At 47.4% G+C, this 1153433-nt stretch overlaps 1 protein-coding gene and 1 long non-coding RNA gene across 13 annotated transcripts; one reads left to right on the forward strand and one right to left on the reverse strand.

Moving 5' to 3' along the window:
- Nucleotides 1–59614: 59614 nt before the first annotated feature.
- On the reverse strand, nucleotides 59615–696849 carry LOC138480660 (zinc finger protein 182-like). Of its 12 annotated transcripts, none has more exons than XR_011274114.1 (5): nucleotides 696776–696849; nucleotides 496586–496712; nucleotides 384320–384371; nucleotides 167865–167953; nucleotides 59615–59665 (listed from the first exon to the last, which is right to left on the reverse strand). XR_011274114.1 is itself a non-coding variant. In XM_069612333.1 (4 exons), exon 4 carries the CDS (start codon nucleotides 377147–377149, stop codon nucleotides 375758–375760), a length of 1392 nt encoding a protein of 463 aa, XP_069468434.1. In that variant the 5' UTR covers nucleotides 377150–377715; nucleotides 384320–384371; nucleotides 496586–496712; nucleotides 696776–696849; the 3' UTR covers nucleotides 371413–375757. The 12 variants fall into 12 exon arrangements, 9 of the variants coding, with proteins under 9 accessions (XP_069468434.1, XP_069468431.1, XP_069468432.1 ...); XR_011274113.1 differs by lacking the exons at nucleotides 496586–496712; nucleotides 696776–696849 and adding exons at nucleotides 401264–401292; nucleotides 402470–402614; XR_011274115.1 differs by lacking the exons at nucleotides 496586–496712; nucleotides 696776–696849 and adding exons at nucleotides 401243–401292; nucleotides 402470–402614.
- LOC138480662 (uncharacterized) lies at nucleotides 403607–420697 on the forward strand. Its single transcript, XR_011274116.1, has 2 exons — nucleotides 403607–403741; nucleotides 420284–420697. It is a non-coding gene; the product is annotated as an uncharacterized lncRNA (long non-coding RNA).
- Nucleotides 696850–1153433: the final 456584 nt, after the last annotated feature.

Raw genomic sequence — 1153433 nt, forward strand, 5'->3', positions numbered from 1 at the left:
ATTTTACGTGTGGTTTTTGTATTAATAGAAGTGTCGTGTTTATAACAAACGGTTTAAAAATAAATGTACTTCTCTTTTTTACCTGAAACCTTGAGTCAGTGTTTGCTTGAGTTACAGTAATTGTGGTCACTTTGTGTGATCTCTGCTACTGCTCATATACTCCTAAGATAAGCCTGGCTGCTCCGCTACTACTACCCCTTTAACATAGTAGTACAGGCTTGTACCAAAGGTAAAACTTGTATTACCACCTGTAGTCTTAATTGTGTGTAGTGGTCCCTAAGGGCACTGCACGGGATTCTGCCTAACACTGGAGCGGATGCAACGGCCGGAACGGATGCAACCGACGGCGCAAATGGAACAGACTAATCAGATGGAACGAAGTGGGCATACTGGTTGGAATGAATGGAACAGATGGGATATATGGAACAAAAAGGAATAGATGGAACCAATGGAAGTTGGAACAGATGGGAACGGAAGAAATGGATGAGGTGGATAGAACGGATGAAGTGGATAGAACGGATGAAGTGGATAGAACGGATGCAGTAGATAAAACGGATGGAATGGATGGAACTGGTAGAGTGGATGAACAGATGGAGTGGATGGAACGGAGTGGATGGAACGGATGGAGTGAATGGAGCGGACGGAACGGCTACTGATAACCACCATATCACACTACCACGCTTGCTCTCTCCTATACACCACCACTCAACTAGAACACAGCGATACTCTGACACATTCGGTATAGCTGTTCTCATACTAACCCCCACCACATACTCATCATCCTAATTAAACACAGTTAGCTGAGCACAAACAGCTAGCTTAAGCGTCTTCTCAGCCTAACGCAGCCAGAAATCAGTCTGGATGTCAACCCTCCAGAATGAACACAGGCTTACCTGGCTGGTCGCCTCTCTACTGACTTGAACTACGGTTCCCGGGGGCATTCAACCTACCAGCAATGAGAGATCATACCAATGATACACAAGGCGCTATATAAATGCCAAGTAACATAACTATACAACTTCCTCTGATTATGCATTTGGGAGCTGGGAGAATCTATAACTGCATGCATTTCTGGGGTTATAACAGAATGTTTGTTACTTTTAACACCAGAGGGTTCATGGCTCAGTTTCTTCCCATTCAGATGGTCCATTCGGGGAAGAATGGAATTATGATGACAGAATCACATGCACTACCCTTTGGGAACACTACATGCAATTAAGACTACAAGTGTCAGTACAATATCACCTTTGGTACAAGCCTGTACTACACAGTTATGTGGTAGCAGTGGCTGAGCAGCCAGACTTATCTCAAGAGTTGAGTGAGCAGTAGAACAAGTTACACAAAGGACCAACAAATGCAGTGGTTCAAACAAACACTTACTCAGGTTTCTTGGTAAAAGAATATACATTTATTTACACAGTCAATTTGAAAACATTACACTAGCAAGAGCAGCTTAATATCATATACTAATATGCTACAAATACACAACCAATAAGTTATTGAACAAGTTCAACTCCTCTGGAGTGGGAGCAAAATGGCACTTCAGTTACTTTTAAAAAGGGGTAAAAAGACGAGGTTATAAGAATCAATAGCACAAACACTTTCATAGGCAGGGCAAAGGGTTTCAGTTAACTACAACCAGCAATTCAGTTCATAGGCCTGGGACAAAGGCAATGGTTCAGAGTTTTTGTATAGGATAGCACAGTTCTGGTAGTAAACGGTTAAGTCTTTGCCACAGAGTTTAGAAGAAATTGGCTAGGCGAAAAGTTAGACAAATGTTTAGGGAAGGACAAGCCTTCGAAGTTGGGAACGTTTCACAAACTTTCACAGTGGCCGAAAAGATTTCGGGACTGTGTTTGCACAGTACCTTTAAAGTGAAAAAGAGCTGTAGCTGAGGCAGTTGTTCCTGGAAGTTCCTGCAGATCTCGCTGTTCCTGAGCTTCAGTCGTGGGGACAAGAAGGAGGATGTTGAGAGGTTCCTGCACTGCCCAGGGATGAGGCCACAAGCTTAGCAAAACATCAGTTTAATGTGTGAGTGCCTTAAAGTCGACGAGCTGGTTTCCTTCCCCCTGGCTATCCAGTTTTCAACAGCACTCTGAAGAAAATCCGACCAGGATGGGGATGGTGTCCAGGTGGCTTGCGAGTTGGTTGTTCCCACCAAACTCAAGGGAAGAAGTTAACCTTGAAGCTCTTCTCTGTCGATGGAGTTTCAGGCAATTCGGACCTGCAGCAGGGCTTCACCAGTCCAGGAGTTGCAGCAGTCCTCTTCGGTTCTTTCGTTCCAGTGGTCGACTCTGCTTTCCAAGTCCCAGAGACCTGCTTTTAAAAACTTTTCCCCCATTCTTTCCAGCCTGGCTGTCACTCACACAGCAGGGTGGCTGTCCTTGCCGGACAGCCAGCCGGCCAATCACGCCAGAGTGCATATGGGGCTCCTAAAAGACTAAGCACAGGGAGTTTCGGGCACCTCCCTCACATCCTGTCCACCCCAGACACTCAGGCGCCAGAGGAGGGCTTCAGCACTGAAGCCCGCCAAAGGCCAACGAATGAAGAGACCAAACCTGGTTGGGCGCGCAGAGACAAACACAAGAAGGACCTTTCCTAAAAGAAATGGCGAAAAAAGATGACCAAGTATTTCTACAGCTAGGTCTGGGGTGCCATATTGGAAAACATGGCTGGCCCGATTTTTAGCTACCGTTCTCCGGGGTCGGGAAAAATCATGGTAGTTTGATCTAAACCACTGCCACCAGCCATTTAAAGTAGGAAAGGGTAACATTTGACTGTTACATGAGTGATTTGACTCAGAGGAAGCTAGGCAACCGCTTCAGCACTCTATAGGAAGATAGTGTGTGCTGGGTCTGGAAATTTAAAGAGACTAGTAAAGTCAATTTACCTTTACATGCTCTGGGAGACAGTAGTCAGTCCCAGAGAAGGTATTTAAACCTTGGGAAGTCTGAAAGACATCCCTGTGTCACTGCACTGAAGGTGCTGTGTGACACACAAGAAAAAGATGATGCCTATGGAGTTTTTTTTATTTTTATTATATTTATTTTAAACCAAGGCAGGGGGACAACAGTACAGCAAAAACGAGACATGTAAGACAGAACCATAAATCCCCTCCAATCCCCCCATCCACCTCCCCCATGACCATTAATCTGGGGGTGCTTCCCACCAGTGTGTTTCCCCCTTTCAGGAAGCGTCTTTGTCTCTCAAGGCCCGCTGGATATTGGTGGGCTTGTAAGTCAGTGCGGGAAATTTCTGGTCATACTCCACACGGGGGTGTCACGACCCTTGCCCAAAACCCCCTCTGGCAAACCCATTGGCCAGGTGGAGTCAGGACTCGGGCCTCTAGGGCCTGGCATCCTCTTCAAAAGCCCTCATGGGGCCAGTCCTGGCGCCTGGCTCATACAACATGAAAAACAATGTGCTTGGGAACTACTGTATTGTATTGTCAGCCAACATGGAGGTATCCACATAGCTTGGTTCCTAAGAACAAAGCTATGCGTTCTAGTGTTTTGGGTGTGGTATCCTAGGGACTACTTTACCTGGACTATTTTGTTGGGGCTATTTAAACCACATCCGAGCAAGACAACACGCTTCGCGTTACTTTGCAGCTTGCAACGTGACACTCACCGTGTCCAGCTATTCCCTCGAACCTCGGAGAAGCAGGACCTGCAAGGAGACAAAAGGAACATCATTAGCAGCAGCATCTTACCTGCAGTCTTCATCTTTAAACACTTGCAGCTACTGAGAACAGCTTCCTCGAATCTGCACGCCTCCCTGACAGAACGACCTCAAAGAGGAAGATAGAGGCAACATTAAAGAAAGCAGTAGAGAGATTTACAAATTACGAACTGCTCAAAAGGCTTACCTGGCTGGTCGCCTCTCGGCTGGCACCACTCTGGACATTCCACTCGCGCTGAAGAACACCGTGACCTACAAGGAAGGAAAACACAGGTTAGCAAAGGCAAGACTTTGCAGCACTGCGCATAGCGCTTACTTACCGCATCATAGCGCTCTTAATGCGCCATCATTTACCAGCGGGGCTCAACCAAGCCAGTTCACCGCACTAAAGCTCTGCATACCTAAGGGAGAAAAAAGCAACATTTTAAACAAAGAAAGGCATGCAGGATAGCAACAAAACTAAAGAACAGCAATAATACCTACCTGAACAATATCAAATGGGCCGGCGTCAGTGAAGTAACTGGACCGCACTCACACATGAAAGACAACACGCCCCTGCAAAGAAGGCAGGACGGAGAGCACGCCTAATTCTACCACAAGGTGAGGAGAGGGCGCCAGAGGGACTGAAATCATACGGGGCGGAGGGAGGATACTTACCCCAGTCGGTCAGTCTTGAACACAGTCCCTCCTGTATTTTCAGGCAGAACCTTCCCCGCAGACCACATCAGGGCAAAGCTGAGAAGCATACCAGCGAGTAACCCGGCTGGGTGGCGTCCCTGTGGATACCAGGTGAGCGTAACAGGGGGCCCAAATGTTCTGGAAACGATGGAGGTTTCCGGCCCTTACCGTTGTTACCTTCTCCGCAATCAGTATGTCCCATATCTTCCCCCACCGTTGGGATATAATGGGGCTGTCCAAGGCTTTCCAGAAGCAGCCGATCACTATTTTTACAGCCAGAAGGCATTGAGTCAGCAGTTTATCTCTGTTTATGGAGCGTGGGTAGATCCCGGGAACCGGGGCCCCTAAGAGGACGTGCTCAGGTTCCAGGGGGAGAGCCGTCTGGGTGATCTGTTCGATGGTGGCTAAACATAGTTTGCAAAACTGTTGAATCTTTGTGCATCTCCACCTCATCTGGAAGAAGGAGCCCGGTTGGCCGCACCCTCTCCAGCAGGCGTGGTCGAGGGAATGGTTCATGTGATGGTGCCTGAGACGAGAATCTCGAAAACAAAATGTCGAATTTTTTTTAATTTACATGTTTTTTTGGGGTTCCGGTGGTAAAAAAAAAGGGGTAAATCAAAAAAAAAAACAAAAAAAAAGGGGGGTTGAGGGGGGACCCCCCCATTTCAAATACAAATCAACAAAAAAAAGAAATTCGACATTTTTGTTTTCAACTTTATTTTTTCGACATTATGACTTTCGACATATTTGTATTCGAGTTTATGATTATAAACCGTAGCAAACCTTTGTACGCACATTTTCTATTGGTGACACAAGCCGATGACGTGTGTGTTCGAGACCAAATGTCCACCCAGTTCTGGTCCTCAACCGGGTGTCCCAAGTTAGCCTGCCACTGAGCCATACAGCAGGTTTGTGAAGGCAGAAAGTCCCCCAGGAATCGCCTGTATAGGGTGAAAATCTTTCCTCGAGCTGGGAGGACTTTGAGGGTTAGTTTGAGGGCAGTGAGAGGGCGCTTAGCTGCTTGAAGAGTTTGGGGATGGGAGCACCAGTGGCGTAGCTGAATGCATGTGAATCTGTGTCCTTCTTGGAGTCGAAACCTTTCCTTACATTGTTCAAAGATGCAGGGTCGGTCACCCTCGTATAGCTGATCCAGAGTTTCGAGGTCTCCCGCTATCCAGTTCTGAAGTTACGGGGGTTTGCCCCGGGCGAGAAGGTAGGGTTGTGAAAGATCGGAGATAGGGGGCTCAGTCCTCTCGGGATTCCCTTATGTTTCAGCGCCCAGTCCCAGGAGTTCATAGTGTGCTTAGTCGCCAAGAGGAGTCCCTGCCACCGTTCTCAGAGAGGGCGGGATGTGCAGAAGAAACCGCAGAGGGAGCGGGAGCCGTGATTGTTCTAGTTCCACCCATCTGGGGCAGTCAGTGGTTATTTGCCACGCGCGAATATGCGCTAGTTGTGCTGCCTCCCTGTATGATTGCAGGGAGCAGGTTCCTCTTGCAGGCTGTTATTCGTCCAATCAGTGAGATTTCTTGAGTTGCCCAGCGTTTCAAATCACCCTCTAATTCCTTGAAGAGTTGGGGGAAGTTGACCCGATATGTTTCCTTCGGGTTTGCGGGAACCTGGACTCCTAGATAGGGAATGGCCTTCTTCCTCCATGCGATTGGACACATTGGGATCAGTGCTTCTCGTTCCTCTGGGGAGAGACCTATGCCCAGGGCCACCGATTTGCTAAAGTTGATGGAGAAGCCAGTGACCTCCCCATAGCTGGTTATTTCAGACAGGGCATGCTGTAATGAAGAGCGGGCCTCCGAGATCGTGAGATCGTGAGCTACAGTTCATCTGCGTACAGGGCGATTTTGTGCTGGGATGAACCAACCTGGTGGCCCTTGATGCCGCTATTCAGTCTGATCTTTTGAGCGAAAGGTTCCATAATAAGTGCAAATAGCAGTGGGGATAGAGGGCAGCCCTGCCTGGTTCCGCAGGTCAGGAAGATCGGGGCAGAAAGTGAGCCATTGATCCTGAGGAGCGTCTTTTATAGTTAGCCAGGACTATTGCCTGAAACGCCGGGCCAAATCCAAAGGCCTCCAGGGTCAGGCTCATAAAGGACCAGTCCACTCTGTCAAACGCCTTGGTGGTGTCTAGGCCCATCAACACCAGCCCCTGGGAACCTCTAGAAGCAAGGTCAACCAGGGTCAGGGCTCTGCAGACGTTATCGCCTGCTACTCTGTTCAGACTAAAGCCTGCCTGGTCAGGGTGGATTATGTTAGGTAAGATAAGAGCTAAGTGGTTAGCGAGAATCTTGGAGTATAGATTGGCGTCGATGTTCAGCAGGGCTATTGGCCTGTACGAGACCGTGTCTCTCGGGTCCCTCCCTGGTTTGGATAAAAGAACGGTGGTGGATTCTTGAATTGAGGGGGTCACCGACCCTGTCTCCCTGAAGGAGTTAAAGAGCGCCACCTGGGGGGGGCCGCTGAGGTATGTAAATGTTATAGAACCTAGAGGAAAATCCCTCGGGGTCCGGGGCCCGGGATTTCAGGGACTTGATGGCTTCCTCGACCTCCTCACCTGTGATCGGAGCCTCCAGGCTCTCCCTAGTTGCGTTGTGTAGTCGGGGGAGGGCCCCTTCCCGCAGGTATTCTTTTTGTTTACTCTGGTCTTACGGGGGTGCCGTCATGACCTGGGCCAAGTGGTATGCCGCTAGCTGTTTTTTCTGTTACGCTTATTGGATTACCCCCTGCAGATCCCGAAGTCCGATGATGGTGCTACGACGTTTTGCTTCAGCCAGTTTAACTATGAGCAGCCTGTTCGCCTTGTTGTTCTTCACATAATAGAACTGTTTGGCTTTAACCATGAGCTACGTGGTGTGTTCGGCGTAGTGAGCCTCTAGCTTTTTCCTGGTGGTACGGATAGGTTGCCGAGTCCTGGGAGACCAGCCTTTTTTCTTGTGAGTTTCCTCTGCTGCTTTGAGTTCTTCCTCAAGGACCTGGTGAGCCTGTCGTCTGTTACAGTGGAATGCCACCCCCTGTGCGATTAACTCTCCCCTGATCACCGCTTTCAGGCCATCCCAAGTGTTTGCAGGGAGGTGTCTGACTGGATTTTCTCTGAGGAAGTTTTTAATCGCGATCGCAATTTTGTCGTTAAGAATAGGGTCGCATAGCGTCCATCTGGGCGGAGAGTTAGGCTTAGGCACATGTGCTCGGATCTCCATGATTACTGGGGAGTGGTCCGACAGGATCCGCGGGCCAATAGATACTTTGTTGGTGTAGGTAAGCAGCTGGGAGGATGTCAGGAGGAGGTCAATGCTTGAGAATATTCAGTGGATATAGGAGTAGAAGGAGTAGTTCTTCTCGGAAGGGTGGAGCACCCGCCACAAGTCTACCACTGTCAGAGATCTGAACAGGCATAGGAGGCTGAGCGCCTGAGTGAAGTCTCCCGGGGTGGGGGAGTGAGATTTATCTGATGTGGGGTCTGATACTCCATTGAAATCTCCCCCAATTATGACTTGGCCTTCCATGAAGAGGGAGAAGGAGGAGCCCAGTGCGTCGTAGAAAGCTGCTTGCCCCGAGTTGGGGGCATATACCGAGGCAAAGGTGTATAACTCTCCCAGCAATAGGCATTTGATTGCCACAAATCAAACCGGGCATGTTTTTGTTTCCAGAACCTGGGGGTTTAAGCCTTCCCTGAAGATAATTGCTGTGCCTCCTTTTTTAGAGACCCCTGAGGCAAAGAGCTGAAGAGGGTAAAATCTGGAGCGAAGACGCCAAAAGTCCGCCAGTATTAGGTGGGTCTCCTGAATTAGAGCCACTGCTGCTTCCTCGTCCTGAAGCTTTTGTAGAATCGATTTTCGCTTGGCTGGGGAGTTCAGTCCATTGACGATGAAGGTGAAGAATTTTAGGGTTTGATGCTCCTGAGCCGGGTCTATCTCTGCTACCACGTCTGGGGAGGAGAGGTCGGGAGGTAGGGAGTTAACCGCCATCTCGAGGAAAAGCTAGCAATGCGTCACCCTGCTCTTGGGGTTTTAACACGTGCCCCCAACGGGAGGCCGTAACTTTAACTGGTAGGGGGGCCAACATTGTAGGTTCGGCCATTCCCCTGGCCAACGGGGCCAAGCGTATAGGTAAAAGTTATGTAGGATTCCAAGGACTGGTAAATGGAATGTGCCTTGGAAATGGGCATGGGCCATCGGTGGGGCCCACAGCATCCGTCAACTTCATTCGAGAGCTGGGTCTAGGTCGGTGAAGTTCCTCTGAGATGGCGCTCGGAAGTTGGTGAGAATGTGAATCAAGGTGCCGCTGGTTATGGACCTGCACCAGCTACTGTCTCCTGCTGTTCCGTGGCACCGTCGACGGGGAGGCTCGCCTAGGTTTTGGGAGGGAAACTGTTCCCGGGTCTGTAGTGCCTTCTGATCTTGGCGATGTGGCCTCTACGGGCGAGGAAGGGTGCATGATTTTATTGGCATCCTCAAGGTGGCTAATTCTGCATAGAGTGCCATTGTATGAGAACTCTAGGGCGGTTGGAAATAGCCATTGGTAGCGAATTTGATGCTCCTGAAGAGAGTCAGAGGTCGGAGAGATTTCCTCTTCTGGAGGGTGAGAAGGGAGAGGTCCTGGTATATCTGGAGGGGTGATCCCTGGAAGGAGAGCTCGTCATGTGACCGGCTGATTGCTGAAATTGCCTCCTTTGTAGTGAAAAAATGCTCTCAGGTTATGACATCAGGAGGGAGGTCTGAGTCCACTCATCGACGTGGGCGCAACCTATGGGTGCGATCCAGAAGGAGTTGGGGTTTGTCCAGTTGCGGGAGCAGGGACTGAAAAAAGTCCCCCACATATTCCGCCAGGTTGTTGTCCTGAACGGAGGAAGGAATCCCTCGAATTCGGAGACTGTTACGCTGAGCCCTATTTTCAAGATCTTCTTGTTTAAACTCAAGGATTTCACATTTGTCTTGCAAGGTCCTGATCGAGTGTTGGATTTCCCCTAGAGTGATTGTATGGTCCTGGGAGCGGTCATCAATCTCCCCCAGCCTTTGTTTCATCTCAGTCACTCATTGATCGGTGCGCTCTAGCTTGGTGGTAAGCACCGTCATTCAGGGTCTAAATTCAGACTTGATGTCGGCCATAAAAGCCTGTATGTGCTCTTTGGTGGCAAGGGCTTCTCTATCTTCATGGGTTTTCTGTGGAGTAAGCTTGGGGGGTGGGGGGTCGAGTTTCTTTCCTTTGTCAGTTGACGTGAACATAGTGGTGATATCGGGATTCTTACCAGCTTTTGGTTGTTTCGCCATTGCACCAGATTGGGGGTGAGGTAAGCAGACCAGGGATCTCTCAGGGGTGTGGAGTGGGGGAGGCTATTGTCTGAGGCCAGAGAGTGCAGGTTGTTGGAGTGTAAGTTCTGGTTCCTTGATTAGTGCTTGTGGTGGTAGGTGCTTCCGTGGGTTGAGGGCACACAAAGCTGTGAGGGCAGGGCCCAACTGCTCAGAGGTATGGTGGTGTCGTGCCCTCGCGAGCCCCGGGCTGCTGCAGAGACGTGGGGGGATGTTGCTGAAAATATATATTGCACTCCCCCTCCGTCCGGATGGTTGGAACGCTGGGGGCGGCCGAGCACTCACCGGCTGCGCGGTTTGACCACCAGGCGTAGGTAGCTTCTAGAGTGTTCCAAGCACAGTGGTGGCGGACCGCACATTGGGGGCTGCCATGGGCCAGGGCGCCCCAGGATACAGACGTGGCCTCAGGGGTCTCCGAGCACTCACCAGCCCCACTCAGCGAATTTTGAGTCCCCTCCAACGAGGGCTAAGTGCACCCAGGTCCGCGCCCTCTCCCGAATCTGGAGCTCCGTGGGCTGGTGCGTAGGGCGTTTCTTGCTCGGTGGGGCCATGGGCTTCGCGGGCATCAAGCGGTCTTTACATGCTCCGTTCCAGGGTCCTGCCTCACGTTATGGCCTCATATTCACACCTGAGGTAGCTCCAGTGCTCGGCTTGCAGGAGCCATCGATTTTTGTTCTCAGGGCGGCGGGAACATCACTTTCTTAGTGCGAGCTGTGGGCTTCCCACGGAGGCCATCAAGGGAGTAGCCACATCGCTGGCGCTCCAGGCCACGCCACTATGGAGTTGTTTTAAAACTCCATAACCAAAGAACACAAAAGTAAAACACACATCAAAATACGAAAGAGTGGGGGAAAAAAAAGGCTCACACTCTTCCCAGGTAAAAAATCAAATCCTAGAAATCCAGCAAAGTTGCTGGGGGTCTCAAAAGGTAAGGTAAATTAGCACATTCTTGAGAATTCTCCCTAAGGGCTGTGGCATTGGTAGGATGTCCTCTTTAGAAGAGGTTGGATACCCACAGGTATCCCTCATCCCTCTGACTCTTTTCTCGTCTGGGATGATCCTCCCGCAGTACACCACCCTGAAGGTCTGGATCAGGAAGCACCGGCCTCCCGGCAGGATACTTCAGACAGGGTTGCAGTGAGGGATCCGTAGCATTCATCACATGTACTACAACTGTGGAGGTAAGATGGAGGATTTTCCTCCATCTTACTGCAATAAAGAGCAAAATCGGTACTCTGTAAATCGGTCAATGGGGACTTACATCACCTAATTTATGCGGCCTACCACCACCTGGACCAAATGGCTGTAAGGGTAAATTCGCTGGGCGGCATTTCCGTGGATATGCCACCGGAATAGCGCCAAACTTGCCATGAGGCTCCTGGTATTTTAGAATACCAGTTCAATACCTCTCAGCCTGTTGGGTTGCCATGGGTGAAATCGATATTATCCTTTTTGGGGAGTGAAAGTCCATTGGTGTTTACTCTGAGGGTGAACTGAATCCTGGTCAAGTGTGGGCAACTTGCGAGCTATACACACAAGCATCATGACTGCTTTCTGGAATCTGCAGCAGGCCAGGAACAGTGACAATACACTAGATTAGAAGCATTGGCACGGAATGAGGCAGGGAAGGGAATTTAAACATAAAACCCGTAGGATCTAGCTTTCAAGTTTTCTGCTAACCCTAAAGTGAACAGAACAGGATTTTACACACCTCCCTTCATGACAATTTAATCAGTAACAATGTACTTCCTGTTACACTCTCTGGGATCTGCTGGCACCAGAATCAATACAAGGACATCGGGCGCAACTACTCTCTGTCCACTCGTTACACATTTGCCTGATTCTATTTCTTCATCAGAGAAAGCACCCCAGGATTGGACATCATTGATCCCTCCGAAGCCTGGATCATGACGCCTATAGTTTTGCTATTACCTGCTCTGTCTTTGTGGATTATGGCGCCTATAGTTTTGCTATTACCTGCTCTTTCTTTGTGGATTATTGTTAGGCAGAATCCTGTGCAGTGCCCTTAGGGACCACTACACACAATTAAGACTACAGGTGGCAATACAAGTTTTACCTTTGGTACAAGCCTGTACTACTAGGTTATAGTGGTAGCAGTAGTGGAGCAGCCAGGCTTATCTCAAGAGTATATGAGAAGTAGCAGAAATTACACAAAGGGACCACAATTACTGTGACTCAAGCAAACACTGACTCAAGGTTTCAGGTAGAAAAATATAAGTACATTTATTTTTAAAACATTTGTTATAAACACAACACTTCTATTAATTTGAAACCACACGTAAAATATACTACAACCAACCAATTCACTTTGGTACACTCTAACTCAAGGTAAGTACCCTGTGTTTTAACGGACCGGTGTTATGAAACAACAGACGTTACCGGGAATACATTTGCAATCACTTTTTGACAGTTCGGTCTTACTAACGAAATGCGTATCCGCGGCAAGAATTGTTACCGGGGCAAAAACACACTTAGCACCCGAGTTAACCAGAGAGAGTTGGGGGCAAAAATCATAGGCAAAACTTTTGTCAAGGCAGACAGAATCAGAGAACACTCGTAGACAGAAATTCAAGAGACAATAGGCCGGAGCCAGTGTCAAGTGGAACCGGGTTCCTGTTGTTGAGGACCACACAGTCGGATATTTCGAGATTCAATGTTGCCAGGAGTACTTAGATATTGTCAACAGAGGAAGAAAAAGTTATAAGAAGGAGGGAAGACAAAGGCAAGCCTTGGAGATGAAGAAAAGGGATTCACCCTAATTCCTCAAGCAGATCACAGTACCTTATTCAATGGAGAAGCTGGTGCCCTGGCAGTTGTTCCTGTTGGTTTCCTGTAGACCCACGGTTCCTGGAGCTTCGAGGCGAAGGAGGACGTCTGGAGGGGTCTGCACCACACAGGGATGAAGCCGGCAGCAGCGACGATGAATAAAAGATGCGCTCCTTAAAAACAGGAGAGGCTCTTCAGATGGCTATCCGGACCACTACAGGAGGTTGAAGCGATTTCGACCAAGAAGAGGAATCTTCTGGCTGTGGAAGATGAGCTGGTTATCCACACCAAGCTCAAGGGAAGAAGACTCCAGACTGGATCTTCTCTGGTCGTCAAAGGGTAGATAGCTCAGGACTGCAGCAGGGATTCACCGGGACGGGGTAGTTGCAGCAGTTGACTTCTTCTCTGCTTTTCTTCGGTTCCTTGTAGTTCCAGTGGCGACTCTCTGACTTCTAGCCCAAGAGACCTGCCTTTTATGCGAAAATCCCCCATTCACACAGCCTGGCTGTCAATCACGCAGCAGGGGGGTTGTCTGGCCCGGACAACCACCTCAGCCAATCAAGGCAAAGTGCGACTTGTGTTTCCTAGGATACTCTGTGCAGGGGCGACTACACCCCTCCCTCACATTCAGCCCACCTAGACACCCAGGCGCCTGGAGGAGGGCTTCTGAGCAGAAGCCCGCCAAAAGACGGTGAACAAAGGAGGCAAACCTGGTTTGCCGCGCAAAGTAAGACACAAGAAGGAGGTCTTTAACAAAAAGAAATGGCGAATAAACCTGACCGGAGCCAAAAGTAAAAAGTATTTGGTCAAGCGGGTTTAAGTTCGAGGCTAATATAATAGCCTAAAACAATACCACGTTTATATAGTATAATCGCGGTAGAAAAGTTAGGGTAGATACCACTGCCACCAGCCAAGTCTAAATGTTAAAAGAGTGAAACAATGCTCTAGGAGGTGCAGATACAAAGGGATACGAAGTAACTCTTTCCAGTACTCCATGGAAGATGGGGTGTACTGGATATGTGGTATATTGACTAAGTAAAGTTAATGGCAACTTTACCCTTTTCTGGGGGACTGTAGTCAGCCCCAGAAATGGGGTTGGTGGGAAGTCTAAAAGACAACCCTGTGTTACTGCACTGAAGTTGCTGTGTAACACACAAAGAAGGGGGCTACTGAAGTGGTGTACGCCAGAGTCCACAATCACAAAAACAGGTAAAAGACACATGGCAAAACACGAGTAAGAGTGGGGGAAAAGCTCACACTCTTACCAAATTAAAAAAAATAAACTCCAGAAGTCCAGCAAAGCTGCTGGGGGACTCACTAGGTGAGGGAAATTAGCCATAGACTGAGAATTCTCCTTAACAATTATGGCGCCTATAGTTTTGCTATTACCTGCTCTGTTTTTGTGGATTATGGCGCCTACAGTTTTGCTATTACCTGCTCTGTCTTTGTGGATTATGGCGCCTGTAGTTTTTCTATTACCTGCTCTGTCTTTGTGGATTATGGCGCCTATAGTTTTGCTATTATCTGCTCTGTCTTTGTGGATTATGGCGCCTATAGTTTTGCTATTACCTGCTCTGTTTTTGTGGATTATGGCGCCTATAGTTTTGCTATTATCTGCTCTTTCTTTGTGGATTATGGCGCCTATAGTTTTGCTATTACCTGCTCTGTTTTTGTGGATTATGGCGCCTGTAGTTTTGCTATTATCTGCTCTGTCTTTGTGGATTATGGCGCCTATAGTTTTGCTATTACCTGCTCTGTCTTTGTGGATTGTGGCGCCTATAGTTTTGCTATTACCTGCTTTGTCTTTGGGGATTATGGTGCCTATAGTTTTGCCATTACCTGCTCTGTTTTTGTGGATTATGGCGCATATAGTTTTGCTTTTACCTGATCTGTCTTTGTGGATTATGGCGCATATAGTTTTGCTATTACCTGCTCTGTTTTTGTGGATTATGGCGCCTATAGTTTTGCTATTATCTGCTCTGTCTTTGTGGATTATGGCGCCTATAGTTTTGCTATTACCTGCTCTGTTTTTGTGGATTATGGCGCCTATAGATTTGCTATTATCTGCTCTGTCTTTGTGGATTAGGGCGCCTATAGTTTTGCTTTTACCTGCTCTGTCTTTGTGGATTGTGGCGCCTATAGTTTTGCCATTACCTGCTCTGTGTTTGTGGATTATGGCACCAATAGTTTTGCTATTACCTGCTCTGTCGTTGGACAGGTTTCTTTTTTCTATTGCCATGGTTTCGCCAGCAACCAGGAGATTAGTAATTGCACATGGAAGCACAGTCTTCCCTTTAGATTGTTAATGGTTCTTGGTCTCTACTTGGTGTGTTTTTCTCCGGTGTTTAAACTACATTGTGAAAGTAATGCTGTCTATGGTTTTGCCTTTTTAGCAAAGCGTTTATCTATCAAACTCTTCTACTAGTGTCTAAGCTCTTGTCGTTTTGTCCAACTGTCTACTATTGTCTCGTCTCTCTGTCTCGTCTGCTTGCTCCCCTCCCTAGTGTCCTTCCCTAGTATTCTCCCTACCACCACCACCCCTCCCACCCACTTTCCTCTTCTCTCCCCACCTACTTAATGGTGCTCTGTCTCTCTTATCTTTTCTAACTGCTTCTCTATCGACTATCCTGCTCTCCTCACTAAATCTGGTAGGAGGCAGTTTAAAAAGTACATCCTGGTCTCCAACCCAGGCCTCCCTATCGCTGACACCTATACCAGTGCCTCCTCCAGGCAAACCCACACTGACAACCTCTTTGTGGTTCCGTCACCAGACCTATGGACTCTCTATATGGTCTCTGTGCTTTCTCCTTTCTCTTCTTCTCCCATTAATGGTGGCACCCGATGGGAGGCACTCCTGGCCTCCTTCCACTCTTCTAAGGTCATCATTAATATCTACCTGAATGGTACCGTCGTGATCCAAGGCCCTCATTGCCAACCTTTTCCTCTTTGATCGATGCTTCCCGCGCCTCATCAATTTCCGGTCTTCTCCTGCTGTCCCCTCTCTTCCCGCTACAACTTCCTTGTCTCCCCCCGCTGTCTCCTTCTTGGCTACCTTGCCCTCTCCGCCTTCCTCTTCTGCCCCCACCCCTTGGGCTCCATCTACACCTCTGCAGGGCCTACCTCTGATTTGTACCCCTCCTTGGAAGTCTTTCAAGGATGGCAACCTTCTCCATATTGCCACTCAACTCTCACTCAGCTGTCAAACATTTCTCCGACATCTGCGGCTTTCTGGATGAACTTGACCTCGATGTCCTCTGTCTCACCGAGACATAATTCATGGCCAGTTCTGTCATGAGCTTTGACACTCTCCTCCCTGATGACTACAAGATCCTCTCCGTGCTCAGGTCCAACCGGATCAGAGGGGGTATAGCCCTCATCTTCCAGGAGTGGATTCCTGCCTCTGTCATTCCTTTGCAGGCCTACTCCTCTTTCGAATGCCTCATCTGCAGACTCTCTCTCTCCTAGCCATTCCCTTACTGTGGCTACCATCTAACAGCCACCTGGTCAGATCTCCTCTTTCCTCCCTAAGTGGGTGGATCTCTCCTCCTCCATCCTGGCCTCGACCACTCAACTCCTCCTTCTTGGAGACTTTAACATCCACCTGGATGCTTCCCGTCCTTCCTCTGGACTCTTTCGCGACCTCTGCAACTCTCTCACTCTCGATCCTCCTTTCTTGCTGACTCACTCTGCAGGGCACACTCTGGATGTTCTGATCTCTTCAGGCCTTTCCCTTTCTATCCCTCTCACCACTCCTCTCTCCTGGAGTGATTACTTTCTCCTTTCCTCCCATCTCACCCTCTCTATCCCTCAGGCCAAGCCAACTCCAGCACTGCCACCTACCTTCTCAGTTATCCAACCCATGAAGCGTGTGTCAGATGAGGCTTTCTCCGCCGCTTTCTCTCCCCCTGCTCCCCTTTTGTCTGGCTCCCACCCTGTCACAGCCCTTTCCATGCTCCACCCTGCTGTATCTGATACTCTTGATGTTCAGGCCCCTGTCATGAGGATCCGCTCGAAGAACAAAACCAAGTGCAACTCCTGGTACGACTCAGACCTCATCACCCATAAACGCAAGTGCAGGGTGGCTGAGAGGAAATGGCGTGCTCTCTGTCCGCTCTCTGTCCGCACCAAGAAGAAAGCCCACATCTAAGCCAGCGTCTCTGTGGCATCCAACAACTTAGTCGAACTCTTTAAAATCTGCAAAGAGCTGGCCAATCCTGCTGCAGTCTCGACCTCTCTTGTCCCCTCCCAGGCCCTCTGCACAGCCCTGGCGTCCCATTTCATCTCTAAAACACAGGAAATCCTGTCCTCCCTCTCTTCCTTTCCCCCTCCTCCCTCTGCTCTTCCTCTGGCCCCTCTTTGGCCACCCCTCCTCCCTCCTTCTCTATCTTTCCCCTGTTCTCCCCAGAAGAGTATTCTAGACAAGTCCGATCTATGAAGGTCTCCCATGTTCCTCCAAAACCATCAAGGACACCATTGACACCCTGGCTCCTGTTCTGGCTGACTTCTGTAACCACTGCTTCGCCACTGGAGTCTTCCATTCCCCCCTGAAGGACTGCCTTGTGCACCCTCTTCTTAAGAAACCCTCAGCCGACCCCACCTGCCTGGCTAACTATCGCCTGATCTCCATCACTCCTTTTATGGGCAAACTCTTGGAAAAGCTGCCCATCTCCCAGCTTAATCTTCACACTGAATCTGTTGGTTGCCTCCATGACCATCAGTCTGGCTTCAGAGTTGTAACGCTCACCTGATTCCCACGGAGGCGCGGGTCTTGGCAGGAAGGTGTCTGTAACACGAAACGTGATGTGCAGGATTCGGTTGGCTTCTGGGGTCGACCCTCTCCGCACTGTGTGTCGAACTCGAAGGGTGAGGTTTCTGCAGGTGAAATAATATGGGGATTAAAGGTCTGGGTTGTTGAATGTCCCTATCTCTCTCTCCTCCCAGCTTGTCTGTTGAACCCCCCTCCCAGGTCAACGTGCTCACCTTAGATAGGTGAATGCTGGGCTCTCCATCTGCGTCTAGTGCAGGGTGCCGTTGCCAGTTCCTTCACTGGTGAAACGTGGGCCTCTTGACTTCAGAGGATGGGTACCGTCGTTGACTGCACGACCGGTAAGTTTCTGGACACCTTTAGTCTTTATAGTCTTTTATGCGTGGCACTGAAGCGCCTGGAGTTGCGTAAGTATGGCCAGCTCTCTTACTGTCTCTTTCTTTGTCTTTGCAGGAGACGATGCAGAATGAAGAAATCCGGAATTCGCTGCGTGCCGGTAAGTGTGACACTGCTGTTGTCTTTGCAGGTGAAGATGCGGCGTGAAGAATCCGGAATGCACTGCGTGCCAGTAAGTAGAATAATGCTGTTTATCTTTGCAGGTGCAGATGCAGCGTGAAGAATCTGGAGTGCACAGCGTGCCGGTAAGTATAATAATGCTGTTTATCTTTGCCGGCGAAGGTGCAGCGTGAGACACGGCCGCTGCCGATGGATCAGGTAAGCAAGCACTGCGTGTGAAAGTTCGTTCTGCTAACCTGTTTCTGGTCTTTTGCAGGTGCTGATGTTGCTCGGGTACAGGAATGGTAAGTATAATTCTTGCAGGTTCAGGATCCAAAGAAGAAATGCTGGAACAGACTCGGTGAGCGTTCTGCTGCAGATGCAGAATAACGCGAAGCACGTTTCATCAATCGGGTGTGGTTTAAATAGCCTTGGAGTGATGAGGCATCTCCTTCCACGGCCCCGCCTAGGTAAGAAAAGAGTTCCTGCTTCCAGAAGAGTTCCAGTGCTGTATCCAGGGAGTGGAGCTGCCCCACCCAGGTAAGAAAGTAGTCCCAGTTCACCGAGGACTTCTAAGAGTCTGGCAAGTAAGCAGCATGGTCTGCCGCAGGTAAGTCCACCCAAGCACCTTCACACCAATGATGAGCCCGGCGCTTCCAGTGCCGGGACCGATGCTTCTGATGAGCCTGGTGCCACCGGCGCCAGGACAAGGTCCAAAAGGTCCCTGTGGGGACCGGCTGGTGCCTAGGATCAGGGTTAGGGGCCTGCTTCCAAGGACGTTGGGCTGATCCTGGCTCCTTGGAAGCAGTGATCATGACAGTATCCCCCCTCAAGGCCCCTCCTAAGTGTGTCTTCTCCGGGGGCTTTGGCTTGTCGGGGTGATTCAGATGGAATCTTTTGACCAGACGAGGTGAGTGGACGTGTTCTGAGGGTTCCCACGATTCAGTCAATCGGGTTTCTGGTTGTACTGGTTTTAATAAGGAGACATGGAATACTGGATGTATTTTCATATGCGTAGGTAATTCCAATTTGGCAGCCACCGGATTGATTATGGCAGATATGAGGTAGGGCCCAAGGTATCTCGGGATGAAAGTGCGGGGTCCTTTTAAAGGCAGGTGCTTAGTGGATAACCAGACTTGATCTCCTACAGCGTAGTGAGGGGCCTCTTTACGGTGCCGATCGGCTGCCTTTTTGAATTGAGCTTTAGCTCTTTGCAGATGGGCAGTGGCTTCCTTAAAAGCACAGGTAATCTCCGAATGCAAGTGATCCACAGCAGGTGCTTCAATTTCTTGGGGAGGATCCAGGTTGGAGGTTCTAGGATGGTGTCCATATAATAGGAAAAAAGGAGTCTTCCCGGTTCCAGAATGAGTCAAATTGTTGTACGCGTATTCAGCGATCCAAAGAATGTCCTTCCAGGGGTTTTCTGTTTGTTGGAGCATGCAGCGTAGATATTGTTCTAGTGTCTGGTTTGTCCTTTCGGTTTGTCCGTCCGTTTGGGGATGGTGACTGGTCGAAAGTCTTACATCAACTTGGGCTAGACGACAGCAACTGCGCCAGAAGTGGGAGATGAATTGACTTCCCCTATCGGAGACTAAAACCGAAGGAAAACCGTGTAAGCGAACGATGTTCGCCAAGAATTCCCGGGCCAATACTGAGGCTGAAGGCAGACCCTTCAAGGGTATGAAGTGAGCCATTTTCGAGAATAGATCCACGACTACTAAGATTGTAGTATATCCCAAGCATGGAGGTGTGTCCGTGATAAAATCCATGGACAGGGTATGCCATGGACAGGGAGGGATGTCAAGTGGCTGTAATAGGCCGGCTGGTTTTTGCTTTTGACTTTTATTCTGGGCACACACACCACAGGAGATTACAAAGTCTCTAATATCCCTTTTCCACGATGGCCACCAGAAATGTCTTTTAATCTTTTCCATGGTTTTGGTAATGCCAGGGTGCCCCTCCATTAGAGAATCATGATAACCGGAGATTACTTGTTTTTGTAGTCTCTCACAGGGCAAGTGCAATCGTCCTCGGAAATATGGTAGGTCTTGATCTACTGAGAAATCTTTTCCCTTTAATTGCCAGTCCTGCAAATCGGTCGGAGTTGGGAGCGATTTCACAGTGTTCTTGATGTCTTCAAAAGATTGAGTGCTGACCAAACCCAAAATCTTTTGTTCTGGGATTATGGGTATTGGATCTGGATTGATCAAATGTTCATCTACTCCCATCCGGGAGAGGGCATCCGCCTTTCCGTTCTTACTACCTGGTCGATAAGTAATTATAAAGTCAAATTCTGCTAGGAACAGAGCCCAGCTGTCGTGACTTGCCGCGTAGTGAAGAGTAATGGACCTCTGTCCACAAATCACCCACAGGGATGAGTGAATAAAACTCCCTGTGCGAGCTTTGAGGCCACAGGTGGTTTGTTGGTTCGCCGGATCTGATGACGCCCAGGACCCCGGAGGCTGTTAAATGGAAGGTAAGGTTAGCACAGGCAAACACAGTACTGTGATATGAAGAAGTGTGTAAGAATCTCTTACCTAAACCCAACAGGGATGATACTGGGGTGTCGGGGATCTGGTGCGAGGGAGCGCCGTAGATCCGGACAGCCGTGTCAGCCGTGTCCCAAATGGTAGTTGCCGGCTGTACCTGTAGCCTGACGGTAACTTAATGGGCACTTGAGTTAACCACGTAGCGCCAGTGGCCGAAAATCGTAGAGTCAAGAAAGGGCAATCCGAAAACAATCCGTTAAGCAAAGCCGAGTGTCCAATGTACCAATATCCGTGCGACAAGATCCGAGGAGTAAGCAAGCCAGTCCGTGATTCATAAGCCAAGGTCCAAATCCGAAGTATCAAGGTAACGTGAATGCTGCAATTGCCGAACAGAGTCGTGAAACAGCTGTGAAGCGGTGAGTAAACTCGAACATCCCGGTTTTATGTGCGCCGGCTCCCGATCACGTGAGCGGAACTCTGGGCACGTGATCGGGAGAGCACCGCGGAACCAGGAAGTAACCGCAATCGGGTGTTCCAACCCGAACGTAGTCTCCATGGGAGTTGCCAATGGAAACGAGGCAACAAACCGGGTCGGACTTTCCGCACTGCCCGCCCTCGTTGACGATGGCGACTCCCTCGCACCCTAGGTAAGGAGATGTCTCGGGAGGTGGGCTGCAACCCGGGGACAGTAACCGTGTGTGCTGGTGTATCTGAAAAGGTGCATGGTGGCGGGACTGGTTTGTTGTGTATGACAGAGCCCCCCTCAATGGCCCACGACCACGTGGGTAGGAAGGGTGATCCCGGTGGAAACGTGAAACAAGTCTCGGGGCATGGACGTCCCCAGCAGGAACCCAACAACGCTCCTCGGGGCCAAAACCCACCCAGTCAACAAGATACTGGAGCCCACCTCTGATAAAGCGAGAACCCAAGATAGCAGAAACCTCATATTCCACGGAGTCACCCACCGCCACAGGGCCAGGCGTAGACCGGAGACGAGTAGGGGCCGGACAAGGTTTCAACAAAGAGGTGTGGAAGACGGGGTGTATGCGCCAGGAAGCAGGGACTGAGAGGCGATAGGCTACAGGGTTGATCACAGCAGTAATTCTATACGGGCCCACAAAACGGGGTAAAAGCTTGCGACAACCAGGTAGCCTAAGGTGACGAGAAGAGAGCCAAACCCTGTCCCCCACAACATAGGAAGGTGCCACCGCCCTCCTTCGGTCTGCTGCGGCCTTCATGGATTCCCGGGCCTCCTGAAGATGAGTAAGGGTCCGAGCCTGAACAGCCGTCAAGTCGCGGGCACAGGCGACAGCAGCTGGGTTGTCAGAGGGTGCCAGGTCCGGGATAGGTAAGGTGCGGGGGTGCTGACCATACAAAACATAAAAGGGAGAAGAGCCAGTGGAGGAATGTGTGGAGTTATTGTACGAAAACTCAGCAAGATGCAGCAAGCCCAGCCAGGACTGCTGGTGTTGCAAAATCAAACAACGTAAATATTGTTCCATGGCCTGGTTCACCCTCTCAGTCTGGCCGTCCGTCTCCGGGTGGTAAGCGGAGGAAAAGCGGGAATCTATACCCAGGAGAGCCGTGAGAGCACGCCAGAACCGAGAAGTGAATTGGGGCCCCCTATCCGAAACAATAATCGTGGGCAACCCAAAGAAACAAAAGACCGATTTAAAGAAGAGATCGGCCAAAGCTGGGGCAGAAGGGATGCCAGAACAAGGTATGAAGCGAGCCATTTTGGAAAATGAATCGACCACCACCCATATGGTGTCGAATCCCTTTGTCCGGGGTAGGTCAGTTACAAAATCCATGGAAACCGTGTGCCAAGGTCTGGGGGGTACAGGTAACGGAAGCAGGAGCCCCACCGGACGCCCCCTACGGTGCTTACACTGGGCACATATAGCACAGGTGTTAACATACCCATCTACGTCGCGTTTCATGGAGGGCCACCAACACCAACGTCTGAGAATGTCCAACGTGCGTTTCTGTCCCGGATGGCCATTGATGGCGCTATCGTGGGACCATTCCAGAGCAAGATTGCGAGTGTCGGTCGAAGGTAACCACAACCTGTTTTGGATATAGGGCAACCCTTCATGAAACACCGGATCCCACTCGGTGACCTGATCGGGATGTAGCGAAACCCATGTGCGAATTGAGTCTAACAGAGACAAAGGAGGGGTGCAAAGGCAAATAACATGTTGGTTTAACAGGTTTTCTGGGAACACAGGTAAGGATACCCCACCCGGAGAGCGAGATAATGCGTCCGCCTTCCCGTGGGACAGACCGGAACGATGTCTGATCAGGAAGTCAAAAACCGCGAAAAATAAATGCCACCGCACCTGCCGACTGTTAATGCATTTGAGCGAGGCCAGATCCTGGAGGTTGCGGTGGTCGGTGAACACCGTGACCGTGTGCCTTTCCCCCAACAGGTGATGCCGCCAGACTAAGAAAGCATCTTTGATGGCGAGCAGTTCTTTCTCCGTGACGGTGTAATGTATTTCTGTAACAGAGAATTTCCGGGAATGAAATGCCACCGGATGCAACTGACCTGAATGAGGGCAACGTTGGGACAAGACCGCCCCGAGAGCGAAAGAGGACGCATCGGCCTCCACAATAAATGGGAGTTCTGGGTCGGGATGTTTCAGGACAGGAGCAGTAGTGAATGCAGACTTCAGGGCGTCAAAAGCCGCCTGGTGTTCTTCCAACCAGACAAAAGGCGATTTGGGGCTGGTTAGAGCAGTAAGGGGAGCTACCAGAGATGAGAAGTCCTGGATGAAGCGCCTATAGAAATTCGAGAACCCAAGGTATGATTGCAAGGATTTGAGATTGCTGGGTTTTGGCCAGTCCAAAACCGCACGGACCTTGGACTGGTTCATGGCCAAACATCCAGGTGTAATGTGGAATCCCAGGAATTCAACGCTTTCAGTGTGAAACTGGCACTTCTCGGGTTTGGCGTAGAGTGAGTGTTGGCGGAGGCGGGACAGTACTTTGCGGACGTGCACTATATGTTCTTTTATGTCCTGCGAGTATATGAGGATGTCGTCGAGGTATACTGCCACGCATACGTCCAACAAATCATGAAATACTTCGTTCATGAAACGTTGGAAGGTAGCAGGGGCATTACAAAGCCCGAAGGGAATGACCACGTATTCGAATAATCCGTAACGTGTACAGAAAGCCGTCTTCCACTCGTCTCCGGAGCGGATTCTGACCAGGTTATAGGCCCCGCGGAGATCGAGTTTTGTGAAAACGGTAGCATGGCTTAACCCGTCTAGTAAGGGGGTGATTAATGGTATTGGGTATCGATTCTTGATGGTGATGGAATTAAGTCGGCGGTAGTCCACACAAGGACGCAGATCGCCCTCCTTTTTCGGGACAAAGAATATGGGGCTAGCAGCCGGAGAGGTGGAGGGACGTATATGACCGACCTTCAATGCTACCTGGATATACTCCTTTAATGCCTGTTCTTCTGATGGAGATAAGGAGTAGATGCGGCCCGAGGGAATCACGGAATCAGGAATTAGGTCAATGGGGCAATCATAGGATCGGTGTGGTGGGAGCACCTCCGAGGAACCCTTGTCAAATACCTCATGGAAATCACTGTAATCAGTAGGAAAACCAACGGCAACAGCCCCCACTACATGAGGCTCGAGAGCCATAGGGATATCCTCGTGCAGTGTGAGCTGCGCTATGCCCCCTAGGGCCCGTGGGGGTGATTCTGCGTCGTCAGGTGCGGTGAGACAAAAATTCTGGCACGTCTCAGATTCAAAATGGACCTGCCCTGACTTCCAGTCAATCAAGGGGTTATGTAGATGTAACCAAGGAAGACCCAGGATGATTCCGAACTGTGGCATCGTAATCAGGTCGAATGTGATGATTTCCTGATGTGTGTTTTGTATAGTGAGGGTGATGGGGGCGGTTTGTTGCTTGATAGGGCCTGATATCAGTGCTGTACCATCCACTGCTTGTACTGGCTCAGGATGTTGCTTGGTGATCAGAGGTAGGTTTAAGGATCTGGCCAAAGTTATATCGATATAGTTGCCTGTGGCGCCTGAATCGATGTAAATCGAGACGACATGGGACATGTCGGGTGTAGGGTTAAGTGTGGCCTGTACCAACACTGGCCTGATCCTGCCAAAAGTGGGGTTCCTATCCGGGGAAATGGAAGTATTGCTCGATCCAGTCCCCGGATCTAGGGTCGAGCATTCGGAAAAACCAGATTCTTGAGCTTAGGGCGTCTGGGACATGATTTTACAAAATGACCATTTAGACCACAGTAAAAACAGGCATGGTCGGTTCTTCTGCGTTCCCTTTCTGATTGCGTGATGGGGCTGCGAATGCCACCTACTTGCATGGGTTCGATGCCTGTACCAGAGGAAGAGGAGGATGAAGTGGCAATGGGGATTCCTGTTTCAAACCGACGTTCGGAACGTCTTGCGTCGATTTGTAATGCGAGGTCCACTAACTCAGTGTGGGTCGTGGGCAAAGATGGAACCACAGCCATAGCATCCTTCATGGTGTTATTAAGCCCCCTATAGAAAACGACCGCCCTCTTTGGTTCAGGCCAGGATGTCTCAGCGGCTAGCTGATTAAAACGAGCAATGTATTCAAGGAGAGAACTCTTCCCTTGAGTCAGATCTAACAGCTCGAGGTCCCGAGATTGGGCTTTGTGACGCGTGTCGAACACACGGGACAATTCTGTGACTAGTAGTTCAAAGTCGTACAGGACGGGGTTGTCGTTCTCCAATAAAGGGTTGGCCCATTCTGCCGCGGTGCCGGCCAGGTGGGACAAGGTGAACGCCGCTTTAGTGGTGGCGTCAGGAAAAGCCTGAGGTCTACAGAGGAAATGCAGTTTACACTGGTTTACAAATGTGCGAAACTTTCTAGGGTCACCGTGGAACCTTTCTGGAGCAGCCAAGGGAAAAGGCGTGGACATGAGTATTGGAACCTGAGGTGCTGCAGGGGCAGGAGGAGGCTGGGGTATAATCGGCTGAGCAGTTGGGGGTTGCGCTGCGGCAGCAGCCTCCCCGAACTCAGCATCAGCGGGCAAGGGATGTTGTGTGCTCTGAATCAAGTCTAACCTCTGGTGTATTGTAGCAGTAGCGGCAACCATATCTGCTCTTAGCAATGTGAGTGCCTGTACCAAGGCAGCCACGGGGTCCTCAGGTTCCATACTCTCCACGACGCAACGGCTTCACAGTCTGTCGTGACTTGCCGCGTAGTGAAGAGTAATGGACCTCTGTCCACAAATCACCCACAGGGATGAGTGAATAAAACTCCCTGTGCGAGCTTTGAGGCCACAGGTGGTTTGTTGGTTCGCCGGATCTGATGACGCCCAGGACCCCGGAGGCTGTTAAATGGAAGGTAAGGTTAGCACAGGCAAACACAGTACTGTGATATGAAGAAGTGTGTAAGAATCTCTTACCTAAACCCAACAGGGATGATACTGGGGTGTCGGGGATCTGGTGCGAGGGAGCGCCGTAGATCCGGACAGCCGTGTCAGCCGTGTCCCAAATGGTAGTTGCTGGCTGTACCTGTAGCCTGACGGTAACTTAATGGGCACTTGAGTTAACCACGTAGCGCCAGTGGCCGAAAATCGTAGAGTCAAGAAAGGGCAATCCGAAAACAATCCGTTAAGCAAAGCCGAGTGTCCAATGACCAATATCCGTGCGACAAGATCGGAGGAGTAAGCAAGCCAGTCCGTGATTCATAAGCCAAGGTCCAAATCCGAAGTATCAAGGTAACGTGAATGCTGCAATTGCCGAACAGAGTCGTGAAACAGCTGTGAAGCGGTGAGTAAACTCGAACTTCCCGGTTTTATGTGCGCCGGCTCCCGATCACGTGAGCGGAACTCTGGGCACGTGATCGGGAGAGCACCGCGGAACCAGGAAGTAACCGCAATCGGGTGTTCCAACCCGAACGTAGTCTCCATGGGAGTTGCCAATGGAAACGAGGCAACAAACCGGGTCGGACTTTCCGCACTGCCCGCCCTCGTTGACGATGGCGACTCCCTCGCACCCTAGGTAAGGAGATGTCTCGGGAGGTGGGCTGCAACCCGGGGACAGTAACCGTGTGTGCTGGTGTATCTGAAAAGGTGCATGGTGGCGGGACTGGTTTGTTGTGTATGACACCAGCGAAGTTGTCTGGAAGACTGAGCTTTGGCTGTCTTTAGGTATTGTAGATTGCGGTGGTCAGTCATTACGGTGACTGTGTGTCTGGCTCCTAGAAGATAATGCCGCCAGGCTTTAAAGGCCGATCTGATGGCCAAAAGTTCCTTGTCCGTAATTGAATAGTTGATCTCAGGAGGCGAAAACTTGCGGGACCAAAAGGCAACCGGATGTAGTTGGTTTGTGACCGAATCTCTTTGTGATAACACTGCTCCCATAGCAAGACTAGAAGCATCCGTTTCCATGATGTAAGGAAGTTCTGGGCGAGGATGTTTTAAAACAGGTGCAGAAATGAATTTAGCTTTTAAGTCTTGAAAAGCTTGTTCCGCTTCAGAAGACCACTCAAAACGTTTGTTCTTTTTCAACAGAGCGGTGATGGGCTGGACTATCCGGGAAAATTCAGGAATGAATCTGCGGTAAAAGTTAGCGAATCCTAACATGCTTTGAACTCCTTTTACAGAGGTTGGTGATGGCCACTTGATAATTGCATCAACCTTCTTTGAATCCATATGGACTCCGTTAGGTGACAATATGAATCCCAGGAACTCGACTTCTGTTGCGTTGAAGACGCATTTCTCAAGCTTAGCAAAAAGACTATGTTGACGCAATCTCTCTAGAACCTTTTTAACATGCCTCTGATGTTCTTCTTCCGATGATGAATAGACGAGGATGTCGTCAATGTAGACAACTACACACACGTCAATGAGTTCTCTAAGGACATCGTTCATAAAATATTGGAAAGCAGCAGGAGCATTACACAGTCCAAAGGGCATCACTTGATATTCGAATAGCCCGTACTTGGTGCGGAAGGCCGTTTTCCATTCATCGCCCTCTTTGATCCTTACCAAGTGGTAGGCTCCTCTGAGATCCAGCTTTGTGTATATACGGGCATCTTTGACTTGGTCCAGGAGTTCAGGGATCAAAGGTAACGGGTATCTGTTTTTAACAGTGATCTGATTCAGGGCGCGGTAATCTATGCAAGTCCTAAGGTCTCCTTCCTTTTTCGGAACGAAGAACAAAGCCGATGAAGCTGGAGATTTGGAAGGACGGATAAACCCGTTAGCTAGGTATTGGTCCAGGTACTGTCTGAGGTGAAGGTTCTCTGGCTCGGTGAGGGCATAGATCCTGCTGCAAGGAGGAGTTGTTCCAGGTATCAGATCTATTTGACAGTCGTAAGACCTATGAGGGGGTAGGGTGTTAGCTTGATCCTTCTGGAAGACGTCTTGGAACTCCTGGTATTCGGGAGGTAATTTGAGAATCTCCTCAGAAGAGATCGCCGCCAGTGAAACATCAGGTCGAGGATAACAAGTGGTAGAACACTCTGGAAACTGAACCGTCTTTGCTCGCCAATCAATCTGAGGATTGTGCTTCTCCAACCAAGGGATTCCCAGAATGATCTGAAACTGAGGGGCCTTGATTACATCGAACACTATTCTCTCCCGGTGTCCATTATGACTCAACAGCGTCACTTCTTGGGTGGCATGCGTTACTGGTCCGGAGGCTATCTCCGTGCCATCCACAGTAGTGATGACGTCTTTTACTGCCTTAGGGACAAGGGGTAGATTCATCCTTGACACCATTTCACGGTCCACATAGTTACCGATTGCTCCGCTGTCAATGTAAGCTTCAATTGCGTGCAAACGATCCGGACGTTCAGGACTAATGAGGACCATGGGTATCACGAAATGCGAGGTCACGGGACAGATCTTAACACTAGGCAAGAGGACCTCTACTCTTGTCGGGCGAGGTCGTTTCCCTGCTCAGAATTTGTGCTACAGGTATCCGCGGCTCCTACAGTCTTCTTAGCTGGTTTCACGGGACAGTCCCGAAGAAAGTGGCCTGAATTACCGCAATAGAGGCATAATTGCAGCTGCCTTCTTCTTTCCCGCTCTTTCTGGGTTAAAGGTCCTCTCATGCCCCCTATTTTCATGGGTTCCACAGTGTCAGCTCCCTTATTCGAGGTCTGTGGTTTGGAAAACACTCGGGTATCAAATCTGGAGCGATCTGCCTTCCTGTTCTGTAGCCTATGGTCTAGTTGGACAACTAAGTCAATATAGTCTGAACATTCTTGTGGAGGATTCACAACCTGCGCTAGCACATCCCTGAGCTCTCCACGCAGACCTCTGTAGAAAAGCGTTATTCTCTTGTCCTCGGGCCATTGTGTTTCCACTATGAGTCTATTGAAAGAGGCTATATAAGTCAAGAGGTCTTGGTTACCCTGTCGTAATGAGAGAAGTTCATTGTCCAAGGCCTGCCCTTGTGCATGTCTTGCGAACAGTTTCTCTATGCTGGCCTGGAAGGCTTGAAAATCGTGTAAAACCGGATCATCCTGGGTGACTAAAGGGATCGACCAATCTGCAGCGCTGCCACTGAGATAAGAAAGCACGAAAGCCACCTTGGCCTGGTCTGTTGGGAATGCAGCTGGTCGACATAAGAAGTGCATGCGGCACTGGTTGATGAACACTGCGAATTTCTTTGGATCACCAGCAAAGCGTTCGGGCGGAGCCAAGGGCACATTACCGGGCAGATTGATTTGCACTGGATTTGAAGCTGAGGCAGAAGGATAACTTCCTCCTGGAACGGGCAAAGGTGTCTGTCCTGCCTGCGTTTGTAACAACTGCCTAGCAAGGTCCTCTGTTCGCTCCTTAGAAATTATCAGTTCTCTTCTTAGAGAGCTCGTTTCCTGGCGAGCTGCATGTACTTCTGCTCTTAATTCCCCAAGCAACTGGGCTAGTTGATCAGTATCTGAAGTTTCCATTGCGCCTGGGTAGGAGTTTAGTGGTTGGCTTCGCGTTCTGTAACGCTCACCTGATTCCCACGGAGGCGCGGGTCTTGGCAGGAAGGTGTCTGTAACACGAAACGTGATGTGCAGGATTCGGTTGGCTTCTGGGGTCGACCCTCTCCGCACTGTGTGTCGAACTCGAAGGGTGAGGTTTCTGCAGGTGAAATAATATGGGGATTAAAGGTCTGGGTTGTTGAATGTCCCTATCTCTCTCTCCTCCCAGCTTGTCTGTTGAACCCCCCTCCCAGGTCAACGTGCTCACCTTAGATAGGTGAATGCTGGGCTCTCCATCTGCGTCTAGTGCAGGGTGCCGTTGCCAGTTCCTTCACTGGTGAAACGTGGGCCTCTTGACTTCAGAGGATGGGTACCGTCGTTGACTGCACGACCGGTAAGTTTCTGGACACCTTTAGTCTTTATAGTCTTTTATGCGTGGCACTGAAGCGCCTGGAGTTGCGTAAGTATGGCCAGCTCTCTTACTGTCTCTTTCTTTGTCTTTGCAGGAGACGCTGCAGAATGAAGAAATCCGGAATTCGCTGCGTGCCGGTAAGTGTGACACTGCTGTTGTCTTTGCAGGTGAAGATGCGGCGTGAAGAATCCGGAATGCACTGCGTGCCAGTAAGTAGAATAATGCTGTTTATCTTTGCAGGTGCAGATGCAGCGTGAAGAATCTGGAGTGCACAGCGTGCCGGTAAGTATAATAATGCTGTTTATCTTTGCCGGCGAAGGTGCAGCGTGAGACACGGCCGCTGCCGATGGATCAGGTAAGCAAGCACTGCGTGTGAAAGTTCGTTCTGCTAACCTGTTTCTGGTCTTTTGCAGGTGCTGATGTTGCTCGGGTACAGGAATGGTAAGTATAATTCTTGCAGGTTCAGGATCCAAAGAAGAAATGCTGGAACAGACTCAGTGAGCGTTCTGCTGCAGATGCAGAATAACGCGAAGCACGTTTCATCAATCGGGTGTGGTTTAAATAGCCTTGGAGTGATGAGGCATCTCCTTCCACGGCCCCGCCTAGGTAAGAAAAGAGTTCCTGCTTCCAGAAGAGTTCCAGTGCTGTATCCAGGGAGTGGAGCTGCCCCACCCAGGTAAGAAAGTAGTCCCAGTTCACCGAGGACTTCTAAGAGTCTGGCAAGTAAGCAGCATGGTCTGCCGCAGGTAAGTCCACCCAAGCACCTTCACACCAATGATGAGCCCGGCGCTTCCAGTGCCGGGACCGATGCTTCTGATGAGCCTGGTGCCACCGGCGCCAGGACAAGGTCCAAAAGGTCCCTGTGGGGACCGGCTGGTGCCTAGGATCAGGGTTAGGGGCCTGCTTCCAAGGACGTTGGGCTGATCCTGGCTCCTTGGAAGCAGTGATCATGACAAGAGTCGCCAGAAGCACAGAAACCGCTCTCCTGAACATCCGTGAAGACCTGCTCTCCAACCTTGATTCTAATACCCCCCGTGTCCTCATCTTACTTGATCGCTCTTCTGCCTTTTACTCGGTCAATCAAGCCATCCTGTTTAACAGTCTCCGTGATAACCTGGGTACCACTGATCAGGCCCTGGCTTGGCTGACCTCTTTCCTCTCCGATCGACCCTCCCAGGCCCAACTTGGGTCCTTTCCCTCCTCTATCTCTCTCTCTCTCTGTCTCTCTCTGTCTCTCTCTCTCTCTCTCTCTCTCTCGACCCGTGGTGTTCCCCAGGGGTCTAACCTCTCTGCCTCACTGTTCCACCAATACCTGGCACTTCTTGCCCACTGCATTGCCGCTCTCTGCCCCAACTTTCAGTGCAATGCGGATGACACTCACCTCATTTTCAGGCTCCCCTCTGCCACCTTTTCTCCATCTCTCATTTCTGTCTGACTGTCTGCTATCCAGGAGCGGTGAGCCGCCAATGATCTCTGCCTTAATGCAGTATGACTGAGATTCTCCTCATTGGCACACCTGCTCCCTCCTTTTCTATCACCCTCTGGCCAGCCTCTCTTGGCCCTCTTCCTACTCCCACCTGTGAGGCTAAAAATCTCAGGGTCATCTTCGACTCCACACACTCCTTCTCTCCTCACATCTCCGACATCTCTAAGAAGTCACACTACAAACTGTACCTACTCAGAGGTATTCTTCCTTTCCTCTCCTTCCCCCAGAGGCTCACCGTCTCCAGAGTTCTGGCTCTCACTAGGCTGGACTACTGCAACAGCCTCTTTCTAAATCTGCCTGCTTCTACTCTCCGCCCTCTGTAACTCATCCAGAACAGGACTGCAAGACTTGTCCTTGGCCTCAAGCCCAGGAATCGTATTTCTCCAGGACTGAAATCTCTTCATTGGCTCCCAATGGCTGCAAGGATTAAGGTCAAACCCCTCTGCATTGTCCACAAGGCCTTCTGGGGGCTGAGGCCTCATTACCTTCAACTCTCTCTTCGGAAATATCTTCCTTCTTGAGCCCTTCGCTCCTCCACCTCCAACTGCCTCAGGGTCAGTCGCTTCGCCAAGCAACGAGTTGGTGGTAGATCTCTTTCCTCGGCTGGGGCCTCCCTCTGGAACAGCCTCCCTGCCTCTCTGAAACTTGAGGAGAACCATCTCCAGTTCCAGAAGCACCTCAAGACCTTCCTCTTTGCTTCTACTTTCTCTCTTGCTCTCCCCTTCTGAACTCCTGGTTGTATTTGAAACTGCACTGTTCACCTAGGTACCCTCTGATCTCGGACCCAGGACCCCTCCCTGCCAGTTGCACTTCTGCACTAGTTGCCCCCCTGGCAACCCTTGCACTCAGGGTCTGTGTCGGTTACCCTAAAGTCCCCTACCAGCACTGGACACTTGATATCTGCACTTACCCTTGCTCTTGCCACCAGCTGGCCTCCCTTTTTATTTATTTGTATGTACTGAATTATTTTAATTGTTCTACTGTGTGATCCCATGTACTGCACTATCACCTCCCCTTTCCCCTTGCACTTTCCCCCTAACCCCCTCCCCTGCACTTGCGCGATCTCAATGTCACCTTCCCTAGTAAGATTGTTGTCCGTCTTCCCTTTGTTCCCCCCTCCCTTGCCTCATCGCACCTTGAAACACTTGTGTATACGCGCATTATAAATGCCATATCATATTTGTTGACATTTAACATTTAATTAAACTATGACGGCAACTAAATCCCCTCACTCTAGTCTACAAAACCAGTGCTTCCTAAATTGGGGCTTGGAAAACATACTGCCAAGGGCCAGTGGCCATCACTTTCCAAGAGTGTGGCGGCAGAAAACAACAATGCACAATAGGTCAATACCGCGTGGCAATCAGTAGCCTGCCACACAGCTTGGTCCCCCCTCCCTCTACATGTATGGGTGTGGAGAATACAATCTCTGTACATGTCTGGTGCTGCTCCTCCATGCCTTCAGTTCTAGGGCCATGTAAGGGTGCACGCTGTTCCAAACCTTTGGCAACCTACATCGGAATGAAGCTCATGTCACATTATACAAACAAATCAGAACGTATGATCTGCTAACATATATTCAGCAAAACACTTTAACTTGACACCTCCAACTGTTCCCCTCCCCCCCAGCATTGGTAATATAAGAATGGACCTACAGATGTGTACATGACAGGGCACTTTCTGTATGCCATCATTTTCTACATAGTCCACATTCTGATAATCGGTTCCCACTGAGACCCTCGTGGACAAGAGGCAAACTATGGCATTACTTCTCTGGCTATTGCCCACTTGCCACCAGAACCACTGATGGTAGAGCGCCCCGGCTGACCTGCCTTGGCATGGTTGGCATATGCTGTCTTCCATTGCCCCGGCTGACCTGCCTTGGTAGGGTTGGCATATGCTACCTGTCAGAATGTCACTAGAGCCAGGACATGTGGTGGTGGCACCCCCGCTATGCCAGTGAGTGTCAATAGAGCCAGGACATGTGGTGGCAGAGCCCCCCGCTATGCCAGTGAGTATCAATAGAGCCGGGACATGTGGTGGCAGGGCCCCCCGCTATGGCACTGAGTGTCAATAGAGCCAGGACATGTGGTGGTGGCACCCCCGCTATGCCAATGAGTGTCACTAGAGCCAGGACAAGTGGTGGCGGAACCCCCGCTATGCCAGTGAGTGTCAATAGTACCAGGACATGTGGTAGCGGCATCCCCCGCTATGCCAGTGAGTGTCACAAGAGCCAGGACATGTGGTGGCGGAACCCCCGCTATGCCAGTGAGTGTCAATAGTACCAGGACATGTGGTAGCGGCATCCCCCGCTATGCCAGTGAGTGTCACAAGAGCCAGGACATGTGGTGGCGGAACCCCCGCTATGCCAGTGAGTGTCAATAGTACCAGGACATGTGGTAGCGGCACCCCCCGCTATGCCAGTGAGTGTTAATAAAGCCAGGACATGTGGTGGCAGAGCCCCCGCTATGCCAGTGAGTGTCAGTAGCGCCAGGCAAGGGATTACTGCACCCTGCAGCTGCAACGCTAGGACCATTCACACAGAATCAGACAAACGCACCCATAGTTCCTCCGCAGAAAGGCACCCCTGGCCTGCGGGTTCAGGCTCCTCGCCAGGAGCTTGTATCATTACCAGCTGCTCTCTAATACAAAGGGGCATTTTCGGTCAAGCATTGGCAAAGTGGCTGAAATGCTGCATCATGCAGAAGCAAAACAAGGAACAGGAAGGCAAAGCGTTGCGTCACTGAGTTTTATAGTGTCCACAGCAGGTCTCTAGGTGCTCTCATAGACCGGGAAGAAATGTGGGGCTCATGTTCAATGGAGCCGTAACGAGAATGCAATGTAAGAGCCTTTAGTAACACTTTAATGCCTTTCATTCACGCCAAGGCTCATTTTCAATTATTTGTATGGCGTAGAGGAGGAGTGGGGGAGGGGCTTGCATTTCACCCGTTCCCTTCCTCTCCGCCATACCATTTTGCTCCAAAATCTGCCTAGGCATCTGTTTTTAAACCGGTACAAATGTTGAAGAACCTTATGGGGACCGCCTACTTTATGCACCAGCAAAAAGCAGGACGGACACCCCATTGGGATTCATTGCCCATGCTCCCTGCTCTGCGAGCAAGGCAGGGAGCATGTACAATTACAATGAAACCCTCCCCAACATGCTCGCAATTTAAATCAAGCAGTGTTCACAACTGAAATTAAACCCTCCCGATATGTCGGGGAGAGTTTAATTGTAATTGTGAACGCTGCTTGTCATGCAAGCATGGAAAGCAGCACTCACAATGAAAAGTAAATGCTGCAGAGTGCAAATGTGAAGGGCAAATGGCGGCGTACACATTGGTATGCCGTCTTTTGTCCTTTTGTTTGCACCCCGGAGTGCATATGACAAACATCTGGCAGCGGGGACCTCCTTACATTACAGTGTAAACGCAAAGTGTCCCTGCCGCCAAATTACGCATTTCAGGAGCAAGAGCTTCAGGATATTTTGCTCTGGTGTGCTGTGGATGAGTGCACATTGGAAGTACCCTGGGGTCTGTGTGCAGGTCTGGTTTGTAGGTGTTGTGTGTTGGGTCAAAGAGGCATTTGAAGCCAGAGGGATGCCAAGATTGAACATGGTGCTAGAATACATTGGCTGGGAGCATGGTATGTGGGCTGATGGCGTGGAAAGTGGACTGGGGGTGTGGTATGTGGGCTTGGGGTGTGGTATATGGCCTGGGGTGTGGAATGTGAGCTGGGGGGGCGGAATGTGAGCTGGCGGTGTGGTAATTGGGCTTCGGGTGTGGTATGTGGGCTTCGGGTGTGGTATGTGACTTGGGCTGTGGTATGTGGCTTGGGCTGTGGTATGTGAGCTGGGGGTGTGGTATGTGGCGTGCGGGTGGTGGTATGGGAGCTGGGGGTGGTGGTATGGGAGCTGGGGGTGGAGGTATGGGAGCTGGGGGTGGAGGTATGGGAGCTGGGGGTGGAGGTATGGGAGCTGAGAGCCTTGTATATGGGCTGGGGGCCTGGAATGTGGCTGTGGGCCTGGCATGTGGATTGGATCATGGTATGTTGGCTAGGGGCGTGGTATGTTGGCTAGGGGCGTGGTATGTGGGATGAGGGTGTGGCATATGGGATGGGGTGTGGCATATGGGATGGGCCTAGAAAGTGAGCTGTGGGGGCGTGGAATGTGGGTTGGGGGGGTATGTGGCCTGGGGTGTGGGGTATGTGGCCTGGGGGTGGTATGTGAGCTGGGGGTGTGGTATGCAGGTTGGGGCCTGGTATGTGTGCTGGGGTCCTTGAATGTGAGCTGGGGGCCTGCTATGTGTGCTGGGCATCTGGCATGTGGGCGGGGCCTTGGTATATGGGCTGGGGCCTGGAATGTGGATTGGAACATGGTACTTTAGCTTGGAGCATGGTATGTGGGTTGGGGGTGTGGTATGTGGGCTGGGGTGTGTTATTTGGGATGGGGGTCATGCCACGTGGGCTGTTTATAGCGGTGTAGTGTTCTGTGTGATCTCTGCTGGCGGGGATCTCTGGGTTTCCATGTGGTACGTGGGCTGGTTACAGAGGTCTAGTGTTCTGTTTGATCTCTGTTTGCGGGGCTCTTTGGGTTGCCATGTGGTATGTGCGCTGGTTACAGAGGTCTAGTGTTCTGTTTGATCTCTGTTGGGAGGGATCTTTGGGTTGCCATGTGGTATGTGGGCTGGTTACAGAGGTCTAGTGTTCTGTTTGATCTCTGTTGGGAGGGATCTTTGGGTTGCCATGTGGTATGTGGGGTGGTTACAGAGGTCTAGTGTTCTGTTTGAGCTCTGTTGGGAGGGATCTTTGGGTTGCCATGTGGTATGTGGTTTGGTTACAGAGGTCTAGTGTTCTGTTTGATCTCTGGTGGCGGGGATCTCTGGGTTGCTGTGTGGTACGTGGGCTGGTTACAGAGGTCTAGTGTTCCGTTTGATCTCTGTTGGCAGGCATGTGTGGGTTGCCATGTGGTATGTGGGCTGGTTACAGAGGTCTAGTGTTCGGTTTGATCTCTGTCGGCAGGGATCATTGTGTTGCCATGTGGTATGTGGGCTGGGGGCCTGGTATGTGGGCTGGAGGCCTGGAATGTGAGCGGGGGGTCTGGTATGTGATGGGGACGAGGCTTTGGGGCTGGGGGCTCGGTATGTGGGCTGGGGGCCTGGAAATTAAGATGGGGCCTTAAATGTGAGCTGGGGGTATGGAATGTGGGGTGGGGTGTGGTATGTGGGCTGGAAAGTGAGATGGGGCATGGAATGTGGGCTGTGGTGTGGTATGTGGAATGGGATCATGCCAGGTGGGCTGTTTATAGTGGTGTAGTGTTCTGTGTGATATCTGTTGGCAGGGATCTTTGGGTTGCCATGTGCAAGTGACTTCATATAATGAGTGGAAGTTAGGAATGTTAATGCAAGAAGTTAGTGGATGACCTGGTAGGCAGGTTAGAGACTCTAGGATGATGGAAGCAATATCTTGTCTTATGAGAAATATGTAAACCCAAGCTCTTTATAATATTTATTCATTGGCTCCTGGATTTCTCAAGTTTTGTTGAACGTGTGCTCTACTTTCTGACCCTTTCCATGCATCTGAACCTGCACAATCGGATTGGACATAATTGGTCCCACCTGACAAACAAATTACTTACCGCTGTAATGTTCTTTCTGATGGATGCTCCTCCCACCCATTCCTCATCTGTGGGAATCCTATCCCATCGCAGCTGTTCTGAAACATTTCCACTGACAGAAGGTGCATTAGGGCCAGTATATATTGAGGTGCACTGCTCCGTATCCTCAGTTGCACCCCTTTTCCCTAGCACTCTGAGGCTGAGGAACCATAGAACCGATGGTGCACTAGCTTTCTGCTAAGAGGAGCCAGTGGGGAATGGTGGGGAACCTGTGGGAGGAACAGTCATCAGACTTACCAACTGGTAACGTTCTTTCGATTGGATGTTCCTCCAACGTATTCCTCATCTTAGATGTATTCCATCCAGCTTTGCTGCTCTTCGGAAATGTTTTCGGCAGAGGGCGCTGTGCGTCGATGTCGTCGAGTCGATGGTCCCTAGAAGGCCTCCGTCGAGGGTGACATCATCGGGTATACAGCTAACACGCGCGGCGCCCGTTGGCCGCAGTTCTGTTTTTTCCTTTTCACCTTTGATTTCGTACTGTGTAGATTGCGCCGGTAGACAGGTATCAGCCTTGCGAGAGTTGAGTTGGCAATAACCCGGAAAAATCTATAGAGGGGTAGGCTGGGAGGGCGATGAGGAATACGTTGGAGGAACATCCAATCGAAATAACGTTACCAGTTGGTAAGTAACTTGTTCTTCGAATGGATTGTGTCCTCCAACGTATTCCTCATGTTAGATAGACTCCCAAAGCAGTATGGACAATTTCTCTGGAGGAGGGGTTAGATTTTTCAATACTCTTAGATGGCTGAATATAGTACTGCGTTTACCAAAATTCAGCTCCTTAGACTGGGAAGCACCCAGACTAAAGAATTTTGAAAAGGTGTGCAGTGAAGACCAAGTTGCTGATTCACAAATGGACTTTATTGGAACACCTCTTTGAAGGGCTGTCGAAGAGGCGATGCCTCTGGTGGAATGATCCCTTAACCCTTCTGGTGGGTCTTTTTGTGCTAATCTGTAGCATTCTGAAATGCAAAGCAAAATCCAGCGTGATATTGTCTGTTTTGTCACTGATTGACCCAATTTCCTTCTGGTATAGCCGATAAACAGTTGGTTGTCCACTCTAACCTTGGAAAGCCTAGAGATGTAGAAGCTTAAAGCTCTTCTCGGATCCAACCTGTGTAATCTTTCCTCCTCCTTAGTAGGATGAGGTGGAGGATAGAATGCGAGTAAAACCATTTTCTGATTTAAATGAAAATCAGATAGTACTTTAGGTTAAAATTAGGGTTTAACCCTCAACACAACTCTGTCCTTATGGAACACAGTATAGGGTGGCCCAGAAGACAGTGCCTGCAATTCGTTCACTCTTCTAGCAGATGTTAAAGCAACTGGGAAAGCAGTTTTCCATGTCAGTAATCTTAATGGACAAGTTTTCAAAGGCTCAAAAGGAGCACACATTAAGAATTTTAGAACCATATTGAGATCCCAAATTGGCACTTGGAATGGGTAAGGGGGAAACACATTAGTGAGTCCCTTTAAGAATTGCACTACCAAAGGAATTTTGAACTAGGAGCATTCTTCCGACGAGCACTTGAAAATGGAAAGCGCTGCATGATAACCTTTAATGGTACCAACATTTAGACCTCTATGCGCTAGGGACAAGAGGAAGGACAATACTTCCGGAATAGAACATAGAAAAGGATCGGCATTCTTTTCTCTGCACCAGTTGCAAAACTTCCTCCAACGGCAACGGTATAGAGATTTGTTGCTGGCCTTCTTGCCGAAAGCAACACCTCCATGACGTCATCTGGAAGGTCCCAATCCTTGTATCTCAGCCTTTCAGATACCAAGCGTGAAGGTTGAGAGTTTTGACCTCTGGATGGAGAACCTGACCCTCCATTTGTGAGAGAAGGTCCTCTCTCTGAGGAAGACATACTGGGGAACAGATGGACATGTCTAGAAGGTCCGAGTACCATGTTCTCCTGGCCCAATCCGGAACAATTAGGATCATGCGGTTCCCGAACCGTCTCGGTCTCCTGATGACCTGAGGAATGACGGGAATCGGAGGGAACGCGTACAATAGTGGGAAATTTCACTCCACCACGAACGCGTTTCCCAGGGCTCCTCTCAGGGGAAATTCCCTTGACCAATAACTTTGCACTTCCGGTTGATTCCGGTCGCATATAGGTCTACTTGAGGGGTTCCCCAAAGGGCGAAGATCTCTTGAATGACTTCCTGAGCCAGTTCCCATTCGTGGAACACCGTGCTCTGCCTGCTCAGAGCATCTGCTGTCATATTCTCCTCCCCGGCTAGGTGAACTGCCGTTAAAGAGATTCCTGCCCAATACCAGAGCTGCATTGCCTCTCTTCACAGAGGTAGTGACCCTACACCTCCTCTTTTGTTTAGATAATGCATGGTCACTGTGTTGTCTGTCATTATCAGGAAATGTTTTCCCCTGACAGACGGCAGGAAAGCTTTCAGCGCTAGTCTGATGGCTCTCAGCTCCAGAAGGTTGATGTGTAGATTGGACTCCGATGGAGACCAACAACCGCTGATTCTCAGATCGTTGGCATGAGCTCCCCACCCCTTGAGTGAGGCATCCGTCAATCCTGTGATCTCTGGCCATGGTTGCCAAAAAGGTTCTCCTTTCAGGATATTCTCTGAACAGGTCCACCATAGAAGATCTTGACGAACCTTGTTCGGAATCTGGAGAAGATCCATCATTCGACCTGAGAACTGGGACCACTGAGTCTTTAGAGCCCATTGAAGGGATCTCTTCCTCAAACTTGCCTCCGGCACCAGAATGATGCAGGATGCCATGAGGCCGAGCAACCTTAAAAAGTCGTAGGCCTGAAGATTTTGGGCATTTTGGAATTTGGAAGCTATCTGAAGAATGTCTTGAGCCCTCGACTTGGGAGGTGAGCTCTTTCCCAAGGATGTGTCTAATACAGCTCCTATGTACTGAAGCAGTTGGGAAGGTGTCATCTGTGACTTGAAATTGAGAGAGAAGCCCAGTCTGTGGAGGAAGTGGCAGGTGACTTTCAGATGATCCAAGGCTTGCTCGGCAGAACGCTCTCTGATCAACCAATCGTCCAGGTAGGGGTAGACATGAATCCCCCTCTCCTGAGGTGCGCTGCCACCACTACCATTAACTTGGTGAAGACCCTCGGGGCAGAGGTCAATCTGAATGGCAGGACTCGAAACTGATAGCGTGAGTCACCAACCTCAGGTATTGTCTGTGCTTGAGATGAATCGGCACATGAAAATAAGCATCCTGGAGGTCCAATGACACCAACCAGTCCTTAAGTTGAAGGACCTGAGAAAGGGTAAGCATCTTGAACTTGTCCTTCCTGAAGAACTTGTTCAAGTTTCTTAAGTTCAAGATGGGTCTCATTCCTCCGCCTGCAGGTACTGGTTCTTTAGCACCTTTCTCCAGCAGGGTTAGAATTTCCTGCTGTAGGAGAGGGTCTGAAAACTTCAAAGGGTGTCTTCCTGGTGGATTGCTTTGAGGTTGCGTTAGAAAAGGAAGGCAGTAACCTTGGGCTATTATTTCTAGAGCCCAAACATCTGAAGTAATGGCTCGCCATGGTTGCAGATGCTGTGACAGCCTGCCTCTTACAGGTGTTTTGTGATGCAAGTCCTCAAAGTGGTTTTGTGGCGGTTGTTGCAGCCACTGATGGCAAAGAGGCTGCAGCTGGAGCTGGCTTTGCACATTTTGCTCGTCCACCGCGAGTGGCCTTTCCATATGAGGAGTAGTAACAAGGGGATTGTCCCCTCCACGATTGTCCTGGTGCACGAAAGGGCTGAGGTTGCCTAATAGCAGTCCCTAAAGATTTGGCAGCTGCTTTTGAGGTCTGCAACCTCTCAAGGCTCTCATCAGTCTTGTTGCCAAAAAGGTGAGACCCGTCAAAGGGCATGTTCAGAAGGCGGTTCTGTACGTCCGGTGCGAAACCCGACTTCCGCAACCACACAAATCTGCGCATTACCGTGCTAGTGCCCATGGACCTGCTTAGACTATCCGCAGTGTCCAATCCAGATTGAAGGGATTCCTGCATGGCTTCCTTCCCATCTATGATGATGGCTAGGAATCCTTCCCTTTCGTCCCCTACTGGTATGTGCTCCGCCACCATTGCGATGCACTCCCACAGAGTGTACGAAAACTTTGCCAAGGCACATGTGGAGTTGGCAGATTTTAAAGCCATACTCCCAGCTGAAAATACCTTCTGTGCCCAGCCATCCACAGGCTTATCGTCCCTGTCTGGAGGGATAGAAGGGTACGCAAGTTTGTTAGAAGCTGTGGCTGCCTGTATGACCAGACTCTCGGGAGTGGGATGTTTGGACAGATAGCCAGGGTCGCTACTGGAAGGGTGGTATTTTGAGGTGAGGGATTTATTCACCAGAGGAATAGAATCTGGAGTCTCCCAATTCTTGGTCACCCTATTTTTCAGGGCTACATGAAAGGGTAGTACTGGGTCTTTGGTGGGACCATGGTCCAATACATCTATCAAATGATCCTGGATGAATTGGGCTGATGGTCTAGCCCATCCTAAGTAATCTACTACCTTTGTCATTAGCTGACGATATGATGGACTGGCATGCTCTCCTGGTTCTGGTCCGCCAAAGTCATTTTCAGGAAATGTGTCAATGCCACTTGCATTGTGTAATGATTCCACCAGGTCCCTCATCCTGCTTTCTTCTGAAATCAGGCATTCTGGGACATTTGGGGTGCCATATTCTAGCCCAAAAGGTACATTCTCCTCCTCAGATCTTTCCTGTTCCTCAAAAATTGAGGTCAGGGACTTGAAAACTCCTTCCTAGGGAGAGGCTTGAAAACCTTCTCTGGAAGAGGAGCAGGAAGAGGTGCATCAAAGGGCTCTGAAGGCATTACAGGTCTTGTAACCCTGTTTTTCCCTTTTTCTGGCTGGCCTGGCTTAGCTGGAGCCTTTGGCGCCGAGGGCTTTGGGGTCGACGTTGACAAAGGCGTCAATGGCATCGACGAAATAGTGGTCATCGACGGAGCCGGCTTCAAGGGCGTCGAGGCACTCTTCGAAGATTTGCCCTTCGAGGTGCGTTGGGTCTCGGACGGCATCAGTGACCTCGAGCGGTCCACTCGAGCGGTCTTTTTTGCGCTCGGCGTCCTGGAAGGTTCTCTATCCTTCCTTTTTCAATCACCCGGGCTCGAGGGCGCGCGAGTGTCGGAGCGATGACGGTCCTGGCCGGCTTCCGAAGAAGGCGCGGGCTGAGGCTTCGCCGTCTCAAACACCTCCATCATTTTGACCCCGAATGCTTCCCACTCTTCGGAGGACGAATGTTTCATGGGGCATTTCATCCTTTTTGGGGACCCGTCTGAGGACGAGGCGGAAGGGGACCTGTGGCGTTGTTTGCTCGATTTATTTCGAAGATGACGAGCGATGGGAATCGCTTCGGGACCTGGACCGATGCCTTTCGCGTCAATGAGATTTCTCCTCACGGGACCTCGACTCGACGCTAGGGTGACAGCCATTTCCCTGGTAGAATGAGCTTTGAGACCTTCAGGCACATCCTTTCCAGCCAGATCGCAGGATGCCAAGATGCAGAGAATGATCCACCTTGACAGGGTCCTTTTGGTCACAGCCCTGCCAGGATGAGCACCAGCATAACCAACAAAAAGCTGCTTGTCTTTTCTAGCCCTAGTACTAGAGGCGTAGAACTTCAGGGCCTGCACAGGATCCAGCTGACGGACTCGTTTCTCTGCCTTTGAAGGGTAAGGCGGAGGAAAAAACACAGGGAGATGGATCTTTTGAGAGAGATGGAAATCCGGGGACACTTTTGGCAGAAAGGGCGATCTCACTCTCAGCGTCACCTTCTCTTTGGAGAAAACCAAAATAGGAAGGTAAAACAGACAACGTATGGTGCTGACTCACCCAACTTGTGAAAGTGAAGACAACCCGGAACATTTAATAGAACAGCAATGAAGGGGCTCAAACTGAGCACACATAAAACTACGTTCAAATCGCACTTTGGGACCAGCAGAAAACCCCAAGGAATCTGACGCATTGGCCATCATCCACTGGAAAGCGGCATGCAGATTGCCCAGAGTGGGAGCCAGAAAGATATTCATCTCTGGGGATGTGTCCAAGCCACTGACGACTCGCAGGTCCTCAGCTAATGAGAACATAGCCTCAATTCCACTGTAAAACTCTTCAGGGAAATCCCTCTCTTCCCTGGAAACCATAGGCTCCAACTCAAACGGCACCTTGATCACCTTCCTCGTCATAGATGGAATACGTCTTCGACATGAAGGAGTTTCTAGGAAGGAGAGCATACTCCCGGGGAGCTTCCTCCACACTGAAGTTGAACGGCACGAAGACGTCGAGACAAGTCCCGTCCCTTGCACCACGACACCCATAGGCCAAGTGGTCCGGTGGCTGCACCCTTCTGTCGGTAATGGAGCCAGGCCCGCGCCCAAAGGCATGCGGGAGAGGACTCAGTGCAACGGATGCAGAGGGACCAGTCGGCAATCCGACTGCAGGAGCGTTTGCCGGCACCGAGGCTGCCATGGCAAACATGTCCATCCTCTTTAGGTAAAATGCCTCCCATTTCTGGAGGAGTGGATAGGAAAAGGGACTTGTACCTGCCATTCTGGGGACTCCCTGGAGTTTGAAGAAGAGTGACGGTGAGAGGAACCACTCAAGGAGCAGCACCCCTTCCGGTGCTGCTGCTTCTTCTTCTTGTTCTTCTTTTCCTCCTCTTTGTGCGGGAAAGATTTTTCGTGATGGCACTCGTGTAGTGGGGCCTCGAGAGAGGGAGAACGCGGTTCCACAATCTTTGTCTTGTGGACTAAGGTGAATAGATTTGCCGCCCTTTGCCAGAGGACCTTCAAGTGCATGAACAGGCATGACCCGCAATGCTGCGTGTCGTGCCACTCGCCCCAAACAATAAAGACAGATCTGGTGCAGCCCCAATCCGCACACAGCTTGAATCCTAGCGTAGCCTGGTGCAGAGAAATGTTTGCAGGAAAACACATTGCGATCAGTAAACAGAGTGCACAGAAGAAAGAAACTGAGGTCATGGGCGCGTGCCACAATATATACTGCCCGGAAGTCAAGTCTGGCGTGGGGTGCATAGAGGAGTACGACAGAGCCGACACAGCTGCGCCCCCTGGTGGCAGAAAAGAACAGCTGCGCTGAGACCGGATTATCAAAGATGAGGAATCCTTGGGAGGATAGAATCTGTTAGAATGCAGTGTTATTTTGTTATTACTGGATTATGACGCTCATAGTTTTACTATTAAATGCTCTGTCTTTGTACAGGTTCTTTTTTTATTGCCACGGGTTTCCAAGCATCTTGGACCTGAGTAATTGCACATAGAAACACAGTCTTCCCTTTAGATTGGTATTGGTTGTGGGTCTCTTCCTTGTCTTATTTAATCTGCTGATATTTAACATATTAAATTATGAAGGAAAACAAATTTACTTCACTGTAGTCTACAAAACTATTGCGTCGTAAATTGGTGCTTGGAAAATACACTGCAAAGGGCCAGTGGCCATCACTTTCCAAGAGTGTGGCGGCAGGAAACGACAATGCACAATAGGTCAATACCGTGTGGCAATCAGTAGCCTGCCGCACAGCTTGCCCCCCCCTCCTCTAGATGTGTGGGTGTGGAGAACACAGTCACTGTACCTGATTCGTTGGGTCCCGCCTCGCTTCCAGATGGAGGGACGTGTGCTGCAATGAAACGCAGGGTGTAAGCTTTTTCAAGTCTTTTTAAAGAATCTCGTGTCACATTATACAAATAACACAATCAGAACGTATGATCTGCTAACACATATTCACCAACACACTTTAACATGACACCTCCAACTGTTCCCCTCCCCCCACCATTGGTAATATAGGAATTGACCTTCAGATGTGTACATGACAGGGCACTTTCTGTATGCCATCATTTTCTACATAGTCCACATTCTGATATTCGGTTCCCACTGAGATACTCGTGAACAAGAGGCAAACAATGGCATTACTTCTCTGGCTATTACCCACTTGCCACCAGAACCAATGACGTGTCCAGGCTCGCCCACGTGTGGAGTGCCCCAGCTGACCCACCTTGGCATGGTTGGCATTTGCTTTCTGTCTTCTGCCATTACTGAACAGATGCAGGCCTGTTACAGTGTCACCAGTGGCGTAGCACAACATTTGGGGGCCCCCTGCGAGCCATGCTGCGGAGGCCCCCCAGCTCGGCACCAGATCACGGGTCGCGCCACACTCTAGGCTGGCTTAGATTACCACGCCTGCGCAATACGCATGAACATGCTGGGAACGCTGCACACTGTTCTAGGAGAAAGATATTATAGGGTTTGCGGTAGCGGCCCTGTAGTTATGGTTAAGTTGCTGAACCCAAAGGAAGAGCACTTTTTATGCGGCTTATAACTTTGCCCCCCCTGGACGAACCCTCACAGAACTTTGCAAAAAAAAGATATGGCCCCTTCAGATTGAGCCTGCGAATTCTGGTGAGGTTTCGTGAAAGGGGGCAAAGTTATTGGGGGTGATGTAACCATAAAGTCCCTTTAACCAAGTTTTTTCAGTGAATTTCATAGGTTTTTATTAGTGCAACTTAACCATAACGTCCATTTAACAAAGTTTTTTCTGTGAGATATATATATATATATATACACACACATATATATATGTGTGTGTGTGTGTGTTTTAATATACAGCACACTTTCTGAGACAAATTGGCTAAAAAAAACAGAGCGTTTGATTGTAGGGTAACAAGTTCAAAAATCCAATACATGCAAGTCACCAACAGTGCACAGGAATATTAAGGCTTTAATTAATGTAATTCATTGCTATTAAAAATGACAAGCTACAGTGAAAACGTGTACAACTGGCTGCAAAACTTAGACCAGTCTAGACACGTAACAACATAGTACAGTAAAGCATGCCAGGCCACATTTAGACATACCTAGAATGGTTGCACCAAAATGCCAGTCGAAGCAATAACCCTTATCATGGTTGCTTTATCACAGATGCCCAGAAAGATATACAATGCTGCAGTGAGAAATGGCTAGACTGGCAGCGCCCAGATGCAAGTCTAGCCAGTTAATTAATCTTAGCAGGACTGCTTTATCAGAGATGCCAGTTAAAAAAAAGTCAAACCAAACTAAGACATTACTAGACTGACTGCAAAAAAAAGCCGTGCCAGCCGCTAATGGCACATTTCAAGCCCGCTTAGCCTGGACATGGATGACCATTACAATTTATTGCACAATCCCTGCCTCACTCCACCCCCACAAATCCTCCCTCCCGCACCGTCACCCACCCCCAAAATCAGCTCCTCGGCCCAGAATTACCTCCACGTCCCTCATCCTTGTCCCAGTGTTTATGTATGAGGCACCATGCCTCATAGGTAAGTACTGGGACGAGGACGAGTGGGACTAGGAGTAATGAAGTTTACATGTAACTAAGCCAGGCATGTCCTGCTACCTCATCCCAGTACTTGTGTATGAAGCAAACTGCTTCATACAAAAGTACTGGGACAAGGAAGATTAGGGCTAGGAGTAATGAAGATTACCAATGAGTAATCAAGGTAATAAGCACAAGGCACACCACCATTGAGCTGACTTGGCTTCAGCCGTCCCCCCACCCCCGAAATGTTTGCCTATGTTGACTCGACCTGGCTGACCTACAGAGCCAATGCCGCACAGCACAGGACACAGATGATATACAGCGCCTGGGTTTTGTGTAAACAAAGGCTCAGCAATTAGTTACGTAAAGCATTTCACTGTTAGTAACTGCATTCAAATGAACACATTGTTGGGCAATTCAAATCGTGATGTGGGTTTAGTACTTGCATGCCAGGGGAATGATTGGAAGGGTAGAGAGGGGACAGGAGACAGCTTATTCTCTCAGCAGTCCATAAGTGGGTGCTTTCAGACTTAAAGGAGAGAGTTGTTAGGGAGAATTCTCTGTTTAGGCTGAATTTCCTAACCTAGCGAGTCCCCCAGCAGCTTTGCTGGATTTCTGTAGTTTGTTTTTTGGTAATGAATATTAACTCTCACATGTATTTGAGGGAGGTCCTGAGCAGCAACCTCTCAGATCAGCGCTGCTTCAACTGACTGTCGTGGAACCTGGAGCTGCCTCACAATCTAGACCTTCACCAACGCTCCAGGTTCCATGAGTGAACATCTTAGCAGAACAACAGTGAATCTTTATTACATGTCAAAGACATAACATTAACCATATAGAATGCTTGGTATTTATTAGATGTCAAGGTGTAACCTTGACTATATACCTTGACTATATACTATGCTTGTTATACAATACTGGTTAGGGTGGTCAGTGGGAAAATGGGAAAGTCTACTTTTCCCACACCTCCCTTCCTTCCACGAAACACTATTCAGCACACCTCTTTTTTATTGCTGCCATCCTCTCCTTGCTCCACACACCTCCACCTCTGACCATAACAGATTCACTCAAATCCTTGACTACTTCCATTTCATCTGAAAACCTAGAATCTCCGTTCCTCACCTTGAGAGGTAGATTCAGCTTCACCACATCTCCCAGACTCACACTGAGCAGCCTGCAACAATTCTTCACATCAAACCTTTCTTTGGCCTTCTGACCAGACAGACGCATCCTCTGTCTTATTGGTTCCACTTTGATTTTTTCACACCTCGATCTGCCCATTCAACCTGGACACAAATGTGTATTAGGTTTTCTCCTGCTCAAGACCTCACACAGTGCCACTCCTGTGACAGTGCAGGGTGCCAACCTATACTAATATGTTGTCTCCATAACCGATCTTATCCAAGCCACACCTGTGGCCACTGCAATTCTAATGACATCCATCAAGGTGCAATTAAACCTCTCCACACATCCATTGCCCTGGGGATGGTACAAAGCAGTATTCCCCTGTTGAATACCATAACTCCACAAAAAAGCATTTGATTCCCTCAACTCCAATTGAGGCCAATTATCTGACAAACACAAAACAATGGCTCCAAAAACATGATAATACTACCGGAAGTCACATCCTTCAATACACAAACCTCCGGCCACTTAGAAAAAATGTCCATAACAACAAGTAGATGCGTGTCCTTGGTCACTCTAATATTAAAAGGGGCCTACCAGATCTAGTCTAATCTCATCCCATGGCACTTTGGGACTCGCACGTACCTTCATGGGTGGCTTGCACACCATAATGCCTTTATTGCCATCCCTACAATCAGAGCACTCCTTCACCATGACCTCCACTTATCTAAACCAGGCCACCAAAAATCAGCTCTGATAAGTGCTTTTGTTCTTGCCAAACCCAAATGTCCTTTGTGGCTCAATTACATAACAGGAGCCCTCATCTCTTTAGGAACAACCAGCCTGTGTCCCCTACATAAATAAGACTCTAACACACAATTCATCTCTCACTCTCCTGTATTCTTTAACCTTCTCATCACCACATGCAATGGAATTCTTATGTACTAGTTCCAACACTATCTCATACACCTCATCCTGGATGCGCACTTCATCCAAATCCTTTTGTTTGATGCACCCTTGCACTTGAAAAATACCTGAAACTCCCTCTTGAATTCCGTTCTCTTCATCGACAACTGTTGATCACTCAATGGCCGATCTAGAAAACGCATTTGCCACTAGGTTACTTCTCACTTGAACATGTTCTATCACAAACTGTAATCCTTGCTGACTGCTCACCCACTTCATGATCCTTCTCGACACACTTTCTACACCACCTTTGTTAAATATACTCACCAGTGGTTTATGATTAGTCCTCACTTTGAACTCTCGCCCCCAAAGATACATTTTGAACTTTCCAACTGCCCACAAACATGCCAGTGCCTCCTTTTCTACCACCGAGTATCTCTTTTCCACATCCTTGAGAGTTTGCGAGGCTAATGCAATAGTTAACAGCTATCCATCCTGTTCCTGTATCAACACTGCTCCAAGAACACTATCACGTGCACTGTTTTACCATGTTCCTTAAATCCAGACCAAACTGGTGCTTGAATTATACTTTAACATTCTCAAACTCCTTGGTGCCCGCTTCACTCCACTCAAATACCACATCCTTCTGTGTGGGTTTCCTCAAATGTTGTGTCTTGGTTGCAAGTTTCTCAATAAACTTGCTATAAAACTCTACTAGTCCTAAAAATGAAGCCACCTCACTCTTGTTCTTCAGTTCCGGCATCCTCTTAATAGTCTCAACCGTGCCATTTTTTGGTTTCCCACTATTCCCAGATATCTCATGACCTAAATATGTCACTTTATCAGCTCTGAATGTACACTTCCCCCTGGCAATTGTTAACCCAGACTTTTTAAGAATCTCAAGCAAACTTCTGAAATGACCATCATGTTCTTCTGCCGTACCATCACACCAGAACATCGTCTTAATACACCAGCACCCCCTTTTTATTCCTCAGCAATTTATGCATTACATTCTGAAACACACTGGCAGCCGACACCAGTCCAAACGGCATCCGCCTGCATCTAAACAGACCAATTAGCATTACGAATGCTGTCAAATCCATGGATTCCTAATGCAATTCTATCTGGTGATAAGCTATCCTTAGGTCCAAAATGGAAAACATCTTTGCTCCAGCCACTCCTGCTAGCAGATCAATAATCCTGGGCAACGGAAATTTTTCTGCGACAGCTACTTTGCTGCACCTCCTCAGAGGTATTCTTCCTTTCCTCTCCTTCTCCCAGAAGCTGTCTCCAGAGCTCTGGTTCTCTCTAGGCTGAACTACTGCAACAGCCTCTTTCTAAATCTGCCTGCTTCTACTCTCTGCCCTCTGCAACTCATCCAGAACAGGACTGCAAGACTTGCCCTTGGCCTCAAGCCCAGGGATAGTATCTCTCCAGGACTGAAATCTCTCCATTGGCTCCCAGGAACTGTGAGGATTAAGTTCAAAACCCTCTGCATTGTCCACAAGGCCTTCTGGGGCCTGAGGTCTCAATACCTTCAACTCTCTCTTCCTAAATATCTTCCTTCTCGAGCTCTTTGCTCATCAACCTCCAACTCACTCAGGGCCAGTCACTTCTCCAAGCAACGAGTTGGTGGTAGATATCTTTCTTCGGCTGGGGCCTCCCTCTGGAACAGCCTCCCTGCCTCACTGAAACTTGAGGAGAATCATCTCGTTCTGTAATCGCCTTAAAAATCTTCTCTTTGCTTCTGCTTTTTCTCCTCCTCTCCCTTGCTGACTGCCTGGCTGAAACTGAAACTACACTGGTTACTTGGCCCCCTTCTGATCTCGGGGCCCAGGTACCCTTCCCCGCCAGTCGCACACCTGCACTGCCTTCCTGGCAACCCCAGCGCTTGGGGACTGTTTCTGTATCCCTAAAGTCCCACTACCAGCACTTGACACCCGATGTCTGCACTTACCCTTGCACTTGACACCTGCTGGCCATACTGTTACTTATTGCTTACTTATTCTATGATCCCTTGTACCGCACTTTCCCACTTCTCCATTCCCATGCACTTGCACAATCTGAATGACACCTGGCCTAGTAGGATTGTTGTCTGTCTCCTCTCCGTTTCCCCTCCCTTGCCCCGTTGCGCCTTGAAACACTTGCGTAAAGGCACGTTATAAATGCCGCCTTATATCATCATATCATATAATACTTTGAGATTCCTGAGGTTGATACACCACCTTACATATCCATTGTACTTCCTCATCACTACAACTGGACTGACCCATTCTGCAGCATCTACTTTTTCAATGATTCCTTCACTTTCCATGCATTTAATTTCCAATTCCACTTCTTTTCGTAAGGACAAGGGCACCAGACACAATTTTGAAGATATTGAAATTGCTCCTCTCTTGAGCATTATTCGATGTACGAAACTTTTGAGACAACCTAGTCCCTTTTTTTAAACACTTCCGGATACCAGGATGCCACCACTACGCTTGGCGTCCCTCTTTGAACTCTCAGTACTTGCTCAGGATGACGGGCATCAAGGCTAATGGATAACTCTGCTTGGTCATCCCAGGACAACAGCACCCCACCTTTCCTTGCCACATAAACCACACTGGTTGTCTTCCTGCTTCAAATGGTCCTACTATGTCAATAGGGACATCTTCATAAGCGTTCACTTTGACTTTGGCCTCCTCCATGGTACAACACTTGAAGTCATTTTTCCACATTCCTTTGCTGATCAAAGTATAGTCTGTCTGCTGTCTATCAACATGGACACTTGTACCCCATTCACTGTAACAAATGCATATGGTTTCTTCCTTTTCACCTTACCAGAGACTGCCTTCACTGAATAGACAACTTCCTTCCCCATATACTCAGTCGTCACGGTCTTCTTCTTCTTTGACTTCTCTCACTTGGCCAAATGACTTAAAATGTTTGCATCAACGTGCTAAGTGGCCTTTCTGGCCAGAGTCACAGCAAATTATGTGCACAACTACACACCCCTTGTCATTCTCCAAATGTGTGCTACTTCTCAGTGTAACAACTCTTGCCCTGCATTAATCTGGATTCAACCCTAGGCGGACACCAGCTCTTGGTGCTTCTGGGTACTACTTCACTTTCCTTTCCTGCTTCTTTTGTCTTCTTCACTCTCTTTTTTCCATTTCCTGTTCATCTAATTGAGTGTTCCTTCTGCTAATCCCCTTTTTGGAATTGATCACTCTTTTCTGAATGAAGTTCTTTAATGCATGACTCAGGGTGCTCTATAGCTCTCTCTAACGTGGGGTTACATTCTCTACACATTTCCTCTCTGATCACATGTATGCTCTATTTGACAGTGTGTGTAGCGACATTTGACCGCTAGTCCCCTCTGAATTGTGACTAATTCTTCAATTGATTCTCCTGTTTTCTGTTCTCTGGAAGCAAAATGATAACATGGCAAAATTATATATTCTTGTACTTTGTAATGTTTGTCTAATGCTTTTCGCATATCCAATGCCTTTTGGCTCTGGCAGCTTTTTAGTACACCTTGTCCAGCTGACCCCAAACAATGAAATAATGCTTTCTTCCTTTCATTTGAATAATTAGGGCCTAACAATGCCAGCACATATTTCGTGAATCCATCTCGCCAGCCACACCACCAAACTTCTGGTTCACCTGGTGATGCTAAGAAAACCTAGAACATTAGACATGTCAGTGTCTATTCACAATTAGCCTTCATTGTGATACAGTGCATGCAGTGGTTACTTTGTTACTGGGTTTCAATCTGAGCTTTCAAATAACTACCACTGCTACAAGGTAGATACCGCCAGCATGACGACTGCTTTTTGTACGGGCACGTTCTTGGGTGCTTTACTCTAACTCCCTAGCAACGTTGCAGCTCATCCGTTACTCGACGCAGCTCTGAATTTACAGCGCTCGTGTTGATATCCGCTGTTGCCGCCTGCCTCAAACTTGTCTTTATTCTGCCCTGACCTTGCTTTTCAGAGCTGCCGCAGCCACCATACATATGCCTCACCGTCAATCCTTTGCTTTATCTCTATTGCACACCCAGCGAACTCTGGGTCGGAGTGCCCCCAGGATACCTTTGTTCTGGGGCTTCTGATACTTTGGCAGATCTGCACTGACCTCGCACAGTGTGCCGGTACTCTTCAGTGTGCTCCACACCGTATTCTGGCGCTCTCCGCTCCAGTGTGCTCCCTTCCTTATCATAGGTTGGAGTTACAGAATTGTTCATACAGCGGGAGATTGCTGCTCCCCAGCCAAATTGTCACTAGTTGTTGCGAGTTAACCAAAATGATTCAAATGACAAGGTAATGAATCTTAACTCTAACATTTATTTGAGTGAAGTCCTGAGCAGCAACCGCCCAGCTCAGTGCCGCTTCAACTAACTCTCCTGTAACCTGGAGCTGCCACACAATCTAGACCTTCACCAACACTTCAGGTTCCAGGAGTGAACATCTGAGCAGAACAGTGACATTTTATTATCAAAGACATAACATTAACCATATACAATGATTGGTATGTATTACATGTCAAGGCATAACCTTGACTATACACTATGCTTGGTATACAATACTGTTTAGGGCGGTCAGTGGCAACATGGGAAAGTCTACTTTCCTAACAGATATCAGTCCCAACCAAGACCAGGATACTGAAGTATGTGTCTAAGCAGATAACCTTCCCAGACAGAACAAGACCAGGATCCTGAAGAGTGTAACACTTCATTAGATATTCTTTCTCGCCCCATGCAGATATCCTTCCCACCCAAGACCAGGATCCTGAAGAGATTTCATTTAATTAGATATTCTTTCTCTCTCCATGCAGATATCCTTCCCAGCCAAGACCAGGATCCTGAAGCGTGTATCATTTAATTAGATATTCTTTCTCTCTCCATGCAGATATCCTTCCCAGCCAAGACCAGGATCCTGAAGCGTGTATCATTTAATTAGATATTCTTTCTCTCTCCATGCAGATATCCTTCCCAGCCAAGACCAGGATCCTGAAGCGTGTATCATTTAATTAGATATTCTTTCTCTCTCCATGCAGACATCCTTCCCAGCTAAGACCAGGATCCTGAAGCGTGTATGATTTCATTAGATATTCTTTCTCTCTCCATGCAGATATCCTTCCCAGCCAAGACCAGGATCCTGAAGCGTGTATCATTTAATTAGATATTCTTTCTCTCTCCATGCAGATATCCTTTCAACCATCTTTACATCCTAGCAATCACAGAAACTTGGCTACATTCTGCAGCCGGTCCCTCCCTATCCCTGGCCATCCCAGACAACTACACTATCTTCAGTAAAGATAGCCAGATAACGAAAGGAGGGGGCAGCCTTTATTGCAAAAAAGTATTACCTATTGGAGAAATTAGCAACTTAGCTTTCCAATATGGTGAACTTTTGTCCTTTAAACTAGCCATATCCTACACAGCCACCCTTAACCTTCACCTCATCTACAAGCCTCCTGGACCCATACTTTCCTTCGAGGAAGACACCTCATCACTCCTCTCATTGGAGGCCAAGTCGTCTTCCAGAATCTCTCTCCTGGGTGATTTCAATTTAGGATTGAAAAACCCTACAGATGCATATGCACTGTCCTTAGCCAAGTCTATAGAAGCCTTGGGCCACTCTCAGCGTATCTTGGAGCCCACCCACCACACAGGCCGCACCTTAGACTACCGTGTTGAATATAATAGTAACATTAAGATACTCTCCAGCCTGTCATGCTCTTGGTCAGACCACAATGTTATCTCATTCTCTATCCGTGTGAGTAACGCACCTCCGCAGGTAACCCCAATACTCCCGGCCCCCGCCACCATCCTCCCGCTACTGAAGCCACTCACAGCCGTCCAGCCCACCACCCATGGTGCTACAGCATTGGTTGACCTATACAACCACTCCCTCCTCCAAGCCATAGACAAAGTAGCCCCCCTGAACCAGCGCAAACCTAAACCCCCAGCTCACATGAACACGTGGTTCACCACAAGTCTCAAAGCTATTCCCTCTCCATAGTGAGCAGCGTAAACAACTTGGAATAAGGATCTTCAGACACTAACAAAGCTCACTTCACCTCCATATCCAAACCTTACAAACAGGCCATATGCCAAGCGAAAAAGGCCCTGTACAACGAGAGAATTGATCATGCACAGTCAAGCTATAGCGAGCTATTTGCTATTCTGGGTGAATTAGAGTCTCTGGTTGCCCCTCCTGCGGACTGCCTCAAAGGCAATACTTGGTGCACAAATATCCAAAATGCACTTCTGGACAAGATAACATTTTAGCAAAGAAAACATAAACTTATGACCAATGGAACACCATCTCTAACCCTAGCGCCATTGATATCCTAAGCAGACATTTGAATTCTCACAAGTCTCAGACCTGGAAGTTACTAAAATCATCAAAGGTTCAAAACCTTCCAGATGTCAAGGCGACAGCTACCCGGCTTCTGTCATCAAAGACTGCGCCACCGAGCTAGCGCCGTTCATTGCCTCACTCATCAACACTTCTTTCATGGCAAGCACGGTTCCTACCAACTTAAAAGACGCTTCGGTCCTCCTCCTCCTCAATAAGCCAACAATCGACCCTATCATGCCCGCCAACCATGGCAACATCACAACTGTCCACTTCCTTCTTAAAATCTTGGACAGAGCAGCGTACTAACAGTTCCAAAAATACCTCGAAATTAACAATCTTCTAGGATTGCGCCAATCTGGCTTCCGTCCTGGCCACGGAAGAGAATCTGCTCCTCTTGATCTAAAAATACAAATGGACGAGTACAAAAGACAACAGTAAATGAGCCCTCTTCCTCTTGCTCGACCTCTCAGCTGCTTTCGATCTGGTGGATCACAAAACCCTTTGCCATCACCTTGCCTCAGCAGCCCACTTCTCTCCCAAGGCGACTGCTTGGATTGAATCATTCTTGTCCAACAAAACTATGAGAGTCTTCTCACCATCAGCATCCCCCGCCCCAGTCACCTGTGGTGTCGCACCAACATTGTACAACATCTTCACGGAGCTCGTCTTCAATCTCCTCGACTCCTTGGGTATCTTCTACACTAACTATGCGGAGGATACCCAAATCCTTATTCTCATCACATGCAATTACGCCAATGACACTAATTAATTGAACACAATCTACCAAAGCATCCAGGACTGGGTGGCTATGCACTCGTTGTGCCTCAACGATGAGAAAACCAAGCTGCTGCTCAGCAGATCTCAAAAACATCTAAACAAACTTGACAAGGCCATCATTCACAATTGACATCATTCACCATAGACGTCAATTCCATCCCAGTCTCTAAAGAACTTAAAACCCTGGGGGGGTACCTGGATGCATCCCTCACTAACTAGACAGGTTAACGTGATATCTTCATCCTCAACTTATTAACGCAGGCCGACCCTTCCTGTACACAGACAGCTGCATTATCCTAGTAAGAGCCCTCATCATGGCCAGACTAGACTATTGCAATGCCTTATTTGCCAGAATTACCACTGGCAATGTATAAAAACTTCAAGTTATACAAAACAATGCATACTGAATATCCCTAAAAAGGAACACATCTGCGGCCAGAAGAAGTGTCCATTGGCTCCCAATTTTCGAGCAAATGCACTTCAAAACCCTCACCCTAACACATAAATGCTTGCCAAACACTGCCCCCAATAACTCGCCAACAAATTCAAGAAAACGCAATTGAACAGACCGACCAGGGCCGCTTACTCCCACCTACTCTAAACTCCCAAATTTAAACTACAAAAAACAGGGGGCTGCAGCTTCCCCTTAGTAACAGCAAAATATTGGAATGCCTTGCCTCTTCACTAAGAGCCGAAACCTCCCTCTGCTCCTTCCGCAAGGCCTTAAAACCTGGCTCTTCTCACAAGCTGTATAAGCCTTACCATGCTTTTCTCTCTGGAGCTATGCATTACCTTTAACCCTAAAGACTCTGAACTGACTGTACTATCTTTGTATGTACTATCTTTGTATCTGCACTGTTTTTAGCTAACTACGCTCCCAGTAACCAGCTACCTGATGAACCCGGGTCTGGCGTGCTCTACAAATGACAAATGAAATAAATAAATCTGGAACCACTTGAACTTTGGGCAGAAACTTAAGCTTACCATCTCTGCTAAGATATACTGCATGTTGTGATTTTTTGGGGCTGCCTGCAATACCCTCAGAAAGAAGGCGCCATGTCTCATTTCGGTGAGGGCACAGTTTGGGGTTTCCCGATGGGAGGCTCGTCAATCATTTCATGACCCTGTTTTGAATAGCTTCCAACTTATCGCAGTTAGTGCTCCCCATAATTCACTGCCATACAATAACAGGCACCCACCTTACACTTGAAGACCTCTACGACTTTACCCAACATGCGCCCCCCAAATCTATGATAAAATCTTAATAACCCATTTGACCCTCTTTCGAGCTGACTGACTCCAAATGCTTCTCCCACTTCCTACTACTCTCTAAAAAGTCAGCCCTAGGTAACAGACAGTCCACAAACTCAACATTCTCCCTTTTTAAAGGCCCAGGAATAATTAACACTTTTCCTGCCATTGCTGAATACTACAATTTTGCCAGTCCCTGGTTGGGTTTAGCTTTTTAGCTTTAAAATATTTGGTGGCATCGTCTAGACTTGCCTGCAGACCAGATGGGGAAATTTGGTGTAAATCCGTCCAGTAGTTTTTTTAAAACTACCAAAAAGTAGGTCCAAAGAATTAATGATATCTGGCTCTGCTTCCCTGTTCGGTCCGCAGACAGCATCCGATTGACCTAGAAGGCGACATTGCTGACATTGGGTGTGCCCTCTGATTGGATGGTGAAAAGTGTGAAGTGCATAAGATTTTTGGAAACGCCTGACATGTTGGATTTGCTGACACTCTGCGGTAGAAAAATATAAAAGAACACAACATGGCACTAGTCAAACTTATCAAACAATCTCTGGGGAGGTAAGGGGTGATGAGGAGGGGATGGGATATGGCCGTAAGAAGCCAAAAAAACTGGTTTTCACCCGCAAAAGTCTGCAAACAGTCCGGATGTTCGGGGGAAGCCCTGTGATGTCCGCGAACACTTTAGATGTTCGGAGACATCTGTGCCTATTTCTGCATTACTTGGATGGCTTATAACTTTGACGCCACTCAATGAAACTGCATGAAATCTTGCAATGTAATCCTAGACTTGATTCTGAATGTTTCTGGAAAGTGTGGAGCTGTTTTGTAAAGAGGGAACACATTTAGAGGGGGGGTCCCAAAATATTGTAAATGCTTATAAATGTGGTTCCATTTGACGAATCTGCACAAAAGTTTTTAAAACAATTTTAAATCTAGATATAAATGTTTTTGTAAAATTTGGTGGTATTTTCTCAACATTAGAGGACGGGTCTCAACATTTTTAGATGGCTTATAACTTCGTTGTCGTTTGACAAATGTGCACAAAAGTTTTCAGAAAGATTATAGACCGAACCTTCAATTATTGTGTAAAGACTGAACAGATTTTTTCAAGTGGGGGCTAAGTTATATGACTATTGTATGTACATACATTTTGACACTTTAGAAAAAATAAAACATGGGTGGATTTCCAGGTAGGAGCATTGGCAAGGAAATTCAAGCATGGTTTTGCAAATGTGCCCATGCTTTATTTTTTGACAAGTGTCATAATGTAGGTACAAAAAAATAGTAATATACCTTTGGTGACTGAGGCATAGCATGTGGCCATGGGCAGTGGGCAGATTGTCCGAGTGATGGTATGAGGTCATGACCCGGACAATCTGGCTACTGGCCATAACCGCGAGGGACGGAAAATGGGGTTAAAGTGGACATGTCCACCTGGGACCGGCAACGTGGTAGACTTATTCGAAAGTGGGATAGGTTTAAAAGGGAAAAAATGTGCTTGTGATAATATGGTCATAGGGCTCCGCAGGCAGCCATGGAAAGGGAAGAGGGGCTCTGTACAGAGCCCTGCCTTCGCTTTCCATGGTGGCCATCGTGGAAAAGGATTTTCTTTCCTACAGCTGGACGCCTAAGTCGTCCCCGCTGTAGGAAGAAAAATCAATTTTTTTAGCTCCCCGGGTTCCCACTTTGCGAACTGGGGGTGCTAATGGTCTTTATCCCGCATTGCAGGGGCTGCAATGGAGGATAATGGTCTTGGAGCCCTTGTTATTTATTTATTTATTTATAATGGACCGAAGCCCGCAGGCATCAGGGCCCACACAGAAACACTTTGCTTGGGCAGATAACTTGGGCTGCCGGCCCGTTATCCCCGTTCCAGTGCCTGGAACGGGGGATGAACGTCACATTATTCCCATTAGCATAACACAAAATGCTAATGGAAATGTTGGGATATCTTATTGAGTCTATGCACTTTACTGAGAAATATAAAGCAGATGGAGTCTAGAAGATTTTCTTTAGTTGTATTTTTTTAACTGGGAAAGGTGGTTCCTAAAGGAACCTTTCTTTTGTTTGCAGGAGAGGTAAGAACTCAAGGTAAGGAGGGGAATGAGGGAAGAGGCACCAAGCACTAGTATGGCGGGGCAGGTGGACAGGGGATGATGTTGCGCGTGTGTTATATCTAAGGTAGGGGGCAGTGCTTCTCATGCTCCTTAATTACAGCTTCAAACGCACATCGAAATTGCTTCCCCCTGCAGAGTGGTGTGTTGCAGTATAACCAGAGGACTGTTGTCTTCCAAAGATATGGATCAACAGCCTCTTGTATTACTTGCAAGGTCGCTGGAGGGATTTTGTGCAAAAACCTACGAAACAAAGTTTTCAAATGAAGTTAGAGGTACAACAATGATTGACGAAGATATGAAATGACACACATTTTATCGACCTTACATAGGAGAGTGGAAGTAATATTTAAAGAGACAGATTACTGCCCATTTATGCGTGCATAAGAAGCACACCACCTAATTTTACCAATCAAATGCGCAAGCTCCGGTTATCTTTGGTATGGGTTCACTATAATGATTAGTGACAATCAGTATATCGACAAACATGGGTTTTACATTGAAAGATGGCTGACATTTAGATGTAATAGAAAGAAATGAGTCCCTGTTTGATGTTTAGGTATGCTCAATCTGAGATGGCCGACAGCAAACCACACACAAGAATCCTTCTCCTTTCTATGCCTAACACCATGCCACATGGGGTATTTTAATTGTTTGGTAACATGGATCACCTGTTGTGATCAAGTGGTGAGGAAACCACGAAACGCGTAAACTCTTCTATGCGAGGCCCGTACTTGATGGGAGAGCCACGATGCTGGTGGATTCTGTGAGCCATATGTTACGCGCACTTATTTAATAAAGACATTTTTCTGATACTGGCTTCCTGAAGTAACACTAATTGAATGGGGGAGTGCTTTTCAACGGACTGCAGAAGAAACAGTCACATGGGGATATATATATATATATATATATATATATATATATATATATATATATATATATATATATATATATATACACCTCAGGAAACCCGAGCCCCTCATACAAAGTTTCCTTGGCCCCTTGGAAACCAATACTACAATACTACTAATTAAAATACATACCAGGTTTTTTGGCGTTCTCGTCTGGAAGGATTACATCACGTTTAGGGTTTCCTAAAAGAAAGAGAGCTTAGTGAGTCCAATTCAATGACAGTAAATTCTCATTTATCAGCATATAAGTCATTAGTTTCTCTGGCTAAAAAACAGAGGCAAATGCCTCATGTCTCTGCAAAGACTTTTCTCAAAGCAACGGGTCACTCACCTGCAACGACAGGTCACGGAACCTCATTACTATTCTTGGAATCCCCCCAACTATGAAGGCGTTTGTCAGTCAAAATGTAAAGTTACTCTCTGTAGTGACTGCTGCGTTCCCAGTCCATATTCCTATCCCTCCACACTGATGGGGTGCACCTGCATGGGACCAGGAACACAGACTTTAATAGCAGAGGCAGCTCACATGCACGGAGCAGAGCCCCGACTACGCCCGTCAGCCCTTTGCAATCACCTACACAGGGACAAACCCAGAAACAGAGGGGACGGAGGGTGGGGCGTATGAAGGAAAAGGGGCTATGGAAGGGGAGTACAGTATTCATTACAGTGAGTAACATTTATGTACTCCTATCTCCCGTCCCCTTTCCTCCACATTGATGGAGATTTTTGTAAAGCAGATTAGTTAAATTAACTGGTGGTTGCCAACTTATTGATAAAGCACATTGTTAAGTACTGCCTGACCCGAACTGGCATCTAAGAAATAACATATCCTCTTGTCTGCTGAAGCTTTTGGGCCGCAACATGTGGCAATTAGCCTCTCTGAAGAGCTGAAACTACTTGCACTCCACAAGTACACTTTGAAAGAAAGCCAGGTCCTTCGTGCATCAGACAGAGGGGCCGAGTCCGAAGTGTGTAAAAGTAGGAAAGCGTTCTTGCATGAAGGAGGAAATCTTTCCTTACGAACACCATGTTCTGATAATGAAAGAATGTGGTGTAGGGACATGAAAGTCTTGGCTTTTGCATGTGCCTCATTTATGGCTTGACAAACAGCCCTAGCAACCATCAGAAATGCAGGGCAGCCCTAGCAACCATCGGGAATGCGTGGCAGCCCCAGCAACCATCGGGAATGCGGGGCAGCCCCAGCAACCATCGGGAATGCGGGGCAGCCCCAGCAACCATCGGGAATGCGGGGCAGCCCCAGCAACCATCGGGAATGCGGGGGAGCCCCAGCAACCATCGGGAATGCGGGGGAGCCCCAGCAACCATCGGGAATGCAGGGGAGCCCCAGCAACCATCAGGAATGCAGGGGAGCCCCAGCAACCATCCGGAATGCGGGGGAGCCCCAGCAACCACCCGGAATGCGGGGGAGCCCCAGCAACCATCAGGCATGCGGGGCAGCCCTAGCAACCATCAGGAATGCAGGACAGCCCTAGCAACCATCGGGAATGCAGGGGAGCCCCAGCAACCATCGGGAATGCAGGGGAGCCCCAGCAACCATCAGGAATGCAGGGGAGCCCCAGCAACCATCCGGAATGCGGGGGAGCCCCAGCAACCACCCGGAATGCAGGGGTGCCCCAGCAACCACCCGGAATGCGGGGGAGCCCCAGCAACCATCAGGCATGCGGGGCAGCCCTAGCAACCATCAGGAATGCAGGACAGCCCTAGCAACCATCGGGAATGCAGGGGAGCCCCAGCAACCATCGGGAATGCAGGGGAGCCCCAGCAACCATCAGGAATGCAGGGGAGCCCCAGCAACCATCCGGAATGCGGGGGAGCCCCAGCAACCACCCGCAATGCAGGGGTGCCCCAGCAACCATCGGGAATGCAGGGGAGCCCCAGCAACCATCGGGAATGCAGGGGAGCCCCAGCAACCATCGGGAATGCAGGGGAGCCCCAGCAACCATCGGGAATGCAGGGGAGCCCAAGCAACCATCGGGAATGCGAGGCAGCTCTAGGAACCATCGGGAAATGCGGGGCAGCTCTAGGAACCATCGGGAAATGCGGGGCAGCCATAGCAACCATCAGGAATGCAGGGGAGCCCCAGCAACCATCGGGAATGCGGGGGAGCCCCAGCAACCATCGGGAATGCGGGGCAGCCCTAGCAACCATCGGGAATGCAGGGCAGCCCTAGCAACCATCGGGAATGCGGGGCAGCTATAGCAACCATCGGGAATGCGGGGCAGCCCTAGCAACCATCGGGAATGCGGGGCAGCCCTAGCAACCATCGGGAATGCGGGGCAGCCCTAGCAACCATCGGGAATGCGGGGCAGCCCTAGCAACCATCGGGAATGCGGGGCAGCCCTAGCAACCATCAGGAATGCAGCGCAGCCCTAGCAACCATCAGGAATGCGGGGCAGCCCTAGCAACCATCAGGAATGCGGGGCAGCCCTAGCAACCATCAGAAATGCGGGGCAGCCCTAACAACCATCAGAAATGCGGGGCAGCCCTAGCAACCATCAGAAATGCGGGGCAGCCCTAGCAACCATCAGGAATGCGTTGCAGCCCTAGCAACCATCAGAAATGCGGGGCAGCCCTAGCAACCATCGGGAATGTGGGGCAGCCCTAGCAACCAACGGGAATGTGGGGCAGCCCTAGCAACCAACGGGAATGTGGGGCAGCCCTCGGCCAAATGAGGGGCATTCTCCTCCCAGCAGCACTGGTTTACAATGTCAAATACACCTGTGAGGTGCGGGTAAACACAACTGCACACTTTTCCCCTTTGTTAATATAGCATTTCTTACACCTCAGCAGCACTTTTCTGGTTTAATGAAAGTTTAAGTAAACATTTGTAAAATCGAAAAGTGGCTGTCTTTTAAGAAATGCTTGTAATGCCACTGGAGCCCTTTTTTCTTTTACTGTTTTTATTTTATTAGCATACAACACATACAACTGTTGGCTTGTAAGTAATGCTGTACATACAATCATAGCAAAATAAATAATATCAAGAGAAAAAACAATACGAAACAGAAGAAAAGGTGTAACGGGTCATAAAATCAGGATCAAGGAGCAAAGCAAAACCCCAAACAAGCCAAACAAACAACAAAGGAAAAGTTACAGTAACACCTGCTGGTACAGTCCCAGTCTGGGTCCCAGCAAATCCATTCCAGTGCAAGCCGCTGCATCACGGGGGCCCACTGATGTGGGATAGTTTCTATGGGGACATATCATCCGAGGGTGCAAACATCGCCTGTGTCGGGCGTTCCAAGCGGCCACTTCATCACTAACTTCCTTCATACCTCTATATGCGGCCACCGTCCACCTATACAATGACTCCACCGTGCATCACCGCAGGCCATAGCAATCCTGCGCTTGGCCAGCACGCAGATCAGATCTGTCATTCTGGTGGTGTGCGCGGTGTGTGCGCGGTGTGTTTCTTCCCACGTGGGAACATTCCCAGAAGGCAGGCCACTCTATCCTGAGATTGCCCCCCATAACCCTCGAACCAGCAGGAAGCTCCAACACATGTGCAACATACCCGCCCTATAGTACGCCCTATAGGATCTAGGGCAAACCTGCTGCGCTGCCCCCGGGAACAGGGATATTTTGTGTGGGGTCATATATGCCCTGCGTGTAACAAACAGTTGCAGTAATTTAAATTGGGCATTTCCAGAGACCTTTCTGGTAAAAATCAAGGTCCAGACTCATTCCGAGTCTGTAAAGGTCCCACCCAGGTCCGCCTCCCACTTCAAACGGACCCTGAGAGCAGGCGTCGCCATCTTGCTGGAAACCAATTAGTACCTTCTGTAGACAACATGGCCTCCCGCGAAGCTGTTCTACATGGCTTCCATAGCGGGTCTGACTCTATACCCTCGCAAAGTTCAGGCCATCGATTCCTAATCTCCCTCACCAGGCCTCAGTGCAACAGGTATAGGCCTTCATGTAGGCTTGAGGTCTGGATTGAGGAACTAAAATCCATCATCTCCCAGTCTTGCAATAGATCTTCCAGTAGCCACCCCATTGACTTCTGACCCCTTCCACCAGGTTGAGTCTTGTGCTGGCCAACACAACCAGGGGGATGTTAGGGAAGCAAGTGTGTGCAACTTCCCAAAAGCCTCCACACCCTGCGCCACAAGGTCTTCCCCAGCCCCAAGAGGCGAGGCAAGCGCAGAAATGTGCTTTTATGCACCCACAGCACCTCCTTAAGGAAGCCCTGCTTAATAGCAGGTTGTAATAGACTGGTGCCTGAAGAAGCCTCACCCGCAAGCCAGCCCGTGACATACTGCAGCTGTCCTGCCATGTAGTACAGCTCAAAGTGGGGCAATCTGATCCCGCCATCCCTATGGTCCCTTTGTAAGATACACAGCGCAATCCTGTTCCTCCATCCCCCCAAATGAAATCCCTGATCTTAGAATTCAAATTATGAAATCATTTTTGGGGGATGTTGAAAAGTTTGTTGACAAAACAGTATAACGGATGAGGGAGCACTACCATTTTCAAGAGTGCTACTCTACCTATCATTGACAATGGGAGCTTTCTCCAGAACGCCGTAGAATTAACTATACCATCTAAAGCCCTATGCGTATTATGTTTCTGCGAGGCTGGGAAGTCATGCCACACGTGTACCCCGCGGTATATAAAAGTGTCAGTCTCCCAAGGCAAACCTAAGTTGGGCAGCAAGCTACTACGGGAACCATCAGGACTACGATCTGCTGATATGTATACGCGAGACATCAGCAACTCGGCCAATCGCATCAGGAAGATATTTTAAATGAACCTCTGGGTACGTAATGTAGAGGAGTGTCCAACACCGCCGACCATGATGCCTGCCTCAACATATTCCAAGGAAGATGCGAGAGGCTCTAGCACAAGGATAAACAGCAGCATCTGGGAAAACGTGCAGCGTTGCCGGGTGCCTTTCCCCAGCGCATCCCCCATTAGAAATGTGCTACCCTGCCGATGGACCAGTGTACACTAGGCAAAGCCATCGCAAGAAACCATCCCCAATACCAAATTGCTGCAAAGACTCATACGACGAGTCCCATCGGACCGAACAGCGTCTAAAGAGGCAACCACACAATCCAAGTCCAAGTTCCTAGAACTTTTATATGGTGAACCTTTCCCAGATTCCACGTGGTGTTCCTGCCGGGCACATACTCGATCTGATCCGCGTGTACCAGGGTGCCAATCACTCTTTAATCTGGCAGCCAACTGGGGCATGAGAATTTTATAGTCTTGGTTGACCATGGAGAGTGGTCTATAAGTACTGCAATTTAGCAATGTGTCACACTCTGCCCCTTGACTCACCTGTTTGTCCTGTGTTGTCTTCTTTCTTGGAGGTCTTTCTTTGCTCCTGGACTTATACAGGTATGGTTGGGTATCCTCTGCCTCCAGTGTGTAGACCGGACACCAGCCACGGAAAGAAGGTAATGTTCAGTATTCCAGAAAGGTAAGGTGACTAACGGTCAATGCCCGGGATGGATGTAGGAACCAGGGAGGAGTAGCTATGCTTGCAGAGTGCAACAAGCAGTGCGCAAGTGCAGAACGACTGGACCTTGGGCTCGGAAAGGGAGATGAGCGAGTGGACCCTCGGGCGGGAGTGCAAGGAGCAAGATAAGCACACCAGGAAGGAATTTGGGATGGATAACTATCAGAGGAATAACACGGAAGAGGAAAGGAAGTAGCACTTGCCGGGTACTCAGAAGGTTAGCGTTGAGACGTGCCTGTTTACTAGGAAGCAACAAGTCTTGCATAAAGACTAGATGACAGTGTTTCTCTGCTGTCAGCCATGTTGGTAGGATAGCAGGTACGACGTTGCGGTGCATGATGGACCATCAAGTCCAAAAGGGGGGGAAACAGCGAATCATGACAGCATGCTCCCTCTTAAACCTCGATCCACCGGGTTGACCTGGATGGGCTAGATGGAATCTCCGTACCAAACGAGGGGCATTCATGTTGGACACCGGTTCCCATGTTCGTTCGCTGGGGGGATAACTTTTCCATTCCAGCAAGTACTGTAGTGGACCTCTTCTATATCTGGAATCACAGATCCTGGAGACCTCAAATTCAATCTGATCATTGACGACCACAGGGGTAGGTCGATGAGCTTATCTGGTGGATTGGGAACAGGGTTTAAGCAAGGAAGTGTGTAAAACAGGATGCATCTTTTTCCAGGTTTCGGGTAGCTGAAGTCGATATGCCACTGGGTAAATGACATCCTTGATGGAAAAAGGCCCGTAGAATCGAGGGGCCAACTTGTTGGGACGCAGGTGTCGAGGCAAGAGTTTGGAGGAAAGCCAGTCAGCATGTCTTTTAACATCCATTCTGGCCTTTTCCAAATGATTCTTAGCATCCTTATGTACAGTGACCAGATGTTCAATCCAAGAATCAACCAAAGGAACCGGGGTGGAATGAGGTAGGAGTGTTGGTAGGATAGATGGATGGCATCCTTTATTGCAGAAGAAAGGGCGTGTCTTAATAGTAGAGTGGTCAGAGATGTTGTATGCAAACTCCGCAACTGGAATTAAGACTGACCAATCATCCTGGACCTTGGTAGCAAAGCATCTTAAATATTGTTCTAGGGTCTGATTTACTCGCTCGGTTATCCCATTGGATTGAGGATGGTAGCCTGAAGATAATGCACGTTGAATACCTAACATCTGACACAGGTACTTCCAAAATCGGGATATGTACTGAGGCCCGCGGTCTGAAATGATCTTGGAAGGGAGACCATGCAGTCTAAAGATGTGGCTCAAAAACATCCCTGCCATTTCTTGTGCTGAAGGTCGCTTGTACAAAGGAGTGAAGTGGGCCATGTGGGAGAATAGATCGATGGTGACCCTAATGGTAGTGAAACCTTTGGAGGGAGGTAAATCCACTATAAAATCGGTGGCATTTATTTCCCGACGACGGTCTGGTAATGTGGTTTGTTGTAGAAGACCAGCAGGTTTTCGATTGTCGCACTTGTTCTGACTGCAGACAGCGCAAGCTTGGATATATGATTTCACCCCTAAGAGCATTCTAGGCCATCTAATATGTCTCTGAATGAGATGGAGAGTGGCTGTAATGCCCCTATGCCCGATATGGAAGGTATCATGACAGAGGTTGGTTTTCTTGGTTCTCAGGGTCTGAGTGGGTATCACCAATCTATTGTCCTTAAAAAGGTAACCATCTTTAGCAACCAGGGACCATTGGTTGTTCTTGGTATAATCCTACCAGAGATCAGAAAAGGGTGTCTCAGCACGGACATTATCCAACAAGGAGTTGGCCTGGCCAACGAAAATAGTGTCGGGAAACATTTTAGGAAAGGCACGTGCTTCAACTGGTTCGTAATCAGGGCATATGAATAAGGCATCAGCGATTATGTTGGTAGTTCCGGGTACTTGATGAATGCAAAACTGATACTGGGCAAAAAATAATGCCTATCGAGCCTGGTGACTGTTCCTACACTCCAGGGATTGCAAGACCTGTAAGTTCCTGTGATCAGTTTGCACTTGAACCGGGAATTTGGCAACCTGAAGCAGATGACGCCACTCAGTAAAGGTCTGCCGGATGGCGAGCAATTCCTTCTCCAGGACTGAATAATGGGTCTCACTTGGATTCAAAGTTCGAGATAGGTAAGCAATGGGATGTTCCTCTTGGTCCTCGGATTCTTGTTTTAACACTGCCCCAATAGCGTAATCAGAAGCATCCGTTTCCACCAGGAAGGGTCTATTAATGTCAGGTTGAGCCAGGACGGGACCTTGAGTAAACCTTTGCTTTAGTTCCTAAAAGGCAGTCTCTTGAGTATCAGACCAGTTGAAAGGAATGTCTTTCTTTAACAATGCAACTATAGGTTGTACAATGGCAGAAAATGTCGGAATGGATTTCCTATAAAAGTTTGCCAGGCCCATGTAAGATTGAATCTGTTTTACTGTTGTAGGGGCCGGCCATGAAAGGAATGAGTCGACCTTGGCGGGATCCATTTCTATTCCTTTGGAACTCAAATTAAATCCCAGGTAATGGACTGTTGGGGCATGAAAGATACATTTTTCTGGTTTGGCCAGCAGTTTATTCTCTCGTAGGTGTTGTAGAACCAAGGTCATGTGTTCTTTGTGGTCGGTGGAATATATCAATTTGTCATCCAGGTAAACAATGACAAAGAGGAACAACATATCTGAAAAGACTCTGCCCATGAAGTGCTGAAAAACCGCAGGAGCGTTGGCAAGGCCAAATGGCATAACCAGGTATTCAAAGTGACCAAACCGTGTCCTCGAGGCGGTCTTCCACTCATCGCCTTCCTTTTTGCGGATGAGATGGTAAGTGCCCTGTAAGTCAAGTTTGGTAAAGATTACAGCGCCACATACTGCTTCCAATATATCTGAAATGAGTGGCAAAGGATAGCGGTCCTTGAGAGTGCATTGGTTAAGACCCTGATAGTCCAGACATGGTTGGAGTTCCTGGGTGTCCTTTTTGGGCACAAAGAACAAAGATGCACCAGCAGGAGACTTAGAAGGACGGATGGTCCATTGGCGAGATTAGTGTACAGGCATTCACTTAGTGCTCTTTTCTCCAGCTCAGAAAGAATAACATCCTTCCAAATGGTATAACTGCAGAGGGTTCAGTATCGATAGCACAATCTTCTGGTCGATGGGGCGGTAGTGATTGAACAATGGCTGTCGAACAAACATCTGAGTATTGTTGGTAGATCTCCAGAACTTGGGTAATGTTGGAAACACATATAGAAGGTTGTTCAGGGATCCGGGATTCCGCAGATATGGTCTGTAACACATTCTGGGATAAACAATGAGACAGACATAATTAAGAACCTAGAAATAAGGATCCGGCTGCCCAATTAATGTATGGGTTGTGTTTTTGAAGCCAGGGCATGCCCAGAACCATGGGGTAATGTGCCTTTATGATATCAAAACAAAGCATCTCCTGGTGGTTGTTTATTGAGAGTAATAGTTCTGTGGTTTGCTGGGTAATGGGTCCAGAAGACAGTGGTTTCCCATCTATCCCTTCGACTGCCTGGATTCTTTCTTTGGCTTCTCGAGCAATGTTGTGCTTTAAGGCCCATTCGTGGTCCAAGAATATTCCCATAGCACCACAGTCAACAAGGGCCAGGATGGAATGTGTCTCCTTATTGGTGGAGGACAAGAATGCTTGTAGATCCATCCTGGTGTTTTGATGAAGACAGTTCAAGGAAGGAGAAGAAGCGGAGCAAGTACCTTTCTCCCGAAGCTGGGCTCCGTTCAAGATCAGGAGCTGGCGTTTCCCGAACGCCTGGGTGGACCTATAGTCCAATTCCTTACAAGATGTTTAACAGAAGCACAATACATATAGAGTCCAGTGTTGATCCTACAAATCCTTTCTTGAGGAGAGATTGGACCCCTCAAGGAGCCTAGTTGCATGGGCTCAGGATCAGAAGGGTGCGGTGTGGTTGTTTCCTTAGGGCTAGGATAATCCATGGGAATCTTAGGTGGAACTGTTCGTGTCTTTTCTTTCTCTGCCTTTCTCTCTTGAATTCAGAAATCAATTTGTAGAGACTAATCTATCAAAGCCTGGAAAGAACCTGGATGGGCTATTCTAGCCAATTCATCCTTGATTTCCTCGTTTAATCCTAGACGAAACAAGGTAAAGCATGTCTCCTGGGTCCAATCTGGCTCCTGAGCCAATTGCTTGAAGCGTGTTACATAAGACAGCATGTCTTGATTTCCTTGTTGGAACTTCAACAGCTTTTCCTGAGCACTGTACACTTGTTCAGGGTGGTCAAACATGGTTTTGAAGGCCGCCACAAATCCGTCATATTTGTCCAGGAGCGGGTCGCCTACATTCACCAAGGGGGTTGCCCAGGCTAAAGCATTTCCAGAGAGGTGTGAGATTATAAATCCCACTTTGGCCCTGGGTGTGGAAAAATAGTAAGGTTTAAATGTATAATGCACCAGACAAGAATCGAGGAAGGAACGCTATGTCCCCTACCAAGGCACTTTCCTGGAATGCCGAGTCTCTGGATAGCACAAGCTGTTGTAGCGCTGCATTTTCGGCTTTGAGGTTCTGAACCTCTGTTGTCAATTCTAGCATTCCTCTCATGAGGTCCTGGACAGCAGCCTCCATACTGAATTCTTTATCAAGTCTTTGGCGTCCCAAACTGTCACACTCTGCCCCTTGTCTCACCTGTTTGTTCTGTGCTGTCTTCTTTCTTGGAGGTCTTTCTTTGTTCCTGGACATTCGGGACTTATACAGGTATGGTCGGGTATCCTCTGCCTCCAGTGTGTAGACCGAGACCCGACACCAACCACGGAAAGAAGGTAACGTTCAGTATTCCAGGAAGGTAAGGTGAGTAACGGTCAATGACCGGGATGGATCTAGGAACCAGGGAGGAGTAGCTATGCTCGCAGAGTGCAGCAAGCAGTGTGCGAGCACCGAAGGACTGGACCAAGGGCCCGGGAAGGGAGATGAGCGAGCAGATCCTCAGGCGTGAGCGCCAGGAGCAAGATAAGCACACCAGGAAGGTATTTGGGACCGATAACTATCGGAGGAATAACACGGAAGAGGAAAGGAAGTTAGGAACGCACTTGCCGGGTACTCGGAAGGTTAGCGTTGAGATGCGCAGAACCACGGGGGCGTGCCCGTTTCCTAGGAATCAAGTCTTGCGTAAACACTAGACAACAGCGTTTCTTAGTTGTCGGCCATGTTGGTAGGATAGCAGGTATGACGTTGTGGTGCATGATGGACCATGAAGTCCAAAAGGGGCGGAAACGGCAAATCATGACAATGGTTTATTTGGTTTGAGCACAGGGACTGTGATGGATTCCCACAGGCTGCTAGGTAATATCCGTATCTCGTACACCACCTCAAGTGTTTCCAAGAGTCGGGGTGCCAGCCTCTCAGAGTACTCCTTGTAAAATTCCCCTGGTAAATGTGAGAAACCTGAAGGGTTGGAAGGAGGAGGATTGGGAGGAGAATGCCTAAAGGGGAGACATGGCATTCCCACTTTCCCCACTGCACATCAAAACACTCTCCCTCAGCTTTTGTGTGTGTTAGGAAGGGGGCAGCCCGTCCTCCCTCCCCTACGTTCTTTAAAGTAAGGCGAGACACATTCAAGGTACTGTGATGAGCCAAGGCGGAAGGGGGACAGTGAGAGGGACGCCTTCCCGTCCAGCAGGACCCCATGCAAATATAACCAATTATATTGTAACCATATGGTGCCCCCCGAGGTGCGGGCAGCATCGCTATCTTGCGTAGATATTAATAATCCTAGGTAGAAGAGAAGGTTTGCGTGGTAAACACGACATAACATGCAATAGGTCTAAACCCACGAGGCCACAGAAATCTCCAGTCATGCCTGAGGACAATTCTCACCCCCAACCGCCACACTGTTTATTCATGGTTCTTGAAAGTGTTGCAAAGTTGTGTCTTTAACGTAAGAGGAATGTGCCCTACCAGGCCGGGATCAGAGACCGGTGCCTGGTGTGCATGTTCTCTCATTTTGGTCAAAGCATGAACCGGCCCATTCCCGAGTGACCACGAGTTATAGCCCATATAACTGACTAAACCTTTAAGATCCCCGAATTCCATGGCACCAGGTGCCCTTTGACTATTAATCCCAAAGTAACAAGTCTTGAAATTTTCAAAGAGGATGTACAGGGTGTATCATTGAAGTAACAATCGTGTGATTTGTATTGCAAGGTGCTGGGAGGAATACATTGTATTGTATTGTATTGTATTGTATTTGGTTTTTGTATAGCGCCGGTAGCCCGAGGGCATCAGGGCGCTTGTACATAAAACACCGGTACTACAAGACGAACAAAACATATGAGACAGATGATGAGAACAAGTACTCTCGCATTACAAGGACTCTAAGAAGTCCTACGACCAAGATCTCAAATAAAAAGGTGTGTCTTCAACATCTTCCTAAAAGCAAGGTGATTAACTTCGGACCTAAGGGGTTCGGGGACGCTGTTCCACAGTTTAGGAGCTAGCACAAGAAAGGATCTGCCCAGCCCTGTTTTTAGCTTGAACCTGGGCACATGCAGGAGGCATTTGCTGCCCGAGCGTAGGTTTCTGCTGGGGTTATAGGGCACTATGTGTGTTTTCAAGTAAGCAGGCGCTGTGCCATAAAGGCACTTATGTACCAGGCAGAGAGTTTTGAACTTGATACGTTCTTCTACTCTGAGCCAGTGCAGAGCACGCCTCTCTTCAGTGACATGGTCTTTCCTTTTCAAATTTTTTACTAATCTGACCGCGTTGTTCTGGATCACTTGACAATTGGATAGATCCCTAGATGCGGCCCCCAGCAGCAGGGCGTTACCATAGTCGAGTCGTGAGAGAATGATGGCTCTGGCTATCGTTGCCCTGTTTGCTTCATTAAGTAGTGGTGTAATGGCTTTCATAAGCCTGAGATAATACGCTGAGTTTTTTTGGAGGAAGTTAGTCTGGACATGAGAGTCAACAACTGAATCGACCATCATACCCAGAGTCTTCACCTTGGGAACCACCTGGATAATGGCGTTTTTTATTTGAAAAGATCTGTACTCTGCCCCTAAATTTTCCAGCTGACGACTGGAGCCAAACAACATTAATTCAGTTTTCGAGTCGTTCAGGCACATCCAATTTGCCTGCATCCAGTCGTCTATTAACTTGTAAACCTTGGAGAGCACTTCACTATCCGTGGCATGATCCCTGCCCCCCAACTCCAATATGAGTTGGGTGTCATCTGCATAATTAGTAAATGACACTCCGGCTTTAACCAGAAGGCTGCACAAAGTGCGCATATAAATATTGAAAAGCATTGGGGATAAGCTAGCCCCTTGGGGCACTCCGAAAATGATGTCGCATGGGACGGAGAAACTGCTACCCCAATGTACTCTTGCTTGACGGCTGGATAGAAAGGATAGGAGCCAGTCGATGGCTCTCTCCGAGCAGCCAACATTCTCCCCTAGCGCCTTGATGAGAAGGTGGTGATCCACCAAGTCAAACGCTGCGCTAAGGTCTAAGAGCATAAGCATCCCCAATTTGTTATCGTCCAGCATAGTCAGCATCTGATTCTGCAAGTCTAGCATAGCGGTTTCAGTGCTGTGGGATGCTCTAAAGCCGGATTGTTGCTGGTGCAGAAGCCCCAGGTTCTCAACAAAGTGTTGGAGTTGCTGTGTGGCTACCTTGTCCAACAATTTGAGAACAAAATTCGAGTTAGTTATGGGACGAAGGTTAGCGGGATCCTTGGGATCTAGTCCCGCTTTTTTAACAAGTGGGGTGATGGTGACTCTCTTCAGGTCTTTAGGCACCGTGCCCTCGTAAAAGGAGGCGTTCACTATTCTCCGGAGGATGGGGGCAAATAAATCCTTATGTTTAAGAATGATGCCAGGGGGCAGAATATTTTCTGCGCAAGTAGAGGGTTTCATATTGTTCATTACCTCTAGCATATCTGCTTCGGAAATAGGGTCAAATTTAAAAAGTTGTTCTCTGACAGGTGTGTTTCCTTCGGTGAGGCAGATCTCCTGGTTAGAGGAAGTTCTAGCCTTAATAATATTTTGTCTCGCCTTTTCCGTTTTGGCTTGGAATGCTTTGAGCACCATATTACAGTCCTCCTCAGTTGGCGTAAACGGGGGAGTTAGAGATGTAGGTTTTTCTACACTCTTCAAAATGTTGAAGAGTTTACTTGTATTGTTATCGGCATGCTCAATTTCCTTGTTGAAGAAATTAGCCTTGGCTGACTTAATTTTCTCTTTATATACCCTGTCCTTCCTTTTCCAACTCTCCTTATTTTCCGCCGAAAATATAGTTCAAAACGAGGGCCGAGACCTTGGTGCTGGGTGGCGCGGAGCGATTGAGTGAAATGTGAGTGTATGAAGGTTAGAGTACCCTGGACCCTCCTGTGTGTCCATCATAAGGCCTGCCAGGTGCACAGTATGAGTGATAAACAAGCTGTATAGTAGGAGTATAATTAATTTGTTTTCTGACCAGAAGAAGATGGGCCCCTCAGCACCCACGTGATGGAAGAGGGACGGACTGGGCTAGGGGCCCAATAAACTGCCATCCATTATGGATAAAGGCAGCACCTGTGTAGGGTCCATCCAATCAGCCGTGCAGGTTTTAACTGTATGTTGGTGCATCACTATGATGCTGTGTACCTTTAAAAGTTTCTGCTTGTACCTTTCTTTGGTAGAAAGTTCTTAGCAGCAGAGTTATTTTCTGTTGCTCTCATCTGCGTGTGAGATTAAACTTGTTATCCTTACGAGATCGACTTGGGCCTTTCTTCCCTAGCAGGTTGTATTCTCCCTGGTGTGAGCATTCAGGGGTGTGCCTTCATTTGGGGACCCCGACATGATCCCAGCGCCTCCGTATTTCCTGAGGCTTCCAGGCCACTTCTCCAGAAGGAGCCGTGTCCACCTACAGCGAGCGGCCCCAAAAACCGAGAATCAAAGATTATCCTAGGAATAACACTGGGATGCAGGGATAGGCCTACTACATTTCACCACTAAGCTGTTCCACTAAGAGTCAGGAAAGGTCAGGCAGGTCACCTTAACCATAGACATCTGACTCTACATGACTCTCTGGGTATGAAAAGTGTTGTTCTGCCAAAGGGGATGACCAAGCTGGGGTTGGTGGGTGGAACATGGAAGCCAGAGAGCAGAAGACTGCAGCAGGAGGAGCCCAGAAGATTTGGAGGAGAGTGGGACGCCAAGACGCTGACCCAGTGTGTCAGAGGTGTTGCAGCGTGGTGAGGGAGCAGTGTCTCCAAGGAGCCGGAGTGGGACGGACTGCAACATGCTGGCCGTATCCAGGCCAGTGTTCGTTCCCCTGAGGGGCAGGTGGTGACACCCGGACCTCGACCCACATATCTTGAGGAACTGCTTGGCAGTGCTGCACTACTTGGGTGAGCTTTGTGAGAGACAGAGAGAAACTCAGTAGTGTGCAGGTGGTTGGAGAGGGAGCAAAAATAATGAAAGATGCAAGCGGCACGATAATCAGAAAGCTGAAAGAAAGAGAAAACAAGAGAAAGGGCGCTAGCGGCACGAAAATAGTAAAAGACAGAAAGAGTGAATTTAAAGAGAATGGGGGGAAAGGGTGCAAGCGACCTAAAAGCAGAAACAGAGTGTGCAAGAGGCACGGTAAAGCGGAAATCCGCTCAGTATAAAGAAGTGATCATTAAAGCCAAGTCTAACTCTTTCAACTCACAGATTTCTAAGGCCAATTCTCAATCCAAAGACATTTTTCGCCATTTTCAGAGACCTAATCTCTCCTTCCACTAGCCCTGACGAGATCATTAAAGATGAATCGTGGTGCTCTGGCATACAACCAGCCTAGCTCAGCAAAATGGAACTACTCCCAGAAAAAATTCAGGTGCAATTCAAAGCCTTACCTAACCTCCCCTCCTATAATCCCAACGACTTGCTCTTTTCCTTCCGAGACGTAACAGAATCAGAAGTTCTCGACCTCCTCCAACATCTTAAACCATCTATGTGAAAAGGAGACATTTGTGCTCCTAACATTATTAAAGAATGCGCTGACTCCCTGGCACCTGTCCTAACAGCGTTCATTAATGCCTCATTTTGTCGCGCTTACTGCTGGTGCCCTGCAGGAGTGCCTGGTCCGGGATGTTCTGGAGCGTTGCCCCCCCTTTGCTGGATGCCTTCGCCCTGACGATTGCCCCAGTCACTTCTTCTCCCACTGGCCGGCTGGGGATTAACCTCCAGAGGACCGTGAGGTTGGGAGGGGCTTGGGTGGTTTTGGGACTTCTGGAAAGTGGTGTTCTGGGGGTCGGGATGACCTAAAGGTAACCCACCCCTTCTTCCAACCCCTCTAGCGCTTAGGTTGGCTGGCTGGCGTGTAGCGAGCGTTGCTCACCGTATTGATTGCGATGAAGGGCGTGGACCTCAGGTATGTATCCAACTCCAGTTACTTCACTGAAGATGCGTGGTCTAGACCGGCTGCGACACACAGGATACAACAGGTGACCAGGTAAGTCTCGGTTGCAACATAGGTCCCACTCTCCAACTTGTCGAGGTGAAACTTCTTCTGTACCGTAGCTGAGTATTCTTTTAATAATGTCTTTATGTCTTTTCCTTTCAGGAGCGGAACAACCGACTACTGGCACAGGAGTGGAGAGTCGTGGGAATGGAGCCAGTCACAGAGTGCAAGTTAGTAGACTATGCACCGGGTCGGGAAACGGTAGAAAACGGAATGTGATCTCTCACACTGTCTCTTTAATTTCAGGTCCTGGAAAGCAGCGGGCATGGCAGAATTCGGACGCAATAAGATGAAAGTGAAGCTGAGGCAGAGAAGAGCCAATGTCCGGGATGAGCAACAGCACTTGCTGGACTCCAGGTGAGATTCGGGGAGGACGTAAACAGCGGCTTTACATAGGCACGCGGATCCTTGCTTCAGGTGAGTGTCCAATGCATCCCACCCACAATGAAGCCCTTTGCACGTGCGACGAGAACAGGAGCGGCAAGCAAGACACTGCTCTTGCGTAAAGTAGAAGAAACACTAATCACAGGGTGCGGTCCTGGGCGTGGATTTATACCCTTGGGCCACGCACTGTCAGCGCTAGACTGCCAGAGGCGTTTCTTCTTCGTATGTGCCCGGCTTCCTCCTGGGCTCCACAATGGTCTCTCCCTTGGCAAGCACATTGGTGCGAGTTGAGGCTTTGCTCCCTCCTACACGCTTGCGCCAGCCAGCCAGCAAACCTGTCCACCACCTCCCTACTCTATTATGAGTGGAAACAACCCTTGCCCTGGCCTGACCGCTCTGTCCCCGTGGTAGAATCATGACACCTTTACAACAGGTGCTGTCCCTTCCAGCCTCAAAGAAGTGTGGGCGCGCCCACTACTAAAAACCCCTCCCTAGATCCTACCTCCCCCAATAACTACCGACCAATCACCACTGTCCCGTTTCTCCTAAAACTCCTGGATAAAGCGGCTCACAACAAGATTCAACACTTCCTCGAAACTAACTCCATCCTCAGTAAAAAACAATCAGGATTCCGCAAAGGCCATGCTACAGAAACCACCCTTCTTGACCTTAAAAAACAAATAGCAGAAATTATGGACAGAGATAAGCCAGCTCTCCTACTTCTGGATCTCTCGGCCGGCTTAGATCTTTTGGATCACAGGATTCTTGCCTCACATCTCACTCATGCAGCACAATTCTCCAAAGGAGCTTCCTCGTGGATCACTTCTTTCCTTGAAGGAAGAGCCATGAACCAGGCGAGTGCAGCTCCCATTACCATCCACTGCGGAGTCCCTCAGGGCTCATGCATAGCTCCTACTCTCTATAACCTGTTCACAAAGTCCCTCTTTGACAAACTGGACACCCTCGGCATAGCATACACAAACTATGCCGATGACACGCAGGTGCTCCTACCACTCTCGGGCTCTTATGATATGATATGGCATTTGTAACGCGCCTATACCAAGATGTTGCAGCCCTCCATCTGATATACGCAACCATCCAAGCCTGGATGGCGGCAACTGGGCTGTGTCTCAATGGAGATAAAACCGAGATTATACTTATTGGCCCCAAAGAACCGTTATCCAAACTTGTTAAACAATACTGTAACTTCACAATCGATAACTCCATCATCCCCGTCTCCTCTTCAGTAAAGAAACTAGGGGTTTACCTAGACTCCACTGTGTCTATGATGCGACAGGTTAGCGCCACTGCTTCCGCCTCTGCCCACACCACGAAGCTAAAAAATGTATTGAAACCCTTCCTATCCAAACAGAACCGCCTTTCAATAGCTAGAGCCACCATTGGGGCTAAACTAGATTATTGTAATGTCCTTTTAGCAGGCACTTTGGCAAAAAAAACTAAATAGACTCCAAGTCATACAAAATAATACTCTCAGAGCAGCACTAAACATCCCTAAAAGACCGCATTGCACAGGCCAGGCAAGCCGGTCCCTGGCTCCCCTACAAGACCCTCACCCTAACGCACAAGTGCTTAACACTCACAGCCCCGCCCTACCTATCAGAGATAATCGTCAGAGCCACCTCCTCACGTCCTAAAAGAAGCTGCCACGCCAACCAATGGTGCATCCCTCTCATCAAAAGGGCCAAAGCGGGTGGGATTGGCTTCCCCCATATAGCACCTAAACTATGGAATGCCCTACCCAACACTCTCAGAGCTGAGACCTCCCTCCCAGCCTTCCGGAAAGTGCTAAAAACCACACTTTTCAACTAACACAGCCTTCCTTCCCTTCTCTTGCCTCTTCCTGCCCCTCCCTTTGTATTCTTTATTTAACTAAGAATGTATCATGTAACTAAACTGTCTTGTAACAGTGCCACAATGCCTTTGGGCTGTTGCGCGCTTTATAAATGTTAATAAATCAATAAAGTGGAAAGTGTGCAAGAGGCACCAACAGACAAAAGGTGGAAAAGAAACAAGGACAGAGTGAAAGAGGCACAGGAGGGAAAAGGTGCAAGAAGAAAGGTACAGAGAATAAGGAGAGGGGTCAGAGTGGTCGTTGTTACGCTCACCTGGTATCCACAGGGACGCCACCCAGCTGGGTTACTCGCTGGTATGCTTCTCAGCTTTGCCCTGATGTGGTCTGTGGGGAAGGTTCTGCCTTGTGGTAGAATTAGGCGTGCTCTCCGTCCTGCCTTCTTTGCAGGGGCGCGTTGTCTTTTATGGGCGAGTGTGGTCCAGTTACTTCACTGACGCCGGCCCATTTGATATTGTTCAGGTAGGTCTTATTGCTGTTCTTTAGTTTTGTTGCTATCCTGCATGCCTTTCTTTGTTTAAAATGTCTCTTTTTTTCCCTTAGGTATGCAGAGCTTCAGCGTGGCAAACTGGCTTGGTTGAGCCCCGCTAGTAAATGATGGCACATTAAGAGCGCTATGATGCGGGAAGTAAGCGCTATGCGCAGCGCTGCAAAGTCTTGCCTTTGCTAACCTGTGTTTTCCTTCCTTGTAGGTCGTGGTGTTCTTCAGCGCGACTGGAATGTCCGGAGTGGTGGCAGCCGAGAGGCGACCAGCTAGGTAAGCCTTTTGAGCAGTTCGTAATGTGTAAATGTCTCTTGCCTCTATCTTCCTCTTTCAGGTCGTTCTGTCCGGGAGGCGTGCAGATTCGAGGAAGCTGTTCTCAGTAGCTGCGAGTGTTTAAAGATGAAGACTGCAGGTAAGATGCTGCTGCTAATGATGTTCCTTTTGTCTCCTTGCAGGTCCTGCTTCTCCGAGGGAATAGCTGGACACGGTGAGTGTCATGTTGCAAGCTGCAAAGTAACACGAAGGTGTTGTCTTGCTCGGATGTGGTTTATATAGCCCAGGTAAAGTAGCACCAGGGAAAGTAGTTCCAGGCCTGCCACACCCAAAACACTAGATCGCATAGCTTGGTTCTTAGGAACCAAGCTATGTGGATGCGTCCATGTTGGCTGACAATACAATAAAGTTGTTCCCAAGCACATTGTTGTTCATGGTGTATGAGCCTGGCGCCATAGGCGCCAGGACAGGCCCCATGAGGGCTTTTGAAGAGGATGGCAGGCTCTAGCGGCCCGAGTCTTGACTCCACCTGGCCAATGGGTTTGCCAGAGGGGTTTTGGGCGAGGGTCGTGACAGCCGTGCATGGGAGGAGGAAAAGCCCAGTGTTCTCGAAAGTCTCTGACACTGCCCCATGAAAGAACTGTGCGCTGAAAGGTGCATCCTGACAACGTGAACATTTGTTTAAGACTAGATGGGCCTAAGCTTGGGGAAGGGAACCCTGAGAGGCCCACAGAGACAGTGTGAACTTAACAGGAGAGGCCTAGACTTGGGGATGGGAACCCTGGGAGGCCCACAGAGACAGTGTGAACTTAACAGGAGAGGCCTAGACTTGGGGAAGGGAACCCTGAGAGGCCCACAGAGACAGGGTGAACTTAAGAGGAGAGGCCTAGACTTGGGGAAGGGAACCCTGGGAGGCCCACAGAGACAGTGTGAACTTAACAGGAGAGGCCTAGACTTGGGGATGGGAACCCTGAGAGGCCCACAGAGACAGTGTGAACTTAAGAGGAGAGGCCTAGACTTGGGGAAGGGAACCCTGAGAGGCCCACAGAGACAGTGTGAACTTAACAGGAGAGGCCTAGACTTGGGGAAGGGAACCCTGGGAGGCCCACAGAGACAGTGTGAACTTAACAGGAGAGGCCTAGACTTGGGGAAGGGAACCCTGGGAGGCCCACAGAGACAGGATGAACTTAAGAGGAGAGGCCTAGACTTGGGGAAGGGAACCCTGAGAGGCCCACAGAGACAGTGTGAACTTAAGAGAAGAGGCCTACACTTGGGGATGGGAACCCTGAGAGGCCCACAGAGACAGGATGAACTTAAGAGGAGAGGCCTAGACTTGGGGAAGGGAACCCTGGGAGGCCCACAGAGACAGTGTGAACTTAACAGGAGAGGCCTAGACTTGGGGAAGGGAACCCTGAGAAGGCCAAAGGCAACTGTGTCTTTTATTTTTTGGAGCGTAAGGATGAAAGCTTGGGGAAGGAAATCCCAAGAGACCCAGAGACATTGTAAACTTTACTGACTTGCTGCAAGACCCCTACGTGTAATGTTCAGAGGGCAACCCTTTTGAGTTTAACTGTTTTTGAGACTGGCAGAACTTGATGTTAAGGCTACCTGAAACCATTCCAACAGCCTCCCAAGTTTATCGCCCTCCGCATGTAACTTCTACGTGTATTCTACAAAATCAAATTTCACCAACCAGTCTCATGCTGCCATACACAGTTGACAATTCAGTGAGGTCCCCAGCTTCTTGTCCCGTTCCCCCAGCTCTCTGCTCCATCAATTCTATTCCTACCTCAATCTTCGTGGGTGAGTCGAGCCGCTCCTTCTAGAGCTCCCCCATCTTACCTATGGCCTCACTGCGCACCACCATCTTAAAGGTTTCCCACAGCTTGTCCGTCCTTCCTATCCACACTGCCATTATTAGTATCAAAAAAGGTGTCTATCACCACACCCAGATGTTCTCGAAAGATATCAAGTAAAGCCTCTGCCCTTAGTCTCCAAGTAGGAATCCGGGGTCTACACAATCTCCTCCACCATGTGGCCATCAATGGAGCATGGTCAGAAAGGACCCTGGCCCTATAAACTACTTATGTAAATTCTGCCAGTGTTTGCTGCCCCGTCAAAATATAGTCTATGCGAGTATGCACCCGGTGAAGGGCGGAGAAGTACAAATAGGACCATTCTCCTACATGTGTCGCCCTCCATACATCTGTCAACTCAAGATCCTTCAACATTTCCTTTCAAGCTGTCACTGGAGGAGCAGGCATTTTAAATTTGTTAAATGACCTGTCAATTGTCAGGTCCAATGTACAATTAAAATTACCCCCCATATTCACAGGGCATTTCTATAAGGAGACAGCCTTGAGTAAAGCGAAACAAAAAAAGCATAGCAGTACGGTTGGGGCATAAGAGTTTACAATGCATGCCTCCCTTCCCTCCAGGAACCAAAGGCCTAGTACCATTCGGCTCTCATCATCACCCTTGGTTTCCAGGAGCCTAAAGTGGACACTTCGCTCAATCCACACAAGGATAGCTCTAGTAAATGCATAGAAGGGGGAGCCGTACAACTGCCCACCCCACTTCTAAGAAAGCTTGTTCTGTTTGTTCCTAGTAAGGTACATCTGTGGTAATAAAGCTATCCCCAGTATCCAAACACCCCAATTCTTTTAATGTAGCCATTCAGGCAGCGGAAGTACCACGTGACAACACGCACACTACTAGTCATACTCAAATCTCCTCGGGTCTCACTCATCCCCATAGACCCATCGCAACCGCTCCCCAACACCACCTCCCGTCCACCCAAACAATGCCCTCCACAATACTCGCCCAATCATCCAATCAAACATCAGGCGCTGCCGCAAGCCAAACCTCAGACACGCCAGTGCTCCCCCCATCCGTATAATACTGGCTCAATAGCTACAAGCACGCACCGCCGCACCGCCACAGTGATGCACTGTAGTAGATACCTTAAAACTGGTATAAAAAAAAGGGTTCAACGTCAGTAGAAATGTGTCAGCCGCAAATGCAGCTAGCAGCCGGCACCCCAGAAGAAAGAAGGATGGGTGCCAATCACCAGACTCCAGCCAATTGCTGATCTAGGATGCCCAAAAGTGGTTGCCAGTTATACCACGACATTAAGCATCAGCAACAGTCAAGGTTATAATTTGTTATAATACCCAGAGGTTTCTAAGCGCGGACCCGGGGATCGAGCCTGTGTTGCTTCGCATTGTCTTGCATCCAAGGCGAGCGCATTGCCCCTGAGCTATCCTCCCAAGACATTCATTCAGACCGTCATTGTTCCTCCTTGCCGGTAGATGTGCGATGCCTTCCGAGTCCAACCAGGCATGTGCCGCTCTAGTGTCCTCACAGAAATGCGATCAACCATCATGAAGCACTTTTAGTTTTGCCGGGTAGATTAACATGTAGCAGAGGCTGGCCCGTCGCAACCGCTCTTTAGTGGTGCCAAACGCAGCCTTCATTCTCTGCACCAGCTTTGTGTAATCCGGTTAGATGGTTAGCTTCGAGGACGCTCTTTCTATCACTCCTCCATCCCTGGAAAAGCCAGTATTCGCTCCCTATCTTTGTAATTTGGGATCTTTGCAATCAGTGGCCTCAGAGGGGCACCAGGTGGAGGACTTTTAGCTAAGGATCTGTGGGCCGTTCTACCGTGAAGCCCTGCATCAATGTTCGGGGGCCCACCTTCTGCAGCAGCAAGTTCTCAATTCCCCCCCTCCCCCCCCTTCCTCCCCCCTCTGCCAAATGTAGGATCAGACATTATTCCTTCTGCTCTGCCTTCAGCATCCTTCTCACAACGCTCCAAGGCAAGGACCTTCTCAGTCAGCGTAGCAACCTCGGGTTGATTGTTAGCAATGTTATAATTATAATTGTTATTTTATAATGTGCGTAATACTGAAGGAGGTTTCTAAGCAAGGACCCAGGATTCGAAAACATGGTTGCTCTGCGTCATCTTGCTTCCAAGATGAGGGCGTTGCCACTGAGCTATGTTAGCCGTGCCATAGTTCAATTCTCCTTCACCAATGCAGGAATGCACGTCTTGCCGCAAGAGACCGTTTCAATGTTGTGTTCCAAGGATGTTTGGACTGCTGCCAAGCTGCCAATATCCTGTCCTCTCCCTGCTGGCTCAGTGGCAAAGACGAGGATCCCTCCCCTTGAGGCAAAGGCGACTGCACCGCACACTGCCACCTTTATGGGTAAAGGCCTCCATGACTGTCTGCTTGGCCTTAACCCTGTTGTGCTTGTCCAGCATTTGTGCTGGGCACTCAAAGGATTCCAAAGAGGCCAAAGCCCCTCACACTGAGTTCCCCCACTGACCACAGACCAGCAGTGTCCCCGTCCTCCCTGGTTATACAGCACAGAACCAGTGCTGCACGTGAGCGGGTGGGTAGTCACGATAAAAAGGCACAATTTGCATCTCACCGCCCTACATCATTGCCAAGTCTATGTTAAGGGAAGGGCAGCCACCACTGCCCGCTCCAGCGCATGGTCCTACCCAATTCGTCCAGCCGCCAGCACTGGTGGCCACAGCATGCCACCAGCCATTAAGCACCTCTTATCAGGGCCCAAGCCCAGGAACTAACGACAGTGTATGGGTGTGTCTCCCTTTTTAAGGCACCCCACAGTGGCCATGGGACCACACAAGGCCGCATGCCTCAAATAGTTCTGTGCCCCCCCCCACGCTCTCCACCTCAAACATCAGCACTGCAGTGTCCTCCTCTCTTTGTCGCTCCTCCACTAAACAAGCAAGGCGTTTCAGGTCGCTCCGTCTTCTACCGGTCAACAGGTTAAATCCCTGCAGCCCACGCTGTACAGGCCAGTGCCCCAGGGATGGAGTACAGACTCACAATGCCAGCAATACTGGCATGCCTCTGCTCAGTGCTGAAGTCTCTCATGCCGGATCAGCCTGCAGGCACCTGCTGTTATGTGTGGGTCTAGTTCTTTTGCCAGAGAGCATCATGACTTTGTCATGACGCCTCTGTAATAAAAGGGGCTCTGTTGGCATGCACACGGCAGTGCAGCAGAGCCCCAGGAAACGGCAACTCGTGTCTGTGTGATATCTTGACGAACTTGTTGCCGCGTGATCGCGGCCTATCTGGCGGCCTTGCCTGGGTGCCCCCAGTGCAAGAGCCACCGTTGCTTGGGTGACCCCGCCTGGGAAGTCATACCCCGGTGATCCGGGTGTCACTGGGTGCTCCCGGCAGCCCAGTGTGCAGTGACTCATGGCATAGGCCACGGTGAAGGAGGAGGTGCTCGCTGTGCCCGTAGCGTGGGCACTCAGCGCCTTGCCTTCCCCCCCCCTTTATCCGTCCCTTTCTTACCCCCCCCCTCTACTCCTAATCAGTCATACCATGCAAGCAGTAGAAAATTGACACGACACCAGTTTGGGTTGGAAGGTTAACATGCCTCAGGAGCTTTATTTGCATAAAGTCTTGGAGTTATCTTACAGGCGATCCGTAATTCACCGTCACCGATACACTATTCCGAGTGCGGTTACCTAGGGCTCCCCCCCTCCCCCCCAATCGTACTCGTCCGGTGGACGCCTCGGATTGAGCCCGGCCCTGGCTATCCCCCTCTCTCTACCCCGGCCGTAGTTGCAGTCAATTATTTGTGCCCCCCGTTTCACCCTGCCCCTTGCTAGGTCTTGTAGCGGGTGCCCGACCCCCCGCACACTTGCCCCGTGTCCTACGGGCTCTAGCTAAAACCGGCAGCCACGCGGTGCCTCGCTAATGTTCAGGTTCCTATACCGGCACCATACAAGTGCCCTTACAATTTCCTATACCGGCACCATACTAGTGCCCTTACAATTTCCTATACCGGCACCACCACAAGTGCCCTTACATTTTCCTATACCGGCACCACCACAGGTGCCCTTACAATTTATTTACGTATCCGTATTTGGGCCGGCACCGCCCTCCGATGCCGGCCCCCACTTTCTGCCTGCCTAGTTGGCCGTCGCTTGCGACGTCCATCTAACCTTTTCTTGCCAAACTCTGCTCAGCCCCCCCCTACGCCTTCGCGTTGTTCCGGTTATAGGCATCCTAGTCCTACCCCCGCTATGCCAAACCCCCCTCCAGGTCTCCCTGCTGTGTCCCCGAGCCCCCCAGAAACATCGCAATTCCCTCTCACTCAAGGCGCCCCCCCCCCTCCAACTGCAGCCTTAGCAGGTGTCCTCCCCCCCCCCTGGCTGGTGTCATATCTCTTCCTGATTCCCTGTCCCTCGTACTGTCTTCCTTTCCCAACTGTCTCCCCCATTCCCCCGGTCCCCTATGCTGCGCCCCGCCAGGCCCCCTCTTTCCTGTCCTTGCTGGCCCTCCTTGTCCGAGCTCCCCCCGCCCCCGATGCTCCTACCTTTCTTCCTCCAGCTCCCCCCTCTTGCCCCTCCCCCTTCGTGACGACTTACCCCTGCTGTAATTTTTGGTCCCGGTAGCATACCCCCCCGTATTCTCCTCTTGTTCCCCTCCAACCAGCTTCACTTGCTGCCCTCTTTTTAGTTTGTGGTTCGTTCCCCCCCCCCCGCAATTTGGGTCTTGGAATTGCCTCCCAAGTCCCCTACATCCCTCCCCTTTTTTCCCAGGGCCTCCCCCAAGCCTATTGCTCTTGGGGCGCCGTGCATCTAAACTCTTGGCTGCTCGTTCCCCTGTGGGTCTGCTAGCAGTGCTTCGTAAAGGGATCGCAATGTAACTCCGCTGGGCGACCTGTAAGACAAAAAAGAACATTATTCACATACTTTTTATCGGGAGGGTGGGTGGGAAAACGACGCAGCTCTGGCAAGACGGGAAACCGAGGGAGGATGTGTGAATGCTCACACCAGCACGGGCTTTTATGCCCGGCTTCTCCCCGGTTTCCCGCCCTGCCCCCTGAAGCTTTCGCGCCCTGCCGGGGGGGGGGCGGGTCCCCTTTTCGTCATCATCCGCCCCCCCGGCGCATTTTCCTTACAGGCCTGGGGGGAGGGGAAGGGCGGCCTGTACCGCCCCCACTAAGGGGCGGCGCCCGCCATGCCTGCTTTCGCTGGCGCGTTCGCCCGCCGTAGCGTGGGCACTCAGCGCCTTGCCTTCCCCCCCCCTTTATCCGTCCCTTTCTTACCCCCCCCTCTACTCCTAATCAGTCATACCATGCAAGCAGTAGAAAATTGACACGACACCAGTTTGGGTTGGAAGGTTAACATGCCTCAGCAGCTTTATTTGCATAAAGTCTTGGAGTTATCTTACAGGCGATCCGTAATTCACCGTCACCGATACACTATTCCGAGTGCGGTTACCTAGGGCTCCCCCCCTCCCCCCCAATCGTACTCGTCCGGTGGACGCCTCGGATTGAGCCCGGCCCTGGCTATCCCCCTCTCTCTACCCCGGCCGTAGTTGCAGTCAATTATTTGTGCCCCCCGTTTCACCCTGCCCCTTGCTAGGTCTTGTAGCGGGTGCCCGACCCCCCGCACACTTGCCCCGTGTCCTACGGGCTCTAGCTAAAACCGGCAGCCACGCGGTGCCTCGCTAATGTTCAGGTTCCTATACCGGCACCATACAAGTGCCCTTACAATTTCCTATACCGGCACCATACTAGTGCCCTTACAATTTCCTATACCGGCACCACCACAAGTGCCCTTACATTTTCCTATACTGGCACCACCACAGGTGCCCTTACAATTTATTTACGTATCCGTATTTGGGCCGGCACCGCCCTCCGATGCCGGCCCCCACTTTCTGCCTGCCTAGTTGGCCGTCGCTTGCGACGTCCATCTAACCTTTTCTTGCCAAACTCTGCTCAGCCCCCCCCTACGCCTTCGCGTTGTTCCGGTTATAGGCATCCTAGTCCTACCCCCGCTATGCCAAACCCCCCCCCAGGTCTCCCTGCTGTGTCCCCGAGCCCCCCAGAAACATCGCAATTCCCTCTCACTCAAGGCGCCCCCCCCCTCCAACTGCAGCCTTAGCAGGTGTCCTCCCCCCCCCTGGCTGGTGTCATATCTCTTCCTGATTCCCTGTCCCTCGTACTGTCTTCCTTTCCCAACTGTCTCCCCCATTCCCCCGGTCCCCTATGCTGCGCCCCGCCAGGCCCCCTCTTTCCTGTCCTTGCTGGCCCTCCTTGTCCGAGCTCCCCCCGCCCCCGATGCTCCTACCTTTCTTCCTCCAGCTCCCCCCTCTTGCCCCTCCCCCTTCGTGACGACTTACCCCTGCTGTAATTTTTGGTCCCGGTAGCATACCCCCCCGTATTCTCCTCTTGTTCCCCTCCAACCAGCTTCACTTGCTGCCCTCTTTTTAGTTTGTGGTTCGTTCCCTCCCCCCCCCCGCAATTTGGGTCTTGGAATTGCCTCCCAAGTCCCCTACATCCCTCCCCTTTTTTCCCAGGTCCTCCCCCAAGCCTATTGCTCTTGGGGCGCCGTGCATCTAAACTCTTGGCTGCTCGTTCCCCTGTGGGTCTGCTAGCAGTGCTTTGTTTCAGGGATTGGCCTGTGATTCCTCCAAGACTCTCTGCTGGCTGCCGGCGGCAGAGAGTTCCCCCCACCCCAGCTTGCTTCCACAGGGCACTCCCTGTATTTTAATGGCTGGCATCCTGGGAGGTGCCCCACCCCACTCGGGCCTCTCATACACATCCCGCATTTTTGAAGTGCCGTCATCCATTCTAATGACGTCAAAGCAGTGCCCACCTCGGACAGGTGGGTCCCGTCCCCTTCAAAATACCCTGGTACTTTTAAAGTGATGAGGGGATGGCGAATCCAGAATCATCCCCCTGCCTTTCAGAGAACCGCCCATGCGATTATTTGTTTAGCGAGGAATGAGAGGTGGGAGGGGGGCAACAACAGATCATGCTCGGTAGTGTTATTTGTGCCCTAGCCCTTGCCCCCCCACTTCGCTGTGTCAGGATCTGTACCCCTTAATATTATGGCTCCCTTACTCCCCGTTTCCCCAGACCGAGCACCCCCATTCCCCAGCCGCTTTCTGCTCGGGGTGAGTGGACTGGAAGCGAATGTGTGGTGCTCCGTGCCCCCGGCTTGCCCCCCCCCCGCCGCGCGTTCTTACCTTGCCCAGCGTACCATTTGTAACCATACCCCGAATTACCCCTCCCTTAGTTGACCGTTACCCGAATTACCACTCCCTTCATTGACCTCACATGGTTAGAAACTCACCAAAACTCTGCCTAATGTCATACCTCTCTCTTCCTGCCACGCAGGAACAATCTAGTGTAGTGTCGTCCACTGTTTAAAGCGTGTAATGCATTCAACCTATAGTATTGTAGTTCGCCACCGGCCACTCAGGCACACTCTACTGAACATATGCCTAGACGAACGTACTTCTGTCTGCAGGCTCAATCAATTATGCCATTGATGCATGAAGGCCTGATCAATTTGTGATCGTGCTACATGCAGACACCCCCCCCCCAGTACTCCTTTACCATGGGCCCGATCTGCCGCATTTCTGCATGAATTGAAGGCATGTTTTCTCACTGTTCCCGTGACCTGTCCTTCTCTGCCGCCCTTTTATTCCAGCAATAGGAAGTAGCCACCAGGAAACTACTGCTCCCATAATGCTGTTCAACCACTTTCCGCTCTAAAGAGTAGTATTATATCTTAATACACAACACACATTGACTATATACTGTGAACACTGGTGGACTTGGAACCAAAAGAGGCCCTGGAACTAATGTTCAAAGTGGCCCATATTACAATTTGCAGCAAGCCACAACCTTATCCAATGAGAATATGTGAAATTAAGATTAGTGACCTCACAAAACCCGGGGCGCAGGAGCCTCCCCAGAGGCCAGGTCACCCGACCGTGTAGGGATTGCCACTGCTTTGCAGTGACCAAAACCATTCCGCTCCCAATTTTGTCTGGCAAAGTAGTGTCAAATACAGTATGCAACTCCCTTTATGAGCCCCTAACACCATCCTTGTTTCATCCCACCAGCCGACCAGTAAGAAGACCCGCCTGCCTGAACTGTATTGTTCAGCCATAATACCTGGCAGCTTGGCAGCAAGCCCGCAAAGGTGAAATCGTAAACCCATTGAATTGCAATGACCAAGAGGTCTGAGGCGACAGGCTGCTGCCTGGTCACTTTTCTCCTAACAAAACAATCGCTTCATGGACATACATAAAACAAATCAACAGTGACTGCCGCACAAGGTTGTGGACCTCAGGAATATAAGCTAACTTGCCCCACCTGTGCCCAGCGGCAAACCTTTCCAGTATCCACCCTACGTTAATGGCAGTTAGAGCAGGTGGCGCGGCAGCCAAGAAAAGAAAATATCAGATAAACCATAACCCCCATTTCCTTACACGTGGCCCGGCGCACAACCGCTAGGCATCCTCGAAATCTCCATATTCCTGCTTATGAGTCCCTATCCTATCATGCACCTTCCTTACCGCACCTCCCCCTCATCCGTGACTTTGCCGCCCGCCCTGATCTGGTGCTTAAATTAGGGTTATGAATATTCTAGCCTACTGCAGCTGGGTCATGCCTTCCCCTCGCCGCGGTGTGCCCCCTTCCCCACCTGTAAGCCTTCCTCCTTGCAAAACCCCCCCCCCCCGCCGCTTCTTCCCGCCCTACCCCAGCTCCTCGTGGCCCCCTCGCCGCCGGTATTCGGACCTGGATTAGCGGGCTCCACACTGATGTCAAAGTGAGCGCTCTGCCCCATGTGCCACTCAACCAGCTCCTGTAACTCTGGCTCGCAGACCAGACCCACGGAGCTGCATCAACAACTGAAAAGGAAGGAAGCCATTTCCCCTTCGTAAAAGGGGGCAGGCTTAAGAGCCTCTGTTGAGAATGTCTAGTGCTCAGCAACCTGTCCATACTGATCGGAACCTTAACCATTTGTAGAATTCCTGAAAGGTTAGTTGAAACCACTTCCCTACCAGCAGTCCTATCAATGTCTTCACATGCCAAAATTACGAACATACACCCCAAACTGTCCATGCTGATCGGAACCTTAACCATTTGTAGAATTCCTGAAAGGTTAGTTGCAACCACTTCCCTACCAGCAGTCCTATCAATGTCTTCACATGCCAAAATTACGAACATACACCCCAAACTGTCCATGCACACACGCGGTACGGAGTGTTTTTTTTTTTTTTTTCTCTTTTTTCCTCCTCCTCTTTACTTCTTACTTTGCCCAAACTCACCCCCCTCTGACCCCCCCCTCCCACTCGCGTGCCCTCCTCCCCGCAAACCCCCCCCCTTCCCCCGCCGCCCTCCATGTGCACGCTGCCGCTGGGACTGGGCCCTCTAGGAGCCCATGCAAAACTGGCATTTGAACCGCCGCCCGAACTAACCGTCGTGCCAACGCTCGGATGGACGCGGCGCAGCAGCTCCACAAGCAACCCACCCATCTGATGCCCTCGGATGGAAGGGGGGCCCCTTTGCCCCCCCGGCGGCTCGGAGGCCCGCGAACAAACCACCACACGCCTGCAGACACAACAGCACAATGCAGGGCGTCATCCCCCACCATCAGAATGCCTCACACCCCCCCAGGACCGTGGCCGACACCGAGCCCGTGCCCGAGCGCGAGCGAGCAGCCCCCGGGCAGCAGGAAGCACACGGGAGGGATCCATCCGTCGTCTCAGCGACCGGAACCCACTGGGGCCCAGGTCGTGCACGAGGGGGGACGCAGGACGATCTCTCGATGCCCAACAGTCCCAATCACAGTATGGCAACCAAACACACATTGCGGCCTGGCAGATACTTTACATTATGCATTTCCAATTACATTACATTGTGCAAGTTGCAACAACATACGGATTAAAACAGAGATCATGAAAACACTGTGCTAAAGTTTCAAAACTAAACGCGAGCCACCCCTGTGGGGCACATGGAGGACGGCGGCCCTGTCGGCCTCCCAGCAGTTTGGGGGCCATCGTGCTATGTGCTCAAATGGACGCGGCGCGGCACTTTCTAAATACGGCATTCATGTGACGCAATCGGCGAATCGGGGCCCAGTTGACCGCCCACCCGTTCGGAGGCCCGCGCCTTGCGTCATACCCGGCTCCATAATACGGAGCGGCATCCCTTGCAATAAGGGTGCCCCTAACCCCCCCCGCAGCGCGGCCGGCATCGACCCTCGACCCCCCGTTCTCCCCCACCCCAACGAACATGTATCCCCCGTGCCTACCTCCAGCGTTTGTTTCTGGAACCGACCGCTGCAACACAGGAACTTCCTCGAACTCGTCCACTGCTTCCTGTACCGACGAGATGCGACGACGCTGTACACCACCTTCGACCCTGTCCCCGACTCCGATCACTTGGATGCTTCAGATGGCAAACGCTGCTCCAACTGGCTGCCCGCGGCAAAAAGAAAAACGACGCAGCTCTGGCAAGACGGGAAACCGAGGGAGGATGTGTGAATGCTCACACCAGCACGGGCTTTTATGCCCGGCTTCTCCCCGGTTTCCCGCCCTGCCCCCTGAAGCTTTCGCGCCCTGCCGGGGGGGGGGCGGGTCCCCTTTTCGTCATCATCCGCCCCCCCGGCGCATTTTCCTTACAGGCCTGGGGGGAGGGGAAGGGCGGCCTGTACCGCCCCCACTAAGGGGCGGCGCCCGCCATGCCTGCTTTCGCTGGCGCGTTCGCCCGCCGGAAGCTCGTGTTTCTGGGCCGGCATGGGTCGCCGGGTGCTGGGAGTGCGGCTGCGGTGCCAGGGGCTGCCAGTTACCTGGGGTGGCCCTCGTCTCCGAAGACATCGACCTTGTGGGAGGGAGCCCCAAACCAAAGAAAAGGGGCGGAGCCCAGAGGACCAGGCCCATGGCTGTGAGAATTCGAGGTGTCTGCCAGAAGCAGAGGACATGGGGGTGTGCCCCTCTGGGACCCTGGCGCACAGGGATAAAATGCACTAATGTACACTGTCCTCGCCGGTGGTGCGGCCCATAAGGGGGCATGACCACCACGGCCTTGTGGCAGCACAACCCGAGAGACAAAGGAAGGGGGCGTTGCTTCCAAGCAAGCCCGGCAGACAACAAAGAAAACAGCTGATCCCATACGGGCCACGTGTGCATGGCCCAGCAACATCAGGCTACAGCATTTCTGGGCACGAACCAAGGGCACAAAGGGGACAAGGACTCTGACACCCGGGTTGCGGCAGTGAACAGTCTGTGCAGGCCCGGGGCCATCAGGAAGGAAGGCCCAACAAGATCCAGGCTTAAAAGAAAAAAAATAAAGTTTTTCTTCTATTCAAAAGTGGACTTCTGGGCTGGCTAAGAGGCCCAGATAAGGGGTTGAGCCTATAGCAGCCGGACACAAGTCACACGAGAGAGCTGTCGGCTGGGTGGAGGGGCAAGGAAACGAAACCTTAACCCCTCCCGCAGGCCGCATTGCTGCTGAACCCAAGGGTAGCAGCTCCACCCGGAGTGCTTGTGCGCCGTCGGGGGAATCTACACTGGATGACACCGCTGAGCTCCATTACCAAGGAGTGCTAGGGGTGTGCTCTACAGGGGCAGGGACTCGTAGGACCAGTCCAGGGAGTATTGGTGCGCCCCCAAAAGACCGCACCACAAGGGGCCAAGCCACCTCATGCTCAGCAACTGCGAGCACTCATCAACACCAGTGGTTACATCTGGCGTCCTGCACAGCATTAATCATGTCGGAAGACGAAGGGACATGTCGAGGTCAGCTTTCACTGATACCCCAATTCGATGTCCTGGGTGCGCCTGCAAGTCTGGGGCCCGGTGGGGGCCTGGGTGGAGAACCTGGAGTTGTACTTCGACGCAATGGAGATCAAGAACGCAGTCAAATGCCCAACACTCCTGTACTCTGTCGGACTGGCCGTTCAGTGGCTGTTTAAGACACTAAGGCCAATGAATCAGTCCTACGGTGCAGCCATCGCAGCCCTGAACGTGTACTTCCGACCCATGGTCAACGGAGACTACGAACGGTTCAGGATGAGGTGCTCGAGGCAGGAAGAAGGGGAGAGCCTTGATGCATTCCACGGCAAGCTGCGTGGCATTGCACTGTCCAGCGATCTGGGAAACTTCCATCTATGGCTGCAGCTCCTCGAAGTTACGCAAACAAGTCCTGAGGGACCCAACGCTTAACCTTGATCGAATACTAGACCTCGGCCGAGCCCAGGAGCTGGTGGAGGTGCGGGCCTTAGTCATGGACTCATCCAGACACCACCTCAAGTTGGAGGCCCCCATGCAGTGAGTAAAGCTCGAGGAGGTGGCAGCTGTCAGCAAGTGGCAAGGAGGAAAACCATTGAGGAGGGGAGTCTGGCCAAGGAGAGATCCCAATGCCGCAATATGTCATCAGTGCGGGTGGGATGTTCCACACCCGCAGGACTGTCCGGCGAAAGGACACATCTGTGCAAGGTGCGGGAAAGTAGATAAATTTGCACGGGTGTGCCTCACCCCAACTCAAGCCAACATGGCGGGGACATCGGGGGGGAGCGAGTCGAAGGGGAGAAAGACCCCTAGAGTGGCGGCGGTCCAGGTGGCGGAGGGTACCAGAGGAATACATTATGATGTCGGAGAGGAGGAAGATCAAGAAAATGTATTCTTCCTGTCCTGCAGCAGCGCCAGTGGCCAATTTGATCCCAGGATCTTCTAAGCTCAGGCAGCCCGCCACCGGGCCCCATGGTGTGCAGACTGGAACACACCTGTTTGCAGTGCTAAACGTTTAAGTTTTCAGTACCCATTAGGTGGTGCTCGGACTGCAATGCACCCAATGTTTTGCTGTGATGGTGTAGGAACACAGTGGGTGCACGGACTAGAATGCACCAAGTATAACCCAGTAGAGGGTTCCCGTTTGCAGTGGGGTTGGATTTTTGTTTGTTTATAATAAAGGAGGGATGTTATGTGTAGGTCTAGTTCTTTTGCCAGAGAGCGTAATGACGCCTCTAATAAAAGGGGCTCTGTTGGCATGCACACGGCAGTGCAGCAGAGCCCCAGGAAACGGCAACTCGTGTCTGTGTGATATCTTGACGAACTTGTTGCCGCGTTTTCGCGGCCTATCTGGCAGCCTTGCCTGGGTGCCCCCAGTGCAAGAGCCACCGATGCTGGGTTGACCCCAGCCTGGGAAGCCATACCCCGGTGATCCGGGTGTCGCTGGGTGCTCCCGGCTCTCCACACACTGCGAGGATGCAGTGTTACTCTGCGGCGTCAGGTGCTCCCGATACGCTCTGCGGCCCGCCCCAGTGACCGGTGGCGGGCCACTAACACCAGCTGGCAGCTTAAGGGCGCTCCAGGCACCCCCTGCACTCTCCCTGAATGCTGCTAAGGTGGCAGCTTCCTGGTTTGCCAGAGAAGCCCATCCACCTCCCTCCAACAGCACTTACGGCCCTCACTCAGCTGCCCCCACTGCTCCTGCAGAGGCCTTTTCGCTTACGATATTGTAGCCTCTCAGGACCTGTCGGCCCCGAGTCCTCTAGCACCACGTCTCGGACAGATTCCTTAGTCTGCCCTGTGTTGTCTAATGCTCCCTTCCCATGAGAGAGCTCCAGGCATGTTACGGAGCTCAGAAGTCGTTCAGAAAGGTAAATTCAACCACATTATGGGCACATCAATAAAGGATCCTCAATGCATGACTGCTGGCTGTGCCCCCTCAATGCCACTGCTGCACATGTTTCCACCTCAATGAGAGATTTTACCAGCTATTGCTGCTGGAAAGCAGGACATCTCCCATCCAATACTTCCACCCACTTCAGGTGGTGCTGGAAACTAGAAGGTAATGTAGTATTTCACACCCTTTTTATCACTTCCTCTCCACTCCTCCCCTGAACTGCATCACCCGACAGCTCTCTCCCTCCACCATTGACTGGAACAAGGCTGCATTGCCTCAGCAGATACCACAAGCAGCGGCAGAAGCTCAGCATGGCTATTGCTCCTTCCAACAGAAATCACGCGCACCACTGTGATGAGTGCTCTTTGGGGGCACACTGACGAAAGACATTTTAGTGTGCATTTTACTGGAACATGCATTGGCGTACTCAAACCACTTTTGCCACAGAGAGCCCACGCTGCCCTGCTGGACTCTGCCATCGGTATCTGGTCTTTCCATTGAAACATTTAGCATTTACGGAGATGGAGTCACTAAAATGGGATCGTGGAACACTTGTGGCTTCAGTCATTTGCTATGGAAGCTAAATGAGTTGCTCCTTCCCCTGGATACCATCTGTTTACAGGAGACGTGGATGAGGCTTCCTCCAGTCGTAGATGGATATGACGTAGCTTTCAATCCAGCTATAATACAAGAAAAAGGCCGGCCAATGTCAGGACTGATGACCATGGTTAGAAGACAAAGTGGTTTTCAAATTTTGGAGACAACAAATCCATCCCCCTATATGCAGAAAACGATAATTGCGAAAATGGCAAGATAACAAAAAAATGATACTTAATAAATATTTCTTGGCAACATAAAGCAACGGGAAAGATGGAGCTCCTTGAGCAGATATGTGATCTCCTTGACAACATAAATACCACTGAAACAAATGCACACAATGACTACCCTCTGAGCACCTACATGATGACGCCAATACGGAACGGAACCCCACCACACCACCCCAGGTAAGATACAGCGCTGCCCATACTGCAACCAGGGCCATAGTGGAGCACACATTCGGAGTGCTCAAGTCACGTTTCCACTCCCTTGACTGCTATGGCGGACAGCTACTATATGCACCCCCAGTAGTGTGCAGGATCATTGTGGTAGCATGTGTCCTGCACAACGTTGCAACACGGCGGGGCGTACCGGTGGACATGGTGGTGCCCCCACATTCCCAACCACACGCATGGCCCCTAAGCATGGGAGGGGAAAGGGCATGTGGCGTGGCAGCCCGTACCCAGCTTGTGGCCAGATTTTTCACCTAAACTCCAACCCCTGCGGAGTGCACACAGGCCTGGCACATACCAGGTGACAATCGATGATGAGAAAGGGACAGTTAACTGTCACAACCTTACCACCCTGAGAATGTGTCCACGGAAGTGCCACATTGTGTGCATCCCTAGCTACTTAAACACAACCCTGGCACCTAGTGATAGCAGTGACTTGGATTTCCCCCAACAGGGACTCAATCTCAAGTAGATCCCCTTGGATGGCTCCGGTTTTAGCCAGCTGATCAGCTAGGTCATTTCCAGTTTTGTTTGGTCCCTCTACTTTAGGATGACCCTTAATCTTTTTCCATTAGATGGTCATCCCATTCGAGGTGACCAGATCAATATTTTGGATTCATTTTCCATGTTTTAATGGTTTGTTATCAGCACATAGCATGCCTCTGGTTTTCCAGTTAACCTGGTGCTCCACGAACCCGTTCTGTACATAATCCGAATCTGTGATTATGACCAGTTCGTGGAGTTGATGTTGGACAGCAGTGAGGATGGCTTGATGCACAGCCATCAACTCTGCCACTTGACTACTTCGGGGACCGATTTTGTACCCAGCGGAGGGTTCTGGGGCATCATTCACCCATGCATTCCCTACACCGGCCACAAGTTCTTTTTCCCCCATTGTAGTCAACATGGTAGGAGCATCCATCCACATAGACAGTGGGCATTCCCTCATACTGGTCATCTTCATAGACCTTGTGTGGGGAATTAAGGTATGCCTCCATGTTGTCCTTGATTTTAAGACTTTGGTCCTCGAGACAGTTTTCTCTGGCACAATCATGCATGTCAGCCATAACTTGCGCGAGGGGCGTTAGGCAGAAACCTGTGCAGTTCCCTTAGGGACCACTGCAAAAAGTTTAAGACTACAGGTGTTAGCAGTAAACCCAATTGGTAGCAGTCTGTACCACCCAGATTTACCTGGTAGCTGTGGCTGAGCAGTCAGACTTCTCTCAAGAAGAGTTGGGCAGTATATAGAGTATACACAATAGGTACAGAGATACAGTAGCACAAGCAAACACTGACCAGAGCTTTGGTGTAAAAGTATATAATTATTTATTTAAAGACACACTTGTAAATTACACTAGCACAAAAAGAGGTAAGTAAATTCAACACAGAACACAGTGAATCCCAGATGCGCGAGCTCCTAGAACAGATTCCCACCACTATCGTCTCCCCAGCGACAAGAGACCAATTGGACTCCCCCATTACATTAGATGAAATAGTAGAGGCCATATCTAGTCTCCCAAAGGGAAAGGCCCGGGCCCCGACGGGCTAACGGCGGAATTCTACCAGGAGCATGTGGCCATACTGGCTCCGGAACTGCTCGGTGTGTGGAATGAGTCTCTCCAGCTAGGATCCCTCCCCCGTCACTATGCGAGGCCGTTATTACGGTCCTGCTCAAGCCTGGTAAACCTGGCGATGACTGCGGTTCGTATCGGCCCCTATCACTCATGAACTTGGATACGAAAATCTTTGCCAAGGTGATCGCTAATCGCTTCCTACCTTTTATGCCATACATGGTGCACTATGACCAATCTGGCTTTGTGCCCGGGAGATCCACATCACACAATATTAGGAGGCTCCTTAACGTCATGGCTCGTATCAATCATGATGTGAGTGCAGTTGTAGTCACCCTAGATGCCCAGAAGGCCTTTGATGTGGTGTCCTGGAAGTACATGTGGCTGGTCGTGGAGACCATGGGCATCGGATCCAGGATGATTGCATACATCAGACTGCTGTAAACCTCCCCGGTTGCCAGGGTTCGTGTCAATTCCCTAACGTCCGCTTTGTTCACTCTCTTTAGAGGAACCCGCCAGGGCTGCCTGTTTTCCCCAATCCTGTTCGCTCTGGCCATTGAGCCTATGGCGGACTTTGTCAGGGAGCACCACTGATGCAAAGGGATACGACTTCAGGGCACCCCCGAAATTATCACTCTACGCTGATGACGTACTGCTGTTCATCAGAAACCCAGACCTTCACCTTGACCCTATTTTGCGTGACATCACTCGTATTGGAACATACTCAGGCTTCACCATTAACTACACCAAATCCGAACTTTTCCCCCTCACGCGCTCCACGCTCCATCCGACCACGGAATACCTGCTCTGCTGGTCCTGTGATGGGATTAAATATCTGGGAATTCAGGTTTCTCTGACCAAAGAAGCTCTCCTAACTAACAATTACTTGGCCGCAGCTGAATTGGCAGAGAGCAAGATAGCGCGCTGGCGCTCTCTCCCGTTGTCACTGGCTGGAAGGTTATCACTGGTTAAAATGATACTGCTCCCCAAATTGTTGTACACATTCACAAATGTTCCCATATGGCCTGACAAGAAGTACTTCGCAGACCTGCACAAGTTGTGCGCACAGTTCTTGTGGCACTCCGGTGCAGTGCGAAAAAAATGGATTGCTATGACTCTTCCCTACGAGAGAGGCTGGTTCACGGCTCCTGACCTGATGCGGTACTTGACCGCAGGGCAGGTATAGTTTGCCACCTATTGGTACCCTGGGCCGCCCCCCCTCGCCCGCATGTTAAGCTAGACACCCTTGCTGCCTCTGGCACCAATATAATGACCTTAATTTTACACCGACGGTATGAGCCAGACTCACCCATAGACCCAGTCCGAAACAACTTATTGGCCTGGAGGCGGATATTTGCTGCAGGCACCGAGGAACACCCATACTACAAGTGGCTCCCCGCCTGGCAGTTCCCCAGGTTGGAACCCACGAACGACACAGCCCTGGCACGACACTGGCGGACCCTGGGATACCTAGTGTGAAAGAAGACCAGTAGGGGGTGTCTGTACTTCTGCTCTCTATATGGTAGAAGAGAGGCACAGAAGACCCCAGCCAAGATTCTCTATTACGGTAGCAATGGACGAGCAATCAAGGCCTAGCTTCTCAGGAGGTGATGCAGGCTGGTTCTTAAGAACAGTGTAGTCCCCAAGCCCCCACAAAGGAATGTCCACACACTGTATTGGTTAGAACACAGTCTTTATATAATCAATATTCAAGGTTATGTACACTTATCATAATAACTCACTTTGTACTTAGGAAAATCAACAAGGGCAAATATATACAATTCTAAAGTGGTACCACCCTTTGTATTAGATCTCATTAAAATGCATCAACAATACTGTAACAATGTCACACAGATCAATAGAGTGAAACCAACAATAGAGAGAGGAGAGAAAATAAGATGGTTGAGCAATAGGCAGAATACTGGCACCTACCACTAGACACAGTTCTGTATGGAGATCCCCCCACCTGGGCAACCTGTAAAATAAAGATATAGCACAAGCCCAGTCCATATATTGTTCTGCAAGTCTTATTCCCTCCTATAATGTTTTTACCCCCCCAATGTACCTGGTGGAGTCGAGTTCTTCGAAGAGGCATCAACAGATCCTTCTTGAGCGACCCCCTTTCAAGCGGGAGTCACGGATCGTCGAGAAGCGTCGAGGAACTCGGTGTTCGGCGACGGGGAATCAACGGCCCTTCTTGAATGCCTTCCCTTTCAAGCGGGAGACGCGGGGCGTCGAACGTCCGTCGACAAACAGGGTAGAACGGCGTAGACGAGGCGGCAGCTTCGTCCGAGCGGTGCTCGTCGGCGTCGGAGCGTCGGCGTCCTGCAAGGCAGAGGCGTGCGGGGCACCTCGGTGACAATAGTTCTGGACCGCAAAGATTGTGGAGACGGAGGCCCAGCAAGGGCGTCGAGTCGTTCGAGTCTTTGTGGTCTTCGGGTGGCGGAAAACCCTCCGGCAGGTTTCTCCTCAGCGCGTTGGTCGTTCTCGACTTTCTCCGGCAGGATAAAGCGGTCGACGGTGCGGACGAGGGAGTCCTTCGATTCGAATGTTCTTAGGCAAAGGAGCGGACGGCTCCGGTCGTCGGCGGCACGGCGTCAAGTGGTTCCCACGGCTGGGCAACACAACTTCGACGGACCTCCAGCAGTTACACAAACCTGCGAACCCTGGTCAACGGCAATGGACTTCGACGGCGGCGATGTCCGGGTGCTTCACTTCGATCTCCTCGGCGGTTCCGTCTCGGGTCGGCAGCCTTTCTAGGGTCTGTCTTCCAGGGCTCTTCGGTGAAGATGGAGCGGTGCTCGATGGTCCCTCGGAGCACGGGAAGAGGGCGCCTTACCAGGTCCTCTCTCGGGTCAGTCTTCGACGATTTCGGCAGCCTTCGGATCGGTCGAAGCAAATGCCACAGCAAGTCGTCTTCTTCCAGCTGGACGTCGAGGATCAGCAGTTCCAGTTACTCTTAGAGTGGAGACTCAGCTCCAGAACGCTTCTGAATGCCTCTGAACGTTCCCTGAACCCTTCTGAACCAGTGGTGAGAGGTCCCCAGATATACTATTCTGTCTCTCATCCACACTGCTGGCACACACTCAGCAGCCAATCATACAGAAGGGCATTCATGCAGTCAGCCAGCCAATCAGGCACACATTGCATTCAGGCCACACTCCTCCCTTTCAGACACTCACAACAAGGAATGTGGATTGGGACAAGCACCAAGCCATTCAACACTACACACTGCATTCAGGCCAGTTTCGGGCAGGGCTGTCTCAGGCTTTGTCTCTCATGCCAGAAACCAGACAACCACAACAAGGAGTGTATATTGGTCTCACACTCCATTCACCCAGGTCCCACCCACAGGAGGTACCCACAACATAGTCACTGGGAAGGCTCCAGTCAGTCTAGCTGGGCCTTCACAACAACACCATATATGTAACTTCCACCCAACAGCCAGTCAGTCAGGGGGAAGGGACAGAGTCAGGGCTTCCCAGGACTTTGGGAAACAAGGTAACAGGCAATAGAAAGCAAGAGGCCACAGGGGCCATCTTGTTTCCTATCAGGAATCAACTGATCCCCAATGGCAGGGCCTGGGTATCCCAAAATGGAGGACATCCAGAGCACCTGTCAAATTCCGCATGGAGCTGCCACCAGCCCATACCCTGCTCTGTGGGCCACCCACAGGTGCCCAAAAACATACACTAGGGGCACAGGGTTGTACCCCTACCCATGGGTGCCATAAGGGTATCCCATGGGTCTGTTCACCAAACCAAAAGAGAGAGCTGCACTGCCAGGAGTCCCACATGGACTCCTCGGCAGAAAACATGACAGAACACACGATAAAAAGCAGTAAAGGACAAGGATTCAGAGGCCCTGTCCTTCTGATGCATTTCCAGCATCACAGTCGCCCCCCCCAGACTGAGGTGGAGGGTGTCTAATCTCCCACGGGATAGACACCCTCATCCAGACGGTCAACATACCTTCTGGAAAGGCCATCTGCATTATAGTGACTCTTCCCTGGTCTGTGCTCTATGGTGAAGTCTAGCCCTTGCAGGCTAATGGACCACCTGAGCAATTTCGGATTCTCACCCTTCATTTGCATAAGCCACTTCAGGGGCTTATGATCTGTTTGGACCTTGAAGGTAGACCCAGTAAGGTAGGGCCTAAAACGCCTAAGGCTCCAAGCTATGCTAAAACACTCCTTTTCAACAGTAGCCCACCTAAGTTCTCTACCCTTGAGTTGTCTACTGATGAATATGATAGGATGTTCTCTCCCTTTGTCATCTAACTAGGACAAGACAGCTCCAATTCCGGTGTCGCAGGCATCCGTCTGGACGATAAAGGGTCGGCTGTAGTCAGGCGCACACAACACAGGTGCCCTACACAGACTTTCTTTCAAGCCATCAAAGGCCCTCTGACAGTCTTCGGTCTAATTAACCTTCCTAGGCTGTTTGGGTGAAGTTAGAGCTGTCAGGGGTGCAGCTATGGTTCCATAGTCTGCCATGAAATTGCGATAGTACCCAGTGAGGCCCAAAAAGGCTCTCACCTGGGTTTGAGTAGTGGGAGTCTCCCAGTTCTGTACATCCTGTACATTACTGGAGAGAGGTTGGATTTGACCCCCTCCTACCTCATGACCAAGATAGGTAACTTTCCCCTGAGCTATCTGGCACTTGGTGGCCTTGATAGTGAGGTTAGCCCTTTTCAAGGCCTGCAACACCTTATCCAGATGTGTCAAATGCTCTTCCCAGGTGGAACTGTAGACGGCAATGCCGTCTAAGTAAGCCACACAAAAGGCTTCCAGCCCACTGAGCGCATGGTTGACCAATCTCTGGAAGGTGGCAGGGGCATTCTTCAACCCAAAAGGCATGACCCTAAACTGGTAGAGTCCCTCAGGTGTTGAGAAGGCCGTCTTTTCCATGGCATGGTCCGTCAGAGCTATTTGCCAATAGCCTGAGGTAAGGTCAAAGGTGCTCACAAATTTGGCAGCACCTATGGTGTCCACGAGCTCATCAGCCCTGGGCAATGGGTGCGCGTCAGTTTTGGTGACGGCATTGACTCCTCGGTAGTCCACACAGAACCTCCAATCCTTGGTACCCGCCTGGGAACTTGCCTTGGGGACAAGGACCACTGGACTGGACCAGGGACTGGTTGAGGGTTCAATAACACCCAGATCCAACATCTTGGCGACCTCAGCCTGGATGTGGTTCTTGACGGTATCTGACATACGGTAGCACCTGCTTTTGACAGGCACACTGTCACCAGTGTCAATTTCATGCCTACACCACGGTGTAAGGCCTGGCGTCAGTGAAAACGGAGAGGCATACTGTTGGAGTAAAGCCTTGCAGGCCCTCTGTTGCTCTGTTGTCAAATCCGGAGAGAGATGTACTCCCTCTACTGAGCCATCCTGAGGGTTGCTATGCAGCAAATCAGGAAGGGGCTCACTCTCATCCTCTTCTTGCCCTGAAGCTAGCAAGAGACATGAGACTTCTGCTCGCCGGTGGAAAGGCTTGAGCCTGTTGACATGGAATATCTGAGGGGCTACCCCAGAGGCTCCCATGTCAACCAGATAATTGACTTCGCCCATCTTGGAGATGATCCTGAAGGGTCCAGTCCACTTGTCTGCCAGAGCTCTAGGCTTGGTAGGCTCCATCACAAGGATTTCCTGTCCCGGAGTCCAATCCACTTGCGAGGCTTTAAGGTCATGCCAGTACTTATTCAATTCCTGGCTGGCCTTGAGATTCGCTGTTGCCTGACCCATCATCTGTGTCATCCTCCGTCTGAGGCCTAACACATAGTCCCCCACTTGCTTGGCGGGACCTGGAGGGGTGGCTTCCAAGCCTTCTCTGATCAAGGCGAGGGGCCCCCTCACGGGATGTCCAAAGAGTAACTCAAAGGGGCTGAAACCAACACGCTCTTGAGGTACCTCTCTGTAAGCAAACAGCAGGCATGGCAGGAGAAGATCCCATTTCCTCCTTAGGGGTTCTTCCAAAGCCACTAGCATGCCCTTGAGAGTTTTATTAAATCTCTCAACCAGACCATTGGTCTGGGGTGGTAAGAGGTGGAGAACTTGTAGGTTACCCCGCACTCTTGCCACATGGTTTTCATGTAACTAGACATGAAGTTGGATCCTCTGTCAGAGACAACCTCCTTGGGGAATCCAACACGGGTGAAAATGCCCAGGAGAGCACTGGCAACCACCTTGGCAGTAACAGTCCGAAGGGGTATTGCCTCAGGGTACCTGGTGGCATGATCTACCAAGACCAGGATGAACCGATGTCCACCTGAAGTGGGAGGGTGAAGGGGACCGACGATGTCGATGCCCACCCTCTCAAATGGTGTGCCAACCACTGGCAATGGCTGCAGTGGGGCAATGACACTACCTCCAGTCTTGCCAGACAACTGACAAGTTGGGCAGGTCCTGCAGTGGGACTCCACCTCTACTCCCATCCGTGGCCAGTAGAAATGGGCAGAGCCTCTGCTTAGTCTTCTTGGTCCCAAGATGACCAGCCACGGGCACCTCATGCGCCAACTGCAGTAGGAAGGGCCTGTAAACCTGGGGTACCACCAACCTCTTGAGGGCACCAGGTTCAGGCTTAGTGGGCTCACTAACAAGGAGCTCACCCTCCCAATAAATCCGGAATGTCCTAGGCACTTCCCCTTGTGCCTAGGACAGGGCCTGTTTCCTCAGTGCCTCGAGAGAGTGGCACTCTCTCTGTCCCTTACAGAAGTCTGCCCGGGAGGGTCCCCCTTCAGCTAACAAGCATTGAAGGTCGGGATGATCCTCCGGGTTGAGAACCTCTCCCACAGGAGAGTCTTCTGTCTCTTCTCCCACAGGAGCTGAGTTTGGGTTTTCCACCGGACCCAGCCCGTCCGGAGCATGGATCCCAATGGGTGCTGTCGGAACAGCAGGAAGAGAAGGTGTTCCCTCCACAGAGGTGGCCTTCTTGGTCTTCCTTCTTCTTGCCTTAGGCCTCGCCTTTGGCTCGGGTACCTGACCCACAGCCAGACCCGGTGTCACCTGTGACCTAGTGACTGCAGCAGCAGTCATGGGAAGACCATCCAAGATCAACCCCAACTCTACTAGATCATTTCCTAACAGAATGTTAGCAGGGACATTGTCCTGAACCAGGACAGGAAGCTTTGCTGTCTTGTCTCCAATCATGAGTGTGACTAAGGCTACAGGTGATAATTTGGGAGGCCCACCAGCTAACCTGGTGGTTTGCAGAGGAGCACCTACATAGTCCTCTGGCTTGAGCAGGGTCCTGTCCACCACTGTCATGCTTGCCCCAGTGTCTCTCAAACCAGTAGAAGGCTGGCCATTCAAGAGGACACTTCTCAAAAACCTACGGGTGTTCTGTGGGAGAGTCGCCAGTACTTCTGCATACTGGTCCCAGGCCCCAAGGGACACTAAGGAAATCTCTACCGGAGCACCAAATGTGATCCCGGTAGAGGAGGGGAGGACAGTGGCCTCCACCTCAGACACGGGGTAAGGGTAGGTCAGGATGACAGCCTGTACTCCAAGTGCCTTACCTTTACACTTGGAGTCACCCCTTTTGTGATCCAGAGCCCCACAGTCCCAACAAGCGCCAGGAGTGCGGGGTACGGTACTGGAACCACTGGGAGCCTGCTTTGCAGCAGGTGGACCACTACTCTTATTCCCACCCACAGATGACTTATCCCCACTAGATTTTTGGGTCTTGGGAGAGGAAGGTTTAGGTTTACCCGACTGTGACTGCTTGTGGGACTCCTCAGCTTTCTGAGAGGCCCCCTTTTCTTTGTCCTTGTCCTTCCCACTGGAGTGCTTAGGGGACACCCGGTGGGAGACCCACTTGTCAGCCAACCTAGCCAGCTTAAAGGGGTCCAAAATATTCTGGTCAGCCACATACTGACGCAGCTCTGGTGAACAGGCTTCAGAAAAATGCTCAAAAAACAAGAGGTGGGACAATTCAACAAAAGTCTTAACCTTGTACCCATCGATCCACCCCATCATGTTCATGTGCGCAGCACTCACCCAGTCAACCCAAGACACATTCTCTCTTTTCTTAAAATCCCTTAACCTTCTAAGGTATTGGGTAGGTGTCTTGCCAAACTTGGCAATCAAAGCAGACTTCATACACTCATACTGACCCCTTTCTTCCACACTCAGCTTCAGAATACAGTCATATCCAGTTTGAGGCACTCTGCTTAACAAACACTTAGCCCAATCTCTTATCAACATCATGAATCGCACAAGCCATTTCAAACGCTTCAATCCATTGGAGGATATCTGAACCCTCCACAAATACACCAACCAAATCTTTCATAAACTTGGTGGCTGGGGACCTGACACTCTCACTGGTTTTAGCTAAAGTCTCCACTCTAGCTTTCTCTAGCTGGATTCTCTGACATTCAGTGTCCTGGCTCTTGAGTTCAAGGTCCTTATTTCTGAGTTCAAGATCCCTATTCTTGAGCTCCACTTGTTGAGCCAACTCCTCTTTCTTAAGTTCAGCATCTATTTCCAACTTGCGGTATTCAAAGGCCAATTTCATCCTTAATAACTCAAGCTCCAAGGAATTGCTGGGGTTTGGAACAGAGGCAGCAGGAATGGCGGCATTCCCAGAAACAGATTCAGCAGAAACCCCAGGGGCAGAGTCCTCATTGGTTGCATTCCCCCACTCATCAAGAGTTTCACCATCAGTCTGGTAGTCCACCAGGGCAGCTATCAGCTCAGCCCTAGACTTATCCACAAAGTCTAACTCCCTGGCTTCACAAGCACTCTGGAGAGCCTCCAAGCTCATCCGAGTCAATTTGCCATTTGCAATAGACTCCATTGTTTGTAATGCAGTTATCTTGTACACAACTAAACCTTAATTTAATAAAGTGCGGATATCTTTTGTAAATGGCACGGTTATACACTGATTCTTAAAACCATAAGCATCCCACCGCTGCCACCAGTGTGAAGAAAGACCGTTAGGGGGTGTCTGTACTTCTGCTCTCTATATGGTAGAAGAGAGGCACAGAAGACCCCAGCCAAGATTCTCTATTACGGTAGCAATGGCCGAGCAATCAAGGCCTAGCTTCTCAGGAGGTGATGCAGGCTGGTTCTTAAGTACAGTGTAGTCCCCAAGCCCCCACAAAGGAATGTCCACACACTGTATTGGTTAGAACACAGTCTTTATATAATCAATATTCAAGGTTATGTACACTTATCATAATAACTCACTTTGTACTTAGGAAAATCAACAATGGCAAATATATACAATTCTAAAGTGGTACCACCCTTTGTATTAGATCTCATTAAAATGCATCAACAATACTGTAACAATGTCACACAGATCAATAGAGTGAAACCAACAATAGAGAGAGGAGAGAAAATAAGATGGTTGAGCAATAGGCAGAATACTGGCCCCTACCACTAGACACAGTTCTGTGTGGAGATCCCCCCACCTGGGCAACCTGTAAAATAAAGATATAGCACAAGCCCAGTCCATATATTGTTCTGCAAGTCTTATTCCCTCCTATAATGTTTTTACCCCCCCAATGTACCTGGTGGAGTCGAGTTCTTCGAAGAGGCGTCGACAGATCCTTCTTGAGCAACCCCCTTTCAAGCGGGAGTCACGGATCGTCGAGAAGCGTCGAAGAACTCGGTGTTCGGCGACGGGGAATCAACGGCCCTTCTTGAATGCCTTCCCTTTCAAGCGTGAGACGCGGGGCTTCGAACGTCCGTCGACAAACAGGGTAGAACGGCATCGATGAGGCGGCAGCTTCGTCCGAGCGGTGCTCGTCGGCGTCGGAGCGTCGGCGTCCTGCAAGGCAGAGGCGTGCGGGGCACCTTGGTGACAATAGTTCTGGACCGCAAAGATTGTGGGGACGGAGGCCCAGCAAGGGCGTCGAGTCGTTCGAGTCTTTGTGGTCTTCGGGTGGCGGGAAACCCACCGGCAGGTTTCTCCTCAGCGCGTTGGTCGTTCTCGACTTTCTCCGGCAGGATAAAGCGGTCGACGGTGCGGACGAGGGAGTCCTTCGATTCGAATGTTCTTAGGCAAAGGAGCGGACGGCTCCGGTCGTCGGCGGCACGGCGTCAAGTGGTTCCCACGGCTGGGCAACACAACTTCGACGGGCCTCCAGCGGTTACACAAACCTGCGAACCCTGGTCGACGGCAATGGACTTCGATGGCGGCGATGTCCGGGTGCTTCACTTCGATCTCCTCGGCGGTCCCGTCTCGGGTCGGCAGCCTTTCGAGGGTCTGTCTTCCAGGGCGCTTCGGCGAAGATGGAGCGGTGCTCGATGGTCCCTCGGAGCACGGGAAGAGGGTGCCTTACCAGGTCCTCTCTCGGGTCAGTCTTCGACGATTTCGGCAGCCTTCGGATCGGTCGAAGCAAATGCCACAGCAAGTCTTCTTCTTCCAGCTGGACGTCGAAGATCAGCAGTTCCAGTTACTCTTAGAGTGGAGACTCAGCTCCAGAACGCTTCTGAATGCTTCTGAACGTTCCCTGAACCCTTCTGAACCAGTGGTGAGAGGTCCCCAGATATACTATTCTGTCTCTCATCCACACTGCTGGCACACACTCAGCAGCCAATCATACAGAAGGGCATTCATGCAGTCAGTCAGCCAATCAGGCACACAGTGCATTCAGGCCACACTCCTCCCTTTCAGACACTCACAACAAGGAATGTGGATTGGGACAAGCACCAAGCCATTCAACACTACACACTGCATTCAGGCCAGTTTCGGGCAGGGCTGTCTCAGTCTTTGTCTCTCATGCCAGAAACCAGACAACCACAACAAGGAGTGTATATTGGTCTCACACTCCATTCACCCAGGTCCCACCCACAGGAGGTACCCACAACATACAGTCACTGGGAAGGCTCCAGTCAGTCTAGCTGGGCCTTCACAACAACACCATATATGGAACTTCCACCCAACAGCCAGTCAGGGGGAAGGGACAGAGTCAGGGCTTCCCAGGACTTTGGGAAACAAGGTAACAGGCAATAGAAAGCAAGAGGCCACAGGGGCCATCTTGTTTCCTATCAGGAATCAACTGATCCCAATGGCAGGGCCTGGGTATCCCAAAATGGAGGACACCCAGAGCACCTGTCAAATTCAGCATGGAGCTGCCACCAGCCCATACCCTGCTCTGTGGGCCACCCACAGGTGCCCAAAAACATACACTAGGGGCACAGGGTTGTACCCCTACCCATGGGTGCCATAAGGGTATCCCATGGGTCTGTTCACCAAACCAAAAGAGAGAGCTGCACTGCCAGGAGTCCCACATGGACTCCTGGCCAGAAAACATGACAGAACACATGATAAAAAGCAGTAAAGGACAAGGATTCAGAGGCCCTGTCCCTCTGATGCATTTCCAGCATCACACCTAGCCCTAACCGACTTCTACCCGGATGGGGTATTCATTACACCACAGACTTGGAAGCCGGGCCACTCGGGATCATCAATGGAATTGCTGCAATACTACAGACTCCGGGATGCATTCCGCGACGCTTGGCCCGAGTTCCCCAACGAACACCCCCGACTCTACCGCGATTTCCTACATCGCCAACTCTGGTGGGGCCCGCAGGGTGGTATCGTCATTATACAAACTCTTTCTCACAACTGCCACACCACTGCCCTCTAGGGCGCGGGACGACTGGGCTTCTGAACTAGAGGTTGACCTCACAGACCAATTATGGGGGAAATTGTGTTCATATACCAGCGGGGTCTCCCTGAATTTTCGATACCGCACAATACAGTATAAACTACTGAATAGGCTATACTACACCCCGCGCAGTCTCTCCAGGTTCGCCCACTCTGACATACGGCTCTGTCCTCGTTGCGGTGCGGAGGAAGCGGGCCATCTCCACATGTTCTGGGACTGCCCTCGGCTAGCCCCATTCTGGGATGAGATCCTAAAAACGCTGTCTGAAATCTGCGATACTGTAATTGAACCTGACCCGTTGGGCGTGTTGTTTGGGGTGTGGGGGGATGAGGGGGGCCAGAGGGGCGGCTAAACTCTTGAATGTGTGCTGTATAATTGCCAAAAAGTGTGTCCTTCAAAATTGGAAGTGCGCTGCTCCTCCTACCTTCCAGAAATGGCTGAATCTATTGACCTGGTCCCGAAACTGCGAGGAAGATTACATTAGTACCCACCCGGCCCGATCCCGGCCTAAAAACATCTGGGCTGCCTTTAACAGTTACCTTAACGGCCTTGATGCCCACTCCTCGGTGGTCAGTTCACCTTAAATGTTACTGCCATGTGCTTCGACACCTGAAACTCTGAAATGCTGCACTCACCATGTGACTATCTCTCGCGGTTCATATGTGTCACTGTATACTGTAGATTACTCAAATTGTCATTTCATACCTGATCTGCTGTGTGTGTATGTCATCTGCCTCTGCCAACAAAAATAAAAGTTTAAAAAAAAAAGTAAATTCAACACACAGTCACTATTATATATATATATACAACCCTAATTACTTATTAGACAAGTCTTAGTGAGAAACACCACTTATTTTCAGACAGAGGTGAGCGCTTAACCTAAGATGGCACTCTAATAAGTTATATAAAAAGGGAGGAAAAAGGCAGAGTTATGGAAGCACACAATTTCAATACTTTTCAAAGCACCACAGTGAGGCAGGTTAGGCAAAGTCTACTGGAGAGCAAGGAAGTTCAAAGGGCAGGCCCACTCTTAGAGAGCAAGCGAAATGTGTCCAGGATCACACAGTGGGGTTATGCCCAAAGAGTCTTTGTAGATAGTTCACAAAAGATTGAGATCAAGTCAGGAAACGTTAATTAACAGGCCCCAGGCTAACCCAGGTTAGAAAGTCGAGGATTTACTGTCACCACGAACGATCTGTCGCAAGGGAAGCCAGGCGGGACACAGTACCTGAAATGGGAAGAACTCTCCAGCGGGGGCAGTTGTTCCTGGCAGCGGGTGCAAGTCGGTGTTTCTTCCAGAGGAAGAGGAGGTCTCGACGTGGAGGAAAGATGAAGGTCGTTGCCCTGCCAGGGAAGAAACCAGCCGCAGAGTTTTCCGGTTACAAGGTAGTACCCTTTTCTTCGCGGTAGTGGTAAACCGTGGTATTACGGTTGCCGGGGTGCTTGGCACGGGCAAGGCGGCCACGAGATGGTCCAGGAAGGCAAAAAGACAGGCAAACTGGTTATCCCCACTATTCAAAGGAAGAAGACTCTCCGGACTGGAGATCTCTGTCGTCGGGAAAAGTGGTGTCCGGGTCCAAATGTATTGCTGCCCCCTGAAGGTGAAAGCCAGCTGGTATTGAGAGGTACAGTCCAGTACCCATTGGTCAGGTCAATGGCAGTGAATACCATTGACCCCTGGATCTGGGCCAGCCCTTGGTCAATGTAGGGAAGAGGCCATCGGGAAGTATGCACCCATTTGTTGAGCATCCTTAGGTCGGCACAGAGTCTCCACTGGCCGTTTGGTTTGAAAATCCCCAGCACCGGATTATTGAAGGTGCTGTGGACTGTACGAATTATCCCACAGGACTCAAGGTTCTTAATTATTTCAGTAAGGGACTCCATTGATGAGAGAGGCAAGCGATATTGCTTCACAAACACTGGAGTCATGCCAGGGTCCGTGGGAATTATTGTTGTGTGGATGTCGGTGCAACCACTGCCATATGAGTCCACCACAAAGATCTTGAAAATCTAAGAAAACTTGGTTCAATTTTTGCTTTTGCTCCACAGTCTCACAGGCATCAGCTAGGTTGACTCTCTCATCAACCATCTGCCTGAAGCCTGCAAAGACTTCCGGTTTTGCCATCTCAGCGGCCTCCTCCAGCTGGGTGGAGAAGTCCCTGGTCACAGTGCTGATTTGGAGTGGTGACTTCAGGTGGGGAAGGCAGTCCTCGCGGACTTGAAAGCTCAACTCATCCCTCCTGAAGTCACATCTTCCTTACCATAAGGGCAGGAAGTGTACACCAGGAAATTCCCCCCATGCCGGGCGAAGATCCTGTCTGGTGCCGCGTCATTGTCGCCATCACTGTCAAAACAGTCATTGGGGATTGGTCCTAACAGTTCATTACATGAATCTATGGAAAAATGTTGGTCATCAATCGCCATTCCAATAATGGTGCCTGTGGCCAGAGTGATATTCTTTAGGTCGCTGTTATCCACCTCTATTGGAATAGTGTCGTGTTCTATTTTGACTAGTGGTGTTGGGTTCACCCCCAACCCTTGCTGTTGGAAATGAGCGTTGAAATGAATATAGGCGTCAGGGTTTTTCAGTTTGTCCTCTTAATTTTTACTTCCAGTGAGAATTGTTGCGTCCGTTCTGCGATGGTGACTTCCTCTCCAATCTGAATTTCAACTGCATAAGGCAGCAGTTGAGCTGACTGAAAGGCTTTCTCTGGGTCATCAAAGTCCATGGGATTACCCGCTAATCGGGACCAGGCTTTGAAGTTTATTAGGTCCAAACTAATGGCAAAGCGATTGAGAATGTCACTGCCCAAGTAAAAGGCGGCAGTGACGTCTCGCACGACCCAACAATTATGGACTATGCTCTTGTTGCCAATGGAGATTTTGAGCATACACCTACTTGGCAGGAGATGTTTGGAATTGGGTGCTTCCAGGTCCATTTCCCATTTGTCTATCAGTTTAAATGTGGGAATGGCTGGATCTTTTGGGAGTTTGCGGAACATGGCTTTGCTGATGAAGCTCTTACCATTGTTCACACACACTCGGGCGAGAACAGAGTCCTTCCCTTCATTTAACTGAATAGGGATGAACATCCGCTCTCCAATTTTCTGAATATCAGCCAAGCTTTCAGTTGATTTCTCATCTTTTTGGACTATAGGAGTGGGATTTTCTGATTGTGAATTTGTAAAGAATTTCATAGCGTTTCCTTCCAGTGTGGAATGCCACCTTAGACTGGAAGGAAGGTTGATTTTCAGAAATAGAGAGGACTCCCCATCACCTGTTTGTTGTCCTACTGCAATTACTGTCACGTCTGGGATTTGATTATTCTGGAAGTGAAATTCTATTTGGTCAGGTTTTTGTTCAACCATGTGGCTTGTGCCGTTTAGACTAACATGGTTGACACACTCATTTTTATTGGTCGGTTAGTCTAGGTCCGGAGGACCTTGTTTACACAATCTATGAGGGGAGACAATCTACGCACAATGTCATTCCCTAGTAAACAAGGTGTGCCCTCTGGAGTCACAACTATGACCGGGTGCTTCACCTTGTGTCGCCCCATTTTAATGTCCAAATCCGCAGTCCCCTCGACAGGAATTTCCTTCCCGTTTAAGTTCTGAAGTTGTCCAGGAAGAGGGATGAGAAGAATTTTGTATTTCTCCCCCCTTCCTGAATTCAGTTGATCAAAGGCCCTTTTTGACAGAAAGGTAGCTTGAGATCCAGTGTCCACCAGTGCCAACATTGTACACTGCCCCTGTATTTGGAACGGGGCATAGAATCTTCCCTCCTTTTCCTCAAGGGGGCAAAGATAATGCAAATTTTTGGACAACTGGTGGGTGAATTTCTTGGTTTTGGATACTGGCAGAGGTGATTTGGGCAGGATTCTGTTTGGGCTCTTGGGAATCTGCAAGAAAAAGGTGACAGCTAGATATGGGGGACGTTTTGGGTTCCCCTGGTTCTGATTCTGGGCTGCCCCCCCTCTTTTGGGAGGCAGTCACCAGGATGAATTTGAACCAGGGGATTTTCATGCTGGTTATTCTGGGTACTGATGATGGGCGATTCTCACTCTGTCCCCACATATACCCAGTCTGGATTTGGATCCTTTGGCACCCATCTTTCTTTGGGAGGAGTTCCCCCATCCCAGAAGGAGAAGATCATTTTCTCAGGTTCCTCTGAGGATCCCTCTCCTTCAAACTGGAAGACTTGTACCTCCTCCTCAAAATGGGTCTTTTATTTCTCCTACCCGCTCTCTGCTCCTTGGATGGCAGACATTCGGGGGCAGGAGATTTTTGTTCCGGTTCCTGTGTTTCCAGGGGATTTCTACAAGTGGGGAAGGAAGCTACCTCCAAGGCTTTACACCCTCCTTCCCCTTTTGCCTCCTCCCTGGGAACCGGTGGGTTGTCGGGGTTCTCCCCCCGTCATTGCTCTGGAGCACCAGATCCTGGATTTGAGGGGTTCTGTTGAGGTCTGTGGGGTTCACAGACCAGTCACAGACCAGACTTGCATCAGTCTCCCCAACTCACTGGCTGCGTTAATCATACTGGCGCTGCTTTAAGCTTGGAACCAATGACGGTACCACAGCGGCTGCTGCTCCTCCCCGACTCGATCAGCCATGCAGGAGGGCCCCAGGTTCTCCGACACCTTGAGGACCCCCCCACATGAGGACCCCGTACCAGCCAGAGCGGGTGTCCCAACTAGAGCCCTCAGCATGCGGCCCAGATCCTGTGCCATGTTCTGGACCGGGCGCTCTAGTTGGTCCTCATGTCTCCCCTGGGCTGATCGCGGAAAGGGTAGCTATCCATTCTCACAAAATACCCTGGGTTAGTGAAGTTTGGGTACCCCTCCACCCCTGGCCTACCCTCTCCCAGATGGGGCTGTCTGGGCTCAGGAAAGTGGGGAAAGAAGGATAGATTGTTTTCGGGTTGAAATTTGGCGAATTCCACATTGTGTGTCGGCGGGTACCTAGGAAAGACCATAACACCAAATTCAAGTCACATGACGGTACAATACATGTAACTGGGGGAAAAGAGGTTCATTAGTCATTTTAGAATTGAATTACTATAGGGTGTAAGAAACTCATGGTAGCAACAGTAAAGACAAGACACAAGTGATCATAGTTCAAGGGGGTTTATTAAAGTGTATATGCGGGTTGGAAGAACACCTAATCTAAACTTAAATCTAAGATGGGAGCAAGCTACGACCATCACATAATAAGATTCTAGTGGAAGCCGCTTTAGATTGTCACAAACTCTAGCAATGATTGGACACTAATAAGCAATGTGAAAACTTAAACTGAGGTCGGGTGCAATCAAAATCTGTTTTACACGTTCTAGAAATTTCATAAAACAAAATTTGCGGCAAACTTTTCCGTGCGCAGTAATCGCGATTGCGGGAAAACTATATGGATTTGAGATGCGGTTTTTGTTTTGATTCTATGGAAAGCTGTGGACGTGAGCTACAAGCAGAAGTTGACATTTTATTGAGAGAGTTATGGATGTTTTAGTGGAGGTCATTTTTCTGAAATAGGCGCAAGAAAGGGAAAACAGTGAAACGCTTTTAAAAGACAAATGGGATGACTATGAAGAAAGCAAATACCACACGGGAGCACTGCCACTGGATCAGGGCGACTGCCTGCCGAGATGAAATATATCAGTGCAAAGATATTTTTAACAATAGTAGTACAGAAGGAAGACAGTAGGGATAAAATAGAGAGTTCAGGCAATTCAAAAAGATTTCTACCAAAGAAAGATATCTACCACCCACTCATTGCTTGGAGAAGCGACTGACCCTGAGGGAGTTGGAGGTGGATGAGCGAAGAGCTCGAGAAGGAAGATATTTAGGAAGAGAGGGTTGAAGGTATTGAGGCCCCAGGCCTCAGAAGGCCTTATGGACAATGCAGATGGGTTTGAACTTAATCCTTGCAGCCACTGGGAGGCAGTGCAGAGATTTCAGTCCTGGAGAGATACGATCCCTGGTCTTGAGGCCAAAGACAAGTCTCGCAGTCCTTTTCTGGATGAGTTGCAAAGGGCGGATAGTAGAAGCAGACAGATTTAGAAAGAGGTTGTTGCAGTAGTCCAGCCTAGAGAACCAGAGCTCTGGAGACCGTGAGCTTCTGGGGTAAGGAGAGGAAAGGAAGAATACATCTGAGGAGGTGCAGCTGGTAGTGCAACTTCTTAGAGACATCAGAGAAGTGAGGAAAGAAGGAGAGTGTGGAGTCAAAGATGACCCCGAGGTTTTTATCCTCACAAGTCGGAGCAGGAAGAGGGCCAAGAGAGGCTGGCCAGAGAGTGACAGGAAAGGTGGGAGCGGGTGTGCTGATTAGGAGAATCTCAGTCTTACTGGGGAGATTGGGTGTGAATGATCAGAGGCCCAGAGGATGCATGAGGGCCCAATACACCAATCACAGCAACCATGGGAATAGCAGAGAAAGGGAGAAGGGAAGGAACAAGAAGAGGAGAGTCTCTAGGTGTTTTCAGAACTTCAGAAAGTCCTACTCAAGACGCAGCGGGAGTAGGAGGCTGTTCCAGAGGAGGGATCCAGCTGAGCAAAAGTGGGTGGCCTCCTGCTCTGTTTAGCAAAATGATATACACACACAGAGTTGCTGCCAGAGGAGCCTAGAGGTCTAGAAGGAGAGTACATGGTGAGAAAGAGTTGCAGATAGTGTTGTTCCCCCGTCCCAGACAGCCCAGTGGATTATGCAGAGGGATTTGAATTTGATCTATGCAGCAACCGGGAGCCAATGGAGGCTTTTTAGGGCAGGAGAGATGCAGTCCCTGGCGTAAGGCCAAGGAGAAGTCTTGCTGCTCTATTCTGGATTAGCTGAAGAGGTCGCAGATTGGAAGAAGGTAGATTGAGGAGGAGGCTGTTGCAATAGTCAAGCCTAAAGAGAACCAGAGCTCGGGAACGTTGAGCTTCTGGGGCAAAGTGAGAAATGGGAGAATTCCTTTGAGAATGAAGAGTTTGAAATGGGACTTCTTGGCTATGTCCTGCGTGTGAGGGAGGATAAAGAGGAGTCAAAGATGACTCCAAGGTTTCTGGCTTCAGATGAAGGGGGAGGGGAAGAGCCCAGGGAGGGTGGCCAGAGAGAAGGGAAGAAGGAGGAAGGAATAGGAAGGATCTCAGTTTTGCTGGCATTGAGGCAGAGATCATTGGAAGAGCACCAAGCCTAATGGAAGACAGGCAGTCGGGTATGAAGGAAGATGTGAGTGAGTCAGCAGGAAGTCTGAAAAAGAGTTGTCATCTGCATAACGCTGGAAGTGGTGAAGAATGATGAGATGAGGCGTGCTAGCTGTGGGATGTATTAACCCACTTATGCTCTGCCCTGCAGCATCACTGTGTGCTGATGGTGCCAGAATTATCAAAATGGCCGCAAAACCCCCGAGTGCACCAAAACCTATGGAAATCGTGCCTTACAACACGAAAAGATGGCTGCCAAATCTACCATGCATGTTGTCAGTGGTGGAACGGGGACCTCACTGCTGAAACATGTCACTGGGCTTCACAACAAGTAAAAATGGAGACTGCATGAAAAGCAGTGTTTTGCTGAAAGGAATCCAGAATCGTGTTTAAAAATCTTTTCCTTGGTTGCTGAAAATACAGAATGCCGGTCCAAAACACCATCAAACATCCAATATTCTTGCTGGGTGTTACTAGTCACGTCATTCAAGAAACATACAATGTCATGAAAAGCAGAATTTGTCATCAAAACATTCACGCAAATGTGCCTGCCTGTGAAATCTGTCAAAATCTGGGCGCAGTACCAGCGGCCGCCTGTGTGACAGCTGTCAGTAGATCGCATCATAAGGATTTAAACTTGTACCATTGAAATCTAATGTCTGAAAACTAAGTAACCTGTTATTGAGAGTAACCACGTTGTAACTATTTAAATCCCATGGTTTAGAAGCTGGAATAAGTGTTCTAGCTGCTTGTTTGAAAATTGCAAGTTTGTTTTAAAACAAGAAAAAAAAATGTAACAAAATTACACTGAATTTAAGCTGCCTCACAGCTACCCAACCAGTATGATAGCTTCCCCCCATGAGGGCCAGGAAATCACACCTCCAAGAGGATTAGATCAGGGGAGGAGATCTTGGACTGAGGCCCATGAGGGCCAGGAAATCACACCTCCAAGAGGATTAGATCAGGGGAGGAGATCTTGGACTGCAGGGGAAGAGGACAATGGACTTCCTCTGGCTGAAAGGATATGCAGAGTGTGAAGAGTCATAAACAGCCTCTCCCAGAAGGAATGGGGCGGAGATTGCTTCTGAGCTGCCGGAAGGAGAAGGAGGTGGGGACAACCCACCATTTGCTGTTTAACAAAGGCAAAAGTACATTTTTAAAAAGACTGATAAATTACTGTGTAAAATTGTGAAAAATATGTTAACAGATTTGTTAATGTGATTTCTGGATGCACGGTTTAAGAGATGCCAGAACTCTGAGATATTCTGGGAAGTAGTAGCGGAAAATATAATTTTACACCAAATGTATTTATGCCAAAAGCACGAAACTTCATACTTTTATGCCCATATGCAATGCGCACAATTGTACACATTTTCGGATAAACTAGAATATTGTGTTTCGGCCAAAAAGGGCAGAATTCTGTCAAAAGCAGACAAGATCCGACAGCGACGAGGTTTGGAAGAGTATCTGCCACACAAAATATGTGATTTATATATGTTGTTGTTATAAAGATTGCACATATGTGAATATGTATTATACCAAAAGTAGATTTTATGTTCAAAGGGACAAGGGGAGGATTCTCTGGCTCATAAACCCATATCATCATGGTGAAACCCTGTTTTCTTCTCCAATCAAGGGAGGGAAGAGACTCTAGCCAATAGCCTGCCTAAAGGGGCACGCTTAGGATAAACCAGCACACACACCCTTTATCATATGTATAAAAAGAGACAGCAGAGGACTTAGAAAGACACACAGATTCACCCACTAAGCGATTGCTGACAGAGCACCCTGCGAGAGAACTATCTATTTTCCTTGCTCCTGACTCCAGAAACTTGGCAAGCAGAAAGGCCCATTCCATTAGTTGAACCATTTTCAACTAGGCCTTGAAATTCCAGAATCCCAGAAATCTAAGGCGTACAAAAGAAGAAAAAAAAAGGGCTGTGCTATAAATGCTTTCCTGCTAAAAAGAATTCTTACCTGAACCAAAAGATCCAATCCAGTTGTACTGTGACCAGGGAACCATTGCAGACCCGATCCAGTCCTGTGCCGAGCTGTGACCAGAACCATTGCAGATCCAGTCCAATCTGGTGTGCCCAGCAGTCTGTCCCAGAACCAGAATCCCTGGCCAGAATCCCTGAGGTTCTGTTTGAAACCCAGATAGTGAGTATCTATAGATAGGACTGTGTCAATAGCATATGTACTGTCCATAGTAATCCACTAACCAAATCCATCCTATCTTGTCTTCAGAACCTGCATTATTAGGCAGTCCTAGGGGCCTCTGGTCAAATAAAAGGGCCTATAATAAGAAAAACCTATTGCCAGCCCCTACAACGAAATACAAAAGTGTATGGGATAGGATTCACAGGAAAGAAAGAAGTGTTCACAAATCATAAGTCAGGATGCGGTAGTCGGGGTCTCCCTTCCCACGTTTGGAGCACAGAACAAGGCGGGACTCCGGAGCACAGCACCCGCTCAAGCTTTCGCTGCACGAGACTACAGTTCCGCTCTCAGGAATCGGAACCTTTGGCGGTTAAGTCTCTTTTCTACAAAATGTCTTGCCTCCGAGGTCCAGATGTGTTCCAAAAAGAATAAACAGAGGTTCCTTTCTGCTTGCACTTTGGGTGACGCTTCTTCATTCCTTCTCGAATGTTAGCCTCCCTCCATCAGGTTCACTATGGCTTTCCAAATAAATTTTGCTTATGGCATTCCTCAATCTTAATGTCTTTTTAAACAGCTCACTGTGGACATCCCTCTGCCGGGTTCACTCTTGTCAACACACTGTACATTGGGACTTCAGACTTCGCCCCGTTTTCATCGGCATCCCTCAGTTGGGTTCACTTTCCAACTTTTGCAAATTACACAGTGCAGGATTCACTTCCCTCAGTTTTACATTCATTTGCAGGTCAAAGACTTTACAGTGGATTTTGCTAGACCCGCGTATGACCACTTTGTTCCTCTTCTCGCGTCTTTCCCTAGGCCTTCTGGTAACAGTAGTTTCAACAATAGGGCAATCGCCAGAGGTTCCCGAGTGAGCACCCACGTGGTGCCTGACTCCACTGTCGCCGGTTTTCCCCTCTTACATGAATAGTTCTTTGTACTTTCTTCAATTAGCTGTTTTCTACTTTTGTTCAACACAGTTCGGTTTCTTATCGGCTCTTCCCTCGACTCACCAGCTGTGATGAACTGCTTGGCTTTTCTTGTCTCTGGAGTCAAGGCCAATACCACAGTGACAAGCGTCTCTCCTTGTCACACATTCAGATGTGGCCGCCTTTCTCCTCCTCTTGAACTGCCGTGCTGGGTTAGTTCTCTTATCGTGCGGTCTGCCTTGCTCGCATTGTGCTCTCGTAATCCACCTTTTATCCCTGTGGGGAAGGGAAAGGGCCGTCAGGTGTGTGTGATTCCAGTCAATTGCCTGACTTTGCCTGACCCTTGTGTTGAGACATGTCAGGTAAATGGCTCTGGTGTTTGTATGTCATCTTTTGTGGCATGCAAAATTGTTCATGTCGGAAAAGGGGGTTGGGGGGTAGAGTGTTTGAGTATCCTACATGGTAGGATGGGGAAAAGGTGTTATAAGAATGGGGATACCCCGTCTCACCCATCAGTGCCCTACTTCTACTCCGAGGATGTCCCATCCAGGAGATCCTCCCTCACTGGTCCACCCCCAGGAACAGGATCCAATAGCGATGTCCGTGTCCTGGCTACCTGGATGACAGATCCCCTGGGACTAGTCAGAGAGACACCTTCAGGTTTCTCACAAGGGACTTTGAAATAGGGGTACCAAATAACCTTTTTATCGTGGAAACCTGAAGCCCCTGATGGGCCAGATGAAGCAAGAATGATAATACAGAAGGAGTTTTGCATGTAATATCATCCATACTCTTATCACTGCACCAGCTGTAGAATTTACTCCAATGGCAGTGGTGCAGAGATTTTGTTGCTGGCCTTCTGGCCGAAAGCAACAGTTTCATCACATCTTCGACAAGGTATGAATCTTTGTATCTTATCCTCTCAGAAACCAGGTATGAAGTTTCAGAGTACTGATTCCTGGATGAAGGAGACTGTTCGGTTTCCAGTGCCTTTGCAGCCATTCAGCCCATTCTAATATGGCTGCTGCGGACATGTGTCACATGCACGATGACGCCACCGTCCTGTCTGGCAACACGGAAATATACACAAGCATGCATCACAGCTTCTTTGCATTGCAAAGCTCAGATTTCATGAGTAGATGCTCTACTTGTTTCAGCCTTTTCTGTTCCTTGCTCCAATCTCCAGTCTTCCTCTCCAGTTCCCCTCTCCTGATTTTCTCCACTCCTTCCCCCTTCTAATCCTTGCTATTTTGTCCTGGATTCCTGCTTCCTTGGATTGCTGCTTCCTTCCTGTGCTCCATCGCTGTACCTTGCTGGGATGTCATCCACCTGTCCTTCTCTTCCTGTGGATGTTTTTTCAAGCCAGTTTTTTCCTCCACGAATTCCTGCCAATTCGAGAGGCTATCAGGGCAGGAGTGTGTTTCTCTTCCAGCTCCTGTTGGGGTGGCTTGGGAGACAGAGGCCCCACCTCTATCATCCATCCAAAGCAAGAAGCCAGAGGTAAGTCCTGTTTGTGACAGATTGCGATGCCAACAGTCCACGTCCGATATGGCTCAGTTCCAGGACTTGGGCAATGCCATTCAGGGATCGTCAGCTAAAGCTTAGGCCTTGAAAGTTGGAAATGCTGTCCTGCAACAGGCTGTTGCTCACAGAATAACCCATGATCCTGCACCTCCGCCACTGGGCATCGGAGCCTATGATGGCAACCCTAAAAGGCTGCAGCAGTTCATGAACGCAAGTTCCATCCAACGTACCGTCCATCCCAGTGCCTTTCTGACGGATCGGAATAAGGTTGGTTATTTGGTTACCAACATGGCTAAGGCATCATTGGTATGGGTTACACTGCCAGTCAATACTAGGAGCCCCTTGTTGGAAAATTATGGTTATTTCATCACAGCCTTAAAGGGTATGTTTGGATGTCCCAACCGTGCCTACACAGCCCAAGAAGCCCTTCTGGAATGTTCGCAAGGGTCTCAGGATGTTTTGGCCTACGTCACCAGATTCAAGCTTCTTGCCACCGAAGCCACCGAAGCCGCCGGGCCTGAAGAAGTCCAGTACTCATCGTTTCATTAAGGTCTTTAAGAAGAGCTCACGGACGAGTTGGCCACGGTTCCTAGACCTGCTTTGTTGCAGGAACTGTTTATTGAATAAAGCATACATAATAACATGAAACTCTTACATTAGGTCACATGACAGTCTTGATAATATTGAGCCGAGTCAATGGCAACTTAAGGGGACACAAGGGAACCTCATTTGAGATTTAAGAGTAGTCATTACAGCCCCAAAACGTCCATAAATTGGCCAGATCAATGCTTGTAGGACATTTAACTAAACAAAACTTCCCAGGACAGCCTCTGGCCGCATAAATGCGTCTCTCCAAGGATGCAAATCTATCCACGTCGTTAAGCCATCTATTCATACTCAGCTTTTCAGCCGAACCCCAGGTTGCAGAAGTTTGCCTCTTTCCCATCCCCAGCGCAACTGCCAGAAACGCCTTTTCACACTTCGTAAAGCCAGACTCCCCCCCCCCCCATACGCCAACAGTACCAGTTTCGGGTTGTGTGGAACCGGGGACCGAGATATTTTATTAATGCATTTCCTCCAGAAGGTTTGGAGGACATTACACTCCCACATCATATGAAAGAAAGTACCCTCATCACTCTTGCATCGTAGACATTTAGCGTCCTCCAGCGCCCTCCATCGTATCATGGCAACACGGGAATAGTACACTCGGTGGAGTATTTTGAATTGGATCAGATCTCCTTTGGGAACATGAGCGCCTCTACCCATTCCTCGGGTTCCAGTGGGCATGAATCTTTTTCCCCATTTTTCTTTTAGCTTAACCAGTTTGTGCGTTCCAAAGGGTTGTAGGAACTGTTAACACTGGTTATGCAGCTTGAATACAGATTACTTGAATGAAAGATAGAAATACAGGCTTCCAGGTCTCTTGTCAGACAGTGACCGACTAAAACATGGCATCTGTGTGCAATGCATTTTGGATTCTCCCAGAGCAATAATGGAGATTTTCTTCAGGCCTCAGTGATATCTGCATTTGATATGAACTTGTACATTGGTTTGTATTATTGCACTGGCAAACATGTTTTCTTGCTTCGCATTGCTTGAAGGACTGTTTTGAAGAAGGTGCTAGCTGGTACTAGATGACGTTGAGAGTAAATTTTGCAAAGCTGAAGAAAAGTTATGTTGCTGTTTTCGCGCCTTCATGAGAAAGGCAAGTGTTTGGCCACTTGTGCTTGCCATGGGTCACTCTGGCCGGGGGCACATGGGAACTGTTAACAGGTAGAGACTTTGAAAGAAAAAAAGTTTAGGAAAATGCCATCACACATATGTGGGGGGCTTAAAATAACAAGTTACTTACCAACTGTAACATTCTTTCGACTGGATGTTCCTCCCACGTATTCCTAATCTTTGATAAATGCACTTCCAGCTTGCTGGCCTCGGAATAATCTTTCCACAGTAGAGCGTGCTGCGCGTTGGCGTCCATCGAGTCGGTGTCCCTCAAAGGCCTCCGTATCGACGCTGACGTCCCCATAGGTATAAATAGTCTCGCGCAACATCCGTTGCTCAGTTCCGTTTTGAGGTGCTGTGTTTGCCCAGCATGAGATGGTTAGTACCCTTGAAGGAGCGTAGGCTGCAACTACAAGGGAAGTTTTACTGCGGAGAAGGATGGGAGGGGTGATAAGGAATACGTGGGAGGAACATCCAGTCGAAAGAACGTTACAGTTGGTAAGTAACTTGTTCTTCAAATGGATTGTGTCCTCCCACGTATGCCTTATCTTTGATAGACTCCCAAAGCAGTAATGTGTAAGAGGAGGCAGGAGTAAAACACAGCTTTCCCAAATTTGGTCTTCTGCCTAGTGGAGGAATCTAGACTGTAGAATTTGGTGAAAGTATGTACAGACGACCATGTGGCAGCTGCACATATGTCTTTAATTGGAAATCCTCTTTGGAGAGCTGACGAGGCTGCAATACCCCTGGTTGAATGAGCTCTGAGGTGTTGAGGAGGATCTTTTCCTGCCAATTTATAACACTCTATGATGGTCAGTATTATCCATCTTGAGATGGTTGGTTTCGTGATAGGTAAACCTAGTTTATGTCCTGCAGACCCCACAAACAACTGATCTGCTTGTCTAATCCTAGCAAGTCTGTTAATGTAAAAACTCAAGGCACGCCTTGGATCCAGCCTGTGCAATCTCTCTTCCTCTTTCCCTGGGTGAGGAGGGTAAAATGAAGGCAAGGTTATTTTTTGTGTGATATGGAATTCTGAGACAATCTTTTGTAGGAAATTTGGCTTCACTTGAAGAACTACTTTATCTTTGTGAAAGACTGTATGTGGAGGTCTGCAAGATAAAGCTTGTAATTCACTCACTCTTCTGGCAGAAGTTAAAGCCAGTAGGAAGACTGTTTTCAGAGTGAGAAACCTTAATGGACAGGAATGAAGAGGTTAAAATGGAGTACCCATTAAAAATCTTAAGACTATATTTAAATCCCACAGGGGAACTGTTAGGCAGAATCCTGTGCAGTGCCCTTAGGGACCACTACACACAATAAAGACTACAGGTGGCAATACAAGTTTGACCTTTGGTACAAGCCTGTACTACTATGTCAGAGTGGTAGCAGTGGCGGAGCAGCCAGGCCTATCTCAAGAGTATATGGGCAGTAGCAGAGATTACACAAAGGGACCACAATTACTGTGACTCAAGCAAACACTGACTCAAGTTTTCAGGTAGAAAAATATAAGTACATTTATTTTTAAACCATTTGTTACAAACATGACACTTCTATTAGATTAAAACCACACGAAAAATATACTACAACTAACCAATTCACTTTGTACAGTAAGTATCAAGGTAAGTACCCTGTGTTTGAATGGACCGGTGTTACGAACAAAACATGTTACCGCAAATACGATTGCAATCATTTTTTGACAGTTCAGTCTAATCATTAAACGTGTATCCGTGACATGAATTGCTACCAGGGTAAAAGCACACTTAGCACCTGAGATACCCAGAGGGAGGTGGAGGCAAAAATCACAGGCAATACCTTTGTTAGGCAGACAGCATCGAGAAACACTCAGACAGGAGTTCAAGAGTCAAAGGGCCAGAGACAGGGTTAAGTGACACCGGGGGCCTGTTGCCGAAGATCACACAGTCAGTTCACGATTCAACGTAGCCAAGAGTACTTCAATATTGTCAATGTTCAGAAGCAAAAGTTATAAGAAGGAGAGAAGACAAGGGCAAGCCTTGAAGATGAAGAAAAGGGGTTCACCCCGTTTCCTCAAGCAGAACACAGTACCGTATTCGATTGGTGCAGCTGGTGCCCTGGCAGTTGTTACTGTTGGTGTTCCGCAGAGCCATAGTTCCTGAAGCTTTGAGGTGAGGGAGGACGTCTAAAGGGGGTCTGCATCACACAGGGATGAAGCCGGCAGCAGCGACAATGAATAAAAGGTGCGCTCCAGGAGAGGTTCTTCAGGTTGCTATCCGGACCACTACACCAGTGTGCAGCGATTTCGACCATGAAGGCGACCTCTGGCTGAAGAAGATGAGCTTGTTATCCCCACCAGGCTCAAGGGAAGACGACTCCGGACTGGATCTTCTCTAGTCGTCGAAGGGTAGATAGCTCAGGACTGCAGCAGGGCTTCACCGGGATGGGGTAGTTGCAGCAGTCGTCGTCCTCTCCGCTTCTCTTCGGTTCCTTGTAGTTCCAGTGGCGACTTTGACTTCTAGTCCAAGAGACCTGCCTTTTAGGCGCAAAACCTCCATTCACACAGCCTGACTGTCAATCATCCAGCAGGGGGGTTGTCCAGCCGGGACAACCACCTCAGCCAATCATGGCAAAGTGCGACTTGGGTTTCCTAGGATACCCTGTGCAGGGGGTGACTACACCCCTCCCTCACATTCAGCCCACCTAGACACCCAGGTGCCTGGTGGAGGGCTTATGGGCAGAAGCCCGCCAAAAGACGGTGAACAAAGAAGGCAAACATAGTTTGCCCCGCAAAGTAAAACACAAGAAGGACTTTAACAAAAAGAAATAGCGAATAAACCCAACCGGAGCCAAAAGAAAGAAAATTTGGTCAAGCGGGTTTATGTTGAGGCTAATACCATGTTTATCTAATATAATCGCGGTAGAAGAGTTAGGGTAGATACCACTGCCACCAGCCAAGTCTAAATGTTAAGAGTGCAAAACAATGCTCCAGGAGACACTGATTAACCCTTTCCAGTACTCCATGTAAGATGGGGTCTACTGGATCGGTCTAAGTAAAGTTAATGGCAACTTCACCCTTTTCTGGGGGACAGTAGTCAGCCTTAGAAATGGAGTCCGTGGGAAGTCTAAAAGACAACCCGGTGTCACTGCACTGAAGGTGGTGTGTAACACAAAAGAAGGGGGCTACTGAAGTGGTGTACTTCAGAGTCCACAATCACAAAAACAGAGAAATATACCTGGTGAAACACAGGTAAGAGTGGGGGGAAAGCTCACACTCTTACCAAGTGGAAAAAAATAAACTCCAGAAGTCCAGCAAAGCTGCTGGGGGACTCACTAGGTGAGGGAAATTAGCCATCAATAAGAATTCTCCCCAACACTCGCCCCCCCACCCCAGACTAAGGGACAGGAGGATTTAATCCACTCCTGGACGGACCTCATTCCTCTAGTCGGTTACAAACATCCTAGAGAGACCATCAGCATTTTTAGTGGTGACTTCCTGCTCTGTGCTCAATGAAAAAATCAAATTCTTGCAGGCAGTTTGAGCATCTGAGTAACTTTGGGGTTTTCCCTTTCATTTGCATCAGCCCCAGTCTGGATAATGACGGTAGATCCATACAAGTATGGTCTAACCCTCTTCAGTGACCACACAATAGCAAAGCATTCTCTTTCTATTGTTGCACACCTTGTCTCAGGAGCCTTTAACTTCCTGCTGATGAAACAAATGGGGTGCTGCCTACCTTTCTCATCCAGTTGACTAAGGACTGCACCTATACCTACATTAGAAGCATCAGTCTGTACAATGAAGTGTTAGTCAGGAGCCCTTAGGACTGGAGCTTGACAAAGGGCTTTCTTTAGACCTTCAAAGGCTTGATTGCACTCCTCATTCCACCTGAACTTTTTAGGGAATTTGGGAGAGGAGATGACATTCAAGGGAGAAGCTGTGGTCCCATAGTGCTCTATGAAGTTCCTATAATACCCAGTGAGACCTAGGAAGGCTCTCACTTGGGTTTGAGTAGTGGGGGTGGCCCAGTTTTGTACAGCCTGTACATTGCTAGACAATGGCCTTATTTCACCTCCTCCTACCTCATGTCCAAGGTAGACCACTGAACTCTGACCAATTTGACATTTGCTTGCCTTTATGGGCAGATGGGCCTGTTCAAGAGCATGCAATACATAACCTAGGTGTTGAACATGTGTGTTCCATGTAGGGCTGAACACCGCAATGTCATCCAAGTATGCCATGCAGAAGTCCTTCATCCCATTCAGAACTTGATTGACCATCCTCTGAAATGTAGCAGGTGCATTCCTTAATCCAAAAGGCATTACCTTGAATTGGTAGAGGCCAGCTGGGGTGGAGAATGTAGTTTTCTCCTTGGCATGGTCTGTCAGGGCTATTTGCTGTAGCCTGACGTTAGGTCAAATGTGCTGAGGTACATGGCTGCACCAAGTTTGTCCACCAGCTCATCTGTCCTGGGCAAAGGATGGGTATCAGTCTTCGTGACTGCATTTAGAGCTCTACAGTCCACGCAGAACCTCAACTCTTTGGATCCTGCCTTTGGTACAAGCACAACTGGGCTAGACCATGGGCTAGTGGAGGGCTCTATTACCCTGAGTTCAAGCATCTTGTTGACCTCATTCCTTATGTGGGATCTGACATTGTCTGACATTCTGTACCCCCTGCTTTTGACAGGCAAACAGTCACCAGTGTGTATGTCATGCTGGCCCAAAGGGGTGAAGCCTGGTGAAAGTGAGAACAGGGAGGCAAACTGATTTAACAGTAACTTGCACTCATCATGCTGGTCAGATGTGAGACGGGAAGAGAGATTAACTCCTTCCACTTGCTCATCTAAAGGTAAGCCTCAGAGGAGGTCAGACGGAGGTTCACTCTCCTCCTCCTCCTGAGCTGAAGCTAGAAGCAGAGCTCCTATGTCAGGTCTGGAGACATAAGCCTTTTAACGGTTGGTTTGAAAGGCTCTGGGAGCCTCCTTAGGATTGCCCAAGTCCACCAGATAGTTCACCTCTCCAAGTTTACCCAAAACTTTGAAGGGTCCTATCCGTTTGTCTGGCAAGGCCCTCTGCCTTGTTGGGACCATGACAAGAACGGTCTTGAGTAAACTCAACCATGCTAGCCTTCTGGTCATGCCAATGTTTGACCAGAGCTTGACCAGCCCTCAAGTTATCACTTGCCTCTGCCATCATGTGTGACTTTCTCCTCCGGAGACCTATCACATAGTCACTCTGACTAGCTTGGGGAAAGGAGCACTCTCCAACCCCTCCTTAATCAGGGCCAATGGACCTCTAACTGGATGGCCATAGAGAAGTTCGAAGGAACTGAATCCTACTCCTCCTGAGGGACTTCTCTATATGCAAATAGAAGGCATGCCAGTAGAAGGCCCCACTTTCTTCTAAGGGGTTCTTCTAAAGCACCTATCATGCTCTTCATAGTTCTGTTAAACCTCTGAACCAATCCATTGGTTTGGGGTGGTAGGCAGTTGAGAACTTGTAGGTGACTCCACAGGTTTTCCACATGATTTGCATGCAGTGGGACATATAATTTGATACCCTGTCAGATATCACCTTCTTAGGAAAACCTACCCTGGTAAAAAATACCAAGTAGGGCCTTAGCCACAGCCGAAGCCGTAACAGTCCTCATAGGTATGGCTTCAGGAAATCTAGTGGCATGGTCCACTACAACCAGGATGAACCTGTTGCCTGAAGATGTGGGAGGGTTAAGAGGACCAACAATGTCAATCCCAACCCTCTCAAAAGGAATTCCCACCACTGGGAGAGGCACTAAGGGTGCCACATTCTTGGATCCACACTTGCCAGAGGTTTGGCAAATCTGGCAGCTTCTGCAGAATTTGTCCACTTCTGTACCCATCTCAGGCCAGTAGAAGTGAAGAGAGAGCCTTTCTTTGGTCTTCTTAAAACTTAAGTGACCAGCCAAAGGTACCTCATGGGCTAACTGCAGAAACTGGAGCTGGGAAGCGGCCTGTAGGCGAAGACCTTCTAGGGTAGGACATTCTCTTTGTCCTTTGCTGAAGTCTTCCTGGTTGGGTCCACCTTCTGCCAGTAAAGACTGCAGCTCAGGATGGTCAACAGAGTCAAGATATCCCACCAGGGTAAAAAGATCTTCTAGATCTGATTCCTCAGTATCTAGTTGAACCATACAGGGTTGAATCTCACACTCAGCCTCAGCTGGCGGAGGAGTCACAGAGGTGACTTTGGACAGTCGTGGAGATTTCCTTCTGGGCACAGGAGTGCTTGCTGGTTTCTTGCTGGCAGACTTGGGTTTCCCCTTTGTCTCTTTCTGACCTGCAAAAGCAGTAAGTCCTGTGGACTTGGGGTGATAGTTTCCTCTATCATGTCCCCAGGAGAGCCTCTCAAGATTCTCTCCCTTGCAGACCTAGTGAGTTCCTGTTTCCTTCTGCTGGGGGGCCTATGGGGTACTAGAAACAACTCCAAGAGTTTTAAGGTCATTACCCAACAGGACCCTCCCAGGTACGTTATTTTTCACACTTACAGGTATTCTGACAGTCATGTCATTACACTGGATGAGAGCTGGTAACTGGAGAACCCTCCAGTTAACTTAGTTAGGTGTTTGGGTGCCTTAGCAACATCCTCTATCTTGAAAAAACATTCATCAACCACAGTTATGCTGGCTCCAGTGTCTCTGATGGCAGGGGTTTCCTGACCATTCACAAGAACACTATATTTGTAATACTCTTTGGTATTATCTGGGATTGAGTTATAGACATCCAAGTTCTGTTGTTCCCAAGGACACTAAAGAAACACTAGCTGAGACTCTCACGGGTCAGCTAGTAGTTGAAAGTTTCCACTGGCTATAGGTACTTCATCCACCTGGGAGAAGGCTAAGGAGACAGTGTTGATTCCTGAAGGTTTACCCCTACTGTCACGACTTGGATCGAGGGCTCACCTGTTCAGGCTTTGAAAGCTTCTTTCTTGATGGATCTGGCTGCCCGCGTTTCTTACAGGTGCGGGTCTTGTGGAGATAAGGACGGGCTTCTTCGGACGCCACACTGGGTGGAGGTAAGCGGTCCGAGTGCAACCGCAAGAGCAGTCCTGGAAGGAGAGCCGAGGAAGACAGACATGGCCACGGAGAGCAAGGAAGGCACAATCCTAGAAGCGAGCGCAAGGAACAATGCTCGAGTAAGGAATTGTGAGCGCATTGACACACGCTGATTCGCAGGGGTGGGGCGCTCATCTAGACTGGCTAGAAACTATACTGTTGATCAAGGAGCGGCGCCTGCCATGTTGGGAGGGTGTGGGGCGCGTTCTGGCACGCTGTTGAATGGACCAGGAGGTCCAAAGGGGGCGGTAGCGAGGATTCATGACAGTATGCCCCCTCCGAAGCCTCGTCCCCGTGGTTTGCCAGGGTGTAACCGATGGAACCGTTGAACCAATCTGGAGGCATTGAGGTTGGAGACTGGTTCCCAGGTTCGTTCACTGGGTGGATAATCTTTCCATTCTACTAAGTATTGCAAACGTCCTCTTCTATACCTGGAATCGCAGACTCAGGATACTTCATACTCAATGTGACCCTGGACGAGTAGATGACGATGACGGGGGGCGTTCTTGGTAGAGCTGTGGTAAGGTTTTAACAGGGAAGTATGGAAGACGGGATGGATTCTATTCCATGTTGGAGGCAAACGCAGTTGATAGGCCACTGGGTTGATTTTCTTGGATACAACGAAAGGGCCGTAGTAACTGGGTGCCAGCTTGTTGGGTCTCAAGTGTCTTGGAAAATATCGGGAGGATAACCAAACCTTGTCCCCAACATCATAGTTTGGAGCAGGTCGTCTCTTAGTATCTGCAAACCTTCTAACCTCTTCCCTAGCCTGGGATAAATGGTTCAGAGCCTCTTGATGAACTGATACCAGCTGAGCAGTCCAGGAATCAACAGAAGGAACAGGACTAGAAGAAGGAAGCACTGAAGGAAGCACAGATAGATGAAACCCTAGGTTGAAAAAGAAGGGACTGGTCTTTATCGAGGAGTGCTCAGAGTTGTTGTAGGCAAATTCTGCGACTGGTATGAGAACAGACCAGTTATCCTGAACCTTGGTGGAAGAGCAGCGTAGATCTTGTTCAAGGGTCTTGTTTACCCGCTCCGTAATTCCATTGGTTTGGGGATGGTATCCGGATGAAAGCGCCCGCTGAATTCCCAACACCTTACAGAGGTTTTTCCAAAACTTGGAGATGTACTGAGGTCCACGATCAGAGATGATTTTAGATGGCACCCCATGTAGTCATAATATGTGTTTTACAAAGAGTTCGGCCATTTCAGGGGCAGAAGGCAATTTTGTTAACGGTGTGTAGTGAGCCATGTGAGAAAAGAGATCAATGGTTACCATTATGGCTGTTTGTCCCCTGGAAGGGGGAAGATCAACAATGAAATCCGTTGCAATGGCTTCCCAAGGTCGGGAAGGAGGAGCGGGTTGGAGGAGCAGTCCTGCAGGTCTCTTGTTATCTGTCCTGTTCTGATTGCAGACGGCACATGCCCGGACATACAAATGAACATCTTTCAGCATCTTAGGCCACCAGAAGTGTCTTTGACTGGAAAGAAGAGTACCACTGACTCCACGATGTCCAGAGTAATAGGTGTCATGGCATAGGTGTAATATGCGTTCCTGTAATGACTGGGTTGGTATGACTAGTTGGGAAACCCGAAAAAAGGAACCCATCCCTGTACGTGAGACGCCAGGGATGGAGTCCTAGGAATTCCTTCCAAAGGTCTGAGGTTGTAGTCTTGTTCTTTATGGCTTCGAAGATGTCAGATGCCTGAGCGATGAAAACAATGCTGGGGAACATTTTAGGTAGGTCGGGCCTTTCGTGAGTAGGGTAGTCAGGACGTCTGGATAAGGAATCTGCAATGACATTCGAGTTCCCTGGAATGTGAGTAATCTGGAATTGGTATTGAGCAAAGATGAAGGCCCATCGTGCTTGTCGGCTGTTCCTGCACTCCATGGCTTGAAGGACTTGTAAATTCCTGTTATATGTTCGCACTTGCACTGGATGAGCCTCACCCAGGAGGAGATGACGCCAGTCTTTAAAGGCTTGACGAACGGCAAGCAGTTCCTTCTCTAGCACTGAATAGTGAGTTTCGCATATGAGCAAGGTGCGGGTACGTAAGCCACAGGATGTTCGAGCCCATCTTGAGCTTGTTGTTTCAAAACTGCGCCTATTGCATATTGTCATGATTCCTGCCCCTCATGTCCCCAGCCCTCCAAGATGTCAGGCTGGAGCCAGGCCACGATCACCTACATGGCCCTCAAGGGCCTCTCCATCCCTCCAAAGACCCACTTGTAGTCAGACTTGGCGCTTGTGGCACCAGACTCACTCACTCCCATAGGATAACATTGGGGATTGGACTTGTAGTGCATTTATGGGGACAAGATGGATGCCCCCACATATTTCGGTTCCCAGAACAGCATGTGCGGTCTAGTCTTTTGGGTGTGGTTCAGCCCAGAGGCACCTGGGATACCCAGAGACTATTTAAGCCACACCCAGGCTGAGAAACATGCTTTGCGTTTTCTGCACCTGCAGCGTGACACTCCCCGTGTTCGGATCAGTCTCCAGTAGGCCTGCATCTTTCTTCTGCGCTCAGCTCCTGCAAGAACAAGAACAGCGTTAGGAACAGCCTTACCTTGCGGCGCTTCTGCCCATCAGTCATTGCTCCTTCTGTTCTGCAGGCATCTTGGGCGGTGTCATTCCCATCCCGGAACGCCGCTTCCTAAGGAGAAGGGAAAAGAACAGACAAAAGGCATTATTAAGCATTCTGCAAATCTTCGCTTATTTTTAAATACTGTACGAGCTTCAAACGCTTACCTGAATCCCAACCATTCTGGTGGAACTTTGTCTCTGGAACTTCTCATCCATCTGCAAGAGGGAAAAGACACTCCAGGTTAGCGTGGAAACATCTAGAGGCTCTGCATACCACGCTTACCCACCGCATTTGTTCTTCATAACCGGCATCCACGCTGAAAACGTTGCGGCACCTAAAAGACACAGAAAAATAACTCCGTTCAATGCAAATACGAAAGGGGTGCATCGTGCATCGCGCTCTCACTCACCTTCAGCGCTACTCATCTCAGCAGCATGCCGCCATCCCCGGACGCCGGCCATCATCTAAGGAAGGAAAGGAACGAAGTTAGAGAACTGTTCAAAAGACTCATTATACTTACCTGTCAGACTCTTGCCAGTGAAATAACTAGGCAGCAACGAGCCCGCATCAATCAACGCGCCCCTGCGCTGAAGGCAGGACGGATAGCACACTATCCAAGAAAATAAGGTGAGCTGTGGATCAAAGGGGAGGGTTGGACCTCGGGGAAGAAGGGGGTTCAAGCACACAGAGACAATAGGGAGTTAAACTCTACCAAGCCTGTGTTTCAGGCCCAGTCTCTAGTCGAATAGCCTCCAGGGAAGGGTTCAAGGTCGAAGAGGTCAGGACAGGCTGATCGACGTCCCCGTGGATACCAATTGAGCGTTACAGATATTCAGAGGCATCAGTCTCTACCAGAAAGGGTCTTGTAACGTGAGGCTGTATCAAAATGGGTTCTTGAGTGAACATCTCCTTAAGTTTTACAAAGGTGTCTTCTTGAGAAGAAGTCCACAGAAAGGGCATATTCTTCTTGAGCAGTTTCACGATTGGTTGAACGATGGCTGAAAAGGAAGGTATGAACTTCCATTAAAAAGTTTGCAAGGCCCAGGAAGGATTGGACTTGCTTTACAGAGCAGGGAACTGGCCAGGATGTGATAGCTTCGATTTTGGCAGGGTCCATAGCCACCCCTTGGGCGTTCAGAACAAATCCTAAGTAGCGTACCGTAGAAACATCGAAAGTGCATTTCTCTTGTTTGGCCAATAGGTGATGTTCTCTGAGTCGTCGTAACATGGCAGTGACATGATCTTGATGCTGTGTTGGGTTCCTGGAGTACACCAAAATGTCATCCAGATACACAATAACAGAGAGGAACAACATATCCGAAAAAACCTGATCCATAAATCGCTGAAACACAGCCGGGGCTTTGGCTAGGCCAAAGGGCATGACCAAATACTCAAAATATCCGAATGGAGTTCGAAAGGCGGTCTTCCATTTGTCGCCTTCCTTTATTCGGACTAGATGGTAGGCTCCTCTCAAATCCAACTTGGTGAAAATCACAGCGCCTCCAAGTGCTTCCAGAATGCCTGATATTAGTGGTAAGGGGTATCTGTCCTTTCGGGTACATTCGTTTAGACCCCTGTAGTCTAGACCGGGCTGTAGCTCCTTAGCGTCTTTCTGGGTACAAAAAACAAGGATGCCCCCGCTGGAGACTTGGAAGGACAGATGGTGCCGTTAGCAAGGTTCGTATCCAAGTATTCTCTTAGGGCAGTCTTTTCGGGTTCTGACAGAATAAACATCCTGCCAAAGGGAATTATAACACCTTCTTCATTATAGATGGCGCAATCTTCTGGCCTATGTGCAGGCAGGGTTTGAACAATGGCAGAGAAAAAGACGTCAGAGAACTGCTGGTAAACCTCAGGTACATGATTGATATTGGAGATGGTAAGAGAAGAATTAGTCCTTTTGTCCACCTTGGATAGGTCTGGGTTGGTGGTAGACGTTAAACAGTGCAAGAGACAATATTCAGAGCCCAAAAACAGAGAGCCGACAGCCCAGTTGATGTATGGATTATGCTTCTTTAACCAGGGCATGCCCAGGACCACTGGATAGTGTGCGGCTCTAATTTTGTCGAACTGTAAACTTTCATGATGGCTGTGGATTGAAAGCATGATTTTCCTGGTTTGTTGGGTGATTGGTCCCGAAGACAGAGGGGAGCCATCAATCCCTTCGACTGTCTGAATGATATCCTTTCGTTCTCTGGGTATATCGTGTCTGAATGCCCACTGATAGTCCATAAATATGCCCATAGCACCACAATCAACCAAAGCCAGAACTGCCTGAGGTGCTCCAAATGAAGGAAGAAGAGTGACCGTAAGGACTACCAGGTTGCATCTTGATGAAAGATCCAGGATCAGAGGGATGGAGCGGTCCTTGTTCTCCCGAAACTGGGCTCCATTCAGGATCGGGAGCTGGCATTTCCCGAACGCCTTGGTGGTGCTATGGGACAGTTCCTAACCAGATGTTTGTCTAAAGCACAGTACATGCACAACCCCCTGTCAAATCTGCAGCTTCTCTCCTGATTTGAAATAGGGCCTCTCATCGCTCCCAGTTGCATGGGTTCCAGTTCAGTAATAGGGTTTTCCTTTGAGATTGGTGCAAACGGAGACATCTTGGGAGGGGAGCTTTTCGTCGTCCTTTCTGCCTTTCTTTCTTGGATTCTGAAATCAATTTGCAGGGACAAATCCAAAAGGGCCTGGAAGGAGCTTGGACGAGCTATTCTGGCTAGTTCATCCTTTACTTCATCATTAAGGCCACAACGAAACAGGGTAAAGCATGCCTCGTTCGACCAGTCAGCTTCCTTGGCAAGTTGTTTAAATCTGGTGACATAGGATAACATATCCTGAGATCCTTGGCGAAACTCCAAAAGCCTTTCCTGTGCAGTATACACCTGGTCAGGGCGATCAAACATCTCCTTAAAGGCCTGGATGAACCCGTCGTAATTGTCTAACAAGGTATCTCCTCCTGAGACCAATGGTGTAACCCAGGCCAGGGCATTGCCGGTGAGATGTGCGATGACAAACCCCACCTTAGCTCTGGGGTTGGAAAAGTAGTATGGCTTAAACGTGAAATGCACCAGACAGGAATCCAGGAATGAGCGGAGCATCTTAGGGGAACCATCGTACTTATCCACTACTCCACCTGTAGAAGCGCTGTCCTGATAGGCTGAGTCTCGGGACAGGACCAGTTGCTTCAAGGCAGCATTCTCTGCCTTAAGATTCTGTACCTCCGTGGAGAGTTCTTGCATTCCTTGTAAGAGATCCTGCATGGAAGGATCCATCTCTGCTGTCTTGTCAGACAAATGGCGTGTCAAACTGTCACGCCTTGATCGAGGGCTCACCTGTTTAGGCTTTGAAAGCTTCTTTCTTGATGGGTCTGGCTGCCCGCGTTTATTACAGGTGCAGGTCTCGTGGAGGTAAGGACGGGCTTATTCGGACACCACACTGTCAATGTCTGGAAGGTTCCGGAATTCCTGGGTGGAGGTAAGTGGTCAGAGGGCAACCGCAAGACAAGTCCTGGAATGAGGGCCACAGAAGTGGTGAGTCGTAGCCATAGTCAATGTCCGGTATGTTCCGGAAGTCCTGGGTGAAGGTCAGAAGTCCGAAGGCAACCGCAAGGGCAGCCCTGGAAGGAGGGCCAAGGAAGACAGACAGACACAGTGTAATGATGTCTACCCTCGGGCATCCGGACCAAGCCCATCAGCCCTGGGAGCAGGCATCCAGGTGCTTACTAAAAGCCCAGCAGCCCCGGCTAGGGGCTGTCTGGGTACAGTCCTGGCACCATTGGCGCCAGGCTCATAGAGGAAATCAGTCCTGGCACCATAGGGGCCAGGCTCATGTACATTGCTTACCTCATGCAGACCAACGCTGCAATGAAGTCAAGGCAACATGAGGCCTGAATGGGACTACTTTACTTCGGGGACTATTTTTTTTACTCGGGTGTGGTTCTGGGGGAACTTCTTACGTGGGACAACATTGAAGGCTATTTAAACCACGCCTGAACAGCAGCACATGCTTCGCGTTATTCTGCATCCAGCATCGTAACGCTCACCGTGCCTGCAGTCATCATCCAGTCTTCTGCCATGCCCGCCTCGAATCCAGAGCTCCTAGAAAAAGAGTAAAGAAGAAGGAAAGGTTAGAACACGGACATTATTTTAATTCCTTACCTGATTCCGGATCCTTCACGTCTTCGAACTTGGAAAGGACATTATTTCTGCACGCGTCGCATCACCAGCTGCAGCGCCGCGCCATAATCGTCAGTCCTCACAGCATTTTTCGATTCGGCGCTGCCTCCATCATTTTCCTTGCCGAACTCCAGCATCTAGGGGACAAAAGAAATATAAGGTGATCCGAGAGAGCCAACAAATACAATCTCTTTTTACCACCATAGACCTGCCTGATTTACCACAGGAGGCATTATTCTTTAACATCCCGCAACTTATTACACCGCACCTGCAAGGAGAGAGAAAACAACAAGTTAAATACACGCATCTTTTACCGGACAGTGTTGGGTAATACAGACTCTTACCTGAACGCCGTCAGCTGCCACAAGACGATCTTCTCTTGGACCCAGCTGCAACACAAGAAGGGAATGGGACAAGAGTGAACATAGGACATATTGAACTCTTTGGACTTTATACTTACGGGTTCTCGCCAGGAACCTCGGAGTCAATCATCCGGAACTCTTCCAATGCTTTCGAACCAGTGAAGTAACTGGTATCTACGCGCCCCTGCATTCCACGCAGGATGGAGAGCTCATCATTCAAAAACATAAGGTGAGATTACTGAAAGGGAATATCGAAGGTGATTAGTGGGGAGAACAGTGGGGTGCAATTACTAGAATCCACGGGTGGCTAAATCCCTTTCTCCACTTGCAGGAGAATACTTCTATGGGTCAAGCAGATGAGATTAGGCGGGCCAGTCCAGTCTGTCATCTCTACACTACGCTTCACGTTGAAGGAGACCGCAGCTGTCCGGGTCCGATCGACGCCCCTGTGGGAGCCAGGTGAGTAACACACGGCCACGCAGAGCAAGGAAGGCACAATCCTAGGAGCAAGCGCAAGGAACAATGCTAGAGTAAGGAATTGTGAGCGCTTTTACACGCACCGATCCGCAGGGGTGGGGCGCTCATCTAGGCAGGCTAGAAACTATACCGTTGATCAAGGAGCAGCGCCTGCCATGTTGAGAGGGTGTGGGGTGCGTTCTGGCAGGCTGTTGAATGGACCAGGAGGTCCAAAGGGGGCGGTAGTGAGGATTCATGACACTTACACTTGGGATCACCTTTCACATGGCCAGGTAACCCACAAACAAAGCATTTCCCAAATGCTCTTTGGAATGGGGGTTTGCTCTGACCTCCATCTGGTGTGGAACCAGGTGGTACACTAGCCTGATTCTGTTTACCTTGTGGCTTACCCTGGTTATGTTTGTGGCCCTCTTTTGGATTGGAATTATTGGAATTCTCTTTGTTGTCTTTCTTTGGCTGCTTCCCCTCATCCTTCTTCTGAGAAATTAGCCATCAATGAGAATTCTCCCTAACAGGAACTTGAAAAGGAGTTGGGGGAACTTGAAATATGAAGGTTCCTCAGCAATGCGTTTAAAGATTGATAGCGCGGCGAGGTAAACCTTGATTGTGCCAACTTGAAGGCCTGAATTTGCCAAATATAGTAGGAAAGATAACACCATCGGTGTACTACATGAAAAAGGGTCAATATCCTGATCTCTACACCATCTGCAGAATTTGTTCCAACGGCAGCAGTATAAGGATTTAGTTGCTGGCCTTCTGGCTGAAAGCAACACCTCCATAACGTCATCCGGAAGGTCCCAATCTTTGTATCTCAACCTTTCAGAAACCAAGCGTGAAGGTTGAGAGTCTTGATATCCGGATGGAGAACCTGACCCTCCTCTTGCGAGAGGAGATCCTCTCTTTGTGGAAGACTAATCAGAGGAAGATTGGACATGTCTAGAAGACCCGGGTGCCACGTTCTGCTGGCCCAATCCGGGGCAATTAGAATCATGGGTTTCTGGAAACTCCTCAACCTCCTGATCATTTCAGGAATGACGGGTACATGAGGAAATGCGTACAGAAGTGGAAACTCCCAGTCCACCATGAACGCGTCCCCTAGAGCTCCTCTCGGGGGAAATTCCCTTGAGCAATACTGATCACAGTTCCGGTGGACACTGGTGGCGCACAGATCCACCTGAGGGGTTCCCCAAAGGGCGAAAGTCTCTTGAAGGACTTCCTGAGCTAGTTCCCACTCGTGGGAGACTGGTCTGCCTGCTCAGAGCGTCCGCCGCCGTGTCCTTCTCTCCGGCTAGGTGAACTGCCGACAGAGAGATTCCTTTTTGTATTGCCCAGAACCAGAGCTGCATTGCCTCTCTGCACAGTGGCAGTGACCCTACGCCTCTGTTCTATTGAGGTAGTGCATGGCCACTGTGTTGTCCGTCATTATCAGAACATTTTTCCCCTGTACTGATGGCAGGAAAGCTTTCAGTGCTAGCCTGATCGCTCTCAGCTCTAATAGGTTGATGTGCAGTCTGGACTCTGATGGGGACCATCGACCGCTGATGGTTAAGTCGTTGGCATGGGCTACCCACCCTTTGAGTGAGGCATCCATGACTACTGTTATCGCCGGCCATGGTTTCCAAAACGGTTCTCCTATAAAGATGTTCTCCCGACAGGCCCATCACTGAAGGTCTCATGCCACTCTGTTCGGGATTTGTAGGAGATATGTCATTCTTCCTGAGAATTGCACCCACGCGAGCCTCTGGCACTAGAAAAATTCAGGATGTCATGAGGCCGAGCAACCTCAAAAGTCAAGGGCTGGTAGACGCTGGGCATTTTTAAATCTGGTCACCATCTGAAGAATATCTTGAGCCCTCACCTCTGGTGGCGAGGCTTTCCCTAGGGAAGTGTCCAGGACTGCTCCAATGAACTGGAGTCTCTGTGACGGTATCATCTGTGACTTCTTTAAGTTGAGGGAGAAGCCCAGCTTGTGGAGGAAGTGGCAAACATTATCTAGATGAATCTGAGCTTGTTCCGGGGATACTACTCTGATCAACCAGTCGTCCAGGTAGGGGTAGACATGAATCCCTTCCCTCCTTAGACTTGTTGCCACGACCGCCATTAACTTGCTGAAGACCCTCGGGCGGAGGTTAGCCCAAATGGCAGAACCCGAAATTGATAGTGAGAATTGCCAATGACGAACCTCAGGTACTTCCTGCGCTTGTAATGGATTGGCACATGAAAGTAAGCATCCTGAAGGTCCAGAGATACCAACCAATCCTGAAACTGGAGGGCCCGAAGTATTTGAGAAAGGGTTTCCATCTTGAACTTATCCTTCCTGAGGAATTTGTTCAATTCTCGCAAGTCCAAGATGGGTCTCAATCCTCCCTCCTTCTTTGGTATTAGGAGGCAAAGGGAGTACCAACCCTTGTTCCTCTCCACTACAGGTACCGGTTCTATGGCACCTTTCTCTAGCAGGTCTAAGATCTCCTGCATAAGGAGTGGGTCTGGAAACTTCAAAGAGTTGTTCCCTGGTGGAGGACCCTAAGGAGTATGTAGGAAAGGAAGGCAGTAACCTTCTGCAATTGTCTCCAATACCCAAACATCTGACGTAATAGCATGCCATTCGTTGAAATGTTAAGTTAACTTGCCTCCTACTGGTGTTTTGTGTGGAGAGACCTCAGAGGGGTTTAGGAGCAGCTGACGCAGATGCTGAGGGTAAAGCAGCACCTGTTGATGCGGGCTTGGTACCTTTGACCGGTCCACCACGGGTGAATCGTCTCTGGCCCCTTTGGGCTGGCTGCCCTCTGCCTTTTCCAAATGCGGAATAAAAATGAAAATGGCTTCCCCCTCCAGGAAGAACCTGTGGGGCGATTTGGATTTTGATGAATTGCAGCCCCAAGGGATTTGGCTGCCACTTTGAAGGTTTGCAATTTCTCCAAACTGTCATCAGCTTTCTTGCCAAATAGTGAGGTGCCGTCAAAGGGCATATTCAGAAGTCTGGCTTGTACATCAGGAGCAAAACCAGATTTCTGCAATCACGCAAATCTGCGGATTGTGGTACTCACCGTCATGTCTCTACTGATGCTGTCAGCAGAGTCGAGACCTGTTTGGAGGAACTCACACATCGCATCCTTCCCATCCTTGATGATTTTCAAGAATATTTCTCGTTCCTCCCCTTCTAGGAGACGGTCAGCCGCTGATGAAGCACACTCCCAAAGGGCGTGGTTGAATCTCGCTAGTGTGCAAGTGAAGTTAACAGACTGAAGTGCCATGCTGCATGCCGAAAAGATCTTCAGACATGGCATCAAATTCTTTGTTGTCTCGATCTTGTGGTATAGTGGGGTATGCCGATTTACTACTAGACGACGTCGCAGCCTGCACTACTAAACTCTCTGGGGTCGGATGCTTACTTAAGTATACAGGGTCTGAGGCCGACACTCTGTACTTCGCAGAGAGCTTTTTATTTACTGCAGAGATAACCTCCGGTGTTTCTCAATTTGTAGCTATTTTCCTCTGCAATGCTGCATGAAAACGGACTATAGGGTCTTCTTGAGGACCTTTATCTTAGATGTCTGTTATGGCGTGGTCAACACCTGCACCCTCTTTCCAACAAGATGACCTAATTCTTGCCATAAGTGATCTTTAAGACATTTCTGCATTCTCTCCAGGTTCTGGTCTGGCAAAGTCAGCCTCTGGAGAGATATCTATGCCACTGGCATCTCATAAAGATTCCTGAAGATCTCTTAATCTAACTTCCTCAGATATTAGTTCCTCTGGAATAGGAACCCTTGTAGTTTGTAAGCCAAAAGGCCTCTCTTTATCAGAGTCTTCTCCTTCCTCATAGAGAACAAAGCTCTGAAGTAGTCAGAGCGTGGGTAAAGGGTAAAACCCATTTCAAGAGATGAGGGAGCCAAATTGGTCAAAACTGCTTGAGAAAGGGTTGTACTTGTTGATGTAGACGTCAAAGGTCTCGACAAACTTACGAACGGTGTCAATGTACTAGAGTATAGTCTCAATGTCGTCGAGAGAATCGGAATTCTACTTGTTGTCGATATGATCGATGCCCCTTTCGATGCCTTTGAAGGATCCTTCAACGCCCCGAGTACCGATGGTGCGGTCGGGGCATGAGGCATCGAAGGCCTCTCTTTCATCGGAGTCGATGACGGTGGCTTTGATGACGCAGTTTTATGTGAAGGGTCTGAAGGCGAGCGTCCCCTGATAGCACGATCCTCCCCACGATGAGAGACAATAATGGACTCTCCCAAGATGGGAATAAGGCTAAGACAAAGTGCGGGTGAGCTTAACGGGAGTTTATATAAGTCGAAATAGGGCATGCAAAGGACTCTGCAAACTCTGAGAGTGCTCTGTCTGACAATAGCAAAGACAGGCATATAGATTTACAAAATACGTCATAAGAACCTAAACACTATAGGGGGCACATGTTTGTGGGGATTGGGTGGCGACGACTAACTATAGGTGCATCTGTGATGTGGTGCGCCGTGGTTGGCGGACGTCACTGGTTGCCAACGTGGGCCAGGCAGGTCAGCTGGGCTCATCCGGGCGGTGCTGTTGTGCCAGGCGTGGCCAGTGTCATTGAAGAACGTCTTTCTTGGCTTTCTGCCCTAAGGCCACGCACACCACATTCATTCAATATTGCAATATTATCTTCCCCGGTAAATCTTCCAATAGGTTATTCCACAGGTTAATGCAACACAGGAGGAATGCACCTAGGGTGGGGTCCTTTGGTAACACATCAATACATGGTTACCATCGTCCTGTTGACCGGGTATCATAGGTCACGAGGTTGGGTCTCAGGGCAAGGGGCGAGCTGTCCAAGTTATCATGTCTCGTTAGAAGTCATTATGAATGTGTTCCTACAGTGTTGCTATAATATTGGGTGTCCTAATTTTACAGGGGCCATTAACCTGGGGTGAGCTGGTGGGTTGTGGGGCCTACGAAAGGGCCCCTTTTGGCCTGCTTTTTATGGCCGGGGTTTACTGCTGGGTTGTAAATAATTCAGGTGGCTGGCCGCGGCCCTGGGAGCTGCGGGGGGAACGTGAATGCTTGAGGCGGCTCCAGCCGAATTGGGGGAGGTGAGGCAGAGCAGCACAGGCCTTTGCTTTACGTCTGGCAGGCTTCAATGGGGAGGGAGGGGGAATGGCCTTGGATATGCCCACAATGGTATTTTCCTCGGGTGTTGCAGATTATGTAAAAGAGGCATAAACATTCATATAATGTACAAAACTCATTGAGTCTTTTCAAGGCTTATGTTTCTACATTGTTAGTGCCTTTAAATGGCCACTTCAAATGCGTTACCTATACCCATTTTGCAATTGATAACTATATGTTAAGTATTTAACAACCACAACATTTTGTTACATCCTGTGCATGCACGGTAAGCGAGGTAGTATTAAGGTTGGTGGAGCACGCAGGAACAACTGGCCAATGAGACTGATGGCAGTGACACATGGCGAGCTTGGACATTCGAATACATTCTATGCGTTTTCGTACACAATTTACATGAGCTCCCAATGTGGTTGCACTTGTCTTCCTTTGCACTCTAGCAGCATTAGTTCAGTTATGGCATAGTGCCTTGGAGTACATTCTTCTCGGAGAAACATATAACATAAAAACCCCGGGACACTTTTACCATTTGCGCATAGCTACGGGGATGTGGGTACTTCAACCAGAATGCCACACGAACACACATTCTGCCATCTTCATGGAGGTTACATGTTTTATCAAAAGGTCATGGAGAGAAGAGTTTCATCACAGGCAGTTTGCTCATTAGTATTTGGGGGATCTACTTTTGTCGGGGGACTATTTTACAGTTCTTTTCCACCCCGGCCCTGCTGGCCGGGTCATACTGAGGACAGCGATACACTGCGGAAGGTGAATGTTACAGTGTTTGCGTCTAGCACTAGCTCATGTCCGTCTGTTCGTGGGAACGGGCTCTCAGCGGATCTGCCAGGGAGCTGCGGCCACAGAGACAAGTGATGACTCTCCAAGGGTGGGGGTCGCGCTGCGGCGCACAAGGGCTCATGTCATTCTGGTTTCACAAAATGGTTTCCAGGGCCTAGCTTAATACAGCACGTTTGGCAATGTTTCAGCCAGTGGCCCACCCGTCACCTGGGCCCTGGTGGCAGGGGGGGGACCCCCGACGAGCCATGGACTTCACAGGGGGGGGAGCTGCAGGGGAGGGGGGGTCTCTTGGACCTATCCTCCCATACATTTCCCCCCTTTTGTTACTTAAGTAACGAATACTGTAATTGCCTCATGTTAGGGAGAATTCTCTGTTTAGGCTGAAATTCCTAACCAAGTGAGTCCCCCAGCAGCTTTGCTGGATTTTTGGGGTTTATTTTTTTCTCCTGCCAAGAGTGAGACTCTTTTACTCTCACTCTTGGACATGATTTGAGAGTGTTTCTTTTAATCTAGATGTGTTTAATGGGCTATGGGGTCTTTTACCCCATAGGGCTTCATGTGTTTTTGTGATGTGTGTTACACAGCACCCTCAGTGCAGTAACACAGGGGTGTCATAGTGACCCCCCAGTATAGACTCCATACCCTGGGACTGACTACTGTCTCCCAGGGCATGCAAAGTCACCCTTGACTTTGCTAGTCTTAAATTCTGAACAGAACCAGTACACACCATCATATTGTGGACGTACTGGCTGGGGCAATTCAATTGCCCCAGGGTCTGTTAGTCGAGGGGGCACGTCTCCGTCCCCCCTGATCGAGTTTTGGCTGGTGGCAGTGGATACTACTTTTTATATTCAACCGCAAATATTTTCCTATGGGATTTCCCATTGTTTTAGGCTACTATCTTTATTAATTATTTACGGTAGCCTCGAACATACCGCCGGTTTATTTAATTAATATTAATTCTCCGGTTGGTATTTTTTGCCAAAACTTGATTCTAAAATGGCGTTTGTGTTCTCTTCTGCGACTCCAACCCAAGTCGACCCCTTTGTTCAACTTTTTGGTGGGCTTCTCCACAGAAGCCTTCCAAAGTGGTGCCACTCTGTCTGGGGTACTTAGGGAGGGTGGAGGGGGATTTAGGCACCTTGGACTGAGTTGTCTAGGCAACTCAAGTCGCACTCCGTCCTGATCGGCCCAAGTGGTGAGCCGGCTGGCTCACCACTTAGCATGTTTGAGTGACAGCTAGGCTGAGTGAATGGGGGTTTTCTGCATAAAAGCAGGGCTTTGGGGACTGGAACTTCAGAAGTCGCCACAGGACCTAAGAATCCGATGAGGGAGAAGCTGAGCCGACCTGCCACGACGCCACCACCGGTGGAGCCCTGCTGGACCGTCTCACCACTTTTCCCAACGACAGAGGAGATCTCCCGCCGGAGAGTCTTCTTCCTTTGACTGGTGGGGATAACCAGTTTCACCGTCTTTTCGCCTTCCCGACGTACCTCGTGGCCGCCTTGCCTGTGCCAAGTACCCCGGCAACCGGGATACCACGTTTTACCACGACTGCGAACAAAAGGTACCACCTTTAACCGGAAAACTCTGCGGCTGGTTTCTTCCCTGGCAGTGCAACGACCTTCATCTTTCCTCCAAGTCGGGATCTTCTCTTCCCCTGGACGACGACGCGACTTGCACCCACTGCCAGGAACAACTGCCACCGCTGGAGGATCCTTCCCACTTAAGGTACCGTGTCCCGCCTGGCTTCCCTTGCTACCGACTGTACGGGGTAGATTTATCCCCCGGCTTTCGAACCTGGGTTAGCCTGGGACACCCTGGCTAAACTTTCCTAAGCCTCTCTAAACTCTCTTTGAACTCTCTGCAAGACTTTCTAAGCCTAGTGTAACTGTGTGATCTTGGGCGCATTTGTGCTCTACTCTCTCTAAGAGTGGGCCCAGCCTTTGGACTTTGGCTCACCAGTGACTTTTGCTCTTCTGCCTTGCTAACAGTGTTCCTGAATCTTAGAGTGGTGTACCTTTCCATATTCTGTCTTTTTCCCTCCCTTTCTCACAAACTTATTGGAGTGCCATCTAGTTAAGCGCTCACCTCTGTATGAAAATAAGTGATGTTTTACTGTGACTTATCTGATAAGGAAAAAGGGGTGTATATATTACAATAGTAACTGGCCCTCATTACGACCCAGGCGGTAAGGGGTTTACGCCGGCGTAAACATTGCCGACCCTTACCGCCTGAGTACGAGTTCCCTTAGCACCATGGCAGATATAACACCTGCTTTTCGCAGGTGTTAAAATCCATGGCGCTAAGGGACCTTGTTGTTAATTACGCCACCGTAATTTACGGTGGCGTAATTAACGCCTTCCCCACTCCCATTATGCCCTATGGGGCAAAAATGGGAATGGGGAAGGGTAAAATGGGGATTGGGGACTTACCGCCCCGCCAAGGTCGGAATGGGGCGGTAAGTCCGCCAACCACCATGGCGGAATTGCACCCTTAGCGCCATGGACCATGGTGCTAATAGCACCATGGTCCTCCGCCAAGGTCGTAATGAGGGCTACTGTGTTTAGAATATTTTACAACAAGAGTGCTGGAGTGTTTCAAACAGTGTGTTTTTAAATAAATAATTATATACTTTGATAACAAAGCTCTGGTCAGTGTTTGCTTGTATTGGTGTGTCCGAGTGCCTATTGTGTATACTTTGCATACTGCCTAACTCTTCTTCAGAGAAGTCTGACTGCTCAGCCACAGCTACCAGGTAAATCTGGGTGGTACAGACTGCTACTAAGTGGGTTTACTGCTAAAACCTGTAGTCCTAAATCTTTTGCAGTGTTCCCTAAGGGAACTGCACAGGTTTCTGCCTAACGCCTCAACCCTCTGGCGTTCCTCTTCTTCAGCTACTGCCTCATCCCATGCAGGGGTGCCTTTTATGGACATCCATGCCCTACATACCCCTCGCAGGCTTTCTCCCCTTCTAGCATACTCGTCTGGTGGGCAGGTCATATATATACAAGCTCCGTCCCCTTCCAAATCCACCCACACCTCCTCATACCACTCGAGTTCATGGGGCTCTTTAATTGTAGTGTGCCATAGCCTGTCTACTACATCCCCGCTGTGGTATATGGGCACCATCTGGAATCTTGGTGTGTTTTCTTCTCCTGTTTGCACCTCTACCTCCTGCATATTTTGTATTGCACCGCGAGTGTTGCCCATTGTCACCATCATCATCGCACCATTTGGTACTGCGTTTGCACAACATCGAAGACCCACCTGGCACACGCAAAAAATAAAAAGGAGGAAACCACTGCCGGCATCAGTAGTTTGACAGTCATTCCCAGCCATGACGGGACCCAGGAGAAGAGGTTGTCGAACCAAGTGCTTGCTTCTGCTCCACCTTCCATTTTCATTCTTTCTCCTAGGTTATGTACGGCTTCGATCACGTGGGATAAGGAACCATTATCTGCATCTTCGGAAGGTACGAAAGTGCAGCAGGCACTTCCAATTTCTCGGCAAACACCTCCATCCATCGCTGTTAACAGGTCTAAGACGTACCTATTTTGCATGGTCATTAGCCGCAGTGCTCGCAGTTCTACTTTTATTATGTAAAATCCTTCTACAGTGTCATTTGCCAGCTGGATCAGCTCCCAGCGTGTTATTTGGAGCCATTTTGCATTTGCCCTGGCCTGGATGCTGGGGATGAGTGAAGCGAAGAAAGTCTCTGCTGAGCTGAACAATCAATATCTGTCTGGGATCTGTGCCAGTAGTTCTGAGGATGCTTTTGATATGTAGTTCGACGATCGTCTGTTCCGAGACAGCATCTCCCCCTTATTACCGGAAGACAGGACATATAATTGTGATTCTGCAATTGATTGGACCTCATTCTGCCAAGGGATCTCTCGCATTTTCTTGCTCCCATCCATGTGGCTCTCCGGTATCACCATTAGTGCAGAATGTAGGGTGGCCAATGAGCAGCTGCCGCTCTAGGATTGTGGGAGGTGCAGGTATGCCTGGTTGCCACATACCCAATAAGTGTCCATGAGGGCCGCTGTCCCTTTTCTCATATCCGGGATAGTGAGGGTCTTGTTGCAGTTTTTGTTTTCCCCCATGATGGTTTTCCCGTCTCCCTTGAAACACAGTTCATAGTTTATTTCTTTCTGTAGCTTGAAGGGCTTTTCAATGGCAGTCATCCAGGTCAATTTTGAGACATGCTCTTTCCATACTGGTGTACTTGTTTTTTCTATCCATTGCAGCTTCTCTGGTGCCACACCTCGCAGTGCTTCAGCTTTGCACATTAGCTCTTCATTTTTCCACTTATTTTCTGAAAATAATGTCCCTTGTGCTATAAAAAATGGTTCTTCCAAACATATTACTCCTTCCACTTTCAGGTAGCAGGTCTTCTCATTTTGCAGCATTTTAAAAGTTACCTCGTGTGCAACTCTTTTGGCAGCAATACTTTGGGTGTACCTGAAGCATGGGGAATAAGGGAGCAGACATAGCAACTCTCATTTGTTGTTTGTTTTGCAGTTGCACTCATGTCTGCATACCATTTATTTGTCTGGTGGGGGTGTCGTGGGTCTTCCATCTTGTCCAGCCCCAACCCGTAATATTTGTCGTATTTTCTCCTCCCCACCTCCCTTTTCCTCCTATTATTTCTAAGATATCTCCCAGCTTCATGGGCGAGGAACAGTCTAGGCCCCCCTTTCTCCCCTCCGCCCTCCTTTTCCCACTCCTCATGTAATGCTGTGTATCTCACTGCCATCTCTTCATTCTCTTTCTTTATTCTATCAGGTAGTGTGTTCTCTATTGTGAGGGTGGTTACATGTGTGGGCACGCTGGTGGGGGTGTTGTACAGCCATGATATAACAGAGGGGTTGCGATCATTTAAACTGCGGGCATTGTAATCGGAGACATTTGGCGGGGAAGTTGTGCTATTTTGCATTTTATCCTGCATTCTTTCATTTGGCGGGGTAAGAATATTGGGCGGTTTTGTGTAATATCCCCATACCAGTTTAGATCCGTCCCACCTCAAAAAATCACCTTCTTTAGTATCCGCAGCTATAGTTTGATTTGTTACATTAATTCCGTTATTCCCTCCCCCCTCGTTCATCTCGATAGAGATGAACGCTATGAACCAATAAGTAACCAAGCCAAACAGCATTGTAAAAAATAATGCAATGCATACAGACAATCCACACTCATACGAATATCTACACCTTTCAGCTAAAGCATCTCTACTTCTAGTCAATCTATTCGTTGCAGGCTGCCCGTTTGTTGCCATGGTAGTTCCTGTTTGAGATATAAAAGTGCATTAAGTACGTGCATATAAACATTTTTGATGGCACTGTATGTACCAGGAGGTCATAAAAAGGGAGATGGTTGGGGGGGGGGGAGGGCTGCACAGAGAAGGGAGCAGAAAACACATATTTTACACCGTTATTGTCAATTAAACACTTTTTATTTTCGTTTATCTCGATCAATAACCTGTAATAGAATTTTTTCGTTAACAGCTTTATTTATCAGTTACACTCCTCCATTCATCTGTTCATGTTCACTCATCATTTCCATTATTTTGGTTTGCTGTTGTCTGTACTTCCTCATCCACTTCTTCCTGAACACTAGTATATGCCTTCCGCACATCTGTCAAATGTATCCAATACCCGAGTCTTTTCACCTTTACTGCTGTGGGTGTGCAAAACACTACTTCGTACGGCCCATGGAACCTTGGGGCATTCCATCGGCGCACAAAGCTCCGGACATAAATGAACTCTCCTGGCATTAGTTGTCTTTGTGTGTCCAGTTCCACAAAGGACACTGTTGTGTTCCCTTCTTCCCTTGTGAATGGTGGTGAGAGCTGCCTTGAAATTGCGCGTGCTGCCCTAGTTAGCTTCTTCAGGTAATCTGTGAATTCATCTCCTAATATGGTTGCGCTTCTGTGTGCATCTGAGTGTTGGCGCAGTGAGGAATGTGCTCTGTGCATCCGTCTCCCTGTCACGATTTCATGTGGGGACAGGTGGTGATCCTTGTTCGGCTGATTCCTCAGCTCAAACAGTGCAAGGGGTAGGCAGTAGATCCAGTTTTTCTTTAATGAAAAACACAATTTAGACAATCTTCCTTTTAACAGGCCATTCATCTTTTCGACAACACTGTTACTTTGAGGATGATAAATTGAGCAGAGTTTATGCTTTATTCCCAATAATGCAGTCACTTCCTTGAAGAGCTCGTTCACAAAATGAGTGCTGTTGTCTGAGCGGATTACGTCACAAATTCCCCAGCGCGGGAACACTTCCCTCACTAGGAACTTTGCAGCGCTCTTAGCATCAGGTCGCGCACATGGACCCGCTTCCACCCACCTGGAAAAAGGACATACAACCACTATCATGTAGCGTGCCCCATTACACCTCTCCCCCATGTCTGCATAATCGATGTGCAGTTCTCTGAAGGGCCCTGTTGGTTTTGGAATTGTCCCCCTGAGTGTCCGTAGGGTCATCCCGGAGTTATATATTTGGCAAGTTGTGCACTCCATTGTCAATCTAGATATGTGTTCCTGGAGACATGGCACAAACCAAACTTCCTGTATCTCTGCCGCAATGTGTTGTTTAGTGTTGTGCGCTGGAAAGTGCAATTGCTGGAATGCTATTTCTAACAGTTTGATGGGCATGACTACTTTTCCTGAGTTATTTTGGCGCCACAATAAGTCTGTTGCCGATTGGCTGCATCCCCTTTTTTCCCACAACACTTTTTCTTCACTACTTGCACCTTCCTGCAGCTCTAGTATTTCTGATATGGGCATGGCATTGTATCCTTCTGGAAGCTCTTTGTTCGTTTGCTGCTGCAATAGGTACTCACCTGTTCCATGTCTTTCGAAATACGAAGCCTCCTTGGCAGCAGCGTCTGCTGCCGCGTTTCCTAAAGACACAACGTCGGTGTTGAACGTATGTGCTTGGCATTTCACTATTGCTACCATTGTTGGGCCTTTCAAGGCCTCAATCAATTCCTTCAACAGTTCGGCATGTTGCACTGGGGTCCCATCCGCCCTTCGAAACCCTCTCCACCCCCACCGGGCTAGACCTCCGTGTACGGTGGTCGTCATGTATGCTGAATCTGTGTATATCGTTACTGCACATCCTTTTGCTGCATGTAATGCTTCTATTAGGGCGATAAGGTCTGCTGCTTGGGCTGAGAAATGGGATGGAAGGCGGTATTGTACTAACACTTCATACTCACCTTCTTCTAGCCTCACTACTGCTAGTCCCACATGTTTCTCTCCTGTGTCCATATCGATAGATGCTGACCCATCTACAAAATACACCTCTCCTTCGCTTAGGGCATTTTCACACAGCACCGTGCCCGCCCCTGTTTCTCCTGTGTATGTTGCACAATTGTGTTCTTGCATGTCCTCTAGTGTGCATGGTTCTGTAATGAATGTTGCTGGGTTTACTGTCCTGCACCTCACTACATGAATATTGGCGCTGGACAATATTACCTCATAGGCGGTTGCTCGCTGTGTAGTCAGTGTACTCTTTGATCTTTCCAGTATTGCGAACAATGAGTGTTCCACAAATAATGTGACAGGGCACCCCATTACTATTGTGGCACTTTTCTCAATGGCGAACGCGGCGGCTGCGAGGGACTGCTCGCACGCAAAGTGACCTTGCATTACTGCATCCAATGTGCCGCTATAGTAGGCCAATGGTTTTTGTCCTAGGGAAGTCTTTTGTGTCAGTACAGCCGTCATAAGAGTCCCCTTGCAATGTGAGAACAGGTAAAATTTGCGCTCATAATCAGGATTGGCAAGTACTGGAGCACTCGGGATCAGCTCTTTTAACGACCTAAACGAGTCACTAATTTCTTTTGACCACTCTATTTTCCTGTTCTCTTGATGGGCCTCTGAGTGCTTGCAGTAATGGTCTGGTGTAGGCTGCATGATCTAGTATCCATGCTCTGCAATAGTTACACATTCCTAAGAATTTCCGCATTTCCTTCACTGTGGTTGGTTCTCTCACTGACCTTATTGCTTCCAATCTGTCAGGTATTATTCTTTTCCCGTCCTTTGATATTAGCTGGTATAACACTTCTGGCTGACAGTATTCTAGTTTCCCTTTGTCCACTTTGTACCCTTTTAGGCCCAGCAGTGTCAAGAGGGTAACCGAGTCTCTTCTGCACATCGCTTCACTCTGTGTGCAGATGAGCAAATTGTCTACGTACTGAATGATCGTGCTTTCAACTGTTAAGTTACCCAGGTCTTCGTGTAGTATACGGTTAAATATGCTTGGACTCTCACACTATCCTTGAGGTAACCTGCAGTGCTCGTATCTCTTCCCCCCTAGTGTGAATGCTGTTAAGTATCTGCTTTCTTCCGCCAAGGGGATGGAGAAGAATGCATTTTTCAAATCAACCACTGTGAAATGTGATGCAGTTTTTGGGATACTGCACAGTATGGATGCAGGGTTCGGGACCAAAGGAAATTCTTTTTGTATGACGTCATTTAGGGGGCGTGAATCTTGGATCATCCACCAAGCCCCTCCCTTTGCTTTTTTGATCGGATAGCTACAGGTGTTACATGGGGAGTTTGAGGGCACTATTATCCCCTGTGCTAGTAATGCATTTATTGTCTCTTTTATCCCTTCCTCTGCTTCGCGGGACAATGGGTATTGCTTTACTCGGGGCACAATTGCCCCTGGTTTCAGTTTGATCACCACAGGTGTCACTCCATGCAGTAAGCCTACATCATGGGGGCCTGTTGTCCACAAATTGTTTGGCACCAGTTGCATGTCATCATCAAAAAATGACAGTGGTGCTCCCACCACTGCCATCAACTGGACGGGCACTTGTCTTGTTTGAATTAAAATGTCACAGGGTATTGCCATTTCCATTATTATTTCGCCATTAGTCTCCGAATCAGAAAAGAGATCCTCATCTGACAATTCTCGTAGGGCAATATCAGCATTGATGCACAGTACAGTGCGCCATTCACATCCGTCTATGTCCATCCCAATTACTGCAATTCTTTTTGCTGATACTTGTACGGCATGCAGGTCTAAGGATACCACTGAACCTGGTGCTATGTCTGGGCGTACTATTGGGCGGAAGATAAATTCTGCTGGTATCCTCCACTCTAACTTTTTTAGCTCGGGAACTACTTGGGCCAGTGTTTTTAATCCTTCGACAAACATTCTTTCGCCCACTGGCATGCGGCGTATTTCTGGTGCTGTTGCCCGGGCATGTACCACCAGCATTACGCGTAATGGGCATATTCCTGGGGTTGAGCACACTATCCCTCTTTCTGTAAATGATATTGTCATGTTAAGCTTGCTAAGAAGGTCCCTTCCGAGCAGGTTTATTGGCGACTGTTCATAATACAGTAAGGGTGTTTTTACCGTTTTACCCCCCACTGTCACATCCAAATCTTCTGTGTAAGGAACTTCAATTACAGCCCCAGAGAACCCCTGCGTCTCTAACTTCCGGTTAGATAGCGGAAACCGGCCCTCACGGATACATGATTTCTCGGCTCCCGAATCTACCATAAATATGAACTGCTTGTCTCCTATCTGCGCCCCTACCAATGGTTCCTCTGCTGCATCGTAGGTGGTAGATAGTACAGGACATGCAAGTGTTCTCTGTGGGCTGTCCTATGCTGGTTGTCTCATTGTCCCCCCCTGGCTGAAGAAACTACTGACACACAACTATAGGGGGCCAGGGCTGGTGCTCCATTAGTATTCGTTGCAAAAGGGTTGCCTGGGGTGTAGTGCATATTGTCGTAGTTTTGTGGGTGATTCTGTGTTCTGTAATGGAGCACTGGCCTTTGCTCTGCGTACCCCTGTTCTTGTTGCCTCTGTTGTCGTCCCATTGGAAGACCGTATGGGCTTACCGGGTGGGGGTTACCGTAGTGTTCCATCTCTTGAAATCCGTTGTTCACTCTACTCCTGCACTCTCTAGAAAATTGTCCCCACCTCCCGCAGTTTCAACAGCTTCCCTGTGCACCTCTGGAACCTTGCCATCCATTTCCTCCGTTTCCCCCGTACCCTTGTCCACCTCCTCTGCGACCCCTGTACCCACCTCGTCCTCCTCGAGGGGCCCAATCTTGCCACTGCGGACCTCCGTTCTGTTCCTGCTCGTTCCACTGTGGTTGCCCTGCTCCTGCCCAATTCGTTGCCATCCTCCCCTGTATTGCTACTGGCCCCTCCTCCTCCTCTTCTCCCTCCCTGCTGTGTGGGAGCGCGGCTACTGCTGCAGCGACCTTCACCAGTTTTGTTTGTACTAACTTTGCCTCGTCTGCCAATCTTTTTTGCGCTATCTCCTTTTCCCTCTCCTTTAATCTCTTACAGTGGTGAACTATTATGCTCTGTATTTCGGGCCATCCTTTCGCTTCAATACCTGCAATTTTATCAAGTGCCTTTTGTACCTCTTTAGGGAGCCCTCTCTTTATTATAAAGTAAAATAATGAGGTTGACTGGTACCAAACGTGCCCGTTTCCGCTCTCCACATCTCCTGGTCCCGAAAAATGTAATCCATAGCATCTTCCCCATCATTCATCGTACATTGCATGACTGACTGCAAATCTGGGGTGTCTGGGAACGTCTCTCTTAAGGCGTCCCACACCCTTGCACGTACAGTGTTAAAAGAGGCACCATCATGGCGATCGCAGTCTAACGTTACCCCCGGGAAGCCAGCCTTTACCCATACTCTGTCAGCTTGATCCCCAACTGCCGATACTAGCAGACTTTTTACATCACCTATTGCTATTGGTACCCCGGCTGTGTGTTTCTCAAATGCATATATCCACTTGCTTGCCCCTCCTGATAGCGGTGGTAATAGCTTTAACAAATTGGCCTTGTCCATCTGAGCCCAAGGTATGTAATTCGGCCTCCCTCCTCCCCTGTGTATTAGTGGGAGTTGTAACTTCCCCTTTGTTGTCTTATCTGTACTCACCTTCATTCCGTTCTTTCCTAGTGGGGTCATTTTCCCCAACCTATTTCTTAGTCGTCCTGTCCATTCTTCTTCCATTGTTCCTCCTGAATATGCACCATCCATCCCCTCATTTCTTCCTCCCATCGCCATACTTCTTTCACTTTCCTCTAAGTCCTCTTCTATATCACACAATAGTTCCTCTCTACCTCCTGTGGTCCTTATCTCATCGTCAGTGCGCTCCTCCCTCTCCTCCAGTTCAATTATTCGAGCTGGTTCTTCTTGTATTCTGAACAATATCTCCCCCTTCTTCCACCCTTCCTCAATGGTTTTATCATGACTCTGTGCTCTTGATGTCAGCTCTGACCGAGCAGCATTAGCCCCACTCTGTTCACATATGCTTTTTATCCTCGAGAGCTCGTCTTTTGCTACAGAGAGCCTAGACTCTAGGTCTTCTGTTAGTTTCTCTATGTTCACCATTGGTGTACTTATCTGGTCGCGCTCTCTATGACTCTCATACGGTGGGGGTGCTGTTGGCCCTCGAGCCGTAGTGACTGTTGTCGGGGGTACATATGTTGGATCACTGTATCCTTCTGCGGGCACTGGCTTATTTAGTATTGGGTACAACCTAGTTACCTCTACTGGTGACTCCCCTTCTGGCAACACCTTGTCGTCTTTTGGTATCAGCAATGGATTGTCAGTGGTAGATGGCAGATCAGTACCTAGCTCTGTTTTTTTGGGAGGGGGTATTTCTTCGAACTATCTCCATAGATCCAATATTTCTCTCCTGTTATGTAATTGCTTCCCCTTGTATTTTAAACAAATGCATGTAGCTACCATATCTAGGACACTCTTGTCAAACGATCCCCCTTCTGGCCACATTTGGGGTAACCCTTCCCCCTTAAGTTCTGTAATCCACTGATCGTGATATTTCTTAATACGCTCAGCATACCCAGGTAGATTCTTACAAATATGGGCCAAAGGTGTCTCTGCCCCCATGGTTCGTGGTTGCTCTATATATAAATATACATCACTAGATATATCTATGTACTTGTGTATCTCTGCGTGTAGGAACCTGTGTGTGTTTCCGCCACTTGGGCAATATGAGAATGGGCGTGCACAGCCTCTATTCTGTATAATTTAGGGGGCACATACAACAGCAAACTACCCTTTGTACACCACCAATATCTTCAGCATATTTATTCCAAAAGAAAAATAGTCATTTTACCGCATCGGGCTCTTCCCCGCAAAATTTCTTCTGGTCAAACTTACTATGACCACACCATAATTATGCACTTTTTACCACTTTTACACATTCATCTTGACAAATATGTTCTGACACATGTGATGCGTACACACCAATAGGCAACACTCTATTCACAGCTCAATTTGTAATCCCTTTCCTCCCTTGCTAGCTGTCCCTCTCTTTCTTAATCTGATATGAATTCGTCTTTGTAGTTTGATATAAACTCGTCTTTTTACTTAGGTTATCTTTTATTTTATTATTATTTTTTTTTTTTTAGCTTAACCCTGTTTTTTCCCCATAAACCCAGAGAGAAGAATAGAAAGAATAGAAGTTACTAATGTATTCACCGTGTCTCCCTTTTACCAGACACCTTTATCTCATTTTTCACTTCTTCATATATTCCCAGTACTAGTCAAGATAGGACTATGCGGCGCCGCCTTCTACACCCTCGCGGAGCTAGGTTCCCGTCTCTTTATCTCTTTTCACCTCTTGATCCTAATGGCCATATGCAAAGAAAAAGTAAAGAAAGCCTAGAGTGGTTCTTAGTATTCCCAAAGTGTCCCTTTTCAAACAACCTCATTTCCTGTCCTGTTTTCCTCCCCTGCTCCCTTTATGGTCGCTCGCACTTAATACTCACGTGCCCGTCTTGAACCGAGAGTCTCCGAACTGGGTCCGTCCAGGCAGTGTTGCCGTACGCTCACCGGTTGGCCCCGGCTCCGGCGAGCGGTACTCAAAGGGGATTTTTCAACCGGGATCCCGTACCCTCTCTCTGTTGAGTGCGCACTTCTGAGCGTACCGGTTGCCGTTGGCGGGCAGCCTACCGGAGCCGGCGCACCGTGCGTATCCCTTTTCGACCGGAGATTTTCATGCCAAAGGGGACGGTAGGGATATATTTAATGAAAAATAATCACGTTGTCGGTGTCACCACTGAAGGCGGGCGTCCCCTGATAGCACAATCCTCCCCACGATGAGAGACAATGGACTCTCCCAAGATGGGAATAAGGCTAAGACAAAGTGCGGGTGAGCTTAACGGGAGTTTATATAAGTCAAAATAGGGCATGCAAAGGACTCCGCAAACTCCGAGAGCACTCTGTCTGACATTAAAGACAGGTGTATAGATTTACAAAATACGTCATAGGAACCTAAACACTATAGGGGGCACATGTTCGTGGGGATTGGGTGGCGACGACTAACTATAGGTGCATCTGTGATGTGGTGCGCCGTGGTTGGCGGACGTCACTGGTTGCCAACGTGGGCCGGGCAGGTCAGCCGGGCTCATCCGGGCGGTGCTGTTATGCCAGGCGTGGCCAGTGTCATTGAAGAACGTATTTCTTGGCTTTCTGCCCTAAGGCCACGCACACCGCATTCATTCAATATTGCAATATCATCCTCCCCGGTAAATCTTCCAATAGGTTATTCCACAGGTTAATGCAACACAGGAGGAATGCACCTAGGGTGGGGTCCTTTGGTAATACATCAATACATGGTTACTATCATCCTGTTGACCGGGTATCATAGGTCACGAGGTTGGGTCTCAGGGCAAGGGGCGAGCTGTCCAAGTTATGTCTCGTTAGAAGTCATTATGAATGGGTTCCTACAGTGTTGCTATAATATTGGGTGTCCTCATTTTACAGGGGCCATTAACCTGGGGTGAGCTGGTGGGTTGTGGGGCCTACGAAAGGGCCCCTTTTGGCCTGCTTTTTATGGCCGGGGTTTACTGCTGGGTTGTAAATAATTCAGGTGGCTGGCCGCGGCCCTGGAAGCTGCGGGGGGAACGTGAATGCTTGAGGCGGCTCCAGCGGAATTGGGGGAGGTGAGGCAGAGCAGCACAGGCCTTTGCTTTACGTCTGGCAGGCTTCAATGGGGAGGGAGGGGGAATGGCCTTGGATATGCCCACAATGGTATTTTCCACGTGTGTTGCAGATTATGTAAAAGAGGCATAAACATTCATATAATGTACAAAACTCATTGAGTCTTTTCAAGGCTTATGTTTCTACATTGTTAGTGCCTTTAAATGGCCACTTCAAATGCGTTACCTATACCCATTTTGCAATTGATAACTATATGTTAAGTATTTAACAACCACAACATTTTGTTACATCCTGTGCATGTACAGTAAGCGAGGTAGTATTAAGGTTGGCGGAGCACACAGGAACAACTGGCCAATGAGACTGATGGCAGTGACACATGGCGAGCTTGGACATTCGAATACATTCTATGCGTTTTCGTACACAATTTACATGAGCTCCCAATGTGGTTGCACTTGTCTTCCTTTGCACTCTAGCAGCATTAGTTCAGTTATGGCATAGTACCTTGGAGTACATTCTTCTCGGAGAAACATATAACATAAAAACCCCGGGACACTTACCATTTGCGCATAGCTACGGGCATGTGGGTACTTCAACCAGAATGCCACACGAACACACATTCTGCCATCTTCATGGAGGTTACATGTTTTATCAAAAGTGAGTTTCATCACCGGCAGTTTGTTCATTAGTATTTGGGGCTCTACTTTTGTCGTGGGACTATTTTACAGTTCTTTTCCACCCCAGCTCTGCTGGCCGGGTCATACTGAGGACAGTGATACACTGCGGAAGGTGAATGTTACAGTGTTTGCGTCTAGCACTAGCTCATGTCCGTCTGTTCGTGGGAACGGGCTCTCAGCGGATCTGCCAGGGAGCTGCGGCCGCAGGGACAAGTGATGACGCTCCAAGGGTGGGGGACGCGCTGCGGCGCACAAGGGCTCATGTCATTCTGGTTTCACAAAATGGTTTCCAGGGCCTAGCTTAATACACCACGTTTGGTCAATGTTTCAGCCAGTGGCCCACCCGCCACCTGGGCCCTGGTGGCAGGGGGGGGACCCCAGACGAGCCATGGACTTCACAGGGAGGGAAGAGCTGCAGGGGATGGGGGGTCCCTTGGACCTTTCCTCCCATACAGGTCCTTGTTCTTACTCGAGGGTTCATGACGCTCAAGGGTTTTTATTTACAGAGGTCCACAACTCACAGCGTTTTTCTTTTTCGGGTCTTTTACCCGGGGTATCATCTCTAGGCATCTCCAAGGGGGACAAGGCCGCGTTGTCGAAGACCCTTAACATTTTTTTGCAAAATTCCTCCCACTTAGCTGGAGAGCTGTTTTTAGTGGTGCAGAGTTAGAAGATGAAGAGGAAGGTGATCTATGACGCCTCTTCTTAGTATGTCTCGATCTAGATGAGTGGTGGGAACCACTTCGAGATCTCGAGTGGGAATGTTTTCTCTGATGATGAGGAGACTAATGTCTCAACTCGGCCGAGGACAATTTCGAAGGGGTAGAGGATTTTACGGGTTTACCTTTTTGCAGCTTCCCCCTACGCTCCCTCAAGGCTTTCGCCATCATGGACATACACTCCTCACATTTCGAACACTGGTGCTCTGAGCCCAGGCACCACAGGCAGATCCTGTGAGGATTGGTTAACAACATCTTTTTTCTACAATCCCGACATTTTTTGAAGCCGGATCGTGGCATCAATGAAGCGGACGAAGATGCCATCGTAGTAATTGAAGATTTTTCAAGGAAATCACATTTTTTTCTGAGATTTTACTGAGGAACCGAGTGTTGCATCTCCGAGGTTTACGAAGTGTGGAAAAACGGAACTGAGCAACGGATGCTGCGCAAGACTATTTATACCTATGGTGACGTTAGCGTTGATACGGAAGCCTTCAAGGGACACCAACTCGAGGGACGCTGATGCGCAGCGCCCTCTACTGTGGAAAAATGTTTCCGAGGCCAGCAAGCTGGAAGTGGATTTATCAAAGATAAGGAATATGTGGGAGGACACAATCCACTCGAATGAGGGGTACTGGGACGGTCAGGCAGAAAGGTTCACTGGAAGAGTGGACGCACAGATTATCTACCTGTTTTGGGGCTTTTCAGTGCATTCCTGATGAGATGAGGATTTCTTTTGCAGATGCTTCAACCGTGAGGTATTTTCAAAAGTTTTACATTCCTTATATGTGCAGTAATTAAACATGAATTATTTTTACTGCATTCATTCATTCATTCATGTATGCTTTTTGTGAATAAAGAGCCGTAAAGAGCCACTTTAGAGTTCAGTTCAGTATTTGTGTATAGAATAACCCTCCAGTGCTTAAGGTTTCTTCATGTTGTGTGCTGGGCTGTGAAATATTTTCTGTGCACTTTTGAAGCAACACAACAACAAAGATGAAGGCTAAATATGGCTTCATTTCTCATAGCTGTCATTGTGCCTGGACATGTGGGGTTGCCCGCTGTACATTGATAGATTGTGTTAGCCTTGTACTGATATGCTTTAAATTTCATTCAGTATTGTATTGATCCAAGAGATGTCTGGAGATAAAAGCTATACAAAAATTGAGAAACAGATTACCCCGCTCTATGTCAGTGCGGATCAAGGCTTGGTGATAAATTGTACTATGCTAAACATTAGTACACATATATCATTTGGGGAGTAGCTGCACTTATCTACCTGGTGCTCCTTACAATATTTGTGCCACATACCTATATCCTATAGAACCACATATCTATTAAACACTCAAAAATTCATAATTCAATCCATACATTTTTATTCAATATAAGACACATTTTTGAAAGATTAAAAAGGGAGAAGAAGACATTTTACCTGTATGCAAAAACAATACATAATCTTCTTGACCCATTCCTAAAAAACAGTATCATCTGTAGAGGGGTTAGTTGAATCAATGAAACACAAACTACATCTAATTTGTAGGTGTTGGATGCAAGACTTCAATAGTTCATAAGTCTTTCGTCCGTTATCGACATGTTTCGGCCTTACTGGAATTTTGAACGCTATCTCTAGTGTCCATTCAACCATTAATTTCCGCTGCCTTCTTCAGGACAGGCAATTTCTTCATTTGTAGTAATTAAACTTTCATATCCCCCATAACAGGTTTCACAATATCTAAAAACTCCCAGTAATGCTAATCTCAAGATGCAGGACTCAGAAGTACTTTATCTAGAGTTGCGAGAGGGTCAAATGGTATGCTACTTATGTAAATCACGGTTGTGACATTTTCTACAACTGAAGGGAAGCTTGCCACTGCCGCGTTCAGGAAACCCACGGACCGCAACTCACTGTTACACTTCCCTAGCTTCCAACCCCAAGAGCCTCCGAGAAAACCTGCCCTTTGGCCAATTCCTGCGCTACAGACGTAACTGCTCTAGCACTCAGGAATATGACGCACATATCACTTTGCAACAAAAGGTGCGTCCGACAGGTGTACAAACCATTACAGCCGTGTTTAGCTATTCTAATAAAATCAACCAGATTAAGAAGGAAACTGTGGTCTATACTTAATGTTGGCCCCGTAAACTTGCCTGTCCCGCGTTTTGCCAAGAAAAGGAGGAGGCATGTCCGAGACACACTAGTGCATTCATATGCACCTGCCCCAGAAGTCTGAGACCAATCAACCCTCTGGGATACTACCCAGCCACTGGGACATACCCCATGTAGACAATGCAATGTCTGTCCTTTGACTAAAAGAACAAAAACTCTTGACCTTGGTCTTCACACCCCGTGGAGACGAAATTATTTTACCAATTGCAACTCCTCTAATGTCATCTGATTACGTGCCCATGCGAAAAGAAGTATATAGGCATGACCACCCGCCCAATTAAGAAACGCATCCAGGAGCATATGTCATGCTTACGTACTAGGCGCGAAAATGCTCCTATGGTGGAACATTTCTCTCGACACATTCACCTCCCCAAGGATCTCCGCTGGACGGTGATTGAGAAAGTCAAATGCCCCAGAAGCGGGGGCGATATGGCTAGCCTCTTACTTAAAAGAGAACAGAAATGGGTTTTTCGGCTTAAAACACTCAATTGGTCTGAATGAGGATATTTTTGAGTGTTTAATAGATATGTGGTTCTATAGGATATAGGTATGTGGCACAAGTATTGTAAGGTAGCACCAGGTAAATAAGTGCGGCTCCTCCCCAAATGATATATGTGTACTAATGTTTAGCATAGTACAATTTATCACCAAGCCTTGATCCGTACTGACATAGAGCGGGGTAATCTATTCCTGTTCTCCCGTTTTGAGAAACTGATCCCCCATGACAAAAAAACTCTGGGAGATGACCTTTTTGGTGGTAACTGGAGATAGAAGCTGCAGGTTGCGACCTAGGTCTGTAATTGGTTCATGCTTAAATTGAGGGCTGGTTACATTTGAAACCCAATCTGTGAAAAGTGGAAATATGAGAATCTTACGTTTTTAGCGCGATGTTAATGAGGACTGTTGAATTCATTATTCACTTTGGTGACTTACTTTCCACACCTGAGGCGTAGAGAATTGGTGTACATGTCCAGTGTTTTGGTTTATACACAATTCACTAAATAACCTCTGCATTGTGTTGCTTCAAAGACAAACTCATTGCCCTGAGCTATCCTCCCGGCCCAATAGTAGACACTTGTTAAAGGCCTGCATTCTGTTTTCCTCTTTCCTCCTTGTGTGCATTAGGAAGCGTCTACGGGTAACATGCTTTCCTACGAAGTGTGTATATTAAAATCTGATAAGCAATGTATGGGACCTTCTTGGGAACTTACATTCAAATGATCTCAGAGTGCAGATATTGGTGCAGAGCACCCTGCTTTATGTCAAAATCTGCACCCAGCCGATTCACAGTTCGCAATTAGGATGTGAAAGTGTGCGACTTTGCCCCCGTTGGGCCTCATTATGAGTTTGGCATTGATTTGGCAGTAAATCAGCCAAATTACTGCATCTTTGATCGACCCCATTTCCAGACGAAGGCCACAAGATAATCCTCTGGGAACACCAATCAGCAAGAAATCTTCTCATCCAGCCACATCAGGGCCAATAAGAGCGAGCAACTACTGAGGGACTAAGCAATCCACTGACAAGAGCATGTGTCATCCCTTCTAGCTTTTGGCTTCACTTTCTTTCTGGACCTTCACTGGTAGCAGCATTGATTAGTGACCACTTCCAGTGGCCATCTTGGATTGGTGGCATCACTTTCTGTGTCCATCTTGGCTCAGTGACATCACTTCCTGTGGCCATTTTGGATCAACCCCATCTCCAGACAAAGGCCACAAAAGGCTCCTCTGGGAACACCAATCGGGAAGAAATCGCCTCATCCCAGCAATACGAGAGAGCAACCACTGAAGGACTAGGTGATATGGCGGCAGGACTGTATGTCATCTCTTCTGAATTACATAGGGGTGTCTGTCAGGGGTGTCCCAGTTAAGGGCTCTTTGCCTATGAGCCTCTGCTTTTGCCTTTCTCCCTCTTGCACCTGCGAGTACCCCAAGCATCCCAATTGCTGTACTGTCTCTCCACACTGTGCTACTCACCTATAATGTCTTCACTCCTGCTCCTCCGGCTGCTTCTCCTACTCACCTCTCCCTACGCGTTCTCCAATCATGCTACAACCTCCTCTTTTTCTATCCCTTTTATAAAACCCACAACTCGAAAATCCCACTACTCCATCTCTCTTCCACCTCCTTCCAACAAACAAAGCTGACGAGTGCACCATACCTCTAACACCTATCCACCTAGCCTCTCTTCCTCCGAGACTCAACTTCTCTTCTCTTCTCTTCCTTACCTCATCAACTGAACATTGCACTCTGGAATGCTCAGTCTGTATGCAACAAAACCTCCTTTATCACAGACTACTTTCACTCCAACTCTCCTCCTCCTAGACGTTCTTGCTATCACTGAAACCTGGGTTTCTCCATCTGACACTGCCACTCTGGCTGCCCTGAACAACTCCAAACTATCCTTTATTCATTCTCCTTGACGGACTACCAGAGGTTGAGGCATTGGACCCCTACTCCCTTCCCGCCTCGATGCCTCACAAATCTCCAATGCCGAACCCTCTCCTACCTCTTTTGAATTCACCAACTCTACTATTTCTCTACTAGCCCTTCGCTCCTCTACCTCTAACTCCCTCAGGGTCAGTCGTTTTTCAAAGAAACGAGCTGGGGGTAGATCTCCGTCTTCGGCTGGGGCCTCTCTCTGGAACAGCCTCCATGCCACTATAAAATTTGAGGAGAACCATCTCCGGTTCCGGAAGCACCTCAAGACCTTTCTCTTTGCTTCTGCCTTTGCTTCCCCGCTTCCCTGCTTCTCTCTTCTCTCTTGGCACCGTGCAGCTGGCCACCCTCTGTCCTCCGGGCCCAGGTATCTGCTCACCCTGCCACACTCCTGCACTGCCTCCGGGCCACCCCTTGCACTGGGGTCTGTATCAGTACCCATACAAGCCCCAACCCCATTTTTCTTCCAGCACTTATCAGTCCTACCATGTCTGCTGCTTCAAACCCAGCACTAGCCAATTGCTGGCTGCACTACCACTGTTTGTCGCCTTTATTATTTATTTATTATTTATCTGTTTCTCCCTTGCTCTGCACTTTCCACTTCTCCTCCCTTCCATGCACCTTGCCCCTCCTCCTCTCCCATGCACTTGCGCGTGCTCAATGTCACTGGGCCTAGTAAGATTGTTCTTTTTATTCTCCTCTGTTCCCCTCCCTTGCCTTGTCGCGCTCTGAAACACTTGTGTACGAGCGCGTAGAAATAAAATATCAATATTTATCTGCCTTACTTGGTTCACATCATCTCCTTCTATCACCCTCCTGGTCCCACTGGGCCTTTCTTTGACTATCTTGGGCAACTCCTTGATTCTCTTTCCACTAAACATCACCCAATTCTCTTAGGTGACTTTAACCTTCTCTCTCCAAACACTTCTCAGAAATCTGAACTCTTTTCCACCCTCTGACCTTTCCGCACCACTTGCTTCAACTATTACTAAAAGGAAATGGAAACCTTCTGCCACTTCCCCCTTTCTCTCTGACGTACAGTTCTCCCTCTTCCATCAGCACTCCCTTCTCCAGCTTCCAATCCCTACTATATGGCTCATTCTCCTCTCTTCCCACTGCTTACTTTCACCCCTAGGTCTCAGTATCCTCAGCCATGGGCCACCCCATTAATACACTCTCGCCACACAGATATGCGTCAGCTGCTGCACAAATGGAGGGGTACCCACTCGCATGAGGACCTGCAACTCTACCTCTCTGCCCTGAACTCACTCAAGTCCAATCTTGATGGAGTGAAAAGGGAGTTCTACCTAATCCTCATTGACTCTTACTCCAACCATCCTCGCAGCTACAGGGCACCCAAAACTCACTCCTCTCTCCTCCTTAGTCTGTGACTTTTAACTCCACTCTCACAGCTAATGACCGAGCTGAATACATTGTTGCAAACATTTCCAAAATTAGAAACTCTCTCCTGTACTTCCTTGCACTCCTTCTTCCCACATTTTACACTCCACCTACACTACCATCATTCTCTGACCCTTTCTCAAACTTTAGCCCCACTAATACTGACAAAGTCCTATCTCTACTGATGAAAACTAACCCCTGTGGTGCCCTATCGGACCCTCTTGCTTTCACCTTGTGTTTCTCCTTCCGCACTAAAGTGCTTGAAAGCGCTGTGTTCAACCGTCTTACCAATTTCTTAGACGTCCACAACCTTTGAGACCCCCTACAGCAGGTTTCTGTTCCTGTAACTTTACAGAAACTGCTCTCCTGAATGTGTCCAACTTCATCGCCTCCGTTAAGCACTACAACCTATACTCTATTCTAACTCTCTCTGACCTGTCTGCTGCCTTTGACACTATCAAGCACTCTGAACGCCTTCATACTCTCTTGGGATTCGCGATCAAGCTCTTGCTTGGATTGAATCCTACCTTGCACCTTGCCAATTCTCGGTCTACTGGAGCTACAATACCTCTCAACTAACTCCTCTAACTGTTGACGTTCCGCTCTGCCTTGGGTCCACTCCTCTTTACAATCTTCACCTCTGCTCTTGGGGCACTAATCTACTACTTCGGGTTCTCGCACCAACGCTTTGCGGATGATGCCCAAATCATCTTCTCTTTTCCTGAACTCTGCTCTGATTTCTCTATCAAAATGTCCAACTGTCACCCTGCCATCCTGCCATTAAATATTGGATGGCTTTGCACTCTCTGATGTTAATCTCTATCAAAATGTGAGGTGCTCTTCTTCCCTGCCAAAAGATCTCTCTCATCTCTTCCTCTGTCTATCCAGTTCCCACCTGATTCTCTCCCCCACTCTTCTTCAGCTAGAAACCTTGGCGTCATCTATGACCCCTTCTTACACCTTCTCTAGTTTCATCTCTAAAACTGGAACAACTCACCTCAACCTCGGAAATATTAGGAAAATCAGGCACCTTCCTTTAACACCGCCAAGCATCTCTTAACCACTCTTGTCTTCTCTAAACTGGACTACTGCTACAGCATCCTCTTTGGTCTCCCAGCTATGCTTTCTGTCCTCTCGACAAGATCATTAACTTCGGACTTTCTTTGAACTCGCTCACTTCACACCTACTTCCTCGTACCGTCACCAGGCTGGATGGCTAACGATGCAAAACAGGGCCAGATTAAATTTGTTCTCCTGGTTCACAAATCTATCCATGGTAAGGCACCACTCTATCCTCCTCTGTCCAACTCTACAAACCTTCTCGAAAATCTTTGCCTCCTCGACTACCGTTGTGGCTCCTCGCTCTCACTGTGCTTCCTCCACTCTTTCTCTCTTCTTGCTCCACTTACATGGAATTCTCTTCCCCCAGACATCTGAGAAACAGTCCAAATGGATTTGTTAAAAACAAACTAAAAGCCTACCTCCTCGCCTGCGAGTTACTCTTTACCTACCTCTCATCTGCCTGCTAGCTAACATTTTTCCAATCGCCTCTAATATGCCTCTGTGCCTTAATCTGCCTCTGTGCCTCACTTCCCCTGACTCCACACTAGCACCTCACCCATCATGGTCGCGTCCGAAGCAGAGCTGGCCGTACCGCCAACCTGCACTTAAAAATGGCCAATGTTAGTTGTCCTTAATCTATATTTGGCCACTTATGTATTGTCCCTGGTGAATGCTACATTTACTCCCCTCCACAACCTGACCAGAATGTCCACCAAACTCACCCCATTGAAAGAAGCTCATCGCTTCCCAAACTCACCCCATTGAAAGAAGCTCATCTCTTCCCCGTCAAATTTGATTTTTTATCTGTTGTACATTATTTTGGTGATCAAAAGAGCATTGTTCCTCCTGAGCATAAATAAAACAAATATTTTATCGTTATTGCCACTCGGTCTTGTGGGCTGGGAAGGCATCGGGAAGTAAACGCAGACAACTGAGGAAAATCTTTAGGTTACAAATGTTTATTTAATATCACAAAAAGGTTGGGATAAGGCCTATCCTGTACTATGCTTGGGTGAGATTTCCCTACCTAACAAATACTAATGATAGTCTGTGTCAGGAAGTCCAAAGTATATGTCAGTCTGTTTCCAAAACCAATACTTGCCCTCACGTCTATTTCTTCGAACTGTGTAGGTATGTCATACCGGTCAGATAGCACAGCGAGTAGAGTGCTTGCTTTGACTTTCATCCTTCCGAGGTCGATAAATGAGCACCACACACCGTGGGCAATAAGCAGCGCTCAGATGCCCGAGGGTTCGTAGCGTTATAGAAATTAAAAATATTATTATTATTATGTCAGAATCAAATGAAAACATGTTCAAACAAAGTTCAGAGCTTCTTCCAGCTCTTGGTTGGAAAGGGGTTCTCCCTTCCCCGGGATTCCAAAGAGTTCACTTTCAGTACTAAAGGGTTTCCCTTCCCTAAGCTTTCAAGTCTTTCACTGGTTTCACAACAACACGATTCCTCAAGATTCCTCCCAGCTTTCACGCTTTGTGGCTCTTTCATCAAAGTCATAAAGTTCCACTCTTTAGGTTCACAATGAACAAGCTTCTCTGGATATTCAAGCATAAACATATAAATGTGTCAGGTGGCTTCTCTTTAGTGGGGCGTATTCAGTCTAGGCGCAGTTGTCGGACCCCACGGTCCACCCAGTACAGGTCACGCAACTGACACCTGATTGGCTTCTTTTGCACAGTTACACAACCACTGCTTCAGCTCAACAGTGGTATTGGACTTATATCTTTTCAACACTTGTTTTGCCACCATTCATGTTGGATTATTACACGTTCTCATAGTCGTGCCACAATTTCAACTTTCAACTTATACAGTACCTCTTTTCCTTCTGACACTTGCCAATGCTTGGCTCATGTGGCATTCACTCATTATTATTTTCCTTTGGTTCGGTATTCAAAACTGCAGTTCATTCATATCCAAAACAAAGTAACTGCAAATTCCCAGTTCACTCTCCTGCTGGGAATTCGGACACTGCTCACGGGCTTCTCATTCAAGTTTCCAGCTTTTCTGGCCCTTCCGCAGCCTTCCCCAATATCACTATATTTCGGTATTCTCAAACCGCTCATTTTATCTTTAATCTTCACATTGGCGTAGTCATCAACAATCCGTATTTGAATTTTCTGTATAGGCAATCACATTTCCTCCGCTGTCGCTCGCTCACTTGTGAACGCTCTGACCTTTCACCACACGGCTTGCACAACAGCGTCCCGGAATCATTCGCTGTTTTCGGCTCGGCAAGCCCCTATTTCTGGGTCTCCGACACCTCGGGCTACCAGAGTGGGAGTCCTCTTGACTCCAGGAGGTCAACAGCCTGACCCCACCACTGGAGACCTTCCGACAACGCCAGCCACACTCTGCTTCTGCTGTAATAACTCTGCAGCACCTCGGTGCTTCGGACACAAGTCCCCTACCTTCACCTCCGGCTTCCCCATCTGCAAGCATTCCAGGGGCGATCTCGCTCTCCCCTGCAAGCTCATAAGCCTCACCCGAGCGGGCCATTTATATCGCCCCTATCGCTTCAGGTGCAGGCTATTCACCCACTCCCCAAGTCTCCTCCTCCCAGGTGATCCTCCTTTGCATATCCACCCCAGGGTCAAGATCCAAAAGCAACGGCCTTTCCATGGTCACTGGGGGGGGGGGGGAATTGTGGCTAAAGAAGTGAGAACGCCCTCAGATTCCTCACAGGGTTTACACCAGTGGTAGACGAGTGCTGTTAATCCACATTTGTGGAGTCTATAGGACTACATGGGGATTTTGGTGTAATTACCACAAGCGGTAGAAGTACAAGGCGGGGGACCTTTACAGGTTCCACATTCTCCCTCCCTTTTAGCTGGGTAGAAGGCACTTATTCCACTACTGTTCTAATTGTGATTCTTAAGTTAACATATCCTGGGCTGCTATGGAGGGGTTTTAAGAGAAAATCTGAAATGGGATCGGTTAACTGGTGGAAATACGTTTTACTGCGGGTACCTTTTTCGACAATGTTTGTGGGAGTTTTGAAACTTCATAAAACAACTTTAATACAAAATATTGCAGCTCTTTTTGGAGGTAAAACTGGCAAAAATATAAAACAATACACCAGAAGGGCAATACTCATCATTCTATTACATTTGATCCACAACACAGACAGAGCGATTCAATGTTAATAAACAAACTGAAAGTGTGTTTTACAGACTTACTGCAGAGATTCTTCTCACATGTGTCAGCTTTGTCGCATTTACTGCAAGGTTCTCCTTCAGTGTATGGTAGTTTGTTGGGGTAATTCCCGCTGCAAACCAGATAAAAAGTACCACAGTAAGAGATGACGTTGTCGTTCTGTTAAGGTAAAGTTACATCGCTGCATAGACCATATCACAAGCTCCTCCCTACTCATGGGACATTCTGTGCAATGGAGAGAGACGGGTAAAGTTACATCGCTGCATAGACCATATCACCCGCTCCTCCCTACTCATGGGACATTCTGTGCAATGGAGAGAGACGGGTAAAGTTACATCACTGCATAGACCATATCACCCACTCCTCCCTACTCATGGGACATTCTGTGCAATGGAGAGAGACGGGTAAAGTTACATCACTGGACAGACCATATCACCCACTCCTCCCTACTCATGGCACATTCTGTGCAATGGAGAGAGACGGGTAAAGTTACATCACTGCATAGACCATATCACCCGCTCCTCCCTACTCATGGGACATTCTGTGCAATGGAGAGAGACGGGTAAAGTTACATCACTGCATAGACCATATCACCCGCTTCTCCCTACTCATGGGACATTCTGTGCATTGGAGAGAGACGGGTAAAGTTACATCACTGCATAGACCATATCACCCACTCCCCCCCACTCATGGGACATTCTGTGCAATGGAGAGGGACGGGTAAAGTTACATCACTGCATAGACCATATCACCCGCTCCTCCCTACTCATGGGACATTCTGTGCAATGGAGAGAGACGGGTAAAGTTACATCACTGCATAGACCATATCACCCGCTTCTCCCTACTCATGGGACATTCTGTGCATTGGAGAGAGACGGGTAAAGTTACATCACTGCATAGACCATATCACCCACTCCCCCCCACTCATGGGACATTCTGTGCAATGGAGAGAGACGGGTAAAGTTATATCACTGCATAGACCATATTACCCAGCTACTCCCTACTCATGGGACATTCTGTGCAATGGAGAGAGACAGGTAATGTTACATCACTGCATAGACCATATCACCCGCTCCTCCCTACTCATGGGACATTCTGTGCAATGGAGAGAGACGGGTAAAGTTACATAACTGGACAGACCATATCACCCACTCCTCCCTACTCATGGGACATTCTGTGCAATGGAGAGAGACAGGTAATGTTACATAACTGCATAGACCATATCACCCACTCCTCCCTACTCATGGGACATTCTGTGCAATGGAGAGAGAGACAGGTAAAGTTACATCAGGTTCTGTAGCCAAGCAGCAGTGAATTATTTCTATAGAATTCTCTCATGTAGGAAGGTGCATGCATGCAGTGCCCTACTCAGCTTCCCCCATCATTGCACTCACCCTGCCTAACCGTCAGCCCGGTTATATAGTCCTGCCCAGGGAAGAAGAGAGTGCTTATGAGGAAAGTGGACTATTGGCAAGAGCACCGAATTCACTAGAGCGAGCAACTCTCAATCTTACGCCCGGTTACCATTTCTCCATTCCTAAGGGAGATTTCTAAGCCTCCCTACCCAGAGGAAAGGTGGCACTAAGGATCCCCCTCTCCGGATGACGCAGAGTCATCTTGCGATGTCCAAAGAGTGTAGAGCATAAAGTGTAGAAAAGTGCCTTCAAGGAGAAGGCCAGTGGAGAGATTCTCAATGTCAAGCAATGGAAGTGTTTCTTGCTGCTATGAAAGATCACACACATTGGAGGACAGTGGTTGCAATTCACACGGCCCCAAAAAGGGCCATTTTCCTCATCAAAAATCTGAAGTCTGTCAAGGAAACACAATTTCTTGTTGTACGAGCGCCTTACACATGCAAAATAAATAAAATAAAAGCCATTGGCTCAAATGATTTTTGGATCAAAACTGACAAAAGCATATCTAGTATCCACAGGGAAAGAGGTTTCATTTGAGGAAGAAACATTCTAAACATGTTGCCAAAATGTCTAAGAGAGAAGGGGGGGGGGCGTCAGTGAAGGCACCAGAGAAAAAAAAAAGCTTTGGAAAGGTGGCCCGGGGTTAGGGGACAAGCCCAAGGCAGGAGGAGGTGTGGCAGTGGGGAGGGCAGAGGAAAGTAGTGGGGAGGTTCATTGGTAATCCAAGCCTACGTTCACCATACACAGCCACATTCTGTCATTTTCCCTTCCTCACGGACATACCCGAGGACGAGAGAAACTGAGCAGATGTACAGCAGTTACAGAATAGTACCCTATACCAGGGTAGTAGTCAGACCCTGCTACAGAAGAATAGTTTGGAGAGACAGTGCGGAAGGGGTTTCAAGACCATCCCTTGTGAAACCCATACCAAGATACTTCTAAGAAGACAAGAGTGTAATGGACATCCACCTATCTTGGCATGTGTTGGACACTCACCTATCTGGGCATTTGATGGACACCCACCTATCTCGGCATGGGTAGGGGAATCCCAAGGACACCAAGAAACCCTAAGGATGCAAAAGAGGAGCTCTGGACTTGGAACAAGTCCCTGATGACCACAGTTTTTCCTTGTACCCCAAAAGTCCTTCGAGTGTCCTAGTTAATAAGTAATCCAAGTGCCTATCTCAACAAGTCCATTACTTCTCTAAAAACCCTCACGCCGAATTGAGGACAAATTCATTATCAGAAAACAGATACTTCTTGTGTGGCTCTGAGATTGGAATGTGCATATAAGCCTCTGGAGCTCCAAGAGCCAATCACCCTCTATGAGCTAAAGTGACCATCAAGAATATGTTGAAGTTGGAGAGATTGAGGACTGTCCTTCACACCATCTTGTACTTTGCTGGAAGAGCAAAGAAACAAGAGAAGACAGCCTGGTCCAAGTGATTCAGCATTATTTTCTCTGTTGCATCTATTTTCACAGGTTTCTACAGACACTCTATATAAGATTCGATGAAATGGTGCGAGTGAGCAGGGGTGGGTATGTATCCCTTGCGTACTATCGAAAAGGGTCCGTTGTGATCTGTCACCAAGAAGTTCCATGAAGGAATATTCTGCCTCCAAGTGGAGTGAACGGTGCTGGAACCGCATATCCTCAAAGCTTCGACTTCTCAACCTGAGACGCGGTCTAGCAAAAAAATCCCCTTTTCTTTGGGGGTGGCAGTCTAACTCGGCTTTTGGATCAAGCAAATAACTAATCGAATCAGCTGTTTGATTCGAGCCGCGATGCGCGGGGATTCTGCCCAGCTGTTCCGTTCCCCAAGATTGCGGACGCCACACGGAGTCAAAATGAATGAGGCGCAGAAGCTTTGATCTCCAACTGCATCCGCATGGCAGGCGGAAACGCCGCGCTGCACAAGGCCCTGCTTGCCCGGGGGCGCAAGGGGGCAATCACCTCATTCTGATTTCCAACCAACTCTCAAGTCTACAAAAACGAGCTACCCGGTCACGTGAGTAATATAGTGATGCGCTGATAGCGCTATAACTCTCGAGGCTCTCACGTCATATCGGATTCCACCACAAACATTGTTGCACGTTGATTGCTTCAGGCAAGACTTCCAATCACTGAATATAAGTAGTTAACCAAGACCTATATATTCAATGCCTAATGTATGACTAGCCCACTTCCCAGTTACCAGACCAGCCTGTATTATCCAATGTGGGACTAGCCCACTGCCCAGTTACCAGACCAGCCTGTATTATCCAATGTGGGACTAGCCCACTGCCCAGTTACCAGACCAGCCTGTATTATCCAATGTGGGACTAGCCCACTTCCCAGTTACCAGACCTGCCTGTATTATCCAATGTGGGACTAGCCCACTGCCCAGTTACCAGACCAGCCTGTATTATCCAATGTGGGACTAGCCCACTTCCCAGTTACCAGACCTGCCTGTATTATCCAATGTGGGACTAGCCCACTGCCCAGTTACCAGACCAGCCTGTATTATCCAATGTGAGACTAGCCCACTGCCCAGTTACCAGACCAGCCTGTATTATCCAATGTGGGACTAGCCCACTTCCCAGTTACCAGACCTGCCTGTATTATCCAATGTGGGACTAGCCCACTGCCCAGTTACCAGACCAGCCTGTATTATCCAATGTGGGACTAGCCCACTTCCCAGTTACCAGACCAGCCTGTATTATCCAATGTGGGACTAGCCCACTTCCCAGTTACCAGACCTGCCTGTATTATCCAATGTGGGACTAGCCCACTGCCCAGTTACCAGACCAGCCTGTATTATCCAATGTGGGACTAGCCCACTTCCCAGTTACCAGTCCAGCCTGTATTATCCAATGTGGGACTAGCCCACTTCCCAGTTACCAGACCGGCCTGTATTATCCAATGTGGGACTAGCCTACTGCCCAGTTACCAGACCAGCCTGTATTATCCAATGTGGGACTAGCCTACTGCCCACTGTTTCAATTAACGTGGGACCTGCCTATTGTCCTACCGGTAGGCCACCCTTTGTGCATCAACCTCTATTTGAATTTACTGGCATAACGGTTAGACCAATCTCTCCATCCAATTGATGGACCTGCCTATCTGACCAACAGACTAGTCAACGTACTTGACTAGTCTATCTACCATGACCCAATACAAGATTGGATGAACCCCCCGCATCCACTACAGCCACACTCAACCATGCTAGGCTGGTTACTTTTCACCATGTTCCTATACTGCCTCACCCACAACCATATACACTGCACAGGCAGCCATTTTATTGCCTACAAAATGGGTCTTTCCAAGCCAGACTGACCAAGACCCCACCCCATACCATGTTCCACGCCCTTCCTGCCACTACTCTCACCATTCCCACCAGCCACCAACAACTCAGTCAAATCGCAATCTAATGCCAATACTCATGTCACCCTTTAGGATTCTAATTACCAACTACCAGACTCTCATAGAGGCTTACTCTAAAGCCCAAGAGTATGCTTGAAATCCATTCATTGCCTGTCCTTTGGCGAGTTAAGAAGCTGCCGCCCGAGGTCACAAACCCAGCATCAGATCAACTGCCCCAAATCCAATGACTCACCATGTAATCAGCCTTTTCCCAGTTATCACCACTACACCTCTACAACCAACATCAAACTAAGCCCATAGACTGAACACCGGACCATTACAACAGTAGAAACTCTGAAACTCCCTACCATCCTTCACGGAGCCCTCATAAATGCCCGCTCGCTAGGTGCGCATACCACTGAAATTCACAACTTAATTACAGAGGCTGAACTCGACATACTAGCCATCACTGAATCCTGGCTTCACCAAGCATCCGGCCCTCTCCACTCCATCACCCTCCCCACAGATTACACCATCCTCAGAATGGATAGGACCCACTCACCGGGAGGCAGCGTTGCCATCATCGCAAAGACCAAACTCCAACTAAGATCATGCACTATTGAAAGTATGGCAGGATACAAAATATTGCTCGCTAAACTTCCTATTAATGGAAAGACCACCATTAATCTAATAGCGATCTAGAGAGCACCCAATCCTAACAGACATCCCACTACAATTAGCACCCATCATTAAGCCCAATACCAAGTGCATCATCCTGGGAGACTTGAACTTAGGGTTTAATGGCAGCCTTGACTATAAAGCAGAAGAACTACATTCCTCTTTGCAGGACATGAGTTTCACTCAATTAGTGAATGCCCCCACCCACATCAAAGGAAGAACCCTTGATTGGATTCTCTCGCTCAACACTGACCTCTACATAGACTCCATTTCACCCCTTGATTGGACAGACCCTCACAACATCCTGTTCACCATCAATGTCACTGAACCCTTGGCAACTAGCTCCAAAACCCTCAATTCCTATGAAACTAGAAACCCTCGCAAACTCACCCCTGAAAACTTAGAGCCACTCCTATCCAAAGTGTTAGATTCACTGACTATCGGCAATAACAATCCCAGTCTAATAGCAGATGCCTCCCACAACTGTCTCAAAACCACTATCAACACAGTAGCTCCCCTCACCATCAAAACTAAAACGCACCGACAAACAATCTTGCTTCTGGTTTAGTGTTGACCTGGTCACACTCCGAAGAACCAAACGCGCCCTTGAAACCATTTTTAGGAAACACCCCACTACAAAGACCGAAACAGCCTACCTGGAGGCAAATAGCACCTACAAAAAAGCCATAATCACCCATAAAGCAAATGCCTACAATTAACGGATTAACAATGCCACATCAGATTCAAAAGAATTTTTCTCAATACTAAAATAACTGGAAAACCCAATTCCAGCCTCCATCCCCACCAACACCAGCAAAGAATGGTGTACCGTCATACAAGACGCCCTAACTGCCAAAATCAACCTACTGTAAAATAAAATCACAACTAAAAAACAATCTCTAGCTAAAAAACCTGCCACCGACATGCTCCTACCCACACTCAACGAGAGCAACGACCCCATTTTCCACTTCACTCCTGTATCACAAGACTTCATGCTCAATACTATATCCAAACTCAAAGCTTCCAATTGCAAAGGTGACTTTGTCCCAGCCAAAATAGTCAAATCCTGTGCCCACGCACTGACTCCCATCATAACCAAATTTGTCAATGCATCCTTCAATGCAAATCTAGTTCCAGCCAGCATCAAGGAAGCTTGGGTCACACCCCTCCTAAAAAACCAGCCTCAACCCCACGGTGCCCACCAATTATAGACCAATAACTACAGTGCAGTTCTTACTTAAAATTATTGATAAAATAACTTATAATCAAGTCCAATCCCATTTGGAACAGAACCAACTCCTTGGCACCAGACAATCCAGTTTCCGCCCCAACCACAGTACAGAAGCAGCACTCTTGGATCTCAAAATCTAAATGGATACCACCAGGGACTCTGCATCCTCCTCTTATTAGACCTATCCGCAGCGTTTGACTTGGTGGACCATAACAAACTCTGCGCTACCCTACCCAAAGACTTTAATTTCTCTTCAAACGCCACCATGTGGATCAAATTCTTTCTTGCGGAGAGGACCTCTAGGGCCTCTAGGGTTTCCATATGTAAAGAAGCCGCCAATCCCATACCAGTCCCTATTGGCGTTCCTCAAGGCTCCTGCCTATCACCCACACTCTACAATGCATATACCAAACTCCTGTTCTCAGCACTGGACGATATGGGAGCCATCTACACCAATTTTGCATATGACACCCAGATCCTCATCCCACTCTCAGGGAACTACACCCAAGACACCCTAAACATTAACAACATCTACGCCTTGATCCAAAATTGGATGGCCTTAAACAGCCTTTGCCTCAACGATGAGAAACCAGAGATTCTCATTGTGGGCCCCCAATTCAAAATAAGCTCCTTGCACCCAGTTGACGGTACTTGGATACCCGTTCTAAAACATGTCAAAACCTTGGGAGTATAGCTTGTCTCATCAATGCTCTAGCATCATCCACCTCCCATACTTGCAAACTCATCCCTTTAGTCGCCAATTCTTGACTCCATCTACCTGCATCACACTAGCCAGGGCCCTGATCCTATCACGGCTCGGTTACTGTAATGTTCTATTACTAGGCACCTCCATATCAAAACTCAACAAATTACAACTTGTAAACTCATACAAATTACAACTCATACAAAACTAAGCATTGAGAGCAGCTCTCAGAATTAGAAAAAAGGATCACATCTCTAATATCAGAGGAGAACATTGGCTACCCGTTAAATGCAGAATTATTTTTAAAACTCTGTGCATCACTTCCAAATACCTCCACAAAAAGGCCCCATCTACCTTAACCATGTTATTACCAAAAAAGAAGCCACCAGCGTCCTCAGATTGAATATCCAAGCATGTCTAACTATTCCCCAATACAAAAACACTCGAGCATGGAGGCAGCAGCTTTAAACACCTCGCTCCCAAACATTGGAACACCCTACCAATAGCTATAAAAAATGACACACTCTGGATTAAAAAACTGCTAAAAACTAGACTATTCACTCTACCTTAAATACAATACTTCAGAACACCTGCAAACAATCAATTCTGTTCCTGTATATACCACTATATTATAATTGCACAGCCTGCACTGTATTTTATATTGTAAATAACTGCTATCATTATATCTTGTTTATCTCCAATATGTAACCTCGCTATAATGGCGACTATTGTATGCTTTCTCAAGATGTCTGTAACCTTGCAGTGATACCCATGGGTCTGGGCGTGCAACTCCTGCAATCAATAAATAAAAGCAAAACTGACACCTCTGATTCATTGGTTGCCTTGGAAATGGTGGTTGACAAGCATTTTCGAAGACAATGTGTTTTTCATTTATTGTATTAGTTTGTAAAAACCTTATACAAAAAAGCACATCATAAAACCATTAAAATAGAATTATAGCATCATACAAATTTACAAATTCATGAGGTAAACAACAATACAGTTAAATTACCAAAACAAATTGATGAGACTGTATCACAAAGTTAATATCAATTAAAATGCATCAGGTAACTTCAAGATGTTTAAAAAAGAAACGACTGCAGTTAACAAGGATCTTGTTTGCTCACTGACAATCCTGTACCAAAAGGAGATTTCATTAAATAAGCAGCATCATAAACAAATGTAATAATATTGTTCTAATATAAAGAATCTCACCCGTGTGTATACTGAGAATCCTAATATAAAGACTCTCACCTGTGTGTATACGATTCTGTGGAGTTATCAGAATGAGATGATACATGTAGGGAACTGTTTCTATGTAGGGACTGTTGCCCTTTGCTTGTTTTCGGAGGTGATAAACAATTTGTAAGAGCCCCTTTTCTTTTTTTTTCTTTCTTTTAATTGTGATATGGTTTAAATTAAACCTTACATAAATATGTAATACAAACATACATTAATAAAACATGCTAAAAATTAATTCATTTCATTTAACACATTAATTTCCTTTAAAAAACGACACATAGCAATAATCAGCGGAACATTCTTAACCACCTGTCCCCCTCACACCTTGACCAGAACAGATTTTCTTTTAACACCTTTGAGAGTATGATATGTCTCGTCATGCTTGAACATATTTTAGCATCTTGTTCCCCTGAGTTTAAGCAGCATTTGGCAGATTCAAAGGAGATAGATCCTAAGGAGATGGCCATTGCAGCAGATTTGTGGGTGTCACAGAGTGTCCCATAAGGACAAGACTCATCCTGATAAAACGTCCTCCCAGAAGGGCCACAAAAAGAAAAATAAGGGTAAGTCGCAAGAGAACACAGAGGGTAGTGAAGGTTATCCTCCAAAACAGAACGCTGGTTACAATAAGCCTCCCTATGTCAACAGACCCAGTGGATCTTCTGTGGCTTGTAGAGCAAGTGACCATGTGAAGGGGGACCCCAGATGTAAGGTCAAAACATTGGGGGTCCACTCTGCTAATCTAGCCTTCTCCTCCTATGAGGAAGAAGAGATTACAGAGGCATCCTTCTCCTCAGACTCCTTCCCCAGTGGGATAGATTCTGAGGATGTTTAGTTTCCCTGGGTTCCCAGGAGCATAACGTCTCAGCGGCTTATGATAGGATTCCGGACAATACCAAGCACTATTTTACAGACAGTGTGCTAGTTAATGGAGTAGATACTCCTGCCCTTAGGGATAGTGGGTGCAGAAGAACTGTACTAGATTCTACCTTGGAAGACCCAGAGAAAGTTGCCAGAGTTCCTCTATTAACCCCTAAATTGGCGGATGAAACCACTTCTCAAGTTCCCAGTTATGCCTGTAAATCTTATTATAAAAGGTATAGTGGTCAGGATTCCAGTGAGTATTCAGAGAGATGTCACAGGAAAGGTCCCGCTGGGAAATTATCTCAGAGCCTTAGGACGTGTGGGAGACACAGCAGAGAGACCATGCACAAGGTCACGAACAAGGGCTGCATTCGCCAAGTCCAATGCCAAGCCTAAGCCAAAGGGGAAACCCAAGGCTAAAGAAGTCAAGTAAAACAAAATGCGGAAAGAGAATGTTCCCCCTAACTCACCAACCACTGAGGTGGAGGTAGTAGGTCAAACACCTGAACCTGATGAGGAAGAGGTGTTGCCTGAAATCCTTGATCCCAATGACCATCCTGAACTACAGCATTTGTTAGTGGAAGGTGGTCCTGACAGGTTTGAGTTCAGTAAGGGCAACATGAGTGCCCATCTTTGGAAGGCCGAAGGCCTTTCTGGAGAATAGATGTAGTAGAGTCTGCTCTGAGGTTGCTGAGGCCTCCCCCATCCATGTTCATTTTGGTGTACCACAGGGGGCCTGCACATCACCATGTGTTAGGGAGAATTCTCCTTCTAGGGCTAATTTCCCTCACCTAGTGAGTCCCCCAGCAGCTTTGCTGGATTTCTGGAGTTTATGTTTTCCACCTGGTAAGAGTGTACATCTTTTTCCACTCTTACATGTGTTTTGGCCTATGTGTTTTTACTCATTGTGTGATCTTGGGCACTGGAGCGCACCGCTCCAGGTGCCCCTGTTCTTGTATGGGTTACACCGCACCATCAGTGTAGTAACCCAGGGTTGTCTGTTGAACTTCCCTCTGACTTCATTTTGCTGGGGCTGACTACTGTCCCCCAGAGAAAGGTAAAGGTGCCATTTACTTTACATAGTCATTTTTACCACAGACCCAGTACACCCCATCTTACATGGAGTACTGGAAAGGTCTAATCTGTACCGCTTTTCTGTCTGTACCTCCCTGAGCATTGTTTCGCTCTTTTAACATTTAGACTTGGCTGGTGGCAGTGGTATCGACCCTAACTTTCCTACAGTGATTATATTCGATAAACGTGGTACTTTCTTGGCTATTATATTAGCCTCGAACATAAACCCGCTTGACCAAATCGTCTTTCTTTTGGCTCCGGTTGGGTTTATTCGCCATTTCTTTTTGTTAAAGTCCTTCTTGTGTTTTACTTTGCGCGGCAAACCAGGTTTGCCTTCTTTGTTCACTGTCTTTTGGCGGGCTTCTGCAGAGAAGCCCTCCTCTTGGCGCCTGGGTGTCTAGGTAGGCTGAATGTGAGGGAGGGGTGTAGTCACCCCCTGCACAGGGTATCCTTGGAAACCCAAGTCGCACTCTGCTATGATTGGCTGAGGTGGTTGTCCCGGCTGGACAAACCCCCTGCTGCATGATTGACAGCCAGGCTGTGTGAATGGGGGTTTTTGCGCATAAAAGGCAGGTCTCTTGGGCTAGAAGTCAGAGTCGCCTCTGGAACTACAAGGAACCAAAGAGAAGCGGAGAGAACAACGGCTGCTGCAACTACCCCGTCCCGGTGAAGCCCTGCTGCAGTCCTGAGTTATCTACCCTTCGACGACTAAGAGAAGATCCAGTCTGGAGTCTTCTTCCCTTGAGCCTGGTGGGGATAACCAGCTCATCTTCTTCAGCCAGAGATCTCCGCCATGGTCGAAATCGCTGCACACTGCTGTAGTGGTCCGGATAGCCATCTGCTGAACCTCTCCTGTTATTAAGCAGCACACCTTTTCGTTGTCGCTGCCGCTGTCTTTATCCCTGTGTGGTGCAGACCCCCTTCAGACGTCCTCCTTCAAAACTAAGCTCCAGGAATCGTGGGTCTGCAGGAAACCGACAGGAAGAACTGCCAGGGCTCCAGTTGCATCGTGAAAATAAGGTACAGTGTTCTACTCGAGGAAACTGGGTGAACCCCTTTTCTTCATCTCCAAGGCTCGTCCTCGTCTTCCCTCCTTCTTATAACTTTTGCTTCCGAACATTGACAATATTCAAGTACTCTTGGGCTATACGGAATCGTGAACTGTCTAACGGTGTGATCTTCAGCTGTTATGCTTGAGCTAAAACATGGCGCTGGTACGCAGTGCATTCTGGGGGCACTCAAAGCCATAATGGATATTTATTCCATGATTCAGTGAAAAGCTGCACTTTGCTGAACGCTGAATTTGCTTTGCTGAAAAACACGCTTTCTAAACCTGGTATGCAGCCAGTCAAGGACATTCTGCTGGGAAATCTGATTATGTTATGTCTTGCTATGAGTTATGGAATTGTGTTCCATGGTGTTTTAGAAGAAAAGGGAAGCTTTGCTCCTTGGGCTTACTGTCGGTTGACCCAGCCGGCAATCAACAGTCACTCAGCAATGTGCAAATGCTAATGTCAGAAGGTTCGAGAAATTGCCACCCCTTTTGAGGAGGGCACATATATGCGGAGCTATCGGGAAGGTAAGGGGAAACCCAAAAGACCTCAGTCGGAGGGGGGACGCCTTGTTCCGACCGTCCTGTGGTCTGTTGTGCTTTCTGCCTGGCTCTTACCGGGGTCTTCCAGCCGCTTCTGGCGAGATGAGGGATTCAGTTACGCCCACGGTGATGTATTTTCTTTTGAATTCTCTGTCTTTGCTGTGATGTATTTTCTGTGTTATCACTTGTTGCTTCCAAGCTATTAATAAATAGCCGTATAAGTGCTCATTATTTCACTAACTGCGTATTTGGCTGTGAGTTATTGCTTCGCCTACCTGCGTTCAAATAATTTTTCTTTGCTCTACACATGTAGTGGTGATGAAGTGTCCATGCACATTTGGAGAGCAAAACGTTTTGGCGCTGTGAGCAGGGTATTTGTGATGAATTGTTTCCAAATATCAAAGAATCTGTTTAAATGCAGATAGGCTTTGCTTTCATTGCAGGCAAAAGATTGTTTTCAGTTGGAAGTGAGTAATGGGCTGTGTTAATCTGTTTTTTTTGTTTTGTGTGTGCGCGTGCCTGTGCGAGTAACTGCAGTGTTGAAAGAAGAAAGGAAAAAGAGGTCTTGCCAATTACTGTAATGATGAATAGTTTGTTCAGGAAAAAGGGCCTTCCCGCTGGCGGTGAATGTCCAGATGTTATCATTCCAGGTTGGGCTAAAGGCCCATATGATAAATTAGCCCAGGTATGGGCGTGCGGAGCGGGACTGTGTGAAATGTGGGATGATTGCTTGGGGGATGCTGCTCCGTCAGAAGTAATGTTTTGTTTATAACAGATTTCAGTAGAGAAAGGGAAGGAATGTGCCGCACTCGGCAGGCGGGGTTTGGTCCTCCTGCATGCCTGTAGGAAAATGCATCAGAAAAATGAGGTAATTAAATAATATTTCAAGATTAGAAAAAGAGTTGGCTGCAGAAAAGCAAATTGCGTTGATGCAGCAGTTTCAGATGAAACTTTGTAAAGATAAAGCTGATAAATATCAGGCTGTGGCAGATAGGGCAGCAGTCAGAGTAGCCCAGTGTAAGTATAGGAAAAGACAGGGAGGGGTCAATCAAAGAAATGTGGCAGCTGTAATCGCTACCGCAGGTGTGGATTGGGACCCTGATAAGTGGGATGGAGACATTTTTGACTCAACAAGCCCAGAGAGCAGCTCGGCAAATGAGTCAGATCCCAAAGCGGAATTTAATCAGAAGACAGTGGTGGCTGTTAGGCAGAAACCTGTGCAGTTCCCTCTGGGACCACTGCAAAAGATTTAAGACTACAGGTGTTTGGCAGTAAACCCACTTGGTAGCAGTCTGTACCACACAGATTCACTTGGTAGCTGTGGCTGAGCAGTCGGACTTCCCTCAAGAAGAGTTAGGCAGTATACAGATTATTCACAATAGGTCAAAAGAACACAGAACAAGCAAACACTGACCAGAGCTTGGTGTAAAAGAGATATTATTTAAAACCACATCTAGTAAAACACACAGGCACTAATATTTAAGCAGTTTGAAAACACGGTCACTAAAAGATATACACTCCCTTAATAGAATATTTAGACAAGTCTTCAGTAAAAGCCCCACTTATTTTCAGACAGCGGTGAGCGCTTAACGCAGATGCCACTATAATAATTCATTTTAAAAGGGAGAGAAGAGCAGAGTATAATTTGCAACAGATCCCAACACTTTTCACAAGAACACACAAGAGAGGAAGGCAAAGTAAAACCGTGAAGTTAGAGTTCAGAAGGCCGGATCCACTCTAAGAGGATCAGAACGAAATGTGTCCAAGGTCACACGGTTGAAGTGCACAAAAGTCTCGAAAAGGTTCAGAAGGAGTTGGACCAAAAGAAAAGGACTAGTTAGATGGTCAAGGTGGCCAGCCCAGTCCAGAAGGTTAAGGGATTATTATTACCTTGTAGCAATCTTTAGAAAGGGAGGCCTGGCGGACACGGTACCTTAAAGTGGTGAGAATACTCCAGCGGGGGCAGTTGTTCCTAGCAGTGGATGCAAGTCGGTGCTTCGTCCGGGGGAAGAGAGGATCTCGTCGGGGAGGAAGACAGGAGTCTGTTGCACTGCCAGGGAAGAAACCAGCCACGAAGTTCTCAGGTCACAAAGGAGCAGTCCTTTTATTCGCGGTCCAGTGGTAAGTGGCTATCCGGTTGCTGGGGTGCTTGGCACGGGCAATTCGACCACAAGACGTCCTGGGATGCGAGGAAAAGAAGGTAAACTGGTTGTGCCCACCAGTAAGGGGAAGAAGCCTCTCCAGCCGGGAGATCTTCTCTGTCGCCGGGAAGTGGCGAGTTGGTTCCACAGGGCTCCACCGGTGGTGTCGTCGTAGCAGGTCGGCTCAGCCTCTCCCTCGTCGGATTCTCAGGTCCTGTGGCGACTTCTGAAGTTCCAGTCCCAAAAGCCCTGCTTTTATGCAGCACACCCCCATTCACTCAGCCTAGCTGTCAATCAAACGGCCGGCTCACCACTTGGGCCAATCACACAAGAGTGCGACTTGAGTTACCAAGGTAACTCAGTCCAGGGTGCCTAAACCCCCTCCCACACCCCCTGTGGTACCCAGACAGAGTGGCACCACTTTTGGAGGCTTCTGTGGAGAAACCCGCCAAAAAGTGGAACAAAGGGCTCGACTTGGGTTGGAGTCACAGAAGAGAACACAAACGCCATTTTAGAATCGAGTTCTGGCATAAAATACCAACCGGTGAATTAATATTAAATAAATAAACCGGCGGTATGCTCAAGGCTATGAGAATTAAATAATTAAAGTTGGTAGCCCCGAACAATGGGAAACGCCCATAGGGATATATTCGCGGTCGAATATAAAAAGGAGTATCCACTGCCACCAGCCAAAACTCGATCAGGGGGGACGGAGACGTGCCCCCTCGACTAACAGACCGCGGGGCAATTGAATTGCCCCGACCAGTACGTGTACAATATGATGGTTTGTACCGGTTTCTGTTAATAATTTGGGACTAGTAAAGCCAATGGTGACTTTACATGCCCTGGGAGACAGTAGCCTGTCCCAGGGTATGGAGTCTATGGTGGGGTGTCACTATGACACCCCTGTGTCACTGCACGGAGGGTGCTGTTTAACACACATAGTAAAAACATATGAGACCCTATGGAGTAAAGGGCCCCATAGCCCATAAAACACATTAACAGTCAAAGGAACACCATAAATCATGTCCAAGAGTGGGAGAAAGAGTCTCACTCTTGGCAGGAGAAAAAAACAAACTCCAGAAATCCAGCAAAGCTGCTGGGGGACTCACTAGGTTAGGAAATTCAGCCTAAACAGAGAATTCTCCCTAACAGTGGCTAAGCCAGTTAGAAGACGGTGAGCCGGACCCCACCCGCAGAATCCTGCAGGCGGGGCTGTGGATTTAACCACACTGGAGGATTACACCCAGCAGGAGGTTGGGGAAATCATTACTCGTTTGAGGCAAACATCAGGGGAACCTTTATTGACATGGATGGTGAGATTGCTAGATGGGGCGCCGTGGGGTTGTTGGTAGATTCCACGGACTCGCCGCGTTTTCTACCTTTTTCAACTGACACCAATGTACAGGAGGTCTTAAGGGCAGGGCCGCCCCCTGATGATAATGGGCAAGATTCACAGGTGTCTTTGTTGCACCAAGCAGCCCAAGCATGTAACCGTAAGTACCCCATTACCACGGATTGGCCTAGCGAGGAAACAAAGTGGTATACTTTGAAAGAGGCGATTCAAAAGGTCAGAGCATGCTATGAAAGAGGCAATTCATTTAGATGCTCCAGGACACATGGGGGCCGTGTGATCAGAACTGCACCGCCCGCATACAAAAGTGTCATTATGACTTTGCTCGTAGGTATGACGGGCAAACCCACTGATGAAGTAGTGGATGCCATCCGGCAATTGGCAGACTTAGGGGAGTGGGATAAGAGTGATGACAAGCCCAGAGAGAGAGAGGGGCGTAGTGAGAGGAGAACTGAAGGCAGAAGGCAAGATAGTAGAGACTCCCGAGTGTCCAGAAAGGACATGTTTTTGGCTTTGTTAAAAGATGGCGTTCCAAGAGAAGAAATTGATGGCATTGAAACTAGGGTAATGTATGAACTATACAAAAGGAGAGGGCTTGCAGCCAAAGAGCGCTATAAACAGGTTAAGAAACAGGTAGCGACTAAGCCACAGGGGGACACCTCACCTTCCGCTCCTCCTGAGGAAGAACAAGAAGAAGGGTCTATGGGGACACCTTCCCCGTACCAGCCAACATACGCTGATTTTAGGAAGGTGGTGAGTGCAATGCTAGAGGCAGAGTCAGGTGACACTCATTCAAAATCCGACTAGGGTTATGGCCGAGCCCCGGTGGCGTCCGCTCACATAAAAGTTGATAGGCGGGCCCACGTTACTGTTAAGATTTTTTGGGGGCTTGGAAATACACAAGGGGTGCGAGCATTGATAGACACCGGGGCGGAGGCCTCTCTGATTCATGGAAATCCAACACGATTCAAAGGTAGACACCTTACCATTACTGGGCTAGGGTGGAAGGAGACCCCCGCCGTAATAACGGAAGTGGATATGAAAATAGGCAATTTGGATAGGCAGAAACACCAAGTGTTGATTGTCCCGATACCTGAATATATAATTGGCTTTGACATTCTGGAAGGGTTGACTTTGGGACTTGGAGGTAAAACGTACCAGTTTGGGGTGAGTGCATTGACCTGCACTCCCATTACTGTAGGCAAATTGAAGATGCCCCCAGTGCAAGTGCCAGTGGCAACCAAGCGGGTAGCAATGAAGCAATACCGCATTCCTGGGGGGCACAAGGAAATTTCAGACACCATCAAAGAGTACGTAGAGACGGGTGTATTATGCCCCATTACTACCACGTGGAAGAACCCCCTCTGGCCCGTCATAAAAGGGGATGGGTCTTGGAGGATGACGGTGGATTACCGAGAGTTTAATAAACACACTCCTCCCTTAGTGCCCGCGGTCCCAGATGCCATTACCCTGATTGAGAATATCCAAATGTTTGAGGGGACTTGGTATGCAGTGGTAGATTTAGCCAATGCATTTTTCTCTGTACCAATTGCTGAAGAGTGCCAAGAGCAGTTTGTATTTTCATGGAGCGGGCGTCAGTGGACCTTCACAAGGTTATCTATGGGGTACATACATAGCCCGACTATCTGTCACCGGCTGGTGGCAGAGCACTTAGACAAGATACCTTGTAAACCTGACATACAAATCTCTCACTACATTGATGATATTTTGATTCAGGGTAAGGATGAGGAAAGTGTGCAAAACCAGTTAGAAGTCATTATGGAAGGATTGAAGAAGGAAGGGTGGGAGATTAGACAGTGGTATTCCTAGGGATTCAGTGGCATAATGGGCATCGAGAAATGGTGCCGAAGGCCCGACAGAAGATTCTTGAGTTTACCACTCCAATGCACAAAAAGCAAGCTCAGCAGTTCATAGGGCTGTTTGGGTTTTGGAGGCAGCACATTTCCCATTTAGGGCAGATACTGGCCCCCCTCTCCAAAGTAACACGAAAGAAATATGAGTTTCAGTGGGGGCAAGAGCAGCAAAAAACATTTGATTTGGCAAAAGATACCGTGCAGCAGGTACTTGATCTACGGCCATTGAAGGAAGGCGAAGTGGAGTAGAATGTGTCTGTGCAAGACAATTATGCTAACTGGAGTGTGTGGCAAAACAGGACAGAAAACGTGTGCCATTGGGGTTCTGGAGTCGTAAATTGCCCGATGCTGGTAACTCATACACTCCGTTTGAGAAGCAGTTTCTGGCATGTTATTGGGCCCTGGTCGATACTGAGCAAATGACGGTGGGCCATGATGTGCTGATGAGGCCAGAAATACCGATTATGCAATGGGTGCGGAGCTCTCCTAAAACACACATAATAGGACACGCTCAAGAAGCCAGCATAATCAAATGGAAATGGTTCATTCCAGACAGAGCTAAATCAGGGAAGGGTGAGATTGCCAAATTACATGAGCAGTGGCCAACATACCACCCCCTCAGATTACATACCGCCGGAAGTGTCTGAAAAACGCGAATCTCCCGTGAAATGGGGAGTACCTTATGGCGATCTGACCGTAGAGCAGACAGAACATGCCTGGTTTACAGATGGCTTGGCCCGATATGTGGGAACCGAGCGATACTGGAAAGCGGCGTCTTACAATCCCAAGACAAAAAAGATTTTGACCACATCAGGGAAAGGGAACAGCAGTCAGTTTGCAGAACTTTACGCAGTTTACCAAGCATTGAAACAAGAGACCCCTGGTCGATGTCATTTGTACACAGATTCTTGGTCAGTGGCAAATGGATTGGCGATGTGTCTGCCAATCTGGCAAAAGAATGGGTGGATGATACATTCAAAAGAGTTGTGGGGAAAAGAACTGTGGCAAGATATTGCTGAGATGTTATCACAAAGTGAAGTAACTGTGTATCATGTGGACGCACATTGTGCCGCAGATTCATTAGAGCATTCGTTTAAGTCTGTTGCAGATGAACACACCAAGATTTCATCTGTGGATGCAGAGGCTCAGGAAGACGATTTGGAGGGTTTGGCCAAGTGGGCTCACCAGAAATGTGGGCACCTTGGAGAAAAGGCTACTATCAGGTGGGCACAAGCTCAGGAATCAGTATTCCTTTAGAGGTAGTGAAAACAATCATTTTGCAATGTCCAGTGTGCCAACACCAACTGCACAGGCCTATCCCTCAGATTGTCCAGGGTACATTGCGAAGAGGAAAATTACCAGGTCAAATTTGGCAGATTGATTATATCAGACCCCTGCCAATCAGTAGAGGTTGTCAGTATGCGTGCACTATTGTGGATACATACTTGGGATACATGATGGTTTTACCGTGCAAGCGTGCCACACAACTGAACACCATTATATTGTTGGATCAGATCACGTTGCATTATGGGGTGCCTTTGCAGATTCAAAGTGACAATGGGTCACACTTCAAAGGCTAATTAGTTCAAGCGTACTGTCAGGAAAAGAGTATTGAATGGCTCTATCACGTGCCCTATTACCCTGCAGCTTCAGGATTAATTGAACGGATGAATGGTTTGTTGAAAGAGCAGCTGCGCAAATCCGGAGATGGCAGTTTAACAGGCTGGCGTGATTGTGTGTTTGATGCGGTGCAAGTGTTAAACAATAGGCCTGTGAATGATCATGAAACTCCTTTGATGTGGCTAATGACTCTCCAACTTTACAGATTCAACCCAACTCAGTCAGAGAAACTATTGTATTGGGAAATTACCCCGGGTTCTTTAGCTCCCTCTCAGGTGACTCCAGAGTCAGCAGGGGTAGACTTGCATTCTCATCAAGAAATCAGATTAGACCCGAGAGGGATTGTTGTGATTGAAACAGGGATTGGAATACAAATTCCCCCAGAGCATATGGGATGGATTGCCCCTAGATCTGGATTAGCATTGAAGGGAGTCCAAGTGTTAGGAGGGGTCATTGACACCGATTACCAAGGCGAGATCAAAGTCATCTTGATGAATAGTGGGGACCAAGTGTTACCGATTCATAAGGGCGATAGAGTAGCCCAGTTAATTATCATCCCTGTTAAGTTGTCCATGATTAAAAAGGGGGAGCCTCCCACAGTGTTAACTACCCGTGGGGATTGTGGTTTTGGTTCTTCAGACAGTACAATACCGGGTGCAAAGGTGTGGGTCGAAAGACCAAGTGGCCCGCCAGTATCCGCAGATTTTATTGCATCAGGCAAAGACACTGATTTCTCTTTTCTGGGTTTGCCTTGTAGATTCTGTGTCTGGCTGGTGTAATTGTGGGACTAAATGGACTCCATTTGGAAGAGTCAAACGGCATGCTGCTACCAATGAAAAATGTCACATCTGTGCCAGCGATCCATGGGAAACCGATGATGATGAGCAAAGACATCCGAAAGCAGCCCGTTACCGATGCGGAAAAGTCAGCCAGACCAAAAACATGGATTTGTGGAATGCGGCGAACACGTCAGGTGCAAGCGAAAACAACATTGATGCCCGCTATACAACAGATATCTTTAGGACGACGAAAATATTCCCCGATAATTGAACAAACTGAGAATATGTGGATGTACTTGGCACAGCAAGTACTCAACATTACGCACTTTTGCCTCACTGACATGCAACACGCAGAAGCTTTGTTAACTACATGTTTAGTAGCGGTGCCGACGCCAGTTCCGGTTCTAAGCACATTTTTGGCATCATACACAATGATTCTTTGGTTCAAAATTCCGATATCAGACAATCCTTTTCTGTCTATGAGTACTGCAGGTTTTGCCAGGAAACAGATCGCAAATGGAGAAACTTGACACGTATTATAACCTACAATGTAACTCAAGGCGATGTGTGTTACTTTATGACCTGCAATGTTAAATAAATTGGCAAATGCCAACAGCTCAATTTAACTAAACAGAAATATCAAACTATGTTCGAGAGAAGATTGTGTTCACAAGTTCCAAGCACATGTACCAGTGTGAATAATACTATGTCTTGTAATCATACAGTGATAGCGGCCGGTCATCTGAATCATGTGAAACTTCCAACCGGATGGTTCTTTTCCTGTGACAACATCACATACACTTACATTCCAGCTAACATTTCCGGAGGTCCATGTGCCTTAACTCGATTAGGACTAATGATGTTCCTTTTACACCCAGCAATATCTCGAAGCAAAAGGTCAACTTTCGAGTCTGTGGGTCTAACCCCAGATTGTGATTCACATGTGCATTTGCTATCAGAGACTGAAGTTCTCGCGTTAGCCCTTTCATTAGTGGGAGTTTGGGGTTTAGCTGCTGGGGGTTACAAATCTTTTACCACTAAACATGCTAGTTTAATCAAAGGTCTGAATCATACTTCTCAAGCACTAGAAGAGTTGCTCCTTGATAGCAAAGTTATTAGAAAAGCAACATTGCAAAATAGGGCTGCCGTTGATTATCTCTTGCTGTTTTAATCTAAGTGACCAGTCACGATCCACTGAAAGTCATATTAGAGGTTTAAGGGACCTCATTTCCCAAGTGTCCCAAGTGTCTCAAGATCATACTGGGTATTGATGGGATTGGTTATTGTCATGGATTCTGACATTGGGGGTACACTGCGTTACGCCTTGGCCTGCATTTGCATTTATTTTAGCTATAATAATACTTGGTTGTTGTTTTCAATGTATTCCTAACTTGGTTCTAATCTTTCGTCGGTTCCAGAGACTGGCTTCCTCTGCCACTGGGCTATGGAAGATAAATATCCAAGGGTGGAATTGTTATGCTTGAGCTAAAACATGGCGCTGGTGCACAGTGCATTCTGGGGGCACTCAGAGCCATAATGGATATTTATTCCATGCCTCAGTGAAAAGCTGTACTTACTTTGCTGAAAGCTGAATTTGCTTTGCTGAAAAACATGCTTTCTAAACCTGGTATGCAGCCAGTCAAGGACATTCTGCTGGGAAAGCTGGTTTTGGTATGTCTTGCTATGAGTTATGGAATTGTGTTCCGTGGTGTTTTAGAAGAAAAGTGAAGCTTTGCTCCTTGGGGTTACTGTCGGTTGACCCGGCCGGCAATCAACAGTCACTAAGCAATGTGCAAATGCTAATGTCAGAAGGTTCGAGAAATTGCCACCCCTTTTGAGGAGGGCACATATATGCGGAGCTGTCGGGAAGGTCAGGGGAAACCACAAAAGACCTCAGTCGGGGGGGGGGACGCCTTGTTCCAACCTTCCTGTGGGCTGTTGTGCTCTCTGCCTGGCTGTTACCGGGGTCTTCCAGCCGCTTCTGGCGAGATGAGGGATTCAGTTACGCCCACGGTGATGTATTTACTTTTGAATTCTCTGTCTTTTCTGTGATGTATTTTCTGTGTTATCACTAGTTGCTTCCAAGCTATAAATAAATAGCCGTATAAGTGCTCATTATTTCACTAACTGCGTATTTGGCTGTGAGTTATTGCTTCGCCTACCTGCGTTCAAATTATTTTTCTTTTCTCTACACATGTAGTGGTGATGAAGTGTCCGTGCACATTTGGAGAGCAAAACATCGGCACAGGCCTCCGGTGTCATCTAAACCTGGCTCCAACCCTTTGACTTTTGAACTCCTGTTTCTGAGTGTTTCTCAATACTGTCTGCTTAACCTAAATATTGCCTGTGATTTTTGCCTCCAACTCCCTCTGGGTATCTCAGGTGCTAAGTGTGTTTTGCCCCGGTAGCATTTCAGGTCACAGATACGTGTTTATTTAGTAGACTGAACTGTCATAGTGATCGCAACCGTATCTGCGGTATTGTGTTTTGTTCATAACACTGGTTCAATCAAACACAGGGTATTTACCTTGAGACTTACTGTACAAAGTGAATTGGTTAGTTGTAGTATATTTAACGTGTGGTTTTGTTTAAAGTTTAATAGAGGTATTGTGTTTATAACTGATGGTTTAAAAATAAATGTACTTATATTTTTTACCTGAAACCTTGAGTCAGTGTTTGCTCGAGTCACAGTAATTGTGGTCCCTTTGTGTAATCTCTGCTACTGCTCATATACTCTTGAGATAAGCCTGGCTGCTCTGCTACTGCTACCACTATAACTTAGTAGTACAGGCTTGTACCAAAGGTAAAACTTGTATTGCCACCTGTAGTCTTAATTGTGTGTAGTGGTCCCTAAGGGCACTGTACAGGATTTTGCCTAACACCATGTTTGTACAATTTATTCATGGCTCCTTTCTTTTCCATGTTAGAACTAGAGGGAGTTACTTTTTCGAACTATGCTGACGACACGTAATATGTTGTCCCTCTCGTCGGTCGGTCATGCGCAGGACGAACTGGAAATAAACAGAGTATTTAATCTCAGAGAAGTGGATGCTTGAAAATAACCTTGCTTTAACTGATGTTAATAGGTAGCCCTGCTTCCCTACGTAAGCTGGACCAGGCTTGTAGTTCCTTCAGGCTTGGGGACAACACTATCACTGCCCTCCCTAAAACAAAGATCTTGGGCATGATCCTCGACCAGACAGTCTCCATGAGACCCCATGTTGCAAGTGTGGTCTCTGCCTTAGTCTATTACGTTAAATTGCTCTTGCATCTAAGGCCCCTTATTATTCCGGGAAGTGCGGAAATGATCGTCAGAGTGATAATAGGGGCTAAGAGCGATTATTGTTGTAACCTTTTGTCTGGTCTCTATAAGCGGAATGTTTACAGACTCCATATAGTTCAAAATTGGGCAGTCATAGTCGTGATTGTCTATCTCACCAAAATCATATTTCGGAGGCTAGGCGCGCCTTTCACTAGCTACCAATAGAGGCTCGGGTCAAGTTCAAGGTATTGGCCATAACTGGACTCTGTCAGATGCCATTCTACCTGCAGAGGCATATTATTGACAAAGTTAACAGTAGGGCTCTGAGGTCTTGTACTCAGAATTATTTTATACTTTGGAATCAGCTCCCAGCGATGACGAGAAGTTAAATGTCTTTGCAAACTTTCAAGAAAGATTTGAAAATGCTATTTTCTTAAACCTTGTCCTGGACTCTCGTCCCTCGTACTGCTGAAGACTCTTGGGCATCCAAGTCTACCCATACATGTTTCTCTGTGTTGTCCAACTGTCTGCGCCGCCATGCCTCAGGGTCCATAGTGCGCATTACAAATAATGTAATGTGATGTAATGTAAGGAGACAGGCCTTCTCCCAGCTTGAGGGTGAACCTCCTGGGAAGCATAGGATTTATTGGGAAGGTATGCTCCTCTACAGTGAGTCTACAGAAGGAGACCATAGGAGGTTGGTGGTTCCCCTTGCTTTAAGACCCTCCCTCTTGCAGTTGGCAAATGAAGTCCCCCTTGCTGGTCACCTTGGTATCAAGAGAATCAACCAAAGGTCATCCATGCACTTCTACTGGACAAAGATGGGGGTGCAAGTAGAAAGTCACTGCAGGAATTGTGCCTCATGACAGTTATCTGGAAAAAGTGGCACAACAATCCAAGCTCCATTGATACCACTCCCAGTTGTGGGGATGCCATTTGAAAGGTTAGGGATTGACATTGTTCGTCCACTTGACTCTCCAACATCCGCAGGCAATAGGTTTATCCTGGTGCTGGTCGACCATGCCACCAGTTATCGTGAGGCCATCCCATTGAAGACTGACTGCCAAGTCAGTTGCAAAAGCCTTACTTGGCATATTGATTAGGGTATTAGGGTTGGCTTCCCAAAAGAAGTTGTGTCTGATAAGGGCGAAGTACTTGCAAAGTACTGTTGGCTGCCGGCTGAGTCGTCGCTTTGCCCTGCAGCGTGGACCTTGCATGGATTTGGGACTTGGGACTTTGCCTTGCCTCACCACTTGGAGCACGGCCAGATTTCCACACAACGAGCCCTCGACCGGAGGACGTCTTTTTTGGTTGCACCAGCGTGCCTGACTCAAGGTGACTGTTTGCCCATAAACTTGAATCATCAACCTTGAGCAATTATCACGTGGTGTGCCTAACGGGCCGTGTGCCCACTTACTCTTGCTGGGTTGGGTGGCCTAACGGGCTGTGTGCCCTCCTACACTTCCTGGGTTGGGTGGTCTTACTGGTGGTGTGTCGCCATTGGCAGTTGTGTTCTAGTGGGTGGTCCGACGGATCTGAGCGCCCTGCCACAGACCCTTAATCAGCCTGCTTTCTTTTTTCTTTTTTTGAAGGAGTTCCTGTTGGAGGCGGGCCCACCCCCTGTGAAGTCCCCCTCCCCTCCGAGCCTCTTTATCAAGCAGCCTCTGGCGCACCCGCGCCGCGAAGTACTTGCAAAGTACTGTTGGCTGTTCGCGGGTCGCAGGGCGCTTTGAGGCGGAGGTGCGGTGCTTGTCACACCTTATGAAGGGCTGAGGGCGAACCTCGCTAAGGGGCTTTTTGAGGTACGCCAGTAAATCGTACTAGTAGTCTTGAAATGCTCATTTGTGTGCTACCAGGGAAGGTGTTTGTCTACAGTAGAAGCACTGAGGGGTTACTCTATACTTCCCCTACGTTCCTTAGATCCTCCCTGCCGACAGGAGACTGTGGGCTATAAGCCTTTGATCCTGTGGGTTAGGGGTGTATGCACTATCATTTTGAAGTATTGTATGTTTACTGCCGTAAGTGTACAGTTCCGTGCATAAGCATGGTTGCCGCTTGCTGTCATATGCGATTTTGTTGTCCCGATAGCACCAAATAGGGACGATTCTTTTGCTATACGGTACAGAGTAAAGTTTGACACTCGAGCTAGCGTCGGATACCACTTCTTTTTGCTCGTAGTTGTATTGGCTAGTGACTTTAACTTAAGTATTTTCTGTCACTACTGAGGAAGGTGTTGTTTTATTGTCCCCTCAGTCTATATTGTATATACACAAACGGGTGGGGTGCTACTATTGGTACCTGAGGTGCGTCTAGCTTTCTAGTATGAGCCCAATTTTTAGAAGTGGTTGCAAAACAGGTTCCACTGCGAAGACTAACAAGAATCACGCGGGGAATAGAACCCCTAGTAATTCCCTCCCTTCGCCAACTGGTACTAAAAAATCCTCCGCAAAAATGTCCAACTCTCAAGTGGAGAGTACTGCTAGGGTGGTTCCGGACGAAGTTTCTGTTTGCAATGCTGTAGTCCCTCTGTTAGATAATTCTACTTCTTCCCCTGGGCTTCCCAATTCCCTGGCTCAGCCAACATTCACTGTTCAAGATGCTAATGACATGGATGGGGTGGTGGGTGATGTAGATGTGTTTTCACAGGACCCAAACTGTGCCCTCACCCATGAACAAAGAGGTCTCCCTTACAACTTAGACACCTCTATGATAGCACCTACTGTCATTAGTGAATTAGCAAAAAGAGTGCGCCTCTCTCTTGGCCCCTCTTCTCCAGCCTTGAGCACTTTCCCTTTCCGGGAACAAGTACATTTCCACCTGCCAACAGAAAGAAGCATAAATAAAGGTGTCAAGCAAAGAGACGAGTCTGCAATGACGACGGCAAAAGGTTTGCAAGGGATGCCTGTGCCTCATTATGACAACTTTCAGGTTGATGAGGGTTTGCCAACAGGGATGTTTCATCCATCTAGAATAGACCCTTTTTCCCTTGGAAATGAGGATGCTGATTTGTCTGCTCCAAAAGTGGAAGCTAGATCGGCCTCTACTCCGGAAGATTCTTCTTCCATTACCCATCAACATGAGTCTTTCAATTTTCCCGTCATCTCCCGCATACTTAACTTGGGGCATGAGCTCACTCATTGTTCAATAAGGGAGATGCAGGGTTCGCTAGGATCCATGAAAGACAAGATGTCAAAATTGGAAGGCTATATGTTAGCAGACAACCAATCCAAAGCCTTCTATCTGGCCCAATTCGAAAAGATGCTGGCAAATGTTAATTCCACCTCTCGAGATCACATTTTGACTTGCTCACAAGGTTCCCAAACTGACTTTGGAATTCATCTTGCCTTCATGCCTCAAAGATCCTATTCACAAGTAGTGCAGGGCGACAAGAGAGTCACCTTGGACTATGGGGACTCCGAGGCCATTGAACTTTTTGAACTAGCTAAATTACAGCATGATCGGCTACTGCAGGTGGAACAACTCCTGTACAAGATGGCTGGGACCCCACCTCTCCAGGACGGTCTCGCTTCTTTCAGCGAGAGTCCTGAAGTTGTGGAGGAGAGTGTCGTTCCTCCGGACAGTCCTTCGGTGTTGACGGCGCTTATTGATCCCCTGGTCATGAACTCTATTGTGGCACCTATTGCGACGCTGGAAGTCGAAGAGGGGCCAGTGGAACATGAAGGAAGGCATTTCATCTCTCGCAAGCAAGGAAGTCTTTTTTACGAGCCCAAAAACGCCTAAATCAGACAAAGGCCATGCAGAGAAAAGTAGCCCTCAATGCACCCCCAGGTAGGCAAGTGCAGATGCCCCTTGAGCCCTGCTTACCAACCATTGTTAACAATCTGAGTAATAACGACGATTTGGGTTTAGACTTGGGTGACCTTGACGAGGAAAGCAGCAGATTACAGCCCTAAAAAGCGGGAATGTGCAGATCGCCACTGGTGCCGCTCCGAAGACACCAACGGCAAAAACGCAACCGCTACTGCACTGCTTCTTTCCAAATATCGAATCGAGAAAAGTCCTTACTAGACAGCCAGCTGGCACAATGGTGCCTCTGGTTGCAAGCCCTGTATCTGCCCTTGGGCCCACCGAACCTCCGCCTAGTGTTCAGGTGAGTGATTTGGTCGCCCTGCCAGCTACTGCTGCGGCAAGCTTAGCATGTCCCTATGTGCCCCCGAAACCTTCAGCCGGAGGTCATGAGGTTGACGTTGCAATTTTGGCAGAGGCTGCCACTGATAGGGAAGCACAAGAAGACTTGGCTCAGCATCCCAAGTCTGCCCAGTTGCCGTCGGATTTGATCCGGCATGGTGTAGTTGGGAATCTGCAGAAGTGCCCAGCCCCGGCCGCAGAGACCGTCAATGAGGCTTTGTCCTTCGCACAAACGCCCAAGGATATGAAATTTATCATTGGGTGGTCTAGTAACCCCGAGATTAATGGCCCTGCTCGGATTAATAGGTCATTCCTGATGAATTCTTTCTTTCAGATTCCAGCTTTAAGAAATCTATCAGCCAAGGACCTGGATTGGGTTAAGCTGGCGACCCATAACAACCATAGAGTGCTCTGCAGAGTGCAATCCCAGATTATATCCAAAATGCTCTTGGAGTTCGCAGATGATTTTTATTTAATTGGGCTTGTTCCGCGTCTGTTTTTTGGATATGGAGAGTGCCTGGGACTTTCTCGATTGGGTACCTGCGCCGCCAAAAGAATGCCCCGCGGAAACCGCTGCGGTCCTTTTTGAAGCTCACGCTAACCAACTAGCTGTCCAACTGGCCTCGCTTAACCAAACACTTAGTGGTCTAGCGTGGTTGGAGCCCTTGTTAAAAGTGGCGGCAGCCATAAAAGGGCCTACTTCTGAATCATAACTGCACAGTCTTTCTGTCACCTCGTGGAACTGCTGTGTAAACCAGCAATCTCGGGGCATGGCATAGACGGGTTGGGCCCGATCAAAAACCTGATATTTTATTTCTGCAGGAAACAATGGCCATGTGCGAACTCTGCCTGGATGGCTATACTTGCTTTTCGGTCCCTGCCTGTCGACAACAATTAGGCCGCCCTGCAGGGGGAATTGCCGTATTAATCAATAATGGCTTGAAGGCAGGGTTAGCCCTTATGCATACCTCTGACTCATGTCTATTGGTTAAGGCCTCGTTTGAGCACTGTTCTATTTCGACTCTTTCTCTTGTCTATTTATTGGAATCCAAAGGTGGTGTCATTGAATTTGCTTTTAGAATATTTGGATTGTATGTTGGGTCATGCTGCTGTCACGTGTCCCAATCACGAAATTGTCATTGGAGGTGATTTGAATTCTTATCTGCCCCTTAACAATCTTGCATTGCCCACTTCCACCTCTTCCGCTTATGCCCAACAAGCCCGCTGTAGAGGAGACACCTTGGCACTTTTTTTTTTTAAGGAAAGGGGGATCTATCCTATACAACTTGCGAATCATTCAAGTAGATCTTCCTGGAGGCGTAGCCAAGCTGCATCTCTCATTGACTATTTGCTGGCCTCAAGTGCGTGCACTGGGCTGCTCGACCCTATCCTTATTCGGGACGTGGTTCTGAGCGATCACCATATGTTGATTTTGCGCCTACATATTGAGAGTGTGGCCTATGAGGTTTCGGTCCCGGATTGTCTGGTTAAAGGCGATAGGCACACTATCTCTGTAAACTGGCACCAGTCAGTGTGCCGGAAACTGGTGTTCCTGGTCTACAGGGATCTGTTGGTGTCCCATGACGATTTTCTCTCTGTTGGTAACATGGAAAAAATCAATGAGATAAATTTATCGATGATTCATGGGCACCTAGCCAATCTTGTGAAAGACTCGCGTGAAAATGGCAACTTGCGGGACTTCCACGTTAATGTCGACGCAGTCGCATTACTAAAAAGGCAAAAAAACAGCGAGCTGCACAAGCTAAAACGGATGCCGTTGCACATTTCCGGCTATGACAGAGAGCAAAGAACTTTATTGTTGCTCGATTTAAAACGCAATTAAAATCTCTTCGACAGGCTGCTTTCACTCTAGCCAACCAAAATATGATTGAGATGCTATGCAAAAAAAAAAACTCGCGATGTATGCGCTATCTTAAGAAATCCAGCGGGAAAAGTGGACACGCGAATGGGTGCTTCCATCACAGGCATTGAATGGGAGCAATTCTTTCGTCAAAAATATGCAGTGCCTGAAACACACCTATTGTCGGAATCGCTGACAATGCAGCTGCCGTTCCCATGTGTTTGTCCGTGGGTTCTCAAAGATATCATATGGGCAATTGCCCAACTGAAATTTTCGAAAGCGACTGGGCCTGATGGGCTACCTCCTTGCGTGTTCAAGGACGATCTGAATTTTTGGGCCAGGTACTTGCTGCCACGCTTCCAGCTAGTTTATGAATCCGGCAGAATTCCTAAATCATGGTTAATGGCTACAGTGATTCCTATTCACAAAAAGCGTGCATTAAGCAACCCGACAAATTTTAGACCTATCACCTTAATCGACACATCAGCAAAAATGTTTGCAAAGCTGGTTCTCTGCGAGTTGGAAGCCTGTTTATGTGCCTCGCCCATTCTGGCAAAAGCTCAAGTCGGCTTTCGGAAAGAAATGGGCACCCAGTTAAATGCCTTGACTCTTGCCCATCTTCTTCACGCTGCTCATTCCAAGACTAATGCTACCATTTATATGGCAGAATTAGACCTTTCAGCTGCCTTTGACAACGTCTTACGAAATCGTCTCTGGCAGAAGATGCTAGCATATGGTATTCCTGCTGCATTAGTAGCAATAATTGCAGCACTACATCAAAACACGTCCTACAGGGTCCGCATTAATTCTGAGGGGCTTCTGTCAGATATCATCCCCACGCGTATAGGTGTGAAACAAGGGTGTAAATTGGCCGCGGTTTTATTCAATCTCTATCTGGCTGGCATCGAGCAGATATGGCTAGGTACCAATTCCTTTCCGGTAGTTTTGGGTAAACTTCGGCTACACTGGTTGGCTTTCGCCGATGACGTAATCCTATTCAACAGGGTCCCATTTGGTCTCCAAAATAAATTAAATATCTTCTATGAGTACTGCACTCTAAACAATATGACCATCAATTCAGCAAAATCTCATATATATATTTTTACAGCCAAAAATAAATTACCAAAATTTAATTTTGTGATCAATGATCTTCCTATTACGAAAAAAAAAGAAATAACTTACTTGGGTTATCACCTGTCGAATGGAACGTCTGTCGGTGCATGGCGCACAGTGTTGAATTCTAAGCTGGCTCCCTTGCTGGCCCAAATGAGAATTATTTTTCGAAGATACTGTAGATTCTCCCTCCGCCCCTTGTTCCAATACTATACCCTGAAGGTAGAACCTATTCTGCTCTATGCAATTGATGTCTGTCTTGTGAACTTGGGGCCTGTATTAAATTTGCTCCAAGGTAAGCTGTGGAAAACTATCCTGGGTTTGCCTGGTTACCTTCCCAATCCTATCATTCTACATGAATTGGGCCTTTACTCTTTAGCAGACAAATATCAGTGGTGTATGGTAAATACCTTTTGTAAAATGCTCACACCGCCTCCAAATTCCCTCTATGAGGATTTTCAGACAATGTTAGCTCAGAAATATCCAACTTCGATGTGCGAGTTTAACGTCCGAATACAGGCCATTTTAATCTAATTGAACATGTCGCAGCAAGACCCAATAGATTATCCGCATAAGGTCAAAAAGCATTTTTTTTAAAAATTCATGGGCCCACAATTCTGACTTGATTGGGGGATATCCCTCTTTTTCTATCCATGCCACATTTAGGCAGGCTGTTTCCCCTAGACTACCATATTTATTATGCTGCCCTGATAAAGCGGCAAGAAGAACCTACATGCGCTTCCGCTTAGACCTAATCCATACGGCCTATCGGATCAGGAATTGGTCCGTTTATAAGGCCCAGGTACAGTGGGAAGTGTGTAGATTCTGTCTTAAGCATTCCGAGAGCGAAACCCTGGAACATATTTTTATGTATTGTAACTTCTTTGATAATCATAGGCGTCGTTGTTTGGGTGCCTTTTTGAATTCGCACTCTACCTTTGAACGTCATTTAGTTTGGCTTCGTTGCATGCAGGGTAATACCACCTCAATTATTCTAGCAACAGTTAGACTTGTTCTGCTCATTGAAGAACGGCTGCTACAACGCAATCTGGCCTTACGGAGTGGGTAGGATTCTGAGGAGTTGCCTGGATCCTGGCCAAGTGTTTGTGTAGCATTTATGAGACAGCCAGGCAGGTGCTGGGGCCATCGTCATCATTTTCTTCTTCTTAGAAGTGCTGTCCTTTTAAGAAGTTGTCCTATAAAGTTTTAAGTGTAAAATGCTCTCTCTCCTCATGTGGGAACAAAGAAAGCTGCAAGATGCTTGGTGTCTGTTTTCCTTTTGGTTAAAAGGACCCTAAATGGTTCTCATGGGTTTGATTATGTGACGGTCTACATTTTTTTAATTTAGTATTATCTGTTACCCCGTAGAGTTGGAGGTGATTTTGACTGTTGTTGAGTCTTTTTCAGGCTCTCATGTGTTTTGTATGTGTGAATATTGTTGTTTTGTGTTAATCTAGATAGCACTGATTTCTTTTTAACATTTGTAATACTTGATTTTAAGATGTAATATTTGTAAAGGTGTAAATTAATTTTGCTACCAAAACAAATAAAGAAAAAAAAAAAAAGAAAGTATATGCAGGCCATGTGAAAGGAATGTGGTGTTACCTATAGGTTTTCATCCACATACCACCATAAACCAGTGGTCTTGTTGAGTGGTATAACAGGACCCTTAAGAGCATGAGAAGAAAATTGGATCTTCTATTATCATGCTTACTGGTTCCCTACAGAGAAGTACCTCAGGAGGGTGTTGGCTTCAGCCCCTTCTAGCTTCTGTTTGGTCACCCTGTGAGAGGACCCTTAGCAATAGTCAAGGAGGGGTGGGAGATGCCCGCCCTCCCTGTCACTACCAACATAGTAGACTATGTGCTAGGACTCAGAAAGAGGATGGTACTCCTGATGGGTCTGACTAGTGAGAAACTGAAGGCAGGGCAAGCACTGGTAAAACATTGGTATGACCAGAAAGCTGCCCTCATCAAGTTTACACCAGGTGAGCAAGTCCTGATCATGAATCCAATAAGGCCTAGAGCTTTACAGGATAAGTGGTCAGGCCCTTACACAGTGGTGGAGTCACTGGGTGAGGTCAACTATTTAGTGGACCTTGGAAGGGCTGGACAAGCTCCAAAAGTGTTTCATGTAAATAGACTGAAGGCTTTCATCCCAAGATATATGATATGGCATTTATAACGTGCCTATATACAAGTGTCTCAAGGCACGAAAAGTTGAAATCGCTGCACTGCTGCTGGCTTCAGATGTTGAGGAGGAGGAGTCAGAACCTCTCCCTGACCTGTTCCAAAACAGCCCTTTAGATACCTCAACTGAGGGTGTCAAAGTGGCCCCTCACCTGACTTCTGATCAACAAGCTGAGGTGAAAGGTTTGCTGAGGCAGTTCTCCGCTTTGTCGTCACAAGCTCCTGGTTTGACACCTTGGTGCGAACATAACAGACACTGGAGATAGTATACCTACCAAAAGTAGGGGATACAGAATGCCAGACAATGTAAAGTCTTATATTCAGACAGAGATCAACACAATGTTGGATCTTGGGGTGATTGAACCCTCTAGTAGTCCTTGGTCCAGCCCAGTGGTTTTGGTGCCAAAGGCAGGTACCTCTGGGTCGAGTTTCTGTGTGGATTACAGGGCTCTGAATGCTGTCACCAAGACAGATGCACACCCCTTGCCTAGAACAGATGAGCTGGTGGATACTTTGGATGCCTCCAAATACCTCAGCACATTTGACCTTACGGCAGGCTATTGGCAAATAGCCCTTGGAGAACATGCGAAGGAGAAGACCGCTTTCTCAACACGAGAGGATCTTTACCAGTTCAGGATAATGCCTTTTGGGTTGAAGAATGCACCTGCCACTTTCCAGAGGCTTGTGAATCATGTCCTTAATGGGTCAGATGAATTCTGTCTAGCATATCTGGATGCTATAGCAGTTTTCAGTGCCACCTGGGAGGATTATGTGAAACACCTTCGGATTGTGTTATAGGCTCTTCACAAGGCCCACGTGACCATAAAGGCCAGTAGATTGGACAAGGTACAGTGGTCTACCTTGAGCATGAATTAAGTGGAGGGAGGATACAAGACTGATCTACCCCCACTACACAAACCCAAGTGAGAGCCTTTTTAGGACTTTTTTAGGAGAAGTGCGGATAAGCCTTGGACAGGGATGGTGGCAGCTTATCTTTTCATGAATTTTTAACTCTTTCCTGCCAGGTAAACCGCGGTTACCGCGTTTGGCACAAATAGGTTGCCTGGTGCCAAAATGGCCATGCCACAAGGCTCTTTGTCCTGTGGCCATCTTGCCCCTTCTCCTTCCCCAGGTTGAGCCGACCCAGGTCAGTACATATTTGAGCATTCATTCTCCCGTGAAATTCATAGCTTTTTCAGGCTTCTGCATGCCTTGTGTGTGCTTCCAGGATGTGGGTTGGACTGTCAGGTTCCAATACATATCCTGGGTGCCAAAGAGTCTGGTGTGCTGTGAATGCCTGGGACCACTGTGGTCCGTGATTTGTCCACGTATGGTGTGCCTGTATGTGAGCAGATCTCCCATTGGGTCCTCTTCGTTTTGACGCGAGGAGATTCTGGATAAGAGAAGGCTCCAAACAACCATACCTTGTCGATCGCTTGAGTTCTCACTGAATGAAGAATAGGATGCAAGTATCCTGAAACTAAGAAGCCGAGTCAAGGAACCACTGGTGACCCGCTGGAAGGTTTGGCACCCTGAACCCGCTGTCGTCCCACTGGGCCCCTCTGCATCTAATCTAAGGTCTGCAAAGACACTTCGACACATTTGAATAGTGGGATCAACTATTCTTGGCACCTTCATCATAACCTGCAAGTAAGCCCTCTCGGAAGTGTCCCTGAGCCAACCAGTGGGCTGACCAGCTTGCACAGGACCTTTGCTCTGATACCGCACCGTTTCGAGGAGGCCCTTGAAACTTGGTACATCGCAAGCTCTGTAGTCACGGCACTCTCATGCTGAATTTCGTACACTTGGCATTCCGAGGTCTGGAGTAAAGAGAGAGTGTCGGAACTGGAGTACACGTGGTTACCATGTCACCCAGCCGTGGTGATGAACTTTGCAAGTGCATTGCAGCTGTGCCCCTCTGTGCTCTGAAGCCTGTTACAGTAAAACTGGCCTGATCCACCCACAAGGAGCAGAGAAATTGCCATTATCCTGTTTGGGAATCAACACTGTAACTTTGTTGCTGAAAGCCAGAGAATTCGTTCATTTTAATCTGCAACCTAACTGGAGACTGCCATAGTTTGGTCCAGCGTGCACCAGGGGTCGGTGAGTGCTTGCAACCCTTACTGGTGGCCCCTAGCGCATCCACTTGTTTTTACGCATGAGTGGTTGGTGAGGGCCCCTCTCCTTGCCACAGATAGCCTGAGCGATCGAATTATTCCCAACTCCTGGAACCTGTTCTGCCCTCTTGGGGAGACCCTCCACGAATAGTGGGACCTTATTCTGCATTATCTCACCCACCTTCCTGAGCTGCTACAGCCCCTACAAGAGACCCTGTTTTCACCCATCTGCTCTACCTCGTGTGACAGCATTGCAAAGTACATTTGAGCAATTGGCTCCCCTCTTCTTAGGGACTGGACTGCCTTTCAGTTAGGATTGTGATTTCTGCAGAATTGCCTAAAGACTCTTTGCACTACCTGCTTCCTTCCCTTTCTCGGTTGTGGACCCATTTCGTGCATTAAACCTTTACGCCACTTGGTCTTGTAGATATGTATTTTATTATATATATATATATATATATATATATATATATATATATATATATATATATATATATATATATATATATATATATATATATATATATTCAGTAAAAAAAACTTTGTTCAAGGGACGTTATGGTTAAGTTGCCCTAATAAAAACCTGTGAGATTCAGTAAAAAAAATGTTGTTAACGGGACGTTATGGTTCCAAGTAAAACCAAAAAACCCCTGAAATTAATGAGTGGAGTGGAGGGAGTGGAGTGGATGGAGTGGATGGATCGAGTGAATGGAGTGGATGGATCGAGTGAATGGAGTGGATGGATCGAGTGAATGGAGTGGATAGATGGAACATTTTTTTACTGAATTTCATTGGTTTCTAGTAGTGCTACGTAACCATTATGTAAACGAACATCTGACTGCATTGGACACCTTGTGGAGAATGCCACATGACCATATGCTGGTGCACAGCATGGTGACGTGTGTGAAAATCTGTACACACTTACCAATGAGAGGTATGCCTCATGGACAGTGTGAAAATAATTTTTTTACTGATGTAGGAACTTTCAACTTCAACATTTCCCTTGCACAGTTCCAACAATAATTTGTGTGCATGCATTATCAATGCAGTACACAGTACATATTTTTATCTGAAAATGACATGAGCTACGACCATCCCTCATCCCTACGAAACAGCATCACCGCTGTGATTAAGGAGCATGAGAAACAGTGCCCCTAGCTTATAAATAACACACGCACAACATTTTGGCCCGTTCACCCCCCATATTACTGTTTGAAAAGGTTAAAAGGTAAAAAAAAGAAAATAAAAAAACGCATAGACTATCTACTTTACATTTCTCAGTAAAGGATACTTCCACCTCTAAAATAGGGAATGAATGCCATTAACAATGTAGATTTCCTAAGCAGTAATGCGCTGTACTGAAAAAGGAGGATTTTTGGTTTTTATCCGGGACGCAGGCATCCCGGATTAAAAGCAAAATTCCTTTCCAAGATGGCCACCATAGAAAGGGAAAGGGGTTGTTCTATTCAGGGCCCCTCTTCGCATTCCATGGCAGCCTGCAAAAAGCAAAAAGGAAACCCTGTTAACATATTAGCATGAGCACTTTTCTCTTCCCTTTCAAGGTTATCGTAATGTGGAACAGCTTTATCACAAACGCAGTCCCAGGTGGTCAGGCCACTGTTCTGGTCATGCTCAGTAGCCACATGGTGTGGATCATGAGCTTATAACATAAACCAGACATTCTGCGCCCTCCTCATAGCTGCAACCAACCCTTCATTCAATAAATGTACACCGCTAGGTTTTTTGAACGACATCACAACACTTGTGCAATACGAAAACACTCCCACAACTTGTCACATAACCAACCCTAATGATGTTGTACACCTTTTTTGGATGACGTTCCTCTCCTCCGTAGCCCAATGTACCCATAAGCACCTACGTGCCGGGATGCAGAACCTGAAAATGAACATACAAAACGTACAACGTAGCACGATACATTTTGAAATAATAAACTGGTTTTTAACAGAAAACATTAACATTTTAGAATTTGTAAAGTAGTTTTATTTGACAATAAACTGTGAGACGATAGGACTATTCCCATTTTAAAAAAAACGTAACATTGTTTCTATGGGCGTCATCGAAAATGTTAATGGTGAGGCACAAGTTCTTCTTTTCCCACACACAAAGTATGCATTTTCGTTAAAGCAACCACTTTGCTCGCACATTGATTTCCAAGACGTCACCATGACCTTTGCCCTACACCACTGTAAAAGAAGTTATGTTACTCCGAATGGCCACTTCAGCGTATGGACAAAGGGGGCCAGCGCAATCATCCCAAAAAATTGTGACGGATAGGCAGCCGGTCACAAGCAGTTGCATCTGGCGTAGAAAAAAGCCATCACTCTGCATTTGGAATCCATGGCAAGCACAGTACGGCAGGATGTAGCTGGTTGGGAAACGTTAATGAAAACACGTATCAGTACCCAACCTTTACCAAACAATTTTAAAATGAAAAAAAAAAGAACGTGGAAACTAATACACACATTGAAATGGTCATACATGACATTTTAATGAAATATTAGCGTACAACATGGGTAAATGTAGTCATAGCCAAGCTGAGAATCTGCACTCTCCGTAAGTGAGAAAAATATATCAACCGCACAGAAATTAACTGCTTCATTTACATTGTCAAAATTATTGTTTTCGTATTAAAAAATTAAAACTTGGTCCGGTGTACTGTCCTCAAAATTAAACTTACAGGATATATACCGCCTCCATTGTTTTCGGTAAAGTCAGACAGCAGTGTATTTCCACCAAAGATTCTTCGTGAAGTGATATTTCATGTGCCTTACAAACGTTTTTGAAACATAACCTTATCAAATGGTATGTTTTGCAAACGTTCACTCCCTGAATTCTTACTAAATTTTCCCTTTAGCTCAAGGTCAAAAAACAATTGACCCTTATGGTTCAGTTGGAAACGTGGGCCTACTGAGCTCGCAATCAAAAAAGGAAAGCAAGTGACCTTCACTCAGAATGCAAATGCATTCTCACTTTGCAACAACATAAGAATCCATTCATGAGAACCGCTACTCCCATACACTTGTAGAACCGCTGTTTCCATCAAACAGTGCAGGTGGCTGGCTCAGATTTGAAACTCTAGGACGCCATTCTGTCTTCAATATTAATGTAAATGCAATGTAACACAGACGCAGTAATTCTTCGCCATACATGGAGCACCAACTTCCGAAAACTGTATGATTTTGGTTGGTGACAAGAAAACACCAATTTCCTGCCACATCCCAATCCAGCCTCATTAACGCTCCACTTCCAAAACAGTATTTCATAAGGGAAACAAGAGAAGTTGTGTCCTGTATTATATGTGTTACTGGCGATGTCCGCGTATACCAAAACACGAACGAAACATGGCGGGCGCAGCGAAAGAATCTGACGCACTTCACACTGTTCCACAACCAATCAGTGAAGGCGCTACATGTCCGCGGACATGACGCTACAGATTAGCAATTTCTTGTCCGCGGAGCGAACAGGGAAGTGTGACCGTGGAGCAGACCTAGATATAACTAATTTTTAGAGACATACTTTTTGGTCGTTTTAAAAAAAACTACTGGACGTATTGTCAGCAAATTTACAAAAGCACGCTTTCGGGACCATGCTCCTGCCCCTGCCATAAATTTGGTGAAAATCCGTCCAGTGGCTTGGCCTGCAGGCGTGCGCAAACTTTTCCCCCATTCAGTCTATGGGAAAAAAAGATGTTTTGGGACCCCCCTATAACTTTCCCCCCTGGATCAAACATCACCAAACTTTGCAAGAAAATTCAGAGTGGCCCATATACTTTTTTTGCAAAGCTTGCTGAGGATTCGTCCAGGGGGAGCGAAGTTATAAGCCGCCCAAAAAGTGTTCTTCCTATGGAAACAGCAGCTTAACCATAACTACACGGCCACTACCGTGGCCATGTAATACACCTGACTGGGAGTGATTTGTAAGTGTCCTTTACTCTGTGCTCATTGAGGTCTTTCAGTCACCCTCACCTCTCTTGAGACTTCGTCTTGACCGCCACCATCGTTACCCTGATTGGTCTGGCTTGTCCAGAAGGTTATCCTATTCCAACAAACTAGGCTGGCCTTCTGAACCTCTGCCCTCCAGGTAAGAGCTCAGAAATCCAGCCTAACAATAGGGAAATACCTTTCCACACAACGACAGAGTACATTCACATTAAAGCCATCCTAAACCTTATAAACACAATTGGTACACAATTTGACAGGTTCAAGGTTTTACGTCATATTGTCCCTTTCAATTTTTCAAAAGTGAACTCTTCCGAATATTAGCATGTTTCCAGTACGTAAAGGACTGCAGGCAGAGCTGAGTTTGTAGAGGGTTACAAGTAGAATCAATGAAAAACAAAAATATTTCCATGCAATAATGCGCACCTGTATCCCAAATTGGGAGCCCCTCTCCATCCGTTTGTGAAATATTGCAGCACGATGTGAAACTCTCACTAAAGTGAATCTCAAGTATTTAATCTTGTGTCAACCATCAGAATGCTGTTGCCCAAAGACCAAGTATATGTTTGCAGTCTTGCTCCAACGCCACTAAAACGCATCACACTTATCTTGGTTGGATTCAATTGAACTCATTCTGGCACGAGTAATTGTAAAAGCAAGATGAAAGGCGCATGACTGAGCCAGGAGCCATTTTCATTACCGATCTTGGATGGATCACACCCAACACAGACACATACACATTAAAAAGACAGGGGCCAATACACCGCGCTGCCTCAGACCTCTGGCCGTCGGAAAAGCATATCAGGCCTACATGTAAGCAAGGAGTCGCAGTGTCAATGAAAGGGCAATGACAAAAGTCCGATTGCTTAACTTAACTTCCCGCCTCCAGGCCATTCAATCAATGCATTGATCACAAGCCCGTTTACGACAAACGATTGGTCGTCAGCATCCAAGAGGGCAGTAGCCAACAGGAGGCATGCAACCCCCCTTCCATGAATCTGGGATGACTTGAGCAGCATCAAAGCCCAAATCCCTGGGGCAATGCCATCAGGGCCGGGAGGGCGAGATTCTCTCTTCAGGCACCTTTAGCAGCCATGGGCAAGTTTCATACCCCTACTGCGGAGGCCATCAGGGCCTGGAGGGCGAGATTCTCGCTTCAGACACCTCTAGCAGCCATGGGTAAGTTTCATACCCCTACTGCGGAGGCCATCAGAGCCGGGAGGGCGAGATTCTCGCATCAGACACCTCTAGCAGCCATGGGCAAGTTTCATACCCCTACTGCGGAGGCCATCAGGGCCTGGAGGGCGAGATTCTCGCTTCAGACACCTCTAGCAGCCATGGGCAAGTTTCATACCCCTACTGCGGAGGCCATCAGGGCCTGGAGGGCGAGATTCTCGCTTCAGACTCCTCTAGCAGCCATGGGCAAGTTTCATACCCCTACTGCGGAGGCCATCAGGGCCGGGAGGGCGGGATTCTCTCTTCAGACACCTCTAGCAGCCATGGGCAAGTTTCATACCCCTACTGCGGAGGCCATCAGGGCCGGGAGGGCGAGATTCTCGCTTCAGACACCTCTAGCAGCCATGGGCAAGTTTCATACCCCTACTGCGGAGGCCATCAGGGCCTGGAGGGCGAGATTCTCGCTTCAGACACCTCTAGCAGCCATGGGCAAGTTTCATACCCCTACTGCGGAGGCCATCAGGGCCTGGAGGGCGGGATTCTCGCTTCAGACAGCTCTAGCAGCCACGGGCAAGTTTCATGCCCCTACTGCGGAGGCCATCAGGGCCTGGAGGGCGATATTCTCGCTTCAGACAGCTCTAGCAGCCACGGGCAAGTTTCATACCCCTACTGCGGAGGCCATCAGGGCCTGGAGGGCGAGATTCTCGCTTCAGACACCTCTAGCAGCCACGGGCAAGTTTCATACCCCTACTGCGGAGGCCATCAGGGCCTGGAGGGCGAGATTCTCGCTTCAGACACCTCTTGCAGCCATGGGCAAGTTTCATACCCCTACTGCGGAGGCCATCAGGGCCTGGAGGGCGGGATTCTCGCTTTAGACACCTCTAGCAACCATGGGCAAGTTTCATACCCCTACTGCGGAGGCCATCAGGGCCGGGATTCTCTCTTCAGCCACCTCTAGCAGCCATGGGCAAGTTTCATACCCCTACTGCGGAGGCCATCAGGGCCGGGAGGGCGGGATTCTCTCTTCAGGCACCTCTAGCAGCCATGGGCAAGTTTCATACCCCTACTGCGGAGGCCATCAGGGCCTGGAGGGCGAGATTCTCGCTTCAGACACCTCTTGCAGCCATGGGCAAGTTTCATACCCCTACTGCGGAGGCCATCAGGGCCTGGAGGGCGAGATTCTCGCTTCAGACACCTCTAGCAGCCATGGGCAAGTTTCATACCCCTACTGCGGAGGCCATCAGGGCCTGGAGGGCGGGATTCTCGCTTCAGGCACCTCTAGCAGCCACGGGCAAGTTTCAAACCCCTACTGCGGAGGCCATCAGGGCCTGGAGGGCGGGATTCTCGCTTCAGGCACCTCTAGCAGCCATGGGCAAGTTTCATACCCCTACTGCGGAGGCCATCAGGGCCTGGAGGGCGAGATTCTCGCTTCAGGCACCTCTAGCAGCCATGGGCAAGTTTCATACCCCTACTGCGGAGGCCATCAGGGCTGGGAGGGCGGGATTCTCTCTTCAGGCACCTCTAGCTGCCATGGGCAAGTTTCATACCCCTACTGCGGAGGCCATCAGGGCCTGGAGGGCGAGATTCTCGCTTCAGACACCTCTAGCAGCCATGGGCAAGTTTCATACCCCTACTGCGGAGGCCATCAGGGCCTGGAGGGCGAGATTCTCGCTTCAGACACCTCTAGCAGCCATGGGCAAGTTTCATACCCCTACTGCGGAGGCCATCAGGGCCGGGAGGGCGGGATTCTCTCTTCAGGCACCTCTAGCTGCCATGGGCAAGTTTCATACCCCTACTGCGGAGGCCATCAGGGCCTGGAGGGCGGGATTGTCGCTTCAGACACCTCTAGCAGCCATGGGCAAGTTTCATACCCCTACTGCGGAGGCCATCAGGGCCGGGAGGGCGGGATTCTCTCTTCAGACACCTCTAGCAGCCATGGGCAAGTTTCATACCCCTACTGCGGAGGCCATCAGGGCCGGGAGGGCGAGATTCTCGCTTCAGACACCTCTAGCAGCCATGGGCAAGTTTCATACCCCTACTGCGAAGGCCATCAGGGCCTGGAGGGCGAGATTCTCGCTTCAGACACCTCTAGCAGCCATGGGCAAGTTTCATACCCCTACTGCGGAGGCCATCAGGGCCTGTAGGGCGGGATTGTCGCTTCAGACACCTCTAGCAGCCATGGGCAAGTTTCATACCCCTACTGCGGAGGCCATCAGGGCCGGGAGGGCGGGATTCTCTCTTCAGACACCTCTAGCAGCCATGGGCAAGTTTCATACCCCTACTGCGGAGGCCATCAGGGCCTGGAGGGCGAGATTCTCGCTTCAGACACCTCTAGCAGCCATGGGCAAGTTTCATACCCCTACTCCGGAGGCCATCAGGGCCTGGAGGGCGAGATTCTCGCTTCAGACACCTCTAGCAGCCATGGGCAAGTTTCATACCCCTACTGGGGAGGCCATCAGGGCCGGGAGGGCGGGATTCGCTCTTCAGGCACCTCTAGCAGCCATGGGCAAGTTTCATACCCCTACTGCGGAGGCCACCAGGGCCGGGAGGGCGAGATTCTCTCTTCAGGCACCTCTAGCAGCCATGGTCCTTTATAAAAGGACACGCCTTGCCCAGAAGGAGCTTCTTTATATAGAGTCAGGAAACTAGTTTTCTATTGGTTCTCCGCAATAGGAAAAACAAGCGTTTCTACACTGAAATCCCCCTTACTGTGAACCAAAGCCCAGAAGTTCTTTGCATTGCGCCTTAGTATCGCCTCTAACTTAGATTCACCATCGCGTTGCAGTAATAAAAATCTATGGGCCTTTTCAACTCCCTTATTAATTCCTTTCTAATAGCACATGCATTCTTGCCTCATTTCCCTGTTCTGGCGTTGCAGCAGACTATCAGACCTATGCTCCCGGAGTGAATTCAACATGGAGCTCTTTGCCTTTACAAAATACCAACACTTTGAGTAATAAAGGCTTGGAATACTTCAGGGGAGAAGTTGTCATTTTGTGGTTGAGGGCCATAGCAGGTCTCCAAGTGATGGGAGCTTTCTTTGGATTGACTGTAAAATTCCTACACATCATTGGGTTAGAAGTTTTGTATCCCAACTAATAGACACAAGCAGCATACAATGATGAGAGCAGCTTTCTCCACAATTTCAAAGCTCTCATTTTTGTGAAAAAGGTGCTCAGAAAAAAAGACAGTCAATCCAAGACCTTACTTCCTCTCGATGCCAAGTGGGTCTACTTGGTGTCTCCAGAGATGCGAGTATTTAGCATTAAGAGACCACAATCATTGCATAGCTCACACCAATGTTTGCCATACTCCTCGCTCAGAGCCCCATTCCAGTCCCCAGCTAATATAATCTCCCCCCTCAGGGGCACTGGCCTTATAATTGTCCAGGACGAACCTCAAGAGAAATACCTAAATCCTGAATCGCAGAGTGAGAGGGACGCCAATATACATCAAGCAAAAGAACCGCCATTAAATGGGCAAATGTCCGCAGTCACATTTCCCCACATGCCCTAATCTGCTGTCAATCACAATGAGAAGGCCACCTAAAGGCCTGCCACCCTGGATATTGGTGGCATGCTGTCCCACGGCAGCTAATTCAGAGCACAGGCGCCGGCACAAAAACAAGTGAATATTGGCTGAACATTTTAGTGAGTTCATGATCACGCATCAGCTTATCGTATCCTCTTGCATTCCACGATAAAAGAGACCATGTATTACGCCCACTATCAGAAACCTTGATATCGTTAAAGGCAATGTCTGCGACAAAACACACCTTCCTAATATTGTTTCCCATTGAACAAGGGACTTTCAAATCCTGGAAGGAAACATGGCAACTGGATCCCTCAGTAGCAGGCACTGCTAGGTCCTTATTTGCAGCAAAGCATCCAACATTCACCAATACCACCCGAGAGGGAATCTTAAACCTCCTCTAATAGCATTGCATATACCACCCGAGAGGGAATCTTAAACCTCCTCCAATAGCATTGCATATACCACCCGACAGGGAATCTTAAACCACCTCTAATAGCATTGCATATACCACCCGAGAGGGAATCTTAAACCTCATCTAATAGCATTACATATACCACCCGAGAGGGAATCTTAAACCTGCTCTAATAGCATTGCATATACCACCCGAGAGGGAATCCTAAACCTCCTCTAATAGCATTGCATATACCACCGAGAGGGAATCCTAAACCTCATCTAATAGCATTGCATATACCACCCGAGAGGGAATCTTAAACCTCCTCTAATACCATTGCAGATACCACCGAGAGGGAATCTTAAACCTGCTCTAATAGCATTGCAGATACCACGAGAGGGAATATTAAACCTCCTCTAATAGCATTGCATATACCACCCGAGAGGGAATCTTAAACCTGCTCTAATGGCATTGCATATACCACCCGAGATGGAATCTTAAACCTCCTCTAATAGCATTGCATATACCACCCGAGAGGGAATCTTAAACCTCCTCTAATAGCATTGCATATACCACCCGAGAGGGAATCTTAAACCTCCTCTAATAGCATTGCATATACCACCCGAGAGGGAATATTAAACCTGCTCTAATAGCATTGCGTATACCACCCGAGAGGGAACCTTAAATCTCCTCTAATAGTATTACATATACCACCCGAAAGGTAATCTTAAACCTCCTCTAATAGCATTGCATATACCACCCGAGAGGGAATATTAAACCTGCTCTAATAGCATTGCGTATACCACCCGAGAGGGAACCTTAAATCTCCTCTAATAGTATTACATATACCACCCGAAAGGTAATCTTAAACCTCCTCTAATAGCATTGCATATACCACCCGAGAGGGAATATTAAACCTGCTCTAATAGCATTGCGTATACCACCCGAGAGGGAACCTTAAATCTCCTCTAATAGTATTACATATACCACCCGAGAGGGAATCTTAAACCTGCTCTAATAGCATTGCATATACCACCCGAGAGGGAATCCTAAACCTCCTCTAATAGCATTGCATATACCACCGAGAGGGAATCCTAAACCTCCTCTAATACCATTGCAGATACCACCGAGAGGGAATCTTAAACCTGCTCTAATAGCATTGCAGATACCACGAGAGGGAATCTTAAACCTGCTCTAATGGCATTGCATATACCACCCGAGATGGAATCTTAAACCTCCTCTAATAGCATTGCATATACCACCCGAGAGGGAATCTTAAACCTCCTCTAATAGCATTGCATATACCACCCGAGAGGGAATCTTAAACCTCCTCTAATAGCATTGCATATACCACCCGAGAGGGAATATTAAACCTGCTCTAATAGCATTGCGTATACCACCCGAGAGGGAACCTTAAATCTCCTCTAATAGTATTACATATACCACCCGAAAGGTAATCTTAAACCTCCTCTAATAGCATTGCATATACCACCCGAGAGGGAATATTAAACCTGCTCTAATAGCATTGCGTATACCACCCGAGAGGGAACCTTAAATCTCCTCTAATAGTATTACATATACCACCCGAAAGGTAATCTTAAACCTCCTCTAATAGCATTGCATATACCACCCGAGAGGGAATCTTAATAGCCACAATATCTGTGAAATAAACGATGAGTTGTTGAAATTAATCTAAGGCAAAGTGTTTCATTGAACAGAGCCAGAATATTAGAATGATTCAAGACGAAATTATAATTCATAGAAGGCCAAAGAACAAATTCCAGAATCAGAAATTGAGTGATAGTCCTGAGCATTCAAGCTTATGTGCCCACCACCTTTACTGCCAGAAACCTTATATTGCACCTCTTGCGACATCTGGCATGTATTACAGGAAGGCCCCAGAGACTTAGCCACCCCAAACCCCTACTTCCTACTAAAGAGTAATGGCCATCGTCCAGAGGGTGCATAAAAGATACTGACGCATGGCAATATCTAATTGTCTTGGTCAGATCATTAAAAATTGCTTCTCTGGGGCCAAGCTTGCATTCTACTACAGTGGTTGAGGTCCTACTTAAGGGCCAAAACTCACCCCCTGATTTTATACACACACATCCCTCTTAGATGGACCCCTAGACCGAGCAAGAGGGAAATGCAGAATCCACACAAATTCTGAAGGTGGGTGACTTTTGAGATTAACAGAATTCATTTTCCCAAGATCAGAATCCAATTGCCCTTTCTTAGGGGTTTGTGAACATTTAACCCTACGAGGCACAGTCCCTAATTTTTGAATTCAAACAATCTCACTGTTGCACTTAACACTGGATCAATACATCACTAGTCCCAGATGATTCAAGCAGCCATAAACGTCTGACCACCTCCCTCCTTGACCAGCTCGGCAATAGTCTGCGTCCTGTCATTACATTTTATGATGTAAATTGGCAGCGAGTCTGAGACTACAGGGATTATTGTTTCTGAGTAAACAGGAAAGCAACCTGTTTGCCTGTCTCAAATATAGACCCAGACTTTTACTCCTGGGTGGTTCTGTGAGATCAGTTACTTTTTCGATAGCTAAACCAGCTGTTGTGGTGTTAACTTGATATTTTTCAATGTGTCTTTTGCTCTGGGGCATGTCGCCTGTCGAACACGATCACCTATTTCTGTCACGTTTTTCACAACTTTATTTGCTGACTCCTGACCACCTGCTGTCCCTAAGAGGGCCTGGGGATGTAGAGTTAGCCAGTAGTTCTAGTTTTAAATGGATATCACTGAATACAAGCGCATGTCCTATCACGTCATACCTCATATTGTCATATAACTTTACAAACGCACTTAATACCAAATTTAGTGCAGAAATTGTAGGAGACGTGAGCTTAATTCGATCATCTACGCTCATCCATGCTCCCAAAAAAGCCTCCTCCTGCCTGGATAACTAACGCCCCTAGCTCCACTATCCCCTTCTTGGGCAAACTCTTGGAGAAGTTGGTCATCTCCCAACTAATCCATCACACTGAATCTGTATGCTGCCTCCACAACCACCAATCTGGCTTAAGAGCAGCCAGAGGCACGGAAACTGCTCTCCTGAACACCTGCGCCGACTTGCTCTTAAACCTCTACTCCAATTCTCCATCCACCCTCATCCACCTCAATCACTCCTCTGCCTTTGACACGGTTAATCATTCCATCCTCAAATATCTGCTCTGTGATTCCACTGGGCACTGGATTGTTGACTTTTCCTCTTTAAATCAGCCCTCCCAAGTGCAACTGGGCCCTTTTCTCTCATCTACCTCACTCTCAACTTGCGGCGTCCCTCGGGGCTCTATTCTCTCGCTGCCCCTATTCCCCACTTGATTTCCACCTTATCGCCTCATTTCCAGTGGTATGCTGACAACACTCAGCTCTCCTTTAAGCTTCCCTTCTCTTCGTCCTCATTCTCGACTGTGAGACTGCTATTCAGGCATGGGGTGCTGTTAACGATCTCTGTCTTAATGCCAGTAAGACAGAGATCCTTCCCATTGGGACTCCTATCCCCTCCTTCCCTACTACACTCTGGCCACCCTTCTAAGGCACACTCCCCTCACACTCATGTGAGGCTAAAATGTGGGTGTCATCTTTGACTCCTCTCTCTCCTTCTCACCTCATATCACTGACCTTGTCAAGAAGGCCCACTTTCAGCTTCACCCCCTCAGAGGCATTGTCCCTTTCCTCACCTTCCCCCAGAAACTCAATGTCTCCAGAGCTCTGGTTCTCTCCAGGCTGGACTACTGCAAAAGCCTCTTACTTAATCTTCCTCGCTCCTCTCTCCGCCCTCTTTAACTAATCCAGAATCGGACTGCGAGATTTATCCTTAGCCTCAAACCAAGGGACTGCATCTCTCCAGCCCTAAAACCTCTCAACTGGCTAACAGTGGTTGCAAGGATCAAATTCAAGGCCTTCTGGGGCCTGAGACCTTGCTACATCCAACTCTCTCTCCTGAAATACCTCTCTGCTAGAGTCCTTCGGTCCTCTACTTCCAACTCTCTGCAGATCAGAAGTTTCTCCAAGAAGAGAGTGGGGAGTAGATCTTTCTTCGGCAAGAGACTCCCCCTGAATGGCCTCCCTGCCCTTCTCCAACTTGAGCCGGATCTCTAAGTTCTGGATGCTTCTCAAGACCTTCCTTTTTTCCTCCTTCTTCCCTCTCCCCCTCGCCTGCTAGTCTCCTACTGCTGCAACTGGTTGCCTGTGTCCTTTATGAGTCTTATTGGGGTAAGGCCCTCCTTCGACCAGTCCGCTCACGCACACCTACCTACACTTGCCCTCTGGTACCCTTCCCTGACTAGCCTACTGAGGATGCTCACCCTCGTCCTCGCATTAGTTGGTCCCTACCCCTGGGATGCCTGGCACTTGCCCTCCTGGGCTCCCCTTTAGTACTTGCCCAGCCCTTGGTTGTCCCTCCCTCCTGCACCTCTCCCTCTTCAACCCCTTCCAATCCCATCCCTTTGCCCTGATTTTCCCCCTACTGCACTTGCTCAATCTGAATGTCACAAGGCCTAGTAGGATCGTTACTGTTTTCTTCTTTGTCCCCCCTCGTTTTGTCTTGTGGCGCCTGGACACACTTTTTGCAGTATAGGCACCATACAAATGTTCAATAAATAAATGTGTGGTGTAAGGGTGCACTATCTCTCTTACTGCTCAGTTAGCATGGTGGGGGTTCCTGAATGGGACTCTCCTTGGATAGGGGAGGTATCATCCAAAGCCAGGGCTGGACACATTATTTCCGCGGTGTCAATCATAATCGTATCATTAATACTGGGGCACTCCATAATAGCTAGAGCACACCGCGGCACAGTCAGCCTAATGTCGGTGCTAGATCCAGAGTGTGGAAAGAAATCTGTAATGTGTTTGACCTGCTAGGGGTGTCATTTCCACTGACACCTGCTTAAAGAGACTGTAGATGTAGCATCTCCTGAATGTGCCAAGGCCTCCTCAGACATGCTAAGCCCATGGTCGTGACTGGGGGCAGCCTGCACATTGCATCTTCCACCAGCACCTCTCTAGGGCCCATCTTTATCTCCCGTCAGAGGCACCAAATGACTACGCTGCTTCTTCCAGCCACTGATTATCCCGCAAAAGAGCCAATGATAACCCTCAATCACTTATTTCAAATGTTACTCGTGACATCCTAGCGGATCAGATGACTCTCCAATTTTGGTAGACGGACTACCAAGACAGTCAATATGAAATAAGGTGGGGAAATAAACGGAAACGTGCAGGCAACGGTTACTCACAGCAATCCAGTAATCCTTCTGCATTTACCAATGCCGCCACCTCGCCAAACTGCCAAACTATGGAAATGCACTTCTCTGCACTTCCCTTTGTGCAGTGAAGTAGGTCTTATACATTTCAGGGAATGTTAACCGAGCCCCAAGCTCCCAGGCTAAACCAGTAGAATGAAGAGCAGAACTCCCAACTCCAGCCAAGGAACAAGATTCTTACCTGTAATTGTCGTTCTCCAGCATGGGTCTGGCATGGATTCACATGCTCATGAATATTCCCCATCATCAGGCTGGGAATCCTCGGTAAAGAAAAAATCAGTTTCAGTTTCGTTTCTGACTGTCTTTCTCTTAATAACCAATCACTGGTCTCTGGGTCATACTGCCCCAGCCATTGACTGCCCTCTACCTAAGCCCCTCCTCTGGCAGCCATCCTCCGATTTGGTAGCACGTAATGTGGCAGTAGGACCAAGTGAAGAGCCGCAGAGGGGTAGGAGGGAGGGTTCGCATGTGAATCCATGCCAGACCCATGCTGGAGAACAACAGTTACAGGTAAGTAACTTGTTCCTTCTCCAGCATGGGGTCTGGCATGGATTCACATGCTCATGAATACTCTTCGTCAGGCCGGGAATCCTCGGTATAGAAAAAATCAGTATCAGTTTCGTTTCTGATCGGTCTTTCTTAGTAGGAACCAATCACTGGTCTCTGGGTCATACTGCCCCCAGCCAATGACTGCCCTCTCCCTAAGCCCCGCCTCTGGCAGCCATCCTCCGATTTGGTAGCACGTAAAGTGGCAGTATGACCAAGTGAAGAGCCGCAGAGGGGTAGGCGGGAGGGTTCGCATGTGAATCCATACCAGACCCATGCTGGAGAACAACAGTTACAGGTAAGTAACTTGTTCCTTCTCCAGCATGGGGTCTGGCATGGATTCACATGCGCATAAATACAAGAATACATAGCAGTACACACATGCACAACATTAATCATTTCATCACTCAACATTAAGCATCTCTTACCTCCTCACCAGGCCCACCTTCAGGCGAACAGGTTGCGCAGCACTGCCTGGCCGACTCTGGAATCATCCCTGGAATCCTGGTCGACGCAGTAGAATCTCGTGAAGGTGTGCGTCGACCTCCATGTAGCAGCCCTGCAGATGTCCAGCAGGGGCACACCAGATAGGAACGCCATGGTAGCAGTGATCGCTCTGGTCGAATGGGCTCTCGGACGGCCGGGCAACAGTCGGTTTGCCAACCGGTGACCGTGCATGATGCAGCCGGAGAGCCATCTCGAAATGGAAGCCTTCGAGAGGGCCATCCCTTGGTTCACAGGTCCGAAGTTCACAAACAGCTGTGATGTCTTCCTGAAACTGTTCATGCGGTCCCCGTAGAACTTCAGCGCTCTAGCTACATCCAGCGAGTGCAAAGTCCTTTCGGCCGGTGACAAAGGCGACTGGAAGAAAACAGGTAACACCAAGGGCTCGTTGAGGTGGAAGTCCGATGGCACCTTGGGCATGAAGGAGGGGTGCGTCCTCAGCACCACCCTCGTCTCGTGGAAAGTCAGGTATGGGGGCTTACAAGAGAGGGCCTGGATCTCTCCTACTCGTCGTGCGGAGGTGATGGCCACAAGAAACGCTGTCTTCCATGACAGGAACTTCAACGGTGCCGAATGCAGAGGCATGAGCCTGGTCAGCACCACGTTGAAATCCCACGCAGGGGCCGGTGCCTTCACCGGCGGGAAGGATCGGAACAGTCCCTTCATGAACTCCTTCACCAGGGGATGGGACCACAGGGATGAGTGTAGTGGGAGACCCCAGAGAACTGGTGTAGTGGGAGATAGCCGCCAGATGGATCTTGATGGAGGCATGGGCCAGCCCCGCCTTGGCCAGCGATAGCAAGTACGGCAGCACTTGAGGAGCCGTAATCAGAGGGTTAATCTTCTGTGCACGGCAACAGACAGAGAACCTCTTCCATTTGTGTTCGTAGCACTTGAGAGTTGAGGACGTCCTGGCCTTTGCAAGCACCTCCTTGCAGTCTGCCGGGATATCATACCCTCCAAACTCTAGCGCTGCAGGAGCAAGGCCTGCAAGTTCAGCGACCCCGGGTCGTGGTGGAGGATGGCGCCTCCTTCTCTAGAGAGGAGATCCACGTCCATCGGCAGTTTGAATGGGGGGACGCTGACATGTCCAGAAGGTCCGGGAATCATATCTGTCTCGGCCACGCCGGTGCGACGAGGATCATCCTGCACTGGGACCGTCTGAGTTGGTTGATGAGTCGCAGCAGCAACTACAACGGCGGGAACACAGAGGAACAGGCCATCCCAGGGGAATGAGAAGGCATCGCCCATGCTCCCTGGCTGGGGAAACCTGCTGGCGAACCTCCGGCACTTGGCGTTCGTCGCCGTCGCAAATAAATCGATCTGGGGATTGACCCATCGTTGGAATAGCAGATCCACTTGATCCTGCCGCAGTTCCCACTCGTGGCACGAGCTTAGCTCCTTGCTGAGTGAGTCGGCAATGGAGTTCTTTATTCCTGCCACGTGGAAGGGTACCAGAAACATCCCTTGGGCAACGGCCCAATGCCACAGATCCTGGGCCTCCTTGGATAGGGCTGGGGATCTGGTGCCTTCCTGCTTCCAGATGTAGAAAATCGTGGTGGTGTTGTCGATGAAGATCCTCACCACCTTGCCCTTGAGGAACGGAAAGAACGACCTGAGGGCCCAGAACACTGCTCAGCGATTCAGGACGTTGATGTGTAGCGACTTCTCCTCCAGGAGCCAAAGACCTCTTGCGTGGAGATCTCTGGTGTGCGCTCCCCATCCCTCCAGGGAGGCATCCGTCATCACCGTCTCCTGTTGTGAGTGGGTCTGGAAGTCCATCTCCGCCATGAGATGCGCGCGGGTGCCCCACCACCGGATCGCTTGGCGGAAGGTCTCGTTGAGCGAGATCCTGTCTTTGAAGCTGCCTGCCGCTTACATACAAAGGGCCTCGAGGAACTCTTGTAGTGGACGCATCCACAGCCTGCACAGGCGCACAAGGTAGATGCATGAGGACATCATGCCGAGAAGGGACTTGATGAACCTCACCCTGGTCCACGTCCATGGCCGACAGTCGTTGCACCTTGCCCAGGATGACCTTCGTCCTTTCCTCTGACAGAGAGGCCAATCGCGCCACTGTTGAGCCTGGCTCCCAGAAACAGTGCGACTTGTGATGGGACCAAGTGGGATTTCGCATAATTGATAGAAAATCCCAGATCCGTGAGCAGTTGGACTGTCTTCATTGTGTGTCCGACAGCAAGTTCTCTTGTCCTTGCTCGGATGAGCCAATCGTCTAGGTAGGGGTAGACGTGGATCCCCTGCAGGTGCAGCTGCGCCGCTACTGGTGCTAGGCACTTGAATACCCTGGGCGCCGACTTCAATCTGAAGGGGAGGGTCTTGAACTGGTAGTACCGTCCTCAGACTACAAATCTGAGGAACTTTCAATGTCCTTTTAGAATGGGGATGTGGAAATAAGCATCCTCCAAGTCCAGCGACGATAGGAAGTCGCTCTCCTCCAGCTGCCCCAGCATGTGCTGGAGAGTGACCATCCAGAACTTTTGGGAATTGATGTACTTGTTTAAGCGACGAAGGTCCAGGATGGGTCGCCAACCGCCAGTCTTCCTTACGATGAAGTATCGCGAGTACCCTGCGGAGCCCCGGAGCCTCTTTGGGATGAGTTCGATGGCTCCTTTCTTCAGCATCGCCCTTACTTCCAGCAGCAGTTGAGGGATGTGGTTTTCCTTCCTGGCCACAGGAGGAATGCGGGGGCACTTTTTTTAGAAACTCTAGAGTGTGCCCACGGGCCAGGGTATCCAGCACCCATCGGTCATTGGAGATGGACTCCCACACGCTGACGAACTTCGCCAGCCGGCCTCCCACCGTGGTGCTCAGGTGGGGGCCTGACACTACGGCCAGTTCAGTCCTGCTTGGTAGTGGCCTTGGCCTCCTTGACGATGACGAGATCCTCCTGACTTGCCGCGTTCTCTGTAGGCCTCCTGCGACGAGGAGCGGGCCGCCTGGCAGTACGACGAGGAGCCGCCGCCGAATCCTTTGGAGGCACCTTGCTTGCCACCGGAGTTCCGAAAGGGCGGCCGTCGTCGTTGCAAAAGTCCCAAGGCCCGCGCCGTTTCCGTGTCGGCTTTGATGGCCTGAAGTGACTCGGCAACTGTCTTGCCAAATAGGTTGTTTCCGTCGAAAGGCATGTCCAAAACTCTGGTTTGCCATCAGGGCCGGGAGGGCGAGATTCTCTCTTCAGGCACCTTTAGCAGCCATGGGCAAGTTTCATACCCCTACTGCGGAGGCCATCAGGGCCTGGAGGGCGAGATTCTCGCTTCAGACACCTCTAGCAGCCATGGGTAAGTTTCATACCCCTACTGCGGAGGCCATCAGGGCCTGGAGGGCGAGATTCTCGCTTCAGACACCTCTAGCAGCCATGGGCAAGTTTCATACCCCTACTGCGGAGGCCATCAGAGCCGGGAGGGCGAGATTCTCGCTTTAGACACCTCTAGCAGCCATGGGCAAGTTTCATACCCCTACTGCGGAGGCCATCAGGGCCTGGAGGGCGGGATTCTCGCTTCAGACACCTCTAGCAGCCATGGGCAAGTTTCATACCCCTACTGCGGAGGCCATCAGGGCCTGGAGGGCGGGATTCTCGCTTCAGACTCCTCTAGCAGCCATGGGCAAGTTTCATACCCCTACTGCGGAGGCCATCAGGGCCGGGAGGGCGGGATTCTCTCTTCAGACACCTCTAGCAGCCATGGGCAAGTTTCATACCCCTACTGCGGAGGCCATCAGGGCCGGGAGGGCGAGATTCTCGCTTCAGACACCTCTAGCAGCCATGGGCAAGTTTCATACCCCTACTGCGGAGGCCATCAGGGCCTGTAGGGTGAGATTCTCGCTTCAGACACCTCTAGCAGCCATGGGCAAGTTTCATACCCCTACTGCGGAGGCCATCAGGGCCTGGAGGGCGGGATTCTCGCTTCAGACAGCTCTAGCAGCCACGGGCAAATTTCATGCCCCTACTGCGGAGGCCATCAGGGCCTGGAGGGCGATATTCTCGCTTCAGACACCTCTAGCAGCCACGGGCAAGTTTCATACCCCTACTGCGGATGCCATCAGGGCCTGGAGGGCGAGATTCTCGCTTCAGACACCTCTAGCAGCCATGGGCAAGTTTCATACCCCTACTGCGGAGGCCATCAGGGCCTGGAGGGTGAGATTCTCGCTTCAGACACCTCTTGCAGCCATGGGCAAGTTTCATACCCCTACTGCGGAGGCCATCAGGGCCTGGAGGGCGGGATTCTCGCTTTAGACACCTCTAGCAACCATGGGCAAGTTTCATACCCCTACTGCGGAGGCCATCAGGGCCGGGATTCTCTCTTCAGCCACCTCTAGCAGCCATGGGCAAGTTTCATACCCCTACTGCGGAGGCCATCAGGGCCGGGAGGGCGGGATTCTCTCTTCAGGCACCTCTAGCAGCCATGGGCAAGTTTCATACCCCTACTGCGGAGGCCATCAGGGCCTGGAGGGCGAGATTCTCGCTTCAGACACCTCTTGCAGCCATGGGCAAGTTTCATACCCCTACTGCGGAGGCCATCAGGGCCTGGAGGGCGAGATTCTCGCTTCAGACACCTCTAGCAGCCATGGGCAAGTTTCATACCCCTACTGCGGAGGCCATCAGGGCCTGGAGGGCGGATTCTCGCTTCAGACACCTCTAGCAGCCATGGGCAAGTTTCAAACCCCTACTGCGGAGGCCATCAGGGCCTGGAGGGCGGGATTCTCGCTTCAGGCACCTCTAGCAGCCATGGGCAAGTTTCATACCCCTACTGCGGAGGCCATCAGGGCCTGGAGGGCGAGATTCTCGCTTCAGGCACCTCTAGCAGCCATGGGCAAGTTTCATACCCCTACTGCGGAGGCCATCAGGGCCGGGAGGGCGGGATTCTCTCTTCAGGCACCTCTAGCTGCCATGGGCAAGTTTCATACCCCTACTGCGGAGGCCATCAGGGCCTGGAGGGCGAGATTCTCGCTTCAGACACCTCTAGCAGCCATGGGCAAGTTTCATACCCCTACTGCGGAGGCCATCAGGGCCTGGAGGGCGAGATTCTCGCTTCAGACACCTCTAGCAGCCATGGGCAAGTTTCATACCCCTACTGCGGAGGCCATCAGGGCCTGGAGGGCGGGATTGTCGCTTCAGACACCTCTAGCAGCCATGGGCAAGTTTCATACCCCTACTGCGGAGGCCATCAGGGCCGGGAGGGCGGGATTCTCTCTTCAGACACCTCTAGCAGCCATGGGCAAGTTTCATACCCCTACTGCGGAGGCCATCAGGGCCTGGAGGGCGAGATTCTCGCTTCAGACACCTCTAGCAGCCATGGGCAAGTTTCATACCCCTACTGCGGAGGCCATCAGGGCCTGGAGGGCGAGATTCTCGCTTCAGACACCTCTAGCAGCCATGGGCAAGTTTCATACCCCTACTGCGGAGGCCATCAGGGCCTGGAGGGCGAGATTCTCGCTTCAGACACCTCTAGCTGCCATGGGCAAGTTTCATACCCCTACTGCGGAGGCCATCAGGGCCTGGAGGGCGGGATTGTCGCTTCAGACACCTCTAGCAGCCATGGGCAAGTTTCATACCCCTACTGCGGAGGCCATCAGGGCCGGGAGGGCGGGATTCTCTCTTCAGACACCTCTAGCAGCCATGGGCGAGTTTCATACCCCTACTGCGGAGGCCATCAGGGCCTGGAGGGCGAGATTCTCGCTTCAGACACCTCTAGCAGCCATGGGCAAGTTTCATACCCCTACTCCGGAGGCCATCAGGGCCTGGAGGGCGAGATTCTCGCTTCAGACACCTCTAGCAGCCATGGGCAAGTTTCATACCCCTACTGGGGAGGCCATCAGGGCCGGGAGGGCGGGATTCGCTCTTCAGGCACCTCTAGCAGCCATGGGCAAGTTTCATACCCCTACTGCGGAGGCCACCAGGGCCGGGAGGGCGAGATTCTCTCTTCAGGCACCTCTAGCAGCCATGGTCCTTTATAAAAGGACACGCCTTGCCCAGAAGGAGCTTCTTTATATAGAGTCAGGAAACTAGTTTTCTATTGGTTCTCCGCAATAGGATAAACAAGCGTTTCTACACTGAAATCCCCCTTACTGTGAACCAAAGCCCAGAAGTTCTTTGCATTGCGCCTTAGTATCGCCTCTAACTTAGATTCACCATCGCGTTGCAGTAATAAAAATCTATGGGCCTTTTCAACTCCCTTATTAATTCCTTTCTAATAGCACATGCATTCTTGCCTCATTTCCCTGTTCTGGCGTTGCAGCAGACTATCAGACCTATGCTCCCGGAGTGAATTCAACATGGAGCTCTTTGCCTTTACAAAATACCAACACTTTGAGTAATAAAGGCTTGGAATACTTCAGGGGAGAAGTTGTCATTTTGTGGTTGAGGGCCATAGCAGGTCTCCAAGTGATGGGAGCTTTCTTTGGATTGACTGTAAAATTCCTACACATCATTGGGTTAGAAGTTTTGTATCCCAACTAATAGACACAAGCAGCATACAATGATGAGAGCAGCTTTCTCCACAATTTCAAAGCTCTCATTTTTGTGAAAAAGGTGCTCAGAAAAAAAGACAGTCAATCCAAGACCTTACTTCCTCTCGATGCCAAGTGGGTCTACTTGGTGTCTCCAGAGATGCGAGTATTTAGCATTAAGAGACTACAATCATTGCATAGCTCACACCAATGTTTGCCATACTCCTCGCTCAGAGCCCCATTCCAGTCCCCAGCTAATATAATCTCCCACTCAGGGGCACTGGCCTTATAATTGTCCAGGACGAACCTCAAGAGAAATACCTAAATCCTGAATCGCAGAGTGAGAGGGACGCCAATATACATCAAGCAAAAGAACCGCCATTAAATAGGCAAATGTCCGCAGTCACATTTCCCCACATGCCCTAATCTGCTGTCAATCACAATGAGAAGGCCACCTAAAGGCCTGCCACCCTGGATATTGGTGGCATGCTGTCCCACGGCAGCTAATTCAGAGCACAGGCGCCGGCACAAAAACAAGTGAATATTGGCTGAACATTTTAGTGAGTTCATGATCACGCATCAGCTTATCGTATCCTCTTGCATTCCACGATAAAAGAGACCATGTATTACGCCCACTATCAGAAACCTTGATATCGTTAAAGGCAATGTCTGCGACAAAACGCACCTTCCTAATATTGTTTCCCATTGAACAAGGGACTTTCAAATCCTGGAAGGAAACATGGCAACTGGATCCCTCAGTAGCAGGCACTGCTAGGTCCTTATTTGCAGCAAAGCATCCAACATTCACCAATACCACCCGAGAGGGAATCTTAAACCTCCTCTAATAGCATTGCATATACCACCCGAGAGGGAATCTTAAACCTCCTCCAATAGCATTGCATATACCACCCGACAGGGAATCTTAAACCTCCTCTAATAGCATTGCATATACCACCCGAGAGGGAATCTTAAACCTCATCTAATAGCATTACATATACCACCCGAGAGGGAATCTTAAACCTGCTCTAATAGCATTGCATATACCACCCGAGAGGGAATCCTAAACCTCCTCTAATAGCATTGCATATACCACCGAGAGGGAATCCTAAACCTCCTCTAATACCATTGCAGATACCACCGAGAGGGAATCTTAAACCTGCTCTAATAGCATTGCAGATACCACGAGAGGGAATCTTAAACCTGCTCTAATGGCATTGCATATACCACCCGAGATGGGATCTTAAACCTCCTCTAATAGCATTGCATATACCACCCGAGAGGGAATCTTAAACCTCCTCTAATAGCATTGCATATACCACCCGAGAGGGAATCTTAAACCTCCTCTAATAGCATTGCATATACCACCCGAGAGGGAATATTAAACCTGCTCTAATAGCATTGCGTATACCACCCGAGAGGGAACCTTAAATCTCCTCTAATAGTATTACATATACCACCCGAAAGGTAATCTTAAACCTCCTCTAATAGCATTGCATATACCACCCGAGAGGGAATCTTAATAGCCACAATATCTGTGAAATAAACGATGAGTTGTTGAAATTAATCTAAGGCAAAGTGTTTCATTGAACAGAGCCAGAATATTAGAATGATTCAAGACGAAATTATAATTCATAGAAGGCCAAAGAACAAATTCCAGAATCAGAAATTGAGTGATAGTCCTGAGCATTCAAGCTTATGTGCCCACCACCTTTACTGCCAGAAACCTTATATTGCACCTCTTGCGACATCTGGCATGTATTACAGGAAGGCCCCAGAGACTTAGCCACCCCAAACCCCTACTTCCTACTAAAGAGTAATGGCCATCGTCCAGAGGGTGCATAAAAGATACTGACGTATGGCAATATCGAATTGTCTTGGTCAGATCATTAAAAATTGCTTCTCTGGGGCAAAGCTTGCATTTTACTACAGTGGTTGAGGTCCTACTTAAGGGCCAAAACTCACCCCCTGATTGTATACACACACATCCCTCTTAAATGGACCCCTAGACCGAGCAGGAGGGAAATACAGAATCCACACAAATTCTGAAGGTGGGTGACTTTTGAGATTAACAGAATTCATTTTCCCAAGATCAGAATCCAATTGCCCTTTCTTAGGGGTTTGTGAACATTTAACCCTACGAGGCACAGTCCCTAATTTTTGAATTCAAACAATCTCACTGTTGCACTTAACACTGGATCAATACATCACTTGTCCCAGATGATTCAAGCAGCCATAAACGTCTGACCACCTCCCTCCTTGACCAGCTCGGCAATAGTCTGCGTCCTGTCATCACATTTTATGATGTAATTTGGCAGCGAGTCTGAGACTACAGGGATTATTGTGTCTGAGTAAACAGGAAGGCAACTTGTTTGCCCGTCTCAAATATAGACCCAGACTTGCAGTCTTATTCACAGCTTTTGCTGCTGCAGACACCGTAGTGTGCAACGAGTGAAGCTAAGTGAGATCCTTTTATTAGTTGTTTATTCTTTAGTTTTCTGGCTTTCTTTTTACTCTTGGGCGGTTCTGTGAGATCAATTACTTTTTCGATAGCTAAACCAGCTGTTGTGGTGTTAACTTGATATTTTTCAATGTGTCTTTTGCTCTGGGGCATGTCGCCTGTCGAACACGATCACCTATTTCTGTCACGTTTTTCACAACTTTATTTGCTGACTCCTGACCACCTGCTGTCCCTAAGAGGGCCTGGGGATGTAGAGTTAGCCAGTAGTTCTAGTTTTAAATGGATATCACTGAATACAAGCGCATGTCCTATCACGTCATACCTCATATTGTCATATAACTTTACAAACGCACTTAATACCAAATTTAGTGCAGAAATTGTAGGAGACGTGAGCTTAATTCGATCATCTACGCTCATCCATGCTCCCAAAAAAGCCTCCTCCTGCCTGGATAACTAACGCCCCTAGCTCCACTATCCCCTTCTTGGGCAAACTCTTGGAGAAGTTGGTCATCTCCCAACTAATCCATCACACTGAATCTGTATGCTGCCTCCACGACCACCAATCTGGCTTAAGAGCAGCCAGAGGCACGGAAACTGCTCTCCTGAACACCTGCGCCGACTTGCTCTTAAACCTCTACTCCAATTCTCCATCCACCCTCATCCACCTCAATCACTCCTCTGCCTTTGACACGGTTAATCATTCCATCCTCAAATATCTGCTCTGTGATTCCACTGGGCACTGGCTTGTTGACTTTTCCTCTTTAAATCAGCCCTCCCAAGTGCAACTGGGCCCTTTTCTCTCATCTACCTCACTCTCAACTTGCGGCGTCCCTCGGGGCTCTATTCTCTCGCTGCCCCTATTCCCCACTTGATTTCCACCTTATCGCCTCATTTCCAGTGGTATGCTGACAACACTCAGCTCTCCTTTAAGCTTCCCTTCTCTTCGTCCTCATTCTCGACTGTGAGACTGCTATTCAGGCATGGGGTGCTGTTAACGATCTCTGTCTTAATGCCAGTAAGACAGAGATCCTTCCCATTGGGACTCCTATCCCCTCCTTCCCTACTACACTCTGGCCACCCTTCTAAGGCACACTCCCCTCACACTCATGTGAGGCTAAAATGTGGGTGTCATCTTTGACTCCTCTCTCTCCTTCTCACCTCATATCACTGACCTTGTCAAGAATGCCCACTTTCTGCTTCACCCCCTCAGAGGCATTGTCCCTTTCCTCACCTTCCCCCAGAAACTCAATGTCTCCAGAGCTCTGGTTCTCTCCAGGCTGGACTACTGCAACAGCCTCTTACTTAATCTTCCTCGCTCCTCTCTCCGCCCTCTTTAACTATTGCAGAATCGGACTGCGAGATTTATCCTTGGCCTCAAACCAAGGGACTGCATCTCTCCAGCCCTAAAACCTCTCAACTGGCTCACAGTGGTTGCAAGGATCAAATTCAAGGCCTTCTGGGGCCTGAGACCTTGCTACATCCAACTCTCTCTCCTGAAATACCTCTCTGCTAGAGTCCTTCGGTCCTCTACTTCCACCTCTCTGCAGATCAGAAGTTTCTCCAAGAAGAGAGTGGGGAGTAGATCTTTCTTCGGCAGGAGACTCCCCCTGAATGGCCTCCCTGCCCCTCTCCAACTTGAGCCGGATCTCTAAGTTCTGGATGCTTCTCAAGACCTTCCTTTTTTCCTCCTTCTTCCCTCTCCCCCTCGCCTGCTAGTCTCCTACTGCTGCAACTGGTTGCCTGTGTCCTTTATGAGTCTTATTGGGGTAAGGCCCTCCTTCGACCAGTCCGCTCACGCACACCTACCTACACTTGCCCTCTGGTACCCTTCCCTGACTAGCCTACTGAGGATGCTCACCCTCGTCCTCGCATTAGTTGGTCCCTACCCCTGGGATGCCTGGCACTTGCCCTCCTGGGCTCCCCTTTAGTACTTGCCCAGCCCTTGGTTGTCCCTCCCTCCTGCACCTCTCCCTCTTCAACCCCTTCCAATCCCATCCCTTTGCCCTGATTTTCCCCCTACTGCACTTGCTCAATCTGAATGTCACAAGGCCTAGTAGGATCGTTACTGTTTTCTTCTTTGTCCCCCCTCGTTTTGTCTTGTGGCGCCTGGACACACTTTTTGCAGTAAAGGTACCATACAAATGTTCAATAAATAAATGTGTGGTGTAAGGGTGCACTATCTCTCTTACTGCTCAGTTAGCATGGTGGGGGTTCCTGAATGGGACTCTCCTTGGATAGGGGAGGTATCATCCAAAGCCAGGGCTGGACACATTATTTCCGCGGTGTCAATCATAATCGCATCATTAATACTGGGGCACTCCATAATAGCTAGAGCACACCGCGGCACAGTCAGCCTAATGTCGGTGCTAGATCCAGAGTGTGGAAAGAAATCTGTAATGTGTTTGACCTGCTAGGGGTGTCATTTCCACTGACACCTGCTTAAAGAGACTGTAGATGTAGCATCTCCTGAATGTGCCAAGGCCTCCTCAGACATGCTAAGCCCATGGTCGTGACTGGGGGCAGCCTGCACATTGCATCTTCCACCAGCACCTCTCTAGGGCCCATCTTTATCTCCCGTCAGAGGCACCAAATGACTACGCTGCTTCTTCCAGCCACTGATTATCCCGCAAAAGAGCCAATGATAACCCTCAATCACTTATTTCAAATGTTACTCGTGACATCCTAGCGGATCAGATGACTCTCCAATTTTGGTAGACGGACTACCAAGACAGTCAATATGAAATAAGGTGGGGAAATAAACGGAAACGTGCAGGCAACGGTTACTCACAGCAATCCAGTAATCCTTCTGCATTTACCAATGCCGCCACCTCGCCAAACTGCCAAACTATGGAAATGCACTTCTCTGCACTTCCCTTTGTGCAGTGAAGTAGGTCTTATACATTTCAGGGAATGTTAACCGAGCCCCAAGCTCCCAGGCTAAACCAGTAGAATGAAGAGCAGAACTCCCAACTCCAGCCAAGGAACAAGATTCTTACCTGTAATTGTCGTTCTCCAGCATGGGTCTGGCATGGATTCACATGCTCATGAATATTCCCCATCATCAGGCTGGGAATCCTCGGTAAAGAAAAAATCAGTTTCAGTTTCGTTTCTGACTGTCTTTCTCTTAATAACCAATCACTGGTCTCTGGGTCATACTGCCCCAGCCATTGACTGCCCTCTACCTAAGCCCCTCCTCTGGCAGCCATCCTCCGATTTGGTAGCACGTAAAGTGGCAGTAGGACCAAGTGAAGAGCCGCAGAGGGGTAGGAGGGAGGGTTCGCATGTGAATCCATGCCAGACCCATGCTGGAGAACAACAGTTACAGGTAAGTAACTTGTTCCTTCTCCAGCATGGGGTCTGGCATGGATTCACATGCTCATGAATACTCTTCGTCAGGCCGGGAATCCTCGGTATAGAAAAAATCAGTATCAGTTTCGTTTCTGATCGGTCTTTCTTAGTAGGAACCAATCACTGGTCTCTGGGTCATACTGCCCCCAGCCAATGACTGCCCTCTCCCTAAGCCCCGCCTCTGGCAGCCATCCTCCGATTTGGTAGCACGTAAAGTGGCAGTATGACCAAGTGAAGAGCCGCAGAGGGGTAGGCGGGAGGGTTCGCATGTGAATCCATACCAGACCCATGCTGGAGAACAACAGTTACAGGTAAGTAACTTGTTCCTTCTCCAGCATGGGGTCTGGCATGGATTCACATGCTCATAAATACAAGAATACATAGCAGTACACACATGCACAACATTAATCATTTCATCACTCAACATTAAGCATCTCTTACCTCCTCACCAGGCCCACCTTCAGGCGAACAGGTTGCGCAGCACTGCCTGGCCGACTCTGGAATCATCCCTGGAATCCTGGTCGACGCAGTAGAATCTCGTGAAGGTGTGCGTCGACCTCCATGTAGCAGCCCTGCAGATGTCCAGCAGGGGCACACCAGATAGGAACGCCATGGTAGCAGTGATCGCTCTGGTCGAATGGGCTCTCGGACGGCCGGGCAACAGTCGGTTTGCCAACCGGTGACCGTGCATGATGCAGCCGGAGAGCCATCTCGAAATGGAAGCCTTCGAGAGGGCCATCCCTTGGTTCACAGGTCCGAAGTTCACAAACAGCTGTGATGTCTTCCTGAAACTGTTCATGCGGTCCCCGTAGAACTTCAGCGCTCTAGCTACATCCAGCGAGTGCAAAGTCCTTTCGGCCGGTGACAAAGGCGACTGGAAGAAAACAGGTAACACCAAGGGCTCGTTGAGGTGGAAGTCCGATGGCACCTTGGGCATGAAGGAGGGGTGCGTCCTCAGCACCACCCTCGTCTCGTGGAAAGTCAGGTATGGGGGCTTACAAGAGAGGGCCTGGATCTCTCCTACTCGTCGTGCGGAGGTGATGGCCACAAGAAACGCTGTCTTCCATGACAGGAACTTCAACGGTGCCGAATGCAGAGGCATGAGCCTGGTCAGCACCACGTTGAAATCCCACGCAGGGGCCGGTGCCTTCACCGGCGGGAAGGATCGGAACAGTCCCTTCATGAACTCCTTCACCAGGGGATGGGACCACAGGGATGAGTGTAGTGGGAGACCCCAGAGAACTGGTGTAGTGGGAGATAGCCGCCAGATGGATCTTGATGGAGGCATGGGCCAGCCCCGCCTTGGCCAGCGATAGCAAGTACGGCAGCACTTGAGGAGCCGTAATCAGAGGGTTAATCTTCTGTGCACGGCAACAGACAGAGAACCTCTTCCATTTGTGTTCGTAGCACTTGAGAGTTGAGGACGTCCTGGCCTTTGCAAGCACCTCCTTGCAGTCTGCCGGGATATCATACCCTCCAAACTCTAGCGCTGCAGGAGCAAGGCCTGCAAGTTCAGCGACCCCGGGTCGTGGTGGAGGATGGCGCCTCCTTCTCTAGAGAGGAGATCCACGTCCATCGGCAGTTTGAATGGGGGGACGCTGACATGTCCAGAAGGTCCGGGAATCATATCTGTCTCGGCCACGCCGGTGCGACGAGGATCATCCTGCACTGGGACCGTCTGAGTTGGTTGATGAGTCGCAGCAGCAACTACAACGGCGGGAACACAGAGGAACAGGCCATCCCAGGGGAATGAGAAGGCATCGCCCATGCTCCCTGGCTGGGGAAACCTGCTGGCGAACCTCCGGCACTTGGCGTTCGTCGCCGTCGCAAATAAATCGATCTGGGGATTGACCCATCGTTGGAATAGCAGATCCACTTGATCCTGCCGCAGTTCCCACTCGTGGCACGAGCTTAGCTCCTTGCTGAGTGAGTCGGCAATGGAGTTCTTTATTCCTGCCACGTGGAAGGGTACCAGAAACATCCCTTGGGCAACGGCCCAATGCCACAGATCCTGGGCCTCCTTGGATAGGGCTGGGGATCTGGTGCCTTCCTGCTTCCAGATGTAGAAAATCGTGGTGGTGTTGTCGATGAAGATCCTCACCACCTTGCCCTTGAGGAACGGAAAGAACGACCTGAGGGCCCAGAACACTGCTCGGCGATTCAGGACGTTGATGTGTAGCGACTTCTCCTCCAGGAGCCAAAGACCTCTTGCGTGGAGATCTCTGGTGTGCGCTCCCCATCCCTCCAGGGAGGCATCCGTCATCACCGTCTCCTGTTGTGAGTGGGTCTGGAAGTCCATCTCCGCCATGAGATGCGCGCGGGTGCCCCACCACCGGATCGCTTGGCGGAAGGTCTCGTTGAGCGAGATCCTGTCTTTGAAGCTGCCTGCCGCTTACATACAAAGGGCCTCGAGGAACTCTTGTAGTGGACGCATCCACAGCCTGCACAGGCGCACGAGGTAGATGCATGAGGACATCATGCCGAGAAGGGACTTGATGAACCTCACCCTGGTCCACGTCCATGGCCGACAGTCGTTGCACCTTGCCCAGGATGACCTTCGTCCTTTCCTCTGACAGAGAGGCCAATCGCGCCACTGTTGAGCCTGGCTCCCAGAAACAGTGCGACTTGTGATGGGACCAAGTGGGATTTCGCATAATTGATAGAAAATCCCAGATCCGTGAGCAGTTGGACTGTCTTCATTGTGTGTCCGACAGCAAGTTCTCTTGTCCTTGCTCGGATGAGCCAATCGTCTAGGTAGGGGTAGACGTGGATCCCCTGCAGGTGCAGCCGCGCCGCTACTGGTGCTAGGCACTTGAATACCCTAGGCGCCGACTTCAATCTGAAGGGGAGGGTCTTGAACTGGTAGTACCGTCCTCAGACTACAAATCTGAGGAACTTTCAATGTCCTTTTAGAATGGGGATGTGGAAATAAGCATCCTCCAAGTCCAGCGACGATAGGAAGTCGCTCTCCTCCAGCTGCCCCAGCATGTGCTGGAGAGTGACCATCCAGAACTTTTGGGAATTGATGTACTTGTTTAAGCGACGAAGGTCCAGGATGGGTCGCCAACCGCCAGTCTTCCTTACGAGGAAGTATCGCGAGTACCCTGCGGAGCCCCGGAGCCTCTTTGGGATGAGTTCGATGGCTCCTTTCTTCAGCATCGCCCTTACTTCCAGCAGCAGTTGAGGGATGTGGTTTTCCTTCCTGGCCACAGGAGGAATGCGGGGGCACTTTTTTTAGAAACTCTAGAGTGTGCCCACGGGCCAGGGTATCCAGCACCCATCGGTCATTGGAGATGGACTCCCACACGCTGACGAACTTCGCCAGCCGGCCTCCCACCGTGGTGCTCAGGTGGGGGCCTGACACTACGGCCAGTTCAGTCCTGCTTGGTAGTGGCCTTGGCCTCCTTGACGATGACGAGATCCTCCTGACTTGCCGCGTTCTCTGTAGGCCTCCTGCGACGAGGAGCGGGCCGCCTGGCAGTACGACGAGGAGCCGCCGCCGAATCCTTTGGAGGCACCTTGCTTGCCACCGGAGTTCCGAAAGGGCGGCCGTCGTCATTGCAAAAGTCCCAAGGCCCGCGCCGTTTCCGTGTCGGCTTTGATGGCCTGAAGTGACTCGGCAACTGTCTTGCCAAATAGGTTGTTTCCGTCGAAAGGCATGTCCAAAACTCTGGTTTGCACGTCCTGGCGGAAATCGGTCGTCTTGAGCCAACCACGCCGGCGAAGGCAAACACTGTTGCCTATCTGGCGGAAGCCGGTGTCAGCAATGTCCGTGCCCACCGTTATGGCGTGGTCCGACGCCACCTCGCCTTCCTGCAGTATCTCCAGTGCCTCAGCCCTCTTGTCTTTCGGGAGGAAGTCCAGCAGAGGAGCAATCTTAAACCACAGCTCCTGATGTAGCGAGCCACAATCGCGAGGGCGTTGGCCGCTTTAATCGTTGTCGCTGCCGGCGAGATGACCCGTCGTCCCATGGCATCCAATTTCTTCCCTTCGCCGTCTGGCGGGGAGGTCGAAGCCGCCGCCCCCGCCGCTTTCTTCTTGGCCACCGCCGAGGTGACCGAATCCAGGTTCGGCTGCGCCCTAAGGCACACAGAACGGAATCCAGGACCCGGTACTACTCGTACCGGTCTCTCTTGGCAGGGGTCGTGGACGGGTTCTTCAGGAGCTCCAGCCCCATGTCCCAGATGTCATCAAGCAACGGGACCGAGAGGACCGTCTTCCTCTTGGCCTCACGCCGATGATAGAGGAAACTTTCCTTCTTCTGTTCCACCAGGCACAGCTGAAAGAGCTCGGATGCCCTGGTGATCATGGCGTGGAAGGAGCCAATTTTGTTGGGCGGGGAAGTCCGGTGGAGTGGTGATGGAAGGCCGTTGGGGGTAAGGGAAACCTTGTCCTTATCTCTGTGCACAAGGCCTGGAGAGCCATCAAGATTGGTCCTTAGCTGTGCTGTAGGGCCCAGGCACCGGCTGCGAAGGTCCCGATGGTTGGTGAGTGGAATCCTCCGCCTCCACTGGAACCTCGTTGGCGTCACCGTTGCTTTCTTCGTCCGCCTCGACTTCCTCGGACCTCTTGTCCAGGATCTTCACAACTTCAGCCAGCTCCTCTTCAGAGGCTGTATCCGTGTCCGTGATGGCCACCGCGCCCCTTCTTTTTCCACTGGGGTTTTCACAGGGGTCTTATCGATGGGCTGAAAAGAGGATTCCCTCCGCGGTGGCAGGGAAACTCTGGGCCCCATAGGTCGCCTCCACGGGGGTAGCCTACACAGGCTTCGCCAGGGCCGCCATGACTCCCTCGATAGAGGTCTTAGCCGGGTGAATCAAAGCCTTGATGACTTTGGATGAGGCCTTCACCTTGGGGGGAGGGTCGCCGCCTCGCTCCCCCTTGGATGTCTCCGTCGGTATCGACCGGGGCTTCTCCCGAAGCTTACCCGGGTTCTCCGACTTCTTTTTCTCCAAGCCAGAGCGCTGGGTTGTGGTTGATGGCGTAGGTGAAAGTGCGCCCTGCCTGGCTGCCGAGGAGCCCGACCGTTCAGCGCTCCCAGTGCCCACGGACTTGCAGTGCTTTGCCTTTTGTTGGGCCCCCGTCGCCGGGGCACCCTTAAAGGTCTTAGAAGACCGCTCAGAACTTTTCTTCTGACCTGCTGCTGGGCTCTTCCACTCCAGCCAGTTGGTGAGGCGGATCCGCTGATCCTTCATGGTCCGTTCCGACATGTTCTTGCAAAATACACAGTCCTTCTCCATGTGCGTTTTGTCTTCATGAAGGCAGTAGAGGCATCTAGAATGCTCGCCCTCCTTGAAGACATTCTGCAATCCGCATCCAGGGCAGCTCTTGAACAGCTTGGATAAAGGTGTCGTGTTCCCTTTTTCCTGGGCCATGTCCACGCGGGGTAGGCCTCAAAGAATCTTCTAGAATCCTCCAAGAAGCGGGACTCAACGAAAACTTCACCCTTGAGGGCGTAGAAAATTCCAAAAGGGGTCCCCGTTGATCGGAAGTAGAAAAAGTGGAGCTTGAGGTTCGATTGACTGAAAAAATGAGGTTTAACTCTTTCAAAAATCGCAAACGCAGTAAAAGCTCGAGAGCTATAGCACGGGGACTTCAAACACTTGAATGTGCAGTAAAAATCTGAAGATGGCTGCCAGAGGAGAGGCTTAGGTAGAGGGCAGTCATTGGCTGGGGGCAGTATGACCCAGAGACCAGTGATTGGTTATTAGGAGAAAGACAGTTCAGAAACAAAACTGAAACTGATTTTTTCTTTACCGAGCATTCCCAGCCTGACGAGGGGGAATATTCATGAGCACGTGAATGCATGCCAGACCCCATGCTGGAGAAGAACTGCTGCCAAACTGTGCAAATGCACTTCTCCACACTTCCCTTCACCTGCGCTTCACGAGGCGAAATAGGTTTTGTCAATTTCATTGAAGGTTAGTGTAAAGACTGGAGGGGGTATCTTTACTCCTGCTCTCCATATGGCAGAGTAAAAGCACAGATCACCCCAGCTGTTCAGTAGCTGTTGACGAGCAACCAAGGCTTAAGCTCTCAGGAGGTGGTGCAGGCTGGTTCTTAAGTACAGTGTAGTCCCCAAGCACCCACAAAGGAATGTCCACACACTATGTTAATGAAAACACAGTTCTTTATATAAATAGGCTCAAGTTATCTACACAATCACAACAACACACTTAGTGCTCAAGATAATCTAAACATGGTAAATGTATACAGTTTCTATGTGGTACCACAATTACTCTGATTCCATTAAAATGCATTAACTGTACTCTCAGTTCAAATGTCATACAAATCAGTAGATAATGTGAACCAACAATAGATTTAGGAGGAATATCAGTTGGTTAAACTATAGGCAGAATACTGGCCCCTACCAATAGTCACAGTTCTGTGTGAGGAATCCCCCACCTGGGCAACCTGTAAATAAAGCGTATTTGAAAAGCCCAGGCAAATTATTGTTTATATGAGTCTCATTTCCTTCTAAATGGTTCTACCAACCCAGTTTACCTGGAATAACAGAATTCAAGAAGGATCCGTCGATGACCCGACATCGAACGGCTCCCTTTAAAGGCAGGAGCCACGGATCATCGAGATCCCTCGAAGAAATGATGAACAAAGACGTCGAGGCAGCAGCTTCGGTCCTGGTGGTGCTTGTCGACAATCAGTTGTGGATGATCAGTCATGGACGTCCTGCGAAGATGAGGCGTGTGATAGTTCTTTGCCGCAAAGAGTATATGAAGCACTTTCGCCCAGCAAGGGTGTCGAGTCGTCAGTGTCACTGCAGTCTTCGGTTGGCGGGAAACCCACCGGCAGATGCTCCTCAGCACCCTTGACTTTCTCTGGCGGGACAAAGCGGTCGGCAGCGCTGGGGAAAGCGTCCTTGAATTTAAAGTGTCTTAATCAATGGAGCGTTGCGGCTTCGGTCGTCAGCGGTTCGTCGTCAAGCGGTTCCTGCTTCTGGGCATCACGGCTTTGATGGGCCTCCAGCGGTTACGGCGGTCTTCCGAGCCCTGGTGGACAATGGTGGACGGAATGTTCAGGTTCATTTACTTCGGAGTCCTCGGCAGTCCCAGTCTCCGGTCGACAGTCTTTCGAAGGCTGGCTTCGAGGGTGCTTCAGCAAAGGTTTAGCAGTGCACAATGTTCCCTCGAAGCTCGGGAAGAAGTCTCCTAGCCAAGTCCTCTCTCGGATCAGTCTTCTTGACATGGCAGCATTCAGATTGCGGTGAAGGTAACGGCAGTCAACCTTCTTCTTTGGGCTGGGCTTTTAAGATTAAGCATCAGTTTCGACTTCAGCTTCTGAACGATTTCCATCAGTGAGAGGCCCCCAGAAATACTGTTTTGTCTCTCATTCATTCTGCTGGGTCACATTCAGGCAGCCAATCACTCAGAAGGGCATTCATGCAGGCAGGTAGGTAGCCAATCAGGCTCACAGTGCATTCAGGCCATTTTCCTCCCTCCAGACACTCACAACAAGGAATGTGTATTGGGACAAACACCCAGCCATTCAGCACTCCACACTGCATTCATACCAGTTTCGGGCAGGGCTGTCTCAGTCTTTGTGTCACATACCAGAAACAAGACACCCATAACAAGAAGTGCATATTGGTCACACACTCCATTCACCCAGGTCCCACCCCAAGGGTCACTGGGAAGGCTCCAGCCAGTCTTGCCTGGACTTCCCCACAATACCATATATTTATTTATTAATATGTATTAGGCGCCATGAGGCATTGTGGCGCCGTTACAGAAAAAAATACTTAGTTACATGACAGTGAGCTAAGATCTACATACTTGGTTACATGGAAGTAAATAATACATACAGAGTAACGATAGGCGTGTGGGTGTGGGGGAAGGGTGGAGGGGAGTGTGTTAGTTGAGTGTTGTTTTGAGGCCTTTGCGGAACTCTGTGAGGGAGGTCTCAGCTCTGAGTGCGTTGGGCAAGGCGTTCCAAAGTTTGGGTGCTAACTGTGGAAAACCGATCCCCCTGCTTTAGCTCTTTTGATGGGCGGGATGCACAATTGGTTGGCCTAGCGACTTCTCTTGGGACGAGAGGAGGTATCTCTGGTGATCGATTCAGTTAGGTAGAGCGGGGCGGAGAGGCTTAAGCATGTATGCGTTAAAGTGAGGGTCTTAAAGGTGATTCTCTCCTTTACCAGGAGCCAGTGGGCGGCCTGTCTATCCTGCGTGATGTGGTCTCGTTTGGGGATACTGAGAGCTGCTCTAAGTGTGTTGTTTTGGACTATTTGAAGTCTATTTAGTTTTTTGGCCGAGGTGCCTGCTAGGAGAGCATTGCAATAATCTAGTTTAGCTCCAATGGTGCCTCGAGCAATGGAAAGGCATTTTTGGCTGGATAGGAATGGTTTTATAGCATTTATTAGTTTGGTGGTGTGGACAGAGGCAATGGTACTGACCTGTTGTGTCAGAGTGGAATCTAGGAAGACCCCAAGGATCTTCACTGAGAAGGAGACAGGATTGATGGTGTTGTCGATGATGAAGTTGCAGTATATCTGGTTGAGTTTGGACAGTATTTCTTTGGGGCCTATGAGGATGATCTCGGTTTTGTTTCCATTAAGGCATAGTCCGTTGGCTGCCATCCAAGCTTGGACGGTGGTGTATATTTGGAGGAGGGCTGCTGAGTCTTTGTCATATGATCCAGTGAGAGGGAGGCGTACTTGCGTATCATTGGCATAGTTGGTGTAACCTATGCTGAGGGAGTCCAGTTTGTCAAAAAAGTGGCTTTGTAAACAGGTTGTAGAGAGTAGGCGCTATGCAGGAGCCCTGGGGCACTCTGCAGTGGATTGTGACGGAAGCTGCGTTTGCCTGATCAGAGAAGACCTTCATGGCTCTGCCCTCTCAGAAGGAGGTTATCCAGGAGGAGGCCTCTTTAGAGAAGTGAGGTGCATTGTTGAGATGGGAGGTAAGAATCTTATGATCAACGAGATCAAATGCGGCCGAGAGGTCCAAGAGCAATAGGAGGGCTGGTTTGCCTTCGTCCATTATCTCAGTTATTTGGTTTTTAAGGTCCAGGAGGGCGGTCTCGGTGCTATGGCCTTTGCGGAAACCTGATTGCCTTTTACCTAGGATGGCGTTTGATTCTAGGTAATGTTGATCTGGTTGTGGGCTGCTTTATCTAGGATTTAAGGAAGAATGGGACAGTAGTAATAGGACAGTAGTTATTGGGGGATGTTGGAACAAGGGAGTTTTTTTTAGAAGGGGGCCGACCCAAGCTTTTTTTAGGCTGGATGGGACCATACCTGTGATAAATGAGGCATGGATGAATGATGTGATGAGGAGCCGGGGAGTCAGCGCGGTCTTTGGTAATGTTAGGTGGGCAAATGTCTACTTTACACATGGATGGTTTAAGATGTTGGAGGAGATTTAGGACTTCCGATTCTGAGACGTCTCTGAAGGAGAAGAGAGGGCTGAAAGGCTTATGGAGAGGGGTGCTGGGCATAGCATGACGGTCGGGCTTAAGGAGTGCTTTGCGTTACGCTTGTATTTTATCTTGGAGAAGTTTAATTTCGTTTAGCAGGGCTACCTGTATGCTGGAGCACCAAGCTTCGTCTTTAATGATCTCATCGGGGCTGGTGAAAGGGATGATGAGATCTTTAAAAATAGAGAATATTTCCTTAGATTTAGAGTTGGCATTGGTGGTCCGTTGGTTGAAGGAGTTAGACTTAGCTTTGAATATATCTTTTTTAATGAGTTGATAGCATTTTGAATTCCTCCTTAGTGGGATCATCAGGCTTAGACTGCCAGTTGGCTAGAGCAAGGCGTTTGCTGGTACGCAAGGCGAGTAAGTCTTCCGTGAACCAAGAATTAGTGTGCATGGATTTCTTCTCCTTTTTTAGCTTCAATCGGGGCTATGGCATCAATGACTCTAGTGAGATTGAGTAGATGTCAGAGAGTGAGCTGGGATCACTTGTGAAAGGGTGTTTGAGTTCCGGGACATCCAGGAAGGGAAGGTTATCCTTAGTTAATTTTTTGGAGCTTCTGACCTTGGCTGGAGGAGCATAGGAGAGTACTTTAGTGGTGGGTTCGGTGTGAACGGTGAATTGGATGCAATTGTGATCAGTCCATGGGTAAGCCGAGTTGGAGATGATGGTGGATGAGTAGTTGAGGTCTGCCACCCAGTTGAGGGTGCAGCCTTTATAATGAGTTGGGCATGTAACTTTTTGTGAGAACCCTAGGTCTTTGAGTTCCTTGGCTAGGGCTGATGCTGCTTTGTCTTTGGGGTTACTGTCGTAATTTGACTCGTTGTGAAGAATATATGGGCCTCTGTCCCCAAGTTCCACGCAGAGAGAAGAAATATCACTCCCCGTGTGAGCCTTGAGGCCACAGGTGGTTGTTGTTTCGCAGGAACAGACGCCGCCGAGGACCCCAGAGCTGTGGAATGAATTAGGTATTAGTACAAACAAACACAGTACTGTCAACAATGTAACTGTTACTGAAATAGGTCTTACCCAAGGGTTATATTCTAACTGCCAGTAACTCTGAGGCTGTGGTGCAGGGAAGCATCGGTAATCCTTCAAAGCCAAGACGCCAGAAACTCAGCGCTGGCTACCACCTGATGATTCTTGGAAGTATTCTGAAAACTGTGGTAGCGTAGCAGTTCGAGGAACTCTGGAGACCGTAGAATACTTGACAAAGCAGAGAAGGATAATCCAATCAATCCATGAAACATGAGCTAAAGTCAAAAGGTCTGTAAATCCAAGCAGAAACCAAACGCCAAATCCAAGGAACAAGAAAACCCAGTCCGTAATCCGTAAGATTGAGATCTGTAACCAAATGAATCCAACGTGACTTGAAAACGCCAAACAGTGTCGCGAAACAGCTGTGAAGCGACGAGTGATTCAAAGTGCGTCGCTTTTATACCTGTTGACTCCTGATCACGTGAGCGGAGCTCAGGGCACGTGACCGAGAGTTCGGCCCGGAACCAGGAAGTAGTAGTTGTCGATTACTCTTGCTCTAGCCCTCTCACAACCTCCATGGCAGTTGCCAGCGGAAACGAGGGAACAAATAGTATCACCCTCTGATAGAGCCTGGAAGTTGGTGACGCTTCCCTCACACCACAGGTAGCGTGATCATGTGAAGGGCCGACTGTGACTTGGAGATTCTCGCTGTGTTATGTGTGAGAGAATCACCGTGGGTATGAGTGTTCTGTAAGGCGGTGTGCCTGACCTTCCTACTGCGCATGACAGTTACCAAGACCTAGATTGAGGTCTCCGAGTCAGATGGTTTTTGTGGAGCTTTTTAAGTTGTTACATAGAAAATGGAGGAGGTGGCCCTTGGAAGTCAGGGGCTGTGCCAGGAAGCCTGTTTATGATATGTATATTTATAGTACAATTGGGGGAGAGGGACAGTTTGGCTGAGAGGAGGTCAGCATTACTTTCCAAGGGGTGGTTGCACAGCCTAATGGAGAGCGCATCCGTGGATATAAGAGCTACACCTCCACCTTTTAAGAGCTGTCGGAGGATGGAATGTCCCTCAGGGAGAGCGAAAGAGATAGCTGGGCCGGATGCCTCATGGAGCCAGGTTTCCGTGATGGCAAGTAGGTCTAGATCATGAGTGGTGATGAGGTTGTTAATCTCGAGAGCATGGGCGGGGAGAGAGCAAGCGTTAATGGGAGCACATTTGAGGCTATGGGTGGGACTGTTCTTTTTAGGGATGGAAGTGGGGTATGGAGAGCTAGCAGAGCAGAGGAGGGGTGTGGCTGAGGAGGGGCTGGAATGGATAAGTTTGGTGGTTGGACGTAGGAATGTGCAGGTAGGTTGAGTGAGGAGACTAAGGGGGTGGCCGGTGTGATGGAGCTTGCTGGTTGTGAAAAAACTTGGTCGTGGTGTTGCGTGAGGATGCATATGTGATAGGCGTGCAAGAGCCTAATTTGAGATTTCTCCTGGCTGTGGGGTTAGGGAGGCTGGGGTACAGTGAGGGCTCGGTGCGTACCCTAAGCCTCGAGATCCTAGATATGCTATGATATGGCATTTATAACGCGCCTATACACAAGTGTTTCAAGGCACGATAGATCCTAGGTGGGTTTGAGAGCCTGGAAGGGCAGTGAGGTTGCTCATGGGGGAAGTGTTGGCTAAACTCGCAAGCTGATGGGGAGTCTGGTGGGAGAAGTGTGTGTTGGAAGTCGGCATTATGGCTGGATCAGTGTGCCAGAATGTGGCTATTGTGAGTGCTAATGCAATGAGGAGGTGCCGTATGAGAGTGGTACAGGGAGTGTACTGATATGTAAGCGTATATGATGGCAGGGATAGCGTAGTAGGATACATTGGTAAGCAGATGGTGGGGCAAATGCTGTTTGGCGGTTGTTGTGTTAGTGAATGGTGGTAACATGGCAATTCCAAGGGGGAAGAGACAGAATCAGGGCTTCCCAGGACTTTGGGATAAACAAGGTAACAGGCAATAGAAAGGCCACAGGGGCCATCTTGTCTCCTATCAGGAATCCACTGATTCCAATGGCAGGGCCTGGGTATCCCAAAATGGAGGATACTCAGAGCACCTGTCAAATTCTGCATGGAGCTGCCACCAGCCCATACCCTGCTCTGTGGCCACACACAGGTCCCCAAAAACATACACTCGGGGTACAGGGTTGTACCCCCACACATGGGTGCCATAAGGGTATCCCAAGGGTCTGTACATCAAACCAAAAAGAGGAAGAGCTGCACTTCCAGGAGTCCCACATGGACTCCTGGGCAGAAAACAATACAGAACACACATGAAAAGGGACTACAGAACAAGGACAGGGAGGCCCTGCCCCTCCAATGCATTTCCAGCATCACAGTCGCCCCCACTACCCCCAGACTGAGGTTAGGGTGCCTAATCTCCCACGAGATTGACACCCTCATCCAGACGGTCAACATACCTTCTGGAAAGGCCATCTGCATTATCGTGACTCTTCCCTGGTCGATGCTCAATGGTGAAGTCTAGCCCTTGCAGGCTAATGGACCACCTGAGCCATTTGAGGGGGTTATGATATGTTTGGACCTTGAAGGTAGACTCCGTAAGGTAGGACCTTAAACGCCTAAGGCTCCAAACTATACTGAAACATTCCTTTTCAACAGTAGCCCATCTAAGTTCTCTACCCTTGAGTTGTCTACTGATGAATATGATCGGATATTCCCTCCCTTTGTCATCTAACTGGGACAAGAGCTCCAAGTTATTGGCACCGATGGCGTCGATGACGCACCCTTCGACACTGATGGTGTTCAATCTTTAGGCGTCGACGACATTGATGGCTCAGTCCTCAGTACTTTTTTTGCACGTTTCAGTCCTTGAGGGGACTTTCTCTCGACTCAAGGGAATTTTTGATTGCTCTCGAGGAATCTTACCCGCCGGGTCTGAAGACGCACAGATTTTGTGCTTACGAGGTCTTTCGACTGGAGCATGGGTTTTGGGTGTAGTCAAAGGGGCAAGGCCGCGTTCTGGAACACCTTTAACATTCGTAATCTCAACTCTTCTCACTGGGCCAGTGAATGTGATTTAGTGGGGCAAATGACACGTTCCGGTGAGGATCTTGCAGACGGTGGAAGATGGCGTTTCTTTCCATGTCTAGAGGTCGACAAGTGGTGTGAACCACTTCGTGACCGGGAACGTTTGTTCTTTTTGTGACTAGGAGAAACTGTTCATCTCGTCCGAAGTCTTAGCGTTTTTTGACGGAGTCGAAGGGGATTTTTGGGTCCTACCTGCCGCAAGCTTTCCTTTATGCTCTCTCAGGGCTTTGGTCGTCATGGATAGGCAGCCCTCACAATCCGATGAATGATGAGTCGACCCCAGGCACCAGAGGCAGATCCTGTGAGTGTCCATCATGGACATCTTCGCACTGCAGTCACACCATTTCTTGAAGCCGGACCTAGGAGTGGACGACGTCAAAGATGAAGCCATTTTACAGATTTCACTCAAAGAATGAAGAAATTATCGAATAAGAATTGAAGATATTCCTGTCAAGGAAGGTGTACCGCATCTGAAGCGTAAGCGCAGAAAAATGGAACTGAGGCAAACGGCGCTGCACGTGCTTCATATACCTTTGTTGACCGCGAGATCGAGTAGGAGACCTCCGAGGGACATCGAGTCAACAGGCATTGACGTACAGCCCCCCTGCTGAATTTTTCCCAAAGCAGCAAAGCTGGCTATTGGAAATATTAAAAATAAGGAATAAATGGGACGACACAAACCATTCGAAAGGTATCTATGGGTGGTTTTACCATAAGATGACACCTCACTCTAAAGTGAGGGCTCCAGCCAACCAGACAAACAACCTGAAGGCTATCAAGCCTATCCCCATGAGTAACACACTGCGCTGAAAGACCACCTCTGAAATAAACTAGATATTAAAAAAAGATGTTTTAACAACATTAAACGATTCATACACTTCCAAAACACATTCGCTCTTCAATCAGCTTAGTCCCTTTCAATCCCACAAACACATTTCTTGCCCTACCTAAAAACGCTGTTTCATTTTTCTCCTATTACACACACTTGGTTTACCTGACAAAGATGCACTTACGTGGACGTTGAAACCTCGAGGCGCTCCAAACTGGTGTTCCTCCAATCGGTTCTACTTCACAACTGGGCTGCGGAACTTCTGCATCAGGGACCAGAAAGGTCTCTTGATGCCTGAAAACCACTTCCTTTTTGTGCACAAGCTGGTCCCTGCAGTGAAGGACCACAGTCAAGCAGGTCAAACAGGAGACACCCAATATTTTCAGAGAGCAAAAGGTTCCTACCTGGCTCGTCAAATTGTAGGCGTGGACCTTTAGCTCTGACCCTTTATCCAAATTAGGCCCACCTCTAAGTGCGCCTTATGTCCATGAAGCAGGTTTATTGTATAACGGCCGGGAGGTGGTTTGGATGACATCTAACAGTAAACTAACCCTGGTCTCCCTGAACCACACAAAGAACACACATTATATGTAGTTTGATATGATCTGGACATTTATACCGTGCTTATACACAAGTGATTCAGCAGTTAATACGCTGCCCCAGATGCCGATACAAAGGCCTCCCCCAAACATGACTGGTTGCCCTGTACAGAGACATCTAAAACCCACACAGTTCATTGGACACAAACATTATAACACAATCCCCTAAAACCTATAATTACAAAGTTTACATTTTCAACACACCTCTTCCCAAAAACATCTACATATTTAGTGGCACCCTTACCTCTTAGTCACAGAATTCCTATTAATGATGCACACAGACCTGCCCTAAAAATACCTAAGCACATGAAGATGAGAGAAAAACATGCAGATTCCCTTTTGACCTATTCGTGTTTGCTAACCGCATTGCCCAAACCTGTCCGGTGTCCGATTTTTATGGCCATTGACACTTCCTATTCACATGAGTTCCGCCCACTCTCTGGCCACTCTCCGACAACACAATCACTCTCCTGAAATGTATTACTACTGATCTCTGTAGGTTTCCTGGGTGAAGCCATCTGTTCAAACAACCCAGCAGGTTTCATAAATGCCTAACCCTTACAACAATGAACTCTGTTTACCAGGGATCATATCTTCCCTTCGCCCTCCAGCACTTGAGCCATCTGCAAACTGACCGCAACCACCATGTTGACCATCTTACGAAACCGGTTCCCTGACTGCTGACAGGTCTTTGCACTGATTGAGAAAACACCCCTCGATACATAGAGCAACCACATCTCATATTTAATATCTTTTACTAAATTCGAAAAATACTTCCCATACATGTATACCATCATGTGTGCATTTTATACCTATTAGGACCTCCTCTCATGACCACCATTCATACAGCTAAACTCCACGTGCACATATTGATCGCCTGCTTCACCTGTGTGTGGCGGGGCCCTCATTGTAACAATGGTTCATTTTAAGTTTCTGCGCGCATGCAAATCGACAAATGCATTGCCTCTACACAGAGTAACTTAAATGTAACACTTATCCCATTTACCATAAATATTGTAATATTTATAGCAATCAGTGAAAGTGACAGAAACAACAACGACGTGTCCACCCCCAGTCAGTAGTATGGTGCGCAAAGTTCAAACGTTTCCAATTTCCCGACAGTCTCTTGGCTGGTGCCAATGCAGGTTCCAGATTTCCCCAAACGACATTTCATGTGAAGAGAATTGTACCCTTTCTACCCTTCATTTCTACTGGAAAGGGTATTCCAATATGGGTTGGCTCCACACCCAGTGACTGGGGTACCACCTTTTGAATTGCTGAGGGGCAGGAAGCCCAACACACTTCCGTGTCCAGGATGGATTGGTAAGTCCAGATTTAGAAATGCTGATGTGGATGGGGTGAGAGGCTGTTAGGCAGAAACCTGTGCAGTTCCCTTAGGGAACACTGCAAAAGATTTAAGACTACAGGTATAGCAGTAAACCCACTTGGTAGCAGTCCGCACCACCCAGATTTACCTGGTAGCTGTGGCTGAGCAGTCAGACTTCCCTCAAGAAGAGTTAGGCAGTATGCAAAGTATACACAATAGGTACTCAAACACAATAGTACAAGCAAACACTGACCAGAGCTTGGTTTCAAAAGTATATAGTTATTTATTTTAAGAACACATAAGTTGAAAACACTCTAGCAATATATAGTAAAACACTTCAAACAGTTATATGGAAAGCAGTCCCAACCCTTATTCCTAACTAGACAACTCTTGGTTAACACCACATAATTCAAACAGAGGTGAGTGCTTAACGTTAGATGACACTCTAGTGGTTCAAAGAAGGGAGGGAAAAAGAGCAGAATTAGGATAAACACACCACTCTAAGGTCAAGAACACTTTCAGTAGGCTCAAAGAAGCACAAAGTCACAGGTGAGCAAAAGTCACTAGGCAGGGCCCACTCTTAGAGCAGACAGAGCGAAAATGTGCCCAAGATCACACAGTTATTAGGGATTCAGAGTCTTGCAAAAGAGTTCAGAAAGAGTTTAGAGAGGCTTAGAAAGTTTAGCCAGGGTGTCCCAGGCACTCCCAGGTTCGAAAGCCGGGGGCTAAAACTACCCCGTACAGTCGGTGGCAAGGGAAGCCAGGCGGAACACGGTACCTTAAACGGGAAGGATCCTCCAGCGGTGGCAGTTGTTCCAGGCAGTGGCAGCAAGGCTCGACGTCGGTCAGGGAAGAAGAAGTTCTCGCTGAAGAGCAGAAGAAGAAGGTCGTTGCACTGCCCGGGAAGAAACCAGCCGCGGAGTCCTCCGGTTAAAGGGTTGTACCGACTTTCGCGGTTGTGGTAAAAGTGTGGTATTCCGGTTGCCGGGGTGCTTGGCACGGGCAAGGCGGCCACGAGATACCTCGAAGAAGCGGAAAGAAGGTGAAAACTGGTTGTCCCCACCAGTCAAGGGAAGGAGCCACTCCGTTAGAGTTCTCCCCGGTCGTTGGGAAAAGTGGTGAGACGGTTCAGCAGGGCTCCACCGGGTGGTGTCGTCGTAGCAGGTCGGCTCAGCTCTTCCCTCGTCGGATTCTTGGTCCTGTGGCGACTTCTGAAGTTCCAGTCCCCAAAGCCCTGCTTTTATGCAGCAAACCCCCATTCACCCAGCCTAGCTGTCACTCAAACATGCTAAGTGGTGAGCCGGCCTACTCACCACTTGGGCCAATCAGGACGGAGTGCGACTTGAGTTACCAAGGTAACTCAGTCCAGGGTGCCTAAACCCCCCTCCACCCCTCCTAAGTACCCCAGACAGAGTGGCACCACTTTGGAGGGCTTCTGTGGAGAAGCCCGCCAAAAGTGGAACAAAGGGCTCCACTTTGGGTCAGAGTTACAGAGGCGAACGCCAACGCCATTTTAGAATCAAGTTTTGGCAAAAAATCCCAACCGGAGTTATAATAATAAATATATAAACCGGCGGTATGTTTGAGGCTACCGTAAATAAATAATTAAATGTGTTGGCCTAAAACAATGGGAAATCCCATAGGAAAATATTCGCGGTTGAATATAAAAAGTAGTTTCCACTGCCACCAGCCAAAACTCGATCAGGGGGGACGGAGACGTGCCCCTTCGACTAACAGACCCTGGGGCAATCGAATTGCCCCAGCCAGTACGCCCACAATATGATGGTTTGTACTGGTTCTGTTCAGGATTTAAGACTAGTAAAGTCTTTGGTGACTTTACATGCCCTGGGAGACAGTAGTCAGTCTTAGGGTATGGAGTCTATGTTGGGGAGTCCCTAGGACACCCCTGGGTTACTGCACAGAGGGTGCTGTGTAACCCACATCACAAAAATACATGAGGCCCTATGGAGTAAAAGACCCCATAGCCCATTCAACACAAGGTTTAACCAAGAAAACACACTTCAAACATGCCCAAGAGTGAGGGTAAAAGAGTCTCACTCTTGGCAGGAGAAAAAAGAAACCCCAGAAATCCAGCAAAGCTGCTGGGGGACTCACTAGGTAGGGAAATTCAGCCTAAACAGAGAATTCTCCCTAACACTCGCCCCCCCCAGACTAAGGGACAGGAGGATTTAATCCACTCCTGGATGAACCTCATACCTCTAGTCGATGATATACATCCTAGAGAGTCCATCAGCATTTTGATGGTGACACCCTGACCTGTGCTCAATGGTGAAATCAAACCCTTGCAGGCAGATTGACCATCTCAATAGTTTTGGATTTTCCCCTTTCATTTGCATTAACCATCTCAAGGGTTGGTGGTCAGTCTGAATAACAAAAGTAGAACCATACAAGTATGGCCTAAACTTCTTCAGTGCCCACACAATAGCAAACCATTCTCTTTCGATTGTTGCCCACCTTGTCTCAGGATCCTTCCGTTTTCTACTGATGAAGCAAATGGGGTGCTCCCTACCCTTCTCATCCAGTTGGCTTAGAACTGCACCTATACCTACATTGGAAGCATCAGTTTGTACAATGAAAGTTTGGTGGTAGTCAGGAGCTCTTAATACTGGAGCTTGGCAAAGAGCCCTCTTCAGTTTTTCAAAGGCCTGATTGCACTCCTCATTCCATTTTACCTTTTTAGGGAATTTAGGAGAGGAGATTACATTCAGTGGAGAAGCTATGGTCCCATAGTTCTCAATGAAATTCCTGTAGTACCCAGTGAGGCCTAGGAAGGCTCTCACTTGGGTTTGAGTAGTTGGTGTTGTCCAATTTTGCACAGCTTCAATCTTGCTGAGCAAGGGCCTTATTTCTCCACCTCCTACCTCATGTCCAAGGTAGACCACTTTACTTTGACCAATCTGGCACTTACTGGCTTTGATTGTCAAATGGGCCTGTTCAAGAGCCTGCAACACATGTCCTAGGTGGTTCACATGTTCCTCCCAGGAGTGGCTGAAAACTGCAATGTCATCCAAGTATGCCATGCAGAAATCTTCCATCCCAGCCAGAACTTGGTTCACCATCCTTTGGAATGTGGCAGGTGCATTTTTTAATCCAAAAGGCATGACCTTAAACTGGTACAAGCCAACTGCGGTGGAAAATGCGGTTTTCTCCTTGGCATGGTCTGTCAGGGCTATTTGCCAATAGCCTGACGTAAGGTCAAATGTGCTGAGGTACTTGGCTGCACCAAGTTTATCCACCAACTCATCTGTCCTGGGCAAAGGGTGGGCATCAGTCTTGGTGACTGCATTTAGAGCTCTATAGTCCACACAGAATCTCAAGTCTTTGGATCCTGCCTTTGGTACTAACACAACTGGGCTAGACCATGGACTAGTAGAGGGCTCTATTACCCCGAGATCAAGCATCTTCTTGACCTCTCCTTTGATGTGGGTTCTGATGTGTTCTGACATTCTGTACCCTCTGCTTTTGACTGGCAGACAGTCACCAGTGAGTATATCATGCTGGCTCCAAGGGGTCAAGCCTGGTGACAGTGAGAACAGGGAGGCAAACTGATTTAACATAGATTTGCACTCCTCCTGTTGCTCAGGTGTCAGGTCTGAAGAGAGATTGACTCCTTCAACTTTTTCATCTAAAGGCACACCTCTGAGGAGATCAGGGAGAGATTCACTCTCTTCTTCCTCTGCAGCTGAAGCTAGAAGCAAGGCTCCTACGTCAGGTCTGGAGATGTATGCTTTTAGTCTGTTGGTGTGGAAGACTCTAGGAGCTTCCCTGGGTCTGCCCAGATCCACCAGATAGTTGACCTCTCCAAGTTTTCCCACAATCTTGAAGGGTCCCATCCATTTGTCTTGCAAGGCCCTCTGCCTTGTTGGGAGCATAACTAGAACTAGCTGGTCTTGAGTAAACTCAACCATGTTAGCCTTCTGGTCATGCCAATGTTTGACCAGAGCTTGACCAGCTTTCAAGTTGTCACTTGCTTCTGCCATCATGTGTGACATTCTCCTCCGGAGACCTATCACATAGTCAGTCACTCTGACTGGCTTGAGGGGAGGAGCACCTTCCAATCCCTCCTTAATCAGGGCCAATGGACCTCTGACTGGATGGCCATAGAGAAGCTCAAAGGGAGAATAACCTACTCCCTCCTGAGGGACTTCTCTATAAGCAAAGAGAAGGCATGGCAGTAGAAGGTCCCACTTCTTTTTAAGGGGTTCCTCTAAAGCACCTATCATGCTCTTCATGGTTCTGTTAAACCTTTCAACCAACCCGTTTGTTTGAGGGTGGTATGCTGTTGAGAACTTGTAAGTAACTCCACAGGTTTTCCACATGGCTTTCATGTAGTGGGACATAAAGTTTGACCCCCTGTCAGAGATTACTTCCTTAGGAAACCCAACCCTGGTAAAAATACCAAGGAGGGCCTTAGCCACAGCCGGAGCCGTAACAGTCCTCATAGGAATTGCCTCAGGGTACCTAGTAGCATGGTCTACTACAACAAGTATAAACCTGTTGCCTGAGGAGGTTGGGGGATCAAGGGGACCAACAATGTCAATCCCTACCCTCTCAAATGGGACTCCCACAACTGGGAGAGGCACTAAAGGTGCCACATTCTTGGAACCAACCTTACCAGAAGTCTGGCAGGTATGGCAGCTCTTACAATATCTATCTACTTCAGCCCCCATTTTTGGCCAATAAAAGTAGAGAGAGAGCCTTTCCTTGGTCTTCTTGAAACTCAAGTGACCAGCCAAAGGTATCTCATGGGCTAGTTGTAAGAACTGTTGTCTGTTCTCTTGGGGGACTACCAGGCGCTTGTAGTCTCCAGGTTCAGACTCAGTTGGTTCACTGTAGAAGAGGCCATCTTCCCAGTGTAACCTATACTTCCCAGGCTCTTGCCCATCAGCCTGAGAAGCTGCCTGGTGGCGGAGACCTTCCAGAGTTGGACATTCTCTTTGCCCCTTACGAAAAGCTGCCCTGCTAGGTCCACCTTCTGCCAGTAAAGACTGCAGCTCAGGATGGTCCTCAGGGTCCAAATCTCCAATAAGGTTTGGGCCTCCTTCTAGCTCTTCCTCAGAGTCTAGCTCAACCACACAGGGTTGTACCTCCCTCTCAGCCTCAGCTGGAGGTGGAGTTACAGGTGTAACTTTGGACAACCTAGGGGAAGTCCTTGTTGGAAGCACTGGGGTGCTTGCTGCTGGCTTTTTCCTAGGAGTCTTGGGTTGCCCCTTTGCTCCTGATCTGGTTGTTACTGCAGTAAGTTGCTCCAGTGGGAGAGGAGTGATTTCTGTCATCATCTCCTGAGATAACCCTCTCAGGGTTTTCTCTCTTGCAGGTTTTGTGAGCTCCTGTAACCTTTTGCTAGGTGGTCTGGGGGTATGGGACACAACTCCAAGAGCTTTGAGGTCATTACCCAACAGAACCCTACCTGGCACTTCACATTGTACACTGACAGGTATTTTCACAGCCATATCATTACATTGGATGAGAACTGGTAACTGGGGACACATCTGCACAGGCCCACCAGCTAACTTGGTGAGGCATTTGGGTGCCTTAGCAACATCCTCTGCCTTGAAAAATGATTCATCCACCACAGTTATGCTGGCTCCAGTGTCCCTAATGGCAGGAGTCTCCTGACCATTCACCTGGACACTGTCCTTATAATACTCTTTAGTATTATCTGGGATAGAGTTATAGACATCTAAGTTCTGTTGTTCCCACAACCCCAGAGAGACTAAAGAAACACTAGCTGAGACTCCAGTGGGTTCATCAGCCAGTAATAGAAAGTTTCCACTTGCCATATGTACTTCCTCTTCTGGAGCGAAGGCTAAGGAGGCAAGCTGGACCCCTGAAGGTTTACCCTTACATCTGGGATCTCCTTTCACATGGTCAGTAGCCTTACAAACAAAGCATGAGCCAAAGGCTCGCTGGAATGGAGGCTTGTTCTGACCTCCTTCTGGTCTGGGACCAGAAGGTACACTAGCCTGATTTGGTTTCCCTTGTGGCTTACCCTTATAGTTTTGTTTGGGGCCCTCTTTGGAATTTGTAGTATTAGAATTCTCTTTGGAGTCCTTTTTAGGCTGTTTCTCCCCATCCTTTTTCTGAGTTACCCCAGAGTCCTTGTGAGTGGCCCGGTTGGCAACCCACAAGTCAGCAGCCTTAGCTAGTTTCCGGGAATCTAATTCCTTGGAATCAGCCAAGTGTTGTCTGAGCTCAGGAGAGCAGGCATCATAAATAGTCTCCAACATAAACAAATTCTTCATACCTTCATAAGTGTTCACCTTGTAACCCTTAATCCATCCCTCTAAGTTTTTCAACCCTTCACTCACCCAGGTAGCCCAAGGGGTACCATCATGCTTTTTGAGGCTCCTAAACCTCTTAAGATACTAGGAAGGGGTCTTCCCAAACCTAGCTATCAAAGCTAGTTTCACACATTCATAGTCCTTCTTATCCTCCTCCCCCATCTCCATTACCACATCAGTTGCAACAGGGGGAAGCCTAGAGAACAACCAGGTGAGTAAGTCATTTCCTGTGATGTTCTGGAGCCCATGATTATATTCAAACAGAGACAACCAATCCAACACATCCAACTTAGGCTCATACATACCAACCAATTCTTTAGGCATCCGGGGTCTTTTAGGACTGGAACTTCTAGAGGAGCCAGAGAGAGAAGCATTCTCAACAGACAATTTCTTCATTTCTAGCTCATGCTTGAGCTCCATTTCCCTTAGCCTTAGTTCCTTTTCAGTTTGAGCATTAAGTTTTTTATACTCCAATTCTAGTTTCATTTTCTCTAGTTCATAGTATAGAGGACTAAATGTGGGACCTGGTAAAGGCCCAGTAGGCACAGCAGGTAGAGCAGGCAGAGGCCTAGGGGGGACAGTCACAACAGCCTCACCCTCCTCTTCTGACTCTTCCTCAAAATCATCAACATTTTGTTCTATGTCAATTTCAATACTGTCATCTACATTTGCTGGGGTGGTAGGTTCCTCTGAACCATCACCCAGACTTTGGTTAGCTAACAATCTTTCAATCAGCTCCATTTTCTTGCCCTTAGTCATGAGATCCTTATGTTTACAGAGCACTCTTAAACAATCAGCAGTTTTGGCTGCAAGGGACTCTTGACTATAGCTTTCTATAACTGACATGTTAGAGGATTACTTTTACAGTGCTAAGCTTTGTGGTTAGTTGCACTAAGGTATCTAAAGCACAATAAAATGTATACTTAATACAAATCCCACCGCTGTACACCAGTGTTAGGCAGAAACCTGTGCAGTTCCCTTAGGGAACACTGCAAAAGATTTAAGACTACAGGTATAGCAGTAAACCCACTTGGTAGCAGTCCGCACCACCCAGATTTACCTGGTAGCTGTGGCTGAGCAGTCAGACTTCCCTCAAGAAGAGTTAGGCAGTATGCAAAGTATACACAATAGGTACTCAAACACAATAGTACAAGCAAACACTGACCAGAGCTTGGTTTCAAAAGTATATAGTTATTTATTTTAAGAACACATAAGTTGAAAACACTCTAGCAATATATAGTAAAACACTTCAAACACAGTTATATGGAAAGCAGTCCCAACCCTTATTCCTAACTAGACAACTCTTGGTTAACACCACATAATTCAAACAGAGGTGAGTGCTTAACGTTAGATGACACTCTAGTGGTTCAAAGAAGGGAGGGAAAAAGAGCAGAATTAGGATAAACACACCACTCTAAGGTCAAGAACACTTTCAGTAGGCTCAAAGAAGCACAAAGTCACAGGTGAGCAAAAGTCACTAGGCAGGGCCCACTCTTAGAGCAGACAGAGCGAAAATGTGCCCAAGATCACACAGTTATTAGGGATTCAGAGTCTTGCAAAAGAGTTCAGAAAGAGTTTAGAGAGGCTTAGAAAGTTTAGCCAGGGTGTCCCAGGCACTCCCAGGTTCGAAAGCCGGGGGCTAAAACTACCCCGTACAGTCGGTGGCAAGGGAAGCCAGGCGGAACACGGTACCTTAAACGGGAAGGATCCTCCAGCGGTGGCAGTTGTTCCAGGCAGTGGCAGCAAGGCTCGACGTCGGTCAGGGAAGAAGAAGTTCTCGCTGAAGAGCAGAAGAAGAAGGTCGTTGCACTGCCCGGGAAGAAACCAGCCGCGGAGTCCTCCGGTAAAAGGGTTGTACCGACTTTCGCGGTTGTGGTAAAAGTTTGGTATTCCGGTTGCCGGGGTGCTTGGCACGGGCAAGGCGGCCACGAGATACCTCGAAGAAGCGGAAAGAAGGTGAAAACTGGTTGTCCCCACCAGTCAAGGGAAGGAGCCACTCCGTTAGAGTTCTCCCCGGTCGTTGGGAAAAGTGGTGAGACGGTTCAGCAGGGCTCCACCGGGTGGTGTCGTCGTAGCAGGTCGGCTCAGCTCTTCCCTCGTCGGATTCTTGGTCCTGTGGCGACTTCTGAAGTTCCAGTCCCCAAAGCCCTGCTTTTATGCAGCAAACCCCCATTCACCCAGCCTAGCTGTCACTCAAACATGCTCTGTGGTGAGCCGGCCGGCTCACCACTTGGGCCAATCAGGACGGAGTGCGACTTGAGTTACCAAGGTAACTCAGTCCAGGGTGCCTAAACCCCCCTCCACCCCTCCTAAGTACCCCAGACAGAGTGGCACCACTTTGGAGGGCCTCTGTGGAGAAGCCCGCCAAAAGTGGAACAAAGGGCTCCACTTTGGGTCAGAGTTACAGAGGCGAACGCCAACGCCATTTTAGAATCAAGTTTTGGCAAAAAATCCCAACCGGAGTTATAATAATAAATATATAAACCGGCGGTATGTTTGAGGCTACCGTAAATAAATAATTAAATGCGTTAGCCTAAAACAATGGGAAACCCCATAGGAAAATATTCGCGGTTGAATATAAAAAGTAGTTTCCACTGCCACCAGCCAAAACTCTATCAGGGGGGACGGAGACGTGCCCCTTCGACTAACAGACCCTGGGGCAATCGAATTGCCCCAGCCAGTACGCCCACAATATGATGGTTTGTACTGGTTCTGTTCAGGATTTAAGACTAGTAAAGTCTTTGGTGACTTTACATGCCCTCGGAGCCAGTAGTCAGTCTCAGGGTATGGAGTCTATGTTGGGGAGTCCCTAGGACACCCCTGGGTTACTGCACAGAGGGTGCTGTGTAACCCACATCACAAAAATACATGAGGCCCTATGGAGTAAAAGACCCCATAGCCCATTCAACACAAGGTTTAACCAAGAAAACACACTTCAAACATGCCCAAGAGTGAGGGTAAAAGAGTCTCACTCTTGGCAGGAGAAAAAAGAAACCCCAGAAATCCAGCAAAGCTGCTGGGGGACTCACTAGGTAGGGAAATTCAGCCTAAACAGAGAATTCTCCCTAACAGAGGCAAGATTCATGAAAATGAGTTGGGAGCAATGGTGATATGGTTCAGTTGAAGTTGCAGGGAGGGTGGGTGGGTGGGGAAAGGAGAATTAAAGTTTTCCAAGGAGGTAGAAGTAATTATACATATGGGGGTGTCCATTATGGTCAAAGGAGGAGTGTGGAGCAAGGACAGGATGGCTCTTGTGCATAAGGGTAACAGTGTGCAGTGGAAGGAAGGAGGTGTCAGGATTGATGCCTGTGAGAGCACTTGAAAGAATGGAACCTTGGAATCTTGAGTAATACATGGACAGAATATGGAATGCAAGAGGGTACGAGAGAGGCAGATGAGATAGATGATGATGGATGTGGGAGGTCATCGTCCAAGAGAACCTAATAAAAAGGATTGTTACTGACAGGACAATGGTGTCCTTGTTTCTAACATATACAGACACTTACTTATAATTGTATAATCATAATTGTTCTTCTAGAACACCCTTAATACCGGAGACCAGTTTCTGAGTGCGAGACCGTGATTCAAACTTGTGTTGCTATGCGTTGTCTTGCTTCCAAGACGAATGGTTGCCCCTGAGCTATCCCTGTAACAGCGACATACCCATGGAAGTGAATGCTGTGAAACCCCAGGCTGTGGAGAGAGGTATATAGTCATAATATCGAAAAGATAACGCTGAATTACAAAAATGTCAAAAAAAAAAATCAAAAACAAATAAATCGAAAACATACAACAAAAACTTGAACAACTGGTACACGATTTTGACGAACAAAATAAAGAAAACTACCTGGATTCTGTAGCATTTATTTTAAAATGTAAAAAATACTTAAGTTTTCTTAAAATCAACGATCCAATGTGACAAAACAGAAGCGTATCCAAATACACCAACCTGAGAACTCCATAAATCCCAAAGTCCAAGAAGCAATCCGTAGGAAATTCACAAAAAAAACCAAGAAAAATCCAAATCTGCAGTTAAAAGTTAAATCCAGCACAGATGAATAGGTGCAAATCCAAAAAAAAAACCACACAAAAATCCACAATCCACCATGAAAAGTGCATAGAACCAAAAAAAACATAACATCCACGTAATCCGAAGGAAAAAAAGCCATTGGGTACAAAAAAAGTCCATGAAAAATAACAATCCACAAAATCAATGAACGGAGAAACGGAGACCCAAACGCAACGGAAACGGTTTCGGAATGAACTTTAAAAATGGCGCCTACGCATATGTACACTCACGTAACACACGTACAAAACAATAACAAATAACAGCAATATGTACATTTCTAATACAATAGCGCCATCTAATGGAAAATACTTATAATGAATGTTGAACGTCAAGAAAGCATGCTACCTATTTATTATTTAATATTTATTAATACAGTTATAGTTAAAATAAAATGTTTTTTAAATTAAATAATTATTAACATTTTATATAGTACATTATATTGTAAAGTTAAGTTAAACATGCTTAATAAAATATAAATGAATGCTTACCTTGTACATTCTTTATACCTTGCATATAATATTTTTCGAAAAAAAGTAGAAAAAAATTCGATATTTTGTATTTGACTTTTTTTTCGAATAAATATTTTTGACATTATGACTTTCGAAAATATTACATTCGAAAAAATGACTGCACCCCTACTCTGGATGTTCTGATCTCCCCCTTTTTTATCCCCCTCACCACTCCTTTCTCCTGGAGTAATCACTTTCTCCTTTCCTCCCATCTCTCCCTCTCTAACCCCCAGGCCAAGCCAACTCCAACACTGCCACCTACCTTCTCGGTCATCCGACCCATGAAGCGTGGGTCAGCTGAGGCTTTCAACGCCACTTTCTCTCCCCCTCCTCCTCCTCCTCCTCTGGCTTACTCACATCCTGACACACCTCTTTCCATGCTCCACTATTCTATCTCTGATACTTGTTCTTCCCCTGTCATGAGGATCCGCTTGAAGCCCAAAGCCAAGTGCAACTCCTGGTATGACTCTGACCTCGTCGCCCTTAAATGCAAGTGCAGGGTGGCTGAGAGGAAATGGCTAGCTTCTTGTGCATCCTCTGACAAACTGGCCTGCCGCCTGCTCCAAAGGCAATACCGGCTATGTGTCCACTCTAAGAAGAGAGCCCATATCCAAGCCTGTGTCTCTACGGCATCTAACAACTCAGTGTGTACTCTTTAAAATCTGTAAGGAGCTGACCAATCCTGCTGCAGTCTCTACCTCTCCTGTCCCCTCCCAGGCCCTCTGCACGGCACTGGCTTCTCATGTCATCTCTAAAACCCAGGACATCCTGTGCAACCTCTCATCCTCTCCTTCCACTATTCTCGCCTCTACCTCCGGCCTCCCTGTGGCCACCTCTCCTCCCTCTTCTTTTCCTCTGTTCTCCCCTGACGAGGTTTCTAGACAAGTCGGATCTATGGAAGTCTTGTCAAAACAGGTTATTCCCTGTTCTTCCAAAACCATCAAGGACCACATTGACACCCTCACTCCTGCCCTGGCTGACTTACGCAACCACTCCTTAGACACTGGAGCCTTCCCCTGCCCCCTGAAGCACTTTCTTGTGCACCCTCTTCCCAGGAAAGCCTCAGCTGACCCCTCCTGCCAGGCTAACTATCGCCCATTTCCATCACTCCTTTCCTGGGCAAACATCTGAAAAAGCTGGCCATCTCCCAGCTTAATCTTCACACTGAATCTGTTGGTTGTCTCTATGACCATCAGTCTGGCTTCAGATCAGCCAGAAGCACGAAAACTGTTCTCCTGAACATCCGTGAAGATCTGCTCTCTAACCTTGATTCCAATCTACCCTCTGTTCTTATCTTTCATGATCTCTCTTCTGCCTTTGTCACGGTCAACCATTACATCCTGCTCAATCGTCTCCATGATAACCTGGGTATCACCGATCAGGCATTGGCCTGGCTGACTTTGTTCCTCTCTGATTGAACCTCTCATGTCCAACTTGGGTCCTTCCTTTCCTCTATCTCACTCTCTACCTGTGGTGTTCCCCAGGGGTCTAACCTCTCTCCCTGGCTGTTCAACCAATACCTGCCACCTCTCGCCCACCGCATTGCCGCTCTCTGCTCCAACTTACAGTGCTATGCAGATGACACTGAGCTTGTTTTCAGGCTCCCCTCTGCCACCTCTTCTCCTTCACTCATCTCCGAATGTGTCTGCTATACAGGAGTGGTGTGCCGCCAATCATCTCTGCCGTAATGCCAGTAAGACCGAGATTCTCCTCATTGGCACGCCTGCAGCCTCCTTTCCTGTCACTCTCTGGCCGGCCTCCCTTGGCCCTCTTCCTGCGCCCACGTGTGAGGCTAACAACCTCGGGGTCATCTTCAACTCCACAATCACCTTTTCTCCTCACATCTCTGATGTCTCTAAGAAGTCAAACTACCAACTACACCTCCTGAGAGGTATTGTTCCTTTCCTCTACTTCCCCCAGAAGCTCACTGTCTCTAGAGCTCTGTTCCTCTTTAGGCTGGACTACTGCAACAGCCTCTTTCTAAATCTGCCTGCTTCTACTCTCCGCCCTCTGTAACTCATCCAGAACAGGACTGTAATACTTGTCCTTGGCCTCAAGCCCAGGGATCGTATCTCTCGAGCACGGAAATCTCTGCATTTGCTCACCGTGGCTGCAAGGATTAAGTTCAAGACCCTCTGCAATGTCCACAAGGCCTTCTGTGGTTTTTGGTCCTCAATACCTTAAACTCTCTCTTCGTAAATACCTTCCTACTCAAGCTCTTTGCTCCTCCGCCTCCCTCAGGGTCAGTAACTTCTCCAAACAACGAGTTGGTGGTAGATCTCTTTCTTCAGCTGGGTCCTCACTCTTGAACAGCCTCCCTGCCTCTCTGAAACTTGAGGAGAACCATCTCTGGTTCTGGAAGCACCTCAAGAGCTTCCACTTTGCTTCTGCCTTCTCTCTTTCTCTCGCCTGCTGATTTCCTGTCTGATACTGCACTGGTCACCTGGCTACCCTCTGATTCGGGGCCCAGGTCCCTGCCCGCCCAGTTGCACACCTGCACTGCCTCCGGGCAGCCCTTGGACTTGGGTCTGTATCTGTAACCCTACAGTTCCCACTACCTGCACTTTTGGACACCTGCTGTCTGTACTTACCCTTGCACCTGCCACCTGCTGGCTGCACTTCTTGTTACTGTTTTGATCCCATGTACAGAACTGCACCCTCCCCTTTCCCCTGGTACTTTGCCCGTCCCACCTCCCCTGGACTTGCACAATCTCATTGTCACTTGGTCTAGTAAGATCCTTGCGTCGGTCCTCCTTCTGTTCCCCCTTTGCCTTGTCACGCCTTGAAATGCTTGCATTTGGCACGTTACAAATGCCATATCATAGACTTAAGCAGCCCAGACCCCATCCCCAAAGCCCAAGGGAGTAAAGCGCTGATAAAAACCTTACCCAATGCTTTGCCTTGCTGGAGGAGACCTGTGAACTCGCCGAAGCACAGAGGACTTCAGCAGTGAAAGGCCCAGAACCACGTACACAACAAACCAGGGTTCAGGAAGTCCTCGAAGCCCACAATGCAAAGAGAGAACAGTGTTGTCACATGGACTTACTAGCAGTGGTGAAAGATCTCAAGACCTGGAATTGTGTAAGACTGTCTTTTGGCTTCCTGAATAAATATATGACCCATCTATATGTTCTTTCTTGTCATGCAATGGGTCCATTGGAGTTACTGCACCTGCCATCTTATTGCAGCCTTTTGTGCATCCCAGATTTGAAATGTGCAGGCTCGGTTATTTCTGGGACATTATAACATTGGGGAGGGCAGTATGCAACAGGTGGTCCTCCTGCACTCATTCCCAGGCCATGCATCACCGCTCCCTTAACCTCCCCAAGCATCACTTCAAGGGAAAGGCAGGGACTTTGTCACAGACCCTAATACTTGGCCTTGAATGGTCTGTTGAGCTATCAGCTGTGACAACTGTTACAGCAAATGGAAATAAAAATGTCAAAGAGCACACATGTTTAAGATCTACATAGGTGAGTACATCTAAAGTCATGGCAGTGAAACATTCTTATAGGAATGTAGAACTGATTCACAGGTAACATCCTAATGTACTCTTAAAACATGACTATCAGTGGGTAGCACGGTCGCTGGCCTGATCCCTGCTGCCTGCAAAGGAGGCTGGGTACAATAAGGAGAGGCTCATGTCACGGGAGCAGTATATCGCCATTCGGCTGACATTTCTAATAGTCTTAACAGCTACTAAAGAGAGATTAGTAAAGCCAAGTACAGTGTATACATTACTTACGTTGGTGCATAGTTGCAGATAAACATAATGTTACCTCTACCCGACTTGTTCTTTACCCTACCGCATAGTGTAGCAGCACATCCAACTCTGTAGGTATTATGCCAAATAATCTAGAATAAAACATCACAGATATAAAACATAGTGCTATAATATAAACTTATTTGTGACCTAATAATTTGGTCCAAACACATGCATTTGTATAGGAACTGTTACTCACCGTAGTGACTTCTGTACTCCTAGTCCAGAGTCCACGTTCCTCCACACCTATGGGTAACGTGATCAATGGGTAACGTGACCTATGGGTTACGGATCGAAGCCTGATGAGGTGCAGTGCGATAAAACCAAAAGGTAAGGCTCGATCGCGTTTGCCCCTTCTTCCATGGGACCCCTCCCAGCAAATGTGTGCGCATCCAACAGCCTGTCCTTTTCATACCACTCAGTCATGTCACCACAAAGGTGACCAGGGGTGGGCCGTAGAGAGGAAAGGGGACTATGGACTAGAAGTACAGTAGTCACCATAGTTTGTAAGATTTCCTGTCCCCTTTCCTCTATATTTATCGTGATTAGAAAGCACTACAAACATTGGGAGGAAGGTATTGAAAAGAAAAAGCTTTCTAGGATGAAGGCACGCATCGCATACGCATTAGAATTACTAGTCACAAACCTGCATATGGGCGCGTCAGCTAAAGATGTTTGAGAACTGCCTGTCTGAAGCGAGCATCTGACCTCAAGCTAGTATCCCGGCAGCAGAGCTTGTGTTCTCAAGAGGAATGCTCTTCCGCAAAGCCACAGACTCTGTCTGCAAGTAGACTCTAAGGAGGTGAGAGTCCATCTATCTTGTAACCCTTTAGGGTGCAGTGGTGACTTTAGAAGCTGCAGATTTTGTCTAGGATCGACTGTCCAGGTAAAACTAGAGAGACCCGGGGAAGTCCAAGTTATGGAAGATCCTTTCAGGATCTCAAGTCAAGTGAGCGAAGACGGTTGGTAGACAAATCTCTTGGCTTATGCAATAATTCTCAATACCAAAAGAATTTGACCCTAGTATTCATAAAGCATATGTAATAATCCAACACTATTCTTGCCGAAAAGATCAGGTGAGTATGTCGGGGTGGTCAGGGAGGGTCCCCATCATTACGAGGGATTCATATTGCGCACATCATATTGATGATGGGGGATGGCAGCAAACTGGGCGTAATGTTGCAAATCCATATGTATGGAGAGCAATTAATTATGGATGGGATATGTTACTTTTAGTGTTATCATCGTTTAGAATGTATGCAAAGTAGATCTTCACGCACATGGAAGAACAAGTTACTTTCCCCTGGTAACGTTCTTTCGACTGGATGCTCCTCCCACATATTCCTTATCTTTTGATATTCTGTTTTACACCTTCAGCTGCTTCAGAAAAATGCTCGGCAAAGGCTGCTGTGCGCCGATTCCGTCGACTCAATGTCCCTCGAGGGCTTCCGAGTCGAGGTTGACGTCATCACCAGTATATATAGGATGCGCAGCACCCATTGGCTTCAGTTCTGTTTTTCCCTGTGTTTTCCTTTGCAGAATTACCTGCTTAGTATCACACCATATCAGACTTAGAAGAGCGTAAAGTGTAATACCCGGAAACTTTACAGCGGCGTAGGTTGGGAGGGGTGAAGAGGAATAGTGGGAGCAACATCCAGTCCAAAGAACCAGAGGTAAGCAACTTAATCTATGAATGGATTGTGTCATCCAATGTTTTCCTCATCTTTTGATAGACTTCCAAACAGTGTTGGTTTTGGAGGTGGGAGTATGAATTTTCTGAATATTAGTCATGGACCGAATGAAGGACTGACTTCTCAAATCCCCCTTCCTGAGGTGAACAGGAGTCTAGACAGTGATGTTTTACAAAGGTAAGAATGCTATACCAAGTGGCTGCCGCACAGATGTCCCTTATCGATACCCCTCTTTGTAGGGCAGAAGATGTTGCCATGCCCCTCGTAGATGGGCCCTCAGGCCTTCTCGAGGGTCTTTTCCAGGCAATCCATTGCATTCTCCAATGCAAAGAATAATCCATCTAGACAGGGTTTGTTTCTTTCCTGCTAGTCCTAATTTATGGCCCGTATATCATTGAAGAGCTAATCATCTTGTTGAATCTTTGCATTTCCCGAAACATAGAAACTCAGAGCCCGTCTTGGGTCAAGTCTATGCAGCCACTCCTCTTCCTTTCCAGAACGAGGGGGTGGGTAAAAAGTTGGTAAAACAATTTGAGATACAAGGAATTCAGAGACTATTTTAGAAAGAAACAAAGTTTTTACCTTAAGAACAACCTTGTCTCTATAAAAAGTAGTAAATAGGGGTTTACAAGATAACGCCTGCAACTCGCTCACCCTGCAGGCTGATGTTAGAGCTCCTAGTAAAATGGTCTTAAATGTCAGAAGTTTTAATGGACACGAATGAAGTGGCACAAAAGGAGGACATGAGAAATTTTAGAACAAGATTCAAATCCCAAACCAGGTCTTGAAAAGGATTTGAGGGAGACACGTTGCTGAGCCCCTTGAGAAATGGTATGATTAAAGGAATGGTATGGCACTTCCTCAGAAGAGGAGTTAAACATTGAAAGCACTGCCAAATAACATTTAATGGTTTCAATCTGGAGCCCCAGATTTGCCAAATCTACCAAGAAAGACAACACCACAGGTGTATTACATTGAAATGGGTCCACATTCTTATCTCTACACCAGTCAAGGAACCTGTTCCATCGGCAACGGTACAAAGATTTTGTTGCTGGCCTCCTGGCCGAAAGCAAAATCTCCATCATCATCATCCGGGAGGTCACCAATCCTTGAATCTCAACCTCTCAGTGTCTTAACCTCTGGATGGAGAATCTGACCCTCCTCTCGTGAGAGAAGGTCCTCTCTTTGTGGAAGATGGAAGATACATTGGAAGGCAGATGGCCATGTCCAGAAGGTCCGGGACCCATGTCCTCCTGGCCCAATCCGGAGCAATTAGGATCATGGATTTCCCGAACTTTCTCAACCTCTTGATCACATGAGGAATGACAGGGACTGGAGGAAACAAGTTCAAGAGTGGAAATTCCCAGTCCACTACAAACTGAATTGAATTGTTGATTTGTATAGCACACCTGACCCTCAGGTAACTCAGCGCATTGCTTGAGATACATAAAGTTACAGTACAAATTACAATAACTGGATACAATGTAGTACAGTGCCAAGGTGTGGTAATCAGAACAGTAATATACAGAGAAAGGGATGATACATAGAAACAAGACACATTGTTAAACTATACAGTTATGGGTGCAGTTGTCACAGGAGAATAAGAAATGTATTGCATCTCCTGAAGGGTGAGCCAATTTTTTACATGAGTCCTGAATCGGGAACATGAAGGTTCTACTCTTAGATCAGTGGGTAGGGAGTTCCATAGTTTGGATGCTAGGACAGGGAAGCTACTTCCCCCCCTATTTTTGTAAGTTAAATCTCGGGACTCTAAGGAAGTGTAGTTGAGTGGCTCTGGTGGGCCGGACAGATTGGTTTTTGGTGAATCTGTTAGATATTTAGGCGCTGAATTGGATAGGCACTTGTGAGTAAAGGGTGACGGTGTTGAAGGAGAGACTGTTCTTGATCGAGAGCGAGCAGGCATTACGTCTAGTTTCTGATATGTGATGTGACCTTGGTATATTGAGAGCAGATTTAAGCGCATTATTTTGCAATAGTTGAAGTTTGTTCAAGTTACGCTTATTAGTACTTATGTAAAGGTCGTTGCAGTAATCCAATATGGATAAGATAAGTGCCCTGGCTAGAGTGGAACAGCTTGTGAAAAGGAAAGGTCTACTGGCATCTTATCTTGCAGGTATAGGTTGTAGAGGAGGCTGTCACATTTACTTGCTTGGTCAAGGTTAAGGAAGGGTTGAGGTAAAATCCTAAAGTCTTGACTTCCTTAGAGACTAGGATATTAATACTGTCAATATTAAAGGATTTGTATCAAGTGTCAAGTTTGGCTTGGGAGCCCGTAAGTAGTAATTCTGTCGTCTCATCATTGAGACCAAGGCCATGGGTGGCCATCCATGCCTGAATGATGTAGTATATTTTGTTTAGTAGTTGTGTCCAGGTCGTAATTCCCAACGATGGGAATGACGACTTGGGTGTCATCTGTATAATTAGTGTAGGTGACACCCAAGTGGTCCAGGTCATCGAACAAAGGCTTGGTAAAAATATTATACAGCGTCGGAGAGACACATGACCCTTGTGGAACTTCACAAGTTACTGGTGCTGGATCCGCCAACGCTGTAGGAGTGAAGACCCTCATTGTTCTACTGTCAAGGAAGGTGTCTATCCATGCCGTAGCTTTGTCTGAGAAGTGGGCTGATGAGGTAAGGTGGTTACACAAGACTTCATGGTTGACCAGCTCAAATGTGGCTGCTCAATCTAACAGCAGAAGGAGAGATATATTACCTTTGTCTTTTTGTTCATCTATTTAGGTTTTTAGGTCTAATAGTGCAGTTTCAGTACCATGTCTAGGTCTAAACCCAGGTTGCTGCAGGCCTAGAAGATTCTTGGTCTCTAGATGTATGTTTGTTTGTTTGTTTATTTATTGTGCGCACCGGACCCAGAAGTATCAGGGCGCAGGTGAAAAGCGAACTTACAGCTTATTTACAGATGTTACAGAGCAAAGGTAAAAACAAATTTCCTCAGCGTTACAGGATAGGGGTAAAACAGCATAGTACATATGTAGCGGCGTGCATATGTAGACATGTCATAATTAACAGACATTTACATATTAGCAAATCTATATCAAAATACATTACATGCAGGCAAGGGCTAGGTTAGTGCAGTAGGGTAGTGTGGGTTACATATCTTTCTCTATGAGCCATTTAATTGTGTTCTTCCTGAATTTGATAAACGTTTGGTCAGATCCGAGTGTGTGTGGTAAGGAGTTCCACAATTGTGCTGCCCTAACTGGGAAACTGGATCCTCCAATGGTGGACAGTTTAAATCTTGGCCCTTGAAGACACTTGCGGTTGGCTATTCTTGGCGTTCTGATGGAGTTTTTTCAGATAAAACGTTCTGTTAGGTAGCGAGGGGCTTTGTTATTTAGGCATTTGTGGATGAGGGAAGCCGATTTGAGATTAATTTTTTCTTGGGTGGAGAGCCATTTGTGTTTCCTTCTTATAGCAGAGATGTGTGCTCTTCTAGGGATGCTTAGGGCAGCCCTGAGAGCATCATTTTGGAGCACTTCAATTCTGTTGGTTTGTTTGTTTGTTTGCCCCTATGTAGAGAGCATTACAATAATCAAGTCTTGATAGAATGAGGGCTCTAGATAGGATTAAGCAACTGTCAACTGACAGGAATTGATTTCCGGCTCGTATTAATTTACACGTGTAGGCCGTAGAGGAAGCCAGTGAATGTACCTGCTTGGTAAGGGATAAGGTTGAGTCGAGGTAAAAACCTAAGGTTTGTCTGGCGACCATGATAGTATTCCCATCAAAAATGAATGCCGAGTAATTAAGGTTGAGTTTTGAGATGCGAGCTGCGGTGCCCAGGATGATGAGCTCTGTTTTGTCATTCTTCAGACACAGGCCATGGTTGGCCATCCATGCCTGAACGATGCTATAGACTCTGTTCACCATAGCCAGATCTTCCCCATAATCCCCAATAAGTGGTAGGCGAATCAGGGTATCGTCTGCGTAGTTGGTATAAGTGACACCCAGATTGTCAAGATCGTCAAAGAGTGGCTTGGTGAAGATATTGTAGAGTGTTGGCGAGACGCATGATCCCTGAGGCACTCCACTAGTAATAGGTATTGGGTCTACTGCGGCCGATGGGGAGAAGACCCTCACAGTCCTGTCGCTAAGGAAAGACTGTATCCAGACTGTAGCTTCCTTTGAGAAGTGGGCCGCTGAGTCCAAGTGACTACACAGGATTTTGTGGTCCACCAAGTCAAGGCAGCTGATAGGTCTAGTAGGAGGAGAAGTGCTAATTTTCCCTCATCTCTTAGTGCATCTATTTGGGCCTTTAAATCGATAAGGGCTGTCTCTGTGCCATGTTGTAGCCGGAAACCAGATTGGCGAGCGCCCAAGAGTAGGTTCACCTCAAGGAAGTTTTGAATTTGGGTGTATGCTACCTTATCTAAGATTTTTAGTAGAAATGGCAGCGTGGTGATGGGCCTGTAGTTGGTGGGTATGTTAGGGTCCAGTGTTTGTTTTTTCAGAAGAGGGAGTATCCAGGATTCCTTTAGATTGCACGGGATGCTGCCAGTAGTGAAGGAAGCATTGATAAGTTTGGTGATGAAAGGGGCTAGATCTCTAGCACCGCCCTTGATCAGTTGTGCTGGGCATTGGTCACCTTTGCAATTGGATGGTTTAAGCGCAAGAATCGTTTTCTCTACCTTAAATTGAGTATGTTCTTTGGGTTTAGACGTCAGTGTTTTGTTCGGGGGAGTTTGAGCTGATAGTAAAGCTTTCTTTAGAGCTATTTTGTTTTGGAGATTGGCCACTTTGTTAGTTAGTGCTAATTGGATGTCAGTACACCAAGTTTTATCTTTAAAGGATAGTTCCGGGACTTTTTTTTTATTGTCCCTACGGTTCGGCCATGTGTTTTTAAGCATAACTCGGTAGATCGTAGAAAACTTTCCTATGGACCTTACCCGACTTTTCGTCCATTAACGCACTCGAAATCAGCCGCCATTTTCTGATAATCCTATCATTTCCCCCCATCGCCCTGGCTCACCTGCTTTTGCGGCACTAAATCAAATCCCCCGCCCCTGAAACAGACTTTATCAAAACATTCATATTCCCCGCCTCTATCCGTGACGTGACTGTGCTGCGTAGGCAAACGCGCCCAGGCGTCTTCTACGCGACTCCACACAGAACCCGGAACCCAACACAGATCAGCTCACAACACAGCGCGCCACAATTCGCAATATGAAACTGTACTTTTAAATCAAACCGCAAGATTGTAAATTTGGTAAAGTACATTTATTTGACATCAAATGTTTAGAGAATATTCAGCGATTTGCATTTTTATTTGCTCAGGTTCCAAAAAGTTCGTTTTGAGGCACGCGATGTTCCTTTGCTGTACACAGGGTCTTAGATCATCTCACAATACAGCGCCACAATTCGGAATATGAAACTGTGGTTTAAAAGCAAACTGCAAGATTGTACATTTGGCAAAGTACATTTATTGGACATCAAATGTTTAGAGAATATTCAGCGATTTTCATTTTTCTTTGCTCTCGATCCAAAATAGTTCGTCTTGAGGCAAGCGATGTTCGTGTGCAGTACACAGGGTGTTGGTTTACGATAACATAAGCTCTTCGGTCGCACTGATAATCGCATGGCTGTTCCAACAACGAGGCACTAGGCCACCACAGCGGTCTGTATGTTGCATCTAGCCGTTAGTACCGCGTAAGGGCATACTTGTACTTGGCGATCGTCCCATAAAATGGTCAGGGTGGTAACGTTGTTCACGCGGAGAAGCAACTGGCGGTTGAAAAAGCCATCCGCCGGTGTCTGGTACTCGTGACACAGACAATAATGGGTGAAGTACCTGTTTGAAAAACATAAAAAATGAAATTAGTCTCACCATCAGATCTTTATTAAAATTATTCATTTTATATATTCGGTCGGTAAATTATTTCATAGCTAGGACAGTGCAACTGGGTTTTAAACGTCAAGGGGGGGCTGTAGGATACTGAGACAGTCCACCAGTGCAGGGGTTGACAGGGAGTGCAGGTGGAGAGTGGAAGGGCCCAGGACCGAGATCGCAGACAGTGGACCAGTTGTAGCAGGGGAGAGGGAGAGAGAAAGCAGAAGCAAAGAGGAAGGTTTTGAGGTGCTTCCGTAAAAAGAGACGGTTCTCCCCAAGATAGTGCGCGGTACAAAACAATATGCCACATAGAACGAACAAGTCCAACTTAACCCGTCTTTAAAGCTACTGTATAGTAATTAAATTGCGGTATAAACTCATCTAAAGAGTTACTTACATTATATTTGCATTTTCCATTGTGTCTGTGCGTAGGGCAGTCCCGAAATACCACTCCTTCTATGCAGACGTTATTTCTTCTAATGAACGAACATGAAATGGCTTTCGTTTCTGAAATTATATTCATTATCGTTTCTTACGTGGTCCCGGCCTGTCAAGGTCAAATAACAATAGAACCTTATACCGAGTCGTGGGCCATTCTGGCACCCTAGAAAAAATCAAAGCAGCTGACCTTCACTTTGAACGAGCACACATTCCTAGTTAGCTACATTCAGTGTAAGGCCGTCTCACAGGACTTGAAATTTACACTCCATCTTTGCATTTTGTCTGCGTGCTTTGCAGCCCCACAGAACCATAAATACGGAGACATTCTATATTTTTTGAAAAATGATTTATATTACTGTTTGGTTTAATTTAATGCGCAAATGAACAAGGGTGGAGAGACACATTGCATGTACACTGAGCAATCACTTTTATTTACACAATACATAGCTACACATATTCAATGGGCCTGCGACATGAGGAGACTCGAGAGAACAGACAATCAAATTACAATCATTTAAACCGTGATGTGTATTTCTCAATGAGTTCTTCTTTAGGTGGACATGGAACAGAGGCAATGTTGGGTGGCAATGCAGTTGTCCCCTGCACAGGTTCGTTCACAACTCCATTTATGTGCCTATCTAGGACGTCAACAATAAGTTTCTCAATAAACTCATATTGCATATCCTCAAACACTGGTTTGATCACCCATTGTTTACTTCTTTTAGTGAAGGCCTTATTGTAGCGAAGCGTCCCTAAAGTTCCGGTCGTCCTACTTTGTTGACGGCCAACATTATGGTTATGTGCCAAGACCGCTAAAAGAGTCCGATTTATCATGCCCTCCATGCCAAAATGCAATCTTTTTGGCCTGTACTTTAGGCACATATTGTGGAACACCTCCAAATCTCCTGTGTGGCAGAATTCCGTGAGTCCCCTCAAAGCTTTTGTTATAGTTTTATCAAATACAATCTTTTCAATGGCTTTGTGAGTGGGTGATGAAGGAATCAACCACTTCTTCCGTGCCTCCTCTGTGGACAAATGGCCATGTTCACAATTGTGGAAATGTTGGTTCGTGTTCCATCGGTGAACGTTCGTACAGTGTGGCATTACTGACCGCCATTTTTCCAGTAGAATTTCCAACGACCCTCCACATGTTTTTGAGCTCCACCAAAGATGGTTGCTGATTGACTTGGACCACTGTGAAATACCTTGCAATTCTTTTTTTTTACCTGCAGCCGACAATTTTTTATTGATTGATTTTGCAAGATGCCAAACGTCAAATTGGTGATTTATATTTTTGTACTGTTCTCTCATTGTCTTGGCAATTGAAACGTGTCTGTCCGTGGCTATCAGGTCGATCACCATTCCCCGCGATTGTAGTTCTTGCAATGATGCTACAAAGCCAACTTTCTCCATGGCCACTGAGGATGTACTTTGTGACACCTGCACGACCACCGAACTCACAATTTTCTTACTTTCCATGTCCTGAAAGTGGTAGGTGCAGTACTTGGCTGAAAATCCTGGGCTGTCGCACTGTCCATCACCGGCTACCCTGAACCGTTTGCCCGCGAATGTACTATCAATAGACATTTTTTCCATTCTCCAAGCTTCGCTAATGGCTGGAAATAGATAATCGGTTTGGTATTTGTAGAACTGAGTTTTCGCAATGAAATGGATTCCCACAAACTGAAAGAAAGACTCTAATTTTTTAAAACTTGAACCACTAAAAAGTGCAGCCGCTGCACAAAGTAGATTGCCTGCTGGCAGTTGTCCCAGCATAGGTTGTGCAGACCATGAGAAAGGATGATATTTTGTACAGGTGGCATGTATTTTAAGGTTAGTGCCTCGAATTGCACGAGTCACATTAATGAATGGCTCCCCACATACTTCCCCACCAACCGAATGCCCACATTTCATCCGAATAATAATATCAATCAAACAACTATCGAATACAATGAATTTGGCCTCTTTCCTTATACTGTCACTCTGCATCCCAGCTGGTTCGGCCTGTAACGTTGAGGACATGTCACTCACATGAAAGGTAGAATCTCTGATATCGTCTTCCGCTATGTTCAGTGATATTGATGGTGTTTCATTGTCGTCCACTTCATTCTCTTCCATTGCAACATCTGTTCCTTCTCCGGAGATGGGTGAATAAAACAATTTCTTCAACTTTCGCGCGCTCTTATTTTTTGCGGGTGTGGATTCTGTGAATTGATCTCCGACTGCATCCAAACTACCAGGAGGACATTCACTATCAATGGCTGATGGTGGTATAGCTCCGTTGTCAATCACTTCAAATTCTTCCCATTGGCACGATGCATCTCCAGTCTCAAGTCCCTGCCAAAAGGTTTGACAAGCAACATCTCTCGTTCGCTTCACTGTCTGTGTAGATCTAGTTCGTACACCCACTCGCAACTAGAGGACAGATTGGAAAAGGGATGTTCAGTTTAAACACAACTTACAGTATTGAACTATTAACAGTGAAAAACAACATAATATAGTGACCAGGACACTAACCTTCTTTTGCTTTCTTTTCTTTGAAACTTTCTTGCCTCGAACTTCAACATCTGGACGCTGTTGCTCCGACTCGTGTGTGCATGTCTCCACTTCCTCTTGCGCTGCAACGACTATATTTTCATGATAAGCACATCCATCACGCACGGACGCTCCATCGACTCCCTGAAACATAGAACTTTCATTAGTATGTATAATAATATTGAAAACACAAAATGTACTTGGGGACCAATACCCACGTACATCTCAATAGCAAAACACGAATTAACGCATTGTGTAGAACATTCCAACGACAATTATTCACGCATTGTTGATCTAGTTAGATGGAACTGTCAAGATCCATACCTCGGGCTCCGCATAGACTTCCATTGATGATATTATTGAAGATGACGCTTCAGCAACTCCCTGAAACACAGTAATTGCATTAGTATGGTTTTCTATTTTGTTAAAAAGAACATAAACTTTGTGCAGGCGTCAACGGCTCATCTAAATAGACCTGCACAAATGATCAGTTGTCTAAAATAAATAATGGATATGTAAATATGATTCGATTTGCTCGATCGTTGGAAGTGTCACCACCCAGAGATCTGCATCAACTACTAGGGGTGATGTTCTTGTAGAAGAAGCTCCGTCATCTCCCTGAAACATAGTACTTGCGTTAATAAAGAAGGAAGTATAGCGGATGTAATCACGTCATATGATTTCGCTTGATTGAACTGTCAGTATCCATACCTCGAAATGCATAAGAACATCAAGGGACGATGTAACTGCGGTGCACACTTCTGCAAGCTGTTGCGCCGACCCGTAACTGCACACTCCCCCTTCTTCTTGGACTAATGCTCCATCGACTCCCTGAAACATAGGACTTTCATTAGTAATGAACACAATATTGAAAAAAGAAGACACATAGGAGGGCGACGACAGAAGGACATATCAATGGCTAAAAACGAAAGAAACATTGTGTGTAACAATCACGCTACAAGAATGCAAGATCTGATGATCTCCATCGATGGAACTGTCCTGAAACGTACCTCGAGCATCTGAGTGACATCAACGGTAGTCGTCAATACGTTGGACTCCTCAGCATCTCCCTGAAAGACAGTACTTGAATTATTTTGGATAACAATAATTATAACTGAAAACAAAGACTAGAGGACGAGTACAAGGGTGTACCATTAGGTAAAATAATTACACGATAAATTAAAACTATTGATTTACATGCCTAAAACAAGTCAGTGGCAGAATAGCCAAGTAAGATTACCCGATAGGCGCTTGAAGTGGCTGATGACTGTAATAACGACACGGATGGAGAATCTTCCGCCTTCATATTGAGTGGATACATAAATGGGGAAATTATTGTTAGCTAATGCTACACACTACCGCAAGGCCGAGAGATAAATACGTAAACTTGACTCACCAGTGGAGGGATGTGGACGAATAGAGTGGGAATAGCGGTTGAGAGCAATTTTCGCCTCGCTCGCGGTGTGTTCTTCTTTATTAGCAATGATGTGGAGTACATGTCAGAGGTAAAGTGCCTGCTGCAGATGCGGTATCGATCACCCCTCTTGTCCGCAAAGACTTCTAGGACTCTACTTTCAAGCTCAGAGGGTGGATATCCGCAATATCGGACCCATTCTCTTATCTGATCTATTGTCTTAGGGAAAACATGCATTATAGTACCTTCAGATTTATTATGGGTCTTCGAAGGGCAACCGCCAATGGAACAGGCAGGCATTGTGGAAAGTTCTGAAAAGTAAAGATCAACAATTCTCTATGAATACCAATGTGTTAAAAAATTAAATGACACATAAAAGGTTCAATGCAAGGTATGTTTTGGTTCTTGGAACTATACACGTTATTCACATGCGGATAAGTATTTGAATAACTTTAAAAAAATAGAAAAATAATTTGACTAAACTCAGAACATGTGACTAGTTCCTTGCATGTACTGTCTTGAACGAAAAGAAATTGGACGCAAAATGAGTATGGTACATGGCCTTACCTTGACGAGCAAACAGTTAGATGCAGGGATCAGAGTAGTTTCTTGTCGTATAACAGGGAGCAGTTCACAGCTTGCAAACTGACGAGTTTCCTCGAAGTGGTCACGGAAGTTCACAGAGACGAAGAGCAGATAACCAGCACCTTCACGGGTTGACTAGCAAAGCGCAAAGAAGTTCTCATTAGAAATATGAAGTGGGTTATAAAGAATTCGAAACAGGGGTGTGTTTGTGAATGAATGACGTGAATATGTCGTGGCATTATGCGGTTTGAAGGGGGGCGTCCAGCGTGAGGGGGGATGCTTGGCAGGAGACACGGGGTCTGGCGGTAGACATGGGAACAACAACCCATGCTCTATAGACCACTTTGAAGTGTACATGGTCTTTGGCACCTCTTGGCCTTTATCGCTCCCTGACAGCTCCACTTGGCAGCACAAGTACCCCGGTGCGAACTGCCTTTGATAGGGCGGGGGGTGGATTGGGGCGGTGGTCGTGCAGACAAGACTCGTTTGCCGCAGGGCCTCACCAAGGAGAGGCCATCTAACTGCATGTAAGAGGCAGGCTGCAGGATCTAGTACATGGAAGGCAGGGGGGTGAGTTTATAAATACCTCACCCTCCCAGGAGAATATATGGGTGCAGTTCACCCTGGAGACCCTGGATGCCTAGGCAGTTAGTCAGCAGCAGGCTGGCCTGTGGTGGCAAGGCGGCACGGGCCAGAGGGGGTCATCTCTGTACCCGGTGCCCAAAAGGATTATTTATTATGATCAACCATATTGATTATTTACCTATAACCATGTTTTGTATCAATAAAATCCAACGGCCTTCCTTTTATTGCCAACGCTTGAACAAAGTGGTGTGGTAAGTATTTTTGGGGTCGGAGGCAAGGCCGGGAGGCTTGATGCCAACCCGCAAAATAACATATGTATGTCTGCTGCATATGGGTTCAACGGTTATGTGGATTGAAGGTGGGCGGCCAGCGTGAGGGAGGATGCTGGCCGGAGACATGTGGTGTGACAAGACAAGGCACAGGAAGACTATTCAATGGAGACACACTAGATTCATTTAAAAAATCAAAACAACCATTGTTAAAATATATGTTGGGTTTTATTTTAGATCTTAATTTCAATTGAACATAAATAATAAACATTACACATTGTAAAGTTGCGGTTGCAGCACATCCAGGGAAAATCCGCGGTATTGTCCACTGTCGCTGGGGAAATGTTGTCTAATGGCAAGTACCGCACAGGCAGGTATTACTCTCCGAACGCGGTGTCCGAGCCTCCCGTGAAGCCACCAAGTGAAGCAACGATAGGCCACCAGCCTGTACCACCTGTGAAAATGAAAGATGCAAACTGTATTAAAATGACAACTTTCTTATCACTGTCGATTCAGGTAAAAAATGTCATTCTGCTTTGAAAAAAATTCTATCTAGAAAATGCACAACATGGAACCAATTTACATGCATTCGAATGATGAGACGACCATGAAATAGTAGTGGCATCACTGACATCACAACCAGAGTATACTTACTCGTTACTCGGATTACGCGGACGAACAGTGCCGCAAAGTTCGTGCATAAGCACCATCATCATCCTCAACACGGTCCGTGAGAGGCAGGCTTCCCTGAACTCTGGCAGCTCGGTGATGCATTGCGGACTTGGCTCGCCTTCCGAAATGTAGGCCAAGCACCCGGAATTTTCAAGGCAGCAGCAGTTCTCCTCCTCAGTTGGCATTAGCTCGCACCCATTGCACGTGCACCAGGTGGAGACGCCGTCCATGCGACATGGTCCAGGCTCTTCATCCGTTGACTGGTCCTCCCAACTGCCGTCCGAATCCCCATCGTTTTCGCGTGCTTGCCTTTCCAGTAGTTCTTCCTCGGTGTACTCGGGCTCGTACATATACGGCATTATTGTAGCCATTGTGTGGTAAAGAAAGTAAAATAATTTACAGAGATGGTACAGGTGTTCACAAGGCCTAGAAGCGGCGAAGGTAGCTGACCAGAGCACAGAAACGAGTCACAGAATACTCAAAGTAACACAGAGAGAGTAATGGAATCGAAAATCTGCTGCTGTGTGTTGTGAAACGGTGTGTTTATACTTATTGAGGAAAGAGGCGTCCTGCCATTTCCATGGCGACACGTCATTAGCTGAGGCGCAGCGATTGTTGACACGAAACGTGCTTTGGCGTTGGGAAATGGGCGGTACGCGTCTGCTGATGTCAGGCTCAGGGGCGGGGGATTTGATTTAGTGCCGCAAAAGCAGGTGAGCCAGGGCGATGGGGGGAAATGATAGGATTATCAGAAAATGGCGGCTGATTTCGAGTGCGTTAATGGACGAAAAGTCGGGTAAGGTCCATAGGAAAGTTTTCTACGATCTACCGAGTTATGCTTAAAAACACATGGCCGAACCGTAGGGACAATAAAAAAAAAGTCCCGGAACTATCCTTTAATAGAGTCATTCTGCACTGCAATTGGGGTTTCCAATTCTTTTAGAATAGAGAAGAGCTCCTTCATGCTAGTTAGCTTGTGTAATCCTGTTATACGTTTCTTGTTTGGCCATGATGATATCCTTTTTCTATTGCGTTGAGATACCTATTAGATTGGTTTTATTTTCTATAGTGGGATGTAGATTCCATGCCGTTTCACATTTTCTTTTCAGTAATCTTAGGTTTTTTTAGGTGGGGTGTAAACCATGAGTTGAGATGCTTTTTGGGTTTGCTGTTCCTGACCCTTAGTGGAGCAGTGCTGTCGAGAGCGGTAGTCACGGCATTATAATATTCTCCCACTAGTAGGCCTGGGTCTGAATGGTCTGGTAGGGAGTTGAGATTGGGGAGGATATAGGGTAAGATGTTGTCAGCTGTGATATTTTTCTTGTTTCTAGTTAAAGTGGGTATGGTGGGAGGAGGTATTGGTGCAGTAGGTCTTTAAGTATTGAGAGTAAAGGAGATTAGGTGATGGTCAGTCCATATTTGGGGGGAGATGGATGTGATGGAGAGGTTCCAATTGTGACTTGCAATCCAATCGAGAGTTCTCCCTTTGGTATGGGTGGAAGTGTTCACTTTCTGAGTGAAGCCTAATTCTGTCAGGATGTTGGCTGCGGAGGTAGCCTGGTGATCATTCATATCATCATGCCCTAGGTTGAAATCTCCTAGCACTAGGGTTTGTGAGGAGTTTTTTAGCTTCTCTGAGATAATAGTAGTAATGGCTTCATTAAAGGTGCTGATCGGGCCTGGAGGTCTGTAAAGGAGATGGATGTTTAGCGTTTGAGAATTGGCGGTAGGTAGTTTAATGTATAGTGACTCACAGGATTTTAGGTTAGGTGTGGAGGCAATTCTCAGAGAGAGATTTGTTTTGGCGATAATCGCTAATCCTCCACCTCGTGAATCTGGTCTGTCCACTCTGAGGATGGCATTGTTGTCTGGAATTGCTAGCGTTTGTGCTGGGCCTGCTGCCTCGTGGAGCCAGGATTCCCCGATGGCGATGAAGTCAATGTCATTTTCAAGATGTTCTCTGCTATGTCTGCAGCATGGGCAACTAAGGATTTAGCATTTATTAATGCGCCTTTGAGGTCAGGTTCTGACTCTGGCATTAGGCGTGAGTTAGGGGTGGCATGTGGGTTAGCGGTGGTCTTGTTTCTTTTAGAGCATGGCTTGGGACTGGGATGTGGGGTGGCTTCCATTGGGGGAAGTATTTTAAGTCGAAGGTGATCTAGGTTGATATATTTATTGAGCTTGTATATGATGTGCTTGTATTTGTAAATACGCAGCTCTGTCTAGAATTTTAGCAAGAATGGCACAGCAGTAATAGGTTTGTAATGCGTGGGGTTGTCAGGGTCAAGGTTCGGTTTTTCTAACAGCGGAAGGACCCAAGCGTCCTCCAGGTTAGATGGGACTGTGCTGGTTTGAATCAGGCGTTTATGAATGTGGTAATGGATGGTGCAAGTTCTTTGGCTGCATCTTTGATAATGTTAGAAGGGCAAATGTCGCCCTGACAGTGTGAGGGTTTGAGGCTTGATATTATATTTTCAACCTCTTTAGTGGACAGAGGAGTGAAATTAAATAGGCTACCAGGTTTAGGAGTAGTGAGTTCAGGTTTAGGTGAGTCAAGATCAAAGGCAATACTGAGTTTTTTCTTTTCAATTTTAGATTGTAACCGATATTTTATCTAGTAGTGCTGCTTGTATTTTGGTGCACCAGGCCTTATCTTTAGAACAAGTTTCAGCAGGGGGGGCATGGGGGAGATGAGTGACTCAAGCTCTCTAAGGATAGTGAACAGCTCTCTAGTGCGGGATTTGGCATTGGTAATTCTAGAGCTCCTCTTGGGTGGAAATTCCCTGGAGCAGAACAGTGTGCACTTCCGGCTGACACTGGTCATGAACAGGTCTGCTTAAAGGGTTCCACAGAGGGTGAAGATCTCTTGAAGGACTTCCTGAGCTAGTTCCCACTCGTAGGAGACTGTACTCTACCTGCTCAGAGCATCCGCTGCGGTGCTCTCCTCTCTGGCTAGGTGAACCGCAGATAGGGAGATACCTTCTTGAATTGCCCAAAGCCAGAGCTGCATTACCTCTCTGCACAGTGGTAGTGACCATACTCCTCTTTTTTTGAGGTAATACATGGCCACTGTGTTGTCCATCATTATCAGGACATTCTTTCCCTGTACAGAGGGCAAAAAGGCACTCAGCGCTAGTCTGCTTGCCCACTGCTCCAAAACATTGATCTGTAGTTTGGACTCCGATGGAGACACACGACCGCTGATTTTCAGATCGTTGGTATGGGCTCTTCACCCCGTGAGTGAGGCGTCCGTCACTACTATTATCTCTGGCCATGGTTACCAAAAAGGTTCGCCCTTCAGAATGTTGTCCTCGCCGGCCCACCACAGGAGATCCTGCATGACTCTGCTAGGAACCTGAAGGTGGTCTGACATCTTGCCTGAGAATTGAGACCACTGACTCCTTAGAGATCAGTGGAGGGATCTCATTCTCAGGTGAGCCTCTGGCACCAGGAAAATGCAGGATGCCATGAGGCCGAGCAACCTTAGAAAGTGGAAGACGCTGGGCACTCAGGAATTTGGTGACCATCTGCAGAATGTGTTGGGCCCCCACCTCGGGTGGCGAGGCTTTCCCTGAGGATGCGTCCAGGACTGTGTCGATGAACTGGAGTCTTTGTGATGGTATCATGTGGGACTTCTTGAATTTGAGGGAGAAGCCCAGCCTGTGGAGAGAGAGAGGCAGGTGATGCTGAGATGTTCCAGGTCTTTACATTCCAACAACTGGATACTTGGAATAATTGGAAGCATAAATGCAAAACAAGAGAAAACCATTAAAACAATATATAGAACAATTTACCTAGAGCAGTAAAAGAGAAAACAGAAGAGAGGAAGAGTAAGGGAGGTGAAGAGGTTAACAGGCTGTGGAAAGAGAAAGATGAGATTTCAAGGAGGAACGGAAGGAGGGATATTGAGGAAATAGAGCGGATAGAGAGCGGGAGAGAGATCCAGTGAAGGGGGGCAAGAAGCTGAAAGGATCATGTGGGACTCCTTGAATTTGAGGGAGAAGCCCAGTCTGTGGAGAGAGTAGCAGGTCATGCTGAGATATTCCTGAGCTTGCTCGGATGAACAAGCCCTGATCAGCGAATCGTCCAGATGGCGGATTCACCCTCTCCTGAGACTCGCTGCCGCAACCGCCATCAGCTTGGTGAAAACCCTCGGGCGGAGGTCAGCACAAATGGCAGAACTCGAAACTGATAATGAGAACCGCCAACGGCGAACTTCAGGTACTTTCTGTGCTTGAGATGTATTAGGCACATGAAAGTAAGCATCCTGAAGGTCCAATGACACCATCCAATCCTGGAGTTGGAGAGCCTGAATGATCTGAGAAAGGGTGACCATCTTGAATTTGTCCTTCCTGAGGAACTTCAAGTATCTCAAGTCCAAGATGGGTCTCAGTCCTCGGTCCTTCTTGGGTATAAGGAAATATGGAGTGTACCATGTTTTGATCCTCTCTGCTACAGGCAATGTTTCTATAGCGCTTTTCTCTAGCAGAGTCAACATTTCCTGCACAAGGAGCAGATCTGGAACCCTCAAAGAGTAGCTCCCCCGTAGATGGTTTTGAGGTCCTTGAATGAAAGGAAGGCAGTAACCTTGGGCTATGGTTTCCAATGGACAAGCATCTGCGACAGCCTACCTCCCTCTGGTGTTTCATAAATCAAGACCTCAGAGGTTTTGAGGCAGCTGGAGCAGTGGCTGTTAAGGATCCCCCTGCTTGAGCTGGCTTCACACCTCTCACACCACGAAGGAATCTTCTATGGTCTCTTTGACCAGCCATTACTCTCGCTTTTGAAAAAGGGGAGTAGTAGCAAAAAGATCTACCCCTCCAAGGCAGTCCACTAGGGCGAAAGGTCTGAGGCTGCCTAATAGCGGAACCTAAAGATTTGGCTGCTGCCTTTGAGGCCTACAACTTCTCAGGGCTTTAGTCAGCCTTGTTGCCAAAAAGGTGAGACCTGTCAGAAGGCACATTAAGGTGTCTGGACTGCACATCCGGAAATACAGTCCCATAGAGTGAATGAGAACTTTTCTAAGGCACATGTGGAGTTGGAAGACCTAAGGGCCATGCTCCCTACTGAAAATACTTTCCTTGTCCATGCACCTACTCTCTTGTCATCCCTATCTGGAGGGATGGTTGGGTAAGCTGCCTTTTTTAAAGTCGCAGTATCTGCCTGCACCACCAAAGCTTTCTGGAATGGGGTGTTTTGACAAGTAGTTGGCTTCACTATTAGATGGGTGCTATTTTCTAGTCAGGTTTTTGTTTACTGCCGGACATGACTGGCGGTTCCCAATTTGTTGCCACCTTTTTTTGGAGAGCAATGTGGAATGGTAAAATGGGATCCATTTGCGGACCCTTATTAAGGATGTCTGTTTGATCATCCTGCCCGAAGGGGAGGGTAGGTCTACTCCATACCAAGTAATGTACAACCTTAGACATGAACTGTCTATAAGATGCATCTGCATGCTCACCAGCTTCAGGTCTACCAAATTCTAGCTCCGGTCAAGTGTTCACTCCACTAGCTGTTTGCAAGTGGTCATAAAGATCGTTTAGTCTTGACTCCTTTAAAATAAAACTCTCAGGCACATTTGGTGTACCAAATTGTAGCCCAGATGGTGCATAGTTATCTGATGGCTCATGTTCCTCATAAATTGAGTTTAGTGATTTGAAATAATCCTTCCTTGGCAAAGGAATGCAAGTTTTATCTGGAATGGGCATCGACGGTTTCAGAAATTTTGAACTCGATATTTTTATTGAAGTCTTTTTCTGCTTTGATGGCATCGAGAGCTTGGACGGTGTCGAAGGTGCAATTGGTGTAGATGGCATGGCTGAGGTCGATGGCACAACTGGTGTCTATGGCGCAGCTGGCGTTGATGGTGCCGCCGGTGTCGAGGGTGCAGCTGGCATCGATGGTGTTGACGATCTCGACCTATGCTTTGACTTTCGGCTTCAAGGATCCTTCGATGATTTCTCATTGCGCCGGGGCCTTGACGGCTCTCAATGAGGATCTGGCCTTCACCCCGGGCTCGATTTGACTCAATCCCTTTTCTTATCAGCTTTTGTAGGTGCAGTAGGAGCATGGCTTGAGGGTTTTTGTTTGCCAAATATTTTTAGCATTTCTATCCTCAATTGCTTCCCATTCGGCAGGAGTGGAGGCCTTTGTGGGACAATATATAGCCCTCTCAAGGAAGGTGTCAGATGACGAAGTGGAAGAGAGCGACCTGTGGTGCCTCTTTTTCAACTTCCTCGACGACGATGGAGTGTTTGGAGCTACTCCTCGACCTTTTTACCTTTTTCCTTCGAGGCGAGTCACCACTTGGCTTGTCTAAAGAATGTTTCTTTGGGGTAGTTGATGGGGATTTTCTGGGGTTTACACCTACCGCCAATTTCCCCTGGTGAGCTGGGGTCTGAAAGTCCGTACCCGCCGACAGATGGGAGCGGGTACCCACCACCGGATCGCCTGACGGAACGTCTCGTTGAGAGGGATCCTGTCCTCGAAGCTGCCCGTCGACTGGACCCAGTGGGTGTCGAGGAACTCTTTTAAGGGGCGCATCCGAAGCCTGCAAAGGCGCACCAGATAAATGCAGGAGGACATCATCCCGAGGAGGGATTTGATAGATCTTACCCTGGCCATGTCCGTGGCCAGCAGATGCTGCACCTTGCCCAGAACGGTCCTGGTCCTTTCCTCCGACGGTGAGGCCAGCCGCGCCACTGTGTCGAGCTTGGCTCCCAGAAACAGGGCGACTTGCGACGGAACAGGTAGGATTTTGGAAAGTTGATGGAGAATCCCAGGTCCGTGAGCAGCTGGACGGTCTTCGCAGTGTGCTCCACGGCGAGCTCCCTTGTCCTTGCCCGGATGAGCCAGTCGTCCAGGTAGGGGTAGACGTGAATCCTCTGTTGGCGCAGCCGCGCCGCCACCGGTGCGAGGCACTTGGTGCACACCCTGGGTGCCGACTTCAATCCGAACGGGAGGGCTTTGAACTGGTAGTGCCGCCCTTGGACCACAAACCTGAGGAACTTTCGGTGTCTTTTTAGAATGGGGATGTGGAAGCACGCATCCTCCAAGTCCAACGACGACAGGAAATCGCCCTCCTCCAGCTGTCCCAGCACGTGCTGGAGAATGACCATACAGAACTTCTGTGCCTTGATGTACTTGTTCAGTCATCGTAGGTCCTGGATGGGGTGCCATCCTCCCGTCTTCTTTTTTACAAGGAAGTACCTTGAGTAAACTCCGGAGCCCCGAAGCCTCTTTGGGACGAGCTCGATGGCACCCTTTCTTGAGCATCGCCCTTACTTCCAACAGTAGTTGAGGGACGTGAAACGTGAGGGCACTTCTTCTGAAACTCGAGGGCGTGCCCTTGGGCCAGGGCGTCCAGCACCCAACGGTCGGTGGAGATGGACTCCCACACGCTGACGAACCTTGCCAGCCGTCCTCCCACCGGGGTGCTTCGGCAGGGGGCCCGACCCCACGGTCGATTCAATCTTGTTTGGAAGCCGCCTTGCCTCCTTGACCTCCCTGTCGACGACGACGGGCACCACCTGACTTGCCGCGTCCCCTGTAGGCTCCCTGGGACGAAGATCTTGCAGCTTGGCGGTACGTGGAGAAGCCACTGCCGGATCCCTTGGAGGCACCTTGTCTGCCTCCGGAGCTCCGAAAGGACGGCTGTCGTTGTTGGAGCACTCCCAGTGCCCGGGCAGTCTCTGTGTCTGTCTTGATGGCCCGAAGGGACTCATCAACCGCCTTCCCAAACAGGTTGTTCCCGTCGAAGGGTATGTCCAAAACCTTGGCTTGTACGTCCTGGCGGAAATCCATGGCCTTGAGCCATCCTCGTCGTCTCAAGCAAACGCCGTTGCCCAACTGACGGAAACCGGTGTCGGCGATGTCCGTTGCCACCGTGATGGCGTGGTCCGAAGCAATGTCACCCTCCCGTAGGATTTCAAGGGCCTCAGCCCTTTTAGTGTCCGGAAGGAAGCCCAACAGAGGGGCGATTTTGAAACAACTCCCTGTCGTAGCGGGCTAAGATAGCCAGGGCGTTGGCCGCCTTGATAGTCGTCGCTGCGGATGAGATAATCCGCCATCCCAATCATGTCCAACTTCCTGCCCTCGCCGTCTGGCGCGGAGGTTGATGTCGAGGCCGATGCCCCCCCAGCTTTCTTCTTTGCCGCCGCCGAGACGACCGAATCCGGGGTAGGTTGCGCCCGAAGGCACAAGGGGGCAGCGTCGGGGACCCGGTACTTCTTCTCGTACCGGTCCCTCTTTGCCGGCGCCGTGTCAGGGTTCTTGAGGAGGGCGAGCCCCTCATCCCAGATGTCATCAAGAAGCGGTATGGCGAGGACCGTCTTCCTTTTAGCCTCGCGCCGTTGGTAAAGGAACCCTTCCTTCTTCTTCTCTTCTGGGCAGAGCTGGAAGAGCTCGGATGCCCTGGAAATCATGGCATGAAAGGATCCAATCACGTCGGGCGGGTACGCCCGAGCAGGGGGGTGACGGGGGACACGTCTCGTCGTCGCCTCCGTCTTCATCTGTACCTGTCGTAGCCGTGTCCGTGCCTGTATCAGCCCCGTGGGTAGTAGACCAGGGGGAAGGCAGAGCAGGCCGCAGAGGTGGGAGAGGTGGCGTAGGATGCGTCGTCCTCCTCTTATGCGGTGGACTTTCCGAAGGTCCTGGCTCTGGTTCCCCCGTCGTGTCTGGCTCAGGTACCTCCGTCGGGGGGGAGGGCAACCTTGTCCTTATCTCTGAACATAAGGACTGAATCGCTGACAAAATGGCCGCCGAAGTGTCCTGCGGCGCCGGAAACGACGGGCGCGAGGGCTCTTGAGGAGCCTTGTCGGCGACCCCGTCGCTCTCGTCGTCGCCCTCGTCGGGTCCCTCCCGATGGGCTGGGCCTCTTCCACGACTTCGATGAGCTCTTCTTCAGAGGTCGTGTCCGTATCCACGATGGCTACCAGCCCCTCCCCCACCTTTTCCAACGAGGACTTCGTGGGGGTCTTCTCAATGGGCCTGAAAGACGACTCCCTCCGCGGTGGCAGGGAGACTCTGGGTCCTGAGGACGCCTCCACTGGTGTAGCCTCCACAGGCTGAGCCAGGGCCGCGGCGACATCCTCAATCGAGGTCTTAGCAGGGTGAATTAAGGCCATCGTCACCTTCTGGACGCCTGGGGCCTTCACCTTGGGGGGAGGGTCCGAGCCTCGCTCCCCCTCTGCCGGAATCTTCGAGATCGACCGGGGCCTCTCCAGAAGCTTCGCCGGGTTCTCGGACTTCCTCTTACCCGAGCCAGAGCGTTGGCTCGTGGTTGATGGCGCCGGGGAGGATGCGCCCTGCCTGGCAGCCAAGGAGCCCGACCGTTCGGCGCTCCCGGTGCCCGCGGACTCACGTGCTTAGCCTTTTGTTGGGCCCCCATCACCGGGGCGCCCTCACAGGACTTAGAAGACCGCTCAGACTTCTTTTTCTTCTTCTCACCTGACGGGCTCTTCCCTTCCAGCCAGTTGGCGAGACGGAGGTGGCGATCCTTCATGGTCCACTCCGACATGTTCCCACAAAACGCGCCGTCCTTCTCCGTGTGCGTCTTGTTCTCATGGAGACAGTAGAGGCATAACGAATGCTCGTCGTCATTGAAAACAGTCTGAAGCTGGCATCCAGGGCAGGTCCTGAACAGCTTACCGGGCGTCGAGCTTCCTTTCTCCTGGGCCATGTCCGGAGTAGGCCTCGGAACTTCTGGAATCCTCCAAAAGCGTAACTCGACGAAATGCTCACCCTTGAGGGGCGTAGAAAACTCCGAAACGGATCCCCGTTGATCGGATGTAGAAACGGTGGAGCTTGAGGCTCTATTTAACCGAAAAATGAGAAAAATCTCCTGAAAAAAGCGCGAAAAATGCAGCAAAAGCTCGAGAGCTACAGCACAAGGACTCCCAACACTTGAACATGCGGTAAAAATCTGAGGATGGCTGCCAGAGGCGGGGCTTAGGGAGAGGGCAGTCATTGGCTGGGGGCAGTATGACCCAGAGACCAGTGATTGGTTACTACTAAGAAAGACAGATCAGAAACGAAACTGATACTGATTTTTTTCTATACCGAGGATTCCTGGCCTGACGACGGGGAATATTCATGAGCATGTGAATCCATGCCACACCCCATGCTGGAGAACAGCACCAACTGCATAACCTGAGGCATCCGCTTCTACAAAGAACGGAAGATCTGGATGCATAAGAACAGGAGCAGTAGTGAAAGCAGATTTCAATTGATCAAATGCTTTCTGTGCCTCTGGTGACCCTACATAAGAGACTTTGGCACTAGTCAGGGAGGTCAAGGGAGCTGACGGATCAGAAAAGCCATTCACAAAACGCCTATAAAAATTAGCAAAACCTAAGAAAGACTGTAGGGCCTTAACTGATTTAGGTATAGGCCAGTCTAAGATAGCCTTCACTTTGGATTGTCTCATCTGAACCCCATGGTTAGTTAAATCGTAACCCAAGAACTCCACTTTGGAGGCATGAAAAATACACTTTTCTGCTTTTACTAACAACTTATGGTCTCGCAGGCGTTGAGGCACAGTTTTGACAAGTTGGACATATTCGGTGAGATTCTGTGAGTATATTAGAATGTCGTCTAAATATACCACGACAAATTGATCCAAAACATTGTGGAAAATGTCATTCATGAAAGCCTGAAAAGTGGCCGGGGCATTGCAAAGCCCGAAGGGCATCACCAGGTATTCGTATAGACCATACCATGTTTTAAATGCGGTCTTCCATTCGTCCCCTTCTCTCATGCGTACCAAGTTGTACGCTCCTCTAAGGTCAAGTTTCATAAAACCTGCAATGAACCCAACTGATTGAGGAGAACAGAGATCAACGGAAGGGGATATTGGTTCTTTATCATTACCGCATTCAAGGTGCGATAATCAATACAAGGACGCAGGTCTCCTTTTTTCAGAACAAAGAAGAGAGGAGAAGCGACTGGAGACTTTGATGGTCGTATAAAGCCCATAGCAAGTGCTTTTTCTATGTACTCCTTGAGTACGACATCTTCTTTGAGAGTGAGTGTCACAGGTTTCCGCCCTTCTCACCTGTCTATGTTGCCTGATGTCCTCTTTAGGTGGAGTCTTCTTTCGTATGGTTCGGGACTTAAATAAGCCTGCTCGGCCGTCCTCGGCTTCCAGATTACGTTCAGCTTCGATGTCCAGGATCACGGGAAACTCCAGGAGTATTCAAGAAGGAGTTGGGGGCACGCGGAAGCGGCGCAGGGATTCCGGGAAGTTAGGAAGGAGGGAAGAAGTCGGGAGAAGGGAATCCAGGGGCCAGGGGATAGCAAGTAGCACTAGAGAAGGTTCGGAGCACACGTCCGATCACAGCTAGTAGCAGCGTTGAGACGCGCAGGCGATTGGCTTCTTTATAGAGGACGCTGCGTAGAACGTGAAGACTGGCGAGCAGCGTTCTGAGCTTGCCTCCATGTTGGTAGTATTATGGAGTGTAAGGCCCGACGTATCAGGGACCAGGAGGCCCAGAAGGGGCGAGTTCGATGGTTCATGACAGCATGCCTCCTCCGGAAACTCGTTCCACCGGGTTTGCCCGGGTGTATGAGATGGAACCTTCTGAGTAGCCTGGGGTTATTTAGATTTGAGATAGGTTCCCAAGTGCGTTCACTGGGGGGGATATCCTTTCCATTCCACCAGGTACTGGAGTTTGCCACGTCTATATCTAGAATCGCAAATCCCGGAGACCTCATACTCCAGTTGGTCATTGATGAGTACTGGTTTGGGCCGAAGGTTAGTTCGAGAGGTCTGAACATATGGCTTTATTAAGGACGTGTGAAAGACTGGGTGGATTTTCTTCCAGGAGTCTGGAAGCTTGAGTCGGTAGGCCACTGGGTTGATGATTTCCTTAATAAGGTATGGCCCATAATATAGAGGAGCCAATTTATTTGGTCGCAAATGCCGTGGTAGCAGTTTCGAGGACAGCCAAACCTTATCCCCTATTGTGTAGGAGGGGCTTGTCTTCGTTTGGAGTGTGCATACAGTTTGGTCTGGGCCCTGGCCTTTTCTAATTGTTCTTTGGCTTCCCTTTGAACATTAATGAGCATTTCAATCCAGGAATCGACTGTTGGAACTGGTGTAGGATGAGGAAGGATGGAGGGTAGAACCGAAGGGTGGAATCCTTGGCTACAGAAAAAAGGACTGGTCTTAATAGCAGAGTGGTCCGAATTATTATAGGCGAATTCTGCCACTGGTATTAAGAGGGACCAATCATCCTGGACCTTGGTAGCGAAGCAACAGAGGTATTGTTCCAAGGTTTGGTTTACGCGCTCTGTGGCTCCGTTGGTTTGGGGATGATTGTGATGGTTTCTAATGTGCATTTCGCCTTCCGACCTATTTCCAACATGGCCGCCACTTCTGCACTAGGAAATCGTCTACTCCACAGTCTAGTTGAGACTGATTCCAAGATGGCCGCCACAGCTGTTACCATCGCTAGAGTACAATGCAGGCTAGTTGTTAATTCCCAGGAAGCCTTGCAACCTTCCACCATCACTTCCTGTTCACTCCCTTATAATCCAGCAACAACAGAAGGAAGATGCGTTGCTACTCTCTCAGGAGCCGGCACATGCTTCGTAAGTTCGCCTCACTAGGATCACGAAGACCTTTCCTCTCAACCATTTCTTGTCTACTTTACTCACCTTCTTGTTCTCCATTCCTCCCTTTTATTTCAGAAGGCTTTACGGAACCTTTCATTTTCAATTCCGGCATTTCCGGGATCGATTCTACTTCTAAGCACGCTCAGACCCGGAATCTCCTCCATACCTCCCTCCAGGGAGTCTCTAGGTACTAATCTACTTTTCATCTTACTTCTTCAATCACTCCCGGCTATCGGACTTCTGTTTCTAACTCCTCACCCTTCCTTTATAGCAATACCTTGTTGGGAACCTCCAGATTTTCCTCATCCACTCAGGCTGGCTCAAAAGGACTTGGAAGTAAAAGGGTAGGCTTTCTCCTAGTTCATCCTACTCTTATAGAACTAGATACATCCACCCTAAATCTTACGGGTCTTTTCTTTCCCTCATCATAGTGCCCTCTTACTTTTGCAACACGACAGAGATTCCTTACCTCTCCGCTCTCTTCATGTTTAGCACATGGTAAGCTCTCAGAACCCTCTATAGGAACTTCTCCTTTCCTTACTTTCAGGAATAACTGTGTTCATTTTTACCCACTATATTTAGCTCAGTTTCAAAGGCCTCTCGTCTAAAACAGCCAGAAAGAATACCCAGACCAGCTCTCACCAGGTCTCCACAGGAAGACAACGCCCACCAGCAGCTCTTCCAGGCTTTTATCCCCCACGAGGGTTTCCCTCAGAGTTTCACGAAGGACAAGCTTTTGCAGGTCCTTTGAGGAGTTCTCAGGGGGATTTCTCCTATTCTTTGAAGATCCACCAGGGTTTCCTCAGACATCTGTTCACCATATAAATCCCCAGGTATGTGGTTTTTTGTTTCTTCCCAGTGTATTTCGGAACAATTTTGTTGTCTTTACAAAACAGTTAACAGTTAGCAACGCCCGTGTTATCTTTTGTTCCTAGTACTCTGGGTAGAAACATAGGAATCACAAGTCATGGATCAGCAACAGCAGCAACAAATTCAACAGCTGATTGCTGCTGTTCAATCCCTAACTACTGAAGTACAGCAGTTAAAGCATGAGAATGCCTCCTTAAAACAGCTCCAACAGCAAACGGCCCAACAGGCTGCAGCCCCTCGTATCCCACACTGCTCAGACGTTCCTCCAGGACCCTTACCAGGAGGACAGTTTGATGGTAACCCGCATAAGGTTAAGGAGTTCTTGGACTCCTGCTCTGTGCAATTTGCCTTTAAAGCAGCTTATTGTCATACTGATAGAGATCGTGTGGGATATATGGTCTCACAAATGACTGGACCAGCATTGGCTTGGGCAACACCTTTAGTCACAAACAATAACCCTATTTTAGACTCTCATACAGAATTTTGCAATAGCATCCGTACCATGTTTGGCCGCCAAGAGATTCGTGTAGCGTCACAAGAACACCTCCTTGACCTAAAACAAGGAAGTTTAGATATTTTGGCTTACATAACCAAATTCAAACAGATGGCAAGCGAAACCACTTGGTCAGATGACGCTCAGGTCACACTCTTCAGAAGAGGTTTATCTGAAGACCTCAAAGACGAGGTGTCTCGGGTCCCTCGCCCCTCTACACTAACTGAATTCATCGCATTGGTAATGCAAATAGATTACCGTATGAAGGAAAGAGTAATGGAGAGAAAAAAGGGAAGGAATACACGAACTACGTTCTCTCCTTCTTCTCATCCTCAGTCCAATGATGAACCGATGCAATTGGGTTCAACAGCTCGAGGCCCCTTGACTCCCGAAGAGAGAAACCGGAGGACGACCTTGGATCTTTGTATGTACTGTGGTTCAAATAACCACACGGTACAAGATTGCCCAATTACACCACCTCGGCGTTCGGGAAACGCCAGCTCACGGCCGTAAGGGGAACCACGGTACGGCAACCAACACCTAAACAGGGCTCCTCACAAACCTCTTACTCCTCCTTCTGTACTAGTCAGACCGATTCTCATATGGTGGTACTCTTGGTCTCTTTCTCCTTCGGTGATCGTCTGCTACAGAACATACCGGCACTAGTGGACAGTGGAGCGGCCGGAAATTTCATTGATGATCAATGGGCCATCTCACACAGAATTCCCAGGTCCACTAAGGTAGAACCTATTCCAGTGGAAAGTGTGGATGGTAGCCCTTTGGTTTCCGGACCCATCAAGGATCAAACTAATCCAATCTTGATGAACATCTCTGGTCATCAAGAGATTCTCACGTTGGATATCATTCGGGCAGCCCATCATCCAGTAATTCTAGGATTACCGTGGTTAAGGAAACACAACCCGTTCATTAACTGGACAGCTGGATCTTTCTTTCTGGGGTCTGAATACTGCATAACCCATTGCGTCAAAAATCAGCAAAAGGTGATGGTTGACTCTGCTCCAGTTCCCTTGAATCACCAGTGGGTAACCTCCCTTAACCATGTATCTGGGCTTCCAGAACGCTATCATAAATTCCGGGAAGTTTTTTCTGTCTCAGAATACACTCAACTTCCCCCTCACCGTAGGGATGACTTCTCTATAGAGCTGGTTCCTGACCAGCCATTACCATTTGGGCGAATGTATATCTTATCTGAAAACGAAAAGGAGGTCCTACGCGAGTATCTTCGAACCCATCTTAAGAATGGACTCATCACCGAATCCACTTCACCTGCGGCTGCCTCTTTGTTTTTTGTTTCCAAAAGAAACTCTACGGAACTCCGCCCGTGCATAGATTTCCGTGGGCTGAATAAAATCACAGTTCCTGACAAATACCCTATGCCATTAATACCCGACATTCTTGAAGCAGTCAAAGGGGACAACATTTACACCAAATTGGATCTCAAGGGAGCGTATCATCTTATTCTAATAAAACCGGGTGACGAATGGAAGACAGCATTTAGAACTCCGTTTGGACATTTTCAATAGAGTGATGCCTTTTGGATTGTCCAAAGCCCTGGCTATTTTCCAAAGGTTTATGGATCACATCTTTGCAGATCTGCTACTTCATAATATGGTCGTCTATTTAGATGATATTTTGATATTCTCTTTCAGTATTCAAGAACATCAGAAACATGTTGAAGAGGTGTTACGGCGGCTCCAACAAAACCATTTGTATTGTAAGATAGAGAAATGATCCTTCCATCAAACTCAGGTTACCTACCTAGGATATGTTCTTTCGGCCGAAGGAATAGCAATGGACACTGAAAAAGTGTCTGCTGTCCAGAACTGGCCCACTCCCTCTTCCGGCAAGGACATTCAACGCTTTGTTGGATTCGCTAATTTCTATCGAAGGTTTATTCCCGAATTCTCAAGACTTACTCAACCTTTGACGAATCTACTAAAAAAGGGAAAAAAGTTTTTATGGTCTCCGATCACAGACCAAGCATTCAATAAACTTAAGGAATGGTTTACCTCAGCTCCTATCCTGTTAACACCTGATCAATCCCGCAGGTTTATTGTTGAAACCGATGCCTCACAGTACGCTCTAGGAGCAGTTCTACTTCAACTAGACGATTCTAATCAAGAACGCCCTGTAGCATATCTATCCAAGACACTTGCTCCTGCCGAACTAAACTATACTGTTCTAGAAAAAGAACTCTTAGCCATCAAGCGAGCCTTTGAGGAGTGGCGTCATTTACTCTTAGGAGCCAGACATCCTGTTGAAGTCAGGACAGATCATCACAACCTCCGGATTCTGCAGTGCGCACAAACCTGTAATAGCCGCCAGACTCGCTGGGCTCATTTCTTCTCTCCATACAGGATCACTTTCTCATTTATTCCTGGAAGGGATAATTCGAAAGCGGATGCTCTTTCACGGAAGGAACACCTTCCCAACAAACTTTTCAAAACAGAACCCATCTTTCCCCTGATGGCTTCAGGTTTACAAACCACATCAGATTTTTTGTCACGACTTAAGGTCCAATCTAGGCACATTACCAAGGACCAACTGTCACTTACCGATAAAGCGGCTTTGATCAAGGAAGACAATTGTTATTTTCATGCAATAAGGCATTCATTCCCACTCGACCACTCCAGAAAGAAGTCTTGGATATGTGTCACTCTTCACAGATAGCTGGACACCGTGGAGTCCTGTCAACACTGGAATTGATCTCACGTTTCTTCTGGTGGCCTACGTTCCGGAAGGATGTCAAGGAATACGTTAGGTCCTGCCCCGTCTGCCTACAAACCAAGGTTCCTCGAAAAGCACCTCTTGGGGAATTGGTAAAGATGCCATTACCCTCTCGCCCTTGGCAGATAATATCAACAGATTTTATTGTTGATCTTCCACCTTCAGGGGGTTGTTCCACTATAATGGTAACCATCGATACCCTTACCAAAATGGCTCACTTCACTCCTCTGATAGGAGTACCATCGGCAGCACGAATGGCCCGCATCTTTATCAGTAACATCATCACCTTACATGGTTTACCCGAGACTATCATCTCTGACAGGGGTTCACAGTATACCTCATGATATTGGAAGCGGTCTGTTCACACCTCGGTATTTCTCGGGCTCTCAGTTCAGGCTATCACCCTCAATCGAATGGCCAGACTGAGAGACTCAATCAAACATTGGAAGGATATCTCCGGAGCTATGTTTCTGCAGCCCAAGATAACTGGAAGGAACTCCTGCCCATGGCCGAATTCACATACAATAACTCATACCATTCTGCCATTAACACAACTCATTTTCATTGTACATATGGATTCAATCCCACTTCTTTCCCGATAATGAAAAGATCCGAAACCAGATTTCCAGATGTGGAGTCTCTAATGCTCCAGATACGTCACGAACATAGCTCCGCCTTGACCGCATTACAAAATTCACAAGTCAAAAGGAAACATTTTGCAGATCGCCACAGAACCCCAGCACCAGTGATCAAGAAAGGGGACTGGGTTTGGCTATCCTCTAGATTTCTCCCTCGCCATTTAGTACCATCTAAGCTTTCTCCTCGATTTTTTGGACCTTTTCAGGTTATTTCAACGATTGGTACCGCAGCTTTTAAACTCCGACTCCCGACTTCCTGGTCCCGGATTCATCCTGTTTTTCACATATCACAATTGAAACCAGACAATCAAAGTATTTTTCACCCTGTGGTCTCGGTTCGTCCTCCCCCAGAGATGTGTGAAACCGGACCAGAATACGAAGTCAAAGAAATTTGTGACTCTCGGTACCATCGGGGTCGGTTACAGTATCTTGTGGACTGGAAGGGGTATTCTCCTGCCGACCGCACATGGGAACCTGAGACTGAGATTCATGCTCCCCGCCTTATTAAGAAATTTCCCCTCAAACACCCGTCTAAACCGGGAGGAAGCAGGTCTAAAAAGGGGCATACTGTGATGGTTTCTAATGTGCATTTCGCCTTCCGACCTATTTCCAACATGGCCGCCACTTCTGCACTAGGAAATCGTCTACTCCACAGTCTAGTTGAGACTGATTCCAAGATGGCCACCACAGCGGTTTCCATCGTTAGCGTACAATGCAGGCTAGTTGTTAATTCCCAGGAAGCCTTGCAACCTTCCACCATCACTTCCTGTTCACTCCCTTATAATCCAGCAACAACAGAAGGAAGATGCGTTGCTACTCTCTCAGGAGCCGGCACATGCTTCGTAAGTTCGCCTCACTAGGATCACGAAGACCTTTCCTCTCAACCATTTCTTGTCTACTTTACTCACCTTCTTGTTCTCCATTCCTCCCTTTTATTTCAGAAGGCTTTACGGAACCTTTCATTTTCATTTCCGGCATTTCCGGGATCGATTCTACTTCTAAGCACGCTTAGACCCGGAATCTCCTCCATACCTCCCTCCAGGGAGTCTCTAGGTACTAATCTACTTTTCATCTTACTTCTTCAATCACTCCCGGCTATCGGACTTCTGTTTCTAACTCCTCACCCTTCCTTTATAGCAATACCTTGTTGGGAACCTCCAGATTTTCCTCATCCACTCAGGCTGGCTCAAAAGGACTTGGAAGTAAAAGGGTAGGCTTTCTCCTAGTTCATCCTACTCTTATAGAACTAGATACATCCACCCTAAATCTTACGGGTCTTTTCTTTCCCTCATCATAGTGCCCTCTTACTTTTGCAACACGACGGAGATTCCTTACCTCTCCGCTCTCTTCATGTTTAGCACATGGTAAGCTCTCAGAACCCTCTATAGGAACTTCTCCTTTCCTTACTTTCAGGAATAACTGTGTTCATTTTTACCCACTATATTTAGCTCAGTTTCAAAGGCCTCTCGTCTAAAACAGCCAGAAAGAATACCCAGACCAGCTCTCACCGGGTCTCCACAGGAAGACAACGCCCACCAGCAGCTCTTCCAGGCTTTTATCCCCCACGAGGGTTTCCCTCAGAGTTTCACGAAGGACAAGCTTTTGCAGGTCCTTTGAGGAGTTCTCAGGGGGATTTCTCCTATTCTTCGAAAATCCACCAGGGTTTCTTCAGACATCTGTTCACCATATAAATCCCCAGCTAGGTGGTTTTTTGTTTCTTCCCAGTGTATTTCGGAACAATTTTGTTGTCTTTACAAAACAGTTAACAATGATAGCCTGAGGAAAGAGCGCGTTGGATTCCTAGTATTTGGCAAAGATGTTTCCAGAACTGAGAAATGTATTGGGGCCCTCTGTCTGATATGATCTTGGAAGTAAGTCCATGCAGTCGGAATATGTGTTCCAGGAAAATTCCAGCAAGTTCTGATGAGGACGGCAGTTTAAACAGAGGTGTAAAATGGGCCACATGGGTGAACAAATCAGTGGTGATCATGATGGTTGTGTATCCCCTGGAAGGTGGTAATTCCACAAGTGATAATGAAGTCTGTTGCTATGAATTCCCAAGGCCTTGTTGGAAGTGGAGGTTGCTGCAATAGACCCGCTGGTCTCTTGTTGTCATGTTTGTTTTGATTACAGACAGAGCATGCCTGGATATACCTTTGTACATCAGCTTTCACTCCAGGCCACCAAAATTGCCTTTGTATTAATCGGAAGGTAATTTGGTAATACCACGATGCCCGGAGTAAAGGGTATCGTGACCGAGATTTATTATCCTTTGCTGTAGTTTTTGTGTTGGGATGACCAAAGCATTGTCTTTGAACAAGTATTCATCTTTGGTCTTCAGTTTCTACTGGTTCTTGTCCAAGATATCTTTCCAGAGTTCCGAGGATTGAGTCTGACTGCAGACTTCATCTAGGAGGCTGGTCGCCTGGGCTACAATTATTGTGTGGGGAAACATCTTGGGAAATGTTCGGTCATCAGGAGGTTCATAGTCAGGGCGCCAAGACAAGGCGTCAGCAATTACGTTTTGTGTTCCCGGAACATGGTGAATTTGGAACTGGTATTGAGCAAAGAAGAAAGCCCAAAGGGCCCGACGGCTGTTCCTGCATTCCAGGGCCTGTAACACTTGGAGATTTCAATGGTCCGTCCAAACCTGGACAGGATGTTTAGCTCCTAGAAGTAAATGACGCCACTCGGTGAAGGCTTGACGGATGGCTAGAAGTTCCTTTTCTAAGACTGAGTAATGAGTTTCACTGGAAGTCAATGTTCGTGAAAGATGGGCAATAGGTTGTTCCAGCCCGTCATCTAGTTCCTGTTTCAGAACTGCTCCGATGGCATAGTTAGAGGCATCTGTTTCCACTAGGAATGGTCGATTTATATCAGGTTGAACCAGGATGGGGGCTTGTGTAAATTCTGTTTTCAGGCGTTGGAAGGCCTTCTCCTGGGTTGAGGTACAATGATAGGGAGTATCTTTCTTCAACAAGGAGATGATCGGTTGAACAATCTCGGAGAAGGATGGTATAAATTTCCGATAGAAATTGGCCAAGCCCAGGAAAGATTGGATCTGTTTACAGAGGTCGGAATTGGCCAGGATAGTATGGCTTTAACCTTGGATTGATCCATGCCTATGCCATCTGGGCTAAGGACAAATCCTAGATAGTGAACAGTGTAAATATGAAAAAGGCATTTCTCTGGTTTTGCTAGAGGCTTGTGTTCACGTAGCCATTGTAACACTGATTTAACATGTTCTTCATGCTGGAGAGGATCCTTAGAGAATATCAAAATATTGTCCAAGTAGACGATGATGAAAAGAAATAGCATATCCGGAAACACCCGGTCCATGAAGCGTTGGAAGATAGACGGAGCATTAGAGTCCAAAGGGCATGACCAAGTATTCGTAATGACCAAAGGGTGTTCTAAAGGCTGTCTTCCATTCGTCACCTTCTCTAATACGAATCAAGTGATAAGCACCCCTGAGATCCAATTTGGTGAATATTATGGCTCCTCTTACGGCTTCCAGGATATCCGTGATCAAGGATAATGGATAACGATCCTTAAGGGTGCACTGATTAAGACCTCGATAATCAAGACAAGGTCCGAGTTCCTTGGAGTCTTTTTTAGGAACAAAAAATAATGAAGCTCCAGCCGGAGACTTGGATGGGCGTATGGTGCCGTTTTTTAGGTTAGTATCTAGGTATTCACGAAGGGCCTTTTTCTATGGTTCAGACAGGATGCACATCCTTCCAAAGGGAATCATGGCTGAAGGTTTGGTTTAAATAGCACAGTCCTCAGGCCTATGGGGTGGTAGGGCTTGGACAATAGCAGAAGAGAGCACATCGGCATATTCCTGGTAGGTTTTAGGAACCTGGATTATGTTGGAGACCATAAGAGGATCTTGCTGAGTTGTCGAACGTTCTTCTGATGTTGTCGGTGAAGGATCCTGGAGCAGACAATGGGACATGCAAAATTCGGAACCTAGGAACAGGGAACCAGCTGTCCAATTGATGTATGGGTTGCGTTTTTGTAGCCAGGGCATTCCCAATACCATTGGGTAATGGGCAGATTTTATGATGTCAAACTCTATCCTTTCCCGGTGATGATTTATAGCAAGCTCAATTTCCTTAGTCTGAAGGGTTATGGGTCCAGAAGAAAGAGGTCTTCCATCAATTGCTTCTACAGGTTGCAGGACGTTCCGGGATTCGTAAGGAATATTATGTTTAAGGACCCATTCCTGATCTATGAATATTCCCATGACCCCACAGTCCACTAGTGCCAGAATGGGGTAGGATTCCTTCTTAGATGATGATAGAAAAGCCTGTAAGACTACCAGAGAGTTTTGTCCAGGAGAGTTCAAGGATGGTATAGATGTGGAGCCTGCATCTCTCTCCCGAAACTGAGTTCCATCTAGGATCGGGAGCTGGCGTTTCCCAAATGCCGCTGAGGGGCTGAGGGACATTCTCTGACTAAATGCTTGTCCGAGGCACAGTACATGCATAAGCCAGTATGGATCCTTCTCAACCTTTCTTGGGGGGATATGGGTCCTTGGAAAGCCCCTAGTTGCATGGGTTCGGGTTCATTTGTAGGAACAGGAGAATCTTCGGATTTTGAAGGGCTCACAAGAGGATTTTTTTTTGGATGGTTGACTTGGTCTTCCTTTTCTCTGCCTTTCTTTCCTGGATGCGGAAATCAATTTGTAGAGCAAGATCCATAAGTGCCTGGTAAGAACTAGGACGTGCTACCCTGGCTAATTCATCCTTAACATCTTCATTTAGCCCTCTTCGAAAGAGGGTGAAGCAAGCTTCAGAAGGCCAACCCGCTTCTTTAGCCAATTGCTTGAATCGAGTTACGTAGGTGAGCATGTTTTGAGAGCCTTCCTGGAAATCGAGTAAACGTTCTTGAGCACTAAAGACCTGTTCTGGGCGGTCAAACATAGTCTTTAGTGCTTGAATGAATCCATCATAATCATCCAAAAGGGAATCTCCGGTGTTAACTAATGGTGTGGCCCAGGTTAAGGCATTCCCGGAGAGGTGAGAAATAATAAAGCCCACTTTAGCCCTGGGGGTGGAAAAATAATAAGGTTTAAAGGTAAAGTGGACCAACAATGCCGCCCAATAGCACGCTGTACTTTGAGGCAGAGTCGCTTGAAAGTACCAATTGTTTCAGCGCGGCGTTCTCCGCTTTCAAGTTCTGTACTTCGGTCGATAGTTCTTGCATGCCACGCATAAGATCCTGGATGGCAGCCTCCATGTCTGTATCGACTTCGGTCAGGTGGCGTCTCAATCTGTCACAGGTTTCCCCCCTTCTCACCTGTCTATGTTGCATGATGTCCTCTTTAGGTGGAGTCTTCTTTCGTATGGTTCGGGACTTAAATAAGCCGCTCGGCCGTCCTCGGCTTCCAGATTACGTTCAGCTTCGATGTCCAGGATCACGGGAAACTCCAGGAATATTCAAGAAGGAATTGGGGGCACACGGAAGCGGCGCAGGGATTCCGGGAAGTTAGGAAGGAGGGAAGAAGTCGGGAGAAGGGAATCCAGGGGCCAGGGGATAGCAAGTAGCACAAGAGAAGGTTCGGAGCACACGTCCGATCACAGCTAGTAGCAGCGTTGAGACGCACAGGGCCGCGGGGGTGTCGCTTCTTTATAGAGGGTGCTGCGTAGAATGTGAAGACTGGCGAGCAGCGTTCTGAGCTTGACGCCATGTTGGTAGTATTATGGAGTGTAAGGCCCGACGTGTCAGGGACCAGGAGGCCCAGAAGGGGCGAGTTCGATGGTTCATGACAGTGAGGAAATACACTCTTCCAGCTGGTATCCTTCCCCCTGGTACAAGATCTATTGGACAGTCATAGACCCAATGTGGGGGTAGTGTTTCTGCCATTCCTTTGTCGAATACGTCCATGAATTCTGCATATTGAGATGGGACCACGGGTGTGGAAGATTTAGTGATCGCCCCAATATGCATGGAAGGAGAGGCTAGTGCTCTGGCCGGACCGTCTCGAGTTATCCCAAGCAATGAAGTGCATTGGGTATTACAAATGGTTGACGGGAATTGGATCTGGTTCGTTGACCAGTCAATGGCAGGGTTGTGAAATTGCAACCACGAAATACCAAGAATGAGTTTATAAGCTGGAGCCTTGATAATGTCAAAGGAGATTTCTTCCGTATGTCCATCCTCAGTACTCATAATTAAAGGAACCGTCTGATGGGTGACCTGGCCAGAAGCAAGAATAGAGCCGTCTACGACATTGGCAGTTTCAGGGTGTTTTTTGCGGAGTAAGGGTATTTCTGACTCGGAGACGTAGCCTTGATCAATATAATTGCCTGTTGCACCGGAATCTTGACGATCCCTGGTTCAAGGAAAAATCAACAGGGAGACGAAAAAGCTGACCAGGATCCTACAAAGGTGAGTCCAGAGTAAAACATCCCAACGTAGGGACTATCTACTGTCGGGATTTGGCGTTTCCCGCCTTGCGTTTGGGTTTTTTAGGACACTCGGGTAACAAATTATCTGAGGCTCCGCAGTACATACACAAGTTGTGTGACCTGCGATATTCCCGTTGAGCAGGCGTCAGCAGACCCCTAGCCGCTCCTATCTGCATGGGTTCAGGGGCAGGTAGGTTTGTGGATGGCTGCTGCCGGGGCAAACACAGTTCTTTTTCCCCCGCGTCTTTCAGCCTTACGGGCATCAATTTGGAGGACTAAATCAAGTAATTCTCCAAATGCAGTGGGAATGACTGGAACAGAAGACAAAATGTCCTTCAGTTCGTCAGATACACCTTGATAGAAGAGTGCCGATTTCTTCTCTTCAGGCCAGTCGGTTTCGGCAGCCAACTGATTAAAGCGGGCTAAATAAACCAGTAGGGTATTATTCCCCTGTCGGTGTTTCAGCAACTCCAGGTCGGTGGCTTGAGTGGTGTATCTCGTATCAAATACTTTACTCATTATGGTAAGGAGGGCATCACAATTATAGAGCACATGACTGTTAGACTCCAACAATGGGTTTTCCCATGCAGCTGCAGTACCACCTAGGAGTGACAACACGAACGCGGCCTTAGCGGTGGAAGAGGGAAAAGAGGCCGGGCGACAGAGGAAGTGCAATTTGCATTGATTGACGAAAGTTCTGTATTGCTTGCGATCACCCATAAAACATTCTGCGGGGGGGGCCAGAGGAAATTGAGTGGTAAGCATTACCGGAGCTGATTCCTGACTGGGAGCTGGAAACCCTGACCCCGAAGCCATAGCTGCAGTGCCACTGGGTTGCGAGACTGGAGTAGTCACCAAAGACTGAATAGCATCCACCCGTTGACGCAATGCCTCCTGTGCGTTGGTCAAATCAGTATGTAGATCCGTGACCATTTGCACAATCTGATTCAGGGCATCGGTTGTCTCTGTAGACATTTTTTAAGGCTGCTAATTCTGTTACTCACTGCTCCGTATGCTGATTGGAGCCTGGGTAAGACGACCTCGCGGAGGGAGGTAGGATGTAACAGGTTCGGGTTCAGCCTCCAGGAGTCCAGCTCACCTGAATTCTGTGATCAGGCTTCCTCCAAGAGGGGCTCTTTTCTACGACGTACCTCTCTGCCGTTTGAGTAAAAACCAGCAGAGACGTATATCGCCTAAAAGAGCGGGAGAACACACACCGCCAATAAACAATGCTGCAAAGAAAACACAGTATGATTAGAAGCAATCAGGCAATATGGAGTTATTTAGACAATCAGATAATTCTCTAAGTACCTAGACAATGGTTGATGTGGTGTTGGACCTTATTAGATGAACCTACAAGAAAACCCAAGACTATGAGTATGCACAAGTGATAACCACAAACTCACTATGACTGATACAACCCCCAGCAGACCTGATAAGTGGGATTCCTAGGGAAAATGGGTACCAGTTGAAAAGGAAAACAACGGCAGGTACAAAGCAACAAATGGGAAGGTTAGTAAGGAAGAATATACCCGGGCGGCACGAGGGTTGCACTAGTGACGGGATGGCGCATACACTGGAAAGCGTCACTACTATGCACTTGGTTGATGTAGCAAAGGTAAGAATAAATGATATAGGTCCAGGAATCCACACGTATGAGAAAGACTGATGAATTTCAGGTAATGTCTAATACAGGAGAATTGGATGGGTTTTACCTTAATTGCACAAACACAGGCCAAATTGGTGAGGCAGTCTTGTAATGTGCAGCGTGGTACTCCGTGTAGGAAGATAGTTCAAATTGCGTAGAGTGGCAAGAAAAAGTAATCTCACCAGACAGGCAAATGTACAGTGGGAATCCAGGGACAGTCCGAGTTCGGCAACAGGGTTCACTGATCAGAATGGAGGAAAAAGCAAATGCAATCCAAGGACAATCCGAAGTCGGCAACAGAGTTCAAAATCAAGTTGAAGGAACAGACAAGGACAATCCAAGTAGACAAAGGTGGGTCGAAGAACCAGGAAGTCAAGTATCAAGAAAAAAAGGGAATAAGCACTGGAATGGGATGAAACGGAAGGAACGTAACGCCACAATTACCAAAAACAAGCCGCTGAGTCCCTTCGGCTTTTACGGTGCAGGGGGGCAGAGCCTCCTTACGCGTTCTCTGCGCACGGGACGTCTCCGCTGATGCGACATTCTCTGCTGTACGACCAGACGGCTTGGCAACCGATACCGAAGCTACAACGAAGTTCTGGAATGCGCTTGCCCCCGTATGTGGCCACAAGAAACGGGAGGTACTACAGGATGGGGCCGATATGTAACACCCTTCCCTTGATACCCCTTTTTAGGACAGATTTCATATTTGAATGTCATTTTCCCTCCATGTGGCAACCCCCAAACATTTTGCTGCTGTTTTACGCCCTGATCTAAACTTTGCCAGAGAAGCGCAGCCCTCCGCCGCACTCCTCTGGTCTTTTGCTCAATTCCTATGGGGAAACTGACATGCCCTTAAGACAGTCAGTACTGGGAGACTTGGTTTCCCCTAGTCCTTTCCTCATGTTACAGCTTTTGTGCAACATGTAACAAGAGTGTAATTTAACTTACTTTACCACACTCTTGGGTCTCTAGTCATTCCAAAGGCCCTAGAAACTCCCACTGGACTTTTCATGAACTGTGCAGGTGTGTCACGGACAGGACTGGTGGCAGCTATCATTTATCTTATGTTTTGAACCCTTTTTTGCCAGGTTATCTGCGCTTACCGTGTTTGGCACGAATAGGTGGCCTGGCTCCAAAATGGCCATGCCACGAGGTTCTTTGTCCTGTCCTTTGGCCATCTTGCCCCTTCACCTTCCCCAGGTCGAGCCGACCCGGGTCAGTCCTTATTTGTTCATGCACTTTCCCACGAAACCCAAGGCTTTCGTGGGCTTCTGCATGCCTTGTGTGTGTGCCTCCAGGATGCGGGCTGGGATGTCTGTTCCCAATACACATCCTGGGTGCCAGAGAGTCTGGAGTGTCCTGAATGCCTGGGACCACCGTGGTCCATGATTGGTCCACGTATGGAGTGAGTGTTTGTGAGCTATCTCCCAATGGGAACTTTGGATAAGAGGAGGCCGAAAACAATCTACCATGTCGATCTCCTGAGTTCACACCGAACAAGGGATAAGGAGCCAAGTATCCTGCAACAAGAAGCCGAGTCGAGGAACCGCTGGTGACTCGCTGGGAGGTTTGGCACCCTGAGCCCGCTGTCGTCCTGCGAGACCCCTCTGCATCTGATCGTCCTACAAGGTCTGCAAAGGCGCTTCGACCCATTGGAATAGTGGGACCAACTATTCTCGGCACCTTCATCAAACCCTGCAAGTAAGCCTCTTCGGAAGTGTCCCTGGGCCAACCAGTGGGCTGACCAGCTTACACAGGACATTTGCTCGGTCACCGCTGCCGTTTCGGGGAAGCCCTCGAAACTTGGTCTACTGCTAGCTCTGTGTCCACGGCACCCTCACACCTAACTTCATACACTTGGCATTCCCAGGTCTGAAGTGAGACGAGTGCGCCCGGACCAGAGTAAACGCGGTTGCCGTGTTGCCCCGCTGTGGTAACAACCTGTGCACGTTCGCTGCATTTGTGACCCCCTCGACCCTGAATCCTGCTACTGCGGAATCTACACCGTGTCGAGACGTCCTGCTTGTCGCATCCGAACCTGCCAGCAACGTGAACTGAACTGGCGAAGTCTGGGTCTGCCTGTGTCGGGGACCGGTGAGTAGTCCATACCCCAACCGGTGGCCCCTAGCGCAGGAACCCATTTCTTTTCTACCGCTGTTGCGAAGTAGCGGATCCATCCCGCACTCTCACCCTGCCTCTGCCCGCAAGTGGAGGTTTTGCTTGAGTAGTGGGGACTTGTTCTTCATCGCTTCATCCACCTTCCTGAACTGTCAGAGACCCTTGAAGAGACCCTATTTTGTCCATTGGCACAAGCGCGTGCATGTACTATTGAGCACAAGGCTCCTCTCTTCGTAGGGCTTGGACTGCCTCCTAGTTAGGTGTATTTCTGATGTCGAACTGGGTCTAACGATTACTTGCACTGCCCGTTTTCCTCCCCATCTAGGTGGTCTACATATTTCGTGCTTCATACTCCTTAGACCCCTCGGTCTTGTATATATATTGTATGGATTGTGATGTGTTGGTTTACTTTAGTATTATTGTGATTCTTTGCTATGGTCGATGTTACAAAGGCCATGTGATAAATGTGTCCACATTTTTAATATAACACCTGTCTGGAGTAATTTGTAAGTGTGCTTGCTTTGTGTGCTCATTGAGGTCTTTCCGTCACCCTCACCGCTCTTGAGACTTAGTCTTGACCGCCGCCATCGCTACCCTGATTGGTCTGGCTTGTCCAGAGGTTACCCTGTTCCAAGAAACTAGGCTGGCCTTCTGAATCTCTGCCCCTCCAGGTCAGAGTTCAGAAATCCACCTTAACACCCCTACATCCCTTACTCGTCTTGGGGATGTCCGTATCCTTTTTAGTTCTGTTTGTAATCCTGTCAACCTATCTTCGAACTCCCTTGACCTGTAACACACCAATGCCGGTACTTCAGGCGGGTGAGTATACAGAGGTGGGGGAGCGGTAGCCTGTGGTGTTACTGGTGCTGCAGGAGACACTACCACAGCAGAAGGGGTCCCTATTGCAACAGGTACATAGGTCGGATTGGTGTACTCATTCTGCGGGATATGTTGTCAAGGGTTATAATACCCCACACTCCACTGGTACACCACCCTCTCCTTTTCCCATTCTTCACTTCCCTTCTTTCTGTCTCTGCGCCTCTACTCCGTTCCCTTGATCTTCTGCATCTTCATACATAATCCAAAGATCTAGATCTTTTCTGTTCTGTAGCTGCTTCCTCTTATATATTGCTACTAAAAATGTGGACAAGATGCTCTTGTTGTGTGAGCCCTGCCCTGGCCGTGGGCAGGGCATCCCCCTCCTCGTGTCTCCACAATCCACTGCTTATGATATTTCTCCACCCTGTCATGATACAGTGGCAGGGCCTTATACATAAATTATATTGGTTTTCCACTGCCCATGCTGGTGGTGCCTATCTCTTACTAACCCCGCAAACTCCTGCTTACACCTTGCACACGCTGCCGCTTGCTTATGACAACAAAAACAAAGAAAATCAACCCCCACCTTTTCTATCCCTCCCTTCCTTGCACACATACACCACTCCACGAAACCATCCAATACCACACCGCGATGCACACACTTACCGCCCCTTCTCGGCCCTAGTCTTTATTCAATAATGCAATAGAATAACAAGCTAACATAACCACTACTTATTTCAGGCCTATTATGAGACCACTAATTTTATTTTTACATTCCTCCTTTAAATAATATACTCTGCCTCATCACGAGTTTGGTGGTAACCCTTAAAGGCGGCAGTAATGCTATTACCGCCACATTTAAGGGTCCGCCAAATCACAGGCTTGGCAGATTTTCGGCACTATTAGCGCCGGTGGCAATACCGCCGGCAGTAAAAGCGCTGAACTCTCCCCATTGGGCCCAATTCCCAAATGGGTCCAATGGGGAATGGGGATTTACTGTTCCACCAAAGCCGTGATCCGGCGCTATTAGTGCCAGGGGGTTTGGCGATAGGGCTAATAGTCCCGGCGGTAATACCACCGGGGTTAGTGCCCAACTCGTGATGAGGCCCACTGTCTTGTGGTACCACCTTCCCTCCCCTTACCTCATAATGCCTTACCGAAACACTCTCTTCATAGTACAAATGTTAACAAATAACACAACCCACACCCACATTACATCAATGACCTCAAACTCCACGTGCTCACACCTCACACTTCCCCATGCATCTGTCCCCTACTTGTTATTGCTTACAAGAGTCTACTCACATGTGCATGCTCACCCGAACTCCTCCGTCACGGGGTTCCAACACTGGCCTGCACTCTCCTCTGAGCCGCGCCCCACTTCACAGAGCAGAAAGGACTTCTCTTAAAAGGGCTCCTGCTAAACCACTCAAAACACATGTTTTTTCGAGACTGATCACTGTAGGTGGGCGTGGCTCCTTCTGGCGAAGTGGCCTGGAAGCCTACGCAGGTACAAGGGGGTCTCTGGGATCATGTTGGGGTCACCAATTGAAAGCACGTCCCCAAGCGCTTACACCAGAGAGAATATAACCCGCTAGGGAAGAAAGGCCCAAGTCGATCTTATAAGGATAACAAGTTTTAATCTCACGCGCAGATGAGAGCAACAGCAAAGAACTCTGCTGCTAAGAAGGTTCTGCCAAAAAGAGGTACAAGTAGAAACTTTTAAAGGTACACAGCATCATAAAGACGCAACAACATACAGTAAAAACCAGCGTGGCTGATTGGATGGACCCTATACATGTACCACCTTTACCCATAAGGGATGCCGGTCTATTGGTCGATGCGTCTGGCCGTCTTCCATCATGTGGGTGCTGCAGGGCTCATCTTCTCATGTCGAAGGTCAGAAAACAAATTAATTATACTCCTACCATACAAATATTTTATCACTCACCTTCACATACACTTTTCACTCACTCCCCTCTGCACCATCCGGCTCCAAGTTCTCCACCCTCGTTTTGAACTATAATGTCTCCCTCCCAGCACCTTGCAATTCAATTCACATGATTGCCGCTCAACGATGTGCCCTGTCCATCCTCTTTGAACATTTAAGGACTTGTTACCTTGGGGTTGGTGGTCAAAGGGCACCTCCTGCCATGTAATACAGGGATCTTTAAGGTTTAGTCAGTTATATGGCCTATAACTTGTGGTCGCCTGGGGATGGGCCGGGTTATGCTTTGGCCTGTCTGAGATAACATGCACACCAGGCGCCGGTCTGTGATCGCAGCCTTTTAGGGCACATTCCTCTCGAACATCTTTGCAACACCGTTCGAGCAACGAATAGGCATTTGTGGCAGTCAGGGGTGTGGGCTGTCCTCATTGGAGCTCAGGGATGGCTGGGGATTTCCCTTGACTCCCAGTTTTGGGCCTAGTGCATGCAATTCCGCATTTACTGCGCAGACCACCTCTTCTACCTACGGTAACTAATATCTATGCAAAATAGCAATGCTGCTCGCACCTCACTGCACTATGTGGATAGACTATATTTGGTTATACTAGAGTAGGGTCCTATTAAACTGGGAGGTGTCCCTTTTCACCGTCCCCCTGCCACTTGGGCAATAATAGTGCTTCGATTGTCTCTCACCTCACTCTAAAGCGCCTGGGGAGGGGGGGGACCGGACTGCCCCCTCCCCAACACCACCTTCAACTATTTACTATTTACTATTTCCATTTCCAAATGCTCTCCATCAACTTAACCTATATGTTAAAAGGTATTTATATAGCGCACCGTCACCAACGGAGATGGTCTCGAGGCGCTCAGACGGATCCGTAAACAAAGAGGTGAGGGGTGGTTTAGTGGGTGAAGAGGGCGTAGGAAAGTGAGAAGGTGTTGTACTGTTGGCAGCTTCAGTTTGGTTTTCAGCATGCGCTGAGCTTGGGTGTGCATTTAGGATCGAAGCGAGTCCATGCGTGCTGTTTGATCTATGTGTTGATTGTTGTTGCTGTGTGGTGAAGTCTGTGCGGCTTGCTATGAGAGAGGTGGTTGTGTGGGTTTTTGTGTGAAGTATGCAGAAATGTGAGGTTTTGGTTAGTGGATTATATGTCTCAATCATTTTACCTGTTGTTCATACTGGGTAGGTATGTTCTTTCTCTTGCTTTACTGACTGTCTAGTTTCTGGTGTGATACCATGGCTGGTTTCTAGCAAATCTATTTGGGCTTAGTAACCCCGGTTGGGCGAGCATTATCCCCTAGTTCGATGGCGTTATATTATCATTCACCTGCTCCTTGCTGTCGGTAGTCCATTGGGTAGGTATATTCTTTCTCTTTCCTTTCCTGACTGTCTAGTTTCAGGGCAGTGGTGAGGCTGGCCTCCAGCTAAGTTATTGAGCTTAGCACATGCAGGAGGGCAAGCATTATCCCTGTTTAGGTAGTGGTGTTATATTATCATTCCCCTCTCCTTCCTATCTATTTACTGTCGGTGGTACATTGCTGCCCAGGTTTACGAGGTGGGCCAGGTGCTATTGCTGGGTCATACCTTGCTCTCCTTCCCGATTGATCTGTGGGTGTTCTTTGGTATGGTTTGATCTGGTTTATCTTTTAAATTGATAAGTGGATATGCTGTAGATCCGTATACCCTTACTTTTAAAAGGGTTGATGGCTTAGGGAATAGGGATAGGTTCTTCTCTCAGCCTAGTTCTGCTGTGTATGTCCTTAATGGCATTATTTCTGGTTTTGGGGTAAAGAGCCATGATTTGAGGAGTTTCCTGAATTGTAGGTGATCTCTTGTGTTCTGTATGTTCATTGGTAGTTCGTTCCAGGTTTTTGGGGCGAGGTGAGAGAAAGAGGATCCTCTGAGTTTTCTCTTGTTGTATGATTTGTGTTCCAAATGGATGTCGCTGCTGGATCAGAGTGTCCTTGTAGTGTGATGTACGTTTAGTTTTCTTCTGAGGAACTCTGCACCTTGGTCGTGGATCGCTCTGTGCGCTATGCACATTGATTTGAACGCTGTTTGATGGCTAGCCAGTGTCGCGTTTTCAGCACTGGTGTGTTCTCTTCGAGGTAGTTTAAGGAGCTGTCAGGCCGCCGCATTTTGTATGTATTGGAGTTTATTTAGGAGTATTCAGGCATGCCTAGATATAGGCTGTTGGCGTAGTCGATTATGGACATGATGAGAATGATGACGGTAGTTGTTTTGTTGGTGAATGAGAGGAAAGGTAGGATCCTTTAGCCGCTCGCAGGAGAAAGAAGCATTTCTTGATTAGGGAGTTTACTTGTGGCTCTAAAGTGAGTTTGTTGTCCATCAGGACCCCCAGGTTTTTTTTACAATCCATGATGGGGATGGGGTTTCACCAAGTTCAGTTGGCCATGGGATGTAGAGGTTGTCTTCTCAGTTTTTGTGATGATCCTTATTTCTGTTTTGCCTGGGTTGAGTTTGAGGTAGTTTAAGCTCATCCAGTTGTATATTTCACAAAGGCAGTTCTCTAGTGTTGAGTTGTCTTCTTGCGAGTCTTGTATTTTGTAGATTATTTGTGTGTCGTCAGCGTAGTTGTAACAGGTGAGGCCATGTCTTTCAATGATTTTAATTAGCTGTGACAGGTAGATGTTGAATAGTAGTGGCGAGAAGGATGATCCTTTTGGGACTCCGCATGACGATTCTCGTGGACTTGATTTGTAAGATTTCATCCATATTGTTTCTGTTCTGTTTGTTAGGAAGGATCTGATCCAAAGTATGTCATTGTCTGTGATTCTGAATTCTTCCAGTCTCATGATAAGAATGTTGTGGTTGACTGTGTCAAATGGCGCAGAGAGGTCTAGAAGTACCAGAGTGGTGCTGTTGTTCGAGTCTACGTTTGCCTTTAGATTTCACCAGATTGAATAAGTGCTGTTTCTTTTACTCTCATCGGTCTGAAGCCTACTTGTACCTGGTTTAATAGGCAGTGTTCTTCTATGAATTCTTGGGTTGTTCTATATATGTGTGTTTCCAGGAGTTTAGCTGTGTAGGGGATGTTGGAGATGGGTCTGTAGTTGGAGAGGTCCACTACTTTTCCTGCTGTATCCTTGAGAAGTGGTTTGATGTATGCTGATTTGAAGGCTTGAGGCACTCTCGCTGTTGAGATTGATTGGTTGAGGATGTTTCTGTAGTATTCCATTGGTGTTTCTTGTGAGAGGATTGCTAAATGTCAGGGGGGGGCAGGGATCCGCGCAGGACCCCGATTTGTTGCTTTGATTTACCAGTTTGATGAAAGTCTCCACTGATGTGTAGGAAGTTTCAGAGTTTGTTCTGGTGTTCCTTGCATCGGTGGGCGTCTTCAGTGTTGTGGTTGCATAGTCTGTTTTGTATGGGCAGTTGGATGGTCATGATTTTGTTTTTAAAATTATCTGCAAGGTCACTGCATAATTTCTTCGATGGTATTGGAGCGTTGTTGCAGCCGGGTAGGTTTTTTATTTCGTTTATGATTTTAAATAGTTCTTTTTTGGTGTTTGGTGTTTTAAGGATTCAGTTGTAGTATTTCCTTTTTGCTTTTTGTATTTCCTTTTTGTAGGATTGGGTATGCTGTTGAAGTTTGAATTTTTTTCTGCAGTCTTTATTGATCCACCATTCTAGTTTTCTTTTTTTTTCTTTTCATGGCGCTTAGTAGTGGGGTGTACCATTGTGCCGTTGCTCTTTTGCAAGATGGATTGAAAGGTTTTTCTTTTGCGATCTCGTCGATTGTTGTGGTGATCCAGTTGTGAAGTATATCTATTTTAGTGTCTAGGTCAGCTTCGTACATGGTTGGTGTTTGTGGCTTGGTGATCTCCAGTCGCTCCGTTAAGTTGGAGTTTTTTTATGGTTCTCCAGTTTATTTTCATGATGACTGGTAGTTTTTCTTGGTTATTGGGGAGGGCAGTGTGATTATGAAGGGGATGATGAGGTGGTCGCTCCAGAGGATCTGAATTGGTGGCACTGTGGTAATTAGTTTTCTGTTGGCGAAGATTGCGTCCAGTGTATTTCCTGCCGTGTGGGTTGCTCCTTTGACCAGCGGATGTAGTTTCATTGTTAGTTGGCTGGTAAGAGATTTTTGTGAGGTTGTTGTTTCTGCATCGAACCAGATATTGAAGTCTCAGAGGATTAGGTTACGCTCGATAGCTAGCTTGGTGATTGCTTCTATGAAGGCTGCATCGTACGTCGGTGGTCTACATACCAGTATGAATTTCAGGTTTGTTCTGGGATTCGTTGATAGACGTATGATTAGGGATTTGCATTTGTTGAGTTTTATTGGGTCTTCTGCTTTAATTTCCAGGTGTCCCTTGTGAATGATTACCAGTCCACCACCTCTTTTGGTTTCCTGTTTACTTGGATGCACTTGAAAGTATCGGGCAGGCAGTTAGTTATGGAGGGTGATCTTGTAGTGGTCATCTAGCCATGTTTCGGTTACGAAAAGGATGTCAATGACTCCATCACTGTCATGATGCCTACCCCCAGGCATGCAGACCAAGCCCATCAGCCCCGGGAGCAGGCATCTAGACATTTAGTAAATCCTCAGCAACCCCAGCTAGGGGCTATCTGGTGTCAGTCCTGGCGCCTTAGGTGCCAGGCTCATAGTCATTACTTACCTCAGGCAGACCATGCTGCAAATGACTCCAATCCAACATGAAGCCTGAAAGGGACTATTTTTCTACAGTGATTATTTTTTACTCAGGCGTGGTTCTAGGGACTTCTTACCTGGGACTACTTTTGAGGCTATTTAAACCACGCCGGACCAGCAACACACGCTTCGCGTTATTCTGCATCCAGCAGCGTAACGCTCACCGTGCCTGCAGCCTGCATCCAGTCTTCTGCCACACCCGCCTCGAATCCGGAGCTCCTAAAACAAAGAGGAAAGAAAGGGACAAGGTTAGAAAACAAACTTATTTCTATTCCCCACCCGATTCTGGATCCATCTCGTCTCCGGACCTGTAAAGAACATCATTTCTGCACCAGCCGAACCTCCAGCTGCAGCGCCGCGCCATTCTCACCAGTCTTCACAGCATCCTTCGGGTCGGCGCAGCCTCCATCATTTCTTCGCCGAACTTCGGCACCTAGGAGACAAAAGAAAACCACAAGGTGAGCCGAGGGAACCAACAAATATAATTCTTACCACCATAGACTTACCTGATTTACCACCGGAGGCATCCTTTTGTGACTCTCCATATTTTCACGTGCCGCATCTGTAAAGAGACAAAACAACCAACACGTTTTCCACGTACAACATTTACCGGACAGCGCCGGGTAATACAGACTCTTACCTGAGCGCACCCAGCTGCCACAAGAGCATCTTTTCACGAGCCAGCTGCAAGACAAGAAAGGAAGGGGGGGGAGGGAACAAGAGTGAACATCGGACATATTGAACTCTATGAACTTAATACTTACTGGTCCTCACCAGGAACCTCAGAGTCAATACTCTCCGGAACTCTCCCGAGCCTTCAAACCAGTGAAGTAACTGGAATCGACGTGCCCCTGCAAATCCACGCAGGATGGAGAGCTCATCTTTCAAGAATATAAGGTGAGATTGCGGTGAGGGCATTTCGGAGGTGATTAGTTGGGGAGGACTGTGGGGGTGCCATCACTTGAATCCACAAGTGGCTACATCCATCTCTCCACTTGCAGGACAATATTTCTACGGGTTAAGCAGACCATATTAGGAGGGCAGATCCAGTCAGTCATCGCTGCACTACGCATCACGTGGGTGGAGACCGCAGCTGTCCGGGTCCGACCGACGCCCCTGTGGGAGCCAGGTGAGCGTAACAATCACTTAGGTCGTAGATTTTGGTGCCGTGTTTAGACATTGATCTTGAGTCAATTAGATTGCAGTGGATCTTTTTGTGGTCATTTAGTTTATTTGTTGTTCCCAGTTTTGGTTTGTGGGAGTTCAGTTGGAGTGCTTTTATATTGCCCCGAGTGGTAGAGGTTCTGTGAAGGCGGCTTCGTAGTTGAATCGGTCTGTGAGATTGATAATTGGGTTGATGACTTCTATTATATGAGAGTATAATAATAAAAACAGTACACCCATTCCAAGCAAAAATACGTCTGCAGCCCAAGACTGACAAAATGCCTCCATCAGATTTACTCATTTACAACCTTGGTGGCAAGGTAGTAAATGTCAACACACAAGGAGTATGATTACCAGTACATCAATATTTGATTGTACTAGTTAAAGGTTTTCCAACTAAAGACAAATGTGGCAACAACTACTTGACTTGAACAAAGTTAAAGAAGCTCGAGTGTATCATGAATAAGACAATGAATACTACAAAAAACAATCATAGAAGAAAACTTAGAAAAAACCCACAAATATATGAAGATCCACCAGAAACGGGTCAATTTCAACATGTTGATCCTATCACTATGTAATGTTGTGTAACTGATATTTATAAGGTACAAATGTTCGCCCGAGGGCATCTTGGCGCTCCTGCAGGATAGGAGGGAACTCATTTAGAACAGATAGGTCTTCAGAAGTCTACGGAAAACAGTGTGTGGCACCGTGGCCTTAAGTGCCGGCAGGAGAGTGTTCCAGAGAACGGCAGCCACCAGAGATAAAGAACAGCCCCAAATGTGGCAGTATTTCACCGCAGGGACTGAGATCAGGCAGGCATTATGTGAGCGCAACGCCCGAGTGGGAGCATAAGGCCTGAACTTAGCCTGGAGCTATTCCACACCCTGGTAGTAAAAGGCACAATGAAGTAAACAAAGGGCATTGAACTGAATCCGCTTGGCAACAGGGAGCCAATTGATATCCCTAAGAATGGGAGAGATGTGAGCATGACCGGGAGTGGACGTAGCCAGGTGTGATGCTGAGTTCTGGAGGACCTGGAGACGCTCGATAATGTAAGCAGGCTGAGCCAGAAAAAATGAGATACAATAGTCGATCGCCGAAGTCAGCAAGGCAGAAACCATATGTGCCCAGTGAGAATGGGCATAAAAGGTAACACCTGACGCAGAGATTTGAGTTCGAAGTGGCCCCATTGACAAACAGCGGTCAGTCAGAAAAGAAGGAAACCAAGACAGGACGGTGCCCGAAAGGCCAGGCAACCCAGCAGGACCCCATGGTCGATGGTGTCAAACGCAGCCAAGAGATCAAGTAAAAGCAATGCGCTGACACCACCTCCATCCAAGGAACGAGCCAGATTGTCCACGACAGTGACCAAGACACTCTCGGTCCCACTCCCTGGCCGGAACCCTGATTGTGAGGAGTGAAAAAAAGAGGATTGTCCAAAAAAAAGAGGCAAGTAAAGGACAGACCAAACGCTTCATAAGCTTCATTGGAAAAGGTGACAAAGAAATAGGCCATAAATTAGAAAGAACAGAAGATTCAAGAGAAGGCTTTTTCAACAGCGGAATCACTGTTGGGTATTTCAAAAAGGAGGGGGATAACTCCAGTGTGAAATGACAGGTTAACAGCATCAGCGGGACGGATGGACCACCTAGGGCAGAATGTCTTTAATTGGCATCAGCGGGACGGATGGACCACCTGGGACAGAATGTCTTTAATCGGCATCAGCGGGATAGGATCCTGCAGAGAGGCAGATTTTAAATTAGAAATCGCCATTGATACTTCACTGGAGGAGAAAATGGGAAAAGCTGACTGGCAGAGAAGCCGGAGAGGACAAAGCTGATTGAAGAGGGAGGCCCGAGGAAGAAGGTGGGGAGAGCGAAGGGAAAATATTAGCCCGAATTGTGTTGATTTTCTCGACAAAGAAAGTAGATAAAGAGTCGCAGAGGTGCTGCGACGGAAGAATGGGCACAGGAGACACGGACGACAGGCCACATACAATTTTGAACAGATACTTCGAACAATTGATGAATGCACCAATGATAGTGGCCGAGTGGGCTGGCTTAGCAGTGGTGACAGCTCTTTGATACTGAGCTGACACTAAGGACAGAACACTTTTAGCTGATAGGTCATAATGCCGCCTCGAGGTCTGCTCAGCCTGACAGCGATTCAGGCGAAGTAACCGAACCTCATCAGAAAACCATGATTGAGAAGGGAGAGGGGGGTTTCTAATTGTTTTCAAGGGGGCAAGTGTGTCAGCAACCATAGTTAGCGTATCCAAAAAAGCTTCAAAATCTGGGTGGTCAGCTTCCGGGTGCTGGGAACATAAGTGTGGAAACATCAGAGGGTAACACCGAACGCCAGCCACACTTGGCAAAGGCCCGGGCGTGGGACACACCCTGCTGCAAAGAAATCTCCCAAAAAAAAGGGATGATCAAATGATCAGTCCATGGCACTGGGAAGGGCGGAAAGGCTGTAACCTCTATAAAGCCGGTTACTCTACGCAGATGATCTGGTCCTTTTGGACCAGATGACAATTGTCTACAGCGACAATTGAGTAAACTAATGGAATATGTACATAACTGCCTCGAAATCAATGTCCCAAAATCAAAAGTGCTCATCTTAGAACCTGCTCTGGGGAGAACCAAGTGATGAAGTTTAGATATCTAGGTGTATGTGTTAACTCCAGCAGAAACCTAGCATCGTAAGGGAAAAACTACATAAAACGTTTGCCTATTCTTCTACGTTACCAGCCATACCGTTCTGTAAACTGAAGGTGGTGGCAGTGGTGACGTACGCATCATAGACTGCTCCGGTTTCTGCCTAGCACACTTTGGCCAAAATTAGAGGGATCCATCTGGAAGAGAGTCCTAGGTCTCCCCAAAGTCAGACATGTATTGGCGGGGTCAGGCGAAACAGTGGATGACCTTGTGAACAACCCGGACAAAGTGAAGATCAAACTCTCGAGAACAGATTGAATTTGTACGCAGGACAAGGGCAAAGGTTTTAAACTTTTTTATCATTTCAAACATAGAACAAAAGCATATAGTACTATAGTAATTTCCCAACAGCTACTTCAGAAACCAGTTCCTTAGGGGAACTGGTACCTGGCAAAGGAGATGCTAGCATCGCGTTCAGGATCCAGGGAGCAAGGGAAAAGAGAGAACGTGCGTGAAACATTAAAACACCTCTTATTGTTTTGTAGGGGAAGAACACAACAGAGATCCGTACTCATGGGGACATTTTATATGCATAATAGTAAATTATCAATCGAAGAATGTTGGGAGGTTTTAATAGAGGGTGCACATGTTCACCTGGTGCTAGCAACTATAAACATTTTGAAACTGATCTTTTAAGGAGGTACTGATCAGGATATAATGTAATGGGACCAGTATTGTTTTAGAGATGCTAACTGTGAGGATGAATAGTAATGGATCATTTTGATGTTATTTGTTTATAAATTTGATACGGCCAAAATGTTTATGATAAACCAAGGTTATTGAAATTAAAAATAAAAGTACCAGAGGGCGTTTATCCTTGTTCAACTTAACCATGGCTGTATTATGCCGCTGTGTGGTTGGAGCAACTGTGATGTGGAGGGCATCGTTTTTCTGGACTGCTTCCTAGTGGTTCTGTATCAGATTTCATGGTACAGACCATGTTGCCCATCCTTGATAGCAGATAGCCACATTGGCATCAGGCTTTTATTCATCTTTCTTCATGGTACAGACCATGTTGCCCATCCTCGATAGCAGATAGCCACATTGGCATCAGGCTTTTATTCATCTTTCTTCATTGCATTACTTCGAATGGAGACACACCGTTATGCTGTTAGCGGCTATGTTTGCCGCTACAACTTGCATGACAGTTTAATTTGTTCTCGCTTATGTCGCCAACTCGCTTTAATGTTTGTATATCTATTTGTTCATCACCAAAGCAGTTGCCAGCTATATGCACTCCTTAATGAATCAGTTTGTCCTCTCCATGTGGCCATTGGCCTGAGGGTCATAAAACACTGCCTTGCATTGTCCAACGTTGTTAAGCCTCAGGAACGTCTGCATGCCGTGAGAAATAAGTTATCAGTAACTAAGGGAGACAGCCTTCTTTCCTGTCCAATTCATCTAAGAATGTTATTGTGTACTAGCGATTGTGGTGGTGTGCGTCCGTACAGGTGCGCGTGCCAGCATAGGGCAGGTCATCAAAGTACATAAAAGGGCACTGACGTTCCGGGGCAGGGTCAGTTGTGGACATGATAACTGGAGTCTCCATATCTTATTGTGTGACGTCAGTGAGGCCTTCCCTCTCCATCATGCACGGTGGCGTCATCCAACAGTGATGATTGAGACAAAATGTGATCCATTTAGACCTGTAGCCCACTGATACAATGCTGTACTTACTGTTATCATCCATTCTTTCCAGGAGACCTATAAAAACCAACCCCACTTTACAGGCTTCACCTGGGATAACTGTGTTACACTGAGGTTCATGCCTAATGAGTAGACACTTGTCAGTATTAGCACACACATCAACTATGCACCACCAGATCGACATTGCTCTCCATCGTGGACTACTAGTAGCTTTCTTGGATTCTCTTTTTTTTCATGGTGGCTGCCTGATATTGTGAGCTTTCTCAGTTATGTGTTTCCTCAATCCCAGGAAACTGCCTTAACCAATGCCATGAGTGCTATGTGCATCACCCAAAGTGTCACCACCCCAACCCATGTCAAAGGTTCTATCTTGAATTGGATACTCTCCACCAATGTTTCCATCGAAACATCAGCCATCAAACCACTACCATGGACCGACCACCACCTCATGCACTTCACCATCTATCGACGAACCGCTCAAAATAACACCTAAGCCACTTAGCCCCAGACTAGTCCGCAATACTCATAAATTAACGCACAAGGATCTAAAACCCTCCTTCACCCCAGCACTTAACTCCTACATATTGCCTACAAGCTATTCAGTGCAGGATGTAGCTGCAAAATATCACGCATAGCTACTACAAACCGTGAACACTTATGCACCACTCCAATTGAAAAAGCCAAAAACCCCACAAAACTAATAGCATATGGTTCATCGAAATACAACCCCACAAAGGGAAAAAATATCCCTCGACCGACCTCTGTAAAAAACAAATCCCTCACACTCTAATCACAAGATACTCGCCACTGTGGCACTCAAATACAAGAAAGATGTTGTCAAGGCCAAAGACAACAGCATCAATGATCGAATTACCAATGCCAGCTCAAACAGCAAAGAACGCTTTGCTATCCTCTGAGTTAGAAACCCCATTGCTCCTACCACCAGCACTCAGATAAAGACTGGTGCACCGGGTTCCAGGATGCACTCTCCCAAAAAATAGACACTCATAACCAGAATTTATGACAAAAAGATGATTCTGGCTGACAAACCTCCATTGCCTAACTCACCCAGCCACCCAAAAGAAATCCATCCACCGATAAACCACCTTGTTCACTTTCTCCCCAGTTACACTAGAGTAAGTAGTAACTATGATCAAGGCCCTCAAGCCCTCCGACTGTAAAGGCGATCACTGCCCAGTCGAAATTGTGAAGCTGTGCTCACGATCACTCACACCATTGATTACAGAAAGAGTCCAGCAGCAAGTCCAGTCTGCCTGCTGTATCTGCTGATCTCTCTGCTCTTTTCCTTGGACTTTGTGGGTTGTGTTTGGTGTTCCTGTCTCTTTAACAACCAAGGACTGCCTACATAAGGTGAAAGTGGAGTGCAGAGTCCGGCAGCGAGTCCAGTCTGCCTCAGTCAGCCGCAGGCAGACCTGGCAGACGCCACTGCAGTTACTTGGCTGCAAAAGGTAAGCAACGCTTTAGAAGTGACTGGATTATGAGCGTCTTTGTGACCAAACTATTTTTGACTCTGAAGAAACCTCAACAAAAAAAAAATCATGAGGGATTTACCAGCTAACCGCCACCTAACGCGGCAGAAGCTGCATGGCCAAACTCAATCAGACATCACTTTGGACATATGTAGTTTGGACAAATGTGAGGTGAATTCACAAATGACTATTGAGCCGAGGAGTGGGATGCTGGTTTTTTGCGAAGGAGTGTGAGACCAAGTCAGTGCTCCAGAAGGTGGTTCCGTCAGGTGAACGAACCCCCTCCATTCTGTCATTGGTACCAACTCACCCCCAGTCCGCCGCTACTTGTGCCTCTATGTATCACCCTATATTAACGAGTACACCCGTAACAAAAGCATCTACAAATTCTGACATTGAAGCTGTTAATGCGAATGAAAAGATAGACGTTACGGATGCTGAAAGGTTCGAGGCTGACATTCTCAATTCCGATACCAACGGAAACTGCGATAGCCTACTGGATCTCAGAAATGGCGACAATGCAGCTGTCAATGGAGTTTCACTGGTTTCCAGTTGGTACTGATGATTCTATCACAACAAACGCCGGCTCATCTGACAATCCTTTCAGTAATGCAAACCCACCAAACTTAGAGAAACCACAAATGCGAAAAGTGGAGTAAGCTGCTTGTAAACCCTTGCTGCAACCCACGAATAAGTCCAGTTGTGTTTCATTGAATCGAAACAAGTCAGGCTTCGCTGGTAACATCAGTGATAGATCTACAGAGCTGATGCCACCCAGACCATTGTGTACCTGCAAAGGCCGACACAGCAAATGTCCAACTGCAGTTTGATTCTAGGAACCTAAGTAACTCTCGATAAAAGACCTGGCCGCAGGAGAAGCACGCCTGATGGAACGGCAGAAGGTTAAATGCCATAGCGCTATTGGGGAAGCTCTACCACCTGATATTAACACCCCGAGTCATCTTCAAGTTTAACCACAAAGAAATAACAATGCATCTCTCTTGCTACACGAACAGCGACCAGTTCAAAATGGTCTTTCAGAAGCCCGGACAAGCACTCCACAGATAACAAAAGAACTTTGGGCAGAGTGACAAATGATAAAGGTCCTAACCAGAATGGCCACAAAGAGCATTTGTTTACAACGGCCGACCAGCCTTCGGTTCACGTACGCTCTATTCGTTCACACTTACCAAATAGATTGATAACTCACTGTGCTCCAGATGAGCAAGCATCTAACAACAAAGAGCAGCTCTCAGTAGCAGCTGGCCTTCAAATCCACAATAACGTCCTTGCTGCAACTGCAATTGCAATGGTGCCGTTTGTAAAACTGTATGAATCAAAGGACTCATTAAGAGATCAAGGAACACTACTGGCGATGCTAGATTCAAAGCTTAATGCTGTAAAATCGTTCACTGAAGCTGAAACTTCCCTGAAGTGGAATAATAGGCTCAGTGACCTTGCAGGACACGAGATTGCAGGGAAAACTGAATTGATGGAGGCCGTGATCGACTGCACAAAATGGATGCGGCGCAACTTTTATAACATGTCTTCCAACGAAGCAGTCAATGCCGTTAAGAATGTAGATGCAAGAAACATGGAGAGGAACACCATTATAGCCGCACTTTCAAACTTGGCGGCTACCAGAAATGAAACACAAATGGAGAAAACATAGAACGTTGCCACTGAGCAAATCCCCAAAACTACAAGTGAGTTGCTGGCCAATCCCAGTAGTTTCTTGCAGATGTTGGTCACGTCACGAGCCTGTACGCTGAATAGAACGGACATCCCAAACAAGAATGCAGTATTACAAATGAGTGGTCTTTCTAATCCTCATGTCAGGAATTCTGATATAGAAGATGCTTCTAATAATGCGGTGATGGGTCAAAATCACCTACCACATGTATTACCATCAAAGTCAAATGGTTCCAATGCGACAGCTAGAAACAAGCGTTCGACATCTTTTCCAAATCGACCAATCCTGCTTCCATAAATGCGACGACGAAGAGCCGCAAGTTGAACAGTGCCAGTGGACCCTCGTTGATAGAAAAAAGGAGAGTCAATACAAAAAGCAAATCCAACTGCTCAAGGCGATTTATAAGGACCCTGGCAACCCTGCTGCCGGTGCCTTTGTTCGAGCAAAAGGTCTCAGAACAAAACCAACAATACTGACAATAATGAAACATCGAAGATGCCCCAAGTGCTCGATATTGACAAGACCAAGAACTGAGAAAAGCGAGAGTCAATATTCACTCGTTTATGACAGAGGACGAATTATTAAACCTCTCCCACTTACTCGATTGACGATGATGAATGAATGGATTACTGTGGGAGTTCATTGTCCGCAAGATGTCGAGTTAAGAAATACTCTTCAAGTAGTAGCATCCAGGCAAACTGAAAAGCCACAAGGGGCTTTTTTTAAACAGCCCCCAACAACAGAGGCTACAGTGACAAACATATTTAATGGCCAAAAGTCTCCATCTAAACAAAGAAATGTAGTGGATGAAGGTGTAGATATAACCACTGCCATGAAACCGGCCGTGACGAAGCCCATTGCAAGAGCACAAAACAACACGCCGACCTCCCAACACTGAAAAAGAAGGTTGAATGGAATCGTGTGGAATCCGACGAAAGAGATCATTCTCGGAAAGTGAATCAAAAATTCACTGCAGCACAATTTGAATGTCACAGAGACAGTCCCAGCAAATCTCGAGAAACACAAGTGAAACAAAGAAGTGTGCTGAGAAAACTTCGACTGGAAAACATTGCCTGGGAAAAAAATGAAATAAACTTAAACGGGCATAACACAATGAAACTGCTGCATTGCGTTCCAACGCTAAGAACCATAGCATCAGATGATATTGCAATAGTAGAATACGTCTCTGAACGTACATCTGACTGTCTATTTCTACATGTTAACTCAACATTAATCGAGAATACTGTGAAGTCTGCTTGCCATGATCTGCTGTCTTTTGGATAAGAGTTCACACTGTAGCTTGACACAATCTCCAGTCAATCCCAAGTCCCTCACTACCATAAGTCGTCAGAAGTAGGATTTCAAACAAGGAACGAAAACAGACGTACTGTACTCACAAACAAGATCGAAGAGAATGATCGCTGCAGCAACAAGCAAAATACCAGAGAGGTCTTCCCCTGAAGAAAATCGGCCCGACAAGGAGCTGTCGATTGAGTGACCATTAGCAAAAAAGCACCGAGTCCCACTATCATGGCTCCTTATTATCATGGAATACTCGTGCCTTTAAGCACTTGTTCTGTGAGAGTGGGATAAGAAAAGAGTGCTATTCATTTATTGCTCTACAAGAGACCTGGTTCCGCGACCTCCCACTAAGCGATGGACATACAATCTTTTTAAATGCTGCTGGCGAAAACAAGACTGGTCGCCCATTCTCGGGCTTGATTAAAAACAACAGAAGTTGGAACGTTGTACGATCGTCAAACCCAAATTTGTTTGTTCAAGGTACTGTGCTTCGCTCAAACCTCCAACAAAATCCAGGAATGGAACATCTTCTTATTTTAAACATCTATTGGCATTCCAGCCATGATCTCATCTACGAAGTTCATAAACTCGGTAATGCTGAAAATTGACGTATGCATTTTGGAGTTTAACAACATCCATCCATCGATCTTAGTGTGTGGTGAATTCAATTTATCATGGTTTAATCAGTTTGGTCAAAGGATAGACTTAAAGGGATTGCAAGGTAAACACACAAGCTTGCTAACTTTGGGAAGATGATATTCTCACAAGGAATTGTGAAATGCTAAACGGCCAGGTTGTTGGGGGTATTCCGGCCAGACCGATGTGGACGAGGTCTGGTTGTCTAAAAACACTCGATTACATTTGGGGCTCAGCAAATTTGTCATCGATGATTATAAAGTTAAAGGTCCTGAACACTAAACTGAGTGACCACGTTGCTGTGTTCGTGGCATGGCAAACCGAACCATCTACACCTGCAAACAGACAGTTGTAAGCTGTTGGTAAACCAAGTTCGAAATCAGCTAAGGCTGAACAAAAATGTGAGCATTGAAGTCTGCCAAAAATGTGTCTCATAATGTGAACGTAAAAAGAGCTGCCCTGACTATGCACCCCCTATTAGAGCAATATCAATCTTTACAAAGTGGATTTAAATTTGATCGGCACTTTAATAAATACTCATTTAGTCTAAAGTTGGCTGTTGAAAAAAAGAAAATGGAAAAGGACATTAGAGCTTTAAAAGCGAACATCACGCATGACAAAAAAAAAATACTGGAATTAGCTCATCTCGTGCAAACAAATACAGGAAAAAGAGAGAGCTGAGGAAATGTTGAAATCAATTTATGCTCATCATAGTAGAGATACCAGGACTATCATCAACAAAGGTTCTCGATCACAGAAATCAATAATGTGCACTAATGCAAGTGCTGCAGCATGTGTGAACCACTAGTCAACAGTCTTTAAATCGAGTCTAGCAAATTACATCGTAGACGATGGCAGAGGGCATGTCTCGTGGAATCTCCAAATTAGCGAAGAAAAGATAACAAACGCAATTGCAAAATTGAAGAATTCTGGTGCTGTGGGACCAGATGGCTTTTCTAATTTCATGCTGAAAAAAGCATAAAGAGCAGTGGCCAACCTTCATAAGACTACTCTTTGCAGAGATTTCGACGACAAAAATTCCATCATCATGGCAATTGGCGGTAGTTGTGCCCACCTTTAAAAAAAGGAGTTCGAACTGACCTAAACAACTACCGTCCGATTGCTCTCCTTGATGTCATCAGCAAGATGTTTGCCTAAGTTTTACAGCAAAGACTGTCAAAGTGGGCTGACAATGCTGGCATTCTAGACTGCAGACAAACTGTATTCACCAATGGTTTTGGCGTCAGAGTGAACTTAATGATGCTAAATCTGCTTGAGCTAAAAGCCATCAAAGAGAAGAAAAATGTATTCCTCGCTTTTATAGATCTTCGTCAGGCATTTGACATGGTGTAGAGAGAGACCCTATGGATGAAGCTTAAGAACTTGAATTGTCCTGCAGAGATTCTACAACCAATAAAAGTGCTACATTCTAAAACATCAATAAGAATCAGACTAAATGCAGAGGGAAACCTCACCAAAAAAATTCCAACAGAATGAGGCGTCAAGCAAGGGTGCCCGCTTGCAGCATTACTCTTTAAGCTCTACTTGGCAGAGTTACCAATGGCCTTTGTAAATTGCGATGCCTTCCCACCAAAAGTAAATGGCCAACAGCTGACTTGGGAAATTTACGCAGATGACTTAGTGTTGTTAGACACCACGCAGATAGGTCTCCAGCGTATTCTGAACCACCCGATTGTGTACCTGGGAAACAACGACTTACAGCTAAATGCACAAAAGTCGAAAATCATGTCATTCGGCACTAACCTCGGAAAAAGATGGAATCAATTGAAATGGTTCGGTGTAGACGAACATTTAGAAAAAATAACATCCATTCCATATCTTGGAATAATGTTCAACAATTCTATTAGAGAAACTAACTGGTTCCTTGATCTAAAAAATAGAATGAAAAAAATCGGACACTGAAAAGGAGGGTGCATAAGGCTAAAAGAAAATGTTAGACGATCGGGACGGCCAGCCCAGAAGGTAAGTAAAGGATTTAAAACACCTTTAGCAGTACCCAACGAAACGGGAGGCCTGGTGGAACAATCTACCTTAAAAGTGAAAGAGGCTCCAGCGGTGGTGGTAGTTCCTGGCAGTTTGGGAGATCCAGCAGAGGAAGAGAGGCTCTCGTCGTGGAGGAAGGTTCGAGTTACTGCCCTGCCGAGGGATGAAGCCGGCCGCAGGGAAGCCAAAACTGAATAAAAAGATATGCGCCATTAAATCGCGGTCGTGGTGGACGGGTGCCTGGCTATCCGGTCTCCTAGTGCTTGGCACTGTCGATTCGACCAAGGCAGATCCTGGAAGGAGATTGGCGAACTGGTTGGTCCCACCAGCTCAAGGGAAGAAGGATCTTGCAGGGAAGATCTTCTTTTGTTGTTGGAGAAAAGTGGTGAGGATCTGCAGCAGGGCTTTACCGGTGGTTCAGTCATTGCAGATGTCTTTGGCTTCTCTCCTCTTTGGATTTCTCATGTCCTGTGGCGATATCTATCTTCAAGTCTGCGGGTCCCTGTTTTTATGCAGAAAAACCCCCATTCATACAGCCTAGCTGTCACTCACACAGTGGGGTGGCTAGCCTGGCGGGATAACCCCCCTAGCCTATCAGGGCAGAGTGCAACTTGGGTTGCTTGTGCAACCCTGTCCAGGGTGCCTATTACCCCTCCCATACATCCCGTCTACCCCAGACTCACTTTCGCCTAAAGGAGGGCTTCTGTCTAGAAGCCCACCAAAAGGACGAACAAAGGGCCCCGACCTCGGTTAGGATTACAGAGAGCGACAAGAGAAAGAAATATGATTAAAGATCTGGCAAACATATCTATAGGTAAGGGAAATTAGCCTTATAAGAGAATTTTCCCTAACACTTTTCCCTCTTACATTCCAGCTTTCGTCCTACATCATGTAGGAGCTTGCCAAACCCATATTCCCGAGGGCATCCTGAGGAAAATGATCTTAGCCAAGGAAGTGTCACAGGTAGGAATATCATTCCCTACAGCAGTATTTTATTTTCAACCCTCACTATTTGCATAGATATGACAATTGGGCCATCCATTTCTGTTTTGCTGCCAACTAGTCTAATATACAATAATTCGAACCATCCTGTGATAAAAAGAATGGATTTGAATCCTATATGTGTCTGTATGTATTCTGTGGATGCCCAGGATCCTGGCCCTACCCATTGTGCTAGAGTAAAGAATATACAAGCTGGTGTTGTGATGCTAGCCGAAAATGTGTGAGGCCATTTACTGGTCACACGGTCAAACCAACTATTTTGTAAGATGGTCGCACCCTCTTAATCACAATGTAGCTCTCCATGCATTGCCAGGAGATTTGCAGATCAGTCTGATACCACTCAAAAGCATAGGCAAGCACCAGAATGCTAGGCAATTCTCCCCTGAAGAATACACCCCCCCCCAACCCACCCCTACTAATCCCACTCATAAGCATAGGCAAGCACCAGAATGCTAGGCAATTCTCCCCTGAAGAATACACCCCCCCCAACCCACCCCTACTAATCCCACTCATAAGCATAGGCAAGCACCAGAATGCTAGGCAATTCTCCCCTGAAGAATACACCCCCCCCCCAACCCACCCCTACTAATCCCACTCATAAGCATAGGCAAGCACCAGAATGCTAGGCAATTCTCCCCTGAAGAATACACCCCCCCCAACCCACCCCTACTAATCCCACTCATAAGCATAGGCAAGCACCAGAATGCTAGGCAATTCTCCCCTGAAGAATACACCCCCCCCCCAACCCACCCCTACTAATCCCACTCATAAGCATAGGCAAGCACCAGAATGCTAGGCAATTCTCCCCTGAACAATACACCCCCCAACCCACCCCTACTAATCCCACTCATAAGCATAGGCAAGCACCAGAATGCTAGGCAATTCTCCCCTGAAGAATACACCCCCCCCCAACCCACCCCTACTAATCCCAATCATAGGCAAGCACCAGAATGCTAGGCAATTCTCCCCTGAAGAATACACCCCCCCCCCAACCCACCCCTACTAATCCCACTCAGAAGCATAGGCAAGCACCAGAATGCTAGGCAATTCTCCCCTGAAGAATACACCCCCCCCAACCCACCCCTACTAATCCCACTCATAAGCATAGGCAAGCACCAGAATGCTAGGCAATTCTCCCCTGAAGAATACACCCCCCCCCCCAACCCACCCCTACTAATCCCACTCATAAGCATAGGCAAGCACCAGAATGCTAGGCAATTCTCCCCTGAAGAATACACCCCCCCCCAACCCACCCCTACTAATCCCACTCATAAGCATAGGCAAGCACCAGAATGCTAGGCAATTCTCCCCTGAAGAATACACCCCCCCCCCAACCCACCCCTACTAATCCCACTCATAAGCATAGGCAAGCACCAGAATGCTAGGCAATTCTCCCCTGAACAATACACCCCCCAACCCACCCCTACTAATCCCACTCATAAGCATAGGCAAGCACCAGAATGCTAGGCAATTCTCCTTTGGAGAAGACACCCCCCAACCCACCCCTACTAATCCCACTCATAAGCATAGGCAAGCACCAGAATGCTAGGCAATTCTCCTTTGGAGAAGACACCCCCCAACCCACCCCTACTAATCCCACTCATAAGCATAGGCAAGCACCAGAATGCTAGGCAATTCTCCCCTGAAGAATACACCCCACCCCCAACCCACCCCTACTAATCCCACTCATAAGCATAGGCAAGCACCAGAATGCTAGGCAATTCTCCCCTGGAGAATACACCCCCCAACCCACCCCTACTAATCCCACTCATAAGCATAGGCAAGCACCAGAATGCTCGGCAATTCTCCCCTGGAGAATACACCCCCCCCCCCAACGCACCCCTACTAATCCCACTCATAAGCATAGGCAAGCACCAGAATGCTAGGCAATTCTCCCCTGAAGAATACACCCCCCCCCAACCCACCCCTACTAATCCCACTCATAAGCATAGGCAAGCACCAGAATGCTAGGCAATTCTCCCCTGAAGAATACACCCCCCCAACCCACCCCTACTAATCCCACTCATAAGCATAGGCAAGCACCAGAATGCTAGGCAATTCTCCCCTGAAGAATACACCCCCCCAACCCACCCCTACTAATCCCACTCATAAGCATAGGCAAGCACCAGAATGCTCGGCAATTCTCCCCTGGAGAATACACCCCCCCCCCCAACGCACCCCTACTAATCCCACTCATAAGCATAGGCAAGCACCAGAATGCTAGGCAATTCTCCCCTGAAGAATACACCCCCCCCCCAACCCACCCCTACTAATCCCACTCATAAGCATAGGCAAGCACCAGAATTCTAGGCAATTCTCCCCTGAAGAATACACCCCCCCAACCCACCCCTACTAATCCCACTCATAAGCATAGGCAAGCACCAGAATGCTAGGCAATTCTCCCCTGAAGAATACACCCCCCCAACCCACCCCTACTAATCCCACTCATAAGCATAGGCAAGCACCAGAATGCTAGGCAATTCTCCCCTGAAGAATACACCCCCCCCAACCCACCCCTACTAATCCCACTCATAAGCATAGGCAAGCACCAGAATGCTAGGCAATTCTCCTTTGGAGTAGACACCCCCCCAACCCACCCCTACTAATCCCACATAGGCAAGCACCAGAATGCTCGGCAATTCTCCCCTGAAGAATACACCCCCCCCCAACCCACCCCTACTAATCCCACTCATAAGCATAGGCAAGCACCAGAATGCTAGGCAATTCTCCCCTGAAGAATACACCCCCCCAACCCACCCCTACTAATCCCACTCATAAGCATAGGCAAGCACCAGAATGCTAGGCAATTCTCCCCTGAAGAATACACCCCCCCCCAACCCACCCCTACTAATCCCACTCATAAGCATAGGCAAGCACCAGAATGCTAGGCAATTCTCCCATGAAGAATACACCCCCAACCCACCCCTACTAATCCCACTCATAAGCATAGGCAAGCACCAGAATGCTAGGCAATTCTCCCCTGAAGAATACACCCCCCCCCAACCCACCCCTACTAATCCCACTCATAAGCATAGGCAAGCACCAGAATGCTAGGCAATTCTCCCCTGAAGAATACACCCCCCCCAACCCACCCCTACTAATCCCACTCATAAGCATAGGCAAGCACCAGAATGCTAGGCAATTCTCCCCTGAAGAATACACCCCCCCAACCCACCCCTACTAATCCCACTCATAAGCATAGGCAAGCACCAGAATGCTAGGCAATTCTCCCCTGAAGAATACACCCCCCCCAACCCACCCCTACTAATCCCACTCATAAGCATAGGCAAGCACCAGAATGCTAGGCAATTCTCCCCTGAACAATACACCCCCCAACCCACCCCTACTAATCCCACTCATAAGCATAGGCAAGCACCAGAATGCTAGGCAATTCTCCCCTGAAGAATACACCCCCCCCAACCCACCCCTACTAATCCCACTCATAAGCATAGGCAAGCACCAGAATGCTCGGCAATTCTCCCCTGAAGAATACACCCCCCCCCAACCCACCCCTACTAATCCCACTCATAAGCATAGGCAAGCACCAGAATGCTAGGCAAATCTCCCCTGAAGAATACACCCCCCCCAACCCACCCCTACTAATCCCACTCATAAGCATAGGCAAGCACCAGAATGCTAGGCAATTCTCCCCTGAACAATACACCCCCCAACCCACCCCTACTAATCCCACTCATAAGCATAGGCAAGCACCAGAATGCTAGGCAATTCTCCTTTGGAGAAGACACCCCCCCAACCCACCCCTACTAATCCCACATAGGCAAGCACCAGAATGCTAGGCAATTCTCCTCTGAAGACGACAACTCCCCACCCCACGACGCACCCCTACTAATCCCACTCATAAGCATAGTCTGTCAGTCTAGAAAAGTAGACACCCCTCGAACAGAAGGCAATGCAGGATAATTGGTTGGCCGAAGACCAACTGCCTCATTTAAAGTATAAAGAATATATGCTCATTACTTATTACGTAGCTATTAGTTCAACTAGAGTGCGGCCATTTTAAGGTAACCAGAATCGCCATTTTCTTTTCTTTATGTTTCTCTTTTAACATCGCCACTTTTGCCTCATGTAAAACTGCTTTGCTGTAGATATTATTCCGCTTCAATGGTCCAAGGTTATTAGACATGTTGAACCATTGCGCGAGGAGCCAGACAGAAAAGCCCGTTTTCCTCCTTCACATATCCTTGGAAGCAGGGAGCAAGGCATTCTTATCAGTACACGGATGCCAGTGAGTCTCCTTAAAAGAATAGCAATGCACGAAACTAATATTAAAGGGTCTGAATTATGTTCTTCTTTACGGCCCCCCTTCTGAGCGCTGTGAGCCCCGGAGAGCAAGCTGACCTCTAGAGCGTGAATCGAAACCAGGAGATAGTAAAGCCTGGAATGTGCCAGTCCCCCTACGCGCAGCTTGTCCATGAAAACAGAAGCGCTGTGTTCTCACAAATAAAGAATAGTGTCTGTAAATTCGAGATTGCAAACTGTTACTAAATATGGTGATCTAAAGTGTCATATTCGTCACCATGGTCAATCATCGCTTCCACTTCAAAGGGAATGAATTAAGGGCGGCATCGAATGTGTCATTACTGATTGTAAGATACTCATTTTGTATATCTGTAACTGATGTATGATTTTCGCTCTCTTGCGTCCCCCGAGGTCTGTTAGACACACGTCGCGGGGCGTGGGACCATTTGGCCAACTGGGACTATTTGTTTTTGCAATAAACCCTAGATTTTGGGAATACAACCTTGTGCCTGGCGTATCAGTTCGTGTGTGGCGATTGTGCCTTGTTTCCACATCCGAGGGTCCCTCAGGAGCCCCTTCAAGATGGCGCCCGAATAGGGACCCTCCCCCACTTGTTCCATCGTGTACGTTGCAAATTGATGAAGGCGACAAGAACGGCGAGGAGGGGAGCGATCGAGCCAGGATCAAGAGGTGTCCGGAGGGCCCTGCGAAAGTGATGAGACTCCTTTGCAGATCTGCACACAGCTGATCCCTGATCGACGTGCCTGGCCAGCGAACAAGGGGGCGAGGGTCCCGAAACAAGGCAGTGCCGAGATACGCAGACACGACGTCATTGGTTGCGTCAGTATACAGATGAATTTTGTCTTGGAAAGACAAATTGACTAATCAGATGAGTCGTGCCCCGATTCCCAAGTAATCCACAAATTGGTTGAGAGTTGATTTTGCAAAATCAAACGCCCAGAGTAAGTTTGATTAGCCAAGGGTAAGGTTAAAACATGGCTGGGGTATTGTCCACCTTAGCGGGTTTTTTCCGCTGCGGCGAACAATCTTTGGAAACTGGCCAGGTTGCGCTTCCGGGGGAGGGGGGAACGCCGGTTTATGATATATGAAGTATAGTGTGGGAGCAATAATGTTTTGTGAAATTTGGCATAAGCAAACCAGAAAGCAGGAAGACCTTTCATGGCCGAGGAATGGGAGTTTTGAGATGGATCGGATAGATAACCTGGAAAAGGTTTTGATAAGCAAGAAAGCGCGTCCTGCGGCACTTGATATCTTTAGGGATTGGAGGAGGGAAGCGATGCTCCGATTTAGAAGTAGAGAGAAACATGCGCGCAGGCATAAGCCAAAAGCAGAGAGAGCGGAGGAAAAAGGAGGAGGAGGAGTGGAGCAATAGTTTGAGAAAGGCAAGTAGACACGACCAGTTGAATATTGAAAAAATATATCCACAGGGAGAGTTACATTCATCAGATGAATTAATAAACAAAATACTAACCGAGACAAAACAAGGCCCGAGAAGTGAAACTAAGAAGATCACATCAGTAGCCGTCATCCAACCCCCTCCTATTGCTCAGCCTGTCCCAACTCCAATACAGTCACAGGCAGCGTTAGTAATGGTACCGCCCTCTAGTCAGCCAGCCCCGAGTGTTTCGCAACCATCACAGCCCCAGCAGATCTCTCCCGTGTCCACTGCCCCTTCCACACCTTCCGCTCAAGGGGGTATTTCTGTTCTGACTGCTTCCCCCATAAGCGAATTTGAACAAAGCGAGTGTGTGAGAGTGAACCACAGTGCGATCGGCAAGGAGAGAAAGCGTGAGCTGCAAGAGCAGGTGGAAATGTATATACACGAGAACGATGGGATGGCCACGTTAGCGTCAATACATGACTTCAGGAAAAGCAACGAAAAACAGGTATTGTTGGAATGCATGGGGGAATATTTGTCGGCGCAATGGAAAAAGTTAGTTGGGAAGTTACCACCTCAGCGATTGTTGGTTTTGAATGCATTGGCCCGTTGTAGAGGGAGAGATGAGGAAATAGAAGAGCATGTGAAGCGACTGTTTGAATTAAAGAATGAACTTGATGAAGAATATTCTGAAATACTTGCCACACCGGGGTACAGGAGGAAAGACATTAAGAGGGGTAGACCGCAGCGATTCTTGTCACCAGCAGCGCAAATTAGTGCAGAGCTAAAAGTATGCATACGAGAGGCACTAAAATGGATTTCAGATCCTAGTACTCCCACAATGGAAATACATGGAATATTTGATGAATACACTCTAGCAATGAAAAGGAGAGCGTTACAGACAATGGTTGAATATTTGATAAACAAAGATATAAGCGAGAGAAAGGTCAGCCCTCCTGAGCTGTTGGCGGTATAGAAGAGGGCAATGGAACGGGAAACAGGAGAGACAGCTTTATCCCTCAATTTGGGAATATTGTTGCATATGAGAGAGGGGCGAGGAACAGGGAGTATGGCATTCCCCATGAGAGAAGTGCCCCCTACCTTTGTACCGAAGGTAGAGACTCCCGGGGTAGGCAATGCGCCACCTGTGGTAATCCCAGCACATTACACAGCCCAATATGTGCATGTTCCCATCTCTAGACAGGAAGTGAATAATATAAAACAAACGATCCCTGACATACGGAAAAAGACATCAGGTTTTTATAAAGAAGTAGAGTCTTTATTGCAATCCTCAGTGTTCACTATGAGTGATATAGATCTAATATTCCCCGTGATTCTGCCAGCGGATAGATGGAAACGAATAAGGAAGGTAGATGAGACGGCCTATGGCGCCACTTGGGCAAATTTAATACTGGAGGATAGAAATAAAAAGGTGGGCGCACAGCCAGGGCCGAATATGTTAGCATTACCGGCACAGATAGTACAAAAGTTAAAAGAATTTGTCCCAGAGAAAAGAATTCAGTGGGATAAAATGACTGCGTGCGTTCAAGGTAAAGACGAGCTGGCCACAGATAATTTTAACAGATTCGAAGTAGTATTTACAGATTTCAGTGGGCAGGATGTGAGCACGGAAGCAGGAAAAAGGTTATTTGTTGATAAATATGTGAGGGGATTAATACTCCAGATTCAAAATTTGATAATGACATCAGAAAGTGCATGGCAAGCAAAAACGTTAGGAGAAGTATTACACATGGCCCAATATTATGAGAACCGGGTAAATACTGAGAAAGAAAGAAGTGAAGGATAGAACGAACTTGAAAACAAGAGTGTTACTTCAGCAGGTAGCAGGACATAACAGGGGAAGCGGAAATGTGCAGAGCAGGGGCAATTTGAACATGCATGGAGGGCCTCTGCTGTTAAACCAATGTGCATATTGTAGAGAGGAAGGACACCGGCGAGCACAATGCCACACTTGCAAAATAGAGGCGGATATGGTCAGAGGAGACAGCACAGAGGGCATCCAGGAACAAATGGCCATAATAGAAACCATATGCAGCAGCACCAGAATAGTCAAGGGAATGGTGCACAAAATCAGGGCCAGGCGCCGAATCAAAATGCTTTTACTCAGAGTCAAAATCATCAGACCAGTCAAAGTGGAAACAGAGGAAAAGGCGGAAATATTTATGATACTCAGACAGGTGCATAGTATAGTAATAGTAGTGATTACACCTCGGATAATGTGTTGTTACCCCAATAGGACAGCCCAGGACAGGGGTCGGAACCAGTATCCATTCCTGTGAACCAGAAAGGACCCTACGTAGAAATGAAAGTTGGGAATGAAGAGCATAGATTCCTCGTAGACACGGGGGCACAGAGGTGCTCGATAGATCATCACTTGGTTCCAGATATACCTCTGTCAGGGCGACAAAATATCTCAATAGGGTTCGCAGCACCCCAGTAATAAATCCCGAGTCCAAATCAGTAGCAGTGACAATGGGGCCTTTTACTGAACATTGTCCATTTCTTTTGACAGAGAATTGTGGGGGAAACCTCCTAGGATTGAATCTATTGAAAAAGCTAAGCGCGGTTATCCATTGCACACCAGATGGGGTATTTTTGACTATTTCTCCTCAGAGTGGGCCGACTTCTGAATTTGTGACGAAATCTTTAACAGGAGAATTGAGTGAGGTGCCAACTTGTATTTGGGCCATGAATGACAATGATGTGGGATGCTTGAAAATAGAGCCAGTGAAAATTGTTTTGAAAGAAGGAGTGACGTTACCACTTATTCCACAGTATAAAATTTCAGCAGAAGGGGAGAAAAGATTGAAAAGTATTGTTTCTGATTTGGTGAAATTGGGAGTGATTGAAGAAATTATAGGCAGTGTATGCAACAGCCCCATTCTTCCAGTGTATAAGAAAGGGGGTAATGAGGTACTGTACCGTTTCATATTTGATCTCCGTGCACTAAACAAAGTAGTAGATCCACAATTTCCGTTAGTGCCAGATGTCACTACGATATTGACAATGATCCCAGCATCGGCAGAATACTTTAGTGTTATCGATTTGAAGAACGCTTTCTTTAGCATTCCAGTACACAGAGAAAGCAGGTATTTATTTGCTTTCACTTTAGGAGGACGATCATTCACATTCACACGCATTCCACAAGGCTATACTGAAAGTCCGAGCATATACAGTAGAGCATTGAAAGCATAGTTAGACATGTTACAATTACCGGCAGACTGTGTGTTGTTGCAATACATTGACGATTTGTTAATCGCTGCTGACACAGAAGAAATTTGTAAAAAAGGTACCGTCTTATTATTGACCCATCTAGCTATGCATGGCCATAAAGCGAGCTTAAAGAAATTCCAGTACTGTCAGAAAGAAGTGGCTTATTTGGGTTACTTACTTTCAAAGGAAGGGAGAAGATTAACGCCAGAGAGGATAGAGAGCATTTCTGGTATGCCTATTGCAAAGACGCAGAAGGAAGTCAGAGCTATAATTGGCATGGCTTCATATTGCCGTCAATGGATTGTGAACTTCGCCTTAATTGTAAAACCAATGGTGGAATTGACTAAAAAGGATGCTGTGATGCCTTTGCAGTGGAATGAAGAATGTCAGAAAGCATTTGATTCGCTAAAAACCATTTTGAGTTCTGCCCCAGTTTTGGGCACACCAAATTATGAAAAGGTTTTTAGGCTGTTTGTGCATGAGAGCGAAGGATGTGCGTTGTCTGTCCTAACACAGGAACAAGGTGGAAGAAATAGGCTGTGTGGTTAATTTTCTTCCGCGCTGGACCCTGTAGCGCGCGCACTACCACAATGTTTGCGAGCTGTTGCAGCGGCTGCTGCATCAGTGAAACAAACAGAAGGGATGGTATTGGGGCACACTTTAATTTTAATGGTGCCACATGCCGTAGATGTTCTACTCAATAGAACGCAGACGCAACACCTCACCTCTCCTAGATTGACTAGATATGAAATTGTATTGTTCGCCCCCCACATCCAAATCATGAGGTGTAGCGCTGTGAATCCAGCAGAATTAATGCCAATGCCGGGGAAAACATTGATGAGACTGAATCACCTCCCCATGATTGCTTAATGGTTACTGAGGAAGAAACAAAAGGGAGAATTGATCTACACGATACGCCACTAAAAGAACCAGATGGAGAACTGTTTTGTGATGTTTCTTGCTTTAAATTACCTGACAGCACTTCAACCGCCGCATACGCTATCACCACGTTAAAAAGCATTGTGGAGAGTAAAAGAATCCCATACAAATCTGCTCAAGCAGCAGAGATAATTGCCTTAACAAGGGCTTGTGAAATTTCAGAGAACTTGAGCGTAAATATCTACACTGATAGCCAGTACGCCTTTGGCGTGGTTCATAACTTCGGCCGACTGTGGGCCGAGAGAGGGTGCCTAACATCACATGGGGCTAGAATTCAACATAGCCCTTTCATTGTACGATTACTGTCTGCACTTACGTGTCCAAAGCACCTGGCGATAGTGAAATGCGAGGCGCATAAAAAGGTGGCATGCAAAGTGGGAGAAGGAAACGCATTTGCAGACAGAATTGCGAAACAAACTGCCACTGATTTGAATACAAAAATGTTAACAGAACAATCGAAGGAAGTACCGTGTATGATAGAAAATGGAATTGTAACTGTTAGAGAGATGCAGGCGGAAGCTGCCGCCGACGAAATACAGGGATGAGCCGAGGGCTCTGCAGAACTAGACTTGGAGGGTTGTTGGGTGGACAAGAAGAGCAGGAATTGGATGTTGCCGAATGCTTATGTAAATGCAATGGTAACAATGGCTCACAGTCCCACCCACATCTGTGCGAAGAAAATAGTCCAACATTTAGCCACAGTCTGAGAAAATCCTCTCATAAAAAGAATGCCGAAAGGCTAGAACAGAACTGCATAACGTGCCTACAGCACAATGTGGAGAAGGCAACGGTGACTCCAACAGGAAGTTTCGGACCTCCCTCTATGCCATTTGAAGTGATCCACTTTGACTTCATAGAAATGGAGAGATGCCAAAACCTGAAGTATGTTCTGGTGATCATATGTGCATTCAGCAAATGGGTGGAAACGTATCCATTGAAAGACTGCAGAGCCATGAGCACGGCGAAAGTAATGCTAAGAGTATTTCTCTTGCTTCCGTCTGCCCCGTGTCATATGGTCGGACAATGGTCCACATTTTGTAGGTGCAGTAATATTGCAGATTTGTGCAGGTCTCCAAATTGATAAGCGATTCCATTGCTCCAGGCATCCCATGAGTGCCGGACTTATTGAACATCATAACGGCATCCTGAAATCCAAAAGAAGTAAGATTTGTGCAGGCAGCAAGCTAAGTTGGGTAGATGCATTGCCAATAGACCGACGAATGTGTGGTGTGCACACCAGCCGAAAAGAATGAGGGGTAGAATACCCTGTACTCCACATTTATTGTAATTTGTTAGTAAAAAAACTGCGTTTGATTCGTCAGCAGGTGTAGGAGGCATTACCGGTGAGGTACACTGGTCCAGGACATGCATTGGAGCCAGGAACCTGATTAGAAATTATGAGCGGAAAACATCGCTGGCACATAGGTGGCGTGGGCCCTACCAAATCCTTTTGACCGCGCAGACAGCGATACGCGTGGATGGGCGGAAAGCGTGGATTCACACCACGCACGCCAAGAAACTCCCACCGCCATTTGACACTTTGACTGATCAGGACAAAGACACGAAAAAGACAGCAGCAGCTCCAGAAACGAAAAATGCAATTGCCAGTTCTTTGCCACAAAAACTGCCTGATCCTGAAACAAAACCTGATGAGATTGCCATAAGAGAGGAAGGGCAAAGGGCGCCCCAATGTTGTCCAGCAGATTCTGCTTCACTGCTGGCTGATATCAAGCATATACCTCTGTGGCGCCCACCATCTTCTGTTGCGCCGCAGCCTGCATCGTCGCCTGGGCACTCATCATCATCTGCCATTGGGCCCCAGGCTGACTCCAAGCTTGAGACCGGAAGTGCACCCGCACTATTTGTCGACCACACGATACCGGGAGCAAATCGGTATAACCTGCAGAGCAGAAAAAAGGAGCGATCACATCTTCAGCTTTTTGTGATTTTATTGCCTCTGTTTCCTATTCTCGGATGAAGTAGGAACCGGAGGCCTAGAGGAGAGTGGCGTGAGAGTTGTGCAAGCTAGACAGCTCAACAAACGCAACTCCTCGGTGCTGAATCCATGTGTCCGGAACCCGAGCGAACAAGCGGGGTGCACATGGTACAAAGGCAACTGCTCTGAAACTCTAGAGCAATGTGCAAATGCACGGGAATCTTACCAAACAGATAAGTAATCCAGGCTGAACGAGAACTGGCATGGAAGAACTGTAGACATTTATCGAACTCTCTGACATCCCAACAAGCGCATCGGCAGGAGATAATCACGACGAACACGGCGAGAGCAGAACGACGAGGGAAGATGCCGGAGCCAGCCAACGTCTCCTTCTGCTCCATATCAGTATTATGGTACCTAGAAGAAATGCACCCCCTTGAGGTACTGTTGCCTATTGTGAACATTTCCACGACGGAAAGCCCAGTCCATGTGATTTCCTATACCTTGTCCCCAATGGAAGAGAGACATAGGGAAGGATATGGGAACAACACATTACTATTGATAATGAACATGACACACTCAATACTAAGAAAGAACAACTGTTGGGTCTGTGCCCACCTGCCACATCATGGTGCTAAGGGAATAGGATGGTATGTACAGCCCCTGCCATTGACTTCTGCATGTTATGCTTCTCCGAGTGCCTTAAATTATGGGAAATCGAGCAAAAGTGAAACTGGTCAACTAGACAAAACAAACATGAATGAATTTGAGGAAGTGATTATGAAACCGGTGGGTTGCTCCATATTCCATAAAAGACGATTAATTACACCAGCAATAATGCCACAGGATAGATTGTCTGTACCTTATAAATCTTCTGTGATCATGTTCCATATGAACCCAGAAGGGAATAAGGATGCAGAACCCCCTTCATATACAGTGAATTATAACCCTCAGTATGTCCCATTCGGTTTAAAGAAAAAGGGTTCTTTCCAGGTAGGAACATTTACCAGATGCAGGAACATAGCATTCCTTGATAAAGAAGTGGAACCAATATATGTGGGAGATCCTGTTTACTTTATATTTGGAGAAAAAGCATATCCTTGGTTACCTAGGAACTGGGGAGGCACACGTTATTTAGGCTGTTTCCTGGGGTGTTTCTTTTAAAAATATAAGACATAACCAAATTGACCAGGTCACGACCTCGCTGTAATATTGAAGACGGGTGGATTGTAGTCTAGCAAAATCATTCATACCATTTTGGTGCCAGGCGATAAACTCCTATAACATAAGACGACTGTCTAGAATATTGGAAGGAACAATAAACGGAACCACCGACATATTATATAATATGACTCTTGAGGAAAAAGGAATTAGATTGATGTCACTGCAAAACAGAATGGCCCTTGATATAATCTTAGTTGATCGCGGCGGTGTTTGCAAAATCGTGGGATCAGCGTGTTGCGTATTTGTAAGTGACTCCTCCCCCACTATTTTCGAAGCGATAAGAAAATTGCATGTATTAAGCTCTGACCTTCACCCTCCTGAGAGTGGTTGGGAGTTAACTATAAGATCCTGGTTCTGGGAAGTGTTACGGTCCTGGGGATGGAAGCTATTTGCAATCTTAGTAGAAATTTTAGGAATATTCATGACGTGTTGTTGTTGCATACATTGTCTCCCCATAGTATGCACAGAAATTAGTGAGGAATGTGTTCAAACGGTAGAACAAAAACCCATTACTAGACCAAATACCCACAATGATAATGAACCCAAAACAATTAAAGAATTCATGGCAATTAATATCGATGATGAAAAGGAGGAATCTGAGAGCGTATATGAGTCAGAGTTTGAATCAGATTCCGAGTCTTATCTAAACACTTAGTCGGAGGATGATGCAGTGTATGGATGAGGCGTTTGGCATACGGCCAAGAAGAGGGTTTGTCAGTCTAGAAAAGTAGACACCCCTCGAACAGAAGGCAATGCAGGATAATTGGTTGGCCGAAGACCAACTGCCTCATTTAAAGTATAAAGAATATATGCTCATTACTTATTACGTAGCTATTAGTTCAACTAGAGTGCGGCCATTTTAAGGTAACCAGAATCGCCATTTTGTTTTCTTTATGTTTCTCTTTTAACATCGCCACTTTTGCCTCATGTAAAACTGCTTTGCTGTAGAAATTATTCCGCTTCAAATGGTCCAAGTTTATTCAAGACATGTTGAAACATTGCGCGAGGAGCCATACAGAAAAGCCCGTTTTCCTCCTTCACATATCCTTGAAAGCAGGGAGCAAGGCATTCTTATCAGTACACAGATGCCAGTGAGTCTCCTTAAAAGAATAGCAATGCACAAAACTAATATTAAAGGGCTTGAATTATGTTCTTCTTTACGGCCCCCCTTCTGAGCGCTGTGAGCCCCAGAGAGCAAGCTGACCTCTAGAGCGTGAATCGAAACCAGGAGATAGTAAGGCCTGGAATGTGCCAGTTCCCCTACGCGCAGCTTGTCCATGAAAACAGAAGCGCTGTGTTCTCACAAATAAAGAATAGTGTCTGTAAATTCGAGATTGCAAACTGTTACTAAATATGGTGATCTAAAGTGTCATATTCATCACCATGGTCAATCATCGCTTATACTTCAAAGGGAATTAATTAAGGGCGGCATCAAATGTGTCATTATGGATTGTAAGATACTCATTTTGTATATATGTAACTGATGTACGATTTTTGCGTCCCCCGAGGTCTGTTAGACACACGTCGCGGGGCGTGGGACCATTTGGCCAACTGGGACTATTTGTTGTTGCAATAAACCCTAGATTTTGGGAATACAACCTCGTGACTGGCGTATCAGTTCGTGTGTGGTGATTGTGCCTTGTTTCCATATCCAAGGGTCCCTCAGGGGCCCCTTCAAGTCCAGCACCAGAATGCTAGGCAATTCTCCTCTGAAGACGCCCCCACTCCCCCCAACCCACCCCTACTAATCCCACTCATACGCATAGTCCAGCACCAGAATGCTAGGCAATTCTCCCCTGAAGAAAAGTCCCCCCCCACCCCTACTAATCCCAATCATAAGCATAGTCCAGCACCAGAATGCTAGGCAATTCTCCTCTGGTGAAGACACACCTCCAACCCACCCCTACTAATCCCAATCATAAGCATAGTCCAGCACCAGAATGCTAGGCAATTCTCCTCTGGTGAAGACACCCCCCCAACCCACCCCTACTAATCCCACTCGTAAGAATAGTCCAGCACCAGAATGCTAGGCAATTCTCCCCTGAAGAAAAGTCCCCCCACACCCCCTCCACCCCTACTAATCCCACTCATAAACATAGTCCAGCACAAGAATGCTAGGCAATTCTCCTATGGAGAAGACACCCCCCCCCAACCCATCCCTACTAATCCCACTCATAAGCCTAGTCCAGCACCAGAATGCTAGGCAATTCTCCCCTGAAGAAGACCCCCCCCCAACCCACCCCTACTAATCCCACTCATAAGCATAGTCCAGCACCAGAATGCTAGGCAATTCTCCTCTGGAGAAGACACCCCCCCAGCCCACCCCTACTAATCCCACTCATAAGCATAATCCAGCACCAGAATGCTAGGCAATTCTCCTCTGAAGACACCCCCCCCCAACCCACCCCTACTAATCCCACTCGTAAGCATAGTTCAGCACCAGAATGCTAGGCAATTCTCCTCTGAAGAAGACACCCCCCCAGCCCACCCCTACTAATCCCACTCGTAAACATAGTCCAGCACCAGAATGCTAGGCAATTCTCCCCTGAAGAAGACACTCCCCCCCCCCCCCCAACCCACCCCTACTAATCCCACTCGTAAACATAGTCCAGCACCAGAATGCTAGGCAATTCTCCCCTGAAGACACTCCCCCCCCCCACCCACCCCTACTAATCCCACTCATAAACATAGTCCAGCACCAGAATGCTAGGCAATTCTCCTCTGAAGACACCCCCCCCAACCCACCCCTACTAATCCCACTCATAAGCATAGTCCAGCACCAGAATGCTAGGCGATTCTCCCCTGAAGAAGACACCCCCCAACCCATCCCTACTAATCCCACTCATAAGCATAGTTCAGCACCAGAATGCTAGGCAATTCTCCTCTGAAGACACCCCCCCCCCAACCCACCCCTACTAATCCCACTCATAAGCATAGTCCAACACCAGAATGCTAGGCAATTCTCCTCTGAAGACACCACCCCCCCACCCACCCCTAAAAAATCCCACTCATAAGCATAGTCCAGCACCAGAATGCTAGGCAATTGTCCTCTGAAGACACCCCCCCCAACCCACCCCTACTTATCCCACTCATAAGCATAGTCCAGCACCAGAATGCTCGGCAACTCTCCTCTGGAGAAGACACCCCCCCAGCCCACCCCTACTAATCCCACTCGTAAACATAGTCCAGCACCAGAATGCTAGGCAATTCTCCCCTGAAGAAGACACTCCCCCCCCCCCCCAACCCACCCCTACTAATCCCACTCGTAAACATAGTCCAGCACCAGAATGCTAGGCAATTCTCCCCTGAAGACACTCCCCCCCCCCCCCCAACCCACCCCTACTAATCCCACTCATAAACATAGGCCAGCACCAGAATGCTAGGCAATTCTCCTCTGGAGAAGACACCCCCCCAACCCACCCCTACTAATCCCACTCGTAAGCATAGTCCAGCACCAGAATGCTAGGCAATTCTCCTCTGAAGAAGACACCCCCCCCAGCCCACCCCTACTAATCCCACTCGTAAACATAGTCCAGCACCAGAATGCTAGGCAATTCTCCTCTGAAGAAGACACCCCCCCCAGCCAACCCCTACTAATCCCACTCGTAAACATAGTCCAGCACCAGAATGCTAGGCAATTCTCCTCTGAAGACACCCCCCTCCCCAACCCACCCCTACTAATCCCACTCGTAAGCATAGTCCAGCACCAGAATGCTAGGCAATTCTCCCCTGAAGAAGACACTCCCCCCCCAACCCACCCCTACTAATCCCACTCGTAAACATAGTCCAGCACCAGAATGCTAGGCGATTCTCCCCTGAAGAAGACACTCCCCCCCCAACCCACCCCTACTAATCCCACTCGTAAGCATAGTCCAGCACCAGAATGCTAGGCAATTCTCCTCTGGAGAAGACACCCCCCAACCCACCCCTACTAATCCCACTCATAAGCATAGTCCAGCACCAGAATGCTAGGCAATTCTCCTCTGAAGAAGACACCCCCCAGCCACCCCTACTAATCCCACTCATAAACATAGTCCAGCACCAGAATGCTAGGCAATTCTCCTCTGGAGAAGACACCCCCCCAGCCCACCCCTACTAATCCCACTCATAAGCATAGTTCAGCACCAGAATGCTAGGCAATTCTCCTCTGGAGAAGACACCCCCCCCCCAAACCCACCCCTACTAATCCCACTCGTAAGTATAGTCCAGCACCAGAATGCTAGGCAATTCTCCTCTGGAGAAGACACCCCCCCAGCCCACCCCTACTAATCCCACTCATAAGCATAGTCCAGCACCAGAATGCTAGGCAATTCTCCTCTGGAGAACACACCCCCCCCCCAACCCACCCCTACTAATCCCACTCGTAAGCATAGTCCAGCACCAGAATGCTAGGCAATTCTCCTCTGGAGAAGACACCCCCCCCCCTACTAATCCCACTCATAAGCATAGTCCAGCACCAGAATGCAAGGCAATTCTCCCCTGAAGCAGACACTCCCCCCCCAACCCACCCCTACTAATCCCACTCATAAGCATAGTCCAGCACCAGAATGCTAGGCAATTCTCCTCTGGAGAAGACACCCCCCCAGCCCACCCCTACTAATCCCACTCATAAGCAAAGTCCAGCACCAGAATGCTAGGCAATTCTCCTCTGAAGAAGACACCCCCCCCAGCCCACCCCTACTAATCCCACTCGTAAACATAGTCCAGCACCAGAATGCTAGGCAATTCTCCTCTGGAGAAGACACCCCCCCAGCCCACCCCTACTAATCCCACTCATAAGCATAGTCCAGCACCAGAATGCTAGGCAATTCTCCTCTGGAGAAGACACCCCCCCCTACTAATCCCACTCGTAAACATAGTCCAGCACCAGAATGCTAGGCAATTCTCCTCTGGAGAAGACACCCCCCCAGCCACCCCTACTAATCCCACTCATAAACATAGTCCAGCACCAGAATGCTAGGCAATTCTCCTCTGAAGACACCCCCCTCCCCAACCCACCCCTACTAATCCCACTCGTAATCATAGTTCAGCACCAGAATGCTATGCAATTCTCCTCTGAAGAAGACACCCCCCCAGCCCACCCCTACTAATCCCAGTTGTAAACATAGTCCAGCACCAGAATGCTAGGCAATTCTCCCGTGAAGAAGACACTCCCCCCAACCCACCCCTACTAATCCCACTCGTGAACATAGTCCAGCACCAGAATGCTAGGCAATTCTCCCCTGAAGCAGACACTCCCCCCCCAACCCACCCCTACTAATCCCACTCATAAGCATAGTCCAGCACCAGAATGCTCGGCAACTCTCCTCTGGAGAAGAGTCCCCCATGTAATCCCAGATACTGGCTTGGTCTAGCACTCCCCAGACACAGAGAGTAAGGGGTCCATGTTAGGATATTTACTAACGGAGGATGAAATTCTAAGCATTCCAACATTTGACAATAATGTAAGGGCCCTCTATAGAGAACGAATCACCATGCCATTCCAGAGAACCACCCATTTGCATGCAAGTCTCCTCTCTCCTATCTTCTCCTCCACTAGGCACAGGCCAGACACTTCCCCTCTGTACAGGTGATTTGTCCATGTTCGCTCTCAGTAGGGGGCCAGCTCTCACAATTGCATCAAACATTGAAGGGCTTAGTGTTTCCACCCCCGTTAATAATGGTAATCGTGATGTGGACCATGTACTTCCTCTTCAGAAGAGGATTGCCCAGAACATGGCTATTGCCCTCTTGTGTGGCATGGTGAAGGAACACGTGATTGTAGACCCTCCTGCCTGGTTATCAGTTCAGAGCCTCCCATATTTTGTGGTAATGTTTGAGGCAGGTTATGGAGGCACTGCACCACATGCCCATCCCAAAGAATCGAGGCACAAGTATAAAAAGCAGAAAGAACAGAGGCTACAGTCAATGCAACATGACCAGGAGCAAAGCTAAACCTCTAACAAGGATGGAGGGGCTAGTCCTGTCAGTGACTTGTTCCAGAGACAGGGTGTGCACGGACATGGATGGTGACCACAATCCTTCCATTACTCTCCAGAAGATCCACCTAGACCCAAACTAACTTCTGGGGCAGGCCCCCCAACGTCTACCCTCACTTTCACATCTTGTACCTAGGGAAGAGGTCATGACCTGCTGCACAGAGTGCAGTAATCCAGAAAGCCAATCACTGATCATAGATGGGCAGCTACAGTCTTCAATGTTGGTTTTAATGAAATGTAGGAAGGGTCCCAGCCAGCAGAAAACGTAGGGAGTTTGGTCTGCAAAAGTACGTGTTATAGGTAATCCAGCGATTGTGTTGGAATATCGGGAGATATCTAGTGCATGGCAAACCTCTCCTAGCAACCGGCAGAGTTTGTAGTTACTAACCTGCTTCCCTTATGGCTCCATTGACAAATCCCCTTAAGCATCCTCCCAATATACTACACCCAGGTAGTTTGAAGTGGGGGACAAGAATTGATTATACAAGATCACTCCCTCCCAATGTGGTGGTAGCTACCCGCCCACCAACAACATCTCCAGCAAAGGCCCCTTTTTGCCATTAGAATGGGTCCTGGTGCCATCTGTAGTACGGAACCAATGAGTTATTGCCTGTGTGCGCCTGCCCGGTATATTGAGCACAGTTAAAGGCATTAGCAGGGTACTTAATAGTCTTCCAGGTATTAACCTCTAGTTCTTTCTCCAGATTTCTATGACACGTTCTCACATATTTTGGAAATTCAAGCCTGTGTTGCCATGACCCATAGAACTTGTCCCTTCTGGACTTCCTGGTCCTTATCGCGCCGGGGCTTGTATTCTTTGTTGCTCCCAACATGGCCACGTCGCACACGGCATGTTCTATAAATTGGCCACGCCCCCGCGGCCCAGCGCGTCTCAATGCTATCATTGGGTAGTGAATTGACGTGTGTGTGCTGTTCGGCGAATCCTCTATTCCTTGTTCCTGGTTCCTTCTTCCTTCCTTTCACGCTTCCCTTTAATTTGCTCCCGGAATCCTGATTCCTAGCGACCACTACCTTTTTCCTGGACATCCTGGAACATCGGCCTTCCCGGAACTCTGAACACACTCTGCAGCCGGACGAGACTCGAGCGAGCCTATACAAGACCCGATCCGTCCACAAGAGGAATCCTCCCGCGGAACAGAGCAAGAAGCAATCTCAGGTGAGACGGGGGGAGATTTACGTGTGGCACCACAAGCATTTTATATGCGCAAGATCAGACTATAGGTTTATCGACATGAATGAGTTGTCCTATGGACCCATCTTTGCTGTTTCTTCTCTTCTCATGCCACAGTTAGCAATAATGAAGGTGCACCCTATAAATTATACAAAGGTAATCCCCTGGGGAAATAGAGGAGGTACAAATGTGCACACCCATCTTTCCAGGCCTCAAAGCTCGAAGTATAATGCATAGGATATTGTATGGAATGGCAGGCCTAGGAAAGCAGAAAAAATTGACGTGCGGGTTTACCTGTCCAAAGCTCTCACGATGGTAGACATTGTGGCCAACTCATACCAGGTTCCAGGCCTATCTTTCTTCTACAAGATATCTCAAGGTCGGGACGCAACCTGCTCCGGAAACGTGTGTCTCTAGCTGTGTGGAAAAGTACTTGCCAAAACCTTGAAGTCTAAGTATTTCTTGCACATGTGTAGAAAAGCAGCACTATGCTGTGCAAGTAGAGGGTCTATCCAGGAGTTTGCTCTCCCAGATGTTTCAGCCACAAGGCCTAGAACCGATTTGCTATGCATGTATGGTGTGCGCATTGTCTTCTACACAGAGAAACTACTCCGAAGGACCTGCAGACTTCCCACAGAAATTGAGCAAGGAGCAATGCGTGTGTCACCACCTGCTAAAGATCCACTGGGTCCTATGTCACATGTGACAAGCCCTTGCTCCTTAACCTGGCTGTTGTGGGGTTGGGGGAACCTTCCCACGCCACCAATGAGTCCAGATTCTGGGAGCAGGTGGCGGTACCCTTCCTTTATATGCCCCAATCAATGATCAGGCAGGAGACATTGCTGAATAATATACTCCTGTTAGATCCATATTTTAACAGGCAAACCCATTTTACAAAACAATGTTCATAATGAGCGACCATGATCACAATATGGAACATGCGTGTGTGTGTGGATAGTTTGGTAAAACATAATATGTGCATAAATCAACTTGCATTAGAAGAAACCAATGTGGTGTCATCTACTCACACAAAACCTCACATACAACCAATACTGCCTTTGTCCGAAATGTTTTTGTCTTGTGGTCGATAAGCAGGCAAGCAATACTAAACTTGTGCTCATCTGAGATCACAAACTAAAATTAGTATAGGGTCAGAGGGAGGTGAGAGTTGTAACTTATACAGGAGGTCTGACCATCAAAAGGCCAATTCCTAAACATCAACTTGATACAATCAAGCAGATCTTTCACTGCCTGCTCCGTTATGTAAAACGGGATAACGTTGCAAAGGTGCTCAATACACTGAAAAATAACAGGAGTGAGCAAAGTGTTGGGAAGGTAACAAACCTATCCCACCCCCCCCCCTCCAGGTGCTTTAGGGTGAGGCGAGCCCCCTTGAGAGATCTCCAATAGCCCACGGGCGAGGGGGGCTTCCCAAAGGTCCCCACACAATCATTGTGTGTTATTCAGACATAGTACACGCATATAAATAGACTGCATGGCCAAGCAGTGTTCAGTGTGCTAATCACAGGCCGCACGCTGGAAGGGGGAATCTGAATAGGCCCAAGCACTGATTAGAGAGGCCTACACTGCTGCTCATTCTCACAAGAAATCCCAGTTTGTTCTAAAAGTGTTGCCAATATATTGCTCTAACAAAGAATGTGTCCCACAATACAGTGCTGGCTTATTTGTGTACATGTTATCGCAAACAAACCGAAGCAGGCCTCTACCCCCCCACCCAGCCAACCATGAGCTATGGCCCCTGCCTCCGCCCCAGTCCTAAGACCCCTGAATTCCAAGATACTAGTCGACCCGAGCCCATCGACCATAAAACAATGAACCATAAAAGATCCAAGAGAAGGGTCGTCCCACCTCTATTCCCCAAAGCATGATTTGTAATGCCAGGTACAGTGAGGGATAAACTACAGTTCAAAAGCAGGGGCAGAAGCCTTGGAAGTCGAGAGACGCGATTGGGATGAGGGAAGTGTGTGGGGTTAGTGTGACCTAGAGATTCCCCGTGTGACAGTATTCGACCCTGCCAGGTGCACTGTGTAATTATAAAAGTAGCATATTTATCAAATGCAACCAATTGCCTTTTTGACCTTGGTTCCCTGGAGACGAAGAGCCCAGCAGACCCCACGCGATGGAAGATGGACGGACAGGTCTGGGACCAATAGCCTGGCATCCCCGTTGGAGTAGGCTAAACCTGTATAGAGTCGCACCAACCAACCATGCAGGTTTTCACTGTACATGAATGAGGCAGTGCTCCCTTTTAAGCTTCTGCTTGCACCTCTCCTCCCAATGAACGTTCTCGACAGCAGAGTCCTTTGCTGGTGCACCTACTTTTTGTAGAAATAAAACATGTTATCCTTGAAAGAGTTTCTTGGGCCTTTTCCCGCCTAGCATGTTGTATTGTTTTTGGTGTGAGCGTTTAGGGGCGTGCCTTCATTTGGTGACGGTAGAGAAGGCATGGTATCACAAGTATTGACACTGACACAATGGATACAAATTGTAAAACCTTTATTGAAAATGTTAAGGTTGGAGAAACTTCTATTTCGCCCTATAACTAAGAAGGGAGTAGTCTAGACCATCAAACGATAAAACAGTCCTAGTGAAGTCTGTCAAATCAAAATGGCCTATGCTAACAAAAAACCTTATGCCTGCCCCATCTCTTGTACAAAAGTGTAAAAAAGGAGAAATGTATGCAAAAGGAAAAAATCAGTGTTCAAATAATAATGTGGCTGAACCAGCTCTCCTCACGAGGTAAGGCGATCTTGTAGGCAGGATGACACACTGGCTTGGCTTTCAACACAGCACACAGCCTGGCCTTCCATGTTAAAGTCTATTTCTCCGACTTCAAAATGTAGGTTTCAACCAAACCGTTCACAAAAGGTCCCTCTCAGCACACAGTTCTCATAGGTCCCCCTCTGCCGGGCTCAGACCTCTCATGATAATGTTCCACACCAGGTTTCAAGGGGGGCTCCCTTCCCCAAGCTTAGTATACTTCAGGTCTCCCTCAATCAGGCTCAGATCCCTTTTCAGATGTTGAAGTCTTTCGAATGTGTGTGGTTTTCTTACATACCACTGCAGGAGCACTTAGACTTACCGTTTACCATTTTACTTTCACGCTTGCCGTTTATTCACCCATTAGCTTGAAAAAAATTTACCTTTCACAGAGACTTTCGAATGGGCTACTTTCTTTCACCAAACTACTCTGTTACTTAGCATCACTGATCTTGCACCTGCATTTTACGTTACAGTTCTTTCATGGGTCTGCCTTTCTTCACGGCTCATCCACACATGTGCAGCCTTCACTTGATATGATGTTGCTACTTCTTTCACTTTGACACACACCGGTCTGTCAGAACGCTTGCCAACTCACCAGTTGCGCTTTTTTCTGGTTTTGTAGTTTTCCATTTTTCGAGTCATGGTTAGTACCACAGCCTTGACCCCCGCCTCCCCAACTCTGCCGTTCACCCGGCAGGGTCGCTGGCATCCTTGAAACACAATGCAATCTTCACTTATGGGATCTGGACTTCTCCACGTGTCTTTCGCTGTCTGCCGGAGGCAACAACCTCCAGTAGGGAAGCTTTGGGTTTCGGCCCGCTGCTCTCGTCCCTTGGTCCGTTGCTCTGCTCCAGTAGGTGTGCCTTTGTCCCCTATGTTGTGGTCGTTCGCGTGTTCCGCCCTTCTCAGAGTGTGTCTTTAGGGGTTGCCTTTTATTCATGTGAGGAGCGCTAACTGGTACCACGTGTATGCACTTGGGGTAAAGTGCCTGACCCGATTATGATATGATAGGTTATTTATAATGTGCTTCATACCCAGAGGTTTCTAAGCGTGGACCCGGGGAATCGAACCTGTGTTGCTCCGTCTTGCTTCCAAGGTGAGCACGTTGCCCCTGAGCTATCCCCCAGAGACCAATTAACAGGACATGTCCAGTACAATGTGAGAGAGTTAGTCTGGTTACTCTCAGTTTCCCCTCTTCCTCGACCCAGTGTTTGTGCAAAAAAGGGGGAGGGGAGTTGGGACTTCAGTAAATTCTAAAAAATAGGATTGAGTAGATTAACAAAAGAGGGGGAAATACTGTGTCTCATCATCAGCTATCTCACCCCGACTCTCTGAAGACCCCTCACCCAGGCGCTCCTCCCGCCCTGGTCCATTCCCATGGTCTCGATCCAAAGTCGATGTACATGCCCTGGCCACTTGAGAGAGCGAGCCCCGGGGACTAGCGGATGAGACACCTTCAGGTTTCTCACACGACCCCTACGTGATCCCAGCACAGAGGGATATATTCATTGACAGAGCACCCTGCAGTGGGCTATACTAAACCAACATAAGTATCCACAGCAACAACAGACCCACCACCCCCACATGCGTTTCCTCTGAATGCCCCAGCATACACGGACGTCAATAAAAGGGACTTCGAGGTGGCATTGGCCTCAGCAAGAGTAGAATTGAATAGACTGCGAGCAGTACAAAACAAAGTAAAGGCTGCCAGACCAGTAGAGCAGGTACCAGACAGGTGGAAATCAGGAGACTTTCTATTCAGAATAGATAATGCATCTATAAAAAAAAAGGTGCATGTAGAGAAAGAGGGTGAAGGTGTTGGACAGCCTAGGATACAACAATGTTGGGTTCTGTTGAGGAGAGGAATACGGGTGGAGTACATTTGACATTTGGCAAGACGGCAGTAGCAAGGAAAAAGGGAAGTGGAAAAAGAGCTGAAGGGAACAGGCCAAGAATGCAAATGCCTCTTATACATAAAGGGGCCAGCAGGCCTCATTATGTGCCATGGGCACAGATGGACAAAAACAACCTAATAATAGCACTCCCGACCCTTATGGCGGGCACGGGTAAGTGGATCTACGCATTTGAAAAACAGACAGCAGGAGTGCCCCTAGCAGGCAGCGACATCAAAAGCCTATTGGTAGCTATTATCAGAGATCAGGCTGGTGATGTGTGGGTAAAAGCAGGGGTAACTCTGGGAAACTATGCACATGATGGAGCATCCTTTAATAAGATTTGAGCGAAGATACGGGACGCGCTACGGCGAGCAATCCCAGACACACCCGAACTACTGTTAATGATGCAATGCACTATGGATGATGACAAAGACACCTCAAATTATTCTTAGAATTCAGGAGATGTGGAAAGCGGAAACAGGCAACTCTTGGGATCACTCAATGCCCTTTTTCTACTTTATCGTCAAAAAGGTTCTGCTCAAAGAAGTACAAAAGGCACTAGATAAGTCGTAGGCATCAAAGCAAAAGGGTGGGCTGAAATATGGAGTAAAATAATATACCACTGTAAGAGAATTAAAGAGCGTGACAGGCAACAAGCAGAGGAAGCCAAACTAGTAAAAAACAAATTAGCCAAGGCTACTGTTCAGGCGGCAGTAACGACATCGGTACAGACAGAGTTGGCTGTGAACTACCAAGACTGTCAATGCCAGGATAGCTGCAGTTTGGTCCGAAGGAGAACATGGGCAGAGGTCCACAGTACCCCAGCCCACAGTGGCAACAAAGAGGGCAACCACGAGGAAGAGGTGGGTTTAGGGGAGCAAGGGGAGAACGTTTCAGGGAAATGTGCCCTGGGGGTGTGGGCCATTCGCAATGTTGGAAGTGGGGACACTTTTCAACGGAATGTAGAAACAGACAGTAGGTGGAGTGTAACTATGGCCCACTACCTCAGGCCCCTTACAAGGGCAAATAGAAGGACTTCCATACCTCACAAAATACACCAGGCCTACACACAATCACTCCCACATATACCTGCCCCACTCATGCAAGAGAAACAAGAGGCCCAGCAGTACATACCCCAGCACAATAAGGGAATGGAACAACCCTGTTTAACGGAACACCAAATAGCACAGTGGCCCCTTTCCGAGGTGTAGAACAAATACACATCCTGATTAGGAAAGCGCACAGAGAACTCTTGCGTGTCCGGTCCTCTCAATGACCCTCAACCCTGATGAGGAATCCTTGGTGGGGACAGAGAGGGGAAACAATTTTCATGGTTGACTCAGGTGCTGCAAAATCATGCCTAAGCGAGGGGGACTTTCAATTATCAGGCAAAACTCTTGACAATCAGGGATTCTCTGGGGCAATTTCTACGGTTCCATACACCACAGATCTAGATGGTAGCGATACATGCAATGGCAGGAGAAGTTGTGGTCTGTAGATTTCCTGTAGACCAAGACATGTTTATCTATGGAAAGACAGTGCTTGTCGAGGCAGTGCCGCAAATTGCTAAAGGGTGTTGGAGAGTGTCAACAGATTTAATCTACCACCCTGTGGTGTCCCCTGAATTGGTTGCAGGTACCATCCTGTCCTAGACTTGCAAGGATTGTTAGCGTCAGCCTAAAGAGTTGTGTTGGGCATAGCCAGGCATGGGTGCAAGTGGCACACAGTACTCTGAATTGACCCCACTGTGCCCTTAAATAAAGTGACAGATGCAAAATTATTTGAGAACAATGACAATGATGGAGAAATAATACTGGACATTACCATTCCCTGTGACATCATGGTACAGTACTGAAGAGGGTAATGCCCCTTGATGGCCTCACTCTGTTCATGTACAGGAGCAGTTATGGACCACCAATCCAAGATGTTGGGCTCTTACAAGAAGTGACCCAGGTCTATAACACTAATAGGAGGAGCAGTGCCATCCCAAGTAAAACAGTACCCACTATCCACAGAGGCAGGAGAGAGGAATTAAAGACAATACAGGTCCTACTTGATCAAGGCCTAATAGTGCCATCCACATCCCCATGCAACATGGCTATATACCCTGTGAAAAAGGTAACTAGGAAATTGGATGATGATCCAGTATTTACGCCGCCTAAACGATGTAGTACAGAAGGTTTTCTGTGGTTCCTAACCCTCCCACCATTTTGTGCAGTATCCCCCAAACAGGGGACTCACTGTACTGTAGTTGACCTGAAAAACGCCTTATTTTAACTACCCTTGCACGCCAATTCCCGATACCGCAAAGCCTTTACCCATGGCGGAAAGCGCTATGAACATACTCGTTAGCCCCAGGGCTACTGGGGGAGCCAAAGTATCTTTAACATGATTATATACTGTGACTTGGGAAACATCCAAGTGCCCAGCACAATCAACCATTACGTGGACGATTTGCTTGTATGCAGCGACAGGGAGCAGCACTGCAGAACAGAAGGGATTCCATCACACTGTTACAACTATTAGCCTGAAAGGGGTACAAGGTTGACAAAGCCATTTTGCAATATTGTCAGCAAGAAGTATTATATCTGGGTCAGTTAATTTCAGCAAAAGCATAATACCAGACAGAGTAGCATCGGTGCGTGCCACCACCCCACGAACCACCGTGAAGGACATGCAAACATTCTTATGGCTGTGTAACTACTGCAGAGCACGGATACTAGATTACGCAGCATATACCAGGCCACTCCTTCAAGGCCTCAAGGAGTTACAAAAGGACAATCGCAGCCTCGAATGACCAGCTGATGTGATAAAAAAAGATTCAACGATTTGAAGGAAGTAATATCCACAGCCCCAGTACTCGCGACCCCAGATTATACTCGAGTTCTATATATTCTCCCATTCTAATGGCCAACTTGGCTGCAGTACTGACTAAAAAAGTACCATGGGCCACAGGCCACTGGCCCATTACAGAAGCACACTCGACTTGGAATGCAAAGACAATTTGAATGCGATGTAGCACTTACTGCAGCAGTGTCCTCAACAGAGAAAGATTCCACTATTGTCATGGGCTGTTCCGGGACTTTGAACATTCAGTATACGCCATTCTTCGGAGATCGAAATCTACCCTGACCACACAAAGAGCATTGGTTTATGAGATTATCCTTTCAAGCCCAAACATTCACATCGTAAGATGCAAAACAGTGAACCCTGCTACCATCCTAACAGAAATGTGCACACACGAGGACTTGGCAAATCATGACTGCACCACTTATGAAGAGGAAGAAGATGACATCCTCAAGGCAAGGGACAGGCCGTTAGAGGGAAGTGAGATTCTCTTTGTTGACGGGTCAGCGACTATTGACAGGTCAAAGACATACATTCGCCGCAGTGGTGCACCTCGAGGCAGGCAAATATGAAACATTGATTATGAAACGATTGCCAAGGAACTTCTGTGCCCAAGCAGAGCTGCAAGCATCACAAGGTTGCCACGTGACTATTTATTGTGATTCGGCATACGTCACTACATAGTGCATGCTATTCTGTCACAATGGAAAAGGAGAGGGCGTCCGCAGAGCAGACGATTCACCAGTGCAATATGCGGCTCTGCTAGATTTATTGATTTCAGCACTATCCCAACCTTCTGTCAGGGCACCAAATGACGACAAAGAAATGTGGTTGAAAAGGGGGTGCAAACCTCCCCAACATATTTACTGTGGCGACAAGAGTGCAGTGGCAAAGCAGTAATGCCATACGAACTGCTAACAGCTTTTGGTCAACTCCACTATTCTGCCCACAGTTCAAAGCAACACATTGCTGCAGACATACAGGAAGATTGGTTTATGCCCAATCTTCAAGACTATCCCATGAGCATGATCATACAATGTACCACATGTCAGACCTTCAGCACAGGCATGGTGCTCTGGACACTAATGTGCACATTGCCCCCCAAGCAACATAGACTATTCGGTCATGGGAGAAAGATGCAATGGATCTCACTACTTACTTGTCGTCGTCTGCCCCTTTTCATTGTGGGTCGAGGAAGGACCTTGTGCACATCCGAATGCCAAATGTGCAGCAACACCTATGGTGCACGAGGATTTCCCTCGATGGGGCGTGTGCGATGTACTAAGATACAATAACGGCACACATTTTTTCAATGAGCTTTTCAAGGAGATCACAGCACGACTTGGCTTTAAACACCGGATGCGTTCAATTTATCACCCCAGCCCAACGGGGTTAACAGCCTTCACAAGAGCAAACTGTCCAAGCTTTGCACCCCATTGAAAAAGAAAGGAGTGCATTGCCTACCCTTGGCCCTTTTCAGTTTACGCACACAACCCAGCAAAAGACTACCATTTATCACCTCATGAGGTGGTAACTGGCCGACGCATAAACACACCCATATCCCCTGTCAGGAGTGCATCAGCGATCTTAGGAGAAGAATTCAAAGAATATTTCACATTAACATGCGCCATTAAATGGATCACCCGTCAGATTGCCCCGCCCCGTGCAGAAGACTCAGAAACCACGGACACAACTGTGACAAGCTCCCCACCCACCAAACAGCTGCTGCCTGGGCATTTCATTTATATCAGAGGTTTTGTCCGTAAGTGGACAAGCCCAGATTTCATGGTCCCTATGAAGTGGTGTTTTCCACGCCCCTCGCTGTAAAAGTGAAAGGGCTCCATTACTGGATACACCTCTCAGATGTTCGTAAGGCCCACCCAAATACTACACAACCACCTTAAAAATAATTCAATGTGATTAATTGAACACATTGTTTACTATTACGTCACCCCCTTTCAGTATCGCACTGCTTTATACTTATTTTATAAAATCTATCTCCCCTCCCCTCTGCCCCATTGCCCCTCCTTTCTTTTGTGTGTACTATTTTTTCCTTTTCAGGAGAGAAGACAATTGAAACAGCTACCTCGGGGAGATATATATTACACGGACGCAGTAGCGTCCATGTAGTTATGTGTTTCCATAGGAAGAACATTTTTTGGGTGGCTTATAACTTCGCTCCCTCTGGACGAATCCTCACCAAACTTTGCAAAAAAAGTATATGGCCCACTCTGAATTTTTTTGCAAAGTGTGGAGAGGTTTGGCATCAGAAATACGATTACGGTGAGTAATGTATCCCTTCTGAGGCTTGTGGAATCGTAGATCACATGCTGTGCATAGATTAGCGAGCAGTGTTAGAAGAAGGAGGTGGGATGTGAGAAGGGTCCTGAGCAAAAAGATATCTTAGAACCGCTTGTCCCACTTGAGTATCTGTCTTGGAATGAGTGTCAATGCAGTAGTGCTGAGTAAAAGGGTGAATAGATCTCCAAGTAGCTGATTTGCAAATGGTGTCAAGGGGTACATTTGCAATGAGAGCCAGAGTGGCCCCAATGCCTCTTGTAGAGTGGGCTCTTGGCGTAAAAGGCAGAGTCTTTTCAGAAAGGGAGTAACATAGTTGGATACAACTGACTATCCATTTGGAGATGGCACCTTTAGAGACGCGATCTCCTTCTCTGCCTGTAGCTACGGAGGCAAACAGTTGGCCTGTTTCCCATAGTGGTCTGGTCTTGTCTACATAGTAGAGGACCGCTCTTCGCACAGTGTGTAGTTTCACCTCAGCAGAGCTTTTGGGTTCTTGGAAGAAGGCCGGATGCTCGATTGACTGGTTAACGTGGAATTTAGAAATAAACTTAGGTGAGAACCTAGGGTGTGTTCGTAGAACCAGTTTATCCTGCACTGACAGAGCCTGAATTTCACTGACCCTTCTTATGGATGTAATGGCTACTAAGAAGGCAGTTCTATAGATCAGGTGTTTGAGACTGGCCTTATGCATGGGTTCAAATGTTGGGCCCATGAGCTTAGCAAGCACCACATTAAGGTCCCAACCAGGTGGTGGGTTTGAAATTGGAGGGTGGAGTCTCTTTACCCCTTCCATGAAGGCTTTAACCACTGGTACTTTCCACCACAAAACTTTGTTGTGGGAAGTGGTGTAGGCTGACAGCGCTGCCAGATGTACCTTTAGTGAGTTAAATACCAGGCCTGCATCCAGCAGGTGGAGCATGTAAGTGACAATATTGGAAGGAGTGCCATCAACTGGGTTGATTTGCTTATTCTGGCACCAGATAAATCTTTTCCATTTATGAAACTAACAGTGCCTCGTGTTAGGTTTCCTAGATTCCTTTAGGATGTCCATACATCTCTGTGGTAAATTGAAATGTCCAAACTCTATGACTTCAGGAGCCATGCTGCCAGGTTCATTGAGTTGGGTTGAGGGTGCACTATTTGTCCTTGGTGCTGGGACAGTAGGTTGTACCAGCAGGGGAGCCTGATGGGTTCGCACACCGCTAGTCTGCATAGGTGTGGGAACCACAGTTGCCTCGCCCACATGGGAGCAACTAGGATGAGCGTCATCAATTCCCTGTGCATCTTGTTGACCACTTTCCTCATGAGAGGGGTTGGTGGAAAAGCGTAGGCAAACATTCCTGACCAGTTCATCCACAGGGCGTTCCCATTGGAGTCTGGCTGGGGGAACCTGGATGCAAATTCTGGGCATTGCCTGTTTTCGCTTGTGGCGAATAGGTCTGTAGTGGGGAAATCCCACTGTGAGAAGATGCCTTGTATGACTTCTCCGAGTAGACACCATTCGTGTTCTCTTGGGAGGGGATCACTGCTTAAAGCGTCTGCTAGCGAATTGAGATCCCCTGGAACACGTTGAGATGGCAGGTAAATGTTCCGTCTGAGTGCCCATCTCCAAATTTTCTGGGCAAGCTTGGACAGATTTAGCAAACAAGTCCCTCCCTGTTTGTTTAGGCAAAACATCGCTGTTGTGCTGTCTGTCAGGATCTGCACTGACAGGTTCAACAGGTGGGGCTCAAACGCTTGCAGCGCTCTGAATACTGCCAGAAGCTCTAGCAGATTGATATGATTCTTGGCCATTGTGCGAGACCAGAGACCCTGAGCTGTGTGGTGAAGGAGGTGTGCTCCCCACCCTGATTCGTCCGTAGTGACTACAGCCTGTACCTCTGGATCGTAACAGGGTTTCCCCTTTGACAGGTTCTCTCTTGTCCACCAGTGAAGACTTTGTACAAGTGCTGGTGAAACCACCACTAGATCGTCCCCACTGACCACTTGTCTGAGACCACTGTTTCGCCAACCATTCTTGCATGGGACGCATGCGCAGGCACGCATGGGGGACCAGTTAAATACATGACGCCATCATGCCTAGCAAACACATCGCTTTGCGCACCCTTATCTGGCGACCGGGCTGATATAGAGGAATTTGCAGTAGTATATTCCGAATTCTTTCCTCTGATGGAAAGGCCAACCCCTCTTGAGTGTCTACGACAGCTCCTAGGAACTGTTTGGAGGTGCTTGGCACCAGGCATGATTTTTTCTCGTTTATGGAGAAACCCAATTCGAAGAGCAGGTCGGTTGCTCTTTGAATGTTTGATCTGCAAATTACTGGGGTCTCCCCTGTGATGAGCCAGTCATCCAACTAAGGGTACACTGGGATTGCCTCCCTGCATAGGTGTGCCGCGGCCACCGCCAGTACCTTAGTGAATACCCTTGGAGCCGAGGCTATACCGAAGGGCAGCACCTAGAACTGGTAGTGCTGACTGTCCACCTTGAAGCGCAAGAATCTTCTGTGCGCTGGGAACATGGAAATATGAAAATAGGCATCTTTCATGTCCAATGTTGCCATGTAATCCCCCTTTTTTAGGAGGGGGATTACCTCTTGGAGAGTAGTCATGTGAAACTTTTGGGGCTTGAAATACTTGTTTGCAGGGTGCAAGTCTAATACTGGGCGCATTGTCAGATCTTTTTTTGGCACAAGGAAGTAAGTTGAATAAATACCCTTGTTTACCTGGTTGCCCGGGACGAGTTCGAACACGTCCTTTGCTAGAGGATTGATGATCTCCTCGAGGAGGATCTTCTGGTGGTCTGAGGAATGTATTTTTTGATGTGGAGGGTGGTTTCGGGGACACTCGAGTAATTCTATGCAGTATCCTGCGGACACTCTGGACAGCACCCATCTGTCTGATGTGATCCCTTCCCAAGCTTGGGTGAAGTTGGTAATGCGTCCCCCTACTGGGGATACGTGAGAAGGGACCCTGAACGCATCATCACTGTTTTGCGGGAGGCGTGCCGCCTCTGCTGGGGCTGCCTCTACCCTTCCCACGGCCCCTCTTATTTCCTCTGCTGTAACTGAGTAGACTGCTGGTTGTTACCCCATGAAGTACCCTGCCCCTGTGAATAGTTGGAGCCTCTGTGTATTTTGGCCGCGTGGGCGACGGAAATTGCTATTGCCTCTTTGATTAGGGAGCTTGTTGGTCATTGTCTCAGGGATTTCAGAGTCTCATACTCATCTTTGGCATTCTTTAATGCGTCCCCTACCGCTTTGCCAAACAGTAGATTAGGCTCCACCGGCATGTCGATTAGGGATGCTTGTGTCTCGGGTTTAAACCCTGACTGTCTTAACCTGCCTCTTAATGACAGTGCTCTCTGCTATTAGCCTGCCGGCGTTATCTGCGGCATCAAAGGTTGCCTTAAGTATACAACCAGACACGGCTCTCCCCTCCGACGCAACCTGGCCCAACTGGCCCTTTAAGGGTTCCGGTGCAGAGTCGATGAGGGCAGCTACTTGCTCCCACAGGTGGCAGTTGTAACTAGCCAGCAGAGTGGTGGAGTTGGCAATCCTTGCCTGGTAAGCGGAAGTGGAGGCTACCTTCGTTCCCAACGCGCAGATTTTCTTGCTCTCCTAGTGGGGGGGGAGCCTCAGATGATGATAGAGGCATTCCCGCCCTCTTCCGGGTATTAGTAACTACCAGGGAGTCAGGCTTCAGTTGCCCCCTTATGTAAAGCGGGTCTGATTGGGCTGCCCTGGACAATTTCTCGATTCTGGGGTTTACTGCCCAGGTGAGGTTAGGATTGAGAAGGGAAGGATCAATTCTCTGTTTAATGGACTTGCGAATTGGAATGGCCTGAGCAATGGGTTTCTTTTCTCCTACTAGTTCCTCAGCAAAGCCCCTCTCCTCCTGTGCCCCTTGAGTGTCTATGTGGAAGTGTTCTGCCGCTCTAGTCAAGACCTCATTTTGGAAGGGCTGGTTGTCGACTGGAGAGTCGGTAACTTGAGGTTCTTTGCCTACCGGGGAGTCTATTCTGTAGACTTCTGGGTCATCTTCCTCCTCCTCTTGGTCCTCGTCATCCCCATAATCGTCCACCCCAGTTTGGTCGTCCAACGTTACCAAGTCTGGATCCTCATCCTGTAGTGGATCCTCACTATACTGGGCGTAAGGCTGGATGTAAAAAGGGTCTGAAGATAAGACCTTGCTTTGGGGTCTCAAACAGAAGTTTCTTACCAGGGGGCTGCTGATCGCTAGACCCTGAGGGAGTAGCACCGTCAGGGGGATAGGAGAGGAAATGTTCTGGGTTCTTGGAGTAGAAGTCTGCTAGGGAGGACATTCTAGACATAACCCTGTCTATATCCTCACTGGTCCATTTTTTGGAGCTGGGAATGACCCTTTCTTGAGAGGGTTCCCCCTTCTATGACTTGACTGGTCCTATGGCCTTGTGCAGGGGTCTTGGCTAGCTGTTTATCAGAAGACTTAGAACTGTCTTTATGTAACTGTGGTGCAGAAGAAGGGTGAGATGGCGTCTTCTGCTGTTTCCCCGCTTCCCCAAGCGTTTCCCTGGTGTTTTCACCCTCTCAGAGCTTTTCGACGCCTGGTGTCGAGATTCGGGGGTAGTGTCCTTTTCCTTAGAGTGAGGGCGTCGGGATTCAGAAGCAGCCGCTGAACGGTCTGCTGATGCCGACTCTTGGTGAGCAGCCTGGGGCTGGCGGTAGGCTTCATCTTCTGACGAGCGTACCTCCATGACTTTGGCAAGTGAGGCACTTTTGGCAACTGTAGATGGTTGCCTGGTGTCGTGAGGCGATCTTGACCGAGAACGCCCAGAGGACTCCGATTCGGTGGACCGCTCTTTGTGTGCCTCTTTCCGAGAACTCGACATGCGTGTCGAGTCTCGGTTGGACTTTGAGTGCTTAGGTGTGGAAGTGGTGTGGCAGTGGTGTGGGTAGCACTCGTGTCGCCGGGTGTGTTCCCCATAACTGTCCTGCCGGACAGCCTTCCGAGATCGCGGACTTGCACTTGGGCGTCTTTCGACGCTTCGTTCCCCTCGCCGTCCGAAAGTAAGGCGTCACTGCCATTGCTGAAGGTGCCTTCCGCTTCCATGGCCTCGCGTTGCCTGGCGTGGTGGGCCCAACGTTTGGTCGAGCGGTCCTCAAGTGTCTTAGCCTTGAACCGGCTACACGCTGTGCAGTTCGCCTCGGGGTGGTCCCTCGGCAAGCAGAGGTTACAGGTGGCGTGTTTGTCAATCCAAGGATACTTGCAGTTGCACTTGGGTCAGAATTTGAAAGGGGTACCCTCCATATGCACCCTGTGGCAGCAGGCTAGTGTGTGTAGGAAAATATATACGAGTGTAGTGTATGTCACCCCCCACTCTCCCTACTTGCAGGGCCGAGGCCAGAGGCCATCCAAGGCCCGGGCCGAGGCCAGCGGCCTTCTGAGGACCAAAGTCCGTCGTGCAGCTCTCGACGGTTGTTTCTTCTCCGGGCCGGCATCGAACTTCGATGATTCAACGTGGGAGTGGAAGAAACGGAGAAATATTATTGATTTTTAGCAAAATATGGCTGAAAGCCAGGGAAGTCCACGGAATGCTTCCGTCAAGTATGGCGAAAAAAAACAATCTGAGGGTCCTACACACATGAGGGATAATGGGTACAGTGGACGTCACACTAGGGATAGTATTACTGGCACGCCCTGTGTCGACGCCCATTTGAGTTTCGAAAAACAAACTGTAATACTCCGCAGCTTCCACTAGATGTCGGCCTATGCACAGCATGTGATCTAAGCAGATTCCACAAGCCTCAGAAATATATATATTTATTTTGTTTACCTATCAACCTGTCCCCATATGTTCCAATTCATACACTTAAGGTATGCATTTCAGTGCAGGACTTCACCATTTCAATGTTTAGTTTAGGCATTTATTGGGGAGCTTTTTATATTCGGAGTTCATATAAAAGAGGAGGAGGGGATGTATTTACAAACATGACCAACATTATTAGAAAAATGCACATTAGTAATGTACCCATTTGTAGTGATACACAAAATTGCAAATTAGCCAATCAGGTCTTTAGATGACAGCATTAGCCGCTGAAAGCCAATAGTTTATTCAAAGTGTGTGCCAAAAATGCTGACAGTAGTCTGTTGTAGCACTTCCATTATGCAGTAGTGAGCTACAAAGAATATGCAGGCCTAGTAGGGGTGGTAGGTCACATTATGCATTGTAGATAAACAGGCAGGGCGAAGGCCCCAGCTCTGTAGCTAATAGACATTATTGGAGTGTTTGGAACATTATGGCACCTATATAGCGCTTAGATAGCCAGTCTTAAGCGCTATGAACACTAAGCTATGAGTGCATGCCTTTTAGAGCTTGCTCACATGGGGTTAATTCATCTCGGCTTCTGTTAGAATATTCTGCCTTTCTAACGGTAGCCCTGCATGGCTTCGTAAACAAATCCTCTTTCTCTGAGAAGGCACTGATAAGACATTCCTGAGCTTTCGCGCAGATGGGCTCCAAGTAGGGAGGGGCACAGAAAAGGAGCACAGTGGAAATTCACAGAGTTGGGTTTTTCCATGAGCAAGCCTATATTTTGCACAGGGAAAGTTCTGGAACTGTGCGTCATGGACCGACAGCACGAGATTATAAAAATGCATGCCCACATGACTCAGGTGGGAGATCGATCTGTGGACTTGGTTCGAGCAAGATCAAGTGTCCGGAATTTGTGGCTCTGTCGGCACCCTACAGCGCTGTCCTCTGAGCGGGGCTTGTTACAGCTAGCTTATGAGGGCCAGGGTCTCCCAGTGCTGATTGAAGGGGCGTAAGACTCTGTTTCTCTATGTTTTTTCTAAGTTCTATGTTTCTCTATATTTTGCATTCCTCTAAATTTTGTGCTTTGTAATCTTCTCTAACTTTAATCCCAAGATGTTGCTGAAATTCACTGTTTAGAATAAAATACTAAAACTTATTGAAGGTGTCATTTGTCACTAGCATGAGTTCACTGCTCGGCACAATAGAACCTGTATTTTGGGCTGAATTGGGTAATTTTTGCTCCCAAGGGCTGGTCCCGAGGAAGATTTGCCCAATATCAAGACATTTGGTGGCAGCTTGGGGATTTGTGCAGAGCAGTGCCTTGCTGTGAAGTGACAAATTGTGTGAGAGAACACAGTGCAGAGTGATGAGCAGGCTGTCGCATTTCCTTGGTGGTCTCACTGCAGCTCTGAGACACAAAAGACAGCAACGTTGTGTCGGCTTGCCGTGGCCGATAGCTTGTGTGGTTAAGACTCCCTTCAGTAAATCAGTCGTGACTGACTTATTGCTTGGGAATGGAGCCAGGGAGCACATGGCGATAAACAAGCGGGAAATGGCTTTGTTTAAAGCGCTCCGATGAATGGTCAAGAAAGATTTATGTTCAATTAGGAAAGAATTTTATCATGCGGTTTCCCCAGTTTAAAGTTGTAATTTGAAATGCAAAGTGAGACGGAGATCTCAAATCTATTCTGTCATGAGGGCAGGAAAATAGTTGCAAGGATTTGACATGTAAATTGTGAATAGTAATTCAACCATCGATTCAGCCCCAGTGTGCTAGCGAGTGGGGGGCTGTAATGTAAGGAGGCGAAGGTTCGCTTTTTTTTTAATGTATGCTTTTGAAGTGCTCACATTCCTGAAGATAACGTGGGAATGAGCCGTGTTTAGGAGAAAGCGTAACATCTGTGTTGAGAGCCTAAAGGGTTTGTTTTTCTTTTGGCAACTGTAAATTCCATGTGCTGGTGGTGCATTCTGTTTAAAGGAAACACACTAAAATGGCTACATTGCATTTTAGCTGTGCCATGCTTACAATGGGTGAGAGACTCACTTAAAAAAGAAAGTGAGTGAAGTTTGGATTTCCGATTTTTGTGTATTGATTTGGAATTGCAGAATCAGTTTGCAATCGTTTGGGGGGAAAAGACAATTTATATTTTTCTAAATTGCCCCTAAATTGCCCCTAGAGTATTTTGTCTGTTCCCATGCTATGCCATGGATTAAAGTACTGTTGCGTTATAAGTGATGTATGTTTTGGAAATAGTGACCTGTTGACTGCGGTACATGGTGAAAAATGTTGTTGACACATTAACAGCCCACAAGCAATAGAGTGGGTTGCTTTTGCAGGAAAAAAAAAACGTGCAGGGAGCTGCACTACACATGACATGTTTTAAATGCACTGAAATAAGTGGTTATATTCTGGCAATGGTACAACAGAATGAAAAATCTGTGTGTGATAAGACAGCACAAAGATTTAGTGGGTTGCGGGTTCTTTTTAAAGATCGCACATTGCATCGGAGTGAGTTTGTGAGGCCAAACTACAAGGTTACGAGGAAAAAAAAAAAAAAAACATGCCTTTAAAATGGAACATTGATCAGTTCAAAACAGGCAAAAAGACGCTTTGACATTTTGGCAAAATTACATGGAGTAGAATCTGATGACAAGAAAAAGTGCCTCTTTTGAAAATAAGAGTCTTGCTGTGTAGAGCTTGTGCCTTGAAGATAACTTGCACTGTCTTGGGCGAGGTGCGCGAAAAAAAAAAAAAACTGTTGGAGGAAGGCAGAAAAGCAGAATACTGCGCTCCTGTTCAGTGAAATGGTGTTTACAGAAGCTGGCAGATATGTGAGCTTTTCTGAGTTGCTGAAAGCAGTGCAGGAAATAGTTAATCTGAATGAACTGTCTGAACCGAGTGCCTTTCATTGAAGCCGCCACAGTTTAAGAGTTATAGGCAGAGAGATAAGTTTGCTGCATGCTCATGGCGCTGCCATGTGCACAGGAAAGATAAACAATGACATTCCTGCATTCCATCCCCTGTGAGAGACACCGTCAGTGTGAGCAAAAACTGAGGAGGGGGGCGCAAAGACAGAATGCTGAAACAGAACTGAAGGCAATAATTGCTGTGAGTGAGAAAATGAAAAAGAGCGCAATCTACCTTACACATGCTGATGTACGCATGCTGACAGTGGCATGCAATAACGGAGCTGATCAGAAGTAAAGAATTTGCCCAGTATTAACACTGGAAGGAAAACAAATGCTGCATGCAGAATGACAGACGGGCACATCGCATCTGAACATTTGGGGAACCTGTGCATCTGTGAATGGGCTAAGAAAAGACAGCTGCCCATTTCAAGAGACATTGCCGTGCAAGCTGCATCCCCATGTGATGTGATGTGAAGTAAAGTAAAGCGACATTGCTGTGCAAGCTGCATCCCAGTGCTCCATGTGATATGAACTGAAGTAAAGCGCTGTGCACTGGAGAAGAAACCTCTAGGCGCTTTGAGAAGTGAAAATACACAGCTGGCAAAAATGCAAGCTACATTGCCAGGGCTGGAGTAACTGACAAAGACATTATGGTGTTCCAGATGGAAGCAAAACTGACAAAGGTAGCCGTTTTGCAAGAGACAACATGCAGAGCGGGGCTTTGGAGTATAACATGAACACTGCACATTAGCCATGATCCAGAAGCCTCACGGCTTAGTGCAAGAATGAAAGATTTGTTGAAGCAACAAAAGGAACTGATTCAGACTATCGCGCTCAAAGGGGTGGCCCAGGAAATCAGCAGACACCCTTTGGGAAAATGACAAGTGGAAAACCAGAGGCTTGAAAGACACTAGCTGTATGGAGAAAAATAAACAAAGCTGCTTGTGCAACTGCAGGCGGTATGGGACTGAAGGACTTTACCTTTGAAATATGGAGTGATGCCAGCAGGGCAACCTAAATCAAGATCATGAGACACTGGAAGCAAGTTGGCGCCTGGCATTCGTGATCGCTCTGGTGACAAAGAAAAGCATTGATCCATTGAGAAGTGCGACCTGGGTACTTATTATATGGCTTTTGTAAAATCACAGATCAGTCTGAGGTACCATTGACCAACTATGATCGCATTGCACTAATGAGTTTATGATTAGGCAGTTACACCCCGTATGGTTGAGTGCAAATAAGCCCCCAGAAACATGCAGAAGGGTGACAAATAATTGCAGTAGCAATGATAAACTATGTTGTTACCTGATGAGACTTCTGATGGTGGGGGTGGTGTTAAGGGAAGGGGTGGTTAACGCCGATATTGTAGTTCTGATGACATCCTAATGTGAAGAACAATGACATTGTACTTTTGATGAAATCCTAACATTTCTGTTTGTATTTTGCCTAGGCAAAAAACCAAGACAGTTGCGTGCCATGATTGGGGTAGATGTGTGCAATTTGCGGGTGACACTGATCAGTCAAGCAGACGCATTCTCAGAGAAAGCGAGTCACTGCGAGATGATATGTGAACTTTGAACCTGTCCTGTCCTGCACCGCACTCAATGCTGCTAACATGCATGACGTATGAGGACACTTGTTCTGCAACCTGTGAGAAGGTGTCCAACAGAGTAATAACTTTTGCTGAACTGGCACGGTGCAGACTTCGCTAGTTATCAAACATTTGATGCTGCACATTCAAATGATTCAGTTGCTGGAAATAACTTGGTTGATATGTTTTGCCTTTCTTGTTTAAAGGACTGTGGACAATGGGTTGTGGACTGTAACATCATGCACCACAAACAGCTGTGTGACACAGCACTTGAATGCTAACACATTGAAAAATGGTTTTTAAATGCATTTTTGAGATGAATCTGAAAAAACGAAATGTTTTGCTCTTCCAACTGAATTGCTTTAACCAGAGATGCTTTGCTTTTTTGAAAGAAAAAAAAAAAAAACTACTACGTTGCACGTAGGCAGGAAAATGATTTATGAATTGTGTGGGCAGCAGGATTATGCAAGCAGGAGCATAATTTATTTTGAGATAAAATGAGTGTGCACACCAAAGTCAGCTGTGCGTTGGTTAAGGTTCTTAATTTGTAGTAATGCTGCCAAGTGTGTGAGCTCTAATTTGAGATGGTAACCTTTGAAACACTGGATACTTTTACAGCCAGCCTTAAGGCGGGTAAATGAAACCATGACAGACTTGATATTTGATTTTATGACACAGTGTGTGACACGGTTTTTGTTAAACCAACCAGTTTCAAGTTTTTGTGGGGACAGCTGTCTCCAGCACACTAAAGCAAAGAGTCACCTTTTGATTGTAGACATTTAGAATAATTCTTTGGAAAAGCGCTACAAATTAGTATCCACATGGAATTGCTAGCGTACTGGCCTGGCACATTGTCGGGCATCTTTTGTCACTGACTCATATGACTGGTGCGCATGAAATCCTAGGCCCAAATGTTTCAGTGAATGGATCCAACGATTTGTTTTTCTGACCAAGAACTGCAGCGAGTGTTCTCGCCAAGATTTTATGGACTATAATTTGACTAAATGCATTTCACACAATGGTGTGATGAAACAGTCACTGCCAGATGGTAGTATGGTGTTTGTAGCTAAAACTAATATTGTATATGGTAGGCATCTTACTTGGAGAAGGGTATTCTCCAAGTCATACAAGGTAGAAACTGTGAACATGTTAGATTTTCCAGTAGTAAGGCAACATTTAAATTGTAGGCTGGTAATGCACACCTCTATTATTACAGTGATACACTTAGACATAGATTTATCATGAGGCAATGTTTCCTTAGTACTACCAAGCTGCTACAAATGGAGTCCATTTCTATGGCCCATCACCAGAGTGCGCGTAGCTAGGGAGCTAGATTCATTAATTGCGGGAGCAGCGGGGAGTAACAGGAGCTTTAAACGATTTTGACATAGAAACTGTGCACAATAAGCTAGCCACTATGGGTTCTGATGCCAGCTCTGCTATAAAACTTCTGGCCTAGTGGGGCCCATCGATACGCCCAACACTGCTACAAGTATTGGCCACCACCTCAGATGGCAGAATTTTAGGTATGAAGACGTTTTTTTCTGCCATAGGGCAGGTCAACAAGACTGCTAAATACACACGATGCATTTTATGGAAAACATTGTTTAAATCAGCAGGTGTTGGCTTTACACTCTGAGTGGGGGCGACCATCCTCAACACACTGGCACACAGAGCTACAGTTACAAGCAAACATATGGATCAAATCGCTTGCTTTTGATTGCATGAATAACACATGCCATGCTTTAATGCAAATTAGTAGAATTGTTTTTATTTAGATAACCTGGTGCCCATGGGTTCACCTTGCTCATGAAATTAGATGGTTTCTGGTTGGGTTCCACATACATGGGGGAAGTGTCTAATCACACAGCCCATAGTCATGTTTGAATGCCCTGGGATCAGGGGGAGGGTAGGCCCTTAGAGTGAAAGGCTGCCAGGTTTAGAATTGGTAACCATACATAAATGCAATAGTGCATTGTAGATTAGACTACACCGGATTGCCTTGACATTCTAACTGCATGCTGCGTTTTAACTGACAATCAGTTATACAATAATTATTTAGATATTTTTGTGTAGGCCAGGTTTTGGCTAGAGTAAATGTCCATGTTCACTTTGTGTAGGTATTTTTGTGTAGGTCAGGTTTTGGCAAGGGTATATGTCACTGTTCACTTTGTGTACATTTTTGTTTAGGTAGTGTTTTTACTAATCTTGCATGCCACGCTGACTAACCGCTAGAAGATAGTTTGCTTAAACCTCTTGCAAAGCCCCAAGGTCTTTATCACTGCACTACATACTATGTTAATGGGTATTAGTCAGCATTGTCGCACACACTTTGAATAGGGGTGGAGTGTACTGATACACAAAATTGCAAATTAGCCAATCAGGTCTTTAGATGACAGCATTAGCCGCTGAAAGCCAATAGTTTATTCAAAGTGTGTGCCAAAAATGCTGACAGTAGTCTGTTATAGCACTTCCATTATGCAGTAGTGAGCTACAAGGAATATGCAGGCCTAGTAGGGGTGGTAGGTCACATTATGCATTGTAGATAAACAGTCAGGGCGAAGGCCCCAGCTCTGTAGCTAATAGACATTGGAACATTATGGCACCTATATAGCGCTTAGATAGCCAGTCTTAAGCGCTATGAACACTAAGCTATGAGTGCATGCCTTTTAGAGCTTGCTCACATGGGGTTAATTCATCTCGGCTTCTCTTAGAATATTCTGCCTTTCTAACGGTAGCCCTGCATGGCTTCGTAAACAAATCCGCTTTCTCTGAGAAGGCACTGATAAGACATTCCTGAGCTTTCGCGCAGATGGGCTCCAAGTAGGGAGGGGCACAGAAAAGGAGCACAATGGAAATTCACAGAGTTGGGTTTTTCCATGAGCAAGCCTATATTTTGCACAGGGAAAGTTCTGGAACTGTGCGTCATGGACTGACAGCACGAGATTATACAAATGCATGCCCACATGACTCAGGTGGGAGATCGATCTGTGGACTTGGTTCGAGCAAGATCAAGTGTCCGGAATTTGTGGCTCTGTCGGCACCCTACAGCGCTGTCCTCTGAGCGGGGCTTGTTACAGCTAGCTTATGAGGGCCAGGGTCTCCCAGTGCTGATTGAAGGGGCGTAAGACTGTGTTTCTCTATGTTTTTTCTAAGTTCTATGTTTCTCTATATTTTGCATTTCTCTAAGTTTTGTGCTTTGTAATCTTCTCTAACTTTAATCCCAAGATGTTGCTGAAATTCACTGTTTAGAATAAAATACTAAAACTTATTGAAGGTGTCATTTGTCACTAGCATGAGTTCACTGCTCGGCACAATAGAACCTGTATTTTGGGCTGAATTGGGTAATTTTTGCTCCCAAGGGCTGGTCCCGAGGAAGATTTGCCCAATATCAAGACACCATTAACAATTATAACAAACTCTCTAGTATCCCTGTGCGTATGAGTACGATTGGGAGCATGAAGAACACATTTTCCTTCCATCTATTAAAGCATATGTCATAATTCTAGCACCCATGAGGATGTTAACAGTATAAGTGTTTCAAGCAAACCCACTAAAATAAAAACATTAAAAAAAGAATAAAACAGCAAGCACAAAGGGCAAAATAGGACACCTGTCACAGGCTTGGCCTCGACGCCATAGAGTATGTACGACATCCTGAAATGACGAATAGCTAGTATACTTATATGGGTGCGGTAGGGCGGCAAAGCTGTTATGTCGATTCACTGATCCCGCACGCACCAGGGGCACCCAAGGTATTAGTACCCCAAGAAGTACCAATCATAGAGGCACAGAGCCTGGTTCATCTTGCGCTATGTAGGGTTAAAGGCACCTTCCAGGCACACAGAGTACGACTCTAGCTCATCGATCAAGTTCCTCTACAATGTAATGACAACCCAAGAGACATTAAATGCTTGCAACAACCATAATTACTTATCCAGGGACTGGCAAGATACCACACTCAGCTGTCTGCCAGAAGGCATCCTGGGGTATGAAGAGGAACTCCTAGCTTGAGCGACCTGTGCACAAATATGGACGGGGACATCTCAAAGTTAACCTGGATTGAAACAATTTAAAAACCAGAAACGTATGAACTTTGCTTCCACAGTGAAGGAACAATCTTTATCGTTTCCAATGAAAAATTCAACAGAACGCTCCAGATTCCAGACCTGAAGGAGGACACAGGAATGTGATGGATTACTACTTGTCTGTGGCCAACAAGCATACTTGCACCTTTCACCATCATGGAGCAGCTACTGTTTGCTGGCCACGTTGCACCCAGCGCTATTAGTAATCCCAGAAGAACACCTCCCGAGCATTCAAAGAACAATATCTGTTACCCCCGACAGAATTTCTTCTTAATTATCGGAGGCGTGGGCAGACCCACGCAGGCGCTTCCCCATCCTGAAGGATGATGTGCACCAGACCCACCAATCAATACTTAGCTCACAAATTCACAACTCCTCACACCGCCCCGTCTGCCTCACAAATCCAACATCACACTGCTCCTCCTCCTGCCTCTCACCCCGTCTCCTCCCAGCAAAGCCCTCCCACTCAGCTCAGCCACACCCAGCGAACCCTCATCAATTCTCTCTCTTCAACATGTCTCTCACACCTAAGCAGAAAATGTCCCACAGTCTCAGGCACCCCACACACCGCAGTCCCTCTACTCACGTTTTTCCCACTCGAAACAGAGAGTCATTCAGCCCCAACCGATTCAGCATCGCCTCATCCGCCCTCCTCCATTCCAGACTCCCCGCATCCACCTTCACCAACACTTTCCCACAAACACCATACATCCACCTGCCCTTCACCCCACTCACCCACCTCTCCTGCCACTCATCCCCACTCACCCACCTCTCCTGCCACTCATCCCCACTCACCCACCTCTCCTGCCACTCATCCAAGACCCGTCTCACCATCACAGCCTTCACCGCATCCACACTCAAAGGCAACCTCACATCAACCGCTCCCCTCCTCATACCCTCACCCGCCGCCAGATCCACCAACTCATTACCCGAAATGCCACTGTGACTGGGGACCCACGCCAACTCCAAATCCATTCCCCAACGCACACACTGATCAATCTTCCTCCTGATGTCCAAAATCACATCCTTCCTATCACCATCCCCTGCCACAACCGCCAGAATTTCATGTTCTGCCCGGAAGAGGGCAGTATGAGAAATTGCGTAGGAAGAAAATATCATCCAACCATCAATCCTGACTCAGCCACATTGCTCAGAGAAATTCCTGATGAATACAGACTGTTCAGCTCGGCAGAAAACCTCTTCACCTCGCTCTCGTTACCAGGTGTACAGGGAGCAGCCAATGCCAAAGGGCTGCAAATCGTGCGCTGGGAGCTAGTACAATTGGCAAATAATATTGAATATGGGTCAACGTCAAAGGTCGAACTGCGCGCCCTGAGAATGACGTCAATGCAAAACAGGTACATCCTTTACATGCTAACGGCCATGGAAGGAGATGTGAGCCGAAAAATTTGAGATTCCTGTTGCACATTTGTATCTCCTGAAAACGCAGACAACGGGTCGTTGTCCCATATAATGGCAGCTGTACACGGTCTGGGAGTTCATATGAAAAAAGAACCAGGTATCAAAGGGGGTGATTGGTTTGACATTGCATTAGATTGGCCCCTGTCTTGGCTAGAGGCCATCGTGAAGATACTGGTACCAGTCATCATATTCATCTTCTGCACCTGCCAAAAGGGGTCTTCGGTGTTGTGCCAAAGCAGTACCTAGTAGCGCAATGATGATGGTGTCGATCGGGGGTTCCAAATGCATCTACCTCGCAGTACAAAAGATAGTGCTATCCAAACTGATCACCCCATCCATCACATGATGCCCAGCCCCTATGGAAACGAAGTAGATCGCTTGCCCCATACCACCATTGTCCTTCCCCTTGTTCCCCAAAACTATGAAGTATGGGTAGATATAGCAGGCAATGGAGGATGCATCTATCATGCACACCCGAAGAGTACGCACAATCAGGAGAAAGCTTGCGTTCTGTGTGTAGTGTCTGGATAACACGGAAGGGAACTCCACCATATGGGGAAACAGTGAGAAAGGAGAATGAGCGCATGCGTGCGGGGGAATTTGTTACTGTAGAAGTAACGAAAGTGGGGAATGTTGGGAAGGGGAAAGCCTATCCCACCCCCCTAGGTGCTTTAGGGTGAGGTAAGCCCCCCTTGAGAGACCTCTAATGGCCCAGGGCAAGGGTGTCATCCCAAAGCTCCTCACACAATCATAATATTATGTGTGATTTAGACATAGGACACGCATATAGACACCATTTTGTAGCCATGGTCAAACTATCGGGCCTGCCTGGCAAAGCAGTGTTCAGTGTGCTAAACACAGCCCGCAAGCTGGAAGGGGGAATCTGAATAGGCTCAAGCACTGATGAGAGGCCCACACTCCTGCTAATTTTCACAACACTTTCCCCTTTGTTCTAAAAGTGTTGCCAATATATTGCTCTAACAAAGAATGTGCCCCGCAAAGCCACGAGACAGTGCAGGGCACATTGGTGTACAGGTTATCACATACAGGCCAAAGCAGGCCTCTGACCTCCACCCAGCCAACCCACGAGTTATGGCCCCTGCCCCAGTCCTAAGACCCCTGAATTCCAAGATACTAGTCAACCAGAGCCCACCAACAATAAACCAATAACCATAAGAGATCTAAGAGTATCGTCGTCCCACCTCTATTCCCCAAAACAGGATTTGAAATGCAAGGTACAGGGAGGGATAAATTAGATCAAAAGCGAGGGTGGAAGTCGAGAGACGGGATGGGGATGAGTGAAATGTGTATGTGGTGGGCTAGGGTGTCCTAGAAATCCCCCCTGTGCCAGTATTCGACCCTGCCAGGTGCACTGTGTAATGATAAAGTAGCATATTTTTCAAACTTAACTAATTGTCTTTTTGACTTTCTTTCCTTGGAGACGATGAGCCCAGCAGACCACACATCCCCGATGGAGTAGGCCGACACTGTATCAGGTCCACCAACCAGCCACACAGGTTTTCACTGTATACGAATGACTGTGCTCCCTTTTAAGCTTCCGCTTGCACTTCTTCACCCCCCCCCCCCCCCCCCGCACCCCCAGAACGTTAGTTCTTTGCTGGGACACCTACTTTATATAGAAATAAAAACTTGTTAAGAGTTTCTTGGGCCTTTTTCCCCAGCGGGTTGTTTTTATTCTGGTGTGAGCGTTTAGGGGCGTGCCTTCAAAGGTTAACATTTGGTGAATCAGTCATGATAAATTGACATACCTTTTCCGGTAATTGAGGCCAGCTACTTTTTGCGTTTATATATTTTATACTTTAATGATTAGAGTCTAAGACATTTAGGATTAAGGCATTGTTTAATATGAAGTTCACTTATACTGTTTAAAACGGCCATACAATTGATATGTTTTGCTACCGGCATTGGAGCTTGTGTTGGGTCACCCTTTCCATCTGGACGGGGTAGTGGGCGTTGCCGCCGCAAGTAGGGCTGAGCCAAGTTTGGTTTGATACTTTAGCCGCTTTTAGTCTCCTGCCTGCCAATCACCAGTCATTCCTTCAAGGAGAGGTGTGCTTTTACAGGTGTGCAGGGGGGATGGCCAACACCTGGGTGTAGTTGCAAAATCATATTTATTCTCAGAGCGGCCACTGTTTATAAGTGCCTGAACCATCCCAATACATACCTTCTGGCAGTCCGGCTCTTATTTCTTTCCAGTTATCCTTCTCCCTCATAACCAGTTTGAGATAATGCTGCATGCCATGTTCTGTACTGGCCGTCGCGGCCAGTGGCGCCAGCATTAGCATCTAGGCATGGATTGCTCAGGTGTATCATGTATGGATATTGACCAAATTAATTCCATAACATTGGATCCTGTGCCTAGAGCATTAGTCCTGTTGCCATCAGAATTGTGTAACCTCAATGAACATTTTGAGAAATACAATAAAGGACAATAAGAACGTTTAAAAAGTTGGCAATCACATTTATAAACACTTGTGTATAGGCGCGTAACAAATGCCATATCATATCATACAACTTGAATCAAGAAGTCAACTCCACTCATTAAAATAAAGGAAATGCATCTGTTCCAGGAAGCAGTTTATACGAAAGTGAAGACAAAAATAAAATTACAATCAATTTAACCTATAAATGGAGGCACTAACAATTCATGTTTAATGTTAACACTAGAGCATCGCAGAATGTTCTGCAAAAGTGGAACCACTGCAGGGTTCAGCTGACATGGCATGCCAGGTGGGACGTGCCAGGTGGGGCGTGCCAGGTGGGGCGTGCAATTAGGACTTCCGTGTACTATTGGAGATTGCAGTTTCATGGATTCCAATCTGTGATTTTCCCTGGATAAACATTGTTTTTTCACATTGCCAAGGTTAGTATAATCTGCATTGTGAGGACTGTACACTGCGTATATGTAGGGCTGGTATTATAGCCACTTTCTTTCATTTTCTATGGCCCGTGTTCACCAAACGCTCTATGGGTTCCAACAGCAGGTGGTCATTAAAAAGGAGAGAATCAGACCAAAATAAGGAAAGACCAATGAGAGAAAAACGGGACGTCATTAAGCTTCTGAATGTCACAAGGTATACAATGGTCAGACATAGGGCATTACAGGTATATAGAGCTCAAACTAAAGGAGACACCACCCAGCTACATTTTGAAAATGGAGACATTTTACGATAACCGTAGCTACAAATGCCCCTTCATTGTAGCCGCTTGAATAAAACAGACAGACGTTGCGGCTATACATGTTAGAATTTAACCACATCGCAGCCTTACATGTCTGAATATAACCACGGCTACAATGACGGGAAAGGGGCAAACAAAACACATGTTTGTAGCTGCAGTTATCGTGAAATTTCATTTTCAAAATAATATTTACTGAATTTTAGACTACAATTTGACATACTGTATTTCTTCTCCCCCCGCCTCCCAAACCTCTAGCCTGGTGTCATTGTTACTTTTCCACCCCTTTCAACTAGTGTTCCCAAATTCGCATACCCGTGCCAACAACATGTATAGCCGCAACTACTATCAAATTTGATACCTGCAGCTACAATGACAGGGAATAGGCAGATTGTAAGAGCATTACAGAAACACAGACTGCGCGGGCAGCGGGCATCATGGGGTGGACAGCACTTTTGGGTGTGGGGTGGTGGAGGGGAAACAGTGTCTTGGATGTAAATGGAAGGAAAAAAGCCCCCCACCTTATTTGTTTGTTATTATACCTGCGGGTACAGGGCAGGGTACCTAACATACCCACAGTTATAATTTAAAAAAAAAAAAAAAAAACACACATAAAAAGGGCCTTGTTTTTAACACATACTGAATAAAATGGGCCATATAAGGTTGGCTGATCACTTCCTACAGTCTGTTTTTATGGTCTATGTATAGCTGGTCTCTATAGTCTTTTATAGCTGAAAGGTTGGCCTTGAAAAAGGCTATTTTGAGGGAGAGCGAAGGAGGGTGGAACTTGGAAGGGAAGAATATTAGGGTTGACACATAAGAAGCGGTAAAAAGAACAGAACATTTATTTGAGGGATTTTTTTTGTTTTTTGTGTTTTAATTTGAAGGGGGGAAATGCCCACTTTAAAATAAAAAATAAAAATGCCTTCTGTGGCAGTTGGCCTGGTGTTGAGAAACGGCCCATGCTCATCCATCTAGGGTGGCATCTCCCATCGCAATCCACTTGTGGCAATGGCAGCCCATGGACCACAATCCAAGTTTGCACTGGCGTACATCAGGTGTTGGCAGCAATGGATGAGGTTGGGTGCTGATCGATGAAGCAGAAGTTGTGGCTGCAGAGGTGGATGGTGGTGATGTGGCAGCAGCAGATAAGGTGGATGGGGCTGAGGTGGTTTCAGCCTGAATGTACTTTCTGGCTGATTGTGGTCCATGGGCTTTAACTTTGTGGTGATAATGCGCCTTTCTATACGGTTCAATGGACAAAGTGTTCTATTAATGTGTCAATGGCCAGGCTTTCAGAGGGTTTGTCAGATGGCCCTCTCCGCAGTACCATCCCACAAAATGTACACAATCCCCCTTCCTTCTTATTGTGGTGCTTGTTCACCCTAAATTATTGCCAGCTGCCTGCCAAAGTCTTCATCGCACACTGCTTCTTGCTCGAGGGTGAAGTAGTTTCCACCCAAACATCTACATCAATGCTGGTCCCAAACATACTAAAATGTTGTGCCGGGGAGGAAAAATGAAAAATAAAAATAAAACAAGCTAAAATAAAGAATACGTAAACTACAAATGGCAGGACAAGGGACAGAGTTATAGGAACAAGGGAGGGTAAGAAAGGATTTGAAAAATTCGGATTGTGCTCTTTTACACTTCTTGGCGGCTCAGAAACAAGTCCACAAACCAGGACACAGAAAAACCATGGGAAAAAGTAAAGAAGGTGTATTTGGGTATGATGAATAACTGTGGCTACACCCACAAGCCAATCAGCAGTAGAATCAGATTAATTGGCTACGTGCAGCCGTGAGAACAGATACTTGCGCATACTCTACTGACCGATCAGTTTGTGCACTGCAGCGACAAGCCTACACCTGACACATAGCCATGTGAACAGGAGCAACCAATTAGGATAGATATAGGATGGAGCGCAGAATGGTGGTGGGCCAAATGAGTTACACAATGCACCTGGAGGACAATCTGCATTGGCTTCCTGTGTTTAGTCAAATAACCAGACAACCATGAAAGAAATGGCATTGCCATAATTAAGTCTGCAGCAAATGAGGGTTATACCAATTTACATCAGAGTATGAAGGATAAGAAAAGAGGTACTATTCTGCAACAAGTTGAGGTGAGAGAAAAAAATGAGACACGAATGACAGCTCAGCCAATTTCACCATACAGGAAGCTGTGTGAACACCAAGCTCAGAGGGAGTCCAAGAATGCCATGTGTCCAGTGCCAACTACCAATATACCAGTTGTGTCAGAATTCAGCTATAGCCAGTGAGTTGCCATTCACTCCTTCACAGTTAAAAGACATCTTTGAACATCGGGAGAAGCTTTCATTGAGCTCCCTAATAAGTGGAAGATTAGCCAAGTGCTGCGACACTAGAATCCGAAGCAGCAGGAGTCGATTAGTCTGGTCAGGGGAGGACATCAAATGTTAAAGACAGAAGTTAAGGCAGAACCCTGGGGCATGCCACATCCTCCAAGCAGGGACACTGATATCAAAGGAGGCATCATAGCTGCTTATGTTCTGTAAGCCTGGAAGGATTGTAACAATGAGCAGATCTGTCCCTGATGCAAGCATCCCTTCAAATACGTAGGATCTAATGGTTAATGGCGACAAAAGCAACACAGATGGTCAAGAAGATACAAAAGGTTTCCCAATGTCACTGCATTGATGTGGTTTTTCATCTCTGTATGTTCCCCGCCACCAACTACACAAACAACTACCCACGTAGCGCTAAGCCGCCTCTGGCTACTGAATGGGTAGGATAGCTCCCCTAGAACATCTAATGAGGGGAATGTAGATTCCACCAACGTGTTTCATATTTTTCAAACTATTAATTTCTTAAGGTCCATCTGCAAACTGTTCCATAGGATGTGTACTTTAACACATGAGGTACAGTCTCCCTTTAGAATATTCCAGAAGAGGCATTTTCCAAACAACAGTGATTCAGACAATCATAATCAGCCACTATTTGGATGCCAAAGGAAACTGGGAACTTCTGTGGAAATCATGTCTTCAGAATTTTGTAGCCATGCCAGAATCAGTCACAATGAAGATGTGATCCGTCCCCTCTGTAGCGTCTTTGCTTGCAGAGGACATTTCCCCCCCGCATGTCCTCCCCATGGCAGTTAAGAACATCCTGCGCATGGAAGCACTTTCCCCCCCATTCACTGCGCTGAAATGGTTCCTCCCTTGTATGTTTTGTCTTGTGCCTAATAAGGTTACTGTTCCCACTGAAGCTTTTTCCACATTCCGTGCACTGATAAGGTTTTTCCCCTGTGTGTGTTCTCTGGTGTACAATAAGCTGACCCTTCTTGGCAAACCCTTTCCCACATTCAATGCACTTATGAGCTTTCAAACCTGTATGTGTTAACTGATGGTAAATAAGTCCTCCTTTTTGACTGAACCGTTTCCCACATTCCGGGCACTCATGAGGTTTCTCTCCTGTATGTGTTCTCTGGTGAACAATAAGCTGACGCTTCTTGATAAACCCTTTCCCACATTCAATGCACTCATGGGGTTTCACACCTGTATGTGTTAACTGATGGTAAATAAGACCTGCCTTATGAATGAACCCTTTCCCACATTCATTGCACTCATGAGGTTTTTCACCTGTATGTGTTCTCTGGTGCTGAATAAGACACACCTTCCGAACAAACCCCTTCCCACATTCGGGGCACTCATGAGGTTTCTCTCCTGTATGTGTTTTCTGGTGTATAATAAGCTGGCACTTCTGGACAAACCCTTTCCCACATTCAGTGCACTCATGAGGTTTCTCGCCAGTATGAGTTCTCTGGTGGCGATAAAGAGCACTCTTCAGAACAAAGCTTTTCCCACATTCAGTGCACTGATGTGGTTTCTCACCTGTATGAGTTCTCTGGTGGTAAATAAGCGATGATTGCTGACCAAAGCTTTTTCCACATTCAGTGCACTCGTGAGGTTTCTCTCCTGTATGTGTTCTTTGGTGGTGAATAAGATGTCCCCTCAAAGTAAACCCTTTCCCACATTCAGTGCACCCATATGGTTTCTCACCTGTGTGTGTTCTCTGGTGGTGAGTAAGTGGTACCTTTTTAACAAACCCTTTCCCACATACAGTGCACACGTAAGGTTTCTCACCTGTATGTAATCTCTGATGGCAAGTAAGAGTCCCCTTCAGTCTGAACCTTTTACCACATTCACTGCAGCAATATGGTTTCTCACCTGTATGTGTTCTTTGGTGACCAATTAGCTGTCCCTGTTGAAGAAATCCTTTCCCACATTCTGCGCACTTATGAGGTTTCTCACCAGTATGTGTTCTCTGGTGGCAGATCAGAGTATTGCGCAAATTGAAGCTATTCCCACATTCTGCGCAGTGATATGGTTTTTGACCCATGTTCGCAGATGTGCAATGAGTATAATCTTGAAATGGCATCTTTTCCCACATTCTGTTCATTAGGTAAGGTTTCAAACCAGTCTATTTTGTCAGGTGCTTAATAAGAGGATATTTTCCAGTGAACTTTTTGCATAATTCAGATTGCAGTTCAGCTTTCTCATGTCTAGGTTATTTCTGGTGACAAATATTTTTCTTCTGACTGAAGCTTTCAAAATAGCCAGTGCATGCATACGGTTTGTCCATTCATATCTACAGACGTTTCACAAAATCGTTTAAACAAGCCACCTTTACATTCATAATGTGTAACAATAGCACTCATGTGGCTCCATCAGGAATAATAGGAAACAGAGGTTTTTCTTACTTTACATCAAACAATGTTGCTTCCCTTAGTCTAGAATGCAATATTGTTTCTGTTGCTCTGTGTTGCTGAATGTTACCATGGAAACCATCATTTATTGAAAAGGCAAACAATCCCAGTTCATGAGTATGCCGAAAAGATAACTTTGCCACAGGCTTGAATCCTTCTACGACGTTGGGAAATGTCACATTCTACCAATGGTGCTTTCAATGCATCAGTCCAGAGAATGGATCAATCGATGCTGCTGCATTTGTTGGGCATCAATCACCTACTGAAATAAAAGATACGCATCACTAGTTCCCAATCACAGACATCGCATGTAACGGGCAGAGTGGTTCTCAGTAGTAATGTGCATCCGCTAATTACTAACCAAGTAACTAATAAGACTCAGAAAGCCCATTTATTGTGTATAGGCACCCCTCTACTAGAATAGGTGGCAGAGTAGTGGTGCTCCAATGATAACATACGTGACAGGGCTGATGCGCAGCACGAAATGTGTAGTTCATTTTCATTTAGAACCTTCTAGTATTCAAGAGCAGAATCAGACAAGCTGGATAACATTTTAAGAGCCTGTGTCAATCATCAGGAACATGCACACATGTTCTACCATCTTATTTCTTCAGAAAGAGCTAAAGTAGAACATGAAAGCTAGTAATTCCCTTGGATAGGTCACACTAGGTCAGCAGTTTTGTCACACCAATCATACACATTGTTGACCAGTCCATTATGCCATTAGTGGTGAATTCATTATCTTTTGGACACCAGTCTCTTCCCACATTGAGAATTGCAAAGGCCATGCAGGCCTAACATTCAAACATTGACTCTAAACCCAGCTACACCCCAAACTCAACCCTCTCTCCCAAGATTGACAGAAAGAAGGAACAAGTTACTTACCTGTAACTGTTGTTCTCCAGCATGGGTCTGGCATGGATTTACATGCTCATGAATGTAAGAATACATAGCAGTACACACATGCACAACCACGGGAGGTGGCAAGGCTCAACATTAAGCATTACATAAAACTCAACATTAAGCATCTCTTACCTCCTCACCAGGCCCACCTTAAGCGAACAGGTTGCGCAGCACTGCCTGGCCGACTCTGGACTCCTCCCTGAAATCCCGGTCGACGCAGTAGAATCTCGTGAAGGTGTGCGCCGACCTCCACGTAGCAGCCCTGCAGATGTCCAGCAGGGGCACACCAGACAAGAACGCCGTGGTAGCAGTGATCGCGCTGGTCGAATGGGCTCTCGGACGACCGGGCAACGGTCTGTTTGCCAACCGATGACAGTGCATGATGCAGCCGGAGAGCCATCGGGAAATGGAAGCCTTCGAGAGAGCCTTCCCTTGGTTCACAGGTCCAAAGTTCACAAACAGCTGTGATGTCTTCCGAAAACTCATTGTTCGGTCCACGTAGAACTTCAGCACTCTAGCTACATCCAGCGAGTGCAAAGTCCTCTCGGCCAGCGACGGGGAAAAAGACTGGTAACACCAAGGGCTCGTTGAGATGGAAGTCCGACGGTACCTTGGGCATGAAGGAGGGGTGCGTCCTCAGCACTACCCTCATCTCATGGAAAGTCAAGTGTGGAGGCTTGCAGGATAGGGCCTGAATCCCTGTCTTCCACGACAGGAACTTCAACGGAGCCGAATGCAAGGGCTCGAATGGCGGGCCCATGAGCCTGGTCAGCACCACGTTGAGCTCCCATGCCGGGGCTGGAGTCTTCACCGGCGGGAACAATCAAAACAGTCCTTTCATAAACTCCTTCACCAGGCGATGAGACCACAGGGGCGACCGTCCTGCAGTTCTGGTGTATCGGGAAATCGCTGCCAGATGTATCTTGATGGAAGCATGAGCTAGTCCAGCTCTGGCCAGCGACAGTAAGTATGGTAGCACTTGAGGGGCTGTAATCCGTAGAGGGTTAATCTTCTGTGCACGGCACCAGACAGAGAACCTCTTCCACTTGTGTACATAGCACTTGAGAGTTGAGGACGCCCTGGCCTTTGCAAGAAACTCTCTGCAGTCAGCCGGGATATCGTACCCTCCAAACTCTAGTGCTGCAGGAGCCAGGCCTGCAAGTTAGCGACTCCGGGTCATGATGAAGAATGGCGCCTCCTTCTCTGGAGAGAAGATCTGCATCCGTCAGCAGTTTGACTGGTGGGGACGCTGTCAAGTACAGAAGGCCCGGGAACCATACCTGTCTTGGCCACCTCGGTGCGACGAGGATCATCCTGCACCAGGACCTCGAGTTGGTTGATGAGCCTGAACAGCAACGGCAACGGAGCGAACGCATACAGGAACAGACCGTCCCAGGGGAACGAGAAAGTATCGCCCATGCTCCTCGGCTGGGGGAACCTGCTGGCGAACCTCTGGCACTTGGAGTTCGTCACTGTTGCGAACAGGTCGATTTGGGGCTTGCCCCATCGCCGGAAGAGTTGATCCACTTGATCCTGGCGAGCGAGTCCGCGATGGTGTTTTTTTATCCCTGCTAGATGAAAAAAGGTACCAGAAGCATCTCCTGGGCAACGGCCCAGTGCCACAGATCCTGGGCTTCCTTGAACAGGGCTGGGGATCTGGTTCCTCCCTGCTTCTGGATGTAGAACATTATGGTGGTGTTGTCAGTGAAAATCCTCACCAACTTGCCCTTGAGGGACGGGTGGAATGACTTCAGGACTTGAGGGCCCAGAAACCTGCTCAGAGCTCCAGTATGTTGATGTGGAGTGGCCTCTCCTCCGGGAACCACAGGCCTCTCGCATGAAGATCTCCTGTGTGCGCTTCCCACCCCTCCAGGGAGGCATCCGTCGTCACCGTTACCTGGTATGCTGGGGTCTGAAAGTCTGTGCCCGCTGCGAGATGCACGCGCGTGCCCCACCATCAAATTGCTTGGCGGAATACTTCGTTAAGCGAGATCTTGTCCTCGAAGCTGCCCGTCGCTTGCATCCAATGGGCGTCGAGGAACTACTGCAGAGGGTGCATCCGAAGCCTGCACAGGCGCACCAGATAGATGCAAGAGGACATCATTCAAGAAGGGACTTGATGGACCTCACTCTGGCCACGTCCGCGGCTAGATGCTTTACCTTGCCCAGGACGGCCCGTGTTCTTTCCTCCGACAGCGAGGCCAATCACGCCACTGTATCGAGCTTGGCTCCCAGAAACAGCGCGACCTGCGACGGAACCAGGTGGGATTTGGGGAAGTTGATGGAGAATCCCAGGTCCGTGAGCAGTCGGACGGTCTTTACCGTGTGTTCGACGGCGAGTTCCCTTGTCCCTGCTCGGATGAGCCAGTCATCCAGGTAGGGGTAGACGTGGATCCCCTGCAGGCGCAGCCGCGCCGCCACTGGTGCCAGACACTTGGTGAACACCCTCGGTGCCAACTTCAATCCCAACGGGAGGGCCTTGAACTGGTAGTACCGCCCTTGAACCACAAACCTGAGAAACTTTCGGTGTCCTTTTAGGATGGGGATGTGAAAGTACGCATCCTCCAAAACCAACGACGATAGGAAGTCGCCTTCCTCCACCTGGCCCAGCACATGCTGGAGGGTGACCATCCGGAACTTCTGTGCCTTGATGTATTTGTTTAGCCGACGCAAGTCCAGTATGGGACGCCAACCTCCCGTCTTCTTCGAGGAAGTATCTTGAGTATACTCTGGAGCCCCGGCGCCTCTTTGGGACAAGCTCGATGGCTCCTTTCTGGAGCATTGCCCTTACCTCTAACAGCAGTTGAGGGATGTGGTTTTCCTTCCTGGCCACTGGAGGAATTCGGGGGGCACTTTAGAAATTCCAGAGCGTGCCCGTGGGCCAGGGCATCCAGATGGAGATGAACTCCCACACGCTGACGAACTTCGCCAGCCGGCCTCCCACCGGGATGCTTCAGTGGGTGCCCGACACAACGGCTGGTTCAGTCTTGCTTGGAAGGAGCCTTGCCTCCTTGGCCTCCATGGCGACGACGGCGAGATCCGCCCGACTTGCCTCGTCCCCTGTAGGCTTCGTGCGATGAGGAGCGGGCCGCCTGACGGTAGGCCGAAGAGCCGCCGCCGAATCCTTTGGAGGCACCTTGCTTGCCTCCGGCGTTCGGAAAGGGCGGCCGACTTGCTGCAGAACTCCCAAGGCCCGAGCCGTCTCTGTGTCGGTCTTGATGGCCTGCAGCGACTCATCTACTGTCTTTCCAAACAAATTGTTCCCGTTGAAGGGCATGTCCAAAACCTTGGCTTGCACGTCCTGGCAGAAATCCGTTGCCTTGAGCTACCCCTGCCGTCGAAGGCAAACACTGTTGCCCAACTGGCGGAAACCGGTGTCGGCAATGTCCGTGGCCACAGTTATGTCATGGTCCGGCGCCACCTCACCCTCCTGTAAGATCGCCAGGGCCTCTGCCCTCTTGTCGTCCGGGAGGAAGTCCAACAGGGGGGCGATCTTGTACTTCAATTCCCTAGGGCGTTGGCTGCCTCAATCGTCGTCGCTGCTGATGAGATGACTCGTCGTCCCATGGCGTCCAGCTTCTTTCCCTCGCCGTCCGGTGGGGAAGTTGAAGATGAAGCCGATGCCGCCCCACTTTCTTCTTGACCGCTGCTGAGACGACCGAATACGGGGTCGGCTGTGCCGTAAGGCACAACGGGGCAGCGTCGGGGACCCGGTACTTCTCATACCGGTCTCTCTTGGCAGGTGTCGTGGACGGTTTCTTGAGGAGGACAAGTCCCTCGTCCCAGATGTCATCCAGCAACGGCACCACGAGGACCGTCTTCCCCTTGGCCTCGCGCCGTTGATAGAGGAAGCCTTCCTTCTTCTCTTCAGGGCAGAGCTGAAAAAGCTTGGATGCCCTGGCAATCATGGCGTGGAAGGAGCCAATCTCGTTGGGGGGGTGGGGGGGGGTTGGGTGGGAGGGGACGCCCGAGGAATCGGAGACGGGAGGCCAGTCCCATCGTCACTGTCGTAGTCATCCATCCCCGTGTCCATTCCCGTGTCATCCCTCGGGACCGGGGAAGGTGACAAAGGCTGAGAAGGCCGTGAGGGCTGAAGGGGCACTGGATGAATTCTCCTCCTCTTGTTCGGAAGGCTTCCCGAGGGACCCGGTACAGCTGGGTCGTCCATCGGGGGTAGGGGCAGTCTCGTCCTTATCTCTGTGCATAAGGCTTGGATTGCTGTCAAAATGGCCGCCGAGTTGTCCTGCAGCTCGGGTTGCGACGGGCGTGCTGGGAGCGACGGTTGTTCCTCCTCCACAGGAACCTCGTCGTCGTTGCCACCCTCGCTCTCGTCGCCCCCCTCGTCGGGATTCCTCCCGTGGGACCAGGCCTCTTCCAAATTCTCGGTCAGTTCCTCCTCAGAGGTTGTGTCCGTGTCGGCCACCGCCACCTCCCCCCCTCTTTTTCCACCGGGGTCTTCACGGGGGTCTTCTCGATGGGCTTAAAAGAGGAGTCCCTCCGCGGAGGCAGGGAAACTCTGGGCCCAGAAGTCGCCTCCACTGGGATAGCCTCCACAGGCTTCGCCAGGGCCGCAGCGGCTCCCTCGATAGAGGCCTTAGCCGGTTGAATCAAGGCCTTCACCACCTTGGGCGGGCTTGAGGCCTCCACCTTAGGGGGAGGGTCGCCGCCTCGCTCCCCTTCGGCCTGATCCTTCGAGATCGACCGGGGCCTCTCCAGAAGCTTAGCCGGGTTCTTGGATTTTCTCTTCCCCGAGCCAGAGCGTTGGCTCGCAGTTGATGGCGTCGGTGAAGGTGCGCCCTGCCTGTAGCTGTCCTTCCCGGACAGTCAGGACTGGTTTTGTCCAGGCACACCTAGAGACAAAGGACAGGAGTTTCCGGGACCCACCCTCACTTCCTGCCCTTCCAGACACACTGGAGCCAACCTGTCTCAAAGCAGAGTAAAAGCCAAGAAACACCTCATAAACAGAAAATGGTGAAAAAAAGAAGACAGGGGTGATTTTAACAAAATAGACACCCATGGGCGCTGTACTGCAGCTGAGGGTTCAGCCTACGGTAGAAAAGCACACTGGTAGTAAAAAGTAAACCACTGCCACCAGCCATTTGATGTAGTGAGGGTAACAAGAAATGTTACATGAGAAAGTAGGAGAAGGCACTACTAGGTAACACCCTAGAACTCGACTTAAAATGGTGTGTGCTGGAACGACAAAGTAAAAGGGTAAGATCCATTCACCTTATTATTTTTGGGAACAGCAGTTCACCCAAGAAAAGGTATTTAAACCTTAAGAGAAATCCAAAGAATTGGGTACCGAGGGTGCTGTGTGTCACCATACAAAAAGCAGATGCCTATGGAGTTTGCCAGACTCAAAACAGTGAAAACATGAGGTTCTAGTCAAGGAAAAACACATGAGTGAAAAAAAGCTCCTACTCACTCAAGGGTTAAAATGAAAAAGTCCTAAATCCGGCAAAAGTGCTGGCAGTCTCTAATGTGGGAGGAAATTAGCACAAAAATGAAAATTCTCCCCAACAGTCATCTCCATTGGAAAAGCATTAGAGACCCTGATTTAAAGCCCATATTTGAAGCTCTTCAGCTCAAACTAAAAATGGGTGACAGATTCCAATTGAATCTCCAATCTCCAGGTTGGATTCACCCCGGGAAAGGGCACTGTGAAACAGAGCCTCTGCCACTTTATTTGATATTTGTCGATTTGTGAAAGTTCCACTCAGTGGACCGAAACTTACTTGGGACACATTAATTAATCTCAAAATCCCCTGCATGCTACCCCCCCTCCAATAATGAGACTGCATGAAAATAATTTAAATGCTGAAAAATGATGACACATGTAATACATTACAGTACATGCTGAAAAGAGCCGCCTCATCTGAGAACTCCCAAAGAAAACAGACTCGCCCCTTCAGGACCACAACATAGCTCAGGCCTCAGGGAGGTGAGGAGATACGTACGTGTATTTCAGCTCTCAGAAGTGGCCGTATATGTTGGTCTTTTACTGCTCACCTACAAAAACAACAAAATTTCAGACGTTAGTTGTGCGTGTGACTAAGGAGGAAGAGAGCTAGAGAAAAAAAGGCTTGGGCGGCAATGAGGTAAGCGGCAGCCAAGGAGTAGGGTGGGTATGCTACAGGATATCAGTGGGAAAGAGCATGTGGCTACAGGCAGCAACGAGGAAAGAGGAAGCCAAGGAGTAGGGTGGATCTGCTACAGGATATTTCAGTGGGGAAGAGAATGTGGCTACTGGGAAGCAACAAGGACAGCGGCAGCTAAGGAGTAGCGTGGATATGCTACAGGATATCCATGGGAAAGAGCATGTGGCTACTGGGCAGCAATGAGGAAAGCAGCGAGTAAAGCGGAAGCCAACGAGTAGGGTGGATATGCTACAGGATAGATCAGTGGGGAAGAGAATGTGGCTACTGGGCAGCAACGTGGACAGCGGCAGCTAAGGAGTAGCGTGGATATGCTACAGGACATCCTTAGGGAAGTGCATGTGGCTACTCTGCGGCAACGAAGAAAGCAGCAGCTAAGGAGTAGCGTGGATATGCTACAGGATAGCCATGGTAAAGAGCATGTGGCTATTGGGTGGCAATGAAGAAAGCAGCAGCCAAGGAGTAGGGTGGGTGTGCTACAGGATATCCATGGGAAAGAGCATGTTGCTACTGGGCAGCAACGAAGAAAGCACCAGCCAAGGAGCAGGGTGGATATGCTACAGGATATCAGTGGGGAAGAGAATGTGGCTTCCTTCACCAGGAGAAGGACTCCCTTCTCCTGGCTGCATCAGTCGTATAATAGAATCAACTTCTTCAGTGTCCCATGACAAGGGTCGAGGGAACGTCTCCCATCTCCTGGTCCTTCAATACAGAGAAGGATTAGGGAGGAGAGGTTGTGTATAGGTATGGGGATGTTAAGAAAACCAGAAAAAGGATTAGGGTAACTTGATTGAATAGAGTGGGGTTTAGGGAAATACACAAGAACCAATCAATTCACTCTTACTTGTGACTTCACCGCCCATAAACTTCCTGGCCTACTTGATTCTACTCTACCTGGCCAATCATACATCCATACATAAGATTATGAAGTCTGAACAGACATACCTCCAACATAGGACTAGAAAGCCTGAGGACATGAAAATACATGGAAAGTGTAATGGGTTACAAACAACATCAAGTCAATGTCTTGCTGCCAAGACATACCCTTGGATGGTGATAGGCATTATGAGCAACAAACACAAAGTACAAAACATTATCTAGACAAACTCATGAGTGGTGATAAACATGAAATGGAACATAAAGAAAATAACACATGCAGATTTTCTTGTGAGTTGCTCCACATTAACACATCCAGTTTATGCAGACTCTTGGGAGTCGTACTTCAATAATGAGGCCAAGTCTTTAAGTTCAGCTGAACATAGCTCAGTATTCCACTAAAGCAACCCTTGTGTTGGAACTTCACATGTGGTCTGACCGTAATTAAACAGCTTTGATATAAGCGTTTTTACTTAACTGAAGCAACCGGGGGCGTTGCAAGGCATTCCAGCCATCTGACTCCAGCGTTGTCCTGATGATTGCTGCGGGCAGCACGAAAGAAAACAGCCCGAATAGAAAACATCCGCCGGCTGTCCCCGGCTCCACCCCACCTTTTCTTGTCACCACCACGCCCCTTCCCAATTATCAGCAACTGGCACCCCTTAAAATCACTGTACCAAAAATGCAAAATGCTATTGTAGGCCAGTCAAAATTGGCCACTTTTTTGGTCAATGTCAGCCAGTTTGAGAAGTTACTTTGCTATGCAGCTAGCAGTTTTGACCATTGTTGCTGAATAAATATGCTTTAAATATCACAATTTGCTTACATTTGAACAGAACCCCCCCCCCCTTGGGTACTATTCAAACAGTCTGTGACTAAACGAATGACTATCCATTTGCAACTGTGGGTCACTATTTCCATTGGTGCCGAGACAGTCCGACCATGTGAGGCGCCCCTGCCCATTTCTCCCAATCTAAAAAAATAAATAAATATATATATATATATATATATATATATATATATATATATATATATATATATATATATATATATATATATATATATATATATATATATATATATTTTGTTTTATTTTTTATTTTTATATTTTATGCTGGGCACTCTTTGGGAACGTTGTCCTGTTCTACAGTGATTGAAGCTTGGGCAAGGGAAAGCCTGAGCTCGTTTTGAGCATCGTTTCATAGCTTGACACTTCAAGTAGGATCATTTGAAAAAGCTGAAACCGATAAAGAACTGTATCCTGAACTTTCAAAGGAGGGCGGAGGGGGGGCGAGAGATAGCTCCAGACTATGTTGGACACTATTTTAGTTAGAACATCCCTACACAACATTTACATATTAGAAGTGAGGGCAAGCAGAGGTTTTGACAGAGACAGACTTGTTTTGGACTTGGACATTCATTTGTTTATTTAGGTAGTGCAATCCCCACCATAGCTTTAGGGCAAAATAGAAGTTACAGCACCCTGACAATTTAAATAACGATTTTGAAAACTATACTTCTGTTGTCTCCGTCAATCTCTTGATACTATATTTGCCTCACAGGTGGCTTGGTAATAAGGATATCAAGAGATAAAGGCATGAAGAAGGAGGTATTAAGGCAAGTCAAATCGCACCTTGAAACACTTGTGTATATGCATGTTATAAATGCAATATCTTATCATAAGGATTCTTGTGTCAAGGGTTAGCCATCAGAGAGAGGATTGAGAGGCGAGTTGAGCTCAAAGAACAAAACTGCTGATGAAATGTGTGTTCAAGGAGGATTTGTTGAGAGGGGAGATGTTGATTCCTCCAGTTCATTCAGGGCAAGAATAATCAGAGTTGTGCATGAGGGCCATTTGGGTTTATCAGCTACCAACAGAAGAATGAGAGCAGAATATGGATTCAGAGATAAAAATAAATTGTGAGATTATGCATACTGGCCCCTACAGTGATCCAGAAACCCAAAGCTGGCGATTTCCATCTATTGAGATGTTTGCCAAAATAAGCACCAACCAGCCACCCACCTCCACTAGATCTCATTCCACTTCCCCCGTCTCCCGCACAAACTGAAGCAGGTCCCTACACTGTTCATCCACCACCCCTCTTTTCCAACTGAACAGATCAGAGAACCCCTGTACAACCACCCTAATGCCACTCATCCGGAGTCTGAGCGATTCCCGCTACACATCAAATGTCACACAGTACAACATATGAGACACTGCCTCCGGGCACCCGCAAGCCTCACACGCCACAGATGCAACTCTACCCATCAAACAATTACATCCCGCCAACCCTGCATGACCCACCCTAAGGCGATTCAAAATAGTTTCCTCCCTGCGCGTCAACTCTACTCCCCCTCAAACGCCTGAACCCACACGTCCATGCACACAACTGCCATCCCTTTGAACTCATATCCCACCGATCCTGCCACATATCCTTAATTTTTCCTTGCACCAACACATGTACCTCAGCCACATTCAATGGGACTCACATCCACCTTCCCCCGCAACGTGTCCCCATACACAGCCTGATCCACCAACTCATTACCCAAGACCCCACAATGACTGGGAACACAAGCCAACTCCACCATGGTACCCCCTGCAACACACTCCTCTAATCGCTGTCTAATTAACACAATTATATACCTCCTATCACAATTCCTCTCCTTGATAGCTAACAACGCACTCATTGAATCCACAAACACCACCACTCTAACCAACTGTTTCCCCATAATCTGACGCACCGCCATATTAACAGCCATCAACTCCGCTGTGCAGACTGATACATCGTCCGACAACCTAGCCACCCAAAACTCCTCATCCGCCTGAAAATAGTAAGCCATACCAACCCTGTTCCTCTCTGGATCCCTGGAACCATCTGTATATACTTGAGCGCCAAATTTCCCCTCCACATACTGCACCGCCAATCTCTTAATCACCCCTCGATCACCACCCTTCTTGATCACCACCTTGGCTTGGATCATGCTGCTCCCAAACCGGCCCTACAATCCTATCTACATCTTCCACCATACACAAGCCCTCCACCCCCAATCGTTTCACCAGCCTGTCCGCATGGAATCCAAAAGTCCCCCCTTTCCTTGCCCAACTCCCACTCTTGTAAGCATGCATCCAATTAACCTCCAGATACTTTTTCACAGGAAGCCACACACTGAGGGACTTACAACACAACCAATACCTAGCACTCAGCTCCTCCCTGCTCAATTACAATGGCAACATCCCGGCCAACATTTGCACAGCCTCTGGGGGGGGGGGGATGACCGAACAATCCCAGTCACAATTCTCATTGCCCTTGCCTGGACACCATCCAACACATTAAGCTGAGTCCTACTATAACTGCACTGCAGCTGAACTCCCAACTCCAGCACATTCCCGACCAACCCCACATACAACATCCTCATTCTCCACAGCCCTGCCCTCCACCCTTCAACAAATTAAGATGCCGTTTACACTTGCAGCTTCCATGACAGGCGCTCATCCAATAGCACACCAAGATACCGGAATTCCGACACCCTGACCAACACATCCCTGCTGTACTTGAGATCCAAACTGACACCACTATGTCGCCTGTTAAACAACATACACAACGTTTCAGAGGACACCCTAAAACCCCGATCCTGACACCACCTTTCCCTCCAAAGCCTCCTGCAACCTTCCTTGAATCACTCCACCCACCTTACCCCTAACCCAAATCACTCCGTCATCTGCATAGAATCCCACCTGACAACCACACTCCCGAACTCTCTCTATAAGGCCATCCACCGCTATAAGAAAAAACAGAGCTGATAACACTACCTGGGGCGTCCCATTTTCCACCAAAAACTCTCAGGAAAAAACATCCCCAACACACCCTATTCATCAGAAAATCCTTAATCCAGGAAAACATCTTCCCCTCAACACCTTTCCCTTGCAACATAAATAGCAACCCATCCCTCCATACCATATCATACGCCTTCTCCATATCAACAAAGATCGCCCCCACCATTTCCCGACAGGACAATGCCTCCTCCACATCTGTTGCCAACGCCACAAATGCATCCATCACAGATCCAGATTTACAGAACCTGTGCTGAAACACACTCAGTCGCTGCTCCGACTCCAGAAAGTGCACCAGACAGCCACACACCATTTTTTCCATCACCTTGCACAAAACGGATGTCAAAGCAATGGGCCGATAGGACCCACTCAAGCCAGCCTGCTTCACCAACTTCAGAATCGGCAGGATGACCGCCCTCTTCTACCCTCTAGGCAGTGTACCGTGACACCACACAACATTAAACGGCCACAACACCTCCAGCAATCAAACACTTGGCAAATGCTGCAAATAAATATAGCGTACCCTATCCTCACCAGGACATGAATCCTGTTGCCCCCTTAGCACAGCCCGCAACTCACTCAAAGTGAAGGACATATCCATAATGGATGTCCAGTTGTCGACAACATTCTGCACACCCCGATTAACAGCCATGAACTCGGCCATTTTCCATCTGGACACCAGTGAATACTTTTCGTGCTGTGCACACCCGCAAAATACTTTCCAAGTGCCTCCGCTTTACCATCATCATCCACCATATCACGCCCCGCCTTTGTAATCACCGAAATCTGAGTTCCGCCTCTCGCCTGCCCGGACACACGCCAAACCCTCACCCACACCTTCAACAAACATGTATCACTAGAGAGTACTACAAAAATCAACATCAATCAACACACCCGCTTATGACATCAAGTCACCCTCTGCACCAGTGCCCTAGCTTTTTATATGCGACAATGTCCGCCACCGCTTTAGTATGTGCTTCCTTTTTCTATTCTGAACAGCCGCTGTACATTCCGACGACCACCACGGGACCTCAGTTTTCCGGAAGAGCTTACCTCGAGTCGGGGTCAGTTCCGCCACAACACTCCGAAAGATATCTTGCAGCGCCAAATCAATTGTATCCACAGTGGGTGGCACCCCACACACATTTAGAAACCAAAGACGCTGAGACCCAAGTTAAATCCAAACGAGACCTCATACCAGTATGAACATCAGTCCTCATATCCCCCGGCGAGTTCAATAAAACTAGCTCACACTCATCAGCCAGCACCTCCAGACTAGCCCCATTAACATCTGTCACAGCACTATTGCACAACGTGACAGTTAAAATCCCCACAAAAAATATATGTCACGCTGCCCCAAGGCCTACTGCAAAGCCCCCACATCAAGAGATCTACACGGACTGTAGAAATTTAAAACCACCAACATATCAGAACCTGCAAACAAGCTCACACCAATCAACTCCAACTCCTCTTCAAACTCGGCCTGTTCCTGCGCCCCAGGTCCCCCCACTTCATCCTCATAGAGGGGTGAGGGCAGGAGCCCCCCCAGCCCAGCAGAGGATCCAACCCAGTAGAAGATCCCGGCACAGAGCGTGCTGCACGGAGTAGGGCCTGCCTGACCCTGTCCCCATACGGTGCCTGACTTGCCCATGCCGGGCGCTGTGCGTCGCGAAATCGAGGCTGAACCTCGTTTTCATCACGAAGATCCGCCGGCAGGCGGAATCGCCGGCCAGTCCAAAGGCCATACAAAGGCCCGTTCCTGCGCCTGTTCGGAGCACTGTGGGCCTGGGCCACAGATGCTGCCCCTTAGTTCTGGCAAGTGAAGGCTCCGGAACACTCGCTACCCCATCTGCAGAACTATCTTGGGCCTCCCGACTAACGAGGCGTCACTGATGAGCTAATGCTATCAAGCATCCATATACCCACCTGACCATGTGAGTAAACCAGCACTCTGCTATACCCAACTCTTTATGCCCACTGTGCCAGTGTATTAGATGGATGGTCATCCAGTTCGTATAACAAGGTCTTGACAATCACACTGCCTTAAGTGCTATAGCGTCCCACGGGGACCCTGAATGTAGGCGTTCTAGCTATAGATTGCAGCCTACCTGGCCTTGGTTGCTAAGACGTACAATATATCACTCAATTTTCTACACCCTTTCCTTTTCGCTGCCTCGCTCTGCACTCGCCCGTTTCCTCCGGTGGCAAGTGCTGGTCTATCTATAGAGCCTAATACCTGTTTGGTTCATGAATGCTAACTGACCTCATTTGTCTGTGTTGTGCTTTATGGTCACTAGCAGACCACATTTAGACTGTGTTGTGCCTTATGGTCTTTAGCAGACCACATTTAGACTGCGTTGTGCCTTATGGTCACTAGCAGACCACATTTAGACTGTGCTGTGCCTCATGGTCACTAGCAGACCACATTAAGACTGTGTTGTGCCTTACAGTCACTGCTTTAGTCACGCAGCTGCCCAACCATTATATGACAATTGTACTCAGAACCAGTCCTCCTCACACACTGCTCACGGCTGCACACCTCTCTCAAACCATACTGTGATGCAATGCAGATACACACAGACCACTAGAATTGTGTCGTACCCTATGGTCGCTAACAGACCACCAGAACTGAGTTGTGCCCTATGGTCGCTAACAGACCCTCTGATGTATGCATTTTAGTCAATGTCAGGAATTGTCACACAGCCGGTCAAGTGGCACAGCGAGTAGAGCGCTCGCTTTGACATCCATGCAGAGCCTGCTAACGCAGGTTCGAATCCCGGCAGGGCCAAACTCAGCCTTTCATCCTTCCGAGGTCGATAAATGAGCACCACACACCGTGGGTAATAATAAGCAGCGCTCAGATACCTGAGGGTTCGTAGCGCTATATAAATGCCAAATTATTATTTTTATTTAGGTGCCCTCTGATGTATGCATTTTAGTCAATGTCAGGAATTGTCACACCTAGGAGCCCCCTGATGTATGCATTTTAGTCAATGTCAGGAATTGTCACATCTAGGTGCCCCTGTTGTATGCTCCAACCTCACAAATAGTTGTATCCAATCTAGATACTATAGTGCACAGGCTGTACCTGACCGATTCTACCCGACTCTAACCAGCCACCAACTATCTTAGTCTGGCCTGCTCCCCACCAGTGCCACGAGACTCCACCGCTATCCACAGACCATGATCTTCTGGCTCGCCCTAATCATGTTCCCCTTCTGCTTAATACAGGACAATGTACCCTGTAGCAACAATAGCTACATAGCCCACCAGGACGGCCTGGCTAAACTAGGGTGCCCCAGACACCACCCCATCCCATGCCCCACTCCGTTCCTACCCTCCGCACCCCCTTTCCCCTCCACTTACCACCACCCTCTCACCTCCACATCCATCGTCATCCATGGCCTACCTACCAACAGCCACCACAGTCCCATTGCTAAGTCTAACCAAACCAAAATGACCACCAAACCTCCCGCCCGCTTTAAGCCGCCCGGGCCAACCCCCCCCTCCCTTATTCCCAACATCACAGCCCGCAATGACAGATTAGGCTCCAGGCTCCCCACCACAATTTCTAAACCCAACTCCAAACCCTACACCAAATCTACTACAAAGAACATTGCACCAAACAAGCCCACTCCTCCCCCACTAAAAGGCGCCCTACTCAACGTCAGATCCCTGGCTGCCCACCCCACAGAAATTGCAGACATCATCCTTACCAATTTATTTATTTTATTTATTTGCATTTATAAAGCGCACAGAACTGCCCTGGGGCATCGTGGCGCTGTTACAGCAGACTTAGTCATGAACACAAGCATAGGAATGTGTTTACAGATGTAACCGAGTTACATAGTACATTTCACATTGGTAATAAACATTGAGCTTAAAGGTTATGCTATGCTGTGGATACAATGCAAGCATGAGAGTGAATGTGGCAGACTTTAGCGGAATAGGAGGGTTTTGAGGTTTTTACGGAAGGTATGGTATGATTTTTCGTTCCTTAGTGAGGTAGGTAGGGAGTTCCAGTTTTTTGGTGCGAGGTGTTGGAAGCTGGTTCCTCCCGCCCTGGATCTTTGAAACGTGGGGACATCAATCATGTTGGTGCGGTGAGCTCTGGTGGGTCTGATGGAGGCTTTCGGTGTGATTCTTTCTGCGAGATAGGGTGGGGCATCCAGGGATAGGCATCTGTGTGTGATGGTCATGGCTTTGAACAGTATGCGTTCCTTCACAGGTAGCCAGTGGGCATCTCTCCTTGCTTGCGAGATGTGTTCTCTTTTTGGAATGGACAGTGCTGCCCGGAGCGCATTGTTTTGCGTGATTTGGAGTTTTTTTAGGTTGTGGGCGGAGGTGCCTAGGAACAGTGCATTGCAGTAGTCTAGTTTTGTACCTATAGTGGCTCTGGCGATGGACAGGCAGTTTTTGGCGGAGAGAAACGGCTTGACAGCATTTATCATCTTGGTGGTAAGTGCTGAGGAAGAGGCAATGGCGTTGACTTGGCGAGACATAGATAGTGAGGCATCTAGGTGAACGCCTAAGGTTTTAACAGACTTGGAGACTGAGATGGTGGAGTTGTCAATGTTGAAGGATTTGTATTGGGGGGGAGTTTGTTGAGAATTTCATTGGTCCCTACTATGAGGATTTCGGTTTTGTCCCCGTTTAGGCAGAGGCCGTTGGCCGCCATCCAGGTTTGGATGGCTGTGTAGATTTTGGTTAATGCAGTAGCATCTTCTTCGTAGGTCCCAGTTAGAGGGAGTAGTACCTGCGTATCGTCTGCGTAGTTGGTGTACGCTATGTTACGACAGTCGAGGTCCTTGAAGAGAGGAAGGGTGAATATATTGTAGAGAGTGGGGGCGGTGCAGGAGCCTTGTGGGACGCCGCAGTGGATGGTGGTAGGGGTTGCCGAGGCAGTGTCTGAGAAGACTTTCATGAGTCTGCCATTTAGGAATGAGGCAACCCATGCAATGGCTTCCGGGGAGAAGTGTGCTTCATTTTTTAGGTGCATGCCTAGGATATCGTGGTTGACAAGGTCAAAGGCGGCAGATAGATCCAGTAGGAGAAGGAGTGCCGGTTTGCCTTTATCCATAGTGTCTGCAAGCTGTATTTTCAGATCAAGTAGGGCTGACTCTGTTCCGTGACCTGGTCGGAAGCCTGACTGTCTTTTTCCTAGGATATGGTTGGTTTCGAGATAATCCTGGATTTGTGTGTAGGCCATTTTATCCAGAATCTTGAGCAGGAAAGGCACAGTGGTGATGGGCCTGTAGTTGGTAGCTACTTCAGGGTCGAGGGTGGTTTTTTTTAGAAGCGGGCGCACCCAGGCTTCTTTTAGACTGTCAGGGACAGTGTTGGCTTTGAAAGAGGCATTGATGAATGATTTAAGGAAAGGGGCGAGTGTTTCAGTGCAGTCTTTGATCAGGCTGGCGGGGCAGGGGTCTCCTTTACAATTGGATGGTTTGATCTTGTTCATTATCTCAATAACTTCGTGTTCTGTGACTTCCCTGAATTTGAACGGGGTAGTGGGGGCTTTGGTGGATGTGGTTCCCGAGCTAGGGGTGGGCATGTGGCTCGTGGTGGTGTGAGATTTGAGGTGCAGTGATAGGTTTTTGTGGTGCTCCTTAATTTTTGTTTGTAGGAGTTCAATTTTATTTAACAAGGCAGATTGTATGGAATTGCACCAGATTTGGTCTTTAACAATGTCTTGTGATTTGGTGGCCGGTGTGGTGAGTTCGTTGAAAATGGCGAAGAGTTCTTTGGATTCGGAGCTTGCATTAGCAATTCTATCATTATAAGAGACTGATTTAGCTGTGATTATGGCTTTTTTGTATTGGGCAGTGATTTTTTTGTAGGAGGATAGGGTGGCTGGGGAAGGCGATTTCTGCCAGGAGTTTAGAGCTTTTCTTTTCTGTGAGCGGAGTTCTTTGAGTTCAGTGGAGAACCAGGTGTTTGAGTGTTTGATAGCTTTGGCTTTTTTGGTCTGCAAGGGGGCAATGGCGTCAATGGCGGTGCTTATGGTGCTCTTGTAGATATCTGCTAATTCTGACGGGTCAGATGACTTGAGGTCTGTGGAGAGGATGTGAAGGTGGGGAGTAATTTTATCTTTAGTGAGATTTTTTACACATCTTGCCAGTGCTGGGGGAATGGGGTTAGGTTTGTTTGTGTTAGATACAGCGGGAATAAAGAAGTGAATGAGGTGGTGATCTGACCAAGGAGTCGGGGTGATGGAGCTAATGTCGACGTGACAGTTGTGGTCAGCTATCCAGTCCAGGATACGGCCTTTGTTGTGTGTGGGTGAGGTTATTTTTTGGTCGAAGCCTAGTTCTTTTAGGGCTAGTGCAAGAGATTTAGCAGGCTTGTCCTTTTTGTCGTTATACCCCAGGTTAAGGTCACCTAGAAAGATGCTTTTGGAGGTGGGTTTTAGGTTTTCTGTTAGGCGGTGTACAAGGTTCTCATGGAACTCTGTTAGTGGGCCGGGCGGGCGGTAGACTAGGTTGAAAGTGATGGTGGAGTTAGGGGAGAGGGCAATTTTTATAGCTAGAGAGTCTATGTTGTCACCTAGATTGGAGGTGATTTGTCTGGCCTCGAGGTGATCTTTCAGGATGAATGCTACCCCACCACCTACTGAGGAGAGGCGGTCTTGCCGGATAATGGCGTACCCCTGTGGGATAGTAAGGTTGAGGGCTGGCCCTGCAGCGCTGTGCAGCCATGTCTCGGTGATGGCTAGGATGTCGAGGTCCAAGCTAGTTAGGAGTTCGTGAATTTCAATGGCATGGGCAGGGATGGATCTGGCGTTTATGAGGGCACACTGTAGGTTGTGTGTGCGTTGGGCCGAGGTAGGGGTGGTGTTGAGTGGTGTTGCCGGGATGGGGTGCGGCATGGTGGGTTTAGGTAAGGGTGTTTTGACTGTAGGGGGTGGCGTGTTAGTCGTGTTAAGAGTGGTGGGAGGTGCTTGGTGGGTGAGTCTAGGGTATCTAGAACGGAGACCTAGGAGTTGGCAATGACCTTGACTTTCTAGCCCTAACAGAAACCTGGCTTCATGAGGCATCCGGACCCCATTTATCGCTAGCCATCCCAGACAAATACTCTATCCTCAGAGCAGACAGACCAAACGCCAGAGGTGGAGGTGTAGCAATCATTTACAAATCCGCCCTAGGCCTTAGACCAACCGATACAGTCGCATTCACATCCTGCGAGTTACTCACAACCAAACTACAAACCTCCCCCACAACCACAATCACCATCCACCTCATATATAGACCCTCAGGCCCTCCTGGGACCTTCGAAGAAGACATCACATCCCTCATCACCGAAATTTCCAAACCAACAGCACAAATCGTGATCCTCGGAGACTTCAACCTCGGCTACCAAGACCCGATCGATGCACATGCTGCATCCCTAGCCAATGTCCTAACCGATCATGGTCTTACTCAACTCATTGTACTCCCCACCCACCAAAAAGGCAGAACCCTTGATTGGGTAGCAACCCACAATTGCAACACAACCTGCAAAGACCCCCATCCTCTGGCATGGACCGATCACCACATATTAACACCAATCAGGTACTGCCCAATAAGCACCCCATGGCACCAGCATGCCCCACCAGGAATAAACGCAACATCACTGCTGAAGCCCTACTACCACTGGTCTTACCTACCCTCACTGCTCTCCCAGCTAACGATGACTTAAACATGCTGATCGACACCTTCAATGATTCCATGGCCAGAGCAATGGACACCGTTGCCCCCTTGAAAATACGCAAAGTTAAACCCAAAGCTCATCTGAACTCGTGGTACACCCCTGAGCTCAAACTACTCAGGAAAGAGAAAGCCAAGACTCACCACACCTGGAAGACTAACCCCACCACGGAAAACAAATCCAACCTCACTAACTTATCCTCACTTTACAAAAGCGAGATAATCCGGACCAAAAAAGATACATACAACACCAGGATCACTCAGGCAGGATCCTCTACTAAAGAATTATTCAAAATTCTGAAGGAACTAGAAAGCCCTATTTCACCTCCGGAAACCTGCCTGAAAGACAAATCCTGGTGCACCAACATCCAGAACGCCCTCAACAATAACATTTTACGACTCCAAACTAAAATCGAAGACAAACGGCAACAACTCTTCAACAATAATGTCACCAACCTTAGCCTACCCACACCTAACACTAGCGCAGGCTTTTCGTTCAAAAAAGTCACCATCCCGGAAGTTCAAAAAATCATCACCTCCCTGAAACCCTCTAACTGTAAAGGAGACAGCTGCCCGGCTCAGATATGCAGCCAGAGAGCTCTCCCCCTTCATCACCAAACTCATCAACCTATCCTTCACCAATAGCTATATCCCCAGCAACTTAAAACAATCATGGGTTCTCCCTCTCCTGACAAAACAATCCCTCGACCCGGCCACACCCACAAACTACAGGCCCATCACCACAGTCCCCTTCCTACTGAAAATCCTGGACAGAGTCGCCTACATCCAAATTCAGGAATATCTAGAATCCAACCAACTGCTAGGAATATGTCAATCTGGCTTCAGACCTCAACACGGAACTGAAACCGCCCTTGTTGATCTCAAAAGCCAGATTGATGAAATTAAAGACAAAGGCAATGCCGCAATCCTACTCCTCCTAGACCTCTCAGCGGCCTTTGACCTGGTCAGCCATGAAGTCCTCTGTAATCACCTTGCCACCGCAGCCCATTCTCCTCCCCTGCCATCACATAGATACAATCCTTCCTGGCAAACAGAACCATACGAGTCTTTTCCACTACAGCTGCAGCAGACCCCATCCCCATCACATGCGGGGTCCCACAAGGTTCCTGTGTATCCCCCACTTTGTACAACATATTTACAAAGCCTCTATTTGACCAACTGGACCATCTGGGTGTCACCTACACAAACTACGCAGATGACACCCAGATACGCCTCACTATCTCTGGTAATTACCAAGAAGACTCCGCCCGGATCAACAAAATATTCTCCATCATTCAGGCATGGATGGCCTCCTATGGTCTCTGCCCGAATGATGAGAAGACAGAGCTCCTAATCGTTGGCTCCCCCAACACTCTAACTAAACTGGACCCCAGCTATAATAACATCACCATCGATGGGCATTCCATTGCCATAGCCAAAAGCGTAAAAACCCTTGGCTTCTATCTAGATGCCAACATCAATCTTAGCAAACACACCAATATGACCGCCTCAGCCGCTGCCTATACCGGCAAGCTCATTAGGGCCAGCAGACGCTTCCTATCACCCAACAGCTGCCTCACCCTTGCCAGGGCCCTAATACAATCCAAACTGGATTACTGTAACAGCCTGTACCTAGGTGCTAATCAATCCGTACTCAACAAATTGCAGGTAATACAAAATAACGCCTTGCGCGCAGCCCTCAACATTCCTAGACAAGAGCATATCTCTGCTACTAGGAAAGCCTGCAAATGGCTATCCATACGCCAAAAAATTGATCTAAAAACCATCTGCCTCACGTACAAAGCCCTCAATCACCTAGCACCACCTTATCTAGCTAATAAACTCACCCTGAAACCTGCCACCAGATTCACCAGATCCTCCAACACTCTTTGCCTATTAGTGCCCAGGTTCCACCTAAAAAGAGCTGGAGGGGTATACTTCACAGTGCTTGCCCCCCAACTCTGGAACTCCCTACCGCTTATCAAAACTGTCGAATCCTTCCAGATCTTTAGGAAGCAGGTCATCAGCTGGCTGCTAAACAAACAATAACACCACTAACTCTAGACCTGTGAGGTAACTGGCTTAGTCACTGTATTTATTCTGAAAATTGTATATTGTACGTACTGCATATGTTCTGTTTATTGACCACTGTATATATATATATGTATATATTATAAACTTGTACGAAGTATGCAACACAAAGATACTTCTCAACGCTGTAACCAAATTCTTAGCGCTCTTCTACCTCTGGGTTTGGAGCGCCATACAAATAAATAAACAAATAGAACATTGAATACCAATCTTCATCAAAATGCAAAGCCCTCCCCATGACCCGCCACACTCTTTCCTAAACACATACCCCGGAAAGCAAAAATGAATACCCTCTCTCAACCACGTCTCCTGAAAACACACATACAACGTCATCACCGCCCTCACCAATTCTTTCTTTAACTCCTGCCCATTCGCTAACTTTGCATTCCATTGCCACAACCTCAGACCCCTGACCCCTCACGGGGGACATCACTACCACTCATCTTATGGACATCCTCTCTGTGAGATTTCCAATCCTTAAATACATCTTTGCTGCCTTCACCACTGCCTGTAACCTGTCCGATTTTGACTGACAATCAGCTGTCATAATAAAACACAACAAATCCACCACTCTGATAGTAACACCTCCTTCACTGATGCAGCAGGACTACCCACCACAACCACCTGCTCCTCCCGCACTGCTGCAGCATAACTGATGTTATGACTCAGCTTAGTGCTCACAACCTTACAGGCCTCCACCTGTGCAACACACCCCCTAAAAGAAGCAACACGACCCCAGCCACAATTGCAACACTTCGGTGTATGAACCAAAACACGCTCCTTAATATCATGTGGACCACCACACTTACCACACCACCTCCGTCTCCTACAAGACTGTGCCACGTGACCATACTCCTGACACTTATAGTACCTCAGGGGGGCTGGGACATAAGGCTTCAACTGAAAATGCTGAAACCCCAAAAAGACGTGCTCCGGTACCTCACTCCCCCTAAACCGACTAAGCACGTCACAGAAATGACACCACCATCAGGATCTTTCCTACCCAACCCCCACCCCTCCAAAACCCCCACCTCCTACAAGGAACTCAAAATATCCCTGTCACGCACACAAAGAGGTACCCCATAAATTACTCGCTTATACACTGCACCACCCTGTTCTGACACGGAAACAGGATGTCTCCCAAGACATCCAAAATCCAACGCCTTGTTCCTTGTTACCTCACCCTTATCCAACGAACACCCCCACTAATTACCTGGACAGACTGCACAGCACCAATCTCTTTCTAGACCCACTAGGATACCACAAAAGGGCTAAAGTCGGGATTTGCCGACTTTATGACCACCTATCAACCTGACTGCGTCCATGGATTCAACCGCAGTCTCACACCCACCCACATACTGCTGTCCACCACCAGAACCCCCACTGCCCTCTGATCCGCAGAGGACCTACTACGAAGCAGTGCCCCACTGTCATCCTCAAGAAACCCTCCCCTTCCTCCTCCCAATATAAACACTCCTCCCAGCATCAACACCAGCACTCGCCAAACCCTCCACCAGAGACTGGTGACCACCACCTGCACCCAATTTCCCTTTCCCACCATCACTCTTGCCATTCTTCTTCCCACCTTTCCACTCTGCAGTCCTAGGGGATCCGTTGTTAGATGCACCACCACCAACCCCTGCAGGCACATGGGTCCTCTTACTGCCCAATGTATCACCCCTCACAGGTGCAGGACGTACGCCATCTTGCACCACCACACCACCGCCTGCCGATGTATCCAGAATATGGCCTGCCCACTCAGAACGGCAGGCGGGGACACCCACTCCACACATACCAGCCACCAACTAGTGTGTCACTTTCGACCTCCTCAACACCGACCACAGTGCTTAAGTGAGGCTGAACTGGGGCCCTCTGGTGCCAGTACTTGACGGCGAATTATTATCCCGCCACGGCCGCAGCTGCGATGGGAGATGAGCCCGCCGTCATCAAGTCAGGCAGCTGTGACTGAGAGAAGTGCAGGGGAGGCACAGCTTCGCTCAAACTAGTTTGCGCGAACCTGTGCCTGGCACTTGTGTTAGTCACAGCCCATGAAACGTACAGTGTTCCATCATTAACACCCTTTTGGCTCTACTCCCTGATGTGTCTTTTACAGCGTAGGGCTGGGGGTAACATGCACAACAGGAGTGGAGACAAAAGGGTGTTAATGTTTGACCCATTAACTCATTCTTCACAAGAGCTATCCAGAAACTCAACCTGTCCTCCAAGTGAAAGAATTACCACCTCCTGCTGCCGCATTCTCACCAATTCTCTGGCTTTGCCACCATCTTCAGCTGCATATTGCAAGCACGAACGAAGAAAAAAAGAGAAAGAATGAATACCAATGACAATGTCCAATTTGTATATACATTTAACATGCGTTTGCTCGTTTCAAAGCATTCCCAGTTTTCGGCAGCGAATTGAAAAGATGAGTGATGCCAGAACCACAGCATTTTGTCTATTCGAGAAGCCGAGGATAATAGGTCTGGCTCTAATTTTAGAGAAAACGCATTAAGGGAGCTCGGCGGCACGCCTCCTCGAGCAGCCTCAAGTCCCGGGAAGTGAGCACAGGAATCCGGACAGTCCTGGGTCTACACGTGGGCTCTCAGTGCAGCCAGAAGAACCCGCCCTTCCTTCTGCTCAGGGCCGGACCTCTGGCACATCCAGTAGCTGCGTATAAGCCTGGAACGCACCAGGTAATAAAGCAGGCAGTGGCACAGAGAGAGATAAGAGGATGTTCCCAAGATCACACAGTGCTGGCGCTGCAGGGAGGCAGGGTTGCTCGCCTGCTTTCAAATTGCACATCTTCTGTAACATTTAGCATATTTGGAGTCCGAAAAAGCAGTGGACCACCCCTGTTCATTTTGACATACTCTTCTTTAGGCCACGCCTTCGAGTGTTAGACCACGCCCATCAGTCAGGCCACGCCCACAAATGAGGACCCCCACCTCAATTTCTTACCCCACTTAAAGCACTGCTGAACACACACAGCAACAAAAAAACGTTGGTCACTCCCGTGCAACCCTCCGCATCCCACATGCGCCTCACCCTTCACTGAAACTGCACTGATCCTGCAACTGGACCTCTCTAAACGGCCTCGGCCCTGGGCCCAGCCACTCTCCACTTGCACTGATGCCCTGGAACCCCTCTGCACTGCGGGACTGTCTCTGTATCCCTACAGCCCCCCCCTTCCCCAGCACTTGCTCTGCACTTACCTTGCACTTGCCACTAGCTGGCCCTTTTTTATTTATTACTTACGCCACTTACTTGTACTGCACTTCCCCCCCTCCCCTTCCCCTTGCACTTTTCCCCCTCCCCCACCCCTGCACTTGCGTGATCTGAATGACACCTGGCCTAGTAGGATCGTTTGTTTTGTCTCCCCTTGTTCCTCCCCTCCCTGCCTCGTCGCGCCTTGAAACACCTGTGTATAGGCGCGTTACAAATACCATATCATATCATATCATATCATACCCTTCTTCCTCGAAGTGCTCCTTCCTCCTCCTCGGCTCCTCCTCCCGTGCCCACCTGCCCTCGCACCGGAAGTGCACCTGCGCATGCGCTAAGTTCAGACATGTATCAGCAAGGTATGCCTAATGCGCAGGCGCCGAGGCACCCGCACATGGTTCTCTTCCATGCCGGTCCCAGGCGAGAGCCAATAGGAAGGCTCGCTCAACCAATGGGAGGCGGTGCCCTGTCACTTCCACGGCGGCTCCCGGTGAGAGAGAGCCAATAGGAAGGCTCGCTTTACCTATGGTAGACGTTGTCCTGTCACTTCCATGGCGGCTCCCGGTGAGAGAGAGCCAATAGGAAGGCACGCTTTACCTATGGTAGGCGTTGTCCTGCACTTCCATGGCGGCTCCCGGCGAGAAAGAGCCAATAGGAAGGCTCGCTTTACCTATGGGAGGCGTTGTCCTGTCACTTCCATGGCGTCTCCCGGTGAGAGAGAGCCAATAGGAAGGCTCGCTTACTAATTTCTGTTTTTATTCCGGCTCCTTGTGCAAGAGCCAATAGGATGGCTCGCTTAACCAATGGGAGGCGGTGTCTTGCGACTTCCATGCCGCCTACCAGAGCAGAGCCAATAGGAAGGCTCGCTTTACCTATGGTAGGCGTTGTCCTGTCACTTCCACGGCGGCTCCCGGTGAGAGAGAGCCAATAGGAAGGCTCGCTTTACCTATGGTAGGCGTTGTCCTGTCACTTCCACGGCGGCTCCCGGTGAGAGAGAGCCAATAGGAAGGCTCGCTTTACCTATGGTAGGCGTTGTCCTGTCACTTCCACGGCGGCTCCCGGTGAGAGAGAGCCAATAGGAAGGCTCGCTTTACCTATGGTAGGCGTTGTCCTGTCACTTCCACGGCGGCTCCCGGTGAGAGAGAGCCAATAGGCAGGCTCGCTCGACCAATGGGAGGAGGTGTCCTTCCATGGCGGCTCCCGGTGAGCCAATAGGAAGGCTGGTTGAACCCGTGCCGCCCCGAGTGCGCAGTTGAGGGCTGATTAGTGTCGGCGGCCGTCGCGATGCTCTCGGCGCCGGTGACCGTTCTTCGCGCTCCGCTGCAGCTGCAGCGGCCCTTCTTCCTCGCGGGGATAGACCCGAGGGGGCATTTGCTGTGGGCGCTCCTTCTGAGCTTTCCCGCCTTTTCCACGAGTCAACCGTTGAACACCGACCCCGCGTTTATAAAGCAGATACTGGACGAGCATAACAAGTACCGCGCGGAGGTCAGCCCCACGGCGGCGGACATGCTGTACATGGTAAGGGCGCCTCTCCCGGCGGCTCCCCTTCCTTCCCGGCGCAGCACGGCCCCCGTAGACTTCAGTGGGCTCGCCCAGCATGACCTGGGCACCACTGACTTCAATGGGCTCGCCCAGCCCCTGGCCATGTGCACCACTGACTTCAATGGGCTCGCACAGCATGACCTGGGCACCAGTGACTTCAATGGGATCACCCACCCCCTGGACATGTGCACCACTGCCTCCATAGACCCCATTGGGCTCGCCCAACATAACATAGGCACCACTGACTTCAATGGGCTCACACAGCATGACCTGGGCACGTGACTTCAATGGGATCACCCACCCCCTGGACATGTGCACCACTGCCTCCATAGACCCCATTGGGCTCGCCCAACATAACATGGGCACCACTGACTTCAATGGGCTCGCCCAGCTCCTGGCCATGTGCACCATTGACTTCAATGGGATCACCCAGCATGACCTGGGCACCAGTGACTTCAATGGGCTCGCCCAGCATGACCGGGGCACCAGTGACTTCAATGGGCTCGCCCAGCCCCTGGCCATGTGCACCACTGACTTCAATGGGCTCGCACAGCATGACCCGGGCACCAGTGACTTCAATGGAATCACCCACCCTGGCCATGTGCGCCATTGACTTCAATGGGATCACACATCCACTGGACATATGCACCATTGACTTCAATGGGATCACCCACCCCCTGGTCATGTGCACCATTGACTTCAATGGGCTCGCACAGCATGACCCGGGCACCACTGACTTCAATGGGCTCGCACAGCATGACCAGGGCACCAATGACTTCAATGGGATCACCCACCCCCCTGGTCATGTGCGCCATTGACTTCAATGGGATCACCCACCCCTGGACATGTGCACCACTGCCTCCATAGACCCCATTGGACTCGCCCAACATAACCTAGGCAGCATTGACTTCAATGGGCTCGCCCAGCATGACCCGGGCACCAGTGACTTCAATGGGCTCGCCCAGCATGACCCGGGCACCACTGACTTCAATGGGCTCGCCCACCCCCTGTCCATGTGCGCCATTGACTTCAATGGGATCGCCCAGCATGACCTGTGCGCCATTGACTTCAATGGGATCGCCCAGCATGGCCTGGGCACCATTGACTTCAATGGGATCGCCCAGCATGACCTGGGCACCATTGACTTCAATGGGATAGCACAGCATGACCTGGGCACCATTGACTTCAATGGGACCACCCACCCTGGACACGTGTACCCCAGTGCAGCACTGCCTCCATAGACTTCAGTGTGATAGCCCACACACAACCTGGGCACCATTGACTTCAATGGGATCATCCACCCTGTACATGTGCACCACTTCCTCCATATACTTCAATGGGATCACCCACACTGGACCCCAGGGCACCACTGCCCCATAGTCTTCAATGGGCTTGCCCACCCTGGACACGTGTACCCCCAGTGCAGCACTGCCTCCATAGGCTTCAGTGGGATCGCCCACACAACATTGGTACAATATACTTCAATGGGATCACCCACCCAGGACATGTGTACCCCCAGTGCATCACTGCCTCCATAGACTTCAGTGGGATCGCCCACACAACATTGGTACAATATACTTCAATGGGATCACCCACCCGGGACATGGGTACCACATGACACCACTGCCTCCATGGATTTCAGTGGCACCACCCACAGTGGGCATGTGCACATCTGCCCACCTCTGCCTCCATAGAGTTCAGTGGGATCGGCCACCCTGGACATGTGTACCCCAGCACACCACTGCCACTATTGACTTCAATAGGATCTCCCACCTTGGATATGTTATTTTGCATTTATATAGCGCCTTATGTACCATTGGTATGATCTCAAGGCGCTGCTAGGTTGAACGCCCTCGGGAACCGAAGTTCAAGCCAGTAGAGAGAGTCCTAAGGTGCATGTGAGCACCGGATATGTGTCCAGTGATGTTGCATTCCTGTGATAGCTGCTTCTTAGCGGTAGGTGTGGTGGTTGGGAGATCAAGAGTATGTGTTCGTTCTGGCAGGTTGTTATCCAGACCGATTCTGGCTGCGTTAGGTCTGATGTAATGCATCGACCTTGGAAGGTTTCGAACCGATGGAAGTACACCTAACATGGATGCTGGAAACTTCGTGTTGCGGTCTATGCATCATCCAAGATGGCCACCAGCACGTATTTACGCACAACACACCAGTGCTCCGATGCGTTGTATCTAAGTACTTTCGTACCTCACCAGCGCTGTTACTGAATATCTCGCTACCTATTTTTGCTTCCTGTTGCTTTGCCTCGTAAACGTACTTTTTTTGGTAGCTTTTTTTCTTTATTCGGTTTGATCCCTGTTAATCGCACTCTGAGGTTTGTTCTTTAACTCCCCAGTCCCTGTATTTTTCCTATCTACTAAGTACCTTGTTTAACTTTCTTCCTGACTACCATTTCTTTTCTCCTTACTCCGTTTCTTCCGCCTGGAGTTTCTTCTCTATGTTAAGTCTAACCTTCTAGACTACTAATCTTTAGTTTGTTGTATTGCTGCTTTGGTGTTCTTCACCTCCCGGCCAGTTTCCTGTGCTTCTTTTGTGCCTCAGTGCCTTCGGCCCCACCGGTTACTCGATCATACTACACCGAAGAAGGAACTGGACTCGCTTCTACACTTCTATCCAACCTGAAGAAGACCATTCACACAGGGTTTTTTCAGCTTACGGCTTTTTCCCTGGTACAGCGGGTTGGCTCCTGGGATTTGGTTCCTATCCGGTCACGGTGGCCTCCGGGGAGTCGCACCCATACTTGCATCAAAGAAGGAGTAAAGAATCAGAAAGACACGAAAGAAAGAGAAGACGGAACCCCGAGAAGAATTCAACGAAGATTCAGGTGAGGAGGAGTTGGAAAGGGGAACCAGGGTTGCAAGTTTTGACACCTGAGGACAACGCCTAGGCTGGAGGGTGTGTAACCAGCAGTGTTTAGTTAGGTGATGGGGAGTTTGAGGCAAGTGATGGTATGAGAACAGCTATACCGAATGGTATCATAGTATCGCTGTGTTCTAGTTGAGTGGTGGTGTAAAGGGGAGAGTAAGCATGGAGATGTGATAAGGTGGTTTATATCTTAAGATCAAGCACACTCCATTAGTTCCATGCACTCCGACCATTCTATGCACTCCAACCATTCTATGTACTCCAACCATTCTCTGTACTTCGGTTGTTTTATGCACTACAGATCGTGCTATGCTCTTGCACTTTTTGCCTCTACTCTGTGCCTTCTGCAACTTATCCAGAACAGGAATGCGAGACTTGTCCTTGGCCTCAAGCCCAGGGATCGTATCTCTCCAGGACTGAAATCTCTGCACTGCGTTATCACCAATCCGAAGTAGGCCCAAGACGTGGATGAGTGACCTTGGAGGTGATGGTTGTACAAGAATCAATATTCAGCCTTCCATCCCAGCTCCCCCGAGTACAAGACTCGGGCTTCCTCAAAGAGGGGCTCTTTTCTACAATGTACCTCTCTGCTGTTTCGATAGGGACAGACAGAGGTGTTAATTGAATAAAACAGCGGGGAGAACACACACCGCCACTACCAATGCTGCAAAAAAATACAAAGATATTATACAGTGTTGAGGATAAACCAAGCAATCAGAACAGCAGTATAATACAGGAAATACCTAGGTAAGTATTGAAGCTTCCCCGGGGTGAATCTACAAGACTATGAATAAGCACAGTGAGTGGAAAGAATTCTAAAGGGACTTCCTAAAGTATTGAACTATTGACAATCAACCTGAATATGGTATTTTGAGGATGGATAATAGTCCAGGAAACAGGAGACAACGATAGGAAAAAAACCAAACAGGAATGTTAGTATAGGGAAATAGACCAGAGCGGCATGAGGGTCGCACTAGTACCGGGTTGGTGCAGAATCAGCAAAGCGTTTATATGCATTTGAAGACAAGTTCACAAGACGGATCACTCAATGTCCCAAAGTCCAGCAAAAGGAAAAATCCAATTAAGGGCGTAGAGAAATGATTTCAAATAGCAGAGATGGAGTTGCCAACTACAAATATGTACCTGAGCACCCACGCATCCAGATAAGGCGTGGAAGAGTTCCGGGTGGTTGATAGCAAGTCACCTGCGAGGAGGGCAAAGTCGTTCCGCGTCTGGTAACAGCTAGCTGGGATGAGGTACCGCAAGAGGCAGCAGGAAGAATAATCCAATAACATTCCGGGTCAAAGGCCAGGTGAGCACTAAAGGAATAAAGGAGGAGGCAAGCCAAAACAGGAGAAGTCCGGGTCAGAAACGTAGCGGTCAATAGAAAGCCAATCCAGAAGCCAGGCAAGGGTCAAAACCAGGTAAGCCGATTAGGAATTCATGCGGAGGAAACGCAAAGGAGTTAACGGACGTAACCGCTGTAGCTTGTAAAGCTAATTGTCATGATGGCTGCTCCCGGGGAGCCAGGCCAGGCCCAGCGTCCCCGGAAGCAGACCTATCACCCACATCACCATATCCAGCAGACCGCTACTGGGGCCCTTTGGACCACGTCCTGGCGCCTTTGGCGCCAGGCTCATTTGGTCAAAACATGTCATAATGCTTGGGTGGACTTACCTGAGGCAGACCATGCTGCTTACTCACCCAGAGCAATCCAGTCTGGCTGAGGTCTCCAGCCATTTAGGCTGGGAGGAACTATTTTTCCTCTTCAGGAACTCTTTTTCTTACCTGGGTGGGGCCGGAGGAAGGATACTCACCTGAAGCACTCCTCTGCTATTTAAACCACGCCCGAAGGTATTCACATGCTTCGCGTTATTCTGCATCAACAGCAGGACGCTCACCGAGCATTCCCAGTTTTCGGCAGCGAATTGAAAAGATGATCCTGCATCCTGGCTCCTGACACGCCCGCAGCTCCTGGAACACCTGAAAGACAAAAGGAGAGAAAAGACAAGCATCCAAGGCTTTACTCACCGGAATCCTGCACTCGGGGAAACCTTCTTCCGACAATCCTGCAAAAGAAAAGCACAAGGTTAGCAGCGCACCACAATGCTCGCCGCAGCGCCGCTTTCTCTTACCTTATCGCGGCCGCGCCACGTGCAGAAACGGCTACAAAGCTTGCAGCACCTTGGCACCGGCAAAAAGGGGAAAGACACGACTAGAAGCGCTCCGCTTCACCCGGTGCCACACCTATTCCACTTACATTTACGAGGCCTTACCACGAACAACAGTGGTTTCAACGCCGGCAGCGAGTCGGCTCCTGCAAAAGGTGAGAAGGTGAACATCGGACTTGATACAGGAGGGAATACTCACCTAAGGACTTACCAGATTTTGGTTGAACTCAATCCTCCATTCGGGTCAGAAGGGCCTTTCTGCCTTTCCTAGACCCCGGCCCCGAAGGGGAAAAGACATTTTATATAATCTAAAGACTACATACTTACAGCTATCCCGAAGTGGGATCGAACAGCCAGAGGAATCGCGCCCACTAAATACACCAGTGAAGTAACTGGAATCGACGCGCCCCTGCACCAGAAGCAGGATGGAGGGCTCATCCTTACAGAAAATAAGGTGAGAGCCCACAAAAACCGAACTAGCGACAAGGGGATTTAGAAGGGGGAGATAGGGGGGAGCAGATACTCTTTCCAGCAGATATTAACTCCCTCTCCCACCTACAGAAAAAATTATCCTACGAACCAGACAGACGAGATTCGGGGGAGGGCCAGTCCAGTCCATCTTCCGGGCCCTGCGCTTTACTGTAGAAGAATTGGTAGCAGTCCAGAACGGGTCAACGCCTCTGTGGGAATCAGGTGAGCGTTAAACTAATTGGCAGCAACGAGCCACTTGAAAGACGCTGGTTTTAAAGCTGTATCAGGGCGTGTATTGCCGTACGTCTTCCATGTACATGACGTGTCAGCTGACACGGACTCCGTCGTAGTTTGTACGGGCGCCATGGCATCCTGTATCTGCTCCACAGAAGAGCTTGTAAAGTAGTCGTATTCTGCAAGGAAGCCCACATGGCAGCCCGAAGTGTAACACACTGGCTCCCAGTGGCTGCGAGGATTAAGTTCCAAACCCCCTGCATTGTCCACAAGGCCTTCTGGGGCCTCAATACCTTCAACTCTCTCTTCCTAAATATCTTCCTTCTTGAGCCCTTCGCTCCTCCGCCTCCAACTCCCTCGGGGTTAGTCGCTTCTCCAAGCAACGAGTTGATGGTAGATCTCTTTCCTCCGCGGGGGCCTCCCTCTGGAACAGCCTCCCTGAAACTTGAGGAGAACCATCTCCGGTTCCACAGCACCTCAAAACCTTTCTCTTTGCTTCTGCTTGTTCTCCTTTCCCCTGCTGACCTAGCTGAAACTGTACTGGTTACCTGGCCACCCCCTGATCTCTGGCCCAGGTCACCCCCCGCACCCCAGTCGCACACCTGCACTGCCTTCCTTGCAAACGCCACACATGGTGACTGTTTCTGTATCCTTACAGTCCCACTACCAGCACTTGACACCTGCTGGCCTTACTTTTATTATTTATTCTTATCCCTTGTACTGCACTTCCCCCTTCCATGCACTTGCGCGATCTGAATGGCACCTGGCCTAGTCGGATCGTTGTCTGTTTTCCCTCTGTTCCCCCTCCCTTGCCTCGTCGCGCCTTGAAACACTTGTGTATAGGCGCGCTAAAAATGCTGTATCATATCATCATAACATCGGCTGACTGGTGACTGCTGCAACATCACCTATGTGGACGGATGAGGCAGAGACCAATGGCCTGGCATCCCCTGTGGAGGATATGTTTAGGATCTTTCCAACCAGCAGTGCAGGTTTCTACTGTATGCTATGACGTCACCAGTGACAATGCCCACTGTTATGTACTGCACATACCGATGTTACCAGAATGTTCCGCAGCCCCTTTCTCCCTTTTTGTATGGAAATAAAACTTGTTATCCTTGAAGATGATTGTGTTAAAAGATGTTCACATAAGTAAGCCTTTACAAACTGAACCCACACTAGACATGCATTCATTATATTGATGTAAATTCAGTTTTTTGCCATAAAAAGTTACTGTCACACAAAAACTGCCTCACAGTATTATTTTCCCATTGCTGTACAGGAGCCTATGTGCATCTGTGAAAGAATCTGTAAAGATTGTATCACCAGCCACGTTGTTCGAATGGGAGTAAAGCATACTTAAAATAATTGTTTAATTGTACAGCTGAATATTGTTCATTTTTGTGGGATGCGCACCTTCAGAAACTAAACTCGCTGTGGACACCGGATAAACGGTTGCATTTTTATTTGGCCTTCAATCCACCCCACTTAACAACTTGAAGGACACAATGTTGCGAATATCCACAAAGAATTGATAAGATTTACTATATTGAAAGCGGCAAAGTTAGGTTTCAATTACTGAAATCTGTCTTTTGAAGCGGTTGGTCTCCCGTGATGGAGAGAATGGACGTTCAATGCACAATGTAAGCAAAGTTTTAATTGATATTTATGCAAGTAAAGAAGGCAAGTGTTCTGTATGCTATATGATTACAATGTAACGGATGAGTGTTCAAGTAGATGCAAAGAATCTACATTGTACGTTTGAAATGGTAGCCTGAACATTGTACTCCGTCCCCTGCCCTGGAATTTAGGGGAGTTATAGCAGAGACCAGAGCCTGAGACCCATGGTCTAAGCCAGGTCTGGGGAGGTGGGGTGGAGGCAACAACGCAGTGCTGGCTTCGTCAAGAACCGCAAGAGTTGTCCGCAATGGTGAAGCCCTGCAGAGGAGCCAGCCACAGACACCAGCTTCAGGAGACAACGTGAGTTGCACCCAGGGGCTAAAGTTGGGAAAAAGAAGGTGGTACCAACAGCGGAGGGACAACAAAGCTGCATGTGCGAAGGGCCCTGTGAGACCCTATCAAGGAGTGGACCGCCCACGGCACCCCCAGCGGGCACCGGAATGGCAACCGGTGAGGTGAGGAGGGGGACTCGGGCAAGCCCCCCAGCAAGAAATAACTTATTGACTTTGGTACAGTAGGGCTCATCTGACGAGCACCCCATGCTGGCACTAGGTACCGTTCCCTGAGAGGGAAGGATAGAGGAGTCGGTGCAGTGAGGAGGGACCCAGCACAGAAACTACCCCCTAAAGAAGAGCGGGCGGGGGAGAGGAGCAAATCTGACCATGAGGCCCTCCAGAGGGATTGCAGGGTTCCACAGGCATTGTGCACATGGCCCTTTGTGGGCCACAAAGGGGAGGATGGGGCTTCCCCTCTCCCCCACCCCCCTGCTGAGAATCTGGGGGTGAGTAAGCACCACCAGGACGCCTTCGAAGAGACGTGGCTGGGCTGAGTGGAGTGCCGCCACACCGGGGACAAGCCTTAAAGGCCAGGGAGAGAAACTGATACTATAGAGGAAAAGAGTTGAGGAGAAGGACGCAAAACTCCTTCAAGCTGCCCATAGGTGGGCCACGGCAGAAGCAACGCAGAGGAGGAGAGGAGGGCCAAGGCGAGTGAAAGAAACTCGGACAGGAAAGGAGACCCTGTGTAGGGTGTGCATATACAAGGGCTGGTAATGTGGAAGAGGCAGACGAAGGTCAGGAGGCTAACGAGTGGCAGACCACGGAGTGCACTAATGGGGGGCCAAGCAGTAAGGGGTTATGCTGCAAATGGTAACTGCGTGAGAATGAACGGTGTGACACCAAGTGGGTGTTGGGACACAGGGGTGCGAGGTCAATGACCTGGAGAGATAAGTTCTCCCAATACCAGTACCGCAGCCATGTCACGAGAAATCAAGAGAGCAAAGGAGGCTACGGGACCCCAGGTCTGCGTAGATCAGGACCATTAAGAGTGACATCCAGATGATCCTGGAAGAGATCCGGTGGTTGAGAACGGACATTGGAGCCAAAGTGGCGTGCCTGTAAGCGAGTGGACATACTGGGAGAAAGGCTCGAGCGGGTGGAGGCAAATCAGGCTTCCACAGGCTTTCTCGAGGAGCAGTTTGAGGTCCGATTTTGGGACATTGAGAGATGAGTAATGGAGTTGGGCATCAAAATGGATGACATCGAAAATGGAGAGAGGCGAAACAATCTCCGGTTCTTTGGCCTCAAGGAAAGGGAGGGGGACTCTCCGGCTGGATTTGAGAAGAAAATCCAGGAAATCATTGGTATGGTCCTAGGATAAAAAGCAGGAAGGCATGTGATCCTGGACAGAGTGCACCGCGCGGAAGGAGGTAGTAGGGGGTCACGCTCTGTCCTGGCGAGTCTACACTACTACCAGGACAAGCAGACATCCTGGAGAAAGCCAAACGCATGGGAATCATTGACTGAGGGAGGTCTCAGAGTGGCAGTATTCCAGGACCTCTCTGCGCACACCCTTTTGAGGCGGAAAAAGTGTGCCCCTCTCACGAAGTGGTTACAGGAGAAAGGAGTCCGTTATCGGTGAGGGTACCCCTTTGTGTTAACATTTGAACGGGAACGTGAAAGATGTCACCTGGTGTTGGAAAAAGAGATTGAGAGAGCCACACACTCTGGTGGGACCCCAGGGAAAGAGGGCACTCAGGAAGGAGAAGAGGGGATGTCGGAGAGGCGAGAGATTTGCAGGAGGCCAGGAAGTTTCGGAAACTGAACACCCTTTCTCCCAGAAGGGAAGTGAAATGAGGCCTCTGAGTGAGGCAATGGTGCCCGGGATTGGGTACCTATGTATCCCATACATGACCCCCCCCCCACAGGAGGGGAGTTTACCTGGAGGTGGTGTATGTGGAGCAAATAGGTTTTGGTTAAGGAGGTTGGGGATACCCAGTTGTCGGGGGTAGGTAGGATAGTCTCATGGACATAAGGGTGAAGAGATACGAGAGGGGTAGGCAGGAAGAAGCGGAGGGGAACTACTCGCACTATTATGGTAGGAACAGGGGGGAGTTTTGTTGTGCAGCAAGTGGGGAGCACCAGGGGAGGGTAAGGCATAGGAAGTAGACCAGGGGCAGAGGTGACAAGAAGGTTGACAAACACTTTGATGGGGGCAGAGGACGGCCTTCCCAGTGACCAACATGTTTGGTGCACGGTCGGATGCCTCAATGTGGGGCTAAGGGGGTGTGGGGAATGTTTCATGCAGCAGGTCGAGGGAGGAGTGAGGTGGGGGTACCTCTCGAATGATAAAGGTGACGGGAGAAGGTTAAAGAAAGGCGATGACTGAGATTTGCATAGCCACGCTGAATGTTAAAGGGCTAAATTCCCAAAACAAGAGATCCCTCACGAGCAATATGTTTCGCAAGTAGCACCTAGCAAGCCTCTTCCTCCAAAAGACTAACTATAAAAAGGAGGTGGAAAAGATCGAAAGACGGAGGGGGTGGGTATCCTTTTGGGAACAAAAGATGACGGGGATACAGGTTAAGAGGGGATTCAGGGTCGATTTCTAGGGATAAAGTGGTTTTACAGGAAAGCGCAAATCACCTTGGCTACCTTTTTTATATCCTACCATGGTACCGATGGGTTTCCTGTGCCAGGTCTTTGGGTTCCTTGAGGGTTGGGCAGAGGGAGCCTCTGTACTGGGGTGGCATTTTAACCTAGTGGCAAGATCCAACACTAGACTGGTAGTCGGCAATGGACAAAGGCCGAAAAACGGCAAGCTCAGAGGACGCCTCCTTCAAGCACCTCCTGCGGGACTATAATTGGGCTGACGTATGGCGGGACACTTCCCGGGGGCTACACGTTTTTTTTTTCATCCCTGAACCAGACATATACAAGGATAAACTTGCTCCTGGTCCCACTTGACAGGAAGGTTGAGATGCGGGGCACCCAGGGTTGAGGCAATCACCTGGTCCGACCATGAGTTGGTGGTAGCGGAGTGGAAGATTAGGAGCCCTAAACAGCAATTCCACTGGAGGTGCAGCAACACTTTGCTGAGGTACAGGGTTTTTTGGGTCTTTCTTGGGAAGGAAGTACAGGCATACTTTGAGGCTAATAACGGAGAGACAAGTATGATGATGGTCTGGGAAGCTGACAAAGGTGCATTTTTCGGGGCCTCCTCATAGCTGAGGGTGGACGGAAGAAGAGGGAGAGGGGGTTGATTGAAGCAGGCTCAGGAGGGGGAACTGAAAGTTCTGCGGTCGCAACTCCTTAAGTGCATGGGCCAATAAAAAAGCGCTCAGAGACAGGAGCTCCACACAGCATTGATGGGAGTAGTGGTAAAGAAGATGAGGTTCACGAAACAAAGGTACTATGAAAGGGGAGACCAACTGGGAGCGCTTCTGCTGAAGAGTGAAGTAGTGCAGGGCAGAAAAGAGAATGGGTGCAATACAGGAGTTAGATGGGAGCAGAGGAACCACAGGGGATGAAATGTCTTCCTGGTTTGCGGAATATTACCAAAAGCTCTATTCCAGAACCGTGGAGCCCCCAGGGGAAAAACCGATGGGTTATCCAGCAGACCGCCAGCTCCCCAAGCTAATGGGGGCAGAGAGGGAGGTCCTGGACGGGAAGAAGTACTGCAAGCAATCCAGAGACTTAAGGCGGGGAGCCCACAGGGGAAGATGGGTTTACGGCGGACTTCTATAAGCAATACCAGTCATCACTCGCTACACCGCTGGTGAAGTTGTTTAATTCAATAGTGGGGGAAGCTACAATTCCGCCGACATTCTTCCGGCACTTATCATGGTCGTCCCAAAGCCAGGGAAGGGCCCGACCAGCTGTGCCTCGTATAGATCGATTTCATTGCTGAATGTCGATGCAAAAATCTTTGCCAGGATTCTTGTATCATTTTTGGAATCTTGCCTCCTGTGACTCATTCACCCGAATCAGGCAGGTTTTGTGGTGTATAGGCAGGGAGCCGAAAACACGTGCAAGACCCTCCATGTACTTAATGCCAGTGCAGTGGGTGGGGGGGGGGGCATCCTGTTGCTGGCCCTAGATGCCGAGAAGGCATTTGACCGGGTGAGCTGGTCGTTCGTGGTGCAGGTCCTAGCAACCATGGGAATGGGCCAGGGATGGATGGTGGCCCTATATTCTAGCACAACAGCGAGGGTATTGGTTAACAGAAGTATATCACAAAGTTTCCCACCGCAGCAGGGCATGCGGCAGGGATGCCCCCTATCCCTGCTGTTAGACAGCAGAATAAAGGGGGTTCAGATGGGGGTGGGGGGTTATGGAGTGCAAGATCGGTCTCTTTGCAGACGATGCCCTGCTCTGTATCACAGAGCCGGAGCGATTGGTCCCCGACTCCCAGCCCCCCCGTTGGAGAGTCTGGCGCAATATGGGGAGCTCTCCGGCTTCAAAGCTAATCTGGAGAAGTCTACAGCCTTTAAGGCAGAGGTGGACTACATTGTGAACTTACCGTTTTGGACCCAGTAGGACTCTTAGGTATTTGGGGATCCAGGTGAAATGTAATTACGATGATCTCTATCCTAGGAACGTCCTCCAGCTGTGGACTGCTGTAAGAGACAGCAATCTGACAGGCCACAAATTGGACTGTCTTTTAATAACCGATCATTGGCTCATTTCAGTAAACAAATTACCATTTATTTATCAAAATACAAAATATTTTTAAAATACCTTTTTAAAACAGACCAAATTCACAACAATTGCAAAACATTGGCCCACCTACAAATTCCATATTGTAACTTGTATAGAACTTATGTGGGTTGGTCCAAACAATCAGTATGGTGAGGTTAGTATGCAGTGACCTAGTGTGTTTCTATTTCAATACACTTTTAAAGTCGACACTGTGTGTTTTTCCAGCATGAGTGATATCTGCACAACGATTACAAAACTTTCATGTCAGTTGCTTCTCTCGTGCTTTCCTCAGGACTGGTAGACAAAGGGTTTTTTATTGTCTGGTTCCGGCGTAGCATAGATATCCAGACCACACTGGGTCTATTTCTAAAAATAACAATAAAAATATATTGACACATCATGTATCTGACTGGCTCTCTACACTTAGAACCTTGTGTCTTAGATGCTTCACATACATGCAACAGCACTGTTGGTGGGTTGGGCTATTTTCTTTCAAGGGGTGTCATTAGTACAACACTGGCTAGAGTGTTACAGGGTTCTGATCACTATAAACGAGAAAGGGAGGCAATTGCTTTCTCTTTCTCTACAAATGGAAGTACTACATGTCGTTGTATGCATATTTTGGTAGTGCCTACCTTCAACAGTGGTGGGCGTTATTCACTGTGAAAAGCTGCTGGTTTTCTGGTGTAATCGACGTTTCTCTGTGAAGAGAAACAGTAGTTGGCTGAATTTCTATGATCCAGTCCTCGGGTTTACTTTAAATAATGATTTCTTAATGTGTGTTCTATACGATGTTGACGCTATGCCCATTTGGCTATTGTTATACATCCTGTATTGCTAAAAGAGAATTTTTTCCGCTTGCTGTGCCTGATGCGCAAGATTCTGTACATCATGCATCATATTATGCATTTAGTCTATGGTGCTGAAACACAAAGGGGTTCCCGTCCTTACTTTTCTGCAAAGCAGTGTTTGTTTTGCAGTCTCTCTATTTGCGGTCTGCATACAACTCGAATCGTTAAGCAGAGAGCATATCGTTGCTAAGCAACGAGTACCAGCGTGGAGCCCGTTTGGCTTTTGTACTGAAAGCTGAATCTATGCCGGAACGTGTCCGCTTGTTGGACCGTTCCATCTACGCATATAAATGCCTCAAATCTCAAGAAACAAACGAGCCGGGCTTACTGTTAAATGTTGCTGCCGCTCGCAACTTTCTGCTCCTGCATCTCCGGAATGAACTCATGCGTGTTAGGGAAGTGGGCTCGTCCTGTTTGTGGTTAAAGTAATAGGCTCCTGTAACTACACGCCCCTGGTTGCCATGGTGATCCTGGCGGGGCATGTTTTAGTGTTGCCAAACTGGACGATTATGTGGAGTGTTTGTTCCTGTTCTCGAAAAGAATTGCCGTCCCACACATCTGTTTACAAAAAAGTAATTCTTTCATATTATAGGCTAGACTTCTGTTGCGCGAATATGCTGGTTTAATCGGAGTATGAATTGCTAATTACCTGAGGAGGGTGTATATTGGGGATACTGGAAATAGTTATTAGCCACCTAGTGTGAACATTTATTATTTCACAAAATGTGTTACATTGTGTTTGAGATTGTGTATACAAAAACCCAACGCCTGCGTGTTGTGTCCACTTGTATATAGGCAGCATAGCTACTTCTGCATTCAGTCAACAAAATGTGTCTAGTACAGTGCCAAGAGTATTTCTTACATCCTACAGGTTAAAAGACCGGTGTATAATCTTTAACATGTTGCATTGTAACACATGCGATCTCTTCATATACATTTCAAATTGTTTTCACAAGAATTTTCAAAACTCGAGCATCAACTGACATGAAAGTTCTGTAATCGTTGTGCAGATATCGCTCATGCTGGAAACTCCAACAGTGTCTACTTTAAAAGTGTATTGAATTAGAAAAACACGCTAAGTCACTGCATACTAACCGCACCATACTGATTGTTTGGACCAACCCACATAAGTTCTATATGAGTTGGAATATGGAATTTGTAGGTGCTCCAATTTTTTGTAATTGTTGTGAATTTGGCCTGTTTTAAAGGTATTTTAAAAATATTTTGTATTTGGATGATAAATTGTAATTTTTACTGACATGAGTCAATTATCTGCTATTAAAAGACAGACCAATTTGTTGCCTGTCACATTGTGGTGCACATACCCCAAAGTGTGAAAGGGAGGGGAAGCCTATTTCTCTCCTATATATGTGCTAAGTTTGGTTCCTCACGAGATATGCCCCCCGAAAACAACAAAGAAGGCTTCTAACCCTATCTCAAGCTGCTGTAAGAAACGACATGGAGTGGCAGGCTAGACTGGGGCTCTCGTGGATGGTGTGCCTGAACGCTATTAAAATGGTATTACAGTTCCTGTTTCTATTCCAGATGCTACTGGTCATAATCCCAAGGGCCTTCTTCGCTGAGGTGAAGAAGGGTATACTAAACTTCAGAGGGTGGCTCACAGGACCCTAACCCTACCAAGGGAACGGAGGCGGGGGATTACCGGATCTAGAAACCTACAAGAAAGCAGCCCAGCTCTGTTATGGTAGATCACTTGAACCCGCTTTCTGAAAAACTGGGTCCCGATGGACAATGCGATACTAGCTCCAGGTTCACTGGGAGAATGGTTTTGGGTGCCAAAACCCCTATCCCGCAAAGGGTGCTTCTCCATCTGGTGTTGGAAGTCCTGTGGGCCATGTGGAGGGAAGACCGAGGGAGAAATAGGTGGCACCCCTCCTGGCCATTGACTTGTATATGGCTCCTGCCAACAAGTCACGAGATAGGGGAACCATTGGCGTTCCAACACTGGTATGGGGGGCTCTCTAGAGCTGGACCAATTTGGGACGGAGGCACCTTTCTCCTGCTGAATAGGCTGGAAGAGGTTCTGAATGTGGGTAGACTGTCACCCTTTCAATACCTGCAGATGAAGGGAGTTAAAACGGACCCCCAGTGGGGAAATAACTTGAAAAGAGAGTTGACGATCTTTGAACACCTTCTACCAAAAGGGAGGGGTACCTAGGGACTCATTGCAGGACTATACAAGACAATCTTGCTGGCGGAACAAAGGGAGCCCCTCGCAGCCAGGGTCAGATGGGGTGGGGGGTAGACCTGGGGAGAGACATTGAGGATAAGTTATGGACATAGATTTGTAGAAGGGTCGCATGGTTAATGATCTCCATGCAGTAAAGGCGCCAAGCAATACAATTGATACACAGGTGGCACCACCCCCATGCTAGAATAGCGCAGATGTGTAAGGCATATGACCCATGTTGTTGGAAGTGTAAGCAGGTGAAGGGTGACTACATACAAATGTGGTGGGGTTGCCCCAGAGTACAGGCATACTGGAGGGAGGTCCTCTCGTGTATTAAGGGGGTGGACGGAATCCATAGGGAACTCTCCCTGTGGCTCCTCCGTTTTGGAGTGTGGTTAGAAGAGGAGGAGGAGCAGGAAGAGGTTAAGGGAGGGCACATGTTGCAGATTATGTTGGTCTCCGCTAGATTATGTTTGGCCCAACTATGGAAGAATCCCTGCATGCCAAAGGAAAAGGAATGGGTAGCAAAGACCAGAGTGATCTACGACATGCAAGACCTTACTCATGTGTTGGATAAGTCCCGGTCGAATATATTGAGGGTTTATGGCTTGTCTTCTTTGAGAAATGCGGGCACCAAGTAAGGGCACGACGGGGGTTATGCCATGTCCTGCCTGACCCTGGAGAGGTCTGGGGGAAGGAATCATTTGAAACCCTGGCTCTGGCCCTGAAATAGTCCAGCGAGGCACCTACGCGATTAGCCCATAGGTCGGGAAGACTGTGGAGTGCCGAATTAACACCGATCTGTGGGCTTGGGAACAGCTTTTTATGGAAAAGGGGGCTAACCCAAGTTTGGACTCGATAAGGACCGGCTGCATTGGGTGGGAGGGGATGGGGACAGGAACAGACTGTGGTGGGAGGGTTTCAATTCCCTTTTGTTGTTTTGATTTGAGGAGGAGGTGTAAGGACGGTTTGTTAAAATTATGTGAAAATGCCAATAAAGTTCAATTTGGCAAAAAAAAGTTTGTACTTAAATATTGTTTTTATTCTCGATTTTACAGTTCCATTGCATTACATCGTACCATGTGTGCATGCCATGGAGTGATGATTCCTGTTGATGGCTTTTTCAATGGAAATTGGACAATACCAATGAACAATGCATCAGTGATGACAATTATCTGGGATGACCGCCAGACACCATCTATCCTTTCGCTGTTGCAGTAACAAGGAGAAACATGGGCAGCCTATAGAGTATGAAAACGTGCAGATGTGAAAATGTTTCATTTCAAACTGAAACCACTCAGTCCTCACTAACGTAACGTAATGTAAGTCGATCCAAAAAAAGTTCTGCAAACAATACAAACACTGATTAATCGATTGCTAAAGGGATTCTGCATTATAAGATGTTTTTGTGGACATAATCTTCTCCTTTTCATCGTTTTGACAAAAATAAAAGTACTTGCTATCATTCCGATTATCGCTGTTTTCTTTGAAATGAATACTTTTTTTAAATTTTTTTTTACCATTTTTGTAAAAAGAACTACAAAAAAGTCTGGGGTAGTGTGGATGTGTGTTTATATTCTGGGATCTGCGATAGATGATGTTATGAAGTGGGTGATGACTGGGTTCATTTGGCTACGCTGCCCACCAACTTCATTAAAATAGGTTGGGCGTATATTTAGGACAAGTGATGTCAGCTTGAGGGGCGGGTGATATGATTTGGTGCCAAAAGGGCACTGAACTTAGAGCGATGGATCAACTGATAAGATTTCCACAAGATGGCGCCGCCCAGTCAGGTTTTCGCATGCATGAAAGTGGGGAAAACTAAGGTAACATGCATAGGAATTCTTTTTAAGATGGATAGATGTATGATCGAAAATACATGCACGATAGATTGGGACAAATCAATTTCTCACCGAACTACCCCTTTAATAGCCAAGATCATTTGTATTTTCCCAGTATAATTTGGCATTGACTGCGCTAAAAAAACAGCGCTCTTTCCTTTTACTAGTATTGTATATGCGCTTCTTAAAATAAATGCTGATTTGCTGCGTATACTATGCTTGTTATGCCGGAGATTCTCGAGTCCCAAGAGTGCTAAGGAAGATTTTGTGTTTACACCAGGCAAGTGACTGTCCTTGCAAATCAATTAGGGCTTCTCAATATTTACCCGAATGCAGGGATGCCCTCGGTGCCATTTCATCTGTTATTCGGTTGTTTCCTTTGTATGTGCAATATGATGTATTCAGAGTACTTTGGGGCAAAATTGTGATATTTTTGTTTTTAAAAACATTTTAAAAACATTTTTATTTTGTTTTATTTTTGTGTGTAATTGTCTACTACTCCTATTTTGCCATAATCTGTGTAGTCCCTCAGTTCTGCTTCATATAATGAAGAGGCTCTTGCCTGCTTGTATATACCGCAGGAATTTGCAATGGCATTGTGACCATCCACCCGATAGTTCCACTTACCGCCTTCGGACCCTGGTCCTAGGTAGTCAAAATGGTTTCCCAGTTCTATACAGTGATCATGTAGGACTATCTTCAGTGTGGGGGTCTGTTTGTATGGAGGATGGAAAACCATAGACTTTGTACGACCAGTATTTTTACACTGTTCATTAAAAGCGTTAGCCTGGGTTCTCAGGCCAGCTTGAGTTGGAGAGATCAGGACGTTATCTGTGAAAAGATGGGAATGTTGTCTGCACCCATCTTCGGTGAATTAGACTGAAGAACTAAAATTATGACTATGAGCCTATTAAGCTGCTAAAAAGGTGGGCGCGAGAACACAACCCTGACTTACCCCTTTTCTAGTGTTGATGCATTCGGTAGCATCCCCTGATAAGCTCTTTCGAATCATCGTTTTATTATTGCAATACAAGCTCAGTATTGCATTGAGCAGCTGTGATGGGATGTTCACATCTTTCATAGCTTCCCAGAGTTTGCCTCTCGGGCCTCATCAAGGACTGTTTTTAGGTCCTCAAATAGTATATATAAATTAACTCTCCTCAATTCTACATAATTCTTGTACTTGAAGATACAAATTTAAAACATTGGTCGATCGTACCGAGGCCAGCCTGTAAATGGTTAATTGTTTTTCAGTCAACCAGCTCAAATGTGTGACAGCGCTGTCCTTGCATAGATCTTTTCTACAGAGTCCAACAAGGAAATGTGCCTGTACTGAAAGGGTTCTTCCCTTCTCCCTTTTTTGTATAAGAGGATTATTTCTGCAGAAGTCAAGTGAAGGCACGCCCAATCCTGATTCCAATGCTGCTTCAAGTGCTTGGAACACCACAGGACTCCATGAATTTAATTCAAACTTAGAGTCGAAATGTTTTTTTGTCCAGGCCCGGCACCTTGGTTGACTTCTGATTGGCTGTTGATTTCCTCACTTCATCCAATGAAATATTGGAGCAAAGTTTGCCAAGGGCTCACAGTGCAAGTGCCATCTGCCCAGACAGTTGAGGACCTAGCCTCCTTAGTATCTGCATATAGATCTGAGAAGTGGTTTGTCAAAACTACTTCCCAAAGTTCCTTCCCCTGGAGTCTCCTCACCTTGGTCTTCACTGTGACTGGTGGCTTTCTGTCTTCTCCTCCGGTCTTTCGGGGTTTTCTCCTCTTCAGTGTCCTTCTTAAGGAGTCCTTTACCCTTCTTGCGTTCGAAGAGATAGGGACGGTCTCCTCCGGAGGCCACCTTGACCGTTATTAGAATATACCGTCAGGTGAACCCTGGGGAGTCCGCCCCTCCCAAAACAGGGAAAAAGCCAGTAAGGCAGAAAAAACCCTGTGAGGCTGCTGGCGAGGATAGATTGGAGTAACAGCGGATCCAGATGCCTTAAGAGTCTTGAGACTAATGTCCAGTTGATCAAACAGTAACAGGACTGTGATTCCTTGGCAGGGATGAGGGCGCCTTGGAAGAGGCGATGGGATGAGGATCCACGAAGGAAGACTTATCAGACTCCGAAGGATCGAACAGAGGCTCCGAAGACTGCTGACGGAGGTAAGTTGGTATGGAGAGAGAATGCACGAGAGCAAAGGAGAGTAGCACAGAGTCCGTGAGGGTGAGAGAGAGTGAACGCGAGAGAATATGAATGAGAGAGAGCAAGTGACTATGAGAGTGCGCGAATGCGAGATAGAGTGAATGCGAGAGAGTAAGAATGAGAGAGAGCAAGTGACTATGAGAGTGCGCGAATGCGAGGTAGAGTGAATGCGAGAGAGTAAGAATGAGAGAGAGCAAGTGACTATGAGAGTGCGCGAATGCGAGGTTGAGTGAATGCCAGAGTACACGAAAGAAATAGGAGTGAAAGAGAGGGATGGTAAGACCGAAGGAAAATGGGAAGGCAAGAGAGAACGGCCTTCGCCTGGCGAGAAGGCGAAGGGCCGCGGAGAGCAAACAAGAAAGCAAAAGAGGAGCTCGGTAGGTCAGGAGCTATCGTAGGCTCGAAATCGAAAGTCAGCATAGCGAGTTGCAACGCAACTCGCAGGGGGGGCGTGGCTCCCTTAAATGCTGCGACAACCAAAAAGACTGGACCGCTCACCGACAGACCATCAGGACCTAATAACGCCTCCATCTTGCCCATAACTTCCACGGTCTCAGCGGCGTGACAGTATGCCCTCTCCTTATCCCTTCTCCCCCAGGCTTCCCTGGGTGAAGGCGATGGAACAGTCTGAGAAGGCGTGGGGCATGGATGTTACGTCTGGGCTCCCAAGATCGTTCTGCTGTGGAGTATCCTTTCCAATGGACCAGGTATTGTACGGTGCCATGTCTGTAACGGGAATCCACCAGCCTTTCCACCTCATACTCATCAGGGTCCGGGTCCTCGATCCTTAAAGAAGAGGGTCTACGATGACTCGTAGGATCGGGAACGTAAGCCTTTAGGAGAGACGTATGAAAAACAGGATGAATCCTCTTCATCTTGGGTGGTAATTGTAATCGAAAGGCCACAGGATTTACTTGGGATGCAATGGGGAACGGACCTATGAAGCGGGCCGAGAATTTTCCTGGGTGAACCCAACGTGGGATATATTTGGTTGATAACCACACCTTGGTTTCTACAACCCAGTTAGGGTTGGGGGATCGCTTCTTAATCAGCATACTTCTTGTAACGTATCCGACTTGCCTCCAACTTCTGTCCCGCTTCCTTTTGGATGATACGGAGATCATGAAGATGTCGATCCACCGAGGGCACAGTAGTAGAAGGACTCTCGAAAAGAGGTATATGTCTCGGATGATACCCGTAGGTAAAAAAGAAGGGACTGATACCTGTAGCAGAATGTTGGGTGTTGTTATATGTAAACTCTGCCAGTGCTAGATAGGACTGCCACTTATCTTGCTCCTGACTGCAGAAACAACGTAGGTATTGTTCAACGGTGGCATTGAGGCGTTCGGTCTGGCCGTTACTCTGGGGATGGTAACCAGATGACAATGCCCTCTGAATCCCCAGAGAGTTGCATAATGCTGACCAAAAACGGGAGGTAAATTGGGTACCCCTATCAGACACAATGGTCCGAGGCAAGCCATGTAGTCTCACTACGTCTCTCAGGAACACCTCGGCAGTCACAGGGGCGGAAGGCAAGCCATGTAAGGGAGAGAAATGTGCCATCTTGCTCAGGGAGTCAATCGTCACCATAATTGCTGTGTAATCCCCTGAAGGGGGAAGATCTACAATGAAATCGGTAGATACATGTATCCAAGGCTGGGATGGTAGAGGCTCTTGTTGGAGCAGGCCCAAAGGTCTGTGAGTGGTATTCTTGTTGGCAGCACAGACTGGACAACTCATCACGTATGTCTTAGTGTCCTTTACCATTGTCGGCCACCAGAAATATCTAGAAGCCAGGCCTAGGGTTGCCCTCTGTCCCTTGTGACCCGCAGACGGAAGGTCGTGACACCAATATAGGGCTTGCGTTTGGAATTCCTTAGACGGTAGAAATAGAGCGCCTTGATGAAAGTACAATCCACCCTTCTTCTCCAGAAGCGGTTGATACTCTGAAGACACCTCGATATGGTTAGTGGCAAGCTCTACTTCTTGTAGGAAAGAGTTGACCATTCCCAGGATTCTCTTGCCAGCAAACATCCCATCCTGGCCCTGTTTCTCTTCCTCTCGGTACTCCAGGCTCCGAGAGAGAGCGTCTGCTAAGGCGTTCTCCTTTCCGGGAAGATATGTGATTTCAAAGTCATATTGGGAAAAGAAATAGGCCCATCGAGCGTGTCTGGAATTACGACACTCCATTTGCTGCAGTATCTTCAGATTCCTGTGGTCAGTACGAACCAGAAAGGGATGGGCAGCTCCCTGTAACAAATGTCTCCATTCGATGCAGGCCTGTCGGATAGCCAGTAACTCTCGTTCCAAAACCGAGTAATTCCTTTCGCTAGGTGTAAGGGTTCTAGAATAATAAGCCACCGGATGTTCCACTCCATCTTTGCCGGTTTGTAGAAGGGCAGCTCCAATAGCCCCTCCAGAGGCATCTGTTTCAACCACAAAGGGGAGAGACTGGTTAGGTTGCACCAGAATGGGGGCTGTAGTAAAGGCTTTCTTGAGTACCAGGAAGGCTTGGTCGGCATCCTCATCCCATTCAAACTTCTGGCCCTTCTTTAGAAGACGAGTGATGGGTAAGACTATGTCAGAGAAGTTTGGGATGAATCTTCTGTAGAAGTTGGAAAGACCCAAAAACCTCTGTATCTCCTTAGGACTCTTCGGAACAGACCACCTAAGGACTGCCCTTACCTTCTCAGGATCCATCTGTACCCCTTCCTTGGAGACGATAAAACCTAAGTATGACACTGAGGCAGCCTCGAAAATGCACTTTTCTGGCTTAACCAGAAGCTGATTTTCCCTTAATCTTTGAAGGACTAGGGAGACATGTCTTCGGTGTTCCGAGAGAGAGGAGGAAAAGACCAAAATATCGTCTAAATAGACTACCACTGAGGCATACAGTAAGTCAGAGAAAATCTTATCTACAAAGCGCTGGAAGACTGCCGGGGCATTCACCAGACCAAAGGGCATGACTCTATATTCAAAGTGTCCCAGAGGAGTTCGAAAGGCAGTCTTCCATTCATCCCCTTTCTTTATTCTCAGCAGATGGTAGGCTCCCCGAAGGTCTAATTTGGTGAATATAGAGGCTCCTTCTACTGCTTCGAGTACCTCCTTTATGAGAGGCATAGGGTATCTGTCCCGTATAGTCAAGCTGTTCAATCCGCGATAATCAATGCACGGCCTGAGTTCAGTAGAGCCCTTCTTTGGGATGAAGAACATTGAAGCCCCAGCGGGGGAATGAGATTCCTGGATCAGGCCGTTCTGTAGATTAGCATCTAGATACTCCTTCAATGCCCTTCTTTCTGGTAGGGACATCGGATACATGCGTCCAAAGGGTACAGATGCTTCGGGTTTCAAATTGATGGCACAATCCTCTGCACGATGAGGAGGTAAAGTACGGGGAAGTTTGTCCTCAAATATCTCGGCATACTGCTGATAATAAGGAGGGATTGTTTGAACCACAGCCGAGGAGGTTGGAATAGCAGCTCCCTTTCCCCTGAAAGGAGATGTCTGGGGAAGACACGAAGTGTAACAATATGAAGACTGAAAACTCACAGTATTAGTAGCCCAGTCTATCCTGGGATTGTGCTTACGCAACCAGGGTATGCCCAGGATGACGGGAAAATGGGCAGCTCTGATGACATCAAAGGTTATTTGTTCCTGGTGTTGGAACAAGGACATAGTGGCTGGACAAGTCTCTTGAATGATAGGTCCAGAAGAGAGAGGAGCTCCGTCTACACCCTCTACCGGTAAAGGACAGACTTTCTGGATTAGGGGAATAGCTTGTTCTCGAACCCACTGAATGTCTATAAAATTTCCAGCAGCACCGCAATCCAGCATAGCCAAAGTTTCTAATGAAGCAAGAGATCCGAACGTCAGATGTACTGTAAAAACCATGAGTCTATGGTCCTCCTTCGACTTATCCTGTTGCCTGGAATTGCAGGGATTAATCGATTCCACCCGGTGCCTTTCCCTGCTTAAGACCGGGGAGACGCGTTTCCCGACCGTCTCGGGGGAACTTCGGGACAACTCCGAAGCAGATGCTTAGAGGATCCGCAGTACATGCAGAGACCCTGCTCTCTGCGTCTTTTTCGTTCCTCGGGAGTCAATGGGCCCCTAGTTGATCCTATTTGCATAGGTTCCTCTGGCTGCGATCGATTAGAAGGGTTTGAGGCGGGTACTCCGAAGGTCTGATGTGGTCTGAACTTCCTCCTTTCTAATCTTCGCTCTTGCAATCTAAACTCCAATTGCAGGGACAGCGTGACCAACTCTGGGAAGGAAGCAGGACGTGCCATCCGGGCTAGTTCGTCTTTAAGTTCATCATGTAATCCTCGTCGGAAGAGGGTCTGCTGGGCTGAATCTGGCCACCCTGCCTCCGTCGCCAACTTCAGAAATGCGGAGGCGTATGTCTGTACTCCTTGATTCCCCTGACGGAGATCTAGAAGGGCTTCGTATGAAGAATATTGGACCTCTGGTCGTTCAAATCTGTTCCGCATCAATAGAAGGAACTGTGCGTAATCATTAATCGCAGGATTTGCTTGCGCTATCAAGGGAGTAGCCCACGCTAAAGCATTACCTACTAGGTTGGAGACCAAAAACCCAACCTTGGCCCTATCGAGTTCATAGGCCTTAGGTCTAAAGGTAAAGTAAATCATACAGGCATCCAAAAATTCTTTCAGGAGTTGTGGACTGCCATCATACTTCCCGAAGGAAAACGTCAGGAGAGGCAGGTCGCCTCGGAAATCCTCTCGAGTTGCCACCTGCTGCCGTAAGTTGATGTTCTCTGTTCGAAGGCTCTGAACCTCCGTCTGGAGACCCTGAATCGCTGTTACCATCTCCTGGTATTGTTCCAAGGAGGCCATCGTATTTGCCGGGCGTTGCAAACTGTCAAAACTACTTCCCAAAGTTCCTTCCCCTGGAGTCTCCTCACCTTGGTCTTCACTGTGACTGGTGGCTTTCTGTCTTCTCCTCCGGTCTTTCGGGGTTTTCTCCTCTTCAGTGTCCTTCTTAAGGAGTCCTTTACCCTTCTTGCGTTCGAAGAGATAGGGACGGTCTCCTCCGGAGGCCACCTTGACCGTTATTAGAATATACCGTCAGGTGAACCCTGGGGAGTCCGCCCCTCCCAAAACAGGGAAAAAGCCAGTAAGGCAGAAAAAACCCTGTGAGGCTGCTGGCGAGGATAGATTGGAGTAACAGCGGATCCAGATGCCTTAAGAGTCTTGAGACTAATGTCCAGTTGATCAAACAGTAACAGGACTGTGATTCCTTGGCAGGGATGAGGGCGCCTTGGAAGAGGCGATGGGATGAGGATCCACGAAGGAAGACTTATCAGACTCCGAAGGATCGAACAGAGGCTCCGAAGACTGCTGACGGAGGTAAGTTGGTATGGAGAGAGAATGCACGAGAGCAAAGGAGAGTAGCACAGAGTCCGTGAGGGTGAGAGAGAGTGAACGCGAGAGAATATGAATGAGAGAGAGCAAGTGACTATGAGAGTGCGCGAATGCGAGATAGAGTGAATGCGAGAGAGTAAGAATGAGAGAGAGCAAGTGACTATGAGAGTGCGCGAATGCGAGGTTGAGTGAATGCCAGAGTACACGAAAGAAATAGGAGTGAAAGAGAGGGATGGTAAAACCGAAGGAAAATGGGAAGGCAAGAGAGAACGGCCTTCGCCTGGCGAGAAGGCGAAGGGCCGCGGAGAGCAAACAAGAAAGCAAAAGAGGAGCTCGGTAGGTCAGGAGCTATCGTAGGCTCGAAATCGAAAGTCAGCATAGCGAGTTGCAACGCAACTCGCAGGGGGGGCGTGGCTCCCTTAAATGCCGCGACAACCAAAAAGACTGGACCGCTCACCGACAGACCATCAGGACCTAATAACGCCTCCATCTTGCCCATAACTTCCACGGTCTCAGCGGCGTGACATGGTTATAACATAATTCCTCAGGAATATTATCATCTTTAATGTTGGGACCCCCCGGGTAAGCCGAGGTCGCCAACTTCCAGGATGCTATATTATCTTTAGCATATGCTGCTTCATTTAGTTCCTGCCATTTTTCAGCAATACATGTATTTCTCTGATTTTATAAGCTCATATGAATAAGATTCTTAATTTAAGCCCATGCTATTTTTGATCTCCTCAGTCAGTACTCAACACTCATGATGGAACCATTTATTTTTCTTTATTGTGGTGGTTTTGATTAGCTTCCCTGAGCGTGTCAACAGGCGAGTCTCAGCAATGATGGTTTCATAAAATGACATTATCTCTGTGTTGCGTGGATTTTCACGACTGAGCAACATCTTGTGGTGTGATAAGAGGTTACAAAATATCGATGGCAGTATAATCCCTAATTCTATTGCGGTCCATTTCAGGGTCTGCCGAGCATTACGAGTGATGATAACATCAGTGTTGGAATCAGTTGTTTTCCTGGAATCCACCATTGACCACCTATCCTGGTATTCAAAGCAGCGTGATCGGTGGTCGATTTCGGAGCGATCCTACACCTCAAAGTATTTAACTAGGTGTCAGTCCTTTATGGTAGTTATGATATAATCTATGGGGGAACTTGTATCTCCCACTACAAAGGTTGATCTTGCTGGTCAGTCTCCCATTATATGCCCCTAATTCCACATTTAAAATACATTGGGCTGTCTCGGGTGCATGTTAGTGGTTGTATCCCAGGCCAGGTCTTCATCGCTCCAGATTCTTTCCAACACTTTCAGGGACTCGCACTGTAGGTTGAAGTCCCTTGCTACTGTAGTGTACGGTGTCTGCCTCTTTACCTTTGCAGCAGGATATGTTATTAATTACCCTGTTGATTTGATCATTCTCCCATTGCCAACAATGTAGTTTGGGCGATTCAAGATGTTAATATTTAATTCATTGTAATTTTTATAATGTGCCACATGCTCATAGGCTTCATAGTGCAACACGCAACAAGACAAACAATACAAAAATGGAAGATAAAAAGAAACGAGAGTCTATGTTCCACACAGCACTATAGTGCACCAATGTCAATCGACTACAAATCGGATGATTTAGCCGGTCCGATGACACAGCGATTAGAGCGCTCGCTTTGACATCTGTGCAGAGCCTGCTGACGCAGGCTCGAATCCCGTCAGGGCCAAACTCAGCCTTTCATCCTTCCAAGGTCGATAAATGAGCACCACACACCGTGGATAATAAGCGGTGATCAGATGCCTGAGGGTTCGTAGCGCTATATAAATGCTAAATTATTATTATGAGGCTCTATGTAAATCATTGCAGATGGACAAAAAGGATTGATTGCTTTTACCGTACCCCACCAATATAAAATCCCTGCCATTCTTGGTGCACCAATGATCGAGCTCTTTCTGGGCTCAGGCGCTATTCAGCAAGGCATCCGCCTGTGGATCCACAGAAGGCGGGGCATGCAATGTCTGAACTTATCCACATCACAGGCGCTCTTCTTCGAGCAGTGGCCTGTAGTTCTATGCTAGATTCTTGTGGTGGGAAAGTTCTGTGTTTTAATGCGACAAGGCTTTCCTCTATCTCTGTGTCACAAAATTCTAATTCTATATAATCCTACTCTTTGGACCCCAGTGAAAGTAGTCTTGTGCAACGTACTACATGCTCACGGTTCACTGATAAATATCCGAGTCTAGCGTAGCCAGTGGGTACATTTATTAGTCGACACAGCACTATCTTTAGTGTTATGACCTAGTTTAGGGACTTATGCATATACATGTAATTGCTTCCCTTTGGTAATTGATAGGTAGCACTGGTTGGGCTCCTAGGTGGCCTATAATATAATTGATCATTGAATCCTGCGTACTATCTGTTGGATATCTGCAGGTATGCGTTTCCTTTATCTACTAATGCAGGAGATCTCTGAGGGACTTGCGGTATAATTGGAACTTGATACAATTTGGCTCTGTCTATGCTCGGGGTGGTGTAACGGAGTGGTGGGTTGCAGAGACTTGCCTAGTGGGCATTAATGTACCTTTTATCTTAAAGTAAACAAACTTTTATTCTTACTAAACTTCAGGTGCTGAAATATTGGCCATTTTACTAGGATAACTTGCTAGGATGCATTTCTTCCTACCTTGAAAGGTAAAGGGACATGGAAAGTGTACTATATAGTAGTAGGGGACTTCAACCTACAGTATGACCATCTGAAAGTGTTGGAGGGAATTTCGAGTGCTGAAGATCTGGCATGAGGACCCCACTTGAAACAAGACTTGAAGCCCGCCCACCTGTCAATCATTGCTAATCGGTTCGTACCTTCTTGTTTTTTTTACACTTTTTTCCCTACTTAAGCATCCCCCCAGCTTCTCCTCCTTTGCAGATGGTGAGCAAGTGGGTCTAGGCCACGGGACGTCGGACCCACCCACCTTCTTAGCTCTGCCTCTTCCTTTCTGTTCTTTACTCTTAGATGAAGGGCGTTCAAAGCAAAGGGCTGACAAAGAAAAGTGCAATTCCTGTTTGGACCAGAATCACTCAAGACCAGGATACCTGCTCCTCTAACATCAGGTAAGTTAGCTTGAATATGTGTTTCGCCTTTATCTCATAAGCCCATCCCTACCATCACTACTCGTCGAGCAACAACACTGCTCACCAGCAACAGCAGGCACACTGCATCACAGCAACCTCACCCATGTCACCGTACACCCCCTCACCACTCCAGCATCCACCACTGCACAAAAACTGATGCTCACTAATGTCAACCGTGTCAACTGCTCAGCAATCAACTGTGCAGCTGGCATCGCCAGCATCATCAACCCACATGACTTGGATGCCTTCTTCATTACAGAGACCTGGATGACATCCAACTCCACACACATCCCAGACGTCCTCGCCTCCAACAGCTACAGAATTCTACAAGACCATGGAAACGTGTTTGGCAGAGGCCTTGCTCTCACTCACAAGGCATCATGGCTATGCACCCAACTGGACTTCACCACCATTGGCTCTTTCAAAACCATATCCTGCCACTTCCCGCTCTCCCCAATGGACAGTCACTTTTCACCTCATCTACAGACCACCCAAACCAAATACCTCCTTCATCGAAGACTTTGCAGACTTGGTCATCACCATGTCTCACGCATAACAACATCTTCCTTAGCGACTTCAACATCCCTGGCAACGCAGTCAAAGAAGGAAGAGCTCCACTGCCTACTCTACACACTGAACCTCACACAGCACACAAAAGACCCTACCAGGAAAGGCAATATCCTCAAACTCTTCCCCGCCCTGCTGATCTTCCACAATAGCTTTCCTATTCTGCTCGACTGGTCGGACCGTCTGAAAAATCCACTGCCATCAACTTTCTTCGTCAACAAGATAACCTGATCCACCAACAAATAGAGACCAACGCCAGAACTGACACCACACTACACATCCCATCTTGCATCTTCCTGCTCAAACACTTCTTTCCTCCACCTCCTTGAGGGTCGGCACCATCTCCGGCTCCGGTAGCAGCTCAAGACTTTACTCTTTGCTTCTGCCTTCTCTCTTATGCTACCCAGCTGATCTCCTAATGGGTATGCACTGGTTACCTGGCTACCCTCTGTACCACGGGCCCAGGCTACTGCCCTCCCAGTGGCACACCTGCACTGCCCTTTGGCACCCCTGCACTTGGGGCTGTAGCTGCAACCTTACAACCCCCCGGGCCCCATACTGGCACGTATTGATCACCTCTTTTTCTCCACTTAACCCTTGCACTGCCACCTGCTGGCTGACCTTCCTGTTTTTCAATGTTTCATCCTATGTCTTGCACTCCTCCTCCTTCCCCTGGCACTAATCACCTTCCCTCTCCCCTGCACCTGCGCGATCTCAATGGTCACTGGGCCTAGTAAGATCGTTTTCTTGTTCCCCTAACTTGCCTTTTCACGCCTTGAAACACTTGTGTATAGGCGCAATATATATCAAATATATTGTTAACCACAATCGCAATTACCTGTACAACTTTCATGACACTAACTATGGAAGACATAACTGCCATCTTGGCATATGCTGATGCAATCCTCCCTGCCACCTTACTCCAGACCCTTCCGACTGAAGCACTCCTCCCATACCTGACTATCAACAACAGCTACCAAACTCAAGGCACTGTTCCCTCTACTGGACACATTTTCCCACTTAAGAAACCAACACTGGGGCCTGACATTCTCAGCAATTACTGCACCATCACCCATCTTCCCTTCCTAGGTAAGATCCTAGAGAATGCAGTAGCCCTGCAACTCCTCCAACACATCAAAACTAATTACCTACTTTGAATGGATTGTGTCCTCCCACATATTCCTCATCTTTGATATTTGATATCCAGCTTCAGATGCTTCAGAAAAGAAATTCAGCAGAGGGCGCTGTGCGTCAGTGGCATCGACTCAATGTCCATCAAGGGCCTCTGTCTACAGGATGATGTCATTAAAGGTGTTTATATACCACGCACAGTGCCTGCTGGCTTCAGTTCCATTTTTCCATGAATGCTATTGCTTCGAGAAATATGGCGCGCTTCTTTATTAAACATACGTGGGTATAGCTTCTTCGACATAGACTACCCCGAAGACCGGGTTCAACAAGTGTCACAATTGTGAATCGAATATGCTATTGACCGATCCACACTGTATATATCTATGGTGTCTCAGGGTGGAGCATAAGATCTCAGCCTGCTCCAAGTGCCAGTTGATGACTGGGAAGGCCCTGAAGGAGCTAAAGGAGGAAATTGGCAGTAGGTTGAAACCCAAAATCATCTACCTGACCAAAAAAACCTTTGATCGACGAGTCGAGAGGCGACTCTCCTCGGAGGAAGAAAGTTAAGAGATTAAGGAATGGCTCCCATCACTCATGGTCGAGGCACCATAGGTCGCCTTCTTCGACTTCATCGGCGGACACCTCCCCATAGAGGGTATCTTGCCCGACAAAAAAAATCCACTCCTTTTAGGGCAGAAACACTCAAAATATTTGAAAAGCAGACACCCGCGGCAAGCCTTGCTCCTACCGCATCTTCCAATGAAGCTGGTAAGGAAAGGGCTTGTCCTAAATCCTGCACACCCTGGAGGCCGGGACGAAGGTCTGATCCTCACCGAGAGCTGTCTAGGCCTTGATACAATGATGTTGTCAAAGGATCTGTTGAGCCGAAAACATAAACACAGGTCGAGGTCGTTGACGCCAGCTGTGCCTTCGATGCCAGCCAAGCCCTCTACATCAGCGTCACCTTCGGCATCAAAACCCAAAACCTATGACGCCATTGAAAAAAGTTTAAACAAATCCTCTAGCGTGGAATCCACTAATCATCAAACCATAGATGCCTGAAAAACATATGTGCCTTTACCAAGGAAGGACTATTTTAAGTCCCTTACCTCAATTTATGGGGAGAATGAACCCTCGGACAACGATGCACCATTGGCCTCTAATTTTGTACGCCAAATGTGCCAGAAAGTTTCATCTGAGGAATCGAGGTTGAAAGACCTTCATGACAATCTGCAGATGGCCAGTGGGGTGGACACCACACCTGAGCTAGAGTGTAGAAGCTCAGTGGCTGGGGAGCATGCTGATGCATCATATAGACAGCTCCTGTCCAAGGTAGTGGAATATATGGGGTGGAATAGGCCTCCGTCAGATCATCCTGTTCAAATGGTAACGGACACCCTGGGTAAGGGTGCTCAGTCAGATCCTATATTAACTTTTCACATTGCTCTGCAAAAAAGGGAGGCAGTGAATTGGGAGACACCAGAAACCAATCTGACTGTGAATACTAATTTGACCAAGAAGTACCGCCCTTCCAGTAGTGACCTTGACTACCTGTCTAAACACCCCACTCCAGAGAGTCTGGTAGTACAGGCAGCTACAACAACCTATAAGCAAACAGCTTACCCTACCATCCCTCCAAAAAGGGACGACAAAAGTGTAGATGGATGGGCAAGGAAGGTATTTTCTGCAGGCAGCATGGCGCTTAAATCGGCAACTCCACATGTGCCCTTGTAATATTTACATTTACTCTATGGCACTGCATTTACATGGCGGCAGAACACATTCCCAAGGGGGATGAAAGAGAGAGGTTCTTAACCATAATTAGAGTTGGCCAAGATGCCATGTGTGATTCTCTTCAGTCAGGTCTGGATTCTGCTGACAGCATCAGCAGAGCCATGGCTACTAGCACCATTATACACAGATTTGCGTGGTTGAGGAAGTCTGGATTTGCACCGGATGAGCAATCCTGACTCCTCAACATGCCCTTTGACGGGACTCGCCTTTCTGGCAACAAGGCTGGCGAGAGCCTTGAGAAGTTGCAGACCTCGAAGGCGGCAGCTAAATCCTGAGGTGCCGCTATTAGGCAGCCTCAGCCTTTTCAGTCTAGTGGATAGCTTTGGAGGGGTAGATCTTTTCGCTACTACTCAGTTGGAAGAGCGAAAGGAATGACTGGCCAAAGGGGCCAAAGAAAGTTCCCTCGTGGTGGACGAGGGAGTGGTGCAAAGCCAGTTCAAGCAGGGGCATCTTTACCATCGGCCACTGCATCAGCCGCCTCAAAACCTCTCTGAGGTCTTGAGGCACAACTCGCCGGTGGGGGGGGGGCAGACTGACTCAGCATCTAGAAGAATGGCAAGACATTACTTCGGATGCTTGGGCATTGGAAACCAAAGCCCATGTGTACTGCCTTTCATAGAAAGACCTCAGAGCAATGCACCGGGGAGCTACTCGGGACATTGTAACCCTGCTAGAGAAAGGCGCTATAGAGCCGGTGCCTGTAGGGAGAGGAACAAGAGCTGGTACTCCCCTTATTTCCTAATACCCCAAAAGGACGGAGGACTGAGATCCATCTTGGACTTGAGATACTTGAACAAGTTTAAGATGGTGACACTTTCTCGGATCCTTCAGGCCCTCCAACTCCAGGATTGGTTGCTGTCAGTGGACCTTCAGGATGCTTATTTTCATGTGCCAATCCATCTCAAGCACAGAAAATACCGGAGGTTTGCAGTTGGCGGTTCTAATGATCAATTTCGAGTTCTGTCATTTGGGCTGTCCTCCGCCTGAGGGTTTTCACCAAACTGATGGTGGTAGTGGCAGTGAGTCTCAGGAGAAGGGGAGGGGTTCATGTCTACCCCTACCTGGATGATTGGCTGATCAGGGTGCGTTCTCCCGAAAAAGTCCAGGATCATCTCAGCATCACCTGACCCTCCCTTCACAGACTGAGGAGAGTCTCCATCAATTACATGACACCTTCTCAGAAACTCCAGTTCATAAGAGCTGTTCTGGAAACATCCTTGGGGAAAGAGCTCGCCACCTGAGGTGAGAGCTAAAGACATTCTACAGATGGTCACCAAATTTCAGAGTGCCCTGCGTCTCCCGGCCTTCGATTTCTTTTGAGGTTGCTCGGCCTCATGGTATCCTGCATCTTTCTGGTGCCAGAGTCCCGCCTGAGAATGAGATCCCTTCAATGGGCTCTCAGAATGGTCACAGTGCTCAGGAAAGATGTTGGACCTACTTCAGGTTCCAAGCAGTGTCGCACAGTATCTTCTGTGGTGGGCCTGCAAGGACAACATTCTGAAGGGAGACGCTTTTGGCAACCGTGGCCGGAGATAACAGTAGTGACGGACACCTTACTCACGGAGTGGGGAGCCCACACCAACGATCTGACAGTCAGCCGTCGTTGGTCTCCATCAGAGTCCAAACTACATATCAATCTTTTGGAGCGGAGGGCAAGAATCTTAGACTTGCTCTGATGGCCTTCCTGTCCTCTGCGGGGAAAGAATGTCCTGATGGACAACAAAGTGGCCATGTACTACCTCAACAAGAGAGGAGGTGTAGGGTCACTACCACTGTGCAGAGAGGCAATTTAGCTCTGGTACTGGGTAATTCAAGAAGGAATTTCTTTATCAGCTGTTCACCTAGCTGGAAGTGTGAACACCGCGGCTGGCCATCTGAGCAGGCAGAGCCCAGTCTCCCACGAGTGAGAACTAGCTCAGGAAGTCCTTCAAAAGATCTTCAACCTTTGGGGAACCCCTCAAGTGGATCTGTTGTGACCAGTGTCAACCGGAAGTGCAAACTGTACTGCTCCATGGAATTTACACCAAGAGGAGCTCTAGGGGACGTGTTCGTAATCCACTGGGAGTTTCCACTCCTGTACGCGTTCCCTCCAGTCCCCGTCCTTCCTCATGTGATCAGGAGGTTGTGAAAGTTCGGGAAACACATGACCCTAAATGCCCTTGGTTTGGGCCAGGAGGATGTGGTACCTGGACCTTCTGGACATGTCCATCCGTCCTCCAATATGTCTTCCACTAAGAGAAGGCCTTGTCTCGTGAGAGGAGGGTCAGGTTCTCCATCCAGAGGTCAAAACACTCAGCCTTCACGCATGGTTTCTGAGAGGCTGAGATGCAAGGATTGGGACTTCCCGGAAGATGTAATGGAGATTTTGCTTCCTGCCAGAAGGCCAGACACAAAGTCCTTGTACCATTGCCGTTGGTACAAATGCTGCAACTGGTGCAGGGACAAGATTGTAGATCCTTTTCTGTGCAAAACACCTGAGGTGTTATCCATTCCACTATCCTTAGCCAATCTGGGGCTCCAGATTCAAACTATTACAGGCTATTTGGTGGCGCTATCCATCTTTAAGCGCTCGTCTGAAGAATGTTCATATTTCATGATTCCACTGGTGACACACTTTCTAAACGGGCTCACCAATGTGTTCCAACCTCCTCCCCTCCACCCCCACTTCATCTCCTTTCCAAGTTCCAATTTGGGGCCTTAATCTGGTACTAACATTCCTAATGTGTGCACCCTTTGAACCTTTACACTTGTGTCCCTTAAGGTTGTCCTTGAAACCATTCTCTTGGTAGCTCTAACTTCAGCCTGTAGAGCGGGGGAGTTGCAGACACTTTCGTCCAAGCCACCCTTTAATATCTTCCATAAGATCGTGTTCTTTTAAGGGTTAATCCTTCATTTTTACCCAGAATCATTTCTGATTTTCACGTAGAACAGAACATTGCTTTACCTTCTTTCTCTCCCCCACCTCTTCCTAGCAAGGAGGAGGAGAGGTTACATAGGGTGGGCCCTCCACAGAGCTTTGAGCTTTTTTATATCTAGACAGTCAAAATGTTGCATTGATGATTAACTTTTCATTGGCTGTATGGGTCACGCACTGGGTCAGGCTATTACAAAACAGACCTCAGACAGATGGATCATTCTGGCAATCTCAGAATGTTAGACTGGCATTCCTTGAGACCGAGGCCTTCGAGGGACATCGAGTCGACACCGACGCACAGCGTCCGCTGCCAAATTTTTTCCGAAGCAGCTGAACCTGTATATCAAATATCAACGATGCGCAATAAGTGGGAGGAACATCCAGTCCAAAGAACGTTACCAGGGGTAAGTAACTTGTTCCTCTGTCCTACCAATCTTGCTTCAGACCCTGATGCGGCACAGACACGGGCAACATCAAGGTGATTGTTGCCCTTAAAGTACTCTATGATGGCCATCTTTACCTTCTAGTTCTACTTGACATCTCAGCAGCATTTTAAACAGTAGACCACTAGACACTAACCGACAATCTACATCGCTACATGGGGATCGGCGACATTGTCCTCCGCAGGTTCAACTCCTACTTTGCTATTCGCCAGTACTTTGTACAAATGGATTCTCCCAGATCACCAACTCTACCCATCACCTGTGGATTCCTGCAAGGATCCATCCTGTCCCACGTGATTGTTAATCTTTACATGGAACTTCTAGGAACCCTCCTTTCCACATCTGCCAATATGCAGAGGGCAGGCAGATCCACCTCAAGATATACTCTATCGAAGACGAACACAGGCTCAACGTCTGCCTCGCATTGGTCCAATCCTGTATGTCCAGTGCTTACCCAAAGCTCAACCCCTCCAAGGTTGAATTCCTACTGTTCCCCAACTACACCGAACATCCTGACCTGGCTTTCTGCTGTGAACTTAAATTGCTTCACATCCCAGCTGGCCACCTGTGCCAAGTCCCTTGGGTTCAAATTAACAAGGGTGGGGTCGTGGGAGTCCTACACCAGACATTAGTCCTGGTTACAAGATCCTTACCCAGATTCTTTAGCTCACTATCTTTCACAGAGGATACATATCCGAAACATATCAGTCTTTGTCCTGCCCTGGGCCAATCCAGCACAGAAATGGTAGGAAATTCTCCTCTGAACAACAGTACCAACAGCATCCCCAGACACATGTCTGAGGATGCTTGTGGTCTCGTGCAGAAGGGATGTGACCTAGCAGTTTGGGCTGGACTACCCCTTTGGTGGTGGGACCAAGCCTGATTTGCATATGGTCTTTCCCCTTTTGTAATGGCTTGGCAGGCAAAGAATGATGGTCTGGAGGGTTGCCCAGAGCAATGCCAGGGGTTAGGATGTATTCTAAACCTTCCAGCTATCACCTTTTGTTTTGCTAAAGGTCATTGGGTTCATCATCGTCCGACACCTCCTGTTCAAAATGGCACATGCCAAGGAAGACTCGAACAGCTTGGTATAAACTTTCTCTCATGCAGAAAATCAAGTCCTTCATCCCAGAATACAAGTTCAGATCTGCTGTCCAAGTCTTGGCCCTCTCCCACCTGCATCTTGGCAATGCCCTTTTTGGAAGGCCTTTTGGCGACTAACCTGGCTCCCCTGAAATGTATTGCATGCTGCAGCAAGACTGAAAGGACTTTGCAAATTCAACTACATCAGCCCGACTCCTGGAGCTGCACTGAGTCCCCAAGTTACCTCACTGAGAAACGCAACATCTCCGGAGGCTTGCGATCCACCAGAATTAAGGAACTCCACCAGTGCAGGAAAGAACCCGAAGACGGGCCTTCTCTGTCTACACTCTTAAGACCCTAGAACCTCCTCCCTGTTAACATTAGACTTGCCATATCGCTTCAACAGTTCAGGAAAGCGCTCAAAACCTTCTTATTCAAGTAATGGCTCCTCCTTATCTCCTAGGTCCACACACCCTGCTCTCCCCACCCGACTTGAGACTGTGATCTGCCTCCAACTGTCTCCTCCCATGGTTGCTTGTGGAGCCCATGCTGCCAATTGGCCACCCTCACCCTGCCCTGTTTGTTCTTTTTCTCTGCTTCCCTTATCTGTGGCTACAATCCTCTATTGCGGTAGGCCCCATGTCACGGGCCTGATCTGTGCAAGCTAGCTCCCCATTAGATTCTTTAGCCCATTTTCCGCTCTTCTTCAATTTCCATGTTCTTTTGATCTACGAATGATTGGGTACAATCGGTGTAGGGAGGGGTACACATTTCTGGCTCGACCACCAGAGTACTTGAAGCAGAGAACCGATCCGAGGTTGGAACCTTATGTATTCAAGAACCCATGCTATTTGGGTAATAATGCTCGCTCCTTCCACTGAATATCTTTTGTCCGCCTCTGTTTTGTTACACAGTGATATTTCTTTTTTTTTTTTATAACATATTTTATTGGTTAGGTTTTAAACATACATACAACATACCAACAGTTTCCCCCCACCCTCCATCCCCCGGTCACCGGGTTGGTCCATCAATCTGCTTGTGTCTTGCCACTCTATGCATCACTTTCCAGTAAAATGTTACTTGCCGTGTTCCCCTCCCCCCTTCTTTCTCCCCTTTGCTGGGCACCCCCGTGCTGTGTCTATTCTGTGTCCTTTCGCCACGCAGTTGTCCATTTCGTTTGACCATTGGGCCACTGTCTGGCATTCCGGGGCTCCCCATTTCTGCGCTATATCACGCTTTATCAGGCCCATTGCTATGGAAAGAAAAATACCCTCCCATTTGTTTGAGGTGTTCCCATATGGGGCCCCCAGTAACATTATTGCAGGTTGTAATGCTATCGTGCGACCCAGCGTCCTTCCTAATATTTGAGAGCATTGTGTCCAGAAGGTCTTGATTTTGGGGCATTCCCAGAGGAGATGGATGAATGTACCTTCCTCCCCCCGGCATCTGAAGCAGTTGGGATCCGTTGCCCTTCCTCGACCGAAAAGGGCTACACGGGGGTAGTATACCCTATGGAGTATCTTGAGCTGAATCAGTCTTATTCTGGAGTCTATTGCAATTTTGCGTGGTTGCATGAAAACCTGAATCCAGTCCTCAGGTTCAATGGCCCCAACATCCCGTTCCCATCTGGCTTTGAGGTTGACCAGTTCCGGGGTAGCGAATGCATTAATAGCTTTATATAGGATAGTTGTTGCCTTGGTGGGGATGTGTTCGAGTAGGTTGCGTTCCAGGGGTGTGTAATCTGGTGCATCGGTAAGTGCCTGCCTATGACCATTGAGGGCGTGCCTTAGTTGTGTATAATGGTAGTGTTCTGCTGCTGGGATTCCAAATTTCTGCTGGAGTATTTCAAACGGGAGGATGGAACCATCAGTAACGATATCTTCTATCGTGGTTATCCCCGCCCCCACCCACCGGGTCCATGCGGGCAGTTTTTGTACCTCCGACACCATGTGGTTGTTCCACAGCGGTTGTGCCGTGGTGATCCTGTTCCCCCAACCTATGTGCATGTGAGCCTGCCTCCAAATGGTTGCGATGTGGGTCGACATCGTTTGTGCTGGGGGTCTGAGTAGACTCTAGTATATTGTTTTGAGTGGTGGGATGTCCTGAATAATAGGTAGTTCTGCTCTAATCTGTGGAAGTTCGCGATCCCCGTGGAGGAGGTCATTGACTACATTAAATTGGCTTGCCCAGTAGTAGGACCGAAGGTGTGGGACTCCCAATACCCCTGTCCCAGATAGATCGTTGCAACGTGATCAGCGCAATCCGGGGCTGCCCTCCCTTCCATATCAGTTTCCTAAGGAGGTGCTCCACCCGGATAAATTCCGAATTTGGTATAGCTAGTGGGGTATTTTGCAGTATGTAAAGGAAACATGGAAGTACCATCATCTTAAAGAGGGCCGCTCTGCCCATAAGCGTAAGGGGTAGGAGCATCCAGTGTTGTACGTCCCCAGCGAAGCGATCAATTAGTGGATGCAGGTTGTGAAGCACATAGTCCGATAAAGCCCCCAGGACCCATATGCCCAGGTAGCGTAAGACCTCCCTCTCTACTCGGTATGGGCTGCCCCGAGGAATTGCTAAGTCTCCACCTCTTACTGGGAAGAGGATCGACTTTTCCCAGTTTACTCTAAGGCCACTGAAGTCCCCATAGGTCTTTAGCATTTGGGTTATGATTGGACATGCGTGGACTGGGTTGCTTAAATAGAGTAATAGGTCGTCCACGTAAAGGGAGAGCTTGTCCTCTCGCCCGTCTGGCCAGTGGAATCCAGACCATGTGGTGACCTGTCGGAGCCAATCGGGCCTGTGGCTCTATTGCTAGGGCGAAAAGGAGGGGGGACAGAGGACAGCCCAGTCGGGTGCCTCTACTCAGCGGGAAGGTCCCAGAGGTCCAGCCGTTCACCCCAACTGCGGTTAATGGGGCCTCGTATAAAAGTTGGACCCAGCTAAGAAAGGTTTCACTGATGCCCATGCGCCTCATTGTTGCCCAGAGACTTGCCTATACCACCGAATCAAACGCTTTCTCGAAATAAATTGCGAGTAGCGCAAGTGGTGTATTGAGAGTTGGGGCTCTTTCCAATAGCAGGTGTAATCGGCGTAAGTTCATTCTAGTCGATCTTTGTGGCATGAAGCCGCATTGATCTTGATGAACCAGTGAGGATATGACCGGTTGGAGCCTATTGGCCAGTACTTTAGTCAGGATTTTGGTTTTGCTATTAATAAGCGATATCGATCTATACGATGTACACTGGTCAGGGGTTTGCCTTGTTTGGGAATGACCACAATGTTGGCCGTTCGTAGGTCTAGTGGAAGGGTGCCCTGTTCCCTGGCTGCAAGGAACAGGTCACGGAGGGGGCGGCCATCTTGTTGCTGCCCAGCTTCTTCCAGGTCTCGGCCGGGAAACCCTTTGGGCCCAGTGTTTTCCCGGATTGTAGCTGGGTCATAGCCTCCGCTATTTCAGCTTCATCCAATTCCCTATCTAGGTGTGTTCTCTGCACTTCCGATAATTTCGGGAGCACGATCTCATCTAGGAGGGGTGAGTCTATAGGGGCCGTTGGGGCGGCATAGAGCGTGGCATAGAAGTTGGCGAATGCCTCCGATATCTCTGGGTCTGTTTGGGCAGGCTCATTTTGGCTGTCAGTAACCTGTCTGATGTGTCTGTGCCCTTCCTCACGTCGTTCCAGCCACGCCAATAGTTTGTCCGCTTTGTCGCCCTGCTCATAAATTGTGGTCTTTGACTCCCTGTGCGCCTGTCTTGTGTTATCTAATGCCGTATTATGGAGGGCTGCTCTTGCCTTCAAGAGGGAGCAATGGGTTTCAGGGGTAGCGTCGGAGATGTATCTGATTTCCCATTTCTCAACCACATCCTCGGCCTCCGTCACTTTCCTTTGGTGTTCTCTCCTTTTATTGCATGTCCAGGCCGTCATTTCCCCTCTAAGTACTGCCTTATGTGCGTGCCTCCCATAGTGTCACTGGGTCCTCTACCGAGCCTGTGTTTAATTCGAAGAATTCGTTAGATTTTTCCGTGATGTGTTCCACAAACTCGGGGAGGCCCAGGTAGTAATTATTTAGCCGCCATGTTTTAGGCGGTAGGGGACGTTCCGTATGGAGCGTCACCTCCAAGGGAGAGTGATCTGATATGCCACGGGGAAGAAATTCAGCCGTTCTTAGCCTATATGCTTTGGGGGTTGGGAGGAAGAAGTAATCTAGTCTGGATAAGGATGTGTGGGCACCCGAGTGAAAGGAGAATCCTTGGTCTGTAGGGTGGAGTTCCCTTCACACATCACTCAAACCAAGCGCTGACGCAAAGGTCGCCAGCCTCGTGGGCTGGTTTGGGTTTCGGTTGCGGATGTGGGACCAGTCTAGTGTTATGCACATAACATCGTTAAATTCCCCTCCCAAAATCCATACATCTGATTGTTGTTGCGCCATCAGGGCCGTCGCCTCCCTCAGGAGACCCTCCCCCAACCCGGTGTGGAATATATCGCTAGAATGGCCACTGTCTTCCCCCTCAGAGTATGCCCCGAAGCATCACGAAACGGCCACAGGGGTCCTGCCCCACAGCAGATAGTTCAAAAGGGAGTCGCTTATGTAAGAGGATCAGGACGCCCCGGGATCCCATTGTGTACCCCGCGTGGTAAGCTAGTCGATAGTTAGTTCTACGGAAGAATTGGCACGTGGAGCCCCGCTAAGTGGGTCTCGGTTAGGAGGGCTATGTCAGGAGAATGTCGATTAAGGAATTGCATGATCAGCCGTCGTTTTATACTTGAGCCCATGCCATTTACGTTCCAGGTAAGGATTTTAAGTGACCTGTGGCGTTCGTTGGGTATCATTGGGGCTTGTGTGTTTCCATTAATGGAATCTTCATGGTGCTGTGTGGCCATTACTGTCTAAGAATCTGGGATGTTGTGCTTGGTAGGTGCGTGGTGCATTTGGCCCTGGGGACACAGCGTTCGTGCTTGGTGGGGGCATGAGCAGCGGGCACGGTATGTTTGGTGGCGTCTTGGTAGACATTGGCATGGTGTGACCTCCCGGAAAATGACTAACATAAAACACTCCCCCTCCGAATACTCTTCCCCAACATGAAGTATCTGTCGCCCAAACTCTACTGGCGTTTAAAACTATATCGCCATATTAACTAATATGAACTGCTTCCCCCTTTCCCACTGACTTCCTACTCCTTTGTGGGTTTGGTGTCTCGAGTCGGGGGTGTGGCGTCCGCCGATGTCATGGTGTGTTAATGGCAACCGCATGTGATTCGTATGATCCTTTATACAGGAGTGAAGGCAACTCACTGCTACTGTCGCTTCAGGAGGAGTGTTGCATTACAGGTGGTTGCCAGGAGAAGGGTTGGTTCTTGAGTCCATTAGTGGTTCAGTCTGCTCCTGCATCCGGCCGGTGTTTCCTGTTTAGGCCGTGCTAGGGATTGGGGTCTCCGTCTGGCTCAATTGGAATCTCAGGTATAGGTTGCTGGGCTGGTCTTTCTCCCTGCGGTCAGGGTCTTGGTCTACCCCTGCGGTGTTGATCTTGTCTGGTCCAGTCGTCTCCGATGTGGGTCTCCGCCCATTTCAGGCTTCCTGTGGGTCGGTGAAGTGTACAGTTTTGCCTTCATGTTGGATTTTCAACTGGGCTGGGAACAGCACCCCGTATCTCACGTCATAGAGTGAAGCTTCCTTTTTAGGTGCTCAAAGGATTGTCTGGCTTTCTGGGCTTCGCGAGTATAGTCTGGAAAGAAAGCAATTTTGGCTCCATTAAATGTCATTGACCCTTTTGTTCGGGCCATTTGTAGGATGGCATCTCTGTCATGATAATTCAGAAGTCTCGCAATGATTGTTCTAGGGGGTGCACCCAGGGCCGGGCGACCCGTGGGCATGCGGTGTGCACGTTCCACTGAGAAAAAGTTCGAGAAGGTCTTTGGCGCAGAGAGGTCCGCCAGTTCTTCTTCCAGAAAGAGTTCCACACTGGGTCCCTCCGTGCGTTCCGGCAGTCCCAGGATGCAAATATTATTGCGGCGGGACCTGCCTTCTCCCTCGTATACTCAGGCTTCCAGGGTTATCAATCGGGTTAATGCTTGTGTAAACTGTTGGTGCACCCCACCGAGGTCGTCCTCCACGCCAGAAATTTGTTGTTCCACCTCCCCGGTCCGAGACGAGAGTTTCTGGAGGTCATGGCGGAGGAAGGAGACCTCCGTGGAGATAGTGTCCATTTTCTGTTCCACCAAGGAGCGCGAGCTGGCGATGGCGGCCATTACATCTTTTAGTGACAGGGCCTCGTCTGGCGGAGGGGGGGTTCCCCCCCCCGGGTCCTCGACGCTTATTGCTGTAGCTGTGCTCGTAGCATATTGGTCCATTGTACTTTGCGTCAAGGGTTTCTTGCTCTTTTCTTTGCCCATGCTGTTGCTTTGCGCGGGTCGTCCGGTGCAAAATTTGGAGGAGCACTCTTTCTCGTGGCGTTGTTCGAACCCTTACCAGTGCTTGCAATGCCTTTGCGGTCGGCGTGTGCGGGCGTATGCTGTGTTTTGTCGCAGAAGCCTTCCCCCTTGGGTGCCACGGGATTGCCTATATATCTTTAAGTTCAGGCTGAGAATCCCCACGTGGCTCACTTGTTGCTGTCTCTCACTGGTCGTCGGGAGTGGAAATATGGTGCCGGGGGCGTCACTGCCCGCGTCGGCCTCACCACCAGGAGGAGTTTGCTCTCTGTCCTAGTCCCAGGCTGCTCCCCGGGGGCAGGTCTGGGCCGTCCGCTCCTTATCTGCAGGCGATACCGCGCAGCTCCGGTGTCAGCCCCGATGTCATGAGCAGACACCGCAGGACTGGAGACTCCACTCGCCCCTGCACCCGCTACACACGGGGACCGCAGCAGGCCGCCTCAAGGGCGCTGGTACAGGTGCAGATCTGGTGTTCGGGGGTCGCTATCCACCTCTGCTCGTCCCCGCCGCAGTTCACCGCGTCTCGATTGGCGGCCATCTTGATTGGGTGCGGGCAAAGTTCCCGCCAGTCTTTCAACGCAGATAACTTGCGTTTCCATTCACGGATTCGGCTCCTTCCACCCCGAGGTTCCGCCGCCCAGAGATGTTTTTAAGCGTTTTTGTTTCCCATATTGCAAGATATTTCAGGCGGCCATGGGAGCGCCGAAGAATCACGTCTCCATTGCACACTCGCTGGCCACCCCCCCCCACCCCCACTGTGATATTTCTTGATGGCTTGCTACAGGGATGGAGTAATTCCTACCCTCCACTTGGTCTTCCATTTTTGGAATTACAAATGTGTTCAATTAATCCTCAGGCTTTTGTTAATGTGCTCTTTTTGGTTTTGCTGCTAGTGCTGTTGGTTCCCCTATAACTTGATTTGCTCCTTCAGCCTTATCTGATACAATCTCCAGACTGTTGGCTCCAATGCAGTTGCTTACTCCGTGGTTAACTGATTTTGTTACACCTTTAACCAAAGTGTTATTCTCTGTATTGGGGTCTTTGAAATAGTGTAACAGATGTTCTATATCCTTGATTGAAACGTTGGCCCCCTGCGTGGATTCTCTTGACTGTGGTGCGGGGCAATGGGCCAGTGGTTGGTTTCCTTTTTGCCAGAGCTATAAATTAGGCTATAAAGGCACGCAACCCCTTGGAGGAGGCAAACCTATTCTATTCTTGGTCCGGGTGCTCTGTGTATATGAATAAGCTCTCTACAAGCACTGCTGATTTGTCTTAAGTTGCTTTTGATTTTCCTATTATCCCAAAACAAAGTAGGAACGAATCGAAACAGTTGTAGATGAGCATATCCTAGCACCCCAAGGAGCTGCCGAAGTCCGACTCCTCCCCCTTCTTGCTGCCATATCATTCTTTTTATCCATTAACCTTCTTATACATTTCTTATCTCCCTTGCCATCTGTCTGTGCACCCCACTGCAAATTGACATGCACTTGTGCTGTGTTAGGCAGAATTGCATGCAGTACCCTCTGGGACCACTAAACACAATTAGGACTACAGGTGTTAGCCAAACCAACCTTTGGTATAAGTCTGTACCACACAGTTTTTGGTAGCGAGCTGAGCAGCTAGGCTCATCTCAAGAGTGAATGTGAGCCGTACAAGTAATTACACAGAGGACTTTCAATCACAGTGGTTCAAGTAGACCCTTACACTCAAGATTTCCTGGTAAAACACTTATTAATTTATTACACAATCATTTACAAAATATTTCACTAGAAGGAAGCAACTTAATATTATATATAAATACACTTCAACACAAAACTCAAGATTTTGAGACAGTTTGAGCTCCCCTGAAATAGGAGCAAAATGGCAGTTCAGTTACTTGGAAGTGAGCAAAAGGGACAAAGTAAGTACAATAGATCCCATGTACTTGTTAGACAGTGCAAAACATTTCAGTTCACCAGGAGAGTTCAATTCAAGTCAGTAGGCCAGGCCAAAGTCTATGGGCTAGTGTTCTGGATAGGAAAGAACAGTTCTGGTATCAAACGGTAAAGTCTGTGCAAATGTTCTCGTAACTAGTTTAAGCGAAAAAATCATATGTCGGGTCACAAGCTGATTAGGCCTACAAGTTGGGAAAGTTTCACAAACTTTCACCACGATAGTGGCGTTCTCTCAATCGGGTTGGCACAGTACCTTAGTATGAAGAACAAAATACAGCTGAAGACATTGGTTCCTGCAGATCTCACTGTTCCTGAGCCTCAGTCGTAGGGACAAGAGGGAGAACATCGGGGGACTCCTGCACTGCACAGGATTGTTGAAAAAGCAAACAAGATGGAGTCACTTCAGTTCCAGTAGCTGTAGCTTCAAGCACACAAGCTGGTATCCCTCTCCCTGGTTAATCCAAACCAGCCTTGAGGGTGGTATCCAAGTGGCTTACGAGTTGATTGGTCCCACCCACTCAAAGGGAGAAGTCGTCCTTGAAAGGGCTCCTCTGGCAAGATGAACTTGGCAATTCGGAACTGCAGCAGGGCTTCACCGGCAAACCAACGGTCCAGGAGTTGCAGCTGCCATCCTCTTCAAGCTCTTCTTCGGTCCTTTCGTTCCAGTGGTTGACTCTGCTTTCCAGTCCAAGAGGCTCGCCTTTTAAACCGTTCTCTCCCTTTCATTCCAGCTCAGCAGTCACTCACTCAGCAGGGTGGCTGTCCTTGTAGTCAGTCAGCCAGCCAATCACACCAGAGTGCATTTGGGTCTCCTAGGAGACTAAGCACAGGGAGTTTCGGGCACCTCTCTCACTTCCTGCCCACCGAAGACACTCAGATGCCAGAGGTGGTCTTCAGTCCTGAAGACCGCCAAAGGCACACGAACAAAGGAACCAAACCTAGTTTGGCGCGCAGAGACAAACAGTAGAAGTACCTTTCCAAAAAGACCGGCCCTGTTTAAACAAAGGGGCTTAAGGCGCCATCTTGAAAAACATGGCTCCCGTGATTTTTAGCTACCGGTGTTCGTGGTCGGGAAAAATCATTGTAGTTCATTGTAAAACCACTGCCACCAGCCTTTTCATTAGGGAAGGGTAGCATTTGACTGCTACATGAGTATATAGACACAGGGGATACTTTGTAACCCCTCCAGCACTTCATTGTAGGATGGTGTGTGCTGGGTCTAGGAATTAAGAAAGACTAGTAAAGTCAATTTCACTTTACAATCTCTGGGAAACAGTTGCTTATCCCAGAGAAGGTATTTAAACCTTTGGGACGTCTAAAAAGACATCCCTGTGTCACTGTCCTGAGGGTGCTGTGTAACACGCATGAAAAGATGCCTATGGAGTTATCTTAAACTCCATGATCAAAGAACACAAGAGTAAAGCACGCATCAAAATACATGAAAGAGTGGGGAAAAAAGGTTCACACTCTTTCCAGGTAAACAAATCAAGTCCTCAAAATCCAGAAAAGTTGCTGGGGGTCTCTAAGGTGAAGGGAATTAGCACATTTATGAGAATTCTCCCTAACACGCTGTCATTTTAAGTGGTTTCCTGAGGGTTGCCTGTGAACCTAGCATCATTAAATGCAAAGTAATCTATGATTTCTTGTGTTATGTTTTGAATGAATACTGTGGGGGTCATTATGACCCAGGCGGTAAGTACGCCAACTTTACCACCATGGTGTAAACTACGTTTACACCATGGTGGATGGCGGATTTACCGCCCCATTCCAAGGTGAGTGGGGCGGTAAATCCCCATTTCCCATTTTCCCTTCCCCATTCCAATTTTTGCCCCATAGGGCATAATGGGAGTGGGGAATTACGGTGGCATAATTAGCATCATGGCGGGTTAGCGCCATGGTTTTTAACGGCTGCTAAAAGCAGCCGTTAAAATTGGAATCAGGCGTTAAGGGTTAACGACGGCGTTAACCCTTAACGCCTGGGTCGTAATGAGGACCTGTGTCTTGTAACATATCATTGTATAACCTTCAGCCTCTGTTAGCGCTGACATTCCCCATTCCACTGAGTCCAACCCTGAGTGGTACATGGTCAAAAAGCAAACTATCCAAACATTCCGCTGTGCTAATCATGGCAACGGACCAATGCCGGTATGCGAGTTGTCTGTTGCAGGGTAGAAGGAATACCCTCTCCTATTCCTGGAAATGATTGTCATTTCTCTGGTAATGTGTGTTCCCCAAAAACATCCTTTAGTGCCTTAAATGGTGCTTCTAGGGAGTCTGGATCCGGACCTAGATCGGCCCGTTTCACTATCAAGTATGCAACTAAAATCACTTGCCCATATCTAGTCATGGTGTAGGGATTCCCCTTATGGTGTAGTCCAGGCCCTGTTGAACGATCCATTGCAGAGTGATACTGTTGGCTCACCATGTAATACACCTTCAACCCCAGCATACCAGCCCTCTTTGCCAGAGACAATATGGTCCATTGAGGGAGGGAATTTGGGGCTAATCGAAATCAGTAGTAGTTCAATGGCCCTTTCCATTTCCGTGTTCATTTGTCCTGCTCCGGGCAGTTGTGGGTCCCATGCAGCATATACATGTCTACCTGCTTTCTGGACAGGTAGGATTGGATATTTTGTCTTTTAATGTTTCCCGTTTCTTTTCCATAATAGGATCTTTAGTTCGCTGGTCGCCATATTCCGTAATTTAGCATTGACCTGGACTGCTCCCTGTGGGTAACCATGTTAACAATTTTGACACAGTGGATCACTTGTTACTACTTCAGTATTTCTTATTTTGTTTTTTTCTGGGTCTGTACTACCTTGGTTCCAGTCCGATCTATCCAAAGGCACTTATTCGGTCAATTGGGCTGAAACCTGCTCCGATGCTGCTCGACTCTCTCACAGTGTCCCTCAGGGTTCTGTTCTGGGTTCTTTTTTTTCTTCTCTATAATTCCCCTCTTGCTTTTGCTTCTGTTATCTCCTCTTTTGGGTTATCTCATCACTTTCATGCTGATGACACCCAACTCTTTTTGTCCTTTTCCTCTTTTACTCCTATTAGTCACTGGAATCATGTCTCTCAGCCATTCAAGCATGTATGTCAAATCATTTTCTGGTTCTTAATGCTTCTAAAACAGAAGTTATTTACTTTTCAGCCTCTACTATTCCCTTTCTTCCACCTTCTGTTCTTCCCCCTTCACCTCTCCCTATTTCCCTCACTGCTCGCAATCTTCGTTTCTATCTTGATTGAGTTATCTTGCTCTCATATCTTTCTTGTTCTTGACGATTTCATCTGTTTAATATTCCTAAATTCAGGTCCCTTCTTACTTTATCTGCCACTAAACTTCTCATATCCTCGCTTATTTTCTCAAGGTTGTTTTATTGTTCCACATTACTCTTTGGTCTTCTGTTGCTCACCTAGCCCCTTTAAAGTCTATTATTTATTCTTCAATTTCGTCTTCTCTATTCTCCTTCTTCTCTTGACCATTTCTGCCTCGCTGTCTTCTCTAGGATGGCTCTTTTCACTCACGACTCAAATTCCTTTGTATGGTTTATAAATCTCTTCATGACCTTGCACCAGTCTATCTTGCATCTCTTGTGTATTCTTATGCTCCTCGATCCCTTCGTTCATAATCTTAGTTTATTATCAGTTCCTTGCCCTCCTTGTGTGCAATCAAGTATTCGTTCTTTTTCACTGCTTGCCCCTTTTCATTGGAATGCTCTCCCTCTTTTCGTTCTGCCTTGAAAAACATTTTACTACAGTCTTAACTCTTACTACTTTCTGTTTCTTTCGAGGTGTTTTTGGGCAATTTGTACCATGTTCAAAATGTTGTACTGTAAATTGGATCTGTACAGCGCCTTGGCGTAAGGCGCTTTATAAATAATAAACAAATACAATGTCCTACGTGCCCCCAGTCTCACCATAAATTTGGCCCATTTGTACGCATAGGTCCCCCACCCTTTCGGAGCATCTTATCCATCCCTCACCCCAACTATCTATCTACTTTACTCCTCCCTCCCACTAATGAATGTTCTATCATACTCCTCCTTTGCCTCTCAGGCAAAAGTGCTTTGACCTGATAATCTATGGCGGGAGGCGCTATACAAATGGAAGGTAAGTTACAACCCATCCCCCCCACATCCCTGCTGCTGCATCCCCCCACCATGCAAGCTTTGGTTCATTAACTCCTCCAACTATCCCTATGGTAAACTCCAACCCTCCACACTTGTGCACTAGCGTTACCTCCACCTTTGACTGCAACATGTTGTGAGGCTCAGCATACGTTGTCGGGCTGTTTCCCTTCTCCCCTTATTACTACTAAGTACTACCCACTAACAGGAGACAAAGAATCACCCCCTCACTACTTCAGTTACACAGCCGCTGCCCCTGCATGGACCGAGCAGGAAGACGGAGCAAAAGGACAGTCCTCCATGGCCACAGCACAATTTGGCAACCACTGACCCACCTCTTTAACAATGGTGGAGTCTGGAGATGCAAGAACGGAAACATAACGAAACCTTTCCCATTTCAGCACAGTATAGTACCACTACCACGCTTTTCTGTATGTATGTCACTTGTTGCTTTGTCGTCAGCTACACTCTGTGTCGCTGCAATTGTGTTGTCAAAAGAGCTTCTGTAGAACAATACAGGGGTAAAAGCACAGATGCGATCGCCTTGGTTCTATGTAGGAGTTGTTTGAGCATCCATACAGGGAACCTAATTATTCAACTCCTGATCCCGCCAACACTTTCATACCCCTCTCGCCCACCTGCATTACATCACCCCACTGTTTCTGTAGCTACCATGGAGATCCGCTGTTGCTATCCACTCGCTCTACACATCTTACCCACGTGACCTACATTAGAGATTCTCCTGCTTTACTTTTTAACAGGGAATTGGCAATCGTTCTCCCTTTTTTCCCTTGCACAGAATCCCTAATAACTAATGTTATAATCCAGCTTTATTATGAACACTATGTGTTAAACAGACAGTAGACATCTATATTATGCTGTTTTTTCTGTAATGAGTAAATTATTGCATTTATGTGCCTCATTGTGCACCCCCAGAAGGGTGAACATCTCGCGGGGTGAGCCATGGGAAGCCCAGCTGGGTGCCGGGGGGTGCAGTAGTTAGAATCACTAAACCGTTCCTGTTGCAGCATCCTTGGCAACAGCAATGATCCCTGCAGGGAGGTGGTTATACATTCAGGGGTGGTAACGCAAGTCGATCAGACATTTCCTGGCTTACTACTCAAAATATGTCCCGTGGGGTAAAGAGTAGCTGTATGGTACAACTGGACACTACTCGATATCTGATATCTCCAACTTCTGATTCAACCTTCTCTACCCCTCAAACTAAACTCTATATGCAACTCCCCAGGCCTCTTTGACACTGCAACCAGAACACATTAAACTACCTAATTTCAGTGTAAACTATAAAATGAACAACCATTTCTGGTACTGAAAGAAGCTGCACACCTTTATCTGTCATTTGAAATGGGTCTACCCATCAAAGTAAACCCAGAAGCTTCTTCTTCTCAGCATATTCCATTTCCTACCAGTAATAATTGACAATGTTCTAGCTTATTCAAACATTGCAGGTGGGGAGGCTGCAGGGGCCATTATTTACAAGTAGAGGCAATTCCAAACCATTAATCTGGGTTCTTGCTGGGGCAGACGTGAGGCATCATGCAGCACTACCAATCGCGCTCCCTTCCCAAACTGCTCCCATTTGCATCCTGCCGACAGGGGTCCTGTGAGAAACCTGATGGTATTCTCACTCCTACGCCCCTTGGTTCCTCTATGCAGGTGGCCATGGAAAGGCCATCACTCTTGGATCTTGACCCTGGTGGTGGTCAAGTGATGGTGGAGGGCCCTTAGGGGATTTAGAGTGGGATACCTTCAGGCGAGACATGGTATCCCCCTTAGCCTAATGACAATCAACCTTAACGTGTCTGACCTTTATGGATTATTGTAGGTCAACTCGCCTTCTTTCCTCTCTTGGGACACCTGACCGAACTGAGACTGCGAAGAGATAGCTGAGAGGAATGAACACGACACACTCATCACACTAGTACTGAGATGAGGAAGAAGCAACTGAGAGTAATGAACACCACACAGATTCACCACTTAGGTACTGGGATGAAGAAGATGCATGAAAGCTATGAAGGTCAGGCATGTCCTCTTAGCCAGGTAGAATTGGATGAGTGGGGGAGAGAGAGAGAGAGACACTTTGGGAACTCCTGTGAATCTGGAGGCAGCCGTGGTGGAACCTGAGGACGAGATGGGATGCTGGCCGATATCCCCAAACCAATGGAAGCCTCCCATGTGATGTGGAAGCAAAAGGAGATGCAGCGAGACACAAACCTCAAGGACGCTGTGTCTGTCCTCTGTCCTCGCAGAGGCATTGAAGCTGCCTACGCCAGTTGAGCTCCTGTACCTACGCGAGCGGGGCACGCAGTATCCAAAGCAGCAGCCAGCGGGAAGAAGGAAAGCAGCAAGGAATGCAGGAGGAAGATGCCTACAACTGATAAGTACTGGAAAGTTACCCAGAGACCGGGTGCTCCAGGAGTGCTGCGACAGTAGTAAACAGTGCTCTGGGAATAAATACTGTAGTTACGAATGGAACTATGAAGTTAAATGAATGAATGAAAATAGCAAAAACCTGCTAATATTGAACATCGAACTGAATGCAATAGCCAACTGTCATGTACTGAAAGCAAATGGGGAAACTAAATCGAATGAGGGACTCTAACTGCAGAGTTGAAGTCCGAGAAACTGTTTGGTTTTAAAGCTGATTTTGAGAAACTGTTTGTTGAATATCGAACTGCTAAAAGGAGAACTAAAGGTACCTGGTTGGCTGACATGTAATGTGTAGACTGTGGTCTAACAACTGCGCCAAGACCAGAGAACCCCTATATTCTGATGTTGGGAAGGAGATTAAACTATCCCTCCCCCCTAGGTGCTTTAGAGTAAGGCAAATCCCATAAATACACGTGTGATGTGCCAGGGGTAGGGAGGTGTATCAAGAGACCCTACACGAACACATCACTATGCGAAATGTAGATGCTTAGACAAACAAGTGCCATTTTGTAGTTATGGTAGAAACATTAGGACCTGCATGACTGCGCTGTAGACACAGACCACAAACCTAACGAAGAAACCTGAGTAAGCCCAATCTCTGATGAGAGACCCACGCTGTTGGCCTCCATAGAAACTTTCCTCTGTTCCGCAACTGTTGTTAATATGTGTTATTCCAAGAAGGAATGTGCCCTGCAAGGCCGCAAGACAGTACCAGGTGGCTCACAGTGCACGTTCATCACAGCCAGGCCAAAGCATGCCTCTGACCCCCACCCAGTCAACCATGAGTAATGACCCCCACACCTGTCCCAGCCCCCTGAATTCCACGATAGGTCACCCCAGGCCACCAACCATAACCCCACTTGCCATGAAAGATGTAAAAGAACACATCCATTCCACCTTCTTTCATAATGAAAAAATTTGTAATGCGAGGTACAGGGTGGAATACATTTATAGTTCAAAGTGAGGGTGGAAGCCTTTGGTGCGGATAGTGCGATACTGAATGAGTGGGTCAGCATTATCTTAAGCCTCCCCTGCGCCAGTCCCCGATCCTCCCAGGTGCACGCCATAATGATAGAGTAGCTTTGTCTTACACAGTAACTAATTGCAAACTCGACCTTGGTTCCCTGGAGATGAGCCCAGCAGATCCCATGTGATGGAAGACGGATGGACGTGGCCAATGACTTGGAATCTCCTATGGAGCTGGCTGACCATGTGTTGGGTCTTACCAACCAGCCAACATATTTTTATTTTTTTTACTGTATATGTTTGTCACTGATGATGATGTATTTCCTTATAACTTTCTGCTTATGCCATTTTCTGGCAGAAAATTCTTGAGCAGCAGAGTTCTTTGCTGGCATACATATTTTCTGTGTGATTTAAAACTTTTTCCCTGGCGGGTTGTATTTTTTATGCCGTGAGCGTTTGTTGGCGTGTCTTCCTTCATTGACAAGGAACCCTACTATTGGTGCATATAATACTTGGGTGGGTGGGTGGATCACTGAGCTGTGAAGAACTGTTGGAAGTTGGGTTATAAACAACGCTTCAAGATACTTCCATTTTTGACATCTAAGACTTGCTGCCATGGAACTATATTGAACTTGGCGGAAGGGCATACTGACACTTAAAAAGGTGTGGAACTGTTATTTTAAAGCCAAGAGAAAGTAACAAACATTTGGGGGCGAGAAGCTGAAGAATGGGCATGCGCTGGAAATAGCTCAGAACTTTGCTTTTGGAACACTTTAATTTATGGTTGACATCCTTGCACATTGCTTTGGTGTTTGTTGTGAGGGCAAGCATAGGTGTTGGACACAGACATTTAAGTTGAATTACTGATACAGACTATCCTTAGTTTCCTTAGGTTGGGAAATCACTCCTTGGCATAGGGCAAGTTAGGCCTTGCACCAGCCTGACATTTCTGTTAGATTGAATCTGTTGTCTGCGTCTCCTTCCATGATGCCAACCTCACAGTCCTTATACTGTTGATGGGGCCTCTTTGCTGAGAAGGTGCTGTCTGTCTTTCTTCTTGTTATGTTATGTTACTTGGCATTTATATAGCGCCTTATGTATCGTTGGTATGACCTCAACGCGCTGGAATCAACCAATGTATCACCAGAAGCTGCTACAGGGTTTACGGTATTCCTGAGTCATTCCCCAGTATTCTTAGTCCTTCATCGTCTCAAATGGCAATTGGTTCATTATTCTGGTCATCTTTCACCTCTTCACATGCCTTGTCCCATTGCAGCTCCTTTCTCGCTGTCATGATTCTGTGTATCAGCTGCTGTAGTGATGTTGGGTGCCTCTCACCTTCATCTTCCCAATATTATTGTTGGCATTGGAGAGTTCTGCCCCAGATACAAGCCTGGTGGCCTCTTCTAAACATTCTAAGCAACAATCATTGTTTTACCCCTTGCAGGCTCCCTAAGCTGCAACTGCACTATTCTCCCAATTCTACACTTAATATAATACTTCCCTTTTCTGTCCTGTTTATCTACTCCCTTTGTTGCTGCAGCCAGATCTGTGCTCACCCACCCCCACCTCGCCCTTGTACCAGTTAGAGAAGTGTGTAGTGACCTGAAACAGATATGGGTACTGTAAATACAATGGAGGCCAACGTAGCATTCAAGACAAGATATCTGTACCTTGTGTTATCTAAATTTGGTACACTATGATACCACGCGAGACTGGCTATGCACTTCAATATACTTCATACATTCTCGAATCCTGACTTCTGGCAACATTAGGTACTGAATTTAGTGTCTGGGTCTCTAGTGAACTTACAGTAAGCATTAGTGGTATTCGTACAAACCTTTGTTTGAGTTGCGCTTCTAGAACCTAATGTCTATAAATAACAATCGAACTGCATTAAATGACCCGTTTCCTAATGACGTGCTAGTATCCTCATTTCTGCAATGCCAACGCACTATGACCTGGTGCATTCATGAGGTGCAATCTATACATCAGCAGTTTCTCTGCCATTACCACCTCGTAGGCACCACTGTGGTGCCCGACACCTGGGAGTACCATTACACAGGGGGGTCATTCCGAGTTTGGAGGTAGCCATGGTGATATTAGCACCATGGCTGCCTCCAAATTCGGGTCCGGGTAGTCGGAATGGGGACTTACCGGGACATTCCGACCTATGCGGACCCGGTAAGTCCCCATTTCGAATACCATTCCCCATTCCCATTTGAGCCCCCATATGACTCAATGGGGAAGGAGCTAATAACGGGGCCGCAAATAGCAGGCCTGTTATTAGCTCCAAGGTCCCTTAATGGGTCCCGGTGGGACCCGCCAAGGGACCTCGGAATGTGGCGGTGGGGGGTTAACGGCACCGGCATCCTTAAACATGGGATGGGTCAGGATACACTTTATTATATTCTGCTATTTGTGTCGCTTTAGTAAAAGATCTCGGTTAATTAATGTTATTGGTGGGGGTGTTAGGGCAGTAATCAAAGCCTGGTGTTATTCCTTGTCACGCATCCATTTAGGAAGTGTCTCGCATGGATAAGGAATAACCCCAGGCTTACACTCAACTGGCAATGGTATAAACCCGAAATGCAAGCCAACTCCACATTGCCAAGCTCCCTCCAGATCATAGCTGCCCCTGCCAACTAACTACATCACATTTTTGATATGAGGGACATCTTTCTACTTCAGATGTAGTCATGATGTTGGTAAGAATGCATATTGCAGCTTCAGGTGAAGAAGCAGAAGACAAACTAAAAATGCTAGTAAGCGTAAGACAATAGATCCACCAGAGAGAACAAAATGAAACCCGAATGCTTTATTCTGCAGGGGCTACCACCCTCTTGCACTTTGGCACATGTGTGCCCGAAGCCTTTCTGCAGTTTGATGTGAGGAGGATCAAATGGGGCCCGTTTGACCTGGGAACCAAGGAAGACATTTGCTCATACACCATTAAGGATTTGGTCTGTGTTGTAGTGAGTGACTGGGGCAAGTGGTTTCTTGGGCAAGGCAGATTTAACCCAGCAAAGGGCTGGAAACGTTTGATCTGGGGGCGCAAGTGGGTTTCACTGTCAGTGATGTCGCCCCAAATCAAACTACTCTGTCCTATGTCCAAAAATTAAACTGTGCTGACCCTACCACTAAAGAAAAGGTTCAGCAAACAAAAAGGCATCCAGGAGAATGACTCAGCCTTAGTCAATTATCTTCATTTAGCTCCTTGTGACATTCTTAATTAATCTCTGTAGCTTCTTAAGAGGGTTCTTCCAGCACAAATCCATAAGAATAGTGCATGGGGTTTTGTGCTGCCAATAGGCCTGGCAAAGATTTGGAGCACTACTGCCCTGACCCCAGGGGCGGGTCATCCCTTATGAATTACATATAGATGCCCAGCCCAAGCAACCAAATGCCTGACATTCAGACTCCAGAGTGGTTCCCTGGTCACGTCATTACCAGGCATCTGGGGTTTGGAGGAGATCAGGGGGGAGCTGTGTCTGGAATGTTCTGTGATTGGGGATCGGAGGAGCAGAGGTGATGCCAATAAATTTAGTAAAAGGTCAGAGGTGCAGCTTCTGTGCGCGGCAGCATCTGGTATAATGAGAAGGTCTATTGTCTTATCAAAGCAGTGTTGGTTTTGCCAGTTTACTATTGAACATGTGTAGGCCGGAAGGGTGCACATCGCATGATTAATGTGTCCATGGATTCACAGACTAATCCCGTACCTGGATTCAATAGTGACGATGTAGTGGGCCACGTGTTTAGCGGAATGGGTTTAGATAAGGTGTGGCCAATCGGTCCAGGGAATAAAGTGGGGACATTGGCATGTTCTATAGGTGGTCACTAATCATGGTGGGATGACTTTGTATTCTATTTATGGAAATGTGCAGTTTTGTGCTATATAACCTCCTAGCGTGTGACAAGCTCCATGTCACGGCTGTTCCACAAGACTGTCTGAGACCTTTCTGCATGTTATTGTTCGGTTACCCTTTAGCTTACAAGCCAGGAAAGGTCCTAGGCAGTTTAGAGCAGGGCTAATATGCAAGTAGAGAGCTGATTTATACAGATTCTCAATTGTTGTTTTTATTAAAGCTAAAACCAAAGTTTCCTTGACAGTAACATTGTAGGAGCCAGGAGTCATCCCAGCTCAAAATGGAGGAAGTAGTTCTTAGTACTGATTGGTTCCTTGTCGTCTGAGGTAGTTTGGAATTTTGTCTACATTTCTAAACTGCCTTTCCTTCAGACACTTGGTAAAGAAGGTCACAGTTTTCCAAAGCTCCAGAGAAATAGCCTAAGAAAATACTTAGAAAGAAAAAGACATTCAAGACAAGGTCAAGCAGAAGAAAACCCAATTAACTGAAGAGGTACAGTCTACAGCAGCAACTGGAAGCTAAGTGCAGCTTTATTTTGTTTTAAAAGGCAAGAGTAAGAACTGAAACGTTTTACTTTCATGTATATATGTTCGGTTCGAACCAATGCCCAAAGTAGTTGCCAGATAGCGATTTCATTTTTCTGACATTTATCTGGGAACGTGTAACACCAAGCACGCCTTGAATTACTAACTTCGGCGGTGATCCACTTAATCTAATTATTCATCTTCTGCGTTGCACCGATTATCTGTTTCAGTGCGTGGGTTCTAGTGGTCTTGCTCGTTGTCTGTCACAGCTAAGATCCTGAGTTCGCCCAACTTTTGAGTAAGGGACCAGCATAACATCGGTGCTTGTGCGCCTACGTCTCCCTTCAAGGTGAATTCTGTTGGAACTTTGCGCCCGGTGAGTTTTCTCCTCCGGTGTTACCACGGTCTCCCGGGCACTAGTTCTGAGAGCAGCGAGCGAGTTAGATGAGGAGAGCGCCGTGGCTATACTCTGAGATTTCTGAAGCGATAGACTAAGTAAGCAATTCCCAGAGTTGCAACACAGTTGGAGAACTTTAATAGTTTACAAAAGCCTAAGGTTTTCTTCTACATTAGTCAGGATTTATAGTTTGGAATCTGAGAATTCTAGAATTTGTTTCAGATGCAAGACTTTGGTTACTAAAGAATTTAGTTCAAGAATAAGTCTTCAAATCACATGTCATGATCAGAGAAAAGGACTGCAGAAATCCTGCGTTGAATTAAAGCAGTTTGTGGTGATGTTATGTGTCTAAAATTTGTCAATAGGTGACAGTCTTCCCAGACCAAGATAATTCTTGCTAAGTCAGGCCATGTAACCATATTACAAGAGGTGATTAAAGTGAAGCTGACACAAATGTGCAGGAGGAATGTGCATTATATGAATCCTGCGGGACAAGGGTGTGGGTGTTATTATTGTATACATTCAGCGCTGACCTAGCTCCGAGAAGCAATGGATGCTTTACAGAGGTTTACACAAATACAGATACATAACGGAGCACATTGCACAGGTGTACATTACGGAGCACCTTTCAGTGGTGCAACAGAGGGAGGGGTTGCGTGATGAGGAGGAGAGACTCCTTGGAGAGGTGGGTCTCGAGTTATTTTCTGAATTATAGGAGCGTGGGGATGAGTGATGCCATTTCCCATGGGGGCCTTTTGCTGTTCGTTTCCTCCTTTATTTGCATGCCATGCTCCCCACTGCAAGAGGACTCTGGACTTTCTGCATGGCGAAGCCCACCGGACAAAGGTGCAGATGTCGTGCTCCTGCAGGGTGTTGGGAGCCCACAGGGTGGAAGGGACCAGCCAGGATTTGCAGCGGAGCAGAACTTGTCTGGCAAAGTGAGGAGTTGTGATAGGGGGGCCACATTGAAATGCTAGTATTTGACCTTCATCACCTAACCTGGCATGGCAGCCTTGATCGTATTGGCTCACACAGGCAGGGGGTCGGCTTCCCTCCCCAAGAAGCCTCCCAGTGTTCGCTCAACCGAAGCTGAAAATACTTCTAGTTAAATGTAAAATGCTGGTGACGCCTCGCACCAGATGCCGTCTCTGGCAGGACCAAGGTGGAACCCCACAGTCCCACTAGGATCATGAGCAAAGCATACAAGCTCATTAAAGAGATCAATGACTTTATTTTATTTATTTATATAGCATCAAAGCCCGCAGGCATCAGGGTGCAGTCAACATAAACATGCAGACATAAGATCACTGGGGTCAGACAGGACAAAAGGGTGAAAAAGACTAGGGAAAGTTAGTTATTCTACCAGCCAGGTCTTCAGTTCCTTCCTAAATGGCAAGTGGCATTTCTCTACGCGCAACAGCAGAGGGAGTGTATTCCATGCTTGAGGCATAAGGATGTCGAGAGAGCGCCCGCCTCCTTTGTTCTTTTTAGCACTTGGTGCTTCCAGTTGTCGTTGGGTACCTGATCACAGGTGCCTGGAGGGAATGTATGGGATATGCATTCCTTAAGATAGATGGCAGCTTTTCCATGTAGGCATTGACGTGCCACGGAAAGGGCCCTGAAACTTGCTCATGCCGACACTGGTAGCCAATGTAATAATCTTCTGGCTCCAGATATATGCTCCCTCTTAGGAATATCAAATTGATCTGCACTGCTTCATTTTGAATCATCTGGAGCTTGGTGTTATATTGTTTATTCGCTCCTAAAAGAAGAGCGCTCCAGTAGTCCAGCCGGTGCATAATGATGGCTTGAACTAGTACCTCCCGATTTGTTTGTGATATGAAAGGTTTGGCAAGTCTTAGCACTCTAAGATGATAGTGAGAGTTGCTAACGACTCCATCCACATGGCCCTTAGAACTGAAGGAGGCTTCAATATAAATGCCCAGTGTTTGAACGTTCTCAAGGATGTCTATACAGTTTCCCTCCAGAGTTAAGGATTTGTATTTAGGGCTTAGTTTAGCCCTCATCTGCGCAGATCCAACGATCAGGAGTGCCCTCTTTGAGGGGTTCAGGCACATCCACTCTTTTATTGAGTCATAGAGTTGAGCCAATAAATTGCTCTTGTGATGACCACATAACTCGACCATGGTGTCATCGATATAATTTGCAAAATACACGCCGGTGCTGAATAACCAGTTGCAAAATGATTTCATAAAACGGTTGAAAAGAGCAGGTTATAGACACAGTCCTTGTGGGACGCAATATAGTATTTTCTCTTCTGTCGGAGCATGCTCACTCCCAACTTACTTGTGATTCCCTGTTGCTCAAGGAGTGCATCCAGTCTCTGGCTTCTTTAGAGCATTTCCCAGTTGTGATCAAGGCATCCAATAAGCTATCCTGATCAAGAAAATTGAATGCGGCTGATGAATCTAGAAGTATTAGAAGACCAACTTTTTTCCAAGTAGTTGAGCATAGGCGACTGCAGGCCTAAAAGGGCACTTTCAGTACCATGATGAGGACAAAAACCAGATTGCATGGGGTGTGTGTAGAATACCCAGCTGTTCCAAGTGTTGTTGGAAATGGGCAGAAGCCACTTTGTCAACCACCTTCAGGAGAAAAAGTGAGGTTGTAATAGGATGTAGGTCATTTGGGTCCATTGGGTTAAGGTTATGTTTTTTTAACAGAGGTGTGATGGCTACCTGTGAGTCTGGGAGAAAACTGTGGTCAAAGGAGAAGTTCACAAAGTGAACCAGAAAAGAAACACAAATGTTAGGGTTGCTTAAGATGAATTTAGAGGGCAGAATTTCTCCATGACAGTCGGTAAGCCGCATAGTTCCAAGAAAGGCAAACATATCTGTGCATGTTATTGGTTGGAAGCAAAAGGAGCCGGCAGGTTCCTCTTTTTGTTCTTTCTTGGGGTTACTGCCCGTTTAATTCTCTGGTATCGCAGAAATTGTATCCCTAGCAGAGGTGTGTGTGTGTGTTTTTTTTTTTTTTTTTTTTTTTTTTTTTGCAAACGCTTGTTGCACCTCGATGCAATCTTTCCTAGATGGTCTATAGGCCTTTGGTTGAACCATATGCCATACTTCGGGCCCCCTTTAGACTTCCATGATATCGCTAGGCACCTTTTGCCGAGTATGCACACAACGTCCATGAATTAAGTGACTCGTTTGTATTTGTGTGGTCTAGTGTATGTACCCAGTAAGCACTCAAGTAGGTTCCATTGATACCTAGAAACGCCAGCAGCCACACAAATGTATTTGATTCAGGACCAAAAACTGCGCACCTTCACACATGACTGCATCATATGCACACAATCTGCACCATCCTGAGTGCCCTAAATGTGGCTACTCTGCTGGGGGTCATATATGAGCAATGTAGTACATTGATTTGGACCAATCTGAATCTAGCATTGCGAGACAGATTTTTAACAAAACTTAACACCAGTTCCCATTCCTTGTCAGCAATCTCTGAGCCAGGATCCATCTCCCAGGACACCTTTAACTTGTTAAGCCTAATGTTAGTGCCATTTACCAGACACGTGGACAACCTGGACACAGGCCGCCAGCCATCCTCAAGAGCGTATGCCAAGGCTAAAAAGGTGTCTTCCTGTGGTTCGGCGGGCCATCAGTCCATTTTCGCCGGGCAACCCTCGTCACTTTCAGATACCGTAGGAATTGGCCTATAGGGAGCCCCTCTCGCTGGGTAAGGCTGTCCAGTTTTCTGAACAGCCCATTGTTGTACATGTCTCCCCAACTAGTTATGACCAGCCCTTCGCAGCATCTAGCCGCCTTCAATTCTTCAGGGCCACTACATGTGTCTGCCAATATAGGGACATTGGGTGAATAAGGGTGCTGCAGCTGGAGTACCTTCAGGGTTCTATTCCAAATACCTAATCGTAGGATCAGCGACAGGGGGAACGCTCCCCTATCCTGGAGCCATAGAGCCTCTTTAAGCCTTGCAGGTCTCACTAATGCCTGGAGTAGGTCATGTTCAGATGGGCGCGCGTCTGATAACCATTTCAGAACAAAGCTTAAATGGGCCGCCAGGCAGTATAGTTCAAATCTTGCTTGGAGCCTGCGCTAGACCCTCCCCATATGGTAGGGACAGAACTTTAAGTGCCAGTCTGTGCCTGTTCGCATCCCACAGGAAGTACCGGAGCACTACGTCAAATTCACGGAAAAAGTTGGCATTTATGTAGAAATGGACATTGGTAAAACTATAGAGTCATTGACTTCTTCACACCCTGCGCCCCTCTGCCTGTGTTAATTGTGTGCATTTCATTTGCCGAATGTGCTATATATATGCCCAGGTATTTGAAGGAATATGGCTCTCATTTTAGGCCCCACTCCGGTATGGATGTCGTGTTCGTATTACACAGTCCTGCCAGGGGGAAGAGGCCTGATTTCCATTTATTGAAGGACATTCCAGAGAGCCTAGCAAAGTTGTCTAGTACATCCATTATCATCTGGCGGTTATGTTGTGGTTCACATAAATAAAGCAGGACATTGTCCACATACAACGATATAAGATGCGTAGACACACCAATCTTAATGCCTGCCTCCAAGTATTACTGCTTCAGATACACTGCTAACAGTTCTAATGCCAAGATGTAGAGCATGGGCGAGAGTGGGCATCCTTGTCTTGTCCCCCTTTGTATGTCCCACTGCCCTGATATTTTCCTACTCGATTGTACTCTGGCCGTTGGAGGAGTTTCACCCACTTAATGAATCCCTCCCCGAACCCGAAGTTTTGGAGTGCCTCAACTATCCAATCCCAATATACTTACTCAAATGCTTTGACCGCATCTAACGATGCCACATCATAGTGTTCTGTGCATTGTTGGTTTGATCAATGATATGTTGTAGTCTGCGTAGGTTTAGCATGGTGTTACGGGCAGGTACAAACCCATTTTGGTCGGTGTGAATTAATGAAGAGATGCATGAGCGGAGACGCGTAGCCAGTACCGTGGTCAATATCTTAACGTCCTAGTTTAACATGGTTAGGAGACGGTATGAGTCGCACTGGTCTTCTGTTTTCCCAGGTTTAAGAACAGGCACCACCAAAGTTTCCCGCATAGTGGGGGAGGAATAATTACTTTTTCCAGGGCATCTTTGTAAACCTTTATGTAGCGTTGTGCGAAGGTGGGGTGGTATGTTTTGTACACTACTGCCGAGAGGCCATCTCTTCCCGCAGTTTTACCAGCTGAGAGGGAGGCAATCTCCTTCCTCAACTCCTCTATGGATAGGGGAGAATCTAATAGAAATTTTTGGTCACTGGTAAGTTTTGGAAGTTTAATCTGAGCAAAAGCCTCGGCCATATCCCCTGTGGGTATGCACAGGTCATGTTTGTATAGATCGGCATATTATGTTGCATAGAGGTCATTAATTGATACAATATGATATGATACAATAGGTTATTTATAACGCGCTTAATACCCAGAGGTTTCTAAGCGCGGACCTGGGGATCGAACCTGTGTTGCTCCGTGTCGTCTTGCTTCCAAGGCGAGCACATTGCCACTGAGCTATCCTCCCGAGAGGATTAATTGCCTCTTGGATACGCCAGCAGGCCCCACATTTGTCATGTAGGAGCATGGACAAGGGTTTGGGTTGCTCCCTTCTCCACATCCACGCCAATAGTTTCCCAGCCTTGTCCCCTTCAGTGTGTGATTGTGGCGTAGCCAAATGTCTGCAGTCTCTCCCATGCCAGTAGGCATTGGGATCTCATCTCCTTGTGCTCCCCTTCGGCACTGAGTGGGCCTTGGCCCTGGCTTTCAAGGGTGGCTATTTTCCCTTCCAGCAATTCCAAATCCCTCTTCAACATCCTGCGCATGCCCCCTGCACCAGCCAAGACCTCTCCCAATACTACCACCTTCATGGACTCCCATATTATCCCCCAACTATCTACACTTCCTATAGTAGGTGACCAATGTCATTTGGAGTTGATCTCTAAACAGGGAGTCCGACAGATATCCGCAGGCATTCGCCACGCAGGGATAGGAGGTCTAGGTGTATCCTTGTTCCATGTGACCATTAAAGGGGAGTGATCTGACACCGATTGGGCCAAGTATTGTGCGTTGATCATTCAATGAGCTGTCCTGCTCCCACTAATAAGTAATTGATTATGTGGCGATGAGTAGAATGAGTATCCCCTAGCACGTGGCTGCAATTCTCTCCAGACATCTACTAGGTCCATAGGTCCAAGTCTGAGAACGTGTTCAGGGCCCTGGTGGCAGGGTTTGGACCACCCCGTCCTATCCAGCATTATATCTTGCACACAGTTGAAGTCGTCTCCCCATATAAAGAAAGTATCTCTTTTCGAGGCAATGTGTATGTACAGCACTTGAATGTGGGCGGGTAACATATGGTTAGTCAAATGGGAGTTACAATGGATATCTTTGTTGCCAAGATATCCACGAAGGGTTATGTAACGGCCCTCCCTAACTCTATCAACGTCTAACGTGAAACGGAAAATGAGCAGCTATCCATACGAGGACCCCCCTGGCGAATTTGGAATATGTGGCCCTGTATCCTGTCCCACCCCAGCGACTCAAAGTAGCCTCTTGCTCATCAGCCATCAGATGAGTTTCCTGTAGGAGTGCGATGGAGATCTTTTTGCAGGTTAAGTAGGATTTCACTCTATTGTGACGCATGTAGGTTCCCAGTCCCCTGACATTCCAGGTCAGAATTTTAATGTGTGCCATGGTCCTTTGTCGGAGTCCTTGTACAGCCACCTCCCGAATGACTTGAATACAGTTGGCTAACTAATGGCCCCCACTTGAAGCTCAGTCTTTTGGGACCAGCCAATGCAAAGTGGTCCTGATAACCAGGTGTGACCTATTTTTCCCCCACCCGTCCCCTCGCAGCTTGCAGTTTGTGTTCCGAGCTCTGGATCACATGTCAGACAAAACTAACAAACCCACAATAACTGACCCCTGAATGTGGGGTGTAAACAGTGCCCAACAGAATAGCTCCATTCAGGCACCGGTACCTTCTGGGAATGCCGGCACATTCCGGTACCAGGTGATATAGTCTGTGCCCGAAGGAAGCCGGCTCTCCATCTGGACATTGGCAGTCCAAGTATCACCCAGTGGGCAACAATGCCAGCCCCCACTAATGCTAACCTATAATGGTGGTAAACAAGAACAGTGAATGTAGAGACATGCCAAGGAGGCTATCGACAAGCAACACGACCCAACTTTTCAAAGTCTGTAAGGAACTGGCCAATCCTGCAGCACCCTCTTCTGTCACACCCACCCAGGACCTTTGCTCGGCCCTGGCTCCACACTTCATCACAAAAACCCAAGACATTCTTTCTTCCCTCCCTCCCACACCACAGCATACACCAACACCGGAGCCTCCTTTGCACCCCCCCTCCACTTCCCCTCTCTTCTCTCTCACCCGATGAGGTCGCCAGACAAGTACGGTCTATGAAGGCTTCATCCAAACAGGTGGACCATTGCCCCGCCAAAACCATTAAGGACAACATCGACTCCCTCGCCCCAGCCTTGGCTGATCTCTGTAATCTATGTCCAATGAAGCTTTTCTAACTGCTCTTAAGCACTCCCTTGTGCACCCTGTGCTCAAGAAACCCTTTGCCGACCCTGCCATTCCGGCAAACTACCGCCCTATTTCTATCACTCCTTTCTTGGGCAAACTCCTTGAGAAGTTGGCAATCTCTCAGCTGACCCGCCACACTGAATCTATTGTTTGCTTCCATGACCATAAGCTTGGCTTTATTGCATGCAGAGGCACGGTAACTGCTCTTCTTAACATCCATGAAGACCTGCTCTCAAACCTTGACACCAACACTCACTCTGTCCTCATTCTCCTTGACCTCTCCTCTGCCTTTGACATGGTTAACCACAACATCCTGATTGCACGTCTCTGTGACACCCTGGGAATCACAGGCCAGGCTCTGGCGTGGTTAACCTCTTTTCCCTGTGACCACCCATACCAGGTGGAACTTGCAGCCTTTCTCTCGACTATCGCTCTCTCAAACTGTGGTGTCCCCCAGGGATCTAACCTATACCCTAGGTTCTTCAATGTCTATAACGGCACATGTGATTGCCACTTTCACCTCTAACTTCCAGTGTTACGTGGATGGCACGCAACTATCTTTCAGGCTACCCTCAGCCGCCTCTTCCTCCTCGCTAATATCTCACTGCCTGTCTGCTACACAGTCCCGATGTGCTGCAAGTGACCTCTGCCACAACGCCAGTTAGACTGAGAGCATTCGCATTGGGGCCCCTGCTCCTGCCTTCCCACTTTCACTCTGGCCAGCCTCCCTTGGCACTGCGCTCAAACCGACCTGCAAGGCTAAAAACCTTGGGGTCATCTTCGACTCCACTCTCGCCTTCTCCTCTCACATTTCAGACATCTCTAAAAAGTCTAACAATCAGCTGCACCTCTTCAGAGGTACTCTACCTTTTCTCACCTTCCCCCAGCGGGTCACTTGTCTCCAGAGCCCTAGTTCCCTCTACGCTGGACTACTGTTCGAGCCTCTTCCTCAACCTCCCTGCTTCTGCTCTGCGCTCTCTGCAACTCATCCAGAACAGAACCGCGAGACCTATCCTTGGCCTCAAGCCCAGGGACCGCATCTCTCTGGTGCTGAAATCCCTTCACTGGCTCCCCGTGGCTGCAAGGATCAAGTTCAAGACCCTCTGCATTGTCCATAAGGCTTTCTGGGGCCTGCAACCTACTAATATGCAACAATGCATACCTAAATATTGTCCCTTCCGAGCCCTCTGCTCATCTGCCTCCAACCTTCTGCGAATGAGCCGGTTCTCCAAGCAGAGATTTGGAGGGAGATCCTTATCCTCAGCAGATGCTTCCCTCTGGAATAGCCTCCCTGCTGTCTTCTGTCTTGAGCCTGATCTCCTTATGTTCTGGAAACTCCTCAAGACCTTCCAATTCATTCCCTCTCCCTCTACCCTGCTAACCCATCTTTGTTCTTTCCCTCTCTCCCTCCTTTTCCGTACAGCTTGCTGACTAGCTGCCTGGTGTACCTCAGAGTCTCACAGGTTCCTGGTTCCTCCGCCAGTCCTCTCTTGCACTCGCCTCTGGGCCCTGCACTCGCTTCACCATCACACCACTTGAGAAATGACCCAAGACAGTGTCTCCCTCTGCTTTTACCCCAGTCTCCACTGACTTGCAAGATTCAAATGCACTGCGCCCGAAGATCGTCTGTCTGTTCTCCCCTGTCTTCACTCCTTAATTGCACTTGGTAAAACTGCAGAATCGTCGTCAGACCTATTTGATATGATATGGTATTTGTAATGCGCCTATAGACAAGTGTTTCAAGGTGCGACAAGGCAAGGAAGGGGGAACAGAGGGAGGATGGAGACAACAATCTTACTAGGCCAAGTGACATTGATATCACGCAAGTGCAGGGGAGTGGGGAGGGGAAAAGTGTCAGGGGTAGTGCTGTACATGAGATCAAAACAATAACAAGAAGTGTGGCCGGCAGATGGAAGGGTAAGTGCAGACAGCAGGTGTCCAAAAGTGCAGGTAGGGGGGGACTGTAGGGTTACAGATACAGACCCAAGTGCAAGGGTTTCCGGGAGGCAGTGAGGGTATGGAACTGGGCTGGCAGGGACCTGGGCCCGAAATCGGAGGTTAGCCAGGTGACCAGTACAGTATCGGACAGGAAATCAGCAGGGGAGAGGAAGAGAGAAGGCCGAACCAAAGAGTAAGGTCTTGAGTTGCTTCTGGAACGGGTGATGGTTCTCATGTTTCAGAGAGGCAGGGAGGCTGTTCCAGAAGGAGGCCCCAGCCGAAGAAAAAGATCTACCACCAACTCGTTGCTTGGAGAAGCGACTGACCCTGAGGGAGTTGAAGGTGGAGGAGCGAAGAGTTTGAGTAGGAAGTTATTAACGAAGAGAGAGTTGAAGGTATTGAGGACCCAGGCTCCAGAAAGCCTTGTGGACAATGCAGAGAGTCTTGAAATAAATCTGTGCAGCCACAGGCAGCCAATGCAGAGATTTCAGTGCTGGAGAGATGCAATCCCTGGGCTTGGGGCCAAGGACAAGGCTCGCAGTCCGGTTCTGGATGATTCTCAGAGGGCGGAGAGTAGAAGCAGGCAGAATTAAAAAGAGGCTGTTGCAGTAGTCCAGCCTAGAGAGAACCAGCGCTCTAGAGACGGTGAGCTTCTATGGGAAGGAGAGGAAAGGTAGAATACCGCTGAGGAGGTGCAGTTGATGGTCTGACTTCTTAGAGACGTCAGAGATGTGAGGAGAAAAGAGTGTGTGGAGTCGAAGATGACCATGAGGTTCTTACCTCACAGGTGGGAGCAGGAAGAGGGCCAAGGGATGCCGGCCGGCCAGAGACTGACAGGAAAGAAGGGTCCAGGTGTGCCGATGAGGAGAATCTGTCTTATTGGCATTAAGGCCGCGATTGTTGGCAGCACATCACTCCTGGATAGCAGACAGTCGGAGATGAGAGAAGGAGAAGAGGTGGCAGAGGGGAGCTTGAAAACGAGCTGAGTGTCATCAGCATAGCACTGAAAGTTGGAGCAGAGAGTGACAATGTGGTGGGCGAGCAATGCGGGGTATTGGTTGAACAGCCAGGGAGAGAGGTTAGACCCCTGGGGAACACCACAGGTAGAGAGTGAGCTAGAGGAAAATAAGGACCCAAGTTGGACCTGGGAGGATCAGAGAGGAACGAGGTCAGCCAGACCAGGGCCTGATCAGTGATACCCAGGTTATCACAGAGACGATTGAGCAGGATGGCATGGTTGACCGTGTCAAAGGCAGAAGAGAGATTGAGTAAGATGAGGACAGAGGGGAGATTAGAATCGAGGTTAGAGAGCAGGCCTTCACGGATGTTCAGGAGAGTAGTATCCATGCTTCTGCCCGCTCTGAAGCCAGACTGATGGTCATGGAAACAACGAACAGATTCAGTGTGAAGATTAAGCTGGGAGATGACCATCTTTTCCGGGTGTTTTCACAGAAAAGGAGTGATTGAGATCGGACGATAGTTAGCCAGGCAGGAGGGGTCGGCTGAGGTTTTCTTGAGAAGAGGGTACACACGAGAGTGCTTCAGGGGGGAAAGGAAGGCTCCAGTGGCGAGAGAGTGGTTGCAGAAGTCGGCCAGGACAGGAGCGAGGGTGTCAATGTAGTCCTTGATGGTTTTGGAAGAACCTGTTTTGACAAGACTTTCATAGATTCGGATTTGTCTAGAAACCTTGTCAGAGGAGAACAGGAAAGGAAGACAAAGAGGGAGGAGAGGTGGCCACATGGGGGCCGTAGGTAGAGGACAGAGTAGAGGGAGAGGGGAGGAGAGGACAAGAGTGTGGACAGGATGTCCTGAGGTTTAGAGATTAAATGAGAAGCCAGGGTCGTGCAGAGGGCCTCGGAGGGGACAGGAGAGGTAGAAACTGCAGCAGGATTGGCCTGCTCCTTGCAGATTTTAAAGAGTTATGACGAGTTGTTAGATGCCGCAGAGACGCGGGCATGGATGTGGGCTCTCTTCTTAGTGCGGACAGAGAGCAGGTGTTGCCTTCGGAGCAGGCGGCAGGCCAGTTTGTCCAAGGATGCGCAAGAAGCTAGCCATTTCCTCTCGGCCATCCTGCAATTGCGTTTAAAGGTGACGAGGTCAGAGTCCTACCAGGACTTGCACTTGGCTTTGGACTTCAAGCGTATCCTCATGACAGGGGCAAGAACATCAAGAGTATCAGAGATAGAAGAGTACACAGCATGGAAAGGGCTTTGTCAGGATGTGAGTCAGCCGGAGGAGTAAGAGGGGGAGAGACAGTGGGGGAAAAAGCCTCAAAGGACACATGCTTCATGGGTTGGATGACCGAGAAGGTAGGTGGCAGTGCTGGAGTTGGCTTGGCCTGAGTGGTAGAGAGGTCAGAGATGGGAGGAAAGGAGAAAGTGATCACTCCATTTGCTGTTGCCTCATCTGTTAATTGTATTATATGCACTTACTCTGCCTGTGCAGACTATTATCGTCTCAGAATTTCAAGGGCTCTGAACGACTGTTTTTCTCCATGTTCCCACCCTCCTTGAGCACTTTGAAACACTTGCCTTGTCTATAGGCGCTTTATAAATAAACATTACCAATTGCCAATTTTTGGTTGCGTTTTTTTCTGCGTCATGTGTATGTTAAGTAACATCTCTTCTTTGTTTGGTTATTTCAGTCTTCAGTGTCCCCTTGGGCTCTAAATTGTTATGTTCCATCCACATAGCCACCGCCTCCAGGCTTTCAAAGAAGCCTTGCCTCCATACAGTACACTACTTTTAGTCGTGTTGTGTATAGGACCATATACTTAATTCCTAACTGGTGAAGCCTTGCTTTGACTGGTACAAATTTGTTTCTCTGCTGTTGTACAAGAGGTGTAGTCATGGTACATGCTGATGTTTGAGCTGTCCCTATGTATCTCCCCCCCCCTATCTTAAAAACTGAAGTATCAACTTCTGGTCTCTAAAGTACAATATCGGTGCAATAATGGGTCGGGATATGATCCAGGCGGGGTCTCTTTTCGAGGGCTCGGTGCGCTCGTTCGACTGCGAACCGCTGCTATAATTTAGACAGGCCTACTTCTTGTAGCAGCAGGTTCTCTATATAGGTAGATGGGTCTCGTCCCTCAGTTCCTTCTGGTATCCCCATTACTCGCACGTTGTTCCTGCGAGAGCGTCCGCTCGTCGTTCAAGCTTAGCGTTTCTAGACTCCAATGATTTCCTCTGGACAATCCGGTCATTGGTGGTAGTGGCCGTATGTTTCAGTATTGATTCCGTCGTCGTAACTCTCTCTGTTAGGGAACGCACATCCTGACGGAGTAGCATGTCCACTTTTACTTCTATTTTGTTTTCGAGTGAGGATCTCAGAGCGGCTATGGCTGCCAATACTTTGTCTTCCTGCGGGTCCGGTTGGGGCACTTAGGTGCCAGCCTGAGTTTTGTCTGTATTGGGGTCCGCAGCCCGTGGTTTCCCTTGACTGGCAAAGGACTCCATCATGGAGCCCTTTTTGCTTTTTCTTAGTTGGGGACATGGTGAGGGATGGCTGTTAATGAAGGCACACAAGCAGTTCAGTGCAGTGATATGCATGTGGGCGCTGTGCGGCAGCAATGCCAACAATGTGGCCACCAGGACTGTGGTTGGTGAGAAAATGATCCAAGACGCAGTCTTCAGTCCAGCGTGTGATAAGCGTTTCACTGGGGGGTTTGGGGGGAGGTGGTGATGCTTCGTTATGGTCCAAGTTTCTGCGCCTCGATACCTCGGGCACCGCGCTTTTGCAAACTGTCTATCATTTTCCACGGGCGGCAGCTACAAGGCCCCCGCAGCTCACACTAGAGACAGTGGCGGTGGTGCTCTGTGTTGCATTGTTAGGTGGCAGGTGTCCTAGTTTGTCTGACCAAGTTGGGCCAAGGGCCAAGTTTGGGTATAAACTCAATTCCCCAGAGCAGCCACTTTGTAAGGAGGGTTTTGCTTGCGTTGGAAGATCAGGGGAGCCGCCTCAAAGTCACCGCGCCCCCAGCCTTTGATCCTTTGGCTCCGCTGCAGCAGGCCTTGTCCTGAGCTCAAGTTCCCCATGCCCCCCAGTCTCTGGTCCCACTTAGAGAAGCAGTGTCAGGGGTACCTGTCTTCTGTCTGTGTCTCCTCCAGCACTCCGTTTCTGTCCTTGGGGCTCCGGCACCTCTGCTTGTCTTGTCCTGACACCGTAGGAAGACCAGGCAGGGGACAACGCATCTGCCTTCCGTTCTTCCTATCTGTTTCTCGACCTCACTTCCTGCAGATTTCAGCCCCAGAGTGTTCCAGCACACTATTCCACCAGGTCTCCTCAGTCAGGGGCAGCCTTCGGTCCTGGCACACAGTTGTAAGCCGATCATTCCACTGTGTCGGCAGGGGCGGCTGTTCTCTAATGTCGCTGGTGCGTCCCGCACTCCATCTTGGACCTTTAGTCCCGAAATACAGACAAAAAAGATTTCCTCATGGTGGACGAGGAAAAGGTGTTAGATCAGCTCCATCAGTTGCAACTGTACCCTCAGCCGCTGCTGCAGCCGCCTCTAAGCCACTCTGAGGTCTTGACCCACAAGACCCCGGTGGGAGGCAGGATCTCTCAACATCTGAACGAATGGCGGGGCATTCATTCAGATGTTTGGGTACTCTAACCGGTACCCCAAGGTTACTTCCTCCCTTTTCAGAAAAGACCTCAGGACCATCCACCGGCAGCCAACACCGTCAAATTTCCATATCTGCTCCTTGTACAGGAAATTTTAACCCTGCTAGAGAAAGGTGCAATAGAACATGTACCTGTAGCGGAGAGGAACAAGGGTTGGTACTCACCTTATTTCCTCATTCCGAAGGAGGACGGAGGATTGAGACCCATCTTGGACTTAAGTAACTTGAACAAGTTCCTCAGGAAAGACAAGTTCAAGATGGTAACCCTTTCTTAGATCCTTCAGGCTCCCACTCTCCAAGACTGGTTGGTATCATTGGACCTCAGGATGCTTACTTTCATGTGCCAATCTCAAGCACAGAAAGTACCTGAGGTTCGCGATTGGCAATTCTTGTTATAGTGTTAGCTTGTTTGCTTAGCTTTGTTTATCTGTGCATTCCAGCTTTTGCTGGAATGTCATGATGTCATCAAGTAACATCACTGTTCTGTATTCTGTGATGTCTGCTTGTTTACTTTCACTGGGGATTCTATGTTGGGGCAGTTGATGGTCAGCAAGACTTGTTGGTGCTGTGCCTGTTATGCTGGGGGTCTTTTGGTGTTATATAATCTTAATAAAGCCATTGAAGATACAAAATGGTCCAGGTGTCATTGGCCCAACATTGACGGCGAGGATGGGAAGTAAGACTTCCAGCGAAGAAGGAAGGACCTGCGCCACCAGTCCAAGACGTTGCTGCAGGCACCAAAGAACCGCTGCTCTGTTTTTATTAACTTGGTAGCATCCAACGTATTGTGCAACCTCCTCACAAAGCACAGCGCACCAAGTAAGTTCCCCCTCATGCGCCGCCTGCCGCCGCCGCCTCACCCGCCTATACAAGTCCCCTGCCATTCCCATCCATGCTCACCTGGTCTTGAACGGAACACTTTTCCGTTCACCGAAACGCCTCTGCCAGCATCAGAATTTCCTGCTCCTGCGCGACATGCAGTTTGCTCCGCCCACGATACTCCTGATGCTGAACTGAATTATCGTAGTTCACGGTATAGAGGAGCAGCCGAGTGGGAAAGCCGCAGCACCGTAGCTGACAAAGTGGTTAAAGCTGCTTCTTGAGAAAAGACAAAATAAGGAGAAAAGGAGTGGAGGGCGAGCGTGCAGACGGACAAAAAGGGAAGAAAGGGGTGAAGAAAAGAAAGAGAAGAGTGGAGGGTGAGTGGAAAAGGGGAGAAAGCCAACCCAGGAATAAAGTAGGGCAACCTGAGGAGTGGAAGGCGAGTGCACAGAAGAGGAGAAAGCAAACCCAGGAATAAAGGAGAGGGCGAGTGTGCAGAAAGGAAGAAAATCAACCCTGGAATAAAGGAGAGCAATCTGAGTCTTCTGCAAACAAGAGGAACAATTTGCAAATCAACGTGAGATGGCGATGTCCGATGTAAGTGGACCACCTATGTTCATGGCCACCCCGGGACCTGTTAGAATCAAGTGGGCACCGTGGAAGAGATTTTTACACTACCTCAAAGCTGCTGGTGGAAATACATTTTCAAATGACAGGAAAGTTGCCCTGTTGATGCACCACCTAGGGCACGAGGGGCAGAGAATTTTTGAGACCCTGCCGCAGTTCCCGACTGATGGGTGACAGCAATGCCATGATTAACCCCAAAACTAGCACAATATTGGAGGGCTTCAATTTTCGCATGATGGTGCAGGAGACTGGAGAATCGGCAGAGGAGTACCTCACAGCCCTTCACCTATTAGCATTGTCCTGCAATTTTCAAGCCGCTTATGATGAACACTTATGGGACCAATTCATGACACACTGTAATTCAGATTGAATACGTGAAGAATTATGGCTAAAAGATGAACCCACTTTGGAAAAAGTCCTGAACATTGCCTGAAGAATAGAACATTTGTTGGCGTGTATCGCCAAATTGTCAAGAAAAGAGTTATGCGAAGTAAAGTCAGGTTCTGACTGTGAATGAGCCCAAAAATAATAAGAAAACAAAAGAAAAAGAGAAACAAATGCTGCTTGGTGGAACTAATATGAAAATGAGCAAACAGAAGGGTGAAAGAGGCGAAAGAGAAGAACGCTTATGCTATAGATGTGCTAGTAACACTCATTTCGCCGCATCAGCAGTATGTCCCGGGAGTAAGACGACATGTGCAAAGTGCAGGAGAAAGGGTAATTTTGCCAACTGCTGCAACAACTACCAATTCAACTAGAGGAGGGTCTTGTATGTCAATGAGGAAGAGGGAAGAAAATCGTTAGATGAAGAAGCAGAGTATCCTGTGGAAAATATTACTGTTAATACCATAAATGTGGTGTGTGAGGATGATGACGTTTGTGAACATCCCTATGTTAATGTTAAGGTCAATGGAAAGGAGGTCTGGATGATGGCACACTCTGGGTCAAAGATTACCCTGATGTCTAGGAAGGTGTTTGAGAGGTATGTGAGTGGTGACGTCCAGAATTTGTTGAAGCCCGATATCAGACCTGGTGGGTATAATAAAATGCCATTGATCTGTTGGGATATACTATGGGAAAGTTTGAATTTAAAGGACGCCTATGTGAAGGGAAGGTCTATGTTACTTAGAAAGGCCTCACACTATTAGGGTGGAGGGAGCAGAGAAAGTAGAGGATGAGACTGGATCCTAATGAGGTTGAGCAAGTGTTACAGATTGGAGGTATAGTTGTGGAGAGGCACCAGGGGTGTTTAGGAGGGGCGTAGCTAAGATTGAAGGAGTGCAGCACGAAATTATCCTGAGAAAGGGAAGTGTGCCTGTTGAGGCAAAATTACGAGTGGTGCCCCTGGCCGTAAGAGAAGGGGGTCAAAAAGGAGTTAGACAAGGTGTTACAATTCGATATTATTGAAAGAGCGGAAGGAGTGGACTGGACCTCTCCGTTAGTTGTGGTTAAGAAGAGCTCTGCAGAGTTACGTTTGTGTGTGGATTTGCGCCAACTGAACAAATGTGTGTTGGTTGAACGACACCCGCTCCCGAACATGGGAGAGATGTCAAAATAGGGCAAGGAAAGGTGTTTTCCAAGTTAGATACGGCAAACGGCATACCACCAGGTGGAGTTGGAGGAGAGGTGTTGCAAGTTGACGGCGTTCATTACCCATGAAACACTTGGTAACGAGCGCGATAGAAATAAAATATCAATCAATCATGAAGAGGTATTCCAATTCAGGCGAATGCCTTTTGGGCTGGTATCGGCGTCAGCAATTTTTCAAAAGGTCATGATAGGTTAGTTGGTGGGATGAGAGGAGTTTTTTGTTTTCAGGACGATGTGCTGGAGTGCGGGAGATCTGAAGAAGAGCATGATGTCATCCTCGATAAGGTAGGGAGGAGAAATGCAAATTAGGTGTTACCAAGGTGGAATACTTGGGTCATGAGATATCTGAAAATGGAGTGAGACCTAAGGATAGATTAGTGGATGCTATCAAGGAGATCAAGAGTCCTGAGGACAATGTGCAGTTAAGGTTGTTTTTAGGAATGACAGAATTTTATAAAAAATGTGTATGCAACTATGCGAGTAAAGTGGTTGAATTAAGAAAATTGTTGAAGAAAGGATCTGAATTTGTATGGTCTCCAAAATGCGAAGCGGAATTTGTGAGATTGAAAAACGAGATAGATCTAGCGCACCCCCTGGGATATTTTGATACTAGGCGCTTCAGCAAGATTACGGTTGATGCATCGGGAAGAGGTATTGGTACAGTTTTGTCGCAGATGGAGGATGGGGGAGGAGAGATTATTATTGCTCATGCTTCTTGTGGTTTGAGGGGTGCTGAATCCCGTTATTCAGTGTTGGAAAAGGAGGCTCTGCGTGCTACTGGGCCATGGAAAAGTTTAGGATTTTTGTTTGTGGGACATATTTTGTTATTTGTATGGATCATAAGCGCCTGAAGGATATATTGGAGAATAAAGGCTTGGACAAAGTATCAAGAAGGGTTGCTGGATGGATCACTCTCATGCAATGCCATAATTTTGTTGAAGTTATTCCTGGTAAGGAGAATATTTTAGCTGATAGTCTGTTGAGATTGAAAGGGTGGAGTGATGCTGAGCTGGAGGATGAGAGTATGGAAGTGGTATTTGTTAACACAGAGAAAATTGTATCAAAGGAGAAGTGGTTGGAGGAAGCCAGTAAGGATGATACCTTGGTGCGAGTCATATTGTATGTAGAGTCTGGCACGTGGCCAAGAAAGGTGGATATTCTGCAGGAGGTGGTGCCCTTTTGAGGGGTGAGGAATGAGTTAAGTGTGACGGGTGGAGTGTTATTCAGATGGGAGCGGGCTGTTGTTCCCAAAGGGATGTTATGTTACTTGGCATTTATGTAGCGCCTTGTGTATCATTGGTATGACCTCAAAGCACTGGTAGGTTGAACACCCTCGGGAACCGTAGTTCAAGTCAGCGGAGATAAAGAATGTGGTATGATGTGTGGGCGCACCGGATATGTGTGCAGCTGGTGTGGTGTTGCATGATAGCTGCTTCATAGCGGTTGGTGTGGTGGTGGGGAAATCATTTGGATGTCTTCAGCCTGGAGGGTGGATACTTAGACTGAATTTTGGCTGCGTTAGGCCTGAGGAGACGCCTAAGCTAGCCGGAATGTGCTTGGCTAGCTGTGTTTTATTAGGATGATGAGGTGTTCGTGGGGTCATGTTAATATGAGAACAGTTAGGGTGAATGGGTCATAGCATATCTGTGTTCTAATTGAATGATGGTGTAAAGAAGAGAGAAAGTGTAGTGTGATATGGTGGTTTATCAGTGAAGCGCTAGCGGTCAGGCACGAGAGCAGGAGGGGGCGTACATAGCGGGATACGTAAATAAAGCAACAGGATGGGTAGGGTAACATGGGGACAGGTACATGGCGGTCGTTCCATCTGCTTCCTCTGTTCCATCCGCTTCATCGGTTCTATCCGCTTCATCGGTTCTATCCGCTTCATCTGTTTATCCGCTTCATCTGTTTATCCGCTTCATCTGTTTATCCGCTTCACCTGTTCCGTCCACTTACATCTGTTCCATCCACTTAATCCGTTCTATCCAGTTCATTCCTGTCATCCACTTCATCCGTTTCATCCACTTTACCCGTTTCATCCACTTCAATCGTTCTATCCACTTCATCCGTTCCATTTACTATATGCACTCTGTCGTCTGTTCTATTGACTCGTATGGTGGAACTCGATCATCTGTTCATCCACTCGATCATCTACTCCATCCGTTCCTTCCACTTCGTCTATTCCTTCCACCTCGTCTGTTCCATCCGTTCCATCCATTCTGTCGACTGTCCATTCAATCTGCTTCATCCACTCCATCCAACTACCCATTCCATCATCCATCTAACCAGTTCATCCATGCATCTTTCCATCCACTTCATTTGTTCTGTCCGTACCATCCACTCTACCCGGGCCATCCACTCTACCCGGGCCATCCACTTCATCCATTCCATCAACTTCATCCGTTCCAGCATCCGCCTTGTCCGGTCATCCATTCTATTACTCATCTGCCCTATCCACACCAATCACTCTATCCATTCCGCCCATCCGCTCCTTCCTTTCTATCCACTTCATCAGTTCCATCCATTTTACCCATTCTAACCACTCCATCTGTTCCATCCACTCCATCTGTTCCATCCACTCATCTGTTCCATCCACTCCATTGGTTTTATTCACCTCATCCGTTCCATCCACTTAATTTGTTCGATTCATTCCATTGGTTCCATTCACTCCATCCGTTCTATCCGCACCATCCATTCTATCTGCACCATCCGTTCCATCTACTCCATCTGTTTCATCCACTTCATTCACTCTATCCACTCCATCTGCTTCATCCACTCAGTTCGCTCATCAGTTCTGACTGTTCCATCCACTCCTTCTAGCCATTAATTGCATTTACTCCATCGGTTTCATCCACTCCGTCGGTTTCATCCACTCCGTCTGTTTCATCCACTCCGTCTGTTTCATCCACTCCATCCGTTTCATCCACTCCATCCGTTCCTTCCGCTTTATATGATAAGCAATAGGGTCATTGATTTAGCTCATGGCGGGCATATTGGGATTTCAAAAACGAAGGGTGTTTTGCGGAACGACTACTGGTGGCCTGACTTTGACAAGGATATAGAGAGGAGGTTGTTGGATTGTCAACTATGCATCAAAATAGGGAAGGGAGAGGAAGCGAGAAAACAACCCCTAAAGGAAGTTGAAGTGCCAACGGCGGTCTGCAAAGACCTAGACATGGATATTTTGGGCCCGGTAGATCTGGGAAATGGGAGAGGAAAATTTGTTGTTGTTATTATGGATTTGTTTTCCCGTTGGTGCGAATTCAGCATTGTGTGGGAGCTTTTGGAGGAAGCTATGGTTAAGGAGATCCAGGAAGTGTTCGCTAGGGAAGGTGTTCCCGAAAGCATTTTGACGGACAATGGACCTCAATTTACAGGTGGTTGTTTTGGCAGGTATTTAAAAAAGTGTCGGGTGAGGCATAAGAAAACTGCCTTGTATCACAACCACTGCAACATATCACACCCATAGAATCGAATATATGTATCAAGTGGTTGTGGGCAGGGCCTAGAGTGGTGGGTGGAAATTGAGTATATTGCGCAGTTAAAATCTTTGATTCTATGGGTGTGGTACGGAGTTATATGTAGCCATGGGTGTGATATGCTGCGGTGGTTGGGGCCAGGGCCTATAGTCTTGGGTACATGACCATAGGCCATACACCCAAGACTCTAGGCCCTGGCCACAACCACCACAGCATATCACAGCAATAGATACAACCATAGTATTGAATATCTATCAGGTGGTTGTAGGGAGGGCCTAGAGTCTTATAAACCAAATTTATAAGTAGTGAATTTATAAGCACAATGGGTGTGATATGCTGCGGTGGTTGTGGCCATGCACCCAAGAACAAAGTTATAAGCACTGAAGTTATAAGCCAGCATGGGGTTCATATACTGCGGTGGTTGTGGCCAGGACCTGGAGTCTAGGTTGCATGGCCGAAGGCCGTAGGCCGTAGACCATACACCCAAGACTCTAGGCCCTGGCCACAACCGCAGCACCATATTACAGCCATAGATCACAAGTATAGATCTGAATATGTATGAAATGTTTGAAATTATACTTATTGTTTTATTTGTTGAGATTCAATATATTTTTTACCTGACTTTAGTACCTGGAGGAAATATTCTTTTTCAATTTCTGTGAGCATGTTAGTGTATGTATTTTATAAAGACTTATTACATTGCATAAAAGACATTTTAGCTTTTTTTTCAACCCTCATATTTAGTTTACAAACCAGTGTACTGTGCATTCTGCTCAGTTTCTGTATTTGTTTTTCAAATCATTGGGTCTGTGGGAAATAAAATCCTTGTCGGATTAAAAAAAAACTTTTTTTGTTCTGCTACAAACTATTTGTTTCCTTTGAGTGTTCACTTGTTTCTGGTTAATGTTCTATTTGTTGGCTTGTTGCAGATTTTTGAAGCAGTTAGATACCTGTTGGCGTATTCTAACTGTATATTTTTTGTTACAATTTAGTGCTATTCATTTATCTGTGTGGTTGTTATACAATCTTGGGCCCGTTAGATACCTGTTGGCGTATTCTAACTGTTTATAGTCTTTTAATTGCATTTTTGTTAATGTTGAAGTACAAATTAGTTATAAAAATTTGGCTTTAAGAAGATTAAATAAGCGTTTGTGAGATTTGCTGGTAATCTCTGCTTTAGAGTAATGCAACTATCATTACATTTGAACCATCCACATTTCTTTTTAATATATGCAGTGTAGTGACCTGCATTGGTTGTGGCTCCTGCGTGGTAGATTATACCTATTGTTGTGAAGGTTTTCTTACCAAGTGATACTTGACCGTGTGTGAATCCAGTCAGCTTGCAGCTGTTTTTGGTACCATCTGCATTGTAACATAGAAGCATTAGTATTACGTAGTTACTATGTGTTTGTATTAGTAAGGTGGAGCGATTATCTGAATTGCAGATAGTACATAATCTGCCATGGTTTCCATTTTGTACAAGTTGCTGAAATGGAATGGATTCACAATTAGGTATGGATACATACACAAAGGGCTCATTAGGGATTTGTTCCTTTGCCACATTGTTGCAGTGAGTGCATGTATGTTTCCACATGTATGAAATCTGGAAGATTTCATTTATAGGTATGTTTTTGTTTTTCAGTACTTGTAGTAAGTACATTAGAAATTCTTGTGGATCTTCTTGTGAGTTTATAGTGCACCTCACCATTCCAGCACAGTAGTCCAATTCTTGTCTTACTCCGTGACCACTATACGTGTTGTCAGGATTGTTGCGTTTCTATGAATGACTAACATTTGCAAACACAATTGGTCTGTACTGTGTAAGTAAATGTTGTTAACAATTGGTGGCAATTGAAATAGAATATTCATTGCTACATTTGCGTAGCAATTTACACCAGTTACATTTAAAAATTTGAATGGACCAGATAGTTCTGGGTCAGTCATTTTTTTGGAGTTTGTGTTGCTTCTTTGAAGAAATACCTGAGTTACTTTCACTAATAGGTTCTTCTTTGGTTGTGGTAATTGATGAAGTTTTGGCTTCTTTTACTCTCTTTGAAGGATTTGCAGTCAGATCCTGTTGCATTTCTGTTTGAATTAGTTTTCTTTTACGGTTTCCTTTTTGTGGAACAGGAAATGATTTCAGATGGGGGGTGTACAGTGAACTTAGTCTATTATATTCTACAATGCAAGGAATATCAGCGTTTACTTGCATCAAAGTTGATTAGAAATAGACCGTCAAGTGTACGTAAGCGTGATAGTGCTACATAGCTCATTCCTTCTTTAAAGATTGTGTTCCCAATATCCATCAATGCTTTGTCTAGGGTAAGACCTTGGGATTTATGAATGGTGACTGCATATGCAAGAGTTAGAGAAAATTGTTCTCTACGTACATACATGTCTTTGAAGAGAAGGAATCGAGCTGTTGAGCGCCCTATCCTTTTTACTTCTGAAAGTTTGTCATAGAGAATATTGACAAACTGAATGTTGTCATCTGGGTATGTTTGAAAGCCAACAACTGTACCCAGTGCTCCATTAACTAGTCCTTGCTCCATGTCAAGGTTACGTTTAAGCATCACTCTACAATTTAAGGATAATTCAAATATTTTTTCCAACCCAGCTGTGTTAGAGATTGAATTTTCTAAGGTATTCAGTCTTGTTGTGGCTTGTTGACACATGGGTAGTGTCATACCATGTATGTCCAGTTTGTCTGTAGAGAAAATCTCAATTATTGGTTGCATTTCTTTTTTTAACATTGTTTCATTGAATTTGGAACAGCTTGCAAGAGTTGGCATTAAGGCCATACAATTGACATTTTTGTGCGCTAATTGTTCCATAACATCAGTAGCACATGCGTTATCGCCATAAAGTGCATGGATGTGCCGTGTTTTCAATATTGCTTGTGCTTCTTGAGATAGTACCCCAATACTTTTGAAATGTTGGCGTAAGTGAGGTCTGCAGATTGATGCATGTTTTCTGTTAATTCTCTGTATTGGAAATGTTGCCAAAGGTTGACATTTCCTATGCTGCCAACAGTTTTACGGTAGAGTTTGTGTCCTAAGGTTTTAAAAATAGGTTCACCTTTCACTGATGTCAATTGCATAAGATCTCCGAAAATAATAATGTGTTTTCCTCAAAAGAGTTCTTCGTAGTTTGTTTTAAGTACTTCTTGCAATCTGAGGTGAATCAAAGCCAACATTAGGTTGGAGACCATGCTCACTTCATCTATTAGTAGCATTTTCATTTGTTTTAATACTCTGCGTAGTTCCATTGCAGCTTCTGTAGAAAGTTTGTAATATTCTAATTTGTTTTGGTGTTCTACTGGAAGGAGTAGTAATCGGTGTAAAATGACACCGCCTATGTTGTAGGCAGCTAAACCTGTGGGGGCTGTTACAACAGCTGACAGTTTGTTGTTTGTCAATTGTTGAAGGAACTTGCTGATGATTTTGCTTAAGAATGTTTTTCCTGAACCAGCTTCACCACTGACGTACAGCAGTATAGGTTTGTAATTTTGGCAGGTACAATCTTTATTTTCGTGTTCTACACCATGTGCAATTTCTTTTGTTAGTTCTTCAAAAATGGTGCGCTGGTCTTTAAGTTTTGATTGTAGTACAGTTAAGTCTTCTGTATCTTCTTCATAGTGACACATGGTGTTTTCTACTTCTGTCATAGCAAATTCTGCCTCATTTGCTATTAGTGGCTGTCCCAGTGGTTCTTGGCTTCCTGTTACAGAAGGTTGACTACTGTCGGAAGTGTCCTTATCTAGTTGGGCCTGGAGTTGTTTTGTACTGCGTAAAGTTGACATCAGTGATAGTGCTTTCATTTGCTTTGAAAGCATCTTCATAGCAGTCATAGTTATCTAGTATCTCTTCTTCTTTTCTCCACGGTTTAAAAAGTTGTAGCAGGGACATGTAATATAGTTCTTTCTGTTGAGGAGTTTTTAATGACAATTTGACATGATGTAAATCTTCCCATGCATATTCTGCTCAACTTAATCTAACAAACCAAGTGGGTGGTCCAAGGGTTCCGATCATACAACGTACATCTCCGTGACATCGGAACCAGTATTCTTTCGTACCACGCATGTTTGCAAACAGATTTGTCATGCTTGATTGTAAAACCTCATCTTTTTATTGCCTTTTTTTGTATTAATTGCGTAGCTGAAATTTGAAAGTGGGTTCCCGATTTCAATATGTGTGCAACTCTGTAACATAGGGTTGCTAGTTCACTTTCAAAGAGTAGGTGGAATATGTATTCCCAGATTTAGACAAAATGTGGATCTTCAGAATACATTTGTAATGAGCAGTATTCTGATGCTGTTATCGGAGTGGGTCTATCATCGTATCTTCCTCCTTTGCCAGTAGGAAATAGTAGAGGAAAAGCACATGCTTCTATACTTTTTTCCCATATGCTCATTGGTGAACCTTTGGTTTGTCGCATTTGGTAAGTTTCTAGTGCATCATCTATGCTGTCATTACAGTGCAATGGATGAATTGTATAATGGTCCAAAAGATAGGATACTGCAGCAGGATCCAGAAGTTCAAATTGACCAGTTTCGATGACTCTTGAATGATTTCAGTTGTTTCCTTTAAGCTTTCTTCAATATTTATTTATTTGTAGTATTCATTATTGTCTTTCACATATTGCAAGGCTTGTCTAACTGTATGTAAGTCCACGAGTTGTTGTCAATTTGTTTTGCCTTTTGTTGGTACACCATTTACTAAGACGATTAAATATTGCTCTATTGGATGTTGCTCTCCTAGAGTGTGCACATTTTCTGTCAGATCTAATGGTAAATAAACTACTTTGCCACAAATGCCTTTCACCAATTCAGTGGGAGGGAATTTTGCTGTTTTTGTTTGAAGGCGTACTATTGCTTGAAATGGGTCTACTGTTTGAATTATGATGCTCTCATACAAATTGAGTTGTTGCAGGGGTTTTGGTAGTGGGAATAATTCCAAGTTATTTGTGATAGCATTGTGAAGGAGTTTGGTTGTTGTCAAGTTTTCTAGTGCAGTAACTGCAAAATATTAAGGGTTCACTTATTTCGTATTTGTTTTCTGCTAAAACGTAGAGATAATTCAATCCATTTGGAATCTTCATTGTCTTCTATTTTGTATGTTACGTCTATATTTTTTGTGTTACTTTTGTAAAAAGTTCTGCGGCAACACACTCGCACATGGTTTGGTACTTCAGCGGATGTACTTTAAAATTTTAGTATTTCTTTTTTGTATGTGTGTAATAGAAGGTTGCCATGTGCAGAATTGTTGCTAGTCTGTTCTAAGTGGCTTTCACTTCCAAAATATTTTCTCTGGATACAGTCGATTTCTTCTTGTAGGTATTTGGGTGTACCATGCAGAAGAGTATTATTTAAATTGGCTAGTTCTAAAGCATGATTTTTAGCATAGTACAGTTTATACACTAGAATTCTTACATTTGAATGATGTGTTGATATCATTTTGATATCATGGAAGGTGCTTTGGCAAATAGGTCCTGAAATGAAGGCTAATGAATGTCCATGTAGTCTGTGTATTTGCGCACTGGACAGATATCCATATTTTGCAGCACTTTCATTTTGATTTGATCTTTACCTTTCACATACTGATTGAGGAACTGGCGTAAAGATTTTAAAGATTTGTTGGGAATGTTAAACATTGACGTGCATGGCCATTTGTATAATGAACGTTCTGGTTCAGTCGAATGGAGAGGTAATTCTGAGTTTTCTGGGGATATTGTTGTAAGCAGTGTTTCTTGTTCCATGATGGTATTATTTTTTTTTTCATATCCTCGTCCACTGCTATGGATGGCAATTGTGTTTGTTTTGTTTGTATGCTTCTTCATTAAAATATGGTTCTGTGGTCGTGGTGTGACTCCATTCACCTCCACAGATATTTAAGAAGTTATTTTTGTTCACATTCAGTTTATTGAGAAGTTTTTATGTAGTTTAGTACTTAGTTTTGTTGGTGGTTTCATCCTGTTTAAAACTAAAATAAATAACTTAATTTTCTACGGTAGGTTTTAAGGGTTGTGGATGATTTCGCTCCTGGTCTTATTAGATTCTGAAGGACACTGTGGCGGAACATTTTTGATAAGACTTCTTTTAGTATGGTTACTTGCTAGTCTGAGGATTTATAGGAGCAGTGTTAGCAGTAGTGGTAGCCAAATTCTTGTAAAGCATTTTCAGTTTCGTTTCACATTTTGATAGAGGAGGCAAAGTTTCTGTAGTTGAAGCTTGTTTTGTTTCGCTAAATGACTGCATTAGCTGTTTTGTTTGAACATTTTGTAGAAATGCTTATTTTGGACACTTTTATTTTCATTTGCTCTATTTCTGCGTTGCTGTATATGGACTTGCTTTTTGGTAGGCATTCTTTGGGGTCTGTTGAAAAAAAAAAGAAGGTATGGGTTGGTCTGTTTAACAATGTATGTGTGCTTTGTGCATGCGTGTATGGGTTTGTTGGGGAAGATGATTGCGGTGGTGTGTGAATGTGTATTGGGCAGTTAAAATGAGTTGGGAATGCTATTTTTCGGTTTGTATGTTACTACACTGTGGTTCAGATGAGAGTAGAAAGTGAGCTAGTGGTGAGGAGAAAAATTAATAGTAAACATAATGGTATAAAATTAAAACAGTTCTTTGTTTTGTAGTACTAACATTCTAAGGCTTGAGTATGTTATTTGTTATCCAAAAAAACGGGGATTTGTGTGCCATTCTGCCTGTTAATATCTGTTTTCATAAATGGGGATTTGTGGGCAGAATGGTTAAAAAATCGATGGTTTATTTTGGTGTGCAAATTACATGAATGAACCACACAGTCTCTTGGAGGAACAGTAAGAATATAAAGGTAGTATTGTACTTACTTTCTTCTGTGGAATGAGCAGGTTTCTTCGGGTATGTTTGTAGTTTAGATGCTGTTGATTTTCAGGAGAGTGGTCTTCACTGCAATTGTAAAAGAAAGAAGTTAGTAATTTTGTGTGTTTATAGTATTGATGTTAATGTACACGTTGATTTTTATGTTTTCGTGGTAGTATTCTCGTTTCATATCTGAACATAGTGTATACATGCATTTCATTTGACTATGTGCAGCCTTTGTTATTTGCAGTATTTGAATGAATGAGACGCATTCTTTCCTCAATGATGGGAAGGATGCGATGTGTGAGTCCCTCCAAACAGGTCTCGACTCTGATGCCATTTTGGCCAGTACCACAATATGCAGATTTGCGTGGTTGCGGTAATCTGGTTTTGCTCCTGATGTACAAGCAAGACTTGTAAATATGCCCTTTGACGGCACCTCTCTATTTGGCATGAAAGCTGATGACAGTTTGGAGAAATTGCAAACCTCCAAAGTGGCAGCCAAATCCCTTGGGGCTGAAACTCGTCAAACTTCAAACTGCCCCACAGGTATGTCGTGGAGGGGAAAGCCCTTTCGTTTTTACTCTGCATTCGGAAAAGGCAGAAGGCAGCCAGCTCAAAGGGGCCAGAGACGATTTACCCGTGGTGGACGGGTCAAAGGCTTTACCCTCAGCATCTGCGTCACCCGGTCCAAAACCCCTCTGAGGTCTCTCCACAGAAAACACCAGTAGGAGGCAGGTTAACTCAACATCTGACAGAATGGCAGGCTATTACGTCAGATGCTTGGGGATTGGAGACAATTGCCCAGGGTTACTGCCTGCCTTTCCTACACACTCCTCAGAGTCATCCACCAGCGAGCAACTCTTTGAAGTTTCCAGAACTGCTCCTTATGCAGGAGATTTTAGACCTGCTAGAGAAAGGTGTCATAGAACCGGTACCTGTAGCGGAGAGGAACAAGGGTTGGTACTCCCCTTACTTCCTAATACCAAAAAAAGGACGGAGGATTGAGACCCATCTTGGATTTACGAGAATTGAACAAATTCTTCAGGAAGGACAAGTTCAAGATGATAACCCTTTCTTAGATCCTTCAGGCCCTGCAGTTTCAAGATTGGTTAATATCTCTGGACCTTCGGGGTACTTACTTTCATGTGCCTATCCATCGCAAGCAAAGAAAGTACCTGAGGTTCGCCATTGGCAGCTCTCAATATCAATTTCGGGTTCTGCCGCTTGGGCTGACCCCCGCCCTGAGGGTCTTCACCAAGCTAATGGTGGTTGTGGCAGCAAGTCTAAGGGGGGGAGAGATTCATGTCTACCCCTACCTGGACGACTGGTTGATCAGAGCAGTGTCCCCAGAACAAGCTCAGATCCATCTAGATTATGTTCGCCACTTCCTCCACAAGCTGGGCTTCTCCCTCAACTTAAAGAAGTCACATATGATACCATCACAGCGACTCCAGTTGATTGGAGCAGTCCTGGACACATCCTTGGGAAAAGCCTCACCACCAGAGGTGAGGGCTCAAGATATTCTACAGATGGTGACCAGATTTAAAAATGGGCAGCATTTACCAGTCTTCGATATTTTCTTTTTTTTTTTGGGGTTGCTCTGCCTCATGGCATCCTGCATTTTTCTAGTGCCAGAGGCTCGCCTGAGAATGAGATCTCTCCAGTGGGCGCAATTCTCAGTAAGGATGTCAGATCTCCTACAAATCCCGAACCGAGTAACACGAGACCTTCAGTGGTGGGCTGTCGGGAGAACATCTTGAAAGGAGAACCGTTTTGGCAACCATGGCCGGAGATGACAGTAGTCACGGATGCCTTACTCACGGGGTAGGGCGCCCATACCAATGACTTAACCAGCAGCAGTCGTTGGTCTCCATCAGAGTCCAGACTACATATCAACCTATTAGAGCTGAGAGCAATCAGGCTAGCACTGCAAGCTTTTCTGCCATCAGTACAGGGAAAAGAAATTACGATAATGACGGACACTGCCACTGTGCAGAGAGGCAATGCAGCTCTGGTTCTGGCCAATTCAAGAAGAAATCGCTCTATCGGCAGTTCACTTAGCCGGAGAGAAGAACCCAGCAGCAGGCGCCTTGAGCAGGCAGACCACAGTCTCCCATGAGTGGGAACTAGCTCAGGAATTCCTTCAAGAGATCTTCACCCTTTGGGGAACCCCTCAGGTAGATCTGTTCGTAACAAGTGTCAACAAGAAATGCAAACGCTACTGCTCAAGGGAATTCCCCCCAAAAGGTGCTCTAGGAGATACGTTTGTGGTGAACTGAGAGTTTCCACTTCTATACACGTTTCCTCCAGTCCCCGTCATTCCTCACGTAATAAGGAGGCTCAGAAGATTCCGGAAACCCATGATTCTAATTGCCTCGGATTGAGCCAGGAGAACGCGGTACCCAGATCTTCTAGACATGTCCATCTGTCCTCTGATTTGACTTCCACAAAGAGAGGATCTACTCTCGCAAGAGGAAGGTCAGGTTCTCCATCCGGATATCAGGACTCTCAACCTTCACACTTGGTTTCTGAAAGGTTGAGATACAAAGATTGGGACCTCCTGGATGACGTAATGGCGGTGTTGCTTTTGGCCAGAAGGCCAGCAACTAAATCTTTATACTGCTGCCGTTGGAACAGATTCTGCAGCTGGTATAGAGATAAGGATATTGACCCTTTCTCATGCAGTACTCAGATGGTGTTATCGTTCCTGCTATACTTGGCAAATTCAGGACTTCAAGTTGGCTCAATCAAGGGTTACCTCGCCGTGCTATCAATCTTTAAAAGCATGGCTGAGGAACCTTCATATTTCAAATTGCCCGTAGTCAATCAGTTTCCAAAAGGGTTTACTAATGTCTTCCCCCCAACTCCTTTTCAGGTTCCCCTGTGGGATTTAAATCTAGTCTTATTATTTCTAATGGGCACTACTTTTGAACCTCTTCATTCCTGCCCATTAAGATTTCTCACTCTAAAAACAGTTTTCCTAGTGGCTTTAACGTCTGCCAGAAGAGTGAGAGAACTACAAGCTTTATCTTGCAAACCTCCACATACTATTTTTCACAAAGATAAAGTAGTTCTTCAGGTGAAGCTGAATTCCCTCCCAAAGGTTGTCTTAGAATTCCATATCATACAAAAAATAACCTTGCCTTCATTTTACCCTCCTCCTCACCCAGGGAAAGAGGAAGAGATTGCACATACTGGATCCAAAGCGTGCCTTGAGTTTTTAAATCAACAGACTCGCAAGGTTTAGGTATGCAGGACATAAACTAGGTTTACCCATCATGAAACAGTCCATTTCAAGATGGATAATTCTAACAATCATAGAGTGCTATAAATTGGCAGGAATGTCCTCAACACCGCAGGGCTCATTCAACCAGGGATATTGGAGCCTCATCCGCTCTCCAAATAGGACTTCCAATTAAAGACATTTGTGCGGCTGCCACATGGTCATCTGCACACACTTTCACCAGATTCCACAGTCTAGATTCCTCCATTAAGCAGAAGACTAGATTTGGGAAAGCTGTATTGCACTCTGTGCACTCTTAAAACCTTTCTAAATGTTACTCCCACCTCCTGCACACATTACTGCTTTGGGAGTCTATCAAAGATGAGGAATGCATGGGAGGACACAATCCAATCGAAGAACAAGTTACTTACAGACTGTAACGTTCTTTCGACTGTTCCTCCCATGTATTCCTTATCGCCCCTCCCATCTTTGCCTGCAGTAAAACTTCCCTTGTAGTTGCAGCCTACGCTCCTTCAAGGGTACTAACCATCTCATACTGGACAAATGAAGCACCTCAAAACGGAACTGAGCAAAGGAAGCTGCCCAAGACTATTTGTACCTATGGTGATGTTGGCACCGATACAGAAGCCTTCGAGGGACACCGACTCGAGGGACGTTGACGTTCAGCGCCCTCTACTGTGAACATTTTTTCCCAAGGCCAGCAAGCTGGAAATGGATTTATCAAAGATAAGGAATACGTGGGAGGACCATCCAGTCGAAATAACGTTAAAGTTGGTAAGTAACTCGTTCTTCTATCAACTTGGTCTGAGCCGATTTGGGGAACCTTCCGTTCTCTGCCACGTACCCCACAACCAGTTTCCCATTTTCGTCCTTATAACCAGATCTGTCGACAAAATACACCAGATCTGGCTCAGACAAGGGTACGTTTGAGGTCACTGCATGGCTTTTTCCCAGGGTGTAGGGGCTTTTTCCCAGGGTGTAGGGAGCAGGGAGTCTGTATTTAAGGAGGAATGCAACAGAAGGATCTTATATTTATAGTCTCTCAACACTGTCATGTGTTGGATCTCATTTGGAGAGAGACAACCACACAAGGTACTGCTGCTTCCAAAGGAGATCCTAACTCAACATGTTCACTTTGCTCTCGTGCTAATGCCGCTGCAGCCACAGGTTTCAGGCAAGACGGCGTTCCAGCAGCCACAGAATCCAATTCTTTGCTGTAATAAGCAATCCGCCTATAATAAAAACTATGTGGCAAACCCATATCTTTCATGACGGTATAGGTTAAATCCTTCTTCTGCAGGAAGTCTGTCTGCGCTTCAGCAGTCCATTGCAAGGGCTCCACAGTAGTAATTCGGATGTACACTTGAAGGGGCTTAACTATTTTGGTATAACTTGAGATCCACTACCAGCAGTAACATACTATTACTAAAAATGCTCTTTGTGTAAGAGTCTGAGGTTTTGGAATCTTGTAAACAGTCTTTTTTCTAGGAAGATAGCAATTGATAACCTTCCATGCTATCACCTCCTAAATAATGAACTGTGTGCACAGTTGCAACTTCAGTTTGGAGGCCAGAGCAGTTCACCTGAGTATCTTGTGTACAGGCTTCATAAGCGAGTGCGGCTATCAATCCGTCATCCACATATTGAAATTGTACTGACTTCCAGGTTATTTTATATAGTCTAAATCCTTTTTCAGCTGCTGTGAGAAGAGGGTAGGGTGCTCTGGATTCCCCTAGGAAAACCTCGCCCGGGTGTAATGGACACCTTTTATGCGAAGAATGCAAACAGATACTAACTGTCCTTAGGTATGGGAGAAAACTGCAGAATACATGTTTACTGTACAATGGATGGCCTCAGGGAATGCATTATAGGATGGTGGCGGGGTGCAGTACCACCGGAAATGATGGGATCACTACTGCATTAACAGCCCTTAGAAAACAATATGTAGACTTCCAGGGCTTTTTTCACATACAAAATCGAAATGTTACATCAACTGCTAGTGGGGACAATAATTCCCCGACTCAAGATTTGATCACTGCAGTGATGCCAGGTTTGGGCTTCATAGGGTATTGGGCATATTACAGGGTAATGTGACGAATCCTTAGATGTCGTCGCTTCTCCCAGAGAGGAAGCCCCTTCCCATGATTCCAGGGAGGTGAGGCCGGTACCTGATGGTCTCCCCTGGGGCTGGCACACAGTGGGGGGATCTCATGGGGAGAGACTCCCCGCACCCCCCTCTAGGGACAAGGGCGGCCATCTAGGGAGAACACTGTATAACTACATACCTGCCTACTCTGTAGACCCCAAACCCCTTTTCCAACAACACTTCAATGTGTCTCTGTAAAACTGAAAACTTAACTACTGAGATGAGGAAGAGTAGGGACCATCTAAGGGAGAACGATTCTACAGGTACTGGGAAGAGGAGAAGGTGCAGAACAATAAATGGCACCAACTGGAACTTAAATGAGCAGTCTAGTCATCAGTGCTCAGTCACAATAAAAAGGAACAAAGGACTTAGAATATCATAACACCCTCCCACAAGGAACCAGAAGTTTAGCTGTCCTGAGAGGAGCTGAGAGCAGTGCAGCGAGTTGGCGTGGTAACGGAACACGGTTGGAGACCAGGACGCTGTCAATAGGACACATTTGTTGTTTTAAGGCTAAAGGCCCTAGCCTAAGGTGGGCGAAGCAGAAGACTGACCGACGCCAAAGCAGAGACTGCGCTGTTTGAAGCAAACACAAGAAGGGAACAGCGTCTGAAGCTGCAGAGCTGCCAAAGAGAGGGAGCCAGATGCAGAAGTGAGCACGGCGAACCAAAATCCCAGAGCAGCACACCAACGAGGTTGTAAAAGGTACAGAGATATGCGGGTTGGCTGGTGGGGATACAAGAGGGTCTTGGGATTTAGAAGGCTGTAACCCAATACCCTATATAAGTAAAAGGGACAAGACAGAAACCCCTGAGTAGAGACAAGAAAGAGGGGATACGCGAGGGAAGAGTTTTCTGAACTGGGAGAATAACATACCCCAATCTTGATGAGGGAATGCAAGCAAGAGTTGTCACTTAACCTGCTCATAATAGTACTTGGCAGGCGAGTAAACAAAGTTTGCCTGACTAACCAAATGGAGAAATATGGGTCTGGGACCCGCACCGACGAGAAAAGAATAATGCAATCTATCTTTGTCGAAGTACCTGGCAGGAGAGTGAACTAGGTCTGCCAGATCCCAACATTGGCGAAGTACAGGTCTGGGACCTGCACCCACATGAAAAGAGTAGTACAATTCGTCATCCTTGTGGCAGTACTTGATAGGAGAGTGAACCAAGTCTGCCCCAAGTCTGGAGACTGAGAAGCCTGGGTCAGGGACCCTCAAAGTGAAAGTCTGAAAAGTGTTAAGTTGTGAACTGTGAAAGAAAGCCTAAGAAACGCCTGGGGAAGAGTCATTCCTCCTGGTGGGTGAGTTTGAAGGAAGATCAAACCAGCAAACCAGGGGAAGGGAGTCATTCCCCGTGGCGAAGAACCTGCACCAGAACTGTGCTACCCAGTCTAGGAGAAGGGAGTCAGTCTCCTGCACGAAGAACATTGGTACAACCTCCTCTTTTATGAGTGTAAGGGTCAGAATTAGAGTTTAGCAACATGACTGTGGTCTTTTTAGTTTTCAAAGACATCCTGACAGACCCATTAGAACTTTAGTTGAGGCAGGGAAAGGAAAAGCTAGGTGTTCCCGTTATTTTCTTGACTATTAAAACTATACAGAAATTGCCATGCCACCTGTGTGTCAGTCTCCTCTTTCTGCATCCTTACGGTAATCTCTTGAAAGGATCTACTTTATTCCTGACCGTTTCAGCAATGTTTACGTACCCCACCTAATTTTCATGTGTGAACCATAGAAACATAGAGTGGTGTAGAATCAATGAATGCTTTAAAATCCTCTGACCAACATTCCTCCCCTTTATCTGGCTATGCCCTCCCTCTCCTCCTTGATGGTTACAAGAACTTCAGCAGTGACAGAGGGAATGCTCCAAAATTGTCCCGTTAAGGATACAATATATGGTGCACTTAAGCTTACATAGAACATCCCTACCTGGGCTGTGCGATCGAGTGTACAATGAGGACCTCAACCGTCAGTTTCTTTGGAAACAGAAATGCAGGCAAATGGATCTATCCTTAAGGCTGATCTGTTAGCCAACGTATCTACCAAACGAGATACAGGGTTCCCCTACACATGACACTGGACATGTGGGCCGTCTTGGTCTACTGGAGTTAAGGGAGTTTCCAGGATCCCCCGCCCATCTCTTCTGGCCGTTGGACTGGATCTTGGTCAATCAGTGTGGCATTCAATGGTCTGGGAACAAACAAGTTGGCATTAGTATTGGGGGACACAATGTGGTACCCCCTACGGAAGAAGTGTAGTAGGGGCAACCCCTCCCTCCTGGGAGCACAAATGCCACTTGCATACTAGTAAAGAACTAAATAATGTTGTCGGCCCGAGTAATCATCTTGATGCTCTCTCACCCTGTTAGTCTTTTTCCTTCTCCTTTTTACCCACTATTTTGGGGCATGTCAATCTCAAGTACTTTATCTGCCCTCGCAATCTATCATTACATTCCCTTGTCCATTTCCTTGTGCTGTTGCAAACTCTACCACTGTCCCAGAGTCACCTTCCATTTCTGTTCCATTAACGCCCCTCTAAGGGTTCCTGGTTCGTCTAAATGAAAAGCCCTTCTATGACAAATTCGGTGTGCTTGTTCTGTCGTGTTGGGTGATGCCAAAAGTCCCAAAAATAACCAGGAACTCTGTTAAAATGAGTAATCCCATAATGCGTGGACTACCCTCCACCTGTTTTGTTTTTTCCTTGTTCAGTTTATTTTCCTCTGTTTTCAGTTGTTCCGTTACCCTAGGTACCCCTGTTCCATTCACTCTGACTCCACTCTTTTGCGGTCCTACTGAGGGAGGAGACGGATAACCAGAGACACCACAGAGTGTTCCTGAAAGGATTATAGGGCACTCAAGCTGCAACTATCTGTCTTGCCCGATTTTAAGTGGATGTCAGTTTATCAATTCCCTGTTCCCCCTATTATTTGTTTCCTGTTGTTCTTACACACCAAACCAGATACCACAGAAAGATGTCTCAAGCACACTTTCCTTTTTTTGAGGGCCTTCATGCATTTAGGCTATAAACCAGAGACCTATATGAAGTAAACGTACATCAAATCACTCTGCTTAACTACTTTCACCGGTCCAAATACTTTGCCAGTTCCATACCTGGGCACAAATAAGAAACCATTGCTAGCACCCCTGCAATAGAACAGACAAAAGCAATAAGCAGTATAACATACCCTCTGCTCCAAATTACTATCTCAGATTTTCAAAGGGCTTCAAATAGATCTCCTGTTTTTTCCATCCCCAACAATAGAAATTAAAAAAAATGCTGGTGCCCTGTGTGGCCCCACATGCACACTCACCGGTCCTGGAGGAGTCCTTGCAATAGTCCCCACCTCCAGAGAGGAACCCAGCAGAATATTCTCAGTGTCCACTGCAGCTGGTCTTCCACAAGGCGGCTTGCCAGCAGCCACAGGATCCAGTTCTTAACTGTAATAAGCAGCAGATCTATAATGAATGCCATGCTTCTGGGTAAGGACTGCTCTAGGGTGAACACTTCTTTCATTACATTATAAAGTGAATCCCTTTTTATAATCCCAGAGCCCTAGTGCAGGTGCTTCAACTAGGCACGTTTTTATTTTGGTCAAAGCTTCTTCAGCCCCCGGAAATCCATTGTAAGGGCTCTATAGTTTTCAATTAGGTTTACTGCTGAAAAGTTTTTACAGTCTCGGCATAACCCAGAATCCGTTGCCGGCAATATCCAACTATTCCCAAAAACGCTGTTGTTTGTGTGACAGTCTGAGGTCTTGGTATTTTGTACACAGCCTCCTTTTGTGAGGAACATATCAATACAAGGCCTTTTGCGATACCATGTCCTAAATAGTAGATTCTGTTTAGGCAGCTGTAATTTCTGCTTGGATGCCTTATGCCTTTATCGGCTCTAAAGTCAGTAGAGCGTGTGTCCTGTTTACAAGCCACATAAGGTGAAGTCATAAACCAATGTACATACTGGGCCAATGCAGAATGGGTAATCTTATTTCATCTAGATCCCTCTTCAGCTTTTGGGAGAAGAGAGTTGAGATTGTTGTGTATCCATGGGGTAACCTTGTCCAAATGTATGGAATTCCTCCATGAGAAAATATAAATAGATACTGGTTGTCCTGGTGCCTAGGAGCAGAATAAAATGCCGGACCTAGATCTACTACAGTAAACACAGTGGGGTCTGAAGGAATGCATGAGAAAATAGCAGCCAGATTTGACACAACCAGGAAAGAAGGAAACACTACTGTGCTTATAGCTATCAAGTCTTGGAGTAAACAGTATGTAGACTTGACAGGTTTCTTCACAGGTAAAATATGAGTAGTACATGGACTAATGGTTGGGGCAATTATTCCTTGATTCTGGGTGATGTGATACCTAGTTTGGCTACAGGTTTCATAGGATACTGGGGAATATGTGGTAGTTTCTTGAAAGGGTCTACCTTAATCCTGATGGATTCAGCAGTATGGATTTACCCAACCTCATCATGTGTTGACCATCTAGAAACAAGTATAGAATCAATGAATGCTTTTAATTCATCAGACCCTCCTAACCCCTCGTCGATCAATGATTCTGCCACTGTGTGTACTTGGTAGGTGTCAAGACCTGCTTCTGTTGTAGCGTCTGGACATTCTGGGGTACGATATATAGTACATCTGAGTTTGCATAGTAAGTCTTTCTAATAGGTTTACTGCTGCAGAGGGGCACGGCTAGTATAGCTCAGTGGCAAGACGACACAGAGCAACACAGGTTAGAATCCTGTTGCTGCGCTTAGAAACCTCTTCGGTATTAAGCGCATTGTAAAAAAAACAATTATAATAAAAGGAAAGCATACTGTAAGGGTGCAGAAGAAGGACTCTGACACAAAGGTGGCATGTTTGGGGCTAAAGATGTTTATTAAACAATAAAGCAAGAGAAAACCTATCTTTCCCTATTCCGAAGAGGAGTTTCCCTTGCTCAACTAAAAGACCTAAGGTGATTGTCGGGTTGTCTGTTAAAGTAAGTGTCCACCGTCCTGTGTCAAGAAAACCTTACTTCTGTACCTTACACTATAAGAAAGAATGAAGCAGCACTGTTCTGGTCCCAGGAGAATGCCTCCCTTCTCCTGGATTATAATCAAAGTTCCACACAATGTTTCCTTGGTGGGCCAGGAAAATGCCTCTCTTCTCCTGACATTCAGTCTTGGATAGCCTGTGGGAATGACTCCCTTCCTTAGGTCAAAAAGTTCCAAACAATGTTTATTTAATTGGCCAGGAGAATGCCTCCTTTCTCCTGGCGTTCGGTCTCAGTCTCAAATTAGCCTGGGGGAATGACTCCCTTACCAGGGCCGGTTGGACTTTCCTCACAATCCGAGATACCAATAAATTGACTCCCTTCTCCTGGTAATCATAAAACAGTCTTTTATAACCAGGGGGAATGTCTCCCTTCCCCATGTCTTCTTTGCACAAGGTTTCACACCTATAACACCCAACTCTGAATATTCAGAGAGTCTGTGAACCTGGATTCTCTTCTTCTTTGATTGAGTCCACTTGGTTTACTTCCCTGCCAAGCACTGCCATGAGGAAGATGACTCGTATCACTCTCTTGATTAGCCCCTCACCCCTGTTGCTGGTTTATTTGTTAGTGGATTTATGCCCACCACCTATACGAGGGACTCTACCTCTCAAGTTCTCTTTAGGGTATCTGATGTCCTCAACCCTTCTCTGGTGATTAACACGCTTCGTTTTGCTCCTGAAATTAGGTGAAGGTTTGTAGGCTTTCTGCCCTGCCGTGCCACCCAAGCGTTATGGTTACAAAGGGGCATAGGGACATCTGCATGCTCCCTCTGAGAAAGCCGCCCTACATCCCCCCGGGCCTCCTGTGCTGTCCTTTACCTTGTTGAGGGCTTTGACACGTCACCGGGGCTTCCTGCTTTGTGCAAATGGACCTCTGATAACCTTAACCCAAAGTAGGCCCACCTCTTAAGAAGCTAGTGCACTTTTGTCCGTAAAGCAAGTTTATTGTACAACTACACCAGTTTACACATTGTATACATTTTGTAACAGTTAAAACACTCCCACATATTTTATTACAAATCATCCCCCTACACATGATTTAGATTTCTTTGTATAGGCTTAACCAATCTCTGTTATCTCTGCATCAGCTCATATTTACAGCACAACCCTTTTTGGGATCTTTCTGTGGTAGTTCATGACGTCGTCGTCGCCCCATGGTTACACATTCACACAACAAACTTAATTCATTACAAGTTCCAGCTGGGTGGGGACCTCTAACCCCAGACATGATACACATGGTCTTTGCAAGGACACTTCAACGATCTGAGGAGGAGGAAGAATAAAAAAGTTCCCTTTGAACTGGCGATAATTCTTATCCGCCCAGACTAACTGGCATCCTTGTTCCAAACTAATCTACACAACTACCAATTCATCACACATGGCCTCTGGGTGCATCCTGAGAAACTGATCAAAACCCATAAACCATTTGTCAACTCTGCCCTTAATCAGCCCTTGCACCAGGTTTATTACTCAGTCACAAGCAGATGGCTGGACCTCTCTGGCCAATGAAAAACCGGCTCCCATGTACTTAAAAAGATTGCATTGCCTTTCCGCAATAGTACACAAATGTAGAAACCTGAGCATTCCCATAGCTGACCATCTGATATTATCGTAGCTGCCCGCTGCCCTTCCTCAACCTTGTTAAACCAGTTTTCCAATGCACACATCTTCATCTCGCAAACCCAGGCTCCTGGCCCTGCACAATCCCCAACTAAGAGGACTTGTGGCATACAGATTTGTATATTCACTATGTACTGCAACTGTATCAAACACATGTCCTTCAAGACCCCTATGTTTGTATGTCTGTCTGTGCATGTATGTTCAAGACAATTGCGTCCTGTTAGTGATTTTCTCCATTGCAAATATCCTTTCTCGCATGCGCATATGAAGCTCCTCGCTGCCCAATTTTTGGTTGCTACGTGGCACACCTCACCTATATCGCTTATCATTTTGACACTATATTACTGCGCATGCGTGAATCTAAAATGTATTACCTTAAACAGAAACACTTATCCCATTAACTACACTAGATACATGCTAAATCGCAACATTGCGTCAATATCGCTGTTCCCCCAGTCACCAATATGGCGCGTGCAGCGTGAACCCCACTTTATCATTGGGACCTTTATCGACCACCCTAACAATAGGATGTCAGGTGTTTCGCTCAGTGGCTTCCCTTCCATCCAGCTGTGCAACGGTGTTCTCGGCTACCTTCAGCTTTCTTTCCTTCTCTTCTCGATGCTGCTGGACACTGGTCTTCTCTTGCAGACCTCCCGATCATCAGACACTCTCCCTCTCCAGATCAGTGAGCAGGTTTGTATCTCCCACATTCGGTGCGCAGCACACCTACCGTCCTCCTTGGCTGCCAGAGACACACACAGCGCTTAGTCCATTGACGGTTTTTATCCATTGTGGCCAGCAGTGTCTGGGCCCATTGTATAAGTCTTTTGTCTATTTCATATGTTTCAACTTCATTGCTCCGCAGGATCAACTAGTGCTAGTAGTTGGATTACCTATGTTTCTGATGTTCGCCTTCTTCCCAGTACTTTCCAGCACCTTGAAGTAGTCTACTTTATAACCATACATAGGTCTGTCTACAATGCGGATAGCTGAAGGAGAGTCTAAAGTATGTGGGGGTTTGATGTTCTCAGAAGGGCTGTTCCTCCCCATTAGATCCTCCTTCATTATATCACCCCCAGGGGGACTAAAGGTTAGCAGCCACACCTCCCTGGCCTCATGGAAAGGGGATCACCCTGGGAGAAGTGATGCCAACCAAAGGATTGTTGCAATACGTCTAGTTGATGGGTCATAGGGTAATGTTGGGAGGTTCAGTAACTGAGTATATAACTGAAGTATTAGTTATTCTGACTGCCTTCATGGTTTCTTTGGGTACAGGCAGATCAGGGAAACGATCTAACGCAAACCTGACCTTTTGGCCCCTGTGACCACCAAACAAGGTACACATATTCCCTCTACATGACATGATACTGCACATATGGAACGTTTTGATCTATTGGGGTTAAGGGGCTCTCCAGAACCCCACCATCCCCCTCTAGTCAAAATGGATCTTTGGTAATATTTGATGGCCCGGGAGTAAAAGCTGAGGCATTCACATTGGGGAAACCTTCTGGTTTCTGTCTGGGGAAAGAGCTATTATTTACTGCAGCGGGAACTTTAATACCATTCTATTCTGCCTCATGTTTCTCTGGAGATAAGGTCTCTGTGGATAGTACAGACACTCGTTCTCCAGTGCTCCATCTGTTTAGAATACATGCAAACCAGGGGATTTGTTGGACGTCTTCATGGTCTTTGCTGATTAGGCAAACCCTATTGCTTTTGCTGATCTGGCATACATGCCTCTTGTTGAACTGCTGCCCAGGGTACCCACCCATCTACCCCATGGTGTTCTCCTGTAGGTGAACCTCTGCTTCCCCTGTTCTGAGGCTTGTCCCCCTCTTGGGGCACGAATCTTACCCTGAACCTGTTACTGTAGATTCTGAATTTAAAGGGCAAACATTGATTTCAGATTGTCTTTTTCTGTTTTTCAAATGTTACACAATAATTTGCAACCACCTCTAATTCTGCCAGGGTTTAGCTTGCCACATGATGCACACATTTCTGAGTTGTTGCTGCACTTTGGGGATCAATCCGGTGACAAAAGAATTGGCTATGGTTTCCTGTGCTGTCCCATCAGGCTTAGTGATGCCTGATTGCTGTGCGAACGCCACGCCACTTGTACCCAATTCAAATCTGCAGATGATTCCCCTTTGTTCTACCTAGTGTTGCCTATCTTAGCCCAGTCCGTTTTCTGGTGTCAAATTTAGGGGATGGCAGTAGTTCTCTTGCTTACGCCTGAACGAGAGGATTATATGGCCCGGAGCGAAGTATTCACATACCCTCCCTAACCACGGAAGCCGAATGGAGTACGACCCTCCCACCTTGGTTGGCAAGGGTTCCTGAACCTTAGTTGACCGGTCACTAAGAGGCAGTCAATAGGGGGGAAGTGGATTAGGGAGAGGTTGTGGATCGATAAAGGGAAGGGAGAACACTGGAAAGAGGGTTAGGGATACACGTTTGGATGGGACTGGGAAGCAAAGGAAAAAAACACTGCACTGCACACCACTGTCCTATACCAAGCATGAAAAATTACTTAGGCCACAGGTAAATAGGTTATTACCCATCTAGACAATAGCATGACATATAGGCTGCTGAACCAGTCCGCTTGTATAGACAACGCATGACAAATAGAGCTGTATTCAGCTATCACTAACAAAAGCATGACACAAAGACATAAATGTTTCAGACATTCCTTTTAGTTGTGAATGCATCCTAGAAATCAACCATATTGTTCGACACCAATTCACACTGTTGCTTCAGATTTGTATGCCACATTGTAACCGTCATACATTAGACATATTAGCACTGTGTTGTCTTGGTTTACTTAGCTTTTGCCCCAGAACCCTCACAAGAGTTTCCTGGGCATAGTAGTGTATAGGTGGTGACTAGGAACTGTGCCTTCCACTCTTCCACGCACTGCGTGAGCTGCTGTCTGGGAGAGAAGGGAGAGCAGCCCAGGTTATTCACAAAGTGGTGAACGCTGTTTGCTGAACGGTGCCACCTTCTCTGCCCATGCCGCCTACAACAATAATCTGCATCAGGCTTGGGCACGGCAGGTTTAAATGGATTTCCTAGTGGCATGCATGTCGTTGCCAGGAATCCTGGTCAATGTGGTCCGGGGACGGAAACATCCATACGTCCAGGGCTTGTTAGCCCGTTCCTAGTGGCTCTGGCCACAGAGGAATTGATGTGCTCCACCACCCAAAATCCTTACTTGGATCTTCTGTTGCTGGGTCTTGAATTGGCCATTTAGCACACTCCATAGGTAAGTCTTACTTTGCGCAGCACCACTCCATGAGCTGATTCATATCTGCCCATCAGCGGCTATAACGTTGGCGGAAAGTTCACAATTCTTCTATACAGCATTGCGGTGCCTCCCTATTCTCCAGCATGGGGTCTGGCATGGAGTCACATGCTCATGAATATTCCCCATCGTCAGGCTGGGAATCCTCGGTAAAAAATAGAACTGTTTCACTTTAGCCTGAAAACTGCTTGTTTCCTCTATAACCAATCACTGTCCTTTGGGTTATACTGCCCCCAGCCAATGACAGTCTCCCTAACCGCCATCTTCAGGTTTTTACTGCACGTTTCAGTGTTGGGAGTCCTTTTGTATTGCTCTTCTAGAATTGTGATTTTTCTTTTTTTGTTATATTTTTGATAACTTCTAACAGTTTCTTTTCTTCAATCCTTTTTCAACGGTTGTGGTTGACTACCGGTAGCGGGGACTCGTTGTCGGCGAAGATAGAGTTCCATCGTCGGATCTTCTCTCCAAGTTTCGGCGGGCCCAGGCTTTGGCCTACATCTCATCTTGACTATGCCCGAGGCGTGCAAGAGAAGTCTCTTCAGGGCCTGCGAGAAATGTGGCCTGAAGAACATTTATGTCGAGGATCAGCACGTCCAGTGTCTGTGTTGTCTGCATCCGGACCACAATGAAGACAGATGTGAGATCTACTGTGGGTTCCCGGCAAAGACCAAGCAAGATCACTATCGCAGGTTGATGGCTTGACTCAAGGAGAAGGCCTCTGACGCGGATCCCGGGCTCAGTCATGCCTTGTCGAGGATCGGCTGGTCCCATGAGGGTTCTCACTCTGAGAAAAAGAGGTTGAGGTCCTTTGAGAATGTTGCTGGAAAGGGGACAGCCCCCCCACTAGGCCTTTTAAAGTGAGGCGAGATGCATTTGAGGCAATGTGATGGGACAGAGGGTATGGGGAACAGTGAAAAGGACCCCTTCCCATTTAACAGGACCCCATTTTAATATAATCAAATAAAGTCTAACTACATGGGGTGGCCCACATTGCGAGCGGTGTCGCTATTTTGCGTAGATATTAGTAATCATAGATCGAAGGGAAGGCCTACATGGTAAATGTGTCCTTGCATGTACTAGGCCCAAATTTGCGAGACCACAGAAATTCCCAGCCATGCTCGAGCTCAACAAATATGACAGCTCACACACCCAACAACCGCAACATTTATTCATGGTTCCAAAAGTGTTGCAAAGATGTGTTTTTCACCCAAGAGGAATGTGCCCTACAAGGTTGTGATCAGAGACCGGCGCCTGGTGTCCATGTTATCTCACACTGGCCAAAGGATGACCTGGCTGACTATCGGGTGACCACAAATTATAGCCCATATAACTGACTAAACCCTAAGACCCCTGAATTCCATGGCACCAGGTGCCCTTGGACCACCAACCCAAAAGTAACAAGTCCTGAAATGTTCAAAGTGGATGGACAGGGCATATCGGCAAATTGTTAATTGTGTGATTTGTATTGCGAGGTGCTGGGAGGGATTTATTTATTCATTTATTCAGATTTGTAGAGCGCGCAACAGCCCGTGGGCATCATGGCGCTTCTTGCAGACAAATCTTAGTTACAGGTAAATGTACATTTGCAGTTTGCAGCGTTACAGACAACTTAAAGTGACAGCATAAATAACAGTTGAAAGTTAGCATAAGAGACAGTTGCATTTTACAGAGCAAAGAGTGAGGTTTTGAGTTTTCTTTGGAATGCAAGGAGAGAGTATTCTGCTCTGATGTCTGTGGGTAGTTTGTTCCAGGATTTGGCAGCAATGTATGGGAAGCCTAGGCCACCAGCTTTAGCCCTGTTCATTGGTGGGACGTGTAGTTGGTTAGTGTATTGTGGCCTAGTGGGTCGGGTAGAAGAGGATTTGGTAATTGTCTCTGATAGGTAGGATTGTGCAGAGAGAGAGAGAGAGAGGTATTTGTGTGTAAGGGTGATTATCTTGAGTGATCCGCTTTTTGCCTGGGAGCCGTTGAGGAGATTGGCCTGAGAAAGGTGCTCCCTTTTAGGGATGCTTTATGGTGCACAAAGTGCATTGTTCTGTGTGACTTGTAGTCTTAAGTTCATTATGGATGTACCTGCTAGTAAGGCATTGCAGTAGTCTAGTTTTGCACCAATAGTTGCTCTACCTATTGATACAATTGGGTTTGGATAGGTAGGGTTTTATGGCGTTTATGAGCTTGGTGGTGTGTGCGGATGAGGATGTGATAGCACTAACATGTCTGGTCATGGACAGAGTGGAATCTAGATGGACACCCAAGGTCTTGACAGCAGTGGACACAGGGATAATAGTGTTATCAATGGTAAAGTTGGCATACAGTTTATCCAGTTTGGCTAGAGTATTTTTTTGGCCTAGTATGATTATTTCGGTCTTGTCCCCATTGAGGCAGAGGCCATTGACTGCCATCCAGGCCTGGATGGTGGAATAAATTGAGTGTAGAGCCTCGGCATCCTTTCGTAGGAGCCAGAGAGAGATAGGAGTACTTGCGTATCGTCTGCGTAATTTGTGTACGCGATACCAAGTGAGTCAAGCTTATCGAAGAGAGGCTTCGTAAACAAGTTGGATACAGTAGGAGCTGTGCAAGAACTATGTGGAAATCCGCAGTGGATGGTGGTGGGGGTGGCGTTAGCGATGTTAGAGAAAACCTTTATTGCTCTGCCTTCAAAGAATGAGGTGATCCAGAGGGCTGCTTCTTTAGAGACGTTAGCTGAGTGTGTAAGGTGAGATGTGAGGGTCCTGTGGTCCACCAAATCGAAGGCAGCCAAGAGGTCTAATAGTAACAGAAGGGCTGGCTTGCCTTTGTCCATGATTTTGGTGATCTGATTCTTTAGATCCACCAAAGCTTTGACGATTTCATCTGGTGTATTAGGTGGCGAGATGAGCTCGTTGAAGATAGTGAAGATTTCCTTTGAGTGTGAATTAGCATTGGAAATGCGTGCATTAAATGCATTGGCTTTGGCAATGGCTGCTTTGTATTGGTGAGCGATTAAGTTAAAGCTGTTTTTGGTACTGTCACTTAGATTTATTTGCCAGTTTTTTAGTGCCTCTCTTTTGCAGGAGCACAGGGACTGGAGTTCTTCAGTGAACCAAGAATTGGAGTGCAATGATTTCTTTTGTTTTTTGCATTCAAGTGGTGCTATTGCATTAATGGCTTTGGTGAGAGTGTCCTTGTATGTCTGCTAGGGTATTAGGATCATTGGAAAAAGTGGGGGCTAGCTCGGGGATATATAGGTATGGGCAGAGTTTGTCCTCATTGAGCTTCTTTGAGCTTCTCAGTTGAGCTGCGGGGGCATGTGTGAGAATTGTATGGCTTTTGGTGATAGGTAGCGTGAATTCAACACAGTTGTGATCGGTCCATGGCATGGCTGTATTGGAGGTGATAGTGGTGAGGCAGTTATGGTCTGCGACCCAGCTAGGGTGCAACCTTTGGAGTGTGTGGGGTTTGTTACTTTTTGGGTGAATCCTAGGTCAGTAAATTCCTTAGTAAGGGTATCAGCAGCTTTATATTTAGATTCATTGAATCCTAGATTTAGGTCTCCCAGTAGAAGGGTCTTGGTGGAGCTTTTGATGTTGTTGCTGAGTCGGTGGATGAGGTGTCCCTGAAAATCTAAGGGGAGACTTGTGGGGCGGTATATGACATGAATGTTGATTTTGCTGTTGGGGACAGTGAAAGTTTGGCAGACAGAATGTCTGAGTTGCCGGTCGAGGGGTGACTGGTAAGTCATAGCGGGAGGCTCTCTTTGAAGATGAGTGCTACTCCGCCTCCCACTCAGGCTAGTCTATCTTGTCTGAGGATGGTGACGCCTGGAGGGGAGTGCAAGAGCGATGGCGGGGCCGGAAGCTTTGTGTAGCCAAGTTTCTGTGATGGCAAGTATGTCAAGGTTATTGTTGGATATGAGGTTGTGGATTTCTAATGCGTGAGCAGGGTGGGAGCGCACGTTTTAAGAGGGCACATTTGATGTGTAGTGTGGGTGTGTTTTTGGTGTTTTTGATGCTAAGGGTGGAGGCTAAGTCTGGAGTGGCAGGTATAGTGGTAGGGAGGGGCCTGTTGTGATTGATTTGTGAATGTGTAGGTGTGATAGAAAGTTCAATGATGAGGGTGTGCATGTGGATGGAACGGGAGCCTAATCTGTCATTTCTCGATGCCGTAGGTGTGGGTCGAGTGTTATGTTCTATAGGTAGAGTGCGAGCTCTGAGTCTATCTAGTCTGCACATTGTGCTGAGGCACGGTGGTGGACAGAATAATGTTGTGTGAGAGTGGCTCGAATCATGCAATGTAATAGAAGTATGTGTGTCCGTATGTGGCGGAGGATAAGAGGAGATGTTCAACTGAGCTAATTGTATGGATGTTTGAGCAGTATACTGAGATAGGAATGAGAGTGTGAGAAGGAAAGTAAGCAGAGAAGTAGTGGTATGAGAGTTGGGGGTGAAGATCTTGCCAGTGGCTTTAAGCATCATAATGTGCGAGAGTGAAAGAGTGAAGGACCGTAGGTGGTAGTAATGATCATGCACAATGATACTGGAATATAGTAGGCCAGTGTCTGCAATAGGCAGATGTGATTTAGGACACAGTGGTAAATATCTACGATAGGTAATTAAAATACAGTGGGCAAATATCTACTATAGGCAATGCAGTCAAAATACAGTGGGCAAATATCTGCTTTAGGCAATGCAGACAAAATTCAGTGGGCCAATATCTACTATAGGCAATGCAGACGAGATACAGTGGGCAAATGACTGCAGTAGGCATATGCGACTTTGGGGCATGGTGTGTGAAATGACCAGAGATAAGCCAAGTCACGATTGAACATAAAGAGCCTTCTAATGCGGCAGTGATAGGTTTTGTCAATAGGGTACAGTGGTGCCTATGGAAGTTAAAAGGGGTTTCTAGTGTGTAACACTATACAGTTAGATTATGCATGGCAGATGGCATGGTTACCTTAAGAGGGAAGCTGCGAGGATATGCTGTTGTGGATTACGCACCAGCGTGTTATTATCCTGAGGTTTGCGTTACTATAGATGTTTACTCTTTGAAGAAGTTAGGGTCCACATAAGAATAGGTTCTTTTCAAGGCGCAACCATGCGCATAACAGGGGCACAACAGGGCCTTATTCGGCCTTCGTCGGTCGCCGGCTTTCCGCCTGCCGGCGGAAGTGAGTTCCAAATATTGGAACGCGTTGCTTAGCAACGAGCAGGCATCCAAGCCTCGTTTTGATGCCGAACAGCGCCTGGCATTTTGTTTTAGTACGGCGATGTGCGGCCAGCTGATTTCTATGTCAGGAAAGCTGCTGGTCGATCCCAGGGCAGCAAAAGGCACAAAATAAAAGGGAGACTATGCTGGATTTGTAGTGATGGCCCATGTGCTCCTGGATAGCAGTGATCAGCTTCTCAATCACTGGGTTCAGTGCAGGAGTCCCGAGGCGAGCTGCGGCCTAGCAGTACAGCAGGAGGTGGGTGGGGGCTCCTGCCATCTCCACCTGGGTGATGCTAATGAAGAGAAGGGAAGGGATACATTAAAGTTCAAAACGTACATGTATATGGTTCAATCAGCCGCGCGTGTTTTCATTTATGTTGTCACGTCATCCGTGTGACTTTTTAAAAGTTTCTGCTTGTACCTCTTTTTGACAGAACGTTCTTGGCAGCAGAGTCCTTTGCTGTTGCTCTCATCTGCGTGTGAGATTAAAATGTGTTATCCTTAAAAGATCAACTTTGCCCTTTCTTCCCTAGTGGGTTGTAGTGTCTCTGGTGTGAGCGTTCAGGGACTTGCATTCAATTGGGCACCCCAACGTGATCCCAGCGCCCCCCGTATTTGCAAAGACTTCCAGGCTGCTTCTCCAGAAAGAGCTGCGCCCATCTACAGCGACTGGCCGCGAAAAACACGTTTTCCGAGTGGTTTAGCAGGAGCCATTTTGAGAAAAGTCCCATCTGCTGTTTGAAGCGGGTCGCGGCTCAGAGGAGAGTGCAGGCCGGTGTTGGAACTCAGTGACAGACGAGTTCGGTATGCATCCACATGTGCGTAGATTCTTGTAAGCGGTAACAAGTAGGGGACAGATGCATGGCCAAGTTTGAAAGGTGTGAGTATGTGGAGAGCGAGGTAATCCATGCGACATGGATGAGGGCAGGGTTATTTGTTAAAATTCATATTATGAATGGAGTGTTTCAGTATGGCATTAGTTAAGGCAGAAAGCCCCTCCTCGGAAGGGGAGAGAACGTGGTGCCACAAGGCCATATAGTATTTAAAGGAGGTATATGGAAATAAAAAGTATTGGTCTTGCATAAGTAGTAGTCCTGGAACAAGTAGTGGTCGGTAGTTGAGTCTGTTGTTTTAATATATATTGTTTACTGAGTGAGGAACTTCTTGAGTGGGGATCTCATAAGGTGTACTCTCGCGACCCGTATGTTAGTGCTATTAAGGTTGGCAATGGTTTTCTTATTTTATTATTTTATTCTTGTGTCGCAAGAATGTAGGTCAACACGGAGACATAGAGTCCCTCAGCTCCGTTTGTAAAGTAAGCAGTAGTTTGTTTGTGCCTACACCTCTTTGCGCCAAATTTCTGTTGTAAATGAATAAAAGTACGTAGTCAAGTTTCTTCAAGTATATTTTCTTAATTTATTTGATATATGTTCTGCCCATATGGGCATCAGTGGAGGGTAGGGGATTATATCCCTTGACAACATATCCTGCAGAAGGGTATACTAGTCAAGCTATGTACCTGCTGGGATAGAGACCCCCTCTACTGCGGTAGAGTCTCCCGCAGTGCCAGTACCACCACAGGCCACCGCTCCACCACCTCTGTATACCCACCCGCCTGAAGTACTGGCATCAGTGGGTTACAGATCTAGGGAGTTAGAGGATAAGTTGGCAGTATTGCTAACAGAACTGAGAAGGATGCAGACAACCCAGGAACTGCAAGGGATATAGGTGTATCGAGAGAAGGGTTGGGAGAATGGAAATCGGGGGAAGTGCTGCTTAGGATGGGCCCTGAAGGAATAAGAAGTGTAGGTATTGAGAAAGAAAGAAGCCAGGATGTTTGAGTCATCCTGGGAGGGGAGAATACGGTGTTGGGAAAGAATGTGGAGGAAGAGGATGCGGATACGTTTACTGAGGTCCGAAGTGAATGAAAAGGGAGTGCCTGTGCCCCCACTCCGTTCCATCTGCCAAGGGAAGAGGGCAGGAGCCCTCTCCCCCTCCCTGAAGTTGCCTCCAAGCCTCCCTCGCCGCCGCAGAGATCCACAGAGGCCTGCCTGACCCTGTCTCAAGGCCTGCCTGACCTTCCAATGCCGGGCGCATTGCGGCGCCGAAACGAGGCTGAGGCCGCCTCTTTCCACATCCCAGCATCCGCCGGCAGGCGGATACGCCGGCGGCCAACACAAAGGCCATACTAAGGCCTGTTGTGTGCCTGTTCGGAGCCAGGGGCCAGGAACTCTGCCCGTTCTGCTCCAGGTAAGCCAACGCTGCCACCCCGCATGGCTGCACATGTGTGTGCTGTCCATGCCTATAACGTGCCACTCGGATACCTCGCATTTCACCTCCCGACTCACCTTCGCTGGACACCCTTGCCACTTACCCGCAGCTACAACTATTATGGGCCACTTCCTTTACACCTACGGCTGAACGCTGTGCATCCCTTACTGGCACCTCTCCTTTAGACCTTTCTTTACATCCCCCTTATTTACAAGTATATTCTGTAATGCCTGTCTAATGCCATCTTGTATCTAGATGCCTTTATACTGTGCCTAGTAAACTGTGGTGCACTGCTTCTAGCTGCCTAATTGCGCCATTTTGAATCTAGATGTCCCTGTACTGTGCCTACTTACCTGATTTGCACTGCTGTTAGCTGCCTAATTGTGCCATTTCGCATCTAGATGTCCCTGTACTGTGCCTACTTACCTGATTTGCACTGCTGTTAGCTGCCTAATTGTGCCATTTCGCATCTAGATGTCCCTGGTCTGTGCCTATTGACCTGATTTGCACTGCTGGTGGCTGCTTAATTGCGCCATTTCGAATCTAGATGTCCCTGTACTGTGCCTATTGACCTGATTTGCACTGCTGCTGGCTGCTTAATTGCGCCATTTTGAATCTAGATGTCCCTGTACTGTGCCTATTGACCTGATTTGCACTGCTGCTGGCTGCTTAATTGCGCCATTTTGAATCTAGATGTCCCTGTACTGTGCCTACTTACCTGATTTGCACTGCTGTTAGCTGCCTAATTGTGCCATTTCGCATCTAGATGTCCCTGTACTGTGCCTATTGACCTGATTTGCACTGCTGCTGTCTGCTTAATTGCGCCATTTTGAATCTAGATGTCCCTGTACTGTGCCTACTTACCTGATTTGCACTGCTGTTAGCTGCCTAATTGTGCCATTTCGCATCTAGCTATCCCTGTACTGTGCCTATTGACCTGAGTTACACTGCTGCTGGCTGCCTAGTCGCGCCACCTCTACTCCTTTATACCCTTTGTCCTGAACCCATATAATTATATCCTCTGTCCCCTGAGAAATACAAGCTGCGACATGCAGCTAAGAACCTGTGCCAGCATTGACCTTGTATTCATAGTCTTCCTAGGACTATCAGCCTGCACTGCTGCCAGCCACCGCGCAAGTAAAACTAAGACCTTACTTATTCGCCCATCAACCATGCTCTACCATCCCGAGCCTCTATCGAACCCTTACCTCAATGACCCAGCCCTCTGGCTCAAGCAATTTGCTACCAAACCCACTCCAAACATCCCTTGTACTCTACAACAAAGGAATAGCAGACTTGGAACTAGACTGCCTAGACCACCTTGTATTCTGCGCAATCGCTCTGCCCTTCCACTGCCCAACCCTACCGCAACGCCTAGTCCTCTACCATCCACCTTACCCATCGCAGCACTCAAGGGAGCCCTTATCAATGTTAGATCCCTCACGGCGCACGCCCTTGACATCGCTGACCTCATCACGGTCCAGAACCTTGACTTCCTAGCTGTTACCGAAACCTGGTTACATGACGCCTCTGGCCCACTCCTCGCTCTATCCCTACCCAAGGTTTATACCATTATCAGAAATGACCGCCATTCCAACTTGTCGAAAGGAGGTGGAGTCGCTTTTATTCACAGCAACAAAATCGTTATGAGAGTTGCTCCCCTCATACAACTTAGTTCTGCAGAATCTCTCTCAGTGAAACTATCGCTCTCTCCTACCAATACAGCAACACTCCACCTTATATACAGACCTCCAGGCCCATTGGGTTCATTCACAGATGAGGTTGCATCCACCTTGTCGACTAACACCAAGCCCAACTCTCAGATACTGCTACTAGGAGACCTCAACCTAGGTCTCTCAGATCCCAAGGACCACATGGCCACTGAAGTAGACACCACCCTCTCCAACCTAGGCTTCCAGCAGCGTATTCGTGATCCTACACACATCAAAGGAAGAACGCTCGACTGGCTAGCCGACCTTAACTGTAACACCAATGTCACCTCTAATGATGCATGCGCCTGGTCGGACCATCATGTTATTACCTTCCTCCTGCCAACCCCCAGCCCATACCTACCATAGCCCCCGCTATACCTACCAGAAATAAAAAAGATATCACCAGGGAGAAACTGCTTCCTCTTATCCTCCCTTGCTTGAACACTCTTGCTGCACAGCAGAAGGATAAGGACCCCACTGTCCTAGTAGACACTTATAACAGCCTAATGACCAACGCCATTGAGAGCCTAGCTCCACTAAAAATCCGTAAAGCCAAACAGTCCCACCTGAACACCTGGTTCACCCCGCAGCTCAATGCGCTGCGCAAAGAAAAGCGCAAGGCTGAAGCCCTTTGGAAAAGCCACCCCAGTGCTGCCAATAAAGCCTCCCTTCTAATCACCTCTCTTAATTACAAGGAGGCCATATTACAAGCCAAAAAGGAGACATACAACACACGAATATCCCAGGCAGAATCGAACACTAGAGAATTATTCAAAATCCTTAAAGAGCTAGAATCTCCCTCACTTGCCCCGGACACGTGCACCAAGGACAGCACCTGGTGCAACAATATACAAAATGCCCTTCTCAACAAAATATCCACCTTGCAATCCAAAATCCACGCCAAACAAAATACCCTCCACACCCCTACATTTAGCAATACCAGGCCACCTAAAATAACAACCCTTGACTCTCCGGTGCCGTTCAGCTTCACACCACTCACCGTTCTGGAGGTTGAAAAAATCATCTGCAATTTAAAACCCTCAAACTGCCAAGGGGACACCTGTCCAGCCCCGATCATTAAGGAGTCGGCTCATGATCTCGCTCCTTTTATCACCTCTTTCATCAACGCCTCCTTTCAATCGGGAGTGGTCCCCAATAACCTAAAGGATGCTTGGGTTATCCCTCTCCTAAAAAACCCACCTTAGACCCGGAGGTTCCAACCAATTATAGGCCTATCACAACGGTCCCATTTCTGCTAAAGATCTTAGATAGAGCAGCCTATCTTCAGATACAGAACTATCTGGAATCAAACAACGTACTAGGCATGAGACAATCCGGCTTCAGACCGAAGCACGGTACGGAGACAGCCCTCCTCGATCTCAAGACCCAAATTGAGGATCTCAAAGACAAAGGTAAACTAGCCCTGTTACTACTATTAGACTTATCTGCTGCCTTTGATCTGGTTAATCACCAAATCCTCTGTCACCACCTGAAAACTGCAGCTCACTTCTCCGACATGGCCACAAACTGGATTCAATCCTTCCTGGATAACAGACAGATGAGGGTATTCTCGCCCACCTCCGCGGCTGACCCTGCACCAGTCCCGTGCGGAGTCCCCCAAGGATCGTGTGTATCCCCTACCCTTTACAATGTATTTACTAAACCCTTATTTGATGTGCTTGACTATCTGGGTGTCACCTACACAAATTATGCTGATGACACCCAGATACTCATCCCCATCACGGGTGATTACACATTAGACTCAAAAGCCTTGAATGATGTTTACCATGTCATTCAAACATGGATGGCCCAACATGAGCTCTGTCTCAATGACGACAAGACAGAGCTCCTCATCCTAGGTACTCGGCAAAGACTAAACAAGCTGAACCCTATGTTCAGTTCCTTTAACATCGATGGAAATATAATAAAAGTCTCCAAAGACACAAAAACGCTTGGAATCTACCTCGACTCCACCCTCTCCCTTCACAGACAAACTAATGCAGTTGCGGCCGCCGACGCCTATACCTGCAAGCTGATCACAGCATGTCGGCCTTTCCTCTCCTCGCACAACTGTACTACCCTTGCTAGGACCCCGGTCATGTCTAAACTTGACTATTGCAATGCATTGTACCAGGGCACTAATCAGGGTAACCTAGACAAGCTCCAAATCATACAAAATAACGCCATCAGGGCAGCCCTCAATATCCCCAGATCTGCATACATTTCGGATACCAGGAAGAACCTTCATTGGTTGTCAGTCACCCAAAGGATCTCACTAAAATCGCTTGCCCTTACCTACAAATGCATGAACAATCTGGCCCCCACTTATCTCTCCTCACGATTCACGCTGTACACTCCAGTTCGCTCACTTAGATCTACCCTGAACCAGAGCCTACTGATACCTAGATACAAGCTCCAAACAGCTGGTGGTTCTAGCTTCCCAGTCCTGGCAGCCAAACTGTGGAATGCTGTCCCCTTGACTATCAGAAACCTCCCCTCCCTCAACCTTTTCAAACATAGAGCCAAATGTTGGCTCGCCTCCTCCAATGCCTAAGCTACATTCTGAAAACGTGTTGCAATAACCTATGTAAGGAAGTACTACTTGACAATCCATGTATCGTTGTACTACCTACCTATGTCTATTTCTATGCCATATTTATTGTTTGATATATTATCACTGTATGCAACTTATGTAACCATTGCCTTAAGGAATGCGCCCGGTAGCCTCCGGGCCTGGTCTGCGCTATACAAATAAATACAAATACAAAGTAAAGAGGCAGCTGAGAATACCCCCAGTAGGTTTATGGCCGGGGGCAGGTTGAGGACCAGCTGGATGGCGTTCGTAAAGAAAAGATGAATCTCATGAAGAAGGGTGTGCTAATTGAGGCAAAGATGCAGATGCCCCTCATACATAATGGGGCAGGAAGAACACAGTATGTGCCCTGGGCCCAAATGGATAAGAATAATTTAATTAAGGCACTCCCACAGCTCACTGCAGGGGTGAACAAGTAGATATACAAATTCGAAACACAAAAAGCAGGGGTGCCCCTGGCAATAGGGGACCTTAAAAGCCTGCTGGTTGCCATAATTGGGGACCAGTCTGGGGACGTGTGGGTTAAGTTTGGATTCCCGGGGCTAACCTTGGGGGACAATGCGCATGATGGAGCACCATTCAGTGGAGTCAGGCACTGGTATGGGATGCAATACGGAAGGCCTTCCCAGACACCCCCGATTTACAGTGTCCGACACATTACGCTATGGATGATGATGAGGACCCAGACAGATGTATTGTCAAAATGCAAGAGGAATGGAGCGCTGAGACGGGAGGGCCATGGGATCAATCAATACAATTTTTCTATTTTATTGTGAAGAGGGGCTTGTCGAAGGAAGTGCAGAAGGCGTTGGATAAGATTGTGGGTATTGAGGCGAAGGAGTGCCCGGAAATGCAGAGTATAATAGTGCATCATTGTAAAAGGATTAAGGAGTGGGAGAGGGAAACAGCCCAAAGACGTCAGGGGGATGACGCGAAAATAGTGGAGAAGAAGTTGGCAACTGGAGCAGTCCAGGTGCCTGTATCAACGCCAGTACAGGTGGAAGAGACCTAGCAAGTGACGAGTGACACTATTGCGGCACTCTGGGCAGGAGGACAAGGCCAGTGGGAAGGGGGGGCAACAGTAACCCAGCCCACAGTGGCAGAAAGGGGGGCTGAAGTCAGGAAGAGTGGTATTTCGAGGAGCAAGAGGAGGAGGTGTAAGATCGGGGGGGGTTGGTTCAGACAGTCTCAATGTTGGAATTGTTTAAGGTGGGGCATTTCGCAAGGGAATGCAGGAGCAGGTCTGCAGTGGGGTATTATGGACTGCAGAAACAAGGACCTCAAGGACCAGGGAACCCGCAACAGGGTCAAGGGTATCAGAATGAAGAGTATCCACAGGGGCAATATCAAGCCTGTGATCAGCATTACCAAGCACCATCATACAAGCATGGCACCTGCCATAACAACAACAGGGCGGTGCTGCCCCAGGGAACAGGGTACCAGGACGACGACTACCCACCCTGAAGAGGAACCTTTGGTGGGGCTGGAGGCAGGAAACAAGCAATTCATATTCATGGTGGACTCTGGTGCAACGAAATCATGTATCATGGAAGGAAACTTTCCACTATCAGGAAATGTCTTCACGTGCAGGCATTCTCTGGGGCTAGTTCCAATGTTCCATGCACTGGGGAGTTAGATGTAAAGGTGGAAGGGAAGGTAGTATGGGCACCGTTATTATATTCTGAGAGAAAGGGCGATGTTGATAATACACACAATTACAAGGGAGGGTGTGGTCCGTGGGATTCCTTTAGGCCCGGACATGTTTATTTATGGTATCACATTGCTTGAAAAGGCAGTGTGCCAGATTGCCAAACAGTATTGCTGAGTGCCCACTAATTTCATCTTTCGTCCAGCGGTATCACCTGAGGTGGTGGCAGGAACTATATTATTGCTGGATTTACAGGGGTTGTTTGTTTCGGACAAGAGGGTTGTCCTATTGGGATGGACGGGGACGGGTGTGAGTGGCGCACACTACTCTGAGTAGATCCAATACTGCAGCTAAAGGAAGTGACGGATGACAAATTTTTGAAAATAACCACAAAGAGGGAAATAATCCGAGAGATCTGCATCACATGTAACATAATTATATATAATATAACATAATTATATATAATTAACTCCAGCTCCATTTTTCGATGCAGATTTACAGCACGTGCCTTCACAGTTGTGGACTACAAATCCACATGATATAGGATTACTGAAAGATGTAACGCCTGTGCGTAGAACTCCGAAGCCAGGTGCAGTGCTGCCCAAGGTAAGACAATATCCTCTATCGAGAGAGGCGGAGGAGGGAATTAGAAAAACAATACATGCCCTACTGGGCCAGGGGATTATCGTGCCATCTACATGTAATACAGCAATATACCCTGTAAAAATCAATAGGGGGCAATTGGAGAATGATTCAGGACTTGCGCCCCCTAAATCGGGTGGTGCAGAAAGAATTTCCAGTTGTTCCAAATCCTGCAACAATTTTATGCAGCGTCCTTAGAGAAGCCACGTATTTTACTTTAGAGGATTTGAAGAATGCATTTTTCACGATTCCACTCCATACGGAGTCGAGGTACCTCACGGCATTTACACAGGGCCAGATGTGGTTAGAACACACTAGATTACTTAGAGGTATTGTGAGAGCCTGAGCATATTTAACAGAATACTTCAAGCCGATCTTGGGAATATTCAGGTGCCTAGTACGGTTATCCAGTATGTGGATGATCTGCTAGTATGGAGAGACAGTGAACAGCACTGCTGGAGGAACTCCATTGCACTCCTACAGTTGTTGGCCTGTAAGTGGTACAATGTTGAGAAGGCCAAATTGCAACATATTGACCAGCAGGAAGTAATCTATTTGGGGCAGTTCATACCAGCAAATGGTAAGAGAATATTAGCAGACAGGGAGCGTCCATACGTGCCACCACCAGACCCGCCTCAGATAAATAGATGCAGAGGTTTCTGGCCCTGTGTAATTACTGTAGGGCTTCGATCCTAGATAACGCGGCGTACACAAGACCACTTCTACGGGCCATTAGGGAAGCAGAAAAGACAAAGGACTATAAGTTACAGTGGATGGCTGAGATGAGCAAACAGTTTGACGACTTATTAGAAGTGATTACTTTGGTACCGTACTAACCACTCCAGATTATACACAGTAATTGTATTTGTTTTCACATTCTGATGGTCAATTTATGACAGCGGTGTTGACGCAAAATGGAACAATGGGCCATAAGCCATTTGTTATAGTGTCAGCTTGGTTAACTTTGTGAATATGTGCTTTCTAGTCTCTGCTGGAATGTGATTATGTCAGCAGAGAACATCACTTCTTGTTCTGTATTCTGAGATGCTTGTGTTTACTTTTACTGGGGATTCAATGTGTGGTAGTTGAAGGCCAGCAAGGCTTGTTGGAGCTGCGCTTGTAATGCTGGGGGTCTTTTCAGTTGCTTTATACTTATAATAAAACTGTTTAAGTCTAATCCTGCATCCTGGAGTTATTGACTCAACATTGGCGACGAGGATTTTAGCCGAGACCCCCGGTATAGAAGGAAGAGGATATGCCTTGCCGGCAAGCAGCATGGAAGGAAGGACATGCGCCGCCCGCCGATGTACGGCTGCACACAGTGAAAGATAGCCGCTCTGTTTCATGGTGAAACGTTGAAGCGGCCAAGGGTGTGTGTTGCACGGCCCTACAAGTAAGTGCTCTGCGCTCCACCTCCGCCCGCCGCCCCTTCCAAGCTCTGCATTATGCCCCGCCCATCTGAGCCCCTGCCAAGCTCTGCATCGTGTCCCGCCCGTCCAACCCTTGTTCCGCGTACCGTGTCACAGCACAGCTGATCGGTCTTTCCTAACAGCAAGACCTGTCTGCAAGCGTCTGGGTTTTCGTGTCATACGTGACACGCAGCTGGCTCCACCTCCTTTTTACCAAGACCGAATAAATCTACCGTAGTCCATGTTATAGGAGAGCTCTCAAAGGAAACGTCTGCTACTACTGGAAGGGGATATTTGTAAAGCTGCATTTTGTGAAAAGGACAATGGAAGGGGAAGACTAAGGAAGGTGTGAAGTTGAGGGAGCAGAAGAGCGCAGGGAGGGCAAAAGAGAATAAAGGCGAGCGTGCAGAAAGAAGAAAACCTGAAGGAGATAGAGGTACAGGAGATCAAAAGGCGCAGAGGGGCAAAAGAGAAAAGGCAGAGAGGGGCAAAAGAGAATAAAGGCAAGCGTGCAGAGGGTCAGAAAGAAGAAAACCTGAAGGAGAAAGTTCAAAATTTGAAGAGGAGATCAAAAGCGCAGAGGGGAGTCCTGCACTATAAAGAATAAAGGGGAGCATCATCTCCTGTTATATGAAAAGGGAACACTGCAAATCACAGGCAGATGGTGTTGCCCAGTGTAAGTGGACCACCAATGTTCATGGCCAACCCTGGTCCAGTTAGAATCAAGTGGGCATAGTGGAAGATGGGATTTTTACACTATCTCAAAGCTGCTGGTGGAAATTCATTTTCTAATGAGAGGAAAGTTGCCCTATTGATGCACAATCTCAGGTATATGGGGCAGAGGATTTTTGAGACTTTGCCACAGATTCCTAATGATGGTGACGGAGATGCCATGAATGAGCTTGAAAGCGCTTTTGGTAAATTAGATTTGCACTTTAATCCCAAAACGAGTACAATACTGGAGCGTTTTAATTTTCGCATTAGGGTGCAAGAACTGGTAGAGGAGTACGTCACAGCCCTTCGACAATTGGCAGCGTCATATAAGTTTCAAAATGCCTATGATGAACACTTGCAGGACCAATTTATGACTCATTGTAGTTCAGATCGAATATGCAAAGAATTATGGCTCAAAGATGAGCCCACCTTGGAAGAGGTCCTGAACATTGCTCACAGGGTGGAGCATTCCTTTGCGTGCATCGCCGAGTCTTGCGAAGTAAAGACCGAGGTCTTGAACGTGAATGAGTCCAAAAGCCAGAGAAGAACGAAAGAAAGAGACAAATTCCCTGTGGTGGAACTGAAGAAAAGAATAGTAAACAGAAGGGAGAAAGAGGCAAAAGGGAAGAACGCTTGTACTATTGTTGCGCTAGCAACACTCATTTTGCTGCTTCGTTTGTATGTCCTGGGAGGGAAGACGATGTGTGTAAAGTGCAGGAGAAAGGGACACTTTGCCAACTGTTGCAAAAACGACCAATTTAACCAGAAGAGGGTCTTGTATGTCTATGAGGAAGAGGGACGAAAATCGCCTGATGAAGATGGCGATTACCCTATGGAGAATGTTACTGTTAATACCATTAATGTGGTGTGTGAGGATGATGACTAATGTGAACAGTCCTATGAAAATGGGAAGGATGACTGGATGATGGCAGACTCTGTGTCGAAGATTATCCTGATGTCTAGGGAGGTGTTTGAGAGGGTTGTGAGAGGTGATGTCCAAGAATTGTCGAAGCCTGACACCAGACCTGGGGGGTATAATCAAGATGCTATTGAACTGTTGGGATATTTCATGGGAATATTTGCATTTAAAGGTTGTGAGTGTGAAGGGAAGGTCTATGTTACTAAAAAAGGTTCACATTATTAGGGTGGAGGGAGCAGCGAAAGTTGAAAATAAGGTTGGACCCCAATGAGATTGAGCAAGTGTTACAGGTTGGAGGTACACCTGTGGATAGGCATCCGAGGGTATTCAGGAAGGGTGTTAAGATTGAAGGAGTGCAGCACCAAATTATCCTGAGAAAGGGGAGCGTGCCTGTGGCATCAAAATTAAGACCAGTGCCCTTAGCCATAAGAGTTGGGGTCAAAATGGAATTCGAAAAGTTGTTACAGTTTGGAATTATTGAAAGAGCAGGAGGAGTGCATTGGACTTCTCCTCTAGTGGTGGTTAAGAAAGGCTCTGGAGAATTACGTTTGTGTGTGGATTTACGCCAATTTAACAAATGTGTGTTGATTGATCGGCACCCGCTCCCGAACATGGGAGAAATGATAGAGAATAGGGCAAGGAAAGGTGTTTTTCCAAGTTAGATATGGCATCAGCGTATCACCAAGTAGAGTTGGAGGAAGGGTGTTGCAAGTTGACAGCGTTTATTTCCCAGTAAGGGGTATTCCTATTCAGGCACATGCCATTTGGGCTTGAATCGGCATCAGCAGTTTTTCAAAAGGTCATGGATAGGTTAGTTGGTGGGATAAGAGGAGTTTTCTGTTGCCAGGATGATGTGCTGGTGTGCGGGACATGTGTAGAAGCGCATGATGTCATTCTGGATAAGGTATTGGAAATATTTGAGAAGAGTGGCATTGTACTGAGGGAAGAGAAATACAAATTTGGTGTTACCAAAGTGGAATATTTAGGTCATGAGATATCTGAAAATGGAGTGACACCTAAGGATAGTTTAGTGGATGCCATCAAGGCCAACTGTCCCGAGGACTTGTATGGTCTCCAAAATGCAAAACAGAATTTGAGAGGTTGAAGAACGAGATAGATCTAGCGCGGTCTCTGGGGTATTTTGATACCAGGCGCTTCAGCAAGATTACGGTTGATGCATCAGAGAGAGGTATTGCTGCTGTTCTGTCGCAGATGGAGGAAAGGGGAACACAGGTTATTATTGCTCATGCTTCCCGAGGACTGAGGGGTGCAGAATCCAGTTATTCAGTGTTGGAAATGGAAGCACTAGCGTGCTACTGGGCCATAGAAATGTTTAAGAATTTTGTTTGAGGAACCAATTTCGTTATATGTACAGATCATAAACCCTTGAAGGAGATGTTGGAGAAAAAAGGCTTAGACAAAGTATCAAGAAGGGTTGTTGGATGGATTAGACGCATGCAGTGCCATCACTTTGCTGTAGAAGTTATTCCTGGCAAGGAAAACATTTTAGCTGATAGTCTTTCAAGGTTGAGAGTGAGGAGTGATACTGAGTCAGAAGATGAGAGTATGGAAATGGTATTTGTCAACACAGAGGGAATCGTATCAAAGGGAGATGGTTGGATGAAGCTAGCAAGGATGATACTTTGCTGCAAGTTATATAGTATGTAGAGTCTGGACTGGAGCATAGCCATGAAAGGTGGACATTCAGCAGGAGGTGGTTCCCTTTTGGGGGTTGTGGAATGAGTTAAGTGTGATGGGAGGAGTGCTATTTATTTGGGAGTGGGCTGTTGTTCTCAAAGGGATACGCAATAGGTTTATTGACTTAGCCCATGGAGGACATATTGGGATTACAAAAACCAAGGGTGTCTTACAGAACCACTACTGGTGGCCTGGCTTTGACAAAGATACAGAGAGGAGGTTGTTGAATTGTCAGGTATTTATCAAGACGTGGAAGGGAGAAGAAGCGAGAAAACAGACCCTGGTGGAAGTAAATGTGCCAACGGGGGTTTGGAAATATCTTGCCATGAATATTCTGGGCCCGGTGGACCTTGGATATGGGAGAGGAAAATTTGTTGTGGTTATTATGGATTTGTTTTCCCAGTGGTGTGAATTCAGTATTGTGAGGGATATATCAGGGGAAGCTATGGTTAAGGTGATCCAGAAAGCATTTGCTAGGGAAGGGGTGCCCAAAAGCATTTTGACCGACAATGGGCCTCAATTTACAGGTGTTTGTTTTGGCAGTTACTTAAAGTGTGGGGTGATGTCACGCTACGGCAGCAGGGGGCTCTCTGCTCCGTTACGTGGTCATTCATTACGAGGCACCACAAGAACGTGGAATTCACTATGGCATTGTTACAGGTTGCCATAGAGAGTGGGGAAGCCACTCGCATGTTCTCGTCAGCTGACAAGGTCCAGACGTGCTCTTCGTAGATGGAAGCCACGCCCCCTTGCTGTTTAAATCCAGCGGCTGCAGGACTCTCATTGCTGCTAATTGACATTACAGTTTGTGGCTTGATACAACTTCTTTCTTCCTTGGATTACTCTCCGCAGCTCATTCTTGATTTTCCCGGTTTCCACACCTGTTTTGCTTATTGGACTGCCTGCTCGGAATCTCTTCCTGGACTCTGTTTGCTTCGGTTCCTGCCTTTGGTGCAGCTTTCCTCCGCACGGCTGATCGGGCCTCCAGCCCCGCGGCAGTTCACTCCTCAAGCGGGCAGAGCCTCCGGTCCTGTTCCGCACAAATTGTTCCATGCTCCCAACACCACAGCAATTCCTCAGCTCAGCCGACCAGCGCTTCCAGCCCCACGGCAATACTCCTCTCATAGACTGACAATTAAAACTCAAAGCGTAAGTCTTAAACACTGCTGTTTATTGTAGCACGGCCCAAGAGCATTTCTTCAGTTCTTTTTAGGTTATTAATAGACCTTCAGCTACTGCACACTTAGGATTCCTGACTCCTGTCCTGCAACCTGGAATTCTAAACTGACCTTATCTGGAACTTGTTTCTATTGTTCTACTAAAGTGCATTCTGAACGCTCTCCAGTACATGCACCAACACAGACCTAGCGCGACCCTCGGGCCGATCGGGTTTTGCCTTCCTGTACTAACTTCCCAGTTTATTTTGTCCTGCCGTTGTATTCTACTTATTCTAGATAATTCTCATATTACACTGCGACTTCAGGTTAGTTTATTCACATACTCACTTCATAGATAGTACTGAATCACCAACTAGAACTCACCTGGGTGTTTCCATTGTATAGGTACAGGATCAAGTTTCAGTCCCTATTCACCTCCCCCTAATTCAGGTATCTGGTGTTCCAATTAGATTTGTTGTTAAACTTGATTTAATTGGCCTAATCATCTTTGTATTTCCTTGCAGCATTGGTTTGGCGGTGCATGCATTCCCGCTCTTTTATGCGATAGACGGCTCTGGCTGTTTTTACCCAAATAGCAGAGCGGTACATCGTTAAGAAGAGCCCCTCAACAAGAGGAAGCCTGACTCTCAGTAATCAGGGGATCCAGGTTTTATTCTAAGACCGATTATTGCTTCTTCGCATCCACTACTCATCTTGGGTGGTCACAAACTATCTACCAACGTGGTGAGTAACAGGTGAGGCGTGAGAAGACTGACTTGTATCACCCCAAAACCAATTTATGTGTCAAAAGGATGAATAGATGCATCATGGAGAGCATACAAATAGCTACTGAAACTGATTGTGACAAAAGGGTGTTGATTCAGGAATTATTGTTTGCTATGCGGATGTCACCGCATACTACCACAGGAATAAGCCTGTTTGAATTGATGAGGGGTTGAAAACCTAACACTGTACTTAGTGAACCATGGTTGGGCAGAAGTAGGGAGAGTGATTATTTGGTGGACGGTGTGAGGAGCATATTGAAGAAAAAGAAGGAATGGGTGGCCTGAGAGAATGTGAAGAGAGGTAAGAAAGAACTAAGGGTCGAATGCGGTGACATGATGAGAATCAAGAAAGGGATGGTGAAGAGGAAGGGTCAGTCTCTATACTCTGATCCTGTGAGGGTTGTGGCTGTTTTGCCTGGTGCGGTACGAGTAGTCGGTGGTCAGGTTTGGAATAAGGATAGGATAGCAGTTGTGAAGAGAGCTTGAGCAATGTGTGTTATGTTAAGATAAATGGAGGGAGATGTGTTATAGTGTTAGCTTGTTTAACTTGGTGAATATGTGCTTTCTAGTCTCTACTGGAATGTGATTATGTCAGCAGTGAACATCACTTATTATTCTGTATTTTGAGATGCTTGTGTTTACTTATACTGGGGATTCTATGTGTGGCAGTTGAAGGCCAGCCAGGCTTGTTGGAGCTGCGCTTGTAATGCTGGGGATCTTTTCAGTTGCTTTATACTTATAATAAAACTGTTTAAGTCTAATCCTGCATCCTGGAGTCATTGTCTCAACACCATTGGCCTATTATGGTGGCACTTTGGATGCAGTGATACAAAGGCAGCATGTGTGCGAACAAGCTTTAGCAGCTGCTCCCTTTGCAATAGAGAAAAGTTCTACGATTGTAATGGGGTGTTCAGTAATGTTGTATGTGGAACATTTATTGTTTGCCATTGTACTAGAAAAGTCAAAATCTAATCGGATTACGCAAAGGTCATCGGCATATGAGATCATCATTTCTAAATCCCATATTCATGTGGTTAGGTGTAAAACAGTGAATCCTGCCACCTTTTTAAAAGACATGCCTACTACAGAAGACCTGACGTGCCACATACGGGGGGAGGAGGATGATGCTCCCAAAGCAAGGGACTGTGCATTGACAGAGGGTTTGTTACTTCTTGTTGACGGGTCGGCTGCAGCGGTGCTAAGAGAGGAGTGCAAAGAATATTTTACTACACCAACTCGGGCCATTAAATGTGTCTCCTGACAGATTGCACCTCCCAGGATTGTGACGACAGAGGTTGCGACTACTACAGTGACAGATCCTGATCATCACTGCTGCCTGGGGACCGTATTTATGTCTGCAATTTTGTACGCAGATGGAATAACCCTCGGTTACAAGGGTCTTATGAGGTGGTGTTTTGTACCGCCCTCGCAGTAAATGTTAAGGAATTACGCTACTGGGTCCACCTCTCTTACGTTCGTAGGGCCCCTCCAGAGAACACACTGGTGCAGCAATTATGAGGGGTAACAGTAGTTGTACCCCGACTACCTCACCGGCCTTTCCAGAGGCAATACAGGTGTGGTGGCACGATCAAGTGGCAGGTCAAAGCTCATCTGCTAGCTCTGTATTTTTTTTCTTTAGCTCTGTTCTCTCCTCTCTCTTTTCTCATTTCTTGCTTTTTTCTCTTCTCACTCTCATTTCTTCTTTTAATAACGAAATACGTCATACTTTTTTTCCCTTTTTGTTGTCTTGTGTGCCTGTGCTTTTCTTTCAGGAAAGAAGAAGATGGACACAACTAATGTAAATAGCTTGTTAAGTAGGGAGCCGAGGCGTAGAGAAACAAATGAGAGAATATGGACATATCTATTATTGTGGATCAGTTATTGCTGAAGGATGACTGAGAGATATTGCTAGTACTGTTGGGAGTGTATTGGGGAAGGGTATTATAGGGGCAGGTCCTATAAGGGAGCACTAGGGAAAATAGGATTGTATATTACCCAAATGGAATGATACATTTAAATGTTAATAATACAAGTGGATTTACATAAATTATCCTTAATGTGAAACACATTTGATGACTCTAATATGCTGGATACATCAGTGGAGGAAGCAGAGAATAGGTTATTTACAACAAGTAGGGGATTGTCTACCACTATGCAATGATATGTTATTTTCGATAATACTGCTAAAGCGCGCATCCTTTAGAATGTGTGTAGCAAAATAACAAGGGGAGTACGACAAAAGTAAGACACGTATCAAGGGCTCGTTTTTTGATGTGATTGAGGATATTCATCTCCACAAGTTCACTAATTCATGGTACTCTAATATGAGTCGTGGGCAGAGATACGCTGCGAATGGGAGCTGTAAATTGTGATCACTGATTCCACACACGTCTGGAGCTCCCAAGATGTTAGCACTGCAAACAGTCCCAATTATAGAGGCACAATGACAAGTTCATCTTGCGCTATGCAGAATAAAAGGAATGTTCCAGGCACATAGTGTGCAACTGCAAATGGTGGGGCCAGATTCTGTTGGGTGTCCTGACCCACGTTTGAGCTATCATGCTGCAACATTTGGTGCTGTGGGTTTAGAAAATCCAAGATGGCCAAAAAGCCCACATGTGCGCCAGAATCCAGGAGAACCATGCAGTTTGCGCGTACAACAAAATGGCTGCCTAACTTGCCACCCACCAGTGCGAGCATGATGGGCCAGGGTGCCATGAGTGGAATGGGTGCCAAAGGTAAAACATCAGCGCCTGTTAGCTCAAAAACGCTTTAAAATTACCTTTGGTTTCTCTGAATGCCAGCTCAAAATGCCTATTTTCAAACATTGCAACACATCCAAAAATCTCACTGAACACCAGCGGACATCTGGCAGAATGAAGTATGTGTGCATACAAAATCTGGGAAGATGAAGAGCCCAAAACAATGTTCATAACAAAACTGGCTGAGCTATGCATGTCAGCAGCCTAACTGAAACTGGATTAAAACCACCAAAATCGAAATGTTTAAATTAACTGAGTGACCTACTTTTGAGTGTCACATAGTTTGTAACTGTTAAAATGTCATAGTTTTGAACTTAGAATCAGCATTCTAGCTGCATATGTAAAAATTGTATTGACTTAAACTGGGGAACAAAAAGTGACATTTTAGCTGAAACCTGGCTTAATGAAACTGAATTCTGCCTGACATCTACCCCCACAGGAGTTAAAACCTGCTCAGCCACTCTTCCCCTTGCCAAAAGGAGTTGTCACCTCTCTGATTAGATTAGGGGTGGAGCAGCTGGGGACTACAGGGAGGTGAACAAAGGCCTGTCCTGGACTCAGGCAAATGTTATATTGGGGGCGTCGTAAAAGTGGCTTCCTCTTGGGAGAAGTGGGAGGAGAAGTGCCTCTGGGAGCCACCCGAGCTGGAGGCGGGGACAGGCAGAAGCTTCCCCCATGTGCTTTGGAACCTAAACCACACCCATCTGGGCCAGAGCATAATTTTAAAAAGATAGATAACTCATAGTGCGGACTTGTCAGAATTATATAAGTAATATCATTATTTTTGTGATTTTTCTGTGAACATTTTGAGATGCGTTAGGACCCTGTGGTGTAGTCTGGGGGGTTGCTAGCGGAAAATAGGGTCTCACTCCAAATGTCTGCATGTTAAAAATCTGACACTTCATCAATTCATGTCCATACTCCTTGCGCACATGTGTGTAAATTTGGGTAAATGTCCGATATTGCAAAACCAGTTAAAAAGCGCAAAATGTTGTCATTTTTGAATGCAAGCCCCCAGGAAGATCAGAGGCGGACAAGCACGGACCATAAGGAATCTATAATGTGCACATGTAATTTCAACAAATTGTATATCTGGGAAGGATGTATTTGAATCAAATATAGGTTTGTGGGCAAACTGACCAGGGGAGGATCCTCTGACCCATAAAGCCTACAGCATCACCCTGACTCACATTTCCTTCCCCAATCATGGGAGAGGGGAGAATTGGGCCAATGATCAGTTGAGAGAGGGGCTGGCTTAGTGATACTGCGCACACACCCACTTTCAAAAGACATAAAAAGAGCCACTGGAAGCTAGAGAGGACATTCAAATCCAGTTGCTGCGGAGCGTTTTGCCGGACCACACAATATCCAGAAGATACCAGTTCCAGACTGACTCCAGCTACATACTCCAGAACCTAGAACTTATACTTTAGAACCTAAATCAGAGGCCTAAAACCACAAGCTGAGTTCTCTGCAGCAGGCCTCAAATCACTGCAAGCTACTCACAGCCGGGTGAGCTGCTTGAATCCCTTGCCAAGAACTTTTGCCAGGACCAGTGCAGAGATCCAGGAGCCGTGCAGAGACCGCTGTATCCGGACAGACCAGTGCCAGACCAGACCAGACCGTGCAGAGCCGCAGACCCAGAGACCGGATCGCTGTGAAGTGCCGCTAGCCTGATTGATCAGATCTGTGACGAGACCCAGTCCTTCCAAATACATTGTGAGTACAGCTAGGACGGGGCAAAACCAAATCTCTTAGTTTAAAGTAATATAATTCAATCTATTTAACCTAAGTAGAACTGCCTCCTAACTGTCACCTGTCATTTGTAAAGCTGCACCACTGTCATTTGTCAATTCTGCAGCTGCAAAGCTGTCACCTGTCATTTTGAGTTTACTTTAAATCCGAAAAACGACCTTTACAAAATCGTTCATATCTCTGGAACCGTTTGGGCTACAAACCTGGTTTAACTTTCCTCTGAAAGATTAGAATCCAAGCTTTCCAACAAGCCTAGAACCGACTTGCTACTCCTTATACTTTTGCCGAAATCACGATTCACGCACTCGCGAATTTTACCGCGATTTGCGATTTGGTTAAAAATCCAGCCACGTGTAACCATCAGCAGTAATTTCTTTCCTTGCTAAAAATTCGTTTGCCTCTTAATCACCATCTCTGAATCATTGCTAAGTGAGCCTGAACTCATCCCAAGTATCTCTCACTCACCCTGAACCTCCTAAAGGGAATTAAAAGCATTTTCAGCATATTTCTCACTTCATTGCCACCACATTCAAAGCACTTGGGCCTGTGTTTTAAAACTCATACCGGTTTTCTCTAAGCTTGCTGGGGGGGGACTGAATTTCGTATTGTATTTGATTGCATTCCTGAGAACTGTGTGCTCCTCTTTCCATCTACTTCCATGTCTTACATTGCATAGGGGAGGGGGGTGAATTGCCAGAGAAAAAGTGATTATATTATCTTTTGCTAAAATCATCTCAAGTATTTCTGTACTGACTTTTATTCCTCATTGCTTTTCCCTTGAAATCATAAAAGTATTTTTGCTACTTGATCCATCCTATACTAACTCCTCATTGATTATAAAGAAGTGTGCTAGTGTCAGATTACCCATTGTTGATTAACATTATATTTATAAGGGTGATATCGATTATTAATTTATTGTAAAAGCGTGGTATCTATATTTTGTCTTATTTCTCAAATAAACCTTTTAAACTTGCAAAACAGAACTACTTCTTGGCTCAGTGGGGTCAGGGGGATTCTAAGAGAGGGGTGTTATATAGGGGTAGTCATCCAGAACTCATGAACTGGACATAAACATATATCAATAAGGGTTTCCATTCAGTATCCCAAACTAGGCATTGACTTGGCTGTAGTGTTGAATTGAATCTTCTTACAATTCTTTAAAGTGCAATAAAGACCCAGAAAACATCAAGTGTGTGGAGCTACCCTATCTGATGGTAAAAGGGCGGAAACGTATCAATAACAACTGGCAGGACATCACACTACCTCGCTTGGCAGAGGGAATGGTAACATATAGCAAGGTAAGGGCAGCACAAGTGGTCACCTTCTGTGTGCAAATCTGGACCGAACATATCACAAAGCTGACGTGGATTGCAAGAATGGAAAAGCTGGTGCGAGTACGCAAGGAAGAAGAATATAGACTGTTTCCACAGCAAGGGTACAGTCTTTGTCGGCGCTAATGAACACTGCAATAAAACCCTCTTGATCACAGACATGAAGAAGGGAACGGCGGCGCAGATGGATTACTACTGGGTCTGTGGCCGACAAGCTTGCATGCACCTCCCACCATCGTGGAGGAGTAGTTGTTCGCTGGCCACACTGCACTCAGCGCTATCAGTAATCCCAGAAGAACACCTGAGGGGAGGGGGGAGTATTGCGCGTAGAGGGACCAACGAGTTTCCCTGCAGTCAAAAATGAAGATAAGAGAGTAGTACCCACACAGGAGCACCACATCCAGCTAGGAAAAGGACAGTTGGAACAACCGATGAGGATGAAAAGATCGAATTACATAACCAAAAAATCATCCACATTGCTTGCTCAAGAACCAGAGGAATACAGGCTTTTCAGCTCAGCAGAATACTTTTTCGCATCTTTATTGTTGCCGTGAGTGCAGGCTGTAGCCAACGCCAAATGGTTGCAAATAGTAAAGTGGGAACTGGTCCAGCTAGCAAACGACACAGAGAATGGGTTCAACGTGATCAAGGTCGAGTTGCAGGCATTGAGTGTAGGAAAATGTAAAATTGCTACATGCTGGGCATGTTAACAGCAATGGAGGGTGGAATTTCCAAAGCATTTAGCTATTCCTGCAGCTATTCCTACAGCTCACACCCCCAATCGCCACAATGCAACGGGTCCTGAAATGTTCAAAGAGGACGGACAGGGCATATCAGCAAAGTGACAATTGTGTGATTTGTATTGCAAGGTACTGTGAGGGATACATTATAGTTCAAAACAAGGGTGGGGACCTTTGAGCCGGATGGCGCGGAGGGAGTGAGGGAAATGTGTGTGTGTGAGAAGGTTAGAGTGCCCCATAACCTCCTTTGTGTCGGTCCTAAGGCCTGCCAAGTGCACAGTATGAGTGATAAAACAAGCTGTATAGTATAAGTATAATTAATTTGTTTTCTGACCTTTGTCATGAGAAGAAGACCCTGCAGCCCCACGTGACGGACAGACTGGGCTGGGACCAATAAATAAACTACCATTCCTTATGGATAAAGGTGGTACGTGTATAGGGACCATTCAATCAGCCACGCAGGTTTTTACTGTATGTTGTTGCGTTATCATGATGATGTGTACCTTTAAAAGTTTCTGCTTGTACATCTTTTTAGCAGAAAGTTCTTGGCAGCAGAGTTCTTTGCTGTTGCTCTCATCTGCGTGTGAGATTAAAATTTGTTATCCTTATAAGATCGGCTTGGCCTTTCTTCCCTAGCGGGTTATATTCTCTCTGGTGTGAGCATCCAGGGACTTGCCTTCACTGTCCCTTCCCAGGGGATCCAAAAGAAGGTGAAGCACCTCACATCTGATCCCACAAACTTTGCTGCTACTGCAGGACCTGGTTCAGGTAGGACATACTCCCAGTCTCCGACGAGCCTTCTGGTTGGTGGGGTGCCTTCTGCAAGGAAGTCCCTGACCCCTTCCAAACTGAAGTCCTCTTCCAAAGACAAGTCTTCGAGGGAAAGGCCTGCTGGGTACCCGTTGACGAGTTCCTTCGCTTCGTCAGCTGCCACAAAGATCATGACGATAATGCCATTGTCTTCTAGGACCATTACCTCGTCTACCAAGACTCAGACTATGAAAGTGGCCAGGGGCCCATATCCCAGGAGGATCACCATGCCAAGAGCCAGATCAGCCATTTGCCCCTCCTAGGAGTTTAGGTTTAGCCCTGATCCCTTTTGGTCTGCTCCATTCACTCCACAGCCGTCACCCAGGTACATGCCGCTAGACATCCTGACCACCCTTCACACCGTTATGTTATGTTAGGATTTTTCGTACCAAGGTACAGCGCAACCGACAACGAAAGGCAACCTGGTGCTATGACTGAGTAGACACTATTAAAAGGAGCAGAAGAGCCAAAAAAGTAAAGTTTTTCAGAGCCCTTCTGAATTGTAAATGGGCGGCCACAGCGCAATGGGAATAGCATTCCACAACATGGCAGCTTTAACAGAAATTGAGCGGCTGGCGATTCTAGCCCGGCAAAACCTAGGGACAGCAAGAAGGAAACAATCCCTAGAGCGTAGCTCACGGACAGGAATATAGGGTTGAAACACTGGTGTTGGAAAACCAACGACTGACTGCTGCCTTGGTTCTGGGCCCAATCCACAGCCCTGATAGGGCCCCGGCCAAGAGCTCTCCCAGGCTGAGTCCTCCCAGGAAGCGTCAGCCTAGCCCTGCCGGGCATATCGGACAGCCGACGCCACCCCTTAGGGTTTTAACACCAGTGGAAGAGGAATCATCACGTACTGACACCGTTACAGACATGAATACCACGACTAATCATACAGACGTATATCCCTGCTGATGGAAACCTCTGGGCATCGAGGAGCCTGTCGGGGCTTCTCCGTCGGATGAGATTAGCACATTTCATGCCATATTCTCGAGAGCATCCAAGCATTTCAGTCTAGTGCCAGAGGAGGAGAAGAAAGAGGGGTTTTTCTTTCAGTAACGTGAGTCCTCAAGAAAGACTGTCATGTCAGTTCTGTTGTTGGCCAATGTCTGGGAGGAAGGTTTGGCCCTGATGAATACGCCACGTACCATGCCCTCCAAGAGAGAAGGGCTGGAAAAGAAGTCCAGTGTTCTGGACTTGACACCCAGGTGCCAGAGTGTGCAGCCTTCTTCGGATTCTGTGGTGTCAGCCGATGCCAGAAAAAGCTTGTCCAACCCATCGTCCTCTTCCATGATGCCCCCGGATATGGAGGGCAAGAATCTGGATGCGATGGGCAAACGCATCATTTACACTGTGGCTTCCGCTGTCAAGGCCACCAACACCCTTGCCATCCTGTCTCGCTACAACGGGGAACTTTGGGGCGAGGTTGCATCGGACCATGCCATGAAGGTGGTGCTGAATGCTGAATGTAGAGGACTCTGGTTTCCGTCAGATGGACAATGGGGTGGGCCAGGGCTGGATGAAGGCCACAAAGTTCAGGGCAGATGTGCAGTCAAAGTTGGTGGACATTCCTTTTGATGGGGACAGTTTGTTTGGAAAATCTGTGGACGAGACGCTTCAAATGATTACGACTGATACAGAGACAGCACACTCGCAGGGGACACTGCAGCAGAGGAGATTGATGTCCTTTCTGTCGTCAAGAGGAAAGTCCAAAAGGTCCTCCATGGGGTACACTACCCCCCATCGTCAGCCTTCCCGCTCCAAGACCCAGAGGTCTACAGGGGCTGCTCACAGGCCTGTGGCAGCGGAGGCCAGCATCAGGTCGCCCGCAGGCCAGGACACAGATGCCAAATTGTGCCTGAACATTCCTGCTGTGGCACATCAAGAACTACACATGGCTCAACTGTTGCAGGAGATTCAGGCCATGTAAAGGAAAGGGGCAATAGAGCCTGTGCCTCAGAGACTCGGGGGCTCTGAGCATACTCCTGATACTTTCTGGAATGTAATTAGTCAGTAGGGTGGTGGCCGATCCTGGACGTAAGATGCCTCAACAAGTACTTGAACTCCCAGAGGTTCAAGATTCGGCACATGCTCGACGAGCTGGAGGAAGGGGACTTCTTGGCAACTTTGGACCTGGAGGATGCCTACTTTCATGTCCCCATTCACCCGATACATCGGCAGTTCCTGCGGTTTGTGGTGCAGGGATGGTACTATCCATTCAAGGCCCTGCCATTTGGCCTGAAATCGGCACTGAGGGTGTTCACGAAGTGCTTAGCCCTGGTGGCAGCGCATCTATGCCCTCAAGGGCGTCCACGTCTACCCTTATCTGGATGATTGCCTCATCCGCTCCCACTCTCACGTGCTGGCTAACTAGCACATAACGTAGGCTATATGCCTTCTGTTGGAGCTCCGATTCTTCATCAATTATCGCAGAATGCTCTGTTCCTGGGCGCTCATCTCAAAATGGTTAAATGCTTGGCTACCCCCTGGGATGAAAGGGTGACTGCCATTGTCGGGAAGGTGCAGCACCTGTCGTCGGCGCAATCCGCAACAGTACGCTCCATCAAGTCGCTGTTGGGCATAATTTTCTCCTGAATCTAGCTCGTTTCCTTTTACAGGTTCGAGATCAGGCCTCTTCAAGAGTTTCTAGATGCATGGTGGCTGCAGGTCACGGGCACTTGGACGGACAAGATCACCCTCACCCAGAAGTTCCGACAGTGGTGACAATTGTCTGCATCTCACGCAATGTGCTCCCTTTCAGACCCCACCCTACCAGTCCATGGTTATCACAGATGCCTCCCTTGATGGGTGGGGTGCCCACACCGGAGACTCGCACGTCAGAGGCCTCTGGCTCCCAGAGGAGAAATACCTCCACATCAACGTCCTGGAGATCTGGGTAGTCTTCTGGGCCCTCAAATTATTCCAACCTCGGCTGTGGGGAAAGGTGGTGCAGAGTTTCACAGACAACATCACCATATTCTACATACGGGCACAGGGCAGGACGCACTCCCCTCTGTTCTCCAGGAAGCCCAGGCCCTGTGGCACTGGGACATTCTTCGACATGTCCCTTTTCACTTGGCGGGTGAACACCATTGCAGACTCGCTCAGCAGGGAGCTGCGGTCCTGCCACGAGTGGGAACTTCATCATGCGGAAGTATCCCTTCTCTTTTGCAAGTGGGGTCAACCCCAGAGTTACCTCTTTGCGACTGCGCCCAACTCCAAGTGCCAGAGCATTGCAACCAGATATCCTCAGCCACGGATCCTGGGGGATGCTTTCTCGTTCCCATGGGACGGGCCCTGTCTGTACGCCTTTCCACCAATTCTACTCCAGCTACGTGTGATCAACACACTCGGGCGTTGCCGTTGCAGAATGGTAATCGTTGTGTCGGCGTGGACACAGCAGATCTGGTCTCTCAACAGAAAACGGAACCATACGCATCACAACCCAGTGTCCCTGAGCCTCACGGCCTGGCTCCTGCAGCCCTAGAGTATGAGCATTATTTCCTATTGCTGGAATGCAATAAAATCCTGGCCAAAACCAGAGCTTCCTCTATGCTGTCTTGTTACGGCCATAAATGGAAACGCTTCCCAGTGTGGTGCAGCACTCGGAAAATTACGCCTCTGCGGATCACAGCTCTGCAGCTCCACCCGCACCTGCTTTCGCTGGCCAAGGCTAGCCTGGCTCATGATTCTATCGAGGTGCATCTAGCTGCCATTTCCCGATACACACGGGCACCTGGCAAGCCCTCCCCGTGGTGGCACAGGCTTGTCGAGGAGTTACTCAAAGTCCTCTTCATGATTTTTCCGCCAGTAAAATCTCCTGCTCCATCCTGGGAGCTCCACATGCTTTTAAATAAGCTGATGGGGCCTCCATTTGAACCGATGCATCAGGCCCCACTGAAGTTTCATATGGAAGACTGCTTTCCTGGTGGCCATCATCTCGACCAGGCGGGTTGGGGAGATCCAGGCCCTCTCCTGCCAGCAGCCGTACTTGTCATTCCAGCCTGCAAAGGTGGTGCTTCGATCCCACCCCACCATTATGCTGAAGCTTCGGTGAGGGGTCAGAAACAGGAGGCGGACAACTATGTAAGGGTTTTTCACAAGAAGCCATTTTATTAACTCCAAAAGGTTGGATAAACGCCTCACAAGCCCAACAAGGATTTTCCCTACCTATAAAATTAAACTAAAGTAAACCACACTAAAAAAGTTATCTGTCCCTCACACTTGTGCATAAATCAAACTCGTAAATGAAATGCATGGCAATTCAAATGTAACAGTAATAATAGTTAAGTTCAAAATAGACCCAATAACTGTTTATTCTTGTAACCTGGGTCGGTTCCCCTTACCCAGATTCAAACCCACTCAAAAGCTCAAATAGGCAAGTTCCTTTTTGTAACCAAGTTTGGATCATAAAGTTCTTCTACTTCAAAAGGCTTCCAGTCAGACTTTAACCAATAGTACAATTATACCACAAGTCTTTGCCTTTCTGCTTATAGCAAGAGTTCAACACAACCTCTTCTTCTTGAGCAACTTAAGCCTTCAACAATTCTTCTCTAGCAACGTTTGTCAGGGTGATTCCACAATCGTGTAACACTTTAGTGACTTTGCCACTTCTTCTTCTTCACAAATAGAAATAGGAAAGGTTTTATCAGGATGATTACACAACTCAACAGTTAATAAAACACATGGGTAATTTTTACAACTTCTTCTTCTTTGCCAATACTTCACCCACGATGAAGTACTTCAATGATTTCTTCCTGGTCTACTAACCTGCAAGGAATTCCACCAAAAGGTCCCTATCCTGGAATAATCGCCTACTAGGAGAAACGTTCCTTAAACTATTACAAGTACTCTGTTGTGAGGTCTACTTAAAATCTTTAGAAAAGTCGTTAACATTCAACCACATCAACATTCTCAACTTTCTCTATGAAAACATGTTACACATTTGGGGTTGTTGGTTCCACTCTAGGTTTTGCCACAGGCAATGCAGGTTAGGCTGCTTTCCTCCTGAACACTTTATACCAGGAGGGTCTCTCTCCTGCCACTTCTGTTTTCACACTTTCACATCAACAAACTGCTGATACTGGTTCTTTCTTACTCTTGCTTCTGTTTGGTTAGGCAATGCTTGGTGTTATCTTACTTAACTATTGCCTCTCATTTATTCTGGCAACAGTTACAATCTTCCTGCAACAATGTTGTCTTGTCATTCATCCAACATAATGTATAGGTCTGTAAAGGATTACCCCGTCTTCACTTTGGCATTGCTGGTTATGATCAGCTTGTTTCAGTTTTGCCCCTTCTTTACTTTCGCATTGGCGCTGACTTTTTTCTTAATAACACAAATTGTTCTTTTTCCCTTCTTGCCTCTTTACAAAGTTCAAATTTCACCAGCATGCTTTCTTTATATTAGTTTGGTATTCAAAATGATTGTCAGTGGTCAGCAGTCGCATAAGAAACAGACCGGGATTACCCTTTACTGGTAATCTCACAGGCTTCTGTACACTGCTGCTCGCTCTGCTTCTTCTACTGCCTCCTTCTGCACGGCAGGCTACTTCTCGGGTCCTGTGGCCCAAGCCAAACAGGAAAGGGGGATCCCTCGCTCCTAGTGAACACCGCTGCTTGCCAGACACTGGGACACTGCATGCCAGCCGTAGAGCCTCTTTGTCCAGGGGGAAAGCTTGCCACAATACCTCTGCAATTCAGGTTATGAACCTGAGTCAAACCCTCTCAATACCAACTTCAACAATATCTGGGGCTCCGGCATCTCCCTTCTTCCACTTCTGCTTCCCCTGCAACAGGTGGTCTCTGCAACTCCAAACTCTTGTTCTAATGGCCTGCACCTAAGGGGGCATTATATAGTCCCACTCAGGTGTGGGTCATTAGAACCACTATGATTCGTCTTGCAGTTTGGTGCATCTGAGTCCCTTATCCTCGTCGTAGTGCCTAGGGTATTGTGGGACATGAAGTCCCCAATAGTCTGATTATTTCTTTCTTACAAACTTCAACATTATGAGATATATTCTGTTTATTAAATGAATTGTTAGGGAAAGCTTTAAAGGAATTGATATTTGTTTCAGATTTAAGCGATAATTATATTTACCAGAAGTCAAGGTATTAGTGTTCTGATTCTCACATATAGTATTTCTTTGGTAGCCACAAGAGTTTTCCCTACCTTCAATGTGTAGATCTTTGGGAAACGAAATCTGACTGCATCTCTCCTAACGGAATACTCTTGTTCCCTTGGGGGCCTTCTCCCAGGTGATCCACCCGGCTAATACCACCCCCAGGGTTCAGACCAGGTAGCGGCTGCCTTCCCCTGGCCACATGGGAGGAGAGTTTAGGCTGGGATTCTGTGATGACTCTGCTGGATTCATGTGATCCTCCCTCATGATGCCACCCCCAGGGTTCGGACCAGGTAGCAGCTGCCTTCCCCTGGCAACTTGACAGTGGACTAGGCAGGGATTTTGTGAGGATTCTGCAGGATTCATCACAGTTCCTTCGGAGTTCTATAGGGGTTAGTTCTCCCAGGTATACCAGAGGTCCTCTGGGGGTCTGCCTGACTCTCAAGGGCCCAACTCCTTTCCACAGAATAAACGGAGGACTCATCCAACAGCAAGTTAGAACTGCAGTTTATTACAAAAGGCCAACAGGGATCATACAAGACAATCGAGATTCTCCAGTACTTCTTAGCTTTCCATGGTGTGCGTTTTGTTTTTGTGAGGAAATTGCGTCATCCTTGGGCCCTTCCCCAAAAAAAGCCATCACCACACATGATTGGGTATCGAGAGTGGTAATACATATGGAAGTACCTATAAAGGTTATTCTACTGCGTTAAGCATCTGCAAGCTTTCTCAGCATCTCTTGCTGGCTTGAATTTCTGTGTTACTGCATTTGGCTAATGAGAAAAATAATAAAAGCGTTGACAGTATGCATAAGTATCTGTCCTCTAGCTATAGCACTGTGTAAGCATGCTTGTAATGTATGCAAATGTGTGTTTGTATGCTGCGGTGCAGGAGTGCGAGTGTGTTTCATGACTAACACTCCTAGGTCGTGGTGTTACTAATGAAGTCAGCATTGTGGCTTCTTGGTGCTTTAATCAAGACTGTCCATTAGGGTATTCCCATCCATACCTGCAAGAACGTGCACTGGATTGGGTCTGTATGATTGATTGAGGGGATATCTTTCCATGTACGTGTCAGCAAACGGTGCACTTGGGTTTTGTCCAAAATAAGATGGGTCGCTGCAATTGTTCCTGACTCGTCGTCCTGTCATGTTTCTGGGGCTGAGGAGGGGAATTCTTGGGTTGGGACCCTCTCTCCAGTCCCCCCTCTTGTTGAACTGTTGACCACATCCTCATATGGCACAACCATTATCCTGGGTAGCCACATTTTTGTCAGCCCATCGAGGTGTCCATAGTAGTTTGCATGATCGTCGAAATTCCATGACATGTAACTGCATACTCCTTCTGGGTTGCAACATACTCATTTTCCTGTTTATTTTTTACCGTTGTATCACTTGTATGGATTATCTAGCTTCATCGCCTCATGTGGGAATAGTGGAGATTCTCTTTCTCAGCATGTGTCTTTCCTCCACTATCTTGTCCTTTTCACCTCCAACATTCACACCCATCCTCGCCTTCATCCCTATCGATTTCTCTGTAGTCTTGCGGTATTGAGTGATGCAGATCTTGATCACACACATTGCAATTAGTACCAATACTAGTGCCCCTAGTAATACTTTCAGTCCATCTGCCAGCCATGAAGGCATCCATGACCAGAGGTATGCTATCTAGCTTTGATCTTTTCCAGTTCCCTTGGCTGCTTCCTCCATTTTGGCATGCATCTTTGACATCTGGGTGACTGCTTCTGTCAGAGTGCCATTCTCTCCGTCATTGGCAGGTACGAACGTGAAACAGGAACTCCCAATTTTTGCGCATACTCCTCCGTCCATTGCTGTGAGATGATCCAGAATGTACCTATACTGGAGCGCCATCAACCGTACTGCTCAGAGTTCTTCTTTTATTGCGTTGAATCCATTCACTGTTGAGTTTGTCAGCATCAGCTCCCACCTGGTAATCTGCAGCCATTTTGCGTTAGCATGTGTCGGAACTGCTGGAACTATTAATGCAAAAAACATTTCTGTTCTGATGAATAACCAATGTTCTGGTGGTACATCATCTAGCGCTGTTTCGGATACATCTGAGAAATAGTTGCTTCTTTTCATTCTACTCACTTCCTCTGACCTTTTCTCACTTCCCTTTGCTTCTGTTTTCACGGACCTCTTCTTTCTTGAGTTAGGTCGACTTTTGGGACGTCATTGAGCTTTATGTCCTTGTGGGGCACTACCAGTGATGGCGTATTGATGTGTACCAATGAGCAAACTCCTCCCCAGTTGGGTGGCAGCTTCTCTTATGCCTTGGATCCACACACCCAGTAGTGGTCCATCAGTACTGCAGTGCCTATCTTCATTGCTGGGTGCTTTTCGGTGTACCTACATTCTGTGTTCTCCCCAACTCTAACTTCTCTCTCATTCTTGTAGCGCAATGCAGGTTTCTTCCGAGGTATTATAGGCATTGGTCAAGCTTCATGTTCAGTGATCAGCTTTGTACTTGCACCCCATTCCTTCAGGCACTTGTTGTTCTCTCCTTGTACTGTATTCACTGGTGATTGTACTAGGGTGTGTGCTTTGCTTCCTACTACTCTACCTTTCCTTCCTTCTTGTCTGTATACTTGGCCATACACGAGCATCTGTGGTCTTTCCCAACATCCTGGTTCTCCACCTAGTTCCTTCACCCCCCTCTTTGGGCAGCACTTTTCCTTCAATGTTATTGTTTACGTGTCACCTTTCTGAGGCCCGTCAGTTATGTACTGTATAGCTGTATCTAACTGCCAATAATTGCTCATAATGTCAAAAGTCTGTATGTAACTGTCTTCATATGGGAACGTCGCTTGAGACATCCATCTCAATGTTGCTGTTTTCCCTAGAAATCTGCCTGAGTTGTTACCATGGACAGGTACATCGGGCATTGGGCTCTTTAAGCTGGTATTTCAGTTGCTATGAAGGTGAGCAGACATAACCGCTCTCCCTGGTGGTTTCCTTACCTACTTTAATCATATGCTTGTACCACAGGTTACTAGACACTTGAGCAATGTTGGTGAGATGCAGATCTACTCCCTTCATGTCCTTGTCAGCACTGTGCTTACCTTTTCTTACTGCGCTTTCAGTGCTCTCCTGTCCACCTGACATGGTTGTTCCACCTGCTGGGGTTGTGGTAATGTTAGTAGAGGATACAGCGCTTTCACTAGATACAAGCGATATTCTCCAGAATATGAATACAAATACTCCACATGGAAATAAGAGACACGACAAAATAAGCACATTTTGTATTTTCACACCCATCTTCACCTGAGCTGCTGGATCCTTGTGCAGCAATTTTTTTGCGCATTCTGCAATGCGCAAAAGTGAGCGTTATTTGGTTAGTGTTCGATACATTTTAATCCCCGTGGACTCGATAATCGCTCATGACGAATATGAATAGTTGTTCCCATGCAGTTATAATTCCAGGGTCTCTTAGTATGGCAAGAACTGAAGGACTTCCATGAAGAATGTATGCAGAGAATAAAATAGCAGACGGTGTATCCTCATTATGGATGTGTAGGAAGTTCTTGCCCTACCTCTGCTGCCCTTGAGCAAGTAACTATTGGGTGTCCTCCACTGGGCAGTGTAAGTTCAAAATGATCTTGTTGTTCCTCTTGCTGGTGATCGTTGCCTCTGTCGATCTCGTTGCCAGGTGAGGCCACAGCTTTGTAGGGCTTGACGTCTGAGAGGTGGTTCCAGACCGTCTTCCCTTCCAATTTGAGGGCTCTGTCGTCCACTGCCTCAACAATATATGCAACAGTGAATCTGGGTGCATCCCACCGCGAGATGAAATTTATGGGAAAAACACTGTCCCTGGGTCGAACAAGTCATTCTGTCAGAGAGTCCTTTGGTTTGTTGACACAGTTGTTTTCTCCGCTGGCTTCTGGGCCTCCCTGGTGTAGCTGGCGAGAGATAAGAGGCACTTCCAATCAAGGAAGTAATGTAGTCCAACATTTTTTGTCCTAACACAGTTGCACTACTCTCCGCGTCCTTTAGTGCCCTAGTGGGAAGAGCCATGGGAAGTTGCATGTGCCGTCCTGTCACCACCTCATATGGGGTTAAATGGTTGTTGGACCCTAGCTTGTTGCGCAACGCAAAGAGTGCCAATGGTAAGCAATGGAGCTAATTCTTATTCATACTCTTTTTGGTTTTGGCAATACTTTCCTTTAAAAGGCTGTTGTGGCGTTCACACACCCTGATTGCTTGCGGGTGATAAGCACAGGAGAATTTTTGTTGAATGCCCAACAACGTTGTAATGTGCTTGAACATTACATTGGCGAAGTGAAGGCCATTGTCAGACCGCAGGACCTCACACATGCCCCATTGTGGAAATAATTCCCAGACCAGGAATTTCTCTGCCCTGTGGGCGTCAGTATGGGAACAGGGGCCTGCCCCAATCCACTGTGGGAATGGGCGCATAACCACTTATCATGTAGCGATATCCTTGGCAAACTTGGATCATGTCAACATAGTCCACATGGAGATGTTGAAATGGACCAGCCAGGCGAGGTATGGCTCCTCTCACAACTCTCAATGTATGTCCAGCAGTACACTGTTTGCATATTAGGCAATTGGTCATAAATTCAGCCAGGTGTTCTGCCAAATTAGGACAGAACCATGTTTCTCCAATGTAGTCGGCAAGCACTTCCCTGTGTGTGCTGGATAATGTAACTGAGTCAATGCTGTGTGCAATAATGCTAGCGGCATGACCACTTTCTGTTAGGCAGAATCATATGCAGTACCCTTTGGGAACACCATACACAATTAGGACTACAAGTGACAGTACAAATTCACCTTTGGTACAAGCCTGTACTACACAGTAACGTGGTAGCGATGGCTGAGCAGCCAGACTTATCTCAAGAGTAAAGTGAGCAGTACCAATAGTTGCACAAAGGACAGCAATTGCTATGGTTCAAACAAACACTGACTCAAGGTTTCTGAGTAAAGGAATATACATTCATTTGCACATCAGTTGTAAAACAATTCACTAAAGTAAAGCAGTAGAAAAATCACACTCTTAATATACTACACACCACCCAATAGATTCTGGACAAGTTAAGCTCAAAATTAAGTGTGAACAAAATGGCACTCCAGCAATTTAAAAGGGAGGGAAAGACAAGGTTAGACAAATGTTGAGCAGCACCAACAAGTAAGTAAGCAGAGTAATCTAGAAAAGGCAACTACGGTGAGGAATTCAAATCAAGTAACGGCTCTGCCTTCTCAGTCCCAGAGACCTGCTTTTTATGCAGTTTTCCCCCATTCACCCAGCCTCGCTGTCAATCGCACAGCAGGACAGTCACCACAGCCAATCATACAGAGGGCAACATGGGTCTCCAAGGAGACCCTGTGCAGGCAGTCTCAAACCCCTCCCTCATATCCTGTCTCCCTCAGACATTCAGGCGCCTAAGGACGGCGAACAAAGGAACCAAACCTGGTTTGGTGCGCAGAGTAAAACGCAAGAAAGACCTTTACAAAAAGAAATGGTGAATAAACCCAACCGGAACCGAATAAAATAGGGTAGATACCACTTCCGCCAGCCAAATCTTAAAGAAAGGGGAACGAATGAATGTTCCAAGAGAAACCGACAAAAAGGGATAACTATTAACCCTTTCCAGAACTCTATATAATATAGTTTGTACTAGGTCTGTGAATTTAAAAAGACTAATAAAGTCGATGGCAACTTTACATGTTCTGGGACACAGAAGTCAGTCCCAGAAAATGGAGTTTAAAGTGGAAAGTCTGAAAAAGACAACCCTGTGTCACTGCACTGAAGGTGCTGTGTAACGCACAGTAAAAAGATGATGCCTATGGAGTAGGTTAGGCTCCACAGTCTATGAACACAAGAATGTTAAACACACACAGCAAAACACATGTAAGAGTGAGAAAAAAAGGCTCACACTCTTACCAGGTAAAAAAAAAGAAATCCTAGAAATCCAGCAAAGCTGCTGAGGCACTCAGTGGGTAAGGGAAATTAGCCATTTTGGAGAATTCTCCCGAACACTTTCTCAGTGTTATTCTGCCGCCATAATACGTCTGTTGGAGATACTGTAGACCCTCTGCTAGTCCACACATCTTTCTCCTCCCTGGGTGCAGCTCCCTGCAACGACATTATTTGTGTTTATGGCAATACATGGTACCCCTCCTTTAGTTCCAATGTCCTCGCTGTCGGGAATGGGGGCTTGGGCAGAAGAAAGCATTCAATACACGTAAAATGAGTGAATTTGGGTAGGAACTTCATTTCCCAGCAGCCATGGGAAAGGCTTGTAGTTCTGAGACTTCACGCGTTGCACCAGCTGACAGTGATTAAGGGATTATTTAACGTGCTGGCTGCCCGTGCTCCGGTGCAGATTATTAATGTGTTTTCCAGCATCGGCGGTCACGGCGGTTTGGATGAGGAAGTTTGGAGACATTAGGGACGCCGGAGGAATACTGCAGTCTATCCAGCCCGGGCCGCAGCGGTCATCAGAAACAGCCAGGTGTGCTGCTTTTCTTCAGTTCCGGGTTACCCCGCAGGGCCCCGGACATGCAGATGAGTGTTGGACCATTGTTGTTGGAGTGGGTGTGAGATTACAGAAGGGGCGCTACTCGAATATTTATTTGAACTAGCGGGCTACGGCTCGCTCACGCTATGTTTTTGAATTAAGGAACTGTTTCTGTGAACTCACACGCTGCAAACTCTACTATGACTATTGAGAGCGAGAGATTAGAAGTAGTGGTGACATGCTGCAGGCACTTCAGGAGGCAGTGTGTCAGGATTAACAGTCATTACATGAAGAGAAATGTGTCCTTACTCCATAAATTGTAGAATGGGAAACCCCTGAATGTAATGTCACATCATGCTTGCTTTTGTTCGCCCAAGGGGCCATGTGTTTGTTTTTTCATGAAAGGGGAATACCCCTTGTACGTGCCATGCTGCTTGCTCCAAGGTCCATATCTGCTTTCCATGCTGCATTAAGGTCTATGTTCTATGTGCTCATGTTGCATTAAGTCCTATGTTATGTGCTTCCATGTTATGCCCTTTAATGCTGCAATGAGATCCATGTTGTATGTGCTTCATATGCATTGTAGCAGGATACAGGATTAGGTAGGAGTGTCCAGGTTTTGGTGCTAGGAATTGATGGTATGCAGTGATAGGGTGAGAATAGGACAGGTTTGTTGTTATATGTATGTTGCTTTTCCCTAACTTCCCCCAAGCCTAGCCAACTACGTTACCCTATTTCCTCTTTCCGGTTTTTCTTACCTATCCACAACCTCTCCCTAATCCCTTTCCCTCCCCCCCATTGGCTGCCACGTGGTTACCTGTTTATTTCAAAACCAGGCACCCGTGCCAACCACGGTCGGAGGATCAATCTATTCCGCTTCTGTGGTTTGGGGGAAGAGTGTTGATACTCTCTCCTCCATTCGTTCTTGACAGAAAAATCTGCCCCGATTTCGGGGTATATAAACGACCCAGGCCAAATGGAGTCGAATCCTCCCTCTTTAGCAGAGGTTCTAAAGGCTCTGCAAGATATTCAACTTGAATTAGTTGATGCTAGCTGGAATCTAGCATGTTAAAAGCTCAAGTGCAGGGGTTAGTGGTGCCAAGGTACCCCATTAGAATCAGCCACAGCTAGACCCTCAGTAGGAGTAGCGACAGGCAGGGCCGCTACAGTTATTGTGCAACCGCCAAGTAGGCAGCCCCGGAAAGGTTTGCGGGGGACCCCAGATATATATGATGATTTTGACTCAATGTAGATTGCATTTTTTGTGTAAATCAGCGGTTTTTGAAACAATTCAGGCTAGAACAGCGTTTGTAATTTCTTATTTGACGGGAGATGCTGCCCCGTGGGCAATGCCCTTGTTACAGAAGTCGATCCCTTACTCTACAATTGGGAGGGATTTTGACGGAGTTTGGTCGGTTGTTTGACAGACGTGAGGTTTCTTTGGCGCAGGATAAAGAATTATTGGCATTAAAGCAGAGGACGCGCGATTTGGTGCCCTATGTGACGCAGTTCAATAGGTTGGTAATAGAGACAGATTGGCCGGAAACCAAACAGTGCAGTTTTATCAAGTTTGAGGGAGGAATTGAAGGATGCGTTTGCACAAGTGGAGCCCAACCGAGTACCTGTACGACCATGATTGATTTGGCTTTAATGTGAACCCAAAAGGGATAAGAGGCCGGAAGGAGTACCTTTTTGTGAGATTGGATATGGGTAGAGGAGGAAGGAGTGGAGAAGGCGAACCTATGCAAATTGTGAGCGTAAGAGGGCCCTTGTCAGCATCCGAGAAAGAACAGCGCAAGACTAATAATCTGTGTTTGTATTGTGGGCAAATGGGACATTATATTGGGACTAGTCCCACTACTCCAAAGAAGGGATCAGGAGGGGATCGGAGCAAGGGGTAGTCGGGGAAAATAATTGGACCGGCCTTAGGGGGAACTCGGGTGACAGGCCTGTATGAAAATAGTTCTCTGGATGGGTAGCAAATACTCTTGGAAATAAGAACTCACATTTGTACATTTTGGTTACATTATATTTTGCATTAATCAAGCAGGTGGTGTCTGCGATGGTGGATTCTGGGGCCACAGGGAATTATATGGATATCAGTTTGGCAGGACAATTGGGATTGCCTTTGCAGGACAAACAACGGGTGGAGGGAGTGTAGTCTGTAGATGGATCACCCTTGACTTCAGGTCCCATTCGACAGCATGGTGTGTGCGTTAGGTCATGTTGAAGAGATTGTTTGACTTGATAGCGGCTCCTCAGTTTGGTCTCATCTTAGGGAGGCCATGGTTAGTACAGCATAACCCATGGATTGATTGGGTCATCTGGGAAGTATTTTTTGAGACTTAAGAGTGCGAGAGGCATATTGGTGGGAGAGATGGGGCCCGCAATGTTTTTGGCAGATAGGACACAGGCACCTCAGGTTGTGGGAGAAGTAGAAACTGGGATTCCGTCCCAGTATACCAAGTTGTCTGGGAGGTTGCCACCTCATCGACATTATGACTGTGTGATTGAGTTGGAGGTCGGGCCAAGTTACCCTGTAGTAGGATATACACTCTCACTGAAGCTGAGTATTAACATTTTAGGGAGTTCTTGGATGAGATGCTGGAAAAGGGGTTAATCAGGCACTCTACTCCACTGGTGTCCTCGCCCCTATTTTATGTGCCCAAGAAGGAAGGAACACTCAGGACGTGTATTGAATATCGGCATTGAATAAAGTGACAGTTAAGAACAGATACCTGTTGCCTTTGATTGCTGTGTTGTTAGATCAGGTCGAGGCCACAGTGGTGTACATGAAACTAGATTTGACGGGCACCTATCACTTAATACGGGTGAAAGAAGGGGATGAGTGGAAAACGGCTTTCAGAACTAAGTTTGGGTTATTTGAATACCTAGTTATGCCCTTCGGGCTGTGTAATGCACCTGCCATGTTCCAATACTTCATGCAGGAGGTGTTGAGTGAGTTCATTGATGTGTTTGTCATTGTGTACATCGATGACATTTTTATTTATTCATCCTCTAAGGAACAACATATAGAGCATGGGAGAGCGGTTTTGCAACGGTTGTAAGAATATCAATTGTTTGTAAAACCGGAAAAGTGTGAGTTTAATTTAATGCAGGTGGAGTTTTTAGGGTTAATTTTGACCCCAACGGGCTTTGTGATGGACAAAAAGAAGGTGCAGACGGTTATTGAGTAGCCCACTCTCCAATGTATCAAAGATTTTTAGTCCTTTTGGGGTTTAGCCAATTTTTACCAGAGGTTTATTTCAAATTTTCTCAGTGTGACCCCAATAACTAAGTTACTGCGGAAGGCCACATGTTTCGGTTGGAATGAGGAAGCAGAGGGGGCCTTTAAAGAGTTGAAGGAAGCTTTTACTGCGACACCAGTCTTGAAACATCCAGATTTGTGGAAGCCTTTTCAGGTTGAGACGGATGTATCTAATGTGGATGTGGGGGCAGTGTTCTCTCAGAAAGATGAGGAGTGCACTTGGCATCCGGTGGCTTTCTATTCTTGCAAACTCACTAATTTTGTGCAAAATTATTCTATTACAGACAAATAGTTTTTAGCTATTCGGGCTGCCTTTCTGGAAGGGAGGCATTATTTGTTGGGGGCCAGGCATCAGGTGGTGGTGGTGACAGATCATAAAAATTTGCAATACTTTAAGACAGCCCAATTTCTTAGTCCAAGGCAACTTAGTTGGTCACAATAGTTGAATTAATTTGACTTTCTCGTGACATTTCGGCACGGTAAGAGGCATGGGAAGACTGACACTTTGACGAGGCAGCTAAATCTTGAGAATGTGGTGACGGATGTTGAGGGGATCATTCCCTCTGAGAAGGTTGTTTGGGCTATTACTGAGAAATTGTTAAGTCAGGTGAGGAAAGGTATGAAGCAACAGGCGATGTTGAAATGGGGGTGGGGGACCCATAAAAGACCATTTGAGATTGACGCCCTTATTATGTGGGGAAGTTGTTTGTACCTACCCATGTATTGCAAGAGAAAGCTTTGTATTGGTGTCATAATTCCCCGTTAGTGGGCCACTCGGGGAGTAAAAAGGCGCAAAGTATGTTAGAAAAGTATTTTGGTGGACTTGAAAAGGGATAACATTGGGTACATTCAAAGATGTGAGATGTGTGTTCCCAACAAGGCAGAGCATTCCAGGAAGGTGGGGTTGCTTCAGCCTTTACCAACTCTGAAAGGGCTTGGACACCCATTTCTATGGACTTCATTACTTATCTTCCTCCCGATAATCAGTATGACACGATTTGGGTGGTGGTAGATTATCTATCCAAAGAAGCTCATTTTGTGCCGTGTGTCAGTATTCCAGGAGCCGGGCAACTGGCAGAATTATTTCTACAGCGTATTGTCAGTTTAAATGTACTTCCCAGGAGTATTGTGTCTGATAGGGGGCCCCAGTTTACTTCCAGATTTTGGCGTGCCTTCTGCCGTATGTTGAGAATCGACTGTGCTCTGTCTACAAGCTATCATCCCCAGAGGGATGGGCAGACCGAAAGGGTCAACCAAACACTGGAGCAGTATTTACGCTGTTACCTGGGAGATGGAATAGAGTCATGGGTACGAGCCTTGTGGTTGGCAGAATACACGTACAATATGGAACACGCATCGCTGGGTATGGCACCAAATCAATGTCTTTATGTACACAAACAAAATATGCTACCTGAGACTTTCCCGGAGGTAGAACTAATTCTGGGTTTGCAAGAGAGGAAACAGTTGCTTCTGGACATCAGGCGGAAGGCACCATCTAATTTGGAACAGGCCAAGACGGCTTACAGAAGACAGGCAGACAAGAAACGACAGGAGGCTCCCAAGCACAAGGTGGGGGACAGGGTATGGTTGTCAACACGTAATTTGCCACTGGTGGAACCTCGTAAATTTGCACCCCGATTTATTGGTGCCTATGGGATTATGCAGTGTATGTCTGCAGTAGCTGTTAAAAATTACCTACAAATTTCAAGATACACCCAGTATTCTGTGTCTTTGCTTAAACCCGCAGCTCCTGGTGTGCGTAAACAAAGACCACCTGCAGTTATGAAGGACAGCCAAGCGGAGTATGAGGTTAAACAAATCCTGGATTCAAGAGGAAGACAGCAAGTATTGTAGTATTTGATTCAATGGTCTGGTTGTGGGCCTGCAGACTGTTAGTGGGAGCCGGCAAGTGCCTTATGTGCGCCCATATTGGTGAGACAGTTTTGCTTGTGTCGTCCTGAAAAGTCAGGCCCTGGGAAGAGCCCTGGGGGAGGAGGTACTGTCAGGAATTGGTGCTGGAGCAGGCGAAAGCATTCAGTACATGTAAAATTAGTGAATTGGGGTAGGAACTACAGTTCCCAGCAGCCTTGGGAAAGGCTTGTAGTTCTAGGACTTTGCGCGTTGCACCAGCTGACTGTGATTGAGGGATTATTTAACGCGCCGGCTGCCTGTGCTCAGGTGCAGATTATTAATGTGTTTTCCAGCACGGGCTGTCACGGCGGTTTGGATGAGGAAGTTTGGAGATGTTAGGGATACCAGAGGAATGCTGTAGTATTTGCAGCCCGGGCGGCAGTGGTGATGAGAAACGGCCCGGCCAGTGCTTCGCTGTTGTTCTTCAGGTTCGGGTTACCCCGTGGGACCCCGGACATGCAGGTGTTGGGCCATTGTTTGTTGTTGGCGTGGGTGTGAGATTACAGAAGGGGCGCTGCTTGTTTTTTTGTTTGTTTGTTTATTCACTTATATTGCGCGCCGGACCCGAGGGTAAGAGGGCGCAGGAGCGGACAAGGATATTCTCAGCTTAGTTGCAATGCTGTACAGTATTTACAGTGAGTACATAGGTGTCCTCCGACGTATTCCTTATCTATGATATTTGTATCTCCAGCTTGCTGGCCTCAGAAAAATGTTTTCCCAGTAGAGGGCGCTATGCGTCGACGTCCGTCGAGTAGGGGTTCCTCGAGAACCACCGTATCAACGCCGATGTCATCATGCCTATAAATGGTCACGCGCAGCGTCCGTTGCTCAGTTCTGCTTTTCCGCGCTTCGTGTGCCTCGGAATACCGTTGCTCAGTTCATCAGTCGATATATATTCATATTTCCTCGAGAAAACCAACTCGTACTCGATGGCTTCCTCCTCCGACCCGACGACTCCTCGGTCCGGTTTCAAAAAATGCCAAGACTGTGGGAAGAAAATGTCGTTGACGGATCCTCACAGGATCTGTTTGTGGTGTCTGGGAATCGAACACCAGTGTTCGGAGTGTGAGGAATGCCTATCCATGACGACGAAAGCCTTGAAGGAGCGTAAGGGGAAGCTCGAGTGAGGTAAGTCAGTTTTAACTTCCTCCAAAGTTTCCGCGGTAGAGTCGAGACATTAGTCTCCTCACCGTCGAAAGCATTCTCAGTCTAGGTCTCGAAGTGGCTCCCACCACTCATCGAGGTCTAGGCACTCGAAAAAGAGACGAAGAAGATCTCCTTTGTCGTCGTCTTCTAGTTCCCCTGAAAGTGTAAATTGCCCCACAAAACACAGCTCTCAAGCTGAGTGGGAGGAATTCAGAAAAAAGATGCTAAGCGTCTACGAGAAAGCGGCCTCGACCCCCTCGAAGTCAGCTGAGGGTAATACCCTGGGTGAAAAGCCCAAAAAATCTAAACGCCGCGAGTCGAAGCACCCGGCGATAGAGTCGACCCGAAAGCGCCATGAGCCATCGGGAAGTAAAGCATCTTCGACGCCATCGTCGAAAGCCCCTTCAAAGCTTGGATCGGCGCCATCGACGCCGTTATCGAAGGGTTCTTCGACGCATCCGTTGATCGAGTCGACGCCGGCGTCGACGCCGATAAAAGAAAAACCCACGGCTACTCCACAGCCAACGGTTACACCGCGAGAGCCTCCGACACGACGTCGAGAACGTCGTCGACATCCTCGAGCAGGATTCCGATCCTCTCGAGTTCTTCGAGGCCTCTTCCAGTTTTCTCGATGCCTTTGTCAGCGTCTTCGAGAATTTTTACATCGGGGTCGACGACATCGACCTTTTCAAGGCCACTGATGATGGCTCCCTCTGCCTTAGAGATGGGTTTTATACCATTTCACAGGACAGAGCATCCCCCCTTAACTTCAATTTATGAAGAAAGTGAAGATTCTGATCAAGAAAGGCCTTTTGGGCTGCAGAGGACCACATCACCTGAACCAGAGACTTTTGCCTCTGAGGAAAGAAGGTTGAAAGACCTTCAGGATGCATTACAGGAAGCAAGTGGCCTAGACATTTCCCCAGAAGTGGAATTTGTCAAACCAGACCCAAGTGAACATGCTGAAACCCCTTATAGAACCCTAATGTCAAGAATTATGGAGTTCATGGGTTGGTCTGCGCCTTCACCTGTTTTTCAACAGGATGACCTCACAGATATTCTGGATAAAGGTCCACAGGAGAATCCTGTGGTTCCTTTTCATTCTGCTTTACAAAGAAAGATTTTAACTAACTGGGAAACTCCTGAAGTTGTCCTGCGGTTAACAAGAAGTTGTCAGCGAAATATAGGGTATCTGATGCTGACCCTGAATACCTATCTAAGCACCCTACTCCAGAGAGTCTGGTGGTCCAGGCTGCAACTTCATCAGGCAGTACATCTGCATACCCCACTACTCCACATGATAGGGATAATAAAAAATATGATGCCATGGCTAAGAAAGTCTTCTCGGCCTGTAGCATGGCTTTAAAATCTATTAATGCGACTTGTACGCTCGCTAGGTTCAGTCACACTCTTTGGGAGTTTGCTTCATCAGCGGCTGACTGCCTCCAGGAAGGTAGAAGAAAGAGACGCATTTTTAAATATCATCAGAGATGGTAAAGATGCAATGTGTGAGTCCCTTCAAACTGGCATTGATTCTGCTGACAATATCAGCAGGGCCATGGCGGCAAGTACCACAATCCGCAGGCATGCGTGGTTGAGAAAGTCCGGCTTTGCTTCTGACGTACAGGCCAGACTTTTAAATATGCCCTTTGACGGCTCTTCCCTGTTTGGTAAAAAGGCGGATGACAGTTTGGAAAAACTGCAAACATCTAAAGCAGCAGCCAAGTCACTAGGAGCTGCAATCCGCCAAACTAATTTTCGTCCCTCAGGATCCTCTTGGAGAGGAAGGTCCTTTCGCTATTATTCCTCATATGGAAGAGGCAGAGGACGGCCGGCTCAAAGAGGCCAAGGAAAATTTACCCGTGGTGGACGGGGTAAAGGAAAGAAAGCCGCATCAGCAGGAGCAGGAGCCGCTTTACCTTCGGCAACTGCATCAGCCGCTTCCAAACCACTCTGAGGTCTCCCATCACAAGAAACCTGTAGGGGGCAGGTTAACTCACCATCTGACGGAATGGCAGGCTATTATGTCAGATGCTTGGGCATTGGAGACAGTTGCCCAAGGTTACAGCCTGCCTTTTCTACGCATCCCTCAGAGCCATCCACCGGGGAACAGCTCTCTGAAAGTGCCGGATCCGCTCCTCTTGCAGGAAATTGTAGACCTGCTAGAGAAAGGTGCCATAGAACCGGTACATGTAGCGGACAGGAACAAGGGCTGGTACTCCCCCCTACTTTCTCATACCAAAGAAGGACGGAGGACTGAGACCCATCCTGGACTTACGAGAATTGAACAAGTTCCTCAGGAAGGACAAGTTCAAGATGGTAACTCTCTCTCAGATCCTTCAGGCCCTCCAGCTTCAGGACTGGTTGGTATCTCTGGACCTTCAGGATGCTTATTTCCATGTGCCAATCCATCCCAAGCATAGGAAGTACCTGAGGTTCGCAATTGGCAACTCTCATTATCAATTTCGAGTTCTGCCATTTGGGCTGACCTCCGCCCCGAGGGTCTTCACCAAGCTAATGTCGGTTGTGGCTGCAAGTCTAAGGAGGGAAGGGAATAACGTCTACCCCTACCTGGACGATTGGTTGATCAGAGCAGTTTCTTCGGAACAAGCTCGGATCCAACTAGATTATGTCTGCCACTCCCTTCACAAGCTGGGCTTCTCCCTAAATTTAAAGAAGTCACAGATGATACCATCACAGAGACTCCAGTTCATTGGAGCAGTCCTGGACACGTCCCTGGGAAAAGCCTCGCCACCAGAGGTGAGGGCTATTCTGCAGATGGTCACCAGGTTTCAAAATGCCCAACGTCTCCCAGCCTGCGACTTTTTGAGGTTGCTAGGCCTCATGGCATCCTGCATATCCCTTGTGCCAGAGGCTCGCCTGAGAATGAGATCCCTTCAGTGGGCACTGAGGACTCAGTGGTCACAATTCTCAGGGAGAATGACAGATCTGCTCCGGATTCCGGACAAGGTAGCCCACGACCTTGAATGGTGGGCCTCTCCAGAGAATATCTTGAAAGGAGAACTGTTTTGGCAACCATGGCCGGAGATAACAGTAGTCACAGACGCCTCACTCACAGGGTGGGGAGCCCATGCCAACGACTAGACCAGTGGTCTTCAAACTTTTTTGGCCAGGGCCCCCCTGAGCAAAATTTGGGCAGGTCGGGACCCCCCAGAAATGCCAAATGGACAGTATATATTGCGCGCCGTCACCTGCTCCCATCAAAGTCGCTGGGCTCCCTCATCCCACTCCTACCCAGTCGCTGGTCTCTTCCCACCCCATCACACACCCAGGGCTCTCCCCACTCTGCTCCCATCACTATCCCATGGTTCCCGCCCATTGTGCTCCCACCATAGTCCCTCGGTTCCCCCATCCCGTTCCCAACACAGTCTGAGGGCCAGTGGCGGCTGGTGAATCTTTTTTAAGTGGAGGGGCATTAAGGGGAGGTTCGGGGGGGGTTTCCCCCTGTGAATTTATTTTTAAATAATAGGTTAAAATGTTGCATTGTAGAGCATACTTTTAACAAAAAATGGGTAAATAGCCAAACAGTTTGCAATTGTTGCTGGGAGTCCAGGGGGCAGGCATTGATATTTTATTTCTATCGCGCTCGTACACAAGTGTTTCAGAGTGTGACAAGGCAAGGGAGGGGAACAGAGGAGAATAAAACAGCGATCTTACTAGGCCCAGTGACATTGAGAACGCGCAAGTGTGAGGGGAAAAGTGCATGGAAGGGGGGAGAAGTAGAAAGTGCGAAGCAGAGGAGAAACAGATAAATAACAATAAATAAATAATAAAGGCAACAAACAGTGGTAGTGCAGCCAGCAATTTGCAAGTGCTACGTTTAAGGCAGCAGACAGGGTAGGTCTGATAAGTGCAGGAAGAAAGATGGTTCTCCTCAAGTTTTAGAGTGGCAGGGCGCTGTTCCAGAGGGAGGCCCCAGCCGAAGACGGAGATCTACCCCCAGCTCGTTTCTTTGATAAACGACTGACCCTGAGGGAGTTGGAGGTAGAGGAGTGAAGAGCTCGAGAGGGGAGGTATTTGCGGAGGAATAGCTGAAGGTATTTTGGACCGAGGCCCCAGAAAGCCTTGTGGACAAGGCAGAGGGTTTTGAATGATAGATGTCCGGTAAAAAGATACCATCCCTGTCCCCTGGGCCCCACTGGTCCTAACACAATGAACATGATTATGTGTATATGCAAGGCGCTGCACATTCATACAGCAATCACTCTATCATTCACATGAGCATCCATCACCATACACTCACTCATAACGCATCCATACACATGTTTAAATAAAAACAATGAACATGAACATAAACGTACCTTCTGCATTGGCCTGTGTGTGGGTGCTGCTCCAGCTGCTCTGTCCGTATGTGCGAGGAGGCGCAGGAGCTCCCCCTCGGACATACAGACATGCAGTGCCCCAGCCAGCATTTCCAATGAGCTATGCAATGCTGGCGAAGCAAAACGCCCCAGCACTTGCATGGCTCAGTGAGCATGTGCGGCTGGGGAACTAAACTGAACTGTCAAAGGGAAACAGTGTTTCCCTTTGACAGTTCAGCCAGCCCAGGAGCACTCCATTAGCTGGATAAAGCAGCTGAGGGAGTGCTCACTGTTTCACTGGGCTGGCTCCTTAGCTCCTCCATAATGGGTGAGGGGCCACTATGCAGTTAGTAATGTTGACCATTGTTGCTGAATATATCACAATTTACTTACATTTTAACACAAAGCACCCCTTTGGGTACTATTGAAACAGTGGGCTTCATAACTACTCTGGCGGTAGCTGTGCCGGTAAAACCGGCACGGCTGCCACTGGAGTTGCATCCGGGTCTGGCACCCGCGAATGGGCAATTACTAGGTCATGCCGAGTTAGGCGGACATGATAATTGCCCTTTCGAAGGTGCCGGTAGATCCCCATTCGAGCCCCATATGGCTCAAATGGGAAGGGGGAGCTCGGATGCACCGGCACCGTTAATAACGGTGCCGGTGCATCCGACGAGCTGAGGTCAGACCTGGCGGGGGCTGTCAAGCACCCACGAGCACAACTCTTACTATGGCGGAACGGTAGCAACGGTGCCGGTAGCTTACCAGCACCGTTGTTACTGGTCCGCCATAGTAGTAATGAGGCCCAGTCTGTGACTAAAGGAATGAATATCCATTTACAACTGTGGGCCACTTTTTCATTGTTGCCTGAGACAGTTTCATGCTTCAGCCTGCCCATGTGGGCCACCCCTGCCCATTTCTTCCAATCTAAAAAAAAAAAAATATATCTTTTTTCATGCTGAGCTCTCAGGGCCCCCCTGGGATGCACCCGCGGACCCCTAGGGGGTCGCGAACCACAGTTTGAATACCACTGGACTAGACCATCAGCGGTCGTTGGTCTCCATCGGAGTCCAGACTACACATCAACCTGTTGGAGCTGAGAGCCATCAGACTGGCACTGAAGGCTTTTCTGCCGTCTGTACGGGGGAGAAACGTCCTGATAATGACGGAAAATACAGTGGCCATGCACTACCTCAACAAAAGAGGAGGCGTAGGGTCACTGCCACTGTGCAGAGTGGCGATGCAGCTCTGGTTTTGGGCAATTCAGGAAGGAATCTCTCTATCGGCAATTCACCTAGCCGGAGAGAAGAACTTGACAGCGGACGCTCTGAGCAGGCAGAACACAGTCTCCCACGAATGGGAGATAGCTCAGGAAGTCCTTCAAGAGATCTTCGCCCTTTGGGGGACCCCTCAAGTGGATCTGTTCGCCACCAGTATCAACAGGAAGTGCGACAGATTTTGCTCAAGGGAATTTCCCCCGAGAGGAGCTCTAGGAGACGCGTTCGTAGTGGACTGGGAGTTCCCACTTCTGTACGCGTTTCCTCCGGTCCCTGTCATTCCTGAAATGATCAGGAGGTTGAGAAGGTTTCGGAAGACCATGATCCTAATTGCCCCGGATTGGGCCAGGAGAACGTGGTACCCGGACCTTCTGGACATGTCCATACATCCTCCAATTCGTCTACCGTACAGAGAGGATCTTCTCTCGCAGAAGGGAGGTCAGGTTCTCCATCCAGCCATCAAGACCCTCAACCTTCACGCTTGGTATCTGAAAGGTTGAGGATGGAGGATTGGGACCTTCCAGATGACGTCATGGAGGTGTTGCTTTCGGCCAGAAGGCAGTAACTAAAACTTTATACCGCTGCCGTTGGAATAAATTTTGCAGCTGGTGCAGAGAAAAGAATATCAAACCCTTTTCATGTGGTACACATGCAGTGTTATCCTTCTTACTTTATTTGGCAAATTCAGGCCTTCAAGTTGGCACTATTAAAGGCTATCTCGCAGCGCTATCGATCTTTAAGCGCACTGCAGAGGAGCCATCGTATTTCAAAATTCCATTGGTAATACAATACCTGAAAGGTCTAACTAATGTTTGCCCTCCAAGACCATTCCAAGTTCCCTTATGGGACTTAAATCTAGTTTTAAACTTCCTAAAGGGTGCTCCTTTTGAACCACTCCGCTCTTGTTCATTGAAGTTTCTCACCCTCAAAACTGTTTTATTGGTAGCATTAACATCTGCTAGAAGGGTTAGCGAGATACAAGCCCTATCTTGTAAACCTCCTCATACAATTTTTCACAAGGACAAAGTCGTTCTACAGGTGAAGCCTAACTTCCTCCCAAAGGTAGTTTCTGAATTTCACATTACTCAGATTTCTTTACCTTCATTCTATCCACCTCCCCATCCGGGGAAAGAGGAAGAGAGACTACACAGGCTGGACCCTAAGCGAGCCTTGAATTTTTATATCAGTAGACTTGCTAAAATTAGACAAGCAGACCAACTCTTTGTAGGTTACGCAGGACATAAATTGGGATTACCAATAACCAAACACACCATCTCCAGATGTATTATTTTAGCTATTCTGGAATGCTACAAACTGGCAGGGAAAGAGCCCCCTCAAAATCTAAGGGCTCATTCGACCAGGGGTATCGCAGCATCCTCAGCTCTTCAAAGAGGGGTACCAATTCGAGACATATGTGCGGCTGCCACATGGTCGTCCGCACATACCTTTACCAAATTTTATAGCCTGGATTCCTCCTCTAGTCAAGAGACTAGATTTGGCAAAGCTGTGTTACACTCTGTTCATTCTTAAAGAGTAATATGGCATCTCTTACTCCCACCTCCAATCACATACCACTGCTATGGGAGTCTATCATAGATAAGGAATACGTCGGAGGACACAATCCCTTCGCAGAGCAAGTTACTTCTTACCTTGTAACGTTCTTTCGATGGGATGTTCCTCCGACGTATTCCTTATCGCCCCTCCCATCCATCCCCGCAGTAACATTTCCTTTGTGGTTGCAGCTTACGCTCCTTCAAGGGTAGTAACCATTCATGCAATAACTACTTTACTCTACAAAACGCGCTGCGCGTGACCATTTATAGGCGTGATGACGTCGGCGTCGATACGGTGGCTGTCGAGGAACACCTACTCGACGGACGTCGACGCACAGCGCCCTCTACTGGGAACATTTTTTTCCGAGGCCAGCAAGCTGGAGATACAAATATCATAGATATGGAATACGTCGGAGGAACATCCCATCGAAAGAACGTTACAAGGTAAGAAGTAACTTGTTCATTTACATGGTTTACAGCGGCATGGTAAAGTTGGGCAGTCAGTTAGCAGTCATTGAGTTTTAACCACTGAATGTATGTCTGAATTGGGTATAGGATTGAGGAATCCTTAAGGAAGGCGGTAGGGAGTTCCAATGTTGGGCTGCTTTCACCTGAAAGCTGTTGCCACCCATTTTAATTTGTTTGGATCTGGGAACTGTGAGCAGATTTGCATTTGAGGATCTAGTGTGTCTGTTAGGTGTGCATCTATGAATTCTGTCGATTAGGTAGCGGGGGGCAGCATTGTTGAGGCATTTATGGATTAAGTAGGCTACATTTAGCAGGATTTTGTCTGTGGTGGTGAGCCAGTTATGAGTTCTCCTGATATTGGAAATATGTTCTTAGAGATACTAAGTGCTGCTCTGAGAGCATTGTTTTGCAACGTCTGGATTTTGTTGATGACCTGTTTGTTGGCTCCTACGTATAGGGCGTTACAGTAGTTCAATTTTGATAGTACAAGGGCTCTGGCTAGAGTGATGCAGCTCTGTGAGGATAGGAATGGTTTAGCTGCTCTTATTAACTTACCGGTGTATGCCGTGGAAGATGCCATGGAGCAGAACTATTTGTGGAAGGAGAGGGAAGAGTCAATGTATATTCCTAAAGTTTTCACATCTTTGGCTACCGTGATTAGGTTCCCGTCAATGAGGAAGCTAGTGTATTTGTGGTCCAGTTTGGTGATGTTGGGAGTAGAGCCGAGGATGATCTTGTCATCATTCAGGCATAGACTATGAGAGGCCATCCATGCCTGAATGATGAGGTACACCCTGTTCACCAAGGCCAAATCATGGTTGTAATCTCCCGTCAACGGGATGAAGATCTGGGTATCATCGGCATAGTTAGTATAGGTGATACCCAGGCCATCAAGATCATCAAACAGGGGCTTTGTGAACAAGTACATTGTGGGGGAGACACAGGATCCCTGAGGGGACGCCACAGGTGATAGGGATGGAGTCTGCGGCGGCAGAGGTGGAGAAGACACGCATAGATCTATTACTTAGGAATGACTCGATATATTTGCACTAAAGGGCTACGGCTGGCACAAGCTATGATTTTGCATTAACAAACTGTTTCTGTGAACTCACGCTGCGAACTCTGCTAAGACTATTTGGAGAGAGTTTACAAGTAGTGGTGACACGCTGCAGGAACTTCAGGAGGGAGGGTGTTAGGATTAACAGTCATTACATGAAGAGAAAGGGATCACTCCATAGATTGCAGAACGGGAAACCCCTGAATGTAATGTAATGTCACGTCATGCTTGCTTTTGTTCAACCAGGGGGCCATGTTTGTTTTTTCATGAAAGGGAATACCCTTTGTACGTTCCATGCTGATTGCTACAAGGCCCATGTCTGCTTTCCATGCTGCACTAAGGTCTATGTTCTATGTGCTCGTGTTGCATTATGTCCCATTTTTGTATGTCCTTCCATGCTGCAATAAAGTCCTTGTTGCATGTGCTTCATATGCATTGTAGCAGGTTACAGGTTTAGGTAGGAGTGCCCATGTTTTGGTGCTAGGAATTGATACTATGCAGGGATAGTGCGAGAGTAGGACAGGATTTTTGTTATATGTATGTTGCTTTTGCCCAACTTCCCCCAAACCTATCCAACTATGCTACCCTGTTTCCTCTTTCCGGTTTTCCTTACCTATCCACAATCTCTCCTTAATCCCTCTTTCCCCCCCCCCCCTTGGCTGCCGTGTGGTTACCTGTTTATTTCAAAACCAGGCACCCGTGCCAACCACGGTGGGAGGGTCGATCTATTCGGCTTCTGTGTTTCGGGGGAGAGTGTCGATACTCTCTCCGCCCTTGGTTCTTGACACTTGCATAGTCATGAGTATGTTATGATGCTGCCATTTCTAGGAGCTTCCCAAAATATGCTGTGCACTTTGCTTTAGCGTCTGCTGCTTCATTTCCCCTTGAGATAGGGTCCTCCCCCTGCGTGTGTGCTTGGCATTTCACTATGGCTATTTGCTCAGGATACTGTTTATCTTCTACTAGCCTGCCCAACAAAAGTGCATGCTGTACTGGGGACCCATGGGCTCTTCTGAAGCCCCTCCTCATCCATCGTCACAGTCCTGAGTGTACTGTGGACATCACATATGCTGAGTCTCAATAAATAGTCACCTCCTTCCTTCTGCTGTGCTCCAATGCCAATATTAAGGCCGGTAGTTCTTCTACCTGTGCTGAATAATGTGATGGATGTCGCGCACTGACCACTACCTCACTTGTTCCATCCTCTCTCAGCCTAATCACTGCCGTTCCTGTATGTCTGACCCCATCTGTCTGGTCAATTGTCAAAAACCTGTCAATGTAAAGCACGTTCACCCCCCCCCCCCTCAAGTGCATCCTCCTGTACCTTGCTGGTATCACTGAATTCCTGTATGTTCTCTGTGCAGTCATGTGCATAGTCACCGTCCTGCAAGATGTCGCTGGGTTAACGAGTCTGCACCTCACCACCTTTAGTGATGGTTTTGATAGTAACACCTCATACCCTGATGCTCTGTTTTCAGTGTGCTCTTTGGTTTCTCCAGTATTGCAAAGAGGGTGTGCTCCACGTAAAGAGTGGTGGTGCACCCCATGGTAATACTTGCCTATTTTGTCGACTGCGAATGCGGCAGCACCCAAAGCTTGTTCACAAGGATAGTGTCCTATCATTACTGGATCAAGCTTCCCACTGTAGTATGCTAATGGCTTGTGCCCCAAGCGTGTCTTCTGTGTCAGGACTGCTGTCATCACTACACCATCAGAGTGTGAACAAAAATATTTTTTTTTGTAGTCTGGAAGCCCTAACACTGGAGCTGTGCATATTGCTTCTTTCAGCTCATCAAATGCCTCAGTCATTTCTGTTGTCCATCGTATTATCTTAGGTCCCTTCTGTGCTTCCTTCAAATTACTCAGTAGAGGTCTGGTGTAAGTTCTGTAGTCAAAGAGGAGGTGGTGCAGTATCAGCAGTGTAGTCTGTTTACCTGGTCTATTGGTGAGAGGTGGAGCTATTCCCTGCCTGTTTTCCTTCAAAAAACCCATTGCAATGTGGAGCAGGCACATAGTGGGTGCTGAGGTGGTGCAGTCTCAGCAGTGCAGTCTTTTTACCTGGTCTATTGGTGAGAGGAGGAGCTGTTCCCTGCCTGTTTTCCTTCAAAAACCCCATTCCAATCCGAAGCGGGCACATAGTGGGTGCTGAGGTGGTGCAATCTCAGCAGTGCAGTCTGTTTACCTGGTCTATTGATGAGAGGAGGAGCTATTCCCTGCCTGTTTTTCTTCCTAAAACCTATTCCAACGTGGAGTGGCTGCTGAGGTGGTGCAGTCTCAGCAGTCCCTGCAGGTCTCTGCTCCCGGCATGGTGGAAATGCCATCTAAATGCCCCATTACCAGGCAGAAATTGAGACAATTAAGTGTGGACTCGTGGCTGGCTAGGTCTGAAGAGGTAAGACTTGTCTATCTCCCACCCCCTCCGTTGGTCAAAAGATCTGCACCCTATCTCCACAGAAGCGACTTTACCTTCCATCACCACCAGTCCATCAAGTTGTATAAAAGCGACCAATTTTGACATTATGATGCCTGGGACACATTCTCCTTATACTAGTGCAAGCAAAAAATCCTGTCCATGCACTATATTTAAAGCAGTAAATGATATGAGTAACACAGGCTGCATGAACCAGCCCAGCCACACAATTCATATTGCCCAGTCATTAGCAATGGAAATCATTGAGGCAAATCGGAAACCTACAAACAACCCAAGTGAGAGTTCCATGCGAATGAACAATCAAACGTCCAGCCCAATACCCGTGAGTACACCGACAATGCAACCTAATATCGGCCAGGTGCTATCCCCCACATCCTGTCATCCTCCGTAACGGATGTTTCCGCGTTGGAGCTGGAGACACAGAGGTAGGGTGTTTTAGTCCCTTCTCTGTGTTCTTGCTTCCAGCCCCAGTTACGTGACGCAGCACCGCGGGGAGTATTTAACTCCCCGCCTCCTGGTAGAAGCTGCGTTGCATCCCACTTTGGATGCTTTCCTGTTTCCGGGTTTCCGCGCTCCGATCCTCTGCCGTCCACATTTCGGATCTGCCAGAGGGTTTCCCTGTCCGCCTGTGTTCCTGTTGTTCCTCGGAACGCTACTCCTTGCTTCATTTCCTGCCGCTGCTCCGAGCGGTACTCTGGTGTGCTTTATCCGTTCCTCTCTCTCTCTCTCTCTCTTTTGAATCTCGGGAATTCTTCCCGTACTCTTTCTGCTGGCTCCTCTGAGCTGTGCTTGCTGCATACCTTCTTCCTTTTCCTGGATCCAGTGCCATATCTTCGAACTGCCACAAGGAGCTTCCGACTTCCCTGACTCTGCTACTCCTTGGCTTGGACTGTTGGACATCTACTACTCTGCTATCCGCCTCGCACCATTGCTCTCATCAGCGATTGTCCTGTCATCTGGATTGGAAGAGTCAACACTACACCCCAGGGTTTTTTCCCTTTTGGGTTTTTCCCTGATTTCTGACTTGGTTCCGGAAAGGGAGTCACGGGACAGCTGTTTATTACAGCAGTCACTCTGGCTTCCCTCCGTGACAAGCACATTCATCATAAGAAGGGAAGAGACTACCTTGCACGATGACTCCTACAAGAGACCGACAACTCAGACAGCTCAGGTGAGGAGAGTGTGCTTGCAGGGGAGAAAGAGATTGAATTGCACCATTCATCACAGATTGCAACGCCAAAAGCTTTTAAGATGCCTGCTGAGGATCAGGTTCAAGAGCTGTGGAAAGCTTTTCATGCAATGTCTCAGGAGCTACAAGGAGTAAAGACCGAGAATGCTCTACTTAAACAGATGGTATCAGCTAGAGAACCTGCCCCCCCGGAATTACCACCCATGGCGCTGTCCTCTGGGAAATTTGATGGATCTCCCAAAAAGGTGAAGGAGTTTCTGGAAGCATGCATGGTTTATTTCACCTTTAGGCCTCGTACCTTCGCTACAGATCAAGCCCGGGTGGGTTTCCTAATTTCAAATATGACAGGAAACGCACTGTCCTGGGCTACACCATTGGTGACCAGTGGAAACACCATTTTGCAGGATTTTCCAGGGTTTCAGAATCTACTGAAGCAGACTTTTGAACAGCCAGAGCTGTCCTTTACCGCCTGCGAAGATTTACTGGATGTCAAACAAGGCTCTCTAGATGTATTGTCTTACATCTCCTCCTTCAAAACCTTGGCAGCCAGAGCGGGGTGGCCTGAAACAGCACAGTAGGCCATATTCAGGAGAGGATTGAAGGAAGAAATCAAAGATGAGTTGGCCAGGTCTCCTCGTTCACCCACTTTTTCAGACCTGCTAGCGCCTGCTCTTCACATAGAGTATCGTCTACAGCAGGCTTGTCCAACCTTTTTGAATGTGGGGCCGAAGCATTAGCTTTTTGTCACCCAGTGGGCCGGCGGCCAAAAGTCAACAACCTCACCCAAAGCAGTATATTAAAAAGCGATATTGTGTGACCTTCGACACAATAGAATCACAGGCAATAATGTGCCATGCAGTCCCAAAGATAGCTTTTGATGTCGGGGGCAGTGAGTATCTAAGGGAGCCCCTCCATCAAATGATCCAAGGTCAGTTGCTTGCGATTTCTTTGTGTATGTGTTAATATGTTCCTGAAAAAGTGGGGGCGACCAAGCGTAGCGAGGGAGCTATAAGGATCTAGGGAGGGTTTTCGGGGGGGGTTCCCCCTCCAAGAATATTTTTTCAAATATGGGGTTGAAATGGTGCATTTTACAGCAGAAAAGGTGACCAAAAAGCCATACATTTACAATCAAGGGGAACATGAAAATTCCATTTCACAACAGCAGACAAGAACATTTTACAACAAAACACATTTTAATGATCTATGTGTCCACAGTGTAAGACAGCACTGTCACTGATGTAATACATGGTCATGCTGGTTGTACCCAAAATATGCCCCTGTAGCAACATGTCTATCCTGGCTGTTCCCAATTTAGGCCAGCATTGTCCCGTACAAAGCATGATTTATGCTGCCTGAACATGTGCAGTGTGCCCAATACATATGCCAGCCTATCTCTGTAATACACATTCATTACTTCTGTGTTAATGATTGATGCTGCCTGTGCAGTGTGCCCAGTACATATGGCAGCTTATCTCTGTAATGCACGTTCATTGCTTCTGTGTTAATGATTGATGCTGCCTGTGCAGTGTGCCCAATACATATGGCAGTTTATCTCTCTAATGCACATTCATTACTTCTGTGTTAATGATTGATGCTGCCTGTGCAGTGTTCCCAATACATATGGCAGTGTATCCCTGTAATACACATCCATTACTTCTGTGTTAATGAAAGAAGCATAATCCAATTCAACAGATAAAATGTGGAAAAATGTGGAAAAGCGATCACCCAAAGATGAACCTAATTGAAGAAACGCAATGTGAGCACAATCTTAAAATATGAAAAACTAGACATGGCTGGGTGCCCTCCTCTCCCAGCGCCCACGGGCGGCCGGTGCGCCGGTACTCGGATCACTCCAGCCGAGCTGAGTCCATGTTGTAGGAATCGGGGAGGGAATTTACTTCATGGTGCCTGCTGTAAAGCCCAGTGTCTTGGATCTGGTGGGTATGGTGTTATGCGCTCTGAAAATTCACTCCCCAGCTGGCCTTCCTCCAACACGGGCACGGAAACCTCCCAAGGGCTGTTTTGCCTCATCCAGATTAGCACTTGTCAGGTGCAAAAACTAGATAGAGCCCCAGACATTTTACCTGCTGTGCTGCTTTTCAGAGTATGGATGGCGTGATTGTGTTGCCTAGCCATTTTGGCTAGGCAACACAATCCCACATGTGGTAAAATCATTTGAAAAATCATTCCTTTTGTGACGCAATTTGAACCGTAACCAAGGGGGAGGTTTTTGTCAAAACATGATGCAAATTTTACCCTCTCTCCCCATGCGGAATGTTCAAGCATTAAGGCGGCCCGCGCTGCTTTTGAGCCTCTAAGATACTGCTGGCCAGATACCTGTGTTTCGGTGTATCTGGCCAGCAGTATCTCGGAGGCTCAAAAGCACCGCATGCCGCAAACATACGTCGGAAAATATAGCAGGCAGTACTTCCCATTGCTGGAGGCAAGGAGAACTAGGCCTCGGTGTGCACCGCACGTGGCACTGTGAACCTGAGCTGGGCTGAACTGCTGGCTCAAGCAGGCTCTGTCCTGGGCTTGGCAACGCAGATGTGTGAAGATGGAGCGGTGTGCCTGTCACTCCACCCACACACATTACATGATTATGATTTCCATTGGCTGAGAAACAGCCAATGGAAATAGTGTTACCGTGCAAGGGTTCTATTTATTGTATTTATTTCCACTACTACGACATGCCTTGCACGGTAACAGTATTTCAATTGGCTGTTTCTCAGCCAATGGAAATCCAAATGTGTGAGGACTACTATTACTACCCTGAAACTGCAGCCACAGCACTCACTGTGTATATAAAGTAAATGCAAAATGTACAAAAGTAACCCTAATGCTTTGTCTGTGCTCTTGGGCTTGGAGGGCCACATAAAATGGCTTGGAGGGCCGCATGTTGGTCAACCCTGGTCTACAGGAAAGAAGGGCGGAGCGTCACGAACAAAGAAGCCCTGGTTATACTCCAGAACCCTCTGCACACTCACTCCCTAGTCGCTCTACTGCTACTTCTTCTGAAGAACCAATGCAGATCGGCGCCAGCAGAGCACCTTTATCCGCTGCTGAAAGACATTGCAGAAGAGAGAAAGGATTATGTGCCTACTGTGGTTCAGACCAACACCTTCTCAAAGACTGCACAGAACTGCCAAACAAGAGATCGGGAAACGAATACCCTTGGCGTCAGTAGGGACAAACGACCGGGGGTCTCCCAACATTTCTCATTGTCCCTATGTCTCTCTTTCAGTTTCCTCTTCCGAGTCTAAAGAGGACTCCAGAAACATGGTGATTCCTGTACATCTTGACATAGAGAGCAGACAAGTTAAGACCCTAGCCCTACTGGATTGTGGAGCGGCGGGTAACTTCGTTGACACCCTGTGGGCAGACAGGGTGGGTCTCCGCCGGATACCACGGAAGGAAGGTCAGAAGGTTGAAGGAGTGGATGGGACACCATTGTCTTCTGGTCCTATTACCCATACCACGGAGGAACTTTCCTTGACGATAGACCAACACAAGGAAATCTTATGTTTTGACATCATCAGGGCCGCCCATTTTCCCATTATATTGGGCATCACATGGCTCCGTAGACATAATCCATTGATAAACTGGTCCGAGAATCAGCTGAGTTTCAATTCCCCGTATTGCGCGACCAACTGTTTTCGGTTGGAGGGTCGGGGAGATCTACAGCCGGTTAAGATTTTTTCCAACAATCACGTTGGAGTCCATGCATTACCCAGTTTTTGCTCAGGGTTTTCCGAAGTGTTTCAGGAGTGCCTTCATGCCAAATTGCCGCCTCATAGGCCAGAGGACTGTACCATCGCCTTGGTACCCAATGCCCTGGTTCCGTTTGGTCGGATGTTCTCTCTCACGCAGACGGAGAAACAGATTCTTCGGAAATACTTAGATACCAATTTGGAGAATGGCCTTATACAACTATCAAAGTCCCCTGCAGGAGCCCCTTTATTTTTCATTAAGGAAAGAGACTCCACCGATCTTAGACCCTGTATAAACTACCGGGGTCTAAATAAGGTTACCATTCGTGATAGGTATCCGATGCCCCTTATCACTGACATCATTGAGGCTGTACAAGGGGCTAGAGTATTTACCAAGCTTGATCTTCGAAACGCATACCATCTGCTATGGATTGCCCAAGGAGACGAATGGAAAACAGCATTCCATACCCCTCTGGGTTTGCTTGAATATAAGGTAATGCCATTCGGATTGGTGAATGCACCAGCGGTATTCCAGAGATTTATGGACAGAATGTTTTCCGACATGCTTTCAATATCAGTCATCATTTATCTGGATGATATCTTGATTTTTTCCCCTAACATGGAGGATCACATCGAACAGGTCAAGCAAGTTCTGAATCGCCTGCAAAAGAACAATCTACTGGTCAAGGCAGAAAAATGCAAATTCGCCGTACCTTCGGTGCAATATTTGGGATATGTACTGTCTGAAGAAGGGATCGCCATGGACCCAGACAAGGTACACGCCATTCTCGACTGGTCGGCCCCTACTTCTGTTCGGGAGGTGAAGCGGTTTTTGGGACTTTCAAATTATTATAGGAGATTCATTCTGAACTTTTCAGAAGTGGTGTTTCCCATTACCCGATTGCTCAAGAAGGAGGCCTACCCGTTTTCCTGGTCCACTGAGGCGGAGGAGAACTTCTGTCATCTGAAAAGCCTTTTCTGCTCAGCCCCGATTCTGCAGCATCCGGATCAGACACTACCGTTTATTCTGGAGACGGACGCATCCGCCATTGCTGTTGGGGCCGTGTTACTTCAGACCATTCAGGAAGTAAAACACCCGGTCGCCTACCTATCTAAGACTCTCTCTCTCCCAGCCAACTCAATTATTCGGTTCTTGAAAAGGAGTTACTGGCAATGAAATTGGCTTGTGAAGAATGGCGGCACCTCCCCATGGGTGCCTGCCACCAGTTCCTCATCCGCACAGATCACAAGAATCTGAAAGCCTTACAGGAGATGGAATGTTCAAACTCCAGACAGGCAAGATGGGCCTACCTGTTTTCACAGTACGATTTCCGGATCACATATATCCCGGGGTCGCTTAATCGACTAGCAGACGCTTTGTCTCGTAAGGACTCCCATACTGAAACAGTGTCTGTCAAGACCGAGCCCATGTTCCACCGAAACCAGATCCTAGCAATGGTGGGTTCTTTTCTTCAAGAGGTGAAGGCCGCTGTCACGCAAGAATTTCCTCAAATCTCCTTCTTTTCCGATTCCCCCTTTCAAGTAAAGGGTGGATGTGTGTGTTATAAGAAGTGGTATATCCCAGAAGGACCGCTACGCAGGAAGATCCTGAGATTGTGTCATGACTCGCGTATGGTGGGACACAGAACCGGAGACGGCACCTTAGAACTAATTTCGAGGTTGTTTCTCTGGCCCAACATAAGAAAGGAGATGTTTGAGTACGTGTGATCTTGTCCAATTTGTGCCAGGGCTAAGTATGCCTCGGGCAAACCTCTAGGACTCCTCACTCAGGTGGAGAAGCCGACTCGCCCGTGGGGACTCATCTCCATAGACTTTATAATGGATCTTCCGGATTCCGAATCATGTACTTGCATCATGGTGACGGTGGATGCTTTTTCCAAGTTGGCACATTTCTCCCCCCTTCCGAGACTCCCTACCACAACCAAGATGGCAGACACCTTTGCCCGAGACATTTTCAAATTACATGGTCTCCCTGACAAGATAATTTCTGATCGGGAAAGTCAGTACATTTCAAAATTCTGGACAGCCTTGTGTACCCGATTGGGGGGAGAAAGAGCCCTTTCTTCCGGTTTCCATCCGCAATCCAACGGCCAAACCGAGCGACTCAACGCCACTCTAGAACAATATCTGAGATTTTTCATTTCCCAGCATCAAGACAATTGGGGGGTCTCTACTTCCCACGGCAGAGTTCTCTTACAATAATTCCAAACACTCTGCCACAGGCCTTTCTCCATTTTTTTGTACTTACGGAGTCCACCCAAGATTTCTAATACCAGAGGTACCCCGATTTTCCAACTCCGCTGAAGAGGTTTTGAGAAATATCCAAGAGGCACAGACCAGCGCATTGCAAGGATTGGAAGATAGCAGACAAAGGAATAAGGTTGGAGCCGACAGGCACCGTAGAGAATGCCCTTCCTGGAGGCCAGGAGACAAGGTGTGGTTGTCTACAAAGTACCTTCCCCGATGGACAAGACCTTCCAAACTGTCTCCACGATTCCTGTGTCCTTTTCCCATTCTCTCCAAAGTCAATCCTGTGACCTATCGTCTTCAACTCACCCCTTCTCTTAAACGCATTCACCCTGTTTTTCATTCCTCTCTCCTCAAAACTTTCTATCCAGATCCCCACCACCAGTCTCTCTCCCGGCAAATTCCTGTGTCTACATCCACCCAGGATGAGTATGAGGTTTCTGCTGTTAGAGATTCTAGGTTTTACCATGGTAGGTTGGAATACCTCCTGTCATGGAAGGGTTACCCGGAGTCGGAGGACTCCTGGGAACCGGCTTCTCAGGTACATGCCCCTCGGTTTCTTTCCTAGATTCCACCTCTTGCACCCGGGGAAGCCCGGGTGGTTGCAGTCTAGGGAGGGGCATACTGTCATCCGCCGTCACGGCCATAGCCGAAATTGGCGGATGTTTCCGCGTTGGAGCTGGAGACACAGAGGTAGGGTGTTTTAGTCCCTTCTCTGTGTTCTTTCTTCCAGCCCCAGTTACGTGACGCAGCGCCGCTGGGAGTATTCTAACTCCCCGTCTCCTGGTAGACGCTGCGTTGGAACCCACTTTGGATGCTTTCCTGTTTCCGGGTTTCCTCGCTCCGATCCTCTGCCGTCCGCATTTTGGATCTGCCAGAGGGTTTCCCTGTCCGCCTGTGTTCCTGTTTTTCCTCGGAACGCTACTCCTCGCTTCATTTCCTGCCGCTGCTCCGATCGGTACTCTGGTGTGCTTTATCTGTTCCTCTCTCTCTCTCTCGAATCTCAGGAATTCTTCCGTACTCTTTCTGCTGGGCTCCTCTGAGCTGTGCTTGCTGCATCCCTTCTTCCTCTTCCTGGATCCAGTGCCATATCTTCGAACTGCCACAAGGAGCTTCCGACTTCTCTGACTCTGCTACTCCTTGGCTTGGACTGTTGAACATCTACTACTCTGCTATCCGCCTCGCACCATTGCTCTCATCAGCGATTGTCCTGTCATCTGGATTGGAAGAGTCAACACTACACCCAAGGGTTTTTTCCCTTTTGGGTTTTTCCCTGATTTCAGGTTTGGTTCCGGAAAGGGAGTCACGAGACAGCTGTTTATTACAGCAGTCACTGTGGCTTCCCTCCGTGACAAGCACATTCATCATAAGAAGGGAAGAGACTACCTTGCACGACGACGCCTACAAGAGACCGACAACTCAGACAGCTCAGGGGCGGAGTGTGTGCTTGCAGGGGAGAAAGAGATTGAATTGCACCATTCAACACACATCCTCCCCAGCTGGTGTCTGATCTATGGAGCAATGCGCAGATGCTTTGGTGAAACTTAACTTTGTTGAAGAGGGCATGGGTCCTGGTAGCATCGGGGATGCTGTCATGGACACTCCTGGGGGCGATTTGGAGGGCAACTCTGGGGGTTTCGGTGTTCCTGGGCAGGCTCGATCTCTGAAGCGTGTTGATCAAGTAGCGTGGGACGAGTTGCAGGAATGCTGATGAAGTGAAAGTGAAACTGATAATTCCTCTTATGTGCATGCAAGTATCACGCCGCAGGGCTTGGGATTAGGAAATCTGTACTGTAGGATAAACGCTGAGAACCCAGCAGAAACTCATTCACTGGAGCGAGTTTTTGAACACCAGAAATTGCCTACTACTATGGACATGGCATCAATGAAAAAATCAACCTACTTACAAACTGTCCCCACGGCCGACACAAATACTTTACAACCGGCAGCAATACCACGTTCTGGCCTCGCAATGAGGCTGTTATGGGACATAGCTGAAATTAAGGAACGTCTATCAAATGGACTTCATGGATACTGCGTGGTCCAGAAAAGAAGAAGAAAGGAATGGTTTGCTTATTGATGAGGCAGTGACTAGAAACCATTGAAACAGGGAGGCTCCTGACCAGTCAGTCAAATGGCCTCCCAATGACTGATGAACGTCTTGAGTCATATAACAACAATGATACTAGAGACGACGATGGAGTCTTACGATCAGAGCTTGCATTACACCATCGTTGTCATCTGTCGAAAAGCAATTCAGTCACGCAACAGGATTGCCGTTATGTGACAATGAAACCTGAGACAGTAACTCGACTACAAAATAGCATATTGCCCATCCTATGTAACTATAACTCCATTCATAAAGCTTTATGAGGCAATTAATGATCCACTAAAAGTTCAGGCGACATTACTAGTTATGTTGCACACCAAACTAATATATTTGGAAGGCATAGTGAACAAGGTGGAGGCAAGGCTGAATCAAGAAGCAGATAAATCATTAATGTGGTAAAATAGGCTTTGCCACCTTGCAAGATGTGAGGAATCACACACAATAGTACAGTAGTCACCTGTCTGTTTCCATGTCCTTTGCACTCTCCCCCTCCCTTCCTTATCAATGTCTTAGCTCTTGAACTATCTGAAATGTCGTCAGCCGAGTATGATAGTTAATTTCACACCCTTACTGTTCATGGCCTGTAAGAATGTCATTGTATTTTCCCTTGTTACCACCCTTGCCTTGAAGTGCTTTGAAACACATTGTGTGTAGGCACTATATAAATGAACTATCATATCAAACTATCATATATCAATCGGATAAAGTTGCTCTAATGACACTTGAAAACTGTAAATGAATGCACCAAATGACCAAACCTCAAACTAAACCGAATTTACAATCGAATGTATCGACTGGAACTCCTTTAAACATGCTAAACCAACAGACGAATAATAATGATTTGCTAATTGAAACAACTGATTTTAACAATCAGCAGAGGCACACATCTAACTCCAGCAGCAGTCGGAAAAAATCTATGAAAAACCCATCCACTAAGCATAATATCATCTGACCATCTTCACGGAAATGACAAAGTCCTTCATCACAAATGGATATCGAGGAAATTGAGCAAGTCGAGGAAATTCTGTTGACAACCTCAAATGCAACAAAGTCTGGTAGTGGGAGACTTAGGAAGGGGAAACAAATTAGTTCGACAAAATCAGTCGATTTGAGGGATACACAAAAAAAAACCTTGTCTTAGAATATATTCCAAAATAAAGCTAGTCTGAAAGAACCGGCGCATGCTTCAACTGCACCCACTCGTTCTTGACGGAGGATAATCTCTAATAGGGCATAACGGAAGAAGTCAAAGAATGTACGTATCGTGCAAAATGCCAGGATTAACTGTTCGAGGGCATTTTTACGAAACATAAGACTTCCAATGCCTGAGTCAAACAACAACTCAAGTCCACTCAAATGGATCCACAGCAGCCCCGACTTGTAACAAAAATTCCAGCTACTCAGCATCCCAAATTAATTGAAGGAACTGAACAGGCAAATAAGTCACCAAGAATTGACTCTGCACAAGATCAGACCTACCTAAATGAAACATTAATTATATGAAGTGATACTAGCAAAACCTATGAACGAATATCTGACCTATTGGACGAAATTGCTACCCTAGAATGCAAAAATACCATTAAGATCGACGATTGAAATCCCCCTAGGTCTCGTACCTTTATAATCGAGAAAGCATCCAAAGAAGAGCAAGTAGCATCAAAAAATAGATCTGCTACCCCGGACCATGCAACAAGAACAATCGAACAACGGTTCTTAACTCTAGAACAAAATGGATAAGATGTCAGACGAATGATGGTACATCTTTTCCGCTTGTCAACAGTCCAACAAGCTATAGTTGGGGAATCCAGTCTAAAGCATATAACAGATGGTAGAAATGATACATTTAACATGGTGGCAATTGAAAGGATACTTCACTCGCGTGATGGTCTGATACTGAACCGCAAAAATGCAGTAAAACATCTGCATCATGGTCCTAAACTAAGATATATCACTTCTGAAGACATCAAGATAGTCCAATTTATGAACGAAAGGCGTACGGACTGGGTGATATTACATCTAAGATTCCCCCTAATCACACAGAGTATACTTGAATCAGCAAATGATTTTCTACCTCTGGGCTTTGAATTGAGACTCCACGAAAAAACTCATGAGGAAAAATATAGCTCAACAAGAACAAACGAGTTATCAATTTTGAGTTCTTGAAAGCAGACTATAAATGATACGAAACCACCTACGCTGTTGCTTGAAAGCAATTGGAAACGAGAGCCAAGAGAACAGTCTCCCATACGGAAACAAGTTAACTTTGCGACGAAAACGCTAACGCAAGTACCACATACTAGAGATATGAAATCCCAGAATCATGAAGAGGAAAGCGATTGTGACTGGGTCGCTGTGGCCCTAGCAAAACAAAAGGAGGGCTAGAGCCAAAACGTAACTAGGAGTGCAGGGTTGAATATTGGATCATGGAATTCTCGTGGATTTCATCATCCCTTCAACAACAAAACCCTGGGCTTAGAGAAGTATGATGACATGTGCATCCAGGAAACCTAGCTCAGACACACCCCTATATCTGATGGCTATTGTTATCTAAACCCTGCCCAAAAAAGTCTGACTGCAGACCCTTTTCTGGTCTCCTTACACTTGTTAAAATGGGAGCAAGGCTTGTTGCACAAGAAACTAGAAACCCAGACCTTTTTTGCCAAACCCTCATAATTAACTCAATGGGTGGCCTGCAGGAAATGCAAACATTGATTATTCTTAATGTTTATCGAAGCCCTGGCTCGAGCAACTTTAAAAACGTTGTCTTTATGATCATGAAACAACTTGATGAAATAGCCACTCATTACTTGAAATTTGCAGTAATTGTATGTAGAGACTTGAACATTTAATTGCTAGGATCAGAAGGAGACATCCTGGATAAGTGATTCCTGGATAAAAACACATGAATGGGTCCAAAATATCAAAGATAGAAACTTGCACTTACTTAATGGCCAGATGAAAGGTGACATACCTGGCCAATTTACATGGTCAAATTTCAAAACCAAAGGGCATCTAGCCTACATGTTCATTTCCAGAAACCTACTAGAACTTGTTACGGAATTCTACATAAAAAGGATGTCAACCAGTAACCATAATCTTTGTATGTGTCCAAGTAGGAAAAAACATCAAAACTTAAACTCCACTGAAGTAACACAAGGGTGAAATAGCCTCAGAATCAAGGCTGGACACATCAAATATAGCACAGATCTTTTGGGCAACACCGAAGGATTGGTAGCAAATAGTGTGGCGTATGCAGGCTTATCATCAAGCTTCAAAGACATAACTAAAAAATGTCAAAAACCCTCATCTGAGCCCGTCCACTAGTATAACAAACTAGTCATGTACGCTAAAAGGAAATTACGGTCAGACATAAGATCTTTCAGGAAAAGGTGTGAGCCATGCATGTCAGAGGCCCTGAGAGTGAGAAGACAACAATATAAAAAATTGGCTAAAGGCGTCCAAATCAATGAGAGCTCAGTAGGATGCCGAAACCATAATGAGGACGATCACGAGGCAAAACGCTAGATATTTACGGGAACTACTATATGCCGCCTTAGCACAAGAAGAACATCATCAAGTTAAACACTCACCTAACCAATGGAATTTTGATTGGGAAACTGAGGACATCATGATAATGATCAGTAAATTGAATATATCAAGAGCAGCAGGCCCGGATGGCTTAACTAACTGTGTGTTGAAAGAAAACCCAAACCTCTGGCCCAACTTCATAACAATACTATTCAAAAGAATCCTGCAATGGAAAAAGATCCCGTCCTCATGGACCAATGCGATAATTGTTCCCATATTCAAGAAAAGGCAACGCGAAAATCCCCAAACAATCAAGTAATATCATTGTCTGATATTCTGAGCAAATGATTTTGTTCAATTCTCCTGCGAGTACTGACTACTTGAGCAAAAATCAGCAGGCGACTAGATCCTCGACAAACAGGTTTCATTAAAGGTATTAGCACAGGTCTCAATTTATTCATCTTAAACATCCTCAAATTAAACGCGTTGAAAAAAAGAAAGTTTTTCTCGCATTCATCGACTTCGAACAGGCATTCGATAGTGTGGACAGAAATAAATGATGGCGCAAATTAAAAACATGGGATTGCCCAACTGACCTATTGGAGGCCATTATGGCGTTCTACTCTGACACACCCATCCAAGTTAGATTGAGCAATCGGGGCCACACTACTGCAAACATTTAGACGTACAGAGGATTAAAGAAAGGACGCCCCTTGCATCCATCTTATTCAACCTCTACCTATCAGACCTCCCTGAATCACAGAAATTGGTCGCCGGCTTCCCTCTGAAAATAGCTAATCACCATATATATTGTGGATTCTTTATGCAGACGATGTGGTCATCATTGACCAGACCCGGATTGGGCTGCAGCAAAGGCTAAATGCTTTGGTAGACTACACCACAACTAATAACCTAAGGATAAACATAAAAAATCATGGAATTCGGGTCAAAGCAAGGGAAATGCATAAGAACCAAAGGAGCCTTCAAATTGAAAATTGGAAGCCATCAGGCGTCAACTCCATTGTATACTTAGGCGTGTTATTCAACTGTAGTATACCTGAAAAAGAATGGATGGACATACTATGTCAAAAAATCCAAATGTTAACTGTACAAGCCAAAATGATTGTTAACAAATATGCTAAATACATTCATTCCAGCATTTGTTTTCTGCAAACAGAAGGTAGTTTCGATATTAACCTATGGAGCGGAAACTTTACAAAATCTATCCTGGAAGACTTGGCCATTACTTGAAGGTCTCTTTAGGAAAAAAATCTTCTGCCTACCCAGGTTAACATCAATGGGCTCAATTAGGTATGAATTGGGCCTCAAATCAATAGAATCCCAAGTCTTATGGAAATCCCTCTCACTCCTAAGGAAATATATAGTGGAAGACCACTTTCCTGTCACGCTCACCTGATTCCCATGGAGGCGCAGGTCTGGCTTCCAGTGCTGATGCTTCTTCAATGGTGAAGCGTAGGACTCTGATGATGGACAGGAAAGGGCCCCTCTACTCTGGCTTTTCTGGCTCGCAGGAATATTCCCCTTAGGGTCTGGAAGGATGAGTTCTCCATCCTGCTTCTGATGCAGGGGCGCGTTGAAACCCAGTTACTTCACTGGATTGAGGTTTGATGGGAGTTCAAAATAAGCTTGACTATTCAGGTGAGGCGCTGTAAGAGTTCTGTTGCAAGTTGAAAAGTTCAACCTTAATAATAATGTTCATTTGTCTTATTGCAGCAAGCGCTAATGCTTATGTCTTTTTCCCCTTAGTGGCCGGGGTTCGGAATGCCTGAGATATGGCGCCGACCCGAAGTGAAACGTGCAGTTCCAGTAAATAACAGGTAAGTTCTGGATGAGCGTTCAGGTAATGTCTTTGCATTCGCTCATTCAATGTCTTTGTCTTTTTTCCCCATAGGGGCCGGGGTCCGGAATGCCAGGAAGCGGCAGGACCCGAAATGAAATGGGAATGACCCAACAGGTAAGTCTTAGAAGGAAACTGAGCTTTTCCTATTTCCCTTCCTTCTCTCACCTTGTTTTCTTGTCTTTTCTCTCTAGGCTCTGGGAAGTGGGTGCGGATCCGGATGATCGCTGCTGAAGATGGAGGAGCCCAGGAAAGGTGGGTGAAATGCAGCGCTGCAGCGAAATGCTTTTAAAATGATGTCTTCCCTTTCAGGATCGTCGGTGTGATGTCTCCGTGATGCAGCTTTAGCAGGTAAGGTCTTCTTTCTCCTCCCAATTCTCTCTTATCTCCCTTGGCAGGCGACCCAGGATGCTGACAGGCGTGGCTGAAGTCCAGATGCAGGAGCTGACGCAGTGAGCGTCCAGCTGCGGAGGAGCAGAACAACGCGAAGCGTGAGTTGCTGATCGGGCGTGGTTTAAATAGCTTTGGAAGAAGTTCCAGGTATGTATCCTTCCACCGATCAGGTATGTATCCTTCCCCGACCACACGCTGGGTCGGACCTGGCTCCTTGGAGGTAGGCATCATGACAGTACCCCCCCTCAAGGCCCCTCCCAAGGTTGTTCCCTCCGGGGGTTTTGGCTTGTTCGGAAATCTCCGGTGGAACCTTTGTATTAATCGAGGTGCGTGAACATGGTTACTAGGCTCCCACGATCTCTCCTGAGGTCCATATCCCTTCCAGTCAACAAGATAGAAGAGTTTTGACTTTAACACCTTGGAGTCTAAAATGTCTTTAACTTCGAATTCTAATTCCCCTTCAATTTGAACTGGGTCTGAAGGCTTGGACAGTCGGGTCCCTGGTTGTACTGGCTTCAAAAGTGATGCATGAAAAACTGGATGAATACGCATGTTAGACGGTAAATCCAGTTTAAAGGCCACGGGATTGATTATAGCCTTGATGGGATAAGGTCCTATGAATCTGGGATTGAAGGTTTGTGGGCCCTTGAGGGGTAAATGTTTCGTTGCTAGCCATACCTGGTCTCCTACTTGGTAAGGAGGAGTTTTACTTTGGTGCAAATCAGCGTTTTCTTTATACTTTTTCTTGGCTTGCTGTAAATGAGTTGCAGCTTCTTTGAAGGCTCAGGTTATTGTGGAATGCAGATGATTTACTGCGGGCATTTCCAGGGTCAGAGGTGGATCTAGGTCAGAGGTCCGAGGATGGTGACCATACAAAGTATAAAAAGGAGTTTGTCCGGTTCCAGAATGCACTGAATTGTTGTATGCATATTCTGCGATCCAAAGGATGTCTTTCCAATTTAACTCGGATTGGTGTAACATGCACCGAAGATATTGCTCGAGAGTCTGATTGGTTCTCTCGGTTTTTCCGTCAGTCTGGGGGTGGTGGCTGGTGGATAACCGCACATCTATTTGTGCTAGTTGGCAACACTTCTTCCAAAAATGGGAGATAAATTGACTTCCACGATCCGAGACTAATATGGAAGGAAAACCATGTATGCAAACTATATTCTCCAGAAATTCCTTGGCCAAGGTGGAAGCTGAAGGCAAACCTTTTAAAGGGATAAAATGGGCCATTTTGGAGAATAGATCCACAATTACAAGGATAGTGTTGTAACCAGCACAAGGAAGCAGGTCAGTTATAAAGTCCATTGACAAGGTGTGCCATGGTGCCGGTGGAATATCCAAGGGTTGAAGTAGGCCGGCTGGCCTTTTCTTTTGACCCTTGTTTTGGGCGCAAATTCCGCAAGCCAATACAAAAGACTTTATGTCTTTTCTCCAAGAAGGCCACCAGAAGTGGCGTTTGATTTTTTCCTCCGTTTTAGCGATACCAGGGTGTCCTCCCATTAATGATTCATGATGATGGGCAATAACAAGTTCTTGCAATTCTTTACTTGGCAGAAACAACCGCTCCTGGAAGTAGGGTAAATCATCCTTAACGGTGTAATGAGGACCCTTTTGACTCCATTCCAGTAAGGCTGAAGAATCTAGAAGTTGTTTTACTTGCGTTTGGATGTCCTCAATAGTTTGCAATGAAGTTAGGCCTAAAATTCTTTGTTCAGGTATGATTGGCACAGGTTCTAAACTTGAATTGGGTTCTTCCATGCCAATCCGGGATAAGGCGTCCGCTTTACCATTCTTACAGCCAGGGCGATAGGTAATTACGAAATCAAATTCCGCAAAGAATAGAGCCCATCGGAGTTGTCGTGAAGATTGAGCTTTGGCCGTCTTTAAATACTGTAAATTTCTGTGGTCCGTAATTACGGTGATGGTGAGTCTTGCCCCGAGAAGGTAGTGACGCCAAGCCTTGAAAGCAGATTTAATAGCCAGTAACTCCTTGTCGGTAATTGCGTAGTTGATTTCAGGAGGAGAAAATTTCCTGGACCAAAAGGCCACAGGGTGTAGTTGGTTAGTTTCTGGGTCTCTTTGCGACAGGACAGCTCCCATGGCCGAACTGGATGCGTCGGTTTCCACAATGTAAGGGAGATCTGGGTGCGGGTGCTTCAATACAGGTGCAGAGGTGAATTTGGTTTTCAGGTCCTGAAAGGCTTGTTCGGCCTCAAGAGTCCATTCAAAGCGTTTGTTTTTCTTTAGGAGAGCTGTGATGGGTTGGACTGTTCGGGAAAATTCCGGAATGAATCTTCGATAGAAATTGGTGAAGCCGAGCATGCTCTGAACTCCCTTCACCGAGCTAGGAGATGGCCATTTGAGGATGGCGTCCACCTTTCACGAGTCCATTCGGACTCCTTGAGGTGTCAGGATGAATCCGAGAAACTCAACTTCTGTGGTATGAAAAATGCATTTTTCGAGCTTTGCAAATAGTCTGTGCTGGCGCAATTTCTCAAGAACTGCCCTAACATGTTTTCTGTGATCGGATTCTGAAGAAGAGTACACCAGGATGTCGTCAATATAAACAATGACACAGACATCGATAAGTTCCCGAAGAACATCATTCATAAAGTACTGAAAGGCGGCAGGTGCATTGCACAAACCGAAGGGCATCACCTGATATTCGAAGAGCCCAAATTTGGTGCGGAATGCAGTCTTCCATTCGTCGCCTTTTTTTATACGCACCAGGTGATAAGCTCCTCGGAGATCTAACTTGGTGTACACACAAGCGTCTTTCACCTGGTCGATAAGCTCAGGGATCAGGGGCAGAGGATAACGATTCTTAATCGTTATTTGATTTAGGGCGCGATAGTCTATACACGTTCTAAGGTGGCCCTCTTTTTTCGGCACGAAGAACAGAGCTGAGGAGACAGGAGACTTGGATGGGCGAATAAAACCATTGGCTAGGTACTGATCTAAATACTGATGCAAATGCAGGTTCTCAGGTTCCGTAAGAGCATAAATCCTACTACAAGGTAGTTGAGCATTGGGTACCAGATCGATTTGGCAATCATAAGACCGATGGGGAGGTAACGTGTTAGCCTGTTCCTTCTGAAAAACTTCTTGGTATTCTGACGGTAGCTGTACAGGGGTGGAAGTTGCTGAGGCTAGACCCATAACTGGATTTCTTGGATAACAAGTTGGTTCACAATCAGGAAAACTTATCTTCTTTGCACGCCAGTCGATTCTGGGATTATGTGTTTCTAACCAAGGAATTCCAAGAATTACTTGAAATTGTGGGGCCTTGATCACATCAAACACGATTGCTTCCCGATGTCCATCCTGACCCACTAGTGTCATTTCAACAGTGGAATGCGTTACAGGCCCTGAGGCTATTTCGGTTCTATCTACTGTAGTAATGACATCTTGGGTTACTTTCAGGCGGAGAGGGAGCTTAATCCTGGAAGCCAATTCACGGTCTATGTAATTTCCAATAGCTCCACTGTCGATGTATGCTTTTACAGCATGCAACTGCTGAGGCTGTTTTGGGTCCACGAGCACCATTGGCATGACAAAATGCGAGGTCAAAGAGTTTGTTTTCAAGCTCGGCAAGCGGACCCCTACGCTTGTCGGGCTAGGTCGTTTCCCGAATCAGGTGTCAATAAATCATTATCAGTGGCTCCAGCCACCTTCTTAGGTGGTTTAACCGGACAATTTCGAAGAAAGTGACCGGAAGTCCCGCAATACAGACAAAGTTGCATTTGCTGCCTTCTCTCTCGTTCCTTCTGCGTTAATGGTCCTTTAACACCGCCGATTTGCATAGGTTCGGATACGTCAGTACTCTTGGAGTTTGCGTGGGTTTTGATCGGTACTCGGGTTTCGTACTTGAACCGATCTGCTTTTCTATTTTGAAGTCTGTGATCAAGTTGAACCACCAAGTCTATGTAGTCTGCGCAGACCTGGGGTGGATCTACTATCTGAGCTAGAACATCCTTAAGCTCTCCGCGCAGGCCTCGATGAAACAATGTGATCCTTTTGTTTTCTGGCCATCCAGTTTCCACAACCAGTCTATTAAAGGTGGAAACGTAGGACAGGAGATCCTGATTACCTTGTCGTAAGGATAGCAGTTCGTTATCAAGGGCCTGTCCTTGCGAGTGTCGAGCAAACAATCTTTCCATGCTGGCCTGGAAGCCCTGAAAATCCTGGAGAATGGGAGTATCCTGATTTACCAATGGAATAGACCAATCGGCAGCACTGCCACTGAGGTAAGATAGTATAAAGGCTACCTTGGTCTGGTCATTAGGGAAGGCCCCGGGTCTGCATAGAAAGTGTAAACGACATTGGTTCATAAAGACGGCATATTTCTTGGGATCCCCCGCAAAACGTTCAGGCGGGGCCAAAGGCATGTGTCCAGGTAGATTGATTTGTACCGGGTTATTCAAACCCATTGATGTGGAAGTACCTCCGGAATTAGGTAACGGAGTGTGCCCTGCCTGGGCCTGCAATAACCTTTTGGCCAGGTCATCAGTTCTTTCCTTGGATAGGATCAGTTCTCTTTTGAGAGTGTTAGTCTCCTGGCGGGCTGAGTGCACTTCTGCCCGTAATTCCCCCAAAAGCTGGGCCAGCTGATCTGTCTCGGAAGTGCTTCGCGTTCTGTCACGCTCACCTGATTCCCACGGAGGCGCAGGTCTGGCTTCGAGTGCTGATGCTTCTTCAATGGTGAAGCGTAGGACTCTAATGATGGACAAGAAAGGGCCCCTCTACTCTGGCTTTTCTGGCTCGCAGGAATATTCACCTTAGGGTCTGGAAGGATGAGTTCTCCATCCTGCTTCTGATGCAGGGGCGCGTTGAAACCCAGTTACTTCACTTGATTGAGGTTTGATGGGAGTTCAAAATAAGCTTGACTATTCAGGTGAGGCGCTGTAAGAGTTCTGTTGCAAGTTCAAAAGTTCAAGCTTAATAATAATGTTCATTTGTCTTATTGCAGCAAGCGCTAATACTTATGTCTTTTTCCCCTTAGGGGCCGGGGTTCGGAATGCCGGAGATATGGCGCCGACCCGAAGTGAAACGTGCAGTTCCAGTAAATAACAGGTAAGTTCTGGATGAGCGTTCAGGTAATGTCTTTGCATTCGCTCATTCAATGTCTTTGTCTTTTTTCCCCATAGGGGCCGGGGTCCAGAATGCCAGGAAGCGGCAGGACCCGAAATGAAATGGGAATGACCCAACAGGTAAGTCTTAGAAGGAAACTGAGCTTTTCCTATTTCCCTTCCTTCTCTCACCTTGTTTTCTTGTCTTTTCTCTCTAGGCTCTGGGAAGTGGGTGCGGATCCGGATGATCGCTGCTGAAGATGGAGGCGCCCAGGAAAGGTGAGTGAAATGCAGCGCTGCAGCGATCGAAGCGAAATGCTTTTAAAATGATGTCTTCCCTTTCAGGATCGTCGGTGTGATGTCTCCGTGATGCAGCTTTAGCAGGTAAGGTCTTCTTTCTCCTTCCAATTCTCTCTTATCTCCCTTTGCAGGCGACCCAGGATGCTGACAGGCGTGGCTGAAGTCCAGATGCAGGAGCTGACACGGTGAGCGTCCAGCTGCGAGGAGCAGAACAACACGAAGCGTGAGTTGCTGATCGGGCGTGGTTTAAATAGCTTTGGAAGAAGTTCCAGGTATGTATCCTTCCACCGATCAGGTATGTATCCTTCCACGACCACACCCAGGTGGAAAGTAGTCCCACAGGTAAAGTAGTTCCATTCAGGCCTCAAGAGGGCCTGGATGTAGCAGCATGGTCTGCATCAGGTAAGTGCACATTAAAACACTTGAACACATGTCTAGCTTTATGAGCCTGGCGCCTAAGGCTCAAGGACAGGGGTCCCACATGAGCCTGGCGCCTAAGGCGCCAGGACTGTGTCCAAAGGGCCCCAGCTTGGGCCCGCTGGCACTTCCCTGGGGGGAATCATGCCTGCCTCTGGGGTTGCTGGGTCGGACCTGGCTCCTTGGAGGTAGGCATCATGACATTTCCACCATTTGAAATTCTCACAACGGAAGTGAATGGGAGAAAAGAAAAGCTCCTTGACCAATGGAAGTGCCTAATTCGTTTACATGAAATCGGGGCCACAAAGGATATGTTAAAAAAAACAATCCCGAGATGGTTAAAAGAAGATTGAAAGATGTTGACTGGATAATAATGCAAACTGTGAATTCTACCAAGCATTTCTGAAAGACGATCTCTAAACGAAGTGCCAAACTATCTAAAACAGTTCCCTTCAAGGCATCTTTGGGACCTTTTCATGAGATTTCATCTTAATACACTACCAACAGGAGGAATCTTATTTCTCTGGGAAAAACACCAACATAACACCATGGGGTGTAGACATTGTAAGAGACCTGAAGTCTGCGAAAGCTCAAAGCACCTGTTGATCAGTTGCCCAGCATTGAGAACTTTTAGAACTCTCTATCTGGAAAGATGTGTTGACATGACCTTGCTATTTGCGGATGACTGGTGGAATAGGATTGTGGTCGGTCTGGACGTGAGTTTAGTATTGGCAGCAATGAGATTCCTGTAAAGAATATTGGAAAGTGTTCCATTGGAATAGTACCATCGGGTGATGGACAAGCTAAGAAAAGCCTGACTGGAAGACGTCTGATTAATTGATTGTTTTATGATGTTTGAGGTTGATGACTGAATGTTATGTGATTTCTATTTAAAAGGTTTTGCACAAACCAAATGGAATGAATACAAAAAATAAATTTAAAAAAGTAGTCAAAGACCCATGCACTGCAGTAATTGCATAACCCCAAAAATTGCTGCATATCTCTCACTGTTGTGGGTTTTGCTGTCCTGCCCTTTCTTGTGTCACCTGTCCAATGTACAGCACTTCTTTCTGACAGTACTGTAGTTTGTCTTTGTCCACCTTGTAACCATTGTCAGCTAACACAGTCAGCATGTGTACTGAGTAATTTCTACACTGTTCATCTGTCGTACTGCAAATCAAAATGACGTCTACATACTGTATGACTGTGCTCTCCAACTGTACATTGCCTAGATCCATCTCGTGGACCCTATTGAATATGGAGGGTGACTCGCAGTACCCTTGAGGAAGTTTTGCATGTTTCCATTTCTTTTTTTCTATACATAAATGAAGGCAAGTCTTGTGAGACTGGGTATAATGGTATAGAGAAAAAGGCGTTTTTCAAGTCTGACTGTGAAGCAGGCAGCTTCCGCTGGAAAATGCATAAAATTGTCCCTGGATTTGGAACCAGAGGATACTCTGCTTCTATAATATGATTAAGAGGACACAAGTCCTGGATAAAACACCATGATCCCCCTTTTGCTTTCTTCACTGGATACACGAGTGTTGCATTGTGATTCTGATGGCATTAGAATGCCCCTCTGCACTAATGCTGCAATTGTCTCATTAATGCCCTCATCTGCTTCCTTTTGATAGTGGGTATCGTTTGACTCTGGGTAAAATTTCTCCTGGCTTCAGCTTTATCTTCACTCCCCCCCACTCCTTTAAAAAATCCCCACATCATAGGGACTAGTGGTCTACAAGATACTGGGCACCTTGGCCAAGTCCTCTTGACAGAAGGATGGTGGTGCTTTCAGGGCCATTCCTCTGTGGTACCTCTCTGCAGTGTATCTTTTAACCAATAGGTCACACTAATTTCGAACACCATCTTGTGATCTGATCTTGTCATGGCCACAGGCCCCAGAACACAAAAACCACACCATCTAGTGATGGGGGCAATGGGTCACTTGACTCACTTATGTCCCTTTGGGACCTATAAACAAAGGGGTCCTGGCTGACACATATAGAGATGTGAGCAGGAACACTTTATTTCAGTGTGGAGTGTTTTTACTTTATTTCAGTGCAGGAGTGCTTTTATTTTACAAGACCTTTCCAGGAGCTGAAAGCCTTTATTCCAGAGAACATCCTCATGTGCTGACTTGTCAGGTGTGGCTCCCTAGGCCTGGTCTTCATGTGCTGACTCATCGGTTGTGGCAGGGGGTGGCAGGCAGGCTGAACCTGGTGGGTGTGGCTTCAGAAGCTCAGCCATATAAGCTGCTCCATCCTTCAGGCCGGTGCTTCGCGTTACTGTGCACTCGTGTGCAACGTGACGCTCGCCGCCGCTTGGACCAGTTTATTTACCTATGAAACCAGGTGTTCTCCTGCATACTCACCTCCAGGAAACCGGTGCTTCATCGCTTCATCTGCAGACTCCTCTCCTGACATCCAGCGATCTGGATCCCGACGCCGCAGCACTGCACTCTGCATCCACGAACTCGGACCCTGTGAAGAAGAAGAAAGACAAGGTTAGAACATCCGTCCTAGGGCTGCGCTGCATTTGAACCCTGCGCTCTCCCTAGTTAACAATTTACCAGCTACTGTACCGCTGCAGCTTTGTTCCTCATTCCCTCTGGCTGTCGCCTTGAGCTTGGCAGCTTCTGCCGGGCCGGCAACATCACCTGCAACGGAAGAAAGCAAAAGAGTAAACATCAAAAGTGGACCGGACAGCAATAAAAGACAACAAACTTTACAATACAACAAAAACAGACAAGGAAAGACAAAGGCAAACAGGAACACTTAACTGAGGTATAGTGGCTTAGTCACAGCAGGACTAGACTACCACGTGCACGGGACCAGTGAAGGAACTCGGTCCAGATCATACAAGCGCCCCTGCCAGGAGCAGCAGGACGGAGTGCTCGCCAAAACTAATAAACAGGAGCAGTGCCAGCAGCATCACCTATTACCACCAGTCGCCACATAAGTGCAGATGGCGAAGTCAGACCCAAGCGACCTCACGCCCGGGAGGGCTGCAACCGTGCCCCAATGCCTCTGCAGAGACCAGGTGATCGTAACAGATTTACTGTCTCTGAATAGCTCTTCGTCTTGCACTGTGGTCTGTCTGTACCCTTCAGCTACGGCGATCACTGCTCGCCATGATCTTCCTGTGTTGTCCATCCTATGTACTGCTATCCACTCGTCTCTCCCAATCACTGCCTCGATCTCCAATGGTAATATTGTTAATTCAGCCTCCTCCATTGGTTTCTCTGGTCTGAACAAATACTCATTTGACACGCGCCACATCTTCCCTTGAATCCCTGGGAGCCATGCAATTGCAATCTCAGTCCTGTATTGGAACAGCTCCTCATCCACTGGCACCCCCCGTACCTTCTTCCATCCACAATAGCCTTGAATGATTTGTCGTACATTGAGAAAGTGTATCCCTGGTGTAGAACATGCTATCCCCTTGTCTGTGAATGAAATTATCATGTTAAGTCTGCTCATAATGTCTTTTCCCAGTATGTTTACAGGTGTCTGTCGAGAGTAAAGCAGAGGCAAGGATAAGTCCTGTTCTCCTATTGAAAGGGAGATATTGTCTGTAAAAAGGAACAACTTCCATTGCCCCAGAGAATCCTCGAGTATTCGTGGCATTGCCTGACGACCTGTATGTTCCCTCTCGAATTAAGGACCTAGTCGTCCCTGTGTCTACAAGAAAGGAAAACGTTTTGTCACATATCGGCCCCCCTATGCGAGGTTCTTCCGCGGGGTTGGGTGTGATCGACAGAATGGAACACATCAAGTCCGTCTGTCGGCTGTCGTATTGAGGGTAAAAGGATATCCCATTCCCAGAAAATGGATTGTTCCCCACCATGGTGACCCCTGAGGGTCATTGCCATGGGGTCTATGTGTGCCACTGTCCCGTTGCTTGGCTACATGCTGTTCTGTATCTGTGACACCTGCTGTGTGCTGCCTGGGCTGATTGCAAATACTGTGTTATGGGCGCTTGCATCTGTGGTATGTTATGTAATCCGTTTTGTACCAAAGTACAGCGCGACTGACACAAATAGGCAACCTGGCGCTAATGACTGAGACAAGCCCTAAGTAGATGATAAATTAAGAGTAGGGTCTTGAAGGCCCTTCTGAATTGCAGATGGACAACCATAGAGCGAAGTGCAATAGGCAGGGCATTCCACAGTTTGGCAGCTCTCACAGAAAAAGAGGGGCCGCCAATCCTAACGCAACAAAATCTGTGCACGGCAAGTAAGAAGCAATCCTTGGACCACAGCAAACGGTTAGGATCATAAGGCCGGAACTTCCATTGCAAATACTCCGGACCCGACGTGTGAAACGCCTTGTGCACAAGACATAGGGATTTAAAATGCACACGTTTGACCACTGGCAGCCAATCCAGAGCACTGAAAACTGGGGAAATATGATCCCTGAAGGAGGAGCCAGTAGCAAACCGTGCAGCTGAATTCTGTAAAATTTGAAGACAATGTAACAGATAGTCAGGTTGCGCAAGATAAAGGGAATTGCAATAATCAATCTGGCTAAGGACCAGGGCAGCAACCACCAGGGCACAAAGATGGAGCGGAATAAACTGCAATACCTTTCTAAGAATCATCAGCTAAAAATGACCAGCCTGACAAATGAGCTGATCTGGGACGACATAGACAAGGAAGCAGACAGTTTGACTCCCAGATTCTTAACCACCGGGACAGCAGCAGGAAAAGAACCAAACGAGGGAAGCCAGAAAGACTGGATCCAAGGGGACGTGACAGAAGCAGAACCAACAACCAAAACCTCAGATGTCTCCCCATTCAATTTAAGCCAATTGTTGCTCATCCCGCTCCCCATGGCCTGCAGGCAGTCTCTCGGCTGAGTGTTACCTCGGTCAGGTCTAAATCCGGACTGTAAGTTGTCTAGCAGGGGCCGGGCGCAGGCAGAGGCCTAAACGCCAGGGACTCAGCAGGTAACGGGGAAGGAACCACTGTGTTAGGCATGTGAACAGAAGAGATGTGATCACGAATATCAAGTATTTTATGAACAAAGAAATCAGCCAGTGAATCGCAAAGATCATGTGAAGGGGGAGTGGAATCAGCAGGAGACCTCTTGGCAGACAAAGAATGAACAACCTTAAACATTTCTTTGGGCTGATTAATGGAATTCTCATTTTGAGAAGTGAAAAACATTTGTTTTGCCTGTCTAATGGCAAGATGATAACTAGAGGTAGTAGCACAAAATACAGCCCTATCACCAGGGGAGTAAGAGCAACGCCATTTCCGTTCCGCTTGCCTGCGCTTAAGACGAAGAAGTTTAAGATCGTCACTAAGCCAGGACTCGGAAGGCCGACCACGTACCTTATTATCAACCAAAGGGGCCAGTGAGTCCGCCACAGTAGTAAATATCTCAGAAAGAGAACAGAGCTCCAGGCAAGGGACCACCCAACAGCACTCATTAATATGGGCTGCCAGAAGAGAATAATCAACCAGACGCCAAATGCGCTTCCTCACTTTCTGGGTACGGGATATAGGGGGGCAGTCCATAAAATCATAGACGAAATGAATAACAAAATGGTCAGACCAAATGATCCTATGGGCAAAGGAAACGCCATCCGTGCCACCCTTAGCAAAAAGAAGATCCAGGCGGTTGCCCAAGAATATGGGTGGGCTCAATAACATTGAAGCAATATTGAGGAACCTTTTAAGGGGGGTTTTCCTATAGTTGGACCTCAGCGCCCTTGTATGTGCTTGGTAATTGCCTTTTCAGGGTCGCATGGGAGGGTAACAATGGAGTATCTGGTTCCTCGACTCCGTTTAATTGTAAGACAAGTTCATGCGGTTACATTGACATGTTGCCCATGCGCCCATGTTTTACAGAGAAAGAAGACAAATGACCCCTTTCTCGGAGTTCCAATGTGATTTTTTGGTTCTAATTTCTTTTGATTTTTTCAAAAGTAATGCGCATTTGACGGTGCCCTTTGTGATTACACGTGTTTCAACTGTATCCCCGTCTTTCTCAAATCAGGGACAATGGTGCTTGTTTGAATGCACACGAGGACACTTCTGCACAAGACCGAGTAATGGAGGCTGGGATTTTAACCCGTGATTTGATACCAAAGACCTAAAGACTATATATTCAAACAATTTTGAAAAAATCTGAAAAAATTAAAACCAAAATATCACATTGGAACACCGAGAAAGGGGTCATTTGTCTTCTTTCTCAGTAAAACGTGGCCGCATGGGCAACATGTCAATGTAACCGCATGAACTGGGCTCAATAACATGTTGCACCAAAGATAGATTGTCCATAGCAACAATAAACTTAGCAGCAGCACTGTCAGAGGGGTCATTACACCTGTAATTAAAATCGCCAGCAACAATCAAATTAGTGTATTGAAGCTGGACCGAAGCTACAAGATCAGGGAAAGTTTTGGTAAAAGTAAGGTTGGAACCCGGGAGGCGCTAGCCAACCAGCAAATGGAGTGCCCTAGAGGCAGAAAGAACCATGCGCACCAAAAGTGCCTCGATTTTACATTTTACTGACGGAGGGATCGCAGTAGATACAAATCTGGTATTGAAAATAAAAGCAATGCCACCACCAGGGTGACTAGCTACTCGATCGGATCTCAATATGTTATAACTGTCAGGAAGCATAGTCACCACTGCTGGCCCCAATGAATCGTAGAGCTAGTTTTCAGCGACAAGCCAACAATCAGGCTTAAGATCTGATAGCAAGTCAAAGCAGCCCTCAGCGTGGGCAACCAAGGACCTAGCATTGCACAACAAGCAATTCAGTTGATATGAATTACATACTAGTCTCATTGTGGTATCAACCTGATTAAATTCAAAGCCTGGAGGCCAAAGAGTGTCAGAGGGGGCCAAGGTAATACGCTGTTCCCATCTGTCAAGTACAGTGGAGGAAGATCCACCCATCACAGAAGAAGAGGAAGGACCCATGCCAAGCCACCCAGACGGCCCAGACGGGCTTGCATTAAGCGCGCCTTCGGCGAAAAAACAGGCATGACTGGTGCCCCTGTCCGCTGCATGCCTATGTAGACGACACGTGTCGTCTCGGCTGACCACGTGAAGCGCAGAGATCGAAGAAAGACTCTATTGGGAGCCAGCCTAGAAGAAACACTACGCTTCAAAGGATTTCACGGTAAATAAAGTAAAAAGAAGCACCAGAAGGGAAATTTGCACACACAGAGTAAAAATAAAATGCAATACAAAATATTAAAAGCACAACTCAATAGCAGCAAGCTCAATCAAGGTATCTGTGTCATGGACTGGTGTGCCTGCGGGTGTGTGCTCGGTGTCGGTCTGTGCTGTTGCTGAGGTTGGCCCTGTGTGTAATAGTCATCCGGATTCCCTTGATTTATTTATTTATTTGACATTTGTAAAGCGCACAAAGCCCAGAGGCATCTAGGCACTAGATTTTATGAAATTGGTTACAAGGATGAACTTAACAGTTACAGTTTCACATTGGGGTACACATTTCAGACTTTGCAGAGTACAGGTATGCAGTTAATACAAGGTAGGCATGACCAATAAGGTTGAACTGGTTACCTCAAGAATAACTTGGTTGAAAGTGTAGGTGTTGCTAAGAGTAACTGTGTACTATGTATTATGCGGTAAGTAATTTGGCTAGGTTGTACGTAGCACGTGGTCTGTCTGATTTGGACCTGATGACTCAGTGTTGCGTGTCTAGCCAGAAAGTCTAGTTTTCAGGCTTTTTCTAAAAGGACCGGAGAGATGGTCATTTCTTAGTTGGGGCGGCAAGGTGTTCCACAGTTTGGCTGCTACTACCGGAAAGCTGGACCCGCCTGCTTTTTGTCTCTTGAATCTTGGTGTGGCAATGAGGTTAGCGTATGATGCCTGCGTAGGTCTGTTGGACTGTGTTTTGACAAAATTATTGCTGAGGTAAGCTGGTGCCTTGTTGGCAAGGCATTTGTGGTTGAGGGTGAGGATTTTGAAATTGATCCCGTATTGGACAGGACGGCAGTGAATGTCTCGCCTGATTGATGAGATATGTTCATTCTTGGGTATGTTCAACGCAGCTCTAATAGCGTTATTATGTACTATTTGGAGTTTTTAAGGTTTCTGATGCTGGTTCCTGCAAATAAGGAATTACAATAGTCTATCCTCGAGAGGATCAGTGCTCTGGCTAAGGTAATACTGTTATCTGTCGAGAGGAAAGGTCTACTCAATCTAATACGTTTAGACGTGTAGGCTGCTAAAACAATAGCATTGACCTGCCTGGTAAGGATGAGGGAGGAGTGGATGTAGACCCCCCAGGGTTTTTGGTAGGTTGCTCGGTCAAGGATTTTTAATAAAAATTGGACTGTAGTGATCGGACGGAAATTGGTAGGGATGTTAGGGTCCAATATGTTTTTATTAGCAGAAGTAATATCCAGGCTTATTTTAGGTCATCAGGTACTGAACTGGTTGTGAATGAACTGTTAATGATGGCGGTGATGAATGGTGCCAATTTGTTGGCACATTTTATGAGGGGGGCAGGACAGGTGTCCCCTTTACATCTTGAAGGTTTTAGACCTTGGATGATGTTACTAGTTTCTGCAATGGACACAGGTTTGAACATAAATGTATTTTTCATGTGGTTCTACGGTCGAGGGTGAAGTTGGGAGCAGGATCTAAACTGAGTTTAGTTTGTTTTATTTCAATTTTGTTTCGCAGGAGGGAGGTTTGTCTGCTAGAGCCTTTTGCACATTGGTGCACCATTGCTGATCTTTGATGGAATGGTTAGGGGTCGGGTCGGTGATTACAGCTCCTGGAGAATGTCTAATAATTCTGTAGAGCTTGATTGGGTATTTTGAATTCTCTGATTGTATGATTCACTTTTAGCTTTGATGATAGCTTCCTTGTAGTTCTCTATAGTTTGAAAGAGGTTTTTATTAGCAGGAGTTGTGGATTTTAGCCAATTACATTCGGCCGACCTTTTGGTCGCTCTCAGGGTTTTCAGATGAACCAGGTATTGGCATGTACTTGTGGTTTCACTTTTTTAGGTTTCAATGGGGCAATTTTATCAATGGCCATTAGCATTGTTTTATTATACTGATTACTAGTAGGGACGCATCAGTGTAAGTAGAGTTTGTGTTACTCACCGGTGAGATGAGTGCGTGGAACCGGGAAGTATCCAAAACCCAGGAAGTTGCTTGAAGAGCTTTGGGTAGGGCCTCTACCCAAGCCTCCTCTCTGTGAGGGAATAAGACCTTCAAAATGATATGACCACTTGCTGTATTTAACCAGACAAGGGGACTGATCACCCAGAAGGGCGGGGAGAAAGCGCACCGCCACGAACCAGGCTGTAAAGGAAGAATAACAAGTGAGTAACACGAAGATAACAGTTGTCCCCTGTAAGCCTTACTAACTGATATAATACCTGGGCTTTTTCCCCCCGTAGGATAGAAGAACAGCACAATTCGGGAATCACCTAGGAATATAACAAGACTTAGTATCTAACTGGATTAAACTAAGACACAATTCAAGAGGTGGACAGGATCTTACCAGTGGAGACTGAATGGAGGATTTGAGTAGCTTAGAACACAACGACAGGGATAAAATAAGAAAAAGGAAATGTTAGTAGGAGGATGCTAATACCCGGGCGGCACGAGAGTCGCACTGGATTCGGGATGGTGCACAGCTGCAGAGCGTCCTTGAGTGCACGGATTAACCAGGGGCTTTCCAAATGTTCCGTTTGTGAAGCAAAAAGTCTTACCACTGATGAACGAAGGATGATGACAGCAACCAGTCGGGATGGCAGATCCAGGGAAGGTAAGTGGAAGGCAGGTAAGGTTTGGCGCGATGCAGAACAGCCAGTCGGGATGGCTATTCCAGAGATAGGAAGTCGAAGGCAGGCAAGGTCTGGTACACTAGCGGACAATAACAAAGACAAACTTTTTCTAGCGGTGTCCGTGAAGCAAAAACAGGTTCGGTACACGGGAAGGCAGTTCAATAAGGGTATTCCAAAATAGAGGGTCCAGTAAACAGTCCGAGTCGAATCCGTAAGAACAAGGAGGTTTCAGCAATTGAAGATGGAGCTTCTAAATGCCGGGAGTAGCTGTAAACAGAAGCGGCGCCCTGGCTGTCTCCATGGACTAAATCAGTGAGAGAGGCGGGGCAAGCCAATGCGAGGCTCTACCGGCAAACTACCGTACGGAGCCAGGTTTGCTGGGGAATGTAGTTTTTCGATCCGCTAACTTCCACGGCAGCTGCCATCGTGCACAAAATGGGGCAGCATAATGCCGAATTCTTTTGGGGAGTGCCACAAATCTCCTCTTCATTCTGGTAGTTGCACTAGGAAGTTGAAGTGCTAGAGGAGCAGGTGGCTGGGTTTTGCGCACAGAGGGGGGTGAACGACGACCCATAACAGTTTGTTATTGGTGATAGGAGGCTAAGCATGTTGTCTCGGTTAATGTTTTTTAAAATTCTCGACAGTAACGTAGATATGAGTGATGAGAGTTTGGTGGGTTTGCTCGTTATAGTGGTGGAGAAGATTATAGTATTATGGTCGGACCAAGGTGCACGGGTATTAAATAGGTTGTCCGTGACACAATTAGTGTCCGCAATCCAGTCTAGGGTGCGTCCTTTCTCATGGGTTGGTGAGCAGATGCACTGAGAGAATCCTTGGGCTTTCATCTAGGATGATGGCTTTGGATTGTGGTTTCATAATGAGGGCTATAAGAGATGTGAGATAGTCTTCAAAGGTGGATAAGGGACCTGGAGGTCTATAGATAATGTGGATGGTACAGGTATACGTGTGTGTAAGTTCAATTTTTAAAGTAATTGCTTCGCATGAAGTGATAGGGAATTCACCTGATAATCTAATAGCAAAAGGTATTTTTTAGCAAGGAGCGCTACTCCACCTCCTTTAGCTGTGGTTCTGTCCTTCTTGTAGATAGTATATCCCTGTGGGATGGCTAGTGATAGGGATGGGCCTGAAGCTGTATGGAGCCAGGTTTCTGTGACTGCCAGAATATCTAGATCATTGACTTTGATAAGGTCCGCAATGTCCAATGCGTTGGCTGTAATGGATCTCGCCTTTATCAGGGTGCCTTCAGGTGTAACACAGAGTCGGTGTGGTTGAGTTTCTTAATATTGGTATTGTGGTTCTTTAGATTTTGTAACTTAATTCCAGTTGTGTGTCATTCAGTATGCTGAACTGGCAGGGGTCAGCCTTGTAGGAGGAGGTAAACTGTTGGATTGCTGGGGTGTAGCCGGCGTTGCAACTAGAGTGTCCAGAATCTGTTGTTTTTTAGGTGTTTGTAGGATGGGTGGGTTGATGGTCAACAAGGTAGTTATGGTATACCTTAGGGTATGTTGATGGCCAGTCCTTGATGATAGTCTGAGATTTCTTGAAGGTCCAGTAATGGGGATTGTGGAATATGGGTCTGCTGAGACGGAGAGGCCTGAAGTCTCACTATTGTGTACTATTGTAGTGCTCAGGGGTGGGTGTGTGGGTGCAGGGAAAGGTGAGGTTTTAGGGAGGAATGGGGTAGGGAAAGGGATGGGGTTGTGCCGCACACACCCTAAACGGGCTAGGCCGTTCTCTGCCAAGATAAATGAACCTGATAAGCAAGGCAGGTCCATGATCATGGTAGGTCTTGGCACTGGGCATGTGTATCACTTAATGTTTTTCAGTAATTAGGCAAGGTGCAACACACAACATATGGCTCAGAATGCAGTGGTTAGGTCTGGTACACAAAAAAGCAAGGTATTAAGTGCATTAGGCAAGGTACACCATAAAGATATTCAGTAAGTGAGGCAGGGTGTAGCATTCAGGATCAACAGTAAATCTGAGTAAGTGGTTGGGGTATTCAGTGCATTTGGCATGATGCAGCAAGCGGGATTGGAACATGTCGGCATGGGCATGTAGCGCAGGGACAATTAGGACGGAATGGAGGTGATGGGGGCTGGGGAGATCGTTGGATGAACTGTAGCTGCAGTAATGTAAGAGTTAACTGGCCAGGCACTAGAAGCATGACATATGCTTTAGGATAGCAGTAGAGTTTCTATTCGGATCTGTTAATTACTAGCCGAGGCTGCGCAGGACGTAGTGGGATATTGGAGGGTCATGGGCAGATGCAATAATAGCGTGATGGTAAGCCAGAGGCAAAACATGGTGGCACTTGGTACGGTGCAAAAGGGACACAAGCAAATGCAATAATAGCGTGATGGTAAGCCAGAGGCAAAACAAGGCAGCACGTGGTACGGTGCAAAGTGTCACAAGTCAATGGAAAAATAAAGTGGCTTGTAGTTTGGTGAACCTCAGGGATATCTGTGTAGGGCTGGCACTTAGGCAGTGTGCACTTATAAAGGTTACCTCAGAATTAGTATCTTCCCATGGCAGGCAGAGGCAAAGGTTGTTCCTGGCAAGATGGGCAGGGTTTTAGGGCGCTCCTGCGGTCCTCCTAGCTCTGACAGGCTCTGGAAAGGAGCCTTATCAGTGGGCCTTTGCTGGGAGCCGGCTGACGCCTGCCGGTCGTGGGGATTGGCAGAATGCTTCGCGGGGGGGCCATCAGGTGGTAGTTTAAGTTGTCAAGGCAACTTCAGGCAAAACAGAGGCTCGATTCATTCGGCAGCCATTTTGAAGCTTCTCAAACAATAATGGCTTTTGTGCAATTGCACGTGTAATCAAAAGAAAAGCCTCACAACCCTGCAAAATGCAGCGGTCTTAATGGAAGATAGGACACGTGGATAAATATCAACAGAGAAGTATATTTAGTTGCGCCACGCTACTTATCTATTAATGATCAGCTGTGAGTGCTTACCTCAAGGTGGCAAGTGCTGGATGGCGTTGGTGTGCTTGCTGGTACTGTGCTCCACCATTCTGTTGCATCCCCCTGCTTCTGCACACTCTCGAAATGTATCCCATCTGCCCGCACAGCCAGCACTGTGGTGGCTTCCTCCCTTGCCCCGAGAAACCCCCTGCATAATCCCCTGGCCTTGCTGTACATGTTGCCCATATCCTCAAAATCCTTCTGGGAAACCCCTTTGGTTGTGAAGTATTTGTGGCCTAGACCTGCGTCCTCTGGATGGCCCCCTCTTCCTCGAATCATGTGCTGCATGTTCCACTCTCCCCATGAATCCTCCCCCCGTGGGCGGCAGTGCATACTGCTGCTGCTTTGTCCCCTGTGCTCCTATGCTTGTCAGTACAGCCCCTTCCAAGGCACTAACTTCGCTTACTCTAGCCTTCTTTCCTCTTGCTTTTTTCCTTATTTTGTATTTTGTATTTGTATTGTTTTATATAGCACCTTAATCCAAGGCGCTTTACAATGAACAAAATATACATTAAACAAGGAACAGTAAAAGCAATAACGATAAACATAAGTCAAACCAGACAACCAGCATGTAGAACAATTTACATATGAGAAAGAAGAGGGGATGAGGGGAGTGGAGAAAGGAGGGGGAGAGAGTAGTGAGTGAAGTGAGTAGTAGGAAGAAGGGAGATTTAGAAGAGAAGGGGGAAGATAAATAACACGGAGAAGGGTAAGAGCGGGAAGGGGATCGGGGAGGGGAATGAAAAAGAAGAGATTTCAGTGAGGAGCGGAAGGAAGAATAGGAAGGGGAGGAACGGATAGAGAAAGGTAGGGAGTTCCAGTGTAAGGGGGCAAGGAGCTGAAAGGAACGGAAACGAGAAGAGGCACAAGGGGGTGGGGGAACTGAAAGTAGAAGAGATCGGCACAAGGAAGGGAGCGAGAGGGGGTTAAAATGAGAGAAGAGAGGAGAGGAGAGGTAAGGAGGAGCAAGGTCATGAAGAGAAAAGACCAGACAAAGGAAGTGAAATTTAAGTTCGGAACGGAAAGGAAGCCATTCTAGCTGAGAAAGTGAGTTGGAAATAGTCATGAGGAGAGAGAAGACAGAGGGTGCAGATGACAGTGATAAAGGGATTTGAGGGGGGCAAGCTGGGAAGAGGCAAGACCAAAGAAGAGAGAAGAACAATAGAAAAGATGAGAAAAGATGAGGGAAGAGATTAATAGTTTGGTAGCATGGAAGTTGAGAGAGGAACGAACTTTACGGATGTTGAAGAAATATGATAGCGACATGTCTGAGAGGTAAGGGAGATATGAGTAAAGGAGAGGGAAGATTCAAAATAAATGCCAAGATTATGAGCATGGTTGGAAATAGGGAGACTAGAAGGGGGAAATTGAGTAGAAGGAGGGGGAGAAGGAGGAGGAAGTGTTATATGGAAAGAACAGGACTTCAGTCTTGCAGTGTTGTCAGTGTTAAGAGAGAGATAGTGAGATGACATCCAATTGTTAATGGCAGTAAGACAGAAGAGACATTGAGATGTAAGTCAGAGGTGAAGGAAGAAAAGGAGAGGAACAGTTGGTTGTCATCGCCATAGAAATTATGAGAAATCCCAAAGGGGGAGATGATCGGAGCGAGGAGTGAAGTGTAAAGAGAAAATGAAAAGGGTCAGAGGACAGAACCTTGGGGAACACCATATTCGAGAGGAAAGGTATAAGAGGTTTGTCCGCTCCAAGAAACGGCGAAAGAGCGGTGGCAGAGGTAAGAGGAGTGCCAGTTAAGAACAGAGCCTTGGAAACCAAGAGAGAAAAGAGTATTGAGAAGTAAGGGTTGGTCGACAGTGTCAAAAGCAGCAGAAAGGTGAAGGAGGACAAGGATTGAGGATTGCTTGGAATAGCGAGCAGTAAAGAGAGAGTTAAGGACATGGCTGAGAGCGGACTCCGTAGAGTGTTTGGGATGGAAGCCAGATTGCGAAGGGGGATAGCAATAGCCTACAATTGTGTACTATTATGAGCTGTATTTCTGGCCAAGGTTTCACCTCCATACCTACTAGCTTCTTGAGATGCTTCTGCACCGGCTCTGGCAGCCCCTCTTCTCTTTCCCTCTCCCTTCGGTCCGTTTCCTCCATTATCCGGGTCCAGTCCTTTTTTTCGCTGCTCTCCTTAAGGCCTTTTATTGCTTGGGTTTCTCCCTCTACCGCTCCATTCGTCTTTCCTTCAAGCTTCAGGAGGATCTGTCCCCCTACCAACATATTCGTGGCTATCCCCCTTAGCCCCTCCTTTGTACCCCTTGGTGCCTCACTGCTCACTCCCTTTTTGCTACTCGGCTGCCCCGTCACCTTCTGTCTCTCTTCCTTGGTATATGGTGGTGGTTTATATATCGGGTTTGAATACCATCCGCTGCTTTTAGCTCTCGTAATGGGGACCTCCCCAGCTCATCGCCTGTGTCCTCTGAGTTCTCGCTTGCAGGAGAGGGTGGAGGAGCGGAGGGTGGGGGCACGGGCCCCTGCACGTTCTGGCTCAGCATCCACTGGCACCTCGCTGCGCCCCTCTCGGCCTCCTAAAACATCCGCCACAACTCAAATATTACCATGCGGCTCGCTAGCTCCTTCCCCTTATAGGTACCCTTTAAGTGTGTCAGTAGTGATTGCTGCACATCCTTGGAGAAATGCATGGTGGACATGGTTTGGTTAACTTTCGCTCAGTCCATTCTATGCTATATTTGCAAGTCTTGTCTTTATAAGGTGGGAGGGTCTTACATAGGTGCTGTAGGGGCCTGTCAACCCCGCACTTCCCTTGATACTTTGCTTTTGCTCTTACCTGCCCTCAAATTGAGGATTTTGATCGTCCATTGTTAAGGGGAAAACACAGTGTAATCAAAATGCTTTTTTAATTCACTACAAGCCTCCCTGGCTCCACAACCTGTCAGGCTTGCTCCTTGCACCACCCTCACCCAACTCTCTGCCTCCTCGGGCACAGCTCCAATTCTTGCTCATGCTCCTTCCCCACACTGCCACTGGTTCACCTCACCTGTCAATCTCAAGCTTTCCAACACTAGCTCCTCACTGTCTTGTGTTCTCCAAGTCCTATGTGAAAACCGGTGAGTGACGTCACCAATTTACTAAACAAGGTAGTGCTTAGAAGTCAATTACAGCATACACAATGCTATAGACCTGCTGCCCAAAAATGCACACAACCCCGACACAAACCCCACAGCTGTCTTCCTGCCTCCTAGCAGAGTATACCAATATTCTTTCCTGTTTGATCTATGCCTGCAGGGTCGCCATAAGTAAAATGCCTCCTCAAGACTTAACGAGGCGAATCACTTTCCGCAATCTAGGTCAGCTCCCTTGCTAAACCTTACTGGGATACCATTATCTATGACCCAAGCAAATAATGACATCTACCTCCGCTCCTGTCCCTACTAAACTTAACAATGCTAGACAATACTTGGCAATACACGACGATGCTAAACAATAATCCATACCCCCCCCCCCCCTCACTGTCATGATGTCTGCCCCCGGGAAGCCAGACCAGGCCTAGCAACCCCGGAAGCAGGCATCATGCCATTTGGAGCATGCCCAAAAACCCCAGTTAGGGGCTGTTTGGGTGCAGTCCTGGCGCCTATGGCGCCAGGCTCATAAGGATAAAGACAGTCCTGGCGCCATGCTAATTTCAGAAAACGTACCTAATGCAGACCATGCTGCATACTCACCTGGTGCAGACCATGCTGCACGAAGCCACAAGCCAAATGGGGCTTAGGAGGGACTATTTACCTAAGGGACTACTTTTTTCTCGGGTGGGGGCTGTGGAAGAATACTTACCTGGGACTTCTTCCTAGGCTATTTAAACCACGCCCGGACAGCCACACGTGCTTCGCGTTATTCTGCATTTAGCAGCGTAACGCTCACCGTGCCTCCAGCATCTTCCAGTCTTCAGCCACGCCCGCTTCAGTCCTGGACCACCTGGAAACGAAAAGAAAGAAGGAGAAGAGGTTCAAACGTGAAACCTTACCTGAATTCTTGATCCATCGCGCCGTCGATCTTGAAGAAGGAGTCATCGCACGCGCATCGTCACGCACCTCGCAGCGCCGCGCTGTACTCACCATCCAGTGCTGCTTTTCCTCACTCCATCGCAGACTCTGCATTTCCAAACCGCTCTCCGATATCTAAGGGGACAAGAAAAGCCAGGTGAGCACAGGAATGCAAAAGGGCAATACAAGCTATCCCCAAAGATTTACCGGATTACCACGGGGGGTACTCACCTCATCTCGGGTCGGCGCAGTTAACTCAGCATCACCGCCGCACCCCGGCCCCTAAGGGGAAACCACTGGACATTACAAGCTACCCCCCCAAGACTTACCTGATTTACTGCAGGGGGCACTCACCTCATATCGGGTCGGCGCAGTTAACTCTGCATCATCGCCGTACCCCGGCCCCTAAGGGGAAAACCACTATAGACTTACCTGACTCTCACCAACTGCCCTTTGGACTCTTCATGGTGGTTAAGTTGGCAACCTACAAGGAATCGGAAAGAGTGAAGATCAGACATTTGAACTCTTACAAACTATTGGATCCTAGAGTCAATACTGGAACTCACCAATTCCTCCACGCCAGTGAAGTAACTGGTCATCTACGCGCCCCTGCGCTCGATGCAGGATGGAGAGCCCACCTTTCTGAACCATCAGGTGAGAACAAGAGGGAACATCGGGAGTGGTCAGTGGGCAGACAACGGGAGTGGAAGGTGGGTTAACGCTCGAATTACAGGAGGTTAATTCCCTTTCTCCTTTGCAGAAAGATATTCATACGAGCCGACAAACGAAGTAAGTGGGGGTGTCCAGTCAGTCATCTCGGCTCTACGTGGCACCAGGCCGGTCCAGATCGACGTCCCCGTGGGAACCAGGTGAGCGTAACACTCACACACCCAATTGCTGTGTGGCTGGGTCAGTACTTACACTCCGTGGTCTGCTGACGTCCCACAAAGCTGCCACTTCGCCTTCCTGGTCTGCTAGACGGCTCACAGACTTCGGGCAGGATATTTCCCAGTATGGCTCCTGACGGCCTTTCCACTAGATACACGTTTTCCGTCTTCTCAAAACACGCGAGGGGACCTGCAGCCTCTCAGGCTCCATAGTGGGAGAGTCGTCTTCGTGCTGGGCTAATGCAGCAAAACCATCTCCTCTGCTACCAACCTGTTGGGGTAGTTCTCCCAGGTATACCAGAGGTTGTCTGTGGGTCTGCCTGACTCTCAAGGGCTCAACTCCCTTCCCCAGAATAAACAGAGGCCTCAGCCAATGGCAAGTTAGAACTGCGCTTTATCACAAAAAGCCAACAAGATCATACAAGACAATCAAGATTCTTCAGTACTTATCTTTCCATGGTGTGCGTTTTGTTTTTGTGAGGAAATTGCATCATCCCTGGGCTCTTCCCCGAAAAAAGCCATCACCACACATGATAGGGTATCGAGAGTGGTAATACATATGGAAGTACCTATTAAGGTTATTCTACTGGTCCTCAATTGTCAGGTGGCTGGCCTGTCCCGTCCCCAAGAAACTATCTATTACATTGTTGCAATTAACATTGGCTCTTGCCCCTTTCCATCCACCCCTGATTTTCTATGTTGTGATTGGTTAGGTCTGATCTCCCCAGGCCTGGGACTCGATTAGGTTCTCAGCCCTCTGTGCACCTCTTCAAGGTGATGTGAACGATTATGTATCTGTATTGTAACTGGTAGTGTACCACCTTTGCCTATGAGAGTGCGCTCCTACTTTGCAACACTTGTTGCTTTCCTTGTCTGGTTATGCTGGGGTCAGCTCAACTTTCCCACTACGGGTGAATGCCCATTGTCTGGCTCGGTTGGATCATGTGCTTGGAGACCACAAAATCGAGCTCTTGAGCTTGCATTTATGAGGATTTATTCCATTTCTCTGCAGCTGGTCCCGTTTGGAATGCAGCTGTGTATCTCTGATCTCGGTGTGAGCCTGCTTTGCTCTTCATGCAGCCTGAATTGGCTCTTCTCATCTCAGGCTCTGTGGCTTGAGGCCTTCTGTAATTTTCTTTAGACTTCTAATATCATTTCTACATGCTCATGTTATGCTAGGTAACCTTTAAGTCAATCACACATGGTCCTATCAGGCTCCATATATACTCCTGTAGTGCAATAGGGTTATTTGCGTTAAGCATCTGCAAGCTTTCTCAGGATCTCTTGCTGTCTTGCCATTCTTTTACTACATTTGGCTAATGAGAAAAATAATAAAAGCTTTGATAGTATGCATACGTATCTGGCCTCTAGCTATAGAACTGTGCAAGCATGTTCTTCATGTATGTGAATGCGTGTTTTTGTGCTGCGGTGCAGGAGTGCGAGTGTGCTTAATGACTAATGCTGCTAGGCTGTGGTGTCACTAATGATGTCAGCATAGTGGCTTTTCTTACTTTAATCAAGACTGTCCATTAGGGTATTCCTATTGTCTCCCCTATATCTGCAATAACGTTCACTGGATTGGGTCTGTATGGTTGATTGAGGGGATATCTTTCTATGCACACGTGATAAAACATTGCACTTGGGTTTCGTCTGAAATAGGATGGGTGGCTGCAATCTTTCCTTGCTTGTCGTCCTATCATGTTTCTTGGGGTGAGGAGGGGCATTCTTGGGACCCTCTCTTCGGTTACACCTCAACGAGCCTTTGGTTCTGCCAGTTTTATTCCCAAACCTTCCTACGCCTGCTGAAAGTGCTTTGCATTCGCTTGACATTGCTCATGCCTTGAAGATTTATGTGGTACACACAAAGGATTTTCGGAAGACATCACAACTTTTTGTAATCTTTGGCCCAGTAGGGCATGGGAACGCCCTCTATAAGGCTTACATTTCCAGGTGGCTCTCTGGTTGCATCATGCACTGTCATCGTCTGGCCAACCAACCACTTCCAGGCCGGCTGAGAGCCATCGCAGCAACAACAGTATTTGTCTCTGGTGTACCACGGTTCGACATCTGCAGGGCTGCTATGTGGAGATCCACCCACTCATTCACAAGATTCTACTGCTTCAACAGGGATTCCAGGGAAGTCTTGGGTCGGCCAAGCGGTGCTACGCACCTTGTTTGCTTGAGGTGAGTCTGTTCCAGGGATACGTTATTGCTTCTGTTGCGCCTTGCCACTTTCTGTGGTTGTATATATGTACTGCTGTATGATGTTATTCATGAGTGTGAATCCATGTCAGACCCCATGCTGGAGACGTAACAGGTTACTTGCCTGGAACTCCTGTTCTCCAGCATGAGTATAGCATGGATTCACATGTGAACCCTCCCTCCTTCCCCTCTGTGACACTTCTTGGTTCATACTGCCACTTTACGTGCTCTACTAAATCTCAAGATGGCCACCAGGGGTGGAGCTTAGGGAGACAACTGTCACTGGCTGGGGGCAGTATGACCCAAAGACAGTGATTGGTTATACAGGATACAAGCAGCTACAGCGAAACGTATTCATTTTTTACTGAGGATTCCAAGCCTGACGACGAAGAATATTCATGGGCATGTGAATACGTGCAAGACCCATGCTAGAGAACAGGAGTTACAGGTAAGTAACTTGTTCCATATTTGGTCATTCTTTTGCCAGTGTCAACACACAAGCCGCCTTTACTTGATGAGGTGTTGGGATTACATGCATCCTTGAGCAGTTACTCCCATGAGTTCTTGCTCCACCATGCCTATACGTCATTAGCCAGAACGTTTATTTGCTTTTATATTTTAGTTTACTCGGTTTAGGAATCTCCCTATGGACGACTACATGGTGGTAGTGCTTCTATAATTCCTGTACCTGAGCATGCAAGGTACAAGGTTGCTCAAGTCGGCGGAACCAGGGCCGCTCGGGTGAACTGGATGAAGGTCATTCTGCTGCCATGTTTGGAACGAGCTGGAATGTGCAATGAGACTGTCGAAGCAGAAGTGTGTAAGGGCGTTGTTGAATATGATGCAGCCGAGTTAAAACGGATAGATTCTGTTATGTGGTAGCTGAAAGAATGTGGAAGAGACGATTGACTAGCCTGTGAATAGAAAGACATTTATTGTGCTAGGGAATAGCCAGCTGGGAAGCCCACTTGGAGTACATCATAGATAAGGGGTTTAGTATCTAGAGGGATATAAAGGCAGGAGCCTTGGAGGCGGGAGGGTGGGATGGCGGGTCCTGGGATGGATTTCAGTCCATCATCTTGCAAGAACTTGTGCCAATAAGCATGTTTGCCTGTTTATTCTCAGAGACTACGTTTTCCATTCAGTTCACACCACGGTCTGCAAATACATGGGGCCTCATTATGAGTTTGGGGGCTACCGGTGGGTTGCTGCCAAACTCGTAAAACAGTTTCTGCTGCCTGATATCCACGTGCCACGGCGGCGGAAAGTGTAAGTCCCCATTCCCATGGATCCCCTAGGGCTGCATGCAAATGGGTATACGGAATCACTGACACTGTTGCTAGCGGTGCCGGTGCTTCCCTGCTGACAACTCTGCCTACCGTGGCCGTTGTGCCCGGCAGGTCAGACATCCGACATCCGAGGCAGAGAGTACGGTGTGACCGGAACCCTTATTTCCAGACCGCCACACTTTGAGTGAGACCCATCGTGTCCAGGTAACATGTACAGTAACAGAATTGGGCTGGTGCTGCCTTTCCTCTTATTTACCTGATGGCATTTGTCTAGGAGGAGCTTGGATCACTCCCTTGTCACAGACTGGGGATGAGAGGGAGGTGTGCAAACAACCAGCTACCACCCATGGGCACCCAGAATATTCGGCTCTGGTTGCAGGGGTGCTAAAGGTTCAGCTCATTTTAGGGTGCTGTGATGAATTTGGACAATTTGCCCCTTCTCCACAGGGGGCGGTGTCGCTCCCTTTGAGGCAAGGGAGGTGAGCCTGCTCAGTAAGACCCTCCTGACGGGTCTGGCCACTGCGATTGACTTCCCCTCTGTACAAGGACTCCTATTCCAGTAAGGAATCAAACTTCCAAACTTCCAAAACAGATTATCTGCCTGTAGGGGAATCTGAAAGGCTGTTAACCCTGATTTGAATTCACAGAATAGTGGCATTTCTTTGGCTTCAGCTAATGCTGGATTCCACCTGAACACTGCAGTCCAAGAAGAAAGACGCACCTCTTTTGTTTGTCATGACGTACATAAGGCCACAAGGAACATTGAATGGAGAGGATGGAATCCTTTGCAGAGGAGAGCATTTGATGCAAAGACATCCTTGGGGGTGGAGCCAAGTTAGACCACGGAGCCAGAATTTGCTCAGATAGCGAATGAGGCGCTCGTAAGACACCAGATGGCTAGCGTCCTGACCGACTGAGAAACAAATGTTGGGATAGAGGTGGTACGGGGACCATCTCACCTAGTGGTGCAACCACACAGAAGCCATGGGGGGCCTGTGGCCCATGAACCGATGGTGAAACCACACTGCAGTACCCTGAGCTCTGCATGAGAAGTGTATTAACTGCTAATCTGAGCCGAGGAAGGACAGTGAACACTCCCGAAAAGATAACGCTGTGGAGACTGGAGAACAGTGTGATTCGAGGCTGAAAAGCCATAAGGGTTTCAGAAGCCAAATAAACCTGAATGTAGATAAAGCAAGCCTATTGGTGGGTCAGAGGGCTTTGGAGAGCCCTGGGAAACCAAATGACTATTATCCAAAGCTGGGAAATCCACAAAGGGTATGGGGTCCCTCTAAACCTGAGCGGGAAAAAGTCCAATCCAAGACAAGCTAGTACAGGCCTGCCAGGTGGCCATCAAACTTTGGGTATCCCATGAAACCCGCAAAAAATAAGATACAGAAATGGAGAGACAGAGAGCCTGGAGGGAACCGTTTGTTGGTTATCTTGATTCAAATCAATTCAGCAAGCGGTACAAATATAGAATTTCTTGACTTATCCATGTGACCATATGGACCTCTCATACGCATCTTTAGGAAACCCACTGAAGGAAACTACAGCTTGCGTGCCCCCAGCTGCCACAGAGGAGTAGTCACCAAAAACATACCTAAAGGAGCATACATTAGAACTTGGGGAAATTGCAATCAAGATGAAGCTTTTGATTCAGAATGTCAGTTACTAACCAATCGGTTTGTCAAGCGAGGCTACTCGAAGCCACTATTATTGAAAGCTATAAAAAGATGCTCTTCAATTAACTAGATGGAATCTATTGGTTCCTATGACCAGACCCAGAACATCCACATTGGAAGACATCAGATTTATCACAAGATAGAATTCAAATGGATTGTGTCCTCCCACATATTCTTAATCTTATGATAATTTATCTTTCAGCTTCGCTGCTTATGAATTTATTTTACGACGGAGGATGCTGTATGCAGTGTCGCAGAGTCGATGTCCTTCGAGGGCCTCCGTCAACGTCATCAGCATAAATAGCACATGCAGCGCCCATTGGCTTCGGTTCTGTTTTTACGAGTTTACGCTTCGAGTAATTACGGCACGCTTCAGTGTGATTTTTGAGAGAAAATGGGCCTCATTACGAGTTCGCCGGTCCGGACTTAATGTTGCTGGTATAACCATACCGGCACTGTTTCCACGATCGGCAAATTATGACCTATGAACCCAGAAATACCACCACTATAAACCGCCACCGCGGAGTCAAGGCACCTGTAAACTTCTCCTGCACGGAAACCTCCCCCCCCCCCGTTACTGGCAATACGTAATACTGCAAGCATTACGAGTATCGCGACATGGAAACACTGCCACAAAAATAGCACAAAAACCGTGAACACGGTGGCGGTAAACAGTGCCTGGTGAGCTGAATCAGGCCACAGGTGCACCAAATGAGCCCAGCTGGACCCAGCAGGCCACTGGGAGGCTACAAAAGGGCCACACCCAGGCCAACTCCAAACACAACTATGCAGGCAGCAGCTCTAGCAGCATTGGGACTGGGGCTATTGAACCAACAGGCAGCACTGCACATGATGGCAGTAATGGTGCAGAGGAGGATGAGGCGGAGGAGGCGCAGGCGGCACTTAGCAAACCCAGTACCTATGCCAAACCCTATTGTTCAGCCGGCACGACCCCGCAGGCAGCCTGCAATACCACGCATCAGGGCCTCTCCCTGGAACCTGACCCCAGGACAGATCCACACATTATACCGGCTGGACCGTCCAACAATCATGTACATCACCACCATGATAGAGGACGACATCAGCAGCCACATGTAACGCTCACCTGGTATCCACAGGGACGTCACTCAGCCTGTTCTGACCTATTACGACCTTGAACCCTTCCCTGGAGTCTGCTCGACTGGAGACTGGGCCTGAAACACAGGATTGGTAGAGTTTAACTCCTTATTGTCTCTGTGTGCTTGAACCCCTTCTTCCCCGGTGTCCAACCCTTCTCTTTGATCCACAGCTCACCTTGTTTTGTTGGAAAGTGTGCTCTCCGTCCTGCTTTCAGCGCAGGGGCGCGTTGATTGATGCAGACTCGTTGGTGCCTAGTTACTTCACTGGTAAGAGTCCGACAAGTAAGTATAATGAGTCTTTTGAACAGTTGTCTAACTTCGTTCCTTTCCTTCCTTCGATGATGGCCAGCGTCCGGGGATGGCGAAATGCTGCTGAGATGAGTAGCGCCGATGGAGAGCGCGATGCAATCCTTTCGTATTTGTATTGAACCGAGTTATTTTTCTGTGTCTTTTAGTTGCTGTGACGTTTTCAGCTTGGATGCCGGTTATGAAGAAGAAATGCAGTGAGTAAGCGCAGTATGCCTCGCCTCTAGATGTTTCCACGCTAACCTGGAGTGTCGTTTCCCTCTTGCAGATGGATGAGAAGTTCCGGAGACAGAGTTTCCCCAGAGCAGCTGGGATTCAGGTAAGCGTTTGAAGCTCGTACAGTCTTTAGAAATAAGCGAAGATTTGCTGAATGCTTACTAATGCCTTTTTTCTATTCTTTTCCCTTTTCCTTAGGAAGCGGCGTGCCGGGATGGCAATGACACCGCCGAAGATGCCCGCAGAACAGAAGGAGCAATGAATGATGGGCAGAAGCGCTGCAAGGTAAGGCTGTTCCGAACAGTGTTCTTGCTCTTGCAGGAGCTGAGCGCAGAAGAAAGATGCAGGCCTCCTGGAGACCGATCCGAACACGGTGAGTGTCACGCTGCAGGTGCAGAAAACGCAAAGCATGTTTCTCAGCCTGGGCGTGGCTTAAATAGTCTCTGGGTATCCCAGGTGTCTCTGGGCTGAACCACACCCAAAAGACTAGACTGCACATGCAGTTCTGGGAACCGAAATATGTGGGGGCATCCATCTTGTCCCCATCAATGCACTACAAGTCCAATCCCCAATGTTATCCTATGGAAGTGAGTGAGTATGGTGCCACAAGCGCCAAGTCTGACTCCAAGTGGGTCTTTGGAGGGATGGAGAGGCCCTTGAGGGCCATGTAGGTGATCATGGCCTGGATCCAGCCTGACCTCTTGGAGGGCTGGGGACATGAGGGGCAGGAATCATGACGCCACATTGACATCACCACCGCCATCCCCCCCCCTCCTGAAGGTGGCGTCGGTACTGCATTTTCTTGGCACCGGAACTTATCAGCACACAGTTGGTGAGCTGCACGGCCTCTCACAACCCTGTTTCTCAAAAATATTGGTACAGGTACTGGATGCCCTGTTGTGCCATGTGTCGGAACACATCGCCCTACCCTATACCCTTGCCCAGGTCATTGTCTCCAAGTTGGCCTTCCATGCCATTGCAGGCATGCCAAATTGCATAGGTGCAGTAGACTGCACCCACATAGAACTGACAGTACCACGTGCTATTGAGATGGTGTACCGCAATAGGAAACTGTACCACTCACTGAATGTACAGATGGTATGTGATGCCGGACAAGTGATAACACTTTGCTACGCACGTTTCCCGGGCTCAACACATGACTGTGGTTCTGCGGAATTGGACATTGCCACGGTACATGGAACGCTATGCTGGACAAAGCACATGGCTATTGGGTGAGTACAACTGCCAATGCACAGGCCCTGTGGAAGGAGGGTGTGTGTCCAGGGCAATGACCTATGTGAGTGGGCTGCTACGACTGCACATGCATCACCCCACCCGCCCATGTAGTGAACAGTCAGCACAACCCACACATCACAAAGCTACACATGACAGGTTGCCACAGTGTGCCCGTACACACCCTGCCACATGACACATAAACCGATACTACGACATGCCAATACAACTGGAGCCACTCAATACATCCACCCACACTATGCGCCACTGCCCCCCCAATGCACATGATGCCTGCACATGAGACATCCTGCATCGACAACATCATCACAGTCAATTGATTGACTCTGCCATGTGTGTACATCACTGCACAATGCCATACTTACCAACCACAATTGCCCGTAGGGCAACTACATATGCACATCAATTCGTTGGTCAACGTCCAGATGTCGACGACAGAGACCCAGGAATGGTAATCACCCACCGGTCCAACCACTGCTTGACACATATGGATGACTGATCAATGACACAAGATTGCACTGTATCTGATGAAGACGTGATACAACAAACACTGACATGTCCCCCCACATTTACATCCCATGTAGGTGATGCTGGATATGCACTCATGCCATGGCTGATGACACCTGTACGGAGGGCAAAGAACAGGCATGAGGAGGCGTACAACAGGGCACACGTCCGCACACGTGGCATGATTGAGAGGACGTTTGGACTACTGAAGGCCAGGTTCTGCTGCTTGAGCAGATCTGGCAGATCACTGCTCTACAGCCCAGTGAAGACGGGTAAAATTACGCTCGTTTGTGCCATGCTGCACAATCTGTGCTTGCACAGGAACATTCCGCTGCCCCCAGACACAGAGGATGATGATGCTGATGAAGATGCGGATGGGGATGGGGATGGGTTGGCTCCATCTCCTCCTGGGGGTGCACAAGATGGCCAACGAGCACGGGATAAACTAATTCGCGTTTACTTTTGAGAGACTGCACATTGACAGCATTGCATGGATATGACAATGCCAGTTAATAGATTGATGGACTGCAAATGAAATGATGGATGTCCACTCATAAATGATTTTCTCAATGATAATATATTTTTAACATAACAGGGAAGAAGGTGCATTGGGTAGGGAAGCTGTACACCTGTGCCCACCCCCAGCCAGGCTCCAAATGACTAACCCCCTAATGGACCGTGCCCACCCCCAACCAGGCCCCAAATTACTAACCCCCTAATGGACCTCCCCCACCACCCAAACGTACCCACCCCCTTACACCCTTCTTGTCCATGTATGTGTCCTGCACTGCCAAACACACATGGCATCATTTGCGTGTGCGCTTCTGCGCATGGGCATCCTTGCCTGAGGGCCCTGTTAGGCGACTTGAGTGCCTCCGTGGGCTGGCAGAGGTGGAGCTAGATGAGGTGGTGCTTGTGGATGGCACTGTTGCTGGCATCATTGGCAAACGTCCCAGATACGCCCGCTGGGCAAGCAACATGGACTCCGCTATGCTGTACGTGTTGTTGTTGCCCTCCCGGACATGGCGTGCCAGGGTCACAATGGTGGTGGCAAAGCGTCCAATGGACCTGGAGAGCCGACGCACAGATGCACTACAACTCTCCCTCTGCAGCCTGGCCTCCTCCCACTGCACCCTGGAATCCTCCAGCTGTCTTTCAACTAGCTGGGTAAGGGTGGCCTGCTGATCCTCGATCTGCTGCATGCGGGTATTAAGCTCAGCCATGGAGGGGGTTGGCGACCTCATTGGACTATGTAGTGATGGTGGGCTGATCTGGAGGTCTTGGAGAGATGACAGGTCATCCAGGTTGGGCACCTCCCCCCCCCGTGGCCCTACATCAGCCTGCAGTGCTGGGGCACTGTTGTCACTGCCTGCAGCCTCCTCTGCAGTGCAGATGTTTTCAGGGGTGGGTTCTGTGGGCATGATGGGTGGGCGTGGCACCTGTGTGGCAGCAGGCAGCGTGGAGATGGTGGTGTTGGCTGGTACATCCGTACTAGATGCAGCTGGTGGCTGAGTCACTGAGCAGCTTGCGTCTTCCTCCTGGGCAGGGGTGCTGGTTCACCCACGCGCAGGTGCACATTGCCTCACCTGTTGGGCATTGTCACTGTCACTTGAAATGGCTGTGGGGACACAGAGGACATGCTATTAGTTGTGTGGTGGTACCTGATGGTTCCATCACATGCATCAGACAGGTTGATCAGTGACCATTTGCATTTACACGCATATGACTGTTGATGGCCATGTATTGTGGGGGTGTTGCTTATCGTCTGGGTCATGAATGGGTCCTTTGGGGCACTCCTGCACTGACTGTGGGGGGGGGGTTGTCAATGGGTCCTTTGGGGCACTGCTGCACTGACTGAGGGAGGGGGTGGTTGTCAATGGGTCCTTTGGGGCACTCCTGCACTGACTGGGGGGTTGTCAATGGGTCCTTTGGGGCACTCCTGCACTGACTGGGGGGGTGGTCAATGGGTCATTTGGGGCACTCCTGGGCTCAACAAGTACTCATGGCATTGTAATGTGTGCACATACCAGCATCTGCAGGTGGGCTCACTCCTGCCTCAGCTTCGCAAATTCCATGTATTGCCTCAAGGTGGAGGACACTGCTGCAGCACTACTCCCATGTCTGCAGTCTCAGTGGTGAAGCAGGCCCTCCACCTGTGCCACTGCTGTGCTGCTGGTGTACAGCAATTAGGTTTCGCACACTCAGTCTGAGGTCGTCCCAGCTCTTGTGGCAGTCCTTCATGCTCCGTGTTGTGACACCAACAGCTGTGCACTTGCGTGCAGCTTCTGCCCACACCTCCTTTCTACGCTGCTGGGTTGCACAGCGTTGGTCAGCACTGAACAGCATTTCGGCATGCTGCACAATGAGGTCCACTAGTACAGTGAGCTCCGCCTCGCGCAAGCGCTGTTTCTGTTGTCTCTGTGCAGGGATCCTGGCTGCCATGGTGTTGGTCCTTTTTAGCTTCTCAGTGTGGAAATTTAGCCAGTGCTGACTCTGGATGGCAGTGGATTGTGGTTTATATAACGGCTGCCTCTCTTTCCGGTTTTCGCAGTCATGGTATTTCTGCTTCCGTGTCCATGAGGACGGCAGCGGACATGGTTTTTACACTGCTTTTGGGGCCGGTATGTCCATTTCCGTGGGTGTTTACGTGGCAACGGTGACACCGTTTCCGTGTCCGTGTGGTGGGCGCGTAATCGGCTGCTCTTTCCGCAACCTTGCGGACACGGAAACTGTATCACCATTGTCACGGAATCACTGCATTCCGGACCGGCAAACTCGTAATGAGGCCCGATGTCGTCTTCATCTACTCCCTCGACGCCCAAGTCGGGTTTTAAAAAATGCCACAACTGTGGGTCGGAAATGTTGATTACAGATCCTCACTGCACCTGCCTGTGGTGTCTGGGCTCCGGGTACCGTACCGACGACTGTGGGTCCTGTCAGGCCATGACAGAGAAAGCTTTTAGGGAGCGTAGAGGTAAACTGGCGGTGGGGAGGTTAGTATCGATGTCATCTTTGAAGCAGGAGAAAAAGTATGGTGAGTCGAGAGACTCTTCCCGGCGCAAAAAAGTCAAAGGTCTCGAACGAGGAGTCGATTGCGGCAGTCTTGGTCTTTTTCCTCTAAGAAGGCAAAGAAGAGACGGCATAGGTATCAAGCGATTCCTCCACAGAGGTAATTAGATGCCCTACAAAGTCTGATTCCCCGGCAAAGTAGAATGCATACAGAGATGTTGCAAATTTTCGAGTATGCGGCCTCAACCCCCTCGAAAGAAACGCAAAAGAGCCATGCCCCGGTCGCTCCGAGAGACGACCCAGGGAAGTCGAAGGCTACATCTTCGAAGCCGAGCTCAAAGCCGGCATTGTGTCAAAGTTCTTGATCAGACGAGAGTGTCGACAAGTCGAGAGGCGAGTCCTATTTTGGTTCTGTTAAAAAAGCACAAAGCGTTGAAGGCCTCGACGACTTTGCTGACTCCTTCGGACTCGGAGCTGTCGACACCGAAATCAATGCAGAGTAAACCAGCACAATTTTCGAAGCCGTCTTCGACGACTGCTTCGACATTGTCGAAGCCATTGGTTCAAGACAAGGTTTATAAACCTGTACCTAAAAAAGACTACTAAAAAAGACTAGTTTAAGTCTGTCTGCAATTTATGAGGAGGACCAACCCTCTAATGAGGGCTCACCACCTTTTGGTCTGCAGTTTGATACCCCCAATGTGCCAGAAGAACCTATTTCAGACGAATCTAGACTGAGAGATTTGTATGATAATCTCCAGTCAGCTAGTGACCCCTCTGAACACGCAGACTCATATTACAGAAAGCTGATGGGAAAGGTCATTGAGTTTATGGGATGGCGTAGGCCTACTCCATCATACGAACAAGATGAGATGACGGACATCTTGGACCAGCTGCAGACCTCAAGAAAGACCCGATTTTACCATTCCATATGGCCCTCTGCTAATTGGGAGACTCCAGAAGTTGTGGCTGCAGTTAACAAAAACTTCTCAAGGAAGTACAGGTCTTCAAGCAGTGACCCGGAATACCTCGCCAAGCCTCCCACTCCTGAAAGCTTGGTAGTTCAGTCAGCTACATCAACCAGACAAAAAAGCTTATCCTTCCATCCCCCCTGTCAGGGATGACAAGAGGGTAGATGCCTGGGCACGTAAAGTTTTCACTGCAGACATTATTGCCTTAAAATCCACTAATGTGACTTGCACACTGTCTAGATTCACGTTTACCCTGTGGGACTGTGTTGCTATTGCAGCTGGATACATCCCGGAAGGCGAAGAAAGAGACGGCTTCCTGGCGATCATTAAAGATGGTAAAGAGACAATGAGTGAATGTCTCCAGTCAGGGTTGGATACAGTAGACAGTATCAGCAGATCCATGGCTGCTAGCATAGTACTACGCAGATTTGCGTGGTTGAGGAAGTCAGGGTTTGTACCAGACGTGCAGGCAAGAATGCTCAACGTGCCCTTTGACGGCTCTAGGTTGTTTGGCAGCAAGGCGGAGGAAAGTTTGGAGAAGCTGCAGACCTCAAAAGCAGCAGCTAAATCCCTTAGCGCTGCCATTAGACAACCTCAACAACCCTATTCCGGCTCATCTTCCTGGAGGGGTAAGTCCTTTTGTTTCTACTCCTCAATTGGAAGAGGAAGAGGACAAGCCGGACAGAGGGGCCAGAGAAGATTCCCTCGTGATGGACGAGGAAGGGGTGCTAAGTCAGCCCCAGCAGCGGCATCCTTACCCTTAACTGCTGCTGCAGCTGCCTCTAAGCCACTCTGAGACCTTGAGCCACAAGACCCCGGTGGGAGGCAGACTTTCTCAGTATCTGAACGAATGGCGGGGCATTACTTCAGATGCATGGGCACTGGAAACGGTAGCCCAATGTTACTGCCTTCCTTTTTAAAAAAGGCCTCAGGATCATCCACCGGGATACAACTCTGTCAAAATTCCAGATACGCTCCTTGTGCAGGAGGTTTTGACCCTGCTAGAGAAAGGTGCAATAGAACATGTACCTGTAGCGGAGATGAACAAGGGTTGATACTCCCTGTATTTTCTAATCCCCAAAAAGGACAGAGGATGGAGACCCATCTTGCACTTGAGAAAATGTAACTAGTTCCTCAGGAAGGACAAGTTCAAGATGGTTACCCTTTCTCAGATCCTTCAGGCTCTCCAACCCTAAGACTGGTTGGTATCATTGGACCTTCAGGATACTTACTTTCATGAGCCAATCCATCTCAAGCACAGAAAGTACCTGAGGTTCCCGGTTGGTGGTTCTAATTATCCGTTTCGAGTTCTGCCATTCAGGCTGAACTCCGCCATGAGGGTTTTCACCAAGTTGATGGCGGTGGTGGCAGCAAGTCTGAGGAGAAGGGAGATTGATATCTACTCTTACCATGGACAATTGGCTGATCATGGGTCATTCACCCAAGCAAGCCCGGGAACATCTCAGCATAACCTGCCACTCGCTCCACAGACTGGGCTTCTTCGTCAATTACAAGAAGTCCCAAATGATACCTTTCCAAGGTCTCCAATTCATTGGAACAGTCCTGGATGCTTCCTCAGGGAAAGCCTCCCCTCCCGAGGTGAGAGCTGAACACATTTTGCAGATGGTAACAAAATTCCAGAATGCTCAGCATCTTCCGGCCTTCGATTTTCTGAGGTTGCTCGCTCTCATGGCATCCTGTATTTTCCTGGTGCCAGAGGCTCGCTTGAGAAGGAGATCCCTTCAATGGGCTCTCAGGGCTCAATTGTCCCAATTCTCAGGAAAGATGTCGGACCAACTGCAAGTTCCGGGCAGAGTTGCTCGAGACCTTCTGTGGTGGGCTTGCAAAGAAAACATCCTCAAAAGTAGAATCTTTTTGGCGGCCATGGCCATAGATAACGTTAGTGACGGATGCCACACTCAGGGGGTGGGGAGCTCACACCAACAATCTGACAATCCGCAGTCATTGGTCTCCATCGGAGTCCAAACTACATATCAACCTTTTGGAGCTGAGGGCGATCAGATTAGCGCTAAAGGCTTTCCTGCCCTATGTACAGGGAAATAATGTCCTGATAATGACGGACAACATAGTGGCACTGTACTACCTCAACATGAGAAGATAAATTATCATAAGATGAGGAATACATGGGAGGAACATCCAATCGATAGAATGTTAACAGGGGTAACTAACTTGTTGTTCCGACAGCTTCCCAATTCAGACAATTATCGGGAAACATTGGTCTTTACTACTTAGACATCAAAACATTTCATGCCACAGGCTCCTAATGTCAACCCTGATTGAGTCCCTCAAGCATGAGCTACAGGCTTTTACAGGCTTTTTCAAATATGGATCTTGCTCAAAGTGCTCTTATGCCAAAAACACTAACTCCATACAATTCGGATCAATGGGCTCACATACCATCAAGCAACTTATCTATTGCCGTACAAAATACATAGTTCATGTTATCATTTGCATCTGTGCACTCATCAATATTGGGAGCACTGTTCGAGAGCTTAGTATCAGTATCTGGGAACATTTAAGCATGTTGGGGTCACAAGAGTTCAAGTATCCATTAGCCACATATTGGCAACTTTGCTGTCAAATGGATTACAAAAAAGATCTTCGTTGGACTTGAAGTCTCATGTGTTTTTCGGGAACTCAAAACTGTGTCAACAAAAAGCAAGACTTATTTGTCAATTTTGCTGTGTTCAACAGGGACTCAATACAGTACATAAACTCCATGTGTTCCTTTGAACCTGCTTGACTTACAAGTACAGGCTAACTTTAGATCATTTGACCTTCGCTCGCTGTTCCTATGTACCATCAATGGAAGGATTAAAATGGACATGATTTCAACAATTTGATACCAGGTCAAACCTTTGGTTCAGTAATATTCCCCACATAATATGTAATTTCTTCGATATAGATGTTTGCATTTTCCTAATTATTCTTAATTATATACTTATACTTGCTTTCCAATATTTGCAATTTCTTTCGTATCGTGCCATCTTGAATGAGCATTGTTTACCATATCTGCTTGCATAGAGAATATGCTGTATTGGCCAGTGTGGGTAAATATCATAGCATTTTTCTGCGGAACACTTTTGTCAAGAACCGCCATTTTAATGGTTGAATGCAGCATTTTCTAAACAAAATGACATTGGGTCACAATTGTGTTTTACTAATATATTCTACAAAACATGCATCATAATGGCTATGGATGCTTGCATTGGTCTTAACAATTTTAAAGGTCTTAACAATTTCTACATTTCCTGTATTGAAACGTGACAAAAGCGAACACCATAGCTCAGAGACACCGCCCTCATTGATCTGAACAATGCCATATCAAGGAGGGAACACCATAGCCCAGGCACACCACCCTCATTGGTACGAACAATGCCATATCAAGGAGGGAACACCATGGCCCAGGAACACCGCCCTCATTGATCCGAACAATGCCATATCAAGGAGGGAACACCATGGTCCAGGGACACCGCCCTCATTGATACGAACAATGCCATATCAAGGAGGGAACACCATGGCCCAGGGATGCCGCCCTCATTGACACGAACAATGCCATATCAAGGAGGGAACACCATGGCCCAGGAACACCGCCCTCATTGATACAAACAATGCCATATCAAGGAGGGAACACCATGGCCCAGGGACGCCGCCCTCATTGATACGAACAATGCCATATCAAGAAGGGAACACCATGCCCAGGGACACCGCCCTCATTGATCCGAACAATGCCATATCAAGGAGGGAGCACCATGGTCCAGGGACACCGCCCTCATTGATACGAAAAATGCCATATCAAGGAGGGAACACCATGGACCAGGGACACCGCCCTCATTGATCCGAACAATGATATGGAACACCATAGCCCAGGGACACCGGAAAACGCGCTGTGGAGGCTCGGCAAAAGAAACTAGAGGGAATCATACGGTCGTTCTGCCTAAAGAAGGTAATATTACCACGGCAAATAAATGTAATGAGAAAATGGGCAGTGCTACCTCTGAAGGAACAAAGGGAGAGGTTAAGATTAAACTCTCTCAAATAATTATCATAGCAGCTTAGGGAGAGTATTATTGGGCAGGTTAGAGGACCAAATACGGCTGGGTGAAAGTAAACCATATAACCATGTTGGGAGAGCACCCTGAAGTTTAGGAACACCAAAGAAAGGGGTGAATAACTTTTGGCAACAGTACGAAAGGTCAACAAGTAACCCAGTACTACTTATAATTTAGGGACGCCAAGGAAAAGACCAGGGAAGGGGAGTGTCCCCCTGACATATTGGACTCCAAAGCCCTGAGAGCATTGGAAAGACAAGGGGAAGTGGATTTTCCCCTTTGGCTCCACAGAAAGACTAGGGAAGGGAAGTCCCCTGGCATATAAATTCCACTACTAAGATAGCTGGTGCGAGCACTAGCAGAAGGCTGTAGGAAGACAGCAAAATACCGTTTTTTTTTTTCTCCAGATCATGATTTTTGTGAAATATTAAGTGTGGGGGTCAGGATAGATTTTGGACACAGGAATGTGAATATGTATTTTGGACATCCTGACAAACTTAGTTTTGTTGAGACAGGGAAACACCTCATAGAGTTAGGGAAAGTGAGACCCTTTTCCCAACACTCTTATAGTTTAAATAAAAAGCATTGTGAAGCATACCATGTGTCCGCCTCTCTTTACTCTGGTGTCTCCCATTATTCTGGCATCTCTCCAGTATTTCGCATTGTGAAGCATATCACGGTGCCAGTGTCTCGTTACTCTGGTATCTCACAGTATTTTGCATTGTCAAGCATACCACAGTGTCCGTCTCTCGTTACTCTGGCATCTCTGAGTATTTTGCACGGTGAAGCATATCACGGTGCCAGTTTTTCGTTACTCTGGCATCTCACAGTATTTTGCAGAAGCTTTTCAGTCTTTCTTATTTACCTATTTGCTTACTCTCTTCGTTAGTACAGTGACATAATGTTGTGTTTGAGATCACGATATCGGTTTGGTTCCATCATGATGTTATACACGTGTAAGAACGTCAGCCATTGACATAAATTACCCAATCCAACATGGCGCCTGCGATCTCTGGCAGTACGCCACAGACAAGTTGAAGAGCAGAGCAGTGGAAGACTTTCCTTCCACTTCGGGTAACATGAGGCTGCACATGCGCTATGATTGGGTTTTCTCTGCTTAGCGGCCATTTATACATGTATATTGACACCATTCCTGCGATACCTTTTATTACAGAAAAATCCTCCCTGGGAATGTCCACCATATATTTGTTCATGAGTCGGCAATCCTACAGCGCCATTAGTTTTATCATGAGTCGGCAATCCTACAGCGCCATTAGTTTTATCATGAGTTGGCAATCCTACAGCGCCATTAGTTTTATCATGAGTCAGCAGTCCTACAGCGCCATTAGTTTTAGCATGAGTCGGCAATCCTACAGGGCCATTAGTTTTATCATGAGTCGGCAATCCTACAGGGCCATTAGTTTTATCACGAGTCGGCAATCCTACAGCGCCATTAGTTTTAGTTTGGTAGACAGGGAACTTTCCTCATAGCGGTAGGGCTAGATAAGAGTTTTCTTTTTTTTACTTTTAATAAACACCCTTGAAACATGGCAGTATTTAGTCCGACTTCTTCTGGTTTGCTAAAGTGCTTTTACCCCCTGCCCGTGTCTGGACTGCCCTCACTGCCGCACGCGTGCTGGTAAAGATTTCTGTAATATTTTCATCAGACTCTTTCCTGATCATCCTGCTTTGTATCTGTTTTTTCCCTCTATAATGGCTAATCCCCCACACTAACGTGAGATGGGGGTTTAGATTCTATTAAAGACAAGGAGGCGATTATTATGCATTACAATCTTTACTCTGAAACCACAGCAGCAAAGAAAAAAAACTTTTACAAACAAAAAAGTTGTAAAGAACAGAACTAAATAGAGTTCAATGTCAATGTAAGGGAGCTCCCCAATCCATCATGGAGGACAGGTCATGCCCTGTAGGAGACCAATGAGCAGGGACCCTTCCTTATATAAGTCCATTACTCTAATCCCAATTTCTCTTTCTGTAGCTGTCTTGAACCAGACGTCCACTGCACAGATCAGATGATAAACGATGAAGGCAAGTCCAGCGAAGCTCTCGTACCACGCACTCCATAACTTGTAACTGCGAGCCACTCTCCTGATCAGAACCTCAACACCAAGCTGTACGAACAACAAGAAGCAAGAACGGTGGCTGGATGGGTAGAGCAACAAACCGAAGAATGTTGTCTCTTGAACCACCTGTGTACATACGTGTCATAAATGTCTTATATCACATCATTATAATAATCGCCTCCTTGTCTGTAATAGAATCGAAACCCCCATCTCACGTTAGTGTGGGGGATTAGCCATTCTATGACAAGACAGGAGGCTCATATTATGCAAGTTCAAAGCCCTTGCATCCCTTTAGTACAACATGATCAATACAATAGAGACAATCTCATAAAATAATATAAAAATAATAGGAAAGAAAATGTTTTAAATGCTTTCATCAAATCAATCAGCTGACCGCAAGAGAATTGCCCAAGACTAGGCTGCCCGAATAACTGTCTTATAAGGCATAGACAAATCAACTGCAAGAAAAAACAGGAAGATGTGCGAATCCCAGCGTTCCTTACAGGCCACCAAAACCAACTGGTTAAAAAAGGGGCAAAACATTGAACAAAGTTTTCCTATACTATAGGTTAGGAAAAAACCCATCTGAAATAAACGCCTCCGTTGTCCAATGAAACATTTAAAACGCTTAAATTCATACCCTGTTTGGGAACTTAGATAGCAAACCAAAGAAAATAAGCACCTAGCTCTCCTGGAGATAATGAAAAGTACCCGATAGGGGTGAAAGTTTTGTAGGTTCCATCCCATGCGTTAAAGGAAGATATTGTATTAGAAACAGAGCATGTCACATAACTACACTGGGGAACCAAGTGGGAAAGACAAATGTTCATAAAAGGTAAAATGGGAGTAAAAGTCATTTTATTAATTTGTAATAGGACGACCCATCCTGAGCGGAGCAGAAAAGCAATAGACTTAACCCACAATTGTCTTCAGACATGTGTATACTAAGAAAGGATATCTTCTGGAGGCAGAAGCAGAATGGAAGAGAGGGGCCCCACCTGAGAAGCTAAACCTGTCAAACCGCCAACACGGAAACCTTCAGATCTCCCGAGCTCTTGAAGAAGGACTCTGCTACCATGACAAAAGGCAGATATTTACCAACCTGACCCTTAAGAGGCCAAACTTGGCAAGGAGAAAAATGTATCTTAAAACCAATCGATACCATTATAGTGATATGTAAACCCCTTTGTAGATATGCCCGGTCCTTGAACCTTGTTCCCTCCTCCCTGGTTGATAAAACCCCTAGAGGATCGAAAAACTAACCGAAGGAGGACTCCTAAATTCCAAAGTCTTAGCAAGACTCTGAACTGCAAAGAACCGAACTAAACAATCAAACTGAAGTTGCACACCAGGAGAGGTCTAACCTCTATTTCAGCCCTTTTGAAGATCCTTGAAGCTCACAACACCCTGAGCTGGCACCTTATTGCAAAAACAAACTCTTGTGAAAACCCAAAGGTCCACCTGCCATGCAGGTGACTAGGAGAATCAAGTCATTAACTAAATATATATCCCAGCCCTCTGGGAATCGCACTGGCAGACACCTTCTGAACGTTAATGTAGAGACGCTGGAACGCATCGTGATAGAGGGTCGCAATAACTTGGATGGGAGATTAGTATCACTCCCAGACCCCTCTGTCCCACCAAGGGATCTTGAGCCTTCCCAAAGGAGGAGAACCCTCCCCCACTTATCCAAGGGAAAAACCTTGCAATCCAGAAGAAGGCTACCCTGAGGACCACATTAAAGCCCCACTTTACACCCTTAAGAGAAATAAATACACTCTTGCACTTCTAACCAATCCCCTAACCGTGGACGGGCTCCACGTAACCTATTGAAATAACAGGAATTAGCGCAAAGGAAAGTAACTGACGGGAGGGAAATGCTCAGTGCGAGTCTGCACTGGTCACAAGCCAGAACTCCTGTAAAAAGGAAAACAGAAACCATTGGGAGTTATTCCAAGAGGTGTATATCATGATGCAATCTTCCCCAGGGATGGCGGGAAGGGGAATGAGGGGGGAAAGGACTCTGGGATAATTATCAATGCCCCATAAATAAAAGGTTGTGAAAGAAATCTGGGACCACTGCCCCCTCAAACCCGGAGGTCCGAGTCTCTGTATTCGTGTGAGGCTGACTGGCCACTAAGGGAATCAGGGGAAGGAAAAACTAAGCACATAGTCCATAGCAAAACAGCACTTATATAGTACTACGACCCTCAGGTATACGAGTGGTGCTTATCACTACTACGAACGTTGTGTGGTGTGAGGTGTTCACTTATCAATCTCAGCAGGATAAAAGACTGATTCAGACCTTTCCAAATGAGGAACCTGTATCAGTAGGGTCAGCACGGAAGTGAAAACCAGCACTCTATTCGCTGCACTGTAGAAAAAATATATATGTCTATATATATATATATATATATATATATATATATATATATAGACATATATATATATATAAAACGAAAGAGGTTAAGCAACGCTCTTGAGGGTACAGAAGCCTGCTTGAACTCCTCGAGCAGAGGAGACATTGCAACACACTGTTAGACGGTTAGCTGAACCACAGGCCAGGCTTTGGGAGGAAAACCATGGGGCAGGCGCCTAAAGTTATTATTTGGCAACTCGTCTATCTCATACCATCAAGTGTTTCCAAACACTCTATCCAAGTAGAACATGGTTGCTCAACTTGCCATGCAACAAAACTGAACAGTTACCCTCGAGCTGACCTTGTCTCCACCAATAGTTCAATCGAATAATGATTGTCCAATGGGAAAAATAGTAAGGGAAAACACGTTCCCACTAAAGAGAGCCTCAAGCCCTGCAGACCTCAATAGAGGCATAACCCATCATCTTTTTGTTCCTCATGTTGAGAGAAATTACTGCAGCTTAATCAGCACGGGTATTGGGTGGAGCAATTGATATCGGGGAAAGCAAAACCTAAGGAAAGGACTGTGTTGTCCTGAAACTAACTAAGGTAAAGGGTGACAGAATTTTAACTAAAAGACGAAGGTTAACACCAGTGGCTAGAAAGGAAGGTACCATCCCCCCACATGGGTCTGTTTACAACACCCTCCACACACTCTTTTCTTTAAAGTACTTAATAAATAAATAATATAAAATATATATAAAATATCCAAAGAAGAGGGGTGACGCCCTCACAGGGTTCCGAATCCTCGGCCCTTATATAAACTGATACTTACCGAGCTATCCGGGCTACTGACAATTCTGAAAACGCAAATGTGTTTCAGTCAACACTTAAACATATTGTTTAGCAAAAGCGTACACTGAGCAAGTGCACCTCAACTGCTCACCCCAGCAGGGTGTGGCAACCAGTAGTACACGAGGGAGCACCTCGCAGTAGAAACCAGGCAAAGCCTGGAACTGAGCAGGTTATGGCACGCTTACAAGAACAAACAATGACGTCAGCCATGTGCAGTACCTAAACAAAGCTGCCGACCTTAAGGGAGGAATACACTGAGCAAGTGCACCACCAACTGCTCGCCTGAGCAGGGTGTAATAATCATCAGTGCACGAGGGGGTAGCCTCGAATTAGAACTCGGGCAGAACCTGAATCCGAGCAGGTTATGGCACACACCAGTTAATGTAATCACCAAAGTTGCCGACTTTAAGGGATGAAAACACTGAGCAAGTGTACCTCAAACTGCTCACCCTAGCAGGGTGTGGAACCAGCAGTATACGAGGGGTCACCTCGCAGAAACACAGGCATCCTTGCCACCGAGCAGGTGGCTGCACCTTTCCAGAGAGGATAATGACATCTGCCACCAACAGCACCCAAACAAAGAAACTGTCAAGTTTAAGGGAGGAATACCCTGAGCAAGTGTACCTTAATCTGCTCACCCCACTAGGATGTAGGAACCGGCAGCACACTAGGGGTTAACCTCGCAATAGAAATCAGGCAGAACCTGAAACCGAACAGGTTATGGCACCTACAGTGAAGGCAAATCACCTAACTTAATAAATAAGTAAATAACTAAAACAGCAGCTTGACAGCATATGAGGCTCTTCAGTAGGCGAAATAGTGTTGATACAAGTTGAAAATATCAATGTAAACACAAAATAAAATATAAAATTTTAAATATATATATATATATAAATACATATAAACACTCATGTAAATACATATACATAAATATATATATATATATATTTAAAGAAAAAACCAATTCCCAGATCCTGGATCGAACCGGGAAAAAAGTCAGCGGAAATGCACTCCCAAGAACAGTAGAGAATGCCTGAGTAGCTCTCTACAAAGAGGTAAAAGCACACCAATGTTGATCCAGACTGACAATGCTTTATTCTTTATGTCAGCATGGTAAGGAAAAAGGACCAGAAAACGACGCGTTTCACGGTACACAGACCGCTTGATCACGTTAGAAAGTTCACGTTATATATATACACACACATCCACATGCGTATACTGCCAAAGGCGGGCAGCGAACCCAGGCCCCTCTGCCTGGTAAACCTGCAACCTTCTCCTTGAGCTATGTCTCTTGTATGCTAAAACAGAAGCCTACCCGACACCGATATACGTATATATATATATATATATACCAATAAATATAGAAACATGGAAGCATGCAACTTTAAAGAGAGGGGACACAGCTGCCCGCTGTAGGAATGCTCATGAAAAGTTCCTCCCAACGAAATGAGGGCCTAGCAAACTGCCTCCCATCTGGATCCCCAGAACAGGCCTAGCCTGTAGGCACCTAATTTCATACGCGAGCAGCATATAAATAGAAAGACACACACACGTGACGCGTGTGAAGTGAATGACACTGCAGGCGCTGTAGTCTTTACAGCTGTGATGCGCGTCGGTAAGAAGCTGAGCTTTGAAGGGATTGTGTCCTCCGACATATTCCTTATCTTTGATAGATCATCTCCCAGCTTGCTGGCCTCGGAAATTTATTTTCAGTAGAGGGCGCTGCGCGTGGACACCCCTCGAGCCGATGTCCCTCGACGGCCTCCATATTGGCACCGACGTCACCACGCGTATAAATAGACTCGCGCAGCGTCCGTTGCTCAGTTCTGTTTTTCCGTGCTTCTTGGGGCCTCGGAATATCATTGCTCAGTTCTTCAGTCAAATATATCAATATCCAATTGCACACCACTGCTATGGGAGTCTATCAAAGATAAGGAATACGCCGGAGGACACAATCCCTTCGAAGAACAAGTTACTTCTTACCTTGTAACGTTCTTTCGATGGGATGTTCCTCCGACGTATTCCTTATCGCCCCTCCCATCCATCCCCCGCAGTAATACTTCCCTTGTGGTTGCAGCTTACGCTCCTTGAAGGTCAATAACCAAATCATGTAAAACAACTGTTAATGTCAAAACGGAACTAAGCAACGGACGCTGCGTGAGTCTATTTATACGCGTGGCGACGTCAGCGCCGATATGGAGGCCGTCGAGGGACATCGGCTCGAGGGACGTCGACGCGCAGCGCCCTCTGCTGAAAAAAAAATTCCGAGGCCAGCAAGCTGAGAGATGATCTATCAAAGATGAGGAATACGTCGGAGGAACATCCCATCGAAAGAACGTTACAAGGTAAGAAGTAACTTGTTCTTCTTAACAGACCACGTGTCACCATTGTGGGAAATGCACGCTGGTTCCTGCAGCCGCTAAAAGAAAACAAACTTCCCCCCAAGGGAAAAAAGAATTTCACGCATTCCCAACCACCTTTGGGAAAATGCGCGCTGGCTCCAGGGACTGAGGCAGCCGTTAAAAATAACAAACTTCCCTGGAGGGAAAAGGAATTTCATGTGTCGCCGCCTCCTGATTTTATGAGGCAGGCGAAGTGTAACTATAGTGAACACGGTGAGAACGCCGCCCCGGGCAGGAAGAAAAAACAACAAACACTGCAGAAGCGGAACGCTCACAGCGGAGCGCCGCTACAAAGTATCAATGTGACCTGGAGGTCAGCGTTCTAACGCGAACACGGCACTCAGTCAATTACCAATAAAGCATGAAAATACATGACCCTTTTACCAGCAGAGTGTAATAAATCACCAAACTCTTCAATATAACATAAAAGAAAATAACACTCAAAACTCCATAATTCAACACTAAGGCAAGAACTAGGAGGAGTGACTTAGCTGTGGATTTCAGCAGCAAAGAAAGAGGAATTGGGATTAGAGTAATGGACTTATATAAGGAAGGGTCCCTGCTCATTGGTCTCCTGCAGGGCATGACCTGTCCTCCATGATGGATTGGGGAGCTCCCTTACATTGACATTGAACTCTATTTAGTTCTGTTCTTTACAACTTTTTTTTGGTAAAAGTTTTTTTCTTTGCTGCTGTGGTTTCAGAATAAAGATTGTAATGCATAATATGAGCCTCCTGTCTTGTCATAGAATCTGGGGGCACAAACGTGCTGACTTATCAGACGCTCCCCATAACCATAAATACATTATTTGTACCTGCAGGCTATCATTAACTTCTTTCAGTCCACTAATCATCCAGTTATTGCATTGTGCTGTTGCCTCTTATAACCAAATTGCAAACGCCCCTCACTGTTTTGTGGTTAGCTTTCCCTTTTGTTCTTCTAAGGCTCATCTAGGTTAAAAGTTCCCTCAGTTGGGAGCTGGCTGTGCTGACTCTAGGGTGCCATCCTATAGGTGCCTTCTCTTTCCAGAATCTTGAGTACTCTTCAATCAAAGAAGAATTCAGGCACGTGTATCTGAAACCTGCAGGATTTATTTATGAACACCAAACTAAGTTAACGACCCCAGTATTTTGTCAGATCTATTTCAGGGTAAAAATAATATACAATCTCTAGATCCACTGCAATAAAACAGGCAAACACATTCATCATTATGACATCCGAACCCAAGACTTCATACTATCTCTGCATATCTCTTGAGTAAAAGTCCTTTTTGCTCACTGTAAGGATGTCGACGAAGGAAGTTGACCCAAATGTGGTGTGGTGGTGGTTATAGAATTTTATTTGTGCGTAAAAAGGCCCTCACTATCTCTATCTTCACTTAGGGGTTTCCCTGCCTCTAAACGAATACTAAAGGATCCGTCAGAATGTCCGTCAAAACAAACTCCACTGTCATGTCACAACATGCTTCTATCCATCACACTACAAATAAAGGATAATCTAATAAAGTTCCTTCTGCCTTAGACTGTCTCCCTTCTCCTGATACTCGCATAGTGTTCTCTTGCAACAAAAATGCCATTGGGAATGATTCCTTTGCCCTGGCTTGTGGGTTTCATACAGCCTTTATACAATTCCACGTCCAGGAGAATGGCTCCCTTCTCCTGGTGTAGATTTTATACAGTTTCCAATAAAACCAGGGGGAATGACTACCCTATCCTAGCTTCTCTGGCACAACGCCTTGTTTGGGACCAGGAGAATGATTCCCTTCTCCATCTATGGCTTGGCAAAGTACACAACAAGGCCAGGGGGAATGACGCCCGTCCCCTGGCATCTTTAGAGTATGTTCCAAGAGTTTACGCCCCTTCTCCAGGAGAATGACTCCCTTCTCCTGGTGTCTAAAAAGTTCTCTCACAATTTTCAGTTTGATGTACACTTTACCACTCTGTTTTGGTGTTCGCCTTGCTTGCTCAGTTCCCTTTTGTTGGGGCCCCAGACCTTTCTCTTGTGGTCAGTGGGATTAGTGTCGCCACTGCGACGAGGAAGCTCTCCTTGGATGCTGGGTTTGTACTGGTTAGGGTCTCTGACCCATGTCTGGTGGGCTTATTGTCGTCACTGCGATGACAAAGCTCTCCTCGGGTTCTGGGTGTACATGGTGTTGGGGTCCCGGACCAGTTGATCTTCCACCCTTGTGTCTCCTCTGGGTCTCGCGCACCGCCCGTTACCTTTTGAGGGATTTCAGCACACCACCAGGATTTCCTGGGACTGGGGTTCTTCTCTCCAATGCACCAGATTTCTCTCTCTGGTTTCCACAGCAGAGTGGCGATCCATGCTCTGGTAAACTGCTTGCCTCTTCTCTGCTGAATCCGTGCTCGGGTCTGCTTCTTCTCGACCCTTGGAGAACTCCTTCCACACTTTGCCAGAGTCCGCCGCTCTTCTACGATTCTGGTGTGACCACAGCGTTTGAAACTCCTGCTGGTTTCCACACCTGTTGCCTCTCCCGGTTGGGTTTGACAGGTTAGACCATCGTCTATACTTATACAATGTTGCCAGTTCCGACTGGCAGATTTTGCAAGTCTTTTGTTTCTGTTGATAATTTAATCCTCATTCCTCCTTGGGGCTACCTTGTACCCGTACTAGCACAGTCAATGACGTTTATGTCTCCTGTGTTCTTCTTCGTCCTAGTTCTTTTTGCTTTGTCTTTATCCCCTGTGTTACAACAATACATAGGTTTGCTTTCAATGAAATGGTTCTGAACAGTGGGAAGGGCTAGGGAATGTTGGAGAGTGACCATGCTTAATAGGCTATACCTAAGGTGAAAGTTCTTGTCCCCAGAAGGGGAGTCCCTCCCCATGAGGTCCTCCCGCATTAAACCACCCCTAGGGGGACTATTGGGTGGCAGCCACACCTCCCTAGGCTCATGGGAAAGGGCACCCCCTTGCAGAGGAGTGAATCATCCCACCATTCACTTTTACCAAGTAAACCCTATGCTCTTTGAGCGGCCACGCATGTATGTCTGCACTAACTTGTCACAAGCATCCTCTCTTGATAACTCCCCTGAAGTTTTTAATAAGGCCTCCTCCCTTTCTTGATGTGCGTGTGGGGTCTTTATGAGGATGTGTATGATGTGATGAAAAAGAGTAGTCTTAGATATGAATGAAAAGGCAAAATGTTTATTTTACCTAAGTTTTGCTTGTAAGACAAAATGGACAGCATCCTAGCTCTATCTCCTTATCTCTTTTTCAAACATCAAACCCGCTCCAGCCTCCAAGCTTCCTCCTTACGGTACAATGCTCGATCGCAACTCTTCCAGAACCTTTACGTAGGCCTTCCTGCACACTTTTCCTGCCTCCCACTAAACAATAAAGTTAATTGTTCTTAGACTATAGTCCTTCCTCTGTTATCCTTTTGGGTATCACGATGTGACGTGCTTCCGTGGAAGTGACAATTGTGACTTTGTCCTCCTTAGGCAAGGGGCCTGCATCCTCCTTCCCCTAATGTTCTGGCGCAGATGAAAGACCCTTTGTTAGACACAGTTGGAACTGGACTCTTCACCCAGACTGCTGTAAATAACATCAAGGGACCTAGACACTGAACCAATCTATTTTCATAGGTGGAACGCAGAGGTATGTACCTGGATAAAGATTTAAATCTCAACAAGTGGAGCTTCAGCCTCCAAGAATACCGTAATGCTGTGACCATGATATGGCCAGCTGAGTCACTATATGCATGGCGTGTGAGTCATGTGTCAATAATGTGAAAGCTTCCCCGGCCATGGAAATGGGACTAGTCCGCTCGCAGAGTACTGATTTTCAATGAAACAAAGTTTTAGGTAATAGGTCCCCAGGACTAAGTGACCGAAAGTGTCACACAGCATCTACAGGAACAAACTGAAAGATGAACACAATTGTAAGCATCACGGGGGGCCTCCATGTTGATCTTTGAAACCCGGATGTTCATGAATAAAATAGATACCCTAACAATGGCCCGGTCCTACATACGGTGTGCCCCACCGCAAATGTATAGAGGCGGAGTGAAATAAAGAAAACTAATTCAACGGCTGGTTGAAATCTGCCATTGTTGGTTAGGGTAAGATATTAATAATGCCCAAAAGGTAGCCAAAATTAACTAGGGCTGTATTGTATAGATTCCTTCATCAGTCTAATCTAATGGAGCTGAACCCAGTGATACATGCCACAATAAAGTAAAATGTGGGTGCCCAGACTACTGAAACGCCTAGGAAATTCACTTGTGAAGGAAGAAATTCATTCGGCACGGAAATGAAGGCGAAGAGGCTTCCGACTCGAGTGACGAAGCAAATATAAATGCAGATGTATTTCGGCTACGTCGCAGACAAAAAGCAGTTTTTCGCCAAAGCTCTCAAAGGCAAGCATTTTTGCATTTGCTACAAAAGAAAAACCTGACTAGCTATTATTCAGTACGCTGAGATTAAACACACGATTTACATGATGTGAGGATACAGAGAAGGAAGACACTCCGTATGTGAATTATTGGGACAGGACGAGGTTTTTTAGCTTTAAACTTGGAGATCCTTTTGCCCGATATCAAGTATTGAAAAACTATAAAGTGTAAAACGGCTTAAAGTTCACAAATCCTGAAGAAGACGCAGATCAACACCTGGAAAGAATTAGCTAGATGTTGCTAAGTCGATACTATTAGACAAGGGAAGTCCTATGGGAAAATTGTGAATGTTTAGGACACCTATAGTTGATGATTATGTGTGGACTAATAGTAAGAGTGGCTATACCACTCGTAGTAAGGACATTGTAAGTTAGAAAGATTCTTTACCATATGTAGGCTGTTTTATACAGACCTTTATTTGCACAAAAAATTATCCTTACCAATTAAATGATTTAAGGTTCCTGATTTAAAATTGATTGTGTATGAATGAATGAAATTGTATTTTATTGAATGTTTTTCTATGCTGTTTTTTATGAAACAATAAAATTTAATAATTTATTAAGAATGCAGTTCTTGTCATTCCTTTATGTAAGAAACACTGCACTAATGTTGTTTCAGTTCCACAAGGAATCACACTTGTTTAATATTAATAATGCCCAAAAGGTTGCGAAAATTAACCAGGGCTGCATTGTATAGATTCCTTCATCAGTCTAATGGAGCTGAACCCAGTGATAAATGCCACAATAAAGTAATATGCGGGTGCCCACCCTAGATAAGCTCCACCATAAGCACGGAAAAACAGGGTGGACTCCAGAATGATTAGTATACATCCCAGTAAGGTTGACCATATGAGTTGGGGTGATGTATTAATTATGCCCAAACACCAGTCGAAATAGCCCAGGGCTATATTATATCGGTTCCTTTGTCGATCTAGGCTTTTGGGACTGGACACAGTGATAAATGCCACAGTGAGGTAGCTTGTGCGTGCCTCGAGGGCCAAGGGATGCACTAGGTCTACATGGTATCTATGCCCACATCTGTTCAAATGAGGAGAAGGTAAAACAGGCAGTACCTGTGATACACCATATTCAGTGGAAGCTGAAGCCTCCTCTGAGGTTTCAATATATACTTACAATGGCTCTCTACCAATACTGTGGTTGGGACTCGTTCAGGCCATTTACTATAGTATCCATTCAATGTATCCATCTTGCCTCTGCTGTACTTAACTGATGGACTGTACAAGTTCTTGGGGAGTGCTTCAAGAACCCACCATGACAGATTGTCTGTTGAATGTCCATATTCAATATAGTGCAATACCATTGGTGAATTTATGTTCTTGCATCTTATGCAGGACCTGCGTTCCACAATTCTGGTGTATACTGGTCTTGAGGTTTGTCCCACATATTTCAGTCCGCATGGAAATTCTACACAATAGATGGCATTGGGAGTCGTACAGTTCGTATGTGGGCATAGGTTGCATTGCCTACCTAGTACTTCAAAGTCCTTGATTTTCTTACAGTATTTGCAAACTGAACGTCTGCCACAGGGGAAGTGACCGGTAAGGCGACGCAAATCCCAACCCGTCATAGGGCCTCATTATAAGTTTGCCGGTCAGGGAACTACGGTACCAGTAAGCTTGCCAGTACAGTAGTTCCTGGACCGGCAAACTTTGAGTTGTGCTCGCGGGTGCCTTTCTGCCGCCAGGTCGGAACTGGCGGGCAGAAAGGCTCCTGCGAGCACAGCATGTCGGATGCACCGGTACCGTTTATAACGGTGCCGGTGCATCCGACCTCCCCATTCCCATTGAGCCCTATGGGGCTCAAATGAGAATGGGGAGCATTCTGTTCTGGCGTCTGCAAAAGGGCAATTACCGGGTCTGGCAGGGCCGTAATGACCCACCAATTGCCCATTCGTGGGTGGTGGAAATTTTCAGAAGTTTGGCAGAAGCCTGACGTTTTACAGGCAAGGCTACCGCCAAACTTCTAATGAGGCCCATAGTGGTCCTATTCCCTTGTGCTCTGGAGTGGACAAACAAATCCTTAAGATTTTCTGCCTTGTCATGGTGAAAAGGGACAAGGGTTCATCTGCCAGTTCTAGCCTTACAAGGGGCCAGAATTCATTTGACCTTCTTGATCTCAAATGTGTGTGTAGTGTATGGTAATACAGATACCAATTTATCTTGTTTGCAATGTTCTTCCGGAGTGAGCAAGGTTTCCCTCAGTGTATATCTGGCTCTCTTGACAGCTTTCGTCACTAATTTGGTGGATATCCTCTAGCCACCAAACGATCTCTCAGACTATCAGCATGCATAAGGTAGTTTGTAGTGGACGTACAATTTCTCCTCATTAGAGAAATTGCCCACATGGAAGGTTATCTTTTAGGCTCCGAGGGTGGAAGCCAGTGAAACGGAGCAAGGTATTCCTAGCCGTGGGTTTTCTAAATAAGGAGCACTCCAGTGCATCGTTTCTCACCCGAATGGTTAAATACAGGAAATGGATCTCGCTGATACTGGTATTGATGGTTAATTGAATGTTCGTATGGCGTTGATTAAGCCATAAAAAGAAAATTTGAAGAATATCTGCAAGGCCCTGCCATATCATGACAATGTCGTCAATGTAACAACCCCACAATTGAATGTGGGCAAGAAAGGGGTTGGTATCCGTGAGAACAAAATGGTGTTACCACATAGCCATGTACAGAATGGCAAGGCTTGGCATGAAAGCGGCGCCCATCGCTGTGCCCTGTATTTGCAAGTAGAATTGATCTTTATACTTGAAGTAGATATTTTCAAGAACAATGGTTAGCAATTCTAAAATAAATTCCGCTGAGATACCCCGTGGTGGTGGTTCGGTGGGAAATATATCATGCATGCATTGGATTGCCTCCTCCTGCTGGATACGCGTATAAAGAGCCCGTATGTGCAAGGTGACCAGGATCTTCTGGCATGGCTTGAAGGGCCGTCCCTCAACCATTTGGATAAGTAACATAGGAATGTAGGTGTCAGTTTTTTGTCTTGGGCCTAAAAATGTGTCTGATGTATTTACAAATTGCTAAAAAATTTTTTGGAGGAATCTATTTGAGGTACTTTTCACTTAGAACTCTGCGCCCTTTTTATTTGGTACTTCAGTTTAAAAGGTCGCATGGAACTTGGGTAACAATGGAGTCTTTGATTCCTCTACTCCATTTGGAAGAGACAAAATAAAAGTTGGTTACCCTGTCCAGTCATGGGATAATCCCTGCTACCTTGGTTACTTCGTTGTTTCTTTCCGTCCGCGTATATGACGGATATGCGGACGGAAAGAAACAACGAAGTAACCAAGGTAGCAGGGATTATCCCATGACTGGACATGAAACCTGACAATTATATGCACATCCACGCTATATAATGGCCCTGATTTGAAAAAGACGTTGGATACGTCGAAACACGTGTTATCACCATAGGGCAACATCTTTCAAGATACATTGACAAATATCAATCTCAAATTGAAGTCGTGTGATTTTTTCCAATCATTGGATTTCTCAATAATGGGCGCATGAGCACATCTTAAGGGTAACCAACTTTTATTTTGTATTTACAAATTGGTTCCAAGACTGAACCACAGCCTGCCACTATAGGGTGCTCTGGGGGTTTATTGGCATCCTTATGATTTTTTGGTATTGCATAAAATGCAGGGGTACATCTCTCAGATGTATTAAGGAAATCAAATTCATCATTGGTAAGCCAACCTCTCTGTTGAGCGAGAGTTATTTCCTGTATCTCTTTCTTGAGATCGCTACAGGGATCTTTCCGCAATGTTTGTGGCTGTCGCCATCAGCTAAGAGGTCCATTACCATGTCCTGATACTGTTGCTGGTTGAACAGCATTATCCCACCTCCCTTGTCAGCAGGTTTAATCACAAGTTCGGGGTTGTTGGATAGTGTACTAATTGCATGTCTTTCTGCATAAGGTAAGTTATATCTCAAACTTTGTTACTTCTCTTCCAGATTTCTGACTTCCGTCAGTATGCATTTCGCAAATGTTATCATTTCCTTTGGGACTTGATTGTCGGAAGGTGTGAAGCTAGATGGACATCTCAGGCCCGTACCTATGTATATTTCAGATGGGCCGGAGTCTCTCAAGAAGGAACGCAATCTGATTTTTCTAAAAAATGTACGAATGTCAGTCTGGACTAAAAACCAGTCAGTATTCGTAGTTGGGACAAAAGATAGACCCTTGGCCAGGACACTACTCTGTGCTAGAGAAAGTGGCTTCCCTGATAGATTAAACACTGGCAGTGTCAGCTGTTTTGCCATTAATAGTTGGCCTTTTGCCGCTGTTGGGACCGCCTTGGAGGGGGATACCAGTTGGGAGCTTTCAGCAGTTCTGTGTAGCTCAATTGGGACGGTTGCAGAAAGATTCTCATTGCTGATATATGGGCTCGATAGATGTGGTACTTAGACCTGTTAGCTGTGTTACTGGAGCTGACCATTCTGCTCAAGGCGTTCCCAGTGCTGCTGACAATGCACCAGTGGAAGGTCCCGGCTCAGAGCCTGGCTTTTCACAATCTAGAGTACTTGTAAGCAAACCTACTACAATGTTGCATGATGATCCTGGCATATTCCAGTGGGTCTACAACTAACACAGCTTATTTCAGGAAATGGAGGAGAATTTGCTGTTCCGTTTGCAGACATCATTTCAGAAACCTGCCTTCCGAAGAACATCATCTTTTGCATCTGTTGTTAAAAATGTTTCTGCAAGGTCTTCTTGAATTTCCCTCCTGTGAGACCCCAGCTGCACAATAGTGCTTTGCAACCTGTAAGATTGTTACAGGTACAACATATGCTTCTCTACCGTGTGCCACATCCAATAGAAATATTAGACTCTGTGCCAGATTAACTAAATTATATGAACCATTGAGAAGATCCCTACCAACCTAAAAACTAACTACAAGCCTAGTCTGACACCTAGCAATCCCAAGCGATCTCCGGCCTTTATCCATCTGAAACAATAATGTCCCCCAGACCAACAATCACAAGTACAAGTTACATGATGATAATAATACAGCCAAATTTATCCTAGTCAAAGGAGCTAGTGAGACCCCCCTCTCAAAGAAGAGTTTCTCAATGTAAGATCGCTCATCGCCCATGCCACTGTCTTAACTGACCGTATTACAGAAGGCAACCTGGATTTCCTTGCAATTACGGAAGCATGGCTTCACAATGCAGCAGGACCCTCACTCATGTTAGCTATCCCGGATGGATACACAATAGTGAGACAAGACCGAGACGGTGCCCGAGGTGGTGGCATTGCCATCGTTTCTAAAACATGCCTTTCTCTAAGATTAGCTCCTACCCACATGTCACAATCATGTGAAATTCTTTCTGCTAAATTCCAGATAAATAACGCAATCTCCCACTATCCACTTAATATATAGACCGCCTGGTCCTCTTGGCACCTTCGAGGAAAATCTGCACAACTTACTCACAAATAACCTTAACCCATCATCCCAATTACTCCTATTAGGGGATTTCAACATAGGTTTCAATGACCAAGTGGGCAAAAACGCTTCAGATAAAGCTAATATAATCAGTTCACTAGGACTGTCTCAAAATGTTAATAAACCTACCCACCTAAAAGTTAGAATATTGGATTGGATAGCGGATTATAACTGCTCAGTTACCATCTCTTCTATCCTGCCTCTTTCATGGACAGATCACTCACTGGTGTCCTTCCACCTATCCACCACAAGACCCACTCCTCTAGCTCCCCCCTTAGCGCCACCGTGCACCACCAGAAATAAAAAAAGCATAACAGTTGAGAAAGTAATCCCTGCTATCCTCCCTACTCTTAACGCACTGTCTGAAAATCTTGATCCTAGCACTCTAGTTCAGGAATACAACATTATGCTCACCACATTGGACCAAATTGCCCCTTTCAAATTAAGAGGCAGCAAACCAATAGCCCACTTAAACAAATGGTTTACGCCACAACTTAAAGACCTTTGCATTTTGAAGAGAAAGAGTGAAACTAATTGGAGACTTTGCCCATCCAATGAGAACAAAGCCAAATTAACCTCACTTGCTTCGCATTACAAGAAGGAAGTTTGCTGGGCCAAACGTAACTCCTACGATGAGCGTATTGCCAAATCAAATTCTAGTATGAAAGAACTTTTCTCCATACTAAAAGAATTAGAGTCTCCAATAGCTATACCTGATATCTGCACCAAAGACACATCTTGGTGTGCAGACATCCAACACGCGCTAGCCAATAAAACAAACATGTTATAAAATAAAATTCAGCAGAAAAAAGAAGCACTGAATCTACAGTGTCGCCAAAAAACCCTCTGCCCAGTGCATCACTGACGACATACAATAATACATTCCACTTCTCCAAAATGTCTACATTGGACGAAGAAAAAATAATCTTGTCACTGAAGCCCTCTAATTGCAAAGGCAACATTTGCCCAGCGCAACTAATAATAGATGCTGCCACAGAATTATCTCCATTCATTACTAAACTGATCAATGCCCCCTTTGCTTTAGGCACCATCCCTGCCAATCTTAAACAATCTTGGGTGCTCCCTCTCCTCAAGAAACTGTCAAGCTGAGCCTCCTCTTCCCCTGACTCCTCCTCACCTGTTTCTTCTCGTACCTCCTCCAATCTTGCCACTCCTTTCTTCTTCTTGATCTTGACTCCTTCTTGTGACTTCTTCTCTTTTTTTTGACGTAGATAGGGTCGCGCTCCCTCGGTGGCCTCCATGATCTGAATGGAACACAAACCTGGAGGAGAGCACGCCCTTTGTATGGGGAAAAAGCCGAGATGGCAGAAAAAAACCCAATCGAAATTTAGTCCGTCCTTGGAGAAGTATCCGTGAAAGTTTAGGTACTGTAGCTTTAAGATGGCTTGGATGGATGATGCCCACTGAAGCAGCACACGGAGGAAGAGTAGATGCAAAATTTTCGGAGTGGGGTCACAGTCCTCCGGGCAGGAATACTTATCAAGTAAGCGGGTATGAATCAAACTGATGGAACGGGGTCGAAGAGACATTCCTACAAGACCACAGATAAGAAGGAAAGGAATGGAAAGAGGATACTAGGAAAATATAGATCAAAAGAACGTACAAACAGAGTAGAAGGAAATCGGAACTCTATATGCAGGCTGAGAAAGATAGCCTCGATAGACATACAAACTGAAGACGCGTAGTAAAAGTAGTAACCGTGCCGTGCTAGAAAGGATAGCGAAAGAGACCCCAATACCTTACCTGAGAAACAGGAATCACTGCAAGTGAAAAAGTAGCGGGAAGGCTGTAGTGAAATACAGAGACCAGAGGAAAGCGGGGTATTGGAAATACGCTGAAAGGCTAGTCGCTAAGAGAGACTGGCAGCGCACGTGACGATAGACGATACAACGCGCAGAGCGCCGGTCTGGCTTGCAACTTATAGATCCCGTCGGCCATCTTGGAAAAAAGACTAGACTGTGAACGAGTAACAGTCGGACATGTTAGTGGTACCTCCAATGGTGAACGAACCTCCAGGGCTGATGCATGACAGAAACAGACTTTAGATCCTCTTACCCCCACTAATTACCGCCCCATAACCACGGTTCCATTTATACTTAAAATATTGGACAAAGCTGCCTATAATTAAATTCAAAAACACCTTGAACTGCATAAACTCCTAGGTAATAGACAATCTGGCTTCCGCCCATTACACAGAACGGAAACAGCCTTAATCCCAAATAGACGAGCTGAGAGACAAAGGGAAGACAGTACTTCTGCTCCTACTTGATCTCTCAGCTGCATTTGATTTGGTTGATCATAAGGTCCTCTGCAGACACCTTGACTCTGCCGCCCATTTCTCCCCGGAGGCTATCAGATGGATTTAATCCTTCCTGAGCGAGAGAACTATGAGAGTTTTCTCCCCCTCGTCAGCTGCTGACCTGACCCCTATTCTGTGCGGTGTTCCTCAGGGCTCCTGTGTCTCGCCAACCCTCTACAATATCTTCACCAAACCCCTTTTCGATGATCTGGACCATCTGGGTGTCACTTACACAAATTATGCAGACACTCAGATTCTCCTCCCGCTTTCTGGGGATCATAGGAAGGACACAGAGTTGGTGAACAAGGTATATCTCATCATCCAAGCATGGGTGGCCACTCATTGTCAACAATGTCGATGTCAATATCCCTGCTTCCCTCTTCAACCTCCTCACCTGTTGAATCAGAGTCCTCTTCAATAGATCTGAGAGTTTGATGCGCTCTGTAGTCCTTTTCTTTTTTTCTTTGTTGCGGATATCTCCCACGAGAAGAAGCCACAGTGAGAACGATAGGAACGCCCTGACCGTGACCCCCTCCTGGGAGAGACCGGAAAGGGGAAAAAAGCCAAGTGTAGGCAAAAACCCCAGGAAATCACAACGGCAGGTGGGAGTCCTGATGGAGGTTTTAGCAGTTGAACTCAACGGAAATCAGCAATACTCAGTAATAGAAAGCGAGGAAGGAATAACAGGAAACACGAAGTGTAGGAAATGCAATAACTCCCACAACAAATAAAACAGAAAAATTGAAAGCAAAACAGGATGGTTAATAAACCAAAGAATAAGAAGAAAAATAGAGAGAGAAAAGTCCCGAGAATCGGAACCTCAAAGGACGAGGAGGAGTAGAGAGAGGAAAGCTCAGCGGAGCAGAATACAGCATACAGCAAACCGCGGCAGCAAAAGAAAGCACAGCTGACCGAAAGGGTTGCAATGCACAGAAGGAAGATAGGGTGTGGCTTAAATAATGCCATGTTCGCTAAACGGAGAAAGACTAGACCGTCAAGTGGACGTGACGTGAAACACGTGACAGGAATTAGGAAGTGCGTAATCGGAATTGGGGCCACAGACGCCAGGTAGGAATGCGTTGCATGACAGTATGCCCCGTTCCAAGACACAGACCTCCCGGTTTACCAGGATGCAATCGATGAAACGTTCTTAGAAGTATTGGGGCATGGATATGTGAACGAGGTTCCCAAGAGTCCGTATGAGAAAAACCTTTCCAGTGGACCAAGTATTCCAGGCACCCTTTGCGATACCTAGAATCCAACAACTGGGAAACCTCGTATTGAGATGAATCAGGGGAGTGAGAAGAAATAGGTAAAGATCGAGCCTTGTGAGACTGATCGGCACTCTTAAGAAGTGAAGCATGAAACACCGGGTGGATCCGTCTCAATGCATGTGTTAATTTTAGACGGAAAGCCACTGGATTGATTTTCTCAGTGATAGGATAAGGTCCAATGAACCAAGGGGAGGGTTTAGACGGACGAGACCATCTTGGGAGGTATTTAGTGGATAACCACACTTTAGAGCCCACTTTCCAATCAGGAACCACCTGCCGGTGTCGATCTGCCTGTTTCTTATAGACTTGTAAACTGTCATTCAGGTTTACCTTTGCAACCTGGACAGTGTTTCAGCAACCGCCGGAAGGGTAGGTTGAAAGGTCGAGAGAGGAATAATGGCACGGGGATGAAAACCATATGAACAGTAGAAAGGAGACATCCCACTTGCTGAGTGTCTGGCATTGTTATAGGCGAACTCCGCTGTTGCCAAAAGTTCCACCCAGTTGTCTTGTTCCAAGTTCGTGTAACTGGGTAAATATTGTTCCAAGGTGGCATTCAAGCGTTCCGTCTGGCCATTCGTGTGGGGATGAAATCCAGACGATAAAGCACGCTGAATGTTAAGAGCAGCACAAAGCGATTTCCAGAATTTAGAGACATATTGACTCCCCCGGTCTATTATTATTTTGTCTGGGAGACCATGGAGTCTAAAAATGTCTTTTATGAAAACTAATGCCATGCTGTCAGCCGTTAGGAGACCTGGGAGTGGAGAAAAATGGGCCATCTTGGTGAGAGAATCGATAGTCACCATTATACATGTGTGTCCCTGTGAGGGTGGTAAGTCCACAATGAAATCCGTGGAAATATGACTCCACGGGCGATCAGGAATGGTGTCTTGTTGCAACAATCCAAGGGGCCTCGTAGTACTGTTTTTGCTCTAACAACAGATTTTGCAGGTCCTGACATATCGTTTAACATTCTCAGGCAAACCCTGCCAATAGAAAGTTCTTCTTATCAAGTCTAAGATACCGGCTTGCCCTCTATGACCTGCTGTTTTGTGATTATGGCACCAAGACAAGATGTCTTTATGGTGGGTCTTGGATGGTACCCATATCTTTTTGTCTTTGAAGAACAGGCCATCAAGAACCAACAGGTTCAGTCATGCCATGGGGCTCCGGTTGAGAGGAAGCAGCTTCTCTAATCTGTTGAGATGATGGTAGCCACTATTCGATTCCTTGGGAACAGTTTTTCAGGGTAGGAAGAGGCTGTCTGGAGGCAAGTGTCTTTCTGGATAGAGCATCAGCCAAGGTATTCTGACTCCCGGGGATGTAAGTAATCTGGAAATCGTATTGTGAAAAGAAATGTGCCCATCTTGCTTGTCTGGAGTTTATGCAACCCATTGAGTGTAACACCTGTAAATTTTTGTGATCAGTTCGAATTGTGAAGGGGTGGCAACTCCCTTGTAGAAGATGTCTCCAAACTTCGCAAGCCTTTTTCATAGCTAAGAGTTCTCTTTCAATGACAGAATAATTCCGTTGGCTTGTTGTAAGAGTCTTTGACAAATAGGCTATTGGATGTTCTGTATTGTCCTGTTTCTGTAATAAAACTGTTCCTATGGCTGCAGCTGAAGCATCGGTCTCAAGGATAAAAGGTTTCCTTTGATCTGGCTGACGTTGGATGGGAGCACTACAGAAACTTTTCTTCAAGAGTTGAAAACTGTCTTCAGCCTGAGTGTCCCAGAAAAAGCGTGGCAGACTTCTTAAGTAAACTGGTGATGGGTAGAACAATGTTCGAGAACCCTGGTATAAATCGCCTGTAAAAATTTGCCAAGCCCAGGAATCGCTGTATATCCTTAACAGATGAAGGAGCTGGCCATTGTAGAATGGCATCGACCTTCTTTTGGTCCATTTGAATTCCTTGAGATGAAAGAATAAATCCCATCTAGGGTACAGAAGAAATACCAAATACACACTTTTCCCTTTTGACTAGTAATTTATGCCTTTTGAGTCGCTCCAGTACTTCTTTGAGATGTATTAGATGTTCTGGCATGGTCTGAGAGAAAACCAGTATGTCGTCAAGGTAAACGACAACAGACACGAATAACAAATCTGAGAAGATACGGTCGATAAACCTTTGAAAAATCGTGGGAGCATTCACTAGTTCGAAGGGCATCACGTAGTATTGATATAGGCCAAATGGTGTTCTGAACGCAGTCTTCCATTCATCTCCGGGACGTAATCTGATTAAATGATAAGCGTTACGCAGATCCAACTTGAGAAAACCGTTGCTCCTTGTAAGGATTCTAAGATGTCTGGGATCAGCGGCATGGGGTATCTGTCCTTGAGAGTTACTTTGTTAAGTCCCCTATAATCAATGCATGGTCTGAGGTCTTTGGAATCTCGTTTGGGGATAAAGAACAAAGGAGCACCTGCCGGGGACTTTGAAGGTCTAATGAGACCATTACACAGGTTATCGTCCAAGTATTTCCGTAGTACTTCCTTTTCAGTTTTTGATAACGCAAACATCCTGCCAAAGGGTATGAGAGCGTTGGGAGCCAGGTCAATGGCGCAGTCCTCAGGTCTGTGAGGAGGTAACGACATGGGAGCAGCTTCTGCAAATACTGATTGGTAATCCTCCAAAACTTTGTCAAGAGTGTGTACTCCAATGGTCGTGTGAAGAGTGGTGGGATGGATCTTTACCTTCTGATAAGGTGTGTCCTTGAAACAATGTGCTTGACAAAAATTAGAGTTGAAATGCAAACTGTTGGATTTCCAGTCGATGTTTGGATTATGCTGACGTAACCAGGAGATCCCTAAAATCAGAGGAAAATGAGCTGCCCTGATAATGTCGAATGTGATGACTTCTGAATGCTGAAAAATGGTGAGAGGCAGAGGTTCAGTTGTTTGCACAATGAGTCCAGAACTCAATGGTGTACCGTCTACCCCCTCAACCTTTTGGCCGTGTCTGCGATCAACTCGCTTTGCTCCAACTTTGTCCACACAGAGTGTATCAGCAAAATTTCCTGCCGCACCACAATCTAAAAGTGCCAGAGTCTCCAGTTGATTGCCATGAATGGTAACTTTTACTGTTAATACCATAAGCCGTGAATCTTCTGAGGAATCTGAAGAATCAATTGACATAGTCACATAGGGACTGGAAGATTGCCCTCGATAACCCGTCCCTTTTAGATACGAGGGTTTGCGTTTTCCGCCGGTTTCTGAGGCAATTCTGTACAATTATGTACTGAATGACGATCCGAAGCACAATAAGCACATAGGCCAAGTTCCCTTCTCCTTTTCCTTTCTTCAGAGGATAGGGACCGACGAGTAGCTCCGGTTTGCATGGGTTCGCCACTAAGTTTGAGTGAAGCTGAAGCAGGTGAGGAGGTTCTTGTAAAAGAGGGGCGTGTCTTGCGTCTCTCCTGCTGCCTTTCTTGCATCCTGAATTCCATCTGAAGCGCGGCAGTCATTAGATCCGGTAATCAGGCAGGACGAGGAAAATGAGCCAATTCGTCTTTAAGTTCCTCTCTGAGGCCTCGGCGAAATAATATAAATTGAGATTGCTCCCACCAACCAGTCTCCAATGCCAGTCTTTTGAAAGAGGAAATGTAAGACAACACATCGGCTTGGCCCTGGCGAATGTCTAGCAGGTCTTCCCCTGCTGCCATATATATTTTTGGTCTCTTGAATGTGCGTTTTACTAGATCCACAAAGGTATCGAAATTTTGAAGAATTGGGTCGGTTCCTGTGACTAGAGGGGTAGCCCAAGCAAGAGCATTCCCTGTCATGTTTGATATTAGAAACCCGACTTTGGCATGATCTGAAGCATAGGTGCGGGTTCTAAATGAAAAATACACCCTGCAAGCATCAAGGAATTCTTTTAGGGTCTTAGGAGACCCATCGTACTTCCCAGAGGACAAAGACATAGGAGGTAGATCTGTTGTGGGTGGTTCGCGTGCCAACACCATTTGTTTCAAAAGGTAATTTGCAGTTTTCATGTTTTGCATTTCGAGAGAAAGATTTTGCACCACAGCTATTAACTCTTGCACTTGCTCAGGAGTAGCCATTCTTGATGTTTGGTGGCGTTGCAAACTGTCAACAATCTCAATGTCAATATCCCCGCTTCCCTCTTCAACCTCCTCACCTGTTGAATCAGAGTCCGCTTCAATAGATCTGAGAGTTTGATGCGGCGCTCTGTAGTCCTTTTTTTTTTCTTTGTTGCGGATATCTCCCACGAGAAGAAGCCACAGTGAGAACGATAGGAACGCCCTGACCGTGACCCCCTCCTGGGAGAGACCGGAAAGGGGAAAAAAGCCAAGTGTAGGCAAAAACCCCAGGAAATCACAACGGCAGGTGGGAGTCCTGATGGAGGTTGTAGCAGTTGCACTCAACGGAAATCAGCAATACTCAGTAATAGAAAGCGAGGAAGGAATAACAGGAAACAGGAAGTGTAGGAAATGCAATAACTCCCACAACAAATAAAACGGAAAAATTGCAAGCAAAACAGGATGGTTAATAAACCAAAGAATAAGAAGAAAAATAGAGAGAGAAAAGTCCAGAGAATCGGAACCTGAAAGGACGAGGAGGAGTAGAGAGAGGAAAGCTCAGCAGAGCAGAATACAGTGTACAGCAAACTGCGGCAGCAAAAGAAAGCACAGCTGACCGAAAGGGTTGCAACACACAGAAGGAAGATAGGGTGTGGCTTAAATAATGCCACGCTTGCTAAACGGAGAAAGACTAGACCGTCAAGTGGATGTGACGTGAAACACGTGACAGGAATTAGGAAGTGCGTAATCGGAATCGGGGCCACAGATGCCAGGTAGGAATGCGTCGCATGACACTCATGGCCTATGCTTGAACGATGATAAGACTGAGTTGTTAATTTTGGGATCACAGGCCAACATTAAAAAACTAGGACAGGAGTTCTCCTCAATTAATATCGACGGGAATACTATTAAAGTCTCCAAGGAGGTAAAAACCCTTGGTTTCTACCTGGATTCCACACTCGTAGAAACAGATAAAATCCCTACACTCATCCACGGCTTACACTTGCAAGTTGCTAAGAGCAGGCAAACCTTTCTTCTCTGATGATAGTTGTTTGATCCTGGCCAGAGCCTTAATTCTCTCCAGAATTGACTCTTGTAATGCCCTATACAGCGGGCCAACAAAACTAGCATTCAGAAGCTCTAGATACTACAAAATAATGCCTTAAGAGAAGCCCTTAGCACAAATAAAAGAACGCATATTTCATCCCTTAGACGCCAACATAAATGACGATCTACTAGCAATAAAATTCAGCTAAAGACGCGGTCTCTGACTCATAAAGCTCTTAACAACGCTGCCCCTAACTACCTTATAGATAAACTTCAGAGAAGAATTTCTCCCAGACTAACTAGAGCTGGTAATATTAATTGCCTGGCTATACCTAGACACAGGCTCACTACCATCGGTGGTAATAGCTTCCCTGTAAAAGTGGCGAAATTATGAAACTTACTTCCACAAGACCTGCGAACGGACCAACCCTACCTATCCTTCAGGAAAAATGTTATAAAACATATCATCTCGTTTGACCCATAGTTTCGTACCCCTTCAGGCTGTGTGGAGTCACTTATTCCCTCTTACCCTTTATCCCTATTTAACCTCATGCTACCACTGAAATACATTTGGAATCTACTCTACTTGCGAGTCCAATTGTTACACGGGAGTGTAACATGCTGTAATCTGTATATTTGAACATTGTATATTGTTGAAACTTATATGTAACTACTCTACCTGCGAGTCCAAGTGCTCCACGGAGTGAATCATCTGTAATTTGTATATTTGTACATTATATATTAATGTAACTATATAGCTGCCATATTCGTACTTCGAATTGTGCTTTGCAACTACAGAATCCTCTACTATATTTGCATATATCTGTATATTGTATAACTATGTAAGCCTTGCATTGTCATACTGTAGCGCCCTATTACCTCCGGGTCTGAAGCGCGTAATAAGTGAATAAACAAACAAACCAGAAACAAACACTGAAAGGGGACTTCATTGACGCTCCGCCGGCGAGCATGATGATGCGTAGGGTTGTGTGGCAGATGTGCAGTTCATGCTACTCAACATGCCCTTTGATGACACTCAATTGCTTGGCAGCAAAGCTGATGAGAGCCTTGAGAATTTACAGACCTCAAAAGTTGTGTCAGAGTCCCTTGGCCTCATTACAAGTGTTGTGGTCTGCAAACAAGGGTGCCGGTAATCTTATCGGCACCTTTGTTTCCGGACCGCCACACTATGGGTCTGCTTGCCAGGGCTGCTGCGCCCGACAGGTCTAACCCTGCCGGTTGCAGCGGCCCCGGCAGGCAGAGTTGCCATGGTAGCACAGTGCTTCCAAGTACCAATTCCCATGGAGTCCTATTGGACTCCATGGGAATGGGGACTTACATTTTCTGGCGTCTGACTTCCTGGGCCTTGTACTGTCCCTGTGGCACCAGGAAGCTAGGTGCCGGAAACGGTGTACCAAAATTGGCGGCAAACCGCTGGTTGCACCAGCAGGTTATCGCCGGCCTCGTAATGAGGCCCACTGTGTCGCTATAAGACAACATCAACCTTCTCACCCCACTACACAGGATCGTAGCCGTAGGCCCTTTCACTATTATTCCTCATTTGGAAGAGTGGGAGGGCTGGCCAGTCAAAGAGGTCCGAGAAAATTCCATCGTGGTGGACGAGTAAGAGGTGCCTAGTCTGCCCAAGCATAGGCAGCTATACGCTCAGCCGCTGAGGCCTTAATCCACAGGATTGTAGTGGGAGGCAGGCTCACTCAGCATCTGGAAGAATGTGGGGCTTATGTGAGGGGTCAACAATGTCAGGTGGACAACTGTTTGTTGATTGTTCAAAGCATGCAATTTAATTAAAGTATATATTAAGTAAAATGCCTCACTGTACCTACTCTGCTGAGGATTTCCCTGCCTAACCAAAACTAAAGGGAAACACTTTAACACAAGATGTCTGGCTCTCATATTAAACATTAAATACAAAGAAAATATATGGCAATTCAAATAACATCAACAACATTCACAGTTTCTTGATAACCTCTCAATAACCTGGGCGAGTTCCCTTCCCCAGGATTCAAAGTGAACTCCACTGCAATGTTCAAAAATAAAAGGAAACCAGGAAATCCTTGACTATGGAATAGTCTCAAATCAGTTCTTGATTTTTCAATGTCAATGTAAAGTTTTGTCAACCAAAGTTCCGATAATAGCAAGTCTCTTCTCCTTGGTAAAAGATGGAATTCCCCTTCTGCAGAACAGCATAAACGGTACTCCCATCCAGGATGCTTTGCCACCACTTTCAGTAATCCAAGAAGCTTAACACCATTCAAAAAGAAATACAACTTCTACACTGTCAGTGAAGCACAGTTCTTGGTTAACATTCAGCATGTCATTAGTTACAGGATTAGGATTCACAATAGGTATATTTGTCAGGATGACTTCTTAATGCTGCTGCTTTTACTTCACCAACTTTACTTCTACTGAACTTTACCATGAGAACAGTCTCCTTTGTCTCATGGTACTCCACTTTGTTTAGGCTTCTGAAATGTTGCATCTACTGACGAGATATACCACCACAGCTTCAGTACTTTGGACTACTACCACAGCTTCAGTAATTTGTGATTAAAGACCGGTTTGGACTAGATTCACTTTAAAGTACTTCAACACTTTCAAGTAGGTAAGGCTCTCTTCCTCTGAATATCTCTTCAAAAGTGTCAACTTCAAATAATCTTGACAAACAGCAAATTCCCTTTCTCCAACTTTGCCTTCACCTTCTGCCAACTGTTAGCCCAAGTAATTACCCAGAAGCCTTGGTGTCACTCTCTTGGCTTCAGGTAACACTTGCACACTGGTATTTTAGGCAATGTTGGACTGTTGTTGAGTTCATAGTAATAGTTAGAATGCTTTTATTGCTCTGAGAAAGGCTGCATTCAATCTTAGTATGGGGAGACTCTTGGCTTGGGCAATGCTTGCTCTTCTGTTCAATTGTAGATACATTGTTTTACTGGTTAACTTCTTTTATAAGGATTGAATGGCCGCGTGAAATAAAGGATAGAGTTCAGTCTTCCTTTGGAAAGCCCAATTAGGCACACACAACCACTTCTTAATGTAGTTTTGAAAGGTTAAAGGTTTAACAATGGTTTCAGCAATGTTAAATGTTCAGCAATGGCCTTCGCAGCATTTACTCTTCATAATGAGAGACATGCGACCACTTCTTCATAAGGTTTACAGTCTTTTAAGGGTTTAACAATAGTCTTTCACAGTGTTTGCTCATCACTCAAATTAATGGGAATTACCTGATACACGTGAGTGCTACTTTTCCATTGTTCCCTTATTAAAGCTTCAACAAAGAACTTCAGCTTGCTTCTGACTATACTCGAGGGAATAGGAAACTGGATACTGTTGCCGGCAGTGCTCGTGCAAGGAATCAGAACACCAGGTTTCACTCACCGGCATCTGTGAACCTTTTTTCTGCGGGATGCACAACTTCCACAGATTCTGCCACATCCTCTACTTCTTGTTTCCCAGGGACCCATACCCTTCCTCGCTGAAGGTGTCTCTGTTCCACCCCTCTTGCTCCTGAAACCCACTGCTTGACAACGGCTCCTTGCCTCAGTCTTCTACTTGGCAATCGGGCTCCCATGGGGGAAGACAGCCTTCCTGCATGTCTTCCGCTGCGCAGCCTCTGCTCTTTAGAGTTTGGGGGAACAGGACCCTCTCACAACAATCAGGTGAAATCTGCTGCATCCATGTTACGGCGTCTCTCTGGGTCTCCCACTTCTGATTGGTTTGCCAGTTCTGTGCCTTCTACTTTCTGCTTCTGCTACTACAGCTCGCACTCCAGCCACAGTTTCAGCTCCTTCCGATTGCCTATACGTGAGAGGGCCTTTTATGCCTCACAGATTCTTCAGGGGCGGGATGTTCGGCTTACTTGCCTAACTGCTGCTACAACATACCACTTCAGGCTTCTTCCTCGTCACACTACTTATGGGATTATCGGACTCGTAGTCTCCAACAACAAAGTTAATTCTTTCAACTTCTGCTATTTGGCAAACAGCCATTAAAAGTGTGGGATTACGGGGAAAGTTAAGCAGGGGGGTTCCCAGTCTTACTGGTCTGTCCCCCACCCCACACTGCCTTCCGCTCCCCTGCCTCCCTCACCTCAATGTGATCCTCACACAGTAACCACCTCCAGGGTCTGGATCAGGAAGTGTCTGCCTTTTCCTGACCACATGAGAAGGGCCCAGACCAGGTTTCTGGGTAGAATCATGACTGATTCATCACAATTACATCTGATGCTTGGGCATTGCAAACAGTAGCCCAGTGTTACTGTCTCCCCTTTTTTAGAAAGTCTCTGGATCATCTACCTGGGAGCCAAGCCTGCAAAACCTTGGACCCTTTCCTCTTGCAGGAGATTTCCAGTCTGCTAGAGAAAGGTGCTATAGAACGCGGGTCTCAAATGGCTGTGGACAAGATGGCTGCGGGTTGATGAGGCTTCAGACATGACGGACAAAACAAGCATAACTCCCATCAGAATTTACTGTTTGGCCATCTGAAGAGCTATATGGTGGATCGACGCTACTGGGAATAATCCATCCGACTTTGGATGCTCGAGGAGCCCCGGTGACAGAGATATGGGCCTTCGCTCAGTACGGGCCTTCAGCAGCAGAGGCTCATTTCTCTAAATGCAAGCAGCGGCCACCGGCACGCTGTGAGATATGAGGCGAGGCACTGCAGTACAACAAAGGGTTGATGTACAGCAACACACAGCACAACAACCATACCAGTCTGCGAGGCACAGAAGTGTCTATGAGCAGTGGACAGCCCCTGCAGCGCTGTTACAGCAACACGCAGTGTGAAGAAAGCTTCAGACAAGAGCCGGTGAGTCCAGAAATCTGAAAAGCTTTTAAACCCTTTACATTGTTGAAACAGAAGACTAAACGCAATGGGCCTAATTATGAGTGTGGCAGTCTGGAAACAAGGATGCTGTTAAGCTTACCGGCACCCTTGTTTCTGGACTGCCACATTCCTAGTCTACCGGTCTGGGCCACTATGCCTGACAGGTCTGACCCTACCAGGTGCAGCGCCCCCAGTAGGCATACTCATCACAGAAGCACTGGCACCATTAGTAACGGTGCCGGTGCTACCGTGAACTCATTCCCATGGAGAATGGGGACTAACATTTTCCGGCACCTTGCTTCCCGGTCCGCTGGGACGTGTAATGTCGAAGTGGCACCAGGAAGCTAGGTGCCGGCGAAATGTTACGAGTCCAGCACCGGCAGGATCACCGCAGGACTCGTAATGATGCCCAATGGATCAAGCATGGTTGAGTTAAAAGGAGAATGCCTGCTAGTGGAGCTCTGTGTGTTTGAAAGTGAAACTGACATTGTGGAAAGTAGAGCAGAATGGATACAATGTGAGCAAGGGTGAAGTAGGGGTTCATGTATCTAAAAGTGAAACTGAGGAGCTCAGTGTGTTCAAAGGAAGTAGGAAAGACATTCTCTTAATGAGACATAGAATGATCGCAGGTGGAAACAAAAGCAGCCAGAAGATTTTTGCTGATGAAGTGAAGTGATTTAAAGGCACAGTTACGTTGTACAAGAAGAAAGAAAGGCATGATGGAATGTGCAGTGCAAATTAAACACATGAGGAAAGTATAAGACCAGGGAAGGGGAGTGACCCCCTGGCATATTGGGGTTTACCTCCCTTAAGGAAAGGATAACACCAGGGAAGGGTAGTGTTCCCCTGGCAAACAATAACTGTTTGCCCCCCTTTTGCAGAACGTGAGTGATGGCTGAACTGTCCTAATGCCTCCTCCAGCTATAATAATAATAATAATTTAGCGCTACGAACCCTCAGGTATCTGAGCGCTGCTTATTATTACCCACAGTGTGTGGTGAGTTTGGCGCTGCCGGGATTTGAACCTGTGTCCATGGGCTCTGCACATGATGTTAAAGCAAGTGCTCTACTCGCTGTGCTATCGGACTGGCTATCTCCTTGAACTGTAACTCTGCCAATCCTATTCTGCCTTACCCCCTGGACATCCTCTTTTCTTCACTGCACTCTGTGCTCTACAATTGGAAAATTCATTCTAGTTGTGATTCTCCTTTTCCTCTCGCATCCCTGTGTGCACTGCATTGTGATTGTGCTAACATCTTGCATCCATTTTGTGCACTGCATTGATTGTCCTTTACATCTTGCATCCATTTTGTGCACTTGTTAGGCAGAATCCTGTGCAGTGCCCTTAGGGACCACTACACACAATTAAGACTACAGGTGGTAATACAAGTTCACCTTTGGTACCAGCCTGTACTACTATGCTAAAGTGGCCCGCTAATCCAGAATAGAGCAGTGATACTTATCCTTGGCCTTAAGCCCAGGGAATGCATCTCTCCTGCCCTAAAAAGTCTTCACTGGCTCTCTGTCATGATGCCTACCCCCCGGGAACCAGACCAGGTCCAGCAACCCCGGAAGCAGGCATCACGTTATTTTGAGCAAGCCCAAAAACCCCTGCTAGGGGCTGTTTGGGTGCGGTCCTGGCGCCTATGGTGCCAGGCTCATATGGAGAGTCAGTCCTGGCGCCATAGGTGCCAGGCTCATAGAGTGGAACTTACCAGATGCAGACCATGCTGCAGAACTCCAAGCCAAATGAGGCTTGGAAGGGACTACTTTACATAGGAACTATTTTTTACTCGGGTGGGGCTGGGGAGGAATACTTACCTACTTTGGAGGCTATTTAAACCACGCCCGAAGAGCAGCACATGCTTCGCGTTATTCTGCATCCAGCAGCGTAACGCTCACCGTGTCTGCAAGCCTGCATCCAGTCTTCTGCCACTCCCGCCTTGAGTCTGCAGCTCCTAGAAAAAGGGAGGAACAGAAGGAGAAAAGGTTAGAATAAGAGCAAAACCTTCGATCCTTACCTGAATTCCAGATCCACTGCGCCTTCGAGCTGGAAGAAAGAAGCATTTTATGCGCGCCGCCTCGCCTGCTGCAGCGCCGCGCTGCACTCACCGGCCTTCGCAGCATCCTCATGATCCACCGCATCCTTCTGCACGTTCCCGCCGCACTCTGGCACCTAAGGGGAACACAAGAACAGCAAAGGTGAGCCAAGGGAATAAACAGAGGCAATAGTAACTACCCCCATAGACTTACCTGATTACCGCCGGGGGTACTATTCCTCGTCACGGATCGGCGCAGTCTCCATTGCATCCTCGCCGTACCCCGGCCCCTAAGGGGAACAAAAGGACAACAAGGTGAGACAAAGGGACAAACAAGGGGAACTCTTCTCACCGCAATAGACTTACCTAATTTTACCGCCGGAGGCATTATTCCCCGAACTTCATATTTTCTCTCCACACCTGAATAAGGGAGCAAGCAACAGGTTACATTCTGGCCTTATTTTATTGAACTGTGTAGGATGAGCCAAATCCTTACCTGAACTTCGTCAGCTACCACGAGGAACTCTTCGCTGGGGGTGAAGCTGCAAACTGCAAGGAATCGGACAAGAGTGAAAGTCAGACATGTGAACATACTTTTCGGAGTCAATATTGTTCTGGAACTCACCAATTCCTTCGAGCCAGTGAAGCAACTGTTTATCAACGCGCCCCTGCGCTCAATGCAGGATGGAGAGCTCATCTTTTCAAACCATCAGGTGAGACTATAAGAGGGGACATCAAAGGTGATCTGTGGGGAGAACAGCGGGGGTAGGGGGATTTATGCTCAACTCCACGGGTGGTTAATTCCTTTTCTCCATTTGCAGAAGAATATTCCTAAGGGCCAAGCAAACGAAGCTAGGTGGGCCAGTCCAGTCCGTCATCTCGGCCCTACGCGTCACATTGGTGGAGACCGCAGCTGTCCAGTTCAGATCGACGCCTCTGTGGGAGCCAGGTGAGCGTAACACTCTCGGTTGCTTTACGGATTAAATTCAAATCCCTCTGTATCATCCAAGAGTCTGTCTGGGGCCGGGGACCACACTATCTGCAACTCTCTCTTACTAAATATTCCCCCTCTAGACCTCTGCACTCATCTGGCAGCAACGCTTTGTGTGCAAAGTGTTTCGCTAAACAGAGGGCAGAAGGTCGATCGCTTTCCTCAGCTGGCTTCCTTCTTTGGAACAGCGTCCCCCTCTCGCTTTGTCTTGAGCAGGACTTTCATAAATTCCAGAAGCTCCTCAACACTTTTCTTTATACCCCTCTGCCCCCTCTCCTCTGCTAATCTCACAGTTGGTTGTTTGGTGTCCAAGACCCTTATGCATCCTCAGGGCCCTGCCCTCGTACACCGAATCTCCCCAGCTTCTGTCTATCCTCAGCACTTGCCTTGGCACACCCTGGAGGCTCGCACTTACCATACATTGCACTTCACCTTTTGCTCACCCATGAGCACCCCATCACCTATCCCATTCCCCCTCGGGAATCTCGGGATAACCTGCCCCACACTCCACAGACTGTGCTTCTGCCTCAATTTCTAGAAGTCCCAAATGATACATTCCCAAAAACTCCACTTCATCAGAGCAGTCCTGGATGTGTCCTCGCGGGGAGGGAAGGGCGTGGGTTGGGTTACAAGCCTTGCCGCTCGAGGTGAGGGCTCATCAAATTCAGCATCTTCTGGCCTTCGATTTCCAAAGGTGGCTTGGCCTCATGGCATCCTGCATTTTTCTTGTCCTGGAGGCTCGTCTGAGAATGAGATCTCTCCAGTGGGCCCTCAGGTCCCAGTAGTATCAGTTTTTGGGCATGATGTCTGATCTTCTTCAGGTTCCGAACAGGCCGCACAGGATCTTCTATGGTGGGCCTGCAAGAGCAACATTCCGAAGGGGGAACCTTTTTGGCAGCCATGGACAAGTTCAACATGTCCCCTTTGGTTCTATGTGATTTTAACGAAACTCTTTAGTAAAGGCATTTTTTACTGAAACATTTTCAATGAAAAAATATTGACTTTCTTATTTGTTTTCATTTGGGGGGTTCACCCTCCCAAACACCCCATTTCCCCACATTTTTAAACCCTGCTGCCCCCTGCCCACCTGTTTTAAATCCTTTCCGCATATATATGGGATACATTACTCACCGTAATCGTATTTCTGATGCTTGTATCTGCTTAGATTCACATGCTGTGCATAGGCCGACATCTAGTGGAAGCTGCGGAGTATTACAGTTTGTTTTTCGAAAATCGAAAATGGGCGTCGACACAGGGCGTGCCAGTAAAACTATCCCTAGTGTGACGTCCACTGTACCCAAGATCCCTCCCGCGTCTATGATCCTTAGATTGTATTTTTTCTGACATGAGGTAGCATGAGGAGTAGCGTGAGTACAGATAATCCAAGCAGATAGATAGAAAGGTAAGACTACAAGCAACCATGCGCCTTCTCTCAGAGGGGAGGAAGGGTGCGTCGCATGTGAATCTAAGCAGATACAAGCATCAGAAATACGATTACGGTGAGTAATGTATCCCTTCTGAGGCTTGTGGAATCTGCTTAGATCACATGCTGTGCATAGATTAGCGAGCAGTACCTGAAGAAGGAGGTGGGATGTGAGAAGGGTCATGAGCAAATAAGTATCTTAGAACCGCTTGTCCCACTTGTGTATCTGCCTTGGAATGGGTGTCAATGCAGTAATGCTGAGTAAAAGTGTGAATAGAGCTCCAAGTAGCTGCTTTGCAAATGGTGTCAAGGGGTACATTTGCAATGAAAGCCAGAGTGGCCCCAATGCCTCTAGTAGAGTGGGCTCTTGGCGTGAAAGGCAGAGTTCTTTCAGAGAGTGAGTAACACAGCTGGATACAGTTAATAATCCACTTCGAGATGGCACCTTTAGAGACGCGATCTCCCTCTCTGCCTGTAGCTACGGAGACAAACAGTTGATCTGTTTTTCTTAGCGGTCTGGTTTTATTTACATAGTAGAGGACCGCCCTACGCACATTTAGGGTGTGTAGTTTCACCTCAGCCGAGCTTTGAGGGTCCTGGAAGAAAGCCGGAAGCTCGATGGACTGGTTTACATGGAATTTTGATATAAACTTAGGTGAGAACCTAGGGTGTGTGCGTAAAACCAGTTTGTCTTTATGGACAGTAAAGAAGGGATCCTGCACTGACAGAGCCTGAATTTCACTGACCCTTCTTATAGAAGTAATAGCTACTAAGAAGGCCGTTTTATAAGTCAGGTGTTTGAGACTGCTTTTATGCATGGGCTCGAAAGGGGGTCCCATGAGCTTGGCTAGCACCACATTAAGGTCCCACCCTGGTGGTGGGTTTGAAATAGGAGGGTGACGTCTCTTTACTCCTTCCATTAAGGCTTTAACTACTGGTACTTTCCACCACGAGACCTTGCTATGGGAAGTGGTGTATGCCGACAGGGCTGCCAGGTGTACTTTCAGTGAGTTAAAAACCAATCCTGCATCCAGCAGGTGGAGCATGTATGTAACAATAGTGGAAGGAGTGCAATCAACAGGGTTGATTTGTCTACTCTGGCACCAGATAACGAACCTCTTCCACTTGACATAGTAACAGTGCCTTGTGTTTGGTTTCCTAGATTCCTTAAGGATGTCCATACACCTCTGTGGTAAATTGAGATGTCCAAACTCTATGACCTCAGGAGCCATGCTGCCAGGTTCATTGAGTTGGGTGGCTGGTGCACTGTTTGACCTTGTACCAGGTTGGAAGTTTGATGGGTTCGCACACCGCCATCCTGCGTAGGTGTGGGAACCACGGTTGTCTTGCCCACAACTAGGACGAGCGTCATCGATTCTCTGTTCATCTTGTTCACCACTTTCCTGATGAGAGGAGTTGGTGGAAAAGCGTATGCAAACATCCCTGACCAGTTCATGCACAGGGCGTTCCCCTGGGAGTCTGGTTGGGGGAACCTGGATGCAAATCCTGGGCATTGTCTGTTTTTGCTTGTGGCGAATAAGTCTATAGTGGGGAAACCCCACTGAGAGAAGATATCTTCTACGACCTCTCTGTGTAGAACCCATTCGTGTTCCTCTGGGAGGGAGTCTCTGCTCAGAGCGTCCGCTAGGGAATTGAGCTCCCCTGGAACATGTTGTGATGACAGGAAGATGTTCTGTCTGAGTGCCCATATCCAGATTTTCTGGGCAAGCTTGGACAGATTTGGCGAACGAGTCCCTCCTTGCTTGTTGAGGTAGAACATGGCTGTTGTGCTGTCCGTCCGGATTTGTACTGACAGGTTTAGTAGGTGGGGCTCGAACGCTTGAAGCGCTCTGAATACTGCCAGAAGCTCTAGCAGGTTGATGTGGTTCTTGGTCACTGAGGGAGACCAGAGACCCTGAGCTGTGTGGTGGAGATGGGGAGCTCCCCACCCCGTCAGACATGCATCGGTAGTGACAACTGCCTGTACTTCGGGATCGTAAAAGGGTTTCCCCTGTGTGAGATTCTCTCTTGTCCACCAGTGAAGGCTTTGTACCAGTGTTGGCGAAACGACCACTAGATCCTCCCACTGACCACTTGCCTGAGACCACTGTTTCGCCAACCATTCCTGCATGGGACGCATGCGCAGGCGCGCGTGGGGGACCAGGTAAATACATGACGCCATCATGCCCAGTAAACGCATTGCTTTGCGTACCGTTATTTGGCGACCGGACTGATAATGCGGAATTTGCAGTAGTATATTCCGAATTCTTTCCTCTGAAGGAAAGGTCAACCCCTCTTGAGTATCTAGGATTGCTCCTAGGAACTGTTTGGAGGTGCTTGGCACCAGGCTTGACTTTTTCTCGTTGATTGAGAAGCCTAACTCGTGGAGGAGGTCGATAGTCCTTTGAATGTTTGTCCTGCAAATTACTGGGGTTTCCCCCGTTATGAGCCAGTCGTCCAGATAAGGGTACACCGGGATTGCCTCCCTGCGTAGGTGTGCAGCCGCCACCGCCAGTACCTTGGTGAATACCCTTGGTGCTGAAGCTATCCCGAAGGGCAGTACCTTGAATTGGTAGTGTCGACTGTCCAACTTGAAGCGCAAGTACCTTCTGTGCGCTGGGAACATGGAAATATGAAAATAAGCATCTTAAATATCCAAGGTTGCCATGTAATCCCCCTTTTTTAGGAGGGGGATTACCTCTTGTAGCGTAGTCATACGAAACTTTTGGGGCTTGACATACTTGTTGGCAGGCCGTAAGTCCAATACTGGGCGCATTGTCAAATCTTTCTTTGGCACAAGGAAGTAAGTTGAATAAATACCCTTGTTTATCTGGTGTCCGAGGACGAGTTCTATCGCGTCCTTTTCTAGCAGAATGGCGATCTCCTCGAGGAGAATCTTCTGATGTTCTAAAGAGTGTACTCTTTGTCTTGGAGGATGGTTGCCCCCATGCAGTAGTTCTATACAGTACCCTGTGGATACTGTTAACAGCACCCATCTGTCTGATGTGATCCCTTCCCAAGCCTGGGTGAAGTTGGAAATGCGTCCCCCTACTGGGGTTGCGTGAGAAGGGACCCTGAACTGAGCGTCACTGCTTTGGTGGGGGCGTGCCGCCTCCTTTGCTGGGGCTGCCTCTGCCTTTACCACGACCTCTCCTATTACCCCTGCCGTAACCCTGGGTAGACTGTTGGCTGTTGTTCCACTGTGTACCCTGCCCCTGGGAATAGTTAGATCCTCTCTGGGAATTTTGGCCGCGTGGGCGACGAAAATTACTATTCCCTCTCTGGTTAGGGGGTTTATTGGTTAACTGGCCAAGGGACTTAAGTGTCTCGTATTCGTCCTTGGCATTCTTCAGTGAGTCCTCGACCGCCTTACCAAACAACAGATCGGCTTCCACCGGTTTGTCCAACAATGATGCCTGGGTTTCTGCCTTAAAACCAGACTGCCGTAACCACGCATGTCTCTTGATAACAGTGCCTTCTGCTATCAATCTGCCTGCGTTGTCCGCGGCGTCAAAGGTTGCTTTCAAAATGCAACCAGACACGGCTCTCCCCTCTGCGGAAATCCGAGCTAACGGGCCCTTTAAAGGTTCAGGAGCAGAGGCTATGAGTGCCGCGACTTCTTCCCACTGATGGCAGTTGTAGCTGGCCAACAGGGTGGTGGAGTTTGCAATCCTTGCTTGATAGGCGGACGTTGAGGCTACTTTCCTGCCGAAACCATATAGTTTTTTGCTCTCCTTGTCGGGAGGAGCTTCGGACGATGACAAGGGTGTTCCAGCCCTCTTACGAGTGTTGGTGACAACTAGGGAGTCTGGGTTTAGATGTCCTCTTATATAGAGAGGGTCAGACTGGGCTGCCCTGAAAAGTTTTTCAACCCTGGGATTGACTGCTCTGGTGAGGTTCAGGTTCACCAGGGACGGGTCTATTCTTCGCTGAATGGACTTAAGGATCGGGATGGTCTGGGCAACAGGCTTCCTTTCTCCCACTAACTCCTCTGCGAAGTCCCTCTCCTCCTGGACACCGTGGGTGTCAATATGGAAATGTTCTGCTGCACGTGCAAGAACCTCGTTTAGGAGGGGTTGGTTATCGACAGGGGAGTCAGTAACCGGGGCTTCGTTTTATACCGGGGAATCTACTCTGTAGGTTTCAGGGTCTTCCTCTTCCTGGTCCTCATCATCCCCATAGTATCCCGTCCCGGTTTGTTCTTCTACCATGCCAAATTCTTGGTCCTCACCAAAGGAAGCCTCTCCTTGATACAGTGAGTATGGTCTTGAGTATGGTAGTACCTCAAAGGGGTCTGTAGACCTCATCGGTGTTTCAAACCGGGGCTTCTTACTCGGGGGATAGGATCATTAGAGCCTGAGGGTGTCGCCCCTTGTGGATCATACGAAAGGAAATGGTCTGGATTTTTATCGTAAAAATCAGCCAAAGAAGACATCCTTGACATGACCCTATCTATGTCTTCACTGGACCATTTTTTGGAACTGGGAATGACTCTCTCAGCAAGTCTCGGGGATTTATCTTGAGTAGATTTGGTTTTAGACATATCTGCAGACCGGGTCTTGTCTGTCTGTTTAGGGGGAGTGGTGTGTTTCACAGGTGTGGAAGAGTGCAAAGGCTGCTTCTTCTGCTGTTTTCCCCCCTCCCCGTGAGTGGAAAAATGTTTTCCCTGTCCTTTTGTGGCTCTGGAGGTTTTCGACGCCTGGCGTCGAGGATCGGGGGTAGGGTCCCTGTCCTTCGAGCGTGGGGCCTCGCTGATTTTGACTGCGGGCTCCGACTCCTGGAGCGCGGCCTGGGGGTGGAAGTCGTCTTCGTCCTCCGACGATCGAACTTCTGTTAGCCCAGGGAGCGAGGCACTCTTGGCAAGAGTGGATGATTGCCTGGAGTCATGCGGCGATCTTGATCGAGAGCGCCCAGAGGACACCGAATCGGACCGTTCTGTTTGTGCCTCTTCCCGAGCACTCCACGTCGTCGAGTCTCGGTTGGACTTTGTGTGTTTAGTGTGTGTGGTGTGTGAAGCGCTTGTGTCGCCGGGAGTCTTCCCCATAGCCGCCTTGCCGGACGACCTTCTGAGGTCGAGGACTTGCGCTCGGCTGTCTTTCAACGCCGTAATGCCCTCGCCGTCGCTGCCGTCGCTGAAGGCGCCCTCCGCTGCCATGGCCGCTTGCCTGGCGTAGTGGGCCCAACGCTTCGTCGAACGGCCCTTAAGTGTCTTAGGTTTAAACCTACTACACGCTCTGCAGTTCGCTTCGGGTGGTCCCTCGGCAAGCAGAGATTGCACGTGGCGTGCCTGTCGACCCAAGGGTATTTGCGATTGCACTTGGGGCAGAATTGAAAAGGGGTACCCTCCATACGCACCTTGAGGCAGCGGGCTGTTAAGTGTAGGAAATGTATAAGGTGTACCTATATACCAAGAGTGTAGAGTATGTACAACCCCCCACTCTCCCTACTTGTAGGGCCGTGGCCAGCGGCCTTCCAAGGCCCGGGCCGAGGCCAGAGGCCTTCCGAGGCCCAAATCCGTCGTGCAGCAGCCGACGGTCAATTTCTTCTCCAGCCGGCGTCGAGTGTCGAAGTTCGACGTTGGGATGGGGAAGGATGTAAAAAAAATCAATATTTTAGCAAAAGTATGGCTAAGGCCAGGGGACTCCGCAAAATGCTTCCGACCAGTATGGCGGAAAAAAACAATCTGAGGATCCTAGACGCGTGAGGGATCTTGGGTACAGTGGACGTCACACTAGGGATAGTATTACTGGCACGGCCTGTGTCGACGCCCATTTTCGAGTTTCGAAAAACAAACTGTAATACTCCGCAGCTTCCACTAGATGTCGGCCTATGCACAGCATGTGATCTAAGCAGATTCCACAAGCCTCAGAAATATATATATATTTGAAAAAATATTCTATGTTTTTTCGTTACAAAATGTTTTAGTAAAAAATGCCTCTACCAAAATGTTTTAGCTAAAATCACTGGCTACCGGCCCCTTTCTCTCCTCTGTCTCACTTTCAACCTGTAGCATCCCTCAGGGACCTATCCTCTTGCAGTGGCTCCTCAACATATTCCATGCCCCCCTTTCTCACTTGATCTCCCCCTTCTGTCTGCATTTCCAGTGTTATGCTGATGAGACACAGCTTTCCTTCAAGCTCCCATCCTTTTCCTCCTCTCCCCCTCTCATTCCCGGCTGTCTGACTTCTATGCAGGCATGGAGTGCTTCTAATCATCTCTGCCCTAATGCCAGTAAGACTGAGATCCTTCTCATTGGGACTCCTAGCCCCTTCTTCCTGCCTACACTCTGGCATCCCTCCTCGGGCCCCCTCCCATCACACTCATGTGAGGCAAAAAATGTGGGTCATCTTCGACTCCTCTTTCTCCTTTTCTCCTCATATCACTGACCTTGCCAAGAAGGCCCACTTTCAGCTTCACCTTTCCTCACTTTCCCCCAGAAAAGTAATGTCTCTAGAGCTCTGGTCCTCTCAAGGCTTGATTACTGCAACATCCTCTTCCTTAATCTGCCCGTTTCCTAGCTCCAATCTCTTCAACAAAACTAGAATAGGACTGCAAGCCGTATCCTTGGCCTCAAGCCCAGGGACCGTATCTCTCCAGCCCTAAAATCCCTCCCCTGGCTCCCTGTGGTTGCAAGGATTAGATTCAAGACCCTCTCCATCAGCCACAAGGTTTTCTGGAGCCTGCTCCAACTCTCTGCAAATCAGACGTTTCTCCAAGCAGAGAGTCGGAGGTAGATCTGTCTCTTCGGCAGGAGCCTCCCTCTGGAACCACCTCCATGCCCCTCTCCATCTTGAACCGGATCTTGTTAAGTTCCAGAAGCTCCTCAAGACCTTCCTTTTTTCCTCCTCCTTCTCTCTCCCTCTCCCCTGCTAATCTTCTCCCGCCACCACAACTGGATGCCTGTGTCCCTTATGAGTCTCACTGGGGACAGGCCATCCCTCGTCCAGTCTCCCCTCCGCACCACACCACCTGCACTTGCCCTTGGGCTCCCGTCACTGATTGCCTTCCCCTTGCTTTCCCATGGGACATGCCCACTTGGGCACCGCTTAGCACTTGCCCACCTCCCTTCAGCACTTCTCCTGTCCTCCTTTCCCCCTTTCCCAACCCATCCCCCTACCCCGCACTTCTTCATACTGCTCTTGCACGATCAAAATGTCGCAAGGCCTAGTTGGACCGTTATTTTGTTTTCTCCTATGTCCTCCTCCCCCTTTTGTCTTTTGGTGCCTGGAAACACTTTCTGCTGTAAAGGCGCCATATAAATGCTCAATAAATAAATAACTGTACTTAACGATGCCTCCCTTATAGGGTGGGGAGCCAATGATCTGGCTGTCAGCGGTTGTTGGTCTCCATCGGAGTCCAAACTACACATCCACCTTTTAGAGCTGAGGGCAATCAGACTAGCGCTGAAGGTTTTTATGCTAGCTGTATGGGGGGAAAGAATGTCCTGATAATGACGGACAACTCAGTGGCCATGTACTACCTCAACAAAAGAGAAGGTGTAGAGTCACTAGCACTGTGCAGAGAGGCAATGCAGCTCTGGTAGTGGGCAATTCAAGAAGGTATCCCTCTATCTGCAACTCACCTAGCCGGAGAGGAGAACACAGCAGCAGACGCTCTGAGCAGGCAGTGCACAGACTCCCACGAGTGGGAAATAACTTGAGAAGTCCTTAACGAGATATTCACCCTTTTGGGAACCCCTCAAGTAGATCTGTTTGCATCCAGTGTCAACCGGAAGTGTGCAATGTTCTGCTCCAGGTTTCCCCCGAGAGGAGCTCTAGGGGATGCGTTCACAGCGGACTGGGAATTTCCACTCCTGTACGCGTTTCCTCCAGTCCCTGTTATTCCTCAGGTGATCAGGACGTTGCGAAAGTTCGGGAAATCCATGATCCTAATTGCTCCTGATTAGGCCAGGGTTTCGTCATCGTTGTTCCTTATAGGGGAAAAGTCACTCTCCATGTTGCGTTGTTCAACGCTGCCCTTGTATTTTGGTTTCCAACTCCATTGCTCTTCCCAGGATTAACAGACTGTTTCCCTAGTCGCAGCCACACTTCCTGGACAATAGGGATTTTGGCTATGTCCTTAACAGCCAAATCTGCTTTTCCCACTTGTTTTAGGAAGATTGGTGCTATTTTCACGTCCCGTCCCATCATGTTTTCCCCACATACTTTTGGGCTTGCTGATTCTGAGGTCTTCCCAGGGTTACATGTAGAGCCCTTTTTCTTTAAAAAGATTGGGGCCTACGGCAGTACTATAACCGAGGGAGCTTTCAGGCCTGGCATCGAAATGTTCTTCTGCAAATCCTGGCCTGTTATTTGAACCTCCTTCTTGTTATCTTTGATTTGCGAACTGTCCGGCCATGTTAAGAGTTGCTCCAACAAGTCTGTCTGTTGCCCCACACTCACACTTACGATCTCGCTTGGTTTGATGCTCCTGTAGGAACTCTGTTTTCTTTTGGGATTTTCCTGATTTTTTCAGCCCGTGTTCCATGGAGGTTTACTCTCGTGTGTCTTTGATGACAAGTCCTAAAGGTATAGGATTATGTTTACCAACTGAAACTTCCTCCCTTGGGGGTAGCGAAATGGTGTTAAGAAAGGAGTTTGTCTTTGAATTCTTAATTCTTGGTTTCTACTGGTTCTTAGTTTTTTAAGGAACTTTCTTTCTTATTGGTGAGGACATTTTTTGTCTCTTTATTCTGGCTTCTCTTCTCTTTACTCACCTTCTTCTCTGTTGGTTCTGTTGTCTGGCCTCTGTCCAGTTTAAATCTCCTTCCCCTATAGTCAATTGGTTTTTCTCTGGTGGAGTTTGCTGGAGTACTGCCACCTCCTACGCGACCCCCTCTACTACATTGGCTAGCCTTCTAAACTCTTCCAATGTTGATTCTGAGAGGGGTTTGTCGTCGAATAGCTGGTTTGACTCGTCCTCTCTCCCCTCATCTCCATTCCTTTCATCTGGATGCCTTGAAGGTTTCAGATGGTTCAAAGCTCTTGTAACAGTCAGCCACTTTCTTCCTCCTTGAATTGCTGACATATCCAGGCCCTGTTTTGCAACTTCAAGCCTCGATTCTTTAATGGTCGGGATTATTATCGAGTTGATAGCATTTCTGATCCCTACAATCCCTACCATAGATGATTCAGAGTTGGCTGTTTCTTTAGTACGTTCTCGTAGTATTCCAGCTTGGGTTTGCAGCTCCACTTTCAGGAGATCAAAAACTGTAACCAACGAGTTCACCACAAAGTTCAAAGCTGTTCAGTTCAATAATGGAATGTTTGACTTTGAAAAGCATTGTTGTCTATGGAAAATAATGGCTGCTTTCTTTTACCCAATAGTGATCTTCTAATCCATGTTCTGACTTTGTGCATTATTTATATATTTACATGAGATGTAAGGGTTTGGAATTCTAGCCACTGCCTTCTGTGCATATAACATTCATTTTCATTGAATGTACTTTGTAGGCTCAACATGCAACTTAAAGTATGACGGGGTGAACATCTGTGATGCTCACATGGTGCATGACATGATATGATATGGCATTTATAACGCGCCTATACACAAGTGTTTCACTGATAGGTGTCATTGGGAAAATCTCTGCTTCTTAAAAAAATATGCGCCAGGATGTCAGTAATGTAGCAATACACCCTACTACACCACAATATAAGTATACTGCATACATTCCATTCGGCTGCCTCTGTGACCGTTTACTGTGAGCAGACAATCCACATCCTTTGAAAAACTTCGTCTTCACTAGAGGTAAATAAGTCACATCACCCGCCTGTGGATTTTCAGAGGTCTCAGTACTGTTTGATGGTGCCATTTTCTCACTTAAGTGTTCTTTTCTCCTCCCTTGCTCTGGTGTGTGATGCAATTGGCTGTTATGCGCCTTCTTTCGTGTGCCCAGGTCTTGCAGTGAGTTCCTTTCTGTTGTATTTATACTGAGGTCTGCTCCTCCCACCAGAGAGTCTTGTTCCATTTCCCTTTGGAGACAATGGATGGGTGGGTGGGGAAAGACCCTGTTATAATGTCCCCTCTAGGTCCTTCAGACTTCTATGCCTTTTTCTCCCAAAATAATCTGTGATTTATTTTATTTTTTTGCAGTCGTTCTGGTATATTCCAGCCCTCGTTTCCTAGGAGGGCTATTTCTGGCTGGTTTTCTTTGTTGATTACCCCTGCTTGTGGGTTGAGGTGGGGTTTGTAGTAGTTGTAGTATATTCTAGCCCTCGTTTCCTAGGAGGGCTATTTCTGGCTGGTTGTCTTTGTTGATTACCCCTGCTTGTGGGGTGAGGTGGGGTTTTGCAGTAGTTCTAGTATAGTCTAGCCCTCGTTTCCTAGGAGGGCTATTTCTGGCTGGTTGTCTTTGTTGATTACCCCTGCTTGTGCGGTGAGGTGGGGTTTTGCAGTAGTTCTAGTATAGTCTATCCCTCGTTTCCTAGGAGGGCTATTTCTGGCTGGTTGTCTTTGTTGATTACCCCTGCTTGTGGGGTGAGGTGGGGTTTGGCAGTAGTTATGGTATATTCTAGCCCTCGTTTCCATAGGAGGGCTATTTCTAGCTGGTTTTCTTTGTTGATTACCCCTGCTTGTAAGGTGAGGTGGGGTTTGGCAGTAGTTATAGTATATTCTAGCCCTCGTTTCCATAGGAGGGCTATTTCTGGCTGGTTTTCTTTGTTGATTACCCCTGCTTGTGCGGTGAGGTGGGGTTTGGCAGTAGTTCTAGTATATTCTAGCCCTTGTTTCCATAGGAGGGCTATTTCTGGCTGGTTTTCTTTGTTGATTACCCCTGCTTGTGGGGTGAGGTGGGGTTTGCAGTAGTTGTAGTATATTCTAGCCCTTATTTCCTAGGAGGGCTATTTCTGGCTGGTTTTCTTTGTTGATTACCCCTGCTTGTGGGGTGAGGTTGGGTTTTGCAGTAGTTGTAGTATATTCTAGGCCTCGTTTCCTAGGAGGGTTATTTCTGGCTGGTTGTCTTTGTTGATTATCCCTGCTTGTGGGGTGTGGTGGGGTTTGCAGTAGTTGTAGTATATTCTAGCCCTCGTTTCCTAGGAGGGCTATTTCTGGCTGGTTGTCTTTGTTGATTACCCCTGCTTGTGGGGTGAGGTGGGGTTTTGCAGTAGTTCTAGTATAGTCTAGCCCTCGTTTCCTAGCAGGGCTATTTCTGGCTGGTTTTCTTTGTTGATTACCCCTGCTTGTGGTGTGAGGTGGGGTTTGCAGTAGTTGTAGTATATTCTAGCCTTCGTTTCCTAGGAGGGCTATTTCTGGCTGGTTTTATTTGTTGATTACCCCTGCTTGTGGGGTGAGGTTGGGTTTTGCAGTAGGTGTAGTATATTCTAGGCCTCGTTTCCTAGGAGGGCTATTTCTGGCTGGTTGTCTTTGTTGATTACCCCTGCTTGTGGGGTGAGGTGGGGTTTTGCAGTAGTTCTAGTATAGTCTAGCCCTCGTTTCCTAGGAGAGCTATTTCTGGCTGGTTTTCTTTGTTGATTACCCCTGCTTGTGGGGTGAGGTGGGGTTTTGCAGTAGTTCTAGTATATTCTAGCCCTCGTTTCCATAGGAGGGTTATTTCTAGCTGGTTTTCTTTGTTGATTACCCCTGCTTGTGCGGTGAGGTGGGGTTTGGCAGTAGTTATAGTATATTCTAGCCCTCGTTTCCTAGGAGGGCTATTTCTGGCTGGTTTTCTTTGTTGATTACCCCTGCTTGTAGGGTGAGGTGGGGTTTGGCAGTAGTTATAGTATATTCTAGCCCTCGTTTCCATAGGAGGGCTATTTCTGGCTGGTTTTCTTTGTTGATTACCCCTGCTTGTGGGGTGAGGTGGGGTTTGGCAGTAGTTATAGTATATTCTAGCCCTCGTTTCCTATGAGGGCTATTTCTGGCTGGTTTTCTTTGTTGATTACCCCTGCTTGTAGGGTGAGGCGGGGTTTGGCAGTAGTTATAGTATATTCTAGCCCTCGTTTCCTAGGAGGGCTATTTCTGGCTGGTTTTCTTTGTTGATTACCCCTGCTTGTAGGGTGAGGTGGGGTTTGGCAGTAGTTATAGTATATTCTAGCCCTCGTTTCCATAGGAGGGCTATTTCTGGCTGGTTTTCTTTGTTGATTACCCCTGCTTGTGGGGTGAGGTGGGGTTTTGCAGTACTTCTACTATACTCTAGCCCTCGTTTCCTAGGAGGGCTATTTCTAGCTGGTTTTCTTTGTTGATTACCCCTGCTTGTGGGGTGAGGTGGGGTTTGCAGTAGTTGTAGTATATTCTAGCCTTCGTTTCCTAGGAGGACTATTTCTAGCTGGTTTTCTTTGTTGATTACCCCTGCTTGTAGGGTGAGGTGGGGTTTGGCAGTAGTTATAGTATATTCTAGCCCTCGTTTCCTAGGAGGGCTATTTCTGGCTGGTTGTCTTTGTTGATTACCCCTGCTTGTGGGGTGAGGTGGGGTTTTGCAGTACTTCTACTATACTCTAGCCCTCGTTTCCTAGGAGGGCTATTTCTAGCTGGTTTTCTTTGTTGATTACCCCTGCTTGTGGGCTGAGGTGGGAATGGTGTACATGTACTTGAGCAGGAGTCATTAAAGATGAGTTAATTGGGGTATTGCTCTGATAGTTGGTGGAGCTTGGACTCCCAAGACAACTGGAGTTTCCACAAATGACCCATCCCACTCTGGGGTACTAAGGCCATCTCAAGGAGTTCCACTGTGTATACATCATTGCTTTCTGCCCTTTTCACCGTCCCTCAGTATGTAAATGGCCGAGATGGGCAATAGAATCCGTGGGACCGTAGGTCATATAGTGCCCACACTAGTTAGAAAATAAGCTTTGAAGTTTTGACCCCCTGAGTGCTGAGATCAGAGTAGTCGTATTTCCGCACGGCCGTGAAGGCGGTTTCATTTTTCTTGGCTCTGGCCACTGAGGCTTAGGTTACCTGCGAAGAGCACTACCATGTACAAGTTCGTCCCAAAAAATGTTTAGTTCCGATTGTACAGATGGACAAACAAAAGTTAATAGCAAGCTATGGGTTTCCATGTCAACAATGCCCACACAGGAACACCTACCACCAGTGGGGCGCGTTTCCTTTTAACAGTAGCAGCAATCTCAATGCCTTATTCTCCCATTTACATGTCCCCGGTCTCCAATCTTACTGCAACCTTCCTGTTATGTTATGTTATTGTATTTGTACCGCGCCAAAGCCTGTGAGCATCCGGCACCGAGAGGCAGGAGAGTAGAAATTATAACCGCAAGGAGAAGAATCCTATTGGTTGAATAAAACCGTTTTCAGCTGCTTTCTAAACGCGAGATCATTCTCGGTTTTGGTAGCTGTACTGGGTAAGGAAGACATTCCCTGCCCTTGCTCCCTGAATGTGGAAAGCTTGACCGAGTCCACGGCTCGTTTAACGTGGGGTACTTCCGACAGGGAGGTCTCGGCTGGGCCCAGTTTTTTTAGGATGGTAAATGTTTACCCTATCTTTCATATAGGATGGGGGCATTTCCACAGATGCATCCGTGGCTCCTAGAGGAAGTCCTAGAGGAAGTCCGTGTGCCTACTGATGCAGACGTATAGCCATTGCCAGAGGAATAATGTGCTCCTAACTGGGGAATTCCCAGCTCGAGGTTCCGGAGCAGTCAATGGGATGGAGAACTGTACCTGCAGGGAAGTCTCTTTGATTTACTCCTCCCCTTGGCCCCATACGCTCCTCCTCCCTTTGGCCAGGGTTCAAAGGACGGAAGGCTGGGTTGGACGTGTGCTTTCTTTCTATTATAATGCAGACGCGTTTCATGCTTTGGACTGTCTGCATTTCAGACCATGTCCCCTGGGCAGACTAGTCACTAGGGCCAGTGACGTGGCCTGAATATCCCAAGGCGAGAGGGAAAGCTGATTAACTTGTGATCCTAGTTCAGACATCCAATCAATGTATAAGCAACTCTGCTTCCAGAGTGGGGAACCCCCACTGCCCCATGGAAGAAAGACCACCTCTCACGAGGCAGCAGAGCTGGCGCCGCCCAGCTGCCTCGGTGTCAAGGCGCTTCTTTAACTGCCTCTCTTCCGTTGCTGTTTTGCTTAGGGTGGTACTGTCTACTCAGTGTCTGAGAAAAGAGCAAAACACAATTGCAAGCAAGTACCTTTTCCTTTAGAATTCTCAGTGTATACGTGGAACTACTCACATTCTTCTTCATTGATGCATATGAGAACTCTCGTAAAACTGACAGTCCGTTCAGAAAGAAGAATTTCAAGTATCTTAAATGTGCATGCTTTCATGGCCTTGATCCGGAATAAAGCTCATTTTGATTTGTATGTTAAATTATTTCCTTTAAACCCGTCATTGAAATAAAAAGGCATCATTTTATCGTTTGAAATTTTCAGAGTTGGGACTCAGAACTTTCAGAACTTGCCAAAACATGGTCCGCGGAATGTACTTATGCTTTCAATCCGGGCATTCATCCGACATTCAGTGTCATTGGGGAAAACATGTGGATTGCGTCTCCCAGTGCAGCCATTACAGCCACTAAAGATTGGGCGGCAGAGGTCAAAGATTACACCTTTGCTACAAATGGATGTTCTACTGAATGCCTCCATTACACACAGGTATTGTATTTTGGACTATTTCCCTGCTTGCCAAATAATGGAATGTTTGACTTTGAAAAGCATTGTTGTCTATGGAAAATAATGGCTGCTTTCTTTAACCCAATAGTGATCTTCTAATCCATGTTCTGACTTTGTGCATTATTTATATATTTACATGAGATGTAAAGGTTTGGAATTCTAGCCACTGCCTTATGTTCATATAACATTCATTTTCATTGAATGTACTTTGTAGGCTCAACATGCAACTTAAAGTATGACGGGGTGATCATCTGTGATGCTGACATGGTGCATGACATGATATGATATGGCATTTATAACGCGCCTATACACAAGTGTTTCACTGATAGGTGTCATTGGGAAAATCACTGCTTCTTAAAAGAATATGCGCCAGGATGTCAGTAATGTAGCAATACACCCTACTACACCACAATATAAGTATACTGCATACATTCCATTCGGCTGCCTCTGTGACCGTTTACTGTGAGCAGACAATCCACATCCTTTGAAAAACTTCGTCTTCACTAGAGGTAAATAATTCAATATGTGGCACCTCTGAAACACACAAAATGAAGGAGATATGTTTAATCTGAAAACCAAAGTAAATGCGCTACTTGGGGTATGCTGCAAGGGAGCTGCGACCCTTGGAGTGGAGGGAACATCCATTCCTGATGTCTGCTCAGTACCCTGCAAAGAAGAGCCTTCGGAAGTGCCCCGGGACCACCCAGTGGCTCAACAGCTCTGAGTTTGGGCTACTGTGCTGCTGACGTCGCCGTTCCGAGTTGAGGCCTGGAACTTGGGGGATCCTCTGAGATAGGAGGGAAAGTCCGACCACGACAAGGGAGTCCCTTTGCGTGGCTGTGCTGCAGTGACCGCCGTCCGAAACAGCTCACCTGAGTCGAGTCCAGTCCTGAGAGAGGTGCTGCATCGTGTTTTGCTGTGTTCTTCCACCAAGTGTCCTTGCACCAGCCAAAGACACCGACCGGCGATCTGCTCAAACCTGCATCCCCTGCGAATCAAGTGCTGAGGCCGACGGCGGGAAAAGGGCCCTCTGACCTTCTTCCTTCGACCTGACAAGTCCTGTGAAGAATCGGAGTATGGGTGAGTTACAGTGGTTCTTACCGCACCTAAATTCCCTTTAAAAGTTTTGCTAACTTTTACAAACTTTTATAACAGTTTGGCTCTGACATTGCATGCTTGCCCGAGCCTTCCAAAAGTTGGGGACACTTTAGTTGACTAGTATAACTTGTCCTCTAACCCTTGGAACCCAGAGAACCTACCTTCATTTTTTCTAGCGTTACAAACTGTGTCAGAACCTTTCCTTAATTTTTGGGCATAAGGCCCCAGACAATTTAGGGGAGGACTTTTAAAGTCAGAGCTAATTCTGTGTGGACCTCTATGGCATAATCTAATCTGTACTTTCCTTTTCATGGGTTTGATCTATATTATGCACTACTCTACTTACTGTATATATGTATTGTATTATTAGTGTTGTGTTATATTTCTACCTGATAGTAATTTTTCATAGTATTGTTTGTCCATAAATAACTGTATTTGTATGCATATTGTCTGAGTGTTATTTGTGACTTCCATTATGTGTACTCATTGTAGACCCTTTACAAGCTCAAAAGCTCTTGAGACATAGCCTAGACCCCTTGTCACTGCTACCGTGAACTGGGTTGGCTACAGCTCTGAGTTGTTCCTGTCATAATGTAGGTTGGCCTTCTATGCATCTATCCACCAGGCCAGAGTATAGAAAATCAGTCCTAACAAATTGGTGTACAGCAGTGGGATGACCCTCTCCACATATCATCTGGGTGTTTTGTGAAAAGGATCAGCACTGGGTACCACAGTGTAGGCACTGGTGGTGTGTCCAGATAATACGTACACAGTACACTGTGATTTTTGATTGCCTTGTAGTTAACAGTCACCTACTAGAATAGATAACATAGAGACAATCACTTTCACTACTTTAAATTCTTCAAAAGGCGATCAGTTAAACAAGTTGCGTAGTGACAGGGGCTTGACAGTCTATGGCACTAAAGCTGAATTGATTGTCAAAATTCCTGATTTTGAGAAGAGTAAAGGTGTACCTCCCTTATCAAATGATACTGATAGTGGGACTGGGGATGGACCCAGCAGCAGTAATGGAGTTGCTGCCATTGCAGCTCCAATGGTGAGGTACAGGAGGACGAGGAAAGTGAAGCTTCTTAACATTTGTCTGTCCAAAACACGCTCTGAAACACTGGTGTATGAGCGCGATATAAATAAAAGATCAGTATCACCACCTCAGATGCTGAGGCACTTTTTGACCTGTAAAGGGAGAAGCTCAAGCTTAAGGAAAAAGAGCTTGAGTTTAATATGGCCAGGTTCAAAATTGAGAGAATTGAGAGGCAAAAGGACAGAGATCACCAGATGGAACTTGCCAAGATTCAGGCTTCACATGATTCTTCCAGAAGATCCCGAGATGGTTCTGGGTCCTCTTCACATCCTAGATTCCCAAAAGATCTTCGTAGTGTTTATGAATATAAGAATGACATAAATGATTGGCTTGTGATTTTTTAGTCTGCATGTGAGGTACAAGGAGTGGGTGAGGCTGATAGAATTGCATGGTTGCTCATTAGGCTGCCCCATTCTGGCGCAGTGCCATTATGGAAATGTCCAAAGCTGACTGGCAAGACTTTGAAAAACTTAAGCAAACTCTCATCTTTAAGTTTGGGAAGACACCTGCCCAATACTTGTGGAGATGTAGAGAGTACAAGAAAAAAGAATGTATGACTTATGCAACTTTTGTTGTAGATTCTTTGAAAAACGTGTGTGGCTGGGTAGATGGTTATCAGGTAACCACCTTTGAGGGCATGATCAATTTGGTCATGCTTGAACATATCTTTCCCTCTTGTTCCCCAGAGTAGAAGCAGCATTTGCCTGACTCAAAGGACTTCCAAAGAGGCTAGCCATTGCTGCTGAGTGTCCCATAAGGACAAGCCTGCTTCAGGTAAGCCGGAGGAGGGAAAGAAGCAGAATGAGAAATTGTGTGGGGGTACTGTCCAAGAAGGCCCACAAAAAGTTTAATAAGGGGAAGTCACAAGGGTCAGGCCAGGGTAGTGCGACTAATCCTCCAAAGCATGAGAGTGGTTTCTCTAAGCCTCCCTATGTGTCAAGAACCAGTGGGATATGTTACACTTGTGGAGCCAGTGACCATTAGAAGGGGGATCCCATGTGTAAGGGTAACACCTCTGGTGTCCACTGTGCAAGTCTGGCCTTCTCTCAGTATGAGGAAGAAGAGATTACAGGGGTGTCCTTCCCTTTAGATTCCTTCCCCACAGGTGAAGAGTCTGACGGTAGACTAGATTTGTTGGAAAATAGTAGTGCTGGCGCTTCTGCTCCCATCCCAGGCCTAGCACATAGTCGTACTTTTTTTGAGGATAGTGTTCAGGTAGCAGGTGCAAGTACCCCTACTGTTAGGAACACTGGGCCCAGTCCTACTGGGGTAGCCTATTTCCTGGTAAACCCACAGGTTCTTGCCAGAGGTCCTGTGGGGGATACTCAGTTGGCTGGTAGGTCCTCTCTCACTGTTCCAGTAGCACCTGTCATTAGTGCTGTGAATAGAGAAATGATCAGGGCATCTGTCAATTTTAGGAGAGTGGTTCCTAAAAGAGTTCTGAGTGAGCTTAGCCTTCAGGACTTAGGTCCTGATAGACACTCAGCCAACCCTTCAGTCACTTGGTCTCAGAATCAGACTGCCTTGTCAAGCCTAAGGGAAAACCTATGCCTAAGGGAAACCCATGGCCAGGGGAATCAGAATAAGAGGCAGAGGGAAATAGAATATTCCCCCTGCCCTACCTACAATCTCTGTTGAGGTAGTTGGTAGAGTCCCTCTTCCAAGTTCGGAAGAAAGACTCCCAGAAAATCTTGGATCCTATAGGACTCCTGAACTACCTAGCATGCCGGTAGAGGAGATCCCTAGGGGAGAGATTAGTATGGACCAACAAAGAAATAAACCATCATACATTGGCCTGTGGAGAAAGGCTTGCTTCCAGTGGGAGGGATACCCTCCCAGAGAAGCAAAGAATCAAACAGGAAGGTGAGTTACTGAAAAGTAAGCCCACATAGCCCACCAGAGAAATCCTTGAGAGGTTGGAGGTTTCTCATTTTGTTAGGCCCTTCTTCCTGCAGTTGGTGTGTGACATTCCCCTGGTGAGGCATCCTAGTGTCAGGATACCACCAAAGTGGGCTAACACACATTCCTGCTGGCCCATGATGGCGGTCCCAGGATAAAACCAGTGTGGGAGGGAGTTTCACTATCTGTCACCAGGTCGACAGGTGAGAGGCAGGAATTCAGTTACTCCAGAGTTCACTGTTAGAAGTAAACTCAGTGTTAATTTGATTAGACCTTTGACTCTGGAGACCTCGTGCAGTAGGTTGTAATTTATGGTTGCTGATCACAACACCTTATGCCTTAATGCTTACCCACAAAGAATGACTGCCAAGCCATTCATTGACACATTACTGCATGGCAGTCCCAGAGGTAGCTCCTCTGCTTTGCTCAGTAATGGTCAGACCCGGTGGAAGGAGAGTGAAGTGACCTGTCAAGTGTCACTTTGCTGGCACCCACAGAAAGATGGTCTGAGAGAGTGAACTTTCAGATCTCTCCTAAATTTGATTGGTGCCCTCAGTGAGCCCCAGAGAAGGAGGTGGACCTTCAACTGCCATACCTTCTTAGTAAATCCCTGAACACATATGAGTGGTCTGGGCCTTGCTTGTTTCACAGCTTGGCAAAGTAAACTATTCAAAGGGCCTTGGTGGACCTGGAAAGGGTATCATACAGTTTCCTATGGATAGTGTGGAGGATTCTATCCTGAGAGATATAATTGGAGCCCTGCTTATAGCTCCAGAGAGGGAGCCAGATACATCTGTGTGTCTCCCTTCCATGTGCCGAAGCAGCCCTTCTAATGGCTTCAGTGAGGATGACCTAGAGCCCCCTCACCTGAACCCACATCAGCAAGGTGATCTGGAGATTTTGCAATCTCCCCCTTGTTGTCACTGAAACCCTCTATAACAGATTGGTGTAAACCAGGCTGTATTCTGGGAGTTGGGGAACCCACCATGTTTGGGTGTTGTGGTGTTTCAGAACCGAAGAGAAGTTCTGACAGTTGCTGTGAGATCCACCCTGTGTTGGAACAAGAAATATTTGAGCACTCTAGCTGTCTAGAGCCCAGTGTTAGGGAGAATGTTCATTTATGGCTAATTTCCCTTACCTAGTGAGTCCCTCAGCAGCTTTTCTGGATTTCTGGGGTTTATTATTTCCACCTGGTAAGAGTGTGAACCTTTTTCCCACTCTTACATGTGTTTTACCATGTGTATTTCTACTTTTTGTGTGATCTTTGGCTCTGGATCCACACCACTCCATGAGCCCAACTTTTTGTGTGTGTTACACAGCACCTTCAGTGCAGTGACACAGGGTTTTCTCTGAGATTTCCCACTGACTCCATTTTTCGGGGGCTGACTACTGTCCTCCAGAAACAGGTAAAGTTGCCATTTACTCAATGTAGTCATTTAACCTACAGACCCAGTACACACCATCTTACATGGAGTTTTGGAAAGGGTTAACTCTGATCCCTTTTTGTCTGTACCTCCTGGAGCCTTGTTTCTTAACTCTAAGACTTGGCTGGTGGCAGTGTCATCTACCCTAACTTTTCTACCGCGATTATAGTATATAAACGTGGTACTGTTTTAGGCTATTGTGTTAGCCTCGAACATAAACCCGCTTGACTAAATATATTTTATTTTGGCTCTGGTCGGGTTTAGTCGCCATTTCTTTGTGTTAATGTCCTTCTTGTGATTTACTTTGCGCGGCAAACCAGGTTTGCCTTCTTTGTTTGGCGTCCTTTGGCGGGCTTCTGCGAAGAAGCCCTCCTTTTGCATCTGGGTGTCTAGGTGGGCTGAATGTAAGGGAGGGGTTTAGTAACCCCCTGCACAGGGTCTCTATGGAGACCCAAGTCGCACTTTGTGTCCATTGGCTGAGGTGGTTGTCCGGGCTGGACAACCCCCCTGCTGTGTGATTGACAGCCAGGCTGTGTGAATGGGGGATTTTGGCATAAAATGCAGGACTCTTGGGCCGGAAGTCAGAGTTGCCACTGGAACTACAAGAATCAAAGAGAAGCGGAGAAGAAGACGGTTGCTGCAACTCCCGAGTCCCGGTGAAGCCCTGCTGCAGTCCTGAGCTATCTACCCTTCAACGACAGAGAAGATCCAGTCCGGAGTCCTCTTCCCTTGAACCTGGTGGGATCAACCAGCTCACCTTTCTACTGCCAGGGAATCCTCTCCTGGTTCGAAATCGCTGCACAAAACTGTAGTGGTCCGGATAACCATCAGAAGAGCCCTCTCCTGTTTTAAAAGAGGGCACCTTTTATTCACTGTTGCTTTGCTGCTGCTGGCCTCATCCCTGGGTAGTGCAGATCACTCCAGACGTCGTCCTTCTTGTCCCCACGACTGAAGCTTCAGGAACCGTGAGTCTACAGGAACTGCCAGGAACAACTGCTGTGGCACCAGCTTTTCTTCATTCGAATAAGGTACTGTGTCCATTTCATCGTTCTCTCGGTCCGACCTTGAGGAATCAGGGTGAACCCTTTTCCTTGCCGAAGGCTTGTCCTTTCTTCCTTCCCTCTTATAACTTTTGCCTCCCTTTGACAATATCCAAGTACTCCTGGCAACATTAATCTCGAACTGTTCTAATCGTGTGTTACGCTCACCTGGTTCCCACAGGGGCGTCGATCGGACCCGGACAGCTGCGGTCTCCACCAATGTGATGCGTAGTGAAGAGATGACAGTCTGGACTGGCCTGCCTAATCTTGACTGCTGGACTCGTAGAAGTATTCTCCTGCAAGTGGAGAAAGGGATTTAGCCACCCGTGGACTTTAGTGATGACCCCCCAACAGTTCTCGTTCTCCCCACTAATCACCTCCGATATTCCCTTTTGGTAACCTCACCTTATGTTTTTAAATGATGAGCTCTCCATCCTGCATGGCATGCAGGGGCGCGTAGATACCAGTTACTTCACTGGGTTGAAGGTACTGGAGGAGTTCCAGAGGAATATTGACTCCAGTGTCTATAAAGTTCAGAGTTCAATATGTCTGATGTTCACTCTTGTTCCATTCCCTCGTTAGGTTGCAGCTGGGTCCAAAAGAATTTTTTCCTGGAGGCAGCTGATGGCGTTCAGTTAAGAGTCTGTATTACCAAACACTGTCCGGTAAAAGTTACATGAGTTTAACTTGCTGTTTTCTCTCCCTTTATAGGTGCGGCATAGGAAGATGCGGCGAATTAAAGAATAATACCTCCGGTGGTGAAGCAGGTAAGCCTATGGTGGCAAAGAGATTGTCCTTGTTGGTTTTCTCGGCTCACCTTGTTATTCCTTTTGTTTTTCCCCCAGGTGCTGGGTTTCAACGAAGAAAATGATGGAGGCAGTGCAGAGTCGAAAGATGCAGTGGACTGGTGAGTATAATGCGGCGCTGCTGCTGGCGAAGCGACGCGTGCTGAAATAATGTCCTTTCCAGGCTCCGAGATGTGCTGGGTCCGGAATCAGGTAAGGAATCAAATAATGTCTGTGATCTAACCTTCTCCTTTCTTTGCCTTTTGTCTAGGAGCTCCGGATTCGAGGCGGGCGTGGCAGAAGACTGGATGCTGACTTGCAGACGCGGTGAGCGTCACGCTGCTGGATGCAGAATAACGCAAAGCATGGGCTGCTGTTCGTGCGTGGTTTAAATAGCCTGCCAATTAGTCCCAAGTAAGAAGTTCCCCAGAACCACACCCGAGTGAAAAATAGTCCCTGTAATAAAATAGTCCCATCCAGGCCTCACATTGGCTTGGACTCATTTGCAGCATGGTCTGCATAAGGTAAATAAAGTCTATGAGCCAGGCGCCTATGGCGCCAGGACTGATTTCTATGATGAGCCTGGCGCCAAGGCTGCCAGGACTGAATCTAAGCAGCCCCCAGCCGGGGCTGGTGGGGTTTTAATGAGTATCTGGATGCCTGCTCCCGGGGCTGATGGACTTGAACCGGATGCCCGGGGGTAGGCATCATGACATTGTGTGATCCTCGACAACAGAGCCCTGCTCCATTTGACACTGGCGCAGGCCTATTGACTTTATCTGTCTCTTAGAACACGTCCTCTGATTCGAGTGCCTTGACAAAAGTATTGCTTATGATTTTTGTCCCCTATTCCTTGGTTTTTATTCAATGTGCTAAATGTGTTTTGACTACGGTTACAATTCTTCCCGCGGGTACGCTTTTCTTTCGTAAGACTGAACTCTCATTACTGTCAAAAAGTGAGCGCTGCTTAACCCCGGGTAACGTCTTTTGGTTCACAACACTGTCACTGTCTGTCAAATCCCAGTGTACTTACCTTGAATTGACCAGAACCAAAGGAATTGGTTGTTGTGGTGTATTTAGAGTGTGGTTTTGTTTAATAGAGGTGAAGTGTTTTGTGGTGTACAAATGGTTTAAAAATAAATGTACTTATATTTTTTAACCAGAAACCTTGAGTCAGTGTTTGCTTGAAACAGTAATTGTAGTCCTTTGTGTAATCCCTACTACTGCTCATTTGCTCTTGAGATAAGTCTTGCTGCTTCGATACTGCTACCACTATAACTGTGTAGTACAGGCTTGAAATTGTACTACCACTTGTGGACTTAATTGTCTGCAGTGTTCCCTAAGGGTACTGCAGAGGATTCTGCCTAACACCCAGTTCTGAGGCTCTGGAGGGACACACAGGTAAAGCAGTTTACGATTCTGTATGGACTCTAGAGCTCTGTATTCTGTCCCTAAGACCGATGCACACTCCCCACTAAGAGGTAACTGTGATGCTGGAAATGCATTGGAGGGACAGAGCCTCCATATCCTTGTCCTGTACTCCTTTTTTCATGTGTGTTCTGTGTTGTTTTCTGCACAGGAGTCAATGTGGGACTCCTGCCAGTGCAGTTATTCCTCGTTTTGGTTGTGGTGAAAATACCCTTGGGATAACCTTATGGAACCCATGGATAGGGGGTACAACCCTGTACCCCTAGTGTATGTTTTCGGGCACCTGTGTGTGGCCCACAGAGCAGGATATGGGCTGGTGGCAGCTCCATGCTGAATTTGAGAGGTGCTCTGAGTAGCCTCCATTTTGTGTTACCCAGGCCCTGCCATTGGAATCAGTTGATTCCTGATAGGAGACAAGATGGCCCTGTGACGTCTTGCTTTCTATTGCCTGGTACCTTGTTTTCTCAAAGTCCTGGGAAGCTCTGACTCTGTCCCTTCCCCTGACTGGCTGTTGGGTGAATGTTCCATATATGGTATTGTGGGGAAGTCCAGGCCAGTCTGGCTGGAGCCTTCCCAATGACTGTATATTGTGGGTACGCCCTTGGGGTGGGAGCTGGGTGCATGGAGTGTGTGACCAATATACATTTCATGTTATGGGTGTTTGGTTTCTGGTGTGTGACACAATGACTGAGACAGCCCTGCCTAAAACTGGTATGAATGCAGTGTGGTGTGCTGAAAGGCTGGGTGCTTGCCCCAATCCACATTCCTTGTTATGAGTGTCTGGATGGAAAAGAATGGCCTGAATGCACTGTCAGCCTGATTGGCCGCCTGCCTGCTGAATGCCCTTCTGAATGATTGGCTGCCTGAGCTTGGCTTAACCAAGGCTCCCTGGAAGTCAGTCCTCGAAAGACTGCCGACCGTAGACAAGGACTGCTGAGGAATCTGAAGAAAGCGGCAGGACGTTGAGGACGTCGACGACCATCACCCTTGATCGAGGTTCGGAGTACCGCTGTAACTTCGTCGACCGGAGCCGCAACACTCCATTGCCTAAGACACTTTGAAATCAAGGACTCCCTTGCTCATCCCTGTAAACCACTTAGTCCCGCCAGAGAAAATCAAGGTCACCGCAGAACTGAGGAAAATCCGCCGGTGAGTTTCCAGCCACCCGCACTCCACAAAGACGCCAACAAGGATCCGAAAGCCAGCCGTGGTCGTGTCCCGATCGTCAACGCCGACAACCTGACACCCTTGCTTGGCCTGCGTTCTTCATTGACTTTGCTTTGCAGCAACAAACTCTCGTTATCGAGGTGTACCGCATGCCTCATTTTCTTTGGATATCCACGACTGATCGTCGACGAGCACCAAAAGGCCAAAGCTGCTGCCTCGACGACATTGTTCACCTTTTCTTCAAGGAATCTTGATGATCCGTGGCTCCTACCTTAAACAGAGTTCACTCAAGAAGGATTTGTCGACGACTCATCAAAGAATTCTGCTAAATCAGGTACATTGGGGTAGTAGAACCTTTTTAGAAGGAACCAAGACTATCTTAAACATATATGGACTGGGCTTGTTGATACACTTTATTTAGAGGTTGCCCAGGTGAAGGGATCCTCACACAGAACTGTCTTAGTAGCGGGACAAAGTATTCTCCAGCATTGGTTCTTTCATGGATTCACATGCTTTGAATATTTCCCGTTGTCAGGCTGTGAACCTCGATCTTTTTTAAAATAGCATTTTCCCTTGGAAAACATTGACACTTTAGTGTCCTATCGATGTCCTTTTGGGGCGCTTACGTACCACCAAATAGGACGTAGGGTATAAATAGACTCGGCCCGTGGCTTCTCCTCAGATTTCAACCATTTCCAAAGTGTCGGGATCACCTTGTGCTTTCTACACATTGGTGTGTTGTGGTCATTTTCTTCCCAATGTCGGGAAAAGCGTTGTTTCGGCCCTGCGCTACGGAATGAAAAAGGTATATGAAGGGGACGGGCACATGGACTGCCTCTATTGCCTCTACCCTCATCACTCCGCCGATACCTGCGACATCTGCAAGGGTTTCTCGCAGAAAACATTGAAGGACCGCAATCGGCAGCTGATATTGTGGCTGAATGATGGGGCCTACCCTCCATCGGAGGTAGGATCAGTGCACAGTCTAGCATCAGAGAGACCTTCTCCTGCAGTTCCTCGCCAGTCGGTGTCGTCTGAACCGCCGGCAAAGAAGTCACGACCTACAGAAAAGAGTGGCCACCCCTCTTCGGGGAAACACCTGACGAAAGGGCTCCTTCATCATCTAAACATGGTCAGCCTGACCAGTCCCGAAGGCCTGAGAAATCATCTTCTTCGAAGAAGGACAAAAAGGACCATCATAGGTCTTCCTCAAGTAGAGAATCTTTGAAGCACCTATCCAGAGATTTTAAAAAAGGCGGGATCGCCTGACAAATCTGCGCCACAGCTGCCAGCGCCGTCGACGGCTTCACTGCCGGCCACAGTGTCTGTCTCCACAGTGGTGTCGTCAGCTCCAGTGGCGGCAATCGATGAGGGCTCGAAGTTTTCATCGTCGACGGTCAACGTGCTACCAGTGAGTGGATCTTAGCAGCCTTCGCCGTATGAAGCCCTTCTGCCGGACACCTTATTACAGCAGGAGTCCGTCCGTTCAGTGTCGTCGATGGATGAGGAATGAGAACCTGTGGTGAACCCAACAAGCCTTGGCTTACAGTGCGTTGGCCCTTCGTCTCCTCTGTTGAACCCACAGTCAGTGCTGTCTCTACAGGTCTTATCTACACTGCAGTCCCTATTAAGTTAGCTGGATGCAAGATTGCCTCCCATGGGTGCGCTTCCGGTAACGCCTATCGTCGACGTGGCAGGTGCCCTTCAGCGTCCACGGCTGAGTTACCGGCTTCCCGACCGATTAGCACAGAGCCTCCTTGTTTCCAGTCGGAGGAGGGTGAGCTGCAGGACGCTGATTCCGACCATGGTCTCAGGGACTCCATCTCTGACATTTTGTCATCGCCATCAAGAGACCAGACATGGGAGTCTGACATGTAAATAGAGGCTCCTAGGAGTCTGGTGCAACCTGTCGCCCCCGGATGACATTGGGGCATTTCATGCCATGATGGCAAAAGCCTGTGTCGAGTTTGGTCTGACCCCAGAGGAAGAACGAAAAAAATGTTTCCTATTTGACCACATGGGAAAGAGAAGGAAGGCGGTTTTCTCTGTTCCAATCCTGGACCATGTTTGGCAAGAAGGCTTACGTACCATGCACCACCCATTTTCAGAGCCCGCAGCTAAGGCAGGTTAGAGAAAAAATGTAAGGCCCCGGACTCTACCCCAAAGTGTTTGGTTGCACAACCGACCCCTGAATCAGTGGTGTCAGTGGCGGCTAGCAGGAAAGCCAGGACACAGCACAAATGCACTACACCTCCTGACAGCTACGCTAGAAGACAAGATGCCTTCGGAAAGAAGGTATTAACAGTGGGGGCAACGACAGTTAAAGCCGCTAACTCGTTGGCGATTATGGCGCACTAGGACCCCAAAATGTGGCATAGGCTGGCCCCTATGTTCGAACATCTACCTGAGGAACACCGAGGAACACCGAAAGGCGGCTATGTTACTGGTGCGTGAAGGTGAGGAGGCGTCAAATCACAGCATTAAGTAGATTTAGCAGAATTTGGGTTCAAGCAGATAAATAATGGGGTGGTACAGAGGAGACAGGCCTGGCTAAAGTGCACAGACTTTAGGCCGGAGGTTCATTATAAGGTACTTGACATGCCCTGTGAAGGCGAACAATTGTTTGGGGAAAAAATAGATGAAGCCCTCAAGGGCATAAAAGAAGACTCCGATTCGGGGAGGTCATTGGGAGCTTTGCAAAGCGGGTGGTCGTTTCGTCCCTTTCGCCCCTTCTATGGAGCTTCAGGAAACACCTGGTTTGTTGCCTCCAGAGACCGGAACTACAATCGGACTGGATACTCCTCACAAGGATATTGACGGGCAGTACAGTGTACACGAAGAAGCTGTGATTTTCAGGCATCCAGAAGGAGAGGAGGACAGCCCTCTTCTGCCAATGGTAAACAAACGAAATCACAGCAATGACGGTCTTGTGAGGAAATGTGCTGGGGGGCAGAGTGGCCCTAAACGTCGATGAATGGGACAAAATTCAGACCTTTGGGTATTGGACACAGTGAGGTTGGGCCACTCTCTGGAATTCAAGGACCCACCGGTTCCCATTCCTCCCATGTATTCTGTGCAACCTCATCTTCACATCTTACAGCAGGAGGTTGTACGTATGCTACAGAAAGGGGCTATAGAATTGGTTCCAGTGGCAGAGAGAGGTCAGGGGGTTTGCTCCCGTTACTTCGTGGTCCAGAAACCCAACGGCAAGTGGCGACCCATTCTAGATCTTCAGGCGTTGCAGAGTCGTGTTCAGCGCCCAAAGTTCAAGAGGCTCACACTTCAGGAGGTCATTTGGTCGGTACAGCCGGGAGAATTTCTGGCGTCATTGGATTTGCAGGAAGCATATTTCCACATACCTATGCGTCGACGACACAGAAGATTCCTGCGATTTGTGGTGGGTCAAAATCAACACCAATTCCGAGTGCTCCCTTTCGGTCTAAAATCATCCCCCAGGACATTTACGAAATGTTTAGCGTCGGTGGCGGCGTGGCTACGCCGAGAATGTCATCACGTCTACCCTTACCAGGATCACTGGCTGATACGCGGCTCGTCTCCGGTGGTGACGCAGGCAAGTCTCAACGTTACCATGCGGCTATTGCAACGACTAGGCTTCGCTGTCCACTTTGAAAAGTCATATCTATCTCCCTCCAGGAGCTTGGTGTTTCTGGGAGCAGAATTCCAAACTCAGTCAGGCCTGGTGAAGCCTTCCGTCGAGAGAATTCAAAAACTGAAGCAGAAAGCGGCAGAGTGGAGAGGCGGAACGAGAGTGTCGGTCAGAAAGTACATGTCGTTGTTGGGAGCCATGGCGTCATGTATTCCGTTGGTGAAGGACTGTCGTCTCTTCATGAGGCCAGTGCAAGAGTTTCTGGCGGACCAGTGGGCTCAAAGTCACGGATTATGGTCCGACAAGGTGGTGGTCAATAGCGATTTACAGGAAGCTCTTCGATGGTGGCAGCTCTCGGACAATCTGTCTCGAGGAGTGTCGTTACTGGAGCCGGAATTTCAAGCTACAATTGTGACGTATGCCTTTCAGACCGGGTGGGGACGCATCTGGGGACCTTCCAGGTTCAAGGTCTGTGGTCTCCAGTCGAATCAAGTCTTCACATCAATGTGCTGGAACTGAGAGCAGTTCATTGGGCTCTAAAATCGTTTTTTGCCACGCATACGCAGCTCTGTCTTGAGAGTTGTTAGGCAGAATCCTGTGCAGTGCCCTTAGGGATCACTATGCACAATTAAGACCACAGGTGGCAATACAAGTTTTACCTCTGGTACAAGCCCATACTACTAAGTTATAGTGGTAGCAGTAGCAGAGCAACCAGGCTTATCTCAAGAGTATATGAGCAGTAGCAGGGATTACACAAAGGGACCACAATTACTGGGTATCAGGTATTAATATCGCCACATATATGGTTGCCGTAAATAATATCGCCGCAAAAATGTCATGGCGATATTATTTGGGTGACCATATATGTGGTGATAGGGGCAACAAAAAAAAAAGAATTGTTCCATGCAATAATGTCGCCACAAAAAACGACAATTTTTCGTCAATATTTTTGTATGGTGATATTTTTGTGGCGACATTATTACATGGAACCAATTACTGTGACTCAAGCAAACACTGACTCAAGGTTTCAGGTAAAAAATATAAGTACATTTATTTTGAAACCATCAGTTATAAACACAACACCTCTATTAAACTTTAAACAAAACCACACGTTAAATATACTACAACTAACTAATTCAATTTGTACAGTAAGTCTCAAGGTAAGTATCCTGTGTTTGAATGAACCGGTGTAATGAACAAAACACGATATGGGTACGGGTGCGATCACTTTTTGACAGTTCGGTCTACTAAATAAACACGTATCCGTGACATGAAATGCTCCTGGGGCAAAAACACACTTAGCAACTGAGATACCCAGAGGGAGTTGGAGGCAAAAATCACAGGCAATATTTAGGTTAGGCAGACAGTATCGAGAAACACTCAGAAACAGGAGTTCAAAAGTCAAAGGGTCGGAGCCAGGTTTAGATGACACCGGAGGCCTGTGCCGAAGATCACACCGTTAGACAGTTCAAAATTCCGTAAAGCCCAAGAGTAATTGAATATTGTCAATGTTCGGAAGCAAAAGTTATAAGAAGGAGGGAAAACAAGGCCGAGCCTTGAGGATGAAGAAACGGGGTTCACCCAGTTTCCTCGAGTAGAACACAGTACCTTATTTCCACGATGCAGCTGGAGCCCTGGCAGTTGTTCCTGTTGGTTTCCCGCAGACCCACGATTCCTGGAGCTTCGTTGTGAAGGAGGACATCTGAAGGGGGTCTGCTCCACCCAGGGATGAAGCCGGCAGCAGCGACAACGAAAAGGTGTGCTCCTTAAAAACAGGAGAGGCTCAGCAGGTGGCTATCCGGACCACTACAGCAGTGTGCAGCGATTTTGACTACGGCGGAGATCTCTGGCTGAAGATGATGAGCTGGTTATCCCCACCAGGCTCAAGGGAAGAAGACTCCGGACTGGATCTTCTCTTAGGCATCGAAGGGTAGATAGCTCAGGACTGCAGCAGGGCTTCACCAGGACGGGGTAATTGCAGCAGCCGTCGTTATCTCTGCTTCTCTTTGGTTCCTTGTAGTTCAAGAGGCGACTCTGACTTCTAGCCCAAGAGACCTGCCTTTTATGTGCAAAACCCCCATTCACACAACCTGGCTGTCGATCACGCAGCAGGGGGGTTGTCCAGCCGGGACAACCACCTCAGCCAATCATGGAAAAGTGCGACTTGGGTTTCCTAGGATACCCTGTGCAGGGGATGACTTCACCCCTCCCTCACATTCAGCCCACCTAGACACCCAGGCGCCTTGAGGAGGGCTTCTCTGCAGAAGCCCGCCAAAAAGACGTTGAACAAAGAAGGCGAACCTAGTTTGCCGCGTAAAGTCAAACACAAGAAGGACTTTAACAAAAAGAAATGACGAATAAACCCAACCGGAGCCAAAAGAAAGACGATTTGGTCAAGTGGGTTTATGTTCGAGGCTAATATAATAGCCAAGAACAGTACCACGTTTATCTAATATAATTGCCGTAGAAAAGTTAGGATAGATACCACTGCCACCAGCCAAGTCTAAATGTGAAAAGAGCAAAACAATGCTCAGGGAGGTACAGACAGAAAAGGGTTACCAATTAGCCCTTTCCAGTACTCCATGTAAGATGGGGTGTACTGGGTCTGTGGTAAAAATGACTATGTAAAGTAAATGGCAACTTTACCTTTCTCTGGGGGACAGTAGTCAGCCCCAGCGAAATGGAGTCTGAGGGAAGTCTAAAGACAACCCTGTGTTACTACACTAAAGGTGTGGTGTAACCCATACAAGAACAGGGGCACCTGGAGTGTTGTGCTCCAGTGCCCAAGATCACACAATGAGTAAAAACACATAGGCCAAAACACATGTAAGAGTGGAAAAAAAAGATGTATATTCTTACCAGGTGGAAAAACAAACTCCAGAAATCCAGCAAAGCTGCTGGGGAACTCACTAGGTGAGGGAAATTAGCCCTAGAAGGAGAATTCTCCCTAACAAGAGTGTTGACTGACAATACAACCATGATGTTTACCTCAGGAAGCAGGGGGCACGCATTCCAGGATACTCTCTCGAGAGAGACTCAGAAACTATGGCATTGGGCCCTCGAACAAAACATCAATATTGTGGCATTTCATCTGCCGTGGTGATGAACTTGCAGTCGGACTCTCTCAGCAGAGAAATAAACCAACTGCGCGAGTGGCAGCTGAAGGAACAGCAGGTGTCGAGCATTTTCTGGAAATGGGGTCGTCATTCATTGGATCTCTTCGCCACCCGAGAGAACAGAAAGTGCAAGGAGTTTGCCAGCAGATGGCCTCAGCCAGATTCGCTGGGGGATGCGTTCTTGTTCCCGTGGATGGGCAGGTTCGCGTATGCATTCCCTCCCTTCCACTCATTTGGCAGGCGGGCCCTCCAGTGGATTCAGAAATACCCACGCTGTGTGATTCTGGTGGCCCGTACTGGGCCAGGCAGCCGTGGTTCTCGGATCTACTCCATCTATCCGTAGCAGAACGGTTACAAGTGACGCCGGACCTTCTGTTTGAAGATGCCCCTGCAGTTCTTGTCGTGGAAAGTGGCGTTTTTAGTGGCCATTACTTCGGCAAGAAGAATATCGGAGTTGCAAGCCCTAGTGATTGATCCTCCGTACTTACGTTTCTTCAAAGACAAAGTGGTGTTAGCTACTAACCCGCACTTTGTTCCAAAGGTGCCAACCACTTTTCATAAACTCTCTTCTATTGTGCTGCCATCATTCTTCGCTTCTGTTTCCTCATCGGCAGAAAAGGCGCTGCATACGCTGGATGTGAAAAGAGCATTGAAATTTTATCTGAGTCGTACTCAGGAATTGAGACGTTCAAGACAACTCTTTGTGGCTTATGGACCCTCAGTCAAGGGAAGAGCAATCTCCAAACAAGGGCTTTCATGCTGGGTCTCATCGGCTATTTCCTTCTGTCACTCTAAGGCGGGAAAGCCATTGGAAAGGCGCCCGAAGGCGCACTCAACGAGATGCACCGCGTCATCAGCGGCATTATGGTCGGGGATTCCGCTGGTGGACATCTGCCAGGCGGCCTCCTGGTCAGTGCCACGTACATTTACTCGGCATTATTGCCTGGAGCAACAGCATGGTGCAGATGTACAGGTGGCACATGCAGTCCTGCAACGCCTGTTTCAGTAAGGTAAGCCCCCACAGCCTTGGGGTATCTGTTGCAATGTTACCACTGCTAATGTCTTCTTTGCTGGTCTTATGTGTTGCGTTCCTGATGTATTGGTTTGCATTACACGCCACCAGGCATGATGACTATTGCTATGTAATCTATTCAAAGCATGTGAATTCATGAAAGATCCAATGCTGGAGAAGGGAGTAGTTTCTTACCTGTAACTCCATTTCTCCAGCGTTGATATCCTTCAAGGATTCACATGTGCCCGCCGGCCTCCCCTGCATGTAAACCTAGTTGGTGCCTCTACTTTGGAGGTTAAAATCTGAGGAGAAGTCGCAGGGGCGGGTCTATTTATACCCTACGTCCTATTGAGTGGTACGTAAGCGCCCCAAAAGGACGTCGATAGGACACAAAAGTGCCGAAGTTTTCCAAGGGAAAACGCTATTTTAAAATAGACTGAGGTTCCCAGCCTGACGACGGCGAATATTCAAAGCATGTGAATCCATGAAAGATAACAACGCTGGGAAAATGGAGTTACAGGTAAGAAACTACTCCCTTCTGCCATTGTTTAATCGAACTTGCCTTACTCCCTATGTCTATTGTTGATTCACTTTACTAGCAGTTGGTGCATTTTAAAGGAGTCCAGAGTGAATTGTGGTACCACATAGACATTGTACATATTTACCATACTAGAATTGCCAGAGTACAAAGTGTGTATATATTCTGAACCTTATTTATATAAAGAACTGTGTTATCACCTAACATAGTGTGTGGACGTTCCTTTGTGGGTGCTGGGGACTACACTGTACTTAAGAACCAGCCTGCATCACCACCTGAGAGCTTAAGCCTTGATTGTTCGTCCATAGCTACCCTATAGAGAATCTTGGCTGGGGTGCTCTGTGCTTCTACTCTGCCATATAGAGGGCAGGAGTACAGAAACCCCCCTCCAGTCTTTACAGTAACAACTTGCCGTTTTGATCTCTGCACGGTATGGAAACATCCCTGCTGTCAATCTATGCTAAGGGGGATGAGACAGCAGTTTCGGCCTTTTCAGAGCCTTACTTCAGTGTATGGTCTTCTGGATTGGTGGCTACAACTGACACCTGTCACATGAGCTTAGCCCCTGTTCTGAATGGGAAAATGATCTCAGCAATACATGTCTGGATGACATGGCAGATTCACCTCCCACTCGCAAGGAACTGGGAAATAACTCGGGAGACTGGGCGTCAGGACCTTCATCAGGCCAACTTGTTCAGGAAGACATCCAAGTGTCAAACTGAAGAGGATCCATTGGCCTTCCTCATGCGGAACGTTGGTGTATGTGGGGATAAGATGCAACCTCTTGTCAGTGAAGTACTGAATATACAGAACTAGGCAACCCTCACTACCCAAGCCTAAGCGAGGGCTTTCCTGGGCCTCACTGGGAAATACAGGAGTAAAGTGACCGACTATAGAAATATAGCTGTCCCTCTGACTGCCCTCACTACTCATAGGCGACCTAAGGAGTTCTGATGGACCCTGGAGAATGAGAAGGCCTTCACTGGCCTGAAAGCATCCCTAGTTCAGGCCCCTGGTTTAAGGGCACCTGATTGGAAGAGACCTTTCATAGTGCAGGCATATGCCTATGACAGTGGGACAGTTGGAAAACTTTCACAGCTTGATGACAAAGGTGAGGAACACCCTATATGTCTAATCAGCTACCCGTTTAGGAGTGGAGAGCTCAGTTGGCCCGAGGTGGAGAAGAGTTGCTTTTCCATCGTATAGTTCCATAGGAAGTTGAGGTTTTACCTCCATGGGGCTCACTTCACTGTGGTTGGTGGATATTGAGAGAGAGAATCCAAAGTGGCTCAGGTGGTTCATGAAGTCTGCATGCCTTGAACGTAACTATTGGGCATATGCCAGATCTTAAATTTAGCAGTTCTGATGGGCTGCCCAACTGGGATAACCGACTGGAACAGAGTACCCATCCAGGGATGGATTAATTCCCCCTGTCCCTAGTCTGGGGGGGGGGGGAGGGGAGGGCGAGTGTTAGGAAAGATTTCTCTTTACTGCAACTTTCCTTCCATTTCTGTGGACCCCCAAACTTTTTGCTTTTATTGACCTGTACTTTTTACAGTGCAGTGAAGCCTTAAGCTTCTTTTGCTCATCTGTTATAGGGAAACTAACAGGTCCTTCAAGCTGTCAGTACTGGGAAATATTGTTTCCATTAGTCTAGTTACTTTGTTACTACTTTTAGTAACTTGGTATCACTTGTGGTAAATTTGTATCATTGTACAATGCATCTTACAATGCAGTACAATGGGGTACACTTTTTGTTTTACCATAAACTTGCACTTAGAGGATATTTGGTTACTCTAGGTGTGCTAAATGGACAAGCTGGTGGCAGCAGTGACGTTTTACATTTTTTTGGTGCTTTTCATTTTAGCCTTACCACGTTTGACTACTAACTGTGACTGGTGACCAAACATGGCCATGCCACAAGGTTTTTCACTTGTCCTTTGGCCATCTTATCTTTTAGCCTTATTCCTGGCCTGTGAGGCCAGGAAAACCCGTATATGGCCTTCCAGTGGCCGGGAAAGCAGAGGCTTTTGGCAGGCTACTGGAGGTCTGTGTGTTTACTGGCAGGATGTGGGCTGAGACTGTCTGGTCCCAATCCACAAACTGGTTTCAGTGTGTCTGAGTGATATGCATGAGTGTTCCCGCCAGTGGTCCTAATTGGACCACTGCTGGGGTGTGTGCAGGCTAGTTCTACTATTGGCTAGTAGGAGTTTCTTCTCTTACCTGGCTTTTCGGATAAGAAGAGGAGCCCTGCACCCACTCTGGAGAGATCCTGGAGAAACCTGAAGGAGCCAAGACTTCTGTCCAGCTGTGAGACCCGTGAGGAGACCAGTGATCCGTCTGAAGGAGGCCCCAAGCCTTCTGAAAGTTGGGGATACTTTAATTGACAAGGATAACTTGCCCTCTAACCCTTGGAATCGTTCACTGAACCCCATTTTTTCCAGCGTTACAAACTTTGTCGGAACGTTTCCTGAACATTTGGGCATAAGGCCCCAGAGAACTCAGGGAAGGACTTTTGAAGTTGGGGCTAATTCTCTGTAAACCTATAGTGCATAATCTAATCTGTACTTTCTTTTACTGGGGTTTGATCTGTATTATGCCCTACTCTAGTGACTGTATATACGTATTCTATTATTAGTGTTGTGTGATACGTCTACCTGATAGTCATTTTTCATAGTATTGTTTGGCCATAAATAACTGTATTTTTATTCATATTGTCTAAGTGCAATTTGTGACTCCCATTGTGTGTACTCATTGTGGACCCTCTCCAAGCTTACCACCTCTTCAGACTTAGCCTAGACCCCTCGTCACTGCTACTTTGAGCTGGTTTGGCAACAGCTCCCAGAATTGTCCCTGTCACAATATAGGTCGGAGTCCCGAGGAGAGTCCCAGTCTACTCCAGTCTTTGTACGAGTGAGGAGCTGCAGCAACGTTGTGTTCCTTGGATTTCGCTATAACAATCACTGTTTCTTTAACTGGCCTCTGCCTCTGGTAGACTCCACCTTAAAAGGTACACGGGTGCGCGGAGTACCGCGCAGAGTCCCGAGGAGAGTCCCAGTCTACTCCAGTCCACTTCAGATCCACGGCAAAACCCCCCGATTGTTTGCTCTTAGATACATGAGCGGAAGCTGCCGCAGCTGCATGATGGGCCCACAGACGCGGCTGAAACAGAAAATCCAACTTCTGAGTCTGAACGGCAAGGCTCCCCCTCCCAAGCAGCATCTGCTAGTTCGGACCCCGTCCCAGCTGTGGCGCTTCATGAAGATACTGAGGTAAGCTCTGGACTAACAATTGTTTTACCTCATGCTCAGGACATGCGAAATGAGCAAGTGCACCCAGTGACATACAATATGCCAGCACTAGTTGCACTGACAATGAATACCATAGAGGAGAAAAAGCTTTTGACACACTTTGGAGTCAAGTCCATAGCAGGCGCGTGCATGTGAACTGCAGTTATACTGCCATTTGTGGCGGACTCGGCTGCATTAACAGAAGCTCCAACTAACTTTTCAGCCCACAGTATAATTGCAGTCGAGTATGAAGGCTCTGATTTTTTAGTTACTATGATGATTCCTGTAGACTCCTTAAATGGCGACAATAAACGAGCACAGATTTTCAATTCATCAACCGTCCCAATTATAGCGGCTCTGGAGGCGAATCTGATCGAGGTGAATACATCGTCGTTTCAGTCTCCCTTTGACGTAACTGATACTGAACTATTAAAAAATTCAAGCAAGTGTCTGCAGATAACTCTAATGCGTCCAATTTTGCATTTGTGCCCCCAATTAGACGAAATGAGCTCTCGCTGGACTTGAAAAATTCAGCTGAGTTATGCAGGCTCGAACATATATCAACAACAAATGAAGGTCTCCAGCCTGATGCAGAACTGATTTTAAATCAACGAGTAGGCGCACGGAAAAAAATACCGGCACAGCAGCAGGCTATTTTAGCGACAAGAGGCGACAGCGTTGAAGTCTCAAACGGGAGACTTGAAATGCCAAATATGCAATGCCCCTTTTAAATATAAACCTCAGCATTAGTGTTTTCTCACACTGTGCGGGCACACCCCATAATCAAACAAGTGTCATCAGCTACAAATGGGAAAGAAGCTGCAAACACCATCAGTCAACACGCCAAGAGTCCTTGACCCCGCGGGACGTGAGGCACGTCTTACCGAGAGGCTAACTGCAGATTTTCAAATAATGAAAGAAAAGCTAATACAAAGCTTTGTCAATACGCCTATCGATGAACCCACAAATACAGCCACTTGTGGACGTTATACAGCTAACCTGTCAACACAGCCAAACTTTGATTCGATGGCGTCACCCTTGACTTATTCGCAGAGTTTGGATCAGTGCAGTTCGACAAAGAAGAGCTACTCCTCTTCTAGTGATAATTTGTCATATGCCTTTGGTGCACTTAGGCCAAAACAAACAAATAAGGATATAACTGAAGCAGAGACTATCCCGCAAAGCAAGATGAGACAGATGCCATCGGACGAACGATTACAAGAAGTGCCGCTGCACTCAGAACATGCAAAGATGGCTCAGGAACAACAAAATAAAACAAATCTCTCGGTGGCTGCGGGTATCCAAATCCATAACAATGTTCTTGCTGCCACATATTTAGCTCTGATTACGTTTGTGAAATTGTATGAAAGCTTAAACAAGTCCATAAAAGAGCAAGGAGTCCAAATCAGCAACTTACTGACAAATGTAGAATCGATGGAGCAATTAAATGGTGTCCTGCAACAAAGACTGGAAAGAGAATTTGATATTTCATCACAATGGCAATATCGTCTTGGCGATTTGGCTACAAGTGCGCATCTTGATAACTCTACTCTCATGTCTGCAACCTTAGAATGTATGAAATGGTTGAGACATAATGTTACTTGAGTCGTGAACAGAACCATGGACAACGGGGTGAAGTGGTCGTTCGTACTAATAACAGTGTACCAGCGACAAGCTCACAGCTATTAACAAAACCAGCTCAATCACCACTAAAGGACTCCCAGCTCAAAAACCCTATTTTAATACCCGCAAGTGAGACATCCGACAGAGTCACGGCCAATACGGCAGAGTCAGTTATCAATCTCTCAGCCCCATTGATGTCATTAGATGCAAAAAATAGTGGGGATATACGAGGGATAATAAAGCAGCAAATGAATCACTACAAGTTCCAGAGATGTCTAGTATGGCAATAGCTGCATCTGATCTACCTGTTATTGGAAAGAAGTTGACTTTCGATATATTCACTGGACCAGCGAAGAATATCCCTTCACTTATTGCAACAACAGCAAAGACGATTTCAAAGAAACAAGGACTTGGCATAAGTAAAGCAGTGAAAAATCCAAGAAAAAAGCTTTACACAAATATGAAACAATTTGTTAGGAATCTGTCAACCCCTCAAAAGCTTGGCCTATTTGACCGCAAATCACAAGGCCAATCATTAGATAAGTCAGTTAGGTCACATTTGAATGAGCCGGAGAGTCAGCCTACTGGTGCAAAGCCTTCTTTAAATCACAAACAAAAAAATCCAAATAAGCGGGCAAGACTAGACTCTGAGATGCAACAAACAGGCTGCCAAGGGTTCTGTGGATCTATGTGATCTATTGACGTATTCTATTGATTCAACCAGGAGCTAAAATATAGGCCAGGAATGGATGAACAAACAAGTAAGAAGCAGGTGGATGTAAGAAAAGATCCTACATTACCTTCAGTTCAATCTACAACGGTCATTATACCTAAACAACACATTGCCATGCCCCAGGCCTCACCACGAAAGAGAGGTTGGAAATCGTCCTAAAATTTAAGCCCTAGAATGACCACCGTTCAATTGAATAAACATCAAACACTGAAAACAAAAGATCATGAAAGGCATCAGACAGAGACAAGACACCAAGCGTGGAAAATATGTTCCCTGAGGACTGTGATGTGAACTTAAACAGAAGAAATGTGATGAAATTACTTCATAACATTCCCTCGCTACGCACAATCACCACAGAAGATATACTGATTGTGGAATACATCTCGGACAATTCGGCCGATAAGGTGCTTTTACACATAAGATCAATTGCAGTTGAAAAACTTTACTGGCGGCAGAAGACGAGCTTCTATCTTATGGTTTTGAAGTACAATCTGAGAGAAGCTTGATACAACCTTTAAAAGACAAAGATTCAAAAACATCAATTGAATGCTGGCGTGATGAGTTAAGGAGCCATTTTTCTTTAAGAGCATCTGGGCCTCCATCGAAATTCATTCAGAAAGACTCATACGAAATCGCAAGACGAGCTGAATCTTACAAAGACACCCGAGCTTAGCTATTGCAAAAAGTGGGAGCTAAAACATGCGGGATATTATCCTGGAACACCAGATGATTTATCCATCTGTTCCAAGATTTTCCTATCCCGCTGTCAAATTTATTATTTGCCTCCACGAAACATGGCTGCGGGAGACATCGGTAAAAGATGGATATACCATACCATTTTGCTGAACAAAGCTGGGAAAAATCAACATGGATGACCATTTTCCGGTTTGATTACAATGGTGAATAACTCTTATGGCTGGGAGATATTACAAACATTTACTCCAAACATCTTTGTACAAGGATCTTTATTACATCGAACATCTTCACCGATGGAGCATTCCCCCCAGTTATTGGTTATAAACCTATATTGGAACCTTGCAATGATCTCAATGGCAAGCTTTATCAAAGCGGTGACAGCAATTATTGACCCATGTATAACATTCTGCCGTGACTTAACCATATTAATCTGTGGAGACTTTAATTTTCCATGGTTTGAGGCAGCACCTAGAACCTCATCACAAATTGGTACCATTTACACACGGGGCGACAAATGGATGGATGCCATGCAAGCGAGGAACTGCGAGATGGTAAATGGCACCATTCAAGGGGATATCGCTCCAAGATCTACTTGGCAACGAGATAAAAGTCAGAAAATACTAGACTATAACTGGATCCCTTCTTCATTCTGGCCAAAAGTAGATAGTCTGTTAATACTCAAGACCCACGACAGCGATCACAGCCTATTAGAATTAACTTGTGTAGTGGAACGGGTATCTACTGCGCACCACTACAGCTGTCCAGTGGAGGTAAATGAGGGTATGAATCGGCTACGAATTAAAGATCATCACATTGGTCTGCTGAGTAACTGACTGAAAGATGATGCTACAACCTTCTCCGAAAAGATAAATTACACACCCTTACCTATGCAATTTTGTACCAAAAAAGCGATGTGTAATTCTCAGCAACAACAAAAAAAATGTCTTCAGTGCACAGGTCAATCAGAAGAAAAAGCAAATGCGCAAGACTATCAGACAAATAAAAAGGAAAAATAGCACAATCATTGATAAAGAAGGGGCCATCAAAATCTGCTAAATGAAATATCGGAACTGGGTAAAATCCTTCAAAATAATCAGAGATCAAGAACGTGCAGAATTAATGCTTGGACCGATTGTACAACGAAATTCCAGAGATATCTGGAAAATTCTAAACATGAATAATAGCCAAGAGTCAAGTTTGGCCAATTGCATCTCCATGTTAACTTGGGAGAATCATTTAAAAAATGTCTTTTATAACGCAACGACATATGTCAATACAGAGCCCACGCTTCCAATAGAGCCCTGGGACGTATGCGAATCCAGAGTCAAGATTATCACACTGATAAAACAGATAAAAAGCTCTCGTGCCTCAGGACCCGATGGGCTAACGAACAGAATGATAAAAGACATAATGGAGCCATGGGCCAACTTCATTGTGGAATTATTTGAATTGATCTCATTGTCCAAGTCAATTCCAGGCTCGTGGGAATCTGCAGTAATTGTTCCTATTTTCAAGAAGGGCAATAGGGACAATCCTGCCAACTATCGCCCTATTGTTCTTTTGGACATAATAGGCAAAATATTTGGTACTTGTTTACAACGGAAAATTGCGGCAAGGGCGTCAGTTAACATCCTATTAGATAATCGCCAAACTGGCTTCACCAAAGATGTCGGCACAGAAGTCAATCTTCTAATAGTAAATCTGTTAAAGCTTGAAACTTTGAAGTCCAAAAAGAAAATGTTTATGGCCTGCATAGATATGCATCAAGCCTTTGACAGAATTAACCGTACAAAACTTTGGAACAAATTATCAACATGGTCTTGTCCACCAGCTTTACTCCAACATCTCATGGCCTTACACAATGAAACATCAATCAAAGTCTGCATTGACAACAGCGGTCATCTGACAAAAGAGGTATTAACAACTCAAGGCGTCAAATAAGGATGCCCATTGGCAGCGCTGTTGTTCAAGCTGTATATTGCCAATCTACCTGAGGCGTTGCAAAATATCCGCTGTTTTCTGCCGAAACTAAACAGTCAGACGATAAGCTCGGCGATCTATGCAGATGACATTGTGTTGTTTGATCAAACTGAGATCGGTCTACAACGATTTTTAAATGCATTAGTCTATTTACAAGCAAATGACCTTGAAATGAATGCAGGGAAATCAGCTCGTGTAAATATTGACTCCGTCTCAACTATACGATATCTAGGGGTCCAAATAAACAAATCCATCAGAGAACGGGATTGGATAGTTGATTTGAAACAGCGTATGTCATCCTTCACCTTGCAAGGCAAAGGTTTGCATAACGAATATGACAAATTCACCTTGATCCCAATCCTGACCTTTTATCGCCAGAAATTCATCCCTGCTCTAACACATGGGGCGGAGGCGGGATTGAATATCAACAATCGTATCTGGGCAAGCCTAGAAGGTCAATCTTGGAGAGGGGTGTTGGCCCTACCGTCCTATGTGTCTATTGCAGCGATAAGGTACAAATTAGGCTTGGACCCTCTGAATGGAATGATTCAATGGAAATCAATTGCACTCTTAAGCAAAATGAACCTCAACAACGTTGCACCCGCCTATGAAATACTTAAAGAATCTGCTGAAAATCCATATACTGGAATCTTAGGTATCTTAGGTATCTGGGCCTTGAAAGTCAGAAAGATATTAACAATCACCGACATTTCTTGCGCCACAGTAATAGACATGCCTCAGATTGCCAAAGGGAAGCTTAGACAGTGGAATTGGATAAAAAACTCCGAAATATGTGATTCTATGCCATCTTCGCTCAATTTGGGCTTAAATTCCAATAATCTATATAAATTACCAAAATATCTGGTAAGATTTCCATCCAGGTTCCATCGCAACAAATTTCTAAGGCTGCGCCTCAATGCATAATGATTAATTATGTCTTTATATCTTATATCTTATATATATCTTTATATATTATATCTTAATGATAATGATTAATCTTAAATAGAATCAAAGTTTAATTAATTATGAATTTATACAGCCCATTAATGGGGATGATGGCGAAGAAACTTTTCCTTTTTGTAATTAAAGTTGTGTAAATAACTAATTGTTACAATAAAAAAATATATTATTTATATATATATATATATATATATATATATATATATATATATATATATATATATATATATATATATATATATATATATAGCTTGGCCTTCTATACATGTGTCCAACAAGCCTGAGTATAGAAAATCAGTCCTAACAACGTGGTTGCAAAGATTCTTTACTGGGGTGTTGGCCTCTAGGGTTGAGAATCTGATGCCCAGTTTGGTTCATGCAGACCAGGTTGGTTTTATTAAAGGGAGACAGGGGGCAGGCACTTTGCGGAAGACTCTGCGTTTGATGGATATGGCTCAAGGGAAGGGGAGTAATCCAACGCTCCTCGCCTTGGATGTAGAGAAGGCCTTTCATAGGGTTGACTGGGCCTTCCTGTATGCGGTCTTGGTAAATATGGGTTTGGAAGGAATGTTCTTAACTGTGTATGTCTTAAGCGGTGTCCACTCTTGCTCTTACTGTTTGCTTTATCAATGGAGCCATTGGCAGAGAGGTTCAGGAATACCGCCCATGTGAAGGGGATTCGGGTCAGGGACTCAGAATTTAAGCTTGGGTTGTACCCTCACAATGGCCTATTGCATGTGCGGAATCCGCATACCTCTATCTCGGCATCAATGTTGGTGATAAGTCGATAAAGGGTGTTTTCCGGATTTAAAATTAATAGGGCCAAGTCAATTTTGTTCCCTTTTGATGAGGATGGAGCGTGGGATGTGAAGATACTCGAACAGCTTGGGATGGAGGAGTGGCTGGAGCTGCTTCGTTACTTTGGGGTGATCATCACCCGTTAGATTTTCTAACTTTCAAGACACTGAGGGCCTCATCACGAGTTGGGCGGAATCCCTTAAATGTGGCGGTAACGATATTGCCGCCACATTTAAGGGTCCGCCAAATCATAAGTCTGGCAGCATTTATCCCCAGCTCTAAGCTGGGGGTAAATGTGCTGGAAAAATGCTATTTTCGGCACAATTACTGTGTGGTAATACCACCTGTGGTTATTGCACTAGAAATTCCCCAGTGGGTCCAACCGGGAATGCGGAATTCCGTTTACTGCTCAACCCGTGATCTGGCGGTAATACAACTGGATGGGTAGGCGGTAACACAAATACAGTTGAGGGTATCCCAGTCAGGTTACCGCCCAACTCATGATGAGGCCCTGAGAATGGAAGACCTCGCTGCCACCCTCACATCCCAGGAGGAAACATTGTACATGGATGACATTCTCCCTGTCTCTGTACTCAAGACCCTTCCGACTGAAGTGCTCCTCCCTTACCTGACCATTGTCAACAGCTCCCTAACCTTCCCCTCAACCCTCAAGACCAGACATATCCGCTACTTCCCAAGAGACAAACACTGGACCACACTAGACCGTGGCAGCCTCAGCAACTATCTGCTCATCATCCATCCTAGGTAAGCCCCTTTAGAAAGCATTAGCCATGCAACTCATCCAACACCTTAAAGCCAACAACCTCATTCAGACCTACCAATCTGGCTTTAAAACCAGATGCAGCACAAACAGCTGCCATCAAGGTGATTCATCAATGCCCTTAAAGTCCTTGATGATGGCCACACTTGCCTCCTAGTTTTCCTTGACCCATGTGACGAATCTGGACAAATTGTCCCTTCTCCCCTGAGGGTATCTACCACCTTTGAGGCTAGCGCGGTATGCCCACTAAGCCAGACCCACCCTAGGGGTCTGGGCAAGTGCGACCTCACTGGAAGTGACACCTCTCTTAAGGACAAGGACTTCCATTCCAATAAATAAATCCCAGTTTCTTACACCCTTTCTACCTATACAGGTGTTGAAAAGACTTGGTAGCTTGCGTTATGATTCTAGCCAACAAAGAACTTTCTTGCAAGCTATTAGCTTTAGGTAATGCTAAACATTGTCTGAATACCATAATTAAAGAAGACAGACACAATTCTGTTGATACTGATGATGTGTATAAGAACAGGACGGACTCCTATGGAGGGAGGCACGAGGGTTGTTGTCTGCGGGCTCTTTCTCAGGCTGAACAGTAGTATCCGCCTTCTTCGACAAAAGTCAACCTTCGAAGAGGTAAGGTCTGTCCTGGAAGGAAGCCACTCTGTCCCTCTGTATACACCAGTTGGACAAGGTGACTCCCCAGGAGCAGCATAATATGGGGAAAAAGCTTCAACGGGCATAAAAAAAAAACAAGGTCCAGATAGGTATAGAATGGCTGGTAGTGTAACTTGAAAAAAGGCACAGTTCTGGGATTCAGAGAAAGGAGCAGAGCAATGAAGAATAGGACAGGAACTGAACAGATCAGCTAGTAAATAGCGAGGGCAAAGGTATGAAAACCAAGAGGAAGCCATGTGGAGAAAAGGCTCCCAGCAAGGAAACAGAGTGCCGTAGGGTGGCGAAGAGCACATAAAAAAGAACTAAGTGTCCTACCATAAGAGCTGAGGAAAGTCTTGCAAAGCCAATCCGCGACTCAGAGTGGACTAAATCCAATGGAGGCGCCATGTTGGAAAAAAAACTAGAACGTTGCGAGACGTTCTAATGGAGCGTGACGGAACGACAATATCCGCGCATCCAGGAATGTCACAACTTCCACGCTGCTCTACCTATAACGCGTGGGAGAAGTGAGACCCGCTAGCTTGAGGCGGACAGGTGGGCGTGCTGACTGAGCAAAAGGGTCTGGTCAGGAGAGGATTAGGATGGGAAAACAACTATCCTCACTGGTGGTGCGACCCCTGGAGAAAAGTGGTGGGCCTGGCACCCGTCAACCGATGTTGAGACCAGACAAAGGAAAGGGGTCTGGGTCCCTGATTTCCACACAGCAAGTGTCATTTCTGCTGAGACAATTACCGATAAGGAAGCAAACGTTTCCAAAGTGAGAATGCCATAACTTTTGTTTCTAGGTTGCTGAAACCGACAAAGGTATAACAGCCGGAGAAAACGGCACAGGCACACGGCCCATATATTAAGTCATGAAAGATATCCAAACACTTTCAAGTATGGAGAAGCCGTCCACTGTACGAGAACCTGAACGAAATGAACAGGCATACGCCCAATGTAAAACTGAGTGAAATGGTCACATGTGGTTTTATACCGAGGCTGGGAAAGCCGACAAAGGCATGAGGAACTGATACAATCAGACGAGCATGCGTCCTACGTGAAACGGATTGGAAGGAGTATGAGCACTATGAAACCAGGCTGGCAAAACCAATTGGATGATAACCTGCAAATACCTGAGTGGGCAGTCAGCCAACGTTTATTAAATCTATTGAGTACTAATACACCTGTTAAAGAGGCACAGGACTTTGGGGAGTCCCCGTGCAAAACAGGTGAGACACTGAATATTGTATTAACAGTGATCCTGGAGGAATAAGAACACATGTAAACATTTGAGAAAGTCATCTAAGGAGAATTCGTGCCTCATTACGAGTCCGGCGGTAACCGAGCCGGAAAAAATGGCAGGTTACCGCCGGACTCGTATTACAATTCCGTCTCCGCGATTCCCAGAATCACCGGAGCATTACAACCCCGGTGACCCGGTAATTCCAGATGCGGAATTCGGTAAATCCCCATTCCCCAGTCCCATAGGACTCCATGGGAATGGGGAAGTGGAAACACCGGCACCATCTCGTGATGGCGCCGGTGTTTCCACGTCCTCCTGCAGGCGGGTGGTGTTAAACCAGACCTGGCGGGAATGACACCTCGGCCTGCAGAACTCTAGATCAGCCGGTCCGGAAACATTAGCGGCAGGTTTACCGCCACCGTTATTTCCGGACCGACTGACTCGTAATGAGGCCCTTCTTCTTTTCAAAGGGGGAAAAGAATACAATATAGAGAACATATCATTTTAATTACCAAAAAGACTGGTAACTCATTATGTTCTAAAGGAACTCTGAATCTAAGTAATCTAGGAGTTGGGCCAGGCAGAGGCTCACACCAAGACTGTTGCTAAAGCCGCCACTTTTCTTTTTAGTTTGTTTTTCTAAAGTGGTAGCGCCAGTTAGCCACCTAGGATTTGGACTCGGGACTGTTTATTTTCTTGCACCCTTAGTTTTGTTTTAGAAGGGAGGGAACTTCCCTCATAGTGATAGGGCCACATGGGCAGTTTTCTTTTGATTTAAATAAACGCCCTTGAATCGTGACCCTCAGTAGTCCAAGTCCTCCTTCTGGTTAGCCACACCTCTCAGCATACACTCACCAACAATCGACATCACTGGATGGGCATCAGCAAGATGGTCTTCAGTGGTTTCAAATACTACTTGCTAATTGCCACCAGTTTGTACAAATGGATGACCTCAGATCATTTATTATGATAAGAATCCTGTAAATCTCTTGCACTTTATCTCTCTGATCAATCTCTTCTTTCTGTATCATTATCTCCTCAAAGTGCTGTACGTTCCTCTGCCTTTTCTCCTTCATTAACTTTTTCTCAGCGTGACCTATGCAATTTTAAGCCTTCACTCTTTAATTCCACTTTCTTCTCTTACCTCCTTTTCTTTATCCCCTGTCCTCTTTCCAACCTACTCGTAAACCTTCGTACCTTGGCTTTCCCCTAATCTATGCTGTATGTGCCGTCTTCTTCATCGTTTTGAAAGATGTTGGTTGAAGAACAATCAGAGTGTGATCATTCATCTTACTTTGCTTATCGCGCTCTTTGCGATGACTGTTTACTTTACGCTAAGAGTCTCTATTTCTCTGATCTTTTACATACACAGTCTACTCATCCTAGGCATCTTTTTCAAACCCTTCATCTCTCCTCCCATCTTGGATCATTCTGTATATGCTTCTAACTTTGTTCAATTCTTTTCCTCTAAAGTCCTTTCTCTTCGTAATGACATTGAAGCTTCTAATTCACCTAAAGCTGCTACTTCTCCTGCCCCTACTCCTCACACTTTGTTATGGAGAATTCTCATTTATGGCTAATTTCCCTTACCTAGTGAGTCCCTCAGCAGCTTTGCTGGATTTCTGAGGTTTATTTTTTCCACTTGGTAAGAGTGTGAGCCTTGTTCCCACTCTTACAGTGTATTTATGTGTGTGTTGTACTTTTTGTGCTCATGGGCTATGGAGTGTCACCAATTCCCTAGGCATCAACTTTTTAGTTGTGTGTCACACAGCACCTTTAGTGCAGTGACACAGGGATGTCTTTTAGACTTCCCTTGTGAACTCCATTTCTGGGGATGACTACTGTCCCCCAGCAACCTGTAAAGTCACCATTGGCTTTACTAGTCCTTTTAAAATACAGATCCAGTACAAGCCATCTTACAATGGAGTACTGGAGTGGAATATTTTTCCCCTGTCCTTCTGTACTTCAAGGGGCACTTTGTGTCCCCCTTCCCGACTCGGCATGGCTGGTGGCAGTGGTAACTCTAATTTTTACACGGATTCCCGTGTTAGTGTTCTGGCTCTGGTGACAGACCTGGACATAAAACCCGCTACCCCATATCATTTTTATCGTTGGTCCTAGCGTGGTTTTTCACTATTTCGTGTTGGAAAGGTCTTTCTTTTTGTTTGCTTTTCGTTCCAAACCAGGTTTGGTTTCCTTTTTCGCCATCCGTTGGTGGGCTTCTGCAAAGAAGCCCTCCTTTGGAGTCTGGGTGTCTAGGTGGGCTTAATGTGAGGGAGGGGTTTAGTAACCCCCTGCACTGGGTCTCCTTGGAGACCTAAGTCACACTTTGTGTCGATTGGCTGAGGTGGTTGTCTGGGCTGGACAATTCCCCTGCTGTGTGATTGATAGCCAGGCTGTGTGAATGGGGGATTCTGGCATTAAAGGCAGGACTCTTGGGCTGGAAGTCAGAGTCGCCACTGGAACTACAAGAACCGAAGAGAAGTGATGAAGAAGACGGCTGCTGCAACTCCTGGATCCCGGTGAAGCCCTGCTGCAGTCCTGAGCTATCTACCCTTCAAAGACAGAGAAGATCCAGTCCGGAGTCTTCTTCCATTGAGCCTGGTGGGATCAACCAGCTCACCTTCTACAGCCAGAGAATCCTCTTCTGGGTCGAAATCGCTGCACTGAGCTGTAGTGGTCCGGATAGCCATCAGAAGAGCCTGCTCCTGATTTTAAGCATCGTTACTTTGCTGATGCTGGCCTCATCCCTGGGTAGTGCAGATTGCTTCAGACGTCCTCCTTCTTGTCCCCACGACTGAAGCTTCAGGAACCGTGAGTCTGCAGGAACTACCAGGAACAACTGCCGTAGCACCAGCTTTCTTCAGCCGAATAAGGTATTGTGTCCATTTGGTCGTCCTCTCCGTCCGACCTTGAGGAATTGGGGTGAACCCTTTTCCTTTCCGAAGGCTTATCCTTTCTTCCTTCCGTCTTATAACTTTTGCTTCCCTTTGACAATATCCAGTACTCCTGGCAACGTTAATCTTGAACTATTCTAACCGTGTGATCCTCGACAACAGAGCCCCTGCTCCATTTGACACTGGCGCAGGCCCATTGACTTTTATCTGCCTCTTAGAAAACATCCTCTGATTCTATTGCCTTGACAAAAGTATTGCCTATGATTTTTATCCACTATTCCCTTGTTTTAATTCTGGGTGCATTTGTGCCCGCGGGTACCCTTTATTTTCGTAAGACCGAACTGTCATTACTGTCAAAAAGTGATCCCGTATTAACCAACGGTAACGTCTTTGTTTTGAAACACTGGTCTGTCAAATCCTAATGTACTTACCTTGAATTGACCTGAACAAGAGGAATTGGTTGTGTGTAGTGTATTTAGAGTATGGTTTTATTTAAAAGAAGTGAAGTGTTTTGTGAACAGATGGTTTAAATATAAATTTACTTACATTTTTTAACCAGAAACCTTGAGTCAGTGTTTGTTTGAGTCACAGTAATTGCTGTCCTTTGTGTAACTTCTGATACTGCTCACTTTGCTCTTGAGATAAGTCTGGCTGCTCAGCCATCGGTACCACTTTACTGTGTAGTGCAGGCTTGTACCAAAGGTGAAATTGTACTATCACTTTTAGACTTAATTGTATGCAGCGTTCCCTAAGGGTACTGTATATGATTCTGCCTAGCACACTTCCATTGCTCACTTTGCTCCAATTTATAGTTTCTCTTCTATTAGCTAAAGCTCACCCTACTGCATCCCCCTCTGATCCTATTCCCTCTGCACTTATCCCTAAGGTCTGTCCTTTTCTTGTATGATATGATATGATGATATGATATGATATGATATATGATATGGCATTTGTAACGCGCCTATACACAAGTGTTTCAAGGCGCGATGAGGCGGGGGGGATCACGGGGAGACAGACAACGATCCTACTAGGCCAGGTGTCATTCAGACCGTGCAAGTGCAAGGGTAGAGGGGACTGGGAAAGTGCAGGGGGAAGGGGAGAGGGGGAAAGTGCTGTACATGGTTAGTAGAATACAAGGTAAATAATAGGGCCAGCTGGTGGCAAGTGCAAGGTAAGTGCCGGGAGAAGGGGCTGTGGGATACAGAGACAGTCCCGTGGTGCAGGTAGGCAGTGCAAGGGAAGAGTGGCTGCCAGTAGCAGATTCGGTGCAGGTTCAGTGGTTTAGCAGGGGAGAGAGGGAGAGAAAGCAGAGGCAAAGAGGAAGGTTTTGAGGTGCTTCCGGAACCAGAGATGGTTGTCCTCAACTTTCAGGGAGGCAGGAAGGCTGTTCCAGAGGGAGGCCCGTGCTGCGGAGAGAGGTCTACCCCCAGCTCGTTGCTTGGAGAAGCGGCTGACCCTGAGGTAGCTGGAGGTGGATGAGCGTAGAGATCGAGAAGGAAGATATTTAGGAAGAGAGAGTTGAAGGTATTGCGGCCCCAGTACCCAGAGGCCTTTTGGAGAATACAGAGGGTTTAGAACTTAATCCTCGCAGCCACTGGGAGCCAGTGCAGTGATTTCAGTCCTGGAGAGATACGGTCCTTGGGCTTGAGGCCAAGGACAAGTCTCGCAGTCCTGTTCTGAATGAGTTGCAAAGGGCAAAGAGTAGAGGCAGGAAGATTTAGATAGAGGCTGTTACAGTAGTCAAGCTTCGAGAGAACCAGGGCTCTGGAGACAGTGAGCTTCTGGGGGAAGGAGAGGAAAGGAAGGATCCCTCTGAGGAGGTGTAGCTGGTAGTGTGACTTCTCAGAGACGTCAGATATGTGCGGAGAGGAGAGTGTGGAGTCGAAGATGACCCCGAGGTTTTTTGCCTTGCAGGTAGGCACAGGAAGAGGGCCAAGGGAGCCCGGCCAGAGAGCTGCAGGGAAGGAGGGAGTGGGTGTGCCGATAAGTAGAATCTCAGTCTTACAGTGTACCTTATTTTGTTTCCCTTTTCAGCGTCTGCCTCTCTACCTCTACTTTTCCTATGTCTTTTAAGCATGCCTCCATTATTCCAATCTTATAGCAACCCACTACTGATCCTCAGATTGTTTCTTATTTCCTCCCTAGTTCTTTCTTGCCTTGTCTCTCTAAACTACTTGAGCGTCTTGTCTGCTCTCAGATCTCCATGTTTGCCTCTGATTCCTCTAGTCTGGTGTCGCTCTTTTCACTCCACAGAAACTGCTCCTCTTTCTGTGTTGAATTCTCTTCTTTGTAAGAGGATTCAATTCAACACTACAGCTAAGTCAACGCCTAGTCTAGAATACTGAATGAAAACCCTTATTGATATATCTTTATGTCCAGTTCATGCATTCTGGATGACTACCCCTATATAACACCCCTCTCTTGGAATCCCCCTGGCCCCACTGAGCCAAGAAGTAGTTCTGTTTTGCAAGTTTAAAAGGTTTATTTGATAAGTTAAACAATAGATATATATATCACACTTTATAATAATTTATAATTGAATATCACACTTAATCTGAGCAGTAATCAATAATGGATAGTCTGGCACTAGCACACTTGTGAATAGGAACAGAAGAATAAGGTGGTAGAGAATGCTTTATATAGGTTCAGATGGATGCAATGTTGAATGAAATGCAATACAGAAAATACTCAATATGATTTCAACAAAACCACGTAATCACTTTTCTCTGGCAATCCACTCCCCCCCTTTATGCAATGCAAGGAAATGGAAGGAAAGCACACAGTTCTTAGAAATGCAATCAAATGTAATTCAGTTCACCCCAGCAAGCTTAGACTACAGATGTTTGAAACACAGGCCCAAAATGCTTTTATATGTGCTGGCAATGAAGTGAAAAATATGCTAAAATGCTTTTAATTCCCTCTAGAGGTTCAGGGTGAGTGGTATCTAGTTAATATTAGTCCAGGCTCACTCTAGCAATGATTCAGGGATGGTTCTTAACAGGCAAACGAATTTTTAGCAAGGAAAGCAAAGAAGCTGCTGTTTTTACACGTGGCTTGATTTTTATCCAAATCGCAAATCGCTGTAAAATTTGCGAGTGCGAGAATCGTGATTACGGAGAAAGTATAAGGAGAAGGAAGTCGGTTCTAGGCTTGTTGGAAAGGTAAGATTCTAAGCTTTCAGAGGCAAGTTAAACCAAGTTCCTAGCCCAAACGGTTACGGAGTTACGGACAATTAAATAAAGGTAGTTTTTCGGATTTTAAATTTTAAAAGTTCAAAGCAACAGGTTACAGCTTGCAGCTAGAAAATGACAGGTGACAGCTTTGCAAAATGACAAGTGACAACTTCTAGGAGGCAGTTCTGGTTAGATTAAAATAGTTTGAATTATATTATTTTAACTAAGAGATTGGTTCTGCACAGTTCTGCTAGGTACTCACAATATATTTAGAAATAGGCCTCGCCACGGATCTGGTCAGGTTTTCTTCACTCGCCACGGACGGTCTCTGCGCACAGCGGTCTGGGTCAGCTCTCTGGTTCTGCGAACAGCGGTCTGGGTCAGCTCTGCTCTGCCTCTGGTTCTGGATACTGCTCTGCTTTCTCTGGGTACAGCACTGCTTCTGGATCTTTCTGCACAGCTTTCTCTGGACCCAGCGCTGATCTGCACGGCTCCTGGATGCTGCTACCGCTGTTAGGTTTGCTGGATGCTGAGGCCCACTGAGAAGAGTTCTCAGTTTGTGGGTTTAGGCCCTTGCTTTGAGTTCTGAATCAAGTTCTTTGGAGTTTTAAAGTCTAAGTGTGGAATCTAGTATCTTCTGGATGTTGTGTGGTCCGGCAGAGCGCGTTGCAGCAAATGGAATTGAATGTCCCTATCTGTCCTGACTGTCTGCTTTTATGTGTTTTGAAGGTGGGTGGAGAGGCTAGCTTTCTAGGCCCTACCCCTCTCCACTTGTCATTGGCCAAGCTTTCCATTCTCTCTTGATTGGAGAAAAGAAGTGGAGTGTCAGAGCGATGTCATTTAATGGCTTGCAGAGAGGACACTCCCCTGTCAAATTACACACAATCTATATTTGACCCAAATGCATATTTGCACAGGTGCACATTTGTTTAAATTACATGCACCCATCACATATCACATGAGGTATGTCCTGTTCAAACTCTGCTCTTCCGGGGGGCTTGCATTCAGAAATGGCAATATTTTGTGCTTTTTAGTGGTTTTGCAACATCAGATTTTTCTCCAGATTTGTACACATATACACGGCCTGTCCATACATTCTCCAGTAAATTACCATGTCTCTAGCTTAAACACAGAGTCTGTAGTATACATAAATAGCAGGGTTTTGCCCCAGAACATCACACAAATTGGAGTTTGGGCTTGAATTGAAGGTACATTTTTTAAATTAAGGCTCTCAAAGTTATACATTTCTGTCATTTGATTACAAAGAGTTATCAGTGTTTCTGTAAAATATATAATTTGCTTTGAATTCAGTTCTCAGAGTGTTGGAGTCCGCCTCCAAGACTTGGGTGGGTCAGTGATCACATGTGTCTTCGGGCAGGCAGGCCTTTGTTGACAGGAAACAGTCAAAATCAACATATTCTATTCAAGTGCACTAGCCTATTGTGTGGTCTCCAGGAGGTTGAGGTCAGCAGACCAGGGGGTCACTTTGCATTTGGTTATTATGACCATGTGATATCCTGGGCTGTGGTGTGAATCTCTTGAGGTGAGAGGGTTTCCCAGGCTACAGGCCTCTGGGAACAGCAGGTGGCTAATTTTTAATTAAAATGCAGCCTTTGAAGTCAGCTGAGTCAAATCCCTTTGTCAGCAACTGCACTCAGTTCTCCTGTCAAAGTTTAGACCGCTAGCGCCGCCTTGAGGATTTTGTTGGTACTGCATCCATTTTTGGGATCTTTCTTGGATTAATGCATTCCAAACAGGAATGGTTCTTACATGGTAGTAAATAATCCTTGCTTAACATTGTTTTGATGGGGCTCCTTACAGTAAAATGGTTATGTGGAACCCCACAAAAGGGTTGAATCTTTAAAGTGGTCCGGTGAGCCACGATTTCAGCAACTTTTTGACATCAGTAACAGTGGATTTTGTTAACAAAGATCTTTCTTTACACTGGTGGTTGGCAAGTTAGGTAACCATTTTGGTGTGCGCACAAACTGCGTGGTTCTCCTGGATTCTGGCGCACATGTGGGCTTTTTGGCCATCTTGGATTTTCTAAGCCCACAGCACCAAATGTTGAGGCATGATAGCTCAAACGTGGGTCAGGACACCCAATAAATCCCCCCACGTGACTGCCCTTTGAATTTGAGTCGATGGGGAGTCGGGTGCACAAGGTTTTTGACCCACGCACTGGTATGTCCGCATAATCTTCTTCCAATTCTGCAAATGGCACAGTTCAGCATCTTTTCCTCCATCCGGTACTGATCGATCGGTTCTCCTCGCCGGTCCTGACGGGAATATTGGGCGGTACCCTGGGCCCCTCGGGTCTCGGCTCCCGGTCTCCGGATCGTCCTCCCTGGCCAGTCTACAGGTTTTCTTTCTCCTAGGACGACAAAGGAAGAGCGGCAATACCTATTCATAGACATTTTTCCCCCACCATTGATATAGTGGGGTGGCATATAAATTTATAGTCAAAACATATGAACATGCACATTTCTTTTTGCATTCAAAAACCAAAACACCCACATTGAGAAACTCAGAATTTGATAGGCGATATGTAGGATATTTTAAGTTGGAACTGAATTAATCTGAGACAGTACCCTCTAAGATTCCAGAGGATTCCTCCAGTTGTTGCAGAGTGTGCCTGGGATGGCAACACTTCAACTGGTTAATGTGGACCCACTTGTCTTCCCCCTCTGCCAAACCGCCTTTGGGGATGCGGATCTTGTAGGCCACAGGGAAGATCTTGTCTATAATCTCAAAGGGTCCCTTCCATGTAGGCAAACATTTTCGCTGTTTGGCCTGGTTCCTTTGGAAATTGTATAGATAGACCCGGTCCCCCACCTGATATTCCTTCCTGGAAGTCTTCAGGTCATAGTGGGTCTTCATGCTATCAGCGGATCTTTCTAGATTCCGCTGAGCATAAGCAAAAGCATGTTGAAGGTGTTTCCTTAAATTCTCCACATACTCATGAGTTGTGGAGGTATTTATCAGTGTCTGCTCTTGGGTCCTGTAGAGCAAATGCTGAGGAAGCACCATCTTGCGCCCAGTCATCAACTCAAATGGTGACATTTTGGTTGCAGATGAAGGGGTAGATCTGATGGCCATTAGGACCAGAGGTAAGCGGATATCCCAACTTGGCCCAGGATCTGCCACAAACTTCTTTAATATGCTCATAATGGTTCGGTTATATCTCTCTACTGCCCCAGAAGAAGCTGGCCGGTAAGCAATATGCAACTTCCTTTTGACCCCCAGTATCTCCCACATCTTTGTCATTACTTCACTGGTGAAGTGGCTACCCCTGTCTGACTCAATCCTTTGAGGTAGACCGAAACGGGAAAAGATGTGGTTAATCATCAGGGCAGCTGCAGTTTCTGCCTTGCAATTTGGGGCTGGGAGACATTCCACCCACTTGGTAAATAAGCATGTAACGGTCAACATGTACTTGTTTCCTCTAGTCGAGCGAATCACCGGGCCTACAAAGTCGATTTGCAAATCTGACCATGGCAGTGTCATTCCCCTCTTTTGGAGAGGCACCCGGTGTGTGAGGGATGTTGGCTGAAATTGTGCACACACAAGACAACCCTTCAAATATTGGTCAAGGTCCTGCCCCATGTGTGGCCAGTATGCAACCTCTCTTAAGATTTCCAGTGTTGTGTGAAACCCCCTATGACCGGCGGTGGCCGCATCATGGGCGTGACTTAACATCAGGCTTCGGAATGAGGTAGGAAGCACCCACTGATCGTGGCCAGCTTTAGATTTCCTTACCAGCAAACCATCTTGGATTCGGAACATTTTTGGACATTTCATCAACACTCTTAGGTCCTCTTTCCCAATGTAATCGGTATCCGTCAGGGGAAAGTTCTCAGGGTCCTCAATGTGTTGGTAAAATGTACCAATTATTGGATCCCCCTTCTGAGCGGTAATCAAATCAGCATCAGGGCTCTCCTTACTCCATTGTGCAATTGAAAGGTCATTGTGAGCATTTGTCTGGGACCTAGTGATAGCAGTGACCTGGATTTCCCCCAACAGGGACTCAATCTCAATTAGATCCCCTTGGATGGCCCTGGTTTTGGCCAGCTGATCAGCTAAGTCATTTCCAGTTTTGTCTGGTCCCTCTACTTTGGAATGACCCTTGATCTTCTTCCAATAGATGGTCATTCCCTTCGAGGTGACCAGATCATCAATGTTTTGGATCAACTTCCCATGTTTCAAGGGTTTGTTGTTAGCACATAACATGCCTCTGGTTTTCCAATTAACCAGGTGTTCCACGAACCCGTTCCGTACATAATCAGAATCTGTGATTATGACCAGTTTGTGGAGTTGATGCTGGACAGCAGTGAGGATGGCCTGATGCACAGCCATCAATTCTGCCACCTGACTACTTTGGGGACCAATTTTGTATCCAGCGGAGGGTTCTGGGGACTCATTCACCCATGCATTCCCTACGCCGGCCACCAGTTCTTTCTCCCCGTTGTTGTCAATATGGTAAGAGCATCCATCCACATAGACAGTGGGCATTCCCTCACACTTGTCCTCTTCAAAGACTTTGTTTGGGGAATTAAGGTATGCCTCCATGTTGTCCTTGATTTTTAGACTTTCGTCCTCGAGACAGTTTTCTCTGGCACAATCATGCAAGTCAGACAGACCTTGCGCGAGGGGACTCTTCTTGTTTTGGCCATATCTGACCTCCACAGGAAAGCCTTGCATTGACAGAATCCAGGAAGTAATTCGGGAATTACTCACATTTCCGGCCCGGATTCTATCACTTTGGAGATATTGCAGAGGCTGGTGTGGAGTCTCCACTATGATGTGTTCCCCCTGGATAAACGGGTGGTAATTCTTCAATGCCCACACCGTTGCCAGGAGTGCCTTCTCACAATTGTTGAATTTTTCCTCCACAGAGGATAAAGTTTTGCTCGCATAGGAGATTACTTTATTGACCTTGTCATGCTTTTGGTATAATACTGCCATCAAGCACGTATTAGAGAACCCTGTCTCCAGGAAGAACTCCTTGTTTCTGACAGGGTAAGCTAGGCAAGGCGCTTGTGAGAGGCTTCTTTTGAGTTGTCTTACCGCCTCGGCTTGTTCTGGACCCCATTCCCACTTGACCCCCCCCTTCAAGAGATGAATCAGGGGTCTGGTGATCTCTGCGTAGCCCTCAATGAACTTTCTGCTGTAATTAGTCAGTCCAAGGAGGCTCCTTAGTTCCCACAGAGTTGTGGGGTCTTTCAGTTTCTGAAGTGCTTCCACTTTCTTTTCCTGGGGACAGAGACCCTGAGGAGTAATCTCATGCCCCAAGAAATTAACACGGGTTCTGCACCACTGTGCTTTTTGAAAGGAAAGTTTTGCTCCGGCGGCCCTCAACTGTGTCAGAACATAAAGGATCTCCGCTATGTGTTCCTCAACAGTTGAGCTTTTAATGAGGACATCATCCACATAAGCCAGGTTACCCCTCTCACCCAGGTTGGGCATGGCCTTATGTAGGAAAATATTGAACTCATTTCCGGAGTTGAGGTATCCGAAGGGAGTCCGGGTCCATGTGTACTGCTGGCCCCCAAAGGTAAAAGCCAGTTTGTATTGGTCCTCCCTACTGACAGCCACAGTCCAGTATCCATTGGTCAGGTCTATTGCAGTGAATACCTGTGACCCCTGGATCTGGGCCAGCCCTTGGTCAATGTAGGGCAGAGGCCATCGGGAAGTATGGACCCGTTTGTTGAGCTCCCTGAGGTCGGCGAAGAGTCTCCACTGGCCGTTTGGCTTCAATATTCCCAGCACCGGATTATTGAAGGTGCTGTGAACTGGATGGATTATTCCCCGGGACTCAAGGTTCTTAATTATTTCAGTAAGGGACTCCATGGACGCGAGAGGCAAACGATATTGCTTCACAAACACTGGAGTCATTCCAGTGTCCGTGGGGATTGTTGTTGTGTGGATGTCAGTGCGGCCACAGTCATATGAGTCTACCGCAAAGAGATCTTGGAAATCCAAGAAAACTTGTTTCAACTTTTGCTTTTGTTCCAGAGTCACACAGGCATCAGCTAGGTTGACTCTCTCTTCCACCATCTGCCTGAAGCCTGGAAAGACTTCTGGTTTGGCTATCTCAGTGGCCTCCTCCAGCTGGGTGGAGAAGTCCCTGGTCAGAGTGCTGATTTGGACTGGAGGCCTCAGGTGGGAAAGGCAACCCTCATGGACCTGGAAAATCACCTCATCCCTCCTGAAGTCACAAGTCACATCTTCCTTACCATAGGGGCAGGAAGTGTACACCAGGAAGTTCCCCCCATGCCGGGTAAAAATCCTGTCTGGTGTTGTATTGTCATCACTGTCACTGTCAAAGCAGTCCTTGGGGATTGGTCCTAACAGTTCATTTCCTAAATCAATGGAAAAATTTCAGTCATCAACCGCCATTCCAATAATGGTGCCTGCGGCTAGAGTAATACTCTTTAAGTCGCTGTTATCCACCTCTATTAGAATGGTGTCATGTTCTATGTTGACTAATGGTGTTGGGTTTACCCCTACCCCTTGCTGTTGGTGAGAAGCATTTAGATGTATGTAAGCATCAGGGTTTTGCAAATATTGTCCTCTTTTAGCTTTCACTTCCAGGGAGAATTGTCGGGTCCTTTCTGGAATGGTGACTTCCTCTTTGATCTGAATTTCAACTGCATAAGGTAGCAATTGAGCTGACCTAAATGCTTTTTCTGGATCATCAAAGCCCATGGGATTATCCGCTAATCGGGACCAAGCTTTGAAGTTTATTAGGTCCAAACTAATGGCAAAGCGATTGAGAATGTCACTGCCTAAGTAAAAAGCGGCAGTGACGTCTCGCACGACCCAACAATTATGGACTATGCTCTTGTTGCCAATGGAGATTTTGAGCATACACCTGCTTGGCAGGAGATGTTTGGAATTGGGTGCTTCCAGGTCCATTTCCCATTTGTCTATCAGTTTGAATGTGGGAATGGCTGGATCTTTTGGGAGTTGGCGGAACATGGCTTCGCTGATGAAGCTCTTACCATTGTTCACGCACACTCGAGCGAGAACAGAGTCCTTCCCATCATTTAACTGAACAGGGATGAACAACTGCTCTCCAACTTGCTGAATATCAGCCAGGCTCTGAGCTGATTTCACATCTTTCTGGACTATAGGAGTGGGAGTTTCTGATTGTGGATTAGTAAAGAATTTCAGGGTGTTTCCTTCCAGCGTGGAATACCACTTTAGACTGGAAGGAAGGTTGATTTTCAGAAATAGAGAGGACCCCCATCGCCAGTCTGTTGTCCTACTGCTATTACTGTCACGTCTGTAATTTGGCTATTCTGGAAGTGAAATTCTACTTGGTCAGATTTCTGTTCAACCATGTGGCATGTGCCGTTTAAACTAACATGGTTGACACTCTGTTTTAATTTTATTGGTCGGCTAGTCTGGGTCCAGAGGACCTTGTTTACACAATCTATTAGGGGTGACAACCTTCTCAGGAGGTCATTCCGTAGTAAACAAGGGGTGCCCTCTGGAGTCACTACTATGACCGGGTGTTTCACCTTGTGTCGCCCAATTCTAATGTCCAAGTCTGCAGTCCCCTCAACGGGAATTTCCTTCCCGTCAAAGTTCTGCAGTTGTCCAGGAAGAGAGGTGAGAGGAATTCGGTAATTCTCCCCCCTTCCTGCGTTTAGTTCCTCAAAGGCCCTTTTGGACAGAAGGGTAGCTTGGGATCCAGTGTCCACCAGTGCCAAAATTGTACCCTGCCCCTGTACTTGTACCGGGGCATAGTATCTTCCCTCCTTCTCCTCAAGGGGGCACAGATAATGCACATTTTTGGACAACTGGTGGGCTAACTTTCTGGTTTTGGACATTGCTAGAGAAGAGATTTGGGCAGAATTCTGTGGAGAGCCTTGGGAATCTGAAAGAAAAAGTTGGCAACTGGAGATCAGAGCCATTGTGGGTTCCCCTGGTTCCGGTTCTGGGCCGCCTCCCCCTTCTTGGAGGCAGTCACCAGGATGGGTTTGAACCAGGGGATTTTGGCATTGTTGGTTCTGGGATAAGATAGTGGGCGGCGGTAGCTCAGTCTCCACATCTCCCCAGTCTACATTGGAATCTTTTGGGACCCATTTTTCCTTGGGAGGAGTTCCCCCATCTCTGAAGGAGAAGATCCTTTCCCCAGGATCCTCTGGAGATCCCTCTCCTTCAAATTGGAAGATCTGTATTTCTTCCACAAAACGGGTCTGTTTGGGTCCTTTGTTTCTCCTACCTCCTCTCTGCTCCTTGGGTGGCAGACTTTCAGGGGTAGGAGATTTTGTTTCCGGTTCCTGGTTTTCCAGGGGCTGTTTACAAGTTGGGAAGGAAGCTTCCTCCAAGGCTTTACACCCCCCTTCCCCTTGTGCCTCCTCCCTGGGAACCGGTGTGTTGTCGGGGTGCTGCCCCCGTCATTGCTCTGGAGCACCAGGCCCAGAGTTTGGTGCATTCTGTGCCGGCATGCCCATCTGAGGGTTCTGCTGAGCCCTTAGCACGCGACCCAGCTCCTGTGCCATGTTCTGAACCTGGCGCTCTAACTGGGAAACCCGCTCAGGCTGATACGGGGCCCTGTTTTCTCCCCTGGGCTGATCCCGGGAAGGGGAGCTATCCCTTCTCTGGTAATATCCCGGATTGGGAAGATTTGGGTACCCCTCCACCCTTGGCCTCCCCTCTCCCGGATTAGGTTGTCTGGGCTCAGGGAATTGGGGAAAGAAGGATGGATGATTTTGGGGTTGGAAGTTGGGTGGATACCTGGGGAAAAAGTTCTGCCCAGGATTTGGAGAATTTCTGCCCTCCGGTGGGAAGTTAGGAGGGAAGTTCCCTGGGTTAGGTGCTTGGCTGGATCCCCCCCCTTGGGCTGGAGGAGTCCACACATAACCCAGGATGGGTCGATTTCCCTTGTAACGGGGACTTACATAATCAGGAGAGCGAGGGACCCCATTTGTGGGACTACCTCTTTCACTCCCTGTCTGTGACTGGCCCGAGGACCTTCTGGGCCTAGCATTATTAGGTGCAGGTAGGTTTTTAGGCCCCCCCATATCCAAATCCAAAACGGGGGTGACCTTTACCTCTGCCACCTTGGCAGCGGCAGGGGTGCTGTTGGTTTTGGGATTTTTCTGGGTATTGCTTTTATTTTCTATGGGCTTCTGCACCTCATAGATCCGGATAGCCTGTTCAATGACCCAGTCTAAAGATCTTTTCTCATGAAAATCTCTCACGAGCTGGGTCATTATATATTTGGGCAAGGCATGGAAAAATGTATTGACAAATTCTCTGCTGTCTGTGCGCACCCTTCTGGTGGTCTGCGCAAAGGCACGTTTCAGTTCTTGCACAAATTCTTGTGGGGCCTGATCCTCCCCACATTGCAAATTGTAGGCTGCCTTGCGAGCCTCTTGAGGATTTCTGTGAACAGAAAAATGTTTCAAGATGGCCGCCTTATAGGTGGACCATCTTAAATGATTTTGGTCCTCCAGCCCCGCAAAGAAACTGCAGTATTCTGGGGAGAATGTCCATTTGACGTACTGGATGCAGCTACTGCTGTCCTTCAAATGGAAAGTCTCCATCATTTGCTCATACTGAGTACTTGGCGTTCTTATGATAAGGCGTGATGACACTCCTGATTGCCTTAATCTGTTTCAATGGGTCCTTAAGCAAGGCCCTTTTTGCCTTATTGGCCTTTTTGGTTCGGGTAACCCTGGTCCATTCATCCTCTGACCCAGAGGTTCCTGTCTGCTCTTCCAGTTTTTCCCGGATTCTGCGAGCCTGGGAGTGGCTGGCAGAATGTGGGGACCTGGTCTCCTGTGTCCTGCGCCGTTCAGAGGAGTCTTCAGATTCCTCCTTGCTGCCAGGATTTGATGGGTACCCCCCCCCACTGACCTAACTAGGCAGAAGTTTTCAGGATGCCCTTAATGGGCCTATTCTCCTGGGGTTCCCCACTAAATTGCACTGTGCTTGGGTGCCCATACCCGGATGCCCGCCCATCCATTCCTGGGAGGTACTGGCCTATGAGCCCCATGCTTCTGGCTGGATAGTAATCTGCCCTCCCTGTGGCCCGGTGCTCATGTGCGCCAGGGGACATGGGGGTGGCAGAGTCCAGGGACTGAGAGAGATAAAAGCCTCTGGTACTAGGGCTCATGAGGTTATGCTCAGGAGTTTCCCTTTCCCAGCGAACCTGGTCTCTATCCGCCCCTGCTCCCTGTTGCAATGCAAGAGCCTGCGCTTTCAGTTTCTCAGTTAAGGCCTTACTAGACTCTATCAGTCGCTCCTGCATCGCTACCTGTTGTTGGAGCCTATCATTGTGCTGACAGAGAGCCTCATTTTCTCTTTGTGCCTCCTGATTGGTCCTGGAGTACTGGGCCAGTCTCTGCTGCAGGAGGGTTACCTCCTGAGCTGTGTCCCTATTGGCCTGCTTCTTTCTTGCCAGAGCATCCTCCACCCTCCTGGTGTGCTCTAACAAGTTCTGGTGTTCTTTTTGGAGGTCACCCGGTCCCTGGAGGGCCAGGTGATTTTCTTCCATTTTCCTTTTTAAGTGGCAGACTTCCTGACCTAAGGTATCCCTTTCCTGACTAAGAGCCTGCATCTGTGCCGCCAGGTCGTCCCTTTGCCTTTGGACGGCACCAGCTTTCTGGCGCTCCTGGTCAAACTCTGCCTGGGTATCCAGGTCTTTCAAAATCAGTTTATTGCTCTCTGCCTTCTCCCTATCTAGGTGGCTTTGCAGGGTGACTACCTGCTCAGTACATGCCCTATTGAAGTCTAACTGTTGCTCCAGCTTTTTCTGGCTCTGCAGTAGGGAGTCCAAACCTTCTTGGTACTCCTTCTGCAAAGCCAGAAATCTGGTATCCTGGTCCGCCTTTTCCTGTTGCAGCACATCCATATCCTCCTTTATTTTAGTGATGTACCGTCTGCTGTCATTTTCTGACTCCTGGCTCCTGAGCAGCCTCTGCTCAGAATAGTCCAGATCAGATTGGGCCTTCTGTAATGCCAGCAGTTGCCTACTCGCCAGATCTTGGCCTTCAGCACATTTGTCCTGCATGGCTCCCATATGTAAATATAAATATGCTGCTACCCTGGCAATTTTGTGGTGCTCATCCTTGGCCTTCGGGGCCATGTATAGTTCACTCAGGGCCACATGTAGGGGACCCTGATCTCCCCATATATCTGACCCTGTTTCAGTGACTTGTTGCGTGATTGCCTGCAACCAGACTGTTTGGTCCTGATGAGTCCACTCACCTCTCACAAATAGCTTATGTAAGAAGTGTTCTCTGGCTATTTTCATATCTACCAAGGTCGTCATTCTGGAATTTGAGTTCCTTCCTGACTTACAGAAGTTTGTATTTTATTTTTGCAAAACAGAACTTTTCCTTAGAGCGTTCCTTAGATGAGTGCTTTACAGCGTAACACAGCGTGGTGATCCGACCGGATATGTGTATCTGGTCAGCCGGCACGCTGTATTAATCTGCACAAATGGTAAATCTAACCCAGAATATCCCGGCTCGAGCCCCCAATTTGTAAGAGGATTCATTTCAACACTGCAGCTAAGTCAACGCCTAGTCTAGAATACTGAATGAAAACCCTTATTGATATATCTTTATGTCCAGTTCATGCGTTCTGGATGACTACCCCTATATAACACCCCTTTCTTGGAATCCCCCTGACCCCACTGAGCCAAGAAGTAGTTCTGTTTTGCAAGTTTAAAAGGTTTATTTGATAAGTTAAACAATAGATATATATATATCACACTTTATAATAATTAATAATTGAATATCACACTTAATCTGAGCAGTAATCAATAATGGATAGTCTGGCACTAGCACACTTGTGAATAGGAACAGAAGAATAAGGTGGTAGAGAATGCTTTATATAGGTTCAGATGGATGCAATGTTGAATGAAATGCAATACAGAAAATACTCAATATGATTTCAACAAAACCACGTAATCACTTTTCTCTGGCAATCCACTCCCCCCCTTTATGCAATGCAAGGAAATGGAAGGAAAGCACACAGTTCTTAGAAATGCAATCAAATGTAATTCAGTTCACCCCAGCAAGCTTAGACTACAGAAGTTTGAAACACAGGCCCAAAATGCTTTTATATGTGCTGGCAATGAAGTGGAAAATATGCTAAAATGCTTTTAATTCCCTCTAGAGGTTCAGGGTGAGTGGTATCTAGTTAATATTAGTCCAGGCTCACTCTAGCAATGATTCAGGGATGGTTCTTAAGAGGCAAATGAATTTTTAGCAAGGAAAGCAAAGAAGCTGCTGTTTTCACACGTGGCTTGATTTTTATCCAAATCGCAAATCGCGGTAAAATTCGCGAGTGCGAGAATCGTGATTACGGGGAAAGTATAAGGAGTAGGAAGTCGGTTCTAGGCTTGTTGGAAAGGTGAGATTCTAAGAGGAAAGTTAAACCAAGTTCCTAGCCCAAACGGTTACGGACAATTAAATAAAGGTAGTTTTTCGGATTTGAAATTTTAAAAGTTCAAAGCAACAGGTTACAGCTTGCAGCTAGAAAATGACAGGTGACAGCTTTGCAAAATGACAAGTGACAACTTCTAGGAGGCAGTTCTGGTTAGATTAAAATAGTTTGAATTATATTATTTTAACTAAGAGATTGGTTCTGCACAGTTCTGCTAGGTACTCACAATATATTTAGAAATAGGCCTCGCCACGGATCTGGTCAGGTTTTCTTCACTCGCCACGGACGGTCTCTGCGCACAGCGGTCTGGGTCAGCTCTCTGGTTCTGCGAACAGCAGTCTGGGTCAGCTCTGCTCTGCCTCTGGTTCTGGATACTGCTCTGCTTTCTCTGGGTACAGCACTGCTTCTGGATCTTTCTGCACAGCTTTCTCTGGTCCCAGCGCTGATCTGCACGGCTCCTGGATGCTGCTACCGCTGTTAGGTTTGCTGGATGCTGAGGCCCACTGAGAAGAGTTCTCAGTTTTTGGGTTTAGGCCCTTGCTTTGAGTTCTGAATCAAGTTCTTTGGAGTTTTAAAGTCTAAGTGTGGAATCTAGTATCTTCTGGATGTTGTGTGGTCCGGCAGAGTGCGTTGCAGCAAATGGAATTGAATGTCCCTATCTGTCCTGACTGTCTGCTTTTATGTGTTTTGAAGGTGGGTGGAGAGGCTAGCTTTCTAGGCCCTACCCCTCTCCACTTGTCATTGGCCAAGCTTTCCTTTCTCTCTTGATTGGGGAAAAGAAGTGGAGTGTCAGAGCGATGTCATTTAATGGCTTGCAGAGAGGACACTCCACTGTCAAATTACACACAATCTATATTTGACCCAAATGCATATTTGCACAGGTGCACATTTGTTTAAATTACATGCACCCATCACATATCACATGAGGTATGTCCTGTTCAAACTCTGCTCTTCTTGGGGGCTTGCATTCAGAAATGGCAATATTTTGTGCTTTTTAGTGGTTTTGCAACATCAGATTTTTCTCCAGATTTGTACACATGTACACGGCCTGTCCATACATACGCCAGTAAATTACCATGTCTCTAGCTTAAACACAGAGTCTGTAGTATACATAAATAGCAGGGTTTTGCCCCAGAACATCACACAAATTGGAGTTTGGGCTTGAATTGAAGGTACATTTTTTAAATTAAGGCTCTCAAAGTTATACATTTCTGTCATTTGATTACAAAGAGTTATCAGTGTTTCTGTAAAATATATATTTTACTTTCAATTCAGTTCTCAGAGTGTTGGAGTCCGCCTCCAAGACTTGGGTGGGTCAGTGATCACATGTGTCTTCGGGCAGGCAGGCCTTTGTTGACAGGAAACAGTCAAAATCAACATATTCTATTCAAGTGCACTAGCCTATTGTGTGGTCTCCAGGAGGTTGAGGTCAGCAGACCAGGGGGTCACTTTGCATTTGGTTATTATGACCATGTGATATCCTGGGCTGTGGTGTGAATCTCTTGAGGTGAGAGGGTTTCCCAGGCTTCAGGCCTCTGGGAACAGCAGGTGGCTAATTTTTAATTAAAATGCAGCCTTTGAAGTCAGCTGAGTCAAATCCCTTTGTCAGATACTGCACTCAGTTCTCCTGTCAGAGTTTAGACCGCTAGCGCCGCCTTGAGGATTTTGTTGGTACTGCATCCATTTTTGGGATCTTTCTTGGATTAATGCATTCCAAACAGGAATGGTTCTTACATGGTAGTAAATAATCCTTGCTTAACATTGTTTTGATGGTGCTCCTTACAGTAAAATGGTTATGTGGAACCCCACAAAAGGGTTGAATCTTTAAAGTGGTCCGGTGAGCCACGATTTCAGCAACTTTTTGACATCAGTAACAGTGGATTTTGTTAACAAAGATCTTTCTTTACACTGGTGGTTGGCAAGTTAGGTAACCATTTTGGTGTGCGCACAAACTGCGTGGTTCTCCTGTATTCTGGCGCACATGTGGGCTTTTTGGCCATCTTGGATTTTCTAAGCCCACAGCACCAAATGTTGCAGCATGATAGCTCAAACGTGGGTCAGGACACCCAACATCTTTCTGCAGGTTGTTCTAAACACTCATCTTTTCTCATTCTTCTAGATCTATCGGGCGCTTTTGACACTTTGATCACTCTTTTTACTTTTGACTTCACTTTCGTCTTTCATTCTCACGGGGTCGGTTCTGTCTTGGTTTCACTCTTTTCTATCCAACTGAACATTATGACTTTCTTAGGCTGGCAAGTCTTCTAAATCTTTCCTGCTTGCACATGGTGTGCCCCAAGTGTCCATTTTGGGCCCTTTTCTATTCTCTCTTTGTACCTCTTATCTCGCTGCAATAATTTCCTCTTTTGGGTCATCTCATCATTTTTAAGCTGACGATACCAAACTGTTTCTTTCCTTTTCCGCTTTTTCTCCGGAAAGTCATCCTACTCTTTCTGCTTGTCTAGTTGCTATCAATCTTGGATTTCTTCCCACTATGTTACAGTTAATGCTGGAAAGACTGAAGTCTTGTGTTTTCCTTCTAATACCCTTCTTACCCACGCTTCTCCTTTTTTTATTTCCTTTTCCCCATCTGGGATCTCAATTTCACGCACAGCACAAAATCTCAGCCTTTATTTTGACACTGCTCTTTCCTTTTCTTATCACATTTCATTTACGTCCCGTTCCTGTCGTTTCCATCTTCTCAACATTTGTAAAGCTCGTCCATTTCTTATTCGTAAAGCTTGTCCATTTCTTACTTTTCAAGCATCTAAACATCTAATTTCTTCTTTAATTTTTGCTAGACTTTTCTACTGTTCTAATGCCCTTTTTGGGCTCCCCAGTTCTCGTCTTACTCATCTTAAATCAGTATTTTCCTCTATCCGTCTTTTGTGTCTTCTCTAGTTTCGGGATTTTATTTCTTCTTCGCTTGCAGCTCTTGGATGGCTATGCTTTCACTGTCACATTAAATTTAATTTTCTTTGTCTTGTTTTCAAATCCCTCTATGGTCTTGCTCCTTATCTTACTGCGTTGATACCTTTCTATACTCCTTCGTTCCTCTTCTGAGTTTCTATTGGTAGCCCCTCTTCCTCCATGTGCTCAATCTCGCTTTTGCTCCTTGCTCCTCTTTACTGAAATGCTCTTCCTGTTTTATTTCTGTCTATTGTTTATTCTGTGGTTCTCTGAAGTCTTATTTACTCCAACATCCCTGAATGATTTTTTTTCTGAATTTGACTGTTTATTCATTTTTATTGTACCGTTTCTTATCCTCTGTACAGAGCTTTGGTTTAAGGCACTTAATAAAATACAAATAAAATAGAAATACAACAATACACTTGTGCAGTCCCGCAAGGATCCATCATCTTGTCCGTGATCTTCAATGTTTACCTGGAACCTCTCTGGACCTTTCTGGCTCTGCGTAACATCCACCAATATGCAGATGACCTGCAGCTGTATCTAAGCATCTCCTCTGAAGACTTCCACAGGCTCAAGGCCTGCCTCCCATCGATCCAGTCCTGCTTACCTGAAGCTCGGTCCCTCCCAGACTGAACTCCTACTGTTGACCAATAACACTGAACACCCGGACATCCAGATCTGCTCTCTGCTATGAACCTCTAGGGCTTCATACCCCAGGTGGCGACCTGAGCCAAGCCCATGTGTTAGATATTGATAAAGGCTCCTTCAAACCGCACATAGCAGCGAAGACACAAAGTACTTGGTTGTAACTTTCTCTCCTGTTCAAAATCACGCCCTCTGCCCCAGTAACCACTTTGAATCTGCTCTCAAAACCTTGGCCCTCTCCCAACTGGATGGTGGCAATGCCCTTTTGGAAGCCTTCTGCCGACTAACCCTAAGATGTTTCTTACTTGCTGTAGCATGATTCAACAAAGGATTTCCCAAAGTCGGCCACATACCACCAACTCTCATTGAAGTGCATTGACTCCTGCTGCAGATAATGTATCCTCTCCAAATCTTGCTGCATCATCTACAAGGCTGTCGCCCTGAAGTCATCAAACAAACTCACTGAAAAACTCAGCATCCATTAAGGCCTATGTGGCGACAAGGAATGAAGAGACTGACCAAGTGGTTCCATAGTAGCTGCTATAGACTTTTATTAAATGATAAACCAAACCTATCCATCCCCAGCTCTGAGGAGATTTCCCTACCTAAATTAAGGAAACTCTGGTACTCGTCAGGCAGTCTGAAGCGAGTCAAAACAAAAAGGCACTTTCCCGGTCACAAAGGCTCCTACTCTATCCCTGACACAACAACAAAACGCCATAAAGACCAGCTACTGTTTGTAATCCAGGAGAATGACTCCCTTCTCCTGGATGTAAAGCTTCCAAAAGCCTCTCAGGTTGTTTAATGTAAAAGTTCCACCAAAGTTCCAGGTTATCCATAACCCTAACGGATAAATAGATAATCACATACAGTTCTTGTGGGGCTAGGAGAATGACTCCCTTCTCCTAGCTGTTTCCCCAATGTCTTTCAAGGGTTTTAATAACGTTTGTTGCTCTCCAGGTTTTGTACAATTCTTGATCTGCCCCCACTGGGATGATGAAGCTGTTCCTGGAGTCCCTCTCGACTCTCCAGGACCACGCTTTTGTGGAACTGGCCTGGGAACTTCATCACAAAATGATTTACTATTTTCTTAATTTATTTCTGGCTTACAGTCTGGTAACTTCCTGGCCCCCTTCCGGACTTGTACGTGTACCCGTTACCTTCTCCCAAGGAACTCTTCACTGGTTTCACCAAGGGTCGTGGGTCCACACTTCTTGGTTCAGCTTCTTCCTTTATTAGTTCTCCGTGTCTTGCCTCCCTCCACCTCAAGTTATACTGGACTGCCTCTGCGTATCTGTCGGACCCCTTGGACCCGCTGTGACATGTTACGCCTCCTCCAGATTCTCTCACTCTCTCCTGACAGTCACCTATGTGGCTGTGCTGTGGGCTGTGGTAGTTGGTCCACCCACTACAGGTCGTCCCACCACATCTCAGTCTTTGCAAGTCTATCACGCAGGTTTCTAACCAACTCAAAAGACACTTCTTGCGCCTCCCACTTTGTCTCCTCTCAGCATTGGAGACAAGCCTCTGTGCCATCTCCCGATGTACTGCACCACCTCTCCAGGCTCCAATGTGCCCTCCATGGTTGCCTTATTCCCCCTCTGGTCATATCACGGCTTCCAGCTTTCCAGGATTTACTGGGCCATTGCCGGATGTGACCGAGGATGATGAAGAACCTGGTCCTTCTTTGTTGTTAAGTTTAAATAGCCCTTCCAATTGAATGCAGCTGCTCTAGTTTTCGTCTTGCTGAATTGTAGCATTTTTTGGTGCTTCTTCGGCTCAGTAATTTTTATATTTCACAATAACACATCTTTTCAGAGGTTTTCTTATGTTGATAAAACGTGGGTGTTATCGTCAGCCTGTGTGGTGGGATTTTACAGGGTTGTGCTTACCAATTGCATCCTTATCCCCAGGAGAGGAGTCCCCCACTATGACATCTTCCCGCATGTTATCACCCCTAGGGGGCCTATTGGTTAGCACCCCCACCTTCCTAGCCTCATGGCAAGGGATTCTCCCTTGGGGTTGGGGAGAAGTGACGGCATCTGAAGGATCTTCACACTTAAGATCTACCAGATGCAAGGACATGTGCAGACATGAACTCCACCGGTGCAAGAAGGAAAGAACCACAAGACAGGCCTTCTCTGTCTATGCCCCAAGACTCTGGAACCTCCTCCCTTCAACACAAGAATGGATTCCTCGCTTTTACATTTCAGGAAGGAGCTCAAGATCCTCCTCTTCAATTAATGGTTCCTCCCTAACTCCTAGGTCCACACGCTCTGCTTAACACCCTACCTTAGACTCGGTGATCTGCTTCCCACTGTTTCTTCCCCCGGTTGCTTGTAGATTCTTTGCTGCTGAATTGCACGTCGTCCTTGTCCCCTGTTGTTAGTGCCCCACTTCCTTGTATCTCTGCCTCCCTCACTCTGTCCTTCCCCCTTTGTTTTATAAAAATGCTCCATGGCTCCCGGAAGCTAGATCCGAGCTCAATAAATACCCTGATGATGATGATGCCGATCTTGCGAGAAGAAATGCATCCTTTAGCATTCCACAGTCATCTTCATCTTGAGGGCATTGACAAGGCAGCAGCTTGGGCTAATCCTTCGGAATTATGCAAGCCCTATTACCTGCATACTAGTTCAAGGGCAGATGCTTGCTTCAGACATGCAGCTCTCATCTCTCTTTGGCTGACACGCCCATATGCAAGTATATGACTATTAATTCTCTTGTATATTGTGACAAATCGAGAGTATTTGCCCCTTCTCTGCAGGGGGGGATCCGCCTCCTTTGAGATTAGGGAGGTGAGCCCACTTAGCAAGATCCTCCCTACAGGTCTTAACAAGTGGGACCTTGCTGGGAGTGAATCTCCTCTAGGAGACAACGATGGAGCCGCTCGAGGCCCGGTGCAACAGACAGTGGAGAAACCACTTCCCGGACAGAAGACTGGAGACCATCCTGATCAGTGGCGTGACCACGGAGAAGCCGTGGTGTGCCTGGGGCCCAATGAACAGCGCTGAAACTGGAGAGAGCAGGAGAAAAGAAACCCTCCGTCGGCAGCCATGCGCCTACCACAGTGAAACGCCCCAGTGCAGCAGGCAGTGGGGAAACCACTAGCAGGACAGAAGACTGGAGACCGTCCTGAGCAATGTATTTAGAAGGCAAAGTGAATAGTTTGCCTGTGCGCCACTCTATGGTAAATTAGGTGGGTATAAAGATTAAGCGTGTATCTTTGTTGCAGTAACCTAACCTGGATGGATATTCACTTCTAGTCAGTCCGGATATAGAAAAGGTATGGAAAAAGTTAGGTGAGGTGCTGCACTAGGATTTCAAGAATTTAAAAACAGGTTTGTTGATCAAATAATTTATGCGTTCATTTAGAAACAATAGGTTTAAGTGGTTTATAGGCTTTATTGTAAGCCTCTTATTTGAGCCAACACTATCCTGATGGTGGCACGTGCTAATGTTTCTCCCTTTGTCTAGATTTAGCAAGGCGTTGCACAATCAAGAAATTGATGTAGCAGAAAAAGCCTGGTGTATTAGTCAGTATACCCTCAATGTCTTCCTCATAAGCTGTTGCTTGAAATTTGGACTAAACTGTTGCAATTTGTCTCACATTTATCCTTTGGTGTTATGCTTGTTGTCAGATATTGTGTTGGTACAATCGTGTCATAAGCATTGTCACGGTTTGTTACAGATTATACATTTTGTTAATACATTCAAAGTGTGTACTCATAAGGGCATTTGACAGTTTGGCATTTGCCTAAGTTATCATGTCATCCATAAGTTCTGGGTCGGTGGCCTCTTAAATTAGCATACCTTCACGGTGCAGTATTGTCATTAAAGAGTTTTCAATTCCGTTCTTGAGAAAGTCAGAATGGTAATTCCTGTGGGATCATTTTCCTTGCATTAGGGTTCTAATCATTATTGATCCTTTTGGGTGAGTGGCTGCCTCTCTTGAAGATAAGTGTGCTCTGCGTTTGTCTCGTCCTGAGCAGTGGTGTAACCATGGAGAAGCCGTGGTGGGTCTGGGGCCGACAAACAACGCTGAAACTGGAGAGAGCAGGAGGAAAGAAACCCTCGGTTGGCAGCCATGCTCCTACAACTGTCAGATGCAGAGATCGGGTTTGCACTGGAAAACAGAGAGAGGAGCCAAGCAGTGGAAGAAATGGACCTGTGTCAACGCCAAGCCTTGAGAATCCACACCACAGAAGCAAAGGTACCGGGGTAGAACAAAGAAGTGGGTGTTGACCGGGACCCTATATATTAATTGAAAGGAACTACAAGGAGGACTGTAAATCATACAGAAAGCACGAATATGTATTCAAGGAAACCATGAGAAAGTTACCAAGTGTAATTGTGGAGAAAGCATGGAAGCCATTCGTAAGAGACTTTGAAAACCGCTCTGGGTTAAGTGAAAGTAGTAACCTTCGAAGTCAAAGTGAGAAAAAGGGGAGCCCAGTAGAGAGGCCCCAGGACTGGTGGTGCCACATCATTGCGAAGGCTATAACAGACCCCAATAGAGAGAGAATCAAGTGTAAAGAGTCCAAGGGACTCTAGGAAGAGTAAGGAATATACAAGATTACATCCAAAAGTATAGTGTAAGGGAGGCATGGTATCACAAGTGAAGACAGACACAAGTGATGCAAAGTTCAAGGGTGTTCATTTAACAACAAGGGTTGGAAAAACTCCTATCTGGCCCTATATCTAAAGATGGGAGCACGCTCTACCATCAAATAATAAATAACACAGTCCTAGTCATGTCTGTCAGAATAAAGTGGCCTATACTAAATAAGCCTATCGCCTGCCCTTACGCTATCACAATAAATGGCTGCATGGAAAAAGGTGTATGTAGATTAAAATCAGTGTTCTAAAAGATGAAGATGGGCGAGTCAGCTCTCCTCCCCACGTTGGACAGCACAGAATAAGGTGGCCCCCGTAGACAGGATGAAACACTCTGGCTCACATTCTCAAAACAAAGTCAGTTCAAACGTGGATTGAGGCCAGCCTGGCCTTCCATGTTAAAGTCACTTTTCTAGCGTTCCAAAAGTTCTTTCACAGTACATAAAAAGTTCACGTAGGTCTCCCTCCATGGGGCTCGGACCTCTCAAACAACAAGTAGCCGATTCAACGCAGATCTCCCTCAGCCGGGCTCAGACCTCGCAATCACAGCACTTGCAGGGGTTCCCTTCCCCAAGGTTAATACACATTTGTTAGGGGTTCCCTTCCCCTAACTTATCACACTTCAAGTTTCCCTCAGTCGGGTTCAGACCTTTGAATGGTTCCATGTAAAAATATCCCTGTGATAATGTCTCCATTACAAAATATCGCTGTGAATTGGCCGTGCTAATGTCGTTCAGCATAAATAACATAAGAACCTTTTAACTAACAGTTGCACTTCTATCAGTGTAACAATGAACTGTTTATAGGTATATAATGTGCAATTGGCATTCAGTTAGGGAGCAGCTTGTCAATTGCTGTGAAATGTAAACACGACGCAGGTCTCCTGTACAAAGAAACCTGTCAGAGCGTGAGCAGCCAAGTGTGAAAGAAAGCAGCTGCTGTGTCAGTTAATTACCTCAAGAAGAGTTGAAGGGGAGAAACTGACCAGGAGCAGGCTTGGCATAGAATAAGAATCTATTTCATATTAAAGGAGAGCCTCTCATATAATTTCTAATGAAAAGGTTTTCGGGGAAACGGAGAATAAGAAAGATTTGGTAAACCCATGGTTATATTAGCTTTTTTGTCTCCAGTATTTCCCAAATGGATAAAAAAGGCAGAATATGTAACCTCACAGAAAGGAAATAAACAGCTAATCAATGAAGGTTACATATATTCAAAATACAAACAGAAAAGTGCCAAGATTATGTGAACATCATGAAAACAATAGAGCACAACCATGGGCCAGATATTTTCAAAATACATCAACTAAGAAAATGGCTTTAACAACAGAAGATAGTGCAAGCAACGTGATAGCATGTGCATGTTCCAAAATTCCTTTCCATGTAGCCGGCCAGTTACCATCTGTAGGAGAATATGCATCAGATGTAACGAAAGAGACAGGCTGCCCAAGCCACCAAAGAAAATCAGTGAAATAATTATTCCGCCTTATAGGTGGACCATCTTAAATGATTTTGGTCCTCCAGCCCCGCAAAGAAACTGCAGTATTCTGGGGAGAATGTCCATTTGACGTACTGGATGCAGCTACTGCTGTCCTTCAAATGGAAAGTCTCCATCATTTGCTCATACTGAGTACTTGGCGTTCTTATGATAAGGCGTGATGACACTCCTGATTGCCTTAATCTGTTTCAATGGGTCCTTAAGCAAGGCCCTTTTTGCCTTATTGGCCTTTTTGGTTCGGGTAACCCTGGTCCATTCATCCTCTGACCCAGAGGTTCCTGTCTGCTCTTCCAGGTTTTCCCGGATTCTGCGAGCCTGGGAGTGGCTGGCAGAATGTGGGGACCTGGTCTCCTGTGTCCTGCGCCGTTCAGAGGAGTCTTCAGATTCCTCCTTGCTGCCAGGATTTGATGGGTACCCCCCCCCCCACTGACCTAACTAGGCAGAAGTTTTCAGGATGCCCTTAATGGGCCTATTCTCCTGGGGTTCCCCACTAAATTGCACTGTGCTTGGGTGCCCATACCCGGATGCCCGCCCATCCATTCCTGGGAGGTACTGGCCTATGAGCCCCATGCTTCTGGCTGGATAGTAATCTGCCCTCCCTGTGGCCCGGTGCTCATGTGCGCCAGGGGACATGGGGGTGGCAGAGTCCAGGGACTGAGAGAGATAAAAGCCTCTGGTACTAGGGCTCATGAGGTTATGCTCAGGAGTTTCCCTTTCCCAGCGAACCTGGTCTCTATCCGGCCCTGCTCCCTGTTGCAATGCAAGAGCCTGCGCTTTCAGTTTCTCAGTTAAGGCCTTACTAGACTCTATCAGTCGCTCCTGCATCGCTACCTGTTGTTGGAGCCTATCATTGTGCTGACAGAGAGCCTCATTTTCTCTTTGTGCCTCCTGATTGGTCCTGGAGTACTGGGCCAGTCTCTGCTGCAGGAGGGTTACCTCCTGAGCTGTGTCCCTATTGGCCTGCTTCTTTCTTGCCAGAGCATCCTCCACCCTCCTGGTGTGCTCTAACAAGTTCTGGTGTTCTTTTTGGAGGTCACCCGGTCCCTGGAGGGCCAGGTGATTTTCTTCCATTTTCCTTTTTAAGTGGCAGACTTCCTGACCTAAGGTATCCCTTTCCTGACTAAGAGCCTGCATCTGTGCCGCCAGGTCGTCCCTTTGCCTTTGGACGGCACCAGCTTTCTGGCGCTCCTGGTCAAACTCTGCCTGGGTATCCAGGTCTTTCAAAATCAGTTTATTGCTCTCTGCCTTCTCCCTATCTAGGTGGCTTTGCAGGGTGACTACCTGCTCAGTACATGCCCTATTGAAGTCTAACTGTTGCTCCAGCTTTTTCTGGCTCTGCAGTAGGGAGTCCAAACCTTCTTGGTACTCCTTCTGCAAAGCCAGAAATCTGGTATCCTGGTCCGCCTTTTCCTGTTGCAGCACATCCATATCCTCCTTTATTTTAGTGATGTACCGTCTGCTGTCATTTTCTGACTCCTGGCTCCTGAGCAGCCTCTGCTCAGAATAGTCCAGATCAGATTGGGCCTTCTGTAATGCCAGCAGTTGCCTACTCGCCAGATCTTGGCCTTCAGCACATTTGTCCTGCATGGCTCCCATATGTAAATATAAATATGCTGCTACCCTGGCAATCTTGTGGTGCTCATCCTTGGCCTTCGGGGCCATGTATAGTTCACTCAGGGCCACATGTAGGGGACCCTGATCTCCCCGTATATCTGACCCTGTTTCAGTGACTTGTTGCGCGATTGCCTGCAACCAGACTGTTTGGTCCTGATGAGTCCACTCACCTCTCACAAATAGCTTATGTAAGAAGTGTTCTCTGGCTATTTTCATATCTACCAAGGTCGTCATTCTGGAATTTGAGTTCCTTCCTGACTTACAGAAGTTTGTATTTTATTTTTGCAAAACAGAACTTTTCCTTAGAGCGTTCCTTAGATGAGTGCTTTACAGCGTAACACAGCGTGGTGATCCGACCGGATATGTGTATCTGGTCAGCCGGCACGCTGTATTAATCTGCACAAATGGTAAATCTAACCCAGAATATCCCGGCTCGAGCCCCCAATTTGTAAGAGGATTCATTTCAACACTGCAGCTAAGTCAACGCCTAGTCTAGAATACTGAATGAAAACCCTTATTGATATATCTTTATGTCCAGTTCATGCGTTCTGGATGACTACCCCTATATAACACCCCTTTCTTGGAATCCCCCTGACCCCACTGAGCCAAGAAGTAGTTCTGTTTTGCAAGTTTAAAAGGTTTATTTGATAAGTTAAACAATAGATATATATATCACACTTTATAATAATTAATAATTGAATATCACACTTAATCTGAGCAGTAATCAATAATGGATAGTCTGGCACTAGCACACTTGTGAATAGGAACAGAAGAATAAGGTGGTAGAGAATGCTTTATATAGGTTCAGATGGATGCAATGTTGAATGAAATGCAATACAGAAAATACTCAATATGATTTCAACAAAACCACGTAATCACTTTTCTCTGGCAATCCACTCCCCCCCTTTATGCAATGCAAGGAAATGGAAGGAAAGCACACAGTTCTTAGAAATGCAATCAAATGTAATTCAGTTCACCCCAGCAAGCTTAGACTACAGAAGTTTGAAACACAGGCCCAAAATGCTTTTATATGTGCTGGCAATGAAGTGGAAAATATGCTAAAATGCTTTTAATTCCCTCTAGAGGTTCAGGGTGAGTGGTATCTAGTTAATATTAGTCCAGGCTCACTCTAGCAATGATTCAGGGATGGTTCTTAAGAGGCAAACGAATTTTTAGCAAGGAAAGCAAAGAAGCTGCTGTTTTCACACGTGGCTTGATTTTTATCCAAATCGCAAATCGCGGTAAAATTCGCGAGTGCGAGAATCGTGATTACGGGGAAAGTATAAGGAGTAGGAAGTCGGTTCTAGGCTTGTTGGAAAGGTGAGATTCTAAGAGGAAAGTTAAACCAAGTTCCTAGCCCAAACGGTTACGGACAATTAAATAAAGGTAGATTTTCGGATTTGAAATTTTAAAAGTTCAAAGCAACAGGTTACAGCTTGCAGCTAGAAAATGACAGGTGACAGCTTTGCAAAATGACAAGTGACAACTTCTAGGAGGCAGTTCTGGTTAGATTAAAATAGTTTGAATTATATTATTTTAACTAAGAGATTGGTTCTGCACAGTTCTGCTAGGTACTCACAATATATTTAGAAATAGGCCTCGCCACGGATCTGGTCAGGTTTTCTTCACTCGCCACGGACGGTCTCTGCGCACAGCGGTCTGGGTCAGCTCTCTGGTTCTGCGAACAGCAGTCTGGGTCAGCTCTGCTCTGCCTCTGGTTCTGGATACTGCTCTGCTTTCTCTGGGTACAGCACTGCTTCTGGATCTTTCTGCACAGCTTTCTCTGGACCCAGCGCTGATCTGCACGGCTCCTGGATGCTGCTACCGCTGTTAGGTTTGCTGGATGCTGAGGCCCACTGAGAAGAGTTCTCAGTTTTTGGGTTTAGGCCCTTGCTTTGAGTTCTGAATCAAGTTCTTTGGAGTTTTAAAGTCTAAGTGTGGAATCTAGTATCTTCTGGATGTTGTGTGGTCCGGCAGAGCGCGTTGCAGCAAATGGAATTGAATGTCCCTATCTGTCCTGACTGTCTGCTTTTATGTGTTTTGAAGGTGGGTGGAGAGGCTAGCTTTCTAGGCCCTACCCCTCTCCACTTGTCATTGGCCAAGCTTTCCTTTCTCTCTTGATTGGGGAAAAGAAGTGGAGTGTCAGAGCGATGTCATTTAATGGCTTGCAGAGAGGACACTCCACTGTCAAATTACACACAATCTATATTTGACCCAAATGCATATTTGCACAGGTGCACATTTGTTTAAATTACATGCACCCATCACATATCACATGAGGTATGTCCTGTTCAAACTCTGCTCTTCTTGGGGGCTTGCATTCAGAAATGGCAATATTTTGTGCTTTTTAGTGGTTTTGCAACATCGGATTTTTCTCCAGATTTGTACACATGTACACGGCCTGTCCATACATACGCCAGTAAATTACCATGTCTCTAGCTTAAACACAGAGTCTGTAGTATACATAAATAGCAGGGTTTTGCCCCAGAACATCACACAAATTGGAGTTTGGGCTTGAATTGAAGGTACATTTTTTAAATTAAGGCTCTCAAAGTTATACATTTCTGTCATTTGATTACAAAGAGTTATCAGTGTTTCTGTAAAATATATATTTTGCTTTCAGTTCAGTTCTCAGAGTGTTGGAGTCCGCCTCCAAGACTTGGGTGGGTCAGTGATCACATGTGTCTTCGGGCAGGCAGGCCTTTGTTGACAGGAAACAGTCAAAATCAACATATTCTATTCAAGTGCATTAGCCTATTGTGTGGTCTCCAGGAGGTTGAGGTCAGCAGACCAGGGGGTCACTTTGCATTTGGTTATTATGACCATGTGATATCCTGGGCTGTGGTGTGAATCTCTTGAGGTGAGAGGGTTTCCCAGGCTTCAGGCCTCTGGGAACAGCAGGTGGCTAATTTTTAATTAAAATGCAGCCTTTGAAGTCAGCTGAGTCAAATCCCTTTGTCAGATACTGCACTCAGTTCTCCTGTCAGAGTTTAGACCGCTAGCGCCGCCTTGAGGATTTTGTTGGTACTGCATCCATTTTTGGGATCTTTCTTGGATTAATGCATTCCAAACAGGAATGGTTCTTACATGGTAGTAAATAATCCTTGCTTAACATTGTTTTGATGGTGCTCCTTACAGTAAAATGGTTATGTGGACCCCCACAAAAGGGTTGAATCTTTAAAGTGGTCCGGTGAGCCACGATTTCAGCAACTTTTTGACATCAGTAACAGTGGATTTTGTTAACAAAGATCTTTCTTTACACTGGTGGTTGGCAAGTTAGGTAACCATTTTGGTGTGCGCACAAACTGCGTGGTTCTCCTGTATTCTGGCGCACATGTGGGCTTTTTGGCCATCTTGGATTTTCTAAGCCCACAGCACCAAATGTTGCAGCATGATAGCTCAAACATGGGTCAGGACACCCAACATCTTTCTGCAGGTTGTTCTAAACACTCATCTTTTCTCATTCTTCTAGATCTATCGGGCGCTTTTGACACTTTGATCACTCTTTTTACTTTTGACTTCACTTTCGTCTTTCATTCTCACGGGGTCGGTTCTGTCTTGGTTTCACTCTTTTCTATCCAACTGAACATTATGACTTTCTTAGGCTGGCAAGTCTTCTAAATCTTTCCTGCTTGCACATGGTGTGCCCCAAGTGTCCATTTTGGGCCCTTTTCTATTCTCTCTTTGTACCTCTTATCTCGCTGCAATAATTTCCTCTTTTGGGTCATCTCATCATTTTTAAGCTGACGATACCAAACTGTTTCTTTCCTTTTCCGCTTTTTCTCCGGAAAGTCATCCTACTCTTTCTGCTTGTCTAGTTGCTATCAATCTTGGATTTCTTCCCACTATGTTACAGTTAATGCTGGAAAGACTGAAGTCTTGTGTTTTCCTTCTAATACCCTTCTTACCCACGCTTCTCCTTTTTTTATTTCCTTTTCCCCATCTGGGATCTCAATTTCACGCACAGCACAAAATCTCAGCCTTTATTTTGACACTGCTCTTTCCTTTTCTTATCACATTTCATTAAGTCCCGTTCCTGTCGTTTCCATCTTCTCAACATTTGTAAAGCTCATCCATTTCTTATTCGTAAAGCTTGTCCATTTCTTACTTTTCAAGCATCTAAACATCTAATTTCTTCTTTAATTTTTGCTAGACTTTTCTACTGTTCTAATGCCCTTTTTGGGCTCCCCAGTTCTCGTCTTACTCATCTTAAATCAGTATTTTCCTCTATCCGTCTTTTGTGTCTTCTCTAGTTTCGGGATTTTATTTCTTCTTCGCTTGCAGCTCTTGGATGGCTATGCTTTCACTGTCACATTAAATTTAATTTTCTTTGTCTTGTTTTCAAATCCCTCTATGGTCTTGCTCCTTATCTTACTGCGTTGATACCTTTCTATACTCCTTCGTTCCTCTTCTGAGTTTCTATTGGTAGCCCCTCTTCCTCCATGTGCTTAATCTCGCTTTTGCTCCTTGCTCCTCTTTACTGAAATGCTCTTCCTGTTTTATTTCTGTCTATTGTTTATTCTGTGGTTCTCTGAAGTCTTATTTACTCCAACATCCCTGAATGATTTTTTTTCTGAATTTGACTGTTTATTCATTTTTATTGTACCGTTTCTTATCCTCTGTACAGAGCTTTGGTTTAAGGCACTTAATAAAATACAAATAAAATAGAAATACAACAATACACTTGTGCAGTCCCGCAAGGATCCATCATCTTGTCCGTGATCTTCAATGTTTACCTGGAACCTCTCTGGACCTTTCTGGCTCTGCGTAACATCCACCAATATGCAGATGAGCTGCAGCTGTATCTAAGCATCTCCTCTGAAGACTTCCACAGGCTCAAGGCCTGCCTCCCATCGATCCAGTCCTGCTTACCTGAAGCTCGGTCCCTCCCAGACTGAACTCCTACTGTTGACCAATAACACTGAACACCCGGACATCCAGATCTGCTCTCTGCTATGAACCTCTAGGGCTTCATACCCCAGGTGGCGACCTGAGCCAAGCCCATGTGTTAGATATTGATAAAGGCTCCTTCAAACCGCACATAGCAGCGAAGACACAAAGTACTTGGTTGTAACTTTCTCTCCTGTTCAAAATCACGCCCTCTGCCCCAGTAACCACTTTGAATCTGCACTCAAAACCTTGGCCCTCTCCCAACTGGATGGTGGCAATGCCCTTTTGGAAGCCTTCTGCCGACTAACCCTAAGATGTTTCTTACTTGCTGTAGCATGATTCAACAAAGGATTTCCCAAAGTCGGCCACATACCACCAACTCTCATTGAAGTGCATTGACTCCTGCTGCAGATAATGTATCCTCTCCAAATCTTGCTGCATCATCTACAAGGCTGTCGCCCTGAAGTCATCAAACAAACTCACTGAAAAACTCAGCATCCATTAAGGCCTATGTGGCGACAAGGAATGAAGAGACTGACCAAGTGGTTCCATAGTAGCTGCTATAGACTTTTATTAAATGATAAACCAAACCTATCCATCCCCAGCTCTGAGGAGATTTCCCTACCTAAATTAAGGAAACTCTGGTACTCGTCAGGCAGTCTGAAGCGAGTCAAAACAAAAAGGCACTTTCCCGGTCACAAAGGCTCCTACTCTATCCCTGACACAACAACAAAACGCCATAAAGACCAGCTACTGTTTGTAATCCAGGAGAATGACTCCCTTCTCCTGGATGTAAAGCTTCCAAAAGCCTCTCAGGTTGTTTAATGTAAAAGTTCCACCAAAGTTCCAGGTTATCCATAACCCTAACGGATAAATAGATAATCACATACAGTTCTTGTGGGGCTAGGAGAATGACTCCCTTCTCCTAGCTGTTTCCCCAATGTCTTTCAAGGGTTTTAATAAGGTTTGTTGCTCTCCAGGTTTTGTACAATTCTTGATCTGCCCCCACTGGGATGATGAAGCTGTTCCTGGAGACCCTCTCGACTCTCCAGGACCACGCTTTTGTGGAACTGGCCTGGGAACTTCATCACAAAATGATTTACGATTTTCTTAATTTATTTCTGGCTTACAGTCTGGTAACTTCCTGGCCCCCTTCCGGACTTGTACGTGTACCCGTTACCTTCTCCCAAGGAACTCTTCACTGGTTTCACCAAGGGTCGTGGGTCCACACTTCTTGGTTCAGCTTCTTCCTTTATTAGTTCTCCGTGTCTTGCCTCCCTCCACCTCAAGTTATACTGGACTGCCTCTGCGTATCTGTTGGACCCCTTGGACCCGCTGTGACATGTTACGCCTCCTCCAGATTCTCTCACTCTCTCCTGACAGTCACATATGTGGCTGTGCTGTGGGCTGTGGTAGTTGGTCCACCCACTACAGGTCGTCCCACCACATCTCAGTCTTTGCAAGTCTATCACGCAGGTTTCTAACCAACTCAAAAGACACTTCTTGCGCCTCCCACTTTGTCTCCTCTCAGCATTGGAGACAAGCCTCTGTGCCATCTCCCGATGTACTGCACCACCTCTCCAGGCTCCAATGTGCCCTCCATGGTTGCCTTATTCCCCCTCTGGTCATATCACGGCTTCCAGCTTTCCAGGATTTACTGGGCCATTGCCGGATGTGACCGAGGATGATGAAGAACCTGGTCCTTCTTTGTTGTTAAGTTTAAATAGCCCTTCCAATTGAATGCAGCTGCTCTAGTGTTCGTCTTGCTGAATTGTAGCATTTTTTGGTGCTTCTTCGGCTCAGTAATTTTTATATTTCACAATAACACATCTTTTCAGAGGTGATCTTATGTTGATAAAACGTGGGTGTTATCGTCAGCCTGTGTGGTGGGATTTTACAGGGTTGTGCTTACCAATTGCATCCTTATCCCCAGGAGAGGAGTCCCCCACCATGACATCTTCCCGCATGTTATCACCCCTAGGGGGCCTATTGGTTAGCACCCCCACCTTCCTAGCCTCATGGCAAGGGATTCTCCCTTGGGGTTGGGGAGAAGTGACGGCATCTGAAGGATCTTCACACTTAAGATCTACCAGATGCAAGGACATGTGCAGACATGAACTCCACCGGTGCAAGAAGGAAAGAACCACAAGACAGGCCTTCTCTGTCTATGCCCCAAGACTCTGGAACCTCCTCCCTTCAACACAAGAATGGATTCCTCGCTTTTACATTTCAGGAAGGAGCTCAAGATCCTCCTCTTCAATTAATGGTTCCTCCCTAACTCCTAGGTCCACACGCTCTGCTTAACACCCTACCTTAGACTCGGTGATCTGCTTCCCACTGTTTCTTCCCCCGGTTGCTTGTAGATTCTTTGCTGCTGAATTGCACGTCGTCCTTGTCCCCTGTTGTTAGTGCCCCACTTCCTTGTATCTCTGCCTCCCTCACTCTGTCCTTCCCCCTTTGTTTTATAAAAATGCTCCATGGCTCCCGGAAGCTAGATCCGAGCTCAATAAATACCCTGATGATGATGATGCCGATCTTGCGAGAAGAAATGCATCCTTTAACATTCCACAGTCATCTTCATCTTGAGGGCATTGACAAGGCAGCAGCTTGGGCTAATCCTTCGGAATTATGCAAGCCCTATTACCTGCATACTAGTTCAAGGGCAGATGCTTGCTTCAGACATGCAGCTCTCATCTCTCTTTGGCTGACACGCCCATATGCAAGTATATGACTATTAATTCTCTTGTATATTGTGACAAATCGAGAGTATTTGCCCCTTCTCTGCAGGGGGGGATCCGCCTCCTTTGAGATTAGGGAGGTGAGCCCACTTAGCAAGATCCTCCCTACAGGTCTTAACAAGTGGGACCTTGCTGGGAGTGAATCTCCTCTAGGAGACAACGATGGAGCCGCTCGAGGCCCGGTGCAACAGACAGTGGAGAAACCACTTCCCGGACAGAAGACTGGAGACCATCCTGATCAGTGGCGTGACCACGGAGAAGCCGTGGTGTGCCTGGGGCCCAATGAACAGCGCTGAAACTGGAGAGAGCAGGAGAAAAGAAACCCTCCGTCGGCAGCCATGCGCCTACCACAGTGAAACGCCCCAGTGCAGCAGGCAGTGGGGAAACCACTAGCAGGACAGAAGACTGGAGACCGTCCTGAGCAATGTATTTAGAAGGCAAAGTGAATAGTTTGCCTGTGCGCCACTCTATGGTAAATTAGGTGGGTATAAAGATTAAGCTTGTATCTTTGTTGCAGTAACCTAACCTGGATGGATATTCACTTCTAGTCAGTCCGGACATAGAAAAGGGATGGAAAAAGTTAGGTGAGGTGCTGCACTAGGATTTCAAGAATTTAAAAACAGGTTTGTTGATCAAATAATTTATGCGTTCATTTAGAAACAATAGGTTTAAGTGGTTTATAGGCTTTATTGTAAGCCTCTTATTTGAGCCAACACTATCCTGATGGTGGCACGTGCTAATGTTTCTCCCTTTGTCTAGATTTAGCAAGGCGTTGCACAATCAAGAAATTGATGTAGCAGAAAAAGCCTGGTGTATTAGTGAGTATACCCTCAATGTCTTCCTCATAAGCTGTTGCTTGAAATTTTGACTAAACTGTTGCAATTTGTCTCACATTTATCCTTTGGTGTTATGCTTGTTGTCAGATATTGTGTTGGTACAATCGTGTCATAAGCATTGTCACGGTTTGTTACAGATTATACATTTTGTTAATACATTCAAAGTGTGTACTCATAAGGGCATTTGACAGTTTGGCATTTGCCTAAGTTATCATGTCATCCATAAGTTCTGGGTCGGTGGCCTCTTAAATTAGCATACCTTCACGGTGCAGTATTGTCATTAAAGAGTTTTCAATTCCGTTCTTGAGAAAGTCAGAATGGTAATTCCTGTGGGATCATTTTCCTTGCATTAGGGTTCTAATTATTATTGATCCTTTTGGGTGAGTGGCTGCCTCTCTTGAAGATAAGTGTGCTCTGCGTTTGTCTCGTCCTGAGCAGTGGTGTAACCATGGAGAAGCCGTGGTGGGTCTGGGGCCGACAAACAACGCTGAAACTGGAGAGAGCAGGAGGAAAGAAACCCTCGGTTGGCAGCCATGCTCCTACAACTGTCAGATGCAGAGATCGGGTTTGCACTGGAAAACAGAGAGAGGAGCCAAGCAGTGGAAGAAATGGACCTGTGTCAACGCCAAGCCTTGAGAATCCACACCACAGAAGCAAAGGTACCGGGGTAGAACAAAGAAGTGGGTGTTGACCGGGACCCTATATATTAATTGAAAGGAACTACAAGGAGGACTGTAAATCATACAGAAAGCACGAATATGTATTCAAGGAAACCATGAGAAAGTTACCAAGTGTAATTGTGGAGAAAGCATGGAAGCCATTCGTAAGAGACTTTGAAAACCGCTCTGGGTTAAGTGAAAGTAGTAACCTTCGAAGTCAAAGTGAGAAAAATGGGAGCCCAGTAGAGAGGCCCCAGGACTGGTGGTGCCACATCATTGCGAAGGCTATAACAGACCCCAATAGAGAGAGAATCAAGTGTAAAGAGTCCAAGGGACTCTAGGAAGAGTAAGGAATATACAAGATTACATCCAAAAGTATAGTGTAAGGGAGGCATGGTATCACAAGTGAAGACAGACACAAGTGATGCAAAGTTCAAGGGTGTTCATTTAACAACAAGGGTTGTAAAAACTCCTATCTGGCCCTATATCTAAAGATGGGAGCACGCTCTACCATCAAATAATAAATAACACAGTCCTAGTCATGTCTGTCAGAATAAAGTGGCCTATACTAAATAAGCCTATCGCCTGCCCTTACGCTATCACAATAAATGGCTGCATGGAAAAAGGTGTATGTAGATTAAAATCAGTGTTCTAAAAGATGAAGATGGGCGAGTCAGCTCTCCTCCCCACGTTGGACAGCACAGAATAAGGTGGCCCCCGTAGACAGGATGAAACACTCTGGCTCACATTCTCAAAACAAAGTCAGTTCAAACGTGGATTGAGGCCAGCCTGGCCTTCCATGTTAAAGTCACTTTTCTAGCGTTCCAAAAGTTCTTTCACAGTACATAAAAAGTTCACGTAGGTCTCCCTCCATGGGGCTCGGACCTCTCAAACAACAAGTAGCCGATTCAACGCAGATCTCCCTCAGCCGGGCTCAGACCTCGCAATCACAGCACTTGCAGGGGTTCCCTTCCCCAAGGTTAATACACATTTGTTAGGGGTTCCCTTCCCCTAACTTATCACACTTCAAGTTTCCCTCAGTCGGGTTCAGACCTTTGAATGGTTCCATGTAAAAATATCCCTGTGATAATGTCTCCATTACAAAATATCGCTGTGAATTGGCCGTGCTAATGTCGTTCAGCATAAATAACATAAGAACCTTTTAACTAACAGTTGCACTTCTATCAGTGTAACAATGAACTGTTTATAGGTATATAATGTGCAATTGGCATTCAGTTAGGGAGCAGCTTGTCAATTGCTGTGAAATGTAAACACGACGCAGGTCTCCTGTACAAAGAAACCTGTCAGAGCGTGAGCAGCCAAGTGTGAAAGAAAGCAGCTGCTGTGTCAGTTAATTACCTCAAGAAGAGTTGAAGGGGAGAAACTGACCAGGAGCAGGCTTGGCATAGAATAAGAATCTATTTCATATTAAAGGAGAGCCTCTCATATAATTTCTAATGAAAAGGTTTTCGGGGAAACGGAGAATAAGAAAGATTTGGTAAACCCATGGTTATATTAGCTTTTTTTTCTCCAGTATTTCCCAAATGGATAAAAAAGTCAGAATATGTAACCTCACAGAAAGGAAATAAACAGCTAATCAATGAAGGTTACATATATTCAAAATACAAACAGAAAAGTGCCAAGATTATGTGAACATCATGAAAACAATAGAGCACAACCATGGGCCAGATATTTTCAAAATACATCAACTAAGAAAATGGCTTTAACAACAGAAGATAGTGCAAGCAACGTGATAGCATGTGCATGTTCCAAAATTCCTTTCCATGTAGCCGGCCAGTTACCATCTGTAGGAGAATATGCATCAGATGTAACGAAAGAGACAGGCTGCCCAAGCCACCAAAGAAAATCAGTGAAATAATTATTCCTGAAGAATTTTAAACAAGCAAGGATGGACAATCTTTCATTATTTATGACAATGAGAAAAGTGAAGGCCGAATAAGGAAAACATTACTTTGCTAAAATTAAGCAAAGCATGGCATGCAGACGGAACATTCAAGACAAGTCCCAAACCTTTCAAGCAAGTGTATACTATAGATGGATACATCAAAAACACAATCTGCCCATTAGTGTTTTGCCTGCTACCAGATAAGACATGTGGAAACAAATGCAAAAGAGTGGTTCCCAAACAGGGTATTTAACTGATTCAGAGTTTGCCTTTAATATAAAATTACTGTTTGCTCTCGCTTTTGTGCCAATAGACCATGTGTGTGCATACTACGAAATAATTACCAATTGTGATTTCTACCAATCAAATGTTAAAGGTATTTATATTGCGCACCGTCACCAACGGAGTTGGTCCCCAGACGCTCTGGCAAATCTGTAAAACAAGAAGGCTGCCGGGAGGGGTTAGTCGGGTGAAGAGGGAGTAGGAGAGTTAGAGAGGTGGTGTGCTGTTGGCGGCTTCCGTTCGCTATGCACCGTACGCTGAGCTTTGGTGTAAGTGTTGGACCGGGCGAGACCTTGTGTGCTGTTGGTGCTGTTTTTGTGTTGTTGGTTTGTTGTTGATCCAGTGTGGTAAAGTGTGTGTATTGTTTTCTGGGCAAGAGATGGTTGTGTGAATTTTCGGGTGAGTTAGGTATGCAGAGATTTGATAGTTGGGTTAGTGAGGTGTGAATCCTGGTTATGGCACATCTTGTTTGGTTTAATTTGTATTCCTATGGGTGGGGTTAGTTGCTGCTTTCCTTTCTTGACTTTCTGACTGTTGTGGGTGATGGTGTGGCGCACTCGCTGCTGTATTCTAATGAACTTTGTATAATGTGATTGGGTATGTCTATTTTCCCCCTCATGTATAGGAGCTGAGGATTGGATGGCCCCTTTTACCTTTCTATCTGTTGTGACATAGGTCTTTTGGAGCTTGGGTGTGGTTCAGGGCCAGGGTGCTATTGATGAATCGTCCAAGTGCTTCCATCTTGGTCTACCTATGTATTCAGTCTTTAGTGTCCTCCTATCATGGCTATCTCTGTTTGTGGTTTGGTATGTCGTGGAGTGTCTTCCTTAGATTCTGTTTGGAGTCGATTGCTTGGTGGGAACCGGGATTGTTATCTTCATTCATCATTGTTTTAGCTGTGTGTGTGTCCTTGTGGGCGGTCTTCTAGTTATGCAGTGAAGAGCCAGGATTTGAGCAGTTTCCTGAATAGTAGGTGGTTTCTTGTGTTATGTATGTTCTTTGGTAAGTCGTTCAAAGTTTTCGGTACCTGGTGAGAGAAAGAAGATCCTCTGAGGTTTCTTTTGTTGTAGAGTTTTGGTTCCAGGCGGATGTTGTTGCTTGATCTGAGTGTTCTTGTTGGCTGATGTAGGCATAATTTGTCTCTCAGGAATTCTGCGCCTTGGTTGTGTATTGCTCTGTGCGTGATGCACATTGATTTTAATTTTATTTGTTGTTTTATTGTTAGCCAATGTAGTGTTTTTAGCACAGGTGTGATTTGTTCTCTTCGGGGTAGTTTGAGAAGCACTCTGGCTGCCGCATTTTGCATGCGTTAACGTTTTCTTAGATGTCGTTCAGGCATACCCAGGTATAGACTATTGGCGTAATCTACTCTGGACGTGATAGAAGCGATGATGGTAAGTCTTTTGTTGGCGAATGACATGAATGGTAGGATCCTTATTGCAGCTCGCAGGAGAAAGAAGCATTTCTTAAGTAGAGCGTTTACTTGTGGCTCTAGAGTGAGATTGTTGTCCATCATGACCCCCATGTTTTTTATAATCGACGATGGCGCTGGGGTTGTACCGAGTTCCCTTGGCCCAGGGATGTAGTGGTAGTCTCCTACGTTTTTTGTGATGATCATTATTTCTGTTTTGCCTGGGTTGATTTTGAGGTACTTCGAGTTCATCCAGTTGGATACATCACAAAGGCAGTTCTCTAATGTTGTGTTTTCTTCTTTAGTGTCTTGTATTTTGAAGATTATTTGTGTGTCGTCGACATAGTTGTAGCAGGTGAAGCTGTGTCTTTTGATGAATTTGATTAGTAGAGAAAGGAAATTAAGAAAATATTAATGAAATATTAGATTATTTTGAATTGACATGGATTGGTGTTTTAAACAGAGGGGGGCAACGAAGGCCACCCAAAATTAACCAAAAATACTGGAACTGCTATGAAGCAGCACTGAATAGTGAGGTAAAAACAAACAATTCAGTAGAGGGGTGGAACAATTCTTTCCAACATTCTATGGGTATTTGCCACCCTAATCTGTAGAGATTCATTAAGACAATTTTAAGAGCAGACATATCAGGAAACAAAGATCACGCAAACAATAATAGGCGAATATGAGCAAAAAAATTGAAAACCTACAGAGATACTACAGCCATACTAAAAGAAACAGTGAGTCAGTTTGGCCAAATAACAGAAATGCAGTACTTACAAGGACTGGCATTCCATATTGCAATATAAATCAAATATGAAATCCACAAAGTAATAAACAATGCACTTACCAAAAACAAGGATTCCAATTGTGATGTTTGTCTCAATCCCATAAGTAACTTTCCTCAGAGATCCTTTCTGTTCCATCAGCTGTGAGAACATAGTAAAATATGGTTGTTTGCCGTTGGAAGTCCGAAGAACATTGCTGTTTACAAAACATTCTTACCAGTGATTTAAAGAAAAGTGGCAAAAAAATGCTGTTAGAAACCAGTGAAGAGATGTTTCTCTCTGTGTCGCTGTTAACGTGTCTCAAAGAACTCTGTGGTTCAGTCAGCAGCAAGCTCTTTAAAGAATTAAGTTTATTTGCAGTTATATGTCCGCCCACGGATCGTTCTTTTTTAACAAGTATTTCAAAAATACAGCGAACCTAATGGGGTACATTTAATTGAAGTTTCTCTCTGTCGCAGTTGTTTAATGCACGGAAATGAACAAACAGTTTACAGACACATTGAAAAACGGCTGCACGAATGAAATTAATGAATGTGTGTGAGGCACATGTTTTGCGTGTGAGAAAGAATTAAATAGACATGTGTGAGGCACATTTTGAATAAACATGTTCAGATGATGAAAACATAAAATGTGTGTGAGGCGCATTTTTACAGCAATATTTTGTACAACAAATTTATTTAATGGCATATTATTATGTGTTACCCTTTTACTGATGTTGAAGACTTTGAATGTATGAGGCTTTTACTATAGACCTCCGCAGGACCACTTTGACTTTCTCAAAGTTCGCTACAGGTCTCGCTCTGCCGGGCTCGGACATCTCAATTACTCGCAGTTCATCACACTTTATCGCTACAAACATTTCACCTCTCACAGATACTTTTGAGTGGGGAATCTCCCCCTCCCCATTTGTTTCCCACCCTCCCCTCCCCCTCCTGCACTATCTGAATTGTCATCTGGCATAGTAAAATAGTCGCTTGTTTTTTTCTTCTCCTTCTCCCTTATTCCAGTCCCCTCCTACCCCCCCCCCCTTGTTAAATTCCAGCACTACCTCAATTGTCGTCAGGCATGGTAATGTAGCCGCTTGTCTGTCTCATTCTCCCTCCCACCCTTGCTGCGTCATCAGCACTTGCACTATCTGAAATGTCGCCAGGCTGATTATGATAGTTGATTTTTTCACATTCGGAATGTTTCAAGGACTTGTAAGAATGTACAATGTATTTCTTTTTTCCCATGTTCCCACCCTGCCTTGAAGCGCTTTGAAACACAGTGTGTATAGGCGCTATATAAATAAACTATCAAACTCCATTACTCAGTATCGCTGACTTTACAGCTATTGTTACTTCATGGTTCATTCACAGGTTTGCCTTTCTTTGCTTCTCATCCACACGCGTACAGTCTTCTATTGTGCAATATAATGTTCCCACTTCAATCTATCATTAGCAAACACCGGTCTCTCACGTCGCTTGCCAACTCACCGGCTGTGTGCGTTTCTTTCTTGTCTTCTCCAGGGTCTCCCTAAGTCAGGCCCGGACTCCTCTTAATTTGCAAGATTTAATGTCTTTGGGCCTCAAGTCCCAGAATGCACTTTTCCTTTTTTTTTCGCCCCCACTTCGCTAGCTCCCCAAAAACAGCATTCTGGCATTTTGGAAGCAGCAGGAGTTCAAGGGGATATTTGTTGAGGTCAGGGCCCTACCACCTGCCCCTTAAAGGCCTGTGCTTCCCTGGTTTGTCCAGGGGAGGAGCTATGGTATGGGCACTGCCAAGAAACCCCCAGCTGCCCATGGTTTTGGCTCCCTGGAGTTGGCACTCCCTCTCCACACTGCAGCCTACCCTGTACTCACAGCAATTAGGTAGTATTTTGTCTCCCAGGCCTTCCAGGGTCTCTCCAGCTCGACATTCTCCTCCTGGCTCCATCCAGCATCCCCATCTTGCTCAGAGTGTGCCTGTGTGCTCAGTCTCTTACTGGCGGGGAGGCTCAACAGGTTTCAGGTGGGAACAATTGAAAAGGGAGGCCTGACCTTGCCTACCCTCGTTAACGTGACAAAATGGTGACTGCCCATAGGAATCCCTGGTACATAAGTTCCTACGGGTAATCCTCATTGCTCTTGTAATCTTCTTCCGTGTCCCAGTGGTTTCTGGAAAATGCACTGTGGAGGTATTATGGGATTCATAGTGCCTCATTACAGGTCGGGCGGTCCGGAAATAACAGTGGCGGTAAACCCGCCGCCACTGTTAATTCTGGACCACCCGATCCCGACTCCTGCAGGTGATGTTCCCGCCAGGTCTGACCTGGCGGGTTGAACACCTCCCGCCTGCAGGCGGACGTGGAAACACCAGCACCATCACGAGATGGTGCCGGTGTTTCCACTTCCCCATTCCCATTGAGTCCTATGGGACTCAATGGGAATGGGGATTTTACCGAATTCCGCCTCTGGAATTCCCGGGACACCAGGGTCGTAATGCCCTGGTATTTCCGGGAGTCACGGAGGTGGAATGGTAATACGAGTCTGGCGGTAACCAGGCGGTTTTACCGCCTCGGTTACCGCCGGACTCGTAATGAGGCCCGTAGTCTTTTCTAGAGATGGTGGAAAAAAATGGGTAACTTGCTGTCAGAAAAAGGGGGACAGTCACCTTGTTGTAAATTCCCTTTTCCTTGTTCTTGTATACAGGTTGGAATTGGGGAGAGGGTAACGAGACAGGACTTACATCAACTTATCAAGGTGGAGGAATTGTTGGATAGGGGGTGTGTCATAAAGGGGGTATACCGCGTCTCTCCCAAGGGTATTCCTCCAGCAGTTCCCAAGAACCCCCTGCTCAGGTGATCCTCCCGCACTGGTCCACCCCCGGGGTCTGATTCTAAAGGCGATGGCCGTGCCCTAGTCACTTGAACAAAGAATCCCTGTGGTCTAGTGAGAATGTCCTCAGGTTGCTCACAACAGCAAGAAGGACATTGATAGGTCTCACACATCTGGGATATCCGACCTATGAACATACAGCAGGAACTGCAGAAACCATGGAAAACACACTGGGAATCAGAATTGGTAGTTTCTACTAACTTGTTGTCAGCACATGACAAAGTCAGATTTGTTGTAATTGAAAACCGTGAAACAAAGCTCAAGAGAGAAAGCTAAAGGGGAGGTGCAAGAAGATATATCTTTTAGCCATTTTTTATTCATTAGTTCTAGTGGTAGGTTCAGTTAGAGCTAGGTTTTGGACTGAAGAACGTCCAACTTGAGTCTGACTCCTTCTTGCCCGCCACAATATGCCATGTTTGGTTACATCCTAGAGTGTTTTCTTTTAAATACCTTCCTCCCAATGTTTGTAGTGCTTATTAATCACCCATAAACATCGAGGAAAGGGGACAGGACATAGAAGTAACACAATGTAACTCACCTTAGTGACAACTGTACTCTTAGTCCATTGTCCCCTTTCCTTCATGTGGCCCACCCACAGCACCCCTTCCAAAAAGGATGAACTGCTGGAGTTGGCGCATGTGCTACAGGAGGGGTTTATGCAGGGAGGGGGCATGAGCTTGATGCCTTTCATTTTGTTATTAATGCGCTTCACTGCATCAAGCTTCAGTCTGTGCCCCGTAGACTGGCTTAACCATTAGTGTGGAAGAATATGGACTCTGGACTAGGAGTATAGTAGTCACTACGGTGAGTAACAGTTCCTATACAAATGCATGTTTGTGGACTAAATATTTAGGTCAAAAAACATTTTCAGGTGTAGTACTATGTTTTATGCAGGAGATTTAAACCAAAGAACATTTTTTTCTAGGTTGTTTGGGCTGCTAGTTACAAAGTTGGATGCGCCGCTACATTATGTAAGACAGTTAAGTACAACCCTGGCATTAATGTCATGTTGCTTGTGTGCAACTACGGACCAGGGTAAGTTACATTTGTGAATGAATATATTGTTCTTTCCTCTACTAATCTCTCGTGCACCTTTTAGTAGCTGTTATCCCCATTAATAAGTTCAACCAAACAGCAATATACTGTTCCCCCTGACATGAGGGTCTCTTTATTGTCCCCAGCCACCTTTCTCACTTATTTAACGTTGTCACTGATTTCCTTCACAACCAGCAGGGGTCAGGTTAGCTACCTTGCCAAGATGTTGTTCTTTTCTTATTGCTCTAGATTGTCGCCTGGGAATCAGTAGTACATTCCTGTAAGAATGTTTGATTTCCATAATTTATGATGTACTTACTCATGCAGCTGTGAAACATGTGTGCTCTTTGGTGATTTATTTTCCTATTTACAGTAACTTTTGTAACAGCTGATAAATCAACAGATAACCCAAAGCCTAGGTTTCGGGTCTGTGAGGAAGTCCCCTGCCTTTCCTTGAGGTTATGGTTGGGGTGCTCAAGGGGCCTGGGTGCCACCACTTGTGCAATGATGCTGGGCTTGGGGCAGAGTGCAACGGCCCACCTGGTGATCACAACCATGCCCAGAGCAGAAGGCAGGGGCTCGCCAGAGATGGGCGCAATCTAATAATGTCCCTCTAAGGGACTTGGGGATTGGGTATCTATCCACGGTAAGGCACCACTGTATCTATCCTCCTCTATCGAACTTTACAAGCCTTCCGGTAATCCCTGTTCTGCCTCCTCGACTATCCTCGTGGCTCCTCGCCTCCGTGTGCTTCCTCTCGATTCTGCTCCTTCCCTCTTCTTGCTCCACTTCAATGGAATTCTATTCCCCCAGACAGACGGGAAACGGTCCACACAAATTTGCTTAAAACCAAACTGAAAACGCCTCAGAGTTACCCTCTTAACCTACCTCTCATCTGCCTGCTAGCTAACATGTTTCCCTCGCCTCTAACCTGCCTCTGTCCCTCACTTTCTCTGCCTCCACTCTAGCACTTCACCCATTATGGCCACATCCCGAGCACAGCTGGCTGTACCGCCTACCTGCACTTAAAAATTTGCAATGTTGGTTGTCCTTAATCTATGTATGTCCACTTATGTATTGTCCCTGGTAACTGTTCCATTGATTCCCCTCCACAACCTGATCAGAATGACTCTCAAACTCATCCCATTGTAAGAAACTCACTGGTTCCCATCAAATCTGATTTTATATCTATTCTATGTTCTTTTGTGATGAAAAGAGCATTGTTTCTCCTGTATATAAATAAATAAATAAATAAATGCATTGCCGAGACTGTACATTTCTGTCATCTGTGACTAGAGAGCTGTGTGGGAGGCACAGAATGCTGACGCAAGATGGAGCTGCAGTAACTCCAACAGTCTCCTTGTATGACAAGAAAGAACATACAAATGGGTAGTGCCTTTTTCTAGGAGGACAAAGAAAGTCTCGTACACAGTTTCTGCCATGAAGTCCTTCCATCCCGCTAGTCAGTCCATATGACAAACCTGTTCTTGGTTTTCAGTCTGCGGGTTTCGAGGAGTTCCTGAACCCTGGTTGATTGTGTACATGGGCCTGGGCCTTTTCCTTCCGGTGTCCTCTAAGCTTTGGTTAGTTTACAGGTCTCCTCCAGAAAGGCCAGGCTATAGAAAAGGTTTTCGCCAGTGCTTTACTCTCTTGGGGTTTGGTAAGGGGGTCTGTGGATCTACTACCTGCTTTTTATCCGGACACCTCCCCGTCTACACTATCTTTCTGAACTTGATTGGACTGACTTGTATTGCTTTGTTAAAATCGCACGTACGTTTTGGCTCACTGGGACATCCCTGATCCTAGAAACACTTTTGTGTACAGGCGCGTTATTGTATCATACCATTTCCTAGGCATGTCTTGTCCCTCCCCCCATGTTGGGTCCAGGAAGGTTACTACCCCCTCTGGCACTACTCTCTATATTGCTGTCTCTCTAAAGGTTAGCCATTACCACTCCACAACTTGGCTTCTCCTTCTGCAGACACCTCCCCGCTCCTCCAACCTCCACTGCCCAACAACTGTCCTGCTTCTGTTGATACCCTTTGCCTGCTCCAAATTTCTCCAAGCTCTCCCTCCAGCAACCTCCTCTCCCCTAAGTACTTCTCTCTCAGCACCCTCCATGAAACCCCTTTCTCCAACTCCTGCTCGAGCTCCCCACACTGCCAGAATGAGCTGGCTGTATTACATAGTAGGATCTTTCCTCCCCTGGGGCGGTGCCTTCTGGTATTGAGGACACCCATCTATTGAGGGATATGCTGTGATTGGGCTATATGATAGCATGGTCTGCATAGCAGGGTGTGAGGGAGGCAAGCAGACAGTGACACGAGCATGGTCTGCATAGCGGGGTGTGAGGGAGGCATGGTATCACAAGCAGACAGCGACACAAGAGCATGGTCTGCATAGCAGGGTGTGAGGGAGGCATGGTATCACAAGCAGACAGTGACACAAGAGCATGGTCTGCATAGCAGGGTGTGAGGGAGGCATGGTATCACAACCAGACAGTGACACAAGAGAATGGTGTGCATAGCGGGGTGTGAGGGAGGCATGGTATCACAAGCAGACAGTGACACAAGAGCATGGTCTGCATAGCAGGGTGTGAGGGAGGCATGGTATCACAACCAGACAGTGACACAAGAGCATGGTCTGCGTAGCGGGGTGTGAGGGAGGCAAGCAGACAGTGACACGAGCATGGTCTGCATAGCGGGGTGTGAGGGAGGCATGGTATCACAAGCAGACAGCGATACAAGAGCATGGTCTGCATAGCAGGGTGTGAGGGAGGCATGGTATCACAAGCAGACAGTGACACAAGAGCATGGTCTGCGTAGCGGGGTGTGAGGGAGGCATGGTATCACAAGTAGACAGTGACACAAGAGCATGGTCTGCATAGCGGGGTGTGAGGGAGGCATGGTATCACAAGCAGACAGTGACACAAGAGCATGGTCTGCATAGCGGGGTGTGAGGGAGGCATAGTATCACAAGCAGACAGTGACACAAGAGCATGGTCTGCATAGCGGGGTGTGAGGGAGGCATGGTATCACAAGCAGACAGTGACACAAGAGCATGGTCTGCATAGCGGGGTGTGAGGGAGGCATGGTATCAAAAGCAGACAGTGACACAAGAGCATGGTCTGCATAGCGGGGTGTGAGGGAGGCATGGTATCACAAGCAGACAGTGACACAAGAGCATGGTCTGCATAGAGGGGTGTGAGGGAGGCATGGTACCACAAGCAGACAGTGACACAACAGCATGGTCTGCATAGCAGGGTGTGAGGGAGGCAAGCAGACAGTGACACGAGCATGGTCTGCATAGCGGGGTGTGAGGGAGGCATGGTATCACAAGCAGACAGCGACACAAGAGCATGGTCTGCATAGCAGGGTGTGAGGGAGCCATGGTAACACAAGCAGACAGTGACACAAGAGCATGGTCTGCATAGCAGGGTGTGAGGGAGGCATGGTATCACAACCAGACAGTGACACAAGAGAATGGTCTGCATAGCGGGGTGTGAGGGAGGCATGGTATCACAAGCAGACAGTGACACAAGAGCATGGTCTGCATAGCGGGGTGTCAGGGAGACATGGTATCACAAGCAGACAGTGACACAAGAGCATGGTCTGCATAGCGGGGTGTGAGGGAGGCATGGTATCACAAGCAGACAGTGACACAAGAGCTTGGTCTGCATAGCGGGGTGTGAGGGAGGCCTAGTAGGTATCACAAGTAGACAGTGACACAAGAGCATGGTCTGCATAGAGGGGTGTGAGGGAGGCATGGTATCACAAGCAGACAGTGACACAACAGCATGGTCTGCATAGCAGGGTGTGAGGGAGGCAAGCAGACAGTGACACGAGCATGGTCTGCATAGCGGGGTTTGAGGGAGGCATGGTATCACAAGCAGACAGTGACACAACAGCATGGTCTGCATAGCAGGGTGTGTGGGAGGCATGGTATCACAAGCAGACAGTGACACAAGAGCATGGTCTGCATAGCGGGGTGTGCGGGAGGCCTGGTATCACAAGCAGACAGTGACACAACAGCATGGTCTGCATAGCGGGGTGTGAGGGAGGCATGGTATCACAAGCAGACAGTGACACAAGAGCATGGTCTGCAAAGCGGGGTGTGTGGGAGGCATGGTTTCACAAGCAGACAGTGACACAAGAGCATGGGCTGCATAGCGGAGTGTGAGGGAGGCCTGGTATCACAAGCAGACAGTGACACAAGAGCATGGTCTGCATAGAGGGGTGTGAGGGAGACATAGTATCACAAGCAGACAGTGACACAAGAGCATGGTCTGCATAGAGGGGTGTGAGGGAGACATAGTATCACAAGCAGACAGTGACACAAGAGCATGGTCTGCATAGCAGGGTGTGTGGGAGGCATGGTATCACAAGCAGACAGTGACACAAGAGCATGGTCTGCATAGCGGGGTGTGAGGGAGGCATGGTATCACAAGCAGACAGTGAGACAAGAGCATGGTCTGTATAGCGGGGTGTCAGGGAGGCATGGTATCACAAGCAGACAGTGACACAAGAGCATGATCTGCATAGCGGGGTGTGAGGGAGGCATGGTATCACAAGCAGACAGTGACACGAGCATGGTCTGCATAGCGGGGTGTGAGGGAGGCCTGGTATCACAAGCAGACAGTGACACAAGAGCATGGTCTGCATAGAGGGGTGTGAGGGAGACATAGTATCACAAGCAGACAGTGACACAAGAGCATGGTCTGCATAGAGGGGTGTGAGGGAGACATAGTATCACAAGCAGACAGTGACACAAGAGCATGGTCTGCATAGCAGGGTGTGAGGGAGGCAAGCAGACAGTGACACGAGCATGGTCTGCATAGCAGTAAGGGTGTGAGGGAGGCCTGGTATCACAAGCAGACAGCGACACAAGATCATGCTCTGCATAGCAGGGTGTGAGGGAGGCATGGTATCACAAGTAGACAGTGACACAAGAGCATGTTCTGCATAGCGGGGTGTGAGGGAGGCATGGTATCACAAGCAGACAGTGACACAAGAGCATGGTCTGCATAGTGGGGTGTGAGGGAGGCATGGTATCACAAGCAGAGAGTGACACAACAGCATGGTCTGCATAGCAGGGTGTTTGGGAGGCAAGCAGACAGTGACACAAGCATTGTCTGCATAGCGGGGTGTGAGGGCGGCATGGTATCACAAGCAGACAGTGACACAACAGCATGGTCTGCATAGCAGGGTGTGTGGGAGGCATGGTATCAAAAGCAGGCAGTGACACAAGAGCATGGTCTGCATAGCGGGGTGTGAGGGAGGCCTGGTCTCACAAGCAGACAGTGACACAACAGCATGGTCTGCATAGCGGGGTGTGAGGGAGGCATGGTATCACAAGCAGACAGTGACACAAGAGGATGGTCTGCATAGCGGTGTGTGTGGGAGGCATGGTATCACAAGCAGACAGTGACACAAGAGCATGGTCTGCATAGCGGAGTGTGAGGGAGGCCTGGTATCACAAGCAGACAGTGACATGAGCATGGTCTGCATAGCGGGGTGTGTAGGAGGCATGGTATCACAAGCAGACAGTGACACAAGAGCGTGGTCTACATAGCGGGGTGTGAGGGAGGCATGTATCACAAGCAGGCGGTGACACAAGAGCGTGGTCTGCATAGCGGAGTGTGAGGGAGGCATGGTATCACAAGCAGACAGTGACACAAGAGCATGGTCTGCATAGCGGGGTGTCAGGGAGGCATGGTATCACAAGCAGACAGTGACACAAAAGCATGATCTGCATAGCGGGGTGTGAGGGAGGCATGATATCACAAGCAGACAGTGACACAAGCATGGTCTGCATAGCGGGGTGTGAGGGAGGCCTGGTATCACAAGCAGACAGTGACTCAAGAGCATGGTCTGCATAGAGGGGTGCGAGTGAGACATGGTATCACAAGCAGACAGTGACACAACAGCATGGTCTGCATAGCAGGGTGTGAGGGAGGCAAGCAGACAGTGACACGAGCATGGTCTGCATAGCAGGGTGTGAGGGAGGCCGGGTATCACAAGCAGACAGCGACACAAGATCATGCTCTGCATAGCAGGGTGTGAGGGAGGCAAGCAGACAGTGACACGAGCATGCTCTGCATAGCGGGGTGTGAGGGAGGCATGGTATCACAAGCAGACAGTGACACAACAGCATGGTCTGCATAGCAGGGTGTGTGGGAGGCATGGTATCACAAGCAGACAGTGACACAAGAGCATGGTCTGCATAGCGGGGTGTGAGGGAGGCATGGTATCAAAAGCAGACAGTGACACAAGAGCATGGTCTGCATAGCGGGGTGTGAGGGAGGCATGGTATCACAAGCAGACAGTGACACAAGAGAATGGTCTGCATAGCGGGGTGTGAGGGAGGCATGGTATCACAAGCAGACAGTGACACAAGAGCATGGTCTGCATAGCGGGGTGTCAGGGAGACATGGTATCACAAGCAGACAGTGACACAAGAGCTTGGTCTGCATAGCGGGGTGTGAGGGAGGCCTGGTATCACAAGTAGACAGTGACACAAGAGCATGGTCTGCATAGAGGGGTGTGAGGGAGGCATGGTATCACAAGCAGACAGTGACACAACAGCATGGTCTGCATAGCAGGGTGTGAGGGAGGCAAGCAGACAGTGACACGAGCATGGTCTGCATAGCGGGGTTTGAGGGAAGCATGGTATCACAAGCAGACAGTGACACAACAGCATGGTCTGCATAGCAGGGTGTGTGGGAGGCATGGTATCACAAGCAGACAGTGACACAAGAGCATGGTCTGCATAGCGGGGTGTGCGGGAGGCCTGGTATCACAAGCAGACAGTGACACAACAGCATGGTCTGCATAGCGGGGTGTGAGGGAGGCATGGTATCACAAGCAGACAGTGACACAAGAGCATGGTCTGCAAAGCGGGGTGTGTGGGAGGCATGGTTTCACAAGCAGACAGTGACACAAGAGCATGGGCTGCATAGCGGAGTGTGAGGGAGGCCTGGTATCACAAGCAGACAGTGACATGAGCATGGTCTGCATAGCGGGGTGTGTAGGAGGCATGGTATCACAAGCAGACAGTGACACAAGAGCGTGGTCTGCATAGCGGGATGTGAGGGAGGCATGTATCACAAGCAGGCGGTGACACAAGAGCGTGGTCTGCATAGCGGGGTGTGAGGGAGGCATGGTATCACAAGCAGACAGTGAGACAAGAGCATGGTCTGTATAGCGGGGTGTCAGGGAGGCATGGTATCACAAGCAGACAGTGACACAAGAGCATGATCTGCATAGCGGGGTGTGAGGGAGGCATGGTATCACAAGCAGACAGTGACACGAGCCTGGTCTGCATAGCGGGGTGTGAGGGAGGCCTGGTATCACAAGCAGACAGTGACACAAGAGCATGGTCTGCATAGAGGGGTGTGAGGGAGACATAGTATCACAAGCAGACAGTGACACAAGAGCATGGTCTGCATAGAGGGGTGTGAGGGAGACATAGTATCACAAGCAGACAGTGACACAAGAGCATGGTCTACATAGCAGGGTGTCAGGGAGGCAAGCAGACAGTGACACGAGCATGGTCTGCATAGCAGTAAGGGTGTGAGGGAGGCCTGGTATCACAAGCAGACAGCGACACAAGATCATGCTCTGCATAGCAGGGTGTGAGGGAGGCATGGTATCACAAGTAGACAGTGACACAAGAGCATGTTCTGCATAGCGGGGTGTGAGGGAGGCATGGTATCACAAGCAGACAGTGACACAAGAGCATGGTCTGCATAGTGGGGTGTGAGGGAGGCATGGTATCACAAGCAGACAGTGACACAACAGCATGGTCTGCATAGCAGGGTGTTTGGGAGGCAAGCAGACAGTGACACAAGCATTGTCTGCATAGCGGGGTGTGAGGGCGGCATGGTATCACAAGCAGACAGTGACACAACAGCATGGTCTGCATAGCAGGGTGTGTGGGAGGCATGGTATCACAAGCAGGCAGTGACACAAGAGCATGGTCTGCATAGCGGGGTGTGAGGGAGGCCTGGTCTCACAAGCAGACAGTGACACAACAGCATGGTCTGCATAGCGGGGTGTGAGGGAGGCATGGTATCACAAGCAGACAGTGACACAAGAGGATGGTCTGCATAGCGGTGTGTGTGGGAGGCATGGTATCACAAGCAGACAGTGACACAAGAGCATGGTGTGCATAGCGGAGTGTGAGGGAGGCCTGGTATCACAAGCAGACAGTGACACGAGCATGGTCTGCATAGCGGGGTGTGTAGGAGGCATGGTATCACAAGCAGACAGTGACACAAGAGCGTGGTCTACATAGCGGGGTGTGAGGGAGGCATGTATCACAAGCAGGCGGTGACACAAGAGCGTGGTCTGCATAGCGGAGTGTGATGGAGGCATGGTATCACAAGCAGACAGTGACACAAGAGCATGGTCTGCATAGCGGGGTGTCAGGGAGGCATGGTATCACAAGCAGACAGTGACACAAAAGCATGATCTGCATAGCGGGGTGTGAGGGAGGCATGGTATCACAAGCAGACAGTGACACAAGCATGGTCTGCATAGCGGGGTGTGAGGGAGGCCTGGTATCACAAGCAGACAGTGACTCAAGAGCATGGTCTGCATAGAGGGGTGCGAGTGAGACATGGTATCACAAGCAGACAGTGACACAACAGCATGGTCTGCATAGCAGGGTGTGAGGGAGGCAAGCAGACAGTGACACGAGCATGGTCTGCATAGCAGGGTGTGAGGGAGGCCGGGTATCACAAGCAGACAGCGACACAAGATCATGCTCTGCATAGCAGGGTGTGAGGGAGGCAAGCAGACAGTGACACGAGCATGCTCTGCATAGCGGGGTGTGAGGGAGGCATGGTATCACAAGCAGACAGTGACACAACAGCATGGTCTGCATAGCAGGGTGTGTGGGAGGCATGGTATCACAAGCAGACAGTGACACAAGAGCATGGTCTGCATAGCGGGGTGTGAGGGAGGCCTGGTCTCACAAGCAGACAGTGACACAACAGCATGGTCTGCATAGCGGAGTGTGAGGGAGGCCTGGTATCACAAGCAGACAGTGACACGAGCATGGTCTGCATAGCCGGGTGTGTAGGAGGCATGGTATCACAAGCAGACAGTGACACAAGAGCGTGGTCTGCATAGCGGTGTGTGTGGGAGGCATGGTATCACAAGCAGACAGTGACACAAGAGCATGGTCTGCATAGCGGAGTGTGAGGGAGGCCTGGTATCACAAGCAGACAGTGACACGAGCATGGTCTGCATAGCGAGGTGTGTAGGAGGCATGGTATCACAAGCAGACAGTGACACAAGAGCGTGGTCTACATAGCGGGGTGTGAGGGAGGCATGCATCACAAGCAGGCGGTGACACAAGAGCGTTGTCTGCATAGCGGAGTGTGAGGGAGGCATGGTATCACAAGCAGACAGTGACACAAGAGCATGGTCTGCATAGCGGGGTGTCAGGGAGGCATGGTATCACAAGCAGACAGTGACACAAAAGCATGATCTGCATAGCGGGGTGTGAGGGAGGCATGGTATCACAAGCAGACAGTGACACAAGCATGGTCTGCATAGCGGGGTGTGAGGGAGGCCTGGTATCACAAGCAGACAGTGACACAAGAGCATGGTCTGCATAGAGGGGTGCGAGTGAGACATGGTATCACAAGCAGACAGTGACACAACAGCATGGTCTGCATAGCAGGGTGTGAGGGAGGCAAGCAGACAGTGACACGAGCATGGTCTGCTTAGCAGGGTGTGAGGGAGGCCGGGTATCACAAGCAGACAGCGACACAAGATCATGCTCTGCATAGCAGGGTGTGAGGGAGGCAAGCAGACAGTGACACGAACATGCTCTGCATAGCGGGGTGTGAGGGAGGCATGGTATCACAAGCAGACAGTGACACAACAGCATGGTCTGCATAGCAGGGTGTGTGGGAGGCATGGTATCACAAGCAGACAGTGACACAAGAGCATGGTCTGCATAGCGGGGTGTGAGGGAGTCCTGGTCTCACAAGCAGACAGTGACACAACAGCATGGTCTGCATAGCGGATTGTGTGGGAGGCATGGTATCACAAGCAGACAGTGACACAAGAGCATGGTCTGCATAGCGGGGTGTGTGGGAGGCATGGTATCACAAGCAGACAGTGACACAAGCATGGTCTGCATAGCGGGGTGTGAGGGAGGCCTGGTATCACAAGCAGACAGTGACTCAAGAGCATGGTCTGCATAGAGGGGTGCGAGTGAGACATGGTATCACAAGCAGACAGTGACACAACAGCATGGTCTGCATAGCAGGGTGTGAGGGAGGCAAGCAGACAGTGACACGAGCATGGTCTGCATAGCAGGGTGTGAGGGAGGCCGGGTATCACAAGCAGACAGCGACACAAGATCATGCTCTGCATAGCAGGGTGTGAGGGAGGCAAGCAGACAGTGACACGAGCATGCTCTGCATAGCGGGGTGTGAGGGAGGCATGGTATCACAAGCAGACAGTGACACAACAGCATGGTCTGCATAGCAGGGTGTGTGGGAGGCATGGTATCACAAGCAGACAGTGACACAAGAGCATGGTCTGCATAGCGGGGTGTGAGGGAGGCCTGGTCTCACAAGCAGACAGTGACACAACAGCATGGTCTGCATAGCGGAGTGTGAGGGAGGCCTGATATCACAAGCAGACAGTGACACGAGCATGGTCTGCATAGCGGGGTGTGTAGGAGGCATGGTATCACAAGCAGACAGTGACACAAGAGCGTGGTCTGCATAGCGGTGTGTGTGGGAGGCATGGTATCACAAGCAGACAGTGACACAAGAGCATGGTCTGCATAGCGGAGTGTGAGGGAGGCCTGGTATCACAAGCAGACAGTGACACGAGCATGGTCTGCATAGCGAGGTGTGTAGGAGGCATGGTATCACAAGCAGACAGTGACACAAGAGCGTGGTCTACATAGCGGGGTGTGAGGGAGGCATGCATCACAAGCAGGCGGTGACACAAGAGCGTTGTCTGCATAGCGGAGTGTGAGGGAGGCATGGTATCACAAGCAGACAGTGACACAAGAGCATGGTCTGCATAGCGGGGTGTCAGGGAGGCATGGTATCACAAGCAGACAGTGACACAAAAGCATGATCTGCATAGCGGGGTGTGAGGGAGGCATGGTATCACAAGCAGACAGTGACACAAGCATGGTCTGCATAGCGGGGTGTGAGGGAGGCCTGGTATCACAAGCAGACAGTGACACAAGAGCATGGTCTGCATAGAGGGGTGCGAGTGAGACATGGTATCACAAGCAGACAGTGACACAACAGCATGGTCTGCATAGCAGGGTGTGAGGGAGGCAAGCAGACAGTGACACAAGCATGGTCTGCTTAGCAGGGTGTGAGGGAGGCCGGGTATCACAAGCAGACAGCGACACAAGATCATGCTCTGCATAGCAGGGTGTGAGGGAGGCAAGCAGACAGTGACACGAACATGCTCTGCATAGCGGGGTGTGAGGGAGGCATGGTATCACAAGCAGACAGTGACACAACAGCATGGTCTGCATAGCAGGGTGTGTGGGAGGCATGGTATCACAAGCAGACAGTGACACAAGAGCATGGTCTGCATAGCGGGGTGTGAGGGAGGCCTGGTCTCACAAGCAGACAGTGACACAACAGCATGGTCTGCATAGCGGATTGTGAGGGAGGCCTGGTATCACAAGCAGACAGTGACACAAGAGCATGGTCTGCATAGCGGGGTGTGTGGGAGGCATGGTATCACAAGCAGACAGTGACACAAGAGCATGGTCTGCATAGCGGGGTGTGTGGGAGGCATGGTATCACAAGCAGACAGTGACACAAGAGCATGGTCTGCATAGCGGATTGTGAGGGAGGCCTGGTATCACAAGCAGACAGTGACACGAGCATGGTCTGCATAGCGGGGTGTGTAGGAGGCATGGTATCACAAGCAGACAGTGACATAAGAGCGTGGTCTGCATAGCGGGGTGTGAGGGAGGCATGTATCACAAGCAGGCGGTGACACAAGAGCATGGTCTGCATAGAGGGTTGTGAGTGAGACATGGTATCACAAGCAGACAGTGACACAACAGCATGGTCTGCATAGCAGGGTGTGAGGGAGGCAAGCAGACAGTGACACGAGCATGGTCTGCATAGCAGGGTGTGAGGGAGGCCTGGTATCACAAGCAGACAGTGACACAACAGCATGGTCTGCATAGCGGGGTGTGAGGGAGGCCTGGTATTACAAGCAGACAGTGACACAACAGCATGGTCTGCATAGCGGGGTGTGAGGGAGGCATGGTATCACAAGCAGACAGTGACACAAGAGCATGGTCTGCATAGCGGGGTATGTGGGAGGCATGGTATCACAAGCAGACAGTGACACAAGAGCATGGTCTGCATAGCGGAGTGTGAGGGAGGCCTGGTATCACAAGCAGACAGTGACATGAGCATGGTCTGCATAGCGGGGTGTGTAGGAGGCATGGTATCACAAGCAGACAGTGACACAAGTGCGTTGTCTGCATAGCAGGGTGTGAGGGAGGCATGTATCACAAGCAGGCGGTGACACAAGAGCGTGGTCTGCATAGCGGGGTGTGAGGGAGGCATGGTATCACAAGCAGACAGTGACACAAGAGTATGGTCTGCATAGCGGGGTGTCAGGGAGGCATGGTATCACAAGCAGACAGTGACACAAGAGCATGATCTGCATAGCGGGGTGTGAGGGAGGCATGGTATCACAAGCAGACAGTGACACGAGCATGGTCTGCATAGCGGGGTGTGAGGGAGGCCTGGTATCACAAGCAGACAGTGACACGAGCATGGTCTGCATAGCGGAGTGTGAGGGAGGCCTGGTATCACAAGCAGACAGTGACATGAGCATGGTCTGCATAGCGGGGTGTGTAGGAGGCATGGTATCACAAGCAGACAGTGACACAAGTGCGTTGTCTGCATAGCAGGGTGTGAGGGAGGCATGTATCACAAGCAGGCGGTGACACAAGAGCGTGGTCTGCATAGCGGGGTGTGAGGGAGGCATGGTATCACAAGCAGACAGTGACACAAGAGTATGGTCTGCATAGCGGGGTGTCAGGGAGGCATGGTATCACAAGCAGACAGTGACACAAGAGCATGATCTGCATAGCGGGGTGTGAGGGAGGCATGGTATCACAAGCAGACAGTGACACGAGCATGGTCTGCATAGCGGGGTGTGAGGGAGGCCTGGTATCACAAGCAGACAGTGACACAAGAGCATGGTCTGCATAGAAGGGTGTGAGGGAGACATGGTATCACAAGCAGACAGTGACACAACAGCATGGTCTGCATAGCAGGGTGTGAGGGAGGCAAGCAGACAGTGACACGAGTATGGTCTGCATAGCAGCAGGGTGTGAGGGAGGCCTGGTATCACAAGCAGACAGCGACACAAGATCATGCTCTGCATAGCAGGGTGTGAGGGAGGCATGGTATCACAAGCAGACAGTGACACAAGAGCATGGTCTGCATAGCGGGGTGTGAGGGAGGCATGGTATCACAAGTAGACAGTGACACAAGAGCATGTTCTGCATAGCGGGGTGTGAGGGAGGCATGGTATCACAAGCAGACAGTGACACAAGAGCATGGTCTGCATAGTGGGGTGTGAGGGAGGCATGGTATCACAAGCAGACAGTGACACAACAGCATGGTCTGCATAGCAGGGTGCGAGGGAGGCAAGCAGACAGTGACACAAGCATGGTCTGCATAGCGGGGTGTGAGCGAGGCATGGTATCACAAGCAGACAGTGACACAAGAGCATGGTCTGCATAGCGGGGTGTGAGGGAGGCCTGGTCTCACAAGCAGACAGTGACACAACAGCATGGTCTGCATAGCGGGGTGTGAGGGAAGCATGGTATCACAAGCAGACAGTGACACAAGAGCATGGTCTGCATAGCGGGGTGTGTGGGAGGCATGGTATCACAAGCAGACAGTGACACAAGAGCATGGTCTGCATAGCGGAGTGTGAGGGAGGCCTGGTATCACAAGCAGACAGTGACACGAGCATGGTCTGCATAGCGGGGTGTGTAGGAGGCATGGTATCACAAGCAGACAGTGACACAAGAGCGTTGTCTGCATAGCGGGGTGTGAGGGAGGCATGTATCACAAGCAGGCGGTGACACAAGAGCGTGGTCTGCATAGCGGAGTGTGAGGGAGGCATGGTATCACAAGCAGACAGTGACACAAGAGCATGGTCTGCATAGCGGGGTGTCAGTGAGGCATGGTATCACAAGCAGACAGTGACACAACAGCATGGTCTGCATAGCGGGGTGTGAGGGAGGCATGGTATCACAAGCAGACAATGACACAAGGGCATGGTCTGCATAGCGGGGTGTGTGGGAGGCATGGTATCACAAGCAGACAGTGACACAAGAGCATGGTCTGCATAGCGGGGTGTCAGGGAGGCATGGTATCACAAGCAGACAGTGACACAAGAGCATGGTCTGCATAGCGGAGTGTGAGGGAGGCCTGGTATCACAAGCAGACAGTGACATGAGCATGGTCTGCATAGCGGGGTGTGTAGGAGGCATGGTATCACAAGCAGACAGTGACACAAGAGCGTGGTCTGCATAGCGGGGTGTGAGGGAGGCATGTATCACAAGCAGGCGGTGACACAAGAGCGTGGTCTGCATAGCGGGGTGTGAGGGAGGCATGGTATCACAAGCAGACAGTGACACAAGAGCATGGTCTGCATAGCGGGGTGTCGGGGAGGCATGGTATCACAAGCAGACAGTGACACAAGAGCATGAACTGCATAGCGGGGTGTGAGGGAGGCATGGTATCACAAGCAGACAGTGACACGAGCATGGTCTGCATAGCGGGGTGTGAGGGAGGCCTGGTATCACAAGCAGACAGTGACACAAGAGCATGGTCTGCATAGCGGGGTGTGAGGGAGGCATGGTATCACAAGCAGACAGTGACACAAGAGCATGGTCTGCATAGCGGGGTGTGAGGGAGGCCTGGTATCACAAGCAGACAGTGACACAAGAGCATGGTCTGCATAGCGGGGTGTGAGGGAGGCATGGTATCACAAGCAGACAGTGACACAAGAGCATGGTCGGCATAGGAGGGTGTGAGGGAGGCATGGTATCACAAGCAGACAGTGACACAAGAGCATGGTCTGCATAGCGGGTTGTGAGGGAGGCATGGTATCACAAGTATGCAGTGACACAAGAGCAGCGAGTTTCAAAACATTTATTAATGGTTTTAGAAGTGTTGGAAAACGCCTATCTTGCCCTATAACTAAGATGGGAGTATTCTCGACCATCAAACAAAAAGAAAATACAGTCCTAGTCAGTCTTCAGTTAAAGTTAAATGACCTAAACCAATACACCTAATGCCTGCCCTCTTTCTAATACAATAATTATGTAAATGGGAATGTGTAATGCAAAAAGGAAAACTCGGTGTTCAAAAGAAATGTCAGTTTTGTAGCACGCGGTAAGATGGCACACTTTGACCCTGCAACACACTCTGGCTTCGGACACAAATATGCAGTTTGTTTCGTGGACAAGGGCCCACTTGGCCTTCCATGAAGAGTTATTAGTTTGTCTGCTGGACCTCTCGGTCTTCTCTCACTTCAGCCAAGATCACTTTGCAGCTTGTAAAACAGTTATGGTATATTAAAGAGATTCATTAAGCGCTCGTTCACCCGAGGGCATCTTGGCGCTGGCGAAACGAGAGAGAACGGCCAAACCTGCAAGAATGCTAAAACAGGTAGGCTTTCCAGGCTTTTCTAAAGCTGAGGTGATTGACCACATTTTTCAAAAACGAGGGAAGGCTATTTCAACAAAAAGTTAATTTCCTTCTGATTACCAAATTTCAATGTAGGTTTCCCACCGCCGGATTCAAACCTTTCAATCAAAATTCATGAGGCTCCCTTCCCCAAGTTTCACACAGGCTTTCATAGGCTTCCCTCAGTCGGGCTCAAGCCTCCTTCAAAAGTTTGGTTCCTTCCACTGTCAGAGACTTTCAAAACTGCAAAGATTTTGCTTTTACCTCAGCATGACCACTTCGACCTCGTTTCTTCAATTTGTGGGGTTCCCTTCCCCAGCTGCAATCAAATTTTCATAGGCTTCCCTCAGTCGGGCTAAAGCCGCCTTAAACAGCTTCATTTATTAACAAAGGCAAAACAACCTTATGACAAATACATCTATTTCAATGAACTAGAGATAATAACACACATTACCAATTTAGTTTCTGCCTATCCAGTTCAGTGGTTCCTCTCTTGCCTATGAAAGATTTCAATAGTTCCCCCACCCTGCCCACCTCCTCCTCCCTCACCCCCCCATTTTCCCCCAACATTTAAGTCCAGAGTTCCATTCTTATTAAGTACATTCATGGAAGGTTGCGCAGGGTTTTGGTCCATATGTAGCCTCATATGACATGCGTATTTCTGAGCAGACGTGGATTGAAGTACAAGGCCTCTCTGTCCTTCAACAGCTCATGAAAGGGGTTCCAAATCGCTAGAAACTTTAGGTATTTCCCTGTGCGGAGGGCGTATATCTTTTCCATCGCCAGATCTTGACCCACTACCAGGCCATCGTTGCCCCAATACACATTTCCATCTCTGTGCCAGGGTCATTCTCGCCGCAGTCAACAGAGGAGTGGTTAAGGCGTCTCTCGGCCCTAACATTGCGTATATTACCTCCACTGCCGTTCCCCGCAGGACAGTCTTAGGGGACAATGGGAACTCAACCTCCACAATGTCCTTTATGTGCCTGAGTATTTCCTTCCAATAGGCCACTGCTTTGGGGCATGTCCATCACACATGATACAAGTCTCCCCTCTCCCCACAGTTCTTCCAGCATGTGGGAGGATAATTCTTATTGATTTTGTGTAGGCGGTAGGAGGACATGTACCATCTGAATCATAGCTTGTACGCAGATTCTTTTATTGCCTTGCATCTGGATGTGCCGTGCGCCCATATTTGATTCCACTCCTCTTTGGTTATTGTCTCACCCATGTCTCTTTCCCAGTTATCTTTGTACGGGAGATTGTCCGTCGGTTGGGTATTGGATAGCAATCTGTAGAGCCTTGTTTCCCTGTTCCTTGAACCCTTGTTTTCCTGTCTTGCCCTGCTACCTTGCACTCTGAGTACCTCTTGTCGGTGCAATTTCCCCTCGCCTTCTGCCTTCCTGCTCCTGTCATCTTTCCAGCCTTCCCGCGGAACTAACCCCGTTCTGCCCCACTGCTAATTGTTGCCGAACCGGACCTCGCCCAGGATTTGCCTTTGTCTCACGTTTGTGTCTTCGGAACTTTTCTCAGCTACCGACCTGGATTGCCTTATGGGTTGCTACTGCCTCTCAACTTGATGAACCTGGTTTATACTCGCGCGTGGACTGCATAGGAATACCTCCTGCTTCTGGGGATCCACCTGACCAGTGCTCCTCATCAAGACTGCCGGTACACTACTCCTCTCCGTTCCCCGGTACGGACTAGAGACTGCCGTGGTACCATCAGGGGCGGAGGTAGGAGCGCCCTCGTTTCGTTGGGGATTGTACTGCCAACCCTTAGGCGTACGGCGGGAATAGTCCTACACCCCTATACCTGGCGGTCTTACTCGAGCATTGGTTGCCCATGGAATTCTTGTTACCAGTCCCATGGTAAGAGTGTCTGTCCTATTTCATGTTTCTGTTTTTTGATGTCCCTTGTGTAAGCATTAAGGATTGTTTTTCTTGTATATTGTAACAGCTATTTCTGCTCCTTGTGACATCAGCATAAAAAGCATTACTGTTTTCAACTGGATGACGGTCACACACGAGGGAGTCTGCTGCCACGCGCGTTTGGGTCCATTCTTCAAAACAATTGATCCCTGGTGCTGGTTTATTTTATATCCAGACACAGGGTTAAATTGTAGGGTAGAATTATTCTTCTACACTACGAGGGCAACCTAAGAAGGCAATCCTGACATGGTCACAGTTGACTCATACTCCAAACTTGCTCATTTCTCCCCTCTGTCCAAGCTACCTGCAGCCTCCATCAGGGCAGAAATCTTTCTAAAAGATATGTTCCGTCAAAACGGCCTACCCCAGAAGATCGTGTCAAATTGAGGTACCCAATATACCTCCAGATTCTGGGAGGCCTTGTGTAATCTTTTGGGTATGGAGAGGGCTCTTTCTTCAGGATTCCACCCCCAAACAAATGGCCAGACCGAAAGACTCAACGGAACACTGGAACAGTATCTGAGATGTTTTGTCAATCAACAACAAGACAACTGGGTAGCCCTGCTTCCCACTGCTGAGTTTGCGTACAATAATGCGGTGCATTCCGCCACAGGTATCAGCCCCTTTTATTGTACGTATGGATTCCATCCTCAATCCATCATACCTACCGTCTGGAAAGAGACCAACATTCCATCTTTGGAGACTACACTCAAACAGCTTAAGGAAGCTCATGACACGGCAAGACAGAGTTTACAGGAGGCCAGCCAACGGTACAAGGAGCAATCCGATAAACATCGGAGACAAGTGCCTACTTGGGGTAGGGTACAAAGGTTATGCTGTCCACAAAGTTCTTGCCCCGTTGGGTCCGCCCTTCCAAACTGTCTCCCCGGTACATTGGACCATTTGAAATACAGTCGAGAGTCAATCCTGTTGCCAACCGTTTAAAGATGCCAAAGACACTCAGACGGATCCATCCGGTATTTCATTCCTCTCTCCTACGCCCTTTTGTACCAGGTACTAGGAAGCAAATTTCACCCAAGTTGATGATTCAACCCACTTCTGCCTTGGACGAATATGAAGTATCACAAATCCGAGACTCTCGGTACCACAGAGGGCGCCTTGTGGTACATATACATTGGAAAGGCTACCCCTCATCAGAGGATACCTGGGAAACGGAAACTCCCGTTCATGCCCCCCGATTGCTACTCAAGTTTCACAAACTTCATCTGGGAAAACCGGGAGGAAAGGGTCCTCGAAGGGGGCATACTGTCACGGCCACAGGCAACTGGCGAGTCTGGCGGAGGTGGAAACTCAGACGCCATTAGACTGTTCTGCCACGTTTCTTTGGAAACGCTTTTCGCGGTCTAGTCTTTCTTCCAACATGGCCGCTAGTCGAGTAATTCATCATTCGAATCGTGGTGGCTCAGCGCGTTGCAACTGTTTCTCCGTGTTGCTAGCGCTCGTAACTGTATTCCCTTCTGCGGTCATTTTGCCGCCCCATTTCCTTCCCGTAACTATTTCCTCCCTTTCTTTTTTCTTTCCCCGTTATTCCCGTGTTCCTTGTTTTTTTTTTTCCTATTCTGGTCTTTCCTCCCGGTTAGTTTTTGCTTCCTGTTTCCTGATCACTCCTCCTCCAGCAACGTTTATTTACTTTGTGGTTGTTTCCCGCTATACTCGTCCGACTTTTGAAGTGCTCCTCCAGTGAATATACATTCCATCTAGTTTTCCCCTTTGCGGACCAGCCAATCGACAGTCCTCATCTATACATCGAGGGTTTTTTTGTGCTCTTGTGGCTTTTTCCCCTGAAACCTGTCTGGCTGTCGCAGAGAGGAGTCATCGTAAATTTCTCTACATAAGAGTCACGGTGGCTTCCTTTCGAGGCAGACCCTACCTGCTTGTGTTGTGCCCTGATCTTCCTGAGCTCATGTCGGGATTTCTTTAACAGTTTGGTTTTGTGTTGGGCCTCAGCTTCCCTTACCTCCTTCTCTAACTGACGTGTCATAAGGCCTCTTTCCCTATAATATGTCGCAGCCCATGAGATAAACTCTCCCCGGACTACCGCCTTCCCTGCGTCCCAACCTATCCCCCAGTCCGTTTTACTGTTATCATTCTCCTTAAAATAATTAGTTATGCAGTTTTCCATATGCGCTCTAAATGCTATATCCTTCAGGAGTAGAACATTCAATCTCCAGGCAAGCTTTCGATTACCCTCTACTCCTCCCCATTCGATACCAACTATCACCGGCACGTGGTCGGAGAGATATTCCACCCCTATCTTAAATTTTGTTATCTGGGGGACTGGGGTAGCCGAGACCAGGATCATATCTATTCTGGAGTAGCCGAGATGAACAGCCGAGAAGTGCGTGTATTCTCTTTCCTACTCTTGGAAAAACCACCATGTTCCTATTACTCCCAGTTACCTGAAGAGACGACCTAGTGCTTGCCTATTTCTCTTATCCACAGATGTGGGGGGGAATGTTTTATCCAATAATGGGTCCATGACACAGTTAAAGTCCCCCCGTATAATCAGCTGACCCTCAAACCAGCTGCCAAACATTTCCAGAATGCCCGTAATTAATTTCTGGCTTTTCATTGGGGGCATATAGGGCAAGTATTCTTTGTGTTTCCCTTTATCTTACCCTTAAGCCCGAGATATCTCCCCTCTGTATCCCTGCGGATGTTGTTTTTTTAACCCTAATTCTCAACCAATCAAAATGGCCACTCCCCTCTTCTTTTCCGTGCTAGACACATAGAATTGCTGAGGGAAGGCGCGATGGGCCATCCTCTTCTCACCTTTGGGGAGGAGATGGGTCTCCTGTAGAATCCCTATCTCTGCCTGCATTGCCCTAAGTCTACCCAGAATTTGCCCGGCGCTTTGTCGACGTATTCAGTCACTGTGTATTCAGAGAAACTATATTCGATTCTGTCATCTCAGTGTGAGAAGAGGTCACCGGCTATCTCTGCTATGAAATCGATTACCCAGCTCCGTCCCACCTCCTTCCTCGCTCTTCCCTTATCTCTCCGAACTCTGGACCATTTCTCATTATATACAACACCTAATCCCTCCCTCCCTTCCCCCTTTCCCTCCCATATGTTACCCCTTCCCTCCACCATCCCGCTTCCCTTGTGACCTATGTGATCAGGGTTCGTAGGAATCCCCCCCAATAACAACCTGGGGTGTTGGATTACTGTTTGATTCACAAGTTCAGAGTGTCCGGGTGATTCCATGACTCGGTTCGGGTTCCAAGATTAGACTTCCCTGTCTCCGCACAGGCAAACCGTCAAGTTTGTTTGTTGATCTTAATTAGTACTTGCACAACAGTTTAGGGGTAACAGTAAGGAGCATGATCATTCACCCCTGTCCTTTCTGTTATGCTTGGCTTTTATGTGGGCTCGACAGTTTTGGTTTTCTTCTGGATCTGCCTCTCATTTCTGTGGACGATTCCCATGGGTTGGCCACTGCAGACTGGACACTCAGCACAGGACCGGTTTCTCTGGAGTGCTGGTCCAACTCCAGATTTAACAACGAGAGGCCCTCTTCACAGGTGCTAATTCGTCTCAATTTTCCTTCCCAGCTAAATGCTAGGCCAAAGGGATATGTCCGGCTATAGGATACTTGCTTCTCTCGCAGGGCCTTTGTCACTGGTCGCATGAGCCTCTTCTTGTGGAGGGTCGTAAGCGCTAGGTCTTGAAACAGTTGGATAGGATTACCGTTGACTGTCAAATCCGTGGTGGTTCTGGCAGCTCTTAGGAGGCTTTCCTTCATTCGTAAGAGGTGAGGGCCACTAATACATCTCTGGGCCTAGAACCTGTGTCATTTTGCTTAGGGCCCACGCAGTGTATCCTATCAAATCCAATAGATTTGGGCGCGTCATCGTGTAGCATGTTGCTGAAGGTTTGTTGCATCGTTTCGCTGAGGTCTCCATCCGATATCAGTTCTGGCAGGACCTTGATTCTTATGTTGGACCTTCGCAATCTATTTTCGAGGTCCTTAACCTGCAGTTCGAGGTTGTTTGTCGCCGCCCCACCTGATCAAGTAGGACGGTGTTCTGTTTAGCTTCCTCTGCATAATTGGAGAAGCCATTTTCTACCCTATCTCCTAGTTCATTCACCTCTCTACGGACCTCTTGCAGCGAGGCCTTTAGGTCTTCCTTCAACTGCCCTATCTGGGCCTGAAATGCGTTTGTCATCCTCACCTCCATCCCATTCAGACAGTTCAGCAGCTCCTCTTTGTCGGAGTCCATCGTACTTCGGGGTGTGGCCGGAGTTGACTCTGACAGTGTCTGCGGGGTCAGTGGTGGGAATGGGTCCTGTGGTTGCTTTTGGCTCCAGCACTTGAACAACTGGTTCTCCTGCCGTTTGGACTCCCCCTTTGCTCTCAGGGGTGCACTCTTTGTTCTGACGCCTGGCATCAGGTTTATCTGCCTGCTGCCCCCGTCCACCTGCTCCACCTCCCTGATGTCCCTTAGGGAAAGACTGTGTATAGCGTGGTCTAGAGTTCAGCCGGGCGGGGGCTGTTCCTGCAAATCTATGGGGTTCTTGAATTCATGCCCACCTGGGATTCACCTTTAAGGGGCCTACAAGTTGTAGTGGCAAGGTGGGTTGCCTCCTGGTCTTAAGGTAGGCCCATCTGGGGGCCGATGTCCCGGAATCCCTCTCCAGGCGAGTAGCTGGTCACCATGGGCAAACCCAAGTTCTGAATCAGTGCTGAGAGAGGGGGCGGGTGCAACACCCATTTGTATGAAATTTAAGCAAAGCAGCTGCCTCAGGTGTGGCCCCCCTGCGTGTTTGCGCTCGGGGCTTTGTGGGGCCACCAGTTAGACCCCGTCCAGCTGTCGGGTGACCCAGCCAGATGCAGCCTGTTTTACTGGCAGAGCGTATGAGGGATCATCTCGATTCTCCCAGGAGTCTGCTGGGGCCCAAATTTCAGTTATTGATGCCTCGCCTACTGATGGATCGTAGGCCTGAAGAACTATTGTGGTGCTGGCAGGGTGCAGTTCAACGGGGGGTGGGCTATCTGGGTGGGGGCCGCCTACCTCCAAGGCCATTGGACTGCTGGCTTCCCCGGAGACTTACCGGATAGTTAGAACTCCACGTTCCGTGGCACGAAACTGTGCTTCTCAGCTCGCCACCAACACTTCTCCTTTCTCCTGGTGCCCGTCTGGGAGCTTGGCTATCTGGCATCAGGTGCTTGGCACCAAACCAGGGGGCTGCACCGGCTCCTCCTTGCTGTCCGTCTAGGCGGGGGACTACACCATCCGTCGGGCTCCTTCCTCGCTCCTGCGTCTCCTAGTTCTTCATAACCCCGGAGTGTGTTATGGGCCTGGGTGGGTGGAGGGGGCAGTCCCGCTAGAGCAGGGGCAGAGCGTTTTAGCTCTCTGCGGGTTCCACCTCGTTACAGCTGCAGATTCGAGCACTCCCGCTGATTCCCCTGGAGGGGGCCCGCGGTTCGCTTCTGCCACCTTTTGTGTGCTGGAGGGGCCGACATGGGTACAGACCACCCAGAGGGGTGGTTTCGCCGCCTTCTTCACAGCCGCCCTCCACCAGTGATGCATCTGCAGCAGGGCGCACTCCTCCTACAAGGCGTTGGCAGAGCCTGCTGCCGCCTAGGTCTCCCCTCAGGCACTCGCCACTGTTCGGCCACCGGAGGTCCCAGACAGGACTGGGAGTGCTTCTCACTTCTCCGATCATCTGGTCACAGCCATACGTTTCTAGCCAGCCCAGTCAAGGTTCGTTACAAGTGCTTTAACCGCCATTAAAGTCCTGCGTGTGTGGTGCACAGGAGATGTGCGTCCTCACCTACAGGCGGCCATCTTGGAATCCCAAATGTCATTTTTTACACACTCCATAGGCTTCCGTCCGACAGGCTCGAGCCTTGTTTCTCAGTTCTTTTTCACTAGAGCCTCCCCAGGCTATTCATAATAATTCACAAGTTGTTATCTCGCTCACGTTTCTCTTTTCATGTGGTCTTTCCACTTTACATTGCACTTTTATTCACCACACAGAGTCTTTCGAAAATGCGAGACGACCTTGCAGGACCACTCGGTTGTTAAAGTATCTTCACTTCAAACAGTCTTTAACAAATGTTTGTTTTCATTACTTCAGACTTCTAAGCAATTGCACAACCTTCAACGGGGGCGATGCACGGCCCGGCTTCTCTCATCACTTGCTGTCTGTGTAGTCGAAGTCTTACCCGTAGTGACACCTCCTCCTCTCTTGCGAAGGCCATCCCCTGTGGACTCCGAAATCCTGCCTCGCTTCGTTCTCGCCTTGGAGAGGCCAGCGTGCTGCTTCCCACAACACCTGGAAGGCACCACCTTGTTCTCTCGTTTGCCGTCACCTTGAATGCTCAGCGGTCACGGGGCAATGCAAGCATCCAGCTGATCTCCTTAGAATTCAACATTCCAGGAGATCAGCTCTCAATCTCTTGGAGTGATCACTTTCTCCTTTCCTCCCAGCTCAATCTCTCCACCCCCCAGGCTAAGCCAACTCCACTGCCACCTACCTTCTCAGTTATCCGACCCACGAAGCGTGTGTCAGTTGCTGCTTTCTCCGGTACTATCTGCCCCCTCTCACCCTTCGGCTGACTCGCACCCTGACACAACCCTTTCTATGCTCCACTCTGCTATATCTGGTACTCTTGATGTTCTTGCCCCTGTCATGAGGATCCTCTTGAAGCCCAAAGCCAAGTGCAACTCTTGGTACGACTCAGACCTTGTCACCCTTAAATGCAAGTGCAGGGTGGCTGAGAGGAAATGGCATGCTTCCTGTACATCCTCTGACAAACTGGCCTACCACCTGCTACAAAGGCAATACCGGCTCTCTGTCTGCACCAAGAATAGAGCCCTCATCCAAGCCTGTGTCGCTGTGGCATCCAACAACTCGGCCAAACTCTTTAAAATCTGCAAGGAGCTGGCCAATCCTCCTGCAGTCTCTATCTCTCCTGTCCCCTCCCACGGCCCTGGCTTCTCATTTCATCTGTAAAACGCAGGACATCCTGTCCTCTCTGTCTTCCTCTCCTCCTCCTCCCTCTACTCCCCTCTCTTCCTCTGGCCCTTCTGTGGCCACCTCCTCTCCCTCCTTCTCTGCCTTTCCCCAGTTCTCCCCAGACAAGGTTTCTAGACAAGTCTGATCTATGAAAGTCTTGTCAAAACAGGTTCTCCCCTGTTCCCCTAAAGCCATCAAGGACCACATTGACACCCTAGCTCCTGCTTTGGCTGACTTCTACAACCACTCCTTCGCCACTGGAGTCTTGCCTTCCCCCCTGAAGCACTCCCTTGTGCGCCTTTTTCTTAAGAAACCCTCAGCCAACTACTCCTGCCCGGCTAACTACCATCCAATCGCGATCACTCCTTTCCTGGGCAAACTCCTGGAAAAGCTGGCTATCTCCCAGCTTAATCTTGACACTGAATCGGTTGGTTGTCTCCATTACCATCAGTCTGGCTACAGAGCTGCCAGAAGCACGAAAACTGCTCTCTTGAACGTCCGGGAAGACCTGCTCCCCAACCTTGATTCCAATACCCCCTGTGTCCTCATCTTACTTGATCTCTCTTCTGCCTTTGACACAGTCAACCATTCCATCCTGCTCAACCGTCTCTGTGATAACCTGGGTATCACTGATCAGGTCCTGGCTTGGCTGACCTCTTTCCTTTCTCCGATCGACCCTTCCAGGTCCAACTTGGGTCCTTCCTCTCCTCTATTTCTATCTCCAACTGTGGTGTTTCCCGGGGGTCTAACCTCTCTTCCTGGGTGTCAACCAATACCTGGCACTTCTTGCCCACCGCTTTGCTGCTCTCTGCCCCAACTTTCAGTGCTATGCGGATGACACTCAGCTCATTTTCAGGCTCCCTTCTGCCACCTCTTCTCCTTCTCTCATCTCTGACTATCTGCTATCCAGGAGTGATGTGCCACCAATGATCTCTACCTTAATGCCAGTAAGACTGAGATTCTCCTCATCGGCACACCTGCTCCCTCCTTTCCTGTCACTCTCGCCGGCCTCTCTTGGCCCTTTTCCTGCTCACACCTGTGAGGCAAAAAACCTCGGGGTCATCTTCGACTCCATGCTCTCCTTCTCTCCTCACATCTTTGACATCTCTTAGAAGTCACACTACCAGCTGCACCGCCTTAGAGGTATTCTTCCTTTCCTCTCCTGACCCCAGAAGCTCACTGTCTCCAGAGCTCTGGTTCTCTCTAGGCTGGACTACTGCAACAGCCTCTTTCTAAATCTGCCTGCTTCTACTCTGCTCCATCTGCAACTCATCCAGAACAGGACTGCAAGCCTTGTCCTTGGCCTCAAGCCCAGGGATCGTATCTCTCCAGGACTGAAATCTCTGCACTGGCTCCCAGTGGCTGCGAGGATTAAGTTCAAAACCCTCTCCATTGCCCACAAGGCCTTCTGGGGACTGGGGCCTCAATACCTTCAACTCTCTCTTCCCAAATATTTTCCTTCTCGTGCTCCTCGCTCATGCGCCTCCAACTCCCTCAAGGCCAGTCGCTTCTCCAAGCAATGAGTTAGTGGTAGATCTCCATCTTTGGCTGGGGCTTCCCTCTTGAACAGCCTCCCTCCTGCCTCCTTGAAACTTGAGGAGAACCATCTCCCCTGTCGAACACTTGACTGAAACTGCACTGGTTGCCTGGCTACCCTCTGATCTCGGGCCCAGGCCCCCCCGCCAGTTGCACACCTGCACTGCCTCACAGGTAACACCTGCACTTGGGGGCTGTTTCTGTATCCCTACAGTCCCCTACCAGCTCTTGACACTAGAGGTCTGCACTTACCCCTGCACTTGCCATAAGCTTGCTGCACTTTTTAACTTTTGTTATTATTTATTCTATTTATTTTACTGTTGATCCTATGTATTGCACTGCCCATTCTTTCCCGCACTTTTCCCTTTCCCCCTCGCCTGTACTTGCGCAATCTCAATGTCACCTGGCCTAGTAAGATCGTTGTCTTTGTCTTCCCTCTGTTCCCCATCCCTTGCCTCGCGTTATGAATGCCATATCATATCATATCAGCTCTCTCGATCTCCTGCGTGTCACAGCCCGCTTCAGTGGCTCCAGAGAAAGTACTCTCCCTGGCACCCAGCTTCACTCTGGAAGAACTGCTCCTTCCCGTGCCTAGCCTTGCTCAGAGTGTGTCTCAATGTTCCGCCTTTTAACCATGTGGGGATAGATAATAGGTAGCAGGTGTTTGTAATTAAGATCAAGTGCCTGACCCTGCCTGATCATTTTAGTGGGACATGTCCAATGTATTGAATGGGTATTACTCCTTTCAGCCTCAGATCTCCTCTTGCTCGTCTCAGTATTTGCGTAGAAAAGGGGGTGGGGGGCTGGGAAGTTGGAATAGCCTATTGTAAGAGGATTCAATTCAACACTACAGCTAAGTCAACGCCTAGTCTAGAATACTGAATGAAAACCCTTATTGATATACCTTTATGTCCAGTTCATGCGTTCTGGATGACTACCCCTATATAACACCCCTCTCTTGGAATCCTCCTGACCCCACTGAGCCAAGAAGTAGTTCTGTTTTGCAAGTTAAAAGGTTTAATTGATAATTTAAACAATATATATATATATCACGCTTTATAATAAATTAATAATTGAATAGCACACTTAATCTGATATGATAAAGATTAACAACGGAGAATCTGGCACTAGCACACTTCTTTATAATCACTAAGGAGTTGACATGAAATGGATAAGATAGCACACTGGTAAATAGGTACAGAAGTATAATGTGGTAGAGAATGCTTTATAGGGTTCAAATGGATGCAATGTTGAATGAAATGCAGTACAAAAAATCACTTGATAGGATTTCAGCAAAAGACAATGTAATCACTTTCTTGGACAATTTACCCCCCCCCCCCTTTTATGCAATGCAAGGAAATGGAGGGAAGCACACAGTTCTCAGAAATGCAATCAAATGTGATTCACTTCAATCCCCCCCAAGCACGCTTAAAGAAAACAGATAGGAGTTTTGAAAACACAGGCAAAATGCTTTGATATGTGCTGGCAATGGAGTGAAAATATGTTAAAATGCTTTTAATTCCCTTTCAGAGGTTCAGGGTGAGTGGTATCTAGTTAATATTAGCTCAGGCTCACTCTTGCAATGATTCAGGGATAGTTTTTATGAGGCAAACGATTTTCTGGCAAATGGAAGCAAAAGCAGCTATCTTTACACGTGAAGAAATTTGCAAATCGCGGTAAAATTCGCGAATGCGTTTTTCACGATTACGGCAAAACTATAGGGGTAGGAATGTGGTTCTTGGTGCGATTAAAAGCTAAGATTCTCAGCTTTCAGATGAAAGTTACTGCAAGTCTCTAGCACAAACGGTCGCGGAGATATGAGCGATTTAGTGAAGGTCGTTTTTCAGATTTGAAATTTTAAAAGCTCAAAAAGACAAGTGCAGCTTGCAACTAGAAAATGACAAGTGACAGCTATACAAATGACAGGTGACAGTTAAGAGACAGTTCTACTTAGATTAAACTAGATTGAATTATATTATTTTAACTAGGAGATTGGTTCTGCACAGTTTTCTAGGTACTCACACTATATTCTTAAGTGAAATGGGCCTCGCCATGGATCTGGTCAGGTTTTAGACTGGACTCTGCACTTCACAGTGATCTGGGTCAGCTCTCTCTGGTTCTGCTAACAGTGATCTGGGTCTGCTCTCTCTCTGGATTCTGAAGATTGATGGATTTAAAGTCTGGATCTTTCTGCACAGCTTTCTCTGGAGATTGATGGAGGTAAAGTATGGATTTTCCCGGCAGAGCTTCCAGCTGCAAATGGATTTGAAGGTCCCTATCTGTCCTGTCTGTCTGCTTTTATGTGTTTAGAATGTGGGTGTGTTCTAGCATCACTGACCCTACCTCTCTCTCAGCTTCTAATTGGTCAAACTTCCATTTCTCATTTAATTGGGGGAGCTAAATTGTGTCAGAGTGATGTCATTTTACAGCCTGCAGAGAGGACACTCCCCAGTCAAATTGCACACATTCTATATTTGATAACAAAAGACACATTTGCACAGGTAAACATTGGTTTAAAATTACATGCACACATCACATATCACAGGAGATATACCCTGTCCAAACTTTGCTCTTCCTGGGGGCTTGCATTCAGAAATGGCACATATTTTACTTTTTAACTGATTTTGCAATTCCGGACATTGACCCAAATTTACACACATGTGCGCAAGGAGTATGGACATTAGTTGATGAAGTGTCAGATTTTTCACATGCACACATTTTGAGTAATATCCTCTTTTCCGCTAAAACCCCCCTGAACATGCCACCGGTTCTAAAAACCTCTTAAAATGTGGGCAGAAAAATCACAAGAATTATGGTGTCATTTATACAATTTTCACATGTCCGCTCTATGAGTTATTCATCTTTTTCTAAAACCATATTCTGGCTATAGAGGTGTGTCTTTTCATGTCACATGGTACAGAAACCAGTCTTTCCAGTTTCTGGCAAGCTCAGAGACCCTGCCCCTCCCAGCTTCTGCCAAGAGGAAGCTCCATTTACGACTCCCGCCAATAAAACATTTGCCTGAGTCAGGACAGGGCTTTGTTCAATTTCCTGCAGAGCCCAGGTAATTCAATCAGGGAAGTGTCATATCCCTTTTGGTGTGAGCAGCAAAAGGGCAGCTAGGCCTGGGAACACACCTGTGACTCAAGTTTCACTCCTGATGGGGGTAGTTGCCAGGCAGAATTCAGTTCCTTAAGCCAGGTTTCAGATAAAATGTCACTTTTTGTTTCCCAGTTTAAGTCAAGACAATTTTTTTACATATGCAGCTAGAGTGCTGATTCTAAGTTTAAAACTATGACATTTAAACAATTTCAACCTATGTGACACTCAAAAGTAGGTCACTCAGTCAATTTGAACATTTAGATTTGTAGTGTCTTTCAGTCCAAATTTACTTAAACTGCTGAAATCCACAGCGCAGCCAGTCTTGTTATAAACCTTCAAGTCACTTCAGAATATAACTTTAGATTGTATCCACCTCTCAGTAAGTCTTTCTTTGGCCTGTTTTGGGTTCATTTATTCAGTTTTGTAAAAAGTAAAATCTGGTGTTGTTTTAAAATGCCGGCTTTTGGATAGTGGTGAGTACTGGTACTGCACCCCTTTTTGGGATTTAAGAAAATGAATTCTCCACAGTTATGGGTTTGCTTTTGGCAATCAGCATTGCCATTCCCAATGGTTTCAGACTACTGTGTGGGTAGTCCAATGGTGGTTTTAGGCAGTGTCCTTCTGTGCCCATAGGATCGGCAAAAATGAGTGGCAGCCTATTCTTCATGCATTTCCCTGTGCATTTTCTGGGAAGCTCTGGCCATCATGATGTTTTCCATGTCAGTACTGCACAGTTTTGAGGTATGGCTCGGATGCATAGGTAAATACATCCCACAAGCCCCCCTCTTGCGATGGCCATTCTATTTCACGAATGGGACTCGCAAGACCTGGGATGTTTCCTCATCTTCTTCCAATAGATGGCACAGTTCAGCATCTTTTCCTCCATCCGGTACTGATCGATCGGTTCTCCTAGCCGGTCCTGATGGGAAGATTGGGCGGTACACTGGGCCCGTTGCGTCTCTGCTCCCGGTCTCCGGATCGTCCTCCTTGGCCCGTCTCCCGGTTTTCTTTCTCCTAGGACGACAAAGGAAGAGCGGCAATACCTATTCATAGACATTTTTCCACCACTGTTGAGATAGTGGGGCAGCATATGCATTTCATCATAACAAAACATTACATTCTTATTTTGAAAAAAAAAAACAGTATAACTAAGAGACAGTTTCATGCAAATCACAATATTTTAGAGAATAGATGTGGTATGTTTTATGGTTGGAACTGAATTAGTCTGAGACAGTGCCCGCTAGGATTCCAGAGGATTCCTCCAGTTGTTGCAGAGCGTGCCTGGGATGGCAACACTTCAACTGGTTTATGTGGACCCACTTGTCTTCCCCCGCTGCCAAAGGACCTTTGGGGATGTGGATTTTGTAGGCCACAGGGGAGATTTTGTCGATGATCTCAAAGGGTCCCTTCCATGTAGGCAAAAATTTGCGCTGCTTGGCCTGGTTCCTTTGGAAGTTGTATAGATAGACCCGGTCCCCCACCTGATATTCCTTCCTGGAAGTCTTCAGGTCATAGTGGGTCTTCATGCTATCAGCCGATCTTTCTAGATTCCGCTGAGCGTAAGCAAAAGCATGTTGGAGGTGTTTCCTTAAATTCTCCACATACTCATGAGTAGTGGAGGCATTTATCAGTGTCTGCTCTTGGGTCCTGTAGAGCAAATGCTGAGGAAGCACCATCTTGCGCCCAGTCATCAATTCAAATGGTGACATTTTGGTTGCAGATGAAGGGGTAGATCTGATGGCCATTAGGACCAGAGGTAATCGGATATCCCAACTTGGCCCAGAATCTGCCACAAACTTTTTTAAGATGCTCACAATTGTCCGGTTATATCTCTCTACTGCCCCAGAAGAAGCTGGCCTGTAAGCAATATGCAACTTCCTTTTGACCCCCAGTATCTCCCACATCTTTGTCATTACTTCACTGGTGAAGTGGCTACCTCTGTCTGACTCAATCCTTTGAGGTAGACCAAAACGGGAAAAGATGTGGTTAATCATCAAGGCAGCTGCCGTTTCTGCCTTGCAGTTTGGGGCTGGGAGACATTCCACCCACTTGGTAAACAAGCATGTCACAGTCAACATGTACTTATTCCCCCTAGCAGAGCGAATCACAGGGCCTACAAAGTTGATTTGTAAATCTGACCATGGCAGTGTCATCCCCCTCTTTTGGAGAGGCGCGCGGTGCGTGAGGGATGATGGCTGAAATTGTGCACACACAAGACACCCCTTCAAATATTGGTCGAGGTCCTGCCCCATGTGTGGCCAGTATGCAACCTCTCTTAAGATTTCCAGTGTTGTGTGAAACCCCCTATGACCGGCGGTGGCCGCATCATGGGCGTGACTTAACATCAGGCTTCGGAATGAGGTAGGAACCACCCACTGATCGTGGCCAGCTTTGGATTTCCTTACCAGCAAACCGTCTTGGATTCGGAACATTTTTGGACATTTCATCAACACTCTTAGGTCCTCTTTCCCAATGTAATCGGTATCCGTCAGGGGAAAGTTCTCAGGGTCCTCAAGGTGCTGGTAAAATTTACCAATTATTGGATCCCCCTTCTGAGCTGTAATCAAATCAGCATCAGGGGTCTCCTTACTCCATTGTGCAATTGAAAGGTCGTTGTGAGCATTTTTTCTGGGACCTAGTGATAGCAGTGACCTGGATTTCCCCCAACAGGGACTCAATCTCAATTAGATCCCCTTGGATGGCCCCGGTTTTGGTCAGCTGATCAGCTAAGTCATTTCCAGTTTTGTCTGGTCCCTCTACTTTGGAATGACCCTTGATCTTTTTCCAATAGATGGTCATCTCATTCGAGGTGACCAGATCATCAATGTTTTGGATCAACTTCCCATGTTTCAAGGGTTTGTTATTAGCACATAACATGCCTCTGGTTTTCCAATTAACCAGGTGCTCCACGAACCCGTTCCGTACATAATCCGAATCTGTGATTATGACCAGTTCGTGGAGTTGATGCTGGACAGCAGTGAGGATGGCCTGATGCACAGCCATCAATTCTGCCACCTGACTACTTCGGGGACCAATTTTGTATCCAGCGGAGGGTTCTGGGGACTCATTCACCCATGCATTCCCTACGCCAGCCACCAGTTCTTTCTCCCCGTTGTTGTCAACATGGTAAGAGCATCCATCCACATAGACAGTGGGCATTCCCTCACACTTGTCCTCTTCAAAGACTTTGTGTGGGGAATTAAGGTATGCCTCCGTGTTGTCCTTGATTTTTAGACTTTCGTCCTCGAGACAGTTTTCTCTGGCACAATCATGCAAGTCAGCCAGACCTTGCGCGAGGGGACTCTTCTTGTTTTGGCCATATCTGACCTCCACAGGAAAGCCTTGCATTGACAGAATCCAGGAAGTAATTCGGGAATTACTCACATTTCCGGCCCGGATTCTGTCACTTTGGAGATATTGCAGAGGCTGGTGTGGAGTCTCCACTATGATGTGTTCCCCCTGGATAAACGGGCGGTAATTCTTCAATGCCCACACCGTTGCCAGGAGTGCCTTCTCACAATCGTTGAATTTTTCCTCCACAGAGGATAAAGTTTTGCTCGCATAGGAGATTACTTTATTGACCTTGTCATGCTTTTGGTATAATACTGCCGTCAAGCACGTATTAGAGAACCCTGTCTCCAGGAAGAACTCCTTGTTTCTGACAGGGTAAGCTAGGCAAGGCGCTTGTGAGAGGCTTCTCTTGAGTTGTCTTACTGCCTCGGCTTGTTCTGGACCCCATTCCCACTTGACCCCCCCCTTCAGGAGATGAATCAGGGGTCTGGTGATCTCTGTGTAGCCCTCAATGAACTTTCTGCTGTAATTAGTCAGTCCAAGGAGGCTCCTTAGTTCCCGCAGAGTTGTGGGGTCTTTCAGTTTCTGAAGTGCTTCCACTTTCTTTTCCTTGGGACAGAGACCCTGAGGAGTAATCTCATGCCCCAAGAAATTAACACGGGTTCTACACCACTGTGCTTTCTGAAAGGAAAGTTTTGCTCCGGCGGCCCTCAACTGTGTCAGAACATAACGGATCTCCGCTATGTGTTCCTCCACAGATGAACTTTTGATGAGGACATCATCTACATAAGCCAGGTTACCCCTCGCACCCAGGTCGGGCATGGCCTTATGTAGGAAAATGTTGAATTCATTGCCGGAGTTGAGGTATCCGAAGGGAGTCCGGGTCCATGTGTACTGCTGGCCCCCAAAGGTAAAAGCCAGTTTGTATTGGTCCTCCCTGCTGACAGGCACGGTCCAGTATCCATTGGTCAGGTCTATTGCAGTGAATACCTGTGACTCCTGAATCTGGGCCAGCCCTTGGTCAATGTCGGGCAGAGGCCATCGGGAAGTATGGACCCGTTTGTTGAGCTCCCTGAGGTCAGCGCAGAGTCTCCACTGGCCGTTTGGCTTCAATATTCCCAGCACCGGATTATTGAAGGTGCTGCGGACTGGACGGATTATTCCCCGGGACTCAAGGTTCTTAATTATTTCAGTAAGGGACTCCATTGATGCGAGAGGCAAGCGATATTGCTTCACAAACACAGGAGTCATGCCAGGGTCCGTGGGGATTGTGGTTGTGTGGATGTCGGTGCGACCACAGTTATATGAGTCTACCGCAAAGAGATCTTGGAAATCCAAGAAAACTTGTTTCAACTTTTGCTTTTGTTCCAGAGTCACACAGGCATCAGCTAGGTTGACTCTCTCTTCCACCATCTGCCTGAAGCCTGGTCCCTGGTCAGAGTGCTGATTTGGACTGGAGGCTTCAGGTGGAAAAGCAGCCCTCATGGACTTGGAAAATCACCTCCTCCCTCCTGAAGTCACAAGTCACTTCTTCCTTACCATAGGGGCAGGAAGTGTACACCAGGAAGTTCCCCCCATGCCGGGTAAAAATCCTGTCTGGTGTTGTATTGTCATCACTGTCACTGTCAAAACAGTCCTTGGGGATTGGTCCTAACAGTTCATTTACTAAGTCGATGGAAAAATGTCGGTCATCAACCGCCATTCCAATAATGGTGCCTGCGGCTAGAGTAATACTCTTTAAGTCGCTGTTATCCACCTCTATTAGAATGGTGTCATGTTCTATGTTGACTAATGGAGTTGGGTTTACCCCTAACCCTTGCAGTTGGAGAGAAGCATTTAGATGTATGTAAGCATCAGGGTTTTGCAAATATTGTCCTCTTTTAACTTTCACTTCCAGGGAGAATTGTCGGGTCCTTTCTGGGATGGTGACTTCCTCTTTGATCTGAATTTCAACTGCATAAGGTAGCAATTGAGCTGACCTAAATGCTTTTTCTGGATCATCAAAGCCCATGGGATTATCTGCTAATCGGGACCAAGCTTTGAAGTTTATTAGGTCCAAACTAATGGCAAAGCGATTGAGAATGTCACTGCCTAAGTAAAAGGCGGCAGGGACGTCTCGCACGACCCAACAATTGTGGAATATGCTCTTGTTGCCAATGGAGATTTTGAGCATACACCTGCTTGGCAGGAGATGTTTGGAATTAGGTGCTTCCAGGTCCATTTCCCATTTGTCTATCAGTTTGAAGGTGGGAATGGCTGGATCTTTTGGGAGTTGGCGGAACATGGCTTCGCTGATGAAGCTCTTACCGTTGTTCACACACACTCGAGCGAGAACAGAGTCCTTCCCATCATTTAACTGAACAGGGATGAACAACTGCTCTCCAATTTGCTGAATATCAGCCAGGCTCTGAGCTGATTTCACATCTTTCTGGACTATAGGAGTGGGAGTTTCAGATTGTGGATTGGTATAGAATTTCAGAGTGTTTCCTTCCAGCGTGGAATACCACTTTAGATTGGAAGGAAGGTTGATTTTCAGAAATAGAGAGGACCCTCCATCACCAGTCTGTTGTCCTACTGCTATTACTGTCACGTCTGGAATTTGGCTATTCTGGAAGTGAAATTCTACTTGGTCAGATTTTTGTTCAACCATGTGGCAGGTGCCGTTTAAACTAACATGGTTGACACTCCGTTTTAATTTTATGGGTCGGCTAGTCTGGGTCCAGAGGACCTTGTTTACACAATCTATTAGGGGTGACAACCTTCTCAGGAGGTCATTCCCTAGTAAACAAGGGGTGCCCTCTGGGGTCACAACTATGACCGGGTGTTTCAACTTATGTCGCCCAATTTTTATGTCCAAATCTGCCGTCCTCTCGACGGGAATTTCCTTCCCGTCAAAGTTCTGCAGTTGTCCAGGAAGAGAGGTGAGAGGAATTTGGTAATTCCCTCCCCTTCCTGCATTCAGTTCGTCAAAGGCCCTTCTGGACAGAAGGGTAGCTTGAGATCCAGTGTCCACCAGTGCCAAAATTGTACCCTGCCCCTGTACTTGTACTGGAGCATAATATCTTCCCTCCTTCTCCTCAAGGGGGCACAGATAATGCACATTTTTGGACAACTGGTTGGCTAACTTTCTGGTTTTGGACATGGCAAGAGAAGAAATTTGGGCAGAATTCTGTGGAGAGTCTTGGGAATCTGAAAGAAAAATTTGGCAACTGGAGATCAGAGCCATTGTGGGTTCCCCTGGCTCCGGTTCTGGGCCGCCCCCCCTTTTTGGAGGCAGTCACCAGGATGGGTTTGAACCAGGGGATTTTCTTGCTGTTGGTTCTGGGATGAGATAGTGGGCGGCGGTAGCTCAGTCTCCACATCTCCCCAGTCTGGATTTGCATCCCTAGGGACCCATTTTTCTTTGGGAGGAGTTCCCCCCTCTCTGAAGGAGAAGATCCTTTTCCCAGGATCCTCTGAGGATCCCTCTCCCTCAAATTGGAAGATCTGTACCTCCTCCTCAAACTGAGTTGTTTGGGTCTTTTGTTTCTCCTACCCCCCCTCTGCTCCTTAGGAGGCAGACTTTTAGGGGCAAGAGATTTTGTTTCCGGTTCCTGGGTTTCCAGGGGCTGTTTACAAGTGAGGAAGGAAGCTTCCTCCAAGGCTTTACACCCCCCTTCCCTTTGTGCCTCCTCCCTGGGAACCGGTGAGTTATCGGGGTGCTGCCCCTGTCATTGTTCTGGGGCACCAGGTCCAGAGTTGGGTGCGTTCTGCGCCGGCACGCCCATCTGAGGGTTCTGCTGAGCCCTCAGTATTTGACCCAGATCCCGTGCCATATTTTGGACCTGGCGCTCTAACTGGGAAACCCGCTCAGGCTGATACGGGGCCCTGTTTTCTCCCCTGGGCTGATCCCGGGAAGGGTAGCTGTCCCTCCTCTGGTAATACCCCGGGTTGGGAAGATTTGGGTACCCCTCCACCCTTGGCCTCCCCTCTCCCGGATTCAGTGGTCTGGGCTCAGGGAATTGGGGAAAGAAGGATGGATGGTTTTGGGGCTGAAAGTCGGGTGGATATCTGGGGAAAAAGTTCTGCCCAGGGTTTGGTAAATTTCTGCCCTCCTGTGGGAAGTTTGGAGGGAAGTTCCCTGGGTTAGGTGCTTGGCTGGATCCCCCCCCTTGGGCTGGAGGAGTCCACACATAACCCAGGATGGGTTGATTTCCCTTGTAACGGGGACTTACATAATCAGGAGAGCGAGGGACCCCATTTGTGGGGCTGCCTCCTTGGCTCCCTGTCTGTGACTGACCCGAGGACCTCCTGGGCAGGGGTGCTGTTGGCTTTGGGGTTTTTCTGGGCATTACTTTTGCTATCTATCGGTTTCTGCACCTCATAGATCCGGGTAGCCTGTTCAATGACCCAGTCTAAAGATCTTTTCTCGTGAAAATCCCTCACGAGCTGGGTCATGATATATTTGGGCAAGGCATGGAAAAACGTATTAATAAATTCCCTGCTATCCGTGCGCACCCTTCTTGTGGTCTGTGCAAAAGCACGCTTTAACTCCTGCACAAATTCTTGTGGGGCCTGATCCTCCCCACATTGCAAATTGTAGGCTGCCTTGCAAGCCTCTTGAGGATTTCTGTGAACAGAAAAATGTTTCAAGATGGCCGCCTTATAGGTGGACCATCTTAAATGATTTTGGTCCTCCAGCCCCGCAAAGAAACTGGAGTATTCCGGGGAGAAGGTCCACTTTACATATTGAATACAGCTTTGGCTGTCCTTCAAATGGAAAGTCTCCATCATTTGTTCAAACAACTCTAAGTGCTCCCAAACAGAATACTTAGTGTTCTTATGGTAAGGCGTGATAACGCTCCTGATCGCCTTAATCTGCTTTAAGGGGTCCTTAAGCAAGGCCCTTTTTGCCTTATTGGCCTTTTTGGTTCGGGTAACCCTTGTCCATTCGTCCTCGGACTCAGAGGCACTGCTCCCAGAGGTTCCCGTCTGTTCTTCCAGGTTTTCCCGGATTCTGCGAGCCTGGGAATGGCTGGCAGAATGTGGGGACCTGGTTTCCTGTGTCCTGCGCAGTTCAGAGGAGTCTTCAGATTCCTCCTTGCTGCCAGGATTTGATGGGTACCCCCTCCACTGACCTAACTGGGCAGAGGTTTTCAGGATGCCCTTAATGGGCCTACTCTCCTGGGGTTACCCATTGAACTGTACTGTACTTGGGTGCCCATACCCGGATGCCCACCCCTCCATTCCTGAGTGGTACTGGCCTATGAGCCCCATACTTTTAGATGGATAGTAATCTGCCATCCCTGTGGCCCTGTGCTCATGTGCGCCAGGGGACATGGGGGTGGTAGAGTCCAGGGACTGGGGGAGATGAAGGCCCCTGGTGTTAGGGCTCCTGCGGTTATGGTCAGGAATCTCTCTTTCCCAGCGGACCTCATCTCTATCCGCCCCTGCTCCCTGTTGCAATGCAAGAGCCTGCATTTGTGCTTTCAGTTCCTCTGTTAAGGCCTTACTCGACTCTATCAATTTCTCCTGCATCGCTACCTGTTGCTGGAGCCTCTCATTGTGTTGACAGAGGGCCTCATTTTCCCTCTGCGCTTCCTGGTTGGTCCTGGAGAACTGGGCCAGTCTTTGCTGCAGGAGGTTTACCTCCTGAGTCCCATCCCTACCGGCCTGCTCCTTTCTTGCCAGAGCATCTTCCACCCTTCTGGTGTGCTCTAGCAAGTTCTGGTGTTCTTTTTGGAGGTCACCCAGGCCCTGGTGGGCCAGGTGATTTTCTTCCATTTTTCTTTTTAAGTGGCAGACTTCCTGGCCTAAGGTGTCCCTTTCCTGACTAAGAGTCTGCATCTGTACCGTCAGGTCGTCCCTTTGCCTTTGGAAGGCACCAGCTTTCTGGCGCTCCTGATCAAACTCTGCCTGGGTATCCAGGTCTTTCAGAATCAGTTTATTGCTCTCTGCCTTCTCCCTATCTAGGTGGCTTTGCAGGGTGACTACCTGCTCAGCACATGCCCTATTGACGTCTAGCTGTTGCTCCAGCTTTTTCTGGCTTTGCAGTAGGAAGTCCAAACCTTCTTGGTGTTCCTTCTGCAAGGCCAGAAATCTGGTATCCTGTTCTGACTTTTCCTTTTGCAGCACATCCATATCCTCCTTTATTTTAGTGATGTACTGTCTGGTCTCATTTTCTGACTCCTGGCTTCTGTGCAGCCTTTGCTCAGAAGAGTCCAGATCAGATTGGGCCTTCTCTAACGCCATCTGTTGCCTTTTTGCCAGATGATGGCCTTCAGCACATTTATTCTGTATGGCTCCCATATATAAATATAAATATGCCGCTATCCTAACAATCTTGTCGTGTTCATCTTTGGCCTTAGGAGCCATATATAGTTCACTCAGGGCCACATGTAATGGACCCTGATCTCTCCATAAGTCTGACCCTGTTTCAGTGACCTGTCGCGTGATGGCCTGCAACCAGGCATCCTGGCCCTGCTCAGCCCATTCACCTCTCACAAATAGTTTATGTAAGAAGTGCTCTCTGGCTATTTTCATATCTACCAAGGTCGTCATTCTAGAGATTGGTCTCTGTCCTGACTTACAGAAGTTAGTATTTTATTTTTGCAGAACAGAACTTTTCTTGGAGTGTCCCTTTTGAGGAATGCTTCACAGCGTAAAGCAGCGTGGTGATCCGACTGGATGTATGTATCCCGTCAGTTAGCACACTGTATTAAGCTGCACAAGTGGTATTCTAACCCAGACGTCCGGCCCGAGCCCCCAATTTGTAAGAGGATTCAATTCAACACTACAGCTAAGTCAACGCCTAGTCTAGAATACTGAATGAAAACCCTTATTGATATACCTTTATGTCCAGTTCATGCGTTCTGGATGACTACCCCTATATAACACCCCTCTCTTGGAATCCTCCTGACCCCACTGAGCCAATAAGTAGTTCTGTTTTGCAAGTTAAAAGGTTTAATTGATAATTTAAACAATATATATATATCACGCTTTATAATAAATTAATAATTGAATAGCACACTTAATCTGATATGATAAAGATTAACAACGGAGAATCTGGTACTAGCACACTTCTTGATAATCACTAAGGAGTTGACATGAAATGGATAAGATAGCACACTGGTAAATAGGTACAGAAGTATAATGTGGTAGAGAATGCTTTATAGGGTTCAAATGGATGCAATGTTGAATGAAATGCAGTACAAAAAATCACTTGATAGGATTTCAGCAAAAGACAATGTAATCACTTTCTTGGACAATTTACCCCCCCCCCCCCTTTTATGCAATGCAAGGAAATGGAGGGAAGCACACAGTTCTCAGAAATGCAATCAAATGTGATTCAGTTCAATCCCCCCCAAGCACGCTTAAAGAAAACAGATAGGAGTTTTGAAAACACAGGCAAAATGCTTTGATATGTGCTGGCAATGGAGTGAAAATATGTTAAAATGCTTTTAATTCCCTTTCAGAGGTTCAGGGTGAGTGGTATCTAGTTAATATTAGCTCAGGCTCACTCTTGCAATGATTCAGGGATAGTTTTTATGAGGCAAACGATTTTCTGGCAAATGGAAGCAAAAGCAGCTATCTTTACACGTGAAGAAATTTGCAAATCGCGGTAAAATTCGCGAATGCGTTTTTCACAATTACGGCAAAACTATAGGGGTAGGAATGTGGTTCTTGGTGCGATTAAAAGCTAAGATTCTCAGCTTTCAGATGAAAGTTACTGCAAGTCTCTAGCACAAACGGTCGCGGAGATATGAGCGATTTAGTGAAGGTCGTTTTTCAGATTTGAAATTTTAAAAGCTCAAAAAGACAAGTGCAGCTTGCAACTAGAAAATGACAAGTGACAGCTATACAAATGACAGGTGACAGTTAAGAGACAGTTCTACTTAGATTAAACTAGATTGAATTATATTATTTTAACTAGGAGATTGGTTCTGCACAGTTTTCTAGGTACTCACACTATATTCTTGAGTGAAATGGGCCTCGCCATGGATCTGGTCAGGTTTTAGACTGGACTCTGCACTTCACAGTGATCTGGGTCAGCTCTCTCTGGTTCTGCTAACAGTGATCTGGGTCTGCTCTCTCTCTGGATTCTGAAGATTGATGGATTTAAAGTCTGGATCTTTCTGCACAGCTTTCTCTGGAGATTGATGGAGGTAAAGTATGGATTTTCCCGGCAGAGCTTCCAGCTGCAAATGGATTTGAAGGTCCCTATCTGTCCTGTCTGTCTGCTTTTATGTGTTTAGAATGTGGGTGTGTTCTAGCATCACTGACCCTACCTCTCTCTCAGCTTCTAATTGGTCAAACTTCCATTTCTCATTTGATTGGGGGAGCTAAGTTGTGTCAGAGTGATGTCATTTTACAGCCTGCAGAGAGGACACTCCCCAGTCAAATTGCACACATTCTATATTTGATAACAAAAGACATATTTGCACAGGTAAACATTGGTTTAAAATTACATGCACACATCACATATCACAGGAGATATACCCTGTCCAAACTTTGCTCTTCCTGGGGGCTTGCATTCAGAAATGGCACATATTTCACTTTTTAACTGATTTTGCAATTCCGGACATTGACCCAAATTTACACACATGTGCGCAAGGAGTATGGACATTAGTTGATGAAGTGTCAGAGATTTTTCACATGCACACATTTTGAGTAATATCCTCTTTTCCGCTAAAACCCCCCTGAACATGCCACCGGTTCTAAAAACCTCTTAAAATGTGGGCAGAAAAATCACAAGAATTATGGTGTCATTTATACAATTTTCACATGTCCGCTCTATGAGTTATTCATCTTTTTCTAAAACCATATTCTGGCTATAGAGGTGTGTCTTTTCATGTCACAAGGTACAGAAACCAGTCTTTCCAGTTTCTGGCAAGCTCAGAGACCCTGCCCCTCCCAGCTTCTGCCAAGAGGAAGCTCCATTTACGACTCCCGCCAATAAAACATTTGCCTGAGTCAGGACAGGGCTTTGTTCAATTTCCTGCAGAGCCCAGGTAATTCAATCAGGGAAGTGTCATATCCCTTTTGGTGTGAGCAGCAAAAGGGCAGCTAGGCCTGGGAACACAGCTGTGACTCAAGTTTCACTCCTGATGGGGGTAGTTGCCAGGCAGAATTCAGTTCCTTAAGCCAGGTTTCAGATAAAATGTCACTTTTTGTTTCCCAGTTTAAGTCAAGACAATTTTTTTACATATGCAGCTAGAGTGCTGATTCTAAGTTTAAAACTATGACATTTAAACAATTTCAACCTATGTGACACTCAAAAGTAGGTCACTCAGTCAATTTGAACATTTAGATTTGTAGTGTCTTTCAGTCCAAATTTACTTAAACTGCTGAAATCCACAGCGCAGCCAGTCTTGTTATAAACCTTCAAGTCACTTCAGAATATAACTTTAGATTGTATCCACCTCTCAGTAAGTCTTTCTTTGGCCTGTTTTGGGTTCATTTATTCAGTTTTGCAAAAAGTAAAATCTGGTGTTGTTTTAAAATGCCGGCTTTTGGATAGTGGTGAGTACTGGTACTGCACCCCTTTTTGGGATTTAAGAAAATGAATTCTCCACAGTTATGGGTTTGCTTTTGGCAATCAGCATTGCCATTCCCAATGGTTTCAGACTACTGTGTGGGTAGTCCAATGGTGGTTTTAGGCAGTGTCCTTCTGTGCCCATAACATCGGCAAAAATGAGTGGCAGCCTATTCTTCATAAATTTCCCTGTGCATTTTCTGGGAAGCTCTGGCCATCATGATGTTTTCCATGTCAGTACTGCACAGTTTTGAGGTATGGCTCGGATGCATGGGTAAATACATCCCACACTATAAAATAGGATGGACAGGGTTATGTTGGAATGGGGATACTATGTCTCGCCATCGGGTGCTCCTCCCCCACTCACCAAGGACCCCTCCCTCAGGTGATCATCCCGCACTTTCCCACCCCCAGGGTCTGGATCGAAAGGCGATGACCGTGCCCTGACCACCTGAGCAAGGGGTCCCAGGGGTCTGGGCAGTGAAACACCCTCTGGTTTTTTATAGCGGCCTCAAATTAACACGTTCAACCCATCGGAGTATGACCATTACAAAGCACACCTGAAACCCATAAGACCAGAGAAGAGCCGAATGGACAAGGCCCCATGTGAGGTAGCCCTCTGGCATAAGACATAAGAGTGCAGTGGTTGGAGTAGTTCACGTGGAGGAGAATAGGATATCAGGAGTTGGAGAGAGTAGGAGTGATAGCAGATGAGAGGAGGATGGGGAGAGGAGAGGGAAAGTGTGAGTGTGGATGAGGATGGGGAGAGGAATACCATCAGATGGTGATTGGAAGTATAGGCAAAGGTTAGAGCAAACCCAGAGTCTTACCAGGGGTCATCTGGGTAAGGTGAAAGAATGAGTATGTGCGGGGCGAGCGTGTAGAAGGTACAGGTGAAGCATGAAGATGGATAGGCGTAGAGGTAAGGAAGGGTATACGGTCTGTGCTGAGAAGTCTATGAGGCAAGGGAGAGTGGGCATTAAAGCAAGAACCCCGAGACATTGAGTGCCAGGAACCAAGGAGCAAAAAAAAAATAATGTTCCCAGGTGTGGCCAACAAAAGTATTCAGAAGTCCTAGTCTCAAAAGTTCTGGCATAGACTAAACAAGTTCTCCTGGGAAGGCTCTTTCAGGGTTTACACAGTGTGGACTCCTGCTTTCATCAGGCCTCTGAAGACCTCTCCCGGGAGTCTAGTTCTACAGTCCTTTTTATCTGGCTCCTTCATCTAGACTTTCTTTCAGCCTCTGGTAGGAGGCGGCACAGCCAGCTATGTTGGGAATGTGACCATGATGGATCAAGTGCTAGAGTAAGGGCAGAGAAAGTGAGGGACCAAGCAGGTTGGAGGCGAGGGAAAAATGTTAGCTTCAAGGCAGATGAGAGGTAGGTTAAGTAACTCGGAGGCGAGTATGTAGGGTTTCAATTTGACTTTGAACAAATTGGCGTTTAGAGAGTAAAACAGTTCTAGTTAAACTTGCAGAGCGTTTTGTTGGTTCTTATGCTCTTATAAAACTCTGTTATTTTCTTGGGCCCTTTAGAAGCTGGGATCTTTCACTTGGTGGGTACAATACTGCGCCTTAGTGGGGATAGCGAGCCTGTGGGATCCCACTCCTCCCACCCTCAGAGTCACATCGCGTAGCGGCTGGACCATTCCAATCCCTAGCGGCTCTCCCTCACATAACATGAAAATTCTCGCAAATCCCCACATTCCCCTTCTCTTTCTCCCTTGTATTTTCCGTGGGAAATCTACATTAGCATACATTTTCCCCTTGTGGTAAGAGGTCAATTTATCTAGTTGACTAATAAATGTAGACTTCCTGGGACAAACCAAATGTATTATGATGAATAATCAAGTAATTGTTTGCTGATGAATCAACGTGGAAAACTATGTTTGAAAACTTCAAGATGAGAAATGGTGAGCAGTTTATTCTTAATCGAACAAACTTGATGGTTTTTAACATGTAGGAGTGGGGTTCCATTCCCTTTATAGATAAATGAATAAATGCATGTGCATAGGTATTGGAGATACCGTTGAGGGTGAAGGTGTTTCCTTGCAGAAGGGACTGGGAACCTTAGATATGAACTTCATCTATGAAAACCCCATTTATATTTACATGTGTTTTTAGTCTTCTTTTTTGTAGACTTTATAGATCCTCCATTTCCCTTTTGACCAAAGGCAACACTGGCCATTAAACACCTGCACAGAGGACAGCTATTCTCCATCCCTCTGGGGTTACTGGATCCTGAGCAAGGGCATAGTCCAATGGGTCCATCCAGCCCAAACCAGTCTAGACAGTTGACCGCTGTATACCACAGGACAGTGTCACAGGGGCAGTGGACAGAGGCCCCTCGGCTGATCCGAAAGGACTGGAAGGACTTACCCAGAAGTAATCTCCACGCCTGTGCAGGCTACTTTAATCCGGAGCTCTGTAACTTGTATGTCCTATTTGTTATGAACAATAACGATGGACACTCTGGTACATGAATATGTTTATTGTCCTTACAGAGGCAGGACATACATGCTGGAAGGATTAGGAGGTTTTCTGAAATACTCCCTGATCAGGTGAATTTGAAGAAATAAAGATACTGGACGGCGTGTTAGGTGGGGTCGCATGACTTGCAAACCAATGAAAAAATGACCTCTTTGCAGCCTGCAGAATAACTGAGTGAGACTGATTCCATCCAAAGAAGGACAAGTCCTCAATCTCGCCAACTTCATCAGGATTCTCTCTTTGGGTAGGAATATGTTCACCCCTGCTCAAATGATTTCTGTACAAATGGAGGATAATTGGCTATATGCCTTGGATCTCCAAGATGCTTATATGCACATTCCAGTCTGTGAGCCACCCAAGAAGTATCCTGACCGTCAGAGTTCTAAGAATTGTCTTGTTATCGGCCTAGGGACTTTATGGGTCGGTTGTTTGTGACGGCCCCTTCCTAAGAGGACCTGCTGCAATGCAAGCTCCAAAAGGATACCTTCTATACCTCATTCCAGGGGCACCTTGTGGAACGTAGGGTGTTACCCCAGTCCCCAATACCCTTGCACTGTCAGCATCTGCAGAAAAATAAGGACTTAGTGACAGACTTCAGAAGGCCGCGTTTGGGTCTCCACGAGATGCAGATTCATCCCAATTAAGAGAGTTGGCTAATTCAAGCCTCATTACTGTCAAAGATCAAGAATTCAATCGGTCGGATTCACCAAATGATTTCTTTCTCTGGGCCTCACCATGAACCAAGGGAAATCAACGTTGATGCCCACTTCAAGACTGCAGCACATTGGGGTGACCTGGGACTGTGAAGTAGGAGAGTCTTCCCTCTCATGGAAAAGATGCAGGACCTGAAATGTTTTTGTATATATTTTCTGCACAACGACTTGTCTGCTTTGAAGGTTTAAAGATTACTTGGTCTTAGGACCAAGTGTATTCTGGGAATTCCTCATGCAAGCCTAGGTATCTGAGGCACTTAACTTCAAATGTCAAGTGACTGGTCTCCGGACATTCAACCTCAGTTAGTTGATCCTGGTTGCCACAGACCTGCATGTGGATCTGCTCTGGTGGGCGGACCAACACATCTCCATTGGAATACCCTTTTGCCCCCACCCTCAATTTGTTGGAAGTACATGATCTGTGGAGAATCTCTTTCACATCAAGTATGTGCAATGAAGTCCAGCTCCCTGGTGGTGAAGGCCTTTTTGCCCTCACATGAAGGACACCTAGTTCCGATCTACACAGACAACACAATTGACATCTTTTACATGAACCTTGTGACAAGGCCAGTAGCGTGCACTTCTCAAGAGGTGACAGGAACCCCTCTCAGCTGATTGTGGTAGGCTAACCAGGGAGAGGTCCTGAGCCAGCCCTACAACTGTGGTGGACACTAGCATTAAAAGGGCCCCAATACCTGCCCCCCCTTATGCCAGCCTGTTTTCAATCAGTCCACATTTGCCTCATGCCATGACTCCTCGACCACATGCTTGCAAGTACCTTTCAGCCGCTTGGCAATATGAGGTGATGACAAGCTGATCCAGCTGCCACTGTCTATCCTAGACCGTCAATGACTTGTACAAGGAGCACAAAACCCTACCACCCTACCTTATGGGCACCCAGAACTGGTCCACGTAGCACAAACAAGGACATTGGACTTCCCGGGCTGCATATGTTCTGTGGCGGGCCTGTGGAGTGAAGTGGTTGGCAGTTAGTCTGATATTTCTAACTTTGCCTGATGTCTAACCGACCTGGCTGAGTATGACGGAGACAGATCAGCTAGGGACAGAGGGCCAATCCTCAGCGGGGAGATGATGCAAGGAAATCAAGGCAAGCAGGAAGGTGGCTTATTTTGGTGAGGTCAGAGGTTGGAGAGGGTGGATGAGCAAGAGGCCAGCAGTAGGAAGGAAGGAACAGTGGCGTGTGGAGCGATTTATGGAAAAGGTGAAGTATTGGCCACTGAGTTATGTTATGTTATGTTAATTTATAGCATCCACCGCTACTACCCAGGGGCAGTGTCCAGGCGCCCGCCTCGCTCTGCAAGAGAGGGTGTTGGCGAGGTTAGTGGGGATAGAGTGAGAGGAAAGGTTCAGAACCAGGTGGAACTGGTGCCTGTGAGTGTTGTTTTGCATGTGGTCGTTTGTGCGAGAGGCCTCATGCATTGTAACCGTATGGGTAAGATAGAGTGCTTTGGGTGTGTGGTCGTGTTTTGTGTTGGTGTTAGTGTGTTGTTTGGGATTGGTTGTGCATGCTGGTTAGATAGGGTCCATAAGGGATCCAGAGTCACGGGTGGTCGTAGCTGTAAAATAGTCTGGTATTTGGGAGTATAGTTGTATTGTTGATGGTTTTAAGGACTATATGGGTTGTTCACTCTAGGTGTGCTTCAGCATCTAGAGATGATGGGTGTGAACATAGTATTGATTGTATGTTTGTTTATGTGAAGTGTGGCTAGTCCCAGGTCCGGTGTAGTCGCGCCAGTTATGTTGGAGCAGCAGGAAGGGGAAATGAGTTGGTAAGTCGGTCTGTTTGTTAGAGCCTCTGGCATGGCTCTTTGGTTACCGCTTGACGGTATCTAGCTGGTTCATGTTTGTGGTTCTTTGGCCCATCTCGACTCCTCTCTAGTTGTTTTCTGTGGTATTGGCAAAAAGCTGTAGTGGAAAAAGTATTCCCAATATATGGGCAAATGAAAATAATATACAGTAAATACTGTACGTTTTCTTTGATACCTCTTTTTGAATTTTACTTAAAGACGGTATAAGCGATTATCCTATATGGATTAGATCTTTGTTTATCTGATCTCGCTTCTTTTCTCAATAAACTACAAGCAAAGGTCTGGATATCTACCTTATGCCTACCCAATTACTTATCTAATTCAATATTCCGTCATGAGTTGGGTCTAAATTCACTCGCTTCACGCCATAATTGGCACATTCTCAATGTATATATAAAGATGAGCTTTCCTCAAGCAAACTCTTTGTACGTAGACTTCCTAAACATGCTGAACGAATCACAACCTTCGTCTATAGCTAGTTTTAAGAAGCATACACTTGCAATACTGTCTGAGATCAATATTCTTCTGGAAGAATTACAAGTTAAATGGAGATTGGCACATAAGTGATTTTTTCTAAATGACTGGGCTGCAACTTCTGATCAAATCATTTCTTATCCCTCTTTTTCTGAAAATGCTGTGTTTAGACACAAGCAAGCTCCTCGCTTGCAGTACTTAATCTTATGTCCTTGTGCTGAATCTCGCACATTGTACATGAGATTCCGTTTGGACTTATTTCATACCAAATTGAGAATCAGGCACTGGTCCAATTATAGCAACACACTTCTGATTTTGTTTTGTAGATTTTGTAATAACACAGAGTAAATAGAAACGTTAAAACATCTTTTTCTTGTTTGTCCTTATTTTGAAGAACATAGGCTAAAAACTTTGAAATCCTTTTGCTCAACGTACACTGAGTTAGGACGTGAACTCATATGGGCAAGATGTATGTGGGGTACTACCAACTCCATAATACCTGCAACAGTACGTCTGTTGCGGATTATTGACTCCGCTCTCACTTCTCACGATGTTCTGTCAAGGTAATATAACAAAAATATGTTTCTCTGTTCTTGTAATCCACTCACTGTTGTTGGTGGGCCCGGGCCAGAAGTATACTTGATTCTTTTTCTTCTTTTTAATATTCTACTTTTCCAAATATGTTTAACAATGTTTTAATGTGTGTTACTATGTAAGTTACGTGACATTTCTATCTTGTCTTTTCTGGTTGTAAAAGATTTGTTTTTAATTGTAAAAATAATGTTTGAAAAATGTTGCTACAATGGCATTAAGCCCTTGCTACATTTTTTTGTAAAGATGCGTAAGCATCAAAAACAAAATAAAAACATTTTTAAAAAAGGGGAGGCGGGGGTGAGAAGGTGGTGGTGATGCCTCAACTGACAAGCGCTTCATAGGTTGAATGACCGAGAAGGTGGGTGGCAGTGATGGAGGTGGCTTGGCCTGGGGGGTAGGGAGAGTGAGGTGGGAGGATAGGAGAAAGTGATCACTCTAGGAGAGAGGAGTGGAGAGAGGGACAGAGAGGGGAAGGTCAGAGGATATCAGAGCATCGAGAGTGTGCCCTGCAGAATGAGTCGGGCCAGAGGGGAGAATGGTGAGTGAGAGAGAGTCGCAGAGGTCGCAAAAGAGTACAGAGAGGGGACAGGAGGCATCCAGGTGGATGTTGATGCTCCAAGAAGGAGTTGAGTGGTTGAGGCCAGGAGTGAGGATAGGAAGGAAGAAATATGACCAGGTGGCCAATAGATAGGACCCTCAGTAAGGGAATGGCTTGGGGAGAGAGAGATCCAGCAGACGAGGCATTCAAAAGAGGAGTAGGTCTGCGTAGGGGTGACAGAGCCAGGAATCCACTCAGGGAAGATAAGGGCAACACCCCCACCAGATCTGTTTGGCCTGGGCACAGAGAGGATCTTGTAGCCATCAGGTAGGAGTGTGTCAAAGCTGGTGACAGAGCTGGTCGTGAACCATGTCTCAGTGAGACCGAGGACATCAAGGTCGAGTTATTCAAGAAGGCGGCAGATATCAGAGGAAGGTTTGATGGCAGAGCGAGAGTTAAGAGTGGCAATGTGAAGAAGGTTGCTAACCTTGAAGGACTTCCGGGGAGGGGTACAGATAAGAGGTACGCCCTGCAGAGGTGTAGAAGGAGCACGAGAGGGGGCGGAGAGGGAGGGGGAAGGCAAGGTAGCCGAGGAAAGGGGGGACAGCAGGAGAAGAAAGGAAGTTGATGAGGCACTGGAAGCGTCTATCGAAGAGGTGAAGGTTGGCCTGAGGGCCTTGTACCAAGTCGGTCCCATTAGAGTAAACATTAATGATGACCTTCGAGGAGTGAAAGGCGGCCAGAAGGACGTCCCAACGGGTGTCACCATTAATAGGAGAAGGGAGAGAGCACAGAGACCATATGAAGGGTCTATAGGTCAGGTGAAGGCACGACAAAGAGGATGTCGGTGAGAGTTTACTTGGAGGAGGCACTGGTGTAGGTGTCAGCGATAGGGAGGCCTGGGTTGGAGACCAGGATGTCCTTAACTTCTTCCTACCAGATTTAGTGAGGAGAGCAGGATAGTCGATAGAGAAGCAGTTAGAAAAGATAGGTGAGACAGAGAGCACCATAGAGTAGAAGGGAGAGGGGAGACACTTGCGAAAATAGGCAGACAAAATAGCAAGCGTCAATCGCGTTGCGCAATAGCCTCTCAGGGTTAAAGAGCTCAGAAATGCTTAATTATAGAACCTGTGGAGAAGCCACCTAAGTTTAAGAATCCTGAAAGTGGAGAAAACGGACTTTTCACAGCGCAAAATTTTACATACAGAACAGTGCGTATTACAGCAACTTGTGGAGAGGCCACCTAAGTGTGAGAATCCTGAAAGTGGAGAAAAAGGTAATGGTAATGTTTATATATAAAACACCTACACACAGGTAGTGTTTCAAAGTGCTCAAAGAGGGTACGAACACGGGGAAAACACAAGTCGCTCAGAGCCCTTGAAATTCTGAGACGATAACGGTCTGCACAGGCAGAATAAGTGAATATGATACATTTAACAGTTTGGATACAGCAAATAGGCCTGATGGCAATTCAGTGTTTTTTTTCAAGTGCACATTAAGGGGTGAAGCCAAGAGAGAACAGACAGACGATCTTCAGATCATGCAAGTGCAAGACGGGCAGGGAGGGCAGGGGTCCAAGTGCACCCAGTCGGTAGAGACTGGGGTAAGTGCGGAGAGAGAAGCTCTCTTGCATTTATTACAAGTGCAGTGAGGGGGTGGGGTGCAGGGCCCTGAGGCAAGTGCAGAGAGGACTGGCAAGGGTGTCAGGGACCTGTGAGACTCTGAGGTACACCAGGCGGCCAGTCAGCAAGCTGTATGAAGGCGGAGGGAGAGATGGGAAGAGCAAGTTAGCAGGGTGTGGGGAGAGAGAAGGAGGAGAAGAGGAGGAAGAGGAAGGTCTTGAGGAGTTTCCAGAACTTAAGAAGATCAGGCTTACGACGGAGGGTGTCAGGGAGGCTATTCCAGAGGGAGGCGCCTGCTGAGGTTAAGGATCTCCCTCCAAATCTCTGCTTGGAGAACCGGCTCACTCGCAGAAGGTTGCAGGTAGAGGAGCGGAGGGCTCGAGAGGGATGGTATTTAGGTAGGCAATGTTGCAGGGAAGTAGGTCCCAGGCCCCAGAACGCTTTGTGGACAATGTAGAGGGTCTTGAATTTAATCCTTGCAGCCACGGGGAGCCATTGAAGGGATTTCAGTGCCAGAGAGATGCGGTCCCTGGGCTTGAGGCCAGGGATAACTCTTGCGGTGCTCTTCTGGATGAGTTGCAGAGGGCGCAGGGCAGAAGCAGGGAGGTTGAGGAAGAGGCTGTTGCAGTAGTCCAGCCTAGAGAGAACCAGGGCTCTGGAGCCAGTGAGATGCTGGGGGAAAGTGAGAAAAGGTAGAGTACCTCTGAGGATAGTTAGACTTTTTTGAGATGTCAGAAATGTGAGAGAAGGAGAGAGTGGAGTCCTAGATGACACCAAGGTTTTTGGCCTCGCAGGTGGGGCTGGGCACAGGGCCAAGGGACGCCAGCCAGAGTGAAAGTGGGAAAGCGGGATCAGGGGTCCCAATGTGAACGATCTCAGTTTTACTGGCGTTGAGGCAGAGGTTGTTTGCAGCACACCATGACTGAATAGCGGACAGACAGGTATGAGTGAGGAGGAGGAAGCAGTTGAGGGTAGCTTGAAAGATAGTTGTGTGTCATCCGCATAACACTGGAAATTAGAGGTGAAAGTGGCGATCACCTGTGCCAAGGTAGCCATATAGATGTTGAAGAACTAGAGGGATAGGTTTGATCCCTGGGCAACGCCGCAGGTTAAGAGAGTGATAGTCGAGAGAAAGGCTCCAACTTCCACCTGGGATGGGCGGTCGGAGAGAAAAGAGGTTAACCACGCCAGAGCCTGACCTGTGATTCCCAGGGTGTCAAGAAGACGTGCGATCAGGATGTTGTGGTTATGCCCTCGAGTTTGTCCAGTTCTAGTCTCTCAGTTTTAAGGAATATATCTAGGCCATACATTAAGACTGGAATGACCTTGGATCTGTAAAACTGTATGAGTGGCATGTTAGAAAAAGGACAGTAACTTTTTGCAATGTATGACATTTGTGTTACTAGTTTCCGCTCTTTAGCCCAAATTGTCTCCTTATATATTTTGATTTCAATCGGTCACACCAAAAAAAAAGTCTAGGTATTTAATGTTGCTCGCCATTGAGATGTATTGGCCATTCAGTGACCTGCAAAATGTGTTCAATTTATTTTTGAGGCCTTTAAAACCCATTATACAGGACTTCTTTGGGTTGATTGTTAGGCCATTTATTTCTGAGTATTCTACAAATCGCGAGGGCAGCCTCTGTAGACCCACCAGAGTTCTGTCTAAAAGCAGTATATTGTCATTGTAGGTAATACAGAAGCAGCCTCTGTACACCCACCTGGGTCCTATCTAACAGCAGTATATCGTCAGTGTAGGTAATACAGAAGCAGCCTCTGTAGACCTACCTGGGATCTGTCTAACAGCAGCATAACTTCAATGCAAGTAATACAGAAGCAACTCTCTCCCTTTACTTTAGGGGAAATAAAAGCCACGCTCTGTAAATAGTCCCACAGATTGGACATGTACCAATTAAAAAGGCATGCCGCTAGCACTCTCCCCTGAAGTAGGCCAAGGTGGGTACAAATTGGTACTGAAACATCTCCATTCTGGATGAGTCTTACTTTGATAACTGTGCCCTTATATAGTTGAATAAGCATATCTAAGATATGTCATGGAATTCCCCAATCTGCAAGACTCCACCACAGCCTCACTCTGTCCACAGAGTCAAACGCTAGGCTCATATCTATGCTGGCCACGTAAGGTGGGTCTCACCTAACCTTATTTGTCTGGTCAATTAGGGATTGAATCAACAACCCACTCGCGTCTGTGCCTATATTGCACATCATACCTGTCTGAAATTTCAAAAGAAATCCCTGGTCACTACTCCACTCTTCCATTTGTGTTAAGAGACATCTGGCGAATATCTTGCTTTCAATGTCCATTAGTTCTAGTGGTCGATAATTTATTGGATCATTATGGTTTCCTGTTTTGTATATAGGTACAATTATTGACATAGCCCAGGATGAGGGGATAGTTTGATGATAAAGCACGTTTTGAAAAAGAATGTGCAGCACCTTTGCCATTGCTACCGCTTCCTGTTTCAGGATAAATTACACAGTCCATTTGGACCTGCAGCATGAGTTTGACCCAGATTTTATGATAGCTTCCAGTGTTTCAACTGAGACGTCTAGATCCCATCTTCTATGTGTTTGTTCGTATTGTATAATTGGGAGAAGCGGTTCAACCAGCTTACTTCAGAAATAGGATTTGGCACTGCCTGAGCTAGATGTTCCTTTTTACAATTTACCAATGACCAAAAATGTTTGTTCAGCACCGCTTCTAGCTACGCTTCACCATCTCTCTGCAATGGAAGACTGTTCTTGTTTTTTGTCCAATTTCTTAGAGCTTGTTTTACTTTTTTATCAGGCCCTTTTTTAAAGGCTCTTCCATCTTACTTATTTTTATTTTCCGAATCGTACTTCTCATCTCCCTTTTCCTGGCTTGAATCTCTTTGGCATACACATGTAGGCATTTGGCATGTCGACCACCGCTCCTAGGCTGAGCACATAAAGCAGTTTTTTTCTCTACAAATATCGGGAACGTCTCTACTTCCAATTCCCTAAATGTAGTTTCTGATGTTGCTGTGGCACAGAAATCCCTTATCATATTGTCCATTTGATCCATGCCTTTTTTACTCCACCCCGTCTGTTTTTTTGATTATTCACTGTCAGATTTCAACAGTTTGTGGTATCAGGCTTATGAATCTGTTGGTGTATTTGCCATGGTGACTAATCAGACTTCTAACTAGTTTAAGACTTTTTACTACATGTAATAATCCTTCAGAAACCCCCGCATAATCTAACCATGTACTTAGATCATTTCTTTGCCATATGGGTTTTGCGGGAATATCTCCTTTAGTTTGACCATTCAGGATTGACAGGCCCCAGCCTTCCCAGAAGTCTCTCCACCTTGTACAGCTTGTGTTGATGCATGAGGCAATTCTCCCCTCCACCCGCTTTCCAAGTCAACAGTCTGAAGCAGACAATGAGAATTAAAATCATCAACCATAAGAACTTCTGACGCTGAATGATTCAATTTGAAAGGTCCTATTATAACATCCAAGGCAGCCATCATGATTACCATATCGCAAGGCGTATTGAGACAATATACATTTATCAGCAAGATATGCATACACACCATTTAAGCTCAATTCCACATGAATTCCAAATATGCCTCTGTGTTCACTCGAGATCATAGCTCCTTTGATTCCCCGTCCCTGCTTAATAAAAACACAGAGACCCCTTGATGGTCGGCCAACTTTGGGTCGAACAGCCTTTTGTTAATAGCATACATAACCATCCCACCATAATTCGTCCATCGCACATGTTTCTTGCAAACAACTGATTGAAAACACTTTCAAAGGGCCTGTTACCTTTGTGTCACTTGTCAGTTTCCCAAAACACCTGATGTTCAAAGAGACTAATGAGAGAATTTGTTGCCGGACCTCAGGCACCCATACCTTTGGGCTACGGTCTTTGGTACCTTCATAGTGCCTGATGTCTGTTAGCTGGCCCTTGCTCAAGGGCTTCTATAACTCTCACCCAGTCAATGTGCCCAGCCTCTCTTAATCTCCCCCTCTCCCTATAAGGGGGAATGACTCCCTTTATATACTTCGCCCACCTCCTCCCATTTGTGGATCTTCTCAATATTAATATTATTTTTTTAAATTTAAATCAGCTTGTTACAAGCTTTTTTAAAACAATTTTTTTTGTCTCCTCTTCAAACTTTACTTTTCGTGCTCCGTCAATAATGAGTCCAGTTCATCTAAAAAAAAAAAAAAGGTTAATGCAAAGGTTAGTTTTCCATCCTCTCCATCATGAATCTTTTTCTACCAATCTTCTTCGCTGTAGGTGGAGAATTTTTCACGCTCCGTACCCAAAAATTTTATTCTCATTTCTTTCAATTTCGGGCATGAGATTATCAGGTGTTTTAATGTCTCTGTTTCGCTGTTGCAGAATCGGCAATTAGTTTCCATTGTCTCTCCCTTCCTTTTTCTCATGTTTTTAATCACAGCCGGCTGAAATAGGTTCAGCCTTACTTTTTCGGAAAATGTTTCTTCTCCTCGGGCAGGGAAACTTTTTTAGGTACTTAGGTATCACATTTAGTGCCTTGCTTTCCCATGCATAATCTTTCATACACATCTGGGAAGCCCGCTGGTCGATCTTGTTGATCGAGTCAGTCTCCCATCAATTTTTCTTTACTGCATTGGGATTTTGTTCCAGCTTCTCCTTTGTTGATGCCAGTTGTACTAAGATTTTTTCACAGTTCCTTTTCAAGAGCTCGAAGACATCTTTTGGGTTATTCGTTTTATTTGGTCTCAGTAGCTCGTATTGCGGAGCGCATTCTTTTTCAATGATTTTCCTATAGATTGATAGAGTATTCCATTGAACTCTCGCCGTAATTGAAAGCAGACCCAGCTCATATTGAATACAAGCGTTTGGTGTGCTCTGAGGCACTTGCAGGATCCTGCTCCAGAACATATTTTCACATTGGGATCATAAAATGTAAGGACATCCAAACATTGCCTCAGCCCCATGCATTAATGCAGGAAATACTTTTGCTTTATAGAAATTCAGAATGGGCTGAAATGAGAACTTGCCAAATTTTTTGTGAAGCATTGCTCCTTGCACTGATAAGGCCTTACATTTTGTTTTTATTTTCTTCATCCATAATGCTCGCACTTATTTGTACCCCTAGGTACGTCACCTGGGTTGAGCTCTGAATTGTCTTGTTTTCCAGTGTCCATCTTGGTCGACCTTTTTTTGATTGTTTCTGTCCTTTTAAATCCGATAGCTGGACGATTTCAGTTTTTTTAGCGTTTATTTCAAGCACATTCTGCTTTATGTAATTTGCGAGTGCTGTTAACTTCCGCTGGACCCCTATTGGGGTTAGGTCTAACAAGACAATATCGTCAGCATATATTAGCCAGCTTATATGGTTCCCATTTATTTTCGGCGGAAATGCTGAAATTTCCTCTAGAGCTTCTCCCACATCTGCAATTAATAGTTTGAATAAATCGGATCCTAACGGACAACCTTGTTTTACACCTCTTGAGGTGTCGATCTGTTTTGTTAGGGTTCCGCTTTGATCGAGGCGGATTCTGATGTTTTATAGATTCCATCTTTAATAAGTTTAGTATTAGGATGTTCAGCCCACAACCAACGCCCCTTACGAAGCCAGTCTGTGTCACGACCCTCGCCCAAAAACCCCTCTGGCAAAACCATTGTCCAGGTGGAGTCAGGACTCGGGCCTCTAGAGCCTCGCATCCTCTTCCAAAACCCTCTTGGGGCCAGTCTTGGCGCCTATGGCGCCGGGCTTATACACCATGAAAAGCAATGTGCTTGGGAACTACTTTATTGTGTTGTCAGCCAACATGGAGGCATCCACATAGCTTGGTTCCTCGGAACCAAACTATGTGGTCTAGTGTTTTGGGTGTGGTAGCCTAGGGACTACTTTACCTGGACTATTTTGCTGGGGCTATTTAACCACACCCAAGCAAGACAACACGCTTCGCGTTACTTTGCAGCTTGCAACATGAAGCTTACCGTGTCCAGCTATACTCCCGAACCTCGGAGAAGCAGAACCTGCATGGAGACAAAAGGAAAATCATTAGCATCAGCATCTTACCTGCAGTCTTCATCTTTAAATACTTGCAGCTACTGAGAACAGCTTCCTCGAATCTGCACGCCTCCCGGACTGCACGACCTGAAAGAGGAAGATGGAGGCAACATTAAGAAAGCAGAAGAGACATTGCAAATTACGAACTGCTCAAAAGGCTTACCTGGCTGGTCGCCTCTCGGCTGGCACCACTCCGGAAAATTCCACACGCGCTGAAGAACACTGCGACCTACAAGGAAGGAAAACACAGGTTAGCAAAGGTGAGACTTTGAAGCGCTGCGCATAGCGCTTACTTACCGCATCATAGCGCTCTTAATGCGCCATCATTTACCAGCGGGGCTCAACCAAGCCAGTTCGCCGCGCTGAATGTCTGCATACCTAAAGGGAGAAAAAAGACATTTTAAACAAAGAAAGGCATGCAGGATAGCAACAAAACTAAAGAACAGCAATAAGACCTACCTGAACAATATCAAACGGGCCGGCGTCAGTGAAGTAACTGGACCGCACACGCCCATGAAAGACAAAGTGCCCCTGCAAAGAAGGCAGGACGGAGAGCACGCCTAACTACCACAAGGTGAGGAGAGAGCGCCAGAAGGATACTTACCCCGGTCAGCCAATTTTGAACACAGTCCGCCTGTATTTTCAGGCAGAACCTTCCCCGCAGACCACATCTGGGCAAAACTGAGAAGTATACCAGCGAGTAACCCGGCTGGGTGGTGTCCCTGTGGATATCAGGTGAGCGTAACAGTCTGTCTCCGATCGTACACCCCTGCTTGATTGATCCATGAGGTTAACCAATGTAATAGTTGTGTGGCAAATACCTTCCCTATCACATCAAGCAGGGATATGGGCCTGTAATTATTGGGGTCCGATATCACCCCTTTTTTTAAAAATGGGGACAATAATCTTCTCAATATCAAATGGAATAACCACAAACCCTTGATTCTTCAATCTTTCACTTTCAGGTTAGAGTTAAAGTGCACTATGGAGCAAATAACATCCCTCTTATTAGGAAATTCTACTCCTGCAATGTCTACGGTGCAAATTGCTCTCAAATATGGTATCTGTGGCAAAAGTAACAGCACATTCCTTTGATTTAAACAGATGGTGTTTCCCTTTCCAAAGGTATGGGTGAACTTCAGTTGCCTGTCCTTTCCACATTGGCTCTCACTTAGACCTCTTAACTCATGGCTCATATCTTGTGTTGTGTAGTTGTTATTCTCATTCTTCCTTCTCACTTGACCATCTCTTCTCTTAGGTATTCTTGCTGTAGTGATCTTAAAGAAGCAGGAGTTTGTGTGGGTTTTAGGCTTTGACCCTTAGCTTTATATATACTATCTAACAAGTAGCCTGTGTTTACTGATTTTTGTGCAGTCGGAATCTCTCTCCTTTGGAGATTCCTTTCCCTTCTTTCCTCGAAGTTACACTCTCTTGACAAATCCTCTCTACTCTCTTTCGGTAACTGCCCTGTGTCTGATCCTAACCACGTTCTCATACGTCTTTCCGTTGGTCTTGCCCAGACCAATGGCTGGCTTAGCTTTTTCTGTATGTATACCCTCACCTCTCTTCCAGCTCCCACCTTCCGGTCGTCCTTACCAGTATCTTCTTCTCCTATCCCGTGGCCTAGTGACGGGTACTGTTGATCCTTCCTCCACTGCCCTTTCTCATCCATTATCTCCTTCCTCTCACTCACATTCTCGATATCTGACTTTCCACCTGCTACCTCTTGTATTAGACTCAAAGCGTCTCTAGCGGGAATACTGGGCTAGCAATTTCTTGGCCATGCAGTCCCTAAAGGTCTAAACCCGTTTGAGTGGACATGGATACGGCAGTGCGTGTTGAGGAAACCTCCATCCTTTGTCGCTCCATGTTCCCCCTTTGCTCTACAAACTGAACTCTCAATGGGGCATGATTCAATGCAGCATCTATAGCTCCCGCGTCTACCTTCCCCTGTTTTTTGTCTTTAGTCATGACCCTGCCAGCTGTCCTCAATACCATAGGTGACAATGCTACTGGAAATTATTGTTCCATTAAGTCCGGCAAGTTATCTTCTTCAGTTGTTCCCTAAGTTCTTTCTTTTCCTGTTCCTTTGAAGGCTACTAATGACAGTTTGTGAAAGAAAGATGGAGTCAGCGCATTCTTTGTTTTTGAACTCTTCACGTTTTTTTGGATTTTTGAATTCCTTCCACCCCTTGTGTCGGCCCCCTATTCTTTTTATATATTACCTTTGGTGGGTTAATTTCTACTGGTTGTAGGTCAACATTTGGGGCCTGGCAGCCCACAAAGATTTGGGGCTTTCTCAGTCATTTACTCGGACATTATTCGCAGGACTTCTTCACAGGAGGCCTCCACACCACTCGAAGGAGGGGGAATGATTGGGGCAACTGATTTTTCTGTTGAGATCTGAACACAAGATTCCTCCATTACTTCCTGAGTATTTCCAGGGAGGGGGTACTGGAGCATCGTTAGTTCATCAACCCTCGTGCTAATATTTGCCAACATAATCAATTGGACACACACCTCATCCCATATATTCTCATATAGCGTCACAAAGGAGCTCAGAACCATATTTAAGGCAGATAAAGTCATGGATGTTAGACGGATGCGTTCATCAACCTCTCTCAGGGTACGGTGACTTCTATATTGGAGCTGGCTGGTTCTTTCATAAGTTTCATTACTCCCTCTATTTTCTATGAAGTCAATGAGGTCAGATGGTGAGCCTTGAATCAAGGGGTCACCGGTCTGGTACACTATAGTGATCCCCATACCTTTTGGGGATTCACATGACAAGGAATCCATGTGTGCAATTAGACTCATCATGCACCTCATTCATATGAGTCCTATCTAGGCAAGCCGTTGTTTTGACTCCCACCACTTTTTTGGTCACAGGTAACACATTCAAAAATTCCCAGATGGACTTGCCTGCTATGGCACCTGGGCATGGGGGAGGGGACGACGTCTGCCATGGAACCCTCCTGAGTTCGTTAATAGCCCTTTTTTTTATATTTCGTGAAAGCGCCCCGTCCCCACCCTTCCAGTTTTTCTGGCACTTGGACTGCCGTTAGTGGCAGATTAGGCAGACCTCCTTCATGTGTCCGCTGTTGACTCATTGTCAGACAATTAAGGACAGCAGCAGGCGATTCGCCTTGGAGCTCAGCTCTCGGCCCACCCTGCATTGGTTCCTAGCTGACTCTCCATTTAATGTTATTTTGCAATCAGTCTGATTTTCTTGTGTGTTTGGAGTTGTCTCCACGGACACTCCTGACCAAATCAGGGATACTTGGGGAGATTATCTCTGGATCACTGTTTTTTTAAACTTGGGGTCAGATGTTTCTAGTAGACTCAGCCACTCTCCCTTCGTCCCAGTGGGCCAGCAAACTGATTTTGATGAATCAAAGGTTGAGTGTTGTAACCAGCATACGTTCACAAATGTTAGATTTTGAGGCTCAATAGGCACCGCCCAGCAGTCGCCTCTATGTTATCGTTAGTATCAATAAAGATGGAAATGTGGCACTTACTGTAGATCAGTTGGTCGTTTAAAATTTTCACCAAAGATAAGTTCACAAATGTTAGAATTTTTAGGCTTAAAGGGCACTGCCCCACATTCGCCTCTATGTTACAAGGCGGTGGCTTTCTGAGGTCTCAGGTACTGTCTGGGTGTGGGCCCACTCCTCCACTGACTCCCACAGACTACTTTGCCACCACTTAGCCGCTCCACCTGCCACGGTATCACTGGGATTAAGAACACTTTGCAGCCAGTTCCCAGGCACTGAACCATGGCTCCAGTAGTAGACACAAACAAAGTATTTTTCTCCACAGACCACTTCGCCGCCACTTAGCCGCTCTGAATTAGCAACGGTAGCAAACTACAGACATGATTGCAGACAGAAGCCTGTGTCCCACCTTTTGTTTTATGAGCATTTTTCTGAAGCCCGTTCACCAGAGCTGCGTCAGTAAATTGCTGACCGAACATTTTGGAGTCCTTTAAGTTGGCCCGGCTTCCTGACAAGGTGGTTTCCCATCGGGTGTCCCCTAAGGATCCCAGTGGGAACAATAAAGACAAAGAGTGGGGGAGCTCTCAGAAGCCTGAGGTGTCCCATAAGCAAACACAGTTGAATGAGCCTAAACATCCCTCTCCTAAGACCCAAAAATCTAGTGCGGGATACATCTCATGGGGGTGGGAGCAAGAGTAGCGGTTCTCATGCTGTAAATCAGGCTTCCAGTAGATCCAGTACAGCACCTTGCATTCCTTGCATTTGTTGGGACTGTGGGCCTCTGAACCAAAAGAAGGGTGACCCTTGCTTCATGCCTGAGGTGGAGGCCACTGCCCTCCCCCTCCTCTCCAGAAATAACCTTTGGTGCTCCTGCAGAGAATTCCCTAGTGTCCCTAGGCGCCTGGGACCAGTACGCAGAAGAACTGGCGACCATCTCACAGAACACCTGCCGATGTTTGCGAAGTGTCTTCCTAAATGGCCAGCCTTCCACTGGTTTGAGAGACACTGGGGCAAGCATGACAGTAGTGGACAGGTACCTGCTCATGCCAGAGGACTATGTAGGTGCTGCTCTGAGAACTACCAGGTTAGCTGGTGGGCCTCCCAAATTAATCGCTGTAGCCCTGGTCACTATACAGATTGAGGACAAGACAGCAAAGCTTCCCATCCTGGTTCAGGACAGTAGGCCTCAAAACAACGAGAGAGAAGCACACCCTTTCTTTTTCTGTATGTGTGAAAGCACTTAAGTATAATCTTTAGTAGTGTAGAGCTACTAAGGCTCATGAACCCTTATTAGGTTTATAGGGTGCGGGGAGAAAACAAACAACTCTGGTATCACAAGTCAGCATAATCATGAGCACAAAGTGAAGGAACCATTGACATTGAGTTATTTTCAAAAGATGACTATATTTGATGTACTTACCTTTCATCCTTCGAATTCCTATATTGTGAAACTACTAAACTATCAAAGAGATTCAATTTCGATTGGAAAACCACCTTTTCCATTACTTTATGGTGTGCAGGGGACGGTAGTTCCTATTACCAATAGGAATTCTATTGTGCTCAGGACAGTGTGCCTGCCCACATATTGCTGGGGAATGACCTGGTGGAGTTGGGGTTGATTTCTGATAGGCTACCACTGACTGCTGCTGCAGTCACTAGGCTCCTTCTCTTCCTGCTGTTTCAGCAACACCCACTGGGATGCAAGCTCCCGAAGGGCTAGGCCCAGTGGTAACTCTAGACTCAACTCCTGAGGGAGAAGAGCCAGAAGACCCTCCTGCGGGAGAGGTATCAACCCAGAGGATCACCCTGACCTTCAATGCCTGCTGGCCTAAGGTGGGCCCTCTAGGGGAGACTTCTTTTAGGGTCAGAGAGAGTGCCACTCTCTCGAAGGTCTAAGGAAACATGCCCAGGGGCAGGGTGAAGTGCCTCGGTCATTCAAGATCTATTGGGAGGGTGAGCTCCTTTGTAGTGAGCCCACTAAGCCTCAGCCTGTTGCACTCAAGAGGTTGGTGGTACCTAAGGTTTGCAGGCCCTTTCTTCTGCAGTTGGCGCATGAGGTGCCCTTAGCCGGTCACCTTGGCACCAAGAAGCCAAACAGAGGCTCTGTGCACATTTCTCCTGGCCCAGGATGGTAGTAGAAGTGGAGTGCCACTGCTGGACCTGTCCCACTTGGCAGCTGTCTGGCAAGATTGGAGGCAGTATCATTGCCCCACTGCAGCCTTCGCCAGTGGTTGGCCCACCAATTGAGAGGGTTGGCATCAACATCATCGGTCCCTTGGACCCTCCCGCATCAGGTGGACACAGGTTCATCCTGGTACTGGTTGATCATGCCACTGCCAAGGTGGCCGCAAGGGCTCTTTTAGGCATTTTTACCAGCATTGGTTTCCCTAAAGAGGTGGCCTCTGACAGAAGATCCAACTTTATGTCTAGTTACATGCAAGCAATTTGGAAGAAATGTGTGGTAACGTACACTTTTTCTACATCCTATCACCCCCAGACCAATGGTCTGGTTGAGAGGCTTAACACAACTCTCAAAGGCATGTTGGGTGCTTTGGAGAGAGCCCCTAAGGAAGAAATGGGAACTTCACCTACCATGACTGCTGTTCACCTACAGAGAGGTGCCTCAAGAGGGTGTTGGTTTCAGCCCCTTTGAGCTTCTCTTTGGACAACCAGTGAGGGGGCCCCTTGCCTTAATCGGAGAAGGCTTAGAAGCCACCCCTCCAGGTCCTGCCAAGCAAGTGGGGGAATATGTGTTATGCTTCATAAGGAGGATGGAACAGATGATGGGCCAGGCATCAGTGAATCTTAAGGCAAGGCAAGAATTGAATAAGTACTGGCATGACCTTAAGGCCTCACAAGTGGATTGGACTCTAGGCCCAGCGATCCTTGTGATGGAGCCTACCAAGCATAGCGCTCTGGCAGATAAGTGGACTGGAACCTTCAAGATAATCTCCAAGATGGGCGAGGTCAACTATCTGGTTAACCTGGGAAGCCCTGGGGTAGCCCCTCAGGTATTCCATGTTAACAGGCTCAAGCCTTTCCACAGAAGAGGGGAAGTCTCATGTCTTCTGAGAGCTTCAGTGCAAGAGGAGGATGAGTGAGACACTTCCTGATTTGCTGCATAGAAACCCTCAGGATGGCTCAGTGGAGGGAGTACATCTCTCTCCCGATCTGACACCAGAGCAGCAGAGGGCGTGCAGGGCTTTGCTCCGACAGTATGCTCCTCTATTCTCACTGAACCAAGGCCTCACCACACGGTGTAGGCAAGTAATTGACAGTAATCAGACACTGTTAAGAACCACATCCACATCACCCGTTATTTATTTTTTTATTTTAATTCTTGATAACACGCCAAAACCGCCCGAATGCCTCGTGGCACACAGAAAACCAAACAAGACAAGGACAATCAGAGTAACCAATGAGAAGCGGAGATCAGAGAAGGAGGGACAGCTTAGTCAAAGAATAAGGGGCATTGAAGAGATGGGTCTTGAGATTCTTTTTAAAGTTGATAAGTGAGGTGGAACTCTTAAGGTGAAGAGGAAAAAGTTCCACAAAGAGGGTGCAGCGACACTGAAGTTGGTTTTACCAAATTTGACTGAGCGAAAACGAGGCTGACTAAGCCTAACTTTCTCAGTGGACCTGAGTGATCGACCAGGGACATAGCGATGTATGTACTGTGTCAGGTAACTGGGTGCAGAGTTATTCAGCATTTGATTGTAAGAGTGAGTATCTTGAAGGATACCCTGTGCCTGATGGGCAGCCAGTGCAGTTTTTTCCGGCCTTCAGTGATAGACAAATGCCTGGGTAGACCAAGCACTGCTCGGACTGCGCCGTTTTGAGTAATCTGGAGGGCGGCGATATTAGCTGCGGATGTTCCTGCCAGGAGGCTGTTGCAATAGTCTAACTTAGAATTGACAAGGGCAGAGGCCAGAAGGGACATATTGCTAACAGACAAAGGGCACTCTGGGTTGCAGCTATGGGTTGCTCTGGTTTTAGCAACATGCGAACGCATTGAGAGTTCAGCATCAATCGTGATGACAAGTCTTAACACTTTGGGCTACTGGAATAGACACATTGGCAATAGTGAATGAGGTGTATTCCTTGGAGAGGTTCTTCAGCATGTGACTGGATCCTGCAATGAGGATCTCTGTTTTGTCGGCGTTCAAAGCCATGAAATTTTGGCTCATCCAGGAATGGATGATGGAATAGATGGCAGAGATTGCTTTGGAGTCTGTGGGGTAAGAACCTGAAAGTTTGAGGATGACATGGGTGTCCTCAGCATAGTTGGTATACAGTACACCCAGGTCATCAGCAGTAGAAGCAAGGGAAGAATGTAGATATTAAAGAGAGTGGGGGACAAAGAGGATCCCTAGGGAACACCACGTGTAAGCAAGGAGGGTATGGAAGATGAGTGTTGGATAACCACGCAGGCGTTCCAGGGACAAAGAAAATAAACTAACCATTGTGTGGTAAGATTTGGGAAGCCAATAAGGGATTGCAGCTTGTTGCCAGAAGGGCATGGTCGACCAAGTCGAATGCAGCAAAGAGATCTAACAACATCAAAAGTGCAGGATGGCCATGATCGATGATGGATCCGAGATTAGATTTTAAATCCAACATTGCAGTTTCTGTGCCATGACAGGCTCGGTAGCCAGACTGACAAGGACTGAGGATGGAATTTTCATCAATACATTTCTGTAGCTGAAGATTAGCCCATGACCTTCAGAAGGAAAGGGACATTGGTTCTAGGCTTATAATGTTTTGCAAGAAGGGGATCCAGATTGGCCTTCTTGAGCAGTGGTGTAATCCATGCTTCCTTAAACTTTGTTGGTACTTGGCCCTCCAAGAAGGACTGATTGTTCAGTTTAGTGATCCAGGGACCAATAGTCTCAAGGCATTGTAGCAGCAACCTGGAAGGGTATGCATCACCTTTACATGACATAGGCTTCATATTAAGTATGATCGAGGTCACCTCAGATACAGTGCAAGGGGTGAAAGAGAAAGAAGGCCTCTCTATGGGAGGGTTATTGGTGGTCTCGGGCGACGGGTGGGGGAAAGACTCAGTGGGTACAGACTGTATTGTTCAGATTGATGCCTGTGACACCAGAATTGGAGCTGTTTTGTCCGAGTTGGATGACAGAGGGAGAGATCACATTATCCTCATCAGTAACTCAAGGGTAGAGAACCTAGGTGGGCTACTGTTGAAAAGGAATGTTTTAGTATGGAGACTTAGGCATTGTAGGCCTTACCTTACTGGGTCTACCTTCAAGGTCCAAACTGATCATGCAGATGAAGGGTGAAAACCCTAAACGGCTCAGGTTGTCCATTAGCCTGCAAGGGCTCGACTTCACCATTGAGCAGAGACCAGGTAAGAGTCATGATAATGCGGATGGCCTTTCCAGAAGGTATGTTGACCGTCTGGATGAGGCTGTCAATCTCGTGGGAGATTAGACCACGTCAACTCAGTCTGTCGGGGGTGACTTTGATGCTGCAAAGTATTGAAGGGACAGGGCCTCCCTGTCCTTATCCTCTACTCCATTATCATCAGTTTTCTGTGTTATTTTCTGCACAGGAGTCCAGTTGGGACCCTTGGCAGTGCAGCTCTTCCTCATTTTGTTTGTGGTGAACAGAGACCCTTGGGATACCCTTATGGCACCCATGGGTGGGGGTACAACCCTGTACTCCTAGTGTATGCTTTCGGGCACTTGTGTGTTGCCCACAGAGCAAGGTATGGGCTAGTGGAAGCTACATGCGGATGTGACAGGAGCTCTGAGTATCTTCCATTATGTGATACCCAGGTCCTGCCATAGGAATCAGTGAATTTTCCTACTGCTACTCAGTCGACTTGAAAGCCCTTCAGCGGTGATGGATGGAGGCCCAGCAGCGGGCATCGGGAGTCGTGTTTGGCTGTCCTCTGACCTGTCGGTGCTGCAGCCACAGCACGTACCTCGGGATTGCATCACCTCCTGAGAGTTTAAGCCTTGATTGCTCATCCATTGCTACCAGATAGATATCCTTGGCTGGGGTGCTCTGTGCTTCTACTCTGCCATATAGAGGGCAGAAGTGCAGCTATCTCCCCTCCACTCTTTACACCTATATGTAGTTTTTCCATATTAGTTCTTTCAACTCCTGTCTAATCTTCCTCGTCTCAGTAATCGCTATCTCCGTAGCTTTACAAAAGGATATGAGAGAGGATGTTAGGGATAGAGAGAGTGGGGTGGAAGGAGAGGTGTGTCTGTTGCGTGGGTGCTGTGTTCTCCCTGAATCGTTGTCACAGATCCCATAGGTGGTTTCCCTCCCCATGAGATTCACTCCCAGGGGGACTCTCGGGCAGAGGCCTCACCTCCCTGTCCTCATGGGATGGAGCCCGCCTTATAGAAGCAGTGACGACATGCTGGCATTCGTCACTCCTGATAAACACTGGGCAAGAGATTCTACTATAAATATACTTCTGTACAGACTGATATACAGACATTATTTTACTACATGAATACATACATACATTTGAGCAAATTTGATACCGTATCACAGATAGGAGAGATTTCATCAAAATGATGCCAGGGATGAGTGCATGTGATTACACTAGTGTGCGAGCACAACAAGCCTATTCTGTATTGTCCGGCTAAGCAGTATCTTCAGGCACAACGTCCCAAGTCATTTGTTTTCAAGCACAGCAAAGCTTTTACTTTAGCCAAAACAATGTTCTAAATGAAAGTATATATATATGTACCATATCATATATATATATGATATTTATAACGCGCATATACACAAGTGTTTCAAGGCGCGAATATATATATATATATATACTTTTGAGCAGACTCCTCCCCAAAGGTAGAAGGTAGTTCATCAAAAGAATTCCACTCATAATGCAAAAAATGCCCATTTCACATCAAACTTGTGTGGCCGTAGTGCAGTGTGTTTTCAAACGTTTTTGGCCTGGGCCGCCCCTTAGCAAAATTTGGGCAGGCTGGGCAACCCGAAAAATGCCAAATGGACAGTATGTACAAATGGCTATGAACCATTGCGTACCGTCACTGCACCCTACTCCCAGTATAGTCCCTGGGCTCCGCCACCTGCTCCCATCACAGTCGCTGGGCTCCCTCATCCCACTCCAACCCAGTCCCTGGGCTCTCCCCACCCCATCATGGACTCTGGGCTCTCCCCTCCCTGCTCCCACCACTATCCCACTGATCCCACCCATCCAGCTCCCACCACAGTCACTGGGCTCCCCCAACCCCGTTCCCAACGCAATTCGAGGGCCAGTGGCAGCTGGTGAATTTTTTAAGTCGAGGGTCATAACTATTTCCCACCAAAATGCCATCACAACGAGTGCAGCGAGAGACCCCGAACCAATCAAGTGGGGGATTTTTTTTTTTATAATGTGTTAAAATGTTGCATTTTAGAGCATACTTTAAAAAAAAAAATGGGTAAAAAGCCAAACAGTTTGCAAATGGCGCTGGGTGGAAAGAGGGAAGCATGATATTTTTCACCGGATATTTATCATAGATATCCATTAAAAAAATACCATCCCTGTCCCCTGGGCTCCACAGCACCTCAGAAGGAGAGCTGATTCCGGCAGGTGGGTAGGGGGATTTTTTAAAAGTCTTTTTTTTGTAAAACCCTCCTTTCCCCCTCTACCACCCACTCACCAAAAAAAACACACACACACACACACACACTCTCTCTCTATCATTCATACGAGCACCCATCACCATTCATTCACTCATAACACAAGCATACACACATTCATACATATATTTATTTATTTATTTATTTATTTATTACATTTGTTATACGCCCAGACTCAGAGGTATCACGGCGTAGTTAAAGTATAATTCAAATACAGTGTTGATAATGATCATTACAATATGGCAGTACACTTTTGGTTACATTTCTACATTATATACATTTGTTTACATTTATATACAGAGAGGATGCAGGGTTAGTAAGGGAATAGAGGTGTCAGGGATGGACTAAAACTGGTTAAATAATCATGTTTTGAGCAATTATTTTAATTGTGGGAAGGACGTTTCATTCTTAATGTTGATGAGAAGGGTGTTCCAGTGTTTGGGGGCGAGAACTTTAAAGCTGCTGCCCCTTGCTTTTTCTCTTTTGTATCGTGGGTTTTCGAGGTTGTCGCTGTTGTTAGATCTGAGGAGTCTGATCTGAGTTTTCCTGGTGACTGTGTTGAGGAGGTATTTAGGCGCTTTGTTGGTGATGCATTTATGGGTGATGCTAAGGGCCAGTGATTTTATCTCCTGATGTTGGAAATATGCTCAGATTTGAGGGCTTTGTTTTTTATGGGTTGGAGTTTGGATAGGTTGGTATTGGATGTGCCTAAGAAGAGGATGTCGAGCTTGGATAGTATGAGAGCTTGTGCTAGTGTAGTAGAGTTTTCTGGTGACAAGAATTTGTGACTGAGACATATGAGTTTGGCTGTATATGAGGTAGAGGAGGCTAGGGCGTTTACTTGTTTGGGACATAGTGTCGCCTCAAGGTAGACCCCGAGTGTCTTAACTTGTTTAAGTACTGGGATAGTGGTGCTGTTGATGATGAATGATGAGTAAATGGGCTGAAGGGAAGCTATTTTGGATGATGATCCTAGTATGAGTAACTGTTTTGTTGTCGTTAAGACATAGGCTATTGTTGGCCATCCAATATATATTTATATAAAAAACAAATGAATATAAATGTATCTTCTGCGCGTGGGTGCTGAAATGCCCCACTCCAGATTGCTCTGTCGGTATGTGCAAGGAGGCGCAGGAGCTTCCCCTCGCACATAGACATGCAGTGCCCCAGCCAGAATTTCCAATGAACTATGCAAGGCTAGCGAAGCAAAAAACATCCCCAGCCTCGCATTGCTCAGTGAGCATGTGCGGATGGGGAACTGAACTGTCAAAGGGAAACAGTGGGCCTCATTACGGGTCCGGAGTTAACCCTGGCAGTGCTACTGGCTTTTTGCTACCAGACCTGTAAAAAATTACCGACGCCTGACTTCCCGGTGCTATCGGGCTATTACAAGTCCGGCAGCCGGGAAGTCAGGCACCAGTAATTTTGTTAATCCCCATTGCCTTAGAGTCCTATTTGGTGACGCAAATAAGACTCAGTAGACTTGAAAGTCCTATGGGACTCTATGGAGGAGGGGACATGGGAGCACCGGTACCGTTAACAATGGTGCCGGTGCTCCTGTGACAAGTCTGCCTACCATGGCCACTGTGCCTGGCAGGGTCAGACCCATACGGCACAGCGGCTCCGGCAGGCAGACTTGTAGTTTGCCGGTGAGTTTACCGGCACCCTTGTTTCCGGACCGGCAAACTTATAATGAGGCCCAGTGTTTCCCTTTGACAGTTCAGCCAGCCCAGGAGCACTCCCTCAGCTGGAATAAGCAGCTGAGGGAATGCTCAGTTTTTCACTGGGCTGGCTCCTTGGCTCCTCCATAATGCGTGAGGTGGCCACTGGATGGATGCCCTTTTACCCATTATGGATGAGCTGCCAGGCTCAGACTGGCCTATAAGACAATAGGGCAATGCCCGTACGAAAAATGCTAAATGCTAGTGTAGGGCAGTCTTACTTCACTATGCAGCCAGTCGTTTTGACCATTGTTGCTGAATAAATATTCTTTAAATATCACAATTTGCTTACATTTTAACAAAAAACACCCCCTGGCCACTATTCACTCAGTCTGTGACTAAAGGAATGAATATCCAGTTGGAACAGCGTGCCACTTTTTCATTGGTGCCTGAGACAGTTTTATGGTCCAGTGCGACCATGTGAGCCGTCCTGCCCATTACCTCCAATAATGTATTTTTTTTTTTTTACATTTTATGCTGGGCTCTCGCGCCCCACTGGGGATGTAGCCACGCCCCCTTAGGGGGGTCCGCCCCACAGTTTGAAGACCTTTGCAGTAGTGGAACATCTATATATATATTAAACACTTAGGTATGTTTCAATACTCAGCTGATGCAATTGATCAGTGTTAGGTTGCCCTCTGCTGTCCAAATTGTGAAGTGAACAAACAGAATGAGCATGGTTCTACGCAGTCACCTTCATCTTCCACTATTGCAAACATTCAGAATAATTTCAAGTTACTACTTTCCACCCCCACTTCTCTTCACTCGGGCACGGCAGTTCCAGTGTCAATGAACAGTTAATTAGTGGCTCAACATTTCAGTCTCTAAAGAGCGAAACGCTGTAGGACGAATGCCTCCTTGCGAGCTAAAACTGAAAGTAGGTGCTGTAATTATGCTACTACACAATCTTATGCCATCACACGGACTCTGCAATGGAACAAGGTTGACAATTACGCATCTACGAAGACACATCATGGAAGCCTGTGTGATCGATGGAACGTAGATACTGTTCTTATACCGTGAATACCTCTCATACCATCTAATACTTTTAGCCTTTTTAATGACCATTAATAAGTCACAGGGAACTACGCTCCCTTTCTAAAACCGATCAGTGGCAATTCTGATATTTAAGAAGGTGGACAGAAGTGACCCTATGAATTACCAACTGATATTGACCCTAAGATATGATATAATGGCGTATGTTACACCAGGAACAGCTAGTATATGGTATCGTTTTTCAGTAAACGCAGCGCTGGTCATTAGGCCGGATTGGGCAAAACTTTGAGTGCCCATTAATGTAACCGATCTGATTTTGTTCCCGAGACTGGAATTCGACCGCTCGGATCATCAAGACCAAAGTTGAGTAAATCAACCATTAGACTACAGGAACATCTGGTTAGAACACTTATGATATTCCTATCAGGATTGTACATTTTAAAAGGAATTGTGTGGCATAAGACTGAAACCACAAAGCGCTTGTCAGTGCTATAACTTGAACTTTGTGGACATTAAACCTCTAATTGTAGGTTAACAATTAATTGTTTCTCTAATGTCAATGCAACAGGAGGTTGTGATAGTCCGGACCCTATACACAGGGTAGTCAACAAGAAACTAATTCCAACAGTTACACAACCAAACTGCTCATGAATGTTGAAATAAGATTAATAGAATATTTAATGGAGGTGAAAACAACCGACAATTGGCACAGGGGTGGCACACTCAGAGTCAGGAATGTTTGTGTGTGAGGCACATGCTCAGCAAACATTGAACTATTTTCAATTAGAATCTTTACATAATGACTAGCGCAAGACGTTAGTGAATATTTTCATGTGGGACACACAACATGAGGAAACCAGTTAATCAGTTAAAGCTTGCACTGATGACTTGTGTCACAACTGCTCTGTGGTTGAAAGCCTGCCCTGATGCTGTCTGTGCTGTAAACGTAGACAAACGTGCTCTCCTGCTGTGAATGTTGTATACCTATTCTGTAAGTCTGATGTTTGCACTATTGATGCCTGTCCTGGACCTGTACTGTTAAGGAAGCTTGCACTGTTGTCATCTGCACCGTCTGTTGTTTGAGGGACACTTCTCTACCTTTTCTGTGGAGATGGGGACCTGATCTGTTGCTCGTGCTTGATCAAAGGTGTGTGTGAAGTTTGCACTGCAACTATGTTCTGTTTGTTAGGCAGGCACGAAGCCTGAGCTGCTCCTTCTTGTGCTCTGCATATTGTGTGGAACGGAAGCTGGCACTGCTAATGCTTAAGCTTGTCCCCTTCAGCGAGGGAAGTGTATACTGGCACAGGCTGTGCTGTCCCTGTTAAGGTAATGTGAGGAGAGCTTTTACTGGAACCACAAAGTAAAATGAGGAAAACTTTGTCAGCAATGAGGAAACATTTTCGATTTTCTGGGAAGTCCTGCAGGCTACAAACTTTCAGCACAATGGGTTGCACATGCAACTCAGTATCAAGGGTTCCCAGACTCTATTCTCCAGCAGTGTCGATGAAGTAAGAAACAATCAAAAGTTGTGTGTGGCAAAAAGTCGTGAATGCTGCATTTTGTGAATGTGGGCTTCTTATGTTGTGGGCCACTTTGATTTGGCTGCCTGGGATTATTTCTCGGCCCAGTCCCACCCTGACCACTGATCCTAGATGGGGAAGCCAATTCCATTAGGGAAGGGTATGTGACAATTCACAGGATCTCGTCACTTCTCCCCTGTGAGACTAGGGAGGTGAGGCCGCTACCCAATAGTTCCCCCTAGGGTGGTGGAAAGCGGGATCTCACAGGCAGAGACTCCCCTCATGGAGATAAGGACTCCTGTTCTGTGAAGGAACTCCCTAACCCCTTTTCCCTTGGAAGCAAGTCCCTGTCAGAAATCCCTGATAACACTAATGTCTGTTATGGTGATGTCTCTTCCGTCTTTGATCCACAAAGTAATATGACCCAGAGGAAGTAATATGACCCAGACGAAGAAGAGCAAAGGAAACCTGCAGAGTGATAACAGGTTGCCATACATTGGTACTGAGAAGAGTTGGCCCCAAGGAGGCATAAAGATTACCTCAACAACAGTAAAAAATGACTTTGACTGTACGCTTGGGAGGATCCAGCTACTGGAAATAAAGAGCGAGAAAGGAGAGGAGAGAGAGCAGCCGGCGTGAAGTTAGCCCAGCCTGGGAAGGTCGAACATGGGAATGCAAAGCTGCAGGAACCTTGATCCCGAGTGGCAGGGATATCCAGGAACGGCTGCGGAGCTCCGCAGTGGAAACCAAGCTCCTAATCAGTGGAAGAGTGGGAAAGAAGCCAGCAGTGGCATGACCTTGGGGAGGTGGACAGTGTGGTCCTGCAACTTCACCAGAGCCATGCAGCCCACAACTGTACAGAGCCACATTGAAGGCGGGGAGCGCAGTGAAGGAAGCAAGAAGAACTGTCATGTCCAAACTTGAATCTTCCTGCAGGAGTGATGCTGGGCCCACCAGACCCCCTAAGTCTGCCTGCCCAACAGTCCTTCAACTGATAAAACTACCAAGCTGGCAAACCCAAGGGGAAAGGGGAATAGAGGAGAAAATAACAAAAGACAGATCTTCACTGGCTGGCACTGTAGTTCTCTGGAGCTGGAAATATACCTCAGTGTCTGTGAGATCTAGGAGACAAATATATATTTATATATTAATAATCAATCACTCTAGCTAAGTTTACTAAAATGTTACCACTCTCCTTGTAGTACCTGTAGCCTATGCTTTATTGCTGATAGGCTTATTCAGTTAGTAGCTGAAGCTGAAGTCTAGTAATCTGAACTCAATGTTTCCTTCTTCTTCTACTGTGGTAATATTTTCTTTAAGAAATGTCTTTGTTGGGTCTTTTGTTGACTAATAAGCTTTTTCCAACTACTCAATTCACAAAATATATTTTTCATAAATGAACTTCTTAAAATACTTATTCTCGTATTTATTGCATAAGGAAAGTCTGTTACTTGAATTAGAGATTATAAAACTTGCAATAAATGACGATGTCAAAAAAATGTAAACTCCTTAAAAGATCGGCATTGCTGTAAAGAGTTCCACTAGTCGTTTACTTCCTGAAAAACGAACTTCAGCCGACACAACGCTTCTCTACTCAATTGTCCTTCGAAACGATGTTTTCAGAAAAAAGGTGTCACGACGCTTAATAATAATTTGGCATTTAACGTGCTCAATATAATAGTCCTGCAAAACGAGCACTTCCTGAAACGCCGTCACGACGCTCACACGCGCGTTTAACGTTCGTAGGGTTCCTTCTTCTAACTTCAGAGCCGCGTGTGGCGTAATACTCAAACCGAAAAATAACACTCACGCAAGAACTGCGAGCGAGAAAAACAAACATGCGAGTAGTACACGAAGAGTTACGCGCGCCTGATTAGTAAATATTAAACGCGCAATTATTCAGAAAAAACACTTTCAGAAGCAGAATTGAAGCGCAACAATAGAAGCTCAAAAAGTAACACTGAATCTTATTTTCCTCAATTAAAAATAAATATTAGCATTTGATTCCACTCAGTCTTTTTCAAAAGTAATTCAAACTGAAAATCCTTGACATTAGACTTTGTAGATTAAATAAACTTAGCTTGCTTCATCTGTACGACTTCTTCAGCTTCTTGGATAAACTTCACTTCAGCTTAGAATTAGTAGTAAATGGAAATTCTAAAATCTTCTTGAAATACTAAGAATTAAATATACTTAAATATATTCTTTGCTAAGCTACCTAAACTGCGACCTGTCTCAAAGGATATTAAAATGAAAGGCAGTTGAAAACTTGGAGCAACATTCCAAATGACCTCATAACTATTTAAACCAATCAGTGCTGCAGAAAAAACTCTCCATCTTGCTTTGGGGAGTCAAGTGATTCCTGAATGTACATTAAGGAATATTTGCTACTAGTTCAATTGTCAATCCAAACATAACCCAAACATCACACTTCTAAGTAACCTACATTCAAAAGATTTTTTTTGTGCTAATGATGAATTCTTAATTAAGTAATGTAAATGTGTAAGTCTATTTAAATTACCTTGGAATTGTAATGGTATGTCTTTTAAGGTTATGAACCCTTGAATCTCTAGAAATGTACCATGGAATCCTGACAGAACTGAAGCAACCCGGGTTAGCCCATCACCCCAGGAAGAACCAGTGACGCAGTTCAAACACGCTTCAGGTAGCAGGAGCAGTGGGAGACCCAGTAGGGGTTTGCGGCAGCTCAAGAGTAATTTCCCTCATCACAGTAGTGATACCCAGAGAACCAAGAGTCAAGAGAACCTCAGGAGTAATCTCCCTCATCACAGTAGTCATACCCAGAGAACCAAGAGTCAAGAGAACCTCAGGAGTAATCTCCCCCATCACAGTAGTCATACCCAGAGAACCAAGAGTCAAGAGAACCTCAGGAGTAATCTCCCTCATCACAGTAGTCATACCCAGAGAACCAAGAGTCAAGAGAACCTCAGGAGTAATCTCCCCCATCACAGTAGTCATACCCAGAGAACCAAGAGTCAAGAGAACCTCAGGAGTAATCTCCCTCATCACAGTAGTCATACCCAGAGAACCAAGAGTCAAGAAGCACTATGGAGTAATCTACCTCATCACAGTAGTGATACCCAGAGAACCAAGAATCAAGAGAACCTCAGGAGTAATCTCCCTCATCGCAATAGTCATACCCAGAGAACCAAGAGTCAAGAAGCACTATGGAGTAATCTACCTCATCACAGTAGTCATACCCAGAGAACCAAGAGTCAAGAGAACCTCAGGAGTAATCTCCCTCATCACAGTAGTGACAAACCAGAGAACCAAGAGTCAAGAAGCACTAGAGAGTAATCTCCCTCATCACAGTACTGATACCCAGAGAACCAAGAGTCAAGAGAACCTCAGGAGTAATCTCCCTCATCACATTAGTGATACCCAGAGAACCAAGAGTCCAGAAGCACTCGGGAGTAATCCCCCTCATCACAGTAGTCATACCCAGAGAACCAAGAGTCAAGAAGCACTATGGAGTAATCTACCTCATCACAGTAGTGATGCCCAGAGAACCAAGAGTCAAGAAGCACTATGGAGTAATCTCCCTCATCACAGTAGTGATACCCAGAGAACCAAGAGTCAAGAGAACCTCAGGAGTAATCTCCCTCATCACAATAGTGATACCCAGAGAACCAAGAGTCAAGAGAACCTCAGGAGTAATCTCCTTCATCACAGTAGTGATACCCAGAGAACCAAGAGTCAAGAGAACCTCCGGGGTAATGTCATGGGTCCAGGCAGGTAGTTGGATGAAGCTGGGTGGAGGCTTGGCAGGCCTGGCATAGGCACACAAAAAGCCTATAGCAGATACCTCCACTTAATTCCTTCCTAGTGTTTGTAGTAACTTCCTGGTTACCACTTCCTGTTGCCAAACAGGAAGTGCATGACAATTCATGAGCTCTCTAGTGTTTGGGTGTGGCTGGCTATATAAGCCACACCCAAGATTCTTCCAGTGCTTCGTGTTGCTTACTGTGAGCCGTATCAGCAACACACTTGCCGTGCTGTGGATCAGCCAGATTCTGCTTACCTGCTCCAGATCAGCCAGCTTCTGCTTAACTGCTCCGGATCATCCTGCTTCAGCTTACCTGCTCTGGAACATCCTACTTCTGTTTGCCTGTTCCGGATCCTCCCGCTTCTGCTTGCCTGCTCTGGATCATTCTGTTTCTGCTTACAGGTACTCAGTGCTTTCTCCACGCTGCAGCTATCTCCGGTCAAGAGGGGACTTCAACACCGGCACCTGTAAGAACAAAGAAGAAAAGCGTTAGCATGCGCACTTCAATAACGCTGCGCATACTCATCGAATCTTCCTGTGACACTGGAATCCAGGTTAGTTAGTACGAGCGCACAAACCCCTGCAAAAGAAAGAAGAGACATTAGTCATTGTGCTCACCTCAATAAAGCAGAGACTATTGCACTGTGCTCCCTCTCATAACGCAGTACATACTTACCAAAGCCTCCGCACAAACTTACCAGACCACCAAGTCTCCGGTAGGGCTGAACCCGGACTCGAGGTGCTAATCTCACATAATCCACTCCTGCAAGGGAAAAGGGAGAGACATTACCAGGTGCGCTTGAATTTAAGACGCTGCACTTACCTACCAGCAGCTGACTTCTACGCGCAGCGCTACTCACCCATAAAATACCTTGGTAAACAAGACAATACGGACAATTCAGGACACTAAACATTCTCCGCGCAATGTTCACTTGTGGAAAAGATTTTCTAGCCAGTGAAGAAACTGGCGCCTTGAACACTCGGCCTCGCTGTGAAAGCATATAACAGCATGTGGCATCTGAACTTAACCAACAGACATTGGCATCATTCATATGAGCGAATCGCGCCCCTGCGAATGCAGGATGGAGTGCACACCTTACTAAATATCAAGGTAAGCCCCCAGGGGACATCACAGCACGCTGTAAAGTGAAGGGAAGGGTCCAGGGGAATCAGGTGAATTCAGGTCTGAGTGTATATCTTGTATTTGACAGGAATCCCTCCGCGTGAAAACAGGGGAAGCGAGAACTCGGGGTCAAGAGAGGCTCATCCATCGCTCCTGCAGAGACACAGGTGAGTGTGACAGAACACAAAGCCCTCCTCAATACCTCTGCTAGAGCGATGGAAACCTCAGAGGTAGACCAGCTTTCCCTCTTGTTAGGTGAACTACGGGTCGAGGTGCATGCAGCCCGCTCTGAGACAAATGCCGTAAGGCGCAAACTGGTAGTCAACAGGGATAAAACGGACGACTTGGCAAGACAGCTCTTACAGACCCAAGCTGGTCTAACACCCCTACCAGGTGGAGTTCCTCAGGGACAGCCTACCGTGGCACCTGTAGCCACACCCGTTCAGGTATTGCTTCCAGGCAACATTCCTTTAGCACCCCCGGAACGCTTCTCTGGGGATCCAAGAATTTTGGAGCGTTCATGAATCGATGCTGCCTACACTTCATATGCAAACCAGACACTTTTTCTGAATGACCAAGCTAAAGTAGCTTTCGTCCTCTCCTATTTAGGAGGGCATGCGGCGGACTGGTCTGTCCAGTCAATGCTTAGGGACGACCCTTTACTGAGAAATTACCCAGCTTTTCAGCGTGAACTGGAAAAACTATTTGCCCATCGGACCCGAGAGGTCAGGCCCTGGATGATGAGCTACTCTCTCTGCGACAGGGTGGTCAGGATCTTATTTCATATGTCACCACATTCAATCGCCTAATAGCCGAATCAGGTTGGCCAGAGGAGAAACGAATAACGTTATTTTATCGAGGACTGAGAGGAGAATTAAAAGATGTCTTGGCGCAAGTAGTTAATGTCATGATGCCTTCCCCCAGGCATCCGGACCAAGCCCATCAGCCCCGGGAGCAGGCATCTAGACATTTAGTAAAACCTCAGCAGCCCCGGCTAGGGGCTAAATGGGTTCAGTCCTGGCGCCTTAGGCGCCAGGCTCATAGTCATTACTTACCTCAGGCAGACCATGCTGCAAATGACTCCAATCCAACATGAAGCCTGAAAGGGACTATTTTTCTACAGGGACTATTTATTACTCGGGTGTGGTTCTAGGGACTTCTTACCTGGGAGTACTTTTGAGGCTATTTAAACCACGCCCGACCAGCAACACACGCTTCGCGTTATTCTGCATATAGCAGCGTAACGCTCACCGTGCCTGCAGCCTGCATCCAGTCTTCTGCCCCGGCCGCCTCGAATCCGGAGCTCCTAAAACAAAGAGGAAAGAAAGGGACAAGGTTAGAAAACAAACTTATTTCTATTCCACACCTGATTCTGGATCCATCTTGTCTCCGGACCTGTAAAGAACATCATTTCTGCACGCGCCGCGCCTGCAGCTGCAGCGCCGCGCCATACTCACCAGTCTTCACAGCATCCTTCGGGTCGGCGCTGCCTCCATCATTTCTTCGCCGAACTTTGGCACCTAGGAGACAAAAGAAAACCACAAGGTGAGCCGAGGGAACCAACAAATATAATTCTTACCACCATAGACTTACCTGATTTACCACCGGAGGCATCCTTTTGTGACTCCATATTTTCACGTGCCGCATCTGTAAAGAGAGACAAAACAACACGTTTTCCACGTGCAACATTTACCGGACAGCGCCGGGTAATACAGACTCTTACCTGAGCGCCACCAGCTGAATCAAGAGCATCTTTTCACGAGCCAGCTGCAAGACAAGAAAGGAAGGGGGGGAACAAGAGTGAACATCGGACATATTAAACTCTATGAACTTAATACTTACTGGTCCTCACCAGGAACCTCAGAGTCAATACTCTCCGGAACTCTCCCGAGCCTTCAAACCAGTGAAGTAACTGGAATCGATGCGCCCCTGCAAATCCACGCAGGATGGAGAGCTCATCTTTCAAGAATATAAGGTGAGATTGCTGTGAGGGCATTTCGGAGGTGATTAGTTGGGGAGGACTGTGGGGGTGCCATCACTTAAATCCACAAGTGGCTAAATCCATCTCTCCACTTGCAGGAGAATATTTCTGTGGATTAAGCAGACAAGATTAGGAGGGCAGATCCAGTCAGTCATCGCTGCACTACGCATCACGTGGGTGGAGATCACAGCTGTCGGGGTCCGACCGACGCCCCTGTGGGAGCCAGGTGAGCGTAACAGTTAATCCTCCCTAAGATTGTAGTGGATACATCGATTTAACTATGCAACTAGACCACCGGTTACAGGATCGCAAAGCCGAATGAACCAGATCAGAACATAGACCAGTGTATGTCCAACCAAAGGAAGTGTCCCATCGACAGGCCTCAGAAACACACTCCGAGCCCATGCAATTGGGTGTTCTCAGGGGACCACTCACCGAAGCAGAGAGAGAATGTAGGCATCAGAAAGACTTTACTTATATTGCGACCAATCTGGTCACTTCTTCCGGAACTGCACTGTTAAACCTCCACGGAAGACAATGTGGGTACTAGATAACACAGGGAAATACACCGAAGTGGAAAACTTCAATGCCCGGCAGATGTAGAGGTCGGTCTGTCGAGCCAGGAAGGGAGCACACCGATCTCACTTTTCAGTATTCCTGTGGTTTTGATGGACCCTTCACAGCCCACCCGAATGCATGCCCTTAAGGCTTTTATAGACAGCGGGGCTATAGGGAACTACCTAGACATAAGCACTACAAAGACCTTGGGATTGGCATTTCACCGTAAGGACACCATTGAAAGCGTGACAGCTGTGGATGGCACACAACTCCTTTCGGGACCAGTAACACAGTGTACTTCCACCCTCACCTTAATCTGACAAGATGGCCACCGGGAAAGTATTAGATTTGACCTTATCGCTGCACCCCAATTCCAGCTGATTCTTGGGATACCGTGTCTAGAGACGCACAACCCAAAAATAGATTGGCAAGCTCGAACCTTACTCTTTTCTACAGAATGCGCCTCTTGCTACGACAACAAAGGGATCCAAGGAAGCCCATTGTTAGCTTCACAGGAAAAGATGGTGGGCACCTTACCAGTGGAATACCATGAGTTCCAGGACGTGTTCGCAAAGGAGCAAGCTAATACGCTACCACCACATCGAGTTTACGACATCCAGATCGATCTGCAACCCGGAGCACAAGTACCGTGCAGCTGCATTTATGCATTAACTGAGGAAGAAAATGCTCATCTACCGACATACTTGGACCAATACCTGGCCAATGGCTTCATTAGACCATCTAAGTCCCCAGCTGCCTCCCCACTCTTCTTCGTACGGAAGAGAGAGGGGGATTTAAGAACATGTATTGATTATCGGGTCCTAAATCATGTCACCATAAAAAATAAGTACCCGTTACCTCTGAAACCAGTACTCATAGACCAGATGAGACAAGCGAAGATTTTCACAAAGCTTGACTTACGCGGCACATATCACCTGGTACGCATGAAGAAAGGGGACGAGTGGAAGACCGCGTTCCATACCCGCTATGGCTTGTATGAATACCAGGTCATGCCCTTTGGGCATTGCAATGCCCCGGCCGCGTTCCAGCATTTTATGAATGATGTGTTACGGGAACTCCTCGATGTCTGCGCCGTCCTCTACATCGATGACATTCTGATCTACTCTACCACTCTCCAAGAACACATAACCCACGTGCGAGCAGTACTCTGCAAACTGGTGGAAAACCAACTTTACGCGAAGCTACAAAAATGCTCCTTCCACGTCACTGAGGTGGAGTTTCTGGGATATGTACTGACACCGCAAGGGATCAAGATGGACAATAGAAAAGTGGAGGCAATCCTCACTTGGTCCTCACCCACGTCTGTAAAGGGAGTACAGAGTTTCCTAGGGTTTGCAAACTTTTATCGGCGCTTCATACCAGGATTCTCACATATTGTACATCCAATCACGTCCTTGCTGCGCAAACACCGAAAGTTCGAATGGACACCAGCGGCGGAAGAAGCCTTCCGAGCCCTCAAGGAAAAATTCACCTCAGCCACAATACTGCAACACTCACAGCCCGATTTACCATATTTCATGGAAACTGACACTTCAAGCATTGCTATGGGGGTCATATTGTCTCAACAAAATCCCAAAACCTGATGCCTTCATCCCATTGCCTTTTGGTCAAGGAAATTCTCCCCAGCAGGATTAAACTATGCGATTTCTGAGAAAGAACTCCTAGCAATAAAAAGCACACTGTGTGAGTGGCGACATAACTTACTAGGAGCAAAACACACCATCACAATAATAACAGATCATTGGAACTTGCAATATTTGCGCTCAGCAAAAGCTCAGTTTTCTAGACAGCTCTGTTGGGCTCTATCCCTAATGGAATACGACTTTGTGATCACCTAACGCCCCGGAGTTAAGAACAGGAAGGTGAATGCGTTATCCCGCATTGGCACAGGAGAGGAAGTCTACAATGCCCCTAAACCAATGGAGATCATACCCAGCCATAAAATCTCGGCTTCTGCATTGGCGCATCCCCGTTAAACACATTGCAGGAAGCAATAAAAGAAAATATGTCTTAAGAAGACCTACTGGCTTGGGACACAAAGGGAGATCAATTCACCATTCAAGACAAACCACCATACTACCAAAAATGCCTCTACGTTCCAACAAGCAATCATATCAGACTACCACGACTCGCTGTTAGAAGCCCATCCGGGTATAGCCAAAACCATGAAGAAAGTAAGTAAATCTTATTGGTGGCCAACTTCCCGAGAGGATATTGCCACCTTAATAGGCACCTGTGAGGTGTGTGCCTAGTGCAAAACATCCAGGCAAAAACCAGCCGGCCTCCTTCAGCCAATCACCATTCCGCCAGCGCCCTGGCATACAGTATCAATGGACTTTGTCACTGACTTACCTCCTAGCTCAGGTTATGATACCATCCACATTGTGGTGGACCTCTTCTCAAAATGGCCCATTTAATAGCTCTAAAAGGTATTCCCTCAGCTCAGAATCTGGCACAGATTTTTCTAGACCGAATCGTCAAGTTATACGGATTCCCTACCGTAATCGTTTCTGACAGAAGCAGCCAATTTGTATCTCGTTTTTGGAAAAAATGTTGTGCCCTGGCAAGAGTCGAAGTCCGTCTGTCTTCAAGTCACCATCCACAAACGGACGGCCAAACCGAGTGCACGAACCAGACTATGGAACAGTATTTGTGCTGTCTATTACACCAAACAAGTCAAATTTGGACAGAAATACTATGGACGGCAGAGTATGCCTACAACTCAACACATTCATCAACCTAAGCAACACCCTTCTTTACTATATATGGTCGAAACCCCAGAACGTCGGTCTACGATCTGCCAGAAAACATTGAGATGCCCGCAGTAAAGAACCTACATGCCAGCATCATGAAAGCAGCCAGAGAAGCCAGCAAGAACCTACAGCAAGCCAAAGAAACACAGAAAAGAAATCGACGAAAAGCCCCAGATTACCAAGTGGGAGACTCGCTCTGGCTGGCAACTAGACACATTGCTTTAAAGGGTCCTAGAAAATGTCAGCCTAGATACATCGGCCCGTATACAATTGAAACAATAATTAATCCAGCAGCCATGAGACTGGCGTTAGCTCAACATATGCGTATACATCCCGTATTTAACGTGTCACTATTAAAACCAGCACACCCAGGGACCCGAACTTCCACACCTCCCGCACCCATACAAGTGGGTGAAGAAGAACCAGAATATGAGGTAAAGAACATATTAGATTCCAAACTAGTACGAAAGACCCTGTATTACTTGATTGACTGGAAGGGGTATGGACCCCAGGAAAGATCATGGGAACCCAGCACACACGTGCATGCCCCCCGTTTGGTGCGAATATTCCATCGGGACCATCCTGAGAAACCAAATCCCACACACACGCCTTTGGGATGAGTCTTGAGGGGGAAGACCATCATGGGTACCAGGCAGGTAGTTGGGGCAAGCTGGGTGGAGGCTTGGCAGGCCTGGCATAGGCACACAAAAAGCCTATAGCAGATACCTCCACTTAATTCCTTCTTAGTGTTTGTAGTAACTTCCTGGTTACCACTTCCTGTTGCCAAACAGGAAGTGCATGACAATTCATGAGCTCTCTAGTGTTTGGGTGTGGCTGCTATTTAAGCCACACCCAAGATTCTTCCAGCGCTTCTTGTTGCTTACTGTGAGCTGCATCAGCAACACACTTGCCATGCTCTGGATCAGCCAGCTTCTGCTTGCCTGCTCCCGATCATTCTGCTTCTGTTTACAGGTGCTTTCTCCACACCGCAGCTATCTCCGGTCAAGAGGGGACTTCAACACCGGCACCTGTAAGAACAAAGAAGAACAGCGTTAGCACGCGCACTTGAATAACGCTGCGCATACTCGCCGAATCTTCCTGCGACGCTGGAATCTAGGTCAGTTGTACGAGCGCACTAACCCCTGCAAAAGAAAGAAGAGACATTACTCATTGCGCTCACCCCAATAACGCGGAGACAATTGCACTGCGCTCCCTCTCATAACGCAGTACATACTTACCAAAGCCTCCGTGCCAACTTACCAGACCACCAAGTCTCTGGTAGCGCTGAACCCGGACTCGAGGTGCTAATATCACATAATCCACTCCTGCAAGGGAAAAGGGAGAGACATTACCAGACGCGCTCGAATTTAAGACGCTGTACTTACCTACCAGAAAGGTTACTCACCCACAAAATACCTTGGCAAACAAGACAATACGGACAATTCAGGACACTAAACATTCTCCGTGCAACGTTCACTTGTGGAAAAGACTTTCTAGTCAGTGAAGAAACTGGCGCCTTGAACCCTCGGCCTCGCTTTGAAGGCATATAACAGTGTGTGGCATCTGAATTTAGCCAACAGACATTGGCATCATTCATATGAGTGAATCGCGTCCCTGCGAATGCTGGATGGAATGCACACCTTACTAAATATAAAGGTAAGCCCTCGGGACATCACAGCACACTGTAAAGTGAAGGGAAGGGTCCAGGGGAATCGAGTGAATTCAGGTCTGAGTGTATATGTTGTATTTGACAGGAATCCCTCTGGGTAAAAACAGGGGAAGTGAGAACTCAGGGTCAAGGGAGGCTCATCCATCGCTCCTGCAGAGACACAGGTGAGTGTGACAGGTTATCTCCCTCATCACAGTAGTGATACCCAGAGAACCAAGAGTCAAGAGAACCTCAGTGGTAATCTCCCTCATCACAGTAGTGATGCCCAGAGAACCAAGAGTCAAGAGAACCTCAGGAGTAATCTCCCTCATCACAGTAGTGATACCCAGAGAACCAAGGGTGAAGAGAACCCCAGGAGTAATCTTCCTCATCACAGTAGTGATGCCCAGAGAACCAAGAGCACCTCAGTGGTAATCTCCCTCATCACAGTAGTGATGCCCAGAGAACCTCAGGAGTACTCTCCCTCATCACAGTAGTGATACCCAGAGGACCAAGAGTCAAGAGAACCTCAGGGCTAATCTCCCTCATCACAGTAGTGATACCCAGAGAACCAAGAGTAAAGAGAACCTCAGGAGTACTCTCCTTCATCACAGTAGTGATACCCAGAGAACCAAGAGTCAAGAGAACATCAGGAGTAATCTCCCTCATCACAGTAGTGATACCCAGAGAACCAAGAGTCAAGAGAACCTCAGGAGTAATCTCCCTCATCACAGTAGTGATAAGAGTCAGGAATACAGAGCGGTCTGGAAGTAATCTTCAAAACATCATAAGACAGGGAGGAATTGCTGGAATTGTAAAGCAAGCCTTTGGGAACCCTTGGGAATAAGTAAAGAGATGTTTGGGGACTATTGCCAAAGACTATCCCAAGACACCCCTCAAGACTGTGCAAGGTGGGTTTCAGAGAAGCAAGTCATTCTTCTGACCGTACTCTTTGTTGAATTAGAAGCCAGAGCAAAGGATTGTTGAAAAGAGATAAAGACAGAGCTAGTTTAGCAGGAGAAGGGAGTCATTCTCCTGGTACTATTTTCATTTGAATGCTGAATACTTTTGTAGATTAGTGGTAGGTTTAGAGTAGTTTTTTGGACAGAGGACAGACAATTTTTATTTGGACAAATTTCCTGTCGACCAGCACCCGAGTTGATGTTTATTTAGCTAGGGATACCCCTTTAGAGATAGGGAGAGGTAGGTTATTTTCTTTATTTTGAAACATGCCATTCCTTTGTCCGACTCCTTACTCCAGAACGCCACAGGACCTACATGCCAGAGGTCTCTGGACGGAGGAGGCGAAAGCTCTGCATATGAATCTCCTAGAGCTGCGCACCGTTTTCTGGGCACTCAAATCATTCCTTCGACGGTTCAGCAGGCTTGTGGTGCAGATCTTTACAGACAACACTACCACAACTTTCTACATACGCAAGCAGGAGGGAATAAAATCACCCTCTATAACAGCTTAAGCGCAGACCCTGTGGCACTTGGCGTTACAACATTAAATGTTCCTCATTCCTTTTCACCTCCCACAATACCATGCCGCATTTCCTCCGCTTAGTACTCTGTTCGTGTCACAATTGGGAGTTAGAGAAGGCAACTCCACCAAATGTTCTGCTGTTGGGGAACCCCTGAGCTAGACCTCTTAGTCCCCTACGGCAAGAGGAGGTGCAGGGTGTTCGCAGCAGGAGAGATTAAGAGGTGCGTTCACGTTCCCATGGGAAGGGAAGTTCCTCTATGCTTTTCCTCCGATTACTCTGGTAGCGCAAGTGCGAAGTGTCTTCAGGCAACATCAGTGCAGACTGGTCTTAGTGGCCCCTGCATGGCTGAGATAGTTCTGGTGCTCCAACCTCCTCGCTCACTCCACGGCAATCTAGATGAGACTCTATCCTCACAACGATCTGCTGTCCAGGAACAAAGGAGAAGTTCTCCATCACGATCAGTCCTCTCTCAACCTGATGGCCTGCTCCTGTGTTCCCGCTGCCAAAAGACTGCAGGGACATTCTAGCGCGGGCCTGCTACAAGAGCAAATAGAGGCGGTTTAAGGTATGGTGCTCTGCAAGGAAGCTGGACTCCTTAACAATTCAGCCTGGTGACATCCTGCCACACTTGTTGCACTCTGGCTTGGCTCACTCCTCCATTAAAGTGCCTTGGCACCTATTTCCCAGTACACTCTTTCTCCTGTCATCCCTTCGCTGTGGTCACACAGATTAGTTAAGGAATTCCTGAGGGGCCTTTGCCGTTCCTTTCCACCGATCAAATGACCGGCCCCAGCCTGGGAACTCAACATGGAACTGTCCAGGCTTATGAGGCCACCAATGGAAGACTGCCTTCCTAGTGGCTATCACATCTGTCCTGTGGGTGGGCCAAATAGAAGCATTTTCCAGCAATGAACCCTGCTTTAAAAGAAAATCTTTTCTTTTTTATGCACTGGGGTTGCAGTTTGTCAAAAAAGAAGAGAATGCAAAAAAACAAGCACATGGTACAACATAAAGTAAAGCAGTATGGAGATCCATTACTGCCATGCAACCAAGAATCCCTTGAGGGACTAAATGCAGGAACGCGAGTAAAGGCTCTACCAGCGTTGAAGGACTGCACAGCATACCTACCAAACATTGTCTCCATCAGTCATGAGTAGCGTTGCCAAATACAAGCAGAAGTCGTGCCATGTATCTTTAAGGCAGTGAGTCTCTGGTATGAGTGACATATAGAGTTCTTCCGTGTTGTTAGCCCAGATCATCTCCTGAAGTCAATCCTGCCATGTGGGGGGACTCTTTCTTGTCCAGCATTGTAAAATAGTTCTTTTAGCCGTTCGTAAGCCCAGATTTCGCAGTTTATTCTGTACGATCCCCATGTTTCCAGTATACATTGCACACCTGTGAGGAGTAGTTGCTGACCCTGACCTCCCTCCAGTATTCCACTATTCTGGGGCAGTCCCATAACACATGCACTATGGCAGTCTCTGGGACACTTCCTAACTTCAGATGAATCTAACTTTGTAATCCAGCCCTTTTATCATTTTCAAATGGATGAGGCGATATCTAGAATTCATTGAAACCCCTTTTGTTAATTGACATTGGGCCTCATTAGGAGTGTTGCGGTAAGGCAACAACGGTGCCGGTAGTGCTACCGGTGCCGTTGTTACCTCGCCGCAACAATCCGAGTTTGCTCGCAGGTGCCGCTGTGGGCGCCTGGTTAGACCAGGCATTCAGAGTGGCAATCACAAGCAGCTAGGATGGTAGCAGCGGTCCCGTCATTAATGGTACCGCTGCTACCATCCTCCCCATTCCCATTGAGCCATATGGAGGCTCATATGGGAATGTGGATGTACCGGGTCCAGGTCCTGCGAATGGGAATTACCGGGCCCTCCAAGGTCGGAATGGGCCGTTAATCCCCTTTTGCGGGACCCAGATCCGAGTTTGGGGGTAGCCATGACCTTATTAAGGGCTTGGCTACCTCCAAACTCGTAATGAGGCCCATTGACATTTCCACAATGTTTCCGAGATCTCAACCCCCAGGTTAACTGACAATTTCTTCCTATTATCCGGCCCTTCATTACCCAACATTGTTTGTGCTAGCTTGTATAAGGTCTAAATGCTTTTCTTGTCTCCCCCTTGTGATAATTTGTACTTCACGCATGCATGTGGGCTTGGGCTAGGTTCACAGGGGAACTTTGGCCCACAACCAGCAATAGCTGATCTGATACGCAAGTAATTGCAATCTCTGGAGTGGCTTACCTCCGACCAAAGAGTTCACCTCATCCCATTCAACAAACTTCCCTGCAGTGAACAAGTCGGCCATTGCCCGAATCACAGCCCCTCCATACCCTCTCTATATATTTGTTGGTGTTGGGTTTCACTACGGTCATGCCCCAGATCGTAAGTTGCCATCATACGGGTTCAGTGTCTTTGTTTTCCTGTTCAACCTAACCAGGCATCCTTTGTCGCGCCAATAGGGTCTAGTGCATGTGTATTACAATATGAATTCCTGGCAAGCAGAAGTATTGTGGAGGAGGAGCCTATCTGAAGTTGCTCAAGTCGAACATGAAGCACATCTAACTCACCCTCCATCCAATATGTAGCATAATGTAGTTGGCCACTATGAAGAATAGTTCGAAGTCTGGAGCTACCAGGCCACCTTTCTCATATGGTGGAGTCACTGCTCCCCATGCCCAAGCAAATGAAGAGCACAGCCTCAGTAGTTTGTAGAAGAATGTTCTACCTGCCCACAGCAGAATATTATGGAAATGGTACAATAATTTGGGTAGACCCAACATCTTTACCAGGGCCAATTTCCCAGCAAGTGACAGTGGGATATGACCCCTTCTTTCCAGTTTGGTCTTCAGCTTTGTCACCATAATTCAACTCGTAAATCAAAGCTTTAGTGCGAGCCACTCTGATTGCCCATCAGCAGCCGGCCGCAGCTGACAGTCTTCGAGTGACCTCCGTCAGTGGAAATAGCTGGATTTGGAGGAGTTCAGACGCAAGCCAGAATGTCGACCAAATTCCACCACTGCTGCTAATACCTTGGGTAAGTGTATGTCGGGGTCTCTGATCATCCGCATACAATGAAATGACTTCAGGCCTCCCACCAAGGGGTAAACCGGCCCCTCAGAACTTATCCCGGATCAGGTTGGCCAATGGTTCGATCACCAGTGCAAACAGCAGCACTGAAAATGGGCATCCTTGCCTCATACCGCCTTCCAACACTAGTTGGGGAGCACCTACCATTAGTACAGACACTGACAAATGTGTGTAACACTCGCAATAATGTTATATAACTTTCTTGTGTTTGCTGCGTCAGCCTGGCAGGTATAAAACTGGATTGGTGGCTGTGAACCATGTGTGGTATCAGTGGCGAAAGCTGTGTGGCAATCGCTTTAGGGACATTTTGGCATCAATATTTATAAGTGACAAGGGCCTGTATGACACACACTTATTTGCCCCTTTGTCTGGCTTCAGAAGCATAGTTTCAGGTAGTTCATAGTTTCTCAGTTTTGAGCGCTTCAACCCTTATATTCAGCAGAGAAGGGACTAGTACATCCCTGAACTCCTCATAAAACTCTGCGCCAAAGCCGTGCGACCCAGGGGCTTTTCCATTAGGTAAGTCTTTTATAGCAGTTTTGATTTCTTCCAGTGTCAAAGGGGTATCGAGTAGCTCTTTGGTTTCCTCCCACAATAATGTCGTCTGGGTCGTGCTTAAGTATTGTGTAATCTCAGCATCAGAGGTCATACCTTTAGGTGTGTATGGCGAGGAATAATACAAGTGAAACACTGCATTCATGTCATTGTCGTTGTGTACTCAGTGCCCATCAGTGTCTCTTGTACATGGGATGGATGTTGTACCCGCCTCCTTGTTAGTGGTGCGAGATAACAATCTACCAGGCCTTTCAGCTTCCCCATAGCATCTCGCTGCTAAGGATCTATGCATATATTTCAATTCCCTGCCAGCAACCACCCTGAATGCATCCAACCCAATTATTATATCGTATCTAAGCTGGGGAGTAGGGTTTATTCCATATTCGAGTGTGTATTCTCACAATCTGCCAGCTCTTTTCTTTTTTTTATAATTTGATTTTATTAGGTTTTTACACATAACAGTTCTCTCAATGAGAAAAGAGAAAAAAGAAAAGGTTACATATGCATCCATAGTCGTTACACAGGTGGAAGTAACACCAATATACAATGCTTAAGTCCGTTTCTATAGACCCAACAGTATAACAATGGAAATAACTGACATTTTCTTGTTGTCTTTATTCTTTTACACCTTCCCCCCTCCCCCCACCTCTCACGGACTAAGAAATCGTGTTACCAAGGAGTTGTGTTTTCATGGTCATGCGCTCATTGTCACAGGCTGAAACTGTTTCGATGTGGTGTGTTCGGGGACTCGCCATAAGGAGGGCGTCTTGTCCTGATTCTACTGGTGCCTGAGAGGTAGCGTGGAAGTGGCCTCAAAACAGGTAGAGGGGGAATAGTACACAAGAGGAGAAGGACCTAGTCGGGCCCTATAGACAATGGACCCTATCACCATTTGGGGTTGGATGTCTGTTTGATGTGTGTTTGCTCAGGAAGTCTGACCACAAGACTTCACACTGTGTTGCCCTGCCGTGGAGTAATGCAGTAATTTTCTCCATGGTACATATGTTCATTGCAGCATTGATCCATTCATTCTCGGTCGGGGTCGTAATTGATTTCCATTTGGTGGCGAGTAAAGCCCGAGCAGCGAGCAACAGATGGGGGGCTAAGCCTTGGACTCTCTTCCACTCGTCCTCTATTTTCTCGAGACCGAACAGGACAAGATGGGGGTCCGCCGTTCTTTGAATCCCGTCCAGGTGCTTAATCCACCCCAAGACTTCATCCCAATAGATCTTAATTTTAGGACATCCCCACCACATGTGCCAATAGTCTGTGACTTGTCCACATTCACGCCAACAGAGGGGGGGAGGATGATTGATACATTTTGGATAATTTATAAGGGTCATACTGCCAGCGGTGCAAGAGTTTGATGGAATGGAGTTTATATTGGCACAATATGGAAGTGCGTGTTGCCATGCGGCACATTTTATCCTACACGTCTTCATCAATTTCCAACCCCATGTCATTCCCCCAACATGCTCTGAGGTTATGTGTGTTCCCTCTACCCGTCTCCACTAGTAATTTGTACATGGTGGAAATCGGGTCCTTCCTGTTAGTCTTGGAGTCCAACAGTTTTTCGAAGGGGGTGATCTCCCTACTCAGTTTTTCTTTCCATGCTGCCTTAGTTAAGACCCCTTTGATCTGTAAGTAGTGGAAAGTGGACAGCACGCCTATATTTAGGGCCTCTGTTAGCTCCGGGAGAGTGATAAAGGAATCGCTTCGGAGAAGCTGGCCCACTCTTTCTAGTCCTGCTTCATACCACGCCTGGAATCTTTCAACATTGGGGATGTGGTTATTTATGCCCGGGGATCATAGGTGGCTCATGTTGTGATTTCTCTCATCTCTGGACCCTCCCTCCATATTTCCCATATGGTGGCAAAGAGCGGATGCTCTTTTGTCTTCCTCAACACTCTCTTTCGTGGGGCCCATAGCCACTCCGAGAGTGTTGCTGGTTCTAAATAGTGGTTGTCCATTGCTATCCACTGGGGTTCTTTTTTTTTGCGTAAATGAGGGACGAGTACCCGTAATTGGGCAGCAACATAATACTTCTTGAGGTCTGGGAGGCCTACCCCTCCTTTATCTTTGGGCAACGTCAATGTGTTGTAGGCGATTCTGGCTTTTTTCCCACGCCACAGGAATTTTAGGGTCGCTTTTCTAACTTTGGTGAATTATTACTCCGGTATTTTAATGGGAAGCATCTGAAAGGGATTGAGAAACCTCGGGAGACAGGTCATTTTTATGGCGTTAAGCCGGCCAAGCAACGAGATTGTCAGTTTGTCCCACCTGTCCAGGTCCGCATGGGATTTGGAAAGAAGCTTTGGAAAGTTCGCTTCATATAGAGTGTCTTTTTGTTTCGTAATTCGTATCCCTAAATATTGCATGGTGTCATGCTCAAGCGTCAGTCCAAGGGAGGAATATTTTGTTTCATTTACCTCTGCCGCCCCCTGGAGGGGGAACAATATGGATTTGGACCGATTGACCTTAAACCCTGATAACTGACCATATTCTTCGAGGAGGGATATAGCTCGGGGAATGGATCTTTCAGGATTGACCACTTGCAGAAGTATGTCGGCATATAATGCCAACTTGTACTCTGTGTGCCCCAGGTGCATCCCTTCTATACTGGTGTCCGATCTTATTTTGTGTGCTAATGGTTCAAGCGATAAAGCAAAAAGATGGCCGATAGTGGGCATCCCTATCGGGTACCCCGCTTCAACTGAAACCACCTAGAATATACCCTTTTTACAAATTCCGACGCTGTAGGCGCCGAGTAGACCGCCTGGATTCCCTTTCTAAGCTTGGGGCCCATCCCAATTTTGCAAAGGACTCCCAGTAGAAAGTCCCAATCTACCCTATTGAATGCTTTTTCTGCATCGATGGAAAATGGTGAGGGATCAGTGTTCAGGTTGTGGGAGGCATGTACCAAGTGCAGGGTCTTGCGCATGGTGTCTGCACCCTGGCGGCCCAGTATAAAGCCCACCTGGTTGGGGTGGATGAGGCGGGGCATGAATGATTCAATTCTAGCTGCCAGGACCGTTGTGTATATCTTTGCGTCTATGTTGAGCAGGGAGATGGGACAATATGATCCACATTTTTTGGGATCTCTCCCTTCTTTTGGGATGACCGTTATGAGTGCTTTGAAAAATGAATCTGGAGGTTTCCCTGTCTCTAGGATCTCCTTAAATAGTTCCGCTAGAAAGGGTGTGAGCTGTGTGGCAAATGTCTTGTAAAAACCTGCAGTATACCCATCTTCACCCGGGGATTTACCTAGTGTTAGTCGTTTTATGGCCTCCCGAATCTCCTCTTCAGTTATGGGGGCGTCCAGGGTCTCAGACTCCATGTTTGTCAGTTTGGGCATATTGATGTCAGCTAAATAGGATCAAATGCTAGACGGGTCCGGTTCCGTCTCTGGGGTGTACAGGGCTTCATAGAAGTCTGCAAAGGCTTTGGGGATGGTGGTCCTACTTATTACTGTGCTGGGTCCTCCATCAACTATTTCCTGCACTCTGCGTTCTGCATGCTGTGCTCGTAGCCTGGCCGCCAACAACACGTCTGCTTTATCTCCTTTCTCATAAAATCTTTGTCTTAGGAAAAGAAGTTTGCAAGCTATTTGGTCGTGTTCTAGGAGACGGAGTTCCCCCTTTTTTCCTTGCTTCATTGACTTTTTCATGGTCTAATACGTCCCCTTCCTTTGCTTTATCTAGCTGGGTGATTTCTCTACGGAATCTATTTTCAATCAGAGTTCTCTCTCTCTTTTTATTGGTTCCCTCCCTCATAAGGACTCCCCTCCAGGTCACCTTGCCCGCATCCTAGACCCCTTGTTTAGAGACCTCCCCGGTATCGTTCAATCGAAAGTAATCGGCAATTTCAGTTTCCATCTCCGACTTAAAAACAGGGTCTTTCCATAGGGTCTCGTTGCATCTCCATTTTCCACCTCTAACTGGTAGGGATTCCCATATTATGTCAGCGGTCACCATGTCATGGTCAGACCATGTGATCGGTGTGATTTCTGTGTGTGAGGCCGTATTGCATAGATCTCTTGAGAGGTAGAGGTGGTCAATGCGGGTGAGTGTACTGTGTGGGGCTGAAAAAAAAGTGTAAGCTCTCTCCGTAGGGTGCATTCGTCTCCACACATCAGTCAGTCCATACAGTTCCATCATTACCCTCAATTGGGCATGGTCTCCTCCGAGTTTATCACGTGTTTCAGGGATTACCAGGTTTCCAATCTAACGTGGGATCTGCCCATGTATTAAAATCTCCTCCAAGGATGATATGACCTGTTGACTATAGCATGAATTTGGGGATTGTTTAGGAGAGGAATCTAACTTGCCCTACATTGGGGGGGGGTAAATCGTGGCAATCGTAGTGTACACATTCCCAATGGTCCCTGAAACAAGCAAGGCTTGGCCTTCTGCATCTGACCAAACCTTTGTTTAGTTTAGTTTAGTTTCGTTTAGTTTAGTTTATTTATTTGTAATGCGCACCAAACCCGAGGGTAGGAGGGCGTAGGAGCAGCAAGGTTATTCAAAGCTTAGTTACACTTCACATAGGATTGCATTGCAGTATTTACAGTAAATTACAATCGGGTAGAAAACAGTTACAGCAATCATGATGAAGACAAGGAAGTATGCAGGTTACAAGTGTATATATAGTTACAAGGTGGGTATGCAGGTTTACGAGTAAACTTATTTACAAGGTGTGTACCGGGTCTGGGTATGATGGGATTAGCAGTCATTGTTCTTTATCCAGTGTATGTAGTTGCGCCTAAAGTGTGAGTAGGTTTGGGGTGTCCTTAGTGGGGGTGGTAGGGAGTTCCAGTGCTGGGCTGCTTTCACTTGGAAGCTGTTGCCCCCCATTTTGGTGCATTTGAATCTGGGGACAGTGAGTAGATTAGCGTTGGAGGTTCTGGTAGGTCTGTTGGACGAGTGTTTGCTTATTCTGTCGACTAAGTAGCTGGGGGCGGCGTTGTTGAGGCACTTGTGTGTAAGTGAGGCTACTTTGAGCATGATTTTGTCTGTAGTTATGGACTCTCCTAGTGTTGGAGATGTATTCTTTCTTAGGGATGCTGAGCGCTGCTCTGAGAGCGTTATTTTGCAGCGTCTGTATTTTGTTGATGATCTGTTTGCTAGCTCCTACGTAGAGGGCATTGCAGTAGTCCAGTTTTGATAGTATAAGGGCTCTGGCTAATGTAATGCAGCTCTGGGTGGATAAGAAAGGTTTGGCTGCTCTTATGAGCTTACATGTGTAAGCCGTGGAGGAGGCCAAGGAGCTGATCTGTTTATGAAAAGAGAGGGAGGAGTCAATGTATATTCCCAAGGTTTTTACTTCCTTGGCTACTTTAATTAGGTTTCCGTCTATTCTGAAGCTGGTGTAATTGTGGTCTAGTTTGGCTAGGTTTGCAGTGGATCCAAGTATGATGAGTTCAGTCTTGTCATCATTCAGGCATAGACTGTGTGATGCCATCCATGCCTGGATGATGAGGTACACCCTGTTCACCAAGGCCAAATCATGGTTGTAGTCTCCCGTCAACGGGATGAGGATCTGGGTATCATCGGCATTGTTAGTGTAGGTGATACCCAGACCATCTAGATCATCAAACAAGGGCTTCGTGAACACTTTGTACAGTGTAGGTGAGACGCAGGAACCCTGGGGTACTCCGCATGTAATGGGGACGGGGTCTGCGGCCGCTGTGGTAGAGAAGACACGCATGGATCTATTGCTGAGGAAGGACTCGATCCAGCCGATGGCTTCTTGGGAGAAGTGGGCCGCATAGTCGAGGTGATTGCATAGGATTTTGTGGTCGACCAGGTCAAATGCTGCGGATAAGTCTAGGAGGAGCAGTAGGGCAGTTTTCCCATTGTCTCTCAGAGTGTCGATTTGAGCCTTCAGGTCGATAAGGGCTGTTTCTGTCCCGTGTTGGGTCTGAAACTTGATTGCCGAATACCGAGTAGATGGTCTGATTCGAGGAATGGTAATGGGTCTGTAGTTGGTGGGAATGGACGGGTCGAGGGAAGGTTTTTTGAGAAGGGGGAGGACCCAGGACTCTTTGAGGTTGCTGGGGACTGTGCCTGAGGAGAAGGAAGCGTTGATATGTCTTGTGATGAATGGTGAGAGGTCTCTTGCCGCATCTTTAATGATTTGAGGGGGGCAGAGGTCGCCCTGACAATTGGATGGCTTTAGACTAAGGGTGATTTTTTCCACTTCTAGAGTGGAGACCTTGGAGAAGCTAAAGCGGGAGGGGGTAGGCAACGGGAGTTGGGGCGTGGGGCGCGGGGTCGTGTTGGTAGGGTTGGTCTGTTTAGTTAAGGATTCTTTCTTGTTTTTAATTTTAGTTTGAAGGTTTGTGATTTTATTGTTTAGGGCATTTTGGACACTAGTGCACCATTGTTTGTCCTTCACACAGGTGTCAGGAATTAGCACTGGTGTTTCCAGTTCTTTAATTATTGTGAATAGCTCTTTGGGACTGGAGTTAGATTGCGCGATTCTCATGTTGTAGGATTCTTGCTTGGCAGCTATAATTTCTTTTTTGTAGTTGGACCTTATTTTATTGATTTATTGAGGTCTGTGGGAGATTGTCTCCAGGCCTGTTCCTTTTTGCGTTTTTCTGTTCTGAGAGTTTTAAGTTGATTAGAGAACCAGTGGTTGAGGTGCTTTTTGGGTTTGCATTTTCTTAGTTTTGAAGGTGCAATGGAGTCTAAGGCTGTGTGCATGATTTTGTTATAGCCTTCGATGAGGTCATGGGGGTTGAGGGTGGCGGGGAGTTGGTTAAGTGTAGGGAGGATCAGAGGGATCAGATTTTCCACTGTGATCTTTTTCTTACTTCTCGTGGGGATGGCAGAGGCTATCTCGTTGTTAATGATGGGGCTCGAGGCTTCGAGGGTGAAGGAGAGTAGGTGGTGGTCGGACCAAGGTTGGGGGGAGTTGTCAGTGATGGCAGCCACGCAGTTGAAGTCTGCGACCCAGTCAAGGGTTCTCCCTTTGTTGTGGGTGGGGCCAGATACTTTTTGGGTGAAGCCTAATTCAGATAGGGTATTGTTGATGAGGGTGGCATGGTGATCTTTGGGGTCTTTAAAACCTAGGTTGAAATCTCCAAGGAGAAGGCTCTGGGAGGAGTTTTTCAGGTTGTTAGTGAGGATGGTGCTAAGGTCTTCCTCGAAGGATCCTAGAGGTCCGGGCGGTCTGTACAGTAGGTTGATGGATATCGTTTGGGATTTAGTAGTGGGCAGCTTGGCTGTGAGTGATTCGCATGATGGGAGGTGGGTAGAGGAGTCGAGTCTGATGTTGAGATGTGTTTTGGCAATTATAGCCAGGCCACCGCCTCTTGATTCTGTCCTATCCACTCGGAGGATGGTGTAGTCGTGTGGGATGGCTAAGGAGAGGGCTGGTCCGGCGGCTGTGTGGAGCCAGGACTCTGTTATGGCTAGGAAATCTAGATCTGCTGCTAGAATGAGGTCCGCTATATCTGTAGCATGGGCTATTATAGAGCGAGCGTTAATGTGGGCTCCTTTTATGGGTGCGTCTCTTGTCTTAGTGGGGGTGGTAGTGGTGGCTGTGTTGTCGGTTTTGTGTCTGGACTTAGTAGTTTGTGGGGTGGGCTTGGGTCTTTTCATCGTAAGGTTGGCACAGGTGCTAGCGAGATAGGAGCAGTTGGTGAGTTTGTGTTGGGTCAAGTCCCTGGCTCGTGGCTCGTACAGTTTAGGAAGTCTGGACCGTAGTCTAGCGTTTCTTTCAGAGAAGCTGCATGGTAGGGAGGTAAGGAGTAGCATGATTGTGGGGGGAGGATCTGAGGGGGGTGGTGGGGTGGTGCAGATGGAGGCCAGGATTAGGGTGGAGCTAGATGGGCAAGTGAGATTAATGAGGTGGAGAATAGTTCTCAGCAGTATTGAGTAGGTGCCTGGCAGGAATATTGTATAGGTGGTGAGTGCTAACACAGTGGCTGGGTTCAAGATGTAAGGTAAGTTGAAACAATACCTAGGTTCAAGGTGCAAGGTAAGTTGAAACAATGCCTAGGTTCAAGGTGCAAAGTAAGTTGAAACAGTGCCAAAGTTCAAGATACAAGGTAAGTTTAAGCAATGCCTAGGTTCAAGGTGCAAGGTAAGTTGAAACAGTGCCTAAGTTCAAGATACAAGGTAGGTTTAAACAATGCCTAGGTTCAGGATGCAAGGTATGGTAACACAGGACTAAAGGAGCATAGTAGGCTGAAGCAATGTCTGCAGGTGTACAGGGAGGAGTGTCGAGGCTAGTCTTGCGTGCAAATGTGTGCCTAGAAGTACTTTACCAGTGATAGGCTGGCTCTAAGTACGATGCACTGGCTACGATGGACGTGACAACATTAACAGTGTGTGAATGGGTATAATGACAATCAGCGATCAAAATCAAACAAGAAAGCAAGGACACAGTTAAGATGCAGTGCATTAGTGATGCACGGCGAGATACAATATTGTCTTTGGAGCCGACATGGGATAATGAGGTGGAGGGTTCTTAGCAGCGCGTGGCGTTAGCGACCATGTGTTCAGTTCGGCGGTGGAGCGGTCAAGGCTGTGCTGTAGCTAGGAGGGAGCGGATCAGCCCGCACAGAAAAGAGGGTTGCGCAATTAGGTGAATAGCAGTACCTGGCTGACGCTGGTGCTGGAGCAGGCATGCACGGCCAGTGCTCGGTCAGGCTCAGTCAGATGGGGAGCCTTTGTCGGTCGCCTTCGTCATGCCTGCTTCGCCTGCTGGTGCACCCGGATTGGCTAAGGTGTAACAGACAGCCAATCATGAGGCAACAGGCTTCTGGGGCTTCACAGTGGAGCCGAATGAGTGGAAGAGGCTGCGGCGGCAGCCATCTTTATAAGGCAAAAACCTTGTGTTTTTGCTATGTCGAATCGAGGTGAAATGGACTTTGTTTCAGGAGTCCATGCAGCACAACGGGCTAATGTGCTTGCTGTGGATGCACAAGCGGATGGCATAAATTGAAATAAAATTGGGCAATTTAGGTCGTGGAAGGCGCGGATGCCTAAATGCTAAGGTGTAGCCTCCAGGCTTACCTATGTGCATGCAGGTCCTCAGGCAGCATGGGGCTGCTCCTGAAGCTGGTAGGAGAGGGAGCTCCTGCTCGACCTCATAAGGGCTTCTGAGACATCCAGGCTCAGTCAGGTGGGGAGCCTTTGTCGGTCGCCTTCGTCGTGCCGGCTTTGCCTGCCGGTGCACCCGGATTGGCTAAGGTGTAACAGGCAGCCAATCACGAGGCAACAGGCTTCTGGGGCTTCACAGTGGAGCCGAATGAGTGGAAGAGGATGCGGCGGCGGCCATCTTTAAAAGGCAAAAACCTTGTGTTTTTGCTATGTCGAATCGAGGTGAAATGGACTTTGTTTCAGGAGTCCATGCAGCACAACGGGCTAATGTGCTTGCTGTGGATGCACAAGCGGATGGCCTTGAAGTCTATCATCTTCCTAATGAGTATTCCCACTCCCCCCTCTTTAATGGTCCCGAACCCCAGAACTCTATCCCGGATCGCCTTCCCAGGACCACCCTCTCCTCACCCTTCATATATTTAGTCTCCTGCAATAAAAGGATATCGATTTTTGATCTGCGAATTCTCTAAAGACAAGTGATCTCTTGGTTGGTGAATTAAGACCTTTGACGTTCAGCGTTCCCACCGTTATGGCACCCCTGCTATGTGGTTCAGCAGTCATCGTAACAACGGAATCTGAGACCATACATACTCTCTGACCATTTCAACCCGCTTCCTCTGTGTTTAAACAACCACGTAACCATTGCACTGTTCGTAGTTCTTAAATTTACGCTTGATTTGACACGTGCCTTTGTCCCTCCTCCCCACGCCCCCTCCCTTCCCTCTTCCTGAGTTCGGTGGCATCCGATCGAGCCTAGTTAAACACACTATTCCGGAATCGAACCACCAGTGGAGACAGTTACCTCACGGTCCCCTAGTAAAATAAGCATCAACATAACTAATGAGCCCCCGGTAACCTCCCCACAGAGCGAGCACATTTCTGCAAGATAAGTGGAGGTCTCGATCACGTTTCACCAATAGACACCCATGTTTTCCCCTTATCAAATGTCAATTCAAGCAAAGAGTATCATACTTGTCGAGGGTCAACAACCCCCTTCCGGAGAGCCGTTTCCTCTGCAATATTTCCTCGAGCCTTTCACCTTCTTCCTCTTCGGGCCCTGTGTCTGCCATTCCCTCCCGTCCTTGGGGGCATGGTCACGGGATTCCTCCCAATCCTGCAGGCCTAATAAATCGGATATGCAAGCTTTGATTTGTTGCTCAGAGCTCAACCTGATCCTTGTGCCTTCATGTTCGAAAGAAAGAGAATAGGGGTATCCCCATCTATAGCGCGTGTCATGACATTTAAGCCATATCGTAAGTGGTTTACACATTTTCCTCAGGGCTAAGGTCAGGGAGGAGAGGTCCTGATGTATCGTTATTTGGGATCCACTTAGGGTGATGGTGCCTCCACTCCTCGCCTTTTCCAACACTCTCATCCTATCCTGATAACGGTGAAATCTTGCCATAACTGATCTCGGGCCTCCAGGTGGGCCTCCCGCTCTGTGAATGCGCTCTGTCTTGGGTTCATCAATGTTGTTGTCCGCAACCAGGAGCTTGATGATGTCGTGAAGGGTCGTTTTTAGGTCCACTTCTGTTTCCCCTTCTTTCTCGGGAATCCCAAAAAAGCATAGGTTGTTTCTCCTTTTACTGTTCTCCAAATCATCCATCTTAAGTTTAAACTCTTGCTCTCTTTGTTCTAGTTCAGTTATTCTGTGGGCCAGCTGTGTTTCCAAGACGTCAATTGAGGCCTGGTTGTTCTCAACACCTTCAACCCTATCCTGTCAAGGCGCTGTGTGAGTTTATCAATTTTCCCTCCTATATTGGCACCCATATTCCTTATTTCAGCCAGTAAATCTTGCTGTCTCCTTTTGTGGCTGCGGTTTCTGTATCTGTGATTGGCGATGTGGCCATTTTGGGGCCAACCTCGATTCGGGGTATCGAACCGTATCCGTATATGGCAAGTTTCTGTCGGGCGTTCATGCGCCTGATGTCGTAGTTTCAACGTGTCGGACAATGCAGCTGCTAGAATGCCTGTTACCACAGAGGAGGCACATGCCCCTAGTTCACTTATTTCCTCCTTTTACTTTCCGTCCGAGACAGACCGCTTTAGAAGTATCTCTGGGGCCTTTCCCTCTGTGAGGCAGATGCGTCTGTTATTACAGTCTGGGTAAGGTCCTTATCCCTTGGAAAAGGGCTTGGACGGGGTTGTTGATAATTTCCCAATGTCTTGTGGTCACCTCCCCATGGGGCTACGCGGTTCAGGTGCGGAATTCGCCTATTATATCCCCAATCCTTTGTTGTTACCTTGGGGAGGATCAGGTTCTTCGGGTATCCCGGGGGATCACGATTGTCTATGGTGGGCTAGATATCAAGAGGCTATATGATCCTCGAGGTGCGGCTTACTTCGGATGGCGCACAGACCCTCCTCCTACCTCGGCCGCCACCAGCGGGGCAACAAAGTTCTGTATTCCGTGGGGTTGATATCAGAAGGTGTGTGTAGCTAAGCAGGTATAATCTGCCATATGCCTCACATTCTCCGTTATGTTTCTTTCCCTCTTGAGGAATCCTACGACTGCCTAAATGGGTATGGCACAGGGAGTTCAGGTGAGTGTCTCTTATTTATTTCCTTGTAGGGTACATCCATGGGCTGTGATCAGGGTTGTGTAGGAAAATTGCCCCACGGCAATGCCGTTCGTACGTACTACAAAACTGTCTCTCATGAGGGGGGAAGCCCTGCGGATAACACGCGTCCGGGTGTCAATGTATTGCCTTGGTTCAGGCCGAACAGTTTGCGGGGTCCTGCCCTGGGGCGTAGGGTGCGAGCAAGGCCGCGACCAACTTTGCTGTAGGCTCGGGGTGAGACCACTGTATGCTGCGGGCAAACGGAGGGGGGGACAACGGTGTCATGATCTCGGCTTCCAAAAGGTCAGGGTTTTCCCAACTCCCTTGGAAGCAGATTCATAACCCAGGTTCCGAGTGCCAACCAGTCCCAATTGGGACCTTTTGGACCCAGTCCTGGCGCCAGTGGCACCAGGCTCATAAATATGCCCAGTCCCAGCGCTGGAAGCGCCGGGCTCATAATGCTTGGGTGGACTTACCTGCAGCAGACCATGCTGCTTACTTGCCTGCCAGTTGAGCCTCTGATCCTCTTCTGTTTGGAACTACTTTTCCTGTTGGGTGGGGCAGGAGCCACTCCCTAGGTTCAGAACACTGGAACTCTTCTGGAAAGTAGGAACTCTTTTCTTACCTAGGCGTGGCTTTGGAAGGAGACACCTAAGCACTACAGGAGGCTATTTAAACCACACCCGATGGATGAATCTTGCTTTGCGTTATTCTGCATCCTCTGCAGCAGAACGCTCATCGTGTCTTCTGCATCTGATCCTGGGCCTAAGGAAAAAGGCTTACCATCCTGAATCCAGTCTTCAGCAACACCTATAAAGACAAGAAAGAACAGGTTAGCATTACGGTCTTCAGTGACAGCTCTTCACTTACCTGGGCCATCGGCTGTCACCAACGCCTCGCGCTGCATTCTGAAAGACAAAGGCTTACCTACTCTTCGTGCGCTCCGGAGGTCTTCACACTGCATTCCGGCATCTGAGAGACAAAAGCTTACCAACTCTTCGCACGCTCCGGAGGCCTTTGGCGCTGCATCCCGCATCTGAAAGACAAAACAAGGTGCGTTTAAAGACATTGGGGAACTTTAATACTCACATGCCATTACTCCTTTCCACATCTAACCCAGTGGGTATTCCGGCACCCTGCAGCCACTCCGAACTTGTACCTGCAAAATAAAAAGACAGTTAGAGCGCATCGTGAAGCAGGCAACAAGCGCTTACTTACGTGCTTCCAGGCGCTTCTATTCATCACACGGGCTCGATCTTCAACTCACTTCAGCCCGTCATCCACCATCGCCGGAACCCTGCAAAACAAGAGACATCATTACTAAAGACTTTAAAGACATTAGAATTACTCGAAACTTACTGTTCGTGCAGTAAACGACGGACAGCAGTCCTCTGAAGTCAAGAGGCCTGCTCCCTTATCCAGTGAAGAAACTGGTTACAGCACCCTGCCCCGAGGCAGATGGAGAGCACGGCGTTCACTTACCTAAGGTGAGAGCGTTAACCTTCGGGGTTCTACAGGAGAAGAGAAAGGGAAGAAGAGAGAGACATTCAATAACCCAGTTCATTAATCCCATATTTTCTATCTGCAGACATCTTACCCTTCGAGTCAAACATACAGTGCACAGAGGTCCAGCCCAAAGAGCCAGCCGTGTGTTACATGTCACCTTTGAAGATACGGTATACGCCCAGTCAAGACCGGCGCCTCTACGGGAATCAGGTGAGCGTTACAACGGCGGTAATTTACTTCTCTTGGACTGCAGGGAGCGCTAGCACCTCACCGCATGCGTCCCAGGTCGCACCCCAGTCCGGCGGCGAGCCCGCCTCGCTTGGTCCGTCAGGGGGAAGCGATCTGGTCCCGCTGCGAAGGTTTGTTTCAGCGGAAGAGGAAGCACGGGGCCCGTGTCTCTGTTTTCTTCCCGGGGCGCCCAGCGTCACACCGCTTCCAAAGTTCTCCCCGCTCCTTTCTCCGCTATTGCGGTCTACCGTCTGCTCTGCTGGATCCTCGCATCCAGGAGTGGCGGTGTGTGGACGCGGGGCCCAGCCTCCAGCGTGCGTTCCACTGGGTGTTGGCGCAGCAGTTGCTCCCGGCAGGCCAAGAGTTCCGGGCAGAGTCGAGTCCGATTCTAGTTTCGTTTTCGCCTTCACAGTTTCACGACAATATTTGCTGGAAGCCGGGGCCGTTTTCACCCAGTTTTTCTTCCGTACGTGGCAAGTACCTTCACACACCTCCGTCTCGAGTTTCCACCCTGGGGGATCCAAAAACGGGGGCTCATTCCGTTTTTTGGGACCTCGGGACGGGAGCTCACGCAGGAGAGGATCTCATCCGTGCGCCCCCTGGTGGCCACTCCCTGCCAGCTGTTTTCTAATGGCCTTTAGAACTCCAAACTCTGTCGATGAGATCACTCGCTGCCACGCTGTAGCGGCAGAGTCAGCCGGTCCCACATTAATCTCAAAGTACAATGCTATCTGCTCCCGCACATTATTAGTAAACATCGGGTCTGTCAGCACCGCTGGTTTAAAGCGCCACGGGTGCCGCCTCAGACAACAAAATGGGGGAGTGGTCCAAAAACATGCAAAGGAGAATCATCAAAGATTCAGAGACCAACCAAACATCATTCTGAGAGTGCATGTCGTGTACTGACGAGTAGTGTGTACAGTCCCTCTCATTCATATGTGTCATTCTCCACACATCCAACAAATCCAAGAACAGTATGTGAGTGTGTATTGCCCCAGCAGCCTTGGTGAGATCCCTAGGTGCATTGGCTGTGCCGTCCATTCTTGTACACAAAATTGCGTTCATGTCACCCCACATATCACCACGGCCATGGTACATTTTTAGCATAGGCTAAACACTCCCTCGTAAAACTCGGGATCGTAAATATTGTAGCCATATATATTAAAAAGGAAAACCTCCCTCCCACACTGTATACCATGTACCAGAACATATCAGCCCCCCTCATATACTTCAGTGTCCAGGTGTTTAAATTGCAGCGAGCGGTGCATTAGCGTCATCACAGCTCTTGTAGAATACAATGTATAGTAGTCATGGCTCCCCCAGCCTTGAGCGAACCACTCCGCCTGTTTCCCCATCAAGTTTCTTTCTTCTAGGAATAGTACTTTGCCCCCTCTTCTGTTGGCATAAGACAATCTTGCGCGCCTTAATGTGGTTCCCCTACCCCTGGATATTTCAGGATAATAAGGTAATATCGGGGTTCAGTCCGGTTGCATTTGCCATGTTTGCAATTGTAAGTCCATTTTGCCTGCCCTGGTACCTGGGCTTCATATTTGCCTCGTACAAACTTTCTCCCCGTGCAAATTCCCAACTTCCCCAACCCCACCCTCAAAGACCCTTGAACTCCGGCCTTGGCACAACCCCCCCCCCATGTCAACGGACAGATACCCACCTATTTGCACCTGCATGGGGGGCATCCGTTACCATGCAGACTGGCTGCCCTGTAAATCTTAGGTTCAGCATTGGATGAGCTTACTCTCCGCCCTTAGATAATTCCATGTACTCAGAATGCAACAGCGGCTCAGCTACAGAACGACTTTGCCTCAAACTCTACCACATTATCAGACTGAAGCCTCCATCCGCCTCCTCAGGGACAGTGAAGAAATAAGACTTATTATTGAATTGGATCTTGAGGTGCACCTGAAACAGCATGGTATATGGTGTGTGTCTTTCTAGCAATAACTTCTTTACTCCCAGAAATGTGCAGAGTTCCTGTTGCACTGCAACTGTATAGTATGGGTATATATGCATGATGGCTGATGTTAGGCAGAATTATATGCAGTACCCTTTGGGAACATCACACACAAGACTACAAGTGACAGTACAAATTCACCTTTGGCACAAGCATGTACTACACAGTAAAGTGGTAGTGATGGCTGAGCACCAGACTTATCTCAAGAGCAAGTGAGCACTATCAATAGTTACACAAAGGACAGCAGTTACTATGATTCAAACAAACACTGACTCAAGGATTCTGAGTAAACAAATATACATTTATTTACACCTCAGTTGTAGAACATTTCACTAAAATAAAGCAGTTTAAAAATCACACTGTTAATACACTACACCACACCCAAAAGATTCTGGACATGTTAGGCTCAAAATGAAGTGTGAGCAAAATGGAACTCGAGCAATTTAGTTAGGCAAGAATTGAACAACACCAACCAGTAAGTAAGCAGGGCAATCTAGAAAAAGGAACTACAGTGAGGAAATCAGATTCAAGGGACCTGGCCTAAAGTCAATGGAACAGAGTCTTTGCTCAAGATCACACAGTTCAGGGTAGTTCGCGGTTCAGTCTTTGCCAAGAGTACAGAACGAAATTGGTCAGTAGAAAAGTTATCTTAAAGAATGTAGAAGGACAAGCCCTCGGATTGGTGAAAGGTTTCACACACCTTCACTGCGGCTGGACGAAGCGAACAACCGGATTTGCACAGTGCCTTAAAATGGAGAAGAAGCTGTAGCTGAGGCGGACGTTCCTGGCAGGTCCTGCAGGCTCACGGTTCCTGAAGCGACTGTCAGACTGACACGAAGTAGGAAGACTGAAGGGTCCTGCACTGCCAAGGAAGAATCCAGCAGCAAAGCAAAGCAACAAATAAAAGATGCGCTCCTTAAAATGCAAGCAGGGTCCGTTCCTCCTGGCTATCTGGTTCACTGTAGCTCTGTCCAGCAAATTCGACTAGAGGAGGGAGGTCTGGCGAGCAGTTTGGTGAACTGGTTGTTCCCACCAGCTCAAGGGGAGAAGATTCTTTGCAGATGTTCCTTGTCGTTGGAGTATGAAGATTCGGACCTGCAGCAGGGCTTCACCGGGAGGTTCAGTCGTTGTAGGGGTCCTCTTCTGTCGACTCCTCTTCAGTTCTCTCGTTCCAGTGGTGACTGTCTTTCCAGCACTAGAGACCTGCTTTTTATGCAGTTTTCTCCCCATTCACAGAGCCTGCCTGTCAATCACACAGCAGGGTGGCTGTCCCGCCGGAACAGTCACCACAGCCAATCAGATCAGAGTGCGACATGGGTCTCCGAGACCCTGTGCAGGGAGTCATAAACCCCTCCCTCGCTTACTGTCCCCCCCAGACATACAAGCGCCTAAGGAGGGCTTCTGTGGGGAAGCCCGTGAAAATACGGTGAACAAAGGAACCAAACCTGGTTCGGCACGCAGAGTTAAACACAAGAAAGACTTTTACAAAAAGAAATGGCGAATAACCCCAGCCAAAACCGAATTAAAGTTAATATGGTCCAGCGGGTTTAAGTTTGAGGCTACCAAGATAGTCTAAAACAATACCAATGCTATGTAATATAACCGCGGTAGAAAAAATATGGTAGATACCACTGCCACCAGCCAAGTCTTAATAAAAAGGGCGCGAAACAATGCTCCAAGGGAAACAGACAAAAAGGTATAACTAGTAGCCCTTTCCATTACTCTATGGAAGATAGATTGTACTGGGTCTGTGGTTTTACTGAGGCTAATAAAGTTAATGGCAACTTTCTATGTCTCTGGGGGACAGTAGTCAGTCCCAGAAAATGGAGTCTGAGTTGGGAAGTCTAAAAGAGAACCCTGTGTCACTGCACTGAAGGTGCTGTGTAACACACAGTAAAAAGATGCCTATGGAGTAGGTGAGACTCCACAGACTATGAACACAAGAAAATGTTAAACACACACAGCAAAACACATGTAAGAGGGGGAAAAAAAGGCTCACACTCTTACAAGGTGAAAAAAAGAAATCCTTGAAATCTAGCAAAGCTGCTGAGGGACTCAATAGGTAAGGGAATTAACTTGTTGCATGTCCCTTCGTGAGAGTAGCCACAGCTGACTGTAGTGACTTAACGGTATCCTCCATAGTGCTAATCCACTCTTCAGCCTCGGTGATGTGCTGGGTTTCTTTCTCAAGCTGGGCCCTTAAAGTTGCTGCTGTGATGCCATCCAGTTTAGTGTTAACTGTGATGCAAAACCTTGTTGCATCGTCTGAAGTATAGATTGGAGGTCTGGTGGGCCCACTGACTGCGAGGCCACCGCAGCCCCTGATGGAGGGATCACCTTGCCCATGCCGCCTATGGTTTTCCGCGTTAGCGTGGTTAACCGGTCAATGGTACCCCCCTTTTTGGCTCCAGCACCTTGAGCCATTCTTGTAATAAATGGGGCAGGGATGTGCACCTTCAAATGTATCACTCGGGGGCTGAGCACGGATCGGTCCACCCTGCTAATCTTGCACTGTGGGCCCCAGTACCCGTCCTTATAACAGTAGCCCTTAAACTATCCACAATCATCCAGCGCACAGAATGTGCCACAGAGCCCCACAATGCGTAGTTCACTTTTGAGCTCCAGAAATGTGTTATGCACTAGGTAATCAGCACTGCAGCAATTACTCGACAAATTTCATCACTATGAGGCTCATGCTTTTTGTTGTTGCTGAGCACTTTTGAAAGTAGCAGATCACGTCAGCGCCGGGCCCTTACATGCTTGTGGTGTGTCTTGGGTACCTTCAAACCACTGTCTGGCTCAGGGCCTCCTCTACGGGGCCGAACCGTCCCGCCTCGATCTATTGGAGGTGCTGATCTCTGGTTCTCACTCTTGCTCCGCTGCACACAATCCACTGCTGCTGCTACACTGCCAGGTCCCGATGAGCAGGGGGGAGTATCGTCCTTTCCCAAAGGATACTGCCATGGTGCCGCCCCTCCCACTACACCACTGTTAAGCAGAATCATATGCAGTACCCTTTGGGAACACTACACACAATTAAGACTACAAGTGCAAGTACAACTTCACCTTTGCTACAAGCCTGTACTACACAGTAAAGTGGTAGCGATGGCTGAGCAGCCAGACATATCTCAAGAGTAAAGTGAGCAGTATCAGAAGTTACACAAAGGACAGCAATGACTATGGTTCAAGCAAACAATGACTCAAGGTTTCTGAGTAAAAGAATATACATTTATTTACACCATCAGTTATAAAAAAAACAGTTCACTAATATAAAACAGCAGAAAATCACAATCTTAATACACTACACCACACCCAATCAATTCTGGAAAAGTTAAGCTCAAAATGAAGTGTGAGCAAAATGGCACTCCTGCAATTTAAAAAGGGAGGGAAAGAACAAGGTTATCAAAAATCAACAACACCAACAAGTGATAGGCAGGGCAATCTAGAAAGGACTTACTACAACTAGGATTCAAATCAATAGGCCTGGGCCAATGTTTCTGGGTCAGAGTCTTTGCAGAGGATCGATCACACAGTTCAGAGTAGTTTGCGGTTAAGTCTTTGCCAAGAGTTCAAAACGAAGTTGGTCAGAGGAAAAGTCATTCAAAAGAGTAGAGAAGGACAAGCCTTCGGAGAGGCGAAAGGTTTCAAACACTTTCACCACGGTCGGATGGAACGAATGACCGCATTTGAACAGTACCTTAGATGAAGAAGAATGCTGTAGCTGAGGTAGTAGTTCCTGGCAGATCCTGCAGGCTCACTGTTCCTGAAGCGACTGTCGGACTGACAAGGAGGAGGAAGACTGGAGGCACCTGCGCTGCCCAGGGAAGAAGCCAGCATTAGAGCAAAGCAACTAATAAAAGGTGTGCTCCTTAAAAGCACAAATGGACTCTCTCTCACTGGCTATCCGGTTTCCTGTAGCAGAGCAAATTTGACCAGGCTGAAGAGGAGGTCCAAGGGCTTTGTGAGCTGGTTGGTCCCACCAGGCTCAAGCGGAGAAGACTCCTTGCGGATCTTCATTGTCGTCGTAGTTTCAGGTGATTCGGACCTGCAGCAGGGCTTCACTGGGATGTACAGTAGTTGCAGAAATCGTCTTCCTTCAGCTCCTCATTCGTTCTCTCGTTCCAGTGGGGACTCTGCCTTCCAAGTCCCAGAGACCTGCTTTTAAGCAGTTTTCGCCCATTCACACAGCATGGCTGTCAATCACATAGCCAATCAAACTAGAGTGCAAGTTGGGCCTCCAAGGAGAGCCTTTGTAGGGGGCCTCAAACCCCTCCCTCACATCCTGTCCACCCAGACACTCAGGCGCCTAAAGAGGGCTTCTGTGCAGAAGCCCACAAAAGGACAGCGAAACAAAGGAACCAAACCTGGTTTGGCGCGCAGAGTAAAACACGAGAAAGACCTTTACAAAAAGAAATGGCGAATAAACCCAACCGGTACCAAATAAAATTAAAAGGGGTCCAACGGATTACAGTTTGAGGCTACCACCATAGTCTCTAACAGTACCGAGGCTATTTTCATAGCTTGCGGAAAAATAAAAATGGTAGATACCACTGCCACCAGCCAAATCTTAGAGAAAGGGGAACAAAATAATGTTCCATGAGAAACAGACAAAAAGGGATAACTATTAAACCTTCCAGTACTCTATGTAAGATAGTTTGTACTGGGCCTGTACATTTAAAAAGACTACTAAAGTCAACGGCAACTTTACATGTTCTGGGAGACAGGAGTCCGTCCCAGAAAATGGAGTTAAACAGTGGGAAGTCTAAAAGACAACCCTGTGGCACTGCACTAAGGGTGCTGTGTGACACACAATAAAAAAGATGATGCCTATGGAAAAGGTGAGACTCCATAGTCCATGAGCACAAAATGTACAACACATAGCCAAAACACATGTAAGAGTGGGAAAAAGGCTCACACTGTTACCAGGTGAGAGGTTTAAATCCTAGAAATCCAGCAATGCTGTTGAGGGACTCAGTAAGTAAGGGAAATTAGCCATTCTGGAGAATTCTCCCTACAACCAAGGCAGTGCAGGATCATGGGAGGGTGGGGGGCGCTCAGCGCCTGAACCCAAGACCTTCAACGGTCGTACGGCACACCCCGCCAGCACACGTTCTGGGCCACTGCGCTGCCAGCCGGCGCATTCATTTTCATAGCATGCTCTTCTCTGTCGGCGGCTCCTCCCCTACACTCCCGACTCCATGGGGAAAGGAACCAGGACGAACGCGGGGGTGTTGAGGAACATGCCAACATCTACAAGGAGGAAACGCGGTCTGAGATTCCAGCAGCACCGCATATGCACAGCGTCACTATAGTCCCAAATATGATCTTGTGTTGCGTTGAGTCAGCGTTCGGCTGTAGAGGTTCGTGTTCATGGCCCCAGTCTGCACGGAGCTTAGGAGAGGTCATCTTGGGCCATCTTGGCTTGTGCGCTCCACAGCCCCCCCCAAAGGCACCCTACTTAATGTTCCACAAATCCAAGGTTGTCATGCACACTAATCCTGCGTTTGTGCCCAAGGTGCCATTCACTTTTCAACTCAATGAATAGATTATCCTGCTGGTATTCTTCGAATCTCTGGCAAAATGTTCTTTGCTCTTGTTGGATATTGTGCAAGCTTTAAAATACAATGTCGCTCACACAAAGGCGTTGCGACAGACCTCACAACTTTTTGTGGCGTTAGGCCTCTCTGGGGTTCGAAAGGCACTTTATTAACACTTCAATTGCTAGCTGGATCTCTTACTGTATTTACTTTGGTCATCAACAACCTGGCGGGTCCTCTCCCTGGCAGGTGAAGGGCTCATTCTACCAGTGCAGTGGCCACCACAGTGACTTTCCTTTCTGGATTTCCCCTGCTTGACATCTGCAGGGCAGCGACCTGGAGGTTGGTGCACACGTCAACAGGAATTCTGCTGCAGAGTCAAGAGTTGGCCTGGTCATCCTCCGTAACCTGTTTGTGTAAGGTTAGTGTTTCCTGTAGTAAGCGTTTGCTACAAGGGGCTTTCCTCTGCCTTTTATTGTGGTTATCTACTGCTTTGTAATCTATTTACCGCATGTGAATATATGAAAGATCTAATGCTGGAAAAGGGACTAGTTACTTACCTGTAACTCCTGCTCTCCAGCATTGTTTATTTACATAGATTCACATGCGACCCTCCCGCATAACCTGCTTGGCATTTCTTGGTTCATACTGTCAATTACGTGCACTATGCCAAAATCTGAAGATGCCATCCATAGGTGAAGCTGAGGGAGCCCGTCCTATTGGCTAGGGGCAGTACGACCCAAAACAAAGAGACTAGAGCACTAAAGTGACTGAAGTTTCAGTTTAAATTTAAACTGCTCTGTTACTGAGGCTATGAATTTTCCCAGCATGTGAATCTATGCAAGATACCAATGCTGGAGAACAGGAGTTACAGGGAAGTAACTAGTTCCATATCTAAACAAGAGATGGAGGTGTCTGAAAGCTATGAAACTATAAGAGAGATGAAGCAGGGTTTGATGTAGTGACTGAAGCATAAGAAACAAAAGTCCAAACCTGAGATGTCCTCCCTGAACCTGCTTGCAGGACTGTTCCGCTCCTGCACCAACTTTTTGAATAACCTGCTATTGGAGGCTGATAGTTTAACACTGAAAACCCCCAATTTCGTAGAACGACGTAGACCCCTGTTTCAAGTCCATGAGAACACCAAGGGAGACAGCATCAGTGATTGTTGCCGAAGCAAGTCAGGAATGACATTTCAGAATTAGCCTTCTCCTATATAATGGTAGGACATACGGGCTAGAAAAGACGCAGAAGGCCACTTGGTAGATTTTATTGGCCAGTGTTATATCTGAGACCAAACAGTTATGTACTTGTTGACCCATCTGCCGAAATAACTCTCCAGGTGATGTACCTCGAGCACACTCCAGCTGCTACCAATTAGAGGTACCCTTCTATCGGATCAGCACGTGTGTAGTTTGTACCTAGAACCTTTCAAATCTGGCAACAGATCTATATTGGTGATGGGTGACTATGCGACCCGATATCCAGAGGACTTCCCAAAACGGAATTACACTACCACAGCGATCTTTTAAAGTATTCCTTCCTTTCTTCATGAGAGGTGGGTTTCACACTAAGATTCTTACTGATCAGGGGAGCAGTTTTGTGTCAAAACAGATCAGTGAAATGAGAATCCTAATGAAGATCTGAACACTTCAATCATCCATCTATTATCTCCAAACCAAAGCCCTAGTGGAGCATTTAATAAGACTCTGAAGCACATCCTTTGGAAATTGGTCTCTTAAGATAGAAGAATTTGGTATGACCTAATTCCTTGGGCTCTGTTTGCCATACCGACAATACTGCAATCATCAACCGGGTACTCCCCATTCTAGCTGGTGTATAGAGGAATCACCTGGGATGGATTGGACAATCTGGGAGATGAATGGGAAGGGCCCAATAGAGTAGACCACCCCATGATGAGAAACACTCAGCAATACATGGAGAAAATTTGCTAGTTGTTGATAACGCATCTGCACGAAGCCAACAAGAACATTCATCAAGTATCAAGTCATGGTCCTGTAGCTTACCACCCAAAACTAAAGTTCTAGCAAAGTGGCACGGATCATATATCATAATCGAGTCATAACCTGAAAAGTACAACAGATGAACCGTCGCACGCCCTCTCAACTATATCCTACAAAGTAGCAAAACAGTTCAAAGGAAAATAGCATTCCACAGTTACTCATAGTGTAAGCTAACAATACCAAAAAGACGCTATTACCCATCTAAGCATGGGGTATAACTATCCCGGAAGAATTAGCCGACTGGATCACTGGTTACACTCTTGCCTTCTCTCCAACGCCAGGCTGGATGCTGGAACTATATTGACACACTCCTCTTGGCAGGGTAATTCGCATAAAACCCTGCCAATTACCCAAGGCCAGGAAACAAATTCAGGAAGAGCTGAAGAAAATACTCTTTTTAGGGTTTATTGAAAGTTCGTTTAGGGAATGATCATCTCTGATTGTGCTAGTCCCAACCCTGACCACACATGGCATTTCTGTATTGGCCTTTTAGATGGCTCAACGAGAACTCCAGATTTGATGCCTGTGAGGTGCCTTAGGATAGATGAACTACTGTAAAAGCTGTGATCGGCCAGATTCCTCTTCACCTGGACCTGATGGAAGGTTGCCTTTTCTACTCCACAGGGCCTGTTTCAGTTCACGGTCCTACTTTTCATAGGTTGGTGGATCACATTCTTCCTTTGCTGGGTCCTTCTTAAATGATCTTGTGTTCACAGTTCAAAATGGAAGGAACGCCAAAAACATCTCAAGGCTGTTTGCATTCTACACAGGAAGTCCCACCTCATGGCTAACCAGGCCAAACGCCATCTAGTCCAGTCCTCGGTCAAATATTTGAGGTTTCGGGTGGGGAATGGACCGATACTACCCCATAGAGCCAAGATAACCAGCAAGTGCTCCTATCTCTCACGAAGAACATACGTGCCCTTATGAGTTTAGTTGGCTACAGATGCTTTTCTTACCAAACCTCTCAGAGAAAGAAATGTCATCCTAACTTTGTCTAAATGTGGCAAAGCCAAAGCTACCTTTGATTAACTCAAAGGAGCCTTGTGCAAAGGTCCTGTTCTGGTCATGCCAGATTTCTGAGGTGTATCCTCCTTCAAACCAACACCTTTACTCTTGGTCTTGGGGCAGTCCTGTCACAAGTGGAGGAGGAAGAAGAGAAGCCGATAATCTACATCAGCTGGAAATGATATCCCATGAAAAGAATTCAAATTGCAATAAAGTCACGCGCCAACTCAGTTCTGTACATACACACTGCACACCATTTATTACTTGCCAAAAGTAAAATATCACTAGTCAATTGTTAGTGGCGAGTGCACACGTTCTGCACTGACTCCATAATGGAGTTGGAAGCCCAGGCCATTAAGTGGGCTGTTACAGTATACAGTATTACCCAACTGGCTGATGGTTTAAGATGGTAACTCACCGCGCTCCGCTGTTGTGGGTGGCCAAGAATAAAGATACCAACTAGAATCCTGCGGAGGTTCCTGGCTTTGCGCCATTTTCATTTAAAGTTGGACTTGAAAGTTCATGACCCTGCTGTCAGAATTGCCCATGAAAGACCTCAGAGGAGGCCAAATAAGAAGGCAAGTCCTCTGCTGATATGGATGTTGCCCAACCAGAGATACTGCATAGGAATGCTTATTGTAATCAAGTGCAAAACGTACATTGATACATAAATGTTTATCCGTGCTTTAAGTCTGTCAGAAATTGCGTGAGAGAATTCCAGCACGTGGCCAAAATATGCAGTTCCTAGATTGCTCCATTGACCATTTTGGGTACCCCCTCCCCTCATTCCCTCCCAGCAGCCTCTACTGCCATTGTACCTCTTGATGCACCAACCCAACACCTACCTTTTAAATCTATAACTGCGCATACTAATACCAACTCTTAGGCTTTTTCTTTTTACACTTTTTGCACTAAAACTAAATCAAGGAAAAGGCAGTGTCTTGCATTTTCCTTGTGGAAAAGAGCATTTGAACAGGTTTCTGCTCTTTAAGAGCTCATGCACAGCCGTGCCATTGACATCCCGTGTTACAAACCGTGTTAGAAGATTTCTGCTTGTAATTGTAGTCGTCATTTATATAGCACCTTTTACCATTACTGTAGTCTCAATGTGCTTGTGGTAGGAGTATGGGAAATTCTCATAGAGGTTTAGAATGCGTGTGCACGTTGGGGCCAAGATGAGCAATTGGATGGGCTGCTGTAAGCAACCCAAGAGATCAGGCATGTGGGTGGGTGCTGAGATAGGTCACGAGTGTGCAATGTCCAGCTAAACTGGAATGTTGTCGTAGGTTGTCGCTGTATTCCAATGGCAGAGGTGTTGAGGAAAGTCTGAGTAGAGTAGGCTCAAAAACATGAAATGTCTCGCTATGCCAAGTGTTGTCGCAGGTCGTAGCTGCCTTCTAATGTGCCTGCAGCAGGTATCCACAGAAGTGGCGCGTTTATACGTACCTGGAGCTTCGATGGAGCTTATCTTTGATGTCGCTGTGTCATCAGATCGTCTGTGGGGGGAAAACAGCTACCCTCATAAACTCTTCAAGGCGCTATGGGAAGGCTACCCTCAAGTTTTCAAAGTGCAATAAACTGGCTGTCCTTGTACATCTTCTAGGCCTAACAGGCAGACTACCATAGGATCTAGGATAATACGATTCACTAAGCGCCATAAATGGGCTACCTTTGTAGTCGTACTAAATATCTTCCAAGTTCTATAAACGCTACCGACAGCCATCTACTAACTGCAATATCTGGATACCTGCATATAACTTCTGTGCGTTGCAGTGGCTAATGCTAAGTGTAATGTTAGGATTACCAGCAATATCATTGAGCGTAACGGGCGGGCTAACATTATAAGGCACAACACAGTCACTCCCAGATCCATCTAAATGCAGCACACTGCCCACCCTCCGATCTGTCTAGCTAATACATTCTTCTAAATGCACTACAGGTGCCAGCCTTCACAGTTCTTCAAGTGAAAGGGGAGTGATAAATCTACACGGTTCTTCTAAATGCAGAGCATGTGCTTGCCTTCACAATTCTTCAAGAGCAGTACACGTGTTAGCCTTCACTGTTCTTCATGTGCAATATATGTGCCAACATATCCAATTCGTTCCAAGTGAAATACAGGTCCTAACCCACAGTTATTTCTAGGTGCAACCCAATTGCTGGCCTTCCCATTTCTTCAGCTACGACAAGTGCTAGACATACCCAGATGCATGAGCCAATCCACACAACGGCCTCCAAGTGCAAAACCAGAGCTAATCTTCACAGTTGGTCTAAGAGCAGTAAATATGCCAACGCATTTAAGATTCTAAGCGCAATAAATGGCTGACCTACAGATCTTCTAAGTGCAATACTTGTGCTAGTCTTCACAGTTGCTCCATGTGATAACACACACAATTGCTGCAAGTGCAACACGTGTTGACCTACATGCACAGTCTTCTAGGCGCAATAGCAGGCTACCTGCGTATCTCTGTACAAGCCCTTGGCTGACCTCACAGATATTCTAGGCCTGAAAGGTGAGCTAAAATCAAGAAACTGCCAGGTCCAGTACCAAGGCTGAATACAGTAGACAAGCTATCCTGACATATCTTTAAGCGTAGAAAGGGCATTCCTAATACCTGTCAGTACCTCACAGATAATCCCAGCAGCCGGTCTGCTTCCGTTCTGGAAGAAACCCAAGAAGGGGTCTCCTATATGAGGGTAACCTTTCCTATGAAGCACAATACAGGGCTGTTTGCAATTCACATGAAAGAGCAAAAAATACCACCAGTTATAAACGTCAAGCTATGAAACACTTGGCGATGGACTGAATCTTTCTAAGGGAGACCACCGCACGTCGGGTATCGATGGCAACGCAAGACGCTGCCTGACATAAGAGCAGGGCCGGAAGCGTACATTGCGAACGCTCTGATAGTTGGAGTAAGCACCATGGCAACTGCCATCGATGGCGAGAATGGAACTCGGAGGTGTTCCATTTGCATAGCAGCAGGCTGCTGCCCCTGTGAAGCATAACAATACCTCACTAGGTGCAATAAACCATCTGTCCTCAGAGAACTTCAAGGGGCATTGGCCGGTTCTCCCTATGGTCATCTGAATGCTGAGCCCCGGATAATGTCATACGCTTCTGCGTATAATGGACAGGCTAACGTATGAGTGCAACACATTTCCTACCCACCCCCAAAGTCCATCTAAGTGTGAAACATTTCTTAACCCTAAACTAGAGTTAAGGGTGACATAGAGAAAACTTCCAATAAATCTATCGTTCTATCTAGGGGGAAGAAAAAGGTAATGTACACAGTGGTATTATAATGATTGTGGTAATGTAGAAGTGGCAGGGTTTTAATTGAGTACAGTAATGGCTTTGTTCACTGCCCATGCCACCTTAGCTTGGATGTACCTGTGTAGTAATTTGTTGGTCGTCAATAGCGAGCAGGGGCAAACGGGGATTGGGGCTGCCCTGGGAACATCCCTGAAGAAGGGTGCTTCTGGTCAACTGACCATGACTGCAGCCAATCCAAGTGTGAAGTGGTGTGTGGGGGAAGTAGGGTCTGCAAAGAAAGGGGATGGCAATGGAGAGCATGAGTGGAGGGAGGCAAAATGGAGGAGAGGTGCGTGGGTTGCAAGCTCTGCAGGCGGATGCCTGCTAGACATGCCTGAGGGGGTCCTTTCTCGGTCGGTGCGGGCCTCTAGTGGGCCACAGAACCTGGCACAAGCAGAGAAAAGGACTCTCCAGGCATTAGTGCTTCTGGCCACCTGACCATGACTGCAGCCAATCGTAGCCTCTCCAGACCTGCCCCCAACCACTCGCCAGCGGCTTGTGTGGGGTGAGTGCTGTAGTTTCCTGGGTCTGCGACCTCCCTTGGTTTGATCATTATTTTTCACTTCTTTTGATTTTCGGCACTTTCCACACCTTTGAGCATATCCCTGCCTTCCCTCCCGGAACGCTTCCTGATTCTGCTACCTCCCTTCTCTCCTCCGACCTGTGATTGGGCTTTAGAGACTTTTGAGACACCCTCCAAGGGCAGCCTTGCCCGGGCAGCCCTCGGATAGGGAACACCGGGCAGGGGCAGCTCCCGACTCTGCAGCTGAACCCTGTGTTTGCCCGTGTTTGCCTGGTACGCCCGACGCAGACAACCTACAGCGACTGATAAGGTAAGTGCGGTGTCAGCAGGGTGTACAGCCATTACAGTGCTCCTGTAAAACCCCACCACTCTGTTGGGAAGGGGGTAGCACCATCCCACTCCCCTAAGCCCTTTAGAGTGAGGCGATATGCATTTGAAGCACTATGATGGGCCAAGGGGGAGGTGGGACGCTGAGCTGACCACCTTCCAATACAAAGGACCCCACTTCAATATAATCAAATATAATCAACCCACATATTGTAGCGTAGGGCGCGAGCAGCATTGCTGTTTTGAATAGATATTCGTAACCATAGGTAGAAGGGAAGGCCCCCGCGGTGAATGCAGCATTGTGTGCACTAGGCCCAAATTGCAAGAGGAGGGAAATCTCCAGCCATGTCCGAGCTCCCATGAGAACAGCCCACACCCCCAACTGTCACAACGCCTATTCATTGTTCTAACAGTGTTGCAAAGATATGTTTTTTACTCATGAGGAATGTGCCTTACAAGGCTGTGATCACAAACCGGCGCCTGGTGTGCATGTTATCTCACATTGCAAATAACAAGGGGGACCTGGGAGACTCTCTGCCAGACATTAGTCCTAGTTACGAGGGCCTTACCCAGAGTCTTTAGCTCACTATCTTTCACAGAGGAGAAATATCCAAAACATATCAGTCTTTCTCCTGCCCTGAGGCAGTCCAACACCGAAATGCTAGGCAATTCTCCTCTGAACAAGAGTACCAACAGCTAGGGGAATCCAGACGTGGACCCCTTGCTCACTATTCTTAGAGAGGCACAGCTCTACACTACTGATGAGGTCCAACCAGATCAAAACACATGTCTGGTGCTGCTGTTGGTACTCTTGTTGAGCTGGTCAGTTCACTGGACAGTCCAGGAACACTTCCTAAAAGGCTTGCTTACAGGTTAAGCAGGAGGTGCTGAGAGTGGTTAGCCCCACTACTACAACGTTGCAGGCCTTCTATGATCGATGAGAAACAGGGGCTCTGACGGGAAAACTGTGGGGTCACGGTGTCAAACATTCCTGTGGGTCACCAGTGGTTCCATGGATCTGCTTCTTTGATTCAGGATACTTGGCTGCATTACTAAGTTCGGTGTTAACTCAGAAGATTGACCTGGAATAGGTGTGAGGGGCCTTCTCTTATCCAAAATCTCCTTCACACCAAAAAAAGAGAAACCAATAAGAGATCTGCTCACATTTAGCCATCCCAGACGTGGACCAATCACGGCCACAGTGGTCCCTGCCATCCCAGCACATCAGACATCCTGGCACCCAGCATGTGCATTGGAACTAGACAGCTACAGTCCACATCCTAGGCGCGCGCGCTCTCCTCTTGTCTTGCAGATGCTGCAGGCACTGAGCGGATGCTGGAGACAGAGTTCGAAAAGGTAAGGATGGATGCGCAAAGCGACGCTGAGAGCGTCCTTGCAATTGGCTAACCTGTGCTATTGTTTCTTGCAGGTCTTGAAAGAATCCAGGAAGAATGGACCAACCGGAACCCCAAGCCAATGGTCGATGTGAAGGTGGCGAAGGCCATACAGATGGCCTAGGTAGGTAGCTTACACAATCTCTCTCTTTCCTGGAATGTAGCTGGGCGAAGATGAAGAAGACTGGAGACTTCGGTTGGGTAGAGGCTGCGACTGGGCAGGTAAGGATGACGATGGTTCTTGTCTTCTCTCCCCGTGCAGGCTAGGATGATGAGCAGGACTCAGTGAACGTCACGCTGCTAGATCAGAATAATGCGAAGGGCGTGCCGCGAGCTGGGTGTGGTTTAAATACCCAGCAGGTATCCCAGGTGCCTTTGGGGCGGGCTCCGCCCTGGATGCTAGACTGCTTCTTGCAGTTCCCCATTGGTCCTCATGGGGGCAGCCATGTTTGTCCATTGCCCATTGAAACTCCATCCTGGCATGTGAGTCCGATGCCAACGGCGCCGGGACTGACTCCAAGGGATCCGAGGGGGGCCAAATAGGGTCTTTCGGGTCCCGTTACCATATGGTGGAGATAAGGTCATGACACCGCAGAGGAAGCAAAATTGGTAGAAAAGAAATTGGCCACGGTTGTTGTTCAGGTGCCTGTGTTGACACCTGTACAGGTCTGCAATGGGATATAATTATGGGTCACAGCAGCAGGGCCAAGAGCCCCAAGGGCCCCAAGGACTAGGGTATCCGCAACATGGTCAAGGATATCAGAACCAAGGCTATCCACAGGGGCAACACCAAACATATAATCAGCAGCCCCAAGCAGCTGACATGCAAGAGCGGCATCCGCCACAGCAGCAGCAGGGCGGTGCTGCCCAGGTGATTAGGGTAGCGAGTGGGGCTACCGCTCCCTTTGGAGGAGCAGCAGTTATGGGGGAAAACCCCTTCTTGTTCCCTGGAATGAAGAAATATCCTGAGTAGGACAGCCCACAGAAGGCATTTGCGTGCCCGGTCTTGCCAATGACCATCCACCCTGAAGACGAACCTTTGTTGGGGGCAGAGATAGGAAACAAACAGTTCATATTTATGGTGGATTCAGGTGCAACTAAATAATGTATCATGGAGGGAAATGTTTTCCTTATCAGGAAAAGATCTTGACTCGTAGGGATTCTCTGGGGCTATTTCCAAGGTGCTATTGTAACGCTCACCTGATTCCCACGGAGGCGCAGGTCTGGCTTCGAGTGCTGATGCTTCTTCAATGGTGAAGCGCAAGAAGGGCCCCTCTACTCTGGCTTCTCCGGCTCGCAGGAATATTCCCCTGTGCGTGAAAAGGGAGTATTACCTACTGACTGAGTTATGCTCAAGCCTCCCACTCTCTTCCAACCCTCCACGATACCCTTCCACGATTCCCCGTGAAGTCTCACCTTAGGGTCAGGAAGGATGAGCTCTCCATCCTGCTTCTGATGCAGGGGCGCGTTGAAACCCAGTTACTTCACTGGATTGAGGATTGATGGGAGTTCAGGTAAGCTTGACTATTCAGGTAAGGCTCTGTAAAAGTTCTGTTGCAAGTTCAAAAGTCCAAGCTTAATAATAATGTTCATTGTCTTTTTCCCCTTAGGGGCCGGGGTTCGGAATGCCGGAGATATGGCGCCGACCCGAAGTGAAACGTGCAGTTCCAGTAAATGACTGGTAAGTTCTGGATGAGCGCTCGGGTAATGTCTTTGCATTCGCTCATTCAATGTCTTTGTCTTTTTTCCCCATATGGGCCGGGGTCCGGATGCCTGGAAGCGGCAAGACCCGAAATGAAATGGGAATGACCCAACAGGTAAGATTTAGAAGGAAACTGAGCTTTTCCTATTCCCTTCCTTCTCTCACCTTGTTCTTGTCCTTTTCTCTCTAGGCTCTGGGAAGTGGCTGTGGATCCGGATGATCGCTGCTGAAGATGGTGGCTTCCAGGAAAGGTGAGTGAAATGCAGCGATCGTAGCGAAATGCTTTTAAAATGATGTCTTCCTTTTCAGGATCGTCGGTGTGATGTCTCTGTGGTGCTGATTTAGCAGGTAAAGTCTTTTGTCTCCCTTTGCAGGTGACCCAGGATACTGACAGGCGTGGCTGAGGTCCAGATGCAGGAGCTGACACGGTGAGCGTCCAGCTGCGAGGAGCAGAACAACGCGAAGCATGAGTTGCTAATCGGGCGTGGTTTAAATAGCTTTGGAAGAAGTTCCAAGTGTGTATCCTTCCACCGATCAGGTATGTATCCTTCCCCGACCACACCCAGGTGGAAAGTAGGTCCACAGGTAAAGTAGTTCCATTCAGGCCTCAAGAGGGCCTGGATGTAGCAGCATGGTCTGCATCAGGTAAGTGCACCTTAAAACACTTGAACACATGTCTAGCTTTATGAGCCTGGCGCCTAAGGCGCCAGGACAGGGGTCCAACATGAGCCCGGCACCTAAGGCGCCTGGACTATTTCCAAAGGGCCCCAACCTGGGCCCCGCTGGCACTTCCCTGGGGGAAATGATGCCTGCCTCTGGGGTTGCTGGGTCGGACCTGGCTCCTTAGAGGTAGGCATCATGACAGTACCCCCCCTCAAGGCCCCTCCCAAGGTTCTTCCCTCCGGGGGTTTTGGCTTGTTCGGAAATCTCCGGTGAAACCTTTGTACTAATTGAGGTGCGTGGACATGGTTACTAGGCTCCCACAATCTCTCCTGAGGTCCATATCCCTTCCAGTCAACAAGATAGAATAGTTTCGACTTTACCACCTTGGAGTCTAAAATGTCTTTAACTTCGAATTCTAATTCCCCTTCAATTTGAACTGGATCTGGAGGCTTGGACAATCGGGTTCCTGGTTGTACGGGCTTCAAAAGTGATGCATGAAAAACTGGATGAATATGCATGTTGGACGGTAGATCCAGTTTAAAGGCCACTGGGTTGATTATAGCATTGATGGGATAAGGTCCTATGAATCTGTGATTGAAGGTTCGCGGGCCCATGAGGGATAAATGTTTAGTTGCTAGCCATACCTGGTCTCCTACTTGGTAAGGAGGAGTTTTACTTCGGTGCAAATCAGCGTTTTCTTTAAACTTTTTCTTGGCTTGCTGTAAATGAGTTGCAGCTTCTTTGAAGGCTCGGGTTATTGTGGAATGCAGATGATTTACTGCGGGCATTTCCAGGGTCAGAGGTGGATCTAGGTCAGAGGTCCGAGGATGGTGACCATACAAAGTATAAAAGGGGGTTTGTCCGGTTCCAGAATGCACTGAATTGTTGTATGCATAATTTTGCGATTCAAAGGATGTCTTTCCAATTTAATTCGGATTGGTGTAACATGCACCGAAGATATTGCTCGAGCATCTGATTGGTTCTCTCGGTTTGTTCGTCGGTCTGGGGGTGGTGGCTGGTGGATAACCGCACATCTATTTATGCTAGTTGGCAACACTTCTTCCAAAAATGGGAGATAAATTGACTTCCACGATCCAAGACTAATATGGAAGGGAAACCATGTATGCGAACTATATTCTCCAGGAATTCCTTGGCCAAGGTGGAAGCAGAAGGCAAACCCTTTAAAGGGATAAAGTGGGCCATTTTGGTGAATAGGTCCACAATTACAAGGATTGTGTTGTAACCAGCACAAGGAGGCAGGTCGGTTATAAAGTCCATTGACAGGGTGTTTGCCATGGTGCCGGTGGAATATCCAAGGGTTGAAGTAGGCCGGCTGGCCTTTTCTTTTGAGCCTTGTTTTGGGCGCAAATTCCGCAAGACAGAACAAAAGACTTTATGTCTTTTCTCCAAGAAGGCCACCAGAAGTGACGTTTGATCTTTTCCTCCGTTTTAGCGATACCAGGGTGTCCTTCCATTAAAGATTCATGATGATGGGCAATAACAAGTTCTTGCAATTCTTTACTTGGCAGAAACAACCGCTCCTGGAAGTAGGGTAAGTCATCCTTAACGGTGTAATGAGGCCCCTTCTGACTCCATTCCAGTAAGGTTGAAGAGTCTAGAAGTTGTTTTACTTGCGTTTGGATGCCCTCAATAGTTTGCAATGAAGTTAAGCCTAAGATTCTTTGCTCAGGTATGATGGGCACAGGTTCTAAGCTCGAATTAGGTTCTTCCATGCCAATCTGGGATAAGGCGTCCGCTTTTCCATTCTTGCAGCCAGGGCGATAGGTAATTACAAAATCAAATTCCGCAAAGAATAGAGCCCATCGGAGTTGTCGTGAAGATTGAGCTTTGGCCGTCTTTAAATACTGTAAGTTTCTGTGGTCCGTAATTACAGTAATGGTGTGTCTTGCCCCGAGAAGATAGTGACGCCAAGCCTTGAAAGCAGATTTGATGGCCAGTAACTCTTCATCGGTAATTGCGTAGTTGATTTCAGGAGGAGAAATTTTCTGGACCAAAAGGCCACTGGGTGTAGTTGGTTAGTTTTTGGGTCTCTTTGCGACAGGACAGCTCCCATGGCCGAACTGGATGCATCGGTTTCCACTATGTACGGGAGATCTGGGTGCGGGTGTTTCAATACAGGTGCAGAGGTGAATTTGGTTTTCAGGTCCTGGAAGGCTTGTTCGGCCTCAAGAGTCCATTCGAAGCGTTTGTTTTTCTTTAGGAGAGCGGTGATGGGTTGGACTGTTCGGGAAAATTCCGGGATGAATCTTCGATAGAAATTGGCAAAGCCGAGCATGCTCTGAACTCCCTTCACCGAGCTAGTAGATGGCCATTTGAGGATGGCGTCCACCTTTCACGAGTCCATTCGGACTCCTTGAGGTGTCAGGATGAATCCGAGAAACTCAACTTCTGTGGTATGAAAAACGCATTTTTCGAGTTTTGCAAATAGTCTGTGCTGGCGCAATTTCTCAAGAACTGCCCTAACACGTTTTCTGTGATCAGATTCTGAAGAAGAGTACACCAGGATGTCGTTAATGTAAACAATGACACAGACATCGATAAGTTCCCGAATAACATCATTCATAAAGTACTGAAAGGCGGCAGGTGCATTGCACAACCCGAAGGGCATCACCTGATATTCGAAGAGCCCAAATTTGGTGCAGAATGCAGTCTTCCATTCGTCGCCTTCTTTTATGCGCACCAGGTGATAAGCTCCTCGGAGATCTAACTTGGTGTACACACAAGCGTCTTTCACCTGGTTGATAAGCTCAGGGATCAAGGGCAGAGGATAACGATTCTTAATCGTTATTTGATTTAGGGCACGATAGTCTATACACGTTCTAAGGTCGCCTTCTTTTTTCGGCACGAAGAACAGAGCTGAAGAGACAGGAGACTTGGACGGGCGAATAAAACCATTGGCTAGGTACTGATCTAAATACTGACGCAAATGCAGGTTCTCAGGTTCCGTAAGAGCATAAATCCTACTACAAGGGTACCATTGCATTGGGTACCAGATCGATTTGGCAATCATAAGACCGATGGGGAGGTAACGTGTTAGCCTGTTCTTTCTGAAAAACGTCTTGGAATTCTTGGTATTCTGACGGTAGCTGTACAGGGGTGGAAGTTGCTGAGGCTAGACCCATAGCTGGATTTCTTGGATAACAAGTTATTTCACAATCAGGAAAACTTATCTTCTTTGCTCGCCAGTCAATTCTGGGATTATGTGTTTCTAACCAAGGAATTCCAAGAATTACTTGAAATTGTGGGGCCTTGATCACATCAAACACGATTGCTTCCCGATGTCCATCCTGACCCACCAGAGTCACTTTAACAGTGGAATGCGTTACAGGCCCTGAGGCTATTTCGGTTCCATCTACTGTAGTAATGACATCTTGGGTTACTTTCGGGCGGAGAGGAAGCTTAATCCTGGAAGCCAATTCACAGTCTATGTAATTTCCAATAGCTCCACTGTCGATGTATGCTTTTATAGCATGCAACTGCTGAGGCTGTTTTGGGTCCACGAGCACCATTGGCATGACAAAATGCGAGGTCAAAGAGTTAGTTTTCAAGCTCGGCAAGCGGACCCCTGCGCTTGTCGGGCTAGGTCGTTTCCCGAATCAGGTGTCAATAATTCATTATCAGTAGCTCCAACCACCTTCTTAAGTGGTTTAACTGGACAATTTCGAAGAAAGGAACCGGAAGTCCCGCAATACAGACAAAGTTGCATTTGCCGCCTTCTCTCTCGTTCTTTCTGCGTTAATGGTCCTTTAACACCACCGATTTGCATAGGTTCAGATACGTCGTTACTCTTGGAGTTAGCGTGGGTTTTGATCGGTACTCGGTTTTCATACTTGAACCGATCTGCTTTTCTATTTTGAAGTCTGTAATCAAGTTGAACCACCAAGTCTATGTAGTCTGCGCAGACCTGGGGTGGGTTTACTATCTGAGCTAGAACATCCTTAAGCTCTCCGCGCAGGCCTCGATGAAACAATGTGATCCTTTTGTTTTCTGGCCATCCTGTTTCCACAACCAGTCTGTTAAAGGTGGCAATGTAGGACAGAAGATCCTGATTACCTTGTCGTAAGGATAGCAGTTCGTTATCAAGGGCCTGTCCTTGAGAGTGTCGAGCGAACAATCTTTCCATGCTGGCCTGGAAGCCTTGAAAATTCTGGAGAATGGGATCATCCTGATTTACCAATGGAATAGACCAATCGGCAGCACTGCCACTGAGATAAGATAGTATAAAGGCTACCTTGGTCTGATCGTTAGGGAAGGCTCCGGGTCTGCATAGAAAGTGTAAACGACATTGGTTCATAAAGACGGCATATTTCTTGGGATCCCCCGCAAAACGTTCAGGTGGGGCCAAAGGCATGTGTCCAGGTAGATTAATTTGTACCGGGTTACTCAAACCTATTGATGTGGAAATGTCTCCGGAATTAGGTAAAGGAGTGTGCCCTGCCTGGGCCTGTAATAACCTTTTGGCTAGGTCATCTGTTCTTTCCTTGGATAAGATCAGTTCTCTTTTGAGAGCGTTAGTCTCCTGGCGGGCTGAGTGCACCTCCGCCAGTAATTCCCCCAAAAGCTGGGCCAGCTAGTCAGTCTCGGAAGTCTCCATAGCGCCCGGGTGGGAAATTGTGGGTAGGCTTCGCATTCTGTAACGCTCACCTGATTCCCAAGGAGGCGCAGGTCTGGCTTCGAGTGCTGATGCTTCTTCAATGGTGAAGCGCAAGAAGGGCCCCTCTACTCTGGCTTCTCCGGCTCGCAGGAATATTCCCCTGTGCGTGAAAAGGGAGTATTACCTACTGACTGAGTTATGCTCAAGCCTCCCACTCTCTTCCAACCCTCCACGATACCCTTCCACGATTCGCCGTGAAGTCTCACCTTAGGGTCAGGAAGGATGAGCTCTCCATCCTGCTTCTGATGCAGGGGCGCGTTGAAACCCAGTTACTTCACTGGATTGAGGATTGATGGGAGTTCAGGTAAGCTTGCCTATTCAGGTAAGGCTCTGTAAAAGTTCTATTGCAAGTTCAAAAGTCCAAGCTTAATAATAATGTTCATTGTCTTTTTCCCCTTAGGGGCTGGGGTTCGGAATGCCGGAGATATGGCGCCGACCCGAAGTGAAACGTGCAGTTCCAGTAAATGACTGGTAAGTTCTGGATGAGCGCTCGGGTAATGTCTTTGCATTCGCTCATTCAATGTCTTTGTCTTTTTTCCCCATTTCATTTCGGGTCTTGCCGCTTCCGGATGCCTGGAAGCGGCAAGACCCGAAATGAAATGGGAATGACCCAACAGGTAAGACTTAGAAGGAAACTGAGCTTTTCCTATTCCCTTCCTTCTCTCACCTTGTTCTTGTCTTTTTCTCTCTAGGCTCTGGGAAGTGGCTGTGGATCCGGATGATCGCTGCTGAAGATGGTTGCGTCCAGGAAAGGTGAGTGAAATGCAGTGCTGCAGCGATCGTAGCGAAATGCTTTTAAAATGATGTGTTCCTTTTCAGGATCGTCGGTGTGATGTCTCTGTGGTGCTGATTTAGCAGGTAAGGTCTTTTGTCTCTCTTTGCAGGTGACCCAGGATACTGACAGGCGTGGCTGAGGTCCAGATGCAGGAGCTGACACGGTGAGCGTCCAGCTGCGAGGAGCAGAACAACGCGAAGCGTGAGTTGCTGATCGGGTGTGGTTTAAATAGCTTTGGAAGAAGTTCCAAGTGTGTATCCTTCCACCGATCAGGTATGTATCCCCCGACCACACCCGGGTGGAAAGTAGGTCCACAGGTAAAGTAGTTCCATTCAGGCCTCAAGAGGGCCTGGATGTAGCAGCATGGTCTGCATCAGGTAAGTGCACCTTAAAACACTTGAACACATGTCTAGCTTTATGAGCCTGCGCCTAAGGCGCCAGGACAGGGGTCCAACATGAGCCCGGCGCCTAAGGCGCCAGGACTGTGTCCAAAGGGCCCCAGCTTGGGCCCGCTGGCACTTCCCTGGGGGAAATGATGCCTGCCTCTGGGGTTGCTGGGTCGGACCTGGCTCCTTGGAGGTAGGCATCATGACAGCTATACACTGAGGAGCTGGACGTAAAGGTGGGAGGGAAGGTAGTGCGGGCGCTCTTACTCTATTCCAAATGTTCCCCTGTTAATTTGCTGGGCAGGGACCTGCTTAGCAAAGAAACATGATGATATCATTTACAGATTGTGGTATAGTTTGCTCCATGCCTGGGATGTGCGCTATAAGAGCAATGTTGATAATACACACAATGACAAAGGAGGTGGTGGTCCTTGAGACTCCCGTGGACCCTGACCTGTTCATTTATGGTATTACTGTGCTTGTGGAGGTGGTGCCTCAGATTGATAAACAGTGTTGGCGATTGCCCACAGATTTCATTTTTCATCCAGCAGTGTCACCTGAGGTGCTGGATTTTCAGGGATTGTTGGTCTCCGACAAGAGGGTTGTTGTGTGAGGAACTGACAGGGACGGGTGCGAATTGCGCACATGCTCTGTCTAGATCCAATAGTACAGCTAAAGGAAGTGACGGATGACGAGTTGTTTGAGAATAATGACAAAGATGGTGAGATAATGTTAGAGATTTGTATCCCCTGTGACCTAATGATAGAGTACCGAAGAGTGCAGTGCCCCTTGACGGCAGTATTAACCCCACCCCTATTTTTTGACAAAGACTTACAACACGTGCCTTCACAGTTGTAGATTATAAATCCACATGATGCAGGATTACTGAAAGCCGTGACCCCTTGCGTATAACACTGAACCCAGGTGCAGTGCTGCCCAGGTTAAGACAATATCCATTATCGAGGGAGGCAGAAGAGGGCATCAGAAAGACAATGCATGCTCTACTGGACCAGGGGATCATTGTGCCGTCAACATCTCTGTGTAACACAGCGATATACCCTGTCAAGAAATCAACATGGGGCAATTGGAGAATGATCCAGGACTTGCGCTCCCTTAATGATGTGGTATAGAAAGAATTTCCAGTCATCCTGAATCCTACAACAATTTTATGCAGCATCCTTAAAGAAGCACATACTTCACTGTTGTGGACATGATAAATGCATTTTTCTCGCTTCCACTCCATCCTCAGTCGAGGTACCTCATCGCATTTACACAGGGCCAGATGGGGTTCGAACATACTAGGTGACCTCGGGGTACTGCGAGAGCCCGAGCATATTCAACAGAATATTGCACTCTGATTTAGGGACCATTTAGGTGCCTAGTACGATTATACAGTACGTGGACGATCTGCTAGTGTGTAGTGAACGTGAGCTGCATTGCCGAAGGGATTCCATTGCACTACTACAATTGCTGGCCTATAAGAGGTACAAGGTCGACAAGGCTAAATTGCAATACTGCCAACAAGAGTTGCTTTATCAGAGGCAGTTCATATCAGCTAATGGTAAAAGAATACTACCAAATAGGGCAGCGTCATATACGCCACCCCAAGACCCACCTCAGTTAAAGAAATGCAGATGTTCCTGGGCCTGTGGAACTATTGTAGGGCATGGATCCTCGATTATTTGGCATACACAAGGCCACTTTTGCAGGCCCTTAGGGAAGCACAAAAAACAAAGGACCGCAAGTTTACATTCTACGGCAGGCATGACCAAACAGTTTGATGTTTAAAAGACGTCATTAGTTTGGCACCTGTACTGGTCACATTCAGTCGGCCAGCTTATGACAGCGGTACTGTCACAGAAGAGCACTATAGGCCATAAGCCCTTGGCCTATTATAGAGGCACTCTGGATGCAGTGCTGCTTCCGCAATAGAGAAAAGTTCTACAATTTTAATGGGGTGCTCAATTACATTGTATGTGGAACCTTCTTTGTTTGCCATTCTATAAAGATCAAAATCTACTCTGACTACACAAAGATCTTTAGCGTATGAGATTGTCATTTCTAAACCCCATATTCATGTGGTTAGATGCAAAACAGTGAACCCTGCCACCTTCCTAACATACATGCCTACTACAGAGGACTTAACGGTGCATGATTGCTAAATACGAAGGGGAGGACGACGACATTCCCAAAGCAAGGAACTGCGTGTTGTCGGAGGGTGAGATACTTTTTGTTGACGGGTGTTCCATAATTGACCAGGAGGGTGAGCAGAGACATACATGTGCAGCAGTGGTACGACTTGAGGAAGGGGAGTACAAGACTGTGGTCATGAAAAGGTTGCCCATTCATTATTTTGCACAGGCGGCGGAACTCATAGCACTTATTAAAGCTTTAAGAGTGTCTCAACGGTGCCATTTTATAATATATTCTGACTCAGCGTACGTCAAAACAGCTGTGCACGCCTGTCTATCCTGCTGGAAGAGGAGGGGGTTTCAGAGGGCGGATGGATCCCCAATACAGCCTGCTGCACTGCAAGAAATACTGTTAGATGCATTATCCCAGCCATCTGTTGTGGCGGTCGTGAAGTGCGCTGCCCACCCTAACGGGACAAACGAAAATATCAACTCAGCTGCTGACGGGGCAGCCAAAATAGCTGTGTATTTACCAAATGAAATACCTGCTGAATAAGTTGTGACTTCCCCACCCGCAAGGGAACATCCAGCACCTTACACAGCATTGCCCATCACCCAGATTATTGAGCTACAAGGAAGGGCACCTGAAAGGGAGAAAGACTTGTTGTTACAGAGAGGTTGCAAGCAATCCCCAACAGATCTGTTATGGAGGCAAGAGAGCTCTGAGAAGACAATAATGCCCCAGGAGCTGCTAGCAGTAGCCTTTGAACAGTTACATTACCTACCCCACAGTTCGAAGCAGCACATAGCAGCAGATATACAGGAAGATTGGTTTATACCAAATATCCAGGAGGCTACCAGAGAAATGGTTGTACGTTTCACCATATGTCAAAGTTTCAGTACAGGGATGACACTACGGACATTACGGGGCACCTTGCCCCACCCTACTGGGCGGTTCCATGAATTACACATAGATTACACTGACATGGGTGAGCGTTGTAATGGCTCTATGTACCTCATAGTAGTGGTTTGCCCTTTTTCAAGGTGGATGCAACACTGAAAAGGTCCTAAGAAACATAAGCTACAAGATGAACAACCATACACACTTTGAATCAAAATGGAAGTTTGGAAATACTTTGAAAGGGAAAACACATATGTAAAGCTTTTGCAAAATTGCGAATTCCCGCCTATATCTCCCTATGTGATTTTTAAGAAAAACTATTTCTGGATGCGCTCTTTAGGTGTGGATGTAGCTAAAGGTCTTAGGTTTGAGTCAGAGTTGAAATTAAGTCACTGGCTATACATTTGAGGAAGTTATGCAAGTTTGAATGAGAGGTGTTTTTAGAAAGATAGAACAGAGAAGAGCAGAAAATCGGTTTTAAAATGACAGGTTAACTTTACTTAAATTAGATTAATGGCTAAGAAAAAGAGAATGCCACCCGTGAATCTCCACAGTTACGCACGGCTGCTTGTAACCCTTCACGTGGTGGATACCCTGTTTTCCTTTATGGGAATTACTTTAGTTACTCCAAATCACTAATGGCTTATGGTCTGGTAAAACAAAAAGGAGAAAATCGGCGCCAACACTAAGAATCACTAAACAGGGTTGCAAGAATGGTTCTGACAATATTATGGTTCTTAAGTTAAAGATGGGATAGGTTATAGGTTGGGATAGGACAAGGCAATATATGCTATGGTTCACTATGATTCCTATTGATACTTACAGTCCACTTTAATTTAAGATTTGGACCGTCAGGGTTCTGGTCATCCGGATCGGGTCTATAGACGTCAGGGCACTTCTAGCGGGATAGGTCAGCTGGGAAGTTCTGGTCACTCGACTGGCACCTCAGACTGGATTGGATTGGATTGGCCATTCTGGTTGCTGGACACTGTAGATCAGCGGGATGGTCAGTTTCAGCAGGCAAGCATTAATGGTAGCAAACCAGACTGGATCAAAATGGTTTCCCTTAGGGATTGGTTCAAGATTTGGGCCTTGCTGAAAAAGAGTTCAGCAATGCTGAGGCCTTGGCTTGGTAAAGAAATCTGGAATCGGGAACAGGATGGAGAATTCAGGAACAGGGTGTCAAGCGGAAATCAGGATGGAGTCAGGAATCAGTGTGTTTGTGTGTTGTGAGGTTCCCTTATTTATCCGGCCAAATGACAATACTAAGTTTATGGTAGGGGCAGACTTACAACCCACACCCACAAGGCTATGATTGGTCAAAGGCACAGTTCCTGCCTTGATTTTAGCTGGTAGGATGACAGAAAGGGTTGTCATATTTTATGATGCTACTTGGGAACCTCCTACAGCTATTTGGACGAAAATGTAACTTTCCAACAAATACATATTTATATAATTATGCCCTCTAATAAAATCGGACACATACATTACATATTTTGTGGGTTACATTTACATCAAACACCCATGTCGGTGGGACCTGGCTTTGTCTTTCTGTGGAATTTTGTCAATTTTAATCATAAATGTTTGGCCTAACAATTCCTAATTCGGTACATATATGTGCAATCACCCCTAAAACATGGGTACATAATATTAGATTTGCAGCATGTATAGTCTTTGCGCAATTAGTCTTTTTTGCATAACTTTTGTTCCTTACACAGTAAGAAATCCTACCAAGTCTTCATATGTCTATCATAAATTCAGATTTCAATGTATGTACTTTTCATTCCTTTACTTATGTTTGCTGCCAAGTTAAATGTCATGAAGTTCTGTGGCAAAACAAGCAATTTAAACCCAAAATCATCACAGGTCAGTTTTTTTTTCTTACTTCCCAAGTGTGAGCAAATGGTCAGTCCTTTGAACGTCAATGAGAAGCCTCTCCCAGCATACTGCCCATCCTCTGGAAGGATAAGTATCCAAGCCTTCTATTGTCTTTGCCTGAGGCAAAGACGAATGTCTAATTAAGCGCATTGTCATGAGTATGCGTTGCTTCCCAGCAGCAATAATTAGGCCTTCCTCCCAGCAGTGAAGTGTCAACCTGAAGTGTCAACCTTTCCCACTGAGGACTGTCAAGCAGAATTGTTTTTTTTTTTAATAGTTCATTAACTCAAAGCTGGGTTACTTTAAGTTGCACCTACATAGTTCATTAAAACATATAAAATTAACACAGTTTATAAGTGGATCTTTAGATTAGCATTTCTTTGACATTTCTTAAAGAATTACGTCTTTCAACAAAAACATGCTTTCAAAACAGGCGATTTTGCACTTTCTTCATGGAAAAAAACATTAACCTGAATTCGTTTAAATCTGATTCTCCTATGCAGCACATACACATTTGATTCAGCATTAGGTCTTCTCTTGAGTGCTGGGATTGTTTGCAGTCTGGATACATGTATCCAGCCTTTGATTAAAGTATCTGCCTGCACAGCTGATTGCATTTTTCCTGTGGAACTGAAAACAAATGTTTCTGGGCTGCCTTTTTCTTAGATACATTTTATAAAGCTGTCAGTCAATGAGGCCCGGTTCCTCTGAGCCACACTGGAGGATCCTGGCATTTCAGTACCCTTAATAAATGATCTAGCGCCAAAAACAGCACTTTTGAAGGTTTTGAAGGTTCCAAAGCTAAAACATTTTAAAAGGCATTTTTGGTTTTCAGCACATTTTTGCTGCTTTGCTCCATGTTGAATGTAACAGAGCCCACTGACATGCTCCTGCAGTGATAACTGTTTTCACCCTCCCCTTGACAGTGTGGCAGGGTGTGCAGCCTTTTCTTGGTTGTGACCCAAACGCAGTTTTGCAGATTTTGGCGCGCAGAGGATTTAGCGCATCCATTTTGGGCTGTTTCTTTCACCATTTGTAAAGTGATGCAGTGGGGTACATTAGAATGGTCAAAATATCCCACAGTGTGGGAAGAAATGCTGTGAATGGAAGCTGTTCTATGTGTTCACTCATCCCGCATGCATCAGGGGCTTCCATGGTGTTAGTACCGCCAGCAGTCCCAATAATAGAGGCACAATGCCTAGTTCATCTTGCACTATGCAGAATAAAAGGAACGTGCCAGGCACATAGTGTGCAACTGCAAATGGTGGGTCTAGATCTTGTACAGTGCAGCAGCGATCCAAAAGATATCAAGTTTGTGGAGCTACCATAGCTGATGTTGAAAGGGCGTAAACATGTAAATAATAACTGGCAGGACACCTGTCATGACCCTTGCTCCTGGCCCTCACTGGCAAGTCAGCCTTCCAGTTAGGGCCAGGTCAAAGGCCTTAAAACCTCATCCAAGACTCTCTTGGAGTCAGTCCTGGCGCCTTTGGCACCAGGCTCATAACCATCATGAAGACCAACATTAGAATGGAGCTATTTACTTGGGACTATTTTTTTAAAATTTTTATAATTGGGACAGCAGTCCCCACCACCCTCCGGAGGAGCAGGAGCTCCAGATTGAGTCCATGCAGGACTAGTGGACACTCAGAGCCAGCCACCTCATTTACCATGACCATCAGAGGCATATGGTAAGCGCCGCTGCCCCCGCGCTTCGCTCCTTGTAAAAAGCGCTACAGCAGCCTGTGCATTGAATAATTTGCAATACTGCACGGAATTGCCCAACCACTCCATGAGGAGCACCAGAAAGCTCCAGGAAGCCCAAGCCACCATTAAGGTACACGAGGTACCTGGTAATTCCAAGATGGCCGCCCAATCGATTCCCGAAGCCCTTCTACCTAACTGAGCCTTCTACAGCCTTTTGCAGCCATCTGATTGGCCACCGGGCCCTTCTCTTCCCCCACTGGCTGCCGGCAGGCGAAGCTGGCCCACTCACTCTAAAGCCCACGGGAAGTAAGGCCAACACCTGTTTGTGCCTGTTTGCTGCCGATTCTGCCTCTGCCAGATCTTGAATACAGACACTCATTCTCCCTATACCATGGAAATACCTCCTGCACGACCAATGCTAAGTATGCCTGAAATGTACATTAAGGTTGGCATTACTAACACAGAACTTTAAAGTGGAATTTAGCTGTGCTTTTAGTCGCATTCTGCAACTGCATACTTTTAAAGCTGCATTGAGTTGGGCTTTGATTCACACTTTGCAACTGCCTCTTCAGATTAACTGTTAAAGTGGAATTTAGTTACATAGGCCCCATTGCCATATCCTAACTGTAGTGCACTATCGACACTTGAACCTGCATAGAACTGCTGATATTTGAACTGAGATGAGATAAAATTACACCTAGTCACGTCTGACGCTCCTAGCCTGCCACACCAGCTACTAGCGCACCTTGTATCTCAACTGGTCTGCTAGGCGTAGCCAGCCTGCTTGGACTAAGTCAGCTAGCATGTACTCTCTAAAACTAAACAAACTAAATATCGCTGCACTAGATAGGACAGCTAAGCTACCTCTGTACGCCGCCTCCCTCATCATACTAGCAGCACTATCACTCCGCTACCTTATCATGTCCATCTCTCAACAAACCATAGGACCTATAGCAAACCAGTATCAAGAAGATACTACTACACAGAGGCCTCGTAGTACCGCAGACAGAAACCTCAAACTTCATGCATGCTTAGCGAAATTGTACGAACTACCAGCAAAGCAAATTGAACAACTAAACCTCCTAAAAAAGAACATACAGCCGAAATTAACTGCAGAATACTCCAGGAAAGTTCATAGCCCTAAAATACCTACACAAAAATGCTCCAAACCTACCATTATAGCAAGTACCACGCTCACCAAACATCATCTCAAAGGTGCGCTCATAAATGCTAGGTCCTTAGTCGCCCATGCAACAGAAATTTCAGATATTATTCTTGCAGACCAACTAGACTTCCTGGCCATATCAGAATCATGGCTGCACGATGCAGCGGGTCCCGCCCTCTCATTAGCAGTTCTCGACAATTACACCATCATACGAGCAGATAGACACACCTCCCGAGGTGGAGGTCTAGCCATTATAGCCAAGATCAGTCTTGACATGAGAATCTCTACATCCGCTATCACGAAATCTTGTGAATGCCTCTCGGTCAAAATCGCCACCACTAGCTCCCAAACACCAAACATCGTCCTGGTCTACAGACCTCCAGGTCCTATTGGAACCTTTGCTGAGGACCTCTCCACCACCCTGTCCAACAATTTGAAAAGCACCTCCCAAACAATAGTGCTAGGTGATTTTAACCTAGGCTACAATGACACTAAGGACACCCAGTCTATAGCTACTGCTCTGATCCTAAAAGAATTGGGTTTCGCCCAAAAAGTGAACCTTCCCACTCATAACAAAGGTCGCATCATTGATTGGATAGCTGAACACAATTGTGGAGTAACAATCACAGACTCTATTCTCCAGATCTGGACAGACCACTATCTACTACTATTTACAGTTGCTACAAACTCAGTCACAGCCAAGTCCACACCTGCCCCTCCTATACCCACGAGGAACAAAAAGCTGATGACCACGGAAACACTGTTGCCCATCACACTTCCACAACTAAACTCGCTACCAGCCAACACTGATCCTAATGTGCTAGTTGATCACTTCAATGAAACTATGAACACAGCCCTTGACCACATGGCACCACTCAAATTACATACTAGCAAACCAAAAAAACATCTCAACTCATGATTCACCCCTCATCTAAAAAATCTCAGGTTAACCAAAAGAAAACTAGAATCCATATGGAGACTCACTCCTACAGCAGAAAACAAACTGAACCTTGCAAAGATATCCTCCCAATACAAAAAAGATATCCTACTAGCCAAACAGGAAACTTACAATACCAGAATATCCCAATCCAAATCCAGTGTCAGAGAACTGTTCAGTATCTTGAAAGAGCTGGAAACCCCTATCACTCCCCAAGAAAACTGCACCAAGGACAAAAAATGGTGCTCAGACATTCAGTTTGCCCTTACCAACAAAGTAGTCAACCTTCAAACTAAAATCGCCCTTAAAAAAGCATCTCTCACACCACATGGTGCTCTCACCTCAGGACCTTTACCTAAACCTAAACAAATAACACGATTCTGCTTCTCCAAGGTATCTACCATTGAAGTCGAAAAAGTTATCCTGGGACTCAAACCGTCCAACTGTAAAGGCGATCAATGCCCTGCCCAACTAATTAAAGATGCTGCGAGAGAATTATCGCCATTCATAACCAAACTCCTCAACTAATCCTTCACCACCGGCACTGTACCGAATAACCTGAAAGAGTCGTGGGTCCTGCCACTCCTAAAGAAGCAAACCCTCGACCCGGCCATTCCCACCAATTTTAGGCCTATCACGACCGTGCCCTTTCTCCTAAATATTTTAGACAAAGTGGCATACATGCAAATACAAAACTTCCTTGAATCCAACCACCTGCTCGGAACCCGCCAATCTGGATTCCGCCCACAGCATGGTACCGAGACTGCCCTTATCGATCTCAAGGCCCAAATAGATCAATGTAGGGACAATGGCCAAGCAGCCGTACTCCTCCTGCTAGACCTTTCAGCAGCTTTCGATTTAGTCGACCATACAGTCTTATGCAGCCACCTAGACTTGGCTGCTCACTTCTCCAAAGAGGCCATAATATGGATCAAATCCTTCTTAAGTAACCGCACCATGAGAGTCTTCTCTCCATCAGCCTCAGCTGACCCGATCCCCATAACGTGCGGCGTGCCCCAGGGATCCTGTGTTTCACCAACCCTCTATAACATATTCACAAAGCCACTCTTCGACGAAATGGATCATTTGGGTATCGCCTACACCAACTATGCAGACGATACCCAGATCCTCCTTCCGCTTTCAGGCGATTACGTCGTGGACCTGGCTTTAGTGAATAAAATCTACAGCATCGTTCAGGCATGGATGGCCACTCATGGATTATGCCTGAATGACGACAAAACCGAGCTCATAATCCTAGGCACCCCGACTCACATAACTAAACTTAACCCCGACTATGCAAGCTTCATCATAGACGGTAATAATATCAAGGTGGCAAAGGAAGTCAAGACCCTAGGTTTCTACCTTGACAGCACTTTAAACTTTGTCAAGCAAGTCAATTCCCTAGCCTCAACGACGGCATATACTTGCAAACTCATTAGAGCCAGCAAACAATTCCTCTCCACAGACAGCTGCATCACACTTGCCAGAGCCCTCATACTGTCCAAACTGGACTATTGTAATGGTCTCTACATTGGGGCTAACAAACAGACCATCCACAAAATCCAGGTCCTCCAGAATAATGCACTTAGAGCTGCTCTCAAGATAAACAGAAAAGAGCATATCTCCTCTATAAGAAGAGAATATAAATGGCTATTCACTCAGGACAAAATCCAACTCAAAATTGCCTCCCTTACTCACAAGTGTCTTAATAACAAGGCACCACCCTACCTCATGGACAGGATACACCTGAGAACCTCATCTAGAGCTACAAGAATGGCCAATGCGAACTGCTTTCATGTCCCTCGCTTTAAACGCACCACTATTGGAGGACATAGCTTTGCAGTCAAAGCAGCTCAGCTGTGGAACTCATTACCACATGACATTAGAGAACCCCAGCCCTTCCTAAAATTCAGGCAGAATTTGACCAAGTGGCTGAGAGCCAATGACAGCTAATTACTCTGACCTACTGGACCCGACTGTCCTCACTGGCGATCCACCTGCATGCCCCCAGTACCATTACCTCGGTCGGTATTTACACCAATGTATATTACTGTATTTATTCCACTGTATACGTCCTTTATATTCTTAAGTATACCCTCACCTGTATCACCTGCTTGCTGGACCTAGTTCCTGCCTTGTACATATTTTGCTTATTGCATACTGTACTATGACCATGCAGATGTACCTGCAACGAAGTTGAGCATATTCTTGTCTTGTGCGCCCTGATGCTCCAGGGCAAGGCGCGCCTTACAAATAATAAAATAAACTAAACTAAACTAAACTATTTAACTTGTTTGTTTGTTTATTTGTTAATGCGCACCAGACCCTTAGGTAGACGGGCGCATTAGTACAGGAATTCTCGAAGCTTAGTTACAGGCAGGTACATACATGTGCAAATGTTACAATATAATAAAGTACAATATAATACAGTGTATAATACAAATATGATACAAGATATAGATAGTCAAGGTGCAAATCAGGACCAGAATGCGTCTTACAGGGTATACATACAGTGTGCATACATATGTATACAGTGTCTAATACAGGATTTGGCTGATCGGGTGCGAATCGGGATCAGCTATGAACATAGTCTAAGTATGGGGTGATAGTAGAGACAGGACGAAGAGATTATAGGTCATTAGTGCGGAGCCACTTGATAGCATTATGTCTAAATCTGACGTACGGTAGTGGGCGTCTGAGGTCGATAGGGAGGGAGTTCCAGGATTGCGCCGCTTTGACTGGGAAACTGGTTCCTCCGGCCGTAGTCGGCTTGAATCGAGGGGTTTCAAGCATGAATGAATTGGCAGATCTGGTGGGTCGGGTTGTAGTTCTCCTCGAGATTCTATCCGCTAGGTAAGAGGGAGCTAGGTTGTTTAGACATTTGGATGTGATGGAGATGGTGTTTAGGAAGATTCTGTCTTTTATTTTTAGCCAATGGGTCTCTTTCCTGAATTTTGTGATGTGGTCTCTAATTGGGATATTCAGCGCTGCTCTTAGGGCATTATTTTGCAGTCGTAGTTTGTCAGTGACATATTTGTTGGCTCCCGAATACAGGGCGTTGCAGTAATCTAATCTGGACATGATTAGAGCATTGGCTAAGGTGATGCAACTGGCCCTGGAGAGGAATGGTCTGGCAGCCCGGATTATCTTGCAAGTGTAAGCTGTTGTGGAGGCGAGGAACCTGGTTTGCTTTTTAAGGGTAAGGGAGAAGTCTAGATAGAAACCTAGTGTTTTTACTACAGGCATAACTGTAATGATGTTGTTGTCAATGTTAAAAGATGCATAGTTTGGGGATCGTTTATTTAGGTTAGTGTCGGATCCAAGAAGCAGGATCTCAGTTTTGTCGTTGTTCAGGCAGAGGCCGTGGGTCGCCATCCATGCCTCAATGAGGATGTATATCTTGTTCACCAAAGCCTAGTCCGTTTCATAGTTGCCCGAAAGGGGTATGAGGATCTGGGTGTCATCTGCATAATTTGTGTAGGGGGGTTCAGCCAACATGGAGGCACACACATAGCTCAGTTACAAGGAACTAAGCTATGCGGTCTAGTCTTTTGGGTGTGGCAGGCCTACGACTACTTTCCCTGGACTACTTTGGGTGTGGCAGGCCTGGGACTATTTTACCTGGACTGTTTTACCTGAGATTATTTAAAACGCACCCAAACAGCAGAACATGCTTTGCGTTATTCTGCTGTGGGCAGCGTAACGCTCACCGTGTCCTGTTCTTTAATGCCAGCTTACCTGAAACCAAGGACCTGCAGAGAGAGAAAGAACACTACGAAACTTACCTGGAACAGTATCCTGTCTTCAATCGTTCGCTGACTTGAGTTCCACTCACCTGAAGATACGAACTCCATCATCCGGCACCGCATGCATCCTGGAATACCATAACCTGAAAAGAGGAGAAAGAAAGACAGCATTAGTAAGCGTTTACTCATGTTTCCTCCCGAATGAAGAAAGCCACACAATTCTTACCTGGGTAGTTATCTCCTGGTCAGTATCATTGCTGGAACATTACGGCGCTCGGCGAGGAACATCGCAACCTGCAAGGAGAGAAAAGACACAGGTTAGCAATATAAAAGGCGAAACAGCGCTGCGCATCACGTATTACTCACCGGACAGCATCGCGCACACTGTGCTTTCGCCTACCAGCCCATGCTCATCTTCAAACTGCATGACAACACCAAAATACCTTTCCATACCTAAAAGGAAAGAAGCAAGACATTATTTTTTGAACTAAAAGGAACATAAGAAATTTATATAAAGTCTTTAAAGCAGCAAACCTACGGAGTCGCAGCAGGCCTGGATTCCCACAGGGGGGCTTGCACCAGTGAAGTAACTTGGTCACTGCTTGCCCCCCCCACATCTACGCGTAGTTGAGGCCAAGGGAGGTGGGAAAACATAAATACAATCTGGTATTGAATCCAGCTCTCCTATTTTGCAGACCCATCTTTAACCAGAGGCCTTACCAAGGGACCGGGAGAGGGTTCGAGAGTGCAAATCATCCAACCAGGGCTGGGTGGCGTCCCCGTGGATACCAGGTGAGCGTAACAGAACGCAAAACCTCAATAATATTATCCACCTGGGCGTCATGGAGACTTCAGAGACTGACCAGTTAGTTCAGTTGTTGGGACAATTACGACCTGAAATACATTCAGCCAGGCAAGAAACCAACGCTCTTAGGAGGGATTTGATTGTTACTAAGGATCGTACCGACAAAATAAGTAGACAATTACTCCAATCAAAGGCAGGACAGACCCCATTGCCTGGTAACATTCCACCAGCACCTGTACCAACTTCTTCCACCAATCCAGTACAAATAACCCTTCCTGGGGCAGTTCCTTTACCTCCACCTGAACGATTTACAGGGGACCCCAAGAAGTATGCAACGTTCATGAACCAGTGTCATCTTCATTTCCTTTGCAGACCTGGGGCTTTTCCTAACGACCAAGCTCGGGTTTCTTTTGTCTTGTCAAATCTGAGTGGCAGTGCTGCGGATTGGTCGGTACCACTGATAAGTCAGGATAGCACGTTGTTACATGACTTTGGTGGTTTCCAGATGGAAATGGAAAAACTCTTTGCTCGTCATACCCAAGGCCAAGCATTAGACAACAAACTTTTGTCACTCCGTCAAGGAAGTCGAGACTTGCTTACATATATAGCAACATTTAACAGACTAGTCGTTGAAGCTGGGAGGCCTGAGGAAAAAAGGACCATACTATTTCATCGGGGTCTACGAGGGGAACTAAAGGATGTCCTTGCTCAAGTGGTTAACCCACCTAAAGACTGCAGAGAATTCATCAACCTTGTGGTGCAATTAGATCGCAGATTACAAGACCGAAAAGCGGACCGGATCAGGTTAGACACTCGAGCTGTGTTTGTCCGGTCAAAGGATAATGTTCCACGTACATTAGAAAACAAGGTAGAACCCATGCAAATCGGAGGTGTACGGCCCCCTTTAACTAAAACTGAAAGAGACAAGAGAAGGCAACAGCAATTAGGCTTACATTGTGGAAAATCAGGCCACTTCCTCAAAGAATGTCCAGTGAAACCACCAAGGAGAACTGTTGGAGCCACAGAGAAAGAAGATAATGACAAGGAGTCGGAAAACTACAAAGCCTGGCAAGCGTAGAGGTCCGCTTGTCGAGCGAGAAGGATGAGCCACAGACCTCACACTTTGCATTACCAGTAATTTTGATCAATCACCAACAACCGTCTCGGATGCATGCTGTCGAGGCATACATAGACAGCGGAGCAGTTGGGAATTATGTAGACCAAGATCTGGCAGCAGAAATGGGGCTTCCCTTATGCTCTAAGTCGACTACTGAAAAAGTTACTACTATTGATGGGACAGAAATAGCTTCCGGACCAGTGACCCAATGTACAGCAGCGCTAACACTACTGTGCCAGTGTAAAGACTGGAGGGGGGTCTGCACTTCCACTCTCTATATGGTAGAGGGAAGGCACAGAGACCCCTGCAAAGATTCTCTATTACGGTAGCAATGGACGAGCAATCAAGGCCTAGCTTCTCTCGGGAGGTGATGCGAGCTGGTTCTTAAGTACAGTGTAGTCCCCGAGCACCCACGAAGGAATGTCCACACACTGTATCGGTTAAAACACAGTGGGCCTCATTACACGGTAGGCGGTAGGGACATACCGTTACCGGTAAGGGATTACCGATATCGGTAAATCCCCTCCCCAATCACGACCCGGACATACCGCTATTAGCGGCACCGCAAAGTACGGTGGCACTATTAGCGGCAAGTCCGTGAGCGCGCGGCCCCTCAGACCGGAAATAGCGGCATAGCGCTAATATCACGGCATCACGAGCCATGCGTACATGGCAATACCGGCATGTACTAGACCCAAAGAACCCTTACCGGCAAGGCGCTAATACCGGCATCGCGAACCACACGTTAAAAGTGCACAGCAGAGTTCCAACCTGCCACAGGTGGACAAAATCAGCACAGGTGGAGGCAATGGAGACTGGCAGCACAAAAGAGCACACCACACCCCTCCCCACACCCATTCCCACACCAAGATGGATGCAATACTAGCAGCATTAAATGGGCTAGAGGACATGATTGCTGTGCAGCAGCTACAACAACAGGCAGCACAGAGGAGACGCAGGAGGAGGAGGGCAAGACAGGCGCAGCAAGCACCACCAGTGCACCTAGTGATACCACAGAGGCAGCCACCAATTCCCAGGATCAGAGCCAGTCCAGTCAACCTAACCCCTGAGCAGATACACACCCTGTACCGTCTGGACTGGGATACCATCACCACCATAGTAGACATGATATACAACGACATTGTGAGTCTCATTGACATCCGTACTGCCATCCCCCCTCTACTGAAGGTAGTAACAGTGCTCCACTTCTTGGCCACAGGCACCTACCAGCATACGGTAGGTCAGATGCATGGCATATCACAACCAGTATTCTCACGCACACTGAACCAGGTGCTCGATGCCCTCCTGCAGCACACAAGTCAACACATATACATGCCACGGACTGCCCAGGAGATCTCCAACACCAAAGTAGGCTTCCATACACTGGCAGACATCCCAAGTTGCATTGGGGCCATCGACTGTACCCATGTAGAACTGGTGGTCCCACATGCCAATGAGGTAGTGTACCGTAACAGAAAGCAATACCACTCCATCAACGTCCAAATGGTATGTGACTCCAATAAGATCATCACACATTGCTGTGCCCGATATCCCGGTTCAACCCATGATGCAATGGTCCTGCGGAACTCGACAATACCACGATACATGGAGCGACATGCTGGACAACGTTCGTGGCTACTTGGTGAGTAGCAGGCTGACCACATGTCAGTGTGATGTGGATTGTGAGTGGGGGGGGAGATGCATACTCCAACTGGCCGTGAATGGGGGGGGGGAGATGCATACTCCAACTGGGCGTGAATGGGGGGGGGAGATGCATACTCCAACTGGGCGTGAATGGGGGGGGGGAGATGCATACTCCAACTGGCCGTGAATGGGGGGGGGGGAGATGCATACTCCAACTGGCCGTGAATGGGGGGGGGGGAGATGCATACTCCAACTGGCCGTGAAGGGGGGGGGGGAGATGCATACTCCAACTGGGCGTGAATGGGGGGGGGGGGATGCATACTCCAACTGGGCGTGAATGGGGGGGGGGAGATGCATACTCCAACTGGCCGTGAATGGGGGGGGGGGAGATGCATACTCCAACTGGCCGTGAATGGGGGGGGGGGGATGCATACTCCAACTGGCCGTGAATGGGGGGGGGAGATGCATACTCCAACTGGCCGTGAATGGGGGGGGGGGGAGATGCATACTCCAACTGGGCGTGAACTTGTGTCATGAGAAGAATGGACATACATATTTGCATCACTGTACAGTGAGGCAGCCCACAATGGACCAGAGACAAAACCACATGCCGGAAGTGAGTGCCACGGCAAACATATCAATCCATTACGCCAAACAGGCCATTCCAAACAACATGCACACCGCACAACACACCATTCCCCCATTACACAAATCAGCAACATGCATATCAAAATCACAACTGAAATGTACGCTGAACTACATCAGAAATGGTCCGCGCACATGAGTGCATACAAATGGATCCCCTGTAGCCATTGTGGTGAGGCACACCCGTACCCCACCACAGAATTGCCATCAAACAGCATGGGGACATCAACTAAGGAATGGCAGTGTACTAGCAGTGTGGCACTAACGTTGCCAGGGCCAGGAAACACAAATCACTTAAACTCTGGCGGGACATGGCAATCTCTGCTGTATGCATGCATGGTGCATGTCCACTTGCAAGGACCACCTCACCTTCCCACATTGCAGTTACCCTGATTGCCATGCGTGCTTGGATCAGTGGATGTCGTTGAATATGCAATGTTTGTTTGTGTGACATGTGCACGCTCCACATTATGTAGACACTTACACATACCCATTGTTGCACCCATGCAGGTGATGCAGGTTATCCCCTGAAGAGGTGGCTCCTTACCCCTGTGCGGAACCCACAGAACAGGCACGAAGAGGACTACAATCATGCACACACCCGTACCCGCGTGGTGATCGAGCAGACATTCGGCCTATTGAAGGAACGCTTCCGGTGCCTCAGCAGGTCGGGCGGGGCACTCCTGTACGGGCATGAGAAGGTGGCCAAGATCACCATGGCATGTGTCATGCTTCACAATATGTGTATCAGACGGAATGTGCCAATGCCCCCTGACATAGAACTGCGACCACCGTCTGAGGATGATGACGGGGATGAGGATGGAGGAGAGGGGGCTGCAGGTCATGCAGGTGGCGATGCCCATGAGGGACGTGCTGTGCGGCAGCACCTGATAGACCATTGTTTCTGATGCACATGGATTAGGAGGGTGCAATTGGTGTTCAGCTCAGGGCACGGGGTGTATGGAGGACATAATCACAGTGCACCCTTCAACAATAAAACACACATACACAATTATCAATGTCCAGTCATGTGATTATCCATGCCATTACGTCTGTATTGAGCATTATGACATTCAAACGTGCATGTACCCTCCACCCAAAACACCCTCACCCCCCTCCCCCCACAACTCCCCCAAACACCCTCACCCCCCTCCCCCCACAACTCCCCCAAACACCCTCACCCCCCTCCCCCCACAACTCCCCCAAACACCCTCACCCCCCTCCCCCCACAACTCCCCCAAACACCCTCACCCCCCTCCCCCCACAACTCCCCCAAACACCCTCACCCCCCTCCCCCCACAACTCCCCCAAACACCCTCACCCCCCTTCCCCCACAACTCCACCGAACATGGTGTGCACATCAGTGCTGCATTAGTTCCCAAGTGTCAACAGGGACAGGCTGGCCCTACTTCCCTCCTCCACTACCACCATTGGGGGGTTGTGAGTCTGACCGCCGCAAGGACCGGCTGGACCTGCGCAGGATGGTTGTCTGGTCGGAGCTAGTAGACGAGGGCGTGGCTGGTTGATCTGCTCCCTGTGAGTGACGCATGCTCTCCATCGCCTCAGCAATGCGCGTTAGGACCTGCCTCACAGCGGCCATCTCCTCACATAGGCGCGTCGTGTTGCTGTCCATGGCAGCTTTCATGTCCCTTGACAACCCCCGGATCTCCTCCCTGGTCGAGGCAGCCTCGCTCACTTGCCGGGCAACCAGGGCATTGAGCTCCTCCTGGCGCTGGCGTATTAGGCTCATGGTGTCGTCTGCGGCCCTGCCCCTGTTACTCCTCGGCGCAGCTTGCTGCATGTGGCCGACATCAGGTGAGCTCGCCACGGGACTGAATGACCCATCCATTGCATCTCCGGCATGCACCTCATGGATGTTGCCATTGGATGTGTTGCATGGGCTGTGGAGTGGGGACAGCTGGGGGCTGGGTGTACGCTGCCCTTCCGGTGTCGGACATGGGTCGTCCACATCACTCATAGGTGCCGTGGCTGCTGCTTCCCCAACGGAGCTATTGGCTGCGGACGGCGTGCCTTCTGGCACTGGCTCCTGAGTGGTGGGGGTGGGTGGTGGGGGTGCTGCCACAGTGTCGGATGGCATTTCGACCCTTGGTGTGGTCGTTGCGTGGGTGGCTTTTGTACGCTGGGCCACTCCAGATATCCCAGTGCCCCTCGATGTACTGGGCCTGGTGCCTGCATCCTTTCCCTTGGCCTGCTTTTTGGGTGGTGGGGCCTGCGTTGCAGCGTCCAGCTCCTCACTGTCAGATTGTGACCCTGTGGGGGAGCAAGACAGGGATAACATCAGTGATGGGTCAACGTGCATCATGCATATGTTGTTGTTGCTGCAGTTCTTTGGATTTGGACATCTACTTTGGGCCTGCAGGTTGTTGGCCAGATGGGTGGGTCATCCGGACATGTGTCAGGGTGACACGTGTGTGAGGTGCTGCATGCATGTGGTTGTGTGGGGATGTGCAGGGCATATATGCAGGGTTGTGTACATGTGTGTGTGATGACCCCATCCATTAGCTGATTCCCAATTCACATTTAGGGGAGGGACTCATGCTTGGCATTGCTGTGTCTTGCGTGGTCACTCACCTCCGTCTGACGTTGTTGCCACACCACACTCCATTCGGCCCACTCCCTCGATGGATTCTATGCCAATGGTGCTGGCACATGTCTCCTCCCACTCCTGCATCTTCATCGGGGATCCACCTCCGCCTCCTGTGCCCATGGCCAGATTCCTGTTGGCCGATAAAATGCTGCGTACACGGAGGCGCAGATCATCCCACCGCTTGCGCACGTCCTTTACGGTGCGGGGGGTGGAGCCCACCGCACTGACTTTCTGCGCCACCTCAGCCCAGATTTCCTTTTTTCTCAGGAGTGCCGGGCGCCGCATGTCGCTAGCGAACACTACCTCTGCATTTGCAGCCAGGGTGTCTGCCAGCATTTTCAATTCCTCATTTGAGAAGCGTTCTTTGCGCTGGCGCGCATCGGCTTTCTTTAGGGCCTTGGGCATTGTTTGTTCTTCTGGGATGTGGTTTTGCCAGTCGTGGTGTTGCTGCAGGTCCTGAGTTCAGGGGATGGCAATGGATTGTGTTTTTAAAGATGGCCGCCGGGCTCTTTCCCGTTCCGGTGCAATGACGCTATTTCCGGTTCCAGTGTTTTACGGTGACCGCTAATAGCAGTGACCGCTAATAGCAGTGACCGCTAACAGCGGTGGCCGCTAATAGCGTGCAGCATGAGGGCGGAGGTGCTATCAGCACTTTGGTCGGAGCCGGTAAGGTGCTTTTCCGCCATGGCGGTGGGGTCATTTACCGTCATGGCCCTATGCGCGTGTCCGCTAACTCGTAATGTGACGCTATTAGCGGTCTCCTACGATGGCGGACACGCTAATGGCGCCATGACGGTAAATCACATTTTTTAGCGCCTACCGTGTAATGAGGCCCAGTCTTTATATAATTAATATTCAAAGTCATATACACGATCACGATAACTCACTTTGTACTCCGAAAATCAACAATGGTAAATATATACAATTCTAAAGTGGTACCACTAAAGTTATTAGATCTCCTTAAAGTGCATGCGGTCAGAATGACACACAGATCAAAATAAAGAGGAAACCAGGAGTAGAGAGAGGAAGGAAAGCAAGATGGTTGAGCAATAGACAGAATACTGGCCCCAATACCTAGACACAGTTCTGAGTGGAGATCCCCACACCTGGGCAACCAGTAGAAGAAAGATACAAGCCCAGTCCATATATTGTTCACACTAGACTTTCCAATAGTTCTGCAACCCCAAAGTACCTGGCGTTGTAGCGTTCCTCGTCGGGGGAAATTGACAACCCTTCTTGAGTGTCCTCCCTTTTAGGCAGGAGTCACGGGTCGTCGAACGTCCGACGGAGAACAGGTCGAGCTACGACGGTGAAGTGGCCGTGTCGTTCCTAGCGGTGCTCGTTGACTGGGAAGCATAAACGTCCTGCCAGGAAGAGGCGTGCGGGGCACCTCGGTGTCGATAGATCTGGACCGCAAAGAGTTGAAGAACTGTGGCCCAGCAAGGGCGTCAAGTCGTCGGCGTCTCTGTGGTCTTTGGGTGGTGGGAAACCCACCGGTGGATGCTCCTTGGCGCGTCGACGGTCAGGCCTTCTCCAGCAGTATACAGCAGCGACGATGCAGACAAGAGCGTCCTTGGATCAATTAAGTTCTTAGGCAACAGGAGCACAGCGGCTCCAGTCGGCGACGGCGGTCGGCGACAGTGATGGACAACAGTGCGGGCGCTTCGGCGCTTCTCCTTGGAGTTCCGTAGCAATCCCCGTATCGGGTCGGCAGCCTGTCGAAGTTCTGTCTACCAGGGAGCTTAGGCAAAGATCAGCTGTGCACGATGGTCCCTCGTAGCTCGGGAAGAGGGCGCCTTACCAGGTCCTCTCTGGGTCAGTTCTTGAGGCACAGCAGCTTTCAGATTGCGAAGGAGATCAACAGCAATTCTTCTCGCCTAGCAGGGCTCAAGGTTAAGCTTAAGTTTCTCCAGTTACTCGTCGTAGTGGACTTCAGTTTCCGAACACGATTCCTAGCAGTGAGCGGTCCCCAGATATACTGTTGATCTCCCATTCATTCCGCTGGGTCACACTCAAGCACCCAATCACGACTACGGTCATTCATGCAGTCAGGCAGCCAATCAGGCACACAGGGCATTCAGGCCATTCACTTCTCTCCAGACACTCACAACAAGTTGTGTTTTGGGACAAGTACCGATCCATTCAACACTCCAAGCTGCATTCATACCGGTTTTGGGGCAGGGCTATCTCAACCATTGTGTCAACCACCAGATACTAGACAGCCACAACATAGAATGCGTATTTGTCACACATTCCATTCACCCAGGTCCCACCCACAGGCGTACCCACAACATACGGTCGTTGAGAAGGCTCCAGCCAGTCTGGTCTGCACTTTCCCACACTACCATAGACGGAACTTCCACCCAACAGCCAGTCAGGGGGAAGGGACAGAGGCAGGGCTTCCCGGGACCTCGGGAAGATCGAGGTAACAGGTGATGGAAGACAAGAGGCCATGGGGGCCATTTTGTCTCCATCAGTAATCTACTGATTCCAATGACAGGGCCTGGGCATCCCAAAATGGAGGAGGCTCAGGGCACCAGGTATTTCAGCACAGAGCTGCCACCAACCTGTACCCTGCTCTGTGGGTCACACACAGGTGCCCAAAAACATGCACTAGGGGCACAGGGTTGTACCCCTACCCATGGGTGCCATAAGGGTATCCCACGGGACTGTTCACCAAACCAAAAAACAGAGTTGCACCGCCAGGAGTCCCACATGAACTCCTGTGAGGAAAACATGACAGAACACACGATAAAAAGCAGTAAAAGAAAAGGACACGGAGGCCCTGTCCCTCCGATGCATTTCCGGCATCACAGCCAGGATGGACACCGAGAATCTATTGCATTTGTTCTCATCAAAGCTCCTCAGTTTCGGCTAATCTTAGGGATGCCATGGTTGGTAGCTCACAACCCTCTAAGAGATTGGCCTTTTCCGATGATTGTGCTCGCAGCAGTTATTACCAAGAAAAGGGGAAAACAGATTTATGTACATCTGCTACTCCCAGTACGGCGGCGATTGTACTACGTGTGACTAGTACTCTAACAAATGAATACCAAGATTTTCAAGACGTGTTCCAGAAAGAACAAGCCAATACTCTACCACCGCACAGGCCATACGATTGTCAGATCGACCTCATACCTGGTGCGCAAATTCCTTGTGGTCGAATCTATGCACTTACTGAACCAGAAAACCTCCATTTGAAAACTTATCTTGATCAGTACCTGGCAAATGGATTTATCCGCCCATCTAAATCGCCGGCAGCCAGTCCCTTATTCTTCATACCAAAGAAAGAAGGAGATTTGAGGACTTGCATCGACTATCGCGCTTAAACCAGATCACAGTAAAAAAACGTTATCCACTGCCCCTTATTCCCAAATTATTGGAACAAGTCAAAGATGCCCAAATCTATACCAAACTGGACCTTAGGGGGGTGTACCATCTTGTTCGAGTGAAAAAAGGAGACAAATGGAAAACCGTCTTTCGTACCAAATACGGCTTGTATGAATAGCAGGTAATGCCTTTTGGACATTGCAACGCTCCAGCTGAATTCCAGTACTTGATAACATCTTAGTGTATTCTGCTACAAAAGAAGACCATGTCAGGCATGTCCGCTCCGTCCTTACTAAACTCTGCCAACATAAACTGTATGCTAAACTCGAAAAATGTTCTTTTCATGTCACCAAAGTGGAGTTCCTCGGTTTTATCCTCACACCAAAAGGTATCTGAATAGATAGGCACAAGGTAGATGCCATTCTTAACTGGCCGTCACCAACTTCATTTAAAGGAATCCAGAGTATGTTGGGCTTTGCAAACTTTTACCGCCGATTCATCCCAGATTTTTCCCAAATAGTACATCCAATTACATCACTATTGAGAAAAAACATTAAAAAGTTCCATTGGACCGAAGAAGCAGAGAAGGCCTTTCAAGAACTTAAGAAAACATTCACTTCTGCTCCAGTTCTACAGCATCCTCGCCCAGACCTCCCTTGTATAGTTGAAACAGATGCCTCTAGCATGGCTATGGGAGCTGTTCACGCACAAAGGGACCCAGGAATTGGCCGGTTACACCCTGTGGCCTTCTGGTCACGAAAATTCTCACCTCCCGAACTCAACTATGCTATCACAGACAAAGAACTCTTGGCTATAAAATCAGCTTTCAAGGCATGGCGACACGATCTCCTTGGTGCTAGACATACTGTCGCTGTCATAACTGATCATCGAAACCTGCAATACCTAAAAACAGCAAAGGCTCAATCATCCCGTCAACTGCAGTGGGCTCTTTTCTTTGCTGAATATGACTATGTGATTACCTACCGGCCAGGAGTCAGAAACGGAAAAGCTGACGCCTTGTCCCACATGGGTGTTGATGAAAAGGTATACATAACTCCAGAGCGAGTAGCCATCATTCCAGAAGAAAGACTCCTGGGTTTTATGACAACATTGACACAGGGTGAACTCCAAAACAAGATCCAACTCTTAATGGATCCCACTTTGTCACAAGAGTGGTGTACTCAAGGAGAACATTACACCATTAAAGACCAGTTACCATATTTTAGGAACCGTCTATACTTGGCAAGTAAAGATTTACAAGAGCAGGTTATTTCGGGTTATCACAACTCCCTGATTGAAGGTCATCCTGGAATTGCTCTAGCTAAAGTAAAACAAAACTATTGGTGTCAACCAAAACAAGTCCCAAAAGCAGAAACCAGCTGGTTTTCTCCAACCATTGAAAATGTCTCCCGCACCATGGCACACACTGTCCCTTGATTTCATTACAGATCTACCTCCCCGTCAAGGATTCAACACCATCTTAGTAGTTGTAGACTTGTTCTCTAAAAGACACACTTTATTCCTTTTAAGGGTCTTCCAAATGCATCCAATTTAGCAAAAGTATTCCTGGAGGAATTCGTACGGCTACATTGCTTTCCATCGGTCTTGATCACAGATTGAGGTAGTCAGTTTGTATCTAACTTCTGGAGGAAATGCTGTTCAATGGCCCAAATTGACATTCGGCTATCCACAAGTCACCATCCTCAAACAGATGGCCAAACAGAAAGAACAAACCAAACCCTCGAACAATACTTACATTGCATGTTACATCAAGTGGAAAGAAATTGGAAGGACTTGTTATGGATAGCTGAATATGCCTATAATAACTCATTACAAACCAGCACTGGACAAACCCCTCCTACACTATATATGGTAGACATCCACGTACTTCAGAATTGGATCTCCCAACCGCTTTGGAAATGCCAGCAGTTAAAACCCTACATTCGACTATTTCCCAGGTCTTCAAAGAAGCAGCAGAACATTTACTCTAAGCCAAGAACAGACAAAAGAAATTTGCTGACCAACATCGTAGTAAAGTGCCTGACTATCAAATTGGAGACGAGGTCTGGTTAGCATCAAAATACGTGCCCATAAAAGGGACTCGGACCTTTCGTCCCCGATATCTGGGACCTTATTCTATTGAATCCATAATAAATCCGGTGGCAGTTAAATTAGCCCTACCACCCACTATGCAGATTCATCCTGTATTTCACGTATCACTCCTGAAATCGGTACAACCCAGTACTCAGGTTACAACACCACCAAAACCAGTATTAGTTGACGGAGAACCAGAGTTTGAAGTAAAGGATATCCTACACTCAAAATACACCAGATCCAAACTATACTACTTAGTTGATTGGAAGGGATAAGGCCCTCAATACAGATCATGGGAACCTAGTGAATACATCCATGCACCTCGCTTAATTAAAAAGTTCCATCGGAATTACCCAGCCAAACCAGGACCAGGCAGAAATGCCACTGTGAGAGGGCCCTTGTGGGGGGGGGGGGAGTGCTGTCATGACCCTTGCCCCTGGTGCTCACTGGCAAGTCAGCCTTCCAGTTAAGGCCAGGTTAAAGGCCTTAAAACCTCATCCAAGACTCTCTTGGAGTCAGTCCTGGCGCCAGGCTCATAACCATCATGAAGACCAACATTAGAATGGGACTATTTACTTGGGAATATTTAACTTGGGGAGGGGGGGTTTCAGCCAACATGGAGGCACACACATAGCTCAGTTACAAGGAACTGAGCTATGCGGTCTTGTCTTTTGGGTGTGGCAGGCCTGGGACTACTTTACCTGGACTACTTTGGGTGTGGCAGGCCTGGGACTATTTTACCTGGACTACTTTACCTGAGACTATTTGAACCACACCCAAACAGCAGAACATGCTTTGCGTTATTCTGCTGTGGGCAAAGTAACGCTCACTGTGTCCAGTTCTTTTATGCCAGCTTACCTGAAGCCAAGGACCTGCAGAGAGAGAAAGAACACTACGAAACTTACCTGGAACAGTATCCTGTCTTCAATCCATCGCTGACTTTAGTTCCACTCACCTGAAGGTACGAACTCCATCATCCGGCACCGCATGCATCCTGGAATACCATAACCTGAAAAGAGGAGAAAGAAAGATAGCATTAGTAAGCGTTTACTCACGTTTCCTCCCGAATGAAGAAAGCCACAGAATTCTTACCTGGGTAGTCATCTCCTGGTCAATATCATTGCTGGAACATTACGGAACTCGGCGAGGAACATCGCAACCTGCAAGGAGAGAAAAGACACAGGTTAGCAATATAAAAGGCGAAACAGCGCCACGCATCACGCATTACTCACCAGACAGCATCGCGCACACCGCGCTTTCGCCTACCATCCCATGCTCATCTTCAAACTGCATGACAATGCCAAAATACCTTTCCATACCTAAAAGGAAAGAAGCAAGACGACATTATTCGAACTAAAAGGAACATAAGAACGGCATATAAAGACTGTAAAGCAGCAAACCTACGGAGTCGCAGCAGGCCTGGATTCCCACAGGGGGTTTGCACCAGTGAAGTAACTTGGTCGCTGCTCGACCCTCACATCTATGCGCCCCTGCTACGAGGAGCAGAACGGAAAATCCACCTTTAACAAAATTAAGGTGAGGAGAAGGCCCTAGGGGGAGGAAGGAGTTGAGGCCAAGGGAGGTGGTAAAACATAAAGACAATCTGGTATTGAATCTAGCTCTCCTATATTGCAGACCCATCTTTAATCAGAGGACTTACCAAGGGACTGGGAGAGGGTTCGAGAGTGCAAATCATCCAACCGGGGCTTGTTGGCGTCCCCATGGATACCAGGTGAGCGTAACAGAACCACACTATGTTGCTTGGCAGAAAGACTGGTAACATGCAGCATGGAAAGAATAGCATGGGTGGACAATTTCTGTGCATAAATCTAGACAGAGCATATCACAAAGCTGACGTGCATTGCAACAATGTAAACACCAATGTGAGTGCACAAGGAAGAGGAATATGGACTCTGTTTCCACAGCAAGGGTACAGTCTTTGTCGGCTTGAACGAACGTTGCAATAAGACTCTCCTGATCACAGACATGAGGAAAGGAACAGCAGCAATGATGGATTACTACTGGGGCCAATAAGCTTACTTGCACCTCCGACCATCATGGAGGGGCTTTTGTTCGCTGGCCACATTGCATTCACTGCTATTAGTAATCCCAGAAGAACACCTGAAGGGGGAGCACTGCCTGCCGAGGGGCCAACTAGTCTCCCCACATTGTAAATGAAGATAAGGGTTTGTTACTCAAACAAGAGCTCCACATCCTGCCAGGAAAAGGACAGTTCCAACAATTAAAGAGGACAAAAAGATTGAATTGCATATCCAAAGACTCTTCTGCATTGACTGCTGAAATACCAGAAGAATACAGACTCTTCAACTTAGCAGAATCCTTTTTTGCATCTTTGCTTTTGCCAGGAGTGTAGGCGGCAGAAAATGCCTAATGGTTGCTGATCGTCAGATGGGAGCTGGTCCAGCTCGCAAATGATACAGAGAACAAGTTCAATGTGATCAAGGTTGAGTTGCGTGCATCCTGACTTATGACGATGCAAGATCGATATGTGTTGGACATGTTAACTTCAATGGAAGGAGGTGTTTGCAAAAGGATGGCGATTCCTGCTGCACATTCGTGCCTCCAGAAGATGCAGAGAATGCATCATTATCCCACATCATCCCAGCTGTCCATGGCCTGGGTGTCGTCCGCGTGAAGAAGCAGGGGGGAGTACAGGACAGTGATTGGTTTACTTTGGCATTCAATTGCCCCCGCCGTGGCTCAGAGCGATCATGAAGATGTTAGCCATCATCGTGTTCATCCTTGTTATTTTCTGCACCTGTCAACTGTGCCTTCTATGTTGCGCCAATGTGGCACCTAATAGTGCAAGAATTATGGTATCAATAAGGGTTTCAATAGCACCTTGCGAGACAAAAGATATTGAAGTACAGACTGATGTCCCACAAAGCGGCCCTAAGTATGAAATGCTCCCCACGAAGATGAAGTTGATCATCTATACCACACTATAATTTCTCCACCCCCGGATCTAGAAAATTACAGAGAGTATTGGGTGGACCTGGTAGGGAAGGGGGGAACCATCTATGTGACTTGCTCACCTGAAGAATATGCGCATAGGGGGAAAGTTTGCGGTCAGTGTGTGGGGCCTGGCTGACAATAAAGGGAACTCAGCCATATATGAAAGCAGAGAGGAGGGAGCGGAAGCACAGAGGTATCCCAGAGTTCATTACTGTAGAAGTAACAAAAGGGGGGAATGTTGGGAAGGGGGTAGCCCCATCCCACCCCATTTGTGCTTTAGAGTGAGGCAAGATCCATTCAAAGCACTATGATGGGCCAGGGGGGAGGGGCGATGGTGAGAGAATCACCTCCCAATACAATGGACCCCATTTCAATATAATCAAATATAATCAACCCACATAGTGTAGCACAGGGCGTGAGCAGCATTGCTATTTTGCGTAGATATTAGTAACCATAGGTAGAAGGGAAGGCCTGTGCAGTGAATGCAGAATTGTATGCACTAGGCCCAATTTACGAGATTAGGGAAATCTCCAGTCATGCCAGAGCTCCCATGAGGACAGCCCACACCCCCAACTGTCACAACGCCTATTCATTGTCCTAATGGTGTTGCAAAGATGTGTTTTTTACTCGAGGAAGATGCCCTACAAGGCTCTGATCACAAACCGGAACCAGCTACGCATGTTATCTCACACTGGCCAAAGCATGACCTGGCCCATCCCCAGGTGACCACGAGTTATAGCCCATATAACTGACTAAACCTTAAGATCCCTGAATTCCATGGTGTAAAGACTGGAGGGGGTGTCTGTACTCCGGCTCTCTATATGGCAGAGAAGAGGCAAAGAGGACCTCAGCCAAGATTCTCTACAGGGTAGCGCAGGCCGAGCAATCAAGGCCTAGCTTCTCAGGAGGTGATGCAGGCTGGTTCTTAAGTACAGTGTAGCCCCAAGCACCCACAAAGGAATGTCTACACACTGTATTAGTTAAAACACAGTCTTTATATAATTATGGTTCAAGGTGATTTACACAATCACAATAGCTCACTTTGTGCTCAGTTAATCTACAATGGCAAAAATATACAATTCTAAGTGATACCACAATTAACATCAGATTTCATTAACGTGCATCAACTGTACTCTGGTCAAATGTCACACAAATCAATTAATAAAGGTAACCAACAATAGACATAGGAGGAAAGCAGTTGGTTAGAACAATTGGCAGAATACTGGCCCCTACCACTAGACACAGTTCTGTGTGGAGATGCCCCCACCTGGGCAACCTGTAAAATAAAGATATACTTCAAGCCCAGTCCATATATTGTTCAATTAGTATTATTTCCTTCTAAAGTGTTTCTACCACCCCAAAGTACCTGGAATAGCAACGTTCCTCGAGGAGACGTCGATGGATCCTTTTTTAGTGACTCCCTTTAAAGCAGGAGCCACGGATCGTCGTTGGGCCTCGAAGAAGGTGAACTTGTTGTCGATGATCCTTGATGAAAAGTTTTATGGCGTCGAGGCAGCAGCTGCGGTCCTGGCTGTGCTCGTCAATGACGAGTCGAAGACGTCCTGCAAGGGTGAGGCGTGCAGGGCACCTCGATGTCAATAGTTCAGGATCACAAAGAGTATGTGAAGAACTGTGGCCCAGCAAGGGCGTCAAGTCGTCTGACGTCTCTACGGTCTTTGGGTGGCAGGAAACCCACTGGCGGATGCTCCTCGGCACGTCGATGGGCTGGCCTTCTCCGGTGGGATATGGTGGTTGGCGGTGCGCACGAGCGCGTCCAGGAATCAAATGTCTTAATCAAAGGAGCGTTGTGGCTCCAGTCGTCGACTGCACAGCATCAAGCAGTCCCCGCTTCTGGGCAACTAACTTCGACGGGCCTCTAGCGGTTATAGCAAACCTGCGAACCCTGGTCAACGACGGTGCAAGGCTGTCCGGTGCTTTTCTTTTTTTCTTATCGGATGTCCCCGTCTCCGGCTGACAGTCTTTCGTAGGCTGACTTCCAGGGCACTTTGGCACAGGTTAGCAGTGCACGATTGTACCTCGTAGCTCGGGAAGAGGGCGCCTAACCCCAGGTCCTCCAGGGTCAGTTCTTGAAGACACAGCAGCTTTCAGATCGACGAAGTAGAGCAACAGCATTACTTCTCTTCCAGCAGGGCTTCAAAGTTAAGCTTCAGTTTCAATGTCAGTTTCAACTCCAGCTTCTGAACGATTTCTAGCAGTGAGAGGCCCCCAGATATACTGTTGATCTCCCATTCATTCTGCTGGGTCACACTCAGGGAACCAATCCCTCAGAAGGGCATTCAGGCAGTCAGCCAGCCAATGAGGCGCACAGTGCATTCAGGCCATTCTTCTCCATCCAGACACTCACAACACAGAATGTGGATTCGGACAAGTACTGCACCATTCAACACTAAACACTGCATTCATACCAGTTTAGGGCAGGGCTGTCTCAGTTATTGTGTCAAACACCAGATACTAGACATCCACAACACAGAATGCGTATTCGCCACACACTCCATTCACCCAGGTCCCACCCACAGGCGTATCCACAACATACGGTCGTTGGGAAGGCTCCAGCCAGTTTGATCGGCACTTCCCAAACTACCATATATGGAACTTCCACCCAACAGCCAGTCAGGGGGAAGGGACAGAGTCTGGGCTTCCCAGGACTTCGGTAAAACCAAGGTAACTGGTGATGGAAGGCAAGAGGCCACGGGGGCCATCTTGTTTCCATCAGGAATCTACTGATTCCAATGGCAGGGCCTGGGCATCCCAAAATGGAGGATACTCCGAGTACCTGTCAAATTCAGCATGGAGCTGCCACCAGCCCATACCCTGCTCTGTGGGCCACACACAGGTGCCCAAAAACATACACTAGGGGCACAGGATTGTACCCCTACCCATGGGTGTCATAAGGGTACCCCATGGGTCTGTACACCAAACCAAAAGAGAGAGCTGCACCGCCAGGAGTCCCACATAAACTCCTGCATGGAAAACAAGACAGAACACACGATAAAAAGCAGTAAAGGACAAGGATACAGAGTCCCTGTCCCTCTGATGCATTTCCAGCATCACACATGGCACCAGGTGCCCTTTGACCACCAACCCCAAAGTAAGAAGTCCTGAAATGTTCAAAGAGGACGGAGAGGGCACATCGTTGAGTGACAATCGTGTGATTTGTATTGCGAGGTGCTGGGAGGGATGAATTATAGTTCAAAACAAGGGTTGAGACCTTGGAGCTGGATGGCGCGGAAGGGAGCAAGTGAAAGGCTTAGCCAGCCCCCAGACGAAGGTCTCTACTAAGGCCCTGCCTGTGCGTGTCCGGGTTGAGGAGGGCCTTAACCCTCTCGAACTATGCTCCATCCTCCTCACTAACGGCTTCTCCAGGTATTGGGTTCCTAGGCTATCTATGCTCCCTGCAGTCATGTATGTGAGCTTGGCTGACCTCGACCACTATCTCTCCTAACGTCAACTGTGCCTCTCACTTCTTCTTTCCACGCTGCAATGAACACTCATCTTCCATCAGTGCACTTGTGACTAATAGGTACGTCGGATTAGGTGTGTTTGTATCCCATCTGTGCCTCCTTTTTTTAAATCGGATTTAGTTATGTTGCATTCCATCTGTGCACCTCCTGCATTTTACTGTGTTGTGCATCCTTTTTTTTAAATTGGATTCATGTGTTTGTATTCCATCTGTGCCTCTTTTTTTTTTTAAATCGGATTTCGTTGTGTTGTATTCCATCTGCGCACTTCCTGCATTCCACTTTGTTGTGCCTCCTTTTTTTAAATCGGATTTAGTTGTGTTTGCATTCCATCTGTGCCTCCTTTGTAAAATAGGATTTAGCTGTGTTTGTATTCCATCTGTGAACCTCCTGCATTTTACTGTGTTGTGCCTCCTTTTTCTTAAATCGGATTTAGTTGTTTTGTATTCCATCTGTGCACCTTCTGCATTTCACTGTGTTGTGCCTCCTTTTTAAAAATCGGATTCAGGTGTGTTTGTATTCCACCTGTTCCTACATTTTTTTTAATCGGATTAGGTGTGTTTGGATTCCATCTTTGAACCTCCTGCATTTTTCTGTGCTGTGCCTCCATTTTGATGTCCCCTACTAGGCCTCCTGGTGAGTTTATCTATAACTGTACTGTGCAGCCACTCCTCTTTCTTTCCTGTCCATACTTCTGCCAACCTATGGCTCTCTCCATTTCTCCTATATTCTCTAATTGTTACATTATTACCTACCCCCCCCTCTCTCACAAACCCTGGATGTCCCATCGCAGACAGCTAGGTCATTGCTTCCTCTAGAGAATCTTTCACTGATATCCTCTTCTGTCCCCTCTCCAGATCTATGGACCCCCATCTCATCTCTACTCTCTCTCCCTCCACATGTTCTACCATTACCAGTGGCACCAAGTGGGAAGTCCTCTTGGCCGGCTTCTCATCCTCTCGCAGCTTCATTAATGTCTAACACACTGACACTATCCTTGTTCAGGGTCCACAACCCAACCTCCTCCTCTTTGACCGATGCTGCCTTCTCTCATTAACTTCCTCCCTTCTCCTGCATCTCCACCTTCTTCTCTCTCTACCTCTCCTTTGACTGATGTACCACACCCATGTAGACCACCTCAGAGAAACTTCAAAGACACAGACCTATTCACCTGGCAACCCTTAACGCCCGCTCAGCCAACAAACATTCCGCTGACATCTGTCTCCTTCTTGAAGACATTAACCTCAACATTCTCGCTCTTACCGAGACATGGTTCAATGCCAGCTCAGTCACTGCTTTTGACTCCGTCCTCCCTCAAGGCTTCAATATCATCTCCAAGCCTCACTGGACTGGTGGGGGCGGGATGCCTTAATCTTCCCTGAGTGGGTTCCTGCTTCCATCTTTCCTACCCAGCTCTACTCTTCGTTTGAAAGCCTGGTTTGCAAGTTGGACATCTCTCCCATCTCCCCCTGACCATTCCCACTATTTACCGGCCTCCAGGTGCCACCACCCTGTTCCTCTCTGAATGTGCTCTGCACCTCGCTTTCCCTCTCCAGTCTCCATTCTGGGCCAACCCACTCAGCTGGACACACTCTGGATGCCCTTATACACTCTGACCTTTCTCTCACCCCTCCACTAGTCACCCCTCTCTCCTTGTCTGACCATTCTCTCCTCTCCTCCCACTTGAGTCCCCTTGGTCCCCTAATCATCCCTCCCCCCTACCCCCGAAAGTCCCACCAACCTCGTTCGCTAACATCCGCCCGATGAAATTAGTGTCTGTTGCTGCCTTCGCTTCCACCTTCATCCCCCACACCCCACCCCCTCCCCTCTGACTCTGCCCTCAGCAACCTCCACCTTTCCATCACCAATCCTCTTTACATTCCTGCCCAGATCATGAGGATCTGCCTGAAACCTGCCTCTAAGAGGAACACTTGGTATGACACCAAACTTCTGAACCTGAAACGTAAGTGCAGGGCAGCAGAAATGAAGTGGCAAACCTCAGGCTCCACCTCAGGCTCATCCAAAGGCAATATAGACACTCCATCCATGCCAAGAAAAGAGCACACATTCAGGCACAGGCCCCCCTCCCGTATTTGTGTGTCCTCTTTTTCCCTTGCTCACTGTGTGTTTTTGCTATCCCTCCTATTCCCGCTCTGTGTTCACCCCCCTCCCATCCCACCCAGCACCCCCCATTGGCCCATTGGTTCTTGATTACCCACCTGCAGGGGCCTGCAACCTCGATTGCTGTTTTCTTCACTCCGGTGTTGCTGCTGCAGAGACGGTGAGTTTTGGTGCTGTTTTTTAACCCCTTGGGGCCTTGCACTTATCTCGGTACCTAGTGTGCGTGTGGTTGGCCAGTCCCTCCCCCTCCCTTGTGTGTCTCCTCTTTTTCCCTTGCCCGCGGTGTGTTTTTGCTGTCCCTCCTATCCCTGCTCTGTGTTCAACCCCCTCCATCCGCCTCCCATCCTGCCCAGCACGCCACATTGGCCCGTAGTGCCCTCTTAAGGAGATCTCCTGGGCAGCCCTCTGCCTGGCAGCCCCTGTGGCAAAGGGCCCCTTGGTAAAGGGCGGCTCCTGCAGAGACAGCAAGGGAAGCCAGTGGCCAGCCGTCAACCAGCTTTGACTGAGGCAGGTTAATGTATTCCATTGTGGAAGTATTTTAAAATTCCATTGTGAAACCTAGACCTTTTTCCCCTTTACTAGGACTCTCAGACTTAGATGTGTTTTAAAGTGTTTCTAAAATTGCATTGTGGAAGTATTTTAAATCTGAGTGTCTGTCGTGTTGCCTCTCTGTCTCCTCTGCTTGCACCCTGCCCTTTGTCCTTCCCTAGTGTTCTCCCCTTCTCTCTCCCTTCCTCTTCTCTTCTCTCCCTACCTACTCTATGGTGCTCTCTGTCCCTCCTATTTTCTCTAACTGCTTCTCTATCGACTATCCTGCTCTCCTCACTAAATCTGGTTGGAAGAAGTTTAAAAAGGATTTCCTGGTCTCCAACCCAGACCTCCCTATCGCTGACACCTATACCAGTGCCTCCTTCAGGCAAACTTTCACCGACATCCTCTTTGTCGTTCCCTTACTAGACCTATGAACCCTACATATAGTCTCTTTGCTCTCTCTCCTTTCTCTTCTCCCATTAATGGTGGCACCCGGTGGGAGGCCCTCCTGGCCTCCTTCACTCCTCTAAGGTCATCATTATTTATGTGAATGGTACCGTCTTGGTCCAAAGCCCTCAGGCCAACTTTCTCCTCTTTGATAGATGCTTCCTGCACCTCATCAATTTCCTTTCTTCTCCTGCGGTCCCCTCTACCCCCTCCACGGCTCTTCCTCGGCTACCCCTGCTGCCTCCTCCTTGGCTACCTTGCCCTCTCCTCCTTCCCTTTCTGCCTCCCATCGCGGGCGTCTTCTACGCCTCTGCAGGGCATACCTCTGATTTGTACCCCTCCCCGGAAGTCTTTCAAGGACGGCAACCTTCTCCATATTACCACTCTTAACTCTTGCTCAGCTGTCAAACATTCCTCCAACATCTGCCGCCTTCTGGAGGAACTTGACCTCGATGTCCTCAGACTCACTGAGACATGGTTCATGGCCAGCTCTGTCACAAGCTTTAACACTCTCTTCCCTGACAGCTACAAGATCCTCTCTGCGCCCAGGTCCAACAGATCCGGAGGGGGTGTAGCCCTGATCTTCCCCGAATGGATTCCTGCCTCTGTCATGCCTACGCAGGCCTACACCTCTTTCAATTGCCTCGTCTGCTGGCTCTCTCTCTCTCCTAGCCTTTCCCTTACTGTGGCTAATATCTACTAGCCACCTGGGCAGATCTCCTCCTTCCTCTCTGGGTGGGCGGACCTCTCCTCTTCACTCCTGGTCTCGACCACTCAACTCCTCCTTCTTGCTGACTTCAACATCTACCTGGATGTTTCCTGTCCTTCCTCTGGACTCTTTTGCGACCTTTGCAACTCTCTCTCACTCTCTATTCTCTCCTCTGGCCCAACTCACTCTGCAGGGCATACTCTTGACGATCTGATCTCCTCAGACCTTCCCATTTCTATCCCTCTCACCACTCCTCTCTCCTGGAGTGATCACTTTCTCCTTTCCTCCCAGCTCACCCGCCCTACCCCTCAGGCCAAGCCAACTCCATCACTGCCACCTACCTTCTCGGTCATCCGACCCATGAAGCGTGTGTCAGTTGAGGCTTTCGCCACCACTTTCTCACCCCCCTTTCCCTTTTGGGTGACTCACACCCTGACACAGCCCTCTCCATGCTCCACTCTGCTATATCTGATACTCTTGATGTTCTTGCCCCTGTCATGAGGATCCTCCTGAAGCCCAAAGCCAAGTGCAACTCCTGGTACGACTCAGACCTTGTCACCCTCAAACTCAAGTGCAGTGTGGCTGAGAGGAAATGGCGTGCTTCATGTACATCCTCTGACAAACTGGCATGCCTCCTGCACCAAAGGGAAATCCGGCGCTCTGTCCTCACCAAGAAGAGTGCTTACATCCAAGCCCGTCTCTACCTCTCCTGTCCCTTCCCAGGCCCTCTGCACGGCACTGGCTTCTCATTTCATCTCTAAAACTCAGGACATCCTGTCCTCTCTCTTCTCCTCTCCCCTTCCTCCCTCTCTTCCCTGCTCTTCCTCTGTCCCCTCCTCAGCCACCTCTCCTCCCTCCTTCTCTGCCTTTCCCCTGTTCTCCCCAGATGAGGTTTCTAGACAAGTCCGATCTATGAAAGTCTCATCAAAACAGGCTCACCTGTTCCTCCAAACCATCAAGGACCACATTGACTCCCTGGCTCCTGCCCTGGCCGACTTCTGCAACCACTCCTTCATCAGTGGAGTATTCCCTTCCCCTCCAAAGCGCTCCCTTGTGCACCCTCTTCTTAAGAAACTCTCTGCTAACCCTTCCTTCCCGGCTATCGCCCTATATCCATCACTCCTTTCCTGGGCAAACTCTTGGAAAAGCTGGCCATCTCCCAGCTCAATCTTCACACTGCATATGTTGGTTGTCTCCATGATCATCAATCTGGCTTCAGAGCTGCCAGAAGCACGGAAAATGCTCACTGAACATCTTTGAAGACCTGCTCTCCAGCCTATGCTATGTGGAAAATACTAAGCTCATTTTCAGGCTCCCCTCAGCCACCTCTTCTCCCTCTCTGATCTTTGACTGTCCGCATCCAGGAGTGGTGTGCTGCCAATCATCTCTGCCTTAATGCCAGTAAGACCGAGATTCTCCTCATCGGCACACCCACGCCCTCCTTTCCTGTCAATCTCTGGCCAGCCTCTCTCGGCCCTCCTCCTGCTCCCACCTGTAAGTCTAAAAACCTCAGGGTCATCTTCGACTCCACACTCTCCTTCTCTCCTCACATCTCTGACGTCTCTAAGAAGTCACACTACCAGCTGCACCACCTTAGAGGTATTCTTCCTTTCCTCTCCTTCCCCCAGAAGTTCACTGTCTCCAGAGTTCTGGTTCTCTCTAGGCTGGACTACTGCAAAAGCCTCTTTCTACATCTGCCTGCTTCTACTTTCCGCCCTCTACAACTAATCCAGAACAGGACTGCGAGACTTGTCCTAGGCCTCAAGCCCTAGGATCGTATCTCTCCAGCCCTGAAATCCCTTCATTGGCTCCCAGTGGATGCAAGGATTACATTTAAAACCCTTTGCTTTGTCCACAAGGCTTTCTGGGGCTTGGGTCCAAAATATCTTCAACTATCCCTCCGTAAATTCATCCCCTCTCAAGCCCTTCACTCCTCTACCTCTAACTCCCTCAGGGTTAGTCGTTTTGCAAAAAAACAAGCTGGAGGTAGATCTTTCTTCAGCTGGAGCCTACCTCTGGAACAGCCTCCCGGCCACTTTGAAACTTGATGAAAACCATCTCCGGTTCCGAAAGCACCTCAAGACCTACCTCTTTGCCTCTGCCTTTTCCCCCCTTCTCCCCTGTTGATCTGTTTCTTCTCTTCGTATTGTGCACCTGGCCACCCTCTGCTCCTTGGGGCCAGGTACCTGCTCACCCTGCCACCCTCCTGCACTGCCTCCGGGCTTCCCCTTGCACTCGGGTTCTGTGTCTTTACCCATACAGTCCCCCTCCCACTTTTCTCCTGCACTTATCAGATATCCCTTATCTGACTAACTTTCACCTGCCACTTGCTGGCCGCACTACCATGGTTTAATGCCTTATTTATTCAATTATTTATTTATTTTATTATTTCTTTTGTTCTCTCCTCTGTTCCGCACTCCCCCCTTCCATGCACTTTCCCCCTTTTTTCCCTTTTCCATGCACTTGTGCTTTCTTAAATGTCACTGGGCCTAGTAAGATTGATGTTTTCTTTTTGTTCTTCCTTGTTCCCCTCCCTTTTGCCTGGTCGCGTTCTGAAAAACTTGTGTACGAGCGCAATATAAATATCATTTGATTTACCACCGGGGAATCCGTTATGACTCCATGGGATTTATCACATATCCTTCCCCTAATGTCGCTGGTTCTCTCAGCTCCTATTGGAAAACGGGAAAGGAAGTCTGTTACCCTGTTCCCTTCCATTCCTGTGCTCCACTGTAAAACAAAAGGGCTGTGAATCTAAGAACCAACGCATGACTCTTGCGTTTGTCTTTTTGCAGAGGCTCATCCATGTTAGTGGAGTGTGATTAGTAATTAGCCTTAATTTCCTACTGGCTAGATAGTATTTGAGGTAGGCTATTGCCCACTTTATTGCTAATGCCTCTAACTCCATAGTGGCGTTGTCTTTCTCTCATGGGAACTATTTCCTACTAATGTAGACGATAGAATGGTCAATGCCATCATGAGCCCCTAAACCAGCATACAAAGCATCGGTCTGTAGAATGAATTCTCGGTTGAAATCTACCACCTTCAATAAAGGCTCACTACACAGAATGTGCTGAAGCTTGTCAAAGCACAGCTGATATTCCTCTCCCCATTTTATTTTCTGTGGCTCTGCATTTTTGAGTTTACCAGTAAGACAGGACATGATGGATGATAAACTAGGGATAAAATGTCTGTAGTACAGGGACGTAATTTCACCAAATTGCCAGGGGTAGTGGAAGTGACATCACACAACCTTTGACCTCCGATTCCATCACAGGAAGTGATGTCATTTCACACACCACCTCGAAGTGACATCACGGGAAGTGATGGAACATGACTTTTCACCCCTTGACAAAACAGGAAGTGACATCACATAGTGTTCCTAAGTACACTATGAAAAAATACAGTCGCGATATCACTATGTTATATACATTTCATACAAGAATGGATCGCCATATGTATGAAAAAGGCCAATGGGAGTAGAGAATGCTTTCTTCTCCCCGTCTGCTGGATTAACACAGACTTGCAAGTACACTTTTGTCAGATCGTCCTCTGTAGAGGAAAAAGGCGGCCCCCAATCAATCAGTTAGATAATCCATTGTAGGCATGGGTTAGCTGTCAAATTGGGAGACCACGTTCACCTTTCTAAAATCAAACCAGAACCTCCACGATTGATCAGGCTTGGCAACTAACACTATTGGGTAAGACCGGGGACTCTGAGAGGGTTCGATGATATCAACCATTAACATACTCTCTATCTCCTCTACTAGGATGTCTTTTCTAGATTCAGGTATCCAATATAGTTTTAAATGGACTACCTTTCCTGTGGATGTACAGATGTGACGGTACATGCCTTTTACCCAACCTGGTTCAGTTTTGAAGACATCAGGGAACTGTTCTAGGAGGTCAGTTAAATTCTCCTTTCGTGCCTGGGCTATATCGGCTGGAATCAAAGTATTCTTACTTGATTCATCAGATAGCAAACTGGTTAGCATCATTGTAGTGTCTTTGTTAGGATTCGCTCTTCACTCCTTAAGAAGATTTAAATGATACATATGACTTTTTATCTTTCTGTCTGGTTGTGAGACCTGGTAATCATAAGGCCGTGTCTGTTCTATTATCTCATAAGGGCCATCCCACTTAGAGAGCATTTTGTTCTCAGATGAAGGAAGGAGAACCAGAACTTTCGAATGGATTGTGTCCTCCCATGTATTCCTCATCTTAGATATATCCTTACCTTCAGTTTTGCTGCTTCGGAAACTTTTTTCTCTCTCCACCAGAGGGCCCTCCACTCGAGGCGGCGGCGTCGATATCCCTCAGCGGCATCAGTCGAGCGCCAACGTCATCCGCTGTATAAATGCCTCAAGCGCGCTCGTTGGCCTCAGTTCCGTTTTTCCGTTAGCTTCGCTTCGGATTGAGATAAACGGTGCTTCAGTTCGAACGATTGTTGTCTTCATCGAACCCTTCCACACTGAAAACTGGTTTTAAGAAATGCCAGAAATGTGGGAGAAAGATGTTGCTGACTGTCCCTCATCGAAATTGCCTCTGGTGCCTGGGTTCCGACCATCGTATTGATGACTGTGGTTCCTGTCAGTCGATGAACCATAAGGCCTTAAAAGAACAAAGGGGCAAACTGGCGGTGTGGGAAGAATCCTCAAAGTTTTCTTCGAGAGGGAGGAAAGACTCGGCTGAGTCTTCAGCAAAAGTCACAAAAAATGTAGGTCGAGGAGTAGATCCAGGAAGTCCTCTTCTTCTTCCTCTAAAAAGGCAAAGAAAAGACGACACCGGTCTCCCTCTTCCTCAACATCATCTGAGGAAGTTATAACATGTCTAAAATGTGGGAAGCTTTCAGAGCATATATGTTAAAAAAAATTGAGAACACAGCCCAGACCGCTCAAAAATGTCTGATGAAGACCATGCACCTACGCACAAAAAAAGTGACAGGGGAAGATCCAAGACGAGGAAATCTGACAAAAAAGTGTCGAGGGTGTCATCCAGTGAATCTTCCCAAACACCTCATAAGAAAAAACCTCTGGTGCATAAATCGGAGGTAGAACACAAGAAAAAGGCGTTAGATTCTCATGCGTCATCAAAGTCCTCGTCTAAAACATGTCCGAAGCCTCTATCGAAGGCGGTTGAACACAAGGGGTCGATGATGTAACCTAAAAAGGTTACGTCGAGTACACAATCAACGATATCAAAGGCTCCTTCGATGTTGTCGATGGTCTCAAGAACTCCTTCGACGACATCGCCGATTCCTTCGAAGCCATCGAAAACTACCTTGCCAACATCGAAGGTAGTAGCTACAACATCAACGCCATCGACGCTTCTGTTGACTCCCATTACAATGGTGAAATCGACACCAATGTTAAAACCCATGCTACCTGAATAGTTGTTTCACCCAGAAGTAGACATGATTTTCTTAGGACCATGTCATCTATATATGAAGGAATTTCGTCAAGAGGAGAAGAAGAAGAAGAAGAAGAAGAAGAAGAAGAAGAAGAAGAAGAAGAAGAAGAAGAAGAAGAAGAAGAAGAAGAAGAAGAAGAAGAAGAAGAAGAAGAAGAAGAAGAAGAGGTTTCCCCTGCTGGTGTTAAATTTTGTACAAGACAAGTCCCTAAGGAATTAGTTGATCCTCAGTCAAAGATGCAAGATCTATATGAGTGCTTGCAATCAGCAAGTGGTCTGGATGCTTCTCCAGAATACGAATTTGAAAATCCTGACCCAGCAGAACATGCTGATGCAGGTTATAGAAAATTAATGAACAGGGTTACGGAATTCATGGGATGGGGTAGAAATTCACCTGTCTATCTGGATGATGACATGACTGATATCCTTTCAGGAGGACCTCAGCCAGACCCTATTCTTCCATTTCATGTAGCTTTACAAAGGAAGGTTAATACTGCTTGGCAAAAACCTGAAACTATTCCAGCAGTAAATAAGAAATATGTGTCAAAATATAGCCCCGGTCTTTCTGATCCAGAGTATTTAAGTAAAAACCGATCTCCAGAAAGTCCGGTAGTTCAAGCAGCTACATCGACTAGGAATGCTGCATGCCCTACAATTCCCCCTGATAGGGATGATAAAAAGATTGATGCATGGTCTAGAAAGATTTTTACGTCAGGGAGCATGGCTCTAAAATCCACAAATGTATCTTGCACCCTTGCAAGATTTACATATACCCTGTGGGACTGTATGTCAGCGGCAGCTCAACACATCCTGGAAGGTGAGGAACGTGATGGGTTCCTATCCATAGTAAGGGATGGAAAGGAGGCTTCGGGGCAGTTTGGACACAGCTGACAGTATCAGTAGGTCCATGGCGTCTAGCACAGTGCTACGCAGATTTGCGTGGCTAAGAAAGTCAGGTTTTGCACCGGATGTGCAATCCAGACTTCTTAATATGCCATTTGACGGCTCGAGGTTGTTTGGCAGAACGGCGGATGAAAGTTTGGTGAAGCTGCAGACCTCCAAGGCAGCGGCAAAATCACTCAGTGTCGCTATAAGACAACCTCAACAACACCCCTACACAGGCTCATCTTCCTGGAGGGGTCGTCCCTTTCGATTTTACTCCTCATTTGGGAAAGGAAGGGGACAGGCCAGTCAGAGAGGACAAAGGAGATTTCCTCGGCGGTTGAGGAAGGGGTGCTAGATCTGCCCCAGCAGCAGCATCTGTCCCTTCAGCCGCTGCTGCAGCTGCCGCAAAACCACTCTGAGGTTTTAACCCACAAGACCCCAGTGGGAGGCAGGATCTCACAGCATCTGGAGGAATCGCGGGGCATTATCTCAGATGCTTGGGCACTGGAAACAGTATCCCAAGGTTACTGCCTTCCCTTTCAAAAGAAACCTCAGAATCACCCAACGGGATACAACTCTGCCAAAAATCCAGACCCGCTTCTGTTGCAGGAAGTTTTAACCCTGCTACAGAAAGGTGCAATAGAACATGTACCTGTAAAGGAGAGGAACAAGGGTTGGTATTCCCCATATTTCCTCATACCGAAGGACGACGGAGGATTGAGACCCATCTTGGACTTGAGAGACTTCAACAAGTTCCTCAGGAAGGACAAGTTCAAGATGGTTACACTTTCTCAGATCCTTCAGGCTCTCCAACTCCAAGACTGGTTGGTATCATTGGACCTTCAGGATGCTTACTTTCATGTGCCTATTCATCACAAGCACAGAAAGTACCTGAGGTTCGCGATTGGCAATTCTCACTATCAGTTTCGAGTTCTGTCATTCGGGTTGACCTCGGCCCCGAGAGTTTTCACCAAGTTGATGGCGGTGGTGGCAGCGAGTCTCAGGAGAGGCGGGATTCATGTCTACCCATACCTGGACGATTGGATGATCAGGGCACATTCTCCGGAACAAGCCCAGGAACATCTGGCCAAGACTTGCCACTTCCTTCACAAACTAGGGTTTTCTCTGAATTTAAAAAAGTCAAATATGATACCATCACAGAAACTCCAGAATATCAGAGCAGTCCTGGATAATTGTTCGGGCAAAGCCTTGCCTCCCGAGGAGAGCTCACCACATTCTGCAGATGGTAATAAAATTCCAGAATGCCCAGTGTCTCATGGCATCCTGCATTTTTCTGGTGCCAGAAGCCAGATTGAGGATGAGATCCCTTCAATGGTCCCTCAGAACTCAATGGTCCCAATTTTCAAGTGAAATGTCAGATCTTTTACAAGTTCCAACCAGAGTAGCACAGGATCTTCTATGGTGGGCTTGCAAGGAACATATCCTCGGGGGGAGAATCTTTTTGGCAACCATGGCCAGAGATAACAGTAGTAACGGACGCCTCACTCACGGGGAGGGGAGCTCACACCAACGAGTTGACAATCAGCGGTCGTTGGTCTCCATTGGAGTCCAAACTACACATCAACCTATTAGAGCAGATGGCAATCAGACTAGCGCTGAAGGCCTTCTTGCCCTCTGTACGGGGAAAGAATGTCCTGATAATGGACAACACAGTGGCCATGTACTACCTCAACAAGAGAGGAGGAGTAGGTTCACTGCCACTGTGCAGAGAAGCAATGCAGCTCCGGTTCTGGGCAATACAAGAAGGGATCTCTCTGTCCGCAATTCACCTAGCCGGAGAGCAAAACATAGCGGCAGACGCTCTGAGCAGGCAGAGCACAGTCTCCCACGAGTGGGAACTAGCTCAGGAAGTCCTTCTAGAGATCTTCGCCTAAATCTGCATCATCGACACCATTATCGAAGGGCTCATCGATGCATACCTCACAGCCAGTGGTCATACCCAGAGCCTCTATCATGACTTCAAGGTCATCGACAACCACGAGTGGGATCCCGATCCTCTCGAGTTCTTCGAGGCCACTTCCAATCTTCTCGACGTGTTCCTAACCGATTACGACAAATTTAGCCCCTTCTGCTCTGGAAATGTGATTTAAGCCATTTCCAAGGTCTGATCATTTCAGACCTTTGGCTTCAATCTATGAGGAAGGGGAGGATTCAGATCAAGAAAGACCCTTTGGTGTGCAGAGATCTGCAACACCAGAACCAGAGGAATTTACCTCTGAGGAAAATAGGTTGAAGGACCTTAGAGAATCCCTACATGAGGCAAGTGGGTTAGATACTTCCCCAGAAATAGAATTTGCCAAATCAGACCCAGGGGAACATGCTGAGACCCCTTACAGAATTTTAATGGCAAGAATTATAGAATTCATGGGTTGGTCTACACCTTCACCTGCATTCCAACAGGTTGACCTTACAGACATCTTAGTCAAAGGTCCACAGGAGGATCCTGTGGTTCCATTTCACGCTACATTACAAAGAAAAATATTGGCTAACTGGGAAACTCCTGAGGTTATCCCGGCGGTTAACAAAAAGTTATCAGCCAAATATAGGGTATCTACTACTGACCCGGAATTTTTGTCTAAACATCCAACTCCAGAGAGTCTGGTTGTCCAAGCAGCAACTGCATCAGGCAGTAGATCGGCATACCCTACTGTTCCACAGGACAGGGATGACAAAAGATACGACACTATGGCTAAGAAAGTTTTTTCTGCATGTAGCATGGCGTTGAAATATATTAACGCTACTTGTACGCTCGCAAGGTTCAGCCATACACTTTGGGAGTGTGCTTCATCAGCGGCTGACTGCCTCCCAGAGGGAGATTAAAGGGAAGCGTTTCTAAACATCATTAAGGATGGTAAAGACGCAATGTGCGAATCCCTTCAAACTGGCATTGATTCTGCTAACAGCATCAGTAGGGCCATGGCGGCAAGCACTACAACCCGCAGATTTGCGTGGTTGCAGAAGTCTGGGTTTGCTCCAGATGTACAAGCCAGACTTTTAAATATGCCCTTTGACAGCTCTTCTTTGTTTGGCAAGAAGGCGGATGACAGCCTAGAAAAGTTACAGACAGCAGCAAAATCCCTGGGTGCTGCAATCCGCCAAACGCCATATCGCCCCTCAGGAACCTCTTGGAGAGGTAAGTCCTTTCGCTTTTATTCCGAATTCGGAAAAGGCAGAGGACAGTCGGTGCAAAGAGGTCAAAAAAGATTCACCCGAGGTGGATGGGATAAAAATACAAAAGCCACAGCAGCAGCAGCAGGTACCTCTTTACTATCGGCACCTGCATCAGCCCCCTCTAAATCTCTCTGAGGACTCTCCTCACAAGACACCAGTAGGGGGCAGGCTAACTCAACATCTGACGGAATGGCAGGTTATTACGTCAGATGCTTGGGCATTGGAGACAGTTGCCCAAGGTTACTGCCTGCCTTTTCTATGCATTCCTCAGAGTCATCCACCGGGGAACAGCTCTCGGAAAGTTTCAGATCCGCTCCTCTTGCAGGAAATTGTAGACCTGCTGGAGAAAGGTGCCATAGAACTGGTACCTGTAGCGGAGAGGAACAAAGGCTGGTACTCCCCCTACTTCCTAATACCGAAGCAGGACGGAGGACTGAGACCTATCTTGGACTTACAAGAATTGAACAAGTTCCTCAGGAAGGACAAGTTCAAGATGGTAACTCTTTCTCAGATCCTTCAGGCCCTCCAGCTCCAGGACTGGCTGGTATGTCTGGGCCGTCAGTATGCTTATTTCAATGTGCCAGTCCATCTCAAACACAGGAAATACCTGAGGTTCGCAATTGGCGACTCTCATTATAAATTTCGAGTTCTGCCATTTGGGCTGACCTCCGCCCGAGGGTCTTCACCAAGCTAATGTCGGTAGTGGCTGCAAGTCTAAGGAGGGAAGGGATTCACGTCTACCCCTACCTGGACGATTGGCTGATCAGAGCTGTATCTCCGGAACAAGCTCAGATCCAGCTAGATTATGTCTGCCACTTCCTTCACAAACTGGGCTTCTCCCTCAATTTAAAGAAGTCACAGATGATAACATCACAGAGACTCCAGTTCATTGGAGCGGTCCTGGACACTTCCCTGGGAAAAGCCTCGCCACCAGAGGTGAGGGCTCAAGATATTCTGCAGATGGTCACCAAGTTTCAAAATGCCCAACGTCTCCCAGCCTTCGACTTTTTGAGGTTGCTAGGCCTCATGGCATCCTGCATCTTCCTTGTGCCAGTGGTTCGCCTGAGAATGAGATCTCTTCAGTGGGCTCTGAGAACTCAGTGGTCGCAATACTCAGGGTGAATGACAGACCTCCTTCAGGTTCCGGACAAGGTGGCTCGAGACCTTCAGTGGTGGGCCTGCCAGGAAAACTTCTTGAAGGGAGAACTGTTTTGGCAACCATGGCCGGAGATAACAGTAATCCCAGATGCCTCACTCACGGGGTGGGGAGCCCATACCAACGACTTGACCATCAGCGGTCGTTGGTCTCCATCGGAGTCCAGACTACATATCAACCTGTAGAGCTGAGAGCAACCAGACTAGCGCTGAAGGCTTTTCTGCCATCTGTACAGGGGAAAATTGTACTGATAATGACGGACAACACAGTGGCCATGCACTACCTCAACAAAAGGGGAGGCGTAGGATCATTGCCACTGTGCAGAGAGGCGATGCAGCTCTGGTTTTGGGCAATCCAAGAAGGAATCTCTCTATCGGCAGTCCACTTAGCCGGAGAGAATAACTTGACAGCGGACGCTCTGAGCAGGCAGAGTACAGTCTCCCATGAGTGGGAACTAGCTCAGGAAGTCCTTCAACAGATCTTCACTCTTTGGGGAACCCCTCAAGTGGATCTGTTCGCCACCAGCACAACAGGAAGTGCGATCAGTTTTGTTCAAGGGAATTACTCCCGAGAGGAGCTCTAGGGGACGCGTTTGTAGTGGACTGGGAGTTTCCACGTCTGTACGCGTTTCCTCCAGTCCCTGTCATTCCTCAAATGATCAGGAGGTTGAGAAGGTTCCGGAAAGCCATGATCCTAATTGCTCCGGACTGGGCCAGGAGAACGTGGTACCCGGACCTTCAGGACATGTCCATCTGCCCTCCAATTCGTCTTCCACTCAAGGAGAATCTTCTCTCGCAGAAGGGAGGTCGGGTTCTTCATCCAGACATCAGAACCCTCAACCTTCACGCTTGGTATCTGAAAGGTTGAGATACAAGTATTGGGACCTCCCAGATGACATCATAGAGGTGTTGCTTTCGGCAAGAAGGCCAGCAACAAAGACTTTATACCGCTGCCATTTGAACAAATTTTGCATCTGGTGTAGAGAAAAGAATATCGACCCCTTTTCATGTGGTACACCAACGGTGTTATCTTTTCTACTCTATTTGGCAAATTCGGGCCTTCAGGTTGGCACTATCAAGGGCTACCTCGCAGCGCTATCGATCTTCAAGCGCACTGCAGAGGAACCATCGTATTTCAAGTTACCCTTAGTAATACAATTTCTGAAGGGATTAACCAATGTCTATCCTCCAAGACCATTTCAAGTTCCCTTATGGGACTTAAATTTAGTCTTAAATTTCCTGATGGGTACTCCTTTTGAACCACTCCACTCTTGTTCACTAAGGTTTCTCACCCTTAAAACTGTCTTATTAGTGGCATTGACATCTGCTAGGAGGGTGAGTGAATTACAGGCTCTATCTTGTAAACCCCCTCATACAATTTTTCATAAAGACAAAGTTGTCCTACAAGTGAAGCCTAATTTTCCCCCAAAGGTGGTTTCTGACTTCCACATTACTCAGAATATTACCTGGCCTTCATTTTATCCCCCTCCCCATCCGGGGAAAGAGGAATAAAGGCTGCATACACTGGACCCAAGGCGGGCTTTGAGCTTTTACATCAGCAGACGTGCTAGGATTAGGCAAGTAGAGCAACTGTTCGTAGGTTACTCAGGGCACAAATTGGGATTACCGATAACAAAACAAACTATTTCCAGATGGATTATTTTAGCCATTCTGGAATGTTACAAACTGGCAGGGAAAGAGCCTCCTTAAAATCTTAGGGCTCATTCAACCAGGGGTATCGCAGCCTCTTCGGCCCTCCAAAGAGGGGTACCGATTCGAGACATATGTGCGGCTGCCACATGGTCGTTTGCACATACCTTCACAAGATTTTACAACCTGGATTCAACCAAGAGACTAGGTTTGGCAAAGCTGTGTTGCACTCTGTTCACTCTTGAAGGGAAACATGGCAATTTTACTCCCACCTCCAGTTACACACCATTGCTATGGGAGTCTATCAAGATAAGGAATACGTCGGAGGACACAATCCCTTCGAAGAACAAGTTACTTCTTACCTGGTAAAGTTCTTTCGATGGGATGTTCCTCCGACGTATTCCTTATCGCCCCTCCCATCCATCCCCTCAGTAAAACTTCCCTTGTGGTTACAGCTTACGCTCCTTCCTGGTCACTAACCAATTCATGTAAAACAACTGTTAACGTCAAAATGGAACTGAGCAACGGACGGTGCGCGAGTCTATTTATACGCATGATGACGTCGGCGCCGATACGGAGGCTGTCGAGGCACATCGGCTCGAGGGACATCGACGCAAAGCGCCCTCTACTGAAAAAAACATTCCGAGGCCAGCAAGCTGGAGATGATCTATCAAGATAAGGAATACGTTGGAGGAACATCCCATCGAAAGAACGTTACCAGGTAAGAAGTAACTTCTGTTACATTTGGCTAATCTGGGGCTCCAGTTTAGTACTATAAAAGGATACTTAGCAGCGCTATCCATTTTCAAGCGCTCGTCAGAGGAGGAATCTTACTTTAAGATACCTTTTAATAACCCAATTCTTAAAAGGTTTTAATAATGTGTTTCCTCCAATACCCTTTCAAGTTCCTGTGTGGGATTTAAACTTGGTACTAAAGGTCCTCACATGCGTTCTTACTCTAAAAACAATACTTCTAATTGCAATATCATCAGGCCGCAGGGTAAGTGAGTTGCAGGAACTTTCTAGTGGTCCTCCTCACACCATCTTTTCTAAAGATAAAGTTGTCCTTAGGGTCAAACCTTCTTTTTTGCCAAAAATCGTCTCAGATTTTCACCTGTCACAAAAAATAATAATACCTACTTTCTACCCTCCTCCTCACACAAGTACGGCTATATAGATTAGATCCTAGAAGAGCTCTTAGCTTCTATATTTCATTTTATAACCGAATGTTATAGATTGGCTGGGAAAGATCACCCCAATGGGTTGAGAGCTCTTTCAACCAGGGGCATGGCAACTTCAACAGCTCTTCAAAGGGCCGTCCCTGTACAAGATATTTGTGCAGCAGCCACATGGTCATCCATGCACACTTTCATAAAACATTATGCTCTGGACTCAACTGCCTCTCAAGGAGGTCTATTTGCTAAGTCAGTACTTCAGTCTGTACATGACTAAAACATTTCTGTACTCCCGCCTCCAATACAAAACTACTTTGGGAGTCTATCTAAGATGAGGAATACGTGTGAGGACACAATCCATTCGAAGAACAAGTTACTTACCAACTGTAACGTTCTTTTGATTGGGTGTTCCTCCCACGTATTCCTCATCGACCCTCCCAGCCTACCCCACAGTACAGTTTACGTGGTTTACACTCTAAATTGTTATAAGGCTTGGGTCAAAAGAGGCACGCCTTTAACTGCAATCCATTGGTTACAATATACGAAAAAACGGAACTGAGGCCAACGGGAGCACTCGTGGCATTTATACAGCGGATGACGTCGGCGCTTGACAGATGCCGCCGAGGGAGATCGACGCCGCCGCCTCGAGTGGCGCGTGCTCTGGTGGTGAAGGTAAGGATATATCTAAGATGAGGAATACATGGGAGGAACATCCAGTCGAAAGAACGTTACAGTTGGTAAGTAACTTGTCCTTCTGCCCAATAGAAAAAGATCTTAAAACAACTTTTCTATCATGATAGCCTTTCGGATGTCCTTGGCTCTTAGTCATGTTGGCCTGTGGTATAGCTCTAACTGCAGCCATATGCACTTTTAATCTCTGGGCTATTTGAGAATGAGGCAACATGTTTTTTCCCATTCCTCCCAGGTCTCACGCGCAGTTCTCTCCCATATAAAAGCTCAAATGTGGAGAACCCTGTAGAGGATTGTTGAGTCTTTCTAATGGCAAAAAGGGCCAGGGGTGTCATTACATCCCAGTAATTGCCATCAGCGTCAACCAGTTTCTTTAAAATGTGTTTTAAAGTATTTTTGAACCATTCAACTAAGCCATCAGTTTGATGGTGATATTGTCACATTCCGTCACAGCCTCTCCCGGCCCTGGCAATTACAATCGTACACGTCGCTATGGCAAAGTTACATTGGATGTCGGCCCTCTCCAAGGTGGCACTGACATCCCACGTCACTCTCCATGATGACGGAGACATCCAAGATGGCGCGCCGCACCGGCAGGATAAAGACGCCAGTCTCCGGGTAACGGTGCGTCGCAATCGGCCTCCTTCTCTCAATTGCTACAATGCTAATTTCCCAGCCCCGGTTGCTGTGTATTCTCTCGCCTCCTTTGCCTTTCCAATCTTTTGTTCTTTCTCAGCTGTATTTTCTCCTGGTCTTCCCGCTGTTCCCGACAACGCTGGAGCTTTTGTCCGCTTCATTTGCCTCCTTTCCTGGACCCTTGGATATACAAAATTCAGCAGTCCTCGGATCTTCATTCTGGAAACCTGAAGACCCCTTGATTCCTCGGCTGGGGGTTTTTCCATCCCTGGAGTTTTTTTCCCCTCCCTTTGAACTGTTGGACTGCCTTTTCGGGTGGCTTCTAGGCTGTTCGGGTTATTCCAGAAAACACCGTGGCTACCAGGGGAGACAGGCCTTACTTCTTCAAACACAAGCCACGCAAGACCTCAAAGGTAAGGCCTGCTCCTGATAAATTGTGACACTGAAAACCAACTGCATACATGGAGAAAATACAAGAACTAGTGGCTGCAGTTCAGGGGCTCAAACTTGAGGTTCAGAACCTCAAGGCAGAACATGTTGCATTTAAACAAGCCATGACCCAAAGGGATTTTACATATGAAGCTGCCTCATATCAGTGAGTTTTAGTGGAAAAGGATACCGGGTACCCGAAGCAATACAGAAAAATAGTGGAGGCTTGCACAGTGACCTTTGCTTTTTGACAGGCCACATTCACTACAGATAGATCCAAGGTGGGGTTTATCATTTCACATCTAGCAGGTAATGCTCTTTCATAGGTCACTCCATTTGTAGTGGCTGATAATCCGATTCCAAATGATTATCAAGCCTTCATTACCTTGTTTTCTGGTATGCTTGATAGACCACAAATGTCAAATAGCAGACAGGATTCCTTCTAGGACCTGACTCAATGGGGTACAGATTTGTTGACATTTGTTACCAAGTTTAAACAACTGGCTCAACAGACAGGTTGGCCAGAAGAGGCCTGTTTCACCCTCTTTAGGAAGGGATTATCTGAAGAATAAATTTGGTTCAGAATCTGTGCTTGCGTCTTGGTCATCCCTAGATGGCCGCCTGTCTGGTGGGAATGGGCAATCTCCAAAACTGTTTTTTTTTGTGGCTTCTTGGCACCATGATTTGTGATCTAAGGGTACTATCCGCTCACTATCTCCCCTGAATAACAATCCTGATTTCAAAAAGAAAAATACCCCTGCGCCCCTTTTTCCTACTCTCTTCTTCAGGTAACACTTCATAAAAAGGCTCAGCAAGTAAAGGGTCATTTCTCTGGGCAAAGGTTAGATCAGGTATAATGTGAAGCCTCTTTTCCTGGTATCTGTGGTGGGGCTGCCTCTGGTTTAATGCGAGATTATTTATTTATTTACATTTTAGCGAAGGGCGCTACATGCCCGAAGGCCTCACAGCGCAGCAAGAAAGAAGGGGAGCATAGCAACGAGGGTGCCGGATAGTCAAACTAATAAGAAAGCCCATTAATCAACTGAATTAAAGAGCAAGTTTTTTGTACTTCTCTTAAATGTTGCTAAGGACTGAGATGCTTTAATGGCAGGGAGTAGAGCATTCCATTCTCACGGAGCTGGAAGTCAAAAGTGGCTTCTCTAAATCTTTTCAAATGAAAGTGGGGTTGAGTCAGCTGAGAATTATCAGAGGAACGCAACTCTCAATGGGGGAGTTTCGATGACAATCTCCTAGATAGATAAGAGGGAGAGCACTTCTTCTGACATATAAAAGCAAGCGACAATGGGCCTCATTACGAGCATGGCGGTAGCCGTGCCTGTATGGCAGGCACGGCTACCGCCATATCCGCGACTGTTAGTGAGAATTCTCCAGAATGGCTAATTTCCCTTACCTACTGAGTCCCTCGGCAGCTTTGCTGGATTTCTACGATTTATTTTTTTCACCTGGTAAGAGTGTGAGCCTTTTTTCCCACTCTTACATGTGTTTTTGACTATGTGTTTTACACTTTTGTGTTCATAGACTGTGGAGTTTCACCTACTCCATAGGCATCATCTTTTTACTGTGTCACACAGCACCTTTAGTGCAGTGACACAGGGTTGTCTTTTTCAGACTTCCCACTTTAAACTCCATTTTCTGGGACTGACTACTGTCTCCCAGAACATGTAAAGTTGCCATTGACTTTATTAGTCTTTTTAAATTCACAGACCCAGTACAAACTATCATCCTTAGAGTACTGGAAAGGGTTAATAGTTATCCCTTTTTGTCTGTCTCTCGTGGAACATTATTTTGTTCCCCTTTCTTTAAGATTTGGCTGGTGGCAGTGGTATCTACCCTATTTTTCCTATCGCGGTCCATGAAAATAGCCTTGGTACTGTTTTAGGCTATGTTAGTAGCCTCAAACTTTAATCCGCTGGACCCCATTTACTTTTATTTCGTTCCGGCTGGGTTTATTCGCCATTTCTTTTTATAATGGTCTTTCTCGTGTTTTACTTTGCGCGCCAAACCAGGTTTGGTTCCTTTGTTAGCCGTCCTTTGGCGGGCTTCTGCACAGAAGCCCTCCTTAGGCACCTGAGTGTCTGGGTAGACAGGATGTGAGGGATGGGTTTTAGGACCCCTGCACAGGGTCTCCTTGGAGACCCAAGTCACACTCTTGTTTGATTGGCTAGGTGACTGTGTTGCCAGGACAGCCACCCTGCTGTGTGATTGACAGCCAGGCTGTGTGAATGGGGGAAAACGGCATAAAAAGCAGGTCTCTGCGACTTGGAAGGCAGAGTCGCCACTGGATCGAGAGAACTGAAGAGAAGCTGAGAAAGAGGACTGATGCAACTACTGAACCTCCCGGTGAAGCCCTGCTTTGGGTCCGAATCTCCTACACTTCGACGACAGAGAAGATCGGCAAGGAATCTTCTTCCCTTGAGCTGGTGGGACCAACCAGTTTGCCGAACACCAAGCAAGGCCTCCCTCCCCTGGTCGAATTTGCTGTGCATCGCTGCAGTGAACCGGATAGCCAGGAGGACCGGACTCTGTTTGGCTTTTAAGGAGGCCACCTTTTATTCGTTGCATTGCTCTGCTGCTGGTTTCTTCCCTGGGCAGCGCAGGACCCTCCAGTCTTCCTCCTTCGTGTCAGTCCAACAGTCGCTTCAGGAACCATGAGCCTGCAGGATCTGCCAGGAACGTCTGCCTCAGCTACAGCATTCTTCTTGTTATTCTAAGGTACTGTTCAAACCCGGTTGTTTGTTCCGTCCGACCACAGTGAAAGTGTTTTAAATCTTTCGCCAGTCCGAATGGATTGTCCATCTCTACTCTTTTAAATAACTTTTCCTTCGACCAACTTCGTTTCAAACTCTTGGCAAAGACTTAACCACAAACTACTCTGAACTGTGTGATCCTCTGCAAAGACTCTGAACCATTGACATTGGCCCAGGCCTTTTGATTTGAATCTTCATTGTAGTTGTAGCAAGCCTTTTCTAGATTGCCCTGCCTACTTACTTGTTGGTGCTGTTTGGTTTTGTATAACCTTGTCTTTCCCTCCCTTTTTAAATAGCTGGAGTGCCATTTTGTTCACACTTCATTTTGAGCTTAACTTGTCCAGAATTGATTGGGTGTTAAGTAGTGTATTAATATTGTGATTTTTCTGCTGCTTTACTTAGTGAACTGTTTTACAAATGAATGTGTAAATAAATGTATATTCTTTTACTCAAAAACCTCGAGTCAGTGTTTGTTTGAACCATAGCAATTGCTGTCCTTTGTGTAACATCTGATAACGGTCACTTTACTCTTGAGATAAGTCTGGCTGCTCAGCCATCGCTACCACTTTACTGTGTAGTACAGGCTTGTACCAAAGGTGAATTTGTACTGTCACTTGTAGTCTTAATTGTGTGTAGTGTTCCCAAAGGGTACGGCATATGATTCTGCCTAACAGCTACCACCACCACCTCCCGCGATTGGGCAATAACCGGCCCATTACTAGATGAGTTGGCCGGTAATTGCCCATTCGCGGGAGGTGGTAATGCCGGGCTCCCAATCCCCATTCTTCCCCATAGGATAGAATCGGAATGGGGAGGTTGGATGCACCGGCACCGTTGATAATAGTGTCGGTGCAATCACAAGTTGTGCTCGCGGGTGCCGTTCAGCCTGCCAGGTAAGACCTAGCGGGCTGTCAGGAACCCGCGAGCAGAACTCGTGATGCGGCAGCCCGGTATGAACGGTGTCGGTGCTTTACCGGCACCGTTCATACCATGGCCGCCACCCTTATGATGAGGCCCAATATCTGTGTCTCATCCTCTGCTTAACTGGAAGCCAATGCAGTTCCCTCCAGTCTGTTTCCCCAAAACCCATGGTTCCTCTGTCAGTCTTGTTAGAGCTTTTGACTTCCAGGTGTTTGTGAAATAACGCCTTTTCTGGAATCCCTTGGGCTATCCTTTCCGCAGTCTTCACTTGATATGCCACTTTTCCACCTCTATAATCTAGTTCTATGTCGCCTCCTAAAATGTCCAGGCCATGTCGCCAGGCTAGAGATGACTTAGAGGCCCGTCTGATGTAAGTTCCAGGTGGGGGAATGAGGACTAAGTCTGTAGGTATTAATACTCGGTCCCCAGGTTGGTTTAATTCACCCCTGCTGCTGCACAAGTCAAATCCAATAGTGTACTTTGGCAATTGATGGATCAGAAGCTCGGTTACTGAGTTTCTCAAATTCTAAGGTTCTCCAGTTTATCAACTGAGCCCGATCCCAGTCCTGGCACCATATGTGAAGGGTCAGAAATCAAATCCGGACACAAAGTTGTCATGTTTTTGGTTATAGACTTTTATTCAAATTAAAAGGGTTGGGAAAATGCCTCTGACCCTATTCTAAAGGAGAACAAATGGCAATAAGCCATTAGGGTATTGAGCAACAGGGAGTCTCCCTCATGGGAAAGTGAGGGATAACCTCTCATCCAATTAAAGCCATAACATCTCCCTGGTGGCTATCTCCTCCCATGTGTTCCTCCCTCATAAAGCCGCCCCCAGGGTCAGGATCAGGTAACGGCTTTCGTGCCCTGCCCACATGGGAGGAGGCTACCGCCGGGGAATCTGTGACGACTCTATTGGATTCATGACACCTCCCAACATTTTGCTGACTTTCTATTCGACTCCCTCTCAACCACACTGATCCAGCACCCCACGCTCACTAGGAGACTTCAACATCTGGTTTGATGTTTCTGCCAACCCCATGACCCACTCCGTTACTGACAATCTGGAAGCTCTCGACCTAACACAACTGATTTCCCACCCGACCCACATTGCAGGATGCACCCTTGATGCACTATTCTACACATCAGGTCTAGTCTCCCCACTCTGATAGAGACCACAAGTGCAGGGGTGCCAGGAGGCAGTATGGGTATATAGCTGGATGGGCAGGGACCTAGGCCAGAATTCAGAGGGTAGCCAGGTGACCAGTGCAAGTGTCAGACAGGAGATCAGCAAGAGAGAGAGGAAGAGAGAAGGCAGTAGCAAAATGAAGGTCTTGAGGTACTTCTGGAACCGGAGATGGTCTGCTCAAGTTTCAGAGAGGCAGGGAGGCTGTTCCAGAGGGAGGTACCACCCGAAGAAAGAGATTTTCCCCCAACTCGTTGCTTGGAGATGCAAATGACCCTCAATAAGTTGGAGGTGGAGGAGCGAAGGGCTCGAGTAGGAAGATATTTCCGTAGAGAGAGTTGGAGGTATTGCAGTCCTAGGCCTCAAAAAGCCTTGTGGACAATGGAGAGGGTCTTGAACTTGATCCTTGCTGCCACTGGGAGCCAATGGAAAGATTTCAGAGCTGGAGGCATGGCATACGATACCTGGGCTTGCGGCCAAGGACAAGTCTTGCAGTCCTGTTCTGGATGAGTTGTAGAGCACGGAGAGTAGAGGTAGGTAGATTTAGAAAGAGGCTGTTGCAGTAGTCCAGCCTAGAGCAAACCAGAGATCTAGAGACAGTGAACTTCTCCGGGAAAGTGCACCTGGTAGTTAGACTTCTTAGCGACATCAGAGATGTGAGGAGTGAAGGAGAGTGTGGAGTCGAAGATGACCCCAAGGTTCTTAGCCTCACAGGTGGGAGCAGGACGGGGGCCTAGAGTGGGCGGGCAGAGAGTGACAGGAAAGGAAGGTGCTGGTGAGTCGATGAGGAGGATCTCTGCCTTACTGGCATTAAGGCAGAGATCATTGGCGGCACACCAGTGTCATGATCTCTGCTTCCAAAAGGTCAGGGTTTTCCCAACTCCCTTGGAAGCAGATCCATAACCCAGGTTCCGATTGCCAACCAGTCCCAATTGGGACCTTTTGGACCCAGTCCTGGCGCCAGTGGCACCAGGCTCATAAATATGCCCAGTCCCAGCGCTGGAAGCGCCGGGCTCATAATGCTTGGGTGGACTTACCTGCAGCAGACCATGCTGCTTACTTGCCTGCCAGTTGAGCCTCTGATCCTCTTCTGTTTGGAACTACTTTTCCTGTTGGGTGGGGCAGGAGCCACTCCCTAGATTCAGAACACTGGAACTCTTCTGGAAAGCAGGAACTCTTTTCTTACCTAGGCGTGGCTGTGGAAGGAGACACCTAAGCACTAAAGGAGGCTATTTAAACCACACCCGATGGATGAATCTTGCTTTGCGTTATTCTGCATCCTCTGCAGCAGAACGCTCATCGTGTCTTCTGCATCTGATCCTGGGCCTAAGGAAAAAGGCTTACCATCCTGAATCCAGTCTTCAGCAACACCTATGAAGACAAGAAAGAACAGGTTAGCATTACTGGCTTCAGTGACAGCTCTTCACTTACCTGGTCCATCGGCTGTCACCAACGCCTCGCGCTGCATTCCGGCATCTGAAAGACAAAGGCTTACCTACTCTTCGTGCGCTCCGGAGGTCTTCACACTGCATTCCGGCATCTGAAAGACAAAAGCTTACCAACTCTTCGCACGCTCCGGAGGCCTTCGGCGCTGCATCCCACATCTGAAAGACAAAACAAGGTGCGTTTAAAGACATTGGGGAACTTTAATACTCACGTGCCATTACTCCTTTCCACATCTAACCCAGTGGGTATTCCGGCACCCTGCAGCCGCTCCGAACTTGTACCTGCAAAATAAAAAGACAGTTAGAGCGCATCGTGAAGCAGGCAACAAGCGCTTACTTACGTGCTTCCAGGCGCTTCTATTCATCACACGGGATCCATCTTCAACTCACTTCAGCCCGTCATCCGCCATCGCCGGAACCCTGCAAAACAAGAAACATCATTACTAAAGACTTTAAAGACATTAGAATTACTCCAAACTTACCGTTCGTGCAGTAAATGACGGACAGCAGTCCTCTGAAGTCAAGAGGCCTGCTCCCCTTATCCAGTGAAGAAACTGGTTACAGCACCCTACCCCGAGGCAGATGGAGAGCACGGCGTTCACTTACCTAAGGTGAGAGCGTTAACCTTTGGGGTTCTACAGGAGAAGAGAAAGGGAAGAAGAGAGAGACATTCAATAACCCAGTTCCTTAATCCCATATTTTCTATCTGCAGACATCTTACCCTTCAAGTCAGACATACAGTGCACAGAGGTCCAGCCCAAAGAGCCAGCCGTGTGTTACACATCACCTTTGAAGATACGGTATACGCCCAGTCAAGACCGGCGCCTCTACGGGAATCAGGTGAGCGTTACAGAACGCAAAGCCTACCACAAAACTCCCGTCCAGGCGCTATGGAAACCTCGGATACCGACCAGCTAGCCCAGTTACTTGGGGAACTAAGGGCAGAAGTGCATGCAGCCCGTCAGGAAACGAACGCTCTAAGAAGGGAACTGATTATTTCCAAGGAGCGAACAGATGATCTCGCTAGACAATTGCTACAGTCACAAGCCGGACAGACCCCGTTACCCGCATCTGGGGGAAATCTTCCTTCTACATCCTCTATGAATCCAGTGCAGATCAACCTACCTGGGAATGTACCTCTGGCTCCGCCCGAACGATTTTCTGGTGACCCAAAGAGGTTTGCAGTATTTATCAATCAGTGCCGGTTGCATTTCTTATGCCGGCCAGCAGCCTTTCCAACTGATCAAGCTAAAGTAGCTTTCGTGCTTTCGTACCTTAGTGGCAATGCGGCAGACTGGTCGATCCCTCTAGTAAATCAAGATGATCCGGTCCTCCATGATTTTCAAGCTTTTCAGCTCAGTATGGAAAAACTGTTCGCAAGACATTCACAGGGGCAGGCCTTGGACAATGAGCTTCTTTCGTTGCGACAAGGTAATCAAGACCTTTTGGCTTATATTGCGTCTTTCAACAGACTGATAGTGGAAACTCAATGGCCTGAGGACAAAAGGATTACGCTGTTTTATAGAGGTCTACGTGGAGAGCTCAAAGATGTGTTAGCCCAAGTAGTGAATCCCCCACAAGATTGTTCGGACTATATAGACTTAGTCGTTCAAATAGATCACAGACTGCAGAACAGGAAGGCCGATCGTTCCAAGTTTGATGCTCGAGTATTTTCCAAACCGCCAACTCCTTCCAAAGGAGTAGACTCCGGGGAACCCATGCAAATAGGGGGTCTGAAAGGTCCTCTAACACAAAAGGAGCGGGAAAGGAGAAAACAGTTGCAATTATGCCTCTATTGCGGAAACTCAGGGCACTTTCTTCGAGACTGTCCGGTGAAACCTGCCAAGAAGGCAGTAGGAGCTGCAGTTACCAAAGTTACAAACTCTGAGCAGGGAAACAACCTCGCCCGACAAGAATAGAGGTCCTCTTGCCGAGCGTGAAAACCAGTTCCGTGACCTCGCATTTCGTGATACCTATGGTCCTCATTAGCCCTGATAATCCGGATCGATTACATACAATTGAAGCTTACGTCGACAGCGGTGCCATCGGCAATTATGTGGATCATGAAATGGTTTTGAGGATGAATCTAACTCTTTGTCCCAAGGCTGTAAAGGACGTCATTACTACGGTGGATGGTACGGAGATAGCCTCCGGGCCAGTAACGCATACCACTCAAGAGGTGACGCTAGTAAGTCAAGATGGACACCATGAGAAGATCGTGTTCGATGTGATCAAGGCCCCTCAGTTTCAGATTATTCTAGGAATACCTTGGTTAGAGAAACACAATCCTCTGATCGATTGGCGAGCAAGAACGGTCCAGTTTCCAGAATGTGTCTCTACTTGTCACCCTCCACCTGGTGTTGCACTGGCAGCAATTTCTTCAGAGACTCCCCAGTTACCTCCCGAATACCTAGAATACCAAGATGTTTTCCGGAAGGATCAGGCTAACTCTATACCTCCTCATAGGTCTTATGACTGCCAGATAGACCTGATACCTGGATCTACTCCTCCTTGTAGTAGAATTTATGCCCTCGCCGAGCCTGAGAACCTTCACCTTCGACAATACCTAGATCAATACCTGGCAAATGGGTTTATTCGTCCTTCCAAGTCCCCTGCTTCTTCAGCTTTGTTCTTCGTTCCAAAAAAGGAAGGAGACCTTAGAACTTGTATAGATTATCGCTCCCTGAACCAGATCACCGTTAAGAATAGATATCCGTTACCTTTGATCCCTGAACTCCTGGACCAAGTCAGAAAAGCATGCATATATACAAAGCTGGATCTTAGAGGAGCTTACCACTTGGTACGAGTAAAAGAGGGCGATGAATGGAAGACGGCCTTCCGCACCAAGTATGGGCTATTTGAATATCAGGTCATGCCCTTCGGACTTTGCAATGCCCCGGCCGCCTTTCAATATTTTATGAACGATGTCCTCAGAGAGCTCATAGATGTGTGTGTTGTTGTTTACATTGACGACATCCTCGTTTATTCTTCATCGGAATCTGAACATCGGAAACACGTGAAAATGGTCCTCGAAAGATTGCGTCAACACAAACTTTTCGCTAAGTTGGAAAAATGTGTTTTCAACGTGACTGAAGTTGAATTCTTGGGATTCATATTATCACCTGGCGGAGTGCGTAGGGATTCAAAGAAGGTCGATGCAGTTCTCAAATGGCCATCACCATCCTCCGTAAAAGGTGTGCAAAGCATGTTAGGCTTCGCTAACTTTTACCGCAGGTTTATCCCCGAATTCTCTCGAATAGTCCAGCCCATCACTGCCTTGTTAAAGAAAAACTAACATTTTGAATGGTCTACCGAGGCGGAACAAGCTTTCCAGGATTTGAAGACTAAATTTATCTCTGCACCAATCTTAAAACACCCTCGCCCCGAACTCCCCTACATCGTGGAAACTGATGCTTCAAGCCTTGCCATGGGGGCAGTTCTATCACAAAAGGACCCGGTAACCAATCAGTTGCATCCCGTGGCATTTTGGTCCCGCAAATTCTCGCCTCCTGAAATCAATTACACGATTACTGACATGGAACTTCTGGCTATCAAGTCTGCCTTTAAGGCTTGCCGGCATTATCTGCTGGGGGCCCGACACACCGTTACTGTGATTACGGATCACCGAAACCTGCAATATTTGAAAACCGCAAAAGCCCAATCCTCTAGACAACTCCGTTGGGCATTATTCTTTGCCGAGTTTGACTTCATAATTACCTATCGACCTGGTACAAAGAACGATAAAGCTGATGCCCTTTCTCGGATGGCAGTGGAAGAACACTTGATCAACCCTAAACCTGTACCAATCATTCCCGAACAAAGAATTCTGGGTGTAATCGCCACAGAATCCATAGAGGAAGTTAAGGATAAAGCCAGGCAACTTGTAACTCCAGCAGACATACAGAATTGGCATCTGCAGGGAAAGGACTTTGCAGTAAAGGACAACTTATTGTATTTCCAAGAACGATTATACCTACCCAGCACAGATTTACAGAAAAAAGTAATCTCTTGTATCACGATTCTTTAATGGAAGGACATCCCGGTATGGCCAAGACCTCAGAAAAGATCAAGCGCTACTTCTGGTGGCTGTCTTGGAAAAAAGATATCAGAGACTTTATAATGTCCTGTGGAGTATGCGCCCAAAACAAGAGTCAAAAGGAAAGACCAGCAGGCCTCTTACGCCCTATTGACATCCCACCTCGCCCTTGGCATACGCTTTCTATGGACTTCATCACCGATCTACCTCCATGCTCCGGATACAATACGATTCTAGTAATCGTGGACTTATTCTCCAAGATGGCGCATTTCATTCCGCTCAAAGGCTTTCCAACAGCAGCAACTCTGGCCCGAGAATTTCTCGAAAACATCGTCCGACTGCACGGTTTTCCTTCGGTTCTAATTTCGGATCGAGGTAGTCAATTTATTTCTCATTTTTGGCGAAGTTGCTGTCGGTCGGCTCAAATTGATGTGAGACTATCGACCAGTCACCACCCTCAGACCGACGGACAAACCGAGAGGACCAATCAAACTTTGGAACAGTATTTACGCTGCATGCTGCAACAAACTGAAAAAACTTGGAAAGACATCCTTTGGATAGCCGAATATGCCTACAATAACTCTGTCCATTCGGGAACTGGGAAAACCCCGTTTTTTCTTTTGTACAGCAGTCACCCTCGAACCTCGGAGTTGGATCCCCTCCAAGATCTTGAAACACCAGCAGTAGACTACCTGCATTCTACAATCACCCAAGCCTTTAAGGAAGCTGTTTCTCACCTTCAAAGGGCTAAAGAACAATACAAGAAAGGAGCAGATCAACATCGGAAGGAAGCCCCTCAATATCAAGTAGGGGATCAAGCCTGGTTATCCGCCAAATATCTACCTCTAAAAGGGCCACGCACATTCAACCCAAGATACCTTGGTCCCTATTCCATCACTACCATAGTAAACCCAGTAGCGGTCAAGTTGGACTTGCCCCCGCACATGAAGATACATCCGGTCTTCCACGTCTCTCTATTAAAACCCGTGTAACCTCAAACCCGACTAACTAAATCTCCAAAACCTATCCTAGTTGATGGAGAACTCGAGTTTGAAGTCAAAAGCATTCTGGACTCCAAGATCTCCAAATCTAAACTATTTTACCTAATTGACTGGAAAGGCTACGGCCCCCAAGAGAGATCCTGGGAACCTGCTGAATATGTCCACGCTCCTTGCCTAATCAAAAGATTTCACCGAACATTTCCTGACAAGCCAAAACCCCCGGAGAAGCCCGGTTTGGGAGGGGCCTTGAGGGGGGGTACTGTCATGATCTCTGCTTCCAAAAGGTCAGGGTTTTCCCAACTCCCTTGGAAGCAGATCCATAACCCAGGTTCCGATTGCCAACCAGTCCCAATTGGGACCTTTTGGACCCAGTCCTGGAGCCAGTGGCACCAGGCTCATAAATATGCCCAGTCCCAGCGCTGGAAGTGCCGGGCTCATAATGCTTGGGTGGACTTACCTGCAGCAGACCATGCTGCTTACTTGCCTGCTTACTGCTTACTAGCCTCTGATCCTCTTCTGTTTGGAACTACTTTTCCTGTTGGGTGGGGCAGGAGCCACTCCCTAGATTCAGAACACTGGAACTCTTCTGGAAAGCAGGAACTCTTTTCTTACCTAGGCGTGGCTGTGGAAGGAGACACCTAAGCACTACAGGAGGCTATTTAAACCACACCCGATGGATGAATCTTGCTTTGCGTTATTCTGCATCCTCTGCAGCAGAACGCTCATTGTGTCTTCTGCATCTGATCCTGGGCCTAAGGAAAAAGGCTTACCATCCTGAATCCAGTCTTCAGCAACACCTATAAAGACAAGAAAGAACAGGTTAGCATTACGGGCTTCAGTGACAGCTCTTCACTTACCTGGTCCATCGGCTGTCACCAACGCCTCGCGCTGCATTCCGGCATCTGAAAGACAAAGGCTTACCTACTCTTCATGCGCTCCGGAGGTCTTCACACTGCATTCCGGCATCTGAAAGACAAAAGCTTACCAACTCTTTGCACGCTCCGGAGGCCTTCGGCGCTGCATCCCGCATCTGAAAGACAAAACAAGGTGCGTTTAAAGACATTGGGGAACTTTAATACTCACGTGCCATTACTCCTTTCCAAATCTAACCCAGTGGGTATTCCGGCACCCTGCAGCCGCTCCGAACTTGTACCTGCAAAATAAAAAGACAGTTAGAGCGCATCGTGAAGCAGGCAACAAGCGCTTACTTACGTGCTTCCAGGCGCTTCTATTCATCACACGGGCTCCATCTTTAACTCACTTCAGCCCGTCATCCGCCATCGCCGGAACCCTGCAAAACAAGAAACATCATTACTAAAGACTTTAAAGACATTAGAATTACTCGAAACTTACCGTTCGTGCAGTAAACGACGGACAGCAGTCCTCTGAAGTCAAGAGGCCTGCTCCCCTTATCCAGTGAAGAAACTGGTTACAGCACCCTGCCCCGAGGCAGATGGAGAGCACGGCGTTCACTTACCTAAGGTGAGAGCGTTAACCTTTGGGGTTCTACAGGAGAAGAGAAAGGGAAGAAGAGAGAGACATTCAATAACCCAGTTCCTTAATCCCATATTTTCTATCTACAGACATCTTACCCTTCAAGTCAGACATACAGTGCACAGAGTTCCAGCCCAAAGAGCCAGCCGTGTGTTACACATCACCTTTGAAGATACGGTATACGCCCAGTCAAGACCGGCGCCTCTACGGGAATCAGGTGAGCGTTACAACCAGTTTCTCCAGGAGCTTGCCCAGGAAGGTAGTGATGGAGATTGGGCGATAGTTAGCCGGGCTGGAGGGGTCGGCAGAGGATTTCTTAAGAAGAGGGTGCACAAAGGAGTGATTCAGGGGGGATGGGAAGACTCCAGTGGTGAAGGAGTGATTGCAGAAATCAGCCAGGGCAGGAGCCAGGGAGTGGATGTGGTCCTTGATAGTTTTGGAGGAACAGGGGTGAATCTGTTTCGACGTGGCTTTCATAAATCAGACTTGTCTAGAAACCTTGTCAGCAGAGAAAAGGGGAAAGACAGGGAAGGAGGGAGAGTGGTGGCTGCAGAAGGGCCAGAGGAAGAGCAGGGAATGGAGGGAGGTGATAGGAGGAGAGTGAGGACAGGATGTCCTGGGATTTTGAGATGAAGTGAGAAGCCAGTGCCGTGCAGAGGGTCTGGGAAGGTACAGAAGTGGTAGAGACTGCGGCAGGATTGGCTAGTTCCTTGCAGATGTTAAAGAGTTCAGCCGAGTTGTTAGATGCCATAGAGATGCAGGTTTCGATATGGGCTCTCTTCTTGGTGAGGATGGATAGCCGATATTGCCTTTGAAGCAGGCGGCAGGCCAGTTTGTCAGAGGATGAACACGAAGCACGCCATTTCCTCTCGGCCACCCTGCACTTGCGTTTAAGGGTGACGAGGTTCGAGTCAAATCAGGAGTTACACTTGGCTTTGGGCTTCAGGCGGATTCTCATGACAGGAGCAAGGATATCAAGAGTATCAGATAGAGAGGAGTGGAGCGTGGAGATGGCTGTGTCAGGGTGAGAATCAGCCAAGGGGGGAGGAGGTGGTGAGAAGGTGGTTGCGAAAGCCTCAACTGACATGCGCTGCATGGGTTGGATGACCGAGAAGGTGGGTGGCAGTGATGGAGGTGGCTTGGCCTGAGGGGTATGGAGGGAGAGGTGGGACGATAGGAGAAAGTGATCACTCCAGGAGAGAGGAGTGGAGAAAGGGGCGGAGAGGGGAAGGTCAGAGGAGATCAGACATCGAGAGTGTGCCCTGCAGAATTAGTCGGGCCAGAAGGGAGAATGGTGAGTGAGAGAGAGTCGCAGAGGTCACAAAAGAGTCCAGAGTGGTTGCCTTCATGACCATCAGTCTGGCTTCGGAGCTGCCAGAAGCACGGAAACTGCTCTCCTGAACATCCGTGAAGACCTGCTTTCCAACCTTCACTCCAACACCCTGTGTGTCCTCATCTTGCTTGATCTCTCTTCTGCCTTTGATACTGTCAACCATGCCATCCTGCTCAACCGTCTCTGTGATAACCTGGGTATCACTGGTCAGGCTCTGAAGTGGAGGACCTCTTTCCTCTCTGACCGACCCTTCCAGGTCCAACTTGGGTCCTTCCTCTCTGATATCTTTTTCTCTACCTGTGGTGTCCCCCAGGGATCTAACCTCTATCCCTGGCTGGTCAACCAATATCTGGCACTCCTTGCCCACCGCATCGCCGCTCTCTGCCCCAATTTTCAGTGCTATGCAGATGATACCCAGCTCATTTTCATGCTATCCTTGGCCTCTTCCTCACCTTCCCTCATCTCTGACTGTCTGTCCGCTATCCAGGAGTGATGTGCCGCCAATGACCAATGGCCAGTTTGTCAGAGGGTGCGCACAATGCTCGCCATTTCCTCTCAGCCACCCTACACTTGCGTTTAAGGGTGACGAGGTCTGAGTCGTACCAAGAGTTGCACTTGGATTTGGGTTTCAAGCGGATCCTCATGACACGGGAAAGTACATCAAGAGTGTCAGATATAGAAGAATGGAGGTTGGAAAGGGCTGTGTCAGGATGTGAGTCAGCCAGAGGTGCAGGAGGGGGATAGAAAGTGGCAGCGAAAACCTCAGCTGACAAACGCTTCATTGGTCGGATGACCAAGAAGGTGGGTATCAGTGCGGGGTTGGCGCGGTTCCGACCACTCTGTGGAACAGAATCCTTGCTGGTCTCTGTCTGGGACAACCTAAAAAGAACCGCCGATTCCAAACGGTGTGCTACTCTCTTCCTCCTGGATCTATCTGTCGTCTTTGATACCATCGACCACACAAGTCTCGCTAACAGGCTCCTCACCCTAGGCATCAAAGATTCTGCCCTTCATTGAATCACCTCTTTTTTTTTTTTAAACAAAACTTTTTATCAAGCATTTCAAATATAATGACATCAACATCTGCATCACAAACACCAACAGATGTAATCAGGAAACACATTTCCATCTTTTCCCAGAAGGTGGATCAAGGGGAGAGGAAGGAAAGGGGACCACCCTGCACTCTGCACTGGGATGCCGGGCTGGAGCCCCTCACTCCTGCAACCAACGTGTGAGCGGGGGCATTCAGGTGAGCGCTGGATACTTTTCAGAGTAGTCCATAAACGGTGCCCATGTTTATTGCCGTTATCTTCTCTGCCACAACAATTTCCCAGCATTTAGACCACCACAATGTGGTCACGGGACCCTCTGCATTGTTCCACACTTGGGCCAGTGCAATTTCTGCGGCTAACAGAAGGTGCGTGCCTAAGAGCGCCACATGGCCAGAGAGTGGAAATGCCCCTCCCCCGTTTCACCCAGGTGAATAATCCCTGCGTCCCATGGAATAGATAGGCCCGTGATTGCTTTGATGTGACCCATAACTTCCCCCCCATAGCTCTCCGTTCTAGGGAAAGACCAAAGGAGATGGAACAGAGTGCCTTTTTCTGCACAGCCTCTCCAGCAGTTCGGGGAGATGTCTGCATTGACTTTGTTGAGCTGAGCTGTGGTTGCATAATATCTATAACAAATCTTGTAGCCCCCTTCCTTGTTCGTGATGCACTGAGCACTTTTATGTAGCCTAGACCAGATCTTTCCCCATTTTTCTATATCTCACATCCGAGATCCCTCTCTGAATCGCTTCTTTTATTTCCAATCGCTCACAAATCAATCCACTCCCACCTTTCTCCTCCGCTCCTCACCCCTTCACAAAAGTGGTGCCATAAGGAGCCTCCCTTTCCCCCATCCTCTGCCTAAACTCGCTGCCAGCTCTCATCCGCTCTCAAATTTGTACTCCTACAACTAGGCAGACAACACACAGATAATTAAAAAAAAAATCCCAAGACTCCAGCCTCCCCTCTACCTGACCTCGCCTCTTGCCTCTCGATATTGACCTATGGATGATGACCAACCACCTAATCCCCAACCCGGGCAAATCAGAAATCCTAATATGCGGCAAAACTGCTCTGATCTCACAACCTTTACCTTGACCAATTGCCCTGGGAGCCGCACCTGCTGCCTCCACCTCCGTCAAAAATCTTGGATACACCTTGGACACAGACCTATCTCTCTCCAAACACATCAACTCTGTATCAAGAACCTGCCCCTTCCATTTACACATCCTAAAATGAATTTTTCCCTACCTCTCCTACCCTCAGTCTCTGAAATACTGGCCATCCCAATATCCTGCCTAAACTACGCCAAATCCCTCTATTTGGGCATCCCAGCTATGCAGCTTGGAAAACTGAGTCCAAAATGCAGCAGCCAGACTGTTGCTTGCCCTCTCGCCCAGAGAACACATAACCCCTGCACTCAGAGTACTGCACTGGTTCCTTGTTTTCCTAAGAGCAACCTACAAATCCATGTGCATCACACACCGAGCCCTCCATAATAAAGGACCAAAGTTCCTTACAAAGAAAATCTTTCACTGCCAACTTTTCAGAAACTTCTGATCGGGCTCTGCTCTCCTCCTCGCTATTCCCCCATTATAAATCCACCAGAGTTGGCGGCTCAGCTTTCTCCATGCTAGCTCCCACCATCTCGAATACTCTTCTTCTGTACATCCACCGCACCGAGAACTAACTTGCCTTCAATAAAGTCCTCAACCTGGCTATTTGCTGCATTATCCTGAAACCCTCCTTAAAAAAAGGTCCAATTCCCAACCCGAACTTAAAAACAGCCAGCGATCGTACAGATTGGGATGCACTGCGTGGAATTGTCAATGGAGGACGCATGCCATTGCCAAGGAGGCCAGGTGGTGGTCCCTCGTATATTACTCCAGGATGGCAATTCAAGAAATGTGTGAACAATAGGATGGGCCGCCCATGCTAAAGATAACAACTGAAAAGTTTCACTAAGCACACGATATCTGTGTAGACTCACCACGCTATCCGCCTAGAAGAACCTGGAAGTACAACCCGTTCTCCTCTTGTTGCAAATAGTTGTAGTATAGAATGTCGTTGTGGAAAACCGTTTTTGTCCCAACCGCAAGAATAGACAGAAGAAACCAACACCTGAGTGGGCGAACAAACAATAAATCACCACCAAATCTACTTGGTACACATAACGCACCACTCCAGTGGACACTGGCCCCAGGTATGGCTACCCGTACAAATCAGAATACAGCAGGGACTATGACAACATTTGGTCGTGCTGTTCACATAATTCTCAGCCTACTTACACCAGACTACAACTCTGACATCAGAATGCAGCGAAGTGCTATGGCAAATTCGGGCACGCTGAACACATAGCGAGTCTCTAGCACTCGCCCCATCTCCTGACTCCTCTCAGCACCCATCCATATGCCTGACCACATTGGATGCCCTGCTAAGCCTTATTTGGCCAAATGCACACATGCATCCTAATCTCACTCCATGCCCACCAACAATCTGGACTTAGGTAGACTGATGGCGTTCCCACTACCAGCGTATTGAGACTATAATAATGGTGAAAGGCACTATATTATTATTATATTTATTGAGCATGGACCTAGCTTCGATAAGCAACGGAGCGCTTTACAGAGGTATAAAACAATACAGATACATAATGGAGCGCTTTACAGAGGGATACAACAGTACAGATGCCTTACGGAACACTTTTCAGAGGTAAGAGAACAGATATACAACGGGGGGTGGGCTACAGAGGGGCTCAGATGAGGGGTACAGCTGTACCAGGTACCAGGGTACCTTCACACTGAGTCTGTTGGTTGTCTCCATGACCATCAGTCTGGCTTCAGACCCGCCAGAAGCACGGGCACTGCTCTCCTGAACATCCGTGAAGACCTGTTCTCCAACCTCAATTCTAACACCCCCTGCATCCTAATCTTCCTTGATATCTCTTTTGCCTTTGACACTGTCAACCATGCCATCCTGCTGAACGGTCTCCGTGATAACCTTGGTATCACCAATCAGGCCCTGGCTTGGCTGACCTCTTTCCTCTCCGATCGACCCTCCCAGGTCCAACTTGGGTCCTTCCTCTCCTCTATCTCTATCTCTGTTGTTCCCCAGGGGTCTAACCTCTCTCACTGGCTGTTCAACCAATACCTGGCAGTTCTTGCCCACCGCATTGCTGCTCTCTGCCCCACCTTTCAGTGGTATGTGGGTGACACTCAACCAATTTTCATGCACCCTTCCGCCTCTTCCTCTCCTTCGCTCATCTCTGACTGTCTGTCTGCTATCCAGGAGTGGTGTGCTGCCAATGATCTCTGCCTTAATGCCAGTAAGACCGAAATTCTCCTCATCGGCACACCTGCTCCTTCCTTTCCCTCTCTGGCCGGCCTCTCTTGGCCCTCCTCCCTCACACCTGTGAGGCTAAAAACCTCAGGGTCATCTTTGACTCCACACTCTCCTTCTCTCCACAAATCTCTGACGTCTCTAAGAAGTCACACTACCAGTTGCACCTCCTCAGCGGTATTCTTCCTTTCCTCTCCTTCCCCCAGAAGCTCACTGTCTCCAGATCTCTGGTTCTCTCTAGGCTGGACTATTGCAAAAGCCTTTTCTAAATATGCCTGCTTCTACTCTCCGCCCTCTGCAACTCATCCAGAACAGGACTGCGAGTCCTTGGCCTCAAGCCCAGGGATCGTATCTCTCCAGGACTGAAATCTCTGCACTGACTCCCAGTGGCTGCGAGGATTAAGTTGAAAGCCCTCTGCATTGTCCACAAGGACAACTTTATCTTCCTAAATATCTTCCTTCTCAAGCTCTTTGCTCATCCGCCTCAAACTCCGTCAGGGTCAGTGGCTTCTCCAAGCAACGAGTTGGTGGTAGATCTTTCTTCGGCTGGGGCCTCCCTCTAGAACAGCCTGCCTGCCTCCATGAAACTTAAAGAGAATCATCTCCGGTTCCGGAAGCACCTCAAAACCTTCCTCGTTGCTTCTGATTTCCCTCCTCCTCTCCCCTGCTGAACTCCTGGCTGAAACTGAATCGGCACTGGTCACCTGGCTACCCTCTGATCTCGGGCCCAGGTCCCCTCCCCCACCAGTTGCACCCATGCACTGCCTCACTGGCATCCCCCGCACTTGGGGACTGTTTTTCTGTATCCCTACAGCCCCCTATCAGCACTTCACACCTGATGTCTGGACTTAACCTTGCACTTTCCACCAGCTGGCCACACTCTTACTTATTGATTTTATTTACTCTCCCCTGCTGAACTCCTGGCTGAAACTGAATCGGCACTGGTCACCTGGCTACCCTCTGATCTCGGGCCCAGGTCCCCTCCCCCACCAGTTGCACCCATGCACTGCCTCACTGGCATCCCCCGCACTTGGGGACTGTTTTTCTGTATCCCTACAGCCCCCTATCAGCACTTCACATCTGATGTCTGGACTTAACCTTGCACTTTCCACCAGCTGGCCACACTCTTACTTATTGATTTTATTTATTCTATTTATTTTACTGTTGTCCCATGTACTGCACTGTCCCCGCCTGACCCCCAACACTTTTCCTCTTCCCCTGCACATGCGCGATCTCAATGTCACCTGGCCAAGTAAGATCGTTGTCTGTCTTACCCCTGTTCCCCCTCTCTGGCCTCGTCGTGCCTTGAAACACTTGTGTATAGGCGTGTTATAAATGCCATATCATATCAGGGAGGAAAGGGGAAGGCGGCATCTAGCGAGTGAGGTGGCATGAGGGGCGATGTGATGGCCTAGGTGTTGAGGCAGAGAGATTCCTTGAGAGGTGGGTCTGGAGTTCTTTTCCGAATTGTAGGAGTGTGGGGGTGAGGCTTATGCTGATGGGGACGAGGTTCCATATCCTTGGGGCGTAGGCAGAGAAGGCTTGTTTTCTGGTCCTTTCCTTTTTGCAGCAGTGGATTTCAAGTCTGCACATGTCCTGGCTTCTGATGGTGCGCTGTCCGGCAAAGATGCTTAGTTTCTCTGCAAGGTAGCTGGGTGAATTGAGGGTGACTACCTTATAGATGATGCAGCAAGACTTGAAGGTGATTCCTGTGTGCAGAGGGAGCCAGTGAAGGATGGCGATGGCCCGGGTCATGTGGTCGTATCTGCGTAGACCCTTGATGAGGTGTACATGACGAGAACAATACAATACAAAAGAGGGCAGAAACGAAACTTGATCTTCCCAATATCTCAAGTAAGGTAGCAGACTAAAAGGATGAAGAAGAGGAGTTTTGGTGCGAGGGGATGGTTGGAAGTTTGTGACAAGGTCAGTAGTTTGGTCTTGTCAAGAGGGCATGGGAACCCTTTTTAGCCTTCCCCTGTGGTTGACAGTGGCAGTTAAGAGCCCCCCATTCCTGTCACCCTTTTGTGTCAGCCTGTTTTTAAGCAGTCCACCTTTGTCTCCTGTCATGCTTCCTTCACCAGATGCTTGTGAGTCTTTTGGTATCTTTTGCATAGACCAAACCTCAGAGCGAGAAACCAACAGAAAGCATCAAAAGGAGACTCAAGGTGTGGTGCCCAAAGGCAGCAAGACTCTGCAACCCAACCACCAACAAGCGTATTTCTACCTCCACGGTTACACTACAAGAGGAGAACAGACAGAGAGAGGGGGAAGCACAGCCACAACACCCACATGCCACAGGAAGACCTGCAGCACAGTGCCGCAGAGTGATGGCGGCAAATGGATACTTGGAATGGATTGTGTCCTCCCACATATTTCTCATCTTTGATATCTCCAACATCCAACTTCAGCTGCTTCGGAAAAATGTTTGTGGCAGATGGCGCAGTGCGTCAATGCAGTCCTCTGAATTTCCCTTGAGGGCCGCCGTCTTGAGGATGATGTCATCAAAGGCATATATAGCATGCACAGCGCCCGTTGGCTTCAGTTCTGTTTTTCTGATTAGGCTTACGCTTCGAGAACTACAACGCACTTCAGAAATGTTCTCGAGAAATATCCGAAAATGTCTTTGTCTTTGATACTGACTACCCCGAAGACAGGGTTTAAAAAATGTTAAGACTGCGATGCCAAAATGTCGCTGATGGATCTGCATCGAGTATGCTTGTGGTGTCTCGGTGTGGAGCACAAGACCTCGGCCTGTTCAAAGTGTCAATCGATGACCGGGAAAGCTCTGAAGGAGCATAAGGGGAAATTGGCAGTAGGTAGATTCCCTAAGAAATCCCCTTGGACTACCCCGTCGGAAAGGCCGTCTTCTGACAAAGCGAGAGGCAACTCTCCTCAACGAAAAAAGGTCCAGGTCACAGAGTGGCTCCCACCACTCCTCGTCATCATCGAGGAAATGTCAAAGAAGAGGCACCACACATCGCCTACTTCGACGTCCTCAACCAACTCCTCCCCTGAGAGGACTGTATCCTGTCCCACTAAGGCATCCACTCCAGCTGAATGGGAATCATTCAGGCAATAAATGCTTAAGATATTCGAGAGCCAGAAATGCTTGAAGCAGGCAGGCCATGCTCCTATCGCACCTTCTGAAGCCGGTAAGGAAAGGGCTTGAGCCCGCGATGAAGGCCAGATTCCCGTTGAGGGCCGTCGAGGCCTCGACATCATGAGAAATCATTGAGTGATCCGTCAAGGTCGTCAATGCCATCGACACCAGCAGCACCCTCGACACCAGAGGTGCCATCGATGCCACCCAAGCCTCTGGTGCCATCGATGTCGAAAACGTCTTCATCAAAGATATTGTTAGCTCAACAGGCATCTGGCTCTCAACCTTCGAAGCCTTTACCTGAGATATAGAGAATCCTTACTCCTTTACCAAGCTAGGATTTCTTTAAATCTCTGACCTCTATTTATGAGGACAATGAGCTGTCTGATAATGATGCACCCTTTGGTTTGCAGTATGGCACACCAAATGTCCCTGATGGTATCCGGTCATTCCATCTAAACCCAAACCATCGAATGTCAAACCATCAAATTCTTTTCATCGAAATACCATTCCATTGAATGGCCATTTCATTGAAAAAAAATGTGATGGTTCCATCTACATGTAATGGTATTAGGGTTGGGGTTGGGGCTTGGGTTAGTTGGGTTGGGGCTTGAGTTAGTTTAAGGGTTAAATTAGGGCTGGGGCTAGGTCAGGGTTAGGGTTTGGGCTCGGGTTAGTTTAACGGTTAAATTAGGGTTAGGGCTGGGGCTGGGTCAGGGTTGGAGCTTGGGATAGTTTAAGGGTTAAATTAGGGTTAGGGTTGGGGCTAGAGTTAGGGTTTGGGTTAGGGTTGGGGCTAGGGTTAGTTTAAGGGTTAAATTAGGGTTAGGGCTGGGGCCAGGGTTAGGGTTAGGGTTAGGGCTTGGCGCTTGGGTTAGGGATGGGGGTAGGCGTGGGTGTTGGGGAGGCTGTGGGGGGACCCCCTCCCCCAATATAAAAAAAATACAATTAAAACGTTACAAGGGGCTGGCCAGTGCTGAAATTTCAGCACTGGAGAGCGCCTTGTAATGTTTTAAAGTTACACAAAAATGCATGGAAATGCTACTTTTTACATGTAAAAGTGCATTTCCATTGAAACCAGCCCATGTATATTGTCGATGGACTGGTTTAGATGGAATTGCACTTTTACATATAAAATATAGGTTGTCGATTCTTTGGCATTCGACTGCTTGTATTCGTGGCTTTAGCATGTCAACTATTTTTTTTTCGAGGGAATCACTATAAACCGTTCCTACATGAACATTTACAGACAGCCTTTGGAGTGGAAATTCACCGGAATTGGAATTTGGAAACCTGAGTCAGATGATCACGCAGATGCTTCTTACAGGCAGTTGATGACCAAGGTAGTGGATTATCTGGGATGGAGCAGACCTGCCATTAGAACAGGAAGACCTTACAGATATCCTGGACAAAGGTCCTGAAAGGGTTCCTATCTTACCCTTTCATATTGCTCTTCAGAAGAGAGTAAGTGCCAATTGGGAAACACCAAAGTCAAGTTCGACAGTAAATAAGAAGCGCACGAGGAATTCCCATCCATCAAGTAGTGACCCCAGCTCCTTGTCAAAACACCCTACCCCAGAAGGCCTGGTGGTATAGGCAGCAACCACTACCTCTAAACAGGATGCTTATCCGACCATCCCACTGGATCGGGATCATAAACGGGTAGATGCATGGTCAAGAAAAGTCTTTTCTGCTGGGCGCATGGCTCCTAAACCGGCCAACTCCACATGTGCCTTGGCAAAGTTTACATACACTCTATGGCACTGCATTTCTATGGCGGCAGAGCTCATTCCCAAAGGGGAGGTCAGAGACGGTTTCTTGGACATTGTAAAAGATGGCAAGGAGGCCATGTGCGAGTCTCTTCAGTCAGGTTTGGAGTTTGCTGACAGTGCTTGCCGCCATGGCAGAGCCATGGCGGCAAGCACTGTAATACCCAGATTTGCGTGATTAAGGACATCTGGATTTACTCTGGACGTGCAGTCTAGACTCCTTAACATGCCTTTTGACTGGTCTCATCTTTTTGGCACTAAGGCAGACGAAAGCCTTGAGAAGCTGCAGACCTCGAAGGCGCCAACCAAGGCTGTGGGTTCCGCTATTAGGCAGCCTTTTCACTCCAGTGGAACATTTTGGAGGGGTAAATCCATTCGCTACTACTCCTCAGTTGGAAGAGCGAGAGGAATGGCTGGTCAAAGAGGCCAAAGAAGATTCCCTCGTGGTGGGCAAGGGAGAGGTGCAAAGCCGGCCCAAGCAGCAGCATCTTTACCAACAGCCACTGCTTCAGCCACCTCAAAATCACTCTGAGAACCTGAGTCATGACACCCCAGTGGGAGGCAGACTGTCTCAGCATCTGAAAGAATGGCAAGACATTGCTTATGCTTGGGCACTACAAACCATAGCCCAAGTTTACTGCCTCACCTTCATTCAGAGACCTCGGAACCATCCACCGGGGAGTCATTATTTGAGGATTCCAGATCTGTTCCTTTGTGCAGGACATTTTGACCCTGCTGGAGAAAGGTGCAAAAGAGCCAGTACCTGCAGTGGAGAGGAACAAAAGATGGTATTCTCCATATGTCCTAATCGCCAAGAAGGACGGAGGACTGAGACCCATCTTGGACAACACTCTCGCAATATCCGAATCCATAAGATCAATGGATACGGGTTGCCATGGCAACTTTGGCGTCCATTGCGTCCTCCGCATTACGGACGAAGTTAGTGGCGTGATTTCCATGGTAACCTATTTAAACACTTCCGGGTTGTTCATTCTTCGCTTCTGATTTTGTAATCAGCCTCGACTACGTCTTGTGAGTACCTTGTATCCTGTGTGCTTCTTGTCTTGCCTCGATCTTTTCCCACTCCTTGGTATCCTTGTGACCCGGACCGCTTTTTGACTTCCTTTGCCTGCTGATTTGGATTTGTTTGCCTTCACGTGTGCTGAACCTGGAACGCTGACTTACAATCCTCTGCCTGCCGATTTGGATTTGTCACCTCCACGTGTGCCGAACCCGGAACGCTGACTTACAATCCTCTGCCTGCTGATTTGGATTTGTCACCTCCACTTGTGCCGAACCCGGAACGCTTACTTACAATCCCTTGCCTGCTGATTTGGATTTGTTTGTCTTCCCGTGCACCAAATCCGGAACGCTTACTTACCATCCCTTGTCTACTGGATTGGATTCATTTCATCTCTCCAAGGAATACCTCATATTGTCCTGAAACTTACCAGTCGCACCCTAGTGTACTCAGAGGAAAAGTGCTGAACTTCAGACTGCCATCCTGCGCTGAGTCGTTAGGCATCCTCGTGCCGGCGGGATAGGATTGGGACTAGAGATTGCCTCATTCCGTTTAGGCGTCCTCGTGCTGTCGGTTCAGGTATTAGTACACTGGGTGTTGCTTGGTATCACGTCTACGTCAGGACAAGTGGTAAGTCTCCCGCTTCATTGCATTCTACTGTTCTTCCAATCTCTTCTAAAGTCTCACCTCCTGTCTTATGTTTTCTTAGCCTACATCTTGACTCAGTCTTGCCCGTACTCTCGACCAGAACACCCTGGAATTCTTTCTCATCTGGTCAGTTATTATTGACCAATTTGTTCTTGCCTAGTGTATTGTTGATTGACTCTGTGATCTAAGTTGTTCATCTTGTTTCTCTGCAGAGCCTGGTTGTTCGTGTGGTGTTCCTTATCTTTCAACTAATAGATCCCTCTGTACTTACCTTGTGTGTTCAGAGGGTTACATTTGTAGGAAGAATTCCCTGGCTGCACTATGGGTCCAAGTTTGGTTCCATCATTACCGATCCTGAGAATTCTGACAAAGGACAAGTTCAAGATGGTCAAACTTTCTCAGATGCTTCAGGCCCCCCAACTCCAGGAGTTGAGGGTGTCATTGGACCTTCAGGATGCTTATTTTCATGTGCCAATCCTTCTCAAGCCCAGAAAGTATCTGAGGTTCGCTGTTGGCGGTTCTCATTTTCAGTTTCGAGTTCTGCCTTTTTGGGCTGACGTCCGCCCGAAGGGTATTCACCAAACTGATGGCGGTGGTGGCAGCGAGTTTTCGGGGAGGGGGATTCACGCCTACCCTTACCAGGACGATTGGCTGATCAGGGCACGTTCTCCCGAACAAATCCTGGATCATCTCAACATCACTTGCCACTCTCTCCACTCTCTCCACAGACTGGGCTCACTGTCCCTCACAAGAAGTCCCATAGGATACCATTTCAAAAGCTCCAGTTAATCGGAGCTGTTCTGGAAACGTCCTTGCGAAAGACCTCACCACCCGAGGTGAGGGCTCAAGACATTCTGTAGATGGTCACCAAATTTCAGAGTGCCCAGCATCTCCCAGGCTTTGACTTTTTGAGGTTGTTTGGGCTCATGGCATCCTGAATTGTTCTGATGCCAGAAGTTCGCCTGAGAATGAGATCCCTTCAATGGGCTCTCAGGGCACGTATGTCTCATTTCTTAGGCAACATGTCAGACCTACTTCAGGTACCAAGCAGGGTCGCACAGGATCTCCTGTGGTGGGGCTGCGATGACAATATTCTGAAGGGAGAACCTTTTTGGCAACCATGGCCCGAGATAACAGTAGTGACGGACACCTCACTCACAGGCTGGGGCACCCACGCCAATGATCTAAGAATCATTGGTCGTTGGTTTCCATCGGAGTCCAAACTACACATCAGTCTTTTGGAAATGAGAGCAATCAGACTTTCGCTTAAGGCTTTTCTGCCCTCTGTTCGGGGAAAGAATGTCCTGATAATGACGGGCAACATAGTGGCCATGTGCTACCTGAATAAAAGAGGTGGTGTAGGGTCACTACCACTGTGCAGAGAGGCAATGCAACTCTGGTTATTGGCAATTCAAGAAGAAATCTCTCTGTCAGCAGTTTAGCTAGCCGAAGAACAGAAAACGACGGCAGACGCTCTGAGCAGGTAGAGCATGGTCTCCAACGAGTGAGAACTAGCTCAGGAAGTCCTTTAAGAGATGTTCACCCTTTGGGGAACCCCTCAAGTGGATCTGTTTGCGACCAGTGTCAACAGGAAGTGTGAACTGTACTGCTCCAGGGACTTTCCCCCAAGAGGAGATCTAGAAGACGTGTTCATGGTGGACTGGGAGTTTCCACTCCTGTAAGCGTTTCCTCCAGTACCCGCCATTACTTACGTGATCAGGAGGTTGAGAAAGTTTGGGAAATCCATGATCCTAATTTTCCCGGATTGGGCCAGAAGGAGTGGACCTTCTGGACATGTCCATCTGCCCTCCAATACGTCTTCCACATAGAGAGGACCTTCTCTCGCAAGAGAAGGGTCGGTGTCCCCATCCAGAGGTCGACATTCAGCCTTCACGTATGGTTTCTGAGGTACAAGGATTGGGACCTGCCGGATGACGTAATGGTGATTTTGCTTTTGGCCAGAAGGCCAGCAACTAAGTCTTTGTACCGCTGCCATTTGAACAAAGTTTGCAGCTGGTGCAGGGACAAGAATGTGGACCCTTTGCTTTGCAAAACACCAGAGGATTTAGCCTTTCTGCTGTACTTGGCCAATCCGGGGGTCCAGGTTGGCAGCATTTAAGGTTATTTGGCAGCGCTTTCCATCTTCAAGCGCTTGTCTGAGGAAACTTCATACTTTAAGATACTGTTGGTGATACAATTTCTGAAGGGACTCACTAATGTGTTCCCTCCATCTCCCTTTTAGAGGACCTTAGATCATCCTCTCAGTCTCTTTAGCGATTAACATACTGATGGTGAAACAACCTCTATATACGAACTTGGGGCTGAGGATGTCTGGGCTAAGGAGGAAATGTGTTTGAGACAACAGAGAAAGTGATGGCCATAGTTCCCGTTGATATTTTAATTAAAACGTTGCACCTACCCTGACATTTAGAGGGATTCTTTAACCATCTATGACAACAAGCAGGGTGGAAGATGTCTTAAGCTCTGCCTTCTGACTGTGGATATTTGGGACTGGTGCACTCAGTCTCTCCGGTAGTTGCCATCTAGTGGGAGACGAAACTGTATGCGCAGACTTGTGAGCAGACAATCTTATGCTTCACATGAATTGGAACTTTACAGGGAGTTATTGGACCCCATCTTCAAATCCTTAGACTTATTCACAAGCAGATTCTGTGCACCCTCCCCCATCCCACACTTTTACCAAAGGTCTTGCTCACTCTGATGCGATCAGTAGGGTGTAATCTAATTCTGATAGCCCTGGATGTGACCAAAGACTATTTGTGGGTCAGATAGCCAGAATTTGAGAGAGAACCCTCTCTGGCCTCCTCCTCCGGCTGGTCTACTCACACAGAAATGGGGGGTGCCACTACACTCCTCCCATTGCCCCTTACTTTACCAGCATGCTCCATGAGGAATTAGACTATGGTAATTGTGATCTCTCAGAAAATAACCTAGATGTTATTAAAGCTTCTAGGAGGAAATCCACCAGATCACAGTATGTGTGTATGTGAATACTGTACCTATTGTCACTAGATTTACATTTTAATGCATGAAATGAGTGGAAGATTTTAATTGTTTAAATCAAATCACTATGTACATAAATTATTATATAACCAAATTGTGTCATTGGTCTCTAGCTAGGCAGCTCGATCTTCTAGTAGAGTCAACGGATAATGCTGTGCTTTTAATCACATCTTTGGCAGAATCGGGGGTTTCCGTAGATACGTGCAGAATCTGCTTATCTGCTATTTGGGAATATTGAAATGTCAGAATGAATTCTCATTCTCACATACAAAATGTGTTCCTCCTAGAATGAAGCCTCATTCCCTATGGGACATAAGTCAGTTTGTATCCAAAAACCATATGAGCCAGTGGCTTTGACGGATTTGAGATTTTTTACTAGGAAAGCTGCCTTCTTGGTGAATTGCAGCCACTGTCCTAAATGATGCTGAATGTTCACATTGGAAATCTCTCTATTTGTCTTCCTTCTGTGTCCAACCTCTATGCTCTATTGTCATGGCTAGAGCCCCCAGTAATCTAGGGCACAGTTGGAGACTTCACCATTGATTGTTCGGCTACGTTCGTTCTGAACGTAGCAAACGGTCTAGTTGTTCTTTCCAAGTGTCTTATCTCTCTTTCGGATCTGCTGAACCTTGTGTTTCAACTCTCCTGCTTGCAGTTTAGATAAGACGCTAGTTTATTTATTGTTTGCTTGTTAGGCGCTTATACAATGCGAATATACTTTTTCAAAGCGCCCACAGGACACAGAGGGAGGGTACATTAAAACACAATATTAAGAGCTGAGGGAAAGAGGGAGGTGGATGAGCCCACTATGCCTTGTGAGTATTCAGAACGTGCAAGCGCAGAAAGGAAGAGGGAAGAGAGGATAAGTGCTGGGGAGCCCAGGCTCGTGGCAGAGCCATGGAGAATGTACTAGGAATGTTGAGTGCGACACGGCCAGAGCTGCAGTAGATGTAAGTGCGAGTCTCCAGAGCACAGTGTGTGCAGATGCAAAGTACTGTGGATAGACAGGAGCTGGGAGTAATCCGTGAGGGAGGTCAATGCCCCGAAGATGCATAAGGGCCTAGAACACTTATTCAGCGACAGTGGGACTAGCAGAAGAGAGAAGGTGGGAAGGAGACGGAAAAGAGGAACGTTTTAAGGAGCTTCCGGAATTTGAGAAGGGCCTGCTCGAGGCGCAGAGGGAGAGGGAGGCTTTTCGAAAGGAGGGAGCCTGCAGAGGAAAGTGAGCGACACCCTGCCCCCTTTTTAGCAAAATGCTTTACCAACAAAGAGTTGGTGCTAGAGGTGCGAAGAGGTCTAGTGGGAGAGTATTTAGTGAGATATAGTTGAAGATAGTGTGGTCCCTGGGCCCAGACAGCCTTGTAGATGATGCAGAGCGATTTGAATTTAATCCATGCAGCAACCGAGAGCCAGGGAAGACTTTATAGAGCAGGAGAGATGCGGTCCCTGGGCTTAAAGCCAAGGATACATCTTGCTGCTTTATTGTGGATAAGCTGAAGGGGTCACAGAGTGCAGGTAAAGCCTATAGAGAACTAGGGCTTGAGTCACATCGAGCCTCTGTGGGAAAGTAAAACAAGGTAGAATTCCTTTGAGAAGGAAGAGCTGGTAGTTGGACTTCTTGGCAATATCGTGAGTGTGAGGGAGAAGGAGAGAGAGGAGTCAAAGATGACTTCCAAGTTTTCTGGCTTCAGTTGAAGGAGCAGGGAGAGAACCCAAGGAGGAAGGCCAGAGTGAAGTGACGAAAGAGGGAGCAGGAGTCCCAATGGGATGGATTTCAGTTTTACAGACGTTGAGGCAGAGATCATTGGAGGCGCACCAGGGCTGGATGGCAGAAGTGCAGTCAGGCATGATGGAGGGTGCAATAGGGTCAGGAGGGAATCTGAAGAAGAGGAGGAAATTAGGCGTGCAAGGAGAGCAAGGTAGATGTTAAAGAGCTATGGGGAGAGAATAGAACCCTGGGGGAAACTACAGGTGGAGATGGAAGTAGGAGAGGAGAATGAGCTCAAGATGACTTGGGAAGAGCGGTTAGTGAGGAAAGAGGACAGCCAGTCCAGTGCCCGCTTGGAGATACCATAGTTGTTTTTTTATGTGTCTCCCCTCTGCTTCCTCTGTTCATCTCATCTGCTTCTCCCTCTGCTTGGAATCCTTCCTGCTGAACTGTTATTCCTATTCTGCCTTCAGCTTCCCGACCTGGCTTCTATCCTCGGCATTACGTTCCTTTTCCATTTTTTCCCCTGTGCATTGAGCCTTCACTGAAAAGGGCTTAACTACATTGCGCTTCCGTGCTATTGACCATTATAGCCCCTGAGTTCAGCACATTCCTCCTCATGGGACCATGCATTTTTTAGTCTTCACAGGCTTTTTCCCAATTTAGGCTGCTCCTGGGGTGGGGGCCTCTCAGTACAGCCAGTCCATCCTGTTAGACAGAGTGGCTGCCTGTAAGGACAGACCTTTTCTCTTTGAGAGTCGAACGTCAACTTGGAGAAAGGAAACAAGCATTCCTAGCAAGAAGAAACACTTGGAGACTTGGTCTAAACATCCAGGTGAGGACGAGGAGATTGGTCTTGAGAACTACAAACTCAACACGTAGCAAAAGGTCTAGTTGTCCCTGGAGAGGGATAGCTCATTGGTTTCAACCTCTCCTCTCTGTATAGAGATGCTTCTGAATGTCCCATAAGATTGAGAAAAGAGAACAGAGCGTACGATTAAGTGTTGCTCACTATTGCGACTTTTGTACTCTTAATCCATAGTCTTTTCATTCCTCCATTGGCCCTCTCTCCTTCCCTGATTAAAAACTTAGCAAGTGCAACTAGAGAAAGGTACTGACAGTAGGGAAGTGTGTGCACAGTGATGAGTAGCTGAGCGGGAATTTGCCTGTGCGTGCACGTATACATGAGGGAAGTCTACAGAAATAATTAATTGCCTCTTGGCTACAGTAACAGGTCGCCTCCCATGGGTGTCCGGCCCCTGCTCCTGCAGCGACGGACCAAAAGCAGCAAAGGGCAGCTCCCTTGACGGGAAAGGGCCTAAGGACACAGTCCCTAATCACCCCATGACTTCACCAAGCTCACCCTTGACCAGACGTCTGCTTCCAGGCAAAGGGATCCTCACATTAATGGACTATCTTTTGACCACAGAGCTTATGTTACCTCAATGTTACCTCACAAAACCAACATTGCTATTTTGTGCCTGTTAACTATTTTTTGGTTGCCAGTAGCCCCTCTCAGAACTTACACCTGCTTCATCTCAGCCAACCATCCACCCTTTCTGTTCACTCACCTCTTTCTGTCTTTGGCTGCACCATTTCTTCATTGTCTTCACTTGCCTACTTCTTCTACCCTCCATCATGCATCTTGAATTCGCTCCATTCCTCCTTTTCACACTTTTCCTTGCCTTCCCTCGTAGCGATTTTCACCAACTTGGTATAATTTATGCATCATTCTCCAGCCTTCCAATCTTCCTACGTCTGCCCTGCATCCCTCAAATAAGACGCCCCCAAGATCTCCTCTATCCCCTTTGCCTTCCCCACAATACCGGATCCCCCCCCCCACCTCCTGTCATTCTCTCAATTGGCCTCTGATATGCACAATTCCTCTGCAATACCTCTTCTTGCCTCACTGACAACTTCGACTTTTATAACCCTCAACTTTTACTTCTTGCTATGATAGAAACCTAGATCTCCCCTCATGACTCTGCTACACTAGCAGATCTCCCTACTGACTCTTCTACCTTCTCCCACTCTCTCTGACCTGTTGGAAAGGGCAGCAGCATGGGGTTCCTTTTCAATACGGGCCACAACACTGCCCCTCTTTCCCTCTCTGATATTAACTCTTCCTTTTTTGAATTTACCACTATTTGACTCGTCCCTCCCTCTATTCTCCCTGATCTGACTCTTCTCCTTGCGTCACTTCCTACCGACATCCCCATCGTCTAACCTTGCAGAGTTAGGTTCCCGTCCTCTTTTCCCTTTTTCACTTTTGTATCCTAATGGCCATATGCAAGGAAAGAGAAAGTATTGGAAATTGAAAGTCCCCTCTATGTCCCCAACTTATTTCCCCTTGTCCTCTCGATTATTTCCCCTTTTCGTATCGCTCGCACTTAATACTCACGTGCCCGTCTTGATCCGAGACTCTCCGGACTTGGTCCGTCCAAGCGACGCGGCCTCGCACTCAATGGCCCCACCCAGCTTCGGCGAGGGGTACTAAGGGTTTTTTCAAACGGGACCCGTACCGTCTCGCCCTAACTGTGTGCGCACGTCTCTGCGTACCAGTTGCCGTAGGTGGGCGGCTCTGTTGAGCGGGCGCGCCGTGCGTCTCCACTGCGACCGGGGCCATCTCGTGCCAAGGGGACAATTATTAAAATAAATCACATCTATGGGGTCACCACTGAATGTAAGCGTCCCCAAAAACGCACTCCCCTTAGTGAGAGGCAATAACGGGCACACCCGAACAAGTGGGCAGGTGAGTACGCCATCAGTGAACATATGTAAACTAACAGAAGACTTAGATACACAACTATCAATAGCCAGAGAAGAGCTATCAAGGATACACAGCATATGTGAACAAAGTGAGCCAGGCATGACAAGATCAGAGCAATTGTCCCGATCACACACCCTAGATAAATGAGGAGGGGTGGAAAAAGGGGGAGATACTATTCAGGATACAGGAGGAGCCCAAAAGGATAGCAGAACTGGGAGCACACAACCTTGGAGGGAGTGCAGAGGAGAAAGAAGTGGCGGACGAAGGGAGAGAAGAGCTATGGTGTGATATAGAAGAGGACGAGCAAGAAGCTGGGAGATTAGGAATGGCTACAGGGGGTGATTTAGTGGAGTTTGGGGAGACACTATTGGGAAGAGCAATGGAACAAGAATGGACAGGGAGATAAAGGAACAGGATGGGAAGGATGGCCCTGGTGGGAAAGAAAGGGTCAAAGGTGAGTATTGGGAGAGGAAGCAAAGGACGCCTACAACTCCCATTGATACATCGGGGGGGCGGGAAGACCAAATTACATACGCTGGGCACAAATGGATAAGGCTAATTTCCTAAAATCATTGCCCCCGCTATCCGGAGGAGCCAGTAAGTGGATCGAGAAGCATACCGCGGGAGTACCCCTGGCCATAGGAGATGTCAAGAGTTTACTTGTGTCAGCAGTAGGTGATCAATCAGACCGGGCGTGGGCAAAAGCAGGTTTCCCGGGAATAACATTGGATAGTGACAGACATGATGGCGCTGCTTTCAATACAGTGCGAGCGCGAGTTTGGGACGCGTTGAGGGAAACATTCCCAGACACGCCAGATTTACAGCCAGTGATGCAATGCACCATGAATCATGGGGAAGAAGCTATGTATTACATTTTCAGAGTGCAGGAGATGTGGAGAGCTGAAACTGGTACGCCGTATGACCAATCCACATCCTTATTTTACTTCATAATAAAAAGGGGGCTCCCGAAAGAAGTCCAAAAAGCGCTTGACAAAATAGCAGGGATCGAGGCAAAGGGATGGCCAGAAATACAGAGCATAAAAGTTTGCCATTGCAAAAGAATCAAAGAGAGGGAAAAGGAGGTGGTACAAAAAAGGCTGGCAGATGAAGCTAAACTAATACAAACAAATCTAGTGAAGGTCGCTGCAGCTGTAGCAGAACTCCCCCACGACAGAGACGCAGAGGAGGAGGAGGGACTGGTAGCGATACAGAGGAGGATGGCTGTAAAATTGGGCAGACAACGGGCAAAGACAGTGGAATGGACAGGAGGACTACGGAGGGCAGCAGTGGCAAGTGTGGCACCCCAGCACCCCAGCAACAGGAGAGGTGGGGGCGCCAAGGAGGTGGACAGGGATATGGAGGTAATGGTGGAAATGGGGGACCAGGACCCAGAGGGGGGCAAGGAAACTGTTGGAATTGTGGGAGGTGGGGACATTTCTCACGCGAGTGTAGAAGCAGACCAAACCCAGCTTACCAAGATGATCAGTATTGCGGGCACCCCCATCCAGGGGGCCCATACGGATTGCCCCGGAACGGGGGGAGAGAACAGCAAGACCACAGAGGGCAAGAGCAATATAGGGAACGATCATATAATGTTGAACAACACCCACAAAGTAGCGAACACCTCCCCTACACACAAAACAACCCTTTCAACACGACACCGAATGGCGCACCTGACCCATATAGAGGAGTAGCGGTAGTGTCAGGTAATGTTTTCAGCCAGGGGGGAACGACAAGACACCCAGCATAGGACAGCCCACAGGGAGCACTTGCGTGTCAAATCCTATCGACGACCTTCAATGCAACTGAGGAACCATTGATAGGGGCAGAGATAGGGAATAAGCAATTCATCTTTATGGTAGATTCCAGAGCCGAGAAGTCATGTATACGTGAAGGCTCGTTTCCACTATCTGATCGTAAATTGGAGACGCAGGGGTTCTCTGCGGCGGTGGTCGAAGTTCCTTACACAGAAGATTTGGATGTAACAGTAGGGGGAAAAACAGTAAGGGCACCCCTATTGTATTATGAGGGATCTTCTCAGCAAGCTTAACATGACTATTTCGTTTACCAGAAGAGGAGGGATTGTTTGCTCAACCCCAGGGATGTGCTCCATGCGTGTAATGCTAGTGATATATTCGCGAGCAACATGCCCAGAGGTGCGCGGCATACTGGTGGACCCAGATATGTTCCTCCATGGGTTAAAAACATTGGCCCGGGTGGTCCCAGAGTTAAAAAAGCTGGAGTGGAGGGTGCCACCACAATTTGTTTTTAGTCCAATAGCCCGCCCAGAGATAGTGCCAGGGACAGTCATGTCACTGGACATACATGCAGTACAAGTCTCAGCCAAGAGAATAGCTGTAATTGCAAAGGACATACACGGGTGCAAGTGGCGTACAATATTATGCATAAACGCCGACATTGCACTTCAAGATTTGTCAGACGAGGAGCTTTTCACAGACCCAGAGAGTGATGGAGAAATCATAATGGAGATAGCCATCCCTTGTGAAATAATGATACAACAGCAGAGACAGGTGCCAATACAGCTAATGGCGGTAGTGGGGGCCCCACCATCATTTTTCAATGATGACATGCAATCAGTGCACTGCCAGTTATGGACAGCAGGTCCACATGATGTAGGGTTGCTACACGGGGTCACTCCAGTGAAAATTAACCTTAAGCCTGGAGCCATACTGCCCTGAGTAAAACAATACCCCCTGTCCCGGGAAGCAGAAGAAGGGATAAAGGAAACAATCAATGCACTATTGGCACAGGGGATAATAGTACCCTCAAAATCCCCATGTAACACATGCATTTACCCCATCAAAAAGTCAAAAGGAGGGGCATGGAGGATGATCCAAGATCTACGCCCACTTAATGACGTCATTCAGAAAGAGTTCCCTTTGGTCCCAAATCCTGCATCTATTCTATGCAGTATCCCAAAAGATGCATCTCACTTCACCGTAGTGCATTTGAAGAATGCATTCTTTTCAATACCACTTGCAGAAGAGTGTAGATATCTGACAGCATTTACCCTAGGGGGGAGGAGGTATGAACACTGCAGATTGCCCCAGGGTTATTGTGAAAGCCCCAGCATATTCAACAGAATATTGCATGAAGATCTTGGAAACATGACAGCAGATAGCACGATAATTCAGTACGTGGATGATCTGCTGATCTGCAGTAAAAACGAAGCCGAATGTAGAAAAGACGCCATTGCCCTCTTGACATTGCTAGCCCAAAAGGGGTACAAGGTTGACAGAGAAAAGTTGCAATACTGTCAACGTGAAGTGCTGTACCTGGGGCAATTGATTTCAAAAGATGGCAAGAGAATAATTCCAGACAGAGTAGCAGCCATTTCAGCTGTAGGAAGACCAAAAACAGTGAAGGACATGCAAAAATTCCTAGGAATGTGCAACTACTGCCGTGCATGGATTTTAGACTATGCTTCATACACACGCCCCTTGCTTCAAGCACTCAAAGAAGCACAGAGGGAAAATACAGAAATCCAGTGGGACTCAGAAGTGTGCGACGCATTCACCTCACTCAAAGAACTCATATCAAGTGCACCAGTATGCGCGAACCCAGACTATGAACGCAAGTTCTACCTGTTCTCACACTGCAAAGGAACGCTCATGACAGCAGTCTTAACACAAAAAACATCATTGGGGCACAAGCCTCTGGCATACTACAGTGGAACACTAGACGCAGGAATGCAGGGACACTTCGCGTGCGAACAGGCCCTCGCAGCTGCCTCGTTCGCCATCGAGAAAAGCGCCACAGTAGCAATGGGGTGTTCAGTGACATTGTCCATGGAACATTCCTTGTTTGCTATACAAGAGAGATCAAAAAGCACACTGACCACACAAAGAGCCACCGCATATGAAGTAATCCTATCTAGCGCCAACATACATGTAGTGAGATGTAAGGTGGTCAACCCTGCTAGATTCATTTCAGAACCTTGCACTGTCGAGGACATACAAGCACATGACTGTGTGACATTCCAAGGAGAGGAAAGTGGGGCTACAATAGTGAGTGAAAACGCACTAGCTGAAGGTGAAATATTTTTCATAGACTGGTCAGCCTCCATAAATTCAGAAACAGGACAAAAACATGTAGGGGTGGATGTCGTGCGATTGGAAGAAGGTGAGTACGAAGTGCTAATACAGCAGCACCTGCCTGCCCATTTCTCAGCACAAGTGGCAGAGCTCATAGCATTGATTGAAGCGCTGCGTGCTGCAAAGGGGTGTGCAGTCACAATCTACACAGGCTCAACATACATGACCACAACGGTACATGGTGGACTTACAAGGTGTGGGAGAAGGGGATTTAATAGGGCTGATGGGTCCCCGGTGCAATATGCAGAACTCCTGAAAGAACTTATAGAGGCCTTGAAGGACCCCACTGCAGTGGCAATAGTGAAATGCCAAGCCCATACCAGGGTTAGCAGCCAACGCCCCACCCACTGAGGAGCCACCGCTGTATGCCCTGTCGGAGGGCCACATTGAAGGGGGTGTAGCCCATATCACAAATATTAGAGCTGCAAGAAGGAGCAACAGAAGAGGAAAAAGAACTGTGGGAAAAAAGGGGATGCAGCCAGTCAGCAACAGATTTATTGTGGCGACAAAACAACACAGGGAAGGTGGTCATGCCCACTAAATTATTAGAAGTGGCATTCCGGCAATTGCATTTTCCTGCACACAATGCAAAACAACACATTGCTGCAGAAATACAAGAACACTGGTTCGTCCCTGGGTTGCAAGAACAACTTTCAGAATTGGCAATGGAATGTACAACCTGCCAGATATACAATTCAGGCATGATTCTAAGAACACTAAGATGGACAATACCGAAGCCAATAGGCCCATTAAGAGAGCTGCATATTGACTATGCAGACATGGGGGAAATGTGCAATGGAGCTAGGTATATAATAGTGGTAGTGTGCCCCTTCTCAAGATGGGTCGAGGCAGGACCATGTGCACGTCCTGATGCGAAGTGCGCTGCAAAGTTTCAGGTGAAAGAGGTATTCCCCTGCTGGGGAATTTGCGACGTAAATCGCTCAGAAAATGGCACACACTTCGTTAATGATCTATTTAAGGAAGTAACATCAATGTTGGGCATAAAACATAAATTGTGCTCGATTTATCACCCACAAAGTAACGGCGTAGTGGAAAATATAAACGGCCTGCTAAAAGGGAGACTCGCAAAGCTTTGCTTCACTCTTAAAAAGAATTGTGTGCACTGTCTCCCCTTGACCCTATTCGAGCTGAGAAATCAGCCCAGCAAGGACCACCATCTGTCACCCCATGAGATTGTGACAGGAAGACGAATGCACACAGCAAACTCACCCCTTCGTAGACATTCTGACGCCCACAGGAGCGCAACTGTACTGGGAGAAGAATTTAATGAGTATCTGACAAAACTTACTAAAGCAGCCCGCATGATAGCAAGGCAGCTTGCACCACCATTCACAGGCGAGGGAGAATCAGACGCATCAGATAAAGAAAAAGAAATACAAACAGGGCAGCTAGAGCCAGGGGACATGGTTTATGTCAGAAGCTTTGTACGTAGGTGGAATGCCCCAAGATTTCATGGCCCATATGAGGTGGTGTATTGCACGCCCACGGCTGTAAAGGTGAAGGGCCTAAGGTATTGGATACATTTGACAGACGTCCAAAGGGCTTATGACAGCCTCACACAGGTGAATAGCACAGAAGGTAAAAATGTACTAGAAGCACAAGAGTAGAACAATGACAAAATAGCCATACTGAATATCTCCATGTGATGTACAAGAATACCGTGCGTAAAAATTTAAAAAGAAAAATGTAAATAAGTGAACTCTCTGTCTCTCTCTCTCTCGCTCCTTTTCCGCACTCCTTACCTATACTATCAGAAATTGAGAAATGTGAATTTCAATGTATCTGTATGCTTAATATGTTTTTATGTTTTAACATGTAGGAGAAAACATGGCATCGAACAGGCAGCCTGCAACGGATAGGGATAGGGAAATTAGGAAAAGAAATGTAACTTTTGATTTGCTAACTTATTCGTATGAATGTGGTTTGACTGTTTCTGCAATTCTATTTTTTACTATCATGTTTGGGCTCGTGATATACTGTGCCGTTGCATTTATCTCCATTGAGATAAATGAGGGGGGAGGTAATGGAACCATTATGGAGAATGCAACGAAACCATTTAAGGAGGGTAATTATTTGATATGGGATGGTTTCCAGCTGGTATGGGGGGTATGGCCCTCAACCCGACCAGGCTAAGCAGCATAATGATACCAGTAACAGCCCAACCACACTCCCAAAGCCCCAACTCAATGCAAAAAATGGCAGTGTATATGATTTAAATGATCGCAATCCCTCTGCTATAACATGGCTATATGACACCACTGCTACCCTGCCCACCCCAGCAACCAGTCAACCAATAGAGAATGTTTACATCACAGATAGAATGAAAGAAAATGCAGAAATGACTAATAACTTCATGACCCTGTATGACGAGTGGGAAAAGGGGGAGGTGGGGGAAAGGGATACACTACTACGAGCAGCCAGGAATGCGAACAAATTCCTTAAAAGCAGTAGAAGGAGGAGGGAAGTGGGTAGGGAAAAATATGACGAATACTCCGGCCTGGGGCTGGACACAAGAGAAGATCCCAGACACCCACACCAATCAAATAAATTGTATGCAGACATGAGCTCCACAGCTAAACAAACAACTAACGAAAGTTGCTATGTGTGCTCATTGATTCCCCATACTTCAGGCACACCTAAGGTCTTGATGCCACAAGAACTGCCTCTCACAAATGCCCAATGTCTCCTTCATCTCACTCTGTGTAGAATTAAGAACACCTTCCAGGCACACACGGTATCGTTCAAAATGATGCAAAATGAGAAGACATGCTACTCAGGAGCCAAAGGAGTGGTGTGCTTGAAAGAACCATTTTTCATCATAAAGGGAACCCTACTCTCTGAAAACAAGTGGAAGGATGACATGATAACGTGTAAGGCTGAAGCACTGCGAGGGTTGTCAACCGAAAAGTTACAATGGGTCGAGAAAACCTGTACCACAATCTGGACAGAACAGGTAGCCAAACTGACGTTGGTAAGCGCAATAGAAAAACCGTTCAAGCTGCAGAAGGAAATCTCAAATGAACTTTGCTTCCTGGGAGAAGGAAAAAATGATCTGGCAAGAAACACAAACTGCAAAAAAACACTCATGATACCAGACATGAAAAAGGGGACAGCTGCCCTGATGGACACTTCCTGGGTCTGTGGCAAACGGGCATACATGCACCTCCCACCATCATGGAGGGGCACGTGTTCCCTGGCAACGCTGCACTCAGCCCTAATGGAGATCTCAGAGAGCCACATCGGAGAAGAAAGCAGGACAGTGGTCCGATTAGCAGCCAACGCCCCACCCACTGAGGAGCCACCGCTGTATGCCCTGTCGGAGGGCCACATTAAAGGGGGCATATCCCGGAAACAAAGGTCGTCAAACTATATATCAAAAGCCTCCTCAGAACTGTTGGCACAGATCCCAGACAGGTACAGGTTATTCAATTCAGCAGAGACCTTGTTCGCCTCCCTTGTCCCGAGCATCCAGGCACGAACGAACGCGAAGTGGCTGCAGATCACGTGCTGGGAGTTGATCCAACTGGCAAACGACACTGAAGAAGGGTTCAACGGCTCTCAGACTAATGACAATGTAAAACTGGTATGTCCTAGACCTGTTGACGGTGATGGATGGAGGTGTTTGCCGAAAAATCGGGAGCGCGTGTTGCACATTCGAGCCTTCTGAAGACGCAGATAATGGGCCACTATCGCACATTATCACCGCAGTGCACAACTTGGGGGACCGCATGAAGAAAGAAAGCGGCGCAGAGTCAAGCACATGGTTCGACAACATCTTTTCATGGGTGCCTTCGTGGATGGGACTCGCCGTCAAAATGCTGATGCCCCTCATCGTGTTTTTTCTCTTGATTTTTTGTGAGCCAGCTGGGTCTTCGCTGGTGCTGTGAGGAATAAGGGCTGGAAGCGCACAGGAGTCACACGTTTTGTCTCTTAATCCTTTTTGGGCTAGTTTTGGAGGCAAAGACTACACTTCCCAGCAAGCCACGGGAGGTTGGTAGTTCTGTGCACAATCAGGAAGAAGGTCATGTGTGCGTTGCCAGCTGCAGTGATTACAAACAGCATAAAGAGCAACGGCGCGTGAAACAGCTGTGGCTTATTACGAATCCAGGAGCGGTTGGCGTGAGGAGCATGTCGGCGAAACGCTGAGGAAACCATGGACGGCGAAGCTCTGCCCTAAAGCTACACAAGGTTTCGAGCGTTCTCTTGCACTGAGTTGCATGCGGAACTGCGGCAGCATTTTCAGCATGCTACTAATCCTCTGAGGAGTCCCGCGGGGCCCTCGGAGCTCAGATAAGTGCAGAAGGCATTGCGGGGTGGGAGCTTATGATGCATATGTTTTCTCTCGCATGAAGCTGATACTTGGCAATCACAGAAGGGCTGAATTTGGGAATAAAGCCATTGGTTTTGTGTAATAAGACACGAGGACATTACGGAACATTTTTGGGGCATATTCTCTCGAATACAGCTCATTAAGGGTGACAAGAGTATTCACTCTTAAGGGGTGATGATGTGTATATGGGCCATGTGATTCGTTCTTCATTGATGGGAGAAGTTCCATTGTCCTGTGTTCATCCCGCTTGCTACTACATGTGCATGTTTTGTGCTCTATGTTTGTTCTGAAGTCAGGGGCATACGTATTAAGGTGTGTCCTGATTTATGTTACTGGGTATTTATGTAGTCAATGTTACAGTGTGTCAGGAACTAGGATATACAGGTATATGAAAGGAAGAGTTTTTCCCCAGTGCTTCCCGTACCTATCCAACTTAGGTTTTGTCCTAACCCTTTTCCCGGTTTTCCTAACTTCCCCTCCCCATCCATAACCTCTCCCTAACACCTCTTTCCCCCATTGGCTGCCACGTGGTGTCCTGTGTTACACGTCAGGCACCTGTGCCAACCACGGTAGGAAGGTTCGAATTCATTCGGCTTCTGTGGTTCGGGGGAGAGTGTCGATTCTCTCCTACAAGTAAGTGTGTGTTTTGACAGGTGCGCTGGCACAGTCCCCAATGGAGCAATGATGAGGGTGACAATGGGCAACGCTAGAGGAGTGGCACGAACGCAACAGGAGGTACACGTACAGACTGGTGAGAACTCTGAGCCAAAGGTCAGAATGGTGCCAATATACTATGATGGGGATATAGTAGATAGGTTATATCATACAACAATAAAAGAGCCCCTGGAACTAGAATGGTACACAGAAGTATGGGTAGACCTGGAGGGAGATGGGGGATGTATATATATGACCTGCACGCCAGATGAGTATGCTAGAAGGGGAGAAAGCCTCCGGGGAGTATGTAGAGCGTGGATGCCAATAAAGGGGACACCAGCATGGGAAGATGCAGTGATGGACGAAAAAGAACGTGAGCTTCTAGCGGAATTACGGTATTCGTTACTTAAGTAACGAAAGGGGGAAATGTAAGGGAGGGCAGGTCAATAGGACCTCCCTCTAGCCTACATCTCCTACCCAGGTGAAGACTCATGACTCGTCGGCAGCCCCTGCGCCCCAGGGCCCGGGAGGCGAGGTGTCTGCAGATCAACACGTGAGGCTGCACGACATGTATGGCACAACACAGACACCATTTTTTACTAGACAACTCCATTTTGTCAAAGGCGCTAAAACCTAACACAGGCAGAACAACTTGCGCACATAGAAAGCTACAGCCTGACCCTTGCTTGACCGCGTTCACAGAGGCCTGCACTTCCCCCAGCCTCCACCTCATGGCAGATCCACTGAGAGCTCGTTCTCATGAGCAACCAGACACGAACAAACAACAAAATAAACACTGTATCGTTTAACCTTCTGCAGTACATCATTTCCCCAGTCGTGACCGAGCTCATTAGGAAGTAATCAAAACCAGCCCAATCCTGTATGCCCTGACCCTGTACCAAGCCCCCAAAGTTGGACTGTGTGGTGCCGGCCACCCCGATGCACCTTGTATTGTATGGTAACCATTTTTGTGATATTTACCGCATTGACTAATGTTTGCTGCTATTGTGTAGAAGAGTGGCCATATGATATGTGATAGCTTTTTGACAGCCCCTGTACATAATGTAATAATGAATCGCTGAAATGCATATAGGCCCATCAAGGGACTGGATTCAGACTGTATGATGGTATAACATGTATTGTCCTCTGTTGCACACCAACCAATCTAACACTACCTCATGTTCATATGTCAACTGCTGTTCTGAAATATTGTGATAAATGACAGTCACCCAGCTTATATTCTTACTAATGTGAATATATGTGCAAAACCCAGAAGCCCCAAGTATTGTCACCCGCCCCTTGCCAATGGTACGATACGCTGCCCTGTGCAGGGAGACAGGCTCAGAGCTGCAAGGTCGTCTCCCCGCTCCTCCCTCCCAGGCTCGCCGGGGATAGCTGGTGTTCGAACAGCACAGCTTTGCCTCCCCTCCCAATCTTGCTGGACCCGCTTCAAACATCCACCTCCGCCATGTCAGAGGCCGCCACAGCCTGACTCTATGAATTACGAGCTACCTGGTCCTAAATCCCACCGTCTCTCGGGCACTGGTTACACCCCAAGTTAATGGCCATCGAAGGGGGACGCCAACCCCTGTACCAACAGACCGTAATATCATCCCTCACTGACGGGACAATCAAGTAACCCCTCCTGTGCCCTTGACCCCACACATGGACCCATGGGATTAACGTGTTTGAAACTGAGGTGTCCTTAAAACAGATGTATTGGGGTACTTCCTATTATATATCAATGTCCCTGTCTTATTTTCGATCTGAGGTCAATGTATTACAAGAGTTACAAGACAACTGAAACTGTATGTAAGTTTGAGCAAGAGTGAAAACTTAGCAAAACAGCACAGTGAAAACCAAACACAAATGGCACTCTAACAATTTCTCACTCACAAGGGAGGGAAAGAACAAGTTATACAGGAATATACTCTTAAACACCCTAGCAACACTTCCCAATAAGATTGTGAACAAGTCTAGGCAAGGCAGTACTTTAGCATGTATAATACTGTGGTGAAAACCGAGCAAAATGGCACTTCACAAGTTTAAAAAGAGGGAAGGAAGAGGTGGTTATAAGAGTTAGATGCACCAACACATTTCTAGGTGAGAAGCAATCTAGAGAAGGCAGTTCCAACAGATTTAAACATAGTCAATAGGCCTGTGCCAGCGTCAGTGGTACAGAGCGGAGAGCCCAGGAGCAGAATGTTCTTGTAGCTGCAGTCAAGTCTTTGTTAAACGATTCGAAAAGGTGGTTGCAGAATGTGAACGACAATGTTAGATGATAGGGGCGCCCAACCCAGCAGGTAGGTAAAGGATTTAAAACACCTTTAGCGGTACCAAACGAAAAGGGAGGCCTGGCAGAACAATGTACCTTAAAACGTAGAAGAGGCTCCTGCGGTGGCGGTTGTTCCTGGCAGTTCCTGCAGTTCGGGAGATCCAGCAGAGGAAGAGAGGCTCTCGTCCTGGAGGAAGTTTCAAGTTACTGCACTGCCCAGGGATGAAACCAGCCGCGGTGCTGCCAAACAAAATAAAAGGTACGCTCCTTTAAATCGCGGTCGTGGTGGACAGGTGCCTGGCTATCCAGTCTCCGAGTGCATGGCACTGACGATTCGACCAAGGCCGGTCCTGGAAGGCTCTTGCAGATGAAGATCTTCTCTCGTCGTGTGGAGAAACGTGGTGAGACGCTGCAGCAGGGCTTCACTAGTGGTTCAGTCATTGCAGATGTCTTTGGCTTCTCTCCTCTTCAGCTTCTTAGTTCCAGTGGCGACGTCTTGCTCTTCCAGTCCTCAGGACCCTGCTTTTATGCAATATGATCCCCATTCATAAAGCCTAGCTGTCACTCACACAGTGGAGTGGTCATCTTGGCTGGAGACCCTCCAGCCTTTCTGGGCAGGGTGCGACTTGGGTTGCTGAGGTAACCCTATCCAGGGTATCTACTCCCCCCTCCCACACAATGGGTCCACCCCAGACTCAGTGGCGCCGAAAGGAGGGCTTCTTGGCAGAAGCCCGCCAAAAGGACGAACAAAGGATCCCCGACCTGGGTTGGGATCTTGGAGACAGACACGAGAAAGAATTTATATAAAAGTTCTGGCAAATAAAACCTACCAGAGTAAAGTTAATATAAAAATAAACTGGCGGTATGTTAGAGGCTGTCAGTAATCGTGGTAGCCTCGAACAATGGGAAAATCCCATAGGAAAATATTTGCGGTCGAATATTTTTGGTAGTAAACACTGCCACCAACCAGAAACCTTTGAGAGAGGGACTGTAGGGTACCCTCTCGAAAATGAACATAAGGGAAAAACTATTAACCCTTCCCAGTACCTCCATAGTAAGATGGGTTGTACTGGTTTTGTTCATAAAGATTGACTAGTAAAGTCAATGGGGACTTTACATGTCCTGGGAGACAGTAGTCAGTCCCAGGGTATGGAGTCTAAGTTTGTGGGTCGCTACGACAGCCCTGTGTCACTGCACGGAGGGTGCTGTGTAACACATGCGCATAAAGATGGTTCCTATTGGGGAGAGAAAATCCCATAGACATTAAACACAAAAAATAGCCTAGAACACACATAGAAAATATGCCTAAGAGTGGGAAAAAGAGTCTCACTCTTAGCAGGAGAAAATCCAGCAAAGCTGCTGGGGGACTCTGTAGATAAGGGAAATTAGCCATAGGATGAGAATTCTAACTAGCAGCCACTGCCTATGCTGCTCATATTAACATCCTCAACATTCAGGAAATGCATCCTTTCCTTACTAACAACTCCACAAAAACTCATCTTCATTCTCGTGCTCAGCAAGCTAGGCTACTGCTCAGGCCTACTCATTGATAGCTCAGGGGCAACGTGCTCGCCTTGGAAGCAAGATGACGCGGTGCAACACAGGTTCGATCCCCGGGTCTGCGCTTAGAAACCTATGGGTATTAAGCGTGTTATAAATAACCAATTACAATTACAATTGTACTTCCTCTCTACTTTTTCCTCCTTCTAGTCAAAGTTCTCAACTTTGCTACCTGCACTCTCTACAACCTACCAAATCCTCCCCCACATCTAGCTACCAACAACATGCTTGTCAGCTCTCCATGCACAACCACTCTCTTTTCAAGTTCCTCCTTCTAATCTACAAAGCTATCAATTGTCGTGCTCCTCAGTACCTGTCTAATTGCATCTATATATTTACTCATCTCTTGCCCTCCGATCCTCCTTTGCAATCAACCTTACCGTCTCATACACTCCCTGTCCTGCATCTTGCTTCCACTCTTTCTCCATACTCGCCCCGCTCCACTGGAACCTACTGCCCATGGAAACCAAAGGCAGCTCAACTGTGGGTCTCTTCAAAGCTCAGCTTAAACTTCACTTACCTGCTAAAGAGGGAGCGCTCCCTCATTTCCTTACCGCACCTCACCACTGCCTCCAGTGACTCTTTATAACGCAATTTTGTATATTTAAATAGTACTGCTCTTTAGTTTGTAGCACTTGCCCTCTTATGTTAATTGCCTTTTGTAAAATCACTTGTTTTCATATATATTTAATACATTTTTCTGTTTGTTTTGTCCCCGGGACATGTTCCACTTTTTTCACCCTCATAAACTGTTCTCATCTTTGTGCTATTGTACAGGCACCCTTTGTGGGAATGCTTCTGCCATCTGTAAATGTTATTGTAAGTCATTTGCCAACCGAAATTGACATCCATGGTCTTGAAACAAATGTGTATGGCTGAATATAGTCCAGGAGAATCCAATGCGGTGAGGAACAAAAATATAAAGTAACCTCTCACTTTGATTTGCAGCGGAACTACTCCCACACAACCATATAAGGAAGGAGCACCTTGCAGTAAATGCCCAGTGGGTGACACATGTGAGAGAAACCTGTGCAGTAAGTATGTTCTCCATAATGCGATCTTAATTTTTATTTATTAACACTGAATAACTCTACCTGTGTTGGATATTGTAACACTTATCAAATGTAGAGATACTACTCTTATATTAATAGAATATTAAGGGCCTCATCACGAGTTGAGCGGTATCGCGACTGGGATGCCACCCAACTTTATTTGCGTTAGTGCCCACCAGTCCGGCAGTATTACCGCCGAATCACGGGTTGGGCGCTAAATATTAATCCCCATTAATGGTGAATTTTTGGCGCAATTACCACGCGGTAATACTGCGGGCGGTAATTGCACCTAAAATGGGAATTTTCTTGGCGTGTTTCCCCCCAGCTCTGAGCTGGAGGTAAACACTCCAGTCTCATTATAGGGCCAGCCCTTAAATGCAGCAGTAATACTATTATCGCCGCATTTAAGGGCTACCGCCCAATTCGTGATGAGGCCCATTGCCTTTCTTGTATATTGTTTTATATTTTTTGCAATTTTACCTCCAAAAAGTAAAACAATTTCTTTTAAATCGTTTTTATTAAGTTTCAAAACGGTAAATGTTATAAAATGTACGTCCACCAGAGGGAGAACGTGGGATATGTAAAAGACCCCTGGCTGTACTTGGGACCTCTTAGAGGGGGTGACGCAGGTGGCAGGGGGCCTTCCTGATCCAGGGATTACCTAGTCATCCCCCCTTCACAGGGCAGGCAGGGAACAACCACAGGAGGTCCGTGCCAGATAGTTCAAAATTAACCCTCCACAGTTGCCCAGAAATACAGGCAGTTAGAAAAAGCTTCACTCTACTCTCTGCACTAACACTGGCCCTCCCAAACAGAGTCGGTGATGCCTTCGGTAGGCAAACCCACATTTCGAATGGATTGAGTCCTCCCATGTATTCCTCATTTTATGATATTCGTTATTGCCAGCTTCGCTGCTTCAGAATTTTGTCGAAGTCACTGATGGTATAAATAGCTCAAGCCGTGCCCGCTGGCTTCAGTTACGTTTTTCCGATTGCTTCTCTCTCGAACGGCGCGCTTCGATATTTTCTACTGAAAATGTCGTCTTCTTCAACACCTTCAACACCCAAGACTGGGTTTAAAAAGTGTATCGACTGCTGATCGAAGATGTCGATCACAGATCCTCACCGCGTTTGTCTCTGGTGCCTCGGTTCAAGTCATCGAACCGGCGACTGTGGCTCCTGTCAGTCAATGACGGAGAAGGCCCTTCGTGAGAGGAAAGGTAAACTGGCGGTGGGGAGGGAAGCTTTTAAAGCCTCGAAGGCTTCATCTAAAAAACCTAAAAAATCGAGTGATTCGAAAGAATCGGATAGTCATAGACGCTCTAAGAGATCTCGATCTCGTAGTAGATTGAGGCGCTCTTCATCTTCCTCTTCTAAGAGTGAAAAGGAGGCATAGATCTCCCTTGTCATCTTCCGATTCATCGACCGAAGTGGTACGATGCCCGACTAAGTCGGATTCCTCTAGAAAATGAAACTCGAAAAACTCGAGTTGACGCCAAGTCGTCGAAGACTCGTCGAGAGTCGAGTATTTCTCCGACACCACATAAGAAACAGAAGTCGTCGAAAACATCCACGACTTTGTCAACGCCATCAGCGCTGGCAGCTTCGACATCGAAGCCAAAAGCGTCTTCGACGCCTGTGTCGAGGACTTCATCGGGATCGTCAATGATTCCTTCGACACCTTCGGAGAATCTTCCCATTCCTTCGAAGAAAACTCAGGAGGAAGAGAGGAGATTTACGCCATTACCAAAATCAGACTTTTTTAAGTCTATGTTTTCGATTTTTGAAGAGACTGGCGCAGAGGATCAGGAAATCTCTCCTTTTGGAGTGCAATATGGCACTAGACAAGTTCCTGAAGAACTTATAGACCCAGAATCTAAGATGAGAGAACTGTGCGACACTCTGCATTCTGCTAGTGGCATTGACACGTCACCTGAATTAGAGTTTGCAAGACCTGACCCTGCAGAACATGCAGATTCAGGGTACAGGAGTTTAATGAACAGAGTAATAGAATATATGGGTTGGGGTAGAACCTCGCCCACTTTTGAACAGGACGATATGACGGACATAATTGTTCGGGGCCCCCAGAAGGATCCAGTTCTCCCCTTCCATAGGGCACTTCAGAGAACAGTGGAAAAGAACTGGGAAATCCCTGACAATATTGCTGCAGTAAACAGTAATTTCCCTATAAAATATAGACCGTCTTATTCTGATCCTGAATATTTAAACAGACATCCCACTCCAGAAAGTCTGGTTATTCAAGCTGCAACTACTTCAAGACAGATTGCATATCCTACTATCCCTCCGGATAGAGAGGATAAGAAAGTGGATGCTTGGGCCCGTAAAGTTTTTACTTCGGGTAGTATGGCTCTTAAGTCAACCAATGTCACCTGTACCCTGGCCAGGTTTACCCATACCCTGTGGGACTGCATTTCGGCAGTGGCTGATCATATTCCAGAAGGCGAGGAAAGGGAAGGCTTCCTGAATATTGTCAAAGACGGAAAGGATGCAATGGGGGAATGTCTCAAGTCTGGACTGCCTACTGCTGATAATATCAGCAGATTCATGGCTGCAAGCACTGTGCTACGCAGATTTGCGTGGTTGAGGCAGTCCTGGTTTGAACCAGATGTGCAGGCCAGACTTCTCAACATGCCTTTTGATGGCTTGAGACTGTTTGGTAGTAAGGCTGATGAAAGCCTAGAAAAACTACAGACCTCAAAAGCGACAGCTAAATCTCTTAGAGCCTCCATGCGATAGCCTCATAAACCCATCCGCTCCTGTTGCAGGAAATTGTAACCCTGCTAGGGAAAGGTGCTATAGAACAAGTACCTGTAGCCGAAAGGAACAAGGGTTGGTACTCCCCATAGTTTCTCATCCCAAAGAAGGACGGAGGATTGAGACCCATCTTGGACTTAAGAAACTTGAACAAGTTCCTCAGGAAGGACAAGTTCAAGATGGTAACCCTTTCTCAGATCCTTCTGGCTCTCCAACTCCAAGACTGGTTGGTATCATTGGACCTTCAGGATGCTTACTTTCATGTGCCAATCCATCTCAAGCACAGAAAGTACCTGAGGTTTGCGATTGGCAATTCTCACTATCAGTTTCAAATTCTGCCATTCGGGTTGACCTCCGCCCCCGAGGGTTTTCACCAAATTGATGGCGGTGGTGGCAGCGAGTCTCAGGAGAGGAGGGATTCACGTCTACCCCTACCTGGACGATTGGTTTATCAGAGCGTGTTCTCCTGAACAAGCTCAGCAACATCTTTCGATCACCTGTCACTTCCTTCACAAACTGGGCTTCTCCCTCAACTTCAGGAAGTCCCACATGATACCATCCCAAAAGCTCCAGTTTATCAGAGCAGCTTTGGATACTTCCTCGGGAAAAGCCTCGCCTCCCGATGTGAGAGCTCCACATTCTGCAGATGGTAACAAAGTTCCAAAATGGCCAGCATTTGCCGGCCTTCGATTTTCTGAGGTTGCTCGGCCTCATGGCATCCCACATTTTTCTGGTGCCAGAGGCCCGATTGAGAATGAGATCTCTTCAATGGGCCCTCAGAACTCAGTGGTCCCAATTCTCGGGGAGCATGTTGGATCTTTTGCAAGTCCCGAGTGCAGTTGCTCAGGATCTACTATGGTGGGCTTGCAACAACAACATCCTCAAGGGAGAATCTTTTTGGCAACCATGGCCGGAGATAACAGTAGTGACGGACGCCTCACTCACGGGGTGGGGAGCCCACTGTCATGATGCCCGCTCCCGGGGAGCCGGTTCAAGCCCTGCGTCCTCGAAAGCGGACATCCAGTCCCCAAGGAAGGACCCAGCAACCCCATATAGGGGCCCTTTGGACAGTGTCCTGGCACCTATGGCGCCAGGCTCATAAAAGACATCAGTCCTGGCGCCATAGGCACCAGGCTCATTATGGATGTGCTTGGGTGCACTTACCTGATGCAGACCATGCTGCAAGATTCCGGCCTCCTTGAGGCCTGAAAGGAACTACTTTACCTGTGGGACTAATTTACCATCCGGGCGTGGTCGGGGAAGTATACATACCTGATTGGAGGAAGGATACATACCTGGAACTTCTTCCAAGGCTATTTAGACCCCACCCGAACAGCCACACGTGCTTCGCGTTGTTCTGCATCTAGCAGCTGGACGCTCACCGTGTCTGCTCCTGCATCCTGACTTCTGCCACGCCTGCCAGCATCCTGGATCACCTGCAAAGGAAGAGAAGAAGAGAATAGAAGAAGGAAAAGTCCTTACCTGCTAAATCCGCATCCCGGAGACATCTCGCTGACAATCCTGAAAAGGAAGACTTTTATTTAAAAGCTCATCGCGTCGATCGCTGCAGCGCCGCATTCCACTCACCTTTACTGGGCGCCTCCATGTTCAGCAGCGATCATACGGATTCGCAGTCACACCCCAGTACCTAGGGAGAAAAAGACCAGAACAAAAGGTGAGAGAGAGAAGGGAATAAGGAAAGCTAAATCTCCATGTTAAGACTTACCTGTTGATTCATTCCCTCTTCAATTCGGGTCCGCGCCGCATCCTGGCATTTCCGGACCCCGCCCCTAAGGGGAAAAAGAGACATCAGCGTTAATGAGCGAATGAAAAGACATAACCAAAAAACGCTCATTAAAGACTTACCTGATTTCTACAAGGATTTCACCTCTTATCTCGGGTCGGTGCCTGTTCTCCGGCATTCCGTACCCCGGCCCCTATGGGGAAAAAGACACTAGCATTAGTACATTAATGCATGGACACAAGGGGAACCTCTTATCAAAAAACTTACCTGGAAGCCAAGCAAGTTTGGTTCTCACCAATCCGAAAATCCAGTGAAGTAACTGGATACCAAAGCGCCCCTGCATCAGAAGCAGGATGGAGAGCTCGTCCTTCCAGACCCTAAGGTGAGACGCTACAAGGAATCACAGAAGGGTTTCGAAGAGGGTGAGAGGGGAAAGTGGGAGGCTGATTGCATTACCCCGCAGACAGTTAATCCCCTATTTTCGCCTACAGAAGGATACTTCTGCGAGCCAGACAAGCCAGATTTGGGGGCCCGGTCCAGTCCGTCTTCCGAACCCTGCGCATCACCTTAGAAGAGGTCACAGCAGCGCGAACCAGGCCAGCGCCTCCGTGGGAGTCAGGTGAGCGTTACACCCACACCAACGATCTGACAATCATCGGTCGTTGGTCTCCATCGGAGTCCAAACTACACATCGACCTATTGGAGCTGAGGGCAATCAGACTAGCGCTGAAGGCCTTTCTGCCCTCTGTACAGGGAAAGAATGTCCTGATAATGACGGACAACACGACGGCCATGTACTACCTCAACAAGAGAGGAGGTGTAGGGTCACTACCACTGTGCAGAGAGGCAATGCAGCTCTGATTCTGGGCAATACGAGAAGGAATTCAGCAGTTCACCTAGCCGGAGAGCAGAACACGGCTGCAGACGCACTGAGCAGGCAGAGCACGGTCTCTCACGAGTGGGAGCTAGCTCAGGAAGTCCTTCTAGAGATCTACGCCCTTTGGGGAACCCCTCAAGTGGATCTGTTTGCAAACCACGGTAAACTGGAAGTGCGATCAGTACTGCTCAAGGGAATTTCCACCGAGAATAGCTCTAGGAGACACGTGCGTGGTGGAGTGGAAGTTCCCACTTCTGTACGGGTTTCCTTCAGTCCCCGTGATTCCTCAAGTAATCAGGAGGTTGAGAAAGTTCAGGAAAACCATGATCCTAATTGCCCCTGATTGGGCCAGGAGGATGTGGTACCCGGACCTTCTGGACATATCCATCTGCCCTCCAATACATCTGTCGCAAAGAGAGGATCTTCTCTCGCAAGATGAAGGTCGGGTTCTCCATCCAGAGGTCAAGACACTCAACCTTCACGCATGGTTTCTGAGAGGTTGAGATACAAGGATTGGGATCTTCCGGATGACGTAATGGAGATTTTGCTTTCGGCCAGAAGGCCAGCAACAAAATCCTTGTACCGGTGTCGTTGGAATAAGTTCAGTAACTGGTGCAGAGATAAGTATGTGGACCCTTTTCAATGTGGCACCCCAATGGTGCATTCCTTCCTATTACATCTAGTCAATCTGGGGCTCCAGATAGGAACAGCTAAAGGATATCTAGCTGCGCTATCCATTTTCAAGCGCTCCTCGGAAGAGGTTTCTTACTTCAAAATTCCATTGATAATTCAATTCCTTAAAGGGCTTACTAACGTATACCCTCCAGTCCCTTTACATGTCCCAGCTTGGGATTTAAATCCAGTACTTAAGTTTCTAACTTGTATACCTTTTGAGCCTCTGTACTCTTGTCCCTTGAGGCTTCTAACATTAAAAACTGTCCTCCTTGTGGCCTTAACATCAGCCCGCTGGGTTAGTGAACTACAGGCTCTCTCATGTAAACCTCCATATACTACTTTTTACAAGGACAAGGTAGTTCTTAAAGTTATACCTTCCTTTTTACCAAAAGTAGTTTTTGACTTCCATTTGTCATGAAAAATCATATTACCAACATTCTATCCTCCTCCTCATTTGGACAAAGAAGAGGTGAGACTGCATAGACTGGACCCAGTGGCGTAACACAAAATGTGGGGGCCCCCCTGCAAGCCATGCGGAGGCCCCCCCCCAACTCTGCAACAAATCACTGGTCGCGTCACACTCTGGGCCGGCATAGATTATCACGCTTGCACTATACCCACAAACGTGCTGTTGAAGGTATATGCCGCACACTGCACTGGCAGAACAATATAAATGTGTTTTAATGCACACACCCTCGCTCCAGCCTTGGCTGATTTCTGTAATCACACTTTCACCACTGGCACGTTCCCCTCTCCCCTTAAGCACTCCCTTATGCATCCACTCCTCAAGAAGCTGTCTGCCGATCCTGCCTGCCCGGCAAACTATTGCCCAATCTCCCTTTCCTGGGCAAACGGTTGGAAAAGCTGGCCATCTCTCAGCTTTCTCTCCACACGGAATCTGTTGGTTGTGCTCCATGACCTTCAGTCTGGCTTCAGAGCTGCCAGAGTCACGGAAACTGTTCTCCTGAACAGCTGTGAAGATCTGCTCTCTAACCTTGATTCCAGCATTCCTTCTGTCCTCATCCTCCTTGATCTTTCCTCTGCTTTCGACACGGTCAACCACGCCATCCTGATCAATCCTGATCAATCGACTCCATGAGAACCCGGGCATCACGGATCAGGCCCTTGAGTGGCTGACCTCCTTCCTCTTGGACAGCCCCACCCAGGTCCAACTTGGTCCCTTTCTCTCTGCTCCATCCTCTCATCCTGGTTTTTCAACCTCTACTTGGCCCCTTTGGCCCACCTGATCTCTACCTTTGCCTCTAACTTTCAGTGTTATGTGGATGACACTCCGCTTTCCTTCAGGCTCCCCTCAGACTCCTCTCCTCTCTCGCTCATTCCTGACTGTCTGTCCGCGATTCAGGATTGGTGTGCCTCCAATGATCTCTGCCTTTATGTCAGTAAGATGGAGATCCTTCTCATTTGGACTCCTGCCCCTGATTTCCCTCGCTCACTCTGTCCGCCCGCCTTGGGCCCTCTTCCTTCGACATTCTGTGAGGCAAACAACCTTGGTGTCATCTTTGACTCCACTCTCTCTTTCTCTCCTCACATCTCGGACGTCACCAGGAAGTCCCACTATCAGCTGCTTCTCCTCAAAGGTACTCTTCCCTTTCTCACTTTCCCCCAGAAGCTCACTGTCTCCAGAGCCTTGGTTCTCTCTAGGCTGGACTACTGCAACAGCCTCTTTCTCAATCTGCCTTCCTCTACTGTCCACCCTCTGCAACTAATCCAGAACAGGACTGCGAGACCTATCCTTGGCCTCACGCCCAGGGATCGTATCTCTCCTGCCCTGAAATCTCTCCACTGGCTCCCAGTCGCTGCAAGGACCAAGTTCAAGACTCTTTGCATTGTCCACAGGGCTTTCTGGGCCTGGAGCCCTGTCATGCATGCTGGACATATTACCTCTGGACCTGGAAAACCATCTTCACGCAGAACGGGTTATGCTCATAGAACTGCTAGACCGTTCTATTCTAAATCGAGGCTGTTTGATGTACTGCCAGGAAAACAACGTTTGCATTATTCACGTTGTTGAATTCACGTCATTCAGGGTAGTCACGTGTGTTACTGCAGTATGTTCATAAGCAGCGTGGAGACGTTGCTCGGTGCTTCTGATTGAACCAATATGGCATTTGGTAGCTGAACCCCTGATCTGCATCCTCGCATCTTGTCAGTTACTTCCTTGGCTTTCTTCAGCGTGTTTCTTCCACACGCAAACTCCTGGAGCTGGCTTTCCTTCACATGCGAGTTTTGGCAGCACTATCTGCGTGCACGTCAGTCGTGTGTATCCTCACACGCGGGTTCCTATATCTTCGCATGCTGCTTTCCTGACTGTATGTAAATTGTCGCGTGTTAATTCCCACGCGGACGCTGGAACTCTCCAAACGCGGCTGTCCTGGCTGAGTGTACTTTGTTCGCGGGTAAAACCTCACGCGGACGCTAGAACTCTTCAAGCGCGGCTGTCCTGGCTGCGTGTACTTTGTTCACGGGTAAAACCCCACGCGGACTCTGGAACTCTTCAGGTACGGTTGTCTGGCTGCGTGCACTTCTGTTTGTGTGTAAAGGACTCTGGAACTCTTCAGGTACGGTTGTCTGGCTGCGTGCACTTCTGTTTGTGTGTAAAATCACACGCGGTCTACTCTACTCTTTACACGCTGTGGACCTGGTTGCGTGTACTTTTGTTGCGTGTAAATAAGCACGCTTTTCTACTATAGTTGCAAATGCAGCTGTTCAGGCTGCGTGAACTTTTGTCGCGTGTAAATCTGCACACGGTTTTTTGAACTCTTTGAAACGTGTAAGTTCACACGCATCCCTGGCGCCTGTGAGGAGGTAACAGGTGGACTTATTTCATTTCTGTTCTACGTTGGAAAGGAAGTATTATCAACAAATGTTTATTTGAAGGTGATTGTGCACAGAACTCAGGACGCTATCCTGTGGTGCACCAACCCGGTATCTAGCGTGAGCCTTGTGCCGTTGGGGATAAGTCTCCCATACTAACCTCCCATCCTTTGTCGTTGTTTCAATTCCTGGATTTCTTCTGAGACTTGTTGGTGGAGATTCCAGTTCTAAGCCTATAGGTTAGTGTTGTAATTAGTGCTATTGCTGTGCTATCAGTGAGAGTTTAGTTTGGACAACTTCTCATGATGCTTTATTTATCCTAGGCTGACTTCCTATAATGCTTCCACGCCCTTTCCAGTGATCCCTCTCTCTGCCTGTTTTACTAGTCAGAGAGTTGTATCATTTGGAAGGTCTAATTTGACTTCACTACTATCAAGCCATGTGAATTCAAGGATCCGGAAGAGCCCTACCAATTGTATCCTTTTTGGTTACCGTATCCGTTTCATAAGATACCTTGGTGATTTATGACAGGCCCACACTACATCCAACGCTCTCTTTCTAAATATCTTCCTTCTCAAGCCCTTTCCTCTGCTACCTACAACTCTCTAAGGGTTAAACACCTTTCTAGGCAGAGAGTGGGTGGTAGATATCTCTCCTCTGCAGGCACCTCCCTCTGGAATAGCCTCCCTGCCCCTCTCAAACTTGAGCCGGACCACCTGAAGTTCAGGAAGCAGCTCAAACCTTTCCTCTTCTCTTCTGCTTTCTCTCTCTCCCTTCCCTGGCTGGCCTACCTGACCTACCTGTCTGCTGTACCGACTGGTTGCTTGGCTACGCTCAGAGTCTCACTGAGTCCAGACTCTTTCTTGATAAGTCACCCTTGCACTGCCTCTGCGCCTATCACGCACTTAGGGACTGTAACTGTAACCCTACAGTCCCTTGTTCTCCTTGCTCTACCCACAGCCATGCTGCCCTGGCTGCACTTACTCAGAGCATTGCTGTCCTGTTTTTCCCTCTCCTTTCCCTTGCACTTCCCCCCTTTTTTCCCCTTGCACTTCTCGTTCTTGCACTTGCATGATCTGAATGACACAAGGCCTAGTAAGATTGTTTGTCTTGTCCTCCCTCTATTTTCCCGCCCTAGTCTTGTTGCACCCAGTAACACTTGTGTTCAGGCGCGTTATAAATTACTTATATCATATCATTTGATCACATATGCCCAGAAAAATATACAAAACCGCAGTAAGAAGCGGCTAGACTGGCAGCACCCAAATGGCAGTCTAGCCAGGTAATTCTCTCAGCAGGACTGCTTTAACAGAAATGCCCAGTTAAAAAAAGTCATACAAACTTAGGAATGACTAGACTGGCTACGCCAAAATGCCTCTCTAGCCACTAATAACATATATCATGCCTGATTAGCCTGGACATGGACAGCCTTTATGATTTGTTGCACAATCCTGCCCCCCAACACATCCCCTCTCCCTCCCAACCCTACCCCAACCTCCAAACTCAGCTCCTGGGCCCAGAATTACCTCCACGTCCCTCTTCCTTGTCCCAGAGCTTACGTATGAGTCTCTTTGCCTCATAGGTAGGTACTGGGATGAGGAAAAGTGGGACTAGGAGTAATGATCATTATAGGTAGCTAAGTCAGACATTACCTCCATGTATCTCTACCTCATCCCAGTACTTGTGTATAAGGCACACTGCCTCATACACAAGTACTGTCTCATACACACTGGGACGAGGAAGAATAGGGCTATGAGTAATGAGTAATCAAGGCATTAAATGCAAGTATTGGTGCAACACCATTGAGTTGACTGGGATTCAGCACTCCCTCCCCCATCCTCCTGAAATTTTGGGCTATGTTGACTCAACCTGGTCGACCTTCACAGCAGTGGCCACCAGACAGAACAGGACACATATTTTTTTTTTAAAACCTTTATTTTTGGTTTTTGTATTATTCTATAAAGACATAAGAACAAATACACACCCACATTAGGGTGGACTTAACTCTGCGCCGTGTCCCACCCACCCATCCTCCCCCTCCCCCTCCCCCTCCCCCTCCCACCCCCCTGCTCGGCCCATAGTTCATCTGTTTGTGCCGTCCTGATTCCAGGTCGATGTAGCATGGAAATGGTGCTGCTAGTTCTGTGCCTTCACTGTGACCTTTCTCCTGTGTCTGAGGCATCTGGTTGGCTGGTAGAGTCCTCCTCTGATTCTTTTAGCAAGAATGTTATCAGCGGACCCCAGATGTCTGGAGGGCGGGCATGTAGGGGAAGTTGTTTGACAAAGTCTGTTTCTACATCTTGGCAATAAAGGATGTCTTTGCGCCAGGCGATGAACGATGGGGGGGGCCTCGGCCCCAGGACATGGCCACTCTCCTCCGGGCCAGTGTCAGCAGAAGTCCCGTCAGTTTCCTTGTCGGGGCAAAGAGCAGCCTTGTCATACCCAGCAAGGCCGCTGTCCGGCTCGGTTGTATCGCCTCTCCCACTATTGCTGCTGTTGTCTCCAAGACATGATTCCAGAACGGTGTTCTTTCGGGGCAGTCCCATGCCAAATGGACGAAGTCTGCTGAATGTTCTCCACATCTTTCACATTTTGCAGCTGTTTCAGGGTGATGCTTGTTTGCTTTCGCAGGTGTGTAATAGGTCTGGTGTAGAAAGTTAAAATGGATTAGTTTAAAGCGTGAGTTTTGGGCGATTTTTTGAGTCTGCTTCAGGATGCAGGTCCAGTCCTCCTCTGATATTGTACTGTGCAGGGACCTTTCCCATCTGATCTTTGCTTGGTAGAGTTTAGGTGATGTATCAGTAATAATAGCTTTGTAGATTTGTGACACCAGCTTGCCTTCGCCTTGTGCTTGAATGGCGTTGTGTAGTAATTGCCAGGTCTGTGGCTGACGTGGGAAGTCCGGCAGGAGCGCTTGAAACGTGTATCGGGTCCTAAAATAGAGGAATACATCGAGTGCAGTGTTGCCGCCTTTCGATTTTGCTTGTTGCGGAGTTATAAAGCCGTCTTCTGTGAAGAGATCCCCCAGAGTCTCAATTTTCAGTTTATCGGCCCACTGATGAAATACTTTTTCAGACGTAAGCGGAACTCCTGGAAAGAATTTAACGGGCAACAGGGGAGAGTTTCTCGTTTTTACCCCGTACCTTTGGGCCAATCTCAGCCAAACTCTATATGTTTAGAGCATTACGTTCATGGTGTAGTTGGGAACGGGAATTTGACTGAAGATGACTGCGGTTAACAGGTTCGGTGTTGCTAGCGCCCGTTCCACCTGAACGTGAGGTCTGATTGTGTGGGAGGCATACCAGTGACTGAGAAATTGCGCTTGCGCTGCCCAAAAGTACTTTTCCAGGTCTGGGAGGGCGAGGCCACCGCTCGCCACTGGAAGTGTTAGTGTTGCATATGCCACTCTGGCCGGTTTGTCTGCCCATAGTAGTTCGAGGACCATGCTTTTTAGTCTTTTCAGATAAGTTTGAGGAAGGAATATTGGAATATTGGTAAACAGGTAGAGTAATTTTGGTAGGATCACCATCTTGACCAGGCAAGCTCTTCCCCAGAGCGTTAGTGGTAGGGTCTTCCATCTTGTCACTTTTTCCTGGAGGGACTTGGTCACCTCTTCGTAATTGTTGCAGAACACCTCGTGGTAGCTCAGGGACATTTGGATTCCCAGGTATCGGACATTGGACGTTTTCCATGTGAATTGGAAGTCATCTTCGAAGGGTTTGGTGGCTGGGGTCAGCGGGAATATGATGGACTTTGATTGATTGATTTTCAGGCCGGAGGCTGTTCCAAATTTGATTACTTCCCTCATGACTGGGTTCAGGTTCTCTTCGGGATCGCGAACAAACAGGACCACGTCGTCCGCGTAGAGGGATATGATGAGCTTGTGTGGTCCAATAACGAGTCCTCTTCGTTGTCAATGTTCTCTTAGGATGGAGGCCAGCGGTTCCATCACCAGGGCGAAGATCAATGCTGAGAGTGGACAGCCTTGTCCGGTGCCCCGCTGGAGTATCACTGGAGCCGATTTTGCCGTACCTATGATGATGTTGGAGCGCGGCTCGTTGTACAATAACGATACTAGTTTGATAAAGCGGGCTCCCAGACCCATTCTGGTGAGTACAGCGAACATAAACGGCCATTCCACCGAGTCGAATGCCTTTTCGGCGTCGAGGAGGACCGCTATTGCTTGAGTTGAGGGGTCTAGTGCTTCAATGACGCTGAACAGCCTCCTGATGCCGAAGGTCGTGTTGCGGCCTGGGATGAAGCCTGCCTGATCTGCCAGGACGAGGGTGGGCATCAATGGTAGTAGCCTGTTGGTAAGCACCTTTGCGAGTATTTTGTTGTCGAGATTGAGGAGGGAAATGGGCCTGTACGATGCACAGTCCTCTGGTGGCTTGCCTGGCTTATGCAGGAGGATGACGTTGGCTTCACGGGAGGAGTGGGGGAGAGTCGCTTTTTCTAGTGCCTCGGCATATACTGCCGCCAGAAGGGGGGCGAGGGTGGTGGCGAAGGCTTTGTAGAATTCCCCTGTTAGGCCATCTGGGCCAGGAGCTTTTGAGCTAGGGAGGGTTTTGATAGCTTCTGTGATCTCCTCTTGTGTGATTAGGTCGTTCAGTGGTTCCCGCAGGGAGTGCTCGACCCAGTACAACTCTGCATCTTCGAGGTACTCCAACGAGACTTGTGGGTCACTGTTGTGACTGTTGCTGTATAGGTCCTGATAGAAGAGCCTGAATTCCTCCGCTATATCTTCGTCAGTGTGGACGAAGTGTCCCTGCCTGATCCGAATCCTTTCTATTGGCGATAGTTTGTTGTGTGCCTTGACCAGGTTTGCCAGGAGGGCGCCCGGTCTTTGACCTTCGCCGTATTGTCTGACTAGACTGTTGCGATTTAGGAATTTCACTTCTCGATCCGCTGCGTTACTGAATTTTTGTAGCTCTTCCCTCAGGGTGACTGGTATGTTCGGGTTGGTTATGTTGGAGCGCTGGAGTTCAAGTTGTTTTAGTTTCTCTTCACAGGTTGTCAGCTCCCGCCGTATGAGTTTCAATATGACATTTTCTTTGGCGTGGCAGACCCCTCTGACGAAACACTTTAGAGTTTCCCACAGTGTGCTGGGTGAGGCCACAGATCCTGTGTTGACTTCGAGGAACAACGCGATCTCTTCTCTTAGTTCGGCAGCGAATACCTCATCCCGCATTGAGCCGGTTTTGAAACGCCACCGTTGTAGGGGGGGTTTTGGGTGTGCTGGGTTTAGAACGAGGGTTACCGGGGAGTGGTCTGAGAGAGTTCTTGGATGGATATCGCATGTGCCGCTGGTCCATGGGCCGTTCACAGTGGTGAACAGATAGTCGATCCTGGAACTCGAGTTGTGTACGAGTTGTGTACGGCGGAATGGAAAGTGTATTCACGCAGCTCCCCTTTAGACGTTCTCCAGGCATCCTTCAGATTGAATGCCTTGCAGATTTCTTTTATTTGAAGGCTGGCTTTGGATGGAGGTTGTGGGGTTGCTCTTGATCTGTCTCTCACCGGGTCCAGCACTGTATTCATGTCTCCGCCCCAGATTATGGTCGCAGGTTCTTGGGATGATAGACGGGATAGTACCCAGCTGAAGTTGTCGGGGCCGTCTATGTTTGGTGCGTACGAGTTAACAAAGGTGATTTTCTGGCCTGCTATAATGCCGCTCACAAGGAGAGTTCTCCCTTCGTTGTCTTTTGTGGTGTGGACAAGCCGGAAGCTGATCTTCTTGTGTATTAAGATCGCGACTCCTCTGGAGTAAGATGAGTACGAGGAGAAGTATCTATGGCAACCCCAGCTCTTGGCCCACTGATGATCCTTCCCTGGGAGTAAGTGAGTTTCTTGAAGCATGGCAACGTCGACTTCGATGTCTTCTAAGGTACTGGAGGATTTTCCTAGTTTTAGATGGGATGTTGCCTCCTCTTATGTTCCAGGTTATGATTTTGAATGGAACGGGTCAGGGTCTGCATTGATTCGTTTTTTGTTCCCTATGGTCTTGCCAGGAGGTTCGGTGGATGGACGGTGAGATAGAGGTGGTGGCGAGCGGAGGGGATGCAGGGTCGGAGGACGGCGTGGAACTGGTGGCGCAAAACTTGGCCTCTCCTCACGGCTAAACGAAGGTGAGGATGCGCACCTCAACTGGAGGTGGTGTGGCAACTGTGACTTCCCTCCCGCGCGCGGGAAACCCCCAACTGACCCGCGAGGTTCCCTCTTCATAACTAAACTATAAGGGTTGCTGTGCTTGGGGCACTTGTGCCTCACGAGAGGGGAGGGTGGCTCTCCAACGCACTGGGAGTGAGTCTCTGCGGTATTAGGTTTATGCATTGGTGCCGGGGGTATGAATCCTGTTCCCTTGGGTGCCTGGGTCGAACGTTATGGCGGTTCTCTGCGTCTTTGGTGTTCACGCTGCGGTCTGGGGTTATTAGCGGCGGATCTGCAGCCGGCGTGATCAAGGTAGTCGCTGGCTTCCTCAGGTGTGTGGAAGAAGAGGGCTTTCCCTTCATGTTGAATGCGAAGCTTTGCTGGGTAGAGCATTGAGTAAAGTATCTGGTTGTCTTGCAGCCTTCTCTTAACTGTCGTGAAAGAGCGCCTCAGTGTTTGAACGGTAGGGGAGAAATCTGGGAAGAACTGGATTGGGTCTCCGTCATATTGAAGTTTCCCTTTTTCTCTGGCTGCCTTGAGTATCGCATCTCTATCTTTATAGTTTAATAGTTTTGCAATAATCGGCCGTGGATTTGCGCCTGGGATTGGTCTGGTGTTCGGAATTCTGTGGGCTTGTTCAACTACAAACAATTTGGAGAGAAGCTCTTTCCCGAAGAGGTCTATGCAGATCTGTTCGACAAGGTCCTCCATTTTCGTTTGGAGTTGTTGTTCTCTGATTCCGATGATTCTGATGTTATTCCTTCGTGAGCGTCCCTCTAAGTCTTCTTTCTTGGCGCAGACTGCTTTCATCTGGGAAACGAGGGCGGTGACTCGTGTGGTAAGGCCTGTTGCGCCATCATCCAGGTCGGATACTCGTTGCTCCACTGTATCTAACCTATCGGCGTGCTTGTCGAGGCGATGTTGGAGCAGGTCTACTTTAGATGATAGGTTGTCGAGTTTACTGCCTAAGTCGCCAATTCCAGCTTTGAGGTCCATCAGAATTTCCCTGATATCGAAACTTGGTAATTGCTCTTCTGGCAGGGACATAGTGGGTGTTGGTGACGCTGCTCCGCTCGCTTCGGAATGCGGTTTGCTGGTGGAGCCAGACTCAAAGTTCAGTTTCTTTTGGGATTTGTCTAATTTCCCCATTTTAAACTATCTTCTGCTTCTGAGCACTCGAAAATGGAACAGGCGGATAACTGGTGGTCAAACACTGGTGATTGCGTGACGCCTATTGCTTTCGTTATGGTGGCTGCGATAGGGTAGTAGCTGAGTCGGCGTCGGGTTGCTATTTGGGGGAGGTTTGGAGTGAATTCCTGGTGAGGTGGCTTTTTTTTTTTTCTTGATTTGCAGAGCAAGCTCTAGCAGTCCACTCCCTTCACTGCAGAGACACTTGAGTATGGGGTTAGCTCGGGGGTTAGGACCTCTTGTGTTACGCGGGTTAGTACTGTTCTTGTGAGGAGCGTCTGCCTCTGCTAGAGGGTTTGTAACGCCGGGTTGCGGAGGCGTCCTCTGAGGTTCTCAGACGGGGTCGCTGTGCTCCTCAGGCTGCAGGTATTCTGGTTGTGAGCTGCCGGCTTTTGCCGGGCCTCGGTGTGACGAGTTGTGTCGCCGATCGATGGGGCCCGTATGGCCATGTGTCGTAGCCAAACCCCTAGAGGTGATACTGTTAGCCCGGGTCTCCTATGCCTGCCGTTCTGCTGTATGCTATGGGGTGCTGAGGGTCTCTGATCTGGGCACTGTTTCTCGGCGGCCGTGGGGTTTGACAGTGTTGGCTGTTGCAGGGACGGAGACTGTGTGTCTCTTGGCGCCTCCGGCGCGCACGTCTACCCGCTGCTTGATGCGGCCCAGCTCCACACTCCCACGGGTCTCCGCTGGCTCTGGGTGTCGGGTGTTACACCGACGCCGCCGCTCGAGCTTTGATGGGGAGCTCTTGCACCTCTCTCTCGATGCCCTCCTCCGTCCCAGGCTCACTGCCGGCGTGAACCGCAGGCCTTGCTGGCCAGGCCGGGACTCGGCCGCTGCTCTGCCGCCAAAGACGATTTTGGGCTTAAAATGTTCGTCGGCGCCTCCTGAATGCACCTGGCTGTAGTTGTGGGAGAAACGGACACCGCAGAGGGAAGGATGTCGCAGGATTAATGGAGAGCCACACAGAGCTCTCTAGGAGGCAGCCATCTTGGATGGCTCTCTAGCGCCCTCTTAGAACAGAACACATATGTTAAATGGCACCTGGGTTTTGCTGTTAGAGCCCAGCAATTACTAACATAAAGCATTTCACTGTTACTACCTGCATTCAAATGCCACATTTTTTAGGCAATTGAAATTGTGATGTGAGTTTAATACTCACATGCCAGGGGAGTGATTGGAAAGGTAGGGAGGCAGCAGGAGACCTCTCATTCTCACAGCAGTCCGTAAGTGGGTGCTTTCAACCTTAAAGGAGAGAGTTAACTGCTTGTAACATTGAAGCTGCACTAGAATAGTCTTATTAAAATGTGTAAAGAAATGAGATGCCCCAAACAAATAAGTTTGCCCCTCCCTCACTGCCCATGAAGTTAGTGCCTCTCCCAACATTTGAAGGGTTAGCCCCCCGAAATGTGGATTTGTTGCGCCCCTGAACGCAAGCACACACACCATTCACCATATACACACACGCACACCCAGCCATCCATACATTTAAGTGTGCATTCTTTCACCGTACAGGGACACCCAAGCAGCCATCCATACATTTAAATTTGCACCCTTTCACCATACAGGCACATCCAGGCAGTCAGCCATACATTTAAGTGTGCACCCTTTCACCATACACTCAAACACACAGCATGGGGTAGAGGGGAGCCCTAATACTATGCCAGTCTGGAAACAACGGTGCCGGTAAGCATGTTAAAGCTCTGCGGGTGGTTGCTATCCCGCCCGGCAGGTCAGACAAGACCTGCCAGGCGGAATGGCACACACCCGCAGTTTTTTCGCAGAAGCATCGGCACCGTTGTTAATGGTGCTGGTGCTTCCGTGGACCCCATTCCCATAGAATCCAATGGAAATGGGGATTTACCATTTGCCGGCGCCTGACTTCCCGGTACGCCGGGCTTGTAATCCCCCCGTGTTCCGGGAAGTCGGGCACCGGTAAATCATTACAGGTCTGGCAGCAACCTGCCGGTAGCACCGGCACAGTTACCGCCAAACCCGTAATGAGGCCCATTGTTTCTTTTTGAAGTCACTCTGACTTCATAAAGAAATTATTTCCATTAAGGACCGAACCATAACGGCAATAATTTCTTTGGGAAGGCAGAGTGACTTCAAAAATAAACTATTTCTTTTTTAAGTCATAGGGCTCCCCCCACCCCATGACATGAAGACCTCCAGCCTAGGGTCTTCCATGCCATGGGGGGGCAGAGCCCTCGGACTTCAAAAAGAATGTTTCTTTTCGTAGTCATTGCCTTCATAAAGAAATGATTTCTGTTACAGAAATCATCTCTTTATGAATGCAGAGTAAATTAAAAAATAATGTTTTTGAAAAAAATAAATATATTTTTTGTTTTTTCTCCAGGGGGGCCCCCTCCCAGGACATGTGCTGGCGGGGCCCCCGCACCGCGGGGGTTGCGGGGGCCCCTGTTACGCCAGTGACTGGACCCCCAAAAGGACTCTCAGTTTTTACATTTCAAGAATGTCAAAATTACGTCAAGATGACCAACTCTTTGTAGGTTATACAGGTCATAAATTGGGATTATCGGTGACAAAACAAACCATATCCCGCTGGATCATTCTGGCTATAATTGAATGCTACAGATTGGCGGGAAAGGACCCCCCAGATGGGCTTCGAGCCAATTCCACTAGTGGGATGGCTATTTCTGCGGCTCTGAAGAGGGGAGTCTCTGCAGCAGATATTTGTTCAGCTGCAACATGGAAATCAATGCATACCTTCATTAAGCATTATTGCTTAGATTCTTATTCCTCCAATGAGGGGTTATTTGCCAAGGCGGTACTTCATTCCGTCCATGAAAACAGTATCCAGTACTCCCACCTCCAAAATTGCCACTGCTATGGGAGTCTATCATAAGATGAGGACACAATCCATTCAAAGAACAAGTTACTTATCAACTGTAACATTCTTTCGACTGGATGTTCCTCCCACGTATTCCTCATCGACCCTCCCAACCTACCCCGCAGTACAGTTTGCGTTTTCTTAACCTTTTCTCTCACGAAGAGTGCATCAGTCATGAGGCACGCCTGGGTGTTCCTCCAATATTTCATCGAAAAAATAGAACTGAAGCCAACGGGCGCGGCTCAAGCTATTTATGCCATCAGTGACGTCAACAAGGTTCGGAGTCCGTCGAGGGACAATCTACGCCACGACCTCGAGCACAGCACCCTCTGCTGAAATTTTTTTCCGAAGCAGCGAAGCTGGCGATATCGAATATCATAAAATGAGGAATATGTGGGAGGAACATCCAGTCGAAATAACTTTACAGTTGGTAAGTAACTTGTTCTCCTAGAGAGAAAACCAATTCACCGTTCCAGAAGCAGTGAACCTCACCCACTTCATACTTGTAGCAGAATCTTTTGTAGCATGGAAGTTAGTTTATGCCCCTGTACTAAAGGTGCTCATTCAGTGCCAGATTGGGGGACGGACCTACCACCATCAAATGTAAAGAAGGGGCGATGAGGCACCTGCTGGGGGGGGTAACACCAAGAGTACACAAAGCCTCGCTGGGAAGGGCAAGGGTAGAGATGCATCCAGTACAGTCAGCCCAAGTGATCTTTATAGAAATAGAACAAGATTTGGAGAAAGAAAATATCCTTGGTAAACACATTCAGTGGGGGAAACCCTGAGGGCGGGCTCAACCCAACCTGGGAAACCCGCTCTGAAACACATGACCAGCACTCCGGGAGCCAGAGAGGAGGGAGGTGGAGCACAAGCTGCTTGTCACAGACAAATCGAAGCAGCTAGAACAACACTGGGTAATGTAATTACAGGGCAGTCAGCCAATCCAGCAGTCACACAGGGTGGAAGGGAAATGGATCTGAGCCAGTGTACGAGTCACATGGACATGTGTGCCTGTTTGCAGCTGGCTGTGGGAAAGGGACACTGCACAAAGTGGCATTACTGTAAGAAACAATCAAATGGTAAGTCACTGTTCTCTCGGGACGTGGGCATTCTTCAGAGTATCCACCACAGGGCTTCGAAGGTCGCCATGAAGCAGGTGTTGTGTGAATGTCTCCTTTCTCACCAGAGTCACAGAGTCCCGTTCTCAATGGTGCTGACCAATGGCAGTGTATTAAAGTTCCAGCGGTCAGCACAAATGTTATGTTACTAATTGCTAATTGCTCCGGAGTGGGCTGAGAATCGAAGTGGCGCCACATGGGGAGGTGATGTGTTGGGATATTGTTAAAACTGTTTGCTCCAATCGTATTTTACTAACATACGATTGGCAGTAAGGATCTGATGTAGACTAGCCGATGACATTTCTGGGAAACATGGAAAATGTGTACATACCAAATTGCAAGTGTTTCAGTGAGTACTGATCATTGTGTTTTATGGTATAAAGCGAATGTTCGCAGAGCATTCAGATATCAGCTCTCATCAATCAGATCTATTCCACTGTTCTGTTTGATCTGTGCTTGCCTAGCTGTAGTAAGCAGTGTTGCTTCTTGCCTGGTGTGTGCCCCTTTTTCGGTTGTGTTTTTATCGTGTCATCAGAGAACCCCTGAGTATAGCCCCAGGAAGGTGCTGCAAAATCTCCCAAATGTGGGCACTTTGCCAGCTTCACAAGTACATGTTAATAATCATGTTGGTATTTCACAAACGTCTGTCTACAGGCTTAACCGTGAGTAATACAATCTTGTTGATCCTTTTCTTTCCTGCAGACCATTAGCTTGCCGTGGTTGCAAAATGGCAAGTTGTCTGTGAACTAGCATTTTATACATTCGAAGAGCGGTTAAAGTTTACCAAGAGCTTTTCCATCTGCCATCTCATGCACTGGGAACCAACAGGAAGGAATGTGTTGTCTGCCAAACCTAAGCAAGACTTGGTCCGGTCCTTATAGGCTTATAGGCTCAAGCAGCCAATCTCAGCTGGTCAATTTACCAAACACAGCTGTAGACACTTGGAGACAGTCGAACCAAGGGCGGGGGAGCACATCCCTATATCAATCATAGACCCCAGTCACTTAGTGTGAGCCTCAGGAAGAGGCTTGAGTTTGGAGGTTTGGAGCTGAGAATGCTGGATAGAGGGCAGCAGTGCAGAGAATGAGCTGATAAGGCTGAGAAGAGGTGGTGGTGTCATCAGGAGGGGAAAGTGGTAATCCCAAGGTTCTTAAACCAGTGAGGAAAGATGAGGTGGTAGCATCAAGTGTTAATGAGGGGGAGGAAGCTTAAGATACTAATATCAGGATTAAAAGTTGGTGGTCTAGAGGTAGTAATATAAGGAGTGAGGATGGAGGGGTGAAACCAAGGGACGCAGCTGGATCCAGTGGAATAAAGAAGGTATTAGAATGGGGTAATTGGGTAGATTAGTCCTTCAGTTAGATAAAACAGGAAGGTTCCAGCTCACCAAGTCACCCTAGGCAGGACCAGAAAATGGGCATGGAACGAGAGTGGGCCAGAGAAGATCCAATAAGACTAGGGGTGAGAAGGGACGAGAACAGAAGGGGTCCCTGGACATGAAATGCTGCAAGGGATTCCTATCCTCTCTCTGTACTGGCTATTTCTGCTGACCCGTCTATAGGCAGGATGGGGCCCTAGGATTAAACTTGTGGTATGGGACCCTAGAAAGCCTGCATAGCCAATCATCTAAAGAAGGTTTTTTAGAAAATTCTACAATACTGACACGCCTAGAGGACTGAAAGGAGTCAGGGTTTCCCTTTTTGAGCTGTAAAAGTATGGAGCAGGGCATTTAAGAGCTAACAGAAGCTATGAAGGTGCAAGAAGCTGTGGTGACTGTCGAAGACAAACATGGGAACTTACAGAGAAGACGAGTCCTAATTAAGATTGTGGGTTTTGGAAGAGCCGCTTTTCTTCATCATAGGATTGTTTATAGAATTGCATGCCATTGCATATTTCCCTTTGATAGGCTGGGAATCCTTGTTACAACATCAAAGCATGTACAAAACCTAAAAACTGCAATCGCTTGATTACTCTATTAGTCTCATTGGGCCTCATTCCGAGGCTGGCGCTATCCATGGAGTAAAGAGCACCATGGTAAGCAACCATGGAGCTATTTACTCCATGGAAATCCGGCATGGTGAATGGAGTAATTACCGGTCCATTCCAAGGTTGGAGGGACCGGTAATTCCCCATTCATCATACCGGTTCCCCATCCCCATTCCTGCCCCCATAGGGCTCAATGGGAATGGGGAAGGAGTAAATTACGGCACCGTAAATTACGGTGCCGTAATTTACTCCAAGGTCCCATTGCGGGTTGGATTTTTAACGCCTGCTAAAAGCAGGCGTTAAATGCCAACCCGCAAAAGGGAACTCGGAATATGGTGGTAAGTGTTAACGGTCACCGTTGCCATTAACAGTGACCGTTAACCCTTACCGCCAGCCTCGGAATGAGGCCCATTGTGTACCTTTTGGCTCCCCTCCAATAGGTAGCAACACTGTGAAGCTCTGCCCCCGCAGGTCATATCCGGATTCTGTACAGCACGAAGTGCTTCCATTACTTGACATTTCCTAAAGCTGAATTTTATCTCCAATTTTAAGAAGATGTTTCCTTTGTGAAATACCTAAGGGGCGTCATCATGAGTTTGGTGGGGTGATAAAAAAGTGGCAGTAGTTCAGTTACCAAAACCTTTTTTGGTGGTACTGGAATTATTCCATTTTTAGTAACGAGTTTGACCTTGAAGTGGAGGATTTACCTCCAGCTTGAGGCTGCAGGCAAGATCTGCCACTTTAAGATAAATACACTTGGAATTGCTGCTTGCACTAATTTTATCACAAATGGGTATTTACACCGCTTTCCACTACTCTTAATCCTGTGCTAAGCCGAGATTTACTATCAAATAACAAAGAACACTTAATGAGACCCAAGGTCTTTCATTTTTAGTTTGGACTATTAGGTGGTGATGAACAGAGCCGTAGCCAGTATCGTCTAACAAGTGGGGCCTGAAGATAATGTTGTTGGGCCCACCGCAAGGACATTAACATCTGTACGGATTTTGGGTGGGCCTTGCCCACTCAGGCCTTACCTTGTCTACGCCTCAGGCACTGAAAGCGCTACCTATAAAGCCGAAACTATAGGCATTAACATAAGAGCTTGAAATAGGAGTTTTGAATGCAGTTTTGTAATGCTATTGAATGCAGACGATATATGAGGATGGATTTATGTAGTTTGGCTATGTGTCCCACCCATTTAACGCACATTGCTAAGTGAAATCTATAGGATTTTCCTCCCATTCCCACCCATCTCCACCCACAACATACTTCTTGTCCACCCCCAGACACTCAGGCGCCAGAGGAGGGCTTCAGCACTGAAGGCCGCCAAAGGGCATAGAACAAAGGGACCAAACCTGGTTTGGCACGCAGAGGACCTTTCCTAAAAGAAACAGGGAAAAAAGATGACCAGAGTCTGTTTTTACAGAGGGGTCATGGGCGCCATATTGAAAAACATGGCTGACCCGATTTTTAGCTACTGGTGTTCGCGGTCGGGAACAATCATGGTAATTCGTTCTAAAACCATTGCCACCGGCCATTTCAAAAGGAAAGGGTAACATTTGACTGTTACCTGAGTGTTTAGACACAGGGGATGCTAGGCAAACCCTCCAGCACTCTATAGGAAGATGGTGTGTGCTGGGTCTATGAACTTAAAGAGACTATCAAAGTCAATTTAACTTTACATGCTCTTGGAGACGTTAGTCAGTCCCAGAGAAGGTATTTAAACCTTGGGGAGTCTGAAAGACACCCCTGTGCCACTGAACTGAGGGTGCTGTGTGACACACAAGAAAAAGATGATGCCCATGGAGTTGTTTAAAACTCCATATCCAAAGAACACAAAAGTAAAACACATATCAAAATACATGAAAGAGTGGGAAAAAAGGCTCACACTCTTTCCAGGTAAAAATTTAAATCCTAGAAATCCAGCAAAGTTGCTGGGGGTCTCAAAAGGTAAGGGAAATTAGCACATTCTTGAGAATTCTCCCTAACAGTTCCACAACACCTACCTCCCATTCCAATACTCCAATGTTTGTTGGTTATATGGAAATAGAACATGTTAATAATTCACAGGACCACTTCAAAGTGGAAGGCCTGGTTACTCACCTGTACTCATTACCAACTCTTTGAGAAACCGATGACCAATGGAATGCTCTTCTTCGCATCAGGAAGTAACTTCAGGCCAGCATTAAACCAACCAAGAGAGAGAGAATTAATCATTTACAGCGCGCTTAATACCGGATACCAGTCTCTAAATTTGTTGCGCTCTGTTATCTTACTTCCAAGACAAAACATGGCCCCTTAGCTATCCTGCCGGCCATAGAATCCCCTGGAGAAAGCAGAACACTGACCCACACAGGGAAGGAAGGTGGTCCCACTGATGAAGGACCGAGGTTCACAAGGTGGAGATAGACAGCTCTATGAGGAACCCTGCCCCTTTGAGTAAGGCAGACACACCAACCAGCAAGGTGATGCGGAGGTAGGAAGCGAGCACAGAAGCAATGGAAAGTACCCGGGTCCTGTTGCATTCGGAGAAGGAAAACCCGAACCGCTGATCACGCAGACAGAAGAACTGTGGGGCACACTGACCCACAAGGGCCAGAGAATCAGACTTTGATACCAAGTCCCACTGCTGGAAAGAAGGTACGGGCTGCAGAGAGGGACTGGTTGGATGGTGGTGAGGCTGACATCAGACAGGGCTGAACAAGCCCGTAGCCCTCCTGGGGCTGAAAAGATGAAGATCCTACGAAGGGGTGGCCAAAATGTATCAAGCTGCGCAGAAGGAGCCCATAACCTGTGATGGGCTGAGAAAGCAGATACCCAAAAAAGGGGTGGAAGAAGGGATAGATACAACACTGCTACGCAGGCCTGTGGCCCAGCCGAAGCTGAGAGATAGGATACACCACATGGGGATGAGAAAAGAGATTTAAAAAAACAGGACGAAGAGGGCCCGTAGCCTACCTAAAACAAAAATAGTAATCATTACAAAAATTACAACTCTGAACAGTACCGGAGCACCAAAGACCAAATTTTGTTTGTTTTGTGGTGAATATCGACCTACCCAGCTCAGGAGAAAACATCCCAGCAGAAGGGATACTTTGGGAACTAGTCAAACTGCCTGACAAGGACGTTGTGTTAACTAAAGCTGGGAGACATTTATTTTGCTGATTTGGATTTTTGTGAGCAGCCTACAAAGCCAGGAGCTGGAAGAGATTGAGAACACTGTGGGTGGGGGTCAGAAACCAGCCATCATTAATTTTCCCAAGGGGAGTAACCCTTATGCTAAGGTAAAACATAGTCTTTCTTTTTCTCATTCATATGTGAGAAACCTGAAGGTGTCTCATCCGCTAGTTCGCGAGGAGCTGTCATCCAGGTGGCCAGGACATGGCCATTGCTATTGCAACCAGTTCCAGGGGGTGGACCAGTGCGGTAGGATCACCTGAATGGGGGTCTTCGGAGAGAGGGACACCGAAGGGTGAGACGCAGAATCCCCTTCCTTATAACACATTTTCCCCATCCTACCAGCTAGAATACCTAGAAACTCAACTCCCCCACCCCTTTTTCCGACACGAAAACTTTCTCACGGACAATTCATCGTGAACGACAAAGGACTAACACCAGAGTCGTATACCTGACATGTCCTAACACAAGGGTCAGGCAGAGTCAGGCAATTACTGATAATTACACATACCTGACTTCCATCACACTTCCCCACATGGATAAAAGGCGGAGCACAAAAGCACACTCCGAGCAAGGGAAAACGCACGAGGAAGCAGCGATTCTGAGATGGCCGTTTAAATCGAGGAGAAAGGCGGCGAGATCAGAGAGGACGACAAGGAGGGAATTACCCTTGACCTTTTCAACAAATCATGACTTTCAAGAAGCCTCAAGGAAAAGAAATAAAGGACCAGTAATTGAAGCTTTGACAGCCACAGCGGGGAGAAGCGATTTCCACTATAGTAATGTCTGTGACTCTGACAGCAAAGTAATGCCAACCAGTTCAACACAGCCGGGGAGTAGGAGGAACTGATAGCAGACTGTACTGTGTTATGCTCAAGTTTACAAGCGTCAACATTGTATGAAGAAGGAGAACTTGTATACAATTGAACTCTGTGAAACCAAGATAGGTACCAGATACAGAGTGGTCCGGTGCCACGTGGGTGCTCACTCGAAGGTCACTATTTGGTGGCCCCCCCGAGCGAGGAAGAATTATTTAACTGGGAAATCGAAGTGGCCCTTCAGCGGATTACGTTAAATTCCATACACATTCGAAAGTCTTCGATTGTATGCAAACTGAAATTGGTCTGAGCCTGGTAGAGGGGGACTAAATGTAGAAAGGGGGTTTGAGTCCAGAAGACGGGGATCCTGGATGAACACTAACACACCCGAGAAGATTGTTGTGGCAAATGTGAACCCGACTGAGGGAAGCCTAAAAATTGAAGTTGGTCTGAACCAGACTGAGGGAGGCTAATGGTGAAAGAAAGGTTGCAGCCCGGCAGAGGGGGGTCTACGGTGAAGAGTAAATCGCCCTATGTAAATATTGAGAAAGGAACCTTTCTTTGTTTTTTGTGGTACATCTGGTCCTCTGAGGGTAGAGACTTTATACAAAAGAGACTTCGGCACAGAAGGTACTGATGTTGGTGAAAGAAACTGTGACCTTGTGTGTCACTATTAGAGGGTCTCACCTGGGTCTCTACGTCGCTGTCGCTGGTGGAGCTTTCTAAGTCCGACAAGGCAGTTGTGGTTTCTTCCGGAAATCCCTCCTTCTTGAAGAGATAAGGTCTGTTCAAAGAACTCGCCACCTTTGTTGGACTGAGAAACAGTACCAACAAGAATGGCATACTCCCTGCAAAGCCGCGGAAGGGGAAAAAGCCCAAAGGCACAAAAAAACCCTGATCGGTATTTCGGAGCAGGCTAGGACTCCACGATGAGAAGCGGTGGCCTAATGTCTCCAGAAATTAGATGAGTGACTAGGAGATGTGATGACATGATGGTGAGAAGGTAGCAAAAAGGCTCCTGGGGAAACAAAGGGCGAGAGTAGTTCTGGATGACAGCAGGAAGCCAGAAGAAGCTGCAAGGTCTGTACGATAAGCAGGAACACAGAACTAGATGGGTGGTCGTATCCAAGAAGGGCAGAACACAAATAAGGGGGGAAAGTCCTGCGAGGAAGGATTCAAGAGAATCCAGGAGAGAGAAGCCTCGGAAGCAGGTAAGGGAACCCACACCGAGAAAACTGCGAGGAAAGAGGAAAATGACGAAACCGAGCCAAGAAACAAAGTAACACAGAGCGCTGCGTAACAGCAAGCTAGAAGGCATTGCTGGCTGGAAATGTCACCGCCAGCTGATACTCGTGTAAAGGAGGGCAAACAGGTGAACAGAAAGAAAAGCCCAAAGACCAAAATGAAAAGAGAAAGGGAGTACCGATACTGTGCGGGGATGGAGCACCACCCAATATCGGCACAAGCCCAAAGAAGGATGAACAGAAAACACCAAAGGCGGAAAGGGAGGGGAGAGAGCGCCGGTGGGGGAGGAGTACAAGGCGAGACTCGAGACCAGCAAGTGGAAGAAGATTGGCAGAAATTTTAATCAAGGAGGGCAAAGAAAACAATAGTATTCAAAAAAGAAAGGCAGGACAAGGTCGGCAAGGGAAGGTACTATCGTAGCAGGATCAATACCAAAAGCAAAGTCACAGAGCGAGCAGGAACGGAGTGGAAGATACTCCTAGAGTTGGAACATACCGGAGGGAGGGGTTAGGGGGTAGAAGTAGGAAATGCAGCAAAAAGACTTGACCGCTGCAGGGGAACATAATGGCACGTTATCGGTGGATCCTCCACCTAATGCAAAGCTTCCAGGAACCAGTACTCATGACAATGTGCCAAAGAAGCTCAGGAGTGTGCTGTGCTTGAGTGACCCGCCTTTTCCAATGCTAAAACTGTGGGGAATGTAGGCCCACGGCCTAAACATCCTGACTTATTTTGTGAACATTTCTTTCTTTTTGTGAACATTATCCCACACTATTTGGTAGCATAGCGATAAGGATTGGCAATAGTTTTTTTAGTATATGCCCTTTTGATTTGACTAGACTCCACTAGGACTGTATTATTATTATTAGATGGTCGTAGCTTTCTCCCATCTTAGATTTAGGTTTAGATAAGCGTTTTTCACACCCCTGATAAAGTTCAATAAAAACCCTTGAACTGTGATCACTTGTGTCTGTCTTACTTTGATACCATACCTTCCTTACACATAGTTGTAGAACATAGTAGGTTAGCATAGCTTTGATGGAGGACAGGGTTTATTTTTGTAAGATGTCCTGATGAGCACCTGTTTTTTTTTCTAGTGTAGGGAATTCCTCACACTAATAAAAGACACCAACCTTGCCGGATCCCCCAATGACCCATGCCCTCCAGGCCTCTACAAAGAAATCCTCAACCACAGAACCCCAGCATCTTACTTCCTGAACCAACCCCTAAACACTGGAATAGTAACTATAACTTTAAAATTAGCATACATCAAGCCGCTCCTACAAAATGAAACGGGAAGTGCGAAAGATACCACCAACTACAGACCTATATCGAATCTACCCTACCCAACGAAACCATTGGAGAACCACATTTACAAAATCTTACTCAACCACGTAGAAACAAACAGAATACTAGACCACTTGCAAGTCGGCTTCAGACCCATCAGAGGAACAGAATCAGCACTTCTATCCATATCAGACTACCTAAAAATAAGTGCAGACAACAGCCCCCGATCGGCCCTCATACTACTGGACATATTAACATCCTTCAACACAATCAGACACACAACACTAATCTAGAGATTTGAGGAATGCAGAGTAAAAGATTCTGCTCTACAATGGATAAAATCTTTCCTCACTAACGGAACTGAAAGAACCTACCTACCGCCATTTACTTCTAACGCCAAAAACATCTCCTGCGGCATACATAAGGTTCTAGGGCCTCATTACACGGAAGGCGGTAAGGGTTAACGGTCACCGGTAATGGTACCGGTGACCGTTAACCCTTACCACCTTACTACGAGGCCCCTTTGCGGGTAGGTACTTTAACGCTTGCTGTTTAGCAGGCGTTAAAAACCAACCCGCAAAGGGACCAGGGTGCTAATTACGGTACCGCAATTTGCGGCACCGTAATTAGCGCCTTCCCCATTCCCATAGAGCCCTATGGGGCAAAAATGGGAATGGGGAAGGGCAATGGGGGAAGGGGGAATTACCGCCCCGCCAACCTTGGAATAGGGCGGTAATTCCCCTTTCCACCAAGGCGGTGCTGCAATTTTACCGGCATGGACCAAGCTTGGTCCTCCGCCTACCGTGTAATGAGGCCCCTAGTCTCTCCTGACACCTCTTCAATATTTACATGTCCCCTCCTAAATGAATCTCATTCGAACCCACGGACTGACCGTCTACAACTACGCAGATGATATCCAACTCATCTTCAAGATAACCTCAACACAACACCCTCAACAACACAGACATACACACCTGGATGACAACCAAAAATCTCAAGCTAAACCCAACCAAAGCATCCGCTGTGATAAAAAACATGGGAATACTCTTGGACAACGGACTCTCACTAGAACCAGAAGTCAACACAATAGCAAAGAAATGCTTCTACCTCCTGTGTTTAATTAGAGGGATCTTACCCTACCTATCCTTCCCACACTGAACCCTCTCAATCATCTTCTTAGTATGATCATGCATCGACTACGCAAACAGCCTCTACCTTGGAATAACAGAACGGCTCACTAAAAAACTCCAATGAACTTAAATACTGCAGCAAGGATACTCCCGAAACTAAACAGAAGAGACCACATCACACCAGCCCTGAGAAGCCTAAAACTGGCTCGCAGTAAAAAAACACACTCACTTCAAATCCCACTACACGGACAAGGGGGTTGAATTCCTCCTAACCAAAATCAACCGTTACCAACCAGGAAGAATCCTAAGATCAAGCAACTACCTCCAAATTGAAATAAAACACTACGGAAAAAGGAAATTCAAAGGAACCGCATTCTCACACCTAACTCAATCCCGTAGGAGATAGGAACGACGGAAGACCATCTCACCTTCAGAAAACTGCTGAAAACTTGGCTATTCAACTCACTGTGATTAGCACAAAAACAGGTTTCTGTCACAATAGCACCACAAACATGTGACTAACAACTGATAGTTTGGATCCTGGTGCGAACAACAAAACAACCACACCTCAGTAACCAATACCTATCCTGGCTCCTCTCTAGCATACCCCACACATATTCCACACAAGCTAACGGGCCAGTCCTACCTCCAACAAACACGCACAGTCATCAAAAGACTAAAATTGCTGCAAACAAACAGCCCAGACACTGGACGTTGCCCCTCCAAACACAATGGCCCCAGTGCACACAATCCAAATACACCCAGAAAGCCGACACGCACAGACGCCAGTTTCCTCTGGTTCTACAAGCACCAACAGAAGCCTCTATCCTATCCCTCCTCACTCACTAACCGGCCCGGCCCTCTTTCTTACAGAGCCATGTGAGTGCCTGGAGACTATGCAAATGGTAACGGTGCATGGTATAAATTAACATAACATAGACATGGGGCCAAGAGTAGGTATTCCTTTTAATAAACTGTCTAGTTCAAACATGCCCTCTTATCCGTTCCGTATGTCCTACGTCTGGATTACCACAATGTATATAGTGTGCAAGTTTAATCAATATTGTATAGAATTAGGTATGTTATTGGGATAGATGGTTGCGGATACGAATATGAGAGCAGTTTAGTGCAGCAGAGGTATTTGCGTTATGGGATAAGAACGTGTTGTGCATCTGTTGGAGGTGAGGAGAAGGAATATACCATGACCGAAATGCACACACTTCTTTGTTGTTGACATCTATTGCAGTTGAGGAGAGGGATTGCAATGTACATTAAATGCATACAATTTCTGGGACGTGTTGTGATATTAAGGTAGAGTCGTAAAAATGACCACAAGTATTCAGATGTTATGTGAGGTGACCACAGTGTGGTTGAGTGCATGCATGTATTTGGATGTGAATATATGCCAGTGCATCATTATTCAATGTACATAAGTACCTGGATGCGGTGTGAAGTTATTGCAGGGTGATGAGTTTAAGCAACTGTTGGGAAGTTATGTGAAGATATTCTAGTGCTTTGATTGGATGTGCATGTATTGGGTGTATGTACGCGTGTACTAGATGTGACAGGTGTGTTTTTGTGGGGCGGCTTATTTCCAGAGGATGGTAATCTGGCAATGAAATGGAAAGTTATGGAAGATGGTTGAAATCCCTGTTGTTGGGTGATTAAGTGTATGTGTGTGGGATATGTATGTGTGTGGTTTATAGTGAAAATGTCGACTGCAAAAATGTCGACTGCAAAAATGTCGAAAATAAAAATTTCGAATGTGTTTTTTTTTTAATGGGGGGGGGAGGTTCCTCCCAACCCCCCGTTTATTTTTACTAGCTAGACCCCAAAAAAACATACAAATAAAAAAAACACATTTTTATTTTTTCCAACATTTTTTTTTCCGACATTTATGCATTTGTCTTTTTGCAGTCAACATTATAACTGGACACCTATGTGTGTGTGTGCGCGTTTGGAGTATGTAGCTGTGTGTTTTCTTGGTGCACATGTGTAGACTGGGAGTGTGCTTGGGAAAGAAGGGAGGTGTGTTGTGTCTGTCTTCTCTTCTGTGTGCGTTGTTGAATGTGAGTGGGTGATGTCATGTGTGGAAGGTGTGTGTGTGTGTGTCTGAATATCAGAATGCCTAACCCAGGGTTCCACTGCGGTACCGTTGAAAAAATGTGACGAGTTGCTGGGCACCAGTGGATCCTCCCCTAAACATCCTAAGGACTCATTGGATGTATTTTAAAGTACTTTTTTAACTTATCTGCTGCTTCAGATGTCTCTAAATATAATACAGGGTTTGACATTTAAGGGAGCTGGAAGCTATTTGCCTCCTGCTTCTATCCTAGAAGAGAATGGTTAGCTTGACACCAAAAGCCAGCAGGAGCTAATATAGGCTCCCCAGCCCAACTGATGCCGTAAAAACGCACCTTTGTGAATTTAACTCTGTGCATTTGGGACATTCATAAATAAACATTAAGACAAGTCACATCTACATGATATTTGACGACTGCAAACTGCATCACCCTGCCTAGGGCACTAGTTCTAACCAAACTAGACTACTGCAATGTGCTGTACCCAGGCACTAGTCAGCACAATCTAAATAAATTACAGATCTACTAAAAAAGAGCAGCCACCAACTTCCCCAGAAAACCTCATATCTCAGAGCTCAGACGTAGAGTTGACTGGCTCTCAATCAATCAAAGAATCAAATTCATAACTCTTTCCCTCTTACACAAATGTATACATGATCAAGCACCTAAATACCTCTCCGACAAATTCAAACTCCAACCGTCATTAAGACAAACAAGATCCTCCAACTCCAACTATCTCATCATACCAAAGTTCAAACTGCAAAAAGCAGGAGGCAAAATCTTCCCAGTCCTAGCAGCCAAAACTTGGAATGTACTACCTGCCAACATCAGGCTAGAACACTCCATCCATAAATTCCGACATATGGCCAAATCCTGGCTCTGTCTGAATGAAAACGAATCCTCTTCATATCCAATTTATAACTGCTTAGCTATAAAGATTCAATTCACTAGCTATCTGTACTGTATATACTTACTGCTGTGTACTATGCATATCTAGGCTTGCAAATGATATGATTTACTATGCCTGTAATTGTAATCGATGTGATTTTCTCTGCCTGTATTTGTAAATATAATTATGCTCCTATATGTACCTAAGAAATGTGCCCAGTTGCCTCAGGGCTCGGTGCGCTATATAAATAAAATAAAATACAATACAATACAATAAGGGTCTTCAATACTGGACAAAATGATAGATTTGCAACTTTTGTGGAAGTTACATTTGCAGGAACGCTATGAACTAGCTCCTTGTTCTCCATTGGTAGCTTCTTTTAGTTCCTGCTTATCCGACCTTAATTTCAACGCCAATAATACTACCTGCCGCCTGAAAAGAGATGGGCTTTTAGGTCATGGTTGAGAGAAGCGAAGCTAGTGCAGCTGCCATAAGGGATTGCACCATTCATCACATCGGCACCGCCTCTATGGAATGTGCCTTGGGGAGGATTTGAGAAGACAAGCTTGGATCCAAGCTGCCAAATTCAACCAAGATGATAATATGCGAAATTCTTGATTTGCCCTTTGAGTAGCTGGTACTTTTTCATCCTACGACAAATGAAAAATGAAATAAGAAAAATACTTCAGGTCAAGCAGCTAAAAATCTGGTTTATTCAATCAGCCAGTCTGTGAAGATTTTTCAAATCTCCTCTAGGCAAGAGCGGTTTAGTTAATTCCTCTTCTTTCGTATCTTATGGGCTGAAAACACAAAGCTCAAGAATGAGCCCAAGCCAGTACAGAAAGAAACAGAGAACTCGGGCTTTCGAGGGATTTCCACTTCCCCATCCTTCTCCTTCTGACCATCCTCTTTTAGCACAAGTGTGGAGCCAAGTCCTGCAGAAGGATATTCACAACTTTCTTTCTTTGAGGCATATCAAGGAAGTTCCCCTTTCCAAGAAGAAGAACCAGATGGGTTTAACAATTCTGGATCTATCCCTCCTCATCTTGTTTCTTCCCTCACAAAAATTCAAGACAGTCACCCCAGCACACATTAAATCTTCTCTAACTCTTTGAGGGATTGGATCTGCACATTAAATGTAAAGGATGCTTATCAGCATGTTCCCATTTGATCTCTTCATAGAGATGTCCTCTTTTTTTCCCTGGGGTCCCATCGGTATTGGTGCAGAGTTCTTCCCTTTTGGTTCATTGCTGCCCTGTGGGTCTTTCCCAAAGTGGTGGTTGCTGTGGCCTTCATCCTCAAACTTGGTGGGGCGCGTGTGTATCCCTGCCTGGATGGCTGCATGTCCAGAAGAGAACATTTCCTCAACTCAGGCATTGTTGGATCTTCTCAGTCTGGCTGTTTCTATCAGTCAGATAAAATCTCAGTTGCACATGGTGCAGCTATGAACCTATTTTGACTACATTTCTATATGTGGGACACCACTTTTGCCAAGGTGCGACCCTTCATCCCCAGCAGCGAATCATCGATAACAAGCAGACAGATCTGCCTTTTGTTACAGAGACCTCAGATTTTGCCACACTGTTTACAGAGGCTTCTGGGTCCGATAGCCTTGTACGATTGCTGTACTTTTAACGAGGGTTCACATGAGGTGTTCACAGTTGTGCCTAACTAGTGTTTGGGATCAGAAGCTACAGTCACAATCCATAATGATCGACATTCTGCTTGCTGTGAAACAGGGAAGCAGTCTGGTGGTCTTTGGAGCAGAATCTTTGTCTGGGAGTTCCTTTTCATAGCCCCTTGGGCAAGTTGGCAATAACTACAGACTCCTCCTTTGGCTGGGGTGGATCCCTGGAGGACTGTGAGGTTAATGACCTGTGGAATCAGGAGGAGGTGAAATGTTCCCTACATACATGTTCTGGAATTGAAATTTCTATTGTTGTCTCTGAGGGCCTTTCTTCCTCTCAAGGAGGGAAAGAAGAGGGTCCTCATGTTGATGGACAGCACACTTAGTATGTTTCAAATGAAGACGCAGTGGAGGGCAAAATTAGCCCAACGTTGGGCTCTTTAATTCCATAACTATCAGGATTGCAACACCATTGTATTGGATGCAGTATACCCGCTGGAAGCGCTTGCGCCCATTCCAATATGGCGCCACATTTGTGCTGTGTGCACTAAGCACCTTGCGGGCGTGATGACGCTTCCTCTTTTGCGATAATCAGGAAGTAAAAATAATCAAATCCCTGCGTCGTGAGCGGACTGTGATGAACCAGGAATGAGACGCAGACAGAGGAGTCATGTTGGTTGTTATAGACGTTTAATTAAATAATAAGAGGGATGGAAAATGCCTCGCTGTCCCTGCTCTGAGGTATTTCCATACCTCAACCAAAACTAAAGGTAGGTGTGATGTCAGGATGTCCAAAGCAAAATGTTGTGTGTCCGAAATCCTATTCTGGGCCGCACATTCTAAAAGTAACTCAAGGTACTATGGGTAATGTCTTTGGCTTGAAAAGTGTACAAATGTTCAAGTTCAACAAAAACGTACACCTCCAACAAAAAGGCTTCCACTTGGATGCTGTTTACAGTTCCTGGGAATGTCTCCCTTCCTCAGGTTTCTTTCCAGCAAAACAGAAGTTCCAAAAGAATAACCAAGTTCTTTGTAGCTCAAAAAGATAGCTCGCTCCTCCTGATATTGACAATTTACTTCACAGACTTGGCTCCGCCTGGTATACTCTCTTGCCAGGACCTTTTTACTCAGCTCACTCAATTCACAATCCCAAGGGCATGGGTTTTCCTTAGGAGTCTTTGTCTGAAGAAACACTTGGTGTACTCCCCTGCCAGGTTCTTTAGTCACACAATTTGGGTGACACGTCCCAGACTCGCAAATGTCTGGTATTCCCTTCTGCCAGGACTTTGTTACAAAGGATTAACAAGTCTCTTAATTTCAGGTGTGTGTCTTAGGCCCTCATTACAACCCAGGCGTTAAGGGGTTAACAGCGCCGTAAAAGGTGGCGGCGCCGTTAAACCCTTAACGCCTGATTACGAGGTCCCTTTGCGGGTGGCACTTTAACGCCTGCTTTTAGCAGGCGTTAAAAAACCAACCCGCAAAGGGACCTAGGAGCTAATTACGGCACCGTAATTTATGGTGCCGTGATTAGTGCCTTCCCCAGTCCCATTGAGCCCTATGGGGCAAAAATGGGAATGGGGAAGGGCCATGGCGACATGGGGGAATTACCGCCCCGCCAACCTCGGAATGGGGCGGTAATTCCCCATTCCGCCATGGCGGAGTCGGTAAGTTACCAGCATGGACCATGGTGCTATTAGCACCATGGTCCAACGCCTGGGTCGTAATGAGGGCCTTAGACTCATATTAAATTTCAGGCTTCAGCCTTTTTCATGATGTTAATATCCAATTGGTCAGTGACCGTCTCTTAATCACTTGTATATGGCTTGCTGTCCTCTCCCACGGTGCACGGCATTTGCGTGAAGCACCCTGGCATCCCACCTTCCCCAGCTGGGCTCACCGGTTATGTGCAGCAGCTTTGGCGTCCCTCACAAGCTTCTGTGGTTGCTGCAACGCTCTGGTAGGCCAGGAAAGCTCCCCGTCCTTTCTCTGCTCTTCTCCTGGCTTCTGCGGTCTAGAGGCAGCGTTCCATTATCACTGCCCGTGCAACGCAAGGGCCCCGGTTCTCACGTTTCTCCTTCTCGGCGGGACCAGCAGCCTTCCGAGTCATGCAGCACTCTTTCTGTTCCTCTCTCTTCCGTGGGCCTCGCATGTAGCTGGGCCTTCGTCGAGCCGGTACTCCCAACAGGAGCCGCTTGCTCCTGTCAGATTCCTCTCCAACATCAGCTGTTGGGGATTTAAAGATCCTGCCACAGTGCCACTCCTCCAAAACCTAGAGTGTGGTGTGGGCTTCCTTGCTCTAGTACTCTACATAGCTCAATTCTTCTTCCTCGTCCTAGTATCTTCAAAGGACTTGTATATATAGGATTGATAGTCAGTCTTTATCCTTATAGAATATTGTGGGATGTCACCAAAAAGTCTTGTGGGTTGTTGAAGCTGGTTACCACAGTATGCTATTAAGGCGTGAGGAATGGAGGGGACAACCCTAAATGGGGCAGAGGGATACCATGTCTCATCTGATGATGAAAAATGTCCCTTCATAAGGATTGCCTCCCCTCATGTGATCCTCCCTCGCATAGCCACCCCCAGGCTCCCCTTGCCACATGACGCAGAGGCTACCTCCGGGAAAGGAGTGGTGACCTCATCCGATTAATCACAGGACACTCATCCTGTGAGTTATTCCTTGTTTCCTCCTGTATTGTCTCCTGACCCCTTGTTTGCTGCTTTCTTGCTCCTGGATCTCCTTCTCTTCTTGGTGTGCCTTCTGACCCAATCCCTGGCTATGTTTAATTCCCTGCCTTTTCCTGTGCTCGCACTTTTGCCCTCCAAGTTGCTGTTCTTGGGATCTCTTGATTGGAGTTGAAGAGCTCTCTCTTAAGACAGCAAATGGAGGTTTTTTTCTGGGTCCGGTTTTTCCTCCACATCCATAGCCTTGCCATCAGGAGGGCTACCTTGGAAGGAGTGTTTCTCATGTTGGGGTGACTTCAGGGACGGAAAGGCCTTACCTCTATCACTCTCATCAGAGTAAGAAGCAAGAGGTAAGACCTGTTGGTGACAGATTGCGACACCAACATTCTCAGGCAGGTATAGCTCCATATCAGGAGATAGTCACAGCCATCCAGGGTTTAACAGCAGAGGTTAAGGTGGAAAACACTGTTTTACAACAGGCGGTTGGACAAAGAACACCCCAGGATCCTTCTCCTCTGCCATTGGGTATCTGAGTCTTTAATGGGAATCCTAAGATCCTCCAACAGTTATTGGATGCTTGTTCGATTCAGTTCACATTTCGCCCCAGTGCTTTTCCTATTGAATGAAGTAAAGTGGGCTATCTGGTTACTAATGTCTAAGGCTGCTTTAACCTGGGCTACTCACTTAGTCAACACCAGAAGCCCCTTGTTGGACAATTTTGGAGACTTTGTTAATGCCATAAAAGGAATGTTTGGTCGCCCCAATCTGACTTACACTGCTCAGGAAGCCTTCCTAGAGTGCTCCAAGGCGGTCCTGGCCTATGCCACTAGGTTCAAGCTTCTTGCTACCGAGGCCGCCTGGCCAGAAGAGGTCCAGTATTCTCTGCTTCGTAGAAGTCTCTCAGAAGACCTCAAAGATGAATTAGCCAGGGCACCTAGACCATCAACATTACAAGATCTGCTTACATTGGTATTGCAATTGGAGTAGAGATTAAATGAGAGCTGGATCAAAAAGAGGAAAGTTGGACCAAGACTGCTTATTTTTTTACCACCTCTTAGTGATACTAAAGATCAGCCTGAACCTATGCAAGTTGCCACAGCCTGAGGCCCACTGACGGATGTAGAACACAAATGGTGTTGACAAAATGGCCTTTGTATCTATTGTGCCTCTTCAGAGCATTTAGTCCGTACCTGTCCAATTCCACCACCATGAAGGTCAGGAAACGCCAGGAACCAAGCACCGGGTTTCATTAACGGTTCCTGCCTATACTAGTGCGCCTCAAGTTAGTGCAGAGGACAATCGTTTTTTGGTTCTCGTTGTTGAGCTTTCTCTCCTGACTGAATCCATGAGATGTGTGGTACCGGCTCTTACCGAGTCTGGTACAGCAGGCATATACTCAGATATTACCTGGGTGCCAAACCATCATCTCACTGCGGAACAGAAAGGGAAGGGGTGGATGGCCGTACCTTATTTTCAGGATCCGTCACTCATCATTCTAAACCTTTACTTCTGAAAGTGGCAACCCATTGAGAAACACACTTTTGATTTGATAATCATGGTACCCTGTCCTGTGATGCTTGGTTTGCCCTACCTTAAACACCATAACCTGTAAATCCATTGAACAGCCAAAACCCTCTTTTTAGGCTCAGAAAAATGCATGTCTGGTTGTACCTTCATCTCATGAGCCTTCTTCCACTCCTTGGAATATGCCTAGCGCTACGCCTTCTCCAGCCATTTGTTTCTTCTCTGTGGATCTGTCCAAATATGCATGCTTTGCTAGGTTATTTGAGGACAATACTGCTAGAGTTATTCCGCATCATTGTGGTGAGGATTGTGCCATCCATCTACTCCCAGGATCTACTGGACCCTACGGGCAGATGTATGCCTTAGCTTAGCAGTCCAGGAAAGCAGCTAAGGCTTACTTAGCAAAGAATCTCCAGGAAGGCCTTATTACAGAGTCCAATCCTCCAGGAGTCTCTTTATTTTCTGTTCCGAAGAGAGAAACCCAAGAGCTACGCCCTTGCTTGGATTATAGAGGTCTTAATACAATTACCATCAAGGACAAGTATCCACTACCTCTTATTCAGGATATTCTCACTGCTGTACAAGGAGCCGTCGTTTTTACCAAGCTAGATCTGAGAGGGGCCTACCATCTAATAAAGGGCAGGGGCGATGAATGGAAGACTGCGCTTCGAACACCATATGACCATTACGAATACTGAGTCATGCCTTTTGGCCTGGCCAATGCACCTGCAATGTTCCAACGTTTCATGGACCATCTTTTTGCTGACCTCTTAGGTCATCCCACTATTATGTATTTGAATGATACCCTGATTTGTTAAAAGCATCTCGCTCAACAGACCCTTCATGTCATCGAAGTCTTACAAAGACTCCAGGATAATCACCTTCTCTTTAAACCAGAGAAATGTAAATTTAATGTTCCCTCTGTACTTGTATTTAAGTTATCGATTGTCACGAGACTGCATTTCTATGGACTCAAGAAAAGTTGAGGCGGTTCTTGCATGGCCTATTCCTACTTGTTTGAAAGAACTCCCAACAATTAATTGGTCTAGCCAATTTGTATAGAACATGTATTTCCAACTCCTCCCGTCGCATTTTGCCCTTAAAGAACTTGTTTAAACCCGCTAAGGAGTTTGTTTGGACCGCATGGCAGACCAGTCCTTTATGGATGTTAATGTTAAAGGATATTTGTACCGCGCACTACCACCACCGGAGTGGTCCCCTGGCGCTCTAGCAGCTCTGATAAAAGGGAGGAGGGGGGTGAGTTAGTGGGAATAAGCTGGAAAAGTGCAAGAGAGGAGTGATGTGCTGTTGGCAGCCTGAGCCCGGTGGGTCAGTTGGCTGGGCCTGGGGTGTTTTACAGTCGGTAGTTGTTGTGTGCTGTTGTGGAAGTCTATGTGTGGTTTGTTTTGTTGTTCCAGTGTAGTGAGGTTTGTGCAGATTACTGTGTTTTAGGCTTGTGGTTGTGTTTGGTTAGAGTTTGAGAGGTGTATGCAGAGGGGTGAAATTGTTAGTAGATTGGTTAGTTGGCATTGCTGTTCTTCTAATTATGTCTAAGTGAGATGCTTGCTATCATTCACTTATTCCATCTGAGTGTGGTACTTGCTGATTTTCAATATTCTGTCTAGAAATGAGGCAGGCTAGTGATCACCAATCCATCCATGTGTGTCACTTGTTATCATTCGCATTTCATTTTAAGTGTGGCGCATGCTAACATTCCTAATCCTGTCTAGATGCGATGCAGGACAAAATTAAGAATTCCCTCTGAGTGTGGCACGTGCTAACATTCACATTTCTATCTAGATGCGACACAGGCTAAAGTTAAGAGTTCCCTCTGAGTGTGGCACGTGCTTACCTTCACATTCAAAGAGGCCTGTATTTCAGCACTTGTTCTTTGTCGGATCCAGCTGAGCCCTTTATTGTAGAAGCGGGTGCTTCAGAATCCTCACTTGGAGCGGTCCTGAAGCAGTTACAAGAAGATGGGCTGGAGCATCCTATTGCTTATTTTTCCAGGACGTTGAAAGAATCTGAGCGCCACTATTCTGTCATAGAAAAATAACATTTAGCCATCAAATGCACTTGCAACGAGTGGTGTAAGTTCCTGTTGGGAGCTAGACATACTGCCCAGATCCGTTCTGACCACAGTAATCTACAGGTTCTTCAACAGGCTGAATGTCAAAACAGCAGACAGGCCGGATGGGCTTCTTTTATTGCTCAATATGATTTTTTCATCTGGTACCTTCCTGGAACCGTGAATACCATTTCTGACGCCCTATCCAGACGGGACATGTCTTCTGCTTTGTTTTCTTACCCTGACAAGATACTTGAAGGGAAAAGATTAGTCATACAATTGTCCAGATTTTTATATTTTTATTTGTCTTTATTGAAATTTTTTAAACACATTACAGTTTCGCATGAACCAATTTGCATTACAGATTATCACTGGCTTCACGTCATTTTCTTAACACTCCTCTATACTGCCAGGCTAGCCACTTCCTTTGTTCCACCCACAGAATTGACCCCAGTTCTCCGCTTCTTCCCTAAGCACTATATTCATTCCCCTTCCCCCACCCCCCGTTGTGTGGGATCTGCAAACGTCACCTCTGCTTATTAATCATGGCACATCTCAGGGTCTGTACATAGCTAGACCAGTGGGTCGCCATTTACGTGGCACTTCAGCCTTGGTGATTTGGGTAATTTGGCTAAGGGCCACCTTCTGTACTATTCCGTTACAAAATGCCACCGCCCTCTTTGTTACACTGCTCATTCAACCGTGGTTGGCCTAGTGCCATATGCTTCTAAAAAGGGGGCCCACTCCATTTCTCTGCTCTCCATCTCGTAAATATCCCTACACTTCAGCGCCCACTGTTACCTTGTGGGTGGAGCTGGTTGCTTTCATTGTATTACAACACAGACACGGGCGGTCAATAGGAGAAAATGAACCATGTGGGGAAGCCCACCCCACCCATCTTCTGTAACGTCTAGTCCAAATAGAACCAGAATGGGGTCTAACCTCCTTTCCACCACTTCCAGCACCTTAATCCATCCTATGACTTCCTTCCAGCATCTTTGTATCTTGGGGCAGGACCACCACATGTGCCAATAGTCAGCGTCACCTCCACATTTTCTCCAACATTGTGTGCTTACCCCTGGGAACATCCTAGAGAGGTGCACCAGGTCCCACTGCCACCTATACAGACGTTTTATGCTGTGGAGTTTATATTGACAGGTGATTGAGGTCCGATGCGAGTTTGTGCCCATGGTTCTCCACTGTTCCTTGTCCATTTTCATACCTATGTCCCTTTCCCATTTCCTCCTGTGTGCACCTGGCACGGCACTTCCGCTCCCGCCTCCAAAAGGGAGCTATTTTTTTTTTTTTTACAAAAGAAAAGGAATCATACATTACTGTTACGTTGCATATTGATTTCATTTCATTACCAATATAATAAAAAAAAACACATACAGATCCACATATCCTTTTTCTATCAGTAAGTAACATATTACAGTCAGTTAAAAATTTCAGTGCACATTAAGATTTTCGACACAAATTTGATAGTTAAAAGGAAAAAAAAAATCCCTTTACATAAAAAGAACGAATTTAGCAGCAGTATCAGTTAAAATTCCAGGGTTTGTATACATACATGATAGACTTGATAGTATATAAAGATGGAATTCATCAAACAAATTGGTGAAATGGGAGGGGGATACAGATCACAAGACTTAATAAAACCCACCACAGCGAGACCGTCTTTAATTTTAGAAATTGAAAGAGACTGGGACCAAATAACATTCTCTGCCCCCAATAGACCCAAGGTATTGAATTTGCCTAAGTAGATATCTCTAAGTCCTTTCAGAGCAGTACATTCTAAAAAAAGATGGCGTGTAGATTCAATTACCCCGAGGGTATGACAGAATCGACATAAAAGGACCAAATCGCTAATCTCCTTCCTTCTATAAAGAACTTCTTTAGTAGGAAGGAGATTCCATCTGAGAAGAAGTGAACGATAGTGCTGGTTAGGAAATTGAGTTAAGATAAAAGACAGGCAGCCTCTTTTCTTGTGGTCAAATTGCAGATCACCGAGAGACGGGTAAGCATGCAATTTTTCCAGCGTATTACTCCAATCGCTAGTGAAAACACATTCTTTGACTTTGTTGGGGTTAGTTAACAGGGTATCCCTGTCAGTGGAAAGATCTGATAGAGTCTTATCGCAGAGGACACTAAATCTCGAAAAATATAAGTTTTGGTTCGGTGAACTCTGCGAGAAGAGCAATTTACCAACATCAAAATAAAGGGTATCCTGTTTCGGAGAGAGCAAAGCAGAGAAAAGGGTCAGGACTTTCCATAAAATTCTAGCTCGCAGAGAGACTAGACCCAATTCATACCTTATGGCAACTATTGGAACGCAATTAGGCAGCTTCATAACTTTTAGATAACCTCAAGGGTGTCCCAGAAGGTCAAAAGAACAAGATAATGCAGTTCCATTCCATATATTAGTTTTGAAATCACCTTTCCCTTGAAGAAATCCACTACAGGTTTGAAGGAGAACATGCCGTATTTGCTATCCAGCTTAATAGATTGAGAAATAAGCGGAAGTATTTTGTGTCTAAGGGAACGTCTTAATTCAATGGCCGATGGTTGGGCCAGAATGAGGAATCCCAAATAGACAATTTTGTGTGCTCTAATGATATTTTCACCATCAATTTTCTCTCTCTCCCTCTAGAGAAGACCATTGTTCGTGTTTTACTTGGGTTAATTTTTAACCCATTAGTTAAGGCATATTCTTCAAATTTACAGATAAGCCTCTGTAAGGCGACTTTGGTGTGATCAAAAAGAAGAAAATCGTCAGCGTAAGCCAGCCATGAGAGCCGAGTTCCCCCAATTTTGCATTTACCATGCCTGTACTTTCAAAAAATTCCCCTACGTCTGCCAAGTAGAGGAAAAAAAGGCATGGAGCTAACGAACAGCCTTGTCTAACCCCAATACGAGCCTTATCCTTCTAGAGAGGGTACCTTTGAGATCGATCCTAATATGGACCCCCAAATTCTCATACATTGCCATAATTAAAGTGAGTAGACCTGCCGGAATCCCCCATTTAGTTAGTTTTTCCCAGAGTATTGACCTAATTACTAAATCAAAAGCATTTGATAGGTCGATTGAAGCCACATAGAGAGAGCCACCATATTTTCCCCATGTTGAACTTTGCAGGGCAGTTAGAATAAATCCATTAAGATTAGTTGAGTGTCCAACCCTGAAGCCTGTTTGTTGCTTTGGAAGAATATTATTTTCCTTAATCTAAACATTAAGGTGCGAGAGGAGCATAGCAGCGAAAAGCTTGCAGTCCGCATCAATAAGGGAGATTGGTCTATAATTCTTGACCAATGTCCGTAGACCTCTCTCAAAAATGGGGACAATATGGGCGGTCTGCCAGCTAGATGGGACATTACCAGAGTTAACTACATCTTGGAATAAGAGACAGAGGAGTTTAGCCCAAATTTCAGGTTCCGCTTTAAGTGTGTTATTTGTTAAGCCGTTAGGGCCGAGGGCCCTTGATTTCTTAGCTTTGACAATAAAGCCTAGTATTGTCTCATAGTCAATGTCAGGCTTCCAAGTATCGTTAAGCGCATACTCCCTCTTTTTGCAAAGCTCTGGGCCCTCTCCGCCCATATCAAAAAGTTCAGTGTAATGCGCGACCCATTTGACCTCAGGAATAGCATTCTACTGGTCGGCGAATGCCACATCATCCTGGCCAGAAAAAATAGCCCAAAAAGCCCTAAGATCTCTTTTGACAAGGACTTTGAAGCATAAACTCTGCGTCATTTTGTAACAGACTAGATTTTCTGGATTAGCAGTAATTTTTATATTTTTGACGGAGAGCTCTAATTTTTCTTTTTTTTGTTATCCGTTTCAATATCAAGGATTTGGACCTCTCTGATAAGTTTTCGAGTGTGGGCCTTTTCACTGGCCAACTCCTGATCAAACCTATGGGCATGGGATTTCTTAGGAATACCCTTCCTTAGTGAACCAGAGATGCTGCTGTGCAAAGTATTAAGAAAGCTATCACACTTCTCTCTACTGGAAACACGCAGTATTCAAGGTATTGAATACTGCGTGTTTCCAGTAGAGAGAAGTGTGATTAAATGAGTAAATCAATTTATAATTAAGTAGATTAATATTGTCAGGAGACCAACGTACCCCTGACCCTTGTCGCACGGTTTTGAGATGGCATGGCCCTCCTGCGGGCAGAGGATTCATGGGAAAAGGAGAAGAGAATGGAACCAGCAGTGACCCATGGTCACTCCAAGTGTTAAAGGAGACCTTGACCTCAGAGGAACAGAGAATTATCTACATAGACATAGTCAATGGTAGACGATGAAAGACTTCTATGCCATGTATGGCAGAGTGGGAGAGAAGTGTCAAAAGACCCGTTAAGGCAGGTTAGGCCTACCGAGTCCAAAGCGAGATTCCAAAGTCTACCCCAAACATATTTCTGGCCTTGCTGATTGTCATCCTCCAAAGCCAAACCCATGTCGTCATAGTTGGCCTCGGAAGAAATGGAACAGTCGGAGTTAAAATCACCAGCCAAGATCAATTTCCCCCTGGGATGTAGGGATCGCCATGAAAGTACCATATCCGTTAAGCATTCTAAAAAGGGCTCAAGGGCAGCCATGCCTTTGTGTCAGTATACATTAATCAAGAGGAGATTAACCAGTTGATCAAGGGAGGAGGCCTCCATAGCTAAAACACCAAATGGAGTATCCGCGAGAACCTTATTCCTGAAACCAAGAGAAGCCCTGAATCCAATGAGGAGACCCCCGCAGGCCCTCCCTCCTAAACTAGGTTTAGCATTTTGGGAATGAATATCAAATCCATCAACAACGGGAGGAGAGAGTAACCAAGTTTCTTGTAAGAAAAAGCATTCTGAGGCAGTAATCATAAGTACTGTCTCAGTATTCGTGAACAGATGAGAATTTCCCCTGGAATTCCAGGAAAGAAAAATAAATTCATTCGGGACCTTAATATTGATATGAGTACCAGGGCACTCAAAAGAGTGCTCATTTCCACAAACCTGAGGTGACCTGGGCCCAGTTTCTGGCATTACCAATAAATCTGGGCGTAAATTGCCTCCGTTGAGGTTGTGAGGCTCTTTCCGGGCAATAAACCATAGTAAGGTTTCCCCTATACTCTTCACACCCACCATTTTTTCCAGAATGCTGATTGGGTTGTAGCAAATTTGCTTCAAATCCAAGCTGCATTAAACCTTCCCTTTGTCCCATTATTAGTTCTAGTACCACTCTAGATTTCAGAATAATGTTACTCATATCTACACATCCTTGAGTAGGAAAGAAAATCCTTTCCATGTCGTAACTAGAGATAAGTGAGAGTGAAGGAAGTTGGTGGAAGATTTTAAAAATGTTTCTACGATTAAGACAGATAGGCATATCTTGACCCCATAAACTAGTAAGCTGAAAAATTTTGATAGACTCTTTAACCTCAGTTGATTGAGGTAAAGAGTCAGTAATAATTTTTGTAAATTGACTCAGAGAGTCAGCTTCCAGATCAGTACCCCTAGCGCCCCTTAATATAGTTCTATTTTGGTTACTGTGTGGTCCTACAGGAAATCTTTCATACAGATTGGGAGAATTCCTATTTTGGGTAGGTTCAGGCCCAGTGGAGAGACCTACAGAGCCACTTGAGGGCTTTGGGTGAGCAAAGTTAGAAAAGTTGGGAACATAGAACAGTCTACATCCCTAACATGATCCTTTTGTATATCTGGGAGTAAGCCCCTTTCACTAAGCCATTTTTGCTTCTCTGTGTACTCATCAATAAAATTTGTGAGTTCTGAAGGGGAACCCATATAGGAGGCATCACAAGTTTACTGGGTTACATTATTAGTATTAATGGAATTAAATTCCAAGTGACTCTCAGCTATTGCCTTGTCTGCACATGCTATAATACTAATATCGTCGATATCGTTATCAGCAAGATCTTCAGTCTCCAATTTCTTTTCTACATTCTCAAGATGCGTAAGGTCCAAGGAAGCCAATGTTAGGACTGAAAGTGGAGGTTTAATGAGAGTACTAGTGGCAGTCCTTTTACCAAAGAAATTGGAGATGTTTTTCCCTTGAATAGGTTTACCCATAGTAAGTTTTGTTTTGGGTGTATGAAGAGAAGATTTTGTAAGTGGAGTTTTGAAAACAGTGGGTTTCACTGTCGAGGTAGGAACAGCAGGTACAGAGATAGCAGAAAGATTAACATGAATAGAGGAAGTGTAATTGGCCTCCCCATTAGAGGAGGGTACCTCCGGTGTTAACGTGACAGAAGGACCAACCTGGTTCCTATAGTCCTCTAATGGGGGCGGGGTTGTAGAACAATCGCCTCTTTAGATAGTACAGGAGGTTCTATAGAGTTCCTGTCAGGGGCATCCATCATTGGTATAGGCAGGGCAACCTAGGTTGTAATTGGGCGGGGGTTTGGTGTATATCGTTCACCATGCTATTATTCAGATGCTCCATACCCTCCCTTGCCCTAAATCAGGAACCAGCTTCCTCCAAATTCAGAGCTATAGTAGCTGCTAATCGTTCTTCCTGTGCATTTATGGAGATATCTTGTTTTCCAAAAAAGATGCAGCTATTATTGATTGGGGTACGTGGGATGATACCCATCAGATTGAGTAGAGCAGACCTATCATTTGAATGGATTTGGACTTGGGCCACACTTTTTTGTGGAGAGCTGACCAGGGGGTTCTCTACTAATGTATGTTGCGGCTTACCCAGAGGGGTAGTAATAGGGTTTATAGATGGGGTAGAGTCTAACAGAGTAGGGACAGGAACCACCTCATGAGGAAGGATAGAGGGAAAGGAGGCCTCCATAGTGGCCTGGCTCCTGAGTCCCTTGCGTGTCATCCAAACAATGAGAGTGCCTGGAGGGGTAAAAGGCGGAGAACTGGAAGGGAGACAGCAAGGTGGCTCAGTTAATGCTTAGATGCTAGAGGTTATACATTAATATTAAAATAAATATCACAGGGAGTAGAGGTCACAGATACTAAGAACAGTGAAGTAGCAAACAGTAATTATTAAAATGCACTGAATAGGGGGAGCGGCAAAAAGACACGTAACAGTACCTCAAATACAGATTAAATGTAAAACACAGAATAATATGGGTCCTTTGTTAAACTCAAGGAAATAGGTAAGAAATGTATCCAAAATAGGCCCCTGAGTATTATATTAAAAGTCATAGGCTGGGTAATCATTCCAGGAAATCAGGAGACGACTGAGGCTGCACTCAGTATCAGGGTAAGGAACGCCCAACAGCTTGAGGAGCTGCCAGAGTCCGTCTCTCCCCCTTTACCCTGAGTACTGGTTAGAGTTCACACAAGTGGAGTGGTAATTTATAGCCACAATCTATGATACTCACAGGGCCGTTGCACGGGCACAGTCACTGGTCACAGCCAAACAGCAAAACAGAAGCTCCAGCCCTTACTGCCTCCAGGGCTTAACGCCGCAAGGGTGGTTGGGCCGGGAGTAAATGTACCTTCAAAGTCACGTGGTCCGTCACGTGACCGCAGTCAGGTCCGCCTCCTCCAGGAAGCGAAAATGCCTCAGCAAGAGCTTCGCTCTCAGTGCTGAGGACACGCAGGGCACTTGAAAGGCTGCAGTGGAAAACAAACGTTCAAGCAGCAAAACACTCCTTTCAATAAATGCTGAACACCCCGCTCGGGCGGTTGGGCCGGGAGTAAATGGACCTTCAAAGTCAGGTGGTCCGTCACGTGACCGCAGTCAGGTCCGCCTCCTCCAGGAAGCGAAAATGTCTCAGCAAGAGCTTCGCTCGCAGTGCTGAGGACACGCAGGGCACTTGAAAGGCTGCAGTGGAAAACAAACGTTCAAGCAGCAAAACACTCCTTTCAATAAATGCTGAACACCCCGCTCGGGCGGTTGGGCCGGGAGTAAATGGACCTTCAAAGTCAGGTGGCCCGTCACTTAACTGCAGTCAGGTCCGCCTCCTCCAGGAAGCGAAAATGCCTCAGCTAGAGCTTCGCTCGCAGTGCTGAGGACACGCAGGGCACTTGAAAGGCTGCAGTGGAAAACAAACGTTCAAGCAGCAAAACACTCCTTTCAATAAATGCTGAACACCCCGCTCGGGCGGTTGGGCCGGGAGTAAATGGACCTTCAAAGTCAGGTGGTCCGTCACGTGACCGCAGTCAGGTCCGCCTCCTCCAGGAAGCGAAAATGTCTCAGCAAGAGCTTCGCTCGCAGTGCTGAGGACACGCAGGTCACTTGAAAGGCTGCAGTGGAAAACAAACGTTCAAGCAGCAAAACACTCCTTTCAATAAATGCTGAACACCCCGCTCGGGCGGTTGGGCCGGGAGTAAATGGACCTTCAAAGTCAGGTGGCCCGTCACTTAACTGCAGTCAGGTCCGCCTCCTCCAGAAAGCGAAAATGCCTCAGCAAGAGCTGAGGACACGCAGGGCGCTTGAAAGGCTGCAGTGGAAAACAAACGTTAAGGCAGCAAAACACTCCTTTCAATAAACGCTGAACAGGGAGCTATACAATCTGAATATCAGGCTTTTTGTGATGTAGGGGGCACTTAGCACTTTGTTAGCGGGTGTCAGGGCCCTTCGCAAGCTATTCCCCCATTTGTCTGCCATTAAGACACCTTTCACCTTTCAGCTATAAATATTTGAAGATCTGGATCTTCCCTATCACCAGGCCTTCTTCCAGCTTCTCCAAGCTTATGAACTAAGCTTACCACTGTCACCGGCCTCAAAAGGCAGTTCTCCATGGTAGCCCATTGTCTTTCCCTGTCTACTCTTAGGTGCGCCCCAACACTCTAAACTGTGCTGCCCTGTAGTAAGTGCACATGTCAGTTAGTCCTGCCCCCACACCGCCGTCTTTAGGTTGGATCAAGGTTCGGTATGCCACCCTCTGTTTCTGTCCTTTCCATATAAATTTGGAGAGCCTACGCTGTAACTTTTGGATATGTTCTCGTGGTAGTTCTATTGGAAGCATCTGGTAGAGGGAGCAGGGTCATCTTGACAGCATTCAATCTACCAAGCCAAAAAAGGGTGACTCTAGACCATGCCTCCATTTCGGTAAATAGCTTGTGCAGCAGGGTGCCGGGGGGGAATCGGCCTTATATAGTCCACCCAGCGTTCTGGTGACATGCACCCCCAGGTATTTCATCTTTTCCCTCTCGATCATGATTCCTAACTCTTCTAATTCCAGGACGCTTTCTTCATCTCCTCAACCACAGGGGAAGAGAGTAGATTCGGCCACATTCACCTTGAACCCAGATAACCTCTCATACTCTCTCACGAGCTCCAGTGTCTGCCTGGTAGAGGCGACTGTATCCCTTAAATACATCAGCACATAGTCTGCATACATCCCTAGCTTGTACTCCATGTCCCCGGCCTGTACCCCTTTCACAGCCACTTCTCCCTGCGGATTGATACCAAGTGGCTCCATCACAGGGGCAAACAAAAGGGGAGACAAAGGGCAGCCATGTCTCGTGCCACTCTGGCGAAGGAATTCCCTGGACTTCTTCCCAGTGACCACTATTGTGCACTTGGGGTATGATATATGGGACTGATTCCCCTCTTTGCCCTGTCTCCAATGCCAATTTATCTAAGACCGAGAACAAAAAACCCCACTCTACTCGATCAAATGCTTTTTCAGCATCGAGACTTAGTAGCTCATAGTTCCTTCCCGCTGTTCTGCTCCTATTTGCTCCATGATATTTAACGTCTTCCGGAGGATGTCATCCACCAGTCTCCCCTTAATGAATCCAACCTGGTCAGGGTGGACTAACCTAGGCATCATATCATAGCCTTACTAAAGGATGGGGGCGGGGGCACCCCTGTTTCCATGATGCTGTTGAATAGCTTTGTCATATGGCGGAGGAGCACTGCTGCGTAGTGCTTGTAGAATCCAATTGTGTATCCGTCTTACCCAGGTACCTCCCTATAGTGAGCCTCTTAAAGGCTACTTCTACCTCCCAATGCCGTTATTGGGGCGTAAAGCTTGTCCTTCTCTCCCGTCAGCCGCTTCATTTCCACCCCCTGCAGATATGCACTGGGGAGTTGCCCCTCCACTAAGCTCTCTCTGGCATAAAGAATCTGGTAGTACTGCGTAAATTCTGCGGTTATCTCACCCAGGCTGGTCTTGGCCTCTCCGTTTTCATTTACAATCGCCTGCACTCATCTCTCGGGTCTCTGGGCCCTAAGCCTAGGGGCAGGCATTGCATCCGCTTTGTCACCTTTCTGATAATATTTCTGCCTGAGGTACCTCAGCTTTCGGATTGTGTCCCCTAGCACTATCCCCTTGAGCTCTTGCAGGTCTGAATCTGTGTAGCCTCCCCCTGCATGGAGCACATCTTCTTCCCATGTAATGTCCTTCCGCAGCCTCTCTTCCACTACCTTTCCTTCTCTCTTCCTACTCGGCCCCTCCCTCATACGGCACCCCTCCACGTGACCTTGCTGCTTCCCATACCGTATTCACATGCACTTCTCCCGTGTCGTTTACCCTGAAAAATTCCCTCAAAGACCTTATCCCTCCACAGTGATTTGTTGCACTGCCACATAGCATCTCCTCTACTTATCCCTACTACATCTATCTTTGCCCTAACCATGTCATGGACTGTCCATGTCACCGGTCTGTGCTTGCAGCTACCCAACCGCCCTCCCTGATCCCCATTCATCAGTACGTAATCTATCCTAGTGAAAGTGGAGTGTGGCGCTCAGTAGAGCCATAACCCTGTCGAGTGTGTCAGGGCGTTGCCATTTTGTGATAATCCTATCACTTGCCCCATCGCCCTGGCTGACCTGCTTTTGCAGCACTAAATCATATCCCCCGCCCCTGAGCCTGACATTATCAAAACATTCATATTCCCCGCCTCTCTCAGTTACGTTACTGTGCTGCGTAGGCAAACGCGCCCAGTCGTCTTCTACGCGACTTCACACAGGACCCGGAAACCAACACAGATCAACTCACAACACAGCGCGCCACAATTCGGAATATGAAACTGTATTTTCAAATCAAACAGCAACACGGTACATTTGGTAAAGTACATTTATTTAACATTAAATGTTTATAGAATATTCAGCAATTGGCATATTAAATCGGAATGTCATTTTTTTTCCTTTCTCTCCATCCGCAAATCCTGTTCCGTTTGATCGTGAGTCACGCGCTGTTACTTTATGGTACACAGGGTGTTGGTTTTCGTTAAAAGAAGCACTTTGCTCGCACGGTGAACCGCAAGGCTGTTCCATCAACTAGGCACTAGGCCAGCGTAAAGGTTGATATGTTGCTTCTAGCCGCTAGTACCGCGTAAGGGCATATGGGCCCTTGGCGATCATCCCATAAAATCGTCAAAGTGGTGCAGTTGTTTACGATAAGCTGCAGCTGGCGGTTGAAGAAACCATCTGCCGGGGTCTGAAACTGGTGGCAGTAGCAGAAGGGTAGGATATACCTGTTTTGAAAACATAAAAATTATAATTAGTCTCGCCAACCGATCTTTTTTAATATTATAAATTTTATTTATTACGGCCAGTCTGAAACTATTTGCTTTCAAGGATATTGCAATGGAGTATGTTCGGCTCTAAAATCAATGGGAAAACTAACAAAATAAATCGAGGTTAACACACAATGAGAAACGACTGTTTGTCTACATGTGTGTGGAATGTGGACCTGCATCCCCATGTGCCCGGTACAAAGATGATCCCACAAACGTTTTCAAAGCTCTTCATTCATTCATTTATTCATGCATCCATTCATTAATTCTTCATTCCGGTATAAAAGCGTCTAAAGAGTTAGTTACATTATATTTGCAATTTCCATCGTGTCTCTGAGTAATGCAGTCCGTAAATCCGACTGTGCTCTTGACAACGATTTTTCGTATACTGAACTAACATGAAACTCGGTCTAGTTTCAGAATTTTCTGCCTGATCGTCGTTTACGTTATTGCACCCCTCCTTCAAATGAAGTCTTTTCGGCATGGTCCCTGTCTCTCAAGGTCAAAAAACAATAGAACCTTATACTGCCAGTGTGAGTTGTGGGCCTCTTCAGGCCGCCAGCTGAACATCAAAGCCGCTGACCTTCACTCTAAAGGAGCATACATTCTTACTTTGCAACATCCCGTAGTAAAGCCATCTGTGAGAACTTGAATTTTCGAATCCATCTATGTACTAGGCCTCAATGTGGAAATGTGAACTGGCTTCTCTCCCATCTGCAACGGCTGGCTTGGCGCATTCTGAGGCCCCCAATTTTGTCCTCGTTGTCCGCGAGCTTTACAGCCCTAGAGAACCATAACTCTGGAGAAATTGACTTTTTGGGGGAAGGTCAGGGAAAGTATAACGTACCCGAGGAGTTGAGTTGAAAGTGAGATTTATTGTTTGTTTTATTATTTGCAATACGCAAGCCTTGCGAAGCTTAGTTACAGCAACAAAAATATATACATACACATATTGACAATGTCAGCGATATGAGGTGAATAGAGAGAGAAGTCAAACATGACACCCAGGTTGTTTGCCAACCAGGATGGTGAAGGGAGGGGTTAGGGTTAGCATACTTTGTATGCACATTGTACAATAACATTTATTTACAAAAAGACAATCATGTTACAATTATTTAAACCGGGATTTGTACTTCACAACCAGCTCTGCTTTGGGTGGACATGGCACAGTGGCAATGTTCGGTGGCAATGCATCAGTGCTCTGCACAGAAAGTCGAACTCCATTTCCTCATAGACTGGTTTGATGACCAATTGCTTACTTCTTTTAGAAAACACCTTAGTGTAGCCAGGCATCCTTACATTACCCGTAGTCCTAGATTGTTCACGGCTGAGATTCTCGTTATGGGCCAAGACCGCAAGTAGAGTCCTATGTTTCATGCCCTGTATGCTGAAATGCAAGTGCTTTTGCCTGTACTTTAGGCACATATTGTGGAACACCTCCAAACCTCCTGTGTGACAGAATTCTGTCAGTCCCCTCAAATCTCTTGATAGAGTTTTATCGAAAATCTTCTCAATGGCTTTGTGTGTCGGTGAAGATGGAATCAACCACTTCTTCTTCCGTGCCTCTTCTGGGGACAAAGGGCCATGTTCACATTGGTGGAAATGTAGGTTTTCTGACCAGCGGTGAACGTTGGTACAGTGGTGCATCAGTGACCGCCATTTTTCAAGTAGGATTTCCACTGACCCTTCACAAGTTTTGGAGCTCCTCCAAAGATGGTTGCTGATAGACTGGGACCACTGTGAAATACTTTCCAAACCTTTTTGTTTTCCCTGCAGCCGAGATTTTCTTATTGATTGATTTAGCAAGCTGTCGTACATCAAATTGATGTTTAATATGTGGGAATTGCTCTCTCATTGTCTTGGCAATTGAAACGTGTCTGTCCGTGGCTATGAGGTCGATGTGCATTCCCCTCGATTGTAGATATTCCACTGATTTTATAAATCCTAGTTTCTCCATGGCCACTGAGGATGTACATTGTGTTAACTGCACGACCACCAAACTCACAATTTTCTTACTATCCATGTCCTGAAAGTGGTAGGTGCAGTACTTGGCAGAAAATCCAGGGCTGTCGCACTGTCCATCGCCGGCTAGCCTGAATCGTTTCCCTTCGAATGTACTTGCTAGAGACAATTGTTCAATTTTCCAAGCATCACTAATGGCCGGAAACAGATAATCATGTTGGTATTTGTAGTACTGCGTTTTAGAAATGAAATGAAGTCCCACAAACTGAAAGAAAGACTCTAACTTTCTAAAACTGGACCCACTAAAAAGTGATGCAGCTGCACACAGTAGGTTGCCTGCTGGCAGCTTCCCCAGCATTGGTTGTGCAGACCATGAGAACGCATGATTTAATCTACAGGCGGCATGTATTTTGACGTTACTGCCTTGTTTTTGATGAGTCACATGAATCAATGGCCTCCGACATACTTGCCCTCTGACGGAATGCCCACATTTCAGCATACTTATAATATCCATCAAACAACTGTCGAATACTATTTATTTGCCCTCTTTCATTAGACTGTCATCCGGTGTCACACTTGTTTCGGACTGCATCGTTGAGGACATTTCATCACAACTGAAAGAAATATCGCTGATATCAGGTTCTGATGCGTCGGTGAATGCTGCTGCTGGTTCATTCTCTGTCATTTCAACATCTGTTACTTCAACATTGATGGGAGAACACAACATTGTCGACAGCTTTTTTGGTGGTAAGTTTTTGGCGGGTGTAGATTGTGTGAATTGATCTGCGACTACTTCCGAGCTATCCTCAATACATTCAGTATCATCTTCTTGTGGTGGTGCAGTCGTACTGTAGCAATGGTTCATTACAACTTTACTGGATTCTCCAGACACATTTATTTCATGTTCATTGGATATGAGCATCTCTAGTCTCAACATGTGGCGTCTGAATTAATAGTTCCTCCATAGTGTAAATGGTCTGGCAAGCAACATCTCTTATTCGCTTCACTGTCTGTGTATGTATAGTTCATAGACCCACGGGTAACTACAGGACAGATTGGAAAAGGGATGTTCAGTTTAAACACAAGATAAAGTATAGTACAATTGACTGGAAAAAACATAAAATAGTCCCCAGCACAAAGAAATTCTAAAGTTATGAACTGTTTGTAACTAACCTTATTTTTGTTTCTTTTCTTTGCAACTTTCTTGACTCGACCTTCAACATCTGCACGCTGTAGCTCCGATTCGTTTCCGCATCTCTTCCCTTCCTCTTGCGCTGCAACGAATATATTTTCTGTATCCGCATAGACAGCACAGAATGAGGCTCCATCGACTCCCTGAAACATAGTACTTTCATTAGTATTTATCACAATATTGATAACATAAAACATACGTGAGGACGAACACACAGGTACATCTCAATAGCTCAACACAAATTAAACATTGTGTAGAACAATCAAACGACAAGTATTCGAGCTCTGATGACCTAGTTCCATGGAACTGTCAGTATCCATACCTCTGGCTCTGCATGGACTGCCATGAATGATTGTATTGGAGAGGAGGCATCAGCAACTCCCTGAAACACAGTACTTGCGTTATTATGGTTTTCAATATTGTAAACATAACACACACTTGGGGTCGACGGCACAGGTACATATAAAGAGATAACCACAAATGATTCATTGTTTAAAAGAATCAAGGAATATTTAAATATGATCAGATTTAATCGACTTATTTCTCCGATTTCTTTACATCTGCATCATCTAAATGAGATCTTGTGATTGTAGTGGAAGCTCCATCGTCTCCCTGAAACACAGTACATGCGTTAATAGGGAAGAAAGTATAGCATATGGAATCACGATATATGATCACGCTCGATGGAGATGTCAGTATCCCTACCTCGTGCTGCTGAAGAATATCTATGGATGTTGTAAATGTAGTGCGCACTTCCGAAAACTGTTGCGCCGATTCGTATCCGCATGGTCCCGCTTCCACTTCCCCTGGAATTACTTGAATGTCAGGCTCCGCATCAAGTGCGTGGGTTGCCGCTTCAACAACTGCCTGAAACATAGTATTTGCATTAGTAAGGATTACAATATTGAAAACACAACACACACTTGGGGTCGACCGCACAGGTACATATCAATGGCTAACCACAAATGAAACATGGTGTAGAACAATCAAACGACAAGTGTTCCAGTCCTGATGATCACGGTCGATGGAGCTGTCAGTATCCATACCTCATGCTGCTGAAGAACATCTAGGGCTGTTGTCAATGTGGTGGACGCTTCAGCATTTCCCGGAAATACAGTACTTGCATTAGTATGGATAACACTAATTATAACTGAAAACAAACGCCAGGGGACGACAACTAAGGTGTATATCAATTGGAAAGCACTAACCAAACAATTGGTAAAATAATCACACGATACATAAAACTATTACTTGACATGCATAAAACAATTCTGTAGCGGAATAGCCAAGTATGGATTACCTGATATGCGCTAGAAGTGGTTGATAACTGCGGGCACGTCACGGATGTAGAATGTTCTTGCTTCAGATTCAGTGGATAGTCAAGCAGTTGTAAAGGTAAATTATTGTTTGATAATGAAATGCAAATATTAAAAAATTGCCATGTAAACCAACAGAATACTTGAGAATAATGCTATTGAAAATGCGCAATGTAGCACAGTTCCCTGTGCCCATAAATAGATTTCCTATGGGGGTTATAAAATCGAAAAATAAGTTATTGATAAATGTCATTATTCAAAAAGCTATACACTCATATCAATATCGAAAGTATTACAAGGGACACAACACCTAAAATATCAATTAATCCATTCGGCTACCTACACACTACCGCAAGGCCTAAGGCTAAATCCGGACACTTGACTCACCAGTGGCGGAATGTGGACGAATAGAGTTGGAATAGCGTTTGCAAGCAATTTTCGTGTCGTTCGCCGTTTATTCTTCTTTGTTACCCAAGATGTGGCGTACATGTTCGAGTAAAAAGTGCCAGCTGCAGATGCGGTATCGATCACCCCTCTTGTCCTCAAAGACTTGCTGGACTCTACTTTCAAGCTCTTCCGGTGGATATCCGCAATGTCTGACCCATTCTCTTATTCGATCAACAGTTTTAGGGAATACATGCATTGTAGTGCCTTCAGATTTAGCATGGGTCTTCGAAGGGCAACCGCTAATCGAACAGGCAGGCATTGTTGAAAATTCTGAAAAGTAAATATCAAGATTATTATAAAACCTTGATGAATAAAAATGTCATAAAAAAGTAAATGAACCATACCCTGTTCAATGCAAGGTTTGTTTTGGTTGCTGGAACTATACCAGTTCATCATGTGCGGCTTAGTATTTGCACAAGTTACAGACATTTTTTAAATGATGTGACTAAACTCTGAACATGTGACTCGTCCCTTGGATGTTCTGTCTTGCACGAAAAGGAAACATGCTCACATTATAGACTGGACCCCCGAAGGATGCAATTTGATGACAATTGACACAGATGAAAATAAATAGATCTATTGATAGCATAACAATTGAAACTCAAGTCAATAGCAATAAAACCAATGACCATAGCACTATTGGGTACTGTAATCGAAAATAGATAGAAATGTAAAAATGACCGAAATATGACTAGGATACATGGCCTTACCTTGACCAACAAACAGTTGGATTCAGCAGGCCGAGCAGTATGTTGCAGGAGAACAGGTAGATGGCCACAGGTAGCACACTGACGAGTTTGCTCGAAGCGGTCACAGATAACACGACGACGAGCAGATTAGCATAGATCTCAGTGCTTCTCAGGTAGAAGGTTCAGGAGTTGACTTGCAAAGCACAAACATGTTCTCATGAGACATATCAAGTGGTTTATAAAGTATTAGAAACAGGGGTGTGTTTGTGAATGAATGACGTGTGTATGTCGTGGTATTATGTGGTTGCACGGGGGCGGCCTGCCTCAGGGGAGGCCGGCCTGGAGACACGGGGTCTGAGGAGGCCATGTGAGCGATGGCTCCTGGGCGTGGGATACCTTTTGAAGTGTACATGCTGTTTGGCACCTTGGCCGTTTGCGCTTGTGACAGCCCCCCATGCCAGCGCTCATCCCCGGGTGCGAACCGCCTTTGATAGAGGGGCTTGGGATGGATGGGCCTGGGGCATGCAGATAAGGCACAGGAAGACTGCTGAATGGAGACACACTTATGTGGATTGCAGGGGGGCGGCCTGCCTCAGGGGAGGCCTGCCTGGAGACACGGGCTGAGGAGGCCATGTGAACGATGGCCCCTGGGCGTGGGATACCTTTTGAAGTGTACATGCTGTTTGGCACCTTGGCCGTTTGCGCCCGTGACAGCCCCCCATGCCAGCGCTCATCCCCGGTTGCGAACCGCCTTTGATAGAGGAGGGTGGGATGGATGGGCCGGTGGGCATGCAGGCAAGTGTGTGGGAGCGAGGGGCCATCAGGCCCCACTCATCCTTTACTTCTCAGTAGAAACTCAGACCAAGTGCCTCCAGTAGTGGGTTCGACCCTTGCCCTTGTGTGATGTTAACTTTGGTTGACATTTGCGTAGATGGGACCACTAAGCAGGACACGGGGCATCCATTTTTGTACCCCCTTTCCACTCCATCTTGGTGACCAGACCTCACTGCGCAGAGCACATGGCCCCCACCCTCGTTCCCACTCTGACTGGAAAACTCCAGGGGTATTTGCAACAGCTAATAAATGTAACACATCACTCTTCCTTTGAGATCACTGTCCTGCATGTGAACCAGCTTGAACTAAGCACATAGCTTGTTCATCTCCACAAACGTGTCCTTGCCCACGCACCCTCGCCAGTGGAAACTTACTGCCATTCTGACCCTCTGTCCCTGCAAGGTATTGTCTTCATGTGCCAGACCACTGACCACGCCATGATATCCACCTAGCAGATCCCCAACTAACATTAGACCCCTACTGCAGTATATCGTTGCCTATCAATAACAAATGCCACATACCAGAGATTCTTGTGAGCACAGACCCACGCTTCAAACAGTGTATTATAGTGGTCAAGACCCTTAACGTAAGGCCTGTATAATCCAATGTTGATTGATAGTATAGATATATGTGTGACTATATGTGTGACTTTTATAGAGACATAACCGACTGAAAGACTTTGAACAAGTGTTATTTATTGCATGCATTATTGAGAATATATTATGTTAGCTTAGATAGTGACCACCCTGCTTCACAGCGACCGGACCTTCACCCATTCGGAGCACAGATGTCTGACGTCCATCCTTGAATGGAGATACACTTGATTCATTTAAAAAATCGAAACAACCATTGTTAAAATATATGTGGTGTTTTATTTTGTATCTTATTTTGATGACACAAAAATACAAGACTTTACACATTGTACAGGTCAGGTTGCAGCACAGCGTGAGAAAATCTCCTGTACTGACCGCTGTCACTTGGGAAAGTTTGTCTTATGGCACGAAGGGCACAGGCGGGTATTACTCTTCGATCGCAGTGTCCAAGCCTCTCGTGAAGCCACCATGTAAAGGAACAATAGGCCACCAGCCTGTACCACCTGTGAAAAGGATTGAAACAAACTGTTTTTAAATGACCAATATAAGTTTAATAAACGTTTGTTGTCAATGACAATTCTTGTAACTAATGGCATTCTGCTCGGACAAATGCTATCTAGACACCGCACACTATTGAACGACTTTCATGCGTTAAAATGATATGTATATGTAATTGTGGATATAGTAGAAGACCATGAAATAGTAGTGAGATGACAAGCAGAGTATACTTACTCGTTACTTGGATTACGAGGACGAACAGTTGTGCGAAGTTCGTGTATAAGCACCATCATTATCCTCAACACGGACCGTGTGAGGCAGGCTGCCCTGAAGTCTGGCAGCTCGGTGATGCATTGTGGTCGTGGCTCGCCTTCCGAAATGTAGGCCACGCATCCCGAGTTTTCACAGCAGCAGCAGTTCTCGTCCTCGGTTGGCATTAGCTCGCACCGATTGCATGTGCACAAGGTGGAAACACCGTCCATGCGACTAGGTCCAGGCTCTTCAGCTGTTGAATCGTCCTCCCAACTGCCGTCCGAAGACCCATCGTTTTCGCGTGTTTCCGTTTCCAGTAGTTCCTCCTCGGTATACTCGGGCTCGTACATGTAGGGCATTATTGAAGCCATTGTGTGTTAAACAAACTAAAATAATTTATTGCGGTGGTACTGGTATCTGTTCACACAGGCTACAAGCAACGAAGGTTGCTGACCAGAGCACAGAAACGAGTCACAGAAGACTCAAAGAAACACAGAGAGAGGAATGGAATCGAAAATCTGCTGCTGTGTGTTGTGAAACGGTCTGTTTATACTTATTGAGGAAAGAGGCGTCCTGCCATTTCCATGGTGACACGTCATTAGCTGAAGCGCAGCGAATTTTAACACGAGACGTGCTTTGGCGTTGTGAAATGGGCGGTAGGCGTCTGCTGATGACAGGCTCAGGGGCGGGGGATATGATTTAGTGCCGCAAAAGCAGGTCAGCCAGGGCGATGGGGCAAGTGATATGATTATCACAAAATGGCAGCGCCCTGATGCCTGTTTTCACGTGCGTTTAATGGACAAAAACTCGGGTAAGGTCCATAGGAAATTTTTCTAAAATCGAGCGACTTAGGCTTAAAAACACATGGCCGACCCGTAGGGACAATAAACATTTTTGACTGAACCATTCCTTTAATAAATCCTTTTATTTTAAACTTTTAATCTGTTGTCTGTGTCTTGATTCACAATGCCGCCTTTGCAGCACACCCTTTCCCATAGGAAGTCATACACAGTTTTCCACAAGGATAAGATGGTTCATAGGACTCCTCCTTCATTTGTACACAAAATAGTTTCTGATTCTCAATAAACTAAGAAATAGGTCTTCCCACTTTCTTTCAGGACCCCCAGTCTGATGCAGTACGAACCTTACATCAGGGCTCATTACGAGTATGGTGGTAAGTGGTAAAAGTGACGGTAATGGAATTACCGGCACTTTTAACACAACACCGAATTAAGGATGTGTTGCCAATTCCACTGGCAGACTTACCACTGGCGGAATCACAGCCGACAGAATTACTGCCAAGATCTGGCGGAATTAGTGCAAGGGCTAATACTGCCAGTGGATTTACCGCCAGAACCACAAACGTTATTTCCACCATATAACAAGTTGAAATATAGCTGAATTACCACTGAAACTCGGTGTAATTCAGCCAAAAACAAAATTAAATCACAGGTTGTCATGATTCCTTCCCCTCATGTCCCCAGCCCTCCAAGATGTCAGGCTGGAGCCGGGCCACGATCACCTACATGGCCCTCAAGGGCCTCTCCATCCCTCCAAAGACCCACTTGGAATCAGACTTGGCACTTGTGGACCAGGCTCACTCACTCCCTTAGGATAACATTGGGGATTGGACTTGTAGTGCATTCATGGGGACAAGATGGATGCCCCCCACATATTTCGGTACCCGGAACTGCATGTGCAGTCTAGTCCTTTGGGTGTGGTTCAGCCCAGAGACACCTGGGATACCCAGAGACTATTTAAGCCACGCCCAGGCTGAGAAACATGCTTTGTGTTTTCTGCACCTGAAGCGTGACACTGTGTTCGGATCGGTCTCCAGTAGGCCTGCATTTTTCTTCTGCACTCAGCTCCTGCAAGAACAAGAACACCGTTAGGAACAGCCTTACCTTGCAGCGCTTCTGCCCATCATTCATCGCTTCTTCTGTTCTGCGGGCATCTTCGACGGTGTCATTCCCATCCCGGCACGCCGCTTCCTAAGGAAAAGGGAAAGACAGAAAAAAGGCATTAGTAAGCATTCAGCAAATCTTCGCTTATTTTTAAAGACTGTACGAGCTTCAAATGCTTACCTGAATCCCAGCCGCTCTGGGGGAACTCTGTCTCCGGAACCTCTCATCCATCTGCAAGAGGGAAAAGACACTCCAGGTTAGCGTGGAAACATCTAGAGGCGCCGCATACCACGCTTACTCACCACATTTCTTCTTCATAACCGGCATCCACGCTGAAAACGTTGCGGTACCCAAAAGACACAGAAAAGGGACTCAGTTCAATACAAATACGAAAGGGTTGCATCGCGCATCACGCTCTCACTCACCTTCAGCGCTACTCATCTCAGCAGCACGTCGCCAACCCCGGACGCTGCCCATCATCTAAGGAAGGAAAGGAACGAAGTTAGAGAACTGTTCAAAAGACTCATTATAGTTACTTGTCATAATCTTACCAGTGAAGTAACTAGGCAGCAACGAGCCCGCTTCAATCAACGCGCTCCTGCGCTGAAAGCAGGACGGAGAGCACACTTTCCAAGAAAACAAGGTGAGCTGTGGATCAAAGGGAAGGGTTGGACCCCGGGGAAGAAGGGGTTCAAGCACACATAGAGAATAGGGAGTTAAACTCTACCAATCCTGTGTTTCAGGCCCAGTCTCCAGTCGAGTAGGCTCCAGGGAAGGGTTCGAGGTCGTAAGAGGTCAGAACAGGCTGAGTGACGTCCCCGTGGATACCAGGTGAGCGTTACACAGGTTCACACAAACCACTCAAGTGGAGTATATAAGGCTCACACCATTCCCAAACACACATTTAAGCCACATGCTGCCAAAGCAGACCTCAATTACGGGATTCACAACCTCCTACTATTCATCCAGCTACAGCAGCATGTAAGACCCCAGCAGGAAGGAGACAGGCACCACAAAGGCGCAGAAGATGTGTGCTGCAGAGGGTACCCATACCACGTGTCCGCCCTTTTAGGCACAATTACATGCAGTACCCTTCGGGAACACTACACACAATTATAGGTGTAAGCAGAATCTCAAGCCTGTACTACACAGTTATGTGGAAGCAGTGGCTGCGCAGCCAGACTTATCTCAAGAGTAAATGAGCAGTACAAGATGTTACACAAAGGACTTGCAATCACAGTAGTTGTAACGCTCACCTGGCTCCCACAGAGGCGTCGATCTGAACTGGACAGCTGCGGTCTCCACCAATGTGACGCGTAGGGCCGAGATGACGGACTGGACTGGCCCACCTAGCTTTGTTTGCTTGCCCCGTAGGAATATTCTCCTGCAAATGGAGAAAGGGAATTAACCACCCGTGGAGTTGAGCGTAAATCCCCCCACCCCCGCTGTTCTCCCCACAGATCACCTTTGATGTCCCCTCTTATAGTCTCACCTGATGGTTTGAAAAGATGAGCTCTCCATCCTGCTATGAGCGCAGGGGCGCTTTGATAACCAGTTGCTTCACTGGCTCGAAGGAATTGGTGAGTTCCAGAACAATATTGACTCCGAGATTCCCGGCAAGACGCCGTAAGTATGTTGTTCGTAAGAGTTCAAATGCCTGACTGTCACTCTTGTCCGATTCCTTGCAGGTTGCAGCTTGACCCTAGTGAAGAATTCCTCATGGCAACCGGTAATATTCTGGTAAGGATTTGTATTTTCCAACACAGTTCGATAAAATAATGTGAATATGTAACCTGTTGCTTTCTCCCTTATTCAGGTGCTGAGAGAAAGTATGAAGTCTCGGGGAATAATACCTCCGGCGGTAAAATCAGGTAAGTCTATTGTGGTGAGGAGGGTTCCCCTTGTTAGTCCCTTTGTTTCACCTTGCTGTCCTTTTGTTTCCCCTTAGGGGCCAGGGTTCGGCGAAGATGCAGTGGAAGCTGCGCCGACCTGTGAAGAGTACCCCCGGTGGTAAAATCAGGTAAGTCTATGGGGGGGGTAACTAATATTCCTTTGGGTATTTCCTTGGCTCACCTTGCTGTTCTCGTTTTCTCCTTAGGTGCCGGAGTGCAGCAGGAACATGCAGGAGGATGCGGTGGAATGTGAAGATGCTGCGAAGGCCAGTGAGTTCAGCGCGGTGCTGCAGCAGGCGCGGCAACGCACATAAAATAACTTCTTTCTTCCAGCTCGAAGGCGCGATGGATCGGGAATTGAGGTAAGAATCAAAGGTATTGCTCTTGTTCTAACCTTTTTTCCTTCTTTCTCCCTTTTTCTAGGAGCTCCAAACGTGAGGCGGGCATGGCAGAAGACTGGATGCAGACTTGCAGGCACGGTGAGCGTTACGCTGCTGGATGCAGAACAACGCGAAGCGTGTGCTGCTCTTCGGGCATGGTTTAAATAGCCTCCAAAGTAGTCCCAGGTAAGTATTCCTCCTCAGCCCCACCCGAGTAAAAAAATAGTCACTAGGTAAAGTAGGCCCTTCCAAGCCTCTTTTGGCTTGGAGCTCTTGCAGCATGGTCATGATCAGATTTAATCGACTTATTTCTCCGATTTCTTTACATCTGCATCATCTAAATGAGATCTTGTGATTGTAGTGGAAGCTCCATCGTCTCCCTGAAACACAGTACATGTGTTAATAGGGAAGAAAGTATAGCAAATGGAATCACGTTATATGATCACTCTCGATGGAGCTGTCAGTATCCATACCTCGTGCTGCTGAAGAATATCTATGGATGTTGTAAATGTGGTGCGCACTTCCGAAAGCTGTTGCGCTGATTCGTATCCGCATGGTCCCGCTTCCACTTTCCCTGGAATTACTTGAATGTCAGGCTCCGCATCAAATGCGTGGGTTGACGCTTCAACAACTGCCTGAAACATAGTATTTGCATTAGTAAGGATTACAATACTGAAAACACAACACACACTTGGGGTCGGCCGCACAGGTACATATCAATGGCTAACCACAAATGAAACATGGTGTAGAACAATCAAACGACAAGTGTTCCAGTCCTGATGATCACGGTCGATGGAGCTGTCAGTATCCATACCTCGTGCTGCTGAAGAACATCTAGGGCTGTTGTCAATGTGGTGGACGCTTCAGCATTTCCCTGAAATACAGTACTTGCATTAGTATGGATAACACTAATTATAAATGAAAACAAACGCCAGGGGACGACAACTAAGGTGTATATCAATTGGAAAGCACTAACCAAACAATTGGTAAAATAATCACACGATACATAAAACTATAACTTGACATGCATAAAACAAGTCTGTAGCGGAATAGCCAAGTATGGATTACTTGATACGCGCTAGAAGTGGTTGATAACTGCGGGCACGTCACGGATGTAGAATGTTCTTGCTTCAGATTCAGTGGATAGTCAAGCAGTTGTAAAGGTAAATTATTGTTTTATAATGAAATGCATATATTAAAAAATTGCCACGTAAACCGACAGAATACTTGAGAATAATGCTATTGAAAATGCGCAATATAGCACAGTTCCCTGTGCCCATAAATAGATTTCCTTTGGGGGTTATAAAATCGAAAAATAATTTATTGATAAATGTCATTATTCAAAAAGCTATACACTCATAACAATATCGAAAGTATTACAAGGGAAACAACACCTAAAATATCAATTAACCCATTCGGCTACCTACACACTACCGCAAGGCCTAAAGCTTAATCCGGACACTTGACTCACCAGTGGCGGAATGTGGACGAATAGAGTTGGAATAGCGTTTGCGAGCAATTTTCGTGTCGTTCGCCGTTTATTCTTCTTTGTTACCCAAGATGTGGCGTACATGTTCGAGGAAAAATGCCGGCTGCAGATGCGGTATCGATCACCCCTCTTGTCCTCAAAGACTTGCTGGACTCTACTTTCAAGCTCTTCCGGTGGATATCCGCAATGTCTGACCCATTCTCTTATTCGATCAACAGTTTTAGGGAATACATGCATTGTAGTGCCTTCAGATTTAGCATGGGTCTTCGAAGGGCAACCGCTAATCGAACAGGCAGGCATTGTTGAAAATTCTGAAAAGTAAATATCAAGATTATTATAAAACCTTGATGAATAAAAATGTCATAAAAAAGTAAATGAACCATACCATGTTCAATGCAAGGTTTGTTTTGGTTGCCGGAACTATACCAGTTCATCATGTGGGGCTTAGTATTTGCACAAGTTACAGACATTTTTTAAATGATGTGACTAAACTCTAAACATGTGACTCGTCCCTTGGATGTTCTGTCTTGCACGAAAAGAAAACATGCTTACATTATAGACTGGACCCCCGAAGAATGCAATTCAATGACAATTGACACAGATGAAAATACATAGATCTATTGATAGCATAACAATTGAAACTCAAGTCAATAGCAATGGGACCAATCACCATAGCACTATTGGGTACTGTAATCGCAAATAGATAGATATGTAAAAATGACCGAAATAAGACTAGGATACATAGCCTTACCTTGACCAACAAACAGTTGGATTCAGCAGGCCGAGCAGTATGTTGCAGGAGAACAGGTAGATGGCCACAGGTAGCACACTGACGAGTTTGCTCGAAGCGGTCACAGATAGCACGACGACGAGCAGATTAACATAGATCTCAGTGCTTCTCAGGTAGAAGGTTCAGGAGTTGACTTGCAAAGCACAAAGATGTTCTCATGAGACATATCAAGTGGTTTATAAAGTATTAGAAACAGGTGTGTGTTTGTGAATGAATGACGTGTGTATGTCGTGGTATTATGTGGTTTGCAGGGGGCCGGCCTGCCTCAGGGGAGGCCTGCCTGGAGACACGGGGTCTGAGGAGGCCATGTGAGCGATGGCCCCTGGGCGTGGGATACCTTTTGAAGTGTACATGCTGTTTGGCACATTGGCCGTTTGCACCCGTGACAGCCCCCCATGCCAGCGCTCATCCCCGGGTGCCAACCGCCTTTGATAGAGGGGGGTGGGATGGATGGGCCGGTGGGCATGCAGGCAAGAGTGTGGGAGCGAGGGGCCATGAGGCCCCTCTCATCCTTTACTTCTCAGTAGAAACTCAGACCAAGTGCCTCCAGTAGTGGGTTCGCTCCTTGCCCTTATGTGATGTTAACTTTGGTTGACATTTGCGTAGATGGGACCACTGAGCGAGACACGGGGCATCCATTTTTGTACCCCCTTTCCACTCCATCTTGGTGACCAGACCTCACTGCGGAGAGCACATGGCCCCCACCCTCGTTCCCACTCTGACTGGAAAACTCCAGGGGTATTTGCAACAGCTAATAAATGTAACACATCACTCTTCCTCTGAGATCACTGTCCTGCATGTGAACCAGCCTGAACTAAGCACATAGCTCGTTCATATCCACAAACGTGTCCTTGCCTACGCACCCTCGCCAGTGGAAACTTACTGCCATTCTGACCCTGTGTCCCTGCAAGGTATTCTCTTCATGTGCCAGACCACTGACCACGCCATGATGCCCACCTAGCAGATCCCCAACTAACATTAGACCCCTACTGCAGTATATCGTTGCCTATCAATAACAAATGCCACATACCGGAGATTCTTGTGAGCACAGACCCACACTTGAAACAGTGTATTATAGTGGTCAAGACCCTTGACCTAAGGCCTGTATAATCCAATGTTGATTGATAGTATAGATATATGTGTGACTTTTATAGAGACATAACCGACTGAAAGACTTTGAACAAGTGTTATTTATTGCATGCATTATTGAGAATATATTATGTTAGCTTAGATAGTGACCACCCTGCTTCACAGCGACCGGACCGTCACCCATTCGGAGCACAGATGTCTGACGTCCATCCTTGAATGGAGACACACTTGATTCATTTAAAAAATCGAAACAACCATTGTTAAAATATATGTGGTGTTTTATTTTGTATCTTATTTTGATGACACAAAAATACAAGACTTTACACATTGTACAGGTCAGGTTGCAGCACAGCGAGAGAAAATTCCCTGTACTGACCGCTGTCACTTGGGAAAGTTTGTCTTATGGCATGAAGGGCACAGGCGGGTATTACTCTTCGAACGCGGTGTCCAAGCCTCCCGTGAAGCCACCATGTAAAGGAACGATAGGCCACCAGCCTGTACCACCTGTGAAAAGGAATGAAACAAACTGTTTTTAAATGACCAATATAAGTTTAATAAACGTTTGTTGTCAATGACAATTCTTGTAACTAATGTCATTCTGCTCGGACAAATACTATCTAGACACTGCACACTATTGAACGACTTTCATGGGTTACAATGATATGTATATGTAATTTTGGATATAGTAGAAGACCATGAAATAGTAGTGAGATGACAAGCAGAGTATACTTACTCGTTACTTGGATTACGAGGACGAACAGTTGTGCAAAATTTCGTGCATAAGCACCATCATTATCCTCAACACTGACCGTGTGAGGCAGGCTGCCCTGAAGTCTGGCAGCTCGGTGATGCTTTGCGGTCGTGGCTCGCCTTCCGAAATGTAGGCCATGCATCCCGAGTTTTTCACAGCAGCAGCAGTTCTCGTCCCCGGTTGGCATTAGCTCGCACCGATTGCATGTGCAAACACCGTCCATGCGACTAGGTCCAGGCTCTTCAGCTGTTGAATGGTCCTCCCAACTGCCGTCCGAAGACCCATCGTTTTTGCATGTTTCCGTTTCCAGTAGTTCCTCCTCGGTATACTCGGGCTCGTACATGTAGGGCATTATTGAAGCCATTGTGTGTTAAACAAACTAAAATAATTTATTGCGGTGGTACTGGTATCTGTTCACACAGGCTACAAGCAACGAAGGTAGCTGACCAGAGCACAGAAACGAGTCACAGAAGACTCAAAGAAACACAGAGAGAGGAATGGAATCGAAAATCTGCTGCTGTGTGTTGTGAAACGGTCTGTTTATACTTATTGAGGAAAGAGGTGTCCTGCCATTTCCATGGCGACACGTCATTAGCTGAAGCGCAGCGAATGTTTACACGAGACGTGCTTTGGCGTTGTGAAATGGGCGGTACGCGTCTGCTGATGATTTAGTGCCGCAAAAGCAGGGCAGCCAGGGCGATGGGGCAAGAGATATGATTATCACAAAATGGCAGCACCCTGATGCCTGTTTTCGCGTGCGTTTAATGGACAAAAACTCGGGTAAGCTCCATAGGAAATTTTTCTAAAATCGAGCGACTTAGGCTTAAAAACACATGGCTGACCCATAGGGACAATAACATTTTTTGACTGAACCATTCTTTTAATACATCCTTTTTTTTAAAACTTTTAATCTGTTGTCTGTGTCTTGCTTCACAATGCTGCCTTTGCAGCACACCTTTTCCCATAGGAAGCCATACACAGTTTTCCACAAGGATAAGATGGTTCTTAGGACTCTTCCTTCATTTTTACACAAAATAGTTTCTGATTCTCAATAAACTAAGAAATAGGTCTTCCCACTTTCTTTCAGGACCCCCAGTCTGATGCAGTACGAACCTTACATCAGGGCTCATTACGAGTATGGTGGTAAGTGGTAAAAGTGACGGTAATGGAATTACCGGCACTTTTAACACAACACCGAATTAAGGATGTGTTGCCATTTCCACTGGCAGACTTACCACTGGGGGAATCACAGCCGGCAGAATTACTGCCAAGATCTGGCGGAATTAGTGCAAGGGCTAATACTGCCAGTGTATTTACCGCCAGAACCACAAACGTTATTTCCACCATATAACAAGTTGAAAAATAGATGAATTACCACTGAAACTCGGTGTAATTCAGCCAAAAACAAAATTAAATCACAGGTTGTCATGATTCCTGCCCCTCATGTCCCCAGCCCTCCAAGATGTCAGGCTGGAGCCGGGCCACGGTCACCTACATGGCCCTCAAGGGCCTCTCCATCCCTCCAAAGACCCACTTGGAGTCAGACTTGGCACTTGTGGACCAGGCTCACTCACCCCATAGGATAACATTGGGGATTGGACTTGTAGTGCATTCATGGGGACAAGATGGATGCCCCCCACATATTTCGGTTCCCAGAACTGCATGTGCAGTCTAGTCTTTTGGGTGTGGTTCAGCCCAGAGACACCTGGGATACCCAGAGACTATTTAAGCCACGCCCAGGCAGAGAAACATGCTTTGTGTTTTCTGCACCTGAAGCGTGACACTCCCCGTCTTCGGATCGGTCTCCAGTAGGCCTGCATCTTTCTTCTGCACTCAGCTCCTGCAAGAACACCGTTAGGAACAGCCTTACCTTGCGGCGCTTCTGTCCATCATTCATCGCTTCTTCTGTTCTGCGGGCATCTTCGGCGGTGTCATTCCCATCCCGGCACGCCGCTTCCTAAGGAAAAGGGAAAGAACCGAAAAAAGGCATTAGTAAGTATTCAGCAAATCTTCGCTTATTTTTAAAGACTGTACGAGCTTCAAACGCTTACCTGAATCCCAGCCGCTCTGGGGGAACTCTTTCTCGGAACTTCTCATCCATCTGCAAGAGGGAAAAGACACACCAGGTTAGCGTGGGAACATCTAGAGGCGCCGCATACCACGCTTACTCACCGCATTTCTTCTTCATAACCGGCATCCACGCTGAAAATGTTGCGGTACCCAAAAGACACAGAAAAAGAACTCAGTTCAATACAAATACGAAAGGGTTGCATCACGCTCTCACTCACCTTCAGCGCTACTCATCGCAGGAGCACGTCGCCAACCCCGGACGCTGCCCATCATCTACGGAAGGAAAGGAACAAAGTTAGAGAACTATTCAAAAGACTCATTATAGTTACTTGTCATACTCTTGCCAGTGAAGTAACTAGGCAGCAACGAGCCCGCATCAATCAACGCGCTCCTGCGCTGAAAGAAGGATGGAGAGCACACTTTCCAAGAAAACTAGGTGAGCTGTGGATCAAAAAGAAGGGTTGGACCCCGGGGAAGAAGGGGTTCAAGCACACATAGAGAATAGGGAGTAAAACTCTACCAATCCTGTGTTTCAGGCCCAGTCTCCAGTCGGGTAGGCTCCAGGGAAGGGTTCGAGGTCGTAAGAAGTCAGAACAGGCTGAGTGACGTCCCCGTGGATACCAGGTGAGCGTTACACAGGTTCACCCAAACCACTCAAGAGGAGTATATAAGGCTCACACCATTCCCAAACACACATTTAAGCCACAGGCTGCCAAAGCAGACCTCGATTATGGGATTCACAACCTCCTACTATTCATCCAGCTACAGCAGCATGTAAGACCCCAGCAGGAAGGAGACAGGCACCACAAAGGCGCAGAAGATGTGTGCTGCAGAGGGTACCCATACCACGTGTCCGCCCTTTTAGGCACAATTACATGCAGTACCCTTCGGGAACACTACACACAATTATAGGTGTAAGCAGAATCTCAAGCCTGTACTACACAGTTATGTGGAAGCAGTGGCTGCGCAGCCAGACTTATCTCAAGAGTAAATGAGCAGTACAAGATGTTACACAAAGGACTTGCAATCACAGTAGTTGTAACGCTCACCTGGCTCCCACAGAGGCGTCGATCTGAACTGGACAGCTGCGGTCTCCACCAATGTGACGCGTAGGGCCGAGATGACGGACTGGACTGGCCCACCTAGCTTTGTTTGCTTGCCCCGTAGGAATATTCTCCTGCAAATGGAGAAAGGGAATTAACCACCCGTGGAGTTGAGCGTAAATCCCCCCACCCCCGCTGTTCTCCCCACAGATCACCTTTGATGTCCCCTCTTATAGTCTCACCTGATGGTTTGAAAAGATGAGCTCTCCATCCTGCTATGAGCGCAGGGGCGCTTTGATAACCAGTTGCTTCACTGGCTCGAAGGAATTGGTGAGTTCCAGAACAATATTGACTCCGAGATTCCCGGCAAGACGCCGTAAGTATGTTGTTCGTAAGAGTTCAAATGCCTGACTGTCACTCTTGTCCGATTCCTTGCAGGTTGCAGCTTGACCCTAGTGAAGAATTCCTCATGGCAACCGGTAATATTCTGGTAAGGATTTGTATTTTCCAACACAGTTCGATAAAATAATGTGAATATGTAACCTGTTGCTTTCTCCCTTATTCAGGTGCTGAGAGAAAGTATGAAGTCTCGGGGAATAATACCTCCGGCGGTAAAATCAGGTAAGTCTATTGTGGTGAGGAGGGTTCCCCTTGTTAGTCCCTTTGTTTCACCTTGCTGTCCTTTTGTTTCCCCTTAGGGGCCAGGGTTCGGCGAAGATGCAGTGGAAGCTGCGCCGACCTGTGAAGAGTACCCCCGGTGGTAAAATCAGGTAAGTCTATGGGGGGGGTAACTAATATTCCTTTGGGTATTTCCTTGGCTCACCTTGCTGTTCTCGTTTTCTCCTTAGGTGCCGGAGTGCAGCAGGAACATGCAGGAGGATGCGGTGGAATGTGAAGATGCTGCGAAGGCCAGTGAGTTCAGCGCGGTGCTGCAGCAGGCGCGGCAACGCACATAAAATAACTTCTTTCTTCCAGCTCGAAGGCGCGATGGATCGGGAATTGAGGTAAGAATCAAAGGTATTGCTCTTGTTCTAACCTTTTTTCCTTCTTTCTCCCTTTTTCTAGGAGCTCCAAACGTGAGGCGGGCATGGCAGAAGACTGGATGCAGACTTGCAGGCACGGTGAGCGTTACGCTGCTGGATGCAGAACAACGCGAAGCGTGTGCTGCTCTTCGGGCATGGTTTAAATAGCCTCCAAAGTAGTCCCAGGTAAGTATTCCTCCTCAGCCCCACCCGAGTAAAAAAATAGTCACTAGGTAAAGTAGGCCCTTCCAAGCCTCTTTTGGCTTGGAGCTCTTGCAGCATGGTCATGATCAGATTTAATCGACTTATTTCTCCGATTTCTTTACATCTGCATCATCTAAATGAGATCTTGTGATTGTAGTGGAAGCTCCATCGTCTCCCTGAAACACAGTACATGTGTTAATAGGGAAGAAAGTATAGCAAATGGAATCACGTTATATGATCACTCTCGATGGAGCTGTCAGTATCCATACCTCGTGCTGCTGAAGAATATCTATGGATGTTGTAAATGTGGTGCGCACTTCCGAAAGCTGTTGCGCTGATTCGTATCCGCATGGTCCCGCTTCCACTTTCCCTGGAATTACTTGAATGTCAGGCTCCGCATCAAATGCGTGGGTTGACGCTTCAACAACTGCCTGAAACATAGTATTTGCATTAGTAAGGATTACAATACTGAAAACACAACACACACTTGGGGTCGGCCGCACAGGTACATATCAATGGCTAACCACAAATGAAACATGGTGTAGAACAATCAAACGACAAGTGTTCCAGTCCTGATGATCACGGTCGATGGAGCTGTCAGTATCCATACCTCGTGCTGCTGAAGAACATCTAGGGCTGTTGTCAATGTGGTGGACGCTTCAGCATTTCCCTGAAATACAGTACTTGCATTAGTATGGATAACACTAATTATAAATGAAAACAAACGCCAGGGGACGACAACTAAGGTGTATATCAATTGGAAAGCACTAACCAAACAATTGGTAAAATAATCACACGATACATAAAACTATAACTTGACATGCATAAAACAAGTCTGTAGCGGAATAGCCAAGTATGGATTACTTGATACGCGCTAGAAGTGGTTGATAACTGCGGGCACGTCACGGATGTAGAATGTTCTTGCTTCAGATTCAGTGGATAGTCAAGCAGTTGTAAAGGTAAATTATTGTTTTATAATGAAATGCATATATTAAAAAATTGCCACGTAAACCGACAGAATACTTGAGAATAATGCTATTGAAAATGCGCAATATAGCACAGTTCCCTGTGCCCATAAATAGATTTCCTTTGGGGGTTATAAAATCGAAAAATAATTTATTGATAAATGTCATTATTCAAAAAGCTATACACTCATAACAATATCGAAAGTATTACAAGGGAAACAACACCTAAATTATCAATTAACCCATTCGGCTACCTACACACTACCGCAAGGCCTAAAGCTTAATCCGGACACTTGACTCACCAGTGGCGGAATGTGGACGAATAGAGTTGGAATAGCGTTTGCGAGCAATTTTCGTGTCGTTCGCCGTTTATTCTTCTTTGTTACCCAAGATGTGGCGTACATGTTCGAGGAAAAATGCCGGCTGCAGATGCGGTATCGATCACCCCTCTTGTCCTCAAAGACTTGCTGGACTCTACTTTCAAGCTCTTCCGGTGGATATCCGCAATGTCTGACCCATTCTCTTATTCGATCAACAGTTTTAGGGAATACATGCATTGTAGTGCCTTCAGATTTAGCATGGGTCTTCGAAGGGCAACCGCTAATCGAACAGGCAGGCATTGTTGAAAATTCTGAAAAGTAAATATCAAGATTATTATAAAACCTTGATGAATAAAAATGTCATAAAAAAGTAAATGAACCATACCATGTTCAATGCAAGGTTTGTTTTGGTTGCCGGAACTATACCAGTTCATCATGTGGGGCTTAGTATTTGCACAAGTTACAGACATTTTTTAAATGATGTGACTAAACTCTAAACATGTGACTCGTCCCTTGGATGTTCTGTCTTGCACGAAAAGAAAACATGCTTACATTATAGACTGGACCCCCGAAGAATGCAATTCAATGACAATTGACACAGATGAAAATACATAGATCTATTGATAGCATAACAATTGAAACTCAAGTCAATAGCAATGGGACCAATCACCATAGCACTATTGGGTACTGTAATCGCAAATAGATAGATATGTAAAAATGACCGAAATAAGACTAGGATACATAGCCTTACCTTGACCAACAAACAGTTGGATTCAGCAGGCCGAGCAGTATGTTGCAGGAGAACAGGTAGATGGCCACAGGTAGCACACTGACGAGTTTGCTCGAAGCGGTCACAGATAGCACGACGACGAGCAGATTAACATAGATCTCAGTGCTTCTCAGGTAGAAGGTTCAGGAGTTGACTTGCAAAGCACAAAGATGTTCTCATGAGACATATCAAGTGGTTTATAAAGTATTAGAAACAGGTGTGTGTTTGTGAATGAATGACGTGTGTATGTCGTGGTATTATGTGGTTTGCAGGGGGCCGGCCTGCCTCAGGGGAGGCCTGCCTGGAGACACGGGGTCTGAGGAGGCCATGTGAGCGATGGCCCCTGGGCGTGGGATACCTTTTGAAGTGTACATGCTGTTTGGCACATTGGCCGTTTGCACCCGTGACAGCCCCCCATGCCAGCGCTCATCCCCGGGTGCCAACCGCCTTTGATAGAGGGGGGTGGGATGGATGGGCCGGTGGGCATGCAGGCAAGAGTGTGGGAGCGAGGGGCCATGAGGCCCCTCTCATCCTTTACTTCTCAGTAGAAACTCAGACCAAGTGCCTCCAGTAGTGGGTTCGCTCCTTGCCCTTATGTGATGTTAACTTTGGTTGACATTTGCGTAGATGGGACCACTGAGCGAGACACGGGGCATCCATTTTTGTACCCCCTTTCCACTCCATCTTGGTGACCAGACCTCACTGCGGAGAGCACATGGCCCCCACCCTCGTTCCCACTCTGACTGGAAAACTCCAGGGGTATTTGCAACAGCTAATAAATGTAACACATCACTCTTCCTCTGAGATCACTGTCCTGCATGTGAACCAGCCTGAACTAAGCACATAGCTCGTTCATATCCACAAACGTGTCCTTGCCTACGCACCCTCGCCAGTGGAAACTTACTGCCATTCTGACCCTGTGTCCCTGCAAGGTATTCTCTTCATGTGCCAGACCACTGACCACGCCATGATGCCCACCTAGCAGATCCCCAACTAACATTAGACCCCTACTGCAGTATATCGTTGCCTATCAATAACAAATGCCACATACCGGAGATTCTTGTGAGCACAGACCCACACTTGAAACAGTGTATTATAGTGGTCAAGACCCTTGACCTAAGGCCTGTATAATCCAATGTTGATTGATAGTATAGATATATGTGTGACTTTTATAGAGACATAACCGACTGAAAGACTTTGAACAAGTGTTATTTATTGCATGCATTATTGAGAATATATTATGTTAGCTTAGATAGTGACCACCCTGCTTCACAGCGACCGGACCGTCACCCATTCGGAGCACAGATGTCTGACGTCCATCCTTGAATGGAGACACACTTGATTCATTTAAAAAATCGAAACAACCATTGTTAAAATATATGTGGTGTTTTATTTTGTATCTTATTTTGATGACACAAAAATACAAGACTTTACACATTGTACAGGTCAGGTTGCAGCACAGCGAGAGAAAATTCCCTGTACTGACCGCTGTCACTTGGGAAAGTTTGTCTTATGGCATGAAGGGCACAGGCGGGTATTACTCTTCGAACGCGGTGTCCAAGCCTCCCGTGAAGCCACCATGTAAAGGAACGATAGGCCACCAGCCTGTACCACCTGTGAAAAGGAATGAAACAAACTGTTTTTAAATGACCAATATAAGTTTAATAAACGTTTGTTGTCAATGACAATTCTTGTAACTAATGTCATTCTGCTCGGACAAATACTATCTAGACACTGCACACTATTGAACGACTTTCATGGGTTACAATGATATGTATATGTAATTTTGGATATAGTAGAAGACCATGAAATAGTAGTGAGATGACAAGCAGAGTATACTTACTCGTTACTTGGATTACGAGGACGAACAGTTGTGCAAAATTTCGTGCATAAGCACCATCATTATCCTCAACACTGACCGTGTGAGGCAGGCTGCCCTGAAGTCTGGCAGCTCGGTGATGCTTTGCGGTCGTGGCTCGCCTTCCGAAATGTAGGCCATGCATCCCGAGTTTTCACAGCAGCAGCAGTTCTCGTCCCCGGTTGGCATTAGCTCGCACCGATTGCATGTGCAAACACCGTCCATGCGACTAGGTCCAGGCTCTTCAGCTGTTGAATGGTCCTCCCAACTGCCGTCCGAAGACCCATCGTTTTTGCATGTTTCCGTTTCCAGTAGTTCCTCCTCGGTATACTCGGGCTCGTACATGTAGGGCATTATTGAAGCCATTGTGTGTTAAACAAACTAAAATAATTTATTGCGGTGGTACTGGTATCTGTTCACACAGGCTACAAGCAACGAAGGTAGCTGACCAGAGCACAGAAACGAGTCACAGAAGACTCAAAGAAACACAGAGAGAGGAATGGAATCGAAAATCTGCTGCTGTGTGTTGTGAAACGGTCTGTTTATACTTATTGAGGAAAGAGGTGTCCTGCCATTTCCATGGCGACACGTCATTAGCTGAAGCGCAGCGAATGTTTACACGAGACGTGCTTTGGCGTTGTGAAATGGGCGGTACGCGTCTGCTGATGACAGGCTCAGGGGCGGGGGATATGATTTAGTGCCGCAAAAGCAGGGCAGCCAGGGCGATGGGGCAAGAGATATGATTATCACAAAATGGCAGCACCCTGATGCCTGTTTTCGCGTGCGTTTAATGGACAAAAACTCGGGTAAGCTCCATAGGAAATTTTTCTAAAATCGAGCGACTTAGGCTTAAAAACACATGGCTGACCCATAGGGACAATAACATTTTTTGACTGAACCATTCTTTTAATACATCCTTTTTTTTAAAACTTTTAATCTGTTGTCTGTGTCTTGCTTCACAATGCTGCCTTTGCAGCACACCTTTTCCCATAGGAAGCCATACACAGTTTTCCACAAGGATAAGATGGTTCTTAGGACTCTTCCTTCATTTTTACACAAAATAGTTTCTGATTCTCAATAAACTAAGAAATAGGTCTTCCCACTTTCTTTCAGGACCCCCAGTCTGATGCAGTACGAACCTTACATCAGGGCTCATTACGAGTATGGTGGTAAGTGGTAAAAGTGACGGTAATGGAATTACCGGCACTTTTAACACAACACCGAATTAAGGATGTGTTGCCATTTCCACTGGCAGACTTACCACTGGGGGAATCACAGCCGGCAGAATTACTGCCAAGATCTGGCGGAATTAGTGCAAGGGCTAATACTGCCAGTGTATTTACCGCCAGAACCACAAACGTTATTTCCACCATATAACAAGTTGAAAAATAGATGAATTACCACTGAAACTCGGTGTAATTCAGCCAAAAACAAAATTAAATCACAGGTTGTCATGATTCCTGCCCCTCATGTCCCCAGCCCTCCAAGATGTCAGGCTGGAGCCGGGCCACGGTCACCTACATGGCCCTCAAGGGCCTCTCCATCCCTCCAAAGACCCACTTGGAGTCAGACTTGGCACTTGTGGACCAGGCTCACTCACCCCATAGGATAACATTGGGGATTGGACTTGTAGTGCATTCATGGGGACAAGATGGATGCCCCCCACATATTTCGGTTCCCAGAACTGCATGTGCAGTCTAGTCTTTTGGGTGTGGTTCAGCCCAGAGACACCTGGGATACCCAGAGACTATTTAAGCCACGCCCAGGCAGAGAAACATGCTTTGTGTTTTCTGCACCTGAAGCGTGACACTCCCCGTCTTCGGATCGGTCTCCAGTAGGCCTGCATCTTTCTTCTGCACTCAGCTCCTGCAAGAACACCGTTAGGAACAGCCTTACCTTGCGGCGCTTCTGTCCATCATTCATCGCTTCTTCTGTTCTGCGGGCATCTTCGGCGGTGTCATTCCCATCCCGGCACGCCGCTTCCTAAGGAAAAGGGAAAGAACCGAAAAAAGGCATTAGTAAGTATTCAGCAAATCTTCGCTTATTTTTAAAGACTGTACGAGCTTCAAACGCTTACCTGAATCCCAGCCGCTCTGGGGGAACTCTTTCTCGGAACTTCTCATCCATCTGCAAGAGGGAAAAGACACACCAGGTTAGCGTGGGAACATCTAGAGGCGCCGCATACCACGCTTACTCACCGCATTTCTTCTTCATAACCGGCATCCACGCTGAAAATGTTGCGGTACCCAAAAGACACAGAAAAAGAACTCAGTTCAATACAAATACGAAAGGGTTGCATCACGCTCTCACTCACCTTCAGCGCTACTCATCGCAGGAGCACGTCGCCAACCCCGGACGCTGCCCATCATCTACGGAAGGAAAGGAACAAAGTTAGAGAACTATTCAAAAGACTCATTATAGTTACTTGTCATACTCTTGCCAGTGAAGTAACTAGGCAGCAACGAGCCCGCATCAATCAACGCGCTCCTGCGCTGAAAGAAGGATGGAGAGCACACTTTCCAAGAAAACTAGGTGAGCTGTGGATCAAAAAGAAGGGTTGGACCCCGGGGAAGAAGGGGTTCAAGCACACATAGAGAATAGGGAGTAAAACTCTACCAATCCTGTGTTTCAGGCCCAGTCTCCAGTCGGGTAGGCTCCAGGGAAGGGTTCGAGGTCGTAAGAAGTCAGAACAGGCTGAGTGACGTCCCCGTGGATACCAGGTGAGCGTTACACAGGTTCACCCAAACCACTCAAGAGGAGTATATAAGGCTCACACCATTCCCAAACACACATTTAAGCCACAGGCTGCCAAAGCAGACCTCGATTATGGGATTCACAACCTCCTACTATTCATCCAGCTACAGCAGCATGTAAGACCCCAGCAGGAAGGAGACAGGCACCACAAAGGCGCAGAAGATGTGTGCTGCAGAGGGTACCCATACCACGTGTCCGCCCTGTTAGGCACAATTACATGCAGTACCCTTTGGGAACACTACAGACAATTACAGGTGTAAGCAAAATCTCAAGCCTGTACTGCACAGTTATGTGGTAGCAGTGGCTGCGCAGCCAGACTTATCTCAAGAGTAAATGAGCAGTCCAAGATGTTACACAAAGGACTTGCAATCACAGTAGTTGTAACGCTCACCTGGCTCCCACAGTGGCGTCGATCTGAACTGGACAGCTGTGGTCTCCACCAATGTGACGCGTAGGGCCGAGATGACGGACTGGACTGGCCCACCTAGCTTCGTTTGCTTGCCCCGTAGGAATATTCTCCTGCAAATGGAGAAAGGGAATTAACCACCCGTGGAGTTGAGCGTAAATCCCCCCACCCCCACTGTTCTCCCCACAGATCACCTTTGATGTCCCCTCTTATAGTCTCACCTGATGGTTTGAAAAGATGAGCTCACCATCCTGCTATGAGTGCAGGGGCGCTTTGATAACCAGTTGCTTCACTGGCTCGAAGGAATTGGTGAGTTCCAGAACAATATTGACTCCGAGATTCCCGGCAAGACGCTGTAAGTATGTTGTTCGTAAGAGTTCGAATGCCTGACTGTCACTCTTGTCCGATTCCTTGCAGGTTGCAGCTTGACCCTAGTGAAGAATTCCTCATGGCAACCGGTAATATTCTGGTAAGGATTTGTATTTTCCAACACAGTCCGATAAAATAATGTCAATATGTAACCTGTTGCTTTCTCCCTTATTCAGGCGCTGAGAGAAAGTATGAAGTCTCGGGGAATAATACCTACGGCGGGAAAATCAGGTAAGTCTATTGTGGTGAGGAGGGTTCCCCTTGTTAGTCCCTTTGTTTCACCTTGCTGTCCTTTCGTTTCCCCTTAGGGGCCGGGGTTCGGCGAAGATGCAGTGGAAGCTGCGCCGACCCGTGAAGAGGAATAGTACCCCCGGTGGTAAAATCAGGTAAGTCTATGGGGGGTAACTAATATTCCTTTGTGTATTCCCTTGGCTCACCTTGCTGTTCTCGTCTTCTCCTTAGGTGCCGGAGTGCGGCAGGAACATGCAGGAGGATGCGGTGTAATGTGAAGATACTGCGAAGGCCGGTGAGTTCAGCGCGGCGCTGCAGCAGGCGCCGCAACGCGCATAAAATAACTTCTCTCTTCCAGCTCGAAGGCGCGATGGATCGGGAATTCAGGTAAGAATCAAAGGTATTGCTCTTGTTCTAACCTTTTCTCCTTCTTTCTCCCTTTTTCTAGGAGCTCCAAACTCGAGGCGGGCGTGGCAGAAGACTGGATGCAGACTTGCAGGCACGGTGAGCGTTGCGCTGCTGGATGCAGAACAACGCGAAGCATGTGCTGCTCTTCAGGCATGGTTTAAATAGCCTCCAAAGTAGTCCCAGGTAAGTATTCCTCCCCAGCCCCACCCAAGTAAAAAAATAGTCCCTAGGTAAAGTAGTCCCTTCCAAGCCTCTTTTGGCTTGGAGCTCTTGCAGCATGGTCTGCATCAGGTAAGTATGCAGCATGGTCTGCATCAGGTAAGTTTTAATCTATGAGCCTGGCGCCTATGGCGCCAGGACTGACTCTCCCTATGAGCCTGGCGCCATAGACGCCAGGACTGCACCCAAATAGCCACTAGCAGGGGTTGTTGGGCTTGCTTGGGATAACTTGATGCCTGCTTCCGGGGTTGCTGGACTTGGTCTGGGTCCCCGGGGGTAGGCATCATGAAAGTAGTTAAAAAAAACACTATTCAAGGTTTCTTGGTAAAAGAATATACATTTTTTTACACAGTTAGTTGGAAAACATTCCACTAGTAAGAAGCAGCTCAATATCACACTATAATACACTACAGTACACAACCAATACGTTTCTGAACAAGTTAGGCTGCCCTGAAGTTGGAGCAAAATGGCACTTCAGTAACTTACAAATGGGATAGAAATACAAAGGTTAAAATAATTAACGCAAAATTACTTTCATAGACAGGGCAAATAGTGTCAGTTCACTACAACAGGCAATTCAATTCAATAGGCCTGGGCCAAAGTTAATGGTTCAGTGTCTTGGATAGGATAGCGCAGTTCTGGTAGTAAACGGTTAAGTGTTTGCCAATGTTCTCAGAAGTCATTTGCCGGAAAAGGAGTTGTATGTCGGATTAGGAGCAAACAAGACTCCAAAGTTGGGAAAGTTTCACAAACTTTCACAAACTTTCATCGCGCCAGAAAGGATTTACACACCGCGTTTGCACAGTACCTTAAGTATGAAGAAAAGCTGAAGCACCGCTTTGCCCGCTCGTTATCTTCTATTGAAGTTGGACTTTGGACTTTAACTATTTGCCCTGTCAATCTTGTGAAGATCACATTGTGTGACTCCGCCCACTTTTACCGACGTTTTCAAAAATGCGTCCCGGCGCGCACCAGCACGCGCACACTGGCGCACGCACCAAGCGAAGCACCATTGGAGCACTGCTTTGCCCGCTCGTTATCTTCTATTGAAGTTGGAATTTGGACTTTAACTAATTGCCCTGTCAATCTTGTGGTAATTGTGTATAATTACTGTTTAACCGTTTATTGGGCACATTAAGGAACGTTATAGCGTAACCTAATATCCTCTAATATACATATTTTGTTTGTTTTAGATCATCACATTGTGTGACTCCGCCCACTTTTACCGACGTTTTCAAAAAGGTGTCCCGGCGCGCACCAGCACGCGCGCACCAAGCGAAGCGCCATTGAAGCACCGCTTTGCCCGCTCGTTATCTTCTATTGAAGTTGGACTTTGGACTTTAACAATTTGCCCTGTCAATCTTGTGGTAATTGTGTATAATTACTGTTTGACCGTTTATTGGGCACATTAAGGAACGTTATAGCGTAACCTAATATCCTCTAATATACATATTTTGTTTGTTTTAGATCATCACATTGTGTGACACCGGCCACTTTTACCAACGTTTTCAAAAAGGCGTCCCGGCACGCACCAGTGCGCACGCACGAAGCGAAGCACCATTGAAGCACCGCTTTGCCGCTTCGCCGTTGCGACGAGCGCGGAGCGGTGGGGTGCTGCACGGCGAGCTGGTGCGCGGCGGGTCCCGGATTAATCTGTTCGAGAAACCTGTTGGTTAAGTTTCAGCAAAGTGGGTGGGGAGCAGAGAGCAGAGAGTCCTATCTTAACCCGTGTTGATTTGTTGATCTGTTGATCTAACAGAGTGCGCCAATATGAAACGTACGTTGTACACATTACGCACATGTATGCCACCTCCTTTTTTAGTGCAGAAAACAGAAATTGTACCTAGTACAAAACAGTCAAAGAGCCGGAATCGGTTCTTTGCTGACGATTCTTGCTCGACGCCTAAAATACATCATTCAACTGCAAAATCAGTTCAACCGACTTTGAATAACAACTCGGTTGCTGGTATTCGTAGATTTTTTCCCACCACATCCGCAAAAGCCCCATTGGAAGTGAACCTGGCTGACTCTGGTAAACAGGAGTCTGTTGTTGGAAGTGTTATAAAAACAACAATGAGTCTCTCGATTCATTCCTCTGCATGTAATGTATCCTTGTCTGATAGCACTGTTTTGAGGGGTGAAACGATGATAAATGACATAAGGTGGCGGTCTGTTAGGGAGAATTCTCTGTTTAGGCTGAATTTCCTAACTGTAAGAGGATTCAATTCAACACTACAGCTAAGTCAATGCCTAGTCTGGGATACTGAATGGAAACCCTTATTGATATATCTTTATGTCCAGTTCATGCGTTCTGGATGACTACCCCTATATAACACCCCTCTCTTAGAATCCCCCTGACCCCACTGAGCCAAGAAGTAGTTCTGTTTTGCAAGTTAAAAGGTTTATTTGATAATTTAAACAATATATATATATCACGCTTTATAATAAATTAATAATTGAATATCACACTTAATCTGAGCAGTAATCAATAATGGATAGTCTGGCACTGGCACACTTGTGAGTAGGAACAGAAGAATAAGATGGTAGAGAATACTTTATATAAGTTCAGATGGATGTAATGTTGAATGAAAATGCAATACAGAAAATACTCAATATGATTTCAACAAAACAATGTAATCACTTTTCTCTGGCAATCCACTCCCCCCTTTATGCAATGCAAGGAAATGGAAGGAAGCACACAGTTCTCAGAAATGCAATCAACTGTAATTCAGTTCACCCCAGCAAGCTTAGACCACAGAAGTAGGAAACACAGGCCCAAAATGCTTTTATATGTGCTGGCAATGAAGTGAAAAATATGCTAAAATGCTTTTAATTCCCTCTAGAGGTTCAGGGTGAGTGGTATCAAGTTAATATTAGTCCAGGCTCACTCTAGGATTGATTCAGGAATGGTTCTTAAGAGGCAAACGAATTTTTAGCAAGGAAACTAAGGAAGCTTCTGTTTCCACATGTGGAGAAATTTTCAAATCGCGGCAAATTCGCGAGTGCGTGTTTCGCGATTGCGGCAAAAGTGTATGGAATAGGAATGCGGTTCTAGGTTCGTTGGAAAGCGGAGATTCTAAGCTTTCTGAGGAAAGTTACTGCAAGTTCCTAGCACAAACGGTCACAGAGTTATGAACGATTAAATAAAGGTAGTTTTTTAGATTTGAAATTTTAAAGTCAAAGTGACAAGTGACAGCTAGCAACTAGAAAATGACAGGTGACAGTTTTGCAAATTACAGGTGACAGTTAGGAGGCAGTTCTACTTAGATTAAAATAGATTGAATTATATTATTTTAACTAAGAGATTGGTTCTGCACAGTTCTGCTAGGTACTCACACTATATTCTTGAATTAGAATGGGCCTCGCCACGGATCTGGTCAGGTTTTAGACTGGACTCTGGTCTGGTCTCGGCACTTCACAGTGATCTGGGTCAGCTCTCTGGTTCTGCTAACAGTGGTCTGGTCTGGGTCTCTGGTTCTGATCAGGTCTGTGGGTCCGGATACAGCGGTCTCCGGTTCAGCTGGTCTCTCTCTGGATACAACACTGCTTCTGGATCTTTCTGCACAGCTTTCTCTGGACCCAGCGCTGATCTGCACGCTGTTAGATTTGCTGGATGCTGAGGCCCACTGAGAAGAGTTCTCAGTTTGTGGGTTTAGGCCCTTGCTTTGAGTTCTGAATCAAGTTCTTTGGAGTTTTAAAGTCTAAGTGTTGAATCTAGTATCTTCTGGATGTTGTGTGGTCCGGCAGAGCGCGTTGCAGCAAATGGAATTGAATGTCCCTATCTGTCCTGTCTGTCTGCTTTTATGTGTTTTGAAAATGGGTGTGTGTGCAGCATCACTAGGCTCTACCCCTCTCCACTTGTCATTGGCCACTTCCTCCTCTTCCCCTTGATTGGGGGAATGAAATGAAGTGTCATCATGATGAGGTCTGTTTATGATACAGAGAACCCACCCCTGTCAACTTTACACACAATCTATATTTGATCAAAAGACATATTTGCACAGGTACACATTTGTTTAAAATTACAGGCACCCATCACATATCACAGGAGGTATCCCCTGTTCAAAATCTGCTCTTCCTGGGAGCTTGCATTCAGAAATGGCAACATATTTCACTTTTTGGTCAGGTTACCAATATCAGATTCTTACTCAAATTTATACACATGTGTGCAAGGCATGCAGGCATTAATTGATGAAGTATCAAACTTTTCACATGCAGACATTTTAAGTTATACCCTCTTAACTGCTAGTTTGCCCCCAGATCATGCCACCGGTTCTAAAAAGCTCTTAAAATGTGGGCAGAAAAATCACAAGAATTATGGTATCATTTAAATAATTATGACAAGTCCGTACTATGAGTTATTCATCTTTTTCTAAAACCATATTCTGGCTACAGGGGTGTGTCTTTTCAGGTCACATGGTACAGAAACCAGTCTTTCCACTTTCTACAAGCTCAGCCTCTGTCTCCAGTTTCTCCCCCTCCCAGTTTCTGCCAAGAGGAAGCCATTTTTATTACCCCTGCAATAAACCATCTGCCTGGGCCCTGGAAGGCCCATTGTTCAAGAGGAAGCCACATTTATGGCCACTTCCATAAACCCTCTGCCTGGGTCCTATGTTTAGCCTCTAGCAGTCCCTTGATAATCCAATCATAGAAGTGTCAGATCCCTTTTGGTGGGAGCAGCAAAAGGCAGGTAGGCCTGGGAACACAGCAGTTGTGCAAGTCTCAACTCCTGTCGGGGGTAGCTGGTGGGCAGAATTCAGTTCCTTAAGCCAGGCTTCAGATAAAATGTCACTTTTAGTTACCCAGTTTCCTGCATTCAAATAAAACTAACCATTTTACATATGCAGCTAGAATGCTGATTCTAAGTTTAAAACTATGACATTTAAACAATTGCAACCTATGTGACACTCAAAAGTAGGTCACTCATTTCTTTTAAACATTTAGATTTTTAGTGTCTTTCAGTGCAAATTTACTTAAACTGCTGAAATCCACAGCTCAGCCAGTCTTGTTATAAATCTTCAAGTCACTTCAGAATATAACTTTACATTGGATCCACCTCTCAGTAAGTCTTTCTTTGGCATGTTTTGGGTTCATCTATTCAGTTTTACACATATAAAAAAATCTGGTGTTGTTTTAAAAGGCCGGCTTTCTGATAGTGGTGAGTACTGGTACTGCACCCATTTTTGGGATTTAAGAAAATGAGTTCCCCACAATTCTAGGTTGCTTTTGGCAATCAGCATTGCCATTCCCAATGGTTTCAGACTACTGTGTGGGTAGTCCAATGGTGGTTTTAGGCAGTGCCCTTCTGTGCCCATAACATCGGCAAAATGGGTGGCAGCCTATTCTTCATGCACTTCCCTGGGCATTTTCTGGGAAGCTCTGGCCATCATGATGTTTTCAATGCCAGTACTGCACAGTTTTTGAGGTAGGGCTTGGATGCGTGGATAAAAACATCCCACAAGCCCCCCTCTTGCGATGGCCATTCCGTTTCACTAATGGGACTCGCAAGACCTGGGATGTTTCCTCATCTTCTTCCAATAGATGGCACAGTTCAGCATCTTTTCCTCCATCCGGTACTGATCGATCGATTCTCCTCGCCGGTCCTGATGGGAATATTGGGCGGTACACTGGGCCCCTTTTGCGTCTCTGCTCCCGGTCTCCGGATCGTCCTCCTTGGCCAGTCTCGAGGTTTTCTTTCTCCTAGGACGACAAAGGAAGAGCGGCAATACCTATTCATAGACATTTTTCCCCCACCATTGGTATAGTGGGGTGACATATACATTTATAGTCAAAACATATGAACTTGCACATTTCTTTTTGCATTCAAAACAAAAACACCCACATTGAGAAACTCAGAATTTGATAGGTGATATGTAGGATATTTTAAGTTAGAACTGAATTAATCTGAGACAGTACCCTCTAGGATTCCAGAGGATTCCTCCAGTTGTTGCAGAGTGTGCCTGGGATGGCAACACTTCAACTGGTTAATGTGGACCCACTTGTCTTCCCCCTCTGCCAAACCGCCTTTGGGGATGCGGATCTTGTAGGCCACAGGGGAGATTTTGTCTATAATCTCAAAGGGTCCCTTCCATGTAGGCAAAAATTTTCGCTGTTTTGCCTGGTTTCTTTGGAAGTTGTATAAATAGACCCGGTCCTCACCTGATATTCCTTCCTGGAAGTTTTCAGGTCATAGTGGGTCTTCATGCTATCAGCTGATCTTTCTAGATTCCTCTGAGCATAAGCAAAAGCATGTTGAAGGTGTTTCCTTAAATTCTCCACATACTCATGAGTTGTGGAAGCATTTATCAGTGTCTGGTCTTGGGTCCTGTAGAGCAAATGCTGAGGAAGCACCATCTTGCGCCCAGTCATCAACTCAAATGGTGACATTTTGGTTGCAGATGAAGGGGTAGATCTGATGGCCATTAGGACCAGAGGTAATCGGATATCCCAACTTGGCCCAGAATCTGCCACAAACTTCTTTAATATGCTCACAATGGTTTGGTTATATCTCTCTACTGCCCCAGAAGAAGCTGGCCTGTAAGCAATATGTAACTTCCTTTTGACCCCCAGTATCTCCCACATCTTTGTCATTACTTCACTGGTGAAGTGGCTACCCCTGTCTGACTCAATCCTTTGAGGTAGACCAAAACGGGAAAAGATGTGGTTAATCATCAGGGCAGCTGCAGTTTCTGCCTTGCAATTTGGGGCTGGGAGACATTCCACCCACTTGGTAAACAAGCATGTCACAGTCAACATGTACTTATTCCCCCTAGCAGAGCGAATCACGGGGCCTACAAAGTCGATTTGTAAATCTGACCATGGCAGTGTCATCCCCCTCTTTTGGAGAGGCGCACGGTGCGTGAGGGATGATGGCTGAAATTGTGCACACACAAGACACCCCTTCAAGTATTGGTTGAGGTCCTGGCCCATGTGTGGCCAGTACGCAACCTCTCTTAAGATTTCCAGTGTTGTGTGAAACCCCCTATGACCGGCGGTGGCCGCATCATGGGCGTGACTTAACATCAGACTTCGGAATGAGGTAGGAACCACCCACTGATCGTGGCCAGCTTTGGATTTCCTTACCAGCAAACCGTCTTGGGTTCGGAACATTTTTGGACATTTCATCAACACTCTTAGGTCCTCTTTCCCAATGTAATCGGTGTCCGTCAGGGGAAAGTTCTCAGGGTCCTCAAGGTGTTGGTAAAACTTACCAATAATTGGATCCCCCTTCTGAGCTGTAATCAAATCAGCATCAGGGGTCTCCTTACTCCATTGTGCAATTGAAAGATCATCGTGAGCATTTGTCTGGGACCTAGTGATAGCAGCGACCTGGATTTCCCCCAACAGGGACTCAATCTCAATTAGATCCCCTTGGATGGCCCCGGTTTTGGCCAGCTGATGGCTAAGTCATTTCCAGTTTTGTCTGGTCCCTCTACTTTGGAATGACCCTTGATCTTTTTCCAATAGACGGTCATCTCATTCGAGGTGACCAGATCATCAATGTTTTGGATCAACTTCCCATGTTTCAAGGGTTTGTTGTTAGCACATAACATGCCTCTGGTTTTCCAATTAACCAGGTGCTCCACAAACCCGTTCCGTACATAATCCGAATCTGTGATTATGACCAGTTCGTGGAGTTGATGCTGGACAGCAGCGAGGATGGCCTGATGCACAGCCATCAATTCTGCCACCTGACTACTTCGGGGACCAATTTTGTATCCACCTGAGGGTTCTGGGAACTCCTTCACCCATGCATTCCCTACGCCAGCCACCAGTTCTTTCTCCCCGTCGTTGTCAACATGGTAAGAGCATCCATCCACATAGACAGTGGGCATTCCCTCACACTTGTCCTCTTCAAAGACTTTGTGTGGGGAATTAAGGTATGCCTCCATGTTGTCCTTGATTTTTATACTTTCGTCCTCGAGACAGTTTTCTCTAGCACAATCATGCAAGTCAGCCAGACCTTGCGCGAGGGGACTCTTCTTGTTTTGGCCATATCTGACCTCCACAGGAAAGCCTTGCATTGACAGAATCCAGGAAGTAATTCGGGAATTACTCACATTTCCGGCCCGGATTCTATCACTTTGGAGATATTGCAGAGGCTGGTGTGGAGTCTCCACTATGATGTGTTCCCCCTGGATAAACGGGCGGTAATTCTTCAATGCCCACACCGTTGCCAGGAGTGCCTTCTCACAATCGTTGAATTTTTCCTCCACAGAGGATAAAGTTTTGCTCGCATAGGAGATTACTTTATTGACCTTGTCATGCTTTTGGTATAATACTGCTGTAAAACACGTATTAGAGAACCCCGTCTCCAGGAAGAACTCCTTGTTTCTGACAGGGTAAGCTAGGCAAGGCGCTTGTGAGAGGCTTCTTTTGAGTTGTCTTACTGCCTCAGCTTGTTCTGGACCCCATTCCCACTTGACCCCCCCCTTCAGGAGATGAATCAGGGGTCTGGTGATCTCTGCGTAGCCCTCAATGAACTTTCTGCTGTAATTAGTCAGTCCAAGGAGGCTCCTTAGTTCCCGCAGAGTTGTGGGGTCTTTCAGTTTCTGAAGTGCTTCCACTTTCTTTTCCTGGGGACAGAGACCCTGAGGAGTAATCTCATGCCCCAAGAAATTAACACGGGTTCTACACCACTGTGCTTTCTGAAAGGAAAGTTTTGCTCCGGCGGTCCTCAACTGGGTCAGAACATAACGGATCTCCGCTATGTGTTCCTCCACAGATGAACTTTTGATGAGGACATCATCTACATAAGCCAGGTTACCCCTCGCACCCAGGTCGGGCACGGCCTTATGTAGGAAAATGTTGAATTCATTGCCGGAGTTGAGGTATCTGAAGGGAGTCCGGGTCCATGTGTATTGCTGGCCCCCAAAGGTAAAAGCCAGCTTGTATTGGTCCTCCCTACTGACAGGCACGGTCCAGTATCCATTGGTCAGGTCTATTGCAGTGAATACCTGTGACCCCTGAATCTGGGCCAGCCCTTGGTCAATGTAGGGAAGAGGCCATCGGGAAGTATGGACCCGTTTGTTGAGCTCCCTGAGGTCGGCGCAGAGTCTCCACTGGCCGTTTGGCTTTAATATTCCCAGCACCGGATTATTGAAGGTGCTGTGGATGGGGCGGATTATTTCCCTGGACTCAAGGTTCTTAATTATTTCAGTAAGGGACTCCATGGATGCGAGAGGCAAACAATATTGCTTCACAAACACTGGAGTCATGCCAGGGTCCGTGGGGATAGTTGTTGTGTGGATGTCAGTGCGACCACAGTCATATGAGTCTACCGCAAAGAGATCTTGGAAATCCAAGAAAACTTGTTTCAACTTTTGCTTTTGTTCCAGAGTCACACAGGCATCAGCTAGGTTGACTCTCTTCCACCATCTGCCTGAAGCCTGGAAAGACTTCTGGTTTGGCTATCTCAGCGGCCTCCTCCAGCTGGGTGGAGAAGTCCCTGGTCAGAGTGCTGATTTGGACTGGAGGCTTCAGGTGGGAAAGGCAGCCCTCATGGACCTGGAAAATCACCTCCTCCCTCCTGAAGTCACAAGTCACATCTTCCTTGCCATAGGGGCAGGAAGTGTACACCAGGAAGTTCCCCCCATGCCGGGTACAAATCCTGTCTGGTGTTGTATTGTCATCACTGTCACGGTCAAAGCAGTCCTTGGGGATTGGCCCTAACAGTTCATTACCTAAATCTATGGAAAAATGTCAGTCATCAACCGCCATTCCAATAATGGTGCCTGCGGCTAGAGTAATACTCTTTAAGTCGCTGTTATCCACCTCTATTGGAATGGTGTCATGTTCTATGTTGACTAATGGAGTTGGGTTTACCCCTAACCCTTGCTGTTGGAGAGAAGCATTTAGATGTATGTAAGCATCAGGGTTTTGCAAATATTGTCCTCTTTTAACTTTCACTTCCAGGGAGAATTGTCGGGTCCTTTCTGGGATGGTGACTTCCTCTTTGGTCTGAATTTCAACTGCATAAGGTAGCAATTGAGCTGACCTAAATGCTTTTTCTGGATCATCAAAGCCCATGGGATTATCCGCTAATCGGGACCAAGCTTTGAAGTTTATTAGGTCCAAACTAATGGCAAAGCGATTGAGAATGTCACTGCCTAAGTAAAAGGCGGCAGGGACGTCTCACACGACCCAACAATTGTGGACTATGCTCTTGTTGCCAATGGAGATTTTGAGCATACACCTGCTTGGCAGGAGATGTTTGGAATTAGGTGCTTCCAGGTCCATTTCCCATTTGTCTATCAGTTTGAAGGTGGGAATGGCTGGATCTTTTGGGAGTTGGCGGAACATGGCTTCGCTGATGAAGCTCTTACCGTTGTTCACACACACTCGAGCGAGAACAGAGTCCTTCCCATCATTTAACTGGACAGGGATGAACAACTGCTCTCCAATTTGCTGAATATCAGCCAGGCTCTGAGCTGATTTCACATCTTTCTGGACTATAGGTGTGGGAGTTTCTGATTGTGGATTAGTAAAGAATTTCAGGGTATTTCCTTCCAGTGTGGAATACCACCTTAAACTGGAAGGAAGGTTTATTTTCAGAAATAGAGAGGACCCTCCATCCCCAGTCTGGATTTGCATCCCTAGGGACCCATTTTTCTTTGGGAGGAGTTCCCCCCTCTCTGAAGGAGAAGATCCTTTTTCCAGGATCCTCTGAGGATCCCTCTCCCTCAAATTGGAAGATCTCTACCTCCTCCTCAAACTGTGTCTGTTTGGGTCTTTTGTTTCTCCTACCCCCCCTCTTCTCCTTAGGAGGCAGGCTTTCAGGGGCAAGAGATTTTGTTTCCGGTTCCTGGGTTTCCAGGGGCTGTTTACAAGTGAGGAAGGAAGCTTCCTCCAAGGCTTTACACCCCCCTTCCCTTTGTGCCTCCTCCCTGGGAACCGGTGAGTTATCGGGGTGCTGCCCCCGTCATTGTTCTGGAGCACCAGGTCCAGAGTTGGGTGCGTTCTGCGCCGGCATGCCGATCTGAGGGTTCTGCTGAGCCCTCAGTATGTGACCCAGATCCCGCGCCATGTTTTGAACCTGGCGCTCTAACTGGGAAACCCGCTGAGGCTGATACGGGGCCCTGTTTTCTCCCCTGGGCTGATCCCGGGAAGGGTAGCTATCCCTTCTCTGGTAGTACCCCTGGTTGGGAAGATTTTGGTACCCCTCCACCCTTGGCCTCCCCTCTCCCGGATTAGGTTGTCTGGGCTCAGGGAATTGGGGAAAGAAGGGTGGAGGATTTTGGGGCTGGAGGTTGGGTGGATACCTGGGGAAGAAGTTCTGCCCAGGGTTTGGTGAGTGTCTGCCCTCCGGTGGGAAGTTTGGAGGGAAGTTCCCTGGGTTAGGTGCTTGACTGGACCCCCCCCCCCTTGGGCTGGAGGAGTCCACACATAACCCAGGATGGGTCGATTTCCCTTGTAACGGGGACTTACATAATCAGGAGAGCGAGGGACCCCATTTGTGGGACTACCTCCTTGACTCCCTGTTTGTGACTGGCCCGAGGACCTCTTGGGCCTAGCATTATTAGGTGCAGGTAGGTTTTTACCCCCCCCCCCCGTCTCCAAATCCAAAACGGGGGTGACCTTTACCTCTGCCACCTTGGCAGCAGCAGGGGTGCTGTTGGTTTTGGGATTTTTCTGGGTATTGCTTTTATTGTCTATGGGCTTCTGCACCTCATAGATCCGGGTCGCCTGTTCAATGACCCAGTCTAAAGATCTTTTCTCGTGAAAATCCCTCACGAGCTGGGTCATTATGTATTTGGGCAAGGCATGGAAAAATGTATTGACGAATTCTCTGCTGTCTGTGCGCACCCTCCTGGTGGTCTGCGCAAAGGCACGCTTTAGCTCCTGCACAAATTCTTGTGAGGCCTGATCCTCCCCACATTGTAAATTGTAGGCTGCCTTGCGAGCCTCTTGAGGATTTCTATGAGTAGAAAAATGTTTCAAGATGGCCGCCTTATAGGTGGACCATCTTAAATGATTTTGGTCCTCCAGCCCCGCAAAGAAACTGGAGTATTCCGGGGAGAAGGTCCACTTTACATATTGAATACAGCTTTGGCTGTCCTTCAAATGGAAAGTCTCCATCATTTGCTCAAACAACTCTAAGTGCTCCCAAACAGAATACTTGGCGTTCTTATGATAAGGCGTGATGACGCTCCTGATTGCCTTAATCTGCTTTAAGGGGTCCTTAAGCAAGGCCCTTTTTGTCTTATTGGCCCTTTTGGTCCGGGTAACCCTGGTCCATTCATCTTCTGACTCAGAGGCACTGCTCCCAGAGGTTCCCGTCTGTTCTTCCAGGTTTTCCGGGTTCTGCGAGCCTGGGAATGGCTGGCAGAATGTGGGGATCTGGTCTCCTGTGTCCTGTACCGCTCAGAGGAGTCTTCAGATCCCTCCTTGCTGCCAGGATTTGATGGGTACCCCCCCCCCACTGACCTAACTGGGCAGAGGTTTTCAGGATGCCCTTAATGGGCCTACTCTCCTGGGGTTCCCCATCAAATTGCACTGTGCTTGGGTGCCCATACCCGGATGCCCGCCCCTCCATTCCTGGGTGGTACTGGCCTATGAGCCCCATGCTTCTGGCTGGATAGTAATCTGCCATCCCTGTGGCCCTGTGCTCATGTGCGCCAGGGGACATGGGGGTGGCAGAGTCCAGGGACTGAGAGATATAAAGGCCTCTGGTACTAGGGCTCCTGGGGTTATGCTCAGGAGTTTCTCTTTCCCAGCGAACCTCATCTCTATCCGCCCCTGCTCCCTGTTGCAATGCAAGAGCCTGCGCCTTCAGTTCCTCAGTTAAGGCCTTACTAGACTCTATCAGTCTCTCCTGCATCGCTACCTGTTGTTGGAGCCTATCATTGTGCTGGCAGAGAGCCTCGTTTTCTCTCTGTGCCTCCTGATTGGTCCTGGAGTACTGGGCCAGTCTCTGCTGCAGGAGGGTTACCTCCTGAGCTGTGTCCCTATTGGCCTGCTCCTTTCTTGCTAGAGCATCCTCCACCCTCCTGGTGTGCTCTAACAAGTTCTGGTGTTCTTTTTGGAGGTCACCCAGTCCCTGGTGGGCCAGGTGATTTTCTTCCATTTTTCTTTTTAAGTGGCAGACTTCCTGGCCTATGGTGTCCCTTTCCTGACTAAGAGTCTGCATCTGTACCGTCAGGTCGTCCCTTTGCCTTTGGAAGGCACCAGCTTTCTGGCGCTCCTGATCAAACTCTGCCTGGGTATCCAGGTCTTTCAGAATCAGTTTATTGCTCTCTGCCTTCTCCCTATCTAGCTAGCTTTGCAGGGTGACTACCTGCTCAGCACATACCCTATTGAAGTCTAACTGTTGCTCCAGCTTTTTCTGGCTCTGCAGTAGAGAGTCCAAACCTTCTTGGTACTCCTTCTGCAAGGCCAGAAATCTGGTATCCTGGTCAGCCTTTTCCTGTTGCAGGATGTCCATATCCCTCTTTATTTTAATGATGTGCTGTCTACTCTCATTTTCTGACTCCTGGCTCCCCTGCAGCCTCTGCTCAGAAGAGTCCAGATCAGATTGGACCTTCTCTAACGCCATCTGTCGCTTATTCGCCAGATCTTGGCTTTCAGTACATTTATCCTGCATGTCTCCCATATATAGGTACAGGTATGCGGCTATCCTAACCATCTTGTCTTGTTCATCCTTAGCTTTAGGAGCCATGTATAGTTCACTCAGGGCCACATGTAGGGGACCCTGATCTCCCCATATATCTGACCCTGTTTCAGTGACCTGTTGCGTGATGGCCTGCAACCAGACCATGCGGTCCTGGTGAGTCCACTCACCTCTCACAAATAACTTATGTAAGAAGTGCTCTCTGGCTATTTTCATGTCTACTAAGGTCGTCATTCTAGAGATTGGTCTCTGTCCTGACTTACAGAAGTTTTTATTTTATTTTTGCAAAACAGACCTTTTCCTTAGAGCGTTCCTTTGAGGAGTGCTTTACAGCGTAACACAGCGTGTGATCCGACCGGATATGTGTATCTGGTCAGCTGGCACGCTGTATTAATCTGCACAAGTGATAGATCTAATCCAAACGTCCGGCACGAGCCCCCAATTTGTAAGAGGATTCAATTCAACACTACAGCTAAGTCAATGCCTAGTCTGGGATACTGAATGGAAACCCTTATTGATATATCTTTATGTCCAGTTCATGCATTCTGGATGACTACCCCTATATAACACCCCTCTCTTAGAATCCCCCTGACCCCACTGAGCCAAGAAGTAGTTCTGTTTTGCAAGTTAAAAGGTTTATTTGATAATTTAAACAATATATATATATCACGCTTTATAATAAATTAATAATTGAATATCACACTTAATCTGAGCACTAATCAATAATGGATAGTCTGGCACTGGCACACTTGTGAGTAGGAACAGAAGAATAAGATGGTAGAGAATACTTTATATAAGTTCAGATGGATGTAATGTTGAATTACACTTTTCTCTGGCAATCCACTCCCCTCTTTATGCAATGCAAGGAAATGGAAGGAAAGCACACAGTTCTCAGAAATGCAATCAACTGTAATTCAGTTCACCCCAGCAAGCTTAAACCACAGAAGTAGGAAACACAGGCCCAAAATGCTTTTATATGTGCTGGCAATGAAGTGAAAAATATGCTAAAATGCTTTTAATTCCCTCTAGAGGTTCAGGGTGAGTGGTATCAAGTTAATATTAGTCCAGGCTCACTCTAGCAATGATTCAGGGATGGGTCTTAAGAGGCAAACAAATTTTTAGCAAGGAAACTAAGGAAGCTTCTGTTTTCACACGTGGAGAAATGTTCAAATCGCGGCAAATTCGCGAGTGCGTTTTTCAGAATTGCGGCAAAAGTGTAGGGAATAGGAATGCGGTTCTAGGTTCGTTGAAAAGCTGAGATTCTAAGCTTTCTGAGGAAAGTTACTGCAAGTTCCTAGCACAAACGGTCACGGAGTTATGAACGATTAAATAAAGGTAGTTTTTTAGATTTGAAATTTTAAAGTTCAAAGTGACAAGTGACAGCTAGCAACTAGAAAATGACAGGTGACAGTTTTGCAAATGACAGGTGACAGTTAGGAGGCAGTTCTACTTAGATTAAAATAGATTGAATTATATTATTTTAACTAAGAGATTGGTTCTGCACAGTTCTGCTAGGTACTCACACTATATTCTTGAATTAGAATGGGCCTCGCCACGGATCTGGTCAGGTTTTAGACTGGACTCTGGTCTGGTCTCGGCACTTCACAGTGATCTGGGTCAGCTCTCTGGTTCTGCTAACAGTGGTCTGGTCTGGGTCTCTGGTTCTGATCAGGTCTGTGGGTCCGGATACAGCGGTCTCCGGTTCAGCTGGTCTCTCTCTGGATACAACACTGCTTCTGGATCTTTCTGCACAGCTTTCTCTGGACCCAGTGCTGATCTGCACGCTGTTAGATTTGCTGGATGCTGAGGCCCACTGAGAAGAGTTCTCAGTTTGTGGGTTTAGACCCTTGCTTTGAGTTCTGAATCAAGTTCTTTGGAGTTTTAAAGTCTAAGTGTTGAATCTAGTATCTTCTGGATGTTGTGTGGTCCGGCAGAGCGCGTTGCAGCAAATGGAATTGAATGTCCCTATCTGTCCTGTCTGTCTGCTTTTATGTGTTTTGAAAATGGGTGTGTGTGCAGCATCACGAGGCTCTACCCCTCTCCACTTGTCATTGGCCACTTCCTCCTCTTCCCCTTGATTGGGGGAATGAAATGAAGTGTCATCATGATGAGGTCTGTTTATGATACAGAGAACCCACCCCTGTCAACTTTACACACAATCTATATTTGATCAAAAGACATATTTGCACAGGTACACATTTGTTTAAAATTACATGCACCCATCACATATCACAGGAGGGTATCCCCTGTTCAAAATCTGCTCTTCCTGGGAGCTTGCATTCAGAAATGGCAACATATTTCACTTTTTGGTCAGGTTACCAATATCAGATTCTTACTCAAATTTATACACATGTGTGCAAGGCATGCAGGCATTAATTGATGAAGTATCAGACTTTTCACATGCAGACATTTTAAGTTATACCCTCTTAACTGCTAGTTTGCCCCCAGATCATGCCACCGGTTCTAAAAACCTCTTAAAATGTGGGCAGAAAAATCACAAGAATTATGGTATCATTTAAATAATTATGACAAGTCCGTACTATGAGTTATTCATCTTTTTATAAAACCATATTCTGGCTACAGGGGTGTGTCTTTTCAGGTCACATGGTACAGAAACCAGTCTTTCCACTTTCTTCAAGCTCAGCCTCTGTCTCCAGTTTCTCCCCCTCCCAGTTTCTGCCAAGAGGAAGCCATTTTTATTACCCCTGCAATAAACCATCTGCCTGGGCCCTGGAAGGCCCATTGTTCAAGAGGAAGCCACATTTATGGCCACTTCCATAAACCCTCTGCCTGGGTCCTATGTTTAGCCTCTAGCAGTCCCTTGATAATCCAATCAGAGAAGTGTCATATCCCTTTTGGTGGGAGCAGCAAAAGGCAGGTAGGCCTGGGAACACAGCAGTTGTGCAAGTCTCAACTCCTGTCGGGGGTAGCTGGTGGGCAGAATTCAGTTCCTTAAGCCAGGCTTCAGATAAAATGTCACGTTTAGTTACCCAGTTTCCTGCATTCAAATAAAACTAACCATTTTACATATGCAGCTAGAATGCTGATTCTAAGTTTAAAACTATGACATTTAAACAATTGCAACCTATGTGACACTCAAAAGTAGGTCACTCATTTCTTTTAAACATTTAGATTTTTAGTGTCTTTCAGTCCAAATTTACTTAAACTGCTGAAATCCACAGCTCAGCCAGTCTTGTTATAAACCTTCAAGTCACTTCAGAATATAACTTTACATTGGATCCACCTCTCAGTAAGTCTTTCTTTGGCATGTTTTGGGTTCATCTATTCAGTTTTACACATATAAAACAAATCTGGTGTTGTTTGAAAACGCCGGCTTTCTGATAGTGGTGAGTACTGGTACTGCACCCATTTTTGGCATTTAAGAAAATGAGTTCCCCACAATTCTAGGTTGCTTTTGGCAATCAGCATTGCCATTCCCAATGGTTTCAGACTACTGTGTGGGTAGTCCAATGGTGGTTTTAGGCAGTGCCCTTCTGTGTCCATAACATCGGCAAAATGGGTGGCAGCCTATTCTTCATGCACTTCCCTGGCATTTTCTGGGAAGCTCTGGCCATCATGATGTTTTCAATGCCAGTACTGCACAGTTTTTGAGGTAGGGCTTGGATGTGTGGATAAAAACATCCCACATAACCTACTGAGTCCCCCAGCAGCTTTGCTGGATTTTGGGGGTTTCTTTTTTTCTCCTGCCAAGAGTGAGACTCTTTTATCCTCACTCTTGGGCATGATTTGAGTGTGTTTCTTTGAATCTAGATGTGTTTAATGGGCTATGGGGTCTTTTACTCCATAGGGCTTCATGTGTTTTTGTGATGTGTGTTACACAGCACCCTCAGTGCAGTGACACAGGGGTGTCATAGTGACCCCCCAGTATAGACACCATACCCTGGGACTGACTACTGTCTCCCAGGGCATGTAAAGTCACCATTGACTTTACTAGTCTTAAATTCTGAACAGAACCAGTACAAACCATCATATTGTGGACGTACTGGCTGGGGCAAATCAATTGCCCTGGGGTCTGTTAGTCGAGGGGGCACGTCTCTGTCCCCCCTGATCGAGTTTTGGCTGGTGGCAGTGGATACTACTTTTTATATTCGACCGCGAATATTTTCCTATGGGATTTCCCATTGTTTTAGGCTACTATCTTTATTTAATTATTTACGGTAGCCTCGAACATACCGCCGGTTTATTTAATTAATATTAATTCTCTGGTTGGTATTTTTTGCCAAAACTTGATTCTAAAATGGCGTTTGTGTTCTCTTCTGTGACTCCAACCCAAGTCAAGCCCTTTGTTCCACTTTTTGGCGGGCTTCTCCACAGAAGCCCTCCAAAGTGGTGCCACTCTGTCTGGGGTACTTAGGAGGGGTGGAGGGGATTTAGGCACCCTGGACTGAGTTGCCTAGGCAACTCAAGTCACACTCCATCCTGATTGGCCCAAGTGGTGAGCCGGCCGGCTCACCACTTAGCATGTTTGAGTGACAGCTAGGCTGAGTGAATGGGGGTTTTCTGCATAAAAGCAGGGCTTTGGGGACTGGAACTTCAGAACTTGCCACAGGACCTAAGAATCCAACGAGGGAGAAGCTGAGCCGACCTGCCACGACGCCACCACCGGTGGAGCCCTGCTGGACCGTCTCACCACTTTTCCCAACGACAGAGGAGATCTCCCGCCGGAGAGTCTTCTTCCTTTGACTGGTGGGGATGACCAGTTTCACCGTCTTTTCTCCTTCTCGACGTACCTCGTGGCCACCTTGCCTGTGCCAACCACCCCGGCAACCGGGATACCATGTTTTACCACGACCGCGAACAAAGGTACCACCTTTAACCGGAAAACTCCGCGGCTGGTTTCTTCCCTGGTAGTGCAACGACCTTCACCTTTCCTCCAAGTCGAGATCTTCTCTTCCCCTGGATGACGACGCAACTTGCACCCACTGCCAGGAACCACTGCCACCGCTGGAGAATCCTTCCCACTTAAGGTACTGTGTCCCGCCTTGCTTCCCTTGCTACCGACTGTACGGGGTAGATTTAGCCCCCGACTTTCAAACCTGGGTTAGCCTGGGACACCCTGGCTAAACTTTCCTAAAGCCTCTCTAAACTCTTTTTGAACCCTCTGAAAGACTTTCTAAGCCTAGTGTAACTGTGTGATCTTGGGCACAGTTGTGCTCTGCTCTCTCTAAGAGTGGGCCCAGCCTTTGGACTTTGGCTTACCAGTGACTTTTGCTCTTCTGCCTTGCTAACAGTGTTCCTGAACCTTAGAGTGGTGTACCTTTTCCATATCCTGTCTTTTTCCCTCCCTTTCTCACAAACTTATTGGAGGGCCATCTAGTTAAGCGCTCACCTCTGTATGAAAATAAGTGGTGTTTTACTCTGACTTATCTGATAAGGAAAAAGGGGTGTATATATTACAATAGTAACTGTGTTTAGAATAGTTTACAATAGGAGTGCTGGAGTGTTTCAAACAGTGTGTTTTTAAATAAATAATTATATACTTTGATACCAAAGCTCTGGTCAGTGTTTGCTTGTATTGGTGTGTCTGAGTGCCTATTGTGTATACTTTGGATACTGCCTAACTCTTCTTGAGAGAAGTCTGACTGCTCAGCCACAGCTACCAGGTAAATCTGGGTGGTACAGACTGCTACCAAGTGGGTTTACTGCTAACACCTGTAGTCCTAAATCTTTTGCAGTGTTCCCCAAGGGAACTGCACAGGTTTCTGCCTAACACGGTCATTGACTTGGGTTCAATGCAGACAGATTATAGTACACAAACTATTCCTGAAAAAAGGTCTTTTTCACCTGAGATGTTTTCAGGTATAAGCCCAGTGAAATCTTATGTGGCCTCTTCTTTTCTTGCTCCAATTCCTAGGCAGATACGTGGTACTGAGAATCCTTTTTCCAATGATGGAATGAGTACTGTAGTTGGATTGGCCTTGGAGGCTTTAAATACGACAATGGTAACAATTGTAAAACTATATGAGAGCCTAAATGAAAAAATGAATATTCAGAGCTCTCAGAACGCAACCATAATTGCTTGGCAATCGCAATTTAAGAGTGCATATGAACATCTTGAGCGAACTGGAAAAATAAATGCTAATACTGATTTTAATGATCAAGCTACATCTCCGAAATCCCTCTGATATTGTTGGCTCCACTACTGATGTTCAATCTGATGTTCCACAGATAACGGGTGTAATAACAGAGGTTACAGTACAAAATACAACTGAAAAAATGCCTAAAAAAGCCTATGCGATTTTTTTAAAGAAACCAAAGGGGGTCTCATCTGAAACCCAGTCAACCAAGGGAACAGATGTAAAATTACAAATAGAAAAAGCACCCTTGGTAAATGAGAACGGAAAAAAGTCAAAGAATATGAATAACAAGAAAAATGTAATGTCAGGCTCTACGAAGCACTTTATTAAAACTCTCAAAGTGCCGTCAAAAATGTGCATTTGGCTTCTGCTGCTGTTGGGAAAAAATATGCATTAATGGACCAGAAGCGCAAATGCAAACAGAGTTTGCAAGTTAATAATGAGAGTAATAGTGAGTGGACGAACTTGAAGAGGCGATTCAAAAGCATGCTGTACAAACAACTCCATTACCTGCTGTCACTGTTCCCCTGAAAGTAATCTCAGATACATCTATAGTGGAGAAAATGAGACGTCAGGAAATTAGAAAAGAGGTGGATTGATATGTGTCACGATCTGTTAAGCTACCTCTAGTGGGTGCTCCGCATGTCAATTCCAGTGGACAGTGTGTTTCAGCTGGAATATTAACAAAAGGGTCCTCTATGACTCCAGATAAAAATCAACAGACTGCTAAGGGAGAAAGTGTAAAGGCTCCATCTCTTTCTGAAGAATGTACTAAGGCTGGTGAAATTAAATCCAATCAAATAGCATTAGAAGCCGCAGAGTTACTGAAGAGGTGTAATTTGGTAAGTGAGCCTTTGGGTACATTTGGAACTCTGGGCTTACAAGATGACCAATTTGGAGGTCATGGAGCGGAAATCGCTCACTTGTTACAATCATTCTCCAGCATTGGATCTTTCATGGATTCTCATGCTTAGAATATTCCCCGTCGTCAGGCTGGGAATCCCCGGTACATTATATAGACCCTTTCCCGTAGGAAAACTTTTTCGACGCTTATGCATCCTATCCACCTCGTTTTGTATCATGCGTGCCCGCGTCGTCAGGATGCCATGATATAAATACAGGACCCGCCCCCGCGCTCCCTCAGATTTCAACCGTCTTTCAAAGTAGTGGGATCCTCGTGGTTACTGCTAATCGAATTTAGGTTGTATTTTCGCTTCGGCGACGTTACATTCTGGATAAAATACTACTGTCTCCACCCGCACCACACGGCGGATACATGCGAGATATGCCAGGGTTTCTCCCAAAAAACCCTTAAAGACTGGAAAAGAAGGTTGGTCGACTGGCTTAACAACGGAGCGGGTGCCTATCCGGCATCAGAAGTTGGCTCCACGGCCTCCAGGAGCAGGTCGGAACCTCCCTCGAAGAAGGTGCGGCCTGTCGATAAATGCCCTGCGGACAAGCATACGGGGAAGCATGCTGGGTCTTCCTCATCACACAAAAAGTCCTCCTCCTCCTCATCCTCTAAGACGGAGAGGCAAGCGACATCAAAACCCTCCTCAGGGGACCGTCCTAGGTCTTCCGTGAGTCGAGACTCTTCAGCCGGGAAGTCGGCAACGAAATCAGCTACGAAGTCTAAAGGCTCGGTGCCGGCTACTTGCTCGTCGACCCCGGTGTCGTTGACGATGCTATTACTATTCAGGCAGCAGCGGTGGGGATTCCTTCGTCGACGGTGACTCAATCTATGGCCTGGCAGCCAGAGGTTTGTGACCCGGTCCCCCCTGAGGTCCTACTGCAGCCAGACACGGCCTTGTCGGTGACGTCGGCGGAAGGAGAATGTGACAGGGTTATGCAGCTTACGGCCTTCCAATACGTCGACGACGAGTGCGAGTGGGGGTGTGGTCCCTCTATCCTCGATGTTGCTGACCCCCCAGACGGTTTTGTCTCTGGATGTGCTTAATACACTTCAGAAGCTCCTGCAGCGTCTGGATACGCAAATCCCTCAGCCTGGCACTTCATCGTTGCTATTTTCTGCACATTCCATCGACGAGCAAGCTCAAGCAGCCCGCTCGACGACCAAAAGCCCGTCGGCCTCCCAGGTGGTGAAGGATCGTCCTCGAGCGCAGGAGGAGGGTGAGATATCGGAGTCCGATTCTATACGAGGTGACTCAGGGTCGGACATTTCCCTGTCACCGTCGAGAGACCCAACATGGAATTCGGATGTAGAGGTAGAGTCTACGAGGAACCAGGCACAACCATCTCCTCCGGATGATGTGGGAGCCTTCCATGCAATGATGGGAAAAGCGTGTTCCGAGTTCGGCTTAATTCCTGAGGAGCAAAAGAAAGACTGTTTTCTTTTTGATCACATGGGTCAAAGGAGGAAATCGGTATTTGCCATCCCAATCCTGGACCACGTGTGGCAAGAAGGCCTCAAGACGATGCGTCATCCGTTCTCGGAGCCGGCTATTAAGGGGCGTATTGAGAAAAAGTTTAAAGCTCCGGAGTCCACTCCAACATGTCTAACATCACAGCCTCTGTCAGACTCTGTGGTATCGGCGGCAGCGGCTAGGAAGGCCAGAGTACAGCAAAAATGTTCAACCCCACCAGAAAGCGAGGCCAGGAGGCAGGACGCCTTTGGAAAAAAGGTGCTCTCAGTCGGCGCCACGACGGTAAGAGCAGCCAACTCCTTGGCGATTGTATCACGATATGATAGGGAAATGTGGCATAAACTAGCCCCTATCCTAGAACATCTGCCGGAAGAACATCGAAAAGCAGCCATGTTGCTAGTACGAGATGGTGAGGAGGCCTCGAACCATGCAATTAATATTGCGGTGGACCTAGCAGAGTCTGGGTTCAAACAAATCAATCATGGCGTAGTACTGCGTCGACAAGCGTGGCTCAAATGTACTACTTTCAGACCTGAAGTCCAATTCAAAGTCTTGGACATGCCATGTGAAGGAGAAAATCTTTTTGGAGACAAGGTAGATGAAGCCTTGAAGGGGATGAAAGAAGACACGGATACCGCTAGGTCTCTCGGCGCCCTCCAGACAGGTAGAAGTTTTCGCTCTTTTCGCCCCTTCAGGGGTGCTTCCGGAAACTCCCGCTTTGGAGCCTCTAGGGACCGTGGATTTAACAGGCCCTCATACTCCTCACAAGGTTACAGACGTGCATCCCAGTCGGCACGTAGAGGCAGAGATTTTCAAGCCTCCAGACGACGCGGCTCGGGTCCCTCGTCGACGAAGGACAAGCAAACCAGCAACCAATGACGGCCTTCGGGAACGTCCTGGGGCGTCGAGTCTCTCATCATATCGACCAATGGAAATGCATCACCACAGATCGATGGGTTCTGGACACGATTCGCATGGGTCATGCGCTACAATTCAAAAACAAGCCTCCAAGTCTTCCGCCAGTGTTTTCGGCCCAGCCCCACCTTCGAGTTCTACGACAAGAGGTGGCGCTTATGCTGCAAAAAGGAGCGGTAGAACGGGTTCCCGTGGCACAGGAAGGACAAGGGGTTTATTCCCGGTTCTTCGTTGTCAAGAAGCCAAATGGAAAATGGAGGCCCATTCTCGACCTGAGGGTACTCAACAAATGGCTAAAGAGCTCAAAATTCAAAATGCTAAAGCTCCAGGAGGTTATCAGGTCAGTGCAACCCATGGATTACCTGTCGTCGCTAGACCTTCAAGACGCGTATTTTCATATCCCAATACGTCCACGACACAGGAGATATTTAAGGTTCGTCGTCGGGCGAAAGCATTTTCAGTTCAAGGTCCTCCCGTTCGGTCTCAAGTCCTCCCCCAGGACGTTCACCAAGTGTTTGGCCCCTATAGCGGCCCATTTAAGGAAGGACGGCCACCATGTCTATCCCTATCTAGACGACTGGCTGGTCAGAGGTTCGTCCATGGAACAAACACGAAACAGTCTGGGGGCCACGATGTCCCTCTTACAGGAACTGGGCTTCGCGATAAACTTCAGCAAGTCCTCCGTAGAGCCTTCGAGGACCTTGGTCTTTCTGGGAGCGGAGTTTCATACGCACACAAGCCTTGTAAGACCGTCCAGCGAAAGAATACAGAAGCTACAAAGCAAGGCGTCGGAATGGAGATGCGGTACCAGGGTGTCGGTGCGCAAATACATGTCCCTGCTAGGGACCATGTCATCCTGCATTCCGTTGATAAACAACTGCCGTCTGTTTATGAGGCCTTGCCAGGAATTTCTAGCGGACCGTTGGGCACAGAGCCAAGGTCGCTGGTCCGACAGACTGGTCATCGACGAACAACTGGTACAAGCACTCCGTTGGTGGAGAGCTTCTGCTCATCTAACGAAAGGAATGCCTCTGGTGGAACCGGAGTTCCAGAAGACGGTGGTGACGGATGCATCGGTGAGCGGATGGGGAGCTCATCTGGATACGTTACAGGTACAAGGCCGGTGGTCGTTACAAGAGTCCTCCCTGCATATCAACCTGCTCGAACTGAGAGCAGTGCGGTGGGCTCTAAAATCTTTTCTTCCTCAATTGAGAGACTCTGTGGTGCGTGTCATGACGGACAACACGACTACAATGTTTTACATAAGGAAACAAGGAGGAACATGTTCCAGGTCCCTGTCGACGGAGGCACGGAAAATCTGGTATTGGGCCCTGCAACACAACATGCTAATCTTGGCGTTCCACCTGCCAGGTGTGAGAAATGTGGAGGCCGATGCCCTCAGCAGGGAAATGAACGAAGTTCACGAATGGGTGCTGAACGACCAGCAACTACAACACATATTCAAGAAGTGGGGACAACCTTCCATCGATCTGTTCGCGACGAAGGACAACAGGAAATGCCCGCAGTATGCAAGCAGATGGCCTCAGCAGGGCTCACTGGGGGATGCGTTCTCCTTCCCATGGACGAACAAATTCCTGTACGCATTCCCTCCTTTTCCTCTTATCCGGAGGACGTTGCAATGGATCCTCAAGTACCCATGTCGGGTGATTCTGGTGGCCCCGTATTGGGCCAGACAGGTGTGGTTTTCAGACCTGCTGCACCTAGCGGCGGCGGAGCCAATGAGGTTCAGGAAGATTCCCAACCTTCTGTCTCGACAGGAGGGTATTGTTTGGCATCACGACCCGGACAGCCTCAAGTTGACGGCCTGGCACCTGACTTCGCCGAATTTGGTCAGCTAACGATTCCGGAGGAGTGTCGTCGTATTCTGCAAGCGGCAAGAGCACCTTCCACAAACACCTCATACTCGTACAAATGGAGGAGTTTCTGTCAGTGGTGTGTGGATCAACCAGGTTTGGTTCCGCAGTCGATTACGCCGGAACAGCTCCTTCCATACTTGCTGTTCTTAGCTCAAAAGGGCTTATCGGTGTCGTCGATAAAAGTACACCTGGCCGCCATCTCCAGGTTTACCCGTCAACGACATTCCGCACCATTATTCAGCGACCGCCTGATTAAGCACTTCCTTAAAGGTTTGTTTCGGAGTTTCCCTCCCGAGAAGAAATTTCCTCCGGCGTGGAGCCTCAATCTGGTGTTAGCGTCTCTTATGAAACCTCCTTTTGAACCAATGTCATCATCGTCTGTAAAGTTTTTGTCGTGGAAATTGGCCTTCCTGGTGGCCATCACTTCAGCTCGACGTATTTCGGAAATCCAAGCTCTAATTGTAGACCCACCATACTTAAGAATTTTCAAGAACAAGGTGGTCCTTGCCACAAACCCACAGTTCATACCGAAAGCTCCTTCAGTGTTCCATAAACATTCCTCTATTGTTTTACCTACGTTTTTTCCAGAGCCATGCTCGGGAGCGGAGTGCACGTTACACACATTAGACGTGAAAAGGGCTCTCAAGTTTTATCTTCATCGCACGCAACCTTTCAGGAAAACGAGGCAATTGTTCGTGGCCTATGGTTTGGGTGCTAAAGGCAAAGCCATTTCAAAGCAAGGACTGTCAAGATGGGTATCGTCTACCATTTCGTACTGCCATTCCAAGGCTGGGAAGCCTCTTCTGCGACGCCCAAGAGCTCATTCAACTAGAGCGGCGGCATCGTCGACGGCGCTGTGGCCTGGAGTCCCTCTAGGGGACATCTGCATGGCGGCTACCTGGGCGGCTACACACACTTTTACCCGCCATTACTGCCTGTCACAACAACATGCCGAAGATACTCGGATGGGACAGGCGGTGCTTCGACACCTATTCCAATAAGGTAAGCCCCGGTTGAGGGGTTAGATCTTGTTGCAATTAAGATTGAATATTGTTCGTTTCCTATGTTAACAATTGCTGATGTGTACACGACCATAGGGAACGGGCATTGTGAGGAAAGTATGTGGGTTTGCATGAAGGCCTCCTCTTTTCAGGATGGTACTGCTATGTAATCTATTCTAAGCATGTGAATCCATGAAAGATCCAATGCTGGAGAAGGGAATAGTTTCTTACCTGTAACTCCATTTCTCCAGCATTGGTATCTTTCATGGATTCACATGCGCCCGCCTGCCTCCCCTGGGCATGCAAACTGGTTCCCCCACTACTTTGGGGGCAGAAATCTGAGGGAGCGCAGGGGCGGGTCCTGTATTTATATCATGGCGTCCTGACGGCGCGGGCACGCATGATACAAAACGAGGTGGATAGGACGCATAAGCGTCGAAAAAGTTTTCCTACGGGAAAGGGTCTATATAATGTACCGGGGATTCCCAGCCTGACGACGGGGAATATTCTAAGCATGTGAATCCATGAAAGATACCAATGCTGGAGAAATGGAGTTACAGGTAAGAAACTATTCCCTTATTGCCCAAAGATCAATTACATAAGAAAAAACTGTTAACCTCTACAGTAGACATTAGGAAACCAAAGCAGGTTTCTTTTATAAAATCAAAACTACCATCAACCGACAAACAGGTCATTAATCTAATACTTGGTTGTCGAGAGGCTCCTTTTCCTCAATATGTGTTAAATAGACAGAGCAAACTAGAACATTTCTCCGACATTTATAAACTGGAGGATGTAGGATCTTCTGACATTGAACAGGTTGAATTTGTTAATGAAAACAATTTGGGCTTGGTATGTTTGCGACTGCGCTCTCAGTTAGTTTGTAACATCATTTGGTCTGCAAAGGAAGAGCTATTTGATTTGGGCTTTCTGTTGTTGTTAGGTCAGGCTCAAACAAATGAAGTGCCCCGATTTAGTTCTGCTTCTGCAGGAGTTTTACCAAGTGTATCAACTGAGTTTGATGTTTCAAACGGTGGGAAGCGAACTGCTGAAAAATGTGTATGGTCTTGTGAAACAAATAGTTAACTATCATTGCACGGAATGAATCGAACAGTGAGAGTGGCATCTTCGAATACTTGTGGGCATCGACATCTGTTTAACAATAAAGTCTCTGAATTAGAACAGTTTGAGATAATCCTGATTCAAGAGTCCTGGTTAACTAACTCGCCTGTGTGGAATGGTTACGCAATACATTTTACACCTGCTTTGAAAGGTGCGAAGGGTCGACCTATGTCTGGCCTACTCACTTGTATCAAAATCAGTCCTGGTCTAAATATTGTTTTTTCATATGCCCCCAATGCATTCATTCAGCTTACCATTGTCACTGTTCATTCGACTCTGTACGCAATAGTTAACTTTTATTGGAATCCTAATGGGATTGAAGATTCCAATTTTCTGTATGAGATCTGCAAAATGTTGGATTATGTTGTTCTAAATCCTGAAATTGTGCATGTCATCTTGGCTGGGGATCTCAACATTCATTGTTTTGAACTTGGCACTAAAGGTATCATAGTTAACCCAAAGGAAAGGAAGATAACAGTTCAATGGGCACACTTGATATCCTCTCGGGCCTTGCATATGCTTAATGGCTCCTGTACAGGAGACACTCCGCCTAATATCACTTGGAAACGCGGTAATCACCGTGCGATTATTGACTACATGTATGTAGATTACAGGTTACTGACCATAATTCAATTTTTTTTAGTAAAAGATGTATCGGTTAGTGATCACCAAATGCTCACTACACAGTGGAATGAGACAGAGGCTCCATTAACTCTTTGACAAAAGCAATTTTCAGGTTTTGTGACAACTAATGCACAATTGAATCGCCTCAGGTGGACGGACTCAAATCTTTCGAAGTTTGCTAAAGACATAAACTCGGCTTTTGTCCACTCCTGACACAGTGGCACTTGGTCTGATATATCTTACTATGACTTAATGCAGAAATATATTATACAAAAAAAAACACCCATGCAAATTAATAGCAAAGCTCATGTGTTTGACAGTGAAATAAAAAAGAAAAAGTCAGAACATCGTGCCCAAAAACATATGGCGCTTAACCTGATTGGTGACCAAAGAACTAAAGCTATAATTAGTGCTAATACAACATACAAAATCTGGTTGCGTTCATATCGTGGGAGATTAAATCAAAGAGATGGTGAACATATGCTGAATTTAATGCAAAATAAAAATACCACACAAATGTGGCTAGCAATAAATCAGGTAACAACTACCTCCCAATTGATGACACAAGTACATAGTGTCCCCGAAGCAATCTGGATCGCACATTTTACCAAAACATATGCTGATACTGTAACTAGTGTATGCCAACAAACTGTACAAGTAAATATTCCTTTTCATCTTGATATAGTGAAGGATGACATATTGCATTTTATTAATACAATAAGCCATTTGAAAGTCCCAGGTCCGGACGGCTTATCAAATAAGATATTTAAGTAGAATCCAGAAATGTGGACTGAAATTTTATTTCAAATCTTTGAAAATATCAATTATACTCAAAGTATTCCGTCTACTTGGAGACATGCAATTATTGTGCCATTGTTTAAAAAAGGAGACTCACGAAAGCCCGAAAGTTATAGACCAATTGCGTTGTTAGACGCCCCTGGCAAAGTTTATTGTCACATCATTTTGCAAGAACTGAAAGAGTGGACGAGTCGTGACCTAAAACGCGACCCATTTCAATCTGGGTTTGTAAGTGGATTAGGCACGGCTCCAAATATGCATACACTTAATCTTCTTAAAGCCAAATATCTTGATCAGAATCTAAAACTATATTTGGCATTTGTAGATTTTCTAATTGCATTCGACTCTGTAAATCGTCAATTACTTTTTGCAAAATTTAAACATTTTGGCTGCCCTGCATCTCTCTTCACTCTGATCAAACGTTTAACCTATTTTTGTCAGATATAGGTCATAAGTTTGAAGATACCATCTCTGATGCCCCAAAATTTGGTAATCAAAAAATTATGTGGATGCTTTATGCTGATGATCTAGTTTTATTATCATTAACACCGTCAGGCCTACAAAATCTTCTAGACAAGTTGGATTAGAATATTATAGAGAACAACTTGATTATTAATCATGACAAAACTCAAATTGTCTGTTGTCATAAGGCTCGAACATCCAAACTAGTGAATAATCAATGGATCATGCAGCACAAGGTTTTATCGGTTGTTCCTGAATATAAATACCTAGGATTGCCTTTCACTGACACAAATAGTGATTCTGTTCAAATTGTGACATTGGAAGCTAAATTGCAAACATTAGTCTCACAAGCTAAGATACTGTTGTACAAATATGGTAAATTTACAACTTCTCATATTATTACTTTTTATGAACAAAAGGTTGTTCCGATAATTTTGTATGGACAAGAAACAGTGATGCCTAAAGCTAGAACATTTTGGGATTGTTTGGAAGCCAAATACTGGAAAACTGTGTTAGGTCTCCCAAAATGTACACGTATGCCCCCTGTGCGATTTGAAGTGGGTGCCATCTCTCTTTATTTACAAGTACAATGGAAACTGATTAGTCTCTATAGAAAGTGTCTTATAGGAGCTAATACTCCTAATATTTTGGGAATAGTGGCAAATTAGGTGCGAACATCTTCGTCTAGATTTCCTAAAGTTTGGACTAGCTGTGTTATAGAATCCTTGTGTAGTGCAGACATTTCATTAGCGCTCCTTTTGTCAAATCCAACTAAGGCTAAAATGTATTTATATCGAAATGACTGGATTAATACTCGAGCACAATGTCAACTTTATGTCGACTGTGAAGCAATGATCTTTTCACATAAGAAATTTCGTATGATGCAATCATATTTAGTTAAATGTCCTTCAAGATATGTGAGATCTCAGGTGTTGCGCATCCGATTAAATCTGTGTCTAACAAGACAGGTCTTAGCGAGAAGAAACACTATCCCTGTCGAGCAAAATGCATGTCGAGATTGTAATGGGAAAATTGAAACCCTTGAACATCTTGTAATCCGTTGTCCAGCTTTGATATCTCTTAGGAATCTGTATTTTGGCAGACATTTTCCATTTCTAAGTTATTATTCTGGCGAAGAAATATGGAAATTGTTACTATGTTCTACAAAAACGTCAATACAGATAGCATTGGTCCAGTTTGTTAATATTGCTATACGATCTGAGCTCCATTAGAGCAAATGGAGCAAAAAGAGATGTGTAAGAAACAAGTTACTTACCTGTAACTGTTGTTCTCCAGCATGGGTCTGGCATGGATTCACATGCTCATGAATATTCCCCGTCGTCAGGCTGGGAATCCTCGGTAAAGAAAAAATCAGTATCAGTTTTGTTTCTGATCTGTCTTTCGTAGTAGTAACCAATCACTGATCTCTGCGTCATACTGACCACAGCCAATGACTGCCATCTCCCTAAGCCCCGCCTCTGGCAGCCATCTTCAGATTTGGTAGCACGTGAAGTGACCAAGTGAAGAGCTGCTGAGGGGTAGGCGGGAGGGTTCGCATGTGAATCCATGCCAGACCCATGCTGGAGAACAACAGTTACAGGTAAGTAACTTGTTCCTTCTCCAGCATGGGGTCTGGCATGGATTCACATGCTCATGAATATAAGAATACATAGCAGTACACACATGCACAACCACGGGAGGTGGCAAACGCTCAACATTAAGCAATACAACAACTCAACATTAAGCATCTCTTACCTCCTCACCAGGCTCACCTTAAGCGAACAGGTTGCGCAGCACTGCTTGGCCGACCCTGGACTCCTCCCTGGAATCCCGATCGACGCAGTAGAATCTCGTGAAGGTGTGCGTCGACCTCCACGTAGCAGCCCTGCAGATGTCCAGCAGGGGCACACCAGATAGGAACGCCATAGTAGCGGCGATCGCTCTGGTCGAATGGGCTCTCGGACGGCCTGGCAGCGGTCGGTTAGCCAACCGGTGGCAGTGCATGATGCAGCCGGAGAGCCATCTGGAGATAGAAGACTTCGAGAGAGCCTTCTCTTGATTCACAGGTCCAAAGTTCACAAACAGCTGTGATGTCCTCCGAAAACTCTTTGTGCGGTCCACGTAGAACTTCAGCGCTCTAGCCACATCCAGCGAGTGCAAAGTCCTCTCGGCCGGCGACGAAGGAGACGGGAAGAAAACAGGTAACACCAAGGGCTCGTTAAGAAGTCCGACGGCACCTTGGGCATAAAGGAGGGGTGCGTCCTAAGCACCACCCTCGAGGCATGGAAAGTCAAGTACGGTGCTTTGCAGGATAGGGCCTGGATCTCTCCCACTCGTCGTGCGGAGGTAATGGCCACCAGGAATGCAGTCTTCCACGACACAAACTTCATCGGTGCAGAGTGCATCAGCTCGAATGGGGGCCCCATGAGCCTAGGCAGCACCACGTTAAGTTCCCACGCCGGGGCCTTCACCGGCGGGAACGACCGGAACAGTCCTTTCATAAACTCTTTCACCAGTCGATGGGACCACAGGGACGTCCGTCCTGTGGTTCTGGTATATCTGGAGATCGCCGCCAGATGAATCTTAATGGAGGCATGGGCTAGCCCAGCCTTTGCCAGCGATAGCAGGTACGGCAGCACTTGAGGGGCCGTAATCCGTAGGGGGTTGATCTTCTGTGCTCGGCACCAGATAGAGAACCTCTTCCACTTGTGACCGTAGCATTTGAGAGTCGAGGACGCCCTGGCCTTTGCTAGAACCTCTCTGCAGTCGGCCGGTATATCGTACCCTCCAAACTCTAGCGCTGCAGGAGCCAAGCCTGCAGGTTCAGCGATGCCGGGTCGTGGTGGAAGATGGCGCCTTCTTCTCTGGAGAGAAGATCCGCGTCCGCCGACAGCTTGATGGATAGGGACGTTGACAAGTCCAGAAGGTCCGGGAACCAGATCTGCCTCGGCCACGCCGGTGCGACGAGGATCATCCTGCACCGGGACCTCTTGAGCTGGTTGATGAGTCGAAGTAGCAATGGCAACGGAGGGAACGCATACAGGTATAGGCCGTCCCAGGGGAACAAGAACGCATCGCCCATGCTTCTCGGCTGGTGAAACCTGCCGGCGAACCTCTGGCACTTCGAGTTCGTCGCTGTTGCGAACAGGTCGATTTGGGGTTTGCCCCATCGTCGGAAGAGTTGATCCACCTGATCCTGGCGCAGCTCCCACTCGTGACACGCGCGCAGCTCCCTGCTGAGCGAGTCGGCGTTGGTGTTTCTTTCTCCTGCCAGGTGGAAGGGAACCAAGAACATCCCTTGAGCGACCGCCCAGTGCCACAGATCCTGTGCCTCCTTGGATAGGGCTGGGGATCTGGTACCTCCCTGCTTCCGTATGTAAAACATTGTTGTGGTGTTGTCCGTGAAGATCCGCACCACCTTGCCCTTGAGCGACGGGAGGAACGATTTGAGAGCCCAGAACACGGCTCAGAGTTGCAGGATGTTGATGTGCAGGAGCTTCTCCTCCTGGAGCCAGAGGCCTCTTGCGTGGAGATCTCTGGTGTGGGCACCCCAACCTTCCAGGGAAGCGTCCGTCGTCACTGTCTCCTGGTACGCCGGCGTCTGAAAGTCCTTGCCCGCCGTGAGGTGCGCTCGAACGCCACACCACTGAATCGCCCGCCGGAACACCTTGTTGAGGGGGACCCTGTCTTTGAAGGTGCCCGTCGCCTGCATCCAACGGGCGTCGAAAAATTCTTGAAGAGGGCGCATCCGTAGTCTGCATAGGCTCATCAGGTAGATGCAAGAGGACATCATCCCCAGGAGGGACTTGATGGACCTCACCCTGGCCACGTCCGTGGCTAGCAGGCGCTGCACTTTGCCCAGAATGGTCTTCGTCCGTTATTCCGACGGTGCCGGCAGGCGCCTCACTGTATCGAGCTTCGCTCCCAGAAACAGGGCCACCTGCAACGGCACCAGGTGGGACTTTGGGTAATTTATGGCAAATCCCAGGTTTGTGAGTAGCTGGACGGTCCTCGCAGTGTGTTCGACGGCGAGTTCCCTCGTCCTTGAGCGGATGGGCCAGTCGTCCAGTTAGGGGTAGACGTGAATCCCCTGCAGGCGCAGCCACGCCGCCACAGGTGCTAGGCACTTGGTAAAGACCCTGGGGGCCGACTTCAATCCGAACGGCAGTGCTCTGAATTGGTAGTGGCGTCCCTGGACGACGAACCTGAGGAACTTTCGGTGACTTCTGAGGATGGGAACGTGGAAGTATGCATCCTCCAGGTCCAGCGACGATAGAAAGTCGCCTTCCTCCAGCTGTCCCAGCACGTGCTGGAGGGTGACCATCCTGAACTTTTGTGACCTGATGTATTTGTTCAAACGACGAAGGTCCAGGATGGGGCGCCAGCCGCCCGTCTTCTTCCTGACGAGGGAGTACCTTGAGTACACCCCGGAGCCTCTTCGGGACGGGCTCGATGGCGCCTTTCCTGAGCATCGCCCGTACTTCCAACAGCAGTTGCGGGATGTGATTTTCCTTCCTGGCCACAGGTGGAATGTGAGGGCACTTCTTCAGGAATTCGATAGAGTGTCCTCTTGCCAGGGTATCCAGCACCCAACGATCGATGGAGATGGACTTCCACACGCCGACGAACTTCATCAGCCGGCCTCCCACCGGGGTGCTTCGGTGGGGGCCCGAGGCCACGGCCGGTTCAGTCCTGCTTGGAGGTGGTGGCCTTGCCGCCCTGGCCACCTTGCCGATGGCGGCGAGGCGCTCCCTGCTTGCCGCGACCCCTGTAGGCCTCCTGAGACGAGGAGCGTGCCGCCTGGCGGTAGGACGACGAGCCACCGCTGGATCCCTTGGAGGCCCCCTGTCTGCCTCCGGAGCTCCGAAAGGGCCGTCGTTGCTGAAGGGCTCATAGGGCACGGGCCGTCTCCGTCTTTATGGCTTGGAGGGATTTGTCCACCGCCTTCCCGAACAAGTTGCTGCCGTCCAACGGCATGTCCAACACCCTAGTCTGGACGTCCTGACGGAAGTCGGTCGCCCGGAGCCAACCCCGTCATCGTAGGCAAACTCCATTGCCCAGCTGGCGGAAACAGGTATCGGCAATATCGGTTGCCACTGTTATGGCGTGGTCCGACGCCACCTCGCCTTCTTGAAGTATTTCCAGGGCCTCGGACCTCTTGTCGTCTGGTAGGAAGTCCAATATGGGGGCCAGCTTAAACCAGAGCTCCCTGTCGTAACGGGCCACGATCGCCAGGGCGTTGGCCGCTTTGATTGTCGTCGCCGCCGACGAAATGACCCGTCGCCCCATGGCGTCCAACTTCTTTCCCTCGCCGTCCGGAGGGGAATTCGACGTTGAGGCTCCTGACCCCGCCGCTTTCTTCTTCGCCGCCGCCGAGACGACTGAGTCTGGCGTTGGCTGGGCCCTGAGGCACAGGGGAGCGGTCTCGGGGACCCGGTACTTCTTCTCGTACCGGTCCCGTTTGGCTGGTGCCGTGGAGGGGTTCTTGAGTACCGACAGGCCCTCCTCCCAGATGTCATCGATTAGAGGCACCGCGATGACAGTCTTCCTCTTGGCCTCCTGGCGCTGATAGAGGAAACCTTCCTTTTTCTGCTCCTCCGGGCAGAGCTGGAACAATTCGGACGCCCTGGCGATCATGGCGTGGAATGAGCCAATCTCGTCGGGCGGAGATGCCCGTGCGACGGGAGACGGGAGACCCGTTCCGTCGTCTTCGCCCTCAGAACCCGTCATCGAGCCCACCGCACCCTCATCTCCCGACTCGTGGGAGGATGAGGAGGGAACTGCAGGCCTTACGGGGGCGAGCGGAGGAGAGGGTTGGGTCCTCTGTCGTTTGTTCTGAGGACTTCCCGACGGGCCAGGTTGGGGGTCCTCCGGCCTGGGCCGTGGTAATCTCGTCCTTATCTCAGAGCATAAGGACAGGATCGCAAACAAAATGGCCGCCGAGCTATCCTGAGGCCTAGGTTCCGGCTGCGCCGGAAGGGAAAGCTGCTCTTCCTCGCCATCGTCGTCTTCCTCGGTTATCTCCCGAGGATCTTCCTTGCGGGACCGAACCTTCTCGAATTGTACTTCGAGATTCCTCGCGACCTCGGTCAGTTCCCCCTCCGAGGCTGACTCCGAGCTTGAGGAGGCTACCGTGCACCCCCCCTTTTTCCTTCACGGGGGCCATGACGATGGGCTGAAAAGAGGATTCCCTCCTTGGCGGCAGGGAAACTCTAGTCCCGGAGGAAGTCTCCGCTGGCGGGGTCTCTGCCGGCTTGGCCAGAGTCGCAGCAATCGCCTCGATAGAAGCCTTTGCCTGCTGGGTAGGGGCCTTCACCACCTTAGGTGCGTCCTGGGCCTTCTCCTTAGGGGGAGGGGCGACGCCTCGCTCCCCCTCTCCCGAGATCGGACGGGGCTTCTCCCGAAGCTTACCCGGGGTCTCGGACTTCCTCTTCCCCGAACCGGAGTGCTGGCTCGTGGTTGACGGTGCCGGGGAAGGTGCGCCCTGCCTGGCGACCGAAGAGTCCGACCTTTCGGTGCTCCCGGAGCCAGCGGACTTGCAGCGCTTGGCCTGGTGTTGGGCCCCTGTCGCCGGGGCGCCCGCACAGGACTTAGAAGCCCGCTCGGACCATTTCTTCTTCTTCTCACCCGTTGAGCCCTTCTCCAACCAGCTGGCGAGACGGGATCGAGGGTCCCTCATGGTCCGCTCCGACAAGTTCTTGCAGAACTGGCAGTCCTTCTCATGAAGACAGTAGAGGCATCGCGAATGTTCGTCCTCCTTAAACACATTCTGCAGCCCGCATCCAGGGCAGCTGCGAAACAGCTTGGGTCCGGGTGACGAACTCGCGTCCTGGGTCATCTCGAAGTAGGCCACGAATCTTCTGGAATCCTCCAAGAGGTTGATTCGACAAAATCTTCACCCTTGAGGGGCGTAGGAAAATCCTGCAACGGGTACCCGTTAACGGGAGTAGAAACGGTGGAGCTTGAGGCTCGATTAACCGAAACAATTTGAAAATTCACCTGAAAAAAGCGCGAAACACGCAGCAAAAGCTCGAGAGCTAAGCACGAGGACACCCAACACTTGAACGTGCGGTAAAAATCTGAAGATGGCTGCCAGAGGCGGGGCTTAGGGAGATGGCAGTCATTGGCTGTGGTCAGTATGACGCAGAGATCAGTGATTGGTTACTACTACGAAAGACAGATCAGAAACGAAACTGATACTGATTTTTTCTTTACCGAGGATTCCCAGCCTGACGACGGGCAATATTCATGAGCATGTGAATCCATGCCAGACCCCATGCTGGAGAATAATTGTTCTGGATTTCATGTGTTATTCTGCAGGAATTTTATGTATCCCTTGTAAGTGTAAATTGGAAATTTTTAGAACTTGTTTTCATATAATTTTGTTTTATTTTTAGATCTTTGGATTACAATTGTATGAATGAAATGTAAAGTCATGAATCTGAATGTAAGACATTAAGTATTTGAAAGGTTGAATAATTCAGCCAACCAAATAAAAAAAAAATTTAAAAATGAAAAAAAGCTGTAACTGAGGCAGTTGTTCCTGGTAGTTCGAGCAGATCTCGCTGTTCCTGAGCTTCAGTCGTGGGGACAAAAAGGAGGACGTCGGGAGGTTCCTGCACTGCCCAGAGAAGAGGCTAAAAGCTGTAGCAAGACGTCGGTTTAAGGTGCGAGTGCCTTAAAGTCCACAAACTGGTTTTCTTCCCACTGGCTATCCGGTTTTCAACAGCACTCTGAAAAAAATTCAACCAGGATGGGGACGGTGTCCAGGTGGCTTGCGAGTTGGTTGTTCCCACCAAACTCAAGGGAAGAAGTTAACCTAGAAGGGCTTCTCTGTCGATGGAGTTTCAGGCAATTCAGACATGCAGCAGGGCTTCACCGGTCGTCCAGGAGTTGCAGCAGTCGTCTTCCTTCAGCTCGTCTTCTGTTCTTTCGTTCCAGTGGTCGACTCTGCTTTCCAAGTCCCATAGACCTGCTTTTAAACAGTTTTCCTCCATTCATTTGAGCCTGGCTGTCAATCACACAGCTGGGTGGATGTCCTTACCGGACAGCCAGCCGGCCAATCACGCCAGAGTGCATTCAGGTCTCCCAGGAGATTAAGCACAGGGAGTTTTGGGCACCTCCCTCACATCCTGTCCACCCCAGACACTCAGGCGCCAGAGGAGGGCTTCAGCACTGAAGCCCGCCAAAGGCCAACGAACAAAGGGACCTTTCCAAAAAGAAATGGTAAAAAGTTGACCGGATTCTGTTTTTACGGATAGGTCTTGGGCGCCATATTGAAAAACATGGCTGACCCCCATTTTTAGCTACCGTTGTTCGCAGTCGGGAAAAATCATGGTAGTTGTTACATGAGTGTTCAGACTCAGGGGAAGCTAGGCAACCCCTCCAGCACTCTATAGAAGGATAATGTGTGCTGGGTCTGTACATTTAAAGAGGCTAGTAAAGTTAATTTAACTTTACACGCCCTGGGAGACAGTAGTCAGTCTCAGAGAAGGTATTTAAACCTTGGGAAGTCTGAAAGACATCCCTGTGCCACTGCACTAAAGGTGCTGTGTGACACACAGAAAAAGATGATGCCTATAGAGTTGTTTTAAAACTCCATAACCAAAGAACACAAAAGTAAAACACACATCAAAATACACGGAAGCATGGGAAAAAAGACTTGCACTCTTCCCAGGTAAAAAATAAAATCCTAGAAATCCAGCAAAGTTGCTGGGGGTCTCAAAAGGTAAGGGAAATTAGCACATTCTTGAGAATTCTCTCTAACAAGGAAATCACATTCAAGGGCGAAGCTATGGTCCCATAGTTCTCTATGAAGTTCCTATAGTAACCAGTGACACCAAGGAAGGCTTTCACTTGGGTTTGACTAGTAGGGGTGGCCCAGTTTTGTACAACTTGTACCTTGCTAGGCAATGGCCTGATTTCACCTCCTCCTACCTCATGTCCAAGGTAGACCACTTTACTCTGACCAATTTGACACTTACTTGCCTTTATGGTCAAATGGGCCTGCTCAAGAGCCTGCGAAACATATCCTAAGGGGTCAACATATTCTTTCCAAGTGGGGCTGAACACTGCAATGTCATCCAAGTATGCCATGCAGAAGTCCTCAATCCCCTTCAAAACTTGATTACCCATCCTTTGGAATGTTGCAGGTGCATTCTTTAGTCCAAAAGGCATGACCTTATACTGGTAGAGGCCTGCTGGGGTTGAGAATGCAGTTTTCTCCTTGGCATGATCTGTCAGTGCTATTTGCCAATAGCCTGAAGTGAGATCAAATGCACTGAGGTACTTGGCTGAACCAAGTTTGTCTACCAGTTAATCTGTCCTGGGTAAAGGATGGGCATAAGTCTTTGTGACTGCATTAAGAGCTCTATAGTCCACACAGAATCTCAACTCGTGGATCCTGCCTTTGGTACTATTACAACTGGACTATACAATGGACCTGTAGATGGCTCTATTACCCCGAGATCAAGCATCTTGTTGACCTCTTCCTTTATGTGGGTTTTGACATGATCTGAAATTCTGTAACCTCTGCTTTTGACAGGTAAACAGTCACCAGTGAGAATATCATGTTGGCCCCAAGGGGTCAAGCTTGGTGATAGTGAAAACAGGGAGGCAAAATGATTTAACAGAAACTTGCACTCCTCCTGTTGTTCCAGTGTCAGATTAGAAGAGAGATTTACTCCTTCTATCTTCTCATCTAAATGCTGTCCTCTGAGTAGGTCAGGTAGAGGTTCAATCTCCTCCTCCTCTTGAGATGAAGCTAGAAGCAAAGCTCCTACTTCTGGTCTTGAGATAGAAGCTTTTTTGACGGTTGATGTGAAAGACTCTGGGAGTCTCTTTAGGATTGCCTAAGTCCACCAGATAGTTGACCTCTCCAAGTTTGCCCACAACCTTGAAGGGTCCACTTGTCCAGTTAGGCCCTCTACCTTGTAGGTACCATAACTAGAACTTGCTGGTCTTGAGTAAACTCAACCATGTTGGCCTTCTGGTCATACCAATGCTTCACCAGAGCCTGACCTGCTTTCAAGTTATCTGTGTCAGACTCAGCTGTAGCCGGCTGTGTATAGGTAATGTCCAATTCCACCTCTCCCTCCTCCTCACCTGTTTCTTCGGGAGAGATTCCATGTTGATGGGGTCTTCTTTCGATACTCTTCTTTTTCGTGAAGAGAAGCTGTCTTCCGCGGTAGGAAGCCACCCTGATTCCCTGAAAAAACAGGGAAGCTGGGGACCCCCCTCCGCAGAAACCAAACGAAGAGGAAAAAAGCCAAAGCTTAAAAAAACCTCTTCTCTCGGAGTGAAGCACTGGTGTGTGGTGAGGTAAGATGTTCCAGGACCACGAGGAGCAAAGGTGTGGAACAGGTTGGATCAAGCCTCAGGTTAAGAGTCTGAAGAGAGTAGCTGACAAAGCGGAACCAGAACTGCAGCGAGGAAATCTCCAGTGAACATGGTAGAACCAGGAGATGTTGATAGCGATCCGAGGAGCGGAAACGCTAGCAGCAGCGGAAGGAAACTCCAAAAAAAAAGGTAAGAACCTGGAGGAAGCCGGTAGGGATCCGAGGAGCGGAGCCGCTACCGGAGAAAAAACAAAAAAGGGCAACTAGACACAGAAAGGAGAGGGAAAGAAAACTACGAGAGAGAAACAGCGGAGGAGAAAAAAGAATAAAGGAAAAACAGGCGGAACGAAAGCCGCCTACGGAGATCTCTGAAAGCGGAACTCAGCGAGGAAGCTAGCTCCAAAAGGCAGAGAGCGGGTAACCAGGAAGCAGGAAACTAAGCGGAGCACGGCAACAACAGGAAGCAAAGTTGCAACGCACCGAACCGGAAACAGGGGTGGGATTAAATAGAGGATGAGACAGGACAAGAGACTAGAGCGATAACCAGGAAGTAAGAGGTAGAATGGAACATTCTAATGGCGGTGCCAGCGCCAGACCTTCCAAAGCCGCCAATCATGCCTGCGGTTCGGCGGGGGTGTGACAGTATGCCCCCTTCCAAGGGACACCCGGTTTGCCAGGAAAGGCGCGATGGAATTTTTTCACCAAAACAGGGGCATGTATGAATGAAACCGGCTCCCATGAATCTTCAGAGTGAGGATAACCCTTCCAGTGTACCAGGTATTCTAACTGACCCCTTCTATAACGGGAGTCACGGATGGACTTCACCTCATACTCTGCCGGAGGAATAATATCAGGAGCAGAGGTGCGGGGTAAAGGGCGGTCAAAGGGGTCCCCCTATATTCCTTTAAGAGTGAGGCATGGAACACCGGGTGGAGCCAACGCATATGGCGAGGCAATTGAAGGCGAAAGGCAACAGGATTAATCTTGTGGGTGATGACAAAAGGACCTAGATAACGAGGGGAGAGCTTAGATGGACGTAACCACCGGGGTAGAAATTTGGTAGCCAACCATACCTTGGTGCCCTTTTTGCCAATCAGGGGAAGGAAGGCGTTTCCGACTGCACTGAGTGCGGTAGTGAAGACTACTTGCTTGCAAACCCTTTGTAGCAACTCTGTGAGCCTCAGCTACCGTAGACAAAAGTTGGTCAACAGAAGGAATGTCAGAGGGAGCAGAAAGAGGCAAAGGGATAGAGCTGGGATGATAGCCATAAGAACAGAAAAAAGGACTGAGTTTGGTGGCACTGTGTGTGGTATTGTTATAGGCGAACTCTGCCGTTGGTATCAGGCTAACCCAGTTGTCTTGCTGAGAATTACTGAAGCATCGGAGGTATTGTTCAAGGGAGGCATTTGTCCTCTCAGTCTGACCATTTGTCTGAGGGTGGAAACCAGATGACATCGCCCTTTCGATGCCTAATTTTTTGCACAGTTCTTTCCAAAAGTGGGAGGAATATTGAGTGCCCCGATCGGAGATGATCTTATCAGGGATTCCATGCAGACGGAAGATGTCTCGTGCAAAGACTGTCGCCATTTCAGCCGCAGTGGGTAAGCCTGCCAACGGTGAGAAATGAGCCATCTTGGTAAAGCAGTCCACTGTCACCATAATGCAAGAGCATCCCTCTGAAGGAGGCAGGTCTACTATGAAGTCCGTTGATATAACACTCCAGGGCCTCTTGGGTATCTCATCTTGTTGCAACTATCCAATGGATTTTTGGGTGCGGTATTTGGAGCGCCAGCAAACAAGACATGCTTGAACATACTCAGTCACCTCCTTAGCCAGTCCTGGCCACCAGAACCGATGGCGCACCAAATCCAAGGTGCTCTTAACCCCCGATGCCCTGCCAAAGGGTCGTCGTGACACCATCGAAGAGCAGTGCGCCGTGTCTGGGTGTTTGGCAGGAACAAGTTCTGCTTGTGGAAACGTAACCCATCCTTAATCACCAGATCTTTGGAATACTTCACGGGTAGTTCTGAAGAGAAAGAAGCTCTGTGGACCTCTTCCAGAAAGGACTCGATGGTATAGATAACTGGGATATCGGGAAACATGAGACTGGGGACTTCTAAATGAGTGACGCCTGGGTAAGGTCTTCTTGAGAGGGCATCAGCAAGGATGTTCTTAGAACCAGGTAAGTATGTAAGAGTGAAATCATATTGAGTGAAGAAATGTCCCCACCTGGCTTGGCGAGAGTTGATGCATTCCATGTTCTGTATTGCTTTAAGGTTTTTGTGATCTGTTCTTATTTCAGAGGGAAAGAGACTTCCTTGTAAAAGGTGGCGCCATTCTTCACAAGTGGATTTCATAGCCAATAGTTCCTTCTCGATAACTGAATAATGAGTTTGGCAATCTTTTAAGGTTTTGGACAAGTAAGCTATGGGATGCTCAGAGCTCTCATGCTCCTGAAGAAGAACGGTCCCTATGGCAGCCGCGGAGGCATCTGCCTCGACAATAAACCTTGCACCTTGGTCCGGTTGACAGAGGATGGGAGCGGTGCAGAAATCTTTCTTCAAGAGCTGAAAGGCTTGATCGGCCTCTGTGGTCCAAGAAAAAGGAGATGAGGACTTCTTCAACAACTGCGTGATGGGCAAGACCCTGTTAGAGAAGCCTGCAATGAATTTGTGATAACAATTAGAAAGCCCCAGAAATCTTTGCACATCCTTGACTGATCCGGGAGCAGGCCAATGCAGGATGGCCTCAACCTTGGAGGGGTCCATCCTGATTCCTTCAGGAGAAAGAATGAACCCAAGGTAAGGTACCTCTGAAACACTGAAGACACACTTATCCGGGTTGGCCTTTAGATGGTTCTCTCGTAGATGATGTAAAACCTGTTGAACACGAGTATCGTGAGATTGAGAATCCTTGGAAAAGACCAAGATGTCATCTAGATAAATGATGGTACAATGGAACAACAGATCAGAGAATGTGCGATCCATAAAGCGTTGAAACACAGAAGGAGCATTCACTAACCCAAACGGCATGATACAATACTCGAAATGCCCAAATGGTGTGCGGAACGCCGTCTTCCACTCATCTCCGGAGTGGATCCGTAGTAGATGGTATGCTCTTTTGAGGTCAATCTTAGAAAATACCTTCGCTCCTTGAACAGCCTCCAAGATGTCTTTGATAAGGGGCATGGGGTAACGATCCCTGATGGTAACCTGGTTAAGTCCCCTGTAGTCTATGCAAGGCCTTAACTCACTTGATCCCTTTTTGGGGACGAAAAACAGGGAGGCACCGGCAGGAGAACGTGAATGGCGGATGAGACCGTGTTGAAGGTTGGAATCCAGATATTCCTTAAGCACCTCTTTCTCCCGTAAGAATAGGAAGAACATGCGTCCAAAGGGAACTATGGCATTAGGTGTTAACTCTATAGCACAGTCCTCTGGCCTATGAGGAGGCAACTCTTGATGTATCTCATCCAAAAACACCTCCTGGTATTGTTCAAACTCCTTGGGTATATTGTTGACCTTCAGAACTTCACTAGTAATGGACGGCTCAGGAAGAGTATGTACAATCACCGGATGGTCGATTGTAGAACAGGATTGTCGACAAAACTCGAAAGAGAATGAAAGCAGGTTTTTTTCCAATCGATGTGAGGGTTATGCTTTCTTACCCAGGACACTCCCAGGATAATGGGGAAGTGAGCTACCCTGATGAGGTCGAATTGAATCGTCTCGGTATAGTGAAGAATCTTCATGGTGAGGGAAGAAGTAGTGTGAGTAATGAGCCCAGAGCTCAGCGGTTTACCGTCGACTCCTTCCACTTTCTGGTCTTGCTCCTTTTCCAGTCTGCTGATACCAATCTTGTTAGCCCACACAATGTCCATAAAGCAACCTGCGGCCCCACAATCCAGAAGAGCAAGTGCCTCACAGGTCTGGCGTGGGAGACACAACTGGACTGCTATCACCATGAGCCGGTTATCCTCGGTAGTGTTAGCTGGAGAGACAGACAATGAAACATAGGGACTTGGATGTCCTCATCGGTAACTTGTCCCAACTAGTTCCAAGGGTTGCCATTTCCCGACTGTCGGGGAGGGACATCAGGACAATCCCTCAAAATGTGTTGCTTCGACCCACAATGCATGCATAAATTATTGTCCCTGCGCTTTTGGCGTTCCTCTGGAGAGAGAGGTCCTCTGGTTGTTCCAATTTGCATTGGTTTTTCCTTACTGTGACAGGTGGGAGTAGAGGTGGACGCACTAGGTTCCAAAGGAGGAGGAAATCATCGGGTCTTTCGGCGCTCAGAGCGCCTCTCGGATAGACGAAAGTCCAACTGGAGGACAGTAGACCAGAGGTCGTTCAGTGTAGCGGGCTGTGGCATTCTTGCTAGTTCGTCCTTCAGGTACTCTCTTAGACCTCGACGGAAAATGGTGAATTGAGCATTTTCCTGCCAGCCTGCATCAGCCGCCACTCTCTTGTAGCGAGAAATATAGGATAGTAAATCAGTGTTTCCTTGACGTATATCTAATAGTTGTTCACTGGCGACCACCGCAGATTCCTGTCTTTCAAATGCCGTTTTGAACTGGGCTGTAAATCCGGCATAATCCTGCAGTAATGGGCTAGCACTAGTCACCAGAGGGGCTGCCCATGATAAGGCGTTTCCAGTAAGATTGGAGATCAGGAATCCAATGCGAGCCTGGTCTGTGGCATATGACTGTGGTCTAAACGTAAAGTGTATTACGCATGGTTCCATAAACTCCTTGAATTTATGGGGGGACCCGTCGTATTTCCCACAGGACAGCGGCATGGGAGGTAATTTGCTGCGAGACTGTTCATAGCGGTTGACTCTTTGTCTAAGGGCTGTGTTCTCAGCCTTGACGGCCTGCAATTCTTGAGTCAAGTTGTGAACAGCGGAGAGGAGTTCCTGGACTTGTTCAGGGGTAGCCATGATTGGAACTTTTGGGCGTTGCAATCTGTCAGACTCAGCTGTAGCCGGCTGTGTATCGGTAATGTCCAATTCCACCTCCCCCTCTTCCTCACCTGTTTCTTCGGGAGAGATTCCGTGTTGATGGTGTCTTCTTTCGATCCTCTTCTTTTTCGTGAAGAGAAACAGTCTTCCGCGGTAGGAAGCCACCCTGATTCCCTGAAAAAACAGGGAAGCTGGGGACCCCCCTCCGCAGAAATCAAAGAAGAGGAAAAAAGTTAAAGCTTAAAAAAAACCTCTTCTCTCGGAGTGAAGCACTGGTGTGTGGTGAGGTAAGATGTTCCAGGACCACGAGGAGGAAAGGTGTGGAACAGGTTGTATCAAGCCTCAGGTTAAGAGTCTGAAGAGAGTAGCTGACAAAGCGGAACCAGAACTGCAGTGAGGAAATCTCCAGTGAACAAGGTAGAACCAGGAGATGTCGATAGCGATCCGAGGAGTGGAAATGCTAACAGCATCGGAAGGAAAGTCCAAAAAAAAAAAGGTAAGAACCTGGAGGAAGCCGGTAGCGATCCGAGGAGCGGAGCCGCTACCGGAGAAAAAACAAAAAAGGGCAAATAGACACAGAAAGGAGAGGGAAAGAAAACTACGAGAGAGAAACAGCGGAGGAGAAAAAAGAATAAAGGAAAAACAGGCGGAACGAAAGCCGCCTACGGAGATCTCTGAAAGCGGAACTCAGCGAGGAAGCTAGCTCCAAAAGGCAGAGAGCGGGTAACCAGGAAGCAGGAAACTAAGTGGAGCACGGCAACAACAGGAAGCGAAGTTGCAACGCACCGAACTGGAAACAGGGGCGGGATTAAATAGAGGATGAGACAGGACAAGAGACTAGAGCGATAACCAGGAAGTAAGAGGTAGAATGGAACATTCTAATGGCGGTGCCAGCGCCAGACCTTCCAAAGCCGCCAAATCACGCCTACGGTTCGGCGGGGGTGTGACAATCTGATGCTTCTGCCATCATGTGTGACATTCTCCTCTGGAGACCTATCACATAGTCAGTGACTCTCATTGGCTTGGGAAAAGGAGCACTCTCTAACCCCTCCTTAATTAGGGCCGCGGGACATCTAACTGGATGGCCATAGAGAAGCTCAAAGGGACTAATTCCAACTCCTTCCTGAGGGACTTCTCTATAAGCGAATAAAAGGCAGGGCAGTAGAAGATCCCACTTTCTTCTAAGGGGTTCTTCTAAAGCACCTATCATGCTCTTCATTTTACGGTTAAACCTCTCTACTAATCCATTTGTCTGTGGATGATAGGGAGTTGAGTACTTGTAAGTCACTCCACAGCTCTTCCACATGGCCTGCATGTAGTGGAACATAAAATTGGATCCCCTGTCAGAGATGACTTCCTTAGGAAAACCTACCCTGGTAAAAAATACCAAGTAGGGCCTTAGCAACAGCCTGAGCTGTAACAGTCCTCATAGGTATTGCTTCAGGGTACCAAGTAGCATGGTCTACTACAACCAGGATAAACCTGTTGCCTGAAGAAGTTGGAGGGTCTAAGGGACCAACAATGTCGATTCCTACCCTCTCAAAAGGGACTCCCACCACTGAGAGGGGCACCAAGGGTGCCACATTCTTGGCTCCACTCTTGCCAGATGTCTGACAAGTGTGACAGCTCCTACAGAATGTATCTACATCAGACCCTAACTTAGGCCAGTAGAAATACTAGAAAGCCTTTCCTTAGTCTTCTTGAAACTCAAGTGACCTGCCAAAGGAATCTCATGGGCTAACTGTTGGAACTGTTGTCTACTTACCAGAGGCACTACAAGTCTTCTGTAGTCGCCTGGAATAGACTTGTAAGGTTCACTGTAGAAGAGGCCATCCTCCCAGTATAACCTATGCTTCCCTGGCTCTTGCCCTTCCAGCTGGGAAGCTGCCTGTTGGCGAAGACCTTCAAGAGTAGGACACTCACTTTGACCTCTGCTGAAGTCTGCCCTGCAGGGTCCACCTTCTGCCAGTTAAGACTGCAGCTCAGGATGGTCTGCAGGATCCAGATCTCCAACAGGAGTAAGGTCCTCTTCCAGCTCTGATTCAACCACACTAGGTTGTTTCTCACACTCAGACTCTGCTGGTGGAGGAGTCACGGGTGTGACTTTGGACAGTTCTCTCGGGGATGTCCTTATTGGTAGCACAGGAGTGCTGGCTGACTTCTTCTTTGAGGCTTTAGGTTTCCCTTTTTCTTCTTTCTTCTTAGAAATTGCAGTCAGTAAGTCCTGTGGGCTGGGGATTATAGTTTCCTCTGTAAGTTCCTCTGGAGAGCCTCTCAAGGTACTCTCTCTGGCCTTCCTTGTCAGCTCCTGTTTCCTTTAGCTGGGAGGCCTGGGGGTGCTTGACACAACTCCAAGAGTTTTTATGTAATTCCCCAACAGGACTCTCCCAGGTACTTCACTCTGAACCCTAACCGGTATCTTGACAGTTGTGTCATTGCACTGGATGAGAGCTGGTAACTGTGGAAGCATTTGGGCAGGACCTCCAGCAAGCTCAGCAACGTATTTAGGTGCCTAAGCAACATCCTCTACCTTGAAAAAAGATTCATCCACTACAGTAATGCTGGCCCCAGTTACTCTGTTGGCAGGGGTCTCCTGACCATTCACAAGAACACTGTCTTTGTAATACTCTTTAGTATTGTCTGGAATGGAATCGTAGACATCTAAGTTCTGTTGTTCCCACAGATCCAGAGACACTAAAGAAACACTGGCTGAGACTTTCATGGGTTCCTCAGCCAGTAAGTAAAAGTTTCCACTTGCCATTGGTACTTCATCCACTAGGGAGAAGGCTAAGGAGACAGTGTGGACCCCTGAAGGTGTACCCTTACATCTGGGATCCCCTTTCACATGGTTAGTTGCCCCACAAGCATAACATTTTCCAAATATCTTCATGAATGGGGGTTTGGCCTGACCCACCTCTGGTTCAGCACCAGGGGTTACACTAGCCTGATTTGGTTTCCCTTGTGACTTACCCTTGCTATGTTTGTGGATTGGAGGTATTGGAATTCTCTTTGTTATCTTTCTTGTGCTGCTTTCCCTCATCCTTCTTCTGAGTTGCCCTAGAATCCTTGTGAGTAGCCCCTTTGGCAACCCACAAGTCAGCAGCCTTTGCCAACTTCTTTGGATTAATTTCCTTAGAGTCAGCCAAATGCTGTCTCAACTCAGCAGACCAGGCATCACAGATAGACTCCAACATAAACAGATTTCTTATCCCTTCGTAAGTGTTAACTCTGTAACCCTTAACCCAACCATCTAAGTTTTTCAAACATTCACACACCCAGGTAGCCCAAGAGGTTCCATCATGCTTTTTGAGGGTTCTAAACCTCTTAAGATACTGGGAAGGAGTTTTCCCAAACTTAGCTATCAAAGCTAGTTTCACACTTTCATACTCCATTCTGTCTACTTCTCCCATCTCCATTACAACATCAGATGCAACTGGGGGTAGTCTAGACAAAAGCCAAAGAATCAGCTGATTCCCTGTAATGTTCCGAATCCCATGGTTATATTCAAAAGTTGTCAACCAATCAAAAATATCAAGCTTAACCTCATACATACTTACTGCATCTTTGGCCATGCGAGGCCTCTCAGTACTGGAAGATCTAGAAGACTCTGGGAGAGAACTATTCTCAAGAGACAATTTATACATTTCAAGAGCATGTTGTAATTCCATTTGCCTTAGTTTAAGTTCTTGGTGCTTGCTTTCAGTTTGGGCTTGGATTCTTTTGAATTCTAACTCAAGTCTCATCTTCTCAAGAGAGACAAACTCTGGACTCAGGATTGGACCTGGTAGGGCCCCTGTGGCAAATGATTGAGGCCTATGAGCAGGTAGAGATAAAGTGAGGCCTACATCTTGAGACTCCTCTGCCACATCTAACTCATCAATAACATTATAGTTGGACTCTGAAACATTATCCTCATCATAATTTTCCACATTTTTATCAGACGTGGGTACAGCAGACCTATTTCATTGACTTTGACATTCCAACAACTTTTCTATCAATTCATTCTTTTTGCCTTTAACAGTGAGGTTCCTAGCTTTACATATATCTCTCGGCGGATCAACTGTTAAAATGACTAGGGTCTCCTGTCTGTAGCTATCCATATCAGGCATGATAAAACAATTGCTTTTCCAGTGGTGCTTAGCCTTGTGAGGGTTATTTGAACAAAGGTAAGAGCAGCACTCTCAATGTAATAACTATACTTTGTCCTCACCACTGGCCACCAGTGTTGGGCAGAATTACATGCAGTGCCCTTTGGGAACATTACACACAATTAAGACTACAGGTGTAAGCACAATCTCACCTTTAGTACAAGCCTGTACTACACAGTTATGTGGTAGCAGTGGCTGAGCAGCCAGCCTTATCTCAAGAGGGATGTTAGCAGTACAAGACGTTACACAAAGGGCTTGCAATCACAGTAGTTCAAACAAACACTATTCAAGGTTTCTTACTAAAAGAATATACATTTATTTACATATTTAGTTAGAAAATATTCCACTAGTAAGAAGCAGCTCAATATCACACTGTAATACACTACAGTACACAACCAATACGTTTCTGAACAAGTTAGGCTCCCCTGAAGTGGGAGCAAAATGGCACTTCAGTAACTTTTCAAAAGCGGTACAAAGACAAAGGTAGTTTTATAGGCAGGGCAATAAGGTTCAGTTCACTACAACAGGCAATTAAATTCCATAGGCCTGAGCCAAAGTCAATGGTTCAGTGTCTTGGATAGGATAGCACAGTTCTGGTAGCAAACGGTTAAGTCTTTGCCAATGTTCTTAGAAGTAGTTTGGCAGAAAAAGAGTTATATGTCGGATTAGGAGCGAACAAGACTCCAAAGTTGGGAAAGTTTCACAAACTTTCACTGCGGCAGAAAGGATTTCCACACTGCATTTGCCCAGTACCTTAAGTATGAAGAAAAGCTGTAGCTGAGGCAGTTGTTCCTGGCAGTTCCTGCAGATCTCGCTGTTCCTGAGCTTCAGTCGTGGGGACAAGAAGGGGGACGTCGGGAGGTTCCTGCACTTCCCAGGTAAGAGGCCACAAGCTTGGCAAAATGTCGGTTTTAAGGTGTGAGTGCCTTAAAGTCCACAAACTGATATCCTTCTCACTGGCTATCCGGTTTTCAACAGCACTCTGATGAAAATTCAACCAGTATGAAGATGGTGTCTAGGTGGCTTATGAGTTGGTTGTCCCCACAAGCTCAAGGGAAGAAGTCATCCTTGAAGGGGCTTCTCTGTCGATGGAGTTTCAGGCAATTCGAACCTGCAGCAGGGCTTCACCGGGCAAACCAACGGTCCAGACGTTGCAGCAGTCGTCTTCCTTCAGCTCGTCTTCGGTTCTTTCGTTCCAGTGGTCGGCTCTGCCTTCCAGTCCTGGCGACTCGCCTTTTAAACAGTTCTCTCCCATTCATTGCAGCCTAGCTGTCACTCACCCAGCAGGGTGACTGTCCTTGCCGGACAGTCAGCCAGCCAATCACAACAGAGTGCATTCAGGTCTCCTAGGTGACTAAGCTCAGGGAGTTTCGGGCACCTCCCTCACATCCTGTCCACCCCAGACACTCGGGCGCCAGAGGAGGGCTTCAGCACTGAAGTCCGCCAAAGGGCATAGAACAAAGGGGCCAAACCTGGTTTGGCGTGCAGAGACAAACACAACAAGGTCCTTTCCTAAAAGAAATGGTGAAAAAAGTCACCCGGAGTCTGTTTTAACAGAGGGGTCATGGGCACCATATTGAAAAACATGGATGACGGTGTTCGCTGTCAGAAAAAATCATGGTAGTCCTTTCTATAACCACTGCCACCAGCCATTTCAAGAGGAAAGGGTCACATTTGACTGTTACATGAGTGTTTAGACACAGGGGATGCTAGGCAACCCCTCTAGCACTCTATAGGAAGATAGTGTGTGCTGGGTCCATGAATTTAAAAAGACTAGCAAAGTAAATATAACTTTACATGCTCTGCGCATGGTAGTCAGTCCCATTAAAGGTATTTAAACCTTGGGGTGTCTGAAAGACACCCCTGTGCCACTGCACTGAAGGTGCTGTGTGACAATCAAGAAAAAGATGATGCCACTGGAGTTGTTTTAAACTCCATATCCAAAGAACACAAAAGTAAAACACACATCAAAATACATGAAAAAGTGGGAAAAAAAGGCTCACACTCTTTCGAGGTAAAAAAAAAATGTAAATCCTAGAAATCCGGCAAAGTTGCTGGGGATTCTCAAAAGGTAAGGGAAATTAGCACATTCTTGAGAATTCTCCTTAAAACGTCCCTTGGACACTTAATGGACAGCCAATTAGTGACACTATTGATTGGACCGTCTCACCATCACACACCTGCTCACCCTGATCGCGGCTGATCTCCAGTGCGCGATTGCAATCAGAACTTCTATCCCCCATGGTAAAGTGGCTGTTCGTCCTACAATTCTGTGCCACGGGCAGACTCCAGCACACTTGGAGGCTGCTTGGGATGTCCCAGGCAACTTTCAGAAAGGTGCTGGACCAAGACCTGGTAGCACTCATGAGGCATGTCCTCTCCCTGCTAACCACCCTGGCGCAGGTGCACGCAGGCACATTTCTATGCAAAAGCCCAGTTCCCCAACACCATAGCGGCAGTGGACTGCACACATGTGGAAACCATTCCATTCATGAATGCCCAAATGACATATGATGCAGACCTCCAAATCAGCCAGTGCTGTACCCAGTACCCTAGTGCCACACATGATGCCATGATACTGAGGAACAGCACCCTACCAGCGTACACGGACACACACAGAGGACAGCGTACTTGGCTTTTGGGTAAGTAGTAGTAGTCAATCTGACAGACATAGCACTGTGACACACACGTAGAACGGAATGAGAAGTAATGTGAGCAAACTACAGGTTCCATAATGCAACACCAATAAAGCAATGAATGAGCGTTGAGCCATGACTGACTTCTCCCCAGACATATTCTGACATCAGGTTACTCCATAGGACATCCTGCCATGCAAGCTACTGATGTGGCAGGATTGTCCTGATACTATACCTCCTAGAATTCACCCTCCCCTGTGAGGCCCCAGATCCTTCACCATGGCCTAGCCTGAGGCTTCTACTATGCCTCCTAGCAATCACCCTCCCCTGCAAGGCCCCAGATCCTTCACCATGGCCTAGCCTGAGGCCTCTACTCTACCTCCTAGAAATCACCCTCCCCTGTGAGGCCCCAGATCCTTCACCATGGCCTAGCCTGAGGCCTCTACTATACCTCCTAGCAATCACCCTCCCCTGCGAGGCCCCAGATCCTTCACCATGGCCTAGCCTGAGGCCTCCACTATGCCTCCTAGCAATCACCCTCCCCTGAGGCCCCAGATCCTTCACATTAGCCTAGCCTGAGGCCTCTACTATACCTCCTAGAAATCACCCTCCCCTGTGAGGCCCCAGATCCTTCACCATGGCCTAGCCTGAGGCCTCTACTATACCTCCTAGCAATCACCCTCCCCTGCAAGGCCCCAGATCCTTCACCATGGCCTAACCTGAGGACTCTACTATACCTCCTAGCAATCACCCTCCCCTGCGAGTCCCCGGATCCTTCACCATGGCTTAGCCCGAGGCCTCTACTATACCTCCTAGCAATCACCTTCCCCTGCGAGGCCCCGGATCCTTCACCATGCTTAGCCTGAGGCCTCTACTATACCTCCTAGCAATCACCCTCCCCTGCGAGGCCCCAGATCCTTCACCATGCTTAGCCTGAGGCCTTTACTATACCTCCTAGCATTCACCCTCCCCTGCGAGGCCCCATACCCATCACCATGCTTAGCCTGAGGCCTCTACTATACCTCCTAGCAATCATCTGCCCCTGCGAGGCCCCAGATCCTTCACCATGGCCTAGCCTGAGGCCTCTACTATACCTCCTAGCAATCACCCTCCTATGCGAGGCCCCAGATCCTTCACCATGCTTAGCCTGAGGCCTCTACTATACCTCCTGGCAATCACCCTCCCCTGCGAGGCCCCAGATCCTTCACCATGGCTTAGCATGAGGCCTCTACTATACCTCCTAGCCATCACCCTTCAATGCGAGGCCCCAGATCCTTCACCATGGCCTAGCCTGAGGCCTCTACTATACCTCCTAGCAATCACCCTCCCCTGCGAGGCCCCAGACCCCTCACCATGCTTAGCCTGAGGCCTCTACTATACCTCCTAGCAATCACCCTCCCCTGCGAAGCCCCATATCCTTCACCATGGCCTAGCCTGAGGCCTCTGCTATACCTCCTAGCAATCACCCTTCCCGGCGAGGCCACAGATCCTTCACCATGCTTAGCCTGAGGCCTCTACTATACCTCCTAGCAATCACCCTCCCCTGCGAGTCCCCAGATCCTTCACCATGGCTTAGCCCGAGGCCTCTACTATACCTCCTAGCAATCACCCTCCCCTGCGAGTCCCCAGATCCTTCACCATGGCCTAACCTGAGGACTCTACTATACCTCCTAGCAATCACCCTCCCCTGCGAGTCCCCGGATCCTTCACCATGGCTTAGCCCGAGGCCTCTACTATACCTCCTAGCAATCACCTTCCCCTGCGAGGCCCCGGATCCTTCACCATGCTTAGCCTGAGGCCTCTACTATACCTCCTAGCAATCACCCTCCCCTGCGAGGCCCCAGATCCTTCACCATGCTTAGCCTGAGGCCTTTACTATACCTCCTAGCATTCACCCTCCCCTGCGAGGCCCCATAGCCATCACCATGCTTAGCCTGAGGCCTCTACTATACCTCCTAGCAATCATCTGCCCCTGCGAGGCCCCAGATCCATCACCATGGCCTAGCCTGAGGCCTCTACTATACCTCCTAGCAATCACCCTCCTATGCGAGGCCCCAGATCCTTCACCATGCTTAGCCTGAGGCCTCTACTATACCTCCTGGCAATCACCCTCCCCTGCGAGGCCCCAGATCCTTCACCATGGCTTAGCATGAGGCCTCTACTATACCTCCTAGCCATCACCCTTCAATGCGAGGCCCCAGATCCTTCACCATGGCCTAGCCTGAGGCCTCTACTATACCTCCTAGCAATCACCCTCCCCTGCGAGGCCCCAGACCCCTCACCATGCTTAGCCTGAGGCCTCTACTATACCTCCTAGCAATCACCCTCCACTGCGAAGCCCCATATCCTTCACCATGGCCTAGCCTGAGGCCTCTGCTATACCTCCTAGCAATCACCCTTCCCGGCGAGGCCACAGATCCTTCACCATGCTTAGCCTGAGGCCTCTACTATACCTCCTAGCAATCACCCTCCCCTGCGAGTCCCCAGATCCTTCACCATGGCTTAGCCCGAGGCCTCTACTATACCTCCTAGCAATCACCCTCCCCTGCGAGTCCCCAGATCCTTCACCATGGCTTAGCCCGAGGCCTCTACTATACCTCCTAGCAATCACCCTCCCCTGCGAGGCCCCGGATCCTTCACCATGGCTTAGCCTGAGGCCTATACTATACCTCCTAGCAATCACCCTCCCCTGCGAGGCCCCAGACCCCTCACCATGCTTAGCCCGAGGCCTCTACTATACCTCCTAGCAATCACCCTCCCCTGCTAGGCCCCAGATCCTTCACCATGGCCTAGCCTGAGGCCTCTACTATACCTCCTAGCAATCACCCTCCCCTGCGAGGCCCCAGACCCTTCACCATGTTTAGCCTGAGGCCTCTACTATACCTCCTAGCAATCACCCTCCCCTGTGAGGCCCCAGACCCCTCACCATGCTTAGCCTGAGGCCTCTACTATACCTCCTAGCAATCACCCTCCCCTGCGAGGCCCCAGACCCCTCACCATGCTTAGCCTGAGGCCTCTACTATACCTCCTAGCAATCGCCCTCCCCTGCGAGGCCCCAGATCCTTCACCATGACCTAGCCTGAGGCCTCTACTACACCTCCTAGCAATCGCCCTCCCCTGCGAGGCCCCAGACCCATCACCATGCTTAGCCTGAGGCCTCTACTATACCTCCTAGCAATCGCCCTCCCCTGCTAGGCCCCAGATCCTTCACCATGCTTAGCCTGAGGCCTCTACTATATCTTCTAGCAATCGCCCTCCCCTGCGATTCCCCAGACCCCTCACCATGCTTAGCCTGAGGCCTCTACTATACCTCTTAGCAATCACCCTCCCCTGCGAGGCCCCAGATCCTTCACCATGCTTAGCCTGAGGCCTCTACTATACCTCCTAGCAATCACCCTCCCCTGCGAGGCCCCAGATCCTTCACCATGGTTAGCCTGAGGCCTATACTATACCTCCTAGCAATCACCATCCCCTGCGAGGCCCCAGATCCTTCACCATGGCTTAGCCTGAGGCCTCTACTACACCTCCTAGCAATCACCCTCCCCTACGAGGCCCCAGATCCTTCACCATGGCTTAGCCTGAGGCCTCTTGCTACACCCGGCTCTCCTGTCATGCCCACAACCCGCCTTGGCTCGGTTGGCCACAACCTATTGCTGTCCTCGTGACCCACGAGACACCAGCTCCCAGTACCTTTCCATAGCTGTGTACAAATACCACCTTGTAAGGAGTATTCAGTTGTGTACGCCAAAGTTTCGTACTGATATTGCCACACAATGTCACATGCATGTAACTGCAAGGCTTCTTCACAAATGCCTGCTTCCTAGTATTACCAAATGTCTACAAACGCCATGGAAACCTGCCATGCTATATGAGAAACGCTCTGACCTAACACCGGCACAGAGCTCCCCGTCTGAAAACTGATTACACCTGTCACTTGTCATTCTGTATTACTGTATTCTGCAATTTGTCTTTGTCTAATAATAACTTGGTTTGTCGCTCCACTGTGTCCTGACTCTTCATTGCTGTAGGGTATGCCACTGCCTTGGGGATTTCCTTATCAATACCAAAACACAATCCGAGACACCAAGCAAGGCACCTGTCAAAGCCATTCGCTGCCAATGCATGGTCACCGGGCTGTACACGGCCTTCTGCTTCTTCGTAGTCTCAAAGGCATGGGTGACGTCAGCGCATAGACAAAAAGATGATGAATGATGTTGCACACACTGTGAATGACTGAAAGTGCACTCTGTAGGCCAAGGCCCCTCCACCACAATTGCCTCACGGTGCGTCATCCACATGCACAGATGAGCGCACATAGACCAACGTCACAATAGGCCTATACATGTACCTTGAAAGACAGATGCACTGTACATTCCATTTATTGTAGGTTACTCAGGCTATCCGCAGTTCTGACTGAGAAACGCCTTCATAGTTGGGGGGATTCCAAGAATAGTAATGAGGTTCCATGACCTGTCGTTGCAGGTGAGTGACCTGTTGCTTTGAGAAAAGTCTTGCAGAGACATGAGGCATTTGCTTCAGTTTTTTAGCCAAAGAATCTAATGATTTACATGCTTATAAATGAGAATTTACTGTCATTGAATTGGACCCACTAAGGCCTTCCTTTTCTTTTTTCCTTTAGGAAACTCTAAACGTGAATCGAGCTCTGGTATGTATTGCAAGATGTATTTGTTTCCAAGGGGGAAGAGTAACTTTGTGTCATAAGTGCAGCATAGTCTTGACAGCCTTGTTCTTAGGTCATGTTTAGCGAACAGCATTATAGAGGCTTTAAAAAAAAGGCTTGTAAAGACCCTTTCCCCTGAAATCTAAAAGAAGAATAAGCAATTTGAGTCAAGTCACCAATGCCACAGGTCTACACATTAGCCTTCACTGGAAGTACACTTCCAGTTCAGAGCCATATGAGCAAAGCATTGTGGGAAGGCACATTAGCCCAAATGCAAGTACTTTGTCTTACAGGGTAGTTTTTTTGTACACATAGCTTAATTAATCCAGGATAGACACCCTCAATGCAACACCACAAGGTTTTCAAGACTATACTGCACTGATGATCCCTAATAAGGGTGAGACCGTGATAACTCGCTGTGATGGAACCCCTTTACTCTACGGTGTGATAGATTGAGGGAAAACGTGAAGTTTAGTTTTTCATTTACAACTACGAGTGATGAGATAAACGCCAACGGGCGTCTACAGAAAATGGGGATTACCTCCATGTGATTGATCTCTAGCAGCGGTGTCAGGATTGGTCAAGCGGCAAGCTGCCAGAGCTGCTCCTAACATGGGGTGCTGGCTTCCACCACATTCTCTAATCTAGCATCAGTGTCAGGATGGGTCAAATGGCAAGCCGCCAGGGCTGCTACTGACATGAGGATGCTGGTCTCACCGCATTCTCTAATCTAGCACCATTGTCAGGATGGGTCAAGCTGCCAGGGCTGCTCCTAACATGGGATGCTGGTCCCCCCACATTCTCTAATCTAGCAACAGTGTCAGGATGGGTCAGGTGGCAAGCGGCCAGGGCTGCTCCTAACATGGGGATGCTGGTCTCCCCCACATTCTCTAATCTAGCAGCAGTGTCGGGATGGGTCAAGCTGCCAGGGCTGCTCCTAACATGGGATGCTGGTCCCCCCACATTCCTTAATCTAGCAGCAGTGTCAGGATGGGTAAAGCGGCAAACTGCCAGGGCTGCTCCTAACATGGGATGCTGGACCGCCCCACCTTCCCTAATCTAGCAGCAGTGTCAGGATGCGTCAAACAACAAGCTGCCAGGGCTGCTCCTAACATGGGGATGCTGCCCCCCCACATTCTCTAATCTAGCAGCATTATCAGGATGGGTCAAGCTGCCAGGGCTGCTCCTAACATGGGATGCTGGTCCCCCCACATTCCCTAATCTAGCAGCAGTGTCAGGATGGTTCAAGCGGCAAGCTGCCAGGGCTGCTCCTAACATGGGATACTGGTCCGCCCCATGTTCCCTAATCTAGCAGCAGTGTCAGGATGCGTCAAGCAGCAAGCTGCCAGGGCTGCTCCTAACATGGGGATGCTGCCCCGCCACATTCTCTAATCAAGCAGCAGTGTCAGGATGGGTCAAACTGCCAGAGCTGCTCCTAACATGGGGATGCTGGTCTCCCCCGCATTCTCTACTCTAGCAGCAGTGTCAGGATGGGGCAAGCGGCAAGCTGCCAGGGCTTTTTATAACATGGGGATGCTGGTCTCCCCCACATTCTCTAATCTAGCGGCAGTGTCAGGATGGGTCAAGCAGCAAGCTGCCAGAACTGCTCCTAACATGGGGATGCTGGTCTCCTCCCCCCTTCTCTAATCTAGCAGCAGTGTCAGGATGGGCCAAGCGGCAAGCAGCCATGGGTGCTAACATGGGGATGCTGGTCTCCCCATATTCTCTAATCTAGCAGCAGTGTCAGGATGGGTCAATCGGCAAGCAGCCATGGGTGCTAACATGGGGATGCTGGTCTCCCCGTATTCTCTAATCTAGCAGCAGTGTCAGGATGGGTCAATCGGCATGCTGCCAGGGCAGCTCCTAACTTGGGGATGCTGGTCTCCTGTGCCCTCCCACCCCTTTCTCTAATCTAGCAGCAGTGTCAGGATGGGTCAAGCTGAAAGACCAAAGAAATATCAGGGCTTAGTAGCACAAATGAAATACACCAATCACGGGCTGAAAAGATACAAGTATCTTTTATTACTGTACAGTTTACAAAGCAAAACAGATAGCTATCTGGCTCCCAACACCTCGCAGTGTGTACCAATAGACACAGTGAGGAATGAGAGTGCTGGACATCTAAACACAGACATATTTATACGATTTTTGCAATATTGTCCAGCCTCTCTCCAAGTTAATAATTCACGGGCTAGAGTTTGTTCACATGACAGATGTTACAATATTATTATTTTTTTTTATACTTTATTTGTTTTAGTTTTTACAAACTTTTACAAAAAGATTTTTTAAAAGACAAATATAAAATACAATTCATACATTTAAAATCTTATAATTCCAAAATTTACAATTTTCACCTTTACAAGTATAAATTCACAGTTACTTATTGTGCATTACTTAACAATTATTTGCATTATAAATTCATTAGTACTATCCTAATCCAAATTAATAGAGTTTAATCTATTTCACACACATGTTCTATAAATGCTAAAACTCTAATTCTCATGGACATTGATTTTCCATGTAACATTTGAAACCATAAAAGGTCCCTTAGTAACCATTAGTGACCAGTAGACAAAGTATTTAAAGTACTTTACCCTTTCTACTGATAATTCACGGCATTCAGACAGGAGACGGCGTAGGGTTTCCAACTCACCCTTATCTTTACAAAATCTGCACGATCCGTCAGCAGGGAGTTGTCTAGCTCTTATACTTATTATTTCATTAGTCAACAGCACATTCATGCGAAACCTCATAAAACCAACTTTCATTTTTGTACTCGGGAATTTCTTGAGATATTGCTCCATTTCATTTATTCCTTTACCTGCTGATAGAATTTGAGTATATAGCTTTGTATCACTGATTTTCAATCAAGTTTTTTCCCAGTCATATAGTCTGAGTCTTCTCTTCACCAAATTAGGATATCTACCCAGTAATTCCAGAGTAGAACCTATTTCTTGAAGTAGGGCTTCACATTCTAATCTAAGCTGAAATATAAATCCCTCAGTTTCATTCTCTCTGAGTAGGTAATACAATGTTCTTTCCTTGGAGTGTTCACATTTGTTCAAGAGACAAAGTTTGTTCCACTGAACCAGGCTAACGAGTGATTGTATGCCCAGTTCATATCTAATAGCTTCTATAGGAATACATTTTGGGAGGAAAAATAGTATGGATCTCCAGATTTTGTTTTCGATAGCTTTACATGCTGTCTCCATCGTCATGGGCCAGAATTCTGTACCATACATAATTGTAGGCAAAAGCTTACTTTTATAGAATTCTCTGCATGGTTTGAGGGAGAATTTGCCATACTTATTATCTACTCTCTTCATTTCAGTTAGCATGCCGTTGACTTTTGAGTTGAGATAATTTTTCAGAAAGGTTTTACTGTGTTTAGCTACAACGGGATAACCCAGAAATTGAAAGTTATCTTTAACTATAAGTTTGTTGCTATCCCAATTCCACCCAAACTTGATCTTATCACAATTTGCAGATCCTTTTGAGAGCTTGATAACAACAGATTTAGCTGAGTTGATTTTTAGTTCCATTCCCAACATATAATTACCAAAGGTTGTGATGAGTCTTTGTAGTCCAACCGGCGTAGTGTCTATGAGCAGAAAATCATCCGCATAGCTCACCCAGTTAATTTTCAACTTCCCAATCTTAGGAGAGATCAAGCCTGAAGCGTCCAAAACCATTCCTACTCCTGCAACGTAGTGATTATACAAGGTAGGTCCCAAAATGCATCCCTGTCTAATTCCCTTTTCAATAGAGCATTCTCTAGACAGAAGGCCCTCAGAATCCAATCTAATCTGTGTTTTCGATTCATTGTGCAGTGATATAATGATACTTAAGAGCCCCTTAGGAATTCCATAGCTATCAAGTCTCTGCCACAAAAGATTTCTATTCACACAGTCAAACGCTTTACTTAAATCCATGGATGCAACATAGATTGGTGCATCCATAGATTTCCAGGCGATCGTCTGCAGACATTTTATCAAAAGTCCTCCACAGTCCGTACCCATATTTCTACAGAATCCTATTATTCTAGGATCAAGTATGTTCTTCTCTAGAATCCATTCATTGATTTTTTCCAGAATGATGGCACTAAAAATTTTGGAATCTGCATCCATAATACTAAGGGTACGGTAATTCTGTGGATCTACCCTTGTGCCCCATTTAAAGATTGGCACCATATAGGATAGTTTCCAAGAGTCAGGAATAGTTTGAGACTCGATTATGTCCTGGAATTGAATGTAAAGGATCTTGGCCCATAGATGTGAGGAGTGTCTAAGGACATTGTTAGTTAACTTATTAGGTCCAGGAGCTCTGGAGGGGTTAGATTTCTTTATCTTCTCCTCGATAGTGTCCATGACTATATCTAATTCCCATTTCTCAGTAATTGGCGTATACTCTAAGGCATTTTCAGTTGTGCATATGTCCTTAATGTAATTAGTCCAGACTTCTTCAGATATGGGGTTTGAGGTCTTATTCAAAGTCAGTTCTTCTTTATAATTTATAAGTTCCCAAAAGGCCCTGGAGTTTTTACCCTGCAGACTTTCTAGCATCTTTTCCCCATCTATCTGGGTAATGCGGATACGTTCTAGTTTTAACCAATTGGTATACCTCTGCTTTAACTTCCTAATTTTTTCCATATCATTAGAACAGAAAGAAGGACTCTTAATGATTTTCCTTATGTCCCTTCGAAGTTCATTTTTTTTCATTCTAATTTCTATGGAATATGCATGCTTGTGCTTTTTATTATGATTAGTCATGGAAGTGGAGTGTGCCTCTAAAACAGTTTTCAGGTATTCGGGAAAACACTTTACTGAGTATCTGTCAATCTTTTCTTCTAGTTTACAAGTATTAAATTCAGTCAGAATACACATATTGAAGTCATTCATTTTTTTTTCAGACCAACGGACACGGTTTCCTCTATACGTCACCGTTAAATTACCTAGATTTGTATCAATCCTGTTGGAGTTATTCGGTAACCATTTTAATTCTAACAGTAGCATCGAATGGTCACTCATACTGGTTTCTTTCACCTGAAAGTTTTTTACTTTTTCAGAGATGTTAGCAGAGAGAAAGATAAAGTCGATCTCCGAGCTAACAGCTCTAGCAGCCCAAGTGGCTTTTTTGTTTTCCAACCTTTGAAGCCCCCACCCTGACGCCCAACTCAACCACATACCACCTTCCACTTTTTTCCTTTTGCCCTTTTCCACATTTAGGAGGTCGGTTAGAAAACAATCCAATAATTCCACATCGTTCAGATTGCAGCTCGCATTAAAATCACCAGCTAGTATTATGTTTGCATCACAGTATTTTCCAAACCATTCATAAAGATGTTTATCAAGTTCAGCCAAGACTGACGAGAGATTAGAATCCCTTGTTTTGTAAACATTCAACAGGAAGAAAATGTCTTTGTTATCCCCCACTGTTCTAGACCATGCTGTTCCAAGAATTTTACCGAATATGTCAAGCTCTTCTTTTAGCTTTAATAAACCACTTGATTTTTTAACAAGAATACTTAGTCCACCTTTAGGTCTACCCAGAGGGCCTTTTATAGCCGGTATAAAGGCGGTTACAAAGCCATCCCACAAGAGTGTTTCAGTAAACCAAGTTTCTTGTATGAAGAGAATTTCAGACGATTTCAGGGACACACACAATTCGCTATTCCCTGTTAAATGTTTGTTGCCCCTAGAATTCCAACTCAAAATGTTTAAAATGCTATCTGGCCTAAAGAGGTTGGGTTAGGGCTCTCAGTTGTGTAATTGAGTCTTCAAGGACCTCTGCCACTCGCCTAAGTTTCAAGTTTTCATTTTTTTCTGTATGGTTTGCATCCTGTCTTACAGATTTGTCCCGGATCCATCGAGAATCATTTTTGTCTTCAATCGATACCTTATCATTTTCCCATATCCCTACATCATAACCATATTTGTGGAGGCTGTCTGCCTCCTTCATAATGATGTTCCTGACCAAAGGAGAGAAGATGACCAACCTAACGTAGTCGTATCTCCAGCCATGTATGAAATCAACAAGTTGTATGTCTTCAGATGTAATTAATCTTAGTTCAGGGATTTCCTCAAAAAGTTCCAAAATTTTACTCCTATTTAGAGAAACTGGACCTCCTTCCTCAAACAAATATTGTAGTACGAGCCCGGGTGCGTTGGGGTATTTGGGTTTAAGGAGTTTCCAGGCTCTCAAGCCGTAATTATCTTCACCACCCCCATTCATTTGTTCCTTAGAGTTGTAGTGGTTGCCATTATTAAAATATTCTTGACTCTCTTCCTTCCTAACTCTTGCCCCTTCAAACTCTCTGCCTGCTTCTGTTATCTTATTCCTATGTTCTTCACTTATTATTCCTGTGCTGGGTTGTGGTTCACTCCAGTTCTTTTCTTTCAATATCTCCCTTACTATATTCCTAACACTTTCTTCAATGGTCAAGTTTCCCGCTTCTATTGAGCTTTCTACTTTTCCATCTTTTTGTTTTTCATTGCTACTTTCGTACATTTGTCTTTCTCTGCCTTTGGGATATCTATATTCTTCTTCTTTTTCCATGTTACCACTTATTTCCCATATGCTCTCCCTCCCATAACTATGAGGAGTCATATACGTCTGTTTCGGGGGCACCAGTATCGGGGGTTTGAAAATATCGTACACAGCTCTTACTTCCTTTACTTGTAAGGGGGATTTTGATAGATCAATCATTTGTTTTCTTTCATTTGCCCTGTTTATTATTTTCCCAGTTTTGTTTCCCTTAACCAGATCTTCAGTTGTTATTACGTGGGTTTTGAGCCCATTTCTGCCTTCAGTTTTGTCAGGGTTTTTCCCCTTTAGTGCATCCTTCAGTCTTATTTCAGAGTTTACATAATGAGGATCATTTTCATTAGGGTCCCCTTCCATCAGATCCTTTTTATTAACCTCTTCAACAATATCACCGATTACTTGTTCACAAGATTGCCCCTTTCCTATATTGCGTGGGAATTTTAGTGATGTTGCCTTGCCAGTTTTTAGAACTGCTGCTTTAAGAACTCTCTTTTGTTTTCCCCTTTTTTTTCGCATTTTTAGATAGGACAAGCTTTAAGTCACTGTCATCTGCCTCATTAATTTTCCCTATTTCCCCCAAATCCTCAGATGGTTGTGGAGGAAGACCTATATCAGGGTTCAGCCTGTCATTCTGTTTAAGTGTTCTATTTGCGTCCTTAGTATTTTCAACTCCTTTTGCGCTCCTTTTGCGCTATTCAATTCACTTAAATGCACAGCTATGTTATGAGCCAATAGGATTTTGCCCAGTTTGTTTAGAGATTTCTGTCTGGAGCCACTCTTTTAATTCACAGAGTGTAACTATAATAAAGGTCCTTTCCCTACTAGCATTATTGAGAGTACAGTCTTTAAGAAAGACTTTCCCCAATCGATCACCCAGGGAGCTATCCATTTCTTCGCCCATAGCTAGCTGTGTAATTCTACGCTTGGTGAATATTAGAGGGGTATCTGCCATGGGACTATTTTGTGTGTCTATGCTCTCAGAACTAACCCCCCGATCTTCAAAAGATTCATTCAGATGTTTTACCCCTTCTACTTCGTCTTCGAAGAGGAGCTGAGATTGGGGAGGCACTAAATCATCCCATTGACTCTTCTCCCCCTCCATTTCGTCTGCCATTTTTGCTAGCTCGACATCAGTACTTTGTGGAGGTTCATTGTCTACACCGTCAACGTGAGGGTTTGTACAAGGGTTAGGGGATGGTGGCAGTGGCATTGCCAAAGCCTTTAAAAAGGTACTTCTCCGTGTGTTAAAGACAATAGGACCCAAGGCTGAATCTTTTTTTAGAGCATATTGTTTTTTTCTTCATTTCTTCTTAGTTAAGGTATACTATTCAAATCGAGTAGTTGTAGAACAGAACTAGATCAGAGTGCTTAGGGCATATAACCATCAATGTTATCAGTTTACCTTATAATTAGTTAGATACTGTCTTTCTTTGGATGTAAAAGAAGTGAAAACTCTGTTATTTAACAGAACATGCTTTGAAAAGTTACGTATGCATCAGGCAAGGGCAGTTTTCCAATCGCTTGACAGTGCAAAAAGCACTAATGTAAGGAGCTCCCAACAGACTTAGGAAAGTATATTAGACATGGATATATTCACTGTGTTCCAACGTAACGTCTTGCTTCACAAGTACTCTAATATTACTATAATGTAGCTGATCCATCATTCGCCAAAAGGTCACACTATAAGTGTGTAACCGTCCTTCTGTTGCCAAATACAAGCATAGATGACTTTCAGCAGCTAACAAGAAGTGTATCAGAGGGGTGCGGCATGCGCATATAGTTATCCCTAATTATTTCGAATACAAACCGGCTGCATTCGAGTGCTTTAATACATTAGAGGACGTAACAAAACATTACAAAATTCGGGGCCGTACAACACCATCACACATGAGAAGGTGCTTTCTTATAGATATATCATACCTTCCATATGTATCACAAACAGCGAATGTTGTTGATAACGAGGAGTGACATCTCGTACTTTTCACAACTCAAACACGGGCAAACAAAGCCCTAGATTTAACCTCCTGCCTCCTTCCCCCAGCTCCCGGCAAACAGCCACTTGTTGGCACTTGCTTGGTGCGCGCGGCCTGGGCCTCTTAAGGGCTTCTGGGAGCTGGGGGCGGGGTTTACCTAGAAAGAGAGAAATATAGACGTTTTATAAGCTTTTAAAGCTTTTTAAGTAACTAAAAAGGGTACATCCAGTATAGATAGTGTCCAGTTAGTTTGTGTGAGCAAGGAGGCTCACCCTTAATAGATGAAAGAAAACGAAAGCAAGTTTCCACGATCCAGCAGCAGCACGGCAGATCAGCGTCTCCTGCAGGCAAACAGGCACTTGTTGGCACTTGCTTGGTGTTACAATATTATGCAAACGATTAAACAAGTTTACATGTCCATGAACATTCAATGGTACTGTTGGATCTCAAATCCACGGTATGCCATATTCCAAGAGTCACTACAATGCAGTTCAGCTAAAGCATACGATCAAAGTTTACTCTTCATTGTTTCAGTGTTTATACGAGGATGAGGCTTGTGAGCGCAGACAACACTTGAATGGCAGTTCGTATGAAGCGCGAGGTTTCTTTACATAGGTTAAACAGTCGGCTCTCGATCAACCTAAACATTAACGAAAATCAAAGGTCGTTCGGCTCGGCTGCAAGTCGAAAACACAGTCCACCATTTTAGAACATGGAACACGAGTCAAAATCAAAATGGCGGATGAGTCTTAAAATGTCAGCGAAGTTAACCCCACAATCGGAACTTTGCGAACACGGTTTTCTGCGTAACGCGATTGGGCTTAGGCCAATATTCATAATAAGGAGGCACTATATAGTTACGGTTTAACAAAGCGGCAAGCTGTCAGGGCTTAATCTAGCAGCAGTGTCAGGATGGGTCAAGCGGCAAAGTGGCCAGGGCTGCTCCTAAAATGGGGATGCTGGTCTCCTCCCCCTCGCACCCCCTTCTCTAATCTAGCAGCAGTGTCAGGATGGGTCAAGCAGCAAGCTGTCAGGGTTGCGCCTAACAAGGGGATGCTGGTCTCCCCCACATTGTCTAATCTAGCAGCAGTGTCAGGATGGGTCAATCGGCAAGCGGCCAGTGCTGCTCCTAACATGGGGATGCTGGTCTCCTCCCCCTCGCTGCCCTTTCTCTAATCTAGCAGCAGTGTCAGGATGAGTCAAGCGGCAAGCTGCCAGGGCTGCTCCTAACATGGAGATGCTGGTCTCCCCACATTCCCTAATCAAGCAATAGTGTCAGAATGGGTCAAGCGGCAAGCTGCCCGAACTGCTCCTAACATGGGGATGCTGGTCTCCTCCCCCCTCCCACTCCCTTGTCTAATCTAGCTGGAGTGTCAGGATGGGTCAAGCGGCAAGCTGCCAGAACTGCTCCTAACATGGAGATGTGGTCTCCCCCACATTCCCTAATCTAGCAGCAGTGTCAGGATGGGTCAAGCGGCAAGTTGCCAGGGCTGCTCTCCTTCCCCCAGAAGCTCACTGTCTCCAGAGCTCTGGTTCTCTCTAGGATGGACTACTGCAACAGCCTCTTTCTAAATCTCCCTGCTTATACTCTTTGTCCTCTGCAAATCATCCAGAACAGGACTGCAAGACTTGTCCTTGGCCTCAAGCCCAGGGATCGTATCTCTCTGGACTCAAATCGCAGCACTGGCTCCCAGTAGCTGTGAGGATTAAGTTCAAACCACTCTGCATTGTCCACAAGGCCTTCTGGTGCCTGGTGTCATACGGAACAGGTACCGTATGACAGCAATGTAAGTGGGTTAATGCTGCTTTGCAGATTCCTCCCAAGATGGCGCCACACAACCATGGCAGCATTGCACTCATTCCGACTGCAGAGGGATTGCAAGCTCTGCCCCTCTTCAGAGACACAGCTTGTCTGATCTCCCGAGCAGAGGCTCTCTGCGTTGCTTCTTGTTCCAGTCAACGCTCCGTAAGATCGTCTTCTTGCCATCCTTTTTATTTCACACTAACCCTATCTATAGACTCAACGTCTTTGTGTTTCTTCTGATTACATAGATCTCACTGACACCTACAAGAATCCTCTGTCTCGCTATCTTTGCCTTGCAACCAAAGTGTCCTTCCGGGTGTGAACATAGTTTGTGGGTACCATAGTGATGGTCTGCAGCTCGCGCTTGATTCACAAGCCGTGTATTCTTTCTTTGCAGTTATCCCGCGATTACTCCTGAAGCCTCGGCTCTCAGCCTTCTTGGCCCTGCTATAACTATCCCGTTTCATCCAGTAATCTGCAACGATGACAAGTCTCCACGGATCAGCGAACCTGACCCAGTCTGCGCAGATGTGTTTCCTCGCAATTTCCCTCAAACCACAAAAGAACGCCTCCCATTCACCGGGCGACAGGTATGGAGTAAACCGATCTGCTCTGTTCCGGTCCTTGTGATTTGTTCATTATTATTCAGTTTCACTGATTCTTCTAGAAAGCACTCTTTACCATTCAACCTGATCCAGGAACCACGTCAGCCATTCCTTCTCGCTTCACAGTCACCTGGATACGGTCTGAATCATTTCTAAAGACCCCATATTTCCACTTCATGATGACTTTCCTTTCAATCCTATAGTACACTAATCTTTATTCTACCTACCTTTATGCAGGGATTGGCAAACTCCTAAAGCCATCTTAAGGTGTAACCACCGTCAGCAGCGAAGACTTCAAGCACTCAGCAGACTATGCACAGAAAGTAGACCTGCCACAGGGTTTTGTTCACCAGAGGGTTTCCCTGGGCGCCCTAATACTCTCGACCCGTTTGAAGGCTGGGTCAGCGGGAGACAGGGTAACCAGGAGGACTCTCCTTGCACCTAACTGCTGCATCGGATTCAGGTCAGTCCACAGTCCAATTGTAATAGTCTGGTAATGCATTACTACGCATTACCAGACTATTACAATTGTTACACCTGGGGCCTCAATACCTTCAACTTTCTCTTCCTAAATATCTTCCTTCTCGAGCTCTTTGCTCATCTGCCTCCAACGCCCTCAGGGTCAGTCGCTTCTCCAAGCAACGAGTTGGTGGTAGATCTCTTTCTTCGGCTGGGGCCTCCCTCTGGAATAGCCTCCCTGCCTCCCTGAAACTTGAGGAGAACCATCTCCAGTTCCGGAAGCACCTCAAAACCCTCCTCTTTGCTTCTGCTGTTTCTCCTCCTCTCACCTGCTGACTTCCTGGCTGAAACTGAGACTGCATTTGTTACCTGGCTACCCTCTGATCTCGTGCCCAGGTCCCCTCCCCCACCAGTTGCACACCTGCACTGCCTCCCTGGCATCCCCCACACTTGGGGACTGTTTTCTGTATCCCTCTAGCCCTCTAGCAGCACTTGACACCTGCTGTCTGCACTTACCCTTGCACTTGCCACCAGCTGACCACACTTTTATTATTGCTTTTATTTATTCTATTTATTTTTACTGTCGATCCCATGTACTGCACTGCCCCCTCCCTCTTCCACCCACAAACTTTTCCCCTTTCCCATTCCCCTGCACTTGCAAAATCTCAATTTCACCTGGCCTAGTAAGATCGTTGTCTCTGTCTTCCCTCTGTTCCCCCTCCCTTGCCTCGTTGCACCTTGAAACACTTGTGTATAGGCGCGTTATAAATGCCATATCATATCATAACATGGGGATGCTGGTCTTCCCCACATTCCCTAATCTAGAAGCAGTGTCAGGATGGGTCAAGCGGCAAGCTGCCAGGGCCTATCCTAACATGGGATGCTATCTCCCCCACATACTACAATCTAGCAGCAGTGTCAGGATGGGTCAAGCTGCCAGGGCTGCTCCTAGCATGGGGTGCTGGCCTCCCCGCATTCTCTAATCTAGCTGCAGTGTCAGGATGGGTCAAACGGCAAGCTGCCAGGGCGTTTCCCAACATGGGATGCTGGTCTCCCCAACATGCCCTAATCTAGCAGCAATGACAGGATGGGTCAAGTGACAAACTACCAGGGCTTTTCCTAACATGGGATGCTGGTCTCTCCCACATTCTCTAATCTAGCAGTTGTGTCAGGATGGGTCAAGCGGCAAGCTGCATGGGCTTTTCCTAACATGGGATGCTGGCCTCCCTGTATTCTCTAATCTAGCAGACGTGTCAGGATGGGTCAAATGGCAAGCTGCCAGGGTGTTTCCTAACATGGAGATGCTGGCCTCCCCCACATTATCTAATCTAGCACCATTGTCAGGATGGGTCAAGCGACCAGGGCTTTTCCTAAAAGGGATGGTAGTCTCATCCCCATTCTCTTATCTAGCAGCAGTGTAAGGATGGGTCACATGGCAAGCTGCCAGGGCTTCTCCTAACATGGGATGCTGGACTCCCCCCACTTCACTAATCTAGCAGCAGTATCAGGAAGGGACAAGCGCCAAACTGTCGTGGCTTTTCCTAACATGGGATGCTGTCTCCCCCCTCACATTCTCAAATCTATCAGCAGCGTTAGGATGGGTCAAGCATCAAGCTGGCTGGGCTTTTCCTAACATGGGGTGCTGGTCTCCCCCCTCACATTCTCAAATCTAGCAGCAGTGTCAGGATGGGTCAAGCTGCTGGTCTCCCCCAGATACTCCAATCTAGCAGCAGTGTCAGGATGGGTCAAGCGGCAAGCTGCCAGTGCTGCTCCTGACATGGGATGCTGGTCTCCCCCATATTCTCTAATCTAGCAGCAGTGTCAGGAAAGGTCAAGCAGCAAGCAGCCTGGGCTTTTCCTAACATAGGATGCTGGTCTCCCCTATATTTTCTAATCTAGCAGCAGTGTCAGGATGGGTCAAGCGGCAAGCAGCCTGGGCTTTTCCTAACATGGGATGCTGGTCTCCCACACATACTCCAATCTAGCAGTAGTGTCAGTATGGGTCAAGCGGAAAGCTGAATGGGCTTTTACTAGCATGGGATGCTGGTCTCCACCCGCGCTCTCAAACCTAGCAGCAGTGTCAGTATGGGTCAAGCAGCCAGGGCTGCTCCTAACATGGGATGCTGGTCCCCCCACATTCCCTAATCTAGCAGCAGTGTCAGGATGGGTCACATGGCAAGCTGCCAGGGCTGCTCCTAACATGGGATGCTGGACTCCCCCCACTTCACTAATCTAGAAGCTGTATCAGGAAGGGGCAAGCGCAAAACTGTCATGGCTTTTCCTAACATGGGATGCTGGTCTCCCCCCCCTCACATTCTCAAATCCAGCAGCAGTGTCAGGATGGGTTGAGTGGCAAGTAGCCTTTTTTTTCCTAACATGGGATGCTGGTCTCCCCACCTTCTCTAATCTAGCAGCAGTGTCAGGATGGGTCAAGCGGCAAGCAGCCAGGGATTTTCCTAACATGGGATGCTGGCCTCCCCGCATTCTCTAATCTAGCAGCAGTGTCAGGATGGGTTGACTGGCTGCATGGGCTTTTACTAACATTCAGATGCTGGTCTCCCCCACATTCTCTAATCTAGCAGCAGTGTCAGGATGGGTTGAGTGGCAAGCTGCATGGGCTTTTCCTAACAATCGGATGCTGGTCTCCCCCACATTCTCTAATCTAGCAGCAGTGTCAGGATGGGTTAAGCGGCAAGCAGCCTGGGCTTTTCCTAACATGGGATGCTTGTCTCCCCCATATTCTCTAATCTAGCAGCAGTGTCAGGATGGGTCAAGCGGCAAGCAGCCTGGGCTTTTCCTAACATGGGATGCTGGTCTCCCACACATACTCCAATCTAGCAGCAGTATCAGGAAGGGGCAAGCAGCAAGCTACCAGGGCTGCTCTTAACATGGGCTGCTGGACTCCCCCCACATTCTCTAATCTAGCACCATTGTCAGGATGGGTGAAGCAGCAAGCTGCCAGGGTTGTTCCTAACATGGGTATGCTGGTCTCCCCGCATTCTCTAATCTAGCAGCAGTGTCAGGATGGGTTGAGTGGCTGCATGGGCTTTTACTAACATTCGGATGCTGGTCTCCCCCACATTCTCTAATCTAGCAGCAGTGTCAGGATGGGTTGAGTGGCAAGCAGCCTTTTTTTTCCTAACATGGGATGCTGGTCTCCCCACCTTTTCTAATCTAGCAGCAGTGTCAGGATGGGTCAAGCGGCAAGCAGCCAGGGATTTTCCTAACATGGGATGCTGGCCTCCCCGCATTCTCTAATCTAGCAGCAGAGTCAGAATGGGTTGAGTGGCTGCATGGGCTTTTACTAACATTCGGATGCTGGTCTCCCCCACATTCTCTAATCTAGCAGCAGTGTCAGGATGGGTTGAGTGGCTGCATGGGCTTTTACTAACATTCGGATGCTGGTCTCCCCCACATTCTCTAATCTAGCACCATTGTCAGGATGGGTGAAGCGGCAAGCTGCCAGGGTTGTTCCTAACATGGGTATGCTGGTCTCCCCGCATTCTCTAATCTAGCAGCAGTGTCAGGATGGGTTGAGTGGCTGCATGGGCTTTTACTAACATTCGGATGCTGGTCTCCCCCACATTCTCTAATCTAGCACCATTGTCAGGATGGGTGAAGCGGCAAGCTGCCAGGGTTGTTCCTAACATGGGTATGCTGGTCTCCCCGCATTCTCTAATCTAGCAGCAGTGTCAGGATGGGTTGAGTGGCTGCATGGGCTTTTACTAACATTCGGATGCTGGTCTCCCCCACATTCTCTAATCTAGCACCATTGTTAGGATGGGTGAAGCGGCAAGCTGCCAGGGTTGTTCCTAACATGGGTATGCTGGTCTCCCCGCATTCTCTAATCTAGCAGCAGTGTCAGGATGGGTTGAGTGGCTGCATGGGCTTTTACTAACATTCGGATGCTGGTCTCCCCCACATTCTCTAATCTAGCACCATTGTCAGGATGGGTGAAGCGGCAAGCTGCCAGGGTTGTTCCTAACATGGGTATGCTGGTCTCCCCGCATTCTCTAATCTAGCAGCAGTGTCAGGATGGGTTGAGTGGCTGCATGGGCTTTTACTAACATTCGGATGCTGGTCTCCCCCACATTCTCTAATCTAGCACCATTGTCAGGATGGGTGAAGCGGCAAGCTGCCAGGGTTGTTCCTAACATGGGTATGCTGGTCTCCCCGCATTCTCTAATCTAGCAGCAGTGTCAGGATGGGTTGAGTGGCTGCATGGGCTTTTACTAACATTCGGATGCTGGTCTCCCCCACATTCTCTAATCTAGCAGCAGTGTCAGGATGGGTTGAGTGGCTGCATGGGCTTTTACTAACATTCGGATGCTGGTCTCCCCCACATTCTCTAATCTAGCACCATTGTCAGGATGGGTGAAGCGGCAAGCTGCCAGCGTTGTTCCTAACATGGGTATGCTGGTCTCCCCGCATTCTCTAAATTCTACATAGTCTCAGAATATAGCACCCAGTGGGTTCATCTACAACAGAACAGGGATGCCCTCAGGTTGGTTTAACTTGGTGTTGAATGTGTCAAATAATAACGTGCCATGCTTTTCCATAGTGGGGAAGCTGGACCCGCCAGGCTCTCCAAAGATAATGCACTCTTGTGAATGTTGCACCAACCTGCTTACAGCATTTTGTCTCTTTTTCTTCTTTCATGTAGAGTTAGTCTAAATCCCTTACTTTTAAGTCACCATTTTGCATCTTGGAACAAAAAAACCTCTGTGCAACTCCTTGCCTCTATCCTGTTAAATGCTCCTGCTTCTGGGAGAATATAAAGAGGAGTGTTATTATTTCCCATTTTTATTGGTTCTGGTTTATTTGGTGGCAGTATCGCCACCTATGTGCAAAGCATTGCTAACACAAGAGGGAAGCAGGGACGGTGAGAATCAAGATTTTGGGTTGGCCCTCAGCCTCCTTTTTCACCCCTTTTCCCAGCCCCCATTTTCCTACCCTTTTTCTTGGCCCCATAGCCCCCTTTAACCTCTTTTCTCTATCCAAAGCCCCTTTTCTCTGCCCTAGACCCATTTCCCTCCTTTTCGAATCGATTGTGTCCTCCCACGTATTCCTCATCTTTGATATTCGATATCTATCCAGCTTAGCTGCTTTGGAAATTCATCTCCAGGATGATGTCATCGAAGGCATATATAGCACGTGCAGCGCTCGTTGGCTTCAGTTCCGTTTTTCCACGTAAGCTAATGCTTCGAGAAAACGACGGAGCACTTCCTTTGTTCTTCGCGATAATGTCTTCTTCATCGACACTGACTACCCCGAACACCCGGTTTAATTAGTGTTGAGATTGTAATTCTAAGATGTCTTTAACCGACCCACACCGAGTTTGTCTGTGGTGTCTCGGGGGGGAGCATAAGACCTCGGCCTGCTCCAAAGGCTAGTCAATGACTGGAAAGGCCCTGAAAGAGTGAAAGGGGGCCACGACGGTAGGTAAAAAAAAACAAAATCCCCATCTACCCCGTCGAAGAGAAGAAACCTTGGTCCAAAGAGCCAAGAGGCGGCTCTCCTCAGACGAAGAATGTTAAAAGATCAAGATCGAGGAATGGCTCCCACCACTCATCGTTGTTGAGGAAGTCAAAAAAGAGGCACCACAGGTAGCCTTCTTCTACTTTGTCGTCAGACACCTCCCCTAAGAGGGTATCTTGCCCCACAAAAAACTCCACAACTGCCGAATTGGAAGTATTTAGGTCAGAAATGCAGAAAATATTTCAAAAACAAAAACCCTCTGCAAGCCATGCTCCTACCGTGCCTTCCAAAGAACCTGGTAAGGAAAGCGCTTGAGCCAAATACCACGCGCCCTCTAGCCCAGGACGAAGGCAAGATCATCGGGAGCCGCTGAGGCCCCAACGCAATGGCAAGTCATTGAAGAATCCTTCGAGCCATAAAACCAAGCATAGGTTGAGGTAGTCGACGCCAGGTGAACCCTTGTTGCCAGCTAAGCTCTCGACATCGGCAACACCATCAACGCCAGCAGGCCAGCTGCACCCTCGACACCAGCTGTACCGTCGTCGCCAACCGCGCCACCTAAATCAAAGGCGCCATCGAAGCCAAAAAAGATTTTGACGGCTCCTCGAGTGTCGAAACCACAGTTTACAACGCCTTTGTTGCCTACACCAGACAAAACACATATTCCTTTACCAAGAAAAGATTATTTAAAGTCTCTCACCTCAATTTATGAGGAAAATGAACCATAAGACAATGATGCACATTTTGGTCTCCAATTTGGTACACCAAATGTGCCTGAGAGCTTTATTTCAGAGTCCAGTTTGAAAGATCTTTATGATAATTTACAGACGGCCAGTGGGGTGGACACCTCACCTGAGCTGGATTTTGGTAGACCTGAGGCTGTTGAGCATGCAGAAGCTTCATATAGACAGCTAATGTCCAAGGTAGTAGACTATATGGGGTGCAGTAGGCCTCGCCTCCCCTTTGAACAAGATGTTTTGACAGACATCCTAATAAGGGTCTGCAGATGGATCCTATTTTCCCATTTCACATCGTTCTCCAAAAAGAGTGGTGGCAAATTGGGAGACACCAGAAATGAATCTGTTAGTGAACAAAAACCTGACCACAAAAATACAGCCCTTCCATTAGTGACAACCACAACCTGTCTAAATACCCCACTCCGGGGAGTGTGCTGGTACAGGCAGCACTGCAACTTCCAAGCGAGCAGTTTATCCTACTGCCCCGACAGATAGGGATGATAAAAGAGTACATGGATGTGCAAGTAACCTATTTTCTGCAGGGACTATGGCTCTGAAATCAGCCAACTCCACATGTGCCCTTGCAAAATTCTCTTTCATGCTATGCAACTGCATTTTCATGGCGGCAGAGCACATTCCCGAGTGGGAGGAAAGAGACTTGTTCTTGGCTATTGTTAGAGACGGCAAGGAAGCCATGTGCAAATCTTTTCAGTCGGGTCTGGATTCTGCTGACAGCATCAGCAGAGCCATGGCTACAAGCACCATAATACACAGATTTGCGTGGCTGAGGAAGTCAGGATTTGCGCCAGATGTGCAATCCAGACTCCTCAACATGCCTTTTGATGGGTCTCATCTTTTTGGCAACAAGGCGGACGAAAGCCTTGAGAAGTTACAGACCTCAAAGGCGACAGCCAAATCTTTAGGTACCGCTATTCGGCAGCCTCAACCTTTATGCCCCAGTGGACAGCCTTGGAGGGGTAGATCTCTTTGCTACTACTCCTCAGTTGGAAGAGTGAGAGGACTGGCTGGGCAAAGAGGCCAAAGAAGATTCCCTTGTGGTGGACGAGGGAGACGTGCAAAGCCTGCTCAAGCAGGGGCATCCTTACCAACAGCCACTGCATCAGCCTCCACAAAACCTCTCTGAGGTCTTGAGTCACAAATCACCAGTGGGGGGCAGACTGTCTCAGCATCTGGAAGACTGGCGAGACATTACTTCGGATGCTTGGGCTTTGGAAACCGTAGCCCACGGTTACTGCCTTCCCTTCATTCAGAGACCTCAGAACCATCGACCGGGGAGCCACTCTTTGAGGATTCCAGGTCCACTCCTTGTGCAGGAAATGTTGACCCTGCTAGAGAAAGGTGCTATAGAACCAGTGCCTGTAGCGGAGCAAAGGATGGTATTCTCCATATTTCCTAATACCCAAGAAGGACGGAGGACTGAGATCCATTTTGGACTTGAGATACTTCAACAAGTTAATCGGGAAGGTCAAGTTCAAGATGGTCACACTTTCTCAGATCCTTCAGGCCCTCCAACTCCAGGATTGAATGGTGCCATTGGACCTCCAGGATGCTTATTTTCATGTGCCAATCCATTTCAGGCACAGAAAATGCTAAGGTTTGCCGTTGGCGGTTCTCATTATCAGTTTAAAGTTCTGCCATTCGGGCTAACCTCCGCCCCAAGGGTTTTCACCAAACTGATGGCCGTGGTGACAGCGAGTCCCAGGAGAGGGGGGGATTCAGGTCTACCCCTACATGGACGATTGGCTGATCAGGGCGCATTCTCCCGAACAAGTCCTGCATCATCTCAACATCACCTGCCACTCTCTTCACAGACTGGGCTTCTCCCTCAATTACAAGGAATCCCATATGACACCTTTCCAAAAGCTCCAGTACATCGGAGCTGCACTGGATACATCCTTGGGAAAGAGCTTGCCACCCGAGGTGAGGGCTTAAGACATTCTGCAGATGGTCACCAAGTTTCAGAGTGCCCAGCATTTCTCTGCCTTTGGTTTTTTGAGGTTGCTTGGCGTCTTGGAATCCTGCATTTTTCTGGTGCCAGAGGCCCTCCTGAGAATGATATCCCTTCAATGGGCCTTCAAGGGACAATGGTCCCAGTTCTCAGGGAACATGTCAGACCTACTTCAGGTTCCAAACAGGGTCGCACAGGATCGTCTGTGGTGGGACTTCAAGGACAACATTCTGAAGGGAGAAGCATTTTAGCAACCATGGCCAGAAATAACAGTAGTGGCAGATGCCTCACTCGCAGGGTGGGGAGCCCACACCAATGATCTGACTACCAGGGGTTGTTGGTCTCCATCGGAGTCCAAACTGCATATCAATCTTTTGGAGCTGAGGGCAATCAGACTTGCGCTGAAGGCTTTTCTGCCCTGTGTACAGGGAAAGAATGTCCTGATAATGATGGACAACACCGTGGCCATGTACTACCTCAACAAGAGAGGAGGTGTAGTGTCACTACCACTGTGCAGAGAGGCAATGCAGCTCTGGTACTGGGCAATTCAAGAAGGAATCTCTCTATCGGCAGTTCACCTAGCCGGAGAACAGAAAACGGCGGCGGACGCTCTGAGCAGGTAGAGCACGGTCTCCAACAAGTGAGAACTAGCTCAGGAAGTCCTTCAAGAGGTCGGTTCGCAACCAGGGTCAACCGGAAGTGGGAACTGTACTGGTCCAGGGAATTTCCTCCAAGAGAATCTCTAAGAGACGTGTTTGTAGTGGACTGGGAGTTTCCATTCCTGTATGTGATTCCTCCAGTCCCCGTCATTCCTCACGTGATCAGGAGCTTGAGAAGATTCCGGAAACCCATGATCCTAATTGCCCTGGATTGGGCCAGGAGGACGTGGTACCCGGACATGCTGGACATGTCCATCTGCCCTCCAATACGTCTTCCGACCTTTCTTTCGCGAGAGGAGGGTCAGGTTCTCCATCCAGAGGTCAAGATACTCAGCCTTCACGTATGGTTTCTGAGAGGCTGAGATACAAGGATTGGGACCTGCCGGATGACGTAATGGAGATTTTACTTTCGGCCAGGAGGCCAACAACAAAGTCCTTGTACCGCTGCCATTGGAACAAATTCTGCAGCTGGTGAAAGACAAGAAAGTAGATCCTTTTCTGTGCAAAACACTGGAAGCATTATCCTTTCTACTTTCCTTAGCCAATCTGGGGCTCCAGGTTGGAACTATTAAGGGCTATTTGGTGGTGCTATCCATCTTTAAGCGCTAGTCAGAAGATTGTTCATATTTCAAAATGCCAATGTGTTCCTCCCATCTCCTTTGCAGGTACCAGTTTGGGACCTTAATCTGGTACTAACATGTCTAATGTTAGCACCCTTTGAACCTTTGCATTCATGTCCATTAAGGTTGTTAACATTTCAAACCATTCTCTTGGTAGCATTAACGTCAGCCAGTAGAGTCAGTGAATTGCAGACTCTTTCATCCAAGTCACTCTTTACTATCTTCCATAAGAATAGGGTTGTTCTGGGGGTTAAGCCTTCGTTTTTACCCAAAATCATTTCTGATTTTCATGTAGGTCAGAAAATTGTTTTACCCACTTTCTATTCTCCACCTCATCCTGGCAAAGAAGAGGAGAGATTACATGATTGGATCCAAGCTCTGAGCTTTTACATATCTAGCCTATCAAAACTTTGTATTGGCGATCAGCTTTTTCTAGGCTATACAGGTCACAAACTGGGTCAGGCTGTTACAAAACAGACTTTATCCAGGTGGGTAATTCTGGCAATTTCGGAATGTTACAGACTGGTGGGTAAGGATCCTCCGTAAGGATTAAGGGCCTATTCCACAAGGGGCATAGCTACCTCTACAGACCTGCAAAGGGGTGTACCAATCAAAAATATTTGTGAGGGAGCGACGTTGTCTACTATTCATTCGTTCACAAAACATTACTGCCTTGAGTCTTCCCTCGGTCAGGATGGAAGCTTTGGAAAAACTGATCTCCATTCTGTTCATGAAAACCATTGAAAGCCAAATTCTTACTTCCTCCACCAAATCAAATACTGCTTTGGGAGTCTATCAAAGATGAGGAATACGTAGGAGGACACAACCCATTCGAAGAGCAAGTTACTTGTCCTTGGTAATGTTCTTTCGACTGGATATTCCTCCCATGTATTCCTCATTGCCCTCCCAGCCGACCCCACAGTAGAATTTCCCATGCTACTACAGATTTCGCTCCTTCAAAGTTTAGTACGGTGAAACCCGTGGTTATGCGGGTAGTTTCTACTGTAAGAAAAACAGATCTGAAGCCAACGGGCACTGCTCATGCTATATATTCCTTCGATGACATCATCTCCTAGACAGAGGCCCTCGAGGGACATTGAGTCGACTGCATCGATGAACAGCGCCCTCTGCCAAATTGTTTTTTCTGAAGATGGATATCGAATTTCAAAGATGAGGAATACGTGGGAGGGACATCCAGTCGGAAGAACGTTATCAGGGGTACGTAACTTGTTCTTCTCTGCCACATACCCCTTTGTCTCGGCACCCCTCACTCTTTTCTCTGCACCCTACACCCTTTATCACCATCCCCATTTTTCCATCCCAGGCCCCCTTTTCACTTCTTTTCTCTGCCCCCAGACTCCCTTTTAACTCAATTTCTCAGCCCCAGCTCCTCTTTTTCACCCCTTTTCTCCCCCACACCTGCCCTTTTCACCCCCTTTTTTCAGCCCAGGCTCCCTTATCACCCCTTTTCTTTCGCCCCATGCCCCTTTTCACCTCATTTCTTGTATGAATATTGAAACTGGCCCCAAAGCTGTGTTTGAAAAAAAAAATGTTGTGACACGTATCCTGTTTTAAAAAGGGAAAATATCCTGAGAGCCCCAAAACCTAGCACCCTAAAACTGTGCTTTAAACAACCCACTGTAAAACAATATAGTGTTCATATAAAATAGGGGGATCCACCTTTCTCCCTAATACTTCATTGATATTCGTAAACACAGAATATCTCCGTACTGGGGGAGACCATGGAATCCTTTTTAACATAGAGTGTGATGAATCAGAGGTGATCATCCCAAAAACCCTGACCTGGACTCCCTCCCATGTTCCAGGGAAAGGCAGCCGCAACCTGATCCTAACCATGGGGGGTGGTATTATGTGGGAGGAACTCAGCTCAGGAAAAATAGAACCATCTGAATAATTTCCATAGTGATACTACAGTCCTGATGGTTTATTGTAAAATGTATGATGTTGATTTTAAAACAACCAAGAACCTTGTGGACTTCACGTCCCATTATGCTCTTGGTACTAAGACAAGGAAGAGGGGCACAGAGTCACTAAACCATAGTGAGTCATCTAGTTGTTCTAATGACCCACACCTGAGTGGAACCTTTAAACACTTAAAGGCCTTTCAGGTGCAGGTCAGTAGAAAGCAGTGGAAGAAGCAGCATCAGGTGGTAGCAGAGGCTGGACCTGCTTCATTGCCATTTGCAGCACGCCATGTAAGGGAAGTGGCAGAGGTCGGAGGTCCAAGCCGATTCAGAAGACACGCAGCGGCAAGCAGTGTTAAGACCGGCTGTCCCAGAGGCGAGAGAAGCTCTCTGTGTACCATCTTTCACTCCGGTGAAACATACTCACCGGAGTCTGTGTGGTGCAGCGAGTGCTCCACAGGCAGCATGGGTGGTGAAGAGTCACCCGGAGCTGTCAAATGTCAGAGAGGCCCAGGCAGGTCCCGGGACACAAGCTCCGCCTCCTCATCTGTCTCCCTTCACCATGACGACACGTGGGACACCGATGACCCAGACCAGGAACCACAAGGTAGTCCAGCATAACTCTCTCCACAGTGTTAGGGAGAATTCTCTGTTAAGGCTAATTTCCCAAACCTATTGAGTCCCCCAGCAGCTTTGCTGGATTTTTGGGGTTTATTTTTTTCTCCTGCTAAGAGTGAGACTCTTTTTCTCCCACTCTTAGACATGATTTGAGATATCCTTTGACTTTGTAATGTGTTTAATGGGCTATGGGGTCTTTTACTCCATAGGGTTTCATGTATTTTTGGTAAGTGTGTTACACAGCACGCTCAGTGCAGTAACACAGGGGTGTCATAGTGACCCCCAAACGTAGACTCCATACCCTGGGACTGACTACTGTCTCCCAGGGCATGTAAAGTCACCATTGACTTTACTAGTCTTAAATTGGGAACAGAACCAGTACAAACCATCATATTGTGGAAGTACTGGTAGGGGTAATTAGATTGCCCCTGGGTCTGTTGTTCGATGGGGCACTATGCCGTCCCCCCTTGTCGAGTTTCTGGCTGGTGGCAGTGGTTACCACGCAAAATATTCCACCAGAATATTTCCTATGGGATTTTCCCATTAGTTTTAAACGCACTACTTTTTGGTGCAATGTTAAAGATACTGCCGGGTTATTTATTTAATATTTATTCCCTGGTTGGGTCTTTTTGCCAGTACTTGGTTTTAAAATGGTGTTTGTGTTCGCCTCTGTAACTCCAACCCAAGTTGAGCCCATTGTTCCACTTTTTGGCAGACTTCTCCACAGAAGCCCCCAAAAGTGGTGCCACTCTGTCTGGGTCTACAGGATGTGTGGGAGGGGGGTTTAGGCACCCTGGACTGAGTTGCCTCAGCAACTCAAGTCACACTCTTGTGTGATTGGCCCAGTGGTGAGCCGCCCGGCTCACCACTTAGCATGTTTGAGTGACAGCTTGGACTGATGAATGGGGGTTTTCTGCATAAAAGCAGGGCTTTGAGGACTGGAACTTCAGAAGTCGCCACAGGACCAAAGAATCCGAAGAGGGAGAAGCTGAGCCGACTTGCAACGACGACACCACCGGTGGAGCCCTGCTGAACTGACTCACCACTTCCCAACAACAGAGAAGATCTTCATCCCGGAGAGTCTTTTTCCTCTGAGCTGATGGGGATAACCAGTTCGCCCTCTTTTTCGCCTTCCTGGATCATCTCGTGGTCGAATCGCCCGTGCCAAGCACCCCGGCGGCCGGATAGCCACGCTTCACCACTACCGCGAATAAAAGGGTAGTACCTTTTAACCGGGAAACTCCACAGCTGGTTTCTTTTTTTTCTGTTTTTTTATTTTTTCTTTATTTGTTATAGTTGGTAAACCAACTCTTCAAATATTCCATTGATTTTCATAAAACACAAACAAATAGTAAAATAGCCTATACACATAACAAACAGAATTTACAAACCAACAATTATCACGAAAGGCAACATGTATACATAATCCCTCTCAGCTTACGTGTCATATGCTGATTACTCTTCACAGTCATCAAATTCAAGTATCAGGAAATATTATATTTAAAAATTGCACAATTGCAATCTGTACAGTTATTCTCGGGTTAGAGAACAGGATATTCCATATTTGATTATGATCTAAATGGCTATGAACACTCACTTTCTTCCCAAAACATTTAACTCTTGTCTCATTCAATGCGATACACTCTACTACAAGATGTTGCAAAGTTTCGTTTTTTGATCCTTTGTTTGACAAAATCGGCAAAAGTTCTGTTCCTTTTAAATTAATTTCCTTCTAAACAAGATGTCATTTGTTTCATACTGATTCAATCTAAATCTTAAATATTTCTGTCGGCATACATGCGATGGAAATTTCAACAGATAATCAGTTATAACTCTGTATCTTTTGGTGCCAAATGCAACATAGAGCCATGTTACCAACCCAATCGAATTGATAGATTTTGCTTTTTGCGCGATCCGGGTTGGTCAAAAGAAGCTCAATTGATACAGAAGCATCGGATGCAGCATTTAGAATGTGATTTCTCCACTTTCTTGATACACCATTTTTTGATGTTAATACATTTTGACCCAGTGCATGCAAGAAAGTGGGCTTCCCCAATCCTTTCAACAATTTTCTCAAAAGGGCACACTGCTTCCATAGCAACTGAGCATACAAGGATACCAATTCGAATCGCAATATCGCCAGCGGTGTTCCAGGCGAAAGTGATAGGACAGCTTTCCAGTATCTTGCTTCTAAACTGTCCCAGAACTTACGATCCTGTGGCACCAAGGCCTCGGCTCCATACAAAATGATTGGTATTACCTTGGACTTGTAAAATGACACATCAATCAAGAACAACCTGTTTTGGAACCACTGTGTTAATACAAACAGTTTGCGCCTGTTGACTGCTTTATATGGCATATGGTTGAGGGTTGAAGACAAATTGGATATAACATTTTAAGTAATAGTTTTAACCGAATAATCTGTACTTTTGTAATTGTTATATAGAGATTTAGGAGATATATATATATTATATAAGGTTTCTGATTATTGTTTTTTATATCTTTATTCCTATCTCCATTTTAAAAATTTTTTATAAGAATTTCTCTTTTGTTACAAATATATAACATTTATTTTATGTTTTGTGTAAAGTTTATAAATTAAACTATATCACAATAAATAAATAAAATGACACAATGTGTTTCAGTGAGAACTTTCCAAATGTTCTCATAAGAATTTTTGATTGTGATATCAGGGCACTCAGCTTTGCCCTAACCTCACAGGTCATAGTGCTTAACGTTTTCTTGTGTTCAATGTACACTCCAGGATACTTATATTTCACAACCACAGCAAGTTCACATTTTTGAAGAAACCATTTTAGATGATATTTTTTGGAGGTGTTATTATTGCAAATTAGAATTTGGGATTTGGCTGTGTTGATGATCAGATTGTTTGCCACTGCATAGGTTCCTAGTTGATTCAGCATATTTTGCAAGCCAATGGGTGTACAAGACAGCAGAACCAAATTGTCTGCATATAGTAGATATGCAACCTTTTGGTGACCTATACGAGGTGGATCTACAACGCAGTTCATTAAAGCAGGGCCTAAGTAAAGGATAAAAAAATTAAACAAGAATGATGCAAGGGCACAACCCTGCTTCACCCCTCTATATGTAAGGATAGGTGGAGATAATCTGCCTTCCATATTTAGTTTCACTTGCATGGATGTGTTTGAAAGAAGTAGCATCACTAGGTTCACAAGCGATGGGGGGCACTGATGTTGCCTAAGTTTAGCTAGGAGCATGGATCTATCTATAGAATCAAATGCAGATTTGAAGTCAATGAAACCTAGGTATAACGGAAGTCCACCATCAACTTGTTCGGACTATATCATTGGCAGGGCCAGGATATTTGGAATCGTGCCCATGCCCTTCACAAATCCAGACTGCAAAGGGTCTCTTAGCGGATTTTCATCCACCCACTCATTGAGCTCCTTTAATATGATTCTGCAGAATATCTTAGCGTGAGCATCCAATGAAGAGATTGGACGGTAGCTCATCGGGAGTTGACGGTCACCTTTTTTATAAATGGGTACTTGTTATGACCGGCTCTTGGTCATAGGGTTCACTCCAAGGGACACTCAGGATACACAGGCCAGGTACGCATAGTGGTTACTTTATTAGCTTCTTAGGTTACAAGGATCAGATGTCATCAAGTCATTAGGAGATAAAGAGGAAAGGGACAGGAGCCCACTGGCTCCCACCACCCAGGCTCACATAATCTAACTGCCTGGGTTAGAACCCATTCAACCCCAAACATTCTAATCTCACACTCCAGACTCAAAGCCTACATTCTGATGGTGACATCAATCCTGGCTCAGCACACATGCAAGTATATGAGCCAACCCTAACACCTCCTTTCCTACAACAAACAAACACACCTCAAACACACACTTAGAGAAAGCAACCCTAACACCTCCTCCTCTTGCATAAAGAACAACACACACTTTCACAACAGCAAGACACACCTCACTCTCAGCAGAGTTCCGCTAACCCCAGAGATTGAACAAACAGGCGTAACTAACACCCTATGACAGTCCCAGCCACCACAACTAACATTCCTAACCAATCAAAACATCACAAATCGCTTTCCGTTCCCGCCTGCCACAAAGAAACCTCGAACTGCCACTTTCGAGCACTAACCGCCCACCTCGGCAAACAAACCACAGCACTACCAAGACCAACCAAACACAAAGCTCCTTCCGTTCCTCTCTGCCACAAAGGAACCTCGGACTGCCACTTCCGAGTACTAACTCCCAAAACCGGGAAAAACCAGGTACTGTCATAACTGCGCAAGATACTTACTAACAACCCAACAATCTACCTGGGTCACCAAGAAACCACAGTCACAACTCATGCCGCTGTCAAATCCATTCCAAAATTCAAGCAACACAGACACACCTAATCACCAGTCACTCACCTCATCACACCAATAAAGAAACGCAACCAGCTGTCACTAAACAACCACCACCAGCATAACGCTACAAATGTTGGCCAGACAAATGAGCCCTTCAAAACCAAATAAACACCCCAAAGTGAACACAGCTGCAGATGAAACGTTGCCAGGCTTCTGAAATTAATCAAGAGCGGACTCAAGAACAATTCCAAAAGTCACCTAAAGTTAAAAGAAAACACTAAATGCAATGTAACTTGCATCTCCAGAATTCCAAGCAATCCCTGGACCTTAACAACTCCAGGGTCACCAAAAACATCAAAGCTTCACACAGCTTCAAGTAAACTCCGCAGAGCTAGACACCTTCAAAAACAACATAGAAGCTTCACACAGCTTCAGGCACTAGTCCCCTGCTAGATGCCTCTGGACTGCTCCGCAGAACCACAATCCAAAACAACATAAAAGCTTCACTAGGTTTCTTGTGAACTCCTCAGAGCCACCAATCATCACAAAAACACAGCTTTGCAAAGCTTATGGTACTAGTCTCCTACTAGGTACCTCTGGACCCCTCAGAGTCACTAACCAATTAATCAAAGTTCCAACTAGCTTCTATACTAGCCTACCACTAGTAACATCACTAACCCCACAGGGCCTCAAAACTCCAAACACCTCCAACTCCGCAGAGTCCCCTGACCAACCCTGGTCATGTACATCAATTAAAACATATTCCAAAAAACAATAAAAAAAAGATTTCAAAACCCAACACTGGTCATGCACCAACACTAAAACATTCACATACTGCTACAACACACACACAAACACAGGATGTTCAAAATACAGAACCCCGGCATAGAATGTTAACTGCTAAGGAGCGCTGCAGTCACTCTGGCAGTCATGGGTTGCACATCCATACACGCACAAACAGAACATCACGCCTACAATGCCTCAAAAATGGTTATAGTAAGCATTGCAATGACATATCAATAATCACATTATAAATTGCAGATCTCATTTCCTAAAAGTCCATGTTGCCAAAGCATGGGCAACTCTAAATGCTGAAATGACTCAAAGATTGTGGTAACCATTAATGACCAACATCACTCTTATTGTGCTTTAAGATCACAAATCTCACACCACACACACACAAGCAAAACATAGTCTTAGGATGATCAGAACATTGAAACATAGTACATCCAAGTCACATTTTCTAAAAGTCCATGTCGCCATTAAACAGGTAACCTAATATGCTAAAATGCCTCAAAACGTTATACTAAGCATAATAGGATCAACACCCTTTGATTGTCCACCTCAATCAACCTCATATGTGCCACTCACACACAACCCCTGTCACAACACAAATGTGGAAACCAACTTTAAATGAGACCTAAACGTCCATGTTGCCAACTGGGGCCAACTCTAAAACCAACCTGCAATGCCTCAAAATGGTTACATCTAAAATAAAATGCATCTCCTATTCTAAGTGCAACATCATTCTCACTAATACTTCTCATGGTAATTCACTACTAATGCACAACAGTACTCTTCAGTCACTGCTTGCCACATCGTTGCTCAATCCATTATGACATTTTACTTTTAAATGAAACTCCAAAATTTCTTCTGCAAGCATAAACTAATCATCCCCAAAAACTACTATCATACCCAAACCCAAACAGTAACCGTTTTCTCATTGCGTTGTCCCCACTTCAGACCAAATCAGCATAGCGTCTATACTCATTAAAACCTTTAGCCTTCCAGGTGCATAAAAAGGCACAATTACGCTTACTTGGCATGGAAATTACACTTCCCCTTTTTAAATAATGCTGGCATAGTCACTCAGGAAATGGTGGCACACTTGGGCAGCCTCATGGAAACCTGCCAATGTATCCTCATGTACCAGGGGACCTGCTCCTGGCAGACTCCAACAGGCCATCCTTGCTCCAGGCTCCTTGGGGCAGGATGCTTCTGACAACCCTGGGTGGCTGCCTCCAACAGCCCTGAGGGCTGACTAAAGCAGTACTGGGTGGCTGACTCAAACAGTCCTGGGTGCTTTCCATTTCTCCAGACTCTTGGACAGCCTCTAATGACTCCTGGCCTCAAACAGGGCACTCTCACTTCTTCCCAGGGGTCTCCTCTGACAGGCTATCTCTTCTAGACCTGGATGCTTTCCATTTCTCCAGACTCTTGGACAGCCTCTAATGACTCCTGGCCTCAAACAGGGCACTCTCCCTTCTTCCCAGGGGTCTCCTCTGACAGGCTGTCCCTTCCAGCCCTGGGTGATTTCAATTTCTCCAGACTCTTGGACAGCCTCTAATGACTCCTGGCCTCAAAGAGGGCACTCTACCTTCTTCCCAGGGGTCTCCTCTGACAGGCTGTCCCTTCCAGCCCTGGGTTGACTGGCTCAAACAGCCCTGGGTGGTGGGCGCAAACAGTCTATGGTCATAACAGTACTGTAATTGCTTCAGTCCACGACTTGGGCAAATTCTGATGATTATTGATGGCAGAATAGATTTTGAAAAGAATGGAACTTGTTCAAAGTGTTCTACCCACTGGTGCACCTCAACTGCCGTTGTTTGTAGGTCCAATTGGTGGATGTTATTCGCTTCATTTAATAAAGCCCACATTTTTTATATGTATTTCTCAGCCAATGTTGATAACATAATGGCTCCATCTCTTTGATAGAGTGCAGCTTGGTGCCCTTTTAGCCAGTTATTATAAACCAAGCGCACTCTTTTGGTAAGAACCATTCTGACAGAGCCTTGATAAACTTCTCACTTCAGCACAATATGTTTTATTCCTAATATATATAGATCTGTCAAACGTGTGGAGATGACTTTCTCTTTGCAGGTTAGATACATTTTGTTGACTAAACGTTTGCATGACATTACTATATGTTAGGCCTATGTCAGAGGTTTGACAATTGTTTAATTTGTTTGAGCCATATAAAATTTGGTTAAAGTGCAACAAGGCATTCTCAGGCCATCGTAAGCGGTTCCTCCCACCATTTACCACTAAACATCCACCCTTCGTTGTCTTTGGTTTGTTCTCATTGGCTTCTGACCCTACTTGCCAGCTGGCACACAACAAATTATGATCGCTTGCCACAGTCGGAAACACACAGAAAGATTGCATCGCTGCCCATAGCGCAGAATTTACATAGATGAAGTCAATTGTTGAGGAGGAGTTACCTCTATGCCATGTTGCCGCTGGCGGGATATCTGAATTGAATGCCCCGTTCAAAATGTGTAGATTTCTAAGGGCAACTACAGATTTCCATTGCACTAGTCTTTCACTAATATGCGCACCATTTTTTGCAAGGCAATTCATATTCAGGTCTCCCGCCAGGATAAAGTAAGCAATATTTTCATCAGCAGACACCATATCAAACAGAATGTTAAGATCTCTAAAAAAACAGTCAGAAGATATGGCTACCGGATTCCAATATATGTTCAGAATCGCATAAACACCACCATGAATAACAGCCCTGACAAGCAACATATGCGCATTCGGCACTGCCCAAAGTGTTGATGAAGACCCTGGTCCATCTTTCAAGGCCACCACAAGACCCGCTGAAGGTCTACCTGCTACAGATTTCAAGGCCGGATTCAGATGAACCTGCTACCCTAGCCAAACTAACGGGCTTGTTAACCAGGTCTCTTGAAGTAAAATTACGTCAAACCTGCTTAATCCACTCTCATCATTATTCAAAAGATGCTTATATCCACGTGAGTTCCAACTAACTAAGGCAAGGGGAATTTGGAGTGAAGGGCTTAATAGCTAGTTCAAATTTGCATTAAAATTACAGACACAAGTACCCCTCTCCTGCGCTTGTTGCTTTGTTTCTGAGACAACCAAAGTCATAGATTTAACCTTTGCCACACATTCCATACTACTTGCCGCAACTGGCACTGTCACGCTATCCACCTCTAGACTGAGCAAAAAGCCTAAGTCAAACAGAGAATTTTTGGCCTGCCAAACAAGGTTTTGGATCACTTTAGATTTCATCCAAACCCGGACTGCGTTTAAGTTTTGATTAGAAGTAAATTCAACCAGAGTCAATCTGTAATATCCTCTAGTAAGGAGTGCTTGAGAATCTCCCACAAGTATGGAGGAAAGGGGATGGGACGTAGGAGTATTACCAGGTTACTCACCGTAGTGACCACCTTACTCCTAGTCCATAGTCCCCTTTCCTCCATACGCCCGCCCGCCGTCCCCTCTAATAAGGTTCCTCTGTTATTGCTAATCGGTCTCTGACCTGGCGATGGAAAAGGACTGATGGGCGATGCGCGGGGCAGAGCCAAGGTGGGCGGGGATACGGCCGCGTGCCGGGGCCCGCGCAAAAAAGAGCGGCAGGACATATTTTTGGAAAAATGTTGATGCTTGTTACAAAGTGCTCCGGTCCCGTCCCACAGGACGGAGAGATGTCCCATAAGTATGAAGGAAAAGGGACTATGGACTAGGAGTAAGGTGGTCAGTACGGTGAGTAACCTGGTAATTCTCCTACATGGCTAATTTCCCTTACCTAGTGAGTCCCTCAGCAGCTTTGCTGGATTTCTGGGGTTTATTTTTTCCACCTGTATTTTTGTGTGTGTTGTACTTTCATTTTGTGCTCATGGGCTATGGAGTGTCACCAACTCCATAAGCATAATCATTTTACTCATGTGTCACACAGCACCTTTAGTTCAGTGACACAGGGATGTCTTTTAGACTTTCCTTGTGAACTCCATTTCTGGGGATGACTACTGTCCCCCAGAAACATGTAAAGTCACCATTGGCTTTACTAGTCCTTTTAAATACAGATCCAGTACAAACCATCTTACAGTGGAGTACTGGAGGGGAATATCTTTCCCCTGTCCTTCTGTACCTCAAGGGGCACTTTGTGACCCCCCCTTCCCGACTCGACATGGCTGGTGGCAGTGGTAACTATCATTTTTACACGGATTCCCGTGTTAGTGTTCTGGCAGTGGTGACAGATGTGAACATAAAACCTGCTACCCCATATCATTTTTATTTCGGGTTCTAGCGTGATTTTTCACCATTTCATGTTGGAAAGGTCTTTTTTGTTGTTTGCTTTTTGCGCCAAACCAGGTTTCGTTTCCTTATTCGCCATCCTTTGGCGGGCTTCTGCAGAGAAGCCCTCCTTTGGTGTCTGGGTGTCTAGGTGGGCTGAATGTGAGGGAGGGGTTTAGTAACCCCCTGCACAGGGTCTCCTTGGAGACCCAAGTCGCACTTTGTGTCCATTGGCTGAGGTGGTTGTCCGGGCTGGACAACCCCTCTGCTGTGTGATTGACAGCCAGGCTGTGTAAATGGGGGATTTTGGCATTAAAGGCAGGACTCTTGAGCTGGAAGTCAGAGTCGCCACTGGAACTACAGAAACTGAAGAGAAGTGGAGAAGAAGACAGCCACTGCAACTCCTGGATCTCGGTGAAGCCCTGCTGCAGTCCTGAGCTATCTACCCTTCAACCACAGAGAAGATCCAGTCCAGAGTCTTCTTCCCTTGAGCCTGGTGGGATCAACCAGCTCACCTTCTACAGCCAGAGAATCCTCTTCTGGGTCGAAATCACTGCACTGAGGTGTAGTGGTCTAGATAGCCATCAGAAGAGCCCTCTCCTGTTTTTAAGGAGCGCACCTTTTATTCATCATTGCTTTGCTGCTGCTGGCCTCATCCCTGAGTAGTGCAGATCGCTCTAGACGTTGTCCTGCTTGTCCCCATGACTGAAGCTTCAGGAACTGTGAGTCTGCAGGAACTACCAGGAACAACTGCCGTAGCACCAGCTTTCTTCATCCGAATAAGGTACTGTGTCCATTTGGTCTTCTCTCCGTCCGACCTTGAGGAATTGGGGTGAACCCTTTTCCTTTCCTAAGGCTTGTCCTTTCTTCCTTCCATCTTATAACTTTTGCCTCCCTTTGACAATATCCAGTACTCCTGGCAACGTTAACCTTGAACTGTTCTCACAGTGTGATCCTCGACAACAGAGCCCTGCTCCATTTGACACTGGCGCAGGCCTATTGACTTTTATCTGCCTATTAGAACACGTCCTCTGATTCTATTGCCTTGACAAAAGTATTGCCTATGATTTTTATCCACTATTCCCTTGTTTTAATTCTTTGTGCTAAGTGTGTTTGACTACGGTTACATTTCTTCCTGCGGGTACGCTTTTCTTTCGTAAAACTGAACTGTCATTACTGTCAAAAAGTGATTTGCTTGAGTCACAGTAATTGTAGTCCTTTGTGTAATCCCTAGTACTGCTCATTTGATCTTGATATAAGCCTGGCTGCTCAGCCATTGCTACCACTTTACTGTGTAGTACAGGCTTGTACCAAAGGTGAAATTGTACTTTCTGATGCTTGTAAATCTGCTTAGAATCACATGCTTTGCATATGGTCCGACATCCAGTGGTAACCGCGGAGTATTGCATCTTGTCTTTCGGGGACCGAAAGGGGACGTCGGCATAGGTGTGTCTGTAACACTATCCCTATCGTGACGTGTAGTGTACCCAAAATCCCTCACGCGCCAAGGTCCCTCAGATTGTTTTTTTCCGCCCAGATACTGGACGCCCTATAGCTGAGCACTTACAAGAGACATTGGGCCTCATTACGAGTCCGGCGGTAACCGAGGTGGTACAACCGCCTGGTTACCGCTGGACTCGTATTACCATTCCGCCTCCGTGATTCCCGGAATTACCGGGGCATTACAACCCCGTTGTCCCGGGAATTCCGGAGGCGGAATGGCGGGACACCATGGACTCAATGGGAATGTCGTGATGGTGCCGGTGTTTCCTCGTCCGCCTGCAGGCGGCCGCCAGGTCAGACCTGGCGGGAACGCCACCGCCCGCCTGCAGGACTCAGGATCGAGCGGTCCGGAATTAACAGTGGCGGCGGGTTTACCGTTGCTGTTATTTCCGGACCGCCCGACCTATAATGAGGCCCATTGTTTATCTTACTGACTTGTCGGTTAGTCCCCGTTATGTCACTTCGGTCACAAGAACATCTTCGATGAAGACTGCGGGGGATTCGTCTACGGCTGTGGATTTCGGCGCCTAAAATCCGGCGGCTGGATTTTCCACCCGGTCGGTCCCTATGGCCGACCTATACAGTAGGGAGAGTAGGGTCGGGGTGGCCATATTGTCGTTATGTCTTTCCTCCTTTCCCCTCTTTATCATTTTGGTCTGGTCATCTTTCCCTTTAGCAATGGAAAGGACTCCTTTTAGATTCTGCCCTAAGTGTAGGGTCAGATATCCTTGGAAGGACGAACACTGGACGTGTAACGCCTGTCTCCCCCTAGAGCATGACGAGAAGTGGTGTGCGGCCTGTAAACTCCTTCGGCCTAAGACCCTTAAGGAGCGCTGTGTAAAGTGGTGGGCTGCGTACGGTATGTCGCGGGTGGAAACCCCTTCCCCCACCGCCACACCCGCTGAGAGTGACGGGGGTACCTCGGATGACCAAACATCCGGTGCGGATGTTATAGACCTCGAGGCGGACACTTCTAGGTCCGCCACGTCTGTCCCCGACCCTTCAAGGCCTGACTCCGGTCTCGCTACAGGGACAACACCCGGCGACAGGGGCGTACAAACGCATCACACTAAGAAGACAACCCCTACACCGTCTTCGACGTCTTTGTCGAAAAAGGTGAAAGCGCCAACAGGGCCGCCGAAAATTTTGACGGTTTCCTCGGATAGCTCAGATCCAAAGCCTTCCCCGCATCCGCAGCAGCGTCTTGCGGCTGGGCAACAAAAATTAAGTTAAGGGCGCTACTCCAAAAACTTCACACGTCGAAGCGCGTTAATCTGACTCGGCGACGGTCCCGTAGGCCCAAAAACGATGGCTAGGCCTCTACCCGAAAAACCAACCGCTAGGCCCTCTAGCGCTGCGGAAGGTAATACACCTACCGATAGACCATCGGAGCGACTGTCTCACGTGGATTCAGCGACTATAGAAGGCAGCATCGAAAGAATTACAGCAGCGGTGGGGCTTACCTCGGTTCCGCCTAAAGTTATGGGACAAGCCGCTGAAAAAACTTCAGATGCAGTTTGGGATCCCGATTCAAACGATGCGTACAAAGATAGTTTTCTAAACTTTCTAAACTTCTTGAGTGTATGGTCTATTCTCAACTCTCTTCCTTCATCTCCAACCACTCACTCCTTCCCTCCACCCAATCCGGCTTCCGCCCACTGCACTCCACTGAAACTGCCCTCACCTCGGTTCTCAACTCTCTCCTATCCGCACGCTACGCAAAGCACTCCTCCATCCTTATTCTCCTTGACCTCTCTGCTGCTTTTGATACTGTTGACCATCCTCTTCTCCTCACCTCCCTCTCATCATTTGGCTTCAAGGACAATGTTCTTAACTGGCTTTCCTCTTATCTTTCTAGCCGCACCTTTTCTGTTTCCTGGGGTGGCTCCTCCTCCCCTTCTTTTCCTCTAAACTACGGAGTTCCCCAAGGCTCTGTTCTTGGCCCTTTTCTTTTCTCACTCTACACCTCATTCTTAGCTCCTATTTTGGCATCTCCCTCCACTTCTATGCTGATGACACCCAGCTCTTCCTCTCCTTCTCCTCCTTCTCTCCTGACATTCATGATAAACTTTCTTCTTGCCTCTCTGATATCAAATCCTGGATATCCTCACACTTCCTCACTCTGAATACTGATAAAACTGAGCTCCTTTTCTTTCCTGCTATCACTGTTCCTCCTCCCTCCCCTCCCCCTTCATTCTCTTTCCCCCCACCCAGCTCTCCTTCTCTCCCCATTCCCGCAACCTTGGTCTCCATCTTGACCCTCTCCTCTCTCTATCTCACCACATTTCTCTCGCTGCTAAGTCCTGTCGTTTTCACCTCTATAACATTCGTAAAATTCAACCCTCCTTACCTTTCACGCCACTAAACTCTTTTTTTTTAATACAACATTTTTTATTGTTTTTTTACACATAAAGAAAACATACATCTCGCGCAGCGAGGTAAAGGTTATGTCCCTTTCCCACCCACCAACAAATGCATACCACGTACCCATTACAATGAAGCTTCTTAGCACTGCTAATTACATTTGTTATGCCAGTAGTATGTGATTTTCGATCTCTGTGTATGTCCTTGGATGTTAGTCCAATTCCTGACGGAGGCTACCTCTCAGTGTGCGTCCTCCCACTTTTGCCAAATTTTTGGGCCTTTCTCAGGACAGCCCCTGGCTGTGTATACTCTCTTCTCCATTGCAATACAGATGTCCACATCCGTGGTCCATTGCTCATAGCTTGGTGCCGTTTCAGAGCCCCAGAGTTGCGCTATATTTCTCTTGATTGAATAAGAGCAGTTTTTCGTAGCGTGACAGTTCGACCTCATCTTCTATCCCGAGCAGTAACAGTTTTGTATTTCTATGGCTCGTTCTACCCAATACCCTAGAGAGATCATCGCAGCACTGCTGCCAGTATTGTTGGATTATGGTACAGTCCCATAGTATGTGATAGTATGAGCCCTTTTCTCGTTTGCATCTCAGACAGGCTGAAGAGGTGATCTTACCCCATTTGAATAGTGCTACCCTCGGGTAATATATTCTATGCAGTACTTTAAGTTGGATTAATCTTAGCCTGGAGGAGATCGCTGTTTCTCTGGGGAACATCAGGGCAGTTACCCATTCCTCTGGGAGTATGTCACCCACGTCCCCCTCCCACTTGGCTTTCAGGCTCGACAGCTCCCCAGTGGCAAAGGATGTTATGGCACTGTACATGATGGATGTGACTTTGTTTTTAATCATATCCGGAAATAGGTTACGTTCTAAAGGGGTATAATCAGGCACGTCAATCATCTCAGGGAGATGGGCCTGTAGTGCATGCTTGAGTTGTGTGTAGTGATACTGCTCATTTATCGGTAGAGCGAAGGTAGTGATTAGGTCTGCAAATTGTATTATTTCGTTCCCTTTCACTACGTCGCCAATTTTAGTGATGCCCAATTGGGTCCAAGAGTGCCATTTTGGAAGTTTATTCACTTCCGGGAGTAGTTTGTTATTCCACAACGGTTGAGCTGGGGTCAACTTTTTGTCCCAGCCTAAGTATTTGTGGGTGTCTGTCCATGTTAGGGATATGTGTGACAGCATAGAAGGGGCAGCAGATCAGTCTTTTTTCCGGTAGAGGTATCTTAATACGGATCTTTCATATCGGTTGGGATCTTGTTCTCTGTTGTGCGGTAATGTTGTGTCCGCATGGAGTCTGTCGTTCACTATTGCCATCTGACTAGCCCAGTAGTAGGTTTGCAATCGGGGCAGTCCAATTCCGCCTTCCCATACAGATCTTTGTAGTGTGGTTAATGCTAAGCGAGGGTGACCTCCAATCCATAGCAGTTTTCTGAGCGTCTGATCTATTTTATGGAATTCGCTGGGCGCTATAGGTAGTGGCGCGTTGTGAAGTATGTAGAGGAAACGGGGGAGCGCCATCATCTTAAAGAGTGCGGCTCTGCCTAGTAGTGTTAGTGGTAGGGACATCCAGTGACGGACGTCTTCCTTGAATCTCGTCATTATTGGGTACAGGTTTTTGGGCACATAGTCTGTTAGGTTATTCGTAATTTGGATGCCTAGGTATCTGAATTGCTCCTTTTCCACACAGTATGGACACTCGTCTGGCACCGCGCTATCTATTTGCTTCAGTGGGAATAGTATGGATTTAGTCCAGTTGACGCGAAGGCCGCTAAACGCACCGTATTTTATTAGTAATCGCGTCACTATGGGGCAGGATTCGCGTGGGTCTTTCAGATATACTAACAAGTCGTCTGCATATAGGGATACCCTATCCTCCCAGTCGTCTGACCATCTGAAGCCGCTCCATGTTTGTGTAGATCTTAATAGAATTGCTAATGGCTCAATTGCTATTGCAAAGATTAGGGAGGACAGGGGGCAACCCTGTCTCGTGCCCTTGCCTAGTTGAAAAGGATTGGAGACGTGCCCGTTTACCTTTGTGACTGCTTCGGGGCAGTTGCATAGCAGTTTGACCCAACTCATAAAGTATGGTGCTATGCCCATGCGTTGCATAATAGCCCATATTGCCTCCCAGTAGATAGAGTTGAACGCCTTCTTGAAGTCTATGGCAAGTAAAGCCAGGGGGTCCAGTATCTCAGGTAGCTTCTCCAGTGCTGTGTGTAGCCTATATATGTTTTGTCTAGTGGATCTCTGTGGCATGAATCCACACTGGTCTGGATGTATTAGTGTGTGTATGACTTGTTGCAGGCGGTTGGCTAGTGCCTTTGCCAATATTTTGACCTCGCAGTTTATGAGAGAGATGGGCCTGTGGGAGCTACATTTATCGGGTGGCTTATCTGCTTTGGGCAGGACTATAATTGTGGCTTTCCTTAAGTCAGGAGGGAGACAGCCCTGTGAGTGTGAGTGTTGTAATAAACGAAGTAAGTGTGGGGAGATTACATTTGCGCCTATTTTTTTCCATGTTTCAATGGGGAAGCCGTTCGGACCTGGGGTCTTGCCCGGTTGGAGTTCTGACATGGCTTGGGTTAGCTCTTCCTTGGTGATTACCTGTTCTAGTAGAGTAGACTTCTCTGTGTTTAGGGTGGGGAAAGTGATCTCCTCCAGGATGTCTATTACGGGTGGTGAGGTTGGTGCTTTGTATAACTCAGCGTAGTATTTTGCAAAACCCTCCGCTATGTCTATGTCTGTCACTAATAGTTCTGATTCTTCTGTTGTCAGTTGCCTGACCTGGATGAAACCCAGGTCTCTACGTTCCAGCCATGCCAGCATCTTCCCGGCTTTGTCCCGTTTCGTATATCTTTGCGCGCATCGCAGTATGTGCCTGCTTTGCATTGTCTAGGGCTATGTGTTGAAGTTGTGTCTGCGCTAGTTGTAGTGCGCGATGCGTTTCCGAATTGTCATGGGTTAGGTGATCGGCCTCTGCTTTTTGCACTTTTCTTCGGCATTGCGTATTGCTTCTAATTGTTTTTTCTTATGGGCTGTGGTCCAGGCTATTATTTCCCCTCTGAGCACCGTCTTGAATGCCTCCCATAGCGTTACCGGGTTATCCACTGAGTCAGTATTCATCTCAAAATATTCTTCAGTGGTCTTTTGGACGTGTTCAACTAGCTCTGGGAAGCCTAGGTAGTAGCTGTTCAATCGCCAGCTGGGTGGGGGGATCGACCTGCTGGTGTTAAGTGTTATTATAAGTGGGGAATGATCCGATATACCTCTGGGGAGAAATTGTGCCTCACGTGCTTCGTGCATGTTATTTAGTGGCAGCAGAAAATAGTCCAGCCTAGACAGCGAGGCGTGTGCACCAGAATGGTATGCGTATTCCCTTGTGACAGGGTGCAGCATTCTCCATACGTCTTGTAGCCCCAATGCGCTAGTGAATGTGGAAAGTTTTGTGCGTATGTTCGGGTTTCTGGATCTTATATGCGTTCTATCAAGGTCCACGTTCATTACCTCATTAAAGTCTCCCCCAATCAACGTACGGTCTGCAAGATTATTCATAATTAGAGGCGTAATGTCATTGGTCAGGGGGGTTAGTAGGTTAGGAGTTGCATACACCACCAGCATTGTCACAGAACGTTCCCCAATTGTACCTGTCGTGAGCACAAACCTCGCTCCCATGTCTTGCGTAATGGATGCGGGCAGAAAGGGGAGTCTTTTGTGTACTAGGATCAGTACCCCTCGTGACCCCATGGTAAAACCGGCGTGGAATGCTAGTCTGTAGTTGGTGCGTCTAAAGAATGAGCAATTGGTACCGGCTAGATGTGTCTCCGTCAGGAATGCCACATCCGGGGAGTGTCTATTCAGTGTTTGCAGTACTAGACGTCTTTTAATACAATTGCCGAGCCCATTTACATTCCATGTCATCACTCGGATTGTCCTGTTTTTGTTCACGTTAGTGACTCCCGCCATTTGGCACGTGTATGGATGACAACTGTGTGCGTCGGGCCCTTGATAGTATTGTGGGGTTTCATACTATAATAATATCTGCCATGGCTAAGGGCAGGCTGGTTTCCTGTCAGGACATGTGTTTCCATTTGTGTTGTGTGGACTGCTGGCAAGAGTGGAGTGACAATTAGTGTGCTAGGGATGGTGTGCTTCTTAACATTATGGATGGTGTGGTTTCCTGAAAAATAACTAACATAAAACAAATTCCCACCCCCCCTCCCCATACTCCTCCCCAACATGAAGTATCTGTCGCCCTAACTCTACTGGCGCCAAACAACTATATCGCCAGATTAACTTAGTGTGAACTGTTTACACCTTCCTCTCGACTTACTGTTCTTTAGCAAGTCTGGTGTCTCGAGTCTCAAGTCTTAAGTTGAGGGCGTGGCTTTGGCCGATACAATGAGTACTCCCGTGCTTTGCGGGCCGCATGCCGTACTTATGTCAGTGTGGTATGATAGCCCATTAAATGGGCAGCGACAGAGTAGTATTTCTTGTTAGTGTCACTGTTTCAGCTCATTTCCTCTTGTTGTGGTGGTTCCTGCATCGGAGGTTGTGGAGCTGGGCGCCTTCTGTCTAGAGGCTCACGCCGGTTCCTGTTTCTGCTTCTGTTGCTTGCAAGTCTCCAGTCGCCTTCAATGTGTTTCTCTGCCCAATTCCACGCTTCTTTTGGGTCAGTGAAGTGTACCGTTGTCCCACCGTGATAGATCTTGAGCTGGGCCGGAAATAGCAAGCCGTATTTCACGTGTAGGGTCTGGAGTTGTCTTTTGAGCTGATCGAAAGACTGCCTGGCTCTCTGAACCTCCCTTGTGTAGTCAGGGAAGAATGTCACCCTGGACCCATTGAAGGTCAGTTGCCTTTAGCTGTTAAGAAAGGAAGAAGGCAATGAATATGGCAAGGGAAATGTGCACGGAATCGCACAGTGAACAACTTTGAATCTAACAACGTGCATACAATACCCAAGACTCATGTATACTAAAACCCAGGAGTGCAAATAGAGTGAAACAATAATACCAATATATGAAAAGGGATGTGGGGTAAGCACTTAGAACCTCCTTATGACTGAAAGGAAAGTCGGCAAACTCCTTACCCACTATGCTATTACAGATACTGACAGCGCTAAGCCCACGTAGAGGGCAAGCAAGGACAGGATCTGTGAGCTGACACTCTGGATGATACTGAATAAGGAACTTAGAAACAGTACTCACGAGGACCGGAAAGACCACTTGAATGTCAGTAAACCCACAAACCCAGTTGATCAAACAGGGACCCAGAAGGCTATAACAGCAATGGGTGGAGGATAGCTAAATACATAAGACCCAAGTCAAGGGGCAAGTAGGAATTGTGATTATAGAATAGTGAGGAAAACAAAAGGCATTCACACAGGGACTAATTACAACAGCACCCCACACCTAATAATCAATGGGAAATAAATGCAGAAGTGCAATGGAAAACATGGAATGGATCCCAATAGAAAGTAAGGATCAGGAGCAGGGAAAATGATATCACAAAAGGAAACCTTTCCCACCCATCCAAGGAGAAAAGGCAGGAAGCTAAATCTACAAAAGGGAAAGACTAATGCATCAAGTCTTTCAGTAGCAAAGGACAGCATCAAAGAAACAGAGAACACAGGCAAATTGGGCAGCATCAAAGGGTAAAGCACAGAGAAAGGCTGCCTGCAGACAGAGGAAGACAGAAAGGGAAATCCAGAAAGCAGAAATCAATTAAGCACATAAATCCGAAATCCAGGGCAGAGGAACAAGAAACAGGAACTAGGAACTAGGCACAAAAGCTAGGAACAAGGAACAAGGGACCAGTCACAACAGGAACACTGCAACAATGACCAGCGCTGGACTGAAGCAAACTGAGGCTTTTAAAGCTGCTTAACGAGCACCTGCAGCCAGAGGTGTTGCCTATCCTCCACCCAACCTTGTTCCTGGGAAGCAAAGTCATTAGATTAAAGTAGCATGCTGGCTGCCAAAAACCTGGAATGGATCCGGAAGGGAAGTAGCGCTCCCAATTCATCACAGCACTGTAGCATAAGGTTCGGAGGAAATGTCCAGTAGGGAATAAACCCCAAAACATGCCCCCAAGTGACGGGAACGGGAGCGAAGGGAGCGAGCCGTGACATTGGCCTGTGCCGTCTGGAGTAACGCATCTCTATCTCTATAATTCAACAGTTTTGCAACTATGGTGCGTGGAGGTGCTCCAGGTATCGGTCTTCCAGTGGGTACACGGTGCGCGCGTTCAATCGAAAAGAATTTTGAGAATGTCTGGGGCTCAAACATATCGATTATCCATTGTTCAAGGAACAGTTCCATGGAAGGGCCTTCTGTTTTTTCCGGTACGCCCAGGATGCGAACGTTATTTCGTCTTGATCTACCTTCACTGTCCTCTGCTTTCTCTTCCAGTGTTTTTCAGACGTGCCACTACCCCAGCCATCCTTTGTTCCATAGTGCGCAGCCCATCCTCAGTCCCAGAGATCCGCTGTTCCGCTTCCCCTGTGCGGGAGGACAGTTTCTGAAGATCATGGCGGAGGAGCGAAACGTCTGTGCTGATGCTATCCATCTTTTGTTCCATGGAGGTTCTGGAGTATGTTATTGCAGCCATGATATCCTTCAGGGATATGTTATGCTCTGTTTCTAACATGGTGTCTGATTGTTCGTGATCCAATTAGGTGCTCGCCGTGGTATTGGTGAATTGGTCCATTTTGCTTTGACTTGTCAATTTTCTTGTTTTATCCTTCCCCATAGCAGCTGGCATGGTCTGTAACGTTAATCGGTGGACAGTTTGTTGCGGATTCCGCCTGTTTATCCGAGGCGGGTTGAAAGGGCGACTAATGTCCTGGGTAGTGTGAACGTGACCGTTATGGGAGCGGCTGTTCCGCTATAGAACTTTATTTTTTTTTGTTTGTGGTCTGGGTGTAATCTGCCGGATACTGTGTTAGGTTTGATGTGTAGCTTGTTTTAGCTTTCAGGGGGCTTGTGTCTTGTCCTTTGGAGTGCTCACGGATCTTTACCCGCACAATATGGGTAGTGTTTTGTTTCCTGGTCCTCTTTGCTTTCCTGCGTGAAGGCGGGTGCACCGTATCGTCTCTGTGCACTGTAGCAACACGCCAGAAGCCGGGTTTGGTGACACCTTGGGACTACACAACGTTCCACACCGCACCCTCCAGCACGTCTTTGGGGTAACTGTATCGGCGTTCCCACACAGCTAGGATTTGCGGCAGGTGCGTCGTAAGACAGTGTCACCGTGCACTACTATGTTTTGATCGCTTTGCCCAGTGTTCCTTATTTCGTCGAAATGTGGTCGCTTCCGTTATGTTCGGTGGGAAGGTGGTGGTAAATCCAGCAATTGTGCTTCTATTGGGGCCACAACAACGATTTCTCTTGGGCAGTGGGGGGGGATGAAGATGCAGGTTACTCGGGGTCCGTTGAAGTCAGCCTGCGCTCGCCCTCGTTGAGGATGAAAGATATCTGTGCGCCTCAATATGACATATCCGTTTCACTATGACGGGGCAACTGGAAGAGTCCCTGTAGTGGGCCCACCGGCGGCAAGGGGGGAGCATGTAAGTGTGTTGCCTGCTCTCCCTCCCCCCTTCTCCTTACCGCAGGATTGAGGTAGTAGCTGTCCGACAGCGAGCGGGGGCCGCCTCAGGAGTCAGGTAGGCGCTCAACGCTAAGCAGAGCGCCCGAGGTGCCCCGGCGGCTCTGGGCGTCCCGACGGCGCCAGCAGGCAGAAGTAGTGTACGGGCGCGTATGTCGTTGCGTTAGTGCGGATCTAACTGCCTGTGAACGACAGCCGCCGGTGCCGCTTCCAAGGGTGTTTCCCTTCCGCCCTTCGATCTGCCGTTGGAGGGAGCTTTCACGGCTTCAAGGGTTTCACCGGCAGGAGGCGGGGAGGCACACAGCGGGGTCCCGCTCCCCGCAGTCCGGGAGCGCCGCTGGGGGTGGTTTGGTTCTATTTTGGGGTCCTTTGCCCGCCGTATAACTCGACACAGTACCTCACACTCCACTCGCCAGCCGCCGGCAGTCAGGCAGGGTTTGGTGGTGGCGCACGGCGTCCTCCGTTCATCCGCGATCTGCAGCGGCCATTTTGTGTGCTCTGTGGTGCGCGAGCTTACTTTCTTGAAAACCTCGCTAAGTGGGTCTCCCGACACCGATTTTCACCGGGAGCAGGTGCAGCAGAAGTTCCCACATCGAGTAGGCATGCCCGGGAGCGATGCAAGCTCACGTCCTCATCGCTCGGCTGCTGGCCACGCCCCCATGCCACTAAACTCTTAATTACGTCCCTCCTCTTCTCCTGACTCTTCTACTGTTCCTCCCTTCTCTTCGGACTCTCTCCTCTCATCTCACCCCTCTTAAATCCATCTACCACTCTGCCATCCGCTCCCTATGCCTTCTCTCACCTCCTGATTCCATCTACTCCTCCCTCACCTCTCTAGGTTGGCTCTCTTTCCACTCCCAACTCAAGTTCAAGTTCCTCTGTCTTGTCTCCAAATCCCTCTATGCTCTTGCTACCCCTTACCTCTTCTCCCTTCTTTCCTTCTACACCCCTTCTCGTCCTCTCTGCTCTGCTAATCTTTTCCTACTCTCTCCTCCTCCTCCACCCTGTGCCCCCTCCACTTCCGCTCCTTTCAATTCCTTGCTCCTTTCCACTGGAACCGCCTCCCCCTTCACATCCGCTCTTCTCCCTCCTACTTTTCCTTTCGCTCTTCTCTAAAATCTTACCTCTTCCACTCACCTCCCTAACACCCCACCTTCCCTACCTCCTCCCTTCCCCTTTACCCTTACCTCTTACTCCTCCTCTTCCTTACCCTCTCCATCTCTCCGATCCCCTTCCTCCCTTCCCCCGCTTGACTCTTGTCTCACCTTCTCCGCTCTTCTTTCCTCACATTCCTGCTCTTTCCCCCGTCCTTACCTCCTCTAACACCTACCACTCCCTTGCTCACCTCCCCCCTCCTACACCCTCCTCACCGCTACAATACTGTAAGTTTAAGTTGCTCTTTATGCTGTTATTTGGTTGTGGTTCAATTGTCATCTTATGCTTGCTGTATGTTCACTTGTTCTTATATAAAGCACTTTGGAGTAAAGGGCTATATAAATTCAATAAAATACAAATAAATACAAATAGTCAAGAGCCTCTTTCCGACACCCTAAGAGACTCTTTTCGACGCCATAGGGCGGAAAACGTTGCTTTTCCACCCGTAGGCCCGCCTGGTTCCACTAAATGAACTAGGGAGAAGTTCGAAGGGTGTATGGATCGGCTGGAGAAGATCATCAGTTTTTCTGATCAGCCTTCCCCAAAAAGGTCTCGGGTAGGGCCTAACCTCCAATTTCCTTCTCATTTTCAAGAAGATCAGTCTTCTGCCGCCGTCCAGCAGGAAGACATTTCCACATGGACACTATAGAGACATTTATAATGAAGAGGAAGAAGCTTCATTTCTACAAAGTTATGAGGAGGAGCAGCAGGATACTACAGACAACTGGGAAGAAACCCAGCAGAAAGGATAAGACCCATGGACACAGCAAGATCAGGACACTGATGTTTTGTGCCTGGATTCTCCTCAGTCCACTCCGGCTCGCCAGGCCTCACCTGTAGATGACCAAATGGCATTCAACTCCATGTTGAAAAAAGCAGCTGAACATTTTCAAATCTCCACTCAAGAGGCTGTGCCTGAGCAAGATTTTGTAGAGGATATCCTTAAGGAGAAGCCTCCACCTAGCCAGGCCATCCCTCTCCTTAATTCTATTAAGAGACGGTTGGCCCCCTCATTGGTATCACCATCTCAAACTTGGGCAGTGAACTCAAGAGTGGAAAAGTTATTTCGCCCCTCCCCTTCCGACCCTCTATACATTAGAGGGCACGCCGTCCCAGATTCATTGGTAGTGACTACCACTCGAAAAAGGGCAGGGGTACCCCTTGCCACAGGGGAATCACCGCCGGACAAGGAATCCAAAAGACTGTATGCTCTAGGCAAACAAGTCACTTCGGCTGCCGCATACACTATGCAGATTGCTAATAATACCACACTATTGGCAAGCTATGCTGACGCTCAGTGGATCTTGCTCCAAGAAGGCCTCTAAGAGATTCCTGAACCCGCCAAATCCAAGCTTCTCTCCATTGTAATGGAGGGAAGGCAAGTTAACCAGCATGTGATCAAAAACACCCTGGACACTACGGAAACAGCAGGCACTTCTCTGGCCCAAGGGACCCTACTTAAAAGGCAAGCTTGGCTGCGTACCTCAGGTTTTGAAACGGAAACACAAGCCTCCCTCGTCAATAAGCCCATTGAGGAGTCTAACCTCTTCGGGAAAGTGGTGGATTCCCACAGGTACTGTGTGGAATTCGCCCGACCTCCACAATTCAGACCGCTGCGCTCACGGCGCCTTTCAACGGACCATCTGGAGATCCTGAATCAAGAGGTGGAAGCAGTGCTGGGAAAGGACGCCATAGAAGCCGTCCCTATTCTTCAGGTAAACTAGGGTATTTATTCAGTGTACTTCCTTGTACCCAAAGAGGATCTCACCATGCGCCCTGTTCTAGACTTGCGCCCAGCGAACAAGTTTATAAAACCCCATAAGTTTTGCATGGTAACACTGCAAGAGGTGATCCCATTGCTGAAACAAGGGGACTACATGGTAACATTAGACATTAAAGATGCATTCTTTTGTATTTCAATGTTGCCAGCACAAAGAAAATATCTAAGGTTCATGATCGAGGACAGGCATTACCAGTTCAAGGGACCCCCCTTCAGCATTGCCTCAGCGCCAAGGGTATTTACCAAAGTCCTGGCAGTGGCTGCAGCACACCTGCGCAGACTGTCGGTCTCAGTTTACCCTTACCTCGACGACTGGCTCATGATGGGGGACTCATTCGACGCATGTTTTTCGAACACCCAAAAAACGGTAGATCTCCTCTTCAGTCTGGGTTTCTCAATCAACAAAAAGAAATCCAGTCTAGTCCCCAGTCAAACAAAACAATTTCTGGGAGCTCTAATTTGGACGAAGGACGGTCTTGTCTTCCCCTCCAACGAGAGGGTTCAGAACATGCTTTTTCAGATCCCTCAATATGTAGCCAGTCGGGAGCTGACGGTGCACAAGGCTATGTGCTTGCTAGGAATGATGGCGTCATGGATATACTGGGTTCCCCACGCGCGGCTGCACATGCGTCCCATGCAAGAGTGGTTCAACAGCCAGTGGTGTCAGGCCAGCTGACAATTGGAAGATCTGGTAGTTGTCTCGCCTGCCCTTGTTCTCTCTCTGCAGTGGCGGTAGAGAGAAAACCTCTTGAAGGGGAAGACCTTCACCAGCCCTGCAGTGGAAGCCACTCTCACTACAGATGCATCTCTCACAGGATTGGGAGCTCACCTGCTTCAGCAGACAGTGCACTGAGTTTGGTCCCCTCAAGTAGCGTCCAACCATAACAACTTCCTGGAGCTATTAGAGGTGTTCAAGGCTTTGAAGGCCTTTCAGGTGCAACTACAAGGGAAGACGGTGCTGATTCTAACAGACAGCACTACAGCCATGTATTACCTGAACAAACAGGGGAGCACTCACTCTCCAGGTCTATCCAAGCTGTCCCAGAATATTTGGATATGGGCTCTCAAACACAAGATGTTTCTGTTGTCCCAATATGTTCCAGGGGAACTCAATCTTCTGGCAGACGTGCTCAGCAAAGATTTCCCTCTGCCCGAAGAACACAAATGGCGGCTACACGAAGACATTGTGTCCAACGTCTTTGTAGAATGGGGTTTCCCAGAGATTGACCTGTTCGCTACTCAGGAGAATGCCCAATGCCAAGTCTACGCCTCCATGTACCCCCAGAACCGATCTAAGGGGAACGGTCTCTGGATAACATGGTCAGGGAAATTTGTCTACGCTTTTCCCCCGACTTCCCTTCTTAGCAAGATAGTGCACAAGATGCACCAGTAACCAGTTACCATGATACTGGTGGCCCCCATGTGGGCCCGCCAACCCTGGCCACAAACTCTGAATTTAGCAGCTTGGCTCCTGAGGTCATAGAGTTTGGACACCTGCAACTCCCTCAGAGGTGCATGGA

Source organism: Ambystoma mexicanum, chromosome 5p (genome assembly GCF_040938575.1).
Source record: "Ambystoma mexicanum isolate Mex_15411 chromosome 5p, UKY_AmexF1_1, whole genome shotgun sequence".
In the NCBI taxonomy this organism is placed as follows: domain Eukaryota; kingdom Metazoa; phylum Chordata; class Amphibia; order Caudata; family Ambystomatidae; genus Ambystoma; species Ambystoma mexicanum.

Excerpts from the sequence above, each read along its gene's own strand:
- LOC138480660 (XM_069612333.1), bottom strand. The coding sequence starts at position 377,149 with ATGAACAGAATGTGGGAAAAGATGCCATTTCAAGATTATACTCATTGC.